General features: G+C 40.0%; 5 protein-coding genes, 3 long non-coding RNA genes, 1 other non-coding gene and 4 pseudogenes across 18 annotated transcripts; 6 read left to right on the plus strand and 7 right to left on the minus strand.

Annotated features, from left to right (window-relative positions):
* The first annotated feature begins 20,783 nt into the window (after positions 1–20,783).
* LOC117073576 lies at positions 20,784–21,847 on the plus strand (annotated as a pseudogene).
* Positions 21,848–44,080: 22,233 nt separating this feature from the next.
* LOC117072751 (protein FAM183BP-like) lies at positions 44,081–44,757 on the minus strand. Its single transcript, XM_033193143.1, has one exon. It carries the CDS (start codon positions 44,721–44,723, stop codon positions 44,316–44,318), a length of 408 nt encoding a protein of 135 aa, XP_033049034.1. The 5' UTR covers positions 44,724–44,757; the 3' UTR covers positions 44,081–44,315.
* A 171-nt stretch (positions 44,758–44,928) lies between these two features.
* Positions 44,929–45,803, minus strand: LOC117072750 (annotated as a pseudogene). The gene has a single exon (XR_004432938.1). The product of XR_004432938.1 is annotated as an uncharacterized LOC117072750 (transcript).
* Positions 45,804–58,632: 12,829 nt separating this feature from the next.
* LOC117073158 lies at positions 58,633–80,708 on the plus strand. The gene is made up of 3 exons (XR_004433139.1): positions 58,633–58,704; positions 59,076–59,174; positions 80,624–80,708. It is a non-coding gene; the product is annotated as an uncharacterized LOC117073158 (long non-coding RNA).
* On the minus strand, positions 78,948–268,406 carry VPS41 (VPS41 subunit of HOPS complex). 3 transcript variants are annotated; one of them, XM_033193706.1, is made up of 29 exons: positions 268,342–268,406; positions 257,303–257,341; positions 223,891–223,998; positions 217,019–217,096; positions 184,656–184,730; positions 175,980–176,042; positions 172,625–172,690; positions 152,169–152,288; positions 150,886–151,032; positions 145,184–145,250; positions 132,876–132,973; positions 130,274–130,403; positions 128,692–128,807; positions 127,363–127,419; positions 123,833–123,894; positions 121,684–121,765; positions 119,269–119,361; positions 114,174–114,301; positions 112,354–112,498; positions 110,111–110,152; positions 109,918–109,968; positions 107,394–107,531; positions 100,792–100,846; positions 98,633–98,773; positions 97,207–97,343; positions 82,466–82,565; positions 82,317–82,361; positions 80,644–80,723; positions 78,948–80,068 (listed from the first exon to the last, which is right to left on the minus strand). In XM_033193706.1, the coding sequence occupies exons 1-29, from the start codon at positions 268,360–268,362 to the stop codon at positions 79,988–79,990; spliced, it is 2,565 nt and encodes an 854-aa protein (XP_033049597.1). In that variant the 5' UTR covers positions 268,363–268,406; the 3' UTR covers positions 78,948–79,987. The 3 variants fall into 3 exon arrangements, with proteins under 3 accessions (XP_033049597.1, XP_033049598.1, XP_033049599.1); XM_033193707.1 differs by lacking the exons at positions 257,303–257,341; positions 268,342–268,406 and adding an exon at positions 234,618–234,630; XM_033193708.1 differs by lacking the exons at positions 78,948–80,068; positions 80,644–80,723; positions 82,317–82,361; positions 82,466–82,565 and adding an exon at positions 82,598–84,008.
* Positions 268,407–330,637: 62,231 nt separating this feature from the next.
* Positions 330,638–838,497, plus strand: POU6F2 (POU class 6 homeobox 2). Of its 3 annotated transcripts, none has more exons than XM_033193710.1 (11): positions 330,638–330,787; positions 361,130–361,240; positions 434,853–435,024; positions 561,412–561,503; positions 564,886–565,114; positions 706,492–706,865; positions 777,060–777,200; positions 803,453–803,659; positions 822,004–822,172; positions 831,086–831,254; positions 834,712–838,497. In XM_033193710.1, exons 2-11 carry the CDS (start codon positions 361,223–361,225, stop codon positions 835,214–835,216), a joined length of 2,076 nt encoding a protein of 691 aa, XP_033049601.1. In that variant the 5' UTR covers positions 330,638–330,787; positions 361,130–361,222; the 3' UTR covers positions 835,217–838,497. The 3 variants fall into 3 exon arrangements, with proteins under 3 accessions (XP_033049601.1, XP_033049603.1, XP_033049600.1); XM_033193712.1 differs by having other exon boundaries at positions 834,820–838,497; XM_033193709.1 differs by lacking the exon at positions 361,130–361,240.
* Positions 342,438–344,027, plus strand: LOC117073160 (annotated as a pseudogene). Its single transcript, XR_004433140.1, has one exon. The product of XR_004433140.1 is annotated as an argininosuccinate synthase-like (transcript).
* On the minus strand, positions 692,780–692,910 carry LOC117073870. The gene has a single exon (XR_004433420.1). It is a non-coding gene; the product is annotated as a small nucleolar RNA SNORA20 (small nucleolar RNA).
* Positions 775,056–776,806, minus strand: LOC117073161. Its single transcript, XR_004433141.1, has 4 exons — positions 776,794–776,806; positions 776,474–776,577; positions 775,385–775,463; positions 775,056–775,240 (listed from the first exon to the last, which is right to left on the minus strand). It is a non-coding gene; the product is annotated as an uncharacterized LOC117073161 (long non-coding RNA).
* Positions 838,498–947,779: 109,282 nt separating the features above from the next.
* Positions 947,780–996,175, plus strand: YAE1 (YAE1 maturation factor of ABCE1). Its single transcript, XM_033193724.1, is given in 4 exon segments — positions 947,780–948,003; positions 951,949–952,070; positions 994,859–995,083; positions 995,085–996,175. Coding segments are annotated over 4 exon segments (606 nt in total). The 5' UTR covers positions 947,780–947,874; the 3' UTR covers positions 995,215–996,175.
* LOC117073170 lies at positions 949,351–951,635 on the minus strand (annotated as a pseudogene). Its single transcript, XR_004433144.1, has one exon. The product of XR_004433144.1 is annotated as a thioredoxin-related transmembrane protein 1-like (transcript).
* Positions 979,824–1,009,018, minus strand: LOC117073173. The gene is made up of 3 exons (XR_004433145.1): positions 1,008,916–1,009,018; positions 981,222–981,305; positions 979,824–979,939 (listed from the first exon to the last, which is right to left on the minus strand). It is a non-coding gene; the product is annotated as an uncharacterized LOC117073173 (long non-coding RNA).
* Positions 1,008,455–1,095,105, plus strand: RALA (RAS like proto-oncogene A). 3 transcript variants are annotated; one of them, XM_033193721.1, is made up of 6 exons: positions 1,009,006–1,009,309; positions 1,009,807–1,009,882; positions 1,072,722–1,072,872; positions 1,076,786–1,076,994; positions 1,083,345–1,083,519; positions 1,093,117–1,095,105. In XM_033193721.1, exons 3-6 carry the CDS (start codon positions 1,072,759–1,072,761, stop codon positions 1,093,237–1,093,239), a joined length of 621 nt encoding a protein of 206 aa, XP_033049612.1. In that variant the 5' UTR covers positions 1,009,006–1,009,309; positions 1,009,807–1,009,882; positions 1,072,722–1,072,758; the 3' UTR covers positions 1,093,240–1,095,105. The 3 variants fall into 3 exon arrangements, with proteins under 3 accessions (XP_033049611.1, XP_033049612.1, XP_033049613.1); XM_033193720.1 differs by lacking the exon at positions 1,009,807–1,009,882 and having other exon boundaries at positions 1,008,455–1,009,309; XM_033193722.1 differs by lacking the exons at positions 1,009,006–1,009,309; positions 1,009,807–1,009,882 and adding an exon at positions 1,051,475–1,051,534.
* The last annotated feature ends 58,328 nt before the right edge of the window (positions 1,095,106–1,153,433 follow it).

Consider the following 1,153,433-nt stretch of genomic DNA (forward strand, 5'->3'; position numbering starts at 1 on the left):
GCTTAAATTATCTCAAATTTGGCCAGTAAAAACAGTCTTCTTTGTTCTATACTTTAGGTAGTTTATAGTATTTTACAATGACAATACTGCAACGAATAACTTTTGCATATGCTTTTTCACATTGTTAAACATGTGCCTTCAGGATATATTCTTAGACCTGAAATCCATAGGTCAAAAAAAACCAAATACATGCATTCATAGTTTATCTCAGTATTGCCAAATTCTCCTCCATGGGATAATTGCATTTTATATTTCAACCAGCAATATATGGAAGTCCCTGTTTCCCTACAATCTTGCCAAACTTCTCAAGTTTTTGGATTTTTCGTCAGTATGATAGGGGGAAAAAACTGAGGGAATTACAAGCATCAAATAAATAAGAGATTATTTCCTACATATCTCTCTAAGTTAAGGAAAGAGATTATGAAAGTTCATGTCTCTAATTTCAAAATCTGTGTCATCTGCATCTGCAGGTCTGCTACTATGAATGCTTTTTTAAAACTAAATTATGGATAACATTTTCCTGCTTCTGCATATATTTTACACTTTTTAAATTTTATGATATGTATCACGGACAAAGGAGAGGAGACTGAATCATTTTTCCCCAAAATGGTACACCTTTTTTTGTCAAATAGCTAAAGTGAAGGGATGATCTCTTCTATCTCATTAGGAGTTAAGCTGGGAGGGGATGAGTAACAGTTTTGGGTAGTTCCAGCTCAGAAATGGTTCTCTCCAGAGTGAGGTTAGGCCCATTACTCCATCAGGGCTCTGCAAATGTTTGACCAGGGCTACTAAAGACTGTAAGATTGGGGGGCGGAGCAAGATGGCCGAATAGGAACAGCTCCAGTCTTCAACTCCCAGTGCGAGCGACACAGAAGACTGGTGATTTCTGCATTTTCAACTGAGGTACTGGGGTCACCTCACTAGGGAGTGCCGGACAATTGGTGCTGGTCAGCTGCTGCAGCCCGACCAGTGAGAGCTGAAGCAGGGCGAGCCATCGACTCACCTGGGAAGCGCAAGGGGGAAGGGAATCCCTTTTCCTAGCCAGGGGAACTGAGGTACACAACACCTGGAAAATCGGGTAACTCCCACCCCAATACTGCGCTTTAAGCAAACGGGCACACCAGGAGAATATATCCCACACCTGGCTGGGAGGGTCCCACGCCCACGGAGCCTCCCTCATTGCTAACACAGCAGTCTGTGATCTAAGTGCAAGGCAGCAGCGAGGCTGGGGGAGGGGTGCCCACCACTGGTGAGGCTTAAGTAGGTAAACAAAGCCGCTGGGAAGCTCGAACTGGGTGGAGCTCACAGAAGCTCAAGAAAACCTGCCTGTCTCTGTAGACTCCACCTCTGGGGACAGGGCACAGCTAAACAACAAAAGGGTAAGCAGCAGAGGCCTGTGCAGATGCAAACGACTCTGTCTGACAGCTTTGAAGAGAGCAGTGGATCTCCCAACACGGAGGTTGAGATCTGAGAATGGAAAGACTGCCTGCTCAAGTGGGTCCCTGACCCCTGAGTAGCCTAACTGGGAGACATTCCCCACTAGGGGCAGTCTGACACCCCACACCTCACAGGGTGGAGTACACCCCTGAAAGGAAGCTTCCAAAGTAAGAATCAGACAGGTACACTTGCTGTTCAGCAATATTCTATCTTCCGCAACCTCTGCTGCTGATACCCAGGCAAACAGCGTCTGGAGTGGACCTCAAGCAATCTCCAACAGACCTACAGCTGAGGGTCCTGACTGTCAGAAGGAAAACTATCAAACAGGAAGGACACCTATACCAAAACCCCATCAGTACATCACCATCATCAAAGACCAGAGGCAGATAAAACCACAAAGATGGGGAAAAAGCAGGGCAGAAAAGCTGGAAATTCAAAAAATAAGAGCTCATCTCCCCCTGCAAAGGAGCGCAGCCCATCGCCAGCAACGGATCAAAGCTGGTCAGAGAATGACTTTGACGAGATGAGAGAAGAAGGCTTCAGTCCATCAAACTTCTCAGAGCTAAAGGAGGAATTACATACCCAGTGCAAAGAAACTAAAAATCTTGAAAAAGAGTGGAAAAATGACAGCTAGACTAATTAATGCAGAGAAGGTCATAAACGAAATGACAGAGATGAAAACCATGACACGAGAAATACGTGACAAATCCACAAGGTTCAGTAACCGACTCGATCAACTGAAAGAAAGAGTATCAGTGATTGAGGATCAAATGAATGAAATGAAGCGAGAAGAGAAACCAAAAGAAAAAAGAAGAAAAAGAAATGAACAAAGCCTGCAAGAATTATGGGATTATGTAAAAAGACCAAATCTACATATGATTGGGGTGCCTGAAAGTGAGGGGGAAAATGGAACCAAGTTGGAAAACACTCTTCAGGATATCATCCAGGAGAACTTCCCCAACCTAGTAGGGCAGGCCAACATTCAAATTCAGGAAATACAGAGAATGCCACAAAGATACTCCTCGAGAAGAGCAACTTCAAGACACATAATTGCCAGATTCACCAAAGTTGAAATGAAGGAAAAAATCTTAAGGGCAGCCAGAGAGAAAGGTCGGGTTACCCACAAAGGGAAGCCCATCAGAGTAACAGCAGATCTCTCGGCAGAAACTCTACAAGCCAGAAGAGAGTGGGGGCCAATATTCAACATTCTTAAAGAAAAGAATTTTCAACCCAGAATTTCATATCCAGCCAAACTAAGTTTCATAAGTGAAGGAGAAATAAAATCCTTTACAGATAAGCAAATGCTTAGAGATTTTGTCACCACCAGGCCTGCCTTACAAGAGACCCTGAAGGAAGCCCTAAACATGGAAAGGAACAACTGGTACCAGCCATTGCAAAAACATGCCAAAATGTAAAGACCATCGAGGCTAGGAAGAAACTGCATCAACTCATGAGCAAAATAACCAGTTAATATCATAATGGCAGGATCAAGTTCACACATAACAATATTAACCTTAAATGTAAATGGACTAAATGCTCCAATTAAAAGACACAGACTGGCAAACTGGATAAAGAGTCAAGACCCATCAGTCTGCTGTATTCAGGAGACCCATCTCACATGCAGAGACATACATAGGCTCAAAATAAAGGGATGGAGGAAGACCTACCAAGCAAATGGAGATCAAAAAAAAGCAGGGGTCGCAATACTAGTCTCTGATAAAACAGACTTTAAACCCTCAAAGATCAAAAGAGACAAAGAAGGCCATTACATAATGATAAAGGGATCAATTCAACAGGAAGAGCTAACTATCCTAAATATATATGCACCCAATACAGGAGCACCTAGATTCATAAAGCAAGTCCTTAGAGACTTACAAGAGACTTAGACTCCCATACAATAATAATGGGAGACTTCAACACTCCACTGTCAACATTAGACAGATCAACGAGACAGAAAGTTAACAAGGATATCCAGGAATTGAACTCATCTCTGCACCAAGTGGACCTAATAGACATCTATAGAACTCTCCACCCCAAATCAACAGAATATACATTCTTCTCAGCACCACATCGCACTTATTCCAAAATTGACCACATAATTGGAAGTAAAGCACTCCTCAGCAAATGTCAAGAACAGAAATTATAACAAACTGTCTCTCAGACCACAGTGCAATCAAACTAGAACTCAGGACTAAGAAACTCAATCAAAACCGCTCAACTACATGGAAACTGAACAACCGGCTCCTGAATGACTACTGGGTACATAACGAAATGAAAGCAGAAATAAAGATGTTCTTTGAAACCAATGAGAACAAAGATACAACATACCAGAATCTCTGGGACACATTTAAAGCAGTGTGTAGAGGGAAATTTATAGCACTAAATGCCCACAAGAGAAAGCTGGAAAGATCTAAAATTGACACTCTAACATCACAATTAAAAGAACTAGAGAGCAAGAGCAAACACATTCAAAAGCTAGCAGAAGGCAAGAAATAACTAAGATCAGAGCAGAACTGAAGGAGCTAGAGACACAAAACCCTCCAAAAAATCAATGAATCCAGGAGTTGGTTTTTTGAAAAGATCAACAAAATTGACAGACTGCTAGCAAGACTAATAAAGAAGAAAAGAGAGAGGAATCAAATAGACGCAATAAAAAATGATAAAGGGGATATCACCACCGACCCCACAGAAATACAAACTACCATCAGAGGATACTATAAACACCTCTACGCAAATCAACTAGAAAATCTAGAAGAAATGGATAATTTCCTGGACACTTACACTCTCCCAAGACTAAACCAGGAAGAAGTTGAATCCCTGAATAGACCAATAGCAGGCTCTGAAATTGAGGCAATAATTAATAGCCCACCCACCAAAAAAAGTCCAGGACCAGATGGATTCACAGCTGAATTCTACCAGAGGTACAAGGAGGAGCTGGTACCCTTCCTTCTGAAACTATTCCAATCAATAGAAAAAGAGGGAATCCTCCCTAACTCATTTTATGAGGCCAACCAAAGCCTGGCAGAGACACAACAAAAAAAGAGAATTTTAGACCAATATCCCTGATGAACATCGATGCAAAAATCCTCAATAAAATACTGGCAAACTGGATTCAGCAGCACATCAAAAAGCTTATCCACCGTGATCAAGTGGGCTTCATCCCTGGGATGCAAGGCTGGTTCAACATTTGCAAATCAATAAAGGTAATCCAGCATATAACAGAACCAAAGACAAGAACCACATGATTATCTCAATAGATGCAGAAAAGGCTTTTGACAAAATTCAACAGCCCTTCATGCTAAAAACACTCAATAAATTCGGTATTGATGGAACGTACCTCAAAATAATAAGAGCTATTTATGACAAACCCACAGCTAATATCATACCGAATGGGCAAAAACTGGAAAAATTCCCTTTGAAAACTGGCACAAGACAGGGATGCCCTCTCTCACCACTCCTATTCAACATAGTGTTGGAAGTTCTGGCTAGGGCAATCAGGCAAGAGAAAAAATCAAGGGTATCCAGTTAGGAAAAGAAGAAGTCAAATTGTCCCTGTTTGCAGATGACATGATTGTATATTTAGAAAACCCCATTGTCTCAGCCCAAAATCTCCTAAAGCTGATAAGCAACTTCAGCAAGTCTCAGGATACAAAATTAATGTGCAAAAATCAGAAGCATTCTTATATACCAGTAACAGACAAACAGAGAGCCAAATCATGAATGAACTTCCATTCACAATTGCTTCAAAGAGAATAAAAGACCTAGGAATCCAACTTACAAGGGACGGAAAGGACCTCTTCAAGGAGAACTACAAGTCACTGCTAAGTGAAATAAAAGAGGACACAAACAAATGGAAGAACATACCATGCTCATGGATAGGAAGAATCAATATCGTGAAAATGGCCATACTGCCCAAGGTTATTTATAGATTCAATGCCATCCCCATCAAGCTACCAATGAGTTTCTTCACAGAATTGGAAAAAACTGCTTTAAAATTCATATGGAACCAAAAAAGAGCCCACATTGCCAAGACAATCCTAAGTCAAAAGGACAAAGCTGGAGGCGTCACGCTACCTGACTTCAAACTATACTACAAGGCTACAGTAACCAAAACAGCATGGTACTGGTACCAAACAGAGATATAGACCAATGGAACAGAACAGAGTCCTCAGAAATACCACACATCTACAGCCATCTGATCTTTGACAAACCTGAGAGAAACAAGAAATGGGGAAAGGATTCCCTATTTAATAAATGGTGCTGGGAAATTGGCTAGCCATAAGTAGAAAGCTGAAACTGGATCCTTTCCTTACTCCTTATACGAAGATTAATTCAAGATGGATTAGAGACTTAAATGTTAGACCTAATACCATAAAAACCCTAGAAGAAAATCTAGGTAGTACCATTCAGGACATAGGCATGGGCAAGGACTTCATGTCTAAAACACCAAAAGCAACGGCAGCAAAAGCCAAAATTGACAAATGGGATCTAATTAAACTAAAGAGCTTCTGCACAGCAAAAGAAACTACCATCTGAGCGAACAGGCAACCCACAGAATGGGAGAAAATTTTTGCAATCTACTCATCTGACAAAGGGCTAATATCCAGAACCTACGAAGAACTCAAACAAATATACAAGAAAAAAACAAACAACCCCATCAAAAAGTGGGTAAAGGATATGAACAGACATTTCTCAAAAGAAGACATTCATACAGCCAACAGACACATGAAAAAATGCTCATCATCACTTGCCATCAGAGAAATGAAAATTAAAACCACAATGAGATACCATCTCACACCAGTTAGAATGGCAATCATTAAAAAGTCAGGAAACAACAGGTGTTGGAGAGGATGTGGAGAAATAGGAACACTTTTACACTGTTGGTGGGATTGTAAACTAGTTCAACCATTATGGAAAACAGTATGGCGATTCCTCAAGGATCTAGAACTAGATGTACCATATGACCCAGCCATCCCACTACTGGGTATATACCCAAAGATTATAAATTATTCTACTACAAAGACACATGCACACGTATGTTTATTGCGGCACTATTCACAATAGCAAAGACTTGGAATCAACCCAAATGCCCATCTGTGACAGACTGGATTAAGAAAATGTGGCACATATATACCATGGAATACTCTGCAGCCATCAAAAAGGATGAGTTTGCGTCCTTTGTAGGGACATGGATGCAGCTGGAAACCATCATTCTTAGCAAACTGTCACAAGAACAGAAAACCAAACACCGCATATTCTCACTCATAGGTGGGAACTGAACAATGAGATCACTTGGACTCCGGAAGGGGAACATCACACACTGGGGCCTATCATGGGGAGGGGGGAGGGATTGCATTGGGAGTTATACATGATATAAATGATGAATTGATGGGTGCTGACAAGTTGATGGATGCAGCACACCAACATGGCACAAGTATACATAACAAACCTGCACGTTATGCACATGTACCCTAGAACTTAAAGTATAATAAAAAAATAAATAAACAAAACAAAACAACAACAACAAAAAAAGACTGTAAGATTTCTTTCACCTTTCCAGGTTCTCCAGGAGTTCATCTCTTTGATCTCCTCAGGATGTCATCTGGGTGGCATGTGGGGTTCTGATTTAATTAATTTGAGGTGTTTTTTAGTTTCAAGTGTTTTGGATGTGATGTCTGACTTCCCTAGTCCATGACGCAGGCACAGTGAGACTAAGAAATAGCTCTAGCCACCACTAACTCAGAAAAAGTAGGAAAGAATTGTTGAATCTGGAGGGGCTAGCTTTACATTTGGGGCTACAGTAGTTCTGGCATTTTCCCTCATTTAGCAGAGGGTAGTGAGGAGGTGTAGGCCATCATTTTGTCCATGCTTCTAGGAGTCCTTGCAGGGTAGTAAATTCTATATCTTGGAAAAGTACAAATAAATTATTGTACTCTTCCAAGAGTACTCTATTGTACTCTCCCTCATCCAGTCTTATGCTCAGAGCTCCCCTTGTCAAGCACTCAGAATCCAGCCCCACTCTTGCACCCCTGGCTCCTGCCAGAACGTGCTGCCTGGGAATGGCAATCCTTTGTGGTATAGGCCTTTTCCTCCATTTTCAGGCCCTGTATTATCTGCATTTTCAGGCTGAGACATCCTGTGACCTCTCCCTAGCGATAGGCCTAATGACAAGGGAGGAGGGAGGGGGCAGATCCTGAGTCACATCCCTGCCTCACAAGGGAGAGGCCTGAGGATTGTCTTCAAGGGAACAGACTCTTGATGGGGAAGGATGGGCTCTTTCTGAAGGCTCAGAACTTCAGGGAAATGTGCATATTTAAGGTTTTCGGGATTCAAGGTTTTCAACGTAGATATCTCATCCTATGTGTGAGTGTCTCATCCTTCTGACCTTGGCATTGCAGGCCTGCATGGCTGGAAGTTTAACCTTAGGTGCTCTGCTTCTCTGATGATTGACTCCTGGGCCTCATCTTCCGCTTTCTCTGCACTTTCACTGCAGGCCACTTGCAGAGCCTCCTTACTTCCTGCAAAGAAAAAATACTCTGATGTTTACATTGCTCTTTCAATTGCCAGTTAACTGCTTTTAGTCTTTCCTTATCTTTTTCAAATGAGTTTAGCAACAGGTATCTAATCCTACTGTCTTTTTTTTTTTTTTTCTTTGAGATGGAGTTTCACTCTCGCCTCCCAGGCTGGAGTGCAGTGGTGCGATCTCGGCTCACTGCAACCTCCACCTCCTGGGTTCAAGAGATTCTTTTGCCTCAGCCTCCCGAGGAGCTAGGATAACAGGTGCCCACCACGATGCCCGGCTAATTTTTTTTGGTATTTTTAGTAGAGACAGGGGTTTTGCCACGTTGGACAGGCTGTTCTTGAACTCCTGACCACAGGTGATCTGCCCACTTTGGCCTCCCAACCATTGTCTTTTTAGTTACTATTTCTCTGGGCCTTTCAAAGGTTGGCTGGTGCGTTTCACCAGCTAGGACTTTCCTTTCTGTGTGTCCCATCAGCATTTATCACTAGTGAAAGTTTTCACAACTGGACTGTCATCTTGTGCCACAGTTACGTGGCACTTATCACCAAGGATATAGGGTCCTCACTGCCAGCTGGGAAGAAGGCAATTGAGCTCCAAAATCCGACTTGAATATTCACTTTCTTGGACACTCCAGGCATTAACTGCCATGGGTGAAGTTCCCCAGGCAGCAATCTCTGAGACAGAGTCTAATGGATGGAATGTTTATTAGAAACCAACACCCATGGTAGGGAGCGGGGGAAAGCAGATTTAGGCAGAAAGGGAAGTCAACCCGCAATGCAGACCCAGTAGCCTCACCCAACCCCACAAAGAGTTCTAGAATCAAATGGCCAGTCACAGTTTTCCTGGGTTGGGCCAAAATGCCTCTCAGTTGTTGGATATGGACCATCCCAAGGAAAGCATGGCTTTGGGCGAGTTGGCTTTCTGCAGCTGAAAGCAACCCCTGAAGGGATTAATACTCCAAATCTGTCATCTGACAGCATTCCCAACCGCTGCACCAACAGGTCTTCCTTCAAGGGGTTTTTGAGGGGCACATGCATGCCGCCAGACAAGACAACTACTCTCTCACATGGAAATGGCTGCTGGGCATTCCTCACTCGGAAAGAGCTTGCCCTGCTCTGCGACGCCGATCATTTAGACCTCAATGTGTCCACAGCCCTTCAATGTCATTAAAGAAGAGGAATTTTGAGTTTATCTGACATCGTTGTTTGGGCAGAAACAATGATGTTTCACAATTTCAACAGCCTAATTGGTAGTGAAACTCCTTCAGCCTTTTGAATTCTTAATTTCAGTTTTTCTATTTTTCGGTTCTAGAATCCCATTTAATTCTTGTTTTTTTTTTTTAATTTTATTTTTCCATAAGTTACTGGGGTACAGGTGGCATTTGGTTACATGAGTAAGTTCTTCAGTGAAGATTTGTGAGATCCTGGTACACCCATCACCTGAGCAGTATACACTGCACCCTATTTGTAGTCTTTTATACCTCAGCTCCCTCCCACCCTTCCCCCCTAGTCCCCGAAGTCCACTGTATCATTCTTATGCCTCTGTGTCCTCATAGCTTAGCTCCCACATATCAGTGAGAAGATACGATGTTTGGTTTTTCATTCCTGAGTTACTTCACTTGGAATAACAGTCTCTAATCTCATCCAGGTCATTACAAATGCTATTAATTCATTCCTTTTTATGGCTAAGTAGTATTTCATCATATAGATAAGCCACAGTTTCTTTATCCACTCGTTGATTGACGGACATTTGGGTTGGTTCCACAATTTTGCAACTGTGAATTGTGCTGCTATAAACATATGTGTGCAAGTATCTTTTTTGAATAATGACTTCTCCTCTGGGTAGAACTTCCAGTCTGTGCTGATAATCACCATTTTGTCATTTAATTTCTTGAGTGCTTTAACCATTATTTTAACATTCTTATCTGATAACTCTAATATTTGGATTTCCCATGCAAATATTTTCTTGTCTTTTTCCTCTTCCTTTCCATCTTCTTTTCTTTCCTTTCCCTCACTTCCTCCCGCCCTCCTTTTCTTCCTTGTATCGCTTTTTCTTTTCTTCCTTCCTTTTTTCTTTTTTTTTTTTTATTTTGCATGCCAGGTTATTTTTGATTGACTATCAGACATTGCATGCAATAAATTGTCAAGATACATTGAAGCTCTAAACAATGCTATCTTACTCTGAGTAAGATTTACTTTTAGGGAGCAAATAGGAATAAAGATCTTCTTAATCCCAATAGAGATTGAGCTCATCCAAACCTTTTTTATTTTTATTTTTGTAAAGGCTGGGCAATTTATGATTTATCCTTATTTGGAGTATCTATGCTTTTGGTGATCCCAACTGAATGTTCAAGGTGTTTCTTACCAGGTTTCTTCCTCTTCTGCGGGTCTGAAGTTTGATTGTTATATCCCAGCCCCGTGAGACTTACAGAAGTTCTGCTTAGCCTTTTTCTCCCTAAGCTTTAGATTTATCCTCAACTTCCTAGCCTTGCAGTCACCTCTTAACCAAAAAGCTTGGAGGGGAAATAATGGTGCCAAATGTCAGTCTCAGCTATCTCTCTTCTCTCTGATTTCTCAAGTACTCACTGCCTTGGTAGCTCTCTGATGGCTTCAGATGGGGGTGTGTGCGTGTGTGTGTGTATGCATGCATGTTAATCTACTCTGCTAGTCTACACATTCTCAGCAGGAGAATTGGTCTACTACAAAATAGTCCATCATTGCCAGAAGCATGATTCCAAACTCTTGTTTTATTGAATTCATGTTTTTAGTAACTTGTTTTACAGCAAAAAGAAGCTCTGAGGGATTTCCTTCTGTTCTCTGAGTTATATTTTTATCTATATGGTGCTCTGTTTGTCTTTTGCATGAAAAATGTCTTACATTACCTTATTTTTTCTTGGTATATTTACAGGTTACTGTTCTGTTTCTTTTCATTTTAATTACCCTTCCCTGGTACCTTCCTGGCATTCTCTTTCCTCTGATATAATGTGAGTGATTTCTTGACTTTCTTCCCTTTGTATCTAGGACTAAGATTGTTTTCTTCCCCCCAAGTCCAATTTGAGGGCTGAGCAGTTCATGTTCTGCCTGCTTTTTTTTAATGCTGGAAGAAGTAGCAGAAAGTGGGAGAAAGTTTAGGGGAAGCTCTGTTCAGTCTTCATTTAAATGTCTCTGCTTTTCACTTATTCATTCATTCAACAAATATTTTCTCAGTGTCTACTATGTACCAGGCACTTATCTAAGTACTTGAGATCCATCGAGGAACAAAACACAAAAAATCCTTGTATTTGTGTGTTATATTCTAGTGAGGGAAACAGACAATACATACTAAAACATTAGATAAGTGCCTTTGAAGGTGACGAGTGCTATAGATGCATCACGGAGAATAAAAAGGATGAAAAGTGCGGGGGAAGGAGACACTGGCAGTGGCCATTTTAATTGGGTAGATAGTGTGAGTCGCACTCAAAGGTGAAATTTGACCAAAGATTTGAAGGAGGAGCCGTACAGATAAATAGAGGAAAAATATTCTAAGCAGTGGGAATGATCCCCACAAAAGCCCTCAATCAGGGGATGCCTGGTGTGCTCCAGGCAGTGCACGGTGGCCTCTGGGGCTTGAGTGGAGCACCCAAGAGAGAGAATAGGACGGGGATAAATCAGGGAAACAGGGCACCTCACATAGGCTGCTAGGCCATAGTGAGAATTGTGAATTTACTATGAATGAGATGAGAAGCCAGCCTTTGCCATCCCCTCCCCTCTCCTCCCCTCCCCTCCCCTCTCCTGCCCTCTCCTCCCTCCCCTCCCCTCCCCTTCCCTCTCCTCCTCTCCTCCTCCCCTCTCCTCCTCCCCTCCTCCCCTCCCCTCTTCTCTCCTCTTCTCTCCCCCCACCCCCCTCTTCCCTCCTTTCTCTCTTACTTTGTTTCTCTTTCTTTGTTTCTTACGTTTTACATTGAGGTATAACATTTAAACAGTAAAGTCCACGGATCTTAAGTGTATACAGCTCAATGGATATTACTGATGTCAACAAATATACAGTCACCACACAAAGTTATTGAGTGTCAGCAGCACCCCAGGAGTCTCCTCATTGTTTCCTCCTGGTCAATACCCTCCCAAAGGAAATGACTCTTCTGACTATCATGTTCAAAGATTAGATTTATTTCTTCGGTTTTTGAACTTAATATAAACGGGACCATTCAGTATGGATTACTTTGTGCTTCTTCCACTCAGCATCATGGCTGTGAAATGCATAATGTTTTGTGGAGCAATAATTCTTTTTTTATTAGATGAATAGCAACTCCTGAGGCTGAGGCACAAGTATCACTTGAACCCGGGAGGTGGAGGTTGCAGTGAGCTGAGCTCGCACCATTGCACTCCAGTCTGGGTGAGAGGGCGAAACTCTGTCTCAAAAAAATAAAATTAAATAAAATTAAATAAAATTAAAAATGAGTATTGTATGAATATATAATAATTTATCTCATCTGTTGATGAACATTTAGACTTGTTTAGAGTTGGGGCTATTAAGAATAAAAGCTGTCAGTGACACTCATGTGTGTCTTTTGGCACACACGTGCCCACTTATGTTGGATATCTGCCAGGAATGGAATCAAAGCTTTTCTTGAATAGAGTAGTGACGTTATCTAATTTAATTTTAAAGGGATCATTTTGTTGAGCATAGACTGTAGGTAGCAAGGGTGTAAACAGGGAAGCCAATTAGGAGTCATGATAGTGATGCAGGTGGCATGATAGTGATGATGGTGGCTTGGGCCAGGTGGCAGCACCAGGGGGTTACAAGTGAGGTCTTGGGGAAGAGTAAAAAGAAAGCAAAGATAAGGCTATTCACTCAGGCTGCTTCTCTCTGGGCGGAGAACATTAGTTAAAATTCACATGGTTTTGCTGATTTACCAATATGAATTTTGTGGATGGAGACAGAGGTGGAAGTAAGAGCTCAGCCTGGTGTGCTCAATAATTTTTTGTTTCTTTCTTTGGACATTAATTTTTGAAATTTATTGAATTAGCTTATAGTCCTTTCCTGGTTTGATTACAATTGACATTGTTTTTCTGGTTTTAACTATGTTTGCTCACTCTGTTAGATATTGGGAGAAAAGAAAATGTTTAGACAAGTTTCAATTCACCATTTAAGGCTAGAACTCATCTCTCTCTCTTTTTTTTTTTGAAAAAGAACTTTTTACATCCACTAAGATGGCTATAATTTAAAAGTCAGATTACAAGTATTGGCAAGCATGTGGAAAAATTAGAGCCCTCATATAACTGCCAGTGGGAATGTAAAATGCTGCAGCCACTTTGGAAAACAGCCTGGCAGTTTCTCAAAAAGTTCAACACAGAATTACCATATGGCCCAGTAATTACACTTCTACCCAAGAGAAATGAAAACATATGACCACACGAAGACTTGGGCAGAAATGTCCATAACAGCCCTATTCATAACAGTGTAAAGATGGAAATAATCCAAATATTCATCAACTGATTATTGGATAAATAAAATATGGTATATCTATGAAATGGAATATTATTCTGACATGAAAAGGAATTAAGTACCAATTCATGCTACAACATGGATGAAGCTTGAAAGCATTAGCTAAGTGAAAAGAGCCAGACAAGAAAGGCCACATATTGTATGAATCCATTGATGTGAAATGTCCACAATAGATACAGTTAAAGAAACAAAGATTAGTGGTTGCTTAGGACAGGGGAAGCCATGGAGGGAGAAGTGGGAGATAGCTGAAGAGCCTTTCAGAGGTGATGAAAATATCCTAAAATTCGGCCGGGTGCGGTGGCTCAAGCCTGTAATCCCAGCATTTTGGGAGGCCGAGACGGGCGGATCACAAGGTCAGGAGATCGAGACCATCCTGGCTAATATGGTGAAACCCCGTCTCTACTAAAGAATACAAAAAACTAGCCGGGCGACGAGGCGGGCGCCTGTAGTCCCAGCTACTTGGGAGGCGGAGGCAGGAGAATGGCGTGAACCTGGGAGGCGGAGCTTGCAGTGAGCTGAGATCGGGCCACCGCACTCCAGCCTGGGCGACAGAGACAGACTCCGTCTCAAAAAAAAAAAAAAAAAAAAAAGAAAATATCCTAAAATTCATGACGGTCATAGTTACACAACTTTGTGAATATACCAAAAACCATTGATTTCTACACTTTAAATGGGTAAGCTGTATGGTATGTAAATTATATCTCCCTAAAACTGTTAGCAAAAGCAAAAAAAAAAAAAAAAAAAAAAAAAAAACATTTGTGACATATTTAATACGGAGAAATAAAAATATAAAATGGCCTATAATCTTATCATCTGTAGTTCTTTGTGACATTTTAAAAAATGAAATAATAAATATACAACCATGTCATCTGCAAACAGAGACAATTTGACTTCCTCTCTTCCTGTTTGAATACCTTTTAACCTTTTACTTCTTTTTCTTGCCTGATTGCCCTGGCCAGAACTTCCAATACTTGTTGAATAAGAGTGGTGAGAGAGGGCATCCTTGTCTTGTGCTGGGTTTCAAAGGGAATGCTTCCAGCTTTTGCCTATTCTGTATGATATTGGCTGTGGGTTTGTCATAAATAGCTCTTATATTTTGAGATCTGTTCCATCAATACCTAGTTTATTGGGAGTTTTTAGCATGAAGAGGGGTTGAATTTTATGGAAGGCCTTTTCTGCATCTACTGAGAAAATCATGTGGTTTTTGTCATTGGTTCTGTTTATGTGATGGATTATATTTATTGATTTGCATATGTTGAACCAGCCTTGCATCCAAGGGATGAAGGCAAACAGAAAGCCAAACCATGAATGAAGTCCCATTCACAATTACTACAAAAAGAATAAAATACCTAGGAATACAACTTACCAGGGATGTGAAGGATCTCCTCAAGGAGAACTACAAACCACTGCTCAAGGAAATAAGAGAGGACACAAACAAACGGAAAAACATTACATGCTCATGGATAGGAAGAATCAATATCATGAAAATGGTCTTACTGCCCAAAGTAATTTATAGATTCAATGTTATCCCCATTAAGCTACCATTGACTTTCTTCACAGAATTAGAAAAAACTACTTTAAATTTCATATGGAACCAAAAAAGAGCCTGTATAGCCAAGACAATCCTAAGCAAAAAGGACAAAGCTGGAGGCATCATACTACCTAACTTTAAACTATACTACAAGACTACAGTAACCAAAACAGCATGGTACTGGTACCAAAACAGATATACAGACCAATGGAACAGAACAGAGGCCTCAGAAATAATGCCATACATCTAAAACCATCAGATCTTGGACAAACCTGACAAAAACAGGAAATGGGGAAAGGATTCCCTATTTAACAAATGGTGCTGGGAAAACTGGCTAGCCATATGCAGAAAACAGAAACCGAATCCCTTCCTTATAACTTACACAAAAATTAACTCAAGATAAAAGACTTAAATGTAAAACTTAAACCATAAAAACCCTAAAAGAAAACCTAGGCAATACCATTCAGGACATAGGCATAGGACAAAGACTTCATAACTAAAACACCAAAACCAATGGCAACAAAAACCAAAATTGACAAATGGGATCTAATTTAACTAAAGAGCTTCAGCACAGCAAAAGAAACTACCATCAGAGTGAACAAGTAACCTACAGAATGGGAGAGTTTTTTTGCAATCTATCCATCTGACAAAGGGCTAATATCCAGAATCTATAATTAAACAAATTTATAAGAAAAAAAAACCATCAAAAAGTGGGCAAAGGATATGAACAGACACTTCTCAAAAGAAGACATTTATGCAGCCAACAAAAATATGAAAAAAGCTCATCATAACTGGTCATTAAGAAATGCAAATCAAAACCACAGGGAAATACCATCTCATGCCAGTTAGAATGGCAATCATTAAAAAGTCAGGAGGCAACAGGTGCTGGAGAGGATGTGGAGAAATGGGAATGCTTTTATACGTTGGTGGGAATGTAAATTAGTTCAACCATTGTGGAAGATGGTGTGACGATTCTTCAAGGATCTAGAACCAGAAATATCATTTGACCCAGCAATCTCACTACTGGATTTATAATACCCAAAGGATTATAAATCATTCTACTATAAAGACACATGCACACATATGTTTATCGCAGCACTGTTCACAATAGCAAAGACTTGGAACCAACCCAAATACCCATTAATGATAGACTGGATAAAGAATATATGGCATGCATACACGGGAGAATACTATGCAGCCATAAAAAAGGATGAGTTCATGTCCTTTGCAGGGACATGGATGAAGCTGGAAACCATAATTCTCAGCCAACTAACATGGGAACGAAGCATGACATATTCTCACTCATAAGTGGGAGCTGAACAATGAGAACACATGAGCACAGGGAGGGGAACGTCACACACCTGGGCCTGTCAGGGGGTGGGGGGCTAGGGGAGGGATAACATTAGGAGAAATACCTAATGTAGATGATGGGTTGATGGGTGCAGCAAACCACCATGGCACGTGTATATCTATGTAACAAACCTGCACATTCTGCACATGTATCCGAGTACTTAAAGTATAATAATAAATAAATAAATAACATTTAAAAAGAAATTAAAAATGAAATAATTTATGTATGTAATTAGAACAGTCCACAAATAGAGAAAGGCACAATATAGTGAGAACTTTATATTCCTTTCCTCTCCCCAAAAGTCTTCAGAAGTAACTACTACTGAGATCTGTTTTAATTTTCTTTCAGAAGGCATTTTATATGTACACCAGCATATACTCAGTGCATATCACCTTCATCTTCATTTACACAAAGGATCATACTATCCACATGGCTTTGCACCTGACACATGTGCCAGTTATTACTCTTTAGAGACCTTTCCATAGAGGCCCACATGCAGCTTTCTTTTTTTCCTTCCTATCTTCCCAGCTGGCCTCCCTTCCTCCCTCTCTTCTATCCTTTCTTATTTTCCTCCCAGAAATAAAAGTTTTGGGTTTTTCACTCATACTTCATAGAAAGCGAAGGGGAAAAGTTTTTTTTTTTAATTGTATGCTTTTTCAAATCAGAAAATTCTACTGAAACAATACCCAAGTCTGTTCCTTTAAAGTCGTTTCCATTTTTTCTTTTCTTTTTTTTGAAATGGAGTTTCACTCTTTCACCCAGGCTAGAGTGAAGTGGTGTGATCTTGGCTCACTGCAACCTCTGCCCAACCAGGTTTAAGTGATTCTCTTGCCTCAGCCTCCTGAGTAGCTGGGATTATAAGTGCCCGCCACCACACCGGGCTAATTTTTAGTAGAGACAGGGTTTTGCTATGTTGACCAGGCTGGTCTCGAATTCCTGACCTCAGGTGATCCACCTGCCTGAGTTTCCCAAAGTGCTGGGATTGCAGGCATGAATCACCATGTCTGGCATTTTTTGGTTTTTTTGGATTATATAAATAATACCTTCCGGTTACAGCAAAATTAAGCAACGTGTGAACATTTAATTAACAAAGATTTATATGGTACTTACTGTGTGCTAGGCCCTCATCTAGGTGCTTTAAATATTGACTCGTTTAATTAAATACTCATAACAAGCCTGTGAGTTAGGTCTTATAAATTCGTTTTACTAGTGGGGAAACTGAGACACGAAGAGATTAAGTAAATGTCATAGTTAAAAGGCAGCTGAGCTGGCCTTCAATTCCAACTCGTCTGGGTCCAGAGCTCACTCTGCTCCATGGCTCCATGTCCTGTCTTCAGACTCAAAAGACACTAGAGACACAGAAAACTCATGTCCTGCAGTAACCACCATTGACCTTATGGTGATCATCCTTTCATAATATTTTTGTGTGTATATTTATGAACAAACACATATTTTTATAAAAGTAAAACCTACAGCTATACAACATACATACACACATATATGTAAAATCAAGGGGCTTTTTTTGGTCATAAATTTCACAAAAATGAGATTATCTTACATATATGTACTCCTCTGCATCTTGCATTTCTAGTTTAACAGTTTCATAAAATTCCTCCAAGTCAATTAGTATAGCTCTAGCTGATGCTCTAGTACCTGCATGATATTCTTTGGTCCAATATACCTCAATTTATTTAACCATTCCCCTGCTAATGTGTTCTTACCTTGTTTCCAGGATTTTGGGGTACTACAATTATGCTGAAATAAACATCTGAGTGAATACTTCTTTTTGTATTGGTAATTTTATATTAGGGGTTAGGAGACTTTAAAAAAAAAAAAAAAAAAAAAAACAGATTTTGCCAGATTGCCTTCACAAAAAGCTGAACAATTCACATATTCATCAACAGTGAATGAGGATCCCATTTTCCTGAAAGTCTTACCAGCAGTAGGTGAAAGTCCTTTGTAGTTTTTGTTGCTATCATTGGTGCACAGTGGCAACTCATTGTTAGTTTAATGTGTTTTCTCCCTGACTGCTAGGAAGCTGAAAGATTGTTGTTGTTGTTGTTGTTGTTGTTGTTGTTTTTCTGTTAGGACATTTGGATTTGCTGTTCTGTGACTTGCCTGCTTATATCTCTACCCATTTTTCTATTAATCATCTTTTTTCAGTTATAATTAATATAGTTCTTTGTACTTAATATACCCTTCAGCTGTTAGCTCCATTACACATTTTCCCCAATCCATTATTTGTACTTTACTTTTGTATGTCTTATAGTTCACCTTTTAAAATGTCTTAATATTTATAAAAATCAAATCTGACTAATTTTTATAATAGCTTATTGGCTTCCTGCTTTATCAATCTCCAACTTGTACCTATTGTCTCCTACATTATCTTCTAAGGTTTCATCCTTTTATTCTTTACCTTTAAGATTTTGATCCATCTGAAATTTATTTGTGTATAAGATGAGAGGCAGGAACCAAAATTATTCTTTCCCAATGCATAGCTGATTTTGCCTATATTACTTATTAAATAAACCACTGTTCTGTGATAAAGTAAAATACATTTTTTATATATTAAATTCTCACAGGCTGCAGAATCTATTTTGGGGTACTGTATTCTACATAGTTCCACTTATCTTTTTGCCTATTTCTTTGATAATATTATGCTGCTTTTATTACAGAGACGTCACTTCTGTTTTAACATTTTCTAAGATCCTTTTTTTCACATTTTCTTGACTATTCTTGAACATTTATTCTTCCATGTGAACTTTAAGTTTATTTAATCCGATTTAAGCACACATATCAATGTCCTCATTTGAATTGCATTCAATTTTTATATTAATGGGAGAATTCATACTTTCATAATATTAAATTTTCTCCTTCAGGAATTTAGTATATCTTTCTGTTTATGCATGGTTTATTTTATGTCCTCATATGGAACTGAGCTCCATACACCCTTATCTGGAGCCATGAAGGGTAGGCTTCCCAGATCTTTTTCACCTAAGTCAACCCTGCAATAAGAGGACATCTCAGACCACCTTTTGCATCTCCACGTGTTGTCCCTAATGGTAACTTGATCTTATCCCACTCTTTTGCCTCTTAGAAGACACTTTTATCCATTCTCATCTTTCATTGTTTCTTTGATCATGTCTGACTTTCTTGCACCAGCTCCTAATCTTCAGAATTCACTCAAATCTCTTCTTTTCATGTGGTCACCACCTTCCACTCCTCCCCAGCTGTCTCCAGTGTGTGCTGCAAGACCTGTGTGCTGCAGCTGCTCACATATCCAACTCTCCCTGGGGAGTGAATCAGCAGCCCAAGCATTTTCCTAGTGAACTGCTTCCAGTGATCCCTGACCTAGAATCACAAGAGGCTCAGGGAGTGGGGTGGCTCTGACACTGCAGGCCTCCAGAAGGACCCCTCACCGACACGTTGTTCCTGCCACTGTCCTCCAGTGTTCTCATGTGGGGTTCTTATGTGGGCCCCTGGGCTGCTGTTTCCTGGGCTGCCATAGAGCCTTACAGCTGCCATTTACTGCTTTCAGGATCTTGAACATTGGTCTCCCAACTTTTCTGACACTAAGTGCGTCTTCTGAGTATATGCCCATTGTCACTAACATTCAGAACTTTAGCTCTTGTCAAATTGCTTCAATTTTGGATATCTGTGTCACTGGAGAAGTGAATCAAGCTAAATGAAGAATGCCCTTATTTTTTCTTGTATGTTCTCTCTCTGCAAAGAGGAGAATGGTCTTTCCCAGTATTGTGCTTTCTGAGACACAACTAGTGGATGATCCAAATGGTCCTCGATTCCAAGTAAAATGGCAAAGATCCACATGTAGCTGGATCCCACCTGTGATCGCAATCTTTTCATGCTCTCAGATTCCACCCCACCTCAGTGTTTGAAAAGAAAAAAATTTCAGACCAAGAAGCAGCTTCTCCACTCCTTCTGGAATCCCTACCTTGTTCAGCCCCTCTGCCTCCACTCCTTCCTCCACCATGTCCATCAGGGTGACCCAGAAGTCCTACAAGGTGTCCACCTCTGGCCCCCAGGCCTTCAGCAGCTGCTCCCACACAAGTGGGCTCGATACCAGCATCAGTTCCTTCAGCTTCTCCGGAGTGGGCAGTAGCAGCTTCCAGGCTGGCCTGGGCAGAGGCTATGGTGGGGCCAGCAGCGTGGGAAGCATCACTGCTGTCATGGTCAACCTCAACCTGGAGGTGGACCTCAGCATCCAGGCCATGCACACCCAGGAAAAGGAGCAGATCAAGACCCTCAACAAGAAGTTTGCTTCCTTCATTGACAAGGTAAGGTCCCTGGAGCAGCAGAGCAAGGTGCTGGAGACCAAGTGGAATCTCCTGCAGCAGCAAAAGATGGCTCGGAGCAACATGGACAACACGTTCGAGAGCTACCTCAACAACCTTATGCAGCAGCTGGAGACTCTGGGCCAGGAGAAGGTGAAGCTGCGGTCAGAGTTGGGGAACATGCACGGGCTGGTGGAGGACTTCAAGAACAAGCATGAGGATGAAATCAATAAGCGTACAGAGATGGAGAATGAATTTGTCCTCAGATGTGGATGAAGCTTACATGAACAAGGTAGAGCTGGAGTCTCTAATGGAAGGGCTGACTGATGAGATCAACTTCCTCAGGCAGCTGTATGAAGAGGAGATCCAGGAGCTGCAGTCCCAGATCTCGGACAAGTCTGCAGTGCTATCCATGGACAACAGCTGCCCCCGGACATGGTCAGTATCATCGCTGAGGTCAAGGCTCAGTATGAGGTGATCGCCAACCGCAGCCTGGCTGAGGCTGAGAGCATAGACCAGATCAAGTATAAGGAGCTGCAGATGCTGGCTGGGAAGCGCTGGGACGACCTGCGGCATGCAAAGACGGAGATCTCCGAGATAAACCGCAACATCAGCTGGTTCCAGGCTGAGACTGAGGGCCTCAAAGGTCAGAGGGCTTCCCTGGAGGCTGCCATCGCAGATGCAGAGCAGCACGGGGAGCTGGCCATTAAGGATGCCAACGCCAAGCTGTCTGAGCTGTAGGCCGCCCTGCAGCTGGCCAAGCAGGACACGGCACATTAGCTGCGTGGGTACCAGGAGCTGGTGAACATCAAGCTGGCCCTGGACATCGAGATCACCACCTACAGGAAGCTGCTGGAGGACAAGGAGAGCCAGCTGGAGTCTGGGATGCAGAACATGTTTATCCATACGAAGACCACCAGTGGCTATGCAGGTGGTTTGAGCTCAGCCTATGGGGGCCTCACAAGCCCCTGCCTCAGTTACGGCCTGGGCTCCAGCTCTGGCTCTGGCGTGGGCTCCAGCTCTTTCAGCCACACCAGTTCCACCAGGGCCATAGTTGTGAAGATCAAGACCCGCGATGGGAAGCTGGTGTCCAAGTCCTCTGACGTTCTGCCCAAGTGAACAGTTGCGCCAGCCCCTCCCAGACTGCCCCTCCTGTGGCTGCCCCAGAGCCCAGGAGGGAGGCAGCTGTGCAGGGGAGCAAAGGGAACAGAAGACCCAGCTGAGGCTCACCCCTAGCTCTCAGCCCACCCACGGGGAAGTTTACTGCCTGGGGACCCCTCTTGCCCATGCCTCCAGCTACAAAACAATTCAATTGCTTTTTTGTGTGTGTGTCCAAAATAAAACCTCAGGTAGTTCTTTAAAAAAAATAAAAAATAAAAAATCAGTCCCACAAGGGCCTGTTAGTCTCATTCTATGGGCCAATGAGGATTTTCTTCATATTTTCAATGTGCTGAGAAGAATCTGCAGAATGTTAGGACATACTCACACAAGGAGTAAGAAAACCTTCAGAGGAGGCAAATTTGCAAAGCAAGAACTGTGCCCCTCCCCAGTTCTAAGTCAACAACCACCCCATTAAGAGTCTATCTTAATTCTGGGTCGTCAGCAGGTTTCCTTTCTCCTACTCTTATTTGTTCATTTTATGGAACACGGTAGTCTGCCTTTTTTCATGTCTAAATTCATTTCCTGTTGAGAAAGTTCATAACCATGGCACAATAGTAATCATCTTGCATAAGTTACTTAGCTCCCTTCTGCTCTTGTTTCCTCATCTCCAAAATAAGAATAAAAATAGTACTTCTTTTATAAGGTCGTGTTGAGGATCAAAATAGCTAATATATGTTAAGCCCTTGGAACATTTCCCGGACTATAATCACTGCTATATAAATGTTTGCCATCATCCTTCTTGGATGGTTTCAATGTCCCTTGGTTGCCTTTGCCAGGACTTTTTTTTTTTTTTTTTGAGATGGAGTCTTGCTCTGTTGCCAGGCTAGAGTGCAGTGGCACGATCTCAGCTCACTGCAACCTCTGCCTCTTGGGTTCAAGCAATTCCCCTGCCTCAGCCTCCCGAGTAGCTGGGACTACAGGCTTGTGCCACCATACCCAGCTCATTTTTTGTATTTTAGTAGAGACAGGGTTTCACCATGTTGGCCAGGGTGATCTCAATCTCCTGACCTCATGATCCTCCTGCCTTGGGCTCCCAGAGTACTGGGATTACAGGCATGAGACAATGCGCCTGGTCCCCAGGACTCTTATTTTCTAAATCCTATTAGAACATCTTTTTTTTTTTTTTTAGAGTCAGGATCTCACTCCGTCATCCAGGCTGGAGTGTGGTAGCACAATCATAGCTCACTGTCGCCTGTAAGTCCTGGGCTCTAGTGATGCTCCCACCTCAGCCCCACTGAGTAGCTGAGACTATAGGCGCATGCCACTACATGGGGTTAATGTATTAATTTTTTTTTTTGTAGGGATGGAATCTTGCTATGTTGCCCAGGCTGGTCTTGAACCCCTGGCTTCAAGAGATCATCCCGTATCAGCCTCCCACAGTGTTGGGATTTCAGGTGTGAGCCACTGCACCAGCCCTATTAGAACATCTTTCTAAATTATATGGGAATGTACAAAAACAAAAGATAAATCTGCCTGTAGAGCCTTAAAACATTTTCATGGTCCTCATAAGGTCCTTCATATTCAGGAGAGCAGGCACTGCAACATTTAAAGCCTATCTCCAAGGAAGAGACTTTTGCCCAAAGTCTATATAGACTAAGGTTCTGTCTACATTATAATGTCTTCTCAAATCACCTCCTTGACTTCACATTACCATAATAATCCACATCCCATTATAAACTTTTGGCTTTTAGTGAGATAGGCTGTTTTGCAAAAGAGGAAGGCAATGGGAGGCTTTCGATGTTACTTTTCAGGAATAGTTTTCCTTACCTTCTTCCTGTTTGGCCCCTGGGATCTTATCTGCCTTTAAGTGTTATAATAATTCCAGGTGCATTAGAGTATCCAATATGCCACTGAAATCTACGTCTCCCCTGATATTAACCATACACTAAATAAAAGCAGCACATAATAAAATCATCCACATCCCGAAATAGAAAAATTACCCAAAGTATTTAAATTTTACATAGGGAGTAAGTTGTATCACACTCGATGCTAACCATGTTTATAACCATTTATGCTTACACATATGTCATTTCAACAGCTATGCTTGAGCTTCTGCTCCACATATGTCGGGCACTAGGCTGGGCACTAGCAACACACTGGAACAATAATGGGGTGGTTCTGCTGGGGAGGCAGCTAAGACAGACCAAACAGTGGGAGTCCCAGAGGTTTACTCAATAATCATGATGATGAATACATGCAAACCTTCCAACTGAGTTCAGTGTTCCATGTAAAAAGGAATGTAATACGAAAAGCTGACCTGGGCTTGGGGGTTCATGGAAAATTTCTTTAAGGAAGAGACATATGACAAATAAAGAATTGTGAAGTTACCCAAGGTAAGAGAAGAAAGAACATATCGTGAAGCTAGATCAGGAAGTGCAAAGGTCCTATGGTAGGAAAGAAGATGGCCAGTAAAAGATGCATGAGTCATTGATGAGACGGGAACCACTGGCAGAAGACAGGATTTATGGGGGAAGAGCCTCAGTTGAGTCTGGGACATGAGGTGTCTGAAATACCTTTGAGACATATCAAGGGAAAATATGAAATAGGTGGTTGGATATATACATCTGGAACTCAAAGGAAATGTCTCAGCCAAAGATATAACTGTATATAAATAGCTTATAGATAGCAGTTAAAATTAATGATCTTGGATATAGTTGCCTGGAAAAAAAGTAGATAATGAAAAAAGACCGCCTTGACAGGCTTCACTTTTAATGGCTGAGTAGCAGATGAGCCCACCAAGTAGGTTAAGAAGGAGGAGCAGAGAGGTAGAAAGGGCACCAGGAGAATGTGGTAGCACTCAAGGCAAGCGGAGGAAGAGCTGCAAGAAGGGGGAAGTGGTTAATAGTATTTAAGAACATTGCTGAATCATATAGTAAAATAAGGTCTGAACATCACTGGATGTCCTTGAGGACAGGGAGATCACTGTTGACTTTATCAGAGCTGGTTCAGGGGAGTGATTGTGGGAATGGGAGAGTGATGGGCCAGGACATTCAGCCTTAAATAGGTTGAGGAAAGACTGGGAGTTAAGAAAGTGGAGACAAAAATTTTAGGCATCTCTTTCAAGAAATCTGGTTGTGAAGGAAAAGAGATATGCAGTGGTGGGATAAAAAGTGATTTGAGTAGCTGTTTGCCCGGATTGGCAAGCTGAGCCACCCCACCCTTCCTGTGCAGAGATCTGGGTGCAGAGGATCCCTCTCCACTCCATGCCAGACAGATCTCCAGGCATTCAGAGCATCTACTCACTGGAACAGCAGTCTGAGTTACCCCAACCTTCCTGTGCAGAGATCCTGGCGCAGGAGGCCCTCTCCACTCTACACTCAGGCAGAATCTCCATGCATCTGCAGCACCTACCCTCCTGGATTAGGAGTTTAGGCTGCCCCCAATCTCCATGCAGAGAACTTAGGGCTGAGGAGGTCTTGCAGCTCCATGCCGAGGCACATCTCTGGGCGCGAGGAGGCCATCCACTGGATTCTCCCTCAGTGCTGGTGCTTGTGCCTGCCATCAGGGGACCTGTAGGTGGACCTGCCTGGTCTGGCCCTGCCCATCTTGCTTCCTCCCCTCCACTGGGGCTGAGGAGGGAGCTCACACCACTGTGCATTCCATGAATCAACCCATTCATTACCTGAGGCAAAAAAGAGCTTCTTCCAGTAAATAAGGATCACATATATTCCCAGCCACATAGCACTTTTTCTGAGACAGGTTTTCACTCTGTCACCCTGAGTGCAGTGCTGTGATCATGGCTTACTGCAGCCTTGACCTCCTGGGCTCAAGCAATCATCCCTCCTCACTGTACCAAGTAACTGGGACCACAGGCACATGCCACCATGACCAGAAATTTTTTTCATTTTTTTGTAGAGACAGGGTCTCGCTATGTTGCCCAGGCTGTTCTTGAACTCCTGGACTGAAGGGATCCTTCTTCCTCTGGCTCCCAAAGTGTTGAAATTACAGGCACGACGAGCCACCGTGCCGGGCCACACAGCCAGCTCTTACGCATAAGCGCCATCTATCGGCTTGCAGGTCAAACTGCACAGCCCAATAGAAAACCTGGTGACAGAAGTGCATAGTACTATACAAGCAAAGCCAAAAGACCCTACCTAGCATTCTCTACAGTCACACACCCTGCCGTGGGGAGGAAGGAAAGGGAAAGAAGAAAAAACAATAATATGATTGGAAAAAAAGAAAGAAAAAGAAAAAATTCTACCTGCATGAAAACAGTACTAAAATTAGAAAGGCAAGCATCTCTAGATGAAAAGGAACTAGTGCAAGAAACCTGGCAAACTCTGAAGGTAGTGACACTACCAAAGCATCACACTGGCTCCACAGCAATAGTCCCTAACTAAAATGGAAAATCAGAAACAATAGATAGAGAAATAATTCAAGGCATGGATTGCAAGTAAGCAGCAATGAGATCCAAAACAAGGTTGAAAATCAACAAAAAGACACTTCTAAAGCAATCCAGGAAAAGAAGGAGGAAATAAACATCTTTAAAAGAAATCAACCAGAATTTCTGGAATTGAAAAACTCACCTAAGGAATATCAAAATACAATTGAAATATTTATGAATAGACTGCACCAAGCAGAAGAAAGAATTTCAAAGCTTGAAGACTGGTGTTTTGAACCACCCAGTTAGATAAAAATAAAAAGGAAATAATTTTTTAAAATGAACAAAGTTTTCAAGAAATATTGGATTATGTAATGTGACCAAAATTATGAATTACTGGACATTAACAAGAGACACAGAAGAAAACAACCACGAAAACATTTGAGGCGGTAATTCAAGAAAAGTTCCTAATCTTGCTAGAGAGATAGATATCCAGATACAAGAAATCTAGAAAACACATGTGAGATAGTATACAAAATAAACATCATCAATGCATATAGTCACCAGACTGCCCAAAGTCAATGCTAAAGAAAAAAATATTAAAGGCAGCAAGAGAAAAAGGTCAGATCACATACAAAAAGAACCCCATCAGGCTAACAGCAGACTTCTCAGAAGAAACCTTTTAAGCTGGGAGAGATTGGAGGCCTATTTCCAGTATTCTTAAAGAAAAGAAATTCCAACCAAGAATTTCATATCTTGCCAAACTAAGCTCTACAAGCAAAGGAGAAATAAAATATTTTCCAGACAAGCAAGTGCTAAGGGAATTCATTACCACTAGACCTTCCTTACAAGAGATCCTTCAGGGAGTTCTAAACATGGGGACAAAATAACAATACCTACTACCAGAAAAATATACACAGCCCACAGACCCTATAAAGCAACCACACTATGGAAACTACAAGGTAAGCAGCTAACAACTTCCTAACAAGATCAAAACATCACATATCAATATTAATCTTGAATGTAAATGGTCTCAATGCTCCACTTAAAAGGCACAGAGTGGCAAATTGGATTTAAAAAAATAAGACCCATTCGTTTTCCATTTTCAAGAGGCCTATCTCACATGAAATGGCACTCATAGGCTCAAAGTAAAGAGTTGGAGAAAAAAATCTATCATGCAAATGGAACACAGAAAAGAGTAGGGCTTCCAGGCAGGGATGATTTAGTCTAACCAGGTTCTTTGAGTAGTCAGGAGTTCGCTTCCTTAGCCTGAAAACAGAAGATGAAAGTACTGATTCCCAGCAACTGCAGTCCCTTGGACCAGAACAGGGACCAACCCAAAAGCTGATGGTCTTGTGTTCATGCACAGCTGACCCTAGAGCTTTCAGGCCTCATTCGTGTGATCTGGGGAGTTGGTCCCACAGCCTAGTGGATGGAGGTGAGCCCTGTGGCTGAAAGCTCATGATGCAAACTATATGCACGCCCTCTCCCACTGCAGCCATCCTCACCTGTGTACCCATGCACCCAGCTAAAACAGAGTGCTGAACACCTCCAGAAGCACTCTCCTTTACTAGGAAATTAAAAGAGACTTATGGGTAAGAAGACTTACCCATACTTTTTGGTGCATTTTAGAGAAGTGTCTGCAGCCCACTACAACAGGGCTTCTATCATAAGGGCTTCTAACTGAAGTTATAAAGGGAGTTGAGGGAGGCAGGCTGTTTGCAAGTTTAGTATCTTCTACCCTTCAAACAGGGAGTGAGAGTAGTATCAGGTGTATGACAAAACAGATGCATGCAAATAAATAAAATGAATTTTTGAAAGCAAATCCCATTTCCCTTTATACATACCCATTCCTTCTCAGCAGTGGATAACTGGACATTGATCTTGTCTTTTTCTGTGATTCTATTGACTCCTGTTTTAAAACTACATCACATTGAGGTAAATATTCCATTGAAGTGAGCTGTTATATCCGTGGAAGCTCCTAGCTTCCTCACTCAAACTCTGTCCTGTCCTAAGGTCTTCACTCACCTCTTACTGACGCCACTTCTATTTCCACAGGCACTGGTGTTCCCATCTTTGGGCAGACTCAGGGAGAAGTGTCTGCTTCCACGCGCTGGCACGCTTGGGTGGAAATGTGAGGGAGCCACACACATCTCCACTGCCATCCACATCGGCTTGGCCTCGGCACCCAACTGCAGCAGTTTCCCTCAGCTCCCTCACCCTAAATGTGCCCAGCGCTGGTTTTTTTGTGTGTGGCAGTTAGACTACTTTCAGGTACCTAGGTGTGCCCTCCTCCAGCTTCATCACTGGGTGACCTTCTGGAAACATAACCACTTCCTCCTGCACTCCAGTGCCTGGTGCGCCCTACAGCTTGACATCACTTTGTTCGAGCAGCACGAGCTCTTGCAGATTTCATCTCTCACAAAACAAACCCCATCGAGAAGCACATCCTCGATTGTCTTGAGACAGATTCCCCAAGAGAACACTCTGAGATGAAGAATTGGGTGCACATGATTCATTAAGAAAATGCTTTCAGAAATAAAAAGGAAATAAACCAGTAGGGGAGTGAGGGTGGGGAATGGGAGGCAAAGGGGAAGAAGGCAACCAGGGGTGAGCTTTCGGGCAGATTCCTGGGGAGGATGGCTGCAGCCTGACCCCTCAGGTGAAATCTGGAGTATAAATGAGCCTCAGAGATGCCTGGACCTGAGGGAGGGAGCAGGCAGTCATCTTCCCAACTCCACACCCACACCCACCAGTCATCCGTAAAGGGCCATCAGGTGGGACACCAGTTCCCAGTCACCTGGAACTCTGAGCTCCTGCAGAGAAGTCAACTCCGAGAGCATGGGGAAGTCCCCTGCAAGACGTGCAGGTGCAAACCTTTGAAAGCAGAAGGGTGCTTCCAACAATCCCAGGGGACTGACAGGGCAGGGGGGCAGGGCATGATGCTCTTCCCTACCTCCAAAATCCTGTTCCCCAAACTTTTCCTCATCTTCCAACTCTTCCAGCATAGCCCCATATCTTAACCTTGATGGACCAGCCATCAGCTTTTCTGGTGCGTTTACCCTCCCCAGGTCCTGTCATCTCAAAGCCAACCTGCTCACCATTGCCAGCTTTGCCATGTTTGTCACGTCAGTCCTTGGTTTTGTGTGTCTCTATGTGTGCACAGGTGTGGCCATGTGCACACACATGTATATGTATGGAAGCATTAGTCACAGGTGAAGAGAAAGCAGAACTCACCATTTTTTGTTTCAAATTATCAGCAGTTCACATCTTCCCACAAAGCAGGAGCATTGCCTTTTTTGAAGCCCGTCCATCACTCCCACTTCTTCATTGGGTGCCAGCTCATCTTAACCCACGTTGCTGGGCAGGGCCTCAGGCAGAGCTCACACACTCCCTTTAGGCTGCTCAAGCTTTTCCTGTGCTGTCTGTGGATCCTATCACGCCTGCCACAAACTGTCCCGAACAGTTCTCAGTTTATTCCAGCCACACCCTGGATCTCCCTAGTGATGTGCTCATTTCTTTGAAAGTTCCCTTTAAGACACACCCATCACTCCTGCTCACCCCTCGAATCCTCTCATTGGTTGAGGTTGATTCAATTGCAGTCATGCACTGCAAAACAACATTTCAGTCAACAACAGACTGCACATAGGACAGTGGTCCCATAAGATTATAATGGAGCTGAAAACTTCCAATTACCTGATGATGACTTGATCCTGACCCTGGGTAGGCCTAGGCTAATGTGTGTGGACCTTCATATTTAATTTTAAAAGTTTAAAAGGTAAAAATATTTTAATAGAAAAAAAGCTTAAAGGATAGCTGTAAAGAAAATATTTTTGTAGATCTTTGCAATGTGCTTGTGTTTTAAGCTACGAGTTCTTACAAAAGAGTCAAGAATCAAAAAATTAAAGTTGGCCTGGCACGGTGGCTCACGCCTGTAATCCCAGCACTTTGAGGCAGGTGGATCACAAGGTCAAGAGATCGAGACCAACCTGGCCAACATGGTGAAACCCCCTCTCTACTAAAAATACAAAAATTAGCTGGTTGTGGTGGCAGACACCTGTATCCCAGCTACTCAGGAGGCTGAGGTAGGAGTATCACTTGAACCCAGGAGGCAGAGGTCGCAGTGAGCCGAGATCACACCCTTGCACTCCAGCCTGGCGACAGAGCAAGACTCCATCTCAAAATAAATAAATAAATAAATAAATAAAGTTTGTAAACTAAGAAAGTTACAGTAAGTTAAGATTAATTGATTAGTGAAGAAAGATAAATATATTTTTATCAATTTAGTGTAGCCTAAATGCACTTCCAGTCCTGCAAGCTCTATTCGTGGCAAGTGCCCTATACAGGCGTATTGTTTTTATCTTTTGTGCTTAATTTTTACTTCACTTTTTCTATGTGTACATATGCTTAGATACACAAATGCTATTGTGTTAACAGTTGCCTACAATATTCAGTACAGTAATACGTTGCGCAGGTTTGTAGCCTGGGAGCAATAGGCCATACCATGTACCCGGGTGTGTAGTAGGGTACACCATCTAGGTCTGTGTAAGTGCAGTCTAGGATGCTTGCCCAATGCCAAAATTGCCTAACAACGCATTTCTCAGAACGTATTCTGGTTGTTAAGCAACACGTGACTGCAAATGTCCATTCTGAGTTAAAGGACCAGCCATAGGATTTCCCAGATCTGCCCTACTAGTCACATCCTCTCTTTCCCCGTACAAACACCATTTGCCAAAATCATACCCACAAGGGAGAGTAGCAGAACAGAAATTGAAGTGCCACTTTTGCTGACAGAGATGAGGAGGGCCAGGGTCATAAAGCATTAGCTAAAGTGTTTCTTATGTTTCCCTGTACTCCTTATCCTTACCCATTTGGGTCACCACACTGAGACCTTCATTACTCCAGGGGGAGTCGTGATGTCAGAAACAGCAAAGCAAGGCATCAGATTCTTAAATGCTAATTTTGGAATATCTTGTGTGCCTTCTGCAGCAGGAGAAAGCCGTCTTTCTGACAACTCCTTTCTTATGATATTGGGATGTGTTTCTAGAGCCCAGATTCCTTCTGTTGTTTCCTGCTCTCTTCAGGCAGTCCCAGCTGAGTTTAAAATGTAGCCAGCTTGTCAGCTGGTCCCACTTTCTTTCTAGCAAATGTAAGGCTAACACTGGATACTGGACCAGACTGCTCTCTACTTCTTTTATTTTTGCTTTTGGAATTAAACATTTCTTTTCCTAACATAATCATCCATAATTTACCTTCTGGGGTTCTCTCCAGTATGAAATATACATGTAGAACAAGTTCTCAGTCCATTTGAGAACATCTATTTCACAAACAAATTCTACCCACTTCTGCACTTCTTCATATCTAAATGAGGTCATTTTACCCAGGAAACGTCTTCCCATTACCCCATCATCTGACCCAGACTGGGACTACATTGTTGCACTTCAGCCTGGCTTGACTTTAGTTGTGGTTTTTCTCCTCTTCCCTGCCTCTCTGAGCAGCCCTGATTCCCGCAAGCAAAGTGTCCAGGCACACCTACATTTTACTTCTAGACTTTGACTTTATAATAATTACACATGAGTCAGGATAGGCTAAGCTACACTGCACATCTTAGGGACTTGCAAGATAAAGGTTACTTTTCACTCACGTTGTATGTCTTTGGTGAGTTGCTTCTGTTGCATGCCATCTTCATTTCTGGACCAGCTAGTGGAGCAGCCGCTACCTGCACTATTGCCAGTTGCTGGGGCAGAGAGAAATGAGACACGGAGAATCACATGCTGACTCTGAAAGCTCTTCTGTGAGTAACACGCATTGCATCTGCCCTTATTTAATTGGTTAGTGCAAGTCATAGGACCACTTCTGAGTTCAACTGTGTAAGACTACAATGCTCCCACAGAGGCGTCTAAGGAAGAAAGTTAAAATATTTAACTTATGAGAATACAATTGATCAGAATGCACCTTAACTCAGAATGACATAGTCCTTGTATAATAAGGCCCTAGGCTTCTTCATCTATTTCTTGATAAAATAAATTCCATCACCCATGGTGAAACCACAGTTTGAGTCATGAAATTTTGAACACACTAAAGGGTTAAATAATCAGCAATCCCAAGTCAGGCGGATACATGAAGAGAAGGAGGAGGTAAATCCAAGACTGCACAAGCCAAATGAAGCCAAGCAGTGAGTCTCTCCATGGCTCCTTTCTTGGCTCTGCAGACACAGTCTGGGGATACAGACCCAGGGCCACCTGCCTCTGTGCCACACTAATGAGCCGAAAGCCCTGAATGTCACACACTTGAGCTCCAAGGCGGATGTGTATTGTGGCTGCTTTTTGTAGTTTAATGTCCCTGTGTGCTCTCCTGGCTGAGAAACAGATTAAAGGGGAAAACAAGCTGTGATAGCAAAACAACATTCTCCCCACAGCCACCTGAAGGCCTGTTGGAAGCTCTGCCTTGTTTTGAAGTCATTCTTTTTTTTTTTTTTTTTTTTGAGACGGAGTCTTGCTCTGCCGCCCAGGCTGGAGTGCAGTGGCCGGCTCTCAGCTCACTGCAAGCTCCGCCTCCCGGGTTCACGCCATTCTCCTGTCTCAGCCTCCCGAGTAGCTGGGACTACAGGCGCCCGCCTCGTCGCCCGGCTAGTTTTTTTTTTTTTTGTATTTTTTAGTAGAAACGGGGTTTCACCGTATTAGCCAGGATGGTCTCGATCTCCTGACCTCGTGATCCGCCCGTCTCGGCCTCCCAAAGTGCTGGGATTACAGGCTTGAGCCACCGCGCCCGGCTTGAAGTCATTCTTAAGTGGAACTAAGAGAATCTCATTTCCCAATAATCTCATCACACCCGCAGCCACCCATCAACCTCCACCACTCACTGAACAGTGAGAAGTGGGCCTCCCCTGAAGTACACGGATCCTCAAGTTCTGGTTTTTGCCAGTGTCCTCACTTGGCCAGGCACCAGCAAGGCAGAATTCACAACCCACTCCTCACCCTTTCTTTCTCCAGCATTCCCTCCGGAGGGGCCAAGGATCAACAACCAAATAAGGAGTATGCCAATTTCATAAATAGCTAAGCCTATCATTTATCATCTAAACAAGAATGCTTTTGAGACCGAAGAAGTTTGCTAAATTAAATGGGGTATATAAATTGAAATATTCATTGACCCTCAAATAGTTTTATGATGATAGGTTTATAAAATAGTTCTCTAAAAGCTATTTTAAAAAATAAATCCCCCTTCTAAAAAATAAAAATAGCAGTCTTAGGTACATGAAATAACATTTTTTGAAACCTTTTTTTATATTGGTTATTTGAGCATTTAATGCTCAAATAATATAAGCAAATTGATGATTGTTAGTACATATTCACTTACTGTAATCTGCTTCTCAGCCACATCTGTTCTCTGTCACTGATATTTTTCTAAAAAACTTATTCTTTAAAATGATTTGATTTTTTTCTGAAAGTTTTTTAAGTGTGCATTTTATGATTAGTAGATTTAACATTTTTTATACGTTCACTTGACTCTTCTCTGTACACCATAATGTATATTGGAATTGAGAAAATGCCGTCTTAATAGGCGCTAAAAGAGAATCATTTACTGTGTTTATTGGGCATTTGTATGTCTTTTGAAGAAACGTCTACTCAATTTGTTCCATTTTTCAATTGAGTTTTTGTTGTGATTGTTGTTGAATTATAGAAGTTCTTTATGTATTCTGGATATTAACCCTTAATTGGAAACATAGTTTGTGAATATTTTCTCCCATTCTGTGGGTTGCCGTTTTACTCTGTTGTGTCCTTTGATGTATAGAGGTTCTTAATTTTGGTGTAGTTTAATTTAGTTTTTCCTTTTGTTATCTGTCAAAATTAATTTTAAAAGATAAACTCTTTAAATAATATGTATCTATGATTCCTTTAAAAGAAATTCAAATTTAGATTATGTAAAATTAGTAGATTTTATCTACAAAGCAAGGTATTGCAAAATATAATCGTAGAATTTCAAAATGAAATGTTATACTCCTTTTGAGCTCTCATTGCTTAGTTTTTTCAGTTTCTCTATTGCTTTATTAAGGAAACATTTCAACAGATTTTTGTCTGCAAGTATTGTTTTCAAACTGCAGTTTTTTAAAAAAAACTTCAAATGCTGAGATTTAGGGGGGCTACATTTGTTAAATATTTGGAACAAAATGCAGACAGATTTTAGATTACTTAATCACACAAACGTTCAATACCATTTGCAAGACACTACTTAACTTGATGTACAAAGTAATTCTTCAAAGGCTCAAACATTTCTAAACTTCAGTTGATGATGGCAGCAAAGGATAAAAATCTGTATTGCCTTTTCATGAGGGTTTTTAGTTTTCACTCTCAGCTTATACACACACATACAATACAGTTCAATTGTACTGGTTTATAAAAAAATTTTCACAATTAGAGATGTTATTTTGATTGCAACATGTTTGAAAGCAATTGTGAATTATGTGCTCTGCAAGTTTCTTAATTTAGTAAGAATTTTTTTTTACCATGACTGCATTGCATAAAAATTTGTATTTATATTAGTACAGCAAAAGAAAAATAACTTATCCCTTTCTTAGTTGAATTTCCTTGAGAAACAGACACTGAGGCTAGGATTGAGTGCACATAGTTCATTCAGAGGTTCAGGGAATCATCAGGAGAGTGAGAAGATGACATTAGAAGTGAAGGCAGCCAGTAACAGGCTGTTCCTAAGCTAGCTAACATGGTGGGCTTAACCTTGTAGGAAGCTCTAGGTATCCCTGTAAAACACACTATCCCAGGCAAGGGGCCACAGAGCTGGGGCATTGATACCCCTCTTTTCCTTTTAATTGTTGGCTAAGAAATGCTCCTGAGGGTAGTGCCCTAAGTACTCCTGGCCTTAGAGGTGTGGCAAAGTGAGTTAGAACAGCTGTGAATAGCAGTCTACTGACAAATACATATGTACCAGCTAGCAGATAAACTGAGAAGGTTCTGCTTCAGTTTTTGATGTTGAATTTGTATCAGTCTAGATCAATCAGGAAGCAAAAAACACCCAGTAGCTTAAATAAAAGGAGTTTTATACAAGGGTAAGCAAACTGTGTCCACAGGCCAAAACCGGACCTGCTTTTATAAATAAAGTGTGACTGCAACACAGCCACACCCATTCATTTTCATATTGTCTTTGGCTGTTTTTGTGTTACAACAGCAGAGGTGAGTAGTCATGACACTGCTGTATGGCCCACAGAGTCCAAAATATTTACTATTTGGCCCTTTACAGAAAAAGTTTGCCTACTCATAATTTAATACAAAGAATGAATAAGCTATGGTAGGACAGTAACTATGAAGATCCAAAGGGAAATCTAAAGTGCTGAGGAAAATATATAAAAATATATAAAACTTGGTCCCCTCCCCAAGTGTAAGTTCAGAAGTCATTGAAGGGGGTGTGGACAGTGGAGAGGTTGTTAGGTTGCCCAGGCCAGAGCTGGCCCACAGTGGCTAGGCAAGCAAGAACAACCATTTTTGTGCAGATGAGTCAAGGTTGGTGGGCCAGTGGGCAGATTTTGGGTGCCACCACAGGAGCGAGGCCTGGAGCATGTCGTGTTTTAATTTTGGTGGGGGCACAGAGTCAACCCTCCAGGTCAAAGGTGAGCCAAGGCTGATGGGGGGCACACAGAGGGAATCAGGCACCCTGAGGGAAGCAGGGCACTGCTGAAGTTGCTGCTGGAACTGGGAGCTGAAATGACCACCTTGTGTGGGAATCTACTGCACTATGTATAAGGCTTGGGTTGGGCTCCGTGGCTGGCTGGGTGGGATCAAGGTCAGGCAGGCAACTCACTAGATGACCATCCCCATGTGACCACACATGTGTGCATGGTTGGGACTTAGGAAGGGGTACAGGGAGCAGCGAGCTGGGGGGCCACACTCTCAAGGGCTCCTGACTGCAATGCCACTGCTTGAGTTGAGGGATGCAGAAAGTTCATGGCAAATGCAAGAGAAAGCTGCACCTGTAGGAACCTAGCAGTGAAGAAACAGAAAAAAAGTGCCCCATCCAGAAGTGGCTGAGTCACACTGGAACCAGGAAGGAAACCCCTTCCTTCTGCAATGTCTCTCCAGGGCTCTCTACTTACAAAGCTTAACATTGTGCCAGCCAGCAAAGGAAAATATATAGAAGGGTGAGAACTGTTATCAGCGAGCAGGCAAAAATATGAATCTGGAGTTTAGAGGCAAGAAATTGGCAAGAAGTAAAAAGTTGACTCTTCTTCAGTAGCTGAAAATTCAGTACTTAATTTTTCATTAAATATGTACCTTCAATATTTTAAGCTACTGATGCAAATGTTTTAAATTAAACAAATATTATTAAATAATACAAATAAAATCACTGTGCAAAACCACACAGACTTTATTCTATGTGTTCTCCAGCAAGACTACTCAATCTCTATTTCCTCTGCATACGTTCCACATCGCCTATTTACTTTGATGACTAGTCACCTGGAAGCCTTTGTGCATCGTGTACCCCAAAACGTGGGCCAAGGCACAGCCCACTGGTACACGGGCATCCACATAAAATACTTCTCCACCACTGCAGAGAGGGGAGGAGGAAGCTGTCACTGGCTGCTTGTAGCTGAGAACACTTTGTTTTATCTGAAAGCAGTATGTGTTGTCATGAAAAAGGAGATGTAAATGATGTTGCGTCTGTATACATATGGGGAAAGAGTAATAAGTTATCTCTGATTATTTTCACTTCTTAATATGAAAACTATGCTCACTGCACAGGCAAATCACCCATGCCTAGCTGAGATCATGGCAGCAAACAGAAATACAAAGTGCAGGTCTACCAAATCCATCCCAGCTTCTTTTAATGTAACTACTAATAGCACAACCTTAAACAGATATATTTAGGACAAGAGACAGCCTGGTCATGCTTTAGCCAGGTCTTTCCCAGACAAATTTGGATGAAAAGTTACCCTACTGACTCCACACTTCAAATGCTGAAAAGCTGACATGGAGATTGTAGCTTAGACCTGGATGACCACACAAGACCTCATCCACCTATTCTCCTCCCTTGAATCTCAGAGACTCTTTTATCCAGTCCACAGAGTAAAGGACAGGTCTGTGTTATTCACCCAGGCACAGTGTATCAGAGAAGATGGGGCAGAGCTGCAGCACTGTTCAATGCAGGAACCTAACCCAGTAGTGAAGCTTGGTCCAAAGAGTGGCTGCTCAGGTCTGATCGGATGAGATTAGCCACTCTTTCTTCCATGAGGATGCCTGACTGGAGAGATGGAGAGAGATGCAGGATTATGGGACAAAATATCCCCACATGGCACCACCTACTTCCACTCATTCACATCCACCTCCTCCTTCAGCACCCACATGCCCTACCCATACATCTGGCGAGAGTCCTGTCTCTCCTTTCTCAAAAACATACCTAGACTCTATTCCCATTCTTTCCATCCCTTTCCAACTGCTGTGGTTTTGCCTTTCATTTTCTCCAGCCTGAACTCCTACAACAGTTTCCTCACTTGCCACCACACTGACCACATCTGCATCCCTCTACAGATGCGGTCAGCTCCCTCTGATGACCTTGTGTTATGGATGAGATGAAGCTCAAACTCCTTAGCCTGAAAGATAGTGGTTCCCATAGCTGCATGTACATCCCAGTTATCTGGAGGTTGTGTTTAACACTAACAAATAGTGGTGTCCATCTCAGGCTCCCTGGATCCCCAGAGGTACAGGAATTGAATAAGGCTGTCCCTACAAGACCCTTCACAACACAGTGCCAATCTCCTTTCGCCACCTCCTGCAACACACCATACCCTGAACCCACATAGATTACTTTCCATTTTCCTACTGTGACATGTACTTTCATGCAGTGACTTTTCATATTCTTTTCTAGAGTATTTTTTCTTGCCCTCCTTATCTTTATACTTCCAGATGCTTCAACATTTAGCCCCAATAACATCGGCTCTGTGAGGTCCTTATTAATCCACTGTGAAGAGGTGGGCTCTCTTTAGTGTCTTACACTTATTCTTAGCACAAATCATATTTTTTCTTGGAGTTTTAAGGGGCACATAAAGTAACATCACTCTTCCTTGCTTAGTTCAAAGATAGACACATTATTGAATTCCTATACCTCCAGAGATTCAGTGAGCCTGAGGTGAAGACCACTATCTGTTAAAGATAACTCCAGATAACTTGGATGTACATGCAGTGACATCAGATGGAAATGAAAATATCAGCTTCATTCCCGATAGACTGCACTCCGGAAGGTCACACTTGTGTGTGGGCATGGGGGCTTAGTACCACACTTTTCTGTCTAAATCACACTCCCTCCAAATGGGCAGAACCTGCCTTACTATGCTGCTTACCTGGAAGTAGAGTGGCAGAGAGCTTAACAGTAGGAATGGAGTGAGGGGAGAGAAAGAGAGGCAAAGAAGCAAGTCCATTTTTCTCTTCCAAACTCTTCATCAGATAATCCACTGTGACTGAGCCCCAGTGAAGGGCTGAGGAGATGAGAGAGGTGGAGAAAAGCCTAGTGTGGTCTGGTGGAAGTCCCTCATGGAAACATAAGAATTTTAGAATAAATGCCCCCTAAGACTATTGTAATTATTTTTATATGATTATCTTACTCTATTTCCTAGACTTCTAGAATCCCAAAGATGGGATTTTTTCATTTCTTCTGCCTAGTACTAAATTCAATAAGTGTTTGTTAAATGAAGGCTTAATCCTGAAGTGTTATTTAACATGTTAGATTTTAAAGACAGTGATAGCTCAAATTTTAAAATCAAACAGCTTCTAGTCATTTCAAATTCCCAGTAGTCTCTCTAACATAATTACATGGTTTTTTGGTTATGTTTGGACATTGTCTACAAGTATTATTTGTGGTAGACTTTATCCTCTAAATGGCTGAGTCTTCCATCTATTTTTAGTTGCTTTCTTAATTTAAATTCAAATAGGACAAAAGCCAGGACATGATGTCCTGCTGCTGTGTACATAGCTTAAGAATGATTTCTAAATATTTGCTACCATTTGTAAGAGAAACAGACCATGTGAGGCATCACATATCTAGATAGATTGGAACCAGATGAGAAGCATGTGGTCCTTATTTCCAAAATCCTTGTCCACATTGGAGAGGGGTTGGCAGTTGAAAGCTGAAACCTCTCCTTCTGAATAACCAGATAAAGGGAAAGTGTCTGCCTATTCAAGTTGTGGAATAGTTTGGAAATCAGTAATGAAGAGAGGCCAAAACAGACCTCGGCCATTGGAGAGTAAAGTGGACAGAAAAAAGGCACTGAAACAAGAGAACTTTGGCTTGGAATATCAGCAGGTCACTTACATCTCAGTACCAGTTTCTTCATCTTAAAGGGGAGTTAATATCACTTTTGCAAAGTTGGCTGTGATAACTGAGTGAGGCCAGGTGTGGTACCTGGTCTAGCAGACACCAGTCTCTGTCATTTATACATTGGACTAATAGCACACCAGCATCATACAGTAGCAACTCTGCTTCTCTGTCAATGTTTGTGGAGACAGGGGTGGAGATGTTTTCTGAGCAAATTTATTTTTCAAAAACTCCTTCAGAGGCATTGTCCATATGTCCTGTGGTTGATTTTTTTTTCATTTGTGAAAATGTAAACACACGCTTGGGCACTTTCACCATGTTACCATTGTTATACTGTTTACCTTTTTTACTTGAATACAAGTTGTGAGTTTCAATGCTCATCTGGTCTACTTGGCTAGGATGACATTTATGCTACTTAGGAATAGTTGACATTTAGATCTTAGCAGTAACTGTTGGAATATGTCCAGGTTAATCTTGGATAATTGGTTTAAATCCAATTCTTTTTGTTTTTCCCTGAGAGGAATGATAAGAAACTATTAACAGTGATTGCTTTTGGGTGAAAGAGACATAGCAGGAGAGGAGGCAGTCTCTAAGACGGCCCCCAAAGACCCCCACCTCCTAGTGTTCACCTCATTGTGCAATCCCCTCCTCTTCAGTGTAGACTGGACTTACTAACTTGCCTCTAATGAACAGAATTCAGCAGAAGCGATGGATGTCACTTCCAAGATGAGGTTTTAGAAAGACTGTGACTTCCACCTTGGGTGGTTTTTTTCTTGCCTTTTCTCTCACATGCTCACTCAGAGGGCCTCGGTTTCCAAATTGTGAGCTGTCCTATGCAAGACCCTGTGGCAAGGAACCAGGGGAGGCCTGCGGGAAACCACCTATGAGCAACTCAGGCCCTCAATCCACTGCCTGTGATGGACTAAATTCTGCCAAAAACCAAATGAGCGAGATTGAAAGAAGACTTTCCCTTTGTCAAGCATTTAGATGAGACTGAAGCTCCAGTCAACAGCTTGACTGCAACCTCTGAGAGACCTCGCGCCAGAGATAACCAACTAAGCAGCAGCTAGACTTCTGACCCCCAGAACTGTGATATAATGAGTGCTTTGTTATATTAAGCTGCTAAATTTGGGGATAATTTATTGCACAGCAATAGATAACTAATAGATAGGGTAATCTGGCATATCTTAAATGTATGTGGTTGATGTCTCATGCCTCCCTAAAGTGTATAAAACCAAGCTCCACCTCAGCCACTATGGGAACACGTTCTCAGAATCTCCTGAGGACTGTGTCACAGGCCATGGTTACTCATATTTGGCTCAGAATAAATCTCTTCAAATATTTTACAGAGTTTGACACTTTTCATCGACAAAGTAACACTCTGGCAAGATTCCCCTGACATATTTTGCCCATCTGTTTATTTAACATTTCGATTGCACTTGCTTTAGGAGTATCTCTTGTCAACACTAATAATTATAGATGCACTGTTTTAACTGTGTCTCATATAGACATTAACTCATTGGGTTTAATTTTGAGATTCAATACATGAGCAAATGCCATTTGTAGGTGTTATGACCGGAGACAGTTTCACTCTCATTTTGCTTAAGTGTGCTTTCTTGGTTTGTATCTTTGCTACATGGCCTGTATTTTTTTTTTTTTTTTAGGTAATTTCACTCTTCTCCCTGTGGTAATTTGAAAATTATTAAGACTGATCTTATTTCAACTTTAAGTAACATACTTAAAAGTGAACATTCCAAGTCATCTTCATTTAACCTCATAAAGCAAAACAAAATCTACTTATTTCTGGAAGATGAGGGCACTCACCCACTTAGACTTCCTTGTGTAAGCTTCAAGATTGTGTCAGCACATATTAGGATTTTTATTTGTCTATTGTTGTTATTTTTAATATTATGTAGCTTTTCTATAAATAGGTATAACATCTACATTCTGTACTATGAACATGATTTTTCTATTTTTAAATAATTTACTGTTCACTCTCTGTCAGTGGTGGCCACCTAACTTTTTTTTTTTTTTTTTTTTTGAGATGGAGTCTCGCTCTGTCCACCCAGGCTGCAGTGCAGTGGCTTGATATCCGCTCACTGCAAGCTCCGCCTCCCGGGTTCACGCCATTCTCCTGCCTCAGCCTCCCGAGTAGCTGGGACTACAGGCACCCACCATCACACCTGGCTAATTTTTTTGTATTACATAGAGACGGGGTTTTCACCGTGTTAGCCAGGATGTTCTCCATCTCCTGACCTCGTGATCCGCCCCCCTCGGCCTCCCAAAGTGCTGGGATTCCAGGCGTGAGCCACCGCGCCCGGCCGGCCACCTAATTTTTAAGGCCCAGTTCAAAATGAAAATGATGCTGAACGCTTGCCATGGTCTTGGATTCCCCGTGTCTGCCAGGTCGTTGCTAGGAATCCACAGTCCTGGCAATTCTGAACCGCCTGAGAACTGCCCCAGTAGGAGGGAAACCATTTCTCCAGGGTGAGATTTGTAAGCTGTCAGGTCTGGTTGGGGGTGGCTGGATAGGGAGTGGGGTAATAGAAAAGGGTAAGAAAAAGCAGCTTTTACCTTTTATTTTATGCCTGCTCTACTGTATAAATTTTCCCATTTTATATATGTACAATATTTACTTTTAAAAATACTGTCAACAGGTGTTATTTAGGCCAGTAGATTATGGACAATGCTGCAAATTGGCTCACTCAGTGCAAACTCCAACAGCTTCTATTGCCTTCCCATACTACAGAAGCTAGCAAACTTAAAACAAACAAACAAACAAACAAAAACAAACACAAAAAACACCCTGCATTTCTTAGACTCTCTTGAAACAGAGAACATATATGTGACCTAGTTTTTTTTTTTTTTTTTTTTTTTTTTGGAGACGGAGTCTCACTCTGTCGCCCAGGCTGGAGTGCAGTGGCCGGATCTCAGCTCACTGCAAGCTCTGACTCGCGGGTTTAGGCCATTCTCCTGCCTCAGCCTCCTGAGTAGCTGGGACTACAGGCGCCCGCCACCTAGCCCGGGTAGTTTTTTGTATTTTTTAGTAGAAACAGGGTTTCACCGTGTTAGCCAGGATGGTCTCAATCTCCTGACCTCGTGATCCGCCCATCTCGACCTCCCAAAGTGCTGGGATTACAGGCTTGAGCCACCGCGCCCAGTGTGACCTAGTTTTTATCAAGCAAACACATTGCTTAGGTAAAACTTAGAAAAATATTAGCACTTGGGATGATAGGATGTTCTAGCCAATCTGTGGGTAGAGATACTACTCTGCAGTAACTGTAGTGGAGGATCTATGGTCTAGGTATAAACTAGACTCTAGTCCTCAGATTAAAAGTATGAAGGTATAGTGTGAAGTGACCATGGAGTTTCCATAAGAGCAGTTCCATAGAACTGCATTCAATGTGGTGCCATTGTTCTTGTTTGGGCAACATCCAAAATGAGAACTTAACTCACTTAACACTTCTCTCTCCTGCTTTTCTCCTCCTTCCCACATTTTATTTTATTTATTTATTTTGAGACAGAGTCTCACTCTGTTGCCTAGGCTGGAGGGCAGTGGCACGATCTCAGCTCAGCAACCTCCACCTCCTGGGTCCAGGTGATTCCCCTGCCTCTGCCTCCTGAGTAGCTGGGATTATAGGTGCACACCACCACGCCTGGCTAATTTTTGTATTTTTGGTAAAGACGGGGTTTCATCATGTTGGCCAGGCTGGTCTCCAACTCCTGACCTCATGATCTGCCCACCTCTGCCTCCCAAAGTGCTGGGGTTACAGGTGTGAGCCACTGTACCTGACCCTCAAATTTTAAATTAAATAATTAATTAGCACTAATTGTTTAAAATGTTAAGTTAAATTTCTTTTGGTGGCTTCAAAACTGACAGTATAATGGTTTACTATTTTTGCTCAACTAACTTTATCTTAACTTTCCTTAACTTCCCTGTAAAACTCTACCCTTTCCTCCAACTTTCTTCAGTCTTGCTTCCACTAGGACTTTTGAGAGTGAAAGAAGGCACTATTTGTAATTACACTGGGATAAAAGGCATAATCAAATCTTATATGTTCATGTCATATAAGTAGGATCATATTCCTGTCAGTTCTCTCCACCTGTCTGAAAATACATGCTTACAATCTTTTATTAATCAAAACATAAGATCAGTAAGTTCAAATATACAGAAAAATATAGAAGTATGCAAACATGTTGGCATATTCAGATTCACCATATAAGTGAGATCATGTGGTATTTGTCTTTCTGTGCCTGGCTTATTTCACTTAACATAATGTCCTTCAAGTTCTTCCATGTTGCTGTAAATGACGAGATTTCTTTCTTTTTTAAGGCCGAATTGTATTCCATTAAGTAAATATACCACGTTTTCTAAATCTAAAAACGTCAAATTCATAGAAGTAGAGATTAGAATGGTGATTACCAGGGGTTGGGGTAGGAATTGGGGCGATGTTGACTAAAAGATACAAAATTTCAGTTAGGAGGAATAAGTTCAGGAGAGCTGTCATACACTGTACTGACTACAGTTAATAACAATGTATTGTATTCTTGAAAATCGCTAAGAGAATAGATTTTAAGTTCTCTCACCACAAAATAAGTATGTGAGATACTCGATTTAACCATTCCACCATGTATACATATTTCAAAACATCACATTGTACACAATAAATATAAGCAATTTATTAATTTTAAAAACAAATGGTTTAAAATGCTAATATTAGTCACTTCCATATGATGAGATAATGGGCAATTTTTATTTCCTTCTTCCGCATATTTTTTATGCTTCCTAATTTTTGCCATTATCCATGAATTATGGACAGGGGGGTTAAAGCAATATTTACTCTTCTAGGCAGTGGATATTCAGGACGTTAAATCCAGGAACTGACTCCATTGCTGAGATACTACTTGTGGCGATCATCTTCTCCCAAGCTCCATATTTTAGCTTTGTACAGAGTGATGTCATTGTAGACCCTAAAGTGGTTCATCCTGTGGTCACTGCGTTCCGGGTCGACCAAGGGCTCTGAGTCCCACCCAGTTTCCTGGTTTTCAGTTTGTGCCTCTGGGTACTTCTTCCTTGGCCCCTGGGCAGCGTGGTGAATGAGATTCAGAAACCTGGCGTCTGCGGGTTCCTCCAGGTTATCATGCCAACACGTGGGCTTCCTCGTTATCCTGTGAACCTTGCGCAGGGGATTCACGTGGTACTGCGTGTAGAGTTTCTGGGTTCGTAACTCTTTGAGGTACAGCTCCCGCAAGATCTGGTTCCGATGGACCTCATCTGTGACCACCCTCTCTTTCGGGTGTCCCGCCATGGCCTTGGAGCTGCTCGGTGGGTCTGGGGCTCTCTCGGCGTCCTCTTACCACTCGCTCGGCCGCGGGCCTTCTGCAGTCTCTAGGCAACGGCACCCCACTCCATCTCCAGGCAACAGTGTTCGTATGATACCGCTCTGGCCTCTCCGAATCCAGCTTCTTTACTAGAACTGCCTCTGGATACTGCCAGGAAAAAGGCTTGCCATCAACTGGCAAACCCAGGAGATAATGAACATAAAACTGGACCTCACGTTGGCCAATCACCTCCCTCCTTGAGAACAGATTCGATGCTTTTCAATCCCTACCTTCTCTGCCCCTGGTTCTGCAGTTTGCTCTGTGGTTACAGACCAAGTTCCACGGAGAAGCCAGTTCAAATGCAGACGCTTGTGCAGTCTGGCTGCCCAGGCAGGAGAGGAAAGGCGCAGGCCAGGCTGAATATTCGCTTGCCATGGTCTTGGATTCCCCATGTCTGCCAGGTCGTCGCTGGGAATCCACAGTCCTGACAATTCTGAATCGCCTGAGAACTGCCCCAGTAGGAGGGAAACCATTTCTCCAGGGTGAGATTTGTAAGCCGTCAGGTCTGGTTGGGGGTGGCTGGATAGGGAGTGGGGACTAGAGTACAGGAGACTAGCAAGAAGGGCTATGAGGAGGGCGGGGGGGGAAGATAGGAGGGCACTGGGAAAGGGGTGCCTGACGAACAGGGTGGGGGCACACAGACGGTCTGGTAGTAACAGAGGAAGAGCTGGGCAGAAAGTTCCTTGAGGTAGGGTACTGGGAAGGGGAGACATCGGTCAGGTTGGGCAAACGGGTAGGGCAGAAAATTGAACAAGATGGACGGCCCTGGAGAGGAGGCTGAGGGCAGGAAGTTTGAGGAGTAACCGGGGGAAGGAGGGCTGGAAGACGAGAGCGGGAAGGAACAGAAGGAAATGGAGCCTGGGGTTGAGGCCGAGAGATTGGAGGTAGCTTTCTAGTCATTTTTCCAAATAAGCGCTGTAGTAACTCACTTGTCCAAACGAATCAAAATGAGTAACTGAGATGTGCTGAGACCGATTCCAGCTTTTATCCCCTCAGAACATTCCATCACAGAATGCCTATCATGAAATGTACATTTATCTCCTTAGGACCATCACAGAATCTCTATTATGAAATGTACATACTCCCCTTTGTTCCAGTGAGGAAGCCCCACCAACCAGAGAACAGATCTCAGTTTCTTGGTTTAAGAGTGATCATGGGAAATAGCAAAGACAAGAAATGGGGCTGTAATATTGGTCCCTGTTCTTGGGATACCATGTAGTTTTGCCCCTCCGCAGACAAAGATTGATCAAGGGGCTAACAGAGGTAGGGGCTTGGGGCCTAGGAGAGCAGTTCTGAAGCAGGAATTGGGAAAATGGGAAGTCAGTATCCTAGTCTCTTTCCCTTACTACATTGTTCAAAGCCCTTTCACAATATCTACCTCACTACGTGAATATGCATGACTAGAGATGTTATGTTCATTTTACCAGTGAGGACACTAAAGACCAGAGAGGGAAGGACCATAGTGGGTGGGTAAGCAGGCGGGACAAGAACTTGGACCAAAAAGAGGGGGCAGGTGGGAGAGGCCACAAAATGGCACAAAGCGCTGACCAGCACCATTGCCTCCTCCAGTGTCTCTGGACAGGATCTTGTAGGGGATGTCTCGAGAAGAGTTGTAGTTTTTGTAGCTTACCTCTTGGTCCCTGTGCTCCCTTGGCTTGATGACTTAATCTTCACTGGAACCAGACACACAGGGTCCAAGCTGGCAGGATGACTGCCCACTCCTGAGCACCCAGTGACTAGATTTGGACTTCCTTGCTCACCACCTGAGATGCCTAACTCCATCAGATGATGAAGGGAGCTGCTGCACCCTCCCCTCTTTTTTGTCTGAAGTAGCAACCCTCTCTGCTGAACGTTCCTGGTTTCTTTGAATGCCATTCGAATCATGAGCTCCTTTGGTCCCCTCTTCTCTCCCGTGCTTGTATCACCATAAGATTCTGAATTTTCTCCCTTGGCCCAACACCCTTTTCCTCCCATGCGGCATAAAACTTCCAGTTATGCTTTGGAAGTCCAGCTACATGATTAGCAGACTTCCCTTTTTCCATAGACTGCTTCTTTATTTATTGACAGTTCCTTGCCTTTCCTTGCTTTAATTGTAACTTGGATTTCTCTTAAGGACATTGCTTTTTATCTCAAATAGAAACTACTTATTCTCTCAAACTCTAAAGCACTTCAGAGTAAGAATGTGGTTTATAGAGTCTCCTCGCTCCTTCCGACTCCTTGAAAACCGCACTGCGTTATTCCTCTCTTCATACTGGAAAATCTCTTGCTCCTTATGAGTTATCTTTAAACTAGGAAAGAAAACTTACTGGGAAATAAAAAAGTAACACCTTCCTTATAATCACCTAAATGAACAAAAATGTTAATTCATAGTTCAGAAAACTGTCTATTCAGAAAACAAGTATGTTCTTTATTTTCACTGTGTTTTAGTCTGTTCCCATGCCGCTAATAAAGACATACCTGAGACTGCATAATTTACAAAGAAAAAGAGGTTTAATAAACTCACAGTTCTGGCCGGGCGCGGTGGCTCAAGCCTGTAATCCCAGCACTTTGGGAGGCTGAGACGGGCGGATCACAAGGTCAGGAGATCGAGACCCTCCTGGCTAACACCGTGAAACCCCGTCTCTACTAAAAAATACAAAAAAAAAAAAAAAAAAAACTAGCCGGGTGAGGTGGCGGGCGCCTGTAGTCCCAGCTACTGGAGGCTGAGGCAGGAGAATGGTGTAACCCGGGAGGCGGAGCTTGCAGTGAGCTGAGAACCGGCCACTGCACTCCAGCCCGGGCGACAGAGCGAGACTCCGTCTCAAAAATAAAAAAATAAAATAAACTCACAGTTCCATGTGGCTGGGGAGGCCTCATAACCATGGCAGAAGGCAAAGGAGGAGGAAAGGCACATTTTACATGGTGGCAGGCAAGACAGCATGTGCAGGGGAACTCCCCTTTATAAAACCATCGGATCTCATGAGACTTACTATCATGAGAACAGCAAAGGAAACACCCATCCCCCATGATTCAATTACCTCCCACCAGGTCCCTCCCATGACATGTGGGAATTGTGGGAGCTACAATTTAAGACGAGATTTGGGTGGGGACACAGTCAAACCATATCACACTGATTGTAAACAACAGCCAATAGATTGTTTACTTTGGAACAAGTTGAAGGAAGAGTCAACATATAGTTCCATAGAGCATGTTGCAGGCAGTGAGGGAAGAGAAAGCATGGGAATTTTTGAAGATCTTCCTAAGGTCCCTTCAATTTGGAGAATAGCACTTAAGAATCTGGGAAAGCCAAGAAAAGAAAGGAGCTCAGTTTCTCACCACATAATGACACTGGTAGCAGAATCAAGAAATAGCAGGTGCCTACATGGACTTTCTATTATGGAGACCCAGGTCCTGCAAGCAGCCTGATCCATGGCTGGCTGAGTTACTTTCCACTAACTGGACCACAGATTTGAAAGAAATGTATGTGAGGACAAAGTTACCAGAGTGCCTAGTTTTCTTGCCAATCCATCAATTATTTGAAGAATTGGGCCCATCAGGGCTTCTCCCAAGGTGCATGAAACCTGAGAGAACCACCATGCACGAGGGAGCCACAGTAGAGGCCAACATGTGGATAGTTTGGTGGTTCTGCGTCAAACAGAAGAGAGAAGAAATGAAATAGAAACAAACATATTCTTAAAAAAATATTTTAGGCTAGGCGCGGTGGCTCAAGCCTGTAATCCCAGCACTTTGGGAGGCCGAGACGGGCGGATCACGAGGTCAGGAGATCGAGACCATCCTGGCTAACATGGTGAAACCCCGTGTCTACTAAAAAAAAAATACAAAAAACTAGCCGGGCAAGGTGGCGGGTGTCTGTGGTCCCAGCTACTCGGGAGGCTGAGGCAGGAGAATGGTGTAAACCCACGAGGCGGAGCTTGGAGTGATCTGAGATCCGGCCACTGCACTCCAGCCTGGGCGACAGAGCGAGACTCCGTCTCAAAAAAAAAAAAAAAAAAAAAAAAAAAAAAAAAAAATATATATATATATATATATATATATTTTAGAAGAAATTTTCTCTAAAATGAAGGAAGGTAACGATCATCTGATCAAGAAGAAAATTTACAACGGCTGGCTAATGCCACAACATTCTGGAAAATTTGCTGAACTACCAGGTTAAAGATAACCTTATGAATACTCCTGTCACCTATTAAACTTAAAAACTGAGACTGAACTCATACATCTTCTAAGTAGCATTAAGTGCTAGCAGATAATGGAGCAAGTTTCAGAGGAATGCCACTCGGGTGTGGTCTGTAGGCTGGCAGCTTCAGCATCACCTGGGATCTTGTTAGAATGCCAAATCTTGGACCACTATCCCAGACATACTAATTTCAATTCTCGGAGGTGGAACTCAGAAATCAGTGTCTTAATATGCCCTCCAGGTGATTTAGATGCATGGCTAACATATGAGAGGCACTGCTCCAAACTTTAGTACAATAAACACATGCAACTCATGAATTTTACATCATGCTAGACTGTCATTTGCATATGAAGGTAACAGACAGCCATCTCTTCTTTGTATAAAATCAAGAAGTATATTTCTCATGAGTATCTGAAACAGGAGGAACTGAATAAAAGAATTCAGTTTCACTGTTGATGTAAGAGCTAAGATAACAAATAACATTAAGATACTTCAAGATTAGCTCAACAGCCAGTCCCTGGACTGACTGGACAAAGGAGTCAGGCCAGGGGCCAGAGTTGCCTGAAGGAATCTGGAATCCTGGCAGGCCTGTCCAGTGGGGATGGAGATAGTGCTTTAGACAGTGAGGAGCCGGTGCCTGAGATGCTGACTGAGATGGATTGGGAGAAAAAGATTCTGCTTCACCTTCCTCCATCCTTCCAATTTATTGACAGACATTCCTGTTGGCCAAATCTAGCTGAAAAACCAGCTGAGTCAAGAACCTATGGCTCCGGGCACAGCAGGGGAAGGGGAAGGAAGGACTCTGAGGGCCAGCAGGGCAGGGACTGTTGCAAAGTCTATACCCAGTCTACCAAATAAGAAATCAAACTAAGTGACAAATGGAGAAAGACATGAAAAGACTGGCAGCAGGGCCGTCTTCCTAGGCTTAGGATGCGGTTGTAGAGGGCATTGTGCTGAAACAGGCTCCACTTGAGTTAATGCTCAGCTGTTGTCATCTGAAAATTCTTAATAATGTTTGAACAAAAGCTCTACATTTTCATTTTGAAATGGGCCTTAAAAATTAGGTGGCCGGCCAGGCGTGGTGGCTGACGCCTGTAATCCCAGCACTTTGGGAGGCTGAGGCGGGCAGATCACGAGGTCAGGAGATCGAGAATATCCTGGCTAACACGGTGAAACCCCGTCTCTACTAACAAACACAAAAAATTAGCCGGGTGTGGTGGCGGGCGCCTGTAGTCCCAGCTACTCGGGAGGCTGAGGCAGGAGAATGCATGAATCGAGGAAGTGGAGCTTGCAGTGAGCGGATATCGTGTCACTGCATTCTAGCCTGGACGACAGAGCAAGACTCTGTCTCAAAAAACAAAACAAAACAAAACAAAAAACAGAAAATAGGTGGCTACCCCTGACTGAGAGTAAACAGTAAATTATTTAAATTATTTAAAAATAGAAAATAGAAAAATAAAAAAAAAGAAAATAAAAATAGAAAAATCATGTTCATAGTACAGAATGTAGATGTTACACCTATTTATAGAAAAGCTACAAAATGTTAAAAATAACAACAATAGACAAATAAAAATCCTAATATGTTCTGACACAATCTTGAAGCTTACACAAGGAAGTCTAAGTGGGTGAGTGCCCTCACCTTCCACAGGGAGAAGTAAGTAGATTTTGTTTTGCTTTATGAGGTTGAATGAAGATGACTTGGAATGTTCACTTTTAAGTATGTTACTCAAAGTTGAAATAAGATCAGTCTTAATAATTTTCAAATTACCACAGGGAGAAGAGTGAAATTACCTAAAAAAAAAAAAAATACAGGCCATGTAGCAAAGATACAAACCAAGAAAGCACACTTAAGCAAAATGAGAGTGAAACTGTCTCCGGTCATAACACCTACAAATGGCATTTGCTCATGTATTGAATCACAAAATTAAATCTAATGAGTTAATGTCTATATGAGACACAGTTAAAACAGTGCATCTATAATTATTAGTGTTGACAAGAGATACTCCTAAAGCAAGTGCAATCGAAATGTTAAATAAACAGATGGGCAAAATATGTCAGGGGAATCTTGCCAAAGAGTGTTACTTTGTCGATGAAAAGTGTCAAACTCTGTAAAATATTTGAAGAGATTTATTCTGAGCCAAATATGAGTAACCATGGCCTGTGACACAGCCCTCAGGAGATTCTGAGAACGTGTGCCCAAGGTGGTTGAGGTGGAGCTTGGTTTTATACACTTTAGGGAGGCGTGAGACATCAACCACATATATTTAAGATATGCATTGGGAAAACGACTTGAAGGAAGGGTCATCAGGAGCGGCAAATATCCAAATACTGACAGTGAATACATACAGGTAATGTTTAGACCAAGGCTAAAAAGTTAGAAGGAAGTTTCCAGGCAGACTAGGTTAGTTCATCCCAGACAGCAAAGACAAAATGTACAGGATGGCACATTCCATGTACAGGGACCTCAAGCAGTCGAACTTGCTCAGAGCACAGGGAGTTGCAGAGGAGTTGGGGAAATGGCCCGACCATGAAGAAAATTGCTTAGGAATTGGGATTTTTATCCTTTATATCAGTGAACTTCAAAGTAAAGTGCATGCCCTCCTAAAAGTTAACAAAATGATTCACTGGTTTACTGAAAGTAAGATTAGAACTTCTGTGAGGACTTTAACAAATTTTTACTTTTTTAATGTTTACATTTTGCCTGTTTTAGGATGAACACACTGATTTTGTATAGTAGTACATTTATGCAATTTATAAATAAATATGAATATTTTGGGGTGAATTCTAAAAACCTTCATGCAGATAACGGTGTGTGAACAAAAATGTAGAAAGCCACTGAGGAGTTCCAAGTGGGAAACTGACGTGAACAGTTTTGGGTTCACAGTGAACCTCTCTGAGAGTAGGGAGAAGCACAGACAGAATGTGGCAGAAAACAAAGGCAAGGCCAGCCAGGAAGTGGCTGCGATAGGCCAAGCAGTGTGTCCAAATTCCCGACAGATTAGTCTTTGGGATTTGTGAACCAAACTGTGGGATTCCCTGGAATTGTCATGAATTCCTCAAATCACAAGCCATTCTGTAATTTTCTAAACTTTTTTTAAACCTATTTTTAAATAATAATGAGCAAGCATAATAATATAGGTAAATTATTTTTTCTGGGATGGGTCATACACTAAATATTTTAATTTTCTGCTAAAAACAGATATAATAATAACTAGCTTAAAAATTGGACCAATATATTGTGACAAGATTCTATATTTCAGTAATATGTAAAAATGTTCTCTATCTTATATAGTTATCTGATGATAAAACATTATAAGCTGAGAATATTAACATGCAATAAATGGTTGTTAAAATTACCTAAAATTTGGCCGGGGGCGGTGGCTCACATCTGTAATCCCAGCACTTTGGGAGGCCGAGGCGGGCAGATCACGAGGTCAGGAGATCGAGACCGTTCTGGCTAACATGGTGAAACCCCATCTCTACTAAAAATACAAAAAAATTAGCCAGGCGTAGTGGCAGGCGCCTGTAGTCCCAGCTACTCGGGAGGCTGAGGCAGGAGAATGGCGTGAACCCGGGAGGTGGAGCTTGCAGTGAGCCGAGATCACGCCACTGCTCTCCAGCCTAGGCGGCAGAGTGAGACTCCGTCTCAAAAAAAAAAAAAATTACCTAAAATTCGTAAAATACCGGCTTGGCGCAGTGGCTTATAATCCCAGTACTTTGGGAGGCTGAGGCGGCTGGATTACCTGAGGTCAGGAGTTCGAAACCAGCCTGGCAAACACGGTGAAACCCTATCTCTACTAAAAGAAATACAAAACTTAGCCAGGTGTGGTGGCACACACCTGTAATCCCAGCTACTCAGGAGGCTGAGGCAGGAGAATTCCTTAAACCTGGGAGGTGGAGGTTGCAGTGAGCCGAGATCGTGCCATTGCATTCCAGCCTGGGCAACAGAGTAAGACTCCATCTCCCCCCACAAAAAAAAAAAAAAAAATTAAATACCGTATTTAATATTTAAAAGTTATTAATTCTTAAAATGGCAATGTTAAATATGCCAAACACCAATTGTCCTACTTAATAACCTCAGTTTTTATTTCATGACAAACATTCCAAATGTAGAAAAAATTTCTTTCATTTCACATTGACATTGGTTAATTAAGAATGCACCAAACAGCGTCTTGAAGTTGGGTATTAGGGCAGTTGCTGCTTCATTTAAGTTTAATCTTTTTTAATCCAACGAAAAGATTTTTTTCATTGCAATGAAAATATTTTGTCTACTTGCCCTGATTTTGGTTTTGTTACTGAAATTTATAATTTGTATTGCTTTGCTAATTCAGATTTTTTATCCATTTCTAATTTCCCAATGGAGCATTCCAAAACAATACTCATAGCTTCTTTTCTTTGCATTTCTTCTGTTAAAGTATTTTCGAAACAACTATAGCTTATAGCAAATGTTCAAACACTGGAAAACATCAGGAAATACGGGTGAGTAGTATTTAACCTAACATTTGGATCTCCTAGCAAGGTTAACATTACTAGACAGAATCAAGTTTCAAAATTGCCAATTTAAAGACTTACTATACATTCAAAATGTATTATTTCTTGGAATCCCCCTCATATGATTTATGTAAAGTGAACCATAGGTATAAATTTCTTAAAATTTATTTTGATTTGCAAGAATGGCTCCTTGTTTGCAGCAGATAGGACCATAGTACACTCTTGGAATACAGCAAGTGCTACGAGCCAGACTGTTAGATTAGATGAGGATGATGTCCCTCCTCCACACTCCCATTCTCATTTCCCAAAATGCTGACCTTAACCTTTGACTCTCTCGTAGGGGTTTCCTGCTCTTAATGTCAACGGATTCCCTTGAAACAGTAATGATCTCTTTGTTGATTGTTAAGCTTCAATCATCACAGAATTATAATACTTTTTTCCATTGTCTCAATTTCTTCACTGGTTTTTCTCAAGATTTGCAAAAACCAATTTTGCAGTCAATCCTGAGACAGAATTACTTCATGGGTACACTAAATCCTAATTAGAGCAGCAGTAGTGGGTTACAGAGGAGGGGTGGATTGGGGTGTTCTTTTGGAAGTAGAGACAAGAGCCTGTAGTATCTCCTAAGGGATGTGAAGAATGAGAGACAGAGGAGATTGTTCTAGAATGAATAAAAAAAAAAAAGATTTCTGGCTGGGTGCGGTGGCTCATGCCTGTAATCCAGCATTTTGGTAGGTCAAGATGGGTGGATCACTTGAGGCCAAGAGTTTGAGATCAGCCTGGCCAACATGGCAAAACCCCATCTCTACTAAAAATACAAAACTTAGTTGGGAGTGGTGGTGTATGCCTGTAATCCTGGCTACTCAGGAGGCTGAGGCATGAGAATCACTTTATCTTGGGAGACGGAGGTTGCAGTAAGCCAAGACAGTGGCATTGCACTCCAGCCTGGGTGACAGAGCGAGACTCTGTCTCTAAATAAATAAATAAATAAATAAATAATTTCTGTACAGACAGGCCTGTCTATCATAGGCAATGCTAAAGGGAAATGTAATTAATTCATGTTCAAGTTTTCTACTGCTAGGTAACCAACCATCCAAAAACTTAATGTCTCTCATTAGGAAAATGTAAATCAAAACCACAGCGAAATACCAAATCATACCCATGAGGATTGCTATTTATAAAACAAGAGACAACCAAAAACACCCTCAGACAATAACAAGTGTTGACAAGGATGTGGAGCAATTGGAACACTTACACACTGCTGTGAAAATGTAAAATGGTGCAGCCAGTGTGGCAATTCCTCAAAAATTTCAAAGTAGAATTATTATAGGATCCAGCAATTCCACTCTGGGATATACCCAGAATAATTTAAAGCGGAGTCTTGAACAGATATTTATATACTAATGTTCACAGCAATGTTATTTATAATAGATGGAAGCAACCATCAATAAATCAATGGTAAGCCAATCACAAAAATACAAATATTGTATGATTCCACTTATGTGAGATACCTAGACTAATCAAATTCATAGAAAGTAGAATGGTGGTTGCCAGGGACTGGAGGGAGGAGGGAATGGGGAGTTAATGTTTAATGAGTAGTTTCTCAATTTAGGATGAGGAAAGGGGTCGAGATGGATGGTGGTGATAATTGTATAACAGTGTGAATGAACTCAAGGCGACAGAATTGTACACTTAAAAAATAGTTTTGCCCACGATGATCCTGAGTGATGAGCAGGAATTTAACGATGCTGCTTCTGTTCCCAGTATGGAGTCTTCCCAGAGTGACAGCAGGAATGCCAAACATGGGTCTTGTCCAGCCAGGTCTGTCCTGCTCTGGCTATGCAAGGTGGGCGAGCCACTTCCACACTCTGGCCTTAGTTTCCTCTTCCAGTGAACAAAGGGAGTAGAGTGGAGGGTGCTCCAGGTTTCCCCAGCACTCACTTTTGTGCCTTTTCATGGGACAGGCTACTATGAGGCTCCTGACTCATCTGGGATTTGAACCCCAGACCTGCCGGCTCCCAGCTGGTGATTTTAGGAGTCACTCTCATGTGTGGTGGTTGATGCTGGCTGTCTGCTAGGGTCTTCAGTGGGGCTGTCATTTGCACCACCTATGAAGAGCCTCCTTGGATGCAGGGCCTGGGCTGTCTTAGAGCTTGAGTATCCTGGTAGAACAAGATGGAAGTGCATGATGCTTTTATGGCCTAGCCTTGGTCACCTCTGCCATGTTCCAGTGGTCAAGGCAGTTATATTGTAAGAAAAACATGTGGGATATATTCTGGTGGCCATTTAAAAGTCATTCTTTTCTCTTCTTCTATTTTCTTTAAGTTCTGTTATCCATGAAGGGCTTGAAGAAGTCAGAGAGATCAGAGTCTTTCCCAGATCAAAAATTACCACAAGTATAACACTGGAGATCATTCCTATTTTGTACATATTTCAGTGTGCCTGTTTTATTTAAACAACTGCTGCTGGTGGTGACATGTACAAAAGACTGAAACACAGCAAAAGGACAAAGCAGCTTAGAATTTCCACAGTTGGAACAGACAAAAGACATTAGACACATCTGCATCGTTCCATATGCTGAGACGCAAGACCTGCTGTCAGTAATCTCCTCAAAATCATTGCAAAATGCTCACTCATCCTACACCCATTTCTGTGATCAGGATTCTGGAACAGACATTTTCTCCTCCCTCTTTTATTTTTATCTAACCATTTTATAGATCTTCAGTAAATTTCTTTCAGGAAAATAAGATCACTGTTTAAATCATGATTTTGGCTGGCTGATGGAATTTTCTAGATTATCTTCTTTAAAAGACTACAGAAACATGATTTTACTTTCTCTTTTGATTTAGCTTAAAATTAAAACAGTCAATTTTTTTTTAAATCATTGATCCTAGCTCCTTTCCCAGCATCCTAACACTGGTCACAAGATGCACAGATTGAGAAAATAAAATCACGCCTTCCGAAAGCAAGCAAGCCAAGTTTTGCCGCCTTCTTTAAAAAAGTACATCACCCACGAGCCTGATGAGATGGCAAATGCACAGCTTGAGTTGGTTCTAAGAAAAATGCCTCAGAAGATTCCTTCTAAAAGTGTACTCTGACCTTACTAAGCAAGACTACAAAGTCACAGTGATACCTAAAGACATCAAAATAGTAGCTGATACGAATATTTTCCTTTGGTGTCATTGAGAAATACGCCAACCAGTGACACTCAATACAGAGTTCTTTCCAGGTCAGGGTGAACTTGGAATTAAACTGTTGTGAGAAGAACTGTCAAGACAGTTTCATTTCTTTCTCAAGTAAAACACTGAGGGAACAACGACAAATGAGAAGATACAAAGCCGTAAGGAATATTTGCTTCCAAGGAGAGAGTCAAAGAGATAGAATCTCCTTACTAACAGAAGGAAACTGATAACTGTAACTATAAGCTATAACTGCTGATGATCCTTTTAACACTTTTTATAATTTTTTTTTAGTCATTCAAGTAATGTATAAACATATTCTTATAAAAATGTATTAGTTGAGCCCAGGGATTCAAGACCAGCATGGCTATCATCATGAGACCTTGTCTCTACAAAAACTTAAAAAATTAGCCAGGTATGGTGGCGCCCACCTATAGTCCCAGCTACTTCAGAGGTTGAGGTGGGAGGATCACTTGAGTCCAGGAGGCTGAAGTTGCAGTGAGCCATGATTGTACCACTGCATGATCACCCTGGGCTACAGAGTGAGACCCTGATTTATAAATACACAAAGTAGAAAGCCAAAGAAAACCTCTTTCCCAGTTCTTCCCTCGAGGCTCACCCCATTCCAGGTAACTTACAGCTGTTATTTCTATGCATTGTACACACATACTTATGCATTTACTTGATTGTATACATACCCAAAGAACATGACTGCTTTGTTTTATTGTCCGTAAGTGGAACCAACTTGCTTTCTTACACTTTACAATGTCTTGGTCCATTTTAGTACTTGCTGGAATTTCATAGCATGAATCATGGTTTATGTGGGCCTTACTGATGGATATTTACAATATCACTGGTCATGGTTTTTCGTTTTTGTTTTGTTTTTTGAGATGGGGTCTAGCTCCGTCACTCACGCTAGAGTGCAGTGACATGATCACGTCTCACTGCCGTCTCAACCTCCTGGGCTCAAGTGATCCTCCCATCTCAGCCTCCTGAGTAGCTGGGACTACAGGCACATGTCACCACATCTGGCTATATTTTTTATTTTTTATTTTTGTAGAGATAGGGTCTGTGTTGTCCAGGCTGGTCTTGAACTCCTGGGTTCAAGTGATCCACCTGCCTCGGCCTCTCAAGGTGCTGGGATTACAGGTGTGAGCCACTGTGCCCAGCTGTCATGCTTTTTGTGTAGAAGTGTGAGAACTTCTCTAGGATACCTAGTTACAAGTCGAACTACTGGAATGAGGCTATCTATATTTTTAATTTTAATTAATGTTGTCAAGTTACCTTCCAAAAAAAAAACTGTGATCAATTTACACCTCCAACCTACAGTATAGAAATGTATCTGTTCCCTGTCCCCCTGCCAACAGCCTGGCAGATTTTATTACATTTCCCTAAGTATTAGTGAGGTTGAGCTTTTTCTGTCTCTTGTTTTGTCATCTGTTTTTGCTGTACAGTGAATCGCTTCTTCCTATCTTTTGCCCATTTCTTACTTGGGTTATTTGACCATTTTTTAATTTTAAAAATTGATCCTAGTTGCTCGAGATATTTAGAGGAATTTCTAAAATTCTGGAAGGCAGGAATTATATCTTTAAACTTTTGTATTCCTTTGGACTTACAACTGTGCTAACTTATTTTTGTAACATTTAGAAAATTAAAGATGGGTTTTGCTTAAGACACAACTACATATAAGATTGCAAAGTGGCAAATACATAGAAAATAGGAATAGTAACTAGACTAAAAATTGATGTCTTGGGGAAAGGACAAGTTTAGTAATGTGTAGAAATATCTGGTCAGGGAATGAAAAAGATTTGGGTACATTTTTATTAAGAAATTGGCATATCTTTTTTTATTAGAAATTCAAGCAGGAACAGAAAAAAAAACCCTGAAAGAAGCTGTGTTCAAGGACAGACTCACAGATTGATTTGCACCATCAGAAGGCTCCTGGGTGAATGGACTTGAGCCCACTGGAAGGGCTTTAATTCTTGGTTGTCAAGACAACACTATTCCAACAGACTGTGTCAGCAGAATTCTTCAACAATCTTCACCCTCCCCCTGCTTACAAAGGTCTCTGTTAATGTCTCCTTACTCAATAGACCAAGCTTTTGCATTGCTGTCTGATTAGGTGGCGAGTAACAGGACTCTGCTCTGAGAACAAGCCCCCCACCTCCTGGAGTCACCTTCCCGCACTCATGAAGTGCCTCACTCAGCCTCCCTTCCTGCCCATTGCCCCCAATGCCCTCTTCCTCCTACTCTGACATCTCTACATTCCAAAAGGTCCCCCCATCTCCCGGAGTCACCTTCCTGCACTCCTGAAGTGCCTCACTCAGCCTCCTTTCCTGCCCATTGCCCCCAATGCCCTCTTCCTCCTACTCTGACATCGCTACATTCCAAAAGGCTTCCCTGACCTTTCCAATCCGATCAATTTTCTATTCCAGCCCCACTAATCACTGAAGATCATGTTCATGCTCTTAAGCACTGCTGGCAAGAGGACCAATTGGTAGAGTCATTCTGGAAGGCATGTCCCCTTCTTAGAGGTAATTTGGCAAAATGTTTCAAAACTCTTATGGGCATATCATTTAAGCTGAGAAGTTACTGTAAGGACATAATGCACTAAGATATGCATAACGAAAAAGAGAGTATGGGAAAAAGAGGTTGGGAAAGATGACAATGAGAGGTCTCACCCAAGATGGTGTCTTAGTTTTTCTCTGTTTAGCTTTTACCTTGAACCAGGGCAGGAAGGAAATCATACCAAAATGTTGATAATCTTCGATAAGGGGATTTGGGGTGATTTTTAAAACAATCACACTGTGCATTTTCATATTTTCCAAATTTTCTTCAATGAAAATATAAAAATATAAATTGCTTTATGATCAGAAAACATATTAAAAACCACCAAGAAATAAATGCAAACAGGAAAAAAAAAAAGAGGAGGAAATGTATAGATGAAAAGAGAGTTAAGAAATACATCAATGCGACTTACTTGGCTCCAGACTTGAACAAATTAACTATAGAAAACATTTGTAAGATAATCAGGTTAATGTGACCATTGACTGGATACCTGATGACATGAAGAAATTATTATTTAGTTATGATAATCAGATTGTAGTTTTAATTTTAAAAAAGAGTTCTTATCCTTTCATGACATATACCTAAATATGTGCAAATGAAATAATACTATGTGTAAGATTTGCTTTAAAATGATCTGGTGGCGTAGGAGGAGATAGGTGAATACAGAGGAAACAAGATTGACTACTGAAGTAGGATGGTGAGTATATGAGAATTCACGATAATATTCTATTTTTGTATATGATTGAAGTTTTCAGCACAAAGTTTTAAAAGATAATAACAATGAATAGCATACAGCCTCATGAAGCATAGCAGGAATAGGTAAGTGTGGTATTGAGGCAGGAGGCTGCACAAGGAAATTAATTCCCCGAAAGTCAATTTATTCCATACATCTCCTTTTCTCTGGCTTCTGTCACTCTTCAACTTCTGGTGCCTCTCATGCTTTGCACCTCAAATTTGGAGCAATTTCATCCCCTGATTCTCAACCCTCTTGCTTCTGTCAAAGGCTTATAAATGATTTATCTGTCTTGGCTAAGAGCCCCTTGACCTGATGACCTGGAAAAATATTACCCTTGGCAGGGCCTGGGGACCCCCATCCTCCCATCCTTCTCTAACTTCAGAAGAAACCCTTTCTGGACATAATCCAGACCCACAGGATCTGCTCCCTCAGTGCTGAAAGGGTGAAATCAATGTCTCTTGTCCAGGACTTCCAGCAGCAGAGTGCCTGTCGCAGCACTTTCTCAATTCTCTTGCTATGTTGGTGTTATGGTTAATGCATATCTGTGTTACCATCCAAAGGAGAATGTCCACCTTTTAAAGGAAGGCATTAGTTCTTCAAACGTAAATACTGAGTCCAGGAATTCTTAGGCTTACCTGATCGTCTTAGCGCAAGTGTAGCCATACACTGGGTACATGTTGTTCCATCATCCAGCCTAAATGATCCAAAGTTCTCATATTAATTTGCACTGATAACAGAAGTAAGCAATATGTTTTCCTTATACACATTTTTTTTTTTTTTAGTGTTTCATTCCTTTAAAAAATAATTACAAATCACAGATGGGATGGGAGCAAGAGCAAGATCTTTGCATCTCACTTCCCGGGCTTTGCTAACTATGCTATATCACCAGCAATGTTCATCTTTAAATTGTTCATAAAGACCCATGTTTCTTGCTAAATATATTGAATTCTCCATTTATAAATATTTTTACGTGTGACTTTTTCTTTTTTTTTTTTGAGACGGAGTCTAGCTCTGTCGCCCGGCTGGAGTGCAGTGGCGGATCTCAGCTCACTGCAAGCTCCGCCTCCCGGGTTTACGCCATTCTCCTGCCTCAGCCTCCCGAGTAGCTGGGACTACAGGCGCCCGCCACCTCGCCCGGCTAGTTTTTTGTATTTTTAGTAGAGACGGGGTTTCACCGTGTAGACCAGGATGGTCTCGATCTCCTGACCTCGTGATCCACCTGTCTCGGCCTCCCAAAGTGCTGGGATTACAGGCTTGAGCCACCGCGCCCGGCCCTCGTGTGACTTTTTCAAAAATCTGCAGTATCAGTCTGAGTTGGACTATGGTTCTACAAGTGGAGCCAAACTCCTGTAGAAGATGGGCAGCCTCCTTCACAGGGCACTGTGATCAACACTAGGAAGGTCCAGGTCCCAAGGGCCTTTCTCACGCCTGGGTTACCACTGACTTCATGGTCAGTGGTCTAGTCCCTCCTAAAATATTTTCTCCAGTAGCAGCCCACATGATCTCTCAACCCCAGGATATAGGGTTTGGTAAACCTGTTAAGTGTATTAAAAAATATCCACCTTAACTTTTCCTTCTATTCCCAGCCCCCTCGCCCCTCTCAATCTACGTGGTTTGGATAGGACTGACTCCCATTTAGTGACTTCAAGTGTCCACATGCAAACCAAGCTGGGCCAATCACAGTTAATAGAGAACATTTTCTGGGACCACTGGAAAAGGGGCTCTTTTTCCTGTGATCTGTGCCTCAGATGGACTGTAAATGCAGTTTTAGGAAAAACCTTAGCTCAAGTCTCTTAAGACCCATATCTCTTTTCCGTTCAGGAACCTCACTCACTATTTGTTACTGGAAAAAATATGAGATTTCCATTATTTTTGTAGCCACAAAGAAAAATTATAATCATAAAACTTCAGCTGTGGCTACTGCCAGTGACCAGGCTGCTGAGGTTATTAAAGCCATTTTTCTATCTTAAATGAATATAAGAAATTGTAGGCACTTTGGGAAGAAAACTACAATCTAATACGTTTCCAGTGATCTTGAAGGAGCATCCTAACTATAGTATTAAGGATGCAGCCTTGAATACAGGGTCATCTAAAGGTTATGTGGCAGGGAACAAAGATATTTCAGACAGGACTGAGGTTGCTATTGAGGTATAAGGAAGAACGTAAGCTAAAAAGCAAGCAACAATTTAGTTTCTATGTTGGTCTTCTATACTGGGCAACAAACAAAATGGTACCCCTTGGGAAACTGCCAATTTCATGAACACTTTTTGGATGACCATGAGGCCGAATCATTCTTCACTGTCTGGCTGTGCTTCTGGACTTGGTTAGTAAAATTAGAAGATTAGAATGGGCCAGCCCTTACTTAGCAAAGTTGTGTCATCTCCCTTTGGGAGCATTTAAATCAAGATACACATTGATAACTTTGTTTTCCTGCTTCTTCTTTCTCCCTCTTTCCCTGCCTGCTCTCTCTTTCTCCTCCTCCATCTCCTTCTTTTTTAACATTCTTAAAGCATAAGAAGGATCATGCCAGACTCTTTGGACCACCTCAAAGCTACAATGGCAACAGCACTATTCTTGGCACTTGAACAGAGAAGAAAGGGAGACTGAATGCGGATTGATTCCCAATTAGGCTTCTGTAGTGACTAAATCTACTTCTGTCTTTAGGTACTAGATTTGGGTCTGAGTGGCCTGGGGCTGATGCAGTTAACTCCACTGTTATCCTGCTAGTCAGTTGTCCTAGTCTGTTTTTTGCTTCTATAACAGAATACCTGAAGCTGGGTAACTTATTTTAAAAGGAGGTTTATTGGGTTCACAGTTCTGGTGGCTGGGAAGTTCAAGATAGGGGCAGCTGCAGCTGGTGAGGGCCTCAGGCTGCTTCAACTCATGGCAGAAAGTGGAAGGGGAGTTGATGTGTGAAAAGTAATCACATGGGGAGAGAGGAAGCAAGAGAGAGAAACTGAGGGAGCCAGACTCTTGTTAGCAATCCATTCTCAAGGGAACTAATCACTTACCCACGTCGGTGGGCATTTATCTATTCATGAGGGATCTGCTCCCATGACCCAAACACCTCACACTAGGCCCCAACTCCCAACATTATCACCTGGGGGATCAAATTTCAGCATGACTTTGGGTGAGGACAAACCATATCCAAACCAATCCACAACATCAGTGAACAGATATTTGAGTGTCTTTTACATATATCCCCAGGCAGTTAACAGAGGCACTGGAGACAGACAAAGAATTAATGGCACTCCTTACTCTTTAGGAAATAATAGTCTAATGGGAACAAAATGAATCATTCAATTATTCCAAGGGCTCAAATATCTTTGGATAACTCCAGGTTGCTATGGAGGCACTTAACAGGGAAGGTAGCCTTATCTGGAAAGGCAAAGAAGGCAATTCTGGGGAAGCAATGTTTAAACTGAAGGGTGTGTAGGAACTAGCCAGAAGGCATCTAGGGGAATGTCCTCCTTTCTTACTTGTCATCACTTCCTCCCTTAAGTTAATACCCTGTCCCTATTTATTGAGGAGTAGGGCCCTGACTCTAGCTGATACTATTCACAATGGAGAAGTAATACGTGAGAACGCAGCTCAAATTCCTAGCTCAAATACTGACAAACTGCCCATCCTTGTGGTGGAACTCCTCTGGGCAATCAGCTGTTCTCTGAGGCTCCTCAGTCTGTTTATCTGGATTGTGTATGGATGGCAGGTTGTGGGTGACAACTCAACTCCAGTAAGTCAATCTTGCTTCCTCCTTCCTCAGGCTGCACAAGGATCTCCTTTGCAGATCAAGCCCTGGCGTCACCAGAGTTCAGGAGGCCCAGGCACAACTCCATCCTTCTTGAAATTCCACTTTAACCAAATTTAGTTTTGAGTTGTTTCTGTCATTTGCAACCAAGAGTCCTGACTAATGCAGTCATGTTACTGAATGTATGTATATTCAGTATATATATTTTGTATAGTATATGTTTTGAATCTAAATCTTAGGTTACGTTTTTTAATTGAATTAAAAATAAATCTTAAAGAAGCTACCTATGTAAAAATGAACTTCCAATCGGGAAGTAATATTTAATAAAATATTACAAATATTTTATTAAAGCTCTTAAGAGCAGCTTTTCTAAATTTTTTGAATTAGAAATGTATGTTCTTGAGTCTTTTCGCATTGTTTAAATAAGTAGGCAATTCTCAGTTATACATTTTGGTGCAGCGTGGCATCAAAGAATAGGAGAGAGAGCGTGGAAAGTCATACCTGCAGAAATGATAAAGACACATGGCATTTTTGGATAGAGATCCAATGTGTGAGTGGGCTCAGGTGGGCCTCCTTGTGTTTATCAGAAGTTCAGGCAGTAGTTCTTTGTTCAGGAAGTGGAATTCTGTTCCTATTGCGGAGACAGAGCCCAACAGCAGAATAAGAAAGTATGTTGTATTAGTTTGCTAAGGCTGCGCTAACAGAAGACCACAGACTGGGTCGTTTAAACTGAAATGTATATTCTTAGAATTCTGGAGGCCAGAAGTCCAAGATCCAGGTTTGGGCAGGTTTGGTTTCTTCTGAGGCCTGTCTCCTTGGCTTGCAGACGGCCATCTTCTTGCTGTGTTCTCACATGATCTTTCCTTTGTGCATGTGCATGTCTGTGCCCAAATTTCCTTTTCTTATTTTTCTTATTTTTTTATTTTATGGAGACAGAGTCTTTCTCTGTCTCCCAGGCTGGAGTGCAGTGGCCCGACCTTGGCTCACTGCAACCTCCGCCTCCTGGGTTCAAGCAATTCTCCTACCTCAGCCTCCCGAGTAGCTGGGACTACAGGAACACGCTGCCACACCTGGCTAATTTTTTGTATTTTTAGTAGAGTCGGGGTTTCACCATGTTGCCCAGGCTGGTCTCGAACTCCTGAGTTCAGACAATCCACCCGCCTCAGCCTCCCAAAGTGCTAGGATTACAGGCATGAGCCACCACGTCCGGCCAAATTTCCTTTTCTTATAAGGGCACTAGTCATGTTGGATTAGGGCCCTCTCATTTGACCTAATTTTACCATACTTACCTCTTTACAGGCCCTGTCTCTAAATACAGTCATCTTCTAAGGTACTGGAGTTAGGACTTCAACATATGAATCTGGGGAGGGCCTAATTCAGTCCATAACACATGTGGTAACATACTCATATGCATTTTCCTTTTAGAAAAGAACTAGCTCATAAGAACTAGTAATATTATCAGTTGAAGAATGCATTATCAAGCAAAATAGAGAAGAAAGCGGCAAAAGAGATGGGAGACACAAGTAGATCCTGCCTTGCGGGGAGGATAGAAGAAAGGACCCTGTAGTGACACTGAATTAATAAGCTAGCCAAAAATGTGGGTATTCAGACACACAACAGATGGGCATAGGATCTGCGTATAAAAATAACAGAGTGTGAGAGTAACTGGTAAACCTGCTGTTTCTAGGGGGATTTAGATATGCTTACAGTGGACAGAGGTGTTAGAGAACAACTTGGCAGCTCAGAGTTCTGTCTGCAGCAACCTGACACATGGTCACCAGTCTTGGCTCAGAGCAGGGCTCCAGGGCTCAGACCCACAGGGTACACACATCTGTAGCTGGACATCTCCAGATGTTAGAAAGTATGTTGTTTGTTTTGAAATGGAGTTTTGCTCTGTCACCCAGACTGGAATGCAGTGGCACAATCTCGACTCACTGCAACCTCTGCCTCGCGGGTTCAAGAGATTATCCTGCCTCAGCCTCCTGAGTAGGTGGGAGTACAGGCACATGCCACCATGCCTGGCTAATTTTTTTATTTTTAGTAGAGATAGAGTTTCACCATGTTGGCCAGGCTGGTCTCGAACTCCTGACCTCAGGAGATCTGCCCGCCTCAGCCTCCCAAAGCACTGGGATTACAGGTGTGAGCCTCGGCACCCGGCCGATTTTAGGAAGCTGTTTTATGTTGAATTTAGACCTTTGTTGCTACAACTTTGACTGATTAACCTCAGCAACTGGACTTCTGAAACAACATGCAAAAATGCTGTCTTCACTTTCCCCTTTGCATGTGACAAACTTCTAACCCTTGCACATTTAATGTCCTCTCAGTTTTCATGTTTTTGAAATCATGTACTATACAATTCCCTCACTAGTTTCTTAAATTAAAAAAAAAAATTTATTATTATTATACTTTAAGTTCTAGGGTACATGTGCACAACGTGCAGGTTTGTTACATATGTATACATGAGCCATGTTGGTTTACTGCACCCATTGTCATGTACATTAGGTATATCTCCTAATGCTATCCCTCCCCCATACCCCCACCCCATGACAGGCCCCAGTGTGTGATGTTCCTTGCCCTGTGTCCAAGTGTTCTCATTGTTCAATTCCCACCTATGAGTGAGAACATTCTGTCCTTGCGAGAGTTTGCTGAGAATGATGGTTTCCAGCTTCATCCATGTCCCTACAAAGGACATGAACTCATCCTTTTTTATGGCTGCATAGTATTCCATGGTGTATATGTGCCACATTTTCTTAATCCAGTCTATCATTGGTGCACATCTGGGTTGGTTCAGCCTTTGCTATTGTGAATAGTGCCACAATAAACATAAATGTGCATGTGTCTTTATAGTAGCATGATTTATAATCCTTTGGGTGTATACCCAGTAATGGAATTGCTGGGTCAAATAGTATTTCTAGTTCTACATACTTGAGGAATTGCCAGACTGTCTTCCACAATGGATGAACCTGTTTACACTCCCACCAACAGTGTAAAATCGTTTCTGTTTCTCCACATTCTCTTCAGCACCTGTTGTTTCCTGACTTTTTAATGATTGCCGTTCTAACTGGTGTGAGATGGTATCTCACTGTGGTTTTGATTTGCATTTCTCTGATGATCAGTGAGGATGAGCATTTTTTCATATGTCTGTTGGCTGCATAAATGTCTTCTTTTGAAAAGTGTCTGTTCATGTCCTTTGCCCACTTTTTGATGGGGTTGATTTTTTCTTGTAAATTTGTTTTAAGTTCTTTGTGGATTCTGGATATTAGCCCTTTGTCAGATGGGTAGATTGCAAACATTTTCTCTCATTCTGTAGGTTGCCTGTTCACTCTGATGGTAGTTTCTTTTTGCTGTGCAGAAGCTATTTAGTTTAATTAGATCCCATTTGTCTATTGTGGCTTTTGCTGACATTGCTTTTGGTGTTTTAGTCATGAAGTCCTTGCCCATTCCTATGTCCTGAATTGTATTGCCTAGGTTTTCTTCTAGGGTTTTTATGGTTTTAGGTCTAAAATTTAAGTCTTTAATCCATCTTGAATTAATTTTTGTATAAGGTGTAAGGAAGGGAGCCAGTTTCAGCTTTCTACGTGTGGCTAGCCAGTCTTCCCAGCACCATTTATTAAATAGGGAATTCTTTCCCCACTGCTTGTTTTTGTCAGGTTTGTCAAAGATCAGATGGTTGTAGATGTGTGGTGTTATTTCTGAGGCCTCTATTATGTTCCATTGGTCTATATATCTGTTTTGGTACCAGTACCATGCTGTTTTGGTTACTGCAGCCTTGCAGTATAGTTTGAAGCCAGGTAGCATGATGCCTCCAGCTTTGTTCTTTTGGCTTAGGATTGTCTTGGCAATGCAGGCTCTTTTTTGGTTCCATATGAACTTTAAAGTAGCTTTTTCCAATTCTGTGAAGAAAGCCATTGGTAGCTTAATGGGGATGGCATTGGATCTATAAATTACCTTGGGCAGTATGGCCATTTTCACCATATTGATTCTTCCTATCCATGAGCATGGAATGTTCCTCCATTTGTTTGTGTTCTCTTTTATTTCATTGAGCAGTGGTTTGTAGTTCTCCTTGAAGAGGTCCTTCACATACGTTGTAAGTTGGAACCCTAGGTATTTTATTCTCTTTGAAGCAATTGTGAATAGCAGTTCACTACAATTTGGCTGTTTGTCTGTTATTGGTGTATAAGAATGCTTGTGATTTTTGCACATTGAGTTTGTATCCTGAGACTTTGCTGAAGTTGCTTATCAGCTTAAGGAGATTTTGGGCTGAAATGATGGGATTTTCTAAATATACAGTCATGTCATCTGCAAACAGGGACAATTTGACTTCCTCTTTTCATAATTGAATACCCTTGATTTTTTTTCTCTTGCCTGATTGCCCTGGCCAGAAATTCCAACACTGTGTTGAATAGGAGTAGTGAGAGAGAGCATCCCTGTCTTGTGCCAGTTTTCAAAGGGAATGCTTCCAGTTTTTGCCCATTCAGTATGATATTGGCTGTGGGTTTGTCATAAATAGCTCTTATTATTTTGAGATACGTTCCATCAATACCTAGCTTATTGAGAGTTTTTAGCATGAAGCTCTGCTGAATTTTATCGAAGGTCTTTTCTGCATCTATTGAGATAATCATGTGGTTTTTGTGTTTGGTTCTGTTTATGTGATGGATTATGTGTATTGATTTGCATATGTGGAACCAGCCTTGCATCCCAGGGATGAAGCCAACTTGATCTTGGTGGATAAGCTTTTTGATTGCTGCTGGACTTGGTTTTCTAGTATTTTATTGAGGATTTTTGCATAGATGTTCATCAGGGATATTGGTTTAAATTCTCTTTTGTTGTTGTGCCTCTGCCAGGCTTTGGTATCAGGATAATACTGGCCTCATAAAATGAGTTAGGGAGGATTCCCTCTTTTTCTGTTGATTGGAATAGTTTCAGAAAGAATGGTACCAGCTCCTCTTTTTACCTCTGGTAGAATTCGGTTGTAAATCCATCTGGTCCTGGACTTTTTGGTTGGTAGGCTATTAATTAATGCCTCAATTTCAGAGCCTCTTATTGGTCTATTCAGTCATTCAACTTCTTCCTGGTTTAGTCTTGGGAGGGTGTATGTGTCCAGGAATTCATCCATTTCTTCTATATTTTCTAGTTTATTTGTGTAGAGGTATTTACAGTATTCTCTGATGGTAGTTTGTATTTCTGTGGGATTGTTGGTGATATTCCCTTTATCATTTTTTATTGCATCTATTTGATTCTTCTCTCTTTTCTTATTAGTCTTGCTAGCGGTCTATCAATTTTGTTGATCGTTTCAAAAAACCAGCTCCTGGATTCGTTGATTTTTTGGATGGTTGTTTGTGTCTCTATCTCCTTCAGTTCTGCTCTTAGTTATTTCTTGCCTTCTGCTAGCTTTTGAATTTGTTTGCTCTTGCCTCTCTAGTTATTTTAATTGTGATGTTAAGGTGTTGATTTTAGATCTTCTCTTGCTTTCTCTTGTGGGTATTTAGTGCTATAAATTTCCCTCCACACACTGCTTTAAATGTGTCCCAGAGATTCTGGTACATTGTGTCTTTGTTCTCATTGGTTTCAAAGAACATTTTTATTTCAACCTTCATTTCGTTATTTACTCAGTAGTCATTCAGGAGCAGGCTGTTCAGTTTCCATGTAGTTGTGCGGTTCTGAGTGAGCTTCTTAATACTGAGTTCTAATTTGGTTGCACTGTGGTCTGAGAGATAGTTTGTAGTGATTTCTGTTCTTTTACATTTGCTGCGAAGTGCTTTATTTCCAACTATGCGGTCTGAGAGACAGTTTGTGGTGATTTCTGTTCTTTTACATTTGCTAAGGAGTGCTTTACTTCCAACTGTGGGGTCAATTTTGGAATAAGTGCAATGTGGTGCTGAGAAGAATGTATATTCTGTTGATTTGGGGTGGAGAGTTCTGTAGATATCTATTAGGTCTGCTTGGTGCAGGGCTGAGTTCAAGTCCTGGATATCCTTCTTAACCTTCTGCTTCATTGATCTATCTAATATTGACAGTGGGGTGTTAAAGTCTCCCAATATTATTGTGTGGGAGTCAGTCTTTTTGTAGGTCTCTAAGGACTTGTTTTATGAATCTGGGTGCTCCTGTATTGGGTGCACATATATTTAGGATAGTTAGCTCTTCTTGTTGAAATAATCCCTTTACCATTATGTAATGGCCTTGTGTCTTTTGATCTTTGTTGGTTTAGTCTGTTTCATCAGAGAGTAAGATTTTCAATCCTGCTTTTTTTTTTTTTGCTTTCCATTTGATTGGTAGATCTTCCTCCATCCCTTTATTTTGAGTCTATGTTTGTCTCTGCATGTGAGATGGGTCTCCTGAATACAACACACTGATGGGTCTTGATTCTTTATCCAATTTGCCAGTCTGTGTCTTTTAATTGGGGCATTTAGTCCATTTACATTTAAGGTTAATATTGTTATGTGTGAATTTGATGCTGTCATTATGATGTTAACTGGTTATTTTGCCCGTTAGTTGATGCAGTTTCTTCCTAGCCTCGATGGTATTTACAATTTGGCACGTTTTTGCAGTGGCTGGTATCGGTTGTTCCTTTCCATGTTTAGTGCTTCCTTCAGGAGCTCTTGTAATGCAGGCCTGGTGGTGTTTGGCTGGATATGAAATTCTGGGTTAAAAATTCTTTTCTTTACAAATGTTGAATATTGGTCCCCACTCTCTTCTGGCTTGTAGAGTTTCTGCTGAGAGATCCACTGTTAGTCGGATGGGCTTCCCTTTGTGGGTCACCCGACATTTCTCTCTGGTTGCCTTTAACATTTTTTCCTTCATTTCAACCTTGTTGAATCTGACAATTATGCATCTTGGGGTTGCTCTTCTTGAGGAGTATCTTTGTGGTGTTCTCTGTATTTCCCGAGTTTGAATGTTGGCCTGCCTTGTTAGGCTGGAGAAGTTCTCCTGGATAATATCCTGAAGTGTTTTCCAGCCTGGTTCCATTCTCCCTGTCACTTTCAGGTACACCAATCAAACGTAGATTTGGTCTTTTCACATAGTCCCATATTCCTTGGAGGCTTTGTTCATTTCTGTTTACTCTTTTTTCTCTAAACTTCTCTTCTCACTTCATTTCATTAATTTGATCTTCAATCACTGATATCCTTTCTTCCATTTGATCAAATCTGCTACTGAAGCTTGTTAATATGTCACGTAGTTGTTGTGCCCTGGTTTTCAGCTCCATCAGTTCATTTAAGGTCTTCTCTACACTGTTTATTCTAGTTAGCCACTCATCTAATCTTTTTTCAAGGTTTTAGCTTCCTTGTGATGGGTTCAAACATCCTCCTTTAGCTCGGAGAAGTTTGTTATTACCGACCTTCTGAAGCCTACTTCTGCCAACTTGTCAGTCATTCTCCGTCCAGCATTGTTTCCTTGCTGGTGAGGAGCTGTGATCTTTTGGAGGAGAAGAGGCCCTCTGGCTTTTAGAATTTTCACCTTTTCTGCTCTGGTTTCTCCCCATCTTTGTGGTTTTATCTACCTTTGGTCTTTGATGATGGTGACCTACAGATGGGGTTTTGGTGTGGACGTCCTTTTTGTTGATGTTGATGCTATTTCTTTCTGTTAGTTTTCCTTCTAACAGTCAGGTCCCTCAGCTTGTTGGAGTTTGCTGGAGGTCCGCTCCAGACTCTGTTTGCCTGGGTATCACCAGCAGAGGCTACAGAGCAGCAGATATTGCAGAACAGCAAATATTGCCACCTGATCCATCCTCTGGAAGCTTCGTCTCAGAGGGGCATCCGGCTGTATGAGCTTTCAGTCAGCCCCTACTGGGATGTGTCTCCCAGTTAGGCTACACGGGGGTCAGGGACCCACTTGAGGAGGCAGTCTGTCCATTCTCAGAGCTCAAACACCGTGCTGGGAGAACCACTGCTCTCTTCAGAGCTATCACATAGGGATGTTTAAGTCTACAGAAGTTTCTGCTGCCTTTTGTTCAGCTATGCTCTGCCCCAGAGGTGGAGTCTATACAGGCATGTGGGCCTCATTGAGCTGCAGTGGTCTCCACCCAGTTTGAGCTACCCAGCCGCTTTATCTTCTCAAGCCTCAGCAATGGCAGACTCCCCTACCCTCAGCCAGGGCTGCCTCCTCACAGTTCGATCTCGGATGGCTGTGCTAGCAGTGAGCAAGGCTCCGTGGGCGTGGGACCTGCTGAGCCAGGCATGGGAAATAATCTCCTGGTGTGCCATTTGCTAAGATCGCTGGAAAAGCACAGTATTTAGGTGGCAGTGTCCCGATTTTCCCAGTACAGTCTGTCACAGCTTCCCTTGGCTAGGAAAGGGAAATCCCCGACCTCTTGTGCTTCCCAGGTGAGGTGATGCCCTGCCCTGCTTCTGCTCACCCTCTGTGGGCTGCATTCACTGTCCAACCAATCCCAGTGAGATGAACCAGGTACCTCAGTTGGAAATGCAGAAATCACCCACCTTCTGCATCAGTCATGCTGGGAGCTGCACACCGCAGCTGTTCCTATTCGGTTATCTTGGAATGAAACTAGTTTCTTAGATTTTAAGATTTCAAATTCTATCACTCTCCTAATGACTCCTGTCTACTTTGTCAAAATGCTTGTTTAAAAAAAAATGCCCTAAACAAAGTGTTCTTAGATGCACAATGGAGAATGCTACTTTCTGTGAATAGGATGAACAGCCCATTAAAATGTTGCATTCAATTTTCATTTCTAGGAGTCACTGATGGTCCATATTTGTAGTGAAGTAACAGAAACCAGGCTGATTATTAATGGATTACTGTATTAGTTACCTACTGCTGCATAACAAATTGTGCTTCCCCACTCCCAAATTTAGCAACTTCAAACATTTATCATCTCGCAAAATTCAGAAGAAGATCAGAAATCCAGGAATGGCTTATGTGGGTGGTTCTAGCTCACAGCCTTTCATGAGGTTATAGTCAAGGTTTTGGCTGGGATTCCTGACTCTGAGGATTTGACTGCAACTGGAGGATCACTTCCAGGTTCACTCATATGGCTTTTGGCAGGGTGCTTCCATTCTTCACCAAATGGATCTCTTCATTCATAACCTGGCTTCTTTCAGATGGCATCCATGGTATCAAATTGCTGTCTTATTACCTAATCTTGGAAGGGATGTTCTGTCCATTCTGCCATATTCTTTTGGTCACACAAACCAACCCTGGTAGAGGTGGGGATCATGGGGACCATCTTGGATGCTGACATTTATGAAGCATTTGCTACGTGCTAGTTACTCTTCCTATGCTAGCATTAGCTATGCATTTGCATGCATCATCTCACCTAATGCTGTTAACATCCTCCCAAGAAGATGTTATTATCATCACCCCATTTTACACATGAGGCAAGCAAAGCCTAGAAATGTTGAGTAAATTGTTGCTTAGTGACAGAGCAGAGATTAAAACTTAGATCTAACTCCAGAGGAAAATGCTCCAGTTTTCTTACCCAAGGCCTCTCTTTTCATTTGGACTACTAACCAAGTATCTCCTTACTCACCCCTGTATGAATAATTTTCTGAGTATAATTGCAGAATTTTGCATGTCATCTCTATTAATTGTGCCATAATTATTAAAAAATTACATGGTAATTTTCATTCTTGAATCTATCATTTGTGAGTTCCTTTCACCCTTACTTGTGTCATCTAAAAATTCTCTTATTTTCACACTGAACATGATATAAATAGATCATAAACCAGGAGCCATAGATGTGTCTATAAAACACAATACGCACTAGGATTAGAATAAAATCCTGGTGACAAAATGTATGCAGTTTCTAAACTGAAATTATTTGCCCCCTTTAGCCAAATTTTGTCAACAGAGATAGAAATGTGTAATTTGATGTAGCTGAGGCCACCCAGTCTTTTGAATCCATCTAAATTTGGCTCAATGCCTTTCTCCATTGTTCTTTGGGAAGACTAGTCTCCCGACATTTCTGCAAATTTTAGGGTTTTTATATCTTCTTGTCTCTTGTGGGTCTAAATTCCTGTTCCCATTCGACTCCAGCTCCTGCCTCCTGCTGTTCACTTCTTTCTGCTCCTCAGGGTCCCAGATTGGAACACAGCTCCTCAGTTTTCTCTAAAAACTACTCAGAGATAACATTGTTTTTATACCAAACTTTACTGAACATTTGGGGAAGATGGATGGGTTTAGCAGCAATGCAACATAAAATTGAATATTAACCTTTCCTTTCTTAAAATGCCCTTTGATTGCTCAGGTTGCTTGATTTACTCTTTCCCTAAAACCCTCACCTCTCAACTCCCCTCACTTTAGAAAGTCTCACTCTTAATCCTCTATGGAACTCTAGGCTAATTCCTACCTATCTAAAGATTCAATAATTTGCTCTGCTTAGGAGCAAGGAATTTGAGGAGGCCTTGAAGTTTTAGTGTTTTCTCTTCCTCTTCAGCCTCCATTCTATTGAGCCGCTAGTCTTTATAAGTGGAAGTGTGTAGTATAAATATTTTTTTCCTCTGATATGACCTACATAATTTCCCTGAGAAGGCAGAACCAGTTTGGCTTTAAGTAACATTATTTTCCTCATTCTGTTACACGCAGTATTGCATCAATAGTACTACACAGTGGAGATTGGATGAGATACTTCTTAGGTTGCCAGGAACAGTTGTGGTTTCACTAGTTTGCTTGGAGTCATTTATTTTTATTTTATATGTATATACATATAGTTATTTTTTAAACAGAGATGGGGTTTTTCCATGTTGCCCGGGCTGGTTTCAAACTCCTGAGTTCAAGCAATCCTCTCATCTCAGCCTCCCAAAGTGCTGGGATTATGGGCATGAGCCATCGCACCAGGCCTGGAGTCATTTTTAATAATACCCTTTACACCTCAAAGTGCTCTGATTTGGATCACAAATATATAATCACTCTAGTCAAAGAGGAGTTGATGGAATTTTGAAAATAGATCACTGACATGTCAACATCAAAGCAAAAAAGAAGATTGAGGCTATCTGGAATAATTGAGGCAAAAAGATTATTTTTGGAAAAAAATGTTTTAACTTGTATTAGTTCATTCTCACACTGCTGATAAAAACATACCCAAGACAAGGCAATTTACCAAAAAAAAAAAAAAAAAAAAAAAAAAAAGAGGTTTAATGGACTCTTGGGCATGGTGAGGAAGCAATAAAGATCAACTTGCATGGCAAAGTCTGCATTTTCCACCATCAGAGCCATGAGGCAGTTCATCAAGTTTTCCCAGCCTAGACAGAGGTGTGGCAGGGGCTTGTCAGCAGCAGCAGGGTTACTGCAAGGACTGATGACCACAGCCAGCTGGGACTGAAGACATTCTAGAAATGAGGGCAGCAGATGAAGATGCTGGGGGGCCGGTGGGATGACGGCATGCCAGCCAATGCCAGCCTGGATACAGCTCCACTGAGGACCACATTCCTCCTCCTAATTGATTCTGGGGCAAAAGGAGACCATTCCTGTCACAACCCCCAAACTTCAAGGCAACCTGCGAGAGAAGCGGGTGCCTAAACTACTCAAGAAAAGCCTGATGTAGCTGAGTTGACTATGAACTAAGTTAAGTTTATGCCACTAGGTAGAACGTGAACTCAAGAGAAAACTTAAAAACCTTATTCATTTGAAGACCTGAGTTTGTGGACTAAGATTATACTTGCTTCACAGACAACTACAATGCAATGTGACAAGGCAGATGGGTCCCTGGGTACTATATGAGGACAAGTGAGAGGTCTCCTACCCCATCTAAGGACATCAGGGTGAGCAAGGAGTCCCGTCTGAGCAAGGTATTAGAGGATGAAGGATAGCAGCAGTACAGGGGTGAAGGGAACCACAAGTATACTCACAATGGCCAGAGTTCAGGGAGTGAAAAAGGGAGTCTGCAAAGTTAAACGCAAAGGGTTGCTTAAGCCAAGCCAGAGACTACAGTAAGCCCTTTCACACACGGGGCACAAAGACTCCCATGGGACTGGAGAAGGGGAATGGTATGACTTTGTCTTCATTAAGAACCACGATTCTGGTAGGTCAAGAAACGTCTGGAGAGTGACCAACTCTGGAGACCTGCTTTTGCAGGCTGGGTTTCTCATTCTTGCTCCTGTCTTATCTTTACTATGAATGTTGCATTGATTCTAATGACTCCAAAACCTGCACTGCATGAGAAAAGAAGGAACTTCATTCCAGATTTCATAAATCAGCATTCAGCTAAGAGTGCCAGGAATGGGAAGTGAGAGTTACAGTTTAGTACCAAAACTGGTGGTTTTAGTAGCCTGAGTCCTGATAATAGAAACCAGAATGAACTGATGCACATAGCAATGTCTCCCACACACATATGTATACACATGACTTAATGTTATCGAGAAAGGGCTTTAGGAGAAACTGAGTAATGTATACATTTTTATTTACCAATGTTTACTTAAAAGTGACAACTGACACTGCTACGTGTAGCTCATCATCTGATGGTGGTGGGGCAGTGGTGCTCTGGGCAGCCCAGTTCTGTGGGGTGGCTTTGTGAATTGCTTGAAAGCTCCCTTATTGTTTCTTTGATTCCCATCAATGATTTTGTAAGCCATTCAACACTTTGTAATAAATCCCTTTCTAGTCCAAGAGTGGATTTTGCTTTCTATCCACTGACCAAAACAGCTCAAATAAGTAAGTTTTCACAACAAAAAAATCAAATATGCGCCAGTTAAGATCAGGCACTCTGAAGGTGACTGAATTGCATGTGACTGAATTTCAGCTAGGTGTTCCACTATCAGCTACCTGACCCTGGACAAGTCACTTAACCTTTATGTGCTTCAGTTCCGCATCCGTAAAATGACGATGATGGTAATGACATCAATTTCATAGGGCCGTATGAACACAATAGCATAAGCAAAGTGCTTCTAACAACTCCTGACACATAGTAATTACTCAATGGATGTTTGATTTTTAATATTAAAATACAGTAGATCCTTGAGCAATGTGGGGGATGAGGTGCTGACACCCCATGAAGTCAAAAATCCACGCTAATTCCCCCCAAACCTAACTACTAATAGCCTACCGTGGACTGGAAGCCTTACTGGTGACATAAATAGACCATTAACACATATTTTGTATTTCATTTACATTATATGCTATATTCTTATAATAAAATAAGCTAAAGAAAATAGTAAGAAAATCACAAGAAAAAGAAAATATATTTACTACTCATTAAGTAGAAATGGATCATCATAAGGCTTTCATCTGTCGCCTGCATATTGAGTAGGTGGAGAAGGAGGAGGAAGGGGAGGGCCTGGTCTTGCTGTCTCAGGGGTGGCAGAAGCAGAAGAAAATCCATGTATAAGTGGATCCCTGCAGTTCCAACCTGTGTTGTTCAAGGGTCAACGGTATATAGCTTAACACTGTTAACAGCAGCAAAATGAACTAAAAATCTGTTGGAAACTTCTCAAGAATTCTCAAGGATGAACATAATTCAACCAGTATGAAATCCCTTTGGCTAAAAACAAAAGCAAACTAAAAGCACTCCAAAATAATTTTGAGCCTGGCTGTTTCACTTCAAGAACAGCTTTCTTAGTCGGGCGTGGTGACTCACGCCTGTAATCCTAACACTTTGGAAGGCCAAGGTGGGCAGATTGCCTGAGTTCAGAAGTTCAAGACCAGCTTGGGCAACATGATGAAACCTCATCTCAACTAAAGTACAAAAAATTAGTTGGGCATAGTGATGCGTGCCTGTACTCCCAGCCACTCCGGAAGCTGAGGCAGGAGAATCACTTGAACCCAGGAGGCAGAGGTTGCAGTGAGCCAAGATCATGCCACTGCACTCCAGCCAGGGCAACAGAACAAGACTCATTCTCAAAAAAAAAAGAATAGCTTATGAAGTTTGTACTTTGCAACTATGTTCTTCCCCAAGATGAGGGAAATGGCTTTGCTTTTTTACCTGCATTTTAAATTGAGCTAGTCACACATGAAAAATAATTGACTAACACTTGGATTATTTTGCTATATTTAAGCCCTTATAGGTTGATGAAAAGTAAAAAGGACTGAATATCCTTTAATAAATCACCCAGTACTGCTTATTCAAAAGAAAAGTCATTCTAAGGAAGGAAAGCTAGTGTTTCTTATTAACAATAAAATCTATATTGTTCAGGAATTTTCCAATGTGTTACAGCAATTTCTGAAATGATAAATGAACATATTTTATTATTTTCCTTTTAAATCAGTTATTTTAAAATGAAGACTGTTTAATTATTATCTCCTTTTCTGTAAGTAGGATTTTCTTTATGTCCAAATGGGACTTGGTAACTAGGATAATTTACCCCTGAAGTAAAATGACTTCACTGAAATTAGCAAATCCTATTGATGATCTTAACCTGAACTTCTCTGGAAATGAGCTTGCTCAAATCCTAAGAGGGGATTAACGTAAATGTAATAAACTGAATCTTTGAATTGGTAACGTTGAAAACAAAAAACAATTGGGTAAGAACAAAACTCAAAACTGAAAACTAGCAGTGTAGCAGAAAGCGCACTAGTCTTGGGATAAGGAAATGCTGAGAAGGCTGAGGGGTACATTCAATAATAACAAAGAGCCTTCCAGTTCTAAGTATTTGTGACTAACAACAACAAAAAAATCTGTTGTCTGCTAGAGAATTCTTAACTCTAATGTGAAAATATGTTCTGTGTATTTCCTTTGAACTTGGCCCTGTGATTTCTTTTCTTTTCTTTTTTTTGAAACGGAGTTTTGCTCTTGTTGCCCAGGATGGAGTGCAATGGCGCAATCTCAGTTCACTGTAACCTATGTCTCCTGGGTTCAAGCGATTCTCCTGCCTCAGCCTCCCGAGTAGCTGGGATTACAGGCATGCACCACCATGCCTGGCTAATTTTGTATTTTTAGTAGAGACGGGGTTTCTCCACGTTGGTCAGGCTGGTCTTGAACTCCCAACCCTCAGGTGATCCACCTGCCTCGGCCTCTCAAAGTGCTGGAATTACAGGCATGAGCCACCATGCCCGGCTGGCCCTATGATTTCTTAAAGGGATCAGGAGCCCCGCTGTGAAGTTAGGCAGTCACCTCTGTGACCTCAAAAACATCTCTACATTTTGATTTCTTCATCTGTACACCAAGGTGTATCAGATCTTCTTCCTGGCAACGCTGTGATAATTAAATGAACTGTTGCTAACGGGAATGGCTGGGTGACTTCGGTAGCTGGAATACTGTCAATACTCACTAGCACCCCGTCCTTTCCCCAAAAAGATAGAAGCAGAAAGCTGTATTTGTTCCCATTCATGGGACAAAGAGAGCAGGAACAATGAGGATGTGTTTTGCATACTTTTACCTTCATTAGAGGATGACCATATATCCCAAGGAAGATGAAGCCAATAACTGGAAGACACAATCACAAGTTTGACTTTTCTCCCTCTATGATATGCTCTGTTCCATGAGGGCAATGCAGGCACCAGAGAAGGCAAGAGGAAACATCATTAGCCCGTCCTTCAGCATCAGGTTGTCCCACTGCTCCTGAGACACCCTCAGTTTTCAGGGTCACTGGTTTCCTCCCTCCTGGCAAATCCTGGCCACAAGCGCTCAGATTTGAAGGTGTTGAACTCTCTTTTCTTCCTTACAAGGGTGCCAGAATTCTTAATTGCATTTGTTCATCCCAGTAAAAGTGAGTCCTTCACAATGAGAAGAGCTAACATTTATTCAATCAACAAATGCTGAGTGTCTGCCATGGCCGGATAATCTGCCAGTCGTCAGAGCACACAGAACATGTGATTAGTAAACATAATGGTGGAGGACATCAGCCTGCTAATGTTATTCCCAGATGTCACCAAATGAGTGACAATTTGTACAATGTTTCATTAAATGCCTATTTAGAGGATAACCATAGATAGTGACATAGAAAAAAGTCAAACCCAGAATGCAAGAATGGTAGCCAGCAGAGCACATGGAAACAAGATCCAGGTTGCAGGTAGTAGCTTGCAGGATAACCACAGTTGGCGACACTTTCAGGCAGCTGGGAGAATTCTCAGTAGTCCACTTTATGGTTAAATGGTTTTACTAAGGTCTAAAAAATTCCTTTCTAACTCCTAGACTTATGTTTCCATTACTATATAAAGAATGAGCCAAACAAATAAATAACAAAATATGGACTATGGACCCCAAAATTTCAAGGCATGAAGAGAGCCCCAAATTCTCTGTCAACTGCAAAGAGAAACCATTGGTACAGGAATAGATGAAGAAACTGTTTTTGAGCATAATATAAACATAAACAAATCTCTTAACAGCACGAGTGTCAACAAATGCTTTTGTTGTTGCAAAAACAGTCTCAAAAAGAGTGGTGACGAGGAGACTGACAAGCAGAAATGAGCTATTTTTTCATCTCCAAAATTGCACTTCCTGGTCCACGGTTCTTAGCACTGCAGATGTTGCAGAACTGTGCAGCAGAGTTCTAAAAATGCAATTTAAAAACACAGATTTAAAAAATGATCTTTTTCTACTCTCATATTCAGAAATACTATGGTAACATTAGTCAGGGGGTGGAGAGGAAGTAATAAAATGTCACTCCTTTTTCTGGAGTTTATTTCTGGTTAACATAGGATTCAGTCTAGATCAGCTGTTACTCTGCGACTCAAAGGACACCCAACAGCAGAATAAGTCTAATGTGACTTGGGGGAACACGACACTAAAAACATGATAGCATCATGGAACACAAATCAGGCTGGAAAACACATAAGATACACAATGGCTCTCTACCGTTGTTGCTCATCTCTTCAAGCACGACAGCTGTCAATTTGGCCTGAATGAATTCCTTCAAATGGGTATGCTTTTATACTTACTATAGTATACAAAACATTTCTAAATATTTTTACATTTAAAAACTAGATTACTTTTTGTTAAGTGATATGAATCTCTATATTTTTTTTTAACCCATACAGCCATAAGGATGACGGGTTGTGTTTCAAGCACATTCCTCTAAGTGTGTTAATTTTCCTCTTGTTGATAGGTACCAAGCTGCCAACTCACCATGCTGGGCATGGGCAGGCACTCCTTGTGGAACATGTGCCGGCAATGGAAGACCACCACGCTGAAGGGCTTAGCTGCATCTGGTGAGGAGGGCAGAGAAAGGAGGAGAACTCAATGCAACAAGCAAGATCATTTTAAACCAATCCCGACTGAAAGTCCAGTTGCAGTTTAATTTTCAGCAATAAGCTGCCTTTGAAGAGTGGCTTATTTACAAAAGCGTTCCTGAGGGGTGGTATGATCAGACACAAAATAGGTATTATAATCATGTTGCTATGTGATTCACAGGTTACTTGCTTAGCCTCTGTGTCAGTTACCAAGACTACACTGAGGACAACTGCAGTAACCTTTATTTTGAAAACCAGCATGTGTATGTGCCAACATGCCCCTAACCCCTATAATCATTATCCACCACAGCCGAAGTCGAGTCTGTGGCTTCATAAAAATGCTTTCCCCGTCCACCTGCTACCTTTGCCAAGACCACACACTGACTTCAGAGGCAGACCTGGGTTACAAGCCCAGGCTGTGACCTTGCGTTTTACTGCACTTCTGCTTGGGCAAATCCCCTCCTCTGTTTCTGCTCTGTGTGGCCAGCTTTTTTTGGGTAAGATTTAGTGTCATCAGCAGATTAAATGTGGAATTAAATCTAACTGTAGAGTGGGAATGTATGTGGTTCCTTTCTGCTGCAACACTGCCTGAAACGCTACGGAAGCTCACTTCTTCACCTGAGCCCACTGCAGTTTTCAACAGAAGCACTTAAATATCCAAATCTAATTCACACTTAAACATCCAAATCGAATTCCTCTAGAAAAGAACCTAAGTAGAAAAACTTCTCATGAGCTGACCCATGAAATAATCCTTTAATGCTAAGTAAATATGAGGTCAACTAGGTCTTTTAGTACTTTGTTATGCTGAACTTACATTTGAAAAGCATTTGTTAGCATCCTGACAATGCTTTGTTAGTTTCCGCTTTTGAATTATGTAAATTTCTTCTTATGTCATAATGAACCTTAAGAAGGTGCTTTTCATTACAGATGAAGACATATATATACGTATATATATCTGCTAAGAACTAGAAATAAACAAATGCTTATGTCTTTTAAAGACTGGCAGTTCCAATTAGATGGCAGGTATTATGTATGTTTCCATTGAAATGTGAGATAACTTGGGCATGTAGAACCACATAGCAGAGAAAAAGATTAAAGAGAATGCTACATATAAATTTTTTTTCCCAGACACATACATGGTACTCCTACCTTGAAATTTAAATGCTGATGGTTAGTTTTCATTTTGTTTTATCCTAGATTACAGTTCTAAAAGAAGGGCCCCCGAACCAGTGGCATCAACATTACCTGGGAACCTGTTAGATTTCTCAGTTCCTGCCCTGGACGTTTGCAACCAGAGACTCTAGGGAGACTGATTGGGCCAGCGATCTGGGTTCCAACAAGCCTGGTGGGTGATGCTGACTCACCCTACAGCTTGAGAACCTCAGCTCTAAGCAATGGCAACACCACCAGCATTCCACTGAGCGGGATGTGAGTCACAACACTTCTCTCCACTGGGTTATTCTGAAAGTTATACATTTTTTATAAACGGTAGTTGGCTAATTCCAAAATTTTGATTCCACTCATCATTAAAATACATATTTGGGAAAGTTTTTGGGAAAACCTTCTTACCTGATGGAAGAATAGGGGAAAGGCACGACTCACAGATGTTCTCCTCTATAAGAAAGCACACACACTTTGGATTACACCCTGTTTATACCTGCTTGGCTGTTTCTGAAAGCAGGGCATGCAGCCCATATGATTATTTCAATTTTACCCACCATCAACAAGAACACCTTTCATTTGAGTTCGGTGCATTTTCTTCAGTAAGGACAAAGAGTCAGCTACGAGAATCTTCTTGCAGCCTTCACGAAGCAGAATCTAATGCATACATTTTAAAAGAAAAGCCATCTTAAATAGACTCAAATCTGAGGGGTGAAGGGACACCGTACTGGGGATTCCAAAAGCTGGCATGCTTGAAATACTCTAAAGGGGCACTCACTGATTCTCTTGCCCTCAGTACCCTCTTCCCGCCAAACCACTGCCAGGCTGACCTGGCCAGCCAGGATCCACTCATTACACTGTGCATCGTTTCTTCCAACCATACACTGGCTCCTGTAGCATGTGTATAATCAAACATACATTCCAAGTCTGGCAAAGAAGGTCCTATATTAACTAACCCTACTGTTAGAGGGCTTCCTTATACAGATTCTCTTGGGCAGAGTTTGGCTCCTACATCATGTGCTCATTCCATTCGTCAGATCTTTAACCAGAATGAAAACCTGTTATTCCAAAATCATCCATTTACTTCATAAATTCATCTATTTACTGCACAAATAAGTACTGGGTCCCTATCACGTACAGGGTACTGGGTATAGATAATAAACTAAACAGATACAATCTCCCTCCAGGCTGCAACCTGTCTTTTTCTTTCCAAATCCAATCCAAACCATTCAGTGTAGTGCTATGAATGTGGTGTGTGTGTGTGTGTATGTGTGTGTGTGTTTGTGTGTGTGTGTGTGGTATTGACTGACTATAATAACCTTCAAATTTGGTGACTCCTGGGAGGGCTGACAATTGAAAAAAAACCATGGATACAAATATTATGTCACAAGAGTCATTTTCTTATTCTTCACCCCAGCATTACAGCTTTTGTTTCTTTACACATTTTTCTTATTCCTCTGTAGGCTTTTTACTATTTCCCCCCTTCCTGCCTGGAGAATGACAAGAGATATCACAAGGCTTTGGCAGCCTCAGAAGTCAGAAGCACACAGTGGAGGATGATGCCCTCCACTTGGCCGGTACCAAGGTTGTATTTCAGAACTGGAGGCATGATGGGGTCCAAGATTCTCCCCTGCTTTTAGGTGGGGACACAGCAGGGGCAGGCAACACTTTACCGTTCATGCCCATTCTGTGGGGCAGAGTGTGAGCTTCCACCCTTTGCTGGGTTTTCTTAGGTATTAGTAGGAAACGGAGAGAGGCCCAGGAGGTCCACATAAGCCAGATGTCATTTTATATTTTATTATTATATTTTTTAACCAGAACTTGTTGCTGCTTTTTCAGAGAGAGAAATTCAAGGCCTGATGGACAGAGACGCTCTGGGGCTGTGCCTGTGGCTTCTCCCTTTGGGGCCTATGTGTCTTATCATACGTGGTTATGTGCAGTAACAGACGTCACATCATAGAAATTCACATAACAGATAGCGCTGTCTCACCACAGTGCAGCTCCGAGGCTGAGAAGCATGTGTCTTTCAGTGGCAAGTTCTGCTGTTTAGAGGGGGCACTCTGGCTTTCTTCATACTGAAATTACTCACGACTGGACAACCTACATGAGCATTTTGCTTTCATAAGTTTTAAATTCATGCCACTGGGGGAGAAAAGTAAAGGAGCAGCCCACCACAGCCCTCTATCCTTAGTGGGCCACGTGTTCCTCTGAAAATCCCGAAGAGCACTGGCTTTGGGCGAATCCCGCCAAAAGCCGTTTCCCCCTAATTATACAAAGACAAATTAATATTCAGGAAAACAAAACTAATGTCTAGATTCAAGTTCTATGTCTGCCATTTCTAGTACTGATGAACAAGATTACATGACTTTAGTATTCCTACATTAATTGAGAAACTGCCTATAAAGTTTTCTTGTTTAAAATTCTACCAAGAATCAAATGTTTTCGGATTTTTTTCTTTTTTTTTTTGAGACGGAGTCTCGCTCTGCCACCCAGGCTGGAGGTGCAGTGGCGCGATCTCGGCTCACTGCAAGCTCCGCCTCCCGGGTTCACACCATTCTCTTGCCTCAGCCTCCCGAGTAGCTGGGACTACAGGCGCCCACCACCTCACCCGGCTAGTTTTTTTTTTTTTGTATTTTTTAGTAGAGACAGGGTTTCACCGTGTTAGCCAGGATGGTCTCGATCTCCTGACCTCGTGATCTGCTGGTCTCGGCCTCCCAAAGTGCTGTTTTCTGGATTTTTAAAAAAAACACATTACCTGTAATCCCAGCACTTTGGGAGGCCGAGACGGGCGGATCACGAGGTCAGGAGATCGAGACCATCCTGGCTAACACACCGAAACCCCGTCTCTACTAAAAAAAAAAAACCAAAAAACTAGCCGGGCGAGGTGGCGGGCGCCTGCAGTCCCAGCTACTCGGGAGGCTGAGGCAAGAGAATGGCGTAAACCCGGGAGGCAGAGCTTGCAGTGAGCTGAGATCCAGTCACTGCACTCCAGTCTGGGCGACAGCGGGAGACTGCATCTCAAAAAAAAAAAAACAAACAAAACAAAAAAACACACACATTAAAATTTTAACAGACTGCATTAAAACATACAGGTAGAAGAGAAAAATAACCAATGCAGTAAGAAAGATAGCTAAGAAATATTGATGTCAGGAAAACTTTAAGTAAATTTAAAAGTAAACATATAAAGCTGCTTAGCCTTGAAGACAAAAAATAAAAAACAAAGAGTAATGGTTTCAACCACAACATCTCAGATAAAATAATTAAAAAAAAAAAAAAAGGGCTCTGACTCTCAGTGGGTACTCCAGGTCCATGGCATGAATAATATAAGAGAAGTGCGGCCGGGCGCGGTGGCTCAAGCCTGTAATCCCAGCACTTTGGGAGGCCGAGACGGGCGGATCACGAGGTCAGGAGATCGAGACCATCCTGGCGAACACTGTGAAACCCCGTCTCTACTAAAAAATACAAAAAAAAAACTAGCCGGGCGAGGTGGCGGGTGTCTGTAGTCCCAGCTACTCGGGAGGCTGAGGCAGGAGAATGGCGTGAACCCGGGAGGCGGAGCTTGCAGTGAGCTGAGATCCGGCCACTGCACTCCAGCCCCGGCGACAGAGCAAGACTCCGTCTCAAAAAAAAAAGAGAAGTGCAGAGGCAGCAGTCTAGACAGAGGCCACTGTGTCTGCAAGCTAAAAAGGAAAACAGTAAGACATGCAAACCAGGAAGGAACCATCTCTTCAGCAGGATTACATTTTTCTAAACAGGTACAATCTGTTTGCCTGCAGAAAGCATTTTCTAGGAAAATTCATTATTCAGAGGCAAACAGCCAGGAGAGGGGAAAGTACATAAATACAGCTTACTGCTATTTACTACTTCATTTGGTCAAAATCCAAGGGTCCAAATCAGAAAAACAGGAAAACATTTTAAGTTTCATTTATATGATCCCAGGCAGGTATTTCAAAATATGAGACTATCCTCTATAGAATGTAATCACTTATTCTATAACATCTGTAATAATTTGATGGCAATTAAAGGTGATAAGTGAAGGAAGACAGTACAAGATTATCATGTATTACAATCTACATGTATTGCTTTCAACATCAGATGTATGACAAGGCATTATGTTGACTATGGATTTCTAGTAGCAGCTCCACCAGTGACTCATGAAAAATGTGCTGTTGTTCACATTCATTTTACCCTCAAAAGTTCATGTTTGGAATTTCCCATGAGTGTCTTTTTTATAAAGACGCTGATGGCCGAAAGTCAGATGCCACAGCAGTTGGTGTAAGCAGATCATCCTTACCCCTTTTTGACCTTCACACTCATGATTCTGGATCACTGCCATGTTTCAAGTTCATCTTACCCAGCCTATCTTCCCAGCCATAGCCTATCATCACCTTCCCCATCTCCCTTCTAACTTGCTAATGTGATGTTCTTCACATATTTAGGGCACATGCACTCTCTTCTGTTACTCAGGTTTCAATGACCAGAATGGCACCGATCACTGCTGCTCTTGCTCTGAACACTATCTTTCATTACTTTGTGCTATTTTTCTGTTTAAAATATGAAATACTAACTGAAAAGAAAAAAAAGACCCAAAAGTCCCTACCACCTAGATTTAACAAATGTTAATATTTTCCCACGCTTCAGATCTCATTCCAGAAAATAAAGTATTACAGTTGACACCTTCTTGCCCTCTACCATTCCTGCTCCTTCTTTTCAAACACAACTCCAACTTCGTTTAGGGTGTGTCCAACTGAAATACACAGCTGGCTGGGGCTCATGTAACATAGACTTGGTCAACAAGATAAACATCAAGCCTGGGAAAGCAGCCCTTTCAAATAAAAAGGCAAAGCCCCATTAGGAAAAAAACCCTTGCTTCTTGCATGTGCAATATGGAGTGTGGCTGTAAAGCCTACTGATACAGCATCTACTTTGTCACCAAGAGGCAACAACCCTGAGGTACACTCTCCTGTTGATGCATGTTGAGGTTATGTCCAGTTTAGGGCTACTAAGGAAATTCAAAGGACATTCTTGTACAGATCTTTTTATGGAACTGATTTTCATCTCTTGAGTAAATACATAGGAGTGAAATTCCTGGGTCATGGAGTAGGTGTATGTTTAATTTTTCAAGTAAATGTCAAACGGTTTTCCAAAGTGGTTATATGCCATTTTATACTCCCACATATTAAGTTGGATATCTAATAAAAATACCTTCCCTCTTTAATAATAATCTTACTCTTAATTTTTATGTAAATTTTAGGACCAGTTTATCAATTTCCATGAAAAATTCTTTGGAGATTTTGATTAAAATTTTATTGAACATACAGATGATTATTTTAGGGAGAACTAATAACATTTATGATATGGATGTACTTTTAACAATTGAATAAATGGTCAAGTTCAATTTGCTATTGATTTATGCATTATTTTTGCATTTGTGTTTAAAAAAAAAAGATAGGGCTATAATTTTCCCATATTGCCCTCACGTAATGCTGGTACTAGGGTTCCACTAGCATCCCATAAGGAATTGAGGAACTTGTCCATTCTATTATCCGGAAAAGTAAATGTAAAACAGACATTGCCTGTTTTTATTTAGTTTTATTATTTTTAATTAATTTTTTTTTGACACGGTCTTGCTCTGCACCCAGCTGGAATACAGTGGCATGATCAGAACTCACTGCAGCCTTGACCTCCTGGGCTTAAGTGATCCTCCTGCCTCAGCCTCCCATGTAGCTGGGACCACAGGCATGAGCCAGCACACCCAGATAACTTACGTATTTTTAGTAGAGACAGGGTTTCACCATGTTGCTCAGGCTTATCTCAAACTCCTGAGCTCAAGCCATCTGCTCATCTAAGATTTCCAAAGTGACGAGATTACAGGCATGAACCACCATATCTAGCCACCTATTTTTTTAAAAGGATTGATAAAACTTGTCTCTAAAACTGTCTATAGGCACTAAAGGAATAAGTGCCTTTATTGTAGCTATACATTTTGACTGCCAATTTAGTTAATGACTACAGGTTTATTCTATTTGCTTGAGTAAACTTTTATAACTTATTATTTTCCTAGAAAATAGTTCAGTTCTTCTGAGTATTCAAAGATATTGATATAAACTTGTATTCTTTGCTTACTTTAGGTGTTGAAAACTTAGTCTGCATGGACTTTGTTTTTTATGTTTATGCTGATTGTTTCCCCGTGCCTTTTTCTCAAACCTTACGGAATTTGCAAATACATTTTGTGATGTTTCCTGAATGTTTATAGACTACAGAAGCTTATAAGTATGCAGTTTTGAAGATATGTCCTCCTCCCCACCAAAAGTAGTTTTTGTTTTCCAAAGTATGCCTAACTGGCCTTTCAAAGATCAATCATTTTCAACCCACTAAAAACTTTCTCACCTATTTCCTCCTGTTTTACCCTGGTTTCTTATTCTCTGTGTTGGACAGCCTCTGATATCACTTTCAGAACTTAAAACTAGTTTGAAACATCTTTTCTATGAAATATCTCTACTTGGTAAATTAACCAGCACCATTATTAACCTTTGCTTTGTAATCTATATCTCTTATTAGAATATCCCTGACAATCGGATGGGTGTAGCTCACACATATAATCCCAGCACTTTGAGAGGCTGAGATAGGAGGATCTCTTGAGACCAGGAGTTCAAGACCAGCCTGGGCAACAGCCTGGGCAACATAGTGAGACCCTGTCTCAGCAAAGAATTAAAATAAAAAAAATTAGCCAGGCATAGTGGCACATGCCTGTAGTGCCAACTACTCCAGAGGTTGAGGTGAAAGGACTGCTTCAGCCCAGGAGGTCAAGGCTACACTGAGCTGTGACTGCACCACTGCCATGTTCCAGCCTGGGCAACAAAGTAAGGCCCTGTCTCAAAACGAAACAAAAAGAATTTCACTGAGGATACACCAGGCTTTTCTTTCCTCAACTTCATAATAGTATTAATTCTCATCTCAAAAAATACTTGTAGGTATAGCTTAGAAAGTACAATACTACTTTTCAGAGATTTATTTTCCTTATGGGACTTTCCTGCATTTTTCCAAGATTATTCAAATCTAGGGGTCAATTTCTTCTTACATCCTACTCCAGGATTCTTGTTTTCTTAATATTACTTTGTTTCCTTCCATTGTTCTAAGTTTTTCTAAATTACATATTTTATCAACAAGACCTTTATTCTTTCCTTTTCATCATTTTGGAGTCAACCAGCTATGGCTTCTATAAACAATCTGTTACATATTATATGTTGTGCTACTGTAAATTTAAATAAGAATGAATTTACAATACAACTGTTGAAAACCAACATTACAACTTAGATTTGCCTTATCTTCCCCTTTTCTCCTTATTTCTCTGCAGTTCGTCATCAGTGATAATAATCCCAACCAAAAGCAAAACACCAGACCTATAGAGGTTTTATAAAGCAATAAAAAAACTGTATATCAGCAAAGTTGTTATGGTTCATTAGAAACGGCGGCCATGGGAAAAATGCCATCAAAAGTCGCCAAATAAAAATGTGTAATAAAATAATATAAACTTACACATTTTATAATTATTACCTTTGTAATAATTACTTATTACAAGTATAAAAATTCACAATAAAAAAAGTAAAATAAAAATTCTGAAATTTTTCTTTTAAAAGATTCTTCGAACACTAAACATTTTGCTGACATTGCCTTGTTCATACTGCAATGCTTGTCATTAGAACTGCAAATGACAGATAGCTACCTGGTTTGAAAAGCCCCCAGTATGACACGGGGTTAGACTGAGACACTTTTCCCCTCATTTCTAATCCTTCCTTTAGGTCACAATGCTATGGGACTTGAATTCTTCTTGAAAAAGCTTTGCTTTTGGCTGGGATTCTTATAAAGATAATGAGTTGCAGAGAAATACGAAAGGAAAGAGATCCTAAGGTCTTATGTTGGAGTTCAGAAACAATCTTATAAACACAATTGTATTTAAATTTCTAATAGCACAAAGTATGGATGTACCAAATTAGTTTTAAAAGCTACACCTCGTTGTCACAGGCCACCTATGTCACCTCAAAGCTGCGATAAGGCAAAACTGAAATAATATCAAAAGGAAAACAACAAATCTCATTTAGTCTTAAAAGTTTATTTCATGAACTTATAAATTCAAAAACTCTCTCACAGAAGAAAATTAGGAGTTTATATACTGAGAGTCAAAAAGAAACCCATGTAGACCCAAAAAAAGGTTAGTAAGAAAGAAGCGTTATTTCCTCTTATCCCATTTGGATTGCAAAGTAGAGATATGGGAAATAAAGGACTATGGGGACTGTAGCAAATGTAAATTTGGAAAAATAACGTTGGAAGGCATGGAGATATCTGGAATCAGTTTACCAGTTTGCATGAGGTATGTGTGTGTGCATGGGTATATGGTATGTGTGCGTGTCTGTGTCTGTGTGCATGGTGCAAACAGAACAGAAGTGTTAAGGCATTTTACTTCTCCCAGAAACATTAATTCAGATCATGAGCTGCAAGAACAAAGGGCTGTGTCTCGCTCATCTCCAGGTCTATGAGACCACATGGGGAGGCCCTGTTAGCACATAACATACTGTCTGACACAGGAGGTACTCACATATTTGAATAAATACGTTTATAAGTCATCAAGTATATGGCATTTTGAAAACAACTATTCCGTGAGACACTAAGGCCTCTGACAGCCCCTCTGTTAAGGAGATGCCCATCAGTGTTGCTGACTTCATCTGAGAGGGGCTGTCCTGCTACCCAGCCCCAGCCAGGGCTCAATCCAAGGGGCAGTTGGGAGGAACAGGGCAGGGGAGGGAAGGGAGCCAAGGGATGGACAATTCGTCATTTTTTTTTTCTTTAAATAAATGTCAGTTTTGAGGCAAAAGAAAAAATTGTGAAAAATAAACCCCAATTATACCTAAAAATCTAAGCTGCTTTATTAGATCCCAAAATAAATATTAAGACTTACATTAAAATATTAGGTTAACATTAAATATGCAGCTGTATTCAATATGTAAAGACATATTTATAAAATGCCTCTGTTAAGAACTTTAGAAACAAAAAATATTTTAGAGATCATCTAATTTCAAGGTTCTAAAATTTCAATACACAGACTAGTGCCAGACTAGGCGAGTAAGAAATATATATCAAGGTAGTTTAAGGACGTGTTCCCTAGTCCTTCCCAAGAGAGTCTCATTCAGCAGATGTGGGCTGGGTGCCTCAAACTATGTAATGTATACAAGAATCCAGATGATTCTAGTGTGCAGCCAGGCTTCACAAACACTGGCTTAATCTAATTGGGAAACCGAGCTGCAGAAAGCTGAAGTGCCTTACCAAAGTCTCAACAGGCTTGTTAATGGCAAAGCCAGAACTGGAGCCCAGGTCTGCAAATACCATGTCCATTGCTCTTTAAAAGACAACAGTTGCCTATTTGTCTTCCATACCAATTCTGTATGTGACTCTGGTATAAACTGCCAGTACAATGAATGCATCTCCAGAGACCGAATGGGCCCAGCAGTGAGAGATACACAGGATATGATGTGGAAGGCCACACAACAGCACTATGTAGATAGTCCATTTTTTATCCAGAGATAACATAAACGAAGTACCACTAGGCGTGCACATAGAACTTCACAGACACTGCTAGAATAGAAAGGAGGATGAAAATCATAACTGTAAAACTGAAAGCATGAGCACCAAAAAGTTTTGGCACATATTTGTCTTATAAACGGATTAGAAACAAAAGCATTTACAAACAGTTACACCTAATTATAGGGAGTGGAAAATCTCATCTACAAAGCTTCTATCTCAAGAAAAAGAACAGTACAGGGTGGATTTTCCCTCCCTCATCAGGTGAGTTGACCTTATTTTCAATATGCAGAGATTCCACATTCATACCACTTTTGAAAGTTGGTGGAAAAGGAAGTCGGGCAATACTTCTCTTAGATTGGTAGCTGGGGAGATAATTATCTATCTTTAAAAAAATAAAACAAAAACTGCCTGGGTGCAGTGGCTCACGCCTGTCATCCCAGCACTTTGCGAGGCCGAGGCGGGCAGACCATGAGGTCAGGAGATGAAGACTATTCTGACCAACATGGATAAACTGTCTGTACTAAAAACACAAAAATTAGCTGGACATGGTGGCATGTGCCTGTAATCCCAGCTACTCAGGAGGCTGATGCAGGAGAATCCTTTGAACCCTGGGAGGTGGAGGTTACAGCGAGCCGAGATTATGCCACTGCACTCCAGCCTGGCGACAGAGCAAGACTCCATCTCAAAAAAAAAAATAAAAACAAAACTTCACAGCATTATCCATGAAAAGAAAACATAAAACTGCCAAATGGCAGGAGGCAGAGGCTTGGAATCCTGGCTCTACTGCATGACATGGGCAAATCACGCAACATCTTCTGGCCTCAACTTTCTCATCTGCAGAGCAGGGGCGAGGGCCTGCTGGGAGAACCATGTGGCATGATTCTGCCAAGTATAAAAGGATACAAATACGGGGGTCGATCATCACAATAACACAAGTCCAGAGGAGTTTCCATCACAGTGGAAACTCCTGAGTGTTGTGTCCATCTTGTAAAGGCTAAGTCACAGGTTTCTGTAGTGATCTTCGAAATTTTTGTAATCAGGAGACCCAAACCAGTGCCCAAAGCTGAACATCCTGCTCCAGAGAGAAATGTAGAGAAACCTAACTAGGTAGGTGTTGGCTAAAGGCAATTCAGCTTTGTACCTAATGCCTTAGCTCCAGTTAGCCTTAGGAATGTCTGCAGCCCCTACAGTATCTAAGATCAACGTTTAATCTAGCCCCTGCTCCCTTTTATTTTTCTAGGAAAAACAGAGGTCCAGGGATGTGCAATGACTTGTTCAGGATCATCTACTACTTTACTTATGGGTTAGACTCACACCAGGGACTCAGGAGGCTTAGCCTGGTGAGATTTCCACTGCACCATGACACCTCCTTAGAAGCAACTTAAAACATGCTTGCTATATTCTTTTCCCAAGAGGTGTTATCCATAATGAAAAATCCTAAGACCCCACTCTAATTAGCAGATTTTTTAGAGATGACTTTTGGCTATAAAAGGTAATGTAGTCATGGATTTAAAAAAGGCATGAGATTTAGTCAGAGGACCTATGTTCAAACCCAGTTCATCACCTTCCCAGACTGGCAAATCATTTAACTTTTCTGAGAGTCAGTCTTTTCCTCTGTAAAACAAAGATGATAGTTCCTACAGAACTGTTGTGAAGACAAAATGTTTGTCAAATAAAACCATCAAGAAAAGTGTTTAAGAACAAAGATGCTGAAATTCTTAAGGGAAAAAAGCCTCCAACTACAAAAATGGATATAAATAAATGCTAAATTTATAATGTTTTAAAAATAGAAAATATAAAACACTAGAAATTTATAGCATAAACTCATTTGGAAACTGGTCAGTGCACGTAAAAATTGAAGTATCATTGATACCATATTGTTTTGGAAGTAAGTTATATCAAAATAAGTGCTATTTGTCCTTGAAATCAGGCCTATAAACATTTAAAGTTCATGACATGCAATACATGCTACTCGCTTCTTACTGACTTCATGAAGCTTTTAAAATTTGTGCAGTGATTACACTAACAAGGTAGCTAGGTATAAAAACATAGAAAGTTAAAGAAATTAAATACTGCTAATGTAGTTGATTATATACTATTTCCTTAAACTATGTCATGTCATAGGCATCTAACAAACCTAATGATGCTAACCTTCAGTTGAAGAAAGCTGTTACATTTTAGAAAACGTGAAACCAAAAGCAGAAGAGTTACTCATTTCAAGTTTTTCCCACAACATTCTCTCACCCACCTTCCAATTAACAACTGGCTAATGAATGATCTCCCAAAGCAGTGCCCAAGTAAGTTTGAAATGCTATATGCTCTACTGTCAATCTCCCTTTAGAGATTTCCAACGGATACTAGCAAAAAGGTGCTGAGAAACCCTGTGAGAACACTTCCCCAACATCTGACCACAGATCCCTACATTACTGAATGGTTCTTGATATCCCCTGGGGTTACTGTCCCACCCAACCCCATCACACACACAGTCAGTTCCAGATTCCTGGAAATTGATGAACATGCAAAATTTCTCCCAAATTTTCAGATTGAATAAGGTTGTTAATTTTTTACTTTGCTAGGTGAGAGTATGTGAAAAACAACATGGTTTAATGAAATACAAAATAAAAAAAAAGAATAAAATAAAAACATGCATGTGAAATCCTTCTGGAAATTGCAAAACGCTCTCTGGATAGATTTATTTTTACAGTGAACTCTAACAGATTGCCTAGAGAAAGGAAACACATTAAGTGGTCATTAATATATTATGTAAAAAGAGCAGAGAAATATTTTAAACTCTTGATCTATGAGTGAAAAATAATGCCTGGAATTCTTTGAACAACCTGCCCAAGGAGAGCATTTTCTGTTTGCATTCCCCAACAAGATGCCTGAGCTCCAGTGGGGACTCCAGATGCAGCAGTTTCCGCAGGCTCTGCTGCCTTCCCTGTTCATCTCTCCCCACCCTCTGAGAAGCCACTCCTTGGTTGGGAGATTCATAGGCAACCACAGCTTTTTGGACCCACTGGCTAAATAATTCTGAACCTCCTTAACACATTACCGAACTACATACTTACATATCTTAAGGAAAAGCTCTAGTTAAGAAAAGACACTGATTTAGCAGCTTCTTCAGTATAAATTTTTATGTTAGGCATTCATTTTGCATCTAATAATAATTTCATTTTTATTTCCAGCTGACTCAGAACGATGTAAATTTATTTATTAAAAATGAATGAACACGGAGACCACAGTGGTGCTCATGAGCTTGGTTCTCTGGAAGAATGACCTAGACAGAGGAATGCACTATGTGGTTTTGCAGTCATTGTGGAGGCTGGGGGAAAAGAAAGGCACAACTTCTAACCTGGAGGCCAGGTTTCTTGCACTACTGGCGAAAGGCAGAGGGATAATTATTGACTACTTCCCTTGGGGGAGGGTTGTCCAGAGACACCTAAATGACTTCTCATCAAAGGTGGATTTGAAACCTAAAGCATATCCTGGCATGCCTGGGGTTGGTAAGGGCCAGTGAAGTCCAGGTCATTATCAAGCTCACTCACACTCAGAGGCTTCTAAGGTCTGACACTGAAACCACTTTCATCAAAGCCCAATTCTGACTTTCTAAATTAGTGACATCCCCAGGCAGGGACGTCACCTTTCTGGATTTCCAGGGTGCGGCCATAAAAGGCCAGCTCCTCATCCCACCTCTCTTTGCCTATTAACCCATTCCCACATTTTTATTTCCTTCTTGCCTTTCTCATTCTCCTTCCAATAACCTTTCCCCTGGGTCATCTGCAAACCTCCAAATCCCACTGGAAATACATGCCTGTATATCGTTAAGCTTTTTGCGGAATAGGTAATCTACTTCTTTGGCTTAACTGAATACAAATTTCTCTCCCATGAACCCAATTCCTCACAAAGCTCTCCTGAGTGAAGTCTTCATGATCTCTCACACCCTCATTCCCACCCCCACCACCATCTTTAAACTTCTTCCCTTTTAAAGTTGTGTTGTCCAGTTAATATCACTGTCCCCTGTGGACTCTTCAATGAGAAGCTGGAGCCTGGCTTAGGGCACCTCGTTTCTTCCTCCTGGCCTTCATGTCCATTAGGATGACTCAGAAAGGCTGTGGCCTCGGTTTCTCTACTAATTCTACACAAATGACCTTTACCATCATCCCACTTTTTTTTTTTTTTTTTGAGGCGGAGTCTCGCTCTGTCGCCCGGACTGGAGTGCAGTGGCCGGATCTCAGCTCACTGCAAGCTCCGCCTCCCGGGTTTACGCCATTCTCCTGCCTCAGCCTCCCGAGTAGCTGGGACTACAGGCGCCCGCCGCCTCGCCCGGCTAGTTTTTGTATTTTTAAACATGTATACACCATGACTCCGCTTCAGAAACATTAATGACGTCGCACTCTCTGGCACAACCTCTTGTCCCTGCAGCTCTGCCATCCCTTTCATCTCTTACATCTGTTTTTGATGTCACCAATGTTCCTACAATATCTTCTCCTTTCCACCCTGCTCTTACCTAAGGCTGTTACCCTGAGTGCAGGCAGACTTCTACTTTGCAACCTGCATGGTGAATCCTGTCCCAGTGGATCTCATATCATAATGCTCCTCAGCTAATAGCCTTTTCTTTTGGCTTTACCTGCAAAAATTATTTCTAGGAAAGCAATTTCATCCATTATTAACAAAAACTCATTTTCAAATGAATTAGAGGAAGAACAACAGTCTGAATTTTTTTTTTTTTTGAGACGGAGTCTCGCTCTGTCGCCCAGGCTGGAGTGCAGTGGTGCGATCTCCGCTCACTGCAAGCTCCGCCGCCTCCTGGGTTCACACCATTCTCCTGCCTCAGTCTCCCAAGAAGCTGGGACTACAGGCACCCGCCACCACGCCCGGCTAATTTTTTTTTGTATTTTTAGTAGAGACGGGGTTTCACCGTGTTTGCCAGGATGGTCTCGATCTCCTGACCTCGTGATCCACCCGCCTCGGCCTCCCAAAGTGCTGGGATTACAGGCGTGAGCCACTGCACCCGGCCAACAGTCTGAATTTTTAAGGAAATGTTTTAATTCAAGTTCTATAGAAGCTACCAGCATCCTGAAAAATAGCAATTGCTAGAGTCTTTTTAAGGAAAAGATTAAGATGCTTTGTAATTAGCATAACAATTTATATGAAAACAATGAGTTCCACTGTTCTTATCACAAATTCTGGTTTAACAAGGATAATAAAGTTGCACTATTCTAGAAAACAGACAAAAGGTTAAATAAAATCCTATATTTTAACAGCTTTCAGGCAACAGATTACTGAATGGCTTCAAGGAAAATTATTACCTTACTGAAAAACATTTTTGTTAATTCCCTCAAATGGACACAATACTTATTCTCCCTAAAAATGTTGGGGTGGCCTGATCTAATGGCCACTATAACTGCTTTCATACCTCAATTTCATGTTATATTAACCAGACAAATATAAGAATGTCTGCTCAAAAGCAACTGAAAATTGGAGATGGCTAAAGAATCAAATAGCCTTCTTAAGGCCTTTAAGGTATTACTGGACAACACAATTTTAAAGGTGACGTTTCTAATTACTCTGAACAGTTTTCTAAATATCTGGGCCTAAATAAAATGTAACCATAAAATCGAAAGTTTTTAACTGACACCTAACATAAACCCTAGAAATATTTATCCAGTACTAAGTCAACTCATTCAGCATGCTCATTTGTCCAAGAAAGGATACTTACTTGCAAATTGTAGTCTTGCAGAATTTTGACCAAGGAATCTCTCAAATTGGGAATCTCCATTCCTTCCTTAATACGGTGAATCAGTAGAATTGGGTCAACATGTGTGCCAATGTTGTTTAATAAGCCAGTAATAAATGCTACAAAATATCACATAAAACAATGTACATAAAAGCAACATTATAATGCACTTTTATTTGCACATAATTTGCACATAATGCAATTTTAGACCAAAAGTAACTCAAAGAAAAAATTATTTCCTTCAAAGTAAGTGTTAAAACCATTTAAATTTCTAAACTCTTAAGAATTAATCTTCTAAACTTCCAACAACTAACGCTCCTTAAGACATGAAGGAGAAAGTAAATAAGAACTGTTTTAAAACAGTTGAACAAATGATTACTTGCCTTCAAAATACAGTTTTTAGCATCAAAATGAGTGCAAACAGTATTTATTGACAACTGATTACCGCTCAGGTATTATATACATTTTCCTCAAATACTGTGCAAGGTAGGAATGCTGTGGCCGCATTTTACAGACAAGGGAAATGGGGTGTTTAATTTTTCCAGGGTTACACAGCTAAGTAGTAATGTGCCCAAATTCACTCAGGCCAGCCTCAAGTTTATGATGGGTTCTGTGACATCACTTTGCCTCTTGAGATTCTTAAACTATTCTTTATCTTGCTAGTTACAAATGAGACTCCTTATATTGTCAAGAGGATAGTTATTAAAGTCAATTTCGGATTAAGGTAGTTACATGAACATAAAGATTTCCTACCAAACTTAAAAATAAAAAAAAAAAAAAAAAAAGGAAAGAGGCAATTTCACATCACCACTGTTAGTTATTTTCAAAAGGGTCAGGTTTCTGTAGGTGACTGCTCTTGTTTTTTCCTTTCCAAAATGGGAGACCCAATGCAAATAGTCAAGCTGAGGACCAGCAAATACAAACTCTGGGTGCCGTACTGATAAAAATAGTGCCGGAAAGAGGCTAAACGCTACAACGCAAACATCCAAATACCATCAATGTCCAGAACAGTTACATGTTTCCAAAAAAGACTGGTAAGGTCTATACACTTAAACTATAAACACTCCCATATACAAGCTAAAAACAAACAAAAACACACCAACACAACCCAGATGACATTTATTCAATTTGCTTGCAGCAGGTAAAAACATGCCTCGTGGGGGACACAATGAATAGACTGTGTAGCCACCTGTTCTTCATCACATTCAGGGAATGCAAAGTGACGAGGCTCCAGGTTTTCCAGCACAGGAGGAGTATTGGAAATCATTACAACACACCTGGCCTATTTTTATTGTAGGTACACTGCCATTTTTTTAACCCAATGTATCTTGAGATAGTTTTTAATCCAGACATAACTGGCTACACTGACAGAAAAAAAGTTATAACCACAGATGGCTTGTATGCTTACGTGGTTTGTCGATGGAATATAAAATCAAATCTTCCCACAGCTCTCCATCATCTTGTTCCTTGGCAAATTCGATTGCTTTATCAACATCATGTAATTCCTCCATAATCATCTTCAGGGCACTTCGGCTATTACCCATTCGGCCTGGGTGGGGTGAAGATGGGAGAAAGAGTTCATTGAAGGTATTTTAATGATTTTTTTAAAAAACTGCGTATCTCTTAATTTGTTTACCTAGTTGGAAAGCTAAGACAAGGCTATTTTCTCATGTGACACCAACATTTACTCTCTATAACACAGTAAAATAAATATCTCCTATTTACTGGATGTTCACTCTGTGCTGAGTACTCATTTAAGTGCCTCATATAAATGGCATCATTTAACCATCACTACCATCCTATGAGGCATGTTCTACTAATATTCCTCTTTTATAGAAAAGGAAATAGAAATGTTAGTAGCTTGCTAAGATCATACAACTACTAAATAGTACACCCGGAATTTGAAGCCAGGTCTGTCATACTCTGACTTACTTTTGGTAGACTTATATATATTCTGGAGGTCAATACCTTCACATTCAGATACACTTAAGACTTTTAAAGTCCCTAAAGTCACTGTGCCTCATGATGCAGCTGTGCATATTGCTTTTCTGATACACTTTGTACCAACTGCAAATTCGATTATCAAAGGGCTACCTCATTTTCTTCTCTCCCAAGTTCAGAGGAAAGTCTTTCAATAACCCTCATGAGATGAAAGTATTTATCAACCATGCTTCTATTGGCTAATCTTCTTTACACACTTTGCTCATTGATCTATGGCATTTTAATAGTTTAAATTTTTCCATGAGTTTTTAATACAGTACATGTAAGAGAGCCTTACTCAGTGGAGGGACAGCAACTGCCTGGTTGTAGGTTGTCACCCTTACCGCTGTCTCTGGGCTTGCACAGGAACTTGTAAAGGATCTTGAATCCTTCTCACTGTACATGGCCATTATCAACCGATAAAAGCTGGTTCGTGAATGAAATGATATCCCATTTGATACCCGTTCCATAGCATTTTGTGTTTCTTATAAATATTATTTCCACAGCCTATAGCTCTAAAAATGGTTATTTAAAATGTTTACAGGATTTTCAAGTTTTTATAAAATCAGGCTATATGTCCCTATAAGTCCTCTACTGCTTCTAAGACAACATGACAAAAATTTATTCCACCAAAATATTTCTTGGGGAGAACACCGTTTGCAATTAGTGAATTGATGAGCTACTTAAAATTGTGATTAGAACCCCAGGAACATGCTGAAGTAACAAAATGCAGCCCCAAAAGCACTTCTCCTACGAAGGGAAGGTGCTACAACTGGATAATTCTGGGTTTGTGGCTTGAGCACCCATGAATCTGCATACACATAAATGGGAATAGAGGATTTGGATTATTTTTCAACAGAGGCAAAGAGGCCAACGAGGGTGAGTGTTGTATAAGGGAAAAGTGTAAAGCGGAAAAACCCTACTGAGGTCAGCAGGGAAGTGACAATGGAGAAACACCAGATAAGAATGTTATATTATATGCCACATTATGCAATTCTCAGTACAACCCACATTGCTGTCATGCTTGTGGCTCATTTTGGAAGAATGTGAAAAGATGACAAGTTTTGTTTCTTGGGATGCATGGTACAAAAACTGTGACTCATGTGGAGGTAGGAGCCAGAAGACCAGGAACACTGACACCTAGATTATATTAAAAAGCTCTCCTCTTTCTCCAACACTACGGTATTCAATTGCATTTCCTCCAGTTATTTAGGGTGTGATTTCTAAAAGTGATTATTTATTTTCTACCAATATGATGGTAATATACGCTGATTATAATTTTTTAAAAAATGAAAAAACTTGTCAACTCATTTACAATTTATTTTAATCTATGTTGTGAGGTATAAACTGATAAATTTTTATATGTTGATTATAAATTACCAATATGTTATTTCAACATTTATTAAACAACTCTTCCTTCTTTACTGTGCTGTGAAGTCTGTTTTCATATATTAAGTTATTGTATAAAATAGGCTCAAATTCGGTGTTACATTGGTCTAAAACCTATGTCCTTTCTTAGACAATTTACTTCATGTTGTCATCCCATTTCTTAGTTTATGGCGACCAAAATGAACAAAAGCTACTTACTCAGAAGATAGACCGTCTCTTCTACAAAGTTTCTCTGTTGACAGATCTCAAGAGCCTTCAATTAAAGCAGGGTAAAAATGTTACTATAGGCTACCAAATAAGAACAAATATTAATAAAGTCATTTAAACTTACACTTGAAAGAATTTTTCCACAGCTTTTCTTTAAAAATAAAACAAAGCAAACAAATAAGGAACACATCTCCCTAGACTGGCTGCACTCGGTCACCTCTCAGAGGAACTGGACTCTATACAATTCAATTTAAAACATATTTGAAGCTACTCAGAACATTTCATGAGCAAGAGTAGAAAACAGGACACCAAATGAAAAGAAAGGGTCTTGCCCACTAAGCTTTCTCTCTTTACACTACTTTAGGTTTCTTTACAGCACTGCTTCCTTCCAAATCTGTAGTCATTTGTTTAAGCTCTGTTTACCTCCATTAAGATGTAATGAATGTTGTTCATGGTTGAACTTTCCCAGTATTGTGCATACCATATGCTCAGAAAATATGATTTCATGCTGCATGAATGAAGGAATGAATGAATGAATGAATGAATTTACTATGAATATTTGTACTGCCAGAACACAGGGGTTGAAAGAGAACTCTGCTCAAGGATCTGTCAAAGGTGAGAAGGAAAAAAAATACTTTTGATGATCAAGGATCCAAAAAGGAGCAACTATGCAGATGAGAGCATTTCCATTAGTGTTTAAAAAAAAAAAAAAAAAAAAGGCTTACTACATATTGATAAATTACTTACTGATTCTAAATTAATCAGGACACATTTACTATATGCTCTGTGCTAGGTGCTAGAGGGTCAGGTTAGATAGAGATGGAAAGATGACAATAATAAAAATGTTAGTGACGATTACAGGTAAGAGGACAACAAAGAAGAGAATAAAGGAGGAGGCTCAGTAGGAGCATCAGCAGCATGAGTCCACTCCTGGGAGCTCACGGTCCAGGAAGTGACAAGAGATGTGACAACACATTATTCCATGATTAGAGTAACATGAACAAAGGCCATGTGTACAGAGGAGAGACACTGAAACTGTGTGGTCCTCTTGTGAGAAGCTTCAAGGGGAAGTGGCATCTGAACTGGATGCAGTATGATGAATGAGTGCAGCTGGGAAACCTTATCTCACACCCTGCATACAAAACTTTCTATTGCGTTGCTCCACTCAGACTTAAAGCTAAGAATCTCTACCACGACTTACAAGGCATCCACAACCTAGCCCTGAATTCCTGTGCAGCTTCACCTCTCTCTGCTCATCTCTCCATTGTGTCCCCTTGCTTGAAATGCTTCCCTTACCCCCAATTCTCCACTACTGGATGGCACTACCTTATGTCATGAGGTCAAGGTCACCCAAGGTGGACGAACAAGAGGAAGGAGCCCCGGTCTCTGACCCTGCGGCATGCTGCCCTCAGCAGGGCCACACAACCAACACTTACACGTGAAAGAAAAATAAACTGTTGCTCTGTTAAGCCACTATTATTTTGGGATTTTTTATCACTCGCAGTTGAATCTAATCCCTAGCTAATACCGAAAAAATCTTCCTTTATTTTGATTAAAAACATGGTTTACCTATTCCTATATGGTCTCGCCTGTCAGTCATCATTGTAAATGATGAAACTTTCTTACCAACTCTTCACTCTCCTGCAGCGATACTACTGCAGAGACAAAAAAACATAGGTAAGAAGTTAAATAATAAAGCAAAACAGAGCAAAAACATCAGAGGACATGGGATTCAAACAAAAAATAACTGAGAAGTCAACTGAGTGCCTAGATTTGTTCTGGGTGTTAAGATACAGAGAGTTTATAGTTGAGTGGGACTACCATTCACAGATAAACAGAATACTGTAATACAATGGAATAAGGAGAATGTTTAGAGAAAGTCTGAATAATGATAAGTACTTATGCTGCTTACAATAATTTATTATTAAAGGGTATCCATGAATCAGTTCTGTACTTGGAAATTCACTTACACACTTTAAAATAACATTCAAGATTTCAAGCAGAGCCATTACCCGTTTTCTTCTGCACATGAGAATGTTAAGAACATGCTAGCCTCAAACCACAAAGAGTTTGCAGTTTGGAGCCTCATCTGAGTTATCCAAGACAGCAGCCACTTGCTCTATGTGTCTATTTAAGTTTAAATTGATTAAAACTAAATTAAATTAAAATTCCGTTTCTTGGTAGCACCAGCCAGATCTCAAATACTCAAATGTGGTTGGTGGCTACTATGTGGGACAGAGTGGATTATAAAACATTTATTTCCATTGCTGTAGAATATGCCATTGAATATGCCATAGAATAGCAAGGCTATGAGATCCTGTATATACTATCAAAAAGGAAGTCATGTGGGAAGAAATGTCTGAAGGCAAGTTGAAGTTAGGAATGACATGGAATGCAAGCAGATGAGTTTCACTAAGTTCAAAGATAATTTGAGTCTCTGAAATTTCAATTTCACATAATTTTAGATGTTTTATGACGAGTTTCTAACAGTATCTTAAATTATCCTCTTCTCACAAATGAGAAAATGGACTTTAGAAATCTCTAGAAATTTTGAGTGAAGTATAAAAAGCAAGCATTTAGATTCTTGAATGTTCCTGGACCATGGTGCTCCCTCTAGAGGAGAGAGTAGGGAAACTTAAGATTTTTAAAGCAGACACACAACACAAGCACACACACAAACATACACACACAGAGAATGTAGTGAAAATAAAAGTGAAAAGTCAGAATAATAATAGAACTTGAGTAAAAAATGATGCAAAAATAGTATTTTAATTCTCCTCTTTCTAATTTAGTATGAAGGTAAAGAATCAAGTTAGAAAACTTAGGGTAACTAATAAGAACCTCATCAAATGTAAATTAAATAATTACTTCTACCTATCCTTGATCTTGTCATCTTTTATCCAATCTTCTCTTTAAATTTCTTTAATGAAAATCTGCAAACTTGGCATCTCTCAGCTTTATTCTTCCAAATTCAGAAATACTGCCACCTTGTGAATACTATTAGATATGAAAGCGATCACAAATTTGGGTATAAATCTGCCAAACTATAAAACTGATGATCTGCTTTTAACCATTCTAGGCACAAGCAAATCAGATTTGCAAAATGAAAACCAGGGCCTGATGACCACATCTGTAAATTACAGAAGGACAGTTTAAGAGTTAAAAAAAAATATTTCATGATTCTTGCAACACTAGGAAATACCTTAGTGATTGTTACTATTTCAGTTAACTTTTTAAACCTGAAAATGATTCCCCAACATAGTGGAAAAAATATAGAGCCTAAAGTTAAGTGATCTAGGTTCTAAGTCTTGGTCCCTCAACTTATTAGCTCTAGACTTTAGGTTGTTTCCAGCTCCCTAAGACGTAGCTTGTCATGTATAAAAGGACTCTACCCACCTAACGGCACCTTCATACAGATTCAATGAAACAATATACATGAAGGCACAGCATACATTATAAAGCACAAAAGAAATACAAATAATTTTTATTATCTTTAAAAATTGCTGTAGATGTTATAAATTCCTACACACTCCGTATTTCCTTTAGAAGAAACAATTTCATAAAAGTTTATGATGAATTTTTGAATTTCAGAGTCGTGGTGATTTTAAATCCTGAATCTCAGCCTTTGATAACCATAACTAGGGCTTTTGATGTGATGTCAGGATCTTTCCAAAGTTTTGGGCCAAATACTATTGATTGTGGGATTTCAATCAATTCAAAATAAGGTTGACGTAGATTCTTGAAGATTTCAATCAGTTGCCAATCTGAAATTACCTCCTTTCAACAATTAGCCAATCCCCAGCAAAGGCAGACAACCAATTAGAAAGACATAGTGTTATTCTGCCAGAGGTAAATTATAAACAACAGTGGATCAATAGGTTCTGAATATGCCTTTGAATGCTTAAACACTTCTCATTTAAAGTAGAAACAAAGAACAAAACATCCTCTTGTACCAATAGGACTCAACAATCTCTAAATTCTAAGGAAGCAGACAGAAATTTCTTTGGGGAAAGGGAGGCATTAGAATTTTAAAGTTCTCAATTTCAGATTCAGGAGAAAAAGAGACCACATTTTCTATGAGTCGTTCTTTACACAAAACGGGCAGACATGTATTCCGTGCCCTTTACTAGCATGCTTGGGATGCATTTAATTGGAGAAATTCACATTGTCATTCACAAACTGGTACATATGATAGCTTTTTCAGGTCACATGTAAACATAAAAGGGATTTGTTTCTAAGATGACTGAGTATATACAGAATTCTTTCTTATTATTCTTTTTTATTTATTTAAAGAGAGTTTTGCTTTCTCAACTAGGCTGAAGTGTACTGGTGTAATCATAGCTTACTATAAACTCAAACTCTTGGGCTCAAGACATCCTCCTCCCTCAGCTTCCTGAGCAGATACTAATACTAGCATGTACCACTACACTGGACTAAAGTTTTTATTTTTGTAGAGACAGGGTCTTGCTATGTTCACCAGGCTGGTCTCAAACTCCTGGCCTGAAGCTATTTTCCCACCTCAGCTTCCCAAAGTGCTGGGATTACAGGTGTGGGCTACTATACCCAACTAGAACTTATTTTTAAGGAAAAAGGATAAGAATCTTGAGTTAGTAATACTGTCATGAACCTCTCCTTTAAGACAGCTTTGGGTACCTGATAGGGTAGAGTGCTATGTTTTCTACAAATATACAGATTTCCCACATAGATCCTGACAAAGAGATAATCTCTTATGAAGAAGTCTCAATAATCTGAAACACAAAAACCCATTGAGGGAGTCCTAAAAATATGGATTACTTGATTATCTCGTAATGGTCTGTTTCCACCATTACCACCTCCAATCCATGCTCAAAATTCTCTTTCAGTGGGACACATGAGACAAGTTTTTAAAAACAACTGTGTTTAAAACATAATTGGTTTTACTATGCTTGTGCTGAGTTCTTTTACATTCAATATGGTGTTTTCAGTGGCCCAGAGAGAAAAATTCTACAAGGTCTACACAAAGGCTCTAAGCAAGCCATATATGTAGGAAGCATCACGTGCAGGTCTGCAACGTTCTGCTGCTCCCTACTGGGTGGAACAAGGCGTCTTCCACTGAGTGCTACTAGACCCAAAAACTTTAAACTAGGTGGGCATAAAGTGTGTGAGCAATATAAACATACTGGAACCGGGGTGGTGCCTCTGCCCCTTGTGCTTAGGGAATGAGAATGGTTGTTAATCACCCACATGTGACCTCTCTGTCTCAGAGGTCAACTGGAGACTTCAGGAGACTGCCACATCCTCTCTGCAAATATACAACGTTTTCTTGAAAAGTGAGAAACAAATGAAGGAACACTGTTTAAAGAATACAATTCTCACTCTATCGCCAGATTATAAAGGCCTATGGTGAGAGAAGAGGGTAATATCTGTTTTTATTTTTAGAGTAAGATAATGAATTTCCAAATTAAGTCCTCAGAAAATGTCTTAGGGCCACAAATATAAAATACTAAAGTTGTTTTATAAGTCAACAGGCAGGCAAGATTTTTTTTCATTAATTGTAGACTTTAAAAATCCATTGAGCTAAAACTGGTTCACAGTAACTCCAATGCATTTACTCATCACGGGCTAAAGAAGCAAACATGGAAGTTGTAAGTACATAAACTATGTTATCATCCAGTTTCTTTGCACATATCCCGTATGGGTCAAATATGTTTTTGGTTTTTTTTATTTTGGTGGTCCACACAACGAACTTTTAAAAAGTATCTAGCCATCCAACTTTAGTCAGACATTTGTACATGTTACTGATAGATGGTATCGAGAACCGTGGGACATAATACACTGTTGCCTTTAAGGCTGCCCAGTTGTTAGCACATATATAGTTAAGTACTTCAGTTTATTTTGAAACAGCAGTCTCATAAAACTTACTAGTCCTTATTTAGCCCTAACTAGGACCTTGCATGTATTTAATTTATTCATTCATTCTCTCACTCATGATGAAACACACACTTAGTAAATGTCTAATGTGGGGTGGGTACTAGATTTACCAAAATGAGTAAGACAAATTCCTTGTCTTTGAAGAATTTACAGGAGAGAGAGACTAGTAAGTAGATAATTACAGTGGAATGTAGAATGTAGGAGAAATATAGAAAAACACAGGATAGACACTTAAAGAAGACAGGATGCAGGACCTAAGCTATGACCTTGGTTTATCAAACCTGATTCCTGACTGCAGCAACTGCAACTGGCTTAGGACAGTCTGTGTCTCCCTACCAGGCTCTGACTCTGAGGTGTCACTCTGACCCTGGGAGATGGACTGAGACTCCTAATATATCATTTTTGCTTGATGGTTGATTACGTCCTAGGCCCTAGATTAAACTGTTCTTCTTCCAATGAAACCTGTCACAGAAACGCTTCAGCTCTTCACCAAAGTCTAATCCAATGAGACCTCCTTTTCTTGACAGAAAGTCCCAGCAAAAACCTACTTCTTTGAGAGCAACCGTCTTCCCCTTGGACAGGGATGGATGAGCAGAGACAGGAAGAGAAGAAAGACAAACAACTTACCATCAGTGACAACCTCTTCATCCAAAGTGTACAAGTGGGGGACGTGTGTGCCTTACCTTTTCAAGTGGGCAATGGGTACTGTCTCGGAGAAAGGGAAGTAAGTTTGGTCGATCATATTCAGCATAAAGACTGATCTGTTTTTCATGGTAACGCTGCCCCTTATGGTGGTCTCGCTTGAAAAGCTTATGCAAATACTAAAAGGAACAAAAGATAAGCTATGAGCCATTAAAATAAGAAAAGCAATACCTGGCTAACATTGCTATTTTTAGCTCTAAACAGCTGCCATGGAGAGGTTGGGGGAGAAGCACTCTTCAGGGAAAACCACTAGATGATGGAGAAGTGGAAAGGAAAACACTTTGGGAGAGCAAAGAATTCTGATACTTTTTCTAGAAGGGCCCAAAAATCTGACTCTGGCACGTACCAACTGTGACCTTAGGCAAGTCACTAATCTCTCTGAGACTCAGTTTATCTACAAAAATTTTATTGAGTTACTGTGACAATTAAAAGAGTTGTCACTACAAAATCACTCAGAACCAATGAACTTAGCACACACCAAGCACTACAGAAATGTTAATGACAGCAATTGTCAATATCTTCACTGCCATCTGCTTTGGCTCAGAAGTAAAAAGATGAATGGTCTTCTCAGATCATAAAAATTATTTTATATAAAAGAGGGCAGAGTCCTAGGACAAACGTATGTTCTTAAAAACTCATGTAGCGGGCACTAAACTCATTCCCAAACATTCTGCATCTCCTCGCTGCTGAGTCTTCAAATGAAATGCTGCCTAAACTGGTAACATCAAAAACAAAAATACAAAGTAAAAATCAAGAAGAATGCAGGTGTTCTGAAACAGTTTTCAAAACCGATTCCTTACCCTAGCTGTCTGAAAAAAAGTTAATCGACTTCAGAGGAAATCAGTAATTCACTTTCTCCTCACAGGCAAGATTAAATCTATCAATACAGTCCTCAGAAGTAAGAAAACAATTCAATGTTTACCGAATATTAAATGTAAACAAAAACCCCACAATCTACTGAAGACAGGAAGACTTCATCACCAATCCCACAATGTGCATTAAACCTTGGGTGGCTGTTTCCAAGCCGATTGGTTTATAACAGACACAGAGCACCAGCCCACCCTGCAGCTGAGACTGTAAATGCGCTGATGTTTGTCATCGCTGTTGCATCTGGTCACAATGAGGCCTAACCATGGACACATGCACCTTAAGAAACCAATCCTCGGGCTTCCTGTTCACCTCTTCCTAAGGCAAAACGGAGCGGTACAAGCAGTAGACTGAACTCAAGTGCCAGGCCGAGGTCTAATGAGCACCATCGCCAGTCCTCTGGCACTGGGGTCAGTGTGTGAGCGGGGAAACGTGGTGCTGTTTCCCAGAGTGCAAACAGGACAGGGAGGCTCTGTCACATGAATGCTGAGTCAAATTTATAAAGACTAGACATTGCCTGGCAGGGAAGATGAGCCATGTTACTGTGGGCTGTGCCACTACTTCACCATTGCACTGATTACACTGCCACACAGACAGCTACTGCCCGTAATCCTGTCTCGTGGCTTAAGTAGGTCAGAAATCACTGCTTTATAAATGAATTCCCAAGGTGGCTAGCAGTGTGGAGCCTTGCTTGGGGAAGCAGATAATCTTGAGATTTCCAATCATGAACAATGCAGCAACAGCATCTGAGCAAAAGAGAAATGCCTCTCATTCCCTTCCTGCAGTCTTCAAAAGCTTCAAAGCAGAAAACTGACTTTTGAAAAAAAATGCTCTATTCCCTAAGCCTCTTCTTAGGGCACAATGAGACGGGCAGAGACACAAGTGCACTTACTGTATCTGATACCCATAGTCCTACTGATAGTCCCACAGTCCTTATGTCTGCTGAGGTTTTCTCTTGTACAAGTTTTAAAGGACATATAAAACAACTATTCCTGCTTTACTCTCATGATGATGCAATGCAGAGAATCAAAGTAGCCCCCCAAAGAAATTTAGAATAACAGGCCTTAATTGCACAACCACCAGTAGCACACAAGAAAAATGGAATTAGCTATTGTCATGGTGAGGGACAAAAGAGGCTCTGCCCTTTTATCGCCCTGTGGTCCTGGATATGGAATGGTTGTCTGACATTTCCTTAGCAGGAGAACTTGGTTTACAGTATCAGCAGTGCCATACTGGCCTTTACTGTGATGTATGCCATGGTTATATTTAATGGCAACTACAGACGGATAGTGCTTACTCCTAGACACAGCGTAACACAAAAACATTCATTATAGTTAAATATATAGCTATGTTATATATATTTATATTATAGTAATATAGTAGATTGGTAACTTTTTTCCATCACAATTCAATTGTGGGTCAAAATTCAAGTGCCTGATCTACAATTAATCCCTGACCTTGAATTCACAGCATATGCTGCATTTTGGTAATTACAGAACATTGTTTGTGGTGAAACCTCCAACTGGAATATTAACCTCCTTGAAGAATTCACTCCAGTATCCTCCTCGCACCAATACTGAAAGGTGATTCACTCACTGGTCAATCAAAAGGGCAATAGGAGGAGACTGCCGTGCTCACCACATGCTGCAGCTCTGGTCTGTCTTCCAATTCTTCCACGACCTTTTTAATCTAGATAAAAAAGAAAAGTTTCAAGGTGGAGTTATGAGGATAGAAAGACAGCTGCAAAATTATCTGATAAACTCTCTTCTGCACAGTTATAGGAGTCCCAGACGTTCATCTAGTAACACATATAAAAACAAAGGACACTCACTGAAATTTTATCTTCATTGTCCAAAAGCATGTCAACAGCTTTCTGAAACATATAAAAAAAGCCACAGTCAATGAAATCCGTTATTTAAGAAGAGAAGACTAAACACAATGCAGTGTAGTTACCACCGTTCACAGGTGGAGGGCTTATTTTGTATACTTAAAGAGGCCCTTAGCTTTACAATGGCCCTTATGGAAAATGATATTTGTGAAGAAATGCATTTTCAAATGCATCTCAATCTGAAGTCTATGTGTTTTGCATACTACTAAAATGGTGCTTTGCTATAATTTACCAAATACAAAACATCTTGACTGCCCATATCCTAGCCCCCCACCCTCAATGTCTCGGATACTTTCACACCTTCTCATGAGACTCTCAGTAGTTATGGAGAGCATCTCTTTACCAGTATATCAAGAAAATGAGCTTTTCTTCTGGTTACTTGAACCTTGACCTAGTCTCCCTATGAGACTCCACAGACAGAAGGAACTGGCTTTATGAGGAGAAGGGAATATAAGAGCCAGAAAGAGAATGAGATACTTGAAGTTTCATAATGACATAAAGCTTTCGAACGTTCAGAATTTACTTTAGCCACTTTTATCATTCGGGAAACACAAATTAGACAGTTTATGTCAAGAGGAAGAGGGAAAACAGCACACTAGACTGAGCCTCACACAGAACACCTGGGCCTTGTTCCAGACTCTGCTGCTACTTAGCTGTCTGTTCCAAATGTTACTTTTGTTCTCTGAAATACGAGGGTGTTGGAGTAGATTACTCCTAAGGTCTCCTCTAACCAGAAGACTGATTCCTTACATCTGGATCACATTCTCGAATAGCAATTAGTTTCAGCTCATTCATCTTTTTTCCACAGCTACATATGCAAAACGAGGCTCTGGAGAACAATGGAGGGGGGTGCATGAGGGGAGACTAGATATGAGGAAAATGTAATTAATTTTTACATAAGCATCTCATCCTCTGCGAGACAAGCAGAGCCTCTCTACCTGAACTTCCTTGGAGCTACATAATTCTTTGCAAATCTGTAGTCCCTAAAGACTTGACTCAGTATTTTAAAAGGGCTAAAACATCTTTGAGAAAAAAAGGTAGATCTAGCTTCTATCTAAATTAAGTTGGTGGAGATTAACATAGCACACAATATCTCTAAATACAGTACAATATAATTGAAAAATGCATTAATCCTTTTGGAGCCTTTAGGGTTCTACTTTTAGGTTTATCTAAAATTTCAATTTTTTGAATAAGAACACTGTTTATAAACCTCATTATTTCTGTCATGAGCAATTGTAATTAGATTTTTTTTTTTGAAACGGAGTCTTGCTCTGTCGCCCAGACTGGAGTGTAGTAGAGCAATCTCGGCTCATTGCAAGCTCCGCCTTCTGGGTTCACATCATTCTCCTGCCTCAGCCTCCCGAGTAGCTGGGACTACAGGCGCCTGCCACAATGCCCGGCTAATTTTTTGTGTTTTTAGTAGAGACGGGGTTTCACTGCATTAGCCAGGATGGTCTCGATCTCTTGGCCTCATGATCCACCCACCTCGGTCTCCCAAAGTGCTGGGATTATAGGCGTGAGCCACCGCACCCGACCGTAATTACTTTCTTTTACACACACACACACACACACACACACACACACACAGAGCTTGCATCACTTTGCAAGAGCCAGTGTGCACTGTGGCTGGGTCCACTCATTAGGTTGCTTAAATTTGTTATTAGGTTATTCAAATTTGTCACACAATAAAATAACATATTCCACATGTCCTGGACATGAGCATCAACTCAAACCAGGGGAAATCCCACATGGTGGATACGTGAACACCAAGAAATAAAATAGTAATAAGTGGGTCAAGACAGAAGTTCACTTAATTTTTAAATTTTTAAATTCTGGAACACAGGTTAGGAGGGATAAATGAGTCAAAGTATATACCTGGTTTGCTTCTATCAATTATACGAATTGTTTTAGCAAGAAATTACTTTATGTGCGCACACATACAACTTTAAAAGTTCTCTATCAAATCTGAATTGCTTTCACAGAATAACCACATTAAGAAAAGGATTCCTGAATGCCAAACAACTAAAATAACAACATCTAGTGAGGGTCAGAGGGTTCTAAAGATTGTCAGCATACAACCAAATTATGTGATTCATTCACCAATCCAGCATTTGGATAGATATCTAAGTATTAAATACTTGAAATAGTAAAAATAATTGAGAGTACTAAAATAAAAAGCACATTACCTCTGAATCAAAATCCATTAATAAAACAATTTTATCCTTGATAGAACTGAAAAGATTATGCTTGTGGATCAACTGAAAAACGTCTTTATGTCTTAATGTTAAGTATATTTCCAGAGCATTGCCATAGTTCTTGTCATAGGTGTACCTGGTAATACAAATTTTTTACATTAATATTCATCAAGAGCTCTAATTAAAACACACACAGAGAGATCATGGTTCACATTATTAAAAATGGAAACATAGGCCGGGTGCGGTGGCTCAAGCCTGTAATCTCAGCACTTTGGGAGGCCGAGACGGGCGGATCACGAGGTCAGGAGATGGAGACCATCCTGGCGAACATGGTAAAACCCCGTCTCTACTAAAAAATACAAAAAACTAGCCGGGCAAAGTGGCAGGTGCCTGTAGTCCCAGCCACTCGGGAGGCTGAGGCAGAAGAATGGCGTGAACCCAGGAGGCGGAGCTTGCAGTGAGCCGAGATGGCGCCACTGCACTCCAGCCTGGGTGATAGAGCGAGACTCTGCCTCAAAAAAAAAAAAAAAAAAAAGGAAACACTCCTTTCGAGAGAAAAGTTAACTTTATTTAAAAAAAATTCCTTGGGATTTAACTATATATGACCAACAAGTGTTTCTTTCTCAGAACTTTGCCTCTCTTGTTGCCAAAATTTCAGAAAATTCACAATATTCAAGTAATAAAAATGGTCTTTATTGGGGGTCTCAGCCTCAAAAGATTTACAAACATCCATATAGCAAAGAAACTAGGATCCAGGATGAAGTTCTCATTTTGGTAATAGAAACGTGCATTCCAATTCTTACAAGCAGTATTCAGCTGACAAATGGCTAATATTACAAAAGCTGATTTTAAAGGGGCTGTGTCTAACTGAAATATGTTTCTCCATTGAAACAATGTTTTTCACATTAAGTCCCTAAGCCAGCTCTTGAGAGCTCACTGCACTGAAGCTGTACTGTTGGTCCATTACGAACAGTACTGCAGATTCTAAGGGGCATCTAACAGGACAACGTTTCCAAGAGAAAATGATCAGCATTTCAACTCAGAATGCCATAAACACAACCTCCTCTGTGGAAAATTCAATACAGTCCAGAGTTCTAGGTCATTTTGGTATACCTTTCTTGGTTTTGGGCAAAAGAAGAAAAAAGGAGAGGAGTGGTCTGAGGTGATGGGGCACTGAGGAGAGGTGGATGCAGGGATGGTTGTCTTGGCTAGACCTGCAGTGTACTTCTTGTTTCCCTAGATCGAAGGTACTTGAGAGCGAATCTTATCTATGTATCATAAGCACCTCGCACAAAGTCTGCATCACTGAATGTGCCCAACAAATATGAAAAATATTAACCAAGCTGCCATTTTCTGAGCCCTGACTCAGGGTCAGGGCAATGCACTTAGTCCTCTATTATGACATCTCTTTTGAAGCTTAAAATTATCCCATAAGGAATTGACATTTGAGAAATTAAATTAACTGACTTGAAGACCCTAGAAGAGCAAAATCCAGAGCTTCGCTCATTGGGGAACTGTTATGCTTGAGTGATGCAAGTTTTAACTTGGCACCCTTTTGTTTCCTAACCACTGCCTCTCCTAAGTGCTGCACGTTAGGGTTTCTCTTCTCTGGGAACTAGATTACATTGCAATTGTGCAGTTTCACATATGTCCTTCTCTCCTACTCATTTGAGGTTTATGAAGGTTTTTACTAAGAGGGAATGTAGGAAATGGTATAAAATGCATCCTCTCCACTTATTTGCTAAATCTAAAGTATGAAAAACTTGTCAACATAGACTGATATGGAAAAAGAAACACTTAAGTATACTCACAATTCTGCCAGGGTTTTAAGTAAAGTCTTGTTCTGACTATCTTTCTTCAGATGATCCCGAACTGCTTGAACTATGACTGAATTGTTATACAGATCTCCAGGCCATTCTCGGATCAAAGTGGCAAAACCCTAACCAAAGGTGAAAAACAAAAAAAGAACACTCATTCAACAGAATAATAGTTGTGATACTATGAAATATACATTTGGTCCTCCTTCTGTTTCCTGGCATATAACTCTTAAAATCCTTGGAGTCTCCAAAATGATGTGTCTTCTTCTGTGCTAATGAGCTGACTGGTGGCTGGCAGCCGCTAGGTAACTCCAGGGTGGTATTGGTCACAGAACAGCCCAAGGCAGGATTAGAGGGTTGAAAACTGTTCAGCCCTACCCTCACCCCTGCCCCACAACCTGCAAGGAGGGCAGAGGGGCTGAAGGTTACGCCAATCACCAATGGCCAGTGATTTAAATCAAACATGTCTAAGTAATGAAGCTTCCGTTAAAACCCAAAAGGAGTGGCTCTGGAGAGCTCCCAAGAACTAAACCCCTGAAGGTTCCTGGAGGATGGTGCACCCAAAGAGGGCCTGGAAGCTTCATGCCTCTTCCCACATACCTTGCCCAATGCATCTAATCCATTTGGTTGTTCATCTGTATCCTTTGCAGTATTCTTTATAATAAACCAGTAAATATAAGTAAAATGTTTCCCTGAGTTCTGTGAGCTGCTCTAGCAAATGAGTCAAATCTAAGGAGGTGGTAGTGGGAATGCCAGTTTATAGCTGACCAGTCAGAAGTACAGGTAACAGCCTATAACTTGTGATTGGTGCATCTGAAGTGGGGGCAGTCTTATGGGCCTGAGCCCTCAGCCTGCAGGATCTGATGCTATCTTCAAGTAGATAGTGTCAGAATTGAATTGAATTAGAGGACACCCAGCTGGTGTCCACGGCAGAACTAATTGCTTTCTTAGTCTGTAGCAGAAAAACCCACACATTTGGTCACAGAAGTGTTGTGTTGTGAGAGTATAGCATGAGAAACTGAGTTTGGTTTCTCCTAAATTCTCAAAACAAACGAAACAATTTAAACCATCCCTAAAAGTATTCACTTTTAGTCACATAACAGCCCAAACAATTATATGATTAAAGGTTTGTTCAATAAACATTTCATCAATTTTCAGACTATGGGTTTGGGTGTAGTGAAGAGTTGCAGGGAATATTATTGTACAATAAATCTCCATTTAGCATTCCTGGGAGGTAGGTTGTGCCATCTACTTCGGTCCTTAGTTTTACGGAATGTACAACTAAGAAAGGTATCCTGTTCCTTCTATAAAATCTCACTGCATGGACAAGAGTTTAGGTTGGACTTGCTCTATCCCCATTCTGGACTAACTGTAACATTTCGATGACAGCTTTAACATCTTACAGATATTACCCAAGTCAGCTACGTTCCCCACCACCAAGAGTCCTCTAATGCACTTAGGCCTGGGCTGCTGGGTGTGACTGGTTATGCAGTTGTGCACTGTATAGCCAGCACAACTGTACGAGGCAGCCTGCTTGGGACACGGCTCCTCCCACAATGAAACTGTCCAGCACTCTATACCTTTAACAAGTCGCCATCTTGGTCCTCCTTCCACTCTGGCTTCTAATGCCAGTTTCATGTTGGAATTTGGGACTTCGGCTCAAGTCTTATCCCCTGGCTCTTATACTGGCTATCTCTAGATCTCAAATTTTGTGGTTCCCTGATGGGATCCTGTTTCCCTCCCAGAGCTGATTCTGGGCCAGTATCTTGCTCAGTCTCTACTCCCTGATTCCTGACTTTAGCCCTCATGTTTTGTAACTCAAAATATGGTGGAGCAGTTTACTTACCGATCCCTGACAACGTTTAGAACAAAAACATATCCGTAAGACAGTAAAGAGAATTTAAAATGTCCACGTTATTAAATGTGAAAGGAATATAAATTCTCAGGACCCCCAACTCACTAGGCCAAAGGGAAAGTTAAGGGAACTGAGTCATGCAAAAACTGCCTTCCTTTTGTTCCCAGAGAGCTGTCATTTCACATGCTTCTTTTATTCATGTCAAAGGTAGATCTACTGAGCAAGAGATGAATGCACAATTGACTTTTTCCCCACTTCTCTCTTTTTGCATGTAAAACGTAGATTCCCTGAGCGAATCAGAGCATCACTGGAATGTGACCATGTGCCTCACTGCCTACTCTCCCCCATTTATTTATTTATTTATTTATTTATTTATTTATTTTTAAAATTTCCTCCTTCTCTTCCTGCTTGCTCTTTCCCCTTTACATTTTGAAGTCCTCAACACTCTCTCTGGAAAAAGCACAGGACACAGACCCTGTTTATTTTCCCCAAATATGTCCCTAACCTTGGTAAAATAAACCTTTAAATCGATTGAGATCTGCCTCAGTCACTTTTTGGTTTATATAAAAAAAAGTACATTATTACTATTAAATAACTCCATTAATACTTCAATGAACTACTGTGAATTTGTTTAAATAATATTTAGAAATGAAAACAGTGTGACAGAAGTTGCTTCTGTAATGCCTTAGGATTTGGTAAGAAAATCGCCAAAGAATCAGTAATACAGTTTTCATTAAAGTTCTCCCTAATTTCTACCAAAGTAACCCCTGGAAGGATGGCAAGAGACCAGAACAAAAGACCACATATTTTCCATTTAGATTGCAACCTTCTTATATATTAACATGATTGACATTTTACTTCAGAAATTTGGGGAACTGATTCAATCAGAACATTAAAATGTTTGTAGAACCAAAATATTATTTTAGATCAAGTTTCTTTCTTTTCTTCCTTCCCTTTGTTTCCCTTTCCTTGTCCTTCCTTCCTTCCATTCTTTCCTTCCTTTTCTTTCTCTCTCCCTCTTTCTTTGTCTTTCTCTCTCTCTTCCTCTCTTTTTTTTTTTTTTTTTTTGAGGTGGAGTCTTGCTCTATCACCCAGGCTGGAGTGCAGTGGTGCGATCTTGGCTCACTGCAATCTCCACCTTCTGGGCTCAAGTGATTCTCCTGCTTCAGTCTCCCGAGTAGCTGGGACTACAGGTGCATGCCACCATGCCTAGCTAATTTTTGTATTTCTTTTTTAGTAGAGACAGGGTTTCACCATGTTGGCCAGGATGGTCTCCATCTCCTGACCTTGTGATCTGCCCGCCTCAGCCTCCCACAGCCTCCCAAAGTGCTGGGATTACAGGTGTGAGCCACCACACCCGGCCTCTTTCTTTCTTTTTGTGAGAAAGGGTCTCACTCTGTCACCCAAGCTGGAGTGCAGTAGCATGATCACAGCTCACTGCAGCCTCATCCTCTGGGCTCAAGTGATCCTCCCACCTCAGCCTCCTGAATAGCTGAGAATACAGGTATATGTCACGGCACTCAGCTAATTTTTAGTTTTTTGTAGAGACAGGTCTCACTATGTTACCCAGGCTGGTCTTGAACTCCTGGGCTCAAGCAATCCTCCCACCTTGGCCTCTCAAAGTGCTGGGATTACAGATGTAAGCCACAGCGACAGCCCCAAGACTACATAAGATAAAATAGTCTGAAAAGATTTCTACCCCAATACCAGCAGCTCACAGTAGCCTCTAGACCATTCATAACAATGCTCAGGGAAAGAAGGAAGTTTGGCCCCATTTTTTTCTTTTCACTATCATGCAAGGGCCTCATGGTGCTGCCAACTTCAAACATAAAATAAGACAAAATGACCAAACATCTTGCATGATAAAAGCATGATGACCCCACCATAAACTGAAATAAACATCTATCATATTTCATGTCAGGCATCTCTCTGTTTAACTGGCTTTGTGTACCCTTGAATAAATGTGCTACCCAAGAAATATTTATAAAATCTATCCTGTGGCCATTATTATTAATTAGAGGACACAGGTACTAGGGACCTGTTATGATTGAATGAGCAAAGTTATAGAAAACCTCAGTGCCTATTATAATAAGTAAAAGTCTTGAAAGTACTCATGAAACAAAATGCCATAGAAATCATCCCATTTTTAACATACTTATACATTTGTCATTAATATTAAACAAAGCTTAACTGTTTAATATAACTCTGCTGGGTTGTAAATTAATAGGCAAAGCTACAGGCATATGACTAGAAACCCCATAAAAAGAAGTCATGAAGCATCTTTACCTCCAATACTACTTCAAATCTTTTTAGGGAGAAAAAAAAAAAATTGAGAAGTCAATATTCCAGAGAAGTACAGTTTGTTTTTTGTAATCTGACCTTCAGTGCTCTGCTTAGCAACACAAAATTTCTCTCTACATAATATGTGATAAAAAGTGTTGTTAGGGAACACAGCTATTTGAATGATTATGTGACAATTTAATTCAAAATTAAATATTAAGCTGAGAATAAGGGAAGGTAAAATATGAATTATTTATAAGAGCTTATGAAAATAAAAACAAATTATTTACAGCCTCCTTAACAGTACTGACCAGAGAGACACCCTAAAACATTCATGAGAAAACATCTACAATCTCTAAGGTTAAGTCACGCTTGTTTCTTTCCATCTTAGTAAAAAGTGTTCTAGATATGAAATCAACAGGATAACTTTGATGACACAGGATTTTTAAAAGTTTCATGAAAAAGTAAGAGTTCAATCATGTGTAAGAACTGTAACAGAATCATAAAAACAATAAATTTTTTTAAATGCTTAAATTACATTACTTTAAAAATAGGAAAATTATAATATACTTTAGCATTTGTAAAGAAAGTTTGTACTCTTCTCCACCATTTTCACAGAACACTCATAATTCTCTTTCTTCTGGGATGATATCAAAGATGGAACAGCAGCTGCTATTGTATTTATGAAACCCACAAAACAGTACTTAGCTCTTTTTCTTTAGTTCTAGAAAGAAGGTAACTTTAGGGAATTCCTTAAAATGCACAAGGACTAAGTGTTTTCACTGTCTACATAAACGTGAGTTATCACTGGAGTTTCTCTAGCTCCGTTTCACCTGCCACGTGCAAACTACAAATCTGTTTCCTTTACAGACATTGCTCCATTGTATTCCTTTCTAGATTTCCTAACACTTCCCATCGAGAACAAGTAAATATGACCATATCACAATACCATACCTCATAATCACTCTCCAAAAATTCATGTAAGATCATTTCATAGATAAGTGGTTTCAGAACTGGATCACCTCTTGGCAAATAAGGACTAATAGCCTAGGTAAGGAAAAGGAAAAAAAATCCTTCAAAAAATGGCAAAACAAAACTGCATTCCAATTATGCAGAAAACATAAAGTACACTTTTACTTTAAAAATGTGAGGCATACAGTACTCTGAAAAAAATGTTCTGAAGAGGATTTAAATGAACACTACTTTCTAACAACAAATTATAATATATTTTCAAAAGTATACATGTATGAATGAACTTAAAAGTTGCCTCAGTTAATCTTCATCTCTCTGTTCTTCCTGATGAGTTAATAGAAATCTAAATAATAGGAGGCATAAAGTCACAGAGATGAAAAAAGTCAACTTCTTAAGTAATTGAGGAGTATAGGTAATCTATTCATCTTTCTTTCCTTCAACTGGAGTTTATAAACCTTTACCAATGCATAATCATCTTTTGAAATTGGGAAAAATACATCTTGTGTTCTTCAGATATTTTAAGCGCTGTTTTAAAAGTCCATTTCCAAATACTGTCACTATAATGCCCTACGATCCAATCATCATGCTTTCTACTGGGGACAGACAGAGAGGGTCACCATCCCCAAGGAGCTCACAAGTCCTAGAAGAAAGATATGCAGACAATTAAACAGACAATAACTGTATTGTGTGGTAAGTGTTACAAGAGAAGGGTTGGCATGGTGCTGCAGCAGCAGAGGAGAACCTTGCCTACTAAAGCCCTGGGTTTCTCACGAAAAAATAAGAGAGGGGCAGGGTATCTGGCAGGGGGAATAGCATGAGCAAAGGTGCAGAGCCATGAACATGCATCTGTGTGCAGGGAGGTCAGAGGGGCCCAGAGATGCGACATGGTATCACTGAAGGGAGATGAGGCTGGAGAGGAAGGGGAGGTGGGATCATGAGAGGAATTCCGATTTTATTCTATAGGCAGGAGGGAAGCAACAGGTATTAGGGAAGTGAGAGTCAAGACTTATTTTTTACGCAGATAACTCTGGGCTAGGGCTGCCCACAGATGCTATCAGAAGGCATTTGCAATGGCTCAGGCAAGAGTGAAGGCAATGGTACCACAGGGGAAGAGAAGAGACCCGACTGGTATTGACATGATAAAACTGACAAGAAGTGGAGATTAAAGAGAATGAGGAGGGGTGTAATATGTTTTAACCAAGAACAGTGGCTTTGTGCCCTGGGGAATGGGTATATTGTGTATCATAAACACAGACTGAATGGAAAAAGACTGAATTTGGGAAGGAAATGGATTTATATTAACTTGAATTATCATTATCAGCAGTATACACAAGGAGAAATGGCCATGACATGATATTCAAAAAAGAGGTCCAAGTTACACAGCCATTAAAGTAAACAGGGAGGCAGGACTGGATCAAGTCCTCCAGAACAGCCCAATAAATCCAATGAGAAGTGTAACATTTACAGGGCAGACAGAGGAGGAGTCACACGGTTGACAAGCTGAGTAACTGGGAATTTTTAAAGCATATTTATAACTCCAAGAGAGCATTCAAAAGGTCCACAAATACTGAACATGTTTTAAATGTTTAAAACAAACATAAAAATACTTCATTGATTGATTAGGATGTTGTGCACCAAGTTGAAAGATTTAAAAAAAGAAACATCAAAATTATTCATTAGAGCTGGGTGGTCCATTTTTTCCATCTTTCAGCATGTAAAATATTACTTGAAAAATACATGAATTATTCAGTAAACCTAAAAAAAAGTCTTATGCTTTATAACCTACTGGATGAGATTCCACCTATTTCAAAAGTCATTAAAAAGAGCATGAAAATTTCGTCTAAACACAGAACTGGAAAGAGATAAGTGAACACATTGTGTATGTAATATAATCTTATATATATGTATATTTTTTACACCAGGCTTATATTTTGAAACGGATCTCTAAAAGTTTGATTTTTCTTTCCATCTGAGATAATAATCATTTCCCAATAAAGAGCTGAGTACTATTATCTTTGTTTCCTTTTTTTTTTTTTTTTTTTGAGACGGAGTCTCGCTCTGTCGCCCAGGCTGGAGTGAAGTGGCCGGATCTCAGCTCACTGCAAGCTCCGCCTCCCGGGTTCCCGCCATTCTCCTGCCTCAGCCTCCCGAGTAGCTGGGACTACAGGCGCCCGCCACGTCGCCCGGCTAGTTTTTTGTATTTTTTAGTAGAGACGGGGTTTCACCTTGTTAGCCAGGATGGTCTCGATCTCCTGACCTCGTGATCCGCCCGTCTCGGCCTCCCAAAGTGCTGGGATTACAGGCTTGAGCCACCGCGCCCGGCCTTATCTTTGTTTCCATCGCAATATTAATATACTACTTGCAGAAACTGAGAGTTAAAAATAAGGCTTTGCTTACCTTAAGCTGTCCAATTTCTTTAAATTTATAAACTTCATATTCCCAGAGTGCTGCATTTTTCCCAAGAATTTTCTGGCATTTGCTGGCAGTAAAAACATCCCAGGGAGAAAGAAAGCAAAAAAAAAAAAAAAAAAAAAAAAACAGAGACAGAATAAATGGACATTTTCTCCAGAGGTTTAGAAATCTCTCTTCTCAGAGTTTTGATGAATTTCTATCTCAAGTACCAATGAACATAAAGGTATTACTGTTACTCATTTGGTTGCATACATAAGTTAACACAACTTATAAAAGGTAATATAAAAAGCTTATAAATAAAGATGAATCATTTTCAGAAGACTACAACTAGGGGTTTTCCCAACTATCTGCCTGTTTTAAGTTTCCCATTTGTCCAGATGAGCACTGCTGGTTTCGGGGGACCTTTCTTGCCTTGAAGAAAACTCGTCATATCCCAAAGTGCCAGATCCTTTCTGAATGGCTTTAAATTATGCACTACAAAATCAGACTTCAGAAAACTAGTATACTATCCTACTATATAACCTGGAGGACTGATTATGTATGAATGAAACCTTACTTTACATATCAAAGAAACACATTTTTTAAAATAACCTCAGGGGACCAGAAGCAGGTTTGAGGCCACTCTTTCAGGGCTGCCATGCAGTCACGCAGTGGGCACTGCCCAGTTCCAGTGGGAACCACTCACACAGACGTGCACACCACTGCATAACGTTTACGTGTTCTGCCCATCACAGACCTCTGCAACCCAGGATGCTGTGCTCTGGTCACTTCTATTTAATTGTCATCCTCTGGTTGGGAAAATTTTCTTTGAATCATAAACTGAGGCACTTTGTTCTGGACTATCTTCCAAGGATGCTTACAAAGCAAACTCCAGAGGAAAGGGAAGGTTTCTTACTGCCCAGTACAATCAAGGTAAAATGATGCCTTCTGGGACAAAGGGCAGGCAGGGAGATAGGCTTTGGCCGTGTCCCCACCAAAATCTCATCTTGAATTGTAGTTAGCATTAATCCCCACATTTCATGGGAGGGACCAGGTGAAGAAAACTGAATCATGGGGACAGTTTCCCCCATTCTGTTTTCATGATAGTGAGTTAGTTCTCCCGAGTTCTGATGGTATTATAAGGGGCTTCTCCCTTCATTGGGCTCTCGTTCTTCTCCTTCCTGCCTGCGTTGTGAAGGACACGTTTGCTTCCCCTTCTGCCATGACTGTAAGTTTTCTGAGGCCTCCCTAGCCATGCTGAACTGTGAGTCAATTAAACCTCTTTCCTTTATAAATTACCCAGTATCGAGTATGTCTTTACTAACAGCGTGAGAATGTACTAATACATGGGGTTCCTGGTCACTAGAAAGATTCAGATACCCTAAGCTCAGGGGTCCTCTCCCGTATTACAGCCCACTGCATGGGCAGGATCTGCATGTCCACCCTCTGTTGCATTGTGGGAATTGGGGCTTGGGGACTGGGGCAAATGTTGACACTCTGGTTGACTGCTATTGTAGTAGTACCTTGGCTGGTACTATTGCTCAGAGAGTCCTTTAGATCTGCCCCGGGAGTCTCTTTTTTTATTTTTTTTTTTTTTGAGACAGAGTCTCGCTCTGTCACCCAGGCTGGAGTGCAGTGGCCAGATCCCAGCTCACTGCAAGCTCCGCCTCCCGGGTTCCCGCCATTCTCCTGCCTCAGCCTCCCGAGTAGCTGGGACTACAGGCGCCCGCCACCTCGCCCGGCTAGTTTTTTGTATTTTTTTTTTAGTAGAGACGGGGTTTCACCATGTTAGCCAGGATGGTCTCGATCTCCTGACCTCGTGATCCGCCCGTCTCGGCCTCCCAACCAGGGAAATGACAAGCTAATTTGTTAGATGTAAATAGGTAAAATCTGAGACCCTTCATGGTTCTTGATACCTTTCTCATTAAATAGTGAGAAAAACAATTCTCCTCTGGTAAAAATGAAATAGTTGGGAAAATAATACACCTGAAATCATTAATATTCAAAAACTGTAGTTCAAAAGTAAGATTCAAAAGTTACCCTTGTTAGAAAGATGTACAAAAATAAAATGTCAACTGCAAAGAATGGCTTATTTGTATTGTTAGCAATGCTCAATTCTATTTATATTAAAAATAATTGAAAATGTCATCATTACCGCGCTGCTATGTCATAGTCTCCTCTCTCCACCAGGTGATTTATATATGCCAAGCCAATATCCTAGGGAAAGTCAAATGAAGAAATGTCAAAATTTAACTGGAATAACTAAAAAGTTGAGTCTCAGTTTCTGCACACAGCACATTAGGATCCTATTGGCACTACGGACTAACCTGTTTATACTCTTATCTTGCTTTATGTAATTATGCTTGCTTCTTAAGCATATTCATATTTAAATGTATTTGTATTTTCATAGATTTTAGAATTCACAGGTCAGGTCATTAAAAAAAGTAAATAATGCTAGTATTTTAAAGTTTCCTAATCTGCCCCCTTTAAGAGATTTTTTTCATAAAGGTGGTATTCAATATTAGAAACATGATCCAACAGTTCCACATTGTCAATGGATATAAAATTCTGTTTCCTGCGTCTTCATCTGTAGAATGCAAGCTACCTGCTTCTTCTACCCCAAGTCTGAAAAGATGGTATAAGAAAAATGAAATAATGACTATCATATTAAAGGGAAATAGGAAATATTAAAGTAAAACTGAATTCAGAAAAACCTGTGATTCAAACCCATCCGTTTACAGGAGAAGAAACTGGGCTGAAAGGAGGGAAGTGACTGGCTTCAGAGTATTCATGTTTATTCGCTGATTCTACCTCCGTTCTGAAAGGATTTGGAGTGGCCAACATCACCAGAGGCATGAGAGGACAGTTTTTGCTCGAGCTCCCTATGACTAATCTTCTCATATACTATTTGCACCTAAAAGTATTTCACCAGGAGCTTAAACTCTCTCTATATAACAAAAGTTGGATTTTAATTTCTACTTTACATACAAAAAGATGCATGTGAAACACCTTTTTGTATGGCAAAAAAAAAAAAAGTGGCAGCAGCCCATTCCTTCTCTGCATGTCTGGTATGAAATTACATCATGCTAAGAGAAAAAAAAATCTATTCATAACTAATGTATAGGACTAATGTATAGGACATGCCCATTTCAACAGTGAAGAAAATACCCGTCATGTTTAGTTTATTAAATTCTTACTTTAATAACTACTATATGAGACATCAAGTGAAGAAAGAGTGTCTAACTTCCTTATTTTTCTGGAAACAGATCACACATAACAATTCTACACAGGATCTTTCCACCAAGGTTCAGAGAAAGAATGTCTCCTTTTCAGAGTCAATCCTTCTGTCCACGCTTCTCCACTGTGGAGCTTATCCTGCACTCTTCCTCCTCCTTTTACATCAACCTTTTATGTCAACTCTATTTTACCTCTTTTCCCTCAGCATAAGCATGTTTAATTGCCTCTCTTACACAAAATACCCAAAAACTACCATCATCCCACGATGCCATAGCCCCCAGCTACAGCCTTCACCCTCTTCCCCTTCACAGCTAACCGGATAGTCTATCTTTATAATCTCCTATTCACTTTTCATTCCCTATAACATGTTGAGAATAAATAATACATATACAGAAAATTCACTACTTTCATATTACCAAATCCAGTGTACAACTGACCAGCTGACTTCGTCTTAATCTTCTGACCTGCTTACCTCCACTACTCAAGTATTTAACTCTCTTTACCCAGGAGTTCTCTCCTCTCTCAGCTCCCATGAAATGACCTTGCTCTGGCTGTTCCAAATCTACTATGTATGCATCATCCCTTGAATGACGGCATTCCTGATGGTCCCATTCATGGTCCTCTGTTCATAACACTCACCTCGTGTGGGCTGATCCAAGCTTGTCTAACACTTGTTTGCTGATAATTCTCCCAAATCTATTTCTGAGTCCAGATTTCTTTCCTGGGCTCCACTACGATGTCCCACAGACGCCTAAAACTAATGTGTTTAAAACAGGACTCATCAATTCTCCCAATCCTGCTCCTCCTTCCACAGGGTATCTCTATCAATCAGTGAACAGGAGCACCAAACCAGAGTCCCAAGCCCAAAGCCTGGGAGTCAGTCTCGATTTTTATTCTTATTCTCTCATCCACACAGCATCAGTTACCATATCCCAAAGATTCAAATTTACTGTATCTTCCATCTATCTTCACCTCTCCAATCCTCCTGATTATGTGTAAGTCTCACCACTTTCCACCCAGATTAGGAAGCCTCCTGATTGATCTCCATCTCAGCTGGCCCTCCTCTGGCCCCATCTCCATCAGAGAATCTTTCTAACAGGGAAATCTGATGTCTGAAAGCTTAAATTGACTTCTAGATATTCCAAGAGAGAACCAAGCTCTCAATTATGAATGGCACTTCAGGATCTGGTCTTTGCTACCTGTGTAGTAAACCCCTCAACTGCTGGGTGCAGTGGTTCACGTCTGTAATCCCAGCACTTTGTGAAGCTGAGGCAGGAGGATTACCTGAGGTCGGGAGTTTGAGACCAGTCTGACCAACATGGAAAAATCCCGTGTCTATTAAAAATACAAAATTAGCCGGGCGTGGTGGAGCATGCCCGTAATCCCAGCTTTTCGGGAGGCTGAGGCAAGAGAATCACTTGAACCCAGGAGGCAGAGGTTGCAGTGAGCCGAGACTGCGCCACTGCACTCCAGCCCAGGCAACAAGAGTAAAACTCTGTCTCAAAAATAAAAAAAAATAAAAATAAAATAAAAGCCCTCAACTGCCCACATAACCAAGGAGGCCAAGCTGTTTCACATCTCTGCATCTTCGCATATATTAACTACTCTAAGGGCCGGAATGCATTCTGTTCCAATTCTAGAGAATCCTTGCGTATTCTCCACGATTTTGACTAGATTTTTTTTTTTTAAAGATGCTCTGGTTTTCTCTTCTCCTGTTATTCCTAAATTATTTTGCTTCTGCACTCTTTGGCAATTCAGGCTTTAGTGTGGAGTTTTACAGAGAAGTTTACAGTAGGGAAAATGTAGGCAGAAAGAATTTGTGCTGAAACCCAAATAGCCATAAAAGACTAAGCCTCCAGTTTTCACCTGTAAACAAGGGAACTAGGCTAGATGGTCTCCAAGGACCCTTCACATGTGAAGGATATGAGCTCCTCTCTGCTCTCCATCTGCACATTCACTGTCACAGTTAGCAAAGAAAGGGGCTTTCAGTCACTCTATTTTTCCTGAGTCCAAAATGTATTAAAAATGTATTTGATGTTCTAGATTAGTTTCCATAACAAAATCAACTGAGTCTGTTATTATGGAAACACCAAAGCAATGCAGTTTTATGAAACCTCTCTTTTGATAAATTTTGTGATAATGTGATTTTTACCTATGATTTAGAGAAACTTTCATACACATAACTAGAAAGCTCTGTATTTCAAGTGTTTTTCACAGATACAGTTTCCAAATTACCTAAACTTGCCTTCTAGCAAGCGTTCAAGTCTCTTGTTTACAAGCTGAAACTGATTCGATAAAATAAAATATTTTGACCTCATAGGTTAGGGAATTAGTTTAAAATAAATTCTCAAAAGATAGGAAAACACTGTTCTTTTCAAATTATTTTCAGTCTCACTATAACTTATTGAAAGATAAAGTTATGTTTCAAATAACAAATTGCACACTTACCAGAATCTTATGTCTTTTAATATTTTTTTGACTAATTTCAGCTGCCATCAATGCTTCCTATATTCCAAACATAAGGATGATTTAAAAAAAAAAAAAAAAAGCAGAAAAGGAGGGAGGGAAAATGGGAGAAGGTGGGAGAGAAAAGATATTGAGGTTATAAACACTACAGTTATTATGGTTTAGCATTCTGCACTACACGAATAAAGCTCCATTTTCCCATGGCTTTTGCTTGAAGCACTGGAATTCTTAATACTATGGTTGAATGAACCTCACTGAATTCAAATTCAAAGGCAGTCAACCAAAATGAAGACTTCTCCTACTTCCATTTGAATTCATTTCCTCATTAGGACACTGGAATCACATTTCAGACACAAATCAAAATACAACAAAGTCTCCTAGTCTCCATACATAAAAAGTCAGCTGTCTTCTAAATCTTTATGACATATATTGATAAAGGAGCATTATCCCTTATGTTTCAATAAAAAAGTGAACTATATGCATATGTTTATGTATATCTAAAACTAAGTTTTTAAAAAATTCTCTGATTTTAATTTTGGAAAGTTTACAAGTACTACATTAACATAAATGTGTAAAGCATACAACTACTTCTCTGAGAAACTACTGGATTTAAAGTAACATGGTAATAACTGGGTTATGAACTAGCTATCGATACTCGGACTTTAAATGGTTTATAAATGAAAAAAATTCTTTTTCCCAAATCCTTTCAGATGGTTATAAACTTAGTGCAACAAATACACACACTATTTATTGTTGATGCTGTTTTAAATTAGTATATAAGCCCATCTACATAACATAACTTTGTAGCTATTAAAGTTGAAAAACGGTTTTTTTCTTTTTTTTTAAGCGATATTGGGCATTATCTATTCAAATTAATCTACGCCAAAACTCAATGAAGTGGACAACATCATTCTATCCAAACTGGTAGTTCAAGTCATCCTAAGTGAGTATCAATGTGATAAGCATAAAATAAATGATTTCATTAAATCCAAATAGACACCTCTGAAATACTAGCTCTATTTTAATTTCCTTGAACAAAATCAAAAAATAAAACTTCCAACAGTCTAGATCTAACTCACCTCCTCCTTCCACACCCAACTCCTCCCTCACTTAGCAGTAAAGCCAGTCAATCCATTGCAATCTTTTGGTTCCCTAATTTCTGAAGGGAGTACTGCAAAGTTATTAACTTCCTACATATTTTTGGCTTGGGATACTCTACTTTGACTACATAAAATATTTATTACAAAAATATTTTATCCTTTCTATGCTGTAGATGAGTCAATACTTTCAAAGAAGTAAAATCAAGGGTACTTCATATTTCTTCTTTTCAAGGAGCCAGTCAATGTGATCATCTTGGTCTCGTTCCTTGGCCACTACAACATCTCTCGGACTCACGATGTAAAAAAGTGATTCCCCTTCAGAGTACTCTATAGGTGAGAAAAGAGAGGAACGACTTGGTGACTCAACAGCAGAAAATCTGGCAATGGTTTCAGAGGACCTGGTTAGGTTATCCAATCCAAGAAGGAACAGAAAATGTGTCTATCTTTGTTGTGTGTTTGGCTCTGTTGGAAGGTAAGTGTGGGAGACAGGGTAAAGAATGACAGAAGCGTATTTCAGTGCTTTAAAAATATTTAAGTGTAAAAATACTTGATAAGAAAGCAAGGGAGGGAAGGAGAGGGACAGGAAGGGAGGGAATGACATACTAAAAAACTTGAAAAAACATAAAGTGAGTTTAAAATTCTATGTTTAATACATTAACACTCTGACTTCAGCTGAAAACGTGTTAAAAATTCTCCATGTCTATTGCATATTAGAATTCATCTACTGTATATAAATTTTATTTATGGCCATTTACTGCACTGTTCTATTTTTACAGAACAATTACACCCCACAGTTGGCGATAAATGTTTCCTCCTCATCAAGGTCAAGGCCACCTAAGGCATAAATGACAGACGCCCAAGCCCTAGGGACATAATCTATCATTTCAGCATGTTGTGCACAATGCCAATCTGAGGGTTTCCTGCAGAATTCAATTATAAAACCTGCTCTGAAGGGTTTCTAAGTGTGCAGCAGAGTTTGCTCTGAGCCAAATACCTACATTGGACACTTTCAGTTGTGAATCACAGTTGCTTTTTGCCAAGTCTAGAATATACTCTTACATTTTTCAACAGATTAGGGTCTTCATTTAAGAAAGTTAAATATATATAGAATATTTCTTCATTTCCTTTGGCCACAATGAGAACTGAAAATATTCTCAAAAAACGACAACTGTGTTTAAAGCAGTACAGCATTCCTACAAAGCTTAACTGTTCTATTTTAATTAATATAGTTTACAAGGGTATGATAATAGCCAAACACAGACGTCTCTGGTATGACTAAATATTAATGGTTCTCCCTGTATTTATGAGCAGTGACTAAGTATATTGCTCCATCCACTCAACTAATATTGACCGAATACCTAGAATGTGCCAGAAGTCTTTCAGGCTCTGAGCACTCAGTTACAAACAAGAAAGACAAGCTCTCTGCCATCCCAGAGCGAACTTTCCTGACACGTAAAATGGAAGAGATATGACAACCATGGAGCCATGCGGCTTGACATTAAATTATGTGTCACATTAAATAGGACAATAGAAAAAATACAAGAACAAAAAACAAGGAGTCCAATCCTCCCCCCGGTCTTGGTCTGAACTCTAGTCTTCCCTTTTGCTATAGGAGCTTATGTAAGTTCTGCAACATCTCTGCATCCAAATGTCCTTGTTTTCAGCATACGAGGTCTACCCAGGTATTCTCTTAAGATTCTTTCAGCACCTTAATTCAAATTCCATTTAGTGCAAGTAGGAAGGGGGAAAAAACCACAAAAAAACATATTAGCCAGATCTTTGATATTTCTTACCTAAATGATAATCTCTACATTCATTCTCCTGAAAGCCTCTGACTGTCAAAGCATCAGAAGAGATCTCTTCGCAAGTCTCAGAAAGTGGCTGGATGATGTCCAGTCTAGGCCTGGCACAGTATTCTCTTTCCTAATGGGGGGAAAAGAGAGAAACATTAATTTAAATTACATTTCTATATGTTACATAAATTAATTCTAGTTAGCCATACATATTAGTTTCTTCTCACACTCCTATGAAGAAATACCCAAGACTGGGTAGTTTATAAAGGAAAGAGGTTTAATTGACTCACAGTTCCACTTGGCAGGAAAGGCCTCTGGAAACTTACAAACAGAAAACATTCCAAAAATAAAATAGCAACTATAAAAGATCAACTAGTGAAGAAAAACCTATCAGATCTGTGGAGAAATTATAAATTGCTAAACTTTGAAACAACTGAAAAAAAGTGGAGAAAACTGAACTATATTTAAAAATTGACCACTGTAACAATAAAAATATCAAAATCAGAATAGCAAAATAAAAAAAATATTTTGAACAAAATAAAAAGAAAATCACTTCACTAGACCATAGAAAAGGCTCTTTTATATGTATAAGAAAAGCATCAGCAATGTGAATCTCATTTTATACTTTTGTTCCCTGGCCAAACAGCCCTTGCCTGTGAACTCCCTAAGGGCAGAAATCTGGTTTTGTTAATCTTTAATTCCCAGTGCCCAGCACAATTTCTAACATACATGTGCTTTATCAATGAATGAAAGAAAAGTAAAATACTGGGAGAACACCTTAATAAATTAAAGTGTATCAAGCAGATTTGGAATAGTACACAACCACTAAACACAATGATGGTGGACAGTTCACAGACATACGCAGGGAGAATGGAATAATGCCCATGGAAACAGGGCAATGCAGAGTAGCATATGACTATCCCTCCAACTACGTGAAAACACGCATGTAGGTGAAAGGTATCACGTGGATATCTGGGGGATAATATTTGGGGGATAATATTGAATGATATAAAGCAAATTTTATTCAATGTCACTAAACCATCTTTTCAGTATGAAAAAATAAAGGGGGAAGGGGAGCTTACCTCTTTCTTCTTTTTGCCTTAATTTTATGAGTTTATTCTGTGTTTAAGGATTTAAGATGTACTTTAATGTTCTATAAAATGAGTTACCTACATATACTGGCACACACATTTTCTAGTTATCTCCAAAACCCTCACTTCTTCTTCTAGAAAAAGTCTATTTTCTATGTGTTCTATGAGGTTGGCCTGTCTTTGGCATTTATTCCCTTCAAATACTCTTTTATTAACAAAGGTTTCCTTTCTTTCTTTGCTCAGTTGTTTATCGGGTGTCTCCTTTTTCATTTTACTGCTTCTTTATTTCTTCCAATCACATTCTCAATCCTTCCTGCATTCCTCCTCAAACAGCACTGTATTTACTCCCCCAGGAGCCACTGCTTTTCTTTATTTTCAAAAAATAAATAAAATAATAGCAAACTGATGTCCTGCAATAGGGCTGGAAGCCAACCCTATTGATTTTAGTAGGTCTGAGTGTTCACTTAAGTCTACAGCATTTTATTGCCTAGCAACATAGGCACCCAGAGCTTCAGGTTACTATAGTGATGGCTTCCTAATGCAAGTGCTTGCTCAGAGAAATGCTCAAGAGCAGCTACCACTTCAAAACCAGGGCTCCCAGGGTTTTTCTCCCCCATTTTATGTCTTTCCATTTGAAAAAGAAAAAAAGAAAAAAGGATACAAACAAGGATAGCCCACTTGCCTACTTACTGTAAAGGACTAGAGAATCAATTACAATTTCTTTTATACACAGCATCCAAAAGAAAATCCTTTACAGTACACTCTCCTTGTTTACGCCTTGAAGCCACCCCTATTCTTGTGCTGGCAGGACCCCTGGACTCTCATAATAAAGACAAGCTCGGAATGGGGCCATCCTTAGCTTTGAAGACAGACTGGGTGTGGATACCCCTCTGCTAGGCAATATAGAAGCTTCTTCCAAAGACACGCACAACAAAATTTAGATCATCTGCTGCTTTTTATTAGCCACAGGTTTTGATGTACCATTATTTGCACTGATAACTGAGATTTCACAACAATCCATTTCAAAGCCATAATCAAGCTACTTAGAATCACCAGGCCACTGGGAAAGTAAACAAATATGCCTGGACCGACGAAAATAATGAAATGCCCTTTCTGTAATTCCCTCTGACCACAGGGACCCCTGTGGTTGCTGCCGATCAACTTCATTGCTGTCATTTCTGCTAATGCACAGTGTCAGCTTAGTTTCTTCCCCTTTCAGCAAGAGGAATCCTTCATTCCTTTTGACTAATATGCCACGAGAGATTGAAAAAAAAGGAAAAAAAAAATGACTCTTTTTTTCGTTCAGCAATAGGAACAAAGGCAGGCAATGAGTAGAGTTTCCAGAAAGTAAATATGTCAGGTCTAAAGGGTAATCTCTGCCAACCTTATTTTATAGGTCAGAAAGTTCTGCTCAGATTATAGCGTAGGCCACTGATGAACAACCTGATCTGGGTGTAATGCTAAAGAAGTGAACCCCCACATGCCTTTGCATTTGGGGAGAAAATAATTACCGTTTTTTCTGAAATCTCCTTTACATAGGAAAGTACAACAAGCTGATCACAGAGAGGTGCAAGTCCACTGATGTAGAATTCAGTTTCAAACTGAGACACTGCAAACAAAAGGGATACAGTAGCCATCATTAACAGGAGCAAACGGCAGCAGACATCTGGAGGGACACACTAACTGGGAATGCTAGTGGACCCCTTTTTAAAAGCTAACATAAAGAGGACACCGTTGAACATACTTGGATGACTCAGCACTGCAAGTGCTTCACCATGATCAGTCCTGGAAACGAATATGTGGAAAAGTAAACGTGCAAATTCCCATCACAAACAAAAATGAATCCAACAATAACAAGCAGCATGAATGGTCAAGGGTGACACTGTGCTCAGGTGGTTTAAAATGACATAGACGACATGAAGACACTTTGAAACCCATAGAAAGAAATGGAAACCATTATTAGTAACAGTAATACTTTTTAAAAATTCCTGAGTTTGTTTTTCTCAATTGGGACATTATAGTAGTACAAAGGTCACAGAGAATGTTATCTGTAATTATAAAACACTATTTTGGAGAACAGGGATATTATTTAAAGAACCTGAAGTAAAAAAAAGATGCATAAATACAGATTCTGATGAAACGTCACTATTTCTTAAGCGAAATAAAGGTTAGAGAAAAATAATAAATTTCTCTTTCCTTTTAAAAAATCGCCCTCTTAAAATCTAGAAGACATATTGCATCACTTAAGAAGCACATGACTTTAATTGCACTGGACCCCAAAGATCTGACAGAAAGCTTAGAAGTACACATATTATTATTATATGATTCTAATTATTAACTGCTATAAAATATAAAAGATCATTGTTTTAAGAGACTGAGTTTGGAAGTGGCTTGTTTGAGGCAGAATCTAACTGATACAGTGGTGGTATTACAGAGATCCTTCCAGAAACCATACTTTACACTTAACAGATTCATTTGGGAGTAAACTCTCATTCGGATCCACCACATTTTCTAAGAGTTTCTTCATTCAGATCATCTCCACGGTTCTGTGGTATTAGCTGCAGATTTAGTTAATTTCCACACTCTTTTCCCAATTAGGGGACCTCAGTGTATATACTGGAACCAATATTGAATGCTGAATAAGGAAATTTGGGTTATAACTTCTACTAAATTGAACTTGAACAAGTCATTTTAACTTTTCCCATCTATAAGAGAAAGGAATGACAGTAGAAATAAAATCCATAATGGAGATGAAACACTGAACTTTCCTTTGTCCTCCTCTCTCTTTCCCTTACAGATCACTTAGTGTTCCTTGTCTTTGCTGACCTTTAATGATCCTCCTTACACAGCTGTTATCACAATTTAATGTTTGCACCAAAATAAAATTGTGGATGACCAAAAAGATAGAATAGTTAGCAACATCAATTTACAAGAAAATAATATTTTGTCTGCCTTGTCCTCAATTAAAGTACCATACAATGGAAGTCCAAGGGCAGGTGCTCTGGTCCCAGTTCTGCCACGAACACATTTTTTCCTTAACCTCTGTGGGCTTGAACCGAATGTGTTTATCCAGGTACTTAAGAATAGTTTTGGTAAAGTGGTAATGTGATAAATGTTCACAAAAGAGCTTATGTGGAGTGCCATCTCAACCTCCACCACATGTGCAGACAGTGTTTCTAGCGCAACCAGGCTGGGGAAGGCTCTACAGAAGCTCAAAGTGCTGTGTATGCACGTGGGGAGTGAAGCAGGGCGCAGGGGAGAGCTGGAATGTACAGATGATATTAAACAGTATGGGGCCACACGGGACCCAGCGATGAAAGAGATGGCGGCTTCACATTTTAGAAGACATACGGCATATTAACCAGAGGTTTTGGTTGTCATTACTCCTGAGGTTCCTAATCTCCGGACTTGTGCTGTTTTACTAAATCACATTCCATTTTTGAAATGCTACACATATAGTTCCCTTACCAGCATCTTGGGTGAAGAGTAGAAAATCAGAGATTCTCACAGGAATCACAGGCTTTGCTGTGCTTGTCTGCCATAGACACGCAAGGGAAAACATCTCCTAATCACAAAAGAAGTGGTGGGAGAAGGAGGTATTCTCCCCACTTGGGATGCCAAACAGGCTGCCTAGTCTCACTGACAGACACTGTCAGTATTTCTCCTAAAGGTAACCAAATATACATCAAAGGCCTTGGTTTTTGAGGATGAGCTCCAAGATACAGAACAGAGAAGCTACGAAAAGTCGTACCCAAATCTTTCTTCCTCTACATCCCAACTCCCCAGTCCACAATAGCTTGTATGAATAAGATAGAAAATTTCCTGTACTCTAACTAAGAACATGATAGAAACTCCAATGTGCTCTAAAACAAAACAAAGAAAAACTGCAGATCACATATCTATTCCACTTCTCAATTCCAGGCGTTGTAATAAATGCTTACTTGTTAAGTACTAAACCTTGCCAAATTTTGCTACTTGAGAATAATTTGGACACGGACTATATGCAGTGGCTAAATTACAAGCTGACAAAAATGTTATTTATAAAGAAAAGATGTGGTACATGAAAATAATAGTCAAGACTTCCAGATGCACAGGTAAGCAAGTAATCAACATTTGGATAAAACTGAAACTAAATTATCATTCTTTTTGTTAAAGTAATTCCCTAATACCAATAAAAATCTCTTATAGAAAACAAAATTGCAATTATAGTAATACTCAGCATGATTCTCAAATTAAGAATTCCAAAATAATGTCCATTTATCTGGTTTTGAGTACTCTCCCACTCAGCAATTCGTCTCCATTAATACCCACTAGTAATGATATCATGTAAAAAAGAACTCAATCCTAATGTGAGCTGCTGATTTAAGGAAATGTCTGCAGCTATTCTGCCACAAAGTAAGACATTTTAGAATAAATCGTGGTGTATTGTTTTTCCATTAGTCTTTACTAATGCAGCAAAACATAATTGCTTTTAGATTTAACAAGATTCTGTTTATTTTTTACATTAATGCTGAGTCACAGAAGGGCTGGCTGCAGACAGTGGTGTCAAAATGAGCACGAAGGTATAAGGAATATTCTTCATACAGATTTAGAGAAAAAAATGTTGAATGACAATAGGAATTCTTGTAAAAATACACATAAAATATGTAAAAGCTTATAGACCGACTTTGTAAAATATATTCAAGTAATTACAGACTTCATATTTCGAATTTTCAGCCAACGAATGGAAGTTTCAATTTATTTACTTTCACTAAAATTCTATTCGATTCCACATAAAAATGACTCTATTATTTAAATGAAAGTATTTTGTTCTCCTAAAGGAGACTCACTTTGAATACAGGTGGCTGTCAGGTCTAATACTACAGAAGCTCATTTTTAACCCGATTATCTGGAAAAGATAAATCACAAAGAAAATAAACATAAATTCTGCTGGAGAGGAAATATATGAAAACAGGAAGCAAAAGCTGGGGAGGGTTTTTTGTTTTGTTTTGTTGTTTTGTAGTGAAAAATGCAGGCAGAGTTCCTAAAGGTAGCCACAAAAGACAGTGGCTTTACTTCAAATCAAGGTCATCTAGAAAGCCAGCTGAGGCTTGGCTCGCAGGCCCTGCAAAGAGTGTGCTGTGTTCACCTAGATGATGGCCTTACACTACAGTGGGCATGACAGCTGAGGCACAGCCTTCCTCCTCCTGATGGAGGTGGAAGGACTTTTGTATTCTGCTTTACTCAGGAGGATAAAGCATTCCTAGACATGCTAGCAATAACTCAAGAAAAAAGACAGAGATTCTAGTAGAGTAAGAAAGAGAGTTTCAAAAGGACTATATTCACAGGAAAATTCTATTCAGCAAGGTCTTCTAGATCCAGAATGAGGATGAGATAAATACGATTCTATATGCAGTCCTCATCCAAAAGGGAGGCTAGAGTTTTTGATCAGCTGCCCCGTGGAAATAAAATGTGGGTCAAAACACATATGACATATGCAATTTAAAATTTCCCAGTCGCCACACATAGCTTGGATGTGTGTCCCTGCCCAAATCTCATGCTGAACTGTCATCCCCAGCGTCAGAGGAGGGGCCTGGTGGGAGGTGATTAGATCACGGGAATGCATTTCACATGAATGGTCATTTCTCATGAATGTTTTAGCACAATCCTCTTGGTACCGTCCTCACGACAGTGAGTTCTCACAAGATCTGGTGGTTTAAAAGAGTGTGGTGTCAGGCCGGGCGCGGTGGCTCAAGCCTGTAATCCCAGCACTTTGGGAGGCCGAGATGGGCGGATCACGAGGTCAGGAGATCGAGACCATCCTGGCTAACACGGTGAAACCCCGTCTCTACTAAAAAATACAAAAAATTAGCCGGGCGTGGTGGCGGCGCCTGTAGTCCCAGCTACTCAGGAGGCTGACACAGGAGAATGGTGTAAACCCGGGAGGCGGAGCTTGCAGTGAGCCGAGATCCGGCCACTGCACTCCAGCCTGGGCGACAGAGCGAGACTCAGTCTCAAAAAAAAAAAAAAGGTGTGTGGTGTCTACCCCTGCCTCTTGCTCCTGCCCTTGCCATGTGAGGTGCCTTCTCCCACTTTGTCTTCCACCATGATTTAAGTTTCCTGAGGCCTCTCCAGAAGTCAAGCAGATGCCAGCATCATGCTTACTGTACAGCCTGCAGGACCGTGAGAATTAAACCTCTTTTCTTTATAAATTACCCAGTCTCAGGAATTTCTTTATAGGAACGCAAGAATGGACTAATACACCACAATAAAGAGTTCAAAAAAGAGGTGAAATTTTAATAATACATAACATACCTAAAATATTATTTCAACGTGTAATAATATAAAAAGTGATTAATGAGATACTTTACTTTTTATTTCTAGACTGTCTTTGGAATTCTGTATGTAGCACAAATCAATCCACAGTAGCCATACCACAAAGACTTAACGGCTACAGTGGCTAATGGTTACCACGTGTGACAGTACAGATCTAGACGCCCAAGTTTTCCTCTTTGTCTTTGAAGTGCAGTAATTTCATTAGAACGTATCTTGGTGGTGCTCTTTGTGGGTCACTATTTTCAGATACAGAGTGTGCTGTTTTAATTTATAATTTCAACTTCTGTTTCTTTGCATTTTCATGAAATTTTTCTTGACATTGTCTATAGCATTTGTCCCATTCTCTTATTTTTTCCTCAGGGACTCTTTATTGGTAGGCTGAATCATCTTTGCCTGTCTTCAGTATTTATCACTTAACCTTAAATCTTTTTGTCTTATTGCTTCGTGATTTTTACAATTTTCCTCCTGCTCCCCTTCTATTCCTCTTACCAACATTATCTTTGTGTCTATTTGTTCTTGTCTTCCTTCAGGTTCAGTCTTCAATTCTGAAATGAGCTTTTATTTATAAATTCTTCCTGAAGCCTGCCACCTAATTTGAGATTTTCAAATTCTGATTTCGTACATCACTTTTTAAAGATGTCTTGTAGCTCCTTCTGAAATAACAGGAAATTACAGTTGTAATCTATTGTGTAGGTGTGTCTTTCTGGTATGTCTGCTTCTTATTCACTTTTTCTTAAAACTTATTATGGATTTGACCTTGCTAGCTTTTTAGGTGAAATGACTATTATTGAACTCTTAGAGCTCCCTCTTCTGCTGTTTCCATTTGGTCTGAAAAATATGGCAGCTTGCTTTCTGAGATGTGCTGGCTCAGCTCCTCCTGGGTGTTATCTGGACCTGTTTCTTTTGGTTCTATTGTCCCTGTCTCGTTCAGGCTTTCTTCTGCTCCCAGCAGTGTCTCCTCAGTGGAGAGAGGAGGCCTGGCTGCTCCACAGTGTGAGTTCCCAGTGGTAGCTGGCTTGTCTAGCCTCTCACACCTAGCTGTAGGTCCTGGACCCACTGTTCTCAGAGCAGCCTGTTGGCCTTTCCATGAATGCCAACTGGCTATCTTAGAGTTCCCCTGGCCTCAAGTCTGCTAGACGGCCACTTGCTCCCCTCCGATTTCTCTCACAGAGATGCTGATACCACCCTGTGGCTACCAGTGTTTTATTTTCCCATTAATTTGTGTCTTGGGGCTCTTAGGACTACCTTTGTCACTAAGTTTTGTTGTAAATGTTGTCTGTGGGTTTTTGGTTCTGTGACCAAGTTGTTCTGCTTTTATGGGAGGACTCAGGTAGTTGAAAAATTATGTTGCCACTGCCACCACATTCCCAGAATCTTCTAACCACAAAATTTTCACATATTGGTGTTATACATGTTTTATACATCAACCTTACATTGCCCAGGGCAATGGAATCAGCAGGAGAGTCACAAAGAGATCAACAGTGTCTGGCCCTCGATAGCTTACACACTATCAGTTTCAGAATGAATGCCATAGGATTAGTATAAAAATTAATATGAAAGAACTTTCTCATACCTTGGGTCTCATAATCTCTAAGGTTACAACTTAATTCAATGAAGAGTGACTGAGGCTGGGTGCAGTGGCTCACACCTATAATCCCAGCACTTTGGGAGACCGAGGCGGACAGATCACTTGAGGTCAGGAGTTCGAGACCAGCCTGGCCACCATGGTAAAACGCTGTCTCTACTAAAAATACAAAAATTAGCTGGGAGTGGTGACATGCACCTGTAGCCCCAGCTACTTGGGAGGTTGAGGTAGGAGAATCACTTGCACCTGCGAGCACCCAGGAGACAGAGGCTGTAGTAAGCCGAGATTCTGCCACTGCACACTAGCCTGGGTGACAGAGCGAGACTCTGCCTCAGAAAAAAAAAAAAAATAAGAGTAACTGAGTACCAGTTACACATTAGACACTCTTCTAGATGCATCAAGATGACTAAGACCTGACCCTGACTTAAAGGAGATTGCGAGTCTGCATATTTAAAGAAGTAATTAGGCCAGGTACGGAGGCTCACATTTGTAATCCCAGCACTTTGGCAGGCCAAGACAGGTGGATCACGAGGTCAGGAGTTCAAGACCAGCTTGGCCAAGATGGTGAAACCCCGTCTCTACTAAAAATACAAAAATTAGCCAGGTGTGGTGGCAGGCGCCTGTAATCCCAGCTACTTGGGAGGCTGAGGCAGAGAACTGCTTGAACCTGGGAGGCGGAGGCTGCAGTGAGCTGAGATCGCACCACTGTACTCCAGTCTAGGCAACAGAGCAAAACTCCGTCTCAAAAAAAAAAAAAAAAGAGATAATTAAAATACCACATGCTATGAGAAAAACAGGAACAGGTGTTAAACAAAAAATAGTACAGTGCAGGAAAATTTAGCTTCTGAGGAGGTACAGATGAGGGTGGAAATAGCAGCAATAATTATGACCATAAGCCCTTTAAGCCAGAAATGGTCTGCATAACATGAGAGAAAACAACCTCTTTGTTTCATTAAAAAAAAAAAATTGCTTAAAACCCTAATGGATATTAGATTATAAAGGATAAAAATCAAAATTTTGTTTAAAGAAAAAACCATCCTCCAATAATTACCAACTAGTTTATCCCATTTCTTATCTGTGTATTCAGACCTATGAGACAACATTAAATCAATATTCTTATTACTTGTACCTGTCATATATGTTTATAGATTTTACTGAAAAATGCAATTATAAAAGGTATCAATCTCCTCAGAATCATTCAGTAAGCCCTTATTTATATCTTCCCCAAATTTTCTTTCAATTACTTTTATAAAACAGAATTTTCATTTTTCTCACTGTAACTAAATATACTACAAATATTAATAATAGCTCCCATTTAATGAACACTACTATGCCATGAGGCAGTACCCTAAATATCGCTTTTCACCACAACAACCCCATGGTTATTGCAGAGAGGCAAGGAAGCTCAGAAGGGTTAAGTAACTTGACTAAAGTCATTTAAGTGGAAGGTAAGAGAAGTAGGAATCTGAAGTCTTCTTTTTCTCAACTATAAGTCACATGAGAAAATAGAAGTCAGGGTCGGGTATGGTGGCTCACGCCTGTAATCCCAGCACTTTGGGAGGCCAAGGTGGGAGGATTTCTTAAGCCCAATTCGATACCAGCCTGGGCAACCTAGGGAGACCGTATCTTTACAAAAAATTTAAAAATTAGCCAGGCGTGGTAGTGCACGCCTGTAGTCCCAGCTACTTAGAAGGCTGAGGTGGGAGGATCGCTTTGGCCCAGGAGGTTGAGGTTGCAGTAAGGCATGATTATTCCACTGCACTAAAGCCTGGGCAAAGAGCAAGACCCTATACCAAAAGGAGGAGGAGAGGGAGGGGGAGCAGGAAGGGGGGAAGAGGAGCGGGAAAGGGAAGGGGAAAGGTGGGGGGAAGGGGAAGAATATAAGAATTCAGAGATGCTTAGATTCAAAGCACACTGCGGTTGGCAAGAACAGAAGTGAGGGCTCTCTGGTGATTCTGCCGCACACAGTCAGGGTGCCCCAGGCCCTCTCTTGAATTTGTAGTGCTACTGCGAGGGCTAAAGCTCTGCGGTACACAGAACTTGCACTGCCTTTTTCCCCCCATTTCTTATCCCCTTATTGGTCCCCAAATGTCCATTAGCTAAATGTTACCCAGATTTCTTTATTGAAGTTAAATAAGGTGACATCCCACAGATCTTGGCTTCTGTGATTCTTAAAGAAATAAACAAAAAAGTGTGTCAAGCAATTTATAAATAAGAACAAATACCTTTCACTGTCTCATATTCATTTATGAAAACACATTGAGGGCCCTTTACGATAGGTAGTGTCTTGTTCCCAAGAGATTCTGGCCCCTTAGTCACCAGATATATTAGTATTTTATAATCAACTGGATGTAAGGTCCACAGACTTTTCAATAAGTTCGGACATTCTGTCAGTATGACCACTTATCACTGAAAATACATTTGAAATCACAGCACTTCAACAGCTTCAGGGCTGTGCTATGAAGCAGACACATTAAAGTGAAACTGACTTTACAATGCTTTATATCAGCAAATTATGGAGAAGACCTGATACATGAAGTGAAATTGAAAAGAATGCCTAATGGACAAAACAACAAAAACATTCAAATTCCATTCCTAACAACAAAAACCTGAGTCTATGGTACTGAGTGGGGAAAGAGTTGTTACATCCCTCCCAAAAGAAGGAATAGATGAACAGATATGTAATAAAGTAAATATAATAAAATCTTAACTGCAGAATCTTAGAGGTTCTATTCACTACAAAGGTCTTTAAGGAAAGTTTCACAGTAAAATGTTAGAAAAAAATTCAATACAGAACAGAAGAATTAATATATTACAGAGATTTATGCTGAACTATCTATAACAGAACAGAAAACCATACATACCTAGACCCTCAAGTAAAAACACCTTGAAGAATGCCAGTTGTCATCATTTCTACTGAGACTCACACTAAGAGATGAAACCACATCACTCCTGGGCACACACACGAAAAGATCCCACTACTGTAACCCATATAGCTGAATCAAAATGATAACAGGTGGATAAAGAGAGATACTTAGATCCAGGAAAGAATTATCTCACAACTCTCCTCCACTATGAAAACAGATCTTCAATGTTCAGGTCATTGTTTTTTCAATCAATTAAGAGACTGAAAAAAGACTGATGTGCTAAATTCTAAGACCACAGTATATGATCAACTGAAGATACAGACAATACTGAAAGTAAAAAAGATTTCCCTTCTTTTCTCTTCCCTTTCTTCCTGGCTTGTCATTCGATATAGATTCTCATACAGTTGTTTAATCTCAATTATTAAACAAAATTCCATATGAAATTAAGACCAAGAAGTCAATCATTAATTCCTTGCATGTAAGTCAACTGCCCCTGGCAGAAAACTCCCAGAAAATGACAACAAACATTGGCTTCATTTCCCAACATCATGATGTCAGCTCTCCAATTACCATACCTCAGAGATCATGGAAGACTTTGGTGAAAAGTACCAGAGTAAGGTTAGGGAGTCCTGTGAGAATACAAGAGTTGCAAGTGAAGTTAAAATGTGGATGCCAGGCACAAAACACAATCTATTTTTAACAGTGCAATCTGAAAGAAAACATAATGTACCAAAAGCCCTATGTATAGAGAATCTCTTCATGTGTTGGTGATTGGCCAAGAAGCTTAATCTTCATTATGTTATTATTATTTTTCATTTAACAGAATAAATCAATAGCCTATGTGAATAGGAATAACTTTTGTGCTATTTTTGAGAGTCTGACTTGTAAGTGAAAGAGTTACAAACATTTGGTTTCTAAGAAATGTACAGCCATAATATTTCTTTAACCTTAATGCCATTTTCACCTCATTTACCAAAGAACAGTGGTTCACACTATTCAGGGCTAAAGGAAATTGTAATCCAGACCTCCTCATATTTCCCTTTCTGTTATCCTACTCAAGGACTCTTATCCAAACCATTTTGCCTCCTGCTGTGGAAATGGCTTAAATTCTTAAAGGTTTACTCTTAAGAGGGGAAAAAAATGGTACTTAACCATTAACCATAGTAGTAAAATGTCAGTAATGTGATACCGTTAGTACCCACATATGGTCTATTTCACGTAAGTTACAGTACGGATGAACCACACTGCAATAATGTGATCCCAGGATTCTAGGTAATAGGGCCACCACTGAGCCAGCTATCAGCAGTCACAGAGTTGGGATGGAAGTCTGCACGGTGATAATAACCATCATGGTTTAGTGAGCATCTACTGTGTGCCAAGTACCATGTTAGGCACATTTCTTATGCCATGTCTAATTCCCACAACCATCCTGAAAGACAGATATTATCACCTCCATTTAACAGGTGAGACAAGGATGGTCAAGAAGGTTAAGTAACCTCATCAAGATCACACACTTCAGCAAACTTCCTTGCCTTCCTGGAAGATTTCTGGTGGTTCTGTAGAGTTAGATTCTACCCAATGTTAACGCTATAGTATTAAGATCTTGGACAAGTCATTTACCTCCTGAGCCACAATTTCTTTATCTATAGAACAAAAAGCAAACTACTTGCACTTCAAGAGTTCCTGTGAGGATAAAGTGAGTTACTGCAGTTTATGTACACAGCACAATGCCCTCCACCTAGCATATGACCAATAAATATCAACTAAGGAAAGAAGATGACAATTGCCACATTTTTATACCTCTCTGGCAATTTAAAATATCCAAATACTAATCTCTCAGGACATTGCATTGAGATGTTGAGATGCTTTTGTTTTTATTTTCTGGTAGGCAAGGAAAGAAGAAAAAGATATTGAAACAATTATCTATATAATCTAGTTATAAGTCTTGTCTCTTATCTTGGTCCTCAGTTTTTCTCAGCACTACTACATTCTTCATATACCTACGCTGCACAATCTGAACTATGTATTTATCCTCCTAAAGTTAAAAAAAAAAAAAATTAAAACTCTACTGCCAACTTCTGACTTCAAGTACAAAATGGTCCAGATTTAAATGTTATAACTACATTAGCCATGTGGGTAATGTATGTCTTTCTGTTTACAGAAATATAGTCATGTGCAAATAATTTATTTCAACTTCACCTTGGGAGAATAACCCATCAAATTTATATTACCCATCCACCAAGCAAATGGGCAAATGAACTTTTCAGCTGACTTACAAAATGGCAATTTTTTCCTCAGAATAATTTTTTCAAACTAAATTATAAAAGTCATGGTATATCATCCAGGGCATACTTCTCCTGAACAGCTGTTTACCAGAGTCACTGATTCATTCAACTCAGTATTATTAAGCACCTTCTATGTGCAAGTATTGTGCCAGGTCCTCAAGATACAAACGGTGAGCAAAAACAGACCCTGTGTGTGCTCACAAGGAGGTGACAATCTGGTAGAAAAGACAGAAATGCACCAAATAATCACAGGATCACTGGTACCCATGACAAGTGCTAGGAAGGGGAGGAGGCCTGCAGAGTTGTGGTGCCTAAAATGGGAAGACTTGACTCAGTCAGGGAGGTCCAGTGGCTTTCCCAGGAAAGCAACACTCAGGCCGAGGAATGTGCTAGACAAGGGGAAGGAGAGGCAAGGACAGGTGAAAGGTCACTGTGGCTGCAGCACAGAGACCAAGGAGAAGCTTGGTGTAAGCTACAGCTGGAGACGCAGGTAGGGGCCAACACAGATCTCTGTGATCCACTGAGGAGTTCCACCTGCACCCTGTGAACAATGTGGAGGAACTGAAGGATGATGACAAGATCTGATCTGTATTTTGACAGCAGAGGGGAGAGTAGATGAGAGTAATTCACAGTGGAAGAAGATAAACCAGTGAGGAGGCCGCTGCAGGGGTCCAGGCAAAAGACTATGGCAGTCTGGGTGAGATTAATGAAGATGAAAATTTTGAATTAAGTTTTACATCCACAGAAGGCAAGTGTTGGAGCCATACCTATTTCAACATATCGACTTGGCAAATCCCTCATTTCACTGGCATGCCGTTCCTTCACTGAACATATCTGGAAAATAAGTTCGCAGGTTATTTTATTCATTTGATGGAAAATTCTTCATAACATTTTATTCAATATATGGTATCTTTGTTAAATTAACCATGTAGCACTGCAGATGGAGTCCCACCCTACGACTACCCTATGACTTAAATGACAGAAATTAATGTAAATGACAAATAGCAATCACTATCTATATTCACCACCATTATTCCTCAGTAAAGCCTTATTCACATAAGTTCGGCTTCCCTGGTAAGACTGAACCTGAAGTCAAGTACTAATCCAAGTACAACTTCTGTCTGTGATCAGGGTTTTTTCCTTTTTCTTTTACATAGTGTTCTTTTATAGCTGCTACCATAACTGTAACTATAATATGGAAAATTCTAAAATATGGAAAAACTCAAAGGGGAAAAAAAACATTAGTCATTGTCCCAGCACAAAGAGAACACCATTAATAATCTCCTTTTTTATGACAGCTACTTTTATTAACCTAACAATTTAATACAAATAATTCGGTATGTTATTTAAAGATTCTTCTACAAGATAATTCTGTAAAGTCTTTATAATACAGTGGGTCCTCCACATCCTTGGGTTTTGTATCCATGAATTCTACCTTCACGGACTTAACTAAACAAGGATCAGAAATATTCAGGAAAAAAAAAAATGCCACAAAATTCCAAAAAGCAAAACTTGACCAGTTGCTGCACACCAACTACTTCATTAGGTCCATGCAAATGCAGTAATGCGTAGGCACTGTATCAGGTGTCATAAGTAATCTACAGATGATTTAAAGTATACAGGAGGATGTGCATAGCTTATATGCAAACACTACATCATTTTATATATGCAAATATTACATCATTTATATAAGCATCAGAGGAGCCCAGGATCCACAGGGGTCCTGGAACCAATTCTCCCACAGATACTGAGGGATGACTACATTTTATTACATGAATGTACTACACTTAATCAAACCCCTTTGGGGGCATAGTTTTTTTGTTTTTATATCTACTGTAAGCAATAGTGCAATCAACATACTTATATATAAAACTTTAGGACTTTTGTTTCCTTAGGATAAATTCCTAGAAGTGGAATTGATACCAATGGGTATATACACTTTTGTAAGGTTTTGTTTTTTAATATACGTAGTATAATGAGTTGCTGCCCAGCAACACTGCAGCAACTCAGTGAATGCAGAGTGCTCACTTTCCCTAATGCAGGGCTTGAACCCATGGCTACAGAGGTAGAAGCCTCCACATAGAAGTAACCGGCTGTCTTCTTCCTTGATTGCTTTCTGCCATTTGTCTCTTGTCCGTTTCATATAATTTCCTGTCCGCTCTCCAATTTTCTTCCCTTCTGGTAGACTTTTGAGTTTATAAGTGATCCACTCTTCTTTCCACACTTACTAGGGAACTGTTAAATCATCTAATGGCACATTCCACAACGCCAGATGGACAACTGTTTTAATGTGCTGATGTAAGTACATGAGGAACAGTCTTTCAAGTGGTTTGAAGTATAATAAAAAAGCAAATGTAACAGCAATATTAGTGAATACTTTTTGGGCACTTACTGGCACTGCTCCTGAGTTAAGCCCTTTGTGAAATAGATATCATTATTTTCTTAAGATTATGGTGCAGCGGGGGAGACACAAAAATAAGGCACTTTACTGAAGTGTGATGGGGAAGTACAGAGCAGGGGCATCTCCTGCTAGGGCAGGAAGACTTCCTGGAAGAAGTGACATGTAAGTTGAAGCAGGAGAGACAGCACAGGAGAACAGGGTGATGTGACAGTGTAGGGCCTTCAACTGGAAGTTCAATCAGACAGAAATGGAGGGCATGGGGGAAGAAGGGGACAGAGCTGAGGCTGGAGAGGAATGGAGAGGCAGATCACGCAGAACCTTGGAAGTCATGCTTATGATCAATCATCCTATGGGCAAGGAGGGGACTGACCTCATCTGACCTGCACTTAGATTATTCTAACTACACTGTTTAGCACAGGTTTAGTTGGGGCAAAACCAGCACCAAAAAGACTTGACAAGAAGATGAAATGCAGAGATTTGAGGGACACTGACAGAACTGGAGGGCTGACAGTCTTCCAATACTCAGACACCCCTGAAAGACAACGTTATTATGTCTAATCTCGAGATAAGGACACTGAAGCTCTGTGAGTGATGCCAGACTGCCTGGTCAGAGTTGGAATTCACACCAAGGCCTCACTGGTATCTCGTTGGCCATGCCACAACTTGAGAACAAGGACGCATTGCACTACTGGTAGCTGGGCATGGCTCTACTGTACTCCTCAGCTCTGCAGTCTGGGCTCACCCAGCACCTGTCTCATAGGTAGAAAGTGCCAAGTAAAGGTGGGTGAATAGGTAAGTGCTGCCCTAAGCTCTTGTCCTGCATAAGCACAAATCAATGATTATAAGAGCCCTTTACCATTGACAGGTGGGTTCTTGCCCATGAACTCTAATCTGCTTCCTCCAACTGTCTCCTCCATTTCTCCACATGGGTGGATAATAGGCATCTCTCAAGTAGACACACCTAAAACCAAATCTTGCCTTTTTCACTCTAAACATGCTTTATCAATAGTCTTTCCCATTTCAGCAAAAGGTAGCTTCACCTTCCAGTATGTTAGGTGACTGTGATCTCACACTCCACATGCAACTGTCAACAAATACTGCAGAGTCTACCATCAAAATATATCCAGGATCTGGTCATTTCTTACCAGCTGCATTACACTGACCCGAGACAACATTATTTTTACGGAGATGACTGCAGTAGCCTAACTGGTCTCCCCTCTTGGCTGCCCCTTTGCTATTTAGCTCCACACAGCAACCAGAGATCCTTCTAAAACACAAGTTAGATCACTTAGCTGACTCCACAACAGCTCAAAGCCTTGTGCTGTCTTCCTATCTCACTCAAATTAAAAGCCAAAGACCTCTCAAGGGCCCCTAGGCTCCAACATCATTTGCTCCTCCACCCTATCCTCCCCCACCCTCACTTACATCCCTCTCCTCCACACCTGCTCCACTCACTCTGACACAAATAGCTTCCTTGCTATTCCTCAAAAGCACACCAATCACATTCCTGCTTCAAGAATTTTTGCACTCCTGATCCTCCTGCTAACACCTCCTACCCCAGGCCCCCACAGAGCTGCATAACTTTTCTCTCCAGATCTCTGACCAAACGACATACTAGTTATTGGACAGGCCATCCCTGGACCACCCTATAGTAAATGGTACCTACCCCAATCCCTTTTCCTATTATCCTGTTAAAATGTCCTCCTTTTTATTTGTCACCTTCAATATGCTATACTTACTTGTTTTTGTCTACCTTCCTCACTAGATCATAAATTTCCCAAGGGAAGGAACTTACTCATTTGCCTATTCGTGTTCTGCAACACTAGAACACTGCCTGGCGTGCTGCAGGCACCTGGTAAATGTTTGTTGGATAAATGAATGAATGAAGTAAATGGTAAGCTCCGATTGCACACTTTATTATACTGTTTCTGGTTGCTTCTCCTCAACAAGATTGCTGTCTCTCTGAAGAAAGACCATGTCCTTATCTCCTCTTCTTTCAACAGAACTCACTAAGAGTCTACACTGAGAAGTGCTCAACATATAGAACTGAGTTGGAAGAAAAGGAACCTCCAATAAAATGAAATATTTGACATAAAAATTGTACAGAAGCTGGATCTTAACGTAGGCATAGAGAAAGGGTATTTGTTTCCCATGGCTGCTATAACAGACTGCCACACTTGGTGGTTTAAAACAACAGAGAAGTATTCTCTTACAGTTCTGCAGGCTAGAAGTCTGAAATCAGGTTCACTGGGCTAAAATCAAGGTGTTGGCAGGGCTGTACTTCCTCTGGAGGCTCTAGGGGACAATCTGCTGTCTCCTCCAGCTTTCTGGTGGCTGCCACCATTCACTGGCCACCTCACTCCAATTTCTGCCTCCACAGTGGTACTGCCTTCTCCTCCTCTCTTCCATGTTAGCATCTCCCTCTGCCTTCCTCTCATAAAGATAAACGTGATTGCATTTAGGGCCCACCTAGATAATGTAGGTTAATCCCCCATCTCAAGATCCTTAACTTAATCATATCTTTTGCTAAATAAAGTAATATTTACCTTTTTGCCTATAAAGAAATATTTGCCTTTTTGTCATATAAAGAAACATTTACAGGTTCTAGGAATTAGGGCCTGCTATCCTTGGGGCCATCATTCAGCACATCAGAAAAAGAATTTCTGGTAGTAATGAGTGAACTTGTTACATATTCCTATAGGCTAATTTTCCTTGTCTTTCACCATAAGAAAAGAAAATCAGAACTTTAACAAGCTACCTGGTCCATTTAAGGGATTTTTAAAATACTAAGAATATAAATTTATTGGATGAGTAACCACACACACGGGACAGGGAGCCCACAGGGAATCACTTTTTCCATCCTACGCTATAGGCACAGCTTCCTTCCTGTTACCCTAAATATAAATCAGGTTGTGTTCATTTAACACATGAAGAAAAGAGAACCTGAATGATAATAAAATAAGGGCTGGGAAGGCCGGAAGTGTAACAATGTTTGTCTTGCTAATAACAGTCATTCCATTAATAATTTTTCCACTTTCCCTTTCCAGAGAAGAGTAAATTTTAAACAGCCATGTCCCCTTCATGACATTTCTAGAACTTTATATAATAGTGACAGCTAACATTTATTAAGCAATTACAATACATCAGATTCTATGCAAAACTCTTTACATGCATTAGCTCACTTCTTTCTCCCCAAAACTTGTGATGTGAGAACAATTAGCACGACCATTTTGTGGATGAGGACAGTAAGGCTCACAGAGGATCACAAAGGAAAATAGAGAAGCTGGACTTGATCCCAGGTCTGTCTGGCCTCAAAGCCTGAGCTCTTCCATGAGACTATTGCTGGGATACTCTCTCATGCCATTTTTATACTTACGCTAATTTTTAGTTTATTTTGTTTGAATTTAGCTATTTTTTTTAAAGAGAAATAACTTTCGCCACTGAAGTATTTAATATAATAGAAGCACTAGTAGGCATAAAATAAATGTGAATGAGCTTTGGGCCCCCTTTTGCAGAGCAGCTAAATTTCATTTACCCAGGCACATAAGGGTCATATAATTAAACTTCAGAAAATATTCCCAAATCTTATTATTGATGATAAGTCTGGGCCTCTACTCCATCAAATTATCACCAAGCAGCAGGATGATTTAATTTTAACCTTCTCTTTCCACTATCAATAACTCTAATGAAGAAGTGAAGGGTCAAAGCTAAGGGAAAATGGAAAGAATAATAAAGAGAAGAAAACCTGACTAAACAACAAAACGACCCCATGTTCTGTAAATAGCTAAGGCCAGCTGGGATGTGATAAATTAAAAGAAGATTGAAAAAGACAGCACCATGCTGAACATGAAAAAGTTCACAAATAGTTTTACATGCCATGGAAAAGAAAGAATGTATCTTAAAACGTATGCACAGGAAGTAATTTTAGCATTAAATGGTAATCACATCACAATAACATCCAGGTGAAAAGATTTGGGTCCTAGAAGCCATTCAAGACTCACAGTCCTTTGGACCACCCTCAGTGGATCTGTAACAACACGGACTTATTATAAAGACAAGCAAAACCACCTTGACAGAAGTCCCCCAGCCAATAATCAGTGTCACATTGTCCTTCCAGCAGAGGCTGCAGGGATACATGTCTGGGCGAAGACTTATATCATCCCGGGGCACATTGGTGATTCTTTGCTTTGAGATGATGTCAAAAATCTTTACACCCTGGAAAATAAAACAGCAGTAAGCATCCTCTACTCAGGAGGAAAGTAATAGAAAACTTATTAACAGCCCCTGCTACCTACTAGCAATAACCAGCAGGGAGAAGTATTAGCAGTGTTTACTGAGCGTGCAAGGAAAATGCTCCTGCTCCACACAAACCCCATGGGAACTTAAACCAAAAGGAAACCTCCACCCTTCTTTCTGGACAAAGGAGATTTTCTTAGATGATATGGGTGACTCAAATCCAACAGAAACATGAAAGGTACAGACATCAATAGCTGCATTTCCAAAATGACAGACAAGGAACATTTCTAATTTGATCGTTCCACCACAAAAATGAAGTTTGTTTTTTAGAACAACTTTGAGTCTGAAAAGCCACCTGTATAAAGAAAACTACATCTGACATTTTAAAATTCTCACATGAAAACATCAGGCAAGCAACTAAAACTAAAAAGGAACCAAGAGACCACAGGTTTGTTTTACCTTCACTGTGACCCAGGAGAAGTAAGGAAAGTCCACAATAAAAAGGTAGAGTCTAGCCAGATTTCTACCATCTAAAACTGAATAGAACTGATTTACTAAATTATACCTTGATGTTCCAAAAGATATGCCAGATGTCAAAAACACCATTTTTTAAAACTTCCTACTAGCCCCAATTCACAGCAAGTAAACTTTAAGTTAAAATGCAGCACTGAAATTCACAATTCACTTTCTTACAGGCAGGTCTATACTTCTGCCTATGATTATACTGGGAGTAAAAGAGAAATCAGCAATATTCTGCACTTGTTTCATATCAACTCTTACTTGCCTTTGGCCAACAGGCAAATGATATTTTCAAGACCCATTCCCAATGCAGTCCTTCAATTATTAAGATAGCTTTTCATTTTCTTGGCTACTCTCCATGCCTCAGGTTTCTTACTCTAAAATAGAGTCCAGAATATGTTGGGAATTACTATATTATGAAAGCCAAGAGCAATCTAATTTCTTTAACCTCCTAGGTACGATACCAATCGTCCTTTCACCTTTTAGAAATCACCACCACAGCAAGTGGCATCTTTTCCCTTCATTACAGCCCTATCAACTTGGCCATTCTTCTGCCACTCAACAAGCATTAGGAAGACAGAGGCGTATTTTTTTACCATATTATTGGCCCAGGCAATCAGATGGCCTCTCCACTTCACACTCCTTATGTTCCCTTCCCCTTCATGCAGAACAACGGACTTCCATCTGTTCATCCATGACCGTTCAAACAGCAGCAGCTAGGGACAAAGAGCATAAACAAAGAATCTTAGAAACTGAAAATCATGTATCAGGTTCTTTACCGATTAGTTTTACCTATCCTTGTGACCAAATAACAAACAAGTCACTCTCGACATCTTTAATGTAACTTATAGTAGTATATTATTTGTGCCCTGGAAAGAATTCCTAGCACATCATATTCTCCCCAGGACGTTGCTCAAAATGGATGAGTGCTGAAGTTACTACAAGGCCAGGCCACAGGGTGGCACCAAAACACCAAGATTCATGGACAATAACGCACATTAGTTAATCAAAAGATCTGTATCGCAAAAGTTCTTCAAATGATTGTCCGGGAACTAATATTTTATTTTGTAAATCGGGAAATCAAAACCTCTTAAGTTTTTCACTGAAAATAAGATATTAGTCACAGCTATGTTTTTCATTTAACTCAAATAACTGAACAATGACTTTTGAACAGTAATTCATATCACAAAACAAGAAAAATTGGAATTCAGCTTCTTTAGAAATTTCATAGTATCTAGGGTCTTTATTTTAAAGGGAAGATTCCATCATTCAAAAAACCTGCTGGATAAATTTTAATATAAAATATAACTGGTCAAAAACCTCTAAGATTAATAAAGATGTATTCTAGGAAGTCATACATTATTAAGAACACTATAAAATATTTTTCTTGATATATTCCATTTAAATCCTTTAAGAAAAGACATTTATACAGTATATAACTTAAGGCATGCAATCCTGAAACACGTTTACCTTTTAAAAGCAAATGCTGACAACAGATTCCATAACAGAATTATTAAAATGCCTACCACTACAAGTAATTTCAGTCTATCTTAGTATATTTTATGTCCTCTACCCACCCCAAAAGAGACAGGGGAAACAGGTAACAGGGGAAAGAGGGTAATTCACATTTTATTTGTATTTCCTGTATATCTTTCTCACTAGTTAGACTAACACAGGCAGAGGAAGTACAAAATAAAATCCCTAAAATTAAATATGATGTCCATCATCACAAGTAAGCAAAGTACAGTTACTTTAAAATGCTATAACAATTTGAAGTTGTGTGACTTCACAACTTCCACAGGGAGACTGGAGGCAGGGATTCTTCTGACCATACTTAGCCCCGTCTTCCCATTAAGATATATCCTATATATTCTCAGAGACCCTCTAATCCACCCTGTCCTCTCCTATCCCAGGTTCCAATTCAGAAGTCACTACTACCATGCCTCCTTACCCCCCAGTTAGAGGCCTTCGGGAGTGTCCCCTGACTGTGATTCAGCCTCTTTCTGCCATTTGCAGAGAACAGAACTAGGGAAGCTACTGTGTCAGCCCAAATGCAGAGGGATGATGAATGTGTTCAGTACTTTGAAAGGGCAGGTTCAAAATGTAGGAAAGCGGGAGAAAGGCTGAGCATACAGTTCCTGCTACAGAGAAGATTATGCCCCACTGAACATAGGCAGCTACAAATAATTCTTTTTATTTATTTATTTATTTTTGAGATGGAGTCTCGCTCTGTTACCCAGGCTGGAGCGTGGTGGCACCATCTCGGCTCACTGCAACCTCCACCTCCCGGGTTCTAGTGATTCTCCTACTTCAGCCTCCTGAGTAGGTGGGATTACAGGTGTGCACCACCATGGCTGGCTAATTTTTGTACTTTTAGTAGAGACGGGGTTTCACCATGTTGGCCAGGCTGGTCTTGAACTCCTGACCTCAGGTGATCCACCGGTCTTGGCCTCCCAAAGTGCTGGGATTACAGGTGTGAGCAACCATGCCCGGCCACAACAATTAAACATGATGAATTGATAAGATCAAAATGTCTATCTTCTATCTGTGGCCTGGATCTGATGGAGGTGATCGTACGAAATGGGCAAAGAAGAGGGAGTGCTCAATAACCACCTGCTGCAATGAAGGGTTGGCTGGATGGCTGGGAGAACAGCATGGCGGGACACAGCATCAAATTCCTTTCCCTCACCAGTTCCCACCTAGAAATGACCAATGCAGCACTAAGAGGAGAAACTCTGCACCTGTGTTGAAAAAGTTAAATACGCTCCAAATTTTAAGCTAAAAATTCTGTAAAATATGCTAATAGTAAGACCCCAGTGAAGGTCATGATTTAACTCATTCCCCCAGAAAAAGCCTGCCTGGGAAGTAGTTGGTCAGGCAGGTCCTAGAATGCTACAACACCTCCCACACTCAGTGTAATGGGGCAGGAACAAAGGGGAGTGGTCAGTCTCACTTTGAAATACAAAGGGTTGGGTCCCCAAGCATGCAGCCAGCACTGTAGCTGTCCCAGGTGGGAGGGAAAGCAGGCACTCTGACAAGAGGCAGGCACCTATGGAAAAATCTTGCATTTGAAAAGAACACAAATTACCCAGGGAGTAATCCCCAACTTGTGACTCCATATGAATAAGAAGACATTGAAAAAAACGAAATAACTTAAAAGTAAGATCTAATTCTTATCATCATAATTCTCATGTAACAGCAAAATTAAGAAACTAATAACAAAGAACAAGAGAAAGAACAAAACAAAACAAAAATGATACAAAAAATTTTCTCAATCTTTGAGTAAAAGATGAATTCATATGGTAACCAGAGTACTTTGAAAAATGAGAAAACAAATACTATAAACCTAAACTTTATGGGATAGAAAGTTGTAGAAAACAGAAAATCTAGATTTAAAAGTTAATAATGAACACGACAAGTCGCTACACAACAAAACAAAAACATTTCATTGAGGGACACGAAAGGAGAACTCAATAAACAGAAAGGCACATTATATTCATGGATAGAAAGACTCCAATTCTCACTGAAGAGTTTAAGTCTCCTTAAATTAACCTATAATTTTAATGCAAGTCCAAAGAAAATCCCAAAGGGATTATTTCTAGAAATTCCAAAAATGCTAAAAAGTCATTTAAAAAAATAAAAATTTTTTTTTATCAAGTAATTTAGGGGGAGGAATGGATTTGTCCAGATAGTAAAAATATTTTATAAAATCAACACTCAAAACAGTACAGCAATGTTTCTAGAACTGATAGATGAAGGAAAAAGAATGAACTGATAAAGATGAATCAAAATGATATGGTCAGGAATGGATATGTGGGGTGGGGGGTACAGTGGAGTGTGTACCGAGAAAGAGGCATCTTCAAACTACTGAGCTGTGATCTTGGACACCAGCTTTCTGGAGGATCATTTGGCATCATGGACTCAAAGCTTTAAAAAAAAAACATGACACCAGGAGGTTGCTATCTAGAAACTTATGCTAAGAAATGATCAGACGACTTAGTAAAGATGCATGTAAAGCTATTTATAACAGCCAGAAATGGACTAACAACTGAGGAATGCCAGAGCATAATACAGTGGAGCACACACGATGAGTATGTATCCATTATTAAATTATTTTATGCATGTATCTTCATTCACACAAAAACCTACGAGGGAATATTAAATAAAAAAGCAGATTACAATTGCAGTATTCAATACAATGTCCTTAAAATGTGAATGTGTATCCACATATATTATAAAATCTAAAAGATAAATAATGAAGTAATCCTAATTCTATAAATGAGTGCTGAAATTTTATATTTCTATGTTATAATTATTCTGCACTAGATATATGAATATTTTTATAATGTTAATACATTAATGGGAATGAAAATCCATTCTCTTATTTTTAGAATCAGGAAAACTTAGGGGAATAGTTAAAATGAAACAACAAAGCAATATCAAAATTTCACTGGAGATTGGGTGCAGTGGCTCATGCCTGTAATCCCAGTACTTTGGTAGGCCGAGGTAGGTGGATCACCTGAGGTCGGGAGTTTGAGACCAGCCTGACCAACATGGTGAAACCCCGTCTCTACTAAAAATACAAAAAAATTAGCCAGGCATGGTGGCCGGCACCTGTAATGCCAGCTATTCGGGGGGTTGAGGCAGGAGAATGGCTTGAACCTGGGAGGAGGAGGTTGCAGCGAGCCAAGATTGCACCACTGCACTCCAGCCTAGCAAACAAGAGCAAAACTCTGTCTCAAAAAAAAAAAAAAATTCACTGGAACTTAAAGAAGTAATGTTTGAGGCATACTGAACATGTATTAGAATGAATTTACATAAACTGTATATACTTTTCAAATAAAACATTAACTTCTTCAGAAAACTGTTAATTACATCTTATTGCAGTTCCCACCAAAATGTAAGCTCACTCCAATGGACCCTTTCTATTACACTCTGTGTGCTCCGAGCTATGGGAAGAAGCAAAGGTGGCTGAACTCTGGCCTCCTTTTGTCTCCTACTCTACCTCCCAAAACAAGAAACGAAAAACTTCCAGCAGAGGGGAGGAGGCAAAGGAAGGACAGAAGAATTCTGAATCCAGGCCATCTCAGGATTGATTCCCAAAAATCTTGTGGACCCTGCTCTGACATGCAATCAAAAGAGCAAAGAAGCTTCTCCCAGTGATTATTTCTACAATGCAGACAGGCACATGCCATTCTATGCAGCTGATGTGTGCTCAAAAATGGAGGGGAATAAAAAATTAACCTCTGTAAATGAAACAAATTTTAACTAGTTAACATTACAAGTTTTGACAGGATTTATGTTATTTTCTTATGTTTTTCAAATAGCCTAAGTCCCTATCACTTTATATTTTGTGGATAAAAAATAAGAAAATATCTGTAAATAAAGCAGGTCATCATAAACATACTAAGGAAAGTGATCATTTAGGAGAATTCTTTTGTAAGTCAAATAATTTCCCCCCAATTTATTGGTTCTGTATATGTTTTATGGTCACACTGGTTTTCTCACTGCACAACTCTATTAAATCTTGTTCACTGAGACTGGCGTGTTTACCTTGCATTTCCCCAACCAGTGCGCTGGGGAAAAGGATCATATCTTATACTTTGCTAGACACACAGTCATAATAAATATTAAATATTAAGTAGACTATCCTAGTCTACTAGTCTTAATTCTTTCCTTCTCTGACCATATACACAATACATTTGCTACAGGAGGAGTTACGCAATTTCCCAAAACCTTTGTTACTCAGCCTATCTTTACAGTTAGTAATATTCCTAAAGTATTTTGAACATATTGGAATCGACTCCAATCTCAAAAATTTAAAGAAACCAATGACTAATTCATACAATCAACAGAGCCTTGCTTTTAGAAAGAGCTCACTTCTGTGGATCCCATATCCAGGCACGTGATGTCACTCTATTTCCCTTCGCTCAAGGCCGGCAGATAGAATTTGTGCACAGCTTGTCCAAAATTTGAAAGCTGCTTTTAAGGTTAGCCTTCCTCTCTTAGGTTCAAGTAATTGCAGCTTCTTTATTTCAGAGACACGAACTGACCACACATTTGGCCTGAACGGTAATTTCTGAAATGTGTCTGCAAGCCTGCAGAAAGCTCTCTGGATTGCCACAGCGCCTACTTCTCCAGGCTCTCTGGCACCTGGCCTGCTTCTCTCCTCGATGTTACCAGCCTGGCCCCGTTAAACACTTATTTCTGCCTTTCCTCTCCACTCTACTTTATTCTTTACTCATAAGTCCACTTTTCCTATCCTACATAGTATAAAACCTTAAATGATCGCTAATAATTATGGAGTCATTTCTATACCTCTGAAACTCTCATACGGGATTCGCTTTGATTTGACATAGAGTTTCATAAGTGGACAACGGCCAAATGATCCACTCTCCATTGGCTTTTTTATTCTAATCTCCGTGAATTTCAAGCAGAAACATATTTCCTGATAGGAATGCCAAGGGAAGCTTTGCTTTGATGATTTAAGAAAAGATGAACTCCTTTTCTTACGAACATTCTATACTAACTACCACAAAACTATCTGCCTGTACTTCACTGACATTTAATAATACTCATTTTTTTCCTTCCAGTCATAAAACTGCCCAGAGACCTACTGAGCACGAATGTTCTACAAAGCATTTTATGGGGTAAGCCATTGAAACAAACTACCCTTAAAAGCAGCTGGTTAATTTATTTGGTTCATCTTCCATACCCTGTAATGTTGAACTGTCATTATCACAATACTAAGAGCAATTTAAGCTCAATGGGAGCTAGGTATATAGAGAGGAAAAGCTGTTTCCAAGAGGTCTATTTTTTTGTTGGAGAAAGTATTTTAGGGCTTTATTTCCCATAAATCCACATTCTGGTAGTCAGCACTCTCAGTACTTATATTTCAATATGAGCCCTCACATCCTCCGCAATATACTTTATTCTCCTCTGTTTTGTGCTGATAAATCTATCTAGTGTTTCCCTACTCTACAGAGCGCTATAAGGACACGGAGCCCAGAATCTCCCCCATGGGTGGCAAGATTCCTATCGGGCTGTAATGAAGTCCCCAGTTCTGGTCACCTAACGCCCATCATTACTTGTCACTCACTCTTCCCTGATGGAGCTGAAAAGAGCATGACTGGCCCTGTTTTAATCATCTTGTAATCTTTCAAGTTGATAAATCACTTGGCTCCTTCAGGTTCCCTAAATACTGACCACACTGCTAGCTTTGACGCAGACAAGAAAGTGGGCAAGATTCAGCAGGGGCTTCGGTCCAGGGTCAAGGCTTAGACACCACGTGTGTTCCTACAGGGAGAACCAAGGGGCTTAAAGAAAACAAATATTTCGCAGACGAGAACCTGCGCTAGGTCAGGAAGGTATGGAAGATCCAGGTAATAAAATAGAGAAATAGATAAAAGTAAAACCCAACAAATAAAACGGTCTCCATAAAAATAAAGGCATAACAATGCGAAAGTCTTGTTACAAAAGGATTTAAATATTCAAGATTAGAAAAGATCATGAGCAAAATTTTAAAAGTCAAGAAGGCAAGTGAGAAAAATGAGTGAGTGTGGAGAAGACCTAGGATGGTGGCTGGCTACTGACAGCAGATGGGGTCTTGAATCCCGAAGGAGGCAGGAATGACCAGGAACCCCTGTGGAGTAGGTAAGTGTCTTTGTCTTGCTTCGTGCTTAGGCTTAGTGCCAAAGTCTCAAACATGCAGCTTTTCTAAACACCACCAATAGCTCTACTATGTCCATCAAGATACAATATAAACATGTGGGAAGAAAAAGAGAACTTCCAAAATATATTATTGCCTTAACTTCAGTCGTTATTTTCTGACCAAGTTATAATGCTTCAATCCCCTTTATCTGAATTTAACATGTTTAAAACAAGTTCAATACAGACAAAATGCTGATACCATAGAAAACTTGTGTGCACAAGGGTTCCTAGAGCCAACTCAAATGGCGCTTGCTTACAAACAATATTTTAGTAAACACCATTCCCATGCAACACTTTTTTTTTAAACTTGTTTTTTAATTTCAGGGGTTTATGTGGAGGTTTGTTACATAGGTAAACTAGTGTCACAGGGGTTTGTTGTACAGATTATTCTGTCACCCAGGTATTAAGCCTAGTATCCATTAGTTATTTTTCCTGATCCTCTCCCTCCTCCCATCCTCCATCCTCCAATAGGCCCCAGTGTGTGCTGTTCCCCTCTATGTAAGTGGTATTTGGTTTTCTGTTCCTGCATTAGCAACACAGGCTTTGGACAGGCCCTTGCAGTTAATTCTGTGAAACCTATATAGACAGACCAATGCTTTGAAATTTAAAAAATACCGTATCAACACAAGGTAACAATCAATTCAGCAACCAAGAAATCTAAGCTAAAGGCTCCATGAGAACAAAATAAGTCAAACACCGGAGGTGCCATTTCGGAGCAGCTTTCTTTGCATTAAAAAACTAGAGATGACAGCTAGATCTACCTACCCACCTATGCGGTATCTACCTACACACCTATGTGGGTTTGGCAATCAAGCCAGCATGTGAGGTAGGCCCCTATTTAAACTACTAATCTGCAGCTTCTGCAAATGCAAGCATATAATTACAAGTGTGATTTCAGAAACGACTAGGACACTTTCTAAGTAATTTTACCACTTAAAAAAAAAATCTTCCATATGGATTCCACAAATTTAATAGAGCTGGCTGTTCATACCAAACACCTTGAGTCTGTTTTTCAGTTTGCAGTTATCTGAGGATACATTTCCCGGGGCTGGGCTCAAGGTCAAACACCCTCATCATCAGGGTAGAGATAACACAAAAGTCATCCACTGGGCGATTAAACTCGAATTAATGTTCTGTGCAATGAACAAATATCTCTAACTTTAACTATCTATAATCTCAATCATTGATGACTGGTGAAAATCCTTGCACAGTGAGTATATCAAAAAGAAATGCAAAATTGCTAACTCTTGAATAATGTAGACAGTTACCTGAAAACATGAGTTTATGTATTTGAACAAGCCCTTCACACACTTCAAAGTAAAACCGGACAGGCGCAGTGGCTTTAGGACTTTAGGAGGCCGAGGCAGGCGGATCACAAGGTCAAGCGATGGAGACCATCCTGGCCAACATGGTGAAGCTCCATCTCTATTAAAAATACAAAAATTAGCTCGGCATGGTGGTGTGCACCCGTAGCCCCAGCTACTCGGGAGGCTGAGGCAGAAGAATCATTTGAACCTGGGAGGCAAAGGTTGCAGTGAGCCGAGATCGCACCACTGCACTCCAGCTTGGCAACAGAGTGAGACTCTGTCTCAAAAAAAAAAAAAACAAAACAAAACCTAAACTTAAAAAAAACAAAACAAAAACAAAGTAAGCCCAAAAGTTGAAAAAAAAAAAAATATATCAAGACACTATCTGCAGAAGAAATGGAGTCAAATGAACCCAATTTTGAGCATTATAATCCACTTTCTTACTATCTCTATGAAAAACTGGCATTAACTGGACACACTGGTCAGCGCTGATAGCTTTCACAGAAGTGGCAGAACTGACGGTTTTGGGGCAGACTCACATCTACGGGGTAATATATGTTCATCCTCTCTACACACTTCAGGGTCTAAAGTCTCATTTAGACTCCTATATAATGCCTCCCTGGGAACAAGAATAATTATTCCAGATTTGGCCAAAATTGGAGAAAAGGCTACAGGCTATTCAGTAAGCAGCAATAATTTGTGCTCAAACTGACAGTAAATATCAATTGGACAGCCTTCATTGTTCTGGCTTCTATGGTAATATTAAAAGCTGCCCTAAGCAAAGAATACAGTCAGACAAATCACAAAGGAAGATACAGAAGTTGCTAATAAAAATGTTCAAAATCACTAACAATTCAAATATATTACAAAATAGAAAAATGGAGTATCTTTATATATCAGATTGGCAAAGAGCATGTGGTAAAATAGGTACTCACACATAGCTGATGTAAACTTGTGTAAGCTTTCTGGAATACAATTTTACCTGGCAACACATATTAAATGCCTAAAAAATAATCATAACCTTTGATTCAGTAATTCTAATCCTAAGAATCAATGATAGGAAAACATTCAGAGGAACAGATGAAAGCCCAAAGATTCCAAGCTTCACCACATCATGATTTATGACAGCCAAACATTGGGTATAACCTAAAGGTCCAAAGACAGAACCGTTAAGAAAATCAAATAGATCCATAAGATACAACAGTATGCAACTATTCAATAACACTGAGCTAAGAATAGACGTCAATAATGTAGGGAATTTCAGTATGATGTACAATCATAAGTTAAAAATAAGATCTAAAATAATTGAGATTACCCTATACATTCCTTTGCTTTTTGTTATTATAAAAATAATGCATGCTTACTACAAAAAAGTAAATAAAAGTCAATGAAGGTCAGAAAGAACATTCATAATCCTGCCCAGACACAAACACTGTTAATAATTTGGTGTACAGCTTTCCATGAATACATCTACATACATAATTTTATTTCTACAAAAAAGGATAATCAAACCATACATATATTTTAGGAAAGAATCTCAACAGAAGCAATCTATCAAATGTTGAGAATTTTATTTATTCCAACTGAGAAAGAGAAAAGCTGACATCCAGAAGCTAGCCTGGCACCCACAGCAGGGCTCTGATGTTCTCCTTATGAATATAAACAATTTCACAGAAAACCAGTATCAGCCGAGGCCACTCCATGATCGTGAAGGCCCAGGACAGAAGCAAGACCACTCCATAATCACGTCTGAACGCAAACCAGACATGAACATTTTCCAAGTCGTGGCAATGACCAAACACCTCCCACTTTGGCTAAAATGACAGACTGCTGCTTCTTTACCAGTTATGACTTTGGCTTTAGCTTAGCCTTTTCTCCTTCTAGATAATATTTATTAAAATGTCCAACTGTAGAATTACTCATACTGCATGACAGCATCCAATCTAGAGCAAAGCCCTAATGCCTTAAACCTCCCCGAAATCACCTCATACCAGCCTAAATCCTACAATTCTTCTAACATCTTCCTAAAACCATATGGGGTGCTCCTGGTGATCTCTGGCCACAGGGCACTGACACAGCTAATTCACTATTGTTAGACAGTTAGCTTGCACCAATTTTCACTGTTACAAACATCAAGAAAATTGGCTGAAACTGAGTTAAAAAATTAAAACGAAAACAACCGTACAGGCTGAGGGGGATCCAAAAGGCTTAAAGACAAATAAAGGATTGTAAATTCACCCCACAGTGTTGTATGTAAACATATAAACACATTCATTTCCTATCAAACCACATTTCTGACTAATGGTCTTATTAACTATATTCTACCTATACCACCCTACCTGTATGCTTTTGGAAGCCTACCACCATTTCTGAAATCAAGATCCTGTGTACACAAAGCACCTAACATGAAGCACGACACAAAGTTGTATTCAGGAAGCAGATTCAAACCAAATACTCCTGTGAAATGACTGATTTAGTTTGCACCGTGACACCAACTAACAATGACTGCAGTTGTGACCCCTTGCTTTATACAGCCTTATCTTAAAGCAAAAGAGAGAAAGGAACATCTCTGAACTGGCAATGACACTTGTGGTCATTCCTCAAAATACTTAAGAATACGCACAGGACTCTCCATACGCAAAAGAAGGTATTATCAGCAAGGAGGAAAAGATGGTTTGACTACTCCAGGAAGAGAGATGGTAGTTTTAACATCCGAGTTCAGGGGAAAGCTACAATCAGTACAGAAATATTATATGAAAAAGTTAGCTGAACTCATTAAAGAAAAAAGTATATTTTTAACAGGCATTTGATGAATATGAGACAATGGGAATCATAAAGGAAAATGAAGTTGCTATGGACCCAACTCTCCCACCCCGACCATTGTACATACCATTCAAATACTCTAGGAGTCCTACATATTGACATCAAAAAAGCAATCAGCAATGAAGAACACCTGTTTTTCAGACTGAAAATGATGTTTATTTAAGTGTTATATTTCTAATTTGAGCCTCAGATAGCTTAGCACACATAGGAAAACTGACCAAAAAATACTTTAATAGAACTGTTTTATTGCTTCATTTTTAATACCTAAAAAAATTCTTGTGAAGGTTACATTTGTGTTTTACTTCCTATTAATCAATGGTTTTTAATCAATTTTGGTACATTGATGACAGCATGAAATAAACTTCTAGGAATGGAACTACAACTTACAACACAGTACCTAGAAGACATAGAGGTATGTATTTACAGTGCCTCAACATGCAACCATTAGATTGGTGGCTGCCTGTGGTGTAATTGTGAATTAACTAGGAAGCCTTAATTTTAATTCTTAAAAATATTCAGATGATTCACTTGAAAACTACAATAGTAAGAAATGTGGAAGGAAGTTTCAGGTAGAAGGCTACAATCAAGCATCTGACAACTTGCGGAAATATTATCCTAGAGATCCAAACACTGGACAGGAGACAGACAGGAACTGCTAATGTCAAAACCCTTCTAGCCATCAAAACCCCAGCTCCAATCTGACCCAAAGATGAACAAACACATTAGGAAGCACCCCTACACTTCATGTTTAGGGATGGCAGTGGTAAGAAAAGGCTCACCAGATTATCCAGATCCTAAAAAGATTTGTAGCCAGGGAACTGGGAGCTATGTGGAGATGTTGGCCAAAAGGGCACAGACTTTCAGTTCTAAGATGAATAAATTCTGGGGATCTAATGTACACAATGGTTACTACATTCAATAATGCTATATTAAATACTTAAAATTTACTAATGGATTGTAAGTATTCTCATTACACCAAAAAACGGTAACTATGTGAGGCAACTGATGTTAATTAGCTTGAATATGGCAATCATTTCACAATAAATACTAAATACATTTCGTATATATCAAATTATCATTGTAACTTAAATATCTATAATTTGGTTGGGCATGGTGGCTCACGCCTGTAAACCTAGCACTTTGGGAGGCCAAGGCAGGTGGTCACGAGGTCAGGAGTTCGAGACCAGACTGGCCAACATAGTGAAACCCAGTCTCTACTAAAAATACACACACACACACACACACACACACACACACACTATATATAGATATGAAATTTTAATTTGTCAATTATACCTCAATTAAGCTAGAAAAAGATAAAAATAATGTTGATAACAAAGGAAAAAAATAAAATTTAAAAATAATCTTAATAATAATTTTTAAATATTTACAGTTTTATAAAAAGCTTCCCGTATTGACTCCTCTTTGAAGAAGGATTCAAAATCCAATTTTTTATTTGCAGATCACTGCTGGAAGCTTACAGAAAACTGGTTGACACTACCATCTCTGTCCTTCAGGTAAAATTTGCCATTTCAAATTTTCCTCATTTCATTCACTCTAGGCCTTTCCTTGTTTGCTGACTGACATTTTCCAGCTTACAAAGCATCTTGTCCCTGCGGCCAGGTCCCCTCATTCTATCCCACCATAACGCCAAACAACTGACTATCTCATTTCTAAAAGTGAACTCCACTGCAAACTGCATCACAACAATTTAACGACTTGTCAAAGTAGTAGAACTAGTTATTACAAAGTATATTTCAGAGTTCAAAGGTAAAGGTCCTATGAAGCTAAAGTTTACCTGCTGAGAGGGAAAGTTGGACAATTAAAAAAAAAAACAAAAAAACTCCAGACAAGATTCACTTGGCAGATTTATTTCTAAAATAGAAACTTCATTTGCCATGCTCCTGTATTAGAATTCTTGCTACACAACAAGGTTACACTTACAAAAAAAATTCATTGGTTCACATGTTTGAAAGCTCTCTCCAATGGCACTTTCAAGAGCTGTGCTTTCTCTTTTCTTTCTTTTTTCAAGATGGAAACAAAACAGAATTTGGAATAAACTTTTTATGCTCATGTGTCAAGCACTGGAGTCCATAAATCCAGCTATTGCATTCAACTACTAAGAAGACACCTTGAAAACCTAAAATAAAAGTTTATGCCAGACAGAACTATAGCCTCCTAGTCCTAGTCCCTGGTGGATAAGGAGCTATCTCTAAACACCTAAGAAGGAGAACTTTAAAAAGGAAGTATCTGTCAAACTACAGTTTCAGGTTTTCTTCTGCTGCATTGCTATATTCTGCAGTACTATTTTGAAAAGTATGTTCTAATTACTTTAATAATTTTATAGGAATCAAAAATTGTAATAAGACTAAACAACTATTAAATATTAATAGACATCTCTCTCAAATTTTCTTATGACTTCATGAATATCTCATAGTGGTCCTCTACTTTTCTACTTAGTTCTTCTAGTCTCTGTGCCACTTTAACCCATTGTTTGTAGAAGGTGGCATATAATTCCAAGGATTTATTTGGCTGTCAGTCTAAAGATCAGTGTTATTAAGGGTTAAGAATGTCTTTATTCCACATTACACCTTCATTTGGCTAGTCTTTGCTCCAATTTTTTGAAGATTAAATTATTTCTTAAAGGCAGAAAGTCGTAACCTCCAGTTATCTGATATATGTCTTTATTCTCTTTTCCCCTCTATGTGATCTGCCACCTGTTCTCAACAAAGGAGGGATCTTGGTATCTGTGACATATGATTATTGCAAGGTTATAACCATTTGCTAAATGTTGGGCTTCTCAAAATTGTTCTGCCTAGTTTATGCTGCTAGTTTAAAATTGCAGCTGAAAGGATTTGAGTAGCTACTGAGCCAATGTAGTTGTTTATCTCATTTGTCAAAGATATAAACCTCTATAACTCAGTTGCAAAAAGAGCAGCTCCTGCTAAAAATTTGCGAACACTTTCAAAATGAAAGTGATCATTTCACAATAGTCCTCTTCTCTTAATGTCACCTCCTACATGCCTTTACTTTTTAACATCAAAGATATATTTCTTAATGAAATTAGAAAAACACATCCTAAAATACCTCAACTAAATAAATCTATTTCAAAACAAAACACACTAATGTCAAAAGAATGTAGCATCAATAATCTTTACAAGTATATACCACACAACATGTAGAAAAAGGAAATTCTCTGGAGATTTCTGCAAATCACACCAGGCTGATACATGTTTTAAAAATCTCCATTTAACCATATGCAAACAGATCATTATAATTTATCAAGTAAATGGTACTTTTTACTACTTACTAAATACATATTTACATGATAAAATTTAATGGATCCAAATAAATCAAAGTTTGTATGTTACAAGTCATTAATTTGTGGACACAGTTACGTTTCTAAAGCCTTTAACGTAAGTAAAATGAATTATAATGGCTTCTTAAATAAATTATTCTAAATCACAAACTATTATCACACTTTTAAAAGACTTGTTTTGTCATACACACATACACACCTCTCCATCTAGATAGATAGGTAGATAGATAGATAGATAGATAGATAGACAGATCTCATATATATATCTTCTTTAGTAAGTGGAAATAATTTGCTTGTATTACCTTAGGGTGCTTTAATCGTACTGGGAATAAAAACAGGTTTTCCTTAAAGAATGATGATATATAATGGCTTTTTAAAGGGAAAGAACCCCAAACCAAAGTTTTAAGAGTACACAGTCTTTGACTTATGATTATTTGACTTAACGATTTTTCAACTTTATGATGGTACCCATACAATGACTCATTTTTCACTTTCAGCTTTCAATAAATTACATTATATATTCAATACTTTATTATAAAATAGGCTTTGTGCTAAATGATTTTGCCTCACTGTAGTGTTCTGACTACAATTACAGTAGACCAGGCTAAGATGTGATGTTCAATAGGATAGGTATATTAAATGCATTTTTGACTTAATGATATTTTCAACTTACAATAGGTTTATTGGGACAACCCCAACTGTAAACTGAGGAGCATCTGTAGTTCAGCTATCATGCCATAACTAATTACAGAAAAATTAGTGGCTTTGAAACCTAAAAGGGACACTGGCATAAAGATAGCTATATAGACTGGTAGAATTCAGAGTCTAGAAATAAATCCTAACATTTATGGTTAACCAATTTTCCACAAAGGGCCCAAGACAATGGGAAAGGAATAGTCTTTGCAACAATGATGCTGGGTCAAAAGAATACATTTGGACTCCTGTCTCACATCACACACAACAATGAACTCAAAATATGTTATACACCTAATTTAAGAGTAAAAACTACAAAAGTCTTAAAAGAAACAGGCATTAATCTTCATGACCTTGGATAGCAACAGGCAATGATCTCTTAGACACAACACCAATAGTACAAGTATAAAAAAAAATTAAGATAAATGTGACTTTATTAAAGTTACAAACTTTTGTGCCTCAAAGGATACCATCAACAACTCATAGGCTGGGAAAAAATATTTGCGAATCATGTATCTAATAAGGAATATCTGCCAAGAATTTATTTTTTAAAGTTTACAACTCTATAATAAAAAAAAAAACCCAATTAAAAAATGAGTGAAGAATCTGAATAAACATTTTTCCAAAGAAGATATGCAAATGGCCAATAAGCATAGGAAAAGATGGTCAACATCATCAGTCATTAGATGCAAGTCAAAACCACAGTGAGGTATCACTAACACACACCAGAGTGATTATAATCAAAAAGAGAAAATAGAATGAACATTGGTGAGAATGTAGACAATTAAAACCCTCATATATTTCTGATGAGAATGTAATATGGAACAATCACTTTGGGAAACAGTTTGGCAACTCTTCAAAATGTTCAGCGTAGTTACCATATGATTCAACAATTCCATACTCAAGAGAAATGAAAACACATAGCCATAAAAAGCCGTACAAAAATGTTCATAGCAGCATTATTCATAATAGCCAAAAAGTAGAAACAATCCAAATGTCAAGGAAGTGATACACGGATGAATAAAACATGACAGATCTACACAATGAAATATTATTTGGACATAAAAAGGAATGAAATATGGATACATGCCACAATATTGATGTGCCTAGAAAAATAAGGAAAGAAACGAGACAAAAAGGCCATATATTACACGATTCCATTTATATGAAATAACCAGAATAGGAAAACTTATAGAGAAAGAAAATAGATTAGTGGTTGCCTAGGGATGAGAGGAGGGGAGGAAGGAAGATGGGAAATGACCGCTAATGGGTACAAGGTTTCTTTTTGGGGTGATGAAAGTGTTCTAAAGTTAGATTATGTTGATGGTTGCAAAGCACTGTAAATATATTTAAAACCATTAAACAGCATACTATCATCTGGTGAACCTCATGGTATGCAAATTATGTACCAATAAAGCTATTTTAAAACATCTCAAAAATAGATGGCTTAATACCAATTACTTACACTGACATGGGTAATCACGGGATTCCTCACTTTAAACTATCATACACGTGCTTTTCTCATGCCCCAAATACTAAACCTTATATACAATATACGAAGCTTTTCAGTGTGTTTTTCCTTTTAAATTATTTTAGTCCCGAATGTCTAAGTTAGTAACAAAATCATTTTTAATTCAGTTTTTCACCAGATGACTTTAACTGTTTTTATTTTACTCTCATTTTATATACACATAAACATTTTTGTGTGTGCTTGGAAAGAGATGTCAACAGATGCATTTTTGGAGAACTGAATAGGAAAAAAAAATTACTCTCATAGAAGACTGAATATAGAACAGCCTGTCAAGTAGTCAGTGACAACCAAAGAGACAAACCAAACCCCTGATGTTCTGCCTGTTCAGCACTTTTTGAATTCTACTTATTTTATTGCTTATCGCAATGTCCAACTTTCTATCAATTCCAAGCTCTTCTCATGTTATCTCACCAATAATTAGATGCTAGATTACTCTGCTGTTCCTGCACTGTTCATGGATCTATTCAACGGACTCTGACCCAGACTGCTGCATGCACACTGTCCTTTCTATGGATGTCTGCAAATGATATCATATGCTAAGTAAAAGGATGAAGAATATGTTACTGACACAGTTCACCCAGACATCCTACAGGGAGACAAGACATTCATGCAGCAGAATTAATGTGTCAAACTTGATGAGACTACAGGTATCCCCTGCAGCAGAAAAGCAATTATTAAACTTCACGAATACACTGATTATTAAAGAACACAGGCCGGGCACAGTGACTCACGCCTGTAATTCCAGCACTTTGGGAGGCCGAGGCGGGTGGATCACGAGGTCAGGAGATCGAGACCATCCTGGCTAACATGGTGAAACCTCATCTCTACTAAAAATACAAAAAATTAGCCACGCGTGGTAGCGGGCGCCTGCAGTCCCAGCTACTCCGGAGGCTAAGGCAGGAGAATGGTGTGAACCCGGTAGGCGGAGCTTGTAGTGAGCCAAGATCGCGCCACTACACTGTAGCCTGGATGACAGAGCAAAACTCTGTCTCAAAAAAAAAAAAAAAAAAATACACAAAACAACACAGCAAAATCTCTCCTCCAGATCTTCAGTCCTAAGAACACCTGGGTTTAAATTTCAGCCTTGTGAACTTATGCTGTATCACTGTGATGGTATCAACTTGATTGGACCGAAGGAAGTACAGTATTGCTCCTGGGTGTGTCTGAGGGTGTTGCCCAAAGGAGATTAACATTTGAGTTGGTGGACTGGGAGAGGCAGACCCACCCTCAATCTGCACGGGCACAATCTAACCTAATCAGCTAATCTGACCACGATGGCCAGAATAAAAGCAGGCAGAAGAATGTGAAAAGACTAGACTGGCTTAGCCTCCCAGCCTACATCTTTCTCCCATGCTGGATGCTTCCTGCCCTTGAACATCAGACTCCAAGTTCTTCAGCTTGGGACTTGGACTGGCTTCCTTGCTCCTCTGCTTGCAGAGACAGCCTATTGTGGGACCTTACCTTGTGATCTTGTGAGTTAATACTCCCTAATAAACTATTATATATAATATATCCTATTAATTCTGTCCCTTTAGAGAACCCTAATGCAATCACACATAAAATTTCTTAACCCAAAAAGCGTTTAGTTAAGAAATACGAGAGGAATGTTAATGCTACTCTTTCCTGAGGCTGACAAAGACAAAGACAAGTAAGGTAGTTATTTTTTCAGGAGTGGATAAGCTGCAGATCTAAGCTAGGGAATGTGAGATTAGGTCTGTAATTCCCACTACTTAGTCCCCTGGACATTTTTACATGAGGTGAATGCGACTACAGCCTAAGAATAACAATGGACTGTGAGATGCGGGAAGGAGGGGCTCTCTAGCAGAAATCAAAGCCGGCGTGATCTTGGCTTTATGTCGTGGAATGGAATCAGGATCTACCAACCTGCCACTCATTATGACAAGTCATGGAAAGACCAGAAAGTTTTCCTGCCCTATCATTCTATTAACTATTGAACCAAGGGAAAATGACAGATAAGTATCATAAAACATTTAAAAGCATTTAGTAGCTGGGCCTCAAAGTAGCTACTCCATACCTCTCTACTATTACAGAATAGCTACAGACTACTTCCTTTTCACTGGCTCCAAACCAAACAGTAAATAATATTCGGAATTCCAGTATGGTGATAGCATTTATTATAAAAATAGTCTTTAAAAGATCTCTAGGTAATAAAAACAGAAAACAAAAAACTAATTTGACTTATTCTATAAGCAGACAGATTCTTTAATTTGAGAATTTACTATATCTATAAACAGAAAAATGTTAACATATGAAAGTTTTTCTCTCTTATTTCTCTTTACATTTTTTAAGAGACAGGGTCTCCCTCTTTCACGCAGGCTGGAGTGCAATGGTGCAATATAGCTCACTGCAGCCTCAAACTCCCACGTTCAAGTGATCCTCCCACCTCAGCCTCTTGAATAGCTAGGACTAGAGGCACACCACCACATGCAGCTAATTTCTTAATTTTTTTGTAGAGTCGGGGTCTCACTCTGTTGCCCAGGCTGGTTCCAAACTCCCAGCCTTGTGTGATTCTCCCACCTTGCCCTCCCAAAGTGTTGGAATCATAGAAGTGAGCCACCATTATGCCCAGCCCAATCTCTTATTTTTAAAATAGCACTGAGATAATAAAACGTGCCATGAACATGTCAGTGAAGAGTAGCCATAACTGTTCTAAAAGTTTATTAAGGCCGTCAAGAGATTTTCTACAAGGGAAAAAAATAAACTAGGAAAAAAAAATTGGTAGTTTAAGTGTGCTTTTGTTATTTTTAAATGGGAGGGGCAATATTTCAAAGCTCTAGATGTAACAGCTCTCTTAATTTTCTTGTCCTATATCTACTTCAAAGAAATGTAGGCCGGGCGCGGTGGCTCAAGCCTGTAATCCCAGCACTTTGGGAGGCCGAGACGGGTGGATCACGAGGTCAGGAGATCGAGACCATCCTGGCTAACACGGTGAAACCCCGTCTCTACTAAAAAAATACAAAAAATTAGCCGGGCGAGATGGCGGGCGCCTGTAGTCCCAGCTACTCGGGAGGCTGAGGCAGGAGAATGGCGTAAACCCGGGAGGCGGAGCTTGCAGTGAGCCGAGATCGCGCCACTGCACTCCAGCCTGGATGACAGAGCGAGACTCCGTCTCAAAAAAAAAAAAAAAAAAAAAAAAAAAAAAGAAATGTAGCGAGAAGCTGGGTGCAGTGGCTCACAGCTCTAATTCCAGCACTTTAGGAGGCTGAGGAGAGCAGATCACCTGAGGTCAGGAGTTCGAGACCAGCCTGGCCATTTCTTTATTAGAGACACGGCGAAACCCCATCTCTACTAAAAATACAAAAATGATCCGGGCATGATAGCGGGTGTCTGCAATCCCAGCTACTCATGAGGCTGACGCAGGAGAATCACTTGAACCTGGGAGGTGGAGGCTGCAGTGAGCCAAGATCATGCCACTGCACTCCATCCTGGGTGACAGAGCGAGACTCCATCTCAACAAAAAAAGCAATGTAGCGAGAAACAGTGAAGCCACAACTCCCCCAAGAGATGATGATCATCAGATTTCATTACAACTGTCTTTCTTGAATTTCTCCTAATGAATAGCCAGACATTAAATTAAGGATAAATTGTAGAGTAAACATACAACACCCCTCAAGGCTATACACCAAGGTAGAGACACACAACACTTACCTTCTTCCCTCCGGTCACAAACTGCTTGCAACTGGATCTCACGAAATGTGGGTGCACAGCAATAATCTACAAGAGAAACAGGACCCAACTCTGGTTTAGGAGTCATAGCTAAAGCACAGAATGAAAACCCCTGATACAGTTCAAGCAGCATGATCTAAAAATTAGCCTGAAACCTTGGTAGGAAATAATATATTCAAATAATATTTTACAACAACTGATGACATCTGAGTTTTCTTCTTGTGTGAAAAGATTTCTTCTCTGAAGCCAGGTCAAAGCTCAAAGAGCAGGATAAGTCAGTTCTAGTTTCTGGCTGAGGACCCCTATGAGTGGATGCCCCCTGTATAGAGGCAGTAAGGGAGGTCGGTCAAGGCAGCAAGATGTCACAACTATTTCTAACTGTATACAATTTACAGAAAACAAAACAAACAAACAAAAAAACAAAGAAGCCAACTAACTCATTGTCCAAGATGCCTCCCAATGATAGACGGCACCAAGTAGCAATGCAGCCTCCCAGATATTTAGCCCACTTACACCAAGACCCCATCAATGGAGAGATAACAGAGCTACAGGCCCAAAGAGCTAACCGTTCAGGACTTACCTTTTTACATACAACCTGTTCCTGTGGTTCTCATCTGCTTCCCACTCATCCAATCTTTCCCCAGCCCCTTGCTACCCAGGTTTCTCTTAAGGTTGCCCCACCACCCTTGTTACTGTTTCCTTCATTTGCAAGGGCTTTATGATTACATAACATCATTAACATCTTGGAGAGGGGGTGAAAACAAAAGCCCTCATGGCTCCACTCAGTACACCTCCATCTTTGGGGCTCATCTGTTGTGGCTGTAAGCTTGTACAGACTGCACCTCCTTCTCTCTTTATCCCCAAACCACCCATGAAACACCAACTTAACTAATTTTGTGTTTTTCTAATTTAACATAGAGAATTTTTTTTAGGTAAACACACACACAAAATCCCACACAATTATACTTCTATAAACCTTCATTTAAACATATTTTATACTTGTATTAATTGATATATTTCCTTCCTACAATGGAATAGATTCCTCTTCCTACAGTGTCATGTTTAAGGCTTAGCATATGACCCTTCATTGCTCTACACTCCTCCCTCCCAAGTTAGCCCTTCTTCCCTTCAATACCTTCCTAATCCATCCTCAATACCAATATTGAAGGATTCACACATTCTATTGTTTCACATTCTTAAAATCTCCCCCTAGCTCTCTCGTAATGCATAACTGTAGATTTGTGACTGATTCCAAACATCTCTGCTCCTCAATCACATTATGTTACCCTTTTCTTTCCCTTCAGATGTAAGAAAATAAAGCCATCGGGATCATTGCCCACAAGTGCTCCTCCTTCACTGCCTAACTTGCAATAGTTGGGCTCAGTCCACTTCCTTCATGCCTGTTTCACAGGCAGAGAGGGTCTAGGACTCTTTTCCAAGATTATCTTCTCTACCTAAGCTGTTGATCTCATTGCTTAGTGCTGCTCCAAGCATTCTCTTTTATTTTTAATCTTTTCCTCTTTACTGGTTTTTGCCATGAACCAAAACATGATTGGCAGAAACCTTCCCAGGACATGGCCCCTCTCTCTACCAGATGATGTCTCTTCTTTATTACCAAATTTCTTGAAAGAAGAGTCTCTACTGGTTGTTTCTACTTCCTCACTTCCAATTTACTCCTTCATGTATAGTGATCCTCCTGCTCTGAAAAGAGTCCTCAGCAAGGTCACCAGTAACTTCATAATTACCACGTAGAATGTCCTTGTTTGAGTCCTTCCCGCTATTTAATCTCCACACTGCATTTGATACTGCTGACCACTTCCTCCTCGTAGAAACCCTCTCTCCCCTGGCTTTTCTGACACCATTATTCGGGATTCATTCCAGTCCCTCCAACTGCTTCTTCTTAGACTCCTTTGCTGTTTTTTCTTCCACAGCCTGAGTCTTCAAGTTAGAGTGTTCCAAAATGTCACCATCAGTCTTCTCTTCTCACTCTACAGCTCTAAATTGGGTAATATCTTTTAAAATAGCTTCACCTTATTCAACTACGGTTATCACGCTTGTGTTTAAGGGCCAATCTCCATCCTGAGGCCCATATTCATGTTTCCAAAACCTCTGTAACATCCCCACCTGATGTACTACACTTATCTAAACTCAAGACCAAACTAGCCATGTCCTTACTCAAACATACCCTACTGCAACTGATGGCATCCAACACCCCATCCCCAAAGTGAGAACCTGAACTGACAGTGAGCTCTTCCATCTTTCATCACCCTCATCCAAGCCATCACTAGGTTCCCTAAGTCTATTTAGCACAGGCTGTCCAAATAAATTTCATCCACTCCATCTTGAACGCTCACTATCACTCTTTTCATTGAGATCAAGTAATGCCCTGCCTAGAGTATTATATTAGGCTTCTAAATTGTCTCTTGTCCCCAGTCACTCTCCTGTTTATATCACCCTCCACTTCAGCAAATTCAACTTTTTAAAACATACATCAGACCCTATCTCTCCTTTACCTGCTGGTCAATAAATGTTTGAATAAACAAGTGAAAAAAATAAATGGCCTCTTCCTTCAACAACTATAATAGACACTTCAACTACCATATTTTTTATCAACAACTAGTCCTCCTGACTCTTATCTGTCCTTCAATCAATACTGTGTACAGTCATTGTATTAATTGTCTTAAAGCTCAGCTCAGTTTATTTACTTTGTTCTTAAATATTCAGTAATTTCTCCTTATCTACCAAATGGAATCCAAATTCTTTAGCCTGAATGTAAAGCCAGCCCAATCTTCCTCCACATTCTCCCGTCAAATCAGTCTTTTATGTACCAAATAAAATGGACCACTTGCTATTTCCTGAACACAAGTTGAACTTTCTAGCCTCTCCATTTCTAGTGTGTCGTTCTTCCACATGGAAAACCAGCTTCTCCCATCAGTCCCTCTCCATTTATTAAAGCCAAGTTAAATATCACTCCACCAATGAAGCCATCACTGACAAGAACAGCTAAAAGTGATTCCTTTCAGATTTGGAATGCTTAATATTATTTCTACCTCTTTGAGCCTTTCATCACAGACCGTGTGTGTGTGTGTGTGTGTGTGTGTGTGTGTGATCTCACTTACTATAATAAAATACCCTTGAAGACAGACTGAGATCACAATAACAAAATACACATTCTGTCTTCTTTCATAGCATCTAAACAGTATCCAGTACATCTGAAGTGTTGAACAGACACTTACTGACAAAATTAATACAGAAGTGGTAATGTTCAAATTACTGTAATCCATATTGCCTTACTTGAGAAAACCCTTAGAAAAAGTAAAACTTGCTGAATACTTACTTTGATGGGACAGTCAAAAGTCTCATGAAATTCTTCTCCAGAATACAGTCCAAATACCTGCACCTACAAAGAAAATGGATTGTATCAGTTCACCATGACAGCAACAGAGAAGGTTACTGAGTCAGTATGAACACATACTATCAATAAGAAAAGTAGAACATTTAATAATTCTAAGGCCCTATGACCTCTAGTAAATATCTAATGAAAACAATCCCATTGGCCAGGTGCAGTGGCTCATGCCTGTAATCCCAGCACTTTCGGAGGCCAAGGTGGGTGGATCACCTAAGGTCAGGAGTTCCAAGACCAGCCTGACCAATACGGTGAAACCCCGTCTCTAATAAAAATATGAAAAGCAGCCGGGCATGGTGGTGTGCATCTGTAGTCCCAGCTACTCAGGAAGCTGAGACAGGAGAACTGCTTGAACCTGGGGGGCGGAGGTTGCAGTGAGCCGAGACCGCGCCATTGCTCTCCAGTCTGGGTGACAGAGCGAGACTCCGTCTCAAAAAAAAAAAAAAGAAAATCCCATCAGGGTGAGGGTACTTTGCTGCAATTAAGCTTTTATAAGCATTCCACAGATACAGTTCCCTTCAATCACCATAAATTGTATTAAATGCATGCCATTAAAAAAAGAAACAGATTTGAACAAGTTATTAATATTATTTTATAAACTTCCATAAGCTATCCCTAAAGGAACTATTTTTTTCATCCCTTAAAGGAAAGGGAAGCTTTTTTTAAAGTCTTTCTCTCATATATAAAATAAACCAACCACGTAGATCAATGTGGTAAGAGATTAGGTGAACCACACTTAACTCACAACCTTATGCTGAATCTACTGAGAACACAGAAGTTCCTGCTTATCAGTGTCTCCCTTAAAGTTGTTCCAGGCTACTTTATTCATACTTAGCATATTTTCTGAGTGCTTTACTTAACAACAACAAAACTGAAATATAAAACACATGCTATAAAGAATACAAATCATAAATTCATAGCTTGACAAATTTTTATGACACAAACATATCCCGGTAACCCTCATTCTGATCAAGAAATAGAAGTCAATAAGCTCCTTTGTTTCCCTTTCCAGTAAATAACACCCTCCAACTAATCATTACCCTCAAAGCTATTGCCATGGATAAGTTGTGCTGGTGTTAGAATTTTATAAGTCAGGAATCATATTCTATTTCACTGATTTATTTCATTCATTATTTAACATTTTATTTGTGAGATTTAGCCACACTGCTGCATATAGTAGAGGTTGGTTCTTTGCCACTGCTGTGTATAATTTCAATGTATGAATACATCAAAATTCACATATCCATCGTCCACTGATGACCACTTAGGTTGTTTCCAGATTGTGGCTATCACGAATAAGGCTAAGAACACACTTTGCAAATCTTTTGGTGCACTTATACACATATTTATGGTGTATAACAGAATGGAATTGTTGAGTCATAATTTATGTGCATGTTCACATTTAATAGGCAAACCATTGCACAAAGTGGTTTCAAATTAATTACACTCTCACCATGAGAATGTTTGAATGTTTGTGTTCCCCCAAATTCATTACGTTGAAACCTAACCTCCAAAGTGATGGTTATTTATACTCTCAGCATGAGAATTCCATGAGATCTATTTGTTAGCTTGGAGCTAACAAAGAGTACTAGAGTCAATGAGAACTATTTCCCAACATTTGAATATGTTCACACTCTCTTTCTAGTCTCTAGTATAGTGGTATTATTCTTCTATAACTTTTGTGGGAATTCATTGGTGACGCCATCTAGGTCTTATGGCTTTGCTATGGTCTGAATGTATGTGTTCTCCCCAAATTCATTGTGTTGAAACCTAACCTCCAAGGTGATGGTATTAAGAAGTAGGGCCTTTAGTAGATGATTAAGTTATGAAGGTGGAGCCCTCATAGGTGAGATTAGTGCCCTTACAAGAAAGCTTGAGGTAACTAGCTAGAGCTTGAGGTAACTAGCTAGCCCTTTTGCTCTCTTGCCTTCTGCCACACAAGGACACATCATTCATCCCTTCTGCCATGTGAAGTTACAATAAGGCGCCATCTTGGAAGCAAGGAGAGCAGCCCTCACCAGATGCCAAATGCTGGCACCTTGGAATTAGACCTCCCAGCCTCCAGAACTGTGAGAAATAAATTTCTATTGTTTATAAACTACCCAGTCTAAGGTATTTTGTTATGGCAACACAAATGGACTAAGACAGTTTCTTTGTGAAAAGGTTTCCAATTATAAATTCTATTTGAAAAATAAATACAGGACTATTCAAACTTTCAATTTCTTCTTATTCTAATCTTGGTAAGTTCTGAGTGATTCATTCTTTCAAGTCCCAAGCAGGAAATTCACTTATGTTATAATTTTGGGAAATGGATTCATGCATTAAAATTCAAGTTTTGGGGACCATCCACTCATATTGTAACTACTGTTTTCATATACTTGTGCCAAGTTTGTTATTCGGGTCCCACAAACAAGTGATAATATAATGTAAAACAGAGGGAATTTCATTTTTCCTGAGGCCAGTCTTGAAATGTATTTTGGACATGGCAAATACACATATGCCCCCCCATGATCTGGCTTCTCATTGTTCGGAGGCTATAAAGTCATTACTTTTATGGAAATATATAGGTATAGGATAATATAACAAACATCTTCTAAAATAATGGCTAAGAAGCAGAAAAGGAAAGCACTGCATTCAGGGTTTCACTTTACTTGGGGAAGTTTAACTTGACGGACCCCAACAAATCTAAGAAAACCAGGTGAAAGGAAGAAGGCTCCTGAATCATGTGAATCTTAACGGAGTGAATCAGTAAGTGGCCACCTTGGTGAAGCTACCTCAGTATGAACACCTGCTCAACTAGCACGCTGAACTTCTCCTAACATAATCTATTTCTTTTCAGTACAATAAGGTCATGTACTGCATGGTCTTGTGTGAAATCTCACACTACTGCTACTAACTCACATCCCTAAATGCTTCAACATGCTTTACCTCAGTGGTTCTCAAACACACTTGTACAGTTAAAATCCCTGGAAACTAATGGCCAAATCCCACCCCAAACAAACAAAATCAAACTTTCTGGTGAGGTGAAATGATATTTTTGAAGTTCTGCACAATTGGCAATGTTCTGCTGTTCCTCATTTGGTCCTCATAGCAAAAATGCTAGGTCTGAGAGCAAATATCATTATGCCTGTTGAACAGATGATTCTGTAGAAAAATGACTCGCCTAAGGTCATAAAAATCATATGCAGAAGAGTTAGAACCAGAACCCAGGCATTCTAAATCCTGTTCTTCTACATGTTATCTTTATATAGGATAAACTGAAACTTGCAAAACAGAAAGATATCTTTTTACATAAAGTGTAAGAAGAGTAGAATAGAACAATAAAAAACATTCAAAAGCCTTAAATATGTGCCAAACTGAAAAGAACATGAATATCAGACTTTGAATTAAGGGTACTGTATGACAGAAATTGAAATTAAATGAAGCCAACTATTCATTCAAATGGATAAACTTCCTTCTGCCTTACAGATGGGATAAAGGTAATTTTTAGAAAAAAGCGATTTCTATTACGCAGAAAAGTATATGAGATGTAAACAAATGAAGCATAAGCCTGCAGAAAAAGACTGACAGATCAGTAAATGTGTGGATAAATACAGGGATTGTGGATGTAATGCTGAAAATTAGGAATTGCCAAGGATAAATGTCCCTTTAAAAATTAAAAATGCATATTCCAGGCATAATAGTATAGTGATAAAGAGGAATAAACAAAAAGAGAACAAAATCAAACAAGTTCATAGTAAACAGGCACCGATATGCATCACTATCCTTGAGAATTCGCCAGAAGCAAAAGTATCACTGTCATACCCACAGCAGGGACTGGAAGATAACTGCTGAAGGTGGCAAATCAAGAATAGAACTCTCTGGTCAGTTTCTATTGCTATGTTTATCTGAGCAACATTTTCCTCAACTGTTCTTATATTCTATTTCAATATTAAAAAATATAACTTCACAAGACAAATCTCATAAGCTTTATCAGTATCAGCACAAGAGTGTTTTGTAAAACCTTCAACGTTTTGGTTCATTTCACTACTATGACATGCCAAACTAACTGGTCACAGGTTATACCACTAATGCTAATAAAATCCCAAACAATTCTCATTTATTTCCCCTCTCTCTCCTTCTTTATTTATTTTGCCATTTTGTCAGTGAAAATCACACTTATCTGTAAATCCCTTCGCTTTTGGGAAGAGCTCATCCGAGATAAGAATCACGTAATTAAAGGTTACAAGAGAGAGGACCCTTTTGAAAATGGTATCTCCTGTAGAAGCCCTAACAACTTCCCTGAACCTGCTAACAAAATTACCTAATGAAGAAAAAGAGAAAATTTCTAACAACTGGCCATAGAGCCAAGCTCCTGCAAAGTCCTGGGGGACTTCTCATTAGCGGCAAACCAGAGAGCCACGTGAGTACCTTAGAAGTATGTAGTATGTGTTTTATTACCTGAAATAGAGGAAACCTACCCTCATGAAACAGTAAGGGATGTAATCATTCTCCACTTTAGCATGAAACTCTATGTAATTTGCCAACCAGAATACTGGGCAACAGCCCTGATGCAGAGAAACTAGGACAGAAGTGGCCAGAGTGCTATACAACCTTCCCAGTTAGACTTCCCTTGTAACAGCCTCTTTCAAACTTCCACTTCCAAACAACACATTAAAAATCAAAATAGGGTGGACATGTGAACTGTCATTATACCTCCAGTAGTAGCTAGAGGGACTCTGGTGGTCAAGATTGCTGGTGTTCATATTCTCCACCCAGGCTGACTATCAGAGACCAGAGAGTGATGACAGAAGCCTCTAGTTCCCCCTGGAGAGCTGCCTTCATCTAGTTACGGGAAACTAAGCTCATTTTAGGGTCCCTGTTACTGAACTAGCGTGATTCTAAAACGCCCAAAACAATAACAAGGGCAAGTCAGACACTGAATCTCTTTGCTAACCCAGATTCAGAAAGAGATCTCCCTGTCCTGGAATGGATAAACAAATCAAACAGAAAGCACAGTCAAGGTCTATTAAAAAAGTCCTGCAGAACATTCCAAAGACTCAAAGGGAGAAAAACCATGTTTTAAGAAATAATATTAACCAGAAACCAAAGAAAAACTAGAAAACTGTTCGGCAACCACAATAAGAAGATCAGACCGCTATGAACCTCGAGCAGAAAAACAGGAAGATGACAACAATGATTATAATAATAACTCACAACTAATAAGTGATTCTTCTGTTCCAGGTTCTATTCCAAGTAATTTACATATATTAACTCATTTAATCCTCCCAATAAGTAGGTACTGTTATTATCCCCATTTTACAGGGGAGGAAATGGACTGAGGCACAGAGAGGTATAAATAACTTAGCAGACATCATACAGCTAAAAAGTGACAGGATAATTCCACTGCTAACCACTAGACAACACCCGCCTGACACTCCGTGGCATATAAAAAGTTATAATTTTTTAAAAATTAAATATATATCAGGCTGATATGAAAACAGAATTGGGAAAGATTTCAGAAAAATTAAAAATGCAAAATGGAATAAAAATCTACTCCAGGAAGTAGTAAGACACAAAACAGACTTTGGAAGAAAAGTGAATCAGCGAAGGGCATAAACAAGTAGAGAAACTCTCCCTGACTACACTGAAATAAAAAGCTGAAAATGAGAAAGCAAAGTACATGTGTGAGACATCACACAATATGAACGAACACTTTTCTGTACAACTTATGTACTGCCAAAAGGAAGAGAAGGCTAAATAGTGCTTAATCATTCACCCTTTTGCCTTGAAAAGTTCAGGTACAAGAATGGGAGACAGGAAGAGGCCAGACTGCAATGGATTAAAAATGAATGGTTAGCAATAAAAACAATTAATACATAACTGACAGCTCACCATATACCCTGCACCTCACAACACTCCTCAGAGGCCTCCCACTGCCAAGCTGAGGAGGGAGAGGGAGGCACTGCCAAGCCCAGCAACATGCCCACCTTCACACAGCAAGTGGGAATGCCAGCCCAGGCAGCTGGAATACAGAGCTATGCTCTTAGCCTCTAAGCGATATTGCCTTCAGCTTTATACTATTGAATTTCTTTGAAGAAATGAAAACAAATGCAACTGAGGCAATCATCAAAATTATAACTGAAGTAAACTTTTCTGAAATGAAAATAATACTTCACTGTATGGATCAAAAGGACTGATTGTGCACCAGACAAAATTAATGAAAAGAGACCAGAACTAGACATAATTTAGCAAACTGAATTACACAGACCATTTATTACTGTTGTTGTTCTTGTTGTAATTATTATTATTAGTCCAAATTCCAAGGCAGGACCAAAAAAAAAAAAATTGTAAAGGTTTTAGAAAAGAACAAAAGTAAGCTGGCTTCAGACATGTCTACAAAAATAAATGTCAGAAAAAAGGGAACAACATCTCCAAAATTTTGAGAGAAAATATTCCAACCCAGAATTTTATACTAAATTATAGTTTACATATGAAAGCAACATATGCAAGCGATCCCAAAATAAACCTTGTATGTACTTATCCTAAAAGTTTTCTAGAAACATATGCCAGTAAACTGAAACTGAACACACACACACACGATATATGTGTGTGTCTCAAAATGCAGAACTCAAGTGTAGAAAAGTCATGACAAAAAAAGATTGAAAATGACCACCAGCTGAATAAACAGTATATTTTAAACAACTGATGGAATTATGACTTGAAAACTGAATGCAAATATCAAAGGTTACCCTTGAAATAACCTAATAAATAATTATCTATCTAGGATCCTTAACAGACTGAAGAAAAGAAAAAAATACTCACAAAACCTATTTAAAGAAGCATTAGATTTAGGTATCTGGAATGTATTTGTGTAATGTCTTTATGTTTTTATCATCACTAACCACTTTACCAGATCATTCTATACTAGCTTCTCAACTTTCACAATACTAACTAACCCACGGTAAGGGAGTAGCTTACATATAAGTATGTGTACTAAAAGATTTATTTTCAATTCTATCAATGTTAATAAAAATATGGGAAAATCATTTCCCAAAATATATCATAGTTCCACACCAAAATATAGCAGCTATAAATTTCACCAAAATAGGAAACCAGAGGTGTTTGACCAGAAGGGTACCATGAGATAATCTGAGGTTCATCTTATCCACCAGACGGAGTAGCTAATATATTCCACTTTGGTGCATTAAACAATAATTCTTCAACATTTAAAGCTCTGAAAATTCCTAGATGAAGTATTTAGTAAAAATTCATTTCCAATTTTTAAAAAAAGTGAGTACTATCTTTCAACAAATTAGCTCGATTAAATTGATCACAGCCCAAAAGGAATTCCTCACCTTTAAGAAAACAAAATGAAGACTATCTTTCTTTACAAATACATGAACACAAAAAATGTTTCAGCGGTGTGTATAATTCTTCTCAATTTCTGCACAAACCAACTCCTCCCTCATCTCTCTCTGATAAAGATGACAATCTCAGAATTTCTGAAAGTACTGTAAAATTTGACAGTGCTTTTTGAAAAGCACTAGTGTTCCAATTACTGTTGCAAAAGACTCTTTGGGCAACATTAGGCTTAGATCTATAAAATGCATTCTTGTATGTCAAGAGACTTCATGTTGCTTTTTGTTAACAGATTAAATGGGTATATCTCTTTTACACTGAGATATATATATTACTCTTTTACACTTTTAAACTTTTACTGTTTTTAATTTACCCATCTTAATGGCCCACTGAATTTAGGGCACATAAAAAATACAAAATTAGATTAGAAAATCTGCTTTACTCAGTAAGGAATATGTAAAGATCTATAATGATTCTTAATGCACTCTCTCAAACTGTTATTTTAGAAAAGTAGCTTAAATACACTATGCATTAGAATTTTATCATTGCAAACCAACATTAGAAAAGATTTCCATCGACTTAAAAACAAAAAAGACATTCTTATAAGTGGAAAATCAATCACCACAACCATTAAATGTCACAGCTCAACATCAGCAAGAAGCACTGATAATTGTTAGTTATACACTGCACAAATGATGTATGTCCTTGGTCGAGGAAGTAGGCACCAGGTTTTTAGAAAACTGTACATATATTGATTTTACATTTATTTAATGTGGCCATTGTAAGACACTTTATTCTTCTGATAAACTATGATTGCTTATCAAAAGATTCTATAATTCAAGAGAAACATTCATAACTTGTGTGTGAAAATGAAAACCACTGGCCCACAGAAATCATGCCCACAAAATCCAATTTTGTGGATTTATGGCAGAAAGGCATTAAACTACTATCTTGCAGGAACTGCAGACTAGTCACTGAAGTAGAAGTGGCACGGTAGTAATGATTAAGGTGACATGTCACCCTGCCACAGCTGTTAATCAGCTTAATACTAGTTACATTATTGACATTCTTGTAATTACTTTTCCTAAGGCACATTTATGCAAAATATATTTTATTTTAATTATGACCAATCAGAAGCAAGTTCAATACTCAGAAAGAATAATCAAGATTGTCTTAACGCAGGTATATAGTAAGCAAGGTGCTGTTCCGATCACCTGGGGCTGGCGTCACAGCAGAACTCTCAGCATGACCACATCCTTGCCATACCTTGCCATCCTCTGAACACACGCCCATGTGCTCTCCACTTTCATCCAAGCTAATCTGATTTATCTTCACAGGACTCTAAAAAGAAAAAGATGAAAAGATGTGTGAAACTTCAGGAACATATGTATCAACAATCAAATGTCTTTGCTCTTTGTAAAATAGTAAACTCTTTGTTTTCTTCTTAAATAATGACAGTTTCCAACTATCTTACACAAAGCACAGTAGAAACTAACTATGAGAAGAAAAGTAAGCCTACAACAGCTACAACATAAGCTTGCAAAGTAGCTTTTAAAAAATATTTAGCCTTAAAATGGTTTGGCTTGTTGATAAAATAAATGTAAATATGCAAAGTTGAATGTGAGATCTTCAGGTGAAAAATATATCAGAGCAAGCAGGCAAAGGTCAGGGCAGACCAAGGCTCCCAGACCCCAAAAAGGCCACCCACTGATTGATGCTGTTGAAAGACATTCTGACATGGAGATGAGACTCCTGGCTACAAAATCCTTTCTCATCTCGATCCCTAAATCACCACACGAGCAACACTCCTGAGATGCAGCCCATGAAAAATAAGCTAGCTCCTTAAAGTTCCTAGAATGTTAGAAGAGTAAAGGTCCTTGAAGATAGATATTTGATCTATTTTGTAGAAGAATAAACTGAAGCTCATAGCAGGGAATCAAAACACAGAAAACAGAGGAGTCAGGGCTACAACCTGGAAGGAGTGAAGGATACTGCACTGGGCAGCAAGGATCTACAAAGAAAGCAAACGCTGATCTGGGAAAGCACCTAGGCCAGCATGTCTGGACTTCTGGCTGAGAAGTCTAAATGTTCAGCTTCTACAGTCTTTGAATAAATTCCTTCCTCAAATTGAGCATCTTCTGTTAATAGTTTCCTTATTCAGATCGTGGGTTCATCAAACAACAATTTTTTAATATCGATTTTAGTCTTGGCAAATATAAACTCCACAAACCTCTGATTGTAATTTCTTTGGCATCTGGTTGTAAGCGGCCTCAAATTTACAATTTAGTAAGTGTGTGCAGCCTAGGTTTCCTTTCCAATATGGTACTGTCCACATGTAGCCTTTAAAACTGAAAGTTAAATTAAAATTCCATAAATCGGTTCCTCTGTTGCACTAACACATGCCAAGTGTTCAACGACTACATGTGACTTGTACTGGAAAGAATACAGATCACAGAACATCATCACTGCAGTAAGTTCTACTGGACAGCGTTGTTCTATGCTGAGAAAACTGAGACCCAATAATGAAAGCAGCTAAGACATCAAGCCTTCTTTACAAAGCTCTTCTTTACTGCAAGTTACACTTAGTAGATTTTCTCTCTATATACATGTTTATGTAATTTGTTCTTGGACTCTGGTATTGAAAAGCTCATGGCCTATCCTAATATTCTGTAAATCACATTATATCATTTCCAAAGACCTAGCATACACAAGATCTGTTATTCAACCCCAGAGGAAAGTAGTCAGCTAAGGCTGGTTATCTCCATCTCACAATGAGGAAAGTGAGGCTTCAAGAATTTATGTGAGTGTCTAAAGCCTCACAGTGCTACTAAGGGCTATGCATGCCACACAATAGTATTCCAAGTGCAAATAAACCAAAGTTTCCATTACAACATGTTTCTCACTGAATGGAAACCATTTGTGCCATCACATTAGCAACATTATGGGGGGGAAAAAATGATACCTCTAAGGTAAAAGAATCCTTTTCCCCACGTACCTCTATTAGCAATAGAAGGTTTTTTTTTTTTTTGACTTTTTTTCTGCCAACGATCAATATTCATTGATTCATTTCCTGACTACTAATAAACTTAAGCATTTTTCTTAAGTCTATCGGCCAATTAATTTGCTCTTCGGTAAACTGCTTGTTCACCTCTCTTACTCATTTTTTTTCTATTAACATGTTTGTTGTTTTATCAATCTATAAGAGCTCTTTTCTATTTTTAGGGGATGAAGTATAATATTTATCCAGACATTGTATATGCAGTCTCCTATTTTTTTGCATGATGGTTAGTACTTTATTTCTTATATTTAAGTCTTTCACATTTCAGAATTCATTTTCTTTTTTTTTTTCAAGACGGATTCTAGCTCTGTCACCAGGCTAGAGGGCAGTGGCACGATCTCAGCTCACTGCAACCTCCGCCTCCTGGGTTCAAGTGATTTTCCTGCCTCAGCCTCCCGAGTAGCTGGGATTACAGGCACGTGCCACCACGTCCAGCTAATTTTCACATAACATTCTGGGTTTTCAGTTGTGGTCTCTGTCCATTCCCATATCAATTTAGCATTGATTTAATTATAGAGGGTGTACACAGTATGTTTTGAAATCTAGTAAGTCTCAGTCACAATTTTTCACATTTTCTTTGGCTTTTCTCAAATATTTATTCTTGTGAATTTTGAGATCAAATGACCCCCATGTTGCTAAACATAATGGTCCTTGTTCAATCCTAACTTACTTCACCTAATTGGAGCACGTAGCACCACTGATAACTCCTGACTTCCACATCTCATGGTTCAGTCCTTGCACCTCTTCTTTTTTATATCTATACTCAAAACATAATATTTTCTCCAGGCCATGGAATGACCCCTGTATTTTTATCTCCAGGTTGGGCCTCTCCCTATTCCAGACCAGTATCTCAGATGGTTTCTTTTATATCTGTACTTGGATGCCTAATATGCACCTCATCTAAAACATATCCAAAACCAAGATCCCAATATTCCCTCTGGAAAGGGCTCTTCCTGATGGTTTCCCCACCTCAGTTAATGCCTTCTTCTAGTTGCTCTGGGAAAAAACTTTCAAGCCACTTTTGATTCCTGTCTTTATGTCCACTCTGTATTCAATCTTTCATAATTCCTATCACCTCTTCTGATGAAATTTATTCAGACTTGGACCACATTTCACCACCCCTACAGCTGCTATCCTGGTCCATCATTCTAGTAGGGATTATCATAATTGTCTCCTAAGTGACTTTCTCCTGCCCTAACTCTCCTAGAAATCTGTTCTCAATCCCAAGCCTGCACAGTGACGTTAACAGGTTAATAAGAGTCATTCCTTTGCTTAAAACCCTGCAATGGCCTCCTATCTCAAGAAAAAAGCCAAAATGTTTACTATGACCTGACAGTCCTAAATTATCTGGCCTTTGCCTTCCCTCCAACTTCTGACCTCATCCCCTCTCCCCCTGGTTTTCTCTACTCCAGTCCTGATGACCTTTGGCTACTTCTCAAGCCTTAAGGCCTTTGCATTTGTCCATCCCATGCCTGGAATGCTTTTCTGCCTACTCTGCGCTGCTAATCATCTTCTCAGTGAGACTCTGGCCAACCAATCTAAAAGTTCAACATTTTACCCAAACATTTCATAACTCCTCATTGCTTTTGTTTTGTCTCCTTAGCACTTGCCACTATTTTGTATATCTTTTACTTATTTATTTTCAAACTCACTAACTAGAATATTAACTTCATGAGAGAATGTTCAAAGAATAAAAAATTCCAATTCAACATAAATTCTTCCAGAGAAAAAAATAAAAAGGAAATGCTCCTTAACCCATTTTAACAGACTAGGATAACCTTATACTAATAAAACTCAACAAAAATAGTAGGAGAAAGAAAAAGTACAAGTAAATCTTACCTACAAACATAAATGAAAAAATCCTAAAGAAACGATGAACAAAGTCAACTTATAGAGAAAATCCAAATTTATTCCAAAAATACAAAGCTGATTTAACCTATGAACACGAATTTTCTATACTGATAAATGAGAAAAATCATAGAATTATCTCAATGGATACAGAAAGTTTTTGATGAAACTCAATATCCATTCATGGTATTAAAAAAAACAAAAAACAAAAAAAAAAACTTTTAGCACACTAGGAGAAAAATTCCTCAACCTCTTAAAGAATATCTTCTGAATGGTAAGGAAAATATTGCACTTAATGGTAAAATGTTGAGAGCTCTCCCTTTGTTATCTTTGTAATATTGAATCTTCCAATCCGCAAACATGGAACATTTCTTCATTTATTTAGGTCTTCCTCGGTATCTCTAAATAAAGTTTTATATGTTTCCCCTGAGAGGTCTTAACATTCGTTTGATAGTTTTATTCAAGGAGCAGCAATCACAGGAAGCATCCTTTCCTCATTCCTGACACGTATTGTGTGATTCCATTTACACAACATACAAAAATAGGCAAAACCAGAGTGTGTAGGGGGTACACATACAGGTTGTAAAATAAAATGGAGAAGTCAGAGAGTTATTACTATAAAGGTCAGTATAGTAGTTACCTCTGAGGGGAAGAGAGAACACGGTGATCAGGAAGGGTCACATGGTTTATTCTCAACAGAGTGGTAGTTTTGTGACTGTTTGCATGGTGACGATCTATTTTACTACACATTTTATGTCAAGTTACATTTCACAATAAACATTCAAAATTTAAGAAGATAAAAAGGAACCGGCCCATAAAAATGTCTGAGATCAACATCTTTAATGGGTTATTTCTTAAATTTTGAGATTTTTTTTCATTTTTTTCCACTTTAATTGTCAAGCTACTCAAATGTTCTCAATCTAATCTGGTCATTTATATTTTCCAAGAAAAAAAAATATAGCACATTTTAAATTCATTAGTGATGAAAATAACTTTTATTTTACTTTTTGTTCTTTAACAATTTTAGTAATACTGATGATATTAATACTACTAAGAATAAATAGTAAAACTATTACTACTACGTTAATATTTACTATATGGTCATTATACATCAGGCTCTATTCTATGACTTTTATACATGCATCATTTAACACAGCAATTCTATAAGGTAGGTACTATTACTTTTCCTATTTCATGTTTGCAAATATACAGATACCTTACCGGTATAAGTACTTTGTTTCCTTTTTTTCTTTGATTATCATTATCAGGTGTATATCAGCTGTACTGGTAGCCTCTTTGCAGAAACAATATTTTCATCAATTTGTTTTATTTTAAAATTTTTCTATTTTATTAATTTCTTATTATTATTCCTTAATTTTCTCCTTTTTAATTTTAGAACAATTTTGTTCACCATCTTGAAATTTCCAGACTTTAATATACTACCTAATAATTGTAATTACTGATTTGTCAGTCATATAATAAAATGCTTTTGATTATCACTGGCCACAAACCGAAGGACAAAAGTTAACATGTAATTACAATAATTATTTCCTTTTTCAGAAAAGTAACATTTTGTTTCATTTCCAAGGATGGTGATGCTGTATTTGCCCATTAATCTAGTTATTAATAAAGTCTAGTGTGAATGAATTGTGGTCTGTGAATGTGGTTTGTATAATATCTGTTTTTAGAAATTTAATAATTTCTCTAATTATTCCTAAGATATAATTTCAAAAATAATGTATATTCTCTATTATAGGCTCAAAATATGTATTTTTAAATCACACTATTTATATTATTTAATTTCTCTATATACTTACTGTTTTCTTCCTTCATCTATCAAAACTGATTTAAAAACAGTTTTAAAAACTTCTTACTCCAATTGTAGTTTTGTTCATTTATCCTTGAATTTCAAATGAATTTTGGTCCAGATATTAGATGCCCTATAATTTGGCATATCAAAGGGTATAATGATTATACTCAATCTTCCTTTTAACTTGTAAATGTAATCAATATACTATGCCTTCTGCTGGTTAATGTTCTTTTGCTCTAAATTCTAGTTTCTACCGCCAACACACTTGATTTCTGTTTGGCTTTTTACAGTGTATTTTGCTCACATTTTTATTTTTCACTTTCATCATTTTGTAAAATATGTGTCCTTCAAAGCTAAGGTTATTTTTCTTTAATTAATAGTAACAGAATATCTGATCCATTTAGTATTGGCTTAGTTACTACATTATTTTACAGTTTTTATGTGTCCCCATTTGATTTTTTATTATTTGCTATATTACTCCAATTTTTTTCTTTTCTATCCAAGAATTAGATGTTGTTGATCTACTTTTATCTTATTAGCAATTACCTTTAAATTATTATAAATTATACTTGATTTATGCCTCCCCAAAATCAATGCAATCACATTATTTAGTACTTGATTATTTACTACAGTCTTCCCTTCTCTGTTTCAAAGTGAAAGTATAAATATTCTCCATTTCTTGGGTCACTTTAAATAGAATTGGAGAGAAAAGACATCAGTAAAAACTGCAGTCTTTTTTTTTTTTTTTTTTTTTGAGACGGAGTCTTGCTCTGCCACCCAGGCTGGAGTGCAGTGGCCGGATCTCAGCTCACTGCAAGCTCCACCTCCCGGGTTTATGCCATTCTCCTGCCTCAGCCTCCCGAGTAGCTGGGACTACAGGCGCCCGCCACTTCGCCCGGCTAGTTTTTTGTATTTTTAAGTAGAGACAGGGTTTCACCGTATTAGCCAGGATGGTCTCGATCTCCTGACCTCGTGATCCGCCCGTCTCGTCCTCCCAAAGTGCTGGGATTACAGGCTTGAGCCACCGCGCCCGGCCATAAAAAAAACTGCAGTCTTAAGCTATCGGTTCTAAGAATGAATCCAGGAGCAGAAACTATTTTACTTTTGAGATGTCTGTAATTTTTAAACTGATTTATAAGAAGTCATTATAGGTTAAGGATATTTAAGAATATTTACCCCATGTCATGGAGACTGCAAACATCTTCGTACCTTATTATACATTTTAAAATTTTCTTTGGAGTGATTTTTGAATAAATTTGAATTTTTTAGTCACCAAAATCAAACCAAGTAAACAGTCAACGTGCATAAATTGTAAGTAAACAAGAATAAGAGTCAATTTAACAAAAAAAAAAAAAAAGAAAACCAAAACAATATATTTTACCTTTGGAAATAGCAAACTTTTAAAAATAGTTTTGGCAAAGAAGCACAAAAAAGGATACTCATACTGCTGGTAATAATTTAAAATTGGAAAATGTTTCTGAAGGGTATTTGAAAATGCGTATCAAAATTATTTAAAATATACATTACCTACTATGACCAAAGAGAAGCAAAAAGATTTTTTCACAAGGGCCTTTTCACAACAAGTTTCTTTTGTAAGATACTAAAAAATAGAAATTATCTAAATTTCTAAAAGCAAAGCATCTAAATGATAATTCTTAGAAATTAAGTTAACAAAAAGGTATTATGTACTAAGGTATTTGGCTTTGTCCAATGAGAGGTTCAGTCTTTGCCCTTGGCTTCTGTGTCGACAGGAACATCTTAAGTCAAAGGCAGGCGGCTGGCCAGACCAAACATTAGGGTAGGCCTGCCATACCCAATCGTATTAGTGTGGGAGCTAGACAAAGCAAAAAGACCAATCACGTAGTGGGTGGGGGCTTTGGGTCAGAGTGGTATTAGTCAACCTGGCAGCTGAGATTAACCACATGAATAATCCTCAATCGATCATGCCTCTGTAATAGAGTCTACATAAAAATCCTGAACACTGAGGCTCAGGGGAGCTTCTCTGGTCAGCACACATCTATACCAGGAGGGTAGCGCATACTGAGGACAATGAAAGCTTTACATTTGAAACCCTCCAAGGCTGTAGCCTATATGTTCTCTCTTCCTTTGTCTGATTTTTGACCTGTATCCTTTCCCTGTAATAAAGCACCATTAATACAACAGCTTTCAGTGAGTTCTGTGAGTCTCCTACCTATCAAATATCAGGGTGGTTTTGGGAATCCCCAGAATTTGCAGTGTGTGTCAGAAGGCTTGGGTAGATTTGGTTGTCAGGAGAACTGTGCTCTCAAACTTTGAAGTTTGGTTAACTCCAGGTTAGCCGAATATTACTATATTTAGAGTATTTGTATATCACCTATGTGACTGGAAGCAGATACTCCCAAATATTAGCATTGGTTATATCTGAGTGCTAAGTTATTATTGTTTGGGTTACTCCTTTCTATGTTTTACTAGATTTCTACAAAAAAAATATTTATTTTGTTTCTAATCAGAAGATAGTTTTAAAATATGGCAAGGTAGCAAATTCATTAATCTAAAAACAAAAAGAAACCAGATATTAAATATAATATTTAAAACCAGGATTCCAGGAACTCACATGCATATTTCTGAATGATAACTGAGTACCATTACTATGCACATTCCATTTCCATAACAGTTCCATAACATTTAATAAAGAACAAATAAACAAGAGGATTTCAATATTACAACTGTCAATGTTGCATGCAACTAGCCTGGCATCCATAATCATTCCTCCTATAAAAGAAACACATGCCTTACACACATCTGTCACTTCTATATACTGAAAACAAAGAAACAAACAGCAACGACAGGAAAACAACAACAACAACAAAACAGGAAAGAGAGAGAGGGTACAAGATATTCCCAAACATAGAGGGAAACCTTCCAGTACAAGATTCTACATAGCTAAAATGCCTGATTTTCCTAAACCTTTCACCATAACAGCAATGAGCAGAAAGCATCACATCTAAATGTACAATTTGGGGTGTGTGTTTGCAAAGATGTAATACCGGCATAAATGTAGGAAAGAGAGAGTGACCAGAGAAAAGAAGACCAGAGAAAAATGGCCTCAGCTGTATTTTCCATTAGCTACAATTTTATTACTAATGGAGACATGTTTGGAATTCTGGACAATATAAGTGAGTTTGTTCAAAAATCAATAATGTCAAGCTGACACTATAGAACATACAAAAATGTTTCCTTAATGGAATAAAAAAAGAAGTCCGAGTAAGCAGGAGGGGGCAAGGACCAGCACACACCTTCTAAATCTAGGTCCACTACAGGTGGTCTTGAGTTCTTAAATTTAAAGAAAAGGCAAAATTACCAACATGTACACCTCATGTGATAATCAATGACCTAATGTAAGATGCTTGAAATAAATACACTTAGTATGGATTATGTCAGCTCTTCAATTAGGAATAAATTCACGGTCATTTCGAAAGCTGCTTTTAATGGTGTTCTTTGTGGCAACTTCTTTTCCCTTGACACTCCTCATCATCCCACCTTAAGCTATCAGTCCCCCAACAGTGAACCCAAGAAATCAATCTGCTAATGTATAATTTGTAAGGCTCCTCTGACTAACAAATGGATAATTGATTCCTTCAAAAATGCTGCATCCCCACGGACACAGAGAGGAATGAATAAGAAATAGAAGACAGGATTCCATTTTCGTTCTCTCAGAGACCCACTAGTTAGCAATCCCACATCCACATGGTTGCCTATGCAGCTTCATGCTCTTTAGTCACAGTTAGCAAGCACGCCACACTTACACTCCATGTGTGAAAAGCAAACGTCTGTTCTTTCATACTTGGGAAAAGCTCATTTTACTGCTTATTTTACTCTCCACTGATCATGCACCCAAGGGAAGCAAGACCTCCACCTGGATTTAAGAAGCCTATGAAAAACACACCTAATAGCAAGTTTTCTATACATCTACAAAACAAAACGAAACAAAACAGAAACAAATACAAATACTTATTTTCTCATTGACTTATTTTAAAACCAGAACAGTATATTCTTTTTTTCTTGGAAACAAGAGTCTCACTCTGTCGCTCAGGCTGGAGTGCAGTGATGTGATCTCGGCTCACTGTAACCTCTGCCTCCTGGTTGAAGTGATTCTTCTGCCTCAGCCTCCTGAGTAGCTGGGACTACAGGTGTGCACCACCAAGTCTGGCTAACTTTTTTGTAGTTTTAGTACAGACGGGGTTTCACCATGTTAGCCAGGCTGGTGTTGAACTCCTGACCTCAGGTGATCCTCCAGCCCCGGCCTCCCAAAGTGCTGGATTTACAGGTGTGAGCCACCTCGCCTGGCCAGAACAATATATTCTTTAACTATAAACTCTCCAATCTTTTCAGTTGCTTTAAGATTTCCTCTCCAGCACTAAACCTTCTTTGATTCAAGATGGAGAATATATTAATCAAACAAGCAATCCTGAAGTTGGAGAACTTTCATGAAGCTTTCTTGAAAGTCTCACAATATAGGTTCAGTAAATGCAAAAGGGAAGATAGAAGGGCTCCAGCCAGTTCCCTAGGAGAGCCATCCACTCAGTGCTCCGGGGCCTCCCATCACTGTCACTCCTGAGTAGCATGGCAGCTAGCTACTGTCCACCCTTCCATCACCAACTGCTCTCCCTAAGGTTGCCAAGAACTTCAGAGGCTGAAGCAAACAGGGAATTCTTTCAGCCTTCCCATCCTTGACTGCTTTGTGTCACTGATGCTGCTGACCCACTGCTTCCTTCCAACTTTCTTTTCCCTCAGCATTGACAACAATGAGCTATATAAACACTGTTGAGTAAAAAAATAAGTAAACTACTGTTATGTTTTTATTTTCTGTTATATTTTTGTTATTTATGGGCCCAATGACAAAAGCAAAATCCATCATTCTTACCTAGCACATCAGTACTCCTTCCCACCAAAAAACAGGATATAAAAACATGAACCTGTTGCACACTGTTTGTGGGGAAATTATTTAATGACAGTTATTACAATATGTTTCCCCTTAGGGAAATGAGGGAGAAGACTTTAGCTCTCAAGTGAAAAATCATCACAAATATTAGGAAAGAGACTGAACAAAAATCCTACAAGAAAAAATAATGAATACACTCCTAGTCTGGTGTCACAACAATATTAAATTCTGGATATGTTATAAATGTTAAGTAAATGAAGATTTTTAAATGTTCAACATAAAAAACAGAAACAATGATTACTAAACATATAATGAAAAACTAGTTCAGAATTAAAACAAAGTAATGCAAAAGTAAACATTAAATGTAAAATGAAAGAAACGAAAATTAAGATGCTGAAAATTTCAGTCCCCTTAGCAAACGGAAATATCATATTAATTACCAGACAGACTGCTGGCTTTCGCTTAAAAGTGAGAAGAGATGACTTCCTTCATGGAAATAGTAAAACCATTTAATGTTTTCATCCCGGGAAAAGATAGTGAAAAGGACCAGACCCACCCGCTCCCTGGTCCAGTTCACCGCTCCTGCACTTGAAGTACACAAGTTTCTCAGGTGACCTCGCCCTTCTGCCCCTGAACAGCTGAGAATCGCCACTGTGTTGGCAGCAACTCATCTTCCTTCCCCCTTTTGTTCTCATTCAAAACCAATTTAAAATATTTACAGTTTGAGGGTTGTAGATTTTTTAATAACTACACTTAGAATTGAATAAGTATCTAGGAAGAATCCAGAACCAGACTACAAAATAAAAAAGAACCAATTTTTGTATTACAAATACTGTTTAAATTGCGTCACAGTCATTCAACCAACAAAGAAGCCTGGCTGGCCAGCCTTAGATGTACTTCATTCCTCATGAGCGTGGATGTGGAAAATATATATACACATGTCTCACTATTCTCTTGCTCGAGTTACCATTTTTGCCAATGGATGAGAAAAGATACTTCCAAGGAACCAATCATCCAAAGTATACAAAGGAATGGCTGCCTATTTCCTTTCATTCTGTATGTCCATTTACTAGTAGACAAGAAATGGGTCTTCTACCTGAATGACACCACCAAAATTGCTGGGGGTAAGGTTGCCAAAGCCTTCTTAGCTTCAAAGTCAGTGGATGTCCTTCAGTCCCCATGACTTTCTGGCATCTGAAACTCTCCTCCACTGGCTTCCATTACACCCACTTCTCTTCATTTCCTTCCTGCCTTTCTACTCACAACTGTTGTTGTTGTTGTTGTTGTTTTGAGATGGAGTTTTGCTCTTGCTGCCCAGGCTGGAGTGCAATGGCGTGATCTTGGCCTACTGCAACCTCCATCTCCCGGGTTCAAGCAATTCTCCTGCCTCAGCCTCTTAAGTCGCTGGGATTAGAGGAATGCGTGACCACACTCAGCTAATTTTTGTATTTTTAATAGAGATAGGGTTTCACTATGTTGGTCAGGCTGGTCTTGAACTCCTAACCTCAGGTGATCCACCCACCTTGGCCTCCCAAAGTGCTGGGATTACAGGCATGAGCCACCGCACCCAGCCTCTACTCACAACTTCTCAGTCACCCTTCCAGGTTGTAGATCCTCACCCTGCCTCTTAAACAGCAGTATTTTCAATCCAGCTCAGGCCTCTCTTTAGAGCTGCATATTCACATTAACAACCACTCTACAGCTCTATGTCAAATTGTCAATTCCAGAACCAGTGCCTTCTTCTGTATTCTCAATTTCACCTAATGACCCTCAGTCCACTTAGCTATCTAAGCCAGAGTACTAAGAGTCATCCCAGAGAAATTTTTCTCCCTCACACCCCCAACAAGCAATCAAAAGTCACTAAGTCCTATCCTTCTATCTCTCTTAATACCTCTCAAATCCATCCTTTTCCCACTGCTATAGCAGACGGTCTCTTAATTCACACCACTTCCCCAAACAAGCCCCACAAGCACATCCCCTGACACACACTCGTCTTCTCCAACACCCCATTTTCCACACTGCGAATCCCAAAGTTAGTCTTCTAAAAGCAAATTACACATGTTGCTACTCTGTTTAAAGTAAATTCCTTAATATGGCTTTTAAACAGAATAACCATACATCCCAGTTTGCCCTTGTCAGTGTCTGTCACTGCTGCCCAGGTATAATTATTAAGAGCTGCCCTTTCATCCTCATTTGAATAGTAAAATAATAGTCGTCCTACTGATAAAGCCATTTTTCATCGTGTGGCTCCACCTATCTCTTCAGGCTCATTTCCAGCCAGATCCTAAAGATTCACAAGATTCTAAACATCCCGGTTTTTTAAAATGTTTTCTTTAACTCTATATATTCGGCTTAGAATAGGCCATGCACAGCCTCTGTCGCCCACCACTTGGCTAATTCCTGCTCTTTCTAAAAGATTCAATGCAAGCATCACCTCCTATGGGAAGGCCCCTAACTTCCTTTCTGCAGGATGGCATACCCCTCTGTGTGTTCCCACATCAGTCTCTATCCAAGCATTTCTGTTTCAGAACAATAACTCACTTTGCTGCCTGTCTCTGGCACTTAATTGTGAGCCCAAGAGAGCAGAAATCTACTTTAAACTCAGCATCTGGCATAGAAAAGCTCATGAAGCTCCCGAGAGAACAAGAACCACAATCGGAGGCTGAAGCACATCTCATGTAACGAGAAAACAGGCAAATACATAAATAAACAAAAGCTCCAGAAAAAGACAACTACAGAGCGGGATAAAAGCAGAGGCAGAGTTTTGTTAAAATGTTATTTTCTTAAAAATAAGAAAAAATTTAAAGGATGATAAAGCCTCAATTAAGTTCAATGGAAAGAGTTAACTTCTGACATGCCCCTGTTCTTTTGGGACCCAAGGTTTTCAATACTCAACTGAAAAGATCTGATCAGATTTGAGTAGCTGATGAAGAGCTGACAGTCCACATGTGGTAATCATGTCCCCGTGACACTAATTATATTTCAGAATTAACATGAATATGCAAAAAAGTCTTCTTATGAGGTTTTAAAGATGACTCTACACCTTTAAAACTGAATGACTATATTATATTGAAGCTCTTTCAAGACAATCCAGATTTTAACAGAAGCTGCTGTTTCTACAGACGAGGAAATAATGCTTTCTCAGTAACAATTCATTCCAACTTGAGAAATAATTAGGAAATTCAAAAGGCAGCAATTTATACACAGAAGGGGTAAGTGATAAAATGTGGCATGGCCAGGTTATGTTATATTTAATATACTGCATGAAAATGTGGTTGAAATATCCTTTTATTCCAAAAACAACTACTGATTATCTACTATAAATGTATACTTTAAAAAGTTCACCTCTATTTATATATATAAGTAATGCTGCTTTCTAAGCAAAAGGTATTTATAGTAGCTAAAAATTAGTCATACCAATACTGCTATCTTAATAATATGAAACAATAACATGTCTACTATTTGAGATGATGAGTGTTATACTCCTAATACAAGAGTGCACAAATGTTTCCCAAATATCACAGTCGATTGAACTGCAGACGATTCCTTCCCAGTGATTTCACAGTAGCTGCAGTGCTTCAAGTGGCTTTATGGTTCATCAGAGCTGTGCCCTGATGCTACAAAATGAAAGTGAATAATATAAAATGATTACTTTAAGATATACCACTGCACCATTTATATGTATCTCCGTATAGCCCTAATATTCTCTAACTTCTAACATAGACTGAAAAAAGTAAATTTGTTAGGAAACTTGTTAGGGAACTTGAGCCACTTAAACTCCCATTCTAATGATCTAAAATCAAATTACTCTACTAGAATATAAACATCCTTGATTAAACTCTAACATCTTGGAAATAATCTTAAAAAAAATAAAAATCATCTGAGAATGTGAAGAACGGAAAGAAATTCTGAGGAAGAGTCATCTTGTTTGGAAAGAAAATAATTTTGCCCATCCACATCATCCCTGTTTAATAATGGAGCTTAAATTTTCTCTATTTATGAGAATACTTATAAATCAGTCTCTGCTTATTCATTAAAATATCCCTGCTCTTTTCCTTAACTTTTCCTCTAATCAAGAGTTTTTAACCACCTCCCCCACAAGAGCATTTATATGCTGTAAACTTATGAGACCATAGGCAATGACCATTTGCAACTTCATTTGACCCCGAAAGCCCTAGGCTGCTGTCCCTACTCTGTGCCTGAGACCAACGGCCCTGTGTGCATGGCTGACAGGTAAAAGGCTCAGATATTCACCCTGCTGTTGCACCCACCAGGATGGTAGAACCTCAACAGAGGCAGGGGCACAGAACGGCCTTTCCGCCTACAGAAGATTTATTAGATAGACGTTGGCTAAATCCTAACAACCTTTAAAAGCACAGGGAGGATTTGAAGGGTTTGCCTCCTAAAAGGCTGGCATACTGCTGATTCCTTGAGCTGTTTTATTCTTGTTAAACTTCATCTTCTGCCCGTGCCTGCCACATGCCCATGGACAATGGCAGAAACCTGGCTTGCACATGGCACCAGACACTGACTATGTACTCAAGATAGTTATTCACAATCTGGGAAATATTCAAAACATTACTTCAATAAAAAGAAAAAAAGAGGCTTTTGGTACAAATTATCTCTTTTATTCTCATGCCAGGGACTGTGCTGGATACCAAATACACAGTGGTACGCAAAACAAATGTGATCCTTGCCCTTATTAAGCTTACAAATCACTGAAATACGTTCAGGTTGAAGAGAGTCACCTTCTGGGATTCTACAAATCCTAAAGTTGTCCTGTACAGTGAGGTGGATGAACAGTAAATCTAGAGTTGGAGCTCATTTTTCCCAGAGTGTGCAATGGCCACATCCTACCGCTACTAAGAGAAAGTTAAATTTCCCTAACAGTTCAGATCAACACCTTGGACAAGTTGCACTGTGGTCTCCCGATGATGTCTTGAATGGTTGTTTACAATACTAAATTTGGCAGGGGAGAGAGAAAACTAATAGGACCTTTTATGTAAATCAAAACCAGTCTGAGCAATGACATAAGGAGCCAACAAAGTTTCTCTTTCTAGTACTCACACTGTCAACGAAGAATTGCCAAGCACCTGCCATAAACCAAACCCTACACTTGGTTCTGATACCACTGTGAAACAATCCACTTTACTGGAATATCATTGTTAAAAAGAATATCAAACTTTTTTTTCCATCTATAAGTAACCTCAAATGAAAGCCAACTAAGTTTTCAAAATGGTGACATACAATGTGAAATATGATTTAAAAAATTATTTGTTCTTAAACCAAGTAAATATTTTCCTTGCTTGTACATATATCCAACAAAGATACAAAAGAAAGAGTGATAGAGAAACACAGAATGACCAAGTCACCAGATTACTGCAAGGGAATAATGCAGAAGAATTCATTAATAACCGCATTTAACAAAACAACAACTAATAGTACCAAACACCCAACATGATATAAAGAGAATTTAAAAAAAAAAAAAAATGGCCCGAATACAAGATGTGTACAGAGTCTGTGACCCCAGTACTTTGAACACAACTCTATTTTATACTTTAACACATTACATTACAAACCATTGTTTGTTCCACAAGTGACTTGAGAACAGGGTCTGTGTTTTATTTATCTAATATCCCTAGCACATCCTTGGAGACTGTTTGCTGAAGGAGTAAGTAGCAATTACTAAATGAATACCAAACACATATTCTTCTGCATGGAGTCATCAAGGACCGTGTAACAGAGAAGATGACACCAATAATTTGCGTAAACAAAGACAAGAAAGTGCATTCCAACGAGAGCCAAAGGACGAAGTCTGGATACAGTGTAGGTGCAATGCAGGGGACCACTGTTATGACAGAAAGCAGAAGTCCTGAGTGCCGCCCAGAAGAGCTGTTTTATTCCACAGGCATCAAGGAGTCAGTCGAGTGTTTTCAGGGAGGGGAATAACAAAATCCCAGTACTACTTTAGAAGATTACTTGGGCAGCTGCGTGAAAGAGAGATTGGGGAGACACAAGGCAGGGAGATCAGTTGGGTTTTACTGCAATAACCCAGGTGAGATTCAATAAAGACGTGAACAAGGATGATGATGGCAATATAAAGAACCAGCAAAGGAAAGAACAAGTTAAAAGAAGCATCAGGAGGATATATGGGGAATAATGAAGGCAGATGATAGAGGATAAAACGTCACAGAGACGGAAGAAAACACTGAGGGTAGAAGAGAACAGGCCTTCTAAAGAGATAATATTCATCAGGAGTCTGGAAACACAGTCGTTGCAACTAGGCAAAGAGTGGCTTTTTCTTGGGCCCGGTATTTAGATTAAAAAACAGTAGGAGACTTCGCCTTGTCTGGCCCAGTAGACCACACAGAAAAAGAAACAAGGACTTAAAAAAGATAAGTTGTCTAATAATGAAAAGGGCCGTCCCACTGGCAGGACCTTGCTGGGAATAGTTTAGTGTTGTCTGTGGAGCCAGAACTCAGTGGAGAAGAGACAATCCCTTCCATTCCAACTGTGATTCACAAAATAGACATTTTCATACATCACACAACCCAATTGATCTGAACTATTTTAAATGATAATTTAGCCTAGAAATAAACACTGATGTTTTAGTATCCAAATGGGTTTGGTAAAAAAAAAAAAAAAAAAAAAAAATACAGCATCCTCCAGTAGTTGGCCATATCCTTAAGATTCCTAGTCCACAGGGCATCTAACACTACAGTTCCAGAAAACAAAATTTTTCCTTTTTTCCCAGAGAACATTTCCTAGGAGTGTAATAAATTTTTTTCTCTAAGAGTAAGGCAACAGAAACGGAGTTGTCATCCCTGAGACCATATAACTAAAAAGGAAATTATAAGTATGTTAATATTCTGTAAAATTAAGTCTCAGATCCTTAGACTCAGATCCTTAGGCTATCCTAATCCTAAGGATCTGCTATGCCACGCCTTTGAGGACAAACTCCACTAATAAAAGCAGCTAAAGAAAGCCAAATATATAGCAGATCCATGAAGGCTGCAGAGCTTTACGAACATCTCAGCAGGGCCCATTAATATCCCTGTTTAAGTTCTCAATATACACGTAAATGATACCATCAACGATGAAGGGAAAATCTGTTAGGAGTAAAGGTGTGTTCTTATTTTTCTCACTTTTATTTTTGATTTAATAATGGCTGCAGCAATGCTAATGCATTCTATTTACCTAAAATTTAAACGTTTGAGAGAGTAAAGCCCTTGTTTTCCACGTCAGTAAAAGTCACTTATCTAAAAAGGGTGGGGAGTACAAATAATTTAAATAATTGAGACCAAGTTATTAATCAAAGAGAAAACGCCTAATTTATTTTTCCAACATATGATGAAGAAAGACCACTTAACACTTCACAAATTCGGCTCTACTTCCACCACAGAAATTATTGTTATAATTCCCTCCAGTGTGAAAACATTGCTTTATCAATCTCCATTAAATCATTTTCCAAGTAGTCTCTCAAAACTTTTCAAAAGAAGCATCTTACAAGCCATGTTGCAATGTTGCTATGTCGAACAGACATTTCTGAAGTCAACTCACTAGACCTGCACTGGGATCGACTTCACACACCTAATTACTCAAGCTTAATAATGTTCTTAAAATACTACTTGTGTCATGCGATAAAAGATACCTACTCCTCCCAAATAAACACAGGAGCGGAGGGATGGGGAGGCAGTAAAATGGGTGTAAGAACGGGTGTGTCGCAGAAGCTTCTCTTTTTTTCCGTTCGTTTTTCTTTCTTTCTTCCCTACCTCCCTTTCGGTTTCCCTACCCTATATACAACTGAACATTATTAAAGCCAACCATATGAATAAATTCAAAAATAACAGTTCTTCAGGAAGTGTAGTAAACATGTTCAATTGGACTCTTAGCTTGATCTACCTTCTGATAATGACTAACGTTTACTAAGCCTTGTGTTACATATTTTACATGTATTCATTCATATAATTCTCAAAGCCATCATCTAAATGAGAGGTATGACTATGATCCACACTTTACAGATGAAGAAAGTGTGGTAACACATCAAGCTAATGAACGTCGGGCAGGGACGGCTGGCTGGCGTCTGACCCCAAGCCTGGCCTGCATGCAGTGCTGCCACCTCAGAACCCGCCAACCATCCTTCTGCTGGACATTACCGCCCCGCCAGAGTTTCTTCTCTAATCATTCCAACAACACTGCTCTTTCTCTTTCTTTTTTTTTTTTTTTTGAGACGGAGTCTTGCTCTGTCGCCCAGGCTGCTCTTTCTATATCCAATCTGGGAGAGTAGATTCCACTAATGCAACAGGGTCAAGGGCTGGACAGGCGCTAAGGAAAGAAAATGGGAAATCAGTAGGTTCAGGGGACTCATTTAATTTTTTTTCTGGCAAGATAAGAACTTCAGTATGTCACAATATCAAGGAATAAATTCTTCTCACAGTCCAGGGAGAATTTTTTTCTTGAGGAAAAGTGAAGATAATGTAAAAAACAAAACTTTAAAACTTTAGAAGGACATACAGAGAATATTGAAACAAGAAAAGCTCCATTATCTCCTTCACAGGGCATGTGACGGCAATGTGGCTCACTTCTTTGGTGCCGTTACTCAAACCTCTAGGAGGAGTATGCAGACAGGCGGGCTGTGGTGCTCCTGACCCCATGGCAGCATCTAGGGGTGAATGTTTACAGCTTCTGAAGCCCCAGTGGGGGTGGGTTACAGAATGTTCTTTTAGTTTAGCCATCTGTAGGTGGCTTGTGTTAGTCAGCTCAATCAGACCCCCTGCTTTATCGCAAGGATAAAGGGCTTTCTGTATCCTAGGGTTTCTTGCCTTGGTGTACCGGAAGAATCGGATCACACCTGGGCTTGGAGAATTAGTCCAAGGTTTTATTGAGTGAAAGTAGCTCTCAGCAGATGGGGGCGCCAAAAGGGAGATGGTTTTCTCCTGAAGTCTGGCTGCTCAGCAGCCCAGGCTCTCCTCCAACCTCCCAGGCCAGGGTGCCGGTGTCTGCTGGTGCCTGTTGGCATGATCTTCAACCAATGTACTCCTCTCAGCATCCCACTTGTGTGTTCTTCTGCTGATGTGTTCCTCTGGATGTCCAGCTGCTTTTGTCTCTGCCCACTAGGGATTCAGGGTTTTTATAGGCACAGGTTGTTGGTGGGCGGTGGTGGCAGGACAGGGTGATCTCCGGAAATGCAACGTTTGGGCAGGAAAATAGGAATTCCTGTCCTCACCTAGGTCCTTAGGTATAGGCCCAGGAGTGGAGCCCTAGCCACAGACATGCTCTTCTCTTCCCAGCACTTCCTTAGCCGCCTTCCGTATCACATCTTTATAACTTTGTAGGAGCAAATACAATTTTCCCTTAGAAGACACAAAAAACACAAACTATAAATGAGAAGACTGATACATATTTACTGCATTAAAATAAAAAAATTTCTGAACCTACAACACCATAAATGGGAAACTGAAAGATAAGCCCACAGACTAGCAGACATTTGTCACTCTTCAAATAAGAAGTTGTGTCCAGACTTTCTATACCTTCCCCCCTGGAGAACAGCTCCCAATTCCCTGGCCCAGCACCAGGATCTGGTATTGATCAGACTTTTAAATGCTTTGCCAAGTTGATGGGTATAAAATGGTACCATATTGTCTTACTTCACATTTCCCTTATTATTCTGTGATTACTATAGAAATGAAGGATATTTTCACACGGCTACTGAGCATTTGGTGTTCTTCTGAGAACCGCCTGTTCATGTCATTTGCCCAATTTCATTCTGAGTTGTTTGGGTTTTCCTTATGGATCTGTAAAGAGTTCCTTATGTAAGTAACATTTTAACAAAAATATATATACTCTTAACACTTGGTACAAACACCTTCTAATTAAGCTTTTAAATAACTTAAAGATCAAAACAAGTGCACAAGCAAATGAAAAAAAGTTCAGATTTAAAATATTAATTCAGTGTGAAATTGAATGTTTTCCTAAAAGCAAATCATAGGATTTTATTTAATAATAGGAAGACTGGTAAGTGTTAAATTTGACTTGGTAGCGACTTAATTCTTCTGATTTTGAGCCAACACATGAGCCACCCCATCAATGTTATTTCTGCTTATAAACAATGAACTTTTTAATTACAAATCAATTTAGAACTTTACACATATACAGGCAAAGTATATAAACTAACAATTCTCAAGAGTAAACAGCCTCATTAGTAACCAGAAAAATACAAACTAAATTGATAAATTCCCATTTTCTAGAAATCCAAGTGGCAATGAATTTTCAAATAATAACAGCCAATGTTGGTGATGAGATATAATGATAAACAGGCTGCTGGTGGGAACATATTTCGGTGTAACCTAACTGCAGGGAAATGTAGCAATCTGCAAAAGAACCCTAAAAATGTTTACAGCATCTGTGCAGGTGATTTCTATAGAATTTATTCGAAGGAAAGAGTCAGTAACAATATCCCAACCCCACCCAAAGATTTCACATCACTCACTATGTGTACGGGACACTGAAAAATTGGTTCCTGGGCAGCTTAAAGCAGTAACAAACCTGCTTTTTTCTGTAAGAAACTCCTTCTATATGATTAGGGTAGGACTCACACACATGTCTGCCACTGAGCAACGAAGAGAGCCCTGAGTAATATATTAATCTTTTTTCCACATCAGTAAAATGAAATCAGATTTTTAGACTACTCCATGGGGCATTTAGTTCTTTTCCTCTGAGATGAAACTCCAGACAACCACTGATCTGCTTCCTGTGACTACAGATTTGTTTGCATTTTCTAGAATGTTATCTAAATGCAAATATTATAATATGTAGCCTTTTGAATCTGCCTTCTTTTACTTAACACTATAGAGCTGAGATTCATCCATACTTAGCACGTATCAATAGTTCATTCCTTTTTATTGTGAGTTGAATGGCCATTGTTTGGATATACCACATTTTGTCTACCCATTCATCTGCAAATGGACATATACACTGTTTCCACTTTGAGATTATTACAAATAAAACTGATATGAATATTCATATAGAAATCTTTGTAGGTGTATATTTGTTCATTTCCTAAGTTTGAAAGGCTGGACTGTATGATAGGTGTATGTTTCGTGTTTCAAAATTTTGCCAAACCGTTTTCCAAAGTTGTTATACTATCGTACATCCACTAGCAGTGTATGAGAATTCTAGTTCCTCCACATGCTCACCAATACTTGGTATGATTCGTCTTTGTAATTTTAGCCATTCTAAAGGTATATTTTGTGGTATGAATTATTCCATTTTAATTAGTTTTAATATGATTTTTTCCTTACTATAAATTAAACTTAAAAAAAAGTCAAAGTGTTAAGATTTAATAGCTGCCCACAGAAATAATGAAATTCATCCTAATAGAAATATAAAATAAAGATTGGGCAACCAAATGACAAGAAGGTTGTGGAAGTATAGTCCCACCAGAACAATATGATTCAACTTGTGGGTAACAAAGTCGTGCATTTTCATCTGCCATGGACCCTTAGCTCATGTAACCTGAGCGTGCCCAGATGAACCAAGCATGCAACCACAGGGGGAATCTAAGAGCAGGATGAATTAAGAAGTGAACACCACACAACAGGATCCAGGATCCAATCAGATGGAGCTCTAGCATTACCCCAAGGCAGAATCCTGTCAGATCAGGCCTCCCAGCATCACCTCATTGCAAGATCCAATCAGATCACACCTCATTACCCTATGCTTATAAAACCTGACCCAGTCCCCAGCTTTGGGAGACACTGCTTTGAGAACTATCCCTGGTGTTCTCCACCAGGGATAGTTTTATTGTTACAAGCAATAAAATCCCTTTATTAAATACTAAATCTTACTAAATCTCCTTGGTTGTGGTCATTGATACCTAGCCCAGCAATCAAACCAACCTGTTGTGTGGGTAACAAGAACTTCATGTCTTGAGTGGATAGATGAAAAATATCCATTAAGTATTCATCTATCCTAATATATCATAATCCTATTAAATGAAAAACATTAGGAATTATAGCCAAATAAATAAGTTCTAGAGAAGGTAACTCAAACAAAGCTACTCAAACAGAAAAACAGAGCTTGTTTAAGAAAGAAGTATACACTATCATTTTGAAATATACCCTGTCATGGTTCCCAGAAACTAAGAAGTCTATTATTAACAAAACAAACTCAAGGTATAAATTATTTGTTGTTAAACCATATGCACAGACACTCAAACCTTATCCACATACAAAGCCCCTGCCTTCTAGTCCATGACATCTGATTTACCATCATCCTTCTGGTTCATTTAGTTCCCTAAATACTCTGAACTCCAAAGTCAGTCACCACAAAGACACTCCCCTAAAATCACTCCATTCTTTTTCCTTTGGTCCTTTGGCGAAACCTGCCAAATAATTTGCTCCTATTGCATCTCACCATCCATTCTTTCCTCTCCACTCCCTTATTCTCAAGATACTACTAGATAATTAACACAATATATATGAAGATAAAAAGTCCATGGTAAATGTTCCTCACCCTTTGGTGATTCCCTGTTTCATAAGAAGAATGTTACCACTGTCTTAACTCCACTATAACAACCTGGAAAATGTGCATGCATCTTTCCAGATTCACCTCAAATTTTACTTTGTACAGGTTCGCCATCTCCCACTTGCAAAGGTGGAGATTCCTCCCCTAGGTCTACATCTTATTTATAATCCTTTTAAAGCTCTTACTTTGCAACGATGGCCTTGAACCCCAAAGAAAGAAGCACCAGAACTGAGAGTACCCTGTACTAAAGAATGAAATCCAAAGGCTTCAGACAACTAAGCCCCAGTCTACTACCTAATTCAGAGTCATGTTCCACAAAGTTAAAATTACTTCAACCCTGACTTTGAAATATGTGAAATACCACGATAATTTCATTCAGTGAAGGAGCATTTTCAATTTTAGCTATTTAAGGGATATTCGCCTAAATGAAGTTACCACTAAAGGGTCAGACATTAAAACATTCTGTAAGTATGACACTTTACTCTAAAAGAGAGAAACATCCTTAATTCTGACCATGTTTTCTTAGCCACTTTGGTGCATAGAAGCCATCAAAATTATTGAGCTATCTATAAATACTTAACCCACAAACTTGAGATTATTTTTTAATGCATCAAAATTATCGAGCTATCTATAAATACTTAACCCACAAACTTGAGATTATTTTTTAATGCAGACAAATGGAAATATGACTTGCCTTGGCATCATTTATCAGAAGTTAGAATGATTTCCACTTAAGTAATTCTCAAATCCTTTGACACATCTCTTATCACTCAAAATATGGAGTTCAAATATAGAAAACAAGTTCTTTAAACACACAAGAATCTGAGACCTGTCAATCAGTCTTAAACAAGTATTACAGGCACTGGCACATTTGAGCCAACAATGAACCACTTTGATCATATCAAAAAGATACATGCCCTGCTTGTCAATTAACGATGTCACATCTAGAACAGCATACTACAGATGGTATTTGCTTCAGGTCGATAAGTGAGTACCATTAGACCAAGAGTAGAGCACTGTTCTTTGTTCAAGGATACGTAGCTTAAGTTTATAGATCTGCTCCAAAGATTCTTTCAATGAATAGTCACCCAACATCACACTGGCCACATTATGAATAAGCCCAAAACAGTTAGGCTGTTTAGGGGAATAATGAATGTAGGGCATCTGTATTAACTGTCAAAGAGATGGTCATGCCCAAACAGTTTCCTATAATGTACACACAATAATCCTGATTATGGGAGAGGAAGGTATTAAAAAACCTTGATTATCTGGAAAATAGTCTAAATATGTGAAACTTTGCAAATTTGGAACTATGGATTAGTTCAGCCAACTTCCATCAATTTCTTATTTCTATCAGTTCACTAGCTTTTATGCTGAGCACTGATGATGCAGAGATAAATTACACAAACCGCCCTCAGGAAATTAGCATTCTATGGGGAAAATGACATTGAGGCAAAAAATTGTGACAAAAGTACTGTATGTTCAAGAAGTGGAGGGAAAAAAAAGGAAAGTGGAGGTAACACAAAGAAGGAGATGGTTAAGCCATGTAAAGGATAAAAAAAAAAAAGTGGGCTGGGCGTGATGGCTCACACCTGTAATCCCAGCACTTTGGGAGGCTGAGGCGGGTAGATCATGAGGTCAAGAGATCGAGACCATCCTAGCCAACATGGTGAAACCCTGTCTCTACTAAAAATATGAAAATTAGCTGGGCATGGTGGCACACACCTGTAGTCCTAGCTACTCAGGGAGGCTAAGGCAGGAGAATTGCCTGAACCTGGGAGGCAGAGGTTGCAGTGAGCCGAGATCACGCCACTGCACTCCAGCCTGGTGACAGACTGAAACTCTGTCTCAAAAAAAAAAGGTGTTTGTGTTGTGAATATTAAAAATGCAATTTAAGCAGCTTAAAGGAACACTGAATCTTCAGGATTATACTGTCAGAGAGAGGAGAGAAAGAAGATGATCATTTCTTTTGCTGAAACATGAAAAGAGAGATGGGTGATCCTCCAAACACTCATATATTAATCCAGAGGAAAGAGAAAAGAGGAGCTGATTTATATTAGAAATAAATTCTTCTAAGTCAAAGAAAGCAACAAAAGGTCAGGAGCACAGTCCAAAAGATGGTTGAGTCCCAAAGTCCAGGGAGAAAAATGAAACCATCATCACTCATAGATGAGGAACCAGTCACAAAAACATGTTTTGAAACTTAGGTTAGGGAAGTGCCCTAATAAGACCGTCTCACTACATAAGGGAGGTCTTGAATGTACAAGGAGATAAGGGTGGAAGAGTAGTGGGCATGGAATACATAACCAGAACAACTCAAGCCTAATTTACATCACACTTCTTTCCCTGGTACATTTTACACCTGGAATGATCTTTTAAAGTCTCTTTAGCTTCTACACTTTGATGACTTTACACATTATCCATAGCAACTAGACAAGGTGTAAGTATATATTAAAAACTTAAATACTGCTAAATATAAGGGTTACTTTCCAAAAGTAAGATTTAAGACTCTGATCTTATATTAGTCAGCTTGAACTGCCATAACAAAATATCATACAGTGGCTTAAACAACAGAAATTCTCTTAGTTTTGGAGCCTGGAGGTCCTCAATCTGCCAGTATGGTCACATTCTGGTGAGAGTTCTCTTCCTGGCTTGCAGAGAGCCTTCTCGATGTGTCCTTACAAGGCCAGCAGGAAGGGGGACGAAGGGAAGGTCTCTCCTGTCTCTTCTTATATGGTCACTAATCTCATCTTGAGGACTCTACCCTCATGACTTCATCTAAATTGTTTTCAACTAGTTTTTGTTTTTAAGAGATAGAGTCTTGCTCTGTCACCCAGGCTAGAGAGTGCAGTGGTGCAATCATAACTCACTGCAGCCTGGAACTCCTGGGCTCAAGTGATCCTCCTGCCTTAGCCTCCCAAGTTTACACCATGCCTGGCCCTCATCTAAAGTTAATTACCCCCCAAGTCTCCAATTCTAAATACCATCACACTGGGGATTAGGACTTCAACACATGAATTAGGAGGTGGGGAACAATTCAGTCTGCAGTAGCTCTCAGTATGAAATTTCTAATTATACATCCAATGGGCAAGTGAAGGTGGAATAATACAGAGGAGAACAGAGAACTGGCTCCCAGAGGCCCTCCTGAAAGGTAGTAACAGAAAATCACCAGTTCCATGGCTTTGTTTCACAACAATATTACCAGCCAATATATACTGACTGGATACCAAATAGCACCAGAGAAAAGAGAAAGGTGAGGAAGAGGAGAGGGTTATACCAGAAGACATGACAACTATCCTCCAAGACTTCAAATATGAATGTGAGGCTGGTACTGACACTATGAGGGGCCACACTACAAGTGAAATAGTAATAATATAGGAGTTTAGAGGAAGAAAACACCTCAGGGCTACAATCCAGGGGAGGTACTTTGCAGAAAGAATGGAGATTCACAGAAGTGCATTCTAGAGAGAAAAGAAGTGATCCAAAGCTTAGAAACAAGCATGCCCACGGCAATATTTAGAAGGTGGTGAACAGATAAAAATTACTAGAGGGGAAGAAATTAAAACTAAGATTAGAAAGGTAGGTTTCACCAAATGACCAGGGTCTGGAATGCTTAGCTAGATAGTTAGGACTTGATGTGGGAAGTAATAAAGAACTCTGAAATGTTCTCAGAGACACAACTGTTACATGGACAGAGGTCTGTGTTTTTACTAGCACATGAACATGAAAGGTGTGAGCAACTAAGGAATACAGTCTGTTAGTTTAATCTCAAATCAAAAACAGGAATAGAAATACTAATAGATTCTGCTAGCTGACAAGGTGAATCATCATCCCACCTCTGCCTCAAGAGATTAATTTCAAAAATGTGATATTTATCTTAACACAAAATGCCCACTAAGCTCCTGTTTTGTTTTAATCCCCTTTTTTCATAATCATCCATTATATAAATATTTATATAATGTCTCTTACCATAGTGCCTTACAGCAAAACCTCATCATTTTCTATTTCTAGCAAAGAAAGAAAAACATATAAAGGTAAACAGTAGAAATTTATGTTTGATCAGCAAGTTTTTTGCTCTCTCACTAGCACACTTAAAGGAATAAATATTTAAAACACATGGCATAATGCTCCTAAATATTTAACAGAGACATGGCATAATAATTTGATCATTGCTTCAAATTAAGTACCCTTAATTAACAAGTTTTTAATTAAAATGTTTAAATAAATTGGAGGCTATTAAAGAAAAAGTAACTACAATCATGCACTTCATAACAATATTTTGGTCAACAAGAGACCACATACATCCACTGTTGACTAAAAAGTCAAATTGTAAAATACTCTAAGAGATTTATTCTGAGCCAAATGTAAGGACCATGACCCATAACAAAGCTCAAGGGATCCTCAGAACATGTGCCCAAGGTGGCTGGGTTACAGCTTGATTTTACATGTTTGAGGGAGACCTAAGACATCAATCAATACATGTGAGGTACCCATTGGTTTGGTCCAGAAAAACCAATGGTTTGGGACAACTCAAAGAAGAGATGAGAGGAAAGAGGGATGTTTACAAGTCATAGATAGATTCAAAGATGTTCTGATTGGCAACTGCTTGAAAGAGTTATCAACAGAAAGAATCAGCAGAAAGGCATATCTGAGTTAAGATAGGGAATTGTGAAGACCAAGGTTCTTACTATGCAGAAGAAGTCTCATAGGTGGCAGCCTTAGAGGTAATACATGACAAATGTTTCCTATTCAGACCTTGAAGCTACTCTCTTCAGGATCAGAAAAAGACCCGGAAAGGGAACGGGATTCTCTATAGAATGTAAATTTTCCCCAAAAGAGACAGCTTTGCACAGCTCTGTCAATATATATCAAAGAAATATATATTAGAGTAAAATACTTGGACTTCTTTCAGGGCCTGCTTATCTGCCACGTGATGCTATATTAGAGTCAGGTTGGAATTTGGTATCTTATTTCCTTTCACACTACAAAGAGTTCTGTTTTGTCAGTCTTAAGATCTCTGTCTTAATGTTAATGCTGGGCAGTTGTGCCTGAATTCCAAAAAGAATTCCAAATATAATGAGGCATGTCTGAATCCCCGTTCCCATCGTGGCCTGAACCAGTTTTCCACGAATCCTGAGAGGAGGAGTTCATTCGGTAGACTGAGAAGCTTAGAATTTTATTTTTGGTTTACATCATAGACTACAGTGGTCCCATAAGACTGTAATGTTTTACAAGCTATCTTTACCTAAACATTTAAATAAAAAAACATTATAATGGAGCTGGAAAATTTCTATCACTCTGTGTCATTGCAGTCTAATAACACCACAGCACAACACATTACTCACGTGTCTGTGATGATGCTAGTGTAAACAAACCTTGTGAGCTGCCACTCATACAAAGTCTAGCACACACAAAGTCTAGTACAATTATGTACTACATAATACTTCATAATGACAATAAATGACTGTGTTGCTGGCTTATGTATTTACTATAGTATACTTCTTATCGGTATTTAGAATATATTCCTCCTACTTATAAAAAAAGAAGTTACCTGTTAAACAGCCTCACGCAGGTCCTTCTGGAGGTATCAGGAAGAAGGCATTGTTATCACAGGAGATGACAGCTCCATGTGCATTACTGCCCCTGAAGGCCTTCCAGCAGGACAAAATGTGGAGGTGGAAGACAGTGCTATTGATGATCCTGACCCTGGGTAGGCCTAGGCTAATGTGTGTGTTTGTATCTTCATTTTTAATAAAAAATTTTAAAAGGAAAAAAGGAAAAAAAAGACTAAATAGAAAAGAGCTTATAAAATAAATATATAAAGAATATTTTGTACAGCTGTACAATGTGCTTGCTTTAAGCTGTGCTATTATAAAGTCAGAAGTTTTAAAATTAAAAAGCTTATAAAGTAAAAAAAGTTACAGTAAGCTAAGCTTAATATATTAGTGGAGAAAGAAAATGTTTAAATGAATTGAGTTTAGCCCAAGTGTACCGGGTTAATAATGTCTACAGCAGTACTGTCCTAAGCCTTCACGTTCACTCACTACTCCTTCATTGACTCACCCAGAACAACTTCCAGTCCTATAAGTTCCATTCAAGGTAAGTCCCCTGTACAGATGTATCATTCATTTGTCATCTTTTATACCATATTTTTATGGTATCATTTCTATATTTAGGTATGTTTAAAGGCACAAATACTTGCCATTGTGTCCCAACTGCCTATGGTATTCAGGACAATACTATGCTGTACAGGTCTGTAGTCTAGGAGCAACAGGCTATACCATACAGCCTAAGTGTATAGTAGGCTGTACCATCTAGATCTGTGTAAGTAGAGGCTATGATGTCCACACCATAACAAAATTGCCTAATGCCACATTTCTCAGAATGCATCACACTGTTAAGCGACACATGATTATACTATGATTAATGTGGTTATATGGGCATAAATATTGTGGGAATTTAGAAGGAATCCAAGATTCTGTAAGAATTCTGAAGTCACGTTATTTTACTCTGTGAGTTAAGTAAAATTGCTTTAGCAATTAAGTTTTGAGTTAACATAAAGCTATATCTAGAAATAATCTCAAAAAAAATTGATGGCCAAAGTGTTTGAATTAACATATGCTGAATATTCTTTCAAATATTCTGAAATCTGAGTATTAATATGCATAATAAAGTATCACTCTAGCGGTTGTCATTCTTCATCAACAAAAGATGGCTGTATAAAACAGAATCCTGTCAACCTTCTTATGTAACTGTAGAATATACAGCCATGGGAATAACCTCAGTGTCATGATTGATGTACAAAATGATCTCTGAACAGGATATCAACCTAGGAAGTTTAGTATTATTCAGAATTAAGTAGCAGAAAGGGGTTGCTTCCACAAACAAGGATAATTTGAGCACTGCTCAAGCTCAACCAAAGACATGCACACATGTATAGGTGTTAATGCAAGTATGTGTGTGTTACTGAGGAACAATTTATATAAAGTACAAAGACCTCAAATGATAGTTTAGTGATTTTTACATATGTAGATCATGAGAAAACCACCAAGACAGTATTTTCAGCCCTCCAGAAGACTCTTCTGTGCTCCCTCCCAGGTCAAACCATTATTTGAACTCTATTGCTATAATTTAGTTTTGCTTTTTCTTGACCACCATATAAAAGCTATCATACCACACGAACACATTTGGGTCTGGCTTCTTTGGCTGAACATTAAGTCTATGAAATTAATCTATCAATAGTTTGTTCTTTTTAATTTGCTAAGAACGCACCACAATTATCCATTCTACTATTGACGGACATTTGAGTTGTTTCTAGTTTGAGGCTATTATGAATTAAACTATTATTAACAAACTGTTTTTTGTGTGGACATATGCATTTAATGTATTTTTATTGAATATGTACTTAGGAGTGCAAAATGCCAGGTCGTTAGGCAGACATACGCTTGGCTGCAGTAGATTCTGCCAATGATCATGAAGAAGCCATGGCCTAAGGAGAACTTTCAAAAACAGACTATCAACTTCTTCAGTAAGGTAAACAAACACGCAAATATAGCACCGAACTCTCTTCCTCCCTTGCCAAATAAAAGGTGCAAAGCTATGGAGAGCTTAATTTTCAAAGATGTCATATAATCAGGACTGAAAAAAGAACTGAAGAAAGATTTGGACAAATTTATGGATTATACCATAAATTACCTGAAAGAGGATGGATGTAGGATATACTCGACATGAAACAGACATGAGAGAAGACATAACTGAAGGCTTATATGGAACAGATGCAAGGACTGACTTTTGGCAATGGAACCAATGGTATATGCCCATGAGCCTTAGCAAGCAAACACTGCAATTTCTATTCAATATGAAAAAGACAGAAGCAGAGTGTCAGGGACTCATTTAATGGGAGCAGGAAATTTAAGAAACTATACAGCCAATCTTTTTTTTTTTTTTTGAGGCGGAGTCTCGCTCTGTCGCCCGGACTGGAGTGCAGTGGCCGGATCTCAGCTCACTGCAAGCTCCGCCTCCCGGGTTTACGCCATTCTCCTGCCTCAGCCTCCCGAGTAGCTGGGACTACAGGCGCCCGCCGCCTCGCCCGGCTAGTTTTTGTATTTTTAGTAGAGACGGGGTTTCACCGTGTTCGCCAGGATGGTCTCGATCTCCTGACCTCGTGATCCGCCCGTCTCAGCCTCCCAAAGTGCTGGGATTACAGGCTTGAGCCACCGCGCCCGGCCACAGCCAATCTTTTTAAAGGTGAGGGGGCATGCACAACGCCACAAAAACGAGCCCTGGCCCAGTACCAGGTACACATTTTAATGGATGGCAACTGAAAGACCAAGTGCTTTGGTCATCAAGATGCATGTCCAGTGTCCAGGGGGAAGATGAGGGAGAGTCAAAAGTATATTCCTCTTGCCTCAAAGAGATTTGCCTGATGCATCAGTATGATTCGAGCACATAATTCCCTGTCTGTGTTGCTCCAAAGATTGTCCTCATTCCAGGGTTCCATTTCTTTTCAGCAAAACAAGGCATCCCTTTTCCTTTCCCACACAACATGTCAGCCTTAGAAACTGTAATCTCCTTTCTAAACTACATCAATAGATGGATCTTTTGACAAGTGCTGATGCTTTCTTCAAAAAAGTAGTAATTGTCCCCCAAAATGAGCACCTTTTTCATACCAAACGGTTGTGTCATATTTACACAACCATGGAAGTTCTTGACACCTTTAAGGTACACCTTACACACCAAAATCAAGCTTCAAATTCAATAGTATCTTCATCCTCAATGATTCCAAATCACAATTAAAAAAGAAAGCCTGGTTCTCTGCTTTCAATCAATATAATCCCCTAAGAGTCCAAGCATCAAAAGAGTCACATAAAATATTTTCTTTGTATATTTAGAAGAGATAAACTGATCCAGCAAGGTGATCAATCAACTTTGAATTACATTTGACATCTCAATAAGAAGACAGGGCATGTACTTACAACTGACATTAGTCACTAAATGAGGGGGTTCATACTTTAAGGATTCCACAAACTTCCAGAGTACGTAAATTTGCACTATCATTCACTAACAACGCAGCAATTTTTCTTTTAACAACAATTCATCTAGACATTCTACATTGTCACAATTTTAAAAGAACACAGAAGTATTCTAAATGCCCAAAATTAAAGCCAAATAGATGACTATAATTAAGAATTTGCAATTAAATAGACGTATAGATTTTTACATGGAGTTTGCATATAAAAGATACCCGGTCAAAATACATAATGCATGCATCTAGACCCCTTTCTTTATAAGTTCACCTTTAAGTTTTTAGAATATATTATAAAGTTCAAATTTATACTCTTAGCACTCTGACTGAATTAATAAAGATCCTCTTTATGCTATTAAAACAAACTGGTAAACCAATAGTCTAAAACACAAATACTTAACATGAAGTTTAGCTCATACATTATTTTATACAGAATACTTACTACATCAAACTTCTGAGTGATGTTCCCCTGGACATCAAGTAAATAAACTTTGCCATAATGTGTGCCCAATGCCAAAAACTGTAAGAAGAACAAAGGGGCCAGTTAATTAATTAATAATACTATTAATACACAAGTAGTAATAAAACCATTTTTAAAGACAAGATGCTTAATGCATAAATGATCTGCAGTGTCTCAGAAGATATGCATTCCTTGGAGAAGGCTTGTTTCCAGCTTCAGGGAAATAACAGAACAGGGCCTATTTTATTGTGATAGTGCAAGCCAGCTGTCAGAATGACTCATGAGGACCCTCATCTACTGACAACTAATGGTGTGTATGCAGTCTATACACAATGCCTGATGGACTGAGGCAGTAAATTAAAAATGCAATGGTGAAAACATGACCAACCTACAGTTGAACTCAAAGTGAGAAGAGAATGATTCAGAAACTCCCCCTAATTTATGGCAAATGTGTAAATCAGTGCTATTGCTTAAGCTGCACACATACACAAACAACAAATTATTTTTTCAAATGGAAAATCCATGCCATATGGAGAAACCGAAAATCTCAGGTGTACTCATGCCATCAGTTAGCTTTAGGATGCTTCTATAAAAGTTAATGTATAATGTTGAGTGTTAGTGTTTATATTATCATGTAAAATAAAAACCCCTTTTGTCATAAAATAACTGTTGAGCTACATATTCATTTTATGTTGTAACTCCTACTGTTTCTTTAATTATCTGAACTAACCTTAAATAAACCAGAAGAAACTTTAGGACTACCTATAATATGACATGAGTTTTCTCCCTTTTTATTTATTTCAGCATTACTCAAATAGTTCAAAATTCTCTGTATTTCATTGCATGTGAGCATGCTTCCTTGCAACCCATAATGAAATGCTCAAATTTACAGGCACTACTAAGTGTTTCAGTCAAGCGGCACAATGTTTAAAAAATAACCTTACAGAAAGTCAAGATTTAAAAGGATTTATCAAAATGGAATTTCTTAAAACGAAATTTCAGTTCAGGCACTTAAAATATGAAGCTACATTAAAGACGAGTCACAAAAAGGGAAAGAAGGAGTTCATTAGAAATTCATCCCCTGCAATGCCTTTCACTCCTGCAAGGTTGCCTTTTTTCAGGAAGAAAAAAGTCCCCAGGGTAGAAAAATCAATACTGGTTAATAAAACATCAGGTGTGCAGACATAACTAGGTATGACGATTCCGCTGCACAGGCCTGCCTGAATGCACCAGGTGCCATGACGATTAGTCATCCAGGGCAGACAGCAAGCCTGGTGAAAAGAGAATGCTTGGGCGCTGGAAGGGAAAGGGGAATAGGTAATTCTGGGGGGAAATTAGTCTGAATAGTTAAAACAAACAGGAATGCTTCCTCCAAAGCAAAAGAATGTTCTAACCAGAAATAGAGGACTCGAATGATTGTAATTTTACCGCTCAGTGACACTGACGATATTTAAATAGAAAAACACCACATATGATAAGAACTGAAAACAAACAATACTCCATTCTGAGGCTATCTGTGGTAAAAGAATGGGTCTTAAAAGCTCACTGCCCCCCAAGTATTTCACGATATTGATTCTCCTCATAAATACTATATTTAGTTTGTTAGGAAACTAAGGGAGAAGGGAGCTTGGATCTTTAAAACGCTTTAATGCTGTCCTTCTCTGACACCGCTATAAAGGCCACTTTTGAACTTCTAATTACATTTTATTTTATGGAAGTTAGAAGCTTTACGTAATTTACCCAAGTATTAATTCCTTCCCTTCTTTTTTCTAAATTACTAATTTCATTCATTTAATCTTTAAAATAGAAAGAAAACATAAAATAATTATTATGACTTTACAGTCTCATCCCAAAACTAAAATTATGTTAGAACATTTTGAAAAAAAAAGATTCAGTGATTCTTATGACAAGCTATCTTGGGTTGAGGAAAACATTTCATTATTAGATTAGATAAATCAGTGCTATCCACTTTTAGAAATATACACTCTTCAAAAAAAGTTTAACAAGCCAATTATAGTTATTTAACTACCAATATTATGGATGAGTCATATTTTCATCATTTACTAATACTTTCCACTACTTAAAATAAAACAAAAAATGCAAAATGGCCACAAATGTGACAACATAAATACAAATTCTCCAATTTTACCCACATTCCAGCCACTAAAAGCCTTGAACTTTTGCAACCACTGAGTTTTGTTTCTTTTTTTTTTTTTAACCTGAATGTACTTAAAATTCAGGATGGGCAAAGAATAAATATAATTTCACTAGACCCTCTCATGTTTAATTACAGAAACTTGACTCATTTTCTATATTACCAGATTGGGCATCATTCACTAAGCACAACTGTTTTTACCTTAAACTTCATGTAAGTAACTTAAGTAACTGATATATGTACATCCATAAAGATTGGACTTTATGTAAGGGAACAAGTAGAAAAGGTGATAAGCAGTCCTTTGGACGTTGCAAAGGAAACGATAAGTAGACCATTTGAAATCTGGTCAACTGTCTAATATCATCTATCTTCACATAGTGTTTTATAGTATTCAAAGAATTACAGCAGGGAGTGCCTTCAATTACACATGAGGAAATAAGTTCAAAAAGTTAATGAGACTTCCCGGGAAACAGTCGATAAGTAGCAGAATTAGGGCCAGAATTAAAAACTAAAACACTCAACTGGATCAGAATCCTCTTTTTTTTTTTTTTTTTGAGACGGAGTCTTGCTCTGTCGCCCAGGCTGGAGTGCAGTGGCCGGATCTCAGCTCCGCCTCCCGGGATCACGCCATTCTCCTGCCTCAGCCTCCCGAGTAGCTGGGACTACAGGCGCCCGCCACCTCGCCCGGCTAGTTTTTTGTATTTTTTAGTAGAGACGGGGTTTCACCATGTTAGCCAGGATGGTCTCGATCTCCTGACCTTGTGATCCACCCGCCTCAGCCTCCCAAAGTGCTGGGATTACAGGCTTGAGCCACCGCGCCCGGCCCAGAATCCTCTTAAATAGAAACATGGACTTCAGATAAAGAGTGCATGCTCTAAAAGTTAGCATTGATTACAGTTCCCAACCATCAGGCTCTTTGGCAAAGTTGGTTGGTTTAAGTACAATGTTAATAAAGTTTGACCTCTAAGCAGGCAAACTTTGTTCTCCATTTCATTCATTCACTGGATCATTCAACAAATACACAAAAAACACTATAATATGCTTAGATAATAACCAAGGTGACTTAAAAGGATTATGGTATAATGAGGGAAACAGACATAAAAATTGATTAATTACAATTAGATTTAAAGAGAATGCTTAAAATGGAAGTATCTCTAAGATCCTATGGAACATAGTATATGACAGCTGTGCTTAACTTTAAAAAAAAATTAGAAAATAGACACTAAGGCAGACAGTGTAGGCTTGTGGTAAAAACAATTTTAGGCAGAGTGGATACAACTTGCTCAAAGGCACGGAGACACGTAAAATGCAGGACAAAGTCAAGAAATTATGGATGACACATCTAATTCATGCCCGGGGAAGAGACAGGTGATAAGGTTGGAAAGGTCAGCTAATAAGAGGCATTCAAATATTTATGGAGAGATGAAAGGGAGGAAAGTAGAGGAAATCAGGGTGGGAAGGCCCAAATAATGAAGTCATCAGGAAGCCAATAAAGAATTCTAAGAAGGAGGATTACATGATCAGGTTGAAGTTTCTAGAAGATTACTTTAGTAAAATGTTATGAACAGACTAGGGTGAAAGCAAATCTGAAGTAAAATAGGCAAGTTGGCAGTATGTGCATTAGTTCCCAGGAAAAAATAAAGAATACCTGAACAGAAGAGAAGGGCTCCGGATGTGTGTGGATCAAGCAGAATGGGGTGTGAGTAGAAACAGCCAAATGTTGCAGCCAGAGCACCACATTTATGGCAGAAAGTGGTAAGACACAAGCCAGTAACAGGGAGCAAGATCTTAGAGAGCGTTAGATACAACATTAATGAGCTCAGGTCTTATTTCGTAGTTGATGCAAAATCATACAAGAGTTTTAAAATCTGTATTTTCAGCAGATCATTCTGGCAACCAGGTGACAGATGAGTTTAAAGTAGAAAAATTAGAGGCACAAGAGATTCTTTTATTTACTATGTAGAAGCAGGAGAAGATAAGAGCCTAAGCCAGAGCAAGAGTAGTAAGAAAATCACCAGGACTTAGGAAACAGCTGAGTGAAAGGGGAGAAGGATTCATCTGTGGCTTAGGTGACAAAGGAGGTGGTGATGCCACCAAATGGGATAAAGAATAAAGATAGACGCAAGTTTAGAGGGAAATGAAAATGAATTCATTATGGACATGCTGAGAGGTTCAGGTAAAAAGACAACAGCAGATAAAGATGTTTAAGAGGTCCATAAGTAAATATGCATGCTATTCCAGTGAAGCTCAGTGTGCAGGTGGTCACAGAAATCCTGAGATTTAAAACCAAGATAAAGTACAAATTAAGAAGAAATGTGGATAATGGACCAAATCCTAGGAAAGCCAACATGTGAAGGAAAAGTGGAGGCAAAGAAAGGAAAGTGAAAGAAACAGAAAGGAATGTCACAACAATCAAGAAAATAGGAAAAGAATGGTGTCACAATAAAGAAGTTTTGAGAAGAAAGGTGAGAGCCAGAATTCAGAATCAGCAAAATGCCCATCAGCTGGTGAATGGATAGACAAAACATAGCATATCCATACAATAGAATATTATTCAGCAATAAAAAGGAATGAAGTACTGATACCTGCTACATCACGAATGAACCTCAAAATCATTACATTAAGTGAAAGAAACCAGACACAAGAGATCAAATAATGTTGACTGCACTTACATGAAATACACAAAAATAGGCAAATCTATATAGACACAAGGTAGATTCCTGGTTACCTGGAGGTAGAATTAGGTATGCTCCATGACATAGTATGTATTGCTGGGAAACAAGGGAGGAAATGTGATGAAGTGAAGAACAAAAGTGGACAAAAAGATTTACGAATAGGAGAAAGAAAATCTCCTGTAGGTGGCCGGGTGTGGTGGCTCACGCCTATAATCCCAGCACCTTGGGAGGCTGAGGTGGGTGGAACATTTGAGGTCAGGAGTTCAAGACCAGCCTGACCAATATGGTGAAACCCTGTCTCTACTAAAGCTATAAAAATTTGCCAGGTATAGTGGCGGGTGCCTGTAATCCCAGCTACTTAGGAAGCTGAGGCAGGAGAATTGCTTGAACCTGGGACACGGAGGTTGTAGTGAGCCGAGATTGCGCCACTGTACTCCAGCCTGGGCAATAACAGTGAAACTCCATCTCAAAAAAAAAAAAAGAAAGAAAGAAAATCTCCATGGGTAAGAATGGGTGTGAAAAAGAGGTCAGGAATTGAGGCTGTTCACACCGGACAATTTCAATCTTCTTACATAGAAATGACATCATCCTCTAAGAAAGAAGGGACAGTGGTTCAGAAGAGGGACTGAGGACTAAAGAAACTGACGAAGGACAAATAATTCTGAATAATTTTTAGTGACAAATTTACCTAGGTGTGTGAGTCTGTACCAGCACATGGCTCTCCTTGTCACAAAAGCACTAATTCAGGGTTGAGAGTATGGCTGAGGTGCACAATGGGAAGACAGGGATGTAAGAGAATTGAAGATGCTGGTAAGATAGAGTTAGGATAATCAATCATTTCACAGGCACAGAAAAGTAAAAGAAAAAGAATGAATGGATTAGAGATCAGGACTCCATAAAGTCATACAGCTTGTGGGAAAATGAGCACAAAAGGTTGAAGAATAACAGGGGTCAACAAAGAGTATCACAGAGGCTAAGACCCTCAAGTTCCAGTGCTGACACCATCCAAAGTGTGGCCTTATCAGTGGGGAGATGAAACAGGGAAGAGGTAAGGGTCACTGGAATGAAATTTGCTTGAAGAACTGCAAAGGCAGTCTTCAATGAGTGAAGAAAAGGGACCACAAGTTGGACAATGGCAGCAATGAAAAGGGGTCGATTGCATTGCAGCCAAATGGCAGACACCTCAAAGGAGAAGGCTGCTGGTAAAACATGAGAAAGAAGGCACACACTCTAATAAAGTGTTGTGGGTACAGGACTCTATTTACAATTAAACAAAATTTGAGGTAAAAAGGCACTGGGTGGGAAGCAAGGGGGAGGATGAGCCACACTTCTAGTAACACAGGATAAAGCCAGGAGATGGATCAGACAAGAGCAGTTTGTTTTTTGTGGAAGGACTAGAACTTACAAGGTCATAGGGAAGAAGACAGCAATGGGTGAAGCTCCATGCCCCTCAATATTCTGACTATGACACAAACTGTTTTGGTCCAAGAGTAGGCTAAGGGTGCTATCCAGTACTTACCCTGGACTCAGAAAGTTGGGGGGAGCTTTGTTATAGCAAGGACCCAGATGTGGAATAAATTCATTCATTGATATAAGTAGTAATTTGGAGCACTTCTACTATTCATAACGCCTACAATATAATCCCTTTTACCCCTATAAAAGCACTGACCTTCACATTATTTCTAATCTTAACAGGTTCCTAATGGAATCCTTATAATTTAAGGAATTAAGTGAGAGATAGAGTTTCCAAAAATCATTTCATATAAATTGTTGACTTTGATCACTGTCTACATTCTACTTAATACAGTCTTGGAGTGTGTTGTATGTGTGTGAGTGGGCTTGTACACACATATAAAATATTTGGATTTTTTGGTTCATTTTTTGTTGTCAAGGAGGAAGAGAGTAGCGGCAAGGAGACAGGATCACTGTAAAAAGCCACCACCAAAAGCATCAGGACTCCAAAGCACAAGCAAATTTACAATAGAAACAATTTACAGAAGAATCCTCTGAAAGTGCTACCTTACCTTGTCATGGACTGTCATGCAGCTAGCTGCATCCTTCTGAAGAATTTCAGTTACTCCATTGGAAAGCCTTTCATACTTCAGCTTGGGTTCCTCTTCGCTCTCTTCTTCCTGCACAAACGGCAAAGAAAAATGACTGCCATCATACACTTACTTGTTTTGGAAACCTCAAAATACACTTCTTACGAGAGAATCAGAGATGGTTCCTTCAACGATGTTAATAATTCCAACTACAGCTAAAGTTTAAGATCTTCATATTTCATTTTGCCTAGGCATATTAATTGCTACAACTTCACTGGTAAAATAAATTCAAAAGTTGAAAACAAGAGTATACAGACTTAGTGTTATATTGTCACTAACTTTACATGTTGAACCTTACAATTTGCTATGGCTTCATAAAATATTCTTAATCCTCACCGTTATGGAAGAAAGTTAGTAATCAATATTTACTATAATGGCCATGAATTAATAAATCAAGGAGAGTTGTAAAAGTTACTATGATTCAGAGTAAGATTTTATTTTACATCAATAAGTAATGAGAAACAAAAAGTTTATATACAGAAAACTGTGATGGCATAAAGCTAGCCAAAACAGAAGTCCATAAAAATAATCTACTCATTGACATTAGCTAGAGGGTGAAGACTATGGAATTATCGTGTATCCAAGGCATCAAAGGGTTGCTGAGGCAACCTCAACCAGAAGGGTCAAGATTCCAGGGCAGCAAAGAATTGAGCTGGCGTTCTTCAGCCACTTTCTTCCTGGAGGCATTTACTAATTCTGGGTGTAGGACAAGAGGCTGAGAACCCAAGCTCTGCCTGGGAAGACAGCCACTGCTGGGGGTAGGGAAAGCAGCACACCTTCTGGCACTTGTGGGGACAGAGTGACAAAACTGGAGAGAGACCTGAGGGGCCAAGATATCAGTGGAAAAGAGGCAGAGACACAAGCTTGTTACACAGTTACTTCTCCCTGTAAGACAACTGTCAATTTCTAAAACCCGCACAGGATGAAGCTAAAAAGCTGAACAGAAAGAAAAATACAAACCAGCTGCCTTGATGTGTTAAGAAGGTAAGAATAAGAGTTCAGGAGGCATTGGGAAATTGGATCCTGGTGAATATCACAGTCTTAGTCAGAACTCCTGGTCCCTACAGGACACAAAAACTTAACTCCCATAGAGCTCTGACTCAGTTCAATCTTTGACTGGAGTGAGGTATATAACCCCCAACATACCTGTCTAGTGAAGGAAAGGGTGACTCCTCTCTGGAGAAAGAAAACCACCGAGGCCTCTACAATTTTTCATGTACAGTACTAAGGATTCAATAAAATATTACCCGGTATGCCATAAGACAGGACCAAATGACCAAAAATCAAAATGAAAAAAGACCATAAAAATAAACAAATGGGTGACCTAGACATTGAAGTTAGCAGTAAAGGGCTTTAAAATAACTACAACTACATGTTCAAAAAAAAAACAGAAAAAGACAGAGAGCTGATGAAAAGATAGAAATTTTCAACAGAACTCTAATCTGTAAAAAAAAAAAGGAATCAAATGAAAATTTTTACCTGAAAATGTTAACTGAATTAAGAAGCCAATAGATGGTTTAATAGAAGATTAGTAAAACAGAAGACAAAATAAGTGAAATGAGTAAAAAAAAATATTCAAAGGGAAGCCCAGAGAAGAATAAATGGAAGGAAAATATATAAAGGAATCTATTAGGCATGTAGAACACAGTGAAAAGCTCTAACATACTTTTCATTACTGTCTCAGAAGGATAAGGAAAAATGGAAAGGAACAAGAGCAACATTTAAAGAGATAATAACAGAATTTTCCAAAACTGATAAGACATCAACCTGCAAACTCAAGAAGCTCTGCAATAAGCAGGATAAATATAAAGTCACACCTAAGATGCATCACAGTAAAAAGAAAATTAGGTAAAAGAAAAACGACTTGTAGAGTAGTAAGTGCTCTGCCTACAGAAGATTATAAGACTGAGAGGACAGACTAGACAGACTGCAAAATCAAATTCTTACAGAAGTCTTCACCTCTGGGGCAAGGGATTACATCTTCACACGGAAAGGGTTTAATCTGTGGATTAATGGAAATGATGGACTATATCAAGCATCATGCTAGAGACTTCATATCAGATATCTCATTTCAACCTGACTTAAAAGAAAAAAAAAAAACCCCACTGAGAGTTAAGTATAATGGTCCCGTTTTACAGATTTTCAGCAAAAACTGGTGATGAGAGATTTTAAGTAATTTCCTCAAGACATACAGTGAGAGTAGAGGAGAAGCTAAAATTCAAATTCAGCTATGAGTGCTCTAAAGTCAATACCTTCTATAACACACTCCAAAATCTCCTATGAAAATGACTCTACAAACCACAACAGAAGCCTATTCTAAACCTAGAAATAATTATAAACTATGTGATTATTAGAAAACATTTTAAAATATGTTTATTTAGCAGGTGCATTAGCTAGTTATTGCTGTGTAACAAATTATGCCAACACTTGCTGATTTATTTATTTTATTATTATTTTCTATAAAGATAGAGACTCATTATGTTGCCCAGGCTGGACTCAAACTCATAGGTTCAAGAGATCTTCTCGCCTCAGCCTTCCAAGTAGCTGAGACTACAAGCATGTGCCACACTCCTGGTCACCAAAATGTACTGATTTAAAACAACAATAAATATGTATTATTTTACAGTTTCTATGGGTAAGCAATTCAGAAGCAGCTTAGCTGAGTGGTTCACTGAGGATCTCTCACAGGGTTGCAGACAAGATGTCAGCTAGAGCTGCAACTATCGGAAGGCCTGACTGGGATTAGAGGATCTACTTCCAAGATGGCTCAATCAAATGGCTGGCAAGTTGGTCCTCACTGTTGGCAGAAGTTGCCAACATTCTTGGATCACTCATTCTGGAGGAAGTCACTTGCCATGTTCTGATCAAGCAGCCCCATGGAGGGGTCCATGAAGCAAGAGTGATCCAAGAGAAAACAAAGTGGAAGCCCCTTCTATGTTTTGTATGGCCTCAGATGGAATGCTGTCATTTCTACAATATCCTTTCAACCATACGGGTCAGCCATGATTCAGTGTGGGAGGCGCAGACACAGAGCATGAATAGGAGGTGAGGATCACTGGAGGCCATCATGCAGACTAGCTACAAGAACAGTAATGACAGTTTAAGAGCCATAAGCTCAGTTAAAATCAGTATTTCGTGTCTACTGATGAGCTGTCTTAAATTTAATTCCCTAGTTATACATAAGCTATTAGCTGTTTATTTCGTATGCGAGTATTCAAAACAAAGATGATATACCTATTATTAACTTTCCAAGAATAACTTGAAGAACTAATGGCAACAAAAGGGAAGTATAAGCACAGTTATCCACAGGGCCTACACATTTCTATGAAAAGGTAGTGATAATCTACCCAAACCAAGGAGCTGTTACACACCAAAACTGACCTGTTTTTAACAGAAAATATAAAATAGCTAATTAGCCAAGACTAAAAAACTGAAAAAAGAAAACTACACAAAACAACAGACACTTCTACTTACATATCTACAAGCAAGAAAGAGAAATCATTACAAAGTTAATATTAAATGTAGCACAGATGATGTGTGCATTCTGAAGTAAACATGTTAAATACAAATTGAATCCTGAGTGTTAGTCTTTATAATAAGATGCCACATGTTGCTCAAGTCGGGACATCAAATGTGCATCCAATGTGAAAAGTTAATTCTAGCCTCTTGACTATTTTGCATAAAAGCACTCATCCACGGACCATTAGATAAAGTCACTGTAAATAAGGTTTTCCTGTCTTACTTATAAGTGAAAACTAAATAACTTCTCACACGTAAATATACAAAAATAAATACTTTCACAACACAGCTCAGTGAAGCATCCTTACTGGGTTTCAAAAACCATAAATAAAATGAAGACTCCAATATTAGGCATTTGATGTACCCTTTCACGCTTTTCTGACAAGTATCTTTTATGCTAAGTTAAAAGCAGGGTAAAGGTGAATTTTTAAGTTTTTTTTTTTCTCCTTGCTGTAAACAAAGAAAATAGAAAGTGATTCAAAAATACGATTCATGGAGGTTATTCTGCTACTGTAGACTCCACATCACACTTTAAATAAAAAACATTTAAAAATATAATAGATTATAGAGTTTCTCTTTAACTAAAAAAAATAATAATAGAAAAAAGGTTTCCATGCAGTTTGGACTTCCATGGTAAACAACCCAGTGTTAATAAAAAGCAAATCAATAATTTTTGTTAAATTTTAATAATCCTACAAACCTACAAATAAAACCATCAACCGTCTGAGTTGAGATGACAGTTAACTGCGTTTCTATGACAACCTAGTGGAATAGTACAAGTCCTGACTTGCAGCTAAGCGGAGATACAAACACAGTGACATTTACCCATACAAGAAAAATTTGCGGCTTTCTTTTAAAAAGAATCAATTCCTCAACTCGCATAGATTTTTACTAAGTGTAGAGCACTTTTAATTAAAGACAAGTCCTTTATACCATCCTACAGAATTCTAAACACTATCTAAAAATAAATGTCACATCATGGTCAATCTTCCTGAGTTTTGGACTTAGGAGGAGGGAAATTACTTTTAAGGATAACAAATTAAAGCAATTAAAGACTTTTCCCTGAAAAACTGTTGAGTAATGTTGTTACAGTGTTATCATCGGGTACATTTTCATGGAGGAAGTCCTGTTTACCTAACTTGGTCTTGTATACCAACAAGAACATTTTATGTTTCTTTTCACCTAATAATTTAAAATTTGTGTACAAGAAATTGATTTTTTCGTTGTTTACAACCAAAAATAATTGTGTAGCATGGATTCTACATTCTTCACCTTGTTTAAATGTTGTATTTGTCACATATTAGTACATTTTATATGGCATCGCTGTCACAGACCAAATGAAGACTTGAATTTTACTTTTTAAAAATGTCTGTCACATTAATTCTAGGGGTTAAGAGAAAGATCATTACATTTTCTACTGTTACTACTTACACAGAACTTAAAATGTCATCTCTGGATAACATTTCTTTATTAAAATCCAATTTTGTTTTGTTTTTACAAAATAAAATGATACTCAATATACTGGTTGGAGAAAGGTGAGATATCTTACAAAGCCCAAATTAGGCTGGTAGAAAACACCACCAGTGGAGCACTCCTGGACTATTCACATTGCACTCTGTGGAGATGACCTTCATCCTCTCCAGCTTCACCTGAGAAAGACCTCAGCTGAACCTCCAGGAATTTTAATAAGATGAATGGTTTAGCTGGTTTCATGTCATCAACTACATCTGACTAGGGGCAAATCCTTTTAATAAATATCCAATGTTTTAAAGCTAGATACAATAGGGAAACACTAATATCCTCAAAAGAAATTCATACACACACACACAAAAAACTTTCATGCAGTTTGAACTTCCACAGTAAAAAACCAACTATTAATAAAAAGAAAATCGATAACCAACCCTGGGGATGAAGCTATAAAATACAGGTTTTCTTCCTCTAGAACATTCTTTCTAGAACTCTAATTACCTATGGGGAATTGAAATATCCAAAATTGGTAGTGGACCTTACAAGCTTAACATATAAAAACAGCTATCAAAATCCTGTATCAAAACATTTGAATTTTAGGAAATTTGCATTTTAAAATATTCTCTCTTTACAAATAATTCAATTTGTAGAAGCCCTAAACTAAAATATGTCTTTGCTATTACTATTTATTAGAGAAGAGAGAGAATAGAAAAACACAGTGGGTGCTAAATACAAATTTTTTAAGAGCATAATTAAAATTAATACAAGTCAATCAAAACACATCTTGAGATTCAAAAACATATAACTATATATATATAGTTTGTTTGTTTGTTTGTTTTGAGACGGAGTCTCGCTCTGTCGCCCAGGCTGGAGTGCAGAGGCACAATATGGGTTCACTGCAAGCTCCGCCTCCTGGGTTCACACCATTCACCTGCCTCAGCCTCCCAAGTAGCTGGGACTACAGGCACCCACCACCATGCCTGGCTAATTTTTTGTATTTTTAGTAGAGATGGGGCTTCACAGTGTTAGCCAGGATGGTCTCGATCTCCTGATCTCGTGATCTGCCCACCTCAGCCTCCCAAAGGGCTGCGATTACAGGCGTGAGCCACCATGCACAGCCAACATATAACAATATTTTAAGGAACAGTTCTAGTCACTACCACAGGATATTAACATATTATCAACATGCACAAAAGGCAACATAGACAGGAGCTACATATTATTGGATATTTACATTTATTTAAAACTATAACATTATCACCAAAAGTACATGCATAATATGGGACATCTCCAAATCTGTCACATTTGTATTAAAGTTTTCCATAAAGTGTAGAAAAGATCCAAGATGAGAAAAAAAGAATGCCTAAAAAAGAATCTGAAGGTAAAGTTCAAAATTAATCAGAGTAAAGTCTTCAATTAGCTTTGTATTGCCCATCCCACCTCACCCCAAGAAAGAATGCTATTTCTTTAAAAGGACAACTGTAACTATTAATACTGTATGCTATAGTTCTATTAAAGAAAGATCATTTTATTTACACACAAAGATGACTATCTGATAGGAAGGATGGCTTTATAGATCTTTCTAAAGTGTCAAAACGTATCAAGAAAACTACATAAATAAGCTGAAAGAGTAACTTCTGGTTTCCATTAATAACACCAGGTATTATAGTTGCCTTTTTAAGGTATATAGTTGCCTTTTTAAGTTAAGTTATAGTTTCTTTTTAAGAAAGTGACATGAAGATAATGGAATTCATCTACAGTAAAATAACTGTGGTCAAAGCTCCCGGCATGCCTTTACATCAGACTGCAGATAGGTAGGCAATTACATTCTTATACGAATGCAAATAAGGTTGTTAAATGTTCAACTTACAAGCAAAATTGCTATTAAGGAAAAAAATATTAATTTTTAAAGTAGCTGAAATTAGGAGCTGATAAACGTAATCTGGATGGCATGGGTCTACTTTTTCAAACAGAAAATTCACCATGAGTTTACTATACCCACATATTCTTATTTAAAGCATAAAATACATACAGTTAAATGAGTAGTTCTCAACCAGAGGTGATTTTCGTCCCCCAGGGACATTTACTTGGCAATGTCTACAGTCATTTTCATTGTCACAGTTGGGTGGGGGAAAGGTGCCACTGACATCTAGCAGGTAGAGGCCAGGGATTATGCTAAACAACCTACAAAGCACAAGACACTCTCCCAGAACAAAAAATTATCCAGCCCAAAGTAGCCCCAATGTTGACAAATCCTGGATTAAGTAAATTTCACAAGAAAAAATATTACATGTACATTCAAATCTGTTTTCAAAGACAATTTAATAACAAAAAGAAATGTTCTCACAATGTCTTGCTAAGTGAAAGAATGGGTCATAAAACCTGCTTTGTATGATCCAAATATTATTTAAGAAATGTATATGCATATATGGGGGGAAGATGAGAAGAATAAAAACCAAAATGGTAATTTTCCTAAGGTCAGTTTCTTCCTCTGTAGAACAGGGATGATCATAGAAATCACATCACCGGCTTGCTGTCACTATTGAAGATAGCAAATGAAAAAATCGCTGTTGTGAGCTAGTGCCAATATTTTCTAAATTTTCTAAAACAAACATATTTATTATAAAAATAAATGGTTCAACATCCTCTTCAACACTTTGTATCTACTGAGCTAAGATCTTTATCTCTCAAAGCTGCTTTCCTTTACCGTAACACAGTGACCAGAAAACTGAGAAAAAGTTGAGCCCCTAATAATTGAGGAGCTCTACTTAAGATTCACAAGATATGCAGTCTTCATAAACCCTGGTCTCTCCTGTGCCCTGTAGTATTAGAATTTCATGTTCAATTCAAGGAGGAAAAAATAAGGTGAAGGTTCCCATGCCCTAAGCCACATACCATAAACAGGATCAACTCCCATCATTTAGTTTATATTGGGAAAGCGATAAGAATATATAGAAAAGGGGAAAAAATGAGAAAAGCAAATAAGCTTTTCATTTCCTTCTAGCCATATGGAATAACCTCACCAATCTTCAAGCTATGCCATTCAGGTGGACAATTTCCGCCACTAAAGCCAACATAACCCTCTTTTCCTTTCTTGCCAATATCCCTTGGTGATCACAAGATCCTTAGAAGCAGAGTTTATGCCTTTTCATTGTTCTGAACTTCACCTAACAGAACTGTGGGTACCTAATAAAGAACAGTGAAAACAAACGTATGTAGTAACAGCAGGCCAGGTTTGGTAAGCAGCTTTTCTAAGACATTCTCATTTAGATTTCCACACAGGAAAATCCAAATCATAGAATATTAACCAAAGGACCTCAGAGATCATCTAAACTATGTGTTACTTCGCAGACACAGAGAGGGAGGGGTAAAGGGGGGAGTAAGGAGGTAGAGGCACCAAACAGAAGGAAAGGGCTGGCAATTTTGCAATACTGTAAACTAGAATTACAGAAAACGTATAGAAGTGGAACTATACCATCTTCTAGCAGTAGAAGCAAACAGAGGTCCTGCAAACTCAGTTGTCGGAAAAACTTAACACTTATTTCTAAGAAATCTATGTTGTTATACGAAAAAGGACAATGCTGAAGTTCTCAAATTACTTTGTTTGAGAGGAGATTCAATACCTCTCAAGCATTTCCAATTGCACATCCCATAAGCCAAGTGCAAAGAAGCATCTTGCTAACCACCCCTACCAAAGCCTCTTCCAGTCGCTCAATAATTTCCCAGAAAAATTACACAAAAACTCACTATAGCAGTAAGCATTAACATGATTACCAAAATCAAGGAGAAACGGACACATTTGTTGAATCTAAATTCCTGACATATCCTGACTTGTTTCCAGAAACATAACCCACCTGAGCGAAAGGTATTCCGATGATTTCTAGTTCTCTCACCAACCCTCTGTGCCCAAGACTGGGCTGAGCCTGCCCCAGCCTCACAGAGCTGGCCCCTGCCCTACCCCTTAGCTACTGTTTTCCAGAAGGAGAACTATGCTTGCAGCCTCTGCCCACTGTATCTCCAATCCTCACACATTTTAGCCCTGACCACCAGCTTTCTACATCTTTCTTCCACAGGCTGAGACTCTAAACCTCTATCACCTGGGCAGTGCCCTCCATGGTCTGGGAGTCCAGCCTTAAGCAGGGCAGGACCAAAGGACCTCTAATAGCAGGAAGGTGGGCACTGCAGGCACCAGAGAAAACTAACAAAAGTAAAGCTAAAATGAATTAATAAACCAGAGGAAAAAAAATTAGTAAGTCCAAGCATTAGTACCTTTTAAAGACAAATTGAATATGACACACACAAACAAACAGTGAAAAAATAAAAGCCATTAAAGTACTATCTATCTCATGCAGAAAGGTACATGGCTCAGACTGTTCTAGTGCAAAGCAAGTTCTATTAAAAACCTTCAAAGAATGGAAAATTTCCAACTTATTTAAGCTGCCCCATAAGAGGGAAATATAAAAACAAATTCATTTTGATAACCCTGATATCAAAACTCCCAAAGAGTACACCAAAAACAACAAAAAATATACATATAATTCTGTCATCACATGTAGGAATTTAAATGTAGAAAGTCTAAATATCATAAATCAAACCCAGCATATATTAATAGAAAACACTGAAGATCAAATATTGCAAAAACACAAAGACTGAACATTAGGAAATCTGACGTCATTTGGTAAGTCAGAGAAAAAAAAAAAACACAGGGCCATCTTGACAGACACTGCAGACAGCATTTATAAAGTTCAACACTTGTTTCTGATCTTAAAAAAGCTTTCAGTAAATAAAAAAGTTTCTTTACCGAAGAGCTAAGAATGAAGAGCCAAGAATGACCGTTTGAAATCAGAAGTCAACATGATACGGAACAATGAAGTAAGAGAAACATTCCATCATGAGCAGGAAACAACGCACAGGTGCCAACAATCACTTCTGCTTTTTTCAAAACCAATTTAGAAGTTTTAGCCAAGGCAAAAGACAAGAAAATGGAAAACGTAATAAATAGATCCTTGTTGGTATGGTCTTATTTGAAGACAGCATGACTAGAAAGAACACAACACAGCTTCTGCCAAGACAGAGAGCTGACCTGCGCTGCTGGCCTCCTACCCCCAACTCAGCCCTGAAGACACGATAAAAATGAGAGGAAAGAGAGATTCCAGAAATTAACATGCCCAAGTAAGAAACTATGGAGGCAATGAACGACCCACAGTGGGGAGCCAGGGGCAACAGTGAGGACGAGGGTCAAGGAAAGCTGGCAGATCCAGCAAAGGCCTCTCCCCAGCGTGCCTGGTTTTGCTGCCGCCTTCACTATAGAAATGGGCAGCAACAGCCCAGCCTCACAGGGGTGAGGACTGGCCAGCTGCATTCACTCCTCCATTTTCTCCCTTCCTCCTAACAAGCAGAGATGGTTGTTAGGGTCTGCTTCCTCTGTGGATTAACCCAAACTGCACTTCACCAAGGCTCAGAAGAGTCATCTCACAAATCCCCACACTAAATCGTATTTTTGGAGGAAGTATTCAAACAACAGGAAAAAAAAATCCAGAAGCTGCTATAAGACAGTGGTCCCCAACCTCCTGAGCACCAGGGACTGGTTTCGTGGAAGACAATTTTTCCACCAGGGTGGGGGTGGTGGTGATGGTCTTGGTTTGGGGATGAAACTGTTCCACCTCAGATCATCAGGCATTAGATTCTCATAAGGAGTGCAACCTAGATTCTTTGCATGCACAGATCACAGTATGGTTCACGCTCCTGTGAGAATCTCATGCTGCGGCTGATCTGACAGGAGGTGGATCTCAGGTGGTAATGCTCACTCCCTCGCTGCGCACATGGACCGGCGGGTAGGAGACCCCTGCTGAAAAAGGTATGAGATGTAAGGACAATCAAGTATCTTAATAAAGGTCACTAATGCCATTTTTTTTTTAAGAAAAAAGGAGAGAATTATCCAAAATCCTACTGAAATTCATAATCAAGAGCCACTCACAAAATAAACTAAAATTTTTATTTTGCCAGTTCTACCATATGAAGTGCATATACACTGTACAAGTTACTTAAAACCTCAGTTACCTTGCCTTCTGTGAAAGGGAAATGATAACCTGTACCTCAGAGGATTTTTGTAAGAATTAAATGTAATAAATGTACATCAAGCACAAAGCCCAGTATCTGGTAATACCCAGTAAATGTCAAATACTAAAAATACGGCCATGAGGTGTATTACAACCCCAACTTCACACTGCAGAACTCATAGTCTCCCTTCTAAGTTACTTCCTATCACATGACCAGACCATAAAACCAAACAGTAACACTTCTCATCTAATTACTTCATTGTTTTAAACTATTAAAAGATGAAGACACATTACTTTTTATTTTACCACATCATTTAAAAAAATTTTTTTTCACACACATCTAAGTGTGAATCTTGCTATTAGGAATGTAAAAGGACATACTACCATCTCCTATTTAAGCCAAGAACCTCTCCTGGATGCCTGTAAGGACTAAAAGTAGCCCATTACAGCCCAAATCCCTCAAAACTGCCCAAACACTGGTGATGGAAATGATGACAAATAGACTAAATCCTTAAGCTCTATCAGAGGTTTCCCCACTCCCATCCCTCCCTGATACGATTCTGAGACATATTTAATCTACCAAGGTCTTTGGGGAAAACAGTCATATTCTAAAGTAAACGACTGTGATGACATGGATGCCTGTGAATCTCTGTATTTAAAAACGGCTGCACTGAAACTGAAATGGCTCATAGAGGAAAGAAATCTTCATGCTATTTAAGATTTGTTATAGCATTCCTTGAGCCTGCAGAGATAGGAATGCCTTAAAGCCTTGACAGCATAGAATCAGGTCCTAATTGTCAAGTGAAATGATCGTTTAAACACACTCTTGAACGATCATCAGAAAAGACACATTTTTATAAATACAGTTCCCCACAGTATTAGCAGTTCCGTCACAACCATTTTCTGTATGTTTTCCTTGCTGTATTTGACTCCCCAAATTCTGAAATGCAGCCTAATGAAAAGTGTTAAGGAGACAAGGTCGGCCGGGCGCGGTGGCTCAAGCCTGTAATCCCAGCACTTTGGGAGGCCGAGACGGGCGGATCACGAGGTCAGGAGATCGAGACCATCCTGGCGAACACGGTGAAACCCCGTCTCTACTAAAAAATACAAAAAACTAGCCGGGCGAGGTGGTGGGCGTCTGTAGTCCCAGCTACTCGGGAGGCTGAGGCAGGAGAATGGCCTGAACCCGGGAGGCGGAGCTTGCAGTGAGCTGAGATCCGGCCACTGCACTCCAGCCCCGGCGACAGAGCAAGACTCCGTCTCAAAAAAAAAAAAAAAAGAGACAAGGTCATTCAATCAAATTATTTACTGTATTAGTTTCCTATCACTGCTGTAAAAAAAATCACAAACTTAGTGTGAAACAACACAAATTTGTTGTCGTACAATGCTGTAGGTTAGAAGTCCGACACAGATCTCACTGGGCTAAAATCAGGGTGTCAGCAGTGCTGCCCTCCCCTGGAAACTGGGGGGAGAATCCCTTTCCTCTCCTTTTCCAGTTTCCAAAAGCGCCGGCAATCCTTGGCTGTGGGCCCTTCTTCCCCGTTCAAAGCTAGCAAAGGCAGGTTGAATCGTTCCCACATCACAGCCTTTTCTCCTGCCTCCCTCTCCCATTTATAAAGACCCTTAAGATTATACTGGTCCTGCCCAGATAATCTCACTCTCAAGCCAGCTGATTAGCAACCTTGATTCTCCCTTGCTGTGTAACACGACATATTCACAGATTCCAGGGATTAGGATGTAGACATCTTTGGGGAACCATTATTCTGCCTGTTACGGAGAATAATACAAGGATCAGAGAGGATAAAAATGATGGTGAGCGAAAGAGTTGGAAACCCTGAGCCAAATCCAAAGCTAAATAAAAAAACTTCTCATTTGCTTGCTCCTAAATTAAAGATTGATCCCTGTGAGGACACGGCATGGGATAAAACAATTCTCGGGTTGAGTTAGGAGGCAAGGAGTGGTCCTTATTTCTGTTTGACAAAGGCCTTCTCAAAGCCCTAGTTTCACCAACTCCAAAATAAGGACACAACACCAGCTTCACATAATTGTTGAGAGGATTAACAAAATCAATTCATTTATTCACTGACAAGCAGTTCTACTAGATACTGGGGACAGGGTCCCTACCCTCATGAAAGTGCCTGGCATACATATGGACAAAAAATAATAAAATAGCAGCAGCATGCTTTCTGAATACCTTTTAATGCCAGACAAGGTGCCAAATACACACTATCTCCTTTAACAGTCACTCAACAAACGTATCCCATACAAGCATTCTAGATTGCACCATTTTGTAATATACAGTACAAGAATTTCTCAGGGCATCTCAAAGACATTGTGCCAACTCAATCGCTCCTGAGCTCCTTCCAGTCAAGGCCCACCACCACAGGTCACCACAACTGCTCTTAGAATCACCAGTGGCCTCACTTGTGCAGATCCAGCAGTGAATCCCTAGACCTCATCTCATTCCTCCTCTCAGCAGCATTTGACACAATGATGGTGCCCTGCATCCAGAGATGTGTTCCTCCCTTGGCTTCTGGGGCACCACTCTCTCCTGGTTCTCTTCCTACCTCACTGGTTACCTCTTCTCTGTTTCCTTTGCTGATTTCCCTTCATCTACCAGATCTCTAAAATGTGGTAGCACCCCTCAGGGTCCAGGCATCAGGCCTCTTTATCTGTCCTCATGTCCTAAATGATCTCATCTAGTTTCATGGTTTTGAACACCATCTAAATACTGAGTCACAAATTCCTGCCTCCAGTCCAGATCTGAACTACTCTTTTTCAGGTCTATTAGACAATTCTACTTGGATGTCTAACTGACATCTCCAACTCAAAATATGCAAAGTAGAACTTCCAACCTACCCTACCACCACCACCTTCACCCTGAGCACCAAAACTAACTCTAGCCAGAGTCCTCCCCTACCTCAGTTACAGGAACCCCGTCATTCCAACTGCTCATCCTTGACTGTTCCCTTTCACTTACACACCCACATTTTAGTCAGGAAATCTACTGGCTATACTTTAACAACAAAAAGCAACTACAGCCTTCATCGCCTCTAGCCCAGAGTTTTAACAAAGCCTCCCCACTGGTCTCCCCTATTCCTACTTATTATCCTCCTTAGACATTTTTTAAAACAGCATCCAGAGTGATCCTACTAAAACAAAGACTCTCCAGTGTTTTCCAGCTTACAGTAAAAAACAAAGACAAGGGCCAGGCGCAGTGGCTCATTCCTGTAATCCCAGCACTTTGGGAGGCCGAAGCAGACGGATTACTTGAGGTCAGGAGTTCGAGACCAGCCTGGCCAACATGGTGAAACTCCATCTCTACTACTACAAAAATTAGGTGGACATGGTCACATACACCTGTAGTCCTAGCTACTCGGGAGGCTGAGGCAGGAGAATCGCTTGAACCCAGGAGGCGGAGGTTGCAGTGAGCTAAGATCGGACACTGCACTCCAGCCTGGATGACAGAGTGAGACTCCTTCTCAAAAACAAACAAAAAATAAAACAACAAAGACAAGAAATTGACCTGTAGGGTCAACATTCTTAGCTGCCCATTACTTCTTGGACACCATTTCCCACCACTCTGCTCCAGCCACATGCACATTCTAGAAGACACAAAGCATGACCCCTACCTCTGGGCACAGCATCTGCTCTTCCTTTTACCTATGAGACTTTTTCCTCAGATATTTACTCAAATGTCACCTGAACAGACAGGCCTTCCCTAACCGCCCAGCATAAAACAGCAACTCCTCAGACCACTCCGTAGTCCCCTTACCTAGTGTTATTTCACTTGGTTTATTACATATTTAAGTTTTTTTGTTTACTGTCTCCTTTCCTCATGAAATACTTGTGTATCCTAGCATCCAAGATATAAAAGTCATCAATAAATATTTGTTGAATGAATAAAATGATCAACCAGTCAATCTTGGACTGCCTAAATTTTCTTCTAGGTAGTGAAATTATAAATTCTGCTCAAATATATATCACACCAGGGGACTTGTTTTCATCTCTTCAATCTCTAAGAAAGGGCAGTAATAAAGATTCAAAAATCTTGCCCCCAGAAAGTATCTACTAAGTTTTCAAACATATAATTTGTATAATATATGCTTCAAAGGGAATGTTTATCCATGCCTGAATGATGCAATAATCAGCAGAACCTGTTAATATTAATAGCTCATTAAATGAAAGAAAAAGTTTGTAAGCCAAGTGCTATGTGGAAGCTATGTGGACACTATAATCCTATGCTCCACTTATCTCAGCAATCAATCTCATAACAGGATGCATGACCATTTTTGTCACTAGTTGCCATAAATCTGTTTATTAAAAGTAATACACGTAAAGAATCAATTTAATTTTCAATAAATGATTCATAAATGTTCTACCCACCAGGTGAGATAAATAAATGACTTTTGTGTGATACATTTCCTGATTTAAAAAGCGATCTCCTGATTTCTCACAATGACTGGTTTCCATTTTAACAAAACTGAAAAAGAACTCTCTTTGTGGCTGATACACCTAGAAACTGCATTTTATTTTAAAATTAATTTCTCATTCAACTAAATAGCATACAGGTTTATTTTAATAATTTCAAGTATTTGTCAGTCCACTTGGGTTTATTAAAATTTATATATCTAACATATTTAAGAACTCCTAACTGGTATGTGGAAGAATTAAACCAGAACTAAATACACATCTGTTTAGGGGCAATGCTTATTTAATATGTTATTAAATGCTTATTTAATAATGTTATATCTTTATAATGTTTAATAAATAAGGCAATGCTTATATAATAATAACAAAAATCGTAAAGACAGAGGTGACACTATATATATATATATATATATTTTTTTTTTTTTTTTTTTTTTTTTTTTTGAGACGGAGTCTCGCTCTGTCGCCCAGGCTGGAGTGCAGTGGCCGGATCTCAGCTCACTGCAAGCTCCGCCTCCCGGGTTCCCGCCATTCTCCTGCCTCAGCCTCCCGAGTAGCTGGGACTACAAGCGCCCGCCACCTCACCCGGCTAGTTTTTTGTATTTTTTTTTTAGTAGAGACGGGGTTTCACCATGTTAGCCAGGATAGTCTCGATCTCCTGACCTCATGATCCGCCCGTCTCAGCCTCCCAAAGTGCTGGGATTACAGGCTTGAGCCACCGCGCCTGGCCTATATATATTTTTTTAATTTGCTTTTTTTGTAGAGAGGAAAGATCACTGTTACCCAGGCTGGTCTTGAACTCCTGACCTCAAGCAATGCTCCCACCTCAGGTTCCCAATGTGCTGTGATTACAAGTGTAAGCCACTGCACCTGGCCTACACCAATTAACTGTTCTGTAATTACCTGCCTTGGCCTTGGCTCTGAGTAATAAAATGCACACACAATCTTTGCTTCAATGGAACAAACTATAGGCAGAATAAGCCTAGTTTAGCTATTCAGTTGCGTTCACAAATCAAAGGTCTCTGGAACCCTCATCTGGTACGAAACAGACCTCAAAACATTTCACTTGCTATTTAGTGCTCTTCTCTTTCCTTGACACTCCTCTTTAGCCTGTTTTTTCCCTTCTTATTTTTCTCTCTGCTGTTCAACTGTAATCTTGAAATGTTAGGCTAATAACTTGAGGTTTATATCGCAAAGTTCTCTGTACAATACTCTAAACTCTTCTGAGAAAGGTGGGATACACTTATAAATATATAATACACCAAGAACCTATTCAGAGACACAGGATTTTGTTTTTGTTTCTGTTTTGTTTTGTTTTGTTTTGTTTTTTGAGAAGGAGTCTCACTCTGTCGCGCAGGCTGGAGTGCAGTGGCGCAATCTCGGCTCACTGCAGCCTCCACCTCCCAGGTTCAGGCAATTCCCCTGCCTCAGTCTCCCGAGTAGCTGGGATTACAGGCGCATGCCACCACGCCCGACTAATTTTTTACATTTTTAGTACAGATGGGGTTTCACCATATTAGCCAGGGTGGTCTCGATCTCCTGACCTCGTGATCAGCCAAGACGCAGGATTTAAAAAAAAAAAAAAAACTTATCTCCATGAAGCAGACCTGCTTTAGTCTCCAGTTCTATCACCAATGTATTCCATAGCACATTGTTTATGTTCCATAAATAGAAAAAAAACTACAGAAAATGATCACATTTCTGTATTATTTATGGCTCAATTTCCTCTCCCTGCACTACTAATTCTACTTAGAAATAAATGTTGTGTTAAGATACTACAATTTAGAAACTGTCTGTTACTTCAGCATAACCAGCCTCTCCCACCAGATATACTACCTGATAGGACTGTGGTCCATATTAAATGAGATAATCCACATAAAGCACTCAGCACAACATGAGGCATATAGGAAATATTGAAGCAATTGATTCTTCACGATTTAAATATTATCTTGCATTAAAATGTTTATCATGAGACAAATCCAGTGTTGGAAATATCAAAGTAGCCATTAGAAAATTGTTGTAGTTATAAATTCTCTTGAAGCGAATGAAACAATAGGACATCTCAGCAAAGAAATAGAATTTTTTTTTTAAAAAAAGGAAAATTTTAGAACTAGAAAATACAATAACCAAAAGACATAACTCGCTGGATGGGCTCAATAGCAGTGTGGAGATGACTCAGGACAGAACCACTGAATCGGAGGATAAATCAAGAGAATGCATACCCTCCGAATGAGAGAGAGAAAACCAGCTTTTAAAAATGAAGAGTCAACACTTCCAAGATGGCCAAACAGGAACAGCTCCAGTCTACAGCTCCCAGCGAGATCAACGAAGAAGATGTGTGATTTCTGCACTTCCAACTGAGACACCTGGTTCATCTCATTGGGACTGGTTGGACAGTGGGTGCAGCCCGTGGGGGGTTAGCAGAAGAAGGGTGGGGCGTCACCTTACCCGGGAAGCAAAAGGGGTCGGGGGATTTCCCTTTCCTAGCCAATGGAAGTTGTGAGTGACTGTACCTGGAGGAACGGCATAATCCTGCCCAAATAACTGCGCTTTTCCCATGGTCTTCGCAACCAGCAGACAAGGAGATCCCCTCCTGTGCCTGGCTCAGCGGGTACCACGCCCATGGAGCTTTTCTCGCTGCTAACGCAGAAGTCTGAGATTAACCTGGGATGCGGGAGCTTGGTGGGGGGAGGGGCGTCTGCCATTACTGAGGCTTGAGTAGGCGGTTCTTTTGTTTTTGTTTTTTTTTTGAGACGGAGTCTTGCTCTGTCGCCCAGGCTGGAGTGCAGTGGCCGGATCTCAGCTCACTGCAAGCTCCGCCTCCCGGGTTCACGCCATTCTCCTGCCTCAGCCTCCCGAGTAGCTGGGACTACAGGCGCCCGCCACCTCGCCCGGCTAATTTTTTGTATTTTTTTAGTAGAGACGGGGTTTCACCGTATTAGCCAGGATGGTCTCGATCTCCTGAAGCAGCAGGGAAGCTTGAACTGGGCAGAACCCACTGCAGTTCAGTAAGGCCTACTGCCTTTCTAGATTCCACCTCTGGGGGCAGGGTATGTCTGAACAAAAGGCAGCAGACAGCTTCTCCAGACTTAAATGTCACTGCCTGACAGCTCTAAGGGAGCAATGGTTCTCCCAGCATGGCATTCGAGCTCCAATAACGGACAGACTGCCTCCTGGGTAGCCTGACTGGGAGACACCTCCCAGTAGGGGCCAACAGACGCCTCATACAGGCAGGTGCCTCTCTGGGACAAAGCTTCCAGAGGAAGGATCAGGAAGAAATATTTGCTGTTCTGCAGCCTCCGCTGGTGATACCTAGGCAAACAGAGTCTGGAGTAGACCTCCAGCAAACTCCAACAGACCTGCAGCTGAGTTAACCCTTTCTGTTAACTAGCCTGTTGGTTAGAAGGAAAACTAACAAACAGAAAGGAACAGCAACAACATCAACAAAAAGGACGTCCACACCAAAACCCCATGTGTAGGTCACCAGCATCAAAGACCAAAGGTAGATAAAACCACAAAGATGGGGAGAAACCAGAGCAGGAAGGCAGAAAATTCCAAAAACCAGAACGTCTCTTTTCCTCCAAAGGAACACAACTCCTTGCCAGCAAGTGAACAAAACTGGACAGAGAATGAGTTTGACAAGTTGACAGAAGTAGGCTTCAGAAGGTCAGTAATAACAAACTTCTCCAAACTAAAGGAGCATGTTCTAACCCATCGCAGGTAAGCTAAAAACCTTCAATAAAGGTTAGACAAATGGCTAACTAGAATAACCAGTGTAGAGAAGAGCTTAAATGACCTGATGGAGCTGAAAACCACAGTACGAGAACTTCGTGAAGCATACACAAGCTTCAATAGCCGATTCAATCAAGTGGAAGAAAGGATATCAGTGACTGAAGATCAAATTAATGAAATAAACTGAGAAGACAAGATTAGAGAAAAAAGAGTGAAAAAAAAAAAAACAAAGCCTCCAAGAAATATGGGACTATGTGAAAAGAACAAATCTACATTTGATTGGTGTACCTGAAAGTCACAGGGAGAATGGAACCAAGTTAGAAAACACTCTTCAGGATATTATCCAGGAGAATTTCCCCAACCTAGCAAGATAGGCCAACATTCACATTCAGGAAATACAGAGAACACCACAAAGATACTCCTCGAGAAGAGCAACCCCAAGACACATAATTAACCGATTCACCAAGTATGAAATGAAGGAAAAAATGTTATGGGCAAACAGAGAGAAAGGTCAGGTCACCCAAAAAAGGAAGCCCATCAGACTGACAGCAGATCTCTCAGCAGAAACTCTACAAGCCAGAAGAGAGTGGGGGCCAATATTCAACATTCTTTAAGAAAAGAATTTTCAACCCAGAATTTCATATCCAGCCAAACTAAGCTTCATAAGTGAAGGAGAAATAAAATCCTTTACAGACAAGGAAATGCTGAGAGATTTTTGTCACCGCCAGGCCTATGTTACAAGAGCTCCTGAAGGAAGCAGTAAACATGGATAGGAACAACCAGTACCAGCCACTGCAAAAACATGCCAAATTGTAAATACCATTGACGCTATGAAGAAACTGCATCAATTAATGGGTGAAATAACCAGCTAGTATCATAATGACAGGATCAAATTCACACATAACAATATTAACCTCAAATGTAAATGGGCTAAATGTCCCAATTAAAAGACACAGACTGGCAAACTGGATAGCCAAGACCCATTGGTGTGCTGTATTCAGGAGACCCATCTCATGTGCAAAGACACATATAGGCTCAAAATAAAGGGATGGAGGAAGATCTAGCAAGCAAATGAAAAGCACCAAAAAAAGCAGGGGTTGCAATCCTGGTCTGTGATAAAACAGACTTTAAACCAACAAAGATCAAAGAAGGGTATTACATAATGGTAAAGGGATCAATTCAACAAGAAGAGTTAACTATCCTAAATATACATGCACCCAATACAGGAGCACCCAGATTCATAAAGCAAGTTCTAAGAGACCTACAAAGAGACTTAGATTCCCACACAGTAATAATGGGAGACTTTAACACCCCAATGTTAATATCAGACAGACCAACAAGATAGAAAATTAACAAGGACATCCAGGACTTGAACTCAGCTCTGGAGCAAGTAGACCTAATAGACATCTACAGAATTCTCCACCCCAAATCAACAGAATATACATTCTTCTCAGCACCACATTGCACTTATTCTAAAATTGACCACATAATTGGAAATAAAACACTCCTCAGCAAATGTAAAAGAACAGATATCGCAACAAACTGTCTCTCAGACCACAGTGCAATCAAATTAGAACTCGGGATTAAGAATCTCACTCAAAACCGCACAACTACATGGAAACTGAACAACCTGCTCCTGAATGACTACTGGGTAAACAATGAAATGAAGTTAGAAATAAATAAGTTTATTTGAAACCAATGAGAACAAAGACATAATGTACCAGAATCTCTGGGACACATTTAAAGCAATGTGTAGAGGGAAATCTATAGCACTAAATGCCCACAAGAGAAAGCAGGAGAGATCTAAAATCAACACCCTAACATCACAATTAAAAGAACTAGCGAAACAGGAGCAAAAAAATTCAACAGCTGGCAGAAGACAAGAAATAACTAAGATCAGAGCAGAACTGAAGGAGATAGAGACACAAAAAACCCCTTCAAAAAAAAAAATCAATGAATCCAGGAGCTGGTTTTTTGAAAAGATCAACAAAATATACAGACCACTAGCAAGACTAATAAAGAAGAAAAGAGAGAAGAATCAAATAGACACAATAAAAAATGATAAAGGAGATATCACCACCAATCCCACAGAAATACAAACTACCATCAGAGAATACTATAAACACCTCTATGCAAATAAACTAGAAAATCTAGAAGAAATGGATAAATACCTGGACACATACACGCTCCCAAGACTAAACAAGGAAGAAGTTGAATCTCTGAATAGACCAATAATAGGTTCTGAAATTGAGGCAATAATAGCCTATCAACCAAAAAAAAAGTCCAGGACAAGACAGATTCACAGCCGAATTCTATCAGAGGTACAAAGAGGAGCTGGTACCATTCCTTCTGAAACTATTCCTATCAACAGAAAAACAGGAAATTCTCCCTAACTCATTTTATGAGGCCAACATCATCCTGATACCAAAGCCTGGCATAGACACAACAAAAAAAGAGAATTTTAGACGAATATCCCTGATGAACCGATGCAAAAACCCTCAATAAAATACTGGCCAACTGAATCTAGTAGTACATCAAAAAGCTTATCCACCAAGATAAAGCTGGCTTCATCGCTGGGATGCAAGGCTGGTTCAACATATGCAAATCAATAAACGTAATCCATCATATAAACAGAACCAACGACAAAAAACACATGATTATCTCAATAGATGCAGAAAAGGCTTTCTACAAAATTCAACAGCCTTTCATGCTAAAAACTCTCAATAAGTTAGGTATCAATGGAACGTATCTCAACATAATAAGAGCTATTTATGACAAACCCACAGCCAATATCATACTGAATGGGCAAAAACTGGTAGCATTCCCTTTGAAAACCGGTACAAGACAAGGATGCCCTTTCTCACCACTCCTATTCAAAATAGTATTGAAAGTTCTGGCTAGGGCAATCAGGCAAGAGAAGGAAATAAAGGGTATTCAAATAGGAAGAGAGGAAGCCAAATTGTCTCTGTTTGCAGATGACATGATTGTATATTTACAAAACCCCATCATCTCAGCCCAAAATCTCCTTAAGCTGATAAGCAACTTCAGGAAAGTCTCACGATACAAAATCAATGTGCAAAAATCACAAGCATAACTATACACCAAGAACAGACAAACAGAGAGCTAAATCATGAGTGAACTCCCATTCACAATTGCTACTAAGAGTAAAATACCTAGAAATACAACTTACAAGGGATGTGAAGGACCTCTTCAAGGAGAACCACAAACAACTGCTTAAGGAAATAAGAGAGGACACAAAGAAATGGAAAAACATTCCATGCTCATGGATGGGAAGAATCAATATCGTGAAAATGGCCTTACTGCCCAAAGTAATTTATAGATTCAATGCTATCCCCATCAAGCTACCACTGACTTTCTTCGCAGAATTGGAAAAAACTAATTTAAACTTCATATGGAATCAAAAAAGAGCCTGCATAGCCAAGACAATCCTGGGCAAGAAGAACAAAGCTGGAGGCATTACGCTGCCTGACTTCAAACTTTACTACGAGCCTACAGTAGCCGAAACAGCATGGTACTGGTACCAAAACAGATATATAGACCAATGGAACAGAATGGAAGCCTCAGAAATAATACCACACATCTACCACCATCTGATATTTGACAAACCTGATGCAAACAAGCAATGGGGAAAATATTCTAGTGTTGGGAAAACTGGCTAGCCATATGCAGAAAACTGAAACTTGGACTGCTTCCTTACACCTTATACAAAATTAACTCAAGATGGATCAAAGACTTAAACATAAGACCTAGGACCATAAAGATCCTAGAAGAAAACCTGGGCAATACCATTCAGGACACAGGCATAGGCAAAGATTTTATGTCTAAAACATCAAAAGCAATGGCAGCAAAAGCCAAACTTGACAAATGGTATCTAATTAAACTAAAGAGCTTCTGCACAGCAAAAGAAACTATCATCAGAGTGAATAGGCAACCTAGAGAACGGGAGGAAATTTTTGTGATCTATCCATCTGACAAAGGGCTAATATCCAGAATCTATAAATAACTTAAATTTACAAGAAAAAAAGCAAACAACCTCATCAAAAAAATGGGCAAAGGATATGAACAGACACTTCTCAAAAGAAGACATTTATGCAGCCAACAGACATACGAAGAAATGCTCATCATCACTGGTCATTAGAGAAATGCAAATCAAAATCACAATGAGATATCAGCTCAAGCCAGTTAGGAGGGCAATCATTAAAAAGTTAAGAAACAACAGATGCTGGAGAGGATATGGAGAAATAGGAACACTTTTACACTGTTGGTGGGAGAGTAAATTAGTTCAACCATTGTGGAAGACAGTGTGGCAATTCCTCAAGAATCTAGAACTAGAAATACCATTTGACCCAGCAATCCCATTACTGGGCATATACCCAAAGGATTATAAATAATTCTACTATAAAGACACAAGCACACATATGTTTATTGCAGCACTATTCACAATAGCAAAAACTTGGAACCAACCCAAATGTCCATCAATGATAGACTGGATTAAGAAAATGTGGCGGCCGGGCGCGGTGGCTCAAGCCTGTAATCCCAGCACTTTGGGAGGCCGAGACGGGCGGATCACGAGGTCAGGAGATCGAGACCATCCTGGCTAATACGGTGAAACCCCGTCTCTACTAAAAATACAAAAACTAGCCGGCGAGGTGGCGGGCGCCTGTAGTCCCAGCTACTTGGGAGGCTGAGGCAGGAGAATGGCGGAAACCCAGGAGGCGGAGCTTGCAGTGAGCTGAGATCTGGCCACTGCACTCCAGTCCGGGCGACAGAGCGAGACTCCGCCTCAAAAAAAAAAAAAAAAAAAAAAAAGAAAATGTGGCACATATACACCATGGAATACTATGCAGTCTTAAAAAAGGATGAGTTCATGTCCTCTGCAGGGACATGGATGAAGCAGGAAACCATCATTCCCAGCAAGCTGTCACAAGATCAGAAAACCAAACACTGCATGTTCTCACTCATAAGCAGGAGCTGAACAATGAGAAACATGGACACAGGGAGGGGAACATCACACACTGGGGCCTGTGGGGAGTGGGGGACTAGGGGAGGGATAACATTAGGAGAAATACCTAATGTAGGTGACAGGTTGATGGGTGCAGCAAACCACCATGGCTCTTGTATACCTATGTAGCAAAACTGCATGTTCTGCACATGTAACCCAGAACTTAAAGTATAATTTTTTTTAAAAAAATGAATTTCTCAGGGGCCTGTGAAAAAAATAACAAAAGGGCCAACATTCATATTACTACAGTTCCACAGGGACAGTGAGTGGGACTGAAAAAGTATTTGGAGAAAAAATGGTTGAAAATTTTCACAATTTGGTGAAGGGCATAAACCTACAGATCTCAGAAGCTGAGCAAACCCCAAATAAGAAAAATAAAAGAAACTCATGCCCAAAGACCTTATAATTAAATTTGTAAACACTCAAGTTAAAAAAAAAATCTTGAAAACAGCTAGGGAAACAGCACATTACTTATAGGAAGCACCAATTCAAATGAAAATGGATTTCTCACTTGAAATGACAGAAGCCAGAGGGAAGTGGCACAATATATCTTATGTCCTCAAAGAAAAGAATTGCCAACCACAAATGCTGTATCTGGTTAAAAAAACAAAAAAACAAAACAAAAACAAAAACCACCTCAAAACTGAAGGGAAGATAAAGGGTACTCTCATATTAAAAAATTTCAAATAACTAAGAATTTGTCACATGCAAGCCTATCCTTGAAGAGTAGCTAATGGGAGTTTTCTATACAGAAAGGAGGAGAAGATAGGAGATAGAAGATAACAGAAAAAAGGGCTTAGAACCTCGAAAAGGAGAAGAGAACACAGAGATGAGTGAAAATAGGGGTAAATATAATGGATTATTCTTTTCATGAGTTTCTTAAATGACATTTGATAGTTGGAGCCAAAAAATACAATACCAACTGATGTGGCGCTCAAAGTACGTAAAGTAAATATTTAAACAGTTGCACTTAAAAAGCAAGGAGGGTAAAGGGACTAAATGGAAGTAAGGTTTCTACACTTCACTGGAAGTGGCAAAATGCTGTGGACACCAGTAGACTGTGACAAGTTATGTACACATAAATTTTAATAACTAGAGTAACCACTAGGAAAATTATACAAAGTAACTAAAAAATATTATAAATTAAGATGGAATCCTAAAACATGCTTAAGTAATGCACAGGAAAGAAAGGAAAGAGAAACAAGAGAAATGAAAAATGGAGGATACTGACAGAAAACCAAAAAATGGCAGACTTAAGCCTTAACATATCATTACTTTAAATGTGAGTGGTCGGCCGGGCGCGGTGGCTCAAGCCTGTAATCCCAGCACTTTGGGAGGCCGAGACGGGCGGATCACGAGGTCAGGAGATCGAGACCATCCTGGCTAACATGGTGAAACCCCGTCTCTACTAAAAATACAAAAAACTAGCCGGGCGAGGTGGCGGGCGCCTGTAGTCCCAGCTACTCGGGAGGCTGAGGCAGGAGAATGGCGTGAACCCGGGGGGCGGAGCTTGCAGTGAGCCGAGATCCGGCCACTGCACTCCAGCCTGGGCGGCAGAGCGAGACTCCGTCTCAAAAAAAAAAAAAAAAAAAAAAAAAAATGTGAGTGGTCTACATACAACTAGTTAAAAGACTAGCAGAGCACCAAAAAAAGCCAATTTCCAAAGGTTACACTCTATATGGTTCTATGCATATAGTATGTATAACATGACAAAATTCTACAGATGGAGAACAGATTACTAGTTGCCAGGAGTTGGACACGCGGCAAGGAGTGGCTGTGACCACAAAAAGATAGCACAGGGAACGTTATGATGAAACTGTCCTGTATTTTCACAGCAGTGGAGTGGTGGCTACATGAATCTTCCCATGATAAAACTGCATAGAACTAAGTACACACAAACTCATGCACACACAAATGAGTGCATGTAATACGGGTGAAATCCAAATAAGGTCTGTGCCTTGTATCAGTATCAACTTCCTGGTGGGATATTGTACTAGAGTTATGTAAGATGTTACACTTTGGAAAGTGGGTGAAGGGTATTCAGAATATCTTTGTGTTTTTCCTCTTTTTTTTTTTCTTTTAGAGATAGGGTCTTGCTCTGCTGTCCAGTCTGGAGTGCAGTGGCATAATCATGGTTCAATGCAGCCTCAACCTCCTGAGCTCAAGTGATCCTCCCATGTCAGCCTCCCAAGTAACCAGGACTACAGGTAAGTTAATTTTTAAATTTTTTGTAGAGACAGGGTCTCACTGTGCTGCCCCAGCTGGTCTCAAACTCCTGGCCTCAAGTGATCCTCCCACCTTGACCTCCCACCTCTGTGTTATTTCTTAACTACATTGTGAATATACAGTTATTCCAAAAATTTTTTTTAACTTAATATCTCAAGGAAAAAAAGTGTAGTAGAACAAACAAGTTTGGCTTTATATTAACAGAAAATCTTGAATACAATAAAATTGGCTAAGAAATAAACCAAATCTTTCTCCTAACTCTCTTGTTAGAGAGTTTGAGATGGGGAAGGAAAGACATATCATTTCATTCTGGGTTCCATAGCTCTGCAACCCAAACATCAATACAGAAGACACCTATAATATGTATAAAGATGAATATGTTTTGCTAAAAAAAAAAAAAGGTTATTTTGCTAAGTATATAAGTGATGCATATTTATTGTAGAAAATTTAGAAAATGAAGGCAGATAATGATAGTAAATAAAATAAAAAGCACATGTCCCACTGATAATATGGTCTTGTATGCTTTTTTCCTTTGCTTATATATGGATTTTGTGGGATGGAGAGAAACCAGTATACATCCTAAATCGGGAATCAGCAAACTACAGCCTGCAGATCAATTCCAGTCAAGCATCATTTTTGTACAGCCCGTAAACGAAGCATGTTTACACTTTTACAGTTACATACCTACATAATATGTGCCATATTGCCTCTGTCTGCAAAGCTTTTAAATATTTACTACCTAGAACTTTACAGAAAACACCTGTCAACTCCTGTTCTTAATGGCATTTTTATAAAAAGCTTTTTAAATTACAAAGATAGCATGAAAAAGGACATATGAATATTTTCTTTACTTAAATATTAATGCCATTAATCAAGTTAGTGGCAGAATAACAATCCATTATATGGATTATATGAATAAACCTTTATTAATCAATTTCTTATTTCTGGATATTTAGCCTTTTCCAAATTTTTGTATTATACAAAGCAAATGAATGCTCTTATAGCTAAATTTCTAAATATAGAAATGAGTACTTTTAAGGAGGTCTCACTTATAGTTAACATTATTTTATAAATATTTTTTATAATTGTTTTGTAAATAACAGCATATATTTTGTGGTAAAACAGGAACTTTATTAAACAATATGATATATAAATTAACTATTTTCTATTCTCTAGAATAGAGAGCAATTCTGAAATTGGTATATTTTCCTACAAGTTGAACAAATCAAAATCTGTAATATTACCCAAAAATTTCATTTTTATACATAGGGAAAATTCCAAAGATTTTTTTTTAATCCTGTCAAATTCTATAAAGGTACATAGAAGAATTTAGCCTAAAATCAGAGAGGCACAAGGAAGTTAAAGGCAGTATAACTAGCGGCTAGAGCCCTGGAGTCAAACTACGGGATCCAAATCCATTTACCAACTGGGTAGCCTTGCAAGTTTCCGAAAACTTGAAGTATGTGTCTTTAACTGTAAACCAGAAGCGATCATCATGGCCAAGTCACAGGGCAGATTAAGATACCTAAAGAGCATACCAAAGGGCCCAGCACTGTTTTCCATACTAAATAACTGTTCATTTTTGTAATCATCATCATCATCAGAGTAGACGTCTCACACAATACTTGTTCCATTACACCTTTGCTCCAAAGAGGGCTCAGGCCTGCCTCTAACAAGCAGTAACTTGTAGGACTTAAAAAATAAAATAAAATCCCAGAAATTAATTTGATTATGTGCTTTTGTTTGAAAATATATTTAATACAAAAGCATATTATTTGTTTCAGCCTGAACAAAACCACATAAAAGAGGTCACCAATGGATTGCAACGTACCACTTTGAACAAAAAAATAATCTAAACAAAAAGAAATCAATCTTTAGGTTCAGAATTCAGGATTAGAACATCTTTTTTCTCTCACTGTTTATACTGGACTCACTTTCCTAGAACAAGGCTGAAGTAGACACTGGAATCTTCCTGACTCCCCATCTGGCTCATCTCTTCCACACTACCCTATATTTCCTATTGACTGGACTCAAGAAGCAACTTCTTGGAGTCAGTTCCTCTTTGTCTTCTGCTACTGCCTTGCCCAGGCCCCTACATTCCTCCTATCTCTTATGGGGACTTCCACGAGAACCTCACGAATGGTCTTCCTGCTATTGTCTCTCCTTCCAGTTCATCTGTCACCAACAATACCCTCAACAACCCCTCCCTACCCTCAACAATCAAGCTTTGGGGTGGCTCCCTGATGGCCGCAGAATCAAGTCCACACTTCCTGGTTTGATACATTAGGGGCTTCACAACCGCACCGATTTCCTTCGCCAGCCTCATTGCCCCCACCCTCCTCCTACACTACAGCCACATTGAGTGCCTCATGGTGGACTGAACATGCATACATACGTACTCTTCCACGACTCAGTCTCTGCACATACATTCCCTCCTTCCCAAAGACACCCAGCTTTGCTGCCCAGACTCACCTCCCAAGGTTCCAGGCATATTCACTCTTGAAGACTCCAACGGAAGCCATTCCTGACCACTCACCCACTCCTCTGTGCTCCCACCTCACTATGCTACCATTTACACAAGAGCAATCATTCGTAAGTATTGAAAAGATCTTAGTGCTTCACAATAGGAGTGAAATCCTTTTGAAGATAATGTACTTCTTTGTTATGCTCTTCAAAATAAAACAGCATCTAAGAAATAATCTGGCTCATAATATCAAGGTGAAATAAACAGTACACTGCATATTTTTCAAAAAATCCTAGCTGGAAGGACCAGTTTAGTTAGTCTACAGAATTTTGCAACAACCAATTATTACCATAAATGCAGGACCCTTAACTATGTAGCCTATTAAATGACATACTTAACTATCTTGGTTGTAATATGATTTTGCATTTCTACTTTAACTGTAAAATATATTAAAATTTTTAAAGTATTATATATTGGCATATACACCACTTTCCTTTACATTAATAATACTAACTCAACAATTTCATTTCATTTGGTTGCAGTTTTCAAGAGTAAAGAAAAACATATGGCCAGTTTTAGGTAGACAATATTCTTTTCCCAAACATATATCAAAATAAGACCTTCAGATAAACTTAAAAGTCTTCCTGATACACTATAAAAGCATAGTTTACATGAAATGCAACATTTCATAAAATGATATATAAACTGTTACATGGTTGAAAACACTACACATTATTCTTTATGGAAATGGAAATTATCCTAGCACTTGAATAAGGAAAAGGTAGAACTATATAAGGAAAATGCCTGTCCTTCAAAAAAAGTTTAACAGTTACAAAACATAATGAAAAGAGATAATAGAGAACAAAGAGGAATGGATGAAGGAGGATTCTCTGGCAGGCTGAGTGGTGTCTCAAAATATCGCTCCTGGAACTGGAAAGTGATTCAAACTGAGTAAAAAAACTCCAAAGTCTTCAAAGGCTCAACTGCAAACAGGTTTACTACACTTACAAGGCCTAAACCTGGCCTGTCAACATTCTGACTACTTTGCTGGTCCATAAACTCAGTAGAATCAGTAGTATCTAGGAGAGTAACTGCTTTCATAGAGCTAGTGGCGGTGGGTGGAAGTAGGGGAGGAATCTCTCTAAGCCCTCAGGTTGAAGCACCAAGTTGGAAAATGAGCCACCATGACAATATCTAAAATATAAACTGAAGGTCATTAATATTTAGCAAGTGCTTCCCATGTGCTAGGCTCTATACAAGATGCTTTATGAATATTAATCATATGTAATCTTCACAGCAACCATACAAGGCAAGCAACAAGCCCCATTTTTCACACAAGGAAACTGAAGAATACAGGAGGTAAGTGCTATGCCCAGGTCACACAAAAAGCACAAGGTATGGCCAAGTGACAAACGAGTGTTCACCTCCAGTCCTTTAGCACTATCCAAAGCAGCAAGCACTGGAGGCTAGACAGTAAGACAATGGAAAGAGCCCAGAGTTGGAATCCCTTTCTCCCACTCATCAGCTGTAGGACATTAGACAATCAGGCCACATTTGGGTCTCACTTTCTTCAACCTTAAAATAACTACCTTTTCCTTCCATTTCTCTCCTCAGTTTGGCCAACTCTCATTCCCTAACTTCCTAGTTTCTTTGTCCATTTCTAATACAGTTTTTAAATATCTGATTTAAGGTACTTTACTGTGGGCAGGCACAGTGGCTCACGCCTGTAATCCCAACACTTTGGGAGGCCAAGGCAGGCAGATCACTTGAGGCCAGGAGTTTGACACCAGCTTGGCCAACATGGCAAAACCCTGTCTCTACTAAAGATACAAAAGTGAGCCAGGCATGTTGGTACACACCTGTAATCACAGCTACTCAGGAGCCTGAAGCATGAGAATTGCTTGAACCTGGGAGGTCGAGGTTGCAGTGAGCTGAGATCATGCCACTGCACCCCAGCCTGGGTGACAAAGTGAGACTTTGTCTCAAAAAAGAAAACAAAACAAATAAAACAAAACAAAACAAAACAAAAAATATGTTAAGGTAGTTTACTGTATCTGCAAATGCTTGTTTATAGATATTCTACTCATGATGGAGTGTTATGTTATTGTTTTCTGCTACTGAAACTTCTGATTCTATTTTCTTCCTATAGCAGCTTTTTACGGATGTTACCTGTCATTTCAATTCATTTTTAAATGACTTGGATTTTCCTGGATAGCAGTACTAGATGCTACTAGGGAAGAAGGGGTGAGGCATCTGTGTGGTTTACCAGGTTTCTGCATTTTCTTTTCTAAGTGGCATCCTTTTGTGGTGAGTAGTAGGTCTCCTGATCTGATGATGTTCTTTGTCTCTGGGCACCCTTAATTTCCTCTGCCTTGTCCTTCTCTTTCACTGCCAAGCCTCTAAGGGATGCCTCCCCCATCTCTCCCAAAAGCAACACCATCCAACTCTGTCACCTAAAGCCCCACATACTTTCAAGCTCCTTTCTTTAAATTCTCCAAATCTACCAAGTCTCACATCTGTTCTCATATTTCCCCACGAAGAATGGGGCCCCCTTCTCACTAAGGATGATTTTTATGTGCATTCTGCCTCGGCTGGGTCTCAGCTGTACTCTCTTCATTTCTACCCAGTCTCCATCTGACTGTCAGCTCCAGCGTCAACTCCAGAGCCGATTCTGCTGGCTTTGGATGTTTCTTTCCCTACTTGCACTGAAGTTTGTGTTACTCCCCGTTTGCTAATTACACTGGAAGGCCTAGATTGTGTGTGCTTTTATTTGCTCTCCTTGTTGAGCTGTTTAGTATTTGGAGCATGTGTGGAAAGATTTAGATTTAGGTGGCTGCCAACACCCTCCTCACCTGTAAAATGAAATTCCTGGACAGAGTTCCAACACTGTATGATTCCGTACCAATGATTCTAGGAACACTAGAATCTTAGTTAACCAGAGATTTCTAAAATAAGGTAACCTAAAATGCTTTTCAATACTCTATGAGAAATTAACAAATATACCCTATCTATAAGCAAACTCAGAAATGCCTTACCAGGAGCCCCACAGTAATGGAAGTCCTTATCAATGAAAATGTTAGAAACCATGACTACGCAATGACGTAATATATAGCCCATGGCCCACAGGCCACAGGTGGCCTAGGATGGCTTTAAATGAGGCCCAACACAAATTCATAAAGTTTCTTAAAACATTGTTTGATTTTTTGTTGCAATTTTTTTTAGTTCATCAACTATTGTTAGTATATTTTATGTCTGGCCCAAGACAATTCTTCTTCTTCCAATGTAACCCAGGGAAGCCAAAAGATTGGTCATCCCTGATATATAAGCTGTTCTCTACAGAAACATGCACAAACCCAACTTTTCCTTGGAAAAGCAACAAAAATCACAAAGCTTATGCAATATCAACCCAAATGTAATAGATTATCATGGCTAGAGTCATGTCAGTGTGTATTTCCAGCAGGTTATCACAGGTACATTTTCATTTCTCTGAGTGAAACAAAATATTAAAAGGAAAAATGTACTTCTTCTGAGTCCATCTAGAAAACTGATAAGCCAATTACATTATGCTTGGGCCAGGCACGGTGGCTCATGTCTATAATCCCAGCGCTTTGGGACGCTGAGGCAGGCGGATCACCTGAGGTCAAGAGTTGGAGACCAGCCTGGCCAACATGGTGAAATCCTGTCTCTACTAAAAACACAAAAACTATCTGGGCATGGTGGCAGGCAGCTGTAATCCCAGCTACTTGGGATGCTGAGGCCAAAGAATCACTTGAACCCAGGAGACGGAGGTTGTAATGAGCTGAGACTGCACCATTGCATTCTAGCCTAGGCAACAAGAGTAAAACTCTGTCTCAAAAAAAAAACAAAAACAAAAAAAAACTTAAACATTTCTTATGCAGACTTGAAAATAATTTTTTTAAAAAGTCGTTCCTTATATATTACTCTCCTTAAGAAACTATTTTTATCACAACACCCTAACAACTTTTAAGGTAGTTCCCTTTTAAGAAGCAAACTCCAATTTCAATGATTCAAATATTATACCAATAAACATATCACATTCATTAAAAGAACAAAGAAAAACTACAGTGGCTATTTTTAAAAAGCAGGCAAGGGGGATGTTAAAGTGTTGAGATAAATTTCTAAAACTTTGTATCAATTTTCCCACTGCCAACATGTTTCAAGTTAAAATATTGTTCCAGATGAAAACTTTTTGTTCCTTTTCTTGTTTTTTAAGCTAATCCATTTAATCTTTTTTAAAATAACTGGCATATTAAAAGCTCTTCCCCAAGGCTCAGTTACCTACGGCCCTGCTTTACACCCTCGGCCCCTGCAAATGTTGCATTTAGCAAAGCAGCGCAACTCAAGAGAACAACATGGTGAGCTACAAATCCGAGGGCTCCTGAGTCACCACCTTACCTCAGACTCATCTGTAGATTCTTCAAGGGACCCAGTTTCCTACAAAGCACAGAAAAAGAAAATGGTCAGAAGAGATGATAAAAGAATAACAATCATTTGCAAGGGGAAAGAATCCTTGTGTTCCTACCACCACCCATCTGCCCTTTTTGGAAGAGAATCTAAAACTATATTTTAGAGGACCACATGCTCTGACTTTCACCTGTCTCCTGTAACTTCTCCACACCCTGGCAGGCAGATCCTGCTGCTCTCCCTCAAAGAGTTAACAGGTAAACAAATGACCCCAGGAACTTGTCATCTGAGGCCCTGGAAGACTCTCTCCCTTGTTAATAATGGAAACCCATCTGGCAAAGCAGCCTCACTAATCTCAGAAGGCAAGAGGAAACTGCCATCTCATGTTATCTACAAGCCAATTTTTATACTGAAAAACTCTTGTGTTATTAATTATCATGCTATTAATCTGGTTGAGTTAAAATGATTGTCTTGCTAAAACAGCTTTTTAAAAAGAACCTCCTGCAGTGGTACCTATCAGACCCTGTGTAAACTAGCTGTATAATTTACATGCACTCTTTAAACCATTACCACTAAGACAAATTCTGCCATTTAACACAGTTTCCCTCTTGCTAGACAATGAATCTTGCTGCTCTGAAGGAAACAAAGCAAAAAGGGAAAAATTGACTTGATCCTGCTAATCTCTCACCTGTCCAGTGAAAGAGAGAATCTGCTGATGCCATGCATCCTCAAAGAGGTCAGCAAAATGAAGATTTACTTAACGTACTTATAGATATCAATAGCAATAAAAGGTTACAACTAATATGCTGACACTGAATGTAAGCACTTTACAACAATCCATGAGATAAACAAAGAACAAGAAAAAATGGGGCAAGGACATTTTGGATATAACTAATATATTTTCAAGAAAAAAATGAACATTTTAAGGAAGATCAGACGCATATATTACTCAATACAAGTTGGATAGCAGGATAAACGTAAATTCAGTGTTTAAAGTAATTTTAATTTCATTCATCAAAAATCAGCAAGAGCCTGACAGGTAGCAGGCACCCTCCAAAGTACAGCCTGGAGGACAACACAGTCCTTGCCCTCAAAGGCCATGCGTAAAATGGGGATATGTTACTTTTAATTAAGAATTTTATTATACTTGTATCATTAACCACAATGAATATTAGAATCTCCTCTATATCTCAATGCAGCCTGTTTAGCTTAATGTCAATCCAAGTCTCATAAAGTTCTTATTCATTTGAAGCTACAATAATCCACAGTAACATTTTTGTTCTTAGCACTACATTAAAAAACCAATTATTCCACTACATGATAGCTGTCCAGAGAGTTAATGACATGTATCATGTTCCACCTTCTAAAATGTTTCTCCTCTGCACTCACCATCACAGTTCCTGGTTTCAGTCCCCTTACTCTACTGATCCTTCTCTTGTGGACATAGTCTGCTTTAACATTAACAGTCAGTATTCTGACTTCTTTGCTGAACATCTATTATAAACTACTCATTATGTTCCATTCACCACCCGCAACATTATAAACTTTCCTAACACCACTGGGGTCGGAAGAGTGAGGCTTAGAGGTTAAGTTTAATGACTTCTAACATCCTTTCCATCTCTGTGAGTTGCTGAATATTATGTTATTAGCATCAGCAATACAAGGCTTTGATAACTATGCCAATAAACCACACTTAGATTCCTATCTCCTGTATGTACAATTCTAAAAAGACACTTGAGTACTCTTTTCAGAAAAATTACATTAAACCTGAGGAATTTTTTTTTCCTCATATAGAATCCACTCAAGTAGGCACATGAGGTAAATGGGTGAATACCCCATTTATGTTCTTCATTAAAACAAAAACATTTGGGCTAGGCACAGGGGCTCACGCCTGTAATCCCAGCATTTTGGGAGGCCGAGGCGGGTGGATCACCTGAGGTAAGGAGTTCGAGACCAGACTGGCCAACATGGTGAAACCTCATCTCCAGAAAAAATAAAAAGAATATTAGCTAGGTGTGGTGGCATACACCTGTAGTCCCAGCTACTTGGGAGGACCACTTGAACCCGGAAGAATCACTTGAGCCCAGCAGGTCAAGGCTGCAGTGAGCTGTGATCACATTACTGCGTTCCAGCCTGAGCAACAGAGTGAGACCCTGTCTCAATTAAAACAATACAACAACAAAAAATCTTAAGTGAAACAACTCAGAAACAGTCAAATACGCATGTTCTTACTTATAAGTAGAAGCTAAATAATGTGTACACGTGGACAAAAAGTAGGGAATGGCAGACCATGGAGACTGGGAAGGGTAGATGATAAGAAAATTATTTCATGGATACAATATATATTATTCAGGTGATAGTGACACTAAAATCCCAGAGTTCACCACTATGCAATATATATAACAAAATTGCACCTGTAACCCTTAAATTTATATAAATTAAAAAAGAAAAAGCATAAGTCTCCAACCAGCAATTTCAATCCAAAAACTCAAAATCAAATTACACTCTTTCTCCATACCAGAAAGCATGCAGTCCCAGAATTTGACACCTTGAGGCATGAAGATCTGAGATCTGAATCTTCAGGGAAAACTGGGCCCTGAGAGTAGCTTCTTTGGCTATGGAATTGATGGAGAACATTTACTCTAGGAAACTGAGACTTGCCCTCAGAACCACTACGATCATCTCACACAGATAGGTGACCTTAAAAAAAACTTGTTTCCACAATCCTACCAAAGCAATGCATGAGTGATGTCAAGAATTAGGCTGGTCTGTTATTTCTTAGCTTCGTTCATTCATCAAGCCCTCTAATTAACGTTCTAGAGACAGAAAGGCAAACAAGAAGACATAAAGTAAATGTCCTCAGTAAGAAATCCAAGAAGGCTGAACTTTGAGAAAGGTAACAATTTGAGAATGAGTCAGTGGTTTTCAAACTTTTTTTAAGCTTCATACTCTCATTTAAAGAATCTAACTTCAAATCCTGAAGATATAAGTTATAAAATTATGCTGTGTTCAAAGTGAAATAAGCCAAACACAAAATGACAAAGATGACACGATTCCACTTATAGAACACAGAAATAAAATAGAGGTTACCAAAGGCAGAGGGAGGATGTGGCGGGGAGTTATTGTTAAATGGGTACAGAATTTCAGTTTGTGAGGACTAAAAGTGCTAGAGAGGCAGAGTGGTTGTCTTAGTATATTTGCGTTGCTCTAAAGGAATACCTAATGAAGGCTGGTGTATTTATAAAGAAAAGAGTGTTATTTGGCTCATGACTCTGCAGTCTGTACCAGAAGCACGGCACCGGCATCTGCTTCTGATGAGGGCCTCAGGCTGCTTCTACTCATGGCAGTAGGTTGAAGGGTAGCTGGCATATGCAGAGATCACATGGCAAGACAGGAAGCAAAAGAGGGCAATGGGGAGGTGCCAGGCTCTTTTTAACAACCAGCTCTCATGGGAACTAATAGAGAGAACTCACTGTCTCAATGAGGGGACCAAGCCATTATGAGAGCTCTGCCCCCATGACTCAAACACTGCCCACCTCTAATATGGGGGACATGAGATTTTAGGTGGACAAACATCAAAACTCCAGCAGTGGTGATGGTTGCACAACAATGTGAGTATATTTAATGTCACTGAATCATACATTTAAAAATGATTAAGGTGGGGGTGGCTCACACCTGTAATCCCAGCACGTGGGGAGGCTGAGGCAAGAGGACTGCTTCAGGCCAGGGAATCGGAGATCAGCGTGGGCAATATAGAAAGATCCTGTCTCTACAAAAAAATGTTTTCAACTTGTTTAACGGTTAAAATGGTAATTTTATGCTATGAATATTTTACTACAATTAAAAAAAAAAAAAAGTGCTGTTCTGATCAAAGTAAAAGTGATAGGCTGGAAGACACCCAGTGATACAAATGTCTAGCTGGACCAATTCTGGGTAACAGATTGACAGCTAAACTCAGAAACATTTCACTTTACCTGGCTTATGCCAACCAATCCCTTAAGCCCAATCACCTACCCAAACAGCTTTACCTAATGATTTCTGTGCCTTGACATATGGCCTAATATACTCATCACCTGCCATCAAGATTATCTTCCCAAAGCACAAACCAAATGGCCACTGCCCTCCTCAAACAACCCTCAGTAGTGCCCCAGCCTGAAGAATAGCTGTCAGATTCCCCAGCAAAGCAGTCAAAGTCCTTCCCAGTCTCGCCCCCAACAGACCCTTAGCCTCACTCCCCACTCTCTCCACAAACCTGAGACCCTCCAGCCACCCTGGAGGACCCCTCGCCGAGATATTGCTTCTATCTCTATGCCACAAGTGGCAAATCAGTGGCCTGGGGTCTGGATACAGCCTGCAGGTGTTTTGTTTGGCCTGGGTGGTGTTTTTAAAAAAGCTTCCATATAAAAACCTGTACTTCTGACTGTATGTCTACATAGGATCCACAGTTCCATATAACGTACACCCAGGACAGAATGTACTCCACCACCCCCACCACTCCCAATTTCCAACACCAAGGCACTCCTGCTCATGTGCACCACCACCTGCCTGCCTGAGTTTGTGTTGCCTGCTCTGCACTTTCCTCATGTCATTCCCTCCATTTAGAAGGCCCCTGGCCCTATCCCGCACTCATCCTGATGGAATGCTCTACAGGCTCAGTGGACCTCTCGGGGATACCCCAGGGAGGGGTTGCCAGGCACTCAGCCTGAGGACCTTCACTCTCTCTTCAACATCAGAGGTTGGTTTTTACGTTTCTTCCCATGCCCCTCAGTTAGCACCTAATATTAAATGCCTTGTCCTACTAGTTCTCGTTATATATACGCTGCGGATAAACCCAAAGGCTTTGCCCTCTTGGTCTCCCAGTATCCTTCTGGAAAAACATGTTGCTGCTGATGATGATGAGATAAGCTGCCAATCTAGAACAATATTCTTCCTCCTCCATATATTGCCTTTCCCTTATGAGCAATATCCAGCATATTTTCTCCAGATTCACATCTGAATTATTAGCTTATGAACTGTAGGACAGTTACAGAAAGGGAACTGCAGGAAAGTAGCATCAAACAAGGATGCAGCAATTCCAATAATTCCTTAAGCTCCTAGAAGACTTCTCTAATACAGTCTTTTAACCAACCCCCAACCCTAATCCTCCCATCAGCACAGAACCCTACGACATTGGCCTGGGAGAAGGCTTGGCCCAGCTGGCCTCAGAGGTCAGAAGTACTGAAAAGGAAGACTGTCAGCCCAGGAGAGAGAGGATCCAGGACTTGCCTGGGTTGTGAAGTCCTCAGAATTGTAAGTGCTCACGTACTGTTGGGAAAGAAAAACAGAATTTGGGGGAGAAATGGTAGGCTGGGGCCTGAGGAAGGCCACTCCAAACTTTGCAGGAGGGCTCACCTGGCTTTGTGTAGCAGGAAAAAAAACAAGCAGAGACGAGGCTCCAAGAAATCATCTATCTCTATCTATGCCTGGAGGTACATGTGAACACTCCCTGAGGTACTGCCACCTTCTCTCTCTTTCCAACAAACTGTGTGCCCTAGCTGAGCATAATAAGAAAGGAAGTTCTGATATAGGCACTGTCTGATACAGGCACAGGAAGGAGGAAATATTTTGTGTGGTATGTATGTGATATCTCTGTTGTCACAGAGCTTCAATTTCAAAAACCTCAAAGGAGTTGTGGCCAGTTTTAGATACTCAGGGACTACACTGGTTGAGCAGGAAAGATGAGGACTCAGGTTACCAAGCCCATTCGACCCACTGGGCTTAGCTACTGCACTCATGTGATTCTGCAAATGAAGAAAAACCCTGATGTCTGCCCCAGCGTGGAAAAAAGGACAAACGTGGCGACCCGATGACCCAGTCCCAAATCTGGCTTTGCATCAGAATCATCAAAACTCAGTTTGGGGAGTTAGCTAATACCCACTAATACACTCCATCTTCACAGATTCTGATTCAGTAGGTTTAAAATAAGAGCCTGGAATCACAAGCAGTTTTTAACAACAACAACAACAAAAAAACCATAAGGACGCCCAGGCATCAAGAAGAAGCAGGCAACAGGGGACTGCACAGCCATGAATGGGAAGTAGCATGAGACACAGAAGCCCCTGATCTGATGAGTGCCCTCTCTCCAAGGTGTTAATGTGGGTGTGGGGGAGGCTACTAATAATCAACTAGTGAAATGGCCGCTAGCCGACCAACTCAGGTGAAAATAAGTGGAAAAACTAACAAAGCAATCCACAAGTACAGCAAAACTAATTTGTGACTACATTTAGTTACATGATGGGAGAGTGTGCCCTCTAAAAATCTGTCTATACTTTTAAAACTTCTTGTTTGGGTTTTGTTTTTCCTTTAGTTAGTAGTAACGCTGCCTTTAAAATATCTATCTTAGCCAAACCGTAAGAAAAAGAATTGGGCATACGTAAGCCAAGTCCAGGTTTTGATGATTAACCTCTGTCATATTTATACGACCATTTCAACCTAGCCACTTTTGCATACTTTATACTCACAAAAGTTTTGACACACTTCATACTCACAAAAGTTTTAGAGAGTAAAATTCCCAGTTTACAGGCAAGAAAATTGAGGCACGCAAATTTGTATTGATTTGATTTTTACTGTAACATAATCACACGGGGATATACATGACAAATGTGACATCTAATAATCCATAAGTAATCTATAATAAGGACGGAATTCCCCTAATTTCTAAAATGCAGAAAGAGAATTCAAAGTAGAAACTCTCCTACTTGGTTAAGAAATAGATGGTCTAATCGTGGAAATACTTTAATGGACCAGGGTCCAGGCTGGTTGAGTAGGAAAGATCAAAGGGTACCTGGGGAGCAGGCAAGAGTAAAGAAAGTATAGAATGTAATCCACATTATAGGAGAGATGTAATCCACATTACACTGAATTAATAACTTACAAAAGATTCAAGTAACATAAAATAATTTCATGCAAATCCTACTAATTTACAATTTGACAATTTGAAATGCTATTTTCCCCTTAATAAATTCATTTAAACACTTCCGTAAACACTTAGTACCTAGAAAGCACTAGCCCTGTGGAAGATACAGACATGAGTAAGTTCTTGTTCTTATTCTTGAGGACTCAGCAATCTCTAGGAGAGATAAGACAAATACACAAACAACCAGACTTCAAGCAGAATGTTATTCATAAGAAAGATATGGACAAACACTGTTGGGCATCTGTGATTATGAAGGTCAACTATAAATCGTTTTGGAGCTAAGTAAAACTGCTGGTTAGAAGATTTCCAGGCAGAATGCAGGGTATTCGTTTTTCTGTAAACTATAAAATATATATGTAGTTACTTTTGACAACTACCTTTACCATATTAGGCAAAAGCAAGGATTTCCCAAAGACTTATAAAAAAAATTTTCATTCATATCTAAAAAGTGTTCCTGTTTTAGATCCTCTGAGCTGTTTTATATCACAATAACTCAGTGCAGATGTCACTATTTTGGTTCTTCTGAAAATGAAGGGGGAGGGGAGCAATCATCAAAGAAACAACAATACTCAGGAAAGATAATGTGGAGACGTTTAGTTTTGTGTTGCTAATTCTGGAGATTACTGGCATTCATGATACATGATACCAAGAAAAAAAATTATGTCAAGTTTTCTAAAAAGTTCAATAGAACAGTTTATTTTCTCCATTTTTTTTTTTTTTTTTCTTTTTGAGATGGAGTCTCCCTCTTGTCACCCAGGCTGAATGAAGTGCAAAGGCACCATCTCGGCTCACTGCAATCTCGGCCCTCCGCCTCCCAGGTTCAAGTGATTCTCCTGCCTCAGCCTGCCGAGTAGCTGGGATTACAGGCGCCCACCACCATGCCTGGCTAATTTTTTTGTATTTTTAGTAGCGACAGAGTTTCACCATGTTGGCCAGTCTGGTCTCGAACTCCTGACCTCAGGTGATCCACCCACCTTGGCTTCCCAAAGTGCTGGGATTACAGGCATGAGCCACCGCACCACACCCAGCCCAGCCCAATTTTCTCCATTTTTATACACTTTTAGCTTTTAAAAAAATGATATAATAAAGCCCTACTGCCGCCATCAGATTTCAATGGCTTCCTACTGTGAAATGCAAAAAAAAAAAAAAAAAAAACAGAGAAAAGCTTAACTATGTTTAATCTATAAAAGATAAGATTAGGTACAACTACTTACTAGCCTTCTTTAAAAAAAAAAAAGAACTTAACAATCTGTGAATGTTTGTTTCTTTCGGCCATTTACAATAGACTGCTGGGGGGGATGTTTTGTTTTTTTTGTTTGTTTTTGAAACAGGGTCTTGGGTCTTGCTCTGTTGCCCAGGCTGGAGTGCAGTGACACGATCATGGCTCACTGCTACCTCGACCTCCTTGACTCAAACAATCCTCCCACCTCAGCCTCCCAAGTAGCTGGGACTACTGCCTCGCTACTTTTTGTAATTTTTGTAGAGACAGGATTTTGCTATGTTGCCCAGGCTTGTCTCGAACTCCTGGGCTCGAACAATCGCCCCACTTCGGCCTCCCAGAGTGTTGGGATTACAGGGATGGGCCATTGTGCCTGGCCCACCACTGGTCTTTTTAAGAAAGATACACCGTTGGAAAGGAGAATGCCCACTCCAACTATATATTGGCTGTTAAAGCATCAAAGGTGGAATGATGGCTTGAGGGAAAATCATTAAAATGAAAAGGGCTAATTTTACTTTATAAACTAAAAATAACAATTTAGATTGAGGTTCCTACATATATTTTAAAAAGGCAGGGTATTCTAGTGAAAAGTCATGAGCTTTGGAAACAGAGGACTGGAGATTTATATTATAGATATAAGCCTGAGCACGTTACTCAAATTGCCTGAATTTCAATTTGCTTATTAGTAAAAGTCAATCATTTAGCACATATTTATTAAGTACCAAGCAATATTCTAGGTGTTGGACATACAACAGTGAATAAATCCTTGTCATGATGTTCCAAGCTCTGTGGTGAGAGGTACACAGCAATATACAGGGGGAAAAAATAACAAATTTTAAAATACAATATGTCAAACGGTGATGCACATTATAGAGAAAAATAATGCAGGAAGGTTTCAAAGCACGGTCAGGGAAGGTCGCAATGAAAAAGAACACTCGGACAAAGACATGAAGGAAATGAGGAATTAAGCCTGTAAACGTCAGCGTTCCTAAAAAAGGAACAGCATGAGCAAAGGCCCTGAGATAGGAACCTGCCTGGCTTTTTGAAGAATAAGAAAGCCAGTATAGCTGATGCAGAATCACAGAAGGGTAGTTGGAAAAACGAGGTCAAGAAAAGGTGGCTAGAGGCAGCTGGGTCAAGGTCCTGTGGGGCAACCAGGCTACTGTAATGACTGTGGCTTTTCCTCTGAATAAGATTAGAAGCCACTAGAAAGTCTGGAACATCAGAGGTGTTTCACCTATGTATAAGAATAAACATTTACCTCACAGAATTCTTTTAGGAAGACCAAATGCAATATGGAAGGGTTTTAAAACTAGAAAATAATGTACAAATGTGAAACATGATTATATCCCTAACTTTATATACGTCATTTTTACATCCGACAACTTTGTCAAATTCTTCTTCGGCACTGAACAGTGGTAAGTATTTCACAGGTTTTTTTCAAAGGAAGAAAAAACACTGGTTTTTCTAAGGCAACTCTCTCCATTTCTATTACACTATATCTAAGAACATATGAAACTCAGTTTTTTGCTTTTAAATCAAACCATGAAACGAACATTTCAACATGAAATAAAGATGCACAATGTGAAAAACAATCTCGTCCTTATTTAAACGAGCAATGGCAGTCATGAAATGATACGTTCTTATTGAGTGTTTTCCTTTTAACTGCTAGAATGGAAATGGGAGGCTCTAGTGTTAGATAAGAGATTTTGTTATCTTGTTATCACAAGGACCAGCCAAACCAAATTTCAGCCTAGTCAAATGTCTCAATTATTGGCATATGTAAAACATATACAGAGCAAATTTTCACTATGAACTAAAAACAAATGAAGTTATGTTGAAAACAGTAAAAATTATTGAACTAGGTAAATGTCTTACGATACTAAACAGCCCGAGTCACTGTTTAGAGACAATCACTGCTAACAGCCCTGTTAACTAGTGAGGAAAAACAGTATCCAACTGAAATAACACTGGAAAAGGAAACTTAGGTTACCTCCCCCAAGTTCTAGCCTCCCTTTTGGTCTGCTTCTCTTTTTTGTCTTTTTTATTTTACTTCGTCATTTCATAAAACGTGGGATTACCACTACCGCTATATGAAAATAATTCGTATTCCCATCACTAATTTCTACGCTAAACTCCAGTGCCACATTGCCAGTTGTTGACTGAATACTGCCAGCAACAAATAATTCCATTTAATTTTTACTGAGCCCAATAGTTCTAAGCACTCTAACTTTGTGTATAAACGCTCTCCATCTTAAACCACACTCTGAGGACGGTCCTATTATTATCCCCATCTTACCCTAGAAAGTTAAATCAGTAGCTCAAAGTAACACATTGAGTAAGAAAAGGAACTAGCACTTGGACCCCAGGCATTTTTGCTCCAGAACCGATGCTGCACCGCAACAGTGCTCCAGTTCTGTACCTAAATCCGATACAAAACAAAACTCATCGTCTACTCTCTCCTAGTTCTTACTGTCCTACTTCAAGTGGAAAGCAACGTAAATTTCAGTCACCTGGCCTCTCTTCCGCCTCCCACCGGCAGTCAGTCCCTGGGGTAGCCTGGCCTGCCTTCATGCCAAAATTTCACAGGGCAAAGGGCACAGGGATGGGGCCCGAGGAAAGGCCGCCTCCCGAAGGCGGGGGTGTGTCAGTGCGCTTTCCCCAGGTGCCCTCCTGGGGTTGGCATCCTCTCTGCTCTCCGAAAGCAACTTTCGCCGTCCCAACCCGCCCTGCCGCGGGCCTGCGTTGCCCTCTTCCAGCAGCTCCGCACCTCCACCCACTCCACTCCACCCTCCCCAAACAGCCCACCCTAGTCTCCATATCCCTGTGCCCTCAACTACCAACTGCACCCTTTACCTGCTCCTCTGCTTCCGCCATGGCGCGACCGGAGAATCACATGACAGACCCGGAAATGAGAGGAATCAGACCCTGGGCCCGGGGCCTTCTGGGAAATGTAGTTTTAGCTTCATCTGAGCCTGGAAATCTCTTCTAGGGGACGGACCTCTTGGGGCTCATTTCTGCTGCCAAGTCTCCAAACTCAATGGAGTTCTGCTTTGAAGAATCTGAATATAACCATTGCTAATACTATAGCTTATTTTATTGTTGTTCTTGTTTCTGTAGTTATTCTAGTGTTTATTAAGGACTTACTATGTCACGCCCTGGGTTTATAGCTTTGCATAAATTATCTCATTTAATCCTCGCAGCAATTCCTACTATCATCACCATTTACAGGGGGGAATACCGTAGCTCAGAGGTCATGCAGCTATTAAGAAGCAGAACTAGTAACAGAATTCAGCCTTGTCTGATGCCAAAGTCTCTGTGATTGCCAAACGCCGCTTACTCTAAAAGTGTTCTTGTCCTTTTTTTCTCTCTCTCTCTTTAAGTACATTCAGTGAATATAAAGCAGTCTTTGCAGTGGAGAGCCAGAGAAAATTTATGCACCAACAAATAATATTATTATTTTTGCTTCCTACTTTAAGTTGTCTTCTCCTGTCATATGAACATCGATTTTAAAAAGAATCTCTGTTGTTTAATAAATTAATTGTTAAACTTTTGTTGAGGATATTCAATAGGTAAATGTTCAAGTGGAGACACAATATGAAGTTGTCTTTGGTCAGATCTGCACAACCACTGTATTAATTCCAGCTTTCAGAATGACTGATTCTCTCTCCATGTTTCTGAACATTATGAATTCTGCTTCTTAATCCTCAGGAATCTGCAGCACCTTATCCAAAGACAGACATTTAAAAATTTCCGTTCACTGGAGTAGCTGGTGACCAGTAGAGGGTATCGCAAATGGCAGCATGTGGTGGTTGCCTCAGTACATTTTTGACTCCCTGTGCCTCATTGAGTCTGACCCAGTAGGAAGTCATGGACTCAGTACTCTGTCTGTAGCTTGCTCAACCCATGATTCCTCAATGGCCCAGAAGCCAAGATGACATCATCTCTGAGACACCTGTCTTCTCCCCAGGGCCTAAACAGCCTTACCTCCATCTTCTTCCTCCAAGCCTTGCTGGGGTTCCTCTTCCAGTGGGCTAATCACTCAGCCGACAGGATAGACCACCCTGGGGCATTTAAATGTCTATAAGCAACCAGATGTAGTGGCTTTCACCTGTATTCCCAGCATTTGGGGAGGCCAAGGCAGTCAGATTTCATGAGCTCAAGAGTTTGAGACCATCCTGGACAACATGGCAAAACACTGTTTCTACAAAAAATACCAAAAATTAGTTGGGCATAATGATGTGTGCCTGTAGTTCCAGCTACTGAGGAGGCTGAGGTGGGGGTTAAGGCTGCAGTGAGCCTTGATGGTGCCACTGCACTCCAGCCTGGGCAACGGAGTGAGACCCTATCTGAAAAAAAAAAAAAAGAAAAAAGAAATCCATAAGCAATCACCCAATGTCCTAAGTATAAACCTAGGGCAAGTATAAACCTAACCCAAGAGTTTCTGAAATATCTTGCAAAGCAGTCCAGGGTCAAACATTGCTCATGGTGAACTCCAGATCCCAGAAAGACTTTAATACAGACCAAAGAGACTGTGGAAGCTCTCAGTCCAGTATCCACGGGAAAGAGAGATAAAATGAGATCTTCTACTTTTCTGACTTTCCTCACAAACTCTAATTTTCTCTTTCCCATTATGAGTGACAGCCACCCATAAACCTCTAGGACTACAGCCTCTTCAACTTGGCAATCTCCTCTTCTATGGTGAACAGATGAGATTGGGATGAAGAAGGCAAACAGGATTATTGCCACTGTCTTACCCACAAGGGCATTTTTGTTTTATGGTTCCATTTTATTTCAGTGAGAAGTCAAGCCGCCCAAGCAAGCAAAGCTGAAGGCCGTTCACTCTGGGCCTTCCTGGCCTTTCTACTTTTCTGGAATGAGAATGTTTATTCTCTTTCTCTTTCTCAAAAAGGGTGTTATGGGTCTTCTTAAAGATATAGCCAAAGTTTACAGATTTTCCTCTGCTCATTTAACCATAGAAACTCTCAATTCCCCAAGTTTGTTCCGCATTCAGTATACTCTGTTGATTACAATAAAATATTATCAGCCTCTTTCCTTTTGGAGAGACTGGAAAAGGGAAGAGACACAGGTGTGGAAAGGTGGATTAGAGGAAGAAACCTACTATGAACTAGCAGGTTCGTGCTGGGCCAGTGGACAGGATGAAATTCACATGTGAACTCCAAACCCCATTTTCTCATGTGAAGTGAGAATTTGAGACTCTCCTATCTAGGTGGTCTTGTACTCTCCAACTACTCTAAATGTAGTCCAAAGACTACCTAGGAGCTTGTTAAAAATGAAGAATTTGGGGCCCTTTGAGTGACTTATTTAACCACAATCTGGATTTTAATAATATCCCTCAGTCATATGCATATACTTTAAAGTTTGAGGAGTAGTCAGCCTAACAGTCACTGATTCTGTGTCAAATCACCTGCTTTTTTTCTTGCACATAATCACTCCACCCTCTCCCAGCTTCAAGATATGGAGGTAAAGGGCTGGGCGCAGTGACTCACGCCTGTAATCCCAGTACTTTGGGAAGCCAAGGCAGGTGGATCCCCTGAGGTTAAGAGATCAAGACCATCCTGGTCAACATAGTGAAACCCCCTCTCTACTAAAAATACAAAAATCAGCAGGTCATGGTAGCACACTCCCGTAATCCCAGCTACTCAGGAGGCTGAGGCAGGAGAATCGCTCGAACGCGGGAGGCAGAGGTTGCAGTGAGCCCACGCCACTACACTCCAGCCTGGTGATAGAGCAAGACTCCATCTCGAAAAACAAACAAACAAACAAACAAAAAGCAAAACAAAACAAAAAACATATGGGGATAAAAGTAAGATTCAACTCTCATTCTCAGTCTATAGGACCTAAAATTGTTGATAGACTTCAGAAAACAGACCTAAGACCTTTTATATGTAGAGTGGCTCACTAGTTTCAAGGATCTGTATCATATACTTGTTTCATAGGTCTGAAACAGTTTACTAACTCAAATTATAGCCATTTTATTCATGACAATAGCATTATTTCATTGCTTAAACAATATGAATGGCTTCTATATTTTCCATTATTAAATAGCATTTATAAATTCAGGAAACTTGAAAAATCAGCGAAATGGAAAGAGAAAGTTAAAATAATTCACTCTTATGCCCTTGCTAATTAGGGGATGCATTGTAGATTATTTTCCCAATCTTCAGCTTCCATTCCTTCTTAGATTGCTACCTTTCTCAATCTAAAAGTCTGACAGCTAACAACAAGCAAATTTACACCACATTACACTACTAACTCCAAGCTATAATCTTAGCCTTTATTTAATTAACTGTACCAAATAGCTAAAAGAATATTGATGTTATCTGTAGCAAATTTGGACAGCCTCAGCTTATTTTGCAGTTTAGTTTTTCCAAAACTGTACCCTCTGAAACCTGTTACCTTCTAATATTCTAAATGTCATTTTAAGACATAGCTTATTGGAAATTTCCCTGAGCAACCACATTAGATTTTTTTAAATTACATGTTTCTAATTACAAAAGTACTATGTGTTCATGATAGATGACTGGAAAAATACAATAAATTATAAAATAAAATTCTAAAACCACTCATGATTTCTCCACTTAGATTATGATTGTTAGATATATGTCTTTCTTTTTTCTTCTCTTCCTCCTCTCTCTCTCTTCCTCCTTTCCCGTCTCTCTTTCTCTCTCTGTATTTATTTAAAAACTTTTTCCAGCAAAGATCATATTACCAAGTTTTATTATTTACTTTTTTTACTTAGTCATATTTCAAGATTGTTTCCCAATAACATTGCAAAATATTCTTCTAAAACATGATTTTAATAAAACATGATTTCACCTTATAATTCCATCCTATGAAAAGTAATGTATATAATCATTATATTTTGTTGCATACTTTAAGTACATCTAATTAACATACCTGTGCATAATTTTAGAAAATGCTGTAATACAAGGTGGTATCAACTGTAGAAATAAAAACCATTCAAGTGAGAAATGCCATTGAGGATTTATTCAGAGCTTGCTCTAGAAAGGGAGTCAGCCATCAGCACTTGCACTGTGGCAGAGACTCAAAGACAGGCACAAGAGTGGGAAGCTGGAAAAAGGGAAGGCTTCAGGTAGGCCCTGGTTGCTACTCTTGTTCTTTACCCATCTTTTGTGGGAAAGTTGACCTCTTCCCTATTTGGCTTGTAAAAGAAGTGTTCAGTAGGTATTTGATTATTTGGTTTTGAAGCTAAGAGGGGTCTGGTGCTGGAGATAAATAATCTGAGGTCTTCAGGTTGACACAAAAGTAATTGCAGCTTTTGCCGTTACTTTTAACTGATATTTGAGGCATAGTATTGTGTAGCATTACAACCTAAGAGAGAATCTTTGGAAATATATAGATTTGAGGGAATATTGAAGGGGTAAAGTTTAGACTCACTGTGATGGTTCTCATGCTAGATTCTTGTGAAATTAGTGTGCCTTGATTTGCATCAAGGGGTTTTATTGGTAAAATCAAATAGTCACTTTATTTTCCCAATTCACAGAAAGAAATCAATTGATTAATGGGTAAAATATTTTATTTAGGGTTTTCACATATGCTTTCTTGAAATCTTTGATTTTTTGCTCTTGTTTAGCTATAAACAAGCACTAAGACATAAAAATACATAAAAATAGTAAATAAATCCCAACAAAAAAAAATCAGAAAGAAACTATAAAGCTTGCTTTGACAACTTCTTACTTTTAAACATGTACCAGGCACCTAGCACAGTATAGGTGCATAATAGGGTCACTATAATTATTTGTTGACTGAGTCAATTAATTAATTGAACATCTTTCCATTTGCGATGCTTTCTCGAGAACGAGACTATTTGGTGCCCTGCCACCTGAGTAAGTTTCAGACATGTTCTATGAAAAAATAAAAAGATACTGAAGATTTAGAGCAGCGAAATGACACAAAGAAAGTGGTATCTGGGAAGTTTAAGTCAGCCATTTTGTGAGAGTTTGAAGGTGAGAGTGATCAAATCCGTTGGGAAGATCAGACATGACTTCAAGCAGCACATCAATGTTCCTCAAAGGATAGGTAAGAGGCTGATGGTAAGAGGAAAGGGAAAATATTCCATGTAAAGGGAACAGTATAAGAAGAGACATAAAGATAGGCCGGGCGCGGTGGTTCACTCCTGTAATCCCAGCACTTTGGGAGGCCGAGGCGGGCAGATCACGAAGTCAGGAGATCGAGACCATTGTGGCTAACACGGTGAAACCCAGTCTCTACTACAAAAATACAAAAAATTAGTCGGGCGTGGTGGCAGGAGCCTATAGCCCCAGTTACTCAGGAGGCTGAGGCATGAGAATGACGTGAACCTGGGAGGCAGGGCTTGCAATGAGCTGAGATTGCGCCACTGTACTCCAGCCTGGGCGACAGAGTGAGACTCTGTCTCGGAAAAAAAAAAAAGAAGAAGAGACATAAAAATGTGGAATAGCATCCAAAGAGTCAGATACAAGACCAATTAGGTAGGATGGTGCTAGAGTCTGTCGATATAAATTTGTGTTTCATTCCATAGGCAGTTGTAGCAGAGACTGTTAAATGCCTGCCTAATATCCATTCACTTCTACTTTATTAGTAAAACAACTAAAATATTAGGGGCAACAATATGTTTAAATAAAAGACATTTCCTGGTCTCCATCACGGTTAGGCGTGGCTATGCAATTAAGTTCTGGTCAATGACGTACAAGTGGAAATGTTATGTGTGCCTTTCGGGGAAGTCTATTAAAGGGGACCAGACATCTGGGGATACCCCTTTCACCATTTCTGCTATTAGATTCTCCAGCAACCATACAGGTCCCACAAGTGACCCAGAGGATGAAAACCAAATTCTAAGGATGAAGCAGAAAGATAGGAGAAGCCTGAGTCCCTGATGACTGAAGCCAACATGACCCTCTAAACTGCCTGCCTCCAAACTAATTTTTTTTTTTTTTTTTTTAACAGGATTGTACTCCTGTCACTTGGGCTGGGGTCCAGCAGCAGGGTCTTGGCTCACTGCAACCTCCACCTACCCACTCAAGTGATTCTCCTGCCTTAGCCTCTTGAGTAGCTGGGATTACAGGTGCATGCCACCATACCTGGCTAATTTTTGTATTTTTAGTAGAGACGGGGTTTCCCCATGCTGCTCCGGCTGGTCTCAAACTCCTGAGCTCAGGTGATCCACCCCCCTTGGCCTCCCAGAGTGCTGGGATTACAGGCGTGAGCCACCACACCCGGCCTCCAAACTCATTTTGAATAAAATAATAATTCCTTGTGTTATTGTAGCTTGCCTATCACAAGCAGACAGACTTAATCCTAACTGATACAGTGGTGGGGAGCCATTGAGGAGTTTTGAGAATAGAAATGACTCGGCCAAAAGACATCACCTACCGCACCTGAGGAAATTATTATTCTTCTGCTTGACCACCTGACACAGGAGAAAGGGAGTGATCACATGCTCACGTGTGTGAGAAGAGCAAACTTTCAGATTATAAAAGTTTTGGAATCTTGGGACATAGGGCAAGAACAGTACTGCCAGGGTACCAATTTGCATTTGTTTTTTTCTAGTTCATTGTGATATTTGAGAGCTTGAGAATCAGATCAGGATTCAAATTTTGTGTGTGCCATTTATAATAAATCTAGGACAAGTTAACTTTTCCAAAGTCCAGTATTCTTAGCTGTTAAATGGACTAAAAGTACCTTCCAATCAGAGTTGTTGCAAAAAACAAATGAGAAAATGTACATCAAGGTCCTTGCCAAAGGCTGGGGCCTAGTTGTATTTATCACTGTTGTACTGCTATTTTGTTTCCTGCACTTCACTATACACATAAGGAACACTGCAGTCTCCTCTTCACATTCCATTTTTCATGATCCTCATTTAGAGGTACAGGACCACTCTCACGTCTTACTTGTTTTCATAAAAGGAAGAAAAGAAATTTGGGGGAATGTGCAGAGTCCCCCTTTACTCAATCTCTCAAGAGATCTCTTATAGATAAAGACAGAGTGTGGCCCAAAAATGTTAGCTTCTGTACAATTACAGAGAATATGGAGTTGTATCTTACTCACAGTGAGGTTAGAAAATGCTACCAGTTACCCTTTTCTATACCATTTCCCATAAGTGATCATCCTTCTAAGTATGTGTGCTATCATAAGCAATATATTTGGTCTTTATCTCTGGTTCCTGGCACAGAGCTCTTAAAATCCTTTAGAATTTCCCGAGTGATAGGAGAATATTTTGTTATTGAATCCCTTCTTATTACACTTGAGTTTATACTAATGAGGTGACTTAGGGTGGGGCTCCTATATAGCAGCAAGATAGGACTGGTCACCAGAAAGACCAATTGATTATAGGGCTGGAACTTCCAGTCCCCCAGGGAGGGGGTGGTGAAGACTGGAGATTAAGTTCTATAAAAACTCTTGAAATGAGATTTGATGAGTTTCCAATTTGGTGAACACGTCCACGAAATGGGAGCATGGAGTACCCCATGGGGATGGAAGCTGCTGTGCTCTGTACCCTTCCAGATCTTGCCTGTGTACCTTTTCTTCTGGCTGTTCATTTGTATCCTTTATAACAAACTGGTAAATGTAAGTAAAGTGTCTTCCTGAGTTCTGTGAGTCATTCTAACAAGTTATGGAACTTTAGGAGGGGTTCATAGGAAGCTCCCATTTATGTCTGGTTGGCCCGAAGCACAGGAGGCCCAGGACTTGCAACTGACATTTGAAGCAGGGGGCAGTTTTGTGGGACTGAGCTCTTAAGCTGTAGGGTCTGTTCTAACGCTGGGTGGTTACTATCAGAAGTGAATTAAGTTGTTGAACACCCAGCTGGTGTCCAGTGATTTCGAGAGTTGATTGTAGGTATTGGAAAACACTCCAGAGTATGTTAATACTTCACATTTACAGATGTCTAGATGGGAAGTATTAGAAATTAATGGAGAAGGCTAATGTCTTTTTAAATAGAAAGAGACAATATATAAACGGTCTATCTAATATTGTTCAGTAATGAACGAGAGTGAGAAGAGACCCTAGGAGGAATTTGGTCTTTATATTCGTTGCAGTATTTTGAGGGATATTTTTCCAGATTTTTTTTCCCACAGATATATATATATATACAAGGGCTATATCTGTGTTTTAAACATAATTTGAATCACACTCTAGAGTTCTGTGGCATTTTTAAAAAACATATTGCCCGGACGCGGTGACTCACACCTGTAATCCCAGCACTTTGGAAGGCCGAGGCGTGCGGATCACAAGGTCAGGAGATCGAGACCATCCTGGCTAACATGGTGAAACCCTGACTCTACTAAAAATACAAAAAAAAAAAAAAAATAGCCAGGTATGGTGGCGGGCGCCTGTAGTCCCAGCTACTTGGGAGGCTGAGGCAGGAGAATGGCATGAACCCAGGAGACGGAGCTTGCAGTGAGGCGAGATCTTGCCACTGTACTCCAAACTGGATGGCAGAGCGAGACTCTGTCTCAAAAAAATAAGCCAACCAACCGACCAACCAATCAAACAAACAAAAACTTATTAATACATCAACGATGCGATTTCTCATAATATAGAACTACATAATTATTTATGCTTATATAGTCTTCCATGGAGTTGATTTCTATAATTTATATGACCAATTCTCCTCTACTTTTCAATATTTAGGTTGCTTTCAAGTTTTCACCATTATAAACTGTATTGTGACGAACATTGCATCTTGTGCATATCTCCAAATTATAAATATTTTCTTGTAAAAATGTGTAGAAATGGAATAACTTGGTCACTGAAACATTTGAAGTTCTCTTAAAAGTTCTTTGGAAATATCAGGAAATACCTTAAAAAAAAAAAAAAAGAAAGAAAAAGTCCTTCAGGGCTGGGCATAGTGGCTCACACCTGTAATCCCAGCACTTTGGAAGGCAGAAGTGGGTGGATCACCTGAGCTCAGGACTTCAAGACCAACGCAACATGATGAAACCCATCTCTACTAAAATACAAAAAATTAGCCAGGCATGGTGGCACGCACCTGTAATCTCAGCTGCTTAGGAGGCTGAGGCAGGAGAATCGCTTGAACCCGGGAGGCAGAGATTGCAGTAAGCTGAGATTGCACCACTGCACTCCAGCCTGGGTGACAGAGTGAGACCCTATCTCAAAAACAAAAACAAAAACAAAAAACCTCTTCAATACTGTAATGTGGTGATTTTGAATAATGCAGGAAAAATTTTATTCATCCTTTGGATCCTATTATATGTTTACTAAAAGAATATTTCAAAGACCATCTGTTTGAGTTTTCCCCAGACATAGAATGCTTATGTGCAATCCACTTACTGCACTTCTTTCATATTTTTGACAGAAAAGCACAAAACTAATTTTTTAACTTAAAGCATGAATTCAGTCTACTCAGTATCCAGATGTTTAGCTGTGCCAGAAAAGTGTATTATTTCATAGAAAATCTTTCATTTTCAATCAAAATTTTGGAACAAAATACTTAAACACATCCTGCCATTGGATCCAAATATCATTTGTGAAACAAGATCCATTTTTCAGCAAGAGTCCAATTTCAAGGTACGTTTGTGGCACAAGAGCCTTCTTCTAACATAAAGACATGAAAAATTGAAAAAGAAGAGGAACAGAAGAAAAGAGGAAGAAGAGGAAGGGTCTGCTGCGCTAAGTGAAAGCAATGGCAGTCACCAATTGTGTCCCAAAATTTAACACAACCAGTATGTTAATGGATTAAATCTTAATACTTACTTTTTATAGAAACAGTAATTGTACCTTATTTCTGACCCAGAAAGCTTTTTAATCCATAATACAGTTGAATCTATACATGATATGAGAAATAGTACAAACTACTGCCATTGCAGTACCAGTAATAAAATAAAATAAATACCCTACCATGTCCATTTCAAAGTTTTGTACTTACCTGAACATTAGTTTACAAAGAAAACCAAACTTAATCACCATAGTTTTATGTTTTATATTTTATTGTGTTTCTGCTGTACACCATTCACTTATATAAGTTAGGTTGGAATGTGACCACCTGGGGTCTTATCCAGCACTGATGGCATTCTTATCATAGAAAAACAACCTTAGTTGCAAGCCCCTGACTCAGAAATTAGGTTTTGGCTTTTTTTTTTTTTTTTTTCCACCTAGAACTGCATGCGATGCCAAGGTTATGGCCTTTTGATTGTTGCCTTAAGGAGAAAATGGCTTTAATCATTAATAGAGAAGACTTGTCCCCTCAAGAAGGGAGCATACCCCGGAGAACCCAAGAAAGAAGAGCATCATTGTTAGACTCCTAGGTGATATTTCTAACTGGTTTGACAACTGCTGGAGAAAAATACTTACATGGCAGTACGAGAACCCAAGGCCTAACATCACCAGCTAATGTATCATGAACTTCTTCTCTGACACATAAATGACTGGAAAGTACTGGAGAAACTCCCCTACCTTTACCTGAGTGCCCACTCCCTCCCAAGGCCATTGGAAATGCTCTTCCTTTGATGCCTTTCCCTCACACTGCTTCCTGTAGATCCTGTGTTCCACTCTTGCTGTTCTCACAAGCTTGTTCCTACTCCTTCTCCATTACCCTGCTCTAGAGACACCCTCCCATCTTGTCATTGTGCTTCAGTGCCTGTCATTGGTGCAGATAGGTGAAAAGAAGGATGAGGAAAGGCCTTTTTGATAGGATTGAGTGTGGAGTAAGAAAGTCATGGGCTTTCATCAGCTAATATAGATGATGGACCTCTCTTTTCTCCTGTTTTTTTCCATCCTGGGTCTGTTTATTGCAGCTGAGAAGGCCTAATGTTGCAGAAGTCCTATTCTAATCATTTATGATATATTGTAATGACCATCTATTGGATTGTCTGTCCAGCATCCATTTTTTAGTACTTGTCTCCCTACTACCCTATGCCCCCCAGCCCACCACCCACAAGGTACCTGCAAAGGCTTTCCACTTCCTAGATACAGTTTATTGATCTTCATCCCTTCTCTGAGATTTTTGGAATTAAGACTGAAAAAGGTCAAACTATTTCCTGATGCTTGGGCTCTATAAGCTATCCCTGGAACCTTTTTGTTCAAACAAGTTCAAATTCATTTTCTGATGCTAACTGTCAGAGGCCTAACTGACGTGTTCACACACACATACACATGCACACACATACAAGTTGGCTTTCTTCTCCAAGCAATTTTTATATCCTCTCTTCCCTGCCCTTTGCTTTAGTTAAGTGGGCTTCGGTAACCAGGGAAACAGTCTTGGTTTCCAGCCCTAAGAGATTAAGGAAAGGTATCTCAGAAAAGACAGAAACAGGCTGGGTGCGGTGGCTCATGACTGTAATCCTAGCACCTTCGGAGACGGAGGCAGGCAGATCACTTGCGCTCAGGAGTTTGAGACTAGCCTGGGCGACATGGTGAAACTCCATCCCTACAAAAAATAAAAAACAAAATTAGCTGGGTGTTGTGGTGCATGCCTGTAGTCCCAGCTACTTGTTGGGGGAAGCTGAGGCAGGAGAATCAATTTCTTGAACCCAGGAGGTCGAGGCTGCGGTGAGTTGAGAGCATGCCATTGCACTCCAACCTGGGTGACAAAGTGAGACCCTGTCTCAAAAAAAAAAAAAACAAAAAAACAACAAAAAAAGAATAAACAACAACAAAAAAAGTATAGACAGCAGCAGGGCTGAATTCCTTGCTCATTGGATGATGCGTAGAATTGCCACTACCATCTACCCTTGCCACATTTCTTCAGTTGCATGTGTCACTGACAAAGGCTAGGACTTTGCCATTGTTCCAATTCTAGCTGAATTCCAGCCAGCAACTGACTTGACAATGCCTTCTTTGCAAGATTTGGATGGGTAATTACAGATCAGCCAGATTCAGGGTCAGGCGCCATTTTGAAGTTCAGTTTCAAGTTAGGAAAAACTGTAGTACTGAACCCCTCAAAGATACTGGCTCAAGTATCTGGTTTAAGGAGTAGGTCAGTAGAGGACTGGCTTTGGGTTCCCACTCCTTGTTGGAGGTGGGATCACTATGAAGCGGAGAATGTTGAGAAAAACCCTGAGGCCAACCAGCCAGCCAACCAAAACCCTATGCTGCAATGCCCTGGGAGTATTCCTAATACAATAAGTATTCTTTGAGTTAAAAGAAATACATTTCCTCATGTTTAAGTGGCATGTGGTTGGGAGATAAGGTTCTTGCTTTTTAATAGAAAGGAATAAAACACTGAAAATCCAAGACTTGAAGATGACTTTTTGCAATACAACCTTTCTAAAATAAGGCACAGTCTATTCTCAGAGCATTAAATTTCTTCTTCTTTTGAGTTTCCATTTTGTAATGGTTGGTTCTTTTCTACTAACAAACAAATAAATTACAGATTTTTCTCTTTCTAGTGATCTAAAATGTTGCTAAGTTTACACTGTGGTCCACAATTTACAAATGCTATCTAAGACTCTTATGCTAAACTGCAGGATTGAAGAAAATATTCAGACTTCAATAGTGATACTCTTTGCAGACTTGGTGTAATTTCAGTGTAATTTTGTATCTGGGAAAGGATTTATTGGTAACAGTTACAAGCTGTGCTCCAAATGCCACATTGCTGGAAATGGCTGGAAGATCAATGCCTTTAGAGCATCTACAAACCCAAAAAGTATTTTCATCCTACAATAATGGCTCTTTTCTGTGTTTGCACATATTAAATTCTATGAATTAAGCTAGCCTCATCGAACCTCTTAGAAATCATGTCAGAGGCTGGGCGCGGTGGCTCATGCCTGTAATCCCAGCACTTTGGGAGGTCTAGTTGGGCAGATCACAAGGTCAAGAGATCGAGACCAGCCTGGCCAACACGGTGAAACCCTGTCTCTAATAAAAATACAAAAATTAACTGGGTGTGGTGACGCACGCTTGTAGTCCCAGCTACTCAGGAGGTTGAGGCAGGAGAATAGCTTGAACCCGGGAGGCAGAGGTTGCAGTGAGCAGAGATTGCAGCACTGCACTCCTGCCTGGCGATAGAGCGAGTCAAAAAAAGAAAAGAAAAGAAAAGAAAATGATGTCAGAGTGACTCCCAATTCCACTGTCAAGATCTGTGCTATCTTGTGGATATCATGTATTTGAACCAGAAAGTCTTCTCTCAGCTTTAAATAGGATACAGATTCTTTGCCAAGCAAAGAATCTTTGGCTCCTTGCTTGACATCACCCCCCACTTAGGTGTCAGGAAGCTATCCTTTACTCGGAGCATTCATGTGCACTAAAGCTGGTGGCATGTAGTTAACATTGCCATTGTAAAGTCTGTTTAAATGCTTTTTTTCCACTGGTTATAGCAGGAAGGCTTCTGGGAAGACTTATTTCGCCTATGCAAAAGATTATATGGGGCAGCTGTTTTTCCTGGAGGTTCCATGATTTAATTTTTGGGCCCTTTACTGGATTCTTTCATTTATGAAGTGTGTCCAACATCCTGATTTCCCTTTCAGAAATGCTAATAATACGTTATTACTATGTAATTTATTTTGAAGATTTTTCAAAAGGCATGTTTTCTCCTACTCATTTACACAGTTGGTATTCATTTATTTAGCAATTAGCATCTACTAAGGGTAAACACATAAATGCAAAGATTGAGAGACAGTTCAACTAAACATACAGTGTAAGAATATTCACTAAATTCACAGAGACTCAAATTGATTGCTGCCATTGATTATCGTATATTTTTCTCTTTTCTTCTCTCCTTTTTGAGGATGGATCCCAAACTGAATTCATTATCCATTCTTTAAAATCTTCTCTTGAGTTTCTTTTCTTCATGATTGGCAGCACCTACATGCCCAAGTCAGAAAGGTGGGAGTCTTCTCAGATGCATCTCCTTCATATATACTCCCAAATCCAAATACGTCACCAAACTCTGTTAATTTCACCTGTTAACTTGTCGCTCTGTACCTTTCCCTCCATTCTCACATCTTTCCTAGTTCAATGCACAATCGACCCTCATCTAGGCTATTATAACAACCTCTTAACTGGTCTCTCCATGCCCATTCCTCTCCGTTGTTTATTCCTGCTGCATCTAGAGTGACGTTTTAGAGGAGATATTTGATTGCAAACTTCTCTGCCTACAATCTTTCATTGACTCTTCATTGCTCTTAGGTTAGAATACAATTGATTTATATTCACTACCTCTCCAGCCTCATATGCCACCACACTTTCTGCCACTCTCTTCTCCAGCCACACAGAATCACTTGGCATGCCCTAAGTGTCCCACTATCTCTAATTTCTGAGGGTTTGCTTTATCTAAAAGAATCTCACTGTCCCCTCTCCGCCATCCCACTCCATACTTGATTGGTAAAGCCTCAGGCTTCAGAACTGTCATCCATTATTGCCTTAATAATGGCAATAAAACTTACCTATTAAATCAAAATGAAAATAGACAAATGAACCTACTTCAAACTAAAAAGTTCCTGCATGACAAAGGAAACAGTAAATAGCTTGAAGATATAGCCTGCAGAATGGGAGAAAATGTTTGCAACCTATTTATCTGATAAGGGATTAATATCCAGAATATACAAGGAACTAAAACCACTGAACAGTAAAATAAATAATCACATTAAAAAGTGGGCTAAGGACGTGAATAGATATTTCTCTAAAGAAGACATATAAATGGGCAACAGCTATATGAAAAAATGCTCAGTGTTACTAATCATCAGGGAAATGCAAATCAAAACCACGATGCAGTATTATCTTACCCCAGTTACAAATACTATTATCAAAAAGACAAAAAGTAAATGCTGGCAAGAATGCAGAGAAAATGGAACTCACACATTGTTGGTGGGAACATAAGTTAGTATAGCCATTACGGAAAACAGAATGGACGTTTTTCAAAAAACTGAAACCAGAACTACCATACAATTCAGCAACTCCACTACTGGATATTTAACCAAAGGAAAGAAAATCAGTATATCAAAGGGATACCTGCACTGCCATGTAGCACTATTCATAATTGCCAAGATAGGGAATCATTCATAGCTTGTGTATCTAAGTGTTCATTAATGGATGAAACGGTAACAAAATGTGGCAGATACACTCAATTAAATACTATTCAGTCATAAGAAAATGAAATTCTGTCCTTTGCAGCAACATGGATGGAACTGGAGGACATTATGTTAAGTGAAATAAGCCAGGCACAGAAAGACAAATGTCACACGTTCTTACTCATGAGTGAGCACTAAAAAAGTTGATCTGATGAAGGTAAAGAGTAGAAATGATGGTTCTCAGAGTCTGGGATGAGTGTATGGTGGGGATGAAAAGAGTTTGCTTAATGGAGACAAACATACAGCTATATAGAAGAACTAAGTTCCTGTGTTCAACAGCATAGTAGATGACTAGTCAACAATGATTTGTTGTATTTTTCAAAAGAGCTAGAATAGAAGAGTTGAAATGTTCCCAGCACAAAGAAATGATAAAAATATCTGAGGTGATGGATATCCTCAATATCCTGATTTGATCATTACACATTGTATGTGTATATTGAAATATCACGCGTACTTTATGAACATGTACAATTATTATGTATCAACAACAAATTGCCTATGAATCTCTTCTAAAGGAACTATACTTTTCACTTTCGGTTTGTATTTGTAGTAAACTCCCTAAGATTTTAGGCAGTTCAAGCTGCCAGTGTATCTATACCTGGTGACAATGAGACTATAACATTTTTTTGCAAACATAGGATGGTCTTTCTATCTTTGGAAAGGAATCAGGACCCCAAGAAGCTAGAGCTCTTTTAAGCCACTGGGGTATTATTCCATAAACATGTGACGATTTAACTCTGAGTTGAGCAAGTTGCTTTCTGTGGCTAATATTGCCTATAACAACTTTTCCTGCTTCCAAGCTACCACTTGACAATGAAACAGCTTAATATTTTACTATATATCTTCCATCAGTAAGTTATAGATAACTTAAAAAAATAACTTAGCCCTCAAAACAATTCTGACTCTTGGAACTAGTTTTCTTGGATCTTTGCAAATTGTTGACCTGCTTTGTGAAAGACATTCAACTCTGATGCTGCTTTCCCTACAGTTGTTTTAAAGTGTTTGTTTGTTTGTTTTTGGAGACATGGTCACACTATGTTGCCCAAGCTGGAGTGTACTGGTGTGATCATAGCTCACTGCAGCCTTAAACTCCTGGGCTCAAGCCATCCTCCAGCATCAGCCTCTTAAGTAGCTATGACTATAGGCAGGCACCACTGTGCCCAGACTCTTACAATCATTTGATAGAGTATGCTACTTACGTTGTTCTACAACCCCTTATATGAACTGCCTTTGAGGTTCTATTTTCTGAATTTACAGTGCCAATCTCAAAACATTCAAACTATAGGCCCTTATTGTTAGGTCCCTAGGACTTTTTGTTTTATTGTTTTCATGGCCAAACCCTTTAGAAAACAAATTGGCATAAAATCATTAAATATGTAGAATAAATTTGGATTCTTAACAGAAGACGGTAGTCACTCCAAGTGCTAAGTAGAATTAATTTTATCCTCCAAAGAATTAAGAGTATTTGAAACTCTTACTGGTAGGTAGATCATCTCAGTGTATCTTAAAGGTTTTTGTTTGTTTGTTTCGTTTTTACCTACTGCACTCCACAGTAGGTAATTTGTTCTATATCATAACCTAGATATTGATATGTATATTCAAAGAGTATACACACACAGAGAGACATAATTGAAACAAAATATCCATGAAAAAATACTTACATTTAGTATAAGTGATGCAAACTGACATTGCTAATTTTTAAAATTCCATTCTGTTCTATACTACCCTGCAATATTCTAGTCACTACTCATTAAGTTGATTTCATAATCTGTAATTGGGCAACAATCTGCAATTTGAAAAGTACTGGATCATGTTTTTTTAAAAAAACTACAAAAATAACAAGGCAAGTGAAATAACTAGTTTTTTACTTTCTGGAACATTTTCAAGACATTTTAACCTTTAATTTCTAGGTGTTGGTTGGGCTCAACCACCAGGACTTCCTATCTTCAAGGCGAGCATGTGAGCAAGTTGAACCAATTATAATACATTTCCTATAGGAAACAGTAATTCTTCTAGGTAAGGACTTTTTTTTTTTCTTTTTTTTTCAGACTGATTCTCTCTCTGTCGCCCAGGCTGGAGTGTGATGGTGTGATCTCGGCTCACTGCAACCTCTGCCTCCCAGGTTCAAGTGATTGTCCTGCCTCAGCCTCCTGAGTAGCTGGGATTACAGGCGCCCGCCACCACACCTGGCTAATTTTTGTATTTTTAGTAGAGACAGGGTTTCACCATGTTGGTCAGGTTGGTCTCGAACTCCTGACCTCTTGATCCGCCTGCCTCATCCTCCCAAAGTGCTCGGATTACAGTAATGAGCCACCACACCTTGTCTTTTAGATAACGACTTTTAACTCAAGGTGTGCTGATCAAAAGTTCTTCGCTGAAATGAGTGTGGAAGAGAACCTCTTTCTTCTGGGCTCACCAACCTGAGAGAACGTGAGTCTGCACTGTTTGCCGCCACCTTCATCTTGCTTGTGTGGCGAAAGCCTTATTGAATAATGAAGTCAGTTGGGACTGCTCTGATGAGGACTGGCAAGGGACAGAGAAAGCCCTGGGATTACAGGCATGAGCCACCACGCCTGGCTAATAACAGTTTTCTTACTTGCCAAGTGTAAGAGTCCTGATAAATATGGTAACAGAGACGGACACAGAGGGCTTGATATTTGTGGTGTGAGTGGGAAGACCACATACCTGTGTTCATATTGAAAATATTAATAAAGGCTCTCTTCTGTCTCCCTTCTATCATCCTTGAGAAAATGGGCTGCTTAGTCACTTACATGACAGGATAGCATATTTTAAAAAGTGTGAGTATCAATTTATATGTTCTTTCCTCCTCCTGCACCAGTTCTTCTACCTCTTGTCTTCTCTCATGTTGTCCGCTTGGCATTCTTTACTCATTTCCTCAGGAAAGGAAAGGTACGGCAGAAATGCAAAGTCTTGTATTTTCATTTTCAAATGCCCAGGCTTCAGGAGAACATGAAAGAGACTTGATGAATAAAAGTCTTTGTAATTCTAAGACCAGAAAGGAATCCCTAGGTTGAGGAGTATGAAGGATGGAGGGAACATGAAGTGGGAGAAAGCTGGGAGAAGCCAGAGGCAAAACTTTCCTGTTCTGCTCCAGCTCCTGGTCCCATGAACAGAGTCCAACGCTAATGCCTAGGGGACTTCCTGACTCCATTCAGGTGAGGACCACGCATCCCTCGTGCTGAGGAATTTTGTTAATTGTTTTTGCATTGAGGCTCAGTAAGAATTTTCTTGCAACAGCAGCTAGCACATCACTTGCTGAGTGTCTGGTGTCCCAGTATCTCCTCCAACCTTGGGTAGACAGCACCCACTGGGATGCACAAAAGCCCCCTGAAGTACAGTGTGAGGCCTTTGATGCACAGGGAGGCATTAAAGTCCATTGCATACAGACTTCGATGAAACAAATTATTACCAGCCAGAAATCTCTCTAGGCTAGGTAGTCATAAAAAACTCTACCTGACTTCTAACTCCACTCCCACTCCCAACACACGCTATGACCACCACCACCTTCACACTTGATTATTATACATTTTTCTAAATAGGGATTCAGTCCATTAGTACTACACTATTTTATATGCTTTTGTTTCACGGCTTCTCAACAAAGGTCAAACAATTATTACTTAAGCCCAATGCTAAGTACCAACAACATAAAGGAGACAGCCCAAGATTCCCTGTCCTCATGTGACTCTCACCGTGCGTCAGGGAGTGCAGAAATGCATGTAGCTTATCCCATTGTATATGGTAAATGCTATCAGGTTCAAAGGGCTGATGGAATAGGGTTGGCCTAGGTGGCCTCCCAAGGCCCCTTCTATCATTGGAGTATTTTTATGTTTTTGTTTGATAACTATTACCCTGCATTATCATAATTTTCATTCTGGTTTAGCCACAAACATTCAACCTGCAGAGTTCAGTGAAGGAGTTTTCCTATACTATTTTCTGAAGGGTAAAATATGGCATTAGTTACAGATAAAAACCAAGTGCAGTGGCTTACACCTGTAGTCCTAGCCACTGGGAAGACTGAGGTGGGAGGATTGCTTGAGCCCAGGAGTTCAAGGCTGCAGTGAGCTGTGATGGTGCCGTTGCACTCCAGCCTGAGTGACAGAGCAAGACCCTGTCTCAAAAACAAAACAAAACAAAACAAACCCCTAGAGTGAATGATGCACGTAAGAGCCTCTGAAAGAGCGCTTCCCTAAACCTCCCCCCGCCCCCACTGACAAAATCCAACAAAAGTGTGGCGTGGGTCCCATCTGCTGCAGGTGCTCTCCACGGGATCTGACCCCTTCAATCACCGCCTTGCCAACCAGATAGCCACTTCCTTCATTACAGTTTCCACTCCAGTGCTGGTATCAATCCTCTCCTCTTCACAGAAATAGGCTGCCCTTCCTATTTCCTCCTTTTCTCCCCAAACTCCTTTAATAATTGACACTAACCCAGAGACCTAAGGCCCCATACTCACCCTTGGAAAGCCCTTGATTATGGAGCTACAGAGTGACTACGTCAGACGTCAAATCCTAATCTCTTCAGTTCAACTCCACGCCATTAAGTGGTGCTTGAAAGAGACTGTTTAAGTACATGGCTTTGTGGTGGTTTTTTTTTTTTTTTTTTTTCCTACTTCTTCTTAGTGAATCTTTCTAAAGAAATGCATTTTGAGCTAAGAGCCTCTTCCAAAGTGAAGAGTATATTTGTAGATTTCAAGGAATTAAAAACCAGGCCGCCACCTGCCAGGGTGGTTAAAATGGAGCCGAACAGCACTCCTGGAGGAGGGGCCTGTCCTGATTAGGAAAGTGACTCAGCTTCCTAATCCATTGGAGAAATGAATTTTTCAGAAACGGAAGACATACTATTTTGAAAAGATTATGTAACATTCCAAAGACATACACTTTTAAGTAAAGAATTGTAGTTGGGTGATTGCATTACAGAATAAGTTAATAATTGAAATGACCACATCTTAATAACAGGGAAAGCATTTCCCTGAACAATAGTTTTTCTACATTCTTTTCATTCTGTAGACTCAGAGAGGTCTTTTGATGGATCATAAGCCTTTTATAAACCCATGACCCAGATTTAGAAAAACTGTCATCACCGCATGCTGACCTCTCTTAATAAGCATGCTCTATCTTTCCACACCCCCCGTCCCAAAATGAACTCTAAAGCAGAACATTTAGATATCGGGAACTACATGCACTAGAATTTATAACCAAAGTTTCACATAACCCTGTCACATTTTGGCAATAAATTAACTGGTGAGATGTCATATTAAGTGGAACATATTCCTGTTGATTGTCAAGGACTAGATATTGAGCTTATTCGAGTACCTTATTGATTTATATTTGCTTTATAGCAACACTGGATGGCGCTTCTCCTTTAAGACAACAAAATTAACCTTATTCTCTTCACATATCTGGCAGCAACTTTATCACCTTGATATGTTCCAAGGTTGGCACTGAGGAGAGAATATTTAGATGGGAAGGACTGGCTGTCCAACCCTGGCTGCCTTTCTTGGCAGAGGCCATTTTTCCACATCAGTGTAGACAGTTGTCAAGCTTTCTTGGAATCCAGATTAAAGGAAGAGATGAGTGAAAACAGGAAAGGTTGATCTTCAGCCATTAATTAAGGCTAAGTTTCCAAGTTCTAATTTCCTATAGAGGAGTAGTCTTACTTTATCCCCATAGGACATCATATTAGAACACAAATGTCCGGCATCAGAGTAAGAGATACAGTGTTTGGGTCTTTTCCCTGCATGATCACCCATGATAAATATAGCCATAAAAATTTCTACAAATGTATCACATTCACATATGGTTGTTTCTTAAATTCTCTTAACATCCTGTTGAGTTAGTCATGATCCTACACCATTCCTACTTAAAATATTCTACTAACTCCCCTTCATCCACAAGATAAAGTCTAAATTCTTTGGCATGTCATTGAGGTCCCTTCAAGAAGTACAAAAAAAATTTAAGGAACCAAGTTGCTTGGTGATGTAATTTTTTATTTGTGTTCATTTCCCTTCTAGAGGAGTGGTCCTCAAGGGCACGGTTGTTGTTCTGTCTTGTCTCTGCCATTTTTCATTCATGTGACTTGGGAGAAACAACTCAATGTTTCCATATAAGGAAACCAAGTTTCAGAAACAATTAGTTTTCCAAGTTTACACAAATGGAAAAGAGCAGAGATGAGATTAGAGCCCAATCTGTTTGACACCAGAGTCAAGCGCCTCTCTGTTGCTGAGTCAAGTCACTGAAATTTACAGCAATTAGGATCTAGCTTATTGATAGTTTTATGAGTCCCTCTCCAACACAGCCTCTAGAGTTAAGCATCTGGCAGTGCATTGGTACATAATTAGCATCCCCATATATCCTGAATCAATGATAAAGTTAATGACTTTCATTTCTCAGATGAGAAAACTAAAATTCAGGGAAGTTACAAGGCCACACAGTTATAGGGATGAAATGCAGCAGAGCCAGGATAGAACCCTGATCCTTTGATTCTTAGTCTAGTGTGCTGGCTACGCCATGCACTAATCATATATTTAAAAGTTATAACTGGGGAGAGATATAATTGAGAATAAAAGCATGAATATTTAATTTTTCTAAAATAAGAGGTTTTGTTGTTGTTGTTGTTGTTTTTTGAGACAGAGTCTTGCTCTTATTGCTCTGGCTGGAGTGCAGTGGTGTGATCTTGGCTCACTGCAACCTCTGCCTCCCAGGTTCAAGTGAGTCTCCTGCCTCAGCCTCCCAAGTAGCTGGGATTCTTGTGCTTCAACCTCCCAAGTAGCTGAGATTACAGGCGCATGCCACCTCGCCTGACTAATTTTTGTAGTTTTAGTAGAGAGATGGGGTTTCGCCATGATGGCCAGGCTGGTTTTGAAATCCTGGCCTTAAATGATCTACCCACCTCGGCCTCCCAAAGTGCTGGGATTCCAGGCATGAGCCACCGTGCCCTGTCAGAGAAGAGATTTCTTGGAGAAAAATTCATCTATTCCTCTGTTGTTGGAATAAGAGGAATAATGGATTGAAAAAATATCCATTTTACTTTTAAATCCACTATCATAATTTTTAAACAGGATTTTAAAATAAAATCTATTCTTCCCTGTAGATTAGTAAAGCTAGATTTTAGTGGCTAGACTAGAAGGGGTTAGAAATTTAAGGCACTTAAAGTAAATATAAAGGAAATCCATGTTTATTGACTCAATCCTTAGGATATCAGAATGAAAATATATGTGTGTGTGTGTTTATGTATTATACTCCTAACCATGTTTCCTGCCTTCAATGCCCAAATCGCATACTTGAAAATATGGTGGAAAGTCCAGAATTTGCAGTAGATTTCTTAGTGATTGACTTAAATAGAATAGAGAAAAGGCATAACCTAAAAAGCCAAGTGTGGCTTTAGCAAAAGCAAATATATTTGTTTGGTTTTTCTGCCCCCTATAATTTCAGAAACTCTTACTCGTCTAACACTGAAAAAAAAAATATACAGCTTTAAGCTTATAAAAAAGAAACCAAGAAAGCAAGAAAGAAAGAAAGAATTTTCTCCTCCCCAGTGCTTGTAATACCCTATTAAAAGCTTGGGAATAAAACTTCCTTCCCTATCAATGTTGTCCTTTTCCATTAAGCAAATATTGATTTCCTCTCCATCCCTCCCCACCTCTACCCCTCTTAGATACGGGAGTCCAAATTACCATTGGCTCTTTTGGTTTACTTCCTTCTTTGTGTGCTAACAAGGCTGTGTTTGTGTATTGCCTGCTGCTAGGCAGCCAACAGGGGGTGCTCACTGCATATTTTGATGGGGGAAAAACGATTGGATTCAAAATAATCTTCAGTTTTCCTTTTACTTTCAATGCAAAAGTAAAGACTATAGTTCTCACACACAAAGGTTTTGCAAATGTGTTCAGAAGCAACGTGAGGAAATGTCTAGGTCAGGGAAGGAGGCCTTAGGCAGAGCCAGTATTTATACATGAAATGGGGATTTGAAGTTCCCAGGGACTTGGGTGCCTGAATGATTTGGGTCATTGATCATCAATTACACCTAAATTTTCTGGGCTATAATGACTAAATTTATTGGACAATTTATCAACTTCTCACTTTGTGCTCATGGACACAGAGTGAATAGTCAGAAAATATGTTCTAATTTTGCTTTCCCCCCGTTACTCTGGAGCGTCTCTTAGCATTCAGTTTCGGCTGCTCCACATACAGGAAGCAGAATGTAATCCCGTATTCCCATCAACAGTTTCTCCTAAGAATAAACTTCTTGGTGTCAAAATGGCAAATGAAAATAATAATGACACTTTGGGGTATATAAAATTTTAAGAACAGTCATACATTATAAGATCAAGGAAAAACTGGGGAGGTGTTAGAATTTGAAAGTAAATCTTATCTACTTTGATTCAGATTCAGTTTCAATTGAGAAAACTCCTAAAAATAAAACAACATGTAGCCTTTTCAAATATTGTTTGATTTTCATGTTTAAAAGGTCAAGCTCTAAACTTGAAAGGAGTTTAAAAAGAAGTTGCTTGAGCTCCAAACAAATGCTAGCAGAAACAAGTTATTTTTAATTATTTGCTTCTAAAGACAGATAAAAAGAGATCAGACATAACAAGCTCTCATTAGAAGAAAATATGGTATATGGCAAGCCCTGTAAAATGTATCAGGATCTAACATTAAGAAATACCCAAATTCATGGCTATATATTGAGATTTTTAAAACAGTTAACTATAAAAATAGTTAATATTGCTTACTGTTGATCACACTAATAAATAAGGTTTCCTATAGAATTATTAAAGCCTTCTTTTTGATTTACACAGCAAAGACTTCAGTAAGAGTGACGGCATTGCTCATTATTCAACAAACACCACAGAAAAAATGTGCATCTTAGACACATATTTTCTTCTCTCTTTCTGAAGCCCAAACAACTTCCAGCTAAAAGACATATTTTGATTAAGATAATATTTTTCCCTAATCAATATTTTTTACCTCTGGGTTATTACTTCCTTGAAGGCTTCTCTGACTGTTTTTTTTTTTTCTTTCTAAATTAGTCCATGTAGTTTATGAGAAATCATCAGCACTGCCATACGCTGCCGTTTACATTAAATCTTTCCCTTCATATTTACTGCTGGGTGGCAAGGTTTGTCTCTAGCCTTTATGGTTTGGCATCAAATCTTGAAATGTGTATTTTATACTTAATTGGAGTGGGGATAGGAGCACAGGAGCAGAATTAACCATTAATGAAATAAGACTCCTCTCGACCAACATTCACGCTTCCAATTTGTTTGGCAACATGCCTGAACACTGCTTGGTGTGAAACCACAACCGGGGTAGTGTGCTTGTTTCGAACATGGGCCTGGAATTGTGTGGTATTAGATCTGTGTCAAATCGCTGTAAAAGTGTCTAAAGGCTTACTCTGGATTTCTGTACTTACTGCATTACATCCGGGTAATAAGTATTTTGTAGACCAGCACTGGTCCGTGAACCACACTTGAGGAGCCCTGGAGTGCTCCAAAAGAGCAAAGAGAAAAGTGCTTGTCCTTTGGTTTTGTGGCTCCAGTCTACCCTGCAGTGTCCTGTTTCCCCAAACATTCAGTGGCTGCACATCTCTACACAAACCATCCACCTCACCCTAGCGCACATGTGCACACACACACACATACACACACACAGTGGTGTGAGGACTAAAATTAAGCTTCAATGTTATGCGCTGCTTTGATATCTGGTAAAACTGGAACAACTTTGAATCACTTAACCACAAGCTCCCATCCTCATGGAGAAGATCCTCTATTTGCCACTAAGGTGAATCAGACGCAATTACAACACACACACACACGCACACACACACACACACACAGCTCCTGGAAGAAAGGGGTTTAACCTAAGCCTGCGTTCTTAGGACAATGCCTTCAATCACAGTCCTGTCCCTGGACGCTTGCTCTATATATGGGTGTTTGCACTTTAAAATGGATCTCCAGGTTTAGAATCAGAAGATCTCAGATGAAAAGGAATAGCACCAAAAATGCCCTGGCATATTGTTAGCTTTCAGATAAATGTGCATTCTTTCCTGTTCCTGCAGCAGTAGCATTGTGTGATCCAACATGATTTTGGATGTGTGTAGTTTTGTAAAACGTTATATGTATGTTTTTTAAAGGGAGGGTGCTTCTTAAAATTATGGTTAGCTAACAGTGACTGATTCATTCTGCCTCATTTTCCCACTGAAGTATCCATGAAATTAAACCAAACCAAATCCAAAAAACCCCGCAGCACTGCAGTTGCACTGTACGCAGGGAAAGGTTGGTGTCCTGGCAGGAGCAGAAGCTGAGATACTGTGGGTGAGAAGAATCAGGCACATCTCCCCTGCCCTTTCATTCTGCCCACCCTCATTTGTCTTCCATCTATCCAATTTTTAAAAAATTGTTTAATTGTAAAATTGACCATCTTACCCACTTTTAAGAATACAATTCTGTGTAGTACACTCACATTGTGTAATCAATCTCCAGAACTCTTTATCTTGCAAAATGGAAACTCTGTACCCATTAGACAATAACTCCCCTATCCCCTCATCCCTCACCCCTGGCAAACACCATTCTATTTTTTGTCTCTATGAGTTACACTATTCTATGTACCTCATGTAAGTGGAATTGTACAGTATTTGTTCTTTTGTTTTTTTGTTTTTTGTGCCTGGCATTGCATAACTTTATGGTTCATCCATGTTGTAGAATGTGTCATAATTTATTACCATTGTGTGTCATAATTTCTTTCCCATTGTATATATGTACCACACTTCATTCATTTGCCAGTGGACATGTGGGTAGCTTCCACCTTTTGGCTACTATGAATAATAAGGCTGCTGTGAACATCAGTGTACAAACATCTCTTCAGATCCTGCTCTCAATTCTTTTTTTTTTTTTAGAATCTTGCTCTGTCACCCAGGCTGGACCACGATCTCTGCTTACTGCAACCTCTGCCTCCTGGATTCAAGCAATTCTCCTGCCTCAGACCAGCAAGTAGCTGGGATTACAGATGCGTGCCACCATATCTGGCTAATTTTTTATATTTTTAGTAGAGACAGGGTTTCACCATGGTGGCCGGGCTGGTCTTGAACTTTTGACCTCAGGTTATCCACCCACCTCGGCCTCCCAAAGTACTGGGATTACAGGCATGAGCCACTGCACCCGGCTAGATCCTGCTCTCAATTCTTTTGGGTATGCACCCAGAAGTGAAATTGGTAACGCTGTTTAAAATTTTGCGAGGAAATGCCATGCTGTTTTTCATTGTTACTGCAAAATTTTACACTCCCACTTACCGTGCACAAAGGTTCCAATTTATCCACATCCTCACCAACACCTGTTATCTTCTGTTTGTTTGTTTGTTTGTGTGTGTGTGTGTGTGTATGTGTGATGACAGCAGCCATTCTAATGGGCATGCAGTGGTATCTCCCCGTGATTTTGATTTGTATTTCCCTAATGATGGTGTTGGGCAGTTTTTCATGTGGTTATTAGCCATTTGTATATCTTCCTTGGAGTAGTGTCTATTCAAGTCATCTGCCTGTTTTTAAATTTGATTGTCTGTTATTTTTTGTTGTTGAGTTGTAGTTCTTTGTATATTCTGGATATTACTCCCTCATTAGATAGATGACTTGCAAATTTTTTCTCCCATTTCATGAGTTGTCTTTTGACTCTGTTGACTGTATCCTTTGATACATGAATAAGTTTTAAATTTTGATGCAGTTCAATTTATCTATTCTGTTTCCTTTGCTTGTCTGTGCTTCTGGTATTATATCTAAGAAATCATTGCCAAATCTGATGTCATGAAGCTTTTCTCCTATGTTTTTGTCTGATAGTTTCCCTGTTTTAGCTCTATATTTATGCCTTTCATTCCTGTTGAGTTAATTTTTTAATATGGTATAAGATTAAAGTCCATGTTCAGTATGTTAACTATTTGGAAAATGGAGAACAAAAGTCCTTATCTCTTATCTAGTACAACAAAATACAATACAAGTGGAGTTAAATGAAATTTTTAACATTAAAAAATTAAATGCAATACTGTACAGGTAAATGCAATTAATTAGTCTTAGTATGGAGAAAGACTTCCGAATTATATATGCACATAAAAAAGAGATAGGATAGATTTGATAAAAAATAAAAATTATGTGCATTCAAAACTCTTTTTAAAAAATCCCACAGATCTATCAGAAAGTGTTAATCTTTAAAAAGATCACTCATGAGTTAGTAGGAAATCATTCCAAAGGAAAGGAGGAAAATTCACAAAAGATAACTTGAAATTGCCATATAAACCTATGGGAAAAAAATGTACCATTTTGTATTCACAGAAATGTAAAATTAAAATAACATTAAATTGTTACATTTTGCTTGACATATAGGAAACTGATTTTTATCATGTGAACACTCAACACCAGAGTGAATTTAGGGAAAACCTCTTGGGTATGGCTGAGGATTAAATATTGCGTAGACTTAGTTTATACTCCCAGTAGAGAAGATCAGTGGCGGAACTGCATTTTAGGTGAGGAAACAAGATAGTTAAGAGTTTGCAAATACCAGCAAGGAACAGGGCAGTAGCTAAGAACAATGTCAGGGCATGCGCGGCTGGCTGGACGTGCCTCAGTCAGGAGTCTCAAAGCAGAGAACTGCTAGCTCCTTTTCATAAAACAAATCTATTGTATAATTTATTTATCTCAAACATGTGTGAGTTAGTTGTAGACTCGTGTCTCAGATTATAATGATATGAATACCTGTCCATATGAAAAATGTCAGTGGTACTTTAAAAAAGGGATCATTCTTTGATCATGGGATGAGATTACAGGTGTGGGTTTTTGTTGTTGCTGTTACCTCCGCCAGTACAGGCAATTCTCTTTGTAAAGTGCCTTGCGCAGCATTGGATTTAATTAGATGCTAACATACGCTTTTTAGTGATGAAGAGAAAATTAATTATTCTACTTACAAAAATACATGTCTTTTTGACTAGAATATATACTCAAAGGTTTCAGGAAACTTGTATATGGCAATTTCTGCATTGTGTACCAGCTGCTTTAGGACTAAAATGTAGTATCTCATGTCTTTTGAAGTCAATTTTAAGCTCAGTGGAACAATTTTGTATCATCTCAAAATAAAAATCAAAAACTCTTCTGTTCAGAGACTAAAAATGACATTAAAACAACAGTAGAATTACGGCTATGCCAGTCCTCTAACCACTGATTCTCCTGTTTCCATGACGTAACTGTGATTCTGGCCCATTTGTTTTGTATTTAAGACTTGGCATTGGCATCTTCCTGCCTCCCTAAATAGGCATGACTGTGAGTGTAACAAATGTGACTCTTTAGGATTTATATAGCTCTGATTTGTCTACCCATGCTCATTTACATTGTCTTTACAGAAGCCTATCAGACCAGGCTCAGTTTCTGTGACAGGTATTTCAAGAAAAATTATGCAAACAAAATACATTGGCCCGAGAGCCTGTGTTTCTTCTCCATCCCAGGCTGATTCCTCACACAGTTGGGAATTGTGTGAGATGGAAGGGACTTTCTGAGGACAGAGAGCCTTTTGGGAAACATGTATGTGAGGTCATCTCTTTTGTTGTTGTTCTTGCTTCCATAATTGTTTACTCGGTAGAGTTATCTGAATGCAGTACTTGCAAACTCAAATACCCAAAGGGGTCAGGCAGTGGACAAAAGTGAGTGGTGTGTCTGGAGTCAGTCACAGTGAGAACTGGAGAGCACTGGCCTCACCGGAAGGAGCAGTGGGTGATCCGCTCTCGTCCTCAGATGCTACCCCTGCTGGAATGCAGACCCCGTGTGGCCACACAGTCAGTGTTCTTATGAGAAATGTTGTGATTCAGACGTGAACAACTACAAAAGTAAACAACAGAAATAAAAATTGTGGGTCAGAGTATGTCATTAAGATGTAGGTGGTGACTTTCCAGTGTGTGACCCTTGCTTAATGTCATGTCAGGGTCCCTTGGCCTGAAAAGAACCCAGCAGTCTGCTTAACTGTTTTCGAGAAACAATAGTACTTGATTCCTAGAGTTTTGTTCTAGGCTTTGTAGCTGTGGGAAGTCTGTGTGTGCAGTTTAGTCTCCTCAGTAAAATGGGGTTATTAATACCTTCCTCCCAAATTTTTGTGAGACCTCATTTAATCCATAATGTACAGACCCGACCTGTTATTTCTCTTCTCTCTTGGTGAGTACCTTAGTCACTTAGCTTCTGCCTCACTAATTGACTATACGTTCTCATTCTCTTCACTCACTGTGGTCATTCTAATCCTCTACCTTTCCTCCTGCTGTACCCCTAGTCTAGAATGTTCACCCCACCTATTTTACCCATTCTAAATATCCAACGAGATAGAATTCACTTCCCTTTTTGCACAAAATCTCCTTGCCATATTCCACCCCATGCTGATTTCTATAAACTTATTTCATTAATTTTCCTTTTATAATTTCAGTTCCAGGGACAAGGTAGCATTTATGATAGCATTCATTCAATGAATAAAGCTTTTAAACTCAAAACTAGAGCATCTACCAACCTGACTAACTCAGAGTAACTGTTCTCTAGTTGTGCTGTGTATCTGAACCAAGTTTTTCTAACTAAATTTAAGACTTCTCATGAGTAGGGCTACAATTTTGGTTCTTCTTTCAAATAGTCCATAAAGCTTAATGTCATGTTTTCATAATAATGAGCCCTACAAAATGTGGATGGAATCATTTAGATGTTTATATCTAAGGAGGAAAGGTTACTTAGAGCAGACTGTCGTCTGATCTTTCTTCAAGCTTTATCATTCAGATCATCATGGTTATCAAAAGCATATACAAAGTAAAGCGGGCTGTTTGTGAAGCATCTTGTAATGAGTGTTTCCCTCCTTTGACAATCAAGGGTGATGTTTATCTGCTGTTGGTACCAAGATTAGGGGATGCCAAATATGTGCTAAGTTTATTATATCCTTAGAGTACGTATCAAAAGTAATGCAAAATTTACCCAAACTCACAATGGATCCAGGCTCACAAAATTCAACGGTAACAAGATTTAAGGTATAGCTAGGTGTGGTGGCTCACGCCTATAATCCCAGCACTTTGGGAGGCTGAGCCGGGAGGATCACTTGAGCCCAGGAGTTCAAGACCAGCTTGGGCAACATAGTGAGACCTCATCTCTACAAAAAAATTTGAAAAATTAGCTGGGTGTGGCGGTGCATGCCTATAGTCCCAGGTACTCTGGAGGCTGAAGTGGGAAGATTGCTTGAGCCCAGGTGGTCGAGATTGTAGTGAGCTGTGATCATGCCACTGCACTCCAGCCTGGGTTACAGAGTGAGATCCCATCTCAGAAAACAAAAACAAAAACAAAAAACAAAAAGAAACAAACAATAACAACAACAAAAAAAAAAGGGAGAGAGGAGGCCTGGCCATCAACTTTGTGCTCTATTGTCAATATTGTATCTCTAATGTACAGATAAATAAGACAAAACCATATAATGTTTGTTAAACATCTGACTTACTAGCTCATTTGCTTAACACCCATGTTTACCAGGTAACTCTTATTTTGACTTATCTGTCCATTAACGTCTTTTTTAGAGCTTCTTTGGCCGCATTGATGCTAGAATTTTGGCTCATGTTATTTTTATTTCTCATTATAAAGCAACAAATTGACAGTTCTGGTGCCTACCTCAGTTTTCAAACGCTTTAGTTTTGCAAAATAGTTTCTTGGGCCTGATCACCCCTGCATGCTGACAAGAGTGTATAATTCAGGTACTCCTCTGAGAGGCCCTGTCCCGATATAGTCAGCCTGGCTGATTTCACTTCTATTGTGTCCATATCCAAATTTCTACATGACACACCAAAATGATGAAATGAACAAGGACAACGCATCTTCTTCTTCATTCTTATCTCCTCAGTAACCTAGTTAGATATATATGCCCCAGTTATTCATTCATTCTACATTTATTAAGCATGCATTATATTTCTAACCCTGTACAATGTGCTGCAGGAGCACATGGTGACCCTACCACAGTTGAGTTCTGGCTACAAGAGAGTTTGGAACTCATCTGAATCAGTTTAGTCATGTGCAACTATTAGGTTCTTTTTGGTAGATATTAGTATTCACTGAAATCAAAGCTCCTACAGAGCTTTAGCTAATCCTCCATGATCTGTTTTATTTTATTTTATTTTTGTTTGTTTTTTTAGAGACGGGGTCTCGCTATGCTGACCAGGTTGGTCTTGAACTTCTGGCCTGAAGCAATCCTCCTTCCTCGGCTTCCCAAAATGCTAGGATTATGGGCATTAGCCACTCTGCCCAACTGGATTTTTTTCTTTTTTTCTTGAGACAGAGTCTCACTCTGTCACCCAGGCTGCAGTGCAGTGGCGTGATCTTGGCTTAATGCAGCCTCCTCTACCTCCCAGGTTCAAGCAATTCTCCTGCCTCAGCCTCCTGAGTAGCGGGGACTATAGACACCCGCCACCACGTCTAGCTAATTTTTGAATTTTTAGTAGAGATGGGGTTTCACCACATTGGCCAGGCTGATCTTGAACTCCTGTCCTTGTGATCTGCCCACCTCAGCCTCCCAAAGTGCTGGGATTATAGGCGTGAGCCACTGCACCCAGCCCCGGATATGTTTTTAAAGAAATCAAGTTCTAAGAACAAATTCTGTTACATGTATACATTTATTAGACAAACATTTTTAGCAAACAGGCACATAAACCATCACACAATTCATTCTGTGAGTTCCAGAAAGGCCTAGTTCTTGGTTCTTTTGTGCAATCTGCAAACATCTTAAATGGAGGGTTCACTGGAAGCAAGTATAGCAACAGTCCAAAAATAGAATTTAGTTTACTTAGTAATTGGCAACAGTCAACCACTGGCCTTAAAATTGGTACTGGAGTCGTGTCCTAGGTGCCATCTCAAAGGCTTGCAGGTGCGTGCAATTGTAGCCTATATATCTAAAGTAATTTACTCAATCCACATATCTCTAGTGCCACTTGTTTAACTAATCTAACCATTTCTAGCATTCTTTACACTAATTATCAAGTCAGTAATTTCATAAACACAAAGTCATTTCAATACTCAATATGTAAATTAGCAAAGTTTCTAGTTTTGGTTGAAGATGAACATATGTAGCCCCTGGGTAACTGTGGCCTTTCTGATTAAATGCTAGCTGATCTCTCTCTCTCTGTATAAATTTCTAATTAGGATAAGTAACAGCCCTGAAGGTGTAGATTAAAATTAATACACACATTTATTTATATCACGCTGTCTGTGCTAAAGTATTTTTAAATGAATTATAGACATGATAACACAGGGCTTTCAGAAATACACAGATTTTTAGGGTTTTAAAAAAATTTTGTTTTAAGGTCCAGGGTACATGTGCAGGATGTGCAGATTTGTTACACAGGTAAACGAAGATATGCAAAGTTTTAATAACATTTCTGTTTCTCCAAATAGTATTCATGCAAAAAAAAAAAAAAAAAACTTTCAGAAGAATGGAGTTTTGGCCCTTTCTCTAAAATGATCTGTATTAAATATACTCCTTAATGACAACACTAGTGGGAATGAGAAAAATGTTCTTGTAAACCTACTTATTTATTTATTTTGCTTTTTATTTTCAGTTTAAGCTGGCAGACCTGGTGGAATGTCCAAATTCCTCTTAGGGTAAAATTTTTGATTTTGAATGGCAAATAACCTGTTTGGCACTAAAAGTCGGTAGGGCATGGCCTGAAGAGTTAAGATCAAGGCCAATGAAGTTAATTATGTTGCTTTTCAAAGTAACTGGAATTTTTTCCTCTGGATAAAAAGAGTTTTTGGGAGAATCTAATCTGACAGTGGAAGTGGGAGGCAGTAAGGGAGGGATGGAAAAGACGTGTCATTGACTGAGGGAGAGGACCCAGGAAGATGGAAGCAAGTGAAGTTTGGAGGGAAGGACCCACAGAAAATGATCTGCAGTAGAGATGACCTTCGGATCTTAGCACAGTGATATCTAATTCTCAGTTTTATGTGGTTGCCAATTCTAACCTCTCTGTATGTAATTCACTTCTGTTAGCCTAAGCCTTCAATAAAATGTCTGCTACACAGAACAGCTGTGGTTAGTGGCCCTTTGAGAAAAGGAGCGAAGAGAGGTGGGGTCGGGTATGGGGTAAGGAAGTTCAGAGAGAGGACAGCAGCCCAGGTATTGACCAATAAGTACAGTGATTGAGAATCCAGAAGGAGCATAAATCCAGAATGGGAGGTGTGCATGAACTGGTAAGGTCACTCTAGGAATGCCCTAAAATCTTGGGGAAGGCTTGAACTTTCTGTTGTGCATATCAGATAGACTGGTGCCATCTTATTTCAGATATTAAAGGAAAGAGTGACCCCAGGAGACTGGAAGACTTGGGGACTTCTAGACCCAGAAGCTGGTATTAAATAAAAGCAGATCCAAACCTAGAATGCATCTTTTGACATCTAGCTGATCCGTTTGTCACATTTTGTCTTAGACAACTAAGCAACTTGAACTTACAGCAAAATACTGGGAAAAGTTTCATCCAACATTGACTGTACCCGAATGCAGGAAGTTTATTCAAGGAATTTTAATTTATTTAACCAAGAAAGTAAACTGCTTTCTTACATTGGATGTTTACTTTTTAAAAACAGGAGCAAAATTCTTCCCATAATTAAAAATATGCTATTATTTAAAAATATTTTGAGGCTAAATTACTTGATGTTTAAAGCAAGATCATAACACAAATCATAGCTGCTGAATCTTAATGCTCTGTCCAGGACCATGGGTCTGGCACTGTGTTAAAGATACACAGAGAAAAGACAGTTGCTGCCATATTAAGCTCTTGCTAGCGGGAAGGTAAGTACTACTGATTTTCGTGGAATTTGATTAGTCTTTTTTTTTTTTTTTTTTTTTTGAGACAGAGTCTCGCTCTGTCGCCCAGGCTGGAGTGCAGTGGCCGGATCTCAGCTCACTGCAAGCTCCGCCTCCTGGGTTTAGGCCATTCTCCTGCCTCAGCCTCCTGAGTAGCTGGGACTACAGGCGCCCACCACGTCGCCCGGCTAGATTTTTTTTTTTTTTTTGTATTTTTTAGTAGAGACGGGGTTTCACCGTGTTAGCCAGGATGGTCTCGATCTCCTGACCTCGTGATCCGCCCGTCTCGGCCTCCCAAAGTGCTGAGATTACAGGCTTGAGCCACCGCGCCCGGCCTGATTAGTCTTTATTTAACATGGGCATTCTTCCAAAAGTTAGTAAGATGGTTTTGAGATCATAAAATACATCTTCCTCTAACATGTATCTCAATAAACTTCTTTGCACTGTGGATATTCTGGTGAGGTCCAATCTTAGATTCCAATTCTGAGGAGGCCATGTTTGCCTTATAAACAAAAGTTTAATCATCAACAAATCATTTTTAGGCATCTACTCCAAGGTGTTATGATTGTTCTGTAGGTCACTGATCATTTTGAACTCTCCATTGATCTTAGTTGGGTTTTAACATGTCAAAAAACACTGCACTAGGGCCGGGAGCGGTGGCTCACACCTGTAATCCCAGCACTTTAGGAGGCCGAGGCAGGCGGATCATTTGAGGTCAGGAGATCGAGACCAGCCTGGCCAATACGGGGAGACCCTGTCTCTACTAAAAATACAAACATTAGCTGAGAGTGGTGGCATGCCTCTGCAACCCCAGCTACTGAGGCAGGAGGCTGAGGGAAGAGAATCGCTTGAACCCTGGAGACAGAGGCTGCGGTGAGCTGAGAACACACCACTGTATTCCAGCTTGGGCAACAAAGTGAGACTTCATCTCAAAACAAAAACAAAAACACTACACTGATTGTACTGTTTATTTGTTTGTTTATGAAATTTGATTGTTTTTGTCTTATAGGTACACTGAAGGTTTGTTCCTACAAATTCAGCACCCACAGAACATTAAAAAGGAGGACTGGAAGCTCGGTTGAGTTTCTAGGATGTGAATGATATAATCCAAATAATGCCAGGGAAAGTTATGTCCAATGTCGGGGTGTGATGCATGGGATATGTGTTAGTTACAAGGTGGAGGACAATTTAATACACTAAATCTGAGTAAACATCTAGTGTTGTGGCTTTTAGAACAGAAGTGGGAAGACTGGAAATTATGAAACAAGATATTTGTGGATGAATATCTGAGTGGGTATGTTGAGGCAGAGGATGCAGGGGAAGATCTGCAAAGATTTCTGGGTAAAAATGTGAAGTAGATGATTCATGTTCTATTGTTTCTTTATGGTTTGTTGTCTACACCATTCTTTGATGCCAATATTCTTTCTGCACCATCTGACCACCCTGGATGAATACCATTGTAGTAACAAAAGGGTTTAAGAGTCAGATTTCAAATTCAAGATCCACTACCTCCTATGCTATCTTTGTGAAAAACATGTTACCTCTTTTAGCCTCAATTCTTTTATCAGTAAAATTATCACATTGAATTGAAAATTTTGATCAAAATTACTCTGCTTCATAGACTCTCACATATGATTGATTATAAGACACACATTATTTTATGTACAACTAAGGAAAAAAAACACTGCCAGTTAAACTATAACACCATCAACTGTAAGATGTATCCTGATTTCAGAGATGCTAAAATGTAAAATGTTTGAGTCAGTGAGACACAACAAGTGAAATATTTAATGTCACTCTCTTGTAAGCCTTAAAGTACTATACAAGCATATTACTTATTATTATTTATACATTGAAATGTATAATAAATGAACTCGATGGATACACAGAAATGATTGACTTTTATCTAATTCTGGCACATGAGAATGAGGAGCTATCCTTAGAAACTTGAGAGGGCAACGACTTTAGGAAACATTACATTAAAGTTTGCCTCATAAAATTGAAAATAGATTCAAAAGATAAATCTATTCCTACTGAGCCATTATATTCCACAATGAAAATTATGTACATTTTAGAACACAAATATCTGAGTCCTATCACTTATAAGATCGGATCATTCTTTTATATCTCTCCCCTAGAGGAAATGGGTCAGATTCGGAGCACCAGATTTTGCTATCTTCACCTTGAAAGTTCATCCTGAAATAAATGGTGAAATTAGTTAGCTAGCACTCAATCTTTGGGAGTGCAAAGTAAAATTCTATGTTATTTTTCATGTCCTGGACTATTGATATAGCTTCATGTGAGAAATATTCCACATCACTTGTTTTGCTAAGGGAAAGGGAAAACAAACTTTAGCAATAGAACTAGAGCATGCAAGTGGTAAGTGACTTTAGGGCCATTTAAGAACTTTTACTGGTAGTTAACTTTCATGTAAGGATTTTTCTTAGTCAAAATGTGGAGAGGAAAATAGCAGACATAGAATTTTTAAAAAGAGGTATTTAGAGAATAGAATACTCACTAAAGAGTCCCCTGATCCCTTAAATTTATGAGTACACGTCTACTTCTTAAGTACTGGAGACGTACTGATTCCACTGATAGAGTATCCAAATCTAGAATATAATAGAATGATACAAAGTGGTTTTTAATTTTAAAAACTCATGTACATATGTCACATATGTCAGCCAGCATATTTCTTTTATTATTATTATTAATTTTTATTTTAAGTTCCGGGGTATGTGTGCAGGATGTGCAGGTTTGTTACATAGGTAAACGTGTGCCATGGTGGTTTGCTCCACCTATCAACCCATCACCTAGGTGTTAAGCCCAGCATGCATTAGCTATTTTTCCTAATGCTCTCCCTCCCCCGACCCCACTGCCCTACAGGCCCCAGTGTGTGCTGTTCCCCTCCCCATGTCCATGTGTTCTCATCATTCAGCTCCCACTTACAAGTAAGAACAAGCAGTGTTTGGTTTTCTGTTCCTGTGTTAGTTTAGTCAGCCGGGATATTCCTGCACATCACCAACAGCTAAAGCATGTCCTGAAAACCAGTCTCCACAAGATTGAGGAATTCTCTAGTTTCTTTTCTCTGACCTTAACTACTACATAGCTCCCCTTTACAACCTGATTCATGGTGGAGGGCATAGAAAATGATCATTTTGAACATCTGACCAACACACACAGCTCAGTCTCAAACTTTCCCTGGGTTAAAACTATGGCTTGAAGGTGGGAGCTTAAGAAAGCTTTTTAAGCCTGGATTTTTTCATCAAAATGTTAATAGCTTTAGACGTGAGATGGGTAAGTAGAGGAGGGTGAGAAGTTGAAGGCAGAGAGGCTTTATTGTTTTGCTCTGTATTTTAAAAAATAATTCTTTACATTGAGAAATTACTGTTTATACAATTTCTTTAAAAAATTAATCATTACCTGGCCAGGCGCAGTGGCTCATGCCTGTAATCCCAGCACTTTGGGAGGCCGAGGTGGGCAGATCATGAGGGCAGGAGATCGAGACCATCCTGGCTAACGCGGTGAAACCCTGTCTCTACTAAAAATACAAAAACTTAGCTGGGCGTGGTGGCGGGCGCCTGTAGTCCCAGCTACTCGGGAGGCTGAGGCAGGAGAATGGTGTGAACCCTGGGAGGCAGCACTTACAGTAAGCCGAGACTGCACCACTGCATTCCAGCCTGGGCGACAGAGCAAGACTCCATTTCAAAAAAAAAAAAAAAAAATTAACCATTCCCTGATGAGTAAGTATGGAGCAAAATCAGAGAAAAAATATTTGTTGATATAACAATAGTGGATGTATATATACTTAATGGAACTTTAAAATGCACAAGAAAAAAACTTACATCATTGACAAATTCAAAATTACTGATGGTAATTTGATAACCTTTTCATAAATGCTTAAGTATGTGAATTTTACTACAGGACTGAGTGAAGGGGGACAAATGCAGAAATGAAAACAAAGAAAAAAGGATTTGTTTTTAAAAAGGGGTAGGGAGCTCCTTGTTTCTAGTGAGCAAAGGCAGCCCTGAGCTTCTACAGCCCTTCCTATTTGTTGGGTAGAAAGAGCAGGGAGGAGGAGGTAAGGATCTGTCAGTTGCTTGATTGATCACAAGTTCACATGATTGCTAACAAGCTTCAGTTGTGCCTGTAGATAATCACAAGAAACACTGACCCCAGGGGGTAACGGCCCTCAGTATTCCTTCTGCGTGGCAGACACAGCTTGTCAGTTTGCCAACAACCTGCATTCATGAGAATAGTTTGCTGTTTGCTCATATAGCCTTCAGTGGTATACTGAGTTGGTCATGACCCTCATTATTTCGGTCTCCAACCTAAGTAGACAACAAAATTAGGAACGATATAAAAGATTTGAATGATACTATCAACCAACTTAACCTAATTGGCATTTAAAGAACACTACACTCAACAATTGAAGAATACAATTGACCCTTGAACAACAAGGGTTTAAACTACTTGGTTCACTCATACACAGGTTTTTTTTAAGAAGAGTTACACTGAGTGTGCCTGCCTCTTCTGTCTCCCCTTTGACCTCTGAGACAGCAAGACTAACCCCTCCTCTTCTTCCTCCTCAGCTTACTCAACATGAAGTCAATGAGGATAAAGACCTTTACAATGATCCACTTCCACTTCATGAATAGTAAATATATTTTCTCTTCTTTATGATTGTCTTAATAACATTTTCTTTCTACTAGTATGCTTTATTGTAAGAATACAGTGTACAATATACATAACATACAAAATATGTGTAAGTTGACTGTTTTACTGATAAGGCTTCTGATCAACAGTTGACTATCAGTAGTTAAGTTTTTGGAAAGTCAAAAGTTATACACAGATTTTCAACTATGTGAGGAATCGGTGTTCCTAATCCCTGAATTATTCAAGGGTCAACTGTGCATTTTACTTTCAAGTGCACATGGAATGTGTAACAAGGTAGACTATATGCTGGACTATGAAACAAGTCTGAATACATTAAAAGACTGACATCATACAAGATATGTTCTTTAACCACAACAGAATTAAATTAGAACAGAAAAAAAAACAGATATCTGAAAAGTCTTTAAATATTTGGGAGTTAGGTAACACACTCCAAGTAATCAATGGGTCAAGGAAGAAATCCAAGGGAAATTGCAAAATATTTCATATGAAATTGAAAACATCAAATTTTGTGAGATGTGCAAAAAGCAGTCCTTAGAAAGTTTTTATCTCTAAATGTTTATATTGGAAAAGAAAGAAGGTTAAAATCAGTAATCTAAATTTCCACTTAATGAAGTTTCAAAACAAAAGTAAAATCCAAAATAAGCAGAAAAAGTGAAATAATAAAGATGATAATAATAGAATTTTTAATTAAATGGAAAATGAATAAACAATAGAAAATCAGTGAAACCAAAAGCTGGTTCTTTGAAAGGATCAAAGCCCTATAAATTTCTAAATAGACTCATAAAGAAAAAAAAAGAAAACATAAGTTATCAATATCAAGAATGAAAGAGAGACATGACTACAGATCCTATAGCCATTAAAAAGATCATAAGGAAATAGTATGAACATGTCAGTAAATTGGACAATTTAAATAAGTCCTTTAAAGACACAGAACACCAAAACTGACACCGGATAAAATTAGTCCCAATACATTCAATCACTTGAGAGATACAAATATTGTACTCCATATACTACCTTTACTTATTCTTCAGAACTCAGCTTAAATATCCCCTCAAGAGGTCTTACTACTACCATAATATTTAATAAAAATATTGAATGCATAAAACATTGATAAACATGTTCACGTTTATGTTAGTCTGCTCAGTCTACCATAACAAACACCACAGACTGGCTGGCTTAAACAACAGACATTTATTTTTCTCAATTGTGGAGGACAGAAGTCCATGATCAAGGTTCCTGCAAATTCTATTTCTGGCAAGCACTTTCTTTCTGGCCTGTAGACAGCTAACTTCTCATTGTGTACTCACCTGGCTTGTCCTCTGTGCCTGTGCAGAGAGAGAGAGAGAGAAAACACGCTCTCTGATATCCCCTCATCTTCTTATAAGGACACCAGTCCTACGGGATTAGGGCCCCCTGATTATGACTTCATTTAACCTTAACTACCTCCATAAAGGCCTTATCTCCAAATACAATGACACCGGGGTTGGGGCTTCAACATACAAATTTTGTGAGGATACAATTCTGTGTATAACAATAGGATATAAAGAAAAATAATATAATGAGCACCTGGAAACCACCACCAAGTTTAAGGAGGAAAGCATTACCTACCTTAACTTCGAAAACCTGCCACTACCCTTTCACAATCTCTTCCCTTTATATCCCCACTCAGAGCTAGCCACTATCTTGAATTTTGAATTTATCATTGTCTTCCTTCTACGTATAATACTACCACATGTTTATGCACCTAAATAATAAGGTGCTATAATAAATTTTATGTAAATGGAACCATACTGTAATTTTTCTCAGACTTATTTCTATTGTTCAACATTATGCTTCTGAGATGCATCATTTTGTTATGTGAAACTCTAGTTAACTCATATTTTTATTCTGTGTAATAATTTACTATTTATGGACATTTGGGTTGCTTCCAGTTTCTTGCAGTTAAAAACAGTGTTGCCATAAACATTTTTGTAAATGTCTTTTGGTGGACAATTGCAAGAATTTCTCTAGAGCAAAGGTTGGCAAACTTTTCCTGTTACAGGCCAAACAGTAAATATTTTTCGCTTGAGAGCCATGTGGTCTCTGTTGTAACTATTTGACTCTGCCTGTATACTGTGAAAGCAGCCGTAGACACTACATGAACAAATGGACATGTGTATATTGCAATATAACAAGACTTGGGCTAGATTGGGCCCTTGGGGCACAGCTCATTGGCTTCCCCAGTCCAGATTATAAACCTAGGCGTGAAATGCTGAGTCATGTTAAGTGTATATCTACTTTCTACTAGAATAAATAATGCCAAGTGGTTTTCCAAAGTCATATCAATTTATACTCCCATTTGCTTTTTAGAAGAGTTCTAGGTACCCTACATCCTTGCAAGACTTGAAAATATTAACATTTTTCCTTTTTGCTAATCTGAAGATGTGAAATGGCATCCGTGACTTAAAATATATTTCCTTGATTACTAATGATATTAAGCATCTTTTCGTAAGTTTTGTCTTTGGTGAATTATTTGTTGAAATGATATCCCCATTTTCTAGTGGGCTGTTTTTCTCATTGTCATTAATTTGAAAAAGTTATTTACATATTACAGATTTTCATTCTCTTCCAGTTGTAGTTCTGAAAACATCTTTTCCCATTTTGTGGCTTGTCATTTTACTTTCCTATTGGTGAAGTTTGAGAAATGGAAGGTCACAATTTTTTTTTTTTTTTGAGACGGAGTCTGGCTCTGTCTCCCAGACTGGAGTGCAGTGGCCGGATCTCGGCTCACTGCAAGCTCCGCCTCCCGGGTTTACGCCATTCTCCTGCCTCAGCCTCCTGAGTAGCTGGGACTAGAGGCGCCCGCCACCTTGCCCGGCTAGTTTTTTGTATTTTTTAGTAGAGACGGGGTTTCACCGGGTTAGCCAGGATGGTCTCGATCTGCTGACCTTGTGATCCGCCCGTCTCGGCCTCCCAAAGTGTTGGGATTACAGGCTTGAGCCACCGTGCCCGGCCGGAAGGTCACAATTTTGATATAGAATTTATCACTCATAACAATTGGTTTTTCTTTTCTTTTTTTTTTTTTTTTTTTTTTTTTTTTTTTTTTTTTTTTGAGACGGAGTCTGGCTCTGTCTCCCAGGCTGGAGTGCAGTGGCTGGATCTCAGCTCACTGCAAGCTCCGCCTCCCGGGTTTACACCATTCTCCTGCCTCAGCCTCCGGAGTAGCTGGGACTACAGGCGCCCGCCACCTTGCCCGGCTAGTTTTTTGTATTTTTAGTAGAGACGGGGTTTCACCGTGTTAGCCAGGATGGTCTCGATCTCCTGGACCTCGTGATCCACCCGTCTCGGCCTCCCAAAGTGCTAGGATTACAGGCTTGAGCCACCGTGCCCGGCCGGTTTTTCTTCTTTGTGTTTAAACTGTCTAGTGTGATAATTAATAGAGACACCTCATTTTTATTTTGATTATAATTTGCGTAGGTTATGTTTGTCTGTGTTTCCATTTTCAAATTTATGTTTCTTATACGTAACACAGAGCTGGAATTTGATCTTTTTAGCTAATCTGAAAACACTGTCTACTTTCCTGGATCATTTAGTCTGTTTTGCAGTAATTGCAGTTATTTACATAAATGGATATATTTCTATCATCATATTTTATGCCTAATTTGATATCCTACCTTTTGGAGAGGAAATATTTAAGGTGAGACGTCAAGAACAGTAAGGAATTAGTAAGGCAAAGCTGAGGAGACAGCATTCCAGGAAGATGATGTAGTGTTTGCAAAGCTCTTGCAGAAAAGGTCTCAGCACATTTTAGTAATTGAGCGGAAGCCTATTCAACTGGAGATTAGTGAGCAAGAGGGAGAGCTACAAGGGAAGAGTTTTCAAAACTAGTCAGGGAAAGTTTTCGAGTAGTGAACTGTTGTGCACTGAATTGTGTCCCCTGCAAAATTCATGCCAAAGCCCTAATCCCTGGTATCTCAGAATATACCTGTTTGGAGATAGTGCCTTTAAAGAGTTCATTAAGATAAAATGCAATAATGACTGGGCCTTAATCCAAAGACTGGTATCCTTATAAGAAAAGGAAATGAGGGTGCAGACACAGAAGGGAAGACTATATGGAGATACAGAAGACGGCCACGTGCAGGCCCTGAGAAGAAACTAACCCTGCTCACATTTTGATCTTGGACTTCCAGCCTCCAGAACTATGAAAAATAAATGTCTCTACCTAGCCTGTGGTGCTTTTTCATGGCAATCCTAGCAAATTAATGCAGAGACGTGACATGTTGTGATTTACTTTTTAAAATTTAACTTTTATTACCTTCAGGTAATCATATCAATATTCAAATATGTGTCAAGTAAATTTTCCAGGAGCTACACCATGTGGAGAAGCCACTGGCAGACAGTCCAAAGTGGCTTTTTAATTCTGAAATAGTAGAGGAGTACCAGATGAGAACATTTCCCTTTGCCCTTAATCATGGATGAGCTTGGTAGGAAAAATACACCTCTACAGCATTTAACTTCCTATGCTATAGACTATCTGTTTGAAGTACATTTCATGAAGCAACAGTAGTTAATAAAGTTACAGGATCACGTGTTGTATTAGGTAGCTAAGTTCTAGCTGATATCTGTGGACTGGCTTTTGTCTACAGTATTGACTTGCTCTCATATTTAAAAAGGCATCTGTATATCACATTCTCTCTTTTGGAGGAATGAAGATGGGTGGCCTCAAAGGTTTCCTTCAAATTTGATTTTGGAGGATTATCCTGCTTTTTTGTTTGGTTTTGTTTTTTCGAAATGGAGTTTCGCTCTTGTCGCCCAGGCTGGAGTGCAATGGCGCGATCTCGGCTCACTGTAACATCCGCCTCCCAGGTTCAAGTGATTCTCCTGCCTCAGCCTCCTGAGTAGCTAGGATTACAGGCACCCACCACCACGCCCAGCTAATTTTTGTATTTTTAATAGAGACGGAGTTTCACCAGGTTGGCAAGGCTGGTCTTGAACTCCTGACATCAGGTGATCCACCCGCTTCGGCCTCCCAAAGTGTTGGGATTACAGGCATGAGCCACCGCGCCCTGCTGATTCTCCCGCTTCTTAATTTACCTTTTAACCATGCCCAACATTAAGGCTACAAGGATTTTTGAAATTGCAAATATTTTCTCATGTAGGAAATATTAACTTTCAGATTCTTATACATAGTTATAGACAAATGCTATTGTCTTAGTTAGCTGTTGCAAAACTAAGATTTCTTGACATCAAATTCACTGTGTTGAACTGTTAAAATAGTCCTTCTCTTTGATGTACTTTCTGCCTGCTGTTCACTGAGACATAATTGTGCCCATGGAGGAAGGTGCATTGGAAGTACTCATAGCAGGATATACTTAAAGGAACTCAAGTTGAATGCAATTACATTATTCAAACTGAAAATCCAGTGAAAAATTTGTTTCAGGGTTCTTTAACAAGTGGGATGTCTCATTTGGAGGAAAATGGTACTGATTTGCCATGTATCATGAACTGTGCCTTTAATATCAATAATTGAGTAAAATAGCAAGAGAAGTCTTGGACCAGAGTTTTTCGGAATAGCATCAGCAACTTCAAACACAATGTTAATCATTTGCTCTGGTTGGAACACAAGAAATAATAAAATATCAAAGGTTTTATTTTGATGTACGGATTCCCTCTAGGTACTGAGAAAGCAGTAGATATTCAGGGTTCAGAAGTAGAGAATCAAGGGATAAAGTTAAGAACGGGTAAACAGCATGAGTTTTGGAGAGTTCAGAAGAGTGTAATATATCCAAAAGCTGAAGATTTACATATCTCAAAAAGGATCCTGGTCATACCAAGAACCAAAAAACCAAAAGCTAACCAGAGACGGGGCAAAAGTTGTAAGGAAGTCAAAAGAAGAAAATTACAACATTTAAAGGAAACTAAAAAAAAAAAAAAAAAGAAAAGAAAAGTGAATTATGTGTGGATCTTAGACAGGTGACTGAAAATGTAATAAAGATGTCAATTATCTGAAAATTAATGTAATTCTAACAGAAATATTAGTGACAGGATTCTGATGATTTCTATTCCCTTGGTTGTGCTTTTCAGGAGATAACACTTTTTTTAAAGTGAGCCTGAAAAGGAGATTAGAATTATACTATGTTTAAGTGTTGAAATACCTTTGCGTGCTGAATAGCAGGATACACCTTGCAATCTGGGAGTCCATTGTCTTTGCTGGAGACTCCAAGGCCACTGTGATGCACATTTCTGGAGCTCCATTCTCACAGTTTTTGTGACTAGCACTCTCTGGAGTTGGACAGTGCATAACTTAAGCAGGGTGCTAGTCAAGGTGACCCTGCAGATTGAGAAATTTTTGTTCCTTCTTTTTTTCCCAACTCCAAGGAAAGTCTCCTATTCTTTTTTAAAAAACATATTTGTTTTGAATAACTAATGCCTTACCTGAGAGGTCACATCATATTAAAATTTACCTGAGAGGTCAAGTACTCAAGATATAGAAACTTCACCAGACCAAAAACAGTGTGGCTTTAAAGCTCTGAAGGTATTTCAAAGCTCTCCACTGCATTAAAGCAAAAACAGCACAAGAAGTCAAGATGTTTCTGAACCCTAGCCAAAACTCTATCTAAAGGGGAATATGAGGTTGGTGTTATTGGAAAACCAGTCATTAGCTGTCCATCACTCAGCTGACTAGGAGTAGCAATGATGCCAGTATTGATTACAGATTGTGCAATCCAAAGGACAGATTTCGCTTTTAAGAAACTCACCAAACCATTAACCTTTGTGAATGAATACTCCTTTGCAAGAATATCTAAATAGGTAATAAAGTACAAAATGTGTAACATAAGATGTGTCTAAAACTTTAGTACTGAAACATGTAAAGTGCAAAATATGTCATATTAAATATCTAAATATATAATTAATATGTAATAAAGTACAAAATTTTTGTTTTTATCTTATTAAGTTCTAAACAATGTTTCATAATTCTTTCAAATAGCAACATTGCAACTCCTATCCATATTAAGCATACCACGTAGAGTTCAATGGAGGACGCGCACGTTTTCTTTGATAGAATCAGAGTTTTAACTTAGTGAACACATTACTTCCTTGATTCTGCTGGAGGAACAGAAATGGCGTAGGAAGCATGTATTACCTAGAAGTATGTTTCAGTAATGTCATCATTAGAAAAATGAAAGCCTGAGTAAATGTTGTACATTAAAGGAGAAAATAAATTTAAATTTCCCCTGTCAAACTTTCCTATTGAACATTTAGATTTTTAAAAAGATAAAATTATTTTTAAGAATAAGATGTTTTGGCTGATTAATTTACTAATAAAAATGATCGATTTTCAAATTATTTAAAAACCTGTATCACAAAAATATGAGTGTATAGTTAAAAAGTCAACAGTAAAGAGAAATAGCTGTTCCTCCCTGTATTGCTCCCCAGAAGCAACGGATTTCAAACTCTTAGATTTTTCTCCTGCTATATCGCTGATATTTTCTCTTATCATCCTAGAATAGTCACAAACCCTGATTTCTGGTTTAGTCTACCACAGGGCTTTATTATAATGACTGCGTCAGTTAGGTTCCTCAGAAAAGCACCCACTTGGAATATCTATGCACCCTGCCCCATGGAACAACCACAGAGTCTTCTCTTGTTAGGTAGTCTATTCCAAGTGAGCAACTTTTCAGATCATCCAATTAATGAGTTAGGGTAGCACATATCTAATACCTAAAGATGCCCATCAAGTATTTTGGCTCTTTTTATGAATAGGGGATGAAAGTGGCAGCAGTCTGTTCTTTACTTTGAAGGAAATATCCTGACATGCCCCAGAATGCTGAATGCTCAAAAACCTCCGGTCACCTGCAGAATCATGTACTTTCTGAGATTTACCCACATGTGCCAGCATGCCTGTGTGTCATTGAGTCATCTAGGGTTCCTGATCCTTTCACCAACCCAAATCTTTTCAAAAATATGTCATTAAGATAGTGGACCAGTCTGATGTCTGTGTGTGTGTGTGTGTGTGTGACAGGATCTCGCTTTGTCACCCAGACTGGAGTGCAGTGGTGCACTCATGCCTAACTGCAGCCTCAACCTCCCAGGCTCAAGTGATCCTCCCACGACAGCCATCCAAGTAGTGGGACTACAGGCGTGTGCCACCACACCCAGTTAACTTTAATTTTAATTTTAACTTTTTTTGTGTGTGTGTAGAGATGGGGGTCTTGCTATGCTGCCTAGGCTGGTCTCAAACTCCTGGGCAATCCTCAGTCTGACGCGTTGTCTTGCAGGATTAAACTTGTATTTCTCTATTAATGTGAAGCATGAACTAGCATCTATATACTGTGTAGGATGATATGTGTAGTATGTGTTTACTTCTTCTAAGTCTGTTGTTTTTGTTAAAATAATCAAAGCTTTTAAATCCATATGCTTATTTCTTATCTCATAAGTAGTTATTTTTGTCATTTGTATTAACAAGCTGCAATACCAGATGTCAATGGGGTTATCATTGTCCTTTAAGATCTTGCTAGAATCTCCTCAAAGTCTAGTCTATAGAAACGCTATAGTTTTACCAAGATTTTCAAAAATCTTCAGCAGTGTGCATTCATCCAAGTCACCCATGGCTCTGAGTCATGTCTTCTGCTGAGTTTTCAAAATTCATTTTACATTTCTGTCCCAGTGTTTCCCAGACATAAAAAAGACTGCTTCTCCTTAATTCAGCCGTCCTTCAAAGTGCCACTCACAGAGGGAGGAGCAGGTGTCATGTTTCCTGAAGTCTTGGGAGTGTAAAATTGAAAGGTGGTGGTGGGGAGGTGGGAGGTAGTGTTGGGTCCATCTCAGTGTCATAGTGGAGAGCTAAAACCATGCGCTTAAATATATGTTCTTCTGACGCCTCAGTTCTACCCGCCCAGCTCCAGCTTCTCAATGAGGTGCTCAGCCTTTTTTCTTCCCTTCCCTTCCCTCCTACTGATCTGCTCCAATCTTCATACTTAAATTTCTGCTCACTGATAAATAACAATTGCTAACCATCATCAAGCACTAGCTATTGGTTCACTTAGGGCTTTCACAACCTATGAGGTAGGTACTATTAACCCCATTTTACAAGTGAGAAAACAGAAGTAGAGAAACACTGAGTAGGCCAGGCATAGAGGCTCATGCCTGTAATCCCAGCACTTTGGGAGGCTGGGGAGGGCGGATCATGAGGTCAGGAGTTTGAGACCAGCCTGACCAATATGGTGAAACCCCAGCTCTATTAAAAATATAAAAATTAGCTGCCGGGCGCGGTGACTCACTCCTGTAATCCCAGCACTTTGGGAGGCCAAGGTGGGCAGATCACGAGGTTAGGAGATCGAGACCATCCTGGCTAACACGGTGAAACCCCATCTCTACTAAAAATATAAAAAATTAGCCAGGTGTGGTGGCGGGCACCTGTAGTCCCAGCGACTCAAGAGGCTGAGGCAGGAGAATGGTGTGAACCCGGGATGCTGAGCTTGCAGTGAGCTGAGATTGTGCCACTGCACTCCAGCCTGAACGACAGAGTGAGACTCCATCTCAAAAAAAAAAAAATTATTAGCCAGGTGTGGTGGCATGCACCTGTAGTCCCAGCTGCTCAGGAGGATGAGAATCACTTGAATGAGGGAGACAGAGGCTGCAGTGAGCCAAGATCACACCACTGCACTCCAGCAGCCTGGGTGACAGAGTGAGACTCCGTCTCAAAATAAAAACAAAAACAAAATAAAACACTGAGTAAATTGTCAAAAAAGATATGTTTTATAATTGTCTTTACTTTCCATCTGAAACTGCTTATCAAAGCATTGTTCTAAACAAAAGTAGTTTCTACTTTAGGAGGACGTCTGGTGCTTGTTGGTAAAATATAACCATTTAAATCATGCACCATGTGTATTTAGACAGCTCCCATATTTAACAGGTTCCATTGATCTCTACTTCTTCTTTTGGAGCTCTTGGTGCCAATGCTCCAATTTCCTATCTTGGTTACTTTCAGTGAGTTGTGGAATATTTCTTTGGGTCATTTTTTTTTTTATCACGAATATAGTAATGAAATATATCCAGACACTTTACATGTCTGAGAATATCTCTCTGTTGTTCCCAGAGAAAAACACCATATTGACTGAATGTAGAGATGCTGCAGGCATTACTCTAATATCTTTTTTCATTTTGAATAAAAATCTGATGCCAACTTGAATTTAAAATACTTCCAAATATCACAAAATTACTAATAAAGAGATGCAAAAATGAGAAATAAATCAGGTATGAAAAATTAAGCAAAGAAGTTACAAGTATCCTTGAGAAGAAAATAAAGCAAATTGATAAGAATCAGAATGTATTAGACTTATAAAAAATTTAGATATAAAACTGACCTAAGATAAAATACTAAGCACATAACCATATGCTTGGAAAAATTAGCTGGGGAGGTAAAGGAAACATCTAGCTTGGATCCCATCATCTACCCAACATGGGAAGAGACCTAGGAGCCCCACGCTATTTTTATTTTCAGTTACTTGATGAGCTTCCCAAGAGAATGGTGGCAGACTGAAGAGCTGCAGATAAAGGAAACAGAAAGGCTACAATCAGTTTTATAGCTACTGGATATAATCTACTTGGAAAAGAAAACAATGCACTAAAGAAAAGGCTAAAATGCAGTAGTAGATCAGAAATTCCACCCAGGGGGATTTGAGCTGTGGCTGTTCTATGTCCCAGTTCTCTCCTCATATAGCCACAAGCAGGTAAGTGATTAAACTCAAATACCAATATCCAGCCCCCACACCACCACTCTTTTTTTTTTTTTTTTTGAGATGGAGTCTCACTGTGTCACCCAGCCTGTAGTGCAATGGCACAATCTTGGCTCATGCAACCTCCACCTCGCGGGTTCAAGTGATTCCCCTCTCTCAGTCCCTGAAAAGTTGGGATTACAGGCACCCACCACCATGCCCAGCTAATTTTTTTTTTTTAGTATTTTTAGAGTAGAGATGGGGGTTTCACCATGTTGGTCAGTTTGGTCTCAAACTCCAGACTTCAGATAATCTGCCTGTCTTGGCCTCCCAAAGTGCTGGGATTACAGGCATAAGCCACCGCACCTGGCCCACACCAATCATTTTTAAAGGAAAAGATTCAATCAGTGTACAAGCAATGCAGTGTTAAAAGGGAAATTTATAACACTAAACACTCACATCAAAAAATTAGAAAGATCTGAAATTAACAATCTAGCATCACAATTTTAAAAACTGGAGAACCAAGAGCAAACCAACTGCAAAGGTAGCAGAAGACAAGAAATAACCAAAATCAGAGTGGAACTGAAGGAGATGGAGACACAAAAAACCACCGGAGCTGGAGTTCCTCCCCAATCATTTAATGAGGCCAGCATCATCCTAATGTCAAAATCTGGCAGAGACACAATTAAAAAAAAAGAAAATGTCAGTCCAATATCCTTGATGAACACTGATGCAAAAATCCTCAACAAAATACTTGCAAACTGAATCCAGCAGCAGACCACAAAGCTAATCCGCTATGACCAGGTAGATGTTATCTCTGGGATGCAAGGCTAGTTCGACACATGCAAATAAATAAATAAAATCCCAGCCTCTCTTCATTACAGGTTCCTAAAATCCCATCCCCAGTGTTTTTGTATTAACTTGAGTGCTTACTTTGTTGGCTTTTCTTTTTTTAAAAAAAAATTATGTTTCTCTAACATTCCCCTTTCCAATCAGACCAGGTTTGCCTTTAATATGTATTGTCAAATAATATTATATTCCATGCGATCATACTTTTCTATGGAGTTTGAAGTGGAAACCAGCTGTCAGAATTACCTATTCAATGAAAGACCCACACATTTGCTGGGACTAGTTCTTCTCCCAGTGGCAAAAGCAACTGCATAGGTACCCCCAAGTTTTTCAGATTCTGACACCTAACCGTATCTGTTAGGCACCAAAGCAATTTGTTTATCCTCAAACCCTGTAAGATCATTTGTGTTTACATAAATAGTAACCATGACAATAGGAAAAGTCTCTCTCCTGAAACATAGCTCCATAAATTGTGGGCTGGCCTAAATATGCAGAAAAGTATATAGAGGAAAAGGATTCATAGATTTAAAAGATTATATGGCCGGGCACGGTGTATCATGCCTGTAATCCCAGCACTTTGGGAGGCCGAGGCAGGTGGATCACGAGGTCAGGAGTTTGAGACCAGCCTGACCAATATGATGAAACCCCGTCTCTACTAAAAATACAAAAATTAGTTGTGTATGGTGGTGTGCGCCTGTAATCCCAGCTACTCAGGAGGCTGAGGCAGGAGAATTGCTTGAACCCAGGAGGCAGAGGTTGCAGTGAGCCAAGATGGCACCATTGCATTGCAGCCTGGGAGACAGAGCGAGACTGTTTCAAAAAAAAAAAAAAAGATTATATAATAGATGTTAAATATGTATAGCACAGAAAGAAGGTTCAAATAATACATATTTTAAATAAATGGGACAAAAAAATACTCAAAGATGGAAAATGTAGCCTTCCAACAAATGAAAGTTATCACAGTTATTTATCTTGTTTTTGACTGATAAATAAGTAAAACCGAGAATAGTGTTTCATTTTATGAACTATTAGATTTGTAATTCTAAGTTAAAGTAAGCAAATAATCATATTAATTTTATCTTGAAATAAAATATTAATCATAGGAGAAAAGAGATACCAGAGATAGAAGTACAAAATAAAGAAGTCAAGGAAAATCTGTACTCTTACATTTTGAATGGGAAATATCAGTGTGAACTTGTGGTTTTTCCTACCTTAAAATTTTTTTTCTGGCTTTGACCACTGAAATGACATATTATCAGTGGTTCTAAATACCATTTTTCTCTAAAAAGAATCTAGGACTGGTGTAGGAAATGAACAAAAAGATTCTGGAACATCTTGTTGGCACAAAGAACAAGGAAGCTATCAGAGGCTAATGGGATCATGTCAAAGTACACAAGCCAGCTTGATGGGCTCCCATGGCAAAAGATGTGACAATCTGAGCATCAATGAGAATAATGATCGCAATTGTTTAAAACTCACTGAAAATATAAAAATCTATGAGTTATTAGTGATATTAAAAAAAAGAATAGAAAAGAAATAAGACATAACTCATTGTTACTATATTGGAGGTTGCTAGGGCACAAACTCATTACTGTGAAAATTGATAATGAAAGGAAAAGAATTGAGCATTTATTCTGCCTTTGCAAGCACGAACTGTGGTTCACAGGAGCAAATATCCTTAGTGAGTGAGTTTTTCTGTACAAAAACTGCTAATAAATCGGAAAGAATTATGAAAAGTCCCCATTGTGTGGCTTACAAAAAAATCACTTCAGACAGTGGTCATCAATGGGCTGTAAAACTATTACATGAAATGTCAAGGGAAATGTTTGCAATGAAGAAACAGGTTGTTGGCACCTGAACCCCGGACTTTCTTATCTCTGTAAGTGAGAACACCAGGCTTCAGGTGCTTCCTAAAGTAATGCAGTGGGAAAGTAAGGCATTATCTGAGATGAAATTTAAGCAAGCCTCTAGATCTAACTTCCAGTCTACAGAAATACGGGAGATAGAGAAACAAGTGAAATCATACTAGGAGAAAACCATCAGCAAAAGTCAGAACACGGAGTGAACTCCGTCTCTTCAATATTTAAAGCATAAAAAATTAAATGAAGTGGGGATTTTTATATATTGTTTTATAAGAAACAAGAGATATAGGCTCGGCATGGTGGCTCACGCCTGTAATCCCAGCACCCTGGGAGGCTGAGGTGAGCGAATCACTTGAGCCAGGAGTTCAAGAACAGCCTGGCCAACATGGTGAAACTTCATCCCTATCAAAAAAAAAAAAAAAAAAAATTGCTGGGCATGGTGGTAGGTACCTGTAGTTCTAGCTACTCAGGAGGCTGAGCTGGGAGGATTGCTTGAACCCAGGAGGTGGAGGCTACACTGAGCCAAGATGGTGCCACTGTGCTGAGATTGTGCTACTGCACTCCAGCCTGGGGGACAGAGTGAGACCTTGTCAACAAAACAAAATAAAACACACACACGCAAACAAGAAACAAAAGATACAAGAAAATATAAACAATGAACCTTATTTAAATCTTAATTCAACCAAGCAAACAGAAAAATATATTTTGGACAATATATCAACTTTAAGGGTTTTAATGTGCAGTGAATATTATAATGCTGAATATTTGATGATGTTAAATATTTAATAATAATTATTAATTTTTATGACGGTCTGTGGTTATGTAAGAAAATGTCCTTTACTTTTTGAAATTCAAATTGAAATGTTTAGTGGTAAAAGAACATGACATCTGAGATTTGTTGAAGAACAGCAGCCAGGAAAGCTGGTGGGGGTAATAAAACAAGTATGACAGTGTGAATGTGGTTGAGGCTGCATGGTAATTACGCAGAGGTTCATTATATTCTCCACTTTTGGGTATTTTGGAATACTTCCTAACAAAAAGTAACAAGAGAATGATTTATCTCATGATAAGGTCACCAAATTTCAAAAATAAAGACTAAAACTTTTCAGATATTTTAGCATATGAGGCTGTTTACCTGCAGAAGACTTTTCCTCTGAAACATGAAATGGCAGGAGATCATGAAGAAATGTCCACAAAGTTGAAGGAAACCTAATGTAACCCCCAAATACTGTACATAATCAGGAATAGCTTTATAGGTAAGGCAACAGAGAACACACTTTTAAATATACAGTAACTCTGAAACTGTAATAGCCTTAAATTATTATTTGAAAACATACTCCTACCTAATTAAAGATTAATCAGAATCAGGAATCCATGAATGGGGAATTTATGTTATTGAAATGCACAAAAACTGCTAATAAATGCATGGACAGCCTGTATCCATTCAACCCTGGAATAATTCTAAATAATTGTGCTGATAATTTTTATAAAACATAACATAATTTTAAAATGAATGATAGAAAAGGCTGATATTCTCTCATATCTCCCGATTTTCCTGTATAGTATTTATTGCAACTAATAATTTATATATTTATTTGCAGGCTTATTTGTTTAAGATCTGATTCCATCATGAGACTACAAGCTTGTTGAGAGCAGAGACCATGTTTTTAAAAATGTGCTTAATCTTCATCACAGCATGGATTCCACATTGAAAGCTGCATTTAGACTAACCCCCATTTGTTAAGTGTGGTTTTTGTGTTTTAAGGTACATTCTTATGTTATCATCAGATTAATCTTCCTCTTCACTATGGGCCCAGATAAATGCCAATCTTTTCCAGTCCTGTTATTGGACTCTCTCTTGCCATCAGCTTCCCGTCTTCGGATGAATCCCACCATGTCTGGCTCCTTAGTGTCCATACCAACAGCATCCATAAATTTAAATATATTCAATAATGCTGTAAGTGAAACAAAGCAAATACTCTTCAGTATTTTACTTCTGTTCTTATCATCTCTCTTTGTCATGAGGGCTTCAAATTTCTATATGAAGTACACAAAACGACATAGCCATGTCTCTACCAAGATGGCCACCCCTTTTTCAACGTTGTTTGATAATTTATAATCTTATTTCTAATTTAAGAACACAGTGCTTCAAAACTCAGCACTATTGTTTCAACTTCAAATTACGTATATTATGTTATATTCTGGAGAGAAAAAGAAGGTAAGTAGAAGAAGAAGGGAATTATGATGTGTATGGATCTACTATTATTTCATGCACTGTAATCAGTATTCATGAACATTTTCCCTTTTAATATTCAAAACAACTACCAGGTCATCAACCACCAGGTCAGCCTATCCTTTGAGATTTAGTTAAAATAAACTAAAAGCTCTTTTTCTGTGTCTCTTGCATGGATTTGCAAAATGTCTGTGAAATCTCAGGGGTTGTCGTAGTAGACTTTTTGTATTGTCTTTCTTTCCACCCAGCATTCATTCTCCCTTTCCTAAAAGTCCCTGAACACTGCTTGTAGGTTCATGTATTTCCAGGGATCCTGCATCTGCCTCCAGCTCCTGCAGTACATTACGCCATTGAAGCTAAGCCATCCAGTGTATTCTATCCCCTTGAACACAGACCAGGAGGGTTAGGGGTGTGACCTAATCTGGTCTAAACAAAGAGAATCTTTGGATTTTGCTTGGATATTTGAAACAAAGCATGCTCTCCTGTTTTAGATGGTGTGGGTTGTGGTGTGGTATAAGGCCTGGAGTTGCTGCAGCCTTTCACTACCACGAGGGGAGCCAAAACCAATGGATAGGTTGAAACAGAGCAAAGGGCCGCGTGGAGAGATGTAGCTAGAACTCTATTTACATTATTATTATTATTATTATTATTATTATTATTTATAGAGACAGGGACTTGCTCTGTCATCCAGGCTGGAGTGTACTGGCACAATTGCAGCTCACTGCAGCCTCGAACTCCTGGGCTCAAGTGAAGTGATCTTCCTGTGTTAGCCTCCCCGGTAGCTAGGACTACAGGTGTGCACCACCTTGCCTGGCTATTTTTATTTTTATTTTTTGATGGAGACAGGGTTCATTAGATGTTAAAAAACCTCTAGATCAAGCCAGACTTGAGGCCCACTAACCTCTGTACTTTTTAGTTTTGTGAGCCAGAAAATTCCCTTTGTTGTCCAATTAAGTCAGAGTTTGGTTTTGCATTCCTTGCATAACAGATACTTTTTATATTGTGTCACTTCTTCAGACTTCACCAAATATTTGAACACATTACATCTCACTTTCCACAACTCTTCTCTCAACTTGTTACTGTTGACCCAGATGTGGGATTCAGCCTTCCTTTCCCTGAAAAAATGGCCCCTCACACAAGAATTTATGTGTGTAGCCGATTTTGCTGAAAGTTTGGGATTCAAAGCATATGTACAATGCAGGGAAATTAAACAACAGCAATATATTCAATTAACACTGTATATTAGCTATTTCCAGTTGTGAGGCTCTCACTGCCCTCATGGGACATGGTGGGGAATTTCTCATCCACTCCCACACACTCAGGCCCCAGCTGCCTGGTCTGTCTTGCTTTTCCTCCTCCTCCTCCTTCTTTGTTTTCCTTGAGCCATAATTTTATTTCATCTAGCTACGTCGTTATTACTTTGTCTTCTTCTACTTTCCCTTTGGACCTGCCTGGCTAAGCTGTGTATCAGGTATTTTCTTGAAGAAATACAATTCCCTTTGCAAGATGATAATCTTGAATGCCAAGGCTAGATAATTAAACAATTATATAAACTCTGTTCTCTTTAATGAATATATATTTTTTTTCCCAGTGCTTCAACTATAGTTTTGCAGTCAAATGAATGCTTAAAAATTATAGATTTTAATCTTTCATGTTCTATATAGATAGATCTGTTCGCCAACTAACGTGGGGATTTGGCAATTACAAAATATTGTAACTGGAAGGGCATTAAAAGTCCAACACCTTCATTCAGGCCCAATAGGAGTAGGCAGTAGAGACGGGAGTAGAATCAGACAGCCCTTAATTCTTTTGCCTCTACTTTGTGGCATGTGATAGTTACTAGGGACATTTCATTTACTGGGACATAGGTTTGATGCTGATCATAGATGAGTATCCTTTAGAAAACCTTTAAAAACTTTAACAAAGTGATTTTTTTCCAACATTTCCATCCAGGAGGTATTGCATATCTCAGCTGACTCTTATATAAAATTGTTTTGGACGTGCATCCCTAAGAACCTTGCATTTATAATATTCAATATAATACTACCCTCAGTGTCCTCATCTATAAAATCAGGATAAGGAACACATATTTTCTAGGGCCAGGGTGAGGATTAAATGCGTTAGTATAAATGAAGTACTTAAAACAGTTGCATGGCAAATAGTAAATACTCTAGGATGTCTGCAAACCTCAAACTTTTTAGTCTTAGAGTTTCTTTACACTATTACAAAATTATTTAAGACCTCAAAAAGCTTTTGTGTTGTGGGTTATGTTTACTAATATTTACTACATTAGAAATTAAAACCAATAAATTTAAAATGTTTACTTACTAATTTATTTTAAATAGTTACATAACATAAATAATTTGTTTTATGAAAAAAATTGTGTTTACCACAAAGAAAATACCTAGTAAAAAGAGTGGCTTTGTTTTAGATTTTTGCAAATCTCTAGTAAGTGTCTGACTTACTAGAAGATGATTGGAGTCTCATGTCTGCTTCTACATTCAATCTGCTATGAAATCACATATCATGCAGTTTTGGGAAACGCTACTGTACGCTCTTCAGAAAACGAGAGTAAAAAAGGAAAAAATCTCATTTTAGTGTTATTTTGAAAAAGTTTTGTCCTTCCAGACCCCCTGAAAGGGCCTCATGAACCCTCAAGAGTACTCAAACTACATCTTGGAATCCTGTGTTTTCTATAGTTGTTATTGCTGTTATTGTTATTGATGATGATGATGATGATGATGATGATTACAGAGAAATCCAGAATAGATGTGGGTTTTCCAACATAAGAGCTGCAGGTTTGAAGTTCTCTTGATGAATTTGGTTCTGTACAGTCATCCATTTAAAAACGTTTGTCTTTAAAATGGCGGAACTAGGTCTATGTGTTGTGAACCTATCGATATAAGGAGTAAAAGGACAGTGGTATTTAGCTTTTTCAGGCATGTGAAACTATAACCATGAAATAAAAAAGAAAAAGTCCCCTAGTATACTGTGGCTATAAGGAAACAGAATGTGTGTCTCCACCACTGTGGAGAATTTTCATGAGAAGTTACGTGTTAGCATTTGAGCTCAGACACAGAAACTACCCAAAGTACAGTAAAACCCAGGAGCATTTCAATGCTTTTTCCAAGCATATTCAGGCAGAAGAAATATATTCTAGAAGACCAAAGGCATAACTATAACCAAAACATTTCATGAAGAGGGCAAATGGAAATTAAGGAACTGGCTCTGTGTGTTGGCTTTTTCTGTTTTTATCCTGGAGAAAGTCCCCTGGTAGAAAGGATGACGAAGTTGGAGGTCTGATAATGCATTAGCATATTCACAGGTCTTCCTTGCCCAGAGTCAACAGGCTCTTGAACTTCTCAGCTGTTCATGTTAAAGGTAATATCTTGTCACTGTTTCTCGGGGAAAAACCAGTGCTCCCAAATTATGTTGTAGAAGGAAACTGTAAATCATAGGTCATCATGACTAATGGTGCCTTGGCTCAGCACAGTCAAGACCCTTTCAACTCTGTAGTCCTTGGGCTTGATGTGTGGGGTTTCCTCCCTTCTCCCTTTCTCTTTTAAAAATAATCATTCTGTTTTTGGTATTTTTCCTGTCCTCAACTTCGCTAGAAATATGAAAATAACAACAACAAAAGATCCCAGGGTACAGATCAGTTACACTGGTCAATGTCCTGTGGAATTAAGAGCCCCCTAACGTTGCTTAAGGAAACTGATGGTGATTGAAAAGACCATTCCAGAGAAATGCTCTACAAAACTTGAAAGTAGACAAAAATGTAGTGTTGTGGGGGTGAAAATAGAAAACGCAATGGATCCCTCCAGAGGCTGATGGCAGCACATGAAATTCTAGGAAAAACTGACTTTGAAAAGAAGGGCAAAAGCAAAGCCAACTGAAGAAGGGAAAGGGAAGTCAATGAGGAGTCTTGATTGGGTCTGTTGATTCTTGTCCCCCTGTCATGTGATTCCCATGTCAGCCTCAAAAATCAAGTGAAGACAGACAGCTACGTGGTGAGTCATGCTGTAGAGAGTGCTCTGCCATGAGGCTTAATCTAGGAAGAAGGCTGGAGTCTAGTAAACTAGGGGTGGGAGATTTAAAATGAAAAATGAAACGAGTGGGAGGAATGGTAATTTAGTCTTTTAAAAACCAGCAAAGGTATGTACGCAAAAGCAAGAAGTAGAAGAGAAATGAAGAAAAAAAGAATAGACTAAACCAGTAAACAAAAAAGCGAACAACTACCACAAAAAGAACAGGTCTCAACAGAGAGAAAGGCATGTCATATAGACTTATAGTAAATCTACATGTTATGATAGCATAAGCAGAAATATACTAAGTCTAGTAAAAGTGGATTCATCTTAGTGACTGTTTGAACCATCTATTCACTTTTTTTCTGCTTTTGGTCCTTGAATTAAAGAAGCCTCCAGGTATGTTAGCTCTTCTCGTCCCTAAACATTGCAAAACATTCATCAAAACAAATGAAGACAGAGATGACCAATATCTGCACTTTATCTTGATTCCCAGTACTCCATTTATCTATCAGTGTCCTTTGTGGTTTAAGAAATCAAGGACATCCCTATCCTGAGAAGCTGGGGACTGGGATTTTGGGCAATGATGGGACCTCTTTTGGTTTGACTTATGGTGACCTTTTGCCATCACTGCTGCCTTGCCTATAAGAGTATCTTGGAAAAGGACATATCTAGCTGCTTCATGATCCAGGAAGGGGCTTTAGAGGGTCAGAAAATGCACAATATTATGGAACTTTGATGGGAGGTAAGAAAACAGAGAGATGATGGTAATGGTGAATATTTCACTCAAGGAGTCTCCTTTCCTAAATGCTACTGTGGGAGTGGGAATCAACATTAGTTGGCATACCCACATTCTCTCCCATTTGTTTTCCATTAATCAAACCTTAGAAGTGTCTGCCACCCACAATGATAGAGGAGCAGATGGTTTGCTCATGCTGTTCCTCTTGCCCTGAACAGGAGCTGCCCTCTGTTTATATCACAACCCAGATCTTTCCACCATCTGCATTGAGGCTTCCTCCCTTCCCCAGGAGAATTCATCTTTCCTGCCTCCATAGACCTCCCATATGGGAAAATAACTAACACTTGCTGGGCACTTACACAGTATAGCTCAATAAGCTTTCACAAAACATTATCTCCACAAATCCTTACACTACCCTTGAGGGATTGTAATCTCTGGTATAAGACATGAAATCCATGACTCAGAGAAGTGGCACTTTTTCAAGGCCATGCTCAGTCAGCGGTCGGAGAGGGAGTCCATCCCAACCGGAGCTGGTGCATTACGGTGCTTAAAAAGTGTCAGCATGTTCCACCAGCTAGAATCAAACAATTCCCCCAGATAAATCTTTTAACCATTTGGTTTATTTTTATTATGTTTCCAAAGCAATCTGTGCTGTTTTGCTGTATCTCTAACATGAATGCAGTACTTGGCATCTAGTACAGGCCCCATAAATATGTGCGGAAGGAGTGGGTGCTCCATGTATGATAGCCACTATTGTGAATGCTACCTGACTCTGTGGTTTCGTATGAAGGGCTCCAGTTTTGGATTCAGAGCAGGTTCAAATCATATTCCTATTCATCATGAGCAGTTACTTTTTTTTTTTTTTTTTGGAGCCTCATCTGCAAAATGGGAATAATCATGCCTGCCTCACTGAGTTGTTATTTCACACGTAACGTACTGTGAAGTGTCTGACACAGTGTCTGGCTCAGCCTCTCATCGATGCTGGCTAGTAATAATTATAATTCATGTAGGCCAGATGGTCATGTAAACAAATGGAGTATAAGCAAAGAGTGTTGTCCCTACGCCAGTCGGAACCACCATAATTTGTGGGACAAAGCGTCAAAGGAAGTCTTCGGCCTCATGCTACAGCTTGGCCAGCCTCTCCCACCCACCTCCACCCACACCCTCAAGCCCCCAGCCCCTTAGGAAGGCGCTTAAGAAGCTTAGATCCCAAAGGAAGTTGAGCCTCGGATCGGTGGCAGCGCGTGGAGAACCCAGGCTGTGCTACAGAGGATGCCGGACGCCAAAACAGCCGCCGGGCTCACCCGACCCGCGCACCGGCTCCGCTGCCTAAGTCTGAGGACGCAGGCGGAGGGCGCCGGGCTCCAGCGCGCCCAGGAGGGCGGTGCCGCCGGGGCGCGCTCCAGGCTTGGCTGCAGGTCCCCCAAGAATTAGAAAGCGGGGGCGGCTGCTCAGCTCGGCTGTGGCCTGGGAGTCCAGCTCGTCCCTCTTCCGCAACTTCCCACTGGTCCCATCACCTGGCTTTCTGTCTAGTGTCCGCCCAGGAGGGGTCCCAAGAAGGCGATGCCACGAGCAGTCGCGCCCCCCTGCCCTCTGTGAGCCTGCAGGTTTCGGGCAACTTTGGCTTAGTACTTGTTGCGGCCCGGGGCCCCTATGCTCCTGGCTCGACTTCCCTGACCTCCCGTTCCCCGGCCAGAGGAGGTGATGGGACGCTCGAAGTCCTGATCTGGGATGACTGCAGAAACCCCCGGATAGGGCTTCAGCGCAGACGGGACCTTTAATAATGTTTAGAAGGGCCTTTCCTCAGTTAGCCCTCAGCTCCCAGGAGGGCTACCCACTTGGTACACGGTCTCATTTTGTTTGGGGATGCTGATTTAAGTGTGTGTGTGTGTGTGTGTGTGTGTGTCTCTGTGTGTGTGTGTGTGTGTCTGTGTGTGTGTGCGCGCGCGCTTTGGTCTTTCATTCTTTGCTCCTAAAGCTTTAACAATATTGAAAAAAATTTTTTTTTCTCACTTGAAGTTCCTTTTGATTAATTTTCAAGCAGTGGATATTATGCAATAATATACATAACAGTATATATTCTGTATTAAATATTTCTCATTGCTCCCCGACTTGTCATCAGTTTATAGCCCCGAAAAAATCTTCATTTTAATATTAACACAAGGTTTTCCTATACATTTTTTTGAAAAGTTAGGGACAGTATACTAATGAACTTCAGTTAAAAAGTAGACAATGCAAACGTTCTTCACTGCCACAAAGCCACCAAGTTAATGGACAGTGTTTACGGTTTTGGGTTTTCGGAGAGCAACTTTACAATACCTGTAGGATTGTCTTGAAAGTCAGGTTCCGATCTTTAGCCTAGGAAGGTTAAAAAGCTGGTAAGTTATTTTCTTGTCACCCTTAACAATAACTGACCCATAATACATTAGCAATCTGTCCCTAGATTGTGTGGAATCAGATAGTTAAAATTAAATTTAAAAACTTAAAATAGTTGTCATCACATTAAAAATACATTACATCAGTTTAGATGAACTGCAAGTAAATCATCCCCTTACCTTTTAGAAGATAGAAAGTTTAGTGACTACTATTTATATACTTTGAATATTTTATGTTAGAGTGGTCATCATCGTTTACATGGATTATTTTCTATGTCCATTTCCAATCCACAAATATCAGGGTGTCTGTTACGTAACAGTTAACATTTCAAGCTTCTCTGAAAAGGTGTCTTTATATAAAACAAGAAAGATAACTGCATATTATCAAAAGGTCATTCAGAGATTTTAAAAATAAAATCATTAGGGACCCATTAAGAAAACCACAGCAATTAACTATACTTTTAAAAATGTATATAGTAGCACAAAAATCAAAGTCTTAATGGACACTCACATGAGGTAGTTCATTTTGGTTTTGTTTTGTTTTAAACATAGATTTCTAGAGCATTAAAAATAATCCTCATAGGTTTGTTAAACCTTTAGCGGAAGATTACAGCCCATGTTTTTGTCTTTGGTGAATAGCTGTTTGTCTCACTTTATTTACTTGGTATTGGATATTTGTCAATGTCATTTCATATCTACAGAAAATTCTTACGCTCTGTGGAGGTAGTGAATGTGTGTGTGCGTGTCTGCCGGAGGTCACATGACAGTTTCATCCCATTTGGTGGAGCAGCTTGACTTTTTTTCCCCTTGCTTTTGGTGATGGTTGTGAGTGCAGAAGTTGATTGACAGATGCATGCCAGAAACCCCCATTCTCCTTTTCAAAGACAACATATGATGGATTGCGATCTCTCAGCGCAGCAGGACACGGGGACCATGCAAGCTGTAATTGGTCAGGTATGGAGTCAGCCATTTCTCAACTCCCCTTTTTTTCCACAAGGGTCTCACCATATGATTCACATCATTCATATTTACAGTACCATCTTTCTATCTGTATCTTCAGCTACCTGCCCGTGTAGTGCTGAAAGTGCGAAAGGCAAAAGGCACCCATTAAATCTGACCAGGGAAACCTCAGCTTCAAACTTCAATGTGATCCTTTTAAACAAAAACTAAAACAACAACAAAAACACGGAAGGAGAAATCTAATTTATAATTTGATCTGAATGTTTCTTAAAAATCTATTTTAGAAATTTGCTTTCTTTTTAGATTTTGATCTCCGAAGGAAAGAAAGTGCGAGAAGAGAATCAAGTGTGGTTTTCTAGGTAGTAGTTAAAATTTTTCTAATGCTGTTCAATATTTTTATTTTGACTGTTCTCTCCTTCTCTCTCTCTCTCCCTCTCTCACTTTATCCATATCGGAAATATAAATATATAGATACATGTGCCTTGACTTCTAACCCAGATAATGTGTGATTGAGCCGGGTGAATGTAGTAATAGTCTTGGCTGCTGCAGAGGGGCAGGCTGCAAATTAAACACTGCCACAATCTGAAAGGTCCAGGTGGTCTGCTCGCGCTTCCTAATGCAATCCAGCACAGCAGCTTTAATAAACAGCTCTATTTAGTGCCTCCTCCTTGTATCCAGGGAGGTGAGCTGGTCTGGGGCTGCTGTGATGAAATGCCAGAAGAATATCTCTCAGAGGCCTCACAAGCTGATTTTTAGAGCTTTCCTGCTCTGTCGTCTTTGTCTTCCAAATGGGTCAGTGAGTCTTGCTCTTTCTGTTTGGTGCTTTCTGTGAAGTCAGTAGTTTATGCTTGTGTTAAAATGTTTGCGTTGTAAGCTAAATCAGAAGACGAAAAGGATCGTTGTATTTTCATTTGCCTTCAGATAACTAAAGTGGTGAAAGGAAGGATAGTACCCTGCTGCAGAGGGAGGGTGATTTTTCTGACTATGATGGGGGTGGGGTGAGGAAAAAGGAAATATACGTGGTTTCTTTTTCTTTTCTTTTTTTGTAATGTATTTTTGACTAAATTTTTCTAAGTTATCTGTGTTTACTTATGTATTGTTAACTTCTAAACCAGACTATGCTCACGAATATTTATAAACTCCTAAAAGTTTTTTTTTTTTTTTTTTGTACACTTTCCAATCAAGACAAGCTGGCAAGGCAACGACATAAAATTTGTTTGCTGTATGTTAATAGCATGGTGGAAAATATGTCATCTTATTCTGTTTTCAACAAAATTATAGAAAAGCACTTCAGGGTTCTGAAAGCACATGGTTTATTAATACCAGCATGCTTGCTTCATAATGTATTTTTAGATGGAAAATGTCAAATACATAATACTATGTTTTCACAGGCTCACACTATTTTAAAAGAAGTAGATATTTGGTTCAACAGAGAAATATTTTTTAAAACTTTTAAGGTGGTTTTTGTTCTATAGACATATATATAAAGTGAACTCTGTAGGCAGGAGAAAATATATAAACTGATTTTATATACTCTTAATACCTGTTTCACTGTAAGTATTCACTGATGAGCAAATATATCAAATACAGCTAAAATAATAGTGGTGTAGGGAATGAAATAAATATCTGTTACAGTAGATGACTTTCGTGTATTGAAATAAAACTTGAGCCCCTAATCACTGTCTTGTCCTGTTTAATAAAACTTTTCTTAGGTTGCAGGTTCTGTCTTCTGTATGGCATAGTTATGGTTCTTAATACTGTGCAGAATTACTGTGCTTCAAACTCTAATAAGAAATAGGATTTCCTTTTTCTATATATTTCTGCTGAAAAATCAGGAAAGTCACTTGTAGTTTGTTATTCAGTATTGTTTATTGGAAATCAATTGTAAAGGTATATACTTTTTAAAGGCTCAGGTATATAGTTAAAAAAAAGGAATCAGTATATATTTTTACAGATAGTAGACTTAACTTCTAATTTGTCAGGATTTAAAATTAGCTATTATTACATAGCTCTGTATTTTATATGTATTCTTTAGTATAATGTTTAAAGGTTCCGTATGTCTAAGAACTCTACATGTTAATGACTTATGAATACATTGCCAATAGTTGCATCAAAGTAGTCACATGCTTTCTGAAGGTGTTATTTCTCATAATTTGTTCAAAACTCCTCAAAATACCAAGTCAGTAAATTACAAAAGCAATTGTGCTGAAGGTTGTAAACATTTCTATGCTAAAAATGTACAAACTAGAATGCTTATTTTTTATTTGAAATTGAAACAGTAAGTATTTAAAAAGAAAGAAAACTAGAATATTGCCCTATATGCATACGATAAAAGTCAGAAAGTCTATATGGAAACCATATCTAGAAATATAAAAAAGAAAGGTGCTATACATATTTGAAATGAATTCATTTTAATAGTTATAGCACAGATAAGTGTATTTACTCAAATGATTACTTCTAACAGTAAGGAAAAGATTGTGAAAATAATTTTTATTGCTCTGCTGTCAATCAAAATCAGAAAGAGATGGTTTATTTTTTAGCTCTTGACTTAAATATCATCTTATATCTACTCAGCAGGTGTGAACAATCCCATTTAATAATGCAAATGTATTTGTTTCTTCTCAAATACATTTTGGAATAATTATTATTTTTGTCTTTTTTTTTTTTTTTCCTGTTCTGAGTCCTGTTCCTAGATGACTTTGGGTTGGAGGAGCAAATAACCAGTTTTCAGTCAGAATATTGAAAGATTCCTGTGAAGTATGAGCTTTAGATTTTTTCATTCGCTCTTAGGATGAAATATCCACAGTTGCTTCCACTGTAGGAAAGAGTAGACTTTTCTGTGTTTCTGGCCGTGATCCAGCTCAGGACACAGCACTGGCTTCACAGAGTAGAAATTGCTCATATATGCCTTTCCCCCAGGATTTCTCCTCCCCCAAGCAAGCAATTAAGCAGTCTAGTACTTGGAAGAACAAACTCCCTGCCTAGTATATCAAGATCAAGAAACTTGGTTCATTCACACAATTTTTGGAAATCAAATCAGATTTCTGACAGCAATTACCTGTAGTTAGCTTCCTAACCCCTTGAACGTAGGATGGATTGTTATCCAGGGGATGATTTTCCATTCAATTCAATTACACAGTTAAGCAGATTCTGATCATGGGTTCGATTATCATTTAGAAATGAAGACTTGCATTTCCGTTTCTTATGGCCATTAAATGTTTAGTGCTTCATTTCTTTTTTGGCAGACCTGAGCTTGTGAGTGACAGATTAGTTCATCAGTACTGCGGACCCCCTGTTTTTGTTTTTTCTCATCTCATACAGTCGGGTCACTGTGTCCAATACTCCTTCTGGCACTGCTGTCCCCAGAGGACCTAGCCAGCCCACCATCCTGATGCACAGGCCTGAGGGTCCCGACTGGCTTCACGTCTATAGACTGACTTTTGCAAATATTGCAGAACAGAGGATATTAAATTAGTTGTTAATAAAAACAACAGATGAACCAAATTAGATGAAAATATTTATCAAGTATATCTAAGAGTTTGCTGGGAGTGGGAGAGAGACAGCTGGATAAAGTGATCATGGATGCACTTCCAGTTGACATTGCTAAAGTACTAGAAGAAGAGAGAAGAGACCATGCATTCTATAGCATTAGAAGTACAATAAAAAGCTGTTTACAATTTCCCTTACTGGTACAATGGATCTTTTATTTTTCAAAGTACATTTCGACAATTTGAAGTGTTGTAAAGTTGTACGTCAGAAGACGAATGCAAATGTCTCAGACAGTGCTCAGTATGTGTGCATGCATTTGGCTTAACAGTATCTCCATGTATGTTTTCTCATATGGAGATTTTAAAACCAAATATTTCACTGTTATAGCATAAAAACAATTAATTTTACACGGATGGTATAATCCCTTGTTCCAAAAAGTATTTAATGTAGATTTAATAATAATTTGCTTACCTAAAATATGCTCAAACTGATGTGCGATGCAAGTGGCCTAGGGAGGGGGGACATTGGCATGATGTAAATAACACACTTGAAGATTGCCCTCAGTCAATTTAGACTGATATTCATGCCTTATATATAAAAATGAAACACTGGGGCTAACCTAACCCTGTTTTACTCATGCAAAGCGTAACTCCCATAGACTCTTAAAAAAAGTCATTTTTGTGGGTGTGAATGCTGATATTTTTGAAACTGACAGATTGCTTCAACAAATTGATGTATTTTGGGAGTGTGAAATTATTACTGCTTGAATTTTATTGAGAATACCTTTTCCCCAAGGTATTATGGATGAATGGTATACTAGAAAAAATACAGATTAATTAAGGATTATTCTTTCTTATACATACTGGTGCTAGTATTCTTTTGATAAGTGCCGGACTCACCAAAATTGAATTTGTAGTATGTATTGTTTATTAACCTAAAAAGCTTCACTTAATATTTCATTCATACTTATAGGAAAGTTTTATGTTAACATTTTACATTTTACCAGATGGACTTAATTTTTATTCCATTTAGAATTTTTAAAAATTAAAGCAGACATTTAAATGATAAAGTCAATTTTGTCCATTTAAGTAAAATTTATCAACATAGCAATACTACTGTACAATAATGTTAATACTAAACAAAAATTAGATGAACTTGGGTCTTGAAACTAAATTTTCTTTTCTATCTCTAAGATCAATTAATGAAACTATAGGATTCAAGTATCATTTTCAATGCTTAAGAACTTAAAACTTTTTGATTCTTACCTCTAACATATGCAGAGAGGTGGCTGCAACTTTTAAAATACAAATGCTTATGAAAGAAAGTTTGCACGTAATAAGTTTCCTGCGTGTAAAATCTATAGCATTTGTTTCGGAGGTAGTGAAGGATGTTTCTTAATTGACCTTTTCTTTGCTATGTAAACTGCATATTACCAGTTTCAAGTATTTTTCTCTTTATTGCTATGAAAATGGGAATATAATTAACATGTCTGCAAATATTGAAAAACTTCACTTTTCAATTGCATTGTGATATTGTACAAGCTGTACTCTTTTCTAATGCTTGATTGAGTAGAAAATAAAGTTGTGACATAAAGTGCAAACATGAAAGGATCAGACTTGAAGAAACAATGTGCCAAAAGATAAATATTGACTTTAATTTGAGCACTAAAAGAAAATCCAAATTACACAACTTTTAAATTAATTTGTAATTTATGGCCAAACCTTTACTTGGGAGATAATAGCTGCTCTATATGTAATCTCAAACTTGGATTTATGTTCTTTTTCCCTTCCCTCCCTCCCTACATCCCTTTCTTCCTTTCTTCTTTTGTTCCTCCCTCGCTCCTTTCTTTTTTTTTTTTTTTTGTAGGTGAAATGTGTGTCCAATAAAGTAAATTACCGAGTCAAGCTTTGCTCTGTTAGCCTATGTAAATTGCTCTGTTGAGCCATCTTGTCTTAAACTGATCCAAAACTGTAATCAAGATTTGTACCAGTTTTGCTTTTCACACATTTCTTCTGCATCTCAATTTGAAGAAGGGATTGTGAGTGAAACACTATGACTACATTTCAGTAAAGATTTGTTTTTCTTTCTATTATTTTCTTGTTTTTCCCAGTTCCACAATGTGAGCCAATTATGGTGAATATTGCTTAATTTTTGTTAGAAAAAATCCTTCCTGGTTTGCTGTCTGCTTGTGTTATTTTTCTATACCCCATTTATAAATGATAATATTTTTGTTATTTCAGGGATAGCACTTCTCATAAATGTAAAATCGCTGTATGTAAGTAACAGCAAAATAATTGAAAACATCTTTGATTATTTACGTTAAAGGAAATTCTCTAGGGTTTAAAACACTTGTTTTTCAGGTTGACTGGTCTTCAGAAAATAGCTTTTTGTTTTATCAGTAGCTTTAAAACCCTCATGATATGAAAGACTCTTTCTTCAAAAGACAGACCTTAGCTATTGATACTTGGCACTGATTCTAGTTGAAATGCAACCCTATTCCTTTCAACAGTGCTTTTCTAACCATAAGACAAAAAAAAAAATTTGAAGATCAACTGAGTATTCTAACTTTCACCTATTTTCAGGCTTCCCCCCACCTAGGAGGTATATTTTTCCTGTGGGAAAAGGTGCCCACCCAATTTCCAGCACTTCCCTAGTCCTAGGGTCAAAGATGCAAATAAACGTGTTGACACCTTTAATGAAAAGAATATAGTCGCTCAAACGTATTGCTCTGACATTTTGCTCTCTTTCTTCAGTGCCATTTCTCCATTAGCTTTTCTTCTCCTTTCCACTGTGAACCAGAGTCAGTTTGATGAGTAATAACTGAAAAGTGAATCTTTGTGGGCTTCCCAGGCAGGAAAGGGCACTGGAAAGAGAGACAAGACCTCGAGCAAAACAAAGCAGAAAGGTAGCAGAAGACTCACCAATATACTTGCTTCTTTAGTTTATATTTCTAAGTTATCCTGTAAGCTTACCTCACCTAGCAATTCAAATCACACACGAAAAATACAGTAAAACAATACGTTAGCACAGGAGAACTAGAATTAAAAAACAAAGTCTAAGAAAAGACTTCACAGTGCTTGTGCTGTATGCAAATTTCAATATTAAGGAAAACTTTTCTTTAAATCTTTGGAGCTTTTTACAAGAGGTTAACCAGGGCTCCGATGCTGTGCAATAGCACGTATTATTTCTGGAGTTTAATATGATGCTGACTCTGCATATTTTATGACTTTGATTTTTGATGAATAATTTAAAACTATTTTTGGAAGAAAACATTTATCTCTAACACCTAAAAACTTAGAAAAACAGGTATATTTTGAAAAGATTGCATACCTGTTAAGTGGTATTTTTAGCATTGATCAGAACCCAGGCAAATTCCTTTTCAAAAGGACAAAGTACAACATTTATAGGGAGCTTAGTTTTCAGTGGAGAATTCATATACAGATTTTGTTTAAAGGAAGGAGGTTTTTGTTGAGAGTAAAAGGTAAATAATGTACTAAGACAGAAGCAAGGATACCAGAAGCCATAATTGATACTGAGGAAATATGAGAGAAAAGTAGATATTTCTTAAATCTTCAGTTCTTTTCCTCCAAATTGGAAGGGCAGAATGGGCAAGAATGGAGCTGGACACACAATAGTAGGGACTATGGCAAGCCAAACTTGCTTCAGACAGAGCTAGTTAATTTTGTAAGTCTCAAATAATACTAGAAAACAAGTCTCTTTCAACCTTTTCTCCAAAAGGTTGAGAGTTAGGACAAATGTAAAATGCTGCTTAATGGGCACAAATACAACCAAGAACATCAAACTCATTTCACTTAGTGTCAGTCCTGATGATTCATCATTATAGCCAGGGCGAACTGTGGTCTTTGGGCTGAAACAATTTTATCCATTAAAAAAAAACCCAGAATGTTCCAGCTTGAATCTTATATCCTTGGGGTTACAATATTGAATTCCGAATCGGGAAACTTAATCTTGCAGCCAGATTTGACAAGATGCTGGTTGAATGGTAGGCAGAAGCGATGATTGTGGGATGAAATGCCCCAGGTCAGAAGTTGGGAAAAATAAGAGTTTTGTGAAAGTTTGGCTGTGATATAAGAATGCCAAGTTTGTAAATTTCTCTCCGTTCATATCAGCAGATGGTGTTCAAGGATCTTAAAAGTAAATCTCTGTTGTATTCATTTTCTCTGTTTCAATATTTCCTTAACAAAGTGAGTCTTTACACATTCTTAGGTGCATTTCTTGGTGTGTTTCTAGAACTGCTAATACAAGAGGTGTTTGTAGTAATATTAAAAAGGTCTCTGGGAACAAAGGCTAATATGGCTCAAATCCCAAACAGTCCTATATTGTTCCTAGGTAATGTATTAATCCTAGATTCAAGAACTAAAGTTGTGATTTGTTTTCTGAAAACTTTTTTTGTTTGTAAACAAACCTATATCTAGATTTCTAGTGATGAAAGAATTTAGAGTAAAAATGGAAATGAGGCAGTCTAGCAATCTAATTCATTAACACACATGCACACTCACAGACATACTATAAACATTTTAGGAATCCTTGACTATTTAACCTCTAATAATCTAAAAATATTTTGTCTCTGTTTTCAATCTTAGTACCTGAAAAAATTACGGTAGATGTTTACTTAAAATACTCCTCTCAACCTGGTTGAGAATGGAAAAATACTTTGCAACTTTTTTGTTTTTGTTTTGAGATGAGGTCTTGCCATGTTGCTGAGGCTGGCTGTGAACTCCTGGGCTCAAGAGACCCTCCCACCTTAGCCTCCTGCATAGTACTTTGCGCTTTTAAACATCAAGTTTATGGTAAGAATTTGAGTACATAGTCGATCGGAAAACTGCAAACGTATGAATATTGCAGTTATTTCCTTGCAAAAACAGGGGGGCTGTTTGCTTTGCAATGTACTTCCCTTTGTACTAGTGCTGAAACCTATCAACTGCAATTGCTTTCTCCTTTTCTACCATTATTTATCAAATATAATTTAAACAACTAGTTCAGGCAGAGAGTGGAACATCTGAGTAAAAGTGACAGTACATTAACACAGTTCTTATATGCATGTGATTGAAGTGAGTTAGTTACATGGTAGACTCCTATGAGTATTTTTGAATTTTTTACTAAAAAATTATAACAGTATTGCCTGCATATGACAAACCATTTCAATAGCACAGAATAGTATAAAGTGGAAAGTAAAGTATCCTGATTCCACTCACCACAAATAACCACTGTTAACTATTTCTTATATATCCTTTCAGAGATTTTCTATGCAGGTATATGCAATCCTTATACAATCCAAGTAGAACTATACTATACATAGAGTTCTGTAACTTACTTTCACATATAAAAAACATTTTGAACCTCTTCTCATGTGACTATGAATAGATCTGCATCCTTCTCTGTAGTATTCCCTTTTATGGATATACAGTGATTTATTTAACCAATTCTCTCTTGATCTAGCTTTTAAAAATAAGTTAGTCTCTGCGATCAGTCTAACAAGTTGAGAAGTTTCATTTCTCTTACCATAAAGGATTTCAGAATTTTCCAAATAAGATTTGTTTGAGCAAAAGAACTCATAAATGGTGTCTCCTGGGAGAAGGTTAAATGTAATGTTAAAAGTGAAGAGTAGCTTTATGCCACAAGAAAAGAGATGTATCATTTATATATTGAACACTCAAAACAATTAAAATAGCAATAAAGATCACAATATTGTATTTAGTAACAAAGAGGTAAGAATGACAGAGAATGGCATAAGGAGCTGGTTCTCAGTCAGACACATTATGACTTGAAAACCTTTATGTTTGCTCCAAGCCACCAAACAACTGAACAAAATGCTTAAGCTATTTTCTTTCATGAGCCTCAATGCTGTTTATTAAGATAATTGACATAGATATATGTTTCCAATGCATGATTCAGTTAATGTATCTAGATTAGTGAAAAAGAGACCAGAAGAAATTCATGGTAATTAATGTCAGTTAAATTTCTGTTTTCTATATTTCATATTGTCAGACCAATCCTTCAACCCTGATTCATAGGTTAAATAATGCAGCCACAAGCAGGGCTGAATCAAAACTAATGAGACTTAGCTCTTGAATTCTACTATATTTAGGGTTTTGAGAAGGCAGACAAAGTGTACATTATTGAAATATTTCAGAGAATGTGAAAAGTTATATTTTACGTTTCTTTTAGGATATGACTTTGCTTGTTCTCTTTAATCACATTACCTCACATATACCAAGAAGACAGTAACGTAGGCGGTAATGATATCTTATATTTGAATAAGAGATGGGAGTGTGAGCTGACCATGCCATCTTTCCCTACACAGACTTCCAGAATTGAGTCTATGGAACTGTAGGTGTGTTCTTTTTCCCTCTTGTTTCCTCCCTCCAGATGCTAACAGATGCTAAGACAAGTGAGCTTCATCTATAGATTTAAAGGTAGCTGACTTCTTTGCCTGGAGCTTAAAACGGGCTTTTGCGAACCAATTGCAGAGTATGGCTTTAATATTAATGAACTTGTTTGAACCCCACAACTTTAGAAGTAGATACAGATCATCATCCCCATTTTATAGAAGTGGAAGCTGGCTCAGAGAGGTTATGTATCTTATTTGTAGCCATATTGCTAAGGAGTGGAAGAAATGAGACTTGAACTCATATCATTTTCTGAAATTCCACTGTTTTTCTCTGCCTGCCTTGTAGATCCACCAGGGGCAAACTTTAAAAATCTACTGATGTGAAGGACTCATTCTCATAAATTCTGGTTCTATTTATCTGGGTGGAGTCTGGGTATGAGTATTTTTAAAAAGCTTTACAGATGATTCTAGTGCACTCTATCACAGTACCTCTTAAACTGGATGACTGTTATTTTAAATAATAAAGAAAATACACCTATAACAATTGAACAATGTAACCCCTCCTGCCCCCCCGCCAATCATAACTCAATAGCAGAAGAGGAATGGAGGGAATGTAACCTGGCATTCATTTCATGTATCCCTGTGTGTCTGAATGTGTTTCCGTGGGGCTCTTGTAAACTTCCTGGAATATCTAATGTTTAATACCATTTTTCATCCAGAAAAGGGCTAAATATTTACCCATCCAAAAAACAACAGTAGTAATAATCTACCAATAAGTGAGCACTTACTGGGTGCCAGGCACTTTGCTGGTATAATTTAATCCTCAGGCCAGGTCGGTAAGGTAGGTACTGTTGTGATTTCCACCTTACCAAGTAGAAGGCTGAGGCTAAGGAAGTGGTGCAAGGCCTCCCAGGACAGTAAGTGGCAAAGCTGGAATTGGTCCTGAGAATGCTGGAGGCCAGGTGTAAGTCCTTAGTCATATGCAAAATCACACAATGGAAACATGGGCCTAACATTACCTGTGAAAAGTGTCATCTCTTTATGAAAGCTGATTTCATGACAGCAACACCTCATTGACTCCCTCCCTGCCTTCCTCCTTCCTTTCCTCATTTTCCTCCTCCTACTGTTGCCATCAATAACTGTGGTACTTGGGTTCCACATGGTGGCCTGGAAGATGATCCTTTTGTAAAATGTAAAATGGTAGATCCGTTGGGGAGTGGAAGGCTGGAGGAGCAAATCAGTGCTTTTTGGTAGCTTTCGTCAAAGAGCTGCTCCTAACTTTGAGGCTAGGGAGCCACACTAGCCTCAAATAGTTGATGTCCCAGTCCTCCATGAGCTACACCTTTAGATGCGGCCAACTTTCAATACAGTATCCCAAGTTATTTTCACAAATAACTTTGTAAGTGCCCCATGTCACAGTCAGATGCCTTTAGACTTGTAAGGTAATCTGAGTACAGAGATGTATAAATTCTATGAATGAATAAATTATTCTTTGGTTAAAGAATAATTATTTAATTGTTTAATAATGAAAACTATTCTTTTGTTAAAATTATCATCTTTAGTAAATAGGGCAGCCATAAAATAAGCTAAGGTGTTTTCATAAGTTACATAATAGAATAGATATTTGGGATTATAAAATAACATTTGAGAGAAATCTCACCTTTTCATGATCAGTTTTAATAATTTTTGCAATTTGCTTCACTTTGTTTCTCAAAGCCAGAAGAAATTTTTTAGGGATAAATTATTTGAGTGCCTTTAAGAACTGATTTGGAAATATCTGTTAAAAGTATTCTTTAGCCTGCTCTGCCGCCTGCCACGGCTGCCCGAGCCCGAGTGGTTCACTGCACGGTGAAGACAGATTCCAGACGCCAGGAACTCACGCCTTCAATCCCAGACACTATGTCCAGCAAAGGCTCCGTGGTTCTGGCCTACAGTGGCGGCCTGGACACCTCGTGCATCCTCGTGTGGCTGAAGGAACAAGGCTACGACGTCATTGCCTATCTGGCCAACATTGGCCAGAAGGAAGACTTCGAGGAAGCCAGGAAGAAGGCACTGAAGCTTGGGGCCAAAAAGGTGTTCATTGAGGATGTCAGCAGGGAGTTTGTGGAGGAGTTCATCTGGCCGGCCATCCAGTCCAGCGCACTGTATGAGGACCGCTACCTCCTGGGCACCTCTCTTGCCAGGCCTTGCATCGCCCGCAAACAAGTGGAAATCGCCCAGCGGGAGGGGGCCAAGTATGTGTCCCATGGCGCCACGGGAAAGGGGAATGATCAGGTCCGGTTTGAGCTCACCTGCTACTCGCTGGCCCCCCCCAGATAAATGTCACTGCCCCCTAGAGGATGCCCGAATTCTACAACCGGTTCAAGGGCCGCAGTGACCTGATGGAATATGCAAAGCAACACGGGATTCCCATCCCGGTCACCCCCAAGAGCCCATGGAGCATGGACGAGAACCTCATGCACATCAGCTACGAGGCTGGAATCCTGGAGAACCCCAAGAACCAAGCGCCTCAGGTCTCTACACGAAGACCCAGGACCCGGCCAAAGCCCCCAACACCCCTGACATTCTCGAGATCGAGTTCAAAAAAGGGGTCCCCGTGAAGGTGACCAACGTTAAGGATGGCACCACCCACCAGACCTCCTTGGAGCTCTTCACGTACCTGAACGAAGTCGCGGGCAAGCACGGTGTGGGCCGTATTGACATCGTGGAGAACCGCTTCATTGGAATGAAGTCCCGAGGTATCTACGAGACCCCAGCAGGCACCATCCTTTACCACGCTCATTTAGACATCGAGGCCTTCACCATGGACCGAGAAGTGCGCAAAATCAAACAAGGCCTGGGCTTGAAATTTGCTGAGCTGGTGTATACCGGTTTCCGGCACAGCCCTGAGTGTGAATTTGTCCGTCAATGCATTGCCAAGTCCCAGGAGCGAGTGGAAGGGAAAGTGCAGGTGTCCGTCCTCAAGGGCCAGGTGTATATCCTCGGCCGGGAGTCCCCACTGTCTCTCTACAACGAGGAGCTGGTGAGCATGAACGTGCAGGGTGATTATGAGGCAATTGATGCCACCGGGTTCATCAACATCAATTCCCTCAGGCTGAAGGAATATCATCGTCTCCAGAGCAAGGTCACTGCCAAATAGACCCCTGTACAATGAGGAGCTGGGGCCTCCTCAATTTGCAGCTCCCCCAAGTACAAGCGCTAATTGTTGTGATAATTTGTAATTGTGACTTGCTCTCCCTGGCTGGCAGTTTAGTGGGGCTGCCAGGCCCCAGCTTTGTTCCCTGGTCTCCCTGAAGCCTGCAGACGTTGTGTTGTCACTGAAGGGAAGGGTGGGGGGCAGCTGCGGTGGGGAGCTATAAAATGACAATTAAAAGATACACTAAAAAAAAAAAGTATTCTTTAATTCTCATTTCTGCATATGAGAGTTTACCTATTTATGCATATACAGGTTATACAAATAAAATATATCCTGAGAATTAGGAGAGAGAGAGAAGTAGGATATATATACACACACACACATATATATATATATGTGTGTGTGTGTGTGTGTATATATTAGGCACTATTCTGTGTGTGTGTGTGTGTGTGTGTATATATATATATATATATATTATATATATATATATATATATAAGGAAAATTCCCAGAGGAATTTCAGGGAAGGCTTGAAAACAGGTTCATATCTTTAAAATGCTGATGGAGTCTGAACTATTTGAGATTCATAGCCTCAGAAACTCTTTTATCTTTTGATAAATTAACATTCTGTCAATCATTTATCATCTCTATATCTATCTATCATCTTTTAACTGATTAAGATTCTTGTCTAAATTTGAAATCAATTTCGACTTATTTGCAAGATAAGTTTGCTTTCTCCATCCATCCTTCACAAAAACTCAACAAAGTTCCAGCCAAATGTATGTTGGCACTTCTAAACTCATTTTTATGAAATAATTATATTGTATCATTAAGGATTATGGTGATATGAAGTCAGAGATTTTACCAAAAAAAAGTACATGTTAACACAAATTTTGGAAAACTTAAAAAAATCCTGCGGTATTTCTCATATTTCAATTTCAGTTTTTGGAAATTGAATTCAATAAAGGGCATCTTTTATCTGGCTGTTTTCAACTCACCTTTTTCCTGTCAAATGGAATTTTAAACATTGGGGCCCTGGAGATGGAGTGGGGCTGAAAAAGAGAACTTTCATCTCTGCTTAATAGTTTGAAATGTTCACAAAATGTAATCTTGTTTGCATTTGTGTGTTTTGAATGTAAGGCCAAATAGAGTGTACTCCTAAATATCTCCTTTCGCTTTTACAAATGATTCAGCCCTGCCAGACCTCATGGATATATAGTTAGGAAACAAAATGCTGATTTGGTGAAATAAATCAACATGATCTTCAACAAAGCACTTAATGCTTTGGAACATCAGAAGGGAACATAACGCTTGGTAGAGACAGCGCTGTTCTTTTTCTTTTCGTGTCTGGAGCCTGTAATATAATATATCTTATATCTTGTACCGCCACCTCTCCACACCTGCATCCGTCCTTTCAATGATCACTCTGAAATACAGGGAGGAGACATGGTCATTGTTCAAACAGATAAGCTGAGCCTTGATACCATCTCCTGCAAGAGCCCAGCAATGTGGGAAATTGGGTTGAACCTTTTGAAAGGGAGTAAAAGAGAGATGTGTGCTAGAATCCAACACAGTAGACAAGGATACGAGTTGGAGATTTTGTGTATTAAGATCTTGGTAGGTTTTTTCATCTATTCACACCTCCCTTCCTTCAAAATTTCTTGGTGGTTTTCTTTCTCATCTATTCACACTTCCCTTCCTTCAATATTTCTTGGTGGTTTTCTTTCTTTCTAGTTGGACCAAATCTTTATAAGAAATAGAGATTTAAAGGAAATATTGAAGACAAGAGACTATGCTGCCCCCTGGTTATTTGCTTAAAGTCAGCACATTAACTTGATTACTCAGCACAAATTATGGGCTTAAATTATTAATATGTTTATGAACAAATGAACAGAAGAGTATGTCCCTGACTTAACCAATTATTTATTTATGTTTAGGAAGAATTACCATTATACATTAATAAAAAGGTAAATACGTGCCTCATGCACTCATTTTATTCTATTAGAGTTTCAAGGGACAATAAATAAGACCTTTTCTTTAATTTCTGAGTTTGTTTTCATTTAATGCTTATAGATCTCATTGAAAACTGTGGCTTTAGATCTGCAACCAAATTAGTTTGCTAGCATCTCATGCCCTGCATTTTGATCTTGGGACAGTCTACCAGCAGAAAGTTTGGATCTAATGAAGAGACCCTTTTACCCAGGGTTTCTGCTTCCTACTGGGAGTGGGACAAAGAGGGAAAAGATCAAATTCACATATAGAACTAGAGGCCATGAATGTCACACTCTTATCATGCACCAATGTAATACAGAATTGCTCCTCGCAAGGGTGAGAAATGTGTTCACATGAAAACCTGAGACCACAGGAACAGAGTGCCTCCCACCTTTCTTTATCTGGGCAATTCCTTCCAGCCAATTTTTTCAGGAAAGAATGATACTGGTGTATTATTGAGGCCATTGTCAGACTGAAAATCCAAGCAAAGGGGCTTGAATGGAATATAATTACGGGCTTTCTGTATTTTCAGTTTAGACTGGTACAGAGATGTTTCTTTTCCTTTCACTTTCTCTCTCTCTCTCTCTCTCTCTCTCACACACACACACACACACACACACACACACACATCTCTAACTGTATAACATTTTCTCTTCTGTCTCCATACCCCCTCCCTCCCTTCTCTACAACGGAATTGGCCCATAATCATCTTAGAACAGGTAAAGAGTTGAAAGCATTGCTGGAGACCACACAGGTTGTTTTTTCTCTTCATACTCAGCCTCTTACTCCTTCCCCTTATCTCCTACTTCCCAGACAACTCCTAAGTCTTTCTAGAGGTATGTCCTGGCCTGTAGTGGGAGCATAGTGGGCACTATGGAATGACTGCTTCATTACAACTGTCACTCTCCTAATTTATACCTCAGTAGAATGCTCGTCTCAAGTGGTTTTGAAGCCTCGAGTTGCCTTTGCTCCATTTGTTCTCTCTCAACATTCCTTGTCTGGGAATTTGTTTTTTGTGCTCTGCTCCTAGCTTCATTTCGGAGTGTATAAATGAGGCTATCCTTGAAAACAGTCATTTTCTATTTTCATATGATGTCTAAAAGGAAAGGGCTTCTCAGCCATGGTTCCTTATTCATACTGCATAACACATTTAATTTAAGCAGCCACCACCATGGTATCCAGCACATGCTTATTTTTAGCAAGTCATAATGTTGAATCTTAAAAAGTGAAGGGGGGGGGACACGAGGTTCTTTGTAACAGATCTTAAAAGACAAAGGGGAGTGGAGAATGAGGACACAGAGTTTGTGTTTCAGAAGTTTGCATCGACTAGATTTTAAGTTATATGGGGATCAGATAAACAAGGCATGTCCAAAGGAGCATGACTGAAAAGCCGCTTATACAGTATATACCGTTGTCTTCCGGGATTTCATGAAAATATTCTTCTATTTGTTTAGTGGCAAAAACAAATCTGTACTAACACTTTGTCAACTTTAAAACATAGTCCCTGAAATATTACTCCAAGTGGAAATACTGTGTTACTATTCACTTTAGCAATGTTTTATGCAGTACAAGTGACTGTGAATAATTTTCATTTTTCTACAGTCTGGGAAATGGATTATTCAAATCATGTTTTAAAACTTTTAATACAAAAGGCCACAGAAGAGTATGTTAATTGGCAGCTTCATGCATACTTACAAATTGACAAAGTTAATGAATAATAAAATATAATGAATAAAGAGATTATTTTGGTAGTACTTGGAAAACAGTGACTTGAGTTTAGGATCTACTCTAGTTGGTTCTTGAATAATATTTTCTCAAAATAATGTCTAAGTAAAGTTATGTTAATGGACGATTTTTCATTTCTCTGTATAAAGATAAGCACATAGTAATATCTGATCACTTGACATTTAATTTTTTCTTGGTTTTCCAGCTCAATTTTCAACACACTAGTGAAGATGATTTATACATATACATAAATACCTCTATATATTCATTTTAATGAAATAGGGATTGCTCTACTGTATAAAAAATTAAGGAAAAAGGAATATAGGCAAAGGTAAAAAGAAAATAAGATTTTAGACTAGATCAGTAAAAAATGCAGTGTTGATTGGTTTCATTTATTTGAATGAGTGTCATGCATAACGGTTATAATTTTCAAGTTTTAAATTAGGATTGTGTAATATTATAAAGTATAAAATGGTATCTAAAAATGTCAGAAATAATGTCTGAGACTGAAATGGGGATTTCTCAGGGGTTGCAGGTTTAAGCTTATGATTCCAGAAATAACCTAAGGGAAAATATGTCTAGCACTTGAACTGACACTGAGCAACACTGATATTTGAATTTCAGGTTTTAAACACACACACACACATACATCCGTGTTTCATATTTTTTTTAAATACTATATGGAAACCTTTTTTTTTTTTTGTCTTTTCTCAAGAAGTCAAAGCTTGTGAAACACGTAAAGTACTCCAAGTTTAATGCGTCAACATAGCATTCTGTGGAAGAAGAACATGCCTGGTGTTCTGAGTGCATATTTCAGAGCATTGGCCTCTTGCTGGTCCAAAGGAGTAACATGTTCTCAGGGGCTTGAGCTTCTCCCTTTGGAGGCAAAATTTAGCTGAGTCATTCCTTAGTACCTTTCACGGCTGTGGTTAATATTCATTTTCTTATCTCTCCTAGAAGTGATTTTTCCACTTGGCTGAACAAACCTTTTGTCCACCTAGAATTCCAAATGTCTGCGGCTAATAAAAAGGCAAAACCGTCCATTTTTTTAGTGCCAACTCTTCTTTGTTGTTCTCAATTTTCCTATATTCATTGAGCTTTGGATAAATATCATGTCATCTCTTTCTATAAAACATGGGAACTCTAAGCTGCAAGAGTGCTGCATGGATGTACTTGCGTGAATCGACAACCTGGAAATCGGAAATAGACAGCGGAGTGGAATGGGGTGAGTGTCAGGAGTCACTCAGTCGGTCAGGAAAGCCAGGCAGGAGAGGCAGAGGTTTTGCAAAACAGTGTTGTGTCATGGTGGTATAACGACTGGTACTCGGTGGGTTTTAGAGGAGGTAAGAGGAATAGGAGGGAGTGAGGAGAAACAGGGAATTGATTCTGCAGGTCCCAGAGGAGGAAGGATACTTCTGCATGGAAGAACTAGGAAAATCCAGCTGCCAGGACAAGGGTGCAAATGAGGCTCTGGGCACAGAAACAAGGTGTCTGCCAGTTTGTTGAACCCAGGGTATGGGGGCAGAGCAGGACTAGAGGCTGATATACATGAATGCTCTTCACCATGCCCATGATAGGGTTGGTGAGCAGAGCTGGGGACAGTCCTGAGTGTGGAGGTGCTAATCAGTGATCCTCTGAATAAAGAACGGTTGTGTGATCGGAGAATCTAGCTGGCTCTGTTTTGTTTTCCACACTTCCCAATTTTCTTTACCACTACTGTTCCCCTCCCTGGTTCCCTGGTTCAGTCCCTCCTCACTTCATAGCTTGACTTTGCTCTCCCCACTCCTTCAATTCCCATTCCAATTCACACTGCCCTCAATTCCAGATAAAACCTCAAAACCTGCCATTTTGTATCTTGTCATTCTGCTCACCCACCCACTAATGTGAATTTAAGCCCTCTACAACCTGCTGCCATCTTACTTCCCCAGTCCTTAACTTCCAAGAATCCCCATTGACAGACTGATCAACTCAGATCTTCTTATTGAAAATTTTTCAAACATTTCCCCAGAAGAAATCCCTGGAAAGCCATGTATTGCAGAAATCCCGGGGAAGTCACGCACATTCATTATATTGACCATAGAATTTGAAACCCAATGCTTAATTTCAGAGGTGTCTTCTACATAGCTCAATGTTTCTCCATTACTTGTGTTTTAAAAAGGGATCAGAAGTACTAAGTTGCTTTCCAGAGATTCCTTGGGAATTCATGAGCATCTATCCATTCTGTGTCTTGGAGAATGATTAGAATTATACAAATCAGGACAACTTAATTAGAAAAGATATTGTTAAAGAAGCTGTCTTCCAAGAATTTGACCTCTGAAACTTGTCTTTCTCACTGGCCCACTTTCTGGCACTTGCTTCTCCTGCATCTTCAAGGCAATATTGCTAAGTGGTTAAGAGAGGACTGAAATATCTGTTCAGCTACAGAGGGAGGAATTCCGTCAGTCTTTGTAGAATTGTAAGGTCCCAATGGATAATTTTTTATTAACTACTTGAGGCAGGGGCCATATTTTCCCACAGCCTCTAGCACAATTCTTTGCAAGCTTTTGAATACCAGGCCCATCACCTTTTATAGCTTTTATACCTTGCACAACTTACTTAGCTCCTCTGTGCTTCGGTTCTTGAACAGTGAAGCAAGAGTTATAAAAATCACTACCTCAGAGGGTTGCTGTGAGAATTACACATAAGACAACTCATGTAGAGAATGAAGCACAGTGCTTGACTCACAGAAAACACTACATGTACTTGAGTTAATCTGATTATTGTCACCCATTTACTTCTTTTTGTATCTATCCTCACATTCTTGCTTCTTCACTATTTAAACTTTCCTTGTAGAAGAAACGGAAGTGCTCATCTATCTTTGCCTTTTGTGTGAGATATTGCTGGTTATGTTTCCTGAAGCTCCTTAGTAAGGGGCTTGGCATTTTTTTTTTTTTTTTTTTTTGACAGAGTTTTGCTCTTGTTGCCCAGGCTGGAGTGGAATGGCGTGTTCTCAGCTCACTGCAACCTCCACCTCTCTGGTTCAAGAGATGGATCAAGGTGGATTCTCCTGTCTCAGCCTCCTGAGTAGCTGGGATTACAGGCAGCTGCCACTATGCCTGTCTAATTTTTGGTATTTTTAGTAGAGACAGAGTTTCACCATGTTGGCCAGGCGGTCTCAAACTCCTGACCTCAGGTGATCTGCCCACCTCGGCCTCCCAAAGTGCTGGGATTACAAATGTGAGCCATGCACCCAGCCAGGGCTTGGCTCTTTTTGACCCTAACTGTCTACTCCTAGTTTTCTTACCTCTTTTCTATTTATTTAACTTGCTATTGCGTCCTCCTCCTCTCCAGAAAGAGGCACTCCCAAAGTTTGCTCACAGGTTCTTCTCTTTCTTCTGTATTCCCATCAGCTTTAGTAACTTCAACTATTATTTCTATCTATTCTTTCATTCCCTTGCAACCCTGACCACTTTTTTAGAGCATATCTATCTAGAAAACATCCATGACTTTCCCTTCACAAGCATCATGTTGGATGCTAAATGCATCTTTCCTACAAATCCACTCCACCTGAAAGAATAATAGCACTTACTTTTTACTTTTACTGTGTGCCAGACAGTGTTCTATGAACTCTGCTTGAGTATCTATCTCAACACGAAAAAGTGGCAAAGTTGAGGTTCAAGTTCAAGCAGGCTTACTCTATGTTTGTACCTCTTGACTTGCTTATTTCCACAAAGGCTGACAGCCTTCCATTCACTGAATCTTGGGCCCTCAGTCACCTTGACTCCCCCCACATTTAATGAATGGAGAGAGCACATGGAATCTACCCGGGGTGAAAAATCTCTTTATCCAGTCTTGCTACCACCCTCCCTTCCAGACTTTTGTTCCTCTTGCCTGAATTACTGACGTAATTCCTCTCTAGTCTTCCTGTTCCTATGTTTTCTGTACATCAGTGACCTTCACACATTTCTTTTTTTCAAACAAATTTAACTTCAGAAGCCCCAAATGTAGAGCAGACAAAGGCAGTGGGGCTCTCATTGAAACTGGGAGAAGAACCCAGATTTCCACCTGCTCTAACCCAGATTTCCACCTGCTGTGTGTTAACTTTGTTCACCATTGAGCCAGATTCTGGATAATTTCCTTAAGACATGGCTTTGAATGCATTCTTCCCTATTCTGAAACACAAGGTAATGCAAAGCCCCACGTCCTGTCTTTTCCTGGTTTGTTTTTGTACTCTCACTCCTCCAATTCAGACTCTAAACTCTAGTCTAATTGAACTAGACTATGCAGTTTTCTCAAACATCTGCAGTTTCTTTCTTCCTTATCTCTAAACTTCCACCACAATTTCTGTCTACTTAAATCTTGTCCATCCTTCTGAAGCAACAGCTCCTGCAGCAATCTTCTACCTGTCTGCCTGACCAGTCTGGCCTCATCTGAATCCTCAGAGTGCATCGTGCCTCTTTTTGGCATCCACATTCTGGTTTCTTTTAGGGTTATTATAAGCTTGTGTTCTATTTCCCCTGATGATGACCTCTAGGGGATTACTCCCATGTAGATATGTGTTCAGCACACAGCCTTGAACCTAGACCCGCCAAATACGAACATTTGCAGATGGTGAAAAAAATCCATTCACCCAACAAATGCTTACTGAGTATTTGTTAAGCAAATTTCTTGGCCCTCCAGATACACCAAGGTCCCAGCTGTTATGGCCTGATGGTGGGTATGGGTACATGTAAGCAGATGTGATAAGTTGCTCCTTCCCTGAAGAAGGATGAATTTCATATAGTTTTGGAATTTTTAGAGGAAAAAGATTATCAAGTCCAGCTGACCCAAGACCCTTGTTTTAATTCAAAGAGATTAACTGATTTGTTCAAAGGCAGTGGCCAAACCTGGATGAGTCCTGAGTCCTGTTCTCTGGGCACTTACATCACAACTCTCAAGCCACTTCTGACTGGTCTCTAAGCATAAGGTCTTGTTGATTTTGAAAAATGGGAAAAACAGAGAATATTCTTTGCAAAATTATCTTTATATGTACATTTATTTTCTCTGAAGAATTTTTAAATGATCAAGTCTTTTCTCTTTCCCTCCTCTATTTATCTCCCCTCAAGCCCATTTTCAACAGTCATGTGAACAATTTATGCAGTTAAGTATCGCTTTACTCCTCATTACAGTTAATAAATTACCTGTGACATCTCCTAGACCTTGCAAGTTCCTGAGATTGGGGTGGTGGAGGGAATCTTCTCCCATATTCTTTATCAGGTACAGGTTTTTTTTTTTTTTTTTTTTTTTTTTTAAATCAGGTTCTTTATCTAGTTTCAGCTGTCCTATGTGATTAAAGTGTGCTTGAGTGCATTTTAACAAGTCAGGAAGATAGGGTTGCAGTGCTTAGGTCCCAGTGAGAGGAGTTTACATCACATACAACATGATCTCATTTTAAAAAGTCATACCTATATGTAGACATATATGTATTTTGATATTTATTGAGATGTCATGGGATACATAAATGCCATTAGGAGATCTGAACAAATTTCAATAAGTATTGACATGTTCTGTAAAGTATTTTCAATGCAAGGAGAATTTTAGGAAAATTTAAGCAGTAAAGATATTCTTGGTGTTAATCACTGTTTTTTTTTTTTTTTTTTTTTTGCGTTTGTTTGTTTTGAGACGGAGTCTCACTCTGTCACCCAGACTGGAGTGCAGTGGCATGATCTCAGCTTACTGCAAGTTCCACCTCCGGGTTCAAGCAATTCTCCTGCCTCAGCCTCCCAAGTAGGTGGGACTACAGGTGCCCACCACCACACCTGGGTATTTTTTTTTTTTTTTTGTATTTTTAGCAGAGACCACGTTTCACCGTGTTAGCGAGGATGGTCTCCATCTCCTAACCTCATGATCTGCCCGCCTGGGCCTCACAAAGTGTTGGGATTACAGGCATGAGCCACCGCGCCCAGCCGGTGTTTATCACATTAGCTGATATAAGGGTGAGTTGGAAGAGGGCAAGGGAGGAAAGGGTAGACCAACAATTATGCTTAATGACTCAACAGTGGAGAACATAGCAATGGACATTAGAGGGTTAGCTTCAGGAGTCAGATGCTGGAGTTAAGTAGAAGGCATTTGGGGGTAGATCCTAATAGCATTTCCCCTATATAGGCTTCTTTACATGACATTTGAAAAATGTGGAATACACTGTTTGGCTATAGAGGGAGGAATTCTCTCAGTCCCTGTAAAATTGTAAGGTCCCAGTGGATACTTTTTTTATTAGCTACTGGAGGCAGGGGCCATATTTTCCCACAGCCTGTAGCACAATTCTTTACACATAGTAGGCACTCAATAAAGATTTGTCAAGTGTATGAATGCACAAGGTTTTCATAAAGGCACGATCCAAGGCTGTTCAGGTGGTTCTTACTCCATTTTTATTGCCATTCAGAACTTACAGCTCCCATAGCAACAATAACTTGTACCCCTCAAGCATATGTAGTATTTAGTTTTTCTGTATGTGGTGTCAGCTTTCATGTCATAATATACTATATATGTAACTGGTTAAGTTACTGTTGTTGTGGGAACCATAGACTTTTTCCCATCTAAAATAAGCCCTTGCTAGCCATCCTTGTGTATGCAGAGGTGACAACTACACAACCTTTCCATGCCTAACTCCTCTCACTGACCCTGGGCCTCCTGTTTGGTCGACACATCCAATGACAAGTTTATGTGCTTATTGTAATAACAATGCTGTGCTTACCAGTCTTTTTTGCTAGTAACGCTGTGACATTAATATTTTGAAAGCCCACTTTTAGATTTATTATTGCTTTGTTGGGGAGTACCGTTTTATTACACGTACATTTTGAAAAGGGGATCAATTCAAGAGTCAGTCTGGTTATGAGATGTTCCTAGGCGTGATGGCATAGAACAAATATGTTGTCTTATCCTGTATCATGCTACCAAAGATGAATTGTACTTGCTTTGTTCCCTTAAAGTAGGTACTACAACTTTTTCTTTTCTGTTCGTAATGAGAGACTTTTTTAAAGGGAGCTTCTCGAAACCTGGAAAAATAACCAATCCTCATTTTAGTTCATTTTGTAAGTCGTCTTTGTGAATGGCAAGCTAAGGAAAGTGGACAGTGAACAGTTAAGGGTCAGTTAGGGTAAGTCAAGTGGAGTTAAATGCTTCTCCTCTCCAGGTGCCAGCAAGCATGTCTGGGGGGACATTGGAGCACAGTGTTTAAGCAGATTGGCCTTGAGCCAGCAGATTTCTGTTTGTGTTACTTGAAGCTTATAGATACACTCTTGGGAAAATCCTCAGGATATGTGTGCTTTTCTAAATGGGAAGCCTCTTACTGTTTAACACTGATTCACTTATAAGGATTTTACTTGTAGTGATCACTTGGACTGTCTAGTGAAGCAAATACAATATTTTTACCAATATTTATTACACAACAGCCACTAATATCAGACTGCTTTCCAGTGTCTATCTTCTGCTAAATGTTCTCTTCATTTCTTCTACATTTCCACCCTCTCCATTTTCTCAACACACACACACACACACACACACACACACACAACTTATAATGACATATTAATCTCTCTTATGCATTCATAGCCCTGGCCTCAAGACCGATTTTTGTTTCTCCCAATGCTATAAATTGGGTCACTCAAACATATTTGTTGAAATGGAACAAAAACACTCTGACATTTTGTTTATAGAGTATCTAGAAAAGATCAGGGTCAACAGAGACTTGTCTTCCCACTCCTGTCCTTTTTGCGTCTTCTCTGCCCCATGCACACGGTCTCCTGTGCACTGTTGGTCCTTCCTTATCAATAAAGTGGCCTTTCATTTTCCTTAGACCTCCCAACACCTTGGTCCTTGGCAAGCTAAAAATGACCTGCCCAGTGTTGTTTGTTCAAATAATCTGTAACTGAATTCATACCTAGGTATTAATATGTGAGTAATCATGCAGTATTTATCATTTAAAATGAGTTTCGTGGCATTACAGTATATTATCCTTAAAGATTAATTTGACCATGGAAATTCATATTGGGAAGGTGAGAGAGATGTCTGTGAGTGAATAGTTCCTTACCTCTTAACCTGTGTGACCTATCAGGTCACTTTTCTACCTTGATGTTCTTGATTGTGCCTACATCGTTTGTAAATAGTTTAAAATGACTTATGGGTATAGCAGTATCAAATTTCCATAATGAGACAAAATATACTAGAAAGAGCATTCTTTGACACAGGCCATTTTGATGTTTTGTTTTTGTATTGGGTTAGAGTTTAGAAACAAAGAGTTGATAATAGGTGCTGTATTATTTAATTCATGTGATTTTTATCGAGTATTTGTTATGGGCCAGGCATCTATCCTGGGGATAGAAGATTACTAAGATAACTGTGGTCCCTGTTCTCACCTAGATTGCATTGTAGACAAGCTAACAGAGGAGAAACAAGTAAAAAAAAAACAAAGGAGACTCTCAGTTTGTGATATGCACCAGAAAGGAAATGAAAATTATTACTAAGCTGGTGAATTATGATTGAGGATGGGAAATCTACTTTAGATGAGGATATGTGGGAAGACCATGTATGAGCTATCTCCTAAAGGTTGCATGGTCAACCTGTTGACCAGAGCTGCTGATGCCATGGGAGAAATGGTGATAATGGTGGTGGTGGTGGTGATGGTGATATGATGTCGATGGTGATGTGATGATGATACAACGGTGATGGTGATGGTGATGTTGGTGATGGTGGTTGTGTGATGGTGATAGTGATGGTGATGCAATGGTGATGGTGATGGTGGTGATGTGATGATAGTCATGGTGATGTGATGATGATGCTGATGGCGATGGGGATGTTGGTAATGGTGATGATGTGGTGGTGATAGTCATAGTGATGTGATTTGTTGGTGACGGTGATGGTAATGGTGATTATAAGCCAGAATGGTGTTTAAAACTAACCTGTGGTAAAAATAACAGGGCTATGTCAAATGTAACTCCTTGACATATTATCAAAGAAGACCTAGAAATAATAACAGACAGGATGATATTAAATAAGTTGTTTAATCTTACCTTTGGCTTTAAACAATTTACTCTTTAATGTACACTTTGTGGCAAAGGAGCAAGCAGTACTTCTAGAATTTATGCATTTTCTTTGATAGGTAATGAATTCTAGGAAAAACAAAGTGATTGCTATTACCCCGTTCTTCCTTAGGCAAAATCCAGAGATTTTGAAACCAATTTGTTATATAAGGTTGATTTTGCCTTGAGATTAGTGATTTACAAGTTTTGTTGTTATTGTTATTGTTGTTGTTGTTTTCGAGACAGTGTCTCGCCCTGCTGCCCAAGCTGGAGTGCAGTGGCACAATCTCAGTTCACTGCAATCTTTGCCTCCCGGGTTTAAGCAATTCTCGTGCCTCAGCCCCCCAAGGGGCTGGGACTACAGGCGCCTGCCACCATGCCCAGGTAATTTTCATATTTTTAGTAGAGATGGGTTTCACCATGTTGGCCAGGCCGGTCTCGAATTCGTGGCCTCATGTGACCCACCCACCTCAGCCTCCCAAAGTGCTGGCATTATGGGCGTGAGCCACCACACGCGGCCAGTGATTTACAAAGTATTAAGGAGAAAATAACATTTTAGGACAATAAACTGATTACTGACTTACTGCTTTGGTAATTTACTGATTTGATCAATTTCTTCAAGTGACTACAAGGGGTTTTTCCCTTTGGGAGAATTTTTGAATATTTTCTGATGCGTATCTTCTTCCTGGCCTTGCCCTTTCCTCTCTTCCTTTTCCTCCCTCTCCTGCCAAAATGTCCTTAGCATAGAAATACGAAGGTTTCCTTTATGATTTAGTATTAATGTTAGACTATGAAAAGAGCGTTTTAAAATTTACTGAGTTGCTATTAGCTATACTAAGCCTCATTTATAATCTGTGGGACAACACTTGTGGAAAGCCAGCACGACTTAGTTATCTTCGTTTCTGAATCTGGAAGACTTTAATGACACAGAAAGAATCTCAGTTATTTAGTTAACCAGACAGAGCAGATTGTAGTACATTTGTACTACGTGCTTCTGTTTTATAAATAATACAGAAAGATGAGATGCATATCTAAATATTTATGGATGTGTACAAAAAGCTATGAAGGATATACTAAAATGTTAATCTCTTACTTGTAGTATATTTTGAAAACATTTTCTTTTTTTTCCTTTTTCTAACTTCTAAATTTAAATTCTAAAATTCAAAGGCAAAAAGACTATTTTTGAAATAAACCACAAAAATAATAAGTTGTTTTCACCTTTGACCTAGTAATTCTACTTTTAGGAAACAGAGACCTGGATAAAGAAATTATATTAGCACTCACACACAAAAACGAAGCATCTGATGTCTTAAAAGAAGGGAGTGATTGGGCCAGGCATGGTGGCTCACGCCTGTAATCCCAGCACTTTGGGAGGCCGAGGCAGGCAGATCATGAGGTCAGGAGATCGAGACCATCCTGGCTAACACGGTGAAACCCTGTCTCTACTAAAGATTAAAAAAAAAAAAAAATTAGCCAGGCGTGGTGGTGGGCACCTGTAGTCCCAGCTACTCGGGAGACTGAGGCAGGAGAATGGTGTGAACCTGGGAGGCGGAGCTTGCAGTGAGCTGAGATTGCGCCACTGCACTCCAGCCTGGGCGACAGAGCGAGACTCCATCTCAAAAACAAAAAACAAAAAAAAAAGAAGGGAGTGATTAAGCATATTAAATCCATAAATCATGTGACATTAAGATTGTTTTCAAAGAAATTGACCTGGGTATATGCTTATGATATAATGTGTAATGTTAAGTGAAAAAAAAAAATTAGTTTATGTAGTATTGTTCTAATTATGTAAATTTTAGAAGTGTAGAAAAAAAGACCATAAATAAATAACCAAACTTATGACAATGATAATTTTTAGGTTTGGGGAATCATGTTTTTTTTAACTTTTCAACAAATAGACATTCCATTTAAAATGAGATATACATATAAACGTTTATATGTTTTTTTCAAAGAATCAGAATAAAATCTCTGATAACAATTCATTTTGATGTTTTGGTAATAATTGGGAAGGCCTAGAACATATTCCTTTTCACTGTGTTCATCCAGTGCCTTAAGGAAACAAATAACAAATATGAGCCTTGAATTTCTTGGACAATTCTTATATACAGTTTAAACTTCACAGAAATATTTTTAAAAATCTCAAGCTTTAGGGAGATGGATTATAAAAGCAGCTATAGCTTGAACATATTATTGTCAATATGAGTATTAGGCACATTTGATTATCAACATAGTCAACTCTACTCAGTTGATCAGGACTGTTCAATCAGACTGATAGACAATAGAGTCTATCATTTTGAATGAGAATTGGTTCCACTAAATTGGTGCCTCTGTTAAGCTCCAGGACAAGCCCAGTGAATGAGCTGACTCAATTGTTTAGGCATCTTTGGACCTCTGAGTTAGGGGAAGAAAACTGTGGACTAGCAGTGCCTGTGCAGAGGAGGCCCTCAATAAATAAATGATGGGCACCTAAGGCACATTTGGTCTTTCCACACTTCATCCCACAGTTTAACCTGGAAAGATGGTACTTTATGTATGTATATTATTTACATGAATGATACTATACTGGGGCTAAAAAGTAAAATAGGAGGAGTAGTTGTATTAACAGTAATAAAAAATATACTGAAAATCAGGGCTGCCAATTATTGGTGCACCTGCTGTGCTCCAGGCTCTGAAAGAGATGCTGGCATTTGTCTTCTCGTTAATCAGTGATGCCGCCCTGATTTGCTACAGGACTTGCCCTTTCTTGAGGATTCTAACACGTAAAAAGACACAAATAGCCAGGCTCTCAAGCACATATGGTGTCTAATGGCCTTCAACCCTTTCCACCTCTTGTTTTTGGTCTGTGCCCTGATGGTTTTCTATCTCTGACTGTGGCAGATGAGATTCAAGGTGAGAGAAAGAACAAACCCTATAAGGTAATTCTGTCACTCACCTCATCTTCATAATCTTCCCTGAGCTTCCTCTGCTGCTCACCCTGGTATTGATCGTGTCACTGGCTATAGCAGACCAAGGCAGGGGGCTGCAAACCTTTCCGCGCAACCCTCGCCAGTGCGCCTGTTTCAGCTCCAAGAAGAAAAGCCTGCTGTGAAAACAATCAGTGCATTTGCTTTAGATCTAAGTGATTCCAACTAGGTCGATGCTTCATGCTGATGTGTTGAAAACATTTAAAAAATTTCTCAGAGTTTGATTTCCACGGGAACATTGTGGCATGTGTCTCAGTGTCTGCAGTTGTTATTTTTCACGAACGCAGCTGACAACTGCTTCCTGCCACAGCACACAAAAGCAGTAGGAAAACGGAGGCTTTTGTCTGGATGCATATTTACTATAAATGCTTTTTGGGGAAAGGGAGAAACCTCTGTGTGTGTGTGTGTGTGTGTGTTGTGTTGTGTGTTTGCGCGCACATGCCCGCGTGCTCATGTATGTAGGGTGGATTGATAGCCACATGCTATCTTGACCTGCCGTCAAAAAGATTTTTGTTTCTGTTTTAATTTTGGTTTTTTACTCCTGAAGTGAATATGATCCAATGTTGATAGGGTACAAATGCAAGAGAATGAACTACCCTCTGGTTTGGGTTTGAGTTTTGAGATTTCCTTTGTTTTGACACTGACTTTCCTAGACAAATCATTCATGATAATGCTAAGAGTTGCTTTATCTTCTAAAGGATCTAACAGATCTCTGCAAGTTTATGTCTACATCCAGAAACAATTGGACCTTTTCATCACGTTGTGGCATGCAGCAGTAAAATGGACATTATGAAAGGGAGCTATCCTCACACAAATTCATATGTGTTTAATCTCTGACAGAAATCTGGGATAATATTTAATTGTAGAATCTAAGATAATAAGTTTTCCACCTGAAAAGTAATCTCCCTAAAGAAAAAGAACACTGTGCCAGCATATATGTGGTGTATTGTGGTATTGGGGGGACACGAGAAGGGGTAATGGGCCCAGCCTAAAAGTGTTGGAGTCAGGGACATGGACAAGCATCTTACACCTGATCACATTTTTAAGTCCCCATTCTAGTTATTAATAATAGAGTTGGGTCGGGCGCAGTGGCTCACCTGTAATCCCAGCACTTTGGGAGGCCGAGGCAGGCGAGTCACCTGAGGTCAGGAGTTCGAGACCAGCCTGGCCAACATGGTGACACCCCATCTCTACTAAAACTACAAAAATTAGCCAGGTATGGTGGCATGCACCTGTAATCCCAGCTACTCGGGAGGGTGAGGCAGGAGAATTGCTTGAACCTGAGAGGCAGAGGTTGCAGTGAGCCGAAATTGTGCCACTGCACTCCAGCCTGGGAGACAGAGCAAGACTCAGTTTAAAAAAAAAAAAAAATAGAGTCTAGGATTTGTTTTAAAAATATAGAACAATGTACCTACAATCCACACCTTCAAAATTACTTCTTTATTTAGAGATAAAGTCAGAGGGCTGACATTAAGGCTTCTTATTTTCCCATGTAGCGCCATGGGAGATCTGTGGCTAAGTCAAAGTCAGAGCCTAGTTGTTCAGTGTTCTGTCTGCCAAGTCTTGTAAAAAGTACATGTGGCGTTTCAGCTGAGTTTTCTTTGCAATGTCATCATTTAAATAAAATGTTGGGGTTTTCTTCTAGGCATGAACTCTCTTGGGTTGTGTTACCCTGTTTGCTGTTTACTGTCAAGATGCTGAGAGAATGTTCTTATAATGATCCAAGAGGAAGTGGCAAATGAGTGCTCTTCTTCAGGTATTTTGTTGATTTTTCAGAATGCCTACCAATGGGAAATTTCCACAAAACTACAATCTGTGAGTTTATTGTATAAAATTGGAGGGAAATCATTGTCATGTTTCCTTTTGTCAAATGAGTGAGATTCCCTTTTGTTCTGATATGCTGCTTCTCCAAAAGGTTAGATTATTTTATGCTAGAATTATTCCTTAATTCACAAGCTGTATCCATGGATAGTATTATAGTTTGCTTTACTGAACACCTACATTGAATATATATCTCTCTCCTTACTGTTTACATACTTGACCATTAGAGTTTATATTCTAAATACAAGCTGCACATAAATAATCTTTTATGGAATTTTATTTGCTATTTTTGTATTTCATTTTAAAAAATAAGGCAGATGTGGCTTTTATGGGAAAAGATACTCTAGATTTTTGAGTTTTACTTTACACTTCTATTTCGAGATGTCTGTAATTAGGAGGCTTAAAGTATTTTGGGGGAATGTTGGGTCAGTAACACTCACAGTTTCCTTATGAAGAAAGTGGGAAGAAAATTTCAATGGAATGTATTCTGTCTTAAAGGCACAGAAAACTTGAAAGGAGACCTAGGTCATTGCTGATGGGTCTAGGAACAGAATTTATCTCCAATTTTCTAATTGCTTCTTTTAAAATTAGATACGTACTTTTAAAAAATGGGGCAACCATTCAGAATGTCTTGGTCTGTAGAGTTTAAGAATTTTAGAATGCTGGGGATAATATAATCAATTGATTCTGCTATGATAATGATATTTTGCAGTGTTCCATAGTGTAAAGAAGGCAACATTTATGTTAAACATGGTCCCTTCCTTTCTATTAGCAGCATTTGTCTATAAACACCAAGGGAGTGGAGCTGCTGTAAGTCAATGAGTGGAGGAAATAGTTGTAATATGTCATCTTTCCAATGTCATTTCATTCATTTAAAAAATGAACTCCTTGGGTGTGCTGTAGAAACACTATTTGTACTTTAAATGTACTATCAAGAGCCCAATTTGTAAAGAATTTATGCACTTAATGTATGTACTCAGCTTGTCAGGTTACTTTGTTTCCAGAATTTTTCCCCTCAGAGCAATGAGAAAGTCCTCATGAGTTGCAAAAAGAAAAACCATAGGCTTATAATAAGCTTATACTGGCTCATGTGTGAAGCTTAGCCTACTATAGATTTTCCAGAAAATCAAATATGGATGTGGCGGAAATATCTTTTCTGGCTAGGAGAAGCGACTCATTATGAGACAGTTAACTGTACATCTCTTGGGAGTGTCTTTAAGTAGTTGCTTAAAAGCCAGTGTTTAGCAGCAGAACCTTCAGAGAGGCATAACCCAATGCTGACAGTGTATGAAAGCGGCTTTAAATGAACATTTCCCACAGGAGATTGTTTCAGACAGGGTGTGGAAATGGCAAGTGAATGAAGGTCTCTTCCAGCTAACTGGAAAAGCATGTTTTCAGGAGAGTGGAAGCTATAACTATAAAAATGAAGGTGAACATACTGAAAAAGAAGTGGATAAAATTAATTTTACAGAGATGATAACATGTTAGATGTTGTTTAGCAACTTTTAATGTTAAATCTTTCTCCTATGCCTTGGGTAATACAAAGACAAGTTTTATGAACACCTATGTGCAAGGCAAGTCTTAATTCACCTGATAAATCCTTGTGAAATATGTGTGGAATCTTATGGATTCAGAAAACTCTGAATTTTTTTTCATTCTTCGTCAATTTGTCTTTTTTCTTTTGTCACCTCCACATGTTGCTATTGCTTAGACCTGGAAAGAAAACTGCAAGACTATTTTTTTCCCTCTTTTCTCCCCACAAGATTTCCTCCTAACTTCAAAGGTCCTGTGGATCATTCTCTCACAAATGTTGGAGCGCTCTTTTTCACAGTTGGCCATACAAATACATCCTGGTTTAATAAATGATGGAGCCTCCTACTGCTTAGTTTCCTTTTGTCAAAAGTGGAACTGTTTCCCCATGACACTGTGGCTTCCTTCTTGCTACTGCTATTGACTCTTCTTTTCAATTAGTTGGAGTCAAGAGCCTTTGGGCAGAAGGATGGTACAGATGATCGTCTTCCCCCTTGTGGTCTCCATTCAGATGACCACTGAGAATATTTAGCATCTTGCTTATGAATTTAAAAAAAATACGTATTTAAAAAAAATACGTCAGTAACTCTGTTCAGGAGCAGAATTTTTAAAATATATTAATGCCTAATAATTTGTTATTCTTAGAATTTATTTCCTTTTTTTAAAATATGATGACTATTAATGGTACCTGTAGGTTTGATTTTATATACATATTATATATCTATATTACATATAGATATATATTATATATAGACATATAATATCTATATTTGATATAGATGTGTAATCTCTATTATACACAGATACCTATATACTATATCTATATTACATATTATGTATCTATATACTATATCTATATTATATATGGATATCTAATACATCTATATTATATATAGATATCTAATACATCTATATTATATATAGATATCTAATACATCTATATTATATATAGGTATATATGATTACCTATATATAATGCAATATATACTGATTACCTATATATAATACAATATATACTATATAATAACAAATATTTATTGACTCTCCACTGTGAGCCAAGCAGGGTTCTAGTAATGTGGGATATGATATAGTAATTCCAATTCATTGGTTTAATATGGTTTATTAAGTGCAGGATCAATGTGTTTGATCACTAAGCTAGGACATGGGACAGAAAGGAAGACACAGTTTCCGCTCCAAAAAGCTCATAGTCCCATGACAGAGAAAAAACAAGATGGTAAACTAAAAGTTGTAAAATCATGTAAGCACAGGAGCATTTTAAAAAGGTTAAAAACAATATAGCGCCCACCCCTCACCTTACAGTTCAGTAGAAAAGACTTTAGCTAACCAAAGTCAAATATTTATATTTACATAAATGTAAAACGGTGTTAAGTGTTACCATGGGGAGGTGAATGGTATGAAAGCTCATCACAGGAGACTTTGACCTCATCAGGGAAATCATCAGTGAGTATATCAGGGAGGCAAGATTGAAGGAGGAGCTGGGGTTGTGTAGGTCAAGACAGCGCTAAGCGTGCTTTCTGCAGATGGAACAGTGCATGCATAGTCCCTGCAGCTGAAAGGAATGTGGCATGTCCAGTTTAAGGGACTTGAAGAAGGCCGACAGCCACTGTGGCAGAGCACAGAGATCAAAAAGAGTGTAAAGGTGGCAGTAAGCCAGACTGTGGAGACCTTGCTGAAAATTTGGTTTGATCAAGGAAGCTCTAGGGAATCAGTGAATGTCATAATGCCTTTGGGTGGGGAAGGCTGGAGATGTTGCCCTGAGATGATCCTGTGTGTATAAGGTTTTACAACTTTTATTTTACTATGTTGTTTTTTCTCCCTTATGTAACCATGAGTTCCTTTGGGCAAGAACTGTGTCCTCTTCCCTATCCCATGGCCTTGCTTAGTGCCTAACACATGGATGCTGTACCCAATAAATACATATTAAATCAATGATTTGATATCATTTACTTATTTGTCTTGACTTTTCTTTAGCTATTAGTAAATATAGTTTTACATAACAATGAGCAAAATGTGCACACTGGGCTGCGTGTGAACATGTTATGGAGATTTGTTAGTGATTTTTGTAATCTGTCTGGGATCTGTTTACTTTGTACTGCTAAATCTAATTCCACTGCTAAATCACCATCTTTAGTTGCTGTTATTGTTATGTGTATTATCACAATATTCTTTTAAGTGTTCTCCTTTGTTCGCCTATTACCTGTTGTCAACCCAGCAACCATCTTATGATAACCTAAAGCAGATTACCGTAGCCCTGGCTGGAAAGCATCAGGAGGTCCCATATCACCCAGAGTAGGAGTCACTGTCCTTAGAGCTGCTTCTAAGACCCTCCATGATCTTCCCCACCTCCCTGCCTCTCCTACCTCATCTACTACACGCCCCCTTATCCACCCTGGGGTAGCCATACCGGGCGTTCCTGCAGTTCCTCAAACATTCCAAGCATGCTCTCATCTCAGAGGCTTTGAATTTTGTTTTCTAACCCAAATATTTGCATGACTCCTTTATATAAAACATTCCAAAATTTTTATTGAGCTCATTCCTAGATCGTGCATGCATGCGTGTGTGTGTGTGTGTGTGATTTGAGTGGATTTTTTTCAGAATTATCCTATTCGTTTTATTAGTGTATTGATTCTTCTGCATTTTCATCATATTATCTGCAAATAATGTTAATTTGTGTTATTTTCCTAGTAGTTATACCTCATTTCTTTTTCTGGCCTTGCTGTATTGCTAACATTCTCAAGTCAACTATAGCACACTTATGGTGATAGCGGGCGTCTTTGTTGTCTTTCTAGCCTATTGAACAGTCCTTGGGATTTGTGTTAAATACAGAATTTGCCTGAACTCTTTTAGTTGCCAATGACAGAAAGCCAGATCAATCAATGGTAACGGCTCACAGAAATCTAGGGGTAGAACTGTCTGCAGGTAGAAGTGATTTTTGATGTTCAAAACGTCTATCAGGGCCATGTCTCTATGTCTCCATCTCTCACCATTATTTTCCTTTGTATCCAAACATTCTCAGAAATGCTCTCTCCATGAAGGAGGAAGTAGGGAATGATTCTGATTGGTGTGCAGAGCATACAAGCCCACCCTTTAGTTTCTGTGTCAGGTGTGAGGATTGGTTGTGCCGGAAGCAGTGACCTGAACTTATTTGGTGACAAAACCTCACCTGAACTGACATGAAGTAAAAACCATTTACATTTTTTTTTTTTTTTTGGTGCAGAGATATTAATCAGCTTAATAGTCCAGAATGTGCTGGGAGTATTAGTTAATATGTAATCTAAGTACTTCATTACCATTATAAAATGTATAAAATTCTGAGTTCTCATTTATGTCTTGTTCCAGTGGAATCACATAGGGGATTGTGAGCCAGTATAATTAAATTTTCCTTATGTATCTATAAATTAAATCTAAAAATTTTAAAAATCTGATATTTGAAATAATCACTATAAAACAAAATAGAGTAATTCATAGGTTAAGACGTATAACCTTGTATCATGAAAGCAGTGCCACTAAAAGTGGAAATACAATGAGTAAAAGTTGGAAGTGGGAGAGAATAGAGCAGAGCATTTTTCCCTTTACATATTTTAATATAGTTTCCCCTTTTCATGAAGAAGGTTCAGTTCTTTTACCTAGAAACTTACTACCTAGAATTCATTTGCTTCTTGGAAACACTCCTTCTGATTCCCCTGCCTCCTTCTTGTATTGCAGCCCTGGTTTTCCAGGACGATTGCATGACCATCTTCTTGGAATTTCCTTTCATTTTGCAGCATTATTTGGTCCATGGTTTCTTAAACCTCGTATTTTCCTCATTCCTATATCCTGTTTTTGTTTGGGGGCATCCTCAAGTAATTCTTTAAGAACAAATCTGTAGATGGTAAATGTTATAAGTCCCCACATGCCTGCAAATGACTTTATTTTGTCTTTACTCTTGATTGATAGCTAGAATTTTAGATTCAAAATAATCCTCTCAGAACTTTTGAAGGCTCTGATGTTTTCTGGCATCCAACATCGCTTATGAAATGTCTGAAACCAGTTTGGTCCTTCTTCCTTTGAAGATAAACATTGTAATCTCTTTGGAAGCTTTTAGGATCTTCTTTAGAATCCTTGTGTTCTGAAATTTTATAAGAATGTTCTTAGATTTTTTTTCCTCCATTTTTTTCTGCTCAATACCATATGGAATCCTTCAAAATGAAGACTTACAGTATTCTATTTGTAGGTTTGTTTAAGCTTTGGGTAATTTCATTCATTACTCCTTTGATAAATTGCTCACATTCCTTTTCTTAGCTACCTCTTTCTAGAACTACTAGGAGACAGATGTTAGCCTTAGTACATTGATTGTGCTGAAATCTTTCACATTTTCTTTCTTTTTTTTTACGATTCTGGAAAGTTTCCTTGACTTTTCCATGTAGTGTTTCATCAGTCTTTCAAATGTCAACAATTACATTTTGAATTTTCAAAAACCTTTGTTCCTTTTATCACTGCAACCTGTTCTTGTTTTGTGGATAAAGCATTTTGTCAAATGTTCTTCACAACACCAATTAAAATTATTTTATGATTCCCTTCTCTTCCCTGAATTATTTCTGTTTTCTCTAGCATCAGGGAATCAATGTGTTCCTTTTGATTCATTTGGGGTTTTGTTAACATTTTTCTCAGAATCTGGTAACTGTTGGTTGTCCATTTATATGCATGAATGAATAAGTAAGATAATGCAGGCATCGTGGATTGCCTTCGCAGCTTGCATATGTCAGGCTTCATTCTAGGAAGTGTGGAACCAGGAGCAAGTGAGCAGGTTGGGTGCACCCTCCCAGACCCCCCAAAAAAGGTAGTTCCCGATCTGGGGTCTTATCTTTCATTCTAGAAGCCAGTGCGTTGGGCAGGCCCTGATAAAATAATGTCATCTCTTTATAATGCTGCATGATGAGATATTTAGGATGGTCCAGGAAGGGATAAGTCATTTTCATTTATTCAAGATACTCAAATACCTACTTCAAGATATTGTTACCCAATAGTTGTATTACTCATATTGCTTTCTCAGTCCACCACTGATGTGATTTCTTTCCTTTCCAAGGTTCATGCAGAAGTATTTATTTCCAGAATTACAGCATTGAGGATAGAGTGTGGGCTAACTAGTATTTCTTTTTGGTGGATGTTTTGAGATGGTCATTGCAGTCTCATTCATGAGTCCTTTTCATTACTTTACATGGAAATTTGAAAAGAATATGTATTTTACATCTGTAAAATACAATGTTTCCTCTTTTACTCTTTCTCCTCAATAAATCAAACTCCTTAATTGTGTTATTCAGCTACTCTCTATTTTGTATCTACTTGATCTGTCACACTCTGAAAGAGGTGTTATTGCTCTTAAGATTGCAGTTTCTGCCAATTTCTCATCGTATTTCTAAAAGTTCTTTGCCTAATGTATTTCTAGGTTAGATTTTTTTTTTAATGTACAAAGTTTTTGACATATCTGTTTGGCAGAATGTACCTTTTATAAAAATGAAATATCCCATTTAATGCATTTTGTTAGAGCTATGCTTTGATAGTAATATTGCCACCTGCTTTCCTTCTGTTTCCATTTGCCTATCAAATCTGCAAGTATTTTCATTTTTTCCTTATCATTTTATTTAAAATGTTCTTTTAAACAGTCTCTGGCTGGGTTTTGTTTTGCTTCTCTTAACTCAATTTTGGATCCATTGTCTTTTAATGGAGAAATGTAATTCCTTCTTTTTATTATGTTAATTGATTTGCTTGCTCTTGGTCTTATTTTTACCATTAAAACTTATATTTTAATTGATGAATAAATATTATGTATTTATGGGGTACAATGTAATGTTTGGTATATGCTTACATTGTGGAATGATTAAAATCTTATCTATTTCAATTTATGTTATGTGTTTATTTTATTTTCTATCTTCTTTGGAATAATCAGTTTTTATTCTTACTGCTTTGAAAGTTTTACATGTTATTTCTTTCCTACTAGCAGATAATATTAATTTTTGTAGCAAACATACTTGACCAATATTTTTTTCTGACGGCAAGATCTAAACTCTATTTATAGCCTTTCTCCATAACCGCAGACTAAGATAAGCATTTAGTATTTATTTACTCCACCCCATTTGCCATATTTTATTGAAAGTATGTGAAATGTTAGCTGCATACGTATTAAAAAATAAAATTATTTACTTTTTCTTTCAAGAATTCTTTCTTTGTAATTGATCTAAGTTTTAAAACCATATTGTTAACAATTTCTTGGGCTTAATATTCATTTTACTATTCTTCTCCAAAAATGTTTCATGTATATTACAAATTCCCTCTATTCTATTATAGTTATGTTGATTTACATCTTTTTAAAATAATTTTACAAAAGGCACATAGATATCATATTAATGCGATCCTTGCATTTTAAAACCTATAAAAAATGATGATTTACATGGGAATAAAATTCCAGGGAATTAGTTCACCTTGCTTAAGATTTCTAGAAATTGTACTTCATTCCTTAATGTTTGTTTAGAAACTCTTGTCTTTTGTATTGGTTCCTAAAATCTGATTCTGCTAGCCCACAGTTTTAGCGTTTTTCTTTGAGGATAATATTTTTCTTCTTTTTTGCTACACATGTTTAGAATTTTATCTTTATTCCTGGAATCCAGAAATTTGTCAGGATATGTCAAGGGATAGGCCTTAAGAAATAATCTTATCTGGCTCTTAGGGAGACTTTAGGATATGGAGACTTGTGACTTTCTTCAGCTCAGGGAAAATATCTTTTATTATATCTCTGATGAATGCTTTCCTTCCTTCTTCTCTTTTCTTTTATGATATTCACTATTTGTTATTTTCTGCATTCTTCTCTCTGGCCTAGTTCACTAGTTTGTCTTATTTCTCATTTGTCAGTTGCTCATTTTTCATATCTGGCTGCTCTTTTTTTGGACAAAATGCCTTCTCAAAATTCACTAAAATGAAACATATATATATATATATATATGCTTATTTAATTTTCTTCAGTTTCCTATATTTACTTTTTTCTGTAGGTGTTTTTAATTCTGATTGCTCGACCTGATTATCCCCCACCCATCATTTTTTGCAGTAAAACACACAGATGTGCACTTCAATCAGTTTTGACACACGTGTGCACCTGTGTAACAGCTACTCTAGCCAAAACATGGGACACTCTCAAGGACACAGAAAGCTCCCTAGTGCCTTGGAAGCAACCACTTTTTAAATTTTGTCATCATAATTTCTATTTACCTGTTCTAAAGCTTCATGTAAGTAGAATCATACAATATATATTCTTTTATGTCTTCATTCTTCACTCAGTGTAGCATCTATGAAATTCATTATGTTTTCACATGTATTGGGACCTTTCCCCCCCTTTTCCATCTTTTATCTTTTTTGCTGGAGAGACAAGCCACCATGTACATCCATTCATCTCTTGGACATTTGAGTTATTTCCAGTTCTGAGCTATTATGAATAAGCTGCTATGAACATTCTTTTGCATGGACATATGGTTTCATTTCTTTGGAGTAAATATCAAGAGTGGAGTTGCTAAGTGGTAGAGTAGGTATATGTCTGACATTATAAGAAACTCTCAGTTTTCTAAGCAGTTGTACCATTTTACACACTCAACAGCAATGTGTGAGAGTCTACCTGCTCCATATCTTCACCAACACTTAGTATGGTCAGTCTTTTTATCTTTAATCATTCTCATAGGTGGGTAGTGGTATTTCATTGTGGCTTTATGTTGCATTTCCTTGATGACTAATGATGTTGAGCACTTTTTCATATATTCATTGATCCTTTGTATATCTGCATTTTAAAAGTATTATTCAAATCTTCTGCCTAGTTTTAAGATTAGTTTTTAAAAAATAATTGTTTTTCAGGAGTTTACAAATATGTATACTAGCCTTTATTGGATGTATGTATTGTGGATATTTTTTACCAGTCTTTAGCTTGCCTTTCCATTTTCTAAACAAAGGCTTTTAAAAGAAGAAATTTTAATTTTGATAACATTCATATGCTGTATTTTTCTTTTGTTGTTTGTGCTTTCAGTATCTTGGCTAAGATGCTTCCCCACTCCCTCAGTGAATATGTGGCAATGTCTGCAATGTCTGCAATGTCTGGAGACATTTTTGTTTGCCACAACTTGGAGAGAGAAGACTAGGACCTAGTGGGTAGAGACCAAGAATACTTCTAAGCATCCTGTAATGTACAGGACAGTCTCCCTACAATGTAGAATTATCCAGCCCCAAATGTCAATAGAGTCGTGGTTGAGAAATCTTGATTTAGACCCGGCGCGGTGGCTCAAGCCTGTAATCCCAGCACTTTGGGAGGCCAAGACGGGCGGATCACGAGGTCAGGAGATCGAGACCATCCTGGCTAACACGGTGAAACCCCGTCACCACTAAAAAATACAAAAAACCAGCCGGGCGAGGTGGCGGGCGCCTGTAGTCCCAGCTACTCTGGAGGCTGAGGCCGGAGAATGGCGTAAACCTGGGGGCGGAGCTTGCAGTGAGCTGAGATCCGGCCACTGCACTCCAGCCTGGGCGACAGAGCGAGACTCCGTCTCAAAAAAAAAAAAAGAGAAATCTTGATTTAGAGTGATACACAAATGTCCAAATACATTTTCCATTTTTCTCATTGAAGTGTTCTTATTAGAAAAGCATTTCCGTCTAATTTATACATTTATAAAATCTTATGTCCTCCTGTGTCACATTATGGCTACTGCTTATTGAACACTTAACTATGATACAGGCTACATTTTATATATTTTCTGTATTATTCCACTTAAGCCTGAGAAGTAGGTATTCTTTGCCCTTTACAAATGGAAAAACTGAAGCCAGAAAGGAAAAAGGCCCAATGGTTGGTGAAAGAGCCAAGATTTCTGTTTAGGTCAGTGTGATAGTTTACTAAGACTAAAATTTCTTTTGAGTTTATTTTAATATAAAACTTTTGCATTATCACTTAAATTACTTAATTTTACTTTTAATATAAAAATATTGATAGTCCCAGAGAAGATGGGCTCTATTTGTACTATGATGATGGAGTAACCTAGGTTAGAATGCAGGGCAGTAAGAAGATGGATATTTTCATCTCCTCTTTAGAAATTGCCAAACTACATAACAGAAGTCAAGTGTCTCCTCTGATACTCAGGGATGAATTTAGGCAGTTGACTGCTTTTCTCCCTATTTTTATTTTTGTTTTCTATTTTACTGTCCAACTTTCTGATGATTGAAAGTGGTATCAAGTAGGTTTTGCTTAGGATTAATAAAAGACATAAGCAATTTTTTCCTGACAGCACAGAAAACAATATAAGTAAAACTACTTATGAAGATTATAGTGTACTCGCAGGGTGTTTTGAGCAATCTGAATGAGTAATAGGAAATATATTTGTATGCTTGAGACCTTTGAACCTTCTTTCAAATACATTGGGTACCTTTGATATTGCAACTGGATATCCTTCCAGAAACCCTCCTCATTGCTGTACATCAAGCAGGTGTTCTTTAAAAACACTCACTAGGTTTCTGCCATCATCCAATCACACTGATGTTATGTGATGTTTCTGTAATGCAAATTAGGTTGTGGCACTGCAGTGCTCAAAACCCTACTGCCCACAAGGGCTTTTAAAAACCTGTGTCCAAGCATTAGGAACACTGTGGTATGTCCTCAGGGATCTCCATGGAAAGGGAGGAAGGGCTGTTCCCTTTTGGTCCAAGGTCCTCCAATTCCAATCAGAGCAGCTCTGCTTTTCTGTCTTTTTACATTTTTGACTTTCAATTTGAAGGAGTTCCGTGACAAAGAATTCTTGAAATATTTTGGGATGTGGGGCAACGTACAAACTTCTTAACATTGCAAAAACAACCCACTGTGAGTTGGCGTTTTGCCAATGTTGCTAATCAAATCTCCTTCTCTTCCCCCATGAACATACACCTTGCGCTCCATCTATGAAAATGTACAGTTCACTGAAATATTCTGCAGGTGCCTTATTATATTATACCTCCATTGCTTTGTACATTCTGGACTTTTTAAAATTTGTTCTTCCATTCCATGACATTCTTTTCTACCTGGGGTACAAGTATGCTCACATTTAAAAGAAAATGCCAATTTGTATTTCAGATGCACATACCAATTTATATTCCTACAAAGCAATATTTAGGAACCTCCATTGATCCACATACTCTCCAAGACTTGGTATAATCCAATTATTAATTTGACCAAAACCAGGCTATATAAAGTTGCATCTCATTGTTCTCTAATGGGATTTCCCTGATTATTGAGGTTAATCATTTTTTTATATATTTATTTGACACACCTACTTTTTCTCTGTGAAAAGCCTATTCATGTCACATTTTCTATTGTTTTTGCATATTACATATTCATTCTATATTCTGAATACCAGTCTTTTTTCAGTTACCTTCATTCCAAAAATATTCTCCCTACTCATGCATTATGTTTTTACTGTCTTTATGGTGTCTTTTGATGGGCAGACATTTTTAAATTTTGATGCAGATGAAGTTAATTTTAAAACTATTTCACGTTTGTTTCTCTTAATATCTTGCTTATGAAATCTTAATCCATTTCAACATTTTAAAAACATACTCTTTTGTATTTTTTAAACATTTAAAAATATTGCTTTGCTGTCTTCATCACTACTGCTTCATAAAGGTCCTGATATCTGGTGGGACAAGTAACCTAAAAATCTAGTTGAAATTTTGTTTTGAATGTCCTTATAACTTTTTAAAATTATTTATTTATTTGTTTATTTTTGTTGATATATATTAGATGTACCTTTATATCTTTTTAATAAATTTGGGAAGAATTAACATCTGTATGCTATTAAGCATTCTAATCCATAATCATGATATATCTTCTCATTTTTATAGGTTTTCTTTAATATCTTTCTAAAATAATTTATACCTATACATAGAAAATTTGTATAGTTCTCTTTGTACAGATATTTTTCAGGCTTATTCCTAGGTAACTTGGAATATTGTAAAATTTCTTCCTTTTTTTGAAAGAGGGTCTTACTCTGCCACACAGGCTGTAGTGTACTGGTACAATCACAATTCATTGCCGCCTCAACTCCCAGGCTCAAGCAATCCTCCTACCTCAGCCTCCTGAGTAGCTGGGACTACAGGCACAAGCCACCAGGCCTGGCTATAAAAAAAAAAAAAAAAAAAAAAAAAAATGTGTAGAGTCTCACTATGTTGCCCAGACTGGTCTAGACTCCTGGGCTCAAAGGGTCTGCCTGCCTCTGCTTCTGAAAGTGCTGGGATTATAGGTACAAGCCACTGCAACTGGCTAGATTTTCTTTTTAACACAAATTTTTCAACTTTTCATATTATTACTATTAAAATAGCTTTTAAAATTATCATTGCTAGTACATAGAATTGATTTTTTATATATTGATCATATACCAGCCATCTTGCCAAACTTTCTAACATTTTGTTTTATATTCTTTTGGTTTTTCTATGGAGATAATTATGTGATCTGAAAAATAACATTTTTGATTTTTCTTTCCTATCGTTGGTACTTTTACTTTTGTCTCCTATTACAGTGGCTCAGATATTGAATCCAATATTTAATAAAAGTAATGATAGTGAGGTTAAGCATATTTGATTTGCCCCTCATTTTAAAGGTACTTGTCATTTTTCATTATCAAAAACAACATTTCTGGGAGGAGGCGGTGGATGATGAGAAATTATGTAATGGATCCAATATATGTTATTTGGGTGATGGATACCCTAAAAGCCCTGACTTCACAACACTATGCAATCTACCCGTGTAACAAAATTATACTTGTGTCCCATAAAATGTATACAAATAAAATAAAAAGAAAGAACAATTATGTTTTATATAAGTTTGTTATAGAATTCCTTTAAAGTGGTAAGGATATTCTATTCCTAGTTTGTTGAAAATTTTATCTTATGTTTTATAATTGTCATGAAATTTTTATCAAATGCTTTTACTGTATACATTAAAATGATCACATAATTGTTCATCTTTAAATTTAATATATTAAATGGCATTTATAGATTTGAAAATATTAAGCCGCTCTTACATTTCTGGGATAAAAGTGACTTGGTCATGATGCATTATCATTTTTATATACACTATTAGATTCTGCTTGCTAATAGGACCTTTTGCATCTTTGCTCATGAATGACATTAGCCTAGAAGTGTCTTTTGTTCTGTTTCCTAGTCTGGTTTGGTATGAAGGTTTTATTGACTTCATAGCTTAGGGGAAGAATTTCTTCTTTATTCTTTAAAAGACTTTTTAAAAATTAAAATTTATTTTTGAAAGTTTCACTTGTAGAATCATCTGAGTCAATGTGTGGTGTGTGTGTTTGTATGTGAAGTCCTAAAATCATGAATTAAATGTATATAATAATGAAGAGAGATGTTCATGTATTCTATCCCTTTCTGTGTTTTTTGGAAAAGTTTTATTTTCTAGGAAATTGCCCATTTTGATCAATATTTTGCATTCAGTGGCATACATTTTTCAGTGAATTATTTTATTTTTTCAGTATCTGTTTTATTTGTAGTTATATTTCCATTTCAGTTTTTAATATAGTTTACTTGGGCATCCTCTCTTTTTGTCTAGATCAGTCTTGCCCGAGATCTGATTATTTATTAGCTTTTTCAAAAGAGCAATTTTTGCTCATCTTCTGTATTGAACTTTCAAAAAATACAAAAAAAAGTATATATTCCATTGTCCAGATGTGCCACAGTTTAGCCATTCACCTACTGAAGGACAATCTGATGCTTCTAAGTTGTGGCAATTATGAATAAAGCTGCAATAAACATTAGTTTGTGTGCTGGTTGTGTGTACATACATTTTCAACTCTTTGGGGGAAATGCCAAGGAGTGTGACTGCTGGATCATATGAGAAGATTATGCTTAGTTTTTAAAGAAATGTCAGACTGTCTTCGCAAGGGACTGTACCATGTTGCTTTCCCACCAATACATGAGAGCACTGTTGCTTCATATCCTCCTGCTTCCCTCCAAAAACAAACAAAAAAATTGAACTAAACTTTATTTAAAAAAAAATATTTATTTATTTATTTAGTTAGTTAGTTAGTTAATTTTTGCGATAGAGTCTCGCTCTGTCACCAGGCTGGAGTGCAGTGGCATGATCTTGGTTCACTGCAACCTCTGCCTCCCGGGTTCAAGGACTTCTCCTTCCTTAGCCTCATGAGTAGCTGAGATTACAGGTGCCCACCACCGCGTCTGGCTAGTTTTTGTATTTTTAGTAGAAATGGGTTTTCACCTTCTTGGCCAGGCTGGTCTTGAACTCTTAACCTCGTGATCCGCCCTCCTTGGCCTCCCAAAGTGCTGGGATTACAGGCGTGAGCCACCGCACCTGGCCAACTTTATTTTTATTAGCTCTTTCCTACTGTATTTTAGTTCATTCTGTTGTTTTCATACTAACTGTTAAGATGGATGTTTAGCTCATTAATATACCATTGTATTGATTTTAGGAAAATTATCTGTAAGCCATTTTGTTGGAAGTTTAGGACAATTATTAGGATCAGAAAAAAAATTTTGATACTAATAATGCTTTTCAAATTTAGAATCCAAATTAAAACAATATCAGTGAAGACATTTCATTTTAAGGTTCCATGTGAATGTGAATATGTAACAAAACACCTACTCTATACTTCTATCCATCAGTATTTTATTTACCCACCACTCTTCATTTCTCTTTCGAAATGTGGCTGACTTAATTCCCTCCTATCATTTAGGTTTCTTAGCATTGCACTTGCCAGCCAGGCACAGTGGCTCACACCTGTAATCCCAGCACTTTGGGAGGCCAAGGTGGGCATATTATTTGACAAGGAGTTCGAGAGCAACCTGGTCAACATGGCAAAACCCCGTCTCTAATAAAAATAAAAAAAAATTGCCAGGCGTGGTGGTGCACATCTATAGTCCCAGCTACTTGGGAGGCTGAGGTGGGAGGATCTCATGAACTCGGGAGGTGGAGGCTGCAGTGAGCTGAGATCACGCCACTGTACTCCAGCCGGGGCAACAGAGGGAGACTGCCTAACCAAAAAAAAAAAAAAAAGAATTGCACTTGTCTTATAATGGGTAAGACTCAGAACTCCATGTGATTTACAAGCTCTGACTTGGAGAAATTTGAATGTTTATATGTCAATAGTTGTGTCCCATGAATCTGACTTGTGAATCAGGAAGGATGCTACTCATTATTTCTAGATCAATGGTCTCCTTTGGATGCTTAAAAGATGGCACCTTTCTCCAAAATGTTTACAGACACCCAGAGGTCTTGTTTCATTTGATACCACATAGACTTTCCTGTTGTATTCTGTTTACCAGTGGGCATTGGATGTTGGACTTTTTAGAAATATGACCTTATTTCTTAGGCTCTTAACATTCTCTGGTCAGAAAACATCACAAAAACCAAATGGTGGAAGGGTCTATAATCATAGTGAGTCCTTCTTCATGCCAAAAGAAATTATAGCCACTGTCTTTTGTACCTCAATGAGGGCATTATTAGCATTATTCAATTAAAAAGAGGGAAAGGAGGTATTTAATAAAAATGTTTGCTTGCAGCCCCCATCCCTGATAAGATACTAGTGGATATAATTCCTATCATGTATGTAGACATTCAGTTGAATGAGGTTTGCACACATTAATCACACCTGTTTGCTACAATTTGCCATGCCAATTATCTTGTTTCCCTTCTTTGTCCAAGGATGTTGTACATGAAAATAGTGCATCCTGTGGAAGAGCCTTTTCTTCCCGAAGGAGCTATCCTATTGTGAATTCTGACATAAATGTGCATAAGCAGAGAGAAATGCAGATTTCAGCCTGCCATGCTGAGAATTTGCTTTGTTTGATCTGGGTATCGCAGGACACGTGACGTTCAGCATGCTCTGAGGCCCCTGAAATACCTCGCTACCACACAGGCCATATTTTTTAATAACCACTTTAACACAGAGCAGGGTAAATCTCAGCCACACACAGCTCAGGATGCTATAACCAGAGAGCCTCCTGGGAGCAGTCGGTCCACTCCTAGGCTTGTTTTCTCGTGACACACATCTTCTGTCTAAATTCTTTAGTGAGGATTCTCAGGCCTCAGCATGATGAGGAGCATGGACTCCCTAGCTGTGAAACAAATGGCGAATGTGTTAGTGGCCAGGGCTGGTAGTTACTCCCGTTCAGTGTCATCGAGTGTATGTGATAAAACCAGTGTCTAAAGATTTCCTTGGTCTCTGCCCGGGGTCCGAAAGAAATATTCCTTCAAGGACTATTAGCATCACATGATTCTAAGCATATCACACCCCAGTGTTTTTAGGCATCAAGAGAATATACACTATACATCAATGATCAGTTACCTAAAAACAATACGTATATATTTGGCTGAGGAATACCAACCAACCATCTTGTGGCTACCCGGCGAGCTGATATAGTTAGGAACATATATGTGCATTGGGTTATAATGACATTTCCTCGTATCACATCTATCAGGTTACAAGCAGCTAATAATTTTCTTTTGCTAGTCACAGCCAAACATTATAATGGCACATACCATAAATCAACATCAACATGGAACATTGCTTAGCAAATATAAATGTATGTGCATTGCAGAATGATCTGAGATTACAAAAATATATCAGAAGTCAAAAGTAGCTGGTGGAGAAACGCTATGTCTTTACTTTATTGAGATTGTTTGGAGGATCCTAATGTACTGTCACTGAAAGAATAATTTTTCCTTTACAATCTACTTAGCAAAGATTTATCGATCCTTTCCCCCTTCATAGAGAATTACTGATCCATTTTAGAAAATCAGATTTTCACACCTTTCATGAGAATGTGCCCAGCGCAGTTCTCAGGGGACTGCCCGGGAAGTTGACTTTGACACACAGTCCCTTGAAACTTACACACCACAGCCTAGCGTCTCATCGCTGATTTGTTGCACCAGGCAGTAAAATACTTTCATACATTTATAGAGAAATGATTGTACTGCAAGGACTTATTTTTCCACGCTAGTGGATGTATTCAGGGTGCCGTTATTTGTGTAAACAGCATTTTTCAGATGTGGTGCTTTTTCTTATTCAGTTCTTCCCTGTCTTCTCAGCTGTAATGTTATGAACAGTAAGGTAAGATAAAAGTTGCTGAAACTCGTGCTGCAAAGCCATGGGATGCCGTAGAATTTTTCAGTGTGCGTAAATAACTTTCTTCAAGACGTACACGTCTGCTCTCCTCTCATTATGGGAGTAACCTAGGTAGCTAAGCAGCGGACATGTTATATTGAAGTATGCATCATAATGAAGGTGATTTATTATAATTAAAACAGTGTGGAGAGGAGCTTTGTATTAGACCTATTGTTTCACAGAAGAGCTTCATAAAGAGCATTATGATTAGTTATGTATTTGGGTGAGGGATGTTTTTTACGGGGAGTTACGTGAGTATTAGTCAAAGTCTGAAGTTGCTTTTTGAGTTCTTCTGAACTGGGAGGAAAGAAACATTCAGTAAACGAAGAATTTTTATACTGGTAGGAGGAGAGTGTATATGTGTTTGCATGCAAGAATAGGAGAGAGAGCGAGGAGGAAGATACAGAAGAAAATGACGTGCACCTGAAGTGTTCTCGGCAGGAGCAGTTCTAGAATACTTTATTAATCTGTGGAGACAATGGCATGGACTGTAAGTAGCTCCTGTCTCTTGATATAATAATGCACATAAAGTCGGGGTCAGATTGGGTTCGCTGTGGGCTTTGATGCTGCAGAAGGTCACTAGGGGAATCGATGGACCAAAATGAGTCCTGAGTTTCATGCAATCAATGCGATTTTTCTATTTAAAGTGGACACTGCTGGGTGTGAATCTTGAGCTTCAAATGTGGGTTGGATCAGCTTTTCAGGTCAAGAGTAGACTGCATTGCAAATAGGTTGTTTATGATCATAATTGAGGTGATATGTGAATGCACAATAGGAGAGGCAGTTTGCAAATGCTGCTTTCAAGTTTGGCGCCCTGTTATTTTGGCAGCCACATTCACAGCCATTTGGTTGTGAGGGGATACTTGGTTCTTTGTTTATTTTGATATTTTTAATGAATCAAAAGTAAGGAAACTCTTGAAAAAATAGTTACTAAAAATAGAATATTTTAAAATCTTTTCTATATTCTGTCTATTCATCCATCTATCCATCGTCAGGTCTCTCTGATTGGAAGGTAGACAGAAGGATTCTCTAATGTGTGTATATATGCACACACACACACGTATGTATTATATATGTGTGTATATATATTTTCAAATAATTATATTTTTAAAAGTTTTTTTTTAAAGTTTGCTCTAGTTGGAAAGTGAATGGAAGATTTTTGATTATCTGCAAAGCTAGAAGAGTTCAGATTTTGTGTTGATACTTCAAGCTCTTACTCTGCAGGAGCAAGAAGATCCGTGTTTAAAAGGACAAGTTATAAATGCAGTTTCCCCTCCAGAATAAAAGTTCTGGAGCTGCTGAAGGATCTTTTATGGGTTTCTCTTCATCATGTCACATTGCCACTGAGATATGCTGCATGTCATTTAGGGAAACATTACAGAGGGAAGGCACTGACGTTTTCTGTTTGGAGGAGAAGGCGAGTAAAAAAATGGGATTTATAAAAATATTCTAAGGAAGTCTATGAAGGACTCTTCTTTTGCTGCATGCCACAGGGGAACCGGCAGCCGCAAAGACAAAAGTAACTGGCAGATTCTTTATTTCACTTAGGGTAAAACTTCACTTCTTCCTGCGAATCAGGTTTCTAACCTACAGGGGAAAATAGCTGAATGAGATTCCCAGTTATTAAAGGGCCAGGAAGCTGGAGAAATTAAGGAATATTAACTTTCCATTAAGTTGAAACACATTTGCCACTGAATTGCTACTTGATGCTTTTTTTTTTCCTCCACTCTAAAAGATAACATTGCTTCCTAGCTTTTAATTTAAACTTAATTTAATTTGAACTTCAAGGGTTTTAATTTAGTAAAAGAAGATGAGAGGAAATAAGTTGAAATCACCAGTGACCTGTGGCAGAAGGCCAAGTTCACACTCTCCGCCACAGGACCTGGCAGCCTTTTGCATTCAAATAAACATTGAAAAACAAAACAAAACAAAACAAAACCCAAAGAACTAATTGAGTATATTTGTAATAACTTAAGTCACAAGTACAGCAGTACAGAGATCTAAATTTATTTGCCCAAACTAGAAAAATGCCCCCCAAAGAATAAGAGGCGTGCGAGAGAGGAGAGGCATGCTGAGAACAGGTGGAGCCTTTGCCTACAGGATACAGCTCATTCGCAAGGAGTACAGGCTGTGTCTCTGTCTACGATGATGGGCCTTTGTATGTAGAGCCCAGATGTAGTACTTCAGTTCACATTATCATCCTTACCCCTGAGTCTTCTTTTAATCATCTCTAGACTTTTGTGCAGCAGGAATGATTAGAGTTCTTAGCCAAACCATTTTGTGTTTGTTCATTTCATTGTAACAGTCCCCAAACAACTCAGAAATAAGCTACCGAAAATAGCATTTCAGAATATGTTTCCATTGGGTAGAACCTTCAATCTCAGGAATCAGAAACACTATGTAAACACCTGCAAAGTATGGAGAGAATGATTTAATTATAATTAATTATCAGGAATTATGCCATTTACATTTATTCTACATAATACTAAATAGAAAATTTAACTTTTAAGGCAGGATGTTTTTTTCTTTGCTTTACCAGTAACTCTATAAGACATATGCCATTTAAAAATCAGAGGAAGGGGAAGTTTCAAGTTTTCAGTTATGATTCTTAGTTTTCAGGGTAAGTTTGTGAAAGGAATAGAATGCTTAAGTTTTATCTGACATAGATTTTTTAAAAATCTTATGTCTTGTATTCCAAGAAGGAATACCTAGTAAATGGAAAAATACATTTTACGCATATGAATTTATACGTCATTTTATATTTGACAGTATTTTACATGACATTTGAGCCTCTTATATTTATTATTCCATTTAATTCATAGTGTCCTAGTATGTTAACGTGTAGGTCTATGGTGAAATGAAAGAGTACCTCTTATTATGATGATGATTTTAAACTTTTATTTTAGGTTCAGGGGTACATGTGCAGGTTTGTTATATAGGCAAATTGCGTGTCACAGGGTCTTTGTATACAGACTATTTCATCGCCCTGATATGAAGCGTACTCTTATTGATTATGATTTTGAAATCTTTCTTACATAACCCTCATTTGAAAAATGAATTTGAGAGACTCCGTTGCTGTTTAAAGACCCTGAGGCCTTTTGGGGAGGGTGAATGAAGACTTCCAGTGAGATGCTTCTTCCTACAAAATCACTTTTCCCTCAGATGAGGATACTGAGGTAATGGAAAAACCCTTAATCTCCAAAGCATCCCTGAATGTGCCACCCTGAAAATTAACCTCATTCATCCCTTTCCCCCACCTTCATTTTTTTCTCTTTTTTGAGACCTCAGAAAAATTGAGCACATAAATTAAAGTGTCCCCTTAGCTGCTCTAACGTATGCAACCAGCATTTACTCAGCAGCACCCTGGGTCTCAGAGACCTTGGCAACATCATATTGCCAAGGGGTCATATTTTGACCTAGACAAACTGCTCATGAGCCATGTTTTCAACATCTTAGACCAAAACTGACTTTTCTTTGATTTCAGACATGAATGTTCTCTTCTATTTTGTCTTAATTTTTTTTTTTTGAAAAGGCATTTATTGTGGCTATTCTGAGAAAAATCTCACTTTCTAGTAACGTTTGCTTTCTCCTTTGTGCCTCCAGCAACGTATTAGGCAAATAAAGAGATACAGGGTCTTACTCTGTATTTACATGTTTTCATTTTTTTATTTGGAAGCACCTTGCCCACACTTCCAGTACCACAGACCAAATCATATTTGTTGATCTTTTTCAAAAACAGGTCTAGTTCTGAGAAGAGGTGTTGGTTGATTTGTTTTTGGGAGAGGTCCTTTGTGCCATCGCCCTGACTGTTTAGCAGTACCATCAGTGGAGGTTAGGATACCTTTCTAGTTTTCTGAAGGCCAAGGGTCAATAAAACATCCCCCCACCATTTACCGCCCCATATTAGTTTAAGCAAACAAGAAATATGCAATAAGCTGTTTTCCAAAAATCTCTCCAAATTCAAATATGTAGTAGGTTTATTTTGATGGTCTTAAAGAAAGGAGTCCTCATTGGAAACAAGTAATCTACTCAAGGGACCAGTTGAATGAATGTGTGTCAGTCACAGACCTGTTGAAGCTGTAGCTTCACTGAGCATTCAAAAATTAAGGAATAAAATGGTTTTCCAACTCTGGAGTTTCTCTCTTTTGTCATAGGATTGTTTCTTGCACTTGTAAGAACTGTCTGGAGGACTGACTCTGTCCCACCAAGATGAAGATACAAGATCACATTTTTTTGACATACCCTTTTCTTTGGTATACTATACTTTTCCATCGTTTATGTCACCTAGTTTTCATTGTATATTAAAATTTGCATTTGTTTCAGGGGAAAATTAAGCTGACTATTTCTAAGGAATGTAAACACTCCTTTGAACATTTAAGTCTCTATTTTTAATAGAAAATAGTAACTTTATATTGCCTAGAATAAATGTATTTGAATCCCAAAAGGTGTAAGTTAGTTTTAAGAAGATAACTGATAGCAAAGACCATTTCCCAAGCACCTGCCACAACACACGTACATACAGCACTCAGATCTCTAAAAATTTAGCCTTAAGGCAATTTGAATCTTGGGGAAATATCTTCTCATTTTTCAATCTGGCTTGACTTTATTATAACCTTGGAATTAAGTGCAGTGTTTATTCTTTCTTGTGTATCCCTTTAAAAACCTCCTTAGTAATGATGCTAAACTGCTGAAACCCTTGCCTTATCACCCATACCCACTAGAGTTCTTGCTGATATCTTAATTAACTCCTACATTCCTCTATTTAAATCTTGGCTAGTGTAGAATACGTCCCATTGGAAGTAACAGTACCTGGGCTGACTTTAGTTGTTTCTTTGTGATTTGTCTCAGGCATATGAGAGAGCTTCTTCTTATCCAGTCTCTCCTTCTGTCGACAGGGAATATTAGGTCACCACAGAGACAAAAGAAGGGGAAACTGTAGGTGTTTAATAATGAGGGAAGACAAAACTGCTTATGAAGTGCTCTTAGTTCTCAGGGAAGAGGTAATGTATAAATACATGGATTTAGGGCATGGATTCAAGCCAGTTTGAATTCACATAAGTTTTGTTGGACAATTGTATCACAATATTGACTCAAGTCCAGATTAGGGCCTCTAGGGTGTCCCTTTCTCTACTAATTTGTAGTTTATTGGTTTCAAGATTCCATTACTCTCTATCTGATTTTCTCAACATTTCTCTTGCTATTTTACCATGGTCAAAAGTTCTGTTTGGGAATGGCAGATACAAGAGGTTAGAGAGTGCTGGCATCACATTTAATTTCCTTCATTCTTGGAGACTCACTGTGTTCTCCATAATTTATTAAAAGAAAATGAATCAATAGTAAAAAAGGCTTATTAGTCAATTTCCATTGAAATCTGACTTTTTTTTTGTCATCTGTACCCACTCAGATGTCTACATCTTTAATTTTATGAAGTACAGATGAGCTCCTTTATGGATGTATCAACTAATTGCATTCACTGAAAGAAAAAAAAGAGACTATATTTTTTCTTTACTCCCTTACTATAGACACTCTCCATAATTGCAAAAAGAAAAGAAACATACAATAATGATCCCAAGTAATCCTAATTATTTCAATGGATATTGGAACTCTATCAATTACTTAAATAACTTAGGAATGGAGGTAATGTTGGATTAAGAACCATCAGCATGTGAGTTGATAGTCCCAAATAAAACAAATGGTTTGAGATACACATAATATCCTGGACTCTGGTCCTGAGATACTTCTGAATATAGTACCCCATGAGAGGTATGTCTACAAATTTGGATTTTCAGTTTTTGAGTAATGCGCAAAGGTTAGGTGGAGAGTGCATTTGGAAATCATACTGTGAAACCAGAAGTTTGATTGGGGATCAACTTGGTGCGATATCGGATTAGGTATAGAGCTCGATGCAATGACTTCAAATCTCTGGTGAATGCAGGTGTCTGGAATCCTGGGCTTAAGTGAGTTGTACTGAATTCCCTCACCTGCTTTTTATCAGCAGCTGTATTGACAAGATTTTCATTACTTCCTAAATGTCTGCACTGGCTTGCTGTATTTTTCCTGTTAAAGTTTATATATATATAAACGTATATAATATATATGTGTTATATATATATAATATACATATATGTGTATAATCCCAGATTGAGTTAATCTAGATAACTACACTTTATTTCTATTGCAAGCTTTACAGGGCCAATAATTTTCTTGCATGTAAAATAATGCATAGGTAGTAAAATGTGCAAAAAATACATTAATACTGCCATAAAAATCTATCTATATATTTTTAGAAAATCGGAGACATACAATTTCATGACATAGAATTAACCTGAATTACATTTAATACAATGTAGTTATCCTCTCTTTAAGACATATTTTGTGATCTTACCTTTAAACAGTAATTAATGCCACTTCTAAGATAATAAACAACATTTTTTCTCAAGGAAATAGTTAGAAATGGAATGAAAATTTTCTGTACAGTTAGCAAATTACCCATAAAATGTAAACTTGGTTTTGAAAAAACCCAAAGCTATGTTTTCCAGAAAAAAACAACTGGAAAAAAATGCAGAAAGTAGTAACAGTGGTTATGCTGAAATAGAATTCTGGGTAATTTTAATTTTCTCCCTTGTTCTTTTTTATATTTTGTATTTTTCCTATAGTAATCATGTATTACTTTTGTAATGACAAAATATTTAAATCATAATTTAAGAAAACTATTCAAGCAAGAATCTTCAATGAAACAAATTCAAATATCCAAGTATGTAAATTACAACATGGTACTGTGCCTTTTGTCCCACTATGATTCTGTTACAGTTTGTGCTTACCCTTCCTGACATCTTTTCTGTGCCTCTAAACTCACGCACAAACGCATACACATTCGCATACTTACATACTCAAAGACATATTCAGACTTTCTAAAAAATGAAAATAGACTCATACAGTGGTCTGTAGAATTTCTCAAGCTGATTATTAAAAGGTTAGTAGCTTGAATTGAGTAATGGTTAGTGTTCATCTCATAGACATCAGCAAACACTACTCAAGGCTTCCGCCTTCAATGGGAGCTGGATCCCAACACACCAGTGGTGTGTACTATATGTTTTATTCAGCAGCTTGCTTTTCACTTGGTAATGTACCACAGGCCTTGTTCCAAGTCAGTACATATAGCTTTATCTGATTTTTTTTTAATAGTTGCATGATCTTCTGTTGCATGGATGGAACTATCTCTCTATGGATAAACTTTTGTTCATTTTCCAATTTTTCACATCGCAAGTGATCCTGTAAAGAAGTGTGATGCTTATATATTTGAGGTATTTGTGCAAGTCTTTCTGAAGTTCAGATTCTTAGAAGTGGAGGTTCTTTGGTCAAAAGACATGCAAATTTACAGTTTGACTACTATTAGTAGATTGCTCTCCAAAATAATTGTTCCAGTTTATACGTCAACCAATTCTCCATCTTCTGGTGATCTTTTGATTGGAATCAATCTTTTACATTTTCTAATTTTATAGGCAAAATGATCAGTATGCTTTGATTATCTGTAAAGTTAACCACATTTTTATGTTTATTGGTCATTTGAATGTCTTTTTGATTTATTTATAGGAACTCTTTATACTATGGATACTACATTTTTGTTATATGTGTTGTAAATATTTTCTTCCAATATATTATTTTTTATTTCCATCTTATTGAAGGTTTCTTTTGTCTTGTGAGAGATAAAATTTTGCCTTATGATATCTAGTTTTCATGCCAGACTTATAAAGTCTTCTCTAATCTAAGACTATGACATTATTAGATGGTATCTTTTCTTCCACATGTTTTCCTGCAAAAGGCTTCCATTCCTACCCAAAGACCCAAGGAGTATTGAAATGATCTCCTCTGCTTCTTTACTTTTCCCCATGCAAGGAGAGTTGGCTAATTTGACTGGTAAGAATCACGAGCATTTGTCGGGCTGGATTTACAAATGTATGGTCAGAGTGTTGAAACTGATAGTTTCCTATGACACAGCCTCTTGGCTTCTTGGATACATACTCCGAAGTATGGGCAGGAGAGAGTATGGGAGGAACAGACAGAAAGTTGTTTTCCATGCCTATATTTTTATAGGGGTTCCATTTCAATGCCCACTAAGACTATGTGAATAAGACATCAAAGAAATCAGAGGAAAATGATCAATTAAAAATGTGGGTGGCCAAGCTGTAAAATAGAAAGAGAAAATTAAATGAATGGTGCCTCCTGCAATGCTACTCCCCACTGTGGCACACATACTGGTGTTTACAGCTTCCCGGTTCATGGGAGGATTGTACTTCTCTGCTCTTTAGAAGTTAGGAGGAACCACTGGATGCGTTCTGGCCACTGGATTGTGGGGGAAAAGTGATGTATGTCACTGTGTAGCCAGGACATTCAGTTGGGATGGTGAGACCTTCAGCTGCAGTGATTATGGAAGGATGTGCTGAGATCCATGCGTCTGTCAGCAGGGCCTCTGAGTGACGAGAGTAAACAGAGCCCTGCTGCCAGCCCATGTTTGACATGCAGCATGAGCAAGAAACAAATGCTGTTTTAAGATGCTGAGATTTTGAAGTGAAGTTGTTTGTTACTGCAGCCTGACCTAGCCTATGCTGACTGTCACATTCATCAACAAATAGTGTAGACCTCACCCCAGGCTTATTCCCTTTAATGCCAGCCTCTTTAGTGTCCCGACCCGCAGGACAGTCCAACGGGCCCTGGAAGGGGGAGTGGGAATGGAGGAGACAAGAAAACACGAGAAATGGAGACAAGACAAATAGCCTGATCAAGTCTCATTTATTGAATGTAGGGGTCATGCCTTATATAGGCTGGCAGAGGAAGAGGTTGGGCCAGGGCGGTGACGGGGGGCCGGTCTTCTCAAATTACAATCGCGCATGCGCCATGGGTTTGTAATTTTCCCGGAGGCGGGATCGCGCCTGCGCCCTAGGCTGCATATCTTCCTGGGCGGAAAAATGTTCGCGCGCGCGGGAAAGGTTGGCGCGCGCGGGAAAAGTCTAGGCGCGCGCGGGAACAGTTTGGGCGCGCGCGGGAAAAGCTTTAGGCGCCCGCGGGAAAGGTTTGTAATGAGGAACCCGGAAATGTGCGATTTTGTCTCCGCTTTGCGGAGTTCAAGCAACAGAGGTTGGCTAACTCCGGGCCTCATGGCTCCGGACACTTTAGAGGGGCTTACCTTGCATCGTCAATCTCCAAGTGGTAAACAGATCTTATCAGAGCCTGCTGGAGACCCATCAAGATGCCTGTTTGCTCTTTGTTTCAGCTTTTCAGTTCTATGTGGATGGCTAAGTCATGCCTTCAGTGCACACTGACCTGTTTTTATTGGGACAGGGAGAATAGAAATCTCCTTTGTCTCAGGCTGTCTCTTACGCTGCATCCTCCAATCAGAGGCCCTGCCTTTGGAAGATTTGGAAACACCTTTCAGGACATGAATACCACTGGCAATTTGATCCTCACTGGGCAAGTGATTCTGGAGTGTATGTTCTCTGTAAGTTGGATCCCAGAAGGGATAACGGGGGAGTGTTAGGCTTCCTGACATCCCACAAAAGACATCCTCCTTAATTTTATTCTGGTAGAAGTTGTATATTTATCTCATAGGAGTACAGTTTTAACACGCTATATTTTGTACATTATTGTGTTTAACATGACACATTTAACTCAATCACACATTCTCAACTCCACCACCTTTTTATGTAAAAATGGTAAGAAAATACATGGGGAAAAAAATGGAACTCTTAGAAATTTCACTATCTGACCTAGGAATGGGCACCAATACTGTAAAGTAGAAAAGACTATTTATGAGAGCAATTTTTGTGACATTATTCTCTGTTTATAAATATGTCCTCAATGCAAGAAGACCAAGGAGGGGGAAACTCCTCTGTAATACTCATTTAGGGAAGTGAAGGACTGCTTTCCAAACCAAGGCGAGTGCTGTTGCAGTAATGGGGCATCAAACAGGCAAAACTGTATGTGTTGTCAATGGCTACAATGTAATTTTATTGATTTACAATGTTTAAAGTGAAGACATGATTTCTAGCTTATATAAGGTGTCACACTGGAGTAATTGCACACCAACCGGATTTTATGACCAGAAAAGAACATGTAATGTCCACACAGATTCCTCAGGCTGTCTAGCACTTAACGGTTGTTCAGTAATCAGGAGCTATTATTAGCAGTTGTCTTGCTTGAATAGTCATAGAAAGAACAGATGTTACCTGGCATGGATTTGGTTTTAGTATACTTACTTGAATCCTCCAAAGAAAAACATCGTCAAATTGCTAACTTGGTGTAATCTTGATCCATTCTGCCCCCTTGGTCCTCAGTTGTCCAGGTTTTCAGGAATCCCATAATGCTCTCTGTTGCATAAAGGCTGCCATACCCCAGGCTCAAGTGCAAAATCATTGGGAAATACATCTGTTTTTAAGCAATTCACCGGAGTCCTCAGAGGCAGTGATTCTCATGCCACTTCATCAGAATCACCAGGTTTCCAGGCCCTGTCTCAGATGCACTGAAGTAGAATCTCCTGGGTGTAGGGACTTGAAGAGTGCATTTTGAACAAGCACCCTAGTGGATTCTTATGCACAGGAGAGTCTAGGAACCTGGAAGTGAAGAAAGAATGTACGTAAGCTGTGACCCATTAGAAAATTTTAAAGAATGTATGGGGTCGATTTTCATTATCATTTTGTTTTCCATTTATGAAATACCTTTATTCAGAGAATCTAAAAAATCCAAGTTTACATCCTTTTTCCAAATGATTTTCATGATGCTTTAAGACACATTACATTCAAGATTTGTTGTGCATAAGAATACATGTCCAGATATTTCTACTTCTACAGGGATTATAGATATATTTTATGTAAAGATTCTGTCTGGAGCTTACCCATTCCATTTTTGACAATAAAATGCTTTGAGAGATTTTGAGACAATTGTGTTTGATGAAGGAGCAGATACTGTAGCATTTTGATTTAAAATTAAAAGACGTTGTTTTTCCGAGACTGATAGATTTATAAAGCGATTTTCAAAGTATTGCCACCTCTGTCACGAAATAACAAATATTTTCTGAGACTGACCAATACTGTGATGTGATTAAATTAGAAATCCATTTCTGTTCTTACAGGTTGTTGTGGTTAGCATGGGATGTCGTTTCTCACAGGCTAAAAATTGCTGACAGAGTCCATGAATAAGTTGATAAATATGAGCTTTTTTTTTTTTTTTTTTTTTTTTGCAGAAGGAAATCCGTTCAAGTTAGTATACAGAAAGAAGAAAATATATTTTTTCCATACGATGTTTTATAAGAAGGCTGTGATTTTTTTTGTAACTGGTGATTGGCTTAGCTGGGAAACATATTAAAGGGTAATTATTATCAGTCCTCTTTGAAGGCACAAAAGGTGAATTCTTATCTGTGGTCATTCCAGGGGCCTGGTTTTGGTCCCTTTCTGAACCCTCACCAGATGCACATCTTATTTGATCAATTTTGCAATGCTTCTTGTAAAGACAGACTGGCATAAGGAGTCTGTGGCCTTCTAGGTAGTGACTTCTCTGGGTACACAGGTATCCACCTCATTACAGTAATGCTCCTTGAGATTCTTTAAGGCTGTAAACCCTATAGTTATGATGTAATACACTCCTCTATCAATTTCCATTCCTCAGAGCGATAAGCATCACAAATTCGTATCCTATACCTATATCTTGAACTGAGAAATTATCAGCACCTTGGTCAGCTTGAGGACCCACTGGGTGGGATTTTCACTCCTACCTTTACATGCCCCAAAGCATCAGAGCTTCCTATACACAAGCCTATGGCTAACCCAGCCTCATTCATTCCAGAGGTGTGAGGGGAGGGGTTTCTAGCAAGTTATAGCTTTTTATGCTCTCTCCCTGCCAAGATTCTAGGCACATTGCCGTTCGTAGACTTTATGTCATTTTCCAGTATCTGTTTGCCATAAACCTTCTTGATCTCTCTTACTTCCCTTCCAGTATTATTTGTGTTTCTCACATTGGGATGAGGCTCTTTAGCTTGTTTTTTTTTTTTTTTTTTTTTAAATCTTTATTGAGGCATAATTTACATGCCATACATTCACTCATTGAAAATGTACAATGTAATGATTTTTGTTAAATTTATGGAGTTTCACAACCATCACTACAACCAGTTTTAGAACACTGTCTTCATTCCAAACTGTTTCCTTACCCCTCTGCAGCCAGTCTCCACTCCTACCCCTACCCCAGGCTTTCTGTCACTACAAATTGGCCTTTTCCAGACATTTTACTTATCCATTTTTATCTTCCATTTTACTTTAATTTTTATCACATTTTATTTACCCATTCATAGTTGACAGACACTTGGACTGTTTCCTGTCTTTTGCTATTAAGAGTAATGTGGCTATGACCAGACAGATACAAGTATTTGTGTAGACATGTTTTCACTTTTCTTGGGTAGATTCTTAGAAGTGGGATTTGTGGGTCATATTGATATATTTATGATTCACTCTTTAGAAAACTGTTAAACAGTTTTGCAAATGGCTGTACCATTTTACATTAGCATCAGCAGTATATGACAGCTCAGGTTTCTCCACCTTCTTGCCAAAAATTGATATCGTCTATATTTTTTATTATAACTATTGTAATGGATTTATTGTGGTATCTCATTGTGGTTTAATTTGCATTTCCCAAATTACTAAAGAAGTAAGCATCCTTTCCTGTGTCTTTTAGCTATCTGTATATCTCATTTGGTGAAAGTATATTTAAACTTTTTTCTCATTTTTAAATTGAGTTGCTTGTCTTATTGAGTTGAAGAGTTTGTTATATATTCTGGATACAAGAACTTTGTCAAAAATCTGATTTTCAAATATCTTCCCCCAGTCTGTGGCTTGTCTTTTTATTTTCTTAACAGTTTAATTTGAAGTGCAAGAGTTATTCATCTTAATAATCTATTTTAAAAAATGGGTTGTGCTTTTATTGTCACATTAAGAATTCCTTATATAACCCAAGTCACAGAGCTTTCCTTCTAGATCAGGATTTTGCAATAGCAGCGTTCTTGATATTTGGAGCCAGATAATTCTTTGTCATGGGAGCCTGTCTTGTTCATTCTAGAATACATAGCAGCATCCATGGCTTTTACGCGCTAGATCCATTAGTGCCTGCCTGACCCCTTCTCACTGGTTATGACAACTGAAAATGTCTCCAGACATTATCAAATGTCCCTTGGAAAGCAAAATCATCCTGATTGAGAACCACTGTTATAGAAGTTTTATAGTTTAAACTACTAACATTTAGGGTTATGGTCTATTTCGAGTTTATTTGTGCATGTGGTATGAGATAAAGATCTAGGTTCTTTTTTCTTTCATATGAATATCCAGTTGTCCCAGCACCATTTGTTAACAGACTGTCATTTCCCCCATTAAATTGTCTCCACATTTTTGTCAAAAATTAATTGACCAAAATCGTAAAGTTTAATTCTGGAACTTCATTTTTTTCCATTAACCTATATACATACACTTACAGCAATGCCTCACTGTCTTGATTACTGTAGTTTTATAGTAAGTTTTGAAACCAGGTAGTTAGTGCAAGTCTTCCAACTTTGTTCTTCTTTTTGGAAATGACTCAGGTTATTCCAGGTCCACTGCATTTATGTATAAATGTTATATATGGATCATTTTGTCATTTTTCACAAAAAAGCCTATTGAAATTTTGATAGGAATTGCCATGAATCTGTATAAATAAAATTAAGGAGAATTGCCATGTTAACACTATTAAGTTTTTCAATCCATGAAAAGGGAATATGTCTCCACTTCTTTCTTTACCTCCTTTTATTTCTTTCACTCAGCACTTGTAGTTTTCATTGTATAAATCTTACACTTTGTTAGATTTATCATTAGTATTTTGTTTTATCTGTTACTATTGTGAACGGAATTGTATTCTTGATTTGATTTTCAGATTGTTCATTACTAGTATTTGCAACTACAATAGATTTTTTGTATATTAATCTTCTATCATGCAACCTTGTAGTAAGCGTGCAGTGTGTGTGTATATTCCTAGAATTTTCTCCCTATAAGATTATGTTATCTGCAAACAAAAAAATTTTTTAATTGTTTTCGACCATTCTTCTTTTCCAATGTAGATGCACTTAATATTTTTTCTGTAAACTAGTTCAACCATTGTGGAAAATAGTGTGGTGATTCCTCAAGGATCTGGAACTAGAAATACCATTTGACCCAACCATCCCATTACTGGGTATATACACAAAGGATTATAAATCATGCTGCTATAAAGACACATGCACATATATGTTTATTGCAGCACTATTCACAATAGCAAAGACTTGGGACCAACCCAAATGTCCATCAGTGACAGACTGGATTAAGAAAATGTGGCACATATACACCATGGAATACTATGCAACCATAAAAAAGGATGAGTTTGTGTCCTTTGTAGGGACATGGAAGCAGCTGGAAACCATCATTCTTAGCAAACTATCACAAGAACAGAAAACCAGACACCACATGTTCTCACTCATAGGTGGGAATTGAAGAATGAGATCACTTGGACACAGGAAGGGGAACATCACACACCAGGGCCTATTGTGGGGAGGGGGGAGGGGTAACATTAGGAGATATACCTAATGTAAATGACAAGTTAATGGGTACAGCACACCAACATGGCACATGTATACATATTTAACAAACCCACACATTGTGCACATGTACCCTAGAACTTAAAGTATAATAATAATAATAATAAAATAAAATAAAAATAAAATATTTTTTCTGTAGATGTTGAGGAAATTCTGTTTGATTCCATTTAAAATTTTTTTTTAATTATACTTTAAGTTCTAGGGTACATGTGCATAACGTGCAGGTTTGTTACATATGTATACTTGTGCCATGTTGGTGTGCTGCACCCATCAACTCGTCAGCACCCATCAATTCATCATTTATATCAGGTATAACTCCCAATGCAATCCCTTTTTTTTTGTTTTTTTTCTTGTATATTTGTTTGAGTTTTTTGTAGATTCTGGATAATAGCCCTTTGTCAGATGAGTAGATTGCAAAAATTTTCTCCCATTCTGTAGGCTGCCTGTTCACTCTGATGGTAGTTTCTTTTGCTGTGCAGAAGCTCTTTAGTTTAATGAGATCCCATTTGTCAATTTTGGCTTTTGCTGCCGTTGCTTTTGGTGTTTTAGACATGAAGTCCTTGCCCATGCCTATGTCCTGAATGGTACTACCTAGGTTTTCTTCTAGGGTTTTTATGGTATTAGGTCTAACATTTAAGTCTCTAATCCATCTTGAATTAATCTTCGTATAAGGAGTAAGGAAAGGATCCAGTTTCAGCTTTCTACTTATGGCTAGCCAATTTTCCCAGCACCATTTATTAAATAGGGAATCCTTTCCCCATTTCTTGTTTTTGTCAGGTTTGTCACAGATCAGATGGCTGTAGATGTGTGGTATTATTTCTGAGGACTCTGTTCTGTTCCATTGGTCTATATCTCTGTTTTGGTACCAGTACCATGCTGTTTTGGTTACTGTAGCCTTGTAGTATAGTTTGAAGTCAGGTAGTGTGATGCCTCCAGCTTACTGAAGCTTGTGCATTTGTCACGTATTTCTCGTGTCATGGTTTTCATCTCTGTCAGTTCATTTATGACCTTCTCTGCATTAATTAGTCTAGCTGTCAATTATTCCACTCTTTTTTCAAGATTTTTAGTTTCTTTGCGCTGGGTACGTAATTCCTCCTTTAGCTCTGAGAAGTTTGATGGACTGAAGCCTTTTCTCTCATCTCGTCAAAGTCATTCTCTGACCAGCTTTGATCCGTTGCTGGCGATGGGCTGCGCTCCTTTGCAGGGGGAGATGCGCTCTTATTTTTTGAATTTCCAGCTTTTCTGCCCTGCTTTTTCCCCATCTTTGTGGTTTTATCTGCCTCTGGTCTTTGATGATGGTGACGTACTGATGGGGTATTGGTATAGGTGTCCTTCCTGTTTGATAGTTTTCCTTCTAATAGTCAGGACCCTCAGCTGTAGGTCTGTTGGAGATTGCTTGAGGTCCACTCCAGACCCTGTTTGCCTGGGTATCAGCAGCAGAGGTTGCAGAAGATAGATTATTGCTGAACAGTGAGTGTACCTGTCTGATTCTTACTTTGGAAGCTTCCTCTCGGGGGTGTACTCCACCCTGTGAGGTGTGGGGTGTCAGACTGCCCCTAGTGGGGGATGTCTCCCAGTTAGGCTACTCAGGGGTCAGGGACCCACTTGAGCAGGCAGTCTGTCCGTTCTCAGATCTCAACCTCCGTGTTGGGAGATCCACTGCTCTCTTCAAAGCTGTCAGACAGAGTCGTTTGCGTCTGCAGAGGTTCCTGCTGCTTTTTTTGTTGTTGTTGTTTAGCTGTGCCCTGTCCCCAGAGGTGGAGTCTACAGAGACAGGCAGGTTTCCTTGAGCTGCTGTGAGCACCACCCAGTTGGAGCTTCCCAGCGGCTTTGTTTACCTACTTAAGCCTCAGCAATGGCGGGCGGCCCTCCTCCAGCCTCGCTGCTGCCTTGCGGTTAGATTGCAGACTGCTGTGTTAGCAATGAGGGAGTCTCCGTGGGCGTGGGACCCTCCCGGCCAGGTGTGGGATATATTCTCCTGGTGTGCCCGTTTGCTTAAAGCGCAGTATTGGGGTGGGAGTTACCCGATTTTCCAGGTGTTGTGTGTCTCAGTTCCCCTGGCTAGGAAAAGGGATTCCCTTCCCCCTTGCGCTTCCCAGGTGAGGCGATGCCTCGCCCTGCTTCAGCTCTCGCTGGTCGGGCTACAGCAGCTGAGCAGCACCGATTGTCCGGCACTCCCTAGAGAGATGACCCCAGTACCTCAGTTGAAAATGCAGAAATCACCGGTCTTCTGTGTCGCTCGTGCTGGGAGTTGGAGACTGGAGCTATTCCTATTCGGCCATCTTGCTCCGCCCCCCTGATTCCAGTTAAAATTTTTTAAAAATCACGAATGCATGTGAAATTTTGTCAACTGCCTTTTCTTTTTCTACATCTGTAAAATGGTCACATAAGGTAATTTTTAGATGTTAAACCAACTTTGCATTCTTAGATAAATCCCACTTGGTCATGGTGTAAAATGTGTTTAAACTGCTGATTGGTTTGGTTTGCTAATTTTTTAAAAGAATTTTTGCCTCTATATTCTCAGGGACATTAATCTGCAATTTTATTTTTTTATGATGTCTTTGGCTGGCTTTGTTAAATAGGTCTCATAGAATGATTTGGAAAGACTTTGTTCTTTATTTTCTGAAAGAGTTTTGAAGGATTGGTATTTATATAGTTGATAGAATTCATCAATGAAGCTATCTAGAACTAAGGGTTTCTTTGTGGTAAGAGTTTTAAATTACAAATTCCATTACTTTATTGGTTGTAGGTCTATACAAATTTTCTCTCTTTTTTTTTTAAGTTTTTATCTTAGTTTCAGGAATATGTGTGCAGGTTTGTTATATAGCTAAACTGCATGTTGTGGGGTTTGGTGTATAGATTATTTCATCACCCAGGTAATAAGCATATTACCTGATAGGTAGTTTTTTTTTTTTTTTATCTTCACCCATCTCTCACCCTGCACCCTCAAGTAGGCCCCAGTGTCTGTTGTTCCCCTTTTTGTGTCTATGTGTTCTAAGTGAGAAAATGCATTATTTGGGTTTCTGTTCCTGTGTTAGTGTCCTAAAGATAATGGCCTCCAGCTCCATGTTGCTGCAATGGACATGATCTCATTCTTTTTTGTGGCTGCCTAATATTCCATGGTGTATATGTACCACATTTTCTTTATCCAGTCTACTGTTGATGGGCATCTAGGTTGATTCCATATCATTGTTATGTGAATAGTGCCGCAATGAACATACATGTGCATGTCTTTTTAATAGAAAAATTTATATTTCTTTGTGTATTTACCCAATAATGGGATTGCTGGGTTGCATGGCATTTCTAAGTTCTTTGGGAAATTACCAAACTGCTTTCCACAGTGGTTGAAGTAATTTACATTCCCATTAGCAGTGTATGAGCAGTCCCTTTTTTCTGCAACTTCTCAGCATCTACTTTTTTGACTTTTTAATAATAGCATTTTGAGTGGTGTGAGATGGTATCTCATATCTACACAGATTTCCTGTGTCTTCTTGAATCAGTGTGTTCATTTCTGTCTTTCTAGAAATTTGTCATTTCATGCAATTTGTCAAATTTTTGGCAAAAAGGTTTTAATGTCATTTTAGAATCCTTTTAATTTGTGTAGGGTTGTACTGATGTTACCTCTTTTACTCTTTATTTTGGCAATTTGTGCTTTCTTTCTTTTTTTTTTCTTAGTTTAGCTGAAGATTTATCAATTTTGTTGATCTTTTTAAATCATCACCTTTTGGTTTCATTATTTTCTATATTTTTTCTATTTCTTTGATTTTCATGTAAATCCATATTATTTCCTTTTTCTTTTTCTTTTTGGATTTAGGTTGCTCTTATTTTTCTAGTTAGCTAAAGAGGAAGCTTGAATTATTCATTGGAGACTATTTTTCTTTTTATAAACTATAAGCTTCCTTTTAAGCACTGCTTTAGATGCATGCTACATATATTTTGATTTTTCGTGTTTTCAATTCAGCTCAAAATATTTTGCAATTTTCTTTCATTCATGGGTGTTAGAAGTGTGTTGTTTAATTTCCAAATATTTAGGGATTCATCAGATCTCTTTCTTTCATTGATTTCTAACTTAATTCTGTTGTAGTCATAGAACACACTTTATATTATTTCATTCCCTTAGATTTATTGAGGCTTGCTTTATAGCCTAGCATAGAGGTCAGCAAATGATAGCTTGTGGTTATGCATCTTAAGTAATTATAATTTACTTTATCATAATACCAACTTAATTCTGCTGTTATATCTGGCAGTGTGCCCCTGAAGTACAATTTTTATTTTAGTTATTGTACTTTTATTACCAGAATTTCCATTTGGATTTTAAAAATAATTTCTATATCGTTACTGAGGTCCTTTATTTTTTGGGTTATAATACTTTAATTCTTTACTGTTAATTTCTTCTAGTTCTTTGAACATAGATATAAAACTGAGTTGAAGTTGTTGTCTGCTAAATTTGGCCTCTGAGGACACTCAGAGAAATGTCTGTTCACTGCTTCTATTTTCCTTCTTTAATATGAGTAACACTTTCCTGTTTCTTTCTTTTTTTTTTTTTTTCTGAGGCAGAGTCTGGCTCTGTCGCCCGGACTGGAGTGCAGTCGCCGGATCTCAGCTCACTGCAAGCTCCGCCTCCCGAGTTTACGCCATTCTCCTGCCTCAGCCTCCCGAGTAGCTGGGACTACAGGCGCCCGCCACCTCGCCCGGCTAGTTTTTGTATTTTTAGTAGAGACGGGGTTTCACCGTGTTAGCCAGGATGGTCTCGATCTCCTGACCTCGTGATCCGCCCGTCTCGGCTTCCCAAAGTGCTGGGATTACAGGCTTGAGCCACCGCGCCCGGCCACAAAGTACGTTTTTAATACTTATTTCATTCATTGGCCTCATGAGTTCACAGTTCTAACTGGAGTAACCATGATCCTTTACCTATGTATCTTTTACTAAGTTCTTTGGTCTCTCTTTTTCTCCTCACCACAACCCAGAACAGGCTAAAATCGCCTTTATTCCAACCCAAAGAATCTAAGTCTCAGAAAGTTCAAGCAAATTTCTCAACATCACTAACAAAGGCTGAATTGGGATTTCAGATCTAGTCTGTCTGACTTCAAAGTGTCTCTATTTATATCTTACCACCTCTGCATGTTTCTTAGCATGTCTCATAATTTTTATTGAATATGGACTATTTTGAGGTACCACATTATAACAGCTCTTGATTCTGATTTCATTTTTGTTCCAGAGGTTATTACCAATATTGTTTTAAAAATATGTTTATATCTTTATTTAGTAACCTGTTTGGACTACATTTTTGAAGTTTTTTTCCTCTATAGTGTGTGGACACTACTCTCTGCTTAGCATCCCTTTCCCCCCAGCCTCCTCGCCAAACTCTTGTTCATATTTTTAAGGCTGACTTCTTAGGAGTCTTATTTCTGCATAACCTGATGGTCAGCCAATGATTAGTGAGAAATTGGGCCCAAACACTTTAGGCCAGCAAAATCTCCCACCTGAGTTGATGGGTCTCTATGTGGATTCAGGAACACATTCATATTTCAGGCAGTTTTTAGTTCAGGCTGTTTTGCAGTTTCTGGTATCTCCTGTGCAAAACACAGAGGTTCCTGGTAAGACAGGGATATGTGAACAGCTTGGACTTCTTCCAGTCTCCCCTGTGTGTACCCATCACCTCCACTCAACCAAGGGTATCAAGTGTCTCTATGACTGTCTCATTTCCCATATTTTCCTGCTAAACTCTGGTTGGCCCATTCAACCTCAGGTATCAAAATTTCTTGTCCTAATTCCCTTGTCTTTGGTATTGTTGCGTATTGTTGACATCTCTGCTGGGGATGGGATTGTCCAACTACTGCTCCAAATCAAGTTATCTTCCTCCTACAGTTAAGCTGCTATTCACCACGTGCTCTACCATGTTAGAATTACCATGAAGAAAAAGCTGGGGGACAAGAAGGGGAACAGCCCAGGCAAGAATACCACGGATGTCCACAGTTCTCATGAAAATTCAATAGTTTTTCTTTAATAAGTGCTTATCAGTTTGTTTTAAGTGTTTGGTCAATTTCCAGGGAACTGCAATGGTTGTTTCTGATACATTTGTCTGGTTTTATCATTACTGTTTGGAGAAAATATTTGGTAACTTGCTCATTCCAATTCATTCGCTTCTTTTTTTTGTTTCCCCATAAGCTGCAGTATCTTGAATTATTCTCTTAGATCCCACAGGCCACCACGCCTAGCTTATGCTACACGACACCTCATATAGCCCAGCCTAGTGCTCTGCAATGGGCCTTAGACATCTAGTAGAAGACAGAATTAAATCTTTTTATTATTTGGTATTTTAATGCAAATGAGCCTCAGATCATTGCTTAGAGTGAATTTCTGATAGGCAGAAGTTCTACAGGCAAAGGACACCAAGGGGCAAAGCTGATCTACAACAGTGACATCACTGAATACAACCCATATCCCATTTTTTGCTTAAGAGCAAGTGGTAGAGCTGGCTAGTTTTCACGGTGTCTTTTATTTTATGGTACATGTTTGAGTAGATTTGGGTGGAAATTGCTGGTGAGGGCTAATGCTCAAAAATCTACTTGTTACTTTCTATGTACATGATATTCAGGGCACTGAGGTATGTGATAGGAAAACATCAGGACACTTGAGGAATGATTACATTTCCCTACTTAAGCTTTTCACATATACTCTACAGAAATATTAATCTTGAGTGTGAAAAGCCAAAGCTCTTGGTGTCTGAATTGAACAATGTTTGAATAAGGCATTTAGTAATATTCTTTGAGACTTTTAGACAAGATGTTTTTTACTCAGGTGTAGCTATTCCTTTTATTTTGATTGCCATCCTCTCCCAAAAAAGAGATTATTCTGTTAAAACAGTTACTAGAGCATGTTCTCAGAAGCAATATGGATCTAGTGGGTGGAGAAGTGGACAGGAAGTTTATGAAAAAGTGTTTGACTCTAGATACTTATTCAAACATAGTGTATTCATGAGTGTTTATTTCTCTAGGGTCCATTTATTCTCCGCTTACTGAAGCCGAGGGCGTCCTTGTCATGCACAATAATGTGTGGTTGGAAGGTGTGTAAAGTAACTATTTGTGTAGCAATTCACTTGTCACATACTCATGAACCCTGAACTGGCTAGGCCCTCTTCTACCAATCACTGGCAGGTGTTGGGGGGCTGACTGCTGATTATTTGGGTGTCAGGTGATCCAGTCCTGAAACACCTTCCTGTCACGTAGCTTATGCAACTTTGCAGATCATTGGAACAATAGCAGAGAATAAGCATTACATAGTGTGTCTTTCCAATGTGACAGGAGCCGTACCTAGCCAGTTTAACAACCATTATTCTTTTTTTTTTTTTTTTTTTTTTGTTGAGACGGAGTTTCGCTCTGTCGCCCAGGCTGGAGTGCAGTGGCCGGATCGCAGCTCACTGCAAGCTCCGCCTCCCGGGTTTACGCCCTTCTCCTGCCTCAGCTTCCCGAGTAGCTGGGACTACAGGCGCCGGCCACCTCGCCCGGCTAGTTTTCTGTATTTTTTAGTAGAGACGGGGTTTCACCGTGTTAGCCAGGGTGGTCTCGATCTCCTGACCTCGTGATCCGCCCGTCTCGGCCTCCCAAAGTGCTGGGATTACAGGCTTGAGCCACCGCGCCCGGCCACAACCATTATTCTTAATCTTCAGAACAACTCCATAAAGTAGATACTGTGACTGCAATATAAATATGAGAAAAACGTGCGCCCAGAGAAATGAAATGATAGTAAAATGTCATAAGGCCAGTGTATTAGTCCTTTCTCACACCGCGATGAAGAAATACATGAGACTGGGTAATTTCTTAAGCAATGAAATTTAATTGACTCACAGTTCTGCATGGCTAGGGAGGCCTCAGGAAACTTATGATCATGGCAGAAGATACCTCTTCACAGGGTGGCAGGAGAGAGAATGAGTGCAAACAGGGGAAATGCCAGACACTTATAAAACCATCAGATCTCAAGAGAACTCACTCACTATCACGAGAGCAGCATGGGGGAAATGGCCCCCATGATCCAATTACCTTCACCTGGTCCCACCTTTGACACATGGGGATTACAATTTAAGGTGATAGTTGGGTGGGGACACAGAGTCAGACCGTATCAGCCAGTAAGTGGAGAAGCAAGATTTGAAACTTGATGTATCTAATGGCAAAGTCCTGGTCACTATGGTGCTCTTCTTCCTTGGGCCATTCACAGAAGCATTCAGATAATGCTTATTTATTCATCCACTTATTAATTCAGTACTTAGGGGGTGCTCAGTGTGTGCCAGAACCACACTGGACCTTGGCTTTGTCCATTCTCTTAGCTCTTTCCAATCATGATTCTACTTCTAAGGTTTTCTGTTCTTTCTATTGGCTTTCAGAGTTTCTTGAAGGTCAGGATCCCCAGATTAGCCACATCAGCATCACTTGGGAACTTACTAGAAAGCACATTATCAGGCCTGCCACAGATCTACTGAATTAGAAACTTGCACAGGGGTGTGAGGTATATTGAAGAGGTAGAATACATTCCCTTTTTTCAAAGGCCTTAGTAGAGCTAATCTATGATGAAAATCCCTTTAAGATGATGGAAGAAGAAGAGCTTAAAGCCCCCTTTTCAGAAATGGTCCCAAAATGAAGAAGGGAAATCCCAGAACTTTTTGCATCACAGCTTTATCACATGGGCCTTTTATGTTTGTTCCAGAAAGCAAGCATTCACTAGGAAAGTTACAGTGCATTCACTGTCAAATTGCCTTTTCTACATTGGATCCCCGGTAATTTTGCCCAATAAGGGACTTTCTGAAACAGAATCCTGGTAATTCTTGTCTTTTTCCTTCCTCCTTTCTTCTCTGTCCCTCTTTCCATTTTGTTATCTTCTCCCTACTCTTCTCTTTTTTTCATACATATATTAAATATATATACACATTTGCCAACACCACCAACCTTTTTTCCCTAGAAGATTCCTAAGGTAAAGAGTGAGTTACTTAAAATATAAAATGTTCTTTTTTCCTGAATATATGAAATGAATATTTCATCTGTGTGTTCACATGCACACTGGCATGTATAATCTGCAAACATATGTTACAGATAATTGTCCATTTTTTTCTGTTCTTTACCATCATTTTTATCACTCTTCTGGGGGTTTTAGAAACTTCATCAGGCTGTCATCCTGTAAAAATAGTTCTGAAGTACTACACGTCTCTGGCCTAAGAGAAGTCAGCACTGGCAAATAGAACAACAAAATAAAATAAAATAAAATAAGACCAGACCCAGTGGCTTATAGATGTAATCCCAGCACTTTGGGAGGCCGAGGTGGGCAGATCACTTGAAGTCAGGAGTTAGAGACCAGCCTGCCAACATAGTGAAACCCTGTCTCTACTAAAAATACAAAAATTAGCCGGGCATGGTGGCAGGCGCCTGTAGTACCAGTTACTTGGGAGGCTGAGGTAGGAGAATTGCTTGAACCCAGAGGCAGAGGTTGCAGTGAGCTGAGATCATGCCATGGCACTCTAGCCTGGGCAACAGTGAGACTCCGTCGCCAAAAAAAAAAAAAAAAAAAGAAATTAAAAAAAAATCTCTAAACACTTTTAAAAGTTTATATTTTGTTTTAGTATCAAAACTACCACAAGATACTTTCTATGTCTTACATTCAGATATGTGATTAGACCAATAAAACCTTTTGAGAATAATAATTATTATTATCCTGTTAATTAGTATGATACAGTTCTTTATAAAAGGTTACAACATTTCTTATCAACCCTGATCCTCACAACAGTCATGGGCAGCGTAATTGCTCCTATTTTATAGATGATACAAATAAGCCACAGGAAACTTTAAGCAACCTACTCAAACCTCCCACACTAGGGTGACATTTAAAAAAATGAAATAAATGAAATCTAAAGAGATTTGGCTTATCCTTGATCTTATATACCTTTAAAATAACCATGTTTTATTTCATTTTCTGGAATTGAGGGATAGAAAGTAGATATGAATGAATACAGGTAATGGCCCTCTAAGCATGAATATAGAGTTGGAAGAGACAAATATTAAGAGGAAAGAGGTACAATGGCTCAGAAAAGGCTTCTTTGAGGAAGGTTGCTTAAACAGACACACAAAATTTGAGTAGAAGAGAGCTGCAGCTGCAGTGGGGGGTGGGAGAAGAAGGAGGAATGCTCCTACCAGAGCACAGGGAAAAGATGAGAGCTTTTGGGAGAAACTTAAAAAGAAAAAAAAAAGAGCAAGCAAACAAACAAAAAAAATGTGCTCACACACATATTCAATGAGTATGAATACGTGTGTGAGCACATGAAAAAAGCTGCAGAAGTTGAGGATAACAGGTGGAAAAGGCCAGATCATGTAATGATTACTCATTACCCTCAAGATAACAAAAAGCCACTGAAGAGTCGTAAGCAGGGTTGGAGTCTCCGGTACGGGAGATAATTACATGATCATCTTTGTTATTTAAAAAGATCACTTTGGGCGCAGACAGAATAGATTGGAAGGGGGCAAAAGCTGCTATCTGAAGGTGAGTTGGACTACAAGTAGTGGATTGTAGGGACAAAGTAGAAGTCAAAGTCAGAAGATAGTGAGGAAAATAAATTGATTAGCCTTGGAGGTTAAGTGCAGGTGGTGAGCAAAGGGAAATGGTATTTCAGGGTGTGACTCCTGATAAAGTAACAAAAGAGCTAAACAATGCTATGATTTGTGTGTCATCTTTTACAGCTTTCTCTTTGGATATGAGAAAAGATGCAATGGTGGAATTTCTTCTTTCAGGGCAGATAATTTATTATGGTAATTTAAGATAGTCCATCATTTTATTCCATCAATCCACTAGATTAAGAATACTGCCAAACTTGATCTTATAAGTCCTGTTTGTCTGAATGCTAATGGGCAGGTTCCACACTTTAAAAAATCTGCTTTTATGAGTGAGAATATTAAATAAACAATGTTAATTAGGTTACTTTAACTTCCTGTTAAAGATGTTTATCCTTAAGCTCTCTAATTAGAAGCAAATAGGAATATTTTCTTCCTTCCAGTCATGACTTCTTTGTTCTTTCCATTCTTTTTTTGTCTAGTTTTTTCTATTTTGTGATCAGACTCTGTATGTTTGAGCAAGAACAAAAGTACAAAGCAGGTAAGTAATGTTCTAGACATTGGTAGAAGAAAATACTGAAATTGAAAATAGTAGATTCCTTCTAGATACATACAAACACAGCATAGAAAGTTTTATTTTTTTCATCTGATAACATGACTATATCTTGATGTTGAGCATTCTGTTTCAATTTTTCCTGAGATGGGGTGGGCCTTTGAAACTCTAGATTCAAGTCTTATTTCCAGAAAATGTTATTAAAGCGTACTTTATTATTTCCTAATTTTTTGTTCTTTTCATGTTGAATCTTTTTATTTTGGTCTAGATTCCTCACCTATCAATATTTCTTTAATCTTTAAAAAAAGCCATTTGGTTTTTGCTTTGTTTTATTTGCATTTAATTTTGCTTGATTTTCCTCAATCCATTCTCAATATTTTCAGCAATTTTTATTTTCCTATATAAAATATGAATACAAGGTTGTTATCTGTATAAATTTATGTTTACTCTCTATTTCTCAATTCCAGAAAATGAGATAAAACATGGTTATTGTGAAGGCATCAGAGAGCCAGGATAGATGTTGTATGCTGTTTCAATTTTGTTTTTATTTTTGTGACAATTTTTAAACTTTTTTTCCCTCTATCAACTCCTATTTTATCTCTGTGGTCTTACTATCTTCCGTGAGCTATTGAATCTTTGACTTGTATTTTTGTTTTATAGAGGTTATGCTTTCTTTCATTAAGTTTAAAAATGTATAACAATGTATTTGAACATAATGCTTTAAATTGCCTCATGGCAAACATTTTCTGGTGAATGTTCTTTTCTTGATGCATTTTCTTTTGTTGTTTCCTTCTCCATCTTTTTAAATAATTTTTGTACAGATGAAGTGTTGACTTCTTTATAAAAATTATCACTCTAAAAACTCAGGACTTCCTGGAATTCAGGATTAGAACTCAACAGAAGCTCTCTCTCTCTCTTTCTCTCTCTCTCTCTCTCTCTCGCTCGCTCTCTCCCTCTGTGTGTGTGTGTGTGTGTGTGTAGGTGGTGGGGGTAGGGGTTGCCAATGCTGTGTTCTATGCCAGCAGGACTTTTTTAATAATAGAATTGTGCATATGTGGGTATTTATTTAGACTTTGCCACTCCCAAGTCAGCTGAGATCAGCACTTCTAGGTTGCTCACACGCTGACAACACAGAATTATCTTCTTTACTCTGTCTTATCAGTGGAATGCTCCCTGAAAACATAACTTGTCTGTATGACCCTTTCTTTTCTTCTCATTGGAATCAAACGAGATTCAGAAAATATTCATTTCTCTATGAGCTGCTGCCCTCAGTTCCATTTTTAAAAGGTCATGACTGTTGGTTTTGACTTGAGAATGAGCCCTTCATCTTGGAGAAGGATGCATTGGTAGCGTTTTCTGAGCTCTGAGGTTGTGGCTTCCTCTCTCTTAAGTCTTTCCTTATCACATTAAACTTTAATTGCTTTTATGGTTCAGGGCTTCAGATATCTTCTTGTTTTGTTGAAGATGGAATTCGTGCTTCTGTTTCTCATTCGCCTTATTACTTTTGCATGCTTTTAAAAATGGTAACTGGGAAAGGCCATTTTTATACCACCATTCTAAACCAAATATGACCATTTAAAAAAAAAAAATTCTCTCTAAAATTTGAAAAGAAAAAATGGTAGATCATCATTTTTGTCTGTTTAATTTACATTTCCTTTAATGCTAGTCAGTTTATTTTTGAAATCTTTTTCTATTTCTTTTTATGTCTTTCGTTTCTCACCTTCACACACTTTTATTGAGTCTTTCTTTTGCAATTTGCAAAGGACATTAAATCATTATATGTCTAATTTGTTGCAGTTAATAATGTCAGCTTTTTATTTACCTCCTAATTGTTTATAATGTTTTCAACATGTAAAAGTTCAATAGTTTTGTATTACCAGTATTTTCCTTTTTAATTTCTTCCACTGCTCTATGCTTAAAAAATATATTCCTATTCCAAGACTAGTTAATTTTCACATTTTAATTCTATTTTTGTAGTTTTACTTTTTGTATTTAGCTCTTTATTCTGCCTGAATTTATTTTAGTGTTTAATGTGAGGTGAGGCTTTTGGTTGACAGTTCTCCAAGTAATAATTTTTCCTCACATCATTAATTGGAAAATCTCTTCCATTTCCAGTGATTTGTGATATTTCTATAGTACGTGGTTTTTACTAGTCTGCTCTTCACAGAGTGAGGCCTCATATTGGGTGTTGGTTTATTCCTCCAGAAGGAGTTCAATATTGTCTCCAGCTCTCCTTCTGTCCACCAGGCTCCTGGATGACCAGAAAGGTTAATAAACAGAACCTGTCCACCTCTGGGGCCCTGCAAGTACCCAGTCTGTTAAGGTCTGATAAACCCAAGTTAATGTCTCTCCTGCTCCAGCTCTTAGACTTTCTCACGATTCCATAAAGCTAGAAACAGCATCTAATTCCTCCCCCCTTGTTTAAATGTACTATCTGAAAGCAGCATATTTCAGTTTGTGTCCTCTTCTCCAAGTTATCCGTAGTTCTGTCATTGACTCAGTTTCTCAGAGAACAATACACTAACACCCTGGTGAGTTCTGTACTAGGAGCAGTCAATGTCCCCAGATGAATTTGGAGAGTGAGAGGAGGCCTGATGGGGGTTGAGGATGAGATTAGGAGGGAAGAAGGGAAAGATTCCAAATGATGAACCCCTGTATATCAGAACTAGAGTTAGGCAGAGGTATGAACCAATTAGTCTCCTGCACAGTGCAGAGGATCCCACTTTGGGAACACATTTCTACAGTGATCCTAATTCATCACCAGTCACTGATACTGCAATTGTACATTTCCCCTAGAATTTGGGAAATCATCTTTTTCCATCACTCTGCATTCTTGTTTCTAGTGTTTAGTCCTTTTCAATCCCTTAATGGTTATTTTAACTAGACATTGGAGATGAAGAATCTATCACCATGGAAACATGGAATTACAAGTAATAAGTTTAGATGATTCTAATATTTGCAAAGTCTTAGGAGAATAAATTATCTTTACATGATTAGATATGTAAATGGGTTTATTTATCAGTTTTGTATTGGAAATGTTCATTAACGTTTTTATGTAATACAAATGGTGGAGGGAACATCTACAAAAATCTAAATTGTGGGTGATTTACACAGGGGCAGGGAGTTTTATTAATTTGGATACTCACAGCTGCTGACTACAAACCAACACCCAGAATCTTCATTTAAAAAAATTGTATTTATGAAAAAACAACCTGGATTGTATGAAGATCAAGGGTTTAATTTCTCAACAAGGTAAGAAATAGTTTTAAAGAGTTGGGAAAATAAAAATGTAAAAAATACACATCTTTTATAAAGATACTGTCACCACAAATAGAAGTTCTTGGAATGCTTTTATACAGTATCTTTTTGGAAAGCTGACAAAACAGCATGGAAAAAATGAATCAGTATAACCATTTTTAAGAATGACTTCTCAGAGGATATGGTCTATCAGCTCACCTGTTCATGTAGGAACTCAGTCATAAACATCAAAGAAAAGAATTTTAAAATATTATGTTTAGAGATAAGATAATTAGGAAAGGAAAGTAATGTTGAGATCTTTTAAATTAAGTTCTTAGATAAATATATATACTTCTAGGAGACTCAAGAGAACAAAGAAAAGAATCAAGGGGTAAGGATTGATTGAAAAGCTTTAGAAACTTGCATGTGATAATTAAAGTGAGTGACTGGATCTCATTCACAAATGTAATATTTAAAACATGCTCAGTTTCCCAAAACCACAATGAGATACAATTTCATACCCACTAGGATGTCTGTAATTAAAAAAAAAAGTGGAAAGTAACAAGTGCTAGCAAGGATGTGGAGATATTGAAACCCTCATACATTGCTGGTGGGAATGTAAAATGTTGCAGCTACTGTGGAAAACAGTTTGACAGTTCCTCAAAACGTTAAACCTGTAGTTACCATATGACCAAGAAATTATACTCCTAAATCTATTTCGAAGAGAAGTGAAAACATAGATTTATATAAAAACTTGTATATAAATCTTCACGGAAGCATTATTCATAATAGCCAAGCATGGAACGAACCCAAATACCCATCTATTGATTAATAGAGAAAGAAAACGCGATATATTCATACAATGAGATCTTATTTAGTCATAGGAAAGAATGAAGTATTTACACATGCTACAACAGGCATGAACCTTGAAAACATTGTGCTAAGTTAAAGAAGTCAGACAGGGACCGGGCACAGTGGCTCACACCTGTAATCTCTCTGGGAGGCCAAGGCAGTGTGGATCTCAAGGTTAGGAGTTTGAGACCAGCCTGGCCAAGATGGTGAAACCCCGTCTCTACTAAAAGTACAAAAGAGCCAGGCGCAGTGGCAGGCACCTGTAATCCCAGCTACTCGAGAGGCTGATACAGGAGAATCGCTTGAACCCAGGAGGCGGAGGTTGCAGTGAGCCAAGATCGTGCCACTGCACTCTGGCCTGGGCAACAGAGTAAGACTCCATCAAAAAGAAAAAAAGAAAAGAAAAGAAGCCAGACAGATAAAGTAATACATATTGTAGGATTCCATTCATATGAGATGTCCAGAATAGGTAAACCTGTAGAGACAGAAAATTAGTAGTTTCTTAGGTCTGGGGGGGATGAGAAGATGGTGGAGTTATAACTCAAGGTATTTTTAAGGTGTTGAAATGTCGATTCTGGTGATGGCTGCACACATGGTGAATACACTAAAAACAACTGAATTATACACTTTAAAATGGTGAATTCTGTGACATAGTTAAAAGAAAAAAGTTCTCAATTTGCACTACAAAATATGAAGTAACTAAATATATGAAAATTTACAAAATCCCCAGATAGCTCTAACACTCCGCCTATGTATTATTGTCCAAGTATGACAGAAATGTTCACTACCTTCAAGACAGATAAAATGTGGATGCAAAATGCAGTTGGTAGTCCAACAATGCTGTGTAGCTAGACACAGAAAGCAGAAAGTTGTCCCTTTCTATTGCTGGTTCAGAAACTCTAAAAACTCTGCACAAATAGAATGATGGTTCTCAAAGTATTTGATCTCAGGATTCCGTCACATTCTTCAAACTTACTGAAGACTGTTGGGTGTGGTGTCGCATGCCTGTAGCCCCAGCTGCTTTAGAGGCTGAGGCAGGAGGATCACTTGAGCACAGGAGTTCGAGGCTGTAGGGTGCTATGATTGTGCCTGTGAATAACCACTCCATTCCAGCTTGGGCAAAATAGACATCCTCACTAAGCTTAAAAAAAAAAAACTTATTGAAGACTGCAAAGAACTTTCATTTACATAGGTAATATCTATTGATATTTATTAAATTATAAATACAAAGGAAGTTTTAACATATTTGTATATTAATGCATCTTATAATAAACTCATTGTTAACATAAATATTTTTATTAAAAATTATATTTTCAAAATACAATAATTTAGAAGACTGGTATTATTTTACACTTGACATGTAAAATAGAATGACATTTTAACAGAATTTCACAGGAGACAGTTGTGTTCTTGTATCTACTCCTTTGTTTATTCTATTATGATATGTTCCTTTGGTTGAATTTTATGAAGAAAGCAAGAAACATGCAGATATGTAGTTGGAAAAGGAAGGAGTATTTTGATAGCCTCTTATGATAATCGTGGCTAGCCTTTGATACCGTATCAAAATCTGACTAGTGATAGTTTTTTAAGCTTAGTTTCAATGTAGAATTAAAAACCCATATTAAGAAACTGTTTGAACTCATTTACAATGAAATCCATTGACTTTCTTTGCACTGTAAATGAATCTTGTACCAATTCATAATTTTGCAGTATCAGCAACTGGTCATTTGGAAATTGTTGGTTCACTGTGTTACATAGCACTTCCAAGTGTTGACATATTTTATTACACTATATAAAAAATCTTGTTTGTTAATCTCACCACTTATTTTAACAGAAAAGTCTTTTTGTATTGGAAAGTTGTTAAACTTTTGGTGGTGAATATAAGTTTTCCAAAATTCTAATTTTTTTCTTTCTGAAAGCTTAAGTTTTATCATCAGCAACAAATACTTCTAGCTGTTTTTCTTGAAGTAACAGGCTCACTCCATTCATTTTTCCCCAAAAAAGTCTGCCTGTCAGATACCAAAGACTGAAAAACCAGCTTGTTGCTCTTTTCTCAAGAATGTAGCTTAAACAATTGCAAGGTGCTTTTCTTTGAAACAATCATATTTCAGTATGCAACTGAGGTGCTTCTGTGCACTTTCCAGTTCATCACACAAAATATTAAGAAAAAGTATGCAAAGGGTACAATTTAAAATTTTTTTTAATTAATATTTTTGCCATTACATCAAGGGCTTTTAAAAGTGAAATTGGTCTTCTCTTCTTTTTTTTAATCTTAGTGTGAGTTCATGGATCCTACATGTGTAGCTTGATGCCATTAGGATTTATACCTAGATACCGGCAATTTTGTCCACCATTGTTTTGCATCCTGAATACAAATGTCAACATAGTGAAGAGGCAAATAATGTGTCAGTATTATTTTTAAAAATGCTTATTATAATATTATATTACCATGAAAATAATTTTTATCTTGCAGACCTCCTCAGAGTATCTCAGGGATCTCAGAGATTTGTAAAATCATGCTTTGAAAACTGTCAAATGAGAAAACTTGTAAGAAAATTTCTCATGGGGTATCATATTAAGCACTTTGAACATGATCTACCTTCCACCCACTTCTTACCTTTTATATACAGTTAGACTTTGTTATTGCCAAAAGTGACTACATAGAAAGTAGAGGGTAGAAGGCAATTGCCCATTCCATCCTTAGCTAGGAAGGTTGCCACAACAGCACCTCGTGGGACTGGCTGCAAGTAGAGCCCTAGAAGGCACACTAAGTGATTGTACTTTGTCATGTGTAATATAAGAGCATCAGGAAGAGGGGAGGAGAAGATCCAATTTTAGTCCAGCAAAGTCATACTAGATAAAACTTTAAAAGATATATAATCATTACTGTAACAATGGTCATTGGAGGGAAACACTCGTAGGAGGGACAAAGAAAAAATATTAGAAGATACTGGGGCTCTGGGTTCATTGACTCATGCCTGTAATCCCAGCAATTTGGGAGGCCGAGGAAGGAGAATAGCTTGAGCCCAGGAGGTGTTGTTTTGTTTTGTTTTTTCCAAAAAAGAGAGAGATAGAATAAGATTAGGAATTATTTTTAACAAACTCCTGTTCACTGTAGATCTGAGAAAGAGACTTGGTGATCAGCTTCAGTGAGCTTCTGGAATGCTTTGAAAACTGTCGAATGAGAAAACTTCTAATGGGGTATCATATTAGGCAGTTTGAACATGATCTACCTTCCACCCAAAGTCACTTATTATTAGCTAAGTAAATAATAATAAGTCAAACTCACTTATTATTAGCTAAGTAAATAATAGTCTGGATAGCTTTCTTACAGTGGACAGACACACAGAAAAAAAACAATATTGGATTCATATAAAGGTGCTACAGAACAAAGAAAAAGAAACATTATTATGAATGCTCTGTAATGCAAGCCTGTAAATATGATTTATGGTAAAAATCAGAAGAAGGTTTTAGAAAATTCTTTGGGATCCTTAAATGTGTATATAAGAATTTAACGGGTGTGGCAACTCATGCCTGTAATCCCACCACTTGGGAGGCCAAGGCAGAGGATTACTTGAGCCTGAGAGTTCGAAATCAGCTTGGGCAATAATTATAGCAGAGGGCTAAGAGGAAAGACAGCAAAGTGAGATGCAAAAAGGGGTTCCTCGAGGTAAGAAAGTATTTCAGTGACAAATCAAAATTCACATTAGAAGATGAAAGTATAGGCTTCCACTGGCAAATTAAACCAATGTATTATGAAACTCACAAAACTGTTGCAAAACAGAGACAAAGCCACAGGAGCTTAAATGGATAAGAGAGACAATGGATACGAAGGACAGAAAATGAAGAACAATGCAAGACTTCTGGAGGACTAGAAGAAAATAATTTAAAGCAATGTTAAATGGAGGTGGGGAATCCCAGAGAAATCAAGATTGAGAGGGTTCTCTCAGTTCTAAGAAACTCGATGAAAAGACACCCACCCTGGAGATATCTTGGTCATTTTTTTAACAACAAAGAAAAACAATAATATTATAAGCATAAAGCATGAAACAAAAATATTATTTGTAAAAGAACAAGTAGCAGGTTAGTTTTAAAACATCCCCACTTGGAAATAAATTTCAGTAGACATTTAAATAATCTTAATAGAATTTTGAGTCAAGAGTAGCAATATAACAAATTTAGTTAGTGAAGACGCCTTTAATGTGTGAAGGCAACAGAAATACATTATCAGATAAACAAGGATTCTGCTGATACGCTACCCACATAATCTCTTTTAAAAAATTGCTAAAAGACAGATGAGATGAATCAAAATGAACTAAGGGAAATGAACATCGTGAAGTAAATGGATTGCTGCCGAACTCTGAAGCCAATTAGATCTGAAGTGAACTGAATAACTTAGAAATTTAGTTAAGAAATTGAATAGAAATACAAAATAATACTGAAAGAAAACATTTCAGAGTATAAAATATTTTATAGTAATAGTAAATTTGATATAAAATTCTGTATTAAAGACTTAGAATGAGATGTGTATTGGTGGTTGTATAAAGCTATAGAAACCCATTTTCTTAACACAAATTTCATTGAGAAGGGGTGCTTCAATGATATCATTATATTCTCAACTAGAGAGTTAAAAATGAAAAGCTAGTAAGCGTATTTAAAATAGTAGTTACCAGTTGAAGAGCTAAAAGCAGTATATAAAACTTACAGATTTCTGGCAAAGATTAATACAAACATGCACAAATGAAACAAAAAAACAAATGAGACACATAAAGAAACGAAAAACTCCAAATAACAAATGAAGCACAATGACAGAAAATACAAATAAAAATTAAACTGAAAATAATAATAAAACTACAAAAACAACTGAGGTAATCAAAATAAGATCAAATATATTAATTCTGGCAATAAACATGAATGTTTTAAATTTCCTTGTAAGATATGAATATCAACTTTGCATTAAAAACATGACAACAAACTTCTTAGTAATAAGAAACACACCTAAAATAAGACATAAAACTGGTAAAATCAAAGAAGAAGCAAATATTTGTCAGTAAAACTCAAACAAAAAAACCCAAAGTAGAGTTCAGGACAAAAAGTACTAAATGATAAAAAGTTCCATTTCTGTTGATGGTAAAAAGCAATTGACATCTAATTGAAACAGTACACATCAAATAACAAGACTTAAAAATACATAAAGCAGAAATTCTTAGAAAGTCAATGCAAAGTTTTTTAAAAACCAGCATTATGAGAAATATTAACTCATCAGTCAACTTTAGCTAGACCAAGGAGACACAAAGTAAATAATAACTTAAAGAATTGAAACCATATTTTAAATGTTTAATTTATATATTAAGCTCTCTTATAAACGTAGAAGATACTTTGATCTTACGTATCTGTAAAACATTTAAAAGCTGATCATAAAACAAGCCTTAAAAAATTATCCCAAAAAAGAATTAAAAAACACATTCTCTTCCATAATCGGTTACAGTTAAAAATTAATAATAATAGAGAAGAGATTCATAAAAACCTTCCACTAAATTTAAAACATCTCCAAAAAAGATTTCCAGAATAAAATAACATCACAGGATGGGCTATTTGTTAATTTTAAAAATATTAAACAATGAATATGAGAATTCACAGGATAGAACAAACTCACAACCTTATGTTCTCTCATTATTTTTTAAAGGGATAAATAAATTCACAAAAGTGTGAAAATCAAGAAGCATAAAGACATTGGGTAGAAAGATAATGAAGATAAAAGATGAAATCAAATTCTTTAAGTTGATAATTATAACAGATATTTGAAAAAGAAAGCCAATAAAATAAATATTTGCTAAATCTAAACAACATAAAATAGGGAAAAAAAGCATGAGTGAGATAGAAGATTTAACAATGGATATGAAGGATGTTAAAGTGATAAAATAATATTACATACAATCCCATTCAGATATACTTGAAAATCTTACATATAGATGAATTTATAAGAAAAGATAAATGATCCAAATTTACCAATAAATAAGTAGGGTACTACAATAGTAAAATTATAAAATTATTTAAAAATCTCTCCAAGAGGAAAAAAAAAGAAAATATGTGGCTCCTAGTATAGATAATTTTACTAGTAAATAATCTCAAATTTTCAAGAGATACATATTCTTATGCTTCATAAATTATTCCAGAGATAGAAAAATATTAAAAAGGACTGGAATAATTTTACAAGCCAATTATCTTATCTTGATATTAATATACAAGAGAGCAATTGAAAAAACTTGTAAACTAGTTTTACTTATAAAGGTATCAACGCAAAATACTCAATAAAATATTCTGAAGCCCCAATTTGGCTTGACAGTTAACTCAGAATATTCCTGGATCCAAAGATGCGTTACTATTAGGAAACATATCTGCATGATACTTTAGATTAACTTGAAAGAAAAAAAAGAAAACAACTGATAAACTACAACGGCCATTTCTGATTTAATTTTTTTAAATGATTTGAAAGTTTCTTACACGACAAAGCTAATCTCTCTTAAACCAACACCAAATATGCTTCAAATATCTTACTTTGGTGAAATGCAAGAAGCATTCCAATTAAAATCAAGGCTAAGACAAGAATGCCTTATATCACTATTATTAGGTATTATTTTGCTTAGTGTTATAAGATATGAAATAGCCATAAATAGTGAAAAGGGGACATCTATTTTAATTTGATAAAAATATGAATATATATATGCGTACAGTCCTAAGAGAATCAACTGAAAACTCAATAGTTTTTCTATATAAGAGCAATGACCACATATAACTTGATAATAGAAATTGATTTCATTCACAATATGAACAACACATAAAATATATGGAAATTTTAAAACAAAAATGTCTGTAATAGATGTGGAGGAAATGACAACATCTTCCTGATAATAATAAAATAAAATTTAAATAAATAGAAGCAGCAAGCGTTGATGGTAACACTGAATATTACAAAGAAGACATGTATTCCCCCCACTTTTTATTTTAGAATTTGACAAAATGATTCCAAAGTTCTTCTGGGAAATAAAGAGCTGAGAATATCTAAGATGTTTTTGACAAAGAAGAATAGCATATAGATGATTTTTGCCCTATTATATAGGTTATATAATATATGTAGCATATTGTGCATAATATTTAGTGTATATATAATATATATTATATCATATTATTATATATAATATAACCTAATATAAATACATCATTAAAATATACACATTATACATTATCACATATAATATATGCATTGCATATAATTTATATATTAATATACATATTTATAAATCATATTTAGAAACATAAAATGTATATATTATGTATATGGCATATATATACACTTAACATATACACACATATACATGGCATTGTATATCCTCACACTATATATGGTTCAAAAATAGGCCTGGTATTTCATTACAACTTACTTTGACTATAAAAAAAAAAAGCAAGCATAATATGCCAATGGATTATTCAACTAATTATGCTCTAAAATTTGATTATTTGGGAAGATGTGAGATTTGCAGTTAATGCCATATGCCCACTCAAATTCCAGAGACTATAGAATTATTTTAAAAATAAAATAATAGGAAATTTAAAAATTGGTGTATATGCATGTCTTTTTGTGGAAAGGGAAGTGATTTATTTTCATAAAAATAAAGGTTAAATATGACTGGATAAAAATTCAAAAATCTTTTTAAAAAACTAACGTAAATAAAAATCAAACGGAAATAACAAATTCTAGAAAAAAAATTCAGATGCATACAATTTGGAATCAGAAATACAGCTAAATTACATTTTATTTTTCACTAATCTTGATTTCATCACCAATAAAATGGGGGAAATAACCATACCAGTCTTTGTTGTTGCGAGGTGTCAAAATCAAGTATGTGTTTACAGCCCAGGCAGTGTGCAACACAATAAATGTCAGTTATTACATTTTTATAATTATTATTTTTATAAATCTATATAAAATTCAATGAGAAAAATACTTAGACCCCCACAGTGGAAAGACAGGTAAAGGATGTGAGTAATTTATAAAAGAAGAAACTTAATTAACTAATAAACTTGAAAAATTTAACCTTGGTAATGAGATGCAAATTAAAACATTAATAAAATGCCACTTTCCATCTAATAGGCTAGAAAAAAATTTTAAGGATAATACAAAAGAGAGGCTTTTTCATACACTGAGAACATAAATTTTCCACCACCTGATCTTGAAGGCAATTTGGCAATGGTTCACATTCTTTTAAACCGTAATTTCACTACTGAGAATGTATTTAAAACTGTCAAAATTTTATTTTTTGTGGGACTAACTGGACACATCTTAAATCAAGAGATTGTCTGGTTTTTTGATAGCCAAGCCTTATCAATGAAGATGATTTTTACTATGCACTCTTAATGTATTGATATTTATCTATGTAGTTCTTTTTATAGCACACATTTTTGCCACTAAAAAACATACACAAAATAGAATTATAAGAAGTGAAATAAGAGGAGAAATTCTAATACTTCCTCACTGTACATCAATGCCCTGTCTCACAACATCCCCTAGTGTGCACATGCCTGATTTTAAAGACCATCCAAGACCTAGCTGGAAGCACATGTTAGGCCCTTAATAAATATTTATTGAATGAAAAAGTGAATTATAAAAGCAGGATGCTAACTTGTGTATACAATCTGATTCTAAAAACACTAAGAAAGATAACAGAGATTATATATACACCTAGTACATGCATATATATGTATAAATATAATTTTCATAAATTTGTATAGTAAGTTCCATAATCCTAAACTAAAACTCAGGGAAAATATGGATTCAAAAAATAAATGTAAACTGTCAAGTTGAAGAGCAATTTTGAAAGGTTAAATGATAGAGTCTGAAATATAAAGAATATGAAATAAATAGCTCAAGACTTCAAATGTTATAGCCCAGAGGACAGAATAACAGGAACTCATGAAGAGTTTTCTCCTATTTAAAAGTTACTATAAAGCTGTGTATTGCTATGGCCTGCTTTCTTTGGAAATGCTGGGAAACTTGATAATTTTTCTTTTCTGATTCCTCAGAATATGGTTTTAGGATAGGGGTTCCCACTCTTCAGCGTTCATAAGAATTTTCCAAGGAATATGTTAAAAGTATAGATTGCTGAGCCCTGCTCTGTGAAATTCTTATTTAGCAGTTTGAGGAAGGATCTGGAAATCTATATTTAACCCCCTGCCCCGCCCATCCACAGGACCTGAGGATCACACATAAAAATTGTGGAGAGTGGACCAGGCACTTGCCTTCTGTACAGAATATAGAACCTCTACGACATTACCCACTGTGGGTTTGAGTGGCTCAGAATAGATGACAATAGGTGGGGAGGATTGAAGTTGAGACTTAAAAAGCACAAGCTCCTTGCCAGTGTCACCACAGAGCTAAAAGCTGCATTCAGACAAGGGCTCTTAGAAGCAGCGGTCCCTAAACTGAGGTCAGTACAAACCATTAGCAGTTGAAAAGGGGCTTTTTATCATGTGAGACTAGGTCAAAAAGCCCAGAATGCCAGGGACCAAGTGTTCCAGAAGAGACTTGCTAGGGAAGGTGGAGCACAGGCCTCTTCCGGGCTGATGCCCAGGCTGTGAGGAAGGGCATTCATGTCTGGAGAGTCCCGCAGGTGATACTCATTTTCTGACGAGCTCAAGACCGTGCATGGTTTTTAAGTCCCACTAGGAAGTGACAGATACTGTTTTAGCTGAAGGAAATAAAACTGACCCTTGAGCAGCACAGGGGTTGGGGCATCAACCTCCTTGTAGAGCAAAATCCACATGCAACTTTTGACTCCCCAAAAACGTAACTGCCGATAGCCTACTGTTGACCGAAAGCCTTACCAATAACATAAACATTCGATTAACACTTATTTGGTATGTTGTATGTATTATATACTGGATTATTATAATAAAGTAAGCTAGAAAAGAAAAGGTTATTAAGAAAATCTTAAGGAAAAGAAAATATATTTACTATTTATTAAGTATAGGTGGATTATCATAAAGGTCTTAATCTCTGTCCTCTTCACTTTGAGTCGGTTGAGGAGGAGGAGGAAGGGGAGAAGCCAGTTTTGCTGCTTCAGGGGTGGCAGATGTAGGAGAAAATTCACGTATCAGTGGACCTTTGTGGTGCAGACCTGTGTAATTCAAGGGTCAACTGTACTCAGATAAGTTAAAGTGGCTTTTTTAAGACTGTGCTGGGAGCTAGTCCAGAGTCAGGCAGAATAGACTTCAGTGATGTTAGGGACTCACTCCCTTCCTCACTGGCTGCACGTGCCCAGGGGGCTTTGGTAATAATCCAATTAAGCCTGACAGCCAAGAAGGAAGCAGCCAGTACTGGTTCTGCAAAGGCAGCTAAAGCTGAGAGATGATTTATTTGATTCTCAAAAGGAATTTGGTTGATAGAAAGACCATTGTGGTAAGATAGTAAGAAAAAAAATGGCTTAAATTTGAGTTTTTGTAAGATAGGGGTTATTGAATTTTTTTCCTAGTTCTGTGAGAATAACAGCTTTTTTATGGCCCAGTAAACCTTTTAAAATCTTTTATTTTTAATTCAAAATGTGTCTAGTGCTTCAACTACCAGGCATGTTCCTCCACACTTCCGTTTTTGCCTCCCTACAAAGCAGCCTTTTGGAAGGCACATCAGACCTTGTCATGCCTTGCTCAAAACCCTCAAGTGGTTTTCTCTTGTGATTGGAATTAAATTCCATGTCCTTGCAATGGCCAAGAAATGGCCCACTAGATCTGGCCATGGGCCACTTCTCTAGCACCCATGCCCCCTCACTTCTCAGCCCCACCAGCCTCCTGTCCCCAAGAGGGCACTAAACAGGCCCCCAGTGCAGGGCCTTTCCTTCCACATGGCCTTGTGATGCTCACATACCCTTCCCCTCAGGCACTGTGGCTGTGCCCACCAGTCCCTTCACTGTGAGACCTCTCCGATTGCCTTATGTAAGTTACATACCCACACCCCTCCATGTCACCCTATGTCCTGCTTTGTTTTTGTTCATAACACTCATTACTCTTCAACATCATATTTAGTTATTTCACTTTTGCCTGTCTCTCCCACTGTAATTTTAGCTGCAAGAGGGCCCTGGACTTGATCTGTCTTGTTCAGTGAGGTGTTCCCCTCACCTAGAGGAGTGGAGGTATACAGCAGTGGTCCCCAATGTTTTTGGCACCAGGGACCAGTTTCACAGAAGGCAATTTTTCCATAGACTGGGGACAGTTTCAGGATGATTCAAGCACATTACATTTATTGTGCACTTTATTTCTTCTATTATTATTACATTGTAATAGATAATGAAATAATTATAAAACTCACCATAATGTAGAATCAGTGGGAGCCCTGAGCTGGTTTTCCTGCAACTAGACGGTCCCATTTTGGGGTGGTGGGAGACAGTGACATATCATCAGGCATTAGATTGTCACAAGGAATGGGCAACGGAGATCCCTCACACGTGAAGTTCAAATAGGGTTTGTGCTCCTACAAGAATCTAATGCTGCCAGTGATCTGACAGGAGGCAGAGCTCAGGTGGTAATGTGAGCGATGGGGAGCGGCTATAAACACAGATGAAGCTTCACTTGCTTGCCCACCACTCTGCTCCTGCTGTGTGGCCCAGTTCCTAACAGGCCGCAGACTGGTCCTTGGCCCGAGGGTTGGGGACCCTTGGCATATAGTACTTACTCAGTAAGCACTTTGGATAAATAAATAATGTTAAAAACACTACCAAAGCCAGGTATGGTGACTGACACCTGTAATCCCAGTACTTTGGGAGGCTGAGGTGGGAGGATCACTTGAACCCAGGAGTTCAAGACCAGCCCAGGCAACATGGTGAAACCCCATCTCTAAAGACATACACACACACACACACACCACACACACACACACAATATCAAAGTTAAATGAGAAAAAATTTCTAATAGTCTTTGTGCAACAACAAATCAAACTGGTTTCCACTGGATTTTAAAAATGTATTCAGGTTCAAAAGTCTATTGCAGTTGATTATTTTTATGTCAAAATCTGGGAATTTATTTCCGAGTTTATTTCAACACTAATTCGGATTTTTCTGCTTATTTTAATTCAAAAGACGATTTCCTGCTGATTTACTTGAACGAAGTATTCAGCAGGCTTGATTCGAGTTTTGCTTGACATACTAAGGAAATAAGTACTCACAAGATTCGAACGCCAAGGGCAAGACTTGCAGACAGAGCTCAAATCTCACAGGGCGTCAGGACAGGAACCAGGTACATGGAGGAAGGTAGATACATGGGCCCTTGTAGTTGAGGTGTGAGAGAAAGTAGGAGAACCTAGCAATATTTCATCTCTCATTTGTGTTGTGCAGGAAACAGAAAACTTTTCAGGCAAAATGCATGGCCCTGTGGAGTTACAGTGCAGAAGCTCAGTGGAGTAGCGTGAGAGAGGATTGATTGTGTAATGAGGCTAAATTTCAGCTGTGGAGGATCGAGCTTTCTTGGGGCACAGGTACATCGGTGTCATAGGAACAGACCTCGCTTACCTATTAAAATTTGGGATAATTCAGCCAGCATTGAGTTGATGTTGTTCTTCTTCAATCTATATGCATTTTTGCCTTAAACAATTTGTCTAAGCAAATTAATGATAGCAAGTGGATACTGGATAAGCCCCTAAACCCACTTAACAGAGCCAATTGTTTATGAAGACTTTAGCTCACCTGTTTATACATGCTTTTATGAAGGTGTCTTACTGATTTGTTAAAATGGGTCTGATTTTCCCCTTGACAACACGTTAGCCATTTTAGGTGCTTGAGGATATTAAGTCAGCAATTCTTTACAAATACTCAGGGAGAAACAGCAACTCAGATGCTTCATCTGTTCCATCCAGCAGTGCCAATCTTGAATGGCTGTGTGGAAACCTCGTTTCACTCTGTGAGCTTCAGAGTGTGAGATGGTGGGTAGTCAGTTGCGGATTACCTCCCTAAAATGAGAAATAAAGCCTAGAAAACCCGTCAAAACTCCCTGCGTGGAGCGACATGTTTATTTATTAGCAGCCATAATGAAGTCAAGACAGTGCTTCCAAGAGAGGGCGTTGTGTTTGTGTGTGCACATGCCTAATCTACGTACATAGAACACATTGCGTCAACATGATCAGGGTGCTAAGAAAATATTATTACTGTGAAAGTAGACAGGCACATGGAAGATGCTGAATACAATTACTCTCTTCCCTTTGCCGATGTCTACTAGATGGTGACATTTTTTATGGTAGTTAATGTTTCTAGATCTTTTACATTGCTCATTGTCCCTAGCACAACACCTGGTACTAATGAACTATCAATAAATATTTGTTGAATTGCATCAGTTTTGTCTTAAGTAGGCCCTGATTCAGAGCCATCCCCAATCCATGCAAACTAAAGAGGATGTAAGTAAATATTAATAAAGGCTGGCCTGGTTTTTAAATTGCCCTCAATTTCAAAGGCTAGAGATTTAAAGAAATATTTACTTAATCCTCTGTTTATAGTTTTAGGTTGGAAACAAATCTGCAAAATATTTTTAATAGGGGTTAATACAGACAGCTGATGGAATGGGGATAACCTGTATAACAACAACAACAACAACAAACCTTCCAGTTCATGTTTTCGTGAGCAGCCAAATCCCTGGGAATGAGAAGATTTAGCTAATCTTTTCAATCACATTCTTCCTCCCTCCCCACCCCCATCTCCTTGGAATTATGTTATCTCTGCTCGTCTTAAAAGCTCAGAAGCCTTTTGAATTGGAGCTGCATTCAAAGGACAGTCAAGGGTCACCCTTGGAATATTAAAGGAGAGTGGATTACAGGAGAGGGAGGGACCGGAGCAGCTGGCGCTGGGCGCAGCCGTGTTCAGACCCAAGGCAGAGAATGAGAGGAAAACTCCACAGTATCTTATGCTGGCCAAGAGAAAGCTGCCCAGACTGCTGGGAAGCAGGAAGCAACGCTGGGGCAACCAAGCCACATTAGCGGTTCCCAGCGTGCGCTATTGCAGTTTGGGAACAGAGGGAAGGAAAACACTTATTGGTGAAATCAATTAGGCAATGGCTCTTTGAACAGAAGTAGACTGGCTTATTTAGAGAATGTGGAGTTGTGAACCTTGTAGAATTAAAAGCCAGATACTATTTTAATTCAGAGAGAAAATTCTACAGAATTTACAGCCTCCTGACAGTTACTTTTTTCTTAAAAATCATAAGATGTTAGGATTTATAGAGTTACCTTCTCAAAAGACTTCTGAGTAATTTTATTTTAAAAAATCTAAACTGGTCGGGCATGGTGGCTTATACCTGTAATCCTAGCACTTTGGGAGCCCATGGCTGGCAGATTGCCTGAGCTCAGGAGTTCGAGACCAGCCAGGGCAACACAGTGAAGCCCCATCTCTACTAAAATACAAAAAATTAGCTGGGCATAGTGGCTCACACCTGTAATCCCAGCACTCTGGGAGGCTGAGGTGGGTGGATCACCTGAGGTCAGGAGTTCGAGACTAGCCTGGCCAACGTAGTGACAACCCATCTCTACTAAAATACAAAAAATTAGCTGGGTGTGGTGGCAGGCGTAGTCCCAGCTACTTGGGAGGTGGAGGCAGGAGAATTGCTTGAACACGGGAGGCAGAGGTTGCAGTGAGCCGAGATCACACCACTGCACTACAGCCTGGATGACAGAGTGAGACTTGTCTCCAAAAAAAAAAAAAAAATTTCGAATATTTCTTATTATTAGAAATCCAGACTGGCAGACTCCTGTTTGGTTGATTGTTATGTTGTTATTTCAATATCGAAATTTCTTATTATTACTAAGCAGTTGGCCTGCTCTGAGCACTGTTTGTGAATTATTTATTTAATCTGCTAATCCATCCATCCCATGAGACATGTACTGTTATTACCCCATTTTCCTCTCAGGGAAATGAAGGCTCAGAGAACTGTGCCCTTCAGTAGGTAGAAGGTAAACCCAGGTGAACCTAACTATAGGCTCTTGTACTCCAGTTCCCAGGCACTCACTCTGGCACCATGGGACTTGGGTGTGGGGCTCTTCGAGGTCCCAGGTAAGGCTGGCCACAGACTGCCTATTATAGGCCAAAGGGCATCTCTGTGGAGCTAGACCAGGAAGCACCTGGACGCTTTATTGCCACATGACAGAAAATTGTCTTAGCGATTTTACCATCATTAGAATGTGAACAGCACATTCCCTGGTGTTGCAGTGCCCAGCCCAATGTCACAGCCCAAGAAAGCTAGACCAGGCTCCAAATGGGGAGGGCCTGGAGCCGTAGGTAGGAATTCTGGCCCAATTCAGAAACTACTGTGGAAACTGTCAAGTTTTGAGCTGGATTTTTAGGAATATTAGTCTGTCAGCAGGGGGCAGGATGGATTTTTGTATTTATTTATGGAAATCTGAAACCATGAAGAGCTGGATGTTTTTTGAAGAAAAAGTTTTTCTTCTCAACTTTGTCATCAGAAGGACAGAATTAGACGTATACACATATTTCATGTAAAATTCATTTAAATAAATTTCTTCTAAGAAAAATCGTACCAAGAGAACATTTGTAGTAAAATCACACTTCTAATACGCTGTGTGTGTTTGATGACACTGCTCCTGAAGGCCGCGAGGAGGCTGGGACCACAGTTAGTGCTATAGAGGTGCTGGCAGTGGCCGGCTTCCCTCAGTGACATGAAGATGCTTCCAGCTGGACGAGGAGACAGAGCCCAAAGGCCGAGCCCTTGGGGTGTGGTCCCTGTGCACACCTGGGGCCCCCTGGGGCTCTGCTGCCTTCAGTTTGTTGCACTAATCCCTGGACTAGCTTGGTAGTCGCTCCTCTCCCATTCAACTTCAGTCCTGGGGCAAAATGAGACTTTCCTTTTCCTTTCCAGTGTAGCTATGACATTCTTCCATCTTGTCCTATTTACAACAAGTAATGCAGTCACACAAACTGAGCTCACTTCTGCTTCTGGAAGCAGCGTATGGGTCAGTGTGTGTGTGTGTGCAGAGTCAGAGAGGTATGATAGCCGGGTGAGGCCTCGGCTTCCTATTATATAGTTTCAGACACAGCTGAATGTATGCTAAAAATATCAACCAAAGCTAATCCTTGCTCTGAACTTCCCTTTTTCCTTTCCTTTCCTTTCCTTTCCTTTCCTTTCTTTTCCTTTTCTTTCTCCCTTCCCTTTCCTTCCCTACCCTTCCTTTCCTTTCCTCTCTCCTTCCCTCCCTTCCTTCCTTTTTCTCCCTTCCATTTCCTTCCTTCCTTCCTTCCTTCCTTCCTTCCTTCCTTCCTATCAATCAATCAGTCAAACACACTTACTGAGAGCCTATTTTGTATCAGACATAGTGCCCAGTATTGGGAATTTTCACACATGTCTGCCTGCCAGAGACTCAAACATCTCAGCTGTAGGGTCTAACGCCTAAGTGTTTTGGAAAAGTAAATCATTGATAGGTGCAGCAAACCATCGTGGCATACGTTTACCTGTGTAACAAACCTGCATGTCCTGCACATGTATCCTGGAACTTAAAATAAAAATAAATTACATTTTTAAAAAAGAAAAAGAAAATGATTAGCTAACAGACAAAGTATCATGATTTTATTGCATCTGTGATGCATTGCAAATATGCAATATAGGGAGATCTGCGAAACCCTTTCCTCAAGTATACTAAAGACTCCATATAAAATAGATAGGAGGAGCCAATATGGTCTTAAAAACTGGGAGTGGGCACTTAGGTCTTCCCCTGTCTCCCTTTGAGGTCCTGGAGGCACCTCTCTAAAACCCTCAGGGCTTCTCAGAGCACAGTTTTAAAACCCTGGGACTAGAGAACAGGTCTTTCTATTCTGGAAACTGACTATCTCACTTTTGCAAAAGGTTGCAAATGTTGAGATACACACACACACACACACACACACACACATTAATTAAGTGTCTCTGCTAGAGTTTTTAAGATGCTAGAAAGTAAGCTCTTTTTAGGACAGAGACCAGATATTCTCTCTTTGTAACTCCCAAGCAATTCTACATTCAAATTGCTAAATGTAAATTCACTTTAATCTGAGTTGTATTCTGATTAAATCCTGATAGCTATTTGAAGCCCTCAGATTATGAAGAGTGTATGAATATAGGGTATGTGTATGCAATGTCAATACTGCTGTATAACCCCATTACCAAAAGACCAGATCTAGATGATCCTGGATTGAACTCTTATTGATGCTTTTTCACAAAGGCAGCAGAAATTGAATTGATGGTGCTATTAGGTTGTCAATACCAGTGTCTCCCTTTCTTCCCAGATAAGTATACATGAGGCATTGTCCATATAGTCATTTTAACCTCCTAGGGGCAAAGGAGCTGTAGAGGTTCAAGGTGAGGATTCCGAGGAGGTGTGTCCAACTGTGTGCTAGATGCTTTGTAGAAATCCAGACTGGCAGACTCCTGTTTGGTTGATTGTTATGTTGTTATTTCAACCAACAGGTTTACAGTGATGAGCGGTTTGGCTTATTTGCTTATCTCTATTTAAATACAGCTGCATCGGTTTTCATTATCAATTGGAGTAGCCTCTAGAGTATAAGCATAGTTAAGAGAACGTGGCATTCATGGTGGGACTTGGAAAGGGATAGAGACCCTATGTGGATACTGACAGGAGAGGAGGACACTTATCTGAAAAAGAATATGATTAGCTAACAGACAAGTATCATGATTTTATTGCATCTGTGATGTGTTGCAAATATGCAATATGGGCAGATCTGTGAAACCCTTTCCTCAAGTATACTACAGACTCATTTTCTTTTCAGCAAAAAGACAAGAGACCCTTAAACTGCCCATATGTGCACACTCATTGTTGGTAATGAAATACCATCCTGTTACACCAAAGAAAATCTTGTATTTGCTGTATTATTTTTTTTCTTTCAAGATGATTCTGTACATTCACCTTAACCAAATATTCCCTTGATAAAGTGTTGGGGATTCGTGGGACTAGCAAATAGTGTAATTTGCCGGGGACATCCTTTTAACAGAAGCTCTAGACCTTATTTCACTGTGTAACGAGCTTGTTTGCCTCTAATACTGCTTTCATCTGACTGGGGGTCATCACCCGGTTCAGTGGGTTGTGTAGCAGATGGCCTGGGGCAACATTTGTATGCACAACTATTAGGTTCTTTTTGGTAGATAATGGTAGGCCACCAAAACTACCGTTATGGTTAGAGATGAGTGAGGGTTTGCTAAGTCGTCCTCAAAGCCTTGCATTCTGGTTATGATGAAAATAAGCTCTCAGACCAAGAGCTGCCATACGTTCAGATATTTATTAAGCACGCTTTTATTACCAATTATTTCCAAATAGTTTACTTGACTTGTCTGAAAGCTTAATGAAGTCATAGTTCTCTGTCATTTTAGATGAATCTAGCATACCTTGCATGAAGGTTCATTAAGGCAGATATGGTAAAGTTCTAGAAGCAAGATCTATAAGCATAGACAACAACACTTGCTAGATCATTAATATTCTCTGCTTGCATACAAAGGTGGGGAAGGTCTCCAAAATATTTTAGCCAATACACATATTTTGAATATGACTAATTTAACCAAATGAGAACCCATCTAACCTCCATTAATGCTGATCAATAAGGCACTAATTCTACCCAAATTGATATAAATGATACTAAAAAGCAAAATGCAGGGGAAGGGAGTGGTGGTCAGTGAACAATGTTTGTGGTGGCCACGCCTGGAATGTGGCTTTTCTGATTGAATGCTAGTCTTAGAGCATGAATATCAGTTAAGGCAACTGATCAAACCCAGGGCGGAGCTCGCAAGTCAGCAAACTTTTTCTGTAAAGAGGTAAATGGTAAATATTTCAGGCTTTGCAGGCCATAAGGCAAAATCCAGGCTGCCCCAGAGGAACAGATAGGACCTTGAGAGAGGCAGCTCCTTTCAGGCAGGAGCAATTCCTGAGAAAGGACTCCTCTATTGTGAGCTACTGAGGGGCAACATGCCTGGCTACTGGGAAATGAGTGCCTTGGTTCTAAAGGCGCCATTGCACTCCAGCCTGGCAACAGAGCGAGACTCCGTCTCAAAAAATAAAAAATAAAGGGAGGATCTGGGCAGCATCCCACAGCATCCGCTATAGCATCTATTTGAGTTTTCAACTTCAACGATTTGGTGGCTCGTGCTCCAAACGGAGAGTGTGGAGAGAAAAGTAAGTCCCAGTTAGATCCCCTAACGTGGGAAGCGGTATTGTAGAAAATAGTCTGTTTGTGTAGTACTTTTATATCTTTCCAAACATATTCATACACATTATCTGTACATTGCCTCACTTGAGTCTCACAGTATCTTTTTTTGGTTGTTTTTTCGAGATGGAGTCTCGCCCTGTCACCCAGGCTGGAGTGCAGTGGCGTGATCTCGGTTCATTGCAACCTCCACCTCCCAGGTTCAAGCGATTCTCCTGCCTCAGCCTCCTGAGTAGCTGGGATTACAGACGCCCGCAACCATGCCCGGCTAATTTTTTGTATTTTTAGTTCCACCGTGTTTGCCAGGCTGGTCTCGCAGTCCTGACCTTCTGAACAGCCTGCCTTGGCCTTCCAAAGCGCTGGGGTTACAGGTGTGAGCCACGGGCTCAGCCGAGTCTCACAATATCCTTCACGAGGTATAGAAAACCACATTGGTATGGGAATCAAGATAGAAGAGACAGCAGTTCTTGGTCCTGCCAGTAATTAGCGCTAAATTAGGCAATATCCATGGGGTCCCCTCTTTAGTACGCCACTGTTACATGCAGCATTTATTTTTAATTTTCAATGTCCTGCTTGATTGTCACAGAATACTTATCTTATATATTTTGGGATAGGATTAAAGAAAATTTCAGCCACACTAACTGTAAAATGGAGAGACGGGGAAAGCGATAGCAGCTGGGAATGTTGAGTTGAGGAAGGAAGTGCATGCTGGGATCAATATTTGGCTGTGAAAAAAAATCTACTGTGGAACAATCAAAGGTATGCATGTATAAGCTTTATAATGAAGTGCATTATAATGGAAATTTTTGTCTGTTGAATATTTGCTAGAAATGCGGGATTTTCCACTTTTTTTTCAAAATAATTTTTGTTTGTGGCCCAAAAAGTGACATTTAAAATAAAATAATCAGTTGTGGGTGAACTTATAATAGTTTTAGTATCCTTCTTTGATCTTTCCAAATTTTCAAAATGTTCTACAATAAACATGTACACTTACATCAGTAAAAAACACTTATAAAAATAAAATATGGTCTTATTTCAGAAAGTCAAATAGAAGTTCTTGTTTTAAAAACTACTGAAAAAGTAAGGAAATAGTGAATGATGAAAAATTAGAAATGTTTTAAAATTTTTGAGAGAAATACTCTTACATTAAATATCATATCAAGAGCTAAACTAATTAATAATATTTGGTAATTGATAAAAGAAACTAAGTTTGTTTTTCTTCATGACTATTTTCTTAACGATATTCACACTTGACGTTGCCCTTTCCCCAAACCTACCAATGCCTCATTTCTTCCTCTTAATTCTTTTTGATTTCAATTTTTACCTCTTCTCCATGGGAGAAACTGAACATAAAATATGATGATGTGTTTGCATCTTAAATTGGATGTACGTAATTTGTTTCTATCCTTTCCTAAGTTTAAATGTAGCATTTAGAGATGAGGGAAAATCCAATACATTTTTTTCTTCATAATGAACGTAATTTTTCTATTGAATTCTAGAAATAAATCTGTTGTGTATTGTGTAACTACCATACTCGAGTGCTTCACAACCAAATGAATTGTTTCCCTGGATTTTTGAAGCCTGCCTTTGTTATTTGCATTTTCCTCAAAGCTGTTCTGATGGCCTGTTTTGTTGTTAGTTTGTATGTACGTAAAAATATGCTGGACCTCATTCAAGCTCAGTGTAGAGAGGTGTGGGTATTTCCATCGCGTGGCTGCCACTGGACACGAATGCTTTGCTGAGTTAATTATCTCGCCATCTTTAGTTTCTCCGACTATAAAATAGAATGACTATGCTTATCAAAACTCTGTTGGTTAAATTATTGAAGGTCTTTAGCTGAATTACATATTTGTTTATGTGGTATTATTTTTAGCAGCCTGGTTAAAAAAACACAAAGCCCAAGTTGAATTCTCCTCCTTAATACAGTCCCCTGTACCTACTCTTTCAAGGCTTTATCATAGAAATACACTGGGACATCTCTATTTAAAAATTATAGGAAAGTACATCAGAAATTAGCATATAATGACAGTATATATGGTTAGCACGTAGTAAATCATATATCATATATGGTAACTACACATAATAAACTCTAAGAAACATTAATTAGGTAAAAGTTGTTAGAATGTGAGAAGCACTACACAAGTAGGTACTTGTAGAAGTGTTTGAGCTTAGTATTATAGAATCATTAAAAATTAGTGCAGTAATTTACAGATGATCTAACCTTGCCCCTTCCAGATCTATTAGATAATATAAGAGTTATAAGGCAAAGACCTCCCATGGTCAGATAATCTTGGGAAATGCTAGGATAAGATAATTAGATGGACTTCTTTCCTGGTAGACTTCCCTGCTGAGTTTTCCACGTGGGTACGACTGCAGAACTCTTTCATTGCAGAGTGTCTTTTGGGGCAAGTGTTTTGTGGAATGCACTTTGGGAAATATTGTTTTATTATAGACTTTTCACTTTGTAGACAAGAAAACCAAGGCAAAAAGTGGTTAAGTGGCTTGCCATGTTTATCTAGAGGGTGAAGCTGAATGCAAGCCTGGTCTACTATACCATCTTGCCCCATATATTTCATTCAAGCAAAGTCATCCAGAGAACTGTTTTGTTCCTACATTCCACAGGGAAGATGATGTCTGGGACTAGGGTATCCAGGCTTTCACACCTTTCATAGCCACTGGCTCTGGCTCATAATCCAAAATCGGGGATACCCCATGAGTTACTAAGTCCATAAGCCTTGAATTTTTTCTCATTGCCTACTGGGTATAAAAGGTGCTGACTTTTGGAGATGAATCGGCCAGGGTTGAAAATGCAGCTTTACCACTTAGCTGTGTGCCTTTGGGGCAAGAAACAGCCTACTGAGCCTCCATCTCTTACCCATACAACGGGGCCGATACCTTGCATAGCTGGGGTAACATTAGATCCACCTAAGGAGCCTGTCTGGTAAAGGCATTCAATAAGTGGGACCTATTTTTATTCCTTGATAATGCTTGAAGGAGACAAATAATCACTGTGTAGTTTCTAATGATGATTGCAGTCCTCTCCTTGTAGGACATGAGGAAAATTTTTATTGTGATTTTGCTAATAGAAACTACCTCTCCTGCTTCTCCTTTTTTATCCATCTGGTTCTTGGGTCTCTGATGGTCCCTGTGAGTGTCCTGTATTGGCACATGCCACGTCCTATTCTTGCACACATGCAATGCTGTTCCACGGTGGACCAGTCACTTTCTTCTGTCAGGGATGATAAACAAATTGCAAAGAAGTCTCAACGTCTTCTACTGTGATAGTAACAATTTCAGAATTTCAAGTAAGAAGTCTTCATCAGCTCTATTTTACTTCTCACCTGCACTAGCTCTTTCTGTTCCTGTTTACCGCTGCAGAGATCCTTGTACAGGTTGAAGTTGCAGGTCTGTTACATTTCTACAAGCACCTACATAGGTGCAGGTTGGAAAATCCTCTCTTTACTCCAACAGAAAGGATTTCACAGACTGCTGTGGCTCTTGGCAGAGAGAGAATGACTTCCAAGCCGAGTGCTACTTGAAAGAGGCACTCCCCCATCACTTATAAGTCTGTACTCACTGGTTACTGCTTGTGACACATTTTCAAATGGACCCCCCAGTGGCTGCAGCTGTGATTAAAAGCTGTCTGCTCTCTGCCTCACTGGGGGTTTGCTGTTTAACCATGTCATGTATGTATGGGTGTGTGTGTATATATATATGGGCTGCATCATGGAAAACGTAAAGTGTTTTTAACACAAAAAAATTCAAATGAGTACTTGAATGACAAACTCTTGGATTTTCGAAGCTCAAGTCAGTGAGAGGCACTAGTTGGGAACCTAGCCAGGTATGAGGTACATAAAAGTAATTTAAGGAAGAAGAGCTAATGGTCAGTGAACATATACCATCTGCCAGTGCATGTTTTGCACACATCAGCCAGACGGAACATCTTAAAGATTTAAGTGCACTTGAACTCAGCAGCAGCATTTCAGCTCATCAGTGTGGTTCGGGATTCAGTTTGACCCTTCACAAATAAAGCAAGAGTAGAATATTCTTTCTTAAGTTTACCCAGATATTCACTGGCACATTAATAATCATGTCTGACTTATCATAAGACTGCTATTCTCAACATAAGTTTATCATTAACGTTATCTTAAAAAATGCTCAGATGAACAGTACAGCAACAGAGACTGGGTATCTCAAAGGTATAGGTCACACCCCTTCCTTTAGATTAGAGAGACTGAGGATTCAACCTTTCATAAAGTAAAAAGAGTGGACTAGAATGTAAACCTGGGATCTTGACATCACATGACAAGTATACTTAGGAACGCCACGAGGTCAACCAACGAGCGTTGTTTCTTTCCCTACCCACCCACCCACCCACCAACTGAATCAGAACTCGAACAGGCATGCTTTCTTAGATATTTAGGAAAGAGATCTGGGGAAATTTTGAGAATTGTGTGTCTCCTTTCCCTTCTGCCTGCCTCCTCCATCTCCCCCAAGTTTCAAGAGCCCCAAATCCCGGCAACAAGACCCAGTAAACAAAATGCAAATCTATCACTAGCAAATTCAAGTTGACAATACTGTGAATCGACTGCATTGATTACATTGACTATATTTCAAATATTTACAATATGGTGAGACAAGTCTAATTTCTTTTCTAAGGAGTTCAAGGTAGGTATCACCATTTCTGAGGGGGGAAAACAATGGAGAAATGTTTGTAGTTGCTATCTGCAATAATCTGGTGCTGACAGAGAGTAGTATTTTATTTAGTAATTAACAGTGTAAAGGGGAGAGGAGCTGTCATGTTGGTTCTTAAGCTGGGGAATGTGATGAAAGATGATATCTGCGATCTCATCCTTTCCACTTGTTTAGGATTGTCAGGATGAGAAATGTCAGCATTATGAAAGCTCGGCTCTGCTCTTGATATGATAAAACCCTTCAAAAGCCAGTCTTTCTCTCTCCCTCGTCCCCCTCCTTTCTCGCTCTCTCTCTTTCTCTGCACTTGCTTTTTTATTTATCCTGTTTTGTTAGATGGCAGAAATATAATTCTTTTCTTTCTTCCTATTATAAGCCACCATTTTTGTTTTATTATATGTTTCACAACCCCTAATGCCCCACTGAAAATTACCTTGTTAAATGACAGTGTTTCAAAGCCATGAATCCTTTCCACCATTCCCTCAGAGGTTTGAAACAGTCAACAGACTGTAAAGAATAAATAATAAAAAAGTATTGATTATTTTGATGACTGTGAGATTCAATTAAGTATTAATTTTGCCCTCCAGTGGACCTATCAAGGTATTCAAAAGGGAGGATTCGGCTCAGCTAAATGCGTGCTGAGTGCTTCAGCCTTAAATAGGGAGAAAATGTGTTTACCTACAGTATTTGAAGAAGAAGTGCATTGATGCACAGAGTCCAATATTTAAGTGCTGTGCAAATTAAGCCCTGGTGACAGTGACATTGTTTTCAATGGTATGAGTATTGACTAAAGAAGTGCATTTGATGACAGCTTAAACTATTTGTATTGATTAACATTTTCATAGATTATCATGTGTCATATCAAATTCACTTTTCAGGCATGAATACATTAAAACACACACACACACACACACAGGCATACCGCAACCAATGCAATGGTGGGACCCAGGAGCATGCCGCCCCACCTGCTTCTGTGCTGGTCACCTGTTTCCTGCTCAGGAACCATTTAGGCATGAACTTGGCAATAAATAGCTCCCAGATCTCGCAAAAAGGGCACTTCTTGCTCTTCCTTTCCTTCTGCATCTGATATTGTGCCAAAACAATATTATGCGTCTCAGTTTGCAAATGGAATAAAAGACTACACTTGGAAAATATTTCTGATTCTAAAATGCCCTCCTAAATGAGCTGAAGATAAAGCAGATCGAAATAATTAGGGGGAAAAGTTTGTCTTTTCTGAAGGCGATTTTTGTTTTCTTTTTCTTTAATGCTCTGGGTGTGTGATGACCTAGGTATCCGAATTATTGAACACAGTTTGTAAGTATTTTCCCAATTCCTTAAAAAAAAATTTAAATCAATTTTCGTGTATTGTGTTGTGTATTATTTGCTTTAAAATGTTCATTTGATTTGGGGTCAGCTCCGGTTCCCAATCTGGGACCAGTGAAGCCAACTTCTAAGGGTGCTTATAGAATTTACATAAGAAATATCTTTTATTCCATTGAAAGCCTTTTGAGGTCTCTTTTCTCCCTATCTTTTTTCTCTGCTCTTGGGATAGGGTTTAATTGCTTCTCCCCCGGGGAGAAGGCTTCTTAAAATAGCCCGTGGTTCCTCCATAGGGTGCTCTTCCTTTTTAGTATGTTGCTGAAGTACAAGCCCAGCACTTTCTTTTTTCTTACTGCATTAAAGACAGAACAAGGTGTAAAACCATTCGCACAAAAGCATATCCCACAATTAAAGCTGTGTTGGTTAGGTTGCTTTCAAATAAGTTTTTTTTTTTTCTTTTTTTTTCCTCCAAAGCCTCCTGAATCTCTCACATGCTAGTTGAGCTTTAATAGGGTGGGGAGTAATGGAGAACTCATCGGATCTGTAATAGCTCTTCACTTGACTGCAGCCAGCAATAACAGCGGGAGCAGCCAGAGATAAGAGAGGAGAGAGGGAGAGTGTGTGTGGAAGAGAGAGAGAGAGAAGAGAGAGGGAGAGGGAGAGAGAGGACACGCACTCTAAAGCTGCCACTTTTTTTTTCCTCCCCTTCACTCTTTTCGCCCATCCTAGGATCCAATGATAGCTGGACAAGTCAGTAAGCCCTTGCTGTCAGTGCGGAGTGAAATGAATGCGGAGTTGAGAGGTGAGGACAAGGCTGCTACTTCAGACAGCGAGCTGAATGAGCCCCTGCTTGCGCCTGTGGAATCAAATGACAGCGAGGACACTCCCAGCAAGCTCTTCGGTAAGTCTGTCTAGGCATTTCATTTCAGTACTACCATGTTGTCCGGAAGAGCAATCCAACCCCCCCAACCCCCCCTTTTTTTCTGTTGTTCATTCAGTTTTCTCGTAAGTACTAAAAAGGAGCATCTTAGAGGTGCTAAGCCACCGAAGCTGATTCCAGCCAGCTAGGAGGATGTCCTCCAAACTTTTGCCAACAAGGAACTTATTCACTGCCCATTTTGACTTGTCAAATATTGCTAAAGTCCCCAGGCTGGAAATTATTTGGAAAAAAATAGAAAGTGGTAATAATGATCAGGAAATCGGTTCCATTGTGAGAATTGGTTAACATTTATTGAGTAAATATCGACTCGGTTTCAGGTTGCTTCGCAGCCTTTTGTTAAGGGTAAGGTGAGTAAAGACATTATTTGTCGTCTAAAGATGGGAGAGGAGAACTGAAAAATATCAATACAAGTCTTGCTATGCCAGGTAAACAAAGGTGGCCACGGGAATTGCTCTAAGAAATAACATGTGTCATCACAATCAGAATGAATATTTCTTCTTTAAAAAAGGTGATGAGGAAAGAAAACAGGTTCTCTGATTCCCTCCTCTACCCCTCTCCTTTTCAACATTGTGTTTATAGCCTCATAACTAAAAGTAGAGGCAGCCCAGGACCTTTTAGGAATCTTTGTTTCATAAACAAAACAAGAACAAGCAGAGTGCCACTCCAGCAAAGACATCTGTCATTCAAACAGATGACACTCTGCAAGCCAACTCATGCAACTGTGATCTCTAATCAGAAAGGGGAGTGGGTTGTTGAGGCGCGTGCCTGAGTGATAGATGTTAATGGATGTCTCTGCTGGAGAAGCACTTTAGGGTTCAGAGTGACGTTAGGTTTTCAGAACAATTGCTCCTGAAACATTTGCTTTTAATTATTTTCAAGTGCATGTGTGTGCACACACACATAGACATAAGTATAACTACTAACCTGACGTATATATATCAGGCAGAGTACTGCTTGGTCTCAGGTAAGAAACAGTCAAGCACCTGAACTTCAAAAAAAAAAAAAAAATCATTACATAGACTACTACTTTGTTAAGAAAATCAGCAATTCGGCTTAAAACACAGGCTTTATTTATTTATTTATTTTAACAGACAGAAAGCAAGCTGCCTTGAGTGTTTGGCAACTCTAGGCTAGCTTGCTTCAAAAGACAAGCTTTTGCTTAATTTTAAATGCTTACTCAATCAAACATTAGAGAGATGTCACAGAGAAACTCTGCTTTTCAGATTTTCTCTTGGTACAATACTGTTTTATGCTTAACAATATACTAGATTCCAATTGCAAGAAATTCTTTGGTACCCCCCTCTTCTTTGAAAAGCAGCAATGCCACCTCTGACATGAATTTCCAAACCCGTGCATTCGGGTTTTAGCATTTTCACCCTAAAGAAATATTTTTACAGTGTACATTTTTATCCATATAGGAAGAATTATGCACTAAAACCTTCACTTCAATTGTAGGAGGGTAGTGAGAAAAGTCAGATAAAATGATAAATTACAGAAAGGTAAAAGCCATGCCCATACCCCTCTGATGTTGAGTATGCTAAGTAAGCACTTTGACTTTTAAAAAGTAATCAATTTGAGTTCAACAAGCTACAGATAATACATTTTTGTTCCCAAACTTTGCATGCATTTAAAATAAAAGTAAATGGATTTTGTAGACTTGAGCTTGGAGCTCCAACTTGTTTTCTTTCAAGTAATCCAAAAGAGGGGTGATTGATTTTTTCATTTGTTTAGGGTTCCCAGTGTTGAACACTGTTATAGATTTGTTATGCTATGTCTTACTGATTTGCAAGTGTAGAGAAAAAAGCTTCAAAAATTCCAAGAGGGTCAAAGAGATTTGAATTAAAAGTTTAATTCAAAAGTAATATTTTTGTGAGGTGCCATTTACTAAGAATTCGTAGTTTAATGTTAAAATCATAGTGGATTTTAGAAGGAATCCGCTTTTCATTTTGAAATTCTCAACTTCTGAGTTTGTGTGAGAGAACACAGCAAAATCTACATCTTACATTCCTTTTGAATTCACTTAATTGTCTTTGGTCTCTAGACTGTTTTTCAAACACAATGCGAGTATTTCCCAGTTTCCAATTAGGTCAAGAAGAAATCAGTAGATTAACAGTTTTGAGAACTTGAGAAAAAATTGGAGACAATATGGGAAAGAAAGAATAGAAAGGGTCAGGAGGAAGCACCCTAACAGTCTCATAAGGTTTCCTTCGCAGGGGCCTGTTATGCTCTTACTTTTTAATATTACCAGGACTTGGCCATAGCAATTCAAGTTTACGTAACTGACTAAAACTTTCCAGAATAATTCTGTCCCAGAATTTTTAGCAACTTTGGCAGCACAATTTAAGGAACCATGATTTTCTTTGATATGCATATGTTCAAGTCTGTTTTTTGTTTTTAGATGTAGTCTTGATTATACCCTCTACTTGGTAATGAAGAATTGTGTTCTTCCTGAATAGTTGACAGCATCTGTGTTTTTATCTAAACAATAATTTTCTAATATACTCTCTCTCTCAAACTGTCATTCTTCTGTATATACACTATAGTATTGAAAATTGGGCTTCTCTAATGAGATGGCAAGATTATGACAAATCATGTGCATCTTGATATGTTTAGTTTCATGGAGAGGCATAACCAACAACAGGAGACAAGCAGAGCTCAGGTTTTTTTATTGTACCTGAAATTTCACTATAAATGGATTTCTTTGAAGCCTCTTCCCCCATCTGTGTACTGTTCAAATTAGCAGTCCAGAGGACAAGTCTGTTTCCCTCACAGTATGGTACCTTCAGCCCAAAACTGCAGGAGAAAGGCTAATACTGATGCCCTCTATGGATAAACAAAGGAAATTCCAGGAACCATTGGGCCTTTTATGCCTCTCCTTAAATTGCACCTCTGCACTTAACAGCATCCAAAGGGAAACATACTGTGCAGAATGTTTCAGTGCTCTGAGCAACTCAGAATACCAGAAGGAGAAAGGAGAAGCCATATGCCAGCCTAAGTAGAAAGTTCAGAAAAGGGCCCTTGTGTTTTATAAAGTAATTACATCAGTGGTAACGTTTTGCTTAACTTGAACAGCCATGGAAACTAAAGTACACTTAGGAGAGATGAATCCACATTTCATTGAGAAACATGTGGTTAGGTAGTTCTCTGTGATATCATTAAGTGGTGCATTATTTATTCTTCTAAAGCCTGTAGGATAACTATCTCCTTTTTCAGTTCATGACTGTATTATGCTAAGCTCTGAGCCGTAAGAAACAGTATAGAGGAAAACAGGTTTGCATGTGGTTGGGGGTGGGGGATTATCAGAGAATCTGGAGCTGTGTCTCACAGAGCTTCAGCTGTGTGATCAGATGAGTGATGCTACATAGAGCCAGTCATTTAATATGTGACAAGTGATGTACATATTGGCAACTATTCTCAAAACTGGCCTTTGGCAAACCATCTTAAAGGGAAGAGGTTGCTGTGTTTCTCTAGTGACATTTATAGTACTCGTGTCAATGTGGTGCTTCGCTTTTAGTTATGCCCATCAAGAATTCAGTGTTCCACATTCAGCCAAGTTGGATGCTAAAATTCAAATGGTAGCATCAACAACTTGGTAGGGAAAATGACGGCGGAAAGGATAAAAGTAATATATATCCTTGGAAAAAATATGTACACTAAAGTTTTCCCATGCACTCTCAGCCGAAGAAGTGAGATCTCATAAAACATGCCCTAAATACTTTCTCCCCTATATATTTGAGATTTGAAAGATGATTTATTAACAGTGTTTCTCCTGGGAACATGTTTATTGTTTGAAGTTAAACCTCATGATTTCTTTCCTTTGAGTCCCAGCTATCTTGGGTGGCTGCGTTAGTCTCGGTGGCTGGCTTCTCAGTTGTACTACACTGTGCATGAATTGGGCACACAGTTAAGAGTCTTGAGCTGAGATGGAACTACAAAACCTTGTATAAGCATTGCATCCAAAGTAACAAGTTTGTGGTTGATTTTCTCTTCTGATATTGTGCTTTTCTAGGATAAAAGAAATTGCATGCAATGATACTTTTAAGAGTGGGTATTTTCAATGCCATTTATCTGTGAGCTGTTGGAAAAGGCCTTAAAGTTGGCTCAGGGATTCCTCCATGCTATAGAATGTGCTATATTGTGTATTTCTTTTCCTTTCTGTGATCTTTCTCACAGAAACATGCATTATAAGATTTTTTTCTTTCAAATTGCCATCCAGTTTGACTTGATTAGAATTTATGGCAGTGGAGTCGCTTTCAATGACAAAAGGATAAAGGACTAAATTGTCTGTCACCCCTTGAGACAGTGGTCTCTGCAGGTCAGCGTGGAGGTCATTGCAGGGCATTATGGGGACTGCACTTGGGGATGTTGCTGCCTTGCGCCCGTGTTATCAGTGGAGGCCTTCATTATGGGATCACTGTCTTCATTACTTTGTTTAAACGTCTCTCTCCAGGCTTCAGTACCTTGGGTATTTATAATATTCTGATTAACTATTCTGGAGCCAGTAATCAGTACCAAGAGCTTAAACCCAAGAGAGATTTAGTTAGGAGGTGATGAGGTAAATTCCCTAGAGAAATATATTTATTTAAAATATGTATCATGCTTCTATATTTTTAGAAGTTTCTATATTATATCAATTGAAAATTTATACCCCTTTTCACCAAAGAAAGTTTTGCTAAAGAAATATTAAAAGTATATTTTTTAAATCAACTAAATAATTTGAGTAATAGATTTATGCAAAAACAGTTATTTAAAAGAAATCTGTAGAAACCTGTATTTGTGGACGTAAGTGAGATGCACAAGGTATTTGTCAAAAATCAGTTATGGTTTAATAGTCAAACAAGCCCTTGTCATGCTGCTGCCTACTTGAGTGAAAAAAAAAATGCATATTTGGATACACTTCTTACATTTAAGAAAGTCTAATGCACAGGGGTATTTTTAAAAAAATCAGTGAGAGGCTGTGTGCCTTTGGGCAATTTTAGTTTAGATTTTCCTCCCAGAAAAACACTGTAATGCTCCATTGATAAATAAATCCACTTTAAATAACATGAATGTGTAAGCTTTGAAATGAAAATAAATCCATATAGAGAGGCACTGGTGTTCAAATTTTTCACCATATTTTTCTGTGGAGCTGCTCATTTCTAAGTGAACTTCAGTGGGGGACAGTGCACAATATGTGCCAGAATCGTCAGTGGGAACCTTCCTCTTGCCTGTCTTTGCTAGCTCTTCGCTATGCCTGGGGTGCTCAGGTCAGACCTCTGTTTAAAGCAGGAAGTTCAATATTGCAGTGTCCAAGGATACTCCATGGGAGCACATTAGCAAGTCAAAATACTGATACAGTTTTACTTTTTTCTCCCCTTTTATTTTGATTACTGTGATTCTTGTATTTTGTTGTTGTCATTAAATTGTCCTAAAAACAACAGGAAATAAGGTATTAGAAATGAGATTAATCTGTGATCATCACTCCTTTAAATGATCCCATTTTCATCTCTTGAATGTCTTGGATGTTTCTGACTTAAAGGTTACATGGCATTACAGTGTTTTTGTAGTTCACCCAGCCCAGTTTATGTCATAATTAATAAATAGAGGTGCATTTCAGATTCAAGCTCCCAAGGCTCAGCCCTTAAGAAGATTGCTCTCGCTCTTAATTACCTGCTTTAATTATACAGCTAGCATTCCCGTTCTCAAGAATTGACCAAATACGTTTTTCTCCCACTTCAACGTTGAGATTTCACTTGACCGTTTCAAGTGGACCTTGTTTGTTATGAGACAGTCAACAGTTAATTTGTGAGAGAATTGGCACTTTCTTTGATTGACGACCTTGCTGGTTTATATTTGGGGATTAATAATACATCAGACATTCACACATTAAAAAGAAAGTAAATGTGAAGAGGAAGAGTAGAAGGTTCAGTTCTGCTCTTGGGCTGCCCTGATTATTCAGGCCTTCCCTGGGAATGCAGAGGCAATCGGAGAAGCAGGCACATTTGCCCAAATATGCACCTGGCTCCACTTAACATGTTTCTTGATTTTTTATGCTAAAGAAAAAGATAGCAAAGTGTTTATACCAAACTGGCACCCTGTCAGGGGGCAATCTGTATAAAGTTTCCTGCTGTCAGGTTAATAAATTTTTAAAAAATATCCAAAGGCAGAGGTAGCTAGAGAAAGCTCATAGTAACAGTTGCCATTCTCCAGCCGATGGGTTTCTCTTTAATATCAGCCTGGCTCTGGAATTTTCTTGTTTGTTGTCTTCCTGGGTTCTGTACTTAGCTGGCGTTTTTGTTCAGCTTTTCTTTTATTCATGCCATTTCAGTCTTACTTTTTAAATGTTTATCTTTTTAAATTTCAAATGTCTTTTCTTTGAGAGAGAAACAAGTGAGCATAATTTGTTTTAATTTTTTATATGGTATTTTGCAGTTGAACATATACTTTGTCATGCTATGACTCTGAATGAGCTTCTAAATCTATCAACACTGGACTTTTCTTTGGGAATACCTTCAAGTAATATTTATTCATAAAGGAGTATCTGTGCTTTGGCAATATGGGGGCTACTGATGAGGTCGATTTTTAAACATGTTGATCTGATTCTTAATCTTTTCAATGTAAACTTTCACCTCCTGATTGTCAAAGTCAGATTTCATAAAAATGAAACAAGTGTGGACTTGCTTGGAGACATCTCCTAGTCTATGCTGTGACACTTTATGAGCTATCAAAAATGGATTAAGCCCTTTTAGTATGAATGCAGAGGTCAGAAAGAATAACATTGGATCTCTTGAGGCTAAAGAAAGTTTGTCATTTGCAGAGAAATGGAAATTAACTTTGTTTTAGAAATATTCCAAGGTAATTTTTTTTAAACTACCTAATCAAGATGCCTACCCCCTGAGATTGCTTCTTAATAATTAGCTTCTACTTTAAAAAATTTCCTAGTATGTTATATGAATGTCTATATTTTATTTGAGAATGGAAAAGAAAATCCATGCCCAAACTTCTCTTACAGTTTTTCCTTCTTAAGTGATTTTAAGGTCTTATATGTAACAAGAATATATTGTGATTTTTTCTAAATTAAAAAATTAGCTACCTGGAACAACATAACTAATAGTCTAAGCAAGTGACTAATTATTGGAGGACCACACTGCCATTAAAACTATTTGAAAATATAAGGAAAAATGATCAGATTATAATTAGAGAAACTAAATAATATAATTATATATGAACTAAATGCTTAAGAGATTTGCTGTACAAAAGACCATTTGAAAATGGGACTGTATAATGAAATTTGCATTCACTTAGATGGTTAAAAATGTTCTTAGTAAATAACCAAAATAAAACCTGTCAGTTTAGCTCATGAATGAAGTAGAATATGAAGGTATTTTTAGGATACTTATGATGTCCCAATGATAGCCAACATGAAACAGTTTCACAATTTAATGAATATGTGTATCCTGCCACATATTGTTTGGCATTAAGTAGTTTTCTTAGTGTTTCATCTTTTCCTCTAAAATAATTAGTGTTTCTTGGGATTGCCCTGATGTACCTTCCAAATATTTTGTATTTCTTTAATTTCATCCTATTAATGAGAATAAAAGCATAATTATGACAGAAGTTTGTGAAAGCCAAGGAATTCATATTTAAAGACTGATATTAACACAGTGTTTTAAAATAGCAATGCAAATTTATCCATTTTCTTGCCACTTCCATACTTTATTTTTGTTTCCCTCTATTTTCTTTCTTAGGCACCGTGAGTGCACAGTGAAAGAAGTGTAATGCTATCTGTATAAAATATTTGTGTGTGTCTATGGTCTGCTTTTCTCCGTATTTTCTTCATACACATACAATGCTTCAAATTGTCTTACTGAATCTGTAGTATGTATGTATTTTCTCTATTGTAAAACTAACAAAGTCTCATTTATAATAATAAGCTTTCTTTTAGTTCATGCTATCCATCCAACATTTAAATGCATTTCTCCTGTATATTTAATAAACAGTTCCCTGATAAATGTATGAAAATTAATAGCTTACCAAAAAAGGGAAACTAATTATATTGTAGTATTGCTTCAGCTATACTTGGGCTAGAATCCAAGTTCCAGTGTCTTCTTCGATGCTGCTGTTTACTGAGCAGAAGAGACAAGAAGATTCCTCAGGATTTGTGCAGTTTAATTGAGTAAAGAAATCTGGGGTTTTTGGACAACTTGACTTGTAGAAAATATATGTAGTTTTAAAGCATACCAACTTACCTAAGCTAGGGAAGACTCTGGGATCTAAAATATTGGGAACCTAAATACTTGTCTATTTCTGGGATAGACATATATCACAATATAAACATTTATCCTTTTCTTTTTTTAAGTCAAAGGCATTTATTCAATAGTTATCAAGCACAATTTTTGTTACACATTCCTTTACGGATTCTATGTGCCTATATATCAAGGTAGAGTGTGTGATTGGTGCATAATAAAGAAATCATATTTTAAACATTTACTATTAAAGTAATGTGGTATGATTAATCTCCTTTTGCAGTTCTTGATGACCACATATGTGGTTATTTGTCTTTTAATACCAATATGGCAACATTTATTTTTGAAAATTATTGATTTAGGGTGACTTCCTACAGGAGGGAATCATCACTGTCAAAGCAGAAGAGAAGCTAAGGGGTTAATATAATTTAAAACTGCAAATATTTGAAGCTGTTTTAAAAGCATGAAAAATTCTTGTACATGACTTTTTGCTCAAATCGACCCAGGGTAAAGGAGAATAAAAAGTCGAATGGAAACCCACATGTTCCTATATTTAAAAATGTATACACATGGAAGTAATGTGGGGAGTGAAATGCACTTCATCAAAACTGGCCTTTTCTTCAATATACTTACTTCATTTCCCAAAATATTGCAAGATAGAAATGTGTCAGAAAGGACGCATGCTATTTGCAAAAGGAGAAGCATACAAGAAATATTGCATCAAACTCCTATTTCAATGGATCCATTTAATTAAATCCATACACTGTTCTATAATCTACGAATGCGTAAATATCCAGAACAAGGATCCTCTCGATTATGAGGGAAAACTTTCACAAACTTTTGGGAGGAACATATGTCACCGTTTTAAGTGTTGATTGGCTCATTTTATTCTGATTCCTAAGATGAAGGCAGGTTTTAGTCTTAAGCTTTACCCAAGAAATTGCTCAAATTTTCAGGTAGACTAGTCTATTTCTTTGCTCTAGTTTGAATCTTTACTTCTCCCATTAATTGCATCCTATATTCATAGCAATTTTCTAATAAGCCAACTGGAATCTGTAGGCCATCAGAAAAGTGTTAAAAATTATGCCTCATGTTTTAAAAGGAATTAATATCTACAGCTGCCTGCTTACAAAGAAAGAACTGGTCACCTTGGAGATTGCTGATGGCATGGAGGTGGTTGCAGTAGCTTAGAATGGTGGCTACTCGTCTTGTCATCTGTAGTGTATCAATATGTTTTTATAATGATACAATAACCTGAACCCTGTAACGGTTTATGGTCCTTTTGAGAATTCTTATGGATTCTTAGAGTGACGGAGGTCTGAGAAAAGATCTTGAAAGCTTTCACAAAATCTGGCTGGGTGACAGAAAGCTAGCAGGACTGTGATTTAGCTGCTAAGAAATCCTATTGACCAGGAACATCATTAAACTTTTAAGTTAAAACAAAAACCACAAAACAAATGGTAGATGCAAAGGGTAAGGGGTACCCAAAGTGGCAGTGAAAATTAAAACGTGCTGAAGATTCTTAAAAATAAAAGGCAAAATGCAGCAAGCCCATTGTTGATCTTGATCTCCTACTTAGAAATAAGCATTTTTAAATACACCTTTCTGAATATTGCAGTGTGTGTCGGAAATCTGTATTTGTGCATCTCCTTTATGGAATCTGTCAGAACTGATTGCTGCTCTTTCATTTTCTCTGGCTATTTTTAGTCAATGATAAATAAAGAACTTGAATTTTGAATCTGGCACCAGTGAGATATAGAACCAGAAACAGCAGGAAATAACCACAATGAGTAACTTCACATCAGTATCTGCATGGAGATCTCAGTCCTCTTAACATTTGTAATACTGCTAATTTCTATGGGCTTTTTAAAATACTTCCACATGAGCTCTCAAAACCCATAAAAGTGTGGCATGTAAAGTAAATTGTTTGTCACTTGCCGACGACCTGCCATATTTATTGTCAGGAGAAATGGACATTAGTTGGAAAAGCAGTTGTTAAAGGCCAAACAATTTTTAAAGATGGCAAAGATGCGCGAGGGTTTTCCTTTTTCTAACAATGAGCCACCCCTTCAGACATCAAAAGACAAGATAATAAGACACTTCAAGCACAATTCAAGATTATATTCAACATCTAAAGGCTCATCTCTTGTCAGTTTGCATTTACTCTCCCAGGGATGTGATGCTTCCATCATCTTTCTGTCAAGAGGAGTCTGGCAGAAGAAGCGAGGGCTCTTATTTCACACACTTAGGGTTTTTTATCAAATAGCCCACACTCGTTCTGATTCAGCCAAAATGGGGGGATAATTTGAAGAAGGTCATGCACAAGTACAAAAATCTCATATTGATTTGTGTGATTAGAAGGCATTAAAATTGCACGTTTATGTTAGTTGCTGAGATGTCGTGTCAGTTTATTTGGTAATACACTTTTGCAGCCTAGAAAAAAAAAATGACTTAAAATTTAAAAATAGATAGCTGAAAGCTGAAAGGGTTTGTTTTAATGTGGCTGTGTCTGAACATTTAGCAAGTGAACATAAAAATAATGTAAAGCTTTTAGTTTAACAATATATGAAATTAGCAATAAAATATTATTTCATTATATAATGAAATACTTCAGACAATGTAAAAGCAAAATAGCACAACTGTGCGTATCAGGTGAAACAAATATATATGTGAAATTTTTTAAAAATACTTCAAAAATTGATTTCATATCTTTAATATATAGATAAAACGTGATGGCATTTTCAATATAAATTTAATTATGAAGCTGTTTTACAATGGTTATCAAGTTTTTAACATTTTGCACTCTTTAAAATTACAGTGTCATTATATTTGTCATTTTATGCCATTCTTAGTATATATGCCCTTTTCCAGAGAGGATACTAAAGAATAAATAAAAGGGTTTTTATTATTATTATTATTCTCTGTCAAAATTCATCACATTTCCTTCTTTGTTCTCTGACAGTCACAAAGCCACACAAAGAAACATTCCGTTTTGGTGGGGGCATGTTTATAGAAGTTAGAAGAACAATCTTTTCCTCTCAAAATAAAACAATTGATGAAAATAAAACCATGATATCCTGGGATCATTTCTATATTGAATCTTTGAAATTACTTTTCCTAGGAATTTTCATCAAGTCTCTGTTGTCTCCACTTCTTATATTTTTCTCCTTTGCTGTGAAGTGTTTTGAAACTGGATTTCTTACTTTTGCGCCACTTTCAAAACAAAGGAGGGGTACCTATATACCGTGCAGTTACAGTGTAGAGTAGAAGTGAAAACCCATAATTTGCCCTATTTATTGTATGAGTTTTTTCTATTCAATACAGTTTATGCATTCAACATGGAACAGTGAATTAATCCATTCAATAAACGCTTATTGAGCACCTGCTCTGTGGCAGGGGCGGTGCTCTCTCCTGAGGACTCAGTAGAGAAGACACCAGATAGAATTGATCACCTAGCTTGCCCACTGTGAGGGATACTGAAGATGCAAAACTGAACAAGACATGAGGACCCCACCCTGAAATGGCCCACAATCAACATCACACATTGACATTCTATTTTACTTGATCATTTCTGGTACCTTTTTAGGCAATTTTAAGTCTTCAAAACCACGCTTTTCAAAAGTTGTTTGTTGGTTAGAAGCCTCAACATTTGAGAAAAAAACTATTATCTCCAAAATGTAGGGAAGAAGAAAGGAGCATTAAGTGGTTTGTGACAAATGACATTCGCAATGTTTTTATCACAGAGTGTGGTGCATATGCCGTGGAACACAATTGCTCTTCTTTAGAGATTGTCTCTTAATCATGTCCAAAGGGAGGATGAATTAGATTATTTCTTCCTCCTTTTCTTTTGTGCCTTCATTCTCCTCCCAAAATTCTTGTTTGTCTTACATATTTTTTATTTTTTTATTTTTATTTACTTATGTTTTTACATATGTTCTATTGGGGACCAATTCCTTTTATTTTATTTTATTTAAAAAATTTTTTTTTTTGAGACAAGATCTTGCTCTGTCACCCAGGCTGGAGTACGGTGGTATGATCATGGCTGCAGCCTCAACCTCCTGGGCTCAAGTGATCCTCCCGCCTCAGCCTCCTGAGTAGCTGGGACTACAGGCGTGCACCATCACACTCAGCTAATTTTTTTTTTTTCAACTTGCAAGAGACAGGTCTCACTTTGTTGCTTAGGCTGGTCTTGAACTCCTGGCCTCAAGCTATCCTCCCACCTTGGTCTCTCAAACTGTTGGGATTACAGGTATGAGCTACCGCACCTGGTCATTGTCTTACACTATAAAGTAGTGCTTCAAGGCTCTGGAGTCAGGTCATGTGGGCTTGAGTCCGGCTCTGCCACTTGTTCACTGGCTGGGTAAAGTAATAACATGTTGACACTTCAGCTTCCCCATCTCTGCATGGAAGTATTGCTGATATGCTACAGGACAATCTTGAGCTTGAAGTGAAATGACACGTGTAAAAGCCTATAGAGTACCTGGAATGTAACCGGAGCTCAATGAATATCACACTTGTTAAGAGTTGAAAACGTACTTGCTATGTCTAGAAAGAATCTGATTAATTTTGGGCAGCAGATACCATAAAACCAAAATTGTGGCCTTTGGAAGTAGCCACTCTTCTCCATAAGGAAACATCAGCCCCCCAAGGGTCCTCCTGATCAAAGAAAGGTTCTGGGGATCTTTGCTTCCTAATGGCAACACCCCTTCCTTCTTCAGTCTCTGCTTTCTCTTCAAGTCCATTCAGGAAAGAATTCAGACTCATAAATGGATTGTAAGCAGGTTCTAGAGGGAACAATAGTTCACTCTCTTCATTCTGGAGAGTACATAAGTGAGGTGGTGAGCAAGGATGGAACAGGGCAGTTACACATCTCACTCTTCTCTGAATTTAAAATGTTGGAAGGTGTGATTCTTTCAAATAATAGCATTTTTAAAAATAATGTTGGCCTTGAGAAGTGCTATGAAGCCAGATGTCTGTGGGCAGCAGCAAATGCCTCTCCCTCGCAGTGTGGTCAGATACCCTGGGGGCAGTCTGCCTTTGGGTGGAGTTCCTCCCAGGGGCGTCAGCTATTCCTCCCTCCCTCCAAGGGAATTTGCCAGCTCCAGGCCAAGCACTTCTATCTCTCTGCCTTGACCATACTGTTGCCCATGTTGGGAACAGAGCATTTGCTTCTAGTTAAATGCCCAGAGATCTTTCATAGGATGCTTTTGTGACCAAATCAGGGTGAACTACAGAAAATTTCAGAGAGAGAGAAACATTCCATTGAAGTCATGTGACAATTTTAGAAAAATGGTACTGCAGAAGGGTGGTAACCTGCGTTCGAATCACCACCCTTGACCTAGGCACAAGGCTATGAGCTTATGCCTCTGTTTCCTCTTCTGAAACGTGAGTGTTAAAATACCTATCTGGTGGGATGTTGAAGATTATGTAAAGGAAGGCAAATAAGATGCCTGCACAGGGTGGTGTTTAATAATGAGAGCCCGTTCCCCTCACTTCTTAGCCCAATGCATATCTTTCCAAGGTCTGAGAAGTGACTTATTCTGATGGGAGTTCTCTTGGGAGTGTGGATCGGAGATTAACGATCAGCAGGGGCTCTGAACGTTAAGATCTGTTTTCTCAACGTAGCTTCTCCATGAAAGCCAAAACTCAAGCTAGACGTGGAGAGAATAACCTTTGCCCCGGAAGCAAAGGATTTGACTAGATTGTGGGTCTTCTCTGTCCCAGCAGAGAGCTCTTTTTTGTCCCTAAACGGAAGCGCTTCTCTCAAAAAGTTAGTTATGTGTTAGGTATGGGAACATGTCTTCAACTAGAAATCCATGGAGTCCTCATTCCTTAAGGAATTGTCATAGCCAATGTTTAACTGGAATTTTCAAATCTTCAAGAATGAACCCTTTTCATATATTTTTCAAAAAGAACAAACCAAAAATAAGATGGCAACCTCAAAAAAATCTATTAGTGCCACACTTCCAAGGGTTTGAACATGCTGTGAATATTTAAGTAGCTTAAATTGACATTTGGAACCATAATTGGTAGGAAACATGTTATAACCTTTGTTGGGGATATTTACACATTTTGGTTGAGATCCGTAAAACCTACTTCCTCTTATATACACTAAAGTTGTCAGGATCAGTAAAGGAACATCTTTCTGTTATTGTTGTTGTTGCCATGGCAACCCCACACATTTTTAATTACATATTCATGCCCTATGCTCATTTCTTAGAAATCATTGGCACTTCTAAAACCACTCATTTAACATGTGTCGATCAATGTCAATAAATATATTGTGATATTAAAAAATATTAAATCATACTTTCAGATTGAATTAATGTACACGTTTGTGTTAATGTTAAGTAGAAGAGACAAACTCTCTTTTAAGCCAGTGGCAATGACCATCCCTTTCATATAATGTGACAGTTTTGACTTTCTTCACTGAATTTATAGCTGTATCGCCCCTTAGATGTCCCAGATGTTATTACTGTTCCCTCTGTGGTTTTGTCATTGGGTAACCAAACTTAAATTTATCTACACTTGGCTGCACCCCTGAGCAGTGTCAGCGTAGAAAGGATGATGTTGGGAAAACAAATACAAGGTTGGGCTACATTGTACATAGGAATGAAAATCCACATCTTCATTCTATGGCATGAATTGGGTCCAGCCTTCTTTACTGAGCCTCTCACCCAGCTCTGACCTGCCTTTCCACACCATTCATTTCCAGCCACCACCTAGAGTGCACTCTGCAACTAAATCTTCCAATTTTTCATATTTTTATTAAGGTTAAGTGTATTTTTTTTTTTTTTTGAGACAGAGTTTCACTTCTGTTGCCCAGGCTGGAGTGCAATGGCACAATCTTGGCTCACTGCAACCTCCACCTCCTGGTTCAAGCAATACTCCTGCCTCAGCCTCCTGAGTGACTGGAATTACAGTCGCCTGCCACCACACCCAGATAATTTTTGTATTTTTAGTAGAGACAGGGTTTCGTCATGTTGGCCTGGCTAATCTCGAACTCCTGACCTCAGGTGATCGGCCTCCCAAAGTGCTGGGATTACAGGCATGAGTCACCGTGCTAGGCTGTGTATTCTTTTCTTAATCAGTCCTGACTAAAAGTCAGCACTTAAGAGAAGAATTGCTTTTTCTAGGCAAGAATTTTTTTTTTTTGTACAGATTTCTCTTTTATGTTCCATGGTGGTTCAAACATCTTCCTTCCTTGGGGTCCTTGAAACTTTTACGGTTTTTGACATCCCTGAGAATTTACAGGTTGCGGGATTAGGGTGGGGAAAGGGGAGATGTTGGTCAAAGGGTAGAAAGTTTCAGTTAGGAGGAATATGTTTTAGGGACTATAGTTATTAATAGCATGGTAACTATAGTTAATAATCATGTATTGTACATTTCAAAATTCTCAAAAGAGTATATTTTAAATGTTTGCACCACAAAGAAATAAGTATGTGGTATGATGGATGCCTTCATTAGCTTGATTTAATCATCCCACAATGTACACATGTAACAAAACATCACATTGTATTCCATAAATATATACAGTTATTATTAGTCAATTACAAAATTTTAAAACAAAATCATAGCTTACCTTTTTAATTAAAAATATTAAAATAGGCTTCCTCTCTCTAACACTTTCTTTACAATAATTTGCCCATGAAAATGGTAACAGTTTTACACTATCTTTTGGAAGGATACCTTATTTTTTGGTCTTCTGATCCTCCAGAGATGCATTTTTTTTTCCTATTAGCTATCAGCCTTTATGAAAAAATCTACAGAATCTACAAAGCAGTACATTGTTAGCTAATAACACTTCAATTTCAATTAGGTGAAAGGGCCAGGTGCAAATAACCATTTGATATCCTGACGTGCTCTTTAAGTCACTTATAATGAATTTATTGAGAGCTTAATTTATTCAAAAGTTAACACTTATTCAGTGTGTCCCCATTTGCTCTTCCTCCTTTCTTGTGGTCAAAATATTCTGGCTAAACTATTTGATTTCCAACATTACAATGAATCTTGCCTTTCCCTGCTTTCCAACTACTTTCTCATTTTTTATAGCCTCTTTTGCAGTCATTTCCAGTGTTTGCCTAGTATTATCATGACTTGTGCATTTGTCTGCCTCCTTGCTGGATAGCTAGCCCCTAGAGGACAGATAATAGATCTTGCATATATTAAGTGCCAGATAAATGTTTTTTGAATTGAACTGCTTCTGAATTGGATGTTTCTGGACATCATCCACATTTGGCCAATATTTACTGAATATTAAGGGAAAATAGACTCTACCCACAGGAGTATACTATCCTATCTAGGGACAGAGGTACGTATATATATATACACATATATATATTTATATATGTATGCATGTGCATATATATACACACACACACATACAGTGATGTGTCACTTAATGACAAGAATGCATTCTGAGAAATGTGTTGTTAGGCAATTTCATCACTGTGCAAATGTCATAGAGTGTACTTACATAAATCTAGGTGGTGGAGCCTACTACACACTTAGGCTTGTATGGTACAGCCTATTGCTCCTAGACTACAAACCAGTATAGCATGTTACTGTACAAATACTGTAGCCAGTTGTAACACATTGGTATTTCTGTGTTTAAGCATAGAAAACGTACAATACAAAATAAGATATAATCTTATGGGACCATCATGATATATGCAGTCTGTTGTTGACCAAAACATTGTTCTGTGGTGTAAACTGTATACATCAACAAATATTAATAACAAAACAAATATAAAGTGCTTTGTCACATATCCAACAAATATTTATTGAGCACCTTTGTGCTAAGTATTGGACTAGGTGCTGAGAATATGGTGAGAAGTTAGACAGAATTGTTACCTCTTCTCGTAGACTTCATAGGAAACTCAAAGGAAACTCAAATCCTGAGCAATGATTATCTAGAAATTTAATAATTTGTCATTGTGAGACGTGTTCTGAAAGAGAAGTGCCAGAAGCTGGAGAGATGAATAATGAAAGCTCATGACTTTGTTGGTAGCATCGGCTGCTGTAGTGGACACTGGGTGGACAATATGTAGATGTTACTTTGGCAAATAACTCCTCTCCTATTGGATACAGTCTTGGTGGGATGATCAGTCAAGACGCTCCATCTTCCCCTAGACAAAGAGCTGTTACATGGCCCAAAGTAGACAATAAGGTGCTTTTTCCTAAGATGCTAATTCTTGAACTGAGTGATCCAAAGACTGAAAAGCCATGAGGCTGTGTCTAGCTGGTTGTTCCCCTAGAAAATGTCCCCTGGTTTTTACCACCCTGATTCCTGGAAGAGTCTTGGTTACTATCTCTTCAGAGAAAACTAGATCTTTAGCTTTTTCCTTGAATTCTGTGATCCATCCTAAACTCTTACAACAAATTCTTTTCTCTCTTTCCATTTTTTGCTTTAGTAAGCCAGAGTAGTTTTGTGTTACTTGGAGCTGGAGAACCTCTGTACTGGTATGTTCATGACCTCCAGACTTCATTTAGATAAGACATTTTTCTAAAACTGACATTTCCAGGTTAGAACAGAGAAGGCATCCCAGGTAGGGCAAACATCATGGACAAAAATACAGAGTGAAAAGAGTTATCTCCGGCTATAATTACCTAAAGGGAAGTAGAGAATTAGGGCTTCCTTGTGTGAAAAGGGGTAGGACCAGGAAGAGTGTTAATGAGAAATACTGACATCCACCTTCTGAATGAGCAAAACTGGGAAAGCGGGAGCAAAACTAGATAGGCTCAAAATTCTAAAGCTGCCTCTCATTCCCCATGCTTAGCCTGAGACATGGTGGGAGCACCTTCCACCGTCTCTATGCATCCTCTGCTAATGTGTTATTTGAAGTACAGTCTGTTTTTAAAGTACAGATACTCTAGTTACAATTATAGGGTTGCTCCCATTATTTATTGCTGCACTAAAATCCATTTCAGAACACAGAGGTTTACATCATGATAACATTCATTTTGCTTACAAATCTTCAATTTTGGCAGGCCTGGTAGAGACAGTGCATTTCTGCCCGACTTAGTGTCAGCTGTGGCAGGTTTTGGGTGGAGGGCTAGAATCCTCTGAAGGCTGTTCTCACACGAGTCTTGTGATTGATCTCCCCGGTGGCTGGATGTACCTGGGCTTCTTCACAATGTGGTGGCTGGGTTCCCAGGTTAAGAATGGAGAGACAGGGGAGAGGGAAGGGAGGATGCACTATATTGACTCTGGTTTTCACAAACTAGACTTTTCTAACCTAGTCTTGGAAGTCAACAGCATCATTTCCACCACTGTCTACTTATTAGAGAGTCAAGTCCTTAAGGCTGTTCCATATTTGAGAAGAGGGGAATGAAACTCTACTTTTGATGAGTATCAACACATTAATGGACAGGTTTTACAATCACCACAAAAGTAACATTACTTCTACATGTCTATTTCTTTTCTCTCTCATAAACAAAAAAAAAAGCACTTTGGAGACAGTGTCTTCTCATTAGTGAAGAGATATTTGAATGGATCAGAAGATCTTGTTTGAAGCAGGGTTAAATGGGAGATAATGTCTGCAACATTTAGTGAGCATAGCTCACTATCTTATAGATATTTGCATGTTTAGTTCTCCTGAAGGTTACCTTTTTTATCACTTTTATTTTCCTCACAGACATTAAGAGCTTTAGTTTAAATTTTGGAATCTGGGTTTTTACTCAATAAGCATATAAAAAATGAAGGCTATCTTAGGGCATCAGGCTCAGAGGGCAGATGGAATCTAGAAGCCCACTATGTCACACTTACGATAGAACTTCGGTTATAGTGAATGAAAATACATTTCCCAAATCTAACATATTAAGCTCAATACATTTCTCTTTGGTAATAACAGACAGAAATTTCAGTTATAATAAACCATTTCTGAGCCTTTATGTCTACCACTAGACATTCTAAAAAAGGATAGGCTGAGAAAAAACAAGTTGGTGTGTTTGAAGGTATTTCATGTAATTGTTGTTTATAAGAAGATCATTTACATTACAATTTTCTGTAAGTATTTTTTAAATTAAACAAATTCTATGTTTTAGGATATTTTTAACCTCAGGGTTTTTTTTTTTTTTTCTGGTTTTATCTAAGAGACTCCCTCTTCAAGTGTCTTGAATTCTTGTAGAAGTTGAGGCCACATTTCCCCATGTGTGATCATTTCTATCAAGAAGTCTCGGCAGGGCGCGGTGGCTCAAGCCTGTAATCCCAGCACTTTGGGAGGCCGAGACGGGCGGATCACGAGGTCAGTAGATCGAGACCATCCTGGCTAACACGGTGAAACCCCGTGTCTACTAAAAATACAAAAACTAGCCGGGCGAGATGGCGGGCGCCTGTAGTCCCAGCTACTCGGGAGGCTGAGGCAGGAGAATGGCGGGAACCCGAGAGGCGGAGCTTGCAGTGAGCTGAGATCCGGCTACTGCACTCCAGTCCGGGCGACAGAGCGAGAGACTCCGCCTCAAAAAAAAAAAAAAAAAAAAAAAAAAGAAGTCTCAGCACAGGCAAGGATAAGTATTCTTGGTGCTTTAGATAGAAGAATATACAAATAATTTCTGCTCTGTTGATGAAAGTGGGTGGGGTGGGGCAAAAGATCCCATTAAGACTCAGAATTATCTGTAGTTATTCTAAGTATGGACTCGGTAAACTAAAATGTGCTTAATTGCTATGTGTTGTTCAAATAGTGACCAGACTAAGAAGTTTTTATTAACAGAAAAAGTCATGAACTTAATTCTGAATTCTTTTCACTATTCTAAGAATTCTAGCCCAGAATCTTAAATAGTGACCAGACTAAGACGTTTTTATTAACAGAAAAAGTCATGAACTTAATTCTGAATTCTTTTCACTATTCTAAGAATTCTAGCCCAGAATCTTAAATAGTGACCAGACTAAGACGTTTTTATTAACAGAAAAAGTCATGAACTTAATTCTGAATTCTTTTCACTATTCTAAGAATTCTAGCCCAGAATCTTGTTTTCCTGAATCAATACCCTCCAGCCCTCCAGTTCCCCCGGGGATACATGGAAAGCCAAGATGGAACCTAGTTGGATGCCAGCCTTCACAAACAGTACAGCCAGGGATGTTCCCAAGTGGGGAGGTGGGTTGGGTACCAGAACATGTTAAGCTCAGTACTTGTAACCACTCTCTGTAGATCATGGTGTGTGGCGCAAAGATGCAATATGAAACTCCAGTCTGCAGAACTTTTCACAAAAGCTCTTTCCTTAAACCCCAATTATAAGAATTTCATAATAAACTAGATATCCAAGTGCATCTACACACTCGGCTTTACTGTTTCCAGATGTTCCTTAATAGTGATAATGATAACGATTGCATAGACTAGCATTTTTGAAGTATTGTCATTTACAGAAACTCCATGAGGCAGATATTTACCAGGATTTGGCCATTAGACCTTAGGTAATATAGAGTTGATACCGTTATAAGCATTGTTGCCCTCTACTACTTAAAGACTTATGGTAATTTCCTGTTCATCTCAGAATAAATTTCAAACACCCACAACATCCCCTCCATGTTCCAGATGACGTGTAAAAATCTACAACCTAATGATATAACTGTGCTGAGATAATCTATAACCATGTGGTAATAAAATGGGTTTGTGGTTTGCTTTTTTCATATTTAGTTTGTATTGAAACTATAACAGTGGACTTTTTTTCTATGCAGACATATTTTATAGCAACAGCTTAAATGATGTGAACTATTTTGCTCATATGGGCATGCCATCATTTATTAAATTAAACTCCTGTTATTGGACAGTTAGATTGTTTCCAATGTTTAAAATTGAACATTTTGTAGATAAAACTATTTTTTGATCTTTAATCATTTTCTTAGGATAAATTAATAGAAGTAGAATTACTAAATCAATAGGTATTCACATTTTAAGGCCCTTCAGAAAGGATATGTAAGTTCATACAACTATGAACAGTGTTTCAAGCCTGAACAGTATTTGAGACTTTCCATTTTCTGATTCCTTCACAAATCTGATTTTTATCAGTATTTTTGGTGTTGGAAAATTTGGTACAGGAGAAATAGTATTTCTTTTACTTTGCCTGTCTTTGATTACTAATTAGGCTTAAATATTCTTTTTGTGATTTTTGACTATCTGTGAATTGCCCATTTTTCACTTCTTTTGCTGGGAAATCCACCTTTTTTTTTTTTTCCTTTCTTTCTTTCTTTCTTTCTTTCTTTTTTTTGAGACAAGGCCTACTCTGTTGCCCAGGCTGGAGTATGGTGGTGCGATCACAGCTCACTGCAGCCTTAACCTTCTGGGCCCAAGTCATTCTCAAACCTTAGCTTCCCAAGTAGCTGGGACCACAGGCACGTGCCACCATGCTTGGCTAATTTTTTAAATTTTTGTAGAGACGGAATCTCCCTGTGTTGCTCAGGCTGGTCTCCAACTCCTGGGCTCAAGTGATCCTCCTGTCTCAGCCTCCCAAAGTATTGGAATTAAAGTGTTAGCCACTGTAAGCCATCTTCTTATTGTTTCATATGAGCTCTTCATATTAAAAAAGACACCAGTATTATTTTTTCCCATGTTTTTTCAACTTTTGTAGACTGTTAGATAAGAGCAAATAAAACATATTAACAAAAAGTATGATGGGAAAATATTTTTTTTTGAATTGGCTAGTTATCTAAAGACCAACAATTTGTTTATACACGGCAGAATATTATAGTATTTTTGTATTCAGGATTCTGGCAGGAAAGAGATGGAATATTTAAACTGAGTAAACTGATGAAAGTTTAATAATGGTACTATTTACAAAAGTTTGAGTAGAATGTAGAGTAACACAAGGGATAGTGGAACCACCCCCTGCCCCCCACAACACACAAGCATAAGTAATGCAGTGTCCTTATCACCCCTAGGCTCTTGTCCTCTCTCTTTACCCAAAAGGGACCAGGGAGAAGGCAGACACCAAAACCCAGAAGGAGAGAGTCACATGAAAAAGTTCACCTCTATTGCAGGATGCAGCCGTCCCCAAGAAGACTCCACAGGAAAAGAGACAAAGGAATAAATGTTGCAATTTTATTCTCTCTTCCCTTCCTTTGACAAAACCCAAGTGGAAACAGCAGAGCAAGAAAAGCCTTTGATAGAGTCCATAGAGATCAGCCTCCTAGAACACGGAGCAAGGTGGAAAGGGTTAGAGTGTAAATCTGCAGGAACAAATGGTTTCAACACAATGGGCTATAACTGTGATTCTGAAATTGCTCTCAATTCTCCAGCCTGGCCATTAAACTGTTATTTCACATGGGATCCTCATCTGTAACATGAGGGCGACCATAGTAACTGCCTCATCAGGTTGTGCTGATAATCGAAAGAGTGAAGACATGTGCATAGTCTTGGCATAGAGTGTCTAGATGCAGTTGTAGAGGGGAGGGAGTCTAAGGGAGTCGAAATGTTTCCCTTCAATTTTTTTTTGCTCTTTCCCTTTTTTTCTCTCCTTTAAGGATCCCAATTTCTATCCTAGCCTGGTTGCTAGTTGAGATTCAGCTAGGTACCAGCCGTGTAAATTACCAGGGGGTCAACCCTCTTTCTTTCCTTTGACCTCAGCTGGACTATTCATGGCAATGGCTCCCACACAGCATCCAAACAGACCTGTGTCTCTCCCTAGGGGTCTATGCTTCTGATCAGTGGCCCAGGAGAGGCTCTGGGGTACCCCGTGCCATGTCCCCAGACACTTGATCGTGTTCCCCCAGCCTGGACTGGGGATGTACAACCACGGAATATTCCCTAGAGATACCTTCATTTGCCCAGAGAAATTATGAGATAAAATGAATGCATTCCCCAAGAGGAAGCTTTTTTTGTTGTTCTTATTACAATAACCACATGAGATGGGTCTTTAGTATCTATCAACACATTTTAGTTTTAATATTTTCTTTCTAGATAAACATAAAACAATCATTAACTAATGAAATAAATATGTGGAGAAGTTTGTGTATGGAATATGCAATAACAAACAGATTTATATGCACTCTTGAGATGTTTTTAGGTAATACTTTGCAACAAAATTATACCTTTTTATGAAGCATTAACACAATAATTTCCCAATCAAAACTAGAGGAAAATGTTAAGTATACAATTGTAAGGAAAAAAAAAAAACCTTCTTGGGAGTCTTTAGTTGTCTGTAAATTGGGTGTCCTAATTTTTCTATTAATTTTTAGTTTTTGTTTATGCTTTTGAGTTTACTTTTTGAGACGGGGTCTCACTCTGTCACCCAGGTTGGAGTGCAGTGGTGTGATCACAGCTCACTGGAGCCTCAAACTGCTGGGCTCAAGTGATTCTCTTGTCTAAGCCTCCTGAGTAGCTGGGACTACAGATATATGCTGCCACTGTGTCTGGCTAATTTTTTGTAGAGACTTTGCTATGTTGCCCAGGCTGGTCGTGAACTCCTGGGCTCAAGCAATCTGCCAACCTTAGCCTCCCAAAGTGCTGGGATTATAGGCATGAGTCGCCACGCTCAGCCAATTATTAATTTTTGAATGAAGAAAGAATAATTCCATATATGATTATTACCATTTTAATACCCACTAATAGATATGAAAGCACCACAGTTGTGTGTGCTGGTATCGATCAAAGGCACGGATATCCAGCCTGAGTTGGTCTTTGGAAAGGAATAAATTCTGCCTGATGAGTGGTAGCATAATGTGACCCAGTATCCAATGAGGCATCCTTCCACTAGGGATTTTAGCTTATTCTGTTAAGTTAGTCCTGGTGTATGAGTTTATAACATTTTTATAGGACTGGCAAAAAGTATTGTTTAGTTTGATAGTGTAATTTATATTGTATTTTAATGACTTGGAATAAATATTAGAGCTGTAAGTCTGGTATACCTGTTACACAGTGGAAAATGTAAATCATATAGGTAGCATTACTGATGAAGTTATTTTGGCTTTAAATTTAGAGCGACATTTCTGATTTGAATCAATGATTCCAGAGCTCAGAGAGAAGTCTAGAATATTGAGATAGCTCTTGAAAAATTACATATCTCCTTAAGTCTACCATGGGTGGTGTCCTGGAGCCAGCTCATGCTGGCCTGTGAGAGATAATTGCTATATTTTTAGGAATTTTGTGAGCTAATTTTTAAACATAGCTGCAATTAAGAATTAAATTACATAACTGGGTGGGCACGGTGGTTCATGCCTGTAATCCCAGCACTTTGGGAGGCTGAGGAGGGCTGATTACCTGAGGTCAGGAGTTCGAGACCATCCTGGCCAACATGGTGAAACCCCATCTCTCTTAAAAATACAAAAATTAGCTGAGTGTGGTAGTGTGTGCCTGTAATCTCAGTTACTCAGGAGGCAGAGGCAGGAGAATCACTTGAATTTGGGAGGTGGAGGTTGCAGTGAGCTGAGATTGTGCCACTGCACTCTAGCCTGGGACAGAGCAAGGCTCCATCTCAAAAAAAAAAAAAAAAAAAATTAATGTAATCTTATAATTATATAAATTATGTTAAAAACAAAGCTAAAAATATGAAAACTGATCATTTCCTAAATATTTTACTTTATTTTATTGGTTTCTGTCCTCTTGAGGGTACTCACATTTATTGCATCTGCATGGTAGAAATACTACATAATGATGTGCTATTATATGTCTTCTCCCAATCCTACATTAAATTATATCACGTTGGTAGCTTGAAATTGGCCAAGGAGAGAGTATTTACACTATGGAAATAGGCAAATGCTTTATTTATTGTTTGGTTGATTGTCTAAACTTGAGAAAAGTGATGGAGAAAATACTAATAATATAGATGAAAGTTAAAACTGTGTTGTCTCTATAGGTATTACACTATTAATAGCACAAATAAATTAGAAAACAGTTTTCCAGTAATCAAAAGATATTATATGATTCTTCAAGGAAATCACTTACATCATTGACAAATGAGTGAAACTCTAATATATATCTTTGTTATTTCACTTTTGTCTTGTTGACATAAATGAAAATAACAATCAGCATTCATACAGAATGTTTGTCAATGAGGTGAATGACTTCTTGCTAAATCAGATAGTAATCAAATATTTATTTGAAGTCTGATTTTATAACACTATCATTGGCAATAGAATTATAAAAACTGATAGTGGATTTTGTAAGAAATAGTATGTCACAGAATTATATGTGTAAAAAATTTTAAATACATTGTATATTTTGTTATTTTTTGTAAATTGTGTTATACATTCTTTGTATCAATTTTTGATAAATGTGTATATGCATATATATGTATACTTTTGTCCCCAGGAGGCTAACTGTTAAACAATTACCACTACACAATTGTTTGGATATTATTAATTCTAAATACAATTCTGGGAATGTCTCCTATTTTGGTCCCAACATATCAGTTTTAGATTTGTGAGGCCCCACAAGGAGATGAAGTTTTACTAATAATTTTTTGACCTCAGAAACATCATGAAGACATTTAGGCAGGATTATCATGGTAGCATTTTAGCTCCAACACCAATTTCTTTTTTTTCTTGAGAGAAGTTGCTTATGAATTATTCTTAGCATTTAGATTTCTGTGGATAGTAAAATGAAAGTGAAGAGTTTTACCTTTACTCAGATTAAGAAAAATATGACCTTTTAGTTGTATGACCAAAATATGACCAACCACTTAGTGTTTTGTTCTTTTTGCTGTTGTTGTTAATGGTTCTCTGCATAATTAATTCAACAAATGTTAAAATAATGAATTTCTATACTTTATAGCTGCATCATAATTGTAGATACTCAAATACATTAGATATAGGTACAGATAAAAATAGATATAGAGATATAAGCAGATAGACAAAATGACATTGGATGGTCTTCAGAGTGAAGAGCATTCAGCTTGGACAGTGGAGAACTATAGTACATTCAGATGACCCTTGGAAGATAAAGAGTTTCACAATTATATCATGCAAGGACTGAACAATGAAACAGTCAACCTGCAGAAATGAACACTTAGAAGGCCATGGGAGATATTTCCAATATCTGCAAATATCGGCAGATTTTTTTTTTTTTAATGTTGGAGAAAGACTGGACTTATTCTGGGTAGTTTCAGAGGGCTTACCAAACCCCAGTGGGTGGAAAGGGAATTGAATTTGGCATGATGCAAGAAGAATTATAAAATAGCTAAAATTGTCCAGAATTAAATGTGGCCTGTTGAGAAGGTGGTGATTTCTTCATCATTAGAAGTCCTCAGCCAGGGATGATAGTTGCTATAGATGCTCTTCAGATGACCTCCGTTCTTACACTTCCAGTTCTATAATTCTGTGAGTACCTGACTTCTCACTTGTATTTTAAACCCAAAGCAGTAGCTAGCCCTTGTCAGTGTGTCTGCACAGTTGAAAACTGGCTGAACATGTTGGTTCAGAAATTTAAGGACTGAAATTAGTCTTTTAAATATGATACAGGTAACTTAAAAGTACTACTTTTAAGTGAGCGAATTCAGGTAAAATCTCATTGGAACAAATACCCTTACAAAGAAGTGCTCGCTGTAACAAAATGTTTCTGTACACTGGAAATAGCACATAGCACAAAAGCTTTATGATCCATTAACAGTAAGTGATATATTATTGCATGCTTATACTATTGGTGCTATTGCTTGATCACAGATACGCTTTTGTCCACTCTTTTTTCAATATACTTATAACCAAAAATAAAAGCAGGGCAGAGAAGTAACATTCAAAAATGCTGTTTAAACTGAGTTGCCACTGGCAAGCTATTTCGGTTAATATCCACATGAAATTGCTTACAGCATAAGAATTGAGTGTTTTTTTCTTTTACTTTTTAAAATACATCATCCCCTCTAGGGGCTAATTATAGCCCCCCAATCAGTGTTTTACTTGAGAAAGTTCATAGATCAAATGAATAAAAATGAAACTTGACTGGCACTCTGGAATATTAATTAGGCTTGGCTACATAGCTATATAATAACTGTGTACCGAAAGGATTTGTGTTGATTAGCAATGCTAATCAGATTTCTAAAGTTTCTGTTCCCCAGAGATGGCAGTATCAGAGAAAAGATACTGCCATCTTAAGCTATTATGGATTACATGTTTATATTTTAACCCCCTAATTAACTATTCTTGATTTTTATAAGACAGTTGAAAATTTTGAATTTTAATTACATTTTTACAGAAAAAAAATTATTTCCAGAGATTAGAAAACTCACATGAGTATCCTGATTTTATCCTTGAGTCAGTTTAGAATATAAATTCCAAAGAAACACAGTATGTAAAAAGAAACATGAGAAAAACTTTTGAAGTATATCATTGTCTTGAATTTAAATTCCAAAACTATGCTCATGAAAGGGCCTCTTGGTACCCACTTTATGAGAATGTATCACCATTGCCTGTGAAAGTCCAGGAGAAAATGCTCTGTTTTTTGTTTTGTTTTGTTCTGTTTTATTTATTTATTTTTTTGTATTTGTTTTTTAAGCATCAGGAAAAGAAAAGAGAAATACTCTAAGTTAAATGAACAGGTAGAATTTGCTAGAACCTTAAAATACAACTGCCAGACAATCTTATCCTGGGGTATGGGTTACTGGTTCAGAGGTTCATGGCTGCAGTAATGGGACTACAACTTGGAGCAGCTCACCAAGGGAAAAACAAACTTCATGTTTTCTCCCCACATCAAAATTAAAAAACAGGAGAATATGCAAGGAGATGACAGAGTCAAGGAATTAGAACATTCTCCCTCAAGTTGCATAGAGGAAACAGGAGCTAAAATGAGCAGAGATAAAATCAGGGCTTCTAAAGATCTGGCCAGCAACCTAGTCAACTCGAAAAGATCTGGAAATTGGAAGAAGTGGTTGTGATATTATTACATCTCTCTTCTTAGGTTTGTTTCTTTTTATTGCAAATTGGCTCTTTAGGGACTGGGCCTCAGAAATAGTTTATCTTTAGTTTCTGCAAACTAGAAAAATGCCTCATTTCCGCAAAATCTACCCTGGACCAAAATAATTTGTGAACACATGGAGTTGTTTATAATGGAGATTCACGAGAGCACATTTGCTTCCAATGTGGTGCATTGCTCTTGGTCACAAGTGCTGATGGGAGGTGAATAAATGTGGAGAAAAGAGAAAAAGACGTGGCCATTATTGGGGGAAAAATTCGAGGAACACCCTTCTGGCTAGATCCATAGCATACTTTTTTTTTTTTTTTTTTTATTATACTTTAAGTTCTAGGGTACATGTGCATGACGTTTATATCATGTATAACTCCCCAATGCAATCCCTCCCTCCTCCCCCCTCCCCATGATAGGCCCCAGTGTGTGATGTTCCCCTTCCCGAGTCCAAGTGATCTCATTGTTCAGTTCCCACCTATGAGTGAGAACATGCGGTGTTTGGTTTTCTCTTCTTGTGATAGTTTGCTAAGAATGATGGTTTCCAGCTGCATCCATGTCCCTACAAAGGACGCAAACTCATCCTTTTTGATGGCTGCATAGTATTCCATGGTGTATATGTGCCACATTTTCTTAATCCAGTCTGTCACAGATGGACATTTGGGTTGATTCCAAGTCTTTGCTATTGTGAATAGTGCCGCAATAAACATACGTGTGCATGTGTCTTTGTAGTAGAGTAATTTATAATCCTTTGGGTATATACCCAGTAGTGGGATGGCTGGGTCATATGGTACATCTAGTTCTAGATCCTTGAGGAATCGCCATACTGTTTTCCATAATGGTTGAACTAGTTTACAATCCCACCAACAGTGTAAAAGTGTTCCTATTTCTCCACATCCTCTCCAACACCTGTTGTTTCCTGACTTCTTAATGATTGCCATTCTAACTGGTGTGAGATGGTATCTCATTGTGGTTTTGATTTGCATTTCTCTGATGGCGAGTGATGATGAGCATTTTTTCATGTGTCTGTTGGCTGTATGGATGTCTTCTTTTGAGAAATGTCTGTTCATATCCTTTCCCCACTTTTTGATGGGATTGTTTGTTTTTTTCTTGTATATTTGTTTGAGTTCTTTGTAGATTCTGGATATTAGCCCTTTGTCAGATGAGTAGGTTGCAAAAATTTTTTCCCATTCTGTAGGTTGCCTGTTCACTCTGATGGTAGTTTCTTTTGCTGTGCAAAAGCTCTTTAGTTTAATTAGATCCCATGTGTCAATTTTTGCTTTTGCTGCCGTTGCTTTTGGTGTTTTAGACATGAAGTCCTTGCCCATGCCTATGTCCTGAATGGTACTACCTAGGTTTTCTTCTAGGGTTTTTATGGTATTAGGTCTAACATTTAAGTCTCTAATCCATCTTGAATTAATTTTCGTATAAGGGGTAAGGAAAGGATCCAGTTTCAGCTTTCTACTTATGGCTAGCCAATTTTCCCAGCACCATTTATTAAATAGGGAATCCTTTCCCCATTTCTTGTTTCTCTCAGGTTTGTCAAAGATCAGATGGCTGTAGATGTGTGGTATTATTTCTGAGGACTCTGTTCTGTTCCATTGGTCTATATCTCTGTTTTGGTACCAGTACCATGCTGTTTTGGTTACTGTAGCCTTGTAGTATAGTTTGAAGTCAGGTAGCGTGACGCCTCCAGCTTTGTCCTTTTGACTTAGGATTGTCTTGGCAATGCGGGCTCTTTTTTGGTTCCATATGAACTTTAAAGCCGTTTTTTCCAATTCTGTGAAGAAAGTCATTGGTAGCTTGATGGGGATGGCATTGAATCTATAAATCACCTTGGGCAGTATGGCCATTTTCACGATATTGATTCTTCCTATCCATGAGCATGGTATGTTCTTCCATTTGTTTGTGTCCTCTTTGATTTCACTGAGCAGTGGTTTGTAGTTCTCCTTGAAGAGGTCCTTTACATCCTTTGTAAGCTGGATTCCTAGGTATTTTATTCTCTTTGAAGCAATTGTGAATGGAAGTTCATTCCTGATTTGGCTCTCTGCTTGTCTGTTACTGGTGTATAAGAATGCTTGGGATTTTTGCACATTAATTTTGTATCCTGAGACTTTGCTGAAGTTGCTTATCAGCTTAAGGAGATTTTGGGCTGAGACAATGGGGTTTTCTAAATATACAATCATGTCATCTGCAAACAGGGACAATTTGACTTCTTCTTTTCCTAACTGGATACCCTTGATTTCTTTCTCTTGCCTGATTGCCCTAGCCAGAACTTCCAACACTATGTTGAATAGGAGTGGTGAGAGAGGGCATCCCTGTCTTGTGCCAGTTTTCAAAGGGAATTTTTCCAGTTTTTGCCCATTCAGTATGATATTAGCTGTGGGTTTGTCATAAATAGCTCTTATTATTTTGAGGTACGTTCCATCAATACCAAATTTATTGAGCGTTTTTAGCATAAAGGGCTGTTGAATTTTGTCAAAAGCCTTTTCTGCATCTATTGAGATAATCATGTGGTTCTTGTCTTTGGTTCTGTTTATATGCTGGATTACGTTTATTGATTTGCGAATGTTGAACCAGCCTTGCATCCCAGGGATGAAGCCCACTTGATCATGGTGGATAAGCTTTTTGATGTGCTGCTGAATCCGGTTTGCCAGTATTTTATTGAGGATTTTTGCATCGATGTTCATCAGGGATATTGGTCTAAAATTCTCTTTTTTTGTTGTGTCTCTGCCAGGCTTTGGTATCAGGATGATGTTGGCCTCATAAAAAGAGTTAGGGAGGATTCCCTCTTTTTCTATTGATTGAAATAGTTTCAGAAGGAATGGTACCAGCTCCTCCTTGTACCTCTGGTAGAATTCAGCTGTGAATCCATCTGGTCCTGGACTTTTTTTGGTGGGTAGGCTATTAATTGTTGCCTCAATTTCAGAGCCTGCTATTGGTCTATTCAGGGATTCAACTTCTTCCTGGTTTAGTCTTGGGAGAGTGTAAGTGTCCAGGAAATTATCCATTTCTTCTAGATTTTCTAGTTGATTTGCGTAGAGGTGTTTATAGTATTCTCTGATGGTTGTTTGTATTTCTGTGGGGTCGGTGGTGATATCCCCTTTATCATTTTTTATTGCGTCTATTTGATTTCTCTCTCTTTTCTTCTTTATTAGTCTAGCTAGCGGTCTGTCAATTTTGTTGATCTTTTCAAAAAACCAACTCCTGGATTCATTGATTTTTTGGAGGGTTTTTTGTGTCTCTATCTCCTTCAGTTCTGCTCTGATCTTAGTTATTTCTTGCCTTCTGCTAGCTTTTGAATGTGTTTGCTCTTGCCTCTCTAGTTCTTTTAATTGTGATGTTAGAGTGTCAATTTTAGATCTCTCCTGCTTTCTCTTGTGGGCATTTAGTGCTATAAATTTCCCTCTACACACTGCTTTAAATGTGTCCCAGAGATTCTGGTATGTTGTATCTTTGTTCTCATTGGTTTCAAAGAACATCTTTATTTCTGCTTTCATTTCGTTATGTACCCAGTAGTCATTCAGGAGCAGGTTGTTCAGTTTCCATGTAGTTGAGCGGTTTTGATTGAGTTTCTTAGTCCTGAGTTCTAGTTTGATTGCACTGTGGTCTGAGAGACAGTTTGTTATAATTTCTGTTCTTGTACATTTGCTGAGTAGTGCTTTACTTCCAATTATGTGGTCAATTTTGGAATAAGTGTGATGTGGTGCTGAGAAGAATGTATATTCTGTTGATTTGGGGTGGAGAGTTCTATAGATGTCTATTAGGTCCGCTTGGTGCAGAGATGAGTTCAATTCCTGGATATCCTTGTTAACTTTCTGTCTCGTTGATCTGTCTAATGTTGACAGTGGAGTGTTGAAGTCTCCCATTATTATTGTATGGGAGTCTAAGTCTCTTTGTAGGTCTCTAAGGACTTGCTTTATGAATCTGGGTGCTCCTGTATTGGTGCATATATATTTAGGAGAGTTAGCTCTTCCTGTTGAATTGATCCCTTTACCATTATGTAATGGCCTTCTTTGTCTCTTTTGATCTTTGATGGTTTAAAGTCTGTTTTATCAGAGACTAGGATTGCAACCCCTGCTTTTTTTTGTTCTCCATTTGCTTGGTAGATCTTCCTCCATCCCTTTATTTTGAGCCTATGTATGTCTCTGCATGTGAGATGGGTCTCCTGAATACAGCAGACTGATGGGTCTTGATTCTTTATCCAGTTTGCCAGTCTGTGTCTTTTAATTGGAGCATTTAGTCCATTGACATTTAAGGTTAATATTGTTATGTGTGAACTTGATCCTGTCATTATGATATTAACTGGTTATTTTGCTCGTTAGTTGATGCAGTTTCTTCCTAGCCTCGATGGTCTTTACATTTTGGCATGTTTTTGCAATGGCTGGTACCGGTTGTTCCTTTCCATGTTTAGGGCTTCCTTCAGGGTCTCTTGTAAGGCAGGCCTGGTGGTGACAAAATCTCTAAGCATTTGCTTATCTGTAAAGGATTTTATTTCTCCTTCACTGATGAAACTTAGTTTGGCTGGATATGAAATTCTGGGTTGAAAATTCTTTTCTTTAAGAACGTTGAATATTGGCCCCCACTCTCTTCTGGCTTGTAGAGTTTCTGCCGAGAGGTCTGCTGTTATTCTGATGGGCTTCCCTTTGTGGGTAACCCGACCTTTCTCTCTGGCTGCCCTTAAGATTTTTTCCTTCATTTCAACTTTGGTGAATCTGGCAATTATGTGTCTTGGAGTTGCTCTTCTGGAGGAGTATCTTTGTGGCGTTCTCTGTATTTCCTGAATTTGAATGTTGGCCTGCCCTACTAGGTTGGGGAAGTTCTCCTGGATGATATCCTGAAGAGTGTTTTCCAACTTGGTTCCATTTTCCCCCTCACTTTCAGGCACCCCAATCAGACGTAGATTTGGTCTTTTTACATAATCCCATACTTCTTGCAGGCTTTGTTCATTTCTTTTTCTTCTTTTTTCTTTTGGTTTCTCTTCTCGCTTCATTTCATTCATTTGATCCTCAATCGCTGATACTCTTTCTTCCAGTTGATCGAGTCGGTTACCGAAGCTTGTGCATTTGTCACGTATTTCTCGTGTCATGGTTTTCATCTCTGTCATTTCGTTTATGATCTTCTCTGCATTAATTAGTCTAGCTGTCAATTCTTCCACTCTTTTTTCAAGATTTTTAGTTTCTTTGCGCTGGGTACGTAATTCCTCCTTTAGCTCTGAGAGGTTTGATGGACTGAAGCCTTCTTCTCTCATCTCGTCAAAGTCATTCTCTGACCAGCTTTGATCCGTTGCTGGCGATGGGCTGCGCTCCTTTGCAGGGGGAGATGCGCTCTTATTTTTTGAATTTCCAGCTTTTCTGCCCTGCTTCTTCCCCATCTTTGTGGTTTTATCTGTCTCTGGTCTTTGATGATGGTGATGTACTGATGGGGTTTTGGTATAGGTGTCCTTCCTGTTTGATAGTTTTCCGTCTGACAGTCAGAAGGACTGTCTGTTGGTCTGTTAGAGATTGCTTGAGGTCCACTCCAGACCCTGTTTGCCTGGGTATCAGCAGCAGAGGTTGCCGAAGATAGAATATTGCTGAACAGCGAGTGTACCTGTCTGATTCTTTCTTTGGAAGTTTCCTCTCAGGGGTGACGCCACCCTGTGAGGTGTGGGGTGTCAGACTGCCCCTAGTGGGGGATGTCTCCCAGTTAGGCTACTCAGGGGTCAGGGACCCACCTGAGCAGGCAGTCTGTCCGTTCTCAGATCTCAACCTCCGCGTTAGGAGATCCACGGCTCTCCCCAAAGCTGTCAGACAGAGTCGTTCACGTCTGCAGCGGCCCCCGCTCTTTCCCCTAATGGACTGCAGCTGTGCGCTGTCCGCAGAGGTAGAGTCTACAGAGACAGGCAGGCTTCCTTGAGCTGCTGTGAGCTCCACCCAGTTCGAGCTTCCCAGCGGCTTTGTTTACCTACTTAAGCCTCAGCAATGGCGGGCGCCCCTCCCCCAGCCTCGCTGCTGCCTTGCGGATAGATCGCGGCAGACGGCTGTGTTAGCAGTGAGGGAGGCTCCGTGGGCGTGGGACCCTCCCGGCCAGGTGTGGGATATATTCTCCTGGTGTGCCTGTTTCCTTAAAGCGCAGTATTGGGGTGGGAGTTACCCGATTTTCCAGGTGTTGTGTGTCTCAGTTCCCCTGGCTAGGAAAAGGGATTTCCTTCCCCCTTGCGCTTCCAGGTGAGGCGATGCCTCGCCCTGCTTCAGCTCACGCTGGTCAGGCTGCAGCAGCTGACCAGCACCGATTGTCCGGCACTCCCTAGAGAGATGACCCCAGTACCTCAGTTGAAAATGCAGAAATCACCGGTCTTCTGTGTGGCTCGCGCTGGGAGTTGGAGACTGGAGCTGTTCCTATTCGGCCATCTTGCTCCGCCCCCTCAGCATACTTTTTTAATACTTAGAAGTCAGCAGAGTGTATCTCTGAAGCAATGGTTTAACTGAATGCTAATTTGAGGCCCAGCAGGATCCTAAGCTATACGGTTTATAAAAACAAACAAACCATGAATCCATGCATGTACCTATAGGTAAACATCCTGAATGTTGACATGGAATTGCATAGTACTGAGATTACACCCATACAAATAAACATTACAAAGGAAGATATTGGGTGAATCCAAATTTCTTTGTCATTTTTGTCGTTGTTAACAGCCATGTGATGGTGATGGTAGTCATGATCATCACCTTTCAACTGATAGTACAAATCTTATCCATCTCACAGTAATTTAAATAAGAGGCAAGCTCATTCATCTCTTCTGCAGGGTTAGAGTGAGTATTTGACTATGGGAATTTAGCATTTACTCTTCATGGGTCAATGGATAGGTGAGTCTGAAAACCTCTTTAGGTGAAGATTATTCTAATGGAAACTTCTTCCATCCCCCAGCCTTTCAAAGGCCCAAAGCAATATTCCATATTTCTTAGAAGAAAATAAAGTCACATGTGGGGAAAGTACAGATAAACAATATCATTCACATGGAAATCACCACCTGAAGTTAATAAAAAGGTGTTTTTTTTTTTTTTTCTGGGAAAAAAAGAGATGAAACTGATTTTTGATGTTATTAAAGGCCAGGAATTTCATTTAAAAAATTGCATTGGTCAGGTGCTAAATTACAGCTTTTATATCATAAAAATGAAGTTGTTAAACCTTGCATCAAGAGACGAGTGTCATCTTTTAATGTTTAATCATTTTTGTATTGTGAGCGCTTTGCTGCTAATTGGAGAAATCATCACATGTATCTTAACTGAAGGAGACTTTTAAATTTTATGAAAGGTGCATAACATGAGTTACTCACACACACATGTGAGTACACATGCAGACAGATAGGTGAGTAGATAGATACGTGTGTGTTTGCATTATATAGGCCTATATTCCTTTGATTTACATAGGTATAAATCATAGTGGTTTAGGGAGCTAAAATGCCTCCTAGTAGTTAAAATATACATAATTAGCAATTTACATTCTCAGTTGTGAAAAGCCAAAAGTGATCTCCCCAATATCAGGTGGGTATGGAAAGCAAACCTTTGAGGGTTTTGGCTTTACCTTTCATTCAACAGATGAGAAACAGGAGATCCAGATGGATGTCCATGATCATACAGCCAGAGGAGAGAGCCAGGCCCAGCCAGGGTCTCCCATCCTCATCTGTCTCCCAGCGATTGTGTGGAGAGATGTCAGATGGGATGTGTAACCACATCTTTTTTCTTAACAAACTTCCATTTCTTTTCACCCGCCCGTTAAATCTCAACTTTCTTTAAAACCTTCAGAACTTATTTATTTACTTATTTTAGGTACCTTCTATTCCCATTGCTTCCTACTCCTTCTCTGCTACTTCTTTTCTGGTTTTGGCCTCCAAACAAGGTTGACTTCCCTCAGGAGTCCCTCCTTGCTGTCCTGCCACTGTTCCCTGGGCCCAGTAGAGCCTGCTGGTCTCCTTCACATGAAGAAGTTCCTTATCGCTTTAAAGCCAGCCCAGGTCTTGCCTACTCCATAAAGACTTCTAGGATTACACGGAAATCTTAGAAATGAGAGCAGAAACTGTATTTACTGACATATTACTGAGAGCAAAGTCATAGGAACCCCTAACTTAGGCCAGTGTGTTGGTTTTGGGGAAAAGATGAGAATTGATCAAGTCTAAGCTTCCGGAGCTAGGTATCAGGCCTGGTATGTTTGTTTTTTGGATGCTGCCATTTGAAAGAGGAAGAAAAAAATAGAGCATTTGGCAAAACTAAAGTGAAATAAAATCTTTTTTTTTAAAGACACGTTCTGTTTGTATAGTATACTTATGTAACTCTGGCAACAGCTTCTCTTTCCTGGATTACAGAAATATTTATTTGATTATAGACTAAATTCAAATTTGAGTACTTTACTCTCTTTTGCAGATTATAAAGTAAGAGATTGTTCAGAGGTTAAGTAATTCATTCACTGTCCTACAGAGGATTTGGGCAAAGTCTACTCAGCAGACTCGCCTCTCCATCTGGGCATTATCTTTTTATTCCCCTGCACTCAGGGCAAGCTCCAGTTAAAATTATGAAGTGAACTGGACATGGTGGCTCACATGTGTAATTCCAGCACTTTGGAAGGCCAAGGTGGAAGGATTGCTTGAGCCCAGGAGTTCAAGACCGCCCTGGGCAATATAGTGAGACTCTGTCTCTACAAAATATTTAAAAATTATCTGGGCATGGTGGCGTGCACCTGTAGTCCCAATTACTCGAGAGGCTGAGGTGGGAGAATCTCGAGCCCAGGAGGTAGAGGCTGCAGTGAGCTGTGATCACGCCACTGCACTCCAGCCTGGGTGACAGAGTGAGACCCTGTCTCAAAGAAAAGAAAATTATGAAGCAAGTTATCATGATCACTCATATAATTAACTAGTGTTTATTGAATATTTACGAGGTGCCAGGTACTTTGCTAAGTATTTTTCATATGTAACCTAATTTAATCTCTTTGAGATAAATACTATCATTCCTGTTTTGTAGATAAGAAAATAAAGAGAGAGACTAACTGTTTAATATTACGCAGCCAATAAATGGAAGTGAGTTTTGAACTCTGGTCTCTCTGCTCCCCAAAGCCTTTCTCTTAGCCACCAAATTATTCATCTGTGTAACCAGTTGACTTGGGTGTTTGGTGTCTTCTAACCTGCCAACCTCCTTCCTCTTCTCTATGACATTTTTCTGTCTTCCCTCCAGTGTTAGATATCCTGATGACTTCCCTCTTTCCAAATAAAAATCTTCAGATTTTTTTTATTTACAGCAACTTTTTTATGTCTGTACACTTCCCAAGAGTACCTGCACATCACTTTTAAGCAAAAGAAATTTTAAAACTAAATACAGAATTTTAGTCAATAAGTCAGACAGGTACTAGGAAGTTCAGGGGTGGATTAGGAGCCTATCCTGATTTCTCTGAAATGACATTATGTAGTGGCACCTTTTTGTTTTTATGGTGAGTCTGAGAGAGCTTCTTTTTTGTAGTGAATTACAGCCAGGCGGACCACCTATGCAGGTGCATTTTGATCTCATACATTTTGAAAGATAGGTATGTTTCAAGTGAATTCAGCAATGCATACCCAGAAAATTACTTAATAGCAAATGAATTATTGCTTCTCTTGTTACATAGTAAATCATTATGATAATAAATCTTTTTTTTTTTTTTTTTGAGATGGAGTCTTGCTCTGTCGCCCAGGCTGGAGTGCAGTCGCGTGATCTCGGTTCACTGCAAGCTCTGCCTCCCGAGTTCACGCCATTCTCCTGCCTCAGCCTCCCATGTAGTTGAGACTACAGGTGCCCGCCACCACGTCCGGCTAATTTTTTTGTATTTTCAGTAGAGACAGGGTTTCACCATGTTCGCCAGGATGGTCTCGATCTCCTGACCTTGTAATCCGCCTGCCTCGGCCTCCCAAAGTGCTGGGATTACAGGCGTGAGCCACTGCGCCCGGCCGATAATAAATCTTTAATGTGATTGCTGAAAGCTTGAGCTTGGGGTGTCGAGCAAGGGAAGAGCAAACAACCATGCCTCACAAGGCAGTACAAAATTATACTTCCCAGGGAAACCAAACCAGTTCCCATACTGATACTACTAGGAGCTAGACAAAACAAAGTGAAACAAAAAATGCTACAGTGGACTCAGAGTTAAACATGGGCGATTGAAAACATGCGTTTTTTCCTCACTCTCTTCTGAAACTCAATAAACATAACCATGAAGGGATCTAAAAAGACATAAACCAACAAGGACAAAGAGGAGCAGGAAAGAGATAACCCTGAACAAGATAGGTCAGCAAACTTTTGGAAGCAGGAAAATGGATGAGTAATAACTGACTTGGCTAAGTAGAGAAAGGCGAGCCCTTGCTGCAGGCAGGAGGAGAAGCCAACAAGAGGCAGCCAGTCCTCACAGCAGAGCCACTGGTCCCCTCAGGAACTGGGGCACCTAGTATCTCTGCACAGGAAGTGTTCAGCTACAGCTGAAAGCAAGAGGATTGGTTGAAAACCTATAAAGAGCAGTCAGAGCACCAAGATCTCCTTCTTCTCTCTTAGAAGGTGGGCAACTCTCCCCCACCCATCAGAGGCATGCGCCTTACTCTCTGGGGAAACTGAAACAGAGAGGTTCCAGTCTCAGGGACACCCAGCCCAGCATAGGAAACCCAAAGGGCTGAAAACAAAGGCACTGAGTGAGAACTGGACCCTCACTCTGAGGGTTGGAGTTGTTGAACTCCAATGGAGTTCACCAATGGAGAAGTTGAACGCTCAATTTCCTTCCCCTGCTCACCTTGTAGAATGCTGATAGCCATCCTTAGACTCTTACCATACCACCTTTCCCATGTCTCCAATTAGCAGAAAATTACAGGATTCTTCTCTGGAGAAATGAGCTGCTCCACTAGAAAAGGCCTCCAGATTTTGACAGTGAGTGTTCTCCAGCAAAATGACTCCTTCTCAGCCTAATAAATCCTAAGTCAATAAATCTCACCTATGCATACAAAGCATCCAATCAGCCTTTTAGTGTCCTTCTTTTAAATAACACCTGATAGCCAAGAATCACCAGGTATTTGAGGAAAGCCTTCAATATGAAAGGTAGATAATAAAGAAACAGGATTGGGAGGAGGAACTCTGGAAAAATAGAGGCAATGTATACAGCAACGTAAAACTTGAAGAAAAAAAAAATCCCCTCAACAACATAAGCTACTACAATGCAGCAGGAAAAGGATGCCACAGAGAAGAGACAAAGACCAAGAAAGAGCTCCTGGAAATTAAAAAATATGATGAGTGAAATTAAAAAATCAACAGAAGGTTTAGAAGAGATAGTTGAAATCTACCAGTTGTTTTCAGGCAGTACACAGAGATCAAACAGGATAGAAAAGATTAATGAGAAAATTAGAGGTAGAACCAGAAAATTCATTCTCTGGTTAACAGGAGTAGCAGAAGAAGAACAGACAAATAAGAAAAGGAGGAATTATCAAATAAATAATACAAAAATAATTTCTCATAAACAAAGGATATTAACTGCCAGATCAAAAGGGCTAAGTAACCTACACACAACGAATATAAAAAGATCACACCAAAGTAAATAACCATGACATTTTAGAAGATTCTAATCATTTTCAGAAACAACAAAAGGGCATATATCAGGAGCTGGAGTGACATCAGTTTTCTCAATAATAACAAGTTATAAAATAATCAAGTCATGCGTAGACTTCTAAGTCCAGCCGATCTGTGCAGCAAGTCATAGTTTTCATTCACTCGTGTTCAACTTTGAAAAACTGCATCTCCTATGTACTGCTTTTTGGGAAGCTACTGGAGGATTTACTCCAGTAAAATGAGAGGATAAACCAAGAAAGAAGGCCTGAGAGCCATACAACGAGATGGGACCCAGGAAAGAGGTGGAGGGAAGTCCCAACCACACAGTGGAGGGAAGGTCTGGACAGCAACCAATCCTGTTAAGAATAGAACACTCAGATGCCCCTGGGGAAAGGGCACAATTAGATGCCTGACATATTCAACAACATTGAGGGCAACTGGCAAAGAGTTTGAAAGAAGAAATAATGATTTACAGATAGAAAATTACTAAATAGACAGTTATTAGTTACCAACAGTCAGAAATAATTAAATATCACTGTACACTGTCTTAATTGTAAACAATAAATACATAATGGTAATAATGTAAACATCACAAATTGATTTATTCAAAGATAGTGATATAATTTGCTTTGGGAGAGAGTCGAATGGAAGGATGGTTGGAAGAGGGGAGGGGAAACGGGGTAGAGAGAATTCAGTTCTCAACCTCCAAATGAGAAAGTTATAAATAATGGCTAAAATAGATAATCAAGGAATAGCATGGCCAGCCTGTTATTTAGAAATATAGGCATGGAGGGGAACTAAAGAGGAAGGATGGAGCAAGAAAATTTGTTTTCTCTTTAAGCATTTTACTATTTGATTTTAAAAATGTGCTGTATTACTTATGTAAAAATTAGGCCGGGTACGGTGGCTCAAGCCTGTAATCCCAGCACTTTGGGAGGCCGAGACGGGCGGATCACGAGGTCAGGAAATCGAGACCATCCTGGCTAACACGGTGAAATCCCGTCTCTACTAAAAACTACAAAAAACTAGCCTGGCGAGGTGGCGGGCGCCTGTAGTCCCAGCTACCTGGGAGGCTGAGGCAGGAGAATGGCTTGAACCCAGGAGGCGGAGCTTGCAGTGAGCCGAGATCCGGCCACTGAGCTCCAGCCTGAGTGACAGAGTGAGACTCCGTCTCAAAAAAAAAAAAAAAAAAAAAAATTAAAAAGGAATTTTAAAAACCAGACCTAAAGAATAAGTATTCTTATCTATGACCCAAAATAAATTAATAGTGGGTTTGGTTCATTTTGACATAATTTCTCCAGGTTAATAAGAATATATGTCATACATGGTTCAAACATGAGACAATGTGTTAAAACAAAGGGCTTGCAATTCACAGAATTAGAAGGCATCTATGATGAATTGATGTTCTTGGGATTGGGGAACACAAGGCTCTCATTTGATGCTGTTTGAAATGAAATGAAATAAAATCCAAGCCAAGTTAAAGTGCCGTATGGTAGGAAGTGATCATAAACCAGCACTTGTCTACAAGAGTTTGGCAAATATCATATCACTTATTGACCGGAATCCTGTTAATTCTCTAGGTACCATAGTATTGTATCAGATAAATTCAGTTCTATATTATACTTCATATATCTGATTTAAAAACATTTTTTAAATAGAGATAGGGTCTCACTATGCTGCTCAAACTGGTCTCAAACTCCTGGGCTCAAGCAGTGCTCTTGTTTTGGCCTCTGAAAGTGCTGGGATTATAGGTGTAAGCCACCATGCCCAGCCTATATATCTGATTATAATGCTATGTATAACTAAAATAAAAAATAATTATTTAAAGCACAGGAATAGGGCACTAACAAATGCAATGAACTGTTACCTCTCTCTTTCATGAAAAGTCATACCTTTAATTAAAAGTAACCCGATACTACACATAATATATTTCTTGGGAATATGTCAACCCGTTGAGCAATGAAATATATACTGATTTTCATAGCTAGTCTGTAATAAAAACAGCTTAAGAGAAAACACAAATTTTATAATTTATTGACAGCTCAACAGGGTGATCTTTGTATTAAATACGTTTCTATTCCATTCTTCTCTCTTTCATGTTTAAAAGGTTGATTTCCATCCAGTGTCGTGAAATCAATGTGGTAGGTTAATAACAGCATTTATTTTTAAAAATGAAATAAAATACAGTATTTCAGAATATTCTGGAATGAATAGAATAGAGTAGTTGTGGCTGTAATTGGAAAAATACTGCACAATTCAATATTGCTTTCTTACTAGAAACTCTGTCCTTTATACTTTTCAAAAGCCTTGATCCTCATTGGAATCTGATACAGGAGTGCCAGGACTGGTGAGAATCACATAAACTGGAGAAATTGGTAAGCCAGCAGTATTCTTGGTGGCTCTTTCTAGTCAATTTGCAAGATTCTGCTAGGCCACTAGGCTAGTTTTTCAATAATTGAAAAACGTTTTTACTGTGACCCACAGTGAAAAAAAATATCAGCATGTATCACATGTAAGGGTGATTACTGTTGTGTGAAACTTCTGTTTTAGTTGTATATAACTGAGAGACAGATTGAGAGAGAGAAAGACGTTGGTATGAGAAAGGTTTAAAAAGTCACAAAGATATCTGTTAAGATCATAATTTTGACACATGAATCTTAGTTGCAACAGTTACAAGCTATGTAAACTCTGAAAAGTTGCTTACTCTTAGAACCTCCTTTTCCTCATCCATTAAGTGGGAATGATAGTATCTTCCTCAGATGATTCTTGCCAAGATGAAATGCAATAATAATCCATGTTACATTTTTCCCAGCTCACAGCAGAGAAGGCCCTTGGTAGATGCTGGCTTTCATTACCAAATGTATTCTCCCATCCAGATTTGTCACTCGCCAGAATACTTTGCTAAGGGGCATAATTAAGAATGGCAGTTTAGAAATGATTTTCCCAATTGGTTAGAAAAGATTGGTCAACATTCTCTGTCAAAGCATGTGCTTCTCATTATTATTTCTCACTCATTATCTTGTAGTGGGTACATACTACATTTGCTGTTTTCTTTTTAAATTTATTATTTGGCCAGCATACCTTTTTTCAGAAATTTGTGTATCTACCCAGGAGGAAAAGATTAATGTGTACCAACTTAGTGTATATGGGGCCATATAGAGATACTAATTATTATTTATTACTTAGAGATGGAGTCTCACTTTGTCATCCAGGCTGGAGTGCAGTGGTGTGATCCTGGCTCACTGCAACCTCCACCTCCCGGGTTGAAGCAGTTCTCCTGCCTCAGCCTCTCTAGTAGCTGAGACCACAGGCACATGCCATCATGCCCACCAAACTTTTGTGTTTTTAGTAGAGATGGGGTTTCACCAAGTTGGCCAGGCTGGTTTCGAACTCCTGACATCAAATGATCTGCCCGCATCAGCCTACTAAAGTGCTGGGATTACAGGCATGAGCCACCACACCCAGCCTACAGATAGTATTTAGTAATCAGGTGTAGGTGATGATGGTGATCATTGATAATGTACCCAGGGCAAGGGATGTGATGCCATTTCCACATTCACACCTAATTTGTCATGTAATCTTAAGCCTATCATTTGGGCCTTTTGGCAAATAGCCATTTTATGAAATGTGTATATGTGTTTTCCAGAAGGATTATGTACTTCCTGAAAGATGGACTGCAAATTACCTTTAAGTCGTGAGCTTAACTTGTGCGTTTAGAACACGGCTAATGTATGAAATTAGCATAATTAACATACACACAGTAAGAGGAGCAGCATGACTGAGTGGAAAGAGCACATGCTCTTGTGCAGCCAGGCCAGCTCTCAAAAGCGAGCTTCACTGCTCTCTGTGAAATCTGGACAAGCTAATCTCTAAAGAAACTCAATTTTCCCATCAGCTGAATGGGCATGTCCATAGGCCACCAGTGCCAAGTAGTATGTAAAGTACTTAGCACACCGCCTTATGCAGAATAAGCAAACATAAGTATTTTAAAAGACAGCATGAAGTTTGCATATAACAGCAGAGGGGAGGCAATCTGAGGAAGAAGGAATATTGCCTTTCCCTGATGCTCCATTTTCTGTTTTGTCTTTATTTTAGATTGACTGTTTTCTTAACCTGCTTACCTGCTTGCCTATTGGGGTCCAATTTAGAGTCTAAACTGGGGAGGTCATAAATATGCATGGTTTTTTTTTTCTTTTTTTTTTTGGAGATGGAATCTCGCTCTGTGGTTCAGGCTGGAGTGCAGTGGTGCGATCTCAGTTCACTGCAACCTCTGCCTCCCAGGTTCAAGTGATTCTCCTGCCTCAGCCTCCCAAGTAGTTGGGTTTACAGGTGCGTGCCACCATGCCCAGCTAATTTTTGTATTTTTAGTAGAGACGAGGTTTTGCCATGTTGACCAGGCTGGTCTCAAACTCCTGACCTCAGCCTCCCAAAGTACTGGTATTACAGGCTTGAGCCACCGCACCCAGTGATATGCATGCCTCTTAACATGCCACCAGTTACACACTGTGTGGTTTGGGCAAGTTGGACAAGTTATTTAACTTCTGTGAGCCTAAGTTTCCTCATATATAAATACCGAACCTAAACTGTATTTAGTTATTGAGCAGACTAGAGCTGATGTGTGCAAATCAGCTGTCATAATGATTGACAAATGTAGTAAGTCCTCAATCAATGCTAAATTTATGCAAATGAATTTTCGAGGCCGTGGAAGCCATTGTTTCATTGCGCTGTATGTAGTGTGCACTTGCTCTGCCTTGATTATCATGTGTTTCTATGGCAGTGAATACACATTCTCCATCCTCTAGGGAAAACTGAAAGGTTGGTTGCTTCTTCAGAGAAGTAGGACAATCCAAAACACAGACCAGAGTTAACAACCAAAGAATCAAGCATTCAGAAAGTTGGTGAGAAATAGAACGTGTGTTTGATTAGATACTTGTGAAAACTATATCTTCAATTTTCTTTGGTTTGGGCCTGAATTAAAACATCCACTCCTAAAATATACTTCTTTTTTTTTTTTTTTTTTTTTTTTTTTTTTTTTGAGACGGAGTCTCGCTCTGCCGCCCAGGCTGGAGTGCAGTGGCCGGGTCTCAGCTCACTGCAAGCTCCGCCTCCTGGGTTACGCCATTCTCCTGCCTCAGCCTCCCAAGCAGCTGGGACTACAGGCGCCCGCCATGTCGCCCGGCTAGTTTTTTGTATTTTTAGTAGAGACGGGGTTTCACCATGTTAGCCAGGATGGTCTCGATCTCCTGACCTCGTGATCCGCCCGTCTCGGCCTCCCAAAGTGCTGGGATTACAGGCTTGAGCCACCGCGCCCGGCCTAAAATATACTTCTTTATAGTTAAGCATGATTTTCCCAGATATTAGAGCATCAATTACTTGCTAATTTGGGGCATTTTAGAAACTATTCTGGAGCCATGTCTATTGTCCTTTATGGCTTGGCCAGGATTAAAATACACTAACAGCACTTCTATTACCTCTTGCTCATTTTCAGGATGTCTTGGGTATTTTTAAGGCTTCTATTATGGTTGCACAGCCTCATAGCAATGACTCCTCAGTTTCTTGGAGAGTTTTACCTTTCCTTGATCTGATCTTTGGGTTTTTTTTATTCTTTATTTTATTTTATTTACAATTATCTATTCTGACATTTCAACAACTTCACGTATGTTAAGAAGAAAAATCATGTAACTAGTAGTAAAATCTGTAAATTCATGATAATGAAAGTATTTGTGTACATACATAGAATATGAATAGATGTATACCCATTGTGACTACACATGGCTAAGAAACCAAATACGTGCTTCATTCCTACATACCCTTGTTCTACCTTACTTTCCTCATCCGTAGAATGGGCTTTTTTTTTTTTTTTTTTTTTTTTTGAGACAGAGTCTTGCTCTGTCACCCCAGCTGGAGTGCAGTGGTACAGTCTCAGCTCACTGCAACCTCCATCTCCTGGGTTCTAGTGATTCTCCAGCCTCAACCTCCCGAGTAGCTGGGAGTACAGGCATGCACCACCACACCCGGTTAACTTTTGTATTTTTAGTAGAAACAGGGTTTCACCATGTTGGTCAGGCTGGTCTTGAACTCTTGACCTCGTGATCCACCCGCCTTGGCCTCCCAAAGTGCTGGGATTACAGACGTGAGCCAACACACCCAGCCGGAAATTGTATTTATCTGTGCACATCTTCAGAGATGAAGTTGTCCTATGAAAAGTTGTATTTAGTAATCAACAACTATGTTTTTACAAAATAGCCAAATTGTATTTTGAAATAAGTAACAATAACTTCCCGGACGATGTGAAGACTTGCTATTGTCATTATAGCTATTGTCACTTAAGTGACAAGAGTGGCTTCTGAGGTGTATGGAAGTATTGAAGAGTTTAATTATATAATTCTCTTCCTACCAGGGGCTTATACACTCATACTGAGCCCTCCTTTCATAGAAGCAGATTCACTAACAGCAGCAATAACAAGCAAAACCCACTGGTGAAGACTGAGTCTTGCCACAAAACAACCACGTTTCAGGGACATAAATTATGTGCCCCACAGAACAACCCTGTTGGGGAAGAGGTGCGTCTTACAGATTTTCCTATCTCTGTACAGCCAGCTTTTTCAGAAGTTGAATTTGCCTTCATTTTGATTAGGACAATTAGCCGAGGCACAGATAGATCCTTAAGCCTTTATTTTTCTCTCCTTCCCTTCCTTATATTTTCTTTGTATGTGCGTTTGTGTGCATAAGAAGGCCAAGTTTATATTGCCTATAAAAGCATTGATAAATTTGCCAAAATGTGAGGCCCTTAATGTTAGATGTCCGTTAATATGTCTAATATGTCTATGTATTATATAACTTATATAAAATATAAAATTACTACTGGGCCTCAATATAAAAATACCTACCACAATCCTTTTTATATTTCTTTTCCTTTTTTTAAATTGCACTTTAACTTCTATAGAAAATACTTTGATTCACTTTGCAAATGAAACAATATGCCGCTCTTTGGCCTGAGATCATGGACTAGCCTGGTACTTCTCTTGAAACTTTGAACCATGTGTATCTAAGATAAGCATTTGTGTATCTGTGGCAGTGTGTTAGCAGAAAGATTCCTATACAGCTGGAATTCAATGTTAGATGGTATTTTTAAAGCTGAAATTAGATTCTCTGCTTTGATTATTCCATTGTGGGTACCCAGTTACATTTTAGTGTCCTTCATCCTTTCCTCCTTTATTATTTATAACCTGTACTCTTTGAGCAATGACCAGTACTAATCTGTAACCTTCTGTCCTTCTGCCTGATTCGCTGCCTTTTTTGAAACTCCAAGATTGAAGCATATATTCTCAGAGTTTCTGTTAAAAAATATATTACATTTTTTTCATATTTCTGAGCCTGAAATAAGAGTCAGTCCTGGGTTTGCTAGTCTCATTCATTTTCAGTAGGCCAGCTTCAAAAAAGAGAGAGAGAAAGAGAGGAGAGGAAGCATAAAGAAAGCCCATTTTTGTATTTTTGTATTTATTATCTTATAATATCTCTCACATGAACACACAAATATACTTTTGCATATACATTTGTTTAAAAAAATATTGATTTCTAGATTAATGCACTGGGTCTTTCTCTCTTCCCTTGCCTTGCCTTTTCAAACTTCCTCTTTCCATCCACAGTAGCTGGACCTAAATAATAATCAAAACAAAGACTAGCAATTCATTTGTTCTTGAGGTGCACTAAAAAGAAGTGGGGCATAAAGCAGCATTTGCAGCAAATTCCCTGAGGACCAAAGACTCCCACTGGTTCCAGTCTCCTGAATGGTGCCTGTCTCTCCCACGCAGCTAATGACTGAAATGGGATCCATTGCCACTGGGAGCTTTTAATTTCTTTACATTGTTCAGGTCCCTGTGATGCAATGCAAAGTGACAGCTTCCATTCCAGTCTTGCTCATTATCAGCTCTTACATGAGACAGCAAGGACAGATGTCTTTATCTGCATGTTGGACCTAACCTTCATCACCATGTAAGCTGAATTCAACCTTGGCTAAGATTTAAGGTATACAGCACTGTGGGCATGCTTACAAATCATCTCATACCCAGGGGGATAGGGAAAGGGAAAGGAAAAGGAAAGTGGAGGCAAACTTTGGTTTGGTTAAAAGCCACCACTTGGAGGGCAGGGAACTTCCGAGGAAGGTCCAACTGTGAGAATGGCATGCAAATTTCAGGTGTGGATCGGGAAGTGAATGCAATGTGCCTTGGCTTGTTCTGATATCTACTCCTGACTCATATTTGGCCATGAGCACTCAGTCATTAAGTACAATGTTGAGTCAGTCCCTGCTAGTTAAGTATGTGTCGTGAGTTTCCTTTACTTCTTCTAGAAATGGCTGCATGAACTACAGCAAGATTTGTAGAGTTCTGCCATACTCAGTCTATGTTTAGAAATGAAAATCATTAAGACTGGCCTAGGATTTTCCTAAGCAGGCCTCAGCCAACAAAGATGGTCGAAATTCTCAGTGTACTGATGATTCAGATCTATCTCCTGAAAGCTAACACTCTCTAATGCTGCATGTGAGAAAACTAAAACCAATTGTATATATATAATACAAATTATATATATGGAAATCAGAGATACACATAGATATTTACAATCCATACCAACACATGCTTATCTGCAAGGTGGTTTATTGGAATCAAGTGTAAGTAGAATAATTTATTAGACCAGTGGGCTAAAGAAATAGATTAAAGACTCTAAAAGCAGTGAAATATGCTTTAGGCCATCACAGTCCAGTAGACATTAAATGGAAGCCAAGTATGTAATTTTAAACTTTCTAGTAGCCACATTAAAAAAAAACTGAAGACAAATAAGAAATTAATTTTAACAATATATTTTATTTAACCTCATACATCAAAATGCTATGACCTCAAGATGTAAATTAAATGTATTCATTAGATACAAATCTAAAGATTATTAGTGAGATATTTTACAATCTTTTTTGTACTTGGGTTTTGAAATCCAGTACATAGTTTATACTGATAGCATATCACAGTTAGATTTGAGATGTTTTAAGTGCTCCATAGCCATGTGGCTGCGATAATAACACAGCGTAAGACAGACATGGTGACTCATAAGAAGTATGGTTCCTTACCAAAAATGTGTCTATTTTAGAAATGAAGAGGATCTTGGTAGTATCTTGGCTTAGGTAGGAAATATTTATTCATTCATTTAGTCATTCAAGCAATATTCAAAGTGTATCATGTACAAGGCACTGGAGTAAAGAATGCGGACCACATATAGAAATGGAAAAGACAAACAAGATCTCTTCTACCATGTAGCTGACATCCTACTGGGGGAGACAGGAAGAAAGAGACAACTAATATATAATCCATCAAGTGGAGATAAGGACTGTGAAGAAAAATAAAGCAGTATGAAGAACTGGAGTGTGATGGGGGTACCATGCTAGATTACAGGGGGCTGACAAGGTGTCGCATAAGGGGACATTTGAGCTGAGCCCTGAAGAGAGAGATTGAGTCATGTGGAGATCTGGGGAAAGTTTGTTTTGAGAAGCAGCTGGAAAGGCTCTGAGGCAGAAAGGTGCATTTTATATGATCCTGTAGGCCATGATTAGGATTTAAATTTACTCTAAATAAGATGAAAAGCCACTGGAAAATTTTGAGCTAATGTGTGACAAGATCTGGATGCTTCATGGAAAATAAACAGCTTAGACCATATCATGTCTATGTATATGCATACTTCTATATTTTAAAAAATTTGTTTCACTTTTAACTACATTATTTCTATAAGATTAAATTCAATATTCAATTCAGTCACATTTCTGAATTCTACTAAAACAGTGCTACTATTAACCAAAAAATTGAATGGTGAAATCTGCCTCCCAAATATACAGGAGCTGAATCCTAGACATAAATTGCATGTTAGGGCTTGTGCAGAGCTAGACAGCTAGCCTGAACATTAGCAAAATTTGACACATGTGGATTATTACATATAAATGGGTTACCATAGATATATATCTTAATTTGATGATTATCTGTGGGAAATACTTCTGCATAAGGATGTTTGGACTTTTTGGTGTGTAAATGCAGAATTCTAGTCTACTGTCAGTCTTTACAGAAAAGTCTGATTATTATCAGTGACGAATGTGCTCAGGATGAAATTGATGGTATTTTATTCTTATTCAACGTGTTTATTGCTAGGAAACAAGAAAGAAAACCAAAGATATCCAGTTGCTTGGATCTATGATCGCCATGTGTTCCCAGGCAGTCTGGCAGCCAGATAGAAACCATTTCTTATCTCCTATTAGAATCACAAGTTATTCCTGGTCTCTGATTTAAGTTTTCTGTAGAGTGAAGAAAGTATATTTACCTCTGAAAAGGAATTCAACTGAAATTCAGTGGGAGTATATTAGACTCCAAGAACAAATCTCTTGCTAGCATCCTTATTTAGTAAAAGACTCTCTTAATGCAGTTAGGATGAAATTCAGGATCAGAAAAAGAGTAGATATTGCTTTTGGAATACCATAGTGAAAATTAACGTATCTGAAACAACATGAATGCCCCTCCAGAGTTCAGACTGAGTAAAAGATGCTGGCAAAGGATTCAAAATGGAGATTCTTTATCTTAGTAATTGGTCATTTCTTAGTGTGGTCAGAAAAATTATCTTTTGAATTGTGTCTGGCCATCATTTATCTGCTTTCTTAGGAGAGTGGCTTTCTCCTTGGGAATCTCAAGGTTTAGCAACTCCAAAGATGTCGGTTCGAGTCCCAAGCTTCATGAGAACAGAAATTCTGCATGTCTTGTTCACTATCGCATTCTTATTGCCTAGAAAGGTGCTTGGCATATAGTAGATGCTCTATGAATATCAGATAAAGGAAATTTGACCTGAACTGATTTAAATATATATTATTATGTAGGAAAACCTTAAGAAGTACAACTGATTCCTCTCTTCTCACACCTAAGCTTTGCCCTCAGCTTAACTCACAATGGACTTATACAAATTAATTTTGAGATGATGGACATTCTTTGGCATTTAACCCCAATGGCTGTTTGTTAATTGTGATACTATACTCAAACTGATAACAATTTTTCATGTGTCCAAGTGGCTGAGACATAGATAGATAGATAGATAGATAGATAGATAGATCAATAGATATAGATAGATAGTCAAACTGCTGGTCCCATAAACATCATTTTTTAACACAATTTGAAGGATTTATCTTTCACTAAGCAACAATTCAAACCTCAAAGGACACTATTATAATTACTTAAAAATTTTTTTTCACAGCATGCACTTAAGTAAAATACCATTTTTTAAAGTAAAGAAAGGGTTGTGTGTGTGTGTGTGTGTGTTTTAATGTCTTTTTCTTTCTATGGGATATTTATTAACTGTAGGAAAAATTATATTTAATATCAGATGAAACAAAATGAATGAAGGTAATGAAATCCATATAATTACTCACCACCGGGAAGGCAGGAAAACACTGCACTTACAGAATGGGAGACTTGCATTTTTCCTTAAGGATTTCAGCTCTTTAAATGTAGGATGCCTGATTTAGACACACATGGGCCATCCAAGTGACTTAGTTGACAATACATGGAACAGCATCATAGCTGCAAAAAAATTCACTTGAGAGAAGCTATGTAGGCACAAGCAACCTGCTGAGCTAAGTGTGCTCTGGCTTGGACTTTTATCTCCCTACACCAAAGGAAAATGAAACTACATACAGCGAGTTAAAGAATCCTTCATAGATTGTGTTTCTCTTGAAAAAAAAAAAAAGTTCTGCAAACATATGTGGAAAACTCACTGAATCATAATAGAGTTTATTACTCAGAAGAACAACTTTTAAAAAAGAAGTATTTTTGTTTGTTTTTTCAAATAGGAAGAAAATAATTTGTTTAAAAAACATCTCTTCTGGGCCATGTCCTCAAATGCGCCTGCATTTTTAGATGCCAAGTAGGGTCTGGGTGGGATTGTCAATCACCCCAAATGAACAAGTGGTGTCTGAAAAGTCAGTGTTTAATGAAAAGGGTACACTTGGGATTTGGCCGCCTCGGCTAGAGGAGGAATCCGGCCTTTCGGAGTTCCCACCTGCTGCCCCGGGCGCCAGGAGCCTGGTTGCTGCGTCTCACGGATGCAGGTGAACCCAGCGCTGAACCACTTTCACAGTCCAGAAAGCGTGACATTCCTTGTTACCAGTGGGAGGAAAGGCTAATTGAGAAGTGTGTATAAAGGCTGTAATGAGTAGCATTTACATGTATTGATTAGAAGTAGGGCCACCGTTTCTCATTTATCACCACCAGCAGCTGTGAAATGCTCCCTACGTCGATTGGCACGGCTCAGATTCCCGCTCCTCCGGTCCTTTATTGCTTTTTCCCCCCTTCCCCTCCTGAACCAGAGTGGTGATCCACCAGCTGGAATGGCCTGGTAATTACTCCAGCTCCTCCACCAGCTGCCACAATTGCCAAATCGCTGGAGTGAAAAATTCCATCCGCATTTCCGATTTTTTACATTACCATTGCATAATCATATTTGACGAATAATTAACCTGGGTTAATACTTCAGGGAGCCATTTGCAAGTAAATTGATAAGCTGAGTGCTGTAACGGCTCACAAGGGCCGAGGACTTTGGCGGCGGCACGCTGCCGCTGGGCCTCGCTGCCATCGACGGAGTGTTCTTTTTGACCGCCTGAACTGACCGAGGCGGCCAGCTTTTAAGGAGAGCCCTTGATTCAGTCGAGTCGGAGGAGAATAAGCCCTGAATCTAAGGTCATCCCGAGTGTCTGGAATCTCCTCCTTCTTAAAGAGCTAGACCCATTTTCTATATCCTGGCTGTGAAATGGGTATTTTAAGTGTCATAAGCCCGTGCTGAGAAATTCACTAAGTCAGGAGGTTGTGGGTTGGTGTTAAGGAAATTACGACCTTGATTTTATCTTCTGATCTTTCTCCTGCACAGTGGAGAGGCTCCTTTGACTGGCTAGAGAGTGATTTGCTTCCCTTCCGATGAGAAGCATCTATTTTGTTTTATATATTTTTTTTAATTTTTAAATTTTGTGGATACATAGTAGGTGTGTATCTTTATGGGGTACATGAGATGTTTTGATGCAGGCACGCAATGCATAATGGAAGATGGGGTATCCATCCCCTCAAGCATTTATCCTTCGTGTTACAAACAATCCGATTATACTTTTTAGTTGTTTTAAAATGTACAGTTAAATTATTACTGACTAAAGTCACCCTGTTATGCTGTCAAATACTAGGCCATATAAGAGGCATCTATTTTGGAAGCAAAGGAAGTGTGGATGTGGGACAGAGGGAATGAGTGAAAGTAATGGATAATGACCATAGTTCCAGATCAAATGTAATTTGTCTGGTCATTTTGGAAAACTGTAAGACTACAGCAATAGAAGAGCATCACAATTTAACCATCTGAATTCAGATTTGCTCATAATTCCATTTGTTGTGGCCAGCTAGAACACTGAATTTTTTTTCCAGTTGCTTAGTTCTCATACCTTCTGATTTTTTATCTCTTCATCTATTCATTTTGGGTCATGCTCTCATTCAAGGCTAATCAGAGAGGCAAATGATGACCCTGAAATTTCAGAAATAATATTTGTATCATTTGTGGTTTAGCTTTGGCATGTGATCGAGTGTTCCTAAAGTGGAATTGGTGTGTACAAGCCCAGCACAAAGCCAGCACTCAGCATTTGTCACCGTGTGAGGTATGGCAAGGAAGAGCGGCTCCTTTCAGACTCAACTGTAGCTGTAAGTGAAATCAATGGCCAAACAATCTAACACAATTGGTCACATATTGATAGAATTAAACACCGCTGTTAACGTGACTTGTCATTGATCTGACAAAAATAGAGTTCAGGGTAAAAGTAGCCTGAAGCCTTTGGACTCTGTGTTTATGGAGAAGAGGTGTGGGCGAGGAAGGGGAAGGGGAAAGGAGAATTATTTTGCTCCGTCTACTTAATATGGATGTTTTTTTCTCCACTTACCATACTTCACTCCAGAACACATTTTCAGAACTTTGCCTTTTTTTCCCACATTAGTGACATGGAACTGGAGACTAGAGGTAGCTCATTTAAAGTTAAGATATGATGTCAAACTAACATCTGTCTCTATTAAGAACATCTCCTTGATGGTGTGTGTGATTACCTCTTTGACAAAAGTCATGTAGCTTCTTGCAGACAATGAAACAAGTCAATCCAGCTCATAAAACATCACATTCTACTATATCAGATAGTTCTGCCTACAAGCAAGGATCTGCCTATCAAATATCAATTCTGAAAGTATTTTCTGTCATTTGCATGCAATCAGGTAATATCGCAAACTACTTGGGCTAGGAGAGCCTGGCCGTGTCATTCCTCATGATGCCTCTGAGTGTTGTAGTCAGGGGTTGCTGGGGTTCCATCTGCCACAGGCATGCATATGACTAATACGAGAATGTCCCCTGGTCAGAGAGAGGCAGCTGCTGCATGTCTGTAGCCTGTGTGTTTGTGGTGTGAGTCGAAAGCACCCACATCAATAGCTGTAATTTCTGAAGTTCTGTGTAAAAGAGAGCAGGGCTGTGTCAGTGTCTTATCTGCAATGAGTAGTCAGGAGAAGGGATGTGTTTCAAAATTTGGATCTCTTTCTCTACTAGGTTTCAAAGTGATTATGGGTGCGTTGGTGAATATACTCAATAATTTGGATAAGAAATGTTTTTCTCTAAGATGTTGCCTGTTTAGCTTCTTTAAAGCACTCTCACAATCTATAATTATCTTCTGCATTTGTTTACTAGTTTAATGTGTCTTGGTCCCGGTAGAATGTAAACTCCATGAATACAATAACACTGTCTTGTTCTCCATAGTGTCAACCTAATACCTACCCAGGGGCACAGCCACAGCCTGTGGCTTGGTCGTCTGCGTACTATACATTTCCAGGGGGTGATTCATACAGACCACAATGTACAACCTATGTAAGCTCTATGTAGCAGCCCTAAGGGGCTGGAACATAGTAGAAACTCAATAAATATCTTACAAATAAATGCACAAATTTTTTTATTTCTGTTTTTTCAGACCGTCTCGCCCGATTGCTCAGGCTGGAGTACAGTGGCATGATCACAGCTCACTGCAGCCTTGACCTCTTGGGCTCGAGGGATCCTCCTACCTCAGCCTCCCGAGTAGCTGGGACTATAGGCGTGCACCACCATGCCCGGCTAATTTTTTATTTTTTGTAGAGATAGAGTTTCACTATATTGCTGTCAGGCTGGTTTCAAATTCCTGGATTCAAGCAATCCTCCCGCCTTTGTCTTCCAAAATGCTGGGATTACGGGCATGAACCACAAAGCCCAGCCAGATTTTTTCTGATGTTGTTTTTCTTATGTTACAGTGAACAGAAACTATCACTTACTTTATTGCTGAATGATGCATAACTATAAGGCAGTGGTTTTTAGAACACATAAGAATCATCTGGTAGGCTTTTAAAAGCAGGACTAGTTGTGCCCCGACCTCAGGGGTCCCTGATTCAGTAGGTCTGAAGTGGGACCAGCAACCTTCTTAGCGGATGCTGGTGCTATCAGTCTGGAGCCACACTTTCAGAACCACTGCTATAAGATCCACAGATCATGATGATGATAATGATGATGAGAGATCATGCCAGTGACAATCTTTCTCTTCCCTTCTTCATTCTGTCTTCACATTGGAGCTCAGAGTTATTGTCTTCAAAGTGTGGTCTAAACTTTAATCCTGCTGCCAACGTTTGATGACTCCTTGTATCTATAGCACAAAGTCCAAATTCTTTCATGTGCTGCTTAAAGCCAACTTCCACCTTTGGGAGGCACTCGTCATTCTTCAATACCCCACTCCAAACTGCGCACAAGCTCCAGGCAGGCTTAGACCCACGTACCCCAACTCTGCCTATATATCAGAATCACCCAAGGAGCTCTCAAAAAGTACAGATGGCTAGTCTCTGTTCCGGAGATTCTGATTTGATAGGTCCCAAATGAGTCCTGTATTTTTTAAAAGCTTCGCAAGTGCATTAAGCTACCAACTTATGAGATGTGGGCAAGATACAGTCAAAGGCAAGTTCATAATTTTGTAATCTTTCTTAATAAAAGAAAAATGAATAAAAATAAATGAAATAGGCAATAACCTTAAAAAGTTATGAAGAGAACAATAAAAGAAAATTTATAGACTGAAATAAAAATGAAGACAAGAGTAAAATTCAGTAACTTAGAGAAAAACAAATAGAAGGGAAAATTCAATCCAGGAAGCAGATCTTAAACTAACAAGACATGAGCTTCTGATAAATGTATGAACAAAAATGTATGCCGAGACATCTGAAAATCTGGATGAAATAGATAATTTATGTGAAAGAAGTTGTAAGCATTGACTCAAAAACTTCAAAAATATCAGATATATTCTATTAACTCGAGTGTTTGTCAAGTACTTACTATATGTCAGGCACTGACCTAGGCAGAGGGTCCAGCCCTGGACAAATTAGGCAAAAATCTCAGCCACTGTGGCGTTGACTTTCTGTGAACCTAAGTTCAAAGTCTGACAGCCCACATACAGAGGGCAATAACCCAATCACGTATATAAAGATGGAAAAATGTAAGCACAAGACCAGGAAACTATATTCAAAAGTACCTTAAAATGACTACTCATCCACACTCATTCCAGGGTTATGATAGTTAATATTTTTAAAAATACATTAATACATCAAATCACTAAGTTTACTAATTTAAAAAATGTTGATCTCGGTGGATATTCAATAAAATTGAATATCTATTCCTGATAAAAAATCTCTTGGAACACTAATAGGAGGATACTTTCTCAACCTGATAAAGAAAATAGAAACTAAGAATCAACATCACATTTCATTGTGAAGGTATTTACATTTAAAGCAGAAAAAAGAGATTAATTCTCACTGTCACCGTTGTTATTTAGCATTGTCTGAAAATTCCAGTAAATACAAATACAATAAACCATGAAAATAAGAATAACTATAGAAAAGAGAGATAAAATTATGGTTCTGTGATGACAGCGTGCTTAGACATACCTTGGAAATCCAGGACCACAGCTAAATAATGTTTTGAATTAATAAGCAAGTTCATCAAAAGTACAATGGCTGCAGGATAAATATACAAGAACCAATGACATTTCTAAATAACAGCAATAAACATTGTAGAATATATAGTAGCAACTACAACTATGAATTATCAAAGAATGTGTGACACCTATATGAAGAAAACCACAAAATTTTATTGAGCAATATAAAAGAAGATTTGGCTAAATGGAAAAGTATATTGTATTCTTGAACAGGAGTACTGTAAAATAATATGATGCTACTTTTGCCCAAACTAACAATTTTCACATAATTTCAATCAAAATCTGTAGGGGACTACCTGGTTGGCTTGATAAAACCTAAATTAAAAAAATAAAAATATTTAAATACTGTAAAAAATTTGAAAAGTAAATTATTCGGGTGGAGGTGGAATAGAACTTACCCTACCAGATACCAAAACGTATTGGTGATATAAACACTGGAACCACAAGATACTGTTTCAAGAACTAAAGGTCAAATCAAAAAACAGTTACAGACACTTCTGAGACAGATCTTAGGATATGTGAATGTTCCAGGCACTGTGATTAAAATGGTACACACCAACATCCTGGGGTAGAAAACAGTGGGAATGTTAAAGAACTAAAGGCTGATGTGGCTGGGGTGTAAATAAGTTTAGTACACATTTGTACAGGCTTTTAAGAAAGCAATTTTAATATGCTTGTAAAATAGGCAATTTTAAATATATGATAAAGAGTGCTTTTTGTCTCAATGATTGTTCCTTAAATAATCTTAGAAAGATGTAATCCATATTGCAGATCAGCTATTAAGAATGGAGGTAGCTGAGCATGGTGGCTCACACCTGTAATCCCAGCACTTTGGGAGGCTGAGACAGGAAAATCACTTGAGCCCAAGAGTTCAAGGTCAGCCTGAGCAACATAGCAAGACCCCATCTTTAAAATAAATAAATAAATAGCCAGGTGTGGTGGTATATGACTGTGGTCCCAGCTACTCAGGAGGCTGAGATGGGAGGATCACTTGAGCCCAGGAGGTCAAGGCTGCAGTCAGCTGTGATTGTGCCATTGCACTCCCGCCTGGGTGACAGAATGAGACCCTGTCAAAAAAAAAAAAAAGAGTGGAGGTGTTCCTTACAACATTGTTAATAGAAGCACTAAAACTCAAAATAACTTAAATGTTAACTATAATGTATTATATATTATCAGAAAGCTAAAAGAGGATTTTAAATGTTCACCGAGCAAAGAAATGATTAATGTTTGAAATGGTGGATATGCTAATTACTCTGATTTGATAATTACACACTGTTTCAAAATATCACTGTATATTTTTAAAATAAGTATAATTATTATGAGTCAACTGAAAAGAAGAAAAAAGGAAAGTTAAGAAACCGGGTACACACACCAAGAAATGACTTCAATGATAAGCAACAAGGTACGTGTCAAATAAATTACAGCACCTCCATATATTGGAATATTTTGAAATTGTTAAAAAGGTATGATTTGAATGACTCAAACATATTATTTAGTGAAAGGACAGGATTCAAAACAATATTTACTATACAATTCCATCTTCCAATCAATAGACACACGTGAAATATCATAGACAGAAATATAACACGTTGTTACAGTGATTAATTAGGGGATGGTGGCCTTACAGATTTTTTTATAGTTAAATACCTTTCAACTTTTCAAAAATTTTAATTGGTTATCACAAAAATAAGCTTTAACAAAGACAACATACAGAAAAATAAACATTAAACACTCCTGATGTCATTTCACGCCCAGCTCAACTATCACCTCTTCTCTGAATTCTTCAGAGATTCCCCAGTAGCATTACGCTTTATAAATCCTATGTGCCTCTTTATAATCCCATACTTTACATTCCTGGATGAGTTACAGTTCAACCTACGCATATTGATCTTCCCACTTACTTCCAAGCTTCTCGGGGATGCAGGCCTTAATTAGGAAATTCCTGTGAGAAATATCACAAAACCTTGCAAAGAGATGCCTATAAGCCTACAGTCCTGTGAAGAGACCTACACCTAACTTGGAGACTGAGTAATGTGAGCACAAATCTGGTGGATGTCATCATGTGTATTACAGGAATTGGGGTACTGTAAGATTTTGCTATTAAATTAGGCGATAGTACTTTTCTGCATGTTTTTTGAATGTAAGGAAACAGTATTATGTAATAATTAGAAGAAAAGCATTCAGACATTAGACCTTAGAAAAATGAACCCTTATGAACCTCTGTTTCCTTATGAACCTATAAAATGAGGAGAGCAATATTACTTATTGGTGGATGTTGGTGAGAAATAAATGAGGAGATGCAAATTTGTAGGCAAAGTGCCTGGCCCACAGTCAGTCTGTTATGTAATACATGTATCACCAAGATAATTATATTATTTAAATAGGGGTCCCCAATCCCTGGACTGTGGATCTACTGGTCAGTAGCCTGTTAGCAATCAGGCCTCACAACAGGACGTAAGCAGTGGACAAGCAAGTGAAGCTTCATCTGTATTTAATAGCCGCTCCCCATCGCTCACATTACCACCTGAGCTCCACCTCCTGTCAGATCAGTGACAGCATTAGATTCTCCTAGGAGCACAAACCCCATTGTAAACTGTGTGTGTGAGGGATCTAGGTTGTGCACTCTTTATGAGAATCTAATGTCTGATGATCTGTCATTGTCTCCCATCACCCCCAGAGGGGACCATCTAGTTCCAGGAAAACCAGCTCAGGGCTCCCACTGATTCTACATTACGGTGAGTTGTATAATTATTTCATTATATGTTACAATGTAATAACAATAGAAATAAAGTGCACAATAAATGTAATGTGCTTAAATCATCCCCAAACCATCCCTGCCCCCCCAGGTCCGTGGAAGAAATGGTCTTCCACCAAACTGGTCCCTGGGACTGCTGATTTACAGTGATCTGATTGGCACACCTCATCTTTCTCTTTCATGTCATGGAGTCATAATTTGAGTCTCCCCTCCCTCATCTCCTCTTGCTAGGACCTAGTAAACTATAATTTATCACCTGTTGGGAGAGAGACCTATCATTCATTGCAGAGTGAACTTCATGGGTATGAAAACTGTGCAGTCGCTTGGCTTGTGCCCAGAGGGGCCTGTGTGTGGTTGAATGTTCTGTTGTCACCCTCTTGAGCTTTTTAAGAATTTTTGAACCAGGGGCCCTGCAGTTTCATTTTGCACTGGGCACTGCAAATTATGTAGCCAGTTCTGTTAAGTAAGCTATCCCATCTTACTGATCCCTAGCAGTTGCTGAAAGGTATGCTTGCTGATAGAAATGTAATAGTTTCTAGATTATTGAGGCATTAGAGGTGTTTGACTTGTCTAACTCTGCTTGTGTATAATATGAGAAAACAGCCTTTGCCCCAGAGAGGCAGCATCTAGGGAGACTGGGCTTAGGGGATCATTTCAGCGCTGATAGGCTGATGTTTGCTGTTGGTTTTAAAAGTCCCAGTTTAGATTTCTTCTGTTCTGCCTGCCCTATCTGTTACCTGAGTTATTTATAGGAAAAACCATCACTCTTGCTACAAAAGCAAACTACTATGTATTTTATCTTAGTTTTCTAAATAAATTGCTAAAAGCCACATGGCTCCTGGTTTTGGTGACATTTGCTGTTTTCCAATACTAATACTCTGGACGCTGTTCTGCAAGGTTGGGACCAACTCCGGCCATGATTTGTGCTAGATTCTCCTTCTCATGGGATGTCTATTTCAGAAGCAGGCTGGGAAGGATTTTTGCAGGAGCTCTTTAATGTACAAACGGAAGAGGATTTCTTTGAATCAGGGCAGATTTCTGGGTGATTCCACATGACCTCTGAATCCAGACAGCATGGACATGAGGGATGTGGCCCACCTTCCTGACGTGGTTTGTGAGTTGTCACTTCTTGATTTGCGGGTTGATCCTCCTGGAAAGGCATTTGAGTCTTGTTTGTACTTAACGGCTATTCTGGCTCTAGGAAAGACTCAAGAACAACCAGTAGCTAGATGATTTAGACTAGGGTTGAAAAGTAGATGTCAATGCCATTTTTATAGGACACTGAAGAAGATGGGAATTCACATTAGAGACAGTCAGGAGACTAATAGCGTCATTAACCAGCTACCCTGAGATCCACTCTGTGAGCCTCAGTTTTTGTCATATGTAAAGGGTGATCTTGTTACTTACCACTCCCCACATCACAGGGTTGTTGTAAGGAACAAATGGGATGGGAAAGAGCTCTTTATTAACCACAGAACCCTGCAACTGTATCAGAGTTGTACCCTGTGATGCCTATTTTTATAAACCTAAGCACAGAATTAAAGTTTTTTTTTTTTCCATTTTCCACCTTGGTGTCCTCCACCTCCCAATTTTAGGTGGGCAGGAATCTCTTGGCAGAGTGAATAGCATGTGATAAGGGGTAGAGGCTAAATTGCCACCATCTGTTTGGGTGATTGAAAATAGCTCCAAAATGGCTAGGGCATAGGGAAGTGCATTCGTTTTCTCTAAGGACCACCTCAAACTGGGTGGTTGAAAATAACAGAAATTTATTCTTTCACAGTTTAGAGGCGAGAAATAGAAATCAAAGTGTCAGCAGGGTTGATTTCCTCTAGGGACTCTAGGGGACGATCTGTTCCTCTTTCAGTTTCTGGTGGCTGCTGGCAGCCATTGGCTTGTGGCCACATCATCCCAGTCTCTTTTTCCATGACCTATTTCCTCATCCTTTGTATGTGGTCAAATCTCCCTATGCCTCCCTCTTTTTAGGGCCTCTCTAGATAATCCAGGATAATCTTCCTATCTCTAGAGTCTTAACTTTATCACATCTGCGAAGAACCTTTTTTGCCATCACATTCAGAGGTTGCAAGGATTCAGAAGTGGCCATCTCTGTGGGACACTGTTCTGCCTGCCATGGGGAGGGAGATGGAAAGATCTCAAAAGATCGTTTAAGCCTTGCTCAGGTATTTGGAATGTATCCTGAGTGCAGCGAGGAGTCACTAGGGGGTTCTAAGGGTCTGTGGAGGTGGGCTTGAGGGTCAGGAGCAGAGGCAGGATGTCTGCTTAGGGCACCACTACAGTACAGGGGCCCATGCCTACAAGTAGGAGTAAGCCCTGCGCTCCCTTTTGGGATTGTGGAGAGACTGCAGCTCGTGACCAGTCTTAACATCAGAAGTTATTCTGAGCGTTCCTTGAGCCTCCTGGTCTCTGACTTAACTCACACTAGGGCCTCTGAACCTCAGGGTCAAACATCTGGGGGACTGTGTTCTTGCAAGAGGTACAACTGTTCTCATGTTCTCTTCCTTTTGTTTAGAAAAGAATGAGAGCACATAAAAGCTGAACTGATCATCAATGCAAAATGTTAATCTTTTTCGGGAGTAGTTCTGATTGAATGAGTAACAAAGTCTTAGGAAAGCATCTTGGTTGGGATGTCAGATATCAGGAAGCAGTTGGAGGGAGTTTGGGAAAAATGGATTTTCCTGCCCTCTGTGGGCAAAGTCTACCCTGTTCTTTGGAGTTCTCCAAATCCCAGCTCACACCCAGACATCTGAGCCTACTCAGGTTGAGATGTAGGATGAAGAAAGATGGAAAGGACAAAGCCTAAAGCTCTGATTTATATTTATTCTGCAAGATATCAATGGCTTCATTTTACTAAAGTCTATTGCATTCTTTGTATATCTTAAACACAGTTCCACAGAATTTTAGTGCTTTCCACCTCAACCCTTAACATTTATCTACAGTTCCAAAAGTGTGTATCTTGATACTGCTAGTAAAAATGAAATATCATGGTCTTAAATTTCCTTTCTCAGTCTCAAAATAAACTATCAATAATAATCATAATGAATATTTGTATTATTTTTAAAAATAAATGTTTACAGATGGGACTTTGGGAATGCCACGAAAGAAGACTGAAAAAAGTATTAAAAAGTTTGTCACACCAGACTGGGCACGGTGTCTCACGCCTGTAATTCCAGCACTTTGGGAGGCCAAGGTGGGTGGATCATGAGATCGGGAGATCAAGACCAGCCTGGCCAATATGGTGAAACTCCATCTCTACTAAAAATACAAAAAATTAGCCAGGCGTGGTGGCCCATGCCTGTAGTCCCACCTACTAGGGAGGCTGAGGCAGAATAATCATTTGAACTCAGGAGACGGAGGTTGCAGTGAGCTGAGATCGTGCCATTGTACTCCAGCGTAGGTGACAGAGCAAAAAAAAAAAAAAAAATTATATATATATAGTCACACCAAACCAAGCCTTGCTCTTCTAATAAAACCCCAAAATGTCTTCTAATGTAGGGTCAGCTATTTAACTCTTTTGTGAAAAGCAAATGGTACATGCTGAAGCATAGAAGCCTGGCTTGTGGTTGGCAGCTGCACTCTGCCGTTGCAGGAATCTCTTGATTATTGGTCTGCTCATTGTTCTCAGAACATTATACTGTGAGCCGTAGAAAAGAATGTTCATGTGATTTGTTGTACTATTGTGTTTATACTTTCTGTAGGGCAGGAGAGGTGGGTAATGAACTGCTGAAAATTGTTTACAAGCTTGTAGATGTCCCTGTGCATTTAGCTGCAAATCTGTATTAAAGGAAGAGAAAGAATTCACTTTGGCAACTAATGAAAAAGAAAAGAAAGGTAAGAGCTGCTTTTTGGAAACAAATAAAAATATTACCTAATAAAGTTCAGCACACAATGAAATTAGGGTTTCCATGAAACTTCATAAGCCTTTGATTTTCTTTCCTTATTGATATTTTTTTGTTGAATTATAAATTCTCTTGGCTTTCAGAAATACATTGAGTCCTGGCCCTGAAATAACTTTGTATTTGTTAAATTCCTCCTTATTTGAGCCTCTCTTTTGCTTTAATACAGTATAAAAGAAAAAAGTTATAGCACCCTTACACCTCTTTTCCTCTAATTCATTCCCCTGAGCTAGTGAATGTTAGAAATTTTGTGTGTAATCTTCCACATGTCATATGCTTTTGAAACATTAAAAAACATATAAATGTATATGAATCTATAAAATCATATGTGTATTTATTTATTTAACAAACAGTTAATTAAAGCAATAATATGCTAATTAAGCAGTTTTTTATGAAATGGTTGTATGTATCATCTCTGTTCTAGATGCTGGGGATACAGCATGGAACAAAACTATTATAAACCCTTGCCTTTACATTCTAGTGGATTGTTTTTTCTGAAGAAAATCTCGAGATCAGAAGTAGCTGTGGCATAGAGAAGTACATACAATGAGGATATTATGCATCAAAACCACTTTAGGAAGTTCCCTTGCCTTTGGGGGTGTCCAAGTTGGTCCTCATAGTGATCAAGTTCAGCATCAGAAGAGGCTGTCAAAGGACCTAGTGAACTGATAAAATGAAATGATGACCTTATTGTGTTAAGCACTATTCTCTTTGTGGGCAAGGCAAGAAACCAAGTTCCGTACACAGAGCTCACCTTCACAGGGTTTGACCTAACTGAGGAGATAAAATGTTTACTATAGCTTCCTGAGAACTGCTGAAGGAGCGTGCAGAAGAGATTGGCTGAAGCCAGGTCTAGTTGATCAGGGAAGCTGTCTGGGAAGCTCTCTGTTCATTAGAAACTTCAAAGATAATAGAGAATTCTAAATGTATTAAATAGCATTCTATGCAAAAGAGATAGCAATATTTACCCAAACGGTGTCTGCTTTATAAGCAAGATGGCTTGACTGACCAGAGATGGACATTTAAGGAATAAGAGCCACTTAAGGAGTGAAGGAGCTGAAGGAGTGAAGACTCTCAGGGCTGAGGTTTTTGTATCAGTCTTTGAACCTCTAGGACCAACCTATGGCAAGTTTGGGCCCATTGCAGGCACCCAGATCATTGTTAAAATAAAAGAAATGGGCTAGGGTGAGGATAAAAGGAGGAATTTTATTGAGGATATGGACAGTTAGATTGAAGAGTTTAAACATTTATTATTTTATTCTATGTAGAAGGATTATTGAACTACATCAATTATTGAAGAAACTGAATTCCTGAGAAATCTTCAAAAGATTTCAAAAGTTGAATCAAGGAACTATGGACAAGGGAGCAAAAGAGGCTGAAGGAGGATCACCACCACAAATTGAATAGCACATACCATCAAAATAGGTCTTCCTTCTTATTTCTCCTCCTCCCTCCCTTCTTTCTCTCTTTCCTTCCTTCTTCAAATATTTATAAAGTATCTACAAGGTGTCAGACACTGAGAATACGAAACTGAACACAACTTGGGTTTTGCCTTTTAAGAATTTGCCTTAAAAAAAAAAAACTACTGTACTCCCCTTGCTTCTGAATAAAGTCACAAGATAAATAATATAAAAGCTCACTTACGATAAGAAATACCGAGATCTTATCATCATATACAGGAAAAAAAACCATGTTGGACTGGAAAAGTCTGTTCTTTTAAAAAGTTTCTCATATTATATAATTGTTTCTGAAGAACTATGGGTAAACCTAATAATTTCAAGATAATGTCCTTTCCCTATGATATGCATTGTAATTTCTTTGGAGCTGTATCTTAATTGTTGATGATTTTTCAGTATGCTACAGTTTCTGTCAGTTTCTCTTAGGTTTATTCTATCACCATTTTCATTCTCTATTAATCCCCTAAGTGTCTCTGTAAGTAAATAACTAGATTCTTTGGGAAGTTGCTGTTTAAAGAACTACCTGTAAGTTCAAGTGACCTTTGGAGTGTGAATAAGTACCCATAATTCATCTATGATCAGGCAACACCTTTGTGAGTTTCTCTTATGGTTTGAATGGTGTTTACTGCTTTCTAGTACCTCCATGGGAATCATCAACTATCTTTCTAAATGCTTACTTTTTACATGAATGATCTCAGGCAAAACTGTCATTTGGTGTAATTATTATAGCAAATCCTTTAGAATTGTCCAAGGGTGTATTCTTCTTCCAGGGCATTAGATACACTGCGGGAACATAGCTCTGGAGATTTGAAGGGTCCTCCTTGCTCCTCCTGGAGGAGTCTTTGGTCTATGGTAGACTCCTTTCTCCGTTGGAGTTCGAGTGGCCCAGGCCATTATTGACTCATGTGGAATTTACGCTTTATAGGCAAGACATCGATGGCTTCTGCAATGAAGGCTTTCATTCCTTCACATAGCAGCACATTTGGTCACTTAGAGTGGACATTCCATGCCAGTTTCTTAGTGGCACTTTCTTCAGACTTCTCTCTCCACTTAAATCTGATATTTCAAGAGAAAGAAAAAAGTAAACTATTTTTTGCCACTCTATTGTAGAGTATCTCTAGTGTCTTTTTATAAAAATTCACTGAATATCAAAATAAAGAGTTTATTTCTTCCATAAGTTAAGAATGAATATGTTCACTGAGAAATCTGCAGTGAGACAGGGTACTACGCTTACAAAAGAACCTACTCCAAAAACAACTACATTGCCATTTTAAAACATACTTGGAACTGGTGAGCATATGACGTTTATGAGAGAGAGAGAACCAGATCACCCAGTTTTGACCAGTGTATGCCATTTACTATAAGTAATCAAAGAAAATCTGCCTGAGCAGAGAGAATTAACTCCTTGGCACATTTGTTGAGCCTATTTGCAAATGTGTAGTGTTGACTGACCTGCATTTTAACCTTCTTACTTCTAACTGGCAATGGTTTTAACAGGTCCTAATGGAATGACTCTAAAAAGGTTTTCCAAGTGTTTTTATTTGCTCCGAAATATTCTCACCCTTTGACTGCAGTTAGGTATTTGGGTCTGAGGCATTTTGAGTTCCTTGGGTAATTCACAGGGAAGGAACAGCTCCAGTGGAAAAGTTGGTACCCCAGGCTCCTCACCCCTTTCTCGGAAGCTGCCTGGTATAGTTTTAAGGGTGTGGAGTTGTGGATGATTCTTACTGTATTATGTTTTCTTTAAGAGATAAAAAGAATAACATAACCCACCCTCTATTCATTTTTATTTATTTGTTTTTCTCATCCTGGATCCAGAAAGGACATGAGGAAGCTTACCTTCACAGAGATCACACAAGGAAAACTGCAATTTAAAATAGTTAGAGGAGGAAATCACGAAGAGAAAATGCACTCATTTTTTTAAACAAATATCTATTGAGTGCCTGCTATGTGCACAGAATTGGGCTGAGTAGTAAAGCTTCAGGGATGAGCTGAACAGTTCTCTTGCATGGAGCTTACAGTCTAAGGGAGAAACAAATGCTTATCAAATAACCACATGTATATGCTGTGCTAAATGTTATGGGAGGGAGAGCACTGGAAATGATGATCTAATTTACTTCAAAGGAGGGAGGAGGCGTATGATTAACTTTCCCTGAAGGCTGAATAAGGATGAGCTGCTTTTGGAGGGTGGGCATGGTGGTGACGGGAGAATATTTTTTAAAAAATATTTTAATTAATTTATTTTATTTGTTTATTTATTTGTTTTTTATTATACTTTAAGTTCTAGGGTACATGTGCACAATGTGCAGGTTTGTTCCATATGTATACATGTGCCATGTTGGTGTGCTGCACCCATTAACTCGTCATTTACATTAGGTATATCTCCTAATGCTGTCCTTCCCCCCTCCCCCCACCCCACAACAAGCCTTGGTGTGTGATGTTCCCCTTCCTGTGTCCAAGTGTTCTCATTGCTCAACCCCATCTATGAGTGAGAACGTGTTTGGTTTTCTGTTTTTGTGATAGTTTGCTGAGAATGATGATTTCCAGCTGCATCCATGTTGCTACAAAGGACATGAACTCATCCTTTTTTATGGCTGCATAGTATCCATGGTGTACGTGTGCCGCATTTTCTTAATCCATTCTGTCATTGATGGACATTTTATGAGGGAGAATGTTAATGTGGCTGTAATGAAACTGTGGATGCCAAGACCTAGGGGACATAGAACTTGATGCTTTTGAGGAACCAAAGGGTGCCTGAGGGCAGGAAGGCAGAGGGAGGCAGGGTGAAGAACTAGGCCGCAGGGTAGGTGGGGCAGCTCAGGCAACCTCTTAATAAGAGCCATCATGGGCCATTGAGAGGCAACAGCAGGAAAGTGATACGATTAGATTTGGTTTTACAATGAAAACAGGGAAGATAAAATGAAGTTGTGGGTAAGGGGAGCACACCCAAATCTAAACTGTATAGCTGCAAGCGTTTGATAGCTGGGATCACAGTTTAGAGAGAGAAAAGCAGGAAAGTGCTTATCAGTGGATGGGAAGAGATGTAGCTCAGCCTGGGTTAGGAGGCCCCGCCAATTCCCCAGGGAGGGCTGGGCTTCAAGTCATAGGTTTCTTCAGTGAAGGTGATGGTGGTGAGTTGGTAGAAATTATTTTATAATTGATTCTCATCAAGGCTCAGGAAACTGAGATTCAGAGGAAAAAAGTGAGTTGCCCAAGGTCACGCCGCATATTCATGGCACAGTGTACTCTTTATTCCCAGGCAAGGGGTCTTTCCACCAGGCTGATTTCCATGCTCCAAATAATCAGTTCATACCATTTAAGTAATTTTATAGAGAACTTAATGGCTTGAATATTTTTAAAAATATATAATATTATCTGGAAAAATTAGGTTATAAAAATATAGGTACAAAAAAGAGCTTAACTACATAAATACATTTCCATATATTTCTATGTGAATTTGCATATACACGTAGAAAAAAATCATAGAAAAATGTGTATTAAAATGTTATATTATCTGAGTGGTGGGACTACAGACAGGGCTCATCAACTTGTTTATTTTCTTTTATACTTTCTAAATGTTCTACAATAAGAATATATTATTTTAAAAAAATTCTTAAATTAGGTTGTATTCAGTCAGTGCAAAAGTAATTGGGGTTTCTGCCACGCTTTTAATGGCAAAACCGCAATTGCTTTCATACCAACCTAATGGATATTTTCTGTCTGATAAAATTTTCAGGAAAACTAAGTATAACATAATCAAGTGAATCCTACTGCAAGTACAGGGCCTATTTATGTGTATTTACTTGTAGGAGATATGTGAGCTATTTGGACATGAGTGTAGAGAACAAAAAGATTCTGGAAAAATACAAATTTAACCTATGTGGGAGTTGAGGTCGCTTGTAAACTAATAAAGAATGAACAAGGAAACAGGTTTTCATTTGTAAACATTGATTTTTATGAAACATACTTTGAAAGGGATGGAGAAAGTCCCAGGCCAGGGTAGATTCTCTCCACTCTCTTTCCCTTTTTTCTCTTCTATTGTAAAAACACCCCAGTGTTTTTGCATTTCTGTTTTTCTTCCAACTCTTCACATGGCAACTTAGAGAGGTGGGAAGGGTTGGATTATTGGAGGAACATGGGATGGTCTGGAAATTTCAGAGGAAATCAACTTCTCTCAAACCAGAGTACAAACAGGTAACGTTGGGCTATAGCTTGTCTTAGATTGCTTGATTTGTGTCCTATACTTCATTTCAGGGGGACCTCCCTGCTGCAGGAGCCCCACACACGTACAAGAGATGGAAATCTGCAGCCCACACTCACTTTTATGCAGTATATGACCATACACACTCATGCACACTCTCCAAATCTTCTAAAGTAGTTTTTACACACTTCAAATGTTTTCCAAAGTAGGCATCACTTCTTTCCACCCCCAGGCACTGCCCACAACCATGCCCTATTTAATTACTTCCACCATACATGAATATGACAGAAGCCCTCTCAGGGACATGAGAAACCATTTAACACCTAGGACTGGCCCTTCTGCCCATCAGCAGAAAGGCTGGCACAGAACAGAAAGGAATTTTCATCTTACCTAAGATATGGTTGACCTCTTTGCCAGTGGGCACTTTTCTGTAGGCTGGTGGCTTTACAAGTTGAGGTTGGACCTTCTTGAGAATTGACAGGATTTGACCAGGAGCCAAACCTGTGACATCTAGGTTCAGAAACTAATTCACCTTCTGACTGTGTTCTGATCTCTGTTTGCCTCTTATTTTCTACCCGCTTCTTGGGTTCAGAGTCCCGCATTTTCTTCTGAGTTTTGATATGATAATTTCTAGTTATCTCTGGTATAACCATGTACTTGTCCCAGCATCTATTCCTTGGGTTGATACTGATTTTGCATATTCTCCCCAGGAATAGAGGAATAGTGTTAACTATGATGATAATGATGTTGATGATGATAATGATGATGATAATGGTGATGATGATGGTAATGATAATGGTGATGATGATGATAATGATGATAATGATGATGATGACAATGATGATAATGGTGATGATGATGATAATGGTGATGATGATGATGATGATAATGATGGTGATGATGATGATGATTACCACTTCATGAATGCTATCCATGGACACTGCTAAATGAACTGATGATATTCACAGCAACTGTATTAGAGAATATTGTTATCCTCCCATTTGCAAAAGAGAAACAATGAAAGAGGTTAAATAACTTGTCTAAATTAACCTAGCTAGTGAAACCCAGATCTCCATTCCAAACACGTGTCTTACTCCAGAGATTCTGCATTATCAAAATGGTTATGGGAAACCTTGAGTGGCAGGTTTTGTGTAGTGACTGGGAGGTGATGTGGATCCTGTGGATACTGACATGTAAAAATTTTGTCAGTAAAGTGTGGAAGGATGCGGAGTTTCCTGGGAAGGATGAGGGCTTGCTTTTTGATAGTAGAGCCTTGAACATATTTATTTGCTAAGGAGAAAGCACTGATAGAGAAGTTGAAAATCCAGGAGAGGGAGGGAGGGGATTGTTAATGAGGGAGGACTCTGAGGAAGCCGCAGAGAAGGGGTCAAGGGGGTGTCAGACTTGCTGAGGCTCTCCAGAATTCTGGATGATGTGGTGCCTTAGTCTTGCTCCATCCTTCACTGTCTCCCTCAGATCCTCAGGCAAGTCACCCCATATCTAGACAAGATGTGGGTTTTGCAATCTACTGTTGATTATGAACCTCCATTAATTAGCCTATGCAGAGGTTCAGTCTATATCCAGCCGTGTACTTGCAGGGAATATTATGGCAAAATCTCATCAGAATACTTTTTTTTAAGCACAGATATCCAGTGTTTTTATTTATTTGTTAATTATTAAAATAAATTTTATTGTGTATAATTGAAGTTTACAACATGATGTTATGGGATACATAAAGATAGTGAAATAGCTGCTGTAGTGAAGCAGATTAACATATCGGTCTTCTCACATAATTACAATTTTTGTGATAAGAGCAGCTAAAATCAATTTATTTCACAAAAATTTTTAATACAGGACAGCTTTATTAACTGTGGTCTTCATGTTGTACATCAAGTCTCTGAACTTGTTCATCCTACATATTTGCTATTTTGTATTCTTTGAACCACATCTCCCCATTTCCTCTCCCCCTACCTCCTGCCGGTCATAACCACTGTTTCATTCTCTGTGTATTTCAGCCATATATATATTTATATATATATGATCTAGCAAAATATCCCCCATATAAATGAGATCAAGCAAAACTTTTATGTTTCTGGCTTATTTCGCTTAGCATAATGCCTTTCAGTTTCATCCATTTTGTGGCAAACGGCAAAAATTCCTTTTTTTTTTTTCTTGAGGCAGAGTCTCGCTCTGTCACCCAGGCTGGAGTGCAGTGGCGCAATCTCGGCTCACTGCAAGCTCCACCTCCCGGGTTCACGCCATTCTCCTGCCTCAGCCTCCGGAGTAGCTGGGACTACAAGGCACCCACCACCACGCCCAGCTAATTTTTTGTATTTTTAGTAGAGACGGGGTTTCACCGTGTTAGCCAGGATAGTCTCGATCTCCTGACCTCGTGATCTGCCTGCCTTGGCCTCCCAAAGTGCTGGGATTACAGGCTTGAGCCACCACACCCAGTCGCAAGATTTCCTTTTTTTAAGGCTGAGTAATATGCCTCTGTGTGTACATGTTAGTGTGTATATGTGTGTGTGTGTGTGTGTAGCATCTAGGTTGTTTTCACCTATTGGCTATTGTGAATAAAGCTGCAATGAACATACGAGTGCAGATATCTTTACAAGGTGGTGATTTCATCTCCTTTGGGTAAACACCCAGAAGAAGGATTGCTGGGTCATATGATAGTTCTGTTTTTATTTTCTTTAGGAACTCCACACTGTTTTGTATAACAGCTGTGCCAATCTACATGTCTTTTTTTTTTTTTTCAAGACAGAGTCTCACTCTGTTCCCCAGGCTAGAGTGCAATTGTGTGATCTCGGCTCACTACAACCTCTGCCTCCCAGGTTCAGGTGATTTTCCTGCCTCAGCCTCCCGAGTAGCTGGGATTACAGGCACCCACCACCATGCCTGGCTTATTTTTTTGTATTTTTAATAGAGATGGGGTTTTGCCATGTTGGCCAGGCTGGTCTCAAACTCTTGACCTTAGGTGATCCACCTGCCTCCGCCCCCCAAAGTGCTGGGATTACAAGTGTGAGCCACTGTGCCCAGCCCAGTCTACATGTCTATCAACAGTGTACTGTGGTTCTCTTTTCTCCATACTGTCGCAAACATTTGTTATCTTTTGACTTTTTGATAATGGCTATCCTTATGGATATGACGTGATATCTCATAGTGGTATTAATTTGTATTTCCCTGATGATTAGTGATGTTGAGCACCTTTATATGAGTTTATAGAACTGAAGAAAGATTCCTCATTCAGAAAAAAAAAATTCTTCTGATAATGCAATTTATTCTTTGTGAACTATGTGGAATTGACTTTTTCCACTCTTTTTTTTTTTTTTCCATAGAACTCTTTCAACCTATGGGAGGTAAGGACTTCTGCCCTCCAAGTTTTCATCGTGATTCCAAATGCACTACTGAAGTGGCATTGCTTTCTTTGCTATTAAACATGGGTTTTCTGCTTCTTCTAGAGAGTTATTTTCCTAATGGAGGTCAGCAAACTGCAAGGTCTAGCAATGATTGATCCCAGTCCCACACGGCATTTTACAAAGCCGAAGTAACGGCAGCCTGAGCCATGGCACAGTAAAAGTGGTTTTATGTTTCCAATGCCTGTCCTAAAGTAGTTTTAGAGGTCAGCATTGATCAATAAATCATTCTGATCACATGTATCCTCTCTGGGGGCCCATTAGCTAGTGGTGATGACTTAGTCATCTCACCATCAGCTTCATTAGTCCAGAAGTCCCTGGGACCACAAGTTCAAATCTCTGTTGAGCTGATGTAGCTCTTGGTCTTCCTGAAGTAGATAAATTGAGCTTCACATAGTTTGTCGTGCAGAGATTTCTATGACGCATCATCTGCTCTCTGGTGGCAGTACAATATCTATGACCCCTTTCTTAAAAAGGAGACAATGCCTGATCCTACCCTAGTAACTTCTATTTTCATCTAATCAAATAAGGCAGATATATGGCTTCTGAAATGATTAGATTTGTTAAATTCCTTAAAATGCCATGTCAGGGCAATGATGCCCCTTTGCCAATGATCCCATGCCCTTAACTGTGTGCACATTCTGTGAGGGCTTGGTAGAGGGAGGCTTTCAAATACAATACTTCCAAGATGCCAGCAGAGGGTTGGAGTCAGAAAAAAATAAGGAAGGTGCTGGTAACACTTTTGAAAAACAGTAACAAAATGTCTGTATATTTTCTGCTTGTGCCTTGTGACTGGTAAGATTATCAGAATGAGGGTAACATCGGGGTGTCTTATCTTCCCTCTGTAGCCAAGAGAGCTCATGATAGAGAAAAAGGTGATCTGCAGGCCAAGGACATTGTTCACACTGCATATTTATGCTTGTATACTCATGCAATGTTGGAAAATGCAGTGAACTGTGAGTTTTAGTTGGGTAGGGCTTTGTCTGAAACTGGAGTCCAAAAGTATCATGAAGATTCTTATCATTGAGATGCTCAGGGTCCTGAAAAAACTCAGCAGTCAGTCTGATTAATCCTCCTCCAAGAGTTCCTGAGAAGTTAACCAAGAGGCGAAATTATCTTCCAGGCTGTGGGTGGGTAAGTGACCCTCCAGCTGGTTGTTAGGGACTGGCTGTGGCAGTTATTTACTTTACTGGGCTGGAAAATGCATGAGGACCTTTCTGTCCCCAAAGGTTCCTGCCTCTCCTCCCGGCCACTGGAGAAAGATACGAAGGAAGGCTGGTATTAAAGTTCTCTTCCCAGTCCAAACCTCTCTTCCCTTGTCCCTGTATTAAGAGGTTTCCCATACCTGTTGGCAGAGCCCCATAAAAGGTGGCAAATGGGCAAAACAGTGAGGGGTGCCAGCCCAAGAAGTCTGGTCTTCTCCCTGTGACTGCGTCGGCTGAGATTCCCAAGGTCACTCAGTGATTTGCTGCCAGAGTGGAAATCACTCCCTAGGTCCCCTGACTCGGCATCCAGCTCTCCATCCATTAGACTGTGCAGCCTCTCACCGCCAGCGAGACCCACTCAGGACACTTTAATTTCAGAGTTTGATTCTATGTCTATTTTTCAGCTATTTGCTGCAACATTCTGGGAAAGTAAGGTTTAAATTTCCTACAATCCAAATCATTTTCTAGTTTACTTATAAGTGATTCTGAAACAGTTGGCCCTGGAAAGCTGACAACTTGATAAAATGTATCTTTCAAATCAACCTAGTGCTGCCTTTATATATAGTTAAATCATCCAAATCCAGGGTGCCGAGTTAAGAAACGGAGATCTTCTGTTCCCAGGCTGCCTGTCACTTTGGGTAAGAAAACATACAGAGTTATGCTCGCTTACACTTACTCAAGTGAGGTCTCTTGGGAAAGAAATAAGCACTGGCTTTTGGCAGGTTTATCTGCTTTTAGCCAGTAAGAAATGGTTTCTGCGGTGATCTGCATTGGACAAAGGTGGTTTGGGAAGACTTAGTGTCAAAACTAGCAGCCAATATAATGTTGATGGAGAAAAGATTTTATATATATATACATTATTATGAAGGTTGGAGGGTTGAAGAGCAACACTGAGCATTCAACGCCAATGATGGCAGTTTCTATTGCTTTAAAAAAATAGATTGATCTGTATTTGAACTGATGTGGCATTTATTCATGACACCAAGCTGGGATTGATGTGACATGCCTTGCATCTCTCTACAATAACCCAGGATCTCAGACATGGTGGCTTCTCTGATTTTGCTACACAATGTGATTGCATCCCACCCTTTGGGGGAAAAATGGGGTCAAGAGCATGAAAAAAAGAGGGAGTCATTTCAAAACATCTACATTTATGTCCAGAGATTCTAGATGTCAACAGAAGGGTTTTGATGCATTTTTATTTCAGGGTAAATCAGTGAAATGAAATTGGTATCCTCATGCTACTACTGTAGTTGACAATTAATTAAAAGATTAATTAAAAGAAATGAACAGATACACTGATTAAGCTGATTTTCTTTTTTATTTCAACAGCCCAGATAAAGTTGTGGTGCTACTTACTCGGTTTTTTCCCTTCATCTCTTGTACGATGCTTATTTTTCTAAAGAGTAATAATGTAAAAATCAGTACCGTAGCTCAGTCCCTTAGCATCCAGGCAAAAGAGTGCAGTACCATGAGTAGCCTTGGGGGCAAAGGGGACGCACTTGGAAAAACAGCCGCGTTGCTGGGAAGGTGAGAGATCAGATGAGTACCCTTGCCACTGGTGTAAAGATGGATGACAGCTAATTTAATATACTCTGCCACCTATAATGTCCACAAGTAAGTGGCAGGGACACATAAACATCAATAGTATCTGTTGGAAATCTGGCTGTTCACAGTGATAACTAGCTTTAAAGATGAAAGATGATTTAGATTTTGAGAAATACTGTTGTAAACACAATGAATAGCATACACTACTCGTAGGCTCATTAGCCAAACATTTCAAAGTACGAACATTCATCTGGTGAAGTCATTTAAAATCAAGTTAAAGGGATTGTGTTTCCTACTTTCCCCAGTCATTTCCATACTCTGTTGTCTGTCTCCTTGTCCAAGCAGCTGTACTGGGCATCTAAGACAGTAGCTGCTGCATGGGCTTTGGAGTAAGATAGACCTGGGTTTGCTTCCTGTTTCCACTTTGCTTTAGGACCCTGGTATATAAGCTCTCTTGGCCCCAGCATGATAATACCTGTATAAGGCATTTGTAGAATTAAATGAGCAAACATGCATATACCTCTTTGCTTAGTTACTAGCATAGAAAGTGCTCACTTAACAGCACTGTTACTGTTATGTGCTCATGTGTCTGAGCATTATGTCTCAGTTCGTTCACATCTAAGATCCTTAAAGGCAAGGCTTATGCCTTGGTCTTCTCTACAGTACTTCCCACATTGCTAATAGTTGATCCATTTTATTGAAATTAATTGGATTAGAAATTGCAACCACAGGTAGAACCACTTTCTAGGGTTGATAACCCTGAATGAAACATGAATTCATGATCTTCTTTTGAATATAGGCTCTGTGGGTGAGGGTGGGGCCTCCTAGCCAAGTTGAAAAAAAGATGATAAGTGGGGAGGAGAATATCGCTGCTGCAATGAATGTACTGATGATTGCCCTGGCTCAAGGCATAGTGATCTTTCCCTTTGTTTATTGTGAATCTAGGCAGAACCCCAGCAAAATGGAGAAGCTGGCTGTGTTTCTGTACTAATCCCATGGCACGGAAATAATAAAATAGTTCAACATGTGCTGTTCAACTGATACTGTGTGCTGATTTGTGCTTTCAGGTTGTAGGACAGTTGGAAATTGTGCAAGACGGGTGGACCTGTGGAATAAAATGATCCCGGTACACAGGTTCTCCCCTCTCATCCATAAAAGAACCACACCTGAAAGTGAAAGTTGAATAGTGACTTTCCTCAATGACCAATGTGGTGAAATAAGTGATAAAACAGTCTCATATCCAAGCAGGCAAAATAAGATCAGATTAAAAATAAAGCATTTGGGAGTTCTGAGAAGAACTGATCAACTTATAAAAAGAAATAATTCCAAGCCAATATTTCTCTTGCTATTTTTTTTTGGAGGGTGGGGGTTGGGGGGGAGTTCAGTCCTAAAGCTTTTTTCTCTTAGCAGTGAGATAGAGCAACCTTATATGAGAGGAAGGAGATGAAGAGGGTGAGATGGAAAGGATATTAGACATCTTTTTCACTACAGCCAGAATGCCTTGCTTTCCAAACTTGTGTGAAAATGGTGAAAAGTGGTTTTGTTTTTGGGAAAAGAGGAAGGAGAATAAGAGAATGATTTGTTGAAGACCAATCTGGAGGAGTATAATTCTCATTTAGAAAAACTCAACTTGCAGATTATAAGCTCTGAAGTTGCAAATACCTTTGAAAAACTTTGCTAGCAAATCTACATCAAATGTATCCTGTAGTATTTGTCTTAAAGTGGGTTCATGTATGTTGAAATGTTTTACTCAGAAGACAACTACATGTTGTGTCAGAGGATGCATAAATAAAGAGCAAACACCCAATTTTATAATTTACATTATAATTCTGTGGTCTTAATTTTTGTCCCCTAAGCTTTCTGAAAGGAAGACAGATTTGAAGGAGAGAAATTTATTTTGAAAGTTTATCTATTATTTTTAGTATGAAAATTGTATCTATATATTTTTATATAAAATGTGTAAATAGCCGTATGACAAACACCATTCAGTTAGCCACCCATATTAAACAATGTAATACTACCTATTGTTGAAGCCCCTGAGGATTCCTTCTTGAGAAAATCCCCCTTCCTACTCCCAAAATGTAACTCCTATCCTGAATTTGATGGGTCACATTATTTTTCATATTAAATAGCTATTAGTTTCCAAAAAATACATATTAAATACACGGCTGATAGAGACATAATGACCTAAGAAAATGTCTATATCTCCCTCTAAATGACCAAGTAAAATCCAGATTGTGAGTTTCTTGCCTAACACAGGAAGGTAGCACAAATAATGAAGGAATGTTTATGCTGTGTCTGAGATTAGTGGATTACAGTATGACAGTAAACATGTATTTTACAAAAGACTGTATTGGCTACAGACCCCCATTAGATCATTTAAGTTAGCTGAATGATCGTGAAAGAATGGGGCAAGTGTTCATTGACTTTTGAGGCTTTTCCATTATTCAGTAGAAATTTTGCAATTTCACGTGTTTTTTTTTCCCTTTTAACCCTGTCTCTAGTGTTCATCTCAGCTATGTAGTTCATGTCCAGTACTGTGCTTTAGATTAATTGAGATAATGTATAAAAAGAGTTTAGGAAAGTATACAGCATGAAATGAATGCTGTTATAATTGATTTGTTACTGAGAAAGCCAGAAATTTAAGAGATACTACTTAAAGGGTAATGAAAAAAATCTCAGAGTGGGCTTTGCAAACTAACTTTTATACACGGAAGACTTCCGTCTAGATTTTTCGAGTTTTATAGCTGGAAGGAATCTTCTAGACAGTCATTCATCTTGTTTATTCAAAGATACAAAATCTAAGGTATAGAGAAGTTAAATGACTCAAAAGCATGCAAGATCATTCAGGAAGATTCAAGATGAAAACCAGTGTTCCCAACCCCTCATTCATTGCTCTGCTCTTCCCTGCTTGCCTCTTCAGGAAACGGAAGCTGGAGAGGAATGTCTAGATTTCAACCATGCACCACATACGTCCAAATACCTTCACCTAATGTCAAAGTAATGCGTTTGTGTCACTTGGCCTAGCAGCACTGAACAGAGTGGTTTTCTTCATGGTCAAAATTTTAAGGGGAGTTTTCTTTTGTTTCTACTGCAAACAAAATAGTCTCTCTTTTCCTAGTACCACCAGATATGTCCTTAGAACTTCTTTGTATTTATTGTAATCTGTGAATATTGTGTTTTACAGCCTGTAAATTAGATATAGAATTGAATACCGAGGCAGAGCACAGAGTGTTAAAATGTTCAATTCCGGTGGGGGAACCAGTGAGCGGTTAAGGCCTGGTGCATATAATGTTAATATTACATTAAGTACTATGTTATTGCATGAGATGCTTATTGTTAATGTCTGTGGGGAGGATCCGTTCCAAAGATTTCAATTTCAATAAACAGATTATGCAGTTCCACCACACACAATTAAGGAGGTGGTAATGAAATGGTTATAAAGTCCCTTGTGGATCTGTCATCTTTTTTTTTAATTTTGTAAATAACATCAGAAGCATTCGAGAGGGAAGTGCTTATGCATTTATTTATTATTGATTTTTTAAAAATACATTTAACATTACTAGTTATTGCAAATCCAGTCTCAGTGAGTTAAAGAAGATAAGCTGTTTCTAGGTTATTAAATGCTGAGTGTATAGGGAATTGTGAAGTGGCATCCTTCATATAAATATATTAAATATTAATGAGCAGTGATTGTAAGGAATTAATTTACAGCTACATTTACTTGGCAAATAAAACCATATTAAGGTTTTGCCCTTTTGTTGCATGCAATGCGTGTTTTAAAGAAACCCCTTTGGCTAATGGTTTGGATGACTGCAAGTGATTCTGTCCTACAGCTGAAATCATGCACAACTGCAGAGAATCAAGTCGGGTTAAACATACATTGTTTCAACAGGCAACAAATTGTTGGAGGTGCAACTTCAATAAACTGACAAAGTTTTGAGGGATCCCTAAATGGTTAACTGTTATTCCTTCTGGGGCCTATAATAAAGCAGTAAAAATGAATGCTGGATGGTTAGCAGCCGAAATATCTCCTTGGAGTAAGATGTTTAATATAGCAGATAAAAATTCAGGATGCTAGCCATTCACTCAGGAAGCCATACTACAGGCTGAAGAGCAGGGGTCTGAAGCAGGCTGCCTGCATTTTATTTTTTTCAGCTTCAGCAATTCATGTAACTTCTCTGAGCTTTAGTTTCTTCATCTGTAAAATGTGAATAACTATGTTCCGTTCTTCCTAGGATGTTGTTATGGAGATTAAAGGAAACGTGTACAGTAGGAACAAAACATAGTATGTTGCTCATAGCACTCAGTAATTGTTAGTAATTTTTCAAAAGCATTCATCATTCACTCCTGAATTCAGTAAGTGATTATTAAATATTCTAATTGGCAGGACTGAGGATACGGTGTTGAATCACAGTCCTCAAGTTTCACAGATTTTGTAAAATTTCTAGACATGATTGGGAAATGCCAAGGAATTTAGATACAGGATTAGGTTTTTCAGAGAGGCATAACCAATAGGATATATAGAGAGATGGACATACATGGGTGGATTTATTAGGGGGCTTGGATCATGTGATTATGGAGGATGAGACGTCCCATTATGGGCCATCTGCAAGCGGGAGAACCAGGAAAGCCAGTGGCGTCACTCTCCATCTAAGGCTGAAGGCTTGAGAACTGGGCATCAGCATGTGGAAATCCCAGAGTCCAAAGGCCGGAGAACCTGAAGTTCTGATGTCCAAGGGCAAGAGAAGGATGTTCCAGCTCCAGAAGAGAGAGCAAATTCACCTTTCCTCTGTCTTTTTATTCTATTCAGGCCCCCACCAATTGGATGGTGCTCACCCACACTGGATGAGGATGGATCTTCCTTACTCAGTTCACTGATTCAAAAGCCATCTCTTCTGGAAACACTCTCACTGACATCCCCAGAAATAATGCTTTACCAGCTATCTGGGATTCCTTAATCTAGCCAAGTTGACATCAAAAAATTAACATTGCAAGTTGGGTGCAGTGGCTCATGCCTGTAATCCCAGCACTTTGGGAGGCCGAGGCAGGTGGATCACTTGAGCACAGGAGTTTGAGACCAGCCTGGCCAACATGATGAATCCCCATCTCTACTAAAAATACAAAAAATATTTAGCCAGGTGTGGTGGCGCACAACTGTAATCCCAGCTACTCAGGAGGCTGAGGCAGGAGAATTGCTTGAACCTGTAGTAAGTCAAGATGGTGCCACTTCACTCCAGCCTAGCCGACAGAGCAAGATTCCGTCTCAAAAAAAAAAAAAAAATTAACCATTGCAGTGTCACATTATTGTTTTTCTATAGGATTATGTTCTTGTCCATGTTCTATGTCTTATCTTTCATTGGCAGTTTATAATTACACAAAGATATACAACCGCTTTTTCATTCTCTGTTTCTTCCCCAATCCATTCTTCAATGCTCATCCAAGAAGAGGTATTATTAGACAAAAGCTCCCCTGCATCTAAGCACTGTGGAGCACCTGAATATATAATGAACCCAGTCAGAAGTTGTTGTCCAAAGACTTACATTTTTGTAGCTTTGACTACCATATTTAATTTCTATGTAGTCTTTTTTAAAGTGTTGAAATGTGCATGCCTTTCTGCTGCGTAAACACATAAGCATATCTAGCTCAATCCAGATAATTATCGCATACCTACTCAGTGCAAAGCACCGCAAGAGAAAATGCATAGAACATACATTAAAATGGGCGTTATACTAGGTACTGTGGTGGGAAGAGGTAACAAAAAGATGATAATAGATAGTAAGAGAAAGGATGTAAAAAGGGAAGGAAGGAAAAGATGGAAGGGGGGAAGAAGTAAATAGGCAAAATGTGTTCTTGAAACTAAGAATTTGTCAATGAGAGAGAAGAGAAGAGGACGAAAAGTAAAAGAGGAGAGGGGAAGGGAGGCCAGAGAAGAGAAAATAGTCTACTTAAACTTGTCAGAAAGGAGAAGGTAGACCAGTGACTCTCAACCAAAAAGACATGCCTTCCCAGAATCTTTGGATGGCATGGGCAATTTAAATAAGCCAGTCCTGAGATTCTGGCATAATATGAGAGGGCTGCTATCTTGATTCAGTGTCTCTGATGGTGCGGAAAGAAGTGGAATTAGCAAGGGAGACTGGAAAGTATGAGTTGAGAAACTATCAGCAAACACAGGAGAGGACAGCGTTCCAAGTTGAGAGAGGGTTTCCGAAGGAGGCTGTGGCCAGTGTGGAGCATGTCATAGAGCTCTTAGCACACAGTGAACATTTACTGAAGGCTAGTTATTAAAATAATTTATTAATTCTGTATGGAACATCCAGTAGAGGAAGACTGAAAACAGCCAAATTGATTTTATAATTTCAGTAAACCAGTGGTGGAAGGCTTATTTCAGGCTCTGTTGGGAAAAGTTCACAAGAAGGGTGCCTCCAGTTCCTCTTGTACTTTTCTGTCCCACAGACACTCTTCTGGTCTCTTCTACTTCAATTCTCCAATTAGCCTATCCGCTTGGAACCTCTGCCCCAGTCGACACCTCTGATTCTCCTTGTTGCCACTCATCTATGACGAACCCCTCAGCTACCTACAAGACAGGGCCATTCTGTGTGTCATGGGACACTGCGTCTTTATTTGCAGCTGATATTCATCTAAAACTGACCTCCTGCCTTCCTGCTTCTGGACTTTTGCTCCAGCCCATTCTCATCTCCCTTAGTAGAAACCCTGCCTCTACCATCAGCCCTATTTAAAAATCAGCATATTTCATGAAGACTTTGTTGATCAATTCTTTGGGATTAACTTGCCTCAATATTCTTAGCACTTATAATATTATATGTTGTATGATAGTTGTGAACTTGTAAATATCCTTGCTACATTTAGGACTCTTGAAGGAGTACCCATGTGTTATTAGTGTCCAGAGCATAATTTTTGTCAGTGAATTGGTAAGTGAGAGCATTGCCTTTTTTTGATGCCTCTTCTAGTGCCAAACACAGTGTTTTGCACATAATAGTTACTTGTTAAATAGATGTTGAATTGAGTTCATGGCAGCCATTGATATCTTTCACACTTTCAGTTCACACTTTGTGCACAAGCAGTAATACATTCTGATGAAAGTTCTGGGTCAGACTATCAGAACTGTGAGAGCCCAGGAGAAGCAAATGCACAAGGGTAAGTACCAGAGAGATTTCCTGTTTCTTAGTTATCTATTCTAATCATCACCTACTCCAGGCACCATCTATTCCTAATTACAATCTCTTGCCTTCTCTCTTTTCTCCTGTTCGCCCTTTCTTTCCTCTGCTGAGATTCATCTTCACAAATCTTTTCATAGGGAGATGGTTTAGTACCTTACACTTCATGTAGTACTTTATCTTTTCAGGAAAACATTCACATGCATCTCATTGAAACTGATATGCTACTTGAGTCACTTCCATCTGCCTGAAGTATATTTCTTTGTTCTTAGTCTCGTTTCTGCAAAGGTCAGTGGAATTGTAGTACTAGAATTTAGTATTTCTCCAGTTTTCAATCTTCCAAAGGCAGCTGTATGACAGATATGTTGGTGCAGGTATTCACCCTGCCAGACAGATCCAGACTGGTATCTTTGCTTTATAGATGAGAAAATAGGAGCCCAGAGAGGTCAAGTTATTTGCTCAAGGTAGCTGACTTCAGAATGGCCCATGTAAACTAATGAGACATCTTTCAAATCCTCAGAGCAAAGCCATGTTAGTATTGCTTGCCTCGTGGCTCTATTGGTCAGTGACAGGCACCTTGTCTCCCCACAATTTTATGATACAAAAGCGGTACTATGCAAATCAGGGAAGAACATCTGGAGACAGAATAATGAAGAATAAGGGAAAAGAAAAATAGATTATGCAAAACAGGAGGTAGACGGCCCTGCATCTGTTTAAGTACATTTTGTCATGACATTTAGGGACCAAGAATTGGGTGTCTTCTCATGTGTCATCATCTTATGTGGTATACCGGCCATGTTCTCCAACGTTTACTTCACCTGCACGGTACAGTAGCACTGTCCTTGGATCAGAAAATAAGGCACTTGACCCGCCATTCATTGTAACACATGCTTTGGATATATTTTTCTATTTGTGGGAATGCCTTTCTGCTGATCCATTTATACCCTCTCATGGAGTTTCCATGGTGACCAGGAGGCATTTTTACAAGACATGTGGTCAGGGGCTGTGGATAAGTCTGTGTCTGTAGAACACAGAGAGGCTAAGTGCATGTAGCAGGAGAGAAAAAGAAACTTGGTAAAAGAAGCTATGTGATAGAAAAAGAGCTCTGGAGGGAAACAAGAAGTGTGCAAATAAGACTTAGTGAGGAATATTTACAGTAGTTAGGATATTTTAATTTGCATTTTAATTTCTAACAACGGATGCTCTGTAGAAGAGTGGCACATATTCAGTAAGCAGGCTTGGTTGCAATGCCAACTTGAGAAGGTTTAACTGGTAGACCTAGTTACTCTATGCCAATAAATACCACAAAGTTTTACATCTTCCAAAACAGTCTATTGTTTCAAGGGACTAGGTCTTAACTTAGATTTCATTCACACGGTGAGGTTTTGTTGTACCTGAATTTTGTTTTTTCCAAGATCAGATAGTCTCCATTTAGCAAGTCAGATAAATCTCCACGATGCAAGTTTGTTGTGAGTCCAATGGAGCCATATTCCCCAAAGTGTGTTCCTTGGTGGACCACTTCACCAGGGTGCTCATAAGTAACATGCAAAACTATAGTTCTGTGGACAAAGAAGTTTAGTATAAACAAAGTTAAACACTCTGGCTTTCTCAGAGCAATGATGCCATTGTGCTGGTAAATTTTAACATGCCATTATGCTGGTAAATTTCTAAGGAGGTATAGTATTCAGTATTTCCAAGACATTTTAATAAATAAAACATCTCCCCTAGAACATAACTTAGTATCATTTAGAAAACTGAGTAATTACTTGGGTAAATGCTGTTATACAGCCTGGGTTTTCTAGGCATCTCTGACATGGTTTGTCATATCATTCTAGGGAAGACTGGGACATGAACAAAGTTAGAACCTCTTAGTTGTGTATCTCTACTATTACTCCACACTCTAGAGAATCTCTATCATTCATGGCAGCACCTTGTTTTGCTTTCTGGTGTCTGGCTTTAACCCATGCCAGTATGAATTTAACCCCGTTCTCTTAATCAAAGACAACTTTAAATGCAGTGTATCAAAGAGTATATGATCAACTAGAATCTGACAGAGAATATCAAGCCCCAATCTACCTAAAGAAGTTTTCTGGACAATTAGTTAGATAATTTCTAAAAATCAAGAAATAATATCCCCAAGAATCATCTTTAAACCATTAGTATTGACTCAGAAAAGCTGCTTTAATTCTCATGTTTGAATCTCTAGTGGAGATAAGAAGCTGATATTGTAGCTATGAAAATTGTGGAGAAGTTTCTAGAAGTAGCTTCATGGAAGGAGTAACACAGAGAACAGGGGATTATGATGCACTATCTGCAGTGAGAAGTGTTCTGGATGGAGATTCAGAGACTTGGGAACCTAGTCCCTGCTTTGACACTTATGAGGCGATTTTGACCAAATCCCTTAAAACCTCTTCTGGGACAGCACATTCGACGTCCCGTGGATCTGTCTCTTGAGTCAATAGTGTTTGGACAGAACAGATCCAAAGACTCTCTTTCTGTTAAAAATAAATAAATAAATAAATAAATAAACCTCTTCTGGTTTCAGTTTCATCTTTAAAATTTAAATGGTTAAAGCAATTTCACTACTGGGTATATTTCCAAAAGAAATGAAATCAGTATATTGAAGAGATATCTGCACTCCCATGTTCATTGTAGCATTATTTAGAATAAGTCAAAAATGGAAACAAATAGGTGTCCATCAGTGGACGAACGGATAAAGAAAATGTGGTACAGATACACAATAGAATACTATTCAGCCTTAAAAAAGAAAGAATTCTTGTCATTTGTAACAGCATGCATGAACCAGAAGGACAATATGTTAAAAGAAATAAGCCAGGTACAGGTTACCAGAGGCTGGGAGAGAGACGAAGGCTGGGGAGAAGGGGAGATGTTGTTCAAAGGATACAAAATTCCAGTTAGGCAGGAGTAAGTTCAAGAGATCTACTATAAAACATGGTGACCATAGTCAATAACGATGCATCGTATACTTGAAAATTGCCAACAGGATAAATTTTTAAGAGCTCTTACCACAAAAAAAGGTAACTATAATGTGTACATTCATTATCTTGATTTAGCCATTCCACAATGTATACGTATTTCAAAACATGTATATCATAAATATATACAACATGATGTTTTGAAATATATGCAAATTTTATTTGTCAATTAAAAATAAATAATAGTAAGTTTCAAACATAGCAGTTAAACCATCGATTTTTTTTCACCATCTTTTCCTTCCTACATCCACGCTTTTCAAATGAAATCATTTCTATAAAGTGGATAGAAGCACTCCATAGAGTCCTGCTGGAAGGTCACAGGGAGGGACAGGGTGGCAGAGTAGGTGGAACTCTGAGCCCACTCCCATCCCAGAGTTCCACCTGCTCTGCCACCACTGTCCCTCCCTGTGACCTTCCAGCAGGACTCTATGGAGCAGAGTGGGAACCCATTGTTCTGTAAGGTCACCATTAGCAATAAGGCTCTAGGTGTTCTAAGTCCCAATTTGTGCTGAGTGCAGTGTCAGATGGGAAGGGACACTGTGGAAGCATTTGCCATCCAGAGCTGCTGGTGGTCCTTAGGGTGTGCACTGAAGCAGGGTGGAGTTCACAAAAAGGATTGTAGCTGAAGCCAGGGACAGCACATGGTGGCCTCACATATGTGAGCAAAGGAGGCGAATGAAGATGAGAAGGAAAAGCTAAAGTCTAATACTCCTGTAGTTAAAGGTGAATATCTGTTAAGAATTTTGTGTCTGAAAGTCATTTCTTTATGGGAGGCTTTAAAGGAGGTGCTGATCCTCTCGGGCAAGCCAGATAAGTCTTTTTTACCCTCATTCACTCCTTTCCCAAGTCTGCATTAGGTACATTGGATATGGTCCCACTTTTCCTACCCATTAATATTAACATGGTGCCACCCATTATTTTTATTTCTTTGAAGCCATCCTTGGCCTATTTATTCAAATTATGCAAAGGGTTTGTATTTCCTAAGATTACAACTCCACTAGGATCAATGATTATGTCATGCTTCCCCGGGGATTACAGCCTGCCCTGACTGGCAGCGCACTCAGTGTTTTCATAAGACTTTTCCATGCTGGTGATAATCTAATGCCCTTGATTAAAAGGCAGCTGCACTCCCCCCAGCCTCTCATAAAGTGGTGTCTCAGGTGGGACTAACCCCTCCTTCATTTGTTAACCCTTTTAAGCCAGGCTGTGGCTGTGTGTTTGGTGCATTTAATGGGATGAAAACTCATTGAACTTGAGGGCTCGAGAAGATCTTCGGGATCCTATAATCTGAACCCTTCTATCCCATTTTGTACAAGAGCATGTGGACCACTGACTCACCAAGGTTGAGACAAGAAAAGTGACAACAATAACATTTACAAGTCTTTGCAGGATGCCGAGCACAGTTGGCATATGTGATAGTGCTTTCTATATTCTCGTGTTTAATTTCCTAATGACACAGCCAGGAGGGAATTAGCAGCCTTACTTTGCAAACAAGAAAGTTGATGGCCATGAAGCTTAGATAATGTGTCCACGTTGACAAGTTTACACATCCAGTTCTGAGGAGTAGCTTCATTTGACTGGGCCTCTTTTGTTTGGCTAGGAACATATCCTCCCACCACCTCTCCCGGCCCATTCCATTTCCTGTAGCTGTGGCACTTAGCCTTTGTTTACGTTCTTGGCACATTTTAATGTACTATCATTCTCAGTGTCTCATCAGTTTTAAAAATGTGACTCCCATTAAAACAGCAACAGTAAACAATCTTTGTATAGCAGTCACTCTTTTCCCTTGGCAAATCGTGTTTCTGCCCCAATGAGGCTGCCCTATGCCCAAATGATGCACACTGTATGGATGTGTATAGTTCTTGCACATTCTATTAAACAGGAATTCTGATTTTACATCTTATCTGCTATCCCTTATTCACAGCTATCCCATTTTACTTTAAATCCTTGAAAAGTTCTATCTAACAGATATCACAGTCAATATCTCTTTGGTTGTAAGACAAGTAAATGATACATTCATCAAAACTTGGCAGCCCACCCTGCAAGGGTTTGCAATGTACTCATGGACCACAGTATACCTGTTGAGAACCAACGTAGATTAAATCCCAAGTTCCTAAACTCTGCTTGAGCATTGAACTATACTTGTACCAGAATCCAAATGCCTTAGGAGTTACATTTCTCCTCTGTTTCAGACAGATTAGTTATTTCCTTTTCTTCTTGTACCTCTGGCACTAAGACCGTGCACCTGCATTATTTATTGATTTTTTAAATGAATTTTATTTATTAGTAACATTATTTCTGTGCTAGCTACCAATAAAACATTGCTAAATTGCTTTTTGGCTGTTTCGAAATTTATTTCATTTTAATAAACAATTTTTCAGCATTTAAAAAATGTGTCTAAGACTACTTTAAGCATTGTGAAAGAGAGCAAAGAGGTATAACACATGGTCTTAACCCTCAAGTAGCTTATAGTTCCCATGAAACAGTTTAACGAACTGAATGTACAAATAATCATTATGGACTGTAACTGCTTAGAGTTGTTAAGAGAAAAACAGATCGACAGGAGCTTCCATTGGGCCTCAAATGTTGGGTTAGATTTTGACAAATGAATAAAGGGCATTTTAGGTCTGGAGATAGCAAGGACAGAGACACAGAGACTCAAATGAGCTTGAGCAGAGGACTCAGAAGTGATCAGAAAGGCAGTGGCTAAAAGTTTACTCTGCAACTTTAGCAGTTCTGGGAGGTAAGGATTGCCTTGGAAAGATGGGTCCAGGGCCTGGAGTTGAAGGGTCCTAGAAACTTGAAGATTTACATTTTATTCTGAGAATGGTGAGGAGTGCTGAAGGTTTGTGAGCCCAGGAAAAACTTCACAAGGATGATGCTGGCTGGACATCAGTGGGAGAGAGTGGATTGGGGACACAGTAGCAAGGGGAAATGAGAACCAGCAGAAAGAACAATTAGAAACCTATTGTAGTAATCCAGGCATGATGTACAGAAAATAGTAGATGATTGTGCACATAGAATGGGTAGGATGTGAGATACACTGCTAAAATAATTAAGACAAAAGCAGATAATTAGTTAGATATGAGATGAGGGGAATGAATTGAAACTGGCTCCAAGGTTTCAAACCCTTGCAATGGGAAGAATCCTGATTTTGAGGGAGAAACTCAACTTTTATTGTGAATCCACTTTACACCACACACTGTAACAAAAGCTTTGCATGCATTAATTCACTCATTCCACATATTGCCTGGAGAGTTAGGTATGAATGCAGAATTTTCACTCTGCATAGGAGGAATCTCAGGCTCAGAGAGGTTATATAACTATTTCAGGTTCACACAGCTGACAGAGCCAGCAAAGGAGCCCCTAGCTTGAAAGCCCACATTTACCAATTTTTACTATGCTTACCATATTGGATTACTCTGAGATGGTCCCTTTGTTGCTTAATCCAACAGATCCTTCTCAGTCTTCATCTTGTTGACTCTGCCATGATAGGTACTCTTGACCATTTCCATCTCTTCTCCCTTGGTTTTGGAACTTTGCTCTGTCCTAGTTGTTGATGTTCTTCCTCTTCTTCCTCTTCCTTCTTCTCTTTGTTTTTTCCTACTTTCTTCTTCTTCCTCCTCTTCCTTCTCTTCCCTCTTCCTCTTCTTGTCCATCTTCTTTCTCTCCTTCTGCTTCTTTGACCGTTTCTTTTGTTTCTAGTGGTTTTCCTTCCTCTATCTGCCACATGAAGACTGGTGTTCCGCAGGATTCTGTCCCCATACTCTTCCTCGGCTATATTCTTTAGTTCCAAGGTTTCATTACTACATACAGTGATGATTCTAGTATTAAATTTTCCATCTCAAATCTCTTTCTGAAGTGCAGGACTCCCATATATCTACCTGTCTCCAGACTACCTCCACCTGCATATCCCATAGATACCTCAAACTCAATAATGGACACATTATCTTTTCGGAACAATCTCTTTTGCCTCCTGTTGATTTGGTTGTTGCTCTTGTTCCTTTGCCACTGAGGCACCACCATGTAGCCAGTAACCCAAACTTAAAGGACAGTTAGTTTGACCTATCATTTTATAGATGAGAAACATCTCCTGCCTACTTTCTTAAGTCTTCCTTTGTTGTAACCTCAAGAATTTGGAGAGATGAAGCCTCTCCCCAACAGCGACTCATCCTCATGCAAAAGCCTCTTTAAACTAGAAGCTACTAATTAACTTGACTTGTTTTTTTAACACAAAAGAGGTGAGAACCAGATAGATGATGAGTATAAAAGTGAGAGCTCTGAAAGGATATACAGTGATGGTGGTGTATCCCAGCCTTGGATGAAAGGATGATGGAGATGACTAAACATAAATGCCCCATGTTTGTTATGTGTGACTCCTAGAACCTTGTTTGGAATTGATTTTAGTCACTTAGAAATACTTCATGTTTACTACAAAAAAAAAAAAAAAAAAAAAAAAACAACGAATTCCGAAAATGGCAACAGTTCTGAGAAATAAATACAACTTGCAGGTTAATAGCTTTCCCCATCATGCAGAGAATTCTTGGTCATATTAGTAATTATGAAATATAACATTTCTGTTCAGGATCTATAAAGCATTTAGTGTCCTCCTTCCCACAAAATACATTATTGCATAAAGAGAAGGCTAGAAGATAAATTACTAAAGGGTACACTTATAATATAAGTATGTTCAACTACCCAACATTGCTTACTCTTTGTCCTCAGTCTCAACTGAAGACCATGAATTTATTTTCACTAAAATTTGAAACGTTGAAGCTAGACCAACTATGAAATTAATTGTCTAAGACAGTGACGCCTTACATGAGTCCGTGGACCCCTCGAGATTCTGAAGCCAATAGTGGCAGTTTCATTAATTATTTTTATTGTTTCAAAAGTTGTCAAATAAGAATTTACTCATGATAAACAACTAAGAGATCAAATTTCTTTCGTTAGGCTGAAATTATATTATTTTTATGGCTTAAAATGCTGATCTGTAACCCTGAAGGATAGTCATATATGTTTCTATAAATTAAAAATGAGATCAGAATATTATCATCTTTAAATAAGTTCAGTTTATTTGACATAAAAGTTTTCCAAGATCAAGATGCTTAAGATAAAAGAGTAGTCAAGCTCTTGATGGAAGAAAACAACCTGAAAACTTAAGCAAAAGAAGAGGGGGAAAACAGGAGAGTTTTCTAAATAGAGAATCAAGGTGAATAAAAATCCAGAGGCAAAAAGTAATAATTAGCCAATAAATACAATAAAATTAGGAACTGACCAGCCACACATGAGTAAAACTCTCAATCCCAGACTTTCCAAATCCATGTAGTACATTGCAGCTCCTAGGTGATCATTCTTACTTTGTGGTAAGCAAATCACATCCTTTGGAGAACCTTTTCCATTTGTTCCTTCTCCCTACTCTAGGACCTTTAACGTCATCTCTGTCATTGCACCTCACTACTCAGCAGCGCAAATACCTATTCGTGTTCATCTTGTCCACCAGACTGTATCCTATGTCTTGACATTTTCTGTGTCCAGCATAATGTCCAACACAAACAAGATATTTCATCAATAGTGGTTGAATTAATAAATAAATGAATGAGTCTTGCTGCCAAGACCTAAGACATTTTATCATTTTTAGGTCTGGTTTTTCAAACTAGGATTCCACAGACAGTGAGGAAAACTTGGTTGGTTTCACAATTAAAAATAACTTTGGAAAATGTTATATCCTATAATCTCTTCTCATATTCACAGTCCATTTTACATACTAACGGGAGTTAGACTTTCTCTCCAAGTTCAATTTGACTTGACTTCTTGTATCTCCCAACCTTATTTGATCATGGACAGTTTCTTCACCCGCTAAATTATGGATGTCAGAGAAGTAATGTTCTCTAAGACACTGACTGGGAAACCGTTCTTTGGAGAAGGAGGGTGTGTTTAGGAAGAGGTACAGTGGACATCATTTTGGTAAAGCCCAAGTGTCAGCCTGACTGTTATCTGTGAAAGCCAGAGTCTGTCACTAGCCCTTAGGAAAGTCACACTTCCAAGAGAACTGAGGGCTTGTCCCTACCTTTCTCACCCCGGGGGCTCTCTGGAGCTTTTTCATTACCCCTATGATCCTTGTTTATCCTTGTTTACCTTAAGGGATCCTGTCCAACTGCTGAATCTACCTGTGGAAGGTAGTGCTGGAATGTTCACCTTGCCCTAGTGAGGCAGAAAGCCTCTTTCCAATCAGGTGTACTTCTTGGGGGATAAAGGACACATTTCATGACCAGTAGTGTCCCAAATTTGAGTGGGGTTTTCCCATAGACTAATGTTAGCTCAGTAAGTTTTCTATATGGAAACAGACAAACTACATTTTGGGAAATTTTTGTGGGTTTGGCTATTAACTCATTTCAAAATAATACATATTCTTTGTAGCATATTCAAATAATATAGACATATTTCCTCACACCTCACACCCTATTCTCCAGAAAACATTTTGAATAGTTTGATTTAAATTCTTTAGTGCTTTGTATAGCCAAACAAACTTCATATACATAAAGACAGACAGATGTTATGTTGTATATATATCTATAAGGTATATTATATAAACATATATACCTACATTATACATACAAGGTATGTAAAGGTATATTATATAAGGCATATTATATAAACATATATACATACAAGGTATAAGGTCTATTATATAAACATATATACATACATTTGTATGTATATGAATATAATTTTATTTTGCTAAAAAGCATACTCATCTTATGCATGTTATTAAAAACTTTTCTTTTGTACTCCATAAAACATCATTAACATCTGTCTATAGCAGTGTTCACTGTTTAACAGCTACATAGTATCCTACATAGTACTAGTATCCTAGTATCCCATGTTAGCAATTATTCATAATTTAGGTAGTTTTCTATTGATTAATTTACCTTTGGGTCATTTGTAAAATATTTAATTATTTACCCGTACAATATTTCTGTGAAAATTGTATGGACATCTTTGTGTCAGTGTGACTATTACTACCAGAAGGTCATCCAGAAATGAAATTCCTGGGTATCATGCATGAACATCTTTCACTTAAGTTGGTATTACAAACTTTCCCTTCCCAATGACTGTAGCATTTTATACACTTTTTAAATTACTAGTGATATTAAATATCCTTTTCTTTATTAGCTACTTGTATTTCTTTTATGAGTGGTTTATTCATATCTTTTACCAATTTTTTGTTAGGTCATCTTTGTATTGTTGGTGTCTAGGCAATGTTATATTTTATGAATGTTAATGCTGTGAATATTATATATATAGATATATTTTATACCAATTCTTCATTGTCTTCAAAATTCATTTGTGCCTCAGATAAGTTACATATTTTATATAGTCACATATGTTATACTTATTTTTGGCTTTTAGGTTTGGACTTTTGTGTCATGTTAAGTAAGGCCTTTTCTGACTCAGGCCTGTAAAACTATTGCCATATTTTCTTTTGCTACATTCTCAAATTTATTATTTTTAAAAATAGATGTTTAATCCAGCTGGAATTTATTTTTTTGTGGAAGGCATAAGAATTTTCAAATTGAGAAAGATACCATAGCAAACTTATCTATAATGGTGATATAATTTATTACATCTTATAAGAGATTTTTTTGTCTTGGGAGAAAGAAAATTAGGAATTTTGACCAAGCATCGATAATAGCCTATTTTTATTTCTCAAGAGCCTTCAGATGACAAAATGAGCTTTGTGTTTGTGTAGCACCTTAAAATTGCCCGAACATTTTTGTATCTGGGTTCTCTATTTGCAGCATCATGACAACTATATGAGGTACATGGAGCAGGGAGTATTATCTGTTTTAAGTGACTTGTCTAAGGTCTCTAATTAATGGCTGTGTTGATTCTAGAAAACAGCTCTCTTTACATTCCAGTATTCTTTCTACTAATCTAACAATCATAACCTTTCTACCAGGCATTATTCCACACGCAGAGAAATCCCAGGGCAGAAAGTCTTGACTGTAATCAAAGTGAGAGGCTTTGATAAGTTAAGCAATACAGATTTGTTAAAACCATTGGTCACAAGCCCTTTCTCCCCACCTCTGGCCTGACATAAATGGTTGTGACTGAGTTGGAAGCCTGCTGGGAAGAGTCTGGGGTGGTCGCCCGGTACAGACTTAACTGGAGAGGTGCAAATTGTGCCAGATAATTCCTAACGCAAGACAGTGGAAAATTGCTAGCACAATTGAGAGTTGTTAACACAATAGAAAGGATGCTAAAGGAAAACCTGATGTGTCTCTCCTGCATGTCTTTTGTCCCTACTGCCATTTCTGAGGGGATAAAACGAGATGACATTGGGAAGAAAACTACCACACCAGAGCCAGCAGTGATTGCTGCTTTGAATGTTGCACAGCTGCGCCCATGTGGCCAGATTGATCCATTTCAAAGCAATGGTCATTAGATTGCGTTTTACTCTGAAAATGCAGTGCCTTTCTGTTTCCCAAGTTGTCTGTTGTGATGGATGGCGGGGTGCCCTACCTCAGTACATTATTTTATGTTTAACAATCTTGCATTGTGGAATGAACTGAGTTGTACATTTTGATAGTATCCTACGACAAATTCTGGACTATGAAGAGAATGTGAATTATGGAAGATGAACTTTGTACAGTAGGAAAGTTTTATTTTGTTCAAACAACTGTACTTTAGGTCTGATTAGATCCAGCATCTAACTTTAACACCTTTATTTTAATGCCTGCTGATTTTTAGTCACAGAAGAAAATTCTTATTCTTTCAAAAAGTTGACTTGAAACTCTCTTTAATTTCTCTCCTTTACTACTTTACTATTTTAAAGCCATTATGCTTTGAGAATGAAAGTCTTTTGGAGAAGAATTGTTATGCTTGTTAAGCATACCTGTGAACTGCAACATGCCCATAAAGTGTCTGGGCCCCTCCAAAACAACAAAAACCAACAACCAACAACAAAAACCTGTTCAAAGGGAATACAGTTGACCTGTACACACTCATTGCAGTGAATAAAATTTCATCAAGTCATACAATGTTTAAAACTTTCAACTATAAAAATGTCATTTCTGCATTCTTTTTGGGCCGAGTATAGACACATGATCAGATTTTAACTAAATATACCTAGAACATTCGCTGTCAGATTGTGATTAAATACACCTAGAACTTCCACCACACCATGTGAAAATTGCTCTGTAATAGCCCATAGAACAATGTCCAGGATGGTACAACAATTATTGGTTGAATGATTGGATAAACTAATAAAATAAGGGTTAGTACTCACAATAACATATTTATACTTTTTGTAATAAAATTATTTTTCATGTTACATCACATTATGTGATTATAATGTAATTTATAATCACATTATGTGATTATAAAATTGAATTAAAAGGTAAGGCCAGGCGCAGTGGCTCACGCCTGTAATCCCAGCACTTTGGGAGGCCAAGATGGGCCAAGAGGTCAGGAGTTCAAGACCAACCTGGCCAACATAGTGAAACCCTGTTTCTACTAGCCAGGTGTTGTGGCAGGCACCTTAATCCCAGCTACTCAGGAAGCTGAGGGAGTAGAATCGCTTTAACCTGGGAGGCGGAGGCTGCAGTGAGTAGAGATCGTGCCACTGCACTCCAGCCTGGGCAACAGAGCAAGATTCTGTCTCAAAAAACATAATAATAATAAAAATTTTGATTGGTTGTTTTTGTTCAGTCTTTACATATTTCTATTGCTTACTATATATTTTTTTACCTTGCAGATTGGAGAGTTAGATTGATAAAAATGCATATTCTTACATTTTGTCTTTTTTAAAGAGAAAAATGAAGTAAAAAATTAGAAAATACCCAGAATTTTTGCAAACTACATGCTGTATATCTGTTGTAATAATAATTTTATTAAAACCATTAGGTCTAGGTCTATAGATGAATTCATATGGCTAGGACAACTACAAATTTCCCAATTTCCCGACTTTGAACAACATAACCATGTGATATTGCAATATCATTATATATATTTAATCATAAACTAGGAACAATAGAGATATAATAGACGAAGACTTACCTAATCCTCATTTAACTAATCAAAGAAGCTGCATATTCCTATAAAACTATTAACCATTTAAAATGACTTTTAAGCAAATCTGGAACAAAAATCGGAATTAATTTTATAGTACAGTGGTAAATTATAGTTAATAATAATTTGCTATATATTTCAAAGTAGCTAGAGGAGAAGAATTGTAGTGTTCCCAACGCAAAGGAAAGATAAATGTTTGAGGTGACAGGTATCCCAAGTACCCTGATGTGATCATTACACATTGTATACATGTATCAAAATGTCACATGTGGCTGCTCTACCTATAAGGTAGTCATTCTTTTATTCCTTTACTTTCTTAATAAATTTGCTTTCACTTTACAAAAAAAAGAAAAATCACATGTAACCCAATAATATGTACAACTGTATCAATAAAAAATAAATAAAAAATTTTAAAGAATTAGAATTTAAATGTAGTTCACATATATCTTCTTTTTTTCTTACTTTAAGTTCTGGGATACATGTGCAGAACATGCAGGTTTGTTACATAGGTATACATGTGCCATGGTGGTTTGCTGTACCCATCAACCCATCATCTAGGTTTTAAGCCCCGCATGCATTAGGTGTTTGTCCTAATGTTCTCCCTCCCCTTTACCCCATCCCCCAATAGGCCCTGGTGTATGATGTTCCCCTCCCTGTGTCCATAAGTTCACATATATCTTATATGTATTTTATAATATATATTTATCCTGTAAGTTCTGCTATAAAATACTGCTGCAAGTTCTGCTATAAAATTATTAATTAGAAATTAAACAATTTTCCTCAGTCAAAATGTTTTAGTAGTCATACTTAAAGATGGAATATCCAACTTTTAAGTGTCAGAGCTCATTTTAATCAGGGAATTAATCTGTAAATGATAAGATGTCTCTTATTTAGATTCAGATTTTTCGTAGACATTGTTAGCAAGCATCTCTCAGTATTGTCTATGTTCCCAAAATATTGAGTCAAACAGAGAGAAACAGAAGCAGTTGGATTAAAAAGAAAAAAAGATGGTCACCTATCAAACAAAAATAATCCCTCAATTGGTTAATGGCCATCCCTGATAGACTTGTGCAAGAAATCCAAATTTCGGAGCATTTAGCCATAGGGCACCTATCATTGCTCCTTTTCCTGCAGTCTCGGGTAGGAAGGGATGCTACAGTGTCCTTTGCCCTGTGTAGACAGCAGCACCATCCACTCAATCTGCTCTTTGAAAATCACTTCAGTCTTCTAACACATCCAAGTGTTAAAAACTTTTCAAGTCAAGAGAGACTTCTGTATATTTAACTTACATCTTTTGTGCTCAAGAGTTTCATGACTGTTAAGGAGTAGGGCCATCAGGCAATTTTTGTGAATTGCTTTTTTGTTTATTTGTTCTTATTGGAGTGGGGGAGGAGAACAGAGAGAGTCTGCAAAATGAAAAGTGGTTGGCTTTGCTAAAGCATCATTTTTACAAAAGAAACACTTGCTCCTTTTAGAGAAATCAGAAAAGTGTAAAAAGGTTTGTTTTTTTAAAATCATCTCAAACCTCATCTTCCCCAAGAGACAATTATTAATATATGATATACTGTCTTCCAGTTTTTCTTTGCACATTTGTGTTCACATATTTAAGGTAATATTATATATTTAACATTAGATCGCAAACATTTTTTAGTATCATTGTAAACTCTTTAGTCCTTTTAACATTTTACTTAACATTCCAGCTCACTTATATCTCATAATTTACATAACCATTTCCTCCTGTGAGGCACTGAGGCTGTTGTGTCATCCATTTAACATCATTTTGGACCTCAGCTTCTACAGTGTCATTCCTTGGTCACATAGTGGCTTGTTCTACAGGATTTATTGAATTACCCTATAAAACTTAACATAGTGAAGGTGATTCTTCACTAGAATCTTGTTATTTTCAAGGCATCTGTAACCCAGGAATTGTAGGAAAATTATACTTTAGGATCAATTACTACCCACCCCACCCCCACCTTCATGTTTTAGAAAATTGAAGACAGAAATTTTCAGAGGCCTGACTCTTCAGGTCCCCCTCCTGTTTTTTGTTTGTTTGTTTGTTTGAGGCAAAGAGTCATGCTGTTGCCCAGACTAGAGTGCAGTGGTGTGATCTTGGCTCACTGCAACCTCTATCTCCTCCCGCCTTATTTTCCCGAGTAGCTGGGACTAAGAGCACATGCCACCATGCCTGGCTAATTTTTGTATTACTTGTAGAGACGGGGTTTCTCCATGTTGCCCAAGCTGATCTTGAACTCCTGGGCTCAAGTGATCTGCCTGCCTCAGCCTCCCAAAGTGCTGGGATTACAGGCGTGTGCCATCGTGCCTGGCCTCCAGGTCCCTTTTTTTTTTTTTTTTAATACTTTAGAGAAGTTCTGTCCAACAGAAATATGATGTGAACCACAAATGCAACCCACAGATGTTAATTTTAAATGCCCTAGTAGCCATACGTAAAAAGTAAAATAAAAGAGGAAACTAATTTTAATAATGAGCTGAATGCAATATACCCAAAAGATTATCATTTCAATCTGCAATCGATATAAAAATTACTAATGAGATATCTTATAAATCTTCTTATACTAAGTGTTAGAAATGGACCTATGCATTCTATACTTAACGCATATCTGTTATTAGTCTAGCTACATTTTAAGGTTCAATAGCTGTATGTAGTTAGCTGCTACCACTTGGGACAGCACAGCTGTGGAAAGCTAGCATAAGCCGTAGATAAGAAGGTGGATTCCATCTGGGGTTTGAGCTAGCTCTGTGCTTATTAGCTAACCTCAGGCAAGTTACTTAACTTCTCTATGCTTCAGTTTGTCTATCTGTAAAATGATAACAGTCATAATAATTATTGGGTAGAGTTGCTATAGAATTTGATGAGATAATCCACGGAGATAGTGCTCAATAAATGTCCTGTGAAGAAATGTTGAAAAAGTGTAGCGAGTGATCCTACTCTAACTTAACCAATGACTTTCAGCATCCTATCATCTTCCCCTTTCACTTTGTCACTGTTTTGGGTAAGAATGAATTATTTGGAAGTTAATCACTGCTCTCCTGCTCTGGAGAAAGGGACTAGCATTTCATCCATAGCCTAGATGCCCACGGCAATGTGGAATCAGGTACCTATTTGTTATGTTTAATCTGTTGATGACAGCGCTTCTCCGGGGCTCCTTTTGGTTCTCCTCTAACAGAGGCCTACACTATTTCCTCTTAGACTGTCAGATAATATGTTCTGATCTCTTCCAAGTGGTGGATGGGAATGTAGAGGGAACCACAGGTTCTTAGCATGGCTACATACTCTGTGGCTGTCGTGGTAGTTTGCATGGTTTACTTAGTGGAGATTTAGGCCTATTCCACCTCTCTTAACTTCTAATATTCCAGCCTCAGCATGGAGCTGAAACAGAAATAACTGAAAAGAGAGTTTGGCAGAGATTTCTGAGCCAGACAACTTGCTTTGCATGCTGGTCCAGGTATATGTGCCTCAGTGGTTCTGCCATAGGACGGGAGAGAGCTATCAAGTGGAGGTGTGATGGAAAAGGCTCCCTTCCGTTCACCCTGGAGGTGGGTTGGATTCCTTTAAGCAGGAAGACACCGGCTGCAATCCCAAGTCCTTTGTACTTAGAAAATTTGAGCGAATCTCACAGACAATGCTGTATTAAAGGCAAACGCTCTTGCTGACCAACAGGCAGGCTGTCTTCAGGCACATCACAGTTAGAAAACATACCTGGAACCTCTTGTTGAATTCTTGTTGGTTGCCACTTCTCTGTACTGACTTTTGTGTCCTCAACATTGAGTGTTAGCTCACAAGATTTTTATATTGTGGGTGTGATCAGGACTGTTTTTAAGGGTGACTATAATTAGAGAACAGCCAGCTATACCTGATTTTCATTGTATTCATGTATTACTGTGATCTGTTTATTTTCATTTAGTGCTGAAAACACCTGCAAACTTGTCTGCAGTCACATGCATCTTTTCCTTCTGTTCGAAGAGGTATCCTATCATGGCCAAAGCCCTCAATCCCATTCCTGCCTACCTCCTCCTTCCCTTCACCCCATGGCCTGTCCCCTCTCTCCTCAATCTTCACCTGATCACTCTCACTTGGCTCCTTCACACCTGTTCTTACATCCACGCAAGTCCTTCCTGTCTTTCTGGACTCCACATCCTCTCCAGTTGTTGCCGGATCTCTCTCTTCTCTGTCATAGCCTGATACTTGCAAGAACTGGTCTCACTTGTGACATCCCTGCCCTGACCCCTATGTACTCCTCAAGCCCCTGTGATCTGGATTCTGCCCACCATCGCAATGGCACTGTTCCCCCCAGGTCAGTCATGTGCTCTTGTACGCTTTATTTCTCTTCTTCTGTGACCTCTCTCCAGTGTTTGATGCTGTTGCCTATTCCCTCCACCATCAAATTACTTTTTCCCTTTGGTTTTGGTGCCACACTATCAGTGTGAGTGTGTGTATGTGTGTGTGTGTTCACTTACCTCTTTGGTTTACTAGGTTCTCCTCCTCTATCCATCCCTTGAATGGGTGCCCTTTTCCGTCCTCTATTTTTCTTATTCCTTTGGCTTTAATGATATTAAACACTGATAACTTCACGCCATACTTTAACTCCAAGTCTTTCTTCTGATTCCAACCCATATTTCCAACTTTCTACTAGACACTTTCATTCAGACATCCCAGTAGGCACTTCAAACTAAGCATGTCCAAAATTTAGTGCATCAGTATAGGGTGACCATATATTTTGTTGTCCAAACTAGGTTAACTTTTGAGTGTGAAAAAGAGGTACTACTAGTAATTATGCCACAACAATAGGCATAGACAGATACTGTTCCAGGAAAATCAAGACAAGTGTCTAGGGCCTACTTATCCTTAGGCACAGCAAGCACCGTGCCCAGGCCATGGTTACAATATTTTTAGGGGCCCATGAAAATATTTTAATTTTGTTTATAATCAGAAGAAAAAGTAATATACTACTAATAAAGTAATAATGAATCTAGCCTGGATTATCTCTGTCTTTATATCAATGCAGTCATAAAGTATAATTTTGAATTTTTTTAATGAGGAAAGGGGCCCACAAAGGCCAGTGTGATGGAGAAACCATGAAAATCATCATGTGGCCTTATGTGTGGCCACCCTTAACACCCACTTCTCCAGATGTGCTTCCTTTCTTGATTTCTTTATCTCACAGACTGGCATCCTCATATTTACTCAAAAGACCCCACTCTGAAAACCTGGATATCATCCTTGAGTCCCCTCCACCTGTCCCTTCAGCACCCACTCCACTGAGCAGAAGGATTACCTGTGGCTCAACAGTTCCCTAAGCTTCTCTTTCAGTCTAGGAACACTGTCCCATGGCCGCCTTTTTCTTAGGTCAATCAGCAAATCAAAGAAGCAGACTTCGGCCAAAAGTTTTCTCATTTTTCTTTTTGTTTTCTTCCTTGAGTATATTCCTCTCTTCTTCCTTTGTGACTTTCAGATGCTTTTATTGGCTGGCAACAAAGTGCTTAACTCTGCCAAACAACCACCCCTGGCCTGCAGGCTCTTCTCCATGCAGGGCCCAGTCTCCTCTCCCACCTGCTGTGAATTTGTTCTTGGGCTGTGAGGAGCATCTGTCAGCATTTCAAGATTCAGATGATGGTGCTTCTCTCTTTGCCAGAGAGAATGAGCATGACTTAACTGGCAATGCAGCCTTGTGTTTTTCTAGATTATCCTTAATGCTTGAATTTAAGAAAAATTGCTCTGTAAGGAATGTTAATTTTATCTTTAATGCTACAGATAATGAAAATGAGAATTCCGTACGATGCCTAGACATTGCCTGCGTGGATGGTTACTCAATGCCCTCACGCATCCCCCACTGCTCTCACATTTCATCTGATGAATTCTCATTTGCTCCACAGGTTGGACCAATGAGGCAACACTAGGGAAGGAAGGTGTCTTTTCCAGAAAGACAGGGAAAGCCATTTCCTTCCCAAAATATGCTTCCTGGATCATTGCTGTTCTACAGGTCTAAATGACCATAACTTTCACATCATGGCTTTGAAATGTTCTTTTATTCACAAATGAGCATAGAATCAAAGAAAGGCTAAAAAGAAAATGCACACACACAAACACACAACCCACATCTTGTGTTAGCAACAAATAACACATTTTCCAAATTCTAGAATGTTGAAATTTTCCAAATACCATGAAAACATCATGATAGAAGAGTCCATAACATTAAGCATAAGAAATAAATCAGGGTAGCCTTAGTCTGTTAAAAAGCAGAAACACGTTGATGCCTACCAAAATAAAAGTCAATGGGCATAATGAAACCATTGGAAGGAATGGACCTTACTTAGAAACATCCCCATAGAAAGTCACAGAATTCCTTTGCAGCCTCATCTCATGACTTCTTCTTCAACCAGCATATTCCCTCTATGCTATGGCTCACTCAGTTTAAAATATTTTTTCCACTCTTCAAACACAATGCATAGTTAACTGCATTTTCTTATAAAATAGTTTATCTTCAGAAAGAAAATCAGATCACTATAGGAGGATCCACATGCAAAATCCAGTGTCTATCATTCAATATATTTGTCCCTGGGACACTGGCCTTTTTTCCCCTCCCTTGCCCCCAACCTACTTTTAAGGATTCAGAAGCTACAAGAATTTCCTTGGGACTTCCTGAGTCCTGCCTTCACGCAGAACTCAGGGCAGGGATGGAAAATCTCTTTCAACCTCCATGCCAACCGTGATCAAGTGGGGGCACCTATGTTAGAAGAACTCTGATGGGGCATCAGCGTTCACTCCCAAGGTCTGCCATTGGCCATATCGGGGAGTGGAAGCTCAAATGCACTAGATTGCCATCTCTGGGATAAGAACACCTGGATGAGACGATCCAAGGATTAGGAAAGAAGCGAAAGAAAAATGCCTTCTGAGATGTAAAGTTTAAAATCAACACTATTTGTGTTGCATTTCATCTGCATTGCCTCCTGGCTTAATCTGAAGCTGGCAGTGTCCTTCCAAGCACTTCACATGGAAGGCGCTGGCGTGGCCTGTGAACTTGGCCTGAAAGGCCCCATAGTTCTCAATGAGCTTAGACTCGGAGAGACTGATGCCACCAAATACGAAATTCCCAGTTTTTCTTTCTTCTAAGATTTGTAACGTTCTCAAGTTAGGAGGTGTCTCATAATCAGTTCTTCTTTTGATACAGCATTTTAATCCAAGAAGTTATTATATTGATGCTACATTTTAAAATTAATGATTCCTCTGAATAGGAAGAGTCCAATAGGTACTTTACTTCTCTTGCTATAAATTCACAAGCATAAGTTTATAACTGTAACTTGTATTCCATATAGTTATACCTGTAACAGTCTTTTTTAGAGCTTTAAAACTTTCTTCATCCGGGTGTGGTGGCTCATGCCTGTAATCCCAGCACTTTGGGAGGCCAAGGCAGGTGGATCACGAGGTCAGGAGTTCAAGACCAGCCTGGCCAAGACGGTGAACCACTGTCTCTAATAAAAATACAAAAACTAGCCAGGCCCGGTGGCAGGCACCTGTAATCCCAGATACTTGGGAGGCTGAGGCAGGGGAATTGCTTGAACCCGGGTGGCAGAGGTTACAGTGAGAGTGAGTCAAGATCATGCCACTGCACTCCAGCCTGGGCAACAGAGACTCCATCAAAAAAAAAAAAAAAACTTCTTCAAATGTAAACATTTTACCATTACCCATTTTTATATGCTTCACTCTCCTCTGAATATCCCACAAGAGTTTCTCTTCTATATGTCCCTATTGAATAAAAAGTATTCATTGAGTTTTACATTCTATAGTTTGATTATAAAAGTAGTCTTTATTTTCTAAGTATTATGATATTTTATAAGTATAATACAAATTATATTAAGAGTTCTAACATTAAATATGCTTTTTAAACTACCCATGCAGAAACTCTCTCAATTTGGAAGCATAGCCTACCAGGAAAGACTGTATCATTTTTAAACTTAATTTAATAACTTGTCATTTTGGTGTCTACAAATCTTGTGGGCTTCATAAAGTTGAGTCTTTTCCTAAAAAATATCTCCACCCTATCAACCAACAGAATCATAGTAATCAAATTCAGAGACAGCAAAGCTGAAAAACAGATCTTGGATGATGCTGACCTCATCAAAGACAGGACCACTGAGAGGGCTGCCTGGCTCTCGTGTCCTCTGTTGACTGTCAGTTTACCTTCTACTTGTTGGCTCTGGTGGAAGAAGGCTAGTCCTTTTCCAGATAGTTCCATCCCATCAGGGCATTCCTTTCTGTACCTAAGGCAAGCTGATCAAGTGTTTGTTTGGGTACAGGGCATTCTCAGCGGTGTTTTATTAGGTGAATAAAAGCTGCTTTTTTCCTCATTAAAGGGACGAGATGTGACGGGTTTTTTTTAATCAGCTATAGGATCTGCTCTGGAACTCTTCTTGAAGCCTGTGTTTCAAGGATGCTGGCCTCCAGATACCTGGAGTTGGGATTCCGTAATGATAACGTGATTGTATTCCACCTTATTACAGCATTATCAGTCAGTGAAGAAAATTTAAGTCACTGCTACTGTATCAAGACGATTGTCTTAAGTGCCATGGAATGATCCCAAAAGACCAGAGAGGATGCTGCTTCATTCTACCGGTGAGGTGGAACAGCATAATGCTTAAGAATGTGCATGTTGGTGCCACACTGCCTGGGTTAAAATCTCAATTCTGCAACTTTTGGTGGCTTAGGCAAAGTTACCTCACCTCCCAGGGACTTGTTTTTGCTGTTTGTAACATGCAGGTTGTAGTGGTATCCTCCTCTCTCCTAGCTAGGGTTGCTGTGGGGGTTAACTGGGTTAGAATACATCAAGCATTTAGAAGAGTCTGGAGCTTGCTAAGCCCAGTTGAATCTTTGCTATTATTATGCATGGGACTCAGACCACACACGTACACACACACACACAGTTTATACAACTGATCTTTGATATACACAGAAACCACCTGGGGATCTTAAAATGCAGATCTTGATCCACTGGATCTGGGATGATCTGAGGCTCTGCAGTTGCCGCCGGCTCATAGACCATGCTTTGAGTAGGAGAAATGGAGAGCAGATGTGTTTACAGAAAATATTAGCAAGAGTGACAAATCAATGTGGCTCTGGTTATAATCACTCCTTGTCTACTGGAAAGTTCCCAGAGCTGGTGGGGAGCTGGGAGGATGCGGTTCTGGCCCTGACTAGCTGCACGTTATATCACTTAAGGCCCACCACTTAAGTGCGTTGTATTTCATTTCTCCCATCTTCCAAATGGGGATAATAATACTTGCTCTACCTACTTCATGGGATTGTTGTAAGGGTCAAATGAGAAAATGTATGTGAAAGCTCTTTGAAAAATTAAAAGTGCTGCCCAATTGTAAAGGGATCGATAGTAGCAGAAGGAGGGGTGGACTGGGGGACATTTGACTGGGAGTGGAGAGCTCCCCAGAAGAGTAAATTCTGAGCTGAGGTTTGAAGGAGGCTGGAGAGGCAGATTGGCTGTTATTCCAATGTAGTAGTAACTGCTAATGGAGGAAACAACACAAAGACAGAAGTAAATATGCCCAGGTGTGTGTCCATGCATTCAGAGAGCCAAAGCAAACCAGCATGCTTTCTCAGCAGAGGGTCCATTCCGAAGAATTAATGAGATATTAGATTTTTTTTTAAGTAACCAGAGAAAAAGAGCATAAAAGGGAAGGTAGAACATTCTATCTGAAATCTCAATTGAAGCCTTTTGAGTGGATCCAAAGACAATAGAGAAATTATTTTATGAAGTACTTTCAATGTCATTCAATCAGCAAATGTGTCCCCCCCACCCGCCCACTTCTTGGGCACACAGCACAGAGGAAGCCTCCCAACACCTGGCCACTAATTACTGCCTCCACCAGGCTTTGATGCTCCCAGGGATTAGCTTGTGTCTGCACCAAAGACTTTATTCCAAAAGTGTATGGGAAACTCCAGCCTCGTGTCTCTGCTGTTCCTGGTCATTTGCCTTTTTGGGTCATGGCTGGCTTCATGGCTGTGTGATTCATGCAGGAGCTTAGGACCCCAAGCTCAGAAGGGCTCTGTGTTTAGTTCAATGTGCTGCTGTCACTGTCTTGAAATGCTTGATATTTTTGAACAAGGGACCCAGCACATTTGTTTTTGCACTGGGCCCCAGTACTGGCTTCAGTTTCCCTCTTCTCCCTACCAGCTGCCCACTATTGACCCTCCTGCCAACCTTTCCCCTTTGCCTTCCAGAACACCTTTCCATAAGAACCCCTCCCTCCATGGTTCTCATTGACTGTGCATCAGTGTCACCTAAGGCACTTTAAATAATACTAACGTCTAAGTCCTACCCCAGACAATTAGAGCAGAATTGCTGGGGCTGTGTATTTCTGTGATGATGTGCATATGATTCTAATGTGTACCCATTCAGGGTAGAGAAAAACAGTCCTGTTTGCAGAAAGCATCTTCCCTTACTGGCTTAAAGCAAAATTTTGCTGTTCTCTGTGAACATGGCTCTCTGCAGTCCTTTCAATAAGAGACTCTTCACTCGTTGAGATTGTCACATCCCTCAAATGCCACTAACACACCATAACTCCTCCACTGTGTTCCTTTGAGAACCTTGCTCCTCTGCGATATGCCACATCTCTTGCCTCATTCTGTCACTGAAGGCAATGTTCTTTGGCCACCTCAACTCTGGCGGTCTTCGCCTTCTCTGTGAATACGTACTCTTATTTCTGTTACCACCCAGAACTCTTTACTCCAAAGACCGTATGTGAAGCCCAGGCTTATTCTGCATCATCTCTCAGTGCTATCTTTGTTCCTATAATATCTATTCTCCCACCCCAAATAAAGGAACATTCACTTGCTTTGGTGAATAGGGGATGGATATATCTTTCGGGAGGCAATCATTCAACTCATTACATAACTTGTGCAACTTTGCAGATTGGAACCGCAGAAAATCCATAGTCTCCAACCTCTTCAACTAGGTCTGTTACTTGTTTACAAAGAGCTCCTGTTCTAACTCCTTTCAATGACTGTCTAAAATGTCACAACCACCCCTCTCCAACTCAAGCCATCCCCACCTCTCTCACAGATGAGCTGGTGTCCTTCATTCCTTAGAAAATTGAAATCATTAGGCTGCTTCTCCATCACCTTCCTCCATCCACACTCATTCTCTTTTCTTCCAGCCCCAAAGATGATGTTTCCTTCCTCTTGTTCAAAACCAACTTATCATGTGAGCTCTCAGTTCATTTCCCACCTCTTTCAGCAAGCTTATTACATTAGGAGTATCAACTTTCTACATATATTTTTAACCTTTCTCTCTTAACTACCTCCTTCTCAGGTTATAATCTCTACCTCCTTAAAAAAGAAAACAAAAGCAACAACAAAACATTTTGCTCCATATTATCCTTTTCTGCTTTCTAAATCAGAAGATTTTAAATTTTTTTACTTCATCTTAAAGCACAAAAGTCGTTTCACATTGCTTATAATATTGACATTGTAAATGTCACTTTTTAAATAATACAAATGACACATTGCAAATAATATTTATCCTTAATATGTGCTAAGCACTCAGTTATATCTGATTTTATTCCACTTCATTCTATTATATATTTTACTGCTGTATGTATTATAAAATGCTGGTTGCCACTCACAAACCTTTTTTTCACATTCCTCAAATAGACTACAACCTACAGTTTGAAAACCATTGTTTTCAATGTTTTGCCTGTTTAACACATTGTACATGTGTCTTCACTTCCTATGCATCTCAGCCCTTACTGAAATGCAGCCTCAATTCTCATTATTCCAATGGAACTGCTCATGCTGGGGCTTTTTCATACAAATAATATTTTAAGTACTTAGTACTTGTTAACATAGTAACAAATCTAGTAGGTATCTTTCTCTTCTTTCTTCTTGATCCCTTTAAAGCATTTGGGATGACCAGCTGCACTGTCCTCTTGCAAAATCTCTGCTTCTGTGGTCACCTAACAACTGTTAACTCTCTGGATTCTTATCTCATCTAATTGAATGTTTCTCCTCGGTTTAACTCCTGGGCTCTTTTCTGCTGCAATTGTAAACCATTGTATTCCCCAGAATTGCATCCTTAAGTCATTGTTTTCTAACCCACTCTTTCTGACAGCGCATCCATTCTGTGGTTGAAGTATCACCTGTTTGTTGATTGTCCCTGAGTCTATGTCTTTTTCTTGAGCATCTGGTGGTATCAACATCACCATCAGAGTCCCACAGGCACTTTACACTTACTATACCCAAACCTGAAATTTTTATTCCAGCAACAACGCAGCAAGGAAAATCACGTTTTCTGGGAACCTGGCTTGGCAACAGTTGACATATCCTTTAGACTAGGGGTCCCCAACTCCCAGACTGCAGACTGGGACCGGTTCATGGCCTATTAGGAACTGGGCTGCACGGCAGGAGGTGAGAGGCAGGCAAGCGAGCATTACTGCCTGAGCTGCACCTCCTGTCAGATCAGCAGCTGCATTAGATTCTCATAGAAGCATGAACCCTATTGTGAACTGTGCATGTGAAGGATCTAGGCTATGCACTCCTTATGAGAATCTAATGCCTGATGATCTGAGGTGGGAAGTGTCATCCCGAAACCATCCCCCACCTGCCATATTAGTCTGTTCTCACATTGCTATAAAGAACTACCTGAGACTGGGTAATTTGTAAAGAAAAGAGGTTTAATTGACTCACAGTTCCATGGACTATACAGGAAGCATGGCTGCGGAGGTCTCAGGAAATTTACAATGGTGGCAGGAGGCAAGAGGGGAGCAGGCAGTTCTTACATGGCAGGAGAAGGAGGAAGAGGGAGGAGGAAGAGAGAGAAGTGGGAGGTGCTACACACTTCTATAAACAACCAGGTCTCTTGAGAACTCACTCACCATTACAAGAATAGCAAGGAGGAAACCTGCCCCCATGATCCAATCACCTCCCACCAGGCCCCTCTTCCACATTAGGGATTATAATTAGACATGAGATTGGGCAGGAATACAGACCCAAACCAGATCACCACCCTCCTTGGTCTGTGGAAAAATCGTCTTCCACAAAACTGGTCCCTGGAAACAAAAAGTTTGGTGACCATTGCTCTAGACCAATAATTCTCACGTTCCTTAGGCCTAATAATGCCAAGAGTTCATACAAACCACCTTCTTCTATAGCTTCCATTGCTGAAGAGTGAATTTCAAGTTTATTCTACTATTCGTTATCCACAATAACAAATACAATTCCTCATTATTATAACACAAAATGCACTATGCAAATCTAAATTATTATGTCATGCTCCAAGCCAAAGTACAAACATTTTCACATTTCCAACATAAAATCCCCTCAGAGTCCGACATTCCGACCACCTGATTAAGGTCCATAAGTCCAGGCTGACACCTGCATTCCCTGTGAAGTCTTGCAAATGCCGGCGTCCTCCCTTCCTAAGAGGCCCAATTCTGTTTTGATAGATACTAAAGAGGGGCAAATTCATGTGTTTAGTCTACGGGAAAGGACAAGCTGGTCCATGCAAATAGGCCAATAAATTATGGATTTATTTGAACAGCAATAGAATCATCATGAAGATTAGAGTGACCCAATCTGTTAATTTTTCTTTTTCTCTATTTTGGTTATCTTTCCCCCTTCAGGTGCAGAAAAATTTGAATCAGTGCCAATTTGTTTAATTGGATTTTTAAAATAACCACAGAAATATCAAGTAGTCCTTTTAAGCTTTTTGAGTGAGCTCAACAAGGGCCAAATCAATTAAGCAAATTGCTTTAAAAAATAACCTACTAACTCCAAACAAACCACTTCCCTATTTCAGAGATAGTATATGCCTAGATTTATGCCCAGCACATTTTTCCAGCTGAATTGCCAGCTTCTCAGCACTAGGGATTTAAAAGGGAAATGCTGACACAATGTCAACCATGGTAGCAAAATGGTGAGCTTTAATCCAGCAGGGTCTTTGGACAGCAACTGTAGGACAAGGTAACAGTTCCCTGGAGTTCACCAAGCCTGTGGCTGTCACCTGATTTGTTTGTGGCTTGGGTGGGGCACTCATGCTCAAAATACCTGCACTCTGACTTACAAGACATTTTTCTCTCCTCTTTGGTTTTCTTACGTAGATATATGTGAAATATGAAACACACCAAATGGGTGGGAGATTTAACGGTTTTCTTTTTCCCTTTGTCTGCCACCTTCCCCCTCACCTACAGTTTAATAAACAGTAGCAGAAGAGCTGTATTTTCTTCTGAGCAGCAATATGTAACTAGAACAAACAGAGGACATAGGAAAGGTGGAGAAAAGTTAGATATATAAGCAAGAAAAAGTGAGTTATTGATTTTATTGACTGGTCTGTTAACTTCTGACATTGCAATAAAGTCTTATTTATTTGTATACGGAAGACTCAATTACATAGATACATATCATTTTAACAACTGGGTTATTTACAGGAGAATTGCAGCTTCATAAATAATATAGACCTGGAATTTCTTAAACTGATGTTTATCCATTGTTACCTAAAGAAGTTATGATGGCTGCAAGTACACTTCAGTGTAGTCATTAGAACAGCATTACAATAGGATGGGTGGAGGGATGGGTGGGGGGGTGAAGGACAATAGTGTACTAAGGACAAGAATGCTCAGTCCAGTGAAGATATACAGCAAATACACCTGGGCTAATCAGATCCAGGACAGCGCCACTGAATTGTCCTCCCTCCTGCCATAACATGACAACCAGGAAAACTGTCAGTGGAGACAACTGGGTTCAAGCATCCAGGTCTTTAAACTTCTGTTTTAACTATTTTTACAAACCCTGAAATATAATGCTAATGACTTAAAACAGAAGATTTTGAAGGCTGTGTCTAAAAACAAAGCCTGCATCTGAAAAGAAAGTTTTATAAAAATAGAACCATGTATTCCCAAACATCTTCTCTTGATGGGGCAACTGGTAGACATGTAGGGGAATATTCTAGTGCTGTCCTGCATTCCCTGGAATTTTCTAGAGCCTCTTTCAGGTGATCTCCTGAAATAATTTCTTGTTTAACCGCTAGTTTAATAGGTAGCTTCATTGCTAGGCTGTAGGCCCCAGAGGCTCAGGGAGCATATCTGTCCATCATTCAGTAAATATTTTGGGGAATGAGTAAATTAATTAAGTAATGAGAAATGTGACAACTTAGTGTGTGTGTGTGTGTGTGTATATATATATATATATTATATATATATTTAGATGGAGTTTTGCTCTATTCCCCAGACTGGAGTGCAGTGGCATGATCTTGGTTCACTGCAACTTCCGCCTCCCGAGTTCAAGCAATTCTCCCACCTCAGCCTCCTGAGTAGCTGGGATTACAGGCACTCACCACCACGCATGGCTGGTATATTTTATGTATCCCTAGCATGTTGCAAAATATGTTCCTCCTGGCAAGAACTTAATAAATATCATGTTGAATGAACAAATGAACAATTTTCAGATGAGGTGGCTAGAGTTCATAGTCAGTAGTGAATTTGGAACTCAGACCAGGGTCTTAGAACTGGGAATCCCCAAGCATAGCTCTCCTTCAGGGCAAGGACTGAGAGCTACTGGGAATGGAATGACAACTGCAAGAAAATACCAGCAGAATCCAGCCTGGGCTCTGAGCAAGCATTTGCTACTTGGTTAAGCATGCAGGCTGTCACTACCTCCCTGGTGGCTGTCTCCCTGGTCTTTGTTTATTTATTTGGTCCCTATCATTATAGTCCACCTATATCTACATGTGTGCTTATGCTCCACTTAGGATCTGAGTTGTTTTGGGGATGCACGTTCAGACACCACCTCAGCCTTTGTATAGATTCCTCAGCACCAACCGAGCCATTTTTGCCCACAGCCATCACTGCCAGACATTGCCCTGAAAATGATATCTTCCACACCGGAAATATAATTCCTTTCATTCTTCTTCCACTACTGCTCATACAGGACTACGTAGATTTCTATCCTGAGCTCTATGTCCCTTGGGTCTGAGCCCTGAGTAGTGCCTGTCATCTCCCCTTCTGCGGAGCCTTTGCAAATCACTAGGGAAGGTGCTGTCAGGGTCTGCTCCTTCCCCAGCTGTTTCTTCCCCTCCTGACACACCTGTGGGCTCTACCCTGCCCCCCCCCCCCCCCCCCCCAGGCATTGGCAATGTTTGAGGCTAATGCTCAGAATCTCAGTATCTTGTCAGATCAAACAGCTGTGACCCGGTTTCCCAGGCCTGCCACCTGCTCTATGTTCTGGAGCCCTGCTGGGTGACATGCCTACTAATGTAATCGCCAAGGTGGTCTCTTGTCTCCCTTCAAATACAAGGTAACAATAAGAATGCTTACATTTATTGTGTGTTTATTACTATGTGCCAGAAACTGTAATTATGCAATTTATTTATTGAGTGCACTTCATCCTCACTCTATGAAGGAGGTAGCATTTTTACTTCAATTTTACAGATGACAAAACTGAGCCAAGAAAGATGAAGCAGCTTGCTGGAGGTCCCATGTCCGTTAAGTGGTGGAGACAGGCAATCCGCCTTCACAGCCTGTGCTCCTCGTCCTAAGGCTCTTGCTAGATTCCTGCCTGGGGCTGGCGCTTAACCACTGACAGGTGTCCTGATGGAGGCTTTGTCTTTGCCTATCTGTTCCACCCCAAACCCCAAACCCTGACCGCTCAATCTCCTGACTCAGCTGTCTGAGAGTAAACACCAAAGTTGGAAGCATCGGCTAGGCTTCACTCAGTGGTGGCCATGATACACATTGATAGACTAGCGTATAATGCATAGATTTGTGTACAATGCAGCTTGGGATTGAAAGAGCACAAGAACTTGACCAGCCTCGGGTTTGAATCCCAACTCTTCCTTTTCCTCCTCCTACTTTTCTAAAAAACAAACAAACAAAAAAAAAGGTTTGAGTCAGTTACTTGAATTTTCTAACCCTTAATTCTAATATTCTAATATCACAGGCTTGTTATGAAGATTAAATGAGATCACAGATGCAGAATTTTCTAGATAGAATATTGTCAGATCCTAGGCTGATGCTCCAGAACTAGGTGTTTCTTTCCCTGATCCCTTCTTGTTTGAGTCAGCTCCCTCCCTCCCTGCTTTCTTTTTCTTTTCTTCTTCCCTTCCCTTCCCTTCCCTTCCCTTCCCTTCCCTTCCCTTCCCTTCCTTCCCTTCCCTTCCCTTCCCTCTTGGAATCTCGCTCTGTCACCCAGGCTGGAGTGCAATGGCATGATCTCGGCTCACTGCAACCTCCGACTCCTGAGTTTAAGTGATTCTCCTGCCTCAGCCTCCTGAGCAGCTGGGATTACAGGCATGCACCACCATGCCTGACTAATTTTTGTATTTTTAGTAGATATGAGGTTTCACCATGTTGGTCAGGCTGGTCTCGAACTCCTGACCTCATGATCTGCCTGCCTCAGCTCCCAAAGTGCTGGGATCACAGGTGTGAACCACCACACCCAGCTGAGTCAACTTCTTCTAATAAGGCATTTTATCCAACTGCCATACTCCAGCAATACATTTTAACCCACCAAACCTGAGGATCTTTAGAAATTGTACATCAAAATTTCCAGTTTACTCGACTTCCTATTGTCTGTGCCATAACTCACTGATATATAGATCCCAATGAGTAATGAGTACTAACGTATTTTATTCATTCTAAGATATACAGCCTTTTAACCAACATTTTAATGAGGCATCTTAAAAGAAAGATTTGGGTATGCAAATTGGGATGTGCCTTATAATCAGTGGCATGTCATGGTTTAACTGGCAGCTTTGTTTCTTTCCTTGTGGAACAAAATATTCACAAATTTTACATCAATAACATCTTAGATTCAATAAAATATGCCATCAATTTTTAAACGATTGGATTTTTTTTATTATTTCACCTTTTCACCATTGTATTTAGGATTATTGTCTGTGTCTTGTTTCAATTCTGACCCTAAAGTTCTAAAATCAAATGTAAACTCAAAAAGTAAATTTTTGAAGTATTTGGACTGAAAACCTGTAAGTTATAATCAGAGTCCAAGTCATGGTTAGTAGGGATATTTATATAAGATAAACTCTGACACAGACCCCAAAATAAGTTGATATAACAAATGGACATCGCTACACAATTGATACTATCATGTAATGGTGTTAAAATAATGATAAAAATAATCTGAACAAGTTCTGTGGAGCTTTTGTTCTATTTGACTTTAAGTGGAACATAATCTTCAGAACAAGAGGACAACAAAATAATGCTTTGCTAAAAGGATAAAAGAATATGACCTAAGTCTATTAGTAATATAACACTCTATGAATGCACTCAAGTTAATAGCATCTTTTAGCGATAGATACTTTTTCAATTACAGTAATGCAAAGAAATAAATAGACTAAGTGAGAGAAAAATGGTCAGAGACACATGAATTGAACTAGTTGTTTGGCTGGTTGGTTTTTTTTGACCGACTCTTGGGAAGGCAAAAAAGTCTCCAACAATCTCTTGATGAGACATTGATTCGAATTTTCATATTCTGGATCTACTTAATCTTCGTAAGAATGCAATATTTTGTTACCCCATCTTTGGAGAAGGTTTGAAACTCTTGGTAATTTGTTTGTAGTGAGTTGTGTGAGATCTTTCTCTTCCTGATCAATTTTGTGTTGTTGTCTGTTATAGAAGCTCTATTACCATAAGGGTTTGCTAACTAGATGTGATGCTACAATTTCATGCAATGTGATTCCTCTGGGGGTATTTCCTTCCTGTCCTTTACTGAGTTCTAAATGACCCCCCTTTCACCAATTTTGAGTTGCACACAAGAGTGGATTCCAAATGCTACTCTTTTGGAGTATCTGTGTAGAAATGCTGTTTTATTTCTGCTTTAAGGGATTTAAAATTTTCATTACCCTTGTTTAAAGTGATACTTTGGCTACTTTTGTAAAGAATGTGATGTTCTGAGAGCAAATAACTGAAATGGATAGGCCAGACTCTTATCTTCATGGACCCTCACAAATGGAAAAGTAAAGATATGGATATAGAAGGAGAAAGTGGTCAGGAAAATTGCCATAAATAACAGAGCAATGATATTGGGCTACATTTGGCGCAAGTTTTGTTGTGTTTTAAAAAGGATAAATATGGTTCCCTTTAAGAGAATGTGGAAGCAGCTCTTCCTGCTGTGAACCTCTTCCTTGGTCGTCCTCCCAGCAGGTTGAATGGAGTAAGAAGTGGCCCAGGTTATTACTGTGATTGAGAGCATTCCTCCAGCACATTTTCTTTCTCCACATTCTCACGCCTCCCCCTTGACTTTTGTGGGATAGGATTTAAGAGTCTGCTGCAAATGTCTGATGCAAGTTAGGAGTTGTGGGTGCATTCCTGCTTTTAGTACTGCCAAATAAAAAAGAAAGGAAGGGAGGAAGAAGGAAGGAATGAAAAAGACAGAAAGGAAACAAGACAAGGAGAAGGGAAGGAGAAAAGGATGGAGGAAGGAAGAGAGGGAGGAAGAAAAAGGAGAAATGCAAAGAATTATAAACTCAAACCCAGTGCTTCTTGCACTTTACCATGGGCATTGTGCATCACCTGGGGGCCGTGTTATAATGTAGATTCTGATTTGGTGGGTCTGAGACCTGGCTGGACTGGGGCCCGAGCATCTGCCTTTCTCACAAGGTCCCAGGGGATGCCAATGCTGCTGGCCCAGGGGTCACACCTTGATTATGGAGACCCTAAACTAAGAATGCAGCTGCTCTTAGCTCATTATTAACATTATTTTAAAGACGATTGCGGGGGTGCTTATTTCTTAGGAATTTGGTCAAGTTTTCCGGGGGGAAAAATGGGGCACAAGAAAAGGATGTCTCTGGTGGGACCCACTCTTTCCCTCTCCCTACTTCTCTGCCATTTCCCCTCCTCCACCCACCACACTGGGAACCTAGAGTGCTCTAGGGCCGGGTTCCATTAGATGCAGAGGAAAATATCTAAAAACTGCAATTTGTATCATGATATTGGTGATTTATTGTGATCTGTATTATTGAAATATTTGCATTTAATGTATAATGTAGTGTAGTTTTGAAGTCAAATGGAATTGGATTCAGATCCCAACTCTATTACTCACTAATTGTGACCATAGGTGAATTATTTCACCTGTCTAAACCTTAGTTTCCACATCTGCAAAACGGGAACGATGGTCCTGATTACACAGACCTTCTGTGAAGATTTAATGAGAAAACAGATATAAAATACTGAGTATAGTGGCTGGCACATGGTAAGTATTGAGTCGACGGCAGCTATTATAAAATGTTTGAGCAGTAGAGAAACCTAATTGGCTAAAGACGTGATCCTGCCATCAATGAGAAAGCCCTGATACTCTCATCTCTCTGCTGCTTCCTCATTGTGCTGAAGAGGCAGTGAGTTAATTTCTATTTATTTAGACAGTTTATACAGTTTTGTTTCCTGTATAAATGAATGAAATAATCATAAACACCTAATAGGGTTATTGTAAGAGTTGATTAAATAATATACACAAAGTCATTAGTGTATGACCTGGCACATATAAATATGTATATATGAAGGAAATCATATTTTTGTCTCTTAAAAATAAGGATTGAGGGAAGAAAGGAATTCTTTATTCAAAAGAATTTTGAATAAAGAGGAGTGTTGGCCACACATTCCTGTGCCTAGAAGAATAAAAGCAGTGAGCATGCTGTGATTCCTCAAATCCTACCTTGCTGACACGAAACACATGAAGCTCCTAAATACTCCAAACAGACCAGGGTCCATCTACCATGAAACAGTCACTGGTCAAAAGGAAAGTGAAAAAGAAAGCATGATGCTATGAGTTTTTCATTAGGCTGAAATTCTTCGTTTTTAAGGATTGTCTTGAGATTGAGAACACATCCTTTGGGGTGGGAGAAGGACATTAAAATGTTGTTTGATCATGATAGTGAGAGGTGAAGCTGGCTGGGCTTCTGGATTGGGTGGGGACTTGGAGAACTTTTCTGTCTAGTTAAAGGATTGTAAATGCACCAATCAGCACTGTCTAGCTAAAGGTTTGTAAATGCACCAATCAGCACTCTGTAAAAACGCACCAATCAGTGCTCTGTGTCTAGCTAAAGGTTTGTAAATGCACCAATCAGTACTCTGTGTCTAGCTAAAGGTTTGTAAATGCACCAGTCAGCACTCTGTAAAAACACACCAATCAGTGCTTTGTGTCTAGCTAAAGGTTTGTAAATGCACCAATCAGCACTCTGTAAAAACGGACCAATCAGCACTCTGTAAAATGGACCAATCAGCACTCTGTAAAATGGACCAATCAGTGCTCTGTAAAATGGACCAATCAGTAGGATGTGGGTGGGGCCAAATAAGGTAATAAAAGCTAGCCACCTGCACCTGCAGCCGCAACCGGCTGCGATGCTGTTCAAGGTCGTGGGGGGTTTATTGTTTTTGCTATTCCCAGTAAATCTTGGCTGCTGGTCACTTTTTGGGTCTGCACTACCTTTATGAGCTGTAACACTAACCAGCAAAGATCTGCGGCTTCACTTGTGAAGTTAGTGAGATCACGAACACATTGGGAGAAACAAACAACTCTGGACGTGCCACCTTTAAGAAGCTATAACACAGGGAAGGTTTGCAGCTGTGTGCCTGAAGCCAGCGAGACCAGAAACCCACCAGAAGGAGGAAACTCAGGACACATGTGAAGATCTGAAGGAACAAACCTCCGGACACACCATCTTTAAGAACTGTAACACTCAACATCAGGGTCGGCAGCTTAATTTTTGAAGTCAGCGAGACCAAGAACCTACAGGAAGGAACCAATTCCAGACACAGTAGCACGTGACAATTAAAATTTTTTTCTTGGAAAAATTAAATTTCAAGATCCATATTCCTATTGACCCAATTATTAATGTTCTCCTTTAATTTGACTGCCCTGTTCAATCTCAAAATCTGGGGAAGTCTATGGTCTGTGGTGATCTAATCACCTGCCCTTTGCAGTCACAAATGCAGCTACTGCTGATGAAGAACCACTGTTTTCTGTGTTGAAGGTCTCTGAGGTCTTGTACCACAGAAGTGACTGCACCCAGAGGCCATCATTTTCAATTGAAATAATGGTTTATTCTGTTGTAACTCATGCTTAAATCATATTCTGCATGACAGATTAGTAGCTTCCTTGCTGCTGAAGGGTTGTGCAGAGTTCAGACCTCTGGAAGGCATCTGGGGTCTTGGAGGAGAAGAGGGGAATGAGATATCACCGTCGTTCTCGCGATAACTTTGGTCTGAGCCAAGAGTGTGGACTCGTGTCACCACAACACAGTGATCTCTGGTCCATCCCCATCTCCTTTTCAGGCTTCAGTTTCCAGTATCCATGTGGGACCACTTGGCCTAACAGTCTCAGTGAGTAAAAACAGTTTGAAATCTCATAAGAAGGTGTCAGATGGGGAAGTCCTGTAGGTCTGTAAGGCTGCAAAGAGAGCCTTGCAGGTATTAGAACACAAATCAGAATGTTTTAGAAGTGGGCTGGAGGATGGGATCTTACAGAAAGAACTGCAGTGTTCTCTGGCCTCGCCATTTCCACACCACAGTACTGTAATGCAGGTGTCAGGTACAAAAACATGGACTAGCTCCCCTCACTTCGCCCACATCTCCTCACCCTCAAAACGCTCCCCTCTCTCTCTCTCTTCACCTAAGCTAGTCCCACAATTTCAAAGAGTATTTAACAGCTGTGACCATTTTTCAAGCATATTTAAAACCAGCTCTTGGTAATTCTTGCCTATTTTACTATGGGTAGATAAACTGAAAACAATTTAAAACTAGGCCAATCACACTGCCTTGAAGAATCTAGATCTTGTTCCCTTGTTATCAAGCTCCCCAGTGATTTGGCGGCCAGCGAGGAGAGAAAAATCTGTGGTGGTGTTAGTGAAAGCGAAACACTTGCAAAGGTAGATCTACAGCTGAAGAAAGGCAGGTGACACCTTTTAAATGCTTCCTTTTTTTGAAGAATTCATACCTTGTCTCTCTATTATCAGTATAGATAATGAATTAGAAAACCAAATTTTATCCTAATTTCCCACCAAATGATATGTTTAGGAGGTCATTCATAATGACCTGTAATAGACATGTTGATGATTTGTGGGTTTGATTTCTGGTTGGGGGAAGAAATGCCATGTTTAAATTTCTCTGTAAATATAAGCATTCTTAAGAATTTGCACTAGTTTGGGCTGGCCACAGTGGCTTAAGCCTGTAATCCCAACACTTTGGGAGGCTGAGGCAGGCAGATTACCCGAGGTCAGGAGTTCGAGACCAGCCTGGCCAACATGGCAAAACCCTGTCTCTACTAAAAATACAAACATTAACTGGGCGTAGTGGTGCGTGCCTGTAATTCCAGCTACTCAGGAGACTGAGACAGGAGAATCGCGTGAACCCAGGAGGTGGAAGCTGCAGTGAGCAGAGATCAAGCCTCTGCACCCTGGCCTGGGCAACAGAGCAAGACTCCATCTCAAGAAAAAAAAAAAAAGGATTTGCACTGATTTAGAAAAGCGACTTTCCTGAAGCGGTTTTAGGTGTAGGGACAATTTTCAAAATTTGAAGATCCTTTCTGAGGTTTCTTGAAGGAAAACTAGTAACCCAAAATGGTATGGAAACTGAGTCAGTGGAATCGGCAGCAAGCTGTGGGGGAGGACCCCTTTCACGGGCAGGTGACGGCTGCAGTCTCACAGAGCTCAGCAGCCAGCAGAACCCCATGGCTGGGATTTAATGCCTTGAGGTCACCATCCTGAATTTCTTCAGAATTTGTCTGTGAATTTGTGTTTTGTCAGTAAAGTCCAATGGGACATCTGAGCGTGTAGGAGGATGGAGGGGGCTTAGAGATTCCTCACCTCCCCGGGACAGGACGGGCTCCGGCTGTCCACTCTTTGTCCCTGGTGGCCCTGGAAGCCTGAGTGTGGCTGCCACGTGCTCCACTCTGCCCTTCTCAGGGAGCTTGGGCTCAAGTGAGGGGAAGGTCATATGCTCAGCATGTGACTCATCAAGGGTCTTCCTGCTCAACCCCAATCCAGGTCTCCAACACATCCCAGCCAGAAGGTTGCAATCCCTTGGGTTCACCCATCTGCAATAAGGTGGGGTGGTGCCCTGGGGAAGGAGAGATTAATTTCCCAGCCCCAGGCCAGGACCTGCGTTTTTATTTTGCACTGATCCCCACAAATTATTTAACCCTGTTGGCACAGGGTTGAGCAAGGACGAAGAAAGGAGGAGGCTGCTTAGATGGGCATGAAAGCCCAGAACATGTGTGACTGCACCATCTGTGGATTCCAGAGTCCAGCTGTCAGTTGCAAGGAGACTCCGTCCAGGGATGGAGTGCAGTGTTGAGGGTGCCTCCTAGCAATGACCTTGTCAGAGGAAGTGTGCATTTCCTAGGAGAACTGTTTTGAAATGAGCAAGACTTCTTAAACTTAAAAAGGCACATTTTTAAAATTAGACAAACTATTTTTGGATGCTCTAAAAATCTGTGTCTGAATTCTTTCCACTAATTTTGACGCATACCTCCATCATTTTAAGAATGTGAACTCATTGTGCTGTACCTCAACACCACCATACACACATACATATGGAGATACATAAATGTTTACATACATACGAAGACCTGGAGCTGGCCTGCAGGAGATACAAAATGAGAGACTTTTCCCTGAAGGAACTTACACTCTTGTAGAGAGAGCAGTACTCAAGGGATAATCTCTACCCCCAAAGTTCTCTGACTGCCTAAAGTATGTCATGGAATTTGCTAAAATACATTTGATGACTATCTTCTTTATTCATGTCTCTCTGAGAAAAAATATTTACAGAAATTGGGACCTTTATTGACCTGTATATCACAGGAGTTTAGCTCTGCTCCTATTAGGTAGATGTGAAAACAAATGAAAAAAAAAAAATTGTTGGAAGAAGTTTGAGGGATATTTAGTAAATTTTGAGGAAGAAAAGGTCATTAAAGTCTTCTATAACACAGACTAAATCTACATATAAAAAATGAAGCAATTATTGAGAAATTTTGGCAGATACTACAAAAACATCTTCAGTCCAAATAAGAGATTTGTAGGATTTCTTTTTGTACTTTATCTAAATGTCCCAGATCTCCCTTTGGCTTTTCGTGTATAGATGCAGCCTTAAAATAAAGATTTAAAACCACTTAGGACCTAGACCCTTCACCCATAGAAAAGTGGACTTCCCTCTGCTGGAGCCAGATAAGTCACTCACTAAAAGAATAAAGAAATGCATTTTTCATATTAATGTAATCAGACAGTCTTGGTTCTCCAGGCCTCAATAGGTGAATTTACAAGTACCTAACAATGTAATTTGCAAAAACGTACAAACCCTTATGTGGATTAATGAATGATTTCCAAGCATGGCTTGTAGAATTAGCCTTGGAGTCTCAGATTCTACTGAGGGTCCGTACAGTGTTCTGTATGTAAATACCTGTGTGGACAGTATCATAAAGAAGTTCTAACTGGCAATAAAAAGAGGCAAACAGTGGCAGTAGCTCAGCAGAGATTTTTATAGACACCTCCACCCTCTCCTTGGCATTTAGTAATCTTGAAAAAATTGAAAGAAAGAGAAGTTTAATTTACAGGAGACTTTTGCTCTGCTTAGCTGGGGTTCACACGCCCAACATGAAACAATAATGCATCCCACTGTCCGTCTTAGAATAAGTAACCTTTGTGTCACCTCCTTCACTAGTGGAAAGTGCAAACAGTGGGCGAGAAAGGTATGACTACCAGAAAAAGCTGAGGGATCTCTGTGACCTTCAGGTGATTATGTTTGTGCTAATGCAGAGAGCACAGAAACCCAAACTCTCTATCCAAAGAACCCAATTCATAAAAAATGCATTGGTCATTAACCAGGGAATCTTAAGCACTGTACTTTGGAGGGATCGCTGATGCATGGGAGGAAGTGGAGCTGCTTTGCCTGGGATGAGCAATTTATATTTGCAATTCTGTTACTTTCTCAATCTGCCCTGGCCCTCATATTCTCTTTGCAAAGGGTAAGGCTCCAGAAAGGAGTATATACTCTCGGGATTAAAAATAGTGTATTCGTTTCTTAAAATGACTTACTTGGAAGAGTCAACTCCAAAAAGAGGGAACAATTCAAAACTCTGTGCAAGAGTGAACATCTGTTTTACTTTCAGCGTTGCTAAGAGATGCTGAGCCAGGTTTCCCTTGGTGAATGAAAATCTGTTGTACCAAATTAAAAAAAAATTGCAAAACAACAATGAACTTGCTATGAGGAGCGCAATGACAGTCATTGGTGATGGTTGTTCAGGGACTCAGCTTGAGCTGCGTGGAGAGAGTGGAGTGTGGGAGGCTCGGTCCTCAGGAGGGCACTGAAGAAAGGAGTGTCGTGCTCAGGCGGTCACCCCTCTCAGCTCTGTGGGTCACAGTCCCTCCAGAGCAGAGGGATCTGTAGGCAACCCTGTGGGTTTCGGATGTGAGATCAACCCTGGGACCAATGGTGTTGAGTGAACAAATGCCCTCTGACAACCAGGTCTTATAACAATGAATAAGTTGTATCCAAGTGTACCATCCAATCTCCTAATCGGTATTTTGATGTCTTCACCATTTACGACCTATCCTTTCCATAATAGATTCAAATCAGGGTTTCTTGTATTTGCAGATAATTAACTCCTGTTATATGGCTATTTTAAATTTTATATTACGATCCCTTTAAAATCAGTTATCATACTTTTCAAATTATCTGTGAACAAATCATAATTACAAAACAGATATATCTGAGATGATTCCACCCTTGCTAAGCTAGAAGTCAATCAGGATTATGATAAAAGAATGGTGCAGATAAAGAAGCTTGGAAGGCCAAGGGGATTACACTAGCTGCAGACCCATCTGCCATTCAGAAAACTGATTGCATATGGCAGTCTCAGCACAAAGGAGATTCAGCCTTGCCTAGGTAACATCCAAGCCACTGCTGGCTCCCTGTGGTCTTCAGTCACAGGTAGAGTTTCATAAAACATTCACGTGAGCTACCCTTTAGATGCTCTGTCAGTGGCCTCATGAGGGATATCAACCTCTGTGTTCAGGAAGCTCCACAAATGATTTACAGGCCTGGGTGAGAACCACTGGTATAAGCCATGGTCTGTGTGAAAATTTGGAAACTTTACCACTATCTTTGTGCCATATTTCGTGATTACGCTACCATGGACTAAAGGAAGCGCTATATATGTAAACATCTTGCTTTATAGGCTCTTCAGGACCCAACCATTTAGTTCAGCTCCAAACATTCATCCAGTGGTACCAAGAACAGAGTCAGGGTCAGTGCACAATGGCCACCTTTAGCCAGTGGGCAAGAGAATGTGAACTGCACAGAAAGGGACAGAGGGGCAGCAATATGAATTGAGTTGGCTTGGGGCAGGTCGCTATTATAGACACATTAAATAATATTAAATATTATTAGATTAAATACAGCTTAGGCTGGACATTGTGGCTCATGCCTAAAATCCCAGCACTTTGGGAGGCCAGTGCAGGAGGACCACTTGAGGCCGAGAGTTCAAGACCAGTATGGGCAATGGAGTGAGATTATTTCTGTACCAAAAAAAAAAAAAGAAGATATTAGCAGGGTGTAGTGGCTTCTCCTGTAGTCTCAGCTACTCAGAAGGCTGAAGTAGGAGGATTTCTTGAGCCCAGGAGATCAAGGCTGCAGTGAGCAATGATCACACCACTGTACTCTAGCCGGGGCGACAGAGTGAGATACTGTCTCCCCAAAAGAGAAATTAAACTTTTTAATGAAATAACAATAATCAAGAGAAATAGCGCTTACGTGGCAAGCATGCACTGTTTCAAGAAAGTTACATATATATTAGCTCATTTAATCTTCACAACAGCAGTGTTGTGAGAGGGGTGCTGTTATTATCCCTGACTTTTACAAGATGATGCATGAAGTTGGAAAACAAGCCAGAGTTCACATTCTCAGTTAAGTGGTAGTGCTAAATTTAAACCCAGGCAGAGTTTAATTTTTTTTTTAGAGTTCTTGGTTTTAACCCTTACACCAAACGGCTTTGAATATCTAAATTGGAATTGAGGTAGAATTTGCCAATATGCTAAAAATTTAAAGATATTTCAAAGGTTTATGTTAAACAACAGTGAGCAGTCAAGTGGATGCCAGTACCTATCTTAAAGAAATTATATCAACTAAAAGCCAGACCTCTATTTCTACTGAAAAAGAAATGTGAATGAAATGACAGCATAAAGTGATGAACCAGCAGCACAGCCTCTGTCCCGTATAGCTCATAGTTGCTGCCTCAAAAGCGTAGACTGCTAACTTCAGAACAGGCTTCAGAGAGCTTTCCTGGAATTCCTTGGTCCCAGAGATGTAACATGTTTCCTAGGCTCCTGGTCAGGAGAAACCCACCCAACCCATTCAAGTTTGTGTTTTCCTATCTGTGCTCATGAAAATATCCAACGTCAAATTCTCTGCAAACATTCAGCTAAGTGTTGCTTCAAATCTCTCTGAAACCCTTAGCCAACATCATTTATTCATTCTGACTTCCTGATTCCCCCTCTGGCTCTGCGAAGGCCCCTGATTCCAGAGTCGCCTTCTAGCCGGACGGATTAGTTTATGGTCCTACAAGGTTATGCGTGATACATGTGTTTGGGGAAAATGGAGATGCACATTAAGAAGAAACATTACTTTTGGATCCAGGCAGGAGAGCATACATAATCTCCTCTAGAGCCTGTGAGAGACTTCATTTTACACATGAAATTGTGTGGTATTGCCCTGGACTGCACTGAACGTGCTTTTTGAGAATGAACCAGCCTCAGAACAAGCTACTGGGCACCAGCTAGGCCTCAAAGCAACAAAGAATAAATGTAAGCAAATGTAATCTGTGTAAAGTTGAGGGGAACAAACGCACAATCTTGTTGACACAGTGCCTGTGTGAGACCAATCCTAAACATTACCATGGCACGCATTAGAAACAGAGTCAAAAAGTGGGCTTTGTATGCATGAAAGAAACATGAGCCAGAAGGACTTGGCATGGTATAGAAATTTTTTAGAATGAAGGTATTCATTTTTTAATTGCTTAAAAGGGCTTTTCTATTTTTCTGTGCATTGTAAAAACTCTCTTTTCATAGTCTGGTATAAAAACCCATGCCTGGCAAGTATGGGAAAACAACCAAATTTTTTAAAAATTTTTCACTTTTAGCCATTTGAGTATTTACCTAATCTGAATATTTGACCAAAAACATCACTTTGAAACCTCATAAGCTCTTTGAAGTACATAAATTTCTGCTGAGAATTTTAGGGCAAAATGGGACTTGGGTATATAAGAAAGAACAGAGACTTGAAAGGTTTGCACTGCACAAGCCATCTCCCAGCTTAAAATGCTGTACTTTTAAGCATAATAGGTAAATCACATATAAAAAATTTAGAAGAAAGGTCTTCTGTACATTCTGAGGAAATGATTGGCATCTTATGATGGGTCATCTTTTCCTTGTTATTAAATGACAGCAGTCATTAAAATGCCAAACATATTTTGACAGAATTCACTTTATAAAATGTCAGCAAGTCTGTGTTTTTATTAGTTTGTTCCAAATCAATTTAGAAATTTCAATAGAATGCTTGTAAGTATTCCCCAAGCAATGTCCATTCCTGACTTTCTGCACAAAAATATTACAAATTAATCAGATTTTCAGATTTCCGCATAATGGCTTTGCACATTTATTGCTTAATCCTATTATAAAATGCTGTTATGATTGACACATCATGGTGGAGATAGAAGTCAATTGAATAATATGTAGCAGTCAATTTTATTTGTAGCTTAATGTGCTGAAGTATTTTTCCCTGTTTCCATTATTTATAAGTCTGTCCCTTTGGAGAATATATAGGAGAATTGGTTTTAAATGAGCCAATAATACCTTCTTTAAAATTTATAAGTGTGACAGAGTCCTATCTTTTTTTCTGGGTTGTCCATGGCATGCCGGTAAACAGGGTTTGAATTGTGTTCCGCTTGTTATTCACCGCACAAACATCAGGAGAGAGGATCTTGTTCAGGTTTGCTTGGAATTGGATTTCAACCACCCATTACAAAACTCCAAGGAAACAAAGCTACCAAGTAGAAATTCTCAAATTTGCCACCGGTTTTATTTGTTTGTTTGTGTATTTATTGTTTCTACCACTATCTTACCTGCTACAGTTTGTCCTGAAACAAAGCACAGAAGCACACGTAGAGAAATGACCATGTTAAAAGAGTTTGAAGGATTTGCTCTTGGGTGGAATTTCATTTTTTCTGCCTTGCTGTCCAGTAGGATTCCAGTAAAGGAAGCAAGCTGTGTTCTGTGCTTAGCATGGCGGAGCTCCCTGGAGCTATTGTGGGATTCCTAGTGTTTCAGTCAGCACCTGGGACACTTGCTTAGGGAGAGCCATATTCTTTTTAGGACATTGTGTAAGGTGATATGGAAAAAGGCTTTGTTTTCAGGAAAGCGATGTCATAAGATTCAGTGTTCAAAGAATATGGAAGAAGGGCTTAGGAGTATGGAGGAGATGGGGAAAGCCATATTAGGGGAAAATATTGATGGACTTGGTCATATCTGAGATCACACTTCATTTAATTTTAGGATACTAGATTAGCTGTGGCTCGCTTGTACTTAAAGGGTGTAGTTTCCCACACATGTGGCACACTGGCATACTCTATGCAAGCTGACTGTGCTACATTCCCTGCTGTTCTGTTCTTCTGCCTCTTGATGAACTTGGCCATCCTGAATGTCTCTCATCATTATTTATGCAGTTGATAAGTGATTTGAGCACTGGAGATATTGATAAACCACTCTGTCATATCATCTATGCCTTAATGTTATGTGACATCACAGGAAAATGGGGTCGTGTGCAGTTCCCAGGCTGGATCATGTATTAAGGGAGCATTTCTCCTTTGAATTCCAGGGGCCAGAGGAAACCCGGCACTATCAGACCCAGGTACTCCTGACCAACACCAGGCCAGTCAGACCCACCCACCATTTCCAGTTGGGCCACAGGTCAGTATCTCTCAACTGCTTTCCATTAGGCTGCATTTAGGATGGTTTAACCATATAAATAACCAAATAATAATGAGTTAAATCCAATTGACTCCAACAGAGCAAAGATGGTAATAAATTTTTGCATGAAAAGCTGTATGACTACATTATTTATTAAATACCATCAAGAAAATATGCTTTTGCAAAGCTATTCTCTCCTCTTAAAGGAAAGTTTGGCTTTAATCCTGTGGAAATACTTTTTTTTTTTTAACTTAAAACCCACTACAGTTGTGCTGTTGGTTACCATGCAGTTTTCTGGAAAGTAAAACTTTAATGACTGGAGTGTGAAGAAAATTAAGTTATTTCAACCTTACTATAGCCATTTTTGAAATACAAGATGTGATTTAATATAAAAGAGTTAATGCAATTTTAATGCAAGTTCAGCTTATTGGGTTTGACAATACTGTACATCACACATAGCTCTTGCATTAATAAAGAAATACAATCATTATTTTTTAAAGTCCAATATTTGTTTTTTTACAGCCTGATGTGGGCTATATGGAGATGTAGAACACAATTATAAAAGGCTGGGCTTTTTTTTTTTCCTTTTTACCTCTATCATTTAGTGTGAAGCTTTCAGAGTTCATCCTGCTTTTATGGAAAGAGAAGCTGAGACTTGGGCCTTTCTCTCCCTTTTGTTGTCATTGTTGCTCCTGGAAGTTAATGACTTTCAGCACATCGAGGGCTCCTGCAAGTTTAGAGTGAGGGTTGGTCTTGACATTCTTATTCCACTAGCCACCAAGACTCCCTGTGGCCTCAGATCCCATAGTCCATCTCAGAGCACAGATCGCTCCGTGCCTGTGGACAGAAAGCCTGGGCAAATGTATGCTGGCTTATGGAAGCCTAAAGAGTTTTCCTGGAACTTTCAGGAACAGGATTTTTGGTGTCATACTCTTTATAATTTTATGCTTGTAACATCATGTGTGTGTTCATGTAATTATGTGTGTCTGCGTGTATGCATGCCTGCACACCTGCCTGTGAACATACTGGGGGTAACACACTCTAATGCCTTCAGGTTGGGTAGGCAGCCCTACAGGCCCAGGTCAGTGAGGAGTGGTGGCCCTGTGACAAACTGGAGAGTGCATGCCCTGCCTTGAGCCCACAAATCCTATTTTTCAAATGCTGCAGGCCAAACCCCCCAAATCTATGACCCATGTATGGTCTGAGAGCTACTCATTTGCCTTCCCTCTTACCATAACATCACTATTGACAGTGATATAACACCTGGAATCTGAGGGCCAGCATGTAATTTTGTGTTCATTCCCGAAGTATATTTATTTTGCTCATTAGAATAACTATTTTTTTTTTTTTTTTTTTTTTTTTTTTGAGACGGAGTCTTGCTCTGTCGCCCGGGCTGGAGTGCAGTGGCCGGATCTCAGCTCACTGCAAGCTCCGCCTCCCGGGTTTCACGCCATTCTCCTGCCTCAGCCTCCTGAGTAGCTGGGACTACAGGCGCCCGCCACCTCGCCCGGCTAGTTTTTTGTATTTTTAGTAGAGACGGGGTTTCACCGTGTTAGCCAGGATGGTCTCGATCTCCTGACCTCGTGATCCGCCCGTCTCGGCCTCCCAAAGTGCTGGGATTACAGGCTTGAGCCACCGCGCCCGGCCTAGAATAACTATTTTTTTTAAAAGGGAAGCACAGTTACTTGGTGTGAATTTAGCAAAGTGCACAAATACACTAGGAACAAGGCCGGTGGGGTCTAAAGCAGCAGTTCTAAACTCAGCTGTGCAGAATCCTAGGGTTCTGCAGAGTCTTCCCCCAAAGGGTCCTGAAAGAAACACTGCAGGGAATGGCCATAGTGTGGACTTAGCCCTCTCCACACCTCCCCTCATTCTTCAGATAAAGCAACCCCACTTCTCTAAATCTGTTCTTTGTATTGGAGGGGATACAAAAAAGGGGTAACACACGGGCTCTGGAGCAACCTTCCTGGGCTTGAACTTGAACCCCCTCTCAACTAGACATGGGACTTGCGCAAGTTACTAGCCTCTCTGTATCTCATTGGTAGAGTAACTACAGCATTCGAATAGTGTCTGGCTATACACATTGGGCTTGGTAGTCTGCCTGTATTTAATTACCTATCCCTCACATAAGAGTTTTGCATTGGTTCTTGTAGAAGAACAACAGATATGGGATTATTATGTTCCACATGGCTCCCACAAGGCTGCAATAAAAGTCCTGAATCAAGGACTTTAAAATCAAATGACTCTTGGGGTCATCTGGCTTGACCAGGGCAGGAATCCCTCCCATGTCATCCTGGTGAAGAGCCCACGTGCTGCCCTCAAAACATGCCCAGCAGTTGCCTTTCCCTACCAGAGAAAGGCTGTTCCATCCATAGTGCACATAAACATGTGTTTGTATAATATCATTTTAATTGGGCAAAGGATGTTAGAGTAGTAACAAAAGAATTATTTTCAAAGATTTTAAGTTTTATCCACATCAAATACTTTTATGTCTTATATTCTGTTTTAGATCTTGTCATTGTACCATTTTTACATAATTCTACCATTTTAACAATAATCATTCAAGTTTACTTAATAGTTATCCAGCTTATTTTCTATTGTATTCTCATATTACAAACATTTTCTACTTTTCTAAAGAGGTGTCATAATGATCCATTTTAATGACTGTGCAATATTTTATCTAGTTTAGTACTGTAATAAACTATTTTCAATATTTATGTATTTTGAAACATAATGCAGGTTTTCATGCAGTTATCTTATTTCCTTTTGAATAATATCTTCAAGCTATATCCTAGGAATATATTCTGAGTTAAAGAGGGATAAATATTTTTGCAGCTCTTGATAATCTATTTCTAAATTGCTTTCCAAAAGGATTATGCTAGTAAACATATCCCCCAGCCATAGATCTGCATAGTGGTGTCAATACAGACTTTCCAGCATTGAGTAAATTTTCTACATTATTTTTGTTGATTTAAAAGTCAAAAGTAGTATTTCGTTGCTCTTTTTGAATCAAAAAATCCCACTGATCCCAATAAGTTCTTTCTGGAACAACAGAGAATAAATTAGCTGAGAGCTTCAAATACATGAAGACAGGATCAAATGGAAATTCATTGGAAGAACAGCGTGTAAACATAAGTTATTACTTGTAAAGGTATTTGAGTTCCTCAGAAGAAGTCCAAACCAAATGAAATTTTCCAAAGATGTCAATGAAATACAACTTTGAAATTTTTTTCTACCAATCATTTTTTTAAATGGGATGCAGCATAATTTTTGGTACTTCTTTGGGAACTTTCTGACCCTGCTTAAATGGAAGGATGATGTTTTTAAAACCCATGCCTTGGTTCCACAGGTAAGTGAGCTAGCTTTATCTGTTTCCTTGCAGCCACTTCTGACGGCACAGCAGTTAGCTTCTGCTGTGGCTGGCGTGATGCCAGGAGGCCCCCCAGCCCTCAACCAGCCAATCCTCATCCCCTTCAACATGGCAGGACAGCTAGGAGGCCAGCAAGGACTGGTTCTTACACTGCCAACAGCGAATCTCACCAACATCCAAGGGCTGGTGGCAGCAGCTGCAGCCGGAGGCATTATGACTCTGCCATTGCAAAATCTACAAGGTAATCCATAGTGTCCCTGCGCCACGTAAGGCTCTACCAATTGGCCAGTATTCTCTGAAGCAGACAAAAAAAATGTGCCTAGAATGGTGAATGTGGTTCAGAGTTGCTTCTGCCCTAAACAATATGGAAGGCTTCTGTAGGAAGCAAAATTTTCAGTTGTGTGTGAATCCTGAGCTTGCACAAGCCACTGGTTTTATCAATCCTCATTTCCTAACACTGGTATCAAAACTTTTCAGGTCTTCTGGAAGCATTTATGAGTCAATCATTGCATGATGTATCAAAAACTTTAAAGTAAAATTCCTGTGTTGTTATTTGAAGACCTGAGTTATCATCTCACCAATTCTTCAATTTAGCCATGGGTAAAGAAAAGTTAGAGTTTCTTGTTTGTGTTTGAAGTGATTGGAACATCTCAAATACAAGATATTATTTGGAATAATTTATTAATGATTATTTTGCTCTATAAAGTATGTTTTAGTTATAGCTATTAAACAAAAATTGTGTTACTTGAGCTCGTATTTTGCAATGAGAAAAATAGACTTGTATGTTGAGCCTTTATATTACAGGGGGATATAACAAGTCAGACTCTAATTTTACTCAGGAAGGGTAGTTGTCTTGATATTATGAAGGTTTCGACTTTTCTTTAAAAGATTTGGTAGCATTGACTGATAGATTGATTTACAAAAGATTCTGTCAGAGGAAGAGTTATTTTGGTGGAAAATGACCTGAATATAAGTAGGATGCCTGCTAAAGAGAAAATGAATTTATTTTGGACTAGTCAAAGATGTTTGATTTCTTCATATAAGTAAACATTAACAATTAAATTTTTTGCAGAATGAGGGCTTGTCTGGGTAAGTTATCAGAACGGTAACTTTTTTTTTTTTATTAGTAATTACTTTATTATTATTTTTTTTTTATTATACTTTAAGTTCTAGGGTACATGTGCATGATGTTTATATCATGTATAACTCCCCAATGCAATCCCTCCCTCCTCCCCCCTCCCCATGATAGGCCCCAGTGTGTGATGTTCCCCTTCCCGAGTCCAAGTGATCTCATTGTTCAGTTCCCACCTATGAGTGAGAACATGCGGTGTTTGGTTTTCTCTTCTTGTGATAGTTTGCTAAGAATGATGGTTTCCAGCTGCATCCATGTCCCTACAAAGGACGCAAACTCATCCTTTTTGATGGCTGCATAGTATTCCATGGTGTATATGTGCCACATTTTCTTAATCCAGTCTGTCACAGATGGACATTTGGGTTGATTCCAAGTCTTTGCTATTGTGAATAGTGCCGCAATAAACATACGTGTGCATGTGTCTTTGTAGTAGAGTAATTTATAATCCTTTGGGTATATACCCAGTAGTGGGATGGCTGGGTCATATGGTACATCTAGTTCTAGATCCTTGAGGAATCGCCATACTGTTTTCCATAATGATTGAACTAGTTTACAATCCCACCAACAGTGTAAAAGTGTTCCTATTTCTCCACATCCTCTCCAACACCTATTGTTTCCTGACTTCTTAATGATTGCCATTGTAACTGGTGTGAGATGGTATCTCATGTGGTTTTGATTTGCATTTCTCTGATGGCGAGTGATGATGAGCATTTTTTCATGTGTCTGTTGGCTGTATGGATGTCTTCTTTTGAGAAATGTCTGTTCATATCCTTTCCCCACTTTTTGATGGGGTTGTTTGTTTTTTTCTTGTATATTTGTTTGAGTTCTTTGTAGATTCTGGATATTAGCCCTTTGTCAGATGAGTAGGTTGCAAAAATTTTTTCCCATTCTGTAGGTTGCCTGTTCACTCTGATGGTAGTTTCTTTAGCTGTGCACAAGCTCTTTAGTTTAATTAGATCCCATGTGTCAATTTTTGCTTTTGCTGCCGTTACTTTTGGTGTTTTAGACATGAAGTCCTTGCCCATGCCTATGTCCTGAATGGTACTACCTAGATTTTCTTCTAGGGTTTTTATGGTATTAGGTCTAACATTTAAGTCTCTAATCCATCTTGAATTAATTTTCGTATAAGGGGTAAGGAAAGGATCCAGTTTCAGCTTTCTACTTATGGCTAGCCAATTTTCCCAGCACCATTTATTAAATAGGGAATCCTTTCCCCATTTCTTGTTTCTCTCAGGTTTGTCAAAGATCAGATGGCTGTAGATGTGTGGTATTATTTCTGAGGACTCTAGAACGGTAACTTAAAATACTTTTTTAGTTGGTCAAATGTCAGGGCTTCTTATAATTTGTTGAAGAATCAGTCCACAAGACTAAGAAACAGACCAAGTAAGAACTGGTTAACTCTTGACCCAAACTTCTTTCCATGCTCTGTGTTCTGCTACCCCACCTATTGTTGCCACTTCTTGACTTCCATTTTAATGTTTAAAACAAAGTCTCTCTTGTACCATTAAATTGTGCCAAGAAACCTGCCATTCATAAATCATGCATGCCCAGGATACGCTAATGCACAAACTTTGCTTGTTTCAAATTTGACAGTGCCTGGGAAGCCAGATCTCAAGATTAAGCAAATAAAGCAGGAATACACAAGGTGAAAGCCGAAGTAACAAAGTGTAGGGAGAGGCTCTTTAATGTAGGTGGATGATGAAATCTTAATGAAGAAATGGGCATTATCAAAATGCAGCCTTCCATTTGGAACATTTGCACTTATGGGAATATTGAATATTATAAATAAACATAAGCCTGAAGAGCTCCTAGGCCACGAATTAATCCTGCTTGGTTAAGATGGATGCCAAAAATCAGAGTTAAAAAAAAAAAGTAAACTTGTTATTTCTTGGCCATGGTTTGGTATTCTTAAGATATTAGTACCTGTTTTTCTAAGGGTTCAAAATTCATGATTGCTCCAACGTGGACTTCTTCCACCAAGATTTTCCCTTTTGTTTTTGTTTATTGTAAGTATCAAAGTTCAGTATTAGCTTATAATTAGGAGTTTGATTCTTTGGGGCACCTCTGGTTTCAGAAAAGGAATCCCAAGCTTTGTGGCCTGATGAAGTAGAGGAAACAAAAGCACTTGCTTTTCTTATCCCTGGATGCTTCTGACAGTTTCCCTCTCAGCATCATCTTCAGAAGTGGGTTGGAGTTGATGCCCAAGCTCTTGTCTGCTACACAAGCACAAGTGAACATTTCCCCCTTTGTCTTCCTCTTTGAAATTTGACTGACGTTGGAGGGAAGGTGATGAGGTTATTAGAATAAAACGCCTCCCAGTTGCAAATCAGCTCATTATAGGAAAAGCTTTCTAATTAGGCTTAACATCAAACTCCTTCCCCAATGCCTTCTGCTTTAATATCTTTGTGAATGAATCCCAAGTCCTAAATCGCTGTCAGGATCCAGGAAAGTTCTACCTTCCAATTTCCTTGGGATTTTCTATTCCTTTCATATAAGTCTCAGGCGACCCAGAAAGAGGTGGTCATCTTAACGAGAAGTTCAAGGGCAATAAGGATGGTAATCACGGAAGTCTCATGCCTCAAAAGTGCCCAAGATGAATGTCCACCACCTAAAGGGCAAAGCCAGTGGTTACCTTGCAATCAATCCACCAGCAGCCATCCCAAAGCTGATTTTCCCACCTTTAGGTGACCTGCTGCACAGCCCTTGACAATCCCTAGGCAGAATCAATGGCTTATGGAGCTTCCCAGGTTATGTTGCAGAAGTAGTGGGACTCTTGGGATGGTGGTGAATGACTGACAGACTGAAAGGTCGTCTGCAGGAGCTCTGAGACTGAGCCAGTCTTCAAGATAACCTCAAATCTCATCCTCTCTCAAAGGTTAAGGGTGAGAGTCTTGTAAATGGACTATCAGTACCTTAGAAGGAATCCTTACACGCATTCATATAGTCAACCGCGAGGGGAGAAGACTGTTTCCTTTCCCCCATCTCTTTCCTATACAATAAATACAGTAACCTCAGGCCAAGGCTTTTCAGAGTCTTTAAAAATGACTCTTAAGTCTTCTCATCTATAATAAACACCCCGCTTCTCCAGTGATTTTATAAAACAGGTTTGGTGGGTGATTGTGAGGGGGAGGTTGCACACCTAGTCCACACACCCAGTCTGAAGCAGAGCCTGTTACCATGTAACATGCTTGGTCATGAATAGTTCCCTTTTCCTCATTGTGAAGTGTTAAGCTTTTATTCATGAAACAGTTTGGCCAACTGGAATTATCTCCAACCTTCCTACCCAGCCCTCCAGCCTGTCTGTTATTCTAGCTCAATAGTCACAAATTTGCTAGGATGAAAGGAAAAAAAAAAAAAAAAAAAGTTGCTGACATCAGTCCCTTAATGGTTTGGAATTCAGGGATAAGATTTCAAATATTTTCCTTTTTACTGAAGTGATTGAGAGCTTGTTCATTTACATCCCCTATCAAGTCACACGGAATAGCTCTCAGAGCCTCGGAGGCCGTGATTTACACATGTATTTTAATGAGCACTCATGACATGCTGTTACACTGAGAGCAGCTCTTGTCGACTCTGACAGCGGGGGTCATATCACAATCTCCTCTCAAAACATGGTCCCCAGACCAGCGGCATCAATGTCTCCTGGGAGCTTGCTGGAAATACAGGATCTCAGGCTCTACCCAAGATACCTGGGACCCTCTGAACAGAATCTGCATTTTTAAAAGATCCCCAGATAATCCCCATGCACATTAAAGTTTCAGAAAAGCTGATCTTAGGGAGACTATTCAAAGTTTATTAGGCAACTCCCTGCTTTCATCTGTTTGGGGTGGTATAAACATGAAAACCACAGGCAGGGTGGTTCATAAACAACAGATTGTATTCCTCACAGTGCTGCAGCCTGGCAAGTCCAGGATCAAGGCAGATTCGGTTCTGGTGAGGGTCCACTTCCTGGTTCATAGATGTCTACCTGTCTTTTTACTGTGTCCTCCCACCGCAGAAGGGATGAGGGAGCTCTCAGGGTCCCTTTTATAAAGGCACTAATTTCATCATGAGGGTTCCACCCTTATGACCTAATCTGCCGATCTGCCCCACCTGCTGATACCATCACCTTGGGGGTAAGGATTTCAACATATGAACTTGGTGGGGTGGGGGAAACACACATCCAGTCCATCGCATCCCCCAATATCACCAGCAGCCAGAATCAGAGACTCTTATGATAATGGAGGACCCACGTGAGGCAGTGAATGTCCTCATTAATGCTCCTGTTCTCACTCACCACCGCAGGCCTCCAGATGAGAATGACTGAAAGGAATAGTGTGTGGGAACATTTCTGCTTCTGTTAGGATTTTCATATCCTCAAGACCAAGGGAAGTTCTCTTACATAATGGAAGCCCTCTTGAAGTCCTTGCTCTAAGATTTTATCCAATGAAAGTTTTGCTTTGCTGATAAAAAGACCTTATAACTCAGCAGAAAACCTAGATGTGTGGTCTGGGGATTGTTTTCTCTTTCTCTCAGATCCTTCCCAGCAAGAAAGAGATTCCTTGCTGTCTCTTCAGTGATGAGGTCTTATTGTAAGAAGACACACAGTTGTAAGGAGTTAGACATCTTGCAGGATCCTAGGAACAGCCCTGTAACCCAGTCTCATTGGAACCTGGAATGAAATTTGGGCATTAGAGCATCCAGCAAACCCACGAGGCTGCAGGCTATATCATCCTCTCCTCTGCAGGAGGCATGTATCTAATCCCCACCCCCAGAATGAATAATGACCCATCTCCCTGTCTTCTCCTGCTCCCTCCAGGACGTTTCTCTACTGCACTGGTTGGCTTTTGGCTGAACCATAATTCCAGTTCACTCATGTTCCATTTTGTCTACTCTAAGGTTAAGCATCTTTTCAATTCATGTACCTGTCAGGAACTCTCCATTTTTCTCTATCTCCATCATCTTTATCTTTATCTTTATCCTTATCTCCATGTCTATCTAAAATTCTGACTATCCAAGAGAGAAATTACCGTGAGGCTGAGCCTTTTAATTTAAACTATCTCGTGTCACTGGCCAGACTGGAGATTGACTGCCCGCAGATTGAGATGTTCATTTCTGTGTTCTCGGCTATGACATGGGTGGGAAGTGGGAAGCCAGAATGATGTGGTATGGAACATGAACAAGCAAGCTTAAGAAACATGCTGAGCCCCCCTCATCAGCAGAAGGGGTGGCAGGTAAGGCAGGCCTGACATTGGCCTTTCTGTTGGGAACAGTAAAAGCCAGTAGGGCCTCCCGTGAGCAAGGACTGAGACAAATTCTGAGCTCAGGAGATGCCAATGGTGAGGTTTAGGTTCTGACTATTTTGAACGATGTCCTTGGAAGCTCTGGGTGGGATTCAAACCCAGAAATGCTCTACTCGGAGCATTTAGATAAGACCTAGAAATGACCTCCTCCTCAAAGCCCTGTGTCCCTACGTGAAATAGCTGAGTTCTGTGCCCTCTCCTACCTTGCCTTGAGTGCCCCTTTCCCCTTGCAAGTACCATCCACCATCAGCTACCCTGGGTCTCTCCATCCCTATGTCCTTCATCCCATGTTTATTGGGCTTTGGCCTCTGATGACTGTAAGCAAGCTCACACCTGTGAAATAAGACGAATAATGGCCATAAACTCCAAAGAAAGAAGATAACTAAGCTTGCTCTGTCACATACTCCATAAGCTCCTTGAAAAGTCAGTGTCTTCCCTTTTACTTATTACTTTGGAACACAGATAGCTGCACTAAAGATGTACAGTCCTAGGGTAAAAACAGAGGTTGTTAGTTGATGTAGCAAAATAAAATCCCCTTTATGGAGCTCATGCAAATGTGTTGGATCTTTTGCTTTTTTGAAACATAGGCTAGAAATGAAGATATATACAGCCTCGACATGAGTGACAACAGGCAGCAAAGGGGTTAATGGGACGGTAGAGCTGAGTCTACTTCTAGGACAGATGGTTCAGGTTAGTGACTTGTTCTGACAGCACAGACCAGAATGACCTACTAATCACTGTAGGCAACATAAATGGATAATATAAATGTGCTACATAGGAGATTTATGTCAAAGTGTGAACATTCCAGTTAAGTCAAGCATAACATTTAAATTAATGACCAAAAATACATTAAAGAGTGCTGCTAAACCTGAACATGGAAAAGCAATTAGGTTCAAGGCCATTGAAAAATCAAGGCCAAGGATGGTTTTTCTTCGCTTTGCTCTGGCAGGAAACCTGCCCTGGTTTTCTCTGACTCCCCATATTAAAGCCTGTGGATGCTGAAGTATGTGGGAATAGTTTGGGGATTAGGGATTTCATGTGCAAGTTACATTCTATTCCCTTTTGTTTGTGTTGTTGTTTTCACTGAGGTATCCTTTACATACAAGAAAACGCATGGACCTTACTTGCTTAGTTCAATGAGTTTTGATAATTGCATCCACCCATGCAGGCTCCATCAATACAGAAAACATTTAATTATCTCTAAAAGATTCCTCTGTGTCCCTTTGCAGTCCGTCCCCTCCATCCAACCAGGTAATCTGTTTTTTTCTGTTCTAGAACTTCACATAAATGGATTCATGTTATATGTATTCTTTCGTGTCTGCCTTTTCTTGTTCGGCATAATGTTTTTGAGATTCATCCATGTTGTTGTGTAAACCAGTAGTTCCTTTCTGTTAATTTCCAAGCAGTGTTTCATCATAAAAATATGCCACATTTTGTTTATCTATGACCATTCCAACATCCCAGTGGGCAGACATCATGGAGGTTCCTTGATTGTGTGTCTCTAGGGAAGCAGCTTTGACCACTTTTCTCCTTGGCCCTTGGCCACACCCCTGGGAGATTCTTTCCTGTCTGTTATCTTCCTTGGCCAATCTGATGAGGAAGTTGAGGAATATACCTTTCTTCGGGGAGTTTCTCAGTCCGTGTATAGCTTATGGAAGCTGGAGGTCTAATGGGCTGCTTGATGTTTCCAACAGATAGGGATGTGTAGCTCCTTTGAAAATGCAGTTTCTCAGAAAAGGGAATGCTTCTGATCTTTCTGCTTCCGGTCAGTTCCCTGTGCCAAAGTTTTTACCAAGACGGACATCTTGAATCTAATTTATTTTGCTTTTTTGTTCCCTACACACCTCTCTTTCAATTAAATCAACCTTGATGTGAGGGCACTCTGGCCTCCTTGGTGTCCTTTGCACGTACTCCTAGCCTAGGGCCTTTTGCACAGGCTGTTCTCTCTGCCTGAAGCACTCTATTCCCACCCAGAAAGCATCAAACCTTCCTTCCTCCTCCTCCCCTGCCCCAGCACTCCTTTCTCCCTTACTTGCTTTCTGCATTTTCTTTTTCCCTAACACTTAGGACCTTTTACAAAATCTCAAGAATGTTTAAGTGTTTTTCTTTATTTGGCCGCCTTGAGCATTTTGGGTGAAGCCTCCTGTAGCCATCGAGGGCAGGGTCAGCAGTGTTGTGATGCTTGGGCCTGCTGCTGTAGATGAGAATCTCTGTGTATAATGTATTGCTAATATGCATCATTTATGTCTGACTCTGCCCCTAGAATGGAAGCCCTGTGACAGCCATCTTTATTTGGTTCAATAAAGTGGCCCAAGAACAAAGAAAGTGACTGGCTTACTTGTAAAAGGTGCTCAACTGTGAATGAGTGAATTTTAAAGACTAAGTAAGAGTGCAGTAAAGAGAAGTAAAGAGAGCATTCATATGTAGAGAAGAAGGCACAAGGAGACCAGAGTCTACAGGTTCTATTAATAGCTCTGTCTGTTCAATGAAAATTGGGAATCCAAGGTGGCAAGAAATCAGACTATACAAGTGGAAAGAAGGCAACACTGAGGATTTTGTATGCCTTGGTGTGTGTGAGTGTGGCCATCATAGATCCTGAAATGTTAGAGATGAACATACTTAAAAACAATGCAGTTATGCTATAATTTTTCATGGATATATGTTTGCATTTACTTATTTATGCCTGGGTAATCCCAAGAATTTGAATCAGCTTGTAATGTAAGAAACAAAAAAGAGGTCAAGAGTAGTGGCTCATGCCTGTAATCCCAGCACTTTGGGAGGCCGAGGCGGGCCAATTACCTGAGGTCATGAGTTCAAGACCAGCCTAGCCAACATGGCAAAACCCTGTCTGTACTAAAAATACAAAATTTAGCTGGACATCATGGTGGACACCTATAGTCCCAGCTATTCAGGAGGCTGAGGCATGAGAGTCGCTTGTACCTGGGAGGCAGAAGTTGCAGTGAGCTGAGATCGTGCCACTGCACTCCAGCCTGGGCAACAGAGTGGGACTCCATCTCAAAAATAAATAAAAAAATAAAAAAAAGAAGCAAGACAGAGCAAAATCTTTTTAATAGAAAAAGAAAAAAACCTAGAGTAAGTTTTGGAACTAGAAGACAAATAAAAACTATGTATCAAGTTATATAGTTTTAATTATCTGACAGTAAAGGACCACACCAGTTTGACAGAAACCAACCTATTTATTTTTGTTTTTCTATTAAGAAAATGTTTATTCATTTGTTCAACAAATACTTACTGAACTTTCAAAGCATTAGAGGTCGTGATCTGGACTTAGGACATAGCAGTAAACAAAGAGTTCCTTAATGCACATGTATGCCAGTGGGGGAGTGAGGCAGATGGAGGTGGGGAAGTGTGGCAGGGATGAGGATATGATGCATTTTATGCAAGGTCATAAGTCGTGGTCTCTACACTGCACAGAGACCCAATGGACGAGAGGGATTAAGCTATCCAGTATCTGAGGAAAGAGTGTCCCAGGGAGAAGTCCTAAGTGCTACACACAAAATCTCAAAATCTCCAACAGGAAGGTGTGTTTATTTGTTGATATCATATTACATATGGGTCATAGGTGTGCAGTGACTCTGCTGCACATCCTCTGCCTTCTAGGATCCAGGCAGAGGAAGCGGCCCCTGTCTGGGATATGTGTTTTTTTTTTCATTACAAAGGGAGCAGGGAATGCCAGAACTACAGTGGCCCTTAAAGCTTCAGCTCAAGAGCTGCTCATATCACTTCCACTCACGTGCAGTTGGCCAGACAAGTCACCTGATCAAGCCAGCTGCTAGTGGTGTGGAGGAGGAAAATAAATAACCCTAAGAGGACAGAGGAGGAGCACAAAATTGGAAACTATATGACAAGGTGCTGTGTCTGACAGCCATTGCATTAATGATATGCTGCAGAAGTATTTGACTTAGGTGATTCTTTCCAACCCTGAGGTTCTAGAATTCTATTAGGTGAACCCATTAGATCATATGGTCCATCCATGTGGTTTTTCAGAACACACACATTAACAATTTCTAACCATAGGATTCAAATGATAAACGTAAACATGGGTAACAAATATATGGGCCAATTGGGGACTGTTTAAAATAGCAAATTAGGGCATATGAAGCAATGAATTTATTAATGTAACATTCAGGACAAGACAAAAGTAGAGGGATGATAAGCAGATCAGTGGTTGCTGAATTGGGGGGCAGGTGAATTTAAAGGAGTACAAGGGAATTTGGAGCTGATGCAACTGTTCTCTATCTAGATCGTGGTGATGGTTCACTGTTCGTGTTTGTCAAATTTGTACAAAAGGGGAATTTTATGGTATGCAAAATACGTTTCAGTTTTTCCCCAAAAAGAGAAAACATAAGTGAATGCTATAGGGCTTCACAAAATACCAACATTTTTTAAAACAAAGTTTAAATACAAAACTTCTAATGAAATTGAAACTAGGAAAATCTTTATGGAAATAGGAGACTCAAGTTCCCCATTAAACGATGTTGTTTGCTCAGTTTCTCAGATACAGAAGCTAACACTAAAATAATCAAGATTTAAAATGCCTGTAATGTGATCCCAATTGATTAAAGGAAGCCCCCTCCCCACCCACACACACACTCACAGAGAGAGGGAGGAAATGATAAAAGATAAATACTGTATATCACAAAGTGTTGCTGGTAGATTTCAGACAATGTTCTTATATTAACAAGTTTTATTTTAAAATCAGAATACTTTCTATTCGTTAAGGTGGAAGGCCATATCCACAACATAATTACTAGCATTGCCAAGGTTAGGTTTATGGGTCTGCTGTCTTAACCTTCTAACCACCTTCTTTAAAAAAGCAACTCTCAACACAAAGTGCATTAATTCTCAGATTAAAAACAATACAACCACAAAGCAATTCTATGCATTCATTATGTATGAACAGTATTTAATATTAATAAAATTGTCTTTAAATGTGCTTGATTTTGTTGATCGAAGGAGAAATTGCTGGCAGGGAGGTGGTGGGTGGGAATGGAAGTATGTGCTAAACCTTCTGGTACCATTCTTGAGGAAGACAAGTAGGTGGCCAGATGCACCACTTTTTCTTGTGATTTAATTTTGTGCTATTCTAGTGATGACCACACTCAGAAAGTTGCATCCCCGCTGGCATCGTGAACGTGAAAGCAGAGATCCATTACCACTCACAGAAAAGGGCCATGCAGTACCTGCCAGAGAAATGAGAAGAAAGGACTTTGGTTCTTAGTACGCAATGATACGTGGCTTACTGTCACAAAGCTCAATATTAAAAATACCTAGTGCATAAATTCATATTCACAGTGTTATTCAGAAGAGCTCCACAAGACACGCCATACAATAATACCAAATCCACCATAAAGAAGTTATGAAAAGTAGTTGCAATGTGTCTTACTTTGGCAGTTTTTCAAACCTCTGTATCTCTGAGGCTTTAGACTTTTTATTTAAAATACCTGGAGAGCCTCTTCTGTAGTACATTATCCTTGAAGCGGGTGTCACTGAGGCACTGGGGCATGGATTAAACTGGAAGCACATGAATGAGGAGTATGACTAGTATACTGCGTATTTAAGAGATACTGTCAATGGAATAAAGCATTGTCAAAGGATAATGGTTTCCAGCTGCCACATAAATGTCAAAGCAAAGCCAAAGCATTTATTTTCAAAGCAAAAGGCAGGAAAGTAATGTGATCCCCAGTTTGCACATAATAAAACTGTAAATCAGGGCTTCTGATGGCATCAAGCAATGATTCTACACTAGGATGTACAAACTGGATTAGATTCCAGGCCAGCTATCAGAGTTGGCAAAAGTGAGTAGCTCTTTTCCAAGATGGCTGCCACTAGAATGTCATGATGCCTAAAAAAGGAAAAGACTGTGTTTGAAATTCACAATCTCACTCCACTACCATGTATGGAAGGGAAGTGGGTTTACTTGCTCACTTCTCTTCTGGAACCAAAATACAGAGAATTTCTCTATCCGAGGGAAGTGTGGGGACAGAGAGTGGGGGGTTATTGAAAATAAGAAAATGGGAGACGGTTCCCAATTCTTCTTGGCCCACTGTTTAGAGAATGGAGAACTAATGCTCTCCAAGGAAACCGTATCTACTCTTATGTGTGTAATTCTTGCAGGGCAGATTCCTAGTGAGAGATCACAGCTATTCTCTCTCAGCTTCCTCTGGGGAAAAGCTAAACCTCATTTCCTTCTATGAATTGTGCCCAAAGATTGGTTGATAGATTTCACAAATACTTACCAAGCATCTGCTATTTGCCAGGCACTATAGTAGGCACTCCAGTCTAGTTAGGAGGCTGTTGCAGGAATCCAGGGAGAAGAGGTCCTGGTAGCAATGATGGAGAGCAGGGGACTGATTTAGGATACATTAACAAGGTGGGTTTGATAAGACTTGGTAATAGGTTAAATGTAGAGGAATAAGAGGAAAGAGAGAGGAGATCCCTAGTTTAAGCTGACCATGATTCGTTCAAATTTCCTGTAGAATACTGAAATGGAGATGCCAGTAGCCAGTTAGTAATACCTGGATCTAGAATTCAGAAAAAGATTTGTACTGGAGATCCTGACATAGAAACCATGACTAAAGCTAGGAAGGGAAGAGATTTCTTGGGGAGAAGAGGTTAGGGAAGGAGCACCACTCTTCAAGCCCTGGAAGAGGAAGGGACAGGCACAATGGAGGCTAAGGAAGCATTCTCAACTTGTCTAATCGTTGTGCACCAGGTTATGGGGGGGCTCCTGTAGATATCTCTGTGTTTGAACTCTTTTTCATGGACATCATCTCCACATTAATGTGCGTGTTTTTGATTGTTGCTTACCCCTTATTTAGCCGGAATGCAACAAGAAGGAGCCCAAAAAAAGTATGTCAGTTTGCTTTTTAATCTTCTAAGGATTTGCCAGGTTTCCATGTATAAAGAAGCTATTTTAAGAGCGTCTACATGAAAGTTTCAACAGTGTTTGCTCTTTTGCTGAAAAAGAACTCAATTGATTTAAATCTATTATTTAAAAAAAGTAGTTGTAGCCTTAAAATCTCAAAATGAAAATGTTTGAGTCCTTTTTTCCCTTCCTTTCTTCTTTTTAAAGAACCTTTGGGTCATGCCTGCTATCCTCATGTAGGGCAGTGGAAACGGCACCGTTATGTTTAGATCTGGTGCTATAGGGAAGGATATTTGTGTTTGTAAAAACTGTGGTTTAAATAACACAGTTTTAATTTTCTGGAACAATTTACCTTGAAAATTATATTTTATTAATATTGTAAGTAAACGTAATCTCTGAAAAATACTTTGCTCCACGTTCGCCTTTTACTTCAGTTTAGTGTTATCTCCTCCCAACTGTGCTTACCAAGTTTATAGCCAAAACTAAAAAAATAAAAAAGAACATAGTATGTTTGTCATTTGTCACTGGATTAGGATTAGCACAAATATACAGGTCCATTAACACATTTTTATGCATCTCAGTTCCCTTGTGTGGCATTATTTTAGAAATTCTTAGCAGAATATATATATATATATATATATATATATTCAACATTTGACATAAGATAATTTGAATTTGCTGTGTTTAGAAAATAACTCACATGGGAGAAAGTTGCATTAAATAAATAATAGAGATAAAATTTATACTTCCATATATTTCAAAGTTAATGCTGCTAACTTGCAATAGAATGGTAACATGAAGACACAGTGCTATAATTTGATTGATTTGTTTTGACAGCAGCCAAATAATTGAGAGTGAAAGGTGTCAGCACAGATGAAATATTGTATAAGCCACATTCAGAAGGCAACCCCAGGAGCAGCTGCTACTGGAGTTTTATTTCCTTTGATTTGGTTCTGTTACTCACTTCCAGTTTATTATGAAACCATGAAAGGTGTGCCCCTTCCCCAACTAGGGAGACTTTTATGGAGAGAATAGAAACAGGAGTTTGTCAAATAGCTGAACAATGGATATAGACAAAAGAATCTAAGGTGGCAGTAGCATACCAAGCTAAATGACATCAGTCTCTCCCTTTCTTTTGCAACTTGATGCCCTAGTACATCTTCTCTCATTGTGAAGTGATTCTTAGTCAAAGCATTTTCCAGCCCCTTGACAAGAGATGGGGGAGAAAAAAGGGGTGTACTTGGCACCATCTCTGGGACCAGATAAGGCATTTATGCAACTGAAAACCCGAGCCCCTGGTAAGAATAAGATCTGAGATGTTTACTTAATACAGAAGCTACGTGGTCAGGAGAGGATTAATTAGGACAAGGACTCTGCACTCAGGCAAACATGGATCATGGTAATTAATAGAGTGGCCTGTGAATCACACTGACCAGATTTACTTCCAGCCCTTCTGCTTGCTGGCTATGAAGCCTAGACGGCACTCTGATTTCTGAGATTTGCGCTCCTTGTCTATTTTTTAGGGTTGTTTTAAAAGTTAAATGTGATACTATATGGAACATACCTAGTGTGGTGCCTGACACTTAGTAAGTGCACAATGAATGATGGCTACTTTCATTATTTAGAGCTGCAAAATCCAATGTGGTAGCCATGAGCCACACATGGCTATCGGGCATTTAAAATGTGGATAGTTGAAACTGAGATATGCCGTAAGTGTACAATTCACACAAATGCAAAGTATCTCATGAATATTTATATATTAATAATGTGTTGAAATTGTATTTTGGATATATTAATTTAAATACAATATGTTATTAAAATGAATTTCAGCTTTAAAAAATTTTTTAAAATATGGACACCAGAAAATTTTAAATTACATGGGTGGCTCACATTTGCAGCTTACATTATGTTTCTCTTGGGCAACACAGGCCTGGAGGATCTGCCTATACATATGGCACTGGTTAAAAGCTATGTTCATTATAAGTAAAAATAACAGTGTACATGTAAATTGTGGACCTTCAGGCAGGAAATCACAAAGGATCCACTCTGGTAACACAAATTAGAGAGAACTCATTTTCTAGGTTCTCTGCTATAGTGTAGGAACTACTTGGGATTTTTATCTATACAGAGAGAAAAAGGATGCAGTTTTATAAGCAATTTCCACTCATCAGAATCTAAAATTATCTCTATCTTTTTTTTTTTTTTTCAAGACAGTGTCTAGCTCTGTCATCCAGACTGGAGTGCAGTGACACGATCTCAGCTCACTGCAACCTCCACTTCCCAGGTTCAAGCGATTCTCCTGCCTCAGCCTTCCCAGTAGTTAGGGTTACAGGTGTGTGCTACCACACCTGACTAATTTTTGTATTTTTAGTAGAGACTGGGGTTTCACCATGTTGGCCAGGCTGGTCTGGATCTCCTGACCTCAAGTGATCCCACTCACCTCGGCCTGCCAAAGTGCTGGGATTACAAGTGGGAGCCACCGCAGCTAGTCCAAAAATTATCTTTTCTTTTTAAAAATTAGTACACTTTTTACTATGAAATATAGAGAAATCATGTGCTTTAACTATATCTGTAATATTTTTTAAAAACACAATATGAAGCAAGAAGGATAAAATTTTAGAATTTGTGAGAACAGTGTGATGAGTACACAGGCCCTCTGTATGTTATTCACTGTAGTTATCTTTATGGTTTAAATATTTCAAAATAAAAGACATTAAAATGTTTTAAAATGCTCCTTAGGAATTATACTTCCATATCCTTAATAAATTAACAAATAAGATAAACTATCTTTTTTTTCTGGGATTAAAAAAATGTCTTAACTCATTTGCAATCTCTGTTAGTTACTTGTTTTCACCACCAAAAGTTAACTGAATAAAAGCTTAGGCATCCACACAGAATTTGGTTTGTTTAAAAAAAAACCATAGGCAATACTGTCTATCACTAAAGAATGTTTCAGAGGGAATGCCAGACCACAACATCAGACATATTAGCAAAGGGCCTGTTGCTTTCTTGCTAAAAGCTTCCAATAATTTCAGAAAGGGTATTTGCAAATTTCTGAAAGTTCCAGGAAAAAAAATGAACTGCCAAATTCAATTGAATGCTTGAAAATTTTAGGAGTTATCTATCTGCTAAGGATCCATTATTCAGTCTGGCCTAGTTAGGGAAGCCGACAAAAGGAAGAGAAGAGACTTTCCATGGCAAAACTGGAGTAAAATATACCTAACATAAAATTTATCGTCTTAACCATTTTTAAGTGTACAGTTCTGTAGCACCAAGTACATTCACATTTCTGTGCAATCATCATCACCATCCATCTCTCTAGAACTTTTGCATCCTATCCAGCTGAAACTCTGTACCCATTAAAACACAACTCCCCGTCCCCCTCCCCCAGTCCCTGACAACCACCATCCTACTTTCTGTCTCTATTAATTTGACCACTCTGGGTACTTCATAGAAGTGGAATCATATAGTATTTGTCCTGTTGTAACTGGCTTGTTTCACTTAGCATGATGTTTTCAAGGTTCATTCATATTGTAGCATATGTCAGAATTGTGTTCTTTTTAAAGAACACATCCACTATTGTGGATGATGCTGCTACAAACATGGGTGGACAAATATCTGTTTCAACTTTCAATTGTTTGGGGTATATACCCAGAAGAGGAACGCTAGATCATACGGTAATTCCACATCTAATAATTTAACGAGTTGCCATACTGTTTTCCATAGCAGCTGTGCCATTTTACATTCCCACCAACAGTGCACAAAGATGCCAGTTTCTCCACATCCTTAACAACATTTACAATTTTCTGAGATTTTTTTGTTTGTTTGTTTGTTTGTTTTGGAGGCTTCTTGTTTTGTTTTGTTTTATAGTAGCTATCCTGTTGGATGTGAAGTGATATCTCATTATGGTTGAAGGAGCATTTTTGAGAGAACAATTACTGACTTCTCCTAATATGGCTTAATCACATTCAAGTATAATATCAAATATTAAAATAACCTAAGGAGAATGCACGCTTCAGAAGTTGCGTTATTTCTGCTTTGTGCCCTTCAAATTGTAAATATCGTCATTATGCAGTTGGATTTACATTTTAGGTATATACAACTGTGTTATATATGCAGGTGGAGACTCACGTGAAAGAACATTTCTTTTTACCATGAAAGAAATTCTTGCAACACAAATCCTCTTTTTCTGTTGAACTGCAATACAATTAAAGGCTACACTGGACAAAAAATAAAATACCTAGAGATTGGAGGAAAATTTTCCTTAAAGATTTTGAGGTTGTGACTTGCTCAGCAAAATCCTGACTATTGGAATTCAACAGAGGACCTAAACAATCATCCTGTTTTTCTTTGTAGCATTTTTCCCCAACCTTGAAATCTTCCTTACCTTTGAGAGCTATCTAAATCCCTTCCTGAATCACAAGAATTTCTTCCATGCCAGAGTATTGCCTTATTTTCTGCTTTGAATGTCAAGAATGTCTCTGCCATATTCATGCTTTAGCCTAGTGGGAGCTACTGTCTCCTCGGTTTGAAGTATAATATTTACTTTTCTAGTAAATTCTCTATTCTAGCTCTTGTTTTACTCTAGCCTAAATTTTTTTAATTAAAGCCTTCAAGTTATAGTAACAAAATTAAGTTGGTTCTCTACTTGAGCACTTCTATCCAATCCTATATATTTATTAGACATTTTTGGTGTATTTTGTGTTTAGAGTTTTCACATGCAATAGATGATTTTGTTTAAGTCAAGTGTGATACGCAGTTAGTAGAGCTACACTTCACCAGCAAGCTTTTGACATTTATGTCATCTGTACAGTCTGTCTCATACTCTAGCCACAAATAGAATGCAGCATAAGGTAGCCAGGTCACCTCGAAATAAAAGAATCGGTGTACAAAAGCCCCTCAAAATCATAAAGTCATTGGTGCTCATAAAATGATACTGCACAATTTTTCAGGAGATTAATGAGTGGGTCATAAAATAGCATTAATTTTTTGGCCAACTTCCAGCCAGAAAGTTATGTGTTTCCTAGGTAGTACTTTTCCAACTGCGAAAGCCTGGCTCTGAGAATATTTGCACTTCACATCATTAATGCTGTTGCGTTTCTTCACTTAAAACAAAAAACAGAGGAAATACAGCTATTGAAACCCCAAACTGCTCCAGCATTTCTGCCCAGGTTATGTCTTGAGCAGTTATATCCTTTTAGCTAAATTCTCCAAGTCTTTGGAAATGAGGATGAGGCAGTTGGAGTGGAATGCTACTGAAAGTTCAGTGGGTCCACGTAGACTGCCCCAACACACATCTTAGAACCATCAATGGCTGCTTTACCTTACGCCAATTAGCAAACTTGAAAATTTATTTATTGATCACAAAGGTGATAATATTATGAAATACAGACCAAAAAAAAAAAGCAAAAATAATCACTGCTTCTAGAAGAAAAAAAAAATACCCCACAGCAGTTAATCGGCCTTGTGAATGTCTGTAATGATTGACAGCACATTCATTCACACAGTGGGCACAGAAAAAGGGCATGCCTATTTCCCAGCACAGCTTTTCCAAAATTCTAAGCAGACGTGACTGAGTCTATAAGTGAAATTTTCTCTGTGAAACCTGAGACAGTATTCCATGTCAGTGCTTGCCTCCTGAATGTTCCAGAATATCATATGACCATGTGATTTACTGATCTGCAGTCAGCTGCCTGCTGTATTTTAAGAAGGAGAACTCCAACCACTTCTCACCTGAAATATTTCAATATTGTGTTCACATAGAAATATCATTTATGAATGAATTAAAAACCAAAAACCTCAAACCACTTTGAACTTCATAGACTCTTGGGAGAAATCAGGAATGTTATCAAACATAAACATCTTTTCAATTCAAAATATCATTAAAATAATAAACTTTCTTCTTTTTGAGACAGGGTCTCACTCTGTCGCCCAGGCTGGAGTGCAGTGGTGCCATCTTGGCTCACTGCAACCTCTGCCTCCTGGGTTCGAGTGTAAAATAATAAACGTTTAATTAAGGAGCTAAAACTCGAAAAGATGGATGTTTTATAATTTTTTTTGGGGGGGTTCATAACTGCCCAACTTTCCCCTAACTTAAAGTTGTTTTAATCGGGCTATGTTGAATTCTCATAACAAAAGCACAAGATTACCTTTTCTGTCTGAATATTTCTGAAAAATTCTCAATGTACTGGGATTGAATTTCTTCATCCCCTACCAAAGGGAAACCTGGATTTGAAAGCATGTTCCCTTTTCTGTCTGAATATTTCTGAAGAATTATCTGTGTACTGGGGTTGAATTTCTTCACCCCCACCAAAGGGAAACAGGATTTCAAAGCATGTTCCCATGAAGGGAAAAATTCCACATCCACAACATTCATAGAATTATCAGGTATAAAAGAGACTTTATCTAAAATTTGATCTATAATTTTCTCTTAAAAACTGGATGATATAGCCACATGTTATGTATATAATAGATGTATGTGAATGTGTGTGTATTCTTCAGCAAAAGTGTTGCACTTTATGCAGGTATAAAATGTTGCCATATTCGTTAATTTTGTCATAACAAATGTTTGATCACATGTGATTTCATGCCATAAAAACACATCCGCATTTTAGAGGGAAAATAGAATGCTTCAGGTCTCATGCCAGGTTTTAATGTAGAATTAATTCCTTTAGAAAAAAAAGGGTTTTTTTTTTTAAAAAAAAAAAAAACAAAACATTTTTCTAATGTACATTAAGGATGTTGGAGAGTTCACTGAAGCATATGCTCTGAGCTTTCAGGAGCAATCTGTAGTCAGGCATTTTAAATGAAAATTGATTTGTGATTTACATGGTCAGTGGAAAGAAAATTAACTTATGGAAGGTTGTAATGAAATATTAGACAAGTAAAAAAGTAGATGGTGATCTAGTGGAACTAAAAGTCCCATCTGGAAGAATTCTGTGACATTTTTACATTTATCTGTGTTCTGCATGAGTTGTAATGTTAGTGGTAATTTTATGGGACTGAACTGAAATGAAAAGGGTGTTATCACAGATTGCCTACAATATAGGATTGTGTTCAGTGGAGAGGCCTGTATCCTTTTCTCCATTTTCCTGTAATATGACTCATTGCACTTTTTTCAGCTACTGTTGTTGAATGCATTCAGCCTTTTACTTGAGGTTATTAAAGAAGAACATCAAATGCTCACAAATACAATCTAACCGCACATTTACAAGCAACACAGAGGCTTCTCCTTAGTTCTGCATTGTTTAGGTAATGTCTAAGAAAGACCCTTTAAAATGTACGTGAAAGAAGCAAGTGCAATGAATGTAAAGCTTTCACTTGAAACCATTTTTTGTTTGTTTTTTTCAAAAGTATGATTAACACTTCACCAAAAACCTAGAACATGTTATCAGGATGGCAAATTTATATCTTCCTAAAAGTGGGTCATTCAGAAGTTGCCCATTTTTCTCCCTTTTTATTCCGATTTTGTAAAAGCACTCATAATTGTTTCTGTGGTCAGAGAAGAGTGTTCGAGGTAGGAAAGGTCAAGACTCTTCCTTTTCTGTTTGATAAAAAATAAATGTTTATCATATTTCAACAGTAATGAGTTGATGTAAATTTTGAACGGGGGATTGAGTTGCGGGCTTAATTTCACGTGCTGTTCTTCCCTTTACATTGACTATTTTTGACAGATGGTCATGACTTTTTGAAGTATATTGTTTCTAAATTATTGTGCCTTAAATATCTGATAAAATTTAAATAGTTTGACCCAGTACTAAAGCATAAGCTGTGAAATTATTTGCCTTCAAATTTCAAAATCCATTTTCTGTCTCTTTTCTTTTCCCTGCTTTCATCTCTTCCTCTGTGACCCACAGCTGAACATAAGTAGAACTTCTAAAAATTTTAAATATTAAGGTCTTTGGCTAAATTGGTACTTGTACTATATTTAAATAAATCCACTACATGTGAGAAATCATACTTTTAGGATCGATCATTTGGAATGTCCTCTTTTATTTTCCTTTTTTTTTTCTTCCATCGAGTTGTGTTCATTTGTGAAATCTTCTCATCTATTTTTCTCACTATTTTCTCTAATAAGAAAACTGCTAGTCATTTCAATAAGTTAAAATTGTATCATGTTGATTTCAACCAGAGTGGTAGCTTTCTAGCTCTGTAACTACAGACGTGCTTCTCAGGTGGGGCAGCCCATGTAGTATCACCTGGGCTTTGTAAAAAATAGCAATTCCTAGTCCCCTTCATAGAGTTCTGATGTAATGAGTCTAGGGTGCCTCGTGACATTGGTACCTTTAAAAAACTCCCTGGTTGAGTGTCCTGTGCAGCCAGGGTTGAGACTACAGCTCTGTAAGAGGAGGTGGTAGGGAAACCCTTTGTGAAGTTGCTCTATTTTAGGTGAGGAAGGGAAGGAGAGAGGATGGGGTTGGTGGGCCTGGATTCATTCCTGCCTTTCCAGAAGACACAGCTCTACTCTTCCTCTGTGCAGTTTTTGCATTCTATGAATAATTGTTTGACTCACAATATCTGGATTTGTGTCTTTGGCCTAAATACACATACACAAATAGGTTATAGGAGAATTCTGCCTTATTTATTTAATTGCATTTTCAAATCACAGACTCAGAATATACTTTCAGTCCATTGTCTTTATGTAGGTTTGATGACTTAAATTGAGATTTCTGTCCCAATTTAATATAAAATATTTTAAAACTTTTTCCTGAGAACTGGCTAGAAGTGTCTGTTTTTGTAGCAGAGGATGGCCTATTGCCTCCATCCTTTTGGCCTGGTTTTTTATTGTTTTGTTGAAGTAGAAAACAAATAGCCCTCCCACCAAAACGTCCTCTAACGTCAAAACCCAAGACTGTAGCTGTGGGTGCTGACGTAGCATTTAAGCAACCATTTGACATCCATCCCTCCTGTCATTTCTGCCGCACATTCGGTTCATAACATTTCTAGGGAAAAGGTCACGGATCTGTCACCAGCAGTGTTTGTGGCACTCAGAAAATAAAACGGGGTGGTTAATGATAGCTGGAGCAGCCCCCGTAATCACAGGATGCCGCCGAGGTCAATATTCTGTATTGGCTTTCCGTCCTGTCCATCTGAAACAATATACTGGAGTAAATGTAATCAGTAAGTGGTTGCAAATGAATCTTTTGGAGACATCAGCATTACAGAAACAAGAGATTCAAGAAGAGATGCTAAGTGGGGCCTTTTGGGTTGTAATTGCAGCCCTGGGAGTAATTACCTTAATTAATAGCTGCTAAACCTGGGACCCTTGCTCCCAGGCTCATGGATGAGTTTGCAATTGCTGTTCTGGGAATGTCTTTCGGGCTTCACAGAAAGTGTCAATGGGGTAAATGTACTCTGGGGACCAGGCTTAGGCACTGAGAGCCTCCTGGCCCCATTTTTTCCTCACCACAAGTACATCCCTGCTGATCAGATAGCCATCTCCATAGACCACAAAGTAGTGAGTGATGGTTGTGGAATTGGATGAGGAGATCTATTTCAGCACTAAGTTCCTGTTTAGTCAAGAGAGCCTTAAATGCATGCTGTTTCCGATGGATTGATAGCTCTGGTTAGAAAACAGCAGCCCTCTTGACATTTGCCTGTGAATACATAAAGAGCTCAAGAAAGAGAAAACAATAGGGCAGCTTTTGTTTGCGCATCCTCCAGCCCCACTTCAGTAGGCTGTCTTTAAGAGCTGGCAAACTTGTCTGAAGGATCAGCCACAGGCAAAACTGTAACAAGTTTGTTTGGCAACCTCGGACTCTCCTTTGCCCTCGTTAGCGACGCTCCCTCTCTCTCCTTCTCATCTGGCATCAACCGTCTGAGCCATTCTGCCTTCTCTCCCTGGTCCAAATCTCCTCTCGAGAAAAGTCCCAATGCACTTGCTCATCCCGAGGTTTAATTTCCCAACAATGATCCCAGAAACACAGGAAAGCAGCCGCTTGGGCCAGCCATCAGGTAACTGGATTTGGGAATTATTTAGAAAAAGAGGAAAACCTCCTCCCCCTCATACCCTTATCCTATAGCCTATATGACTTCACTAGTAAGATACTAGTTTGTGAGACCCTGATGTTAAAGTTGTCTCAGTAATGATCCGAATATTACCACACAAAAGATTCCATTCACATGGAAAGTGTGTTAAAAAAACAGGCAGGTATCTCTTAACAGCGATAAGTCTCTCCAATTACTTTGCAATCTTTGCCCTAAATAATGTGTGTAATCCTGGACCTTGGGATTGGGAGAGAAGGGGAGATACTAACTCCGACGTTTTGAGGATCTCGATGTTGGTGTACGAACTCACGTGCAGCTCACATTGAGCACATACTAAACTCTGACTGCTCTCAAAACTCATCTCACTTACTTGCCACAGGTGGCCTGTCCAGGCATCATCCTCATTGCTCATGGTAGTCAACCAAGGCACAGATGTGATTAAGAGATTTTTCCAAAATAACACAACTAGGAAGCAGTGGAGTCCACGTTTGAACTTGAGTTGTCTGGCCTAGATGCCCCGTCCCTTCCACTGCTCCTGTAAATGGGAATCAGATTTACCTGCTACTGGTTTGGAACATTTAAAGTGGCTCCCACAAGATCTGTAAGAAGTTCAAGGCCGGGTGCAGTGACTCATGCCTGTAATCTCAGCACTTTGGGAGGCCGAGGTGGGCAGATCACGAGGTCAGGAAATCGAGACCATCCTGGCTAACACAGTGAAACCCCGTCTCTACTAAAAATACAAAAAATTAGCCGGCGTCATGGCGGGCGCCTGTAGTCTCAGCTACTCTCACGAGGCTGAGGCAGGAGAACGGCGTGAACCTGAGAGGCGGAGCTTGCAGTGAGCCGAGATCGCGCCACTGCGCTCCAGCCTGAGCAACAGAACGAGACTCCATCTCAAAGAAAAAAAAAAAAAAGAAAAAAGTTCAAGGTAGGCCAGGCACGGTGGCTCATGCCAGTAATCCCAGCATTTTGGGAGGCTGAGACAGGAGGATTCCTTGAGGCCAGAGTTCAACACCAACCTAAGCAACATAGTGAGACCTTGTCTCTACCAAAAATTAAAAAAAAAAAAAAAATAGCTGGGTGTAGTGGTGCATGCCTATAGGCTCAGCTACTTTGGAGATTGAGGCAGAGGACCACTTGAGCCCAGGAATTTGAGGCTACAGTGAGCTATGATCACACCACTACACTCCAGCCTGGTTGACAGCATAAGACCCTGTTTAAAAAAAAAAAAAGAGTTCAAGATAGCATGGTTTGATTACAAAATTTTGGTATGCTGAGATAGTAATACTTGCTCAGTAAAACTGGATGAATTGATTAACTGGAACAACCTCATGCCTCTGAATATGTCTCCTTCCCATAGCAATAGAAGAATTTGCAAGTAAATCTAGAAAGGGGGAAAATCATAAAGGGCCCAACAGAAATATCAGAATCGATACAAATAGTTTCTGCCATTCTTAAAATGAATAAGTGAAGGGAGAATGCCAGTTAGTACTGGTCAGTATACTCAATATATAGATACACACTTTCTGTGTCTGACAAATGTTATTACTAAAATTTTAATTAGAATACAAGCCCCCCACAATGCACCCCAAATAGATCTGTGTGCTAATGGGGTCAGAAGAACTAGACAAAGGATAAGCACAGTAGTTCTCAATTGGGGCTGATTCTTCCCCTACCCCCCCAGGGACATTTGGCAGTGTCTGGAAACATTTTTGTTGTTGTAATGACAGGGGGCAGGGAGTGGTGCTACTGGCATCTAAAGGGTAGAGACCATTGATACAGCTAAATACCCTGTGAGGCACAGGATAGCATCAAAACAAAAAATTATCTAGCCCCAAATATCAACTGTGCTGAGATTGAGAAACCTGGGATCAAAGAGCTAATGTTGAGGGTGACAAAATGACAAAGGGTAAAGAAGCCTGATTGAATTTACAGTCTGAAAGTATAAGTGTGTTCTGGCTAGAAATTGTGATAAGAAAAGCATCTTAATATTGTTAGCATGATTGAAAATTATTTCAGTATTCTTCACAGTCTAATGGGATTGGCTTTATAATAAATTTTAAGCAGGGATGGAATTAACTTCCAGGAAAACAGCAATGATAATAGGTAGCGGTTTTTTATCCCTACAGCATGCCAGGCATTTACTATATGCTTTATATACATTATATTTAATCATCACAACTCTATGATGATAAAAAAATTGCTATAAGAGATTAAATCGTATGGTAGAGATATTTCTGTTCTGATCACTTCATTTCCTTTTCCTCATTGACACATAGACCATATTTTCCATCCTTTCTTACAGGTAAGCGGGTCTCTATGACTGATCCTGGCCAATAGAATGTGGGTACAATAAGATATGTTATTCCAGAACTGACTTCTAAAAATTCCTTCTATTCAATCCCCTGCATGTTCTCTCTTCCCTCGGATCCAGTGGAGGACTCGGGCCCTAGGGAATGGCCTGGATCCCTGAGTGACTGTGTGCGCCCCACTGGCCCTCGCTGGACATAGATGTGAAAGAAAAATAAAAAACATTATTGTATTTAGCCACTAAAATTTGGGGTTTCTTGGAGCAGTTAGTGTGCCCTAATTAATACATGGGGCTTTAAATAAGCTGGAATTTGAATCTATGTTTTTCTAATTCCAGAGCCCCTGTCCATGATGACTACATTGTGTTACAAATAAATTATTATAAACCATTTCAAAACAAGTACAAACTATTTTCAAGAAACAGTTGTAAAAAGATGTCTATAATTTTCTCTGGGTTTCTTCTAGATAGAAAAGTCAAAGTATAAAATTAGCATTGAATTTTCTCATTATAGAGATGTAAATCGATACCAATATGTCCCTGAAGTATATAAATATTCAACAATTTTAGGAACAGATAAAAATGTATGATGTTTATGATTATATATGAATAGACACTATTCTTCACATGTTCTTCTGATATTAACTAGATGTTTGTTAGCTGTTCTTCTTTCCAAGCACAAAGGACAAGTAAATAGATTACAAAAGAATTTTAGGAAAAAAAAAATGGAGAGAAGATAACCAAGTACTGCTTACCTGTTTCTATTTCAAACCAAAATAAAACACTGACTCTTGATGAATGATCAAAGTTATCAACTAGAAAGACAATCATTCTACTTGCAAGTAGGAGAACAAAGAGGGTATCGCTAAAAAGACTATCACTCATGGTCACTATGTTGAGAACCCTTTAATAGAAAACATCCAATTTCTTAAGAATGTGTATAGCTCCCTCCAGCATATAGAAGGTATTCAAATACTTACTGAATTAATCTGAATATTTATATTATTGCAATTATAAGATCTAACCAGAATGGACACATACAGAAATTGTTGCTAGCTTCCCTTTAACTTCTTGCTACCAATGATTTTATTGAACTCAACGTATCAAGCAAATATTATTGCACTGGCAATCATTTAATGTTGCCATGACATGCTAAGATCAAAAGTAGTTATGGCCCATGTCATTTGCCTGAAATAATGCACAGGCTAAAGGCAAGGAGTCTTCTGCTGTGGGATCAGTTTCCATGGCATTAAACTAAGGACTTGCCCGTGAAATGAAGTTTTGTGCTCTCTCAAGGACATCTACAGAATTTCTTGACTCTGTGTATAATATATTTCCATTCCCTCCCGGACTATTCTTTGGTTTTTAAGCTTTTAAGCTTATTGTCAATAATATTTTAGCTTATCATAGACCACATTGTAGCATATTATATATTTTAAATGTTTTCTGACAAATTACATGTAATTTATTAATTCATTCATTTATTTTTGTTAACTACCTATCCTATGCTGTGCTCAGGGATACGAGTTGTCTGGAACTTCAACCCACATTCTCAATATTATATTCTAACATGAGTAATACAGACATCATAGTTTAGTGAGGAAGGTAGACCTGAAAACAGGTAATTTGCAAAATAATTTGATAGAATATTGTAAAATGAGAACTAAATAAGTGGTGGTGTTATCTGTTTTACCAAAAAAAAAAAAAATTCTACTAAGTGGTATCTAGTCTGAATTTAGCATTTGGCTTTTCTCAACATTATCATTAGCTGCCTTATTAAGTAATTAAGGTGTCAATATTATCAATAATTTAATTAATAACTCTTTTAGAAATGAGATACTGCAAAGCTTCTTGCACTGCTACATTCTCATTCTCTGGGACTTGTAGGAAGGGTCTGTCCCGAGACTGATCTACTTCCATCCCTCCCAGCACAGAAGAGAAATCCTTTCGGAGGACTAGGGGATGATGATCTGGGTTATGGCAAAGTGGAATTAGGACCTGGGTTTCTTCATCTCTTCCCGGGTTCCCTCTACATGGCTGCACTACTAATGCCACTGGCCAGAGTCTTGTGATTGTTAGCAGACCACCAGAGAAAGCCAGCATGTGAATGCCACCCCCCAATGCACAATATGTATACATTACCAAACTTCCTGGTGACTGATTTTCTCCAGCATAGCAGAGTCTTTCAGAAAGTGTAAAACCCGTAAAACCCGATCACTTTAATGATATCAATCCATCTGTGTGGTTGTCCTTCTCTTGTGTTTTCTGGGCTTCTGGTTATGAAATCAGAGCATGGGGATATTTCCTCTGAGACTTTTCATTAAATGGTATTCGGCGCAGAGAAAGGCATTGCTGAATCTTTAATATTCTGCTACCAATAGACATGTGGGCCTTCTGTCCTGCTTGTTTTAACATAAATTTTATGGAAACTACATCTTTAGCACACACATGCTAAGCATACAGCACTGTAAGAGCCCCATTTTGAAGACAATCAGCCCGGGATATTGTAATACCTCTGTTAGATAAAATGCATGTTTCCCTTTTAATGATAAATCAGTCTGTTCAAATATTGAATAAGATGCTACCCTTGGGATTCTTTAGGACTAAAATTAGATTATTAAGGGAAAAAAAGGACTCTGAATGGAAATATTTTCTGGCCTGTGATTAGCACTTGGATGCTTTCAGTACTGCCCAGTTGAGCAGCTGTCACTGTATTCTAAGTGACCATCCCCTACTCTCCCCGAACCTGTCCCAGAGAACATGGTAGAAATGTTGTCTCCTGGTATTATGCAATGCTGAGGGCCTGAGTGCTCTTAAGCCTTAGACTCTATGAGTTTTGATGTGCAGAAGATTAGTATCAATGAGTTATTGGATTTAGTGATTTTTGTTTTCAGGTGAAGACAAAATGCAGCCATGTTGCTGTGTGTTTATCTCTGAGAAGGAGACGAAGTACAGGAACAAGATCACAGTGTGATCCTTCTGGAAAGTCACCTTTGTTTTGTGTTTTGTTTGTCTGTTGGATGCTTCATATGCAACCTACCTCTGGGTGCAAAAGCATCTTTTGTTCCAATGATTCCACTGATCCCCTCTTCATAGGACCGAACTACTATTTAATAGGGACTGTTAGAAATGCATTTTCTACTAATGTCAATTTTCTTGCCAACACACTGAAATGTCTCATTCATCAGTAGTGCCGTTGTTCCATTTTCGTTACATTCTGCTATAAGGTTATTCTAGAAGTAAAACTATCCAGATAGGGCATCAATATAATTCTTTTCCCAGACTCTTAACTAAGTGAAATTCTCTTAGGCATTCCTCCCTAGGTGTGGCTTTCTTCCTGTGTTCAGAAGCCAATTCTTTCACTCTCATGCAACAGAACAAGTGCCTTCCCACTTTCAGTTTATGCATTTGTAGGGCCTTGTAGGTTCTGTCTCTGCTGTCTTTAGGATGCTAAACTCTACACCACCAAGGCAGAGCTTTGGGGTCAGCCCCTTAGGTTCCAGGATTTGCTGCTTTTACCTTCTTCATTAATATTACACCATCTTTTCCTTTCCTTGCTGTGTAACTACCTGCTGCTCACATGCTCATCTCTTTCAGCAGCCTGCCTTTGTCTGACCCAGATCTACAGCCACTCATTTGTAGAAAAGAAAAAGGAGGCAACAAAGGCAGCGTAATAGATGTATCTGGGCAGATCATAATAAAAATAGCTCCTGAATATCAAGTACTGTGGTTAGGACTTGCCATATTATTATCTCATTTATACACATAATGATTTTATGAGGTAGTTCTTATCTCCATTTCGCTTGTTCGAGGTCACACACCTGGTAATTGGTGGTAGTGAGATGAAAGCCAAGGTCTCCCTGCCTTCACCACTGGACCACCCTGCCCCTTCTCCTGCCAGTCCATTGGGCTTTCTCCCCCGAGAGTCAGTTTCAGCCTGTTTCCCCTCTGAGGTCCTTGGTGTTGACAAGACCTCAGTCTAGATCAGATTGTATTTTATCCCTTTACTCTCTGTGCATTGTCTCTCCTGAGCTTTTTAACATACCGGGAGCCCTTCCTTAGAATAGCTGTCACCTACACCTATTGTAATTTATACCTATTGACACTATGCTGCAGATAATTCACGTTTGCAAACTGTCACTTTCCACTGTCACCAGAAGTAGCTAGCAAACGGAAATCGTATGCATGGTGCCCATCAACAGAGGACCTTGGTGTCACTTGATGCAAACACATGTGGGGGAAAATGAACCTGTACCTCCCGGATCACACAGATGTCTTCTTTCCAATCAAGAGCATCATTTGATGACTTTGAAGGAGCCAGAAGATGAGAGAAATAACTGCTAAGATGTGATCATTGTTGAAATAGAATACTGAACAGGTGCATCTGCATTTTCTGGAACGTCTCTGGAGTACATCTTTTATTCTTTGGTTAAGTCGCAAAATGCAGTTGCAACATTTTCCCATGAAACTACTAATAGAATACATATTGAAAACCATACTGCACTCACCACTTCCTTTGAGGACTCAAAGGTAAGACTCAAGAGAACCACAGAATTTTCTTTAAATAGAGCACACTTCAGAAATTATTTGTCCCCACCTTCTACATCACAACTGAAGAAACTGAGGTACAGAAATATTAATGGATGCATTCAGGGTTAAACACGGTGATGAGTACTCTAAGAATATAACTAAGTGCCTCTCAAATTAATATCATAGCACTTATATACATTTCGGTACCCGTCATTTTTCTCTGCTTCCATGGCATTGGTAATAATGGAAACTTATTCCTGCTTTCAGATTGTGTTTGCATTTTTTTCTCATCCTTGTGGTTTGAAATAGTTAAAGCATCAGCCTCAACTAATATGCACTTGAATTTGAAATTTGCTGTATGATGCTGCTGCTTTTCATCTTTTACCATTTCACACCTTGTCCGCATCTTGAGCAAGCTTGTAAGTTTCCAGCGCATACATTTCTTGTGATGATATATTGTCCTGGTGGAAAATTTCATTTACTGGCTGTGCCCTTTGCTGAACCTGTTGCTAGTCAGGGAACATGATAAGCGTATAAGTAGCATGCTACTTCATTTATCATACGTCGTTTTAGACACTCAAATATCTCATATACAATTCTGCATTCTGCACAAAGAGGAACTACCCAACTCACAGAAAAAAAAAGATCTTCAAGTAAATTGTCACTTTATGTTATATAAATGTATCCTCTTAACAAAAATTAATCATAGTTTATACTAAAACTATAAGTATCCTTTTTTTTTTTTTATAACCCTGCTAACCACATGCTGTCAAATACGAATAGAAAGAACCTGGCTTTTGTGATGTGGTGTATAACAGAATTGGAAGATATAAAGACGCTATTTTCAATAATTGGATCACATTGTGAAATAAATCAGGGTATTGGGAATCCCAGCAGTGTCTCAGGGGCTGTCTAGTGCTACACTCCTCACACAGAGAGAAGCACTTCAACATTTTCCTCCTTTTGCCTTGAGTGAAAACAGCCGTAAGTCAGAGCCAACACTTGTAGAAGCCAGAATGAGGCTGGAGAGAGAAGGTGCATCAGCGAATGGAAAGCCAAGGAAAATAAAGCTCTAAGCATGTGCTTAGAAAGTCTTTTTAGGGCCGGGTGCGGTGGCTCAAGCCTGTAATCCCAGCACTTTGGGAGGCCGAGACGGGCGGATCACGAGGTCAGGAGATCGAGACCATCCTGGCTAACACGGTGAAACCCCGTCTCTACTAAAAATACAAAAACTAGCCGGGCGAGGTGGCGGGCGCCTGTAGTCCCAGCTACTCGGGAGGCTGAGGCAGGAGAATGGCGGAAACCCGGGAGGCGGAGCTTGCAGTGAGCTGAAATCTGGCCACTGCACTCCAGTCCGGGCGACAGAGCGAGACTCCGCCTCAAAAAAAAAAAAAAAAAAAAAAAAAGAAAGTCTTTTTAGAAGGGTTATTTTCCTAGGCTGCTCCAGGAGGCCAGGCCTACCTAATTTCAGTAACTTTTCCTGTATTGATTTCTGCTTTCCCCCCACCTGTCAATGCAGTGTTTTACTAGCACCCATGTTTTATGTGTAGCATTAAAAAATCTACATTCTGTCAGAATGGGGCCCTTGAAATTTTGAAAGTGAAACTTGATTTACATTAAACACTGCTTAGACTCATTAGGACCTTTCTCAAAGGAATTGTGAACATGAAATACAGCTAACAATTATGTGTTCACTGTCTCCCTTTCTTTATAGTCCAGGAAGTACTTTAGCTGAGTGGAACCCATAGACAGATAAAGGCTCTGGATACTTACAGAAAGATATAAGACTTGATGAAGGCCCGGGCATTTTTGTCCATATAGGACTACTTGCCCCTCAGAAACAACAGTCTATGTATTTCAACATGGTGCATTTCAGCAGCAACTCACTTCTATACCTCTAAACACGGCTCAGCTCGACCCGGCCTTGCATGGGTACCCATATAAAAGGGAAGAGCCTCTCAAATGAAAACTCACTTTTAAACAGTTTTTTGTTTCTTTGTTTTCAATAAAAAAGAATGTTCCTTTCTGAAATGCAGGATTGGGATGCAGAATTTAAATGTAACATTACTTCCGGCCACTGTGAAAACACCTTACTAAATATACAGCAACAAACCGTTTGGTTTCCTCCATTTCTCATGTTGATGGAACTCTCTCAAGGCCCTGGTTCTTCTTGCTCTTTGAATCACAGTCTTTGAGATGTGAATGAAAGCTGTGGATCTTCCCTACAGACAAAAATGCACATCTGAAACATACAGATGTCTGCATGTCATTTCAGGGGGGTATAAATACTCTGAGGTTCACTCATGCGTCCCCAAATGTGCATGGAAAGGGCACTGGATTCAAATCACCAGTTACAAACTGAGGCAGTTTATTAAGCCTCTCTAAAGTCAGTTTGAGCATCTGTAAAATGAGCACAAAGATAGTACTCGCCAAGGGGGCTGCGGCCACATTAGAGACGATGAACATATAAGGACAAACGCCGCCTGGCACATGGTAGTTGCTTCACCAGTGTCTGTTTCTTCTCCCGTCTTAGACTGACTGACCAGAAAGCAAAGTCATTAACTAGAAAACAGGGCTTGACAAACATCAGCCTGCCAGCGGAATCTTACCTACCACCTGTTTTTCTAAATAAGGCTTACTTGGAATACAGCCACATCCATTTGTTTACGTATTGTTTGCGGCTGCTTTTGTGCTACAATGGCAGAGTTGAACAGTTGTAACAAAGATTATGTGGCTCGCAAAACCAAAAAATATTTGCCACCTGGCCTTTTCCGGAACAAGTTTACCAACACTTGCTCTGTAGCTCTTAACCCAAGTCAACTGCATTTGCAGGCAGTTCCCTTCCTCCTGATTGGAGGAATCTGTTTATTGCTATTGTGACCATACCCTGTTTGGAGGTTGGATCTGGGGTAAATACTAACAGTTGTTGGCAGCAAGGTCTGGTAGTGAAGACTCCAGCTCTAAATTGGAATCAACTCAAATGTCTATCAAGAGGAAAATGGGTGAATACATTGTGGTGCAGTATTTGTGCAGTCAAAGAGTACAGTAATAAAAAGAATGAGCCATTGCTACACACAGAAACAGGGACCAGCAAAGAAAGCTGAACATAGAAGGCTACATACTGTACTGTCACATTTATATGTTCTAGAACATATAAAACTAACTCTTGGTGATACAAGTCAGAGTAGTGCCGGAAACCTCTGGTCTGTTGAAGCATTCTATTCCTCCATTACTTAGCACAAGATGGTAGTTACGTATGTAAACATTTCTGAGCTACATATATAAAATTAATGTACTTTCTGCACTTGGGATGTTATAACTGAAGTGGAATAATATGAAAGAGAGACAGAGAAGAGAGTGCTCTGGGCTGAGGCTGTCAAGAGTCAGATCCTGATTTTCTACCACTGACTAGTAATAAGACTTGGGACAGCTGTCTTCATGGTGCCTCAGCTTCCACAACTGTAGAATGGCCAAATGGTTGGGTAGGTTTAAATTTCCTTGTCTGCAATTCCAAAATCCAAAAAATCTCTGAAAAGCAAAGGTGTTTTCATAACTCATTTAGCAGCACAACTGACCTTAACTTGTATCAGAATATTTATGGTTTTTATTTATCCCACTTAGTATGAAAAGTAATAGGTCTTGTTGCAGAAAAATATTAATGTGCTTCATTGTGGAATGCTACTACAGATGATACTAGGAGTATTATTAATATGTGGTATATGTTTTCCATGTTAATTTTCTAAAACATTAAAAATTCTGAATCCAAAATTTCTGGACCAAGATCATCAGGGAAGTGATTGTGGGCTTACATCTGCCTCATGAGTTCGTAAGGATGAAATAAAATTACACCTGAAAAGCACTTAGAACAATGCCTGTCTCATGCAAAGCACTTAACAAAGGCTAATGTTATTGATTGTAATTTCTGCTCCCACTCCAAGGAAATGTATGACAATTGTTTTCCTTAGGGCCAGATGACACTAATTATGAAAACTATCAGGAGGCAAATTTCTAAAGACAGCGGCCTATAAACCTTCCCTTGAGCAGACTTCATGACAAAGAGGTGGAAAACTGTGGCTTCATAAAGGGGGCAAAGCCCTGAATTATCACTCAGGAAAACTTCACAAATGGGACTCTGTTATGAGAGGCTGTTTTCTGTCACATCTCCAAGTAGACACTTCCACTACGATCATAAATTGCTAAGTATTCTTGAACAGAATATGAGGGTTTCTTTGAAGGACCAGGAAAGGAGTTTTATTTAGTGCTGATTCTGCCTGAGTTTTAAAAATACTCCATTTCCAGCGTTTCTGCTGGGCTGTGCATATTTGAAGCATTCCACTGAAAGGACTCCTCTGTCTCTGACATCTTTGTTTGCACCGGAATTAAGGTGGCCACATGCAAGGAAATTACCCCAAATCAGGACAAGGAAAGGAAAAATTAATGGGAGAAGCAAGTCACATAAATGATCCTTCAAAAGGATGTTCAGCATCCAAAATTAATAAAAAGAAGAGCTTTATGGAAAGGGCAATGGCTCTGAGTACCAGATTCTGGTTCTTGCATCTGCCACTATTTGCTGGGTGACCTTAGACAAACCACAGAATCTCTTTGTGCTTCAGTTTGTAAATCCTGATTTTGTAAATCGAAGGGGCCTTAAAAATGGAAAGTTGATTTCTAATACGCCTCTCAATTCTGTGAATTCTAACTGCCCCAATTTTGTAAATCCTGATTTTTTGTAAATCCTGGCCTTTTCCGGAAAAAGTTTACCAACACTTGCTCTGTAGCTCTTAACCAAGTCAACTGCATTTGCAGGCAGTTCCCTTCCTCCTGATTGGAGGAATCTGTTTATTGCTCTTGTGACCATACCCTGTTTGGAGGTTGGATCTGGGGTAAATACTAACAGTTGTTGGCAGCAAGGTCTGGTAGTGAAGACTCCAGCTCATTTGTAAATCGAAGGGGCCTTAAAAATGGAAAGTTGATTTCTAATATGCCTCTCAATTCTGTGAATTCTAACTGCCCCAATTTTGAAAGGCCAGAAACCAGTTCCTACCAATCAACTCAAACTCCTACATAAGACCAGAGGTATCTACAGAATGAGAAGCTTTACAAAATACTTATTGATTTAAAATACAACCCTGTCTTGTTTACTGTGGCATCCCCAGTATCTAAAATAGCACCTGGCACAAAGTAGGTACTAAAAAAGTATTGCTGCATAAACGACTGACTATTTTAATAATAGATCTGTTACTGAGACAGCAATAGTTTCTTTGATTAATAAATACTAATGAAGTTTATGTTATTTAATGACTCTTGCAAGTAAAAGATATGATATTTTCAGCCATACAGAAAATCACAGCTCAAAATTATTTACAGGGAAAATGTCTCATCTCATATATTAAGAATTCGAAAGGGAGACAGCATCTTTATTGGTTTATTTATTGGCATCTTTATTGGCTCAACAGTGTCACTAAAGACCCAGATTTCTTCCTTGCTCTGCCCGCCATCTTAGGCATGTTAACTTTCTTGCAACTGACTCACCTTGTGGTTGCCAAGCAGCTGCTACATTTGCAAGCGTCATGTAACCTTCCTCGCTTTCCCCCAAGACCTCAGCAGACTTCTCACTTCTTATTGGCTGGAATTAGGTCGCATGTGTGCTCTTAACCTGTTCCTGGCAAGAGGTCTGGGATACATAACTGTCTTAGATAGTTTAGGAGAAATGGGTATGTTCCCTGAACAAAATCAGGGTTTTCCTAGAAAGAAGGAGGCAGAGGAATAGATTTACATAATCAATGGATAGTGATTGCTCCAGATTTAAATGTCTGTTTAATAAATAGCTGTTCAATAAGTAAATGAATGAATGAATGAATGAATGAATATAGAAACAAATGGCATCAAGATAAAAAGTCAAATGTGAAAATGCCAAATGGGTGATCCAAAAATTAAGTGACAGAGGGATTTTCTGAAGATGTCACTGTGGGCTGGTGTGGGGAGGAAAGTGTCACTGGGATAGTGGCACAGGCCTGAACTTGGATGGTCTGGATATGGGTGAAGAGCTGGTGAAGGCATTTCATTTGTGGGGAGAGTTTGATCCAATGTAGGGAAGTAGAAACACATATAACCTGTATTCGTGGGAAGAGAGACACTGAATGAAGAGAGGAGAGGGCAATAGGGGACAGTTATTAAGGATCAAAAATAAAAAAATAAATTTTTACAACTTGGCTCACTGACTAGGCCTTATTCTATTGGTAATGGGAAGTATTTTTTTAGTTAAATGCATTGAGCTATACTTTACATAAAGCAAATTCCACTTTTTTCAGTATATAGTTCCATGAGTTTTGACAAACACACACAGTTGGTATAACTGTGATACAAGGTAGAGACAAATTCCTCAAATATTTTCTCATCCCCTTTGTAATTAACTCTTCCTTGACCACCAGCCTTCAGCAACCACTGATCTGTTTTCTGTCTCCATAGTTTTGCCTTCTTCTGAGTGTCATATGTAGCCTTTTGAGTCTAGCTCCTTTCCCTTAAAATACACATTTGAGATTCATCCATGTTATATACAACAGTAATTAGTTTCTTTTTCTGTGAGTAAGGTTTCATCGCATGGGTATACCACAGTTTGTTTTTCCATTTACCAGTTGAAGGATATTTGGATGGTTTCCCTTTGTTTTTGTTTTTGTTTTTTGGACAATGAAAAAGCCACTCTAAATGTTTGCCTATAGGTTTTTCTGTGAACATAAATTTTTATTTATTTTGGATAAATACTTAGGAGTGGAATTCCTGGATTGTATGGTAAGTATATGTTAACTGCCAAACAGCTTTCAAAAGTGGTTGTGCTGCTTTGTAATCCCAACTGCAGGGTATGAGCATTCCAGTTCCTCCACATCCTGTCAGCACTTGATGTTGTCAGTTTTTGTTTTGCTTTTTTTTTTTTTTTTCTTTTCTTTAGCCATTCCACTAAGCATGGAGTGGTTTTAACTTTCATTTCTCTAATGACTAATAATGTTGATCATCTTTCTTGTACTTATTTGTCTACTATATATCTTTTTCAGTAAAGTGTCTAAAAAGAAAGGCTTTTTTTTTCCTTTTTGGTTCATAATATGGTAAAATCAAAGCTTTAGAAAGACAAACTTGAGCTGGAATTAAGGTCTTGTTATGAAAATCAGATAGGAAGCTACTGCATAAATGAAGTCTGAAGGGATGAGAAGAGTAGTATACCCATAATTACATAACATATTTGTTCTAACAAATAGACACTGAACATAGAAAATACCTTGCACTGTGCCTGCCAGTAAACTGAAAATAATAATTACTGCCATGTATGATTTACCAGATACATGCAGGCACACGTGTACACAGTCACAGGTATGAAGTAACTTAATCTTCACACCACTTCCATCAGGTTCTAGTTCTCTCCTCTACCCTTCATATGAGAAACTGAAGTACAGAGAAGAAAATCACTCACTTAAGATCATACAGCTATTAAGAGTAAGTGACATCTGGAGGATCTGAAGTCTGTAACCACCACACAATACTGCCCTCATAGAAGTACCTCCATTAATGTTTGTTGAATTAAATGAATTTTAAAACTATAAGAAATCACCAAGCATACCTATTTCATCGTTCTGTTTCTTAGAATCAAAACTGGTTTGACAAAGACACTAAATGTAACTCTTCTCAATAACAAATAGCACATATTATATTATTTGAACAATAATAAAACGGTAGTATTCTTCCTTATTTTCCAACTGGATCAAGAGTGGTGGTCCCCAAAAGTAGCAGACTATAGGGTTCATTATCCATTTCCTGTGGTTCTTTTTCAAAACTGTCCTCCCAGTGATGGAAAGGTGAGGACCACTAAATACAGGCTACTTTGGGGACTCACCTCCCCTGCACCCCCTCCACCCCTTAACCAGGGCATAATTGAGCCATTTCTTCACTCAGCTGGATGCAAGCTCTTTCCACTCCATTCATCAATAGAAGACCCAACCTCATTGCTTGGGAACAGTTATGCCCTGCCAGGGTACAAGAGCACCCACCTTTGAAACCACTTCTATAGAACCAGAAGGATGAGAGCAAACAAAGGAAAAGTATAACAAAAAGCCCTTTAATCCTTATTTCTTGGCTCAGCTCTAGAAGAGTTATTTTACTGAGTTCTCCAAGAAGAGATAAGAGGTGCTAATTATAGGTATCAATAATTTATTCTAGGAACCAAGACAATTCATGCTACTAGATCAAAATGAACACAGTTTTAGAGGTTTTATATTGTAAGGGTGTGAAAACTCAGCTCTGTTAGGATAGTACACTAATCCTCAGAAATGAAGTCCCCAGAATCTATCTGATTTGTCTCTCAGTCAGTTGGAAAACTGAGAATTTGCCAATTTTTTTAAACTAAGTACTGACTTTGAAGCAGGTGTTTGCTGCTATGCCCTAGCAAAGATTTGTATGTAGGCAGTGAAAGGATGAGAGGTTATGCAAAGGTGTCAGGCCTGTTTTTAGCGCTAGAAAGTCTTATAGGTCATTGACAGTTGCAGACCTACAACATTGTCTTCAAGTTCTTAAAGCTTATTGAGAGAGGAGACTTGAGGAAGCTTTTTGACCAAAAAGGTATTCATATTTGATAAATTTCCATTAATGACAATCTTTCACTGGCAATGTCCATTATAAGATTAGAGACAGGTTCTCTCAAGGGAAAAATGTTGATTTACTGTATTTCCAGATGAAGTGGGACTACAAAATAGAAAAAGAGAAATTCAATTAAAACTTCATATTTAAAAAAACAGTTTTGTCATGAGACATTAGAATAAATTTCAAGTACTGTCATTAACTTTAGATTGCGATGTCTTTCTGAGGCATAGGCATATTTTAAAGTGCTTACAAAAGGAAGACAGAAAACAGCATTTTGCCCCCAAACCATGCCCACACTGCAAAAACATCTCATAACTACAGTTAGGTTCACTGTGGGAAACGGTCTGATTCTGTGGCAAGAGCTGAGCCTAGGTACCACTCATTGCCTGTGTGACCATGACGAATTTCTTTCTCTGAGACTGAATTTCCTCTTCTACAAAGCGGGCATAAGAATATTTATGCTTAGGGCTGTTGTGAGGATTAAATACATCAGTGTACGAGAAATAGCTGGAACCGGTATTAACTTACTGGTGGTAGTTATTGGTAGCTCTTTTTCCCTAAAATTACAGTATCATGAAATCCCAAGAAATTCCATCAACTACTCATTCATTTCTGTATGTACACTCACGCACACACACATTTCATACAAGCTGTGTAATGTTAATATAGAAAAAATGTAGCCTATGGTTATCTATCCCATGAGGGTCCAAATTCTGAGCCAAGTGTTAAAATCATGGTTCCCATTTATACTTACCATGAACAGAATCACCATCGCCAACTCAGAGGATCTAAACTTGCCATCAATTCTTCCTTGGCATTAACTTCACAGCTGCCCCTTACCCAGAAATGATTCTTCCATTGAAAGAATATCGTTTATAAAAATTACACATTTTAATGAACCAGAAGAATTCAGTAACAGCCACAGATACTCCAAATGGCCTTTAATATTTCCAGAGGGATATGAGAAATCTCTGAACTTCACAGCAGTCCATGAAAAAAGGTATCCTGGAGATGTCCAAAGTCTATAACCTTGTAGGTATTTCACAGAAATAATGTGGGGCTTAGGTAATGACTTAGTGAAGTTAAGGATTTTGTTGAGTGAGTTACCATCAAGCAAAACTAAAGTCTACTTTGGGTCTATAAATCACAGAAATGAATATCTTTAAAGGTTTTGGAGAAAATATCTGGCCCTGCATTAAGATCTTGAGTTGAAGATAATAAATTAACTTATTCAAAAGTGAGCAGACCGCTTTGTAAAACTTGACCCAAGTAGAATTTTCATGAATACTGCCCAGTTCTCCTCTAGTTCTGAATTCTGAAAAGTGAAAATGACATATGATTATCTACCTTTCACTTTTACACCTAGGCATTGGGGTCTCTTCATTCTGTTTATTATTTAGACTCACTGGGAAAATACTAGCCGAATCATTAGCCCAAGAGGTTGTCTTGATAGCAATATCTACCAGTTAGAAAGAAAATCTTTTTTTATGACTTGGTTTTTTAATCAACTTTTTACATTCTTGTTAAGCCTATTAAGAAGAGGTTCCTGTCTGTGCCACATCGTTCAGTTTGCTGGAAAGGCTATTAGTTCTACATGCTGGATTAGGACTGAACACTAATGCAAGTCTCTTTCCATCTAAGAGGAGCTTAGTTTTTGCATGAAATCATGTTATCACCTACAGTAAAACCTTAGAGGTCTCCAGTATATGGGACTGTACATAGTTCCAGCTAGATTCAATAGAGAGCATCAATGGGGAAAGAATCCTGAAAAAGTAGAAAGAAGACCACATAATTTGACCAAGATGATTATGGTTCTGATACCTTTTGTTGCTGTCCTCACCACTATTTCCAACCCTTTTTCTACAAGCATAGTGATGGGAGCAAAGCCCAGATGGCATTCTGAGATAAGCACTAGATATGTAGATGAGAAACTGAAATATTATTCATGATTTAGCAACTTTGCTTTCCTCTCACTGACCATTTCAGGGAGCCACATATCAGGGAATCTTGGGGTAACTGCTCAGAGAGAAAGAAACAAGATGTTAACCAAGTTGAAAGTGAACCCAAGGCTTTTCTGTCACCTGCTACCACCTTTTAAAGTCTCATTGGAGAAATGTTGGTCAACCTTTAGGAATATAATCTATGAAATCATGTTTGACTTCCACCAGCAAGTATGTTCTGAGCCCCTCCTATGTACCAGGCATGGTGATGGGCACTGGGACGATGGGAGGAGACCAAGGAAGGCCTGGTTTCTGAGGGGACATTCTGCTGGGAGGGCCGCATTTAGCTAAAGATGTGCACAGACAGCACATAATTGCAAATTGTGATTAGTACTACCAAAGGGGAAAACAGTGTCAGGATAGAGAAAATAAAGAGGATGCAGTGTAGACTGAGATGGTTTAAGTTGACCCCCTACTGAAAGTGACTTTTAAGGAACATTAGTGGAAGATATGACCAAGTGGTTAAGCCAAGGTGTCTGGCGTCAGGTGTCAACCCCAGCCCTCCTTTGACCTTAGGCAAGTTATCTAACCTGTGTGAGCCTTGACTCCTGTATGTAAAACTGGTATAACAGAACAACCTAACTATCCCATGAAATTGATGGGATGACTCTGAGAATGAGCTAATTCCTCTTAATGGTTTAATAAACATGAGCTATAACCACCATCTTCATCATCCATGGTGTAATTGCCAGCAGTAATAGCAGTCGTAAACTGGGGCCCTAACAATCTCATTCATGAACCAGGACTTTTTTTTTTCACTCAGTGTTTCCTTAGCCAATTAGTCTATGAATGTTTCTAGTCAAAGAGAGAGAGAGATTGATAGTCTTCTCTCTGCTGTTTTGAGACACAATCCAGTTCACCCCAAATCCGGGGTGGCTTTTCTTTTCTTTTTTTGAGATGGAGTTTTGCTCTTGTTGCCCAAGCTTGAGTGCAATGGCGCGATCTTGGCTCACTGCAACCTCTGCCTCCAGGGTGGCTTTGTTAGCCTGTAACCACTCTGACTGAGAAACAAATTAAATAATGAACAAGTCTTCAGTGCTCCTGATGGTCCAAGCTCTGTGCTGGGTGCTTCCTCCTTGAATACTGCCATGTAACTTACAACCATTTGTGGTTAAGGATTATTATTTTCACTCTACAGATAAAGAAATGGAGGCCAGGCATGGTGTGTCATGTCTGTAATCCCAGCACTTTGGGAGGCTGAGGCGGGTGGATTGCTTGAGGCCAAGAGTTCAAGACCAGACTAGTCAACATGGCAAAACCTCATCTTTACTAAAAATACAAAAATTAGCCAGGCATGCTGGTACACATCTGTGATCCCAGCTACTCGGGAGGCTGAAACATGAGAATAGCCTAAACCCAGTAGGCGAAGGTTACGGTGAGCCAAGATCTCACCACTGCACTCCAGCCTGGGAGAGGAGGGTGAGACTCTGTCTCAAAGAAAAAACAAAGAGAGAAAGAAAGAAAGAGAGAGAGAGAGAGAAGAAAGAAAAACAGAAGGAAGGAAGGAAAGAAGGAGAAAGAAAAGAAGGAAGGAAGGAAGGAAGGAAGGAAGGAAAGAAGAGAGAGAGAGAGAAAGAAAGAAAGAAAGAAAGAAAGAAAAGAAAAGAAAGAGAAAGAGGAGGCTCAAGAAGTTTTCTTAGTGTCATACAGCTAATAAATGACAGAGAAGGATTCAACTTGAGGACTCTGAACCTCACATCCAATGCTCTTTCTGCTCTAACGTAGTCATTGAGGTATCAGCCCATTCATTGATATATGGGTCCTCGTCGGCTACTATTTAATGACCAATCCCACTCTCATAAGAGACAATGAAGGAATTCCAGAAGTCACCCTATCCCCCAGGATAGTACTAACTTCAAACAAATCAAGAAGTCACAGGCTTTTAAGTTAATGGTCAACTGTAACACAATATTCCAGGGCAGCTAATAGGTAGGACCCCTGTCACAGCCTGGAAGTTTCTGCAGTTTTCTTAGCATCTCTACAATCTTTATTTTCTATTGCTCCTTCTGGGTAGAGGTAGGTCTTTCCTGACAATCTGGGGTGGATCCTTTTCCTAATAAATTATAAAGTACTTTTAATTTCTTAGTATGTATCCCAGGTGGATGCCTCAAAATGCATCCAATATTAAAGACAGGATTTAGTGTGTTGATTTTGGTAGACCGCCCGGTAACTGTTCTCTTTTCCAGGAAAAAAAAAAAAACACAGACACACACAGTGGCATTACCACTCTGGGAGAAGTGGACATATTGACTTATTAAGAGATATTGTTGACATTTCAAGTGCCATAAAGATATTTAACAGGATATGGGATTAAGATAGCATTTCTGGCTAATGAGCTCACTCTCAGACAAAGCATCAGCAAAGGGAAAGTTGCTAAAATGGTGTCTTCCTAATTAAACAAAACAAAGCCAAACAAAATAGCTTAAGAAAGAATTCTGACCAGGGAGATAATAAAAGGTATATCAAAATGATGAGATCTGTTCAGGGAAGGCCAGAGAAGCATCCTTGCTGCCCCCATCACCTTTCCCCTCCTCAGCCTGTCACAGAACTCTTGCATGAGGCTGCTACTGGGCGTGTCCAGATGTCTGTGCCTCTCCACTACAGCGGGCACCCAGAGATCACGGAAATCCTTTCTGCATTGAATTCTTAATCCCCAAAGGATCTTCTCTATGCATGCATGGATAAAATTCTTAGGTGGGTAATTTTCGTGAAATACACCCACAGTATGTGCCACATCCATATTTAAATCCTTATCATCAGAATAACCATTGTGCTTTCAGTAGTTCTGGGCAATTCTGTTGTTTACTGTTGGAGTGCGAACACAAAGCAACCTTAATACCATTAATTTAAAGACTAAGCTACTTGCCTCGGTTATCCTAGACTAGTTACGTGTCACGTGGGTGGTAGAGACAGGTTAACCCAGTTAGTCCCTATCCCCACTGAGCTGACTTTGCCCATCTTGCTCGATGGTTTTCAGAGTCAGAAACAATAGCATTTCTCACCCTGCCCCTGGGACATTAACACACAAGCATGCTTTTTCATGGCTCACCCCCAAGGAGCTTTTTCAGGCCACAGTTTAACTGCCAGATCCCTGTGACGATGACTCATTTTAGCCCATGAATTTTTTCTTTCTACCTGGTATATATTTGTTCCCCATGCAGGTCTCCATATTCCACCCATCAACGCCTCCTGACATCTAGGCCCCAGCGTGGCTATAAAATCTTCATTGCAACAGGGTTTGAAGACTAAGAGGAAATCTTATCTGCATTGTTGCTGACTCCTTAATGTGCTGTCACAACATATCTTTGAGTTCCTTTCAGAATGAATTAATTTTAAGGATTATTTTTCTGCTTCATCATTAAATGCCAACTATATGCTTCCCTAACTCTCCACTTAACAGATGCTGTTAGCATTTTAAACCTGGGTTAGGCCCCGTCTCTCTCCTGAGTTCTGCAGCACCCCTGGAATGTGCACCCTTCCAGGGGAACCACAGATGCTGTAATGCATCTCTCTCAAAACATACAGCACTACCCACCACGTTTCTGCTCTTTCTCAGATCTTGTCTGGGGAAACTGAGAAGCTCCTTTTGAAGGATTACATTACACCTTTGATTTTTATTTATAAAACATAAAGGACTAATATATATCAGTTAGGACATTTTGCTTGCAAAGTGCATTGTAGCAAAATAATTGGAAGGCAGTTGCGGTGTGAAATATATGACAGCTTTACAGGACATAAAAAGCAGCTTTCTCTTTGTAATAGTGTAATTGCCTTAAACCCCACAATCATAATTGTTATCAAAAAATAATCCCAAGGAAAGGCTAATATAAGGTGAGCAGACTATTATAAGAGCTCTAATACACTCGATTCCTTGAACAGCAAATGCAGCTCTCAATCTCCCGGTGCTTTTAGTGTCAGTCAGAGTACTCAGTCATTTCTGTGCATCAAGCCTGCAGTATTGATTTTTCCACTGACTGAAACAGCCATATAAGCATAAATTTTGCATGAGCCTTTCACTTTGTAGACTCTCCTTTGGTCAGATGACACATGATGTGAACATGAAGACTGTATAATAACAATGCATGGTCAACCTGCAGGCATTAAAGCGTGGGCTCTCGCAGCACTGAAGGACAAAAGCTGGATCGAGAGAGGGCCGCCTCGGCAGTGCCAGAGAAAACAAATATCAGCTCCATCTTGGCAGCCCGCGTGCAATTTTATTTTCTACTTCTCTCCTGCATTTTCACGTCTCATTCAGAAAACCCCTGCAACCCACACACACCCACTCACTTGCATACATCTTATCATCTGCGCCTACTTCAGGTAAAACTCAGCTTTATGGAAAACAGCGACCGTGATCTTGACTGTGCAGTCCACCTGAACCCTCTCATTGCACTGCCTCTGGTTTTCTCCATGTTGTTTTTGTGTGTGTTCTGTTGGGGATGTCATTTATTTTGTGTCGCTGGCCCTAGAGACTAAATAGTGTGTAACAACATTGGATAAGATCTGGTATCCTGCTGAGAAAGCCTTATCTAAAGATGTGGCTCATTGATACACAGGTACAAGGAAAACAAACCCTCCTTAATAGCCACCTTCCATTTAACCTACTTTGGCCCTGTTTGAGATCTCCTTATTCATTAATAGTTCTTTATCTCATCTCCTTATGATAGAAAATGTTCTGTTTGAAGTGCAATCATTCTGTTCCAAGATTTTGCCAGTGGAAACGAGAGAGGAGAGTATAATCCTACCCCCATGGGGCTGATAGCACCTTAATCCCAGACGGCAGAATTGCTCAGCCACCACTACTCTGCTCAGTCACATTCACCGCGGCCATTTCATGTAATTAATTCATATTAGGATATGAAGGATTCTCGAGATTAAGTTGAATTGGCCTGAGGGAAAAATTATCTTTATATAAAAGAATAAATCCCTGTTGGCCAGATAGAGTCAACCAACATTTTCTTTTCAGTAAAAATCACGGTGCTAAGCAGGAACTTCCTATCATGAATAACTGCAAATGCATTCACTTTTTTGCTTTGTGTCTCCATTTGGAATAACAATAAGAGCATTCACCTTGAGGCTTGCTAACCTGGAGGAAGAAAGATGCTAGGCTCAAAATTAAACACTTCAAACTTCCGCAGCGTCTAATTAAGGGTCTAAACTTCACACATAGGCAACATTCATTTACGTAAATCTAAACACGATTTGGTTTATTTTTAAAGCTAAGTGGTCCTGTATTCATCTGGAATCTCTTCAGTGCTCAGAAAAGAGAAATGGGCTCTATCATTTTTAATTCTTTTAATGTTTCCCCTTTCCAGAAGAGGCTGCCTGCTTTTTGTCATCAGCCTGGTCTGTGCTGCTTGCTGTTTGAAGAGAGTTTTGAAAATTATTCTTTTTATTTCCAGTTGATGGCATCACAGGAGATATTTCCACTTAAAACCCAAGTTATTATAGTGAGCAGTGTTCTCTGAAATGAGTTTTGGCCAAAGAGAATGAACAAAATGACACTTGTGAGCCTAAGCTTGGAGAAGAGCTTGGTCTCCAGGCCAGAGTGTGAAGGAGGAAGAGCTGGTTTGTTCTTTATAGGAAACTAAAAATCTGTGGAGAAAATGCAATAAGCTTTCTTGTTAATGCTTTATTTGATGGCCCCTCCTTTTACAATAGGCTCAAATGCCAACTGTTTAGCATAAGGATGCATGCGTGTTTAATGTTAAGTAAAAAAAAATAAAAATAAGAAGACATCTCCCCAGCCTAGCTGAGCTCCCATTTCTGAGACTCCTCTCCTCATGTAGCAAATGCAGTCTGAACTCTAGCATCCTGGGAGATGTTGCACAAAGACACCGGGGCCTTGGGCATGCACTAAGATTGCATGCACTGGACACCACAGTCTGCCCACCAGAGCCGCAGCATGGGCACAGAGGTGTTGCAGGAAGAGTTCCTCCCTTTTTAATTTTTTTTCCCTCCTTTGACCACCCTTACAACCCCCACCCTGAAGTTTCATCATAACCAGGGGAGAAAAGTAAAGGGACTCAAAGATATGAAAGGGCTGGTAGCAGACTCTTCAGTGGTTCACATCAGTGCCTGTTGCCTCTGATCCATCCCTGTGTCTAAAAATTGTTCCTGTCTGCTCAATTTCTAACTGAAATGTGAGGGCCAGCTCTACATCCCTCGAGTGTGTGGCTGTCCCTGTTGTTTCTCTCATGCTCCTCGGGTCTCTGTGGAGAGATCAGCACATCATGAGAAAGAACACTGAAGGAGTTGACAGGAAGGGTCTGTCCCTGGAGCTCCAGGAGGACTTCTTATCACTGGCATCTGCCCCAGTGATAACAGGTCCTCCTGTCCTCCATTGACCTGTCCTCTGTTTGAGTGTGGCTCCCCTTCTGAGCCAAAGAGGACGCTGAAGACGTTGGGATAATCCTACAAACCAGTTACAAAGTTTAGATCCATAAGTTTTGCGGCCTGTCCAGAGTCACCACACACACACACACACACACACACACACACACACACACACGGAATCCTGAGCAACACTAGAAGAATATCTGAAGAAAATCTAACCAACAGCTTGAAATAGAGACATCTTTGCCACTGTGAAATGAAAAGCATTAACCCAAAGCATGTTTGAGGGTTCATGCAGCTTTCTCTCCTATGGAGAGCGTCCTTAACATGCAGTTATAAATGAGCTTCCTGTTTGCAGAGTTCGAACATTTGTGTTTGGAGGAAACCAACAGCCTCTGCTTTTCTGCCACACATGCTCAGAGCCTTTGTGCTTGCTGTTCCTTCCCTTGGAATGCTTTTCCCTCAGATGTGCACATGGCTTGCTGGCTCAGTCCCTCCAGAGGTCTGCTCATGGCATCTTATCAGTGAGAACTCCTCGAACCACTATGTAGAAAACAGCACCCCCAAACTCCCACCCCACAGGCACACCTTATGCCCTGCCCCTGCTTTATTTTAGCTATAGCTCTTAACACTGTGTGATAGACCATGTATTTCCCTGAGTATTTGTCCATTTTCTGTACCACCTCCTGGCCCCCAAAGAATGTAAGCTCCAGCAGGGCCATGATTGTGTGTGGACTCTGCTGGCTTCCCAGCTTCAGAGACACCTCTCATAGTGGTCATTCCATGAACATTAGTGCAGGAAGGAATGCATCCATGGCTTGCTATGATTCCTTATCCAGTACAGAGGAAAGAATTCATGCAGAGGCAGAGATATTTGTTCAGTCCCTGAGCTGCTGCTCTGGGGTATTGAGCTCAGCACAACCACTCCCAGGAGCTACATGGAGGGGTGGTTTGGAGGGTGGAGAATTCCAAAAAGTTGCAGGAATTTAGATGTATCTGCTGCCTTCTTTGCCTCATGCTAAAATCTGGAATAGAGAGGACCTGTGTGCTGACAGAGGCAAGAAGCAGGATAATAGAAAGTTTGTTGAGTGAGGTGCCGGGGAGCACCTGGTTAACAGAGCCTCTACCCTATAAATGCACATGGTGGCTTGTGATAGACAAGCTTTATAAAATAACAGCAATAATAGCCTTTATTTAATTTTGGTATTTCTGTATTTTTTGTACATTGCCTTTGGGCAGTGTGCGGCTTTAATAAATAAACACACAGCTTCTAATGAGGGAATGAAATTACAAAATTGCTACCAGCCCCAGAACAACAGCTGATCACTGCTGCCCGTCACCTAAATGAGAAGCATGTAATGTAGGTCACAATATCGAGAAGTTGAAGACCCCAGTGTCATGCAAAGTGGAGGGTTGGGTAGAGGAGGGCACAGAGCGGGGAGGAGACGAGGCACAGTGATGCCTAGAGCAACCACTGAAAATGGGGCACTGCAAAGAAACTTCTATTTTCTTTCTCAGCTAAGCTTCTGATGAAGTTATTTAACAGTTTGTTTCCGATTACGCTACTACTTCTTTGCGATAGCCAAACCATTATTTTTTTCTGTTAGAGTTTGTTCGTTATCAGCATCCTGCCTCATGGTATCTGGGCTTATCCCTATTCATTTGCTAAACTTTATCTCACCTACGATGCAATACCTGACCAACTATAAGGAGTTGTCATAAGCCCATTTGAAAGTCAGGACACTTAAGGGCCATTGGAAAATCAGTACAAGGAAAGTGTCCATTGATTTCTGCTTCCTTCTGTCATTGCACATGCTACCTCGTGTCATAATTTTCTCACTCTGTGCAACCTACCCAAACCCTCCCCACAGACCCCTGAGGATTTGGACCCTCAGCACAGACCCTTGCATATAAAAAGGCTCACAAATATTTTCAGAAAAGCTGGAAGACTGAGTAATTTGGAGGCCAATGACAGTGAGATTTGCCTCTTCCTTATTTCTTTGTTTAAACATTCCCAACGGCCTGATATCCATTAAAATACCCTCCCTTCAGAAAAGAGTGTAGCTCTTGCAGTACCAAAAACAAAATGGAAGAGTCAAGGTTTGTAGAATGGGCCCACTCCCATTTCCATGCTAGTCTGGATTTTAGTGTGAGAAGCAGAGGTCCACTTAAGCTGCTTCAAGAAAGAGGATGTCCATGATAAATATTAATGAGGATCTCCTGGGAATCTAAAGACACTGCAGAACAATCGAGTCCCAGGGAACCAACCTTGAGAAGCCACCAGGAACCAGTGTCATGCTTCCAGCACCTGCAAGCTCCTTATCACGGCATCTCACCCCTTCCCCCTCAGCAAACTGTAGGACTCTGACTCTTCATAATTTCTCCTATATTTTTGGCTTCCATATGATTTTGGCCATCCTCAATCTGTTTTCTGGCTCTTTCCTGTAACTTCAGCTTCGGTGTCTGTTACAAAAGATCTCTCAGTACCTAATTTCAAATTTTAGAGAGAAATGTGATCTGCCCTGCTCGTGCATTTCAGCCACAGCACATGTGTCTTCTAAGAGAGGATTAATTTTGAGCTGAAGAAAGTAGGCCAGTTTAGGGCCTCAGCAGATGCGTACACAACACAAGTGTTTCCAAATCTTGTTGTGATTCTACCAAACTCACCCAGGTCATTTGGCAACCCAAGAAAAACAATACAGATTAATCTAAGAGAAGGTAAATAAAGGGGTAGATTTGTAAAATGTCTAAACAACTTTGAGTGTGAATATCCTTTTACATGTATCATATATATATATATCCTAGACAACTTTGAGTGTGACTATATCCTTTTATTATAATTGAATATACAAATAGAAAAGTTAGTTTGAAACATTCCTAAAACAATGAGACTTTGATTTTAAACAAATGATCACTTTAAAAAATTAGTGTGGTTTATCATACAAGTGCCTTCTTAATGATAAACATTTACTGTTGTGAAAATTATTTTAATTGGGAATAATACATGGTGAACCAGAAGGTCATAGCTATTAGACTAGAGGTATTAAAAGATTGAAACAGGAAAACTTAAATCACGAAAGTATTCCTGCCCAGAGTAGATGAGAATACGCTCCACTAAATTATTACATATGCCTCATGGAAAGAAGACACTTTATTCTTCATGTTACAACTCAGGACAAAGAAGTATGCCTTTCTCATCTTTGTGTGTCTGGTGTCACATGAAGAAGCTGACATGTATTTGATGGTCAATAAATGTTTGGGGTATTAAAAATAAATGACTGCAGTCTTAATATTTCAGGAAATGGAGCAGAATACAAACTACTTTGGAAACTATAAAGGTTTTAACTCAAGTTTTTAAAAAATTAAGTGAGCTGAATGCCTGGTTTGGATTAACCGGTTGCCAAATAAGTCATCATAAGCCATCTAACTTTAGAAGTGACAGTAACAACCCTGGGTGAGGAAAGGGATTTAGGGCAGTGTGTCTGAAGCTGAGGGCCTTCTGGGAGATTCCAGATGACTTCATTTTTAAAAGTCTGTGTATGTGGAATTGTCTTATCAAATCCCCTTTAAAAGCAGTACTGCCCCTCTCAAATTTCCAGCCATGAGCTCCTCCAGGTGAGCAACCGTATCTTCTGCTTTTCTAGCCTCTAGCACCTGCCTAGAAGTTTGCTCCACACAGAGGCCACATTAAAAATCACCTAGCAGTCAAGAATAGGGTCTCGTACATTTACCAATGTGTTGATGGATTCAACAATGTTACAAGTGTGAGAATGATTTCTGCCTTTCCCAGGTAGGTTCCTTGAATCCCCCAGATGTTTCTCTATTCCACATTGAGATCGTGTGGTGCACTGCTTTTTTTTTTTTTTTAACCCTGCCGTTCTGCTCTTCCATAGCTTTCATTACTCTCACCTTGTTATGTGTATGTATCTACTTCCTTTCATAAAGCATGCAACCTTGCACACCGCAGGCTCTCAATGAGTGCTTAGAACAAGAAGGGTGGAATCTGGTGGGGCAAAAGGACAACATGCTCATAGGCCAATAAGCATAGGAACACTGGGGTATCAAAATCCCCAAGAGCGGATCCCATCAGGCTGGGGGAAAAAGAGGGACGGTACTAATTCTTTAGGGGGAAAGAGGTGAGTCGGGAACATCAGAGTGGAATGAATTCCTCATTAAACTCCCTCTTCATGCAATAGGAAGAATAATGCTCCCCTTGCTAAAGATGTCTATATCCTAACCTTCAGAACCTGTGAGTAGGTTGTTACAAGGCAAAGAAAAATTAAGGTTGTGAATGGAAATAAAGCTGCTAATCTGTTCACCTTAAAGTAGGGAGATTATCCAGGATTATAGAGTGGACTCAATGTAATCACAAAGGTTCTTTAAAGCAGAAGGAGGCAGAAAAAAGTCCTAATTAAAGAAGGTGTGATGATGGCAGCAGGTCAGAGTCAACCAGTGTAGAAAGACTGGCCCAGCCGCTGCTGGCTTTGAAGTTGGATGAATAGAGCCCCTTCCAAAGAACGTGGGCAGTCTAGAAGCTGAAAAGGGCAAGGAAACGGATTCTCCCATAGAGCCTCCAGGAAGAAAGACAGCCCACCTGACACTTGATGTTAGCCCAGTATAACCCATTTAAACCCATTTTGCGTTTTTTACTTCCAGAAATGTAAGATCACAAATTTGTGTTGTTAATAGCAGCAAATAGCAAACTAACACCGCATAGGAGTCTATTATTAACTACATAGCACGTCTATACCTAAAAGTTTAACAGCTCACTTATGAGGAACTCCCATCAACCCTCTCAATGGAAGGTTTGTCGCATCTGTTTATTGCCACAAGCTAAGCTAAGCTCACCAGCCACATACATTTGTATTTTGGGAAACAGTGCAGATACAAAGGAGCATGGTACCCAAGGGAAAGAAAAAGTGGAGACTTGGAGACTTTCCACTTTCTAGGATCCTGACTAATATACTTCCTAATACTTTGGGGAAATACATGCACTTGGAGTTAGGAGTAACAAGTTCTGAAAAACCTAGAAATTATTTAGCCATTGGAAAGCCTGGTTAGAATTTCAAATTACTTAATATGCCTTAGATGAAATTTTCCATTTTTGAAGGGAAAAAAAATCTTCTTGTTACAGTAAACTTTTAAATTCCTATTCCTGTTGGTTTTGCTTTTCCTGTTAGCACATCTGAAAATCATTGCGTGTTATCTAGAAACAAAAGCTCCTTTAAGCTGCCTACGTTGTGTCTCCGTAGGATGATACACCCACAAACCAGTTCAGGGTGGGTGTGAAAGGCACAACCTCGAGCTCCATGTGTTCCCACCCTGCTTTGTGAAGACACATACTTGCAAAAAAAAAAAAAAAAAAGAACGGAGCTTTCAACTACAACTCCAAGCCTAAAACATCTGAAGTAAAAAGATAATACTTACGCATTTGAATCAAAATCACATACAACATCACAAATTCCACCGAGAAAACCCACACTTCTGAAGTTTTTTGTGCCCATTGAGGCAGGGTACACACGGGGGAAATTTATACATGCATGGAACTCCCACACTTATTCTACTTTTCTCCTCGTAGATGTGTTTCATGCATATCAAAGCTTTCAGACATCTATAACTTTTATGCAGAAGGAACATAAAATCCTTAAAAGAAAGTATCAGTGCTTAATACTATTTACATATACATTTTTGAAACTACATTGTTAGGGCCACCACTGTTTCCCCCCATTTCCTACTGATGCAAGATTACCTGGGGAGAAGAATGTGGTATAAATTGAGGTTGAACATAGATTAAATACATCACAAATTCCTAGCTCTCACATCCTTGGGTAGTGGAATTAACTTTCAGATAATACCATATAGATGACTTGGTTATGACTGTAACAACAGAAACAGTAGTTACATATTTTTATTTTTTCATTTATTTGTCTCCCAAATTAAAATAAATACCTACAGGCAACAGCGCTATACGGGACTCTGAGAGATTTGAAGGCAGCAGCTCTACCTTTTACTTTTGGGGAACATTTACTGAGAAAAATAGAAATATTAAATCTGTGTTCTGGAGCCTGCGATCTTATCCAGGAATTTTCACATACTGGTTTTATAGTGTGTGTCACGTTATTCTGTCCTCATTGGTAGCTGGTATAAGCCACAAGTTTCACATTTAAGAATCTTATGCCTAGACCCTGTATATGATAAATTAATCAACCCACCTTTTTCCTGGTTGCTTCATTCCATAGAGATTCTCTATTATGGTAACACAATTGTTGGTTGCTAATTTCTTTCTGGGCTCAAATTATGTTTAATAGCTTTTTTGACATTTCAGGTGTAAAATTCACCAATAGCCACAAATTGTTTTCTGTCTGCTTTGTGTATTTTTACTCTAGATGTTAAAAAAAAAAAAAAAAATAGAGAGAAGAAGAAGAAGGTGCTGGGGGCACGGCAGAATCTGTGATATTGTAAAGTGGTCCAGGTGGGCAGAAAATCACAGTGGCACCTACAAACCACCTTGCTCATTTTCACATGACAAAGAATGCAAAGGTAAATGGAAAGGAAAGAAGCTGAAAAGAAAGGAAGCTAATTGCAGGCCATTTGTAACCGTTAGGAATGGGTAAACATATTACACTTCTCCCAGTATAACGTAGTGTTCTGGGTGAATTGCACCTAATTTTTTTCTTATTATGCCATTTGAAGGACAAACTCATTCTTCACAGAAATTGCTTCAGGGCCTGAGGGCTCATGTAACTTGTTTAATCATGATTGTTATTTGATAGCATTACCTGGTAATCACTCTATCAAAAGTCGGATGATTATCTGGAAGCCACATTAAGCAAAGACATTTAAAGACTATAGATTGATAAGAGCCCAGTTCTGCCTTCATCACAATACATTTTATACACTTAAGCGGCAGCTGATTTTTATTTTCCAATCTCAATGTCGTTCTCTATCGAGAAAAAAAAATAAAACAGTGGGCAACTTTTTAAGCCAACTGTTTACTCAGATGTAATCCTGGGGAAGTTATTTGGCCTGACTTTGTATTGAGATGTTTCTGGCCTTTGGAAACAGATCATCCCCCTAAAACATGCACAAACCATAATTTGCCCTTGAAGAGAGAGAAAAACAAAATAGCCTGTTGGGCCCTGAGTAGGGAGATGACTGAGGAATCCAAAGAGTGCGGGAAGTCAAGAGGTAAGCAACAAGCAGAGAGAGCAGGACACCCAGCCCTGAGCTCAGGGAGTCACATTCCTCCTTGAGCACGTTCCAAGGGCAGTGTTGCCCTCCTGGAGTCAAAGGATGATCAAGCGGCACAGGGACACATAGGGAGCCTGGGCCTGTGCATTCCTAGCTTTCCTGGGCAGTAAGAGCAGACTTGTGTATGCACTAAAACTTTCTCTCTCAGCATCTTCCCTGGGCTGCTCCAGATTCTCTCTCTGCTGGCCTCCTCTTCCTCTCCAATAGTCTCCCCTGCTCCTTAGGGAAATCTGTGGGCTGCTCCCCACAGCTCAGGAGCCCACCCCAGCTCTCAGCTCTCCTACGCATCACACAGACAGAGCCCACACTCCCAGGGTCTGGCTTATAAGTGTGACTGCAGCCTCGAGCCTGTGGCACACTGGAGGATGGGAGCCCTGTGTGTCTGCATGTTCTACACGCACATGCACCACACACGCACATGCACACACACGGTCACCACAAGCACACACCACACCATACTATGCTCACACCACACACACGATACCACGTACACACTACATAATCCATACACATACAATACACCACATGCACACTCTATACCATGCTCACACCACACACACAATACCACACAAACACACTCTGTACACATACACACACCACACACACACTCTCCATACTGTGCTCACACCACACACACAATACCACGCACACACCACACACTCTATACACATGCAATACACACCCCCAACACACACTCCAAACCATGCACACACCACACACATTCTCCATACCTTGTTCACACCACACACACAATACCATGCACACATCACACACTCTATACACATACAACACACACACACACCACACACAGACACCACACACCAGAAACACACACATACACCCCATACACATATGTACCACACACATACACACCATACCACACACAAGCCACACACACACCATACTGCACACACATCACACCACATTCCACACACATACCACATACCATACACACACAATATAGACACCACACACCACACATACATCACATGCATACATACCGCACACCACATATACTACATCACATGCACACAACACACAGACACCATGCCACATACCACATACACCACACACAACACTTAAACACACATATATGACACACACACATCACATTACACATACTACAGACACACACAATGCACACACAGATGCCACACCGCATACCACACACTCCACACACCACACATGCCACCTACACATACATATCACATTATACACATCTCACACATACACACACCCTACATCACATGCACACCACACACCACACCCACCACCATTCATATCACACACGTATCACAGCACGTGTATCACACATACACACTACACACATACATCACACATGTACATAACACATACACACACACACCCCACACCACAAAGCTGTCTCCTGCCTCCTTTCATCAATAATGAAAGCTGCCACAGAGGCAAAGTTAGGCAAAGGTTCTGTGACCACTGATTCCACAATTGCCAGGGCTCAGCCAGGCCACCTCTCCTGTTCCTGTGGGAACCTACTCCACTGGGATGCTCTTCCTGCACTGCCAGCTCTTCTCCCGACACCCAGGCATTTCCCTAAATCCTCCTTCCTCCCTCACATCTTCTCTGTTAACTCCTTAGGTCACCTTATTAAAGTATGTCATTGTATGGTTATGTAGTGTAAAGTATGTAAAAGTATGGTTGCCTCTAAGAACATATCCAAGTCATACTGTGGATTTCTCTAGTTGCTTGAAACTGACTTTCCATTTTTGGCCATCGTGAAGAATCAGCTTTTCTGGCTCTCACTTTCATAAGGCATTGTTCTCATCCATTTATTTTAAGTATCTCATTGAATCTTCCCTACAATCCTCAGGTAGGAACCATTATCAACCCTGTTTTACAGATGAGAAAGCAGGCACAGAATGTTTACCTACCTTGTTCAAGGTAACACAGCTCATAAGTGGCAGAGGTGGGATTTGAACTTGGACCTGACCACACTACACCATGCTATCATTTCTCATCTAAGAATGGCAAAACAGAGCTGGAAATTCCTAGGGCCCTTTTTTATCTCTATAGTTCTGTGATTTGTTTTCTACTATGTTGTTCAGGTAAATGAGTTTTCATTTTTGTCATGTTTATGCAGGTTGCATATTTTCTGGTTTAACCAGAAAACTCACCAGTACTTATGTCTTTAAGAAGTCAGAGTAGGAAATGAGCCAGTAAACCTAAAACACATTCAGTATTTTCTCTCATCGTGATTTTAGGCCTGTGGGAATCAGCTGGGAGGGAGAGCTTGAGATGTGTTTTCTGAGTTGGCTGCTGCGGAAAGCAATATGGAAGGGTGGAGAAATACTGGAAAAGGGGTCTGGAAAGAACAAAAAAAGTTGTTCAGTGGTGCCAGTTTGGTGAGATCTGTAAATGTTCAAAATCTTTCACCTTAGACCAGTTTATAGTCAAATATAAGCTTCATATATTACATAATTATGCTGAAACAGTGGCTCATAAGGTTCCTATTTGCAGTAGGAAAACAGGGTTGTTATGAGACCTTGGTGGGACATCAAGAGGAAGAGACCCAACTGGCAACTGTCAAACATGGGGAAAGGACAGCCTTACAAAACAGGAATGAGTGTGGATCTGAACTGCTTCAGTGAGCTTGTGCCCATAGTCACGGTGGCTGGAGATCCTGACAAGCTCGAGTCCCAACAGATGCTTACTAAAACTCAGGTTTAGATCCATTTTCTTTTTCTCAGAGCCTGATTTTGTAAAAGTTCAGTGATGGAATCCACATTGGATCACTGTTCGACTCTTCATTCTACAAATGCTGAACATGCAACAACTGTGTAGGGCAATTTTGTGCTCCTCCTTTTTATAAATGACTAGGTTTTTTAATATTTAAGAAAAGCATGATAATATATTGATCAATACCACACTGGGAAAGTTTAAAGTTATTATCTTCAAAATGAACAGAATTATCATATCAGAACATAAGCGTCTTTACTTTCAGGGCTTGTGGTATGCATTTTATTTATAGCATAGTTGAAGTTCGTTGTTGTTGTTTTTCTCCAACCAACATGAATCATGGAGTCGGACTTTTTTAAAAAACATAAAATGCATTGGAACCTATAACATATACTTAACAAAATTACCCAGTGCATTTTCTGTGAATAGTACCCAGCTCCCTTTCCCTTCTTTTCTGACAACAAGAGTGCTATTGCTCAGAAAATCACCATTTCCCATCACTTTTATTTGACTGAAAACAGACGGGTTTCCTAAGTTACCATGTTCTGCTCATCTGATATAAGATCACGTTAAAGATGATTGTGGCAATTTGTTTCCTCTTGTTGTGAAACCACATGCTGTCCCCAGAAATTCAGTCCACATTTTTAGAGACCTCTTTTGTGTGCTTTTTATTATTATAAAGACACATATGCACAGTTTTAAAATTCAAAAATGTAAAAAAGTATTAAAAAGAAAACTAGAATCATCCCTAATCATCCCTAGTAACATCCTAAAAGGAAAATGTTACTTTCTTTTTTCTCTTTTCAGTATTAAAATAAAATACGTGTTTTGAAATCACCCAGAGTTTTATAACTCAGACTTACCTACTGATAATGTTTGGGTGTTTCTCCTTTCAATATTTTATCTAATCACACATAGTGAACCCATGTTTTTAAAAGTTTAAATCACACCTTCTATAGTAGTCAAGGTTTTTTACTTTTAGCATCTTATTCTGAATGTATTCCTGAAGGTGTACCTTTAATCCGAACTTTACTAGACCTTTTGAGATCAGAGGATTGTGTCTTTGTTTAATTAAGATACACATGGTTGTATAATTTGGCTACCTTTTGGATACAATGTACTGAACAAAGAAAAATAGAAAAAGTCAAAAGATATTATAATTTGTATTGGCCTTTGAGTTGTGAAGCCTACTGGACATGCATACAATTACATGCACGTGCATGAGCGTGTGCATGCACACACACACACATGAGTCACATACCCCACTTCATCTTTCTAATACCCTTATTGCAGCCTGATAGAATGCAAAACAGCATTTTTTTATTGTCTATTTTCCCCCAGCCCCTATCACCATGGCCCATATCCAGATGTGACCTCCCTGAAGGCAGGGACTGTGTTTACTTCACTGTTGTACCTCCAGAGCCTAGAACAGTGCCTGGCACTACAGAGGAAGCCCTTCAATAAGTGCTGATAGAATAAAGATGTGTGCATGGCCATTTCCTATCCTGAATTCTCTCAGTTCTCCTAGCTCCTCAGTCTGACTTCCAATGTCCACTTGCTAATTTTCTGCTCCATGGCATTAGGAGGTACTTCTTGACAGTCCCAAGGCCCCTAAGACATCAAAATGGAAGTCCAGGCCTCTCAGTATGGTGGTGAGGACCATGGGCCCTAGAGCTGACTTCCAGGGTCTGAGCCCGTCTTCCCCACTTCCTACCTGGGCTGCATGGGCAATTCACCCACCTCAGCTGTGGGAGCATTCAATGATTTGGTGTCCATAAAGCTCTTACTGGCATACAGTAAGTGCTCTATTGGTGTCAGCTGTTAGTGAAGGAAACCAGAGAGCAAGGAAGTAAGAATGTGGACCCATCGTTCAATAAGTGCTCATAGAATAAAGCACTTGGACCCCCAGCCATCCAACTGGGCCCTACTGAGTTATGGCCTGGTTAGATGATTCAATCCCTGTTATAATGAAGATCTGAGAAAACCATTCTGCCTGCAGGAGTGGGATTGTGGCCCCCACGATTATTTCCTGAGTGTATCGTTTGGGATGGTGAGAGTCCCAGCTGGTATCTAAACTGTGTTCATCTCTATAATTATGCCAAACCTGGCCACTCAGTCCCCTGACAGACCGAAATCTGATGAGATGTGAGATCATCAGTGATTTATCCATCTGGCTCCCCACCTATGGTGTAAGCCTATACTCCTGGTGCCTAGCTTAGTACCTACCACAGGCTAAGTATTCAACAAATGTTGAATGAATCAGTAAATAATTAAGTACATTCAATATATAATTTAGGTGTTCAGAGGATATATATGCAAATATGCATATATATGTACATATATACATATATGTGTGTGTAGATGTATATGCACATATGTATATGTGTGTGGAGATGGCTAATATATATACTCCCTACATACCATAAAGAATTGTTCTAAAGAATAAATCCAAGAAAGTACCCAAAATTGGTTGGAAAAACTGCAAATGTCTACACATCAAAAAAGTATTTGCTCTTATTGTCAGGCATGGTCAGAGAAGGATTATGAAAGGAGGTTGTTAGGCCTTGAGGTGAACTTTGAAGGAAAGGTAAAGTCTGGCCAGGCAGAGAAAAGCCAGCCTGGTGAAATGAGCAGAAAAGGTCACAATGTATACCTCAGGCAGTTCTCAATTTTCTGTTTTATAGGAAAAATAAAGATACTCTCCCCGACCCCAACACATACACACCCTAGTAAAAATTCTGGGACCCTCTGGTTCTGAATTTGGGGTAGGAAACCAAGCCTGTGTGATCCCCCAGGTATGGAGTGAAGGTGTTTAAACTGCTCGCCCATACCCCTAGCACAGGACTACCCACCCAAAGCCAGCCTGCCTGACCGCAGCTTCTGGAGCCAGATGGGCTTTCAGGAAGTCTAACAAAAATCTTTACTGTCCTTCCACCCCAACTTCCCGCAGAGAGAAAACCAGAGCTTCCCCAAATCTCACACCTAACCCACATTATTATTACTTATGTTTGGCTCATTTGAAAGTATGTACTTTTCTTAATACATTTAAACGTTTACATGTGCATTTCAAGAGGAGCATATGGTTTCAAATAAGTTATCCATAGTTTTACCATTGAAATACTCCACATTTTAGAATGTACTATCAAAATTAAAATAATAATTTATTTCAGTCGGCCGTAGTTTTTTCCCTGACCTGGTACCCCCAGAGCTGGGTTTTATGCTGGAAGGTAGCATCTCAGGCTGCCAGAAGAGATTTCCATTCGCTTTGACTCCATTAAAGTAAGCTTCTATAAACAGACATCAATTACAACCAGTTTTAAGGGTTTTAAAATGTAATCCTACAGTGCTGCTTAACTAAATGAATCCCAGGAAGTGATCTCCAGTGAATTAATAGAGCGGTGTGCAGACAACTCACTATGAGTCTGAGTTAATGACTGAAGAAGATCAAATTAATTACAAGTGTCTCCAAGGAGTTTCCAGGATGAATTCTCCCTTATCAGTTAAAGTCTGTTTAACCCTTCGTGTTCAAAGTCCGTACATTTTCTAATTGCTAAGATATCAATAATAATGGGAAGAGAAAGGCTGGTGCGCCTTCTCCTCGGAAGTGGAGGTTTTCAGATGTATCAAAGTGTCTCACCCACTGGGAGGGAAGCATCCCATGAACACACTGATTCACCAGACCTTTTTCATGGATTGGAATCCAGCTGGGTTTCTGTCTGACCCATCAGGGAAGTTCCCTTGGCAAAGAGTCACAGGAGATTTTAATAAAGTTTTTATGCTTAAAAAGTGTCCAAAAAAGATAACTTTTTTGGAGGTGGAGGATATCCATGTGAACAGGATCAGATGTAAGTCTGCATTGACCAGGAAGAAGGGTTCAGGGTCAACATCAACATCATTTTGCACCACAAGGATGTAGTAGTTGATCAGCAAATAGCTCCTGAATGAGCCAGTTTCCCCAGGAAATCATAGCGGGGCAAAATGCTCAGGTCCTGCTCCTTGGCAGTGTTTACGTAGCCTTCAGGAATCACCCTCAACCCAGCCGGGGGATTGGTCCCTTGCATCTCCCTGTGTAGTGATTTGTTTTCTTTCTTCTTTCTTTCTTTTTTTTTTTTAGGGGGAATGGGGGCTTGCTGTGTTGCCCAGGCTGGGGCACAATGGTGTGATCATAGCTCACCACAGCCTTGACCTCCTGGACTCCAGCAATCCTCCTGCTTCAGCCTCCTGAGTCAATGAGATTACAGGCATAAGCCACCGCACCTGGCCTTTTTTTTTTTTTAATTGACACATTGTAAATGCATATATTTATGGGGTACAATTTGACATTTTGATACATATCTATGTTGTATAATAGTCAAATCAGGGCAGTTAGCGTACTCATCACCTCATGCATTTATCATTTCTTTGTGGTGAGAATATTCAAGCTATTTTGTAATATACAATACTTTCCTGTTAACCATAGTCACCCTACTGGGCAATAGAACACCAGAACTTATTCCTCCTATGTAGTGGAAACTTTGTACCTGTTGACCAACCTCTTCCCCTGAGTAGTGATTTTGAAATGAAGATTCTATGTTTTGTATATAAGCTGCCTTGCATTTTATCACTAACATGACCAAGAGTTATTTCGGTGGGCACCAGGAATGGTGTGCTTGTTTGAATAACATAACTGGAGAAGAAAACGGCAAAAGTCTAGAAAACCAAAGGAGAGGGAAGTTAAAAATAAGGGATGAATAGCACTACGGGAGGAGGCTGTGGAGTAGGAAAGAGAACACACACACAGACACCCACAAAATTATACTGCAGGAAAAGCAAATGGGATTGGGCTCCTGGATTCTGTGCTCTTCAAATATACAAGTGTCATTTTCTGTAGTTTTCTTATCCTTCAAGCACCCCTTATTTTCAACTGTTCAGGAATTAATTCTTTTCTGTATTCAATAAATGCTCACTGAGTGTATATTCTAAGCCAGGCATGTGCCAGGCCCTAGGGAGGCAGCAGGGAGCCCGGCATCTGTTGCCTGTCACTGCGTATCCTGGATAGGGCCAATTTGTGACAAGCCTGACATAGGGAGAATCCTGGTGACATTGTATAATTTGCATGATTTGGAAAAGATATTCCTCTGTAAAGTAATACACTTCATTAATAAGTACTAGCTATTAACTTTTCACACATTTTAAAAATATTTAAAAATATTTTTTTAGAGACAAGGTCTTGCTATGTTTCCCAGTCTGGCCTCAAACTCCTAGGCTCAAGGGATCCTCCCGCTTCAGCTTGCTGAAGAGCTGTGAGTTCAGGTGTGGGCCACTGCACCTGACTAAAATTTCTGAAGTTTAACTGAGCACACACTGTTAACCCTAATTAGCTAGTTTGCTGACACTCTTCACTCCTCATGTCGGAGTTTAATTTAATTTCAGTATTTAATTTATTCATACGATGAGGTTTACCCTCCCCAAGCCCTTTGTCTATCTGTCAGTCTTTTCCTAAGGTGGGTAACACACAGCTTGCTTGTGAGGAGAGTTTGACTAGAAGGGGTTACTGGGACTGATCCTGAAGGTGCACCCCACAGCAATCCCACAGACGAGCTTCTCCTTAAAATATACTAATTCCAGAGAAGCATTCGCTTTTGGTGACTTTGTCAATTTCAGGCTCTGAGATAATACACCATGTTTTTACGTGTCGTCTGCATAGGGAGATGTGGTAACGGAGTGTGAAAGTCATGCAGTCACGTGCCCAGATTGACTGTGATTTTGTTGCTGCTGTAAAGTCCATCAAAGATAATGGAAAGTAGATAAAATAAAATCACATTGCCCGTTCTGCACCCACCCAAGCTGGAATTTCAGTGCAGGGACACTAATTGGTGCCGGTTGAGATCTGCCTGATGTTATCTTTATGAGTGTCTGTGCTTGTGGGATGATCATACAAAACATGTCAGGGTGATGGCTTACACCAGCAGAAGGATGGCAGTACATAAAGTACTGAGGCGGAAGGTGCTTGATGACTTTCAGTGGCTTTTTTTAACCAGAGAGATAGAACTGCTGTTAAGTTGCTCAAGCAGAGTGTCTATAGGGCACTCCAAATGGCAGTGTTTAAAAAGAGCTCCTTTGTCACTTTGGATTCCGAGGAAAAATAGGTAAGGGAGAGAGAAGCTAACACGTGACCAGCCTTGCACGTGAAGATAGACACAGCGTGGCTCTTGACTGTCCTGCCAGACATTCAGACACATGGAAAAATCTTTCTATGATGATCTGAGCAGAGAACCTTAAGTCCACTTTATATACAAATCCAAACAATCTTTTTATACCGAATTAATACACATTACATTTTCCAGGAAGGCAACTACCCTTGACATCAGAAGAGGGCTAAACTTTGTTTTGTTCAGATTTGCCACCAGAGTGACTGAGAGTTTTCACTGCTTTAAATGAGTCTCCACTTCAAGTGGAGTATCAAGTGCCAGGGGTATTTAAGTTGCTAATCCCATGCTCCTGGATCCCTCTGATTAATAGCTGTAATCCTCACAGGACTGTGTCTGTAAGGATCAAAAATCAGACTACATCACTACATTTTTCAGCATAGCCATGCATGAGCATTTACAGATGGAAATACATGGTATTTTATTATAAATTAGCTTCCTTATTTCTTTTTTGTTATAGTTGAGGGGTTATATTGATTTTTTTAGAAAGTATGTGTGTAGGTAGGTTATATTGTTTCAACTCAGGCTAGTAAGGGAGTGTTATGAAGTATGTGTTAAAAAGAAATAGTGTGGGTGTGATGTGGGTGAGAACCACTGACCCCAGGGGAGAGAAGGAAGGCTTCAGGCTGGCACACACAGATAGCCTTCACCTTGAGCCAGGTGCCACATCAGCCACTCCTGGCGTGTGTGTTGTCTCATTTCAGCACGATGTTGACTCTTCCTGGACAGTTCCTCCTAGTAAAGGGGTCAGGAGAAAGGCCTTGATTCTCTTTAGATGCTGCCTGGGACTCTCCTCAGTCCTGTGACAGCCCCCAACACCCCTGCCAGATACAGATGGGTGGCAGGGCTGGAAGACTATCTTGGCCTCCACCAGCTGACAAGCTGGATGGTCAATGGTAAGCTATTCCCTTTAATTTACCACGCGTCTCCTCACCCTATAAGTGTTTCTTTCTTCATTAGCTCCTACAGACTCAGGCCATAGAATCTGCCTTCCCAGGTGCCTCTTTTTTAGAGTTTGAGGCAGGACTGGGTTGCCTGGCAGGTCCTCTGTGAGCACCCCCTGAGCCTGTTGAAGTGCAGCCTGCTAGGGCTTTGTGTTCAGTTCTTGGTGCAAGCCAGGGGCTTGGGACATCCTCTTTTATGTACTGCTAGGATGGAAAAATGTGGCATTAGAGGGTGAGAGTCATATTATCATGGGCCATATTGACTGTATGTTTGTTGCTATTGTGAAGTCCATCCAAGATAAAGTAGACAAAATCACATCATCCCATTCCAGACTCATCAAAGCTGGAATTTCAATGTCAGGACTAAGTCAAGACGAGCTCTCAATATTGTTCAGTAATAGGAAGAAGTTTTATCAGTCGTGTAGTTAAAACAAAAATCATTAAGAAAGGACCCATAACTGTGTACAGAAGAGCACTCGAGGGTGTTTCCCTGTAGATCTTGTTTATTTTCTGCCTGTCTTTGGGAGACAAGGCACCATCACAGTTACAGAATTGAGCAGACTTAGCTTCAAATGCCGGTGGGGGAGACCATTGACAAGTCACATGCCCAAGGCTTGGTTGGTATCCATATATGTGACACGTGATTAATAATGCCTGCCTTTAAGAGTCATTCTGAGGATGACATGAGGGAGCAAACACATGAAGTAGCACCATGGGTACTTTGTAGATACAGACTGAATCTTTAGAACAATTTTATTTTACAGATGAGGAAACTGAGGCACAGAGCGGTTAAATGATTTGCCATAGGAAGTATGTAATAGGGGACTTGAATCCAGGCAGTTTGATGTCTGAGATCATGCTTTTAACACGTGTGCCACATTGCCTCGAGGAAATGGATTTAGTAAATGGCAACTGTTGTTATTGTTATTGCTATTTTTAGTCTTTTCACTTCTCCTGCGGAGTGGAAGGTAAGGGAGGGTGCACAAGTCTTTGCAGGTAATGAAGTGTACGTGGAACTTTTACCACCTCCACAGCCTAGACCTGGATCTTGTCGTGCTAGGAAATCAAGTTGCAATGGAACATTCATTTTTGTTGGTCACTATGAGGCCTGGAGGGTCGCGGAATCCCCTGGTGCACTCAAACTTTATTTTTCTATCAATTAGCATACATATCTCTAGAATATGGATGGATAGAAACACTCCTAGATTAGAGAATCAAACCACCAATATTCTGGCCCCAGTTAGTGACATAACTTCAACTCAGCTTGGTAACTTGGAGGCTCATTTTCTTCCCCCTGGCTTCACAAGGGTATTTTATTTCAGTGTGCTACAAGATCCCTTCCTCCCTGAGGATTCTAGAATTCTCTGTCAGAGTCCTGGTCCAGTTAGCTTTGCCCTCACATACCCCACAGAGTACAGAGCAATCTCTTCTCCAGCCAGGGGCCAGCTGGATAATGTATCCCTCAATGTAGATCAAAGGTGGCCCCATCACGACCAGCAGCCCAAGATCCAGGCCTCCACCTATTCTTGTATACCCGTGAGCTAAGAATGGTTTTTACCTGTTTAAATGGTTGAAAAAAATCAAAAGGAGAAAAACACTCATGAGACATAAAAACTGCATGAAATTCACATTTCAGTATCCTTGGATAAAGTTTTATTGGAACCCAGTGTTGCTCATTCATTTACATATTGTGTTTGGCTGTTTAGGGGCTGAGTTGAATATAAGTAGCAACAGGAACTAGATAACTACAAAGCTTAAAACCTTTATGGTGTGGGCGCTTTACAGAAAAAGTTTGCTGACCATAGACCTAAAGGCATAGTAAGAGAAAAAGTTCTAGTTTGGCTTTGTTTTATTTTGTTTTGTTTTATTAAGGAACCCAGGTACTGTCTTGTGCTCAATCAGTGAAAAAAAACAAAAAAACAAAACTAACAAACAAACAAAAAAAACCCTTATGACCAGGGAGCAGCTCCTAGAGCCAAGGAATCATAGAATGCCCAGGCCTGGCCGTGTGCCAGCAGAAGTGGCTCTGGCAGCTGTGTGAGCCACGGGGAGCGGCAGATTATCCCAGCAGCGTGAGCTTTGCAAAATTCCCCTCTCGTGGCTGAGCAAACATGCTCGATGTGCCACAACTTTCTGTCAGTAACATGCCTATATGCTCATTTTCAAACATTATCTCTGCCAGGAGGGATAATTTGCTGTAATATGAGGGTGAGACATCCAGGAGCAGTTCAATCATTCAATTTATTTTATTCTTTTTTTTAACTAAAAAAAATCCTGGAAATGGAAATATTTTCAGCAAAATCAATTTGCTGCGGAAGAAAAAATTTAGACATTTTATTTCTGATCCAGCAAAAGGCTGGGTTCCGTGGGATCCATAGGGTTATGAAGAGGATGAGGATTTGGTGTGTGTGGGGGGCGGGGGAGGGGCCGGGGTTGGTGGTGTTAGACCAGATTACAGAAAAGCTAGTGCTTTGGAAAAACATTTAGATGGTAGATTTGGAGATAAATTTAAATATTATTATTGCTACATAGAAAACTTAAGAGGGAAGTCCAGAAATAACCCAGGATTATAGCGAGGAAACCATTCAGTGATTTTTAAGAAAACACAGCACTTAGTAGCTGCTCAGCTAGAGATGAGTCATAAATACCAAATAGAGATGTATTAAGAACTAGTGGATTCATCATCCTCCCACTACTGTAGAGAGACAGAGAGTCCAGGCTAATCCCTCCTCCACTTCCATCACAGTTCACTGCTGGAGTCTCCCCAGTCAGCCTGATCTGGCCTTCTCCCTCCGGACCAGGGGGCCTTTCTGTCCTCCTTCCCTACCAACCAGGAAGCCCCTGGAGACCAGCATAATATTTTATTCCTCAGTGAATCCGAGGACTGCTTTCAGGGACAGAGCTGTAGTAGGAACCCAAGAAATAAATGTTAGCTGAAAAAAGTCAAAAACACCTATTTAGCTCAACTCTGGGAGTGGGGAGAAATGTTTTGTTGAGTTTGGAGGTCCCTGAAAATAGATATCCTAAGTATTATGGCACCAAACATTCTTGAAACTTAAATTTCCAAAGACTGAGTTTCTCAAACAATGGCTAAATTCATACCAACTGAGTCAATTTGGTAATGTGGGACTTTTGGATTCTTAATTATATATTTTAGGAAGACCTATTTTTAAGCAGAGAGGATAATAAGGGTGATTTATTTAGTGACAGTATAGCTCTTTTCCCAAATATTTTCTTCTATACCAAGTAGGAGAGGACTTAGCACTTAGATTATGTTTACTGAACAAATAGTAACTCAACTCTAGTTAAACAATGGCAAAGTCAGAGCCACTGCCCTCCTTCCAGAATTCCTTGATAATGAGGATGAAAAGACAACTTTAAGCAGACTATAAACATTTTAGGGGATGAAAGAATGGGAGATGATGGGAGAAAGTATGAGAATATGATATTTTGCAGGGTACTAGCCAAGAAATTCTGAAGACTTACACAAGTCAAAGATAAGAAAAAATAAAATAAAAAAGAATTTCAAATCTTTCTTAAGGAAGAATTTCAAATAACATACAGAGCTATTCCATGCCCTCCAGGATGGGGAACATATTTCTGCTCTTTCCCTACTGTCCCCCTTGCCTCCAGGATGGGCTAGACTCTGTGGCTTGCCTCCAAAGAACAGAGTGTAAAAATGGAAAAATACTCTACAGTGAGCAAACGTAGAAAACATGACTTAACCAAGTGATGAAGGTTAACATCATCAGCGATGCCATGTGGATGTCATGTACACTCTGATAGGATGTGATGAGACAGGCACTTTGCCTCTGTGGTGTTCTTTCCAAAAATTCATAACCCCGTTGAATCAAGATTAAAACATCAGGAAAACTTAGATGGAGGGGCATTCTACAGGTTACCTGGCCAGTACTCCTCAGAACTTTAAGGTCACGAAAAACATAGAAAGACTGAGAAACTATCACAGGCCAGAGGAGACTGGGGAGACCCCACAACTAAATATAACATGGTACGCCTGCATTGGATCTTGAAGCACAAAGAGGATGTCAATGGACAATTGGGAAAAGCCTATAAGACTAGAGGTTTGTTGTTGTTGTTGTTGTTTTTTTTTTTTTTTTTTTTTAGAGTGTCATCGGGGAATAGTGAGTACTAACTAGTTCCCTCCTCCCTTTACCTCAGTAGATTGCAATTTGTCACCTACTTTCTCAATGTAACACTTCAGTTGCTTCAGAAAAGTTAAAGGCACTGCCTTAGAGAAGCCTATGTCGGCAACAAAATTACGGTGATAAAGCCATGAAAAATGTAAATGAATAAAAGATTAAACAGTTAGAATGCTTTTTGGAATAAACTATAAAGAGTAAAAAGAAAAATATTGAAAAAATATTTATAACAACCGCATGACTATGGCAGCTTGTTTGCTTATTTTCAACAAATTTATTTTACGTAATGTAAACTAACAGTTGCATTCAAGAATTTGGTGACCTTCTCATTTCACCTTCAAACTACTTACCAAAATATTTATTCTTGGTCACTAACATTTGATTTGAACCAGTTGTATAAAAAATTCTCTTTCAAAACTTAACTCCCAGCATTGTGCTTTGGGAGAAACTTTCAGTTATAAAAACAATAGCTAAGATGTAAAAAAACAGTACAGTTTCAAGTAAATAAAGGTAGACAGGAAGTTATCTGGCTCTTGAATCTCCTCACTAATAAATCAACATAATCAGAAAAACACACTTTTAAATTTAAATTTGAGTTTAAATTTTAGATTCAAGGGGTACATTTGCAGATTTGTTACATGGGTATATTGCATGATGCTGAGGTTGGGCTTCTATTGATCCTGACACCCAGATAGTGAGCAGAGTCCCCAGTGGGAAGTTTTCCAGCCCTTGACCCCCTCCCTCCCTGCTTTCTTTTGGAGTCCCCAGCATCCATTGTTCCCCTCTTTATGTCCACGTGTACCCAGGGGTTAACTCCCACTTATAAGTGAGAACATGCAATATTTGGTTTCCTGTTTCAGCAAAAAGCAAGTATTATGGAGTCTCCAAGCACCTGTGCGTTGATTTCAGCCCTGGGGAAGTATAGAGTGTCTAGGATCTCAGATCCTTTGTCATCATCAGTTGAGCAGGGAAACACCCAGGGAAAGGGAAAACATTGGTGTTTTGGTTAACTTTCCCTTCACAAACTTTCGTGAGGTTGGGCCACTGAAGTGGTTAGGGGGAAATTTTCCTAGGAAACCTGTTAGAGCCAAGCTGCCCTATAGAAAAAGGTGGGGGCTAGGCACAATGGCTCACGCCTGTAATCCCAGCACTTCGGGAGGCCAAGGCAGGCAGATCACGAGGTCAGGAGATCGAGACCATTGTGGCCAACATGGTGAAACCCCCCCCCCTACTAAAAACACAAAAATTACCTGGGCCTGGTGGCGGGCACCTGTAGTCCCAGCTACTGGGGAGGCTGAATCAGGAGAATCGCTTGAATCCGGGAGGCGGAGGTTGCAGTGAGCTGAGATGGGGCCACTGCTCTCCAGCCTGGCGACAAAGTGAGACTCTGTTGAATGAAAGCGAGAAAGAGAGAGAGAGGGAGAGAGGGAGGGAGGAAAGAAGGAAGAAAGGGAACGGTGGGGGACGCAGAAGAGAAGCAGCTCTTCTAGACCCCACAGTACAAGGAGAACTCTGAGAAAAAGCAGAGAAGGCGTTTCGGAACAGCTCCTGAGATAGGAGCCGCTAGGGAAAGAGCTTACTTCCGGTGATCAGACACCGGATATCAGGTCCGGGAGACAAATTAATGGCATTGAGGCTGTTTATGGTCACCTTATGCGTGGTGTCGCGGGTAAGGGGAGTTTGCGCACCTGGTTTTGCTCATTCTCCACATGGATCAGACAGAGTCCAAGTGGCCAGGTTCCAATATTCTTCCACTCTGTTCTTCATGAAAAGAGCCCACCCTGTAATGAGGATGCTTGGCAATTTACCCTTTATAGTGGAACGCAGAGAACAAAGGGTGTTGAGTAGATTCTGAAACTGATTTCCAGACCTTCCTTGTAAGTAGAGTGCAGGCAGGTGACCCAATCTAGTCATCCACCCCTGCTTGTCCCACCCCCGCATAAGGGCTCTCCTTTCTGACAGCTGAGAAGTTCTTGTATTTCTCCCCTCAGGAAAGCCCCTGTAGCCAGCAGCTCTGTGTCTGTGCCTGCCCTTCACGCCGGCATACAGGCAGGAACAGTGGAATGTGTGTCTGTCACCACCAGCATGTGGCTCAGCTGAGAAGCATTTTTGTACATGGCATCCTGCATATTGCCGTTCTTAGCCATCACCATCCACAAGTTCCTCAGGCTGGAGAACTGAAACCCAAACGTCCTTCTCCCTCGTTACCACCTCCTTCCAACATTCTAGATTCTGTCTCCAAAACAGTACACAAACACACCTCCAGTTCTTAACCTGACTTTTACAGCCTTAATCCCAGCTCTCGTTTCTAATTGGAATTAGGACTGCCCAGTCTCCCAGGTGTGCCCTGGCCCTAGTCTCTCCGGACTCTCTGGTGTGTCATGCATGGCCGTTCAGAATCGGCTCCAGCCACTCTTGCCAATCTCACCTCATGCCCTTCTTTGCCACCCATCCTATACTCCAGTCATTCAGAACTTCTGATCCCCACAATCCTCTTCCTTCACCTCACCCTAGAGTGCATTCCCTTCTGCACCCAGCAAACATCTACTCGAGATCCAAACCCCAACATAGGTACCACTTGCCAACCTTCCCAGATGTCCTAAGCAGCATCTGCCTAGGGGTTGCCATGCTACTCGTATGAATTTTGATTCAGTCCTTACCTTTCTGAGCCTCAGTTTCTGTATCTGCAAAACAGGAGAAAATAATAACATCATCCCGTGGGGTGATTGTGGAAACGAAATGAAATGAAATAATACGTTGCTTTCCTAGGGTTGTCATAGCAGAGTTCCACAAACTGGGTGGCCTAAAGCAAAAGAAATTCATTATCTCACAGTTCTGGAAGGTTGAAATCAAGGTGTCAACAGGGCCACACTCCCTCTGAAACCTGTAAAGGAAGCCTTCCTTGCCTCTTTCTCACTTTCAGTGGTTTGCCAGCAATCTTTGGCATTTCCTGGCTTGTACATTGTATCACTCCAGTCTTCGTGTGGCTATCTTCCCTCTGTGTGTGCCTGTGTTTGTGTCCAAATTTTACCTTTTATTTTATTTATTTAATTATTTTGAGATGGAGTTTCACTTTGTTGCCTGGGCTGGAGTGCCGTGGAGCGATCTCGGCTCACTGCAACCTCTGCCTCGCTGGTGCAAGTGATCCTCCTGCCTCAGCCTCCTGAGTTGCTGGGATTACAGGCACCTGCCATTATGCCCAGATAAGTTTTTGTATTTTTAGTAGAGATGAGGTTTCACTATGTTGGCCAGGCTGGTCTTGAGCTCCTGACTTTGTGATTAGCCTGCCTTGGCCTCCCAAAGTGCTGGGATTATAGATGTGTGTCCCCGTACCCGGCCTAAATGTTCCCTTTTATTAGGACATCAGTTCATATTAGGTAAGGACCCCCCCTCATGACCTTATTTTAATGTGATTATCCCTGTAAAGACACTCTTTCCAACTAAGGTCATACTCTGACGTACTGACAGGCAAGGCTTCGACATATCTTTTTGGGAGTACTTAATTTAACCCATGGCACGTAATAAATACAAAGTTTTCATACGTGCTAAGCCCATGCTCCCCCAAGGTGTGTGCAGATGGCTTGCCCACTCCACTCTCAGGCACAACCTGGACATCTATAACAGGTGACCCAGAGTGTGTGTTCAACCAAGGAAATACAGTCCATGCTGCTTCCTTTCCCTCCTTCTCTCCTGAACATTCCCATCTGACCTTCTAGGAATGCTAGAATCTTAAACCATGCCACAACACAAGCCAAGGATAAAGATTCAAACGGACCATGTCTCTGGAACCTACTCTCCTCTCTATTGCTTTTGAAAATTGCTGAAGAGGCAATTACGGCTGCATGTTGGTAATGGAAATAATTATGACTACTTTCTGAAATTAGTTATCTGATACATTTCTCATAGGTAATTTAAGGGGGGGCAGTGAAGTGGGATAGGTGGGTTCTTTTACTGAAAGCTTCACACTAGATAATTGAACAGCATAATGGAGGAAGAAAACTAATGCGACCAAGATAATGCATAAGGTAATGCAACCAAGAGAAAATAAGTTAACATAGCAATTGCTTTGGGATTTCACTAAACTGAACCACTGGGAATAAAACATGAATGAAGACATCTTCTGCCTACAAAGTAATCATCAGATCCTACATTTGCACTCCCTAAAAAGTGGTGATTCTCACAAGTTGGCAGACACTAGTGAATTTCCAAACATGTATGATCTTGTCAGAATCCAGAGCACCCTGGTGCAAAATCTCCTAGAGTAGCACCAAAGGACACTTTGCAAGATAAATGCATCTTTTAAGTTTTAGTATTTATGAATGGAAAATACTGGGGAAATAAACAGAAAATACAAGACATATGAAAACAGGTTCACTTAGAAATTTTGACATTTTAATGTTTATATTCTTCTTTTATTTTGGTAAAATGTACATAAAATTTACCATTTCTTAATTCTGTTTTTGATTGATATATAATAACCGTATATACTTGTGGGGTACAGTGTGATGTCTTGATACATGTGTGTATTGCATCATGGTCAAATCAGGGTATTTAGCATACCCGTCACCTCATACATTTATCATTTCTTTGTGGTAAGAACATTCAGAAGCCTCTCTTTTAGCTATTTTGGAATATACAATACAATATTGTTAACCATAGTCACCCTACTGTGCAATAGACTATCAGGACTTACTCCTCCTATCTAACTGTAACTTAGTACCTGTTGACTAATCTCGCTTTATCCCTCCTCCTCCTTCCCCTCTCCACCTCTGGGGACCACTGTTCTACTTCCTACTTCTATGAGATCAACTATTTTAGATCCCACATATGTGTGAGAACGTGCTGTACTTGTTTTTCTGTGTCTAGCTTATTTTACCTAACATAATGTCTTCCAGATTCATCCACGTTACTGCAGATGACAGAATTTCATCCTTTTTATGGCAGAATTAATATTCCATTGTGTGTATATACCACATTTTCTTTATTCATTCATCAGTTGATGGACACTTAGGTTGATTCCATATCTTGACGATTGTGAGTAGTGCTGCAGTAAACATGGTAGTACAGACATCTCTTCAACATAATGATTGCATTTCCTTTGGATATATACCCAGTACTTGGGTTGCTGGATCATATGGTAGTGCTATTTTTAATTTTTTGAAAAAACCCCATACTGTTTTCCAAAATGGCTATACTAATTTGCATTTACACCAACAGTGTATAAAAGTTCCCCTTTCTCCACTTGATCATCAGCATTCATTACTTTCTGTAGCTATTCTAATTGGGGTGAAGCGGTATCTCATTTTGGTTTTGATTTGCATTTTCCTGATGATTAGTGATGTTGAGTATTTTTTCATATACAGGTTGGCCATTTGTATGTCTTCCAAGAAATGTCTATTTGGTATTTTATTCATTTTTAAAATCAGAGTATTTGTTGCTTTGCTATTGAGTAGTTCAAGTCGCTTATATATTCTGCATGTTAACTCCTTGTTGGATGCATAGTTTACAAATATTTTCTCCTATTCCACAGGTTGTCTCTTCACACTGTTGATTATTTCCTTTTCTGTGCAGAAGCTCTTTAGGTTGGTATAGTCCTATCTATTTATATATTTCTGTTGCCTGTGCTTTTAAGATCTTATCCAAAAAACCTTGCCTAGACCAATGTCATGAACCATTTCCTCTATGTTTTCTTCTATTTGGGGTTTTACATTTAAGTCTTTAATTCAGTTTAAATTGATTTTTATATGTGATGAGAGATAGGGGGTCTAGTTTCATCTTTCTGCATGGGGATATCTAGTTTTGCGAGACCATTTATTGAAGAGAATGTCCTTTTCCCAATATGTGTTCTTGGCACCTTTATCAAAAATCAGTTGGCTGTAAGTGTATGGATTTCTTTTTGTGTTCTCTATTTCATTCCATTGGTCTTGGGGTCTATTTTTCTAAAAGCACCATGCTGTTTTGGTTACTATAGGCTTGTAGTATATTTTGGAGTCAGGTAATGTGACACTTCCAGTTTTGTTGTTTTTGTACAAAATTGCTTTGGCTGTTTGGGTTGTTTTGTGATTCTATATGAATTTTAAGATTGTTTTTCTACTTTTGTAAAGAACATCATTGGTATTTTAATAGGGATTGCATTGAATCTGTAGATGACTTGGGTAATATGAACATTTTTTTGTTTTTTTAAAATTATACTTTAAGTTCTAGGGTACATGTGCATAACGTGCAGGTTTGTTACATATGTATACTTGTGCCATGTTGGTGTGCTGCACCCATCAACTCGTCAGCACCCATCAATTCATCATTTATATCAGGTATAACTCCCAATGCAATCCCTCCCCCCTCCCCCCTCCCCATGATAGGCCCCGATGTGTGATGTTCCCCTTCCCGAGTCCAAGTGATCTCATTGTTCAGTTCCCACCTATGAGTGAGAACATGCGGTGTTTGGTTTTCTGTTCTTATGATAGTTTGCTAAGAATGATGGTTTCCAGCTGCATCCATGTCCCTACAAAGGACGCAAACTCATCCTTTTTTATGGCTGCATAATATTCCATGGTGCATATGTGCCACATTTTCTTAATCCAGTCTGTCACAGATGGACATTTGGGTTGATTCCAAGTCTTTGCTATTGTGAATAGTGCCGCAATAAACATACATGTGCATGTGTCTTTATAGCAGCATGATTTATCATCCTTTGGGTATATACCCAGTAGTGGGATGGCTGGGTCATATGGTACATCTAGTTCTAGATCCTTGAGGAATCGCCATACTGTTTTCCATAATGGTTGAACTAGTTTACAATCCCACCAACAGTGTAAAAGTGTTCCTATGTCTCCACATCCTCTCCAGCACCTGTTGTTTCCTGACTTTTTAATGATTGTCATTGTAACTGGTGTGAGATGGTATCTCATTGTGGTTTTGATTTGCATTTCTCTGATGGCGAGTGATGATGAGCATTTTTTCATGTGTCTGTTGGCTGTATGAATGTCTTCTTTTGAGAAATGTCTGTTCATATTCTTTGCCCACTTTTTGATGGGGTTGTTTGTTTTTTTCTTGTAAATTTGTTTGAGTTCTTTGTAGGTTCTGGATATTAGTCCTTTGTCAGATGAGTAGACTGCAAAAATTTTCTCCCATTCTGTAGGTTGCCTGTTCACTCTGATGGTAGTTTCTTTTGCTGTGCAGAAGCTCTTTAGTTTAATTATATCCCATTTGTCAACTTTGGCTTTTGTTGCCGTTGCTTTTGGTGTTTTAGACATGAAGTCCTTGCCCATGCCTATGTCCTGAATGGTACTACCTAGATTTTCTTCTAGGGTTTTTATGGTATTAGGTCTAACATTTAAGTCTCTAATCCATCTTGAATTAATTTTCGTATAAGGGTAAGGAAAGGATCCAGTTTCAGCTTTCTACTTATGGCTAGCCAATTTTCCCAGTACCCTTTATTAAATAGGGAATCCTTTCCCCATTTCTTGTTTTTGTCAGGTTTGTCAAAGATCAGATGGCTGTAGATGTGTGGTATTATTTCTGAGGACTCTGTTCTGTTCCATTGGTCTGTATCTCTGTTTTGGTACCAGTAGCATGCTGTTTTGGTTACTGTAGCCTTGTAGTATAGTTTGAAGTCAGGTAGCGTGATGCCTCCAGCTTTGTTCTTTTGACTTAGGATTGTCTTGGCAATGCGGGCTCTTTTTTGGTTCCATATGAACTTTAAAGCAGTTTTTTCCAATTCTGTGAAGAAAGTCATTGGTAGCTTGATGGGGGTGGCATTGAATCTATAAATAACCTTGGGCAGTATGGCCATTTTCACGATATTGATTCTTCCTATCCATGAGCATGGTATGTTCTTCCATTTGTTTGTGTCCTCTTTGATTTCACTGAGCAGTGGTTTGTAGTTCTCCTTGAAGAGGTCCTTTACATCCCTTGTAAGTTGGATTCCTAGGTATTTTATTCTCTTTGAAGCTATTGTGAATGGGAGTTCATTCATGATTTGGCTCTCTGTTTGTCTGTTACTGGTGTATAAGAATACTTGTGATTTTTGCACATTGATTTTGTATCCTGAGACTTTGCTGAAGTTGCTTATCAGCTTAAGGAGATTTGGGGCTGAGACAATGGGGTTTTCTAAATATACAATCATGTCATCTGCAAACAGGGACAATTTGACTTCTTATTTTCCTAACTGGATACCCTTTATTTCTTTTTTTTTTTTTTTTTTTTTGAGGCGGAGTCTCGCTCTGTCTCCCGGACTGGAGTGCAGTGGCCGGATCTCAGCTCACTGCAAGCTCCGCCTCCCGGGTTTACGCCATTCTCCTGCCTCAGCCTCCCGAGTAGCTGGGACTACAGGTGCCCGCCACCTCGCCCAGCTAGTTTTTTTATTTTTAGTAGAGACGGGGTTTCACCGTGTTAGCCAGGATGGTCTCGATCTCCTGACCTCGTGATCCACCCGTCTCGGCCTCCCAAAGTGCTGGGATTACAGGCTTGAGCCACCGCGCCCGGCCCCCTTTATTTCTTTCTCTTGCCTGATTGCCCTAGCCAGAACTTCCAACACTATGTTGAATAGGAGTGGTGAGAGAGGGCATCCCTGTCTTGTGCCAGTTTTCAAAGGGAATTTTTCCAGTTTTTGCCCATTCAGTATGATATTGGCTGTGGGTTTGTCATAAATAGCTCTTATTATTTTGAGGTACGTTCCATCAATACCTAATTTATTGAGCGTTTTCAGCATGAAGGGCTGTTGAATTTTGTCAAAAGCCTTTTGTGCATCTATTGAGATAATCATGTGGTTCTTGTCTTTGGTTCTGTTTATATGCTGGATTACGTTTATTGATTTGCGAATGTTGAACCAGCCTTGCATCCCAGAGATGAAGCCCACTTGATCATGGTGGATAAGCTTTTTGATGTGCTGCTGAATCCGGTTTGCCAGTATTTCATTGAGGATTTTTGCATCGATGTTCATCAGGGATATTGGTCTAAAATTTTCTTTTTTTGTTGTGTCTCTGCCAGGCTTTGGTATCAGGATGATGTTGGCCTCATAAAATGAGTTAGGGAGGATTCCCTCTTTTTCTATTGATTGGAATAGTTTCAGAAGGAATGGTACCAGCTCCTCCTTGTACCTCTGGTAGAATTCAGCTGTGAATCCATCTGGTCCTGGACTTTTTTTGGTTGGTAGGCTATTAATTGTTGCCTCAATTTCAGAGCCTGCTATTGGTCTATTCAGGGATTCAACTTCTTCCTGGTTTAGTCTTGGAAAGTGTAAGTGTCCAGGAAATTATCCATTTCTTCTAGATTTTCTAGTTGATTTGCGTAGAGGTGTTTATAGTATTCTCTGATGGTAGTTTGTATTTCTGTGGGGTCGGTGGTGATAACCCCTTTATCATTTTTTATTGCGTCTATTTGATTCTTCTCTCTTTTCTTTTTTATTAGTCTTGCTAGCAGTCTGTCAGTTTTGTTGATTTTTTCAAAAACCAACTCCTGGATTCATTGATTTTTTGGAGGGTTTTTTGTGTCTCTATCTCCTTCAGTTCTGCTCTGATCTTAGTTATTTCTTGCCTTCTGCTAGCTTTTGAATGTGTTTGCTCTTGCTTCTCCAGTTCTTTTAATTGTGATGTTAGAGTGTCAATTTTAGATCTTTCCAGCTTTCTCTTGTGGGCATTTAGTGCTATAAATTTCCCTCTACACACTACTTTAAATGTGTCCCAGAGATTCTGGTATGTTGTATCTTTGTTCTCATTGGTTTCAAAGAACATCTTTATTTCTGCCTTCATTTCGTTATGCACCCAGTAGTCATTCAGGAACAAGTTGTTCAGTTTCCATGTAGTTGAGTGGTTTTGATTGAGTTTCTTAGTCCTGAGTTCTAGTTTGATTGCACTGTGGTCTGAGAGACAGTTTGTTATAATTTCTGTTCTTTTACATTTGCTAAGGAGTGCTTTACTTCCAATTATGTGGTCAATTTTGGAATAAGTGCGATGTGGTGCTGAGAAGAATGTATATTCTGTTGATTTGGGGTGGAGAGTTCTATAGATGTCTATTAGGTCCGCTTGGTGCAGAGATGAGTTCAATTCCTGGATATCCTTGTTAACTTTCTGTCTCATTGATCTGTCTAATATTGACAGTGGAGTGTTGAAGTCTCCCATTATTATTGTATGGGAGTCTAAGTCTCTTTGTAAGTCTCTAAGGACTTGCTTTATGAATTTGGGTGCTCCTGTATTGGGTGCATATATATTTAGGAGAGTTAGCTCTTCCTGTTGAATTGATCCCTTTACCATTATGTAATGGTCTTCTTTGTCTCTTTTGATCTTTGATGATTTAAAGTCTATTTTATCAGAGACTAGGATTGCAACCCCTGCTTTTTTTTGTTCTCCATTTGCTTGGTAGATCTTCCTCCACCCCTTTATTTTGAGCCTATGTATGTCTCTGCATGTGAGATGGGTCTCCTGAATACAGCAGACTGATAGGTCTTGACTCTTTATCCAGTTTGCCAGTCTGTGTCTTTTAATTGGAACATTTAGTCCATTTACATTTAAGGTTATATTGTTATATGTGAACTTGATCCTGCCATTATGATATTAACTGGTTATTTTGCTCGTTAGTTAATGCAGTTTCTTCCTAGCCTCGATGGTCTTTACATTTTGGCTTGTTTTTGCAATGGCTGGTACCGGTTGTTCCTTTCCATGTTTAGGGCTTCCTTCAGGGTCTCTTGTAAGGCAGGCCTGGTGGTGACAAAATCTCTAAGCATTTGCTTATCTGTAAAGGATTTTATTTCTCCTTCACTTATGAAACTTAGTTTGGCTGGATATGAAATTCTGGGTTGAAAATTCTTTTCTTTAAGAATGTTGAATATTGGCCCCCACTCTCTTCTGGCTTGTAGAGTTTCTGCTGAGAGGTCTGCTGTTAGTCTGATGGGCTTCCCTTTGTGGGTAACCCGACCTTTCTCTCTGGCTGCCCTTAAGATTCTTTCCTTCATTTCAACTTTGGTGAATCTGGCAATTATGTGTCTTGGAGTTGCTCTTCTGGAGGAGTATCTTTGTGGTGTTCTCTGTATTTCCTGAATTTGAATGTTGGCCTGCCCTACTAGGTTGGGGAAGTTCTCCTGGATGATATCCTGAAGAGTGTTTTCCAACTTGGTTCCATTTTCCCCCTCACTTTCAGGCACCCCAATCAGACGTAGATTTGGTCTTTTTACATAATCCCATACTTCTTGCAGGCTTTGTTCATTTCTTTTTCTTCTTTTTTCTTGTGGTTTCTCTTCTCGCTACATTTCATTCATTTGATCTTCAATCGCTGATACTCTTTCTTCCAGTTGATCGAGTCGGTTACTGAAGCTTGTGGATTTGTCACGTATTTCTCGTGTCATGGTTTTCATCTCTGTCATTTCGTTTATGACCTTCTCTGCATTAATTATTCTAGCTATCAATTCTTCCACTCTTTTTTCAAGATTTTTAGTTTCTTTGCGCTGGGTATGTAATTCCTCCTTTAGCTCTGAGAAGTTTGATGGACTGAAGCCTTCTTCTCTCATCTCGTCAAAGTCATTCTCTGACCAGCTTTGATCCGTTGCTGGCGATGAGCTGCGCTCCTTTGCCGGGGGAGATGTGCTCTTATTTTTTGAATTTCCAGCTTTTCTGCCCTGCTTCTTCCCCATCTTTGTGGTTTTATCTGCCTCTGGTCTTTGATGATGGTGACATACTGATGGGGTTTTGGTATAGATGTTCTTCCTGTTTGATAGTTTTCCTTCTAATAGTCAGGACCCTCAGCTGTAGGTCTGTTGGAGATTGCTTGAGGTCCACTCCAGACCCTGTTTGCCTGGGTATCAGCAGCAAAGGTTGCAGAAGATAGAATATTGCTGAACAGCAAGTGTACCTGTCTGATTCTTACTTTGGAAGCTTCCTCTCGGGGGTGTACTCCACCCTGTGAGGTGTGGGGTGTCAGACTGCCCCTAGTGGGGGATGTCTCCCAGTTAGGCTACTCGGGGGTCAGGGACCCACTTGAGCAGGCAGTCTGTCCGTTCTCAGATCTCAGCCTCCGTGTTGGGAGATCCACTGCTCTCTTCAAAGCTGTCAGACAGAGTCGTTTGCGTCTGGGCAGGTTTCTGCTGCTTTTTTTGTTGTTGTTGTTTAGCTGTGCCCTGTCCCCAGAGGTGGAGTCTACAGAAACAGGCAGGTTTCCTTGAGCTGCTGTGAGCTCCACCCAGTTTGAGCTTCCCAGTGGCTTTGTTTACCTACTGAAGCCTCAGCAATGGTGGGCACCCCTCCCGCAGCCTCGCTGCTGCCTTGAGGTTAGATCGCAGACTGCTGTGCTAGCAATGAGGGAGGCTCCGTGGCCGCGGGACCCTCCCAGCCAGGGGTGGGTATAATCTCCTGGTGTGCCCGTTTGCTTAAAGCGCAATATTGGGGTGGGAATTACCCGATTTTCCAGGTGTTGTGTGTCTCAGTTCCCCTGGCTTGGAAAAGGGATTCCCTTCCCCCTTGCGCTTCCCAGGTGAGGCGATGCCTCGCCCTGCTTCATCTCTCGCTGGTCAGGCTGCAGCAGCTGACCAGCACCGATTGTCCGGCACTCCCTAGTGAGATGACCCCAGTACCTCAGTTGAAAATGCAGAAATCACCGGTCTTTTGTGTCACTTGCGCTGGGAGTTGGAGACTGGAGCTGTTCCTCGAACATTTTAATAATAATTTCAACCCATGAACTCAGGGTATCTTTCCATTTATGTGTATCCTCTTCAGTGTTTTTCATCAGTGCTTAAATAGTTTTCATTGTAGAACTCTTTCAACTCCTTGGTCAAATTTATTCTTAGGTAACTTCTTTTTTTGGAACTATTGTTAACGGGATTGCTTTCTTGATTTCTTTTTCAGATAGTTCACCATTGGCATTTAGAAGTACTACTGATTTTTGAATGTTGATTTTGTATGCTGCAACTTTACTGGATTCATTTATTAGTTTTAAAGGATTTTTGGTGGAGTCTTGAAGGTTTTTCATGTGTAAGATTATGTCATCCATAAATAGGGACAATTTAACTTCTTCCTTTCCAATTTGAATGCCCTTCATTTTTTTATCTTTCCTAATTACTAATCATTTTTAAGTGTATATTTCAGTCACACTACGGACATTCACATTGGTAAGCAACCATCACTGCTATCCATCTCCAGAACTTTTTCATCATCCCAAACTCAAGCTCAGTACTCATTAAAAAAATACTCCCCATTCCCCCAACTCCCCAGCCCTTCACAACCACCATTCTACTTTCTATCTCTATGAATTTGATTACTCTAGGTATCTCATGTAAATCTAATCATACAGTGCTTGTCCTTTGGTGACTGGCTTATTTCATTTAGGGTAATGTCTTCAAGTTTCATTCATGTTGTAGTGTGTATCACAATTTCCCTTTTAAGACTAATAATATTCCATTGTATGTATACACAGCATTTTCTGTACCCATTCATCTGCTGATGAACACTTGTTTCCACTTTTTGGCTATTGAGCAAATCATGACTTTTTAAGCTTACTTTAATTTAACTCATTCCCAAGATCTGCTGGTTTTACCAAATGAACATGTTAAAGAAACACTGCTGGCCGGGCGCGGTGGCTCAAGCCTGTAATCCCAGCACTTTGGGAGGCCGAGACGGGCGGATCACGAGGTCAGGAGATCGAGACCATCCTGGCTAACATGGTGAAACCCCGTCTCTACTAAAAAATACAAAAAACTAGCCGGGCGAGGTGGCGGGCGCCTGTAATCCCAGCTACTCGGGAGGCTGAGGCAGGAGAATGGCGTAAACCCGGGAGGCGGAGCTTGCAGTGAGCTGAGATCTGGCCACTGCACTCCAGCCTGGGCGACAGAGCGACACTCCATCTCAAAAAAAAAAAAAGAAACACTGCTTCTGGATAGCTCAGCCAAAAGACAATTTATTTTCCTTTCTAACTTTTTAAAAATTTAGCACCTGTACTCTCCCAAAATGTGACACATGCATTATTAAATCATTGTAGATAATACAAAAGGATACAGATAATACAAGAGGATGCAAAAGCTTAAACCATTTAAGTGATTTGCTTAAGCACACATCTAGTAAATGACAAAACCAAGATGCAAATTTACCTTTCCCCTACACCATAAACCAAGCCTCTCAGGTATTATCAAGATCCTATGGTCTCGAGAAGGCTGGAAATCCCTTTGCAAAAGAGATCTGATAGTAAGATGAATTTTTCTGATGTACACATGATTAAGATAGATACTTAGTCTGTATGTTGGAGATCTGATTGATTCCATTTAACACATCTCAGGCTGGGCTAGTGCAACTTTTTCTGTATAAATGCATGTGTGTAGCCCAAAGTCTTCACAGTAGGGAGCAAATTTACAAGGAGGTCATATAATAAACTCCTGTGAGCTCTGGCTTTCTGTGGATTTTGTAGCTGTGGTAGTAGCCGTTCACAAGATAAAGGGATTTGGTGGGGTTTGAAAAGGCTGCCATGCTTACACGTATTTTCTCCAATGAATGTGCTGGAGGAAATTTCTCCTGACAGGTTATTATAACTACTTTAATGTACATATGACCAGCTGTCTGGAAAACAGTTCAAATTTTGAATTGTTCATAAATATACTGACATACTTGGTGACAGCACATGAACATTTAATTTGATCTTTGTTCTTTAAAATAGTAATATTGCCTTCTGAGTGGGAGTAAGACACTATATCCTTTGGAGAAATACACATCTCTTTCTCTGTACTAGCTTTCAAATACTTTCTGTTTGGTATTTTAATGTGTTTGGCATTAAAATCATAGCAGGTTTGGGCTTTTCCATTCCACTCAAGAAATAAGAAATGGTTTTTCTTCCTATTTCAAGTTAAATTCAGTCAAGGTTGGTAAGAATATGATATTAATTATTTCAGGGACTGTTTCCTCCTCCTCTGACCATATAAGATGCCCAAATATCTGTAGTCCCTAACAACAAGGATGGTCTGGGTGGGTCTAGGCATCATTGCTTCTCACAGGCAAGGTCCGTAGGGTCCACAAGAAGGCTGGAGACTTCACTCCCCCTGTACCTGGGTCAGTCATGAAGAGCCATGAAGCTCTCAAGCCCACAGCATGCATCCCTCCAGGGGATACCATCACATCTTACAGAGAAGGAAACCTAGGCTGTTCCAGTGGCGTGGCCAGAGAGCGACAAATCCTGGATGTTATTCCCAGGTCTTCAGACTCCTAATCAACAATTTTTTGTTCTAATTTGTCACAACTGTATTTGTTGGACTTTCCCTCCTGCAAGGATTGGAACTCGTCTTCTATCACCTGTAATATACCCCTCACTGCAGATAGTTCCCGCTGAAAACTCGGATGCCACGGTTGGTTCCATGCATGATGCACAGACTGACAAAGGGACAGAGTATTTTTCAAGACTGCCCATAAAACCTGTAGGATGTATGGCCACCACGCCTATCGTACCTCATGTATTAGTCACCCGTAGTTTTCTGCCCAATTCACCCACTAGCAGAAAGGCCCTTTGAATGTGTGGTTTGTTTCTATAGCCAGCAGCAATGGTTCAGGAATTCCCATTTGGGAATACAGGGAGAGTTGCCAGCTTGTTTTAAAACATATTTGTACTGAATCCAATTGCTACTTGTTTCTAAAACTTGCATGGCAATTGTATGGATTTCAATATTTTGTAAAACTAAAACACTGCTCAGGTAAGGACAAAAAACCTTATGTTTTAAATCTTGTGAGTTAGATTTTGAAAAAATACATATTTCCATCAGCCATAGAGGAAAAAAATCTGAAAATTATATAAAATGTCATAGAAAGACTGGCCCTTGACTTTACACGAGATGCTGAGGTTTCTCAATAGCATCCCAAGCAACTCTGTGTTCCCCCATCTGTCAGCTCCTCTGCTGTCTTCCCACTCCTGGTGCCTTCCTCCCCATCCTCATATCTAAACCTGTTTTCAGGATTGCATATGATCTTAGCATTTATTCCCAGAAGGGAGGAAGCATGTAGCTCTGTTTTCCCAGCACAGGACACACGTTGATTCGCAATAAATGCTGACTGATGGAGTGAATTAGTGAATGACAGGGTGAATAGGAGTCCATGAGCTTCTCTTCCCACCAGCATCTGTACTTAAAGCCTCGTCTTTACTTGTTGACCAAACAGCTTTTCTTTCATTCAACTTTAGCCCCAGAGAGCAAGTGAGAGAGTTAACCTGGGAAGTGGGAAGTGGGGAGGGAACCTCTGAAATAATGATTTATGTGGGCACACAGCTATCCCACTTACCAACAAGATAGGGCTTGGGGCAACATTATGTAGATTCAAAGACTCTAGAGCTGTCAACCAGGCCAAGGATTATAAAAGTATTTCTGTAGCAGGATGGCTGGGGTACATACAGTTTACAAGGAGAAAACATCCTGGCTCAGCAGTGAATCCAAAATAATTTAACTACCTACAGTACTTATATAACATTATTTCCTAATGTCATTTTTTAGAAACCACAGCATGGTTTAATCTTACTGTCAAATTAAGGGGCAGAATTGACAATGTAAAACGTTCCAGCTGCCTGTTCTGTAAATGGTGTGTCTTTCCAGATGTTGCTCAGATTTCTCTCAAACGCAATTTTCCAGCCTCTCCTTGAACATTCCTGGTGATGCGGAGTTTATGTTGGACAGGTCAGATTGTTAGAAAGTGCTTTATATTACTCTAGAATCTCATTCCCTGATGTGAAACTTTCATTCCTTGGTCCTATTACGCCAGTTGACATCAGCATTTTCCAATGTGTCCCAAGGATGCAAACTAGTTTCACAGAATGTTAAAAGGTATCATCGTCGTCGTCGTCATCATCATCATCATCATCATCATCATTATCAGAGACAGGGTCGCACTCTGTTTCCCAGACTGGAGTACAGTGGTATGATCCTGGCTCACTGCAGCCTCAAACTCCTGGCCTCAAGGGATCCTCCTACCTCAGCCTCCCAAAGTGCTGAGATTACAGGCATGAGCCACCATGCCCAGCCTTTCGAGGTACCATGCTTTTTTCTGTAAGGGAGAGAGGGAGTCTGTGGTCGAATAAGAATGAAATTCCTAACTTAAAAGGTGTCAAGTGAGCCTGCTTCCCCAGGGACTTCTCAGAGCTTTTAATAGGCTAATGGATGCTGTGAGTCTCTATGAGGAACAGGCACAAAGCCTGCTTGTGCCCACAGCATCACTTTTTACTGACACAGCATCTCTCAAGATTAATAGCCCAACAAACAATGTTTGCAAATAGTTATTTAAATAAACATAAAATAAACCTACTTTCCCTTCCTCAAACCAGTTCATCAAATAACTGAAGAAAATGATAAGGAAGATGAGTTTCAAATCCAGACTAAATATCATAGTTCCCTCAAGGATCATGCCTGTGATACGACTTTTAGACCTCAAAGTCCCAGTTCCCTCCCCTGGATTCTTCTCCCTGTATGTTACACCTCCTCTAATGCACAATGCCTTAAAGCTAACGTCCAGATTTCTAGTTAGTAGTAGCTATTATTCACCCTTCCAGGCCTTAGCTTCTCATCAAAAAATGGGGAAAGTCATCGTCTACCAACCTCACTGAGTCGTTTTGAAAATTAAATATGTTCATGTATGCAGAGGACTATGTAAGTGCTAGTTGCATGCCATTTTTCTATCTTCTCTTCTATTCAGGGCCTATTCCCTCTTAACTGTGTTTGGTTTTGCCTTTCACATTCAGATTCCAGGAGACACACACAGAAAACAACATTTGGGTCAATCATCTAATGATCTATCATCTTACCTGTCCAGGGCTATTCTTTGCTTCCCAGGTGCTTTGCTACTCCAAGATCACCTGGAAGCTGGTTAGAAATGAAGAATCCCAGACCCCAGCCAAGACCCACTAAATCAGAGCCTGCATTTTGTCAAGAATGTCAGGTTATTTCTGGGCACATGAATTGAAAACCACTGGCCTTGAGGGTACACGCAACAGCCAGCCCAGGTGTGTATAACAGATGCCCTCTGTATATAACAGATGCTCAGAGGGGCTTTCTGGCATCTGTGTGTATTGACTGAACCTGTATACTGTCAGTAGAGGAGATTGCTGACTGGGAAATTCTGGCATCAAAGGCATGCAAAGAGTAAATGGGAATGGACTTGGCTCTGAGCAATTACCACCATTTACCTAAATAAGATCAAAGAGCAGGTACATTTTAAACACTAAAAAATAATTAAAGACCGAGCTTTTGAATTATGTTTCTTTTTAATTGTTTGATCTTTCAATTATAATCCAAGCTTTAGCTTTTATGAGAGATAATGTTAACAATTCAGGGGACTATTTATCCTCAGAGGCAATAAGCTGCAGTGTCAAGACCACCATCTTTGCAATAAGACAGACCTGAGTTCAAAGCCCACCTCTGCCCCTCTCAGCTCTGTGACATGGCACATAACCTCACCTCTCTGAGCTCAACATCCTCAGCTGTCACAGCGGCATAATCATGCTCATCTCATAGGACAGAGAAGGATAAACTAATATAGAGCTTCTAGTATAGTGACTTACAAATAGCAGACATTCAGCAAACCACTGATTCCTTTCTTCTTCATATATCAGCCTTCTCTTCATTAACACCTTGATGAAGTGAAAAATTGAAATGACTTTTGGAGATACAACCACCTGGTCCATTGGCTTACAAGCCTATCATTTAAGCAAATCGTGAATCATCTGTCCTACAGTACCCATAGTCATCATCGTTTTCAACCCATTCCCTAATTGTGGTTAGTCGAGACCACATAATTAAAAAGAAACAGTGAATGAGCATATCATGTAGATGCTGACAACACCAGTAGGCACTTCACTGAATCAGAGTGTCTGGCACATAGAAGATGCTCACTCAGTGTTGGCCACTGAAACTGATAGTTACATACAGTTGTGGAGGACGTCTACTCCAAGCCTCCATGCAATTTCAGCATCTTTCTATACCAGGTGCTCTTCCAGCCTCTGCCTATTCAGCTCCACCAAGAGGTGTTCAAAAATTATCAAGACAGCACACTCCATCCTTAGAATAAAAAAATAAGCCTTTATTTCATTCTGAGCCCAAAACGGTAAGTTTTCTCCAACTTCCAGACATTGCTCCTGATCTTCCCCTAAACTGAAGCTACCTAACTATAATCCCTTCTTTTCAGGAGAACATCTTGAAATATGTTAGAGCAGCACTCATATGTCCCTTTCTGCTCATTTGCCCCCCATGAACCCCTCCTCATTGATTCTTCCTCCCAGCTGCCTCTGGAAGGCATCACTGGCAGCTCTTCCTGGCCACAGGTCCTCTTGCCCCAGCATTACCCAACACAGGCCACATATACGAGGGGCCACTCCAGCCCCAGCACTGGAAACTAGACAGCAAGGCCCAGAAGGGATGGTCCAGCCTTGCTATGAACTCCGTTCTAGCTATGAAACCACCCACCACATGACCATTTATTTTCAAGTCAAACTGTTAGGTTATATAATTAACTGAAGTCTTTTGTTCATGTCATAAGCCAAGTTTTACTGATCTTAACAGCTGTACAGTTTTGTTTTGTTTTGTTTTGTTATACCTAAGAGCAGGACTTCACTTTTTTTTTTTTCAGTTGATGCCCACATTAAAAATTGTCAGGGTCTTTTAGCATTCTGATTCGATTGTGAAAAATACTAGCTATCAACTTTCACTAATAGGTCTGTCTATGATTTGGTTCCCAATTGTTTGAAATTCTAGTGCAGCTGTTGATCATTCAACAACATCAAAATGATGTTTTAAAAGAAAATGTATACAGTCAGTTTTTAACAGTTTTCTCCAGTAATCTGAATTTATGGTTCAAAATAGCCTTGGTTTTGGTAGTCCATTAAAACAAATACCCTAGTCCCACAGTACCGCACACAGGTCATTTTCAGTCAGAGATGTTACATTTCCATTATTATTTGTAGTTTGGGGCAATCCTCATGAGGCTTATTATGTCATCTCTGAACTGTGTTCCTCCTCACAGTTGCTGTCAGTAGTGTGAGCAGTGTTGCTGTTGGACCAGCTCAGCTCAGTCACACAGACTCGGGCCTCAGTTCTCACCACCCAGCGACATTTACGAAGAACAGGAATAAGACTCAGGATGACAAAATGTAAAATTAGAAATGATAAAATAAAGCACCATCCAAAGTTAGAAAAAAAAATATGACTTAAGGAAAAGTATTTTTTAACATGTTTATGTCAGCACCTCTCTTGTACACACAGATATACAAGTTTTAAAAATCCATTTCATATTTTGGGTTGGACAACGTCCTCTTTCATATTAGTCTGTCTCCTGAATTGCTCTTCACAACTCCTTCTCCAGGGCCACTTGTCCCCACCATCACCATTCAGAATCCAGATCTCACCGGAAACATTCTTGTTGCTGCAGCCTACCTCTCCCTTGCACCTTTCGCTTGAGTAGCTCCCTGGGACAGTGCTAAAAGCTTCGGGCTGCCTAGGCAAGTCTCCCCACCAAGTCACTCCCTGTACAGAATTTGTTCTCTGAGCTTTGTGCTCTGATATTCTCGATTCTAAACATGGGTAGGCTATATTCCTCTTAATCAAGTTCTTAAAGCTGAATCTGGTGAATGGCTTGCAAGCGCCATTTTTCAGGGACTACACATACCATGCTACAAAATCAATAGATGTTATATTCAAAGTTAATTATCGTTTCCAGGTCAATTGAAATTAACTGAGAATTTCCTTGAAGGTTTTTGATTATTGTCATCCTTATTTTTTCCTCCTTAAGAAGCAGACCATGTGTCGATCTTACAAATCCAGCTACAACCTCTCTTTGCAACCTCCTGAGATGCTCTGCAGGACTTTCTGTGGTGAATGCCTGTCCTCCTTCAGGGACTGCAGGCCTGTGATTATGAAATAGAAATAAAGCAAAATTCCCCGGCTCATAAAATACTTCACTCACACCATGCGGCTGCCAACCAATAGGAGTAAGATGGGCTAGTGAAAATTGCAAGTACTCGTGGAGAAGATTAGACGATTGATTCAAATAATGTCACTACTATAAAGAAAATTCTAATCTGGATTTATCAAGCCACTTTGGTCCAGGTCTCTGTACTAATATTTAGAGGCAAACAGGACAGAAAAAAAGAAAGCACAAGTTTACAAAACAGGGAGCTCAGCATCATTGCTTAAGGTTCAAACTTTAAGCTTTTATCTGGCTGTGGATATTAATTTGGGTTACCTCTCCTAGCTGATAACGTATAGCATTTGGCAAATCTGTGCTTAAAAATTCACAAATTAATTCCCATCTAACTAATCACCACTGTCTTGCATTTTAGAATAATTAAACATGAGCTAATTAAATGAGTCTTTTGAAGGTGAGATTGTTTGATAGCATTAACCTACATTTGACCTGCTGCGGATGGCATGTTAGATGCCAATGCATTATTTTAGGTTTTGCGTTATGTTGTTGTGACCTGCTATAATTATAAGGGAAAATTTTTTCTCTTTATTTATGACACATAATTTTAGATGGCTTCCAGATATTACATCTCGTTTTGTTTTCCTCTTTATGAGATGCAAAGATATTGCCACCATCCAGTTACGCTGGATCACAAGCTTTAGACCTGCTATGATTTAATTACATTTTTGTTCATTCAAACGTTTATACCTCGTGTGTGTTTTCAAATCATTCTCTCTCTAGTGGCAATTTCCCAATGTGGCTGCAGGAAAATATGGCCTTTGAAACGGTGCTCTCTCTGCAGTGCTTTAGAGAGAGAGGCAGCACATGAAGAAGAACCTCAGAAGATGAGGGCCAGGCTTGAAGCACGGTTTCATTAATACTGGATGGCAGAAAAGGAGCCAAGTCCCAGATAATGAGGAAGGAGTTGCAATTTTTTTTTAAAGCTATCTGGTGACAGGGAAAACAAAAATGACATTCAGCTGACGAATGAGCGGAGTTTGACCTAGCCTTTTGACCCTTGACAATCAATCTTACCTGCTACTTCATAAAGAATTATAGCTCTGCCACTCACATTTGACTCTGTATTTTTACTATTCCCTTTACCTTTTTTTTTTTGAATACATGGTCTAAGAAGATAAATGTTTATGTTGGATAAAGCAGAGAGGAGGAAATATGGGATACTCAGAAGGGGAAAAAAACTGAGAAGGAGAGGAGAGAGCAACAAGACCAACAGCCATAAAATGGTTTATACATGCAATTCAGAATTGTCAGGGATATTTTTTATGTGGCTGACCAAAATAGCAACTGGAAATAACTGATGACCCTACACACCTTCCACCCGGCGCCGGGCTAGATGTGAAATCTGCAAGAGTGGGGGTGAGTCCCGAGCTCATCTTCCTGTCTGCCTCTCTGCTCCCCACCTCCACCCTCCCCAAAATGCATCCAATGAATTTTGATGAATCCATTCCCTGTCCACAGGCTCTGATTACCATGTGCATTGTGAAGGGTTTTGGTGCCATCATTATGGGAAAGAAAGGGCAGCAAGTCGTGGCCACTGAGCTGTTTTCATTATCTGTTCAAGGCACCAATGCAAGCACTAAACAGTTTGTGCTCAGTCCACCTTTGTGTCCACCAACAGAGCATAAATCAACAGGGGTGAAAAGTAGCTCGCTGGGGAGCAAGAGGAAACACCTTAGGAATAAGAGAGAAGGTCTTCGTTGGCATTTGGGATGCATTGTTTTTATATATAATTTGATGCGGTTTGTCTCAAGACACTAAAACTGAGGCTAGTCAGCAAGAGCAACTTTATGGAGCTTGCCCCGTGCATAAGCTGACCGTGGGGAGTTTTTCTTGCCTTTATGAAGTCAAGAATCTTTTCATGACTGTACTGGAGACTTCAGCAAAAACTCAGTCTCATAGAAGTGGAATGCAATTTTTGACCATTTAATCCATCCTGGATCACTGGGAATGTAAAGCTGTTTTCCTCATCTAGCCTGAAAGAAGATAATCGGGTTGGGGGTCTGCAGGGATGGCTGGGGTCTTGCAGTGGCTCTCAAAAACAAAAAAGAAAACATCAGAGTAGGCTGTGGGCAAATGAGCCCTTTCCGTACCTCCCTTCCAAACCCCCAATCTTGCTTGGGCTCTGGCCACCTCTGATTTACCAAAAAGAGAAAGCATCCAGGCAAATAAAAAGAACCTGGTGATTGTGTGAAAAGCCACCAATCTAGCTCTGACACCTTTCTCAGTAAGCAGGGATTAAACTTTGCTGTTAGCCACTTCACAAGCCCAGCTGTGTGCCTGCCTCTGCCCAGCCCTGACTGTGCCAGGCTCCTCTCTGCTGCGGGTCAGCTGGCTTCTGGGGTGCCACCCTCCCTTTCCTTGGCATGGAATTCGTTACTTCCAGAATTACAAGGCTGACAAGCTGTTTATGAGGTGTTTCTGGGCTGTGTGTTCGTAAAGAATCTCCCCTCAAAATAGGGCGAGCTCGTTAATGGAGGAAGTGAGGTCAGTGTGCTTCTGACAATCCTAACAAGATGACAGAATTTATGAAGCGCTGCGGTAGACAGATGTAGTTATCTGCAGTCTATTCATATAATAAGGCCACTTGGGGCCCGTCGTTACACCCCTTGAATTTGTTTTCCTTTCTTCATTCCTTTTTGTTGTCCGGCTCTTCCTTTGGCTTTCCTTTCGGATCTATCTAGAACCATTATCGCTTCAGACAGTGTGATAAACTGAGGAAAGCAGGCCCACTTCCTCCTAAGGATGGGTGTCGTGTTCACTGGACTGTGTGTGAGCCCCAGTGACAAGGGAGGGTGGAATGGGCCAAGTCTTTGGATCAGCTTTGTATAAAACCTAAATGTGGTATCAAATCAGCAGCACCTGAAGACCGAGTTCACATTTTAACTCAACCCAAAAAAGGAAACCCGTGACGGTTTGTTTTTAAAGTCCAATGTCTTTCTCACCCCAATGAACGAGGACATCTCTTTTTCCACACCCCTGTGAGAGGTGAAATTGCACTGTCCCTGGGGAAACTGACAGGCATGAAACCATCCTGGCCTGAATGATCAGGGAAGACTGGATGGAGAGGTCCAGCACAAGAATGGAGCAAAGGATGAAAACATTTGGAAGGGAAAAAGGGAAAAAAGTAAGTTAAACCATTTTGGTATCAAAATTGAGAGGCAATTTGTTAATAGCATTTATTAGTTGTAAAAACTATTAACCAGTTAAGTTGATTAGTAAAAGGAAATAGAGTAGTGCCTTTATTTAAACTATGAGAATCAGGTCTAGTGAGATCATTTCACTGTGGGAGAAAGGTCCCTTCAGAAACCCAAAACCATGATGGCAACAGCTGTCTCTATTTTTCACTCTGACTTGAAATTTCTGGTCAGCCAGAGGAATTAGAAGTAGGTTTTTCCAGCCAATTTGTTAACAAGATGCATTCATTTGTCTAACAATAGTATTAGGTTGGCCCAAAAGTAATTGCGGTTTTTGTCGTCACTTTTTGATGGCAAAAACCACAATTACTTTTGCGCCAACCTAATACTTCACAATCCACTGGGGAGAAGGAAAAATAAAAAGAGTTACCTTGGATAAGCAAAACAAAAACACGCTACTGTTTCCTCTGTCTATCTAGATTGAAAGAGCTGTGAAGTAGCAAATGAGCCAAACTGTGTCTAAGTACAAAATAAAATGTATCTCAGTTGATGTTTTTATAAAACAGAGTCCGTCTTACCTTTGAATTTCATGGACTAAAATGTTGTTTCACTAGTTGCTGTATCATTGAGGTCCACAAATGCATCCTGATTCATTCTAGAGGTCAAGAAAGGGATGGGCCAGTCTTCGGTAAGCCAGATCACCAAGAGATGGCAGGACCTGTGCCACTCCCAGCATGGGTGGCTAATGTTTATCCAGCCTGATGGGTGTAGGGTGGCTGGGCCATTCCACCTCCCACCTTGAGACTGACTTGTATTTGACCCCAGGGAAGAACTCTTATGGGATGTTTGCTGGACTGAGCCCACAACGTGAGAACATTTCAGAGTCAGGCCTGGAACTTAGGTTGAAAGACGCTCTGCATTGAGATCAGGGGCAGGTCCTGGGGGAGTGGTCGTTTCATTTGGGGAGTGAAACAGGAATTCCACAATACTTCATGGATTCAGAGAAACAGATTATGAATAGATTCTCACCTTTGGGTCATGCCATGAACTACTCTAGGGTCAAAAAATTACATTTCTTAGTTTGCATTCTGGTAGTCCTAAGCAAGATTGTTTTAAATGCTTGCTTGCTTGCTTTCTCTCTCTCTCTCTTTCTCTTTCTTTCTTTCTTTCTTTCTTTCTTTCTTTCTTCTTTCTTTTCTTTCTTTCTTTCTTTCTTTCTTTCTTCTTTCTTTCTCTTTCTCTTTCTCTTTCTTTCTTTCTCTTTCTCTTTCTTTCTTTTTCAAAATATTTACTCCAAATTGTCTTTTCCACAGTTATCAGAGTCCTACATTGAAAACCTAGGGGGTGTGCATGACTGACTTCTGTAAGCAACACATGAAAATCAGTCTCACTGCTTTCTTGGGACTCATGGGAGAATTGTGGGGTGACAATAAGAAGTTGGATATGGGGAGGCCAGGTGCAGTGGCTCACACCTGTAATCCCAGCACTTCAGGAGGCCGAGGCAGGGAGATCACTTGAGGTCAGGAGTTCGAGACCAGCCTGGCCAACATGGTGAAACCCAGTCTCTACTAAAAATATAAAAATTAGCCTGGTGTGGTGGCACATGCCTATAATCCCAGCTACTGGGGAGGCTGAGGCAAGAGAATCGCTTGAACCTGAGAGGCGGAGGTTGCAGTGAGCTGAGATCGCCCCATTGCACTCCAGCCTAGGAGAAGAAGTGAGACTCCATCTCCAAAGAAGAAGTTGGATATGGGAAAGAAAAGTGGCAGCTCAAGACTAATATTTAGATAGAGTAGTCCTGTGTGTTGTTATATCTTGATATCAAGAAGGCAATACTACTTAAAATGATTCCTACAACCTTCATAGCAAATTGTCTAAAATTCATCCACTAGAAATTTCTTCTAATATATGATTAAACATATTCTTTCAAAAAACAAGTAACTTGAGAGAATTAACTCAGTTTTATTTCATATCAACAACATGTAACAGACACTAGACTAGACCTGAGGGATATTGGTACCTGCCTCTGTAAGGCTGCATTTCCCTGTTATCAGTCCTTCACACTTTAGCAGAAATTAATGAGGAGCTAGTGCTATTATCAGACCTTTGCACACTAATGGGAGTGCATTTATCACATAAATGTCATCTGTAATAGCTTAATGAGAGCAAAGTCACATCATATATTTAAGGAAATGGAAACTTAGAGATATCTATTAAGCTTATAATGTTCTAGTTAATAATTTCAGAGTGGAGCCCAGTCTTGCTACATAGATTCCTGCTGTACATTCTCTGGGTTTTTATCTTTTGTAGGAACAAGAGAAAATAGAAGAGTTATTAGACGCTCATTAATTACAGGAACTCTAAAATTAATTATTTACGAGAACTCTAAAATTAATCTGCTTTCCCTACCAAACAAATTTTAAATCTTAATTTTTGCCTTCCCTATTAAGTACCCTTGAGAACAAGATACAACATCTTAGCCTAATTTTATCCCTAATACTCACATTTACCATGTATAACATTTCAATAAGCTACCATCCTCTCTCCTCTTCCTCTCCTCAAATCCAATCTGTTTTCCACACTGCAACCAGAGTGATCTTCTCAAAATGCAAATTTTAGCATTTTGCACCCTTGTAGCTCTTGGGATAAAAGCCAAAATCCCTAAACACAGCCTCAAGGCCTCCTTCCCCAGGTTTCCTGACCCCCTCCCACTGCGGAGTCTGTGCTGGTGTTGTTTCCTCTTCCTGGAACCTTCCTCCCCTCCTCATTGGCACAAACTCATGCTCAGGGAGGCCACCCTCCTGCCAGAGCCACCCCAGAGGGGAACAGATGTAACCTTACATTCACATATGTGATTATTAGCTTAACGTGTTTTCCCCTCTGGACGCTTAGCTCTATGACAGTAGGTTCTTCACCTGGTTTTGTTCACTATGATTTCCCCAGTGCCTGGCCCATGTCTCTCGTTGAATGTATGATTGAACGAACCAATGAATGAATGAGTCTAACTGCTTAATAAAAGCTCAGTGCATTTATTTATTCAAAGCCACAGGAGTTTTTAACATTAACATGCTCTGTAACCCCAAGATATCAGAAAAATATGTACAGCCTGGAGAGCTTTTAATTCTAAAATATATTTGAAAGCCTAGGTCTCTTTGTGCCTATGAGACAAAAGAGTTAAATTAAGCAGTAATTAAGAAGAATTAACGATTAGAGTAAAATCTCTAATAATAATCCTGTTTAAATTGTATTCTTTAGTGTTTGTGCCTAATTATTTTAATAGGGGTGTTTACACACACACACACACACACACACACACGAATTCACGTGTACATGCACATTTTTTTCCTGGACTGAATTCAGCATTCCTGTATGAAGTCTGAGACTTTGGGCCATGGTACCATCAGCATCATGGGTTTCCTGTTGGCGTTTACCTTCACTATAAGACAAAAATCACTTGAAACTCACATTTAACAAATGAAGACATGGGCCACATTACTGTAATAAAAGAAAAACTTGGTTAAATGTGTAGTTGCCGCAGACCAATCTCTTTTCTGACTACTACTTGAACCAAAAAGAAGGGAAACTGGAAATCTATTGCTTTAACATATATAATCATGGCCTGAATTAGTTTGCAAGACCACTGTGACATATATTGCTCCCTTCCTAAGTCCAGTCTTAAGTAAAAGTATGTGTCTTGATGGATATCTCTACAATACAGCTACTAGGCTGCCATCTGTGAAATGTCGCTGACAGTATGGGATAGGATTCAGTGTAGTCAAATTAAACTATCCTCAACAAAGCTGCAGGTATCACACTACCTGACTTCAAAATATATTACAAGGCTACAGTAACCAAAACAGCATGATACTGGTACCAAAACAGGCATACAGATGAATGGAACAGAACAGAGACCTCAGAAATAACACCACACATCTGCAACCATCTGATCTTTGACAAACCTGACAAAAACAAGCAAGGGGGAAAGGATCACCTATTGAGTAAATGATGCTGGGAAAACTGACTAGCCATATGCAGAAAACTGAAACTGGACCCCTTCCATACACCTTATACAAAAATTAACTCAAGATGGATTAAAGACTTAAATCCAAAATAAAAAAAAAAAAAAAAAAATAAAAAAACCATAAAAACCCTAGAAGAAAACCTAGGCAGTACCATTAAGGATGCAGACATGAGCAAAGACTTCATGACAAAAACACAAAAAGTAATTGCAACAAAAGCCAAAATTGACAAATGGGATCTAACTATAACTAAAGAACTTCTGCACAGCAAAAAAAAAAAAAAAAAACTAGCATCAGACTCAACAGGCAACCCACAGAATGGGAGAAAATTTTTGTAATCTACCCATCTGACAAATGTCTAATATCCAGAATTTACAAAGAACTTAAATTTACAAGAAAAATAACCCCATCAAAAAGTGGGCAAAGGATATGAATAGACACTTCTCAAAAGAAGACATTTATGCGGCCAACAAACATGAAAAAAAGCTCAACATCACTGATTATCAGAGAAATGCAAATCAAAACCACAATGAGATACCATCTCACGCTAGTCAGAATAGCAATTATTAAAAAGTCAAGAAACAACAGATACTGTTGAGGTTGTGGAGAATTAGGAACACTTTTACACTGTTGGTAGGAATGTAAATTAGTTCAACCATTTTGGAAGACAGTGTGGCTATACCTCAAGGAACTAGAGCCAGAAATACCATTTTACCCAGCAATCCCATTACTGGGTATATACCCAAAGGAATATAAATTATTCTACTATAAAGACACATGCACACGTAAGTTTATTGCAGCACTATTTACAATAACAAAGACATGGAACCAACCCAAATGCCCATCAGTGATAGACTGGATAAAGAAAATGTGGTACATACACACTGTGGAATACTATGCTGCCATCAAAAAAAGATGAGATCATGTCCTTTTCAGGGACATGGATGAAGCTGGAAGCCATCATCCACAGCCAACTAACACAGGAACAGAAAACCAAACACCACATGTTCTCACTTGTAAGTGGGAGTTGAACAATGAGAGCACATGTACACAGAGAGGGGAACATCACACACCAGGGCCTGTTAGGGGGTTAGGGATAAGGGGAGGGAGCGCATTAAGACAAATACCTAATGCATGTGGGACTTAAAACCTAGATGACAGGTTGATAGTGCAGCAAACCACCATGGCACATGTATACCTATATAACAAACCTGCACGTTCTGCACATATATCCTGGAACTTAAATAAAACGAAAGTAAAAATTTAATTTAATTTAATTTAAAAAATTAAACTACCCTCACCTGCTTTTGAAGTCGGACCAGGCAGATGCTTGCATTTTTATTTTTCATCACTACTTCACATATTTTTCTTCATCTTTTTGAATAACTGGACAGTCTTATCTGTTGATCCTTTTGGCTACTGCTATGTATTTCATCTATTTCATAAAGGTTTGTTTGGGTCCACTTAGAGAGGGAACTCAAATAATTAATAAGCCCAATTCCCTGAATTGTGCGCAGAGCATTTGATACTCCCGAAAGACACTGAAATAAACAAAACAGAAACAGCTAGAAGTGTGTCCATTTCACAGCAGGCTATGAAAAAGATCCTCCCTGCCGAGCAGAAAACTACTTCTGCATAGGTAATGAGGGGCTTGAGTTGTTTCAAGTGTGGTATGGGCTTCATTCATAATTGAATGTTGAAATCTAAAAATTGTGAGAACTAAATACACCGAATTTAAGGAGCATTTGGTTAAAAACTAAACAACACTCCTAGGTTCCCCATCTCACTGGCATTTTTGCTGTTTCTGCACGTGGGTCTTCATTCAACTCCAAAAGGGCCTTTGCTGATGTCAAGGTCCCTTGGGCAGGAAAGGCTCAGGAGAATTCTCAGCCAGGGAAAAAGTGATGAGCCACAACTTGATTAACAGCACGCTGGCATGTGCCCCGAGGCAGCTTCCTTCAGGCACTGTTGTTTCATGCCCCCAGCCAGGAGGCAGAGACTCCTTCTCAGCATCCAGCCCACTGTTTTTCTTTCCAGCAGTCCCAGTGAGGCTGGCTGACTTCTCACTGCAGAGCCACATCTCTTCCCCTCCCAAAGGCAGGCCAAGCCCACAAGGACCCGCCATCTGCTGTATTTTCCCTTTGCCAATCACCTTTAGCCACTAATGAAATCCTGAAACCCAAGGGTAGAAAACTCTGTCCTTCACAAAAATGTTACAAGAAAAAAAGGTAAACAAATGTGACTTTATAAAAGTTTAAAACTTCTACATGGCTAAACTAAACATTGTAATAAATAACTAGAACTAAAGTGGAAGCCAGAATTCAGTTGTGTGGAATGGAAACTGTGCAAATAATCGGGGACATACCCAGATTCCCGAAGACCAGGAGGAGAGGGAAAGCAGGCAGAGGAGTGACAGGGACCTTAGGAAGGTGTTTCAAAGTATTGGGGAGGGAGTTACGACTCTCAGGACAGTCCTTACAGCAAGTGACAAATGCTGGAGATGGCCAACAGCCACCCTCTTCAGCCCTCACTTAACTTCGGCATAGTTGACTCGGGCTGCTGTAACAAAGTACCACAGACTGGGTGGCTAACACAACGTAAATTTATTTTCTTACAGTTCCGGAGACACAAAGTTTGCAATCGAAGTGTCAGCAGGGGTGGCTCCTCCTGAGGGCCACGGAGGGAGCCTCTGTCCCAGGCCTCTCTCCTCGGCTTGTAGATGGCTGTCTTCTCCTTGAGAGGTCATATCACCTTCCCTCTGTCCACATCCATGTCTAAATTTCCTCTTCCTATCAGGACACCAGTCACACCAGATTAGAGCCCACCCTAAGGACCTGATTTTAACTTAATGTCTGTCCTCTTTGAAGATCCTATCTCCAAACACAGTCATATTCTGAGAGTACTGGGGGTTAGGACTTCAACAGAGAAACTTGGCAGGAGGAGACTTAATTCAGCCTCTAACAGCTTTACCGGGAAACTCACTACTAGTTTTGCAAAGTCACGTTCCTTGGAATGCTGCCTTTTATTTTACAGGGAAAATTGTATCCCATTTGTGTTTTAAGGAAATGCCATAGAGTAACACTGCCTTTCTTCTTCTCAGGATTTTTATATTTTGCTCCACTATGATGGCTATCCAGATGCTCAAAAGTGTTTTTTCAGTGGCTATTTAATAGTTTTTCGACTCCTTTTCTTTGCTATCCTGTGAAGCTAGAATCGATGCATTTCTAGAAGTTTGGGTTGTGTTTATTTCAGAGTCTTCCAGCAACAGGACACATTTCTAGAAGTTTGGGTTGTGTTTATTTCAGAGTCTTCCAGCATCAGGAAGAAACGATGAGATTCTTCCCAGTGCCCTTGCAAATCATGGCATCCAGAACTGAACACAATATTCCCCTGCAGGATCTGCCAGTCCACCTTGCAGAGGGGTTTTACAACCTTTCCTCCAGGCACTGTTCCTTTATCAATCACATCAGTGTTGGCCAACAGCATCATTCTGTTGCTGAATCCATTATAGCTCATTGTCATCTGCAACCTGTGAGGCTTTTTAACAGGTGCTGCTGTTACCCATGTTTTTGCATGCTAGCAATCTTGCAGAGGCACACGTGTGTGAGTGCATGCATGTGAAACCACCACAAAGATTGCTAACTGTGCCTTCATTAAACTTTACGTGGTCAGGTTTGTGTCATCATTCCACCCTGTCATGAACTTTTTGGACCCTTATGCCATCAGTCATTGCCCTGACAGTCTGTCCCTCTATGCCCTTATTCCAGTCACTAATGAAATGTTAAATCGAAAAGGACTGAGGACAGATCTTTGAGGCAGTGCATCAGAGAGCGCTATCTGGGCTGACACTGCCCCTTTAAAAGTCCTCTAGACTTGCATGCTCAGTGATTTGTGGAGTTTACGGAGCCACCAGTAGCCTATTATTTTTCCAACTTATTCAAACAGATATACTTTGTTGACTATTCTGCCTAAATCCACATAATGGTAGTAATTTGTCTGTAGTTTCCTCCAAGTCTACAAAGCTGATGTTTCTTGGGGGAAAAAAAAAGAATTCTTCCTCTTTACTTGTTCATGGATAAGGTGTGCCAGCTCTGTGCCATTGCCCCCTTTAAGCAGTTACAACCCACTTATTTAATACAGTTGCTGTGAGTTTTGCATGAGAATAAAGTCAATTTCTCCAGTCTATAGTTTTCAGAAACCATCTTATTCCGTCTTTTGAAATTTTTTACATTTTCTCAATTTCACACCCCATTCTCCTATGCAAATTCAAAAGTTATAAGACAAGTTTTGTTCAAATAAACTTGGAACTAAGGTAACCTAAGGACTCTCAAAAAAGAGGGCAATGGGCAACAGGGGAGATCTACCCCACCACAGGAATAAAGATCATAATAGATGGATCTAATACCAAAAGTGCACTATTGAGGGGTGACATTTATTTCCCTCACACTCCATGCACTTGTGAATTTTGTTCCAAAGATAAAATGTTTGGTTAAAAGAGTCATTTGAAGACTAATAGGGTGTAAAAGAAGAAACTCAATACTCCACATTGATATCACTGAATTCAGTAGTTGAATCCATATTCTAACCTGGCACTGTTTATTTCCTGCATGTTTGATTGGTCTCAGTGAAATTGTAAGATCCTTGAAGATAGAGGCTATGTCTTGTCATTGCTTGAACTCTCTACAGTGGTTAGCACAGCACAAGACATACAGAATTGCAATAAGTACTGTTTGTCTTGATTTGAAAGAAACAATCAATAAGAGCCAGGAAACTAGAGTAAAATCAAAATTACTTCTTAGATAAGCAATATGCATAACCACATCCTTTCTTCATCGCTTGAGCATCTATCATACAACCAGTTCCATTAGAGTAGTGTTTGTAGAACTGAACACACAGTAGGCATACAACAATGACTGAGTAATGAGTGACTGAACATCAGAGACCTAGATATGAGGTCTAATCCAGTCCAGTGGTTCTCAAATTTGAATGTGCATCAGAATCACTTGGAGGACTTTTTAAAACACAGATTCCTGGGTCCTACCCAGAGTTGTCTATCAGTTGGTCCAGGCTGGGGTCTGAAAATTTACATTTCTACTAAGTTCCAAAATGATGCTGATGCTGTTGGCTGAGGATTCCACTTGGAGAATCATTACTTTTGCATCTCCTTGAAAAGGCACTGGATATTGTAGCACAGACATAGTTGTTACTACAGTGTATTGCTTTATGTTTTAATTCCTCTACTTGACTATTTTAATATGGACGTGTAGAAACACAACATTCTCAGATTATCATTTTTATTGTCCTCTATTTTTCACAATATTCTCATTCCCTGCATCTGTTGGAAGATTCGAAAGAAGTGATCCTCTGGTTGGGTGGGATGAAATGATGCCCTGGAGGCTAGGCTGACTTCCTTCCTTCAGTCAATGTAGGAGCAAAGCTTTAGTAGCAAGTATGACAGGTGATGATATACACAGCACACCTAGCCATGGCCTGCAGACTTAGGAATGGACATGCAATCTATATATTTATAGGAAAGGAAAGAAGAGAGGGAGAAGTTCAATAAATTCTAAGAAATTGTCTTATTAATTCTTCTCAGAGGGAAAAAAACAAAGTCAAGAAATATAATACATGAAATACTACCTACTTCAGACCTTTATAATTTTTTAACAAAATTATTAACTTCAGCCCTCTCCATATTCCACATCAATCCACTCCAAACTCTCCCAAATATGGTGTCAGACTAATTCACTGAACCACAGTTCTGATAACGTCTCCCCATTGCACCAACACTTTTGGTGATTTTTATATCATTTCAAATGGGATTAGGTGTTTCTAAAACTAACAGCAAAACACATCAGTAAAGGAAAATCTTCAATGATTTTATATATAAAAATGTAAAAGAACTTTATGTTAAAAGCCCACCGAAATGAAATGATAAATAACAAACTGTGAAAAAAAGCTGCAACACATATGATAGACTGTGAAGTACCTTTAATATATAAAGAAATCTCACAATCAGTAGCAAAGAGGCTGTTGCATTCCAGGAAAACATGGGCAAAGACATGAGAGAGAAAACAAACAGCAGAAACAGTCTCTGGAGAGCTTTTGAGAATTCAAAAAGACATATCTTGAGCCAGCGTTTGGTGGGTCTCTTGGATGTCTGAACAATTCGGTAACCTCAGACGGCTCACCATGACTAACTCTTATCAAACCTCTGCTCACTAATCTCTATAACAGAAGTATGTGTATCACAAGATCTCTCCAAAATCCTGACCCCAAATTAGAAGATTCTGTAAAACAAAGCCAATTTAAAGACAGGAGAAAAAAAAATCAAGAAATAATCCTAAATCCAATTCCAATGGAAACAGCAAATAAATAGGGCTCACTGGCAAAGTACATGAAAATTGTCAACTCTGGCTTAAACAGAAGTCCTGCATCCAAAGATTAAAATAAAAATAATGCCCCATGCGGCCAGGTGCGGTGGCTCAAGCCTGTAATCCCAGCACTTTGGGAGGCCGAGACGGGCGGATCACGAGGTCAGGAGATCGAGACCATCCTGGCTAACGCGGTGAAACCCCGTCTCTACTAAAAAATACAAAAAACTAGCCGGGCGAGGTGGCGGGTGCCTGTAGTCCCAGCTACTTGGGAGGCTGAGGCAGGAGAATGGCGTGAACCCGGGAGGCGGAGCTTGCAGTGAGCTGAGATCCGGCCACTGCACTCCAGCCTGGGTGACAGAGTGAGACTCCGTCTCAAAAAAAAAAAATGCCCCATGCAAGCTGAGGGTACACACAAACAGCATTCCTTTCTATTTGCAAAGGAAGTCCCTAAATTTGTTGGTATCTTGAAGAAAATGTCTAAATTCCTGGACAGTTTTACTGAATTAAGATACTTATCTTAGGTAGCGACTCCAAAAGTAAGCCTAAGGCTAAAAGTCCCTGAGCAATGATTACCGTAGCCACCAGAGTGTGGTAATAAATTCTAGAAAGTGGACTCATACAGAGCATGATTTAGTTAAAAGTCTTTCAGTTAAGTAAGGTATGTTAGAAAAGGCAACACATACCTTCAGGCTAATGCTTGCCCAGCCAAATTCTTAGCCTGTTTTCAAACAAACACACACAAACTTTCTGCAATTATGTATACTATACAAATTCACAAGTTAACATGTGTGATGCTAAAATCCAATATGTAACTTACAGGCCAAAATCATCATAATTACCATTGTTGGACATTTAGCGCTGAGATAAGCTCTTTAGAAACATGATTTCATTTCATCTTCACAGGCACTTAAGAAGGTATCATTTCCTCATTTTACTCTTGAAGAAGCTAAGTCTTAATTAAATCAAGTAACTTGCCCAGGGACATACAATTAGGAATAATAATGTCTCTAATTTTGCCCTTCCTACTGTATAATCAATGACAATTCCTATCTTGTTGTTTTCTAAAATGTGTTTAAATCAAAATGTATTTAACGCAAAAATGCCTTTCTTATAACTCTTAAAGAGCATTTTTTTAAAAAGCGAGAATGGCCCTCCAGCTTTATATTGGGTTTATTATCACATGACCAAGAGGAGTTAGCCTGCTTACAAGTGTTCATGCCGCAATCACGATGTGTAGACAGATGTGCAGCAAGTGTCTGCACATTTCCTGGTATATGTGGTTATTTGCAGTTATAGTCCTCAGTGTTAAAATTCTGAAGTTTCCAGGTATTAATTGCATGGGAGGACTTCTGTAGAGGCTTTTCCCCTGCTGTGCGATTCCAATGAGAACATACAAATACGACCTGAAGGAAAACAGTTGGCTTAAACTGGCAATATTGTATCTCTCTGAAAATGTAAGATGGTAAACAGGTCTTTGCTAATGTTCTTCAATGTGCAGAGAACATCCTGAAGCCTGATACTTTGAATTGTCATGTATGTGATTTCCACTGAATATTTGTAAAAGAAAAGGAAAAATGAACTAAATTTACTCTTAGAAAACTTCTAAGTTGGAATAGAGTAGTAAATCCTTTAACCACTCTGAAATATGACTCAATTTCTTTTGCTTTCAGAATAGCCCTTCTTACAATTTCCTTTTCTTTCCCTTTAAAAAAGAAAAAATCTATAGTTACTTAACTGTAGAGAGAAACATTCCATTTGCAAATTTAGTCCGTGAAATCCTATATCTGTGAGCAATGTCTAAAATTTCCCAGCTTCTAACAAATAGAAACCAGGTTCACAAATCAAGAGAACCCAATACATTAAATCAAGAACTGCAAGCGTGTCAGTAGCCAATAAATTAGCATTGTTGAAAATAAAGTCACGCTTGCTTATAAAAGCAACTATTATGGATGAGTCTAAGACTTTGACCTTCCAACAGCGGTGGTGGCATAAACTCACAAAGGAAATAATAGCTATCACTCATTGAATATCCGGTATCCAGACACTTTACCCACAGCATTGCTTTCATTCTTCCTAGCATTCTTGTAGGTGGGTATCATTAAGCTTGCTTTATGCATGAGGAAACCAAGGTTCAGGAGCTTATGTAACATAACCTGGGTCAGATTTAAACCTAGATCTCCAAAACCCATGCTCTCCCAGCTACACCACCCTACCACTATTTATATCACTAACAAGGTGCCATTTGGGGCCCTTCTGCCTGGTTCTACTTTCTAGAATGCATTAACCACACTCTGTCATCATTGTAATTATTGCCTTAGAATTTTTAGGTCTACTCTCACTTTTGGGGTCACTACCTAATCTGGGTATCTAGCTAACAGAAAAACTGGCCAGGAATGTAGGATTTCTGCAGAACACCAAAAGCCTACGGACTTTCTTTCCAAATAAAAGACATGCTATTTGCACATACTTTCAGCATGTCTGGAACATGATTTTATATACTAATCCTTGGATAGGAGACCTGTGACCAAACTGGAGTTGTTGCTTTCCATTTACTCAGCCAGAGGACTCTGTTTCCATCCAAGTTAGGATTAAGATTGTTTCTTGAGGCTGGGCACGGTGGCTCAAGCCTGTAATCCCAGCACTTTGGGAGGCCGAGACGGGTGGATCACGAGGCCAGGGGATCGAGACCATCCTGGCTAACATGGTGAAACCCTGTCTCTACTAAAAAATACATAAAACTAGCCAGGCAAGGTGGCGGGCACCTGTAGTCCCAGCTACTCGGGAGGTTGAGGCAGGAGAATGGCATGAACCTGGGAGGCGGAGCTTGCAGTGAGCTGAGATCCGGCCACTGCACTCCAGCCTGGGCGACAGAGCAAGACTCCGTCTCAAAAAAAAAAAAAAAAAAGATTGTTTCTTGATTTCTTTGCTCCTGTTTTTAATGGGCTTTACTATTGCAATCTTTCAGCTCTGAATTAGGATCAGAATTTTGGAGGGATCCACTGGAAGAGGTACAGGGGACGTTACTCACTGATGAAGTGTTTGAGGACATTGGATTGTTCCGATGTCCAAGAGACCTACCAAATGATGAATTGAGAGATGTTGATTTGAATTATAAAATGCCCTCTGAAGACTGTTTCTGCAGTGACTGTTATAAATTTAAAATAATTGTTGGCCAGCCACCACCTTTTAAAACATCTTTTTGCTAGGTCAATATTTAATAGGGCAGAATATTCTTTCTACAATGGCAGCTTTGAGATTTTATAGATCATGAAGCATGTATAATTTTGGGAACTCTCTTTAAGAAAAAGAGTACCAAATTAAGAATACAAAATTATGTATTAAAGTTAATATTTTTTAGAATGAGAAAAAAATCACAACGAATTACAAATATAAAAGTTGGAAAAACCATAAACATCACGAAATTCACAAATATAATCTATCATACTCAATAATATTTCCTAAGTTTTTTGGTTAATACCTTTTACTGCCTCTTCAGATGACAAAAATTGTGCAATCTCAATTTCCATAGAAATTATTGAAGATAATTTTGTACTTCCTCTGTTATGATTAATCTTTTTTTGAAAAATTATTCATTCTTACAAAAGTTGCTTAGAGCATCATGTGTTATTGGTAAGTAAAGTTTTACGATTATTGTCAAACGAGAAAAATCTTCAATTAAGTTACTTTCATTATAATAGTTGTAAGATTTAGGCCAGGCAACGGTGGCTTCCACCTGTAATCCCAGCATTTTGGGAGGCCGAGGTAGACGGGTCAGGAGTTCAAGACCAGCCTGGTCAACAAGGCAAAACCCCATCTCTACTAAAAATAGAAAAATTAGCCAGGCATGGTGGTGCACCTGTAGTCTCAGCTACCTAGAGAGACTGAGGCAGGAGAATCGCTTGAACCTGGGAGATGGAGGTTGCAGTGAGCAGAGATCGTGCCACTGGACTCCAGCCTGGGTGACAGAGCAAGATTCTGTTTCAAAAAAAAAGTTGTAAGATTTAGAAGAATATTTCATAGACTAGCTTCTGGCTTTGCACATTTCAACTGTTGCCTCCACTGTCCACCTACTTCCAGTGCCAGGTGCCACCGAACAAGGTCCTATGGCAGTGCATATCCATGTCCCAAAGGGGTAGAAGGACTTTCTATGCCAAGATATTTCACAGTAACTCAGTTATTCATAGAAGGAACGGCAAACCACATAAAGACATTCCAGTCTTGACAACCATTGCTGAATATATCCCCAACTCAACTTCCTCACAAATGCCCACAACCATTCCAAGTACCCCCAACCGAGGGCAGTGTTGGAGTGGGGGCAGGAATGGGGATCAATGTGAAAAAAAAGACAACAGAGGCAGCCACCTGCAGTTAAATATCTCAGTGAAACGTGTGATCAGAAGGACATGGTGTGAGGGCCTCCCCCAGGTGTGTCACTTCCCATGAGGGGCCCTGGGACGTAAGTTTCATCAGCTTCCTGGTGAAAAGGAGATTGCCAGCTCTGGCCCAACACACTTCCTGATCTAGAACCCACCCAAAGTTGGTCCTGGACTACAGATGTGAGTGAGAATTAAGCTCACGTTTCTAGGTAAAAATAACCTCAGAATTCCAACTGGAATATTAGAACGTTATCCTCAAAAACAATAGGACTTAGGGTTTCCATTCTTCCTGTCCCCTCCCCCATACCAGGCAGAAGAAGCAGAATGTCATCCAGCTCAGACTGGAGGCGATTGCTCCTGGGGGCAGCCGAAAAGGGTGGATTCTGCTCCACCAAGCCAGGGCTGAGGCACTGCAGGAAGTGGGTTCCCGGTGCCATGTACCCCACCCCATCCCAGGAAACATCATCTAACTAACTACCCATCACTAACTCATTTCCTTCCCCCATGGGTGCCAGGAGTTGATCTGCCTACTTCCCTAACCACTTTTCATGTCAGCCCAGGGTTCTGATGGCCATTTTGGAAAGCAGCATCTCAGAGCTTCTCCCTCGGTGTCCTGTGGCACAGCCACACCCAGAGACACATGCCATCTTTATGAGTTTTTCTACACAGATGTTACTACTTGCAAGCAGCCATTCAAAGTCTTCTGTGTCACCCACCCTCCTGTTTGTTTTCCCCCCATGTAGATAAAAATAAGCACTCCTGGTTATAAATCAGAACGAGGGGGAGGGAGTAGAGGGGCACAGAATATAGACAGAACTAAAAGAGACTCAGCTGCCTTTGAGGAAACTCAGGACTTGGAGAGGGTCCAAGGAATTTTCTTTAAGGAGCAACGCCGGAGCCTCCACAAATGAGGAGATGGTGCAAGGAATCCTACCTACCATTGTCACGCTGGGTGGACCGAGGTGGATGGAAAAACATTCACTCTCTGTCCACTCTCTTCCCTCTTCTACCTTCTCATCACTCAGTAGAGAAGAGACAGGGTAGGATTGGAAAGAAACTTCCTGGAAGAAATGAAGGAATAGAGATGGTGAAGGAATCCCTAAAATAATGGCAATGGTCTCTGGCTGGGACAGCCAGTCCCCATGGCTGTGCATGAAGAAGACATGGTTAAGAAGGACATTGCTAGCTCTAGAAACTCCACACCTTTAAAAAAAAATTTTTTCCCTCAGGTTCACAAACTGAAGGGCATTTAAAGAAAACTGAAGGGCTAGTATAATGTCAAGGTTAACATTTTAATTACGTAAAACATGGAGAAAGCCTACGCTTGTCATTTTTACAAGGTTACCTTTCCTGTACAATGGAGGCTTTTATCCAACAACTATATATGAGCTGGTGACATGACATAGAATGTGACTTACATAAATGGAAGAGCTCACACTCTTTTTTCTCTATGGCTCCTCCAGAAGGCACCAACAAGTAGCTAAATTGTGGCCTTTTAAACCTTTTCTCACAGATAAGAAATGCACATATATGTGTCATTTTGTAGTTTTGAATGCACAGGGCCTAATTCTCCTATAGTATGTCTGGCCCCTCAGTGCCCAGAGCTCCATCGACTTCAAAGAGGGTTTTGCAGGTGGAATGGCAGATAAGCGGTGGAGAATTTAGCTCTTTTGGATGATGTGATCATATAACAAAAGCCTGCGGTAACCCCACGAGAAGGCAAAGTTAAGGTTACTGTTGGAGCCTTAACTCTGAATTCCCTGAATCTAGGGCAATCCAGAGTATATAGCCCCACAGTGCAATACTTCACAGTGCTTTACAATGAGCAGAAAAAGAGAAAGAAAAAAATCTTGTAAAGGATGGGAAGCCTTTCAGATCTATGCATTGAATCTAATTTTTTGAAAAATAACTTTCCAAGGTTGAAAAGTAGCTGAAGTTTCAACACGTTATACACACTTAGGAAATAACAGATTTATGTATAAGGCGTGGAAGGGATAAGTGCCCTTATTGATTTATATGCAAATGTCTGTTTAAGTTTTCATTTTATGAGACTCAGGAACACAAAAGAGATTGTCCCCCAGAAGCAAGACTTTTTAATAAAGACCCTCATTTTCACAACCAGTGATAGGTATCCAAATCCTCAAGTGTTGGTGAAAAACATTTGTCATTGGTTTAAGTATCAAAATGAAAATGTGGTTCCCTTTAAACAGATCCTTTTTAAAATTAAGAAAACACCACTACACATCAGTGTATACTTTGTGATGCTAACAAATAACCATTACATGACGTAAGTACAACGTACCAGTTTTGTTCTCCCAGCCAGGAGGAAGGCAGGACTATTGTCATCACCTAGAACTAAAAGCAAGGATTTTGCAGAATGAAAGGCAAGAGGGGACACCAGAACCAAGAGCCACTGAGGGAGGCTGCGACCCAGCGGCAGGGTGCTAGTGGAAATCCCCTGCCTTGCGTCAGAGCAGGGGCCCCACCGGCTGCCTGCCCTTCCCCATCCTCTGTCCAAGACAGAGATGAAGAGCTGCTTGGGAAGGGAGGGAAGAGGCATGAATGGCAACCTCAAGCCGACTTCCTTTGTTTCCAGTGAAAGGGAGTCATCCAGAATTGGGGGACAGTTAGGAGGGTGATCCTCCAGGGAAGCAGGGCACATCCCGGTTAGATAGACTCATCCTGGCATGCAGTTTTTAGCAATATTTCCAGAGAGCAGGAAGTGGGTTACCAAGTGGCTGTCCAAGATTCCAGCCGACCTGTCTCCTCCTCCTCCTCCTCACTCTCTCAGTCAAAGAAAAGCACCGGCCTTCAACAGAAGCTGTGAGGGGCAAAAGATCCCTGACAAGGAAAAAAAAAGTTCAAGGAGAACCCATTCACACTATGCAAAGTGGTCATATTGGGTACATGTTATACAGGCAAAAAGCAGCCAGGTTCTAAAAAATTTTAAAAACACCGACTCATATCACCCCTCTGCTCAAAACTCTCCTACGGTGACCCATTGCACTTCTCATCACCTCACCCTGTCACAGTCTTGCCCATCACACTGATCACCTTTTTACACATTACGTAATGTACCTGCTTATGAAGCTCATTATTTACTCTCTGTCTTCCTCCGCTAGAATGTAAGCTCCGCATCGGCAGGGATTTTTGTCTGTTTTTTATCACTGATTTGTCTCAGTATCCAAAACAGTGCCCGGCCCTTACTAGGCAGTCAATAAGTATTTGTTGAATTAATTAGTTAATTAGTGGATGGGTGGATAAATGATGTTACCACATTAGACCAGGCAGAAATGATTCAGTGATCTAGCTATGTAGGTGTAGGTATAAACAGGGAGAGACAGCAGTGGCTGCAGCTATAGATAAAGCCACAGGCGAAGGCTGTGACCGATAGAGACACAAATGACAAGTTGTAAAATAAAGGGACAAAGTATGCAAAGGCCAAATGAAGAATTTATCCTGAAAGTTTTTAAAAACATAAAAAATTCCTTACAAAAGAAATGAAAGAGAACATGAAATTAATTAAACAAGACCTCAAAGAGGTAATGGCAACATTGAATGAAACTTCTAAAGAAAGAATTAGGGGCTACAGAAACACATTATGAATCAGAATAACATGATTACAGAATGGAATAATAAGAAACATCAATGAACAGAATACACATAGCTGAAAACAGAATTAATAGCCCTATATCTCTATGCAGTGAAAACAGAAGAAAAGGAATTGTAGATTAAAGCAACTCACAGAAGAGAAAGATACGGAGGATAGACATTGGTGATCCAACATAAATATACAGGAATTGATTTTCCAAAGAGAATGGAAGATGTAGTAGGAAAAAAACACCTGCAAATGAAGAAAGGACTGAATCAGCATGAAAAAATAAGTTCTGGGAAAAAATTAATAGTGAATCTTTGCTATCAGGCATGTTTTGGTACTGTTACTGAACAGTACCAAAATAAAGGTTAGTTATTCAGGCATGCAGGTGTCAAAAGCAAGCTGTCTAGAAAGGACCAATGGTAAGCTGGTCTCCGGCTTCTTTACAGAAACACTCAGTGCCAGAAGACAGTGGTGCAAGCTCAATAAAGCTTCGAGAGAAAATGTGACCTAAGTATTTTGCACAAAGCCAGTCACCTAACCAGTAAAGCAACGACAGGAGTTCCCCACTTATCTGCGGGGTGCACATTCCAAGACCCCTAGCTACCTGAAACCACAAATAGCATCAAACCCTCTGTATACTATGTTTTCCCTTATTAAGTTGAGAACTTTCACCTTTTCACTTCAAGTGAGCACTTTACTGCTTCTCTTTGGCAAATGTGAATGGCCAGCATCACTACTCTTGCACTTCGAGGCCACTATTAAGTAAAGTAAGGGTTACTTGAACACAAGCACTGCGATACTGCAACAGTCAGTCTGATAACCCAGACTGCTGAGTGACTAACAGGTGGGGAGTGGGTACAATGTGGATCTGCTGGACTAAGGGTTGCTTCACGTCCCGGAGGGGACAGAGTGGGACCGTGTGAGACTTCATCATGCCACTCGGAATGGCATGCAATTCAAAGTCTGTAAAAGGTTTATTTCTGGAATTTTCCATTTAATATTTTCTGACCACTGCTGACCACGGGTAATTGAAACTGCAGATAAAGGGGGACTATTGTACTATGTGAGAACCCGGAGAACATAGCAATATTGAAAATCCACTCAATAAAGAGATGAGTGGAGAATCCACCTCACTCAGAGAAAACCGAAAGTTCTTTCCATGGTTTACAAGCTTCTGCCCCTTCTGGTTTCCCTAATCTTTCCCGCCCAATCCCCGACTCCATTCCCTCTTGACCCATGCTCTCCACCCTCACTTCCCTCCTCCTGATCCCCAGACCCATCAACCCAACCACACCTGAGGCCTTGCACCATTGCCTTTGCCTCAAGGGTTCTTCACCACTTGTCTTATTCCTTCACTTATTTAATGAGACCTTCCTTGCTGCCTTACCTAAAATTCCAGTACCCCCAACACCCTCTTTTTCTCTTCTCTGCTTGATTTTTCTCCTTGGCAATTATTCCCGTCTAGCTTACTCTATCTTCTTTACGTATTTTGTTTCTTATCTGTCTCCCGCAGACTAAAATATAAGTTCCCTGAGGACGTAAATTATTATCTGTTTTATTTTTCTTTATTCCTAGAATAGTGCCTGGAACACAGTAACCATTTGAGTATTTATTTAGTGAATAAATAAATCTAGCATCTAAGTCCATTCCTTCCCTCTCCATCACCTCAACATTTTTGAACCAGAGTGAACCCAGAGGGTAAAAGCAGTTAAATGGAGGGGTCTGAAAACTAAATCTTATCAGGACAATCTGATGAATACTTAGCCTTTGTGTTAATTAACCCTAAATGTATTAGAAGAAATGTCAACAATGACTTTTCAGATATTGCTACAGAAACAGAATTTGAACACTTAGAGAAAGGTAAGGCCAGGCACGGTGGCTCAAGCCTGTAATCCCAGCACTTTGGGAGGCCGAGACAGGCGGATCACAAGGTCAGGAGATCGAGACCATCCTGGCTAACCCGGTGAAACCCCAACTACAAAAAACTAGTCGGGCGAGGTGGTGGGCACCTGTGGTCCCAGCTACTCGGGAGGCTGAGGCAGGAGAATGGCGTGAACCCAGGAGGTGGAGCTTGCAGTGAGCTGAGATCCGGCCACTGCACTCCAGCCTGGGCGACAGAGCAAGACTCTGTCTCAAAAAAAAAAAAAAAAACAGAAAGGTAAATTTTCCGCTTTTCAAGAAAATTATCTTAGCGTCGGAGCTAATGATGGAATCAGCGTCTTCATAAATGCTGAGCTTCCCTGCCAATGGAGATTGTGAAAAAGATGTCGGATGTTTGCTGTCAGGGACCCTATGGGAGAAATCCCTACCATATAAAGGAATTTTAGTCCAGAGAGCCCCCAACTTCTTCTGCTTTGAGATTCTGTGATGCTATGCACACATGATATTCTGTGATGCTCTGCGTGCAGCTTCGATTGTTCTATTGTGTGTGACGGTGATTTGCAGACATTTACATTTGGGAACTGTGACTGTACCTCTGCCTGCAGGTCAGGTCCCTGGCTTCCTCACCCAGTTCCTACTGGCTGCTCTTTGAATCACAGCACTCCCGGCGTGTAGGAGTCCAGCACAGTTGGTTGACTGGCCTTTCTTGAAGAGATTTACAATTCAGCAGTAATTCCAACAGGAGGAATTCGTTTGCTGTAATTGAGCAAGCAGATCATCCCCTATTTCTTTTGAAAATTGTCATTAATATGATATTCAGGCAACTCCTCCCAGCTAGGCATGAGCCTTGGTTGAAGCAAGCTTCAGTATTTCTTTGATATAAGGGTAAAGGACCTTATGTGAATGAGCTAAAGATCCTAAAGAGCATTGAGTTGGTTTAGGGCATTTTGGTGAGAGGGCATTTTTGCTGGGAGTGGTGAGGAAGAGCATGAAACAAACATTTTTATTTGTTTGCTTTTCTGTTTCATCATTCTTATGTTCCTAATACTCATGTTTTATAAAGCTATTGCTGTTTCTGAGTCCAGTTGACAAGTTATAGAATTCATAAGAACATTCCGTGCTGCAGTCAAAACATAAAATATTTATTCTTACATTTACTAAAACTTATTTTCTGTTGGAACCTAAATTAATCACACTTTGATTCTAAAGGATACATGAACTAAACTCTAGCAAAGGCATTAAAGAGATCTAAAGCTCTAAATAAAAAAGAATGGTTCCCAGTTATTTAGAAATGTACCTGCTTAAGCCCAACTGAGGTAATTACTCTTCTGAACTTTAAAGTAGATAACTTAAAAAAAAAAAAGAAAAAAGAAAAAAAACTCTTAGTCGTGGCACCATGACAGTAAAGAACTCTGAAAGATGGTCTTCAGGTGATCACAATTAAAACATAGCAAAACTTCAACCTCTGTGGTCTTACCTGTAACACTGCACTGTTACATGTAACATTTCACAGCGTTTCCATGACTTGAGATTTATGGTACTGTCAGTTTTAGTATCATGCTTTACAGCCATAGAAAGAAAAGTTTGTGCTTCCCATTTGTTGTTGAGTAGGGGATGGCTGCTATGTATAGCTATGTAGAGGTTAGGATTTTTGAGGAAGGCTTACTACTATAATTCTACCAAACCTGGGAGAGAATCTTCTTTTCACTTATAAACATTTCCTTAACATTTACAGTGTTAATTTTTCCAGGGAAGCATCCATTCTCGAGGGTCACTGCAGGAAGGATTTTCCTGGCTCGTCTTGCGGCTGGTCATTGATGCAAGTCCCTTAAGTCATATGTGCATATAAACCACCAGGGGTTTTTGCAAGGGTTAGGGGAGGTATATTAAGTGTGATACATAACAGGTACTCAATGAATGATCCACAAACATTTTGATTGCATGAGTCTAGTTTGTGTTTTTGGGCCAGTGAATCTGTATTGTTAGAAAAATAAATGGCCAGTGGTTTATGGTCAGTTCCCACTCTCCTTCATCCTCCAGCAGGCAGCCTTACTATCTGAGTGGCCCCTCATCGTAGCTACTAGAGCAGGGCAGCTCTGCTTTAATACTCTTTATTCCATTCCCCTTTCTCCTTCAAACTCCCCCACTTATCCCATGGATCTCTCCCTTAAGTCCTGGTTGGAGTCTCCAGTAGCAAGAATGGCAGTAGGCTGGGGAGAAAGGAAAGGAAAGAATGAACACTTTCAATGTTTCTACTTCATGGATGACATTGACCTAGGACTTTCCATGTACAACTTTACTTGGGCTTTTATAACACCCATGTTGAGTGATGAATGTTTTCTAATTATATAGACAAAAGACCTAAGATTTAGTTACATAATTTGTCCCCAAATTAAATGGTTTATCCTTTTAATATGCTTCTCCTGTGAGAAAAATTCTGCCAGTTAAGATGAGAGAAGTTGGTTGGGAGCAACTTGAGGAGGCCCTTCCTTGAGTTTAAGTTTGATTTAGCACTGTGTTCCAATAGTAATATTGGTAGCAGTAGGAGTAACAGCAATGAGAGTGGTCACAGACCAGGAATAATAATAGTAACAGTAGTAATGGCGGGAGTAGAAATCTCAGAAATAGCATGCCTCAATCTGCTGACGGGGTTCAATATTCAACTTGCTATCTTTTCAGCATTCCTGTTTTAAATGCCCAAACCGTACCATTTGGGTCACCGGTCTGACAGATTTGAATTTCTCTTGTTTCCAGGGAGCCTTTGAACACTGGCTGGGACTTAGTATTTTGATTTCCTTTTTTAACTCTAACACTAACAAAGCGTAATTGTGATCTTATTCAGAGCTGCATGTGACACTCATCTCCAACGTATCCAAGGACCCACATGTGAATGTCTGACAGCAAAGGGTTTGGACGTCAGACCCCTGAGTGTTCACCCAGTACCCGCTGATCGCAGTGTGAGTGTGTCTCACCTCCAGAGTGTGGGGCCAGGCAGCTCTGGGAATATCCAGCAGTTCCCATGCTTGCCAAGTTCTTTGTGCTATGATCCATGTAAGACGTATGTCTTGGGAGCCCCTAAATTGGTGTAGCATACAGTCTGTGTATTATCTCCTCTGAAAGACTTTAGGTTTCCTAGTTACCTTCCTAAATGGATCTTCATACTTTTAAAGTATTTATTTATTTATTTATTGTAAGACAAGGCAACAGGCCCCTTCATCCTATTGCTGCACTTTGCTGTTGCTGGAGGGAGATGAAGTCTTACAATTATGAATTTCAGACTAGAACTTGATTATATTAACCGCCTAACAATAAAAGAGAAATAAACTCATGTGGATGTGAGTCTTTTTGAACATCCATTCTCTTTCAATTCTTTCACTTGAAAAGTGAGGGGCAAAATCAGAAACATAGCCTGAGATTAACAAAAGCTTCCCAGTGACATGGAATTGTCTCAGCCTGAGAGGGAAGACTCTGATGTTCTTCCCAAGGGAAGAATCAGGACCTCACCTTCCTTCTCGAGATAAGCCAGGTGCTTTACTCCAGAGCGGGAATTTCTTTTTCTCAAATCCCACCCCCTCCACAGTAAGTCATCCTTTATGCTACAAGGAAGTAAGTGTCGCTGAGCTGCTTAACCTGTCCTTGCCATTGGAGGGGCAGTATCTCTCAGAGGACACTCTAGCTCAGTGGCATGTAAAACGGACTCCCAGTCAGCTGAGCCTGCACATCAGCTGCCGACATGATTGGCACTTGCTGATGGCTTGTAAAAAACCAGCACACACCCAGAGGGAGCTGTGTCCTTTCTAAAGTGGATCCCTCTTTCATATCGCAAGTTGACTTGGAAGTCATCACCAGTTGCCTGGAACATAGTAGGCTCTCAGTAAATACATGGTGCCTGAACAAATGAAGATGTATTCACAACTCAGTTTTTGTGCCAAAGATATTTTTCAGTTTTAATAATTTATGGTCAAAAGCTAAGACATAATACATTACCATGGGGATTTCTTTTCACTTACTTGTTTTATCTTAGACAAAATGGTTATTTAAAAAGAAGCTTTCGGAGGCCTTTCTAATTATATTCCTCACTGAATCATATGTTTACAGGGATTTTAACTATTAGGTCCAGAACTGCCTCCAGAATTCTAAGCCAATAAATGACCCACCTTGGCATAAGTGATTATTGGTTCAACATATCTTCAAAATGTATCAGATAAACAATCCTGCCTTCTTCTCTGTGTGCACTTGAGCAAATCATTCAGGGTCTCTGGGTCTCATTTTCTTTATTTCTCAAGGGTAAAATTGGGTTTGATGAGTTCCAAGGACCCTGACAGCTCTAATTCTCATACATTTGGCAGAATGCTGGCAAAGGAATCCTCAAATTACTAGTTGCTCTTTCACTGTGGTGAGCCTCTTAAAGACTTTGCCCTTCATTTTCCCTTTCTTCCCAGCCTGACTGTCTCACCAGTAGGAAATGTTTTTTGCTTGGCACTTACAAGGGTTTTTTCTCTCTCTCTTCCCACACTAACCCTATTGCTGTCTCATGGTTTGTAAATACTTCCAAAGAAACACATGCTCAAACACGTTGATAATTTGCAGGCTAGCTACATATGCCACCAAACTGTTAGATTTTTGAGGGTAAGAAATATGCCTGATTTCTTGTGATATTTAGGCACCCAGCACAGTGCCAGGAAGCCAGTAGAGACCAGCACTACTCACGTATGGACCAAAGACCCCGCACCAGAAGCTTGTTTAAAGGCTGCCAATTCCTCGGCCTACTACAGGGCTATGTAATCAAAATCTGCATAGGTGGGGCCCAGGAATCAGCATTTTTACAAGCACCCTAGGTGGTCCCTCTGTACCCTGAGGCTTGAGAGCCTCTGCAGTACACAGTCAATAAATAAGTGCTGAATACTGAATGAACATTTCCAAAGAAAGGGAAACTTACCCCTCTCCTCAGCAAAGGTCTTAGACTCACAAAGACAACACCAGGGAGAAAAGGAATAAAGGCACGGAAGAAAATACATTGCACTTAACCCAGTAGCTCTTATGTATCTGCTGCAAAAGAACCCCTCTGCTCTCTTAGGAAAAAAACTAAGCAAGGCTCAGTTCCTCTGAGGTTAGTGCAATCACTAAATGACTTGTCCAACTCACTGTCACTTCCAACTTATTCATTAAGGCTGGTTCTTCCCTTACCTCCAAATGACAACTCAAGGAAGTCCTGTAATGTCCCTGGCTACTGCTAGGTAATATAAACACTACTTTGCTTTAATAAGTAGAATGCACAGACCCAGGTAATAGTCAAAACTCCAACTTGGGGCCGGGTACAATGGCTCACACCTGTAATCCCAGCACTTTGGAGGGCTAAGGCGGGAGGATGGCTTGAGCCCAGGAGTTTGAGACCACCCTAGGCAACATAGTGAAACCCTGTCTCCAAAATAATTGCAAAATTAGTTGGATGTGGTGGTGTATGCCTGAGGTCCCAGGTAGTAGAGGGGCTGAGGCAGGAAAATCACTTGAGCTTGGGAGTTTGAGGCTGGGATGAGCCATGGTCATACCAATGCACCTCAACCTGGTGACAAAGGGAGACCCCGCCTCAAAAAAACAAAGTAAAACTCCAATTTGATTTGAGGTTTCAGACCCCTTCACCTCCCACATCCTACATCTCAATCAAATTGTAAGCAGAAAGCCTGTAACTGGGAAAGGGAATCTCTCTTTGTTCTCCACCTACAGTTTCAGCTCCTCCTCCTCCTCTATCTTTAGTTTCTGACCCTTTCAGAGGAAAAGAAAGCAGGGACAGTTCCTACTGACGAGCACTACTGTTGGCTGGCTTCACACTCACTGGACTTGGAGATGTTTACAGATGACTCTTTCTGGGGGATGGTATTGTGGTTTTTTTTGGAAACCTTCCAATCCTGGCCTCTCAAATACAGATCGTTTAATGTGGGTGATGCCTTACCTCTAAATTCTCCATGCTGAGATATGTTCGTCCCTGCATGGGACTCTCTCAGACACAATCTCAGGTGAGGACTCTCTCAGACACAATCTCAGGTGGGCCACACTAGGGTTTTGTCACACATGTGGCCCACATCCAGCCCCGAGGAAATTCTCATGCAAGCCTCAAGTGCCAGCCACCAGGGCCACAGTCTCTCCTTAGCCTCCCTGTTAGAGTAGCTAACCAGCCTGTCTTTTTACCTGTGCTATTTTCCAACAAGAGGCCAACACAGGTCTGATGTGACCCCCTACTGTAGGAACACAAACCAGCTCCATGGAAGTCCCCTTTTCTTGGCATGAAATGAAGAGGAAAGAGCCCCTACTCCCTCAGAGAATGGAACTCACAGAACACCAATAGCTCTTTCGAAAATTAGTATTTAAAATCATGTTTCTGTATAACATAAACAAAGTATTAAGGGATGTCTACCTAATTCTCAGACAGCCTCTTTGCATCTTGGTTCAGCAATGCACTATAGTGTCTGATCTTAAGGCCCATAACAGATTGAGACTAGGCTAGACTATTTAAACATGACTTTAAGCCAGCTCAGAGGGTAACCTCCCGTCAGATAATATGACTTACACCTTGAACTCACTCAGAATGAACCTCCATGGGGCAGAGGGGCTTTAACTCTTCCCACCTAGGAGGTCCAGAGGCTAGATAAGAATTCTCAAGACCTGACTGAAGAGAATAATAAACATCAAACAGCCAGAGTTCTCTCAACCACCTGTGGCCCACCTTCCAGATTCTGAATCTCCATCAGAAGACCTACCTCTCCCCATCAGTGGATGCCAGAAAGGGCCGTATGTTTCAGGGACAGATGCCCTTCATTCGGACCTGTAGCCTGGTCCGCTACAGATGCTATCAGTCATCAGGTGGGCAGGTGTCTCTGGGTGAACTTCAGAGGAGTCTGAAATCCCCTGAGAAATTATGTTAAATTTATAAGTATAAAAACGTCTCTCGGTAAAGGGTACATATATTTTGTATCAGACTGTCAAAGAGGCTCATAATCCCAAAAGTGCTTTTGCAGCCCTAGAGTTTCAGCATGGTCTGAACTAGGGCAACAGTGTTCTAATGTTGGCTAACAACTATTAATATAAGAGACATACTGTAGTTGCTGCTTTTCTGAGGTGACACATGTTCCAACACCCCCAGTGGTTACCTGAAGCTACAGATAGTACTGAACCCTCTATATTCTATGCTTTTTCCTATTCATACATACCTATAAAGTTTAACTTATAAGTTGGGCATAGTAAGGGATTAACAACAGCAATTTTTGGTCTAGTGCAGTGTCCCATACCTGTAATCCGAGGACTTTGGGAGGCTGAGGTGGGAAGATTGCTTGAGGCCAGGAGTTGGAGACCAGCCTGGCCAACATAGTGAGACCCTGTCTCAACCAAAAACTTAAAAAATAAGCCAGGCATGGTGGCATGCACCTCTAGTCCCAGCTACTTGGGAGGCTGAAGTGGGAGAATGGCTTGATCCCAGGAAGTCAAGGCTGCAGTGAGCCATGATCACACCACTGCCCTCCAGCCTAGGCCACAGAGTGAGCTCTTATCTCAAAAATAAATAAATAATAGTTCTTCTATTACATAGTGCAATTATAACATAACAATATACTGTAATAAAAGCTGTGTGGATGTGGTCTTCCACCCCCTCTGTCAAAATACTGTAATCTTTTCAGACCACAAAGGTTACTGAAACCGAGGAAAGAAAAACCACAGATAAGGAAGCACTACTGTGTGAACCATAACCAGGGCATCACTTCATTACCCCTGCTATGTGCAAATGGGAGCAGAAGAGGCTGCCCAGAAAAGAGAGCTGAACTTTGAAAGAAGGGTAGGATCATGACAGAGGGAAACAGAAGGAGGGGAAACTAAGGGGTCATTTCAGAAAGCAGAACAAATCATGAGCAAAAGCCAGGTGTGAGTGTGAAATGACATGCGATGGGCAGCTGGAGTGTGAGGTTACACCCAGAAGAATGTTGGCAGCTAACACCTGAAAGTAGGCTTGGAGCAGAGTCGTGAAGGGTTTTGATGTGAAGGGAGAGGGTGCGTACTTTTTCTGGAGATGTGGGCAGACAGTGAAAATTATTAACCGAGAAGAAATATTGACATATCTCCTTGTGCTTGAGCATTTGCATGTCTGTTTTCCCAGATAGGATGTGAATGAAGTGCAGGAAGGCAGAATCACAGTTGAAGTTATGTTTATAAGTTCAATTGCCTGCACATTCCCCAGCATAACACAGGAGCTTAATGTATTTTTAGAGTAAGGAGAGAAGATGCATTGAAAGGAAGGGAGGAAAATGGAGGAGGAAGAAAGGAGGAAGAGAGAGGGAGAAAGAGAGGTAGGGGAGGAGGGAGCTGTACTTTTAAGAAAAAAAATTATATATATATGTGTGTGTGTGTGTATGTGTGTGTATATATATATAGATATATATATAGAGAGAGAGAGAGAGAGAGAGAGAGAGAACAGCAGACTATTATGTAGGTCCAGACAATGAGAGCCTTCATGAAGTAAGTATCTTATAGTTTGGAGTTGCTATCTTGCCATAAAACTCAAATTCTCATCCTCCTCTAAATAGCTTTTCTGTAAACTGTTTGAAATTAGTGTTAAATGTTCTAATTCATCGTGAGTAGAAGGGATCTGTGAGTTGCTTTACCTGCCCTGTTGGCGAATCTGTGCTCATCCATCCTATACTTTTGCCTGGTTCCCCTTAGTGACAGAGGATGCAATTGCAGATGGCCAAGAGTGGAGCGTAGCCAGGGGAAGAGAAGTGAGTAACTGACCCATGGGCCTCACATGCACCTTACGCTTCGGCCCTTCTGCCGCCCGCTCCCTCAACAGGGCAATGTGTTTGTTATGCCTGGCTGACTTTTACATCCTGCCAGCCCAGACATACTAAAAACCTGACCTTCAACTCAAACCCTCTTAATCCATATGCTCTATTATGTGTCTCTCCAGATTGAGTGGAATTTGGGTCAGCCCTTGGTTAGGATGACATTTTTCACTCTTCTAAGATTATGATTTAATCTGTCCATCTCAGACCTACCTGCAGTACTTTTCTGTTTATCCAGATAACCTTTCAGGGCTCTCTAAGCTTCTCGTTTCCTCTTTGACCACATTTCATATACATATTTCCTGTTGAATTCCTATAGCACACCTTCAAATCCTGAATTCTTAAGTGTTGTTCATTCACTTCCTTTAATAACTTGCTAGTTCATAAACAAAATTATTTTGCAGAATTTTTAGGATATGGCTCCAGATGCATCCAGGTGGCTGCCTTGGCCTGTACAGTTACATATTTTCAAAAAAGGAACACAAGAATTTGATTTTTTAGAAAAATAAATGTATACCATTCCCCCAAATTAACTGCAACTCCTTGCAGGCTCAGAGGTCACATGATTTAGAGGTAGTCTCCTAGAACCCTGAGCAGTGGATCTTGTGAACCTCAGAAGTTCTCCAGTGATATCTCTACTTTTGTGAACTTAACCAAAGCAAGCACATGATACATGTTAGGTAAGAAGAATAAGCTGAAGTCATCAAGTGACCAATCAAATTACAGCTCCCTACAATTATAATTCCTAATTATTTAGTGAACATCTGCTATATGCAGGTTGCTGAGAGAGAAGCCAGGAAGATTAAAAAAAAAAAAAGTCCTGCATGAAAATGGTTACTTTCCTTAGGGAGCTAGTTGGTAAAAGAACCATCCAGGGACACATTAATTGTGGTGCAATGCACAACAGGATGTTCCCTCATAGAATTTCAGGAGAGGGGGCCGTTCATTCTGGCTGCCATGGATCCCAGCAAGAGGACAGCTGCACTCAGCTCCAGTCCCCACACAGGGTCATGTTGCCAAACCTTCTGGATGTGTGGTTGTGTTTTGTTTTGTTTTTAAGAAAAATGGCCAATGCGTATTTTGTGGAGGCTCTCCTGATTTTACATTCTTGTCAACCAATTCAAGCTTTTTTCAAGCCCTGATTCCATGTGTGGAAGCAGGACATTCCCATCTGCTGGCTGTGGATGGCCATGGACCATCAGCTTCTAGCTCTGGACCAGAAGTGAGGTTCTCAGAAGAGGTCAGGGTGTTTCTAGAAAAGTGGGTTGAAGTCAGAGTGCCCTCCCTCATGATCTAATATTGGGCTGAGCACTATGGTTTAATTCCTTGTGCTGAGAGATATCATATTCCCTTCTTTTCAAAAAATTAATAGGATAATCCTATCTGTGTTTTACAAAGATAATTCTGGTGGCAGATGGGCACTTGGCAAATGGCTTGATAACATTAGTTAATTTAATGAATGAGAGAGAGAGTGAGGAAGGCAAGAGATTAGAGGACAGTTAAGAGGCCCTTGAACCACCAGGGATGGTGGCTCACACCTATAATCCTAGCACTTTGGGAGGCTGAGGCAGGTAATAACCTGATGTCAAGAGTTTGAGACCAGCCTGGCCAACATGGTGAAACCTCATCTCTGCTAAAAATACAAAACTTATCCAGGCCTGGTGGCAGGTGCCTCTAATCCGAGCTACTTGGGAGGCTGAGGCAGGAGAATTGCTCCAACCCAGGAGGCGGAGGTTGCAGTGAGCCAAGATAGCGCAATTGCACTCAAGCCTGGGTGACAAAAGCAAAACTCCATCTCAAAAAAAAAAGAAAAAAAAAAAAAGCCTCTTGCAATGATGCAGACAAGACATAATGAGGTTAAAGGGAAATGAAAATGGAAAAGAAGTGATAAATATGGAAACCATCTGTGGGGCAGAGTGAGACCTTTGTGGAGGTCACTAACGTGGTTCACCAAACTTCCCTGGTTCTCCCCCTGTCTGAGAGTTGATGCTTTGCCACTTCCTGGTCTCCTTGCATTCGAGTGGTGCCACGTGACCAGTGCTGGCCAACGAGTTTCAAGAGAACGTGATGGGGACTACTTCTGGCCCAGAGCATTTAATTTCCACTCTCAAAAGCTCTCTTTCCTTCTGGTAATGTTCAAGATAGTAGATCCTCCACCAGCTTGGCCACCTAAGTGACTACAATGAGCTGAGCCCCCTGATGATTTAGGACATGGAAAGAAGTAAACTGTATTGGGATTTTGAGGTTGCTTGTTACCACAGCATAACCTAACCTATCCTGACTGATCGATTTCTGTTTGCCCCTTTTGTCCACATTGCAGTAGACAAAGTAAAAATAATACTGTTTTACTTCTCATAAACAAGACCAACCATCCTGGCTGAAATCCACGAGACATTTGCAGAAAACATTTGTAATTATATAGGTGATGCAACCATATTACATCCTAGCCCCGTTAGTAGTCCAGCATTGTATTGTTTTTTAGGAATTTTCTCAGGATTCTATTTTTGATGACCCTTTTCTCACAACAGAGTATAGAATTAATGTAATTATTTTGTTAAAACTGTCAGTTGCCTTCTTTTTAGCTTAGTACATACGAAAGCCTTTAAAATGAATGCATGAATTAAATGACTGATTCACACATCAATACAAAATAACCAAATTACTCATCCAGTATCTTCATAATCCTACTAAAGAATTCTATTGTAGAGATGGAAAGAGAAAATAAGAGTGAGAATAATAATAATATTTATGATATGAGTAACTTTTACCATTTAACACGAGTAACATTTTGCTATACAATTAAAATCATTTTTATCTCAGGTTTCTTCTCAAAGAATCTGGAACAGAATTACAAATCTGGCAAAGGTATATTTTGAATCCTATATCTCAAAATATAAAGAGGTGTAGCTTAAGAGAAAGTATTACTATTTATTGTGTATCCCAAGCAAAGCTAGGATCCACATGGTCCTAGAATCATGTCTTAGATTTCATCTGTAAAGTTAGGAAATACATGCTATCTCCTCTTCTTAAAAACTAAGCAAGAGCCAATGAATTACGATCTGGAAACCCTTTTTAGCAACCCTGAAGTTGTTGTGTAGGAACAAAATTGAATTGCCTGTTTAGGAACTTTAAAGTTCAGCCTAGATAAGAAAGATTTGTGGCGATATGAGGGCAATTAAAGAAAGAACATAGCAGATCCTTAAAAAGAAGTCTCTTGCTGTATACTCCAGCTTCCACAGCCTTCCAAAGGAATCAGCCACCGCATCTTTGTCACTTAACTTTTTTTAATCTGAACTGACAGATCACTGGAGAATAACTGTAGGGAATAATCCCCACACTGGCACAGGGGGTGGATTAAATCAACCATGAAAATAAGCACTGGCCCATGTGTCTGTAGCCTAAAAGAAATTTGAGTGAGCATAGTGCTGTGTTTAAACCAGACACAGTAGCCACTGAATTGTCTGTAATATTTTCTCCTACAAATCTCCCTTTGAAGGGAAAGGCAAACACTGATCCTTTGAAAGCCAGGGTGCATCTTGCTTTGTCTGCTTAATTTAAAGAATTATTTTATTAACATAGGAACATAAACTGAGCAAACTTCTCCCTTCCCCCCATACATGTAGCATAACTTTTAGTGAATATGGCTTATGGGTTCTCTTCTACCTTAATTTTTATAAAAGTAAAAATATCCCTGGAAAACCCATGCTCAATAAATGTTAGCTGTAATTTTAAACTTTTTAACCTCGAAGGTGGATTGGCCTTCTAAGAAGTCATCAAAGATGTAAATAGGTCTTTTTCACATTAATGGAGGAAAAATAATAGGATTGAATGTGACATGAGCACTTTTATGAGCTGCTTCCTATCTCACCCAAATGTATATTCTGTCTTTAACTCATTTGGTTTCAAAAAGACAATGAGGCATAGACAGTGAATCTCAGACTTCTCAGAAAAACAACAGCCACCACCACTTGATTATCCATGTATTGGAGAAGTTGCAGAGCACAGAGAACTGATATCCAAGGAGAGTCCCATTGTGTCTGCCATGTTCTTCAGCAATCCTCTGCCAAACTCTGTAAGGAAAGAATACTACTAGTTCTTCTGTGAGTAAACTGTACTGGGATTTCGAGGTTGCTAGATTCTCTGAAGAATAAATTTGGTCCCATCTGCTGAGCAAACAGATTTCAAATCAAGAATCAATGTTTCCATAAACAGTCTATGGATTCCTTGCAGGTTATCCAAACATCTGTTAAGCAAAATCAAGGAACCTGTAGAATCTATCCACCAGAATTCAATCAAAATGCCCACTCAAACCCTAGGAGTTCTAATTTGTTATTGTATTAACACCTGGAAAATACTTGACTTTTGATGGGAAAAGACAGAAGGGGGTTATTTAAATTTTTTATCTTAAAGAAGATCTTATTAAAATGTTTAGTATTGATAGAACTGCATTTTCCTCTTTAACTCATGCTGTAGGCTTATTCCAGGAGCAGAATTTCCACACCAAGCTCCTCACAGCTGAAAATCCATAACAATGATGCTTTCCCAGAGCCTGGGGAGAGTTCAGCTAAGCCCCAGGTTATCCTAGTTGGTCAGAAAAGTCCCAGCTCCAGTTTCCCACCTTTGCACACTTTAAGACCCTTTTTTGTGTTTCTTTCACCTTTCCTACCAGACTATCTGAAATACTTTGCCTTCGTGAAAACTGCATTTATTAAGAAATTCAGGCCGGGCGCAGTGGCTCACACCTGTAATCCCAGCACTTTAGGAGGCTGAGGTGGGCGGATCACGAGGTCAGGAGATCGAGACCATCCTGGCTAACATGATGAAACCCGGTCTCTATTAAAAATACAAAAAATTAGCCTGACATGGTGGCGGGCACCTGTAGTTCCAGCTACTCGGGAGGTTGAGGCAGGAGAATGGTGTGAACCCGGGAGGCGGAGCTTGCAGTGAGCCAAGATCATGCCACTGCACTCCAGCTTGGGCAACACAGTGAGACTCTGTCTAAAAAAAAAAAAACAAAAAAAAAAAAAACAGAAATTCATATGCATATACCCACTTAACACATATTTACATTTTAACACATTTATATTTTTTATCAATCAAGGATGACTATTACCTTCAAAGTTTCTCTTTAGTGTGAATTTGCCAGTTTCATCATACTGGATAAGCTTGACATATGAATTAACACATGCAATCTTATTAGGGGTAAACAAGAATTTCATTAGGCAAGCTAGGTATGTTGGTACATGCCTGTAGTCCCAGCTACTCTGAGAGGATCGCTTGAGGCCAGGAGATCAAGGCCAGGCAGGGCAACAGAGTGAGACCCCCCCCACTATAAAAAAGAAAAAGAATTGTGTTAAGTTTATTTTATATTGAAAATAGTTCGTCATGTCCTCCAGAGATCCTGATATAAAATATATAAATCATATACATATATAATTATATGTGTGTATATATATAGACATATGTATAAAATTTCTTCATTTATAAAATGCTCATGTCTGACAACAAAGACAGTGACACCTTCAGGTTATTTCTAAGTGGACCCTCCCAATAATATTAGTTCCATATATGTATGCATTAGTTTGTGTCAAAAAAAAAAAAAAAAGATGGCATTCCAAGGTCAAATGAGTTTGGTTGGTATTGGATAGAAAATGTTAATCACGTTTATTTAATGCTGAAATTCTGCCCATTAATATTCTAATGCTCACTGGATTTCCAAAAATAGGATGAAACATCCAGTATCTCCAAAATAATTTTTTTGGCCATTGGACACTTTTTTTTCTTGGAGCATATGTGGGAACTAGCATCCTGTGGAATAGTCCTAGGGAATATTTCTTCATCTATCAGGAACAAATGTCCATTGTTGACTTTTCAAAAGAAGGTTCATGCCACAGTTGGTATCATCAGTGGAGCCAAAGATGAATTTGGTCCCGTATAGGGTCTAGATCTCAGCCTAGGGCAACAAGCTCAATTTAATTAGTGCCCTAGGCTGGATCAGAATATCACAATGCTGACTCAAACTGAAGAAGATAGATTATAAATCCAGAATGCCCATTTTAATTTACAAAGAGAAATATAATTGCCAAGGGGCACTAATATTATTGCCCTTTGGTCAACACCTTCTCTGCTTATAAAGGACAATTCCATGAAAATCCTTATCTTGTCAGAAGGTTACAAGATGAGTATAAATACAGGACTTGACATGTCAATTTGTTCAGAGATATAATGGCCACAATGTGTCTACACAGTGGGATATGCCTGCCAGTTGGACCAGATAGGGCATGGCCTCTGACCACCACTCCAACCTCAGAACTGGCTTCTCTGATGCCATCTTTCTCTAGTTCCAGTAATGACTAACCTTCGTCTGATAGACATTTAGTTTCTGTCAATGTGTTAAAACCTTCACCAGTTCAAGACTATTTAGATATACTAGACAGAAACAATGTCTAGTCCATGCAGAAGAGATGGAATGGTTATTTCATCTCAATTTACAGTGTCCCAATATTATTTTATCCCACGTGTATAATTGCTCATATCACTGTGAGACTATAGGCAGCAAATAAATGGGAAGCCATCCGTGTCTTTAACATGGCTTGGTGTAATATATTTATAACATATAACATTGTAAATATGTATAAAATATAATCATATGGTATATAATATTGTAAATATATATAATACATATATACTTTGATTCTTAGAAGTTATTTGATTCTTAGGCACGGAAGTCGCTTCCCCCTTGCGGAAAGTCAAAATGTTTTGGAGTTTATGCCCAGTCCCCAGCTAGAATCAGTGACTCACTGGTGTTGGGAGGAGTCAAGGGAATAAAGGGACTCTGTGAAGCAGGATAAACCCGAAGGTGTCATTTATGCTTCAGAGCTCCCTGGAATCAGGATGAGGCTGGGACTTGCCCTGAAATCCTGCCTTTGCTTGGCTTCTTGCCCTCCCATCCTGGTGTCCTCGCTCCTCTCCGGGTTTTTCCTGGGAGCCCTTCTTTAAATCATTTGTGCTCAAATCCTTAGATCAGGGTCTGCATCTGAGAGAGTCTGATTTAGGAGTCTTACTTTATAAGGTTGTTGAGAAAACCAATGAAGAGATTAATGTCAAATGCTTAAAACAGTTCCTAAAATATAGGAATTTGCTATTATCATATAAAATATAGCCATAGTTTTGAAACTAATTTTTGTTTAAATTTTTTGTCAGTGCAATACATGCATGTGGTTAAAAATCAATTCAATCCGGAAGGCTTCTGAAAACATGCTAAGTTCTCAGCCATCCTCCTCTTCACCCTCAGGATTACTCCCCAGGGGAATCACATGTAACCGTTTCTGGTTTTAGGCTTTCTGAGTTTACCTCCGTATTTCCAAAGACTTCCAATTTATCTCTGTCTTTTATTAACTTGTTGTATCATCTGTTCATTTCCTGCTATGGAGTATGAGGGTTTAGTTCACTTACAACGTCTCTCACTGTCTTTATCTCCCTGCTCCGAAGAGAAGCATAGCATTATTTTTAGTTAACTGTATAATTTTAAGTAGCATATTTAAGTCTCTATTTGTTCTGTCATCTACAGAGCCATCTCTTTACTCTCCATGCAGTGCCCCTGTCCTCCCTTTCCCTCCTCTCTCCCACCAAGTTTTCCCTTCCACATAGTCAAGGATGATAGCTTTTGTGTTCTCGTGAAATCTTTCATGCTTTGTTTATTATTGTTAAAAATTACAAGTCAGTAAACATTCTTGACTTTAATATGGCTACCTTATTATTTCCTGCAGAGCCAAAAAAATATGCAGTGATCAGGTGTTCCTCTCAGTGTGGATTTTAGTGCTACTCAAAGAAAACATCCAAGTGCATCATCCTTTCATACTCCACCAAGTGCTCAAAATCACACCACATTTTACTTTCAATTAAGGTATTTATTTTAGTTGACATTGAAATTGTACATATTTATGGGTTACCATTTGGTATTTCCATGCATATCTATGTTGTATTCATTATTTCGTGCATTTATCATTTTCTCTTCTAGCTACTTTGTAATGTACAATACCTTACTGTTACCCATAGTCACCCTACTGTGCAACAGAACACCAGAACTTACTCCTCCTATCTAATTTTAAGTCTGTACCCATTGACCAAGCTTTGCCTCTCCTCCCCTGACCCTTCCCCACTCTCTGGTAACCAGTGTTCTACTCTCAGCTTCTATGGCTTTTCTTTTTAGATGCCACGTATGAGTGAGATCATGTGGTATTTGTCTCTTTGTGTCTGGTTTATTTCACTTAGCGTAATGTCCTCCAGGTTCTTTTATGTTGCCACAAATGACAGATTTCATTCATTTTATGGCTAAACAGTATTCCATTGTGTATATGTACCACATTTTCTTTATCCATTCACAGTTGCTGGACACTTAGGTTAATTCCATATCTTGGCTATTGTGAATAGTGATGCAATAAACATGGGGGTACAGATGTCTCTTTGACTATATTGATTTCATTGTCGTTGTATATATACCTAATAGTGGGATTGCTAGATCATATAGTAGTTCCATTTTAGACTTTTTGAGGAACCTCTATACTGTTTTCCACAAAGGCTGTCTTAGTTTGTAATCCCACCAATAGTATATAAGTGTTCCCTCTTCACATCCTCACCAACGCTTGTTTTCTTTTAGATAATAACCATTTTAACAGAGTGAAGTGGTATCTTACTCTAGTTTTGTTTTGTTGTTGTTGTTGTTTTTGAAACGGAGTCTCGCTCTGTCACTCAGGCTGTGGTGCAGTGGCATGATCTCAGCTCACTGCAACCTCCACCTCCTGGGTCCAAGCGATTCTCCTGCCTCAACCTCCCGAGTAGCTGGGACTACAGGCACATGCCACCACGCCCAGCTAATTTTTGTATATTTTTTACTAGAGACAAGGTTTCACCATGTTGGCCAGGCTGGTCTTGAACTCCTGACCTCAAGTGATCTGGCTGCCTCGGCCTCCCAGAGTGCTGGGATTACAGGCGTGAGCCACTGCGCCCAGCCTCGCTCTGGTTGTAAATTGCATTTCCCTGATAAGTAGTACATCACATTTTATTGCACAGTTGGTTTATATTGTTTGTTTCTCTTATTGTTTCTTATAAAACCATGCATTTCTTTCTTATGCTGTTTGTTTGTTTTGCCAGAAATTTCTTATTGCCCTTCCTTTTGAAATCATTATTATTACAAAAAAAAAAAAAATGTGTATCTTCTTTAGGAAGTGGCTAGCATCTTTTCCCTTCTTACCGTTTCTTCAGCATTGAATCCAACAGTTTTTCTCCTGGAAGCTCAATTACTTCTTGTTCTAATTCGGAACAGCTGCTTCATATTTGACTTGTGACTTTCCCAGACAGCGTCGACTTTTCCTAAATTTTCTTGTTTCTTTTTTCACATTCTCAGATTCTTCCAAAATCTCAGATATTTTTTCATTACTATGGAATCCCTCGTTTTTCTGCAGATTTTTCCCCTTACAGCCTCTGCCCCGATGCTCTGCTGTGGACTGGCTGCTGTCTGAACTGCTGTATGGCTGTTGCAGTGGGGCTCCCTTGTGCTGCTCTCTTGAGTGACTTAAACGCTGTTTCCTAAGTCCTTTGTCTTCCTCTTTCTTAGTTCATAACCTTATTTTGCTGAAGTACCTATTCAACTTTGTAAGAAAAAGTATGTAAGGATAAAATTGTGTAAAGATAAAGATGTCTAAGTCTTTGTAAGTTCCAAAATGGGCCTTCCTCTGCTCTGGCCCTGGCCAGACAGTTGAGCTAGCAGTAGAATTCTTGGTGGGAGATAACTTTCCCTCAGAACTTTGAAGGCATTGGTCATCTGATTTTAGCTATATAGTTTTGCTAATGAGAGGTATGATAGCAGTTTGATTTATGTTTCTTTATATGTGGCCCCTCATTTTCTCTCCAAAATCTTTTTGGATTTTAAAAGATCTTTATCTTTGGTGTCCTGCAGTTTCATGGGAAAATTGTCTAGGTGTGGATTGTTTTTCTTTCATCTTGGATGGCACTCAGTAGACATCTGGAAGGACTGGGAAAAGCAATGGAGAGCTCAGTGTTTTGGGGTGAGATTGTAGGCTGACTGGCTTTTTTAGGGTGAGAGGAGAAGCACTTTACTTTGGGGAGCCCACATCCACATTAGAATGTTTTCTCAACTTCTTTCTCTTACTTTTTTGAGATTTTAGGCCTAGGTGGGGTTATTCTGCAGGTGGAAATAGTGAGGAAGTCAGCTGTTCCCTAAAGAGACCTCAGCAAGCACCCCCTGGGACTCATGGGGGACTTGCCACCTCTGAGTCCTTAGCCCCTGCCCCCAACAGTTTGCTGAGCAGGTGCAGCTCTCCTGGGGTAGTCCTGCATAGCTTCTTCATTCTGCTTTACAGGGAGCACTCATCCTTCGCTTTTTATCTTTCCTATTTAATGAGGCACCTAAAAGCTAATGTTATGTCTCAGACTTAACCAGTCCTAAAACATTCCAGTAAGAGTGTGCCCTAAAATGTCAACAAAGGCAGTAGTGGTTGGTGAATTGCCCTAACTTCCAAAACAAAAGGCACTAAAGAACACTGGGTTATTTCCAGATGTCTATTTCTTTTCTTTCTAGCAATGATCAAATTGAAACAATGATCTTGTTTCAATTTTTTTTTTTTTTTCTAATGGCAGAAAAATTTGTTTAAAAGAAATAGTCTCAGGCTGGGCATGGTGGCTCACACCTATAATCCCAGCACTTTGGGAGGCTGAGGTGGGCAGATCATGAGGTCAGGAGATCAAGACCATCCTGGCTAACATGGTGAAACCCCATCTCTACTAAAATTACAAACAAATTAGCCTTGCATGGTGGCACGCACCTGTAGTCCCAGCTACTCGGGAGGCTGAGGCAGGAGAATTGCTTGAACCCAGGAGGCGGAGGTTGCAGTGAGCCAAGATTGTGCCACTGCACTCTAGCCTGGGTGACAGAGTGAGACTTTGTCTCAAAATAAAAATAACAATAAAAATGAAAATAGTCTCAGTGTTGGGGAGCCGTGTTTGCAAGCTGGTCTGGTTGAAAGTCAAGGGAAAAGTCGCACTCTGCCCATTTGCCGCAGCTCCCTGTAGGACTGCTAGGAGCCCCAAGGGTAATGGCTCCCAAACCCCTAAGGTAGGTCTTTAGAATGCAGTTTTTGCCCTACTCTCTGGAATCTAATTTCCTAACAAGCTCCGCTCATGATTCTGGTCCACAATTTGAGATAGGCTGCTAGGGTTGGCAGAAACAATCAACCTTAAGAAAGAAGCTTGGGGGGCTCAGACAATGCAAGGAAATGTGTAGGGATGTTTTCATTGGAAGAACTTATCTCTTTATTTTCCCCTGACATCTCAAGAGACACTTAGATCCGCCTTAAATGCAAAAGAAGCAAAAAGGCAGATTAAGGACATGTGTAGCAATACTGCTAGAACTGATAACACTGACCATATGTGAGATGGTCACACATCATAATTTCTGGGGCAGAATTGACTTTGTTTCGGGCGTTGTTGCCAAGAATAAAGGCAGAGTTCTGGGTACACATGCACATAAAAATGGAAATTAGACACTGAGGACTCCCAAACGGGGAGGATTGGAGGCAGGTGACAGTTGAAAAATTACCTCTGGGGTACAATGTTCAATATTTGAGGAATGGGTTCATTAGAAGCCAAATTACCACTATTATACACAATCGACTCACGTAACAAACATGCAAATGTACTTCCTGAATCTAAAATTTGAAAGATTAACAAAAAAGAGAATAAAGGCAGACCTCCCAGCAAGTTTTCACCTTCTACACTTTTTCAAAATCCCCAGTCCCCAGCCATCTACCTTTTCCCATCAACTTTGCAAAACTTCCATCTGCAGGTGCAGGCCAGGGATGCCCTAACTGAGCACACCAGAAAGGGTTTCTGATTTGCAACCTTGGTTCAGCTCCCTGAGGTATTCTTACCTAATGGGCATGTGTGGATGTTCCATTTACTAACTCAGATTCCTCCTTTTGGGTTGTTCAAAGATTCCTGGTTTTTCTTCTTCTGGAGACCTTAGTGGGGAGCAAAAGCACACAATAAATACAGAGTTAGGGAGGCAAAGGCTACATCAGGGAACACAGGTTTTTCCATAGGCCCATTGATTCTTTACAACTGAGGCTGATCTGGGAGTTGCTTCCCCTAGTTAGGGACAAATCCAGCTGGAGAACTCTTAGATGCCACCCTGGGGATACTCTAGAGACAACATGTCACAGAGTTCTGTAGACAAAGTAAGCTGATGCCTGGCACGAGGCCTGAGCACAGTGCTGTTGCCACCCTATGTCTTAAGCATGGAGGAAGCATTTTCTTACCATCAAGGTAAACTAGTGGTGTGAATAACATGTACCATGGCCCTTCTCCACCTCCTTTCCATTCATACCTCTCACCTCCCTTCCTGCAACCACCACACTTCTCCCAGCCACGTTTCTCTGTTCTTTATAATAACTCGTGCCTCATACTCAAATTAGCATCTTTATCTTGAAAACATACATTGACATTTCTCATCAGCAGGCTTAAAACAAATGATTTGCCTACAGTAGGACTGAGGTACAACTGTACATTTTCCCAGGAGCTGAACGAGCAGACCCTTCAATTTAGGCTCAATAATGAGATACCTGAGCCACCTCTTCTCACAAGCACAGCCTTGGAGGGCATCTTTCTGAACGTGAACAGTCATCTTTGATCAAACCCTTAGGAGAAAATAGGTTACCTCATCATTACAAATAATCCTGTCACGTAAGAGGTTTTGGGAAGTGCCGAGGGTATTCACTGGCTGTGTAAACTTGGGAAGATCACTTAACCTTTCTGAGACTGAGTTCTATGTGTATAACATGGCAATAACACCATCTATCCATACAGTTGTCTTGAAAAGCTAATTCATCATATTAAATGAAGGTATCTTCAAACTATGAAGCACTGTCTTACTTTTAACCCAAGTTTCCTTGGCTGTTCTCTGTCTGCGCAGTGTCCAGCTTCCAAGTCTTCCCCAGCATTTCTCAAAGCCACTGGGGTGGGGTCTTGTGTGCACTTAAAAACGAGTCCACAGTTCCCAACGCCCTGCCCTGCCAAACCTGTGCCTCTCCAGTGGGCACAGTGTGTTTCTCCCTGTGCCGGCATCCTGGCCAAGTCTCTCCTGTGGCTCCACCAGGACAGCCCTTGCTGGTGGCTGCCCTGACCCCTCAGGACCATAAAACCATGAAGAGCAGAGGAGAATTATGCTCTTGCCCTGTGGCTTCCCAAGGCAATGTAACTTGGTCCCCAGTGTGTGAATATAAACAGCTCTTTTCTTGTAGTAAGATACACATCACGTACAACTTGCCACTTTATTTACCACTTTATTAAATCTTCTATTTTAACTATTAACTAAGTGTACGATTCAGTGACATTAAGTATATTTTCAATGCTGTCCAACCATTTCCACTGTCTAGTTTCAGAACTATTTCTTTACCTTAAAAGAAAACTCACACCCATTGGCAGCTCCTCCCCATCCCTTCCACCTTCAGAGCCTGGCATCCACTCCTCTGCCTTCTGTCTCTATGGATTCACTTATTCTGGACATTTCATATAAATGGAATGTGGCCAAGTCTGTCTGGCTTCTTTCGCTTAGTGTCATATTTTCAAGGTTACTTTTTTTGTTTTTCCTTAGTGTTCTTTCTCTCCTTAGGACCAGGTTTGCACTGTGGGGACTGGGATGAAGATGGGTTTGGATAAGCGTTACCACAAGTCTTCTTTCCAGGATTCCTGGTCACTTTAAGTGATAAGCCCTGCTGCTTCCTTTCTCATTAGCTTGGGTTTTCTGCCCTCTGTAAACATAGCTGGGTGAGGCTACTCCAGCTCCCAGAAATACCCAGAGGTGTGTGAACAGCAGTGAGTAATGGCTGTGCTCCTTCCTAACAGGCTGTCACACCCAATCCACCAGTTTGCCAGTCATGCCCACATTTGCCTGAGCCTGAGAAGTCCAAGTAAATGCTGAAGTGGAGATACCGACTAGAGTGATTATAATAGTATGATCTTATATTTTGGCATAAAGTAGGTTAGGGTGTTGCTAGAAATCCTACTTCCTTTAGCATTTGAGCACCATTTGGCTTTCTGTACATTGCCAAGTATAGGACACATTTGTATTTTTCCAGAATCTTTCAAGGACTTGCTTTTCAAGTGCTTTTGACTTTTCTTGTGTAAATCCCATCTGACATAATTCTGATACCTCTGATGATGTGGCTCCATTTATGTGTAGGGGTTTACTGAGGAAACTTTTAACAAAGATTCAATATGAGAAATTATTTACAATTTACAGCTAATAGATAGAAACTGAACAAGTTGAGAAATGCAGGATTCTTGGCTACTCCTATGTCATATTAAATTATTTATTTGGAAAGTTTCAAGACACTGGCTTTGCTGTAACTCTCTCTTCTCTCTAGGAAATTTGATTTGATGACATTTTGTTTTGTATTTCTTTTTCAAAATCTTAAATTTTTAAATTTTCATAATGTATTTCAGTGCATCCCTTCTCCTTTCATAGCTGTTGTTTCCGTAAATTTTACATTTAACATTGGCCTATGTCATGTATAGTAACAAGACAGAGAGGAAACCACATAAAAGGGCATAAATACCAGGGAAGAAAGTAAAGTCTTTAACCTTCCCTGCTTAGGGTCAGAATTTTACCCCAACAAGCATCATTTTATCTGCAAACATTCTTTGTAGTTCAAATATTAATACATCCTTGAACCTTCCTAACTTTATTCATCGTTTTCTCATTCTTCGATGTCCGTATTTCGCTATGCTTTATGCAATGAGCCATTTCAAGGCACCATATTTTCACATTTTTTAACTCTCATTTTCTTGTTAGTGTATAGGTGGCGTTGGTGTTTTTTAGACCCAGATTACATTCATATATACCCCTCCTGCTTTCCTTTGCATCTGGTACATACCTGATTGTATTTTATTCTCTGTTATTTTTTGCTTGCAGATGTCAAATTAGTTTATGTAACTCAAAGACTTAGGTTTATGCCTTTCCAGTCAAGCTGCTGTTACAGAAAACAAATATCCAAGCAATATGACCTTACGGACATGGAGGAAGGGAGACATATTTGGGCCCAGGGCTCATTAGTAGGTTAGGGTCTGCTGCACCTACCCGTCTGCCAATAGCTATCTGCCAATATTCCCAGACTTTCCTGTTTCTAAATGCTGATTTAGATAAATGCTTTTCTAACCAAAATGAAACAGTATGGTGTTTAAGTCAACCATGGAAATAAGCATTGACATATGTGCCCCCACCTGAAAGACATCAGGTTAGGCTTGCTTTGAATCAGGCAGGAGGCCAGATGCAATCAGGTCCCTGACGTCTGGAACTCCACTAGAAGGAGAGATCAGGCTCCACTGCCCCAGGATCCTCCAGACTGCAGAAGATCTGGGGATGTCAGAATTGAGTGGGGCTCCCAGATCTTTGATAAAATGTGATTTTATACAACAGAAGAAAGGGGGAAATGGCAAAAGCAGGCCTTTCTCTAAAAGGTCTAATAAACGGGATGATGCTGGGGTACTTTCCAGGCCTCCCCCCTGCCACCTCTATCTCTAAGATCACATCACAAGCCCCAGAGCACCCTGGCTCTACACACAAGGCAGGCCACACACTGGACTGCTTGCACAGACCTAGAGTAGTTTAATGGCCCAGTAAGGACTTGCTATCCTAACTGGACCAAGTTGGAAGCCCTACATGGTATGTGAGATCACAAAATTGGTATTTGATACCCCTGGGAATGGTCGCATCATTTCATCAATACAGCTACGCATTCCTTTAAGGCCTGTGGGTTTGACATTGATCCTTATATATTTATTTGTTCATGGACTTGTTAGAAAGCTTTTAGATTGAGATTTAGGCAAAAAAAGAAAGTGAACTTGGTTTTTAGCCATAAATATCTCTAGACCATTCTTAGGTCAAACTAACTAGCTTCCTGCTGCAGAAATTGTTCAGTGCTGCATGAGCATGTGAGAACAAATTTTGCATGCTCTGTGCTAAGACACCTTCTCCCACTACTCTACCTTTCTCATAACAAGATCCTAAAAGATGATTTCATTCCCTCAGTCCTTAGGTGCTGTCCTGTCCTTCGGTGCTGATGCCTAATCCCCACACTATTTGGTTCACAGTCGCCTGCTATCATCCTTCCAGTTTAGGGATTCTCTCTCTTTAATAAGTAGGCAAAAAATTCAGACTCATGCTTTTGACCCTGCAAAATGGAGAAGCATGTACTACTTTTGAATTTAAAAAGAAAAAAGTTCTCAGACCACAGTGCAATCAAACTAGAACTCAGGACTAAGAAACTCAATCAAAACCGCTCAACTACATGGAAACTGAATAACCTGCTCCTGAATGACTACTGGGTACATAACGAAATGAAAGCAGAAATAAAGATGTTCTTTGAAACCAATGAGAACAAGATACAACATACCAGAATCTCTGGGACACATTTAAAGCAGTGTGTAGAGGGAAATTTATAGCACTAAATGCCCACAAGAGAAAGCAGGAAAGATCTAAAATTGACACTTAACATCACAATTAAAAGAACTAGAGAGGCAAGAGCAAACACATTCAAAAGCTAGCAGAAGGCAAGAAATAACTAAGATCAGAGCAGAACTGAAGGAGATAGAGTCACAAAAAACCCTCCAAAAAATCAATGAATCCAGGAGTTGGTTTTTTGAAAAGATCAACAAAATTGACAGACCGCTAGCAAGACTAATAAAGAAGAAAAGAGAGAGGAATCAAATAGATGCAATAAAAATGATAAAGGGGATATCACCACCACCCCACAGAAATACAAACAACTATCAGAGAATACTATAAATGCCTCTACGCAAATCGACTAGAAAATCTAGAAGAAATGGATAATTTCCTGGACACTTACACTCTCCCAAGACTGAACCAGGAAGAAGTTGAATCCCTGAATAGACCAATAACAGGCTCTGAAATTGAGGCAACAATTAATAGCCTACCCACGAAAAAAGTCCAGGACCAGATGGATTCACAGCTGAATTCTACCAGAGGTACAAGGAGGAGCTGGTACCATTCCTTCTGAAACTATTCCAATCAATAGAAAAAGAGGGAATCCTCCCTAACTCATTTTATGAGGCCAACATCATCCTGATATCAAAGCCTGGCAGAGACACAACAAAAAAAGAGAATTTTAGACCAATATCCCTGATGAACATCGATGCAAAAATTCTCAATAAAATACTGGCAAACCGGATTCAGCAGCACATCAAAAAGCTTATCCACCATGATCAAGTGGGCTTCATCCCTGGGATGCAAGGCTGGTTCAACATTCGCAAATCAATAAACGTAATCCAGCATATAAACAGAACCAAAGACAAGAACCACATGATTATCTCATAGATGCAGAAAAGGCTTTTGACAAAATTCAACAGCCCTTTATGCTAAAAACGCTCAATAAATTAGGTATTGATGGAACGTACCTCAAAATAATAAGAGCTATTTACGACAAACCCACAGCTAATATCATACTGAATGGGCAAAAACTGGAAAAATTCCCTTTGAAAACTGGCACAAGACAGGGATGCCCTCTCTCACCACTCGTATTCAACATAGTGTTGGAAGTTCTGGCTAGGGCAATCAGGCAAGAGAAAGAAATCAAGGGTATCCAGTTAGGAAAAGAAGAAGTCAAATTGTCCCTGTTTGCAGATGACATGATTGTATATTTAGAAAACCCCATCGTCTCAGCCCAAAATCTCCTTAAGCTGATAAGCAACTTCAGCAAAGTCTCAGGATACAAAATTAATGTGCAAAAATCACAAGCATTCTTATACACCAGTAACAGACAAGCAGAGAGACAAATCAGGAATGAACTTCCATTCACAATTGCTTCAAAGAGAATAAAATACCTAGGAATCCAGCTTACAAGGGATGTAAAGGACCTCTTCAAGGAGAACTACAAACCACTGCTCAGTGAAATCAAAGAGGACACAAACAAATGGAAGAACATACCATGCTCATGGATAGGAAGAATCAATATCGTGAAAATGGCCATACTGCCCAAGGTGATTTATAGATTCAATGCCATCCCCATCAAGCTACCAATGAGTTTCTTCACAGAATTGGAAAAAACTGCTTTAAAGTTCATATGGAACCAAAAAAGAGCCCGCATTGCCAAGACAATCCTAAGTCAAAAGGACAAAGCTGGAGGCGTCACGCTACCTGACTTCAAACTATACTACAAGGCTACAGTAACCAAAACAGCATGGTACTGGTACCACAACAGAGAATAGACCAGTGGAACAGAACAGAGTCCTCAGAAATAATACCACACATCTACAGCCATCTGATCTTTGACAAACCTGACAAAAACAAGAAATGGGGAAAGGGTTCCCTATTTAATAAATGGTGCTGGGAAAATTGGCTAGCCACAAGTAGAAAGCTGAAACTGGATCCTTTCCTTACCCCTTATACGAAAATTAATTCAAGATGGATTAGAGACTTAAATGTTAGACCTAATACCATAAAAACCCTAGAAGAAAATCTAGGTAGTACCATTCAGGACATAGGCATGGGCAAGGACTTCATGTCTAAAACACCAAAAGCAACGGCAGCAAAAGCCAAAATTGACAAATGGGATCTCATTAAACTAAAGAGCTTGTGCACAGCTAAAGAAACTACCATCAGAGTGAACAGGCAACCTACAGAATGGGAGAAAATTTTTGCAACCTACTCATCTGACAAAGGGCTAATATCCAGAATCTACAAAGAACTCAAACAAATATACAAGAAAAAAACAAACAACCCCATCAAAAAGTGGGCAAAGGATATGAACAGACATTTCTCAAAAGAAGACATCCATACAGCCAACAGACACATGAAAAAATGCTCGTCATCACTCGCCATCAGAGAAATGCAAATCAAAACCACAATGAGATACCATCTCACACCAGTTAGAATGGCAATCATTAAGAAGTCAGGAAACAATAGATGTTGGAGAGGATGTGGAGAAATAGGAACACTTTTACACTGTTGGTGGGATTGTAAACTAGTTCAACCATTATGGAAAACAGTATGGCGATTCCTCAAGGATCTAGAACTAGATGTACCATATGACCCAGCCATCCCACTACTGGGTATATACCCAAAGGATTATAAATTACTCTACTACAAAGACACATGCACACGTATGTTTATTGCGGCACTATTCACAATAGCAAAGACTTGGAATCAACCCAAATGTCCATCTGTGACAGACTGGATTAAGAAAATGTGGCACATATACACCATGGAATACTATGCAGCCATCAAAAAGGATGAGTTTGCGTCCTTTGTAGGGACATGGATGCAGCTGGAAACCATCATTCTTAGCAAACTATCACAAGAAGAGAAAACCAAACACCGCATGTTCTCACTCATAGGTGGGAACTGAACAATGAGATCACTTGGACTCGGGAAGGGGAACATCACACACTGGGGCCTATCATGGGGAGGGGGGAGGAGGGAGGGATTGCTTTGGGGAGTTATACATGATATAAACGTTATGCACATGTACCCTAGAACTTAAAGTATAATAAAAAATAAAAAAATAAAAAAAAAGAAAAAAAGTTAGAAATTTGACAGTAAGATGTATAAGCAACTGGATGGAGGTCTGAAGTAGCAAGTGAAAATGATACCATTAATGATATTGATCATGGATGAAAAGGCAATTGCAAACAATTTGTTTTTTTGTTATTAACTCCAGTCAAACACTTACCAAAACAACTAAACTGGTTGGACTTCAAAAATCTAAATGAAATCTTGAAAGCATGAGTGTATTTCCCATGCAGTATGGAAAGGAAGAGAGAAAGTAATTAAAAAATAATCTCCATTCCTACCACACACCTTTGGCTTACATTGTTCACCACCTTTTAAAGTAATACCTGATGTGTTATATGCTGGTCCTCCCAAAATACTAAACTTTCCCCAAATGTGACCTTAGTTCTCCCAGTGCCTCAAAACCCTCTTAAATACCAAAGAGCTTCAGGGGGCGGAGGACAACAAGTTTCTAAAGGAAACCCTCCGCTTGCACTGGACAGGCTGTCAAGACCCAGCAAGACACTTTGTCATGTTATCTCACTCCACATTTGCTTTCTCTCCTTGTAGCTACCTCATCCCTGAACTCCCAGCTCCAGCAGCTCCAGCTCCAGCTCCAGCAGCAGCAGCAGCAGCAGCAGCAGCAGCCTCCCCCGTTAACCAACCAGCACCCGCAGCCAGCCCCGCAGGCGCCCTCGCAGTCCCAGCAGCAGCCGTCACAGCCCACCCCACCCCAGCAGCCACCACCCGCCTCTCAGCAGCCGCCAGCTCCTACATCTCAGCTGCAACAGACACCTCAGCCCCAGCAGCACCAACCCCACTCCCACCCCCAGAACCAGAACCAACCATCTCCAACCCAGCAGAGTTCCAGCCCCCCGCAGAAACCCAGTCAGTCTCCAGGACATGGCCTGCCTTCACCGCTCACGCCACCCAATCCTCTACAGGTATGCTCCCTGTGCTTCCCATCCGCCCCCAGGAGCACCAAGGACCTTTCCATGGGGTGGTGCCATCCCCAAAGGCAGAGGGCCAGCAAAACTTAGCATCCAGTTCTGCAGCGTCTAATTCAAATTGATCTCTTAGACATAGGGAAGAAGAAGCGACTAGAAGGCAACTGGGGATGCATGTAAACGAAACAAATACAAGCCCATTGCTGTTGCCCTCCAAAGGATAAATGTTATCTGTTTCCTTCTGTGAGAGGCCAGCACTATAAGTGCACTTGGAGCCTGTAATAATTCCATTTTATGATACTTTTTGAAGGCAGCAAAGATAGCATCCAATTAAAATTATTACTAGCACAGTTTTGTAGCCCCGTGGAGAACTGCATCTACTGTCCGTGAGGCATGGTGGATATTTCTCTATATTATGAATACAACAGTGTCTCACCTTAAGTACTTTGTGCTCTTTTGTTTTTATTTTTCTAAAGACTCTCTGGGGTTAGGAGGGCAAAGAAATTTAGCCCCAGTCTTATGTCCCAGATTCCAACCATTACTCCACAGACTAACAAGTACTCTAAATTCATGCCAAGAGCCTCAACCAATATGCATCTTTATAAAGGAATAAAACTTCCATAGGCTTACTTTATTACTGTGAGGCTGAGGGCATCATAAATAGATATTTCAGGCTAATCATGAGAGCTCATCTATAACCTACCTATTAAGAAGGAATGGTAGGTGCATTCATAAATTTTATATATATATATAATTTATATATGTATGATTTATATATATATATATATAATATATATATGACTTCAAACTTCAGAAAACCATTTTTAACTTAGGTGTCTTTAAAATAAATTAGTTTCAAAACGTAATGACTGTGATGTCATCATATCAGATCCAGAAATTAATAACTCAGCCAAGCCATCCATTCTTTGACTTGCACAATGACATTTTTCCCTGTGAGATTTCAGATGACTCCGTGTATTTGTAGTACTGTGACAAAGTCCAACAGAGTGAGCAACCTGTGGACCTGTTTCAAATGCCATCTCATCCCCCTGCCATAGTGGTGGGCATGAACCTCAGTCAGTCCGGCTCTCCCCAGCTTTATCTCTTTCAATTTGGATTCTCAGTGGTGGCCCAAAGCATTCCTAGAAATGAACCCATTTTGGAGAAATGAGTCATTGTGTTTTCCTGGGCACTTGGGCCAGGGCTACTTTCAATTTGAACATTTACATGAGTGGAGTTTAAAGATGTATTTGTACAAATCTTACGATGATGAGACAACAGAACACCTTTGACACAAGACTAAAATGAACATGAGCCAAAAACTTCTTCATTGTCCACTTGACAGCGACCGAGAGAGCAGATATCATCAAATTTACAAAAAGCATGATTACAGCAACCTTAATGTTGGCAGCATTAACTTTATTATTCCAAAAAATGAATTTAATGCTTTTTAAGAATACTTACATTAGATGTACCTACATACCATCTAATTTCTCTATCCCAGGCACCAAAATAGGTAAAATTACCAAAGAAAAATGTTGCCCTTCCTTGAGGAATGAAATTGCTTAGGTGTGTCCCCAGTTGTCCTATGTAGTCCAATATTCCTTCCTATTAGGTGAAAGTTTTGAGCTCTGTGGACCTCAGCCTTCCCTGAACACTGTCAGTGTTTTATAAATCTCTATTGGCCTGTGAGATCCCAGTGAAGACAATCCCTGTTGAATGACTGTTGACAGGACTTTAGATGAAGTGACCACTCAGCCTTAGGAAAATAAACTTAGGAGAATTTCCAAAAGTTCTCCTAACAGTTTCTCATGGAAATCCCAGGGCTATTTTGTTTTGTTTTGTTTTTACAACAAATGAAGGCTCAGAGCTACATTTCTTTCTTTGGAACACTGAGAGAATATTCTAATTTTTCATTGTTGAAGTTTTAACTTATAAACTTAATAAAATGTTTAGAGTACATTTAAATATAGAGGAGCCGTTACTCTAACTTCTGTGGATCTAACAGATGACCAACAAATGAGTGACCTGGTACAATTTTTTTTTTGAACATTCTGGAGCAGATACAGAACTAATTTTGAATAAATCTGTGTCAGTAGGCATAAAATGACTTTTTTCCTTTACCACAGGCATGTATAAAGGAAATGGAGAATTTTTTGGTTTAAAAAAATTTTTTACACTAGCTGCAGGCTTTTTGAGTTTGTGGAACATGGAATGTTAAAACTTTTTAAAAAGAAAACTGTTTAAAAGGAATTGCAAGGATGTTTAACTGTCCAAAGTAATGATCTTTATAAAGTGTTTTTCCCTGAAAATTATTAAGGGAATAAAGATCAACTAAATTCATATATGGTAGCCTAAATTTCATTTTACAGTCTTTTATTTTCATGTGGGTTTTATCTTTTTACATTATTCAAAAATCTGCTGGAGAGATATTAGTTTATAACTATGCAATGTAGATTATTAGGGAAAGCCAGTCAATTAGGTTTTTTGCTTTAAAAACAAAACTTAAAAGACAACAATTATTTATAAAACTGTGCGGATGCTCCCATATCTTTAGAAAAAAGTAAGTGTAAGTAGGTTGTGTGGTATATTTGGGTGAGGTCATTTCTTTTTTTTTTTTTTCATTATACTTTAAGTTCTAAGGTACATGTGGACAACGTGCAGGTTTGTTACATACGTATACATGTGCCATGTTGGTGTGCTGTACCCATTAACTCGTCATTTACATTAAGTATACCTCCTAATGCAATCCCTCCCCCCATCCCCTCCCAACAATAGGCCCCGGTGTGTAATGTTCCCCTTCCTGTGTCCAAGTGATCTCATTGTTCAATTCCCACCTATGAGGGAGAACATGCGGTGTTTGGTTTTCCATTCTTGCGATAGTTTGCTGAGAATGATGGTTTCTAGCTACATCCATGTCCCTACAAAGGACACAAACTCATCCTTTTTTATGGCTGCATAGTATTCCATGATGTATATGTGCCACATTTTCTTAATCCAGTCTGTCACTGAAGGACATTTGGGTTGATTCCAAGTCTTTGCTATTGTGAATAGTGCTACAATAAACATACGGGTGAATGTGTCTTTATAGCAGCATGATTTGTAATCCTTTGGGTATATGCCCAGTAATGGGATGGCTGGATCAAATGGTATTTCTAGTTGTAGATCCTTGAGGAATCGCCACACTGTTTTCCACAATGGTTGAACTAGTTTACAGTCCTACCAACAGTGTAAAAGTGTTCCTATTTCTCCACATCCTCTCCAGCACCTGTTGTTTCCTGATTTTTTAATGATTGCCATTCTAACTGGTATGAGATTATATCTCATTGTGGTTTTGATTTGCATTTCTCTGGTGGCCAGTGATGATGAGCATTTTTTAATATGTCTGTTGGCTGTATACATGTCTTCTTTTGAGAAGTGTCTGTTCATATCCTTTGCCCACTTTTTGATGGGGTTGTTTGTTTTTTTTCTTGTATATTTGTTTGAGTTCTTTGTAGGTTCCGGATATTAGCCCTTTGTCAGATGAGTAGATTGCAAAAATTTTCTCCCATTCTGTAGGTTGCCTGTTCACTCTGATGGTAGTTTCTTTTGCTGTGCAGAAGCTCTTTAGTTTAATTAGATCCCATTTGTCAATTTTGGCTTTTGTTGTCATTGCCTTTGGTGTTTTAGACATGAAGTCCTTGCCCATGCCTATGTCCTGAATGGTATTACTTAGGTTTTCTTCTAGGGTTTTTATGGTTTTAGGTCTAACATTTAACTCTCTAATCCATCTTGAATTAATTTTCATATAAGGAGTAAGGAAAGGATCCAGTTTCAGCTTTCTACTTATGGCTAGCCAATTTTCCCAGCACCATTTATTCAATAGGGAATCCTTTCCCCATTTCTTGTTTGTCTCAGGTTTGTCAAAGATCAGATGGCTGTAGGTGTGTGGTATTATTTCTGAGGACTCTGTTCTGTTCCATTGGTCTATATCTCTGTTTTGGTACCAGTACCATGCTGTTTTGGTTAGTGTAGCCTTGTAGTATAGTTTGAAGTCAGGTAGTGTGATGCCTCCAGCTTTGTTCTTTTGGCTTAGGATTGTCTTGGCAATGTGGGGTCTTTTTTGGTTCCATATGAACTTTAAAGCAGTTTTTTCCAATTCTGTGAAGAAACTCATTGGTAGCTTAATGGGGATGGCATTGAATCTATTAATTACCTGGGGTAGTTTGGCCATTTTCACAATATTGATTCTTCCTCTCCATGAGTATGGTATGTTCTTCCATTTGTTTGTGTCCTCTTTTATTTCACTGAGCAGTGGTTTGTAGTTCTCCTTGAAGAGGTCCTTTACATCCTTTGTAAGTTGGATTCCTAGGTATTTTATTCTCTTTGAAGCAACTGTGAATGGAAGTTCATTCATGATTTGGCTCTCTGTTTGTCTGTTACTGGTGTATGAGAATGCTTGTGATTTTTGCACATTGATACTGTATCCTGAGACTTTGCTGAAGTTGCTTATCAGCTTAAGGAGATTTTGGGCTGAGACGATGGGGTTTTCTAAATATACAATCATGTCATCTGCAAACAGGGACAATTTGACTTCTTCTTTTCCTAACTGAATACCCTTGATTTCTTTCTCTTGCCTGATTGCCCTAGCCAGAACTTCCAACACTATGTTGAATACGAGTGGTGAGAGAGGGCATCCCTGTCTTGTGCCAGTTTTCAGAGGGAATGCTTCCAGTTTTTGCCCATTCAGTATGATATTGGCTGTGGGTTTGTCATAAATAGCTCTTATTACTTTGAGATACGTTCCATCAATACCAATTTATTGAGAGTTTTTAGCATGAATTGCTGTTGAATTTTGTCAGAGGCCTTTTCTGCATCTATTGAGATAATCATGTGGTTTTTGTCTTTGGTTCTGTTTATATGCTGGATTACATTTATTGATATGCATATGTTGAACCAGCCTTGCATCACAGGGTTGAAGCCCACTTGATCATGGTGGATAAGCTTTTTGATATGCTGCTGGATTCGGTTTGCCAGTATTTTATTGAGGATTTTTGCATTGATATTCATCAGGGATATTGGTGTAAAATTCTCTTTTTTTGTTGTATCTCTGTCAGGCTTTGGTATCAGGATGATGTTGGCCTCGTAAAATTAGTTAGGAAAGATTCCCTCTTTTTTTATTGTTTGGAATAGTTTCAGAAGGAATGGTACCAGCTCCTCCTTGTACCTTTGGTAGAATTCGGCTGTGAATCTGTCTGGTCCTGGACTTCTTTTGGTTGATAGGCTATTAATTATTGTCTCAATTTCAGAGCCTGCTATTGGTCTATTCAAGAATTCAACTTCTTCCTGGTTTAGTCTTGGGAGAGTGTAAGTGTCCAGGAAATTATCCATTTCTTCTAGGTTTTCTAGTTTATTTGCATAGAGGTGTTTACAGTATTCTCTGACGGTAGTTTGTATTTCTGTGGGGTTGGTGGTGATATCCCCTTTATCACTTTTTATTGTGTCTATTTGATTCTTCTCTCTTTTCTTTTTTATTAGTCTTGCTAGCAGTCTATCAATTTTGTTGATCTTTTCAAAAAAACCAGTTCCTGGATTCATTGATTTTTGGAGGGTTTTTTGTGTCTCTATCTCCTTCAGTTCTGTCCTGATCTTAGTTATTTCTTGTATTCTGCTAGCTTTTGAATGTGTTTGCTCTTGCTTCTCTCGTTCTTTTAATTGTTATGTTAGGGTGTCAATTTTAGAACTTTCCTGCTTTTTCTTGTGGGCATTTAGTGCTATAAATTTCCCTCTTATACACTGCTTTAAATGTGTCCCAGAGATTCTGGTATGTTGTATCTTTGTTCTCATTGGTTTCAAAGAACATCTTTATTTCTGTCTTCATTTCGTTATATACCCAGTAGTCATTCAGGAGCAGGTTATTCAGTTTCCATGTAGTTAAGCAGTTTTGATTGAGTTTCTTAGTCCTGAGTTCTAGTTTGATTGCACTGTGGTCTGAGAGACAGTTTGTTATCATTTCTGTTCTTTTACATTTGCTAAGGGGTGCTTTACTTTCAACTATGTGATCATTTTGGAATAAGTAAGTGCGATGTGATACTGAGAAGAATGTATATTCTGTTGATTTGGGGTGGAGAGTTCTGTAGATGTCTATTAGGTCTGCTTGGTGCAGAGTTGAGTTCAATTCCTGGATATCCTTGTTAACTTTCTGTCTCATTGTTCCGTCTAATGTTGACAGTGAGGTGTTAAAGTCTCCCGTTGTTATTGTATGGGAGTCTAAGTCTCTTTGTAAGTCTCTAAGGACTTGCTTTATAAATCTGGGTGCTCCTGTATTGGGTGCATATATATTTAGGATAGTTAGCTCTTCCTGATGAATTGATCCCTTTACCATTATGTAATGGCCTTCTTTGTCTCTTTTGATCTTTGATGGTTTAAGGTCTGTTTTATCAGAGACTAGGATTGCAACCCCTGCCTTTTTTTTGTTTTCCATTTGCTTGGTAGATCTTCCTCCATCCCTTTATTTTGAGCCTATGTGTGTCTCTGCATGTGAGATGGGTCTCCTGAATACAGCAAACTGATGGGTCTTGACTCTTTATCCAGTTTGCCAGTCTCTGTCTTTTAATTGGAACATTTAGTCCATTTACATTTAAGGTTAATATTGTCATGTGTGAACTTGATCCTGTCATTATGATATTAGCTGGTTATTTTGCTCATGAGTTGATGCAGTTTTTTCCTAGCATTGATGGTCTTTATATTTTGGTATGTTTTTGGAATGGCTGGTAGCGGTTGTTCCTTTCCATGTTTAGTGCTTCCTTCAGGATCTCTTGTAGGGCAGGCCTGGTGGTGACAAAATCTCTAAGCATTTGCTTGTCTGTAAAGGATTTTATTTCTCCTTCACTTATGAAACTTAGTTTGGCTGGATATGAAATTCTGGGTTGAAAATTCTTTTCTTTAAGAATGTTGCATATTGGCCCCCACTCTCATCTGGCTTGTAGAGTTTCTGCCAAGAGATCTGCTGTTAGTCTGATGGGCTTTCCTTTGTGGGTAACCTGATCTTTCTCTCTGTTTGCCCATAACATTTTTTCCTTCATTTCAACTTTGGTGAATCTGACAATTATGTGTCTTGGAGTTGCACTTCTCGAGGAGTATCTTTGTGGTGTTCTCTGTATTTCCTGAATTTGAATGTTGGCCTGCCTTACTAGGTTGGGGAAGTTCTCCTGGATGATATCCTGCAGAGTGTTTTCCAACTTGGTTCCATTTACCCCGTCACTTTCAGGCACACCAATCAGACATAGATTTGGTCTTTTCACATAATCCCATATTTCTTGGAGGCTTTGTTCATTTCTTTTTACTCTTTTTTCACTACATTTCTCTTCTCACTTCATTTCATTCATTTGATCTTCAATTTCTTCCAGTTGATTGAGTCGGTTACTGAGCTTGTGCATTTGTCACATAGTTCTCGTGTCATGGTTTTCATCTCTATCAGTTCTTTTAAGGTCTTCTCTGCATTGATTATTCTAGTTATCCATTCATCCATTCTTTTTTCAAGGTTTTTAGTTTCTTTGTGCTGGTTACTTAGTTCCTGCTTTAGCTCTGAGAAGTTTCAACTGAAGCCTTCTTCTCTCAACTTGTCAAAGTCATTCTCCGTCCAGCTTTGTTCTGTTGCTGGCGACAAGCTGCGTTCCTTTGGCGAGAGAGATGTGCTCTGATTTTTTGAATTTCCAGCTTTTCTGCCCTGCTTTTTCCCCATCTTTGTGGTTTTATCTGCCTTTGGTCTTTGATGATGGTGACGTACTGATGGGGTTTTGGTGTGGGTGTCCTTTCTATTTGTTAGTTTTCCTTTCTAACAGTCAGGACCCTCAGCTGCAGGTCTGTTGGAGTTTGCATGAGGTCCACTCCAGACCCTGTTTGCCTGGGTATCAGCAGCGGAGGCTGCAGAAGATAGAATATTGCTGAACAGTGAGTGTTGCTGTCTGATTCTTGCTCTGGAAGCTTCGTCTCAGGGTGTACCCAGCCGTGTGAGGTGTGATGTGTCGGTCTGCACCTAGGGGATATCTCCCAGTTAGGCTACTCAGGGGTCAGGAACTCACTTGAGCAGGCAGTCTGTCTGTTCTTAGATCTCAACCTCCATGCTGGGAGAACCACTGCTCTCTTCAAAGCTGTCAGACAGGGAATTTTACATCTGTAGAGGTTTCTGCTGCTTTTTGTTTAGCTATGCCCTGTCCCCAGAGGTGGAGTCTACAAAGGCAGGCAGGCCTCCTTGAGCTGCAGTGGGATCCACCCAATTCGAGCTTCCCCCCGGCTTTATCTACTTAAGTCTCAGCAATGGTGGGCACCCCTCCCCCAGTCTCACTGCCGCCTTGCAGTTAGATCTCCTACTACTGTTCTAGCAATGAGGGAGGCTCCATGGTCATGGGACCCTCTGGGCCAGGTGTGGGATATAATCTCCTGGTGTGCCGTTTGCTAAGATCCTTGGTATAGCACAGTATTAGGGTGGGAGTTACCCAATTTTCCAGGTGTTGTGTGTCTCCATTTCCCTTGGCCAGGAAAAGGAATTACCTTCCCACTTGTGCTTCCCAGGTGAGGTGATGCCTCGCCCTGCTTCAGCTCTTGCTGGTCGGGCTGCACCCATGGATCAGCATCAACTGTCCAACACACCCCAGTGAGATGAACCTGGTACTTCAGTTGAAAATGCAGAAATCACCCATCTTCTGTGTTGCTCACACTGGGAGCAGAAGGCTGGAGCTGTTCCTATTCGGCCATCGAGGTCATTTCTTGAGATGAAAAAAAATTAATAGTGTTGGTGGGTAGTAACACTCTAAACAAAAAGTCTCCAAATACCTCTTACCGGGCTTTTCTGCAACACTGCAGTGTCATTTTATTTCACCCTTTTATTCAATTTCATGAAAAGGATTACATTTACAAAACCAAGTTGTTGTTTTAAGACAGATATGAGTCTAAAGTGTTATCCCTTCAAAGAAGCCCAGGTAGGGGGATCACTTTGTTTATTAATTTTGATCACTCAGCATTATAGGAGGTCTGGTGGTCTAAAGCAGACTCTAGAAGCTGGCCCCTGGAGGTCTGTCTATAGATTCTCCATTGAGATTCAAGACCCACCCACCCATGGCTTCATTCTTGCCCAGGTGGCTTGAGGAGAGAAGTTCTAAACAGGAAATGCAAGGGCAGAGGTCTTCAGGGCCTGGCAGTCCCTGTAAATAAGTAAAGTAATCTTGGCTGTAAAACCCAAATTCAAATTTATAAAAACAGTGTGTGGGACAAACAGGATGCACTGTGAGCTGAATTTAGTCCCTGGGTGCCAGGATGGAGGGCAGTCCATACTCCTTATTTTTGCTCAAACCCACGGTCCACAGGCTGTACCTGAATCCGAAACTAAAAATACAGACTATGTTTGATAGAAGCAGAAACATAAATGGAAGCAATCTTTTGGGGCAAAAAACATGATCTAGGTAAAAAAAAAAAAAAAAATTTCAATATGTAATTTTAATCTGGATAGAGACCCTATAAGTATAAGAATGGTGAAATAAAAGTCTCCTTTCTATGACCTTTAAGAAGAATTTTCTTGAAAAGAAAACTCCTTGGGAGTTTTTATTTGCACTGGTAAAATTTCAGACATCTTATAAAAGCCCTATTGTGCATATATTACCTCTTGAGTAGTCTGGAGATGTGCTGGGCATGGTTGGAGCCCAGTCATGGTGTGGGTGGAAGAGAGTAACCAGAGGGCTTGAGTCCCCTTTCTAATTCTGACCCTGCCTCCAACTAACTTATAACTTGGGATAGGTCACTTTAGCTCTCTGGACTTCATTTCCCTCATCTGTGTGGTCTAAGGTCTTTTTCAGGCCCATGAGTCTATAATCTCAATGTTAGTAGGCCTCTGGAATTTTATTGGCTATTGAAAACTCGATGGTCCTGAAGATTCTCTGAGTATTCTTCAAGGTCAGGTTAATTTCGTCCCACTCAGCTGGGTGGCAGAGTGAAAAGAGAGTGGAGGACAAACATAAGTGGGATAATGATAGCAGAAGCAGATTTTATCTTAGCCAGAGAGTCCAAATTAAAGTCAAGTTTTTATCCTCAGAGAGTCACTGCTATAAGCTCTGGTCCCAGATTGCTTTTCCACACCTATACATTAGAGAAGCTTAAGAAACCAAATGCTGCATTTAACCTTGGCCTCCTGCGTACCATCTTGCATGGCAGGATAATCTTTTCCTTTTCTTGTTCTGTTGCACATTTTAATAAATAACAGAGGGAGAGAGAGATCAGTAGGAATTGGAGAATGAAAGCTATCTGTGCTTGTATGAGGAATGAGGGGCACGGTCACCTCCTCGGAGGTGAAGTTGCTTGAGAGCATAAAATGTATTCTCAACCATGTGCATTTGCTAATGGAAAGGTCTGGTTACCTCTCAGGCACAGCAGAACTGCATCGGAATCCCACCTCTGTTGCGCAGTGGGCATCGCCTTCTAGTCTTCCCATTTGAGATATTTTCCCACTGGCAAACTTAGTACTAAGTTACAAAGTGCATATGTGATGGGAGAAGGTGGTACATTATCACTTTTTAAAATAAAGAGCCCAAAGCCTTGAGAAAGAGCCAGACCTGTAGGACTGTCAATTTCTCTAAAGCTAATGGTCTCCAATCATGGGTCTGCCCTATAGAAAAGACCCAGTGTCCTAGGCCAAACCCCCTCCCCCCAGCAATTAGTCTTAACCAGTTTATCACAATATTACTCAAGACTCCGTAGGTTTTTTCATTTATAAAATGGAGGGGGTAAAATTAAATATTTTCTAGAACTCCTTCAGTTCCATTGGAGTTTTATGTTACAAACCCCTAAAACTGTGTAGAGTTGGGTGACCATGAGGGTGTATTCATATAACTCCTTTGTGTGGTCACTGTAAATATAGAACTCAGACATCTCTCACCTACATGGGGCTAAATCACTATGCAGAATTCTCCTAGCCAGGACTGAGACGATGGTGAGGCTTGGAAGCACTCATCTCAGTTAGAACTTAAGGGTATTCTCAGAAATTCAGATAATGTTTGAATGAAATATCTTCAAAAATCAAAATGAATGCCAAAAGTCTATGAACAACAAAATTTCAACTTTTTAAATGCAGGATCAGTAACAGTATTGAGCCATATTGGAGTCTGAGGCAAAAGAAAAAAATCAGTCATATGAACATTTGGTGATCATGAATTTTTGGTACTCATTCTTATTTTTAAAATATTGTATTAAGATCTTATTCATCTTGATTACTACGTTTTTGGACACTCCTTTAAATCTGGTGCCTGAAATGAGTGCCTCATTCATCTCACCCTCATCCCTCTCAGCTTTGGTACTGGCTGTGTAAATGATTTAGTTAGCAAAAATCCTCCAAAGTCAATGACGTTCTGTCCATTGTAAATTTCGGCCAAGTCTTTGATCTCACTTTCTAGTTGAACATTGCACCAAATTTTGCACAGTAGAAAAACAAATGCATGTTGGATAACAAATTGGGGCAAGGAAGGGGCTAGAAATCCATCTTCCCCATTGCACAGATTTAATAAAGCAATCATTTTTGATTGAACTGAAATGTTATGACAATCAAATAACTCTTTTGGCTGACATTTTTCACTGAACTAATTTATGATTTTATGAAATTAAGTAAGTCTAGTAAAAATAATAGAAGTATCACTATGTAGACAACATTCTCCCAAAGCAATCCAAGTTCTGAGGACCTTTGGAAAACTGGAAGAGTCCACGTGGGGTAGGCAAGGCTTCCTCTTGGACTAAAGAGCCAAAGAAACTTTATTATGATGGAAAAGAAAATCCATCTAAGCTCAGAGAGTTATCATGAAAATTAAATATAACATACTTATGAGAATGCTTTGTGTGCTATAAATTTGTTAAGCAAATGTTGATTAGCCTAAAGATATAAAAGAGCATGAATTTATTTCTGTTTATACTACCTTCCAGAAAATTGAGAGCTTCATTCATGATTCACTCATTCAGTGAGAGGTCGGGTGGGAAATGTAAATCCTTTACCCAACTGTATTAAGGACTGAATAAAATAAACAAAACATATTTACCCATATACTCTGCAAGGGACAATTTTTCCTTTTATGAAAGAAAGAAAATCTCCTTTAAAAAACCCTCAGTTCAACATTACTGACATTTCAAAGAATTTATTACAAGCATTTGAGATCCAGGAGGAACAACAAAGTTTATATTGCTTTGAGAGTGGCACGGGAAAAATTAGTTTACCAAGAATCTACTTATATACTGCAGTGCTTCTTTGTCATTGTCTAGATTTACCATTCCTGGGTACTGCTCCGTAGATTAGTCAAATCATGTAGAAAGGGTAGTTTAACAAAGCAGGAAGCGTGTTCACACCACTGGCTCTGGAAACTTACATCAAGGAGCGATAGATGATGAGGGTGCCAGACTCAAAGGAGGATGGGAAGATTCTTGCGGCATTTGAGCATGGCAAGTGATCACTTCTCAAAGAAAAGAGAACTGCTCTGATTCTGACAGTCGGGGCAGAGCCATGGTCTATCTGCAGCAAACTCAGCAAAGAGCCTAGAGCCACATACACTGTCCAGTCCCTTCGCTGTTGGATGGTAGTTGATAAACTAATCCCAAAGTCTAGCTCAGAATGCTTCTGAAACACTTTTGCCTTCATGTGCATAGATGCAAGGTCTAGTGGCAATTTGAGATGCCCAAAATATGCTGGCTGGCACTTTGCTCTGAATGAGCAATGCTTGGCCAGTATTTATGTGAACTTAGTGCTTTCATAAACGCAAGTTATTTCTCATTTTGTAGCTTCAATTCATTTCCCACAGGTTTGGAGTAAAATTTCCACTGGTTTTTAAATTAACTTTCAAAGCGTAGACTTCAAGTGAATATTCTCCAGGTTGTAAAGAAAGCGCTTTTATCATGATCTGTATATATTTATTGAGCACCTGTGCTGTGCATTGACCTGGAGAAGGTTTGCAGAACAGACAGGATGGTGCCTCAGAGAAAGTGTTGTCTTTCGAAGCAGATGGACCTGGGTTTGCATGCTCGCTCTGCTGGACATTTGAGTCAAGTCAGCACATCCTTCTGAGCCTCAGTTTCCTCACTGGTCAGACAGTTGGTGTGGGGATTAAATGCAGTGGCTTATGTGAGAGCATCTAATTTGGTTCCTGATAGATAGTTGGCACTCAAAAAATGTTAGTATCCTGCCTACCTTTTTTCCATCCTTGACTATAGATATTGTAACCTGTTGGGGAATATGAGACAAACACATGCACTCAAAGTTGAACAAAAAGCAAATAGTCACAGGAATCTAAAAATGTATGTTGACACAGTAAAAATGATGCCCTGCAAATGCACAAAAACCCATAGTAGCTGGAATGAAGCTAATGATTGCATGTCAGTTTCATAGCATCATCCTGAGTCAGAGAGGTACGGGGGGTTTCTGAGGAAAGGGGTGAGGAGCACACACAGTACAGGGCAAACCTACACTAAAGGTCATCTCAGAGCTGTCCAAGGGGTTTAGAGCAGAAAGAAAGGACTGTAGCCGTGCACTCATGTAATGCTAATATTGCCTAATCGTATAATCTTAAAGACTTCCAACTTAAACCCACAGAACCCCAGTTTCCCCATCAATATTATTATTACTATTATTATTATTATTATTGCTTTTATTTGAGAAAGGCTCTCACTTTGTCACCCAGGCTGGAATACAGTAGCACAAACACAGCTCCCTGCAGCCTCAACCTCCCAGGCTGAAGCCATCCTCCCGCCTCAGCCTCCCGAGTGTCTGGGACTACAGGCATGTACCGCCATGACTGGCTAATTTTTGTATTTTTTGTAGAGATGGGGTTTTGCCATGTTGCCCAGGCTGGTCTGGAACTCCTGGGCTCAAGCGACCCATCTACCTCAGCCTCCCAAAGTGCTGGGATTATAGGTATGAGCCACTGTGCCCAGCCCATCAGTATTACGATTAAGAACCAAGTATTATTTTTTCCTTTGAAATTCCCAAAGTTGTGGTTTTTAGTATTTGGGTAAAGAAGAAGAATCTTGATGATCTCACTTCTGCCACTAACTAGATCACTAATTAGTGACCATGGGCAAGTCACCTAATTTCTTTGGGACTCAGTTATGTCACTTGTTACATGAAAAGTTTATATTAGATGATCTTTAAGCCTTTCCTATCTCCACATTCTATTTATGAAATAACACAAATAACGTGGTTTCAATTCTATGGAAAGAAAGAACGATATATGTACCACACCATAACATACATCACATATTCAGTACTCAAGAAATACTCTGATTCTATTTGGCTACTATTTGCCATGTGTTTTGAAATTTACAAAGTACATTTTTATTTTTTATTTATTTATTTTTTTTGAGACGGAGTCTCGCTCTGTGGCCCAGGCTGGAGTGCAGTGGCCGGATCTCAGCTCACTACAAGCTCCACCTCCCGGGTTTACGCCATTCTCCTGCCTCAGCCTCCCGAGTAGCTGGGACTACAGGCGCCCGCCACCTCGCCCAGCTAGTTTTTTGTATTTTTTTAGTAGAGACGGGGTTTCACCGTGTTAGCCAGGATGGTCTCGATCTCCTGACCTCGTGATCCGCCCGTCTCGGCCTCCCAAAGTGCTGGGATTACAGGCTTGAGCCACCGCACCCGGCCACAAAGTACATTTTTAATACTTATTTCATTCATTGGCCTCATGAGTTCACAGTTCTAACTGGAGTAACCATGATCCTTTACCTATGTATCTTTTACTAAGTTCTTTGGTCTCTCTTTTTCTCCTCACCACAACCCAGAACAGGCTAAAATCGCCTTTATTCCAACCCAAAGAATCTGAGTCTCAGAAAGTTCAAGCAAATTTCTCAACATCACTAACAAAGGCTGAACTGGGATTTCAGATCTAGTCTGTCTGACTTCAAAGTGTCTCTATTTATATCTTACCACCTCTGCAATGTTCATTTGGTTGTTAGTGAAATATATATTCTTACTTTCCTTATTGGCTCCCAGCATTTTCCAAGTTAGCATTTCTCAAATTTCCTTCAACAAAACACTGATCCAAAGAAATTTTATTGAAAACAGATTCCATGGTGGGTAGGCAGGTAGATAGATAGATGGGTAGATAGAAGCGCTGCATACTATATGCTGTTCCTATATATTTCGTAAAGATTATTTGAATACTGAAAGCTAAAAGACATCCTGCAGTAGAGATGTCTAGTTAACACGATTTAACCAAGAAATTCTGAAACCTATGAAACCACTAGAGCCTTTTAATTCACATAATGCTAATTAATATCTCCTGTGAAAAATCCTTCAGGAACCACCGCTCTAAAGCCTCCTTAGTTGTGGGATCAGCACAACTAAAATAACCTCCATTTCCTTGTCCAGGACAGTATGTAGAAATCCACAGACTATGTCCAATAGGCTGGGCCATGGAGAAAACCAAGTATAGAAAGGTGAGAAAAGAGGGAAGGAAACACTTAAAACTAAAGCAGGAGATGAGAAAGCTGAAACAGTATGGTTCTGATAACTGACAAGGAGGAAAACCACTTCATAAAATACCTGACTGGGTTGCTTCTCATGGCAGCTGAAGTCTTGGATACCTTCTCTTCCAGATAGTCTTCCCTTCTTCCTTTCTTTTCTTCACGGCCCGTTGTTTCTCCTGCTAACACAACTGGAGTCCTGCCTCCCCATGCCAAGGCATGAGAATCATGGCCAGGGTGCCCCTGGACCACATAGCCCCTGCAGACCCATGGGACCGACAGAACTGGGAGAGTGTATGCCTTCTCCCCTCCTTACCTGCACCCTCCTCATCTTTTGACTGAGGAATTTCCAGTGGTCAGGAGATCCCCCAGCCCTTGGCACCCTCATTCTCCACCCTTGCATTTTAAGAGGGTCTGGATTCCAAACAACAGGTCACATCAGTCTGAAATCTGGATGGTAAGCCGGGACTAAGTCATCTAGAGCACCAAGCTGTCAAAACTCCATGTCTGTGGGGCATTGTCTTAGTTACAAGGCTCCTATCCTGCTCTTTTTCTATTTCCTGTTTTTAAATATGGACTCTCAGAATCACTGGTGTTTTCTGTCTGTTTCGTTTTCCACTGTTCAGAACTAAATTGGGCATTCTGGCTGAAAACACCTGTCCTGGAGGCCCTGTGAGTGCAGAGCCAAGGCAGAGAAAGCCACCATGTTGAGGCATGCAGGACAGGAGCCCCCATGGCCAAGGTTCACGTGCCCCTTGGAGTGGCTGTCTCCTGGATAGGGCAATTCTGTATCCTTGGCCACTCGGTGGGGATGCCTTCGCAGCCACAGATGAAGGCAGCAATGGAGGGGTGCCCTGCATTTGTATGCTGTCAGCTCTGTGCTCAGAACTAGTAGCTGTGTCAGAAGGCCCAGTTGGGCTCCGATCAATGCAACCCTTCCAGCCCACTTTGTCTGAACTGTAGTTCGACAGGGCTCAGCCCAGCACCTCCACTTAGTTTTCTACACCAGGAGATATTTAACTGTCATGAAAAAGAAGTAAAGTTAGAGATTGCATTTTTTTTTTTCTCAGCTGGACTCCATATCCTCTCAGAGACTAGCTGCTCTTTCCAGACCTGAGTTCCCTGTCCTCGTATTTTGATGTTGTGACTGTGGCGTTTAAAGAGAACAAAGCAATATTTAGGGTTTTGGGGAGAAGATTTAAGAGAAACCCTCTCACTTCCCCCAAGGAAAGCTCTCTGGAATCTGGTTGACTTGGAAACTTTTTTTTTTAATTAGATAAAATATAAATAATCTTGAACTCCTGTCTAAAGTTCAAAAAGGAATATTCCTTAGAGCAGTTACCACCTCCAGTAGTCTGCACTCCATGAGAGGAATCTAACCCATCTAAGGCTAAAACCGAGTGGTCTTTGGGACCAACCTGAGGCAGAAAGTTATGAAAGGCAGAAAGCAAAGATGGGTGTTTTCCAAGCTCCCTGCATGCAATGATCACATTAAAGCCATTTGACGCATCTTCAAGGCACAGCCTACATGTTATATTTATTGCTAGTGAGCCTCTCAAGTGAAAAAGTGAGCATCTTCATACCAGAAAGGAAGACCTGCATGTAATCAAATATTTTCAGGGCCACTTGGGCCTTGCCTGGCAGATGACTGTCTCTCCCTCTTCTTGTCTCACCCAAGCCACACCATCTTCAAACAGTTGAGACCATGCCTGCGCTCCTATAGCCATATTTTGTTCAATTCCTTTGTATTCTTTTCCAAGAGAAGATTTTCCAAGTTTACAGCAGTGGTTCCCAATATTGGCTGTATGCTGGGATCACCTGAGGAGTTTATTTGCTTGTGTGTTTGTTCGTTTGTTTGTTTGTTATGTTTGAAGATACCAGTGCCCTGGGTCCCACCCAGAGATTCTAATGGAACCAAAGTGGGCACCAGCATTTTTTAAACTTTCCAGGAGACCCCAGTGTGCAGCCAGCTTTGAGGACAACTATGTATGGTCTTGTAAATAGGCTTCCAATTATTCATTTCTAAAGAACAAATTCCTACCCTTTGTTTATAAGAAATGCTGTTTGCCCTAAGTATTGATTGCATGAGTCAGCACTGACTTTACTTTTATGATATAATAAGACTGGGTCTTCATTTCCGAAAAGGATGAGCCAGCATCATTTGTGCCCTACCCCTCCCCGGATTCACAGCCCAACAGGAAAGGAAAACACCCTGTCTGTGCTTTGTCAGCCACCTGGGCCTCTCCCAGACTCTGGAGTTGAATTATTAGTCCGATATCTGCAGAAAAATCTCAAATCTGGTGATTCGTATTGATATTTAAAATATAATAGGGAAAGTAAATAAATAATCCTTTTCATAATCTTTAACATCTTCTCAAAACAAGAACAATTGCTACTGATTGAGAGCCCATTAAATGCCCCACTGCTGCTAGATGTTGTCTCATCTAGTTTATAGTAGGGCTTTTCAACTTTTATTTGCATATGAATCCATCTGAAATGCTGGTAAATGTAGATTCTGATCCAGAGCCCACTCCAGATGCTGCATTTCTAACCAGCTCCGGGAATGCTGATGCAGTGGGTCGCTCGCCTCGAATGGTAAAGCGCTACTCAATGGACCCCCCCAGTACCACCAGCTCCATTTCACAGATGAGGACGTTAGGTGTGAGGACCTGTAAGAAGTAAGATTTAAACTCAGATCTATGTGATGTCAAAACCTCACCCACTGTGCTAATCTGCCTCTTGTTAGTCTTCTCTCACGGTGGAATTTTCCTCTTTCTAAAGTGATGTTATTTAAATTACATGACTCCTGGAGTCATGGAGGTAGATAGCACTGTTGGAGGAAAGACTCTCATTTGCCCACCTCCCTGATCTTTCTTGTAGCTTACGTCTTTCTCATAGCTCCTGATCTAAATCTTCATTGATTATTGCTCAGCAATCAGTAACTCTAAGGTTGGGGTTGAGGACAAGTCCATTCTTTTTCTTTATTAAATATGCTAGTTTTGTTGAAACCATTTCTACAAAATTGAAACACCAATGAAGAGATTAAAGTGGTCTGGGGCCACTAACTAAATTAGAGCTGAGATAGCTAACAGAATCCCTGTGAGAAGTCGGAGGGTCTTATGCTAATTTGTAGGCCCCAAATCACCTTGCTAGAGGACTGTGAAGATCACACATACCTGTCCCCATTGTCTTTCATGCAGCAATCACAGTGGAGATTGCCTGCCTCAGCGAGGGGAGGCGGCAGCTTCTCCTAACACCATAGCTTCAACACTCTTTGTTGAGAGCAAAACACAAGATACATGGAAAAGAGTAGCAAACTGATCCTTAAAATGTAGAGGCCATACACAGAATCAGACTGTGGTTCTTTTTACCTGATTTCAGATCCTGTAGTGGTGGTTCGGAGAAACTCCTTAACCTCTTGCGAGCAGGGGTGCAGGAGGACTGTGTAGAAAATGTTATTCATCGTAAGCATACTCCAGTCATATGTTTGTTTTCAGAAGCAGTCACTCCTGTTTGAATGGGGAATTTACTTTATAATCATTGAAAGTGCTGCCATCATTGCAAGACAACAGTCTCTTTTTTTTTTCCATTTACATTTTTCTTTTGGATTCAGGGGTACGTGTGCAGCTTTGTTACAAAGGTATATCGCAAGATGCTGAGGTTTGGGCTTCGATTGCTTCCATCACCCAGATAATGAACATAGGACCCAAAAAAAGGAAGTTTTGCAGCCCCTGCCCCTTCCTACCCTCCTTCCTTTTTAAGCCCCTAGAGTCTCATATTCCCATCTTTTATGTCCCTGTGTCCCCAAGATTTAGCTCCTACCTGTAAGTGAGAACATGGAATATAAAAACACATTTTCTTGACAAAATGGAAGAAATGTCTTCAAAAACACCCGCCCTTTCGAAGGTCTTGGCCTGACTTTGCATGTCCTGCAAGGAGACAGGTGGACCCAGGAACCCAGGCACAGCTGGACGTTTGCCCAATGTCTTTTCGCCCCAGATTGGACGGGAAGGTCCTGCTGATGGGCTTTGGGAAGAAATCTCATTCATACTGTCATCTTCAAAGAACAGAAACCTACCAGAACTTGTGCAAATGTCAGCCTAAGGATGCATACATGAATGCATGGGTTGACCTAAAAGAAAACAAATTGGGAAAATAAACTCTCATGCCCTACCAACCCCCACCCAATATGTGTATAGCTGTCTCCTTGCACTAAAGGGTTAGACTATTGTGTACATGTGAACTACAAATCTTCATAGTCACATGCATGTATTTTCAATATTTGTGTGTATACATACTTGCATTTGCTTAATATGTACATATGCACGGATTTATTTAAAATGCTTTTACAATGTATTTAAAATCATCTAAGGGATCCTGTAAAGGGTGCACTTACGGGGTGATCCACGTAGTTTGGGCAAATCAGTGGAATGGGGCAACATGACATTGTCTGGGGCTTTTCTTCCTTTCCTTTCCCGCCTGGGATGTTTTTGAGAGAATGACTAAGCAGTGCTGGAGATTATGAATTTGCTTAAGTGTGAATGGCTGATTGCCGAGCGGGAGGCCCGGCCCTCCCCGAAGGTGATGGACTGGGGCTGCAGGTCTTCACACTTGATGCCTGGATTTGACTCGGAAAGTCTGCCAAGTCTTTTACTCGGAAATTTATCTTAATTAGATCTGAAAGACCTGCCACAGCAGAATAGTCACACCGATTAAAATGAAAAACAGGAGAAATTACTGATCAAATTAATCATAATGTCGGGTTACAGCTGTAGGTCTGATGTAATTTGCCACTCCAGTGAGTTACATCGGCCCAGGCCCGGGAAAGGAAGCTGGCTTTACGCTGATCCCTAACACCCGCCCGCTCCGGGCGGCCCGGCAGGAGGCTGATTCCATTCATTTTCCTGGCTTGCTCTGACCTCCCTGCTGCAACTGAAACAAATCAGGCACCAAACAAATGGGAGGTGGGGGGAACAGGGAGGGTAAACAGGAAATATTTTCTTTTCCGAGAGACTGTACTATTGTAGTATTTCAAAATAGTGAGCTTTTTAATCTTGGCCGGGCGGGCTTGGGGCCCTGTGCTTGTTTGGCTTCGTGCTTTTGTTTTTTCCATTTAACCTCCTTTTAGTTTTACGTGTGGTGACCTGACATTGATTAGATGCAGAGCGGGAATCAAAAGGTCAGAGGACAAAACCTTTAGCTCTGAGCAATGGGAAAAAAAAACCTTTAGAAAAATCTCCTTGCCAACATGGCTCTTCAACTAGGACATGGATTGAAATAATCTAAAGTGTCACAAGAGAGGAAGAAGAAACCTAGGCTGTGAGATGTGCTTGTTCCAACATAGGTATGGTCCTGGTATTCTAATGTTTAGGTAAACACCACTTTATACCATACCATGCGTTCAGGGTTGATGTGGACGGAGTATAGCATTTTTTAAAGAAAACACATCAGAGTCTAGATCCTTTTCATTGTATATCCTTGAATCTGACTGTAGTTAACTCTTATCTCCCCATTAGAGATTCAAAGAAGGAGACCCTAAAACACACCCCAATCTAGCCATTTCATTAGGGATTCTCAGAAGTTAGAATTCAGGAGGAATATAGGACTTCTTGCTAACCGTGTCTGCTTTATCGGGAAACTAAATAAAGAGAGTTCAGCCTTTCCTGAAGGAAATGATCTTAAAACAGAGATTATTGGAAAGGAGCAGGGAGAGGAGGTCTCCTTCCCAATCAATAGTTATCAGTTGCCTTTGGAGCAGTAAGAGCTCTCTTCTTGACCATATGATAGGTTGCCCAAATTCCATGTATTCATCACTGGGCCAGATGTTTATACTCTCTGCCCCCAGTCTGAAAAGGCTCTCCCTCCCACCAGGAATGAATCTGGCACATTTTTAAAATGAGGATCCCTTGAACCAAGGAATAGGAAGACAGGCATTCATGGAAAACAGGCTGGCCCTGGCACTCGAGAGGCTGTGCCTTGGACCTTTCTAGGGATCCTTGTGAAGGATTAGGTGGGACGATGTGCCTGGATTGGGGAAAGGCATTGTGTTTTTCATGACGTCGTGAGTGATTGCTAAATTGGTTTAGTAGTTTGTAATTAGCATTTTTAAAAGAAAATAATAAAAAGGAGTAGAAAATGACAGGGCACAGAAAGGCTACACATGTTTTAAAAGACACTTTTCTTTAAGTGATATACAAATAGACATATATATAGTTACATGTTGAGAGACAGATATAATTGTACATACATTTTTGTATGTGTATATATGTGGGCTTGAGATGTAAAATGTGTTTCTTCTTATGAGACAAGGTCAGAAGAATTTGAAAAACCCTAGCCTGAAAGACCGAGCTTTTCAGGTAGACAGAGATGGGATTTTTTAGGTGTATAACAGGCCAGGAAGCAGGTATATCAGTATCCCAACGTATTGCATGTGATGATGAGCTCCTAAACACCAAAACACCTTTCCCAACAGTCGAAACGATCGAAAAAGAAATGCCCAGCACTCTGCCCCCCAGCCTTCACCCACACATACACATCTTGCAGGGAACTTCAAGACTCAACATTATACCACTGCCTATGTGGTTGAAAACACACAGCAGATTAATGGTTTAACAAGTCTATTAAAATGAGAGACTAAGTAATATGTTAAAAGCTGACAAGTAGTCCCACCAAAAATGAGTAGATAATTCTAAAGAGAAAGTGAAGGGGAAAGAAACACTGGGAAGTGCCTGCGATCAGACTGTCTTAAAATTCTTTGCAACATTTCTTGATGAAGATAACAATTACTAATAAAAGAAAGAAGAGCTATTTATTGTTATAATTAGAACTATGCTTGGCACATTGTAAGAACTATAAAAGCCTTGCATGTTATGATGACTCCTTTGAAATTGTTTCAACCTCTGCACTATCTTCACAGTGCTCTTTGGGAAATGTGGGCTTGATTTAAATGCTTTAAATCAGTTTATTATATCTGGGAAGAAGTGTACATCAAAGTAAGGACCACCATTTTCTAATTAACCTGTTTCCTTTTCCCTACCATCTCAATAACACATGGTAGTTCTTGATATTCAGAATATAATAGGCAAAGAAGCAGGTCTTGCTAATACTTTATAGATCTGATTGATCCGTGGGTTAAATCATGTTACCCAAAGCATAAACATATTATAAAGAAGATACGGAGACCCAAAGAAAATGAAAGTGGATCTCCCACTTTGACTGCACCTCACACCCCACTATTGGATGCCTGGGACTCTCACATGACACAACCTGGCTGCTTCAAACCCCACTGCAAGAGCAGACAAACACACATGGAATCTCCCAGTATGAAAACAATGATCCAGTTTAAAAAACAAAAACACTGCTGGGCATTTAACACATGCCAGACACTGTCCTAGGTGTTTGGGGTATGTTTTTCTATGTATGCCATGCAATTACTTATGAAAGAGAGGAAACGGGCTCAGAGGAAGCTGGTAACTTATCAAAAGCCCCACAGTTTGTAAGAGGTGGAGCTGGAGTTTGAGCCCCAGTCGGTCTGACCCCAAGGGATCCTCCTACCTCCTTTTAACCAGGGTAGTCTCTTTGCAGGTCTACCAGTCTACCATCCAGGTAATCACTAACATTTCATTCTCAGGACTGTTCCGGCTTGGAGGATAAATTATTTGACCTTTTACTCCAAGCTGGTGACCATGCCACCTCCAACATTTTTCCAAACTGCATCCACCTGATTTCACTTGGCTTGATGCCACAAAAGCTAGGAAGTTTGGATGATTTCTAAATTTAATAAGAAGATGGAAAAAATAATGCTTATAAATGTATTGTGTTCTCTCTACAGCCAAAAATGCCATGTTGTTAAAAGATTTGCAGTTCCACCTCTCAATGGGAGAAGTAGCAAAATCAAAAATAAATAAATAAGTATAAATAAATAAATAAATAAATAAATACTAAAATATAGTTTATATTTATATTTAAACTATATCTATTTATATCTATATTTATAAAGTCAAAAACAAAAAACAAAAAACAGTTTGCAGGTGGCTTGGAGGGGAAGGGGCAAAGGGTTTAATGACCAAGGGGGGGGCTTCAGAGTATGAATTGCTCTAGTGTCCCTTCTGGGTGGCCTCTGAGGGCACTTCAGAGCAGTCGTGATTCCCACCTTGACCACATATCAAAACCACCTGCAGAGATGCCTTCAACAAATGAATTTTGAGAGAAAGAGAGAGAGTGAGCTAGGAGAATTGGACTTGTAGATCAAAAGACACAGCGCCAATCTCATTATGTGAGCCTTATTTAGATTACAATTCAAGCAAACTGTTAAAAGGAAAAAGTATGACATTTATGAGACAATTGAAAATATGACCACTGACTGGATATCTGATGATATGAAAGAATTATTTTTAATATTTTTTGGTGTGGTAGTGATATGTAGTTTTTTTTTTTAAGAGTAGCTTTTGAGGATACCTACTGAAATACAAATGAAATGATGGCACGTCCTAGGATTTTTTTCTAAAATGATGTTGAAGGAAAAAGAGTAATGTGGGTGGAGGTGTTTGGGTGGGGTACAGATGAAAGAATATTGGCCGTGAGGTGATAATTATTGCAGCTGGCTGATGGGTCCGTGTGACTTAATTATACTATTGTGTCTTATTTAGATGGACTTAAAATTCCTCATAAGAAAAAATTAAATTAAAAAGTTTTAATCAGATGGGGATTCTTTAATCATACAAGTTCCCGTCACCCAACCCAATAACTGCAAAATCAGAATGTTTTGGGTGTAGCCAGTGATTTTGCTGATCAGCAGGGTTTAGGAACTACTGCTCTATAGAGTTGTAAACAATTTATTCATAAAGAGATATTATTTAAGGCTCAAGGGCAATACACACAAAAAAAGTGGTTAATGGGTTGAGCTACAGCATTGTGAGAAACTGGGGTTTTTAATAGAAAGATTGAATAACTGAAGATGGTTGTTCATTAATATCAGTTAATATTTCCTCAGTGATTCTCTTGAAGAGTAGAGGAGTCGGACCGGGTGTGTTTTACAGTCCTGTCAGACTCTGAGATCCTCTGGCTAACCCTGAGAATAGGACAAAAGGAAGTGGAGCTGTACTTCTGTATTTAAAAAAAAAAAAAAATTGAGTATGACAAGAAGACGCTTTTATCGTCCCATGAATTAAACTTTGGAACAGATAATAAAGAAAAGTTAAAATGTCTTCTTGGCAGCACGTTAAACACAGGCCAAAACCTTACTGCATAGATCTGTGAGTCTTACTCACCTCTGTTTCCTTCATGCCTAATATGGAACCTAGGACATGGTACATATTTAATGTGGCTATTGAGTGCTATGACATTCTCAGGTTAGTTTGCTTCTTAAGGTGATTCCCTTAAGAAAATGATTTTTTTTTCTGGGTTTAGTATGAGAGCAGAAAGAAGGAAACTAATACAGAAAAGGTACCTAACAAGTACAGAAAAGGATTTGCTCATCTACACTAAGTTTGGTTTTGCAAAGAGAAGTACCACTTCTAAGCCTCATTGTTGTTTGATCATCTCATTGGCCCCAAGGATTAGGATGGCCAGTAGAGAGAAACACCATATAACCCAACAAGATACTCATATATTTTAAACATTCTCTGGATTTATTATAGAAAAATATTTTGTTATAAAAGTTTACAGTTCGGGGTTTTCTCTTCTAGAACTGTAAACAGCCTTTGCATTAAAATATTTTTATGTAAAATATATGCTCTCCTTCCTAATTTATGGAAATAGGAAAATTGGTACATAGGCGGCTTTAATTTATTAAATGATCACATTTCTAGACCAAAGAGATAGGGAGACATAGCAAAAAGCTGGAGGAATGAAGTCTTGTTTTGTTTTTGAGATTCCAGATGCTTTCTGTAACAGTTGATCAGGGAGCTGTCAAATGCACTGATGAGAGGTTTCCCAAAGTTAATTTTTCTCATAATACAATAACCAAATTTGCTTTAACACTTGAAAAGGCCCATCCATACTAAAAAGAATCAGTTGCTTAATCCTAAAATTAAAGGTTATTGCATGCAAGAGAAAATAATTACATGCTCAAAGTATGGAAAAAAGAAAACTTTTTTTAATATGTAGGTATTTGTATAATTAAAGACTAATCAAGCATGAAGGGCTGCTGACTAAACCAGAAAATGAGATTGTTGGCAAGCAATATTGTAATGTAAATGCCATTTTTGTTTAACTACTAAGAAGCTGGAGAAATGATATCCTGAACAGATTAAAAGCAAACAGCATTGATAATAAATATTTATCAGATTTCAAATGCAACACAGAGAATTTTTATATTTTACATGCAAGATTTGTTTGCAGTGAAGTATTCAGGTACTTTTCAACAGGGTAGTTAACATCCTTATTTAGAATTGCATTTTCAGAGAGTATCTTCCTATGGCTAAGGTACATGTGAAATATTAACCAAGGGAAAGTGCTCCTTTTGAGAATACTGCCCACAATGCAGTTACCTATTAATTAGGATTTTGAGAATTAATTAGTACTAGTTAACTTGGTGTTAGGCAAACACTTTCCAGTGAATATACTGAATATACTTTTAGAGGGAGAGAGATGAGATACAAGCCATACACAGTTGTTAAAGAAAATTGAAACGTTAAATGTAAAATAAACAATTTATCTAAACTTCAAGCACATGATTTAAAGTAGAAAGAGTAGAAACCTTGAAGATATACATAAATATTCTGAGGCTTTATATCTCTACCCTGTAAAATATCACATAGGGCACTCATTTTGTTACCAGAAAGGGGTCCAGATCCAGACCCCAAGAGAGGTGTTCTTGGATCTTGTGCAGGAAAGAATTCTGGGTAAGTCCATAGAGTAAAGTGAAAGCAAGTTTATTAAGAAAGTAAAGGAATGAAAGAATGGCTACTCCATAGGCAGAGCAGCCCCAAGGGCTGCTGGTTGCCCATTTTTATGGTTATTTCTTGATGATATGCTAAACAAGGGGTGGATTATTTATGCCTCCCCTTTTAGACGATATAGAGTAACTTCCTGACCTTGCCGTGGCATTTGTAAACTGTCATGGCGCTGGTGAGAGTGTAGCAATGAGGACGACCAGAGGTCACTCTCGTGGCAGTCTTTGGTTTTGGTGGGTTTTGGCCGGCTTCTTCACTGCAACCTGTTTTATCAGCAAATGACCTGTATCTTGTGCCAACCTGCTATCTCATCCTATGACTTAGAATGTCTAACCATCTAGGAATGCATCCCAGGAGGTCCCAACCTTATTTTACCCAGTCCCTATTCAAGATGAAGTTGCTCTGGTTCAAACGCCTCTGACAATTTGTTGTGAGGATTAAATAACGTATGTGAAGCACCTTTCAGCACCTAGGACATAATAGTCACTCAATCGATCTTAGTTTTGCTCCCTTTCTCCCCACTCATCTGCTGATGGAATTCAATCTGACCACTCATGTGCATTTCCTCATGGAGCCTGTCTTGCCTCTGGAGACACTGCTTCTACATTGTGGATATGCACAGAGAGCTTCACCAGATGTGAACCTTGGCCTTCCTGATGCAAGGGGGGATCTGAAGAGGTGGAGAGCCTGGACGTTGTACTTGGCCTGAGGGAACGCAGGAATACAACAGGAAAGAAAGAACATACCCCTAACAGGCAAAAGGTTTTAATCTAATGAAGCCCTCACTGTAAAATTTACTTTCTATTTGTAGGTGGTGATTTCCCTGTATTCAACTGTGCTCAGCCTTGATTTCTCTTATAAATCAAGATTGGCTGCATAAATGTAGCTGTGAGCTCTGCAAAGCGGACTCTTTGACCCACTGATTAAAATATGAATGAATTAATTGAAAGTAGTTTTTAAAACTCAGGTATTGTACTCAGCAAGTATGCTGTTTTTCTCCCACCACAAAGCATAATTAAAGATAAGTTTTCAGGAAAAGAGGCAAGGCTGTCTTTTTTTAACCATCAGAAACACTAGAAGATTCACTTTTCAGTTTCTAAATTAGAATCCATCAGTTTGACTGCCTCTGTTTCTTTTGGATGTAATGCCTATGGTATGTGATCCAGAAAGCTGAAAGCATGCAGACCTACTAAAATGCATTTGGGGATTTTCAGAAACAGATTATTGAGTGACAATATGATAGCCTTCAGGCTTACTGCTGGAAATCATTATTTAACTTATTTTCTCCCTAATGTGGTAGTAACATGTACCTATTTTCTGAAGACTGCCGAACACATCATCAAATGGCAGTTCAAAAAACATTTTAAAGTTTATTCTTTTTCTTTTTATGTAACATACTTTGAGAGCCAGGAAGCAACACTAAAAGATGTGTTTCTCTCACCACTTCTCCTTACTCGTGCTGTTTGAAGAGGTCACAATGAAATTGCAAGTTCTTGAGTCTGAATAAAGAATACCTACAAATGTTTGAGCTCAGGCATTTGAGACAATCTAAGGTTATTTGCAGAAGTGAGTGGGTTAGGCAAGGCTACAGAGAGTGCTTCTGTCTCATGGATGTTGCACGTCCTGCACAAGCGGCCAGCATGCAGGGCACCCAGCCGCATAGGACAGCACCAGGTCCCCTCTGGCTGTCCTTATCTGGTAGTGATGTCTGAGAGTTTACAGTGGTATTCAGTTTCCTCAGCCTCCAATGCCATGGTAGTACTTCCTGTCCCCTTGTTTAAGACTATGAAGCTGCTCTTTCAGTGAATCTAAACAAAATTATAATCTAGTCTTAAATTGCTCAAAAAACATATACTAAAATACATCTTGAAGTTTCTAGTCTGGACCAAAATTCAGATAGTGTGCATTTAAACAATGCACTTTTTATTTCATCTTGAAAGCCATCAATGGCCAGAAAAAAAAAAAAAAGTGGGGGGGGGGGAAATGCAATTGTTTATTCCAACACATATAAGGAGAATTGAATAGCCCAAAAAGAACCTACCAGGATCCCCTTGTTAGGCCCCTTCCTTCTGTCAAGCTTGCTTGCAGTACAAGCAAGATCAGAAGGACTCGTGGAACACTAAGATTTACAGAGGATTCTATGGCAAAATGACCCAGACCTCATCCTCTAGGGAACTTTTTTCAGTTTCCTGATACCATTTTAGTAAACTTCTGATCTACAGTTCTGGTATCATTTTAGTCTTTTGAGTCATTTGTTTATTTATCAACTATGTATTAAACACTTACAGATGCCAAGCACTATTCTAGGAGCTAGGGCAGGAATCAAATATGCATACAAATTTAAAAAGGCAAATAAACAAACACATAGTGTATCAAACACTGATAACTTACATGGGGGGAATAATAAATGGGGTCAAAGTGAAAGAAAGTGCTAGAGTAGGTGGTTACTTTTTGATATAGGTTAATCAGAGACGGCATCTCTCCCAGGACCAGTGGAAAGGGCACACTCCAGGAAAGGAGCAGATGGAAAGCCCTGAGATAGGAGGATGTTTGGAAGGTTCTGGGAAGCACAAAAAAGGCCAGCAAGACCAGAACAAAGTGGGCGAGGGACAGAGGTAGGAGATGGGTCCACAGAAGAAGCAGAGACCAGATCACACTGGGTCTTGTAGGACGATATAAGAACTGTAGCTAGTGCTTGGAATAAAACATGAACACCTGTAGAAGCTATAAAGAGGACAGACTGCCGAGAGTCAGGAGCGAATGCAGGAAGTCCAGTTAGGAGACGACTGCAGCAATCCAGACAAAGACAATCATGGTGTGTACCATGTTGTACGTGGTGGAGATGGTGAGAAGTAATCAGACTGAATATATTTTAAGGAAGAGCTGATAGGATTTGCTGATGGATTGGCTTTGGAGTGTAAGGAAAACAGAGGAGTCAAGGATGTCTGCAATGATTTTGACCTCAGCAGCTGGTAGTATGAAGTTCCTCATTGATCAAGGTAAGGAAGACAGTGAGAAGAGAAGGTCCGTGCACATGTTTTGTTCTTAACATGTCAGTTTTCGATGTCATGTTTGCGAGATCACTAAATGTTTAAGAGAAAATGTTGAGGAAGCAATTAGATAATCAGGTTTTGGAAAAAGGTCCGTGCTGGAGATATAAACTTGCAAGTTCATCAGTGTACTGCTGGGATGTAAAGCCAGAGGCCTGGATAAGATTACTTTGAGAGTGAGCCTGAATGAAACAGAGGTTCGAGTACTGGACCCTGGAGCACCCCAACTTCAAGGATTTCTGAGGAGGAAGAGAAATTGGCCTAGGAGATTAAGAAGAGGGCTCAATGAGGGAGGAAAAGGGGGATCCTAGAAGAAAAAGTAAATCAAGTCTTTCAAGGAGAGAATGATTAACTGTGTCAACCAGTTTGGGTAGGTCAAGTAAAAAGAAATCTGAGAATTAACCATTGGAGTTTTCACCTGGAAATAAGTTTTGACCTTGACAAGAGCTTCAGTGGAGCGGGAGTGATGAATTGGAGTGATCAAAGTGGATTCAAAAAGAAATGAAAGAAGAATTGGAGACATGAAGAATAGACAATTCTTTTCTGGCATTTTTCTCTGAAAGGAAGCCAACAAATGGCCTAATAGCTAGAGGGGAGGTGGGATTGAGAGAGGTTTGTTTTTTAAGATGAAAACAGAAACTTCGTATTTATATCTTGGTGGTAAAGATCCCATAGAGGAAGGAAATTGATGAAACAAATCAGGGATGTTCTTGAATAGGCAAGAGGCATGGATGCACTGAAGCAGTGGGGGTTTTCTCTAGAGAGGAACTCAGCATTCTCATCCACAGGAACAGAACACAGACATAGTTGCTGCAGGTGGGTATTGCAGCAATGAAAGGGCATGGAAGTTGTCTTCTTTTTTATTTCCATAGGTTATTGGGGAACAGGTGGTGTTTGGTTATATGAGTAAATTCTTTAGTGGTGATTTGTGAGATTTTGGTGCTCCCATCACTTGAGCAGTATACACTACACCAATTTGTGGTCTTTTATCCTTCACCCCTTTTCCACCCTTTCCTCCTGAGTCCCCACAGTCCATTGTATCATTCTTACGCCTATGAATCCTCATAGCTTAGCTTCCACTTATGAGTGAGAACATACAATGTTTGCTTTTCCATTCCTGAGTTACTTTACTTAGAATAATAGTCTCCAGTCTCATCCAAGTCACTGCAAATGCCATTAATTCATTCCTTTTTATGGCTGAGTAGTATTCTATCATATATGTATACCACAGTTTATTTATCCACTCTTTGATTGACAGGTATTTGGGTTGGTTCCACCTTTTTGCAATTGCAAATTGTGCTACCATAAACATGCGTGTGCAAGTATCTTTTTCGTGTAATGACTTCTTTTCCTCTGGGTAGATACCCAGCAGTGGGATTCCTGGATCAAATGGTTGTTCTACTTTTAGTTCTTTAAGGAATCTCCACACTGTTTTCCATAGTGTTTGTACTGGTTTACATTTCTACCAGCAGTGTAGAAGTTTTCCCTGTTAACCACACCCATGCCAACATCTATTTTTTTTCTTATTTTTTGATTATGGCCATTCTTGCAGAAGTAAGGTGGTATCACATTGTGGTTTTGATTTGCATTTCCCTGATCATTAGTGATGTTGAGGATTTTTTCATATGTTTTTTGGCCATTTGTATATCTTCTTTTGAGAACTGTCTATTCATGCCCTTAGCCCAAATCTGGAGGCATCGCAATACCTGATTTCAAACTATACTATAAGGCCGTAGTTGCCAAAACACCATGGTACTGGTATAAAAACAAGCACATAGACCAGTGGAACTGAATAGAGAACTTGGAAATAAACCCAAATACTTACAGTCAAGTGATCTTTGATAAAGCAAACAAAAACATAAAGTGGGGAAGGGTACCCTATTCAACAAATGGTGCTGTGATAATTGGCTAGCCACATGTAGAAGAATGAAACTGGATACTCATCTCTCACCTTATGCAAAAATCAACTCAAGATGGATTAAGAACTAAATCTAAGACCTGAAACTACAAAAATTCTAGAAGATAACATTGCAAAAACCCTTCTAGACTTAGGCAAGGGTTTCACGACCAAGAATCCAAAAGCAAATGCAATAAAAACAAAGATAAATAGCTGAGACTTAATTAAACTAAAGAGCTTTTGCATGGCAAAAGGAACAATCACCAGAGTAAATAGACAACCCAGAGAGTGAGAGAAAAACCTTCACAATCCGTACATCTGACAAAGGACTAATATCCAGAATCTATGATGCACTCAAATAAATTAGCAAGAAAAAAACAAACCCATCAAAAAGTAGATTATCTATTCTAATGGAATAAGAAGCCAGGTCAATGGCTAAGAGTGAGAATGGGAAAGGAGGTGCTAGAGGTCTGAAGAGAAGCAAGATGATGTGAAACAGTCCTTCTAGGTGTGTGGGTAAAATGTCCTGGGATTGCTGGGTGGTGTCAGGGTGTGTCTACTTGAGGTTAATGGTTATGTATCTGAAGTCAGGCTGATCAGCACAGTTATAGGTTTTTCTCCAGCCACATTCAGCTGTGTAGGTGCAGGCACAGAGCAGGTGCAAAGTTGAACAATGAAATATTGAGCTGGGTAAAGAAGGAAGAACCCTAGGGGATGGGATGCTTAGGGACAATAGAAAGGTGGTGGGATTTAGGTGTTATAAATTCTAGTGGGGTTAAAGAATTGTTTAACCAGTAACAAACTCCAGTTGTTTCACCATTGGAGTTTGAAGTAGTCACAGGAATGAGCTGGAAACAGGCAGGAAAGGCCAGAGAGTGGAATACTTATACTGAAACAATGGAAAGGGTGTGGTCATTGACAATACCAGAGCAAGACCTTGGGAAATATGGCTGAGGTAGAGCAAAGGACATCCTCCCTGAGGAGAGACGGGCAAAGAACTGGGAGACCACAGTATTGGAAGGAGATAAATATCACAAACACACACACACACAGATGCACACACACACTTCCCCCAACAGTCATAATTCCACAAGGCATGACAGAGAGCCAGGAGCAAAGGCTTCAAGGAATGAGGTGGGGTGACTTAAGGACTTTAAGGGTAACAAAGGGTAGCACATGGTATAGTCCCAGAGTATGAGCTTCTAAACTGTGGTCTTCAAGGAGATAGGAGAATGGTCTGAGAGCAGCAACGATCAGCAAGCAAGATCCCCTCCCACCCAGGCCCAGAGACACTAGGAACGGGTAGGGAACAGCCACCACCTATGAGGTCTTCAGGGAAGCAGCATCCTCAGGGGGCAGCCGGACTTCTGCTGGGGCAAAAAGGTGCAGAGCATATTCTGAGAAGATGTTGAGGATTTGGGCGACTTGGCTAGTGAAGGACCAGAAATTTCAGAGAGCCCAGAGGGAGGTCTCAGGAGTTAGGGAAGCAGGGGAGGAGAGGTGGGGTGTACAGATGCCATAGGGGAAAAGATGTGCGGATGTGCAGATGGAACTGGGATTTTGGGGCTTCTTGAGGTGACCAGCACAAACAGGGATACAAGATGTCAGGGCTTACTTCCAGTGGCCTCCAAGGTAGACTACAGTGGCAGCTTTGAGAACCCAGAGGAAAGAGGAGGGGTGAGTTTTTCAGGAATACACAAAGTTTTGGGGCTCATCTTTACAAAGATAGAGGGGGAGACCTGAAGAGGGGCAATATTTTGAGACTCACAAGAAAACTTTGGAGTCTTTTTCACCCATGGCAAACACTATTCACCAAAAGTCATTTATCCAAAAAAAATTGATGAATTAATCTTCATTAATGTAACCATTACCAGTAGCAGTAATTTGGGAATTATTTCCTTTCCTCCTGTCAGTCAAAATGTTCATATATGTTTAAATTTGAACCTTTAATTTTAAATTTAAACATTCAAATATGCAATGATCTTGGGAAGCCATTTGTCCAATAGCCACCACTCATGCTGTGAACATAAACACAATTTTAAAATCTGAAAATAAATGTATTTTAAAAGACACAGAATGGAAGAATATCAAAATAGCACAGGAAAACCTTGGCTATCCATTACCCTCAAACAAGTAAGTTTCTCTTGATAGATGAGTTTTCCCAGAAGAGGTAAGCGTTAAACCTTTTAGTACTAGCACTATAAAAGGTGTAAAATGTAAATATTTTAAAAGCATTTTGCTCCCATCCCCTGCCTTCTTAAACAGAGTATCATAGTAATAAAAATCTTCTATTTGGCCGGGTGCGGTGGCTCAAGCCTGTAATCCCAGCACTTTGGGAGGCCGAGGCGGGTGGATCACGAGGTCAGGAGATCGAGACCCTCCTGGCTAACACGGTGAAACCCCGTCTCTACTAAAAATACAAAAAACTAGCCGGGCGAGGTGGCGGGCGCCTGTAGTCCCAGCTACTCGGAGGCTGAGGCGGGAGAATGGCGGGAACCCAGGAGGCGGAGCTTGCAGTGAGCCGAGATCGCGCCACTGCACTCCAGCCTGGGTGACACAGCGAAACGCCGTCTCAAAAAAAAAAAAAAATCTTCTATTTGTATCTTGCCTGTGGTTTATATGGTACTGTCATAAACATGATCTCATACAGGCACACCTCATTGTATTGCACTTTGCTTTATTGCTCTTTCCAAGTAGGGCAGTTTCTACCAGTTGAAGGTTTGTGGTAACCCTGCATCTAGCACGTCTGTCGGCACCATTTCTCCAACGGCATGTGCTCACTTTGTGTCTCTGTGTCACATTCTGGTAATTCACACAATATTACAAGTTTATTCATTATTATGAGGTCTCATATGATGATCTGTGGTCAGTGATCTTTGATGTTACTATTGTAATTGTTTTGGGGTGCTATGTATCATACCCATAAAACGTGGCAAATTTAATCGATAAATGTTGTGTGTATTCTGACTACTCCACCAGCCAACCATTTCCCTGTCTATCCCCTTCTCCTCAGGCCTCTCTATTCCCTGAGGCACAACAATATTGAAATTAGGCCAATGAATAACCCTATAATGACCTCCAAGTTTAAGTGAAAGGAAGAGTTGCATGTCTCTCACTTTAAATCAAAAGCTAGAAATGACTGCGTTTGCTGGGAAAGGCATTCAAAAATCAAGAAAGGCAGAAAACTAGGCCTCTTATAGCAGTTAGCCAAGTTGTGAATGCAAAGAAAAAGTTCTTGAAGAAAGTTAAAAGTAAAGTGAACCAGCCTTGTCGCTGATGTGGATAAAGTTTGAGTGGTCTGGATCGATCAAACCAGCCACAGCACTCCCTTACGCCAAAGCTTAATCCAGACCAAGGCCCTCTCTTCAATTACATGAAGGCTGAGTGAGATGAGGAAGCTGCAGAAGAAAAGTTGGAAGCTAGCAGAGGTTGGTTCATGAGACTTAAGGCAAAAAGCCATCTCCATAATGTAAAAGTTCAAGGCGAAGCAGCAAGTGCTGATGTAGAAGCTGTAGCAAGTTTTTCAGAAGACCTAGCTAAGCTCATTGATGAAGGCGGTTACACTAAACATTTTCAGTGTAGATGAAACAGCTTTCTATTGGAAGAAGATACCATCTAAGACTTTCATAGCTAGAGAATTCAATGCCTGACTTCAAGCTTCAAAGGACAGGCTGACTCTCCTATTGGAAGCTAATGAAGCTGGTAACTTTAAGTTAAAGCCAGTGCTCATCTACCATTCCTAGGATAAAATCCTAGGGCCCTTAAGTTTGATTCTAAATCAACTCTACCTGTGCTTTATAAATGGAACAACAAAGCCTGGATGACAGTACATCTGGAATGAGGTGAAAATAACAACACTAAGGGGAGTTTGAAAGAAGTGGATTCCAACCTTCATGAATGACTTTGTGGGGTTCAGGACTTCATTGAAGGAAGGAACTGAAGGTGGGGTGGAAATATAATAGCAAGAGAACTAGAATTAGAAGTGAAGCCTAAAGATGTGACTGAATCTCATGTGACTGCAATCTCCTGAGAAAATTTAAAAGGACGAGGAGTTGTTTCTTAAGGATGAGTGAAGAAAGTGATTCCTTCAGATGGAATCCCTTCCTGGTGAAGCCACTGTGAACATTGCTGAAGTGACAACAGAGGATTTAGAATGCTACATAAACTACTAGTTGCTAAGACAGCAGCAGGGTTGAACAGGATTGACTCCAAGTTTGAAAGAAGTTCTACTGTGGGTAAAATAAAAAATTTCCACAGCCACCCCAACCTCCAGCAACCCCTACCCCGATCGGTCAGCAGCCATCAACATTGAGGCAAGACCCCCTCCATCAGCAAAAAGATAAACTCACTGAAGGCTCAGATGACTGTTAGCTTTTTTTTTTTTTTTTTTTTTTGAGAAAGAGTCTGGCTCTGTTGCCCAGGCTGGAGTGCAATGGTGTGATCTCGGCTCACTGTAACCTCCGCCTCCTGGGTTCAAGTAATTCTCCCGCCTCCGCCTCCTGAGTAGCTGGGATTACAGGCACCCACCACCATGCCCGACTAATTTTTTGTTATGTATTTTTGTAGAGATGGGATTTCACCATGTTGGTCGGGCTGGTCTTGAACTCCTGACCTCAGGTGATCCGTCCTCCTTGGCCTCCCAAAGTGCTAGTATTACAAGCCTGAGCCACCATGCCCAGCCAATTGTTAGCATTTTTTAACAATAAAGTATTTTTTTCAGAGATATTTGCTCTGTCATCCAGGCTGGGATGCAGTGGTGTGATCATAGTTCACTACAGCCTCAACCTCCCAGGCTCAAGTGATCCTCCCACCTTGAACTCCCAAGTAGCTGGGACTATAGGCACATACCACCAATCGCAGCTATTTTTTTTTTGGTGGGGGTGGTTAGAGGCAGGGTGTCACTGTTTTGCCCAGGCTGGCCTCAAACTCCTGGGCTCAAGCAATACTCCTGTCTCAGCTGCCATCACACCCAGCCTAAAGTGTTTTTATACATTAGATATAATGCTGTTGAACACTTCATAGACTGAGTGTAAACATAACTTTCTTATTCACTAGTAAACCAAAAAACATGTGACTTGCTTTATTGCAATATTGACTTTATTGTGATAGTCTGGAACCTAACATAATATCTCCGAGGTATGCCTGCATTATCCTCCAACACCCTGGTAAAGTGGACACTTCACAAATTTGACAGATTGATGAGATTTCCCTGGGTAAATGAAAGGAAACCTAACTGCAACTTCCTGATGACTTGGGGTCATTGTCACTGATATAGATTATTCAGATGTTTCCAGAAGGCGAGACTAACGTGCAACGTAAGAGAACATAGTAAAGGATCAACGGTGTGGGAAGACAGCAGTTGCTCTCAAAGACCCAAAGAGGAGCCAACTGAGGACTGAAAGTGTCCAAGAAGACTTTCGTGAGGTGGTGGAACTTGAACAGGGCTCTGAAGTTCTAGTATAATTTAGAAGGCAGGAAAAGCCAGAGGAAGACATTGGTGAATGTGCTGTGGGATGTCTGAATCAGTAGTAGTTATTCAATTGGATGATTTCTCTTTTGCTGCAAATGGGTACCACTGATTTGGCCAACTATGTCCCCTCCCCACCCCTGCCTAAATTAATTACTGTAATGGTTAATTTATGTGTCAACTTGATTGGGCCATGGTGCCCACATAGTTCAAGTGTTATTCTGGGTGTTTTGGATAAAATTAACATTTAAATTGGTGGACTGTGAGTAAAGCAGATTGCCTCATAGAACAAAAGACTGACCTTTCCCAAGCAAAAGGGAATCCTGCAGCAGATTGCCTTTGAACTTGAACTTCAACATGGGCTTTTCCTGGGTCTCCACCCTGTAGCCTCAACCTGCAGATTTGAATTGCCAGACTCCATAATCTTGTGAGCCAATTCCTTAAAATAAATCCATCTCCTTCTCAATATATAGGTAGACAGACAGACAGAGGTATCTCCTATCAGTTCTGTTTCTCTGGAGAACCCTAACTAATACTGTCCCTTTCTCAAAGACCATATGAATTTCCAGAAAGATGAAAGGAATACAGTTCTCCTCTGCAGGGCATGGACCTGTGCAATGGTGGAAGGAAGAATACTTAGAGCTTTGCAGTCAATGGAATCAAGGCTGTCTATGTGTTTTCAGGGAAAAAGAAGCCAGACTCGGAGAATGGCTCTTTTTTTTGAGACAGAGTCTCTCTCTGTTGCCCTGGCTGGAGTGCAGTGGCACAATCTCGGCTCACTGCAACCTCCACCTCCTGGGTTCAAGCAATTCTCCTGCCTCAGCTTCCTGAGTAGCTGGGACTACAGGCGTGTGCCACCATGCCTGGCTAATTTTTTTGTATTTTTAGTAGAGATGGGTTTCACCATGTTGGTCAGGCTGGTCTCGAACTCTTAACCTCATGACCTACCCACCTCAGCCTCACAAGGTGCTGGGATTACAGATGTGAACCACCGTGCCCAGCCGAGAATGGTTCTTGAAGTTCAATCTGGGGGCCCGGAGCACTAACGTCTGGTCCTCTCTCCTCCTCCCTCCATCCTTTACCCCTGACTACTCTACTCAGAGTCAGTCCACTGGCTATTCTGTCACTTCTACAGATGTCCCTTTGAGCCAGCTCTGTGGCTTTCCCCATTACCACCCAAGAGGAGAGTCATACTGGACACACTGTGGTTACCCTCTGTCATTTGGTTCCACTGATAATTCTGCCAAACCCCCACTCAAGGTAGACAATTAGTTAATCCAACTAATTAGTTTACATTCAACCACAGGCTTATTGCTATAGTACAGGAGCCAGCAAACACATTATGTAAAGGACTAGATGATTAAGTATCTTAGGCTTTGCAAGTTATGGATATTCTTTTTGTTTGTCTGTTTATTTTTTGTGTGTGTTCTGTTTTCTTCTTTTTTGAGACAGGATCTTGCTCTGTCACCCAGGCTAGAGTTCAGTGATGCAATCATGGCTCACTTCAGCCTCCAAATTCTAGGCTCAACCAATCCTTCTGCTTCAGCCTCCCTCCCAAATAGCTAGTACTATAGGCACGCACCACCATGCCTGCTAATTTTTTTTAATTTTTTGTAGGAATTAGGTCTCCCTATGTTGCCCAACCTAGTCTCAATCTCCTGGTCTGAAGCGATCCTCTGGCTTCAGCCTCTCAGAGGGCTAGAATTACAGGCTTGAGCCACTGCACCTGGCCAAGGATAATCTTCATGTACTTATATAAAGAGAGAAAACAAATTTCCACAAAATTTGTATTGATGAAATTCAGAATATAATAATAGGAATTGAGTAGAATGTTTATAATACAGATTTACTAATGAGAAGAATGGAATTCTTTTGAGGGACATGTATTAGTCAGCGTTCTCCAAAGAAAAAGGATCAATAGAATATATCTATCCACACAACTCCTTATAATGGAAGCTCTCAAATCCAAAATCTGCAGAGCTGATATACCAGATAGAGTCTGAAGGTGAGCAGGCAGAAGAATTCTCTCTTGCTAGGGGGAGGGTCAGTCTTTGTTCTGCACAAGCCTTCAACTGATTGGATGAGGCCCACCTACATACTGAAGAGTAATCTGCTTTATTCAGTCTACCAACTTAAATGTTCACCTCATCCAAAAATGTTCTCATGGAAACACCCAGAATAATATTTGCTCACAAATCTAAGCATCCTGTGGCCCTGTCAAGTTGACACATAAAATTAACAATCACCAGGGGATAATGTATCACATAATTAGAGTACAAACTTAGTGCTCCTCATTATCAAATCAATTGCCAGTGTTCATCTATAAAAATCATTCTTAGCTTATAGGCCATACCAAAACAGGCGATGGGCCAGATTTGGCCCATGAGCAGTAGTTTGCTTACCCTTGCTATTGAGTAATAGTAATGATAATAATAATAATAATGCCCCCTAAAAATAAAGATACTTTAAAAATTAAAATAAAGATAATGAGAGGCAAGATGTATAGTTAGGAGAGGAGGCTGAAGCCTGACTGCTTGGGTTTGAATTCTGGCTCTCGTTTAGTAGCTGTGTGATCTTAGGCAAGTTGCTTAGCCCTTTAATGCCTTCGTTGCCTTGTTTTAAAAATGCAGATTAAAGTGTCAACGTCATAGATTTGCTATCAATCAGGATTAAATTAGTATTTGTAAAGTTCTTAGAACAATGCCTGGCACATAGTGAGTGCTATGTAAGTACTAGATATGACCATGATAGCGGTGACGTTGATGAAAGAAAGTGAAACAAGAGAGGGGTACAAAGAAGATGGGAGATAAGCTCTGATAATGCTGGGACACTGAGCACTTTCCACAGATTGTAAGTGCTAGAAGATTGACTAATTGACCTACGAGGCTGACCAATGCTATGAGCAATTCAAATATGAGAATTTTTAGTTTAGTATGCCAAGAGCCAACAGTCATGGTCCTGTTCTGTAGCCCAGCAATCAAGATCATAAATGTTTCTTTTGCTCTGAAGATCCTGCACCTGAGGAGGAGTATGGACTAAGGGAGAAGGGTGGATGGAAGAATTTGGCACTTCCCTTCAGAAATGATTCAGAACCAAGCACACAGAAAATGGAGAACTGCCCACCTAGTCTAGCTAACAGTATGCATTTACTGGAGAAGCAATAATTTTACAAAGAGGCTGGGAACTGGTCTCCTTATTGAATAAAGAATAAGCTCCCAGATTTACATTCATTGATTTTCTACCCAGTTGCTGTCTATGTTCATCATGTTGAATTTCTTCTTAGTATCCAAAAATCAAGGTGTTGAGAGAACAAATGTATCTGTATCTGTGCCTTCTATAATGCCCACACTCTTTATAAATACAGGCAACTTTTCATAGATCTAACTCTTAACTATATTCATTCCAAAAAGAAGTTTTTTTAAAAGAAATAATGGATTTTGAAAAATAAAAAGATCTCCCTTATTGCTTTGATAAAGATTTGCCACCTGTGACCCTTTAAATATTGAACTTGGACTATAAAAATATCACTTCTTATTGATCACATGGTTATTAAAGTCAGTCAAATGCTGAATTTATATGTCAAACACTTGTAATATTTCCTGTAAATATTGGGGCAAAGGGAGAAGATGATAATGCCACTGTGAAGAGTCGCATTAGATTTGTTCAACTTTACGTCACTGAGAAATAATACAGCTGTCATCAAGAATTTCACTACACGTGCCAAGCACTTGTCAAAAACTACTGCACATCGTTTATGCATGTATATGTCTCTGTGTATGAGCCCAGAGAACATACACAAGCTAGTGGCATGGAGGAGAATGGAATAAAAAGCAATCTGTGTACCTATCCACCTGCACTGGACCTGTACAGCATAGCTTCTAACAGCAACTAGGATTATGTGGGCAGCCCCTGTACACAAACACATTTGGGTTCGCCTTTTCTTGAACTCCAGTCTACCGTGAGATGCTGACGGCTTTCTGGGTCTGGAGGAAAGCCTGGGAACTCAAGTCAACAAATTCTAATTACAGGTTTAAGGCAGATTCTTAAAGCCCCCCAGATTCTTAAAATCCGCATCTAAAGGTATTCAAGAATGCTTTTGGGGAGAGGTCAGCATAGAGATCCATAGATTTCCAGTTTCCCCGCAAGATACCTTTCCATATAAGCAAATGTTTTCAAAAGAGTAGCAGAAAGGAACTGTCAGTCAACCACGAGGGAGTCTACACCAGGACTCTTGGATTGAATGGAGGAGTGGGGAGGCATTTCTAATGGCATTTTGATGTACATGCACAAAATTGATGTCGGAAGGATCATTGTAAAGTCCCAAACAGTGGAATATTGAGGACATTTTCAGGTGGCAGTCAGATTCTGGCTGGGTGAGCCCAGTATATTTTCTCATGTCACAGTTGATTAGGTTCACAGGGAAGTGGAAAGAGTAAAAAATTCTCTTATTACTGCAGCAATGCCGTCTCAGCCTCTTTTCCCTTTGAATGCAACATTAGTTTTTGTCCAGAAGTCTAACTGCTTTCTACAGTTTGGGGAATTGTAAAGCAGAAACAATTTTCCCAGGCAGGCTGACCTTCACAGTAATGAGAAATGACTGGAATTTCTCTCTATTTCTCCAACATTTGGGGAGGTTTTAGGAGGGGGCTGGCGGGAAGATGAAGGAATATGCTTGTTTTACCTGATATTATGTTGTGGGCTTCCATTTGGCACTTTGAGCCTAATTTTTTTCCATTCAGGGGATTACATGGACTGTTGCACCATATGACCCGGGAGCCAGACCACAAGTGTATTGAGAAACGACAGTAATGCACTTTAAACCTTTTGTTATCACAACAGAGATGGCATTTTGTTTCAGCCATTAAATGAATAAATATTTTTCTCCTGGGGATGGCTATTTTCATTTACTCTCCAGCTCTTACTCAGGTAATGACCAGTGGGACTGGGAAATTCCACTTTCGTTCAGGCCATGCCGCCCAGTCCCTGGTGCTGTGGGAGCCCTCCCGGCCCCCCGATCTTCCACGGAGGCGCCCCCAGAGCCATCCCTGCAGCCCTCTTTTGCGGTCCCTTCTTCCTGGCTTCCTGCTCACCACTCACCTTTCCCTTTGCTGGAACGCAGGGACTCTCTGGCCAAGACTAATGCTTCCTCCTTGATTTTTTTTTTTTTTCAAATATTTAAGATTCCTATTTAAAGCTGCAGCAATTGGAAACTCCTGGGAGCGGAGGCAGAAGACAGACTTTAACACAGTCCCCAAAGGAGAAGCAGTTAGCCCTAAAGGAGACATTTAGCCCCAAGAGACATACCCAGAGCTGTCCTGTGACTAAGTGTTCAGGTTGGCAGTCAGTAGCAGGAGATGCTTTGACAGAGAGAGCAGTTTGGGGGTGAGTTTTTTGTTGTTGTTGTTTCTCTCTGCTCCCAAACCCCATCCCTGTCCCTTTCAAGTAGGCAGTAGGTGATCGTGACTACATTGAATTCAAATCCTACTCTGCCACTCACTAGCTGTGTGACCTTGGGCAAGCTACTTAAATTCTCAGAACCTCAGTTTCCTCATCTATAAAATGGAGCTATAATAGTACCTATTTCACTAGACTTTTTTTATTTGAAGGAAAAAAATCCCACTTAGCACAATGCCTGTTGTGTGCCCTCAATAATTGTCCTCAACAAAGTGTAGCTTATATTATTGACTCAGTTCTGTTCATTTTCAATGTATTGCACACTGGTGATTAATTTGCCCTAGAGGGTCGTACAAGACTCCATAAGTTATCCATTCACTGGTCTGTACTATAGAACGGCACTGTTGGATGCTCACTTAAGGACAGCAAAAGAGATTTGTGACTTGAGACTAAAACTTCCTTTTTTTCTGGTCTGCTAAAATTAAGTATGAAAATAAACTGTGTTGGAGGAGTGAGTAGTCAGAAGGGGTATTCATAGGCGGAGAAGCAAAGGAGAGGAGCACTGAGGCTGGGAGTTGTGGAGAATGAGGTCTCCAGAAGGGAATCTTAGTGCTGGCTCCATTACCAACTCAGTGCTGTGCTTGGTGCTGAAAAGGACCCGGTCCAGTCTGGAACTGACACCTGGATAACATTCTCATGCTTTCTCATTTCACAGATAAGGAAAGTAAGATGCAGGGTATTTGAGAAACATATCTAAGACCACATATGCCCAGCAAGTAGATGATCTCCAGGGACTCCTACAACTCTAAATTTATTATCTACTTGAATATCATTTGCTATTAAAATAGTTGCAACTACAATGCTGGAAAAGCCTCCAGTTCCTAGAATAGATGTCAAACTCAAAATGATACTTGAAATATATGAATATCTGTGATGGACATAGCTTTGTTGTTTATTTGTAGAATTATTTTTGCTCTATTTTAATATTACTTTAGTATATTTTAATATTAGTGTAGCTTAACATTTATTCAGTATTTTTATACTTATATATTTAATATTTTTTAGTATATTTTAAGTGCGTATTTACATATTTCATTATAAAAATATATTTTACTTATATCTAACATATAAATATATTTTATATATTAAATACATAAAGTGAATTAAAATCAATTGTTTAATTTATATAATTATATTTAAATTATGTATTAAATACCTTAAATATTAAATATATTTATAATTATATATATATCTTTTTGTGTGTGATGGAGTCTTGTTCTGTCACCCAGGCTGGAGTGCAGTGGTGTGATCTCGGCTCACTGCAGCCTCCGCCTCCTGAGTTCAAGCAGTTCTCCTGCCTCAGCCTCCCGAGTGGCTGGGATTACAGGTGCACACCACCACACCCGGCTAACTTTTGTATTTTTAGTTGAGACAGAGTTTTGCCATGCTGGCCAGGCTGGTCTTGAACTCCTGAGCTCAGGTGATCCACCCACCTCAGCCTGCCAAAGTGCTGGGATTACAGGCATGAGCCACCATGTATGGCCTATAATTATATTTTAATTACATATGAAATAAATCATTTCCTTAGTAAATGAAAATGCTTGCCATACTTAAGAGAATGATTCAAAGGTTGTCTTCCTGAGCCCACATCTCCAAAATTTGCCAAAGCGTATAGGCATTGACAGCTTTACAGGAAGAGCTTCCAGAACTTCATTTAGTGTTCAAATGTCAGTGACTAGCTCCCTGCTCCCACCTCGCTGTGTCACCCTTGGGGCAGAAGAATTTAAATAGACTTTTTTTGCCATGTGTGTTCCAAGATGGCTTTAAGACCTGAAACATGTGGGGTTAACCCCAGAAATTCCCCCAAAGAACTAGGGGTAGACGTGGGAGGGGGAACTTGCAGAAAGGTGAAGAGTTGTAAAAAAGCAAGCAAAGCTACAAAAACCATATTCACTTTAAAAATTAGTTACTTTTAAAAATAACCTGCATAAAAGTCACAAAAGGTAGGTACCTCTAAGAAGAGCTGGTTTAGGAGAGGAACTTTTTCTTCTCCTCAAACTTTTCCTTCATCCTCTTGCTTGGAGTCAAATCTCTTGACTAAGTTTCTACCAGCAATCTGTCCCTCAAGGTATCTGCATCCCTCTGAATATTTTGTGCCTCTAATTGGTCCAATGATAGAAGTGGGAGTACATAGCCCATCTCTTGGCCCAGGTTTTGATGGCATCTGAGGAATGACTTACTGACCACTACCTTGGAAGACAATCCATCTCTTATAATGATGAGAATACATTTCAAGAGACCATCTTCATCCCAGGAACATCCTTGAGCAAAAACAGTAGTTTATGGATGCAGTCATGTTCTCTTTCTCAAATTTATTCCCTTCTCTCTGTCCCAACTGCCACCATCCTGGGTTACCCTGCAGATGTCATAGCTCTTGAGGCTCTAGCACTGACCTCCTTCCCAGTCTTCCTTATCTATGCTCCCCCTAATCTCCTCCAATCCCTCCTACAGACTAAGTCAACCTTCCTGAAACTTTGGTGAAACATGTTGGTTTCACGATATGGAATAGTGGTGGCATGAGGTGGTATGAGGTGGTATGAGGTGGTATGAGGTGGTATGATGGAACATGGTGTGGAATGGAAGAGCATGAACCAAGATTCAGAAGACAGAGTTTAAGCAAGTCCTGACTCTGCCTCTCAGTCTATGCCCGTCAATCTGTTGCTGTCACTGATTGTTAGTTTCCGCTTCTGAAAAACGAGCCCATCTATAAATGTTCTGGAAAACCCCTTCTTTCTCCAACATTGTAATGTTTATTCAAGGCTACATTGGTTATCATCCTTGCAACTCGGGTTCAAAAAGTGGCAGAAACTCTTCAGTTTCCAGAAAGACCAATGTGAAATCCTTATTAAACTTTTTCTGATCATGTAAAAGGTGAAATCAGCCATTCTTGGCAATTCATGTGCATATAGAAGTGTCTGATGTTCATATTATAACAGAAATATGTAGTTCTTTAAGATCTCTTGATGCTTATATTCTAACTGAATTATGTCGTTCTTTGAGAGTTTCCCTTGTGGGGAAGATTGATTAAACATGAAAGATGCTAGAGGTGGATCAAGAATGACCTTGCAATAGTCCAAATTTGAAGAAATGAGGACCTGAGCTAGGCCAACAGCAATGGAAAAGAGGAGGACAATCAGATGGATCCTCACAGTCAAAATGATAAGATTAGTTATTGATGGGACCTAGAAGTGAAGAGAAGAGGCATGAGTGACTCAGGAATAGGGGAGGAAGGCTCTGGGGAAAAGAAATTGAGTTCCATTTTGAACAAGGTGAGTTTTAGGTGCTGTGCGTCATTCCCGTGGAAATACACAACAGACCTCTGGGATTTGTCTGGAGGTTAGGCCCAAGGAGGAGCTAGAACCACAGATTTTGGCATGGAATCATACGCATTAAAATCGCTTCTGGTGGAAAGATAGTCTTTACTATATTACTTTTCCTCCAGCAGTCAATCCCCTGCTTTGAGACTTACAGTCACTATTACATTTTGAAAGTCCACGTACTCAGTTAGCCACTTCCCCTTCTGTCTTCAAACCACCTTCCCTGCTCTTCACTCTGCGCCCACCTGTCTGCAGAATCATTTCACCTCCCTTCCTTAAACTCCAGTCCTCCTAACTCAGATGTTAAGGAACAAGCACAAATTATTTCTTTTTCCTGTTTTGCATGACTCATTACTAAATGCCCTTTAGATAACATTCCACCTGGTTTTTGTGATCCTGCAGTAGAACCAGACAGTCTACAAGCTCGGCTATTTTCCACAATGATTACTATTGTTCTCCATTTTTCTTTTAAAAACATTTTTTAAACACGAAAAAATCCAGGGCCGGTTTCTCCTCATCGTTTTCCCATCCTGCCTTGCCCTCATATCACCAACACCAACTCCCCTGGTTTTCAGAGAGAACTGTTTGCTTGGGCCAGAGTGTGAGAGGCTATTCCTTCTCAAAATGAAAGCCCTCGTCATTCTGAGGTAAAATGCCTTTCTAGACAGAGCTGTATGACTTTCTGAAAGAGGGCATTTATAGAACCTCAAATAGATGAATCGTTTTCTTTCAAGCAGCGAAATGTATTTTACTCTTCTTGCTTCAACTGGGATTTAGCCCATTCATTTCATTTTTTATGCTCTCCTGTTTTATTTAGAAATGATCTATTCATCCCATCCCAATTGAAGAAATATAGATAACTCAGGAAAAAAATTGCCATATTATTCACATGAGAAATATAGATGCTCCCACTGAATATTTTCATGGCTCCATTTAATTTGAGCTGTATAAACCTGGCCTACAAAATTCTCTTTTATTTGTTATACTCTAAGAAGGTAGTGTCATCCCTGGAGTGAGTGAGACCCAGATTCTAATTGCAACTGCTCCCAGGCCTCTTGGACAAGGCATTTAACCTCAGTTTTTTCACCTGAGAATGGGAATAATAGGATCTATTTTTCAATGTGTTATGGGATTAAGTATGGTAATTTGTGTTAGGCATCTGGCACATACTATGTTACATGGTAAATATTATTACATGTATTAAAATCATCTTTTGCAGGAATCTTTTTGCATCTCTAATAATGTTGATGTAGGGCACCCTACTAGCCTAGCAGAAGGATGCTCTGAAAACTCCTTATTTTCAGCTCAGCACTGCTTCTGTTACAAATTACAGGAGGTTTTTAAACTATAACAAAATAAGAACATCATCAGTGTGAGAATACTAGATTCTAGCGAAAAAGTCACCTCATTATAAATTGAAATGTCTTTTACCTATTTTATATTATTATATTAGCACATATCCATTTCTATGATAAATATCTGTACAGAGGCAAAGTATGAAAAGCTGCCAAAGTGCTGCTCCTGTCTTTCGACTCCCAGAAGTCTTCCCTTCTTGGTTCCTTTCACAGTGATATTTAGTAATGACTTTCCTGAGACAAGTTTCCCAACAGATCCCCAAGTCCTGCTTCCTTGTGTCATGTGCACCAGAAATTCTACTCATGCTCACCCACTAGTTTCCCCAGTGGGCCCAGGTAGAAGCACTGTGTGGCATTCAGGAGACAGGTGGACTCAAAGTCTTTAGATTATCTCATCCCCTAAAAAAGGAGAAAACTGGTGCAGCCCATAGCATGGATGATAGGAAAATCATCCATCCAGCTATGATCAACCATCCAGCCTTCTCATTTCTTTCTTTTTTTTTTTTTTTTTTTTTTTTTTTTTGAGACAGAGTCTCACTCACTCTGTTGCCCAGGCTGGAGTGCAGTGGTGCAACCTTAGCTCACTACAACCTCTGCCCCCTGGGTTCCAGCGATTCTCTTCCTCAGCCACCTGAGTAGCTGGGATTACAGGTATGAGCCACCATGCCCAGCTAATTTTTGTTTTTGTTTTTATTTTTCGAGATGGAGTCTCACTCTGTTGCCCCAGCTGGAGTGTAGTGGCACGATATTGGCTCACTGCAACCTCTGCCTCCCGGGTTCAAGCGATTCTTATGCTTTAGCTTCTCGAGTAGCTGGGATGACAGGCACGCGCCACCACACCCAGCTAATTTTTTGTATTTTTTTAGTAGAGATGGGATTTTACTACCTTGCCCAGGCTGGTGTTGAACTCCTGACCTCAAATGATCTGCCCACCTTGGCCTCCCAAAGTGCTGGGATTGCAGCCATGAGCCTCCATGTCCAGCTTCATTTCTTTGCATTTTAAAAACTTCTTTTTCCTCCCCAGGCACAAGGCATCTCACCTTGAGTCACATTTCACCAACCCATCCAAAGCTACTTTCAAGAGAACCCCAATGAAGTCTTCTGCTATGAGTTGCAAAAGAGTGATTTGTATGTATAGGTGTTTCTCAACCTAAGGATATTTGCTCAACCTAAGGATATTTGCATGATTACAGGGGACAATGCCCATGTTCCAATTTAAGCAGAAAAACGACCTAATTATGAAATGGATTCCTATAATCAGTTGATTAGATTCTTGGTTTCCACTTACTGACCCAGTTTCTGTCTGTAGTAGTTATACACGCTCTTCTGGAACCTATTTATATCTTTAACAAATCCCTTGAGTTAAAAACTATGTAATTTCATGACACAGTGCAAGAAAAAACATTTTTTTCACCCACAACTCGGGTAACAACTCCCCTATTAGAAACTCCTCTGTCCAGCAACTTAGCTCTTTGAAACAGTTGAGAATCAACACACAAGCAAAAAACAATAATAATGTAAAAATGGTTAAATCTTTGTCAAAATGTCCATGTTCATTATTTAAAGGAGAGAAGACACTTAAGTTCTGACCCAGATCCAACCAGATTGGTTATCCGGTTGCAAAAGCATGGCAGATTGTAATTAACAAGTAACAAGAGAAAAAGGTGCTTTTAGAAGCAGACCCAAGGACACCTGAGACCCTGCCCATCAGAATGTTATTCTGAGTTGTATATTTCTGCTCTGTATCTACAGAAACATACAACTCAGAGAGACAGAACCTGTGGGCCTGGGGGAAGTCATCCAATAGAAAGAGAGTACCAGTACAGAGACTCAGGCCTGGGCCAGCAGGACGGGGGGAGGACCTAGAGGAACTGAGGGAGGGGAGTGGACCAGGGAGAGGCAACTGGAATAGACCCCACCACAGCCACAGATCTCAGAGAAAAGAGACAGAGCCCTGGACCCAGGAATTCATGTGGTGGGCCCACTGGCCCTGGCATGAAGGATGAGGCAAGCCTTTAGGATAGAGTTGGCTTTCTTGGGAGATTGGAAAATTAAAGGCTGGGGGAGGCTGTCAGACTGGAAGGAATTGTAGCTTGCAGGTTTTCAGGAAAAGAACTCAAGCAAGAGCAAATGTGATCATAATCCAGTTTGAAGAGGCTAGTTGCCACCTAGAACCTTAGAATAGGGCACTAAGTCAGAAAAGCTCGAATGTACTGTTGATCTGAGGGGGCAAAGCTCCTCGGGTGGAGATCCTCAAACACCCTAGAAACAGGACTGGGGCAGAGAGCCAGGCAGGTCACACTGTAACTAACTGATCTTCATAATAACACCCTGGAGTCATCAAGCAAATGAGGAATTTCATTAAATATAGGAGGGCACAAAAAAATTACTGATGTGGAAAGGTAATGAATACTATATAATGTAGTTTTTAAAAAGTGAATTTAAAAATTACCTTTCCCCAAAAAGTACTTATACTGTGCTCCTGTTGTTATTAATATGTGCATTGCCAAGAAGAACTGCAAGAGGACAGGTACCAAAATACCAGCATTGTTATCTCTGGGATTGAAGTAGTTTTAATCTATATTTTATTTGCTTGTCTTTACAGTTTTCTACAACAAACTTGTACTTTGTGTGTAACAAAAGTAATAAAGGTTAAAAGAAGGAAATGTAGTTGGTAATGCATTTTGTAATATTTCCATGTACAAGATTAAAATTGTTTTTAAAGCCTCTCAGCCATTCAGAAATCCTGGTGATCTGACATGATTCATGCCTCTAGGAACCCCAGACAGCTATTTTTTATTTATTTATTTATTTTGTCTATGAAATAAGAACCTCAGTCTGAATCACTACTAACAGAAACTTTCTATGTTCCTATTTTCTGCAGTATTTTAGTTTGTTCTTATAAGGAAAATGTTAAATTTCCTTTAATCAGGAGATCTAAGACCCCCAATTAGATCAATCCAGTAGTGTAAACTCTTCAGCATGAAGAGCTACATCTTTGACCTCTTTCGTCTCTGCCAATAGAGTATTAAAATCAGCACTGGGTTCATATCACTCAGAGATGCTTAACCATTGACCAAAATCCAAAAAGATTCCATGAAAATGTCCACAATCACACAACAAACCAATCATGTGATTCAGTGCTAAAGTGCTCTGGGTGTGCTTAGAGCCAGACCTCTGAAGATTGTGAAAGTTACAGCCATTACCAAATGTACTGAGAAAGTACATCTTTTCCAAAGTCAGGAACTTCTACACCTATAAGATCTGGGCAGCTTCTCTGAGCTTCTGTTTTTTCATCTCTCAATTGCCTATCTCTCAGCATTGCTGTTACATTAGATCTCATGGAAATGCTTCTTCAATTCTGCAAGGGCAGAATGATTTAATTGTATCATCTTCTCCCCAGAATGTTTAATTTGAATATGATAAATGGCACCACAGATAGGGGTCTTAAAATATGTGGTAAGCAAATCACTGAAATGTAAGGAACTTGAAGATATTTGATCTTGAAGCTGATTCAATAATCCAAAGCACTACCCAGTTAGAGGTCAAGGAAAGGAGGATAAATCCAAACCAGCCCCAGTGGTTCTCATTTGTTCCACTAAAGTCTGGAGAAAGGAATTTTATTGGTTGTGGCACATAAAATAATAGATACTCTGTCCTTAGAAATACTTGCAATTGGTTTAGATCAAATGCTCCAGGGCTTGGACCAGACACCATGGCTGGGCTCTTTCCTTTTTGTAATAGCAGTGACAGATGACCTGTTAAAAACTGTATAACAAAATGCACTGCAACTCAAAGCATGCTCATATCAATGATCATGTCTGAAGACTATGGAAATGGAGGGTAACACATGAGTTAAGAACTAAAGAGTTAGTTGAATTGGCAGTTGTTTTGTGTTTCTTTTTAACCAAAGTAAACAAATTTGCCACATGTATTGGCTATAAATTAAAATAATGAATATGCAAAAAATGACGAGTGTTTTTCAAAAAAGCCCTGCTTGTTTCTGCCTCAGGGCCTTTGCACTTGCTGCTCCCTCTCAGCACTGTTCTGCACCCAGATATTTCCGTGGCTGACTTCCTCTCATTTCTAAACTCTCACCTTCTCAGAGAGATCTCTCCTGACCTCGCAATTGAAAGTATCTTTTCTCTCTGCCCCAGTTAGTCCTTTTCTTTCTAGTGCTTCCCACTACCTACTATTACCTTGTCTATGGTTTACCCATTTACAGACAGACAAGTATTACCTTGTCTGTCTCTCCTACAACTCCTGATACACACAGAATGGAAGCAAAATTATTAGGTCAACTTGATTCAGAACACATTCGGAAGCTTTGTGTCCTCTAAATAAATCCTCCTAAGTAGAGGGATAAATTTTGATCAAATAATAATATCCAAATGTTTTTGAAGCCAGGATTTAGAAAATGTTATTGTATATATGTGATTTATGACCTGCCTGCATCCAAAAGGGATCTGAGAGAACTTATAATCAAAAATATATAATTCTCATAAGCAGAACCAGTAACCAAAATCCATGCAGAGTGAAAAGAAAGTAAGATACCAAATAGCTAGACTTACATCATTTCTGTAACTGCTAATTAAATTTAACCCTGAGCTTCCTGAGGGTAAAATTAGAAAATGAAACAATAAGTTCTGCAAATCTCAAATCTTTGCATTGGAAAGAGTATCCGTGTGTCACAAATGACTACTTTTTCCCTCTTGTGTTTTTATTCATTCAACAAACACGCATCGCTTGCCTAACAAGGCATTGTGTTCAGCACCAGGGGCAGAGGGAGGAAGTAAAGAATAAGACATGGTCTCTGCTCCTGAGTTGCACATGGTCCTGGGAAGCCATCACCAGTGAGAGAGAAGTATGCTAGTCAGAGGCTTGGAGGTGTGAAAGAACATGCTGGGTTCTAGGAGCTGCCAAGTTGCTCAGAGTGGTCAGAGCATTAAGAACCCAATGATCACCGTTGTGCAACCTACCGTGTGCCTGAGCATTGAACTTCATACCGATGTCCCAAGGTAAATGCTTTTTTTTTTTTGAGACGGAGTCTCGCTCTGTCGCCCAGGCTGGAGTACAGTGGCCGGATCTCAGCTCACTGCAAGCGCCACCTCCCGGGTTTACGCCATTCTCCTGCCTCAGTCTCCCGATTTGCTGGGACTACAGGCGCCCGCCACCTCACCCGGCTAGTTTTTTGTATTTTTTAGTAGAGACGGGGTTTCACCGTGTTAGCCAGGATGGTCTCGATCTCCTGACCTCGTGATCCGCCCGTCTCGGCCCCCCAAAGTGCTGGGATTACAGGCGTGAGCCACCGTGAATGCTTTTTATCACTCCCCATGAGACTGGAGGAACCTGAGGCTTAGAGAGGCTAGATGTGGGGATGCTGTAGTGCCCCAGATCCCCCTTCATCTGAGAAGTATTGCTGCAGCTGTCTGGAAGTGCTCTTGGCTGACAGTCACCTGCTGTCAGCAGCCCCTTCCAGAGAGGGTCTCAGCTGCAGAGTCTTCTCATCCAAAGCTTTGCCCAAGGCCATGCCCCTTTCTAGGGTAGTCTACATCCAATTACCTACTCACATGGAGCTTTAAAGAACCAACTTAGGGCAGATCACCAGGTCAGGAGATCGAGACCATACTGGTTAACACGGTGAAACCTCATCTCTACTAAAAAAAATACAAAAAGTTAGCTGGGCATGGTGGCGGGCACCTGTAGTCCTAGCTACTCAAGAGGCTGAGGCAGGAGAATGGCATGAACCTGGGAGGAAGAGCTTGCAGTGAGCTGAGATCGCGCCACTGTACTCCAGCCTGAGCGACAGAGCGAGACTCCCATCTCAAAAAGAAAAAAAAAAAAAAAAGAATCAACTTAGGCCACTTTTGCAGACCATTCTGGCTTCAAAGCTTCCCCATGGGGCTGCCAGAAATGCCAGGCCTGCACCATAGCTTGATTTCTCTCTGTTCACTCCAGCTGCCACCTACTCTGTTCTTCAGGGGTCAATCCCAAGGTCCCTCCTTCATTAGCATCCTACACACTAAACTCACAGAGTCTGCCTCTGGGTAAATACACCTGGAACTCTATCTAGGTAACAGGGTGGCAGAGCCTCCTTTAGAACCCAGACAATATGACTGCAGAGCTCCACCATTTCTATTATAGCTCCCTCACACTTGGTGCAGAGTAAAGATGAGGTTTGAATTGTACATTTAGGACAGTCACAGTGAGATGAGAGGTGAGTTGCTCCTCTGAGGCCAAGGGAGAACCAGCAAAGATTTTTAACAGGAAGGTGATCTCAGCAAATGTTTCAGGATGGCTGCTCTGGCAACAGCACAGGGACTGGACTATGATGGGAAAGGTCACCTTATCTCCATAATATTAGGCCACAGTTGAGCTAGAGTCCCACTTTATTTTATTTATAATTTCTTCTTTAATTTTCTGAAAATAATGCAAAAAAGAGCAAGAAGAAGTTGGATCAAATAGCAGTGGCATACAATTATTAGCACACTTATCCTGTGTATAAATCCTTAGATAGGTGGTTACTTTCCAGTCTGTCTTCAACACACACACAAAAACATCTTTAAATACACAGCCGGCAAGCCAGTTAGGAGATGATGGTAATAGTCAATGCCATGATCCCCTCTGCAGCTTCCGTTGTATTGGGCTCATGACATCAGCCCTGAAAGTGGGGGAGAAACAGTCTAAGCTGGAACAGCAACTGCTCAGAGAAGTTGCATCTCAGCTGGAAACGCTAGCTGCCCAGGGCCATTGCAGCAGGGGACCCTGTGGTGGGTTGAGCTGTCATGGGGCACCCTGTGCTGGGGACAGGAAGACACTGGACCCAACCAGCTCATCCCCAGGAACCCAGGGTCACCCACCGGATGATTCTGCTTGTCTCTCCACAGTGGTTGTCTCCATGACAAGACATACACAATCTTTATTTTATTTTCCATCATGCCATCTTTGAAATAGACACATATGGACACACATGAACACACATGGCCCTGTTCCAAATCCCCACCTACCAGTACTAAGAACCATTTTATAGTTTTCCTCTCCTAAGAATTTTTTGTCTAATACATGTGCTTCCTTTCCATTGCAATCCATCCCATTCAGACTCTTCTTTTTCAGACCACAATGGCAGAACTCAGGGAAACCTGACATTTGCTTCACAGTTTACATAGCTGATTGAATGTACTCTCTACAGTTCCATGATGTCTCTAACAAATACACTCGTTTTTCCCTTTAGAGAATAGGGGATTGCATTGGAATGTCAGGATCAAGTTAGTACATCAGGGGGCACAATCCATCCACATGAACCTCCACAACACGGTGGCTCCTGGCTCCACACAGCAAAACTGATGTAACCATCCACATACAGTTACTCAGCTTTGTCCATTTGGATACAGGACAATTTCTGTCGAAAGCAGTTGTTTTCATTTGCTACAGATGCTCTCGAGCTGCTGTCTTGGTAGCCGTCGAACATCATGCTTTAATCAGTCACTGATGGAGTCCATTGGCTGTCAGGACTGAACCTCAGGTAAAGTTACAGAACGAGTCTAAGATCCAGCCATGACCTTGAAAAGTGCACATCTAACACGTTCATGTGATTCCTGAGGCTGCTCCTAGTTCATGGAGGGAAAGCCAGACCTCCTGCCTCGAGCAGTCATCCAATCCATCAACAAGGCCACTTCATATCCTTTAATTGTAAAAAAAAAAAAAAAAAATTGTAAAAAAAACCAGAATCAGTTATTTCTAGGAAATTATAAATCTTCAGGTTATGACCTTTCAAAGAAAGAGCAGAGTAAATGTTTTTCAATCTTTATAAAAAGAGAATGGAGAGTTTTTTTGGAGAAAGCAGGATTGACCATGTGTGACAGTGCTCACATGGAAAACTTCACCAGCCCAGGAACAGAGAAGGGAACTTCAGGAGAGCATCATCACAGTTCCCATCAATCAAAATAATCTCCTTGCTTCCATTGTTTGAATGTCCTGTTGATATCCTTGTTTGATTATCAAAATGATTTTCTTTCTTTCTCTTTCTTTCTTTCTTTCTTTTTTTTTTTTTGAGACAGAGTCTCACTCTGTTGTCCAGGCTGGAGTGCAGTGACACAATCTCAGCTCACTGCAACCTTTGCCTCCTGGGTTCAAGTGATTCTCCTGCCTCAGCCTCCCGAGTAGCTGGGACTACAAGTTCCCACCACCACTTCCAGCTAATTTTTGTAATTTTAGTGGAGACAGGATTTTACCATGTTGGCCAGGCTGATCTTGAACGCCTGACCTCAGGCGATGCACCCACCTCAGCCTCCCAAAATGCTGGGATTGCAGGCGTGAGCCACCGCACCTGGACCAAAATGATTTTCAAACAAAGAAAAGTTGGCTGTAGAATGGCTCTCACAATGGTGAATTGAATTTCTTGGACTTAGTCTTCTGAGAAAAACAAAAATCAAAACGAGAGAGAAAAGTCTTTATTTTGCTGTCAAGTGCATCTATCCTGTTAAATTAATGGCTAGTACATAAGCTCTATTTTATGTTTGAAACCATTTCTACTTGAGATAACCTATTTTATAATGTATTGCATGATTGCTATTCGAATACTAGATGACAAAGTTCATGAGAAAGAAATGCATTAAAAATGTTTAGAAAATTATAGGATTGTTTCAAAAAGTTTTTGAAATGGAATGCAATTTTTTCTGCATTTCTTGGGCTTATTTACCATAATTTTATTGTTTTACTTTGATATCTGTACACATCAGTTTACTGACTACTGAATCCTCTTCAAGATGTTTGTCACAGAGAAATGTGTCTGTATTAGTCATAGTGTTACTAGCAGTGGCCTTAAGAAACACAAGTTGTGTCATTCATTTTCAGAAATATACGGCAAGCCCCTGTGCCATTTTACTTTTCTAAACACATCCGTGAAAATTTAGGGAAAAGACAGTAGCAACATGACTATATCATGTCTTGAATAAATGTATTTCTAAGGACCATAATTCTACGTTTTAGTTTTATTCTGAGATGCTTCAAACCAACCTTATCACTGTTGAATTCTAAAATATCAAAATGATTTATTTTAGAGCCAGGCTTTCAACTGTAGTATTTTATTATAATTTATAATGACTGTACTTTGATTATATCCAAAGTTTCTCAGAAACTGGATATAAACTTTCTCAGTTCTGAAAAACTTTGGATATAACCAGACCAACAGTTGTGAGTAATTTGCCTTGATTGCAGTTGTGAAGGATAGCAGTTGATCTGTAGGTGCAAATCAATCTATCTACCAATATTTCTAAGGTTAAAAAAGAAGCTGTGGTTACAGAAACTAAGGAAAATAGAGGACCAAATGTAAATGTGTTCCTTCATACAAAAATATTTTTTCCTAACTATAATATCTTATACATATAAAAATTTGCGTTTCTTGGTTTTATTTAATGTTGAGGTTTCAAAAACAAAATGAGATTCTTAGTAGCCATTTTTCCCCTGTGTTTAGCAATTATATTAAGGCACAAATGAATAGAAAATAATGAAAAGTATTATTCCCAAGCCAGAATTGGGCAAGTCAGCCACAGATCCAGTTCAAACCCTGTGACCTTTAAAATAGACACATATGGACACGAATGAACACAGATGTCCCTACTCCAAATCCCCACCTACTGCTGAGAACCAATTTATAGTTCTTCCCTCTTCGGAGTTTTTTGTTTAATACATGTGCTTCCTTTCCATTGCATTCCATCCCATTCAGACCTCTTCTTTTTTTGGAACGTAAAAGATGCTACATCAGGTAGGTAGTGATAGTGAAGACACCATCAGATACGATCATGCTCACTTAGTGATATTTCACTTAATAACTGAGTGCAGTGGCTCACTCCTGTAATCCCAGCACTTTGGGAGGCTGAGGCAGATGGATCACTTGAAGTCAGGAGTTCAAGACCAGCCTGGCCAACATGGCGAAACCCCATCTCTACTAAAAATACACATCTCTACTAAAAAACACACACACGTGGTGGTATGTGCCTATAGTATCAGCTACTTGGGAGGCTGAGGCAGACGAATCGCTTGAAACCAGTAGGTGGAGACTGCAGTGAGCCGAGATAGCACCACTGCACTCCAGCCTGGGCGACAAAGTGAGACTCTGTCTTAGTAGTAATGCAAAAATATCACCGTGATGGTCACTTAATGGTAAGGCAAGGCAGATGTGTTTGTGAATTCTTAAAGCTCATGCATCTCCATGATTCTTTTTAAATCAATAAATCTTATCTTAACCAATTTGCATGAACATTAACAAAAGCACCAAAGAGAATGTTTTCCAGACCTAGACGGTTTGAGAAGCATCTAGGTTTGGAAGATAAACTCCTTCCTTTAGCTATAGTTGATGAGAGAAGCCAAGGTGGATTACAAATTTCTTCCATTGGTGCATTCGTTAAATCAGTGGATAACAAAGTAATACATGACCCAGCTTTTCCCAGAGTGTATAACATAGAATATAAGTTCTAAGGGATGTTAGTGGTGTTACATGAGAAGTGGGTACTATCATCAAATAATGTTGGGTAATGCAGAGTTAAACAAGCCGAACAGGTTTTGTTTTGTTTTGTTTTGTTTCCCCCTGTGGACAACTTTCAGAACTGTCAACATGCTGACATGCATTATAAATCACCAAAAGGTAGATGCTTCATGCAGTGTTCCCCAAACCTATTTCGTTCTCAGACCTTTCATTCCAGGCAAACCCTGGAACTAGGGTCCCACAAAACACACATTGAGAATTGCTGTAATTCTCAAGTATTCTACCAAAATATCATTGTTTGCTAACATATATAGCCACTAGCTAAAAAATACATTGTTCTTAAAGCATTATGAACTTCCATTTTATTTTGGTAAATTCTTGAAAATCACATTTTCTTCTTGTTATTTTATGGCTTTTTTTCTTTCTTTCTTTCTTTTTTTTTTTTTTTTTTGTTTGAGACGGAGTCTCTCTGTCACCCAGGCTGGAGGGCAGTGGCCTGATCTCAGCTCACTGCGAGTTCCGCCTCCTGGGTTCCACCTCCCGGGTTTACGCCATTCTCCTGCCTCAGCCTCCCGAGTAGCTGGGACTACAGGCGCCCACGACCACACCCAGCTAATTTTTTGTATTTTTAGTAGAGACGGGGTTTCACCGTATTAGCCAGGATGGTCTCGATCTCCTGACCTCGTGATCCGCCCGTCTCGGCCTCCCAAAGTCCTGGGATTACAGACTTGAGCCACCACACCAGGCAGGCTTTTTCTCTTGAAACCTCTGATGACTATCTTGGTCAATTTGTCCAAGTTCTTAAAACCAAAATCTTAGAAAAGTAAACATGTTCAATATGTTGGGGTTTTTACTTCATTTTCTATTTCTGTATTTTATTTTAATATTTCCTATATAATAATTATATGATCGCTTCCTAAAGTTGTTTATTTTCTTTTCCTCCTTTTTTTCACACGGAGCCATTTTGCTTTATTTTTGCTTTAAGTTTGGCAATTGAGAAGTATAGAAGCATAATGAATAATAAGATGTGCTCTCATTTTGGAAAATGTAATGTACAAAATAAGAACTCAGTAGTGTACATGTTATTCTGAAAAAAATCAAAGTATGAGTAAAACTTTCTACCATCCAGGCACAAGAATATATCCCCTCAAAACCTAAATTATTCCCAAGTTTCATACTAAAGTTATCCTGATGAAAGTCCCCAGCAGCTGTCTCTGTCAACAGATGGCAACCCTCTTGCAAAGTGACAACCAACCCTTTCTCTTCCTCCCTCTGCAGTACTCTTCTTCGGTACACAGACAAAACTGCTATGCCAGTTCTAAGTCTTTGCAATAATCCTTGAAAGTCTTTGTCTGGTCGACTTGCAGTTACTTATCTTTTAACGTTAGGTAACTAGTTGCTATTAAAAACCTATTATAGATTTAAAGTTCCATTGTTTTCCCTAGGATAGAACACTGTGATAGCTCTGATCATGTTGGAAAGGCCACTAGTCCCATTCCCAGCCCAGAGGTGTTCACCTGCCTCTTCTTGCTGCCTGTGGGCTACTGGAAGCCAACCTAGAAGTCAATGAACAGCCCAGTTGTTTTAGAAACTTGCCATAAGCCTTGACTCACTAAATATTTATTTCTAGCCATATGTTCCCACTTGCTGAAACAGACTTAGAAAATTATATTTAGTTAATACATTTATTTAGTAATCCTTGTAGAAGCAGGACTCAAAAAATATAGCACTGTTCCAAATTTTATTCCATTTTAGCATCATCGTAGACTTTTATCATTTGAAGAACCTTAAAAAATTATCTGATTCAGGGCTTCTCAGACTTTAGTATGAATTAGCATCACCTGAAGAGTTATTAAAAACCAGATTGCTGCTCCAGCCCCCAGAGTTTCTGAATCAGCAGGTCTAGGGGTAGATGCTGAGAATTTGCATTTTTAACAGTTCAGGGGTGAGGCTGATGTGATTCATTCCAGGACCACACTCAGTGCCACTGTGGGAGAAAGCCCTTTCTTCCAGGTCTGCTTCGGAGAAGCTGAGCATTCATGAAACTAGCCTTAGACCAAACACCCCATAGAACTCTGGAAGGAGGGAGCAAATCTGGCTTTCTCCTGTCCTTGGAGCAACACAAGGGATGATTAATGGGTGGACTCCGTGTGTATCAGAGGTTTTCGTCAGGGAAGGCTAACTCTTTAACACACATCCCTAAATCTGCTGTGGCTTCATTACTGTTGGGGACTACATTTGGAGAACCACAGATGTAGTTCAACCTTCTCATTTTACAGACAGGAACGTGGAGACTCAGGCAGGGCAGGATGGCATGACCAGGGAGCTGCTGATGCAGGAAGAGAGCTCAGGTGCCCAGACTTTGAGCAATTTTACATTCCCTTCTGCACTACCAGTTACCTAGTTTCTGCCCATAAATGCACAGCCAATCATTTCTCAATAGTTACAGGACTGCCAAAGCATTTCAAAAAATATTTTTCTCTTTGCTGATTGGGGAGATGGGTTTTCTTCCATCAGTGATTCCTTGCTCTCTTCTTCCTAAATGTGGAAAATTCCCTGACAGCCTTGCTTTTGCTCTTGGTGAGATTAAGCTTTATGTTTTTTAACCTATGTTCGGTTTTATTAATGGGAACTTCCCAAACAATCTATACAACAACCTTTTATATTTTCTTGGCTTACGGCTTCTACAGGTAGTGGTTCCTACTGTTAGCTTAATGTGTTTAGAACAAACTATAACCAATATATTTTGTGAGCAGAGAAGGGTTTTATTTACCTCTGAGCATTCTAGTCATGTTTTCTGCTTTCCCGTTTCATGTACTCATCTTCCCACTTCTACACAGTCGTATTTTCTCTAATAATTTGGACCATTTGTTTTTCCTGACGGCATAGTTCTCTTTTGGACACTTAATGCCGCAGCACCTTTGGCACGGGTGTGGCAGGTGCTCCTGGAATGTTCAGCTGCTTTTCGAATCATCTGCCAAAAGTACCCTCTGGGCTCTTTACCATCCAAGAAACCTTCATGGATGTGAACCCAGGGCTGCTTACAGACACCCACTTAAGACAGATGTGACGTGACCAGAAATGGCATTTTCTTCTCCCTATAGTTAAAATGATATATCTGACCCTTATTGTGAATTCAAGAGGGTAGATGGTCTAAGGTTCAGCAGCAGACCAACAACAAATGGCTTTGTTTCTATTGGCCCCGAGAAATATACATCGTATGGCCCAAATGTAATGTTTTTTGTGGGATGGCTAGCATATCTCTGGCTAACTTCCTTCTACAACAGCTGTACAGTGGATACTTTTTATGAGGCAAGCAAGGCATTATACATAATAATAAAATTCAGTAACAGCTTAACAAGGCTCCCCATTTGCCCGTGGACTGATAAAACGAAGATACTATGTATAACATTTGTTACAAGCGTATTTTAATAACCAACGTGGTTATTGGGATGGAAGGAAGAGGAGGCATATGTTTTGTTCTTTATAAGTAATTAATTGAATTAGCTGGAAAGTAATTAATTGAATTAGCTGGACTTAAGAACGGTTTCTTGAGTTTCAGTGGTAAAAATAGAATCTGTAGAAAAGACACATATTCTGGAGTAAAATACGTCAGAATGTTCCAGTACTTAGTCCCCAAATAAATAAAAGACGTCCAGCTATGCTGCGCAGATTCTCAGGAACCTGAGGTCTCATGATAAACTAGTACAGCACTTCTAATTAATTTTTAACATTATGCTTTATAAAATCACAGCTCAGTCTTAACACATGCACCCAGCCATGGGGGTTCTTCCTCATCCATCTGTGTATTTTTTTTGTAACAGACAACACTGTATTTTTAAAGATGATGGCTTTGGTTTTATTATTCAACGTTCAATTATTAATTTTTGGTCAGTCAGCAGTTTAGCATTCCCTTTATATAAAATAAATGAAATTATTTGATAACTTGATGACTACCAGTTGGTATTGTTTCCTGGGCTGCAAAGCTGTTAAGGCTAGCTCTTTAATGTTGCATGAGGATGTGAATATTGAGGTGTTTTCATAAAACAGCCTGCATGGGAAATACTCTGTGGGCACTCTATGCCGTAGGAACTCAAGCACATCACTCATACATGGACTGCCTATTTTCCTTCTCCCACCTTCTTCAAAGCCCATCTCAGAAGGTTCCTGGCTCCATCTCCTGTCTTAGGTGTGCTGTGGACATTCAGAGCATAGCCAGCTTTCTGACATCCCATAATCCCATAATTATTCTTTCTTCTATTCCAACTGTGTGTCTTTCCCATCTGCTCAGTTGGTCTGTGATTCATCCAGGATTGAGCTCCTATCAGTTATTTTGTGAAGCTTCCATGACACCCTTCCTCTTTCCCCCACTGAGCTAGCCAGTTCCCCAATACATCCACAGTTCACTTAGCATATCCCTACACTGGCTTGTACCCATTGGCTCTTGTCTGTCTACGTATCTGTCTCTCCGATACTCTAGAAGCTTGCAGGGAGAGACCACACCACCATACCTGATAAACAGTCAGTGCTGTGTTTGATGAATGAATGAGTGGTCAACCAGACCGTGCTTCTGTGTGCAGTTACCCCCAGCTGCACTCCCTCCCTCGGACTGCCCTATTGCTCCCAGCTACCTCCTGTTCTCCTCTGCCTCCAGTCTGGCCCATCTTCACCCAATCCAACTCAGTCTGCAAGGTGATTATTCTAAAGTTCACATCTGATTATGTCCCTCCATCATTGCCTATGAACATAAAAGGACAGGTCCATAAAATAATATACAGGGTCCTCCCTCTACAAGCACGTGCCTTGCCCCATCATCTGCTGCTTTCCTCCTCCTACTTCATGTTCCCCAAAATATCAGAAGTGCCAAACTAGGAGCTCCCTATACACAAAATCCTGTTTCTCAACACCACACCTTTGATGATGCTATTTCTGGTGAGTGAGAAGACGTTTCCTCTCACCTTCTCACTGCCCTCACAATCAACTCTGAGCCGTCCTTTAAGACTCAGTTCCAAAGCTATCTTCCCCAAGGAATCTCCCACATTCCCCACAACCTGATGAGGATCCCTTGTCTGGATTCCCTCTGCCCTTCTCTTAAAGCATTGGCTATGTAGGGTGACTCTACGGGCAGTGCCTCAAGGCATGAGGCTCTTGTCTTGTCCATCTCTGTGTCCCTGGGCCTGGCACAGAGCCTGCACCTTAGTTATTAGGAAATATTTGATAAACAACACTGTGCTAAAGCTCCAGAAAGACGGAACCTGTGTCTCGGCTTTCTTGGAGCCCCTCATCCTTTCTGGTCTTTTTCCTGCACTCAATAGCACCTATTGTCCCTTGTAAGAACTCAGCAAGTGTTGGGAACTAAAGTAAAGTAGACGCAGGTGGCTAAAGAGTGTGTTGTGCTTTTCTGTAGCTAGAAACTAGAGCAACACCCACTGCTATGCTGTGGCAAAATTCATTTCTAAAAAAACGTTCATCACAAGAGTGCCCCCAATCACTTGTTTAAACTGGATGCTAGAATATAAAAAATAAAAAAAAAAAAAACAGAAAGAGTAATTTGGAAATATCAACAAACTCACCTAACTAATGTGCCATGACAATAGGCAATTGGTAAGAGTAGCACTGTTGTATGTAAGTAAGAAAATAGCATGAAACTCAATAAAAACATAGATTTTTCAGGTTATTAAATGGAGGACTAGACCGAAAAGGAAATGAGATGTGTAGGCTTGTAGTAATACAGTATTTGTCTACATATAACTTGGATAAAATCTGATTTAGAGTTGGTGTGTTTCCATAATGCTGACCTCTCTACTTCAAAATCAAATCAATGTATTGGGTTAAGTTAAAAGCTAGTTTTTCCCCTCAACTCTGAGCTTGACTATTTTGTCAGTAAATTTAAAAATAAAAAGAAATGCATCCCTCTGGAGAGCTTTCTAAGAGTTTGCCACTAGATCACTGTGCGTCAGCCAGACTCATTTATTTCCTTCCCCTCCCTCAAGTGCTTCCAAGCTCCCGAGGTGCAGGGCTCATCGATTACTCCACATAACTTGGACCTGGGCCCCATGTGAGCTCTAGCTCTCTCTCCAGCGTACTTCCAGAGCAACTCTTCAGCACGTCCACAAGTGCTCATAGAGAGTCCCCTCTGTCCGCCTGCAATGATGTCCAGGCTTTGTGAAGCCATCTGAGTAGAGCCTCACTTTTCACTCTGCATCCAGTGACCTCCAAGAGCCACAGACCATCTCAGTGCCCAAGTGGCCTGACACCCCCAGAAATCCCACCTCCTTAACCGATCTCACTTTCCAGTGCCTGGCCTCAAAGCAGCAGTGCTTGTGCCCGAAGGCACATAGAATCCATCATTATCTGGGGAAGGTAGCCCCTTCAACTTAGGCCCATGCTGCTGTCTATGGGGCTTTGGCTTAGTTCATGAGGCAGGGTTGGGGAGATGTAGGCTCCATAGCTGGACTCTGTCTCCACCACCATAACCAATGATTTAAAAAAAAAAAAAAAAAAAGCCTTGTTCACTGCCACTTTATCCTTCAGCTCCCAAATAACCTCAAACCAAGAGATTAAACCCTCAGCCCAGCCCAGCTCCACCCAATTCCAGGCATAGAATTTCTAGGGACATCTGGGATGCAATTTCTTGGTCCACAATGTCCAGAGAAGAGCTAGGTTTTCACCTTTGGCTGCTGAGTTGAGTTTTACATCCTGGAATATTCCCAACTAGTATGAAAGACTGCTCAGTGCCAATTTTGACCTTTCAGGACTCTGCCTGCACAGCTAAGAGGAAGGCTGCATTTGTTGGTGCCAACTCACGTGACAAACTGGCGCACGGGGGTTACACGGGAGCCCTCAGGACTGAGTCACCAGATGTGTGAGGCTCTGGCCAGTTGGTCCAATGTGGTGTGAGAGATTGTAACGCATATATATATATTTTATACATATAGAGAGAGAGACAAATATATACATATTTTGGAGAAAGAGTCTCACTTTGTCACCAGGCTGGAGTGCAATGGCTCAGTCTCGACTCACTGCAACCTCCGCTTCCCGGGCTCAAGCAGTTTTCCTGCCTCAGGCTCCTGAGTAGCTGGGATTACAGGCACATGCCACCACGCCCAGCTAAATTTTGTATTTTTAGTAGAAATGGGGTTTCACCATGTTGCCCAGGCTGGTCTTGAACTCCTGACCTCAGGTGATCCACCCACCTGATCCACAGGCGTGAGCCACTGCACGTAGCCTGTAAAGCATATATACACACACACACACCACACACACACACACACACACATAGTAGAGATGGAGTTTTGCTCTGTCACCCAGGCTGGAGCGCAGTGGCTGGATCTCAGCTCACTGCAAGCTCCGCCTCCCGGGTTTACACCATTCTCCTGCCTCAGCCTCCCGAGTAGCTGGGACTACAGGCGCCTGCCACCTCGCCCGGCTAGTTTTTTTTTTTTTTTTTGTATTTTTTAGTAGAGACGGGGTTTCACCATGTTAGCCAGGATGGTCTCGATCTCCTGACCTCGTGATCCGCCCGTCTCGGCCTCCCAAAGTGCTGGAATTACAGGCTTGAGCCATCACGCCCGGCCTACAAAACTGGTTTTCTAACTGTTATGAGAGTATTGTTATAACACAACAATAATGATGAGACCCGGGAGAAAAATTTAGTAGGATAAAACACACATCAGGTACATTGTTGAGATACATATGGCCACTCTTCCAATATTTGTCTACTGATAATTTCTTGACCTTTTAAGAGAAGACTTGAGGGTAAGATGTGGAAGTACTGATTTGGTTAGAAGAATCCCAAGGAACCAAGAGACACTTTTTCGGACATACAGGAAAAGTCGAGGTCCTAATGTAGGTAAATGAACTCAAAAGCTGCATTTGCCCTGCTGTTTCTAGGCAGCCACGGCCAAGTCATTTCAAACCTTAAATGAGGAATGAATAGTGATGAATGCATTTATGAATATCCTCATTTGAAAACAAATGGCACCACAGTTCCAGAGTTCTAAATTGAAAAGTTAGTAGCAAAAAAGAGCTGCTCCAAAATCCATACTCTATAAAATCCACATAGCTCATGAGGAGAATGATAGAACTATAGATCATGGGCAATTATGCTCCAAAGAAAGGTTTTGAGGCAGCTGCATTCATAAGTCCCTCTTAGAATGAAGACATAAACATAGGAATATAATACCATAGCTAAATTGCCTCATCATGCTGCCATATTTTTGTAAATGAGATTTATAATAATAGAATTATATAATCAGCCCATTTGCATGAAACAGATTATTATTACTAATGTTCAGATTTAAGGAAACTGAATTATTTCCAGGATGCAAACTATGCATCTTTCAGAGAAAGAAAATATGGGACATGACTTAGAGAAAAACCTTCTTCCATCATGTGATATTATCTATGGTGACATCCATATGACATCATTTAAAGGGGCTCCTTGGGGAGACTTTATCAAAGCTTTTTTTCTCATCACCATTTAGTGTACACAGGCAGCAAGGAGATACACAAAGTATACAGATTTGGAAATATGGATTTATTCTCGTTATGAGATGAGTACCAAATATCCATATTGATATGTAGGCATAGAAATAAATCACTGTAAATCCTAAAGGAATTTTTTGCAAATCTTTTTCCTGCATTCCCTCACTATCAAATCAGCAACTGTGAGATGGACTCATTGATAATATTTTGACGTGAGGCAGGAATTAAACTCCAAAATGGGTACCCTTATGGAAACCTAATGAATGTTGCAAACTAAGGATGAGGAAAACATACTATAAATAAGGTAATGTCTTCTCTTGCTGTCACCCACTGACCCTGACTTCAGACTCTAAGCACTACTTTCTCTATAGATGAGTTAATTCCATCAAATAGGACAGGCCCAAGACTGGCAGATGAAGCCCTGTCTTAAGGACTTTTTGCTTATGCTCTCTACGCTAAAATACTTTCACACATTCTTCAAGCTGATCTTTTTTTAATAAGAAAAAAAATAAAATAAAATTGCCCTAAAAATAGGGAATAATTACCCTTGTTCATATTATTTCCAAAGAAAAAAGATATTTATGGAAGTGAGTTCTAATTCTAAGTTGATTAATTCAAAATCTTCATGCACAGTAGAAACCATCAGAATATTAGCTAGCATTTATTAAGAAAATAATGTATGCTAGGTATTCTAAAATTTTGAATGCAGTATCGCATTTAATTCTCATTCTAACCCTGTGTGTGATATTCTTTTTATACCCATTTTACCCATAAGAAAATGAAGTGTGGTTTACTTAAAGTCACAAACCAAGGCAGTCTGTTTTCAGAGCTGATGCCCTCACCTGCATTAATGGGCGAGCAGGGGAATGTGAGGCTTGGAGCCTTTCCTCACTGACATAAAACTACTTTAAAAAATTATTCTGTCATTGTATTCTCTAAAATTCCAGGGAGGAGAAAACTGTCTTAAGATATCAATGTTTCTCTTAGTGGGTTTTTAGACTCCAGAAGTAGAACTTGATGTATTCAAGGCCCAGAATCCATTTGTATATAACATAAGAACTCTAGCCCTCTGCCAATCCTTCCTTTAGAAAGCTTCCACATTTATCAACAAGCACACACCAGAATTCATCATGTCTTTTAAGCTGGTCTGTTGAAAACAAGACCATGTATTATAGTCAGACTTCATTTGGGCCATCCTTTGCTGGTTAGGTACATTGGCAATGAAAGATCTGAAGGCATAAACTTGGCAGCAGCTCCAAAATATCCAGTTGGTCCCGGAACTATAACATGCTCATTATGTGCATTTATTGTGCCTGGGTTCCCCGCTGTCCAAATCTACCCGGAGTCTCCAATCAAGAAATATTGATAGGAGCAGTGCTAACATGATATGACTGGGGACAATGCAGAGTGACATGACCAGAGGTGATGAGAAGAACACGTGTGGTTTCCTGACCACCCCCTCCACTTCCCTGCCACATATTTTAATGCATACTACATCCCTGCCTTGGCAGTCACAGACAAAGAAGCCAAAAGATATGTATGTATAAAGTTGCATCCATCAACACCACCAGTGGTCCTCCTGGAATGCTGTCAGCTTACAGATTGGCTTGCACCCACTGTCTGTGCACACCACACTCTGTGACGGTGGTTCTAGCTCTAGTTCTACAAGGACAGCAAGGCATCTCCCCAGAGCTCAGACAACTTCCACAAAGACCTACCGGAATGCCAGGTAGGAAGTAAAAGAGTCATTTGAGTTGGCATTTGCTTTATTAAGAGGGAAGGGCAGCAAAAAGAGGACCAAATTAGATTTTAAGCTAGGACCAGAATACAGAGGAAATAAACATTAAAAATAAGCCAAACCTATGTATTTGTGGTTGCCAAGGCAGCAGTCCAAAGCAGTTGAAGTATACCCATTTCTGACCCCAAAACACAAAGGCTCAGAAGCTCACTTTTAAGTAGAGACTTTGTTTTGTATTCAGAATAATTGTTTATATTTATGCAATACCTGAATAGGCAGCAAATTGCATGGGACTATATCTGAACAACACACTAGTGTCCTAAATGTAGGAAATTCCCAATCTATGCTATTTTGTATCTAGAGAATAATTCTATAATTTCCTATATGAATTTTTGATCAACATAGATGTTAGGGAAATGTCTTGTAATTAATAAAAATATTTTCTTTTCATTAAATATAAATAATTGCCCATCTTCTTCAGAGAGAGCAGTCTGTATATAGATATTTAAATTGTTCACCCAAAATTCATGGACCAAATCCATGTTCAACACTAAGATCCAATTGAACATAATTTAATCATTTGTTGAGGATGAAGAAACTTATTTTGAGATATTCCGAAACTCAAGAATTTCACTATGATTTCAACTTGTATTGCATGAAAGAAATGTAAACATGGCAATTGATAAATGACCTAAAAATATTGTACCAATGGTCAGTGTCTGTACCAGCAGTTTGGAGACAGTATTTCCAACGCAGTCTTCTCACTTCAGAAGTTAAAAAAAAAAGAACACATTATGAACTCTTCTCACTTCAGGTAGTCTACAAACAAGGAGAGTTACTACTGGATGCATACTGTTACCCCATCTATCCTATAAAGACATACTCCAAAAATCAAAATCAAGACCAACCTGAATTTTAAATCCCATGGTGGTAATCTGGGATAAGACAGGGTTTCTCTTTAGGCTGATGAGTGAGAATTTTTTTCTCCTTAAAAAGAAAATCATTATTGTCTTTTAGGAGAGAGATAAAGGCAAAAGACATAAAGTAACCAACTTAAAATGGATTCTCATTTAAAAAAAAAATAGCTGGGTCAGCAGAATTACTGAAGAACAGTTATGTGAAATGTAGTTATAAATGAATAAAGAAACCAATAAGATAAAGATATCACATTAATGAAAAAATAATTATTAAATTCCTGTCCTTTTTGATGTTTTCTCTGATATTTCCTTCTTCATAAGTTAGTATAATCTCTAGGCAAATTTCCAAAGAAATTAAGAAATAAAATATGGTTTGAAGGAAAGAAACAGGGAAGAAGGAAAAGAGAGAGAGAAGAGAGACTGAGACAAAAAATAAAGAAAGGAAAGTTTAAAAAGTGGCATTTTTAGAAGAGCTTCCAGGACTTGAATTAGGTATGGCATTAATTTTTTTCCACCAAGTCTTAGTCTTGGCATGTTTCTGAAAAAAATGCAGGAATTTCATGGATGTGGGAACTGGTGATGGAAAATGCATTATTTCCAACACATCAATTGTTGTACTTGAGAGAAACTATATGGGAAAAAAATAACACCCTAGAATAAATACAAATGAAATTCATGTATCAAAACCAATACTGTGAAAATAGTTTAAATGTTTCTTGAATTTATATCTAGTCATTAACCTAAATGCAGATTTTAGTTGAAGCCACACTTCTGCCTCATGGTCAGAAGGCCTGAAAACCTGTGGCGTGGAAAATTGGCAGGAAGGAGAATATTGAATTGGTCTCCATGGAAAAACAGATTTTGGCAGCCATAACCTACTCCCTGGCAGGTCTCTCTCCCCCTTTCTCTTTCTTCCTCCCTGTTTCACTCTTGTCCCAGGAAAGAGGCTGAGGAAAGACCATATATCAGCTACAACAGCAAGCAGTTGTCAATCTGACCATTCATCAAACAACCGTTCTCATTGGCCTTGAATCCTGTGGTTAGGGTAAAGCCCCAAAATTGTCGCAGCCCTAGACTCACCCTCTGAGAGCACAGAGGCCATAGATTTCCATTTCTACTGGCTTTGGTTTCCTTCTCCCCTCAAACAAGAAAGTGGAGTGGAACACCTGCCTCACCCGATGTCCCTGAAAGAAACTGCAATCCACAGATGGAAATGATAAATTCATTCACAGAAATCCTAAAAATCTATTCCTCTCTTTCCACAACCCCTATCTTATTTACTCCCCTATTCTGTCTGGTTACCTCAGGGAAAGCAGATATTTCCTCAGAGTTTTATTTAGTCCAGAGGGCTTCTGCAAAATCATTTCTCCACCCAAGAAGGTCCTAACAGCTCACCTCACCCCTAAAGTTCAGGCTCGTTCCCTCCTGCGCTAGTCCTAAACCCAGGCTCCATCAAGCTGCCCAACATTTTCCTTCCAGCCTCGTTTCCATCATCCCCCTACCCCAGAGCTTCCAGGGAACGTTCGCCACGCCCCTCCGGTGGGTTCCAGGCCCCTTTGCATGAGCGAATTGAGGCAAGAACTACCTCCCTAGAGTCAATGTTGTGTCCGTGTGCTGTGCCTGTGCCTCTCGGTGGTTTTCACGGTGATCTTTTCTCTCTTTGCAGCTGGTTAATAATCCACTAGCAAGTCAGGCTGCAGCGGCTGCAGCAGCCATGAGCTCCATAGCAAGCTCACAGGCCTTTGGCAATGCCCTCTCCAGTCTTCAGGGGGTCACAGGTCAACTAGTTACTAATGCACAAGGACAGGTGAGTGGGAGATGGGAACAAGAGTGCATTTTTATGGCAGATTGAACTCGGAAAGGAAATGAATTTCTTTTGCATGACAGTGATATGTAACCGCATCTATTCGAGGCAAATAAATAATGTTTACTAGCAATGTCAAGAATAGGAGAAGGGTTGGGAGGTGTTTCTATATTTTAGAAGCAAGATTTTTTTTCCTACCTCTAGATTGTCAAAGTTTTATTTTGTTTTTGTCTCTGTACTGTGACTCATGTTATGACCTTACATGAAGAAGTTACTTTGCATTACTGGGGCATTCTTTCAAAAAAAAAAAGTTACATTTTAAGAATAAAATGTCAGTTTTGCTTTTTTTATTTTTCACTTAGGGAAGAACTTGGATAATGAGGGAAACTGATCAGTTTCCTTCCATAATTGCTGTAAGATATCAAAATTAGTCTTAACAAAGCCAATTTTTGAATGTATGGGAAGGTGATGAAGAAGTCTTATAAAAGCAACAAAGAAAAGGGGTGAGTTAGAATGAAGCCAATTGCAGGTCAGCTCCATGGCCCCCAGCCTCCTGCCAATTCCCATGGAAGCCAGGCAACCTCTGGCATGCTTGTTGATTTACTTCAGTATGACAGGGGCAGTAAACCTTCCTCATGTCATGAGATAGGGTCCGTCCCCTCACACTGCTAATGTACCACGTAATGGTCATACAAGATACTAGAAGAGCTTCAGACGACCCAATAAACCCAAAACCTGCATAAAAAGCAAACGAGATGAAACTGATGATGTTAGGGTACCCTCCATCCGAAGGCCTTTCTCAGAGCCCAGTCGTTAGGACACTTGGTTCTCCAGTGTGACTGTTTATGATCATGAAATCCAAGGGAGAAGGGGCTAGCATTCTCACAAAGATTTTTTCCCCAGCCTTATTTATTTGCCCAGCAGTGTGTTTGCATCCTCCCTGCTTGGCCTGCTCTGTGGAGAGCAGGCATTTCGATGTCTTGAACCCTGTCTTTATTTTACATAAAGAGTAAACAAAGATGCATTATAAGCTAAATCGTCTCCGTCTACGTCCCAGGGAAAAAAAGCTGACCTTGTTTTATTTCCTGGGCGGGTGCAGGATTGTCCCATCAGAACCCCGAGGGCTGAACGATGGAGCTTGTCAAAGAGAGGCCCCATGTAATGAATCATCTTATCACAGGTGCACACCACACATATTAAAGGAGGGTTGTATGAACACTGTGCCCTCTACAGTAACCTTTCAATGTCTGCTTTAACCCTTGTTCCAATCCCTTTTCATCAAAGGATCATTTTATGCAGCCGGCTCTAAATGGAGGCTCTCAAAAGCCTATTAAGATTTCTGGAGGGACGGGATATTGGTGTGGAGGAAAAGTTGGTTTTAATATCTATAACTCATACTCACATCAGGTTGCTGCTTCCTAGAGCTGTGCCCAGAAATAGGACACCCTGCCTCACTCCTGCCAGGGAGCTGGCCCTTGAGATGTAAATTTTAGGGGTTCAAGATAGAAACCATATCCACCGACGGATATTTCCTCTGATTTTTTTGTTCCTACATCTAAGTAAAATACACTGCTATTCTCTATCATTTGAATATTTGTGATGCAGAAAATCCATTATATAGAAGGAATTATTAGGATTTTATTCTTCTGATCATTTAAGGGCTGATTACTTTGCCAATTAGATATTCTCAGGGGCTGGAGTTACTACCTTTGCTTTTTTTGGCCTTTGCTAAACCCCAAGGATAGCTTTCCCAGCCCATAAGTACCCATTAGAAAATGATCTTCCAAGTAGAAGATTGATTGGTACTGTGCATACATTGTATAAGAGTTGACTTTAAAATATCTTATTTTAGAAACTGGGGTATGATCATTTATTTGATGTGGTACACAAACCTCCTAAAGTGGAAAAAAAATTACATTCACAGAGAAATCAATAATGCCCACTCATGAAATCTTAAGTTTTAACACGTGCCCAGTGGGGTCATGTCATCTAACTAGTGAAGAAAGAGTTCAAGAGTTAAAATACTCAAACTTCCAGTGGATAGTTGGCCATATTTATGCAGCGATATGGTTAGTTTTGTTTGTTTGTTTTGGGTTTTTTTGTGTGTGTTTAGAATATCAACCCGGTTATCTTCCCAGGAAAAGGTGCATGTCCTACAACTGTTGGCACAGAGATACTTGCGTGGCACTGTGAAGTGGGGTGAACAGCCTATGGTCAAATTACACCAAAAGAGATAAGCAAAAATTATTTGTTTTTTGTTTGCGTGTGTGCATATTCCTTTGGCTTATGTTAACGTGGCACAAAAGGTAGCAATACATTGAAACCAGATTCTTAGAATTAGCCTTGCTCAAAATACCATGTAAAGTAGGATTACTCCACCCAGCGTATTTTCGATTTCTTAAAAATCTCCATAGCGCTTTCCCGGAAAAGGTACAAAGAGAAAATTCAGAATACATTTAAAAATTCTTTCACTTGAGTTCTTGACATCAACTATTGTTTACATTTGGAAGTTCACCCAGGAGTAATCACATTAAAATCTAAACCTAAGTGTGGAAAGCATGTTTTACTCTACTGATAGTTTGGTGAGGTTAGGTCTGTTGAGAAGGGGTGGGGTGAGATGGGGGTTCTATTATCAGAAATGTTCTGATCCTCCCCTCCTGCTAGATTATTTTGGCTACCCAGAAACAAAAGACAAGATTCAGTAGTTAAGACTTTGAATTCAGACCTACCTGGGATTGAGTTTAGGCTCCACCTCCTTCTAGTTTTATGATCTTGGAGCCATGACTTAACCTACCCAAGCCAGTTTCATTCTTAACGTTCAAATGGAACCTATATGAGGCAGCCGCGAGACTTAGTGTCTCACAGGGCCCACAGCCTATGCCAGTGGTGCACTTTTGCAGGGCAAGCAGTCCTAAGGCTGCCTCCTCTGCTGGGTAGATGCCCAACTCACATGAGGAGACATGCCAGAATCTTACTTCAGGCTCTTGGCCCTCAACTCTCAACAGAAAGAAATCCCCCTACCTGGGACTTGGCAGTTTTGCTTCCCTATCTTGGCATCTGACTCTGTTTCTATTAACTGGATATCAGTAAATTTAAAGAGATAGGAAATCTCCATATATTGAAGAATTTTATTCCTGCTCCTTTTTTTCCCAACCGGTAGTTATTATGAGCAAACATGGAGGAAAAACTTCAGTCGTTTTTATAACTTTCTAACCCCACCCACTCGTGTGTCATTAATTCAAAGAACAGACACTATTCAATAGAGTTATAAATTTTAACAGAAATACTGCGTTCTAAAGTCATAGAGTAGAGGCCAGGCATGGTGGCTCATGCCTGTAATCCCAGCACTGTGGGAGGCCAAGGCGGGTGGATCACTTGAGTCCAGGAGTTTGAGACCAGCCTGGACAACATGGCAAAACTCTGTCTCTACAAAAAATTACAAAAATATTAGCTGGGTCTGGTGGCAGGCACCTGTAGTCCCAGCTACTTGGGAGGCGGAGGTTGCAGTGAGTCAAGATTGTGCCACTGCACTCCAGCCTGGGTGACAGAGTGAGACCCTGTCTCCAAAATAAATAAATAAAATCATAAAGTACATATCTTACCCAAGGATGCTAAAGGCTCTAAAATTATATCATATCCAAATTCACTCTGAGGTGGGAAGGTAGCATATGTCCTCCTGAAATTAGTAGTCATGAAATTGATCATGACTATGGCATTGCTGAGAAAAACAACCTAGTTCTCTTTGTTTACTGGATCTGGAAATCATGCAAGTGTGGCAGGTGGGCAATGGAATGGGTGCTAGCTGTGGACTTGTTTGAATTCCAGGTTGGCCCGTAACTGGTTCTGTGACCTTGGGCAAATTACTTGAGCTCTTTGAGCCTCAGTTTTGCCAATTATAAAGTAAGGATAATAAAATCTAAGCTCCTAGGTTGTGAAGATTAAATGAGATAATGTGTGGGGAAAGCCTGCCACAGTGCCTGAGTACACAGGTATTCTCAATAAATGATTGCATAATTATCATCGTCGTCATTGTTAAGAGTTTTGTCTCATAGTTTCTGGAAACCTGTATTTGATCTGGACATGCTGCAAGAGGCAGTACAGTGTACAAGCAAAAAGAAAGGGTTCTGGAGCCAGACTGCCATCCACCAGCTGTGAGACTGGGCAGTTTCCTTATTCTGTGCTTCAATTTCTTCATCTGAAAAATGGAGATAATAATAACAGCAGGTCCTAGGATTAAAGTCCTGAGAATGGCATCAGGCACATAATCATCACTCAATAATGCTATCACCCAATAAATGCTAGCTATTAATCAAGATGGTATGTGTTTTCAGTTCATAACTGTGCACAAAAACCCATGCTAAAGTCTGTGTATGTGTGAGGAGTTTGAGAATGTGAAAATCTCAGTAGGACATTAGTTATTTTAAGGAAATCTTACCCTTATCTTGGATAGTTCAGTAGGGAGGAGGGAAAGTGTGAGGGTATATACGTGCTCTTAACACTTATTCAGTGGGTATGTTCAAGATTTGGCAAGTAGATTTACTATCGATTTGTTCAGCTATAGAATTGGCTTCCCTGTGCCCCTGGCAATATCTCCTTATTGGCGTTATTGCAGCAAAGTAAAAGCAAATGAAATTTTATTTTCTACTGGTGCTAAAGAAAGCATTCTACATTTTAACTGAAGCTCAGAATGTTTCCTGATGAAATTAAGTCCTAGACCACTGTGAAATTTTCTTAAGTGGCAGCAAGTAAAGTCAAACGCATTGGTCCTTAAAAGCATCAAGGCAGGGAGGTGAAATCAACTAAACATTACTATTTCAACGTATTAAAAAGAAGGAAAAGTAAAGAGACTTACCTGGTCAGGTTACTCCAGAATGTACATACTATTGTATGTCAGCTGAGCAGAGTTGGTTTGGTGAGATTTGGAAGGATTTGCTGGAGCAGTGTAGGATGGGGACTGCCTCCTAAAATGACAAGGCCATGATGAAAGAAAACCTATCGAATGGTTCTAACAGCAGCCTATGCATTATGACTTAGAGAATATGCCTTTGATGGCGCAAAACCATTGATTGCCACTCAATTCTATTCAAAAGCTCTGAGCTAGAGAGGGGTGAATGGAGAGGCAGGAACACCACCAGCATCATGGATGTACGCATGAACTGGAAGGCCATCCTGATGTCATCACTTTCAAACATGGTTAAAAATACGTATCTTAGAATTGAAGCAACATGATGTTCAGATGGGGATGTTGCTCTGAGTTGTAATAAGATAAATAACATCTCCGGAGAGCAAGAGAGTAGCTAAGAGCATGGGCTTTGATTGGAACCCAAATACTATCACTTCTTAGTTGCGTGGACCTTGGATACGTCATAAAACTTTTTTCTGGGCCTCTGTTTCCTCATCAGTAAAACAGGAATGATAGGCTTCTCACATATATTTGTTGTGGGGTTAAATGTGGTAGAAAAAGTGCCTGACACAGTGCCTGATATATGTCATAAGCCTTTAATAAATCACGGCTATTCTTTTAGGACGAAAACCCAGCAATTGACCCTGAACTGTGGGTTGCGAAAGTAATTAGCCCAACCTTTTAAATACATGAGAATCTTTTAAAGCAAATCACTACAAAATAAATGAAAATAAAGTTGTAGTAAATGCAAATCTCAGCCAAAGGATTGAGATATAATGAATTTATTCAGTGAGTGTTGAGTCCCACTCTAGGAGTTATTAGATCTGCCAAGAACTAACAAAACCGTAGCTGAACACATTTGTAAAATTATTTTCAAACCCTGTGGAAAAGAAATATGTGTAATTCTGACCATGTGACTAAATAAATGAGGTTCATTAGAAATATCCTGCCAAAGCCAGTTGATCAGGAGTTTAGGGAGATTCACATATATTACTTTATTTCATTTTAAACAATGAAACATGTTAAATGTATAGAAAATAATTTTTGCAAAACAATACAAAAGGCACTCTTATTTAACCACCTGCATATTGACATTTTTTCTCCATATTAGCTTCAGTTTTCTTGCTTATTTTTAAAAGAAACAGAGGGGTAGGAGGGGCGGGAAGCAGCCACATTAATTAATTAATTTTATTAATAATGAAAATTATTAATAAAATTATTAATAATTATTATAATTAATAATTTATTAATTATTAATTAATTTTTAAAAATTTTCAAGAAAAAAGAAACAAAACATGACAGACACAGCTGAAACTGTAGCACCTTCTTCTCCCATTCTCAAGGTGATTACCATGATAAAATGAACCCTTTTCATGCACGTTCTGCATTTTTACTCCAAAATATTAACTGAAGAAGCAAGATACGAAATAATATGTACAGAATAATACCATTTTTAAATACAAAAAAAGGCACTAGAATCTACTGTTTCTATATTTTGTGTAAATAAGACTCCAACATGTTTTGTTGAAAACTCAGAGTTGGTGTCTGTATGTTTTCTCACAAATACAATGAACAGACCAATCTATTCATATCACATTGCTTAACTAATGCTTTTGGCCATCTTTTATAAACCAAAAAAACTCTGAAAAAAGCTTGTATTGTCTCATTTGCAATGTCATTATAGGAAATTTTATTTTAAAAGGTGTAAAAATTAAGTCGCATTGTGTGAACTATACTTCAAGTAGCATTTTTTAAAATCGAATAACATTTCTTAAATCAGCTCTTTCTAGAGACTGGGAAATATATATGTTCATGGGATTAGTAACATTATAGGAATTTTACCCTGACGTCATCTGAGTTATAAAGATAAAACAATAAACAACCTCAATCTTTCTACTAACATATCAAATTTCCCCTTTGAGCCCAGTTGAGAGTTTTATTTCCTCAATTCAGGAGAAGCAGTTGCATTAATGACGTTTTTCCCTAAGTGTGCGCTTCGGGAAAATAACGAATCCCTCAAGATGCCCCACAAACGAGAGTCCCCTGGTCCGAGGAGCCGGGCCGCGCAGTGCAGCCGTCTCGCGTGGGACCGACCCGTGGGCGGAGCCAGGCGGTAGCGCTGCCCCGCCGAGCTTCACCCCAGCAACCTCTTTTGTTTTCTTAACCCTGTTTTCCCCAACCGAACACTTCCTAGAGTTCACGCTGGCAGAGCCCACTTCAAAAAATGCTGCAGGAAGCCATTCACACTCATTCTTATCCACTTTTTTTGAAAATGCGAAATGGTGATTTAAATCAGAAAAGAACCTCTTCCAGTGGGGGCTTCCTTTGCAACCAGAGCTTCGCGGTGGTTTCTGTGTTGTTTTGAGGACACACACCTACATAACACTTTTGCAGAAATAAAGGATCTCATCTCATACTGTTGCCAAAAGTCCCAGGGACTCGTCATACGCAAACTGAGGGCAAATGAACGTGGGACGACCCGAGGCGCTCGCTGAAGGGGCTCTCCTGCAGTGCCCAGGCAGAGCGGGAGTGGGACCGTGGCTGTGGAGTGAAGGGCGGAAGTGCCCTCGCTGTCCTGAGGCCTGGGACCCTCTCGATGGTAAATCGCGCTGTTGAGCCCCGAAGCGCAGGGACTCCGCGGGCGACGGACTTGACGGGAAGTTTTGCTGTGGTGCGGCCCAGCTGCGGACACGCTGGATGTCAGGGCCCCAGTAGAAGCTCCGGGCTGTACCTTCTTAGGACGGCGGATGCGGCCCTGCCCAAGGTCGCCCCGCCCTCCTTCCTTCTATCCCCCCACCACATTTCTGAAATGAAGAAGTTATCAATCGCTTTAGGGTTACCTTAAAGAACTGAAAGGAAAGCCCTCTCTGAACTCTTTCTACTCTCCTTCCCCAGCAAAACTCAGCAGTGCACGCTGCCATGTACCGTAAAAGGGGTGTGTAGGAATACACAGTGAGAAATCTACTTTGGAGGATTCTCCCTGAAGATTGAGCTAGAGAGGACCAAGGTCTTTCTCACCTAAAGCAGAACTGGCATGCTGTCACTTTCCCCCCTTCTGGCTGCTGCAGCGTTTTGTTTATCTTTTTATTATTTATTTATTTATTTATTTATTGAGACGGAGTTTCACTCTTGTTGCCCAGGCTGGAGTGCAATGGCACAATCTTGGCTCACTGCAACCTCCACCTCCAGGGTTCAAGCGATTCTCCTGCTTCAGCCTCCCTAGTAGCTGGAATTTCAGGCGCACACCATCACGTCCAGCTAATTTTTGTATTTTTAGTAGAGACGGGGTTTCCCCATGTTGACCAGGCTGGTCTCGAACTCCTGACCTCAGGTGATCCACCTGCCTCGGCCTCCCAAAGTACTGGGATTACAGGGGTGAGCCACCACTCCTGGCCCATGTGTTAAATTTTTATCCTTGAGTATTTCATTTTCCTGGGAATTAGGAAACGTTTTCTTGTGGAGGCTCCTAAATCAAGACTTGGCACATCTTGTCTGTCTAAAGGACAGAAGCGGACCAATTAACTAATGAAGCAACTTAAATAGCAGCTATAATTCTAAACGGGTACTGCGTAACAAGATGCCATTTACAAACAGCTCCCTCAGAGCTAGTCTGACATATTAGCTCTTTCTTTCATGAGCATAGTTTACATTCCAATTAGTGCCTCCCTATGGCAAAATACGACAATGTTCACGTGACTTCTTACTGTGTGCAAAGCTCTTTAACTGGCTTAATTCTTAGGGGAGTGCTAGGCTTTAGCTGAAGTCTTTTGGGCCAAGTGACTTCTAGAAAAGAACAATGAAAATAGTATCTCCCAAGCATTGAGCCTTCACCCTGGGGCTGGTATCATCTATAATGCTAACAGAGCAGTTCACGGCAGATTTGATTGTTTCAGCTGTGCAAACTCTCAAGGCATCAGGGGTTAAGTGACTCCCTGGGATAACATCTTTTGGAAGTGGCAGAACTGAGATTTGAGTTCGAAGTCCATTCCCATTCTTCCATATCACCCTGATTTTCTCAGGTTCAGAGACTTGGTTCATTTCCTGGCTATTCCATAGACATGTCACAAACTCCGGAACTTTCATGTCTCCATCTGCAAATGGGAATTGTAATTCTTGCTCTGTCAACCTCACAGAGTTCTCTTGACGGCATACACACACACACACACACACACACACACACACACAGACACATTCACACTTGAAAACTGTAAAGAGATATAAACCTTACCAAATAAATGCAGAGTATTTTAACTGGTATTCTTACTATAATTATTTTTGCTAATCAAAGGAACCGGACAGGTAGTATCAGGGAATTGTCTAAAGCAATGAGACGTTCTTGAAAAGTCTGTATCAGATCTCCACTTCTTGCCAGAGAAAATTGCCTTGTGTCCATAGATCTCCTGCCTTCCAGTGAGGCAACCTAGCGATGAGGAAAGAAAGGCATGATGAGTGCTTCGTATGGGCACTCATCAGATTAGCCTTTCAGAGCTCAATAGAAAACCCTATCCCAGTGAATCTTCTGTTGGGCTGAAGATTGCAGCTGAAGATTGTTGTCCCACGCAGCACAGTGATGTTAGAATTGATCGAGCTCCTAATGTGGCAAGACCCCACACATTTCTAGATCCACCCAGAATGAGGTAAACCCTTCCAAAGAAAAAGAGGAATATCGAATGCTGAATTTTGAGTCTTCTTACTCTGTGAGGTTGATAGAGCAAGAATTACAATAATTATTTTGAGTCTAAGACACCACTGATTTTAAAAGTCATACCACTGATTTTTGGAGGGGAGGAAAGAAAATACCACATTTGATAAATATATCAGTTGTTAGAGGTAGCCTAATTTCAAAAACGTTAAAAATGTAAAAAAAAAAAAAAAAGGGGGGGGTCATTGAAATGTTTATAACTGTAATTAAGGAAATATGTTATTTATTTGATAAATATCCTGAACCAATTCCATTATCAATAAAACCATACAATGGGCTGTTGATGATGGCTCCTTTTTAATATTTAACAAAAAGGGATGGGAGTGGAAGGCATTTATACCTCAGCTTTTCCAACTGTAGAATGAAAATTAAACTTGATTTGAGTAGAAGGAGGGCAGACAAGAAAAGGAGGAAGTGCTAAATTTTGATTTAGCATACTAGAACAACATCAGCTCCATCTTCAAACTATGTTTATAGTTAAGAAGAGCGTTATTGGAGAGGAGAAAACATTAAATTCACGTGAGACACATTAAACTTTCAAATAAACTTTCAGTATATCATTTACCACACCATATGCCCAATAATGCACCCAACTTTCTTGTTGGCCTGTGAGTTGTTGACATGATGAATACTCTTAAGGATGTCATCAACTCACAGAGCCAATAAGAAATAAATGAGAAATCAGAGTTAGGTAGGAATGGAAAAGTCACAACTCACAAGAGGGAGAGGAGCCAGATTAAGTTCAAACGTAGGCCTTCGAATGACCCAGTTGAATTAAGTGCACTAGCCATTACTCCAAATTGCCATTTATCTCGTCAACTAAACTTTTCTACCTGTATAACTAACAGTATAAGTAGATCCTGAGAAGATGTCATCAGGTGGAGGGTTCAGAATACTACAGGGAAGTCAAGATGTGATGCAGCTTTATATTTGTAAGTAAATGCTATTAATCAAGCAACACACAGATACACAAACAGGAAAAAAAAATGTTGCACACTCCCTAGATCAGATACTTGCCAATAGATACTCACAATAAACCAATCTCCTTAGAGTAACAGAGGTGGACAGTGCAAATATCCATGCACTGACATGAAAGGTGGCCCAGGATAAAGAACATGGACTTTCAAATCAGACAAATCTGAATCCCGACTTCATCTCCAAGCAGCTCTGCACCCCCTGGCAAGATATTTAATCTTCTTCAGCTGAAGTTATCTCTTCCATGAAATGACACCAATATATTCCTCTCAAGTTTGTTAGGAGGATTCATATTAATAGCAATAATAAATTAATATGTTGCTGCCACTAATTGAGCACTATTTATGTGCTAAGTAGCTATTTATGTGCCAAGCACTTGATATATTACTTTATCTTTACCACCACACACAATGTGGTTTATTCCCATTATACAGATTAAGAAACTTCCAATATCACCCAACTAGAAATGGCTGGATTCAAACTCAGTTATGTCTAATAGAGATTGCTTTTAATCACTGTACTGTAATAATAATTTAAAACATTTTGTTTTGTTCACTGCAGCTAGAACCAAGTGGCTAGAATGGCACCTGGCACATAAAGACCATAAATACAGTAATAAAATCTGTGGCCTGAATGGAGTATTTCATATATGCTAATATGCTATTCAATAAGCATTTTTGCATATATTCATCATTTCATTTCATTCTCACAATGATTTTGCACTATCATCTCTAATTTACAGCTGAGGAACTGAAGGCTCAGAAAAGTTAAACAGGTCAGGCGTGGTGGCTCACGCCTGTAATCCCAGCATTTTGAGAGGCCGAGGCAGGCAGATTACTTCAGGTCAGGAGTTCGAGACCAGCCTGGCCAACATGGTGAAACGCTGTCTCTACTAAAAACACCAAAATTAGCCAGGTGTAGTGGCAGGCACCTGTAGTCCCAGCTACTTAGGAGGCTAAGGCAAGAGAATCGCTTGAACCCAGGGGGCGGAGGTTGCAGTGAGCTGAGATCACATCATTGCACTCCAGCCTGGGTGACAGAGCAAGACTCCATCTCAAAAAAAGAAAAGAAAGAAAGAAAAGTTAACCCACTTTCCAGAGCCATACAGTCAATGATAGAGCCTGGACTTGAGCCCAGATCTGGCTGCTTTGAAGCCCAACTTTCCTCTGAAGCAAAGCTGCTTTCAGCATAATATGTGTAAGTGCCTAATACAGTGCCTGCCATATAGTAGTCATTTCATAAATATATATCTATTTATATATTTTAACCACTTAGGGTGGCTGATCTAAAGTAGAGTCCGTTTGGGTTTTTTGTTTGTTTTTTGGGACTGAATCTCACTCTGTCGCCCAGGTTGGAGTGCAGTGCTGCCATCTCTGCTCACTGCAACCTCTGCCTCCTGGGTTCAAGCAATTCTCCTGCCTCAGTCTCCCGAGTAGCTAGGATTACAGGCACACACCACCACGGCCCACTAATTTTTGTATATTTTTAGTAGAGATGAGATTTCACCATGTTGGCTAGGCTGGTCTCGAACTCCTGACCTCAAGTGATCCACCCACCTCAGCCTCTCAAAGTGCTGGGGTTACAGGAGTGAGCCACTGCGCCTGGCCTAAAGTAGGGTCTGTTTAATATGAGAAGTTTTATGTGGATGTGCTTTTAAGTGGGTCATCCAGCATTACTCTAGCTGATGAAAATGGCAATTGTTAATTTAGTTGACTTCAATTGTTTTAACAGCTAACATTTTGGGGTTGTTGTAAAAAGTAAAAGTAACAAAAGATGTTAAATCCTTGGCACTCACATCTGTCTTGAAATCCATGGTCCCGCCAGCAAGCAGAGAAGACCAGTTTGATGATTTTTGAGTCAACTGCCCACACCATTAGTGACCGGGTAAGCTGAACAATCTTGTTTTCATCAGATTAGCAGCAGCAGCAACAGGCTAGGTGATGTCTAGCTCGCTTCTATGACATGACTAGATGGCTGCTAGACATAATAGCATTCACTTTTCTCCATAACAAAATGTTGTACTTTATTTAATCAAAAGGCAGGGCCACAGAGATATTACCTGCTAGGGTCATTTAACAACTGTTGATTTCCTCTGATGGTCTAGAATGAAAACATTCCCATCTGCCTTCGGTAAATCTGCAGGTAACATCAGCAAGCCATCCTAGATAGCCAAAAGGAAGGGGTAAATAACATGGGCAAAAACAAAAATCTGTTTTAAATTCACACGGAATTTGAAGATTTTCTTGCAAGTTTAAAATGGACGCCTTCTTAATATGAGGATCTTCTCAGTATTATTGGGTTATAAAAGAACTATTTAGGATTTTTAATACAAAGGGTAACATTATTGAAAGAATGTTTATGTTTAAAAGGTGATACACGAATTCCTTAAATGAACACAAAAGGAAATGACATAGTGTGCTACTCCAGACTTTGAGAATTCATTTTGATTTCTGAGACTATAAAATCATACACATTTCTAAATATTTGAAAAGTAGAGTTTCTGCCCCTCTAGGCTCACGTGGAGATAAGGCAGTAGAAATGAGAATGGTATCTGTGGTTTTGCATATCTAGACTGGTTCCTGAAATCCAGAACCTAGATGAATCAGAAAGTACTAAAAACTTACCCTTCTCAGAAACCAAATATGATACTACAAACATTGCTTAAAATGCTCCAATTTTTTTAGCGAAGTTAAATAGATTATTTTTGGCTTTGCAGCTAAACATCTCAGTGGTTCTTTGATGAAAGTATCACTATTCCAGCTTTTCCATTACTTAATAATATATATGGCTAGTCTGTGAATGATATCATCTGGCAAGGCTGTGAGACATATTCCTGACAAGTCTGTACTTCAAAAATAACTTTTGAAATTAAAAATGCCAAAATTCATGCTATCAGCATGAATTATAAATTATTGAGCTTAAAACAGGACAGTCAGAAAAGCATTACATTTATTGATTGGTTTATTAGCAATAATAAATCATATTTCACCAGGACCAAATTTGAAGTGCCTTCCAAATACTCTTTTTCTGAGGGACATTTAAAGTAGGAATTAGAAAACTATGAGAAACTACAATTGGAAGAGTATATCCAGCCCTCTTTGCATACATCTATCAAAAACTGGCTAATCATTAGGGATAAGGTTGCAGATTGGCCACCTATGAAAATGGGGATGCAATTTTATGAGAAAAACTCGGATGCAATTTTATGAGAAAAACTCATCGCATAATTCTAATGAGTTATGGTCTTTGTCGTGAGAAATGAGAAATTCTGTGGTCTCACCCTAAAGAACATTAAAAAAAAACATTACTAACAGGAAATTGAAAAAGTAATATATGTTTGAGTGGTGAAGACAACTTTTTTCTGATTGAATAGATAGATAAATATTACATGCAACTATCAAAATAAATTTAATTTTGCCACAACAGTGGATATTCTCTTCACAAAAAGCATATGAATCATCTTGGACTCATGAAACTGGGTGGTGATAAACAGATGCATCTTTAGTGGCACTTGGCATGGCTTCATTCGCCACCCTCTTATTTTCTTAGAGGCTTGTTTTGTTGTTTATCCTAATTTAAATTCAGCTTTACAGCTTGTATGTGCTTACTGAGTATAAACAAAGTACAAAGGGATGCTAAATATGTACAGTACTTTCTTAAGCAATTGCCAAACATTTTCTTCGCCAATTTCTATTGCTCCAAAAATCTTGGAATATTGGAGATCACTGGTCCAAATTTAGGGTTTTGTTGTTGTTGTTTGTTTGTTTGCTACCACTGCTGTAGCTCTTTTTTTTCTCATTTGGGAAGAAAAATAATATAAACAGTTCATAGGTCCAGTGGTTGATTTAGGAATGTTTCCTAAAGCTTCTAAGGACCAAAGCTGAGTGACACTAACAGGTGTTCTCCCAAGCAATAAATAACTTTAATCTGATTTAGTCACTTAATCTGGCATCAACAGGCAGAAGCAGAAATACTTCTGCAAATTCTAGGTATTTTTGCCGGTATTAAAACTTAAAGTTTTAGGCAAAGCCATATAAAGGCTCATGAAGTTGGTCTTTCTGCAAAATGATGGCTTCAGCACAGTTGTGCGTCTCTTTTAAGGGGGAGAAAAATGTTTTAGCAATTTGACAGTGTTGGCAGCTACTAAGAAAATGAAAAGAAACCATAGTTTAATTTGTAGTCACTGGGGGAAAAGAAACGTTTCCAGTTTATCCATAAAAATTTGCTTTTGTTTTCTAGTACCTGGAACATTTTTAAACTTTCTAGTGGACAAATACAATCAAAATGTTAAACTACTAAGAAGAACTGGAAATTGAAACATTAGATCATATTTACAAATATTTTCATTTCCTCCCACTGAATAGGTAATATTCAAATAAATAAGTGAGGAAAAAAGAATAACTAATGTAAGATGATAGAAATGGAAACCAAGGCCACAATGGCTTGAAGGAATTCATTTTTATGTGATATCACATGTGCCCTTGTTATAAATAATTGTGGGTGGAAATGTCCATTCACTTTTATTCAAACTAGAATTCTACAGATAGGAAAATTAAAATATATCCATAGGTGGGAACTTTTGGGGAGTGTGATGGAGCTGTGCCATTGTTTACAAGTAAGAAATTCACAGGATCCTTGTGATGGACTCAAGATGTGCAGAGGTGATGACTATGCTGTGGCCACTGGGAGGAGCATTGTGCTATGCAAAGTTGAGGTCATTTTCCACCCTGTGCCTGCCATGTCTACTTTCCAGTGAGAAACCAGCGGCTTCAATTTATGTCCTTAGAGACCAGAAGTCCCAATAGATCTACTTCCCACCAACCCTCCCCCTCAATAAAGTAACTCAGTCCAGATTGTTACCTGACTTACCCAGGCATTTTGGTCATGTTCCTTCCTACAGAGTGGCTTTAAAATGAAATTTAGAATAGTCAGATATTTCTCGGACTCTCAAGATCTAGAATACTGCCTGACAGTGCCATCAACAATGGTGCAGCACCATCACACTCCCAAAAAGTTCCCATCTATGGATATATTTTAATTTTCATATCTGTAGAATTCTAATTGGAATAAAAACAAATAGACATTTCAATCCACAGAGAGAATAAGGTCATATTTCAAGGAAGGGTGAACTCGGTTGTCCAGCAACAAACACATCTGCGCATGTAATTGGTCTTCAAAAGGAGAAACTTTGGGAGATCACCTGAAGTCATTGACAGTTGCAGCAGTTTCCAGGAGGAGAAAAGAACATACTGAACTCTTGTCAACAGTGCAGGTTTCAGTTTTATGTAAATTGCTGCCATCTTGACTGCCCTGCCTACAAGGAACGTAGGTTTTCTTCTCATTGGTGGGTTGCTAGTGCCATAAGAGAGGATTTGCAGAATACTCCTACTGATCCAAAACAGAGGGTTTACACAAATTCAGATGGCTGGGTAGCATCCTGGTCTTCTATAGTGGGAACTAGTACAATGTGGTATGCCCTGCCCCCATGCCAGGCACACAGGAGGCCCTCAGAAAGGATTTGCTGAGTGAGTGAGTGAGTGAGTGAGTGATGAATTTGTACATGAGCAAATGCATGAATAAAACCACCTCTTAGTTTTGAAGCCATCACAGAATAAAGCAGAGAGGTTCTGCCACTGAAAATGCTGCCACTGTCTATATTGACATACGTTCAATATGTAATTGTTAATATTTGTACAAACATAACCACGCTTATATACTTAAAACTTCGAGTATATGTTAACCATAAGCAATACATTTCCCAGGAGAAGACAGGCACGAAACAAAATGGCAAGTTCTCTGTCCATTTCCAAAAAGACACCCGCAAATTCCACTTCCCTTGCGCAAAAAGAATTGCACATAATGCTGAGCATCTTGCTTATCTGGCCCTTTCTGGGAGAACTACTTTGTATCCCTAAGTATTTCCCCTTAGTCACAGAGGAGGCCAGTCAACGTTGATTCCAACATCATGTCTGTCTTGGTCTCTTCTGGCTGCTATAACAGAATATGGTAGACTGGATGACTTCTAAACAACAGAAATATATTTTTCATAGTTGTAGAGGCTGAGAAATTCAAGATCACAGTGCCAGCAGATTCAGTGTTCAGTGAGGACCCGCTTCCTGGTCACAGACAGCTATCTTCTTGCTATGTCCTTACATAGTGGAAGGGTCCAGGAAACTCTCTGGGGTCTCTTTTATATGGACACTAATCCCAGTTGACCTAATCACTTTCCAAAGGCCTCACTTCAAATACTGTTACACTGGACTTGAGGTTTCAACATGTGAAGTTTGGGGGAACATAAATCCTCAGTCCATAGCAATGCCCAGCTGAACCTTGAAAATAGCTGGAGATAACATTTTGCATAATTGACTCGCCCATCTCCTGTTTTCATCGTCCTACTTTCTAGTTGAGTAAAAAGTATTCAGAGCAGTAGAAGGAAAAAAGTACCGTAGAGAAATCAATTAGCCTTAAGTAATCCAGAACTTTCCAGTATGCTTTTCATTATGCCGATATATAATGCAGATATAATTTTAAAACATGTGTTCATGGCAGGCACCTATACTGTGTTCAAAAAAAGGATACATTTCCTAGACACTGATTGCTATCCACCAATCACTCCAGGAATAGACCACGAAGGTGGTTACAATGACTCCATACTTAATTCTCATCTCAATGTAATATAATCTTGTATAAATTTGATTTACTCTTTTGATTATATTCAGGATCAAATCCTTTTTCTATCAATGTTTCCTAAAGCTCTAGTGGAAACCCAGATAAAAGAGAACATGGCAAATCTCTAATTACAGTAAAATATGTAACCCCAGATATTATGCTGCATCTTAAAATTAAAAATTTAAGAAAAACAAACACACACACACAAAAAAACACAACACCTGCCTCCAGAGTGTGGAGTGTGCCAGATTCAGTTGTAGTATTATTGTAGTAGGAACTGTCAACTGTTCAGAATGGGGCCGAGGCTGCTAACTTTATTTTGCCAAAGGACCCGAGAAATATTCAAGTCCAATAAGAATGATCATTGAGTTGACTCAAGAATATCCATTGAGTTGACTCCTACCTGGGAGACCTGTCAGTTCCCTGAAATGTGGACTTTCTTCTGCGAGGTTTGCTGCTCATGGGCTGCATAACTAGGGTTCAGGCCACACTCTATACGCAAATTATTCCCATAAAGCACCTTTGGAATTGACATTATTCATCCTGTTTTACGTCATTAAGATCTAATAGAATCTCTTCTCCCTGCTTCATCATTTGTAATTGGAAAACACATGCAGACATACTAGATTTCTTCTTCCCCAATAACTACATGAAAAAAGACTGTTCAAGAACGTGTTTGGCAGTTTGGTGTTTAGTTAAACATAATAGAGGAAATGAAGAGCCACAAAAGCACATCTTTGTTATATTTACAAGCACAACTTGTAAATATTTCTGGTTACTAATGGGAACAACCTTGCTAACGTAACTGTCAATGACCATGTCAAAACTTCCCCTGACTCTTCTGACCTTTTTTGAGATATCGTAACTGTTGTCCCTGTTGGTAGGCATTGACTGTTCCTGTTATAAGTTGAAGGTTTCAGAATCTTCAGAGGAATGTCAGCAACTAATGCATTTTTGAATAGTATGTATGTTTAAGTCAGCTGAAACTTCAACAATCACTATTATAAATAGCAGCTGCTACCTCTCAGAAATAAACCGAATTCATAGTTTATGGGAAAATATATTCTGCTCACAGTTTCAAATGCTCTACCTCTGCTAGCTTCTTAAATTCTCTCCTCTCTTTTTCCTTATCTCTTTCTTGCCTTCATTTCTCCTCTGTTTTTCAAGCACTTAGTTGATAAAGTCCTGATGTTCGTTATGACTCATAAAATGTCTTTTCTGTGTGTTATTGACCTTAATATTTGAGAGCAAGGCAGCCCCTTTCAGCCTTCTCAGTGGTGATGTTCCTCTTCCCTGGAACAAGAGCTCAGCGGTTTCTTGCTTCTTGACTTCTCTGGGCATCTCAGGTAACACAATAGTGTATGGCCACTTTAATTGCAAATAAGATGCCCAGTTACCTGACAACGGTCCCAACTGCAACTCTAATTTAAAACACCATTAGCAGCCCCAACTGGGGCCTCCTTCCTGCTGCTTGCTGCTGTGGAAAAGGGTAGCCGGCCCCTCCTGCTCTCCCTGTTGGAATGGTTCCCATCCTTCTCCAGCTTGCTCATGATGCCCTCAACTAGTCAGGTTGAGGTGAGGAAAGGAGACATGAGAGGATGAGAATGGCAGAAGGTTTCCTGCTCTCTGGACCAGCCAATGGCTCAGGCCAACTCTTGGGGGCACTTTCATGCGTTCTTTTGAGGCCCAGCTGGGACTTTTCAGTGGCACATTGTTATGAGCACTGTGTTTTCTTCCAGGTGCCCACTTCCTGCTCAGAGCTTGGTTTTCTCCAGATCCACTCTTCAAAGCCCTCTCTGGTGTTGTCCAGTGTCCATTCCCCAAGGGGTCCTCTGGGACAGGATTTTAAATGGTTCAGACCCATAATATTGAGCCCAGAGAAACACTCACACATCCTTACTCCTGCTGTCATGGGAGAGTAGCTAGTGTCAATGGCAGGCGGTGAGTGATCTTTCTCACTCTCTTTGTCTCTCCCTGCCTCTTCTCTTCCTCCCTCTTCTTCTTCTTCTCTCTCTTCTCTCTCTCTCTCATCCTCCCTTTTTCTCTGTCCTCCCTCCTCAGCTCAAAAGCCATAGCCTCTCACCTTTTCATTACTCAAGAATATTTCCCCCAAATTTGAGAGCACAATATTTATTCGACCACTTTTATTGTCCTTGAGGTAAGGAGAAAGCTCCCCATGCTCCACCTCTGGAAGTGAGGAAGACACAGATTTTCAAAAATTCTCTGTGTCTGTCCTCATTGTCAAGGTCTGAGTTCTGGAACTGTCTAATTGGTTTTCATTAACCTCCTCTATAAGTCCAGCACATACTCTAGTCCCTCCACTGGAATGCAGCACCAATTGGGTCTTGGTGCCCCCATGGAAACTTCCAACGTAGCATTCTATTATAAAACAGGGAAGATCAAATTACATTTCATAATAAGCTATCATCTTCATCATGGTAAATAATTTCCATGATAAAAAATACAATATTCAGAAGAATTCAAAAGAGCTTTTGCAGTTTAGTGTAAATGCCCAGGAGTTACCACACAAGCATGTAAACAAAATTAAACTATGAAGGACTATTTATTATTGAACACTTATTTGGCTGGTAAACCACAGTGCTGAGTGCTTTGCATAGATTATCTTAGTTCTCACAGTAACCTTATGAAGTGGACATTACTATTCCTATTTTACAGGTGAGTAGACTGAGATCTTAAGAGGTAAAGTAATTCACTATTGATCTCCTACCAGTTAGTGGCAAATCCTGGGCTTAAACCCAGCCAGTGGGGATTTTTTTTTTTCTTTGGTACACATCTTAAACTCTATTAAGGAGAATTAACTTTAATGGCTTTTGAGAAGCTTTTAGGGGAGAGGATTGTTTTTATTGTTGTTATTGCTGTTTAAATAACATCGGTTTTCAGGCAAATTATTCCTTTCTTAGTGTGACAGAAAGTGCCATTTTAAAGATCCTGACACCTTCAGTTCTTTACTCTTGTCTGTGAGTGTGTTTGTAAAGTTGAAACCAAATAGTAGAGCACCAAGCAAGGATTCTAATTCTGACTGACAAGGAAAAGTATCAAGTAGGTGGGTATTCCCGGGGTAGAGTACCTATTGATACCCCTAATAAAAGCATTAAAGTGTATACCTTCAAAAATCCTTTCTCACAGTTGCTCATTAAACAAATATGTGTCATCCATTTCTTGCAGGTTGGTCTAAGCTAATTTGTCTCGTATCCTGGATTGTAGTGATACCATCTTGGAGCACACTGCCATTCCTATTCCCATGCCCATCCCAGACATTGTCAAACAGTCATGGGAAGGAAGAAACTGTTTCTTCCCAAACTCTGGAACCTCCAGAGCTCCAGAAAGCCATGGCTAGAGGATTGCCATTTCCTGCAAGATTAAACCCATTTGCCCTTGGCTAGTGTCTTCCTCTGATTAGATGCCTTCATCTGCTTGTCTTTATGCCTTTACATTCTCTGATTTAAATTCTCTGCTAAAGCCTCTCTCTACATTCATGCTTCTCTTGTTCTCCGTCTTGGACATAGCCAAATGCAAGAAGGCACGAGTTTGCGTCTTGGAAAAATTCATTTTGTTTGAGAAATAATAGTATTCTCCTACCTTTCCAGAACCAACATCCTAATCAGAGTTGCCAAAATAATTCTAAGAGAATTTAACCCTAACTTTGGGAGTACAGTGAGCCTAGAATGAATATACTGTATAAGGAGGACAAAATCATTACTTGGAGGAAGAGAAAGAATAGTTGTGGCCAGACCAGAAAGAAAGGAGAAGATTGATTGGCTGCTTCTGTTTGGCGATCACTCACCACCATCTCCCTGGCTCTCAAACGTTATAAGCTCTTGTTCAAGAATGGACAGGATGATGCTAGTGTTAACAAAAATCTCTTGACCAAAATGTGCTGAGATTGCACAAATATTTGGGAAAGAATTTTCTCTGCTGATGGATTGAAAGACCTGAGGAAATTACCGATTTACAGCATTGATGAGTCTCCTTTTCTTACATATATGGGCAACAAAATTACTTGTCAATTTGACATCTGCAATCACATTCTCCATCACAGAGTTTAACAGCATATCATTGGCTATAACAACATATGGCCTTTCAGATGACTTATCTGAATGCCCTGGGCTTCTGTGACAGAACTCTCAGACTGCTGCTGATGACATGCACCCGTCAGCAGTGAATACATTCAGGACACTTTACCCACCATCAGTCATGATTCATCTCTATTGACTACCTCAACTAGACTGAGGCACATGAGGGCAGTGTAATGATAACCTCATGACTCAAAAGGGGCTTCAGAACCCTGAATTGCTGGAGTTGGCTACAATTGCAAGCTAATCTTCATTATGGCTTAAGTTGTAATAGCTGCTGAATTAGTGATAGTCACATTTGGGCGTAAGCCACTCAAGTTCTTAGGGAAATGGGGATCTTTTAAATACGTGTGCTAGCAAACACTACTATTTGAATGATTTTTTTAAGTTGCTCTTACAATATGAACTTTATTCCTCTTTTGTGATTTATGCTCTTAACTCATTTAAGGAAAGAGATAGATGGACGTTCACAGCAACAACCAAGTAAGTCCTGTTTCAGAGAAGCCAGACTCTTTTAGGTCACAAATTATTATTACAATACTAGTATGGGCTTTGGCCTGGTTAAAGCATTTTTCAGGGATGAATCATCACTGGTGGAGAACTGGGGCAAAGACATAGGGATCATTGCAAATAATGCCTCAGCTATTTGCTATGAGATTTACAGGGCAATAACTTAACTGCAAATTTTCTAATGTTGCAACCTAGGCAGAGAGTAGGCCATGCTTTTTGAATTAAAGCAGAAGTTAGTGAATCAAGCAAATCCTGTGCCAAGGAGTTATTGAGGCATTTTGCTTCACACTTGGACACTACAGCAGCATCCTAGGTCTACAACTGATTTCCAGATCTGTAGTCCCTCACCACTTGAGTCCGTTCTGTCCAGACAGTGACATTCACACGGAATAGCCCCATTTCAGCACTCCCTACGCTCCTGTCAAAACTCACTCATCAGAACCCCTTGGCTGGATGGAATTTGACCCTCCCAGGCTAACCTGTCTCAACCTTCCCTTGCATCCAACTCCCCATCCCCCATGTTTCTCGCCTTTAGGCTGATGTCTTGTTTGGAATGGTTTCTCTGCCTTCCCCAAATCGTACCCAACCTCCAGACCCTGCTTGGCCCCCATTGCTTCTGTGAAGGCCTCTCAAACCATACCCACCCTTCTTCCTCGGAAATAACTCATTCATTTCCAATAGTCTTTTGCACACCCACCATGTAGGTATAGGGATTTTTCTCAGAGAGTACTTGCTATTCATTTGGTGCTCATCATTTCCACCCTTGGATTGTTGGAATCTCTGCATTCAAAGTACCTGTCTTGTTTACCCCTCCCCAGCCCCAGTTGCATCTTTTTGGCCTCCTTCATGGCACTTGACACAGTGTTTATAGAGAGAAGGGTCTACAGGTATTAGGCTGCTCTGCAGGAATCCTCGGCATTTCAGGAGAACATAAATCTGTCTTGTACATTGAGTGGCTTGAACAGGAGTCACAGCCTAGATGTGCGTGTGCTCAGTGGCAAATCCTTTTCCTAGCAGTAAATCTTAGCTTCTGGGAGCTGGGAAGTCAAACTCCAAAAGCTAGTTTTAGGACTGCAAGTGTCCCAAAAGCATCCTCTTTCTACCTTTACTCTCAAATAAGAGATTCCCCTACAGCCTTGTCAAACCTCTGTTTTCATTTCCTGATTTAGTTGAAACATATGTAGATGCAAATACTTTCCTTGAGTATCAAAAGGCCTTTAATTTAAAATATGATTTCCACAGGTGAAATGGACAACTTCTCATGAGTACAGAGAGTCTCAGATCTTTGCCATGTCAGTTCCCCCGGTTCCCTTCTTAACGACCTCTGTGAAGTCAAAGTCCATGGAGGAGTTCTGATTAAACCTGTGGCGGTGCTAAGAGGAATCAGAGCCAGTGTAAGCAAAACAGGCACATCAGAGAATATTTAGATGACACAGTGTGTGACCGTCTTTACCCTTCAATGAATGGGAGCCAATTGAAACCAACGTATTGTGATACATTCGGGGATATGACAAAATTCCCCATAATGCACTACCAAGTTTTTGACATGTTGAGATGGTGACCCCAATGCCCCTCAAAGAGAAACAAAAATAAGAATGCATAGTGTCACCAAAGGCTTCCTGACTTTAGAACTGCTCCTGACCCTGCACCCCCACCTCAAAGGCAGACTCTCTTTGTTAAAGGCAGCAATAGTCAGGTCATTACAGATTCCTCTGGCTCTGACACTACTGTTATCCTATCCTTGATAAGTGATGCTCAGGCCTAGAAAAGAAGAGAGGACGGGGTGGGTAGGAACATAGGCAGCACCATGTTTTAGTAATGCGGTGGCACACAGCTGAGAGTGAGGTTGTGCTTAAGGAAGAGGCTGATGACTTGTTCGCATTTGCCTTTCTTCTTCTTTCCATCCAGGAAGCAGGCAGAGTATTTCATTACTGCAGAGGCAAGCACAGGCTGGTGTCAATCTTCCCGGGACAGAACGCCTCTGTCTTCATCACAGTGTGTTCTGTAACTGTCATGTGCTGTGCTCACCCTAAACCATTCTCTCAGGATACTTGCTCCCATTGGCTCTTAATCGCACTGACACCCTGCCCTAAACAGGACCCACAGCCCTGCCCCATAGATGCATCCAGCTTCCACAGGCTTTCAGCTCAGGCCGATAGGATGAAATGAGGCTGCAAAGGCCTAAGACACTGGGGAAGGCCAGAGTGGGTGGGTCGGTGGCTGAGTTTTTATTGTGCATGTGTGGAAAGGGGAGTTATCCAACATAGGCTGAAGATGGGAGGCCTGTTCCTGGGCCTCTCTTACCTTGCCTGTGGGGTCACAGGAGCCAGCCTTTGAATCCTGGCTGTTTAATGCAAGACCACTCATCAATAAAGTACTTATGCGCTATGATCTATTGATGTGGACGCCTCCTGACCTTGCCCGCACTGATGGGACGTGCTCATTGCTGATGCTGCGGGCCAGGCATTGTGGGCTTGCTCAGTGAGACTGCAGCCCTGCCACACTCCCTAGGGGAGAGCTGACCACTCTCCCAGTAATTACTTGACCTTTATCGGCCTCCATTGACAAATGCCATTGATACTTGATATCCGCACAGGTCCTCCATTAGTGTCATCCCACAGGGGCTTTTGTGGTGGAAGCAACGGCCTAGGGATGAGAAGGCTTTCTCCAGCACGATCTGTCACTGAATGGCATGGTCTTGCAGTTCTCCTGTGGTTCCAGCTGCATCAGGCGTCCCAGTGACAGCTGAATCTAGAAACCATTCAGTCAAAAAACATTTACTGAGAAACTATGTTCAAAGCACTGCTCGGGGTATTGTGCGGGTAGAAAGCAGTATCATTTACAAACCCAGCCCACCAGCAGCCTTTCATCTAGTGGGAAATTGCAGACAAGATACACAGTGCATTTTCTAAGAGCTGGCACCCTCCAAGGTTCTCCATGTTGTGGGAGCTAGGGGGAAGGATGGAAAAGCGAGCGCTTGGGGTCAACCAGACCTGGACTGTAGCCCCAGATTGTCACTTACAAATGCTTCTGTGAAGAGACTCAGCTGAGTTGCTTGGCCTCCCTGTGTCCCTGTGTCTTGTCTAGTAAGCAGAGGCATGACCAATATTACTTCACAGAGGTGTTGTAAGAACACAGAATGCAGAGAAATCATATGTGTGAAAACACTTCCTGAGATCTTATTACTGTGTCCTGGTGGCCCCCAGGTCCGGTCACCAGATTTCACCTCTGGGAGCCAGAGCCCTTGAAGGCGACCGGCAAAGCAGAGCTGCATAGCCATCCTACCGTATGTGGAGGCAGAAAAGCATCCACACGGCCAGTACCATGTCGCTTCTCAGGAGATGCCACCACAGTTGGAAATAGAGATCATGTTTTAGGTTTTTACAGATTACATCTGTCACTAACAGTGTGTCCCTAACAATATGGTCTCTATTTCCAGATTCTGTGGACACCCAGTCTGTCCATTTGCTGTTTCTATTCATGGTGCCTTTCTCCTTGGCACAGTAATTGGATCTGGCCAGGCCCCTCCTGCAGTCTGTCCCCACGGTCCCTCGCTGAAGCCAGAAGCCACTGGATGCAGAGAAGAGCCTCCCCCGCCACCTGCCACAGAAGCCCCAAGCCCCTCACCTTTAGGCCCTGGCTTTACAACACATCATTTCAAAGGCATTTTCTTTCTGATTTCAGTCCTCAGTAGTCATTTCACCTCTACTTTAAGAGTTTCAAAAACTTGTTTATAATCTCAATTCTCTCAAGCCTTCAGAAAGCTTAGGTCCCTTGACAAATGTGCCACAGCCAGTAAGTGGCACAGCTGGGAATGGAATCCTGTCACTCTGAGAGCCCAGGCTCTCCACCACTGTAAACACCAGGGTGTGTGAGGCCCCAATCCTGCTGCGAGTATCAGGGAGCCCCTCCCCCAGCCTTGGGAGAGGAGCTGAATGTCGGTGGAGGGAAGGAAGCAGAGGAAAGAATGTCAAAGGATCCCCTTTAGTTCAGGGAGTGTGGAGCCACCCAGGTTTGAGGGGCGGTGGGATGCAGCTTCCCGGATGGAAAAGGGCCTTGAGTGCTGTGAGAAGCCCATTCTCCCTCTGGTTCTGAGAAAAAGCAGATGTCAGACCTGCCCTGGCAAAAACTGCATGTTTATACCTTAACAGATGCTTGATTTTATTTTTATAGAAGATGTTTCTCCTTTCCATCCCATGAACTCAGTTCATGTGTACTTATCTCTTCTTTAGATGCCTGCCCCTGCCACTTTCTTCCACCGCACCCCCCTCCAGAGCTGCTTGCAGATTCTGAGTCAGCTCCCAGGGAGCATCCTACAGAGACCAGACTCTGCATGGTCTTCAGTTGCATGCGCAGACCCTTCACGGAGCCAGCTCTTCACCTTTGGGCCTGTCTCTTGCAGATTATCGGGACCATTCCACTGATGCCTAATCCAGGGCCATCGAGCCAAGCAGCGAGCGGCACTCAGGGCTTGCAAGTGCAGCCAATCACACCCCAGCTCCTAACAAACGCCCAGGGCCAGATCATCGCCACAGTCATTGGGAACCAGATCCTGCCCGTGATCAACACCCAGGGCATCACGCTGTCACCCATCAAGCCCGGCCAGCAGGTAAATGTTCCAGGCCAAGGCAGCCATGGCACAAGACACTCTCCTTACTCAGCTTCTCCTCTTTGGTCTCAATCAGTGAAAAGTAATTTTTACATTACAAAATATTTGATCTCACTCATCTGAACATATCGACACTTATAAAATGGCATGTAACTCTATTTTTCATTCTTAATGAATATGGGTGATAACTAAATATCTCTTTAATCTAAAAATAAGAATATATTAAATTACAAACAGAGAGAGTGCCCTAAAATTCAATAGAGATGTATTATTATTAATCTGTGCTCAAGATACTTAATTTTCAGATTTTCAAGATGAGGTCAAAGAGAAACCAAGAACACTCATGCCTTAACTGTGAATGAAAAAATTATTAAATATTAAGAGATCCCAAGTTGCTGCTGCCGAAACCACTGCCTATAAATGAGGAAATGAAAAATACAGAGTTCTGCTTGGTTGAATTTCACAAAACCATGATGATTCAGTTAATTTTTCCATTCAAATATCAATTGAGAGCTTCCTATGTGTTTGTGCTAGAGGCTGGGTCTGCAGCACAAAAGAAAGGTGTGGTCCCTAACCCCATGGAGTGTCTGGTTAATTGGCTCCTTCAACAAACATTTTTTGATAACCTACTGTATAGCAGACCCCTGATAAATGCGAAGAAACAGAAATAAAGGAGAGATGCTTTCTGATTTTAGGGAGCTCATCACCCTGTAGAGGACACAGATATATAAGCAGAATCTGTTGTGCAGTAGAGCAGAGACTGTCCTGTGACAGGGCAGGTGTCACCACAGAGCTGGAAGTGACCAACTCTGCCCAGAGAATTTTTAGTCCTCCCAGAGATAATGGCTTGGGAATGGAGTCCGGACAGTTGGGTATGAGTTAACCAAGTAAATGAAGGGTTAACAACATTCCAAGTAGAGGGAACAGCAGGCACAAAGGCAGGGAAATGGGAAAGAGGATGAAGTGCTGAGAAACAGGAGAAAGGCTCATGTGATTGGAGCAGAGAGGAGGCAGAGGACATTCATGGAAGGGCTCTATAAACAAGCCGAAAGGGATGGACTTTTTCTCTGTGTGATCTTGAACACACTACATATCATCTTTGTGCCCCTGTTACCTCATTTGTAAAGTGGGGATACACCAGTAGCTACCTCACAGGGTGGTTATGAGGATTAAATGAGTTAACACATATGAAGTGGTCAGAATAGTGCCTGGCATGCAGTAAGCACTAACATAGTCGTGATGATAGTGATGATGATGGTGATGGTGATGATGATGGTGATGATTTACTCTGCAGCCAAGCCCTGGAGATCTATGAGGGCTTGTTTTTGGTTTTTTGTTTTGTTTTTTTTTTTTAACTTCTTCTTTAAAAAACCACACACATACACACACATACACACACACACACACACACACACACACACACACAAAGAGATTCATGTACAGAACGCACAGGTTTGTTACATAGGTATATGGTATACGTGTGCTATGGTGGTTGCCGCACCTATGGACCCGTCCTCTAAGCTCCCTCCTCGCACCCCTACCCCCTAACAGGCCCTGGTGTGTGTTGTTCCCCTCTCTGTGCCCATCTGTTTTCAATGTTCAACTCCCCATTATGAGTGAGAACATGAGGTGTTTGGTTTTCTGTTCCTGTGTTTGTTTGCTGAGGATGATGGCTTCCAGCTTCATCCATATCCCTGCAAAGGACATGACCTCATTCCCTTTTATGGCAGCATAGTATTCCATGGTGTATATGTACCACATTTTCCTTATCTAGTCTATCATTGATGGGCATTTGGGTTGGTTCCATGTCTTTGCTATTGTAAACAGTGCTGCAATAAATATACATGTGCATGTGTCTTTATAGTAGAATGATTTATATTCTTTTGGGTATATACCCAGTAATGGGATTGCTGGGTCAAATGATATTGCAGGTTCTAGATCCTTGAGGAATCACCACACTGTCTTCCACAATGATTGAACTAATTTACACTCCCACCAACAGTGTAAAAGCGTTCCTATTTCTCCACAGCCTCCCCAGCATCTATTGTTTCCTGACTTTTTAATAATCACCATTCTGATTGGCATGAAATGGTATCTCATTGTGGTTTTCATTTGCATTTCTCTGATGATCAGTGATATTGAGCTTTTTTTCATATGTTTGTTGGTTGTGTAAATGTCTTCTTTTGAGAAGTGTCTGTTCATATCCTTTGCCCACTTTTTGGTGGGGTTGTTTTTTTCTTGTATATTTGTTTAAGTTCCTTGTAAATTCTGGATATTAGACCTTTGTCAGATGGACACATTGCAAAAATTTTCTCCCATTCTGTAGGTTGCCTGTTCACTCTGATGCTAGTTTCTTTTGCCGTGCAGCTCTTTCGTTTAATTAGATCCTATTTGTCAATTTTGGCTTTTGTTGCAATTGCTTTTGGCATTTTTGTCATGAAGTCTTTGCCCATGCCTATGTCCTGAATGGTATTGCCTAGGTTTTCTTCTAGGGTTTTTATGGTTTGGGGTTTTACATTTAAGTCTAATCCATCTTGAGTTAATTTTTGTATAATGTGTAAGAAAGGGGTCCAGTTTTAGTTTTCTGCATATGGCTAGCCAGTTTTCCCAGCACCATTTATTAAAGAGGGAATCCTTTCCCCATTGTTTTTGTTGGGTTTGTCCAAGATTAGATGGTTTTAGATGTATGGTGTTATTTATGAGGTCTCTATTCTGCTCCATTGGTCTATATATCTGTTTTGGTGCCAGTACCATGCTATTTTGGTTACTGTAGCCTTGTAGTATAGTTTGAAGTCAGGCAGAGTGATGCCTCCAGCTTTGTTCTTTTTGCTTATGATTGTCTTGGCTATATGGGGTCTTCTTTGATTCCATATGAAACTTAAAATAGTTTTTTCTAATTCTGTGAAGAATGTCAATGGTAGTTTGATGGGTATAGCATTGAATCTATAAATTACTCTAGGCAGTATGGCCATTTTCACAATATTGATTCTTCCTATCCAAAAGAATGGAATGTTTTTCCATTTGTTTGTGTCCTCTCTTATTTCATTAAGCAGTGGTTTGTAGTTCTCCTTGAAGAGGTCCTTCACATCCCCTGTTAGCTGTATTCCTAGGTATTTTATTCTCTTTATAGTGATTGTGAATGGGAGTTCATTCATGATTTGGCTCTCTGCTTGTCTATTGTTGGTGTAAAAGAATGCCTGTGATTTTTGCACATTGATTTTGTATCCTGAGACTTTGCTGAACTTGCTTATCAGTTTAAGGAGTTTTTGGGCCTAGATGATGGGGTTTTCTAAATATAAAATCATGTCATCTGCAAGCAGAAATAATTTGACTTCCTCTCTTCCTATTTAAACACACTTTATTTTCCTCTCTCACCTGATTGCCCTGGCCAGACTTCCAATACTATGTTGAATAGGAGTGGTAAGAGAGGGCATCCTTGTCTTGTACCTGTTTTCAAAGGGGATGCTTCCAGCTTTTGCCCATTCAATATGATATTGGCTGTGGGTTTGTCATAAATAGCTCTTACTATTTTGAGATATGTTCCATCAATACCTAGTTTATTAAGAGTTTTTAACATGAAGGGATGCTGAATTTTATCAAAGGCTTTTTGTGCATCTATTGAGATAATCATGTGGTTTTTGTCTTTGATTCTGTTTATGTGATGGATTACATTTATTGATTTGCATAAGTTGAACCAGCCTTGCATGCCAGGGATGAAGCTGACTTGATAGTGGTGGATAAGTTTTTTGATCTGCTGCTGGATTTGTTTTGCCAGTATTTTATTGAGGATTTTTGCATCTATGTTAATCAGGAATATTGGCCTGAAGCTTTCTTTTTTTGTTGTGTCTCTTTCCGGTTGTGGTATCAGGATGATGCTGGCTTCATAAAATGAGTGAGGGAGGAGTCCCTCCTTTTCAATTGTTTGAAATAGTTCCAGAAGCAGTGGTACCAGCTCCTCTTTGCATTTCTGATAGAATTCAACTGTGACTCCATCTGGTCCTGGGCTTTTTGTTGTTGTTGTTGGTAGGCTATTAATTACTGCCTCAATTTCAGAACTTGTTATTGGTCTATTCAGGGATTTGACTTCTTCCTGATTTGGTCTTGGGAGGGTGTAGGTGTCCAGGAATTTATTCATTTCTTCTAGATTTTCTAGTTTATTTGTGTAGAGGTGTTTATAGTGTTACCTGGTGGTAGTTTCTATTTCTGTGAGGTCAGTGGTGATATCCCCTTTATCACTTTTTATTGTGTCTATTTGATTCTACTCTCTTTTCATCTTTATTAATCTAGCTAGTGGTCTATCTATTTTGTTAATTTTTTTTCAAAAACACAGCTCCTGGATTTATTAATTTTTTGGAGGGTTTTTTCTTGTCTCTGTCTCCTTCAATTCTTCTCTGATCTTCGTTATTTCTTGTCTTCTGCTAGCTTTTGGATTAGTTTGCTCTTGCCTCTCTAGTTCTTAATTGTGATGTTAGGTGTTGATTTGAGATCTTTCTAGCTTTCTGGTGTGGGCATTTAGTGGTATAAATTTCCCTCTTAACACTGCCTTAGCTGCATCTCAGAGATTCTGGTACGTTGTGTCTTTGTTCTCATTGGTTTCAAAGAACTTCTTGATTTCTGACTTAATTTCATTATTTACCCAGGAGTCATCTAGGAGCAGGTTGTTCAGTTTCCATGTTATCATGCGGTTTTGGTGAGTTTCTTAATCTTGAGTTCTAATTTGATCACACTGTGGTCTGAGAGATGGTTATGATTTCAGTTCTTTCACATTTGATGAGGAGAGTTTTACTTCCAGTTATGTGGTTGATTTTAGAATAAGGGCCATGTGGCACTGAGAAGAATGTATATTCTGTTGATTTGGGGTGGAGAGTTCTGTTAGGTCTATTAGGTCCACTTGATCCAGAGCTGAGTTCAAGTCCTGAATATCTTTGTTAATTTTCTGTCTCATTGATTTATCTAATACTGACAGTGGGGTATTAAAGTCTCCTACTATTATTGTGTGGGAGTCTAAGTCTCTTTGTAGGTCTCTAAGAGCTTGTTTTATGAATCTGGATGCTTCTGTATTGGGTACATATATATTTAGAATAATTAGCTCTTCTTGTTGAATTGTTCCCTTTACCATTATGTAATCCCTTCTTTGTCCTTTTTGATCTTCGCTAGTTTAAAGTCCATTTTGTCAGAGACTAGGATTGCAACCCCTGCTTTTTTTTTTGCTTTCCATTTGCTTGGTAAATTTTCCTCCATCCCTTTATTTTGAGCCTACATGTGCCTTTGCACGTGAGATGGGTCTCTGAATACAACACACTAATGGCTCTTGACTTTTTATCTAATTTGCCAGTCTGTGTCTTTTAATTGGGCGTTTAGCCCATTTACATTTAGGGTTAGTATTGTTATATATGAAGTTGATTCTGCCATCATGCTGCTATTTTGTTATTTTGCACACTAGTTGATGTAGTTTCCTCATAGTGTCATTGGTCTTTATATTTTGGTGTTTTTTGTGTTTGTTTTTGTTTTGTTGTTTTTAAACGGATTTTCACTCTTGTCACCCGGGCTGGTGTGCAGTGGCACAATTTCAGCTCACTGCAACCTCTGCCTCCTGGGTTCAAGTGATTCTCCTGCCTCAGCCTCCTGAGTAGATGGTATTACAGGCCTGCACCGCCACCCCTGGCTCTTTTTTGTATTTTTAGTAGAGACGGGGTTTTGCCATGTTGGCCAGGCTGGTCTCAAACCCTGACCTCAGGTGATCCACCCACCTCGGCCTCCCAAAGTGGGATTACAGGCAAGAGCCACGGCGCCTGGGCTTTTTGGTGTGTTTTTGCAGTGACTGGTACTGGTTTTTCCTTTCCATATTTAGTGCTTCCTTCAGGAGCTCTTGCAGGGCAGGTATGGTGGTAACAAAATCCCTAAGCGTTTGCTTGTCTGGGAATGATTTTATTTCTCCTTCACTTATGAAGCTTAGTTGGCCTGGATATGAAATTCTGGATTGAAAATTCTTTTCTTTAAGAATGTTGAATATTGGCCCCCAATCTCTTCTGGCTTGTAGAGTTTCTGCTGAGAGGTCCGCTGTTAGTTTGATGGACTTCCCTTTGTAAGCGACCTGGCCTTTCTCTCTGTCTGCCCTTCACAATTTTTCCTTCATTTTGCCCTTAGAGAATCTAATGATTATGTGTCTTGGGGTTGATCTTCTCATGGAATATCTTCATGGTTTTCTCTGTATTTCCTGTATTTGCATGTTGGCCTTTCTTGCTAGGTTGGGGAAGTTCTCCTGGATAATATCCTGAAGTGTGTTTTCCAGCTTGTTTCCATTCTCCCTATCTCCTTCAGGTACTCCAATCAATCATAAGTTTGGTCTTTTTATGAAGTCCCGTATTTCTTGGAAGCTTTGTTCATTCCTTTTCATTCTTTTTTCTCTAGTCTTGTCTGCATGCCTTATTTCAGCAAGGTGGTCTTCAAACTCGAATATCCTTTCTTCCACTTGATTGATTTGGCTATTGATACTTGTGTATGCTTCACGAAGTTCTCGTGCAGTGTTTTTCAGTTCCATCAGGTCATTTATGTTCCTCTCTAAACTAGTTATGGTAGTTAGCAATTCCTCAAACCTTTTATCAAGGTTCTTAGCTTCTTTGCATTGGGTGAGAACATGCTCCTTTAGCTCATCGTAGTTTTTATTATCTATCTTCTGAAGCCTGTTTCTGTCAATTGGTCCATCTGATCCTCCATCCAGTTCTGTGCCCTTGCTGGAGAGACGTTATGATCATTTGGAGAAGAGGTACTCTGGTCTTCTGGGTTTTCAGCATTTTTTCATTGATTCTTTCCCATCTTTGTGAGTTTGTCTAGTTTCAGTCTTTGAGGCTGCTGATCCTTGGATGGGGTTTTTGTGGGGACTTGTTGTTGTTGTTGATGATGATGCTGTTGTTGTTGCTTTCTGCTTGTTTTTCTTTCAAAGGTCAAGTCCATCTTCTCAGGGCTGCTACAGTTTGCTGGGGGTTCACTTCAGGCCCTACTCATCTGATTCGCTCCTATGCCTTGTTATATCATTCAAGGAGGCTGGAGAACAGCAAAGATGGGTGCCTCCTCCTTCCTCTGGGACCTCTGACCTCAAGGGGCACCAACCCGATGCCTATAGGATCACTCCTATGTAGGGTGTCTGATAACCCCTGTTGGAGGGACTCACCCAGTTGGGTGGCATGGTGAACAGAACCTGCTAAATGTGTTAGAGGTATTTTAAAAGAGGAATGGCATGCTTAGCTTTTTTTTTTTTTTCAAGAAAATAACTCTGCTGGCACTACAGAGGTTGAACTGAAGTAAACCATCTACTGTGAGCAAACCATTTAGGAGTCTATAGCAAAACACAAAAAAGAATTAATGAGAACATGTACTTGGAGCTGAGTCATGAGTATATGGGAGTCAAGTCATGAGTACATTTGTTGTAGCTGAAAACAAAGGAGACACCAGAGAAAGCAAGAGGAGCAAGGGAAGAAAAATAATTGGAAAAAGCATCAGAAGCAAGGGAAGGAAGACCAAGGAGTCCCTCCTGGGAAACACCAGCATTTAAGGAATAGAGGAGGAAAAATGAGAGAAGAAATGATTGGGTAACTAGAAGAGAAACCCGGAGTGTGGTGATCTAGCATCCAAGTGTTTCAAAAAAATAGGAAGTGGACGAGCATCAAATGCTGCAGAAATAAAATTAGGTGAAGCAATGAAGAAACATCAATTCCTCTATTTCTCTGTTACAACGTTTTAAAGTCTGGATTGTCCCTGTTTGAAACGTGTTGAAATGGGCTCCTTAGCTGAGTAAGTTAAGAAGTGAGAGGTGGGCAAGGCTAAGACCAGAGTTAAAGCTGGAGTGTACACTAACAAAAGAAAGATAGTGGACAAGAATGATGAAGACTAAGAGTGAGTATATGACTGAGCACATGGCTTTATGTGAAGTCAGAAAGCTGTATAATGTAAAGCAGTTAGCAAGGAAATAAAATATAAAGAGAAGGGAAGAAGAGGTCCCAATATTATCATTTATCTACAACAATGCAGAAATAGCCTTCCAGAGACCTCAGCCATTGCCTGCATTTGGCTCCTGATCCAACCATGAAAACAAGCCCATTCTTGGTGACTCTCAGAGACTATGCTTGAAAAATCCAGTTGCTTGTTCAATGAGTACACAAAAAAAATCTATTTAACGGAAATATTTATTGACCACCTACCATGTGTCTGGCATTGGTACCAGGAAGCTAGGCTGTGTTGGCGGGCAAGACAGATGCCATGAACTCTTCTTTCATGGAGCTTATGGTGTAGTGAGGAAGATGTACATTCACCAAAGACTTGTACAAATATGTCCCTAAGACAGCAGTAAGTGCCATGAGGGAGAAGTGAAGGGATCTATTAGAGTGTTTAACAAGGGAACTTCACCCAGCGAGGGAACCAACACCAGGAGAATCCCAGCAAGGTCTGAATCTGTACACTTTCTGGAGACAGAGACTTTGTCTTCTCACTCGAAATCTAAATCGGTAGCCTGGGAAGCCACCTCTTCTTCCTCAGCTTTATCCCAAGCAGTCTCTGCCAATCTTATCATTAAGAACTTTTCTTCCCCCCATCTCTCAGCTGATTTATTTCGCTATTTACTATTTACACTATTTCCATTTGATTCTCTACCTTCTAAGTGGTTCCTCAAATAAGGCAAAGTTCTCTATCTTTCATTGGCCTTTTAAACCCTAGTTTCATCTGTTCCAACTATGTTCAAAATTATCTCTGGGGGAAAAGATGGATAAACTGGCCTCTTTTTCTACAATCTGCTAAAAACCTTTTCTGTCAGCAAAGCCGGTTATAAACTGCCAAAAAGGTGATGAATTAGTTAGAAATCATTAACATTTAATATAAAGTAGCTCTTACTCTCACCTTGAATTTCAAAGGTGAGTGTGGGTGATAGACTACAGCTGAGACACAAAATTGCAGCTCTAGATCAGGAATAGGACAGTTTTGATCCAGGAGGAGAAAGGCCTAACCAAGAAATAGCAAATAAGATGCAGGAATGGTGCCACTCCTAACCCCTTGCTCACAGCAGATATCAGTAATCCATGTCCACAGTCTCTCTCACAGGCCCAGGCACACCTCAGGAGGCTTCTCACGCAGCATCTGTCGGCCCCGAAACGAAAATTTGTTCCTACTACAGCAACATATGGTCAGTTCTCTGCTAGTCTAACCACCACCACTGTCCTCTTCACTGCAGGATTGGAGATTAGCAACTGGAAAAAAACAGCCAGCTTCTTGGGGATGTACCTTGCAAATCCAACAAAGTATACCCCAACCAACATGTCAGCTACAACCAGCATCCCAAAGAGCAGGCACGTATGTGCACACTGAGAGAACATGTGAGCGCAGCTGAAAAGAGCAATGGGGGAACCATCTCAAATACCCAAGTCACAGCAGGCACCAACGGACCTGTCCCCCTTGTTCAAGGCAGGTGCCAATGGTCTGTCCTAGTCCCAGGAATACCCAGAAAACTGATGGTGAACCCGGTCAGAAATACCATGGAAATGGTAGAAATAAATGAATGACTTTATTTCTTGGCATTGGCTCCAGTTGAGACACCATGAGAACATGCAGTCAAGCTAACAAGTTGGGCAAATTTGACAGGAGATGCACAAGTGTGAGTCCCAGATGTAAAAGCTGTGATTCTGAGGCTCGCAGATCATAAAAGCCCCTGAGTCAAAAAGTGAAAAGCTCAAGAGGCATAAGGATAGTGGTCTTCAATTTTTTTCTTTAAATATTACCCTTTACATTGAAGAAATATAACATGGACAACCACTAAAAAATAAAGGATTTCTGTCATACAGTAGAGAAGTTTCTCAATTTATTTTTTCATGTGATTTATGACAAATGTTTGATCTCACAAGAGCATAGTTCTGATGGTAAATTATGTCATAAACTACAGGAACAGAGAGCCCCCTAACTCATACTCAGAAGGAAGTCCACTTCCATGAAGTAAAGTATAGGACTGTCAGACCAGATGACCTGGAATGATTGTTTTAATTTAATAAAAGTAATGACATCTTTAATTTGATTTTCACCTCTGCCTACCATTAATTAAAAGAGCCTGAATCTAAGAATGTAGTATCCAACACACTGATGATGATTCATTCCAATGAAGAGAGAAGAACGTGCAAAGTTATCATCTGAAATACAAACACTATTTTTTTTTACATACACCAGTATTTGACAGCCCTAAATTTAACTTCCACAGTATTACATCAGAAATCCTTGGTGAGCAACACCAGAAAATAAAACTCAGAAAAAAGCCAGATGAAGGCTGGCATGGTGCGCAGTACTTTGGGAGGGCGAGGCAGGTGGATCACCTGAGTTCAGGAGTTCGAGACCACCCTGGGCAACATAGTGAAACCCCATCTCTACTAACATACAAAAAGTTAGCTGTGTGTGGTGGCGCACGCCTGTAGTCCCAGCTACTTGGGAGGCTGAGGCACGAGAATTGCTTGAGCCCAGGACGCAGACGTTGCAGTGACCCGAGATCGTACCACTGCACTCCAGCTTGGGTTACAGTGTGAGACTCTGTCTCAAACAAACAAACAACCAGATGAAAATAAGAGAGTGATGAGAATCTTTGTGTGCATGAAAAAAAATTACTTAATACAAAAGTACTTAGTGGAGCTCAAAAGCAACCTTTTGCTTCCTCCAAGGGACTCTACAGCTGCTGTGGCATATGGTGAACACCTCCCAAAGTCAGGGTGGCTCCCGAGGCCCTGGTTTTCTTTCCCTGATTGCCCCATGCCTATGAATTAGTAGTTTCTTAAGCCACACAGACATTATTTTTGTGTAGATTTATTCTCCTTTTGACTAAATCCAGACAAAAGTTAACAGGACTTTTCAGTATCATTAAGGCGGAGAGAGATAAATGAAAGGAAAAAAATCTGCAACTTGCAAAATCAAAGCATTAAGATTTTTCAAAAATTAAATACCATAGCTATAATACTTGGAGACTACCATCCATGAAGGCACTCAGTTTTTCCTCAAAAAGTAATCTTGGTACTAACAGAAAACCAGTGAGAGATAGTTTATTCAAATTAGCTCTCTTAAAATGCCATGCAATTATCAAAATCCATCCATTATTTTTCAAGTAAATACAAAAATGTATTCACTTACTAATTTTCAAAAAACTCAGTGTTCCTTCCTAGCCCTGGCCTGAATCACTGATTCTCAATTTTTTCTCAAGCCACCCAGAATGAGATAGAAATGAGGCATTCCCACCCACCAGGGATCTAAAATAGACTAAGGGTTTACCTAGGTGGGTGAAATGTGTGTGGGTAGTCCCAATGCAGAGCAGCCCTTTGACCTTCCAGCCATGTATCTGGATAGCTCACTTCTCTGGTCTCACCTTCTCACTCCCTGCCAAGTTCGGCTGACACAGTTCATTCGTACTTTCTGTGCATTCTGTGCCCCTGGCCTGGAACCTCTTCCCACCTTCCCTGTCTGACAAGCTCCTGCGTATGCATCCTCTGGGATCTGGATCCACTCTCCCTCCTCTGCCCTGAATCCCTCACTCCTCTGTAAAGCCTCTCGGAACGCTCTCCATGAAGCATTTCTCCTTCATCTCTGCTCCTTGTCCCACCTTCACCCACTCCATTCATTTTTGTCAAACTCTATCATCATTAGGAGTTTACATTTGAAAAGTAGCGACCAAACTGATTCAGCCTCATCCACACAGTTCACGATCCAGCCCATGGTGGGGGCTCAGTCACTTGTGTTTTGCTTAATTGCTGCCAAATTATAGTATTTCACTGTCTAGGACACCAGCATCCTAGCCATGCTTCCAGAGAAGCCCAGCTCCGGCCCTTCTGTGTCTTTCCAATTCTGTGACTTCTGTCACTTCCCAGTATGTTCCAGATTTGTGCCTACCAGAGGCTTGGGAAGTCCTTCCATGCAGCACTGTCTTCTCTGTTTATTTCTTTTCTGAATGTCAACCCCTTCCTCTCTCCATGCTCTCCCACCTCATTATCTCAATTGCATATAATCCCTCATTTGCTGCTCTGCACTGAACTCTAACGTCCATTCCATCATTTGTACCTGCTGAGCTTTTTATTGCACGTTCCAAGCTTGTTTTGTGACTGCTTTGGCCTTCTCTGCCTATGTTGAGGTATCTCCACTAAATCCTTCTCTCATTCTGACACTCCCCACTTCCTCATGTCTTCATAGTGCCTGGCACAGGATTTGCTGCTGTCCTTCTCTATCTTGAGGCCATTGGTGTTTCTGCCACACTTACTCCCCTGCTGATAGGCGGTGCATGTACTGGACCCTCACATGTGGGGCTCTTCTTCCTACTTGCATTAAAGAGATGTTTCACTGTCATAGAATAAAGCAGGAAGCAAAACCCAGTAAGTCTCCTAAGCCCTGCCAAAAGGATAACTTCCTCCTCTTTTCAAATTTTCCACAAAGATAGCTAAAATCTCCTTCGTATCATATTCCAGGTCCTCCAAATGTTTTAAGGTAGATCATCCTGATGTCAACCCTAAATTTCTCAGCAAATTTAATTTGTGTTCTTGTCCACAGTAGAATGAACTCCTCAGTAAGGCTCAGGCATTCATTATACCCTCCTAGTTAATCAAAGTTCTTATTATGTCTGGGCTCTGGCTTCTTTTGTCTAGACATAGCAGATCCATGTGCTTTAACTCTTTTTCCAAGAGAAGCTCCTTCCAAAATCTGTGTTGTCCTCCAACCCACAGTAGCAGCATCACCTGAAAACTTGTTAGATATGCAAATTCTTGAGCCCCAACCCAGGCTTACTAAATCAGAAAGTCAGGGTGGAGCCCAGTGATTTGTGCTCTAACAGCCCTCCAGGTGATTCTGATGCAACTAAATCTTGAGAAGCACTGATTTAATTTCTCTTCAAGCTATTCCAAGGTACACATTACTCAAAAAAATGCCAACTAGGACAGGCAGGGAGGGCAAGTAGCGATGCCCTTCCCATATACTCTGGCTTCTGTGAGGCCCCTCTGGGTTGTGTTCACTGCCTCCATGGCAGCACAGGGAAGGTTCAGCCTGGGATTCACTATGGCTCTCTGACATCTTTGTAGAAGGCCAGCCCTCCTTCATTTTGCCTTTGCAGATTTAGAGAGATTTTTCCTCCCCAAGTGAGTTTCTCTGTATTTAATCCCATTTGAATGTTCTGTTTATATGCATTCACTTTTCCAACTTGCCTAGTACATTCTGCATTTTATTCCACCTTCCAAGACACTTGCCACCCCACTTATTTTAATATCAATCACAAATTTAATTAGAAGATGATTTATTCCAGAAACTAAAACATTATTAAGGATATACTGCATAACACATAGAAGATACCTGCGGATCAGTGGCACAGAAAATCTAGAAAGCCTTTACAGTGCGCTGTTATTTCAATCTATTTTTGGTGAATATATTAAACACCCTGGCAGTGCCAACCAATAAAAACAAACCAAGAGAGCAAGCCTGTGAGAGCCAACAGGACATAGAAAGCTTTTCAGACACTGCATCCTGTGCTCCGTTTGTCATTCTGTGTGTGGGATGGACATCCAGTCCTCCTCCTCTGGAAAATGCATAGCCACAGGCTCACATGAGCTGTTCCTTTTCTCTTCTTGCAGATTCTCCATGCTCTCAGCCTATTTACACCTGGCTTATAGCTCAAAAAAAGGCAAGAAAGTGATTATGTAAACTTAGATGGACAGAAACTCAAGCTCCTTTAGGCAGTCTACTAACAGTATGGTGAATAAATAGAAAATACGATCATATAAACAGGATACAATACTGAGAAGAGTAAGTTTGGGGGTAGTACAGATAACCAGAATTAATTATATGAAGCAAAGAACAATCTGTAGGCAACTGCGTCTGAGATGTGTCCCCAGACTGCACTAAAATCATAACATTATTTTTGGATAATCTTCTAGCCACCTGAGAGAACCATGTTTTCTTTCAAATATGACATTTTAAATAGGGAACTGCAGGCAATAATTCTTAAATCAGAAAAATATCTGAAATTTTATATTAGGAAAAAAAACACATTGATAGATCATGGTGATCTACACTATGGCTGATCAACTTGAAAGTGTAGCTCACCGTGATCTATCAGTTTGAACATACCTCATTTGGCCCCACACTTCCCAGCTAGAGCTCCCTGCTGTTTCCCTGACCTATAACTGCTCATCTCCAATGATCGGGGAGTTGAGAGGCAGCGGGGCATAGTGGAAGGAGTGCTGGCTCTTGAGTCAGACGTACCTGGATTCAAAGCTTACTTGTACCAGCTGTGTAATCCCAAGTAAGTCATTTCATCTTTTTAAGTCTCTGTTTCCTCTTCTGTAATGGTATCACCAATACCTAAAAAGGAGGACTATTGCCAGGATTTTAAATAATAGATACAAAAACAGGTAGAAAGCATCCAGTAAACATTACCCACATATTTGGCCTTTCAAAAATAAGACAATGTAATAAAACATCTGCCTTTATAGAAGCATCTAAGTTTCCCTTTCCCTCCAGGAAGGAAAAGAAACTTTTTCTTCTGCTTCTGATGATTCCCTAACTCCCTGCATTTTCTTTTGGTAAACTATTCCAATTTTTGTGTCCAGTTACGTCCTAGTATTTAAGTATCTATTTCTTTTGCCAATAGTTATGCAATACAAGTATACACAATTTTTACAGTTAAGTCAGTGTCCAAAACAACATAATTAAATCAAATTAAGTAACATATTCCTAATGCTGCTTATTTAACATATATTAATTTTTTATATTGAACCCCAGAGCTGTTTCATAAGCTAGCTTAAATCTCTGCTTTGTCTTTTCTTATTTGATAAATATATTTTAAGCATAAAATTTCTAAAGATTAATACACCAAAAACATTAAACTAAGAATTCCAATGACATAGTGCTATATTTCATAGTTTACCTGAAAGAATTACAGTTTTAGAGATGGAAGGTCACAGAAGTGGTACCTCTGAAGTCCTGTTTTTCTAAGGAAAGATGTTATGAAGACAAGAGGTCAGTCTCTGGGCTGATTTTGACATGTGCAATAGGTTATTCTATCTGAGCTTGCAAATGATTCTAGAATTAACAGATACACATTTACACTGGCAATTGGAATGAAATCTATGGGCTCCATTAAGATGCCACTGCTTATATAATCTTCTTGATCCTTGACAAGTAAGAAATTTGCAGAATTTGTGTTGGTTTTTCTGAACTGTCTGGTTGAACTATAGAGGTAAGCAGGACCCCAGTGTCCTAAAAGAAATGATTATTTACTTTGGAAGAAAAATATCTTTCTTAGATTCTTAGACATCTTAGATTCCTTTTGACTCTCCTTTTGACTGTATGGACATGGAACAAGTTCTTAAAATAATTATTTTCTTTTCATCTCAAATTTCTTCTCTTGCCTAGCTTAATGCATAAGCCCTAGCTTGCTCTAGTGACTCTTCAGCAAGATTGCAGCCTAGTAATTTTTTCTTTACTGTGTTGTGTCTGAGGAAGAAATATTTAAATTGGTGTCTTTTCCAGTTCCTTGATGGTTCTTTACCACACCCAGGGCCAATAAAACATTGATGCAATGGTAAAACTGAAGACAATCTCACGATTCAGTAACTCAAAACTGTAAAAAGCTTTTGCCAAGTAACAGTATTTAGAAGGACAACTCAATAGGTTATAGGGGGTAGATTGACATGCAAATATCCATCACACTTTATTACGCAAATTAAAAATAGATTTAATCTTTAATGTGTGTCCCTACAGTATAAAATTTACTGGATTCAATTGTTGATTATGTCCTCAGCAGTTTTGGCTAATTACCTTTGGCAGATTCTTGATGCATATTAATTTAGGATCCCATGTCAATTGTAACTGTCTTTGGTTTGTAATCTAGCCTCTACTTTGCATAGCTGAGCAACAATATGGGTGTTCACTTGAAATGTAACTGCGGGCAGGCAATTCTGTAGGAGGCACAAAATGGTTTCCTGGGAAGATCCCTGCACTATGGGATGGGAGCCTGGATTCGAATGTTCAGCAGCCACATAGGCTGGTTATTTACTTCACGTAATCCTGCCAGGCACATCTGCTGCATAGGAATACCATGTGAGTCGGGGAGCCATTATTAATTATTGCCACAGGGGACCAGAAGGGAAAAGAGCTCCTTAAGAACATTTGCAGAGTAGCCCCTAACTAACAATTGTTTGAAGGAAAAATATTAATTTGATAAAAACACTTGAGGGAATTAGAAAGTATGATGATCCTAAGTGTTAGGGAGAATGTGGAGCAACTGGAATTCTCGTACGTTGCTGGTGGGAACATAAAATGGTACAACCACTTTGGAAATCAGTTTGGGAGGTTCTGAGAAAGTTAAACATGCATTTACAGTATGATCCAGCAGTTCCACTCCTAGGTATTTACATAAGAGAAACAAAAACACAAGTAGACACACAACCTTGTTCATTAATGTTTATATAACACCTTTATTCATCATGGCCCCAAACTGGAAACAACCCAAATACCCACCAACAGATGAATTCATAAACAATATACCATATTCATATATGTATGGAAGGGAATACTATTCAGCAATAAAAAAAAAAACTGAACTACCAAGGCATGCAACAAAATGAATGAATCTCAAAAACAGTATGCCAAGCAAAAGAAGCCAGGTACAAAAAGAGTACGTACTGTATGATTCCATTTCTGGACTCAGACAAATGAATCTAGAGTGACAGAAACCAGGGTAGTGGCTGTCTAGGGCAGGGAGTTGAGGGGAAATTGATGACAAAGGAGAGGAGGGAGCATTGTGGAATGATTAGAAGGTTCTATAACTTGATTGTGGTGGTGGTTTCACATGTGTACACATTTGACAAAACTCATCAAACTTTGTGTTTAAAATGGATTTATTTCATTATGTGTACATTACATCTGAATAAAGTTGAATGAAAAAATGAACACACACACATTGGGAAAGCAGTGACAAATATGAAGTTGGAACACCCCAGGCTGGCTCTTAGGTGCTAACAAGGTAGTAGACCTTCTCAGATTGGTGCCTGTTTTGGGGTTAGCTGTCTCTCCCACCAAAGTTTAGGTCCTGACCTAATTCTACTCGCAGGCTGATTCCTTTTTACAAAAGCCTTGCTACACCTCTGTGAGAATGAAGATGGATATGAAAGCACTTTGCAAACCAAAAAATGCTACATCCAATCAACAAAGGTGGCTAATGCTGAGGCTCGTTGTCTACCTCCTTGGGGTCCTGGTCTGCCCTTATGGCAGCTTTCCAGGAGAAAAAAAAAATGATAGAGAGACATCCCTCCTGGGCCTCCAAGTAGACCTAGAACCTGCAAGCATTTCCCTCCCCTCTCTCCTTTCTCTCCTCAGCTGAGCTCCTCTCATCTCTCAGAACAACAGTCCTTTGATAACCTGTAGAGGAATCATGAATAAATGGATATAAAGACAGCCTTCCTTACCACACACACAATTTTTAAAATTAAATTAATTCTTCCTTGTGGCATCGTGACTAAGAGCCCAGGTCCCAGGGTCAGACTTCATGTGTCCAGAGACCAGCTCCTCTGCACTTGCTGGTTGAACCTGTAAAATCCTTTAGCTTCTCTGTGCCTCGGCTTCCCTGTTTGTGAGAGAGGGATGGAAATAGTACCCACACCACAGGCTGATAGGAAAATTAGTCAATGTCTTAATACAGTGGCTGGCACAGAGTAAGAAAGTAACAACTGAGAGCTACAAATCCTACTGGAAATTTTTGTCCTGACTCCCCATCTTCTCTCTGAATTTTCCTTAGGATATCAGAGAGCATTTTATCAACACAGAAACCCATCCAGACTCTCGAGTCTGTAAGAGGAGGAAGTTCCCACACACACTCAGCCTACATTGGAAGTTTTCTAAAAATACCAGTTACATAGGATAAAATGGTGGGGCACAGCCACACCTTTAAGTTTTACTTTCCCAATCTGAGTTGATGGTGTTATATTTTATCTATATTTATTTGAGAAGCCTGTCAAGTGTGCTGTAATTGTATGAATAGACAGAAAGGCCCACCCACATGCCAGGGTTGAGAAATGTAGAAAATTGGGTGCTCTAACAAGCCAAGTAGGGAATTAATAATATATTTAGAATTACTAATAAAATGCCTGTCAAGCAAGTGGCAATATGTACTCTACAAAAAAAAAAAAAAGAAGAAAAAATGCCTGCCTGCTGTGTAGTGTGTGCACTCTTCCTGAGAAGTATATATTCTTGGAAATAAAATGATTCACCCCTAGATGAAACTTCTGTTCCCAGGCATTTTCCCCCTAATTTTTCATTCATTTGTGTATTTTTTTTTACATCCCCTCATGTAGCTCCACCAACCCTCCCAGACGTCAGTGGGTCAAGCAGCCTCCCAAGGCAACCTTCTGCACCTGGCTCACAGCCAAGCATCCATGTCTCAAAGCCCCGTCCGGCAGGCTTCCTCTTCTTCCTCCTCATCCTCCTCTTCTTCAGCTTTGAGCGTGGGCCAGTTAGTCAGCAGTAAGTATCCTTTCTGGCTCGGTTTAAATCACGGTGGCCTTCTTGTTGCCTATTTGCAATGTCTTCCTTCTTGTCTCTCTCTCACTCTCTCTTGCTCTCTCTTTCTCTCAACGCTGCAGAGGAATTTCCTGGCACTGCTAGGTCAATACTGAGATGAAGTCCGTCCCCAGGACCAGATGGTTCCTTAGGGAAGCAGGCCCCCAAAGCACACTCCCTGGATTAGTGGCTATCAAGGACCGGGTTCCATCTTAAGTGGCTGCTGATGTGCTGAGTCAGTCCTGCCACTTCAGAAGGTAGCAACTGATCAGCTTTCAGGGCATGAGCCACATAGCTCACAACTGAAATAACCAACAACAGGCACTCAGTTGGCAGGTCAAGCTGCTTTTCTGTGTGTTTGAAGTCCCCTGCCGTTCTATGTGTAGGTGTCAGAGGAAATAAAAGAGAGCATGCCTGTGGGCGGGTGGGTGTGTGCGTACAATAAGCCACCTCAAGTGGCATGTGGGGGAAGCTGCATGGGCCAGAATCAGATGAGAAATCTCTGAACAACCATTCATGAAATAGGATAAGCCTGCAAGTCTGCCTCCCTAAATAGCCTGTATATGTATATATATAGTTATTAGAATGGTATTTGGCCCTAGGGATAGGTAGTACATTTATCACATGCAAATAACAGCATGTTAAGATGGACGGGATAATGGTCTGATTTAATGTTAGTCACCATTAATGTAGTTTTTACTTATCCATAAAACTGTGGAACATGTGCACAGATTGCAATTCACCAGGGACCAAAAATCCAGCAGCTATGGATGCCTGCACAGGCATCTGTGCCATAAAATGAGGACATGTGAGGATCTGTGTTTGGTCAAGTGTCATGAATGACCTGTTATAACAGGAACAGGAGGATCTTACATATCATGGGGCAAATCTTAAAGCAAAATGGAGGGTTGCCATGACCTCCCCGACAAGTAATTCTCCTCAAAAAAGAAAAAGAATTACATACATGTATGTCTATATTCAATTATACTGATAATTCAGGCAAGAAAGATGCTTGTGGGTGGGGAAGAAAACAGAATGAGGCATTATGGAAAGATGTGAAAATGCCTGGGTAGGCCAGGCACAGTGGCTCATGCCTGTAACCCCAGCACTTTGGGAGGCCAAGGCGGGCAGATCATGTGAGGTTAGGAGTTCAAGACCGGCCTGACCAATATGATGAAACTGGGTTTCTACTAAAAATACAAAAATTAGTCGGGCATGGTGGCATGCACCTGCAATCCCAGCTACTCGGGACACTGAGACAAGAGAATCGCTTGAATCCGGGAGGCGGAGGTTGCAGTGAGCCGAGATCGCGCCATTGCACTCCGGCCTGGACAACAAGAGCAAAACTCCATCTCAAAAAAAGAAAATATGTCCAGGTACTTCACCAGACTAACCTGGATGCTGTTGATCTTAAAGATGGGTCAACACCAGAGTTTCAGGATACATACGCATTTTCCATCAACTGTATTTTAGGTTGTTTAGATATACAACCCTCTCCAGAAACTCTAGTCTGACTTGCATAAAGTTAAGGATAAAGCGAATTTAATTATAGTCAGATTTCCCCTAATTAAAAAAAAAATCCTAGGGAAAAGAGTCCAACTTTGTTACAATTCAATATTCTGTATAAGTTTTTGCAAAATACTCCATTTCTAAATGGCAGCAAGGTCATAAATTTAGGATAGGTTGTTAAGCTTTGACCCTGAAAGAAAAGGAACCAAAGTTTAGCTTTTTACAGAGAAGATATAAGTTATGGAAAAGAAGTACAAACAACCTCCTACTAATAAAATGTTTCACACAAGGTAAATAGTTAATATGTGTAAGATGGACAGAAAGATGAATGAGTGGATGGGCAGACAGCAGACAGTCAGATGGATGGAACTAGGTTCTCTCTAGTCCCTTGTCACAGCTGGGCAGTGAAGGATTAGTCTTTTTCAGAAATCAGTAACAGAGATACTTTAATGGGCCAGATGGAACTTCCACTGCACAGTAGCCAGTGGGACATACAAGTTCTAGGTTTATGATGAGTGAACCATATTACATATCCTTGGTATAAAATATATAGACTTGGGAAAGAGAGACTCTTTTACCACATGCAATTGAAGCCGGAAACTTCAAACCCTTGTGCAGAGCCTGAATGACACCAAGCTAGCTCCACAGTTGTCTCTGCAGGCCAAGAGAGTCTAACAGTACCACTAGGGTCACATTATGCCCTAACCCACTGCTGGACTTAGAGTTGCCACAAATTGTGAGCGTGTTGTTTAGTTAATTCCCTTCTGTCTCAAAACCCAACTACAGAATGAATAGTACATGGATCATAACCCTCTGGTTCCATAATTTGCTATGATGGCTCATAGGACACAGAGAAATACATCTACTGGTTTACTATAACGGATATGATAAAGAATACATATGAACAGCTAGATGAAGAGGTACACAGGGTGAGGTCTGGAAGGATTCCAAATGCAGGAATTTCTGCGCCTGTAGAGCTGGAGTGCACCACTCTCTCAGAACGTGGATGTTTTCACCAACTTGGAAGCTCTGCGAATTCCATACCTTAGTGATTTTTGTGGCAGCTGCATCATGTAGACATGATTGATTATTAACTCAGTCTCCAGCCCCTCTTCTCTCCCTAAAGAGTCGACGTGAGGCTAAAAGCTTCATGCTTCTAATCATGGCTTTGTCTTTCTGATGACCTGCCATTATCATGAAGCTATCCAGGAGCCCCTAAGAATCACCTCATTAGAACAAAAGATGCTCCTATCATCTAGGGCATTCCAAAGGATTTAGGAACTCCGTGTCAGATATATATATATCTTATTACATCATAATATCACCAAAACTTTGGTCAAAACCATGACCAATGAGTCCTCCATGTCATTGTCAAAAGACTGTCATTGGCTAACCTGCCATATGCCAGATGAACTAGAATAGGTGGATCATACAAAAGCTTTGCCCACTGCAAGCAAGAGAATGTTGAGTTAATACCTTAGTAATGATACAAGATGTTCATATGCAAAGGACAGCACGTCTGGGCTCAGAACTACCAAACATGCATATTTATTGGAAAATCTGCACAGTACTTATTTCTAGCACCTTGCCTTGTCTTAAACCTTGCTCAGTCTCCATAATCATCAGAGGTGGATACAGTTTTTAGAAGCAGGGTTTTTAGAAAGTCAGAAGAAGAGTCAAACAAGTGACTTGACAAATGTCCCAATCAGGTTTAAGATTTACAGTGCACTGTTTAGAAATAGGTAGATTTAGGGTTTTGATTGCTTGCTGGATTTTTTTCCAGTATACATTTTCTCAACACCTAAGCTTGATCCTTAGACAGCAAATGACTTATAGTTAGTTCCAGAAAAAAACAAAACTATAAAGTGAACTTAAAGTTGCATGCCGATAGCATATAGCACAGTGAAACACCCTGATTCACAATCCATGCCATTTTCTACATCCCAAAGAGGTCACCATATTGCAAAAGGACAGTTCTCCCAAATTACATTGCAAACTCCCAAATGGCTTCCTATTTCTCAGAAATATGTGGTAAATATGCCCATTATTCGCTGTGAGACTAGCACTAAAAAGCAGACAGCTATTTACATAAGATAGTTAATTAATTAATTCATACCTTTAGAAGCTTCTTTAAAGATACATATTATTCTCATAACAATCCTACAAATCAGGAATCATGGAAAGATGATGTTGATGCATGGTGACTATTCAACCCATTTAACAGCACCTTACACTGACGCCCGGGCGAAGAGTGGGAAGGAGCTAAATTAAAAAATAATAATAACAAAAAATAAAGCAAAACTCTGTCCTGACTGATGCATCTGGAGCACTCAATTCAGTATGGGCCCAGTGACCATGCAACCAGATTCTACAAAGCAGGTTTGTTTTCATGCAGTTTGCATAAAAATCTTTTTTACTTTCAGTTCATGCATCCCAGGCTTGATTTTGGAAACATCATCATTATATTTATGAGTCACTGCCAATTTTCAATGCCATATTAGCCTAAGTCCCCAGGCCAGTTAATTCCTCTATAAGTTGATCAAAGGGTCAGACTCAGGGTGGACCCTGGCCATCATTGCTATTATTTTCTGGCCTTGTCTTTAATATATCAGGCTCATGTAATCTGGAGCAAACTTCTATAAAAGATGCCACTTCCTCTGCCCTCCAAAGAAGCCCCAGATTGAGTTTCCCTAGAGCTGGTTAAAAGTGCTGGATCCACCTTGTGAGAGATCTGAGGATTTTACCTGAAGTTCCCATCAAGGTGGCCTTGAGATTCATCCTTAAAATGAACCCAACCTCCCCAGAGCCAGGAGAATAGATGACAGAAAGCCAGATTGACCTATCCCAGGACAGAATGTGAAATTCTGAGCTGAGGTAGCATTCCAGGGAGGACTCTGTTTATCACAGTAACCTCTTATTTCCCCTTTTCAAGCCAAAAAGTATATATTCCTTAAGGAAGGGAAACTATTCTCACAGTGAAATAACCTCAAGAGTTTAAGACAGAAACTTTGGGATTAAAAAAGGAGCATTAGTCTTTTGATGAATTCAAAACATCTTACAGACACCATCTAATGAATTATTCCAAAACGTGAAGACAAGTCCCACATGTAGTAATCAGGGTAAAGCTAATATTTATCTAGAAGTGGACTCCTTTTTTGAATGGGAAGATTTTTGTAGTCTCAGAACCCATGGAGCAAAACGATAACAATAACATTTTGCCATCTGAGTTTTATGGATAAGAACACTAATATAAAGAAGTCTGAGTGTTCACCTCCAGCAATCAACAAATTTTGCAGAGAGATGCTACTTTGTCCAATAGACCATCACCCTGTTTAAATTTCATAAGAATTTCTATTTTATCACGGATCTAAGTAGAACCAGGAGAAAATACAAGAGTGGAAACTGTCAGAGGAAGAAGAAGGAATTCAACTTCCTGGTGGAATAACTCTTTCTTGGGGGCCTCATGGAAGATACTGGGCTCAGTAGCCCAGGCTCCCATCCCTCTGAGCTTTAAAGTGAAAGTTTGATAATCCACACAACACCATCAATGCACACAGGCTAAAAGTCCATAGCTTCCTTTTCAACTCTGGTTATTGTCAGTGATCTCACAAAAAGCAGCCTGCACGATCACACACACAGATTCAGTTGATAGTCTCAAGGAACTAGTAAGGACATATAAACAATAGAGACAGCAGGGGAAGGGAAGAAAGATGAGAGGACACATTTACATAAAATGTCAGCCCAAGTCATAAACCTGCCCAATCCTGCGCCACTGTCTGGTTGCAACACAGGCCCTGGGACTGGAGTAGACCATGGAAACCCTTCCAGATTAAAGACCTGCGCCTCGCATACTGGTTAATTCAACTGAATTTAGCTGAGCTAGAGATGAGGCTAATAAAGGCAAAAATTTTACTTTCCCAGCCCACTGATTCCCAGATCTTGACCACTTGCCATATGTAGTGAAAGTGGGGTAAGGAAAGGGCCAGGGTGGGATGGCTGCTCCGGAGCCCCCGCTCAACAGACCTGTCTGGCCCATCAGTCCTATACAGGTAAGAGAGCAAGTTTTCTATGTAGTGAAGCTGAATAATGGTAAAGGATCAGTAGAGACAATGGCACACAGAGGGCACCACACCCAGACTTGGTCGAGCCAGGGCCACAAAGAAAGATTTCTTTCTGTAGTTGTCAGCAAATCCCCTGCATCAGAATCGCTTATGTTACTTGTTAAAAATGCACATCCCTGGACCCAAACCGGTGACTCTTATACCTGCCAAATTAAGAAAATCACAGTCCTAAAAGTGATATTGTTACATGGAATGTCTCCAGCTTTCCATTTTTTCAGTTTCAAACCTCCATGCTCACACCCTTGCAAGACTGCCAAACCCTTCTTCCCTCTCTCAGAGAGGCCAGATCCCTCTCTCACTGTACCATTCTGTACTCTCTTCTGTAAACCAGGGTTTCTCAGCTTTTTTTTTTTTTTTTTTTTTTTGAGACAGAGTCTCGCTGTCTCCCAGGTTGGAATGCAGTGACACGATCTCGGCTCACTGCAAGCTCTGCCTCCCCAGTTCACGCCATTCTCCTGCCTCAGCCTCCCGAATAGCAGGGACTACAGGCGCCCGCCACCATGCCAGGCTAATTTTTTGTATTTTTTAGTAGAGACGAGGTTTCACTGTGTTAGCCAGGATGGTCTTGATCTCCTGAACTCATGATCTGCCCACCTCGGCCTCCCAAAGTGCTGGGATTAGGGGCGTGAGCCACTGCGCCCAGCTCTCAGCTATTATTTTATTATCACCCCACTCCCCCTGCAAGGAGCATTTTTAGGTGTTTTGTTTTGTTTGTTTGTTTGTTAATCTTAATTGCCCTCCTTCCTCCCCACCCCACCCGTCCATAACATTTTAATACCACAGATATATTGCACATCTGCTCTATTGATGTACTATGGCCCTTTGGGGGACCACGCCATTGTACTAAGGCTTTTTCTGCCTCCCCCTCAGAACCAATATCAGCCTCATCCGGAATGCATGCTTTAAACGCAGGGTCACAAAACGGGCTGAGCAAGGAGCAGGTTGGAGGCTGGGTGGTGTGAACACGAGGAGGAGCTGAAGGAGCAGCCAGAATCAGCTGTAGCCCACTGGACATTACCAAGTGCAAATGTACATCCGGGGCAGTCAAATCTTCTAACATTTCAGAAGAATTTGGAAAATGAAGATTTTCCTTTAGAAATAAATGTTTACATGTTAGCAAGTAATTTTTTTAATGTAAACACTAGGAAAGCTGGATTTTATTTGCACGCTGCTCATGTGCAACTTTTGCTCTAGGGAATTTTTTCACAGGGAAAGGAAAAACGGGCTCGAGACGGTGACTGCCGAAGTGAGCTTCCGCAATCCTTAGCGAGCCCGGAAGCAGCTCCAGACTGATGTGCTCCTGGGGTTTGGGATCCAGAGCGCAGCCTCCACTAGGGACGACCCAAACCAATCTCATTAGCTGAGGATTGCCTGCCTTCTGGGAGTAGTTTTGGGAGAAAAAACAGGATTTCTATTCATCTTAACAGGCAAACCAGTTTTATAGTCACTGCCCACCCCTGCCCCGCCCATATTCATAGATTCTCATTGTGCTACACTGAAATATTCACTTCTAGCACGAACTGCTGCTTCACCCTACAAACCTTACAGGTCCTCACGGTGCCTTGCTCCTCCCTGCCTTGCTGCCTGTGTGCACGCTGTCACCGCTGACCAGACTATGTGACTCCTCCATTGTCTGAAAGCTGCCCACTGGGGAAGACCTAGATGAATCCTCCCTCCTCTCCTCTCTCCTGTGTCTGCACACCCGGTGTGGATGTCACACCATTAGTTCTCGATTATCCTCTGCCTGGTATTTTTCTCTAATTGTTTCTTACGCATTAGCATTGTGTGCCAGTCCCCTATAGACGGTAAACTCCATAGAGGCTGAACGGTTTCTGATATTGCCCCTCCCCCCACTCAGACTCCCAGAAGTTACTTTTCAAAAATGCTTAGACCGATTGCAGGAGTTGTACCACTTTTCAATCTTTCTACAACAAAATTATGAGTAATGACATTCTACAGGACTTTTGTTGTTGTTGTTTTAATGTGACGATTAAAAGACAAACTATACCTGTTTTGCTGATTCTGTTGCCAGAGTCCATTTTCCTTAGGCTGGAGAAGATCCCTCCCCAGTAATAAGAAAATCTGTACATGAAGCTCCAAGCTCCCCACAGATATTAACATCTTTATTTAAAAGTCCTTGAAAATGGGCGTTTGGCATGAAAATGTTCTGGTTTTGTGGGGTATTTTTTGTTTTGTGTCACGATAACTAGCGTTTCCATAGTTCTCAGCCCAGAAGAGTAATATAGTCTGCCACAGTCCTTGGACAAGTACTCAGATTTACTGAAATTGATAGGTTATTGTGCAGAAAAAGGGAGAGAAAAACTTTTCACATAAGTCGGAAGAATGAGGTGAAGAACAATAGAGTCAGCTTACAGGGAGAATGACTTCACTACAGGCAGGATTGAGTAGCACTTTGAAATCTTCCACCATCCCCAACCCATGCTGTCTCCAGCTTGGTGTATGCTTTCATTTATCCAGGGATCAGTAGCCAGGGGGGGAAAGTTTCATTCTCTAGCTGTTGTGTCATTTCCCTTGATAAGTCCTAAATTGACCGCGTTATCCAGCACCAAAGGAGCTTTCCTGTGGTAGGCATTTTTTATTACGTGCCCTTTCAGGGGACAAAGGCGTCTGTGTCAGTAAACTGCTATGGGGGGAAAAAGACAATATTATTCTCCCAGTTTCATAAGCATGCTCTTCTGAGGGACTAATGTGAACGTAAGAAATTAGGCAATATTATCATCTGTTAGCCTAGCTGTTAGCCTGGCTGCTTTGGCGATCAGGTGAAGGAAAAATACAAAATACTCTTTTCTTCAAGAGCAATTTTTAGCATTAAATATGCTAATTAAAACATTTCAAATGGAAACCTTTCCCTTTTCATATTTTTGCACAATATTTGAACATATTTATGGGCAAAATGGAGTCGCATCCCCATAGCAAGTGCCTCCCAGTGCTGGTTGCTATTTGTTAAGCCCTAAGGAACATGCTGGGGCATTGGGGAAGTGGCAGTGTGAACAAGCTGTGGCTTTGTCTGGGACAGAAACATCTCGAAGGATGATTTGTGGAGGTGTAATAAATTGAGGATGGAGTCTTGGGTGTCTCACCTGGGAGACAAAGAGAACCTTCTCTGAGGTTGGTTTCCTCACTGCTCTGCTGCTAAAGAGAGCCACTTTCTTATAAACCGTAATAAACGGATATTGCTCGGCTGCGTGTTGACGTATTGATCCTATTTTTAAAAACATCTCCACAGATCCTCAAACGGCAGCGGGTGAGGTGGATGGGGTTAATCTGGAGGAGATCCGAGAATTTGCCAAAGCTTTTAAAATCCGGCGCCTGTCCCTTGGCCTGACCCAGACTCAGGTGGGACAGGCTCTCAGTGCTACAGAGGGGCCCGCGTACAGCCAGTCAGCCATCTGCAGGTAACCCGCGCCTGCATGCTGTCACCTCTTCTGGCCGGCCTGGGCCTCATTTGTCCTCGCGGTTCAGCTTTTCTTCGTCGGGTGGGCAAAGCTGGAGGGGCAGAGAGTGGGAACAAAGTTTGGGGGCAGCTGTATGTTGGGATTGGTGATCTTGATGCAAACGATGCTGCTGAAGCAAATTTGGGGGTCCTGGCTTTATCACTCCTGTCAACTCACCAAGAACTTCCAAGGCGGTCTCATTGGAAATACACTACCCCGGGGTCAGGGGCCTTCCTCCTGGGCCCACGCTCCTATGCAGCTGAGAGCCACCAACTTTGTCCGTACATAGGTATCCGAGCAAAGGTTGTAAAGCTGCCATTCCTAATTTGTGTTAACGCCTTCGCTATGTCTGCCCAGAGATGGCTATCAGGATTTTCCAAGAAAACACACATTTAAAAAAAGAAAATTAACTATCTCGTGACCTTGAAGGTTTTAACTTGCCTTCCCAGAAAGAGCTTTAAAAGCATGTTTATAAGAAATAAAAATAAAATAAAAGAAGAAGCGGCTGCTTTAAATGGCTCAGAAAAGGGTAGTGAGAATCTGGCCTAACCTTGCTCATTTCCCCCAAATTAAGTAAATGAATAACAGAATCCGGCCTTGGTTGTGTTCAAGTTGATCCGGGTTAAGTGGTCAGAAGCAGGCCCCGTGCATGCATGTGTGTGTTGCACTAATCCCATGTTTATGCATGAGGTAACAAAGGCACTTCGGTAAGAGCTTTTTCCTCTTGGGCAATACCTTATGAGTCCTCCTCCATCAGGAAAAGCCAAGAAACCAACTCTAAACTCATTTAAGTGGATTTTGTTCTTGGTGATCCATGAAATGCTGTCTTTTTATCTGCTCTTTATACTTTTAATGTATTCCCCAAAGGACGGAAGTGTACTTTTCCTGCAGTTTAAGACTAAGGTTATAAATAACATCAGTATGGGGTAGTAGCTTGCAGCTCACATTTTGCTCAATGATTTTCCATAAAACCCATTGATTGTTGTTAAATACAAAAAGCACCATAGGATCCTCTCACTTCTATGGCCTCCCCTACTGTTTTTTCTTATAAGATACCTCCCTGTAGAAAATAACCTTTATTCAGTCTATACAAGGATACTACTGCTGGGAAATTTGTTTCAAGGCTTGTATATGTTATTCCAAACAACATGTACAGAAGCATCAACACTAACAAGCAGCATCCATGATATGAATACCATTGCTCCCTGTTGGGAAACATTAATTTTGTTTCATCTTGACAGCCTTGGGATAAAAGCAGCCACAGGTTTTTTAGTTGTTGCCAATTTTCTATTGGTGCTAAATTCCTGTTTAGCTTATTTTTAGTCCTAAAACGTGATTTCCTTTTATTGATATAAGTGCTAGCTAATGTTTAACTCATGCACTTAGCACTTCTTGGGCATTCCCAATCAAGTATGTTGATTTCTAAAGTCTACCCCAGAGAGAGGTCAAAAAAGCTGTGGCTGAAATGTGGAGACTTTGGGAATTCCTAGTATAACACAACGTGTCTGATGCCTTGACTTTTGGGCCTTTCTCTAGCTTCCAGTACTTCAGTGAGATCGTTTTAGGAGCTATCTACCAAGAAAAGAAAGAAAGACCGAGATCTTATATTGGAACAGTTTAAGTGAATTCAAAGGGTGCTGAGGAACCTGCTTTGGAGCCTGCACACTCAGGCATCGCTTGTCCCTCATTAGCTGCGGTGACTCCTAGGAGCTGCTTTAAATCCCTCCTTATCAGAGGCACAGAGAAAAAAGCATTACCAATACACTGATCAGCCCTATCACAACCTCTGTCCCCTGGTGCCTTGACACTGTAAAGCCTGTTGTCACGCAATCAAATATTTAAGCTTTGGGGATTTTATGGCAAACGATGGCAAAATGTGGTATGTGGCAAATTAGCACAACAATGAGAGCTTTTGAGGAGCTTGCCGTAAAGGACAAGTTCATTAAATAACATTAAATGATCAGTTCACTCTGTATTGAAAGCAAATGTACTCTTTCCCTCCTTGACCAGTACTGGAAGCTGGGTTTTTCAAAAATAAACAAATAACCCTTGAGTTCTATGTGGAAGGGAATGCTATGGAAATTGCATTAAAATTTGATTCTGTTTGTGCTGCTTATCATATTATAAGAGATCTAAAATATGCCGCCAAAAATAAGATTGTGGCACATAAAGAAAGCCTATCCTTTTCTGCACTTTTGCAAGCATCCTTACAAAACATATTCTGAGTAACACAGGCTCAGTTTAGCTCTATGAGAACAGACCATTGTAATAAGATGCACTCTGTAGTCAGAAGTTTTTCAACAGCATGGGACACTGTAAAAGGGAGAGGAGAATTCTGTGTATCCAAAGCTGTCATAATAGAGAGTTGTGAATTTGGATTTAGAATAAACAAACAAATGAATTAAAGAATTCCTACTTTTTTTGTACCTCATTGAGAATAAGTGTGAGTTTGGTACCAGGGCGACTTCTTAAAACACTCTATATAATTTTGTCCAAGACACTTCATATTTTTTAAAGTCAATGTAGCAAAGAATTGCTGATGGCAGTTGATACATAGAAGACCTCATTTACAGAAAATGATATCATCCAAGTACAGTTTGCAGATATCACACATTAAACACAGCTTGGTGCCCTGATGCAAAAGTACACCATTACGCCGGATGGTGTTTGGAAGGCAGGAGGTGGCCTTAGCACACCCAGAGGTGGGATGTTTTATAGTAATTACAATGTGTCCAGCTGTTTGAGCCAGAACAGGAAAGTAGCAATGGGTTATGTTTTACCTGGAAAAGGGGCATGTTGTTAACTTACATATGGTGAAAATTGTTTGTTCCCAGAGAGAGAAAAAGAGAGAGAAGTCAAAATGAGACACAAAAGAGAGATAAAAAGAGAGCCATAAAAAAGTCCCAGTGGCCATCAGTGACTATGATAATAGCAATAACATTTTTATAACCAAGTCAGTGGAGGAAATTTAAAGAAAACCAAATGTAAAACATGTAGAGAATCATTTTAAATGAAAGAATGTGACAACTGTCATCTTTGATGTCACTTCCTAGTGTTAATTTTTGCCTTCAGGAGTCTGAGGACTGGAGAAATGGAGCTGGTACTGTTGAAATAAAAGCTTAGATCTCAGAGTTTATAGGGAAAAGGCCTGTAGTTGTTTGCGTGCCTGTTATGATAGCTCATGCATCCTGCTGTCTCTGCTTCTCCTCACCCCTGTCTGTGCGCCTGTGTGGTTTGCATGGTCTGGCATGGAGCACGCTGGGAGGGTGGGCGCTGGCTTGGGCAGGGCTGGCTACCTTGCAGCTGGCTATTAACCTGCAGTGAATTCGCCCTGCCAGGCAGTCAGGCAGGCAGGCAGGAGGCCCACCCTGGCAGAGGACTCAGTGTAAGACTGTTCTTTCTCAATTTTCCCCCCCAGACACACCATCCTGAGAAGCCACTTTTTCCTACCACAGGAAGCCCAAGAGAACACTATAGCTAGCAGTCTGACAGCCAAACTGAACCCTGGCCTTTTGTATCCTGCCAGGTTTGAAAAGCTGGACATCACCCCTAAAAGTGCCCAGAAGATCAAGCCGGTGCTTGAGCGGTGGATGGCTGAGGCTGAGGCCCGCCATCGAGCAGGTGTGCAGAACCTGACCGAGTTTATCGGGAGTGAACCATCCAAAAAGCGCAAGCGGCGCACCTCCTTCACACCCCAGGCCCTTGAGATCCTCAATGCCCACTTTGAGAAGAACACACACCCCTCTGGGCAGGAAATGACCGAAATTGCTGAGAAGCTGAACTATGACCGAGAGGTAGTTAGAGTTTGGTTCTGCAATAAGAGGCAAGCACTGAAGAACACAATTAAACGCTTAAAACAGCACGAGCCAGCCACGGCAGTCCCTTTGGAGCCCTTAACAGACTCTCTGGAAGAAAACTCCTAAAGAGATGCCCACCCATAATCAGAAGCAAAATTCACAGAAACTAAACTCCACGCTTGGGACTCCACAACAATAACAATGACTTTTAATTTAATTTAAAAATAGCCCCAGCCATCATCACCCTTGTAAGTAAAAGACTAAGAAAACTACCAAGTGGACAGAATGGTTTCTACATGTCTGTTGGTTTTCCAAATAGGAAACAAGAAATTTTTTTGAAAATTTTTAAACAAGGAATACACCACATGGAAGGTGTATATGGTAGGATAATTCCCTTCCCCCACCCGTCTCCCCCAAACCCAGTTTTTTAATGGACTTAAAGCAAACCAAATAACCACGTACTTTTTTCTGTATATTATGAAAATGTGAACACATTTTAAGGAAAAAGAAAAAAAAAAAACCTAAACCAAAAACCAACAATGAAGAAACAAAAACTTTGATCTGTTCAAAGCGAATACAAGCCTGCCACCTGGAGGAAGGACTGCACCCCTTCAGGTACTAAGTGCTGATTCACTACGAAACCTATTAACCAAAGTCAGAAACATGGCATTGCAACGCGATCGTTCGTCTACGCTTCTCCGCGCGTCAAGTTGTGTTACAAATTTTTACATTTGTACTAACAGAACAATAGGAAACCTGATTTCTCCCATCTTTCCCATCTATTGTCTCCACCCACGGGGTGGGTGCCATTGTTGAAGCCATTCTGTGAGGCTCACTATTGGGTTTTTCTTGGGTGGGGGGTGGGGAGGGTGGTCTTTTTTCTTTTTCTTTCTTTTTGACGGGAGGGCATCCTGGATCGTGTGCCAAAGCATTTGTTGCTTTTTTCTCACTATGACTTGTGGGTTTGAGAAAAGAAAATGGAGCTCACATTTCTCTCTTTTCCTCCATTTCTCCATCTCCCTCGCGCGTGGCTCCCGGTCTGCTGGAAAGCCACAGAAGTGGGGAGGAACGGTGTCTTTTCCACTCAGATCCTAGTGAAATGCAGGAGAGACTCCAAAATAACTAGGGCTTTGCTCGATGAACTGTCAACACTGGCATAAGCTGTCATTGTGCTCACTGTCCACACCAGAGCTTGGGATTTTTCTCAGTCTGTTGGCCACGTACATGGAGAGCTGACCAAAACTAATTTTGTAATATAAACATAAGCTGCACATTTGGTTCAATACTTACATCTATGTTATGCTTCTGTGCAAAGCAATTTCTCTCAGAAGTCTGATAGCCAAAGAAATGTCTCAAGATTTCAGTCAAATACACACATGGCATGCACACACCCATAAACACACACACAAAGAAACAGGCTAAAAAGAAAGTGATAGCAACTGGATCATTAAAGGCCATCGTGTATCCTGTTAATCTCATCTTTTCTGCTACTTCTTTCATTCCAATATTGATGGCAGACTTTTTTCAGGGGGGAATAATTATTCTTCGGGATATATAAATGGAGCAGAAAGGTGGCGGGCAAATTTAAACAACTGGAATTGGGGGCTAGGTTCTTCAGGGGAAAGGAAGTTTGAAGAAATTTCCACCAAAAGAAAAAATATAGAAGGGGCTTATCTAACACATCAGAACACCCTTCAGTATGAGAACTAGAGGATTATTTCCTTTAAAAAAATAACTTAGAAGAGCTGTGGGCTGCAATAACCTAATAAGCAAGAAGAGCATGTTAGGATGTGAGGATGGCTGTGCAGGTGAGCACTTGGCACCTGCCTCTGGTGTTTTCACCCAGGTACAGGCAGACGGTGTTCCATGAAAGGAGCAGGCAAAAGAGAGCCGTCAATTTGCTTGCTGTTGAAATGTAAATATTCACGCATAATTTATAATCATGCTAATGTATTATCTAGAAGTAAGTTGTGAAAGAAAAAAGAGAAACCCAATCTCAAGTTGCCCAACTGAGTAGAAATGCCATCTCCTTCCCCTAATACACTCCCTCCCCCCAGGGGGGTTGAGTTTCTTCTGTTGGCTCCTTTGCTGGTTGTGTAAATGCTACAGTATAATTGTCCCCTCCGATGATTCATGCAGCAATCAAGAGACTACCAGCAAAGAAACTCTAAAAGGAATCCTGGAAGCGGAACAAGTCACTCGTAAAGGTGTTTCCATTTTATCAGTCAATGCTAACTGGACCACAGCTAACTTGATCTTCAATGCCAACATCACAGAGTCCCTTTCGCCACCTCAAAAACTGCACAAATATGGACAACCCAGAAACCCAAAACTTTATTGATTAAAACAGATTTTGGATTCTCCTAGGACCTGCTCCAAATTCCATCAAGAAAAGCTCCCTGCGAAGAGAAGTTCACAAGATAACATATGACGGATGCTAAATATTTAAATATATGCCGGCAGCGGTTACATAAGGCCTGCTCAGTTCTGAGATCTATAATTGGGAGGGTCTAACTAGGACAGGGAAAATATAAAATAAAAGTAATCTTCCAGAGTGGAAAAAAAAGAAATATATTCATCCCACAGTCGTAACACCATTCATGTGCAGTGATTTTTTTATAGTTTTATAATTTTGTATTGTTTTATAAATTATTTATAAGGTGTTGTAATGCTTCTTATATTAATTTTTTACAGATAAATTTTTTGCTACAAGGCATAAAAAGGTGCCTGAACAGATTCTTAGGAATATAAATTATACTGTGTAACTCATAAGTCTTTGGGACCACCTCTAATGCTTGATTTTATGATGACATTTCTCATGTCTACTTGTAAACAACTTCATATGCCAATAGCGTTTAAGTGTCTTTTATGTTTCCATGAACTGAAGGTTAAGGTTTGCCACCCACAAAAAATAAAAGTCACTTTGGGCATATGTGATTGTATTTCAAGCTTCAGTATTTTTCTCACATAATTTTTAATTATTGTCATCTGCATTTTCTTCATTACTTCATGAAAAAAATGACAGTGGATATTACATTTTACACTTGTTTATAGATTTTCTTCCTTTTTCAACCAAGAAAATATTTTGAACAGTTGAAACTTTTCATTGCATTTGCAAGGTTTTGGCTTTTTTATGTTGTCATCACACAGATGCACACACACATACACACACAACACAAAAGAGAGAACAAAAAAGCAAAAGGAGCTAGAAAAAACAAAACAAAACAAGTAGAGGCGTATCAAAGAACTCAAGCTATAACCAAAAAGAAATCGTAAATTGCCTTTGCTCGTTTCTCTACGCTGGACCAAAGCTCAATATTTGTAGGTATATGCACATTGTATAGATATGGCTAAATGTTGCTGACAATCTCGCAATACTAAACTGTTCCTATTTAAAAAAAAAAAAAGAAATACAAACTGTTCATCAATGTTTTACCTCAGCACTCTACTTGTACCCAGTTAATGACCAAGCTTAAAAGAAATGGAGATAAAGGAAATTGATTTTCATTTCAATGTTTGACTGTAAAATCTGTTTGGATAACATTTTGTAATGAGCCTTTTGTCATGTGATTTGCTTGTCTTCAACTTGAAATTATGTGAGGCACATTTGTTTATTTGTTGTTAAGAAAGTGATTTTTTTTTTGTCCTATGTGCTGTGATCTAGACTGGTCACCGGGGTCACTTATGAGCCACCACAAAGAGATCTGCTTCTCTGTGCCCGGAGCAGGCAGCAGGAGGGAGGGCAGGAAACAGGACTGGGTTTCTTTGGAAAAATCATCATGATGAGACGTTGACATGATAGACTTGTGACCAAGAAGCCAAACTGAATATTTAAAAGCTCCTTACTTGCTCTGACATTGAAACCAAAGCTGATTTTATCTGCACAGGTTGCTTAATGTTTAAAAAAAAAAAAAAAAAACTGTACTTAATCTAGAGCAATATCTGTATGGTCAGTAAAGCTGCACTTTGTGTATTTCTTAACAGCTTCAGATCTGTCACTTTTAATTTGTACCATAAAAAATAAATAATTGTTTGACATGAGCTTCTAGGCTAAGTGTGTCTCACACTCAGATATGTCATTTAAGTTGTCAGCATTTTAAAAAGTGTATGTTACAACCCCAAATGTTAAGGAAAGGAAGGGGTTCAAGACAGACTGGTTAATATGATTATTTTAACTTTTCAAATGACATATTGTATTCATTGGGACTCTTTTGGTTGCGAGTTATAGGAATCTAACTCAAACTTGCCTACACATAAACATACTGTGTTGTTTGACTTAATGGGAAGTCCCGTTGTAGACCTGAAGCACAGCTGGATTCAGTGGTTTCAAAGATGTCATCAGCCTGTGCTGCTTGGTTTCCTTCTCAGATGGATTCTCTAACCATCGACTCTAGGACTGTGAGTCATGCACCCTTCTCTAAACTAAGCACTGGTGCTGGGGGGTGGTGCACATAAATTCATGGTCACAGGCTCATTCCTGTCTGTGGGGGGAGGGTGGGGCCTCACTCTGACGACCCTGTGGGACCACAAGGATTGAAAGAGGAGGCCACATAAGAACTGGAAGACAAAAAAAAAGAGCTATGGTAATGAGCAGATAAAACCCAGAGCCACCACATTCTACAACTAACACCCAGCTGTGTGTCAGGTCGTAGAGAGTTCCGTTGGTGAATAGTGATCTGCTAGTCTTAAGTAATGTCTGTAATGGCATGTTCTGGAAAATCTGGACATTTGGCATATGTTCCCGCCTGAAGTTTAGTGTGAGTAGGAGGGGAGAGTGAATGTTGTTATATAAATCACTAATTCAAAAGATAGGATCATCTTGCTAAAAGTACCAGTAAAAAGAAAATTTTAGAATCATAATTGTCATACTTTCAGTGACCTTTAGCAAACATTGTTTATGCCACATGAAAATCTGTGTATCAACTACATATTGTGATTGATAAGAAGTGCTTTGGAGTTAGCAACAAAACCAAAAATTTGAGTAACCATACATTATAAATGAGCCACGAAGGGGCCAGGAAGATCCAAGCCTGACTTTAAAAGGGGCGGAAAAAAATGCTGATACTTCTGCCTTGATGGGTGGGGAAAAGACAAAAAATAAAGTCATTTTCAATGGCTTTCCTTCCGTATTTAATATTCTACAAATATTATGAGCAAAGGTCCTGCCTATGATTATGCCTATTATTATGAAGTATGTTTGACCTAGGAAACTCTAAAACATCTTCTTTAAAAAGGACAGCCATCCTTTACATTTAATCATTCCATATTCCACAAATATCTGCTGAGCATTTCGCATGTGTCAGAAAATCCTGTGTGCTGAGGACTCAGAAATAAACAAAAAGAATCTTTGCCTTCAAGAAACTCATATTCATTGTGCAAAAACCAGTGATATTTCTCCAGAAAGTGAAATAATTCCATGTTTCTTATACTATAATATTTCAAAAATAAATTTCAAAACTAAAATGATGGAAAGCAATTCTGAGGCAGACTTCAAAACTGAAAATGAATGGGTAGGAACAGCCTAGGCTTAGAATACAACCACAAGTATCAGTTTTAAATGATTCCAAAAGCTGTTCCAATAACAATTGTCTACTAAACCAACCATATGCATACAATATATTCAGTGGCAAGTGTAGCAGGACAATGGTTGATGAGTTTAATAAAGAATCTATGCTTGGAAAGAGTTCAGACGCAACATATAGATAAAACCAACTCCTAACAAAGACAAGTCCGAGCTCCTCATCCATTGTTCTGTACCTCAAAAGGAGTCCAATCAAACACACCCATTTGTCTTACCTACCAGGCACTGAGGAAAGCCATGGTCAAGGGAAGAAGATGACACCTAAGGAGATCTTCAGTGCATTGCATGAAAACCTTTCTAAAACATATGAAATATTTCCGTTTTCTTAAAGCAATTATGAACATCACTTATCCTCTTCAGGGCCTTTCTCCTATTTGCTTTATCCTTGTTAATGGCTCCATCCATCAGTCACCCAAAGCAGAAGTCTAGAAGTCATCCCAACCCCTTTATACACACACACACAAACACAACACACACACACACACACCCCCTAAGTCACTATTAGTTCTGGCAGTTCTGCCTCATGAATGCCTTTTGAGTCTCTGCTGGTCACCATCACCCACCTCCACTACTTAGTTCAGACCCACCTGCCTCTCACCTGGATCACCGTGATATGCTCCTCCTAGCCTCTACACCCATCATATGTTTGCCACCAGAGTAGTCAGAAAGCCAGTATAAATATATTTCTCTTTTGTTTAAAACCTTTCCAACATTACCTTCAGAAAGAGAAACAGACTCCAGCACAGAACACAATACCTTTTATGACCTGGTCCTTGCCTACTTCTTTAGCCTGATCTCTCATCAATTCCCAGTTCATTGGGTTATGTCCTTGCCACACCAAATTTTCTAAAATTTCTCCAATGCCCAAATTACTTTTGATGCAATACCCTCTGCTTGGAATGTCCATCCACAGTACTGTTAACCTATCTAATTTCTACTCATTCTTTAAGGCTCAATTATGTGCCATTCCCCCAAATAGTTATGTGCCAGGCATTGTGCTTCCTTCATCAGAACATTTATCAAGTTTGCATGTTTATTAGCCACCTCTGAAATGTTAAAAAAAAAAAAAAAAATCACAGCTGTTGATCTCTGAGTGGCCTGTGGACTTGGCTTACAGGTAAGTGTAGTTGGCAATAAGTTCTTTTAACTAGTTGTCATTTGCATGTGACATCTTCCTTGTCTAATAAGAGTAACAGTCATATTTGTATCGTTTTCAAAGCTCTCCCATATACATTATTTTAGTCGCTCCTAACATAAACCCAAAAAAGTGTGATGATTCCTGTTTTATACATGAGAACGAAGAATCATAAAAGTTAATAGTCTTCACCAAGATCCCAGAGTTGGTAGATACAGCTGGTTCTTCAATACACTAGGAACTAGAATATTCACCAAGGTGAGTACACATTGAAACACAGTAAACTCTGATACTGCCATGTCTTTGAACTGTCAATGAAAACTACAGTATCTGATACACGGTAGCAGTTCAGGAAAGGCTTACTGCTGTGGATAATTACCAGTTATCTAATTAGCAAGTCCACTATGATTTAGGTGAACTTAGTCTGAATGCTTACTGCTTGGCAGAAACAGTAAAGGACACATAAACGGAAATTAGAAATGCCTATATACACTGTATCCTTTTATTATCACTGAGATTTAGGGTCTCCAGATAAGAAAACAAAGAGTTCCAATGATTCCAAAGGCAAATGAGTTAAAACCAATTGAAAGTGAAAGAGAAAATCAGTGGGTCCTAGTCACTAATCCCACTAGCAAGTAAAGACCATGCAATGAATGTGGAAATAGGAAGCTGGCCTGGGACCCGGGCTGGAAGGTCCATTCCAGAACTTACTTTGATACTCCCATGTCACTTTAAAGAGTTTTAGTTGGCTGGGAGTGGTGGCTCATGTCTGTAATCCCAACACTTTGGTAGACCAAGGCAGGTGGATCACCTGAGGTCAGGAGTTCGAGACCAGCCTAGCCAACACAGCGAAACCCTGTCTTTACTAAAAATACAAAAATTAGCCAGGCATGGTGGCGGGCTCCCATAATCCCAGCTACTTGGGAGGCTGAGGCAGGGGAGTCACTTGAACCCCAGGAGGTAGGGGTTGCAGTGAGCCAAGATTGCGCCACTGCACTCCAGCCTGGGCGACCGAGCAAGACTCTGTCTAAAAAAAAAAAAAAAAAAAGAGTTTTAGTTGCGCTCCTGACCATTTACCAGACCTGAGATTGTCATTGGGAAGAAATCACACTCTTCCCATTGCCTTATCTATATCACTGAAGTCTGGGATCTATGTAAAAGTATCTGTATGAGGTAATGGGCTTTGTTACTGAGATCACTGGGGCATCACCTCTGAAAGAGGTGACGTTTCCAGGGTGTTTGACTATTTGCACATATGCAATGATAGGAAGGCCAATATAACCAAAAAGATCCAGAACTGAAGTAGTTCCAAACACTGAACTTCAGTCAAAGAGCAAGAAACTCATGTGCAATAACACTCATGGTTAACTATAATATTGAAGCCCTTTGCAGATATTAAGATGCTGGACAAAAGAAGCAGAAAAGAGACTGGCATTTCTTGGATACCTACCATATGTAGGTATTACTGTCCTCATTTTCAAATTCTGCACTATTATCTGAGATTTGAGCCCTGCTTAGATATACTTATGCTACTAATAAATGTTCTCATAAAGGAAGATTCACTAAGACTTACTTACGTTTAGACTGACTAAACTCCTGAACTAATGCATCATTGAAGTGGATCACTGGACCTCAGACAATGGACTTTTGATCCATGGATCTGGTCACCACTTGGGCCACATCTGTGACTACGGATGAAGGAAAAGAGATCATTTGGGGAACAGTTTTGCTTCTTTTACCTTCCAGTTTTTGTTATTGTTGAAATCTTTTATTGCATAAGTAATCTATTTTTATTGTAGAAAAATCAGAATATACAAAGAAACAAGATCTTTTCATTATAGATTATTATAGTTCAGCTGTTTTTCTTTATATTGCTCTATTTTAACATTCATGGGCTGCTTTAATTGTTTGTCTTGAACTTCAGAGACAGAGGGTAAATTAGAAAACCAAAAATAGAACTGACATATCATGAAATCCCATTTCTGTGAAATGCCACAGCTGTTTGGGTTGCCAAAACTCAGCCCTTATTTACCCAGAATCTTAACTTGACCCACCATGCAGCTAATCCCGGAGGAAAACACAACAGCCCCCTGTTGTCTGTGGGGGAGACATGAGACCCGAGATCATTTCCACACAGGCTTTGCTAACCAATCAAAAGGTATGAGTGAAGAAAAGTGGATTTCAGTCATGGAAATATGCATCCCTGGGTATTGGCAGGCTCATACTGGCTGGCTTCATGATCTCTTACTTAAAGTGAGTCCCTCCACTTTACATTCAAAGAATGGTTTTATCTTCATGTAAGTCCAAACCATATCAAAGCCTTCAGCAGCCAATACCATGCACACATTAAGCATTGTACACATGTCCTTACGGGGAGCCAGTCTGTGATATAAAGGCTTGGGGAAATAACTTGAACCCATCAAAATCATTCTCTGCCATCCAATTTGATAAAACACACCCTGACATACACACACATTGAATATTTTTATTGCTTCTTTCCAACAGCACAAGCTTCACTCTTACTTTTTAACACGCTCCTACTGTCTCCTGAATGTTCAAATTCTTACTTTTGGGTTTTTTGCTACTTTGAATAGAGGGGAAGAGTCCACACAGGCGCCTGGTTCTGTTCCTGGGAGATTGCAATGCAATCAGTCTTTGAAAAATATAATGGGTGCTCAAGCACTTGCATGTGTCTATTCTTTATTTCTGCTTCTAGAACCATCAGACTCCCCCGGAGGAACAAAAATGAGAAAAATTAATGTATCTGCAGTCTCCCAAGAGTGTAAGAAGCTGTTTCTCCATTTTTTCTCTTCAGAGGAAGTATTCAACTCTGAAGGGGTCCATTTAAACTTCCTGAAGAGAGCAAAATACTTGAGGACACATCAGTGCCAACTGCCCGTGCCTTGGCAAAACAACTGCCCCATCCCTTATTCTCCTCCTCCAAACCCTTTATTTTCTGCTTCTCTCCTTTAAACTTACTTTGCCCTTATTTTCCCCAAAACTGGAAGTTAGCCAGACGAGACAATTCAACATTTTGTGCATGCACCCCCTCAACTTCCTCAGCCAGAAAACTCTACTTACATTTTGTGTTCTCTTGGCCTGTTTCTCCTCCCTTTCCTGACCTCTGAACTCTGATCAGCCTCCAAGATCCAGATGAAAAGCCTAAGACCTGAAAGCATAACAGTGAAACTGACTATTTAGAGTTGAAGTCAGGATGAAGATCTATTGCAGGGGTCGGCAAATAGTAAATATTTCAGACTCTGAGGACAATACTCTGCTGTTGTGGCACAAGAACAGCCATAGGCAGCATGTAAACAAATGGTAGTAGCTGTGTTCCAATAAAACTTTATTAACAAAAACTGGCAGTTGACTGAATTTGGCCCAGAGACTGTAGTTTACAGATCCCTGCTCTATTGGGCTAAGCTGGTTTGGGCCCACCTCCTAGCCGTCCATAGTGACGCTGTTAAGGCTCCACCCAAAACCCCTAGGATTCTTTCACCCCATTTCTGTGTACCCTGCCACCTGCTTCAAAAAGGTTTGGCCCCCAAATTTTGTACCTTCTGGAGGACTTTCTCCAGCTACTAAGTCATTTTTGTCTGCAAAAGCACAGAGCCCCAGGTGCCTGGAAGTTAATGTTCCCAAATTCCTACCCGCAGAGCTGAGAGGATGACGTCCCCAGCCCCCACAGCTCCTGGCCTGGGTACTTCCAAGGCTCATGCATACTCCAGATGGAGGGACCAGGCTGCAGTCGCCCACCCTGGAAAATGACCTGGAATCACTCCCTCACTTATGTTGCATCTCCACTCCCTTCCCAGGTTTTCCCAAAGTTCTTTCTTAATAAATCACTTACACCCAAATCCTTGTCTTTGGGGAAGCTGAACCCAGGCACCATCTCAAAATGTTCTAAAAACCTATTTCTTGCCTCCCTGAAGTGTTTGCAGATCCTGGAACAGATGCTCAGACACACCCCTAGATTTTTCCGGGGCCCAGGAGCCCTGTGGGAAAGACCTCAAACCTGGCCCTCAACTGAGGTTCAAATACTTGCAGAAGATTGAAATTAGAGTTCCCCACAGGGACAGAGATTAGAGGGACAGGGGCTTTTGAGGGAAGATGGCTCTGAGTAGGGGGAGCAGCACAGCCCTGAGCAGCCATGACAGGGAGATCCTGTGAGTGCTGAGAAGGGAAGAGGCAGGAGAGAGCTGGGGCATTCCAGATTAAATAGCTCAGCATCCTTAGAAGCAGGGCCAGGCCTCGGTGACACAAGCAAGGCCCACAAAGGACAAAATTTTTTAAGGAGTCACTCAGACATGCATAAAATTTAAATTTGGCATCCTAGCACCTCACCCTTGTCATGGCCCTTCCCCAGGGCTGCTTCTGAAATGAGAAAGGAGAATTCCTCCTGGCCAGAGAAGAGCTTCGGAAGGTCAGCTGACTGGCAGAAGTTGGCAGCTTGAAAGTAACAGCAAGGGCAGTGGCTCCTGGGAAAAGGCTGCTCATCTGGTTGTGCTCTTCATGGGATGCTAGTAGATTCAACATCCTGGCTTTTCCTGGTGCCCTTCTTGGGTCATCAGCTTTTCATAAACTGTATCCTCTGCCCCAAAAGCTCCTACTCCCCTGCCTTCTTGAAGTCTTTGCTCAAATCTCATCTTTTAAGTGGCTTACAAGGGCCACCCTAGTTAATATTGCTATCTGCACCACCACCTCCTAGCACTTCCTAAACCTATAACCTACTCAACATTTTTTATAGCACTTGTAATCATCTTATATGCTATGTTGTTTAACTATTTAATATATTTATTGTTTATTATCTGTCTCTTCCTGATTAGAATATAACCCCCTCAAAGTCAGCAATCTTTGTTTGATTGACTTTTCATAAGCCCCCAAAACAGTGCCTGGCCCAATAAACATTTGTTGCCTGAATGAATGAACGCAGTTTTGGACCATACTGGTTTAGGATTGCCAGATTTAGCAAATAAAAACACAGCGCACCCAGTTGAATTTGAATTTCAGATGAATATTTCATGCAATATTTCAGGCATATTTATACTAAAAATTTTTCATTGTTCATCTGAAATTCAAACATAATTGGGAATCTTGTTTTTTTTCTGGCAACCCTATACTGGTTACAACTACAACAATAATAGTTACCATTTGTTGACTGCACAGTTGCAACATGCCAGGCACTATGTAAAGGGTTTTGCCCACGTTTAATCTATAAAACAATTCCAGAAGATACTAGCTTCTTTCTTTTGCAGAAAAGGTGACTGAAGCAGAGTGAGTCTAAGTCCCTAGCCCAAAGTCTCACAGCTAGCAAGAGGACGAATGAAAATATAAGACCAGGTATGTCTGGACTGCAAGGCCTAAGAGCAGGTTCTCCTGGATCTAAGTGCCCATGGCATTGCCCAGGCACTCCTTTTGTGATACTTCTCCCTCTTTCTCCCCAGCATCACTGTGTTTCTCCCAGCACCTGCCACAGTGGCTTTTTACCCTTCCAGTCTAATCCCAGTGGAACAAAGCAAGAGAACCCAAATTGCAAGTGGAAACCCTGGAGCTGCCACTGTGCTTCCTTCAGCTGCAGATGCTCACCACCAGTCCCTCCCTGCCCAGACCGCTATGAGAAAGGAGGCACCTGGCCAGTTTGAGAGATGATGAATGTCCAGAATCCAAAGGAAGACAGTTTTTCTCGGAAAAACTATGATAAATCATATCAAAATTGTTCAGCCTTCCTCTCTAGACCAAAGAGGGAGAGAAGGAAATTTTGATCCCTTGTCTGTGATTTGGAGGCTCTCCATGTTGTTGCAGGACTTTTCTTTACTTCAGCTAAAGACTGGGTCCTTGTCCCATGGCCATGAAAATTTAGGCTCACAGATTATTTGAAGGGTGAAAAAAATGGGATTTATTAGGCAAACAGGAAAAAAGGGGGAACAGGGACTCTCTGCAAGGCCAGAGTTCCTGCTAGTGCAGGCTTCCTGCCTCACAAATTGAATTACAGGTACCATCCAGGAAGAGGAGGGGGCCGGGCTCCTCCCTGCTGCAAATGGCATGAACTTCTGTGGCTCCACACCAGTGTGCATTCCTCCCAGTACATAGGTTGGTCAGAGGCTATGCCAGGGAGCCCTTTCCACCTGGCTGTCTCAATGTGAGATGAAATGTCTTCTTTGGTACACTTTGAATGAGGTGTTGTTAAGGACAATGGGAACAAACGTGACTTCCACTAAATACCAATAAATTAAAAAGCAAACTTTAATTATTCATTGATGCAAAAATCCTCAATAAAATACTGGCAAAACGAATCCAGCAGCACATCAAAAAGCTTATCCACCAAAATCAAGTTGGCTTCATCCCTGGGATGCAAGACTGGTTCAACATATGCAAATCAATAAATGTAATCCATCACATAAACAGAACCAATGGCAAAAACCACATGATTATCTCAATACACACAGAAAAGGTCATCAACAAAATTCAACAGCCCTTCATGCTAAAAACTCTCAATAAACTAGATATTGATGGAACGTATCTCAAAATAATAAGAGCTATTTATGACAAACCCACAGCCAATATCATACTGAATGGGCAAAAACTGAAAGCATTCCCTTTAAAAACCAGCACAAGACAAGGATGCCCTCTCTCACCACTCCTATTCAACAGAGTATTGGAAATTCTGGTCAGGGCAATCAGGTAAGAGAAAGAAATAAAGGAGGTTGCTCACGCCTATAATCCCAGCACTTTGGGAGGCCAAGGCAGGCGGATCATCTGAGATCGGGAGTTCAAGACCAGCCTGACCAACATGGAGAAACCCCATCTCTACTAAAAATATAAAATTAGCCAGGCATGGTGGTGCATGCCCGTAATCCCAGCTACTCGGGAGGCTGAGGCAGGAGAATTGCTTGAACCCAGGAGGTGGAGGTTGCAGTGAGCCAAGATCATGCCATTGCACTCCAGCCTGGGTAACAAGAATGAAACTCCATCTCAAAAAATAAAAAATAAATAAATAAATAAATAAATAAATTGTATTAAATTAGGAAAAAAAGGAAGTCAAATTGTCTCTGTTTGCAGATGACATGATTGTATATTTAGAAAACCCCATCATCTCAGCCCAAAATCTCCTTAAGCTGATAAGCAACTTCAGCAAAGTCTCAGGATACAAAATCAATGTGCAAAAACCACAAGCGTTCCTATATACCAATAACAGACAGACAGCCAAATCATGAGTGAACTCCCATTCACAATCACTACAAAGAGAATAAAATACCTAGGAATACAACTTACAAGAGTTGTGAAGGACCTCTTCAAGGAGAACTACAAACCACTGCTCAAGGAAATAAGAGAGGACACAAACAAATGGAAAAACATTCCATGCTCATGGATAGAAAGAATTAATATCGTGAAAATGGCCATACTGCCCAAAGTGATTTATAGATTCAGTGCTATCCCCATCAAGCTACCATTGACTTTCTTCACAGAATTGGAAAAAAACTACTTTAAATTTCACATAGAACCAAAAAAGAGCCCACATAGCCAAGACAATCCTAAGCAAAAAGAACAAAGCTAGAGGCATCACGCTACCTGACTTCAAACTATAATACAAGGCTACAGTAACCAAAACAGCATACAGACCAATGGAACAGAACAGAGGCCTCAGGAATAACACCACATATCTACAAACATCTGAGCTTTGACAAACCTGACAAAAACAAGCAATGGGGAAAGGATTCCTTATTTAATAAATAGTGTTGGGAAAATTGGCTAGCCATATGCAGAAAGCTGAAACTGAATCCCTTCCTTACACCTTATACAAAAATTAGCTCAAGATGGATTAAAGACTTCAACATAAGACCTAAAACCATAAAAACCCTAGAAGAAAATCTAGGCAATACCATTCAGGACATAGGCATGGGCAAAGACTTCATGACTAAAACACTAAAAGCAATGGCAAGAAATGCCAAAATTGACAAATGGGATCTAATTAAACTAAAGAGCTTCTGCACAGCAAAAGAAACTACCATCAAAGTGAACAGGCAACCTACAGAATGGGAGAAAATTTTTGCAATCTATCCATCTGACAAAGGGCTAATATCCAGAATCTACAAAGAACTTACACAAATGTACAAGAAAAAAAAAACCCCATCAAAAAGTGGGTGAAGGCTATGAACAGATATTTCTCAAAAGGAGACATTTATGCAGCCAACAAACATGAAAAAAAAGCTCATCAGCCTGGCGCAGTGGCTCACCCCTATAATCCCAGCATTTTGGGAGGCCAAGGTGGGCGGATTACCTGAGGTCAGGAGTTGGAGACCAGCCTGACCAACATGGAGAAACCCCGTCTCTACTAAAAATACAAAATTAGCTGGGCGTGGTGGCACATGCCTGTAATCCCAGCTACTTGGGAGGCTGAGGCAGGAAAATCGCTTGAACCTGGGAGGCGGAGGTTGCTGTGAGCCAAGATCATGCCATTGCACTCCAGCCTGGGCAACAGAGTGAGACTCTGTCTCAGAAAAAAAAAAAAAAAAAAGCTCATCATCACTGGCCACTAGAGAAATGCAAATCAAAACCACAATGAGATACCATCTCACACCACTTAGAATGGCGATCATTAAAAAGTCGGAAACAACAGATGCTATAGAGGATGTGGAGAAATAGGAACGCTTTTACACTGTTGGTGGGAGTGTAAATTAGTTCACCATTGTGGAAGACAGTGTGGTGATTCCTCAAGGATCTAGAACTAGAAGTACCATTTAACCCAGCAATCCCATTAATGGATATATACCCAAAGGATTATAAATCATTCTACTATAAAGACACACGCATGTGTATGTTTGTTGCAGCACTGTTCCCAATAGCAAAGACTTGGAACCAACCCAAATGCCCATCAATGATAGACTGGATAAAGAAAATGTGGAACATACTGACCATGGAATACTATATAGCCATAAAAAAGGATGAGTTCATGTCCTTTGCAGGGACATAGATGAAACTGGAAACCATCATTCTCAGCAAACTAACACAAGAACAGAAAACTGAACACTGCATGCTCTCACTCGTAAGTAGGAGTTGAACAATAAGAACACTTGGACACAGGGCGGGGGATATCACATACTGGGGCCTGTTGGGGTGTGGGGGCTGGGGGAGGGATAGCATTAGGAAAAATACCTAATGTAGATGACAGGTTGACGAGTGCAGCATGTCACCATGGCACATATATACCTAGGTAACAAACCAGCACATTCTCCACATGTACCCCAGAACCTAAAGTGTAAGTTTTTAAAAAATCAATCAATAAATAAAATTTAATTATTCACTAATTATTTAATTAAGTAAATATTTATTAATTGATTAATTAATAGAAATAAATGTGAGGGAGCGGAGCAAGATGGCCAAATAGGAACAGCTCCAGTCTCCAGCTCCCAGCACGAGTGACACAGAAGACAAGTGATTTCTGCATTTTCAACTGAGATACCAGGTTCATCTCATTAGGGAGTGCCAGACAATCAGTGCTGGTCAGCTGCTGCACCCGGACCAGCAACAACTGAAGCAGGGCAAGGCGTCACCTCACCTGGGAACCACAAGGGGGAAGGGAATCCCTTTTCCTAGCCAGGGGAACTGAGACACACAACACCTGGAAATATGGGTAACTCCCACCCCAATACTGTGCTTTACCAAGGGTCTTAGCAAATGGCACACCGGGAGATTATATCCCAAACCTGGCTGGGAGGGTCCCATGCCCGCGGAGCCTCCCTCATTGCTAGCACAGCAGTCTGCAATCTAACAAAGGCAGCAGCGAGGCTGGGGGAGGGGCACCCACCATTGCTGTGGCTTAAGTAGGTAAACAAAGCCGCTGGGGAACTCGAACTGGGTGGACCCCACAGCAGCTCAAGGGGGCCTGCCTGTCTCTGTAGACTCCACCTCTGGGGACAGGGCACAGGTAAACAAACAAAAAAAAAAGCAGCAGAAACCTCTGCAGACACAAACGACCCTGTCTGACAGCTTTGAAGAGAGCAGTGGATCTCCCAACACGGAGGTTGAGATCTGAGAACGGACAGACTGCCTGCTCAAAGGGGTCCCTGACCCCTGAGTAGCCTAACTGGGAGACATCCCCCACTAGGGGCAGACCGACACCCCACACATCACACGGCGGGGTACACCCCTGAGACAAAGCTTCTAAAGCAAGAATCAGACACGTACACTCGCTGTTCAGCGATATTCTATCTTCTGCAGCCTCTGCTGCTGATACCCAGGCAAACAGGGTCAGGAGTGGACCTCAGGCAATCTCCAACAAATCTACAGCTGAAGGTCCTGACTGTTAGAAGGAAAACTAACAAACAGGAAGGACACCCACACCAAAATCCCATCAGTACGTCACCATCATCAAAGACCAAAGGCAGATAAAACCACAAAGATAGGGAAAAAGCAGGGCAGAAAAGCTGGAAATTCAAAAAATAAGAGCGCATCTGCCCCTCCAAAGGAATGCAGCTCATCGCCAGCAACGGATCAAAGCTGGACGGAGAATGACTTTGATGAGCTGAGAAAAGAAGACTTCAGTCCATCAAATTTCTCAGAGCTAAAGGAGGAATTACATACCCAGCACAAAGAAACTAAAAATCTTGAAAAAAGAATGGAAGAATGGATAACTAGAATAATCAATGCGGAGAAGGCCATAAACGAACTGACAGAGATAAAAACCATGACACGAGAAATACGTGACAAATGCACAAGCTTCAGTAACCGACACGATCAACTGGAAGAAAGAGTATCCGCGATTGAGGATCTAATGAATGAAATGAAGCAAGAAGAGAAGTCTAAAGAAAAAAGAGGAAAAAGAAATGAACAGAGCCTTCAAGAAGTATGGGATTATGTGAAAAGACCAAATCTACATCTGATTGGGGTGCCTGAAAGTGAGGGGGAAAATGGAACCAAGTTGGAAAACACTTCAGGATATCATCCAGGAGAACTTCCCCAACCTAGTAAGGCAGGCCAAATTCAAATTCAGGAAATACAGAGAACGCCACAAAGATACTCCTCGAGAAGAGCAACTCCAAGACACATAATTGTCAGATTCACCAAAGTTGAAATGAAGGAAAAACTGTTAAGGGCAGCCAGAGAGAAAGGTCGGGTTACCCACAAAGGGAAGCCCATCAGACTAACAACAGATCTCTCGGCAGAAATTCTACAAGCCAGAAGAGAGTGGGGGCTGATATTCGACATTCTTAAAGAAAAGAATTTTCAACCCAGAATTTCATATACAGCCAAACTAAGTTTCATCAGTGAAGGAGAAATAAAATCCTTTACAGATAAGCAAATGCTTAAAGATTTTGTCATCACCAGGACTGCCTTACAAGAGACCCTGAAGGAGGCACTAAACATGGAAAGGAACAACCGCTACCAGCCATTGCAAAAACATGCCAAAATGTAAAGACCATCGAGGCTAGGAAGAAACTGCATCAACTAACGAGCAAAACAACCAGTTAATATCATAATGACAGGATCAAGTTCACACATAACAATATTAACCCTAAATGTAAATGGACTAAATGGTCCAATTAAAACACACAGACTGGCAAACTTGATAAAGAGTCAAGACCCATCAGTTTGCTGTATTCAGGAGAGCCATCTCACATGCAGAGACACACATAGGCTCAAAATAAAGGGATGGAGGAAGATCTACCAAGCAAATGGAGAACAAAAAAAAGCAGGGGTTGCAATCCTAGTCTCTGATAAAACAGACTTTAAACCATCAAAGATCAAAAGAGACAAAGAAGGCCATTACATAATGGTAAAAGGATCAATTAAACAGGAAGAGATAACTATCCTAAATATATATGCACCCAATACAGGAGCACCCAGATTCATAAAGCAAGTCCTTAGAGACTTACAAAGAAACTTAGACAATAATAATGGGAGATTTTATCACCCCACTGTCAACATTAGACAGATCAATGAGACAGGAGGTTAACAAGGATATCCAGGAATTGAACTCAACTCTGCACCAAGTGGACCTAATAGACATCTACAGAACTCTCCACCCCAAATCAACAGAATATACATTCTTCTCAGCACCACATCACACTAATTCCATAATTGACCACATAGTTGGAAGTAAAGCAATCCTCAGCAAATGTACAAGAACAGAAATTATAACAAACTGTCTCTCAGACTACAGTGCAATCAAACTAGAACTCAGTACTAAGAAACTCTATCAAATCCGCTCAACTACATGGAAACTGAACAACATGCTCCTGAATGACTACTGGGTACATAACGAAATGAAGGCAGAAATAAAGATGTTCTTTGAAACCAATGAGAACAAAGATACAACATACCAGAATTTCTGGGACACATTTAAAGCAGTGTGTAGAGGGAAATTTATAGCACTAAATGCCCACAAGAGAAAGCTGGAAAGATCTAAAATTGACACTCTAACATCACAATTAAAAGAACTAGAGAAGCAAGAACAAACACATTCAAAAGCTAACAGAAGGCAAGAAATAACTAAGATCAGAGCAGAACTGAAGGAGATAGAGACACAAAAAACCCTCCAAAAAATCAATGAATCCAGGAGTTGGTTTTTTGAAAAGATCAACAAAATTGATAGACTACTAGCAAGACTAATAAAGGAGAAAAGAGAGAAGAATCAAATAGATGCAATAAAAAGTGATAAAGGGGATATCACCACTGACCCCATAGAAATACAAACTACCGTCAGAGAATACTATAAACACTTTTACGCAAAAAAAACTAGAAAATCTAGAAGAAATGGATAATTTCCTGGACACATACATCCTCCCAAGACTAAACCAGGAAGAAGTGGAATCCCTGAATAGACCAATAGAAGGCTCTGAAATTGAGGCAATAATTAATAGCCTACCAACCAAAAAAAGTCCAGGACCAGATGGATTCACAGCTGAATTCTACCAGAGGTACAAAGAGGAGCTGTTACCATTCCTTTTGAAACTATTTCAATCAATAGAAAAAGATGGAATCCTCCCTACTCATTTTATGAGGCCAACATCATCCTGATACCAAGCCTGGCAGAGACACAACAAAAAAAGAAAATTTTAGACCAATATCCCTGATGAACATCGATGCAAAATTCCTCAATAAAATATTGGCAAACCGAATCCAGCAGCACATCAAAAAGCTTATCCACCATGATCAAGTGGGCTTCATCCCTGGGATGCAAGGCTGGTTCAACATATGCATATCAATAAATGTAATCCAGCATATAAACAGAACCAAAGACAAAAATCACATGATTATCTCAATAGATGCAGAAAAGGCCTTCAACAAAATTCAACAGCCCTTCATGCTAAAAACTCTCAGTAAATTCGGTATTGATGGAACATATCTCAAAATAATAAGAGATATTTATGACAAACCCACAGCCAATATCATACTGAATGGGCAAAAACTGGAAGCATTCCCTTGGAAAACTGGAACAAGACAGGGATGCCCTCTCTCACCACTTGTATTCAACATAGTGTTGGAAGTTCTGGCTAGGGCAATCAGGCAAGAGAAAGAAATCAAGGGTATTCAGTTAGGAAAAGAAGAAGTCAAATTGTCCCTGTTTGCAGATGACATGATTGTATATTTAGAAAACTCCATCGTCTCAGCCCAAAATCTCCTTAAGCTGATAAGCAACTTCAGCAAAGTCTCAGGATACAAAATTAATGTGTAAAAATCACAAGCATTCTTATACACCAGTAACAGACAAACAGAGAGCCACATCATGAATGAACTTCCATTCACAATTGCTTCAAAGAGAATAAAAGACCTAGGAATCCAACTTACAAGGGATGTAAAGGACCTCTTCAAGGAGAACTACAAACCACTGCTCAGTGAAATAAAAGAGGACACAAACAAATGGAAGAACATACCATGCTCATGGATAGGAAGAATCAATATCGTGAAAATGGCCATACTGCCCAAGGTAATTTATAGATTCAATGCTATCCCCATCAAGCTACCAATGAGTTTCTTCACAGAATGGGAAAAAACGGCTTTAAAGTTCATATGGAACCAAAAAAGAGCCCGCATTGCCAAGACAATCCTAAGTCAAAAGAACAAAGCTGGAGGCATCACGCTACCTGATTTCAAACTATACTACAAGGCTACAGTAACCAAAACAGCATGGTACTGGTACCAAAACAGACATATAGATCAATGGAACAGAACAGAGTCCTCAGAAATAATACCACACATCTATAGTCATCTGATCTTTGACAAACCTGAGAAAAACAAGAAATGGGGAAAAGATTCCCTATTTAATAAATGGTGCTGGGAAAATTGGAGAGCCATAAGTAGAAAGCAAAACTGGATCCTTTCCTTACTCTTTATACGAAAATTAATTCAAGATGGATTAGAGACTTAAATGTTAGACCTAATACCATAAAAACCCTAGAAGAAAACTTAGGTAATACCATTCAGGACATAGGCATGGGCAAGGACTTCATGTCTAAAACACTAAAAGCAATGGCAACAAAAGCCAAAATTGACAAATGGGATCTCATTAAACTAAAGAGCTTCTGCACAGCAAAAGAAACTACCATCAGAGTGAACAGGCAACCCACAGAATGGGAGAAAATTTTTGCAATCTACTCATCTGACAAAGGACTAATATCCAGAACCTACAAAGAACTCAAACAAATTTACAAAAAAAAACAAACAACTCCATCAAAAAGTGGGCAAGGGATGTGAACAGACATTTCTCAAAAGAAGACATGCATACAGCCAACAGACACATGAAAAAATGCTCATCATCACTGGTCATCAGAGAAAAGCAAATCAAAACCACAATGAGATACCATCTCACACCAGTTAGAATGGCAATCATTAAAAAGTCATGAAACAACAGGTGCTGGAGAGGATGTGGAGAAATAGGAACACTTTTACGCTGTTGGTGGGACTGTAAACTAGTTCAACCATTATGGAAAACAGTATGGCAATTCCTCAAGGATCTAGAACTAGAAGTACCATATGACTCAGCCATCCCATTACTGGGTATATACCCAAAGGATTATAAATCATGCTGATATAAAGACACATGCACATGTATGTTCATTGCGGCCCTATTCACAATAGCAAAGACTTGGAATCAACCTAAATGTCCATTAGTGATAGACTGGATTAAGAAAATGTGGCACATATACACCATGGAATACTATGCAGCCATAAAAAAGGATGAGTTTGTGTCCTTTGTAGGGACATGGATGCAGCTAGAAACCATCATTCTCAGCAAACTATCGCAAGAACAGAAAACCAAACACCGCACGTTCTCACTCATAGGTGGGAACTGAACAATGAGATCCCTTGGACTCGGGAAGGGGAACATCACACACCGGGGCCTATTATGGGGAGGGGAGTAGGGGGAGGGATTGCATTGGGAGTTATACCTGATGTAAATGATGAGTTGATGGGTGCTGAAGAGTTGATGGGTGCAGCACACCAACATGGCACAAGTATACATATGTAACAAACCTGCACGTTATGCACATGTACCCTAGAACTTAAGGTATAATAATAAAAAATAAATAAATGTATGATTTATCAATTTTATAATTATTTATAATTATTTGTGAGTAATTATTTTATGTTACTAAAGTGATGTTACACATTTGACTGTTATTTATATATTGCTTTTTGTGAAAAGTAAAGTTTAATAGTGGTTATAAACTAAAACACTAACAAGGCTGGAAAGTAATGTATATGAGAAAAATGGACCCAGGAGAACAGTATAAACACAAGGATAAAAAGTACCTGACACTTGGCCTCAGTGTCAGAGACAATACGGACTGGTAGAGAGTGTAGTGAACGGGAGAATGCACATCTTATCGAAAGAACATAGCTGTGGCTCAGCTCTGACCTGTTGTTGCTGTGTGGGAAGGTAGAGCCAGTGCTGTCAGACCTTTTTGTTTTCCCAGAGAGGCTGAAAATCTTTATTTTTGTGTGAATTCTCCTAATTTATAAATATTGGCAACAGTTTTTTAAATTTAAATAAGCACAGAAAAAATCTATCTAAACACTACTGGTTTTTAACCTCTGAATATAAAAACTAGACAATTCATAAATCATGACATCACCATCCTTTAAGTAATTTGTTTATATGCCCATAGGCTCAACTCTGTGGTGGCAGAGACCATGACTTACTCATTTTTTACTGTCCAGCACCTACACTGGTATATGCTACTGATCAACAAATGCTAACTGAGTTGAAGTACAATACAGTCATCAGGGTTGGTCCTTTAGTAGCCGTGGTTCTTGGGGACTACTAGGAAAAAACCCATGGGCATGGACTTCAGATATGTGGGAAAATCTGCTGACCTCATGATGCACACCACCACCCCAGGGAAGCTTAAGTGGCATCTCAATTCCAGCTCAGGATCTTCTCTAACTCTTTCCAATTTAACCCCCTTACCCACAACTTCTAATATCAGTGACATCAGTCTTGCATAATTATCAGAGCCTTTATCAAGACGAGGAAAAGGGAAGACTTAGACATCTTATTATTGACAGATTAGAAACATTTACTAATACACATTAATACACTTTTGGTATATTTAGGCCATTCACATTTAAAGTAATTATTGACAGGTAGATTAGTGTTGACCACATTGGTAACTGTTTTTGGTAACTGTTTTCTATTCATTACTCTTGTTCTTTGCTTCTTTTCTTTTTTTTTTTTTTTTTTTTTTTTGTCTTCCCCTCTCTTTCTGCCTCCTCTAGTTTTAACTGACCATTTTATACAATTCCATTTTCTCTCCTGTCTTACCATATGAATTATACTTCTTTGTTTAATTTCTTTAGTGTTTTCCCTAGAGTTTATAATATATATTTACAATTAATCCAAGTCTACTTTCAATAGTAGTCCAAGAATCTTATAACTGGGTATTTCCAACTCTTCCCTTCCCTCCCTTATCACATTGCTGTCAGTCTTTTCACTTATCCATAAGCTATAGGTTGCTGCAAAAGTGATTGTTGTTTTGCCATTATTTTTAATTATAAAAGTAATTAATAAACAGCAATCACTTGTGCACCAACATAATATAATAACTGGCTACATTGTTATTATTATTTTGAGGGAATTATTATGTTAGATCAATCAAGAATAAGAAAAATTAAATACTTTATTTTTCCTTCATTTTTTTCATTTTCTAATGTTCTTACGTAGATTGGAGTTTCTGACCTGTGTTATTTTTCTTGTGTCTGAAGAATTATTTCAACATTTCTTCAAGGCAGGTCTACTGGTGACAAATTCTTTAAATTTTTTTTGTCTGAGAAAGTTTATTTCTTCTTCACTCTCAAAGGATAATTTCACTGTATCCAGAATTCTAGGTTGGTGGTTTTCTCTTTTGACTCTTAAAATATTCATTTCACTCTCTTTTCACTTGCTTCAATTCTGATGAGACGTTTGATATAATCCTTATGTTTGCTTCTCTCTATGTAAGGTGTTTTTTCCTCTGGTTGCTTTCAAGATTTTCTCTCACTGATTTTCTGAAGTTTGAATACGATTATGGCCACAATGTCAAGGACAATTGATTATGCCTAGGTGTAGATTTTTAGTATTTATCCTGCTTATGTTTTTAGCTTCCTGGATCTATGGTTTTGTGTTTGTCATTAATTTTGGAAATTTTTCAGCTATTCTTACTTCAGATATTTCTTTTGTTCCTTTCTCTCTTTCCTTTCTGATATTCCCATTATACATGTGTTGTACCTTTTTTCATTGTCCTACAGTTCTTGGATCCTCTGTTCTATTTTTTTTCATTCCTTTTTCTCTTTGCCTTTCAGTTTGAGAAGTGTCTGTGGACACATCTTCAAACTCACTAATTCTTTCCTCAGCCATGTCCAGTCTACTGATGAGCCCATCAAAGGCATTCTTCATTTCTGTTACAATATGATTTATTTCTATCATTTTCTATTGATTCTTTCTTTGGTTTCCATTTCTGCTTACATAACCCATTTCTTCTTGCAAGTTGTCCACAATTTTTATTAGAGTCCTTAGCATATTCATTATGATTATTTTAAATTCTAGATCTGATAATTCTAAAATATCTGCCATAAGTAAATCTGGTTCTCATACTTACTGTGTGTCTTCCTTATTTTGTTTTGTTTTGTTTTGTTGCCTTTCACCATGGCTTGTAATCTTTTGCTGAAGGTCAGATATGATATATCAAGTAAAAAGAACTGAGGTAAAGGGTCCTTTAGTGTGAGATTTTGTGTTTTTCTGACTAGAGTATAGGCAGTATTGACTGTTTGCCATAGCTGTGGTGTCAGAGGCCAAAATTTCCTCTGATGTCCCTGTTTTTGTCTCTCCTGTTGTCTTTATGTTTTCCTGGAGATTGCCTCTTAAATAAAGTCTGAGATCTGTAGTTCTTTCCATTGTGATCTCTTGTTATTGTACAGGGGCCTGTTGGAAAAGTGTTCTTTAATCCTGTGATTAGGTCTCCGTCTTTTAGTGAACCAGAGTTAAGTTTATCCCTTGTCCCACATTAAAGGCTAGAGGAGGCTGGAATTGGGTATTTGCCTTCCCTTTCCCCTAGTTGGTTAGGATCTGGTAAAACAGTTTCCCTTGAGGATAGGCATTGTTAAGGAGAACAAAGATGTCTGAACTATTTACAAATGGTTGTTCTCCCCTTCTCCCAGCAAGAAGCATGAGGGATTTTTCTCCAGTCTTCACAGTAAGAATCTACTGGGGATCCTGGAGGTAAAACTCAAGATAGTATGTCCGCACAAGATTGGGAATTTTTTAACTCTCAAGCTCCTCCATACTGAGCCTCCAGCAATTTATCTATTACAGTTTAAAGTGTTCTCATTGATACTGGTTCCAGCTGCAGGCTCTGCTCTGGTAATTCTCTGTATCCACCTGTCTCTCCAGTTCTCAGGGCAACAGTTTTCCATGTGACCTCAACTCTCTGATGGTTGGTTCTTGGGAGAGTTGCTGATTTTCAGTTTCTTCAGCATTTTTCTTATAAAAATGAGAGTAACAAGTTCCAAGCTCTTTATATGTACAACTGGAAACTAGAAATCAGTGCACTTCTTATTACAAATCAGTAGAAGTTTCAGATAAACCCGGGACAGTATTTTGACATCAGTTTATACTCATTCAAATACATTAATGTCACTGACAACATCCAGCATTCAAACATCAATTCCTGAGTTCAATAAATCCCATATGGTTAATACATATACCTTAATTTCAAATCAAAGGATGATGTTGTGGAATAGTTTAAGGTTTGAAGTCAGAAGGCTTGAGTTCAAATCCTGGCTCTGTCACATACGAGCTGTGTTGTCTTGGGCAAGTAGCCTAGGTGACTGAGTTTATTTCCCAATCTGTTAAATAGAGCCAATAAGTAGTAGCTTTACAGATGATAAAATAATAGAATTCATATAAAGTCAATATATAAAAATGAAATACTGTCCTATAAGTCACTAATTAATAGAAATAAGGAGTTTACTTTCCTATTTGTAATCCTCTTTATAATGTCTCTTTAATCTCACAAAGGTAGATATACGGAGCAGCATTAAATACTGTCAAGGGGTTTAAACACAGTTTTTTTTTTATTATTATACTTCAAGTTCTAGGGTACATGTGCACAACGTGCAGGCTTATTACATAGGTAGGTATACATGTACCATGTTGGCCTGCTGGACCCATGAACCCATCATTTACATTAGGTATTTCTCCCCATGCTAACCCTCCCCCTGCCCCACACCCGACAACAGGCCCCAGTGTGTGATGTTCCCCACCCTGTGTCCAAGAAACAAAGTTCTTTTTTCAAAAAAAAAAAAAATTTGCACAGAATATTAGAGCTAGAAAAACCACAATAGAAGGGAAGATAGTTGAACTTTCTAAAAATTAATTTAGGTTCACAAGGAAAAAATATACAGAACCAAATAAAAGACTCCTGGGACCATCTTTTCCCCAAGGATAGAAGTCATGTCACCTCTAGGGATAACCTCATTGAGCTTTGGTCAAAATAAAACCATAGAACACTGTCACATGAACTGCTGCTAGTCAACTCTCTGCCTCATGAAACTGATTTATGTTTTTATTCCAAATGCAGATTTTAGTTGATTTGGGTCTGTATCCTAGCCTGCCAAGGTGTTTCTCAGTAATGGTTTTGTCAATTAACAAAAACACCTGCTTGCTCTTAAAGTCTGAGGCCAACTTTTTGTAGATCCTAAGTATATGCCTTCAGGCACAAGTTACAGAAATCATTTCTGACTCTCTTAATTAAGTAAAAAGGGAAAATGTATTGAGAGGGAATTAGGAAGTACAGGAAACACAATTATCTTTTAGTAGAAATTGTCAATTTAAGATACTTTCACCACCATCATCCCATGCTACTGCCCCTGCCCCAAGACATTGATACTGCCTCCATCTTGAACGGACACTAAAATCTCTTTGCCTTGTTTGATTTCCTCAAGAGAGCATCTGATAGGCCAAGACTCTGCCACATTCTTGGAACTCAGAAAGCAGGGAAGGAAAAAACTCTTCTGATAACCTCTCACCAGGAGTAGTGAGAGGCTGGACACTACCCACTATATCATGAAAACCATACATGATGGGGAAGTCTCCCAAAAGAGCAGCTAAAGTTGAACACTGGAAAGTCAAAAAAGATCAAAGTTCACCATAAGGGGGGGCATTTTTATTTTTCAAAATGTTTTGGAATAGCATAAAGAAAAATTTATATTCAGAGGCTATATATTGCTACAAGTATATCTGTTGGTTACAACTTTCATCTGTTTTGACTGGCCTGTGTTATAAAATACTTTCACAGTCATCCTGCATTTAAATGCATATGAAGCAGATTTAATTAAATAAGATAGATGAAAGTGGTAATATAATCTTGGGTCAAATAAAAAAGTGGGGTTATGAAGCAAGGAGACCAGTTTTCTGGTGTGATTTATGAATAAGCTGTAAGGGTAATTTCAACAGATGAGTCCGGAATTTTTTTTTTTTTTTTTTGAGATGGAGTCTTGCTCAGTTGCCCAGGCTGGAGTTCAATGGTATGATCTCGATTCACTGCAACATCTGTCTCACAGGTTCAAGGATTCTTCTGCCTCAGCCTCCTAAGTAGCTGGGACTACAGCTGTGCACCATCACACCCAGCTAATGTTTGTATTTTTAGTAGAAATGGAGATGGAATTTCACCATATTGGACAGGCTGGTCTCGAACTCCTGACCTCGGGTGATCTGCCCACCTCTCCCTCCCAAAGTCTTGGGATTACAGGTATGAGCCATTGCGCCTGGCCCAGAATTTTTTTTTTATTTTTTTTAACCGCTGGCAGTAGCATTGGAATAAAGAGGCTATGGTGAGGGATAGCTTGGTTTTGGTTTTTGTTGTTGTTGTCTGTAAATGCTGATATATTTGTTTAGGAATGAGTCTTTTTACCACAGAGTCCCAAGATAAATGTACCACATATAACAAACCATCCTTCATGTACCAAGACAAAATACCTGCTCCTAGACATGAGCTTTCCTAAGAACAGCAACAGGTAACTTGGGGAAAGGTCTCTTTCACCGGGTAGTTATTGTGTTCAAAAAGCTAAGTGTCCAAATCAGCAAGAGAGAGTTTCAAGGAAACGCATCAGAATAAATAACATGGGCATGCATGCAATGAACCAAAAGGATCCACACAAAGAGGAAAACAAACTGGACTTGCAAGATAAAATTTTAAGAAGAGACAACCACAGGCATAGGACGGCAAGGAGAGGAAAGAAATGGAGCAATCAAAATGAGTCAACACAAAATCTACAAAGAAAAGCAGAATTATAGATCTTAGGGCTGAAAACATCACAACCCCCTAGGACCACAGAAAGCCCCTGGTGAAGGCGGTACTGCTCACTGCACTAAACCCTTCCATTTTTCATCTGCTCAGCTCTGAACACCCAGAAAAGGGCCTCTATCTACAAACCTCTCCACACTCCCCACTCTTAGGAAGTTGGATCCTTAGAGTTGAAAAGTTTCCCTTGGTCTGACAAGGCCCATTATCCCTTGCTGTACTTTTAACCACAGTCAATAACGCGTCCCTGTCCCTTCCGTTATTATTCCTCAGTATTTATATATGCATCAGTGGTTTCTTTCCTTCAAAATGTGCATATTCAATTCCCTCGATCCCAGCTGCCTTCAAAATGTGATTTTGAATAGTGTGGGAAGGAGAGAGAGAGACAAAGGTTATCTTCATGAAACTTTGCATATCGCCAGCCATCAGTGTCTCCTCAATAATGAGAAAGGCCAACCTGGACCAGGCATTTAGTCCCCTAAGTGGGCACATCTATCAGCCTTCCCTACATATTGATTAGTTGATTGATTTTTAAGATTTGTAGAAATGCACTCACTGCCAAGGTCTCTGGGCACCTCTACGACAGTAACATTAAGCAACATAAAGAGGTGGACGCTCCTTATCCCAAAGGCTTCCTCTTACCATTCAAGAGTTTTTTTTAAATGCACATTAAAAGGTAGACTCTCTGCCATGCACTGAAGGTCATCCAAAAAAGGTTTGCTAAGGAATCAAAAGGAAAAAGTTTCCGATGTCATAACAAGCTTAGACAAAAAGCCCTCTCTCCAGCCTTCAGAAAAGCAAAGAATCATGATCTTGGGAAGGACCTTAAAAACCATAACTGACGGTTCCCACTACACCCATGGCATAGTGACGGTCCTTTACTGGTCCACATGAAGTTAGAAAAAAGCCAACATAGTAAGTTTTCTTAAAAGCTAACTCAATGTAAAGAATTAATTATTAATCTGAGATAATATCCTTCCTATTTGTGGTATTAAAATATATTTTATTGTATAAAATGATGGTGATAGTAGTTGGTAGCTATTTTAAATAATATCTTTACTTAACAAAGCAACACATTGGCAAGATATCTATGTTAATTCCCAAAATTCCCTTTGAAATGTTACTGGTCAATGAAATTCAAAATCTAGAAACCACTAGATTTTGTATATAGGAAAACTGAAGCTCCAGAGGGCTGAGTGACCGCAAAGGTCCCCAGCCCGTTAGTAAGACATGTGCATGAAGAGACAGACCTCCTAACTCCCACTACTCCATGCTGCCTCTTCCGAAGCTCCAGGGTTCTGACAAGCCCACCTCAGCCCTCAGTAGTGGATATTTTTCATTTTTTGACACTCCAATTCAGAAATTTGTCCTCTTTGAGGAATTTCTCCTCATTGTTTAGGTCTTGGTGGGAGGTAGATTCCGGCACTTCCATCTAAACCTGACAAGCTCAAGATACTGGACAATTAGAGTGAGAAAGAAAGAGCTGGCATGGGCACAAGAATGCAAAGGATTATGGAAAATCTAAGAAATGTGTCTAGAAAGGAATCATGGGTATTCTTTCATGGAACATGCAACATGGAACTGAGATAAATCAACCTGTGAAAAATGGACGTCTCTGTGTTGCAATAAAAACTTTATTTACAAAACTAAGTGTCGGCCTGGATCTGGCACACATGCTGTAGTTTGCTGACTCCTGAACTCGATTTTTTAAAAAGCCTAGTAAGCTTTAAGGGCACCGGTACAGCCAAGGAAACCACAGCCCCTAAACTGACTAGAAAAGTCTGTGACTAACAATTTGAGACATAAAGCAACTCTACCCACATTGCTGCTCCACAGAGTTCTCCTCTCATTGTGTGTTCTTTCCCTGGTGAGCCTCATCAAAGCTCCTTTGGTTGCAAGAAACAGAATCCACTTGGGTTCAATTGGATGCAAAAAGGAAGAATTAATTACAAGGACACAGGAGAATGCCCCAGAGCTCAAGAGCTAAAGGGAGTTAGGATCTTCATACATTTCTCACTCCCTCTCCCCTGGCCCTATCTCTCCCTCCCCTTCTCTCTGCACATGCTGATTCAGTTCTGTCTCTCTGCAAACAGCTTTCTTTGCCCCTAAGTGAATATTCTGGACCATGATCCTTAGGTCTGATCAGTTGTGACTGGCAAAGCATAGTCAACATGACACAAACTTGGATTCTGGGCTCTACCCTTGATGGTGAGGCAGTTTCATGGTGGCCAGCAGGGACTGAGCTGGGTAGAGAGCTGTGAAAGTATCCTACAATACCCCATGGTCCTTCCTGACATTGCCTTTGCCAAGCTGGCCAGCCCTCCTTCCCTGCTCCTCTGCAGTCCACTACACTCCAGTCACCCTGAGCTGGCCTTGCCATCCTTTCTCTCTTACCTCAAAGACTTTGCCCAAGCTGGTCCTTCCACCTGGGAGCACACTCACTCCCCTTTCGCCTGGCTAACTCATTCTTGCCTCCCAGGTCCCCATGTAGGTGCTGTCTTAGAAAAGTCAGATGCTTGTTTCCAGAAGTCTTGGAAAACTCAGATGCTTCTCCAATATGAATTTCCTCCAGCAGTCTTAGAAAAGTCAAATGTTTCTCTTGTCTACTTCTACAGCTCCCTAGACTATTGTAGCAGTTAACGCTCTATACTATGATTTACCTACCTCTCCAACCTGCCTGCAAACTTCTCAAAGACAGTTTTCCCAGAACCTAGGCCTGTGCCTGCCCAATACATTGTCAGTGATCAATAAATACTTGCTAAACAAATGACCCTCTCAACTTCCCCACCCTCCCCTTCCTTCTCTGCACCAGCCAGCTGAGCTTCAAAATCAATCGTTCCAACAACAATGTTAGAAACTTTCTCATTCCCTTCACACTCTGTATTACTATGCCTTACCAGCCCTGCTCATCCTCATCCCTGATTCAATTCAAACCTCTCTTTTCTTCCTGGGCCGCCCAACACTGCTGGACAAATTGCACACAGATGCTGGACGGTACCATTCCAATCGAAGGGCTCCAGTCTCCAAGGAGCAATGAGTGGAGTTTAGCAATTTTGTAACTTTCTCTAGTCTGGTATATTTTCCATCCCCTAAGCAGTTATTCTAAAACTTTCCTAGCATGGAGTTTAACTTAAGTCTTAGTTTGTTGCTGTCATGATTCCATCTGTCTGGAAATGTTGATAGAGCTATTAAGAAAGGGTCCTCTGAAATCTGCTGATACGGTGGCTTGAATTGTGTCCATAGCTGGGGTTTAGACTGCATAGTGAGGGGAATGAGGGAATCTGCAGATCCCTTCAAGCAGAATTATTTTAAGGCACAGTGATGTTGTACTAACAACAGAGGCTTAATCATTGGAGCATTCTCAGGGATTCTGAGAATAGCAGGTGGCTATTTTTCAAATATATCCTTAAGCCAGTCCTTGGGTGCTTGTCTGTATACAAGAGAGAAAGATGCTATGAGTAAAAATGAAAGGAATAGTTTCCCTTCCTATTGTAGCCCATTAAGGCCTGGGTAACACAGCTTTGGATCATGCCAATACAGAGACTCAGAGGGGCCAGGTGGCTACAGGCCAGAAGGAGCGGTGGGAAGGACTGTGGCCCAGAGGAGCTGCATAGCATCAGAGGAGTGACCTCTGTACCTCATCATGCAGCAGCCATCCACTCAGGCCACTGGCAGAAACCCATGGTGGGTGCTCAGTGGGCTTCATGGACACCCTGACACCTGACACCACAGGCGGAAGTGGGTGCGGATGTGTCTCTATGCATGTAAAAGACATTCTGGTAACGCCTGAAATACTTGTGGGCTTTTTGAGGGGCTGATGAGAATAGTGAAAAAAGAGATACTGAGCTAGAGTGACCTGGGTTACACTTGACTACTTTTCTTAATCTTTGCCCTACCTCTGAGCACTGAATTTGCCTCTTACTTCACAGAGGAAATAAAGGCCATTAGATGGAGGCTTCTACAATTTCTTTTCTTTTTTTTCTTTTTTTTTTTTTTTTTGTTTTTTTGTTTGTTTGTTTGTTTTTATGAGACAGAGTCTCACTCTGTTGTCCAGGCTGGAGTGCAGTGGCATGATCTCAGCTCACTGCAATCTCCACATCCCAGGTTCAAGCAATTCTCCTGCTTCAGCCTCCCGAGTAGGTGGGTTTACAGGCCCCCACCACCATGCCCAGCTAACTTTAGTGTTTTTAGTAGAAATGAGGTTTCACCATGTTGCCCAGGCTGATCTTGAACTCCTGACCTCAGGTGATCCACCCACCTTGACCTCCCAAAGTGCTGGGATTACAGGGGTGAGCCACTGCACCAGGCCTACAATTTCTTATCTCCTCTCCAAATACCTAAGCCTAAATCCTTGCCTGCATCACTGTGACAGGAGTGATGGCAGTTAGGAGAGAGAGAGCACACTGGAGCTCCCACAGGGGGCTGAGGGGCAATGCCGATGGGACGAAGCAAAAGTGTAGTGAGCATGTCTGAGGCTGGGGCAGATGGTCTCAGGGAAATTCTGAAGAAAATCTAAACTTCATTCTATAGCGCCACTGAATCCTTTAAAAATAGTTCCTTCTTGAGAGGAGGAAACATGTCTTAGTAATCTTTGTATTGCCAATGACAAATACAAGTTCTGGCATCTAGTAAAAGCAAGATGAATAAATGAATGAGTAAATAGAGGAATTAAGGAATTCCCCTAATTAGGATGATTTGATGTTTCCTAGAGAAAAGAAATTTGAGAATAATAGCATTCCTAGCTGCAACAATCTGAATGTCCCCCAAAATTCATGTGTTGAAACTTTATTGCCAATGTGACAGTATTAAGAGGTAAGGCCTTTAGGAGATAATTAAGTCATGAGGGTAGAGTTCTTGTGAATGAGACTAATGACCTTATAAAAGAGGGGCAAGGAAGCATTTGCCCTTTTTTGCTCCATCACCTTCCGAGGCGCCATCTTGGAAGCAGAGAGCAGCCCTTACCAGCCTCTGAATTTTCTGGTGCCTTGATCTTGGACTTCTCAGTCTTCAGAACTGTGAGAAATACATTTCTATTCTTTATGAATGACCTAGTCTCTGGTATTTGATTATAGCAGCACAGAGTAAGACAATAGCTAAAATAATATTCACCTAGGGACTTCATTTAGATCTATGAATATGAATACAAGAGATACAGTCATGTCTTCAGTGCACAACCCCAGACTGTTGGAAAGGACGAAAAGCTCACTCAGATCTGGACTACGCCTACATCAATACTTCACAATATTTTAAAATCATATACCCACTAGGAAAAATCTTACTTGCCACAGTCCTCCGGCATAAGGGTTGAGGGTTGGAGGGAACAGTGTGCCAAGGGGAGGTGGGCTGGGCTTTGAAAAGTTAGTAAAGGCAGAAGAAGAAACAAAGAAAACAGAAGAAACAGTAGGCTCCACAAACACAAAACCAAGCCACCATGGCAGCTTCAGTTTGGGAGGAGGTTGAAGTCTAACTCAGGAAGGAAGAAGTGGTGCCACCCATTGTAATCTCATCTGAATATCTTTACAAGTGGACCGTTGGATCAAAATGCCCTCCCAGAGAAAAACTTTCCCCGGCCTGTAGGTAAGATGAACTAGAGTTCTTCTTATGTCATGTCAAAAAAAAAACTTGGATTGGTATAGAAAGGCAATAAACTTAAAAGCAGTAGATCTCTTATGTTTTTCTCCCAAGATTGACATTTATCAATAAATGTCAGCTTCTACCTGGCCCAGACATGTGATATTTAGTCATACATGTCACATTTGCAGTGAAAAAGTTCACTGACCAAAAAGATAAAATAAAATAAAGTAAATCATTTAAATTAAATATTTTCTTTATTAGATTTCATTTTCCAGCTGTTTTAACATAATAGAATTTTTTTCCTTAATTTCAAACTACATAAGGCTTTCTGACTGAACGGTGATTATCTTTCCAGCCCAATGGCCTTTTTCTGTCAATGGCAATTAAATCCACAAAGATGATTTCTTTCTAACATTTGAGATTCTTGTTTTCCCATTGTACAGCGGACGTTATGCTCAAGTCAACCAGATTTTGTTAGGAAATTTTATTTGATAAGACAGGATCTAAAAGTCCCAAATTCAGATGCAAACATCTTAGGGGCATGCCAGTGGCAAATTTTTCCTGTGTAATTACTACAGGTCTTTGTGCATATTGATAGGATGAAAACCAGATCTGCTGGTCTTGTATTTTCTGTTTTGTTTTCTTTAAGTGTGTTTTCTGGATTCACATCTCTCTTTGTTTCAATAAAGACCTCTGCAAAATTTCCTTAAATGTTGTTTACTATTGTGGGGCTACATACATTTTTACATAAGATTTTAAATCTCATTTCATATGTTAATTGCCTACCACTTAGTGAGCATGGATACATCTTTTAGAAAAAGGTGAACGAAATAGACCTCAAAGACAAAAAAACCTCTGCATCTTAAAGTTATTTTCAGACCATAAAAAAATAGCCAAGTCACAGTATAACACTAAGCTTTAAGTCTTCCTTTCCCCCCACCCCCCTCTCTAAACTATGCAAATCAATTCTAACATGTTGATGTGTTTTAAATGGTTTTTACAGTCTCACAACTGCAGCTGGAAGCCTTCACTTATTCCTCTGACAATAGATGAAACTGATGGAAACAATCCAATTGATCCTATGCTTTCATCCAGAATGTCATTTTTTCTACCTGGTTTTTATTCAGCAATCTAAATACAGTTGGATTCTACCAAGGACCAATGAGCAGTATTTGATGCAGATGTTTGAAAAGAAAAAAAAAATTAAGAAAATTCTTCTAGAGTCAGATCTTTTTCCTAAATGCCCAGATAGGAAAGACAAATCAACTCACTCTTTATTAGGCCTACAGAAGGAACCTGGCCAAGAGGATCTGAAGTGTTGTTTTTCCTCCATTTCGCTTTAACTGAGGATTAGACCTTAGGCAATCATGTTTTTTTGTTTGGATTTTTATATTCTATTTGAGTATAACATTATTTATCTGGGCCACTATAGACATTTGGGCAAAGCTATTTAACTTTAATAAGAATAATGACTGCCACTGATTAAGCTTCCTGCCAGGAACTGAACTAATATCACCAAAAAAATTATGTGTGTATGTATACACATGCATTTGTATGTATTTAATTTTCACAATGACCCCATGAAGGAGATCTTATTACCTCCATTATAAAGATGAGAAAAATAAAGTTTAGAAAGCTTAAAGTAACTTACCCAAGAAAATATCAGGGGTAGACATTAAAGCCAAGCCTGTCTGATTAGAGTTCATGACCTGAATCTCTCTGCTAAAGGCCATATGGTATTTATTATATATTCTTCATTCCTAGAATACTTGTCATCCAATAACATGGGCCTCTAATCCCAGAATCACTGGTGTAAGGTCTCTAATCCACTTGAAACCCAGAGCAAAACTTCTCTAAATTTTGAGCTTTCAGAAGCTTCTAGAGTTTCCAAAAATGTAGATATGCATGGGCAATGAAGATGACATATCATTTCTGTTCTCTGACAATCACTCATACCTGGTAGTCAGGGGAAAAGAAATAAAATAATAATAACCTGTGTTTATCTCCCTGCAAACTTCTCCCACCCTGTAGGCTCAGAGGAATCATTAGCTGCTCTAGCTTTTTTGAAGACTGGTTCCAGAAGTAGCTCAAATCACAAATATAACAAAATGTTACTATCTTTTGAGAATCAGAAAGTGGTTTCACTCAAATCTAAGTATCTTGATGTGCACTAGAATCACTGATACGTTTTTTAAAGGGAGAAAGTTTGAAATTTACAGTCATGAAACCTGCTATTTACCTCCATGGTACTTGCATATAATAGAGCACTTTGTAATCATGCACAGTGAAGATCATTAAAGCACTTCACTAATGTACAGATGCACTTTGATGGGAAAAAAAAAAGAAAAAAGGTGGCACTCTTTCAACTGAAGTTTTCTTTAATTTGTAAAGAAAAAAAGAGTTCATTCTAGAATGACATCTGCATAAAGCTGTTGAAATACGCTATTTCAAACACTGTTTCAAACACAAGGGACTTTTTTTGTAACAGTTCTTCCTTTTTAAAAAAAAATTAACCTCACACCTGTAATGTCAGCACTTTGGGAGGCTGAGATCATGAGGGTAGAGATCAAGACCATCCTGGCTAACATAGTGAAACCCCATCTCTACTAAAAATACAAAAAATTAGCCGGGCTCCCAGCTGCTCGGGAGACTGAGGCAGGAGAACGGCTTGAACACGGGAGGCGGAGCTTGCAGTGAGCCGAGATTGTACCACTGCACTCCATCCTGGGCAACAGAGCAAGACTCCATCTCGGAAAAAAAAATTTTTTTTATTTTTCACTTTACTTTAAATTCTGGGATACATGTGCAGAACATACAGGTTTGTTACATAGGTATACATGTGCCATGGTGGTTTGCTGCACCTATCAGCCCATCATCTAGGTTTTGAGCCCCCCATGCATTAGGTATTTGTCCTAATGTTCTTCCTCCCTTTGTCCCCCACACCTGGGCCTTTTGTGTGCTGTTTCCCTCGCTGAAACACAAGGGATTTTATATAGCCATTTGTTATAACTCATAGTTTAACTTTCTCAAAACTCATTCTATACTATTCACTTGTTCAAATGACATTTGATCTATGCTTTTAATTAAACATTTTGCTATTAAACTGAAATTTTAAAAGACAAGAGAATCAGGGATAATAATTGCAGCTTTCTCCCAGAGGTGAAAAAGCCGAACAGTCTCCCAACCTGAAGGCACTAAGACAGGAAGATGAAGATTTCCAAGAATTTTCAAAATAATAATTGATGTGTTTTGTGCATTTTTGAAAATCTGTAATTTCCAAAAGATTATTAAACATAAACTTGTATATTCATTGCTCATCTGTGGAACATGTGGGTAACTTCTTTATTTTGATGATAGAGGAAAGCAAAGAAAAAAATGAAAGTGAATTGTTAAAAAACGATCTCAATATTAGCAATGACTTTGTCCTCAACAGTTTGGAACTTTGGATTTCAAACAGGGCAAATAAACAGGACCTGAAACAGTTTAAAACAAAGTCAGTTTTCATTTTTTAGCATCCACCAAAAGAGCTTTTTAATATAATCACAAACGCATTCTGATTTAGTGGAAAAAAACATAGATTGGTAATAATAATATTACTGATGATTAAGAATCTGCCAAAGGCCAATTACATACTAATTGTGTTATAAAAATTATCTCATTTAATTTAATTCTCACTTTACATATGAAAAAACATTAATACTCATGGGGTCGCAGCACCAGGCAGCAACCCAGTGTGTTGGTAAGGCCATCTTTTTGGCTTGGTTAAGATGTGTAGTTGGCCTAATGAAGTAATTTTGTGATTGTCACCGACAATAATAACCTGATGCATGACCAATGAGGAGAAAGAAAAAAGGCTCAAATCTAAGGGGCAGGATGGCCACTCTTCAGAGTGCGGCATGGCCATGGCCAACTACATGTCATCTTTCATAAGAGCCCCTGGTCAACAAGGAATGACTAATAAAAGGAAAATGTTGGAAGAGAGAGTTTGCCATTCTTCCTTCCCTTAGATCCTCTCCTTTCCCTTTAATGAGGACATTTGGGATTGCTTTTACATAAAATCGTCATGAGTTTTCTTCATCAGCAACTCAGACCGTTCAGTCCTTTGCTCACTTCAGTGGGATGACCTCTTTACCAGTCTCTTGCTCCCTCTAGGACCCAGCTCTCAGGTCTCAGAAAGCCTCCTCTGACCCACTGCTACCCGAACTGACCATTCCTCTCTTGCCTTCTTTCCTCACTCTATACAGTGCTTGCAATCTTCCTTCCCCACCCACAAGCTCTTCAAGGGCCAAAATTCTACTCCCACTTCTCCTGTCTCTCCAAGTGCCTACTAAGTTAGTTCATTAATAGTAATTTTATTCTTATTAGGTCGAAGATACAGAACCCAGAGGAAATGACCTCTAAACCACACTAACCTGTTAGGGTGCCCATGACTCAGGGACTCACTCAGACTGCTTAATGCATTATTCAGTCAGAGTATTGATTCTGCTTTCCATCAGTAATAGATGTACATGCCCTGTTTCCAAACAATATCTCAGTAAGTATAAGATAATTCTACTTCAGTTAAAACCTGCCACTGGTTTCTGTGAGCTGCTTAAGCACTGCTTTTTGTGAGCTCAGTGCTCCTGGGTTCATCAAAATTCTTGTCTGTGAATGAGCCTTCTTAATTACATCTCTCTGGATTTTGGCGTCACTCATGTAATACTACCCATCTGTATTAGTTTGGCTAACCAATGTTGTGATATTAAGAAGGCCTACATTTCTTAGGAGTTCTTTTGTTTTTTTGTTTTTTGTTTTGACACTGAGTTTCACTCTTGTCACCCAGGCTGGAGTGCAATGGCGCGATTTCAGCTCACTGCAACCTCCGCTTCCCGGGTTCAAGCAATTCTCCTGCCTCAGCCTCCTCAGTAGCTGAGATTACAGGTGCCCGCTACCATGCCCAGCTAATTATTGTATTTTTAGTAGAGACAGGTTTAGTAGAGACAGGGTTTCTCCTGACCCCAGGTGATCTACCCACCTCAGCCTCCCAAAGTGCTGGGATTATAGACATGAGCCACCATGCATGGCCTTCTTAGGAGTTTTGTAGCACATAAGTTTGTTTTGCTTATACAAAGTCCAGTTGGGACTTCGGAGAACAAAGTTGTCCTCCATCTAGTCACAGTAGCAGGGGAAGGGAGCAGATGAAAGGACAACTCCTCCACCTAAAAGCGACTCCTATGTCTTCCATTCATAGTTCGTCGGTTGGCCAAAGATGGTCACATGGTCCCAACCTGCTTGCAAGGGAAATTAGGAAACGTTCCCAGTTCTCACCACCCCACTGGCTCGTGCCCATGCTTTCCATAATTTATGTTCTAATTCCATAATTTATGTCATAGACGGAATGTCCTTGTTTTATCCACACTTTCCTAACCCTGCGTTTCTTGAAGTAGGGGCTTTGTCATATTCAGCACAGCTTAAGAATGTTTATTGGGTTCACAAGAATCAGAGTGGATCCAAAAGTGTCTCTGAGAAAACAGAAACAAGAAAAAGAACAATATTCATTGAAATTCAAAGGCAAAAGCCTCTCTTTAGAAAACGCTTCCCCATTTTCTCATGTGTGGTGGGTAGAGCAAGATGGCATCACTTGAAAACATTGGCCATAACTGAACAATATATTACAGATTTGTTTAATATTGGCAGTTCTTTAAAAATGTTCCTTCGAACAGAGTCTCAGCAAAGCAAAGCTTTCCCTCCCAGCACTGCTTTAAAAGTTAGGAGGCAGCTTTCTGCCCATTCCAAATCACCAAACGTAAAGTATCAAGTCATAAATGCCCCCCAGTGACTGACTGAGCTAGCCAGGCTGTTTTTTTTCCCTTCTACTTCGCAGAAAGAAAAGACAGTAAAAGTTCCTTCAGCGAGCTGCCAAGGTGCTCCCAGGCCATTGTGCAGAATCATTGTCAGGTTAAATTAGGGAGTACAGACTCCATGAGTGTAAAAAAATCAATACTTGATGGAAGATTGCTCCCCGGAAAATCTGTTTTGATTCCAGGATTAATTCGTGACCAAAGGCTTCTGCAAAATGACATGCCATTAGTCAGAAAATGAACACATTCTATCCTTGAAATTGGATGGAAATATGTCAGCTGATTGACCCATTCTTTCTCCTCACTCTCTGGGCAGAAAGAGTGGGTGTGGTAGCTGTGTGAATTAGTGCCCCAAACCTGGTCCACTTTCAAAACAGGATAAAAAAATATATATTTTTAAAGTCCAATGTGAATTGTGAGTAGTCTCTAGGCCATTGTTGGAGAGCTATTGCAAATGTGTTTCGTCAAGGCAAATGCATTTGTCTGGAAGGCCCAACTCTCCTGAGTTTTCTGTGCCTCAGAATCAACCCTACTAAGAATCTTAAAATAAAACAAGGATTTTCCCCCTCATAGCAGTGACCTGCAATATTAATGGCAATGTAATTTCTTTGTCATATATAAAGTAACACTCCTCTCACTCCTTGTGTATTAAGCTTCTTCAACTAAAAACTTTTTGTAAGAAGCAAGGTCCAGCTCTTCATTCGGGCTAATGTCACAGGTCTTCAGGGCCTCGCCTTGTGCAGTGAGATGGGCAGTAGGGATGAATTTGACTCCACAGACTTTAACACATGTAAAAGTCACTCTCTTTATCTCCTTTAAATCAAACTCAATCCAATTCTGAGGCTATCAGTCATCATTAGGAATGTTTCTTCCTCCCCACAATGATGAAAAGGCTCCAGGAGCTTTGACAGAGCAAATGTTCAGGGACACCCTTCACTTTTTTGTTTATTTATTGAGACAGAGTCTCCCTCTGTCACCCAGGCTGGAGGGCAGTAGCACAATCTCAGCTCACTACAACCTCCACCTCCTGGGTTCAAGCGATTCTCCTACCTCAGTCTCCCAAGTAGCTGGGCCTACAGGCACACACCGCCATGCCCAGCTAATTTTTGTATTTTTAGTAGACACGGGTTTCACCATGTTGGCCAGGCTGGTCTCGAACTCCTGACCTCAAGCAATCCACCTGTCTTGGCCTCCCAAGTGCTGGAAGTACAGGCATGAGCCACCACACCCGGCCTTCTCTTCTTCTATCTATTCCAGTCACCACTGATTGCCTCCTGGTCCAAACCTGCAGTCTGTTGAAGGCTCATGGTCCTGCTATTTTACTCAGGCACAGAAAACCTTGTCAACCTTGGAGGTCTGGCACCTAGATTCAGACTTCTGTCTCCTCTCCACTTCCACACACCCACCATCTGCTCTAAAAGACACACACCTCTCTCTCTCCTGTTTCTCCTCCTCCAGTCTCCTCAATAAGCTCATCATTGCAAAAACTAACAGAAGAAAAGGAGTTGTGTTCCAACACCAAGTTATCTGGCCTTTTTGCAAGTGAGCACAAATTCCTTGTTTGCTTTTTGGAATTTGGGAGGGGGAAATTAAAGGAAGACGAAACCCACTTAATATATTAATAATTCATGTACCCACAGACACCCCCTGAAAGGCCAGTTCTACAGCATCTCCATCAAAGCTTCCCTGGCTGTCCCTGCCTCTGCCCACTGAGACAGACCTCATCTCCCGGCAGAAAAGGACATTTTAATCTACTTGCTGATGTCCTCTGGTCTGCATCATGGCTGCTAACAGTGTCAAACATGCTGAATGTGTGGAACCAGAGGAGGGTCATGACATTAGATGTTTGTATTCATTTCGCTGGGAGAGAATTTGCCAAGGTGAAGCTCACCTCCTTCTCAGAGCACCTTTCCCTGACAATAACAAAGACAAAGACAGAAATCACACAACTAACAACCAGGCAGCAGAAACAGTTCCCTCAGGAGAGGACCCACGGGGCTGAGCCTCATTACTCATGGTGACTTCATTAGAATCCTTCACTCGGAGTAAATGAAGACGGCAGGAGATTGTCTCAAAACCTGCATTTAAAACAGAAAAGCTTCAGCGTTGCTGCGGAGGCACTGGTGCTCCAGAGAACTCCTTGTTATCCCAGCTTAACAGTTGGCCCTCTGGACTATAGTCTGTGTTGACAATATTCCATGTTCATGGAGGAAAAGGAACCTTAGAGAAGAAAACAGATGCCAACACGCAAAGATGGCATACCAGCCAACATAAGGCATGTAATTTCAAGACTTCAATTTGCCAGACCAGCCTGAGCCTTTAGGCACCCGAATTAGTGGCCCCAGGGTGCAATTACAGTAGCATGAATCTTCACTCTTTAAAAATGTGTGAACTATTGTGAAATGAAATAAATATAGTAAATGATTAAACAGTTCTATCAGAAGGTTTTCTCACAGTTGCTTGTAAATGGGAAGAAGAAAGTATCGAAGTCACATTAAATACCAATATGTTCTAGTAACACATAATATTCATGTTTATTCTTTCGCATGGTTACTGATATGCTAGGATTATCATAAACCAAAAATAAAACCTCTGAACAAAGGGAAAGAAAACTGTTAACATCCAGTCCCCTCTAAACATGAAAAGAACAGTTTCAACTGGAATTAAGACCACATCTCTGAAATCTTTCCCAAGTAAATAAAGACTGAAGAAGTTGGCATTATAACTGACTACACTATAATATTTCCCCTTTCCCACAGGAATCTTAAATATTAGTGCTCAGTTGCTGAAAGTCTCTCTGTCTTATTTTTGTTTTTGAACATCACAATCTCATACCCTAGAAACATACCCAGCCTTTGCACAGCAGAACATAGGGACTGGAATGCCGGATAAGAAACCCAGAAATTTGGCTCCTTTAGCCAAGTCTTCCATGAGTTCCAGAATTTTAGGATCCTCTACAAAGTACAAGACTTTCCTAAATCACAGACAATTGGAAAGATTTTCAGATCATGTTCTCAGAACTCCTGGTATTCTCTTTTGCAGACACATTGAAGAACACACAAGTTGGGGATGTGGTAATTTACGTGTTGAGGAAGAAGCATTTGAAGTAAGTGCTGTGGTGTGTCCAAATGCGTGAATGGTAAAATGATTACTGAAAATGATGATTTGGTCCCCTCTGACTTTTTCAGCTCTAAGGCAACTTGATGCCACAATGTTTGACTGACTAATAATGTTTCATGACAGAGCTTAAATAACAGTGACTATGCATATCCTTTGTTTATACTCAGATAAACCTGTACCAATCCAGCCTTGAAACTCTGTTGAAAGGGAAAGAAGATATTCAAGATACATCTGCAACTAATTCAAAAGAGTCTCCTTAGGCCAGGTGCAGTGGCTCATGCCTGTTATCGCTGCAGTACTTTTGGAGGCCAAGGTGGGTGGATCACCTGAGATCAGGAGTTCGAGATCAGCCTGGCCAACATGGTAAAATCCTGTCTCTACTAAAATACAAAAATACTGGGCATGACGGTGGGCACCTGTAATCCCAGCTACTCGGGAGGCTGAGGCAGGAGAATCGCTTGAACCCGGGAGGCAGAGGTTGCAGTGAGCCAAGATCGCGCCATTGCATTCCAGCCTGGGTGACAGAGCAAAACTCTGTCTCAAAAAAAAGAGTCTTCTTAAACATTCTGAAAGCATAGAGTTCTTGGTTATTCTCATCAAACTATGCAGTGAAAATGTGGAGGTTTTAGGACTAGAAGATGAAAAGATGGTCTCTAGAGAAAGGTCTTGCCCACTCTTAAGCAATATCCATATGTACCCTCTGAAAAATCACTGACTTATTTGAATCACTTGTATTCAACCTTTTAAATGACCAACTTCTGCCTGAGTAACAGAATCCACAGGGAAGCAGTAAAACTTAGTAAGGCAGCCATAATCACCAGGCAGGCCATTTTCTGGTCTGAAATGTTTTGTCCTTAGCATTGTTTAGTGAGGGGTTACAGAGATGTAACCCCTAGAGGATGAGCACAGGCAGAATTGCAGACAGCCCAGAGCTCCATGATGAGAACCTGCTCACCTGCCACCTCTTCTTTGTCCTCTGGCTTCCTGATCACACTCAAAAGGCTGGGGGTTATGGAGGCCACCAGAATGCTGTGAAGGGAGCTGCCACAGAGTCTACTCTAGGCGCACAAACCACTACACACACACATACACCCTCTTCCTCTCCTGAGATGCTCTCTCGGCTATGGAAAGCATAGCCATGCCACTGGCGCCAGAGCTGAGTTTCAGGCTGTCCCACCCCTGCTATATTGCTCCTGCCTCCATTTTGGCTCACACAGTTCTACTTTTCCTAATTAACTCAACTTGACGTCCTTTCCCTTCTTTCCATCTCGACAGCACTTACCAGCCACACGGACAAACATTGTTCCTTGACAATATTTTTTGGAGGTCTTTGCTCTGAGTTGAAGCAAAAAGCACTTCGGGAGACATAAGATTTGGCATCAAACTGAACCTGAATCAATATCTGATTGGGAGGCCATTGGAAAAATTACTTAAACTTGCTCAGCTTAACTTCCTGGCCCATTAGCCATCTGAGAGAGAGGCCTTTTTCCAAAGATGGTCTTTAGCATCCCTTCATAACAGGTGCTTGATGCATGTTAACCCTCCCCCTGCACTCTGGACCCTTCTCCATGTGCCTACTCCTTGTCTTTCCAACTATAGTGTGAGCAACTCCAATGGAGTGACCACTTCTGTTACCAGGCACTTCTAAGTGAGCACGGCATGGTTTGATGTTAAAGATAAATGGGTCCAGATCCCAGTTGCCATTCTCTGCCCTTCCTGTGAAAGTTGGAACAAATTATTTGACCTCTTGAAGTCCCAAATTTCTCATCAACTGGGGATAAAATAATAATGATCTCAAAGGGTTAATGTGAAAAATCAATGACATGAGTACCTAGCATATTAAGGTTACTGGGTAGGTGGCCCATAAAAGAATCATCTTTTTCCTAATAAATGTTCTTTCATTTTATAAACTGTATCTAAATAATGTTTTTGGGCCAGGTGCAGTGGCTCACACCAGTAATCTCATCACTTTGGGAGTCCAAGGCAGGTGGATCACTTGAGGGCAGGAGTTCAAGACTAGCCTGATCAAAATAGTAAAATCCCATCTCTACTAAAAATACAAAAATTAGCCAGCCGTGGTCATGGGCACCTGTAGTCCCAGCTACTGAGGAGGCTGAGACACAAGAATCCCTTGAACCTGGGAGGTGGAGGTTGTAGTGAGCCAAGATTGTGCCACTGCACTCCAGCCTGGGCGACAGAGTGAGACTCTGTCTCAAAAATAAATAAATAAATAAATAAATAAAGTTTCTAGCTGCCCCTCAATACCAAGAAGGATGAAATTCACTTTTTGAGTTTTTGGTTAAAAGTTCTCCCAAAATATTATATCTTCCCACTCCTCGAGCCTTGCAGGTCCCTGGCCTAGAGAAGAGCAACTGGGCAAAGCATACAGCAGTCTAAACCCAATTCATTTAATCAAAAGACAGCTATTTTTAGGATTTATCTTTAACTCTAATTTCTCTCTTTCTCTTCTCCCCAGAGTCATCCTTCTTTACGGATGTAGCAAGAAGTCAACCTTAAGAAAATGTCCATTCACTCATTCACTCTTCTAAGTGTTGAAAGGGATATACGGATGAATTACAAAACCAAGAAAAGAAGATTGGCTGGATTATGAAATTCCAAAAAGAAAAACTTAAGTAAATCTTACCCCCAAACTACATTTCCTCTCCAAAGCCAGACCAATGAAACTTTGAACAATAATAAGATTTCAGCTTTGAAGTTCATTTAAGGCATTTTTTAAAAGAATTAGTTTGTGAGCTTTTCTACTTTGTCTTATAAAAGACAATGAACTTTATGTGTGACTTTCCATCAGAGTTTGCAGATGTAGCTCACGGGAATTAATTACTTTTTCTCTTCAATTTCACCTAGCAAGATAAAACAGAGCTTCCCAAGAGTTTTCCTATAGCAGGGTGACTGGTCAATACCTTGTTACTTGCTCTGTCAATGCCATCAAAATATTGTTTAATAATTTAGGAACAACTGTGTAATTTTCTTCCCTAGCAAGAGCAAATTAGGCGCTTACTAAATAATTGACAAAAATACTTAATTCTAGGGATTTCTTGAGAATGTGTTGTTATTCAAAAAGAATTTAAAATAAAATTTGCTTTCACCTATTCAACATGTTACTTTCATTTTCATGCTATTTTCATGCCTGATCATATCTTGGAAGCTATATCTGAATTCATCCCCCCAAACCTGATTTCCTTACACCAACGTGGTCCACAAGTAAACATGCCAGGTATGCGTGTACTGTCCTTGGTCAAGACCACTTGGAAAGGTGGCTGGACTTAAGTGGGTTACACAGACCCCCACTCCTCTAGGCCTGTCCCAACCAGGGATGCAAACAGGGGCACCAAGAAGCTTGAGTCCTTAGAATTTTAATCTCAAATCTCAAATAATGAGACATTCCCATCAAGGGTACTCAGACTTGGAACCCTTTGCCCTGGCCATCTTTCAACATAGCTGCTCTCCCATCATCAGGTTCTTGGGCAGAGATCTGTCTGTTCAGTCAGGCATTCTCCTAAATATCCCATTTATGGACCTTCAGACAGTTTACTTGACACTTAACTACCAAAATGCCCTGGGTACTCTTACGATGCATAGGGCAGCATATTAACCCATGACTTTACAAGTTTAAAGTTTGGGGGAATAGTAGTACCAGGTCTTTCTGCCCATATTTCAACAGTCATTTTCTAGAATGTTCTCTTACTATATTCTCCCAAAAGATCAAGTCCAATAATAATACTTTAAATTATTCAAATAAGAGCCCTCTCTCTCTCTCTCTCTCTCTCTCTCTTTCCCCCAGCATTTCCTCCATTGACCTACTATTGAGGCAATGGGGGAGAGCCTCAGTCCACCTCCCCAGTACCATCTTTGTTCTGCCTGGTTCATGAACGCTGCAGCCTCCCTAGGAGCAACATTTCTTCAGTTATCATTATGTGCTGAGTACTGTCTACCCCCACTGGCAGCAGAGTGAGGGGTTGTTCTACAAACCTCAGTTATAGAGACCCAAAAGTCATTCTGTATTATTCTAGGGACTACCTTTATGGAGACTAATACACAAAACCAGAATTTCAGCAGAGGACGGTGTTCTAACAAGGCCTACCTCTTGGTTTGTGAATTCCAGGCTACTTTTTACATAGGGCATCATGGTCATATATACACATTACTGCAATAAAAATAATTAAAGAGTACTTTCATCTTTTCCTGAATCTCTCAAGGAACCTAAACACACCCAATAGCACTTCTTTAAAAGTGCTGTTCATTTCCCCTCTTATTATCACACATCGTGTGGCCCTTCAGAAATGTTTCCGCTACAAACCTACAGACCTCCTCTTCCTAATTCCGTGTCCCAGGTGTTTTTGGCATCTGCCTTGTCCAGGCAGTTTGGGTTTCTGTTCCCCTCCCCTTCTCCTTCCCCGTCTCCAATCCACCTACCCGATCACTCAAGTCTGTGAACATGGTTCTAGTGAAGAAACACAGACAATAAATACATAAGCAGTAAACCAGAATTATCAGATAGAATATGTTTTCTGATAGACATGATGCCACAAAGAAAACAGAAGATGGTGAAACAAAAGAGCTGGGAGTGGGGGGACAAGGTCACTGCAGATTAGAAACAGGAAAGGCATTTCTGAGGAAGGGATTTGAAAGCTGACATCTACGTGACAGGAGAAGGCTAGTCTTGCAAAATTCTGGGAGAAAAGGTCCCTAGGAAGAAGGAACAGCTAGTGTAATGTCCTTAAAGTAGAAATAAGCTTAGCATGATTATACTTATATAGCAGAAGAGGAGAGAGATGCCTGAAACAATTTGATAGAACTGCCTTGTTTCTCTTAGTCTTCTAAAGAGAACCTTGTTTAATATGATTTAAAAAAAAAAAAGTGTTCAGACCTTTAAGTGAACAATTAGGACAGTCTATAATATAATACGTATTACTAGGTTTTTCTAGTTGAATGCTCTGCATGAAATGATAGGCTGGGAGCAGTGACTCACACCTGTAATCTCAGCACTTCGGGAGACCCAGGTGGGTGGATCACTTGAGGTCAGGAGTTTGAGACCAGCCTGACCTACATGGTGAAACCCTGCCTCTACTAAAAATACAAAAAAATTAACCAGGTGTGGTGGCGCATGCTTGTAGTCCCAGCTACTCGGGAGGCCGAGGCAAGAGAATCACTTGAACCTGTGAGGCAAAGGTTGCAGTGAGCCAAGATCGTGCCATTGCACTACAGCCTGGGCAACAAGAGCGAAACTCCTTCAGAAAGAAAGAAAGAGAGAAAGAGAGAGAGACAGAGAGAGAGGAAGGAAGGAACGAAGGAAGGAAGGAAGGAAGGAAGGAGGGAAGGAAGGAAGGAGGGAAGGAAGGAAGGAAGGAAGGAAGGAAGGAAGGAAGGAAGGAAGGAAAGGAAGGGAAGGAAATGCTGGTAGTGCTGTGTTCTTGGCTAAATTGTGTGCCCCAAAAATTTCTATGTTGAAGTCCTAGCCCCCAGTAACCTCAGAATGTGACTGTATTTCTAGATTTATCCATAGGGCCTTTAAAGGGGCAATTAAGGTAAAATGAGGTCGTATGGGTAGGCTCTAATCCAATATGGCTGGTGTACTCGTAAGAAGAGGAGATTAGGACACAGACACACACAGAGGAGAGATCATGTAAGAACACAGCAAGAAGATGGCCATCTGCCAACCAGGGCCACAGAAGAAACCAACCCTGCTGATGCCTTCATCTTGAACTTGCAGCTCCCAGAATTCTGAGAAAGTAAAGTTCTGTTGTTTAAGCCACCCAGTACGTGGTATTTTGTTATGGCAGTCTTAGCAGACTAATAAGTGATGTTTACTGGAATCATTCGGATCATTTAAAAATCTCTGACGGTCACTTTTCCCCTTGACAGCCAGTCTAACTCATCAGGGAAAAAGAAACAGTTTAATGCATACAATTTGTTTTCTACTACAGTGTACTGATGCGGTGGTGGTAAAAATGATTGAGTACCAAACATAGCAAGCACAACTGTATTCGTTATCTATTACCACATAATAAATTCTCTCAAAACTTGCTGGCTTAAAACAGTAATACACGATTATTTCACAGTTACTGTGGCTTAGCTGAGTGATTCTGGCTCAGAGTCTCTCGGGAAGTTACACTCGTAGCGTTGGTTCGTTCATCTCAAGGCTTGACAGACTTAATGAGGGTAGAGGGTCCTCTTCCAGGATGGTGCTTTCACTTGGCTGTTGGCTGGAGGCCTCAGTTCCTCACCACGTGAACTTCTTCCCAGGGCTGCATGAGTGTTCTCATGACATGGCAGAAGCTGGCTGGCTTCCACCAGAGCAGGCAATTCAAGAGAGCAAGGCAGAGTGTCTTGTATGACCAATTTTGAAGCTGGGAAATCCAAGGTCAAGGGGGCACATCTGGTGAGAGCCTCCTGGCTGGCAGGGACTCTCTGTGGTGTCCTGAGGCAGCAAAGGACACCACATGGTTACAGGGCTGAGCATGCGCCGCTTCCCTCTTTCACCTCCCCCTGTCAATGCCCGGAAGGCTGACACGGCTGAGGTGGAGCCCCCAAAGGAGGGGCTGGAGTAGACCTTACTACTCTTGACCAATGTTCTCTGCCTCACCCTATAGGGGGACTAAACTACCCACCCCACTGAACTCAGGTGCCATCATGTAACTTGTTAGGGCAAATGATGTGTAACATGTGTCACTTCCAGGCAAAAGTTTTACAGTCAAATTCTGCTTCCTCATGGTCTTTCTCTTTCCCTTCTGCCAGGTCACCAGCAACGTTCCAGAAAGTGACCGCTCTGTTGGACTGGGTCCTGATGTGAAGAAGGCAATGAAGTGGAACAAAGCCCTTAACCAACCCACCATGGAAATAACGTGAACAAGAAATAAGCCTTTGTTGTTTTAATGACTGTGTTTGGGGGTTACTTGTTATTGTGACATAACTTTGCTCAACGTAATAATACAGAGTCCTTGAGCAATACCCTAAACCGATTTTAATTCTAAATAAAAGCAGTTACCCCACTGACCCCTCAGAACTCTCGCCCTCCAGCCACAATTATCTCTGAGAGGGAATATCACATGTCGCCCATCAAGGAGTCCTGTTATGAGGTAGTTACTGCACCCCCCTTGCCCTCTCTCTCACAGACTCCCTCTACCTTCTCTCTGCAGCACTGCAGCTTCTGCAGCAACATCACTTCCCACCAGGCCCTACACACCGGTGGCTGTTCAGGATTCTGGGGCACAGGTAGGAGGAATACAGCACCTTTCTCTCTCTTTAGAAAGAATATGAGGCCAGTCATGGTGGCTCACGCCTATAATTCCAGCACTTTGGGAGGCAGAGGCGGGCAGATCACTTGAGGTCAGGAGTTCGAGACCAGCCTGGCCAACATAGCGAAACCCTGTCTCTACTAAAAATACAAAAATCAGTCGGGCATGGTGATGCACACCTGTAGTCCCAGGTATTCTACTCAGGAGGCTGAGACAGGAGCATTGCTTAAATCCGGGCGGCAGAGGTTGCAGTGAGCTGAGATTTCACCACTGTGCTACAGCCTGAATGACAGAGTGAGACTCCATCTCAGAAAAAAGAAGAATATGAAAATGGTGCTCATTGTGTCTTTCAGGAATTTTAGATTAATCAGCTCTTTTGTTTGTTACTTACGGCTTTCTGGTCTCCTCGTTCCTCCCTGGGACTCGGCCAGGAGGCGGAGCTGAGAGCTAGGTAGGAAGCCCTACTCAGAACTGCTCCCCCATCACAAGTGTGTCTGTGCCTGGCTCATTGGGCCTGACCATCTCTTCCTTTGATGAGTTCTTCCTTAAGAGGCTCTTTAGTCCCTCCTATAAATAGTATTCTAGCAAGCCTCCTCCACTAGACGAGTCACCCATTGGTGAAGACAACTCAGGCATCAGTTATACCTCACAGATCTTCATATAGGGAGCTTACCTGACCGCAAGGACCCCAGCTGCTGTGCTCTGAAATCCTTCATGACTTCAAGGCCATGTCCAAGGTCATGCTTCTTGTGGGCTTGCTACCAGCCAACAACTCCATGCAACAGAAATACTAAGGTAGGCTTGTTCCTGGGAGACGTGGAGCTCCCCTAACAAACAACTTTGTCTCAAAGACACCCAAACAGCTGTGGTGAACATTTTCACCCTCCCTTCCTCCTTTCCTTCCCTTCTTCACACAGGATCAGACTTGCTTTGTGGTCTGATGGTTCTCCCATCTTTATCCAGAGCCTTCTGTTTTTCTTCACACAGGTGTTTCCTCCTGATAAGTTATTATACTTTTAGTGCTTACTTCACATCTGCTTCTCAAAGCGCCTTAAACTAACATGCGTTGGCACAGTACTAAATATTTAGTGACAAAAGTGAAACATCTATCAGTTTACAGAAGCATTACAATATCATTAATTTGAAATTCCCCAACTGATAAAAAATTAACCGGTAATCATTGTTCTAGAAAAACAGACACTATAAATAAGACTCATTGCAACTGAATGCAGACCTTTAGTAATAGAACAGGCGCAGATTAAAACAATCACAAGAAACCTTGTCCCCTCTCAAATTGGCAAAGATGAAAAAAAAATCATGATTCAGAGTTTGCACAGCTTCAGGGAAATAGGCCCCTCATACGTTGCTGTTGGAAGTATAAATTGACACAACTTTTCTAGAAGGTAATTTATCAACACCCATTAACCTGTTATAAAGATGTACAATTTAACTTTTAGAAATCATCTTAGGAAAATAATTAAAGATATATTAGTCATAAGATTGGGTAGCTTAAAACGTAGCCATGTTTATCATTTGTGAACTATCTGTTCATGTTCTTTGACCATTTTTTATTGTTTCCTTTCTAATTGTAGCATTTTATAATATTCCCTCTCCCAACACCCCTTATCAAATTAATTTTCAAGTTCTTCCTTTGAATAGAGTCAACCATTTGACCACAGTGGCCTGGTTGGTACCTTTAAATGATGAAAGCCAATGGGGTGGAGACAGTGACAAAGTAGAGAGGCCCACCTAAAAGGCACAACCTCTCTGCAGGCCTGGTTGACTATGGTCATGCAAAAATGTGACTCAGTGTAACTAGAATCTATGCATGCAAATTTTAGATGAAATTGAAGATTTTTAGGTACTGAAAACTCATTTTTTTAAAACCAGTGTTAAACTATACTCCTAAATAAAACACATTTGTAGGCTATCAATTTAAGCCTGAAGTTCAATACTGTCATTTTTGTAAGCGATCAAATAAAGTGCATTAGTAATGCAAATGGGCTGCTTGGATCTTCTGTTGCAAGAAGCATAACTGACTGAGGACCCCAGCAGCTGCACTTCTGGAGCCATCCCCAAGTTCCTAGTGGGCCACACTTCCCTTAGGCTGCTCCCAGCTGATGACTGAGCACAGTGAGGGTATTAATGAAGGTCCACTTCTTGTAAACAGGACTCCTTTAACAGGTGATTTTGTCTCAAGGACTCTCCATCAGGTTGAACAGAACTTTCCTAGAACTGAAACTCTTCCTACCCAATCTGCCTTCCTTCCTCCGCTCTCTCAGATATGACAGACCTGTGACATACTCTGAAGTCTCTCCCACCTTCTCCTGCTCCTTCCCACTATCCCTCACAGTCATGTCCTAAAATCAATCATTGCACATCTAACTCCATCTTGGCATCTGCTTCTCAGAGAACCAACTAACCCATCAGGCAGTAGATAACATCATTTATCTAAGGTCACAAAACTGATTGTTAACTAGACTAAATTAAAACCCTTACTTGCCAGAATTCCTGTTTTAGTCAGGAATAATTTATATTTCATTCTAACTGAATGGAAGAATAGTAGTGCTGTTAACAAAAATAAGAGAATCAGGAAAAGGAATAGGTGGGGATTGGGTAAGAAAAAATCATGAATTCCAGGAGGTGATATAATTACATATTTTTTATATGTCACAATAGTCTAGACATAAGAAATTCTTACTAAACAGTGCTGATTGACTGCATACTATCCTTTACAACTGAAAAAAAGCATTTATATAAATAATTGAATATCATTTCTGCATGTCGAAGGAAACTATCTTTCTTTTTCTGGCTATTGATTTTAAAAGTATCAACAGATACAGAAATTACATTTGACAAAATCTAATACCTATTCCTGATTTTAAAAACAAAAACAAACAGAAAAACCTCAACAAACTAGAGACAGAAAGGAACTTCCTCATCCTGATAAATAACATCTATGAAAAACCTACAGCTTTTTATGATAAAAGACTGAATGCCAGCTGTATGCAGTTGTTCACGCCTGTAATCTCACCACTTTAGGAGGCCAAGGTGAGTGGATCACTTGAGCCCAGGAGTTTAAGGCCAGCCCGGGCAACATAGTGAAACCCCCATGTAATTATCTGGGTGTGGTGGTACACACCTGTAGTCCCAGCTACTCGAGAAGCTGAAACAGGAGGATCGCTTGAGCCCAGGAGTTCGAGGCTGCAGTGAGCCCTGATCATGCCACTGCACTGCAGCCTTGGCAATAGAGCGAGACCCTGTTCCCTATTCCCATACACACACACACACACACACACACACAAACTACAAAAAAAAAAAAAAAAAACTACAAATAAGACTGAATGCCTTCCCCGCTAAGGTCAGAAATAAGACAAAACTGTCTACTCTCACTATTTATCTTCAATACTGTACTGGAGGTTCTGACCAGTGCAATATGACAAGAAAAAATACATGGCACACAGTTTGGAAAAGAATAATGTATAACTTATTTTGTTTACAGATAAAATGTTTACTAATGTAAAATATCCTATGATATCTACCCAAAAAATAAAAGAATTAATAAATGAGTTTAGCAAGGTGGTAAAGTACCAGAACAATATACAAATCAAATACAAATCAATTGTATTTCTATATGCTAACCACGAACAGTCAGAAATTGACATTCAAAAAATAGTAACATTTACAGTAACACCAAAAGGTATAAAATTCTTAGGCATATATCTGACAAAAGCTGTGAAAGATCAGTACACTGAAAACTATGAACATTATTGAGAAAAAGTAAAGATCTAAATAGAGAGATATAGGCCAGGCACAGTGGCTCAAGCCTGTAATCCCAGCACTTTGGGAGGCCGAGACGGGTGGATCACGAGGTCAGGAGATTGAGACCATCCTGGCGAACACGGTGAAACCCCATCTCTACTAAAAAAAAAAGTGCAAAAAACTAGCTGGGCGAGGTGGTGGGCGCCTGTAGTCCCAGCTACTCGGGAGGCTGAGGCAGGAGAATGGCATAAACCCAGGAGGCAGAGCTTGCAGTGAGCCGAGATCGCGCCACTGCACTCCAGCCTGGGCTACAGAGCGAGACTCTGTCTCAAAAAAAAAAAAAAAAAAAATAGAGAGATATAACATGTTCATGGATCAGAAAACTAAATATTGTTAAGATGTCAATTCTCCCTAAGCAGATCCATAGGTTCTATGTAATTCCAATCAAAATCTCACTAGACTTTTTTTACAAACTGGCAAACTGATTCTGATATTCATATGAAAGTGCAAAGAAACTAGAATAGCCAACAACATTGAAAGAGATGAACAATTTGGAGGACTAATACCAGCTGATTTTAAGACTTATTATGAAGCTATAGTAATCAAGACAATGTAGCATAGGTGTTAACATCAGCAAATAGATCAATGAGACAGAAGAGAGACTTCACAAACAGACCTTCACATATATGAACAATTGATTTTATTATAAGAGTGCAAAGGTAATTTGATGAAGAAACAGTCGCTTTTCAGCAATTAGTTCTGAAACAATTTGATAACTGTATACAAAAAACCACGAACCTAGATCTATACTTCACATTATATTTTAAAAATTAACTCAAAATGAATCAGTGACTTTAAACCTTAAAACTATAAAACTTCTAAAAGGAAACCTAGAATAAAACTTTTCTAACTTTGAGTTAAGCAAAAAATTTTAAGTTATAACACAAAAGCACAACTTATGAAAAAAGCCAAATTGCTAAATATGTAAACTCTGCTCTTTGAAAGACATTGTTGAGAGAATGAAAAGACAAGTCACAAACTGAGATAAAATATTTGCAAATCATATATTTGATAAAAGACTTGTAGCCAGAAAACATGCCAACAGATCATTACAATACTTAAACTTCTAATAGTTATTGAAATTTTTTAGGGACTGGCAGTGTGCTAAATGTTTTCCATGTTCTTGGTATTTAATCCCCACAACCCTATAAGTTAGGAAATGTTTACCACACTTTACAAAAGAGAAAACTAAGTCTCAGAAAAGTTGGCCTGGATTATCTCATTTAGTCCATCAGAAAAAGTCAGAATAGGCTAGGTTTTGCAATAACCGAAGCCCACAAAACTCACTCTGGCGTCACCCACACACGAAAAGTTTGTTTCCCATTTACACAGAGTCAGTTGTGGATTCAAGTGACTCTCCAGAGCCACTGCCTGTCCTTCACAAGACAGAGACTCAAAGATCCAGGCATCATCTGGAACATACAACCTCAAAAGACATGGCAGTTAGGGAAGAGAGCTGGAGATTTTCACACCTGCAACTAAATGCTCTGGCTGGGAAATTACACATGTTGCTTCCACCCATGATGCATTGGCTGGAATTGGTCACGTGGATCCACCTAACTACATGGAGAGAAATGTTCATCTGTGTGCTCTGAAAGAAAAGAAAGCTGAATGTGGGTGAACATCAGGCATCCCTATATAAACAGGTAATATTTAACTTGTATTTTATATCACAATTTAGAAAAATTGATAGAAATTGCTTTCTTCCCCAACTAAAATATTCTTCCTAGAAATATACAATATTCTTTATAATTTCTTCCTGATGCTTTTATTCAGCATCTTAGAGTAGCATTTGCCAGCAAAGATCTAAGTTTCCAGGGTTTTAGAATATCCTACTCATCTTCTTAATTGATGGGGCCTGAAGACATTGGTAACAATTTGTCACGTTAAACATGAAAGGGCAAAGAGAGAACAGTGACTGCCACTGTTGATGTATTTGGCTCTTGCAAAAATGTAACATAGCTGTATTAGTCCATTTTCACACTGTTATAAAGAACTGAGACTGGGTTATTTAAAAAGAAAAGAGGTTTAATTGACTCACAGTTCCACACGACTGGGGAAGCCTCAGGAAACTTACAGTCACGGTGGAAGATGAAGGAGAAACAAAGCACATCTTACATGGTGGCAGGAGAGAGAGCATGGGCAAAGGGGGTAGTACCACACTTTAAAACCACCAGATCTTGTGAAATCTGGTGAGTGAATGGTCTCACTCGCCATTACGAGAACAGCAAGGGGGAAACTCGCCCTGTGATCCAATCACTTCCCACCAGGCCCCTGCTTCAACACATGGGGATAACAATTCAAGATGAGATTTGGATGGGGACACAGAGCCAAACCATATCAATAGCCCATGTTCCTATTATCACCAGAATCATCTAGAGACAAGAAGTAAAACACAAGATTACAGGATGAGTCACCCATCAAACATCCATACATCTTCTTGGTATGCAGGCTAACTAAGAGCTAAAGTTATTTTCCTTTTTTTTTTTTCCTCGTTTTCAAACAGGTCTTTTTTATTTTTTATTTTTTATTTTTTATTCTTATACTTTCAGTTCTAGGGTACATGTGCACAACGTGCAGGTTTGTTACATATGTATACCTGTGCCATGTTGGTGTGCTGCACCCATCAACTTGTCAGAACCCATCAACTCGTCATTTACATCAGGTATAATGACCAGTGCAATCCCTCCCCCCTCTCCCCTCCCCATAATAGGCCCCAGTGTGTGATGTTCCCCTTCCCGAGTCCAAGTGATCTCATTGTTCAGTTCCCACCTATGAGTGAGAACATGTGGTGTTTGGTTTTCTGTTCTTGCGATAGTTTGCTGAGAATGATGGTTTCTAGCTGCATCCATGTCCCTACAAAGGACACAAACTCATCCTTTTTTATGACTGCATAGTATTCCATGGTGTATATGTGCCACATTTTCTTAATCCAGTCTGTCACAGATGGACATTTGGGTTGATTCCAAGTCTTTGCTATTGTGAATAGTGCTGCAATGAACATACGTGTGCATGTGTCTTTATAGCAGCATGATTTATAACCCTTTGGGTATATACCCAGTAATGGGATGGCTGAGTCATATGGTACTTCTAGTTCTAGATCCTTGAGGAATTGCCATACTGTTTTCCATAATGGTTGAACCAGTTTACAATCCCACCAACAGTGTAAAAGTGTTCCTATTTCTCCACATCCTCTCCAGTACCTGTTGTTTCCTGACTTTTTAATGATTGCCATTGTAACTGGTGTGAGATGGTATCTCATTGTGGTTTTGATTTGCATTTCTCTGATGACCAGTGATGATGAGCATTTTTTCATGTGTCTGTTGGCTGTATGAATGTCTTCTTTTGAGGAATGTCTTCTTTTGAGAAATGTCTGTTCATATCCTTTGCCCACTTTTTGATGGGGTTGTTTGTTTTTTTCTTGTAAATTTGTTTGAGTTCTTTGTAGGTTCTGGATATTAGCCCTTTGTCAGATAAGTAGATTGCAAAAATTTTCTCCCATTCTGTAGGTTGCCTGTTCACTCTGGCTAAAGGTATTTTCTTGGTCAACTTAGTGAAGTAAATGGTCAGTTAAGCAAAGTAATTAGATTTCTATTCAGAAGAATTTTGATTTCCAAACAGGAACATCATATACAGAGTTCGTCACACTTACTTGATCTTGGAAAAGTCCTAATATCTTGAGAAACTCTAATGTTTGGCACAACACAATTCAGGAAACCTTGCCCTGGAGAGATTAAATTGAGATGTCACTTCTCATACATAGTCTCTCCCTCACACCTATTCAATGCCATCATGGGCTAAGAACTGAAATCTCTGGCTGGTTTCATGAAGTTACATCTTCCTACCTGCTGCCAAGTTGTTTTCCTGGATACCAACCTTTCCTTTCCCCTTAGTTCCCAACTGATTGGTTCAGCCTGGATCATCTCCATCTCTGCATAGGAGCCACTGAGCTGGCTTGTTTTGCTCCATGTAGTCAAATACTCATTCAGAAGGAGCTCAGAAGTATTCTAGACAGTGCTGGTCTCCAAGCCAAACCACTGCCAAGCCAAAGTCAATCTCCTTATAGCAAAGCTCTTAAAGCTATTACTGGATAAATGTTCCAAAATCATTTCACACTGGGCTGAAGGCTAAAAATAGAATGTGCCCATGGATAAACAGGCCATTTATGAGACTAATTAACGAATACATTCCAAACCTCAGAGCTATGCTCCAAAGGCAACTCACAACTCCAATATCCCACCCCAACCTTCTTTGCCAGCCAATTGTATGTTTCCAGTGGCAACAACCTGACAAGCCTGGAGCAGTGCTGACAAGAGAGATTATCAGAGAAGTTCCTCTAACAGAGAATGTGTTTCCATCTATTAAATGAGTTTGGCTTATCAGAACCCAAAGCTTATCAATAGAGCTTACAATCTCTATTAACTGCAACCATAGACCTAACACTACTTGCCTTCAAAGCACCATTGCTGGCCAGTGCAGCGGCTCACATCTGTAATCCCAGTACTTTGGGAGGCTGAGGCAGGTGGATTATTGGAGGTCAGGTGTTTGAGACCAGCCTGGCCAACATGGCAAAACCCCATCTCTACCAAAAATACAAAAAAAAAAAAAAAATTAGCCGGTTATGGTGGCAGGTGCCTGTAGTCCCAGCTACTTGGGAGGCTGAAGTACAAGCATTGCTTGAAACCAGGAGCTGGAGGCTGCAGTGAACTGAGATTGCACCACTGCACTCCAGACTGGGTGACAGAGCAAGACTCTGTCTCAAAAAAAAAAAAAAAAAAAAAAACCACCACCACAACAACAAAAGTCCAAAACACCATTGTTTAATAAACAAATTTCTTGGGACACAATTTTTTTTTTAGAAGGAGTCTCCCTCTGTTGCCCAGGCTGGAGTGCAATGGCGTGATCTCCACTCACTGCAACCTCTGCCTCCTGAGTTCAAGTAATTCTCCTGCCTCAGCCTCCAGAGTAGCTGGGATTACAGGCATGTGCCACCACACCTGGCTAATTTTTGTATTTTTAATAGAGATGGGTTTCACCATGTTGGTCAGGCTGGTCTCAAACTCCTGACCTTGTGATCTGCCCGCCTCAGCCTCCCAAAGTGCTGGGATTACAGGCATGAGCCACCGTGCCTGGCCAGGACATAATATTTTTAATTTTTGTTTTGTTTTTGTTTTTGTTTGAGACAAGGTCTCATTCTGTTGCCCAGGCTGGAGTGCAGTGGTGCAATCATAGCTCACTGCAACCTCCAACTCCACTCAAGCAGTCCTCTGGCCATGGCCTCCCAAAATGCTGAGATTATAGGTGTGAACCACTATACCTGGCCTATATTTTACAATTTGAATATAGACTTTCCAGAAATATTTCACCGTCAAAGAGCATGACTATTAAGGGCCCACAATTGCTCCAGAGTGGAAATGCAATTCAGATTCTTAAGCCATAAATATTAGGGTAAGTCTTTCATCTGGTATGCTTATACTGACATTCACAAGGAAAAGCAGAAATACAATATTTGGGTTACAATTTTGTCTAAGTTGGCTGCACAGCTGAAGACTGGCAATGTAGACCAATGTCCTCATCACTAACCTGGGAAAATGACAAGCCTCTGTATCTCCATCTTCTAATCCACAAAACAGACAGTATCACAAGCACTCCAACCACCTTACAGATTCTACACAGAAGAATCATACACACGTTGGTCAAGTTTATCCATGATTCCCCAGCCCCCAGGAGTTGTCCCAAACGCAAAGTTTTTATTTGTTTGAAAGCTTTGCTAATGAGGCCAGGTACAGTGGCTCATGCCTGTAATCTCAGCACTTTGGGAGGCTGAGTCGGGCAGATCATTTGAGGCCAGAAGTTGGAGACCAGCCTGGCCAACATAGCAAAACCCTGTCTGCTAAAAATACAAAAAACTTAGCCTGTCATGGGGGTGCATGCCTATAATCCCAGCTACTCAGGAGGTTGAGGCATGAGAATCACTTGAACCTGGGAGGCAGAAGCTACAGTGAGCCAAGATCGCGACACTCACTGCACTCCAGCCTGGGAAAAAGTAAGACTCTGAGAAGAAGAAAGAAGAAGAAGAAAAAGAAGAAGAAGAAGGAGAAGGAGAAGGAGAGGAGAAGGAGAAGGAGAAGGAGAAGGAGAAGGGGAAGGGGAAGGGGAAGGGGAAGGGGAAGGGGAAGGGGAGGGGAAGGGGAAGGGGAAGGAGAAGCTTTGCTAATGAGGGAGAATAGTAAATGTTAAAATGGAAGAAAGTTACATAAAGAGGAAACATCATATTTATTTTTTCCCTATCTTACCCAGAAGCATAAAATATTTAACTACTAATTTAACACCCAGACTGAGATACGTGGCTCTGAAAAGACTGCAGGTGCATGCAAAGTCTCATTTGTTAATGAAACAGCATCTAGCACAGGGTGCTGCCATGGAATTAAAGTTCCAGGGATGCTTACCTTCTGGCTGGTGTCTGAGATGCAGGAAAGAATATCTCCAAAACGAAAAAAAAGAGAGATAAAAATAAACTCACCATTACAAGAGGGCTGAACAAATATCCTAGTCAGGTACCTGCCTCTGGCTCTGAATAAAAGAATGCAATATATATCCCAGCAGTAGAAACAACTCCATAGTGCTTGCTCAGGCCCTCTCTCCCATCGCAAGTGATTATGACTACCCTCCACTTCACAGCTGCCCCAGTCCCACCCACTACACTCTCACTCGCACTCATACTCACACTTTCTATTCCAAAAGACCTGAGCAGGGCAGTCATTAGACCAAGCAACATTCAGAAATAGCTTCAAAATCAAGTTTAATATATTTTTCCTTGGATCCCCCTGGCACGGCTACATAAAATACTTTATACGGATATGGAGGTGCCTGGAGAGAGCAGAACTTTCATATTTGGGTGATGATAGGTGCAGTATTAAATTTAAAAAAACAACAATCCAGATGGTTCAGCTAACAGAGTCACAGCAGTCAGCCCCTATTATGCCAGAGGGGACTAAGATTACTAAGAGAGAAGTAAAACGCCTCAGGATTAAGCAAAGCTCTAGCTGTTTTGTTCTACTAGGAAAATCTCAATGGAGCTGCATGTTTTCACTTCAAAAATTACTCAACAAAAACAAGTAAGGATGAAGGGAGAATGAGAGTGGGGAGAGAGGGAGAGAGACAGAGAATTTGGTCACAGAAAGAGTTGGAAAAATAGTTGAAGATAGTTGCACAGAATTAGAGGCACCGCATCCATTTTTCTACCTAATAATGAAGTGCTGTTATTACCCATATATCTTCAGCAATGCCAGAGAATTGGCCAATATTTTGAATAATCACAAAAGGGTGTCCCATCTTTCTCTCTATCATGGTGGAAATTATAAAGTTTATGTGATGTTCTAAATCATCACTTAATTTTTAATCAAGGTATGTTTACAATATGAAGTTTATTCATAAGCGGTATAAATGGGGTTTGATTCTCACAAAGAAAATGGCAATTAATCATTAAGTCTCTTTTGCTTCCATAGGGGTGAACTAAGAGTGATATTTGCATTTTGCATGCTAGCTTCACACCTCACTTTGTTATTTTTCCTGTTCTCATTTTGTAAGCCCTGATTCCAACTGCTTTTTCTTTTTTTCCACATTTTTTTACAAAAAGTAGAGAGGGGATCTCGCTATGGTATCCAGGCTGGTGTCGGACTCCTGGGCTCAAGCAATCCATCCACCTCAGCCTCCCAAAGTGCTAGGATTACAGGCATGAGCCACTAGGCCTATAATTGCTTTTTCAAATATTATATATTGTGTTTAATTTTGTTCACTGCATTTAAAATAATTTTTAAAGGCTTAAACCATATGGCTTATATTTAGCTGTGGCTTAAAACATATTGCTAAATCCCTTTTGGTTAATGTTTGTTACATTCCAGAATCATACAATGCATGTCCATTGGTGATACAGATAAAATCAACTGCCAGGGGAAGTTAAACTATAATAGTGGTTCTCAAAGTGTGGCCCCAAACTAGCAGCTCAGCCTCACTTGAAGATTTATTACACATGCAGATTCTCAGGTCCCACCCCAGACCTACTGCTTCAGTTTTTTATCTCTGCCTAACAGGTTACCACAAAACACACACATGCATCATCTCACAGTTTCCATGGATCAGGAGTCAGGACAGTTACTGGATCCTTTACCTGGGATGTCCTCAGGCTGAAATCAAGGTGGGGCTGCAATCTCCCCAGAGGCTTCAGGTTCCATGTTCCCCGGTCATTGGAAAAACTCAGCTCCTTGTGGTTATAGGACTGAGGTCCTCACTTTCTTGCTGGCTGGCAGCCAGGGCCTATTCTTAGCTCCTAAAGGCCACCTGCCTCTCCCTGTTATGTGGTCTTCTTCATAACCTGGCAATTTGCTCCTTCAAGGCCAGCAGGAGGTTTTTCCTGCTCTGAATCTCTCCACTCTGCTAAGATGGAGCCATAACGTAATGTAACATCACTTAACATAATGCTGATGCTCTTATCACCTTTGTCATATAACCTAATCAAGAAAGTGACATCCCATCCCATTCCCAGGCCCTGCCCACCCTCAAGAAAGGAGACCACCCTGGGTGTGTACACCAGGGGATAGGAATCATGGGGGCCATCTCAGAACTCTACCTGCCACACCTACCGAATTCGAGTAACCAATCAGAGATCCCAGATGATTTCCCCATTCCTCCCAACCCTTCCGCAGAGACTGAGAAACTGAGGGAGAAGGAATCATTTAAAGATTCGGTCAAATGAATGCTTACTTAGTGCTTCCAATGAAACTTCTCCCCCCAGCCACCTTGAATTTATGGGTACATCCTGCTCTGTGTGGGAATTCAGACCTGCCACCCTGACAGCTGGAAGACCAGATCAATCAACGGGTTAATTATACAGATCATTTTCCTGGCTCCCATGGGCATAAAGGTTATAGATGTCTGTATATTTATGCAGCCACTGTTAAAAATTCAACCGCAGCATTTATGTCAATGAACTCCTTTGCCTACATGTTCAACAGATGCACTAAGGGATGACATAAAACATTATCTCTATTAGTTCAAATTTTCTGACTCCTTAAAAGCTTCTGGTAACTGAAGGAAAAATGCATCTGTAATATGTCCCTTGCCATTACAAATACATTCATTAAAATACAAACAGCTTGACAATACTAAGTGAGCATTAAGCGTGTGTGTGCATGTGCAAGCCTGCTCTCACGCACACACATATGCGCGCGTGCACACGCACACACACACACACACACACACAGACAACAGCTTGAATGTGGTCATTTTTAAATAGCACATTATGTTTAAGACTTTATAGTTACTAACAGAACTAGAGAATACATCTACCAAACTATCAAAATGCCATTTTAAATTGTGGTGATCCCTTGAACGTCTTCGATGTTTTCTAAGAACCTTTAATCCCACATGCATGGTGCCACCTGTGCTGTTCCCTGAGAACAGTAACTGCTTCCCCTCTACTGGACTCTATGTGGACGGAAGTGAGGCGTGAGTTCCTGGGAGTTCTTGGGATGACCCTATCCAATTTCCAGCCCGGGATCTCCTCCCAGCCAGTGGGAGTCTACAGAACAATATTAATTCATATGGGTTGGTGCTACTCGAAATCTTTCCCAAAATCTACTCTGGGAGAAGTGCCCACAAAGATCAAGGCCCTTGTCAGAGAGGTTACTGACACAGAGGAAGCTGCCTTTGAAAGGGGAATAAAAGACATTCCTTTCAACACTGTCTGCAGCAGCTTTGCCAAGACACCACACAAAGTCCAGATCACCTCACCTCTTCCAGAGTGCCTATGCTACCATGCCCTGGCTATTTAACCCAATAGACTTAGAGAGGGCAGCTGATCACAACCACTTCGGAATGACATACACAGAGTGCGTTTCTGGCCCTGCCGCCCTAATGTGATGCTGTCTCTTTGTAACCATCAAATAGTAAGTTGCCTCAAAGGGAACCGTTGTGCAAAAGTGTCAAAGGACTGGCTGCTAAAATAATAACCTGGCAGACACGACCACCGTGAGGGAAATGGCTTTGCCTACGGTCGGGGCAGTTAGGAAAGGATTCCTCTGTGGATTCAGATCCCTCTAGCACTGAGAATTACTGTTTGTCCTGGAAAATTCACCATGAGAGAAGAGCTGCAAGCTCCTCTCTTTGGGCCTGGAGAACCACTGGCACTCAGTTGGAAAAACGGACACCCTGTTGTGGGGAGCAGAATGACTGAATAACATCAACCCAGTTCCAATGAGTAGGAGTACACATTCCACATGGTGAATGGAAAGCCCCCTGTCCATTAGAAAGGCTGGATCTGAGGACAGGAAGTAAGGGACTGTCAATACAGGAGAGTGACCCCTCTTTCCCAGTGCTGACTAAGGTGGGAGCAACACCTCCCTCACATTACATTCACTTTGCTTCTGAGAAACTGACACCCAAACCGTTTACACCACAGCACATCAGCAGCGACACCAAGACTCACATTTGGTCTCCTAATGCCATGTTCATTTTTCCATGTGATTTTCCTATCTTAAACCTATGTATACTTCAGTCTAGATGAGCCCATGTTTATAGAATCCTTTTGAGGGCTTGAATAAGTGAAAACCTAGAAATGTGGACTATATTTTCTTGTAGAATCACTAGCTATCTGTGGGAAGAAGAGATATTCTTTAACACTTTTTTTTTCTCAGACAGGGTCTTGCTTTGTCACTTAGGCCAGAGTGCAGTGACATGGTCATAGCTTGCTGCAGCCTCAAACTCCTGAACTCAAGCGATTCTCCTGCCTCAACCTCCTGAGTAGCTAGGACTACAGGTATATGCCACCATGTCCAGATACTTTTTGTATATTTTTTCTTTCAAGAGACAGAGTCTCAATACATTACTGCTGGCCTCAAGTGATCCTCCCACCTCAGCCTCCCAAAGCACTGAGATTACAGGCATGAGCCATTACACCCAGCCTCATCACCACATTTCCAACCTTAGGATTAACTACTGAAAAACTAATAATTACCCCGTCTTTGATCTTACTGTTCTTACAGGCTGAATGAAATCCATTTAGCAGCAAAATGTCTTAAACAATGGTTTCACACAAGAATGTTGAAATAAATGGAACACACACAGAAGGCCTAGCAGGAAAGCCTCTCCCTGTTGGCCAAGGAATGACCTGATCTCCAGGTTATGTGAAGCAAAATGCTGAGAACTAAGCCAGAGACATTGGGACACTTAGCCATTCCCACTGCCTTCTTCTCTCCCTTGTCTCATGGAGGTCCTTGAAATAAGGAGGTAATGGAGTGAGGACAGAAGGGCTAAATTGTTTCATTCTAAGCCCACAGTGCAATTCCTGGTGCCACTGTACTTGGAATACTGCACTCAGGAGTTTCCATGATCAGCCTCCCTAAGACGGCAGAAAAATTCCATAAACAGTGAACGGCAGCAACATGTTGCTCTATGTGGATGCCTAGGTCAGACTGGGTTAGACTGGCTGGTGGGTTGCTGACATAGGTGCTTGCTTGGCCCAAACTTTGTATCGAAAATGGCCCTTAGTGATGCATATTGCAATAGATTTGTGTAAATTGAGCAAGATACTTAGCTATTGGCCTGCTTTTTGAGTAGACTTGACTTTTGGAAAAGAAAGAGCTGATGGTAGAAATTTCAGGCATTTTTTAACATCTTTTCTTTATCAATCTACCTTCAAAAGTCACTTTCCATAGAGCCTCTCTCTCAATGTCCCAGTAACTCTGCCCAAGGAAGCAGCCTCCGCTGTTCCTGACTCCTTGCAAGAACTGTTGCCATTCTTTAATTTGGCAGCCTCTGTTTCTCAGGCTCCCGGGTTTTTACGTTTTCTTGCAGTGGGGCTTTTTACTTCACTTCTTGCTCTTTCTGCTGCTATCCCCTTAGAAACCCGGTGGAAGGATTTTATTTTTATTGTTATATCTATGGTCTCCATTCTCAGATTTTATTCTCCTGGTAACAGCCCGAGAGAAAAACACTTATGAGCACATTGGAAATGTCTAGGAAAGGGGAAGTGCATTAAATAATAAACCCCAAACTGGTGGGAAGGATTTTGCACTGTCTACTCCTGAGGCAAGGAATTCCAGGAGATGTTTTCTCGTTTGGCTACCTTTGTCCAATCTCCATTCCTTGATACCTACAAAGGTGAGAGCAAGATTAAACGCATTCCAAAAAGCAATTTCATGTGAGATTTGTTTTCACTTTTCTTTAGAAAAACCATGGGGTCTTTTGTTCACTTGAGACCTCAGTAAGGTTACTGTGTGAGCCATACCTTTAGGGAGTGTCAGCTTTCCAGGGAGGGAACCTAGACAATGTGACGGGGCAATCCTAGCATCTGCTCGTAATAGGGCATAGGAAGGCAAATGCTGGTCCTTCCTTCCTGTAACACAGCCATTAAGCCAGGAGCATCGCCCTTTCCCGGCCCGCAGGTAAGAGGACCAAATACGGTAACGGTTTCCAAGTTCAGTCCTTTAGCGCCACCTGGTGCTAACTACTCTAATCACACTTTTAGCCAATAATTACCTTTGTAAATTTCTTTTCAAAAGTTCTGGCCAGAGGCGTTGGCTCAGGCCTGTAATACCAGCACTTTGTGACGGGTCAGGAGTTCGAGACCAGCTTAACCAACATGGTGAAACCCTATCTCTACTAAAAATACAGAAATTAGCCGGGCGTGGTGGCGTGCGCCTGTAATCCTAGCTACTGAGGAGGCTGAAGCAGGAGACTCACTTGAACCCGGAAGGCAGAGGTTGCAGTGTGCCAAGATCATGCCACTGCATTCCAGCCTGGGTGACAGAGCGAGACTTTGTCTCAAAAAAAAAAAAAGTCCTAACTACACAAATGTTTGATTTTAACATAGTGCCAGGTTCACATATGTAGGCAAAGTCCAGATTAAAGGACAATTTTAGCATTGCGTTCATTCAGTGAATCACAGGGCCTTGGCACACAGCAAACATGAGAGCAATCTTAGTTATTTCTATTGTCATGACTGTTGTTACCAAAAGAATTCAAAAGAGGGGAATTCAGGAAAATTTACAGTGTTTAAGATACGGTAGCTTTTTCAAAATATCAACGAAATGCCCTTGATGAGGCACAAGTAATATTTCCTTGAAAATCTAATAAGTATAGTGTTACTTATCAAAGAGATTCTACCTTGAGTAATTAAACTGCTTGAAGAAAGGTAAGATTTCTCAACTTGAACTTTATCCATAACTCAGGGTTAACCAATATACCAAGTTTGTTTCTTTTTATATTTTAGAATATTCCTGCTGGACATGGTGGCTCACGCCTGTAATCCCAGCACTTTGGGAGGCCAAGGCAGGCAGATCATGAGGTCAAGAGTTCGAGACCAGCCTGGCCAACATGGTGAAACCCCATCTCTACTAAAAAGACAAAAATTAGCCTGGCGTGGTGGGATGTGCCTGTAATCCCAGCTACTCCGGAGGCTGAAGCAAGAGAATCACTTGCACCCGGGAGGCAAAGGTTGCAATGAGCCGAGATCGCACCACTGCACTCCAGCCTGGGTGATCGAGCAAGACTCTGTCTCAGAAAAAAATATATATATATATTCCTATAAGATAGTCAATGCCCATCCTTCCTGAGAAAACACAAGAAATAATATAACTTTTTATTGTTTCATAATTATCTAGGTGCCTTGAAGTTATCATTCTGAAAATAAAAGTGTATAGCCTGAAGGCCTGCACCTATTTGAGATGTATTTGTTTTGTCATTATACTTGTTCCTAAAATCATCATATTTGTTCCTAAAATTAAATGAAGCAAAACATTTCTAAATTAAAGCCAAACTAGGCTACACAGGAATGGACTTTGTAAGTGAATCCATATTTGTAAATTCTCACACATAATCAGTTCTAAGAACTCAAGGCCTGAGAGAAATTACACTCTGATCTGAGCTAACCAATGTGAAAATAGGAAAAAAACTCGAAAAATATGTTCTTAAGTGGAGTGTAGTTCCAAATGGAGCAGGAAAACTAAGAGGGGATTGGCTAAACAAGTATGATTATAATCAAAATAACTTTTAAAGCACTATTTGCCCAGCATTGTTCTCAATGTTTCACATGCATCACTTCATTCAATCTTCACAACTTCATGAGGCTGTTACAGTGCCTGATTCTTTGTTGCAAATTAGCTTATACACAATTAGTAAACAAGGGAGTGACATTTTTAACACATCTTGTAGTTCATACTTGATTCTTCCCAGCACATTAATGTTTTAAAATGATCTCACGTTCAGGTGCAGTGTCGCATGCCTGTAATCCCAGCATTTTGGGAGGTGGAGGCTGAGGTCAGGAGTTTGAGATCAGCCTGGCCAACATGGTGAAATCCCGTCTCTGCTTAAACAATAAATAAATAAAGTACAAAAGAATTAACCAGGTGTGGTGGTGGACGCCTGTAATTCCAGCCACTTAAGAGGCTGAAGCAGGAGAATCACTTGAACCCAGGAGGTGGAGGTTGTAGTGAGCCAAGATCACGCCACTGCACTCCAGCCTGGGCAATAAGAGCGAAACTCCGTCTCAAAAAAAAAATAGATCTCACAAGTTTTCTCATAATGAAAGAAGAAGAGGCATGGTAATAAATGAAGACTTCAAAAAAAAATTAAAAGTGCATCCAAGTATTTTTTTTTTTAGTGCAAGTGAAGGCTGGTTTAGAGACTTCAAGAACCACTGGATCATGGCCAGACACGATGGCTCATGTCTGTAATCCCAGCATTTTGGGAGGCTGAGGCGGGCAGATCACTTGAGTCCAGGAGTTTAAGACCAGCCTGACCAATATGGCAAGACCCCGTCTCTACTAAAAATACAAAAATTAGCTGAGGGTAATGGTGCACACCTGTGGTATTATCTACTCGGGAGGCTGAGGTGGGAGGATGGCTTGAGCCCAGCAGATGGAGGCTGCAGTGAACTCTGATGATGTCATTCTAACCTAGGTCACAGTGAAACCCTTTTTCAAAAAAAAGAAAGAAAGAAGAGAAGGAGAGGGGAGGGAAGGGGAGGGTAGGGGAGGGAGAGGAGGGGAAGGGAAAGGGAGGAGAAGGGAAAGGAAGGGGAGGGAAGGGGAGGGAAGGGAAGGAAGGAAGGAAGGAAGGAAGGAAGGAAGGAAGGGGAAGGGGAAGGGGAAGGAAGGAAGGAAGGAAGAAGGAAGGAAGGAAGGAGAAGGGGAAGGGGAAGGGAGGAAGAGAGAGAGGGAAAGGAAGGAAAAGAACCACTGAGTTTTCTGTTATGCATATCCATTTGGCAAACCTACAAGTGCTGATGAAAAAGCTGTGAAAAAGATAGCTTCCTTAATAAAGTGGTAGATTAGTGAAGATTAGAAGCATGCCCTCCAGCACCTTCAACCTGAGGGAGGAAGCACAAGCCCAATCTTGAAGGCTGCAAAGGGTTGATTGCGTGAGATTCCAGCTGCCAATCCCTGCACAGAACCGTGCGAGTACTTTCATTAGGATTGTTACTGTTTCTGTGAGTACTCTAATTACACAGCTCCACAGGTTTTCTGTGGTTTTCCCAGCGCTATTTTTCCCATTGGTTCTTTTTAGTGCATGATTTTGTAGAACGCATTTTTTTCAGGGATGAATAGATGGTATATGATGTTATACATAACAGAAATGTATATCATCCCCATTTTACAGCTAAGAAAATAGGCACCAAGAATTAAGTGATCTTTCCAATGTCACACAGCAATTAAATAATGAAACCACAATGTTAATCCACTTTGCCTTCAGATTCTGCCTTCTGATGAACTAATAGGATATTTTAAATGAATATTAACTTATCTTATAGTCTTTAAATGTGTTCACAAATGCTTTGACTCTCTGCCCTTCAAAAGGTAGATCTGCTTCCTAACATTGGCTTTAGCCATGATTTCCTGGATATGACCCCAAAAGCACAGGCAAGAAATGGAAAAATAAAACAAGTGGGACTACATCAAATTTAAAACTTCCGCACCGCAAAGGAAACAATCAACAGAGTGAAAAGGCAACACACAGAATAAGAGAAAATATTTGCAAACCACGCGTTTGATAAAGTGTTAATATCTGAAATACATATGGGACTCCTATCGCTCAAGAACAAAAAACAAATAACTCAATTTTAAAACGGGCAAAGGACTTGTATAGACATTTCCCCCCAACAAAGAACACATATAAATGGCCGATAGGTATGTGAAAAAGATGCTCAACATCACGAATCGTCAGAAAAATGCAAATCTAAACCATAATGAGATATTGCTTTATACCTGTTGGTACGGTTTGGCTGTGTCCTCACCTAAATCTCATCCTGAATTATAATCCCCAATTGTCGAGGGAGGGACCAGGTAGGAGGTGATTGGATCACAGGGATGGTTTCCTCCATGCTGTTCTCATGATACTGAGTGAGTTGTCACAAGGTCTGATGGTTTTATGAGGCAGTTTCCCCTGCTCTTGCTAGTATTCTCTTTCCTGCCACCATGTGAAGAAGGTCTCTGCTTCCCCTTCACCTTCCATCTTGATTGTAAGTTTCCTGAGGCCTCCTAGCCATGCAGAATTATGAGCCAACTAAACCTCTTGTCTTTATAAATTACCCAGTCTCGGACAGTTCTTTATAGCAGTGTGAAAATGAACTAATATACCTATTAAGATAGCCATTATTTAAAAAAAGAAAAAGAAAACAGCAAGTGTTGGTGAGTATGGGGAGAAATTGAAACCCTTGTACATTACGGGCAGAATATAAAATGACACAGCTCCTATAAAAAACAGTGTTCAGGGTCCTCAAAACATTGAAAATGGAACTTCCATATGATCCATCGATCCCACTTCTGGGTATTTAGCCAAGAGAACTGAAAACAGGATCTTGAAGAGATATTTGCACTTCCACGCTTATTGCAGCACTATTCATAGTAGCCAAAAGGTAGAAACAACCCAAATGTCCGTTGACAGATGAATGGGTAAGCCAAATGTGGTATACACATTCAACAGAATATTATTCAGCCCTCAAAAAGAAGGAAATCTTGCCATTTTTGACAACATGGCCGAACCTTGAGGACGTGATACTAAGTGAAATAAGCCAGTCACAGAAGGACAATACTGCAAGACCCCACTTAAATGAGGTATCCAAAGCAGTCAAACTCATAGAGACAGAAAGTAGAATGGTGGTTGCCAGAAGCTGGAGGGAGGGAGAAATAGAGAGTTTCTGTTCAGTGGGTACAGAGTTTCAATCATTCAAGATGAAAAAGTTCTAGAGATCAGCTGTACAACAATGTACATGTGTTATAGTTAACAATAGTGTACTGTACAACTTAAAAGTTTGTTAACAGGGTAGATGTCCTATTATGTGTTTTATACTATAATTTTTTAAAAAGCAAAAAGAAATAGAGCTTGATCCTCAGTACCCCTCTTGAGTGCAGGCCAAATTTAATAACTCATTCTAACAAATAGACTAGGTAAGGAGACCGTTCCACAGCTGCAAAGAAGACAGTGTGGCTTGGGCTACATCAAAATTAGAAACATTGTTCCTGTAAACAATGAACTACCAAGAAAGTGCAAAGCTAACACACAAATGGAATAAAATACTTGTAAATCATATATATGATAAGGAACTTGTATCTAGAATACATGAAGAATTCATACAACTCAGTAATAAAAAGACAACACAATTTTTTAATGGGCAAAGAATTAAATAAACGTTTCTCAAAATATCCACAAGTGACCAGTAAGCACATTAAAAGTTGCTCAACATCGTTAGTCATTAGGGAAATGCAAATCAAAACCACAGCGAGCTTCAACTTCACTAGGATGGCTATAATCAAAAAAAACAGTTAACAAGTGTTGATAAAGATATGGAAAAATTGGAACCCTCATACACTGCTGGCGGGAATGTAAAATGGTGCAACTCCTTAGGAAGTTCCTCAAAATGTTAAACACAGAGTTACCATATGACTCAGAAATTTTACTTCTATGTATATACCCAAGAGAAATGAAAACAAATATCCACACAGAAACTTGGACATGAATGTTTATAAACAGAATTATTCCTATGAGCCAAAAAGTGGAAAAAACCCAAACGTCCCTCAGCAACATGATGAATGGGTAAACAAAATGTGGTATATCCATACAATGGAATGTTGTTCAGCAACAAAAAATAAAGTCAATACAGGCTACAACGTGGATGACCCTTGAAAACTTTAGGCTAAGTGAAAGAAGCCAGACGCAAAGGCCACATATGTGATTCCATTTACAGGAAATGTCCAAAATAGGCAAATCTATAGGGACAGAAAGTAGCCAGGCGGTGGAGGGAGGAGGGAATGAGGAGTGACTGCTTTGCATTTTAGAGTGACAGAAAAAGTTCTTTTTTTTTTTTTTTTTTTTTTTGAGACGGAGTCCCGCTCTGTCACCCAGGCTGGAGTGCTGTGGCCGGATCTCAGCTCACTGCAAGCTCCGCCTCCCGGGTTCACGCCATTCTCCTGCCTCAGCCTCCCGGGTAGCTGGGACTACAGGCGCCCGCCACCTCGCCCGGCTAGTTTTTTTTTTCTTTTTTGTAGTTTTTAGTAGAGACGGGGTTTCACCGTGTTAGCCAGGATGGTCTCGATCTCCTGACCTCGTGATCCGCCCGTCTCGGCCTCCCAAAGTGCTGGGATTACAGGCTTGAGCCACCGCGCCCGGCAAAAGTTCTGGAACTACTACTAGACAGTAGTGGTGGTTGTACAACCCTATGAATATACCTTTTTAAAAAAAAACACTAGGCTGTATACTTTCAATGGGTGAACTGCATGTCCTGTGAATCATATCTCAAAACTTGTCTGAAAAAAAAAAGACAATGTGGTGTTTGCCTTGTTCCTCCTTTCTCCTGGATCACTTGCTCTGGGGGAAGCCAACTGCCATGTTGGAAGAAGTCCACATGGTGAGGAACTGAGGCCTCCAGGCTTTTGCCTGGAGAGATCTGTCTTTCTCCATTTGTGTTGCTATAAAGAAATACCTGGGGAGGGAGAGCATTAGGACAAATACCTAATGCATGCGGGGCTTAAAACCTAGACAACGGGTTGAGGTACAGCAAACCACCATGGCACATGTATACCTATGTGTATCTATGTATACATGTACCATATATATGCACTTTCTGCATATGTATTCCAGAACTTAAAGTAAAACTTAAAAAAAAAAGAAACACCTGAGGCTGGGTAATTCCTAAAGAGAAGAGGCTTATTTGGCTCATGGTTCTGCCGGCTGTACAAGGACCATGGCATCTGCATCTGCTTCTGGTGAGGACCCTGAGCTGCATCCACTCATGGCAAAAGGCGAAGGGTAGCAGGCATCACATGGCAAGAGAAGAAGGAAAAGAGGGAAGGGAAGGAGGTGGGTGCCGGGTTCTTTTTAACAATCAGTTCTTAAGTGAGTTCCCTTAAGGGAGTGTTCTAATAGAGTAGAACACTCACTCATTACTGCAGGCAAGGTACCAAGCCATTCATGAGGCATCCATTCCCATGGCCCAAGCACCTCCCAACAGGCCCTACCTCCAACGATGGAGATCAAATTCCAACATGAGATTTGTAGGGAACAAATATCCAAACTCTATCAAGATGCTTCCATCCCAGCCAACCCTTCAGATGACTGCAGCCCCAGCCAACATCTTGACTCTACTGCCATGAGAGACCCTAAGCCAGAACCACCAGCTAAGCTACCCCTGGGTATTCCTGACCTTTAGACTGTGTGAGATAATAAATGTTTGTTTCTCTAATTGCTAAGATTCAGGGTAATTTGTTACACCACAAAGGACATATTCTTAAGTAAAAAAGCAAGTGAAAAAACATTACGCACACTGATTCTTTTTTATTTAAAATACATCTGTAGAACTTAAAGTATAATAAAAAAAATAAAAAAATAAAAAAAAAAATACATCTGTGCATATGTAGAAAAAATCACAGATATTGCTACCTCTAGGTGGAGTAACTATTTGCTTTTTTTAACTATTTTTCTAATTTTCTATAATGACTCTTTTTTGTTTCTGTATTAAAAAGCAATTAGAGTTACTTTTACTTTTTTTATAGATTAAATATGGTACAAGGTAGGGAAAGGTTTTGACAATAACTCAGACATAAGAGGAAGCCTTGTGCCGGATGCAAGAACAGTGTGGAAAAAAAAAAGAATACATGCAATGTTTTGAAAGAAGAGAAAAGCAGCAGGACTGATGGGTGACCTCACACAGGAGATGAAGAAACAGGAGGAAAAGCTGGGTCTACATGGCTCTCAGTGACTGCAGTTTAGTCACTCCAGTCTATGATTTAAAAGTGTGGATTCTTGGGAGGCCGAGGCGAGTGGATCGTGAGGTCAGGAGTTCAAAACCAGCCTGGTCAAGATGGTGAAATCCCGTCTCTACTAAAAATACAAAAATTAGCCGGGCGTGGTGGCGGGTGCCTGTAATCCCAGCTACTTGGGAGGCTGAGGCAGAGAATTGCTTGAACCCAGGAAGCGGAGGTTGCAGTGAGCTGAGATCACACCACTGCACTCCAGCCTGGGCGACAGAGTGAGACTTTATCTCAAATAAAATAAAATATAATAAAGTGTGGATTCACCAGATGCGGTGGCTCACGCCTGTAACCCCAGCACTTTGGGAGGCCGTGGCAGGTGGATCACTGAAGGTCAGGAATTTGAGACCAGCCTGGCCAACATGGTAAAACCCCATCTCTACTAAAGATACAAAAGTTACCCAGGTGAGGTGGCGCATGCCTGTAATCTCAGCTATTCAGGAGACTGAGGCAGGAAAGTTGCATGAACCCGGGAGGCGGAGGTTACAGTGAGCAAAGATCATGCCATTGTGATCTCGCCAGGCGCTGCAGCCTGGGCAACAGAGCCAGACTCTGTCTCAAAAAAAGAAAAGTGTGGATGCATGCGCCTACTATTCAGACAAGAATGCCCACTCTCCACTACTAAGATGTTTATTCAACCACCCTCAGGGCCATGAAGAGCCTCTTCAGCCATAGGCCAAACCTTAAAAGAAAGTCCTCTCATTTCTTAAGAAGGATTAAATAGTACCATCTTAGGAACACTTGTCTTAACTCCTATTATCATAGCCTAGGGCCAGATGGAGGCTTCAAATATACTCCATCTGTCGCATAGCCACAGTTTATTACACAGTTTCTAGACATCAGCACTGAGCTCCATACTTAAGTACATTACCTCACTTATTCCTTACAACTTTTTGTGTAAGTATTCCTTCCGTATTTTAGAGAAGAGAAAACTGGTCTTTAGAGAGGCTACATTACTGACCAGAAGTGTCACAGCTAGTTAATAGCTAAGCTTGGCCCTGAACCTACTTCTGACAAAAGAAACAGAAGAACCCTCTAGCAGCTGAATATATGAGCACCTCTCCCAGGAAAGGGTAGGGATGTAGAAGGCAACATGACACCTGCTCCCTTCCTGAGAAGGTTTGGGAGGCTGGATCCCGCCTTCAGTACTCCAGATGCTCCTAGTGCCACGACCCTCTGGAAGGCTTTGTCTCACTGGCAGTAGCTATCATGGCATCAATCATTTACAGCTATGGGCACTGACAGGCTGTCAATAATTTTAAAAGTGTAATCCCTGTCTATCCTTATTACCTGAAACCAGTTGGACTCGAATTCCTCCTATATTCATTAAAATGAAGACATTTGTTTATTATAAAGGCTATGACAGAGGAAAAAAATAATACCTCAGGTAAACATTTCTTCAGTTTTTAAACCAAACTTGCACTGTGGCCAGTGAGGTACGAGCCCAGCAGCAGAGGGTGGTGGGCTGGTTGTGGGTTCGTCATTCTGGTTGTTGTTTCCCCACCCCCACCCCCACTTTCACTAATGTGAAGGAGGTTGGCAACTGTTTGGTGATAAAAGAGGAAGAAATTGCAGCACCTCCAAACAGCAGGTGCCAAAGTTCTATCTGTGGGAATATCCCAGAGAAGAGGAGCCTCATTAAACCATAGACAAAAAAAAAACCATGAAATAAATGATGATTTCCAGAAAAAGGAAAGCTAGAAACAGATGTTTCTCAGTGCTCACAGGGATGTTGTACTGGGATATGAGTAAAAGAGAAATAGAAATGTGTTCTACCAGGCATCCCTCAACTGGATGAAAAGCAGAGAACAAAAGGAGGGAAGGAAAGTAGTGAGGAGGACGGAAAAGGGATGGGCAGGGAGGGAGAGACGTGGCGGGTGGGTGGAGGAGGCTAGAGAAAGCAAGAACAAAGATCAAGGAGAAAGGAAGGAGAAGAGGTGGGGAGGAAAATGAGAGAGCCCTTGAGTTCTTGCTGGAACTCCTGGAGAGCCCCTTCACACTGGAAGAAAGAGGGCCTTTCTCAAAGAAGCCTTTACACTTTTTCTCTTATATCTTCGTTTCCCGCAAGCGATTTCTGAGAGGGAAAAAAGCTTCCAGTCTTCAATGAGCACCAAAAGTGTGAGAGGGACTCTCTTAATGAGTTTCTTAACCTCTGGAGGGAGCAGTGAGTTTTATGCTATAAGTAGCCCTCTCTCTGATCCTGCACACACATATGAGCACACACGTGCCACCATGCATACACAGGTATGCACACCCACACCTGCATATGAACACATGCATACGCACACTCACCCTCTACTTTGGGCAACCCTGGAACCCACCCCTTTAAGCACCCATGGCCCCCTGTTTTCCCTACAGTAGTCCGCCTGGGACCTTATCTTCCTCAGAAACTGCACCCAGTGCCTTGGAATTCCCATACCTTCCCATACCTCCCCCAGGAAAATATTTTTGTCTTGTATACTCCCCCTAAAAGAGCAGTTTAAGATTCCTACCAGAAAAATGAACAAATAAATAAAAATGATCAATCACTTTTCAAAAAACAAAAGGAAAGAAAGCAGCAGGGAGAGAGAGTAAAAAGGAGGGAGGGAGAGAAGCACGCAGCCCTCACTAAGAGCCTGCAACGGGCACCTGCTGTGCTCAGCGTTTCACTCAGGCCCTCTCATTTTTCCTCAAAACAATATAAGGAGGGGATTTTATTATCCTCTTTTGAAAATAAGGAAACTGAGGCCCAGAATGGTTCAATAACTTGTCCCAAAGTTCACAGTTACATCAGAACCCGGATTTAAACCAGACCAACCTGCCTCTGAATATGGAGGTAAGAGATACGTGTGAGGGGAGAGGGGGCCCATAGGACCAACTGAGTTAATTTTTTTCTGAATGTAGAGATTGCTGCTGAACATGGCGCTCCCTGAAAGAAGTTAGACGCGTCTGGCCTCTCTGGCACCTCGTCAAAGGGTGGCAAATTCCCAAGTCCACCCTTGCTTGTGTTTGCCTCGTTGCTGACTCCGTTTCGATCCCCTCTTGTTTTCTTCTCTCCCAAGTTCCTGTGCTATCCGGCCAAATTTCAAGTGTTCTTTCAAGGCTCCATAAATCTCCAGTTTAAAAAGCCTCCTTAGAAAAGCTACATAGAGGCCAGGTGTGGCTCACGCCTGTAATCCCAGCACTTTGGGAGACTGAGGCGGGCAGATCACTTGAGGTCAGGAGTTCAAGACCAGCCTGGCCAACATGGTGAAACCACATCTCTATTTTGTACCAAAATGCAAAAATTAGCCAGACGTAGTGGTGCATGCCTGTAATCCCAGCTACTCAGGAGGCTGAGGCAGGAGAATCGTTTGAACCCAGGAGGCAGAAGTTGCGGTGAGCCGAGATTGCTCCATTGCACTCCAGCTGGCAGCACAGTGAGACTTCATCCTCCCACCCCCGCAACAAAAGGAAAGCAAAAGCCACATATAAACAAGTTAGTTTGTTTTAAATGTGCCAACACAATATGGATTCCAAATCGCCTAGGACCAGGGTGACCCAGCTCTAACCACAGTTGGTTGTGATTTGGGGCTGACCTGCGAGACGGTTCTTGAGTTCGGCTCCATTTCTTCAAATCAAACTTACTCTGCCATTGATTTTCTGAATGAGTGTGGTCAGTTGTTACTCAGTAAAGTGTGACAATGGGATTTTCCATGAGGTGTTTTAGAAGGGTTTTTGAAGTGGTTGGGTGAAGAGAACCACAATACGATCTTTTTGTTGTTGTTGTTAATGTCAATATCTCACACCCACTTTTCAGTAACCTTTTAAGAGCAACTGAAATGTGCTATACTCTGAAGCTGCTGATCGCAGAAAGAGAAATCGGTCACGGCAAGTACTTCAGGCTCTTTAAAATCAGTTAATGGAGCCCATCTAAGAGCTCTCTCCTGAGACCCAGTGAGGTCCTCAAGGCCCCAAATTTTCCCTTGCAGATAGATTATCCTCACCCCACAATAGAATTTTGGCCCTCAGGTCACAAACAGGCCTCCAGCCTGTTTTGAAACCTGTGTTCAAATCCTGACTTCACCACTTACTAGCTACGTGATCTTGAGCAAATTATTTCACCACTCTAATCTCTATTCCCTTGTCTGTGAAATGGAGGCAGTAACAGCACTCACCCCAAATTTCATCATTGTATTAAACCAGATAATGAACGTAATATGCCCAGCAAACGTGTGCTGCAACTCTCCACATTATCAGCAGCAGCTGTGCACTGCCCTTCGGTCATGTGCTCACCTTCTCTCTTCCACAAGCCCCTTCTTAGGGCAGACACAACAGAGGATTTGGGTGGAGAGGGGGTTCACTTTGGACCTACAGAATGTGCTGGAAACTCAGTTTTACTGACAGAATAATGAAAGTCACCCCTTCTCACCTTCTCAAGTTACCCCTTCCCCTAGCCTGTGCCAGAGATTGGACATTATCTTTCCTAAAGCCACTACCAATTACCCTCAGTACTCGTGAGGAATCCTCCATCTTCCTGACTGTGGGGTTCAAGCAGGTCACTGTTGCATGTGGAAACCAAGAGCAAGGCTCCACTCAGCTGGAAAGTCAGGACTGTACCATCTACGTCAAAGGCAGAGGAATCAAACACCCAGGACGTCCCGCTCTGCCTCTTGGTTCCTACTGCTTATAGATTGTGAGTCCTTGTTATGGGGTTTGGGAGACAGCAGATTTAGAAGGAATCATGTGGGAAGCAATCGCCATTTGTACAAGTGCTTGACCAGGGCTGCTCCTAGGGTGTGTGGAGCCCACGCAAATATTTTTTTGCAAAGCCCCTATCTATATAACAATTTGAGCCACCAAATCAGCATATCCGCACCATCTGGCAGCCCAGTTCCATGTGATCCTACAAAAGAAATGCTAGCTGGCCAGCAGGAACTCTCTGCTCTCCAGGCTGCCCTCCTGGAACTGGAGTCCCAGTCCTAGTCCAGACATGTCCATGTCAAGACAACGTGATCAACACAAGGCTCAGTGGTCCTGGGCCATCTGGTTAACTCCAGATCCAATGGTAGAGAATGGGAGAATGCCCTAAAAGGGAGAAATGGGCACCGGGAATAACATGGGCCCTGAGACAGGGCCAAAGAATCCTGCCTGGTTGGTTCTGCTAACTCCTGCCTGTCCCAGGCATTAAAGGGAAGTTACTTAATAGAAAAGTTCAAGAGAGTCACTCCAAAGAGTAGAGCCCCCTGAAGTGCAAGCCCATGCCAGGAGCCCAATTTACCCAGGTCTCAGGACAGAACTCTGATTCCATAGCCTCCATAAAAGTTTGTCTCTCTGAGTCAGGCTAGAATTCTAAATTCTATGCCAGACAGTCTTTCTCTTCTTTTGTTACCCCAGCATCTCAAGGACTATAGCTATAGACTAGGAGGACAGGTGCTATCACTGTGAACTATTTGCTGTGAACTATTAGTGACCAGCAGATGGAAGTAAAAGCAACTGGGGCTGAATCTAACAAAAGGGTAAGCCAGCTCAATCTTATTAGGAACTATTTGCAAATCTACTGTTTTTGCTTGAAAAGTTCTAAGCATGGACTCCCATTCAGGCCTACCCCTAACATTTACAGGCCTGGGGCAATAATACAAATGGAGGCCCCGGCCCACAACTCACCCCTTTCTTTCATGCCTCTTCTAGTTCTGCCCAGATCATAAAGACCTCTTCCATATGCATGTGTACCTCTCTGTCTCCCTGCAACCACGGTCCCTGCCAAACAGCCACCTCTCGGCCACCCTCTAGGCACACAGATGGCACTATTAGCCCTCAAAAGGGAAAACCGAAGTGTTTGGGCAGGGAATCCCCATGTCCCTGACACTGAAGGATGGTCTAGAACAGGGGTGTCCAATCTTTTGGCTTCCCTGGGCCACACTGGAAGAAAAAGAATTGTCTTGAGCCACACATAAATACACTAACACTAACAATAGCTGATGAACTAAAAAAGAAAGAAAGAAATCAAAAAAATGTCATAATGTTTTTAGAAAGTTTACAAATTTGTGTTGGACCACATTCAAAGCCATTCTGGGCCACCTGCGGCCTGCGGCCTGCAGCCTGCGGGTTGGACAAGCTTGGTCTAGAAGTAGTGGGGGCATGAGCTCCAGGTGGGCACACTCCTGGTCTCCTGAACTTCTCATCCCATGGGGATGGCACAGCCAGAGGAGAGCCAGAGCTGGGCTCTGGAAAGCATGGGCCCAGAGCAGAGGTACCGCCAGCCTGGGTCTAAGGATGCCACGCCTCACCCGATGATTTCCAAAGCCAAGTCCTGCTTCACTTTTCGGTTTCTGCTTCCTCCACCCACTCCCCAGCTGCCCCTTTTCTCTCAAGTGTAAGAATTCCTGCTTCCTGGTTTTGAGCCATCCTGAATCTGACCTTGAAGCTAGTGTTATACAAGAAAAGAGATATTATAAATATCATTTTTAAAAGTCTACAGAACCTAAATATTTATGATGTGCCACATCAAGATGTCCTGGTAAAGAAATGTAGTTCTTGTCACCTATGGCTACTGAAAAATGACTTTCTGGATACATTGGTGGCACTTTTTATCTTTCACAGGCTGACAGATAATGGGACTGCGGTTTTAAGCCGTAATCTCCTCATCTATTGTGGTTTCTGGAAACAACAACAACAAAAAAATTGCAATGTAGCTAAGCTCTGTAGTGGACACAACAGACAGGCAAATAAAATAACACTGTACGGCAAGAAGCCTCGGTCCTGTAAGAGTTCTGAGTTACTTTGCAGGGGAATTGGTTTTGCTCCATTTTGTGGACTGAGGACACCGATAAAGAAGTAGAAGACTGACTATGAGATTTGCCCCATGAGTCAAACCCAGGATTGGCAGAGTCAAAGTTCTTTACCATCACAAGATATTGCAATATGAGGACTTAAAAAATGGATGTGATCTTTCTTCTCTTTGAAGCCACATGACACTTTCATTGTAACTTCCTTATGGTGGTTGGGGTATAAAAAATATATATATATTTGATCTTTACTCCTGGTTCTTGGTACACAGCTCCTACAACCTTTGGAGTCTCCAGAGTGATGAGTGTCTTTTGTGTGCTAATGATATGACTGGTAGCTGGGCACCCCAGATAGCTTTGGGATGTGTGTTGGTTGCCAGAAAGATCAAGTCTTGATTAGAAGCTTAAAGCTTTCAGTCCTACTCCCCAGCCTCAAGAAAAGGGACAGGGTTGGAGATTGAGTTAATCACCAATGGCCAGTGATTTGATCAGTCATGCCTAGATAGTGGAACCTCCAGGGTTCAGAGAACTTCTGGATTGAGAAGCGCATCCATGTGCCAGGAGAGTGGTGCACTCTAACTCCATGGGACTCCTAGCTGGTATCCAGAGAATTGGTTATTGGTATTGAAATACACCCCAAAGTGGTTATCTGGCACTGGCCTATAGTATGTTCTTTTTTATCCTTGTTTTTTCCCTCCCATCCTCCTATTGGTTGTATTTTCTTTGAGGGCAAGAACCAGGTTGTACTAATCTTTGTGTTTCTTATGACACCCAGCACAGGGCCTGGCTCATAATAAAAGAGTAGTAAATGTGGTTGAACAAGTTTTTGTCCTGGTCTGACTGCTCCTTTGGTCTTCTTTATGATGGTGCATGTTTAGGAAGGCTGGGCTCAGCTGGGTTTGTAGTCATGAGGCAATTAAGAATCATGGCATTCACCAAGGATATGTCTCCCAAACTTCTCACACAGAACAAGGAAGAAAGAATGAAAAGGGCTTCTGTAAGACATAGAGGCTAGGCGCCAGCTAGTCTGGTCTGGTCAGTAGGTAACAAACTGTCAGGTACAACTACTCAGCAATGTTGTGATTCAAATTCATGCCTTGGCAAAGTTATGCATTTCACCTTATAGAATGGACTTGCAGTCATGTTCAAGTGACTGAAACTTTAAATGTTACAACCATAAAGGGCCAGAGTCTACTATGTGGGAAAATTACAGCACATTCCAATCAACTGAGAAAGTGACATACACTCAAGTAATGGAGGAGAAATCTCCCCAAGAACTCACTTACGAGTTCCCCTCAGCCTCTCAACTTGCCCAAGCCTCTGTGTTGTCTCAAACCCAGTTCTGTAGCTATATCAACAACTTGTCCCAGCAACAACTTCAGAGACTGTCCCCAATTATTTTTAGATCAATTACCATTAATTAGGAAAAGAAAGAAGAATGAGCAGCAGGCCTTCAACAGTTCACTCTGGAGTCTCAGAGCTGAATTTGAGGGACAGATTTGGTCTGTCCTTAGGGAATTAAAACCTCCCTCCCCTCTACCACCATCAAATCCTTAACAATAGCTATAAAACAGAGAAGACCCAGAATCTCCAGCACATCTCTGGGCACCCCAGAGCAGGAGCAGGGAGGGGCTTTCCATAGCAACTCCACAGGCTTTGCAGTCCACTTGTGCAATGATTGGCAGCCCTCAGCAATTCCATGTCTCATGTTGCCTGGTGGTCTTAAAGCCATATTCTCCTTCAAATGCCAAACCACAGTGCAGTGAGCAGCAGAGAGTAGGTACTGCAATAGGAAGACCAAGGTGACTCGTTCTCTTCCTGAGGGTGGGAGAGGAGGATGAGGAGAAAGGAGGGGGGAGATTGCACCATAAACCTGTAGAATTCTGTAAGACAGATGCTACATCTGATTAGCCTTTTAGCTGACCAGGCCACAGGGATGCAATCCCACCAAGGCTTATACTCTAAGGCACAATTCTTCAGTTCAGCTTGGGAAAATTCATAGTGGTTGTAGCAAAGGATTCAATAAAGCAAGACCTGACTGGACTCCCAGAATCATAACCACAAAAGATCATTTTGTGGTTTTTGTGACTATTTTAGTTCACTCCCTGGACCAGAGTACATTTGACTCCCTGCAGGATAATCTCCAGTACATCATCCAATCTGTTCTCAAATGCCTCAAGTCGTGGGATTTTCACAGCTTCCCTTGGGAAGTTATTCTTAAAGCTGAATGGCCAGCGTACTTTTCCTGATACTGAACGTCCATCTTGCCTTTTCTTAGCTTCATCCCTGTTATCCTGCAGAATAAACTCCTGCCCTCAGCATTGTCTTTTTCTCTCAGTGTTTACTGATGCATTTCCTGTGTGCACTTATGGTACCACTTCAGCATCCATGCACTCGAGCTGCAGAGATCAAGAAATGTCTAAGAAATACAACGACAAATAAAGGCTCTGCCATCTGGCAGGCGTAAACGTAAATGAGATGTGAGCCCAAAATCTCAATAAAGAAGGGATCATCATCAATCCACCCTCCCCACAGAGCCCCACAACAACAGCAGAATTACTGTGCCGTGAGTGATGCTCTGTCAATGGGACCCTGTTCTCACCGTGATTCATCTTCACAATCTAATGAGTTTTCCTGCCGCCAAAATGATTTTATGAAACACCAAATGTATTTTATCATATATGTCTTTAATTTCATTCACCCACCCTGTTGTATTGTGTATCTTACTGTGGTACTGTGCAGAAACGGGTGCCTGGTGTCTAAATTCTCGTTGTACAATCTTTTGAGAGTTGAGAGCTTACCAGCTCCTAGCTTTACGGGGAGGATTCAAACGAGCCTCTAAGAGTGGTGCTACCCAAAAGGTATTTGCTTTGTTTTTATACTGATTAATGTGGCAGATTCAGTTATCCTCTCCCTACATGTAGAACCTTTTTTCATGACCCAGAAAAAAAAAAAAAAAAAACACTCCAGAAATGAAAAAGTGTGGGCCAGGCGTGTTGGCTCCTGCCTGTAATCTCAACACTTTGGGAGGCCAAAATGGGAGGATCCCTTGGTCCCCAAAGCTTAAGACAAGCCTAGGCAACATGGCAAAACCCCATCTTTACAAAACAAAAAGTAAAAAATTAGCCTGATGTGGTGGTGCACACCTGTAGCCCCAGCTACTTGGGAGGCTGAAGTGGGAGCATCACTTAAGCCAGGAAAGTCCAGGCTCCAGTGCACCATGATCGCACCTCCACACTCCAGTCTGGGTGAAAGAATGAGACCCTATTTCAAAAAAGTAAAAATTTAATAAATAAGTAAAAATTGCTATTGAACCAACTAGCTCCAGTCAAGCAATTCTCCCTTTGTCTACTGTCCACACACCTCCAACAAGAAAGCAGCCTGCTCACCCCACTCTCCTTCAGACCTCTTACTTAGACCTCTAAAATGCTCTTTCTACTGCAACAAACATGGCTTACAGAAATTTATAGTCTAGGCTGAGCACAGTGGCTCACACTTGTAATCCCAGCACTTTGGGAGGCCAAGGCGGGTGGATCACCTGAGGTCAGGAGTTTGAGACCAACCTGACCAACATGGTGAAACCCGTCTCTACTATAAATACAAATAAATTAGCAGGGCATTGTGGCGGACACCTGTAATCCCAGCTACTCGGGAGGCTGAGGCAGGAGAATCACTTGAACCTGGGAGGCAGAGGTTGTGGTAAGCCAAGATCATGCCACTGTACTCCAGCTTGGGCGACAGAGCAAGATTCTGTCTCAAAAAAAAAGAAAGAAAAGAAAGGTAAAGAAAAAGAAAAAAAGGCACAGTCCCCACCCTCAAGGAGCCCTCAGACTGGTGGAAGCAACAGACAAGTAAACAGAAAATTGTGACCATGATTAAAAGTGCTATGCTTAAATAAGCACCAGGTGCTTCAGGAATGTGTCAGGGAGACTCCTAAGACAGAGAATGAGGCACCATCATTTCTTTTTACTCTTGGCTTCCCTCCAAGACATTCTCCAAGTTGTAGCCAGAGTGGTCTTTTTAAAAACGTGAAGGAAATCAAGTCATTCCTCTGCTCAGAAACTGTCAGAGACTTCCTATGCATTCAAATAAAATCCAAACTTTGTACTGGGGTATACGCAGTCACACAGGAGATAGCCTTCTGTCCTCTGCAGCTCCACTTCCTGTCACTCTCTCAACAGGCCATCAATTCCGGCTCCACTAACCTGCGTTCTGGTCCTACAATGCACCGTTGATTCTTACCTGCCCAGGCCCTTCCTATGTGCTCAGTCCCTTGGTTCACTCTGTCCAAAACGCTCTTTCCACCACCACCCTCTCTGCGACTTCCCACCACATCACCTAGTTTACCTGACTAGCTGTTGTCATTCTTCAGGTATCTGTTTAATTGTCACCTCCTCAGCCTCCTCCTTACAGTAGAGCCCTTTCCCACCCTATCCCCCATCCCTACCCTTTAGCTGTTTTTGTTGTTCTACGGTTTTTTCCTTCAAGGCACTTCCCATGATTTTTGCTATGTATTTGTTTGGGTGTTTTCGTATCTAATGTCTGCCCTTCCAAACATTTAACATTAGCACTTACTACTAGACATAGGCTCCATGAGGACAAGGACTTTGTATGTTTTTTACACAAATCACCTAGCTCACAGCCTGCAAAGGCTACCTCAAATACTTGTGGAAAGCCAGGCTTCCTGAGGAGGTGACCCTTGAGCTAAGTCGCAAGGGATAGGCAGGAGTTAACTAATAAAAGCAGAGGAGTGGCCATGATGCCATCTTGTGAAGCTTACACAAACACCTGGAAGAATGACCATACGGAAGCCCTGAGTTCTTCCATATCACTTGGACGTAACACACAAAAGGACGGATGGCAGGTGATGAGACCGGAAATGCCTGTTGAAGAGTGTGGACAGTCTCCTGTAGACTAGGGAGAGCTAAGCAATGGTTTTAAGGGAAGCAGCAACATAGTCCAATTTGTATACTCCAATTTGATTTAGTGATCAATTAGATGTTGTGGGGAGTGGGGGAGAAAGAAGGAAAAAATCTATGATAACACCTAGAGAAATTTCTGGCTTTGCCAGGCATGGTGGCTCATGCTGGTAATCCCAGCACTCTGGGAGGTTGAGGTGGGCAGATCACCTTAGGTCAGGAGTTCAAGACCAGCTTGGCCAACATGGTAAAACCCTGTCTTCACTAAAAAAAAAAAAAAAAAAAAATTATTTATATATATGCAAAAATTAGCCAGGAGTGGTGGCATGTGCCTGTAATCCCAGGTATTCGGGAAGCTGAGGCAGGAGAATCGCTTGAACCTGGGAGGTGAAGGTTGCAGTGAGATCACACCACTGTACTCCAGCGTTGGTGATCAAAAAAGTCTGTCTAAAAAAAAAAGAAAAGAAAAACTTTTTGGCTGAAGCCATAGGTGGAAGAGTTACCATTAATCAGAGGCCCAATCATAGAAACAATTTGGTTCTGTTCTATTTTCTTCAAGGTCAAAGCAAAGATTCACATGTTTCCTTTTACAATGATTTTCTCCTGCTCTGAACTCCTTCAGCATTTCTTTATACAAACTACACAACACTCCCAAACAGGATGGAGCTCACTCCCATCAGGTCCCTGCAGGAAACAGATGGCACTCTCAAAAGGGTTGAGAAGAGTTTATTAGCGGGACTATTTACAAAGGAGTGCGCAGAGTTCAGGGAACTTGAGAAGGACAGTGAAGCCCCACAGGGCTAGAGCTGGCAGGGAGTTGCTACCACCTACATTGAGTCTCCAACACACCCAGCCCATTCCTGCCTCAGGGTCAGTGCGTTTGCTATTTTCTCTGCTAGAACTGTTCTTTCTCCAAATATCTCTATGGCTTACTCCTTCACCTCCTTCATTATTTAATAAAATACCACCTTGGCCTGACCTTATTTAAAAATTGTTAAAAATCAAAATGAAACAAGACTTCTCCTTCTCTCCCCTCCTTTGTCTCCTAAGCACTTATCACTGACACACTATGAATTTTACATACTTACCTTACTGTCTGTATTCCCCTCTAGACTGTAAGTTCCATGAAATTGAGGGGTTTGATCTATTTTGTACACTACTATATATCCCAGCACCTAGTACAATGCTTCACACATAGTAGGATGCTATTAAAGATTTGTTTAATGAACAGTTCAATTATGCCCATCTCAGAAGTAAGCATGAAATAGATTACATATTAACCTGATGCAAGGAATATTTTTTCAAAAGTCAAATTATAATACAAGCCGGAGACTAAAAAGAGTTCATATTTGCTGTGTATAGCCTCATGAGTCTCTATCTACCTCCTTTGAGTTTCCATTAACTAGGTTAGCACTAGGTTGGCAAAGTTCTTCGTTCTCCAATATAGTTCAAAGACCAGCAGGGGAGCTGGGTAATATATCAGGCTTCCATGTTCACGTGGAAATGTCATGTGAGCCCTCCAAAGCCTTTACTCTGCCTCTGCACCCGTGGAACAACACTATGACCTATAATTTCATTTCACCCATTCATTTAAGGAATATGTATTGCGGATCTACCACATATCAAACAACCTAATGGCCAGAGACAGATATCCTTGGACAAAAAATATAAAGCTCCTACTTTCAATCCAAAAAAATTAATAAATCTAATGTCTGGAGATAATGAGTACTATGAAGAAAAATAAAGCAGAGTAAAATAATAGAAAGTGATGAGAGTCCTATATTACATAAGACAAAAAAAAAAAAAAGCCTTTCTGAGAAGACAGTATTTGCTGGAACCCGCATCTGCCTCTCAACCCATCCTACCTGATGTCATGGTTGAGTTGCAGGAGGTCAACACAGAGCTGCCCACACACCTAGAGATCCAGCATGAGCTGCAGGAGCTGCAGGTATGCCCAATGCAAATAAAGTGAGCTCACAGGACAGAGACAACTTGTACAAGCTGTCACAGCCCTGGTCCCTTGTACCCATCTTCAGAGAGAAAAGAAAAGCTCAACTGTTACCCCAGTTCTACCATTCAAATGCTGGGTAATATGTCCCTTGTGGACAATGCAAACCTGGAATTACATAGGGAAGGGACCCACCTTCAGCCTAGCTAAGTTGACATAATACAAAACTACCAACAACATGTCAAGTATTTAAATGGCACTTACCATGTGCCACACACTATTCTAAGCACCTTATATACATGAAACTCATTTAATTCTAACATCTGCTTTATGAGGTGCATAGTATTATTGGCCCAAGAGAAGCTAACAAACTTGGCAAAGGTCACACAGTCAGTAAGTGACAAAGCTAGAATTTGATCCCAGGCAATCTGACTCCAGAGTCTGTGTTCTTAACCACAAGTGTGTATTGCACAGCTCCTGCACTCATGGAGAGACACACAAAACATAACACACCTGTCAATATATGATAGAATATCAAGTAGAAGTAAGTGCTATGAAAAGAGTGGGAGATGGGGCTAGACGATGATGGGGAGAGGCACAGTTATTTGGTAGAGAATGTAAAGGAAGCCTTCTCAGGTGAAGCGATCTTGAACAGAAACGTGAATGAGGTGAGAGGGAAGGGTGCTCCGAACTTGGGGAATAGCACAAGCAAAGGCCCTGGGGTGGGAGTAGGTATCGTATGTTCTAAAAAGCAAGGAGGTCAGCATGGGTGGTGATGAGTGAGTAAGGGGGAGACTCATAGAAGATGGGTGGGTGGAGGCTGGGGTAGATCTGGCCAGGCATTGAAAGATGTTGGCTTTTACCCAGAATGATGAGAACTCCTGGACAGGTTGTGTGCAGAGGGCAATTTTACATCAGGGAATCCAGTTAAGTAAGAAGCATTTCCAGAATCAGAGCACACATGGTGAGAGCTTGCACAAGGGGTATGACGAGAGGTCAGAGATGTTTTGAAGGTAACATTGATGACGTTTCCTAAGATTGGATGTAAAGACATTTCAGGTTTACATAAATCACTAAGCAACAGGGGAGAGCTGTGTTGACTATTGATCTCAGGAAGTGATCATCTATTCTGTGTGTTTTCCCATCACCCACAGAAGTATTCATGTATCCAGGTATTTTGTTCTATACCAGTGCTCTCCAGTAGAACTTTCTGCCATAGTGGAAAAGTTCACGTCTGTGCCATCCATTGTGATAGCCACTCACCACGTGTGGTTATCAAGCACTTGCAACGTGGCCAGTGCAAATGAAGAACTAAACTTCTCATGTCATTTAGTTTTAATTAAGTTAAAGTTAAATGGCCACATGTGACTAGTGGTTACTATTTTGGACAGTGTAAATATATGTAATATCAAATGTCAAATTGTTCAATAATTGAATTAATATTTTGAAGGTCTTTTTTGTTCTTACAGAAAACCTTAAAAATATATCTTTCTTTTTCCTTTCCCAAATGATCTGGGTGCTCAAACAGGATTTCTCTGGGAGACTGTTCCTGCTGAGATCTTTCCATACTTATGCTATGACACCAACTGAACTAAAGAACTGAGATAGCCCGGCGCGGTGGCTCAAGCCTGTAATCCCAGCACTTTGGGAGGCCGAGACGGGCGGATCACGAGGTCATGAGATGGAGACCATCCTGGCTAACACGGTGAAACCCCGTCTCTACTAAAAATACAAAAACTAGCCGGGCGAAGCGGTGGGCGCCTGTAGTCCCAGCTACTCGGGAGGCTGAGGCAGGAGAATGGCGTAAACCCGGGAGGCGAGCTTGCAGTGAGCTGAGATCCGGCCACTGCACTCCAGCCCTGGTGACAGAGTGAGACTCTGCCTCAAAAAAAAAAAAAAAAGAACTGAGATAAACACCTACCTGATTCAAAAGGGAGAAGAAAAAACTTTCAACAGAATAATAAGGCAAAGTTATGCCATGATCTAGTGTAACAGTCAGGGCTCTCTAGAGGGACAGGACTAACAGGTTAGATGAATATATGAAGGGGAGTTTATAAGGGCTATTGACTCACGAGATCACAAGATGAAGTCCCACAATAGAAGGTCTACAAACTGAGAAGCAAGGAAGCCAGTCCGAGTCCCAAAACCTCAAAAGTAGGGAAGCCAATAGTGCAACCTTTAGTCTGTGGCCTCAGGCCCAAGAGCCCCTGGCAAACCACTGGTGTAGGTCCAAAAGTCCAAAAGCTAAAGAACATGGAGTCCGATGTTCAAGGGCAGGAAGCATCCAGCATGGGAGAAAGATGGAGGCCAGAAGACTCAGCCAGTCTAGTCCTTCCATGTTCCTCTGCCTGCTTTTATCTTAGCTGTGCTGGCAGCTGATTAGATGGTGCCCACCCAAATTAAGGGTGGGTCTGTCTCTCCCAGTCCACTGACTCAAGTGTTAATCTCCTTGGCAACACTCTGACAGATATACCCAGGAACAAAACTTTGCATTCTTTAATCCAATTGAGTTAACACTCATCATATCTAAATTACAGTCTTTTTCTTTTTCAGGTTCACAGAGCATTTTTACCTTGGTTATCTTGAAAGATCTTCCCAGCAACCCTATGAGGGGAGCAGATACTTCAGAGCAGAGAAAACTGGGGCAGAACTAAGGTGAGTGGACTGCCCAAAGCAAATGATGATCAGATGAGTACCAAGACCTCAGCTGCTGCCTTCTGCCTCCAGGCCTCATCCTCCTTCCCTGATAACACGTGCTGGCCCTCACTTCTCTAAGCTTGTGCTAAGACCTTTCCAAATGAGTTCCTGTGTTCTTTCAAACCAACTTACTGGTTCAGTTTGAAAACTACACTTTCCTCAGCCTTCTTATTTGTTTAATTTATCTAAAGGTTATTTTTGATGAAACTTACATTTGAGAAGCTGTCAAATGGATTTTATGGGGTTCTATCCCTAATTTCAGTATGCCTTAATAAAAGAGGGAAAATTAAACATTATTCCATAGGAAGCAGAGAATTGAAACATGAGCTGGATAATTTTAAAGAGATATTTAAAGATAATTTTAAATACCAAACTAAATTAAGCTTAAAAATAAATAAGTAAAAGTAGTCTCAAAATCAGGAGCTCAATGGAGCACATCCTTTGCTAAAAACAGATGGTTCTGCACTTTCAGGAACTGGTGATATCATCTCCATCGAAGGTTATTGCTCACACTTGGCAATATCTTCTTTAACCTTTCATCAGGATAAATGAACAAATTCATTCTAGATGATGAAAGGAAAGCATCTTTAGATCTTGAATGCATAATCTGGAAGAAAGGATTGGGGGTTAAGGTTAGAGATCCACACCTACAGAAGCTCCACATCTAGTGAAGTGGGTCCCCTTCCAGTTCAAACTGGTTATAGCAGGTACAGACATGGCCCACCTGTCACCAATATTGGCCCACAGGTCTTCAATATTGTCTTCAATATTGGCCCATAGGTTTTCAATACTGAAATGTAAAGGCGAGGAAGCAAACGCAAAACCAGAAGGGACATTTAATTATTCATCAAAATAGTGAGGCATAATTTTCAAATTCCTTTTGAAAGCAAAATATAGTTATTTAATTTTGAAATTACTTGCCAAAACATTCTAAATAATTTAAAATAAGACCTACTTTTGTTACTTCTAAATTAGAAGTAAGCTTGTCTATCACATTTCCTCCTTTGGCAGACATCAATAATTCTGTGCCGTCAGCCTCCTTTCTTTCTGCTTTGACTCTGGGCCTGACGTTGTCTCTGTTTGAAAGTATTCTTCACCAAAGTCATATATAAATAGGCTTTTTTTTGAGACAAAGTCTCGCACTGTCACCCGGGCTGGAGTGCAATGGCGCAATCTGGGTTCACTGCAACCTCCGCCACTGGGGTTCACACAATTCTCCTGCCTCAGCCTCCTAAGTAGCTGGGATTACAGGTGCACACCACCACACCTGGCTAATTTTTTGTATTTTTATTAGAGACGGGGTTTCACTCTGTTGGCCAGACCGGTCTCAAGCTCCTGACCTTGTGATCTGCCCACCTCGGCCTCCCAAAGGGCTGGGATTACAGGCATGAGCCATAGTGCCCGGCCACAGATAGACTTTTTAAAAGTACACTGAGGCCAGGCACGGTGGCTCATGCCAGTAATCCCAGCACTTTGGTAGGCTGAGGCAGTTAAATCACTTGAGGTCAGCAGTTTAAGACCACCCTGACCAACATGGTAAAACCCTGTCTCTACTAAAAATACAAAAAACTTAGCCGGGCATGGTGGTGCATCACTGTAGTCCCAGCTACTTCGGAGGCTGAGGCAGGAGAATCACTTGAACCTGGGGGGCAGAGGTTGCGGTGAGCCAAGATTGTGCCACTATACTCCAGCTTGGATGACAGAGTGAGACTCTGTCTCAAAAAAACAAAAGAAAAAAATTACATTGAAAGAGTTCCCAGTCCAGTTACCTAACATTTGGCATCCATATACAACAGTTGAGATGGTGTTCTTACCACACTCCATAAATCAACAAACTAGGGCAGGAAGCGATTAGATAACTACTGAATGACAAAATCAGAATTTGAGCCACGTCTGTCTGACTCCAACTTATGTGTGTCTGTGTTTTAAATCTCTTTGGGTATAAAAGCTGGTTTCGGCATTATTTTCCCTAACTTTAAAAATATTTCCAATGTCTCAATAACATACAATTGCCAATAAAAATCCCCCGAAGTCTCTGTTGTTCTTTGTAGGTAATTTGATTTTTCTCTCTGGTGACTTTCAGGATTTTCTCTTCATCCTTAATTCTCTGCCATTTCACCCTGCAGTTTCATTGTGATATGCCGTGTGAATTTTCAAATCCTGCTTAGCACCCACAGGCCTTGTACATACCTTGTTTTTATTCCTTTCTTGAAAACGCAAAGCTATTATATCTTGGAACAGTTCTTCTGCCATTCTCTTGATAATCTCACTCGGAAACTCCTTTTAGACATATGTTGGAGCTTCTTATTCTGCCCGTGACTTCATCTTCCATGAAAATGGTGATTTGCAGAAGCTTTTTTCTTGAGCGCCTTACACTGTAGAAGCCATGAGAGAGGCAGAAGGATTCTGAGTTTCCTCTGTCTAGGCCCTAGAGGATTTTTGAGAGGTCTTGCTCTGTTACCCAGGCTGGAGTGCATTGGCATGACCATGGCTCACTTCAACCTTGACCTCCTAGACTCAATCAATCCTCCCATCTCAGCCTCCCATGTAGCTGGGACTACAAGCACACACCACCATGCCTGGCTAATTTTTGTATTTTTAGTAGAGACAGGGTTTCACCATGTTACCCAGGCTGGTCTCAAACTCCTGGGCTCAAGCAACCTACCTGCCTCAGCCTCCCAATGTGCTGGGATTACAGGCATGAACCACTGGACCTGGCCAGATTTGGTTTTTAATCTATCCTTCAGCTTGGGATTTCCACACTGCACCAGTGAGGACGCAGGTTTCCAGTCTTTCAAATGACTTTTTCCATCCGTGTCTCAAGACAGACGGCAATCTTCTTTTTTTTTTTTTTTTTTTTTTTTTTGAGACGGAGTCTCGCTCTGTCGCCCAGGCTGGAGTGCAGTGGCCGGATCTCAGCTCACTGCAAGCTCCGCCTCCCGGGTCTACGCCATTCTCCTGCCTCAGCCTCCCGAGTAGCTGGGACTACAGGCGCCCGCCACCTCACCCGGCTAGTTTTTTGTAGTTTTTAGTAGAGACGGAGTTTCACTGTGTTAGCCAGGATGGTCTCGATCTCCTGACCTCGTGATCCGCCCGTCTCGGCCTCCCAAAGTGCTGGGATTATAGGTTTGAGCCACCGCGCCCGGCCAGACGGCAATCTTCTGGTCATAACTCAGTGCTGGTGGGCAGGATATTCAGAGGCCTTTTCACAGAAGATAACACATTTCTGCCTCCTGGTTCCATTAGGGAAAGTCACTTCTGCTCATTCTGTGCAGGCCCTATATCCTCTCTTTTGATCCTTGCCTTTGTATTGAAACTTCAACCCCTGGGGCCTACATTCAGTCCAGATCCCTGTGCGCCTCACCGTTTCTTCTGCCATTTACTACTGTGGTCTCCTTACCCACCTCTGAAATCTAAAGACTTTACATATTGCTTTTGCACTTCACTTTTTTTTCTAGTATTTTCATTTTTTAAACATAACTCACTAATGTACCTGGGATTTATTTTAGCATATAATAGGAATTCATGATTTGTATTGATTTTTTTCCACATAGCTAGGTAAATTTCCCAAAACCATTAATTAATCTTTCCCAGTGATATGTGATATTTCCTTTATCATATATTAAGTTTTAAAGTTTGCTTCTAGGAAATAGATTCCTTTCCATTGATCTGTGGATCTATTCTTGAGCCACATTAACTAATTATTATATTCTAAATATCTCATAGAATTGGCCCTTCTCCTTCCATTAATCTTCTCTTCAGACTCTGCCCACCCTCTTTCCTATCTTTCTATTTTTGCAGGCAAGCTTTAGAATCAAAGGAGCAGTTCTCGATTTGCTGCCCCTTTGGGCTCTGCCTTAGTTGTAGTCGTAGTAGTTATTTCCCCTTGACTGGAAATAAAGCCTAAACCAGGTGACCACTTGGTAGGAAGGTGGGAGTGGAGAATCACTAAAAATAATTATGAAGTTTCCTTCAATACTAGTTGTCTATTGACTCCAAAGTTCCTTCTAACTCAACAATTAGATTCTTGGCCAGGCAAGGCAGCTCACCCCTGTAATCCCTACACTTTGGAAGGCCAAGGCAGGAGGATCACTTGAGCTCGGGAGTTCAAGACCAGCCTGGCCCACATGGCAAAACTTTGTCTCTACTAAAAACACAAAAATTAACTGGGCATGGTGGCTCATGCCTATAATCCCAGCACTTTGAGAGTCCGAGATGCCGGACCACCTGAGGTCAGGAGTTCAAGACCAGCCTGGCCAACATAGTGAAACCCTGACTTTACGAAAGATACAAAAATTAGCCAGGCATGGTGGCACAAGCCTGTAGTCCCAGCTACTCAGAAGGCTGAGGCAGGAGAATCACTTGAACCCAGGAGGTGGAGATTGCAGTGAACCGAGACCACACCACTATACTCCAGCCTGAGCAACAGAGTGAGACTCCGTCTCAAAAAAAAAACAAAAAACAAAAATGCAAAAATACAAAAATTAGCCAGGCATGGTGGCTCATGCCTGTAATCCCAGCTACTCAGGTGGCTGAGGCACTCAGAGAATCTCTTGAACTCAGGAGGCAGAGGTTGCAATGAGCTAAGATCACACAGATGCACTCCAGCCTGGGCGACAGAGTAAGTGAGACTCTATTCTCCAAAAAAAAAAAAAACAAAACAAAACAAAAGAAAGTGGCTGCACAGGACGATCGCTTGAGCCCACGAGTTTGAGGCTACAGTGGGCTATGATCTTGCCATTGCATTCCAGTCTGGGCAACAGAGTGAGACTCTGTCTCAAAATAAAATAAATAAAATCAGAGCTTCTTGAAACATTATTACCTACAACTATTTTGTTCTGTACTAGAGAGAGCAGAGGCTAGTGGTCAGATAGACTAATACCCTGACCAATTAGTCAAATGACCTTAAGGAAGTAATTTGACTTTTATGAACCTTGCCTTCCTTATCTGTAAAATGGAGAGGGTAAATCCAACCTCACAGGGCTGTCGGGAAAATTCAAAGAAAGAATGGAGGTAAAGCACCCATGATGGGGCCCATACAGTGTTCTTGTTTTTTGTTTGTTTTCTTGTTTGTTTTTTCTGAGATGGTATCTCACTCTGTCACCCAGGCTGGAGTGCAGTTGCGTGATCTCCACTCACTGCAACACCTACTTACCAGGTTCAAGTGATTCTCCTTCCTCAGCCTCCCGAGTAACTGGGATTACAGGCGCCCACCACCACATCCAGCTAATTTTTGTATTTTCAGTAGAGACAGGGTTTTGCCATGTCGCCAGGCTGGTCTCAAACTCATGACCTCAGGTGATCCGCCTGCCTCAGCCTCCCAAAGTGCTGGGATTACATGCGTGAGCCACTGCGCCCGGCCTGGTGTTCTTTAAATGTTATCACCCAAGCCTTTTCCCTTTCAGGCAGCTTTCAGTCCTGAACAGCATCTTTGAAGGCATTAGGGTATCTTTGCAAAATAGATTCTAAGGTTAATTCCTTGGGGCTTCAAGGGATGTCTCACTGACTGGCCTCTTAGTTCTCTGTGAGAGGAAAAGAAAAGGTTAACCTTTAGTTTTGTGCAGTCCTGAGTTGGCGTCTTTATTTGACTGTTGGGAGCATTCGGCTAAGTTTTTGCCTTCAGAGATTCCTCTGCCAGCAGCAAAGAGAAAAGTGTGAACATTTTCAATGATTCAAGCCAGCTTGTCAGCATATTCTTCAAATCTTCCTACACATATATTTACACTTGGACTGTTAACAAGCTGGATCATCTTTGGCCAGGCAGAGAAAGCAATTATTCTAGATGATTATCCCAGAATTGACACTAGCTTGGACTTAGCATCACTCCAACAATAGAAATTTTCTGTTGAAATTAACAAGATAGATATGTAGGGCAAAGTCATTTTCTCTCCTAACTTGCCTTCCGTTAAAGCCCAGAAGCCTCTAAGCAGGGCCAACACTGTGATGAAGTCTTCAACAAAGTCACATCAACCCTGCCCCACCTCACCACCCCTGGCCTAAGTCCTCACCCTGTTCCGGAACAGCCACCAACCCACTCAACCTTGATCCAGTGTGTTATCTGTGGCTACCTCACAGCTCCATGCCGCTCCCACCACCGTCACCCATGTCTGTGCTCGCTGCTGTCCTCCTTGGAAAAATTGTGAAGTAAATGGTTTCTGCTTCTGTAGTATAGTAAAACATAAATACAATTGACCTTCGAACTACGTGGGTCTGACCTGTGCAGGTCAACTGATACACAGATTTTCTTCCACCTCTGCCACCCCTGAGATGCAAGACCAATAAACCCCCAAACTCTGCTTCTTCCTCTTCAGCCTACTCAACATGAAGAGGATGAGGATGAAAACCTTTATCATGATCCAATTCCACTTAATGAAGACTAAAGTCATTTCCTCTTCCTTATGATTTTCTTAGTAACATTTTCTTCTCTCCAGCTGACTTTATTGTAAGAATGAAGCGCATAATACATATAACATACAAAATATTGGCCAGGCAAAGTGGCTCTCACTTGTAATCGCAGCACTTTGGGAGGTTGAGGCAGGTGGATCACCTGAGGTCACGAGTCCGAGACCAGCCTGGCCAACATGGTGAAACCCCATCTCTACTAAAAACACAAAAATTATCCAGGCATGGTGGTGTGTGCCTGTAATTCCAGCTACTCAGGAGGCTGAGGCAGGAGAATCGTTTGAACCCAGGAGCCTGAGGTTGCAGTAAGCTGAGATTGTGCCATTGCACTCCAGCCTGGGTGACAGAGAGACACGCTGTCTCAAAAGAAAAAAAAGAAAAAGGAAAGAAGAAAGAGAGAAGAGAGAAAGAGAAAGGAAGAAAGAAAGAAAGAAGAAGGAAGGAAGGAAAGAAAGAAAGAAAGAAAAAGAAAGAAAGAAAGAAAAAGAAAGAAAGAAAGAAGAAAGAAAGGAGGAGGGAGGGAGGGAGGAGGGAGGGAAGGAAGGAAGGAAGGAAGGGAAAGGAAGAAAGAAGAAAGAGGCAGGGAGGGAGGGAAGGCAAGCAGGCAGGAAGGAAGGAGAGAGAGAGAAAGAGAAAGAAGGAAGGAAGGAAAGAAAGAAAGAAAGAAAAAGAAAGGAAGAAAGAAAGGGAAAGAAAGAAAAGAAAGAAAGAAAGAAGGAAAGAAAGAAAGAAAGAAAGAAAGAAAAAAAATAGACAACACACACACAAAATATATGTTAATCAACTATTATGTTATCAGTAAGGCTTCAGGTCAACAGTCGGCTATTAGTCGTCAAGTTTTGGGGGAGTTAAATGTTATACTCAGATTTTTGACTGCACGAGGGGTCAGTGCTCCTAACCCTTGTGTTGTTCAAGGGTCAACTATATTTGGTCTTTATATCCTGTTCCTGGCACAGAACTCCTAAAATCCCTGAAATTTATTGTCTTTCATATGCTCATGAGATGACTCATGGTGAAAGTTGGTCACCAGAAAAGTCAGCCACATGAATGGAAGGTTAGAAATATCAGTCTCTTTCCCCCACCTCATTCTGGGGAGTGGAGGAAGGCTGGAGATTGCGTTTGATCACCCATGGCAAATGATTTAATCAATCATGCCTATGCATTGACAATGAAACTTCCACAAAAACCACTAAATGACAAGATTTCAGGAGCTTCCAAGTTGGTGAGCACATGGGTGTGCTGGGAGAGTGGTACCTGGAGAGGACATGGAAGCTCTGTACCCCCCAGCCCCAAACCTTGTCTTAGGGATCTCTTCCATCTGGCCCTAAGTTGTATGCTTTATAATAAACTGTAATAGTAAGTAGAGTATTTTCCTGAGTTCATTCCAGCAAATTATCTAGTTACCTCGGTCCACACCAAGGCAAGGGTGAGGGTCATAGGAATCCCCAACTTTGTTGTCAGTTAGATAGAAATGTGGGTTGCTGGGGACCACACTGGTGGCTGGCAGCTGAGGTAGGGGCAGTCTTTTGGGACCAAGCCCTTTAACTTGTAGGATCTGACACTAACTCCAGGTAGACAGTGTCAGAATTGAACCGAACTATTGGACACCCAGTTGGTGTGAGAGAATTGGTGTGAAAAAATATTTGGTGTCAATAAAAGACACACATTTGGTGTCAGCAGTGGTATCAGAAAACACTACGCAGTCCCAGACTCCTTCCCCCTCCCCCTGTCCCCTACCCCCTTCCCCTGAAGTGCCATCTATCCTTATTGTGCTCCTTGGAACCCCAAAAGTAGTTCATAAATCCCGTAAGTTCCAGTTCCAAAATGGGCCTTAAACTACAGAATTGTCCCTTGCTCATTCTCCTATCTCCTCCACCCACCACCGCAAGAAATATAAACCTTCTTTGTCCAGTGCTTTTTCATGTCTATGTCTTTGTCCATCTGGAAATTGTTTGCCTTCTGTTCCCATAAAGTCAAAGTTAAGCTCAAATGCCTTCTCAAAGTCTTCCCTAATCTCTCCACCAAATCTCATTTATCCCTGTTCAGAACAGTTCATCTCTACTTCTCTTTATCTGTCTGCTTTATGGCATTTCAGTTTCTATTCATATTTTACTCTCATGTTCATAATGTATTTTCCCTACTAGACTGTAAACTCTTTGCTGGCAAGGAGGTCACAGTCAAATTAGAGAAATATGTTGTGATCCATGTTTGAATTATATTTGTATTCATAACCTGGCATGGTATTTACAGAATGAATACATGAATGAATCAAGCAGTCCTGCTACAGTGCTATGTGAAACCTACCAGCCTCAAGAACAAAATTAATCCCTTAAGTGAACATATGCAGAATCTGCTCAGTGAATTAGAGCAGCTCCGTTCTTTTTTACACATGAGGTCATGGGGGAAATCGAACATATTTGACTGTGCTTACCACCCAATATCTTGTTTTGCCCAGAATCCTTGTTTGCAGGACCACAGCAACTTTTGAATTGGAATCAATCCACAAAGAATAAAAGAAATAGCTGCGGTCTTTCCTACTAATAAGATGAATATTGTTTAATACTGCTTTCCTGCCATTCGCTCCCAAACCTCAAAAGCTTCAGGCTGCCAGGTGCAGTGGTTCATGCCTATAATCCCAGTACTTTGGGATTCAGAGGTAGGAGGATTGCTTGAGCTCAGGAGTTCAAGACCAGCCTGGGAAACAAAGTGAGACTCTATTCTCTACAAAAAAAAAAAAAAATCAGACAATTAGCCGAGCATAGTAGCACACGCCTATCATCCCAGCTACACAGGAGGCTGTGGTGGGAGGATTGCTTGGGTCTGGGAGGTCAAGGCTGCAGTAAAACATGTTTGTTTCACTGCACTCCAGCCTGGGTGACAGAGCCAGACCCTGTCTCAAATAAATAAATAAATAAATAGTTTCAGGCCATGCGGAATTCTGAGAGCAATCATGAAGTGTTTTCTTGTACCTGCAAACCACAAACCAACTTGTGCAATTTAACTACTTCCATTATCTGATATCTAATGATTTGTTAAGAAATAAAAACTTTGCCTTGCCAATATTTTGTGATTTATTCTCTCCAAAAGAGGTTGAAAACAGAAAAATATAGGTGCTTTCAAACAATAAAACTCTTGACAAGTTCTGCTCACACCTATCATTCCTGGAGATTGAAGGTAACCCCTCCCTTTCCCCACATGGAGAGCTGTTGCATCTCCAAGGAAATACCCCCAAACTCAACAGCTGATGAGAAACTAGAGATGAGAAACAAGAAAGGAACCAAAAGGAAGAACTGAGCACTGATCTCCATTAAGCTGACTCAACTAAATAAATGGTGAGGCTCCCCTGTTACACTTCACTTTGCTATGCAGGCGGACGCTTCCATTTTATTGCCACAGTAAATTCAGACCAGAACGTGGCAGAACATTGGCATTTCAATCAAGGCAGCTCCAGATAGGCACGAAGCACAGACACAGGCGCGGGCAATCACACACTCACATACACTTTCCCTGCCCGGCCCACTCAGCTCTGTATGTTGAAAGCTTTATGAAAGAAAGGCTGGAGGATATCCAGACATTGCTGACAAGATTCAAAGGTACGGAATTTTACAAATCCTTATAAAAGAACCAGGGGCTCTTCTTTGCCAATGGGAATGTGAAATATGTCCCTTTGCTCCCCTGGCTGTACAGAAGGTAAAAAGAATCACAAGCAACTTGCTGAGAATATACATTCCCACAGAATACATCACCCTCAAGCTAAATGCTCACTGTCCTCCCTTTTCTTTAAGAACTAAGAATCAGTGATGTTACTGGGGTAATAGCAAGCTGTCTGGCACCTTCAATCATTTGGCGAATTATAAAACAGGGCTATGTCACTTCAGCAACTGAAATAAGGAGGCAGACCGACATTATCAAACAAGCACGTGCGGTACAGGGTATAAGAAACAGAGCAATATTTCAAGCGCTCAGGAAATGACAAATTTTATGTTGAGCCACATCTACTGCAAAGCGTCATATGATATTTCTCCAGGTAAAGACATTGCACGAGGATAACCTGTTCTGTGCACATTTGTAAAGTATTTATATTCCATCAGCTTTCTTGTCAGCAGAAAAATAATAGTGGTCCTTTGCACATATGCCAGATGAGTTTCATAATGGAAGCCATAGCTTGCTTCTAAGTAAATTATTAAATCATCAGCTCTTTAATGAAATGGAATTGTCTGCACTCATCTTTCATATAAAAGATGCTCTTTTGTAGCAAATGACTGTCCCTAGAATAGAAAAAATAATTTAACCACAGGCTTCAGAAGATAGTGGAAAGGGAATGAAAGCAGCATTTATTGAGAAAAGCCCCAGAAACTGAGTAGGCACTTGCTATGTGATTTCACTAAATCCTAGTATTAACTCTACAAAAAAAGAACAATTATTCCCACATTAGAGATGAGTGCATTCAAAGAGGCTGGACTACTTGCCCAGCCACACAAAGCTAAGAAATGGTAAAAATAAGATTTGAAAATGTAGGGCTTACTAAAACCTAAGCTTACTCAAATATTGTATGCTAACTCCCAGTCTGGATAAAGTTGGTCTAGATAATCATGCCCTGGCTTTTCAAGCCAGAATTAAATATTCTGTTAATAAGTAAGCCAATTGGTCAACTAATATGTACTAAGATCCACATATGAGTAATTGTATGTCACTCAACTATATTTCATATATGTAGACTATGTTTCCTAATATAATTGCTGTTAGCAAAAAGGATTCACTAATCGCAAGCATAGTCAGAACAACTTTTTAAAAGAGTTAAGTAGAGTGAAAACCAAGTCATCTAATCCACCCACCCATTAATTCATTCAACAAATATTTATTTGAGTGCCTATGTCCCATGCATCTTTCCAGACATTGGGGATATAGCAATAAACGAAACACATAGCATCTCTACTCTCATAGATTTTATATTCTAATGATGAAGACAGACAATAAAAAGCAAATAGATAATATGTCATTAGTGCAATGATAAAAAATAAGGCAGAATTGAAGAGGGAGAGTGATTAGGGGTTCTACTTTATATTAAAATAGATAAAGGTCTCTCCGATAAGGCAACATTTGAACAGAGACCTGAAGGATGTGAGGGTGTAAGCCATGGGAGGAGGGAAAATTTGTTCCACAAAGAGAGAAGTACAAAGACCCTAGGGCAAGAGTGTGCTCAATATGTTCAAAGTCAGCAAGGAGACAAGTGTAACTGGGGAGAAGGAAGTAAGGAGGAAAGACAACAGAATAAAAGAAACTAAAAAGATATGTCAGCTCCACATGTGTGGCATGTTTAGGTTCTAATTCAAATAGAGGTAACTGAGACAATTAAGAAATTATTGGGGTTGGCAGAAATGGAGATGTAGGGGAACCAAAGGGCTGGCAAATGCAGTGGGTGGAAGGGAAAGCGGTTAAGTTATTCAGGAGTCAAAAATCTCTGAGAGGGCTCTGAAAATCTTGAAGCATCTGATCTCAGGTCAGATAAAAGAAACAAACATAATTGCTAACATTTATTGAGCACTGCTTTTGTGTGGTTATTCACTTAATCATCTGACATCTATATGAAGGTGGTATTAGTATTATTCAGTGAGGAAACTGAGGCACAGACAGATCAAGTAACACACCCAAGACTACACAGTCAGTAAGTGGCAAAATAAATGTTCAAATCTATAAATTTGTCCCAGAGCCCTTGTTTCTAACCACTGGGCTCTGTTTAGAGCATTCCTTACCAGATAATAATGTTTCCAAATAAATATGAGATGAAAATAATACTGTCCCTGACTACTAAGAGGCCATAAGTGAGTAGATTACTAGGTAAGTGAAATAGAGTTATGGGAGAATGTTAGTAAGCAGACGCAACCACAGAAGCAGGAACCCATATAGGGGAGTGGGGAATGGCTCAGTCTCTGCAGAAAGGCAGGCAAAGGAACAGTCACAAAAATCCTCCTCCTCCAACAGAGGTGGGTTTTCCTTGAGGTTGCTAAGTAATGAAGAGAAGATCCAGCATGAAGAATCTGTTATGCACTAAATATTTATTGAGCCAACAAATATATTTTTAAATGTTCAACATCACTAATCATCAGGTAAATGCAAATCAAAGCCACAATGAGATGTCATTTCACCCCAGTTAGAATGGCTGTTACCAAAAAGATGCAAAATAACAAATGCCGGTGAGAATTTAGAGAAAAGGGAACTCTTACATGTTGTTGGTGGGAATGTAAATTAGTACAGTCATTATGGAAAACAAAATAGAGGTTTCTCAAGAAAACTAAAAATAGATCTACCATACGATCCACCAGTCCCACTACTGGATATTTATCCAAAGGAAAAGAAGTCAGTATATCAAAGGGATGCTTGCATTCCCATGTTTATCACACCACTATTCACAATAGCAAAGATAATGGAATCAACCTAAAAGTCCCATCAACAGATAAATAGATAAAGAAAATGTTGTATACACAATGAAATACTATTCAGCCATTTAGAAAGAATGAAATCTTCCATTTGCAGTAACATGAGTGAGCTTGGAGGACATTATGTTAAGCAAAATAAGTCAAGCACCAAAAGATAATAACCACATATTTTCACTCATGTGACAGCTAAGAACAAAAATTTGAGCTTTTAGAAGTAGAGTGTAGGATTATGGCTATTAGAGACTGAGAAGAGTAGGCAGGAGGAGAACACAGGGTGAGATTGGTTAAGAGATAAAATTATAGCTAGATAAGAAGAGTGAATTCTGGTGTTCTACAGCACTGTAGAGTAATACGTTTAGCCATAATTTATTGTACATTTTCAAAAAGGTAGAAGAGAAGCTTTTGAATGTTCACAACACAAATGATAAATGCTTGGGGTGATGGATATACTAATTAACCTATACACACATGGAAATACCACTCGATATCCCATAAATGTGTACAATTATTACATGTCAACTAAAAATAAAAGGGGCGGGGCCCAGTGGTTCATACCTGTAATCCCAGCAGTTTGGGAGGCTGAGGCAGGAGGATTGCTTGAGTCCAGGAGTTTGATACCTGCCTGGGCAACATACTGAGATCTCATTATCTCATTTCAACAACAACAACAAAAACTGTTTAATTAGCTGGACCTTGTGACATGCACCTGTAGTCCCACCTACTTGGGAGGCTGAGGCAGGAGGATTGCTTGCGCCTAGGAGGTGGAGGCTATAGTGAGCTATGATCATGCCACTGCACTCTGGCCTGGGCAACAGAGCAAGACCTTGTCTCAAAAAATAATAATAAATATCAATAAAATAAAGGGAAAAAAATCACCAAAAAAATATTTATTGGGTGTTCACGATGTGGCAGGGACTATGCTGGGAACCAGGGTTACAGAAGTAAGCAAGACAGTCAGGGAAGGACAAAAGCAATTTTTAAAAACATAAACAAATAGATTAGCAAGATCTTTTTGTTTGTTTGTTTTTTGAGACAGAGTCTCGCTCTGTTGCCCAAGCTGGAGTGCTGTGGCACCATCTTGGCTAACTGCAACCTCTGCCTCCCAGATTCAAGCAATTCTCTCCTGCCTCAGCTTCCCAAAATGCTGGGATTACAGGCACCCGCCACCATGCCTAGCTAATGTGTGTGTGGTGTGTGTGTGTGTGTGGTGTGTGTGTGTGTGTGTGTGTGTGTGTGTGTTGAGATGACATTTTACCATGTTGGCAGATCTGGTCTCGTCCTCCTGACCTCAAGCTATCCGCCTGCCTTGGCCTCCCAAAGTGTTGGGATTACAGGCGTGAGCCACCATGCCCGGCCAGCAAAATCCTTTTAAATAGTTCTCTAAGTATCATTATAGACGTAAAAAATAAAGGTACCTATGAATGGAGATGCTCCTTTAGGCTGAGTAGACAGGGAAGCCCTCTTCAAGGAGATAGCATTTGTACTAAATGTATTAAGATCCACATGATTAAAAGGAGCCAATCGCTGGGCACTGTTGCTCACACTTGTAATCCCAGCTACTTAGGAGACTGAGGTAGTAGGATCACTTGAGTCCAAGCATCTGAGGCTGCAGTGAGTTGTGATCATACCACTGTACTCTGTCCAGGTAACAAAGTGAGACAAAAAAGAAAAGGAGTCAATCATGCTAAGATCTGGAACAAAGCATTCTTGGCAGAAGCACTAGCTGCTGCAAATGCTCTTGGGTGGGTACAAGACTTATTGACCTTGTAAGGGGACCTTGTAGAAGAAATAGGCAACATACATGTGCTCCCCCAACTTCTAGTGCAATAGCTAAAGTTCAACAAATAACTGTTGAACTATGCAAGTAAAACTCCACTAAAAAAATACTTTGATCTTTGGCAAGAGTATGAAACATTCTTCAGCTAAATCAAACTTAACAATCTCAAGGAAAATTTAAAAAGAATTAAAACAATTTCAAATTCTTAAATTGGCTGGGTGCAGTGGCTCACACCTGTAATCCCAACACACTGGGAGGCCAAAGTGAGAGGATCACTTGAACCCAGGAGTTCAAGACCAGCCTCGCCAACATAGCGAGACCCTTGTCTTTATGGAAAAAAAAAATTAGTTAGCCAGATGTGGTGGTGCACACTTGTAGTCCTAGTTATTTAGGAGGCAAAGATGGGAGGATTGCCTGAGCCCAGGAGGTCAAGGCCGCAGTGAGCTGTGATTGTGCCACTGTACTCCAGTCTGGGCAGCAGAGTGAGACCTGTCTCAAAGAAGAAAAGAGGAAGAAAGACCCCCTGTCTGACTGGATTAAGAAAATGTGGCACATATACACCATGGAATACTATGCAGCCATAAAAAAGGATGAGTTTGCGTCCTTTGTAGGGACATGGATGCAGCTGGAAACCATCATTCTTAGCAAACTATCACAAGAACAGAAAACGAAACACCGCATGTGCTCACTCATAGGTGGGAACTGAACAATGAGATCACTTGGACTCGGGAAGGGGAACGTCACACATCGGGGCCTATCATGGGGAGGGGGGGGGAGGGATTGCATTGGGAGGTATACCTGATATAAATGACGAATTGATGGGTGCTGATGAGTTGATGGGTGCAGCACACCAACACGGCACAAGTATACATTTGTAACAAACCTGCACGTTATGCACATGTACCCTAGAACTTAAAGTATAATTAAAAAAAAGAAAAAAAAAAAAAAAAAGAAAAAATTGAGAAAGAAAAAAAAAAAAAAAAAAAAGACCCCCTGTCTGACATTTCTATTTCATACTTTGTAATATTCAACAAACATTCTATATTGGAACTGGGGTCATCTACAGACTTTAAAAGAAAGGAGGCAAGTCTGCTCAGAATCGACTTCCTATTCTTATTCCAAGGTCCTCTCTTTAGAAGCTGTATTTTGAATAATCTCCCATCTATTTTCACCACCAGCAAGAATTTTATTTTTCTAATACATATTACCTAGTCTTGCAAACCTGATATAAGTAATTAAAAGACAGTAACCAAGGAGTTAGTTGCTCAATGCCACTAAGGATAGTAGAACATATGAAAGTTTAGAGGGGACAAGGAAAAGTGGGAAAACTACTTCACTTGGCATATGGAAATCAGTCCTGCTGGCTGGTTGCCAAAGACGGAATGATTAAAGCCCCAGTGTGCTAGGAACTTTGAAGAGAAGTATAGAAAAGGTCTGCGCCCTCTTAGAGTTTATTATATCAACTACAAAAGAGCAGTTTGCAAAAGTCACAAATAAAGTTTTGAAGACTGAGATAAAGAATAAAACTTAGCAGGAGATTGGAAATAGAAGGACATAAAAAAGAATTGTTGAAGTCTTTGAAGGAAAAGACAAGGATGAACGATAAGCAGAAGAATGGGAAGAAAATACAGTGAATCCTAAAGGTTGACCTCATCCGAGTATTTATATAAGAGATACTGAGGTGTAAGATAAGTTGACTAAATACCCTGGAGTGAGTTCACATTGTGACATCAAAATTTACACAGGCGATGTCATTGTTATTTACAGTTCACTTTTTTAAAAAGGAGAGGAAATGCTGTTTTGGAAACAATAGAATCACACACTTGAAAAGACCTTGAAAGATCATCTGGTCCTTGAAGGCTTGGTTAGCTGTCAGCCTCCAGCTGTAAGCACCTATAGGATCTGCCTCTGATTTCTAGCTAAGGCCACAGTCTTCCAGGGCATCCCCCAGCCAATGATTGAGCAGGAATATCACAGTCTGGCTGTGTGTGCCTAATGCAGGGATCCTTTTGTTCTTTGCTCCAGAGTTCCTTTTTATGTTGACCAAGGCTTTGTTGGATCTAAACAGCAATCTGAGACTCTCTTTGTCCTATCCTGCTTCTTCCTCCCTTCCCTATTACAGGAATCAGAGCAACATCACTTTCTGGAGGCTTTCCCTGCCTAATGATGTTTCCTCCTCTTTTTATCTGTCACAGAAATTATACTCCCCACCCACCTATAGACCTCATGCAATCCTGACTCTGTCTCCATATCTGTCTCCTGCTAGATATAATAAATGCAAAGAATATAGTCATAAAACATGTATCCAACAAAAGACTTATGTCCAGAATATACAAAGAACCTTTAAACACAATAAGAAAACAACCTAATTTTTTATAGACAAATATTTCATTTAAAAAATATACAAAGTGGCCAGGCGCCGTAGCTCACAACTGTAATCCCAGCACTTTAAGAGGCCGAGGCGGATGGATCACCTGAAGTCAGGAGTTCGAGACAAGCCTGGCCAATAGGGTGAAACTTCGTCTCTACTAAAAATACAAAAATTAGCCGGGCGTGGTAGCAGGTGCCTGTAATCCCAGTTACTCCGGAGGCTGAGGCAGGAGAATTGCTTGAACCTGAAAAGCAGGGGTTGCAGTGAGCCGAGATTACTCCACTGCACTCCAGACTGGGAAACAGAGCAAGACTCCATCTCCAAAAGAAAAACATATACAAATAACAAATAAGCACATGAAAATGTGTTCAATATCATAAGTCATCTGGAAAATGCAAATTAAAGCCACAGTAATAAATACTACTACACACCCATTAGAAGAGTTAATGTTAAAAATACTGTCAATTCCAAGTGAGGTAGAGGACGTGGATCAACTGACACTCGTACATTGATGGTGGAAGTGTAAAGGGGTATAATCACTTTGGAAACACAGCTTAACAGTTTCTTATTGTATTAGTCCATTCTCACGCTGCTACAGAGGACCGCTCCAGACTGGCTAATTTTTAAAGGAAGAAAAGTTTAATTGACTCACAGTTCCACAGGGCTGGGGAGGCCTCAGGAAACTTAAAATCATGGTGGAAGGGGAAGCAAACACATCCCTCTTCACATGATGGCAGGAAGGAGAAGTGCCAAGCAAGAGGGGGGAGGCCGGGCGCGGTGGCTCAAGCCTGTAATCCCAGCACTTTGGGAGGCCGAGTCGGGCGGATCACGAGGTCAGGAGATCGAGACCATCCTGGCTAACACGGTGAAACCCCGTCTCTACTAAAAAATACAAAAAAACTAGCCGGGCGAGGTGGCGGACGCCTGTAGTCCCAGCTACTCCGGAGGCTGAGGCAGGAGAATGGCGTAAACCCGGGAGGCGGAGCTTGCAGTGAGCTGAGATCCGGCCACTGCACTCCAGCCTGGGAGACAGAGCCAGACTCCCTCTCAAAAAAAAAAAAAAAAAGAGGGGGGAAAGCCCCTTATAAAACCATCAGATCTCATGGGAACTCACTCACTATTACAAGAAGAGCAGCATGAGGGTAACTGCCCCTATGGTTCAATTACCTGCCACCAGGTCCCTCCCATGACACGTGGGGATTATGAACTACAATTCAAGACGAGATTTCGGTGGGGACACAGTCAAACCACACCACTTTTTTCTTTTTTTTCCTTGAGACAGAGTCTCACTCTGTCTCCCAGGCTGGAGTGCAGTGGTGCAATCTCAGCTCACTACAACCTCTGCCTCCCGGGTTCAAGCGATTCTCCTGCCTCAGCCTCCTGAGTAGTTGGGATTACAGGCGCGTGCCACCATGCCCAGCTAATTTTTGGTGAAACGGGGTTTCACCATGTTGGTCAGGCTGGTCTCAAACTCCTGATCTCATGATCTGCCCACCTCAGCCTCCCAAAGTGCTGGGATTACAGGTGTGAGCCACCTTGCCCGGCCCATATCACTTATAATGTTAAATGTATACTTACTATATGACCAGCAGTTCCACTTCTAGATATTTACCCAAGAGAAATGAAAATGTGTGCACAAATGGCATGTACAAAAATGTCCACAGCAACTTTATTCACAATAGCCAAAAACTGGAAACAATCCAAATGTCCAAAAATGACTAGATGGACAGATTATGGTATATCCCTATAATGAAATGTACTTAGCAATAAAATAGATCAATGTACTGGTACATGCAACTAAATAAATGAGTCTCAAAAACATGTTGAGTCAAAGAAGCCAAATATATTAAAGGACATATGCAATTCCATTTCTATGAAATTCTAAACTGGCAAAACTAATCTAGTGATAAAAATTGGACCAAGTGTTGCCAGGGATGAGGGACTGACCACAAAGGAGCACAAGGAAATTCTCTGGGGTGATAGAAATTTTCTATATCTTCATAGGTGGCATTTATACTCAAAATTTATGCATGTTGCTGCATGATTTTAAAAATGTGTTCCTGACATTTATAAATATAGTACTAAATAAACACTAAAAACTAAACAAATACATCATTACTATATTTAATAATATTTGTTGGTATTACAAGTGGAATATTTATCTCATTTACATTCTAGATGATTATTACTAGAAGAGGTTATTGGTATGTTTGTTTTTCTTATATTCAGAGACTTTATCAAATTCTTTTATTCTGTTACTTTTAAGTGAAGTTTTTTGGGGTTTCTAGGCATATAATCATATAATGACCAAAAGGAATATCTTAGGCTGGGCATGGTGGTTCACGCCTACAATCACAGCACTTTGAAAGCCTGAGGCAGAAGGATCACTTAAGGCCAGGAGTTCGAAACCAGCCTGGGCAACAAAGCGAGACCCCCATCTCTACTAAAAATAGTTTTTAAATTAGCTCAGCATTGTGGTGTGTGCCTGTAGTCCCAACTACTTGAGAAACTGAGGGAGAAGGATTGCTTGAACCCAGGTGTTTGAGGTTGCAGTGAGCTATGATTGCACCACTGCATTCCAGCTTGAGTGGCAGAACAAGATCCTGTCTCATTTTTTAAAAACGAGTATCTTCATCTTTTATTATCCAACATTTATACAGGTTATTTTGTTTACTTCTCTTATTGCATGTGCTATTGTGCTAGTCTCTAAAAGTATAGTAATAATAGTGATTACCAGATGCCCTCTCCTTTCTATACTTTAAAGGAAACATCTGAACATCTAAGTGTTTAAAATACTACTCATAGGAATTTTTGTAAAATCTTTATCAATTTGTAGTTTCTATTTATACTTTATTTTGTTAGAAATGATTTTTAAATTTTTTCAAATGACTTTTTAGCATTTATTAATAAAACATGTTTTTCCCCTTTATATTAATGTTGATGCAGGCTAGGCACAGTGGCTCATGCCTGTAATCCCAGCACTTTAGGAGGCTGAGATGGGAGGATAGCTTGAGCTCAGGAGTTGGAGACCAGCCTAGGCAACATAGTGAGATGCCTGTCACTACAAAAAAACCAAAAACTTAGCCACGTGCGGTGGTACATGCCTGTAGTCCTAGCTACTCAAGAGGTTGAGGCAGGAGGATAGCTCAAGCCCAGGAGATCCAGGATGCAGTGAGTTGTGATCTTATCACTGCACTCCAGCCTGGGTGACAGAGCAGGACCCTGTTTAAAAACAAAAAATAGTAAATGCAATGAAATATTATTGATGTCCTAATATTGCAGAAGTTTTCTTTCCTGGTACAAAACCTCTTGAATTATTCTTTTGATAAAGTACTACTAGGTTGGTGCAAAAGTAAACCCCAATTACTTTTGCACCAACCTACTAGATTCTTTTTTGGATACATATTCACAAGCTAACTTGAATTTTGGGGTTTTTCTGATACTATCTTTATGAAGTTACAGTAAGGCTGGCTTCATGAAATGATTCAAGGAGTTTCCTCTTTTTCTCTCCCCTAAAATGGTAAAAATAGTTTAAGAATCCATCATTCCTTAAAGATTGCAAAGGACTTAATGTGAAACTCCCAAGTCTCCGTGACATTTTTAATAGTAGATATTTAATGTCCAATTTTCTATGGTAATTAGCCTCTTCATGTTTTCTACTTCTTGGGTCAATTTTACTAGAAAGTCATTCATATCTCCCAGGTTTTCAAATGTGTTGCTTTTGAGTTTTAGTTGGTAATTAATATTTTAATCTCCTTCTGCATCAGTGGTTATCTCATTTCTCATTCTTGTATAATTTTGTTCTCTTTAAAAATCAGGATCATGACAGAATTATCTATCTTATTGGTGTTTTCAAATAATACAAAAAAGAATTGGACTTACTTATTCAAGTTTTGAGGTTTTCTATTTTATTCATTGTTATCTTTATTGCTTACTACCATTTTGTTCCTAATAAAGATATATACATATGTCTTAATACATTTACAGTAATAAAATATACATATTTATAGTTTACATATTTTTTATTTGTGGGATGCCAAATTCTCTCTGGAGATTTAAAATTGTAACATGAACCAACCACCCACTTCGACACACTCATGGTTCTTACTGTGCTTACTTAAAAATTTTTTTCATAGCATTTATTTATTATCTTCTAACAAAACTTATGTTACTTATATATAGCTTATTGTTTATCCTGTCAATTTTACATGACTATAAAGTCCACAAGGGTTGGGAACTTCCGTCTGTTCACTGATGTATCCCAAAGCCTAGAATGGTGCCTGACACAAGGTAGGTGTTCAATAAATTGTTAGATAAATAATTATCACATGATTCATTTTACCTAGGCAAAGTGCAAAACAGAAATACTACAGGTGTTCATTCATTCACCAAGATCGAGTTCAGCATCTACTATGTGTCAGAACTGTCCTGGTGTTGACACAAGTCTCCACCCTTACCAAACCAACAGTTTAGGGCATATGAACAGGAATGGGAGGCAGAAGGATACTGTGGATCAATGAATGAATATATTGGCTTTACAAATGTACTCTATATTTCTTACTAATCTCATATTGGCTGCAGTACCTCACTTTTCGATTCTATTATCCTTTACTCCACAATCCTAACAGTTTAAAATGTCAGTTTGTCAAATCCTTTAAACGCAGAGGAGATTCCAAAAGAGACCAAGTCTTTGGGCGGTAATTGCCCATCAACTTTACTACCTTTAATAGTTTACCAACGCGCGCGAGTGTAAAACCTAGACCATGATAGGACTACGGTGGAAACGGAAGGTGTTTCACTGAGGGTCCCGGCTGCCTTCTGCAAAGGCGAAGGTTGCGCCGGCCACGCGAGGAAATCTGCCTCGCTCACAACTAACAGGCGCACATCAACACTTCGCCAACCGAGGGAGCCCAAAATCACCGCAAGCGAGACGCTCTGTCGGCGGACACCGTGCACAGCACGCCCATGCGCACGCGCAGCCCCTCCCGAGCCTCCACTCGCCGTCTTCGCCCCGCCTTCGGACCGGAAGGAGTTGTTGGCGCTTCCGTTGGCCTGCGACCCTGTAATTGCCTCGGTGATGTCGTGGGTTCAAGCAGCCTCCTTGGTCCGGGGCCCTGGAGACAAAGGGGACGTGTTTGACGAGGAGGCAGACGAATCGCTCCTGGCGCAGCGGGAATGGCAGAGCCACATGCAGAGACGAGTCAAAGTAAACGTGGTGTGGATGGCGCGGGGTGCTGGGTTGTGGGAAGAGGCGCGGAGTTGTGAAGAAGCTGGGTCCAGAGTGGCCTCCACCTGGCCCGGCGCTGCCCTCTTTGTCCCTAGGAACCCGGTCCTACCCGCGTCTTGCTAGAATTTCTCAATGGTTACTTGAAAGCGTGTAAAACAACAAGACGCGTTCTTTGAGAGCCTAGGGGGTGCGTTAGAAGCAGAGGACCGACCAAAATTAACTATGTCTAGACTTTGAACAGTTTGCAATTTGTTGAGGATCACAGGGGAAGGAACTGGGGAGAAACATACACTAACTATACCAATTATGGCTATCAAAGGACGTGTACGCAGTTTATATGGGTTGCCTGAATGGGTGGGGAGCCTAAAGTTAAGGAGTGGTGTTTATCAAGACACATTGAAAAGATGAACTAAGCATGCTGTCAGAGGGCAATAAGGGAAAACTAATGTGGAATACTGGTGTCTAGGTAAGGGAATATTAAAGTTGGTTTCTTTTTTATTTGTTAGATGTGAGTTTTTCATCTCTAATTTGTCTCACTGTTCATTGAAACTGAGCTTAATTTCTGTGTGCAGCCTTCAGAACCTAGTTCTGGGTGAGGACCAAGTATGAGGTCCACGTCAACTTTATATATTTGCCAACCATTAAATTGCCGCTAAAGCTGCAGTTGGAAATCTACCTTGTTTAATATTTCAGTAAAGTGGTATTTGCTTAGCCCAAAAACCATGTTGTCAATTACACAAATGCTTTATGTGAGACTGGGGCTATGCTAGTAAGTATTGAGCATCTTTTGAATGCTGTGGCACCGTGAGAGATGCAGAACGAAATCACTACCCACATAGCCTTTGCAGGTTAGTTGAATTTAGGTATTATGCAAAATTTCTGAAACCAGACTTCTCATCATCCTTTTTAAAACAATTTCCTCTCTGCTTTGCTCTGTCTCCTCACCCACCCACACCATTCCAATCAGTTGGCAAGAGCCCAGACTTGTAATTTTCCATGTATCCTTTTTGTGAATACATTGCTAACACTGGGTTTTATTTTTTGTTTTTTGATCTTTTGAAGTGGTTAGAAAAGTTTATTTTGTGCTTAGGATATTTTTCTAAGGCATCACAAGTTACACATCCAAATTCTTCAATGATATAATATTTTATATTTTAAAGGAGAGGCCTTTAAAGAAAACTTGTACATTATTCTACTATAAATCTAATTGATTCACCTACCAACAGAGCCTAGAAAGAAAGAGACATTACAGAAATTGTCTACTACATAATGATCAGTTGATTCATTGTATTTATGGTTTTCCTCCTTCTTGTAAGGTCAAAACTATGTATTCTAGCTCTTTAAGGAGTAAAAATACACTAAATGTCCTATCCTGTTGATTTCTACCTGTGAGATACCACACAATATTAGCAGTCAGGAAAGAACAGGAAAATATGAAGTTTGTCTCTTAAAAAATATAAAAATGTATGGTGAAACCCCGTCCCTACTAAAAATACAAAAATTAGCTGGCCGTGGTGGCATGCACCTGTAGTCTCACCTACTTGGGAGGCTGAGGCAGAAGAATCACTTGAACCCGGGAGGCGGAGGTTGCAGTGAGCTGAGATCATGCCACTGCACTCCAGCCTGGGTGACAGAGCGAGACTCCATCTCAGAAAATAATAATAGTAAATATATATAGAGAGAGAGTTATGATTTTAAAACATCAAGCATTACAGACTGTAAAATTAAGTAAGAACTTCCTGTATGAGGCCAAAGATACATTTAAAACATATACAAGAAGATGTTTTTTCCTGAGTAGAATGCAAATTTTGTTTTATATTAAGCTTCTGTGAATTTTCAAAATGTAAACTACCAGGGCTTTTCCACATCAGACGAAAATCAGGAATGTTCACCTTCACATCCAAAAAGAAAAATTAAAAAAAAAAATTTCAAGTAGAAGTTCAGCAAGAATGATTTAAAATCTGAAATGAATGGCCAAAATTTTAAATTTTCAACAGACAGTTCAATTTGATGGATCTCTCATTAAACTTCAGTTTGAAACAACAACAAAAAATACTGTTTACTAAAACATAAAAAACACTTCCAGGAAATTATCCAATTTGAAAAATAAAAAATGTAACCCATAGTAAATAAGAAAAATACAAGAGAAAATCATTTATTGGAATCAAGAGAATACCATGGACTTAAAAACTTAAATCATTAGCTTATCCTATATCACCATGTGTAGAAAACTGTAACTAATTAATATAAGATAGTTTTTATTAGTTGCATAACCTAAAAATACGAGGAAATTTTGGAATATATCTTCAAAAAGACCACTGAATTGTCACTGAAATATATATTTCTTGAGACAGTGGGCAAAGTTCCCGTTTATGGGAAATATCTTCGTTTTTCACATACATGAAACAGAAAAATTATATCAAATGAGAAATATTTTTATCTAAAATCTTAAATACCCCAATAATGCAATACTTGGGAAATGTAAATTTTCAAAACTCAGACTTGAAACAGGTTATTATTAAACAAATATACATAAATCTTATTGTTTGGCATGATTTTCCAAAAATTAGAGAACTATTTAAACCCCACACTGTGCTTAAATCATATTTCAAACTTACATACCTAGTGCTTTTATGTTCTGAATGTAGAGTCTTCAATTTAATGACAATCTAGACTGAACCCTGTAATATACAAGCAAGTCACAGTTCACTTCAAACCAAAAGGAATAATCAGTCTTCTGTTTTTATCAAAATCATGATATTAAGATAACTATACAATTTAACTAGGATTTATCTGTGGCCAGTGATGGACCCAGAGAGCATTGTCTTATGGCATTCTGTGAAAGTCTTTGTTCCTTCTTTACTTTTGGCTTCTTCTGAAACATCTTCTTCATCCGCCTCTTGTTCTTCCTCCAGTTTTTTCAAAGGTTGAGCAGATTCTGATAATAATTTTTTTGAAGGGTATAGCTGTGGTCTGTGCCTTTTTGAAGGACAAAGGCAATCTGCCACAAATATCATACAGAGTTCTAATAACAGTCCAGAATGCAGAGTTGCTAAAGGAAAAACAGTATATGATCCCCACACTGGCAATCCAAGGTCTTCAATAAAGTAGTTATGGCAAGTGCTGATCCTCATAGATAGCTGAAAGAGTGCTGACATACTACTCATCTGAACAGAACCTGGACCAAACCATGATGAAATGGATTCAATACTCTTCCACTGTTTATCACTTATAAAGTTTATGAAGTCCTTCTTAGTCCTTGGACTCTGAAAGTGCCTAAATTCACTATCTTTACAATGATAAATAGTAGGAAGAGCAGTTATTGTAAACTATTCAGTCAGTCCTGGCTGCTCTGTGACATCTACTTTCACAACATTAACCTCAGATATTCTCCCCATTCAGCAAAACTTTCGCATTACAGTTGAAGGTTTTGACAAGCAGGGCACCACGGGGCATAAAATTCTATCATCCAGCCTCCTTCCAGCAGCTCTGTACAGTTCTCGTCCGTGATGATGCGTATGTTGCTCTGCTTCCTGTGGGTCCAAGGGAGCACCCCAAAGCAACAGTACCAGGACTGCCAGGGGAACTACAAGACTCCTGGAAGGTGCCATGTCTGCCACTTGCCCACCTCACAGCAAATGTGGCGGCCCAATACTAAGTTTTTTAAAAACTGTGATTATCAGTGTTTTGAAAATTGCCCAGTAACTCTAGACCTCAAAAGTGGATAAGTAATGATAAACCAGTAATAAACTTATGAGAAGCATAGTCTGCTTTAGTTATATTGTTATGCCATATTATGGTCAATAACACAGTAAAGCCCTAATTCATCAGCTTTCTAAATTGGTTCTGTACTTTTCTAGAAAAGCCTACATGTGGTATACTCGGTGTTAGTTACAGCTGCAGTTCTCCATTACTTATTTTTAGGAAGGTTATAGAGATGGAATAGATGCTGGAAAAGCAGTTACTCTACAACAGGGCTTCAATCAAGGTTATAAGGAAGGCGCAGAAGTCATTTTAAACTATGGACGACTCCGAGGAACATTAAGGTAATTTTTAAAGTCTAAATGCTGAATCATTTTAACCTCAATACTACCGGAGGATGTTTCTGTAAAAATAAAGTGTTTAAACTGAAGTGCTTTTCCTTGTGCTAAACATGCTAAAGTGTGTCACAGAACATAGAATTATATTGCCTTCAAAAAGTCAAAATCGTTATCAGCTCATCCACTTTAATATGTGAACCACATATTGTCTTTTCGTGCAAAGAAATGGTAAGAAGATGTATACTTCTGCTACCTGAACAATTACCTATCTCATTAAAAGGTCTTCAGATTTTGAATAAAACTTTTAATACTTCCACACAATATGACAGACCTCTAGACTAGAAGTACATGATGAAAATAGTTGGTAATTAAGAGAAAATTGATTTCATTTACTTTAGTCCTGAACATTGAATACTTGTCAGGATGCCATTACAATAATGGCATATATCAGAGCAAGTGGTCAAATGATACACAGAGCCAGGAGCCTAGCAGCGTTGTCCTCTTTGATGCTTTATACCAAGCTTGTCCAACCAGTGGCCGGCATATCACATGTGGCCCAGGACGGCTTTGAATATGGCCCAACACAAATTCATAAACTTTCTTAAAACATGATGAGCTTTATGAGATTTTTTTCATGATTATTTTCTTTGTCTTTTTTTTTTTTTTTTTTTTGAGTCATTAGCTATCATTAGTGTTAGTGTATTTTATCTGTGGCACAAGACAGTTCTTCCAATGAGGCCCAGGGAAATCAGAAGATTGGACACCCTTATTTTATACCCTTTAAACTGCCCTTGGTAGAGAAAAAAAAAAAAAAAGCTTCAAAGAAGCACTCATTTTAAAGAAGAGTAGATGATAACAGTTAACAAAACAAAACCGAAAAATTTATTGTGTTTGGGTTTTAGAAAATCCAACTATTAGGAACCAGAATTTAGTCTGCTACAGTAGGAAAATAGTCAATGTGAATATTCACATCATCAAGTTAATGTTATATAACGTTAGAAAGCTACTGCTGAATCTTTTCTATCAGTGGATTCTATTTTTAAATTCTTTTCATAATCATTATTTTATGACATGACTATGATTTTAAATGTGTTAGGACTGGAAGAATTTTTACCTTTTTCAAAGAAATTGTTAGTAGTTCAGCAAACAATGTCTACTCTGTGACATAAGTCCAGGGAAGTGAAGTCTCTTTAAAACTTTTTTTCTCTAACCTTCATTCTTGATGGCAAGCAACTATATGCTTAGAACAATGGTTTTCAACTTTGGTTGCACCTTGAAATAAACTCTGAAACTTTAAAAAAAAGATACCCCCAGAGATTCTGATTTAATTGGTCTGGAATATAATCTGGGCCCTGATAGATTGCAGAGCTCTTCAGGTGTTTCTAATGTGCATCCATGATTGAGAATTGCTAGTTTAGAAGCTGTTTAATGTCCTTAAAGAAGCAACTAATTTTTCTTTCTTGGAGTTGTATTCATCTTCAACAGATATTACATAGTCATAAGAGAAAAGTATAAAATCAGGAAAAGTGTATATAGAGTTGTGAAAGAGGGGTTATGGGCCGGGCGCGGTGGCTCAAGCCTGTAATCCCAGCACTTTGGGAGGGCGAGACGGGCGGATCACAAGGTCAGGAGATCGAGACCATCCTGGCTAACACGGTGAAACCCCGTCTCTACTAAAAAATACAAAAAACTAGCCGGGCGAGATGGTGGGCGCCTGTAGTCCCAGCTACTCGGGAGGCTGAGGCAGGAGAATGGCGTGAACCCGGGAGGCAGAGCTTGCAGTGAGCCGAGATCGCGCCACTTACTCCAGCCTGGGCCACAGAGGGAGACTCCGCCTCAAAAAAAAAAAAAAGAAAGAGGGGTTATGAATTATAAACAGTTTTATGGTTAAGTCCAATTGATAAATAGTCTTATATTTTTAAGTCCTATTTTGCTATTTAACCCTTGTTTATATTTTTGTTTAGTGCTTTGCTCTCCTGGTGTCACCTTCATAATAATAATTCAACTTTGATCAATAAAATAAACAATCTTCTGGATGCAGTTGGCCAGTGTGAAGAGTATGTGCTCAAACATCTGAAATCAATCACTCCACCATCCCATGTTGTAGATTTATTGGATTCCATTGAGGATATGGACATTTGTCATGTAGTTCCAGCTGAGAAAAAGACTGATGAAGCTAAAGATGAAAGACTCTGTGAAAATAATGCTGAGTTTAACAAAAACTGTAGCAAGAGCCATAGTGGGATAGATTGTTCATATTTAGAATGTTGTAGAACACAGGAGCATGCACATTCAGAAAACCCAAGCCCCACATGGATTTTGGAACAGACAGCCGGTTTAGTTAAACAGCTGGGCCTATCAGTAGATGTATTACAACACCTCAAACAACTATAAAATTATCTTCCCTTTTCTAATGAAAATAATGTTCAGAACATTTGGTTTCCTAACAATCGAAATTTGTACTGGTTTCTGCATCAAACACCTCAACAGTAGGGTTATCCTTTATGGAAGTTTGAAATTAACACTATTGTCTTCAAAATTAACACTATTAAATGTAATATAAGCCTTTTTTCTTTGTCGCTGGTAATTTTTATGTAGTTTAAGATATGGTCAGAAATTTCCATTGTCATTGACATTTCCAAACTTGTGGTCAAAATGAATTGTTTTCAGACTCATTAGCAAAAGTGAACAAGAATTAAACATATTTAGAAGGACCTATCCCTACTATATATATATATGTAGAGATATATATATATATATGTAGATATATATTGAAATCAAAAGAGACTGAGAAACTGAAGCAGTGTTTATGCTGTTGATTAAATGATTAACAGCAAAATACTAAAATGTTCTGGTTTTGTATTCATTAAAAGTAAGGACATTCAGTTTTGTGAAAAATATAGAAAATATATTTTATGCTAAAGTTCAAGGAAAATAGTTTTTCTAAGTAGTAAGGAATTAATAATGTTGCCTAACAATGTGCCAGATTATTTTAAACTGCAGTATTTTTCATATTCACATAGGAGTAAAACACTGACTTCTATATTACCTTGAACCGATATTCTTAGTCTAGCATGGACAAAATTAGATTCAAATTTTTGCTCCAGGACCTAAGCATATCAGAATCAGGGGAGGATTTCTCATCACCTTTATTCACCTGAAACACAAGTTTATATGAGATACCTGACTTCAAAGGCACTGAAATAATTGTCCCTCATTGGTAGCCTTAATTGCTCTTTTGTCCCTATTTATACCTACGATCTCAGCTGAAAGACAGGCATATTGAGATGAAGAATCTGACAAAGTATATCTTTTCAAGAGATTAAAAATGTATTACTGTGATCTTACGACCCTCCTCAAAGTTCACAGAAGAACATTAAGAAATGGAAGCAACAAATTTGAAATCAGAAAGCCATATTAAGTTTCAGGATTTATTAAAACCCACTGAAGATACCAGTGCCATTTGACAGCTGGCTAAAAAAAGTTCTTCTCTCTCTCCAGATGTAAAGACTGTTTCAGAGATTTACTAGTTTGTCTAGTTATATGTATCTTTCCATGTTTATGGACACAGCCAAAATCTCCACTCCACATGGAATATGGGTATTATAAGCAGCCTCTAAAGTCTTAATGTTGCTGTGCCGTGCATATAGATATGAAATACTTACCTCTAATGATACATCTCAAGGCCACCCTAAGTAAAAATGTCATGAGTGTGGTAAATCTTGAGATTTTTATCTAAGCTTTTCCTGATAAGATTCCCTGAAGATAACACCCCTTGCCACCATTGGCTACATATGGTGTATTTGTACAGATTTTCATAGAAAATGAAATCAGGAGAATTCGCTAGTTGAGACTGTTGGGTTGAAAACATCTCTTGAACTTGTTTTGCCTTTAAAAAAGTACAGAAGCGGCCGGGCATAGTGGCTCACACCTGTAATCTCAACACTTTGGGAGGTGAAGGCAGGAGGATCACTTGAGTCCAAGAGTTCAAGACCAGGCTGGGCAGCATAGTGAGACCTTGTCTCTAGTAAAATGAAAAAAATCTGCTGGGTGCAGTGGCTCACACCTGTAAGCCTAACACTGTGAGGCCAAGGCAGGTGGATTGCCTGAGCTCAGGAGTTCGAGACCCGCCTGGGCAACATAGTGAAACCCCGTCTCTACTAAAATACGACAAATGAGCCAGGCATGGTGGCATATGCCTGTAATTCCAGCTACCGGGGAGGCTGAGGCACAAGGATTGCTTGAGTCCGGGAGGTGGAGGTTGCAGTGAGCCGAGATTGCGTCGCTACACTCCAACCTGGGTGACAGAGCAAGACTCTGTCTCAAAAAAAAAAAAAAAAAAAAAGAGGCATGATATTAAGTCCCTGTCGTCTTAGCTCCTTGGGAAGCTGAGCTGGGAGGATCATTTGAGTGCAGGAGGTTGAGGCAGCAGTGAGCCAAGATCGCCACACTCTACTTCAGCCTGGGTAACAGAGCAATACTCTATCTCTGACAATATGAAATACAGAAGTTACTGGACTGCAGAGGAATGTTAATGGCATGCTTATTCTACCTGTGTTCCATGAACATGAGCCTTTGTACTAGAACCAAGAATGAAGGCAAAGAAAGCTTACTTGCCTTGGGTTTCTTGCCTTGCTTCACATGTTGTAGGCCTGCCAGGTCTTCCCATGAGAAGACCCTGCATAAGCATAAATTAAAAATGGTAAAGCAAGATTGCCCCAGAGCTGGCACAGCCAGAGTTTCAAGGCCCAGAACCCAGACATTAAACTGAGTGGTGTGGGTTCCTTAGAAACAAATTTCATCTAAAATAAGTTACTTCCAGGTGCTGAGGTTTTTAAAAAGGGTGGTAAGGAAGCCCACAGCACCACACTTTTCTGACATTTCAGTTACTAGAACTGTTGACACCACCAAAAATGTTGTGATATGTAGAGGGAGCAGGCAGCTGAATACATGTACCTGTGTCCTTACCTAATATATATCCTTTACACTGCTTATTAACTGCTTTGTGGGAAACCAAAATAAAAGCCTTCAGACAAGTCTAAGCTGTGATTCTTACCCTCTTCCAACTAAGGTTAGAGCTTTGTTCTTAGAACTAAGGTTCCAGTCTAAGATACAGGAGGAAGAGAGACAGAGAGAGAGAGAGAGAAAGAGTGGGTGTGGGTGTAGGGATGTGTGTGTATGTGTGTGTGTGTAGAGGAAGTGATCCACCGAGCAGGCTTCTTGTTCTACAGAAATTCCCAAATCTCTGTCATGAAGATACTTTACCACCATAGTTGCCTTTCTTGCTTCTGCCCCTACTTAATGCCTTTTCTGAACAAACATGCTGGAGTAAGAGTCTGTCATCACTGTCTCAAATTCTTAACCCCTTATGCACTCTCCAGCTTTAAACTACTTTTTGCTAAAGTCACTTCAGCTTTTCACTTCAACTGTTTGCCCAGTGATGGGCAGCAGTCACACAACTGCCCATCACTGACTTGTTTTCAGTCCTACTATTTGTCTCCTCTCCATCATTGGACATGAACCATCTACTGATTATACATACAATCCCTTCTCCTTGCCTTCTCCAGCAACCCTTGTTCTTGTCCTGCTTATTGCTTTCCCTATCATTTTGCTAACTCTCCCCCACTCTGACTGCTGCTTAGATGTAGGGATTCCCCAGAGTTTCACTGTTGGACCTCTTTGTTTTTATACTCTGACTGGATGGTCTCACCTATTAATGTCATCCCTGTTCATCCGTAGCTGGAAACCTGTAACTCTTCCTCTGCCTTTCCTTTGCCATCAACTACTTCCAATTGAGTTGCTTTACATCTTTCAAACAGTTTGAGTCTGGCCTTCTTTCATTCTAATCACTTAGATTTTAATTAATTTGTGTACCAGCCACATCACTAATGTCAGTATCTACAATCTAGCTGTTTTCCTGTCCATTCTCTCCCTTACCCATGTTATCTTCCCAAAACTGTTTACTTCCCTGACTTAAAACCTGGATATATTCCTTCTTTTTTTTTTTTTTTTTTTTTTTTTTTCCCCAGGTCTGGGCCCAAACCTGTTGAAGTGTTGGGCTCAAAAGAAGTGTTGTCAGGCTTCTTTCCCCACCTGCCTCTTTCCACTGCACCATGCACACTACACTTCTTTACAGGCATTACTACAATGCTTTATGGACACGCTAGGCTTACTCCCGACTTTGATTTTTACTCATTGCTGACTCTTCTGTCTAGAATACTTTATTCCACGTCCTTTCCCAGCAAATTCCAGTCACCCTCCAATGCCAGTTTAAATTTCAGCTTCATCAGGCAATGCTGATTGCTCTTCCCAGTGTTTCACCTGCATCACTTTGAGTGCCTCTTCACATTTCTCCAGGAAAATCCCTTATTTAGTGTTATATTGCCAGCAGTCAGCATCATGCCCTCTACATAGATGCATAGGTGATGCTTGATGAGAGAAAAAAAAAATGAATCTACTAGCCAACATGGAAATATAACCAGAAACAGGATTCCAGAATACATCATGTTACATTCTTTTGTAAACCTTTATGTTTGCTTTTTTTTTTTTTTTTTTTAAGATGGAGTTTCACTCTTGTTGTCGAAGCTGGGGTGCAATGGCACAATCTCAGCTCACTACAACCTCCACCTCCTGGGTTTAAGCGATTCTCCTGCTTCAGCCTCCTGAGTAGCTGGGATTACAGGGGCCCGCCACCACACCCAGCTAATTTTTTATAATTTTAGTAGAGATGGGGTTTCATCATGTTGGCCAGGCTGGTCTCGAACTCCTGACCTCAGGTGATCCACCTGCCTTGGCCTCCCAAAGTGCTGGGATTACAGGCATGAGCCACCACACCTGCCTTATATTTGCCTTTTAAAAAAATGTTTATCTTCATTTTGCATGTTAATAATAAAAATCCACATATCCAAACTGTCATTATCTTACACCAGGCTAAATAGTTACATTAAGATAATAGCATTTACCAGTCATTACAAATTTTACAATGAATAATATTACAATCTAGCAAAATTTTAAAAGATACAAAGTTATGTTTTAGTATAGTTTCAGCTACTAAGAAAGAAAGGACAGAAACTATACAAAGGCAAAAGCTAGGTGAAAACAAACCAAGACGCTAGTTTCTAGCAGGTTCCCTGGTGCATAGTTCTAACAACAGCAAGGAGCTGGAGGAAGAGGAGAGGGAAAGTAATGGCTAACGCAGATAGTGTTTACTACATATAGGCACTATATTCTAAAAGCTTTACATATATCAATTTCTTTAATCCTCATAATAGCCCTCTCCTGCAGAGCTATTATTATGCCCACCCTAGAGATGAAGAAATCGAGGCACCAAGAAGGCTAAGTAACTTGTCCAGGTCATATCTACCAAATGGCCCACTTGAGATTTAAACCAAGGCAAGCCTGCTTCCAGAGTGTGTACTCAGGGTAGATGCTTGCTAAATAATAACACAGTGGCAGTGACTGTGTTTAGAAGGGGAACTGTGAGCTGTGTGGTTCCTTTGCTGTTAATTTCTACTTTTCTGTGGGAGGCCGAGGCGGGTGAATCACTTGTGGTCAGGAGTTGGAGACCAGCCTGGCCAACATGGCGAAAACCCATCTCTACTAAAAATACAAAAATTAGTCAGGTATGGTGGCAGGTGCCTGTAATCCCAGCTACTCAGGAGACTGAGGCAGGAGAATCACTTGCACCCAGGAGGTGGGGGTGCAGTCAGCCAAGATTGCACTGCTGCACTCCAGCCTGGACAACAGTGAGACTCTGTCTTAAAAAAAAAAAAAAAAAAAAAAGAACCTACTTTTCTGCATTTTTCAAGTCTTTCCCAGTCAGCAAGTATTATGTTTATTTTAAAAATGTATATAATAGCCAAGCTATGTGTATATAGCTCACGCCTACAATCCCAGCACTTTGAGAGGCTAAGGTGGGAGGATGACTTGAGCCCAGGAGTTTGAGACCAGACCAGCCCGGGCAACATGGCATAAGCCTATCTCTACCAAAAAAAATTAATAATAATAATAGCCAGGCATGGTGGCGTGCACCTGTAGTCCCAGCCACCAAGGAGGCTGAGGTGGGAGGATCACCTAAGCCCAGGAGGTTGAGGCTGCAGTGAGCTGTGATTGCACCACTGCACTCTAGCCTAGGCAACAGAGTGAGACCCTGTGTCTAAAAAAACAAAACAGAGTAATAAGCAACAGTTATGAGGAAGAACAATTTACCAGAAATTTGTTTGCTATACATGTAGAAAAAGAGAAGGTCCATTGCCTACTGTGAGGGGAGAATATTCTGTAGAAAGTGGTTTAGCACATACACTAAAGGAGAAACTAAATTCTCCTCGGACTTCTTAGACTTTCTACCCTCCAAACGGGAAGATACTATATGTCACTCATTTTGTGATGATGTGTCTAGCTTTTACATATTCCTATTCAACTCAAAAGAAGGGTGTTAGCTCACCTCTCACATATGTGCATATTGCTACAGATCTGCCAGAAAGAGCCAAGAGTCCTCAGTGTGTAACACTCCGTTTTCTTGCCCTATAAATAGTCTGCTCCTTCCAAAAAGAAGATCAAAGTACTAATCAGAAGTACCTACAGATTGAGTTCTTCGGAAATTGAATCCTGGTGCTTTCATGCGTGTGTATGCAACTCACTTTGGATCCTGTTTCTTTCGAAGAAGCTGTTGAGTTAGTCCAAGCCCACTAGGTGGTGCTGCTGCACCTGATAAACTAGTCCGTGTTTCATTCCTTGGTGATGTGCCCTTTGCTTAGACCTCATAGTCCCAAGTACAAGAAGCTAGTGATTATCCCTAAAGCTATGCCAGACAGATTGAGCCATTTGTGAAGCTGAGTGGATGAGGAGGGCTTTTGGGGTATGTCAACAAATAAGAAATCAGGATCCTCCTGTTCTTGTTTAAATTCTAGGTTGAGAATTTTTCTGAATCAAAATAAGCGATCAGTAAGAAAACCTGTTCAAAAGAAAAAAGCACCTTTTTTCCAAAGCTCTGAGGCCTGAAAGTAAACACCTAGAACCCAAAGCATGCAGCCTTCAATCAGAAGTCATGTAAAAATCTAATCTTACCTGCAGGAAGCATCTCTACTTGCAAGCAGGACTGCACCTAAACTGTTTCAAACAACACTTTCAGTTCATCTCTTGGTCTCACTCTTCAGCTCTCTCTCTCATACACACAAACACAACTTTTCAGGATGTAACCATAGGGAGAGACAACAACTTTGTTAACCTACTCAAATATATCACAACCCTTCTCTTTTTAGTCAACAAATGGACAACCAGGAAGATTTTCCTCTCATCAAATACAACTCTAGAATAGTTAAGCCTGTTTCCTTATTAATGACCTAGTCCTCGTTATCTATGTAATATGGCTTTGTTATTTACAAAAGAAGTGTACAGTTCTAGATAGTTTTTTAAACACAAAACAAATGAGTTGTCAAATCTCTCGTAATAATGAAATATGAGTGATTTGACAATAGTATAATGATAGCTTTTGCCAATAAAGCAAAATGACTGAAATGAGGATATACTGTAAATAACCTGAAAATAAAATATCTTCTTTTTCTTATTTGGTGGCATTGCACAACATCTTTCTTCCAAAATCAGTTTCTGAAATAACCAAAAACTCTCTAACTTGTAATTAAAAATTATACCATAGAACAGCAAATTATTTGCTTATTAACAACTAACCACCCTGGCATGGTGGCTCATGCCTATAATCCCAGCACTTTGGGAGGCTGAGACACGTGAATTACTTGAACCCAAGAGTTTGAGACCAGCCTGGGAAACATAGGGAGATCCCCATCTCTACAAAAAAATACAAAATTAGCTGGGCGTGGTAGCACACACCTGTGGTCCCAGCTACTTGGAAGGCTGAGGCAGGAGGATGGCTTGAGCCCAGGAGTTCAAGGCTGCAGTGAGCCATGATCCTGCCACTGCACTCCAGCGTGGGCAACAGAGTGAGACCCAGTCTCAGAAAAAAGAAAAAACAAGAAAATAACCATAAAAATAGCTTTTTAAAAAGTAAAAGTTAATTTTCTTTTTCTTTTTTTTTTAAGAGAGAGAGTCTCACTCTGTCACTCAGGCTGGAATGCAATGGTATAATTCCTGCTCATGGCAGCCTCAATCTCCTGGGCTCAAGCAATCCTCCTGCCTCAGCCTCCCAAGTAGCTGGGACTACAGGCACTACACCAGCTTCTGAGAGCTGAATCTGTAGGTAGTTCTGATTAGTACTTTGGTGATATTCTTTCTGGAAAGATCAGACTATTGATAGGACTACACCATGCCTGGCTAATTTCGTTACTGTTGCTTTTGTTGTTGTTGTTATTGTTGAGATAGGGCCTCACTATGTTGCCTAGGCTAGTCTAGAACTCCTGGGCTCAAGCGATCCTCCTCCCTCGGCCTCCCAAAGTGCTTGAATTATAGGCATGAGCCACCATGCCCAGCCAAAAAAAAAAATTTAACAAAAAATAGTTATTTTAACTAACCATATAATTTTAATCTATCAGCTGTTTAGAAATTACTGCAATAGAATTGATTGTAGAAGGAAAACTCATTAATTCATTTGTAGGAGCAAATTAAAAGTATTTTCATTTAAAATCACATTGTTTTGTCATTCAAGCTGCCAAACGATATATTGTCTGTGATTTTTATCTTTTAGGCCAATATGAGGTCTGTATGATGTCTGAAATCTGTCACAGTGTTCACTTATGACCCACCCCATTTGTCAGCTTAGAGAGAATTTTTATTTCTGTCAGTGTGCCGGAACAAAGGATGGCCTTCATGAAAGGTAGCAGAAGCACTGAGGTCAGAGATGGGATTTCACTCAGCTACTCATCAGAGGCCTTGCCTCTTTAGTGTGAACATGATACTTCTGACCTCATCACAGGTTGCTTTTGTCTCCAAGGAAGTAACCAGGGACAACTTGAGAAAGTCAGGCAAAGTAAGTGGCCATTGACAGATGGTGTTCAGCTGATGGAAAGAATGAATGGAGAAGCTGACAAAGAAAGATGCCGAAGATCACTATAGCTTTTGATTTGGTATAGCAGAAGATGTATCAAATCAAAGCCATTTACATACATTTACCTAAAAATCTCACTTCTGGGAATTTAGTTAAAGGAATTATAAAGGTGATTTTAAAACCTTTCAGCACAAAGCTCTTTGTTGCTGCATTCAATCTAGAGTAGAGAAAAATTAGAATAACCCAAATGATCAACAATTTTAAAAATTGCGTAAATTATTATAACACCTACTCAAAGAAATGTTGTGCGCCTATTGCAATTTATCATTATGAGAACTACAGAAACAAGGAAAATGTTATATTTTTAAGTGAAAGTCATATAAAATGTTATGTATCCATGTGAACATATTATACAAAAATGTATATTTTGCAGATAAAACTCTGGGACTGCCTGCTCTTAACAAAATGAAAGTAAAGTTCTTTATTGCATTTGTCACAATATTGCTTCTGTTTTAAAAGAGAAAGACCGGTTTTCAAAACTGGGACAACTCTTAGCCGAATTGAGTGATTTTTTCATTAACTCTAGGGGAAAATGAATATCATACTTACAAGTCACTTCTCCACAATATCCAATAAGATACTCAGGCAGAACCTCAGAAAATTCTATGAGAAGTGACTGATCTTTAACTTAAATAGATTTGAAAGAGAATATGATATTTACAGAATTTATTTGGTTCTCCACATTGATTTGATTGTGGCAATAACTTTGGCCTTGTTTGCCATTATTTTGTACATGCTAATAAACAGTGTGCATATACGCCATGTATTTCCCAGGAGATTTGAGCCTCCTACTTTCCAAATGTGTAAGATCTATAAAATGGAGGTAATGGCAGTGATGACATTGTTTCCGTGGGGATTACATGCAATAATGTACGTAAAGCACTTGCTTGGTGATTGCTTCAAAGCACAGCTTCATCACTTACAGGTCAGTTCACTTTCCTGTGCCTATTTCTTCATCTGTCAGATAATAGAGCCTACCTCCTAGGGTTATTGTAAAGAATCTGCATATGTGGAGCACTTAGGACAGTGCCTGCTACATGTTCAGAACTCACCAGACGTTAGTATTATTATCATATTTTCATACCTGCAATTTGAATAAACTGCAGGAATTTGAATAAGCTACAAGAGGTTTAACTGTCTTTACACAACAGCCATCATGAAACTCTGCCATGACTCAGACACAGCCAAGCTTCCCGCTGGCAGAACTAAAGGTAATTAGCATGATTTCTCCCACCGCCTCTGGCAGAACTAAAGGTAATTAGCATGATTTCTCCTCACCGCCCCCCATCCCATTATTATTTTAAAAGAAAACTAAGGAAGGAGGGAAAAGAAGAAAACGTTTTAAACATTTGCAAAGTTCATATAAAATTATACTTTAAAGTGGTGGTTATCAATAAGAGAGTTTTTGGAAGCTCTCAGGGCATATTTTTTGTTTGCCAGAGTGATGAAAAGGGGGTACTACTAGCAATGGTTATGGGGAGGAGATGCTGTATGTCTTGCAATGTCCGGGTCAATAGTGAACAAAAAAGAATTGCCCTCCATCCTTCATGACTTTCAAATGTCCCAGGAGATGTTTGTATAAATGAAAAATCTGTTTATAAGTATCAAAGCCTACAATCTAACTATATTTTAAATATAAACACAGTATTTTTGCCTTATTCTAATTTATTGCCTTTCCATATTATAAAATAATTAGGGTCTATCGTACTGACCCCTATTGTAGGGATGGCACTGTGTCCAAGTGGCCAAAGAAGAGACCTGGTGCCAGCAAACGAGATGTAGAGTTTATTGAGGACTTACATACAGGGGTGGTCCAGCGGCAGTGGGCTGGACAGGAAGACTGCTATCATTTGTAACAAGTATGTAGTTTGGCCAGGCATGGTGACTCTGGCCAGTAATCCCAACATTATGGGAGGCCAGGTTGGGAGGATCGTTTGAGGCCAGGAGTTTGAGACCAGCATGGGCAACAAAGTAAGACCCCATCTCAACAACAACAAAAAAACCCATGCAATTTATATAGCATCTTCACTTAGCACCTCCACCTAGTAACCTCCACCTAGTAGCCTCCACCTAGCAACCTCTACCTAGCAACCTCCATTTAACCCAAAACAAAGGGCCTCAGTTCCTTGCATGTCCTGTATTACAGGGAATGGCCCAGAGGTTCAAAGGTCCTTCATAGATGAGGAGTGAATCTCCAGGTTGGCCACTCCCAATTTCTTAGGTGGAGATTCTGACCAACCCGTTCTTAGGCCATAGAGTCATTCTCAGGCTATGCTTCAGTTATTATTATCAGGTATGTCTGCCATACAGGCTCCTAGTAAAATATTTAGATATTCAGAAACATTGTAGAAAACATTATTTAGGAAAAATGAATATTTCATAATCCCACCTTTTATGGACCGAATTGTGTCCCCTCAAAATCCATGTTGAAGCCCCAGTCCTCAGTACCTCAGTAGGTGACTGTATTTGGAGATAGGAGTGTGCCCTAACCCAGTCTGACCAATATCCTTACAAGAAGATGAAATTTGGACACACAAATACCAGGGATGCTCATATACGGAGGAAAAAACCACGTGAGAACACAGGGAAAGTGGCCATCTGCAAGCCAAGGAGAGGGGCCTCAGATAAAAACAAACCAGCTGACACCTTGATCTTGGACTTCCTGCCTCCAGAACTGGGGGAAAATAAATGTCTGTTCAACCCACCCGGTCTGTGGTACCTTGTTATTGCAGCCCTGGCAAGCTCATACACTACTCCTCCAGATTCTTCCAGATTTTTTCTATGTGCAGACTAGCAAATGGCACAATTTCCTTTTATAGAAATGTATTTCTTCAACAGATATTTATTAAATACCTACTATCTTCAGGAGGAATAGATACATTGGTGGACAAAAAGTTCCTACTGAAATGAAATCATACCAAATGTACAAAAGCTGCCTGCTCTTTTCACTTAAAATATATATCTTGCTGGGAGCGGTGGCTCACGCCTGTAATCCCAGCACTTTGGGAGGCCAAGGCAGGTGGATCGCTTGAGCTTAGAAGTTCGAGACCAGCCCAGGCAAGATGGCGAAACCTTGTCTCTACCAAAAATACAAAAATTAGGCGTGGTGGTGTGCCCCTGTGGTCCCAGCCATTTGGGAAGCCAAGGTGGAAGGATCGCTGTAACCTTGGAGGTCAAGGCTGCAGTGAGCCGTGATCGCACCACCACACTCCAGCCTGGGTGACAGAGCAAGACCCTATCTCAAAGAAATATATATATCCTAGGTATCAGTCTATGTTGGTAATGATAACTACCATTTCTTTTCTTTTCCTTTTTTTTTTTTTTGAGACGGAGTCTCGCTCTGTCATCCAGGCTGGAGTGCAGTGGCAATCTCTGCTCACTCAAGCTCTGCCTCCCGGTTCAAGCAATTCTTCTGCCTCAGCTTCCCGAGTAGATGGAACTACAGGCACCCACCACCACGCCCTGTAAGTTTTTTGTATTTTTAGTAGAGACGGGGTTTCACCGTGTTAGCCAGGATGGTCTCGATCTCCTGACCTCGTGATCTGCCAGCCTCGACCTCCCAAAGTGTTGTTACTACAGGTGTGAGCCACCATGCCTGACCAGTAATGATAACTATCATTTCCTTTTTTTTTTTTTTTTGAGACGGAGTCTCGCTCTGTCGCCCAGGCTGGAGTGCAGTGGCGTGATCTCCACTCACTGCAAGCTCTGCCTCCCAGGTTCAGGCCATTCTCCTGCCTCAGCCTCCCGAGTAGCTGGAACTACAGGCGCCCGCCACCACACCCGGCTAATTTTTTGTATTTTTAGTAGAGACGGGGTTTCACTGTGTTGGCCAGAATGGTCTCCATCTCCTGACCTCGTAATCCGCCTGCCTCGGCCTTCCAAAGCGTTGGAATTACAGGTGTGAGCCACTGCGCCCTCCGATAACTATCATTTCTTGAGGGCTTTGTATGTTCCAGGCACTGGGATAAACACTTTGCTTACGTTGCCTTGGAGTAGTCATCTTACCGATGAGATGATAGAGGTGCAAGCCCTGTGGGAAGGCTAAAGCTCAAGCGAAATACAAAGGGGTTTCTCTCCACAGCTGCAGGTCATGGGTTCACCACCAGCCTAAAGCCTGGGAAGAGTGGTTTTTCTTTTCTTTCTTTCTTTCTTTTTTTTATTTTTTTCAGATGGAATCTCACTCTATGACCCAGACTGGAGTGCAGTAGTATGATCTTGGCTCACTGCAATCTCCACCTCCCAGGTTGAAGTGATTCTCCCACCTCAGCCTCCCAAGCAGCTGTTATTACAGGCACACACCACCACACCCAGCTAATTTTTGTATTTTTAGCAGAGACGGGGTTTCACCATGTTGCCCAGGCTGGTCTCGAACTCCTGACCTCAAGTTATCCACCCCCTTCAGCCTCCCAAAGTGCTGGGATTACAGGCTGTTGGTCCAGGCTGGGCAACAGAGCAAGGCTCTAGCTCAAAAAAAAAAAAAAAAGAAAAAGAAATCAAGCATCCTGACTTTGTTAATCTTTTTTTTTTTTTTTTTTTTTTTACAACTCCTTCCTTTACCACTCTTGTACTATTACACATATATATGTATATATAATTTTAGGTATAGTTTAATAGACATTGAATTTTCCAGGGATATGAAACAGAAGGAATTTTGCACCCTGTTGTACCACGTTGTATTTGGAATTCACCAACTGACAGCAGCACTGCTCTGGGTCCTAAGTCACCCATGCAACACACCTGCCACATCCCCTGCTTTGGGTTCCTTTATGATGCCTTAATGGGGTTGTGTACAAACACTTATGTATCCAAATACATATTAGTTTGCTGTTGAGTATCTCCCTTTTATTTATCTTCTATATTACAATCAAGGCCTTATAACTTTTTAAAAATCGTGTGTAAGTAAGTTATATTGTCTGTAAATTTTACTTCAAGGCAGTACAGGGAGCATTACAATATATTCGTTATGAAAAGGGGTGCTGTGTCTAAAAACGCTGCCTTAAAGATAACTTAGAATAAAATTTAGAAAACAAAAACTTTTGTATGTATCCTTACTACTCTTTCGTTTTTTAAAATCACAATTTAATCTCATTTTGTTTTCTTGGCCAATTGGCTCCAATTCATTCTTAGTCTCTGCTAGTTTCTGGGACTTGTTAATAACAGTTGCTCCCAACCCCTTATATGGCTGTCACTTTGAGGTGTTAAAAATTCTCCAATCTTCCTTTTGCTCCAGTCTAAACTTTTAATTAACGTATTTCTGTGGACTATTTAGTTATGAAAAGCTAGTATTACTTAGTCCTTCTTTGTACATGTTGTGGGCTTGAAAGCTTGACAAAGTTTAGAAGAAGGAAAAATGGGCTGGATGCAGTGGCTCACGCCTGTAATCCCAGCACTTTGGGAGGCTGAGGCGGGCGGATCACCTGAGGTCAGGAGTTCGGGAACAGCCCGGCCAACATGGTGAAACGCTGTTTCTTTTTTTTTTTTTTTTTGAGACGGAGTCTTGCTCTGCCGCCCAGGCTGGAGTGCAGTGGCCGGGTCTCAGCTCACTGCAAGCTCCGCCTCCTGGGTTTACGCCATTCTCCTGCCTCAGCCTCCCAAGCAGCTGGGACTACAGGCGCCCGCCATGTCGCCCGGCTAGTTTTTTGTATTTTTTTTTAGTGGAGACGGGGTTTCACCATGTTAGCCAGGATGGTCTCGATCTCCTGACCTCGTGATCCGCCCGTCTCGGCCTCCCAAAGTGCTGGGATTACAGGCTTGAGCCACCGCGCCCGGCCGGCGAAACGCTGTTTCTACTAAAAATACAAAAATTAGCTGGGCGTGATGGTGGGCGCCTGTAATCCCAGCGGCTCAGGTGGCTGAGGCAGGAGATCACTGGTTGCAGTGACACCAGATCTCATCATTTATCATTGTACTCCGGCCTGGGCAACAAGAGGGCGACTCCATCTCAAAAAAAAAAGAAGAAGAATAAGAAGAAGGGGGAAATGGCAGCTACCCCCTACACACTGCACAGCAGTAGCAAGAACCTCCACAGGGTTTCTTTCCTGGTAATGAAAGTTTCCTCTCAAAGGAGAAGGCTTTGACACATATATCAAGTATGTAGATATTTGCTTAGTACTAACATTGTTTACATCCACTTACTTGGTCTTATTAACAGATTAAGCAAAGCTTCTTGTTTATTCCCTTGCCTGCTTCCTTCTGAGTTTTAAATAAATCACACTTGATTTTAGAATTTAAAAATGTAAACAGTATATAATTTTAGTTTTATTATATTTTTCTTTTTTTGGAAACAGAGTCTTTACCTGTCGCCCAAGCTGGAGTGCAGTGGTATGATCTCGGCTCACTGCAACCTCTGTCTTCTGGGTTCAAGCAATTCTCCTGCCTCTGCCTCCTAAATAACTTGAATTACAAGCATGCATTACCACACCCGGATTATTTTTGTATTTTCAGTAGAGACAGTGTTTCACCATGTTAGCCAGGCTGGTCTCGAACTCCTGGCCTCAAGCTATCCACCTGCCTTGGCCTCCCAAAGTGCTGGGATGACAGGTGTGAGCTACTACACCTGGCCAATTTTAGTTTTAATTTAAAACAAGGGTTTTTTATTATAAAATAAGCCACATACTAACTTTAGAAATTATTCATTTACCTTACAGATTGATGAAGTTTTGAAAAACAATGTCAATAAATAAAAATTTTTACTATGTCATTTTCTATATAACTATTTCAGTGCCCTCATGAACATATGTGTTCTAGAATACGAACTTTAAAGTTAAAGTTTAAAAAGCTTCATTGGCTGGGCATGGTGGCTCACACCTGTTATCCCAGCACTTTAGGAGGCCGAGGTGGGCAGATTGCTTGAGCTCACAAGTTCGAGACCAGCCTGAAACACCATCTCTACAAACATTACAAAATGAGCTGGGCATGGTGGTGTCTGACTGTAGTTCTAGCTACTTGAGAGGCTGAGGTGGGAGGATCTCCTGAGCCGGGATGTCAAGGTTGAAGTGAGCCATGGTTGCACCACTAACACTCTGGCCTGGGTAACAGGACAAGGAGACCCTGTCTCAAAAATGAAAGAAAAAAGAAAAGGAAGCTTCACTGACTGCTTAGGAAGGACATTCTTTTTATTATCATTATTTTTCGTAGAGGGAAGATCTGACCATGTTGCCCAGACTGGTCTCAAATTCCTGTGCTTAACAGATCCTCCTGTCTCAGCCTCCCAAAATGCTAGGATTACCAGCATGAGCTACTGTGCCTGGCAAACCTAGCTCTTAACCGTGCAAGAAACCCTATTTTCTTCTCCATAGTTTTTAAGAAGCAGCATGATCTAATTTTTCTCCCTTATCAGTTCTGAACTTTTGAGAAATCCTGGTACAATCAAAGACCTCAGTTTCCTACTACCTGGTTAGGTGACTGTTAGACTTCAGTATTTAATAGGTAGATTTAATATTATTATAGTCTATTGCCTCTTAAAATCTTGTCAGTGATTTAGGTTATCTCCTGAACACCACTAGGCAGACAGAAATCTAATGTCTAATAAGAGAGAAACATACCAAGTAGTTTGCTGATTGTTCAGATGGTTTTGAGAAAAAGGAGAATCCACGCAAAAATCTTTGTTAGTGTATGTCCAATGCTGTCCTTCAAAATGGGTTTTCTTTAGCTAAACGCTCACTTCTGTTCAGGTAAAATCCCACAGATTTGAACTTCTACGGGCTTAATTCAGACTTTCATCAATTTTTGCCTGGTCTATTGGAACAGCCCTCCTATCTTCCTTCCTTTACTTCCCATAGCTCCCCTGTCCTCCACAACATTGCCAGAAGGATTTTTCTGAAACGTGAATTTGATCATATTGCTCTTTTCCTTCTCTCCATGGCTCTGAGACAACTAGTTCCAGCCTTCCTTTCCAATGTCATTTCCTATTAGTACAACCAAAGGGCCTCACACATCACTGATAGTAACACTTGCTGTTTCCTAAATACTCTATGTCCTTGTAAATATGGGTTGCTGAGGCCTGAATGAATTTTTTCCACTATCTGTCCTTTACAGTTCAACTAAAATATCATCTTTAGGAAGCCATTACTCATTCTCCAGGTCACCACTTTCTCCTCTGTTTATCTAATGCCTCCTACATCCCCCCAATGTATTATAATGATTCCTCAGTGTTGCCCCATCAAATTGTGAGCTCTTTGAGGGTTTGAACTGATTTTATTCAAATCTGGATCCTTAGCACTTAGTACAGTGCTAGGTACACAGTAAGTACTCAGCACACATGTTTTAAATGAACAGCTTTCCACAGGATAATTCTTTCAGCTCTTCCACAGTCTAGATGAAGACCTCCTTAAATTCACCCAAGTCCCTTTTTTTTTTCTTTTTCTGATAGTCTTGCTCTGTCGCCCAGGCTGGAGTGCAATGGCATGATCTTGGCTCACTACAGCCTCTAACTCCCGGGTTCAAGTGATTCTCCTGCCTCAGCCTCCCTAGTAACTGGGATTACAGGTGCATACCACCACACCTAGCTAATTTTTTGTATTTTTAGTCGAGACAGGGTTTCACCATGTTGGCCAAGCTGGTCTCAAACTCCTGGCCTCAAGTGATCTGCCCACCTCAGCCTCCCAAAGTGCAGGATTACAGACATGAGCCACCATGCCCAGCCCCAAGTCCCTTTTTATCTGGAGGAAGGTCTCCTGAATATCTGTGAGGATTTTGTATTAATGAATAAAGTGACATAAACAGTCTGGCTTGTTTAAGAGTTCGAGGAAAGAAACACAAAAAGCGGCTCAGCAGTCAAAGATAGGTTTATTTTGGAAAATAAACCTGAGAGGGGCTTCTGGTCGATTTTTGGTCAGGAGTACTCTCTCTTACAGACTATTTGAGGGTTTTAGGGTGAGAGAGCTTATCACAGGCTTGGAATGTTTCAGTGTGGAGGAGAAGTTCATTGCAGGGTTGGATGTCGACTGTTGGAGGGGAGGTTATCTTGGGCTGCCATCTCTCCAGCCAGAGGGGCAGTTATATCAGGGATGGCATGTCTCTGGTCAGGGAGGGGTTTATCTTAGGATTGGAATGTTTCTGGTCAGAAATGTCATTTGTGGTTTATAGTCATGCTGACCTTAGCCATTAGGCTGATGCCCTTTGGATTTAGGTGATATTTGATCAAGGGGAACTTTAAAATGACGTTGTGTGTCCAAGATGGCGATGCTCCTGCTCTGTCAATTTAGGTCTCTTCTGAGTTTAGTTTATATGGCCCAACCTGCCAGAATACAATTGCTCTGACTGAACAAAAGAAATAGAATTTCTTATTTCAGGTTTACAGGAGGAATAAAAAAAATGCAAATAAAATAAAATAAAGAGAATTTCTGAATACATAGTAAGGGCCTATCAAGCATCCAAGGTATATACCTTGTCAGAGCATTCAGATGGTTGTTTCATTTTCTCTCATCTTAACTTTTATTTTATTCTATCCCTGGAATCTTGTCTCACTGGATCTGATGGATTTGTAGATTAGTTTAGCATTACTTATGGATACATTAAGTTTAACATTTTTAAATGGCTAACATTGACTACTCTGCTCATTATTGTCATTTTCAAGGTAATTTTCTTAGCTATCTGTAATGCGTGTTTGCTTCTGTTTTCTTATTTATTTATTCATTTATTTTGAGATGGGGTCTTATTCTGTCACCAAGTTGGAGTGCAGAGGCACAGTCTTGGCTCACTGCAACCTCTGCCTCCCATGTTCAAATGATCCTCCCACCTCAGCCTCCCTAGTAGCTGGGACCACAGGTGTGCACCACCGTGCCTGGCTAATTTTTGTATTTTTGGTAGAGACGGGGTTTTGCCATGTTGCCCAGGCTGGTGTCGAACTCCTGAACTCAAGTGATCCGCCCATCTTGGCTTCACAAAGTGCTGGGTTACAGACGTGAGCCACTGTACCCAGCCTGTTTCTATTTTTAACTTTGTTTTGTTTTTGTAAATAATCTTTCATATTGGAAATAATGTGGCTATCCCTGACTCATCATGTGGGGTTTGATTGACTGCTTCTTTGACATTCACTGAACTTAAAGAGTTGTTTTTGCTCATCATTCTTTCACCATTTTTTCTAGATGTTTTGTTTATTGAAATATTGTTTTCAAATGTGAGGGTACTAATTTTTTTTTTCATCTGTCTCTTTTATTCACAGCTACAACTTTAGCAGCTAGACCAGTGCCTGGTGATATTGGGTGGTTAATAAATATCTGTTCAATTAATGAGTGAACATTATAAATCAAATCTCTTTTTTTATGTCTCAACTCCTAGTACTGGTTTAATATACACACAAATTGATTTTTTCTTTTCTTGAAACCAGTAAAATTCTTAACATTTTATTGTAATCCAATAAAACCATTACAAATGTGTTTTTAACATTTTCTTAAAGAATAAACTTTTTAAAAAGTAAATTGGCTTTCTCATACTCAGTTACACAATCTGAGAGTTGTTTTCATTTTTTATTTTTGAGACAGGGTCTCTGTCGCCCAGGCTGGAGTGCAGTGGTGCGACCTCCCTAGGCTCAAGCGTTTCTCCCACCTCAGCCTCCCAAGTAGCTGGGACTACAGGCATGCACCACCACACCTGGCTAATTTTTTAAATTTTTGTAGAGACAGGGTTTCACTAGGCTGGTCTCAAACTCCTGAGCTCAAGCAATCCCCTTACCTTGGCCTCTCAAAGAGCTGGGATTACAGGTGTGAGCCACTGCACCCAGTCTGAGATTGTATTTTTAAATGTGAAGGTAGGAGTTCTGTATTTAAATTTGTATTTCTCTTAATTATTACTAATAGAAAGATGATCCATTAATCCATTTTGATCGCTAATTCTGTTCTGAGCTTTTGTGCTTTCCATAATTAAAGGTAATTTACTTAAGTATCTGACATCTCCATTACAAAATGCTCTCCAGTTCCCAGGAGGCCCCAGGAGACCTATGAAGGGCAATTCCAGGAATGCAGCTACAGCAAGACCAAAGGAGCTGCAGGCAGTCACATTTAGGGGACTGTGGCCTTATTTCAAGAAACAATGCTTAGAGGCGGTAGGCAGATGATAAGGTCACACACTTCACCACAAGAGACCGAGACTATGACTCACCAAAAGTCCCTTTCCAAAAACCTTGGGACTTAGAGGAAGAAAACACCTGACCTGTGTCATAATAGAATATGTACGTGTTATAGTTTACAGTGTGTGATTGCAGAAATAGGAAAATAGAGAACACAAGGGAATGTAATTTGAGTACAGCCCAGCCACATAAATAGGAAGATCAAAAGTGTGTATAAATGAATCATTACTGAATGTATGCTATATATTTTAAGTATTTAGTACATTAAGTATTTACTAAGCCGTTGCACTAAACATAATACACCAAAATAATACCATTAAGATTCCCAACACAACTTAAATGGTAGTCTTTTTAATTAATGGAGATATTTTAAAACAAATAATCATTTACTGTAATCTTAGAGTTGTCACAAAATTAAATGATTTTTTTAAGATGCTTATTGAGTACTTAAGATATGTCAGATAATGGCTAAGAGTTTTATATGGACTATGTTATTTTATTCTGATAAAGTGGCAGTATTATTCCTATTTTACAACTAAAGAGCTAAGAGGATAAACCCATGTCTGCCTGACCCCAATGCTGTTGAGTATCACTTATCCAAAATGCTTAGGACCAGAAATTCAGAATTCAGATTTTTTTTTTTTTATTTAGGGATATTTGCATAAACATAATGAGATAAAGACATCTCATTATTTATCTCATTATGTAGGACCCAAGTCTAAACATGACGTTCATTTATGTTTCATATGTGCCTTATACACATAGCTTTAAGGCCATTTTATACACTATTTTAAATAATTTTGTGCATGAAACAAAATTTTGACTGCCACCCATCACATGAGGTCAGGTCTGGAACTTTCCACCTGTGGCATCATATTGGCACTGAAAAACTTTTGAGATTTTGGAGAATTTTGGATTTCAGATTTTCAGATTAGGGACACTTGACCTGTAATAACATCTTACCTTGGCTGCCCTTTTTTCTCTTTCTTCCTTTCCCACTTCTCTACCACATTTCCTGAGATCACCTACTGTATTAGTTTGCTAGGGCTGTCATAACAAAAACCACAGACTGGGTGGCTGGGTGGCTTAAACAACAGACATTTATTTTCTCACCGTTCTGGAGGCTGGGAAGTCCAAGATGAAAGTGTTGGCGAGCTTGGTTTCTTCTGCGGCCTCCCTCCTTGACTTACAGACGGCTGCCTTCTTGTGTCTTCACACGGTCATCTCTTTGTGTGCTCATGTGTTGGGGTGTCTCTTTCTGTGTCCAAACTCCTCTTCTTTCAAGAAAACCAGTCAGACTGGATTAAGGCCCACCCTAAGGACCTCATTTTAACTTAGTAACCTTTTAAAAGACCTAATCTTCAAATATGATTATATTTTGAGGTACTAGAGGTTGGGTCTTCAATTTATTGGTGGGGGGATACAATTCAGTGCAAAACACCTACCAAATAAACCACCTCACTTGAAATTTTGTTTCAGCATTGGCCTTGGGAAACACAAGCTAAAACATGGAGGATACTGTTTGACACACAGTAGTAAATACTTTTTAATTATTTGTTTTGGGTATGGTCCATTGACAATGTATTCTCTTAGTTTTCATTTATCTTAAAATGCCTTTATTTCCCTTTTATTCTTGAAGGATTTTTAAAAATAGACTTTATGTTTTAGAGAAGTTTAAGTTCACAGCAAAATTGAACAGAAGATAAGAGTTCCCAGATACCTCCTACCTCCACACGTGCATAGACTCCCCCATTATCAACATCCCCCGCCAGATGGGTACATATGTTACAATTACTGAACTTACACTGATATATTATTATCTCCTACAGTCCACAATTTACATTAGTATTCAGTTGGTGTTGTACATTCTACAGGTTTTGAAAAAGGTATAATGACATGTATCTACCATTATAGCATCACACAGAGTATTTCCACTGCCCTAAAAAATGCTCTGTGTTCTACCTATTCATCTCTCCCTCCCCACCTAATTCCTGGCAACCACTGATCTTTTTACACCTATGTATTTTTGCCTTTTCCAGAATGTCATATACTATAGTTGGAATCATACATTATGTAGCCTTTTCAGATTAGCTTCTTTCACTTGGCAATATGCATTTACGTTTTCTCCATATCTTTATATGGCTTGATAGCTCATTTCTTTTTAGCACTGAATATTTCATAGTTGATATTTCACAGTCATTTTATCCATTCACCTACAAAAGGACATCTTGGTTTCTTCCAGTGTTCAGCAGTTATGAGTAAAGCTGCAATAAACATCTTTGTGCATGTTTTTGCATGAACATAGTTTTCAACCCCTTTGGGTAAATATCAAAAAGTACAATTGCTGGATCATATGGTAAGAGTATGTTTAGTCTTTAAAGAAACCACCAAACTGTCTTCCAAAGTTGCTCTACCATTTTGCATTCTTACAAGCAATAAATGAAAGTTCCTGTGGCTTCACATCCTCATCAGCATTTAGTGTCATCTATTTGTAGTAGTAACTCATTGTTTTAACTGGCATTTCCTTAGGGATATTTTTGCTATATGTAAAATGCAAGATACAGATGCTCCTCAACTTACCGTGGAGTTATAAACCCATGATAAATTTATCTGTGATGGATTTAATCCATGGTGAACCCATGACAAATCAAAAATATCACGTCAAAAATGCATGTACTACCACCCAATAAAGCCATAGTAAAGTCAAAAAATCACAAGTTGAAACATCACATTTAGGCAACCATATGTACTTTTACTAGATATGAAATAGATACAGAATTCTAAGTTTTATCCTTTTCGTGCTTTAAACATGATTCATTACCTTGTGGCTTCTAGTAAGAAGTCAGCTGTTTATGTATCATTGTTATCCTATCTACAATGTGCTGCTTTTCCTGGCTCTTTTAAAGATTTTTTTTACTTTCGTTTTCAGTAGTTTCATTACAATTTTCCTAGATGTAGTTCTCTTTGCACTTATCCTGCTTAGAATTTGCCAGAATCATATATTTCACCAAATTCGGAAATGCTTTGGCCATTACTTCTTTAAATCTTTGGTCATTCTCTCTCTACTGGGACTCCAATTACACATATTTAAACCTCTTAATGTTGTTTAACAAGTCACTGGGACTCTGCTCATTTTCTCCCAGGCTTTCTTCTCTGTTTTCTTTTTTCAAATTGGATAATTTATATTGATCTATTTTCAAGGATACTAGTTCTTTCTTCTTTTATCTCCAAACTGCAGTTAAGCCTATCTAGTGAATTTTTAAATATCAGATACTTTAATGTCTAGCTCTATAATTTCCATTTGGTTATTTCTTTTTTTTTGAGATAGTCTTGCTCTGTCACCTAGGCTGCAGTGCAGTGGCACAATCTTGGATCACTGTCACCTCTAAGTCCTGGGTTCAAGCGATTCTTGTGCCTCAGCCTTCCGAGTAGCTAGAATTGCAGGTGCCTGCCACCATGCCCAGCTAATTTTTGTATTTTTAGTAGAGATGGTGTTTCACCATATAGGCCAGTCTGGTGTGGAACTCCTGGCCTCAAGTGATCTGCCTGCCCTGGCCTCCCAAGGTGCTGGATTTACAGGCATGAGCCACTGTGCCCAGCCTTTTATGGGTGCAAGAAATCCTCCTGCCTCAGCCCCCGAGTAGATGGGACTACAGTCACACATCACCATGCCCAGCTAATTTTTGTTTTTTTAGTAGAGACAGGGTTTTGCCACGTTGCCCAGTCTGGTCTCAAACTTGTGAGCTTAAGCAATCTGCCCACCCCAGCCTCCCAAAGTGCTGGGAATCACAGGCATGAGCCACTGCATCCAGCCTGGTTATTTCTTTTTTTTTTTTTTTTTTTTTTTTTTTGAGACGGAGTCTTGCTCTGTCACCCAGGCTGGAGTGCAGTGGCCAGATCTCAGCTCACTGCATGCTCTGCCTCCCGGGTTTACGCCCTTCTCCTGCCTCAGCCTCCCAAGTAGCTGGGACTACAGGCGCCCGCCACCTCGCCCAGCTAGTTTTTTGTATTTTTTAGTAGAGACGGGGTTTCACCGTGTTAGCCAGGATAGTCTCGATCTCCTGACCTCTTGATCCGCCCGTCTCGGCCTCCCAAAGTGCTGGGATTACAGGCTTGAGCCACCGCGCCCGGCCTGCCTGGTTATTTCTTTGTGGTTGGTTTCTCTGCTGAGATTTCCTATATGTTTATTCATTTAAATTATGTTTTCTTTTACATCCTTAGGTATAATTAAAATAACTGCCTTAAAATCTTTGCTAATTACAATATATGAAGCATTCTGTGGTTGGTCTCTAGTGACTGTCTTTTTCTTAGAGTGTTGGTCGCATTTTCCTGTTTCTTCTTACGTCTAGTAATTTGGGGTTGCATCCTGGACATGGTCAGTGAATGATAAATTGGAGAAACTCTGAACTCTGTTATGTTCTTCTCAAGAGTATTAATTTTTGTTTTAGTAGACAGATAACTTGCCAGAACTCAAACTCCATACTCTACCCCCTCTATGTTGGGCAGTAGCTGAAATCTTTGTTCCATTCTTTTAGCCATGTATGGGCTTCTCAGGTTCTGCCCTGCACAGGGATAGTGCAGGAGTCAGCCAGATTTTCAAGCAGATTTTATATTGACAAACTGGAGCTCCTCCTCTATGGCTCTCTCCTTTCCAGAATCTTCTCCCTCACATTCCAGCTGTGGTTGCTCCAAACTCTGACTCTTAATACATAACCTGTATGATTATGAGTCTGTGAGCATTAGCTACCCTGTGCAAGGCTTGCTGGAGCCCACCCTTAGGTAAAGAGTCATAAGAAATGGAAAAACTCACCCAATGTCTTTCTTTTCCTCTAAATTTGATTCCTTTTCATTTTCTGCCTACTTTGGTCCCTTCTCAATGCCTTCATATTTTATATATACATATATTTTGTTCAGAGTTTATAAGCATTACTTGTGGAATGTGGAATGGTTGGTCTGATACATGCCACTCTCCCATTAATGGAAGTAGAACCTCATTTTTTTTTTTTTTTTTTTTTTTTGAGACAGAGTCTTACTCTTGTTGCCCAGGCTGGAGTATAATGGCATGATCTTGGTTCACTACAACCTCCCGGGTTCAAGCAATTCTCCCGCCTCAGTCTTCCAGGTAGCTAGGATTACATGTGTCCGCCACCATGCTTGGCTAATTTTTTGTATTTTTAGTAGAGATGGGCTTTCACCATGTTGGCTAGGCTGGTATTGAACTTCTGAGCTCAAGTGATCCACCTGCCTTGGCCTCCCAAAGTGCTGGGATTACAGGTGTGAGCCACCATGCCCGGCCAGAACCTCATTTTTTTAACCAAGAAAAATCTGCTCCATATTTAGATATTTGTATCATATTTATATATTTACATCAACCTGATTGCTCCAGGTTATCATGTTATACTTCGGGGTGTTTTGTTTTTGTTTTTAATCTTTTAGAGATAAACTTTTTGGAAGGAGGACTATGTTCCCCCTCATGTTGTGGTGCTCTTTTCTAAATTCTCTGCTGAAAAAAGTAACAAGGCAACCTCTTCTCCAGAACCTCCATACTAACAGGACCTTTGCTTGTTCTGACTTACCCTTCAACTCTATTCCTGTGGATAAGTGAGTAGAAACATTATAGACTAGGAATTTTTTTCCAAGGTTAAGGACATTGCTGGGAACATTTCCAAGCATCATGTTCAATTATTCTCTTTTTATTGATGAGGATTTTGTCCAGCGTTTTTCTGGAGGTTTGAACAGTAAGTTTCTGAGTTAAGGGTTCACATCCAGTGTCACATCCAGTGTCATAATCTGAAAGGAAAAAGGATTGTTGTTCTGGGACATATGCCAGAGGAGCTGGTAAACACTGCAGAGGGACCCAACCAGGCCACACAGTCAACTTAGTCAAGAAGCCTTTATGTGCCAAACTATGCTGGCCTCGGGGAAAAGACATTAGAGTATACTACGAATGGCTTTTATAAAACAGTTTTCTTAAGATATAAGTTACATATCAAATTATATATGTTTTAACAATGAATAATATCTGAATGAATGAATAAAGAGCTCTTTAAACAACTCTCTCAGTAACTACTCAACTGCAGATAAAGAGGGAAATGATGCCTGATCTCCTCCTCCCAAGTACAATTATTGGAGATGCCCTTGTACATATTCAAAGCTGTCTGTGGTGGCATCCACATGGGTGAGTTTCAAGCCTAGAATCATGAGTTTAAAAATGAAAAGAATAGACATTCAGCACTTAAGGAACTCATTTTGGAAGCTGTCTTTCATCAAGCCTTCTCGAGATGAGAAGAAATCATCTCTGCTTCTTTTCTGGTCAAATCTATAGACAGCAGATATATACAGCAGTTATTTCTTTCTCTAACTCCAGCCGCTAAATTCCTAATCATTAATTTTCTCCATTGGCTATGCCTTTTTCTTGATATCTGGTCTTAATAACAGAGCTACAAGAGACAAAGGCAGTCACACATGGTTGAATTCTCCATCATCAAACTAATGTTTATTTTAGAGTTTGCAAAAGAGAGGCATTTATCACATGGAACATTTGAAAAGTAACAAAATAAAATCTTACCAAATTTGGCAATCCGTAACTCACTTTTTTTTTTCTTTTTATGGAGATGGAGTCTCACTCTGTCGCTTAGGCTGTAGTGCAGTGACATGATCTCGGCTCACCGCAACCTCCGCCTCCCGGGTTCCAGCAATTTTCCTGCCTCAACCTCCCAAGTAGCTGGGATTACAGGTGCCAGCCACCACACCCAGCTAATTTTTGTATTTTTAGTAGAGATGAAGTTTCACCATGTTGGCCAGGCTGGTCTTGAACTCGCGACCTCAGGTGATCTGCTCGCCTCAGCCTCCCAAAGTGCTGGGATTACAGGCATGAGCCACCATGCCCAGCTTTAAGTCACTTCCAATAATAATTATTCCTCATTATGTAGCTTAAATGTTTCCTTCTCCTTAACAACTTTCCTAACCCTGTTCACCTCACTCCCTGGCTCAGGCACCATTTTCTGTGCTCCCTGTGCATATTTACATTATATTACTTATGACATTACATAAAAAGTGCCTATTTACTTACCTCTTTTCCCCATTGGACAATCTGCTCCTTGAGGATAGGCTCTGTCTCTCACTTGACTTTGTATGTTGGCCCTTAGGTCAGTACCTGGAATAAAATAGATACTCAATACACACTTGTTGAATAAATAAATGAATACAAGACACAACTAACGTAGGAAGATTAACTAACATGCTAAGCAAATAGGCCATGTCCACAAAAATTTCAAGGGAAAGATTTTAGAAGCAAATATGATTTGACGTCTCTGAAACTGACTTTCTTTCTCTTATAATTTGTGCTTGCAATTAAAATTTGTACCTGGATTTTTAAAAGACATTTCTGTGATAAGTCATGATGACTATGGCATTTGCCATCTTTTAACAGATTAGAAATGCAAGACTTATCCCTTAAAGGAAATCATTTTTGAACTGTGGCTTCTTCATAGTAAAAAGGATTCTACTAAAATCTTTAGAAATGTAAGAGAAAATATTTAGTCTAGTAACCCTTTCTCTAGTTATTCATAATGTGCTACATAATCAGCTCTATTCATTTCTCTCTCAGAATCTTGTCACTGATTAGAAAAGAGAGAGGTTGAGGCCAGGCACAGTGGCTCACACCTGTAATCCCAGCACTTTGGGAAGTGGAAGTGAGAGGATCGTTTGAGCCCAGGAGGAGACCAGCCTGGGCAACATAGTGAGACTCCATCTCTATTTTAAAAAAAATTTTTTTAAAGAGTGGTTGGAATGTATTAGTGGGAATTTAACTTACTGTGAGGTTAATATTGGATACTTAGTTCTGATAATTAGCTGGTCTCAGGTATTACATCTCACTTTTCCTCATAGCAGTGCCATTCCTAAGTTATGTTTTGCTTTAGACTCTGGGGAAAAATATACTTCTGATCATCCAGCAAACCTTTATCCACTGTCACTATGTCAATGTAAAACCAGTGTTAGCAGTAGGGCCGAGAAACTGGGTTTTTAATAGTAGTGGTAGTGGCTGGGCCAATAGATATGGCCCGAAAATAGGATTGTTTTCCTTTCTGGAAAGAACTTAACCCCATCCTTTCACTTCCCAAAAGGTTTACCTTTTAAAAGTGAGATGCTGGTTTTTGTCCCAGAATAGTAAGCCAACCACTTCCCACTCAATTTCCCAGCAGATAATTCTGTATTACCGGCATGTTCTGCGGAGAAAATTCAGTTTCTGGGTAGAAAGGGAAGTCCTCTAAGGAAATGGGAAGGAAAGAAGTGAGATAAGAAAAATATTTCTTTTTTTTTTTCTTTTTCTTTTTATTAAATAGATGTCTCTATTTAACTCACTATGTTGCCCAGACTGGTCTCGAACTCCTAGGCTCGGAGTCCCTCCTTGGCCTCCTAAAGTCCTGGGGTTACAGGTATGAGCAACCATGCCCTGCCAGGTTTGTTTGTTTGTGACAGAGCGTCACTCTGTCACCCAGGCTGGAGTGCAGTGGCATGATCTTAGCTCACTGCAACTTCCGCCTCTAGGGTTCAAGCAATTCTCCTGCCTCAGCCTCCAGAGTAGCTGGAATTGCAGGTGCATGCCACCATGCCAAGCCAATTTTTGTATTTTAGTAGAGACAGGGTTTCACTGTGTTGGCCAGGCTGGTCTTGAGCTCCTGACCTCAAGTGATCCTCCCGCCTCGCCTTCCAGATTACTGGGATTACAGGCATAAGCCACCGTGCCTGGGCCAAGTTTTTTTTCATTTTTTGTTTGTTTGTTTGTTTGTTTTTAAGGAAGTGTTGATGGAAGAAACAAATGAACTTGTATATGTTGGCAAGTAAAAAAGAAAGCAACAGGCCAGGTGCAGTGGCTCACACCCATAATCCCAGCACTTTGGTAGGCCAAGAAGGGTGGATTGCTTGAGCTCAGGAGTGCAAAACTAGCCTGAGCAACATGGCAAAACTCCATCTCTACCACAAATACAAAAATTAGCCGGGTGTGGTAGCACATGCCTGTAGTCCCAGCTATTTAGGGGGCTAAGACAGAAGGATCCCTTGAACTCAGGAAGTCAAGGCTACAGTGAGCTATGACCATGCCACGGCACTCCAGCCTAGGTGACAAAGTGAGACCCTGAGGTCCTGTCTCAAAAAAAAAAAGAAGAAGAAGGCAACAAAGAGAAGGAGAAGAAATTAGACAATAGGTATTATGTTACATAAACTGTTTAAAGATAAAGGAAAGACTTTTTTTTTTCAATTCTCCCCACCATTAGAAGATGTATAATGTAGGGGTTCTGTAGCAATGGTATCTAGCTCAGGTGCCAGGCCATCTTAGGCTAAAATCCTCACTCTGTTGGGAGGCCAAGGCCGGCAGTTCACTTGACAGGAGTTTGAGACCAGCCTGGCCAACGTGGTGAAACCCTGTCTGTACTAAAAATGCAAAAATTGGCCAGGCGTGGTTGGCCATGCGGCTATAATCCCAGCTCCTAGAGAGGCTGAGGCACGAGAATCGCTTGAACCCAGGAGGCACAGGTTGCAGTGAGCTGAGATCATGCCACTTCACTCCAGCCTGGGTGACAGAGGGAGACACGGTCTCAGAATAATAAATAAATAAATAAATAAATAAATAAATAAATCAATCCTCACTCTGCCACTTGCTAGGCTTCCCAGAGCCTCAATTTCCTCATTTGTAAATGGGGTGATAATAATAGTTTCTACTTTAAAGTGTTTTTTTTGTTGTCATTTTTGTTTTTTTTGAGATGGAGTCTTGCTCTGTTGCCCAGCTGTTGCCCAGGCAGTCGCACAATCTCGGCTCACTGCACCCTCCGCCTCTGGAGTTCAAAAGATTCTCCTGCCTCAGCTTCTTGAGTAGCTGGGACTACAGGCATGCGCCACTACACCCAGCTAATTTTTGTATTTTTAGTAGAGACAGGGTTTCACCATGTTGGCCAGGCTGGTCTCGAACTCCTGACCTCAGGTGATCTGCCCACCTCAACCTCCCAAAGGGCTGGGATTACAGGTGTCAGCCACCGCGCCCGGCCTGAAGTGTTGTTTTAAAGATTAAATGAGATAACGTACATGATGATATTTGCAAGTATTCAACAAATATTGGCCATTATTATTGTTTTTAGGTATTCTGCCATATGGTCCTTAAACATTGGTAGCCCCCTTTTTATTTCATTTCCTTGGAAGTGAAAAGACTGTAAAGGAAGAGGCATAAATCCATGAACTGAAGTTTCTTGAGAATAAGGACCGTATCTAATTTATTATTGTATTTCCAGTTTCCAGCATAGTGCTTAGCACACAGAGAGTAAATATTTGTTAAGGAAATGGAAGAACCACTAATATAAAACATAACTTTGATTGTAAGTGTTATGGTTGAATTGTGTCCCCTCAAATTCCTATGTTGAAGTTCTAGCCCCCAGTACTTCAGAATGTGGCCTTGTTTGGAAATAGTTATCGATACAATTAAGGTAAGGTCATGCTAGAATAGGATGGACCCCTAATCTAATACGAATGGTGTTTTTATTAATTTTATTTATTTATTATTTATTTATTTATTTTTGGGATGGAGTCTCACTCTGTCACCCAGGCTGAAGTGCAGTGGCGCTATCTCAGCTCACCGCTACCTCTTTCTCACGGGTTCAAGCGATTCTTGTGCCCCAGCCTCCCGAGTAGCTGGGATTACAGGCATGTGCTGCCACGCCCAGCTAAGTTTTGTATTTTTAGCAGAGACAGGGTTTCGCCATGTTGGTCAGGCTGGTCTCAAACTCCCAACCTCGGGTGATCCACCTGCCACGGCCTCCCAAAGTGTTGGGATTACAGGTGTGAGCCACCGCCCCCGGCCTGCTGTTTTTATTAAAAGGGGAAATTTGGGGACAAACATGCACACTAGGGAGAATGCCGTGTCAAGATGGAGGCAGAAGGTAACGCATTTGCAAGCCAAGAAATGGGAAAGATGGTCAACAAAGCACAAGGAGCTAAGGGAGAGACATGAAACAAATTCTTTCTCGCAGCCCTCAGAAGAAACAAACCCTGTCAACACCTTGATCTTGAACTTCTAGCCTCCAGAACTATGAGACAAACTATTTCTGTTGTTTAAGCCACCCAGTTTGTGGTACTTTGTTATGGCAACCCTACCAAACTAAGACAGCAAGTCAGTACTGTCATCATCTTCATAGGCTGTCATTTTGACTGGTTTAAATCTAGTCTGAAAGAGAAGGTTTCGTCTATATTATTTTATATAAGCAGGCATTATACAAACCAAACAAAAGCAAGCACAAAGTGAAAATGCTCTTTGGTGAGGCACAATTCTAAAAGGTTATCTAAGTAAGTATTTTGGGGACCAGCATCATATTACTAAGTTCTGTGCCAGGAACATGCTTAATTCCTGACATAAATGCTAAATGTATAGCTACAGTAAGCAGACTGAGAACAACAACAGAACAGTTTTCATTGTTTAATTTTACTCAAGTCAAAATTCTGTAACCACCTTTAATACTATTACAAAGGCCGGGCGCGGTGGCTCAAGCCTGTAATCCCAGCACTTTGGGAGGCCGAGACGGGCGGATCACGAGGTCAGGAGATCGAGACCATCCTGGCTAACACGGTGAAACCCCGTCTCTACTAAAAAATACAAAAAAACTAGCCGGGCGAGGTGGCGGACGCCTGTAGTCCCAGCTACTCCGGAGGCTGAGGCAGGAGAATGGCGTAAACCCGGGAGGCGGAGCTTGCAGTGAGCTGAGATCCGGCCACTGCACTCCAGCCTGGGCGACAGAGCGAGACTCCGTCTCAAAAAAAAAAAATACTATTACAAAAACATTGTAACAGCTTTACAGGGCAGTCAACACAAGTAAATAAATCTTCTGATTATGGCAGTATTTCCTTTTAACTCTTAAGAATAACAGACTATAAATGTAACAATAAACTATAAAGGGCTGGGCACGGTGGTTCATGCCTGTAATCCTAGCACTTTGGGAGACCAAGGTGGGTGAATCACCTGAGGCCAGGAGTTCAAGACCAGCTTGGCCAACATGGTGAAACCCCATCTCTACTAAAAATACAAAAATTAGCCGGGCATGGTGGTGGGTGCCTGTAGTCCAGCTGCTCGGGAGGCTGAGGCAGGAGAATCGCTTGAACTCAGGAGGCAGAGGTTGCAGGAAGCCGAGATGGAGCCACTGCACTCCAGCCTGGGTGACAGAGCCAGACTCCATCTCAAAAAAAAAAAAAAAAAACTATAAAGAACAGACCAACTTCTTTGACTTAATCCTTTTTTTGCATCGAATCGCATTTGAATTAAGCAGATGCTTGGGTAGAGCATTATATAGGTTTGACATTGATATGAAATTAGAAAAGTTAAAGTATTTTCATGAATATTCTAACTTCAAGGGGCATAATATCAAAGCGTGCCCAGCAAGTGGTTATCTATAGAAGACAGTCAATAGGTACTGAATGAATGAACGAAAAAAAATGAATGGATTAAGAGAGCAGATTACTTTAGAAAAAACTGTGTTACCTAGGAGTAATTAACAGGAATTTTTGTGGAGTAATAATTGTCCTGGAATCATGTTTATTATTTCCATAATTTTTAGGGCAAACTAGAGGACTCAAAGACATAGCCCGTCAGAAAGAACATAAGAAACTTAAGAGAACATCTGGTTAGAGATGCATTATTAAATTCAGCACTAATTCTATAGAGTCTATCATCATTGAAAAATCATCAGACTGTTAATGCTAGAAAGGTAGAATATTCCAGCCCAATGCAGCCAATAGACTGCTGAAACAAACACAGTGGCACAGTGTGGCTTCCTTAATACCTAAGAGACCTGCAGGGCTAGTTAGACAATAAGTTGCTGAGATTTAAAACAAGTCTTACCATGAATAGAAACTCATAATGAATGATGGAGTTCCACATTGTAGAACTCTTTAGCATCAGAAAAAGATTCAAAGTTTCTGAGAAGATTCACTTTGCAAATATTTTAGCACAATTACTCATTATATTAGCATTCTTGTCTATCATAGAAAAAAATGTGTTATTTAAAACGCAGAATGACTATAGCAACTTCATTCTTCTAAGGTGGAGTGGCTGAATTCATATCAATGAGAAAAGTCCTCTCTATGTTGTTTCTTTCCATTTGCAGAGGCAGGTTGAAGAAAAAGAAAACAGATTGAAATTTCTTTTTTTTTTTTTTTTTTTTTTTTTTGAGACGGAGTTTCGCTCTGTCACCCAGGCTGGAGTGCAGTGGCCGGATCTCAGCTCACTGCAAGCTCCGCCTCCCGGGTTCACGCCATTCTCCTGCCTCAGCCTCCCGGGTAGCTGGGACTACAGGCGCTGCCACCTCGCCCGGCTAGTTTTTTTGTAGTTTTTAGTAGAGACGGGGTTTCACCATGTTAGCCAGGATGGTCTCGATCTCCTGACCTCGTGATCCGCCCGTCTCGGCCTCCCAAAGTGCTGGGATTACAGGCTTGAGCCACCGCGCCCGGCCTTGAAATTTCAAAGTTCGTTTTTTTATTTGCTTTTTGTTTGTTTGTTTGTTTTCAGACAGAGCCTCACTCTCTCATCTAGGCTGGAATGCAGTGGCACAATCTCAGTTCACTGCAGCCTCTGCTTTCCACATTCAAGCAATTCTCTTGCCTCAATCTCCCGAGTAGCTGGGATTACAGGTATGCGCCACTACACCTGACTAATTTTTGTATTTTTAGTAGACATGAGGTTTCACGATGTTGGTCAAGTTGATCTCAAACTCCTGGCCTCAAATGATCTGCCCACCTTTGCCTTCCAAAGTGCTGGGATTACAGGCGTGAGCCACTGTGCCAGGTCTAAATTTCCAAGTTTCTGCCAATAATTCTGTGCCCCAGAAAGGTAAGACCCAAAGTAGATGTCCTCTAATTTAGCAGAGCATGTGATGAATTTTCGTTTTTGTTTTCGTTTTGTTTGTTTGTTTGTTTGAGACGGAGTCTCACTCTGCCGCCCAGGCTGGAGTGCAGTGGTGCGATCTCGGCTCACTGCAAGCTCCGCCTCCCGGATTCACGCCATTCTCCTGCCTCAGCCTCTCGAGTAGCTGGGACTACAGGCGCCTGCCACCCATGCCGGGCTAATTTTTTGTATTTTTTAGTAGAGACGGGGTTTCACCGTGTTAGCCAGGATGGTCTTGATCTCCTGACCTCGTGCACCCGCCTTGGCCTCCCAAAGTGCTGGGATTACAGGCATGAGCCACCATGCCCGGCTCATGTGATGAGTTTTGATATGCAAAAGTAAACCAGAGTCCCTAAGTAGGTGGAAAACTAAATTAATTAGAAAATTAAGCGGTGGGAATTGTGTTGAAATGCTTTTTCCTGAAGATGTTAGCCCGGAGAATGAAACCAGAGATTGCTGACCATGGAAGATGACCAGTAAAAAATTCCAGTAGATGGATTTGCTGAGGATGTCAAAAACAAGAATATCTAATGATTCATTTTTAAGATGTTTCACCAGAGTAATATAAAATCTATTCCCTCAGTCTGAATCTTCAATAAAATTTAACACACAAAGTTTAGTGTGTATTATGGGAGTGGATTTTTTTTTAAATAAATTGAGATAAAGAAGTCATGTTGCACAACTGGATCTGCACAGTGTTCAAGAGTTCAGTATCAGGAAGCTGGATTTGGAGAAAGTCATTCTGAGGAAATTCAAAGAAATATCAGGAGGATATTAGATCTTCCACCAACTGTGAGATGTGGGTTAACTGAGTTTTTGATATGTTCAAGGGCAGAATCTATCAATTAAGATGATTTTGGTTGCAAGTAACAGAAAACGTTAATTCAACTCGACTTAAAGAATAAGAGAGTTTAATATCTACATAACAGGAAGTTTGGAGGAAGGGCAGGAAATATGGAGGAAGGGTTGATTGACGTCAGGGACACAGGTTCTTTCAATATGTTCCTCTGACATTTCCAGCTAAGAGCAAAATGGCTATAGCTGTGCCTGTCAACACATCCACATAGAACATCCAGAGGAAGGAAAGAGGCCATTTACTAACATCTCCTTTTGAAAAATGTGGAAACCTTTTCAAGAAGCCACTCAACAGAGCTTCTTACACATCTAATTGGCCAGAGCTATATCATATGCCTGCCATTAAAACATTGTTTTGGCAAGAGGGATTGCTCCTATTCTGAAACATCTTAATTAGCTTAGACCAATCAGGATTTACTTCTTAGTGTCACCTTTACTTCTTCAGTGTGACAAAGGGGGATAAGTCGATACCTAACAAAATCAGGGCTTGAGGTATGCAGTGTGACTTCCACTGATTTTTGAGTCTCAAGGAAAACAATACATTGCAGGATGATTGTTAATATATGTGTGAAATATTATGTATCTTAGAGGAGTTTGGGAAAGCATTTATGTAAACTACTTGGATTGGACAACTTAAAATAATATTAAGGCTAGGTTGATTAGTAGTTATATAATCATAAATAATGGTTTCAGTGGTTTTTTTCAACAGAAAACTTCTTGTACTTATATGAAAATAAGAGAAGCGGAGCCTCAAAGTTGATTTTTCCCTAGTATAAAGGAGTTAGAACACATTTAAAATGTGTTCAGTTTAAGATATCACATTTTATGAAAACTGACAAAACTAGAATGTGTCAAAGAAATCATATACTATGAGGATTAGAAAAATAAGCTGGGAATGTTTAACTTGGGAAAAAAGTGTTTGGAAGAATATAACAGAATCTTCATTTGCTTGAAGAGTTGGTGTGCGGAATAGAATATAGACTTATTCTGAGTAGTTCCAAAGGTTAGAAGAAGGACAAATGACTGGAAATTACAGTGAGATACTCTTCAGTTCAAAATAACATAGCCCTATCTAAAATAATTAAAGCTGCCCCTGAGCTTTCTCACAAAATATTGATTTCCCCATTGGAAATTTCCAAGAAGACCCTATATGGCCATCTAGCAGCAATGTTGTTGAGAGATTCTTGCTTTGGGTGGGAAACCAGACCAGGTCAAAGTGACTTTGTAAGCATGGTCTACAACCTACTATGAGGTAGGTTGTGGTTAACCTATGAGATGTGATGTTTAATTTTATGTGTCATCTTGACTGAGCCATAAAGTGCCCAAATAGTTGGATGAATATTATTCTGGGTGTGTCTGTGAGGTTGGTGCTGGATGAGATTAACATTTGAATCAGAAGATTGAATAAAGCAAGTTGTCCTATCTACTATGGGTAGCCCTTGTCCAAACAGTTGAAGGCCTGAATAGAACAAAAGACTGACCCTACCTCAAGTGAGAGGGAACTTCTGTCTGACTGCTTTGAACTGTGATATTAATCTTTTCTTCTTCCAGTCTTGAATTGAAACATTGGCTGTTTTGGGGTCTTGAGCCAGTTGTTTTTCAGAGTGGAACTTACACCATCAGCTGTCCTAGTTCTCAGGCTCTCAGGCTCAGACAAACTACACATTGGCTCTCCTGGGTCTCCAGCTCATTGCCTACAGATCTTGGGACTTCTCAGCCTCAATTACTGCATGAGCCAATCTTGTTTTTTCCTCTTTCTCTGTTGGTTCTGTTTCTTTGCAGAACCCTATGACATGGGCTGAGAACTTCTCCCAAAGCAAGTTCTTTCTTCAGTTCTTATAGGTAAACTGAGTATGTTCTCTAGATTATCCTTTTTACTTCCTGCTGGGCTTTGAGAATGACTAGAATTATGGTTCTGTTTCAATTGTTATTGTTTCATTCATCATCACAGAGTTCTTTTTCCTAGAAAATTGAAACAGGTAAGCTACAGGGTCTTTTGCCCTACCCCCAAGAATCACGGTAAACAATTTTTTTTTTTTTGTAGAAATTCTCTCAAGAAAACCACTTCAAAAGTCTCCTACAACTTTAAAATCTCATTATTACATTTACTTATTGCTTCCAGTTGTTTTTCTTCCTTTGGGACTTCTAGCTGCACTTTTTGTGCTCAAAAAAATAAAAGATAAAGTTTAAGCACAAAGAATCAGAAGTAGACTAGAAGGAACAGAGTTACAGATTGTATTTTTAAACAACAATAAAATGGTTATTTTTAAATAACCATTTCAACAATACAGAGACATTTGGGATTTTGACTTCAAGTTTCATTTAATAAAATTTAGCAAATAAAAGAATGCTAGTGTATTAAACACCTACGTGTAGTTAAATTTTTAGTTTAACATTGAGGAACCTCATGTACATTCAAAAGGAACAGATAATTCTAATCTCATTCTCTTTGACAGTGATTAGTTTGTGGCTTATAGCAAGAACAAAGGAGAAAATGAAACTATTATTCTGTGCTTTATAAATCTACTCCACCCTGATGACTTCTGCTGAGCATGGAGGTGGAACCGGGTGAATAGTGGTACACAGATAACATTCCAGTTGCTATATTTGTGCACACACACAAGGGTGTGCCCACAATTTTCTATCTAGGTTTAAGGGCAAATTAGAAGATTTCAGACTTAATCCCAAAAAAGCACTAAAAAAATCAAAATCCAAGATAGCATTATGCAGTACTTATGAGAAGCCATACGGAATGAACTATTGAATAAGTTAAAATCCAAATTTCATCAAATTGTATAACTGCAGAGTATAATCATTTTGTAAACTGTATTGAGCTTTAAAAATATGTACTTTCTTGTTTCAGGGTGATTTGCATAGAGTTGCCTACTGTCATTATTTTAAGTTTGAGTCTTTCAGTAGAAAAATAAAATTTTTATTCCTTTCTAAAATGTTGGTATTTATACCAGTGCAAATTGACTCTAGTGGTTTGCTTTCTGTCAACAATTACATGACATATCCAATTTCTTCTCAGCCTCATACTCTATGAAAATATCAAGTATTCTCTACATCATGGGCTATACTGTCTTCAATGCTTCTCTGTTATCTTCCATATCTCCAAATTATGAGGTTTACTTAATGTCATAATTTTTCCTTTCTTTGGGATTGTCAGGGTCCTCTCCTTTGTTCACTGTGGTCAATAGAATAATGTTCATTGCCCTCCCCAATGTTGTCTATGTCCTACTCCCTGGAACCTGAGACTATGTTAGATTACATAGGGAAGGAATGAATGTTAGAAATGGAATTAAGGTTGATAATCAGCTGGCTTTAAAATAGGAAGTTATCCTGAATTATCCTATAATCACAAGAATACTTAAAAGTGGAAGAGGGAATTGGAGAACCAGAGAAATGGCAGCATGGGAAGGGCTTGGCCTGGTATTGCTGGGTTTGAAGGTGAAGGAAGGAGGCCATGAGCCAAAGAAATCAGGCAGCCTCGGCCGGGCGCGGTGGCTCAAGCCTGTAATCCTAGCACTTGGGAGGCCGAGACGGGCGGATCACGAGGTCAGGAGATCGAGACCATCCTGACTAACACGGTGAAACCGTCTCTACTAAAAACTACAAAAAACTAGCCGGGCGAGGTGGCGGCGCCTGTAGTCCCAGCTACTCGGGAGGCTGAGGCAGGAGAATGGCGTGAACCCGGGAGGCGGAGCTTGCAGTGAGCTGAGATCCGGCCACAGCACTCCAGCCTGGGTGACAGCGCGAGACTCCGTCTCAAAAAAAAAAAAAAAAAAAAAAAAAAAAAAGAAATCAGGCAGCCTCTAGGCTACACCCTGCTGACACTGATCTGAGCCCAGTAAGATTCATGTTGGACTTTTGAATTCAATAAAGAACTCTAAGATAATACACTTTTTGTTGTTTTAAGCCAGTAAGTTTGTGGTAATTGATCACAGCAGCAATAGAAAACTAATACATTTGGTTTTTGTTGTTATTGTTTGTTTGCTTTTTAAGATGTAGTCTCGCTCTGTTGCCCAGGCTGGAGTGCAATGACGCAGTCTTGGCTCACTGAAATCTCTGCCTCCCAGGTTCAAGCAATTCTCCTGCCTCAGCCTCCCGAGTAGCTGGGACTACAGGCACGTGCCACCATGCCTGGCTAATTTTTCTATTTTTAGTGGAGACGGGGTTTTACCATGATCGCCAGGTTGGTCCCAAACTCCTGACCTCATGTGATCCACCTGCCTCGGCCTCCCAAAGTGTTGGGATTACAGGAGTGAGTCAGGGCGCCTGGCCCTAATATATTTGTTTTGTTTTTGGCCTTTCCTCTACACTGATTCCTTTGCTGTTGAAATCCTTAATAGCCTTCAGGCCAAATCCAAGGATCATAGAACATGTTCACCCTCCCTTGACTCCTTTATTTCTGTCAAAAAAAATTAATTAAGGAAACTACTGAATAACCCTGAAATCAACAAAGGTGCCATTGTTATAAAGGTATAAAGATATGCAACTTTTAAAAATTGACTTAGAAACAAGGACATAAGTGATATGCCATTTGCCTATAGTTCTAAAGCCTTTCAATAATTTCTTTAATGCCTGTAAAATATTCAGCACAGTACCCTAGGGAAGTTAAAAATTAGGACAATACATATGGCAAAGTTCTTGGGAATACACAGAAGGCACCTGCGTTGATCAAGTGACTGCTGACAAGAGAAGACACAGGGATTGAGAGAGACAGGAAGTGAAGAGCAGATGGAGCAGGAGATAGAGAAAGTTTAAGGGATGATTTCTGAGAAAGAAGAAAAAGAAAAGGATAGAAAACAAACAGAGGAAGAGAATGTGGCAAAGATAAGATCTCTCAGGAGATCTGGTCTCTTGACCATAATAACCACCGAACAAGTATTTACAGAATGACTGATTTGAGGGACTGTGATTTCTTCCAAGAGGAAAGCCAGGAAATTAGCTAATTCTATTTAACATACATTTTAGACATGATTAGAGTCTAAACAAAATTTTACATTTTCTAGGATTTCATTCTATATTACAGAAGTTTATTAATTATGTATGAATTCTCAGTAACTACTGATAAGGGATCTACCAATGCTTTCCTTCAGAAAGCATTCAGATTTGGAGTGTAAACAAATGCTTTTAATTACTCTTTCACTCATTACATAAAAGACTTTGGGCTTGTAACTGAAGAAGTTATATAATTAAAACAACCAATACTCATTCTGAGTATTACTTGATTGTCAGAAATACTGAGTCAGGGTTCATTTTATACCAAAGTCAAGCCTGACATGAGCTTAATAATTAAGTCAGATTTAAAAATCCTTCCCATCACTGTAAAACATATAGACAATTTCAGTCCAGTATGTCAGAAATCTCACTTTCAGAAAAGCTGTCACCTTTTCTATGTACTGCGGCCCTCCAGCCCCTTTAATGTGCTATCCAAGAAAGCAGTGAAGGAGAATCACAGGATCTAATTGTGCTGTAGACGGGGAGAATAACCAGGCCAGAGATCGGGAGGACTGGAGGCCCCCAGGGGAAGAGCTGCGGGAAAAGGGAGACCCCATAGATAATGTGATGAAATATTTGGAAAGCATTGGGAACATCTGGGTAGAAAATTAGATAAGTGAAACAATAAGGCAGATACCAAAGCCAAACAAAAATCTTTAAAAGGAAATGCAGTCATACTTCTCTATTAAGCCGTGCAGTGAATCATATTTACATCACCATCATGTGGGAACACTGGTTATTATTTTATCAGAAAGTAATGATGTTATCAAACTGGGAGAATGGGGAAAGTTGGGGGGGTTGGAACAGAGACAAATCTTCGTTATACGTTTATCAGAAAATAATGATGTTATCGAATTGGGAGAATGGGGAAACTTGTGGGGACAGTGATAACAGAGTCAAATCTCTGTCTGTCCAATTGTCTATCAAAACAGGAAATCAACGGATTGGAGCCTACTGGGCTTGAGAGCCCCGCTGAGGAGCCCGGAGGTTGAGATGCAACTACGGCTGCATCCCCTCCGGGTCGCCGGCCACATGGCGAGCGGGGCTACACCGGAGCAGCCCACGGAGCTTGAGCTCGAGGCGACGCTGCTGAGCCAGGTTCCCCAAAGCGGCCGCGCCACTCCCCGCTTCCCCGCCCAGCTCCGGGCCCCAGGCCCGCCGCTTCAGACGCAGACCCCACTGCGACCCTGCAGCAGCCTGCCCCGCCTGGCCGCCAGAGGCACCTTCCAACTCCGAAGCACATTTTTCAACACATAATAGAATCATTATCAGAGGTGGACACATTTAGAAGTTGTTCTTAATCAGAAGGCAGCTTGTGTTTAGGAAAACCAGCCTCAGTCCTCAGCACTCAGCACCCAGTGCTCCAGGTTTCTCCTGAGTGAAGATGGACCAGCCCACCTTGGCCCTCCGGCAAGCTGGAACAGTATGTACACGTCTCTTCAACTATGAAGAGAAGATTTGGGAGGAGTATGAGCAAATCCTCAATACCAAACTAGCAGAGCAACACGAGTCGTTTGTGAAATTCACACATGATCAGATTATGCGACCATGTGGGACAAGCCCAACAAACTCTGTGTCTTGAAGCTTTTTGTGGCAGATCTTGATACCAGGTTTGACCTCAAGGCACGGTTGCTATACATTTTTTGCAACTGTTTGATATCACATTTCAGCTCCAATTTTGCATCCTGAGAACATTCCAACGTTTCTGCAGGTCCACTTTACACGACTTGAAAGACCTTAAAGCTTTCTGGTTGCCATAAGTATATCTTTCTCTTCTGTTCATCCAATAAATAGCCATACCCTACTGTGACAGATTTTTCCAAACAAAAACCCGGAGCAGCAGTTTAGCAAAACACGCCTTCAGCGGCACTCAACAAATGGAGTTTCCCCAAGCACAGCTCTGTAAGAGAAGTGTGTGTGAGTGTGTGTCTGTAAGCATAGTTCAGATTAGGGTTTGTATTGTGCACATTTTTTTGATCTTGGGCATTCTGGCTGTGGATTTGATGCAGAAAATTATGGTTAAAAACATTTAGTCTACAGAAAATCCTTAATGTTTTGTGACTTTGTAAATTGTAACAGTGGATTGTTTTATGTGTAGGTATTATTGTTAAATACAGGGACTGTTTCCAGGTGCAAAATAGGAATCATAAATCAGGATGCAGGCTGGGTACACAGGCTCATATCTGTAATTCCAGCACTTTGGGAGGAGGCCAAGCTGGGCGGATCACTTGAGGAGAGTTGGAGACCAGCCTGGCCAACATGGAGAAACTCTGTCTATACTAAAAATACAAAAATTAGCTGGACATGGTGGCAAGCGCCTGTAATCCCAACTTCTTGGGAGACTGAGGCAGGAGAATCACTTGAACCAGGGAGGCAGAGGTTGCAGTGAGCCCAGATTGTGCCACTGCACTCCAGCCTGGGTGACAGAGTAAGACCCCATCTCAAAAAAAAAAAAAAGAAAAAGAAAAAGTGAGGACGGCCATTGCCTGTGGTTATGGCAATACAGTGAAAGTCTGTTGTCTTAGATATACAAACACATAGTGAGAAATTAGAACAAACTGGAGACCGGCGTTTGACACATGGACTCTGCCTAGCTGTGTTAGAAAAATATTTAACTTCAAGCCTTAAAATTCCCAAATGGAGTTGGTGTTTACCTCATTCACACAATCAAAGAGTTCACTGGGTCCTGAACCTCTAAAGGGAAAAGGTCTCCCCTGGAGCAGGAGCATCAGGGTTTGCTCGGGGGCATAACATAGGTGAGTGCTGGGCTGAGACAGGCTCCACTGGCACTGCTAGTTGCAGGAGCACTTTACCTTTGTATCAGTTATTAAAAACAAAATTTGAATCCTTTGGTCAGGTTCCCTGAAATTATTTTGAGATAGCCATGTTTAAGTGCTTGAGCTTTTGTGTTGGCAACCCCCTGCCCAAGGTTGCTAATAGGGTATTCTGCCCCTTGTTTCCACGGCTGAGGCACAGAAAGTAGCCTCTTTTGTGAGGAGTTGGGAATTAAGTATATATTTATTTTTTTACCGTTATTTGTTCAGGACCACATTTTGCAAGATACCTTGTTTCCTTTATTATTGTTTCTGGAAAGTCCTATTCATATTAATTTATTTGAATATAGAATATAGTTTTTTTTTAAATGAGGGCTTATTTTAAAAAATTCTGAGCTTAATTCAAATGTATGTCAATACCTTCCCAAATAAGGTAATAGTCAAAGACAGATATTCTGATCAAATGGCTTAGAGATAGTCCCGGAATATTCACATTCAAAGATTCCTTATTAATGAATGTCTTTAACTTAAATCTACCCAATAATTGCAACGTGGTTCTTTGTATATTTTCATTATATGGTATTAACAAGCTTCACTGCAAACAAATAAATTATTTAAGTTATTTGTTTACCTTGCCTTCTTAAAAAAACAGGAAGCCAACAGATGATGTCTAAAATTGATAAAATAGTTTGGGTGCCATGGTGCATGCCTGCAGTCCCAGCACTGTGGGAGTTCAAGGCAGGTGGATTACTTGAACCCAGGAGTTTGAGACCAGCCTGTGCAACATGACTAAACTTCGTGTCTACAAAAAGTATAAAAAATTAGCCAGATGTGGTGGTGTGCACCCATAGTTCCAGGTACTTGGGAGGCTAAGATGGGAGGACTGCTTGAGTCCAGGAGGTGGAGGTTGCAGTGAGCCAAGATGGCACCACTGCACTCCATCCTGGGCAACAGAGTGAGAACCTGTCTCAAAAATAAAATAAAACTGGTAAAATAAGAAATGGCCATGTAAGCCTATTATTGAGAAGGATGAAGATAAATACTAGAAGAAACAGATACAAAAGCTAAAAATACTTGCCTTGGAGAGAGGGATTTTTCAATATTATTTGATTTTTTAATTTATGTGTATCAATTTGATGATGATAATTATTTATTGCAATAGGCTGAACAATGAATACCCTCACCTAAAGATGTTTATGTCCTCAGCCCCAGAACCTGTGAATATATTACTTTAAAGGCAAAAGGATTTGGCACATGTGATTAAGTTAAGGATTTTGAGATGGGGAAATTCTCCCGGATCATTTGGTAAACCCAACATAATCACAAGAGATCTTCTATGAGGCAGACAGGACAGTCAGAGTTGGAAAGGAGATATGATGATGGAAGCAGAAGACAGAGTGATGAGACTGCTGGCTTTGGAGATGGAAGAGGAAGAGGGCCACAAGTCAAGGACTGAGAAGCCTCTAGAAGCTGGAACAAGCGAAGAATAGTATTCTCCCCTAGAGTAGTGGTCCCCAATGTTTTTGGCATCAGGAACTGGTTTTGTGGAAGACAATTTTTCCATGGACAGGTGGCTAGCGGGGATAGTTTTGGGATGAAACTGTTCCGTCTTAGATCATCAGGCATTAATTAGTTACATTCTCACAAAGAGTGCACAACTTAGATCCCTCACATGCCCAGTTCATGATAGGGGTTTCTCATCCTATGAGAATCTAATGCCACTGCTAAACTGATGGAAGGTGGAGCTCAGGTGGTAATCCTGGCTAGCCCACTGCTCACTTCCTGCTGTACCACCTGGTTCCTAACAGGCCATAGACTTGTATGGGTTCACGGCCCTGGGGTTGGGGACCCCTGCCCTAGAGCCTTCAGAAGGAACACAGTCATGCCAATCCATTTTAGACTTCGGCCTCTAGAGCTGTAAAATAAAACTTTTTTTTGTTGTTGTTTTAAACCACTAAATTTGTGTTAAGTTGCTATAGCAGCAATAGGTGACATAAATTTATTTAGAAAATAAAACCACCAGTTGTAGAAAAATAAGAAATATAAAATAAGAAAATAAGAAAAATAAAACATGGTAAGACATGAATTATAGAAAACATGCCATCTGCTGACAGAGTAATTCAAAATGAAGGAATAATCTGAATTAGAAAGGGATGACAATTTCAATATATTCATCATGGTTTTGTGAATACTCACGATGCATTAGGACGGTTAGGTAACTTAAAGTTAGTCCCTTGTGAGTCAATGCGTAGCTACATTCTAGCATTATTTACCACATATACTTTTTCTTATTCCCACCTCCCTTTTCTTCTTTCCCATTCCTCTGTGTATCATCTCTGTTCCTGTCACCGATACTCTGTTGGGGGTAGCCACCTGGCTCGCATTACAATGATTCTGTCATATCCTGGAATTGTCCCTGTATCAGTCAGAGATCTCCAGACACAGATACATAGATACAGCTATAGCTATAGCTGTCTATTTATTTTAATGAATTGGCTCACATAATTGTGGAGACTGGCAAATTCAAAATCCATAGATCCACAGGGCAGGCTGGAAGCTCTGCAGGAGTTGACACTGCAATCTTGAGGCAGAGTTTCTTCTTCTCCAGGAAACCTCTGTTTTTGCTTATGAGGCCTTCAACTGATTGGATGAGGTCGACCTACACTATTGTGGGTATTCTCCTTTACTTAAAGTGAACTGATTGCAGGTGTTAACCACATATACAAAATGCCTTCACGTCCATACTTAGAGTTTAATTAAATAGCTGGTTACCACAGCCCAGTCAAGTTGATGCATAAAATTAACCATCACCTGCCCTTTGAGAGGTGGGTGGCAGGCATCATGGTTGTGCCCCATGACTCTGTCTCCTGGCTCATAGATCACTAGTCTAAGAGTGGATACATGACTCCCACCAAACCATTCAGAGCCCCAACCCAGGATTTACTAAGGAAACTGGAAAAACAAAACCAAAAGACATCTAGCCCTCTCTGGTGTGGTGGCAGCCATGAGGTATGAGGATTGGGAGATATCAGTGACCATATGGACAGTCAATCATTCTGAAATGGAGGAGACTGAAGCAAACCTACAGAAACAGAGACAAGATTTGGAGGAAGAGTCCTAGTTCCACTTATCACTGAGGCCCAGATATACTCCTGCATTTTCAGTTGTTGAATTTTTTTCAGTTGTATAATCTGCTGTCTTATGATTCCCCTCTCCACCCCCTTTTGATTAACAGACAGTGTCTTGCTCCGTTGCCCAGGCTGGAGTGCAGTGGTGCAGTCATAGCTCACTGTAACCTTCAACTCCTAAGCTCAACCAGTCCCTCATGCCTTAGCCTCCTGAGTAGCTGGGAGTACAGCTGCGGGTCCTCCTGCTTGGCTTTTTTTTTTTTTTTTTTAAATAAATGAGGCCAGGCACTGTGGCTCACACCTGTTATCCCATCACTTTAGGAGGCCAAGGTGGGCGGATCACTTGAGGTCAGGAGTTCGAGATCAGCCTAGCCAACATGATGACACTCTATCTCCACTAAAAATACGAAAATGACCTGGGCGTGGTGGCGTGCACCTATGGTCCCAGCTACTCAGGAGGTTGAGGCAGGAGAATTGTTTGAACCCAGGAGGTGGAAGTTGCAGTGAGCCGAGATCGCACCACTGCACTCCAGCCTGGGTGACAGCGTGAGACTCCGTCTCAAAAACAAAAACAAAACAGGGTTGTGCTATGTTGCCTAGGCTGGTCTCAAACTCCTGGCCTTAAGCAATCCTCCCACTTAGCCTCCCAAAGTGCTGGGATTATAGGCATGAGCCACCACACTGGTCTTTTATTCCCTTTTTAAATTTGAAGGGATATTTTTCTCATCATCCCTTAGCTAGATAGAGCTGGTTTTATGTCACTTGCAAGCAAAAGAGTCTCAACTAAGAGAGTATGATATCATTGGGTTATATACAAATGTTTATGTTTCCCTCTTTTTCCAGATATATGGTTTGATTATCCACTTTGAATAGGCATGACATGTGGCTTGCTTTGTCAATGAATTATGAATGCAAGTATGTCACTTTAATGGCCAGTGCAAGATTTGCCATGTTCTATGTACCTGGCAGTCACCTGCAGTGACTGTGAAAACACATGTCACTTGGTGCCTCCAACAGGTAGATTCTTAGGTAACAGTGAAAAGGAGAGAATCCTAGCAAACTGTACATGTTACATGAGCAAGCAATAAGCTTTTGTGATGGTAAGCCACTGAAGTTTTGAAATTTTCTGCTACTGCAGTATAACCTAGCTTGATGAACACAGAGGACACTTTCCTTCATAATATTTTCCCATGATTCATTTTAAAAGAATTAATATTGAGCCAATATGGGGGTAATAACAGTACACAAAACAGAGTTCTTGCCCTCCTAGTAAGAACAACAAACAAGCCATTCCAGACCATCCTAAGATTAATGGAAGTATTAAAGTAGTTTAGGCAGAGAAGTTAGCATATTTGCCTCCCAGATCATAATGGTTGCACAGTGAAGACTGAGTTTAGAGCAGGAAGAGTCTGAACCCATTAATCTATGCTACAATAATAGTAAGGAGGTAATAATGGCTTGGATTAGGGAAGTGGTGGTAGAAGCAGAGTGAAATGAATGATATTGAGATATAATGAGGAGGAAGATTTAGCACATCCTGGTAAATGAGTGGATGTGTAAGAAGTAGAGAGAAAATTCAAAGCAAACATTTAGATTTCTGGCTTTGCTCATTTGGCTATCATCAGTCAGTTTGGACATGCCTAGTTTGAGCTGGGTACCTACAAAACACTCAAAGAGATATCAGATAGGGAATTAAATATATAGGCTTCAAGCTTAGGAGTGAGCTCACAGCTAGAAGTAACCAATACATAGAAAGTAAAGCCATGGGTATATAAAACCATGGGTTTAGATGAAATCATCCAAAAAGAATGTGGAGACTAGACTACATTGATAAGAGCCTTAGAATTCCTTGGAGTGGCAATATTTAAGCAAAGACAGAAGCATGCAAAGAACAACAAAACAGTTAGGCATGGTATCACAGAAGCCAAGAGAAAAGATTGTTTCAAAAAGGAAAGAATGGTCAACAGCTTCAAATGCTGTTGAAACGTTAACAACTAAGATATCTCTCACAATAGGAATGATGTTGGTGAGTTTATCAAGAATAGTTTCACAGCAGTATTGGGGGTAAAAGTCTAATATACAGTTGAGGGTCACCTAACAACTAAGATATCTCTCACAATAGGAATGATGTTGGTGAGTTTATCAAGAATAGTTTCACAGCAGTATTGGGGGTAAAAGTCTAATATACAGTTGAGGGTCACCTGGAGGTGAGGAACTGGTGATAAGCAAGCGTAGACAATTTTCTCAAAAATCCTCTTTAGGGGAAAGGAGAATTTGAGCAGAAGCTAGAAGGAGGATATGCATGAAGAAGACACTTTAAACAAATGAGAATGCTAATGGCAAGAAACCAGTAAAGAGCGAGAGGTTGAAGACACAACAGAAAGAGAATAATTGATGGACCAAGGTCCCAAGTAGACAGGAGTAGCCAAGACCTAGAACACACATTGAATGATGGCCTCTATTGTAAAAAGAATGGAGGAAGGAATGAGTATAGTTCAAAACTTGTTAATTGGATTATAAGTAGTAACTAACACACACTCTCATGTTATTAATTGAATTCTTATAATAAAGTATATAAGTATAGAAATATAGAGTAATATAAATATCCTGTTTATTAGTATTATTTTCTCTGATTCTCAAGACTCAAACTACCTAGATTCATGGGACCTAGCCAGCCATTTCTTATTTTGGTAAGTGCCTTATACAATGTCTGAAATACCATAAATATTTCACAAGTGGTAATTTAACCCCATTTCCTTGGCTGACTCTGGATTCAAAGAGTTAGGGGCTTCATCACTGATGATATCTGATTCTTCTTCTAGCTTCTCCATTAGTATGATCTACTCTACCTGCCAGATACCTCCTGAGGTTATAAATATCTTCTTTTCTGATCTAGCCCTACTTCCACATTTTTCCAGGATAAATCTATCCATCTATGATACAATAATTTTTTTTTTTTTTTTTTGAGATGGAGTCGCTTTGTTGCCTAGGCTGGAGTGCGGTGGCGTGATCTCGGCTCACTGCGAGCTCCACCTCCCGGTTTCACGCCATTCTCCTGCCTCAGTCTCCAGAGTAGTTGGGACTAGGAGCACACCACCATGCCCAGTTAATTTTTTGTATTTTTAGTAGAGACGGGGTTTCACTGTTTTAGCCAGGATGGTCTTGATCTCCTGACCTCGTGATCCGCCCACTTAGGCCTCCCAAAGTGCTGGGATTACAGGAGCCACTAGAAATTGATGCTGGGTATGGGGTAATCCCTCAAAAATAATACAACTTATAAAACTGAACAAAAACTAAAATTGATGTCAATTTTCATAGTGACAGGTACTGACCAAAGGCATATTTTCAGACTTTGTCCAAAGGTATCAAAGAGCATTTTAAAGTATTAAATTGGGTTCTTCACTTACTAGTAATGAAAATGCATACTTTTATTTATAATTAACAAGTATAAAAACTTGTTCAAGATTGGAAAACTGAAAAAACTTGCAGAGAAATAAGGGAATAAAATAGAACCACACATATCTATTACCTCATTAAGGGGAAATATTTCATCTGGAAGATCAATCCAAACAATGACTTCTAAAAACTAAATAATTATATACCAATAAGAATCGATTTTGGAGCTAGTTCAGTGATAGGAAGACAATGTAAAATACCTTATCTTATATTCTAAATTAGATAATATAAAAATACTACACAACTACACATCCACAATTTTTTAATAAGTATATCATTAATATTTTCTTAATGTATCAGAAAAGATGAAAAGAAACAATATAGAAATATTTTCAGCTATACAAATTCAGGGCTTCCATGACAAATAAAGGCTAAAGAATCCACCTTTATTTACATACATTTTTTTCTTCATAGAAAAAGTTGATATCCAATAAAATGTTACCTAATGCAACCCCAGGCAAAGTGAATGCCATGATTGGACAATGCAGACCTATTCATTGAATGGTTATATGTAATTACCATGTGCCAGATACTGTTCTAAGCACTCTATGGATGTTAGCTCATTTAATCTTAAAACCATGTAAGAGAATATGGTAAAAAAATATGAAAAAACTAAAATTGCTACTTTTCTCCCCACCTCTTCATCCTACCCCATCATATATTGTCAGTAAAAGGACAGCAGGAGTCCAATGAAAAGATATTTAACTTGGACTCAAAAGATTTGAGTTAGTTTCTGGCTCTACTTAGGGTTCTGTGTGACCTTGAACAAGTTATTGAAACCAGAACTTCCCAAACCTGACTGATCATTGGAATTCGAGGGAGAGTGTTATTACAGTTACAGATGCCTGGACTTCACCCAAGATTTTCTAATCCTAAATCTAAATATTTTCTATGTTTAGAGTGGGACTTGAGAATCTGAATTTCCTTTGAAACTACACAGGTGATTGTGATAAGCAGTCACATTTGGGAACCACTGATACAGTACTCATCCTCCAATCCCTTGACAGAAAAAGTATAGAAATACGTGGTCCAAAAGGGTCGTTGACATGAAGAGAATTATGAAGACCTCAACTGTCATAACCCCACTCTTTACACATTCTCATTAAAGTTGTGTTTAGATATTCTAGGTGACCCTTTTGTTGTGGGTCACCCGTACTATCTATGCCCAACAAATATATCCAGAAGCATATCATACAGGTGACTGTCATCTCCAGCACCTACTTAAGCCTATCTCTCCAAGGCATGACATCATTAAAAATGAGGCAATGGTTCCACCAATTTAAAGTATAAACCCAAACAAACTATCTTTATATGAAGGTGCTCAAAATGTGTACAACCCCCTAAAAAAGTTTGAGGTAATTGTATCAGCTTTTTATCCCCTAATTCAACTAAACATCACAATATACTTTTTATTTATCCCAAAAATATTTTCTGAGTACTTATTTTGGACACCATGAAGGATACAAAAATGAATAAAACAAAGTGCCTGTCTTCAAGCTGGTAAAGATACAATCATAAACATAAGAATTGTAGTTTTCAGTTTTAAAAACTTAAATTTGGCTGAATTTTGGAGATGCTGCAGGCAATCAATAATAAGCCAGAAATGCTCATATTATAAATACGTTCTGGAATAACAGTCATATCAAGCTGGTGACCCTGGTATAAAGTACTAAAAGAAACAATGTATTTGAGAATCTCAAGATGTGTGCTTGTGTGCTTGAGTATGCTACTTGACAACTGTAGCGAGTTTTTAAGTCTTTAAAAACTAGTCTCAGAGGGCTAGTCTTTCGGCACTCTGAGCCTATTTCTTTTCTTTTCTTTTTTTTTTTGAGATAGAGTTTCGCTCTTGTTGCCCAGGCTGGAGCGCAATGGCAGGATCTTGGCTCACTGCAATCTTTCTTTGAATAATTTGTATTTCACAAAATTGTGAAAACAAAATGAAATAGTACAAATGTTAAGGTGTCACGGAATTTTTTTTTTCTTTTTTGAGACAGGGTTTCATTTTGTTGCCCAGGCTAGAGCACAGTGTAATGATCACAGGCACTGTAGCCTCGACCTCCTGGGCTCAAGGGATCCACCTCAGCCTCCTGAGTAACTGGGATCACAGGTGAATGCCACTATGCCTGCCTAGTTTTTTTCTTTTTTTTTTTTAAGAGAGATGAGGACTCCCCATGTTGCCAAGCTGGTCTTGAACTCCTGTATTCAAGTGATCCCCATGCCTGGGCCTCCCAAAGTGCTGGGATTACAGGTGTGAGCCACCACACCCAGTCATGACTCTTATAGATAATGCTCTTAACTCTAATAAATAATAAAACATGACTTTGAGTTGATTTTTCATCAATGGTGACAAATGGCTATTAACCAATTACCTTTTCATCTGGCCCTAAAACACAAAGAAGGCTTGTTTGTCATTGTTGTTACCAGATGTAGAGTTAATATACATTAAATGATAATTTTATAAATTGGTATATAAGCAAGTGTATAAAAATAAATATGCACATTATGTAGTCATGAATATATTTAAATATTTACATTATGCATACACCTTTCTAAAGGAAACACTGAAGTCACCAATTTAATGGAAAAAAATTTCATCTACTTTAGGGATAGACATTGGATGAAACTTCCCAAGTCTATATATTTCATTACGTTTCCGATTAAACAGTGATGAGAATGACAGAGTCTTACAGGAATGTTCAACTTAATTGTGTCAAACATGTAACTGTATATAAATTCTATAGGGACTGCATTATTCTATGGGGACATGAGTTATGTTTTTAATACAAAATTCCAGTTAATTGACCGGAGTAGACTAATCATTAATTCTAAAACATGCTTCTCGTAAATCCCTATCTACCCTGTATGTTCCCCCAAAGCATGTATTAGCTATGAGTAGCATGAACATAAAAGTTGTAGTTACCAAAACTTCTTTTTACTTCCCTCTTTCATTAACTGTATTTGTTAATACACAAGGTTTGATCATAAATAGTAAACAGTCAATTCACAAGTTAAGAAAAAAGATCTAAGTGTATCTTAAAACAGGATCTTTCATGTTCTTTGAGTAATCCAGGCAGCAAAGTCAGGAATGCTCATGAGTGCTACTGGATATTAGTGCTAATTATTAATAATATGTACTTACAATTATGCCCTTTCATCCAAGTACCTCGAAGAGCTTTCATAGCATTAATTTGTTATTTCCTATAATATCTCTGAGAGGCAGTTGATAGAAAGTTATTATTATCTCTATTTTACAGTCAGAGAAACTAGGGCATAGAGAGGTTAAGTGACATTGCTAGGGTCATACGGTGAACAACTAACAAAAAAGGGACTCAAGCTAATTATTCTCATTTCCTATTCAGTATATTATCCATTATATGGTTGTTCAGTACACCTAAATGCTTTTTTATCCAAAGAAAATTGAGAATACTGTATTTAAATAATCTATGATGTAAGTGAATGAGTTTCTCATTTTTTTGTGTGTTCAAAAATGCTGCTCTACAGGGATACAGAGTTAAAAACTAATAATTAGTCTTTGGTTTGCAGCTGTAGCTATTATTTATAGGGCTTTTACTATTTGTGGTTTTCTGAAGCTCTGCTCAAAATGAACTATTTTATTTCTGACTGCTTTATGCTAGGTTAGCATAGCTGTGAGCCACCGAAAAGCAGCTGAGACACGCTGACTAATGAATCTGAGGTTGTCTTTCATTGCATTCCTATTCCTCACTCTTCTTGAAGTCATCCTCCTTCTAGTTCTCCATTGAGCAGATATTTGTGCAACCCACCATCCTCAATCCTTAACCTACGGCCAGCTTAACTGCTGTCAATGATTAAATTTAAAATGGAACGGAGCAATTCCTACAGAATAAAAAAGAAAAAAATTAAAATATTAAAATATAAACATAGATAATATTTCATTTTATGAGTTAATGATGCTATACTATTAACAGATGCCACTGTTACATCCAGTTTCTGCTAAACCTGACCTTTAGGGTCCTTAGAAGACCATTAAACATTAGAGTATTGGTCTATGGATGACACATATCACCATACTGGGTTTTTTAATGCAGTATTTCAGTAATTTTCCCAAGTAAAGGCAGGCAGAAAGGAGAAGTAGTTTTGAAACTGTGCTCAATGACGTAGACTGCAGTCAGCTTGGATGTGGTAATGTAAACCCGTGGTGTTTCCAACTTCAGCCCAGCTCCTCCCTGAGCTCTAGACCCATATAACCACCACCATTAGACAGCACCACTCTTACTTCACTCATCAGCTCCAAAACTGACTGTCCCCTCCCAGGACTCATCCTAATTCTTCCTTATCTTATTTGGTAAAATACGCCCTTATCCTGCCCCTCCCTCAAAGCAAAACAAGGCATCATCATTGCCTCTTCCATTCTCCTATCTGGCAGCTGCCCCTAGCAACCAATTATCAGTTGATCTGGTCTCTTGAATATTTTAGGAATCCATCTCCTTTGGATGCTCACTACCACTCACACAGGGTCGGGCTTCTGCAATAGCCCCCTTGTGGGCTCTCTGCTTACCCTTCTCCTCTGCCCTCCCACCCCCACCCTGCAAGTTATATCTGTTCTCTACCAACAGAAGAATAGCTTAAATTGTAATCTGTCCACTCATTGCCTCACTAGGGCATAGATGATTCGTGATTTGGCTCCTGTTTTCTTCTCTAGCCTCATCCTTTTCAGCAACCTAAGTTTGAAATTTAAGACCTGTAATTAGTACTCATTCTTCTCAACACATTATTTGTCCCCGTGCTGCATCTCCTTTCTGTTCGGATCCGGATTTGCCATCCCACCCCTTTTTTTGTAGTAGAAAATACCTATTTATCTTAAAAACTCTAACCTACAGTTAGTAAAGCTATCCATTCTTTACTCTGTATATCTTGATATACCATACTTTCAATAGCAATTATTTGCTTTCATGTCTGTCTGCCCACTAGACTGGACAATCCTTGAATGGCTCATACCAGGAATGTAGTTGGTACTCAATTTGTAGGAAGCAAAGAGAGATAAGCGAATAAATGTCAAGACATAAGAATCTGTAGTTGCTAACTTAAATTTATGGATTTAGTGAAACTACTTCTCACAAGCTACCAAATCACAGTGCCATGGGGCCGCAAGATGATCTCAGTGTCACACCGACACCCGACCTGCAGAATCGCAGAGGGGTCCGATACCCCTCAGAAAACTCGCAGACCGTCCGAGGAGGCGAACTCTCTAGGGGGTCAGCAGTTAGATGAGGCCCAGGGCAGCCACAAGACCCTCCAGCCAGGGTAGGCGGCTGACCCGCCTCCTGGAATTTGGCCCGCGACAAGCCACGTCGCCAGCTCGGCTCTGAATACCTCCGGCCACGCCACCGAGCGGCCTCAACCCTGAGACGCCCAGGGAACAGGAGCTGACCCTCTAGAAGCAAGATGGCGGACTCCGCTCTCCCCTCCTTCCCCCAAGAACCCCCTCCTGGTCCCCAAAAGAAAGACAAGGACACCGGGGCGACGACGCCGAGATCCGGGAACCTCCGCGAGGCCCGCAGCCACTCCCGAGCCCCCGGGATATGACTTCACCTCGCGGAGCTCAGAGCCGGGGGGTGGGGCCACCGGAAAGACAGAGCAGAGAGCCCTCACCATGCAGGGGGCGGAGGCCGGGCAGCCTGCGCCCTCCAAGCCATTGTTCTCCTGCCCGGGCCCATGATCACCCTCCTCTCAGCCCACGGACAGGAAGTCGCTCCCCAGCCGCCCCGCCCCGCTCCCCAGCGCCCCGGAAGTGATCTGCGGCGGCTGCTGCAGAGCCGCCAGGAGGAGGGTGGATCTCCCCACAGCAGAGCGTTGGAGTTCTCCTCCTCCTCCTCCTCCTCCTCCTCTTCCAGCCGCCCAGGCTCCGCCGCCACCCGTCAGACTCCTCCTTCGACCGCTCCCGGCGCGGAGCCTCCCAGGCGACAAGGACCGAGTACCCTCCGGCCGGAGCCACGCAGCCGCGGCTTCCGGAGCCTTCGGGGCGGCGGACTGGCTTGGGGTGCAGGTGAGCGATGCCCGCTCGGGCCGCCCGGGGAGGGACTGGGGCCACCGGGGCGGCGGCGGGGGTGTGTCCGGGAGGCGGCGGGCCGAGGCCCTGACGCGGGTTCGGGCTGCCGAGATTGCACATCTCGCGTTCTGCCCAGGGTCGAGCTGCGAGATGAGCCCGGCTGGAATCCGGGGCACAGCGTTCGCCGCTGTGGGGCGAGTGAGCCCCCGAGAGCTGGCGGCTGCGGAGAGGTCCCCCGCGCCCGGCAGCCCCTCTGAGTTGGCCTCGTCCGAAGGTCACCCCGCACCTCTAGTCCACGGCGCCCAAGTTCCCGCCCGGGCGGTGCCCGCGACCTGGGGCAACCCTCTGCCGCCGCAGTCGTCGCGCCTCACTCCGCCCCTCTCCCCTCCTTCCCTTTCTTTCCACTCCTTGCCTGTACTAGAGCTGCTGCTTTTTAAGCATCTCCCCCAGGGTTTTTTGTTTGTTTTTTGCCAGTTAAAGGAATGTTTTTTCAGACTAAAGTCATTAGACTCTCCGCGCTGAACTGACTACCTGGCCTTGGGCGCTTCCACAGCTTTAGCCCATTTTCGGGTAATCTGGCTTCTAAAATGAGGAAGAGAATACATTTTGGGAGAGAGATGTTTCCTCTGTGGTTCGTTTCTGAAAGATTTCTAGAAGTGGAAGATGTGATTGGCATGCTTTAGCCTGTATATACGTGTGTAAGTAGATGGGGGTGACGGCACACGGGTGGCAGTGTTGTTTCAGGATTTAGGGAGAATTGGGGAGTTAACTGGCCTGTGCTCGGAAACCTGAATGTCCAGACTTGTAAGAGCTCATCCAAGTGTCGCTGAGGTAGTGTGAGAAGCCCCGTGCCACGCCCTACGTGTCAAGCTGAAAAGCACCTAATTTACAAATTGTGTAGTGTGTGTGGGGAACAACCTTTATAAAACATTATAAAACATGTGTCATAAGTTAATGCTTTTCCAGGAAGTAAATTGCAACTTTAATCATATTCCAGAAATTGGATAACAGATTTCATTAGTAAACTCTTACAGTATGTTTAATAATGTATTTCTGTGTGTCTTATTAGCTCATGTTTTTCTGTCTCTGGAATACAATATTATTCTAAACTGACTCCTGTATTAAAATAATACACTATTATTGTAAAATATTATCTGAAAACAACATGTTTTGATCTTGAATTTCTTCAGGGCAGGAGCCATGTCCTACTTATCACTGTTTCTATGCAGAATGCCTTGAACATGAAGCTGTTCACACATTTCTGCACTGAATGAATGAATGTGTAGGTTATCTCACAGTCACCATCCAGGAGTTGCTTATTTTTGTTGGGCTAGGCTGTTTGTTTTGTTTTAGGTTCTTGCCACATACAGACTTTACTTCGTCTTTACATTCTTCAGCAGAGTCAAAGAATTCTTTACCTTCCAAAACTATCCTGCTCTGAAAGGTTAAAATTATATTAAAATTGTGCTGGGCATTGTAACTTGTATTCCAGTGTTAAATGCTTACTACTTGAGCATATTCAGGGTTAGTAGGAAGAGATTGCCTGGTGATACACAGCAAGTTTATGTTTGGGGTTGATAACTGTACCCTATCTTAATCAAAAAGAGGAAATTAGGAATTATCACTTTTTGGAAAACGTGGTGCTTCCCAGAATGCTTATAGTGGTTCATTCTTCCCATGAATACATGCAATCCTCTGACATCCTGATATGACCTTGGCATGATTTACCAATAGCCTCTTTTACATTTATTTTCCAAGATCCAGATGCTGTTCTGTAGTGTGTTTGCTGAGTGTGCAATAATATGTATCGTTTGTTTTGAAGCAGTACTTCATTACAACACTTTCTTCACAGGACTTTCCAAAGGAAGAAAGGGCTAATTATAGAAAAGAATCTTGTCTACCATTTGTGAGGGAATATTTTTGTCTATAGATGGTTGGATTATTTTCACGTTAGGGAGGTTCAAATAAGAAGAAGGTGCTGACATTTTCTGTCCTCTCCAAGTGTCTGGTGGTGGTCCTGCACTGTTTTTCCAAGCTTAGCTTCTACAGAACATAAATAAATGTACCCGTGTCAATTCTTGTAGATAGGCATATCAGTGTAATATGCATTTGTATTCTTTAGTAGATGAGTGGCAAGGACAATTACTTTTAAAATACTGGAATAAGAGGCTGTGAATGTTAATGAGGAAAAATATTATGATTCTGAAGTAGATAGTTTATGATTTTCATTGTTTTTTAAAATGTTTTAACTCTTAGACACTAAGGAGAGGGAAGCCAGCAATTTCTTATGTCAGTGACATTACCACTATACAGAGGTTAGATTTTCCTTCTTTAATTCAGTAGTCCTCTTGGTAATAAGAGTTCTCATGTGTTGATTGCCTGCCAAGCACTGTGATAAGAGCTTTACTTAAATTATTTCTAATCTCTGCAACACTTCTGCAAGACAGGTAGTTTTCCCATACTTTATTAAGGTAAATTGAAGTTATTTGCCAGAGGCTAGGCACCTAGCTTGTGTGTAGTAGAGCCTAGATTTGAAAGTAACAATTGCTGAGAGCATTGAGTATTATTGCAGTTAATCCTAAATGGCTGTGGAAAAGGCAGTTCTGACTGAGCTGGGAACTGGAGCTTCAGGAAGGCGAAGATACTGATGCCTCTCTCTTGGACATCAAGTGTGGCCTGGGGTTGCCAGTGGCCCTGGCCAGGTGGCCTCAAGCAGCAGCCATTCTTCTCTTTTATCTTCAGTGTGCCTACACATACAGTGTTACCACCTTCTATGTGTGCCATGATGGAAAAATGGTTGGGCATTGTTCCCGTCGGTGTTCTGGTAAAGTATTTGGACTCAGTCCTTTTGATTAGTGCTTTTAAAGTAACAGAATCATCCCTATTTGAGAGGAATACCATAAGTCTATTTGTAGTGACCTTTCCTTGAAATCACATTGGTTTTTAGTTCTTTCTTTCACTAATGGAAATTGGGGAGAAGCTAAGGGGGACAGTAGAAGGAATGGTAAAAGAAGCAGAGATGTTCTGGGTCTGTTTTTAACCATTTGAGGCCATTAATCATTTTCTCTGGGTTTAAGCTGGGGGCTTAAAGGTGGCAGAAGTCTTGTAAGGGTCTAGCTGCTCTTCAGTGCTGGTAGAATTCTCTTCCCTCCTTCTAAGCCTGTGCACTTTTTAAAATGCACTTTTAAATAGGCTTACTTTGAAGAATGTGTTTCTCTCTCTCTTTCTCTTTTTTTAAAGATATACCCTTAAGTAAAAAACAGCTGATTATCTGGTCCCCATAAGTAAGTTATTCTGTTTTTTCTTTAAGACATCTTTCTTATTACCTTATTGCATTCATAACGATTTGGGTTGCCATATAGAAAAAAAGAAATTAAACTTCTATGGGTTTCTATGTATGAGTAAATTTTAGATGAGAATTTGCATATTTGATTTAATTATACTTGAAGGTGATGACTTAGTTTCTCAAAGTCAAGAGGGTAGTCTTTACAAGCCAAAAAAGGCATGCCTCCATAAAATGAGACTGTTCTTAAAGCCCTTCACAGCTAGGGTCCTATATTAGATGCAATAGATGTAACACTGACATACATAATCTTAAAGTCTGGGATCCAATTTTATTACTGAATTTACTTGTGAAACTAAATGTCAGGGTTTGATAATGTTATTTTGGACCATAAGACACAGTTAGATTATGAAATGGCTTATACTCCCTGATTTATTGGGAAGGTGGGCAAAGATTCCCCAGTTTCCAAAAGATTTTCATTGTGATCATCTAAGCCACGGGATCTGTTTGCTTATGTAGTCGAGAAGCTAACATAGTACTCCACTGAAAGTGGAGGTTGCCACACTGAGTGAGTGAACACTGAGTGCGGCTGCCCTGTCTAGATATTCTGGATTACTACAGCAGCCTTATAGCCTGTGGTTGGAACCCATCTGATACTTTTCCCATTCTTGCTTAGAACAGTGGTGATATTCCCCTGCTTGAAATCCTCTTGTGGCTCTTTTTTGCCCATTAATAAAATTCAAACTCCATTTAGCCTTAATCTCATATACAAAATCTTCAAGATGTGCTCCTTACCTAACTCTCTTTTTTCCCCCTTTATCTTTCATATTTTTTCATTTTTTTCTTACCTAACCCTTTAGCCTTATCTCTCTTCTTAGATGATCTTTTGTTCTAGCAATACCCAGCTTCTGGAATGCTAGTGTTTGTTTACTCAGTCCTCCATTTCCTCTTCCTGGAATTCTAGCCTCTCTTCCTTCCCCTAATTTAGTATACTCCTACTGGTCCTTCAGAACTCAGTTTAGGTTATATTTCTCCAAAAAAAATTACAATTAGGTTCTCTCTCTGAATCCCATCCCTCAAAAAAAAAAAAAAAAAAAAAACCTTCAAGACTGGGCTGGTTGCTTCTCTTATGTCCTGTCATAACTTCTGTTACAGCTCTTACTACACTGGAGAGAGTACTTTCATTAGCCTATTGTAAATTTTGTTGACAACAATCCACAGTAACCTCATAACTACACACACACACATTCTTTCTCTCTTAAAGGCCTTCTTCATAGGCCTTTATCAGTCAAGTGCCCAAGCTTTCTCAATTCATGGCACCCTTATTATCACAGTAATTTTTTTCACAGCATCCCTAGGTCAAAAGAAACACCTAACAGTTTAATTTTTTTGTTTGTTTTTTCTTTTTTTTTTTTCTTTGAGATGGAGTCTCGCTCTTTCACCCATGCTGGAGTGCAGCGGTGCGATTTTGGCTCACCGTGACCACCACCTCCCAGGTTCAAGCAATTCTTCTGCCTCAGCCTCCCGAGTAGCTGGGATTACAGGCACGTGGCACCATGTCCGGCTAATTTTTTGTATTTTTCATAGAGACGGGGTTTCACCATGCTGGCCAGGCGGATTTCGAACTCCTGAGCTCGTGATCTGCCCGCCTCAGCCTCCCAAAGTGCTGGGATTACAGGCGTCAACCACCACGCCCAGCCAGTTTAATTTATTAAGTAACTAGGTCTGAACAACTTAATGTTTATCTCCTAACAACTCAGTAGCTATGTGAAAAGATAGTATACATAAACTAAAATCAATAACTTTCATTCTTAACTGCTATCGTATGTACCGTAGTTTTTTCAACTATGTCCTGTTTGAATATTTAAATAATACCTAATATTTTGCAATTACAAATGATATTACAGTGCAAAACTTTGCGTACGTGTATCTTTGTATTGTTGGAGATACATCTTCAGGATAATGCATATGTAGAGTTGTTAGATACTGTCAAACTCCTCATCCTATGGGGTTGTACTATTTTGCATTCCTACCAGCAGTGTATGAGAGTAGAGTGTTTATTTCCCCACAGCCTCACCAGCAGTATTTTGTCAGCTTTTGAATTTCTGCTGATCTAATAGGTAAGAAATGGTATCTCAGTGTAATTTTCATTTGTACTTCTATTACAAGTGAATTGAACATGTTTGCATAGGTTTAAGGGCCATTTTAGTATTTCTTTTTATTGTTCATATTATTTGTCCACTTTCTTTTCTTTTTCCTTTTCGAGACGGAGTTTTGCTCTGTCGCCCAGGCTGGAAGTGCAGTGGCATGATCTCTGCTCACTGCAACCTCCATCTCCCAGGTTCAAGTGATTCTTCTGCCTCAGCTTCCTGAGTAGCTGGGATTACAGGTGTGCGCCACCATGCCTGGCTAATTTTTTTATTTATTTACTTATTTACGTATTTATGTATTTATTTATTTATTTATTTAGAGATGGAGTCTCACTCTGCCAGGCTGGAGTGCAGTGGCACCATCTCAGCTCACTGCAACCTCTGCCTCCCAGGTTCAGGCGATTTTCCTGCCTCAGCCTCCCAAGTAGCTGGAACTAGAGGCACGTGCCACCACGCCTGGCTAATTTTTTGTACTTTTAGTAGAGACGGGGTTTCACCATGTTAGCCAGGATAGTCTCGCTCTCCTGACCTCGTGGTCTGCCTGCCTCGTCCTCCCAAAGTGCTGGGATTACAGGCGTGAGCCACCATGCCTGGCCCTAATTTTGTACTTTTAGTAGAGATGGGGTTTTACCATGTTGGTCAGGCTAGTCTCAAACTCCTGACCTAATGATCCATTTGCCTCAGCCTCCCCAAGAGCTAGCATTACAGGCGTGAGCCACCGTGCCCAGCTTTCTTTTTCTTTCTTTCTTTTTTTTTTTTTTTTTTTGAGACAGAGTCTTGCTGGACCCTCCCAGGCTGGAGTGCAGTGGTGCAGTGATGCCATCACAGCTCACTGCAGCCTCAGCCTCTGAGACTCAAGTGATCTTTCTGCCTTAGCCTCCTGAGTAGCTGGGATTATAGGTGCATGTCACCACGCCGTGCTAATTTTTGTATTTTGTTTGTCGGGATGAGGTTAACATGTTGCCCAAACTGGTCTTGAACTCCTGGACTCAAGTGATCTGCCCACCTCAACTTCCCAAAGTACTGGGATTACAGGCAGCAGCCACCGTGCTCGACCAATTTGCCCATTTTCTATATGACTTTCAGTCTTTTTTCCCCTCAGCTTTTAAAAGTTCCTTCTATTTAAGAATATTAGCCATTTAACTTTGACATATGTTGCAGATATTTTTGCTAGTTGTCTTGGCATTGCTTGTGCTGATTTTTTGCCATGCAAAAGATTGTTTTTGTATAGTCAAATATGTAAATTTTAAATTTACTGCATCTGAAGTTTTAGTCATATTTAGGAAGCTTTTTCTTACCTTCAAGTTATAGAGGAATTCAAATTACACATGCTTTCTTCTGGTACTCATATAGTTTCATTTCTCACATTTAGTTCCATTCAGAGTTTATTTCTATGTATGATCATTTTATCCTTTTCCAAGTGGCTATCCAATTGCCCCAATGACATTTATTTAAAAAAGAAAAAAAAAATTGTTGTTCCTTCTATATGCAGTTGGGTATATTTTTTTCTATTGGATTATCTCACCATTCACGTGCCAGTACCACATCATGTAATCATAGAGGCTACGTTTTAGTATTTGGTAGGGCTGGTCCCCCATTATAGCGCTTCCTCTTCGTTGTTTTTCTTGCCTTCTTGTATGAACTTCAGCATCGATTTGTCTTAAGTCTATGAAACAATTCCATTGCTGTTTTTGTTTGTTTGTTTGTTTTGTTTTGAGACAGAGTCTCGCCGCGTCACCCAGGCTGGAGTACAGTGGTGCGATCTCAGCTCACTGCACCCTCTGCCTCCCAGGTTCAAGCGATTCTCCTGCCTCAGCCTCCCGTATAGCTGGGACTACAGGCATGTGCCACCATGCCCAGCGTTTTTTTTTTTTTTTTTTAGTAGGGACGGGGGTTTCGCCATATTGGCCAGGCTGGTCTCAAACTCCTGGCCTCAAGTGATGCACCTGCCTCGGCCTTCCAAAGTGCTGGGATTACAGGCATGAGCCACGGTGCCCGGCCTCATTGCTGTTTTTATTAGGATCACATTAAACTTATACTAACTTATGGAGAACTGACATCTTTTTTTTAGAGAAAGGGTCTCCCTCTGTTGCCCAGGCTGGAGTACAGTGGTGCCATCATAGCTCACTGCAGCCTTGAACTCCTGGGCTCAAGTGATCCTCCTGCCTCAGCCACCTGAGTAGATGGTAGTACAGGTGTGTGCCATCATGCCCTGCTATGGAATTGACATCTTGATGGTATTGAGACATCTTAACCTAAAACAATGTCTTTTTATTTTTTAAATTCTACTTTTGTGTCTTTGAGGAATGGTTTTTAGTTTTCTTCATATAAGTTTTCAACATTTCTTGCTTATTCCTAAGCCATTTTATCTTTTTTGTTGCTATTATAATTTTCTTATAATTTATGTATTTTAACTGGTTATTGTCCATGAATATGAATATTGTCGATTTCTGCATATTTTCCTGCCACCTTGCCAAATTCTTATTAAGTTGGACTATGTTAGCCTCTTTTGCGTTGGTATGAAAGAATAACTACGACTGGATAATTCATAAAGGAAAGAGATTTGTTTGGCTCACGGTTCTGCAGGCTGTACTAGCATGACACCAACATCTGCTTGACGAGGTGAGGCTTCAGGAAGTTTTTACTCATGGAAGAAGGTGAAGGGTGAGCAGGTGTGACACATGTCGAAAGAGGAGTAAGAGAGAGGAAGAGGTTCTGGGCTCTTTTAAAAAACAAGCTGTCATGTGAACTAATAGAGCGAGAACTTGCTCATTACTGTGAGGACAGCACCAAGCCATTCATGAGGAATCTGCCCCGTGATCGACACATCCCCCACTAGGCCCACCTCCAATATTGGGAATCACATTTCAACATAAAACTTGGAAGAGACACGCATCCAAATCATATCAATTACTTTCATCATTGCTTCTCTCAGACTTTCCAGATATACTATCATGTCATCTGTAAATAGAGTTTTTTTCCTTCTTTTCCTGTGTTTATGCCTTTAACTGTTTATCATATCTAATTGCATTGACTAATATCTCCAGAACAATGTTAAATAGCAGTGTAACAGTGTCTTTAATAGAGGTGCTGATTGCTTCATTGTATTATATTCATCCTGGATATACAAATGTGTATATTTAAAGCTAGATAATTATCTGGCTATGTGTATACCTTGCAAGGGTTGCACACAGTCCTTTGCTATGTCTTTAAGAGATGCTTATGGAGATTGGCTGGTCATGGGGGCTAAGACCTGTAATCCCAGTACTTTGGGAGGCTGATGCCAGCAGGTAGCTTGAGCTCAGGAGTTTGAGACCAGGTTGAGTAACACGATGAAACCCTGTCTCTACAAAAAGTAACAAAAATTAGCTGAGCATGGTGCCATGTGCCTGTGGTCCCAGCTACTTGGGAGGCTGAGGTGGGAGGATCACTTGAGCCCAGGAGGGGAGGCTTCAGTGAACTGAGGTCATGCCACTGCACTCCAGCCTGGGTGACAGAGTGAGGCTCCATCTCAATTTTTAAAAAATTAAATTTTAACAAAAGATGCTTAAGGAGATGGATGTGGTAAGAGGCAGGAAAGGTCAACTTTCTTGGTGCGTGGTAGCAAAATACGGTGCTTAGCATGGTAACTGCTTCATGGTTTCTCAGTTTATACAACCAGTCCTGAGTTTTCTTGCTTCTCTACACAGTTTTCTGGATTTCATTGTGTTTTTACCCAGCTAGTTATAGATGCCACAGGGTGACCTCATTTTCTCTTCTAGGCTAAAGCTGTCATGGGTCTATGAAAATCTAGGGATTCCCTTCTAGGCTTCATAGTCTTAAGTGGTGTGTGTGCTTTGCAGATGAGCAAGAGTGGTTTTGTATTGATATGGTGCTGCCTTGACTTCTTGTATTTCTAGATCGTATAGCGAGGTAGATGTTAGTCTGTTCTCACACTGCTATAAAGACATACCCTAGAATGGGTAATTTGTAAAGAAAAGAGGTTTAATTAACTCACAGTTTCACATGGCTGGGGAGGCCTCAGGAAACTTAAAATCATGGCGGAAGGTGAAGAAGGCATGTGTTACATGTCAGCAGAAAAGAGAGAGAAGGAGAGAGAGAATGAGAATACCTGTGAGAGAGCAAGAGGGAGCGTGTGCACACAAGAGCAGGAAAAACTGCGTTATATATAAAACCATCAGCTCTCGTGAGAACTCACTATCACGAAAACAGCACGGAGGAAACCACCTCCATGATCCAGTCACCTCCCACCTGCTCCCTCCCTCAACAGGTGGGGTTATGGCGATTACAATTCAAGGTGAGATTTTGGTGGGGACACAGCCAAACCGTATCAGTAGGTTTGTAATTAAATGAGTTTATCCATTGGGGGGTAATCCTAGAGTACATAGCTGTGGGTGGTTCTTGACAAGTATGTAGGGCCTGGGACATCTGGCTTTGAGGCAGTTCTTTCTCCAGGTTTATTTATGCGGATCCAGTCATCTGGCAGGAATGATTTGTTAGTGTGAAATCAGGTGTTGGCCCAGCATCCTGCACATGTTCCATCCACATGGCAATGAAGGTGGTTGCACACCAGTGCTTGGTCTCCCAAGTTCTGGAGAGTGTTTTTATTTCACTGCCATCTAATTTATCCAGAAAGTTCAAGTAGCATATTTTCTGTAGATTCTTATAACTTCAAGATTTCCAGGTCCCTTTGTGAACTCTCAGACCACATCCTATTGCCCTTTTCTGTCATTCTATTGTTTTCTCTCCCAGGAGGGCTGGGTGGTAGGATGTTTATTAATTTATTGCCCCATATGCTAATGAGTTCCTTCCTAGAACTCCTTACAATTCTCAATCTTTGGCCTGTTGCCCATCTTTGCTGTCCCTGGAGTGCTGGTAGGTGGAGTATTTAATGATCTCTTCTTGTCCTTAGGTTGAGGAGCCTTCACTCACCTTGGTCCATTCCTTGGTCCATTCCAGCTGTCTGTCTTCACTTTTCCTATGACCCATGTCACCTTTTTCTCTCAGGGTCTTGCTGCCTCACTGGTATGAAAACCAGACTTGGGTGTGGCAGACTTTGGGGTTTCCTGCCTTGAAGATCCTCAGATCTTGTCCTGTGGTACGTGCAGCTACCCTGATGGCACGCTTCAGCAGGAGGATGATCTTTTCTGTTCTTTTTGTTGTTGTTGTTGTCGTCTTATTTCCTCTGCCCGCCCCCCACCATTTTTAGTCTGAGGGAAGTCTGTCTTCCATCATCTTTCTGCCTAAAATATTTAGTCCATCCTCTGAAGTCTTAGGTTTCTGGGACACCAGCCCTAGTCATTTAGTGCTTGAATAATTGGTAACCTTCCCACTACCCTATTAATCTCCAAGGTCTTCTTCCTGTTTCTTACATCTACATAGTACAGCTAAGACAATTCTCTGTCCCTGCTACTTCATTCTTATTTGCTGCTTGTGATTTTCAGTAGCTTTCTTAGTCCCTAAGAATAAAATAAAACTTGATCATTTTGTCGCTATTTGTTGCTATGCTTATTTATTTTTATGTTTTGTTTTGGTCCAGTTCATAAAATCCATTTCTTTGTCTTGTTAAAGTTTCTATTTCATTGGTCATTTGTATTTCTTAGTGTATGAATTGTCTTTATTTCCTTTGCTTATTTTTTTTTGTAGTGAGGACTTGAGTCTTCTTTATAATAACAGATTTATTGAGATATAATTCACATACCATAAAATTTGCCCTTTAAAATGTACAATTTCACCAGATATGGAGGCTCATGCCTATAATTCCAGCTCTTTGGGAGGCCAAGGCGGGCAGATTGCTTGAATCCAGGAGTTCAAAACCAGTCTAGCAAGATGGCAAAACCCCATCTCTACAAAAAGTACAAAAAAATTAACCAAGCATCTCTACAAAAAATACAGAAAAATTAGCCGAACATGGTGGCGCATGCCTGTCTGTAGTCCTAGCTTCTCAGGATGCTGAGGTGGGAGGATCGCTTGAGCCCAGGAGGTGCAGTGAGCCACTGCACTCCAGCCTGGGCAGCAGAACCAGACCTGTCTTGAAAAAGAAAAAAGTACAATTTAGTGGTTTTTAATATAGTCAGAGTTGTGCAATTATCACCAATATCTAATTCCAGAAGATTTTCATTACCTTCGAAAAGAAAGCCATACTCATTAGTCATCAGGCTTGATTTCTTCTGCTCCTCAGCCCCTGGCAACTACTAATCTATTTTCTGTCTCCACAGCAGTGGTCCCCAACCTTATTGGCACCAGGGACTGGTTTTGTGGAAGACAGTTTTTCCACGGACCAGGGGAGATGGGGAGGAGGATAGTGTTGGGATGAAACTGTTCCACCTCGGATCATCAGGCATTAGATTCTAATAAGGAGCACACAACCTAGATTGCTCACGTGCGCAGTTCACACTGTTTGTACTCTTGTGAGAATCTGATGCCAGCACTGATCTAACAGGAGTTGGAGCTCAGGCAGTAATGCTTGCTCGCCCTCCGCTCACCTCCTCCTGTGCGGCCCAGTTCCTAACAGGCCACGGACTGCTACCAGTTTGTGGCCCAGGGGATGGGGACTCGACTCTACAGCCTTTCCTATTCCAAACAATTTTTGGATTCCATAATGGAATCACACAATATGTAGTCTTTTGTGTCTGGCTATTTTCACCTAACATAATGTTTTCAGGATCATCCATATTGTAGCATGTGGCAATACTTCATTTGTTTTTATGGCTGAATAATGTTCCATTGTGTGGGTATGCCATAATTTATCCGTTCATCAGTTGATAGACATGTGGGTGTTTCCACTTGGGGGCTTATATTGAATAATGCTGACATGAACATTGATGTATGTGTTTTTTGCATGGATGTATGTTTTCATTTATCTTGGGTGTATGTACCTGGGAGTGGAATTGCTGGGTCATAAAGTAACTCCATGTTTAACATTGTGAGGACCAACCAAACTTTTCTAAGGCAGCTGCACCATTTTATATCCCCACTGGCAGCGTATGAGAGTTCCCAGTTTTTCCACAACTTCACTAACAGTTGTTATTGTTTTATCTTTTTTATTATAGCCATTCTAGTGAATATAATTTATTTTCCTTCCTCTGCTAGGGTACTTTGAGCTCCCCTATGTTTATGAAGTTATCTGTGTTTTAGCATATCATATATGCCTTTTCTTCTTAGATCTCTAAGTTTGAGGTCCAGTCCCAAGAACACTTTCTTTATGGTAAAAACTATAAACTTGACTTTTTGTTTGAACTTCCAGGTGGACTTTCCTTTTGATTCTTTAACAAAATTTCTGTTTTACATTTGTGTATTTGATGTTATACCAGTTTGTTCTCTCAGTGCTATAAAGAACTACCTGAGACTGGGTAATTTATGAAGAGAAGAGGTTTAATTGACTCACAGTTCTGCAAACTTAACGGGAATCATGACTGGGAGGCCTCAGGAAACTTACAATCATGGCGGAAAGCAAAGAGGAAGCAAGCACATTCTCGTTACGGTGGAGCAGGAGAGAGAGACCAGGCAAGGAAGTGCTACACTTTTAAACGATCAGATGTCATGAGAACTCACTATCACTAGAACAGCATGGGAGAAACCACCCCCATGATCCAGTCACCTGCTTCCAGGTCCCTCCCCTGACACATGGGGATTACAAATTGACATGAGATTTGGGTGGGGACACAGAGTCAAACCATATCAGATGAGTTTCAAGCTGTTAAAACAGTAAATTGTTAAAAGCACACTATTAAAATTTGTGGTGTAGCAAATAGAATGTTTAAGAGTAATGAAGGGGAATTATTCATAATGAATACTGACATTGTCTAAGTGAGTTGTTAGTGCAGTGTTGACTACAAAATTGAGGAGCCCCAGTTATAGCCAAAGTAACCCAAAATGATGCTAGGTTTAATCCTGTATTTCTGTCTCTGTTAACAGGAAGGTACAAAGTATGACTAATTTTTTTTAATGGAAACTGCACTTTTGTATACATTATCTTATTTGATCTCTATTATCAGCCAAGAGATATAGAGAGGACAGCTGTTCTTCCATATGGGAACATTTATTGACCTTCATTCAACAATTGTTCCCTCTGTTTCAGTATGTTAACACAGGTAGACCAAAAAGATGACAGTATTTATACATGAACTCTGTGCTTCTTTCTAAATGCACAGAGAACTTTATTGGTAATTCCTTTTACATTTGGTTAGATTTAAAATGAGAGTGCTATTTCCTCCCAGCTTTTTGTTTTGAAACATTTCAAACCTACAGAAAAGAGTAACATAGTATATTGAATGCCTACATACCCTACACCTATATTCACCAATCACCAATTATCATTTTGGCCACATTTGCTTTTTCTGAGTATAAGATGCTTTTATTTATTGATTGATTTTTGAGCTCTTTGAAAGTAAGCTGGAGAAACTTCACCTTTGTGTACTTCAGCTTGCATTTTCTGAGAATAAAGGCATTCTCCTGCATAATACTGTTATAATACTATTGTAACACCTAAGAAAATTAGTAGTAATTCCATAACATCCTCTAATATCTAATCCAGATTCAGGTTTCCCAGTTGTCTCCTAATGTCTCTTTCTCTCTCTCTTTTTTTTAAATTTTATTTTAAAAGACAGGGTCTTACTCTGTCGCTTAGGCTGAATGCTCTGTCACCTAGGCTGGAGTGCAATGGTGTGATCACAGCTCACTCTAACCTTTAACTCCTGGCCTCAAGTGATCCTGCTGCTGAAGCCTCCTGAGTAGCTGGTATTACAGGAGTGTGCCACTTGTTCATAAATTTAGAACAATATTTAGTGTCAAGTCAGTGATTTTTCTAAGGGTATAACAGGGATCTTCATAGATTTGCCCTTTCCAGATGGTACATATAAATGAAATCATACAATATGTGGTTTTTGTGTTTGGCTTCTTTTACTTAGCATAGTGTCTTTCTGGTTCATTCATGTTACAGCATGTGTTTTTTTGTTTGTTTGTGTTTTTTTTTCTGAAACGGAGTCTCGCTCTGTCATCCAGGCTGGAGTGCAGTGGCATGATCTCGGCTCACTGCAAGCTCCGCCTCCCGGGTTCACGCCATTCTCCTGCCTCAGCCTCCCGAGTAGCTGGAACTATAGGCGCCCATCATCACGCCCGGCTAATTTTTTTGTATTTTAGTAGAGACGGGATTTCACTGTGTTAACCAAGATGGTCTCAATCTCCTGACCTCATGATCCGCCCGCCTCGGCCTCCCACAGTGATGGTATTACAGGTGTGAGCCACCGCGCCCGGCCCATGTGTCAGTAGTTCTTTTTTGTTGCTTAGTAGCATTCCATTCTGTGGCTATGGATATACCACGTTTTGTTTATCATCATGTCTCACTGCAGTCTTGACCTCCGGGGCTCAAGCATTCTTCCCACCTCAGCCTCCCAAGTAGTTGGGACCACAGGCACATGCCACCAGGCCTGGCTAGTTTTTAAATTTTTTTTTGTACATATGGGGTTCTCCCTGTGTTGTCCAGGATGGTCTGAAACTCCTAGGTTCAAGCAGTCCTCCTCTTTGGCCTCCCAGAATTCTGGAATCACAGGCATGAGCCACTGTGCCCAGGCCATCTTGTTTATCATTTACAGTTGGTGGACATTTGGATTTTTTCCACTTTTTGGTTGTTGTGATGAATCCTGCTGTGAACATTCATGTACAAGCCTTTGTGTGGACATATGTTTTCATTTCTCATGTATATACACTTGGGAGTGTAATTATTGGGCTGTATGGTACATTTATGTTTAACCTCTTAAGAAATTGCCACGCTGTTTTCCAGAGTGGCTGCACATTATTTTGCATCCTCACCAGCAGTGTTTGAGGGCTTCTGTTTCTCTGCATCTTTATGGATAGTTGTTACACAGTAAGTCCTCACTTAATGTCATAGGTAGGTTCTTGGAAAATGTGACTTTCAGTGAAATTTTACCATAGGTTAATTGATATAAACAAGAGTTAAGTTTCTGCAGCATATTTCTGGTCACAAAAACATCACAAACTTCTAAATCAAGACCCAAAACACTTCTAAACATTGAAATAATTGTGAGCTATACATACCTTTCAGAAAGATTGATACAAACAAGTAAGATTATTACCCAATTTTTGGTGAATCAGTGAGTGACAGCAGTTGCATTAGTGATTGGTCAAATCAAAGAAGAAATCTTTACAAAGCGAAAATTGTAAGGAGCAGTTTCTGCCACCACACAGTTCAAAAAGAAATGGCGGTGATGTGCGCACGTAGTCCCAGCTCCGTGAGAGGCTGAGATAAGAGGATCTCTTGAGCCCAAGAGTTTGACACTGTAGTGCACTATGGTTAAGACTGAATAGTCATTGCACTCTTAACCATGACAACATAGTGAGACCCTGTTCCTTTAAAAAAATAGAGAGAGGGAGAGAAATAATCACAAATATGACAGACTTTCTGAGCACTTTTATATCATATCCTGTGTTTTCATACATTTGTCCGATTATCATAGACTTTATAGATTTTTATTTTCTAATAATTTGTATTCATCCATTCATTTTCCAACCCTCTTTTTCCAGTTCAGGCTCTTGGATGGCCAGAGCCCATTCCAGCAACTCAGGGAACCAGGCTGGAACCAGCCTTGAACAGGACGCCATCCTGTTGCAGGATGCCCTCATGCACACACCACACTCACTCAGGCATGGACAATTTAGATATGCCTGTGAACCTCTTATACACATCTTTGGAATGTGGGGTTTTTTCTCTCCTATTTCATTAAAACCAAATGATTTTGAGCCAAACAACATTATTTGAGGACCTGCTGTAGTCTTTTTTGATGTTAGTGTTTTTTCTGTATTATAACTATTCTAGTGGGTATGAAATGGTATCTGGTTTTTATTTTGTTTTGTTTTTTTGAGACAGGGCCTTGCTCTGTTGTTCAGGCTGGAGTGCAGTGGTGAGATCTTGGCAGACTGGAGCTCAACCTCACAGGCTCAAGCAATCCTGCCACCTCAGCCTCCCCAACAGCTGGGACTACAGGTGCATGGCACCACTCCTGGCTAATTTTTGTCTTTTTAGAGAAATGAGGTTTTGCTCTGTTGCTCAGGCTTGTCTCAAACTCCTGAACTCAAGGGATCCACCTGCTTTGGCCTCCCAAAGTGATGGAATTACAGGCATGAGCCACTGTACCCAGCCTGAAATGATATCTTATTGTGGTTTTCATTTGCATTTCCTTAATAACTGATGATGTTCAGCATCTTTTCATGTGCTTCTTAGCCATTCACATATCTTCTTTGGTGAGATGTTTAGTCAAATCTTTTTCCTGTTTCTTTTTAAATTGGGTTATTTTCTTGTTACTGAGTTGTAAGAGTTTGTGTATTACAGATACAAATCTTTTATCAGATATATATGATTGGCAGATATTTTCTCTCAGAGAGTGCTGTGCTTTTTTGTAATGATGTTGACCATGAGCCTTTCTTAATGTTTTCTAATTTCCCATGTGACTTTCTTGGAGGGTTGGGAGGAAAGCTACATCTTCTGGTCTTAATTCTTCCATGTATCTATTAATAGTATTAAAGCAGAGTCAGTTAAGGAAAGAATAGTCACCTTCATCTTCATTCAACAATTAAGCAGTGAGACACTCTTTCCACTTTGAACCATGTGAAGCAAGTGGGTATTAGGACTCTTTCAGTTGTAAGAGCCAGAAAGCCAGTTCAGCAAAACAGAGTTTTGCCATTTTTTTCTCTCTTCCTCTACTTCTCCATTTTACTGGCAGACTCTCTTCATGTGGTCAGGAAGATAGCCACCTTTATCTCCAGATTCAGTTCTTCCCAGCTCAGCAGAGACAGTCTTCCTCAGTAGCCGTACTAGAAGAGCCCAAGAAATGGAGCACTTTGGCCAGCTTGGGTCTCATGCCTTGCTTTTGAGGGAAGTGGCACATCCTAATTTAGTCCTGTTGTGATGGGGTAAGGAAAGGAAGGGGTGCTGGAGGGGTGCTGGGCAAATTGTATGTCTACTTTTTTACGGGTGTTATATCATTTTTGCCCATTTTTATGAGGTTAAACCAAAAGTAATGAATAGAAGGTTAATACCTGTACTCTTTTTTAAAATTCACATTTATTTTCTGATTAATTTTAATGTTAAATCAGGCTTTACTAATAGAACCATTTTTGTATTGAAACAAACACATATGATACTTGGTTTATGCTAAAACATTCCACATACATCTTCCCACCTCCCAGGGAAGGGAGGGGACCTATCTCAACATTGATAACAACTTGGTCATTGTGGCTGACCTCCCCACTTCTCATGGACTTTCTTTTACGTAGTTTTCTTTACCTCTCTGAGTGGGGTTATTACCATCTTGGAGTTCCTACATTCCTACAGATTGCTGAAATCAGTTTTTTAAAGCTGGTTTGCTTCCCCTCTGTGTTCATATATTTGGATTCCCAAGCTCTGTCAGTGTCCATATGTTATATGATTCATCTTTGAAGTGATTTTTGTTTTAAGTAAGGATAATTTTTTTAAGTAAGCATAATTCCCAGTTCATTTTCATGACGTTGGGTATATGATGTGGTTGGTGATGGTGATGGTGTTATTGATGTAGTTTTGGTGATTTTCTTGCTCAAAAAAGGAAATCATGTTTATCACTTGAAGTGCTTCTTGTCTAAACCTTTAGTAGATAGATACAACTGGAATTTGTTCATGTAGTTGAACAGATATTTTTGGATACTGTGTGGAACTTACGTTTCTTCCATATAGTACTTTTTGGGATTTATTTTAGTATGAAAATTAAATGCGGAATTGAAAAATTCTGGCTTCAGATTATCTATATAAAATGTATTATCTGTCAGAGTTGAAACAGACCTTAAGGGGTCATCTTGTATATTTTTGTACCCAGGAGGAAGACTAAAGATCACCTCTACCCATCTTAGTTCCTCAGTTGGAACAACCGCTGTAACCAAAGGCAGTTTAACAATAGAGAAGCGAGTTTATTAACATGTGCAGCATACAACACATGGGAGAAACCGCAGTGAAAACAAACTCAGAGCACAGTGGCTTGCAGCTCTGGTTTATATAGCATCTTCAACAAAGGGCAGTAAATGTGTGGGTAAATGACAGGACAAAGGAAAGGATTTTAGGTTTCCAGGAGTGGGAAACCGTGGAAAGGTAAAGATATGGGGGGAAAGTAAAGGAGTAAGATTTGTTTGCAGATTCCTCTGGTGCTGTCTCTGGGCTGATGAGTCTAGAGTTGTCTCTAGTAACAGAGGATTTATATCCTATTTATATTTCTACCTTTAGGTAGAAAAGGAAGAGGATAGAGAGAGATTTTCCTTGGTTTGCTATCTCTCAGTTGTCTTCAGCTAAAAAGTAATTTTTACATCAAAGAGGCATATTTGGGGGTTATATATTCTGATTTCCTTCACACTCTTGACAAAAATCCCCTCAAAGCTATCCGGCTATTAGCCATTCGTAAACCCCTGTAGTGATATTGTGGAAAGCTGCTTCATTTTTGGATGTTTATATTTAAAAATATGTCCTCTTTGAACTGAAGACTGTTGTGACTTCTCATTCCTTGGTTTGCTATCCGGAGCAGCATTTAGTAGACATATTTTTGAGCACTTGTTAAATAGCGCAACTGTTGACAGAATTGAGAGTAATCATTTTACATATACCTTTAATCAAATAATTGAAGCTGGCTGTCGTAAAACTTTCCCACTGGTTTCCCAAGTGGTCTGCCTGTTCAGGCCACACATCATTCATTTCTTTTTTTTTTTTTTTTTTTTTTGAGGCGGAGTCTCGCTCTGTCTCCTGGACTGGAGTGCAGTGGCCGGATCTCAGCTCACTGCAAGCTCCGCCTCCCGGGTTTACGCCATTGTCCTGCCTCAGCCTCCCGAGTAGCTGGGACTACAGGCGCCCGCCACCTCGCCTGGCTAGTTTTTTGTATTTTTTAGTAGAGACGGGGTTTCACCGTGTTAGCCAGGATGGTCTCGATCTGCTGACCTCGTGATCCACCCGCCTCGGCCTCCCAAAGTGCTGGGATTACAGGCTTGAGCCACCGCGCCCGGCCCATTCATTTCTTTAGTTAGTTTCTAACCATCCTGATCACAAACTTCTGAAAATAGCACTAACATTCACTTACTTGGAGCTCAAGTTTTACAGCTTACATATGGAACACATAAGGCAGGAGGAAGTTACTAGAATCTGTAGATTTCCTTCTGTTCCCATGCCCTGACCTAAGCAATTTCAGATTCATTATTTGCATCTAATTATCCAGTAAAACCTGTGAGGTAGAAGGTGAGGAAACTTAAGACTATACCATTAAGAATTAGAAAGTAAAGTTCAAACAAACAAAGAGCACCTTTGAGCATCCATATAAATGCCAAAGTCCTAGCACTAAAGGCTGTTATGTATCTCATGCACAAGAGAATAATTAGGTTATCACCCAGAACCTACTTACTCTTACTTTATACCTAGTAATAAACTTGATAGTTTATTTCCAAACAATTTTTAGGGGTGAAAGGGTGTTGCTGCCAGCAGGCACATAAGCAGTAGTGAACAGCGGGGGACAACTATGCAAGGGAAGAAAGAGGCAGAAAAACGGCCAGGTGCAGTGGTTCATGCCTGTAATCCCAGCACTTTGAGAAGCTCAGGCAGGCGGATCACTTGAGGTCAGGAGTTCGAGACCAGTCTGGCTGACATGGCAAAATCCCCTCTCTACTGAAAATACAAAAATTAGCCAGGCGTGGTGCTACAGGCTCACGCCTGTAATCCCAGCACTTTGGGAGGCAGACGCAGGTGGATCACTTGAGATCAGGAGTTCGAGACCAGACTGACCTACATACCAAAACCTCGGCTCTACTAAAAATAAAAAAATTAGCCAGGCTTGGGGGCGCAAGCCTGTAATCCCAGTCATCTCAGGAGGCTGAGGCAGGAGAATCGCTTGAACTGGGGAGGTTGCAGTGAGCCGAGATCCACGCCACCTGCACTCCAGCCTAGGTGACAGAGTTGAGACTTCATCTCAAAAAAAAAAAAAAAAGAAGCAGAAGGACTATGCAGTGCTGATGGAAGAATTCAGAGTTCCACATTCCAGGGCTATTGAATTCAAGGAATACTGCCCTGAATTCGTAATAGCCTGTGAGAGCAGGTTAATACACATAATGACTCCAGGTCCTCAGAAATCTTTTAAAAAGTTATTCAGTTAAATTGAGGAATTTGTGAGAGAGACAAAATTCTGAACTCAAAATCTTTATTGAATATAACTCAGAAATAAAAATACTATTCTACCTGAGTACTACTTCTGGTGGCTAAATTGATTGTTTCTTTTTGTTGTTGTTGTTGTTGTTGTTGAGATGGTGTCGTCCAGACTGGAGTGCAGTGATGCAATCTCGGCTCGCTACGATCTCTTTCTCCCAGCTTCACGCCCTTCTCCTGCCTCAGCCTCCCAAATAGCTGAAACTACAGGCGCCTGCCACCACACCCAGCTAATTTTTTATATTTTTTAGTAGAGACGGGATTTCACCGTGTTAGCCAGGATGGTCTCGATCTCCTGACCTCGTGATCCGCCTGCCTTGGCCTCCCAAAGTGCTGGGATTATAGACGTGAGCCACCATACCCAGCAACTTGATTGTTTCTTATTATGGTCTTGCTGGGAAATTCCTTTTTTTTTTTAAATTTGTATGTGTTAAGTGTTGGATACTCAGTAGATATTCACTCATTGGTGCTTATTTTGGGAGCTAATTCATACAGTTAGAATGTATCATTTCTTATAACCTTGGTTGATTCATCAAGGTCTTCCCATCTTGACTGTGTCAAGGTTTATCCCAGCTTGACTTCCCTTTGTGTCTTAGCACATTCTGGTCCACTTTCCCTGCTATCAGTTGTTAAGTATTTACAGAATGCTGTTATTATTAGCCTGAGTGAAACATAGTTTAATTTTTCATATAAATATGTATGTGAGTACTTTTAAAATTATCTAGATAACAGTTGCTTTCTTGTAGACTTGGAAAGAAAAGAATAAGTTTGCATTACTACTGAAATACTTTGTTTCATCCTTCATCTCTTTTTCCTTCAAACCCCAGCTGTTAATTTGGTTACTGTTTTGCCATAAACAGAGTACTGCCCTTTATTCTTAGTGGATTTAAACTATCTAATTTCATTAGATCTTTAAATCTTTGATGCAAATATTAACAATTTGTTCTTCAACCAAAAAAGATTAGGTAAATATATAGTCCAGAATATTTATGCTGTTATTTCTTGATTATTTAAAACCCAGAAGTAATGTTTGTCAGAGGATCGCTACCATCGAGACTAAAAAGTAGTAAACTTTTCTGTGATTTCAGGGAAATTTTAGGTACTTCATTTTAAAGAGTTTTGTTGTGCAGTATACAATACATTTCATCACATGACAGATTTGTGCAAAATTGTAGGAAACCCAAGTTCTGCTTATAAATTACTTTTTCCTCTTTCTTTACACTGATGGATTAAGCCAGTTTGATGCAATCAGACTTTTTGATGACTTTCCTAGATGTTAAAAGTGTGAAGTGTCCTTTGGCTTAAAATATTGAGATTATAATTGTAACATCATCCAGGTTCAGAACTGAGTACTCATTTTTTTTTTTTTTCCCAATTTAATGTCAGTGTAAAGTATCCTATCACTTAACATTAAAATTCTTGGGACAAGGGTAAACAACAGCAGGGTTTTGTAGCTTATTTTTGTTATATTAGCCAATAAACCTATTTTGTAAATCCTGTGTGACAGTGTGGGAGGTGAGGGCAGAAGGGTTCAGAAAGAACATTTCCTTTTTAAGGCAGTAATATGAAAATATTTTGAGATGAAAGTTGTTAGTAATGTGAGTTTTCTTAATTCTTAAACTGAGACACATTGACAGTTAATGGCCTCATAAGTGAAATGAGAAAGGGAATAATGATAGTAATTGAGAGTTTTTTTCTTTAGAAATTATAGGTTGTTTTTCCTTTAATATTTGAAGCTGACAGAAGTCCATTTATTGTCAGTAAAGTGTAAAGGAAGCATATAACCTTTTAGGGGAGACAGTATGGTATAGTGACATGAGCATAGGTCTTGTTTAATAAAATGTTCTTGAATGAATAAACACCTACTATGTGCCAGGTACTGTACTAGGCAAATAATAGGGACTGGCGCTTAACCTAGTTCTAAGGAGCAAGGAAAGCTTTCCATAAGTGACCACAGGAGAACAAATAGGAATTTGATAACGGAGATGCATCAGGTTGAGTTGGACATTGAATGTTCAAAACTGGGAAATAAAATTCGTGCCATGAATTCAGAGCAAGAGTTTATTCCTAAGGGGTGAAGAGGGGAGGGAAAAGAGACTGATTAGAGGGGTCAGGAGGTTGTAGGCAAATCATAAAGCACCTTAGGTCACTGGGGAGACAACAAAACAATTTAAGAAGCATTATAAGATTTGCCTTTAGACAGACTTGGGCCATTCTCTGCTTCAGAGGTCTCAAAATTATCTCTGGTGAAGGGCTATTTAAAAAATTTTAATAAGTGGCCAACTGATACTTTTGGAAAATACAACCACAATGAATTACTAGAAGAATGAAATGTTTAAAAGGTAAAACTGTGCTGGCTCATGCATGTAGTCCTAACTACTTGAGAGGCTGAGGTGAGAGGATCACTTGAGCCTGGGAGGTCAAGGCCGCAATGAGCCACGATCATGCCACTGCACTCCAGCCTGGATGACAGAGCAAGACCCTGTCCCTGCACCCCCCCTCAAAATATAAATACAAGCCCACTTTTAAATTAGATTGAACAGACTGGACACTGGCTCACACCTGTAATCTCAGCACTTTGGGAGGCGAAGGTGGGAGGATTGCTTGAGATCAGCCAGGGCAACACAGTGAGACCCCCATTTCTACAAAAATTTTTTTTAAATGAGCCAGATGTGGCAGCACACATCTGTAGTCCCAGCTGCTCAGGAGGCTGAGGCAGGAGGATCACTTGAGCCCAGAGGTCAAGGCTGCAGTGAGCCATGTTCTCGCCATACACTGCAGCCTGAGTAACAGCAAGACCCTGTCTCAAAAAAAAAAAAAAAAAAAAAAAGATTGAACATTGAATAGACATAAAATGTCTCTAAGTTTCTCTATAAAAATTTCTAAGTGTGTACTCTCAAATTTATTCTGTTCTAGTCATTAACTACTTCACTTTGAGTACCTCTGTTACAGAGGAGTAATTTTTTTTGGTCCTGCATGCTCTCACTACAGAACTCTAGAGCCTCTCGTGTATATATTTGCTTTTCAGCCTTATCCATGTACTGCTGTGCAGCTATATGATTTCCATTATAAACCATAAAATAATAAACTATAAAAAGTAAGAAAATGAGAGGTTGGATAAGCTATTATAAAATGCAAAATTTTATTTTTAATCATACGTAAATATTGTGTTGGCACTAAACCATTGTTTAGTGAGATCAGTATAACTAAGTACTCCTATTAGCTTATGAACAGATTCTTATTTATTTATTTTAGAGACAGGGTCTCACTGTGTCACCCAGGCTGGAGTGCAGTGGCACAGTCATGGCTCGTTGCAGCCTCGACCTCCCGGGCTCGAGCAGTCCTCCCACCTCAGCCTCCCAAGTAGCTAGGACTACAGGTGTGTGCCACCATGCCCAGCTAATTTTTGTATTTTTTGTGGACACAGAGTTTTGCCATATTGCCCAGACTGGTCTCGAACTCCTGCACTCAAGCGTTGCGTCTTCTTTGATCTCCCAAAGTGCTAGGATTACAGGCATGAGCCACCATGCCTGGCTGCAGAGTCTTTCTAGTGGAAATCCACATAGCTTCTGCACTCATGAGGCTTACTCTGTGGTTGTTTCTGATCAAAAGGTTCCTTAAGTATCTGTGTCTGTCCTAGGTGTATTGTGTATCCTGTAACTGAAACTTGAGGTATTGTTGGAAACATTGGAAACAACGTAGGTCTGGAGTTTCGTAGTCCTACATTTGAGTTCCAGCTTACTGTTGTGTGATCCTGGACATGTTTGCACTGGACTGAATGTTTATGTTCCCCCCAAATTCATACATTGAAATCCTAGACAGCAAGGTGATGGTATTAGGAGTTGGGGCCTTTAGGAGGTAATTAGGTCATGAGGGAAGAGACCTCATGAATGGAATTAGTGGCCTTATTGAAAACGACCCCAAAGAGATCCCTTGCCCCTTCTGTGAGGTTACAGTGAGAAGACAGCCATGTAGGAGGAAATGGGTCCTCACCAGACACCGAATCTGCTAGCACCTTGATCTTGAACTCCCCAGACTCCAGAACTGTAAGAAATAAATTTTTGTTGTTTAAAGAAAGAATGAAAATTTCTTCCTACTTTTCAGTGTTATTATTGAAAACAGAGATAACTTTTTCAAGTATCTATCAAAAAGTCTTAGATCTATTTCAAGCACTTAAATAAGTGTTTGTTTCATTTTGTTTCACCAACCACATCAGCTTGTAGGCCACTTCTATATGGTGTAACATTTTTCTCAGGAAGTCAGATTTATACTTCCATATTAACACACCTTTATAGAGGCTTGTAAGCTTCTAAAGTCATATAAAAAATTTTGGAATTTTTTAGATTTTGAAGGGGCCCAGGGGCATGGGTTCAATCCTCTCATTTTACATATCTGAAAACCATGGTCTTCAGAGGTTTGTAGTGGCAGAGAACCAGAATCTTTAGAGGCTGTGAGGTAGTAGAACCTAGGCCCATTGACTCATACTCTAGTCCTCTTTCTGCTATCATGTGTAATCCAGAGCTTTATGTTTAAAAACACTGTGAAAATGAAAAAGGAGTTAATATATACAGTTTTTTTTGCCAGTAGTTTTCCATCAACTTAATAACTTTTTTTTTTTTTTTTGGTCTCTTTTCACAGTTAACTCTTTCATCCAGCAGATATTAAGGATCTCATGTGTCAGGTAGCAGAGATATAACAGTAAATAAAATGGACAAAATTCCTGCCCTCATGGATCTTACGTTTTGCAGAGAAGAATCCTAAAGGATGTGAGGGAGCGAGTAATCTGCTAATCTTCCAGTTGAAGGAATGGCAAAGTAATTTAGGATCTCTTAGACCTCGTAAGGCTTTTATTCCCAGTGATATGAGAAGTCTTCTTAGGAATGACTATATTTTGAGAGTAGAGGTGACAGATTTGCCAGCAAATCAGATGTGGGCTGTGAAAGAAGAGTGAAGAATGACTCCAAGGGGCTGGGTGCAATGGCTCACCCCTATAATCCCAGCATTTTGGGAGGTCGAGGCAAGCTGATCACTTGAGCCCAAGAGTTTGAGACAGAAGAGGCAATAAGTCAAAACCCAGTCTCTACAAAAAAATACAAAAATTAGCTGCACATGGTGACATGCGCCTGTAATCCCAGCTACTCAGGAGGCTTGAGGTGGGAGGATCACTTGAGCCCAGGAGACTGAGGCTGTACTGAGCTGTGATCACGCCATTGCACCCTAGCCTGTGTGACAGAGCGAGACCCTGTCTCAATAAAAATAAAAGAATGACTCCAGGGGTTTTGGCATGGCAACCTGAAGAATCAGGTTGCCATTTACTGATAGAGGGAGAGCTAAGAGAGAGGCAGGTTGGAGTAGGTTAAACTAGGTGTGGAGTTTTAGACAGTTTGGAATTTGGACAGTTAAGTTGCCTGTTAGACAACTAGTTTTATGTGTTAAGTAGGTAGTTACATGTGAATCTGACGTTCAGGGGAGAGATGAAATCTAAAGATATAAATTTGGATGTCATCCCCATGTAGATTCTATACTGAATATTATGGTTTGAATGTTTGTGTTGCCTCCAAAATTCATGTTGAAACTTAATCCGTAATACAACAATATTAAGAAATGGTGCCAGTAGGAGGTGATTAGTCCACGAGGGCAGAGTCCTCATGAATGGGATTAGCAACTTTATAAAAAGTCTAAAGGAACTAGCTAGGCCGTTTTTTGCGTTTCAGCTCCTTTTCCTAGGGAGGACACAGCATTGGTCCCCTCTGGAGGATGCAGCAACAGGGTGCCATCTTGGAGCAGATGATGGTCCTCACCAGATACTGAACCTGCTGGTGCTTCGATTTGGATTTCTAGGCCACAGAGCTATGAGAAATAAATTTATGTTCTTTATCAATTACCCAGGCTTACATGTTTTGTTGCAGCAACTCAAACAGCCTAAGTGAACTCATGAAAGGAATGAATGTAGATGGAAAAAAGGCCCAAAAAGAGATGGATGGAAAAAGAAAAGCCATAATGACTTTGGAAAACCAGGTGATTGTGGTATCCTGGAAACCAAACAAAGAAAATGTTTTAAGAGAGTCATGGTCTGCTGCTACTGATAAGTGAGGTGTAACGAAGATTGAAAATTGACCATTGGATTTAGCAGTATGGAGGTGACCTTAACAAAAACTTGATATGAGTAGGCTTGGGAGAGGATAAAAGGAAAAAGATTGGAGACAGTGAGTTTGAGAAATGGAAGTAGGGTAGAGAGTTTTTGTTTTGTTTTTAAGATAGAAAAAAATACATTTGAATCCAGTAGAGAGGAACAAATTCATGGATGAAAGGGAGAGAATTTCTGGAGCAGTCTCTGTTGAGTTGGCTAGAGGGAATGAGATCGACATGAGCGGAAGCATTGGGCTTACTAGGATCTCAATCAGTTTCATTTATAGCAGGGGTTGGCAAACCCCAAATCTGGAGCCAAATTCAGCCTGCTGCCTGTTTTTAAAATAAAGTTTTATTGGAACATAACCTTGTGAATTTATTTAGGTATTGTCTGTGGCTGCTTTCAAACTATGGCAGCAGAATTGAGTAGTGCTACAGAGAAACCTAAAATATTTACTAGAAAGAGCTTGCCAACCCTTAGATTTACAGTAACTGAAGAAAGATAGGATGAAATATGAGTGGGAGAGGGAAGAAATAGGTATCAAATCTAGGGAATTGAACATTTTGAAGAAGGTATTAAGACACCTTTTCTGGTTTTGGTCAAACCACATAGAAAATCAGAACTTTACATTTAGAGCAAAATGACTTGCAGCCTCGGTGCTTTTTCCTAAGGCGAGTTTTTGGAAGAGTTCTGGTCTTAAACTGTAAGCTAACTATATAGTTATCTCTTGGTGCTGTGTTATAAATTACCAATATCTTAGCTGCTTAAAACAACAAACATTTATTATCACAGTTCCTGTGGGTCAACAATGTGGAAGCAGCTTAGCTGGATGGTTCTGACTTAGAATCTCCCATGAGGCTGCAATCAAAGTGTCAGCCAGGGCTGCAGACTTCTGAGACTTGGCTCTGTCGTATCGGCTTCATATCTCATTCATGGCTATTGGCAGGAGGCTTCAGTTCCTTGCCACATCGGCCTCTCCTTTGGACTAGCCACAATGTGGTTTCCCCCGTAGAAAGTAATGAGAGAGAGTGCCCAGGACGGAAGCCTCAGCCTTTTATACCCTAATCTTTGGAATTGACATGCATAGACAGTCCCTGACTTAGGATTTTTCAACTTTACAATGGTATGCCATCTTTATGTTTTTCACTCTCAACCCAGTATTCAATAAATTACATGAGATAGTCAGCACTTCATTATAAAATAGGCTTTGTGTTAGTTGGTTTTGCCCAACTGTAAGCTAATATAAGTCTTCTGAGCATGTTCAGGTTAGGCTAGGTGTATTAAATGCATTTTCGACTTATGATGTTCTCAACCTAACAGTGGTTTTATTGGGATGTAACTCTATTGTATGTCAAGGAACATCGGTATATTTGTCACACAGACCTACCCTGGTACAACATAGAAGCCTACATAACGACGTGAATACTAGGGGCGTGGGGATTGTTGGAAGCCATCTTGGAGGCTCCTCACCACACTGACCCACTTGAATGTCTGCAAAACTCTGTGTCATGTGACCAGTGTTTCCACAATTGCCAAAGCAGCTATTTGTGACAGTTTGATTATATTGGAGCCTAACCACAAATATTTAAAATATTTTTCCGTTTTCACTAAACTCTTTTTTTTCTAATTACAAAAGTAACATTTGTGGTAGAAAACTGGAATACAGTTAAGCAAAAAGCCCTGGAAGTTAAACATTTTTCATATTCCCTTGTTCAGATTACTCTTAGTGAAATTTTATTTTGCTATCCAGTCTTTTCATGTTTGTAGTAATACATATCTGTTCAAAATAAAGTTAATATATAAATAACTCTTTGTAAGCAGCTTTTATTTTCTGAACGTTTTCCAGTGTCATTCAGTACTCAGTGTCATTTTAAAATGACTGCTTTATGGTTTATGGCTATCCATAATTCTTTTTTATTATGATGAATAATGTTACAATAAGTATTCTTATCACTAATTTTCTATGCATAGTCATGACCCTGACAGCCATTGTCTCAGTCCATTTCCTGCTGCTAGAGCAAAGTACCACGGATGGGGTAATTTGTTTTTTTAATTGCCTTTTTTTTTTTTTTTGAGACGGAGTCTTCGCTCTGTTTCCCAGGCTGGAGTGCAGTAGCACAATCTCGGCTTACTGCAAGCTCCGCCTCCAGACTGGGTAATTTGTAAAGAATATAAATTTCCTTCTTATATTCTGGAGGCTGGGAGGTTTAAGATCAAAGTATCAGCAGGTTCAGTCTCTGTTTCCAAGATGGTCCCTTATTGGAATCCTCTAGGGAGGAGGAGGAATATGGTGTCCTCCTATGGCAGTAGAGCAAGAGAGGTTGAAAGGGCAAGGTGAAGGGTGATGAACCTGTCTTTTTATAAGGGCACCAATCCCACCCATGAGGGTGGATCTCTTATGGCCTGCTCAGCTCTTCAAGGTCTCACATCTTAATACTGTTAACAATGGCAGTTAAATTTTAACATGAGTTGGGACAAACATTCAAACTGGAATAGCCATTTCCCTCCCAATATAAGTTCTTGCTAATAATTCACATACAAATTCACCAAAAGCAATAATTGTAGGTATAAGTTTTGTAATAATTGTATTAGTTTTTAAACAGGACCATAGTAGGGCTTCTAGGATGAAGGTCCATTGGTTTTATTGGGTTCTCAAGGATGACTAGGATATTCAAATCCTCAGTTAATTTGCAAAAATTGTTCAGTTGCTGTAATCATATGTTACATAAACCTGTTGAAGTAGGTATAAGAATATAGCAATTCTAACATTCCTCAGACTCCTAAACTTCATAATACCTGTATAAGGTAAGAAGCAAGAAAAGTTTTACAGAGGTTTGCTACTTTCTAGAGTGATTTTAGTAAACGACTATCCTATCAGAGGATTTGAATTTCTTTGTAGTCAAATCATGATGCAGTTGAATTAATTTTATTATTATTATTATTTGAGATGGAGTCTTGCTCTCTTGCCCAGGCTGGAGTGCAGTGGTGTGATCTTGACTCATTGCCACCTCTGCCTCCCAGGTGCCAGCAATTCTCCCACCTCAGCTTCTCAAGTAGCTGGGATTACAGGCATGCACCACCATATGTGGCTAACTTTTGTATTTTAGTAGAGATGGGGTTTTGCCATGTTAGCCAGGCTTGTCTCAAACTATTATTATTGTTAGCCAGGCTGGTCTCAACAATTATTATTGTTAGCCAGTATGGCCTCAAACTGTTACTATTATTTGTTTATTTTTTGAGATGGAGTCTCGCTCTGTCGCCCAGGCTGGAATGCAGTGGTGCAATCTCAGCTCACTGCAACCTCCACCTCCCAGGTTAAAGCGATTTTCCTGCCTCAGCCTCCTGAGTAGCTGGGATTACAGGCACGTGCCAACACGCCTGGCTAATTTTATGTTTTTAGTAGAGACAGGGTTTCACCATGTTGGTCAGGCTGGTCTCAAACTCCTGACCTCATCATCTGCCCGCATCAGCCTTCCAAAGTGCTGGGATTACAGGCATGAGCCACCACACCCAACCTATTATTATTATTTTTTGAGATAGGGTCTTGCTCTGTTGCCCAGGCTGAAGTGCAGTGGCACAATCATGGCTCACTGCAGCCTTGACTACCTGGCTTAAGCCATCCTCCTACCTCAGCCTTCTGAGTAACTGAGACCACAGATGTGTGCCACCATGACTGGCCAATTTTTAAAACATTTTTAATAGAGGTGAGACCTTGCTATGTTGCCCAGGCTGGTCTCGAATTCCTGAGCTCCTACAATCCTCCCACCTAGTTGTAATAATTTATTTAGAATAATTTATTTAGAATTTATCTATTTAGAATAATTATATGAAGTGTCACCTCAGCTCAGCAAAATTATCTCTCAAAATTCCATTTTATTTTTTAGGACCTTTTTGAACATTAGTCTTGTAGTAGCTTATAGCTTCCAAGACCAGCGTTTAATTTTTTTGTAGTACATTGTACTTCCAGGCAATAAAACAGCGTTAAGTAGGGTTCCTGTTCCTCCTGAGTGAATGTCTTAGAATTTTGACGATACTGATGAACTGTTCTCCAAAATCATTTTCTAGAGTTTAGGGTTTTTTTCCATCTGAATATGTACTAGTTATTTTCACATACTGTGCTAGATGCTGAGATTACAGAACTGAAAAAGACAGCTCTCAGCTCCCAATAATTAATTTGGTGAGTAGCACTGATAGAAGTTGTATCCAGAGTACTATGGAACAGTGAAACAATTAGCCCATTGAAGGCTGGAAAGCAATTGGAAGGTGGAGGATACTGCACAGGGGGTTCTATATGAACAACTTTCTTTACCTTTATGTACACAGTCACATCACCCTGTCAGGTAAAAATGTTTTAATTAAAAACATTTTTATTGAATTGTGTGAATCAAGAACATAATTGCTTCTTTCACCATTGAATAATATGATATCAAATATGCATTAAATTGGTCTTCTTAGAAATAGCTAAAATATATATTTATAGAATAAGAAATATGAATTTAATCGTCTCCAATCCTCTTTCTTTATCTGTTGGAATTCTTTGATGGGGCTTACAGACAGTTTATTCCAATTTTTACAGTAATAAGTAATTGGAAAGATCTTGCTAGTGAGCCATAGCTGCCTCTTTTTGTCTTCTCCTCAGTAATTTTAGTTTTAAATTCTAAAGATTATCTCCCAGTCTGTGACTTATCCTTTCATTTTCTTAACCTTTAAAGACTGGAAGTTTTTTATTTTGATGTCCAGTTTATCAATTTGATAGATTTTGCATTTCTATCTAAGAAATAATTGAATGCCTAACCCAAGGTCACATGCCTAACTCTATGCTTTCTTCTAGAAGTTTTGCGGCTTTAGGTTTTACATTTAGAAACAATCCATTTTGAGTTAATTTTTTTGCATATGGTGTAATATATGAATCTAAATTTTGGTTTGTTTTTTTGAGACAGGATCTCGCTCTGTCACCAAGGCTGGAGTGCAATGGTGTGATCGTGGCTCACTGCAGCCTCGCTTTCCCAGGCTCAAGCAGTTCTCCCATCTCAGCCTCCCAAGCAGCTGGGGCTACAGGCGTATGCCACTATACCCAGTTAATTTCTTTTATTTTTTGTAGAGATTGTATCTGACTATGTTGTCCAGGCTAGTCTTGAACTCCTGAGCTCAAGCAATCCTCCTGTCTCGGCCTCCCAAAATGCAGGATTATAGTGATGAGCCACCATGCCCAGCCTCTAAATTCTTTTTTTGCAATTCTATTTTTGCATCTAATTGTTCTAGCATCATTGTTTAAAAAAAGTGATTCTTTCTTTACTGAATTGCCTTTTGCACCTTTGTCAGCAGATACTGAAAACTACAAACCACTCAAGTGTCCATCAACAGGTGAATGAATAAACAAATTGTAATATATCCATAACATGGAATACTACTCGGCAATAAAAGGAAATGAGCTATAGATACAAGCAACAGGGATAAATGTCAAAATTATGCTTACTGAAAGAAGCCAGATAAAACAGAGTACGTATTGCGTAATTCCTTTTATGTGAAACTGAAGAAAGTACTAACTCATCTATATGTACAGAAAGCAGATCAGTGTGCGGAGGGGAGATGGAGGGAAAGGAAAGACAGGGATTACAGTTGAACAGACTTAAATATGTGCAGTTTATCATATGTTGTACCTCAATAAAGCTGTTCCAAATAAAATTCTAAAATTTATATAGTATAACATAGTGGTTAGATAAGTTTCTGATAACCAAGGTTTTTCTTTTCCCATTTCTTAATTTTGTTTTATACTGTAACTCCAGTTTATTGTTCCTCTTAAAAAGGTATGTAGATCTGAATATAGCATTTGGAAAATAATTGTGATTGTTGTAAACTCACTTCAAGCATATCTTCTGTTTCTTTGAGTTACGTCATGCCAATCCCTTCAGAGTCTATTAACCTTACTTAGTACCATTGTTTCACTTTGCTTATTATAATTTAACCCAAACTTCCCCAGATTTTCCACAATTATTAATAGAAATTACAGAATACATCAGGATCAAGGCATATAAGGATTAAGGGGAGAGGAATAAAAAGAGAAATGAGCAGGGGCAGAATTAAGGAATTTAGATTTTCACCTATGAGCAGTGTGGAGTCTCTGAAGAATTTTAAGTAAGCTGTGTCAGACGAATTTCACTTTTTATTGTGATCAGCTGAACTTACATTAAAAAGCTGGCAGTATTTATATAAGGGGCTTTGCATCAGTCTCTTTGGTGTTTTAGTTAGTATATAGTTTTTTGTAGTGGCAGAGTCAAAACCCCTATTCTGATATCTTAAATTTATTCCCATGCCTTGTACATTATAGTTGCATCCTGTCAAGTGAACTGTAACTAGCAATTCAAAATTCAGTGTTACCTGAATTTTCTTGCTTCTCAGTATTTCTTGGGTTTATGAGATTGACAACTCTATTTAGGCCAAAGTATTTAGTTTACTGGAATTAAGCAAATACAGGTCTCATCTATTCATGTTTGCTATTTCTCAATTTAAAATCCTATAGCATGTAAGAGCTTTAGTATTTTATTTGTCTTTCTTTCAGTCCTTTAGAGTTAAGACTCACTGATTTGCGATTAGTTATGACTCTCTATGAGGCTACTACTGATTTTTGATAGGAACACGAACCCAGGAAAGAAAAAAAAGATAATTTATGAGCTGCAGTCGAGCTGCAGCCAATTATCTGACAACCAGAATGCCTTGTTGTTAAGAGTCTATTGTAACAAGTCTCTTTGTCTTCATGCAGCACCTGTTACTGTGCAACAGGACCATGTTTTTGAACACCTAGCATAACATGAAACTGTTAGGTTATATTGTGGCTAATCCTGAAGGAAGTTAGTTAAAACTAAGTCTGGCTCATGTATTTAAACTCAGTCCTCCAGTATGACAGATTGGTGAATGTGGAAGTGGGTACCAGTTACTAAGTAAAACAAACATGCTCAGCCCATCTCTTGATCTGGACCCTGGATTTTGGGATAAAGTGAAGGGATGAGAGTAAGGGATGTTCGCTTCAAAAGTCATTTGGGAGTTTCCAGTGATGTCACATCTGACTACACTGGCATGGATATATAGAATCTCTTGGATCATACCATCCTGGCTCAGTTCCAGTTTGTTTGTTTGTTTTGTTTTGTTTTCTCGGGATGGACTCTTGCTTGGTCACCCAGGCTGGAGTGCAGTGGCGCAATCTCGACTCACTGCAACCTCCACCTCCCAGGTTTAAGCGATTCTCCCGTTCAGTCTCCCAAGTAGCTGGGATTACAGGCACCTGCCATCATGCCCAGCTAATTTTTGTATTTTTGTAGTGACAGGGTTTCACCATGTTGGCCAGGCTGGTCTTGAACTCCTGACCTCAGGTGATCTGCCCACCTCGGCCTCCCAAAGTGCTGGGATTACAGGTGTGAGTCACCATGCCCAGCCCAGTTCAGTTTTAACTCCACTACAACTCTCTGGAACTTCAGGCCAGTGATGTAATTCTTGTTGAACCCTTATTTCTTCATATAAAAAATGGAGGGTTTGAATTGTTTTAAGGCTTCCTTCTGTGATTCTTCAGTTTAATTATATTTACTTTTAAAAACTGTTCAGTGAAACTTCTAGGTAGACATAAAAGCAACTTGTTAAAAAATCGTATCAAATTGTAAAATGGAAAGAAACAGACTAGTATACTGAAGGATATTGTATTGGAGACAGTCCCAGGAAAGCCTTACTTTCTGTGGGGTCTGGACCTTCTAAACATTATCTTTTTGGTCATTAACCTGTCCTCTATATTAATTGAGGCCTGTAAGCCTTAAGTGGTAATGAAATGCAGCCAGACATGGTGGCTGACACCTGTAATCCCAGCGCTTTGGAAGCCTGGGGCAGGACGATTGCTTGAGCCCAGGAGTTAAAGATCAGCCTGGGCAACATAGCAAGAGCCTATCTCCACAAAAAAAGAAAAAAAAAATTGATAATGAAATGCTACAATTCTGCTTCCAACCACTAGTTTGAATGTAGGTGCATGTGTTTACTATTTCAGTTTTAAATATGATTGTCTTTTAATGATAGTTTTAAAAGATTGGAGGTTTACTTGTGCATGGGCCTGATGCCCAGCCTGTGTGATACTAGTTCATTCCTGATGAGCCACAACTGTACCTACTAAGCCCCGTAAACAGAGGGTACTCTTCCCCCTACTTCTCTTTCTGTGAGTTAAGAGTATTAACAGCACATGCATTCTTGTCCGTATTCTTGATATTAGACATGTTGGAAATGACTGAGGAGCGTTGTCCCTTTCTTGAGCACACAGACAGTTGCTAAATGCAGGCCTTGTCTTAAATTAATGTTCTCTGGTGTCTTCTATTACCTTCTCACTCCATCATTAACCCCAGTGGTCTTCATTCCAGACATAACAGTTGTTTGCACTGTGGCATCCATGACTTTGCTCCTTTTCTCCTTCAGCCGCCTCTCCAACCCTCTCACCTCCCCATACAAAGTCAAGGTATATTTTTGCCCGTTTCTTGCCTAGTGTTATCAATACTTTGAACAACTAGTATAAAGAACTTAGTAAAGCATGCCTGGTACAAAGTAGTATGTTCAGTCTGTTGGGTATTTTTATCTGCCAGCCACTTTATATTAGATAAACCATATGAAACTGCTGTTTTTGTATGTATATATATAATGTTTGCAGTTTCATATGGTTTCACTTTATAAATATACACCGTGATGATTTTTCACCAGAGATATGAACTACAGTTATCTAGGCAGTTCAAAATATATATACACACACACTATCTGCATCCTTGACCAGTGAGTTAGGATCTTCATGAATGGGTCCAGCGTAAATGCATTTTTTAAAAAGCTGATTCTGAGTCATACTCCTGGTTAAAAACACCTGTAAGCAAATCTTCCCTTTAGGGTGTTTTTAATTTTTTTAATTTTAATTTTTTTTAGAGATGGAGTCTTACTGTGTTGCCCAGATTGGCCTCAGAATCCTGGGATCAAGCAATCCTCCCACCCTAGCCTCCTGAGTAGCTAGAACTATAAGCATGTGCCACCACGCCTGCCTCAAGCAGACTTTGCATACAGATGCATATGTTTTTGGTGCAATCAGTTGTCTGATATGAGCTGAAACATTAAGTCTATGACTTCATAAATTACTATTATTTAAAATTTTAAGATATGAACTGGGTGTGATGGCTCATACCTGTAATCCCTGCACTTTGGGAGGTCGAGGCAGGCAGATCACTTGAGCCCAGGAGTTCTAGACCAGCCTGGGGCAAAATGGCAGAACCCATCTAGGAAAAAAACACAACAAAAAGATTAGCCGGGTATGGTGGTGCTGCTGTGGTGGGGATGAAAGGGGCTGAGGCAGGAGGCTCACTTGACCCCAGGAGGTCAAGGCTGCAGTGAGCTGAGATCATATTGCACCACTACCCCCAGCCTGGGCAAGGGAGAGAGACTCTGTCTCAAAACAATAAATTTAAAAAAAATATGATCAAATCTTAAATTTAGATTTTTCAGTACTCAATCTTAGGAAGAAAAATATAAGTGCTATGAGATGTTTTATGATTTTCAGGGAATTGTCAAGTCTTTTTTTTCCCTAGTTTGTAACTTCACATTATGTTTTGTATAATTTCAACTTAAGATTTTGTGCTTTTCAAGTATGCTTTTGTCTTTCATGAAAAAGGGAGTTAACAGTAGTGAGCAGGCTGTAGTTGATTATCAACTTAATCATGACTCACAATGCAGCTTACCTACATGATTCATAATTTTACTGTAGCCAAGAGAAAATGGAGTTTCTTTGAACAGCATCTGTCTCCCTTCACTGATGGTAATTTGTGTGTTATGCTATTATTATTAATCACTGCTTTTGGAATCTCTGGGTAAGTAGGCTCTAAATAAGCCCAGAATTATGAGCAAAAGTTGTCTCTTAATTCATTAACCACTGCAGAAAGGAGTACTAAATTCCAGGAAAGAGTTCTGAGCTTCCTTCTACCTCTCCCTAGCATGTTCTCTCTAATTTTGCATTCCTTAAAAATGAGTTGGGCTTGCTTTAGTGGCATGTATATTTTTAAAAAATACAGATAAGTTTAGTGTGGCTCCTTTATAAAAATGACTCTCAAAAAATAATAATAAAAGGAACATGCTCTCCAAGGGGGCTATGCGCAGCTCTGGGCCCTTGGATGCCTGTGACTGGGACTCTGAACCTGGTCTGCCCATGGCCCCCTCTTTAAAAAAAATTTTTTTTTTTTATTAAAAGCAATTTAAGGCCAGACGCGGTGGCACGATTGTAATCCCAGCACTTTGGGAGGCCCAGGAGGGAGGATCACAAAGTCAGGAGTTCAAGACCAGCCTGGCCAATATGGTGAAACTCCATCTCTACTTAAAAAGTACAAAAATTAGCCTGGTGTGGTGACGTGCACCTGTAGTCCCAGCTCCTTGGGAGGCTGAGGCAGGGGCATTGCTTGAACCTAGGAGGCAGAGGTTGCATTGAGCCAAGATCACACCACTGAACTCCAGCTGGGGCGACCAAGACTGCATCTCAAAAAAAAAAAAAAAGCGTAAAATGACTCCCACTTGTGATCCATTTCTTTAGAAATACATAACACTTATAAGAGGCAGTCTCTAGTGCTTAACTCAGAAGGGTTTTTATCAGGAAGGAATATTGAATTTTATCCAATGCTTATTTCTTTTCTCTCTCTTTTTTTAAAAATGGATTTGCCTTCTCTGCATCACTTTTTCTTTTCACTTGCATTGATTATATTGATTTTCTCACTGGGCCTATTCATGTGATTGTGTTTTTATGGTTACTATTAATCTAGTATTGCATTTTTGGAATACAGTTGACCTTTGAACAACACAGGTTTGAACCACAATGGTTTACTTATGGAGATTTTTTCAATAAATATATTGGAAATTGTTTTACAGATTTACAACAATTTGAAAAAACTTGCAGTTGAGCTGTATAACCTAGAAATATCGAAAACAAGATAGGTATATCATGAATGCATTAAATATATGCAGATACTAGTTTGTTATTGACTATCATATAATGTACACAAATCTTATAAAAAGTTAAAATTTATCAAAATACATGCATATTCTATTAGTCTGTTTTCATGCTGCTAACATGAAAGACATACCCAAGAGTGGGTAATTTATAAGGAAAAAGAGGTTTCATTGACTCACACTTTTCCTGTGGCTGGAGAGACCTCACCATCATGGTGGAAGGTGAAAGGCCTGTCTTACATGGTGGCAGACAAGAGAATGAGCGAGCCCAGCTAAAAGGTAAACTCCTTATAAAACAATCAGATCTCATGAGACTTACTCACTACCAAAAGAATAGTATGGGGGAAGCTGCCCCCATGATTCAGTTATCTCCCAGTAGGTCCCTACCACAACATATGGGAATCATGGGAGCTACAATTCGAGATTTGGGTGGGGATACAACCAAACCGTATCATTCTGCCCCAGCCCCTCCCGTCTCATGTCCTCACATTTCAAAACCAATAATGCCTTCCCAACAGTCCCCCAAAGTCTTAACTCATTTCAGCATTAACTCGAAAGTCCACAGTTCAAAATCACATCTAGACAAGGCAAGTCTCTTATGCCTATGAGTCTGTAATATCAAAAGCAAGTTAGTTACTTCCTAGATACAATGGGGGTGCAGGCATTGGGTAAATGCACCCATTCCAAATGGGAGAAATTGGCCAAAACAAAGGGGCCAAAGGCCCTATGCAAATCCAAAATCCAGCAGGGCAGTCAAATCCAAGCTCCAGAATGATCTCCTTTGACTCCATGTGTCACATCCAGGTCACTCTGATGCAAGAGGTGGGTTCCCATGGTCTTGGGCAGCTCTGCCTCTGTGGCTTTGCCAGGTACAGCCTCCCTCCTGGCTGCTTTCATGAACTGATGTTGAGTGTGGCTTTTCCAGGCTCACGGTGCAAGCTGTCAGTGGATTTACCATTCTAGGGTCTGGAGGACAGTGGCCCTCTTCTCTCAGCTCCAGTAGACAGTGCCCCAGTGGGGACTTTGTGGGGGTGCTTCAACCCCACATTTCCCTTCTGCACAGCCTTAGCAGAAGTTCTCCATGAGGGCCCTGCCCCTGCCTGGACAGCCAGGCATTTCCATACATTCTCTGAAATCTATGCAGAGGTTCCCAAACCTCAGTTCTTGACTTCTTTGCACTCGCAGGCTCAACACCACGGGGAAGCAGCTGCCAAGTCTTGGGGCTTGTACCCTCTGAAACCACAACCCGAACTGTGCCCTGGCCCCTTTTAGCCTTAGCTGGAGTGACTGGGAGGTAGGGCACCAAGTCCCTAGGCTGCACACAGCAGGGGGGCCCTGAGCCCAGCTCATGAAACCATTTTTTCCTCCTAGGCCTCAGGCCTGTGATGGGAGGGGCTGCCGCAAAGATCTCTGACATGCCCTGAAGACATTTTCCCCATTGTCTTGGTGATTAACATTCCCGCTGGGCCCATCATTACTTATGCAGATTTGTATAGCCAGCTTGAATTTCTCCTCAGAAAGCTGGCTTGTTTTTCCTATTGCATTGTCAGGCTGCAAATTTGTCAAACTTCTATGCTCTGTTTCCCTTTTAAAACTGAATGTTTTTAACAGCACTGAAGTCACCTTTTCAGTGCTTTGCTGCTTAGAAATTTCTTCCACCAGATGCCCTAAATCATCTCCCTCAAGTTCAGAGTTCCACAGATCTCTAGTTCAGGGGCAAAATTCTGTCAGTCTCTTTGCTAAAACATAGCAAGAGTCACCTTTACTCCAGTTCCCAACAAGTTCCTCATCTACATCTGAGACCACCTCAGCCTGGATTTCATTGTCTATATCATTATCAGCATTTCAGTCCAAGCCATTCAACAAGTCTCTAGGAAATTCTAGACTTTCCCACATTTTCCTGTCTTCTTTGGAGCCCTCCAGACTGTTCCAATCTCTGTCCATTACCCAGTTCCAAGGTTGCTTCCACATTTTTGGATCTTTGCAACAGCACCCCACTCTACCAGTACCAGTTTCCTGTATTGGTCTGTTTTCATGCTGCTGATAAAGACACAGCCTAGACTGGGTAATTTATAAAGAAAAAGAGGTTTAACAGACTCACAGTTTCCTGTGGCTGGAAAGGCCTCACAATCATGGCAGACGGTGAAAGGCACATCTTACATGGTGGCAGATGAGAGAGTGAGAGAGCCAAGCCAAGTGAGACTTATTCACTACCGTGAGAATAGTGTGGGGGAACCACCCCCATGATTCAATTGTCTCCCCCGAGTCCCTCTCACAACATGTAGGAATCATAGTAGCTACAATTCAAGATGAGATTTGGGTGGGGACACATCCAAATCATATCACATACAAACACAACTATATGTGGTGCCATTTGCAGTCAAGAGAAATGTAAACCATTGTAAAGATTCAGTATTAAATTGTGACTGCATGAAATTAGTATCATATGTAGTGCATATGATACTACTGTAATCATTTCATAACTACCTCCTGTTGCTATTGGTGAGCTCAAGTGTTGCAGATATCTGCTTCAAATGCCATGTGACACTGATTATCTCTGTGTGAGCAGTTCATCTCTCCAGTAAATAGTGTTTGTACAACACTGCAAACTTTGAATAACACCATGGGACCCATAGGAAATGTTACTAGTGATGCTGGAAGTGCTCCCAAGAAGCAGAGAAAAGTCAACATTACAAGAAAAAAGTTTAATTGCCTGATATGTAACATAGATTGAGCTGTGATTGTCCATCATTTCAAGATGAATGAATCCAGAGTAAGGGACATTGTTAAAAAAAGAAAAGAAAATATATGAAGCCTTCACTGTAGCTACAGCAGCAGGCACAAAAACTTTGCATTTGTTGCAAAATACCTTTTTATCATATTGAAAATTCAGTTTTTATGAGGGTGCAGGGTTGCTGTAAGAAAGGCATACCTTTCCAACCAATCTGTCCCTGCATCTAAGGAAAAAAAGCTGTACCTGTAGACTCTAATGTGATTCCAGAAAAAGCAATGTCATTATATGACAACTTAAAGCAAAAGGAAGGTGAAGGATCTAAAACTGGAGAATTTAATGCCAGCAAAGGATGGTTTGATAATTTTAGAAAGAGGTTTGGCTTTTTAAATGTCAAGATAACATGAGAAGCAGCATCTGCCAACCAAGAGGCAGCAGGTGAATTCCCAGAAGCCATTAAAAAAAACATTGAGGAGAAAGGATATCTGCTTGAACAGATTTTTAATGCAGACAAAATTGCCCTATTCTGGAAAAAATTTTAAAAGCCACAAGGTACTTCTGTTGGTAAGGAAGAAAAGCAAGCACCAGGATTTAAGGCAGGAAGGAATAGGCTAACTACTATTTTGTGCAAGTGCAGTCGGGTTTATGATCAGGGCCCCCCTTATCTGTAAAGCTGCTAATCCTCAAGTCTTGAAGAGATAAACACCAGCTGCCAGTCTTTAGGTTGTTGTACAACAAGAAGTCATGGACAAGAACCCTTTTTCTGGATTGCTTTCATCAATGCTTTGTTCCTGAAGTCAGAAAGTATCTTGCCAGTAAAGGATTGGTTTTTAAAGTTCTTTTGATATTGGATAATGCCCCTGGCCACCCCAAACCCCATGAGGTCAAAACTGAAGGCATTGAAGTGGTCTACTTGCCACCAAACACAATATCTGTAATTCAGCTTCTAGATTGGGGGTTGTAAGGACCTGGAAGGCTCATTATACACAGCACTCTGTGGAAAGGATGTCAGTGCTATGGAGGACCCCAATAGAAGGAACATCATGAAAGCCTAGAAGGCTTACACTATTGAATATGCCATCATTGTTATAGAAAAAACTGTGAAAGCCGTTAATCCCCAAACAGTAAGTTCCTGCTGGAGAAAACTGTGTCCAAATGTTGTGTATGACTTCACAAGATTTATGACATAGCCAATCAAGGAAATCTTGAAAGAGTTTGTGGATGCGCCAAAAAAAAAAAAAAAAAAGGGTGGGGGGGAACAAAAATCTGCTTGATAGAGATCAATGCGTCTGAATTGGTGCCAGGTGATGAGAAAGGAGTCCTGGAAGAAGCAAACCCATAAAAGGAAATAACGTTAGATAATCTAGCAGAAGGATTCTTATTATTCAAGACTGCTTTTGACTTCATTTACAACATAGACTCTTTCATGATACAAGCACTAAAACTAAAGCAAATGGTGGAAGAAGGATTGGTACCATATAGAAACATTTTTAGAAAAATGAAAGAGCAAAAAAGTCTAATTATGGTGCATTTCTTTAGCTACATTGAGTGTGCCTGCTTTTTCTGCCTCCCTTCCACCTCCTCCACCTCTTTTTCCTCTGTTGCCCCTGAGACAGCGGGACCAATCCTTCCTCTTCCTCCTCCTCTTCAGCCTACTCAACATGAAAATGATGAGAATGAAGACTTTTATGATGATCCACTTTCACTTAATGACTAGTAAGTGTATTTTTCCTTCCTTACAATTTTTTAACAATATCTTTTCTCTAGCTTACTTTATTGTAAGAATACAGTATATAATACATATAACGTGTTAATCGACTATTATGTTATTGGCAAGGCTTCCAGTCAAGTAAGCATTTGTAGTTAAGTTTTGGGGGAGTCAAAAGTTGGATTTTCGACTGCATACAGTGAGGTTGGGGGAGTTGGTTCAGTACCCAGTTCCCTGTGTTGTCCAAGGGTCGACTGTATAACACACTATGCTGTAATGGATTATTTGTGTGCTGAGAGGTAAATTTCGGGTGTTGGTATTTTATGGAATTTCTCTGTTCATAAATGAGATTGCAATGTAGTTTTTTGGGTGTGATTATTGCTATTTTTGTACCATTGACCTTATAAAGTGATTTGGGTAGCTTTTCTGTGCCACCCGTGAGTATTATCTTCTTATGTTTAAAAGAAATTACCTCTAACCTTTGTATAAGGTCATTCTTGCTAGTTTTTTCCATAGTAGTAATAAAGTTTAGATGGCAAACACTTAGGATGTGAATTTTTTTTTTTTAATCCTGTCTTCACATCAATAGTGTGTCCTAGGGCACATTTTTAAAGCTTGATATGGCTCAGTTTTCTCACCTATAAAATGTGAATGATAGGTCTAAAGTTGTTTTAAGGGTTTCATGAGATAATTAAGTACGTAGTTGAAACAGTGTCTGATACAGTTAATAAGCACTCAATAAATAGGAAGATTATTTATTTTTCCCCAAGATTTTTGTCCTATCCAGGTATTTGGATTTTTTAATCTCCCTTTTTTCCCTTTCTTTTTCCTGCTTTCCCTGGAATTTTCCTCTTAGCTTCCTGAACTTCGTGACTGGTTGACTACTTTGTGTAAGATAGTCCTAGAAGACGGTAAAAATTCAAAAAAATGTATACTGGGTGTCAGGGCCACAAAGGTGACATTTGCTTACTTTACTCTCTAGTTATATGTAATGAATATATGTTACTTTTATAGTCATGAAAAAACACTGAGGATAGGAGGAGCTTAAGTCCCACCCGTACCTGTGTGTGTTGGGAGGTGATGAACACAAATGGTAGGATTAGGCGTATTCAGCAGCATTCAAGATCACCCGTGGAAGTAAGCCTGTGCTAAACAGATTTGTGTTGGAGAATGTAACTGATAGTACTCAGTTGTCATTAAACATAATTTCAGGTAATACATTTTTATATTCAGTAGGGGTTCTTTAAATTTAAAAAGTGACATTCGCAATGCCTTACTTTTATAGGAAGGTTAACCTGACTAGATGGATGGGGGGTGCCACATATAGCAAGTCAGAATTTAAAAGATTACTAGTTTATATTTTCTTTCTTTCTTTTTAACTGCTCCCTGTTACTCCATAAAAAGAATTGGCTATTCACCCACAGTTCCACAGAGTAAGAATTCAGCAGGTGGTCTGTAAAAGAGCTGTAGTAAAGGTTAATTGGAATAAAGGGAATCTTTGTTGCTGTAGAGACAGTTTTTAGCTTTACATTCGTGGTGTGTAAAAATAATGTCAGTGTTTAATTTTCAAGGCTTTGACTGATCAATACATCTTCTTAAAAATTTTGAGTTTTAGCCAACTTGTTCCAATGTTGTGAAGAAAAAAACATTTTTGGGGAAAACAATCACTTCAACCCTTCTCTGTAGCAGTTCAGACCATTAGCTTTCCTGTCTCTTCTCTCCCATTTGTGCCTCACTCCCAGTCTTTTTGATGCCAGGTATTGCCCCATCTTAAACTTTTGTGTTTATTTATGATTCTTTGGTCATCCATATCAGGAAACTGATGTGCTCTTGAAGTTGGTACTGAAAAATAGTATTCTTTAAAATTCAGGCTAATTTTAATTGAATGTCTTAGAATTTTTTTTATAGTGTCTAAATTTGAAATATTTTGGGGTTCCAAATCATGTCACCTCAGGATTTTAACTCAAGTTCATAGTAGTGAAAGCCAGTAGACTAAATATATGTGTCTACCTCCTCTTATCCCCAACTCTCTGTGAAAAGACAGGAAAAAGCATTTACAGACAGAAATGCGTAATTCTGTCATAGCACTAAGAATGGGAACAGATGGAGTGACCATCAGCAAAGCAGAGACTTTCTAGGTTGTAGAAGACAGAAAACAGATGGTGCTGATGGATGAAGCAGGGCGAAGGAAGGGCTACCCAGCATTCTCATGAGGGAGGCCTGTAAGGGAAATCTATTCTTCCCCACTGAGTCCTGAAGAGACTTTAAGCAATGAGTCAGTAGGAACAGAGGGCAGAAGAGATGATAGGACATGCTATTAATTAAAGGAATATACATGAAAAGCTAGCTTGATATCCTGCCCACACACCCAGCCCATACAAAGATTGCAGCAACATCTGTTCCATGCTAATTTTGGAAATCTACTTCGAAAAACATTTCTTTTTGAACTCACAGCCTGGGAGGATTAGGAGTTCTAATGAACATGTTAACAACCCAGGGTAAACTCTCTTTTTTTGATATTTGGAGAAGGAGCCACTTTGTCAACCTGTTTCTTGCCCATGAACCTAAAGTGAAACTTTAAAATACCCCATGAATTTAAAGCCTCTTCCTGATCTGTTGTGAGAAACAGATCTACCCAACAACAGAGGAAACTTACTATAGTGGACTGGGAGAGCAAGATAAAAGAAAGTCTAGGCCGGGCGCGGTGGCGCAAGCCTGTAATCCCAGCACTTTGGGAGGCCGAGACGGGCGGATCACGGGGTCAGGAGATCAAGACCATCCTGGCTAACACGGTGAAACACCGTTTCTACTAAAAAATACAAAAAACTAGCCGGGCGAGGTGGCGGGCGCCTGTAGTCCCAGCTACTCGGGAGGCTGAGGCAGGAGAATGGCGTAAACCCAGGAGGCGGAGCTTGCAGTGAGCTGAGATCCGGCCACTGCACTCCAGCCTGGGCGACAGAGCAAGACTCCGTCTCAAAAAAAAAAGAAAGTCTAGCCAATGGTGACATGAAATTACACAAAATGTGATACAAGATATTATTACCAGATGAGTAAAGGATAAGAACTAGCAATTCACAAAATAAATACTACATAGAAAAAATATTCACCCTCTTTAAGAAATCAGAGATGTAATTAGAAATAGCAATGAGATATTTTTCACAGTATACAAGTAGCAGGGTTTTTAAAAGAATACTCAATGCCAGTAGGGATACTAACAATACTAGCATAGTTACATGTGCTAGAATACAGCACTTGAAGAAAGCAGTTGGACAATGTGCGTGATAAACCTTAAACAGTCAGTTTGTTAATTTTCCATTTCGTAGATTCTGTCTCATGGAAAGTACTTTAAATGTAGAAACAGATGGTCATCCATTATAATTTTGAAGAATTCAAAACAGCTCTTATATTATGGTATATGGTAAGTAAATTGCTTTGTGTCCACAGGATGATATGTTACATAGCCATTAAAAATTACAGCTATGAAGTCAGTAAAACAACATAAGGCTGGGTGCGGTGACTCACGCCTGTAACCCCAGCGCTTTGGGAGCCTGAGGTGGGCGGATCACCTGAGGTCAGGAGTTTGAGACCAGCTTGACTAACGTGGAGAAACCCCATCTCTACTAAAAATACAAAAATTAACTGGGCATGGTGGTGCATGCCTGTAATCCCAGCTACTTGGGAGGCTGAGGCAAGAGAATTGCTTGAACCCAAGAGGCGGAGATTGCGGTGAGCCGAGATTGCACCATTGCACTCCAGCCTGAGCAAGGAGAGCGAAATTCCATCTCAAAAAAAAAAAAGAAAAGGAAAGGCCGGGCACAGTGGCTAACGCCTGTAATCCTAGCACTTTGGGAGGCCAAGGCGGGCAGATCATGAGGTCAAGAGATTGAGACCATCCAGGCCAACACGGTGAAACCCCATCTCTACTAAAAATACAAAAATTATCTGGGCATGGTAGTGATCGCCTATAGTCCCAGCTACTCGGGAGGCTGAGGCAGGAGAATTTCTTGAACCTGGGAGGCGGAGGTTGCAGTGAGCCGAGATCGCACCACTGCACTTCAGCCTAGTGACAGAGCAAGACTCTGTCTAAAAAAAAAAAAATTAATTAATAAAATAAAAATACAAGTGTGACGTAAGTGGTAAGGAATGCAAAAGGCAAAGTGATGTATAAGAATTTAATACATTCTTTCCCTCCCCCTCTTGCTCCATCTCTGTACTTGATTTTAAGATCTTTGAAGTCAAGGATCTTGACTTGCTCATCTATGAACCTATCCCCCACCCTCTCCCAATGCCTAGCATAGTACCTGACTCAATAAACATATGTTGGTGCAGAATATAGGCATAGGAAAAAGGAAAAAGGAAAAGGAAATCCAGAATAATACCAAAAGATCAGAGAAGCAGCTATACAAAGAGAGAGCCAACTTACTGATGAAATGTGTATTAAAGAGTAGGATTTAACAGATGTCTTCATGTAAACCAGAGGCTATGCTTAGATTTTTCTTTTAAAATATTTCATTTGTGGGCCCAGGCACGGTGGCTTATGCCTATAATATCAGCACTTTGGGAAGCCAAGGTGAGAAGTTCACTTGAGGCGAGGAGTTCAGGACCAGCCTGGGCAACATAGCGAGACCCTGTCTGTACAAAGAAAATAGAAAAAAATTAACCAGACGTGCCTGTAGTCCCAACTACTCAGGAGGCTGAGGCAGGAGGATTACTTGAGCCCGGGAGTTCAGGGCTGTAGTAAGGTATGATAGCACCACTGCACTCCAGCCTGGGTGACAGACCGAGATTCTGTCTCTTAACAAAAAGAAAAACAAAAACCTGCTAGCAAACTTTCTGTCACTATTCTAATACATGGTTTGATGTAAGTCTTAATCAGTTAAGCAAGTGCCCTACTCATTTTTAAACTGGATCATTCAGGCATGGTTAATTAAGTTATTTTTTTCTGGCTGTATTTTTTAAAATTAACAAAGGTCTCATAGACAATATCAAGTTCATAAGTAAATCAATAAGAGAAACTCAAACTACCAGGCTATATATATGCTTAATTTGTAGTAGCTCATACATAGAACCTAAAGCAGGTATAAATTACATAAATTATACTTTTAAAAATTAGATCTATTAAGCATCTAAGCCTGCATTGTCATTATTTTTGTAGAGACAGGGTCTTGCTGTCTTGCCCAGGCCAAAGTACAGTTGTGCAATCTTAGCTCACTGCAGCCTCGAATTCCTCAGCTTAAGTGATCCTCCCACCTCAGCCTCCTGGGTAGCTAGGACTACAGGTGTGTGCCACCACATCCAGCTAATTTTTGTTATTTTTTGTAGAGACAAAGTCTCACTGTGTTGCCCAGGCTGGTCTCAAAACTCCTGGTCTCAAGCGATCCTCCCACCTCAGCCTTCCAAAATGCTGGTATTACAGGTGTGTGCCACCATGCTTAGCTGAACATTATTTCTTTATTCAATTTTGTAAGCTGTTAAATTCAGTAAATAAAAACATCTATGTATTTAATTTCCAAATATGTAATACATTGACATGGATCAAAATTCAGAAGGCGATGTATCCTTCCAGAATTAGCATAGGAATATGGAAGCACACATATATCTTTGCAATTAATTATTATTTTCTAAACTACATAATCTTATTTTGAAAACACAGGGGTTTAAAAACAAATATTAAAATATAAATAGCAGTTTATGAGTCTTTTATTTCCTTTTCCACCTTTCAGGTTCTACCCTGTTACTTATTTCTCAATATTGCTGAAAACATTCAGGTCATAATCTGATAGCAAAACCACTGGGGCTGGGGTAAGAAAACTGCTTATTCTTAGGCTACTCTCAGATTTTTCCTGTTAAATATTTTGATCTTTTAATAGATCAATATTGATTTCCATCATTTCCTTGCACTAACTCTTCTCTCCCCTCCTACTCTCACTTGGTCCCACAGAAGCTGCTCGTTCCCCTTGTTTTCCTGACCGTAGTCACTGAAGCTAGGAAGTTTGTTATTTTGGCTTAAATTCTCACTTTCCTTTACCACTCACATCTAATCTAGTTCATTTGACTCATTTTTTCTAAATATCTTTTAGATCCATCCATCCCACCTCCCTAGTCCTAACTCATCATTGACCTGTAGCCTTCCACCTGTTGTTCCTGCCTTCTGAGTCCCAGTGTCTCATTTTTTAAAACTCCTGGTGGTTCTCCATTGCTCTGAGGATAAAAATCTAAAGACTTGGTTTATAAAGTCCCTCTTTGGCCCTTTTACTTTTTATAGCTTGCTTTCTTACTGTCACACCAAGGTTCACTTGATTTGCTAATGCTTTGTCTCAGGTCTCATGCATCACTTTCTCATGTGTTTTAGAAATTTTTTGTAAGTTTTAGCTGTGGTAAGTGCTTTACCTTTGTGCTGCTGGTAATGATTTTGCACTGACTGCGGACTGAGTATATGTGGCATATAAAGTTGTGGTCTTCTAAAAAGATGCCTGAATATTTGTTACCCTTTATTGAATACGTATTTATGCATATTAGATATCTTACATATGTTGTTTTATTAATGTTAACCTTAGTGTTACAAATGAGCTGAAACCCAGGAAGATAAAACTTGACCCTTCATGATGTTAATGTTAAGATTCTGTGCTTTGATGTCTGACAATATGTCTGGCAAGTCTTATAAATAAGTTTTATTTTGCAGACAAGGCAAAAATGTTAAACCATCTTTAAGCCATCAACTACTGTACCCTTAAAACAGAATATTACTTTTCTTAGTTCAGTCTTTGTTATTATTTTGTGTTCTCCTTATTTAGTACAGTTAGAGTAACATGAAAATACTGAGTTGTTATGTTTCAAAAGTAGAAAAATGCCTCAGGGATTTTCTTTGAATGTTGTTCCTAGGGAGCTTGATTGCATATTTAAAATGGAGGGTTTAACTGTTTAGGGTGTCAGTTATAACTAATGTCATTTTTTTGACTGGACTTCCTTCCATCTCTTTATAATAAATTATTAACTAAATAATAAGGCTTTATTTATAAATATTCAAAACGTAGTTACTTTGCCACTTAAAATTTGTCAAACACTTTTGAGACACCAAAAGCATAAAGAAAAATACTCATCAAAAAAATGTCAAGAAAATGAAAAGATAAGCCACAAACTGGAAGAAAATATTTTCAAAATACATCTCTGGAAAGGATTTAATTCAGAATATATAAAGAACTCTTAAAACTCACTTAAAAGACAAAAAAAAATTTTTAATGGACAAAAGATTTGAACACTAGAGTCATATGGATGGCAAGTAACTACATGAAAAGAGCTCAACATGATTAGTTATTAGGAAAATGCAAATTAAAACTATAATGAAATATCACTACACATTCACTAGACTGCCTAAAATTAAAAGCCTCGGGCAGTTCCAGGATGTGAAAGCAACTGGAAATCTCATATGTTGTTAGTGGAAATGCAAAAAGGTACAGCCACTTTGGAAAACATTTAAACACACACTATACAACCTACCAGTTCTGCACCTGTTGTTTACCCAAGAATAATGAAAACGTGTAGACCTGTACACAAAAGTTCATGACAGCTCTACTTATAAAATTTTTAAAAATGGAAACAACATAAATGAATCATGATACATCCAGATAATGGAATACTATTCAGTCGTAAAAAAAAAAAAAAAAAGGTGCATGCACTGATACATGCAACAATATTTGTGTGTCTCAAAAGCCTTGTCTAAAAGAAGCCAGGCATAAAAAGCTACATACATTATGATCCAAAGGCAGAACAGTAAGGCTTGAAATCCTGTCAGTGGCTGCCAGGGTGATGGAGAAGATTATCTGCAAAGGGGCAAGAGGAAACTTTTTGGGGTAATGGAAATGTTTTGTACCTTGATTGTGATGGTGGTTACATGACTGTATACATTTATCAAAACTCATTGAACTATACACTTAACAGGATGAATTTTATTGTATGTAAATCAGCCTTCCCTGAAAAAGTTCGAGTCAGTTTTCAACATACGGCAATACCCTTTCTCTACTAAAAATACAAAAATTAGCTGAGTGTGGTGGTGCATGCCAGCTACTCAGGAGGCCAAGGTGGAAGGATTGCTTAAGCTTGAGAGACGGAGGCTGCAGTGAGCCGAGATCGCACCACTGCACTCCAGCCTGGGCGACAGAGCAAGACTCTGTCTCAAAAAAGAAAAAAAGAGAGAGAGAGAGAGAAATTATCTTCACAAATTTTATGGTGAAGAAAACTTGAGGAGACAGGTCAGATGACTTGTGAGTCAGGTATTTTGTGTTTTAATGTACTAGGTTTTTTTTAATCACGAAGATATTTTTAATTTTCATAATTAATGGTCTTTTTTTTACTGTCAGGGTTTTGTACCTTTACCAGAGTACACTCTTTATGTCCCAAGAACAGGTTGTCTTTATTTATTCAAGTCATCCCTTATGTTACTTAAGTATTATTATTAAACCGTCTTCATGTATATCTTACACAGATAGTGGTAGTTTTATTCTTAATTATATACTCTTTGTGAGTGAGGTTGTAAATTGGGTCTTTCATTATATATTCTGTTATTTGAGAAGAAATTTAATTGTAGATGTTATATTGCTTATATAACCATTTACCCTTTGAAATCTCTTATTTGTAGTAATTTTGCAGTTGATTCCTTTGGTCTTTCTAGGTATGAAATCATATTATCAGTTAATAATGATCATATGCCTCTTTCTTTCCTTTTCTAATATGGGACCACTTCCAGAACAGTGCCAAGTAAGAGTGATGCAGCGGCCACCCTTATCTTACTCCTGATGTTAATGGAAGTGCTTTAATTTTGTCATTAAAAATGATTTTTAAGAGACAGGGTCTCCCTTAAGAGGGTTGGCCAGACCCAGTGGCTCAAACCTGTAATCCCAGCCCTTTGGGAGGCCGAGGCAGGTGGATTGCTTGAGCTCAGCAGTTCAAGACCAGCCCAGGAGGCCGGGCGCGGTGGCTCAAGCCTGTAATCCCAGCACTTTGGGAGGCCGAGACGGGCGGATCACAAGGTCAGGAGATCGAGACCATCCTGGCTAACACGGTGAAACCCCGTCTCTACTAAAAAATACAAAAAAATCTAGCCGGGCGAGGTGGCGGGCGCCTGTAGTCCCAGCTACTCGGGAGGCTGAGGCAGGAGAATGGCATGAACCCGGGAGGCGGAGCTTGCAGTGAGCTGAGATCCGGCCACTGCACTCCAGCCCGGGCGACAGAGTGAGACTCCGTCTCAAAAAAAAAAAAAAAAAGACCAGCCCAGGCAAAATAGTGAGACCTCGTCTCTACAAAAAATTCAACAAAGAAAATTAGCCTGGAAGTAATTACCTGGAACTACAGGCATGCATTGCACAAAAAAAAAAAAAAAAAAAGACAGAGGGGTCTCACTATGTAGCCCAGGCTGTAATGCAGTGACAAAATCATATCTCACTGTAACCTCAAACTCCTGGGCTCAAGCCATCCTCCTACCTTAGCCTCCTAAAGCACTGGGATTACAGGTTAGAGCTGCTGCACTGGGCCTGATTTGGGTTTTAAGACCGTCAGTTCCTATGTGATTAAGTGAACACTAATCTATTTCTACTTTTTTTATGAGCAATTTTATCAAATATTCTAGAACCTGTAGAGATATGATTTTTTTTCACCTATTAATATCAGAAATTATGACTTACTAAAATTCTAAGCCATTCTTGTATCTGGTTTGAATCACACCTGGTCGCTTTGGTTTATTCTTTTAATGTGCTAGATTCTATCTGTTAACATTTTTTACTTAGAATTTTTTGCCCCATATTCATGTGATAGTCCAATCATTCTATTTTGTCTTTATTCTATTTTTGTCAGTACTTTGCATCACTGTTAGGCTAGCTTGCTAAAAAGAATTTGGAAGCTTTCCCTGTGCTCTGAGATGTTAAATAGTACAGATTGAGTATCCTTTATCCTAAATGCTTGGGACCAGAAGTGTTGCAAGATTTTTTTGGATTTTGGAATATTTGCAAATGCATATTGAGATATCTTGGGGATGGGACCCAAGTCTAAACATGAAATGCGTTTATGTATATACAGTTTATACATATAGCAGCCTGAAGGTAATTTTATACAATTTTTTTTTTTTTTTGAGTCAGAGTCTCCCTCTGTTTCCCAGGCTGGAGTACAGTGGTATGATCTCAGCTTACTGCAACCTCCACCTCCTGGGTTCAAGCGATTCTCCTGCCTCCATCTCCTGCATAGCTGGGATTACAGGCACACACTACCACGCCCCACTGATTTTGTTGTATTTTCAGTAGAAACAGGGTTTCACCATTTTGGCCAGGCTGGTCTCGAACTCCTTACCTTAGGTGCTCTGGCTGCCTTGGCCTCCCAAAGTGCTGTGATTACAGGCGTGAGCCAATTTTTAATAATTATGTGTGTGAAACAAAGTTTGTATACATGGAACCATTTTGCTACCCTTTGTGGGAATGCTTGCATGAGAGAATCTGGGCATGTGCAGAAAAGATACATTGCAGCCGAAGAGGGCTAGGAGGGTCTTGGGGATGCTGAATAAACTGTATTGTGCACTTGTGTTTTGACTGCAACCCACATGAGGTCACATGAGGTCAGGTGTGGAATTTTCTACTTGTGGCATCATGTCAATGCTCAGAAAGTTTCAGATTTTGGAGCATGTCCGATCTTCAGGTTAGAGATGCTCAACCTGTGTTGATGATACTTACTCTTCTGTCAGTTAGGAAAATATACTTGTGGGCCTGGTGCAGTGGCTCAGCCAGTAATCCTAACACGGAGGCCTAGGCGGGAGGATCGCTTGAGCCCAGGCGTTCAAGACCAGCCTGGGCAACACAGACCCTGTCTCTACAAAATATTTTTAAAATTAGCTGAGAGTGGTGGCGGTGGCGCGTGCCTGTAGTCCTAGTTACTCAGGTGGCTGAGATGGGAGGGTCATTGAAGCCCGGCAGGTCAAGGCTGCAGTGAGCTGTGATGGTACCATTGCACCCTAGCCTGGGCAACAGAGTGAGACCATGTCCAGGAAATTAAAAAAAAAAACTGCGTATCTCCTTTTCTTGGTCATGTATATTCTACCTCTTCTGAAATTGTTCATTTTATATTACCTGTGTTTTTTTAATTGAGCAAACATTCTTAATGCAGATAGGGAGTATCATGTGTGAGTTGTTTATATGAAATACTTTCCATTCAGTAATATGGCCTGTACCTCCTTGTGATTTGTAATGATTTGATAGGGGCAGAACTTTAATGATCATAAGTCTTTGTTTTTGTTTTTGTTTTTGAGACAGTCTCGCTCTGTCGCCCAGGCTGGAGTGCAGTGGCCTGATCTCAGCTCATTGCAAGCTCTGCCTTCCGGGTTCACACCATTCTCCTGCCTAAGCCTCCCGAGTAGCTGAGACTACAGGCACCCGCCACTACACCCGGCTAATTTTTTGTATTTTTAGTAGAGATGGGGTTTCACCATGTTAGCCAGGATGGTCTCGATCTCCTGACCTTGTGATCCACCCGTTTCGGCCTCCCAAAGTGCTGGGATTACAGGCGTGAGCCACTGCGCCCAGCCAATCATAAGTCTTTAATGTACCATTCAGATCAGAGGCAAGGGAAATGCTTCCTTGAATCTCTTTATTAAAAAGGACTCTCACAACTTTTACCAGCCAATACTATTATTAGACTGAAGCCTAAAACAGGTTGTGTATCCTTGATCCGAAATGCTTGGGATCAGAAGTGTTTGGGATTTTGGATTTTTTTCAGTCTTTAGAATATCTGCATTATACTTAACTGGTTCAGCATCCCTAATCCAAAAATCCCAAATGCTCCTATGAGCGTTTCCTTCAAGGGTCATGTCATCACTAAAAAAGTGTTGAATTTGGGAGCATTTCACATTTTGGATTTTTGGATTAGCGATGCTTATCCTGTAATGAGCTTCTGTATCAAAAGTCTAAAGAAGATAATAATGAATTCTGGGCATACAAAGATCATTGGGGTTTTTGTTTTGGCAGGCGTAGGGTATTTGACACCTTACTTGGTAGAGTATTCCTTAGTAAGTATTGAAAAACCCGAGTTGATTGTTTTTTAGAAAAATTTTTAAAGTTTAAAATAGAGAGTTTAGAGTCTGCATTGAAGATTTGTGGTCCGAAGCTCCTTGACCCACTCCCCTGTGTGTGGTAAGCAGTAGGCTGAGTAATGGCCCCACAAAATATCCATGTCCTAACTCCTAGAACCTGTGAATGTTGCCCTATGTGACAAAAAGGAATTTTGCCAGCATAATTAAGGATTTTGAGGTGAGGAGATTATTCTGGATCATCTGGATGGGCCAAAGGAATCACAAGTGTCTTATAAAAGGGAAGTAAAGGGAGGTTTGAGATTGACTAGTAGAGGAGAAGGCAGTATGGCCACAGAAGCAGAGCGGTGCTTCTGTGATGGCGGCCAGGGGCCAAGGAATGCCCCAGGCTATAGAAGCGAAAGAGGCAAAGAGCACATTCTCCCCTGAAGCCCCCTCAAGGAACCAACTCTGTTGACATCTTCTTTTTAGCCCTTTAAGATTCATTTGGGCTTCTGGCATCCAGTACTGTAACAGAAGAAATGTGTGTTGTTTTAAGCCACTCATTTTGTGGTAATTTGCTGCTGCAGCAACAGGAAACTAATACATTGTGGGACCTGTTAACTAAATATACAAGGGCAGGATTCCATAGCTCCAGCACTTAGCACAGTGCCTTATGTAATAAGGTAGGCCCTGGGTGTATTTTTGGAGAGAAGGAAAAATGGAGGAAAGAAGAAAGGAAGTAACTTAAGTAGCTCATATGAACATGGTGTAGGTGTCTAGTTTCTGGATGAAGCAGAGAAAAACAGTGAACTTGAAAACTTGAAGCCCACCCATCACTCCAAATAGGTTCTATAGTATTATTCTAGGACATCACTTTAAAAAGTTGAACAGTGAGAGACAGAAAATAATTGAGGAGCGAAATAAGTCACACAATTCGAAATTCAAGGGTCCCTGCACATTTGAAGTGGAAAAATACAAAGGCGTGTACATGTGGGTAAGTTGTGTTTTAATTAAAATTCAAGCTCACACCTCTAATTTCTAGTTTATATAAGGTACCAAGAACATAGTTAATTGCAGTTTTGCCGAGTACAATAAATACCTGGGCTTCGTTGATTTATGACTAGTTTTAATTATATTTTTTAAATAAGTTATACATTTACATGATACAAAAATCAAATGTACAAAATGGTATACTCTCTGACTTCTGTAGTGACTTAGTTTCCATTTTCACAGACAAACTTGTGTTACCGTTTAAAAAAAAATCCTTCCAAATATATGAACAGGCAAATCCTGAATGTTCCTTTTTTGTTTTAATGTTTTTAGGCAATGCATAGCATACGGGATGTGTTGTTCTGCATCTTTTTTTTTTTTTTTCATTTTAACTCTGTGTTGGAGTTCCTTCTATTTCAGTGCATAAAGAGCTTCCTCATTTTTTGTGGTTGCATATTATTCTGTATATCAGATTTACAGTTCCACCAGCAATCATTGAATATGCCTATTTCTCTACACCAGGGATAGATAAAAGTTTTCTGTAAAGGGCCGACAGAAAATATTTTAGGCTTGCAAGCCACATTCTCTGTTGCATATTCTTTTTGGTTTGGTTTGATTTTAATTACGACCCTTCAAAAACATAAAAACCCTTCTTAACTTACAGGCCGTACGAAAACAATTCCATGGGGCTGTGGTTTGCTAGCCCTTGCAAACATACAGTTATTAATTTGATGGATAAAACGTTATCCCAATGTAGTTTTATTTGTATTATTTATCAGTGAGGTCAAGTATACTTAGAGTCATTTGTATATCCTTTTCTGTGACTACTCATATTTTTTGCCCAATTTCCTACAGTTTTTTATTTTATTTATGGTAACTTCTTTAAAGACTAGTCAAGTGCAGTAGTGAGAAGTGGGGTATAGTTTTTTATATAGAGAAATCATCTCTTATCTGTAAAATGAATTGCAGATGTTTTCCACAGTTTTATCTTTTTACTTCGCTTTTAGAAGATTTTGCCATGCAGAATTTTTTTTTTTAGATGGACTCTCCCTCTGTTGCCTAGGCTGGAGTGCAGTGGTGCAGTCTCGGCTCACTGCAACCTCCGCCTCCCAATTTTAAGCGAGTTTCCTGCCTCAGCCTCCTGAGTATCTGGGACTACAGCCATGCGCCACCATGCCTGGCTATATTTATATTTTTAGTAGAGATGGGGTTTCACTATGTTGGCAAGGCTGGTCTCAAACTCTTGACCTCATGATCACCCACCTCGGCTTCCCAAAGTGCTGGGATTACAGGCGTGAGCCACTGCACCTGGCCAGAAATTTTTTCAGTAGTAAAATTTTTCAAACTTATGACTTGAGTTTTATGTAATACTTTAGACCTTCCCCACTTAAGGTTATGAAACAGGCCAGGCACTGTGACTCATGCCTGTAGTCCCAACACTTTGGGAGGCCAAGGCAGGCAGATCACCTGAGGTCGGGAGTTTAAGACCAGCCTGACAAACATGGAGAAAACCCATCTCTACTAAAAATACAAAATTAGCTGGATATGGTGGCATGCACCTGTAGTCCCAGCTACTCGGGAGGCTTAGGCAGGAGAATTGCTTGAACCAGGGGTTGCACTCCAGCCAGGGCAACAAGAGTAAAACTCTGTCTCAAAAAAAAAAAAAAAAAAAAAAAAATATACACACACACACACACACACACACACACACTAGCTGGGCATGGTGACGCATGCCTGTAATCCCAGCTACTCGGAAGGCTAAGGCAGTAGAATCACATGAACCCAGGAGGCAGAGTTTGCAGCGAGCCTAGAGTGCACCACTGCACTCCAGCCTGGGTGACAGAGCGAGACTGTCTCAAAAAAAAAAAAGAAGATAAAAAAAAGATTATCAAACAATTCAATTCTTTCATGCTTTTTTCCTTGTGCCTTTGTGATTTCATTTTGTCACTTAAATCTTTGATCCACTTAGGCTTTATATTGGTATGAGGAGAATAGATCCAACTTTTATTTTTTTCCAGTTGGCTCAACAGTTGTCCAAACACTACCTGTTGAATTATTCTCCGTCTTCCCCACCCCCATTTGAAGTGCCACCATTTATTACACACTACACTACAGTATGTATTTGAATCTAGTGTGTATATTCTGTTCTATTGATCTATCTAGACAGGCTTGCTTTTGAATTCCGACTCCCTCACAAAATTATCTGTGGTTGTATTTCATTGAAGAAATACAGATACAGTCAAATATATCTACCTACAGCCGGCACCTATACCCCTATTCTTTGCATTGCCTCACCTCCCATTACGAAGGAAGAGATGTCCCTGCTCCTGTTATGTTCCGGGTCCTAATTCTTCTGGTTCACTCCAGAACTTTGCTCCTAGAGTTCACCCTGCCTTCTAGATCATTAATTTATGCCTGTCTTGGATGATTGTCATGCACACATCCCTTAATAATATTTTAAAAGCAGCCAAACAAAAAGCCCTTTTCCTAACAACACTTTCCCCTTCTGATTGCATTTCTCCATTCATCTTGAGAGTAAAAATCCAATTCTCTACCTTCTGTTTCTCTTCCACCCAAACCCACTCTATTCCTTTTTTTTTTTTCAGACAGAGTCGGTCTAGCTCAGGCTGGCGTGCAGTGGTGCAATCTTGGATCTTGGCTCACTGCAGCCTCCACCTCCCGGGTTCAAGCGATTCTCATGCCTCAGTCTCCCAAGTAGCTGGGATTACAGGCATGCACTGTCCACCTCATTCTACCTCAACTGGTGAAATGACTCTTCCCAAAATTACCAACAACCTCCATCTTGCACAAAATTAGCTCTCTTTTTGTCTCTCCTCATATCTCACCTCAGTCTGTCAGCAGGATTTAAGTCAGCCAGCCTCAGTGACTGTGCGATCACTAGATCTCCTGCTGAACTAGCCTATTGAGTTGTTTCAGGGCTCTTTCCTTTGCCACTTTCTCATATCTGTCTTCCTCTTGTCCCTAAGAAAGCTCATTCAGTCTTGTGACTTTAAATATCATCTGTAAACTGACATGCAATTTTTTTTCCATCTCTACTCTCAACCCTGAACTCTAGACTAAAATATTCAGTTTTTCTTGTTCAACTCCAGTTGAAATGTCTAATGTGCAAGCAGAGCTTGGGATTTCTTTCCCAGACCTATTCCTTCTTGATTCTCCATCTTAGATAGAGGTGCCTAACGTTCAGATATTTGGGACAAAAACTTAAAGGTTAGTCTTGTTTTCTCCCATCCAATCAATCAGGAAGTCCTATCAACTGTTTCTTCAAAATGTATCCCAAATAACATAGTGGTTAGGAGAGCCAGGTTGCCTCAGTTTGAATTCTGGCTTAGTCTTGAGCAAGTCGACATCTGTGACCCAGATTCCTCATCTGTTAAATGAAGTTAAAATAGTACATACCATCTAGGATTGTAAATATCTGAAATGTAGTACTCAGCTGAATTAGTATGTGCAGAGTGCTCAGAACAGTGCCTCACACTTAGCGAGTGGTCAGTAAATGTTCGTTAACCCAGTATAGGAGGTATTAGTAGTTATACGGGAACTAGTAATACCGTTACTGCTGCTGTACCCCAAGCCTCTATCCTCTCTTGCGTAGATTAATGGGATAGCCTCCTGTACTTTCAACTCTTGCCACTTCCACTGTCCATTCTCTACACACCAATCAGGGTAATCTTCTTAAAAACCCAAATTTTGCCACTATCCTTCTTAAAAACTCCAGAGGCTTCCCATTGCAGTTCTAGTAAAATCCAAACACTTCCAGGGCCTTCAAGGCTTTTTGTGATTCACTCTCTGCCTACCTGTCAGTTTTACCTCCTCTTACTCTCCAGTCATTCACTAAATGCTGTGGTTTAAATGTGTCCTGCAAATTTCATGTGTTGGAAATTTGTTTTTCTTTCTAAGACAGAGTCTCACTCTGTTGCCCAGGCTGGATCTTGGCTCACTGCAGCCTCCACCTCCTGGGTTCAAGTGATTCTTCTGTCCCAGCCTCCCGTGTAGCTAGGTTTACAGGCACCTGCCACCACACCCCACTACTTTTTTTGTATTTTTAGTAGAGACAGGGTTTCACCGTGTTGCCGGCTGGTCTCCTGACCTCAACTAATCCACTCGCCTCGGCCTCCCAAAGTGCTGGGATTATAGGCATGAGCCACTGCATCTGGCCATGTGTTGGAAATTTAATCCCCAAATTCATATGTTGATTAGCAGTGAGGCTTTGGGAGGTAATTAGGATTAAATAAGATCATCAGGGTAGGGCCCCCATGATGGGACTGGTGGCTTTATAAGAGGCAGCAAACTTGCCCATTTGCCATGTGATGTCTTCCACCAGAAGCCATGTAGATGTTGTCACCATACTCTTGAGATTCCCAGCCTTCAGAACTGTAAGAAATAAATTTCTTTTTAAAAAATAAATTACCCAGTCTCAGATAATTCTGTTATAGCAACAAGAAACAGACTGACACTAGGCTTCATCTACTTTGGCCTTCTTCTGGTCCCTAGAACAGGCTCCCCACTCCCACCCCCTTCTGAGTTCTTTGTACTTGTTATTCCCTGTGTCTGGAATGCTCTCCCCTCAGAGCTGACTAGTTTCTTCAAAACATTCAGGTCTCAGCTCAAATGCCACCTCTTCAGAGGAGTCATCCTTGACCATCTGGTTAAAGTAGCTCCTCCCCCCATTGCTGCCTTATTTTTTTTTCATTGCACTTTGCACTAATGTTATTTGCTTATTTGTGTATGTGTTTGTCTTAAGTTCCACATAGGCAGGATCTTTGGCTTGTTTATCATTCGAAACAATATCTTGACCAGGGCTTGGGAATTAAGTGGTGGAGTTCCAAGTCTTTTAAAATGGGGGTTGTGTAGTTTTTCCTTGGCAGGAGCTGCTTTTCCTGGATAGCCTCTTTTTTTTTTTTTTTTTTTTTTTTTGAGATGGGGTCTCGCTCTGTCACTCAGGCTGGAGTGCAGTGGCCGGATCTCAGCTCACTGCAAGCTCCGCCTCCCGGGTTCACGCCATTCTCCTGCCTCAGCCTCCCGAGTAGCTGGACTACAGGCACCCGCCACCTCGCCCGGCTAGTTTTTTTGTATTTTTTAGTAGAGACGGGGTTTCACCATGTCAGCCAGGATGGTCTTGATCTCCTGACCTCGTGATCCGCCCGTCTCAGCCTCCCAAAGTACTGGGATTACAGGCTTGAGCCACCGCGCCCGGCTGGATAGCCCCTTAATAGTCTGGAGTGTGCAGCTCATAGTTATTAGGAAATGTTTGCACTTTGGAAAAACGTCCTTGGAAATCTCTGCCTTTTCTGAGTCACAGATTGTATTTTAAATTGTTCTAGAAGGAAAAGTGTTTTAACCCAATTGTAGTGACTGCTAAGTGTTTTCTTTTGAGCACATACACACACACAACTCTTAGAGTATTAATTGATATGGTAATGCCCTGAGCTCATGTGATATGAACTGTTTTAAAAATAAAACAATAGATATATTAGCTGTGACATGATTATAACTGCCAGCAAGTAAGAATCATAATAAAGAAGTCACTTCCTGACGTGTTTAGAAACACCAGCAACAGCATGCTTCATAAACTGGCTTAGATTTGGTATCTTTCAGACTTTTAGTTACCTACAGTGTACTGTAATTTTCATTGTTTTTGAGCAATGATAAGCACTCACAATCAGATGGTCTTGTTCTCCATACCCAAGTCAAAGAGCAGCTGAATTCATGTTTGTTGAATAAAATTGAACTCTTAGCCTGTAAGTGTAAATTTTTTTGCCATACACTTAACAGTTCAAACTGATTCTGCTAAAATGCTTTTGATACAATGATAAGAACAGGATGAAAAAAATGCATTTATGTATACGTGATCTCAGTTACGTTAAGTGTAGATTGAAAGCAGTCTCCAAGAAGGTATGTTAGCTTGTTCATATTGTTAAATGGACAAGAGGATTATGGCGGATTATTCTTAATACTTTTCTGTATTGGGGAAACAGGCATATGGAAATGATTTATGGTTGGGACCTGAAGCCGTGCCCCGCTCTTGGGTGCCCTGTAAATCCCGTATGTGAGGCACAGACCCATGGCAGATTGTCCTGACCCCTGCTTGTGATTGAACCTCTAGTACGAAGAGCTACTTTACACCAGTACAGCCTAAAAGCAGAGGTCCAATCTTTTGGCTTCCCTGGGCCACATTGGAAGAAGAATTGTCTTGGACCAGACATCGAATACACTAACGATAGCTGATGAGCAAAAAAAAAAAAAGAAAGAAAGAAAAGTTGCATAATGTTTTAAGAAAGTTTTCAAATTTGTGTTGAGCATTCAAAGGGCTGCATGTGGCCCATGGGCCGCAGGTTGGACAAGCTTGGCCTAAAGTATTCCTCAGGGTTAAGTCAGACTGCAAACATTTGTGTATTCATTCATTCATTCATTCATTCATTCAACACTTTTGCACTAAGTGGCTGATTTTGCCAGCCATGTTAGTTACATTAAACAGACTATTAACCCAAATGGAAATGGCCCTGAACTCACTGTTTCTGGTATACTAGAGAAATACTATTAAGTTGGTGCAAAAGTAATTGCGATTTTGCTATTGAAAGTAATGGCCAAAACTGCAATTACTTTCACACCAACCTAATACATATTCAGGCAATTTCAACTTGTGATAAGGGTTATGAAGAAGGAAAAGTAGCAGATGCTATCTGAGAGCATAGAGCAGAGAAGAACCTAATTTAGGTTGAGAGTTTCGGGTAAGGCTGAGACCCAAAAACCAAGAGGAGTTAGCCAGATAGAATAAGAATATACCAGACAAAGGAAGCTGCATGGCAAAGGCCAAGAGGCATAGAAGAGTGAAGAACAGAAGGAGACCATTGTGGGTCTGATGCAGCTGAGCTAGGAAGGATTGGCCCAAGATAGAAAGGTAAACAGGAGGGGCATGGTTCTGGGAGCTGCAACTTAGAAAGCTGTTTGTGTCCAAAACAAGTCAAAGAGTTGCTGAGGACAAAGGGTGCAACCCCCTAATAACAAAAAGTCTCTTTGCTTGGATCTCCACACACATTCAGAGTGTTTGTTGTGGCCTCACAGGATTCTTTCTAAGGCCAAGTAAGCGTGGCCAAAGGTAACTGGATGCCATTAGTGCACATCACCACTACAACTTCTGTAAAAACCTGGCCTCTCCACACTGAGTGTAAAAATGTATTAAACAATGCATGCTCTGAGAAAAGTGAAGGCATGCTAGATCCAAGCATTGTTAGATTGGCCATCCATCCCAAGAAACAAATGTTCCAGTAATCTGTTAGTTGGGATATACGGTGTTGGATTCTGTTTATAATTCTACTACCAAGTTGTTGGGATGTCTTCTTCTATAAAATAGCAGTAAGTAAACATTTCAGTGAGGTCCTTAATGTGAGGCATGATGTAATAAACACATTAGCAGTCTTTTTTTTGGTCACTTGTTTCTTACTCAAGAGAAACATCTTGGTTGGGGGCGTGGTGGCTCACGCCTGTAATCCCAACACTTTGCGAGGCCAAGGCAGGCGGATCATTTGAGGCCAGGAGTTTGAGACCAGCCTAGCCAACATGGCGAAACCCTGTCTCTACTAAAATGCAAAAGCTAGCCAAGCATGGTGGTGCGCTACTCAGGAGGCTGAGGCACAAGAATCGCTTGAACCTGGGAGGTGAAGGCTGCAGTAAGCCAAGATCACGCCACTGCACTCCAGCCTGAGTGACAGAGCAAGACTCCATCTCAAAAAAAAAAAAAAGGAAGAAACATCTCTTTAATTATTGCCAGTGTAAATTAGTGTGAAAACAGAGATCCTGTAGCCTGCTTTCATGTCTGTGTGGACATACTGCAGTGCAGCTGATACCCCATTATTGTCAGCATGCAGTTATACTAGAAAATTTTCACATGTGATCATAGCTCATTACTGAAACCCAACTATTTTAAGAGAAATGCCCTTGAGTCATAGGCTTGATTTATTGCCATGATATTCTCTGATAAATGGTTAATGGTTCTTCCCCTAAGTGAGCATACTTCATTTACCATCTGTTTAAAATCACTACAGATTGAAAAGTAGTATATTGAACTCTAAGGACATAATCTCTTACGCTGGAATTCTGAAGAAGAATGTACTGAGCATTACTTATTCTTTCTTTCTTCTTAGATTCTTCTTAATCCTTTGGTGAAAACTGAGACACAAGATGGCCGCAAATAAGCCCAAGGGTCAGAATTCTTTGGCCTTACACAAAGTCATCATGGTGGGCAGTGGTGGCGTGGGCAAGTCAGCTCTGACTCTACAGTTCATGTACGATGAGGTAAGTGTTAATTTTATAATGGATCAAAGTTTAGGCTTTCAGAGAATATTTCCCTAGCTTAGTTTTGGTACTATTTTGTATGGATTCTTTGAATCCTTGAAACTATTAATAATTTTTTTTCATTTTTGTGTTTAGAGCCATCTGTACATGACTTGATTTTACAAATCAGGAACTTACGGTCCTTAAAATCCCTCATGCTTTAAACACAAAACTAAACTAAAAACAGTGCCTCTATTGTTAGTAATCTAACTGTAGCTTTTTTGTTTTTAGGTTTTATTGGAGAGTCCTACCTTTAATTAATGGAAGTGGTGGGTATAGTACTTAATAGGTTAACATATATAAAGTATCTTTTAGGCCAGGCGCGGTGGCTCATGCCTGTAATCCCAGCACTTTGGGAGTCCGAGACGGGTGGATCATGAGGTCAGGAGATTGAGACCGTCCAGGCTAACACGGTGAAACCCCGTCTCTACTAAAAATACAAAAAAGTAGCCGGTCACCGTGGCAGGCACCTGTATAGTCCCAGCTGCTCGGGAGGCTGAGGCAGGAGAATGGCATGAACCTGGGAGGCGGAGTTTGCAGTGAGCCGAGATCACGCCACTGCACTCCAGCCTGGGCGACAGAGCGAGACTCCGTCTCCAAAAAAAAAAAAAAAGTCTTTTAATAAACTTGATGAAAAAGTCATTATTGCATGTTTGGCGTGGTACTACCCTCATCATTCAACAGGCCGTGTCACTAAAATTTATAATTACTACACAGGTTACAGATTTGTATGCCTGTATTCATTATCAGACTTCATCATCCCTGAGTTAAAGTGTAGCCTCTGTACAGCAATGTAGTCTTTCCCTGGAGGACTGTTATCAAGTCTTAATGATGACTTAAGAGTTGGTAATCCAATGTGAGTATTTATCCTCACTTCCATTTTCTCCCAATAAAAGCCGAGTTTTATGGTTGCAGAGAACTTAGTCCTAGTAACAATCTTGTGTAGGAGATGGTGGTATCCCCATTTTACAGATGTGAAAACAGAACCTCAGAGAGTTACCCAACTTGCCCAAGAAAAGTGACCTGTGATGAGCAACAAAGTGTTAAACCTAGTCTTTTGACTAAAAATACCTCTACAGACTTTTTCCCACCCCATGTCTTTATCTCTTTTTTTTAACCTTTTATTTTTTTAAATCGAGACCAGGGTCTCACTCTGTTGCCCAGCGTAATCCTCCCACCTTGGGCTCCCAGAGCTGGGATTACAGGTGTGAGCCAGTGCACCCAACCCCCCATGTCTTTTTCTATTGCCTGTGTCCCACCATTCTTTTTACACACATACGTAAAACCTTTAAATCTGTCAGTTGCCACGCTTGTTAGTGAACGAATTAAAAAGTTTAGGGAAGGCATAGGCAGGAGAATCACTTGAGCCTAGGAGCTTGAACCAGCTGCCAACAAAGTGAGACTCTGTCTCTATGAAAAAATTTAAAAATTAGTTGGGCGTGGTGCTGCACACCTGTTTTCCTAGCTACTTAGGAGACTAAGGCAGGAGGATCATTTGCGTTGGAGGTCACAGTGAGCAATGACTATTGCACTCCAGCCTAGACAACAGAGCAAAACCCCTGTCTCTTTTTAAAAAAAGTTTATGGAGAGAGGATTGAAATGGTACTTTAAATGAAATTATCTATTTCATTTCTATTGATCTATTCGTTCAATTCTGTTTTTCATACTGTTTATTTAAGAGCTAATCTTCTCTCAGACTAATCCTTAAATCGGTCTCCTCTTGACAATAAGGAAGCCAAAAGTGAGAATATTCACATGCCTAACCTTTTTTTTTTTTTTTTTTTTTTTTTTTTTTTTTTTTGAGACGGAGTCTTGCTCTGTCGCCGGGGCTGGAGTGCAGTGGCCGGATCTCAGCTCACTGCAAGCTCCGCCTCCCGGGTTCACGCCATTCTCCTGCCTCAGCCTCCCGAGTAGCTGGGACTACAGGCGCCCGCCACCTCGCCCGGCTAGTTTTTTGTATTTTTTAGTAGAGACGGAGTTTCACAGTGTTCGCCAGGATGGTCTCGATCTCCTGACCTCGTGATCCACCCGTCTCGGCCTCCCAAAGTGCTGGGATTACAGGCTTGAGCCACCGCGCCCGCCTTTTTTTTTTTTTTTTTTAAGGTAATGTCTGTTGCCTTTGCGGTGGTGCAGTCTCAGCTCACTGCAACCTCCGCCTCCCAGGCTCAAGCAATCCTCCCATTTCAGCCTTCCAAGTAGTTGAGACTACAGGCACATGCCACTATGTCCAGCTAATTGTATTTTTTGGTAGAGACGGGGTGTATCCATCTGTTCTCACATTACTATAAAGAACTACCTGACACTGGGGTAATTTATGAAGAAAAGAGGTTTAATTGACTCACAGTTCCGCAGGCTTCACAGGAAGCATGACTAGGAGGCTTCAGGAAACCTACAATTGTGGCAGAGGGTGAAGGGAAAGCAAGTACATCCTCACATGTTGGAGTGGAGGTGGGGCTGGAGAGAGCGAGCGAGAGAGAGATGTGCACACTTCAAAAACCATCAGATCTCATGAGAACTCACTATCATGAGAACAGCATGAGGGAAATCTGCCCCCATGATCCAGTCACCTCCCACCTGGTCCCTCCCCCAACACTGGGAATTACAGTTCAACATGAGATTTGGGTGGGGACACAGAGCCAAACCATATCACAGGGTTTTGCCATGTTGCCCAGTCTGGTCTTGAACTCCTGGGCTCAAGTGATCCACTCACCTCAGCCTCCCTGACTGCTGGCATTACAGGCATGTGCCGCCACACCCAGCCCACATGTCTAACTTTTAATGAATAACTAAGCACACTGATAGCATGTAAATGTGGTGAAATGTTATTTAACTTTTACAGTTACAAATACACTGTGTCCATTTTTTAAATAATTATTTATTGAGTATCTACCATGTACCAGGCACTGTTGTAGGCTTTAGAGATATAATGATGAGTAACATATGCAAGGTCCCTGCTCTGAGGGGTTAAATTCTAATGATAGGATATAGTCATAGCAAATAAATAAAAACATATCAGATAATGAAAATATTTACAGGAGCTAATAAAAAACCCACAAATATCTGTGTATAAATGAACACATGCTAATAATGATATCAAAAGATAGGCCAGGCATGGTGGCTTACACCTGTGATCCCAACACTTTAGGAGTCCGAGGCAGTAGGACTGTTTGAGCCCAGGAGTTCAAGACCAGCCTGGGCAACATAGTAAGGCCTTGTCTACGTACATACACACATACTTATCATCTGTCTGCGTACCTACCTACATACTGGTTTATCAAGGTGTATTAAAGTGAGATTTATGGGGCTGTCGATAGGAGTGGGAATGTAAAGTTGTTTAATTGTACTATTTAAAAAATCAAAAGTTTAGGAAGAAGTCTCATAAAGTTTTTACGGTTTGACTTTCTATTGAGTAGTATAAATCACTTTATTGACTTGGCTTATTTTAGAAAAAGAAAGGATTTAATGATACTTTCAGTGCTTACCAAAATGTTGACTTTTAAGTTATTTCCACAATTCTAGCATGAAAATTTATATTCAGAGTCACATAGAAAAAAGATTCTTATAAATTTGGTAAAATATATGTGTAATAGTTTTTGCAGGTATTGTGTTTTAAGGAAGAAAAGCTGTTTTCAAACTGTAAAAAGCCTAGAGGTAATAATTCAGCCCTCTCTTTTTGCAATTGAGGAAACCAACAGATTGTCTAAAATTAAAATTAATGTAGTTTTTACCATTGGAGGAATCTGGGCAAAGGGTATACAGAACTCTTCTTGTACTATTTTGGCAGCTTCACATGAATTTATAATTATTTCAAAATAAGAAGTTTTGAAACGTAAAAATAACAATTAAAAAATTGGTGTGTTTTTATCTTTTCTAGTTTGTGGAGGACTATGAGCCTACCAAAGCAGACAGCTATCGGAAGAAGGTAGTGCTAGATGGGGAGGAAGTACAGATCGATATCTTAGATACAGCTGGGCAGGAGGACTACGCTGCAATTAGAGACAACTACTTCCGAAGCGGGGAGGGGTTCCTCTGTGTTTTCTCTATTACAGAAATGGAATCCTTTGCAGCTACAGCTGACTTCAGGTACGTCCTAGAGTAATGTTGTTGCTTGTGACATACTATGCAACAATTCCTTCCCCACACACAAGTAGACAACTAGAGGTTCTAACTTGTTAGTCTTTTACTCTATCTCTAATTGTGTTTATTCCCTTTTTGATATTAGTATATGACTCTCTCTACTGTGTTATGTGTACACGTTAGGATACTTTGCATAGTCTTACAGCTATCCCAGTGTCACCTGTATTAGAGTTTGATCTTGTGACAGCTTCAGTTACCCAGAGTCTCTATGAGTTACTGAAGTATTTCTCTTTAGTGTAAACTACTACTGCCGTAACAGTTCATACTTGGAGCACATAGTGGAGCTTACCCAGGTGTTACATCTTTCTCTGTTAGTCATGGTTTCTCAGCACCTATGTAATGCTCAGCAGGCACATTGCCATCCTCCTCAAAATATAGATGCCCTAATAGCACAGACTGATTTTGTTTGTTTTTCTTATTACATGGGAACCTTCAGAATGAATGAATTTTTGAATAGAAATAATATCTCTGTAGGTGGGCACACTTGATTGTTATATAATATTTTTAATATTTATTGTTTAATCAAAATCTGGAACCCATTTGGTTTTAGAGGAGGTGGTTTTGGTGAAGGGGAAAGAGGTACTCCTCTATAAGAGAAATTTGGCATAGAGTTCTTGTGTGGTCTTGCAAATACTACATGCATAAATCAAGTGTTCTTTAATTAAGTGATACGTATTTTTATTTCTGTGTTAAGTGTCTACTTGATATGGAGGACAGAAAAGAAGCATGTAATGTACCCACTATTTTCAAGATTCACACAGCCTAGATGAATATATAAGGCATTTAACCAAGAGCAAGTTAGTGACAAAGTAGGAAACATGGGCAGTGGTTAGTACAGAAGATATGGGAGGGGAAAGAAGCTGGGAAACCTTCATGAAATAGATAAGTTTGAAGAAAAGAAGGATTTTCACACATAAGGAAAGAGGGCATTTCAGGTGGTTGAGCAAAAAACTAAACCAAGGCTTATACAAAGCATTCCTTTTTAATGCACACTTGAAAATCTCAAGAACTTATTCTAATAGAGTATTCTTTGCAAAAAGTAGGTAGTTGAGAAACTTTGAAGTATAGATTTATTTATAAAATAAAGTTTGTTAGGCCGTGCACGGTGGCTCAAGCCTGTAATCCCAGCACTTTGGGAGGCCGAGACAGGCGGATCACGAGGTCAGGAGATCGAGACCATCCTGGCTAACATGGTGAAACCCCGTCTCTACTAAAAACTACAAAAAACTAGCCAGGCGAGGTGGCGGCACCTGTAGTCCCAGCTACCCGTGAGGCTGAGGCAGAAGAATGGCGTAAACCTGGGAGGCGGAGCTTGCAGTGAGCTGAGATCCGGCCACAGCACTCCAGCCTGGGTGACAAAGCGAGACTCCGTCTCAAAAAAAAAAAAAAAAGTTTGTTGGTTTCTATGAGGAAGGAATTTCATATATGATGACATGCAAAGGGTGGCAGACCCTGGTAACTTGTAATTGGGAGGCATGTTGAAAGTTATATAAATGCCAGTGCTTATTCATTCAGCAGATATTTGAGTGCTCATAATGTAGCAAGTCGTGTTCTAAGTAATGGAATAAATTTTAATCACCGTAGTCACCAAAGTCAAAGTTATATCTCAGGAGAGTAAGGTATTTTCATGCCAAGAATCTTGGGCTATTACTATTACAGAAAATAAGGATGATTCATTACTCTTATGGCATACCTCCAGTGCCCCTGCCATAAATAAAAATGACCCTAGTGACTCACCAACAATATGAAAGGCTTTTTTGAAAAGGTCTGAATGGTTACAGTAGGTACTCCATGTGGTCTACACTATAAGAGTAGCATAAATATCAGCTCCTCCCTTTGGCCTTCCTGGTCATCTCTATGATCCACAAAATCCATTACTTCCTTGTCTGTATATGCAATGTCCTTGCTACAACTCCAGTATCACGCTTAACACCCATTCCTTGCCTGTCTCAGTATCCCCAGTACCTATATATGACATAGTTGCTAGCATATAATCTATAGTAAGTACATGTTTAGTAAACTTTTGTTTTGATTCAAAAACCCTTACCTTTTGGTTTTTACTTTCCTATGTCAAAATAAAGTTGGACCAGATTGTACTTCCCTATTCTGAAATGCTGTAATAGCCTCTAAAACTGTATTTAAAGGGAGTATTGTATTAAGCAAAATGTTTATGAAGTTTATACCATAGAATTACCTTTCTCTGGCATCCAGGAAAGTTGCTATTAAAACCAATCTATTAACTCTAAAAAAAAAAATAACATCTTCTCACCTCGGAACCCAGTAGGTCCAGGTTTTCTACAGCCTTGTCTCTGCCAGCATCAGTCACACTATAGTTTTTCAGTATTGGTTTCCCTGCAGCGCCTGACTCAGAGTAGCTTAGTAGGTATTTATTAAGAAATAAATTAATGACTATATATACACATATATAACCAGAGGTGCTAGAGTTACAAACACCTGAGTCAGTCTCACCTTCCAAGTGGTGAGACTGAGTGGCAGGTTACTTGTTAACAACTTCATTCAGTGGCGATCATTAAAAAGTCAGGAAACAACAGATGCTGGAGAGGATGTGGAAAAATAGGGATGCTTTTACACTGTTGGTGGGAGTGTAAATTAGTTTAACCATTGTGGAAGACAGTGTGACGATTTCTCAAGGATCTAGAACTAGAAATACCATTTAACCCAGTGATCCCATTGCTGGATATATACCCAAAGGATTATAAATCATGCTACTATGAAGACACATGCACATGTATGTTTATTGCGGCACTGCTCACAATAGCAAAGACTTGGAACCAACCCAAATGTCCATCAGTGATAGACTGGATTAAGAAAATGTGGCACATACACACCATGGAATACTATGCAGCTATAAAAAAGAATGAGTTCATGTCCTTTGCAGGGACATGGATGAAGCTGGAAACCATCATTCTGAGCAAACTATCACAAGGACAGAAAACCAAACACCGCATGTTTTCACTTACAGGTGGGAACTGAACAATGAGATCACTTGGACACAGGGCGGGGAACATCACACACTGGGGCCTGTCTTGGGGTGGGGGTCTGGGGGAGGGATAGCATTGGGAGAAATATCTAATGTAAATGATGAGTTGATGGGTGCAGCAAACCAACATGGCACATGTATCCCTATGTAACAAACCTGCACGTTGTACACATGTACCCTAGAACTTAAAGTGTAATTAAAAAAAAAAAAAAAAGAAGAACGGCATTCAGGTCCTCATTCACAAAGGAAACTGGTTAAGAAAGTCACAGCATGCCCTAGCAAAAGATTGTGATTGGCCAAAATCCTCTTCACAAGTACTGAATATATTTAATAGTAATCATGGTGAAAGTTGACATGGTTTTTGCAAGAAATCATGTGAGTGGTAGGAAGCATCATAGCACCATGTAGTGCTGTACATCTTAGCCTGCATCACCCAGATACTGTGCTTATTTGGCATTTTGTTTTCTAAGACAAAGACAAATCAGTAAAGAATGGAGTTTACTTTCTCTGTGACCCATAGTCTGTGCAGCCTATAGTCTATTCACATTAGAAGAACTGAGAGTTCAGGTCCAAAGAACTTCCTTTGAGTGTTGAATGTGTTAGAATGTTTGCTACATCATGAGTAATCAAGTGAATGAAGTAGTAATAGTAGTAGCACTACCTCATACTCATGCAACACTTACCGGGAGCCAGACTGTTCCATGCATTCACATATATAAACTAGTTTCTCAAACAACACTCTGAGGTAGATACTGCTGGATTTCATAGATTATAAGATGTACATTTTAACAGCTCTCAGGGTGATGTCTTACGATATGGCACCATACAGTTATAATTGCCAGCAGTTTTTCTTAGAGTCCATAAAATAAGATTGAGAACCAGTGATGTCTTAAATTTGGCTTTTTTTTAAAAAGCGACATCCAAATTTGTAAATGAAGAAACTGAAATGCAGGGAGGTTAAGTGGCTTGCCCCAGGTCGTGCAGTCAGGAATAGCATAGAGTTAAAATCCAGGAGGTCTGCCTTTGTATTCTCGTGGTATCTCATGTACAAGTTCATTGTGTGCTCTGGAGTTGGATTTCTCAGACCTGGTTCTACTTAAGTGTGACTCTGAGCAAGTTAACATAATTTCTCTGTGTATCCGTTTCCTCATCTGTAGGACAAGAATAATAATGATACTAACTTCATAGGTTTAGGTAAGGATTAAATGAGAAAATATGTAAAGTCCTGAAAGCAGTGTTTGGCACATTGTGAACACTGAGTAAAATGTTAGTGGTAGTAGTGTGCTGGTGGTATTTAGGAAACATTGTCTAAGAAGCACAGAATAGAATAATCTGAAAATAAGGGAAGAAGGTTTTTCCCAATTTCTCAAGCATCACTATAGAATGCCTGCAGCCAGGTATAGTGGCTCACAGCAGTAATCCCAGCACTTTGGGAGGCCGAGGCAGGCAGATCACTTGAGCTCAGGCGTTCAAGACCATTCTGGACAACATGGTGAAACCCTGTCTCTACGGAAAAAGGAAAAAAAAAAATTAGCTGGGTATGGTGGTGTGTGCCTGTGGGTATAGTTGTACTACTTGGGAAGTTGAGGTGGGGAGAATTGCTTGAGTCCGGGAGGTTGAGGCTGCAGTGAGCCATGATCATGCCACTGCACTCCAGCCGGGGTGTCAGGAAAAAAAAAAAAAAAAAAAGACCTGCAAAACCAAGTGTACTTTGCTGATTTGCCATTCTAATATCCCTTTAATTTTCTCATTTTCTCTTATTGTAAAATATAGTCATCCCTCAGTATGGGGTGGTGGGGAATTGATTCCAGGACCCCTTGTGGATAACAGCATCCATGGATGTTCAAGTCTCTTCTATAAAATGGTGTGGTATTTGCAGATAGCCTATGCACATCCTCCCATGTACTTTAAGTCATCTCTAGATTACTGTTAATAGCTAATACAGCGTAATTGGTAGGTAAATCGTTGTTATTCTGCATTTTAAATTTTGTTTTACTTTTTGTTGTGGCATTTTTTTGGTTTTGGATTTTTTTTTTTTTTTTTGAGACAGGGTTTTACTCTGTCATCCAGGCTAGAGTACAGTAATGTAATCGTGGCTCACTGCAGCCTTGAATTCCTGGGCTCAAGTGATCTTCCTGAGTAGCTAGGACCACAGGTGCACACTACTACACCCGGCCAATTTTTTTTTTTCTATTCTTTATAGATATGGGGTCTCACTATGTTGCCTGGGCTGGTATTGAACTCCTAGCCTCAAGCAATCCTCCTGCCTCAGCCTCCCAAAGTGCTGGGTTTACAGGTATGAGCCACTGCACCTGGCTATTTTGGGGGTTTTAAAAGATATTTTTTATTTGCAATTAGTTGAGTCTGTGGATACAGAGGGCTGACTGTACTTATGTTCCTATAGCTTCATCAGCTCTTAATAATTTCAAAGGAGGGGCATTTTTAAGGTAGCAAATTAGTGAACCTAAATCTTACAGATTTCGTTTTGTTTGTTGATTTTATAAGAAAACATTTCTTCCAGTAGATTAATGAGATAACATTATTTGAATATTTACACTGTTCCATGCAGTTATAAGCACTTCACATTTAACCCTCATAGCAACTTTATAAGGAATGTATCATTGTTAGCTCCATTTTGTAGATGAGGAAACTGAGGTAAGAAGTACTTTGCTCAGACTTACATGACTAGGAAGAGCAGAACCATGGTACTTTAAAATTGATGACACTTTCACAGTGGATAACTTAGCTCTCAATGCAAAATCTGTGCTCGAGGTCTGACTTCCAGTAATTTCTGGCACATTTGGGTTTTAAAAAACAGTTGGCGGGACCCTTGATATGATGCAATAAGAATAGCACTCTCTTGTTATCTTCCTCCCGAGAACCAATAACCCTGGTGTAATCATGAGAAAAACATCTGACAAATCCCAATTGAGAGACATTCAACAAACTGCCTGCCAGCAGTCCTCAAAACTATCAAGGTCATCAAAAACAAGGAAAGTCTGAGAACTACCATGGCCAACTCGAGGCTAAAGAGACATGACGAAACTCAATGTCATGTGGCAACCTGGATGGGATCCTGGAACAGAAAAAGGATGTCAGGCAAAAAGCAAGCACATTTGAGTAAAGTTTGGACCTTAGTTGCTAATACTGTATCACTATTGGTTCATTAATTGTGATTCGTGTACCACAGTAGTAGAAGATGTTAACAATAGGGAAAACTAGATACGAGGTAAACAAGAACTTTCTGTGCTATCCTTAAAATGTTGTTATTTCTTTTTCATTTTCTCTTATCCAGGGAGCAGATTTTAAGAGTAAAAGAAGATGAGAATGTTCCCTTTCTACTGGTTGGTAACAAATCAGATTTAGAAGATAAAAGGCAGGTTTCTGTAGAAGAGGCAAAAAACAGAGCTGAGCAGTGGAATGTTAACTACGTGGAAACATCTGCTAAAACACGAGCTAATGTTGACAAGGTAACACGTGACTCTCTTTACTACTGCATCATGTTAAAATAAGTTGGTTTGCTTTAACTTGGCTCCATTTTGTCTGGAGAGTCTATGAAACTTTCAAATAGAGATTTAATGTATGTTGATTTTTATCATCCCTGAATGCTCAGATACATGTTAGGAATTTTAGTTCACCTTGTCCTTAGCTTCCCAAGAGACATTAAAACACAAGACACTGCAGCAAAAGGTACCTTTTTTTTTTTTCTTTTTTAAGCACTGATGACATTCTTGACCTTTTTCCCCCCTTATCCTATTGAGTCTTTGGATAATTTAGAAGGAATTGTGTGAGTCCCAAGATTCCAGCACTGAACGTTCTTACCTCTGACCTGACGCCTACCCAACCCCACTTAAGTTCTTAAAAATAAGGATACCATCCAAGATGAAGAAGCCCCCAGATAAGATCGTTTTAAAATCTCTCCTGCCACTCTCCACTCCCCACCCTCAACCTTTGTTTTCTCCTGAAAGAGAAAGAAAGAAAAGGAAACCGTCTGCCCTCCTTTCTTGTCTCACTTTGTTCAGAGTGGCCCTTCCTGAAGACCAGATGTGGAACACCCCCAAGTACATTTCATCCCACTACCCTAGACCAGGTCCGGTATCTAGAAAGACTGTCCACTGGGCTAAGGTAGCACAGGATCTTAAAGCCCTCCAAGTGTGGTCTTTCTTTAGCCTGCAAGTATCTAGGCTCTGCAGTAGTGCCTCTCAGGCTCAAATAGGCAAAAGAACTGCCTGTAAATCTTCATAAACACACATTCTTGAGTCTTATCCCCAGAAATTTGGATTCATTTGGTCTGGAATGGGACCTGAGAATTTACACTTCTAGCAAGTGCTGCGTATGCCTGTAGATTTATAACCCTGATCCAGAAAGTACTAGGTTAAAAAAAAAAGTTCAAGATTTGTTCTGTTATTTTTTTATTTTATTTTTTTTTTTGAGACAGAGTCTCGCTCTGCCGCCCAGGCTGGAGTGCAGTGGCCGGATCTCAGCTCACTGCAAGCTCCGCCTCCTGGGTTCACGCCATTCTCCTACCTCAGCCTCCTGAGTAGCTGGGACTACAGGTGCCCGCCACCTCGCCCGGCTAGTTTTTTGTATTTTTTAGTAGAGACGGGGTTTCACCGTGTTAGCCAGGATGGTCTCGATCTCCTGACCTCGTGATCCGCCCGTCTCGGCCTCCCAAAGTGCTGGGATTACAGGCTTGAGCCACCGCGCCCGGCCTTTGTTCTGTTATTTTGCTGTAGGTCTTAAGACAGTGTCATTGCTGTCTTAAACTTATTAACTTCTTAGCACATTGTAAGATTCCTTTAGGTCTAACATATCTGTACAAAGTGAGTACCACAGATTTCTATTCAGGATACTAATTTTTTCCAAGGTTGGGGCTAGGGCAAGTGTGTGTGTGTGTGTGTTTTGCTTAAATAACAAAGTTATTTCCCACAGTTCTGGAGGCTGATAAGTCTAAGATCAAGGTCTTAGACAATATGATTCTGGAGAGGGCTTTCTTCCTGATTTGCAGGATTTCCTTATACCTTCCTGCTGTATCCTCATACGACAGAGAGAGAGAGATAGCTCTCCTCGTTCTCAGAAGGATACTAATTCCATTATGAAAACCCTACCCTAGTGACATACTTACCACCCAAAGGCCCCATCTCTTATTGTCATCACATAAGGAATTAGGGTTTCAGTATATGAATTTTGGGGTGACACAAGCATTCAGTCCATAGCATGCCCTATCATAGTTTCCTGGGAACCATGGTTTCTGAACACAGTAGGTAGGGCTTGGGTATTTCAGTTAGCTTCCCTTTGGAAATGAGAACAAGAGTATCTGCTTCATACGATTATTGTAAAGATGAAATGAAATCATATACATAAAATGCCCCAGCCTGTGCCTGACCTATAGTTAAGTCATTAGAAAATTATAGATTTGAAGAGGCAGTATGTAGGGCAAATATTTTTAAAGTATTAATGAAAATATATTTTAAGATTGAGGGTGTTTGAGGTTTTAAAAGGCAACATTGAACATTCTCATAGCATATATATACTTTCCTAATTGATGTCTCGAGTAGGTTGTAGAACACACTATAAAAACTATTTGAACCTAAGGGGAGTGGGGAAGACATGCAGACGCTGGCAGTTGAAGATAGAAAGCTGTATTGTAACAGTCCTTGTGGTGATCATCTGTTGGCATCAGAGGCCCTGGGAAGTATGGTGTCTGCATTAGCACAGGTCTTACAGGACAGTGAGAGAAAGACCAAACACCTAGGGAAAATGGCCCAAAACCAGCAACAGACATGTCGTAGAAAGGAAACATACATGGCCTTTAAACTGGAAGAGAGGTTCGGTCTCTTATTAAAAGGGAAGTACAACTTAAAAATACAGTGGAATGTCCTTTTTTTAACCCGTCACTTTGGGAGAAAAAAAGCAAAGAGATTGAGAATAGAATATACTGTCTGCAAGAGTATAGAAAAATAGGAACCTGTCATTTTGGTGGAAGGACAGTTTTGTGATATCCATCAGAATTATGACCCAACAATTTAAGTGCTAAAAATGTATTATACAGAACAAATTATGCACTCATGTATACATGTATGTTCAGTAGTAGTCAGTGAAGCATTAGTTTTAGAAGCAAAAGACTGGAAATATCCAAGTGTTCAATAATGGACTGGTTTAAATAATGGAGTATTGCCCAACCATTAAAAAGAAATAAAGATAGAACTAAATGTGCTGATATCAAATGATCTTCAATTATAAAGTAAGTGAAACAAAGTACAGAGTGGTGTCTGTAGCTTGCTGCCATGTGTTTTAAACACACATACATACACATTATCTATGTACACATCATAAGGATATGTAAGACTCTGGTACCTGTGGTTGTCTCCAGAGAATTAAGTCACAGTTTATGCTCTTTTGACTGCAAATACCCTTGTGAACTTTTTGCCATATTCATGGACACTTGGCCCTCAGACAACACAGATTTCAGCTGCGCAGATTTTTTTTCACAGATGCAGTCTGCCCTCCATGTCATTGGTCTCTGCGTCCACAACTAGATACAGACAGAGAATACAGCAGGATGTGAAACCTGCATATGCGGAGGGCTGGCTTTTTGTATCCATGGGTTCCGCAGGGCCAGCTGCGGGACTTGAGTAGGTACAGATTTTGATATCCACAGGCATCCTGGAACCAATCCCCCACAGATACTGAGGTACGACTGTATCACTTTTTCAAAAAATAAAAGTATAAGGCTGTTTTAGTTACTATGGCTGTATAACAAAGTACACCCCAAAACCTTTCTGGGTAAAACAGTCATTTATTCTGCTCATACATTCTCTGGCCAAGAATTTGAACAGGGCACAATGGAAATGGCTTGGCTCTGCTCTACAGTGTCTGCTGCCTCCGCTGAAAGCTTCAAGTCTAGGCACTGGAAATACCTAAACTTAGGTTCTGAAGGCTTGTTCACACATGTCTGGCTCAGCCAGATAATGCTGGCTGTTATCTAAGGATGCCTCAGTTCCTCTCCAGGTGGGCTCCTCCATGTGGCCTTTTCCACATGTGCTAGTTTAGGCTTCCTCACAGCACAGTGGGCAGAGTCTCCAAGGGCAAGTGTCACAAGAGAAGAAGAACCAGGCAAAAACCATACAGCCTTTTATGACATAGTCTCTGAAGTTATGCAGCATTATTTCTACCTCATTCTACATGTTTGAGGTAGTCACAAAGTCTCACCTAGGTTGAGAAGGAAGGGCAGTAGACTTCACCTCTTGATGAAAAGTGGCAGGATTCTGGAAAAGCACATAGGAAACATTGCTGTGGCCAGTTTCAGATAATACAGTCTGCAGTCAGTGGTCACCTGTCCAAAACAGAATTACATTAAACGAGGCTGCTTGTAAAGTGAGGTGGAAATCCATACTGAAGACTGTAATTTCGTGTACTGCTACATCCTGCGGAGTGGCTACCAGATAAAGTACCTCAGTGGCTACGTAAAAGTCATTTGCAGCAACTATTCAATTTCCAGAATTAGGTTATACTTGTCTTCATGGTTGTTCTCCTGAGGAAATAATCTAATAATCAGAAAAGCGAATATTTGTTTGTGCTTATAAGAGCCAGGCACTGTGATAAGTACCAACCATTTAATCCTTCATTGTGTGAGGCATAGATATTCTTCTGATGCTCACTTTTAGACGAGGAAGCTGAGGTGTGGGAAGATTACATAACTCGCTCAAGGTCACGGGGTTTGTGGTGGCATCTGCGGCCTCTGGGTCTGGCCAACTCTGGTGCTAACATGCTCACATTCTTTCCTCAGAAAAATGGCTGGGGCCAGGTGCGGTGGCTCACACCTATAATCCCTGCACTCTGGTAGGCTGAGGCAGGCAGATTACTTGAGCCCAGGAGTTTGAGACCAGCCTGGGCAACATGGCAAAACCCTATCTCTACAAAAAATACAAAAATTAACCAGGTGTGGTGGCAAATGTCTCTGTAGTCCCAGTTACTTGGGAGGCTGAGACAGGAGGATTGCTTGAGCCTGGGAGGCGGAGGCTACAGTGAGCTGAGATCACACCACTACCCTCCAGCCTGGGTAATGGAGCTAGACCCTATCTCAAAAACAAAACAAAACAATGGTTGGAATAGCTAGTGTATCTCCCATTTCTTATGTCATCCACTACTAGAAGCCTGATCACAAATTTTCAGGAATAGGAAGTGTTATTCCCTTTTATTAAATTGTGAAGTGTCGTGCTTTGTCACAGAACAAATGCTAGCTCTCCATAAGATCATTGGCTCATGCCTTATCCTCATCTGGATTCCAAATAGACCATTAGGTGGAAGTTTCAAAGATGCAGATTTTAAATCTACTTACGAAAAAGTGTCATAGCCGCCAGAGGTGGGGCATGGCATGTCTCAGGAGGCCATGCGTGTCATAGAGGAATCACCCTGAGGCTCGAGGAACATCTGGGCAAACCTACTTGTGTACTCATTGGATTCATGCAATGACCTTGTTAGTATCCTAGCTAAATGCTCTGGTTATTAATTCACGACTCCAAGGTTGCTCTTGATTTTAAGGAACATTCTGGCAGAACAGAATGAAGTTGAGCAAATATTAACAGATATCCAAAGGGGGAGTGTGATTTATTATGTCAAGAGAATCAGTTTTATGTTGAGGGAAGAATGTTGGTAGAAATACACCATATTTTTTGGAAAAGATATTTGGGTTTTTTCATTGTACAAGGAATACATGGATACATACTTATTATATAAAGAAAAATTCATAATACAGAAACATAAGGAGGAAAAATGAGTCACTTTTCTCCCATATTTCACTCCCTTCCCCTGCCTTTCAGTAGCCAGTGCTAACACGGGTGTGTCTTTCCAGACATTAAAAGCAGGCATACATATCTCTAAGGGAAAGTTTGCATTGGCTTGTTTTTCCCCCTGTATTAATAGGATTTGTGCATATTTATACACACACATAATATATTTTATATCTGTATATATAGTGCATATTTCTGTGGTGTGCTTTTTAAATTTTATGACAAATCTTACAACTCTTCCATGTCACCGCATATGGATGTATCCACATTCTTTTTTTTTTTTTTTTTTGTTTGAGACGGAGTCTTGCTCTGCCACCCAGGCTGGAGTGCAGTGGCCAGATCTCAGCTCACTGCAAGCTCCGCCTCCCGGGTTTACGCCATTCTCCTGCCTCAGCCTCCCGAGTAGCTGGGACTACAGGTGCCCGCCTCGTCGCCCGGCTAGTTTTTTAAGTAGAGACAGGGTTTCACCGTATTAGCCAGGATGGTCTCGATCTCCTGACCTCGTGATCCGCCCGTCTCGACCTCCCAAAGTGCTGGGATTACAGGCTTGAGCCACCGCGCCCGGCCCCACATTCTTTTTAAAACCACAAAGTATTCCATGGTTAGCCTTTTCCATAATACAGCCGTTTTCCTATTAATGACATTTGTTTGTTACAGCACTGTTCACAATAGCCAAGATACGGAACTAACCCAAGTACCAGCAGCAGATGAATGGATAAAGAAAATATGATATATACACACTATAGAATACTATTCAACCATTGAAAAGGATGAAATCCTGTCATTCAAGGCAATATGGATAGAACTGGAGAAAATTAAGTGAAATAAGCCAGGAACAGGCAGTTAAACACTGCATGTTCTCATTCATATGTAAAAGCTTAGAAAAAGTTGATCTCACAGAAGTAAAAAATAGAACAGAATACTAGAGGTGGGAATGGGAGGGATAGGTAGAGATTTGTTAAATTATACAGAATTGCAGCTAGATAGGAAGAATGAGCTCTGGTGTACTATACTACTGTAGATGACTAACTTCACAATAATATATAGTTTCAAATAACCTGAAAGGAGGATATTGAATGTTCCCAACACAAATAATAAATGATTGAGATGATGGCTGTGCTAATTAATTACGCTGATCTTACCACTGTACATTATATGTATCAAAACATCACGGTATACTCTGTGAATGTGTGTCAGTTAAACAGACAACATTCAATTGAAAATAAAATCAGAAATTAAACCTTCATCTAGTTTCCTTTTCATAGTAATTTATCTGCATTAGAAAGCAATACTGGGAGTAATCCAATAATTACATTTAGTTAGAATTGAGACCTCCTGTCCTAGCTAGTTAGCCAGAGACTTGAAAAAGAGGTCTTCTGAAATTCCTCATCTCTGGGGAAATAGAATCACAGCCAGTCGGGGCCGGAATTCGTGGGTTTTATGTCATCATTGTGTTTCATTCTGTTGCATACTCTGTGTGCGCGCGCACGTGTGTGTGTTTTATGCTCAGTTTTTCCCTTTAACCATGTATGCTCCTTCATGTTGGTCATATGTCCGTTTGACTCAGCCCATTCCTCTCTGGTAGTTTCCTTGCTTTCTGACTTAAATTTTATGCTTCTTGCTGTAGATCAGAAATCAGCCATTCATCTGAGGAACTCAGGTTCTGTTTAGGAGGAATGGTTTTTAGCAGCCATAGCATAGTTACTTAAGTTGCTTACTGCTATTGTGTTGTCATTTTTTAGTGAATAGTGCCAGGAAATAGGTATTATTAAAAGAAAAAAAATGTGATCATGTTGTTATTTCCAATTCAAATTTAACATTATACATGTTTACATCTTTGATTTTGTACTTATATCTTTTCTCTTACACTGAAAATCTTGGTTCCTAAATTACATTAACATAATTCCTCCCTTGCATTAGTCTTCAGTGTATATAAAATAGTTCCAAAAGAGCAACATTGCTGTCACAAACAAACTACAAAATGAAGTTTGTCTGGGTGTGCTGGCTCACGTCTGTTATCCCAGCACATTCAGAGGCCGAGGCAGACAGATCACCTGAGGTCAGGAGTTTGAGACCAGACTGGCCAACATGGCAAAACCCTGTCTCTACCAAAAATACAAAACTTAGCTGGGCGTGGTGGTACACATCTGTAATCCCAACTACTCGAGAGGCTGAGGCAGAGGAATCTCTTGAACCCAGGAGGCGGAGATTGCAGTGAGCTGAGATCGCATCAACGCACTCCAGCCTGGGCAACAGAGAGTCTCTCAAAAACAAACAAAAAAAAGTTTAAGATTTGTCTTTGTATTGTTTTGTTGGAATTTTGTTTCTATTTTTATCCTTAGCATCTATTCTAAAATAGGTACTTTCTATGCTATGTCTTGTAGACCTTTGAAATAATTCCTCTGTGTGACTGTGTCACCATCTTGGAATATAGTCAGTCTTACTTATTTGTGTTTTGTTTGTTTGTTTGTTTTTTGAAACGGAATCTCACTCTGTTGCCCAGGCTGGCGTTTAGTGGCATGATCTCAGCTCACTGCAACCTTCACCTCCTGTATTCAAGTGATCTGCCTCAGCCTCTCGAGTAGCTGGGATTACAGGCATATGCCACCACACCTGGCTAATTTTTTTATTTTTAGAAGAGGTGAGGTTTCTGTATGTTGGCCAGGCTGGTCTTGAACTCCTGACCTCAAATGATCTACCCACCTCAGCGTCCCAGAGTGCTGGGATTTTAGGCTTGAGCCACCATGCCTGGCTGGTCGTACTTGTTTTAATTTGATTTTCAATTTTTAGGATTTGCTATTTTTTTTTTTGTTTTTTTGAGACTAAGTCTTGCTCTGTCACCCAGGCAGGAATGCAGTGGCACGATCTTGGCTCAGTGCAACCTCCACCTCCCGGGTTCAAACAATTCTTGTCCTCAGCCTCCCGAGTAGCTGGGATTACACGTGCCCTTCACTACACCCAGCTAATTTTTGTATTTTTGGTAGAGACAGTGTTTTGCCATGTTGGCCAGGGTATTCTAGAACTCCTGATCTCAGGTGATCTGCCCACCTCGGCCTCAAGAGTGCTGAGATTACAGGCGTGAGTCACTGTCCCAGCCTAATTTTACTTTTGAGTATGTAAACCACCTATGTCTCTAAAATAGAAATTCTATAACAAGATACACTCAGAGATGCCTCACTCTTCCTTGTACCCTCCTCCCTTCTTCTTGAAAATAAAATTGATTATTAGGGTTTGGTTTATTATTTCATTGTTCTTTGTGCAAGGGCAAACAAATACAGGTGTACTCCTGACCTACACACACACACAGGTAGTGCTCTATCTGCTATTCCGTATGTTGCTTTTTTCAGAGATGCGTTAGGACAGGCCACATCAGTCATGACATACGCACAGTTTACTCACAGCACTCCTTATCGCTTTCATATTCCTTGCTTATCTTTAGTTTTACTGAGTTTTTTAATTCTATAAGTAAAAACTTATTTTTTAAATCCAGAATTCAAAAGTGATCATAAAAGTTATTCCTCCTTTTATCATATACTCTCAGCTGTTTATGTGGAGTGTGAGTGTGTAGCCTTCCAGACCCTTCTGTGTTACAGAACAGAGGAATTTCTTATTGAAATTTAACTTTGAATTGTTATACTCATAATTTTTTTAGTTACTATGCTAATATCTCATTATTTACCAGTTCCTAGACATCAGACAAAAACTGATAAATTCTCACATATAGAGTAACAGACAAAGTTGTTTCATAGTGTCTGGTATCAAGATGATAAAGCATACACCCATCTTCCTCAGCTTCATTTCTAAAAATGGAGCTTTTTCTCCATTTTTAGAAATGAAGCTGAGGAAACCAAGTTATGAAATAACCAAATTATTAAATATAAAGTTAAGCATATATTGTTAAATATAAATTAATGAAATACATTTATTGATTATTAAAGTACTTCAGTATAATCCATTGAGTTTTATCTTTGGGGCTATCGTCACCTTGTAGCACTTTATAGATTTTCGTCTCAAAAACTGGAACAGAAAGATCAGGTTTTATTACATATGAACATTTTTACCATAAAGTGTAATTCAGAAAACTTCCTAGTTTCCTCCTTTTTTCAAGATACTGGGAGAATCAGGCTTTTGTTGTATGCTTTCCGCTCTCTACTCCCAAACAAGAGCTCTTAAATATTTATACTTCTCTTATCCCCAAAGTTTACTGCTGTGATTTGGAGAAGTACTAAGTTCATATATCTGTTTGCTTTATTGATCCTATTTTTTTCTTTCTAGGTATTTTTTGATTTAATGAGAGAAATTCGAGCGAGAAAGATGGAAGACAGCAAAGAAAAGAATGGAAAAAAGAAGAGGAAAAGTTTAGCCAAGAGAATCAGAGAAAGATGCTGCATTTTATAATCAAAGCCCAAACTCCTTTCTTATCTTGACCATACTAATAAATATAATTTATAAGCATTGCCATTGAAGGCTTAATTGACTGAAATTACTTTAACATTTTGGAAATTGTTGTATATCACTAAAAGCATGAATTGGAACTGCAATGAAAGTCAAATTTACTTAAAAAAGAAATTAATGTGGCTTCACCAAGAAGCAAAGTTGAACTTATTTCATAATTGCCCACATTTATCATGGTCCTGAATGTAGCGTGTGAGCTTGTGTTTCTCGGCAGTCTTTTGAAATATTAAATAAAGAGGTGAGATGGGGGTGGGGAGTGGGAGGAAAGGCAATTTCCTCTGGTGTTTATTATAAAGCTTAAATTTTATATCATTTTAAAATGTCTTGGTCTTCTGCCTTGAAAAATGACAATTGTGAACATGATAGTTAAACTGTACCACTTTTTTTAACCATTATTATGCAAAATTTAGAAGAAAAGTTATTGGCATGGTTGTTGCATATAGTTAAACTGAGAGTAATTCATCTGTGAATCTACTTTAGTTACCTGGTGAGTAACTTAGAAAAGTGGTGTAAACTTGTACATGGAATTTTTTGAATATGCCTTAATTTAGAAACTGAAAAATACCCGGTTATATCATTCTGGGTGTGTTACTGACACCAGGGGTCCGCTGCCCCATGTGTACTGGTGAGAAAATATATGCCTAGCGTGGAGTACAGCTTTTGTATAGAAAATTCTTGAGAAGTAACTGTCTGCTAGGAGTCTGTCCAAATTTAAAATGTGTGCCATACTCTGGTTCTTGAAAATAAGATTCCAGAGCTCTTTGATCGCTTTTAATAAACTGCAAGGTCATTTTAAGTGAAGGGCCAGCATATACTTGTAAGATAATTTTCAACTGTGAGGATTCAGCACCAGTTATGTTTGAATGAACCCTCCTCTTCTCTAAGATGCTGGTCCCTGGAAATCACTTTCTGCCAGTGGTGAGCATGTAAGTGTTAAGTTTTTAATCTGGGAGCAGGGCACAGGAAGAAAATGTCAGTAGTGCTAATGCATTTTGCACTAGAACACTTCGGGAAAATACTCATGCTTGCCATCTGTTCATTTCTAAATTTATACTCATGAAGTTACAATTTGATACAGGAATTATTAGTAGTAATTCTTGTCTGTTCATGTATAATGAAGAACACTGTAGCTACATTTTCAGAAGTTAACATCAAGCCGTCAAACCTGGGTATAGTGCAGAAAACGTGTGGCACACACTGACCACACATTAGGCTGTGTCACCATTGTGTGGTGTTCCTGCTGGAAGAATTCTGGCACACTACTTGGGACATAATTTCAGTCAGAAATATGCCACTGTCAGATTTTTTTCCCCCCCTCTTTGCAGTGGGGCTGGGACAGTTGATTCAACAAAGTGTTTTTTTCTTTTTTCTCAGTCCTAATTTCAACAGGTCAAAGATGTGTTCAGGCATTCCAGGTAACAGGTGTGTACGTAAAGTTAGGAACTCACTCTTCAGATATTACATCCAGCTTCTCATGTTCAATATTTGTCCTTAAAGGGTTTGAGATGTACATCTTTCATTTCGTATTTCTCATAGGCTATGCCATGTGCGGAATTCAAGTTACCAGTGTAACACAGGCCAGCGGGCCCAGCAATCTCCATGTGTACTCATTACAGTCTTATTTAACCAGGGGTCCTAACCACTAACATTGTGACTTTTCTTTGAGACCTTTCCTCTCCTGGGTACTGAGGTGCTATGAAGCCAACTGACAAAGATGCATCACGTGTCTTAGGCTGATGCCACTACCCGATTTGTTTATTTGCAATTTGAGCCATTTAAAGACCAATAAACTTCCTTTTTTAAAATGTTTGTGGTGTTACTTGATGTTTACAGTATAGCATGTAATATTCAAATGTATCAACGGGGGTGTTTTTACCAAACAGCGACATCTTTTGAGCTCTCGGTTTGGAGACTTCTTTTGTGTAATGCCAGATTTCCTAAATAACAGTGTCAGCATTGCTAAGATTTAATCAAGGCTCAGAAATGGAGGGACTCTTGTACAACTACATGGAAGATGTTTTATGCGGTCCTGAAATGACAAATGTGTACATTACTTTTAGAATGCTCCAAACTCTAGAATGGATAGGTGACAGCTTTATATTCATTTTCTGATCAGAATGACCCCCAGAGACAGTTTACAAATTGTGGGAGGAATGACACCCTGTACCATTTCACCAAGCTTTGGGCCAACATTTGATGTCGGGAGGGAAGTGTGGCCTATTAACTATCAAATAGCCTGCGAGTTACAAACAATCCGGCCCAATATTGAGCACAACCTTTCAAAATCCAGTTCATTTTAATTGCATAACTTTCATAAGCAGTGCTAGAATGAGCACATTTAAGTTATTATTGGCATAATTTTAAATGCCATTGTGTGTACACATTCTTTTTTTTTTTTTTTTTTTTTTTTGAGACGGAGTCTCGCTCTGTCGCCCAGGCTGGAGTGCAGTGGCCGGATCTCAGCTCCCTGCAAGCTCCGCCTCCCGGGTTTACGCCATTCTCCCACCTCAGCCTCCCGAGTAGCTGGGACTACAGGCGCCCGCCACCTCGCCCGGCTAGTTTTTTTGTATTTTTTAGTAGAGATGGGGTTTCACCGTGTTAGCCAGGATGGTCTCGATCTCCTGACCTCGTGATCCGCCCATCTCGGCCTCCCAAAGTGCTGGGATTACAGGCTTGAGCCACCGCGCCCGGCCGTGTGTACACATTCTTAACTCCAATATGGAATATGATGTTAAATACTGTGCTCCGGTTGGGCACCATGGCTCACACCTGTAATTCCAGCGCTTTCGGAGGCCAAGGCAGGAGGATTGCTTGAGCCCAGGAGTTTGAGACCAGTCTGGACAACATAGCCTCATTTACAAAAAAAATTAAAAAATTAGCCAGGCATGGTCTTGCTCACCTGAATAAGTTAGGAAGTCATGTCTTAAAATTTTGTGAGAACGTAAAAATTTGGCAACATTATATTACTACCTTAAGCTATCAAAGCATTTACTAAAATTTCTGTAGAGGTTTCAGAGTAATCCAGTGTTAGAAGTCTCCTTTAGGCGAAGTCTGTAATCCCAGCACTTTGGGAGGCCGTAGTAGGCAGATTGCTTGAGCCCAAGAGTTGAAGACTAGCCTGGGCAACATGGTGAGACCTCATCTCTACAAAAAAATCAAAAAATTAGCCAGGCACAGTGACATGCGCCTATAATCCCAGCTACCAGGGAGGCTGAGGCAGAAGGATCAATTGAGCCCAGGATTTTGAGGCAGCAGTGAGCTATGATCAACCCACTTCAATCCAGCCATCGGGGACAAAGTGAGACCTCAACTGTATTAAAAAAAAAAAAACCTCCTTTGGTGTCTGAAGTCAAGAATGGCAGGTCAGTAGAGGTCTTTGTGCCTTTAGTATTCCATAGATTTTGGTGAACTGCCTGCTGTGGGTTCGGCTGGGAATATGCAGGTGAAGGACAAACAGGCATAAGGGACAATTGCAGAGATTCATGCTGAAGAAAGTACCTCATGTATAAGGAGAGGAAGTGAAGTTTCAAAAAGATTAGAGTTTGTCTCATTCTCCTTATGCTGAACTAGGCCCCGTTTCTTAATGATCGTCAATCCATATAATATTAGCAAACAGTACACCTGACATGAAGATACTGTATTTTTTATATCTAAATTTAATACTTAACCCAATGAAGTAGATAGTGCCATTAACCCTTATTTTGCAGATGTTGGAACTGAGGCATAGAGAATTTGAATAACTTGTCCAAGGCCACAGAACTGGTCATTATTAACTGAGATTGGAAGCAAAGTAGTCTGGCTCTGAGTCCATGCTCTTATTAGTCACTGCACAGTGGAGAAGCAACAGACTGGAGGTCAGATTACAGTTAGTTAGTGCCTATACTAAAGTGGGAAACACCCGAGATTTCCCCAGGGCTGCAGCCTGTTGAATGACTGAAAGCTTGCAGATGTTGCTGTGTGAATGGGAAAGAGGCTTCTTGTGCTTGCAGCCTGGTTGCTAAGAGGATCAAGAGCCAAGAGGCAAAACCTTGTGCAGAGCTCAGCTGTGGAGCCAGGCCTGACTCTGCTTTTTCCATAATATCAGTAAAAAGGCAGCATTCCTTTGGCAGCCCAGAGCTTTCCTCCCATATTTTTTTAACTGCAAAATTGTTTTAGTCCTCTACTCTAGCAGTTCTGCATGTGGCTACTGTAGACAATGCCTGTGGATGCATGGCAAATGGGCAGGAAGTGAGGTTTGGTCATCTATTCTCAATCAGGACCCAGACACCATTGATGGGGATGGGGAGAGGGTGGAGGAACAGTTAACATCTGTTTAAGAGAGGATATGAGACACATGAAATTTTGCAAGGCTAATCTGATAGAAAAACTGTCAGATATCTGATAAAAGATCGCTCGCATCCAAAGCCCCAAGGAAAATAAACAGAAAAGCATTTAGGTGCTTGCAAGCAGATAGTACTTAGAAAATATTCCTAAAGACAGTTTTTGTGCTTGTTGAATTGGAAGCAGGTATGAGAGCTAACTTCTGAGCCTCTGCTGACAGGTAACTTGTCTATGAAGGATGTGAAGTGGATTTCAGGTTATAGCCCTGAGAGGTGCATCATCACATGCCAGCTCTTTTATTTGTTTATGGACTGGTCTTTGTAAAGAATGCCAGATTGGGCTGGGCATGGTGGCTCCCACCTGTAATCCCAGCACTTTGGGAGGCCAAAGCAGGTGTGGATCACCGAAAGTCAGGAATTTGAGACCAGCCTAGCCAAGATGGTGAAACCCTGTCTCTACTAAAATTATAAAAATCAGTTGGGCGCGGTGGTGCACACCTGTAATCCCAGCTACTTGGGAGCCTGAGGCAAGAGAATTGCTTGAACCTGGGAGGTGGAGGTTGGCTGTGAGCAGAGATTGCACCACTGCACTCCAGCCTGGGTGATAGAGCGAGACTCCATCTCAAAAAAACAACAACAAAAAAGAATGTCAGATTCAACTGATTCAATGGGTAGATATTTAGATGGTTTTCCTAGAATCCTAGAAGTTGGCCTCAAAGGCACCTTAAAAGCCATTCCCTCAGTTTACAGATCAGAAGAAAGATACTTTGCACAAGATCACAGGAGTAACATAAGAACCAAAATTAGAATGCAGAGCTTCAATTAAAAAAGGAAAAAGAAAAAGAAAGGCGTGGTGGCTTATGCCTATGGAGGGTGAGATGTGAGGATCGCTTGAGCCCAGGAGTTCCAGACTATCCTGGGCAACAAAGTGAGACCCCATCGAAAAAGAAAAAAAGCATCTGTCATCTTTGTCTTTTTTTTTTTAGAGACAGGGTCTCACTTGTTGCCCAGGCTGGAGTGCAGTGGCATGATCATAGCTCACTGCAGCCTCAACCTCCTGGACTCTAGTGATCGTCCTACTTCAGCCTGTTGAGTGGCTGAAACTAGAGGCGTAAGCCACCACATCCAGCCGAGTCATCAGTCTTCTAATTCCACACTCTTCTCACTTACCTTTCCAAGTTCTGGGTCGGGGCTGAGGGTGCTTTAAATGGAGACAGCACAATAGTCTGAGGGTTCCCAGAGCATGAGGAACTGAAATTCACATTTGGCCTCCATCCCTTCTCATTTGTCTTGAGGAACTTCCTTGAACCCCTGGGTTCTTCACTGTGAAACTCCTAGTCAGTGCCTAAATCCTGGGGTTATTGTGAGGATTTTACAAAGAGTCAGATATTTTTAGTACAGGGTATACATATTTTAAACGCAGAGAAAAGTTCTCCCTGTGGCTGGTCCCCTGTTCTCTGCAAAAAGCAGTTTCTGTGTGACATTCTGCTTGGCACCAATTAAACCACTGACAATACCCCTCAAGTCCATGTTTTATGCTGGAAAGAAGAAACTTGGAGACTCTAGTTTAAGGAACCAGAGATTCAGGTTGCCACACCTTTGTATTCACTGAGTCTTAGCACTGAAAATACCCTCAGATGGCAAGTCATGGGAACAACGGAGTGAAGCCTGCAGAGAACAGGTGGCCTGTGCAAGGTCATAGCTAGAAAGATTTAATCCTGCACTGCTGGCTGAGTCTTTCGCGTTCTTTCTACCCCACTCTAGTATCTTTCATCAATAGCTGGAGTTCCTGCCAGGGAGATGGGAGTATGGAGCATAAGGACACTAGAAGGAAGGACAGGTCAGAGATACCTGACTAGTTACAGAGAAGGCTCCTCTCTCAGCCTCACTGAAGGCCTGGAGCACTGGGGTAGAGGCAAACTTGAGAGACAACTAATGTGGAGATGAATATTCTCTTTGGCCGCTGATAACGAAAGTTCTGACTTAGAAGAGGCCTTCAATACACTTTTACTCATTGACTGAGAGACTGGAGAGATTGAATCATTCAACATTTTGACCCTTGATTTATAGAGAGCACATGGTTAAGCACTGATGAAGAATTTCATTCTTGAAGAATTTTTTAGAGCAACCCAAGATACCAGCTCCAAGAGTTTGTGGGGTTTGGCTTTCAGGCCCCATTACATTGGATGTGAGCAAGGCTGCATTTTGGGAATTATGAGGTGGTTCACTGATTCAAACCACTAAACTAAAGCAGCTTGCCTTCACCTTGATTCTCTATTTTTGGGGTCAGCTGGCATCACCAAAGGTAAATCTTCTTGAGAGGGCCAATAGCATAAGTGGAGCATGGAGGTGAAGGGGCACAGACACCAGCATATCACATCACATCTTGTATCTCTCTTATCCTGCCCCCAGCACACCACACTCCCACAGTCCCAGAAAGAAAATACAGTATTTCTCAGGAAAGTGATAGTAAATGAGAATGATAATACATGATGAAATCAGCAAAATACATTGTGAAGCCTACGTCACGGCTGTATTTTTTCTGAGACACATTAACATCAAGAACTTGTATCAACACAGGATTTTTAAACAATAGAAAAAGGAAAACAGGAAAATGCTGAGCAGCAGCTGCAGCCTCTGGTGAAAAGGCTGGCCAGTAGCATATCTAAGTAATCCCCCTGTCCCACTGTGTATCTGCCAAAGACAGAAGGAAGCATTCGATTCCAGGAAATCAGCAACTGCTTTGTGAGTTTGCTCCACTGCTGGGAGGAGACTTCAAATGAAGCACTGTCCTTATGTCAAAGGTCAATAACCATTTCCAAGAGAGAAGTCATAAACCTTCTGACAAGTTATCATGACAAATGAGCCTTAAAAGGACAGCTAGTGATTGTCAGGGTATGCAGGGCTCAACAGGTGATATATTTTGGATATTTGTCCCCTCTCAAATCTCACGTTGAATTGAAATCCCCAATGCTGGAGGTGGGCCCTGGTGGGAGGTGTTTGGGTCACGGCAGGAGGTGGATCACTCATGGCTTGGTGCTGTCTTCATGATGGTGAGTTCTCATGAAATCTGGTATTTAAAAAGTGTGTAGTACCTCCCCCTCCGTCTCACTTGCTCCTGCTTTCACCATGTGACATGTCCACCCCTGTTTTCTGCCATGATTGTAAGCTTCCTGAGGCCTCCCAAGAAACTGAGCTGATGTTGGCATCATGCTTCCTGTATAGCCTGCAAAACCATGAGCCAATTAAACCTCTTTTCTTTATAGATTACTTAGTTTCAGGTAGTTCTTCATAGCAATGCAAGAACAAACTAATACAGAAAATTGGTACCAGGAGGGGATATTGCTATAAGGAGACCTGAAAATGTGGAAGCAACTTTAGAATTGGGTATCAGGCCAAGGTTGGAAGAGTTTGGAGGGCTCAGAAAACAGGAAGATGAGGGAAAGTTTGGAACTTCTTAGAGATGGTTAAATGGTTGTGACCAAAATGGTGATAGTGATATGGAAAATGAAGTCCAGGCTTCTGAGGTCTTAGATAGAAATGGCAAACTTATTGGGAAGTGGCAGAAAGGTCATGCATGTTATACCTTAGCAAAGAGCTTGGCTACATTGTGTCCGTGCTCTAAGGATCTTTGGAAGTTTGAACTAAAGTGTGATGATTGATTTAGGGTATCTGGTGGAAGACATTTCTAAGCAGAAAAGCATTCAATACATGGCCTGGCTGCTTCTAACAGCCTATGCTCAAATGCAGGAGCAAAGAAATGATTTAAAGGTGGAATTTATATTTACTTTTTAATAAACCATATTAAATTTTTTGAGACAAGGTCTCACTCTGTCACCCAGGCTGAAGTGCAATGGCATGATCTTGGCTCACTGCAACCTCTACCTCCTGAGTTCAAGAAATTTTCCTGCCTTCACCTGCCGACTAGTTGGGACTACAGGCATGCACCACCACACCCTGCTAACATCTTTTGTTTTTGTTTTTAGTAGATACAAGGTTTTGCCATGTTGCCCAAGCTGGTCTCAAACTCCTAGACTCAAGAGATCCATCTGCCTCGGCCCCCTAAAGTGTTGGAATTACAGGCATGAGCAGCTGGAATTTATATTTAAAAGGGAAGCAGAGCATAAAAAATTTGGAAAATTTGCAGCCTGGCCATGTGGCAGAGGAAGGAAAAGCTTTTTTAGGATAGGAATTCAAGCAGATTGTGGAGCAACCATTTGCTAGAGAAATTTGCATAACTGAAAGAGAGGCAAGTGCTGATAACCAAGATAATGGGGAAAAGACCTCAAAGGCATTTCAGAGAACATTGTGGCAGCCCCTCCCATGAAAGGCCCAGAGGCCAAGGAGGAAAGAATGATTTCATGGACCAGACCCATGGCCCTGCTGTCCTATACAGCTTGGGACATTGTTCCCTGCATCCTGGCCATTCCAGTTCCAGCTAGGGCACAAAGGGGCCCAGGTTCAGCTTGAGCTACCACTTGAGAGAATGTAAGCCTTAAGCCTTGACGACTTCCACTTTGTGTTAAGCCTGCAGGCACACAGAATGCAAAATGAAGTAGGCTTGGGAGCCTCTGCTTAGATTTCAGTATGGAAAAGCCTGGGTGTCCAGGCAGCAGCCTGCTACAAGGGCGGAGCCCTCAAAAAGGACTTTTATTTAGCATAGTATCAAGGGAAAATGTGGGGTTGGAATCCCCACATACAGTCCCAACTGGGACACCTTCTAGAGGAGCTGTGAGACGTGCCCACCACCCTCTGGATCAGAGAATGGTAGATAGACCAGCAGCTTGCATCCTGCACTTGGAAATGCCACAGGCACTCAACAATCTGTGAGAGCAGTCTTTTTAAGACAAATACAGGACTCCAGAAATAGTGTGGTGAGCTGCAAAATAGCCCCCCAAAGATGTCCATGTCCTAATTCCCAGAACCTGTGGATATGTTATTATCTTATATGGCAAAAGGGACTTTGCAGGTGTGATTAAGTTAAGGATTTTGAGATGAGATTACTATCCTGGATTATCTCAGTGGGTCCAGTGTAATCTTAAAGGTCCTTCTAAGATGGAAGCAGGAGAGTCAGGGTCTGAGAATCAGAGAAGGAGATGGAAAGATGCAAGCAGAGAATGGAAGTTGTGATGCCGGAACCCCAGGAATGCAGGCAGCCTCTAGAAGTGGGAAATGCCAAAAAGAAGATTCCCCACTAGAGCCTCCAGAAGGAACACACGCAGCTCTGCTGACACCTTGATTTTAGCTCCATAAAAGTCATTTTGGGTTTCTGATCTTCAGGACTGTAAGATAAGTCTGTGCTGTTTCAAGTCACTAAATTTGAGATAATCTGTCATGGCAGCAACAGGAAACTAATGCACAAGGCTCACTGGGCCCTGCAAGCTCTCCCCATCTTATGCTGTGCTCCCTTCCCCTGGCACTCCATGTTTCAGTCACACTCGTTTCTTATAGCCCTTCCCAATTCAGAGCCTTTGCACATGCTAGTCCCACTGCTGGAAAACCTCTTTCACGCTCCTCTTTGTCAAGCATAGCAAACAACATTGGTTCCTACCCCAAATTTATTCTTCCACCACCCCTTTTCCTTTCTGGTACAGCCCAGTTTTGTTCAGGAATCCATTCTTTTCTGTATTAAAAGAGGCCAAAAGCTCAATTCTAGCTCCAGGGAGTAAATCATGTTTGATTGGTCTAAGCAAATAGGATGGTTCCAGTCCCCTTGCCATTGACTGGACTAGGCATCATGTGATTCTAGCCAATAAGACTTGGGATGCTGCCTCAAGACTTCATGGGAAGATTTTCTGCTAAAAGTAGATGCACAGGGAGTAGTGGCTCCTCTTCTGTTGGTCACGTTTGTCTTTGCACATAACATCTGGAACTGTGAAATCCATTTTTGCAATGTGAGGAGAAATGAGCCGACAGTGACAATAGCAAGAGGAAGATGAAGGGAACATTTTTTGTTTGTTTGTTTGTTTGTTTTTGCTGTTTGTTTGTTTAGTTATTGGCAAGGTCTTGCTCTGTCAACCAGGCTGGATTGCAGTAATGCAATCATAGCTCAGTGCCACCTCAAACTCCTGAGTAAAGTTATCCTCTCACCTCAGCCTCCCAATTAGCTGGGACTATAGGCACATGCCACCACGCCTGGCTAATTTTTAAAATATTTGTAGAGATGAGGTCTTGCTACATTGTCTAGGCTGGTCTCAAGCTCCTTGCCTTAAGCAATCCTCCAACCTCAGCTTCCCAAGGGACCCGGATTCTTGATGACATTGTTGAACTACTGAGTTGTCCAATGTGGAAGTTTCTTTTATTTCTGGGCATCTTATATTGGATGATCCATTTTCTTTATTGTTGAGCTAACTAAGTTAGGGTTTTCAATACCTGAAGCCAAAAGCATCCTAACTGATAAGCAAAGTTAATTCCTTCTCATCCTTCAGACTGAAGCTTCTTATCCCTCAGGCTGATTGTTACTTTCTATGGGAGGCCTCCATGAGCTCCCTGACTGATTGCGTCCCCACCTGTTAACTCTATGTATTCTCCTGTGCAACACTTAGGAGCAATTGTACATTTATGGACACAACTATTTAATTAATGATTGAGGGTTCCTCTAAATTCTGAGTTCTATGATTTGGCAACCATGTCTGCTTTTACACAACATCATGTCCCCAGGACATGTATTTTACATCATCATGTATTTGTTGGAGTGAGTGGGGTTGTTGCAGAGATAAGACTGTGAACAGGACACAGTTCCTGCCCACCAGGACACTTCAGAATAAAGAGAGGCAGACTCTATGAGCAGTGTAAAACAACATAAGAAGTGTCATTGAAGATGACAGAAAGAAGAAACAAATGCAGAGTCACTAAGCCATTAACTTTCATTGAGCAGTGTTAAAAATTTAACTTTTTATTATGGAAAATCTTGGATCCATTCATAAGAGTAGAGAGAATAGGCTAGGCTTGGTTCATGACTGTAATCCCAATGCTTTGGGAAGCTGACGGGGAAAGATCACTTCAGGCCAGAAGTTTGAGACCAGCCTGGGTAACATAGTGAGAACCCTGTCTTTAAAAGAAACAAAATTGGCCAGGCGCAGTGGCTCACTCCTGTAGTCCTAGCACTTTGGGAGGCCAAGGCTAGTGGATTGCTGGAGCTCAGGAGTTCAAGACCAGCCTGGGCAACAACAGTGAAACTGTCTCTACTAAATACAAAAAATTAGTTGGTCATGGCAGCATGCGCCTGTAGTCTCAGCTACTCAGGAGGCTGAGGCAGGAGAATCACTTGAACCCAGGAGGGGGAGGTTGCAGTGAGCCAAGCTTGCACCACTGTACTTCAGCCTGGGCATCAAAGCAAGACTCTGTCTCCAAAAAAAAAAAAAAAAAGAAACAAAATTAAAATTAAAAATAGGGCTGGGCATGGTGGGTCATACCTGTAATCCCAGCGCTTTGGGAGGCCATGGTGGGAGGATGGCTTGAGCCAGGCAGGATGTCTTGAGCCCAGGAGTTTGAGACCAGCCTGGGCAAGATGGTGAGACACTGTCTCTACAAAAAATTATAAACTTAATTATCTAGGACCTGGGTAGCAGACACATTCAGTAGGTGAATATCCCTGAGGTCATAGAGTCAATTGCACATGGCTTGCATATGAAGTGAATCAGCTGCCTCATCTGGGGTGTCCATTGGCCTTTATAGGTGAAGTTAAACAGTTTCACTTCCCAGGATTAACAGACCTTACAGAGGTTTTTATCCAGTGCACCAGGCTGGCTGTTCCCTTGGGCATAACCTCCTGTGTGTCCAGATCATATACACCCATGTGCGACCGTTCAATCGTGAGCTGTGGGTCCTGCATCAACCCAAACATGCTCTTCCACTCTCAGCATTTAAAACCAAAGATACTGCTCCTAAATTAGTTATTCTCATGATCCATTTTTGTAAAGATGCCTTGGGAAGCTGATGATACCACTCTACAAAATGAAGCAGTTCCTTCACACTATTCCCTCTGGCTTCAGTCATTACTTGGTTTTGTCCTTCTCCCACGTTGAATACCTTCTTGGTAACCACAGTTCTTAGAGGTACTTTCTGTTGTCCTGGCATAATGTTCCCACTTGTGGGTAGCATTGAGGCTGGTGGCCTGAGCTTTGACCTACATCTGAGCTTGGTCCAGCCTCAACAGCCTCAAGACCCAACTTCACACTCTCTTTTACTTTCTTTTCTTTTCTTTTTTTTTTTGAGACGGAGTGCGGAGTCTTGCTCTGTCACCCAGGCTGGAGTGCAGTGGCACAATCTCGGCTCACTGCAAGCTCTGCCTCCCAGGTTCACGCCATCCTCTTGCCTCAGCCTCCCGAGTAGCTGGGACCACAGGTGCCCACCACCACGCTTGGCTTTTTAAAATTTTTTTTATTTTTTTTTATTTTTTAGTGGAGACAGGGTTTCACCCTGTTAGCCAGGATGGTCTCAATCTCCTGACCTCGTGATCTGCCCGCCTCAGCCTCCCAAAGTGCTGGGATTACAGGCATGAGCCACTATACCCAGCCTCTTTTACTTTCATTTTAGCTATTACAGATAACAGTAGCCGAGAGATTGAATATTTTAATTTTTTCTTATTAGTTTGCGTTTCCTTATGCCTCCAGTGACCCAACTCCCTGGGAGTTGGATCCATCTTTAAATTTTGCTGGAAATGTTTACCTTATTGATGAAAAAAGACAAATTCTAAAATTTTTAATATTCTGGGCCAAATATGAGTGGCCATGGCCTGAGGCACAGTGTCAAGAGGTCCTGAGAACATGTGCCCAAGGTGGTTGAGTTATGGCTTGATCTTATACAATTTAGGAGGACATAAGACATCAATTGATACCTCATATATATGCATTAATTCTGTCTTGAAAGGCAGGACAACTTGAAGCTGGGGAAGTGGGGAAGGGGGCTTTCAGGTTATAGATGGATTCAAAGATTTTCTGATTGGCAATTGGTTGAAAGAGTTATTACCTAAAGACCTGAAGTCAGTAGAAAGAAGCGTCTAGGTTAAGATGAGTGGTTGTGGAGAACAAGGTTACTATTATGTAGATGAAGTCTCATAGGTAGCAACCTTAGAGATAACAGATGGTAAATGTTTCCTATTTTGATCTTTAAAAGGTGCCAGACTTTTGGTTAATCTCTTCAGGATTGGGAGCACTTGGAAGGGGAAAGATCAATTATGTTAATAGAGACTCTTTACATAGGCAACTTTTCTCCCAGAGAAAAAAGAAAAGCCTTTCTTTTTTTTTTCTTCAGGTCCTGCTATCTGTCATGTGATGCTATATTAGCACTGGTTTGAAATTTGGTATATTATTACTACTCAGTCTGTTTTGTCAGTCTTAGGATCTCTGTTTTAATGTTAATGTTGGTCAATTGTGCCTGAATTCTAAAGGGAGGAGAGTATAATGAGGCACATCTGTACTGGCAGTGTGACTCGATGGGTCTGCACACACTTGATTCTTGCCTCCTCAGAGGAAAGAATTCAGCCAAGGGGCATAAGGCAGAGTGAGAGAATAAGGCAAGTTTTAGGGCAGGAGTGAGAGTTTATTAAAAAGCTTTAGAGCAAGAACAAAAGGAAGCAAAGTACACTTGGAAGAAGGCCAAGCACCAAGCAGGTGACTTGAGAGATCTAAGTGCCCCCCCATCCAATCCTTGAATTTTTTTTTTTTGAGAAGGAGAATTGCACTGTCACCAGGCTGCAGTGCAGTGGTGCAATGTTGGCTTACTGCAACCTCTGCCTCCCAGGTTCAAGCAATTCTCCTGCCTCAGCCTCCCGAGTATCTAGGACTACAGGCACACGCCATCAGGCCCAGCTAACCTATGTATTTTTAGTACAGACAGGGTTTCACCATGTTGGCCAGGATGGTCTCGATCTCTTGACCTTGTGATCCACCCACTTTAGCCTCCCAAAGTGCTGGGATTACAGGTTTAAGCCACTATACCTGGCCAAATAGGAGTTTTATACACTGGCATGATTCCAGGGTTTGTGTTTCCTCTCCCTTGATTCTTTCCTTGGGGTGGCCTGTCAGCACTTAGGAGGGGCCACATGAGTAGTGTGTTTACCGAAGTTGTGCATGTGCTCATCTGAGACATTTTTTTCCCACACCAGTCAAGTGTTTCTAGAAAAAGGTCATATACCAGTGAAACTCCGTCATTTTGCCCCTTAGTGCGCATGATTGAGCCTGCCCGCCCAACTCCTCAGATCTTTTTAGGAAGCTACTGATCACCAGCTTCAGGTGTTTTCTATCTATTGGGAGACTATCGATTATTATTTTAGACAGTGCAACAACCACCTTCACCTGATGGTTGCCTGACATTGCTGGCGATTGGGCAGGGGAAACCTCCTCTCCTGCCCTGCTCATGTCTGCCTAGCTACCTACTCTAACATCTGCTCCCTCATTCCTGTCATGGCCTGAACTAGTTTTTCAGGTTTTAGGCGTGATCTCCTTAGCCAAGAGGAAGTAGGCCCATTCAGTCAGTTTTATGGTTGGTTTACAATCTCAACACAGCTGCAGCCTCATACCATGGGCAACCACGTGGCCACCCAGATATCAAAGGTTTCTCACCACTGCCCCACCCCCTGCCCACCCTTTTTTTCTTTCTTTTCCCAAACCACGTGTTTCTGTCATCAGGGCCTTTCCAGCAAATCCCAATTCACTGACACAAATTATGTCAGGAAAAACTCTCTCAAACCACATTTTTCCTCTACTCTTACACCACAACGATAATCATCTATATAGAAGAAGACTTCTGTGACAAAATTTTAGGAGTTTCTCCCTACTATCAAGCAGGGGACACCAGCTGGTTGTCCTCCAGTTCAAGTCTGACACTATCTATCGGGAGATAGCATCAGATTCCACTGGTTGAATACTCCGTCCCCAAGACTACCCTTGCTCCACAGACATCAACCACAAACTTGGGCCTCCAGAACTTCTGACCACTGGGTTTGGGTCGGGGTTCCCACAACCTTCTCTTTGGGTTTAATTAATTTGCTGGAGCAGCTCACAGAACTCAGGAAACACATTTACCAGTTTATTATAAAGGATATTACAAAGGATACAGATGAAGCAATACATGGGGCAAGGTGTAAGGGAACGGGCTCAGGGATTCCATGCCCTCTCTGGGGCACTGCCCTCCAGGAACCTCCACATTTTCAGCTATTTGGAAACTCCTGAACCCAATTCTCTTGGATTTCTATGGAAGCTTCAGGAAGTCAGCATTCCTTCCTCCGGGGTATGAGGCAGGATCCTCTCAGGGGAGGGTCATAAGACCCACAATCAGAAAGGTGGGAAGAATAGAGTCCTGCTTTGGGGCAGGTGAAAGGAGGGCAGGCAAGAGATTCTGTTTCCTGAGGCCTAATACACCCAACATTATAACAAGAGACTATAAAAGACTATGGGCCAGGAACCACAGACGAAAACCTATATATATATAAAATAACATCACAGGAAGAGAGAAATAAAACTCTGCTTGCAGATGACATGATGCTGTGTACAGAAAATCCTAAAGAATCCATTAAAAATTAATTGAACTCATAAATGAGTTCAGTATGATTGTGGAGTAGAAGATCAATATACAAAAGTCGATTGCATTTCTATACACTAGCTATAAACAACCCAACAAAAGTGATTTTTAAAACATAATTCTGAAGTGGCTACGTTGTCTGGGGTATATACCCTGGGGTTTGTCGTCTTGTGCCAGGGAAATTTAGGACACAGACACACCCAGGAGTTTAGGAACGGACGTTTAATAGGCAGAAGAGAAGAGAAAGAAAAACAACTCTTTCTACGAATAGAGAAGGGTCTTCTGAGCAGAAAAGACTGGCTGGATGCAAATGCACCATATTTTATAGTCCGACTTGAGGAGGCGGTGTCTGATTTACACAGGGCTCACAAATTGGTTTGATCAGGTGTGATATTTACATAGCATGGGGTGGGGGTAGGGGTGGGGGGGGCAGAGAGTGGGGGAAGGCTGGTTGCCCCACTCTAATCTTATTAGGCAAATGAGTTCTCCTTGGACAGTGCCATCTTGTCTGCTCCTTACTGTATGCATGTCTGACTGAGAAGGGAAGATGGGGCCGCCATCTTGAACATGTCTAGTCCCTACTTCCTGCCAGCATTCACCGCTGCAAGCTCCTAGCTTGCTTGTCTATGTCTGCAGCTCAACTTTACAGGCTGCTCTTTGTTAGAAAATGATTTGGGCTGCTTTTCATTAAAGAGAAAAGCCTTGTCAAGGACTGCATAGTCTTACTATCTGCCTAAGTGATTTCTTCTTAAGTCGTATTATCAATTCCTCTTATAATTGTTTCAAAAGAATAAAATACTTAGGAATAAATTTAACAAAAGAATTAGAAAACTTGGCCAGGTGCAGTGGCTCACACCTGTAATCCCAGCACTTTGGGAGGCCAAGGAGGTTGGATCACGACGTCAGGAGTTCAAGACCAGCCTGACCAACATGGAGAAACCCTGTCTCTACTAAAAATACAAAAACTAGCTGGGGGTGGTGAGGCATGCCTGTAATCCCAGCTACTCAGGAGGCTGAGGCAGGAGAATGGCTTGAACCCAGGAGGCAGAGGTTGCAGTGAGCCGAGATTGTGCCACTGCACTCCAGCCTGGGTGACAGAGCAACACTCTGTCTCAAAAAAAAAAAAAAAAAAAAAAAATTGGAAAACCTATAGCCTGAAAATTACAAAAATTTACAGAAAGAAAAATAGAAGACTTACATAAATAGAAAACATACTGGTTTGGAAGACTTAATATAGTATTGCTAAGACAGCAATACTGCCTTAAATGATCTACATATTTTATGGAATTCTTATCAAAACTCTGCTGATTTTTTCATGAAAATTGACAAGCTGATTCTAAAATTCATATGGAAATTCAGGGGATCCAGAACAGTCAAAACAATCTTAGAAAATAACAAAGTTGGAGCAGTCACACCTCATGATTTCAAAACTTATTACAAAGCTAGAGTAATCACGACTGTGTGGTACTGACATAAGAATAGACAATAGATCAGTGAAATAGACTTGAAAGTCTAGAAACAAACCCTTACATTTATGGTTAATTGATTTTTGACAAGGATGCCAAAATAATTCAAAAGGGGAAGAAAGTCTTTTTAACAAAATGGCACTGGGACAACTGAATATCCACATGCAAATAAAATTGAACTTCTTCCTCAAACTATATGTGAGAATTATAAACCAAAAATAAAATTCTAAGCCCCGCAATCAACTGATGGACCCCCCTCTCAACCAAGGGCATTCCAATGTAAACTTGAACATCTAGTTAAGGCCACGATGGGAAGAAGGGGTCCAAGATGCCTCATTGTACCTCCCTCCCTTTGGAATTCAGAACAGCTGACCAACATTAACATTAAAACAGATCTTAAGACTGACAAGGGTGGGTGTGGTGGCTCACACCTGTAATCCCAGCATTTTGGGAGGCCGAGGCAGGTGGATTGCCTGAGGTTGGGAGTTTGAGACCAGCCTGACCAACATGGAGAAACCCTATCTCTACTAAAAATACAAAAAAAAAACTAGCTGGGCATGGTGGTGCACGCTGGGAGGTGGAGGTTCTGGTGGCACATTCCTGTAATCCTAGCTACTCAGGAGGCTGAGGCAGGAGAATCCCTTGAACCTGGGAGGTGGAGGTTGCAGTGAGTCAAGATTGTGCCATTGCACTCCAGCCTGGGCAACAAGAGTGAAACTCCATCTAAAAAAAAAAAAATCTGACAAAACAGACTCTTTTGGGCCAGGTGTAATGGCTCATGCCTGTAATCCCATCACTTTGGGAGGCTGAAGTGGGCAGATCACTTGATATCAGGAATTCAAGACCAGTCTGGCCAACATGATGAAATCCCATCTCTACTGAAAATATAAAAATTAGACAGGCGTGGTGGCTTACAACTGTTATCCCAGCATTTTGGGAGGCCAAGGTGGGTGGACCACTTGAGGTCAGGAGTTTGAGACCAACCTGGCCAACATGGGGAAATCCTGTCTCTACTAAAAATTCAAAAATTAGCTGGGCATGGTGGCAGGCGCCTGTAATCCCAGCTACTCGGGAGGCTGCAGCAGGAGAATTCCTTGAACCAAGAGGCAGAGGTTGCAGTGAGTGGAGATCATACCACTGCACTCCAGCCTGGGCGACAGAGCAAGACTCTGTCTCATAAACAGAGACAGAAACAAAATTAAACACTTGTGTGCTTCAAAAGATACCATGAAGAAAGCATAAAGACAACTCATGGAATAGAAGAGAATATTTTCAAACTTATATCTGATAAAGGACTTATATCTAGCATATATTAAAAAAACTCTTCCAACTCAGTAATAAAAAGACTAATAATTCGATTTTAAAGGGCAAAGAATCTGAATATTTCTCCAAAGAATATAGGCAAATGGCTAATAAGAGAATGAAAATATCCTCAACATCATTAGTCATTAGTGAAATTGCAAATTAAAACCACAGTGAGCTCCTACTTAACACTTAGTAGGATGGCTATAATCAGGACAGATGGCTCTTGATTATAGCCATCCTATAATCAAGGCTCATGCCTGTAATCCCAGCACTTTGGGAGGCCAAGGCAAAAGGATTGCTTGAGTCCAGGAGTTTGAGACCAATCTGGGCAACATAATGAGATCTCATCTCTACAAAAAATTTTAAAATTAGCCAGGTGTGGGGGCATCCTCCTATAGTCCCAGCTACTCAGGAAGCTGAGGCAAGAGGATCGTTTGAACCTGGGAGGTTGAGGCTGTAGCGAGCCATGCATATGCCACTGCACTCCATCCTAGGTGACAGAGCAAGACCCTGTCTCAAAAAAAAAAAAAAAAAAGACGATAATAAGTGTTGGTAAGGTTGTGGAGAAATTGGAACCCTCATACGCTGCTGGTGGGATGGTAAAATAGTACAGCTTTTGGAAAACAGTTTGACAGCTCCTGAAAAAGTTAAACATAGAGTTGTCATATGATCTGGCATTCCACTCCCAGATGTATACTTAAGAGAAATGAAAACACTGTGTCCACATAAAAGCTTGTATGCAAATGTTCATAGCAGCATAATTCATAACAGCCAAAAAATGGAAACATCCAAATGTTCATCAGCTGACAAATAGGTAAACAAAATGTGATCTATCCATCCGCTGGATTATTATTCAGCTATAAAAAATAATGAGGTACGTGTTGCAACATACATGAACTTGGAAAACATTATGGTAAGTGAAAGAAGCCAGTCACAAAAGACTCCATATTGTGTGATTCTATTTATATGAAATGCCCAGAATAGACAAATCTATCAGACAGAAAGCAAATTGAGAGTTCAGCACACAGTCAAAAGGTAAATAAAAAGGAAAGTAGGTTAGTGGTTGCCTAAGATTGAGAGTTTGGGAGAAATAGGGAGTGACTGCTAATGGATATAAGGTTTCCTTTTTCAGTGATGAAAAAGCTCTAAAATTGTGGGGATAGTTGCATGACTCTTTCAATAGATTAAAAACCATTGAATTGTACAATTTTAATGGAGGAATTACATGTTATATTAATTATATCTCAATAAAGCTGTTATATTTAAAGATTGCATCCTGAATTATTCCATTTATATAACATTGTCTATGTAGAGATGGAGAAAAAAGATAAGTGGTTTCCAGGGGAGGGATGGGGAGTGAAGGAGTGGGTGTGAATATAAAGAAGTAGCAGGAGAGAGGTCTTTTGCAGTGACGGAACAGTTCTGCATCTTAATTGTGGTGGTGGTTACACAAATTTCTACATGGGATAAAATTGCATTGAAGAATATACATACACACAAAATGCATGAAGGACTTTTTTAATGGTGAAATAAAACCTGTAGTCTAAAACAGTAATATGCCAATGCAAATTTCCTAGCTTTGATATTGCACTATACCCATGGAAGATGTCACTATGTGGGGAAAGGACTCTGTACTAATTTTGTAATTTTCTCTGAGCTTGTAATTATTTCCAATAGAAAGTATGAGATAAAATAAAATTAGAGTAGTCCAAAACTGACAAGCTCTCTTCCCTGAAGTGGTGATTTCTCCATTTGCTGGAGTTTAAAATAGAAACTGGGTGATTCTATATCTGAGATGCTTTAAAAAAAAAAAAATGTGGTTAGAGGTCTGGCAAGTGGAAAAGCTTTTTTAGGGCAAAATCCAGGAGCCACTGCTATTCAAGCTGACCCCCTCCTGCACTTCCTAGGCCTGAGAATGTCACCTGGGATGTAGAACGCCCCTCAGTGCCTGGAAGGACCAGGCTGCCTTCAGGGTTGCAGGTGACCCAAAGCTCTTTAGCTTCCCAGGCTGATGTGATAAGCTCCTTTTAGCCATTCTCTGGCCTCACTTTGATGCCAGGCCCTTCCCTAGCACACACACAAGGGGGCTGGGCTCAATGGGTGTAGAAAAGGCTCTTTCTGGACACATCTTTGATAAGAAACTGAGTGACTTCCATCTCCATGAGCCATTTGAGGATAGAGACTGAGTCTCACTTTAAAATTTCCCATGTCTAATACCTTGTCTAATACAAGGGAAATGGCTGAGTGAGGACCTCTCAAAGATCTCTCTAAATCCCAATAGGTCTCAACTCCAACTGCATATTACAGCTTTAAAAAAAATTCAGTAGCGTCAGTTCCACACCACCCCAGTCAAATTCATTTTTTTGTTTTTATTTTTCTTCCTTCTTATTTTATAGCATCTTCAATGCCATTCTTATATCAGGTTCAATGAAAAGTTTCTGAGAGCTATTTCTCTTCATTTTTCATTTTATTTTTAGCTGACAATAATAACCATATATATGTATGGGGTACGATGTGACGTTTCAATATGTGTTATGTTGTGGAGTAATTGAATCAGGCTTATTAGCATATCCATCACCTCAGATACTCATCTTTTCTTTGTGATGAGAACATTTCAAATCCATGCTTTTGGCTATTTTGAAATATACAATACACTGTCTATAGTCACCATGCTGTAGATAATTAGGTTCGGGTTAGGATTAAGGTTGTAGAATAGATTACCAGAACCTAGTCTTCCTGTCTAACTGAAATGTTGTATCCTTTGACCAACATCCCCCGTTTTCCCATCCACACTCCCCACTACTCCCACTGGCCCAGCCTCTGGCAACTACCATTCTACTTTCTACTTCTGAGTTCAACTTTTTTAGAGTCCACCTATAAATGAGATCATTTGGTATTCGTCTCTGTATGCCTTTCTTATTTCTCGTGGGTCCTTTAAGGCCCATTCGTGCTGTTACAGAAGACAGAATTTCCTGCTGTTTAAAGGCTGAATAGTATCCCATTGTGTATATTTGCCCCCCTTAAAAAATCCATTCACCCATTGATGGGCACTGTGGTTGTTGCCGTATCTCAGTTAGTGTGAGTAACACAGCAATGGACATGGGAGTGCGGGCATCTCATTGGCACACTGATTTCAGTTCCTTTGGAAATATACCCAGAAATGGGATTGCTGCATCATATGGTAATTCTATTTTTAGTTTTTTGAGGAACCTCCATGGTTTTTGAAATGGCTGTACTAATTTACATTCCCACTAACAATGTATGAGGGTTCCCCTTTCTCCACATCCTCACCAATGAGGGATATTTCTTAAGATGACCCTTAGTAAGTCTGGTAGTTATCATTCATAAGGATTCAGTTAAACATGATGTCAATGCATTTTCAGCTTTGGGCTCATCTAAGCTGCCACAAATTAATTTCATCTATTTTAATACATGCACATAGTAAACAGAAGCCAAAATTACCAAAAGATACACAGTGAAAAGGAAGTCTCCTTCCCACCTCGCCTCTCTGAGGTGACTGTACCGGCCTTTTCTGTTTCCTCCCAGACATCATCTCTACATCCACACACCCCGTGTACTTACACAGAAATGCATTTTAGAACACAGAACCCTGTGTGTGCTTTGATATGTTAGTGAGTGGTTCGGGGAGTGGGGGAGTAAATTTTGGAAATACAGTACTCTATCCATCTCACAGTGCATATTAGCATATTAAAAGCTCCGAGTGTTTCTCAAACTTATTTGAACACAGAATCTTTTGCGGAGAAAGTTTCTTGAAGACTTTTCACGTTTTCTGTATTGGCATTTTCTGATACATCTAGGTGAATGCTCATGTGGCAGGATCATTTGATAAACTAGCCAATGTATCTTCACCCTGGTCATTCCTGGTCCCTGTGGACTTTCCCCTACTGGGCATCCACTACAGCACTCTGGGCTCCTGGCCCCAGGGAAAGAGGGGCACAGAAACGTAAAAATGTCCACTCTGAATTTCTGGTTTTCAAAGTACATCTTTGAGACAACAAAAGGAGACAAAGGTTTTTTTGTTTTGTTTTGTTTTGTTTTTTGAGACGGAAGCTTACTCTGTCACCCAGGCTGCAGTGCAGTGGCACGATATTGGCTCACTGTAAACTTCGCCTCCCGGGTTCAAGTGATTCTCCTGCCTCAGCCTCCAGAGTATCTGGGACTACAGACGCACGCCACCACGCCCAGCTAACGTTGTGTGTCTGTGTCTGTGTGTTTTTTGTAGAGATGGGGTTTCACCATGTTGGCCAAGCTGGTCTTGAACTCCTGCCCTCAAAAGATCCACTTGCCTCGGCCTCCCAAAGTGCCGGTCTTACAGGCATGAGCCACAGCACCCAGCAGAGACAAAGGTTTTGAGTGTCAAACGTCAAAGCCCCAAGGAACTCAGGGCAGGCAGTTTATGACAGAATTAATAGATTTGGATGAATGCAAGATAATACTTTTTTCCTGCTCTAGATTAAGAGATTAAGAATTTCTGAATTGAGTGAAGGGAAAAAGAAAAAGCTAGAAAAGAAGCCACAGATTAGGCACTGGTGAGTGTCTCTGAGAAGGAGAATGCAAGATAGAATCCCCAAATAAATCTGAAGATCTAAAAACAAAAGCACCTGTGTTCTATTCCTCTTGGTAACTCCAAGGAGAAATCAAACCTCATTAATAAGCTCCAAGTCTGAGATAGCATGAAGTGTGTGTGCTAGAACTGGGTTCTGCAAGGGACAGAAACTCCATAATAAGGGATTTATACACTTATAAGTTTATTTTTATTTATAGTAAAAGGCCAGGCACAGTGGCTCATGCCTGTAATCCCAACACTTTGGGAAGCCAAGATAGGAGGATTGCTTAAGGCCAGGAGTTCGAGAACAGTCAACGTAGCAAGACTCTGTCTCTACAAAATAAAAATAAAATTAGTCAGGCATGGTGGCTCACACGGTAGTCGCAGTTACTTGGGAGGCCAAGAAGGCGGGAAGATGGCTTAAGCTCAAAAGTTCAAAGCTGCTGTGAGCCATGATCACACCATCGCACTCCAGCCTGGGCAGCAGGGCAAGCAAGATCTTGTCTCTTAAAAAAAAAAAAGTCCAGGTGCGGTGGCTCACGCCTGCAATCCCAGCACTTTGGGAGGCCAAAGGGGACAGATCACTTGAGGTCAGGAGTTCAAGACCAGCCTGGTCAACATACTGAAACCCAACCTCTACTAAAAATACAAAAATTAGCCAGGCATGGTGGGGCACACCTGTAGTCCCAGCTCCTTGGGAGGCTGAGGCAGGAGAATTGCTTGAGCCCTGAAGGCGGAGGTTGCAGGGAGCCGAGATCATGCCACTGTACCCCAGCCTAGGCGACAGAGGGAAACTGTCTCAAAAAAAAGTAAAAGTCCAGGTAGGTTTCCCAGGGCTGGAAAGGTGTTCCACAATGTTGAGAGCCCAGGCTTTTCTCTGCCTTGTGTGGCCTCAAGGTCATAATTCAAGATGGTAGCATCCATGTTCTGGGCAGCAGGATGGAGAGAGAGACAAAGAATAAAGGGAACACAAATCCTGTTTCCTATGAAATGTTTTTGGAGCTCCTACGTATTTCCATCACATTGTTTGACCAGAAGTTAGTTACTTGTTAGAGTTTGAATTGTGTCCCTCAAAAGATACATTGAAGTCCCAGCCACCAGTAAGTGTGAATGTCACCTTACTTGGAAAGAGGATCTTTGCTGATGTAATCAAGTTAAAATGAGGTCACTGCTGGTTGCAGTGGCATGCATCCGTAATCCCAGCTACTCAGGAGGCTGAGGTGGAAGGATTGCCTGATCCCAGGAGTTTGAGACCTGTTCAGGCAACATAGTGAGACTCTTATCTCAAACAAACAAAAAAGATGAGATTGGCCGGGCACGGTGGCTCACGCCTGTAATCCCAGCACTTTGGAAGGCCGAGGCAGGCAGATCACGAGGTCAAGAGATAGAGACCATCCTGGCCAACATGGTGAAACTCTGTCTTTACTAAAAATACAAAAATTAGCCAGGTGTGGTGGTGGGCGTCTGTAGTCCCAGCTACTCAGGAGGCTGAGGCAGGAGAATCACTTGAATCTGGGAGGTGGAGGTTGCAGTGAGCCGAGATCATGCCACTGCACTCCGGCCTGGGCAACAAAACGGGACTCCATCTTAAAAAAAAAAAAAAAAAAAAAAGACAAGGTCATTAAGGTGGGCCCTAATTCAATATGACGGATGTCCTTATAGGATGAGGAAAAGAGGCCTAGACGGAAAAGATGCCATGGGATGTGAGAGGCAGGGCTTGGAGTGATGTGTCTATAAGGCAAAGAATGCCAAGGGTTGCTGGCAAACACCAGAAGCCAAAAGAGGCAACAAAGGACTCACCCCTCAGGTTTCAGAGAGAGCACGGCCCTGCTTTTGGACTTTTAGCCTCCATGTGAGTCAATCAATTTCTGTGGTTTTAAGTCACTCGATCTGCAGTGCTCGGGTACAGCAGCCCTAGGAGGCTAACACACCTGGCCACACCTGGCTGCAAGAGAGGCCAGGAAATATAGATAGTATTCGGGGCAGCTGTGTGAAATTCTGTTATCATGGAAGAAGAGGAGAACAGAAAGTGGGGAATAAGAGGAGCATCTGCCACAGGCGTTGAGGCCAGCAGGCTTAAGAACATCTCACTAAGTCCCCAAGAACTCAACAACTTACCCAGAAAGCAGTAGAATGACCTCTGCAAGTGGCCAAGGCAGTGCAGACATGGCACTACGAATCAGGGGATCTGGCTAGGCCTGTGGTCAGGACAAAGTGGACAATAAGGAGCCGTTAAGGTTCTTGAGTTGGACATGACATGAGGAAATTTCTGTCTTACCCATTGAAGACTACCTTGCCCTTGACGCTATTACCACACTCAGCACAGGGTGTAAGAGTCAGCAGACCCAGATCATGAAGGACTTGAATGGCAGGCTTAAGAGTCATTGGAGGGTGGGAATGTCTGCCATGAGATGTCCCTCATTTACTATCCGAGAGGACCCTGGATCAAGGTCATGCCAAGAGGCAAGGCCAGCAGCAGACCTTTCTCTCTTCCTTCAGTACATGTGTTATATTGATGAGGCAAAGATGGTCTCTGCGTATGGGTTCCTAGGTTGTTTATTTCTTCACCATGGGCTGAGACCTGTTAGCTCAAAAGCCTGCCAGTGCCACATTCAAATTTCTACACATCCAATTATTTTTTTAAATGGTCCAAAGAAGCATATTTTTAGCCAGTTAGAGGCTGCACTTAGAGGCAAACCCTGCAAAACCTCACACAAAGTTGCTAGCAATAGATACAACATAGCTTTGTAGTTATAAGACCCCAAGCAGCTGCTTCCCTTTGGAGACTCCCTGCCATGCTGCTGAGGGAAATCACCTAAATAGAGAAGACCCCTCTCTGGTCACCCTCTCCCCCAGGAGATGCCTTAACCCTCCCATTCTGGAAAATGACTCCCCCACCTTAAAGCTCTGGATGGTCTCGTGCTATGAGGAACTTCCCCTCTTATACATCCCTATCCAAGCACTGCCCAATAATGCTTCTGTGTGCCTGCCTCTAGTGTTTCTGTTTTTTCTTGATCAGCCTCCAAATGCCTGAAACCCTGATACCTTGTAAGTCTCATGCCCATTTACTCCTTCCTAGGGACAAGAGACTAGGATAAACCACTTTCAACCCAGCCCCATTCTTTCTGGAGGAATCCTTGAAGCAGAAACTGAAGGTGAAGAGAACATACAGAGAGGAGGGGACAGGATGGACACCAAGCTGGGGCCTCAGGAGGCGGCCCCAAGACCTCAGCCCTGAGCACTGCAAAGGAGCAGGTTTCCGGATATGGTCAGGGCGCCATCAAGAACGGATATCCTTTCTAGGGCCAAGTCTTGTTGTAATCTCTTCCCTTTGTTCAGTACAAAAGTTCACTTTCAGAGCAGAGGCTGGGGTGGAGAGTTTGGAATTTAAGTTCTAACGCATCCTAGAGCCAGTCTCCTTGAGGTCAGGAACCTTATTCTCTTATTCATTATTGCACCCCAGGCCTTGGAAAAGGACCTGGCTCACAGTTGGTTCTTATTCTGAGAAGGGAAGGGGGAATGACTTTCTTCCGGGGACCCTCCTCAAGCTGGACTGAGCCAGGTCCTATGGCCACCTGAGGAAGAGCACCGCAGGGTTTGGGGCCATCTGCAGCAAGACAAGGTGGCATTCAGGCTCCCTGCAGCTCAGCTCCAGCCAATTCTCCTCCTTCCCGCCATGCACACTGCAACTAGCGGAGTAGTTTTCCAGGGTGGCACTTCCCTCTCCCACCCTTCCCCGTTAGGAAAAGCCCTTCCTCTCTTGAACTCCCATCGCCGCCTGAACCCCACTCAGCGAAAGCCAGGGACAGGATTTCCCCTGAAGTCTTCTCTTCTCTGCCAACGACAGTTCTCTTCCACTCTCCCCCACCCAAGGGCCGCTCCTCCTACAGTAGACGGCGGTGCCTGCATCGAAAAGGAATTCAGGAGGAGGAGGAGCAGGTGGGGGGAGGGGAGAGGTGCATTTTGGAGGAACTTGATAGGAGGTGCCTTCGGACACCTTGGAGGCGACGAAGCTGCATCTCTCAGACTGCCACTCTTACTCCTCATCCTGTACCAGAATCCCAAACCCCGGCCTCAGACTCCGGGGATCCGCTGAGTTCTCAGCCAAAGCTGTGAAGCCTGCCCAGCTACCGTGACGTCACGAGACCTCCGCTATCTCATTGGTGGCTATTTCCTCTCCCGCTGTGGTCCCTGGAGACGCGGGAGGAGGTTTCCGTGACAACTGCAAGCTGGCTGCAACGAAGCCGCCCACGAGGGCCTCCCCGGCCTGCTGGAGGAGAAGGGATCCCCCAGGGCAGAGGCGGCTACACCCGGAGTGCCCGGAAACCGGAAGCGCGGATCCTGCTCGCTCTGGACTAGCCGCTCAGCACCAGCGCGGGAGGCAGACCAGGCGAGGCGAGCGCCCAGCCTCCATGAGGACTTCAAGGCCACTGGCTGGCTCTGGTTTTCTCAACACGGCCTCCTAGTCCCCTTCCCGCTTGGGCATCAGTTTTTCTTATATAGACCCAGGAGCCGCCGGTGATGTTCTGTAAGCAGGTTCCGCTTCAGAAAGAATCACAGGTACTTAAGCAGGAACCTGGATGCTAGACCTGCCCTTGCCGCTGGCCTCAGTTTCTTTACCTGTAAAACAGGGATTTTGGAACTGTGAAATTAAATCAAACTTGAAAGAATTACAACTTAAAGCTTCTGGAACTTTACATGATCCCGAGCCTTGAGAGGAATGTGGCTATGCAGCCTGAGTCACGTGGCATGCAGATGCAACCTCTGTCTTTTTTCCACTGTAAATAATTAAGAAGACAAAGTAGCATCCGCGATAAGACCCCTTTAGATCATTGTCCCTCCTTCGCAGTCATAATCTTCCTTGGAATATAGCAATCTGAAACCAACCACATCGCTGTGGGTAGGCACCTTGCGTGCACACTTGTAATCCTCCTGGAATGTCCCTATCTCTGCCTATATAATTGAAACCTTAACTTCACTTTGGAAACGCTGACATTATTTGTTTGGAATCAGCGCTTTTCTGGATGGCCATCCTCAATCTTTGTGCTCAGATAAACTCTATGCTTATTTACATTTTCTGAACTTCATTGTTCAAGGTTGACAGAGGTTGAATGCAGGGGTCAGGGGGACAGTGCAGTGGAGGGACATTAGAACCCCTAGAGTCCTGTGATTCCCAGAGGGGTCTCTCAGCTGCCAGGTGTCTCTCAGGGGTTCGAGATGAAGTGACGTGCCCCAGGTCCCACAGTGAGGAAGTGGCTGAGTCAGAACATAGGTAATTTCCAGAGCTTCTAATTAGCAATTCACAAGGAGATCCTTCAGAGCCTCTGCTTCCCCTTTTGTAGAATGAGGATTGTAAACCCTTCTTCAGTGGGATGCCCCTAGAATTATGTGAAACCACTACAAAAAGTGCCAAACACATGGCTGTTAATAAATGGCCCTTATAATGTCTTTAATTTTTAATAAAGAAAATGGGTTCTTATTAAATTTGTATTCTGTGTTGGGTCCTCGTGCTTATTCTTCTGTTAACTCGTTCCTCTTTAAGCTAGTCTGGTTTCCCGGTCTTCCTCTCTCCACCTCACCGCCCACTTCTGGAATTCGTAGGGATTCAACTTGCTTCTCTCTCACCCTGGTCACTTCACTATTCCCTTCACTAGATCTTGGGAGGTCTGTACCTTAATCTGCTAGTCTCCTTCCCATTCCAGGCATCAGTTTTTTTATATGTAGATTTATCTTAAGCCAGGCGCAGTGGTACACACGTGTAATGCCAGCACTTTGAAAGGCCGAGGTGGGCGGATCACGAGGTCAGGAGTTCGAGACCAGCCTGGCCAACATGGTGAAACCTTGTCTCTACTAAAAATACAAAAATTAGCCAGGAGTAGTGCTGCGTGCCTGTAATCCCCGCTACCCAGGAGGCTGAGGCAGGAGAATTGCTTGAACCCGGGAAGTGGAGATTGCAGTGAGCCAAGATCATGCCACTGCACACCAGCCTGGGCAACAGAGCAAGACTCCGTCTTGGGAAAAAAAAAAACAAAAACAAAAACAAAAATTAGCCGGGCATCGTGCACACCTGTAATCTCAGTTACTCTGGAGGCTGAGGCAGGTGAATTGCTTGAACCTGGGAGGCAGAGGTTGCAGTGAGCTGAGATCATGCCACTGCACTCCAGCCTCGGTGACAGTGTAAGACTCTGTCTCGAAAATAAACAAATGAATCCATCAATCAAAAATAAATAAATAATAAACTTGGAAAAAAGTTAAATTTACCCTAATCTGCTGTAAAATGGGACGCTGTTTCTTACATTCCCTCTGTCTTCATTATTCCCAAAGACAAGGTTACAGAACTTTGCCATAATTAAGGGTTTTGCAGTTTTTATTATGGAAACAATTGGATGCAAGGAGAATAACAAAGTAGAGGTAATTATAGAGCTTAAGGAAATAACACCAAGTCATCTGCCAGATGCTTAGATGTTGGCATCCCTCTGGGCACTGGCCTAAGCTGGCTTCTCACCTCAAGTACCCTCTCTGCAGATAGTTCCCACCTGCAGATAGTTGGCAGCTCAGACCTCTCCTGACCTACGGACTCATGTCCTTCCATTCAAGAGTATTGATCTCTCCACTTCTCTAAGTAGCTCTCAAGAGGAATAAATCAGTAAGAGACAAGCCCCCCATTTCTGACCTGATAACCTAACAACCTGGAGGTGGGTGGACCTGGCAGGAGCCAGCCAGATTGCAGGGATGCCGACAATCTCAGTGATGACAGCCCTTGACAGCTACGGATAACTCAGCATCACTAATCTCAGCTGGTGGCAGGAAGCTATCTCTAGGGTGCATGGAGGTCTGGCAGTTCTCATCTCATCATTAATAAGCCTAGACCAGGGAGACTGGCCTTTAACCAGGCCTCAAAAGCCACTGAAAGAGCTGAATGATGACAAAGTGAAGTAAAAAGGCTTGTGCTGCTGGGGCTGATGGTTAACAACCTCAGTTTCCTCATCTGTAAATGAGTGAGAAAAATACTACCTGCCTCATGGGTAGTTATGGGGAATGAATGAGTGAATGCATATGAAGCGTTACTAAGACGTATGTAAATCTTAGCTATTGCTATCGTTTGGAGAGGTGAGAAAATGGGGTAGCTTTTTTAGTGTATAAAATAGGAAAATTTTCCACATACACCTCTTCCTTTGCCAACGTGGTCTCTTCATATGAACGTATTCATAACCTTTTTTTTTAGTTTCTATCTTACTGAAAGAATTGCAATATTTACACACTGTCACAGTATAAACGAACTTCTGTTTCATAAATTATGTAGTTTTCTTTTTCTGTTTTTTTTGTTTTTGTTTTTGTTGTTTTGTTTTGTTTTCTTGTTTTGTTTTGTTTTTTTTTCAGATAGAGTCTCACTCTGTCACACAGGCTGGAGGGTAGTGGCACAATCACGACTCACTGCAACTTCAACCTCACAGGCTCAAGCAATCCTCCTGCCTCAGCCTCTGGAGTAGCTAGGACAATGCCACCATGCCACCACACCTGGCTAATATTTTATTTTTATTTTTTATAGAGACAGACTCTCATTATGTTGCTGAGGCTGATCTCGATCCCCTGGGCTCAAGTGACCCTCCTGCTTTAGTCTCCCAAAGTGCTGGGATTACAGGAGAGAGTCACTGTGCCCAGCCAATGATGTAGCTTTCATGTACTTACATGCTTCATAGTCTATCAGGCTTCTGACAATTGCATTTTTCTCCTTTGGAACATCAGCAAGACGTTGGATTTATACTAGGACTAGTCATGTTGGGGGAGGTACCTCTTAACATGTTGAGGACATGGAGTTTTGTTTGGAAGGGACTTCAGTTTCCTCTCTACCCACTAAATGCTATGCTGATGCCTATGGCTTGTCCTTCCGGTTGGGCTTATTCAAAGAAAAAAATAAGACACTTAGGAGGCAGAAGCTTTTTTTTTTTTTTTTTTTTTTTTTTTTTTTGAGACGGAGTCTCGCTCTGTCGCCAGGGCTGGAGTGCAGTGGCCGGATCTCAGCTCACTGCAAGCTCCGCCTCCCGGGTGCACGCCATTCTCCTGCCTCAGCCTCCCGAGTAGCTGGGACTACAGGCGCCCGCCACCTCGCCCGGCTAGTTTTTTGTATTTTTTTAGTAGAGACGGGGTTTCACAGTGTTAGCCAGGATGGTCTCGATCTCCTGACCTCGTGATCCGCCCGTCTCGGCCTCCCAAAGTGCTGGGATTACAGGCTTAGCCACCGCGCCCGGCCAGGAGGCAGAAGCTTTGAGGCCAGGGACAGTTGAGTGTGGTGTGGTCAGTCGGTCTGTCTGAAGTCACTTGGTTAACTATGTTGAATAGAAAAATACAGTAAAAGAGCCCACCTGCTGTTCTCTGGGGATCCTGAGACGTATGCCAGCTCCATGCTGTTATAGTATCAGAGCCCAGAGGGGTGTGGGTGGAAACTTCACAAACAGTCTGGCTTCTTCTAAACCCCTTCAGATGTTAATCCTTTATATATCAAACTTGGAGCACAAGTGCGGCAACTCAACCTGCTGACAGGATTAAACAAGAATACCTGAGGCCAGGCACAGTGGCTCATGACTGTAATCCCAGCACTTTGGGAGGCCAAAGTGGGTGGATCACGTGAGGTCAGGAGTTTGAGACCAGCCTCACCAACATAGCGAAACCTCGTCTGTACTAAAAATACAAAAATTAGCCGGATGTGGTGGCACACACCTATAGTCCCAGCTACTTGGGAGGCTCAGCCAGGACAATCGCTTGAACCCAGGAGGTGGAGGTTGCAGTGCACTGAGATCATCCCATTGCACTCCAGCCTGGGCAACAGAGAGAGAGAGACCCTGCCTCAAAAAAAAAAAAAAAAGAGTATCTGCCCTAACCCACCAATCCCATTTCTTTTGCTCTCTTGAAGGAAAAAGATCCAGGAACTGTTGACAATTTTTATCCAAAGTAACTGACACAAGGACAAAAATACTTTATCAAAACAAGAGAGACTCTAGACTATTAATCCCCTGGAAAACTGGGCATCTTTTGAAATGATGTTATGTATCTGAAACCCAAATTCTGAAATTAAGTTCCTTGGACACACCAAAAGCAGGGCAATGACATTTATTAGTGTCTTTTGTGTGTCAGTTAATGAAAATGCTTTGCATATGTTGAATAATTTTAAGCCCTCAAAACAAAACTATCTTCACTTTCACGGGTCTAGAAAAGGAAGCTCTAAAATTGAGATCATACCTACGAAGTACCATGACTAACAGAGTCCACGTTCTTAGGGGAGGCAATTCGTCTGTTTATCAATAACTGGGCTATCTTACAGTGAATAAAATAGCTACATATATGTGTGTGTGTGTGTATATATATATATATGTGTGTGTGTATGTGTGTATATATATATATATATATATTTTTTTTTTTTTTTTTTTTTTTTTTTGAGAAAGGGTCTTGCTCTGTCACCCAGAATGGAGTGTGGTGGTGCCATACTGGCTCACTGCAACTTCCGCCTCCTGGATTCAAGCAATTCTCCTGCCTCACCCTCCTGAGTAGTTGGGATTACAGGCGTGCACCACCATGCCTGGCTAACTTTTGTATTTTTAGTAGAGACTGGGTTTCACCATGTTGGTCAGGCTGGTCTCGAACTCCTGACCTCAAGTGATCTGCCCGCCTTAGCCTCCCAAAGTGCTGGGGTTACAGGCATGTAAAGATACAAGTTTTACAGACAAGTTAGAAAAAATATATAAGAGAAGGCACAGTGGCTTACGCCCAGCATTTTGGGAGACCAAGGCGGGTGGATCACCAGGTCAAGAGTTCAAGACCAGCCTGGCCAATATGGTGAAACCCCACCGCTATTAGGAATACAAAAATTAGCTGAGCATAATGGCACGCGCCTGTAATCCCAGCTACTTGGGAAACTGAGGTAGGAGAATCGCTTGAACCCAGGAGGCGGAGGTTGCAGTGAGCCAAGATCATGCCACTGCACTCCAGCCTGGGTGACTGAGCAAGACTCTGTCTGCCTTGAAAAAAAATTTTAAAAAGAAAAAGAAAAGAAAAAACATGTAAGCAAAAAGCAAAATAATCAGACATAATCCACCACCCAAAGTTACCACAGAAAACATTTTGGTATTCTATTTGAAAACATCAATATATTTACCTGTTTTTGTTATCTGAGCTGTTACAGTGAGCCTTTTTCTAGATCAATAAATGTAGGTCTGTGTCATCTACAGTTGGCTGGATAGTATTTCGGTACTTGTATGTCTCATACATTATTCATCTGGCTCCCCTATCATTAGACATTTAGGTTGTCTCTAATTTTTATTTATTGTAAACAATGCTTCTGTGCATGTCTTTGTACATCTTCGGAAGCTTTTGTTTTGTTTCCTTAGGAAAAGTTCTTAAAAGTAGATTTGCAATGTCAAAGGGAATGCTTTTTTTTTTTTTTGTAAATTTTAAATCTATCTATCTATCTATACATATACACATATATATAAAATACACAGAAACATTAAAATGGTAGTTATGGAGGGTGGGGGCCCTGCAGGATAGAAGGAAATGGGAAGATGCAGGTCAAAGGGAGCAAAGTTGCAATCTTGTAGGATAAGTAAGGCTATAGATCTGATGTACAGCATGAGAACTATAGCCAATAATATTGTATATCAGTGATTTTCCAAGAGAGTAGGTTTGAAGTGCTCTTATCACAAAAAAGAAAGGTAACTATGTGAGATGATGGGTATGTTCATTTGCTTGACTATAGCAATCAATTCATTATGTCTCTATATATCAAGATAAGTCAGTATATCAAAACATCATGTCATACACCTCAAATACATACAGTAAAAATTAAAGTATACCACATATACTGAAAGTGCACAAATTATAGTTTGATGAAAAATCATAAAAATGCACCTGTATAAATATGACTCACTCTAGTCCTTCAAGGTAAATAAGGAAAAAAATACCTATATATATGACCCAGATTAAGATACAGAGAAACACCAATACTCTGAACCTCTCTCGTGCTTCCTCCCTATTTTTTTTTTTTTTTTTTTTTGAGACAGAGTCTCACTCTGTCACCCAGGCTTGAGTGCAGTGGCGTGATCTCAGCTGGGACTACAGGCAGGCACCACCATGCCCGGCTGATTTTTGTATTTTTAGTAGAGACACGGTTTTGCCATGTTGGCCAGGCTGGTCTCAAACTCCTGACCTCAGGTGATCTGCCTTGGCAGCCCAAAGTGCTGGGATTACAGGTGTGAGCCACCACGCCCGGCCCCCTCCTTGTCTTCACTGCACCTCCTTCCCAGATGTAAACACTTGTCCAACATTTAATATACTAGATTGATTTCTTTTTGCTTTATATAAATGTAGTCATACAGTATGTACTCATTTGTGTCTGATTTCTTTTACTCAATATTATCTTTATGAACTTACTCATGTTGTTGAGTATAGTGGTAGCCCATTCATTTTAACTGCTGTATTTTTGGAGGGTAAGCTCTAATATTAAATTTAATTAATTTAATTTAATTTTTTTATTTTTTTATTTTTGGAGACAGGGTCTCTGTCACCCAGGCTAGAGTGCAGTGGCATGATTATGGCTCACCACAGCCTCAACCTCCCGGGCTTAGGTGATCCTCCCACTTAGCCTCTCATGTAGCTGGGACTACAGGCATGTGCCAACATGACTGGATAATTTTTGTATTTTTTATAGAGATGGGGTTTCACCATGTTGCCCAGACCGGTCTCAAACTCCTGGGCTCAAGCGATCCACCCACCTTTACCTCCCAAAGTGCTGGTATTACAGGTGTGAGCCACAGCGTCCAGCTAATATTTAATTTTTAAAAAGTGAATACTCACGTGTAACCATCACTCCTTGAGCCTCCCTTGTGCCCTCCACTGGTCATTACTTCCTTCAAAGGTAACCAGTCTTCCAATTTCTATCACCCTTGATTTGTTTTACCTACTTTTGAACTTCAGCTAAATGGATCATATAATATGTATTATTTGATGACTGACTTATTCCATTCATCATTATGTCTGATTATCCATGTTGTTGGGTTTAGCAGGATTTCATTCTTTATTGCTGTGTGAATATACAACAATTTATTCATCTATTCTGCTGTTGATGAATATTTGGATTTTATCTAATTTTAGGTTATTATGGATAATGCTACTATGAATATCTTGATTTTGAGAATTGTCATTCAGTATTATTAAAATTTTCATGTCTCTTGGAAAGTTTTATAGTTTTTGTCATATCATTTCTATGCATTTATGTATTCTACTCTTATATTTTTAAAGATGAGGGCTTGCTCTGTTGTCCAGGCTGGAGTGCAGTAATATGATTGTAGCTCACTGAAGCCTCAATCTCTGAGGCTCAAGTGATCCTCCCCCCTTAGCCTCCCAAGATCAGGTGGTGATTCATAGACTTGAACCACCACGCCAGGCTATTTTTCTTTTTCTAATTTTTTGTAGAGAGGCAGTTCTCGATATATTGCCAGACTAATCTTGAACTCCTAGCTTCAATTGATCCTCCTGCCTCAGCCTCCCAAAGCACTGGAATTATAAGGGTTGAGCCACTCACCCAGCTTTGCATTTATTTTGAAGTTTGTTCCTAGGTAGTTTATGTCTTTGTCTGGTTGTTTATGTTGATTATGTTTGGTTGTTTTTTTTTTTTTTTTTTTGATAGCTTGTATTTTTTTATTGCGTTTGTGAATAGGATCTTCTTCCAGGGAGGTCTTTATATGACATATTGTAAAAGAAACTAATGAGTATTGTTTAGAAATTCAGTGCCTTAAGGAAATTTTACTTACCTCTTTTATTTGTAAATAATTATCAAAAAGGTCTGGGACGGTGGTTCACACCTGTAATCCCAGCACTTTGGGAGGCTGAGGCGAGAGGATTGCTTGAACTCATGAGTTGGAGACCAGCCTGGCCAACATGGTGAAACCCCATCTCTAATAAAACTACAAAAAATTACCTGGGTGTGGTGGCGTGCACCTGTAGTCCCAGCTACTCAGGAGGCTGACACAGGAGAAACGCCTGAACCCAGGAAGCAGAGGTCACAGTGAGCTGAGATAGCACCACTGCACTCCAGCCGGAGCAAAACCTTGTCTTAAAATAATAATCATAATAATAAGTCAAAAATGATCATAGTTCATTTGTTTTACCTACTTTTGAACTTCAGATAAATGGATCATATAACACGTATTATTTGATGACTGGCTTTGTAATGTGACCTGTTGACTTTTCATTTCATGGTGGTACAAAGGTAACAGAATTTTGGAGAAATTCCAAATTACATGGTGGTGTTGAAAGCTTTCCCACTTCAGCAGCTGTTGCAGGAAGTCTCTATTGGCTGCCAGAAAAGAACACCTAAAAGCTGTCACTTAACAGGTGATTATGCACCAGGTACTAAATCTTTAGCACTTAAGTGCTAAAGACAGGGTAGTAAACCCAACAGATGGGCACAAAAAGCATGCATAGAGCTTTCAGCCTATAGAGAGGTAATCGGAGTTAACCCAGCAAGGGCAAGAGCTTTTCCAGGCCCGAGAACCGCATGAGGAAGGCCCTGAAGAGGGAAGGCGATTCATGTTTTGGAGAAGGAGGAGCGCTCCCTGCCGATGGGATGCGGTGCTGCAGTGAGGACTGTGTGCTTAGACGTCTGGAGTCCCACGCGGGGGTAGCACACGCGGGCCTTGGAGGGCGCTGAGACGCGGTGTTCCTACTCTGCCTTAGAGCAGTTGGAAGCACCATTCCGACTCCTGTAGACAAAGCCCTGGAGATTCGTGATCAGGTGGTGATTCATGATTCATGGTCATAGACAGTACTGCTCCCACCTGTAAGAGACCCAGGAAGGGGTCCGTGGGTGCGAAGGGGCTGGAGGCTGCAAGCTGGGGGCTCAGGCGGCCCTGGATGAGCGGTGGGGTAGGACTGAAGGCCTCAGACTGGACTTTGTGGCTGGGGACTGAGTTCGAGCCCCAGCTCTGCCTCCTTCTAATGGTGTGCATTAGGGCCAGTCACCTAACTCATGCTCTCTGGGTCGAGTATTGAGCTGGAAGTCTGGCACTTTAGCTTTCTGCCCAGTAAAGTAGAAAACGTTACTGGTGAAATGACCATTTAAAGCTAAACATAGGAAAATACATTTGAACGTCATAATTTCAGATTCGCTGCTTTTTTTTTTTTTTTTTTTTAACAGAGTCTCACTCTGTCACCCAGGCTGGAGTGCAGTAGCACAATCTTGGCTCACTGCAACCTCTACCTCCCAGGTTCAAGCGATTCTCCTGTCTTAACCTCCTGAGTATCTGGGATTACAGGTGTACACTACCACGCCTGGCTAATTTTTGTATTTGGAACATCAGCAAGACATTGGATTTATACTAGAGATGGGGTTTCTCTATGTTGGCCAGGCTGGTCTCGAACTCCTGACCTCAGGTGATCCGCCCGCCTTGGCCTCCCAAATTGCTGGGAATACAGGCATGAGTCATCGCGCCCGGCCAAGATTCCCTTCATCTGAATTTTTAACAATATTTAACAAGCAGTGACTTGGAATCCTTCAGCTTTTACTTTCTCCCTCTGCTGAGCATTTAAAGATCTATAAACATACACAGGAGAAGCTGCTTCTTACAGGAGCCCTTTTGTAATCTGGGGAATCCTTTTGTTATGAGGATAATTTCACCCTCTAATTTGGTGCAGTAAGAAAATAAATGGTAAGCATGATTACATTTAATCATGTAAAATACTGCCCAGTGTGGGGGAGGGGATGCTTACTCACACATGCTTTCATTCACACTCTGCTGTGTCGTGTGTTTCTGTGACCGGTGTCCAGGTGTCCTGTCATTCCAAGCACTCGCCTCCCAGAAAGCCATTGTGTGGCCCAAAAGAGAGCATCTGAAAATGATTTTTCGACAAAGGCTAGACAGGTTGAGGATTGTAACTAGGTCGGTGACTTCCTGGGGTCCCTCAACATCGGGACATGCTGGAGATAGAGGGCTCTAACTGTGCGGGCCCATTGAGAAGGTAGAGGACTTGCCCAAAATGAAGACATTACTGAGGCAGCTGGGGGTCAAATGACCTTTGAGATTTCATTATTCTGGCGTGCCCATAGTTCAAAATTTGGCACTAGTTTTCATGGAAAATGCTGTCTGCCTCAGCCATGAGACCTCTTTCACTGTCTGCAGTTCCGCTTCTACCTGCGCCCAGCTGAGCCAAACCCAGCTCCTGAACACAGGTGCGCCACGCCACTCCGTGGCTCAGAGATAGGGTGTCCATGTCTCCCAATCTCCCAAGTTGCCTGTGACACTCCTATTTATGCCTGCTGGTTTTTTTTTTTTTTTTTTTGAGACGGAGTTTCGCTCTGTCACCCAGGCTGGAGTGCAGTGGAGCCATCTCGGCTCACTGAAAGCTCCACCTCCCGGGTTCACGCCATTCTGCTGCCTCAGCCTCAAGAGCAGTTGGGACTACAGGAGCCCGCCACCATGCCTGGCTAATTCTTCTGTATTTTTTTTTTTTTTTTTTGGTAGAGACGGGGTTTCACCGTGTTAGTCAAGATGATCTCGATCTCCTGACCTCGTGATCTGCCGGTCTCAGCCTCCCAAAGTGCTGGGATTACAGGCGTGAACCACCGCGCCCTGCTGCCTGTTGTCATTATTAATACTACCCCGTTAACTCCAAAGTGCCCCAGTTTGAGTGATAAATTATTTGATCTCCTTATTCAGAATCCTTTCTGCTATTCTCTCAACAGTTTGCAAGATTTGGCAGCCAAGGTTTGAAGAGCAAGTTTCCAGGGACAGGACACTGGTTCCTAAAAAGGTAAAAGGAAGGGGGAGTGCAGGAAGGGTCTCAAGCATTCAACGCAGTGTGGGAAAGACCCAGGAGGCAATAATGCCTGCTCTGGTTCTCTTCCACCTTCATGGTCACCCTCATTTGTTGAGCTCCTGCACTGCCTTTCTAGGTAGCAGGAATCCAGATACATAACAGGCAGTGCACTGATCTCAGCCTGTGATTAGGAGGAAATCGAAAATTCATCCCACCTAAGGAACATTTACTGATGCTCTGCCTGGGGCCAGGAATCTAATAAGGACTTCAGAGAGTAAATAAAGAATTATAACAGAGTGAGGGGAATGCTGTGAGGTAAGCTGAAGGTGTCACAGGAGCCCAAAGGAAGAACTTGCTCACTTCCTGTAAAGAGGTAGGATGGGTCATTGGAAAGGTGTCACCAAGGAGATTTGTGAGCCTGGCTCTGCAGACAAGACAAGGTATCAGGTATCTCCAAGTGGGGGCGGGGAATTCTCAGCTTTCAAGAGCCAAACAGCCATGATTAGAAGCATGTGTTAGCCAGCAGCAGAGACCCAGGCAGGCAGATGAGGACAATGAATTACTTCCCCAAGGGTGGACTGGTGCTCCTTCAAGCCCTCCCTCTTAGGGCCAGTTTATGCCAAGACCTGAGCGGGGATTGGAGTTGAAGGTCAGCAGCAACCATATGGCCTGCAGAAGAGAAGGGGTAGGGCTGAGTCAGATACACATTTATCTGATATCAGATCAGTTTTCCGGGGGGGCAGGGTGGAAATAAGGACAAAGTATGTCAAGGCAGAGAAGCAGAAAACATAGGCAGGCCCCCAAAGCACTGGTTTATGCCTGACCACAGGGAAAGGTTTAGAAACAGGCCCTCCCTAGTCCACTCCTCCACCCCACTCCACTCCCCACCCCACTCCACTCACCATGATTTCTCCAGTGGCTGGCTCCACTTGGCAGTATGCCCCGAGGATCTGGATGCTGAGGATGACTTAGGTTCCAGGGTCTGGCCAAGGTAACCCAGCACTTCAGCCTCCATCTTCAGCACCACTGGGCAGGCTTATTAAACACAAGATGCTGGGCCCACCCCTGAGTCTCTGATTCAGCAGGTCTGGAAGGGGGGCCCCCCCAAATTATGCTTTAACAAGTTCCAGGTGATTCTAGTCCAGGTACCATGTTTTGAGAACCACCAAAGTAATCCGGGTCAGGTATCCGTGTTAACCAGAGGCCCTGGAGACGCTGCCTGGGGCTAAGACAAGGGCACTGGATTTGAAAGCTGAGGGCTCTGGTTGTGGGCTGGCTCAGGTTGCTCGGTTGCCACAGGTATAAAAGGGTAATTCTGCATCTTTTTTTTTTTTTTTTTTGAGACGGAGTCTCGCTCTGTCGCCCAGGCTGGAGTGCAGTGGCCGGATCTCAGCTCACTACAATCTCCGCCTCGCGGTTTCACGCCATTCTCCTGCCTCAGCCTCCCGAGCAGCTGGGACTACAGGCGCCCGCCACCTCGCCCGGCTAGTTTTTTGTATTTTTAGTAGAGATGGGGTTTCACCGTGGACCTCATGATCCGCCCGTCTCGGCCTCCCAAAGTGCTGGGATTACAGGCTTGAGCCACTGCGCCCGGCCAATTCTTGTATCTTAAATAAGACCTTAGATGTGAAAGCCCTTTGTCAACTGAGAGGTGAAATTTGATGTCAGTTTTTTCACATGCAAATCTAGGGCTGTAAAGTTTGCTCCTTTCTCCTAAAATAATTACGGCTGTGGTCAGAGGACCACACCTATATCGGGATCCTCTGGGAAGCTTCCTAGAATGCAGACTTTGCAGCTCTAAATCTTGATGTGGGTCCCATCATCACATTTACATTTTCAACACATCTTCAGTGATTCTTCTGCACCCCAAGGGATTTGAAAACCACTTGCTTACACTGGGGCGGTAAAGAGGGATGGAAAAAAGCTGTTCTTCCGTTTTCTGATTTGCTGTTGGGCCAGGAAGATCCCCCGCCCTCGTCCTGAAGTTTCCTTGCTGCCAGCATCCTTTGGGAACCTCTCGTCTCAGGAAGTCTGTGTGTCTGCCCCCTCATTTCCTCCTGGCTCCCAGCTGCATGCAGGCGCCACCTCCTGGCAACATAGTTCTTTCACTCTTTTTCTCCTGTTGTGTTGATCAGATCCTCCCCACATTAAGCGTTTAGAAAAAGAGCCTTTGTAATGTCAGAAAGAAATGTGATTCTCTTACATTTGAGGGGTTTCGATGCCTCCTTAAATGTCTTCACTTCTTGTGATTTTACTATTCCATTCTCTAAAAAACAACAATTAATAAATATATGTACTTTTAATTCTTAGTTTTATTTATTTATTTATTTTTCAGACAGAGTCTCCCTCGGTTGCCCAGGCTAGAGTGTAGTGGCGTGATCTCAGCTCACTGCAACCTCCGCCTCCCAGCGTGCACCACCATGCAGTTAGGTTTTTTTTTTTTTTTTTTTTTTTGTTTTTTTTTTTGTATTTTTAGTAGAGACGGGGTTTCACCATGTTGGCCAGGCTGGTCTCAAACTCCTGACCACAGGCGATCTGCCTGCCTCGGTCTCCCAAAGTGCTGGGATTACAGGTATGAGCCAGCATAGCTGGTCTTAGTTTTAATTTTTAATACAGTAAATATCAACAGATATATCTCACATAAACAAAAACATTTTGGGGCCGTGTGGTGTGTATGTTTTTTAACTCTAGGTGCTAACCTTAAATAATTCTCCTCTGGGCCAGATGTGGTGGCTCATGCCTGTAATTCCAACACTTTGGGAGGCTGAAGAAAGAGGATGGTTGGAGGCCAGGAGCTTGAGACCAGCCTGGGCAAGACCCAGTTTCCACACACACACAAAAGAAAAAATTAGTCTGGCATGGTGGCAAGCACCTGTGGTCCCAGCTATTTGAGAGGCTGAAGTGGGAGGATCACTTGAGCACAGGACATGGAGGCTGCAGTGAGCTATGATCACACCACTGCACTCCAGCCTGGGTGACAGAGTGAGACCCTGTCTCTAAAAACAACAACAATGATAGTCCTCTGTGTATTTTAAGAGAACAAAGAGATTCTAAGACCAAAGAGTTTGCGAGTCACTGACTTATATATTTATAAAATGAAAACAAAAGTCTCACACTACAATAGTCATCCTTATATCATATGATGCACCTTGAGGCTTTCCTTTCTATTCCCTTTTATTTCATCCTTTTAAAAGTACTGGTCCTGGCCACGAAAAGTTCATTTGCGACAGCTTAAAAAGCAATCAACCAAAGTATGGGAACACTGTGTAATTTTCTGGGGTCCACTTTTTATTTAAGTTAAATGTTGTTATTTAAATTTAAAAAGTGCCTAAGGCCACATTAGCTTTAGGATCATGTTCTTTCTTCTAAAGAGAGCTGAATTTACCATGCAGTCAGTGAAGCTCAGGTTCAAGGCTCCTGACTTTCATAGGCCCCTCCTGGACCCTCTACCTGTTTTTTACCTATAATTTGGCATTCTTTTCTAAAAGATCTGTATCTGTAATCTGTATAAACTTCAGGCCCCACAAAAACCAGATCCACACTTGTTACTAAACCACATTTTTTCTGTATATAAGCTGGAATGTATTAAAATAATGTAGTTTTTGCTTGCTTTTCTAATTAGAAACAATGGTAGTTAACAGTCAATTTTTTTCTAATTGAAAAGAGCTGCTGGTTTGCATTAGGTCTCTTTGGTTGAGGAAAGAAACCCACATGAGTTAGTTATATTTCATGGAAAAGGGAGCTGACTTTAAGGATACATGTGCACTGGAACTACAGAATCATCCAGAACCAGTCTATTCCTTTCCCCCAGTGGTCACAGGCTCTCTTACTCATAGCCTCTCTGCTGCTTTCTTGTGAATCTGTCCACTCTGTCCTCCTCCCTTTATGGCTAAGCCTCTTCATACTCACGCATTGCACATGGCCCACAGGAGCCTTTTGCTAGCTCTCATGGCAAAATAGCCCAGTCTCCCTCTATTTCCTAACTACCAGTTCCTCAATGAGGAATTTGGCCCAGCTCAGGTTTCTAAGACATGCCACATCATAGATTGTTGGTCAGTCTGACATGGGCCACCCTTGGATCAAGTGCCCAATAAGCCACAGCAATGGAGAACAGGGTCGTGTGGTACCAACCTTAGTCTGTAGACAGGGCCTTATCCCTTAGAAGGGACTAGTCAGCAACAAGCTCAGCAAACCATCAAACTGATCTGAATTCAAACTTTGAGTTTTTGCTCCATATATTTAGGTGGATTTAATATTAATTAATTTTTTTTTCAAGAACCAGTCTCACTATGTTGCCCAGGCTGGAGTGCAGTGGCTATTCACAGGAACCATCATAGCTCACTGCAGCCTTGAACTCCTGGGTTCAAATGATCCTCCTACCTCAGTCTCCAGGGACTGGGACTACAGATGTGTGGGCTATCACATCTGGCCTGGTGGTTTCCACTTAAAAACTTATCTCTTTTTTGCTTTAATTTTCTTATTTTTTAATTAATTATTTTTTATAGAGAGACAGGGTCTTGCTATATTGCCCAGGCTGGTCTCAAACTCCTGGGCTCAAGTGATCCTCCCACTCAGCCTCCCAAAGTGCTAGGATTACAGCCATGAGCCACCACACCTGGCCAGAACCTATTTTTCTTTCTCTTTTTCTTTTTAGTATATGTAGAGACAAGGTCTTGCTATGTTGCCCAGGCTGGTCTTGAACTCCTATACTCAAGTGATTCTCACGCCTCGGCCTCCCACAGTGCTGGGATTACAAGCGTGAGCCACCATGCTCAGTTTGCCAAAACCTATTTTTTTGGGGGCATATTGGTCTTTCTACTGTCTGCCTTCAGATTTCTTGCTAATCACTGGAAATTTGATGCAAGTCAAGGATTTTAAAGAAATATGTGCTGCTTTGTCACTCTAAAAGAATGAATAAGAAAAAAAATCAATAGTGCATGCAAATACGAAGCTTATTATGATATGTTTAGCTGCTGGAGAGCTTGAGTTTAATCTTGGCCTTTAACTTATGAGGAGGATGCACAAACTCACTGTGTGAGTCATTTCCAAAATGTCTCTAATTCTTTTGTCCCTTGGTGACATCATAGGATTCTCTGAAAGCTTGGTGTGATGTGCACCACTCCATATATCACGCACAAGCAAGCCTAGGATGAACCTGACACTATTATGTTTTATAGCTGATCTCAGGCAAATTTTTCAGGTATCACCCCCACCTTGAAAGTAGGCAATATGAGATTGCTACAGCCCACTCTTCCAGGTTGGTAGCAGCCAACCCTGTGGGGCAGTGGCTCTTTAAGTGTGCTTCTAGGGTCCTCAGCATCCGAACCACCTTGGAACTTATTAGGAATGCAAATTCTCTGGTCTTCCCCCAGATCTACTGAATCAGAAACTCTGGGAGAATGGTCTAGCAATTTGGCTTAACAAGTCCTCCAGGCTATTCTGATGCAGGCAAGGATTTGAGTACCATCATTTAGGGCTTGCTTTTCAAAGTGTTAGGATATGCAACATACACCCAATACTTGATGGGGATTACAAGAGTCTCTAGTCTGCACCATGAAACTCACGTCCATGCCTTTATTCAGGTTATTCCTCTAACTAGAATACTCTTTCTCCAACAGACTCACTTGTTGGGATCTTGTCCATTTTTTTTCAAAGCCAAACCAGTTCAAAACCCACTTCCTCTAAAATGTTTCTCCTGATCTGCCCATCTCTCTGGAACATGGTATCTGTCTTTCAAAGGGTGCTCAATAGAGAACAAGCTGTTATCTAGAAAGTTAGAAGTTGGGAAGTTAGGTAAAAATCATTTGGAATGAATGTAGTGGGCTGTCTTCCATAATGACTACTAAGTGATGCTTCGGGATGGACCTTTCCTTTGTTTTCTGTCATCAAGTCACGCATGTTCCTGATCCAGGCTGGAATTGCTGCCTCCCCTGGAATGTGTTTCCTTGAGATCAAGAATCAGCAAATTATGGTCCATGGGTCAAACGCAACCCACAGGCTATTTTGTACAAATCCTTGATGCAAGGATTGTTAGCTTCTGAGCTAACAATATTTTTTACAGTTTTTAATGGTTGGGGAAAAAAAGAAAAATAATATTTTGTGATACGTGAAAATTACATGAAATTCAAATTCTACCAAGAGATCATTGGAACACAGCCACCCTTATTTATGTTGTCTGTGTCTGGTTTCCTGCTACCAGGACAGAGTTGAGTAGCTGCAACAGAGATTGTATGGCCAACAAAGCCAAAAATGTTTACTGTCTGGCTCCTGACAGAAAAAGTTTGCCAACCCCCACTCCAGGCGACCTCATGTTTCACTCCCTCACTTCATTCAGGTCTCGATCAAATGTCACCCTGGTAGGGGGAGGTCTTCCCTGATCTTCCTACCTAAACAGAACATGTTCCCCCCACCTGCTCTTTGCACTGTTATGTTATATTGCATGATTTGTCTTTGTGGCACTTATCCTCAGCTGATGTTATAGAGATATTTGTTTATTATGGGTCTCTCCTCATAAGATCCAGCTTCATGAAATCAGGGCCTTTGTTTTGGCTCATCTCCTTTTTTTTCTTTTTTAATTTTAATGAGAACCTAGAGAAAATACTCCCTTTAAAAATATATATTTTTATTTATTTACTTTTTGAAATAGGGTCACATTCTGTCACCCAGGCTGGAGTACAGTAGTGTGATCATAGCTCACTCTAGCCTTCACCTTCTGGGCTCAGGTGATCCTCCGACCTCAGCCTCCTGAGTAGCTGGGACTACAGGTGTGCACCACCATGGCCAGCCAATTTTGTATTTTTGGTAAAGACAGATTTTTGCTGTGTTGCCCAGGCTGATCTCAAACTCCTGAGCTCAAGGGATCCATCCACCCTCCTCAGTCTCCCAAACTGCTGGGATTACAGGCATGAGCAACCGCACCTAGCCAATGTTTTGGCTCATTTCCACATGCTCACAGGCTCTCAATAAACATTCAAGTGAATGAATGAATATTCTCTAATAAGAGTATTTCTAAGACCTTCCCTAGTGGTTGAATTATTTTACTTTGATTTGGTGAGGGACAAGGAGCTGATTGAGTGTACTATCTAGACTAAGTTACATTAACAGAGATAGTTAGAGTTATTGTTTGCCTTTTACAAAATAATGAATATACCTTGTGAAATATTTCTTAATTAAAAGACCTGGAGGCCAAGCATTCAGACTTGGAGGCCATAAATCAAAAATCATTCTTCTGCCGGGCGAGGTGACTCATGCCTGTAATCCCAGCACTTTGGGAGGTTGAAGCGGGTGGATCACTTGGGGTCAGCAGTTCAAGACCAGCCTGGCTAACATAGTGAAATCCCACCTCGACTAAAAATACAAAAATTAGCTGAGCGTGGTGGTGGGCGCCTATAATCCCAGCTACTCGGGAGGCAGAGGGGGAGAATTGTGTGAACCTGGAAGGAGGAAGTTGCAGTAAGCCAAGATCACGCCATTGAATGCCAACCAGGGCAACAGAGAGAGACTCCATCTCAAAAAAAAAAAAAATTTTTTTTTTCTTCTGTTTTTCAATGAGAGCATCCAGAGTTGCCGATTGGAATGCGGAAAATTGATTTTGATTGTTTGTTTTTTAAGAGAGCTTAGGGACTATTTTGTCCCTTTCTGTTTCTGTTTTATTTCAAAATTCTTCTACATTTTAATCCAATTTTATATATATAGAATGTAGGCAAAATATAGGTTCCAAGACAAAATTGCTATTTACTTTGGGGCAAGGAGTTTTCTGGAAAAGTAGCCAGCGTCACTCAAAAGCCTCTAATGACTTTCTCATACCCTCCCATTTCAAAGTCAGATGAGTTGTTTTTAAAGGAATAATTCATCTTCCTCTCTCCTCTTTTCTTTTATAAAGATTTGTCTCTCATAGTTTGTCTGTACAAGATTTTTAAAGAAACGGGCTTGAGTTTACCTTGTGCTGAGTGAACAGAGCACCTTTACTAGGAATATGCCTTCTTTCACCTGTAGGCAAACAAAACAGAAGAATGTATCTGAGGGATTGGCTCTATTACCATATTAAGAAAATTTATACAAATGACTTTTATCTGGAAGAATCTAAATTATAATTTTACCAAGTTATGGTAGTTCTCTCAGGAAAACTCTCCTTTTGGGATTGTCAACATGGGGAGAATTATGACTTTTGTATTAAATCCTGAAGTATTTGCGGTGGCTCACACCCATAATCGTAGCATTTTGAGAGCCTGAGGTGGGCAGATCACCTGAGTTCAGGAGTTCAAGACCACCTTGGCCAACATGGCAAAACCCTGTCTCTATTAAAAGTACAAAAACTAGCCGGGCGTGGTGGCGTGTGCCTGTAATCCCAGCTACTCAGGAGGCTGAGACAGGAGAATCACTTAAACCTGGGAGGTGGAGGTTGCAGTGAGCCGAGATTGCACCACTGCACTCCAGCCTGGGCGACAGAGTAAGACTCTGTCTCAAAAATAAGTAAATAAATAAATAAATAAATTCTGAAGTATTTTTCTTGGATATCATAGTCTAAGCCCCACAAAGTATAAGTGGCGTGGCTGAGGTTACAGCTAGATGAAGATTCAGGGGTCCTGCCTCCACCAACAAGGCTCATTCCACCTCCCCTCGTACTTCAATACCTCCCTGCACTTTCCCAGTTTCAACTCACAGAAGGGAAAGCTTCCGGCAGGCCAGCACTGGGGCTCTTTCTGTTTAATAGTTGCCTAGTTGTCGAGTCAGGATGGAGACAGACTCAAATCATTAAGTGGGATTTCTGTTTTTAGACATTTGTGGTTCTGCTGAATAGAAAATTTAAAAAGAGTGCATTCCTGCCTCAAGGGATGGTAGGACTTTTTTAGGCTTAATGACTAAGGTAAACAAACATGTATGCCTCAAAGTACACTGAGCACTTAGGTTCAGTGAATGCTTTCTTAAATACACTTTGGATCTAATGTAAGAAATCAGTTTGTCCTGGTGCAGACATATCTGGGAGCATTCATTCTCCTGGGCTTAAACAAATTGCCCCAGAAGACAGTGCTGACAGCAGGAGACCCTGACTGGCCTCAAATCTGTTAAGATGGCAATCGATCATTTAGAAGCTTTACAACCAGGAGAAAAATGAGCGTGAGAGGAAATGTGAAATGATGACACGTCATCACTCTCCACTAGAGCCCTCCAGTTTCTGAGAAAGATGGAAACTCCCTCATTGGAAAAGGCAGAAAAATAAACATGCTAACAATGAAAATTCTTAAGACTTTTTAAAAAAGAGAAACTGAGAGGAAAAATCACATCTAAGTTCTTCTAGAAAGATCACAATTTCAGAAAACCTATTGTTTGGAACAAAAACGTGGGTTTAAGATTATTTTATTTACTTGAGCACATTTAGTAGAATTATTTCAAGTGTCTGCCTTAGTACAGACTTTTCAGAAGTGGGATAAATGTACAATTTCCTGCTACCTAGAACTGCTGTGAGAATTTACTAAATTAAAAACCAAAAAATCATAGGCAGTAGATAGACTCAAGTCTTTCTCTTAAGAGTTGTACTATGGCTGGGTACAGTGGCTCATGCCTGTAATTTCAGCACTTTGGGAGGCCGAGGCGGGAGGATTACTTAAGCCCAGCAGTTCAAGACCAGCCAGGGCAACATGGCAAAACCACAACTCTACAAAAAAATACCAAAAAAATTAGCTGGGCATGCTGGTGCATGCTTGTAGTCCCAGCTACTAGGGAGGCTGAGGTGGGAGGATCACCTGAACCTGGGGAAGTTGAGGCTACAGTGAGCCATGATCTCACCACTGCACTCCAGCCTGCTGGGCAACAGCGTGAGACCCTGCCTCAAATGAAAAAAAAAAAAAGGTCGTGCTATGAATTAAAAAAGAGAAACTAAAATATTTACTGCGTGAAAGTGAAAGAATTAGGTTGGAGTCTGCCTGTGCTCTAGTTCGAATTTCACTGTCTCTCTTTAGCCAAGCATCAGCGGCATTTGTTGTTTTGTTGTATAGATGCATGTTGGGCATCCATGAACCAGCTTATTGGATATTGGTGGTGGTTGTTTTCACTCAGTTCTATTCTGTAGAAACAGTACCCCAATTTTGCTTTGGGGAATCACCCTCCCTGTCTGACCTCATTTGCTTCAGGTGAACCTAAATCCATCCACGGGCTCCTAGGGAGTAAAAAGTGAGTGAGGCTAAGTTCATCAGCAAACCTCTTTCCCCAGACAACAGTCATTGGTTCAGGAGAAAATGCATGACTCAAATTAAACCCAATCAGAGTATTAAAAACTTAATTGTTGGTGGGAAATGCCAAATGCTCCTTATGGAGGGGAATCCAGCAATCTCTAAAGAGAAACGATAATAGAATGCAATTAATAATCTGTGGTTTTCTTTTCCTATAAAAGATATTATTGGGACAGTGGGTGAAATTTAAGATATGTAGATTAGTTGGTATTATTGTATCATGTTGAGTTTGATAATTTTTATTGTGGTTAATGTTCTTATTTTAGGTAACACTGAAGTGTTTAGATATGTAGGGTCATCATGTCTGCAACTCATTTGCCCATGGTTCAGAAACAATTACATTATACACACACACACACACACACACACACACACACAACAGATAATACATATAGAAAGTAAGAGGGCAAGAAAAAGAATGACAAAGCAAATGGGCTAAAAATTTAATAACTGGGGAACTTGAGTAAAGGGTATGTAGCAATTCTTTATACTGTTCCCAAAACTCTTCCATAAATCTTTATTATGTTGTAAACCCAGAAAATCTGAGATAGGTCTCAGTTAATTTAGAAAGTTTATTTTGCCAAGTTTGAGGATGCACCCATGACACAGCCTCAGAAGTCCTGTTGACATATGCCCAGGGTGGTCAGGGCACAGCTTGGTTTTATACATTTTAGGGAGACTTCATTATTTTGAGACTTCAATCAATATATGTAAGAAGTACATTGGTTCAATCTGGAAAGGCAGGACAACTCGAAGCAAAGGGAGGAAAAGCAGGAAGTGGCTTCCAGGTCACAGATAGGTGAGAGACAAAGATTTCTTTCTTTTGAGTTTCTGATTAGCCTTTCCAAAGGAAGCGATAAGATACGCATTTATCTCAATAAACAGAGGGGTAACATTCAATAGAATGGGAGGAAGGTTTGCCCTAAGTAGTTCTCAGCTGCTTTTTCCCTTGCTTAGTGACTTTGGGGGCCCAAGATATTTTCTTTTCACATTCCCCCCTTTTCTTTTTTAAAATATTTTGGAGAAAGCGTTTTAGAAGAAAATGAGCCTCTGGTCCTAGGATTTGTTTGATCTCTCATGGCTAGGATGATTTATTCCTGTAAGGTAGATCCAGAGTTATTAGGAAAGCTCATTTTTAGAAGGTTGTGAAGTCTCATGCCCTACAAAGAAAAAATAGGGGGAGGAAGGAAGAAAAACAAAAATAAACAAAAGAACAATCCTGAAAATCGATATAGGCCACATTACTCTGAAGTCTATACATCTGTAGGCAGGTATGAAAGTGGCTTATGTATGTCGATAGGTTGCTGTTATTTTCTTCTGAAGTTTAAGTTGTCTAGTTTCAGTTCACAGGACTTTACAAAAGCACAGCTTAGTTTTCAGTGACTCCAAATTAAGAAACGTGGGAAAAAAAAAACATGAAAAAATTGAAAACATTATTTTGAGACTTGTAGCCAAGAAAAAATTAGAATTCTTTCCAAACTGTAGAAAATACTAAAAATTTTAAAACATTGGCCAAGACTAGAATCTAACAACAGGTGTACTATAGTTTTTGAAACATAATTTTTCTCTCTTCAGTTTTTCATTTTTGCTGAAGACAATTCATGGTAGGACTGCCTTACTTTATTATACTTGGCCTAATTATTTGTATACAGTGCAGCAATAATAATTATTTTTTACATAGGTTTTTAAATTGGCTCTGATGGAACTTTGTTCCATAGAAGGAATCTCAGATAAGACTTTTTTAAACCTGAGCCCAGTGAAGGATTTGTGCCATCAAATACGTATGAGTTGGGTGAATTTCCTCTCTTCTTGAGGTTCCAAGATAAACCTGGGGCTTCTGGGCCTGTCAGAAAGTGACATTCTTTAGTTACCACAGATCAGAAACCCTGTACAGGGACTGTGTACACAAAATATGAGACCAGTTTTTCCAAGGTCGTTCTTGGCTCCATAAGTCAAGTTTGATTCTTTAAAGGAAAGTACACCATTCCAGTCAAATCCTAGGTAAAATAACCAGTTTCTCCAATTGTGCCCTGTTACAAATGAAAATAGATTCTTACTGCACTTATGCAAACAACTGTATTGCCGTAAGTTAAGAATACTCACAAAGTGTTCCCAAATACTGGAGAAATCAGGTAGAGAGAAACAAATATGCTCCAAATTTTGTTCATAGGAATATACTAAATTGTTAAAGGCTGTCAATGGCTCAAAAGAAAAGTTCCAAGACTCTGAAAAACAAAACAAAGGATCAACAACATTTTAAGCAAGAAGTCAAAAAGATTAGTTCAGTCCATGCAGTTCTTCCCTATTCTGCTTATACTCACGAACATTTTAGCTTTCAATGAGTCCTGAAAGTTTTTCCTCTATTCTGATGTCACAGTCTCCAAAGTTATCAGAAACCTCCATTCAAGAGCACCTGTTCGAGTTTTATAGCTGATTATAAAACCACCTTCTAAAGAGGACCAAAACAAGACAACAATTGTCTGTGGATGACAAAAATTTTAGGGCAGCCATAATTAATGACACAATTGACAAGAAAATTTGTTACCTCTGTGGCACACAATAATTTTAACATAAGAATTATGATTATCACTGATAATATACACTAAGTCATATCAGAATTATAGGAGTTTCCCGTAATTTTGGACCACATACCAATAACATATTTATACAAATACAATCCAAAGAAAACCAAACACCATTTCATATTTGACAATGCTTCCTGTATTATTTTTATATCAAATAAGCCACATTATGTCATTTTTGGATTTTAGAGACTCTACTATCTTAAAGGATTAATTAGGTCAGAAAAAGACATAATTTATAATTTGATGTTGGAAAGTTTGTCAAATATAAAAGGTTTAAAATACTTGATATCACAAAATAAGATTACAGGTCATTGTAAAGTCATTCACTTAACCAAAGTGGTATGATTTGGCTGTGTCACCTCCCATGTATTGTGGGAGGGACCTGGTGGGAGGTAAATGAGTCATGGGGGCAGGTCTTTCCAATGCTGTTCTCATGACAGTGAATAAGTCTCACAATATCTGATGGTTTTAAAAATGGGAGTTTCCCTGCACAAGCTCTCTTCCCTTGTTTGCTGCCACATAAGATGTGCCTTTCGCCTTCCACCATGATTGTGAGGCCTCCCCAGCCACATGGAACTCTAAGTCCAATAAACCTCTTTCTTTTGTAAATGTCCCAGTCTTGGGTATGTCCTTATCAGCAGTATGAAAATGGACAAATACACAAAGTGATAACTCAAGGATTTCAAAAAACAGTGAAAGCCTTCATTCTTTGAGAGAGGAGACTTAATTTTCCAAACAAGAAGTTTTAATAAAAACAGCATGAAGCCAATTAAATTTGTTTTTTAAAATTTTGTAAACAAGCTATAAAATTTTAGTCTTGATCATATGATATAACTTCCATAAGCCTTTTATAACCTTTATTAAGGAGTTGGTTAATGCTTTAAGAAAACCTTGTTTATCTGACACAGGGGTCCATATGTTGGTCTTGCATCAGTGTGCCTTTGACATTAATGATTAATTTATAGAGAAACTGAACTTATTTTATCTCTTAAAATTGGTCCTTAAAACCTCACCTCTCCGCTTCTTCTGCAATGGTCCCTGGGCCTTGAGGAGTTAATGGCTTTACTTTCTGGCCCTGTGTTAGGAATGCAGTTTATTTTTATTGGCACCTTCTATGGGCCTGAAGATGAGGCTTTAATTGCTGTCAGTGTTTAAGATTTAGCAGGACTTGACATCCTTTTACATCCAGGAGGTTACATCCTGTAACATAATGTTACAAAACCTTTAAAAATGCATACAGGAAGATACATGGGTGTAATAACATTAATTAAAAAAAATTTTACCTCATTTTTTTCCCTAACCAAACCAAAACTTAATAATAATATGACAACTTGATTATATAAAAGTTTTTTGAGTTATTTAACATATATATAAATCCTGTTATTGTGACTTACACCAACCATTCATGACATGCTTGGACTTTCTGGTTTGTCCTGAACATCCCTTCTTCTTAAAAAACCATTTTATTTTAGGATTAAATTTACCATATAAGATTTTTTCTTATATAAAATTATTTAAGTTATTTCTCTTTAAGCTTTTACTTTGTGTTATACATAACCTTTAAAGAAGCTTTGAATGAGACAAAACTTGTTCACTTTTTAAAGAAAGGACACACTTTTTTTTTCTTTTTAGCAATACTGTTTTCCTACAATATGTACTTATTGGAAAACACCCAAATAATGAAACATCTATTATTTAATTTAATATAACTTTTAAAAAATTTTTTATTTATTTTTTGAGACAGAGTCTTGCTCTGTCACCCAAGCTGGAGTGCAGAGGTGCAATCTCAGCTCAGTGCAATCTCTGCCTCCCGGGTTCAAGTGATTTTCCTACCTCAGCCTCCAGAGTAGCTATGATTACAAGCATGTGCCACCACACCTGGCTAATTTTTGTATTTTTAGTAGAGACGGAATTTTGCCATGTTGGTCAGACTGGTCCTGAAGTCCTGATTTCAAGTGATCTACTCACCTCAGCCTCTCGAAGTGCTGGGATTACAGAGGTGAGCCACCATGACTGGCCTAATTTTAATATAACTTTAGATTCTAAATTATTAAAGTTTGTTTATAAGTTTTATCCCATCACATTTACCTAATTATTTTAATTGTTCACCTAGCTTATTTATGAAAACTGAGATAGTCATGATTTAAAGTTATGAAACCACCATTGCAAAATTATAACTAAAACAGTGAAAAAAGACATGACCTAACTTGACTCCATCTTGCTTCTAATCTCCAAGCTGTCCTAGTTCATTCCTGGACTTTGGGAGGAACTTAGTTTATAGTTTAGTTTTGAAACAAAGATCATAACAGTCCTTTCACAAAACAGGCCTCCTTACTGCTTGTGAACTAGCTTGCCTAAAGTCACAAAATTAGAAGTTATAGTAATCTTACTAAATTTAAGATGCAGCTATTTTCACTAAACCAATGTCAACGTCCTATTTATTAAAAATTACACAAGCAGGACAGGCATAGTGGCTCACACCTGTAATCCCAGTATTTTGGGAGGCTGAGACAGGCACATCACCAGGAGTTTGAGAGCAGCCTGGCCAATATGGTGAGACCCTGTCTTTACTAAAAATACAAAAACAAAAAAAAAAATAGCCTGGTGTGGTGGCGGGTGCTCTAGTCCCAGCTACTCGGGAGGCTGAGGCAGGAGAATCACTTGAGCCCAGGAGGCGGAGGTTGCAGTGAGCTGAGATTGCACCACTGAACTCCAGCCTGGGTGACACAGCAAGACTTCATCTTAAAAAAAAAATTACACAAGCAAAGATCATTCTGTTTTGGGCTGGGTTCATAGTTTTGTAATCCTTATGTCAAATTTTGACACCTTATGGTATTTGGCAGAGATAACTGTGAAACTGCTTGATTAACACATGTAAAAAAAATATGCTGGCAATTCTAAGACATTTCTAATATAACTTTACCAATAATTTTAAAGGTAGTTTATTTATTAAAGATTTTACTTAAGTTACATAAGCTTGTAAAAGCATTTCACTAGTCTTTTCTTTTTTCCTGATAAAGTATTTGATTTAAAAGCTTTTATTTTTCCTTCAGATAGTTAATTAGATCTCTTTTATATATTTGTAGTAGTGAAACATTGTGTATACAACACATAAATACATAGACATATTAGGCATGCTGATGGAAGTATATTTTACAAATTCATAAAGAATCTCCCTTTTTTTTTTCCTATCTTAGATTTTCAGATTTTTTTTTTTTTTTTTGAGACAGAGTCTTGCTCATCTGCCCAGGCTGGAGTGCAGTGGCATGATCTTGGCTTACTACAACCACCATCTCCCAGGTTCAAGTGATTCTCCCATTTCAGCCTCCTGAGTAGGTGGGATTACAGGCACCCACTATCATGTCAAACTAATTTTTGTGTTTTAGTGGAGGTGTGGTTTCACCATGTCGGTCAGGCTTGTCTTGAACTCCTGACCTTAGGTGATCCACTCCACCTCGGCCTCCCAAAGTGGTAGGATTACAGGCGTGAGCCACTGTGCCCAGATTCTTGATAACCTGCTTTACAAACCTAGAGAGTTGTCAGCTAAATATCCTTAAATTTGCATATTAAAGGAAACAACTCAAGAGAAAATCAAATAGCAAAATTTACATCATAAGGTACAGAGAGAAATAATCTCATGGTGCTGGTGGGAGATGTTTTTATTTTTCTTTGAGCCAAATCAAACATAAAATTATAGAAATCTATCATAGGATTGTATAAGGAGGACAATTTTGTTTAGATAGGGACTATCTTTTAACTGGATCTCTGAGCTCTGGGCAGAGCCCACACTGTAATAGGATCTCCAAAAAAAATGGGAGAAACCTGTTGCAATAACTATTTTAGTCAAAAAAAAAAAAAGACAAAAACAAAAAAAAAACAGGTGAAAACATAACTCAGTCAACTGAGAAGAAAAAACACTTTTGCTCAAAAAAAGACAAGATACAAGGTAAGCAAAACAAAACAAAACATGAAGGCCTTGTAATACAAACATGCACACATATACACACACATCTTGGATGTTACCCTTTAAATAAGCTGACTTTTAACCATTGTGCCCCTTTAAAAAAATCCTTTAAATTTTCATTACCATATTTCAGCTAGGACAAAATGCTGCTTTTTCAGAAGCACAGCCATTGCTCTTTCAGTTTGGTCTGGGCTGGCAAAAAGGTGGCCTTGTGTAAATTACGCCCCTTTAGTAGTCAAAATAAAAAAATCTTTCCTCTTTTTTTTCTTTTGCTGACCATTTTCTTCCTCCTTCAGAGGCCTTGTTCTCCACAATTTAGAGTTCCTCTTCAGATTTGTCCAAGTCAGAACGTGTGTCAGATCCACAATGTATAGCTTGCAGACCTAGCTTTTCGGGGACCATTACCCCTTGAACGAGTTCAGTACACCTGTGTCGCAGCTACCTGGCACAGTGTGTCAGGGGCTCAAGGTGTGGGAAGGGTCAGCTCCTGATATGCTCCTGCCAGCTGAGATTAGATCCTAAGTATATTCTTCTGAGGGGGAAACCTTTTTAGAGCCACTGCACATCTTAAGGAGCATCCCTCCCAGACACCTTCACATGATTCACAGTTGCCTGAGAATGTCCTGAAAGGTTGAGGGGAGCAAGGTGCTCTTATTTCTTTGGAGTGGAAGATTCTACATTCATGAGTTAGAGGGTTTGGAGGATTCCACGCTCATGAACTAGAGGGTTGGTCAAATTTGATAGGGGAAAGGACCAACACACACACACTAAAGAAACCCAACAAGACAGAAACAAACAAAAAAACAGTTAAGCAAAACTAACAATGATCACACAAATTATACAACTCTGAGTGTCAAAGATGACAAATTCTTCTTCAAAAGGTTTTAGTTTCCTGTTCCTCTAGTTGTTTGTTTCTCTAGTTTCTATAGTTACCCATGCTAAGAGTTGTAAACAACTCTTCCTGCCCTTGCCACGCCCTGACATGCCCTGACAAGCCTAGACATGCCTTGCACCATAATGGATAGCCTTCCCCTTCCAGCCTAGATAGCTGTGTTCAATTTCAAACATTAGCCAATCGGGTCAGTTTAGACTGTGTGGTCCAACCCACAGGAGAAAGGACACAGGAATAGGAACCAATTGCATTAGGGATAAAATCCCCTGCCCTACCCCACCTGATGTGCTCTTGCAATCGTGACTGGCACAAGCTGCATCCTTCTGCAGAAGTAAATTTGCCTTGCTGAGAAAATTTCTGTTTAAGTCCTATTTCTTCTGCATCACCGAAACTTGTTTCTAACAAATTTAGGGGCCCATCTGGGATACCTATTCTTCTCTGGGGAAGGGTCCAGTCCTCTCCTGTGAGGAGGCATGCCCCACTGCCTCATTGCGGTGGCCTCGGGGGTAAGGAATCGAGGCCCAACCAGTGTGACAAATAAATCCAGATTCTCAGCAACACAAGAAGAAACAGAGCAACAGCTTGGGGGGAAAAGATCATCACATGCCATGGTGACCAGCCAACTCTGTGCACAGAACAAGGTAAGAAATGCCATGGGGGTGAGTATTTCCTTGGTGGTTGGGACATCTTGGAGGTTGAAAGTTGAAAGTGTGTGAATAAGTACTACTGGTGTGTAGAGTGAGTGAGTCCAATCTGCAGTTCTGTGGTCACCTCATATGACTTATGGCAGCCTTTCAGCTCCCACCAGGAGTTTATACTGACCCACCAACATTAAGAAGGACCTGACATTCCCTTTGGGGAAGTAGCCATAGAGGATGAAATGAAAGGAAAAGAGTGCAAGAAGCCTCCACTGGGGGGATTGAGCCTCTAGAGAAAAGAAAGGCAGCGGCTGGGTGTAGTGGCTCATGCCTGTAATCCCAGCACTTTGGGAGGCTGCGGCAGGCGGATCATCAGGTCAGGAGACCAAGACCATCCTGGCTAACACGGTAAAACCCCATCTCTACTAAAAATACAAAAACAAAATTAGCCAGGCGTGGTGGCGGGTGCCTGTAGTCCCATCTATTTGGGAGGCTGAGGCAGGAGATTGGCGTGAACCTGGGAGGTGGAGCTTGCAGTGAGCAGAGATCGCACTGCTGCACTCCAGCCTGGGTGACAGAGCGAGACTCTGAAAAAAAAAAAAGAGAGAGAGAGAGAAAAGGAAGGCAGGAAATCCCTAATACAAGGGGTTGAGTCTCTAGAAGAAAGTAAAGGCAATAAATCTCCAGTAGGGGGGATTGAGCCTCACACAAACCTCCAGTAGTGGGGAAGGCAACAAATTTCCACTAAGGGAAGTAGAGCCTCATCCCAAAACCAATGAGATGGGAAATACCCCAAGTAAGACAAGGAGTGAAAAGGATAAAGCTAACAGCAATAATATTCCCCTTGAGAGTCCCCTAGGTCTCATGTTAACATATTGGAAAGATAATGAAAGGACTAAGTGTAAGAAAAAGCAACAAATGATAAAATATTATTGTTTTATTTGGACCCAGGAACCAATCCTTAAACCCTCAGTTTTCTGGCCAAACTTTGGGTCAAATGAGGATTGGATTTGTCAGCTTCTAATAGAACATGTTAATAACAAGAGTCCAGTTTCCCAAGAAGAGATAGATTATGCCTTGTGTTGGTGACAAAGACCTGTTCTTCTCTACTCCCTAAAAGCTCAAAAAGATAAGCATAAACCAGAGAATGTTTCCTCTAAGGAAACTCTTAACCCCAAGCAATCTATGACTTGGGACCCACTAGATCACCTTCCCCCACCAAACATCCCTAACTTTCCTTCCCCTCAAGCAGTTGCTGTCCCAGATCCTTCTCACGCCGCCGTTGCTCCCCCTCTTTATAACCCTCCCTCTTGGGAATCGTCCCAAGAGCCCACTCACTACCAGCCTAAGTACCCTTCCCTAAAGGGACTTTAACATGAAATAGAGCAATGAAAAAAAGATATTCAGAACTTCCCCTTCCCCTCTACCTCAGGGGAATCAGCTCCAGCTCTCTTCCCCTTGAGGGAGGTGCCCCTAGGAGGAGGTGGCATTGTCTTTGTAAATGCTGCTTTAACTAGCTCAGAAGTGCAAAACCTATAAAGAGAGCTTAAGCCACTATTAGATGATTCTTATGGGGTAGCAAACCAAATTGACCAATTACTAGGACTACAGTTACATACTTGGGCTGAGCTAATGTCCATCCTAGGCATCCTCTTCTCAAGGGAAGAAAGAAGCATGATCTGTCGAGCTGCTATGGTAGTCTGAGAATGTGAACACCCTCCTGGCCAAAACGTTCCTGCAGCAGATAAAAAATTCCCCACCAAAGACCCCCAGTGGGACAATAACAATGCAGTCCACTACATATGTAAGACCTTAGGGCAATGATAATAAAAGGGATTAAAGAATCAGTACCCCGAATCCAGAATCTTACCTGAGCATTTGATATATAGCAAGGGCAAGATGAAGGGCCTATAGAATTTTTAGACAGATTAAAGGATCAAATGAGAAAATATGCTGGTCTAGATCCCGAGATCCTCTTGGATGAAGAATGTTAAAACTTCATTTTGTTACTAACGGTTGGCCAGATATTTCAAAGAAGTTACAAAAGATGGAAAATTGGAAAGACCATCCTGTTGGGGTCTGTCCTGCAGACCTAGCTCGCATGATGGATGAATAATGTAACCAGACACTGATATTCAGTGAAAGTGCCTCTAGGGATCCGAGTCACTCACAGACACCAAGGTGCTGTAAGGAAGGTGCTGTAAGGAGTCAGCAACCACAGCCCCAATTAGCTGTCCCTGTGGGCATTTATTGGGCACAGTTTTAATGAAAAAGGCTTTGAGTCAACACACCTGTGGGTAATTAATCTGGTCACCCCCACCCTAGGAGATCTATCCGGCCCATGAGTGATCAAAGGTTAGTCGTAGGACCACATGAGTAAACAAGCTCTTTAGATAAACTTCTCCACATTCCTATGTATCTGCGCCCTAAGCTCTCTGGCTCCTGAAAAGAGAATCTGGCTGCCTTCAGCCAAACTATCTGAAGCTATGCCAAACTTCCTTGCCTTCCAAGGTTTGCTTCTTTCTATTCCTATAATTTCTTCTGCCACTCTGACTGATCGCCCACACTATCCCATGAGTGAACTTCTTAGGAAGGCTCAAAAAGTGTGTGTAAGAAGGGACAAAGAAAAACAAAAGCAGAAGGAAAAAATTCTTCTGTCCACCATACAACAAAGTACTCAGGGGGCCAGAACCTAAAAAGAGCCTAGGCCTCCACTTTCCAGGCCATATAAAGAGCACCAAAAAGCAAAGCCTGGGAACTTAAAATTAGGAAAGGAAGGAAGGATCTCTTTGAAGGCTATAATGCTTTGAAAACTGTTGGCAGTGTGGCATGACTGCTTAAA

This window comes from Trachypithecus francoisi, unplaced genomic scaffold (assembly GCF_009764315.1).
Source record: "Trachypithecus francoisi isolate TF-2019V2 unplaced genomic scaffold, Tfra_2.0 Lachesis_group4, whole genome shotgun sequence".
Taxonomy (NCBI): Eukaryota; Metazoa; Chordata; class Mammalia; order Primates; family Cercopithecidae; genus Trachypithecus; species Trachypithecus francoisi.

Coding starts and splice junctions, on each gene's coding strand:
- VPS41 (XM_033193706.1), bottom strand. CDS start 268,362: ATGGCGGAAGCAGAGGAGCAG. Junction 114,302..119,268: donor TTTTGGAGAGTGATTATGAG/GTATGGTATTGT, acceptor ACCTTTGGTTAG/GGTTTTGCCACTTTGATCCG. Junction 80,069..80,643: donor GCCTGCCCATGCCCAGCATG/GTGAGTTGGCAG, acceptor TTGCATTTTTAG/AACTCTGCTGCACAGTTCTG.
- RALA (XM_033193720.1), top strand. CDS start 1,072,759: ATGGCCGCAAATAAGCCCAAGGGTCAGAATTCTTTGGCCTTACACAAA. Junction 1,076,995..1,083,344: donor GCAGCTACAGCTGACTTCAG/GTACGTCCTAGA, acceptor TCTCTTATCCAG/GGAGCAGATTTTAAGAGTAA. Junction 1,083,520..1,093,116: donor CACGAGCTAATGTTGACAAG/GTAACACGTGAC, acceptor TTTTCTTTCTAG/GTATTTTTTGATTTAATGAG.
- POU6F2 (XM_033193709.1), top strand. CDS start 330,683: ATGCATGCCAGAAACCCCCATTCTCCTTTTCAAAGACAACATATGATG. Junction 565,115..706,491: donor GCCATTGCAAAATCTACAAG/GTAATCCATAGT, acceptor CTCTCCTTGTAG/CTACCTCATCCCTGAACTCC. Junction 803,660..822,003: donor CCATCAAGCCCGGCCAGCAG/GTAAATGTTCCA, acceptor CCCCTCATGTAG/CTCCACCAACCCTCCCAGAC.
- LOC117072751 (XM_033193143.1), bottom strand. CDS start 44,723: ATGGCGGGACACCCGAAAGAGAGGGTGGTCACAGATGAGGTCCATCGG.